The sequence below is a fragment of the Mesoplodon bidens genome, assembly GCF_964165515.1.
Source record: "Mesoplodon bidens genome assembly, chromosome: 9".
NCBI classification, from domain to species: domain Eukaryota; kingdom Metazoa; phylum Chordata; class Mammalia; order Artiodactyla; family Ziphiidae; genus Mesoplodon; species Mesoplodon bidens.
This window is the reverse complement of record NC_138166.1, coordinates 27,072,808-28,226,240: the sequence shown is the minus strand read 5'-3', so window position 1 is coordinate 28,226,240 and position 1,153,433 is coordinate 27,072,808. Positions and strand designations below refer to the sequence as shown.

Genomic DNA, 1,153,433 nt, shown 5'->3' with positions numbered 1-1,153,433 from the left:
ATGCCTTCACAGGAGTGAAACTTCATGCTGTGACCTCTCTGACTCTTGACTCTGTCTTTATTCTCCAGCTGAGAGCTTTGATACTACAAAGTAAATTCACAGTAGCTCTGTTTTCCTTCTCTGTTTTTATAGACCTGAAGATTTCAGGAAGAGACCCATATCAGTATCTGACAGGATTTTCCCATCTTCCAGCTTGATTGTGAATCCTTAGTCTAAGTAGAAAAGATTTAAAGGGAGGGTGCAAGCAAATAAAGAACAATAACTATGTGAATAAAAAGATTCTGCATTGAAAAAGTTGGAGGTCTGGCAGTCCAGAGCTGGTAGCTAGGCCTCATGTTTCCAACCGAACATAAAAAATGCTTGCAGAATACTGGCATACCTCGTTTTATCATGCTTCACTTTATTGCATTTAGCAGATATTGCGTTTTTTACAAATTGAAGTTTTGTGATAATGAAGCAAGTCTACTGGTGCCACACTTCTAACAACATTTGCTCACTTTGTGTCTCTGTGTCACATTTTGGTAATCTTCACCATATTTCAAACTTTTTCAATGTTATATTTGTTATGGTGATCTGTGATCAGTGATCTTTGACATTACTAGTATGGCTTGCTAAAGGCTTGGATGATGGTTAGCAATAAATTATTTTTTAATTAAGGTACATACATTGTTTTTTTAGACATAATGTTATTGCACACTTCATAGACTACAGTATTGTGCAAACAGATTTTATATTCACTGGGAAATTTAAAAAGGCATGTGACTCATTTTATTGCTGTATTCACTTTGTTGCAGTGGTCTGGAAAGGAACCTGAAATATCTCTCCCAGGTACTTCTGTATAAGCAATACCCAAACCTGGCCATCTGGTGACTATGGTGGACAAAACAGATGAGTCCACACTGTGATTATGCCTGAAACAAGACAGAGACAAAGATACTCTACAACTACAAAAATAACAGCCCTTCTGCTGATTACAAGGGACAACTGCTTCTTTATCAGGGACAACTTTAGCTTGACTTTAATCCTTTCTCTTTCCAGATAAAAATAACTGAGACAACCGGTCACTGAACTGCCCCTGCTTCCTGATGGCACTCAATCCAAAATGGACCTTCATTTTCTCCGTCCCTTTGTGGAATCACATAGTCCAAACCCAAATACTTCAATAAGCACCCCTCAAAAACTTCTCCAGAAAACCCACATGTTGACAGCAAGGCACATAAACCAACAAATGTGTTTTTGGAACTCATGGCTGGTGGGCCTCGACCTCAGCTTGAATCATCAGAGGCTGTGATTCAGTATAAATTAGTCTGGCAAAAAACAAATCAAAACAAAAATGACAACACAAAAGATAATGGGGAGATAAAATTTTAGATTTCTGTTTTCTTCGCCTTTTCAAGTAGATTCAAGAGAATATAGAACTGTGAACTTGAGCAGATAGGTTAAGAGAAATTTGAGTGAAAGGAAGATTTCACGAAGAAACAGAACTGATAAATTTAAAAGTATAAGGTGGTCAGTGACCACCGGATTAGAGGTTGCATAAAATTAGCTGAGTGAAAGAGGACAGGAGAATGCTGAGTGGACATAATGATATAAAACACACAGTGGATGAGTGAGCAGGGGTTGAATCAAGCCCAAGTAACTTGTGCCATGCAGTAGGTTTTATGAAGCTGAATCCATCTAAAGGAAGGGAAGCATGTTTACCCCCCAGAAGCACCATCTGTCCAGAATACACACAAAGGTTAGAGTATGCTAATAACAGACCTGAAGAAAAGTATATTTCAAGTATATTTCATAGTCTAGGTTAGTGCTTCTCATGCATTGGACCACAACACATGCAGGTGCTCAGAAACTCAATTGCTCATCCTCTGGGCATCCCGTAAGACCTGGAGTAGGCAGGAACCCTGGAAGTCAATCCTCTCCAGCTGCAAGAAAACACTCCTGTTTACCCCTGTTTACCATACATTTTCTAAGCCTGCTGCGACATGAAAAAGATGTGGAAGCATTGGCCTTGAACAATTCACTTACCCAGTCAACCAGTATTTATCAGGGTGTGCTTAGTTCTGGAGAACATGTGAACAAAGCGCTAAGGACTCTGCAAGCTTCCTACATTTCTCTACATTACCGTATCTTTTGCAACGTCCTTCTAATTTTATTGTCTCTCCTACTACCATAAACTCTTGTCTTTTATCTTTTTCTCCCTCCTCTTAAGGACTCCTGTTAGGTACTGAACCTGGGCTCTATTTAGCAGCCTTCACTTTGAATACTTAAGAGGATTGTATTAAGACACATGGATCAACAACCCACAAAATTTCTAAAATTGTTACTGGCAAACCAGCATCAGCTCATGGCAGCAAAGAAGAGAAACACTGTGGATAACTTCAGCAAAAAGGGAGTGAGTGAATTGTAAGCACATTTGGATTGATAAAGCTTAGTAAATTGCCTTGAAGTAGGAGAAGGGCTGTTTGTCCCCACTTCAATTTTTATAGTTGGATGTAGAGCTCTACGGTGCCCTATTTAGGGATTTTCTGAAATAAGTTATGTTAAGATGTTTTTAGCAAATCCTAGATATAAATTCATTATTTCAATGCTGCTCTCTCCTTTCTGTTCTAGCTCCTTTTCATGGGATGCTACTGCTATTCTTCAGTTTTCCTGTTCATTGATGATATTCCCAACACAGTGTTTGACACATAATAGATGATAAATTAAGGTGAGTTTCACTTTTCTTAAATTTTCTGCTTGAGTACATCTCTTTTCCCCAAGGTTTCTCTCTCCTACCTAGTCTACCCAAAATTTTCCCATACTTTTTCTCACACTTCATTCTGTATATAATCTGGGCTGACACTGTTCACAATTCTGGACTTTATCATATTTGTAATTTAACAGCAATGCCAAACTCCAACTATGCTTTTAAAATACTAAAGGCCAGTGATTACATTTCAAAACAAATATGTTAGGCCCGTTGTTTGGAAAAGCTATCAAATCCATAGTTCTTTTGCTGGGCATGATGTTACTCTAATATTCACCCCTCATGGGAGATGTGCCAACTAATTAGACCCAGAGTGTTTTCCTCTTACACGTCTCTTCCCTTATCCACTTGTCCAAATTCTATATTAGGAAAGAAGACAAAGGGAAGAGGTAAAAGCCCATTTCTAAGCTTTTAAACTTTTCCCCCGAGTTCCCTTGAGAACTAGGGCTTAAAACCATATACATGCTGTTCCCTTTAAGATAAAAGGAGATACTGTTACCCCACATGGTGAATAAATCATAATAAATCTAAGACTCAGAACAAGATGAGCATTAGCAAGAGACCAGAGAGCAAGTTTGGAGAATCTGAGGATTAGCCAATTGCTCCCTAATGTCAAATCAAGATCCAGTAGAAATAATCATTCTGACATCTGACAGAAGAAGTCAAAGGTCAGGATTTAATGTCGCCATAGTCTGATTTCCCAACTTCACTGGGCAGGTGCTTAATAAGGCATGATTATTTGTTTTGTTTAAAGAGCTCAGAGCAAAGTAAGATGTAGAATCACAGAAGAGAATGATTCCTGGCTCTGTTATTCTGGTGAGAACACTGTAACCTTTTTGTTAACGACAATTATGTTGAGGTCATTACTCTATCCGAGGTGATTTCTTTGCCTAAGAAAAATATGGAGTGCAAACATATTATATTACACGGAACTACTAATGTCACTGATGTCTTCAGTGATTACAAAGGATAAGAAACAGTTAAGGTCAGCAGAAAGTGCCCTGCATGATTAGACAAAAATGCATTTTACTGAAACTTTTAAGTGAAAAGGTTGTACAAAGCTGGCAGAAATTTCCACACAACCATCACATTTATCCATAAAGAGAGAATGAGAGAAAGTATGAGATAGAGGAGAGAGAAAGAGAAAGTGTCAGATCTTTTCACGGCAAATGTAATGAATGCTCACTGTAAGTTTCAATAAATGAGAACTTAAGCATAACAAGCATAACATAGGGATTTAAAATATTGCTTAGTAGGACTGTTTCCTTCTCTTTTAATTTTTGTCCTTAGAAGTTTTTTACATCAACAAATTTAACATGGAAAAAATTAACAAAAAGGACAGGGGCTCAGGAATCAGAACTGCCTGGGTTTGAATCCCAGGTTCCCCACTTACTGAGGCACCCTTGCTTCAGCATGTTTCTTAACTTTTGTATCTCTGTTACTTTGAAGTAACAGCACACAATTATGAGAATTAACAGTGACAATCCTCGTGAAATAAATACTTGTTGAAAACTGAACCAACACTCAACAACACTAATCTCCATGTCTCTTGGTATTTATGCCCTTGTGTATTTCCCTTCCATCTTGGATACGCTGGCTCCATGACTCACTATAAACAATAGCAATCTTTATACAACAATATTTAAACACCACAGAAGTGACACTGTGCCGAGTCTTAGATCTAATCCTTAAGAAGTCTTGGAAGTTTCTACTTTTGAGCTTTGGGGAGCCCTGAAGCACAGGTGCATTAAGTCTGACCACCCAGCTGGAGAGACCACAAGGAGAGGGCATGTGTTAAGGGAGAGGCCCTGAGGCTACAGGGCAGGAGAGAGAGGCCCAGCTCAGCCCAGCCTTCCAGCTCTCCCAGCCAAGGAGCCAGACTTGTGATAAGGTCATTCTGGAAGTTCCAGCCCCAGTGGTTCTCTAACACCATCAGCATGAGAGACATAAAGCAAGACCAGAAAATGATTACAAGGTCAACTCAAAGCATTATGAGATATAATAAATTATTGTTATTTTAAGGCACTAATTTAGGGGGAGTGGGTAGTTGGTTATAGGGTAGATAATGGAACCCAGCAACAAGGAAAACATTTGGAGCTATGCAGTTCAGTGAGGCTGAGCACTTGAAATGTGGCTACCATGCCTGAGAAACTGAATTTTGAATTTTATGTAATCTAATTAATTTGAACTTAAAAGCTGAAGCAATGTAAAAATTTTTTTTTCGTTAAATACAACTTTGTTTTGTTAGGATGACGTTTCATCCTTTGATTACTTGCAGTGTTGTTACTGGATTGTAGTTCTGTCAGGACCTGGGCCATTTCTAGAATTACACATAACACACTACCAAGAAAAGACTGCGATATATGTTGCTAATAATTTTTACATCAATTACTTATTGAAATGATATTATTTTGGATATATCAGGCTACATAAAGTGAAATGTATTATTAATATTAGTTTCACCTATTTCTTTTTACTTTTTGAAATGTGACTTCTAGAAAACTTAAAATCACATATGTGGTTTGCATTATATTTATACCTGACAGAACTGTTATAAAGGATTAAACATAGAGTTGTTTTAAAGTAGACTTTGAGCTTTAGAACAGTTTTAGATCCCATATGCCCCACAGCCAATTTCCACTATTATTAACATCTTGCATTAGTATGGTTCATCTGTTACAATGGATAAACCAATATTGATATATTATTATTAACTAAAGTCGTTCTTTATTCAGATTTCCTTAGTTATTGCCTAGTGTCCTTTGTCTATTCCAGGATCCCATTCAGGATACCATATTACATTTAGTCATCATGTCTGCTTAGGCTCTTCTTGGCTGTCACAGTTTTTCAGACATTCTTTGTCATTAAAATGACTGTAGTGGGTTGAATGGTGGCCCTCAAAAAGATATTTCCATGTTTTAATCCCTGAAAACTGTGAATGTGACTTTATCTGGAAAAGCAATCTTTTGTATGTAATTAAGTTAAAGGTCTCCAGATGAGATCTTCCTGAATTATCTGAGTGGGGCTTCAATCCAATTATGAGTGTCCTATATGAGGCAAACAAAGGAGAGAGAGAAGAGGAAGAAGCAATGTGATCACAGAAGCAGAGATTAGAGTGATTCAACCACAAGCACAGGAATGCAGAAGCTGGAAGAGTCAAGGGACTGAATCTCTCCTAGAACCTCTGGTGGGAGGAGGGCACAGCGTTGCCAACTCATTAAGAAATTAAATCAATGACTTTGACAGTGTTGACAGTACTAGTCAGGTATTTTTCTCACATGCCCCCTACCGGAATTTGGCTGATATTTTTCCCATGGTTAGAATGGGGATATGCGTTCTTGGGAGGAAAACCACAGAGATAAAGTACACATTGAATCAAATGCACATACTATCAACAGGATTTATCACCATTGATGTTGACCTTGATCATGTGGTTAAGGTAGTATTTCTCCACTATTAAGTTACTCTTTTTTTCTATATTGTACTCTTTGGAAGGGATTTTGACAAATCAAATAAAACTTATAGTCAAACGGGAAGAAAGAGATAGCCATGTGAGCTTCTGATAGGGAGAAGTAGATACTGAGTGACTACTGGTCATGGGAAAAAAATAGATCAATAATAACCACAATGTAAAACTGGTGGGACCACATTTGAAAAGGAGGGGAGACCTCTACATCTCTGAAACAATAGAAACAAATAAAAGAGAGGTAAAGAGATAGAGATATTGAATAGGTAATACAAAGAAAGGTTAAAGACCTTATAGATAAAGCCCTCTTCTCAATAAAGTAAAATTCAACTCAACATACACTGAGACTTACTATATATCAGACACTGAATTTGGACCCTGAAGAATCCAAATTTAGCTAGCACATTTAGTTTCTGTCTTAAGATATTTATCACTTGAAAGTGAAGGATATCATGTGAATATGGTATAAAAATAAATATAGCAATATAGGGATATTTTAAAAGGGCAGTAGAAAAGTAGTATTCACATCCCTCTGAAACTCAGGAAAGTTCCCAAAGATTAGCTGGCATTTGAGAGAAAAACCACTAACCACGAAAAGTGACATGGTAGTATGACCCAAAAATAATTGTCAAAATAGGTTTCAACTTTGTAGTTTCTGAAATGCTATTTGTCACTGACCCAGAATTGATTAGACTTGGGGATAGAATTCAAGCCAAGAAAAATCATAAAAATATAAACCAGAATGAAAAGTATTAATTATATTGAGAACTAAAACTGTCAGACAAGCTCTGTATGGAAAAGTTATATGAAAAACTGAAATATTAAAACATTGCTTGATATGCTGTGAATGGGATAATGGGGTATTTGTTTTTTACAAAGGTTCAATGTGTAAAGGCATTAACCTGGCAAGCTTCAGTTGCATGGTCTGTGAAAAATGAGAACAGAAATAGTTCTTACATGAAAGGATCAAATGAAGTAAGGCATGCTCAGCAAAGGCTCTGGAATGTAATAAACTCCCAGGAATTATTGTCATTACTATGACCATTATTATTTGTTTAGTCATCAATTTCCTTCCCCATCCCAGTTTCCTTCAAGATGGCAGCTATATTGTACTCATTGATGCCCCTCAAGTGGCCAAGAAAGTGCTTGTCACCAGGAAGAAATGCAATAATCAGCTTATTCCATTTAATTAAAGAGGAGTTGATTATGTCAAAGAAGAAGGAATAGAAATAATTTAGAGGTTGATAGAAACAATGTGCTTCAAACTGATTTGTTCCTTTAAAAAAAAAGGAAAACATAAAAGATATTCATCCATTTGAAAAAATGTCTTATTAAAAGCGATTTTAATGCTCTTAAATGTATACATAAGAAATGTATACATGAAAAAGTTGTAATTCCCTTTGCAGCAGGACGATGTCCTGTTCTTGTTTAAATGGAAAGAATTAAAGACAGGCAAGAGGGACTGGGGGCTGGGGTAGCTGTGGTTTGGAGACTTGGTTCCTATTTATAAGTAAAGAATGGAAAAGAAGGTGTCATGAAGTTAAACCAGGAGGTCCAGTATTAACTAAATCACAGGCTTGTCTCTATGGGTTGAGTTAAGCCCTTTAACAACTTCTCTGTTTTATTCTCTCCATCTGCTTTACCAGACTATTGGGAGGATTATTTAGTTAATGTTGAAGACTATATTTATCAATTCCACAAAATTTCTGTTATTTAATGATGAGAGAGCTCTAAACGGCGCCATGGGAGTATCACAGGGGCCAGCAACAGTGTTATTGTCAGTTGAGTCCTTCAGAGACCCACAGGACAAAATATGATATGCAGTTCTCAGAGCGTTCGGAATTGTGTTCCAATAATTATTTCTCCCTCTTACTCCTCCAAGGCAATTGAGTTTTCTACTTTGTGGGCTTGACGAGCAATTTGTTTTTTATGATGGTGGAAATTTTGAGAAGTCTCAACATTATCCTGAAAATGACTCTTCTAAACAGAAATTATAGTGACACAATGCACTACAAGCTGATAACCTTTCTTTCTACAGATCCAGGAACATTAATGCTTCATTTGAAATCCTTATCCACGATCTTTCTCTTTTCCTTTAGTAAAAGAAACAGTCTAATTTTTAGTAACTTGATCCTAAACTACAGACTGGGAAGCCCTTAATATATCACATTTAATTGCATTTATTTTCTATAGGATATACAATGCAGAGAAACTCAGAATTTGAAATAATAACATATGCTGAATGTGTCAAGGAGAAAAGAACTTCCTTTGTGATTCAGGGTTTTAAACAGTCTGCATTTTAATAATTCGGTAATAGGTATCATTCTGATTCAGTGCAGATGAAAACAGAGCCCAATATGCTTCAGCATACCTCTGATTTCCAGTTCTAGAATATTAACTCAGCACCTTGTAATCTGCAACTAAATATGAACCTTCCTACTTCAAAAAAGGACCATAGGGAAGAAAAATATTCCAATACACTCTTATTAATCAGCATACAATATGTTGGTCTTACAATGAGGCCTGGTAAACAAAATCTCCTCTAAAATGAAACTTCCATATGAGGTAAATCAGTTTTTTCAGGTCAGTAGGGTACCATTTGGTAAATTACCTTTGTTCCTTTCTACCACAAGAGATTGATATTCCCTCACTTATGTGGGCTGGTAATGCTCACCATGCATTAGACTCTTCTGAATTGCTCCAAGGATCATGCCCGGTTTGAATAAGACTGAAAATATTATTAATGGATAATTTAGACTTTAGGCCTGAGGCTAGATTCATGCTGTTACTCCATCAGGATATTGGCACTTTCTCTTTTTCAATTTATGTTTGCACAACACTGACATGAGCTAAGGTTGAATATCCTTCCAGAAGTCTGGCCCAAATCCCTCTTTGTGTGGGTTTAGTTTGCACCCTTGGTAGTATTTCTGTGTATTATAGTTGCTTTCATACCAGGTTGAATGGAATTTCAGACATGATTGAAAGGAGTTCTATTTTCATAATTCAAAATTAATCATGCCCCAGCTACGTGAATGGAGCTCTCTGGGTGGTAATCCTGCAGTTAATCCTCTCACTTGAAAATGAAAACACTTATTTGTGATTTTTATTGAAGGTTATCATGTCTACAGAGCATGTGTTTGGCATGACTTCAGAGCATGGTTCCAGTAATTTCTACTGTGCTGCATGTTAATCATGTCAGTGCAGGGGCTCAGTTTCATGTCAGAACCATAAACAGAGTCTTGATGCTTTCCAATGTGGAGAAGGGTGATGGTAACTGAGCTGTCCAGGAAGGGTCAGCGGGGGCCCAGAGGCAGCTTCATAGAAAGTGGAGGTTAAGAGACAGATTCCCTTCCCCAACTGCTCAATATTTATTGTCTTCTTTTCTCCTATGGACAACTGGAGGGGCTTGCAGTAGACAAACACTTATCTGAACTGGCAGTCACTTCTGGAAAAAGTAGGACACTTGACCTATGTGTTCCAACATAAATTTCACTATTCATCATCCTCCGTTCCTGTTATCTTGTCCGGTCATCTCAGTCCTTCTTCCTACTCCTCTTACTCTCACCATGCAGATCCTTCCCCTTGTGCAACCACCCCCAAAAAACTGCTATAAAGTCTAGCACATTACTCAGTTCTGGATCATCATTCATATGTCAGTGATTATGTGAATTTGAATTAATCATTTGATACATACATTGTGTGTGTGTGTGTGTGTGTGTGTGTGTGTGTGTGTGTGTGTGTGAGAGGGGGTGAGGAGAGGGAGAGTTTTTCCCTTATCTGCTGCATATCATTCTCTTTTTCTAGTGTTCTATTGCACTTTCTTGGTCTTCCTCCCTCCTCCTCTTTCTCTAACTCTCTTGGTCTCTGAATCTCTCTCTCTCTTTTTTTTCCCCTCTGTCTCTTTAGCTTTCTGTCCTTTTCACTTTCACTCTTCTCCTTTCTCTCTCTCTCATTTTCTCTCTCTCTTTCTCCCTCTAATTCTCCCTTTGTCTCTGCTTCCTCCTCTCCATCTCTCCTTAAATTTGAATTTCTTTAGATTTATTTTCCTTGCAATTAAATAGGACAATGATGTTTTTAAGCATCTTGTAAGACCAGTGAGCAATCCAAGTTTATTTTTAAGTGATTATGTTGTTTGGGGGGGGGGTTTCCTTTGTGCCCCACAAGTCACACCATTTTACCTAAGTGTATGTAGGAAAAGCATTTGTGGTAATGCCTTTTAAACACTGGATTTTAAAGGCTCTACTGGCCTATTTAGAAAAATGGCATGAACCGTTAGCAGAGCTATGATCTATTTTCAGACGTGAGAATGGAGACTGTGAACTCTGAGAAGCCTGGTGGTATTACTGCTAAATCATTTGTATACTGTTATATGATATAGTGATGGGGGTGCCAGTTCCTTCAACAGTATTCCCTTTATATTTGCAACTCTCCAAGACTTTTCACAGTTGCCTCCTCTGAAACTGTTGAGTAGAAGGGGACATAAAATACAGAAATTTGGAATTATATCTTTTATTTGGGAATTCACTAAATAGAAAGGAGTGTGGGCTCTTCCAGCTATTTTAAGGCCTGAGGACAATATAGGAGGAGTGAAACCTCACATTCTGTATGGTGGTGTAGTTTCACATGTGGTCATTTTAATGACACTCAATTATCACCTGCCTAAAAAAGTAATTGGTTTAAATAACCTAAGGTTATTTCCTTATCTTTACCCAAATTAAATACTGTTATGTTGTTTTTCCTGGATTAAACTTTATCTCAAAAGTATGCATTGATTTGAACAAGAGTTTATAAAGTTACATCTACATGTTAAACTGTAATAAGAAAAGCAACCTCATGTACTTACCAACCAATTTAAGAAATGGAACACTTGGGCTTCCCTGGTGGTGCAGTGGTTGAGAGTTCGCCTGCTGATGCAGGGGACACGGGTTCGTGCCCCGGTCTGGAAGGATCCCACATGCCGCGGAACGGCTGGGCCTGTGAGCCATGGCTGCTGAGCCTGCGCGTCCAGAGCCTGTGCTCTGCAACAGGAGAGGCCACAACAGTGAGAGGCCCGTGTACTGCAAAAAAAAAAAAGAAAGAAAGAAAGAAAGAAATAGAACACTTGACTATAACATAAGCCGCTCTGTAACCCTGGTATAAATTTTAGTCTTTTTCAACCCATTTTGTTCTTTTGGCTCCCCGTGACACACACACGCCCTATATTTCCCTACTTAAGATACCCTACAAAAGAGACTATAAGTAAAAGACAGTATTCATCCTTGCCTTGTTCTTATCTTATTGCTTTCAATGTTTTACCACTAAGTGTGATCTTTAAGTTTTTTGTTGATACCTTTTTATCAGAGCGAGAAAGTTCCCTTAAATTCCTGGTTTACTGAAAGCTTTTGTCAGGAATGGAGAACTGAACATTGTCAAGTAAATTTTTTCTACATCTACTGAATGACCAAACAATTTTTTCTTTTATTCTACATCAGACACTGACTATAAATTCTAATTTCAGACCAAAAATTCTCATGAGAGAGCATCTGATTGGTCCAGTGCCAGGAGTGAATGTGGGTCCAGCCAATTATAACCCAGGGGAGGAGACAGGTTAGGTGCATGTAGATCATTGCCCGTTCAATAGAGGCTATGGCTAAAGATCTATGATCAAGATAGGGTATGTGTTATAGCATACGTGGGGTGGGGGTAATGAGAAGACGATTGTTACCTCTCATATGCCTTCTTTCTTGATATCTTCATTTTACTATATTTATTTGGTAGTCTTTCCTCCAACTAAAGGCAATTGTTGAGTTAATAAAAGATACATGCAGGGACTTCCTGGTGGCGCAGTGGTTAAGAATCCACCTGCCAATGGAGGGGACATGGGTTTGATCCTTGGTCTGGGAAGATCCCACATGCTGTGGAGCAACTAAGCCTGCGTGCCACAACTACTGAGCCTGCGTGCCACAACTACTGAAGCCCACACGCCTAGAGCCTGTGCTCTGCAACAAGAGAAGCTACCGCAATGAGAAGCTCATGCACAGCAATGAAGAGTAGCCCCTGCTCGCCACAACTAGAGAAAGCCCGCATGCAGCAACGAAGACCCAACGCAGCCAGAAATAAATTAATTTTAAATAAATAAAGATACATGCAAAATGTCATCACCATTCACTAAATGTTTTTTATAAGTCACAAAAGCACACAATTAGTTTGTTATGTCACAAAAAAACCTCCAAAAATAGAATCAATAAACCATCAGAAAGCTGTCATTCAAAAAATTTCTTTCTGCATATTATACTATTGAAAGTATGTATGAATCTTCTTGCTAGATTAAGGACAAACTGTTAAACTAATTTATATTTAATTTAATATACTCAGCATACTTAGGAGATTATCATAAACTGACAATATTTTATTTCTCATTATATACCTTGGCACAATGATAAGTATGACATTCATTGACAGTTATTCTGACTTCAAAAAATCAACAATTAAAAAATAAAACGTCCTCAGTGACAAAGTAATAAGCCTATGCATCTCTGCATGGATGATAAACACATTATTGATGTAGTATGCAGAAAATGAAGAGGCATGATGCAGGTTTTTGCCAGATGGAATGACAAGGAATAATGAAAAAAAGCACAACAGAATTTGAAAGCCAGTGATTTGAACTCCTGCACAGGCCTGAAGGGTTGGAGTCATTTTCTATCAATCAAACATTTCCAAAACAAAACCATCTATCAATTATCAACTTAAAACCCTAAGGATGTTTCACTTAATGCAGTAACACTGGGAACTTTGTTTTAACAATCAATAATATTTGAATTGTGTGTGGTTGAGTCGATTTGCTGTGCACCTGAAACTATCACAACATTGTTAATCTGCTATACTCCAATATAAAACAAAAGATTAAAAAAATTTTTGAATTGTTATTAGCCTCACATTTATTTTAGTTTACGAAGCCACTTTCTAAGAAGACTGCATTATGGAAAGGTGGGAGGTGGTGATCTCTCTGCAATGTGCAAAGTTTTGTGTGCATAATTCACCTGCTTAGTGGTATACGATATGGAGGAAAGTAGTATTTTGGCCAAATTGTTACTGAACAAACTTGTAACTATTTTTATATTGAGAAAGTGGATATACAAATGGATAGTGGCCAGATCGTATATAACAATAGAACCCTTTCTCATAATCTGAGTGATCAGCAGGAAAGGCAAACAGACAGGACTTGGTCAATGACTGCCAGCTTCCCAGTTTATGCCCCTGCTTCCAAGTCATGATCACCCAGTGAAAGTCAAATGTGCTCCTCAACCAACCAACCTTGGTATACTGTAGAGGAAGGCATGTAAAAGCTCACAGAGACTGCAACCCTACAGGAGATTTATCATTTAAGGTCTGCTCAACCATCCTCTTAATATACCTCCTGGGAGAGTCTAGAGGACACTCTCTCTACAATGCCTTTTAGGAATGCTTTGTTGACGAGAGTCCTGGCATCCTAGAAGAGTTCTGTGGAGGTCGTTCTCCACTGGCTGGGAATACATTCAGAATGCCATTGAACTGGACTCCTTGAATTCAATGTGGGTGATGTGTACCTGGGATAGCAGAAGCCAACCAGTGGTGCTTAATCACCAAGAAAAGGTGACTGTGGTTACTGTAATGGGCATCACAGTAAATGCAGTAATTAAAATGGTTTTACCAGCTAAGGTTTTTGCCTTTGGCTAATTGGCCCTGGTTTCCCTAAAACTGAAAGAGATGGCATTCTACAAAAATCTTATTTGATTTACCTATTTAAAAGAGTTCTAAATCTGGTTAATGTTAATAGAGGTCTGACTCGAATTACCAAAATAGGGACTTTTAATCCCTCCACCAGTTCCTATACTTGACCCAGTTCACAGACTTATAACTCCTAGAGTGTGTGGGAGGGCAAGACCCCCCGAGGAAGGACCCTGCTACACTGCCAAAAATATACCATAAATCTTCCTCCTTCTTCAAAGAATTTGTGGCCACTTTTCAGAGTGACTCTGAATTTGGGAAGGGGGACTACACAAACTATTCATGGATTACTGAGCAATGAGTCTGAACTGACCCTAATTCCTGGAGACACCGAACACCAACTCTGGTCCAGTAGTGTGAGTAGGGCTTTTATGGAATCTAGATGATCAATGGAGGTTTGCCTCAGGTCCATCTCAGAGTGGGTCCCGTGGGTCCACAAGCACACCCCAGGTGGGTTTTTTTTTTTCTTTTAATTCAGTTCTGGAATTCTTTGTTGGAATAAATACACTTCGCAACTGGCAGAATCCTCACGTGTTCATTGACCCATGGACTAGGTGAAAGTTGGCAAACTTCAGCAGCCAACACTCACGGCAGGTGGGGGATGGGTGTTCTGGCCAGTGAAGGGGATTTGCAAGGGACACTAAGAACATCTACCACTGCACATATTTCTGGGAGGGTGGGTATGGGAATAGACCCTAATATTTTAAATGTTCACTTACATTTTATTTTCATTGCATTCCCTTTAAATTCTCTTATCATTCCTTTTCGTGTTTGAATTTTATTTCCATAGGATATTTTATACCAATTGTAAACAATTCAAAGAAATTAAATTCTACTTTTGAAGTTCCCCTTAAAAAGTTAATAAAGTAATGGTTTTAAAGCACCTATTTAACATATTCCTACAGTAAAAACTGGGGATGCCAACCATTCAACCCAAAGCATAAAGCCTCATTCTTCAGAAAATTGGGAGTAACTGATACCAGTTTGCTTCAAAATGTCTTAGATTTATTAAAATTCTCATTATTTCTCCATGTTTCTGTTGACATTTGTATTGTGTGATGATAGCAAAAAGGTCTTTGCAGATATAAATTAGACCCATCACGTTAATGCTGAGGAACTTAGAAACCACTTGGCTTAATGCCCTTATTTTAGAGATAATATTGTGGACACACAGAGGAGGAAAATGAGTTGACTGAATTGGCAGACACTTAGAAAAACTAGGACTCACAACCACTGTGTTCCAGTCCCCCATATTACTTTTCACATATTTACGAAGTCCTAATTCTTAGACTGAAAAAGTTTGTTTATTGGGCTTTTCTTTTCTGATCGTCTGTTATGTCCTTACATATCAGGGAAGAGAGAAAACCAAAGTAGACTCATTTTGTTGAAATGAATATTCACTATTAGTTGAGTATAAAAATATGATGGAATGATTTATTTACCAAAGTTTTGCTTAGAATAGATTCTTTATTCCAGGGAAAGGGAAAGAAGATTGTGGGAAATATTAGGATAGGAATGAAAAACTCCTCATGTGCATACCAGAAGAGGAGGCAAGGTAGGAGCTTGCCTGACCCAGAGATAGCCCGTAAGGCTAACTATCCTTGAACAAGTGGTCAGTTCCAAGGAGGTTGAATAAAGAGAGAGAAAGCATACTGAATAATAATTCTAATAATAAGCGGGTGCAGAAATGTGTTAGGCATACTATACAGCAACATGTATAAAAGTAAATAATACTTTTATATTTACCTGCATATATGCAAAACATCTCTGGAAGGATACAGAAGGAACTGTTGAGTTTCTCCTGACAGGGAACCAACTGACTGGAAAGAGGGAGGAATGAAGAGTCTCCAATGTATATTCTTTGTTAATCTTCATTTTAAAACCATTTAAATGTGTTGCCTACTATAATTTTGAATTATGAAGTGAAGGTAGAGCTCCAAATTTAAAAAAATGATGATGACAAAAATATTTAAAACCTTACATTGGTTAACCACACACATGTGCCAGGTATTTTACATGCATCATCTGATTTAATCTTTACCTCAATCCCATTTCTCAGATTTGTGGAAACTGAAGTTTGGTGAGGTTGTCTTTGTAAGTTTTCTATAGGTTTGACCCTGTGTGAAAGATAGCTAGAGCATTAAACACTTGCCTTCAATATGAGACTGAGAATTAAATATCCAGATAAACCTTGCTATACCAATTAGCATTACAATTTCCTCAACTGTTTCTTGGTAAACATTGCAGGTTAGCAAAACTATGTTCAAAAACTTGATTGAAATTGACTAAAATGGAAACAATATTCAGCACCTAAGGCATCAGAAAGACTGAACTGTGGATCCAGAATCTTGTTGCTACAAGCGCAGAGTATGAATATCTTTTCCTGCTGCCGGCAGATGTGGACCTAAAATCACTCTGCCCTTGGTGTCTTCCCTCTCTGCCACTGAGAATGATCTTCAAAGCAGAGAACTAGATTGTGGCATGTTGAAAGCCATGTGGAAAGCATTTTCCTCACTGACTGTTGAAACTGAGTGAGCTTAAGTTCACCTTTTGAAAAGTCCTTATATCATTTAGCAGATTGTCCAATATTACACTTTGCACACAGAGATGCTCATACAAATTCTACACATAATTCAAACATCTTATGTTTATAAGCACATAATTCAAACATCTTATGTTTATAAGAGAAGCAAACCAACAAACTATGTGGGCTCAAACTAGACTCAAAGTAGTGTTACACTTCTAGAATCCTGCTTTATATTTTGTTGAATATCTGAAAGAAGATATTCTTCAAAGAAACTTCAAAGATTGTAAATAATTCCTAAAATATCAAAATGTGTAATATCTTCATACATGTAACATGTTCATGAGTCTCTGAGTGCTCCGTATTTTTGTGCTGGATATTGGTAAGTTTATCTCAATTATTCCACACAGGTTTGAAAAGAAGTGCTCTTATGTACATAAATATTACATTTATCATTTTAACTTCCTGTCCTAACCTATAATTTTAGAATGGATCCCATTATTCTATGCTAATTACCAATTAGTTTAGTAAAAAATATTTCTTGTATTGGCTCTTTTTTGTGTATTTAGATCATATTTGCTTAACAACATGTTTATTCCGCTTTAAATAATTTCAAATAATTCCTGTGTTCTAATATATATACCTTCTTTTACAGTATGTACTCAATAAACTGCATTCCATAAATTATTTTTAGTAACTTAGTATGATTCTGAAGCAATTCAAATTCATAATTATGCATTTCACATGCCAATAATGTTAGTACAAAAACTATAGCCTTCTAAAATTGGATTTCATCTCATAGAAGTAATTTTATTTTTAAAAGAAACTATAATTTTCAAGAGCAAACTTAAATGTCCCTCATACTGAATTTCATTTGAAACACTACATTCTGTGGAATGATGTGGAATGAATCCTCTGTGTTATCAGATTTTAATTTTAATTTATTTTTATTTTTCTAACAAGAGAACAATTGACTTCTAAATTCCACTTACACACCACTCATTTCATGAAAACTCCATACCACCTGAAAATAATCTAGCACGGGGCTACATACATCTCACCAAGCCCAAAGGAGATGGAAACATTTAAGTATCTCTTTAGAGGGAAGGAAATGTTATCTTTAGTGTGTCTCTCTATATGTGTCAACTTCATAGCTAAGTTATCCTATGAACTCACACCAAGCCCTACTCTTGGTCACACCTCTTATCCCTTTATAAACCTTTAGGTTTTTATGATTTGTTAGGCATACATAGATACACATCTGTTCCACAGACCAAAATTTTACGTAGGCACCTGCTTAAATAGTTCAAAGGCTACTAGTAAAAATACCTTGAGTGTACAAATAGTGCCCAGCTTCACTTTAAGATGAACATATTTTCTATGCACCACAATCCTCATGGCCTTTTTTTCAGCAACTCACATAGTTGACACCTGTGGCTAGTTGGTTCTACATCTCAGGAATGAGAATAATATCTCAGATTCAAAGCATGTTGCATCATTTAACAGGAGGAGGGTACAAATCAACCATGGGACCATATAATAAAGATTCATTAAAAAATAGTTGTACCCAATGGGAAATTGAATTTGAATGAAATTTTCTGGGTCCAGATGATATTATAGGAACATCAAGATTTTCAAAAGCAATATTAAAGCAGTTAAAAATACCTTGATTTTGTCCCATTTATTTCAGTCTTATCTAAAAGAAGTTGATTAATTAGTACAAGCTGTATATTCTATCATTTAAGTATTTTTTCATTAAAATTTTCTAGTTTTTTCCTCAAATACTCCAACAAATTTTAATGTATGTTAAAAAATAAGGAATGCACTCAATAATTAATAAATCTGGGTTGAATTAAAGACAGCAGAGGTAACAGAAGTTCACTCTCAACTGGAAAAATTCAGGATGTCTATTAAATGGTACATGGAAATAAGAAATAAAGCTATAGTTAAGATTAATTTTTTTTTACTATGGCAAGCTACTGGATTTAGAAACAGTAGTAAACAAGAATATAATATTAATCATATAATTGATGAGACCATATTATTATATAATGGAGAGACAGTATTAAAAATCACACCATGAATCTGAACTGGGTTTTACTTAAAGAAAATATGGCCAAAGAGCTATATGCTAAGCTTACGATTGTGTTGTATTTGGGAAAAATGTAGTCCAGATAGCCTTTGTTAACCTTTTGGCAACCATATAAGAGGTACAGAAAAAGACACTGGGGATACAATTTGAATAAGGGCAAGAAAAATATAAATAGGAGTAGCACTGTCCATTGCTACTATAATATGTTCTTTTGCTGAAATCTTGATAGGTTATTCTTAGGAGAGTTTTATTTGTAGGCCTGAAGTTTAGAAATTAGAAAAATAAAAGTTTTCATAAAATACCATTGATTTTAGTTACAGGAGTTTCATGCTATCTTGAATAATAAATGATAGAAAATTGGTTTGAAAATGCATTGTTAGTTATTCCTATGCAAATAGAGAGCCCTTTCCAATTTCTCTTTTTTCCATCCTGGAGGAAGGATTCCATTAGAAAAATCTGCTAAAGTAGATTCGTTATTAGGAGCTGACTCCATCATTAAGTGCCTGCAGAATCTGAGCAGATTTTGAATTTAGCTGCAGTTACCAGCAAAATATTTGTTCAACGAACACATTATAGGAAATTTTTAATATTTTTAATTTACAGTGACTTTTGTGGTCTATTTTTCCATGAATTCAAGAGAAGCTGGATACATGTGAAATCTATTGGTCATGAGCAATTTAACATTCATCATATTGTGTGTATTTACAGTAAAAATAACATAAGATTTGTGGCTAAGTTACCTAAAGAATAGATGATTTCTATTACACTGTATGTCCTATGTCTTTGGCAGCTTAAATTTTATTTCACTGTTTTTATAATGATACTAGTGAAAATAGTAACACAGTAAATGGTTTTAAAAGAAGATGGAGGCAAAAGATATATTAGCTACTGTACATTTTCATTGGCTACTATACCTTTCTCTAAAAAGATTATTATATATACCATTACAGGTGAAAAACATGGACACATACAGACACAGATGTCTTCATGATTCTTTCTTTTTGGTTTCACTGGGTGTTCTCCAGTACTGTGATTAAAATATCAGCAAGTAAGATATAATTATCTTGTCAAGGACTCAACACCAAACATAAGATTTGCTACTGCTTCATTACTTCTCATAATTCTTACCAGCTAGCCCTTTAAGACAGGTGTTGCAGTTATCAGTGAGAAAATCTCTCAGCTTTATTCCTCTTTCAATCAACTTTCACTGACTTGTTGATGCAAGGAGTGCATTTGCCTCTAGCAGTTGGCCTAAAAGCACTTGTAATTCAGAGAGGAACATTTTATGTTGTCTCTGTTAAAACATTACAATTATAACTTTCTGCCAGATTTATAGATGGAGAGAAGAATCAATTTACGGATCCCAGGTGGAAATTACTGGTGTCATGAGAGAATGGAACTGGTAATTCTGCACTTACCAGCAGTTTCAGGAAGGTTCATTTCCATTCTTGTTTACCCCTCCATTTGAAATTTGAAGGTATTGTACAACTGACGACAACTCTCATACAAGTTAGAATGTGAACAGCTTGTGTAACTGGTATTTCTTTCACAATCATAATGAAAAAAGTTCAAGCCCAACTGCAGAACTGTGAGAATTATAGATTCCTTCAGATCCTACCCAACTTCCTGTTAGGAAGGGGGTCTCATAACACTCCCAAGAATAACTGTCTTGGATTCTATAAAATGTATAGTTACACTTCCTCTCCTGTCAAGACTCAGATACAAGTCAATGGGAGCTGAATTTAGGAATCACTTTAGTGACACACTATTCAGGAGCTAATATTTCTCTCTCACTTCCACACTTTACAGATGTTTTCTCTCTCCCTCCTCAGGAAGGTGTTCTTTTTTCAAAGTACCTCAGTTCCACATATGCTGGTTCACATTACTGGCCCTTTAGATTTGCTGTTGCAGGCCTCCTGATATTTAAAAATAATTTTTATTGTGGTAAAATGTACATAAAACCTACCATTTAAACCTTTTTTTTTTTTTTTGCGGTAGGCGGGCCTCTCACTGTTGTGGCCTCTCCCGTTGCAGAGCACAGGCTCCGGATGCGCAGGCTCAGCGGCCATGGCTCACGGGCCCAGCGGCTCTGCGGCATGTGGGATCTTCCCGGACCGGGGCACGAACCGTGTCCCCTGCATCGGCAGGCGGACTGTCAACCACCGCGCCACCAGGGAAGCCCTAAACCATTTTTAAGTGTACAGTTCAATGGTATTAACTACATTCGCATTGTTGTGCAGTCATCACTACAATCCATTTTTAGAATCTTTTCAACATCCCAAACTGCAACTCTGTACCCATTAAACAATAACTCCCCATTCTCTCTGCCTCCCAGCCCCTGAAAAACACCCTTTAACTTTCTGTCTCTAGGAATCTGACTACTCTAGGTATCTTATAAAAATAGAATCGTACAATATTTGTCCTAGTGTGTCTGGCTATTTCACTTAGCATAATGTCTTCAAGGTTCATCCATGTTGTTACATATATCTTTTTAATAGTGAATAATATTCCATTGTATGTGTATACCACCGTTGGTTTATTCATCTGTCAATGGACATTTGGGTTGTTTCCACCTTTCAGCTATTGTGAATAACTCTGTTATGAACAATGGTATGCAAATATCTGTTCAAGACCCTGCTTTCTATTCTTCTGGGTATATACCCAGTAGTGGAATTGCTGGATCATGCAAAAAGTTTAACTTTTTGAGGAATTGCCATACTGTTTTCCATACTGGCTGTATCATGTTACTTTCCCACTAACACAGAACAAGTGTTCTAGTTTATCCACATCCTCACCAACTCCTGTTATTTTCTGGTTTTTGATAATAGTTATACTAATAGGTGGCATCTCATTGTGGTTTTGATTTGCATTTCTCTAGTGATTAGTGATAAGCATTTTTTTCATGTGCTTGTTTGGCTTTCTGATATTTTAAGGTCATTCTACCACATCTAAATTTAGAATTGTTCTATGTTAGAGCGTGTAAAGAAAGCAGTAGATTTAGCCACTGGACTGAAGGCCAAGATAAGTTCCTGGTTCTTAAATTGAAATTCATTTCTAACAAATTAAGGGAATCTTTTCAGGTACCTCATGTCTAACTTATACTGAAATTGGTACCTTGAAGAAGGTTTCAAACTAAACAAAAACTAATGGGCGCAGTGGTCAAGTTGCAAATGTAAACAAACAAACAAACAAACAAAAAACTATCCTAACTTGGAAAATGGAAGATCCACCATTTGCAAGGAAAAAGTTTTCCGTAAGAGCTCGAAGAAACCAGCAGATTTTGAGCCCACTGAGAATAACCCTCCGTAAACTGTTTTCTTTGAAAAAAGAAACCAATGCTGTTAAAACACAGCTTCAAAACAAAGACCAAATCAAGGGTGTAACCATTAAGACAAAGCCCCAGGGCGTGATCTACTCAAGGATGTGGCTGGCACCTTTGTTAGCCCTATGAAATGATTAAGGTAGTACCTTGTAGATGCTATAAGTTAAAACAAAGCAATCAATCCTAAAAAGATTGAGCACATGGTGTGCAGAAGCCAGATATGTCCAAAGCCTTAGTAAATAAGTCTAGAGGAAAACGTACTGATCAAAAAGACTTACTGGTTATGAATCATAAATACAGAATACCTATAGAATTTGTGAACTCCATTGGCAACAAAATACTTTAAAATTCAAGATATAAGAATACCTTTAGAACTGTAACTTTAGGTAAGCATGAAGTGAACTCAGGAAGCTACTCAGCCACCAAGATTTTGTTCTTCAATGCCCTTTTCAGATATGACCAAGGTGAATGACATCAAAGAAGGACATGCCATGTGGTAAAGCAACAATCCTGGAGAAAACTGGACTGAGGAACTACCACAGGAGGTAGATAAGGGCCTGATGAAGGGATATACCCTCCCCACAAGTTACGTGAACCTTGCAACATTTGGCCTCCAGAATTTCAGAACTGCTGTGGAATGATAGCTACTATATGGCTCTCATTCCACACCCGTGCCCCCCACCACCACCTTTTACATGGGAGTGTTTATCACAGTACTTTCTTGTGCCAGTGGTGTGTAGAGGAGAGTTTAGTTGTCTTTTTAGTTCATAGGTCTTCTGATCAAGAGGATCCTCATCTGGATCTGAGGTAAATCATTAGATCCTGGACTTCAAGCCCAATGTTGTGACTGGATGAGAATCCGGGAGTTGGGACAGGGAGAGTGAATTTTGCAGTGGTAGATTGGATTCTCCCCCCAATTCTCCACTCTCCTTCTGCCATAGGATCTTCCATGTCTTTAGAATAAAGGGATATATGTTCTCATACCACTAATATTGAACATGACCACATAACCAGCTTCAGCTAAAGAAATTTTACTAGAATGTGATGCAAGCAAGGATCTTTAAAGTGTTTGCGTGGCATGGACCTTTAAAGTATTTGCGTGGAATGGCTTTGCCTCTTGTATTCCATTGATATATCATGATATGAACATGCCCTGGAGAACTGCAGGTGCAAGGAGCATCTAGAGACCTGTGGGCTGAAAGAAAACTAGTGTGAAGCCTGGACTCAACCTGAGCTGATACATTACCTGATGAAGGGCCACCCTATTCAAATTGCAAAACTGTGAGTGGGAAAAATAAATGCTCTTCCTGCAAGCTCCTGAGATTTTGCAGAGGTTTGTTTCACATCCTTATTGTGGCGATACTTGACTAAAAAAGAGATAATTAAAATAAATTTCCAATCTGCAAGGGACTTCTTTTCAATTTCCTCTCAAAATTACTAATAATGAAGAGCAAATCACTGAGGACAATCTAACTGTACTGCTTTTGGTATCTTGGTTATATTCTTCTTAAAAAACAATTTTCCACTTCTCCACCCATTTCAGACACCTATTTTAATGTATTAAATGAACATTCTTGCAATCTGCTCTCTACATGTTTATTTAGAGTTTTTGTAACGTATAAAATGTATTGTATCTGTTTACTTTGCATAAATTATACATGTGTTTCTTACTATTTTTCATGGAAAATATTATATTTTGAGATCTGTAATGTTGATGTACATAAGTCACATACCTTGACTCTGAATTTCGCAGTGGTATTCAGGCATATATATATAACAATCTTGATTCTCCTATTCCCATGGTCATAGCAACCCAGATGGTCCTTTTCTTCTACAAACACCAGTAAGATAAGCATCCTTGTCTATGTTTCTGTATAGACCTGTGTGAAAGTTTCTCTATGTTATATCTAAAGGTGAACATGCTTGGATACCCTGAATTCTGGCAAATTTTTCTTTTTTTTTTTCTACTACATTTTTTTATTAGTTATCTATTTTATACATATTGGTGCATATATGTCAATCACAATTTCCCAATTCATCCTACCACCACCCCAGCCCCCTGCCACTTTCCCCCCATGGTGTCCATATGTTTGTTCTCTACATCTGTGTCTCTATTTCTGCCTTCCAAACCAGTTCAACTATACCATTTTTCTAGATCCCACAGATATGCATTAATATACGATATCTGTTTTCCTCTTTCTGACTTACTTCACTTTGTATGACAGTCTCTACATCAATCCACGTCTCTCCAAATGACCCAAATTTGTTCCTTTTTATGGCTGAGTAATATTCCACTGTATATATGTACCACTTCTTCTTTATCCATTCATATGTCGATGGGCATTTAGGTTGCTTCCATGACCTGGCTATTGTAAATAGTGCTGCAATGAACACTGGGGTGCATGTGTCTTTTTGAATTATGGTTTCTCAGGGTATATGACCAGTAGTGGGATTGCTGGGTCATATGGTAATTCTATTTTTAGATATTTAAGAAACCTCCATACTGTTCTCCATAGTGGCTGTATCAATTTACATTCCCACCAATAGTGTACGAGGATTCCCTTTTCTCCACACCCTCTCCAGCATTTGTTGTTTGTAGATTTTCTGAAGATGCCCATTCTAACTGGTGTGAGGTGATACCTCATTGTAGTTTTGATTTGCATTTCTCTAACAATTAGTGATGTTGAGCAGCTTTTCATCTGCCTCTTGGCTATCTGTATGTCTTCTTTGGAGAAATGTCTCTTTAGGTCTTTTGCCCATTTTTTGATTGGGTTGTTTGTTTTTTTTTGCTATTGAACTGCATGAGCTGTTTATATACTTTGGAGATTAATCCTTTGTCTGTTTATTCATTTGCAAATATTTTCTCCCATCCTGAGGGTTGTCTTTTCATCTTGTTTATAGTTTCCTTTGCTGTGAAAAAGCTTTTAAGTTTCATTAGGTTGCATTTCTTTATTTTTGTTTTCATTTCCATTACTCTAGGAGGTGGGTCAAAAAAGATCTTGCTGTGCTTTATGTCAAACAGTGTTCTTCTTATGTTTTCCTCTAAGAGTTTTATAGTGTCTGGTCTTACACTTAGGTCTTTAATCCATTTTGAGTTTATTTTTGTGTATGGTGTTAGGGAGTGTTCTCATTTCATTCTTTTACATGTAGCTGTACAGTTTTCCCAGCACCACTCATTGAAGAGACTGTCTTTTCTCCATTGTATATCCTTGCCTCCTTTGTCTAGATTAGTTGACTATAAGTGCGTGGGTATATCTCTGGGTTTTCTATCCTGTTACATTGATCTATATTTCTGTTTTTGCGCCAGTACCATATTGCCTTCATTACTGTAGCTTTTGTATAGTCTGAAGTCAGGGAGTCTGATTCCTCCAGCTCTGTTTTCTTCCCTCAAGATTGCTTTGGCTATTTGGGATCTTTTGTGCTTCCATACAAATTTTAAGATTTTTTGCTCTAGTTCTGTAAAACATGCCAGTAGTAATTTGATAGGGATTGCATTGAATCTGTAGATTGCTTTGGGTAGTATAGTCATTTTTACAATATTGATTCTTCCAATCCAAGAACATGGTCTATCTCTCCATCTGTTTGTGTCATCTTTGACTTCTTTCATCAGTGTCTTATAGTTTTCTGAGTACAGCTCTTTTATGTCCTTAGGTAGGTTTATTCCTAGGTATTTTATTCTTTTTGTTGCAGTGGTGAATGGGATTGTTTCCTTAATTTCTCTTTCTGATCTTTCATTGTTAGTGTATAGGAATGTAAGAGATTTCTGTGCATGAATTTTGTATCTTGCAACTTTACCAAATTCACTGATTACCTCTAGTAGTTTTCTGATGGCATCTTTAGGATTCTCTATGTATAGTATCATGTCATCTGCAAACAGTGACAGTTTTACTTCTTCTTTTCCAATTTGTATTCCTTTTATTTCTTTTTCTTCTCTGATTGCCATGGCTAGGACTTCCAAAACTATGTTGAATAATAGTGGTGAGAGTGGACATCCTTGTCTTCTTCCTGATCTTAGAGGAAATGCTTTCAGTTTTTTTAGTCATCACTGAGAATGATGTTTGCTGTGGGTTTGTTGTATATGGCCTTTATTATGTTGAGGTAGATTCCCTCTATGCCCACTTTCTGGAGAGTTTTTATCATAAATGGGTATTGAATTCTGTCAAAAGCTTTTTCTGCATCTATTGAGATGATCATATGGTATTTATTCTTCAATTTGTTAATATGGTGTATCACACTGATTGATTTGCGTATATTGAAGAATCCTTGCATCTGTGGGATAAATCCCACTTGTCCATGGTGTATGATCCCCTTAATGTGTTGTTGGATTCTGTTTGCTAGTATTTTATTGAGGATTTTTGCATCTATATTCATCAGTGATATTGGTCTGTAATTTTCTTTTTCTGTAGTTTCTTTGTCAGGTTTTGGTATCAGGGTGATGGTGGCCTCGTAGAATGAGTTTGGGAGTGTTCCTCCCTCTGCAAATTTTTGGAAGAGTTTGAGAAGGATGTGTGTTAGCTCTTCTCTAAATGTTTGATCAAATTCACCTGTGAAGGCATCTGTTCCTGGACTTTTGGTTGTTGCAAGATTTTTAATCACAGTTTCAATTTCATTACTTGTGATTAGTCTGTTCATATTTTCTATTTCTTCCTGTTTCAGTCTTGGAAGGTTATACCTTTCTAAGAATTTGTCCATTTCTTCCAGGTTGTCCAATTTATTGGCAGAGAGATGCCTGCAGTAGTCTCTAAGGATGCTTTGTATTTCTGCAGTGTCCACTGTAACTTCTCATTTTTCATTTCTAATTTTATTGATTATAGTCCTCTCCCTCTTTTTCTTGATGGGTCTGGCTAAAGGTTTATCAATTTTGTTTATCTTCTCAAAGAACCAGCTTTTAGTAGTATCAATCTTTGCTATTGTTTTTTTTGTTTGTTTGTTTCTATTTCTGCTCTCATCTTTATGGTTTCTTTCCTTCTACTAACTTTGGGTTTTGTCTGTTCTTCTTTCTCTAGTTCCTTTAGGTGTAAGCTTAGATTGTTTATTTGAGATTTTTCTTGTTTCTTGAGGTAGGATTGTATTGATATAAAGTTCCCTCATAGAACTGCTTTTGCTGCATCCCATAGGTTTTGTATCATCATATTTTTGTTGTCATTTGCCTCTAGGTATTTTTTGATTTCCTCTGATTTTTTCAGGGGTCTCTTGGTTATTTAGTAATGTATTGTTTAGCCCCCATGTGTTTGTGTTTTTTACATTTTTTCCCTGTAACTTATTTCTAACCTCATAGTGTTCTGGTCAGTAAAGATGCTTGATATGATTTCAGTTTTCTTAAATTTACTGAGGCTTGGTTTGTGACCCAAGATGTGATCTATCCTGGAGAATGTTCCATGTGCACTTGAGAAGAAAGTGTAATATGCTGTTTGGGGATGGAATGTCCTATAAATATCAATTAAATCTGTCTGGTCTATTGTGTCATTTAAAGCTTGTGTTTCCTTATTAATTTTGTCTGGATGATCTGTCCACTGGTGTAAGCGTGGTGTTAACGTTCCCTACTATTATTGTGCTACTGTTGATTTCCTCTTTTATAGCTGTTAGCATTTGCCTTATGCATTGAGGTGCTCCTATGTTGGGTGCATATATATTTATAATTGTTTTATCTTCTTCTTGGATTGATCCCTTGATCCTTATGTAGTGTCCTTCCTTGTCTCTTGTAACATTCTTTATTTTAAAGTCTATTGTATCTGATATGAGTATTGCTACTCCAGCTTTCTTTTGATTTCCATTGGCATGGAATATCTTTTTCCATCCCCTCACTTTCAGTCTGTGTGTGTCCCTAGGTCTGAAGTGGGTCTCTTGTAGACAGCATATATATGGGTCTTGTTTTTTTATCCATTTAGCGAGCCTGTTTCTTTTGGTTGGAGCATTTAATCCATGCACATTTAAGGTAATTGTCAGTATGTATGTCCCTATTACTATTTTCTTAATTGTTTTAAGTTTGTTTTTAGGTCCTTTTCTTCTCTTGTGTTTCCCACTTAGAGAAGTTCCTTTAGCATTTGTTGTAGAGCTGGTTTGGTGGTGCTGAATTCTCTTAGGTTTTGCTTGTCTGTAAAGCTTTTGATTTCTCTGTTGAATCTGAATGTGATCCTTGCTGGGTAGAGTAATCTTGATTGTAGGTTCTTCCCTTTCATCACTTTAAATATATCATGGCATTCCCTTCTGGCTTGTAGAGTTTCTGCTGAGAAATCAGCTGTTAACCTTATGGGAGTTCCCTTGTATGTTATTTGTTGTTTTTTTTCTTGTTGCTTTTAATAATTTGTCTTTAATCTTTGTCAGTTTGATTACTATGTGCCTCGACGTGTTTCTCCTTGGTTTATCATGTATGGGACTCTCTGCGCTTCCTGGACTTGGGTGGCTATTTCCTTTCCCATGTTAGGGAAGTTTTCGACTATAATCTCTTCAAACATTTTCTAGGGTTCTTTCTCTCTCTCTCTCTGCTCCATCTTGGACCCTTATAATGCAAATGTTGGTGCATTAATGTTGTCCCAGATGTCTCTTAGGCTGTCTTCATTTCTTTCCATTCTTTTTTCTTTATTCTGTTCCACAGGAGTGATTTCCACCATTCTGTCTTCCAGGTCACTTATCCATTCTTCTGTCTCAGTTATTCTGCTATTGATTCCTTCTAGTGCATTTTTAATTTCAGTTACTGTATTGTTCATCTCTGTTTGTTTGTTCTTTAATTATTCTAGGTCTTTGTCAAACATTTCTTGCATCTTGTTGATCTTTGCCTCCATTCTCTTTCCAAGGTCCTGGATCATCTTCCCTATCATTATTTTGAATTCGTTTTCTGGAAGGTTGCCTATCTCCACTTCATTTAGTTGTTGTTCTGGTGTTTTATCTTGTTCCTTCATCTGGTACATAGTCCTCTGCCTTTTCATTTTGTCTATATTTCTGTGAATGCGGTTTTAGTTCCACAGGCTGAAGGACTGTAGTTCTTTTTGCTTCTGCCCTGGCAAATTTTTCTACTCTGAGTTTACAGTAATATCTTTGTTATTTTAACTTACACATATGTGATTACTTTTGAATTTATATCACTTTTCCTTTTTTCTTTCATATTGGATTTAATGTATGTTTCTACTCTTCCCAGGGCAAATTAGGAGTAGATAAAAGGAAATAAAAAAGCACTTGTGTCTGAAACCCTGTTCTCCTTTACTGTTGGCTGAAGGTTCTCCCACACCACCTCCAAAGCACCTTTGGTCACCCTAATCGTTTTCCCCAGTGCTGAAGGGTGTTGTTAAGCATGGTACTGAGATCTACTAACCTTCCTAATCTCTCTATGGCATCTTCAAGCTTGGGATTCATGCTGTTTTTCCCAAACCCAAAATCTCCAAAATGTTTTAACTTTTATCAGTTTGTTATGTTGGTACTTTTCAATATTCCAATAACAAATAATTTAGAAAAAGAGAGCATTTAAAATCAAGTAATATCTTTCGACTCTGTTATGCACTGAATGTTTGTGCTCTCCAAAATTCTTATGTTAAAGCCCTAACTCCCAATGTGACGGTATTTGTAGGTACAACATTTTGGAGGTAATTAAGTTTAGATTTGCTTATGAGGCTAAAGCCCCCATGATGGGATTAGCGTCCTTATAAGAAGAGGAAGAGATGGGAATGTAAACTGGTATAGCCACTAAGGAAAACAGTATAGCGGTTCCTCAAAAAATTAAAACTAGAACAATTATATGCTCCAGCAGTCCCACTTCTGGTTATATATAAAAAGGAAATGAAAACAGGATATATTCCCATGTTCATTGCAGCATTATTCATAATAGCCAAAATATGGAAACAACCAAAGCATCTGTCAATGAATGAACTGATTAAAAACTGAGATTATACATATAATTATATTACTACATAAAGTCAATAATATTATATATCATGAAATATTAATCAGCCTTACAAAAGAAGGAAATCCTGCCACGTGTGACAACATGGATAGACCTAGAGGGCATTATGCTAAGTAAAATAAGTTTAGACAGAGAAAGACAAGTACTCTATGATATTACGTACATGTGGAATCTACAAAAGTCAAACTTGTAGAAAGAGAGACTAGTATGGTAGTTTACCAGGGACTGGGGATAGGGAGGAAAGGGGAAGAGGATATGTTGGTCAAAGAACACAAACTTCCAGTATAAGATGAATAAGTTTTAGGGGTTTAATGTACAGCATAGTAATTATAGTTGATAATGCTATATTATATATTTGAAAGCTGCTAAGAGAGAAAGTCTTAAATTTTTTTTTACCACAAAAGAAATGGTAATTATATGATGTGATGTAGGTATTAGCTAAAGCTATGGTGGTAATCATTTTGCAATATGTTGTACACATGTGTTAAACTTAAACAATGTTATATACCAATTACATCTCAATAAATCTGGAAAAAAAGAAAAAAAGAAGAGGAAGAGAGACTAGAGCTGTTGCTCTCTTTCATGTGAGGACTTAGTGAGAAGACAGCTAGCTGCCTGCAAGCCAGGAACAAAGCTGTCACCAGGAACCAAATTAGCAGGCACCTTGACCTTGGACTTCCCAGCCTCCAGAACTGTGAGAAATAAATTTCTGTTAAGTCACCCAATCTATGGTATTTTGTTATGGTGGCTTGAGCTGACTAATACAAACCTCCTTCTATGAGAAGGTTTTCATGCATAGAAAATTATCTAATGGAATATTTTTCTATTTTTCTTCAAATTATATCAGTGTTACTCTATAGGAAGATGATTTGTAACTCTTTCTAGTACATTTCTTGAATTATTCCTGGTATTCCTCCACAATCCCAATCACATTAGTGCAGGAGTATTCTTACTTCATTCTGGTGTATTACAGATGAACAGCTATATTTTTGCCTTATAGCACTGTCTTTGTCATTTTATACCATAATGAAAAAACTGTAAACTAAAAGATCTTACTTAAGTACAAATTCTAAAATTTAAGAATATTACTTGTCAGTGTTGTGTATTATTGCCATATAGATATACAGTTTTTCAGACCATTCAATCTCCTTTGACTTTCTAAACAATTTGAAAAGTAAATTTTATAATTCAATATGCTTAATTCTAAATTTATAGACAATTAAATGCAGTAAATAAGCAAATGATTACATTGTCTTACCAACAAATTATTTCTTTCTATATATACTCACATAAATAGAGACTATGAATTACATTCGAATCAGAAAGAAAACAAGAGTAACTTCTTTAAAAGGGGAAGGGGTGTTTTCCCATCTATTTTCTATTTGAAAACTCAAACCAGTGGAAGATTCATAATTACAGACTATAAACATTGTTAGCAAGTCCAAATGACAAATGCAAGACCACACAACCAGAGAAGATAGTTCTTTTCAAGGGTTATCATAGTTGTCAATTATTCTTTCACTGTCATGTACACAGTGTCAATTGGTCCAGGCTCTATTGATAACCATTGGAGATAAATCACATCAGTAGTTGGGTAAACATTAAACGTTCCCAAATTGAGACTAAAACATCTCTCTAATCATTTTTAAGGAAAATATTGCAGATGGCGTGTTTTCAACCCCAGAACCAATAAAATAGTTTAACACGGGATGCACATTTCTCTACATATTCCAAAGAAGAAAACTGTATGAATTTGAATGAAATAATACAGATGGCAGATGTTTTTTCATCTTGCAATACATTTCAAAGCATTATTTAAAAAATTTTTAAAGCATATGACTTATCAGAAAAGATTACATTGAAAATAAGAAATTATAAGACCATATATATTTTTCCCTTCTGTTGATAACATTTACTCTCTAATCATTTAAAAGATACCCATGTCTTTTTACTATAACTTAGCTTTTGAGCACAAAATTTCAACAACCTTTATTGAAGCTTACTTGCTTGAGGTTCAAATATATTTATTCCAAGGAGAGAATGATAAAATAATGTCACTAGCTACTCAGTATTAACAATATTTATAGAAGTATTCTCATTTTGTTCATTACTGATATATATTCTCTACTTAGTGAAGACCCAAATGTAGTGTCCTTCTATGGAGCAAAAGGTACTTTACACTTAGCACTTTATTATCAGCATAGAAATTCACATCCCCTTTGCCTGATATGAAAACATTCGAGGAAGGAATCTCAAAGTTACCCAAAGAAATGACTTTTTTTTTAAAATGTCAGTCACCCAGTCGTGTGTATTGGCACAGAATAGGACATTTAGACACCCCCTTTCTCCCCACACACAAAACAAATAAAAGTTAAAATGAGATTTCATGGACTTTTAATTCCCACAGTATTTAGCGAGCATTGAGTTTAATCAGCATTATAAAACAGTCTATGTAAATGTCTAGGACACTGAGAAAGAAAGGGTAAGATTTTATTTAAGGTAGAGGGAATCAATGTAGTTGAATACAGTTTGAAAAAAACTGGACTTCATTCAAATCAATTTTCTCCAGGCTAAAATGGAAACACCCTTTTCTCTCATGGACTATTATGCAAAATTCTTTGACTTTTATATCTGTTGTGAGACTATTTTTGACATAAGTAGATACAAAAACAACATCATTTGAATCTATTTAGTGTAACAAAAAAAGCCATAGAAATTCTAAAAGAAAAAAGCTATTGAGATACAAATTAGTATGTATGTAAGAAAACATCAAAAAAAGACAATTAACATTCTGTTGAATACCTTGTCTTTAAGTCTCTGTATAATAATTAATAAATTAAACTGCTTTTTAAAAAGAATTATAAATGAAGTCTATTAACTTTTTATTTCAAAGCCATGTATGAATATTTGAGTCAGCCTTTCTTACTAGCAAACCCAAGTTAATTCTGAAACTAGGAAATATAAATATTTTATATATTTATTCCAATAACAAAATCTGTACACATTATAATACCTGTAGATTCTAGAAGGCTATTAGATAAAGAAATCTTGTATCTTCCTCAGGAATAAAGGTTTACTTAGACTTTCTACTTAGTAAATAACATTGTTTTCCTTTACATGCTTACTTTAAATTAGACTGAAAATTATAGATATGAGAAATGTAATTAAACATAGAGAACTTGACATGAATAAAATTTTATTTGTAGCATTTGAAAGTCCCTAACTCCTTATCTTACCCACAGTTTACAGTATTAGTTTCAAAGATAGGGCATATATAAGTGACTATTACTCAGATGTTGAAGAATATAGATAATAATCAGTTACACTGTGATTTTGCTCTTGTTGGTAGTGGGGAAAAGGACTTGGATAAAATACAGATTTTGCTCTCAGGGATTAATTCCATTGTCCATTGTTTTCCATGACTGCTGTTCATTTTCTAGGAGATTCTTTCTTTCTTACTGTTCTTCATGGGAACACCTGAAGTGGGTTTGGTAAGTATTCCTTCTTGGGTACTGTACAAATTTCACAGCGGGAATCCTGATTCCTTAAATTTGGGCACCCAATGTTTGTTTTAAGTTTCAAATTATCAAACGACTTTGAAATCCAAGCTTGTGGTTTCTTTGGAATACACTTTATTCAAAAATTTCTTAGGCTTCTGGTCTGTTTCTCATGAGTAATCATGCCAGAAGTTCTTCCTTAGAACTAGTTCTCAAGAATAAGCTCTTTCTTTGCTTCCTCTCTTCCATGACTCTCTCAGCTTAATGTTGTCTACTCTATAGCTATCTGGAAAAGTAGGCTCCTTGGAAAGGGGGATTCCCATAGTACCTTTAAATTCTGCTTGCAAACTGGCCAGTTTTTTCCTGAGCTCATCTCTTTTGTGGTAACATACCATATACATGCAGCTAGCAAAACCCACTGATGGTATCAACATTCTGCATCACAACTTGCCCAGTACCAGTTCTTTTTTTTTTTTTTTTTTTTTTTTTTTGCGGTACGCGGGCCTCTCACTGCTGTGGCCTCTCCCGTTGCGGAGCACAGGCTCCAGACGCGCAGGCTCAGTGGCCATGGCTAACGGGCCCAGCCGCTCTGTGGCATGTGGGATCTTCCCGGACCGGGGCACGAACCCGTGTGCCTTGCATCGGCAGGCGGACTCTCAACCACTGCGCCACCAGGGAAGCCCCCAGTACCAGTTCTTTGGGTACATTTTCTGACTTCCAGGTTACCACAGATAGCAGTTTTACCAAATATTTTGCTATGATAAAAGGTGTGTTATCATGTTCTCAGTCCCCTATAACAGTTTCTTCAACACTCACTACCCAATTGTGAAGTTTGCTATTAGCACATATTTTGGAGTTTTGTTGATGGCACCATTCTACTTCTGATTCTATTTTTTATTGGTCAGCTAACACAGAAATAATGTTTCACAGCAAAACCCTCCAAAATCTGATGGCTTATAATAACAAGATTTGAATTTTTGCTCATGGTTCTGCAGACCAGCTACATGCTAGGTTCCAGCTTGAGGCTGCAGGTTGGGTTCAGGCATGCTTCATGTGTTTCTACATAGTTTTGGAAAGGCAGCTACTCAGGCTAAGCTACTTGAGCCAAACCATTCAAGCTTGTTTAAGACCTCTGTTTAAGTCATGCCCCTTAGTATCCTGTTTATCAAATAAAGTCCCATGGGCAAAGCCCAACATCAATGAAATGGAAAATTATACTCTACTCATTTTAGTGCACTGCAAAGTCATCTGGCTGAATGAGGCAGGTGAAGACTGAAGAAAAAGAATTCAGTCTACATCTGTTTATCTATCATCTATTTCCACCTATCATGTTTTTATCTTTTTTCCTATGTAACAAGCAGAACTATAACTTAACCTAAAGTGAGATAATGTAATCTATAACTTAAACACCAATCTATCGGTCTTTTTTAGTAAACTTCTATCCTCTTCTTTACAGGACAATATAAAGGGAAAAGATGTATATCTATATATACATACATATATTTGTATATATAAATGAACACATATTATATATAATATATAATATCTATTTTAATCTATAATTTAATATATATTTTATATATAACAAATATATACCTGTTCTATATATAAATAAAATACATATTTTATTTGTAGACTTTTTAATGATGGCCATTCTGACTGGTGTGAGGTGATACCTTATTGTGGATTTAATTTTCATTTCTCTAATAATTAGCAGTCTTGAGCATCTTTTCACGTGCCTGTTGGTAATCTGTATGTCTTCTTTGGAGAAATGTCTGTTTAGGTCTCCTGCCCATTTTTTGATTGGGTTGTGTGTTTTTTTGATATTAAGCTGTATGAACTGTCTGTATATTTTAGAAACTAATCCCTTGTCGGTAGCACTGTTTGCAAATATTTTCTTCCAACCCATAGGTTGTCTTTTCATTTTGTTTATGATTCCTTTGCTCTGCAAAAGGTTTTAAGTTTAATTAGGTCCCATTTGTTTATTTTTGTTTTTATTTCCATTACTCTAAGAGATGAATCCAAAAAAATATTGCTGCAATTTATGTCAAAGAGTGTTCTGACTATGTTTTCCTCTAAAAGTTTTATAGCATCTGGCCTTACATTTAGGTCTTTAATCCCTTTTGAGTTTATTTTTGTACATGGTGTCAGAGAATGTTCTAATTTCATTCTTTTACATGTAGCTGTCCAGTTTTCCTGGCACCACTTATTGAAGTGACTGTCTTTTCTCCATTGTATATTCTTGTCTCCTTTGTTGTAGATTAATTGACCATAAGTGTGTGGGTTTATTTCTGGGCTCTCTATTCTGTTCCATTGATCTATGTGTCTGTTTTTGTGCCAGTACCATACTGTTTTGATTACTGTAGTTGTAATATAGTCTGAAGTCAGGGAGCTTGATTTCTCCAGCTCCATTCTTCTTTATCAAGATTGTTTTGGCTATTCCGGGTCTTCTGTGTTTCCATACAAATTTTACATTGTTTTGTTCTAGTTCTGTGAAAAATGCTATTGGCATTTTGATAGGGATTGCACTGAATCTGTAGATTGCCTTGGCTAGTATGGTCATCTTAACAGGATTGATTCTTCTGATCCAAGAACACGGTATACCTTTCCATCTGTTTGTGCTGTCTTCAATTTCTTGCATAAGTATCTTATAGTTTTCGGGGTATAGGTCTTTTGCCTCCTTAAGTAGGTTTTTTCCCAGGTATTTTATTCTTTTTGATGTAATGGTAATTGGTATTGTTTTCTTCATTTCTCTGATATTTCGCTGTTAGTGTATAGAAATGCAACAGACTTCTGTGTATTAATTCTGTATCCAGCTACTTTACTGAATTCATTGATGAGCTCTAGTCTACAAATAATAAGTGCTGGAGAGTGTGTGAAGAAAAAGGAACCCTCCTACACTGTTGGTGGGAATGTAAATCAGTACAGCCACTATGGAGAACAGCCTGGAGGTTACTTAAAAACTAAAATTAGAGTCATCATATGCCACTCCTGGGCATATATCCAGAGAAAGCTCCAATTCAGAAAGATACATGCACCCCAATGTTCATAGCAGCACTACTTACAATGGCAAAGACATAGAAGCAACTTAAATGTCCATCAACAGATGAATGTATAAAGAATGTATAAATGTGGTATATGTATTTACTATGGAATATTACTCAGCCATAAAAAAGGAATGAAATAATGCCATTTGCAGCAACATGGATGGACCTAGAAATTATCATACTAAGTGAAGTAAGTCAGACAAAGAAAGACAAATATCATATGATATCACTTATATGTGGAATCTAAAAATTACACAAATGAACTTATTTACAAACTAGAAATAGACTCACAGACATAGAAAACAAACTTATGGTTACCAAAGGGACAGTGCGGGAGGGGGAGAGAAGAGATAAATTAGGAGTTTGGAATTAACATATACATACTACTATATGTAAAATAGGTAAACAACAAAGACCTACTGTATAGTACAGGGGACTATACTCAATAACTTTAAAAACACAGATTTTACATATTATATATAAGCATATATAAATATATAATCTTTATGCAATCTCTTTACTGGTAATTTACAGAAAAAGTGAAGTTTTTTTTTTGTTTGTTTGTTTTGTTTTTGCGGCACGCGGGCCTCTCACTGTTGTGGCCTCTCCGGTTGCAGAGCACAGGCTCCGGATGCGTAGGCTCAGCGGCCATGGCTCACGGGCCCAGCCGCTCAGCGGCATGTAGGATCCTCCCAGACCAGGGCACGAACCCATGTCCCCTGCATCGGCAGGCGGACTCTCAACCACTGCGCCACCGGGGAAGCCCAAAAGTGAAGCTTTTAATTGAAATCTTTGGACAATTGCCCGAATAGTCATTTATTCACCTATCTCTTCATAAAACATTTATTGATCTTGCTATATGCTGGGCACTGTGATAGTAACTAGAGGTTCATAATCATCTTCCATTTTTCTTTTGGCCTTATTTATTTTTAGGGACTCTTTATATAGAGTAGAAATTACCTCTTTGTTTATGATGTGTTGCAAGTATCTTTTTCACTTAGTTTATCATATATGTTTGCTTAGGTGTGTGTTTGATTTACATATAGTTGAATTTATTAATTGTTTTATATATATTTAATTGGATTCATCAATCATGATTTATCAATTATGGATTCTGAAATTTAGTCATAGGAGAGAACCTGAATAAATATACATCTAAAAAACTTAATGGGAAATCTTGGATATATTATTTAATGAGTCTGTAAAGAAGATGACCATTCATGCCATAAAAGCAAAACAAAACAAACAAAAGCAGAAACAAATATACCCTTTAGAATTTGTGACTTATAGAAGCAAAGAAGAAAAAAATAAGGTAAACATGAAACTATAATTAATTGCTTTTACACCTGAAGCATCACTATTCTATAGAAATATAAGGCCAGAAGTATGTTTTTCATTTAATTTTTTTTTTTTTTTTTGCGGTACGCGGACCTCTCACTGCTGTGGCCTCTCCCATTGCAGAGCACAGACTCCGGACGCGCAGGCTCAGTGGCCATGGCTCACGGGCCCCGCCGCTCCGCGGCATGTGGGATCTTCCCGGACTGGGGCATGAACCCGTGTCCCCTGCATCGGCAGACGGACTCTCAACTACTGCGCCACCAGGGAAGCCCTTTCATTTAATTTTTTTTTTTTTTTTTTTTTTTCTTTTTGCGGTATGCGGGCCTCTCACTGTTGTGGCCTCTCCCGTTGCGGAGCACAGGCTCCGGACGCGCAGGCCCAGCGGCCATGGCTCACGGGCCCAGCCGCTCCGCGGCATATGGGATCCTCCCAGACCGGGGCACGAACCCGTATCCCCTGCATCGGCAGGCGGACTCTCAACCACTGCGCCACCAGGGAGGCCCCATTTAATTTTTAATCATAGACAATTTTACAAAGTGAGCAGATTATTCTTTAACTGTCAATTGTGAAAAAGACTGGGTTTTTATAAATACAGTGGGATACATAGTCATCTACTTTCACAGAACATATAGAAAACCTTTTCTTGAATATGATTTGCCATAGTAAAGCAATTTTGAAGCCTGAACCTATTACAGTAATCACAGCTTTGCCTGATACAGCATCAAGCTTTATCAGGCACCATTCCTCACAATATAAAGCAGCTGACAAGCTGAAGATAACCAGAAGATTAGTAGAAGTCAAAAATGTGGTTTCTAGCCAAAAAATAAGAGTAGAGTCCATGTGAATGGCAACCTAAGACACCAGGGGTGGGTAGTCAAAATGAACAGTCACCATTGCAATGTTCTATAGTGACAGATAATGTTTGCTTTTGATTAGTGTTTGAGTGTGTGTGTGTGTGTGTGTGTGTGCACATGCATGCACGAACTTATGCATGGGGAGTGGGGATCCTAATGTATTTAAATAAGAAGAAATACATCATTTTTATCTAAAGTTTTTTGCTGAAAATACACTTGTACAAGCACATTTTTGTTCTTGACAGTAGCTTGCTTTGCTACATTCAATGCACATTCCTTCTATTCACTGGGACGCCATAAATAGATCAGTTTATATAAAGAATAACACAAAGTTATTTTACTTCAAACATTTTTGAAAAATATTTACTTTAATTGTCTCCCTGGTCTTGCTGTTGTGACAAAGGTGTTTGGAGATCCTGTGTTAATGTAGAAAAGAATCTGTGCCAGTTATGCCATTAAGATATTCAAGATACTGCACTGTAAAATAGTTGGATAGTAGAGAGCCTGGGGAATTTGGAAAAATCGTTTGGGTAACCAAACATTTATGATTTTACAGTGGAGAAGCTAAAGATTGTTTAATGTCAAGAAATGCAAGACAGGACATCTGAGCAAGATCAGGCATATTATTATTGAATTCCACTCCTGAATCATATTATTAAACTCTTCAGATCACTTTAATCTTATAAATCATTAAATCACTTCCAGTCCATCCCTGTCTGCCCTTTCCAAACATCTCTAAACACACTCATTGTTTCCTTTCTAACATTTGCATGCCCGTTGAGAAACACAATGTCAGTTTTTCTTGTATCCTGTATGTTCATGTTGTTGCTATTTAGGCGACAAGATAATAAAAAAAAAGTAAAAGGAAAAATCTCTTTGTAACAAATCCTTTGCTATTCTGGTAATTTCTCATGGATTAAAAAAAAAATCACACTTTCAGGCTACCACACATTTAAGAGCTAAAGTACAGTGTTATGGTAGGTTTCAAATTCAGAAACAGTAGAATAATTTTTTTTGACTTCTTAACATGACTGAACATCTCATTGATTCAGATATAACCCTCATAAAATTAGGCTGCTCTTTTCCCAATTAAAATGGAATGAACACATTTTATACACAAAGCAGTATGTATATTACTGGCCTCCAAGATTTAGATATGTGTCCTGCTGCACAGTCCCTGAATTTATCATGAAACCATACCATTAGACTATTATTGAAAAATTGTGAACGTTTCACACAATTTTTGAATTTTTTGAATTGTCTTGTACCAAATGAGTAGGGGTTACAGTTAAGAAAATTTATTATTTGCATTTGCTTTACTAGTATTGACAATCATTTTTAAATGAAAAAATTATAGTAAAATAATTTGGGGATTAGAATTTTATCTGACCACAGTTTTAAAACGCCAAAAATTTATTTATGTTACTCTCTTTTCCTGACAATTTTGTGATAATCTATTAGGAAGATAATGTAAGTCAAGTATGGTTTACATATTATAGATATTTTAAGGTCATATTTGCTAAAAAATTCATAATAAATTGTTCAAATAAACACACTTTCCATAGAAACTAAGGAGGCTATGTATGTTCAGTTTCCAGAAAAGCAAAAAGATAATTGGGGTAGAGAGTAGCATCCCTTTAAGTATGATATGACTGTACAGTGAGCTTGATCACATAGACTTAACTGTAATTATTTGAAATAATATCTCTAAATCTGGTGTTAACACTCTCGGGAGTCTCTTTATCTAATAATACCTGTAATTACTAAATAATATACTATTCCTTGGGTAGTGTTCAAATAAAATATAATAAATTACTGTAACTATATTCAGTTCAATGGTCACTTTGTGAAAGACATGGCAGCTCAAAAAAGATATTTTTTGGCTATTCTGTCTAAAGTATGCAAAGATTAATTGGTGAAATATAAAGCCTTCATTTATCTGAAGTAGATTATCATTTTGATTCTTTTTTTAAAAAAAGAAACCCACTGTACGCTAAATATGAGAATATCATTTTTGCTGAAAAGGACAACTACACATATTTTTTGGTTTACCAATTGTACCTGTGGGCAATGCTTTTGAAACAGAAAGTCAGTAATTTGTCTTTTTTCCACTTTGGCCACAAAATGGCATTTTCCCAACACCAACCACTTATTCAGGTCCAAATGTTACTTTAGGGAAAAAGGTGATACCAAATCTCATGGCTTAAATGGAAATGGTTATTGGGGAAAAACAAAAAAAATCCATTAATTATTACATATTAATATTTCAAATTCTTATTCTAACATAGCTATTGGTTTAGGAGAGACTTGGGGTCACTTAGTCCCCAAAGCTACTGGCCCTCTAAATGGACTCTTACCTTTTTGATTCTTAGGCTGGTTACTTAAATCCATATTACTCTGCCCAAAGCTGTTGTTCCAGCAATATATGAGCAATGTATGGAGAAACCAGATGACTAAATATTTGTGCTCGCTGTTATGGGCCAATAGAACAAGTAAGATACAGTCTCTGTATTGACAGAATTCATATTCTAATAGAGGAGAATAATATGTTTCTAAGTAATTATATCAAAGTGCCATCAAGTCATAAGTGTAATTCATTCTGATGAGAATTGGAGAAAACTTCACAGAGAAAGTGACATTTGAACTAACCTTGGAGAATCAATAGAGTTTGACAGGTGATGGTAGGTGGTGAATGGTGGAAAACATTCTGAGAAAAGGAAAGAATGCAAGAATAGTCCACGAGGTTTATCAGTGTGAACCTGCCATGTGTATGAATTTGAAATTATAGCAGAGCTTTGTTGTAATATTTTTCTTGTGGTATATGTCACAATTTATCTTTATGGAGCAAAAAGTAAAATTTTACTAGTTTACCTTTTCAGTAAAGTAATGATCTAGTGCGAAAATTAAGATAGTTTTAGTTTAAAATAAATGTCATGCATTATGTTTTATTGTTTGAGTAGCAATGTTTTACTCTGTTTTAAAAAATGATATTGGAAAAGTTTGAAAGTTCAACATTTAGTGAATATTATATTAACAAGCAAGAGTTAGCATTTTTTGTAGTATATTTGATCTTTATTATGAGCCTTTCAGAATTTCATTTAACATTAACATTTCTAGTTTCTAAAAACCAACTTTTTTTCTTTTACATTATCAGGAGAAGCAAACCGACAAATATGGAGTAACAGAGAAAAAATAATATAATTAGCTTCTAAAACACATATAGTTTGAATATTATATGCTGAAAAAAAAGTGATGATGATCAAAGTCTGATTGTGAAAAGACAATGATAGCTAGTAGATTATATATGAAGAGAAACATCAGTTCCGCATATTTGATGCCATGTTTATTCAGTCTATGAATTCATGGGAGGTGGGTGACAATCTACTTATGAAAGCAGGGTAAGGCCATGTGTAAACTACTGAGTGCTATTCTTATTGGTGTTGACAAATTGTGAAGGACATGTACAGGAGCCATGGAAATGATTAAGAGGCCGATGATTCAATTCATGATAAAATATCACAATGTAATTTGGAGAGATTAACTAAACAATGTAACTGTCTATGCAAATATCAATGACATAATACTGGTAAAGAAGTGAATTTACTTGGCTAGCCTAAGAGCAAATTGTTAGAAATAATAAACTACGGTCAGATGATGCATTTTTGTCTTAATTTTTATGTAAACTGTTAGACTGAAATTAATATTGTGCATTTGCTATGTCTATTGATGTGTGATAGAGTTTGAAGTGATAAATATGAGCTCATTCTAAACCCCTAGTTCCTCGTTGAAGGTATTTTGAAAATGATCACACTAACACTTGATGTTTCTGGAGCTACAGAAAGATGCCATTATCAATTAGAAAGAAGCAATCTGGGTGATTTAAATTTAAGTACATGTGATTCGGTTATTTTTCTTAACCCTTCAAATATATAAGTATTTTTCTTAATATATCTTTTCTTGTGGACACATTATTAGAATACTAATCCTGACTGATACTATTTAATTTCTGTTGATTAATTTTACCTTCAAGTGGGAGTTTTCTTAAGGGGAGGGTAATGTGTAAACAATATTCAGAATCATTGTCACTCTGTGATTGTGACTTGCTTTTGTGAAATAATTAATATTTTGGACACACTTGCTTCTATGTTAGAATAAATGTAATTACCATAGAACATTCACTGATAATTGTCCCAAAAGCATTATAACATTACAGTAATTAAAAACAGTTCCTTAGGAAAACAAAGTGATATTTGAACATTCTTCTGTCCTTTTTCTTTTTAATTTGTGTTCTGAAATAAATGAGAGGGTAGAAAATGCAATTACTACCTAGCTACTTTCAAGCCTTATTGATCAGTAACTTCTCTGAGAGTTCATTAACTTGGACTTATGTTGTTTCATCATGTGTCTGATACAGTCGGGTATCTGATATGTATAGGAGATATAGAATGAGAATAGATTAAGATAGGTAGCAGAAGGAAGAGGTGAATTAAAAAATGAGAAATGGGGACTTCCCTGGTGGCGCAGTGGTTGAGAGTCCGCCTGCCGATGCAGGGGACGTGGGTTCGAGCCCTGGTACGGGAAGATCCCACGTGCCGCAGAGCGGCTGGGCCCGTGAGCCATGGCCGCTGAGCCTGCACGTCCAGAGCCTGTGCTCCGCAACAGGAGAGGCCACAACAGTGAGAGGCCCGCATACCACCAAAGAAAGAGAAATGAATAAAAACATAATTATGGGAAAAATAGAGTGGAGGGAAGGGAAAAGAGAAGGGAAGACATATGATGAGTCAGTTATCTTTTTCCTCCATTCATTATTCATACAGCAGCTTGAATTTCTAAATTACAATTTTAGTATTTTAACATTTTTATACCTTTAAAGCAACTTCTAATCCACCTTCCTAATTTTAGGCACTACAAGAAGACAATGTGAATTTTATCAAATCTCTCAAACATCCTGGTTTTAAAATGGGAAGGGTAAATAATCTTAAATCAGGGAAACTTGATCCTTTTGAAGATCATTTATATGAAGTACATTATTGCTCATGATGTATGAAACTATTTAGCTTGAAGTCTTTGAGTAGAACAGGGAGGAGATGCTGATGCTGAGGGCCACGGCTTGCAAGATATCCCTGAATGATGGGATGCAGGTGCATTGCAATTACAAGCCTGCACTGAGTGTGTAAGCTTATATAACAGTATTGCCTCTTCCAACTCTCAGATTTTGTGACAATTTAGTAATTTCCAATTAAAGTCTTTGTACTGGAATGGACAGAAAACTAAAAAATGAATACAAAACATTTACTTGGATTCAAAGCATACATAAATTAAATAGAGCATTTTATAACAAACATGCCTATGATCAGTACACTGTTACTCTTCCTAATTCAATCTTGGATCACAGGAAAGTGATATTGGAAGTCACTAGTTCTGATTTAGGTCAGTATTAAAGAGAAACTTGATTTGTTTTACATTTTATATAATGCAAATCTTTTTCCACTTCAAGAAAGAGCTCAAAGGTTTTCATCATGAAGTCTATAACCCCAAATGCTCAATAAATATTTAAGGAGAACTAGCTAATGCCATATAATAAAGTTTTTCTATTCATAAAACCAACAGTCTTGGCTTGCAAACTGAATTATCAAATGTATTTCAGGTATTTATAAACTATCGAAGTTGTTTATGAGTATCTTCAAAATAAGCATGATTTGAAGAAAAGAAAGAGCCTGGACTTTAAAGACTAGGAAAATAAAATTTTATAGTGTATACCAGGGATATCTTTAATCTGTGTTAGAATACACTGTGCTCTAAGATTGGTTCCATTTGAAAAATAAATTTACTGTGTAAAAATTTACCAAAACATTCAATTGTCTTTGCACTTAAAATTTCATGTATAATCAAGCTAACATGACTTTAATTCTGTTAGCACATAACGTCCTATATTGACTCTACCTGTATACAGACTGGCAGTTTTGCCTTTACCTATACTTTTCTCAAGTTTTTAAGGTAAATTTTATAACTAGATCAAGAAAATATACAGGCTAAAATTCTCAACTCAAATTCCAAAAACTTCAATTCATGATGAAATTAAAATAGATTATATGAAAAGAAAAATTTGAAATATATGTGCCAAAATGAGAGATTTTGATGTTCTCCAACTTTAGAAATCATATGGCCGAAATTATTTTGGATTAGCTCATTTGATATGAGTAGCTATGATCTTCTGGAATGATGTAAATTACTTACAGTTATGTTATAACGTAACTTTTTTTTTAACAAAGAATCAAAAACAGGGAAGACAAAGATAATCTTAAATGCTATTGCGCAATATCCACCAAGTTAGAAAAGCACATGTAGTGCCATCAAGAGGTATGAGCGAGGCAGATAATTTCTGGTGATGACAGGCTGGGTGATTCCTACTTTGAATTGCTCACAAAATTAGGTTGTAGCTAGATGGAGACTGCGGGTGGTGACTTCTGAAAACTTTTTCCACTCATCTGTGTGGTACCTGGGCTGGGATGACTGAAATTCCTGGGGTCTTTGTTGGTCATCTCTCTCTCCAGGAAGTACCTTTTTATTTTGTATTGGCTTTGTGGCTTTTAGTCAAACAGGCAATGCCTGTTTGAATATCATTCTATTAAAAACTCTGAGCTTCCTGTTAATAATATAGTTTATTACAAAAACAAAAGCCACAGCCTCAAATGTTCTTCAGAAAGGTTATTCTCTATCTTGGGCCCTATGTCAGGCTGTTGAGGAACAATTCCATTAAAATTCTTAGGAGCCCTATTATTTAACAGAAGATTCAATAAGGTATGTCTTTAAGACCCTTAAGTCTTTTGAAGAGCAGACATTTTCTATGGGGCATCATTTTTTATCTTAATAAAGAACTTAACCTTCTCAGTTTGGATTTTATCTTTGCCCATTTCTTACTTTGAGAATATTTTGCTGGGGAGAAGAAAGATCTTTATTTTGGAATCCAGCAATTCCTGGTTCCTATATATGTCCTCTAAATTATGTTAAAAAACAGAACTACTTTTTCTTTAAGGCATCTTTCTCTTCCATATTATATACAACTAAAAGAAGCAATGTAGAACTTTCAATATTTGGTGTTGAAATCTCCTTAATTATCCACAAGATCATTATAATCCCTTTCTATTTTTCACATTACCACAGATAACAATTTCTGCAACTCTTCTGTCAGCATATAATTGATGCCTTTTCTTCACCGTCCTTCAAGCTCACATCAGCAGACTCCTTGAGTCCTTTCCAGCTTATAATAACCATTTCCTTAATGTCCTTTAGCTTCTGCCCACTGCCTCGTGTGAAAGCTAACGTCATATATTTTATATTTTTTTCATGCATTTATCCTGAATCTAGGAACCAAACTCTATCCCAGTTATTTACTGCTGCATAATGAATTACCCCAATAATTCATGGTATACAAGGACAACCATTAAATATGACTGAAATTCTGTGGGTTAGGAATTCAGGTAGGCCATAGGAGGGATAGCTCATCAGTGGGGTCCTATCTAGGGTAGGTCAAGTGGCTGGAGATGGCTGGGATAGCTTAAGTAGGGCCATACATTTGCAGTTTTAGTTGTTGTTTTTCCCTTTGAGACCTGCTAGAGCTGGAATATGCAAGATGATTCCTTTACACACGTCTGACAGCTGGGCTGTGGTGGCTATGGCCATCTCCATATGGCCTCTTTACCTGGCTAACCTGAGTATTCTCATAGCATGGTGGTCTTAGTTTGTTAGACTTTTTACACGGCTATTGTGATAAGTGAGTATTCCTGGAGTCCAGTATTTAAGAGTTTCAAGGCTTGAAAGCTAGTCTTGAACTCATGCATCATTATTTATGCCACAATCTTTTGGTTACATAGGGTCAGAGCAGATTCAGTGTAGGAGGGGCCTACCCAACGGTATGAATATCAGGAGGCACGATTCATTAGGGGGATATTTTGTAGACTTAATTAACACATTGCCTATTGTCTAAGTACAAGAAATGGCTGGAGGCCAAGCAGAGCACAGATAATTAAAAGAGCAGTCCTAGAGACTATCATACTAAGTGAAGTAAGTCGGACAAAGACAAATATCATATGGTATCAGTTATAAGTGGAATCTAAAAAAATGATACATATGAACTTATTTACCAAACAGAAACAGACTCACAGACTACAAAAACAAACTCAGAAGGGAGGGATAAATTAGGAATTTGGCACTAACATATACATGCTACTATATATATATATATATATATATATATATATATATATATATATATATAAAATAGATAATCAACAAGGAATTACTGTATAGCACAGGGAACTCTACTCAATATTCTGTAATAACCTAAATGGGAAAGGGATCTGAAAAAGAATAGATATATGTACATGTATAACTGAATCACTTTGCTATACATCTGAAACTAACACAACATTGTAAATCAACTGTAAGCTAATATAAAATAAAAATTTTAAGAAAAGAGCATTTCTGGTAAGCTAGAATTTAAAATTGTGGTAGAATTTATGAATCTTAATTTACTTCCACTATTGGTAATTTTCATATTCCTTCCTTCAGATTTCAACATACCAACATTCATTCTATTAGGATTTTTGTAAAGCCTTCATAAAAATCTATGGCAATCTTATATATACTTCAGTAGATATCAAGTTCAGATAATGTTCGATATTTTTCCCCTCTGAGGCTGTCTTACAATCTTTTCTGATTGTTGTTATAAAAATTAATGACTTGTACCACTAAAAGAATTTTCATTCAATCCCAACACTTAATTATGATAATTTCTTCTTTCTTCAAATTTTTATATTGTCAGTCCATGGATGACATTCATGATTAAAACTGAATCAGCTTGAAATAATATATTTAAAAAATTGTAGCTTATTTAAAGATGTTTCATTGTTAACGTCAAGCTTTAAAAAATTGGCTTTTTCTATTTGTTAACCCTGCAAAACTGTCAGTTGACCAAAATACACTTTGGGAATTCTAAAGAGGTAAATGTTTTCTGTATGTTAAGACTTAAGCTTCAGAATGAGGAGAATCACAAGGGACAAACTGTGGGATACTGATACTTTGTTAGTAAAACAGAGATTCAAAATTCTCTTTGAGTATGTCATTATCAGCTGAGACATTCTGGGCACAGCATGGAACACATACTGTGACTAATGATCCTAAGGATGAGAAGTGTGGAACAGAGCATAAAATGGTATTTGAATACAGAAACCTTATGTTGCCCATCAAATTTGAGCAGGAATATTGTGTCTAGGAACATGAAACAGACCACCCGTTCATAGGGTCAGGGAACCGGAAAAAAGCAGATAAGATAATGAATTAAGAGGGGAAAAAGGAGGCAAAACACATAGCACAGATGGCAAATGAAGTATGAGATAAGGGGGAAAAGGGTGGCAGTGATGCTCTAGTTACATGGTTTTGTTTTTCACATTTTTAAGTGAGTAAACTTGGATAGATTATTTTAATAGCCTGGTCTTAGTTTATTTTCTTCTCCTTCTTTCCCTCTGTGTACATCAGTTCAAATTATTTCCACATTGGAATAAATGGCACTGATATAGATACAGGTGGGGGAAATGGTCCTCTGCTAGTTTTTCTATTAATTCAAAACAGAAACAATCCTTCTCTATCCACCTTCTCTTTTTCTTCTTTGGGTTCTTTAATATCTCCTTCCAGCTTTCCCCAGATTGTTGCAGCTACAGCTGCAAAACACACACTGAATAGAGCACAACCATAGGAAAACGAAGAGAGAAGTTCAGTGAGTGGTCTCCGGTATCTGTTCTTTGTTATATCTGTGGACAATTATCATGCGATCTGATTATGAATCCTTTTATTTCAATAGAGAGAAAGTGCATTTTTTTCTTTCTTTTCTTTTCTTTTTCTGGTGAGTTTATTTTTTATTCTTGGCTACTACTGGAGTACATTTTGGGGAGGCATGAGGAAACACCCACTATGCCCCATCAGTATTTTCACAGGGAGATTTCTGTTTCAATAAGATTACATTTAACAAATGAAAATAATCCTGGTAATTCTGTTCTATCAATTTTATTTCCATTAGGATTGAAGCTTAAAATTGAGTCTTGTAATCTGTTTATTCTTAGTTTGGAGCAGAAGTCATGATTAAAGAGAATTTCCTTTTGATCCTGAATGTTTGACAGATAGTGAGTGGTCAAGACCACACAAGATTAGCAGAAGTTGTTGGAAGTAAACTTTTAGAAGGGAAATGATTAAACTACTTTCTTACAAATATGAATTTTTGGAACTGTTTCCTGAAAGAGTTCTACACACCTCTACAGTATTCTTTTAATAAGACTTCACCTGGAAACGTGTGTGTTTTGCTCAAGGTATTTTGCTAGAGAAGTATTTGAAAGGTATCAGAGAGATAAATGAAACCACCTGGAGACTGTCACTCCAGTTGCAATCACTGGTCTTCCCTGGGATGGAGTTAGGTTCGCTTTACTGCAGCTGTCAGCCTCCTACTCTGCTCTTTACAGCTCCTCTCAAAACCATATCCATCAAAAGGTGTCAATTAGCTTTTATAGGCGGCAGCAGTTCCACTTTCCTGAAGGGTCGTTATTAAATATATGTGAATAATACTGATAATGCTTATTTAAATATTTATGAGGGCAAACTATACGACCCAAGTCCTGGAAGAAAATAAAACTGCTCACAAAGTCAGGAAGTCCAGTAAAGCAGGACAAAGTACTTCAAAGGAGTCTAAAATAATCATTTCTTCACCCTAACATATTAAAGTCTGAATAATCAATAGGAGAATAGAATCAAAAAAGCTTGAGCAGCCCTGCTGAAATTGTCATTATACAGATGGAAAGTCAACTCTCCCATAAAATGTGCTTAGTGTTTTGAATCTACTTTTATATTTGCTCTTCTTCTGATTTCAAGAACTTATAAAAAAACATACACCTGGGCATATATACAGAGAAAACCATAATTCAAAAAATACACACACCCCAATGTTCATTGCAGCACTATTTACAATAGCCAAGACATGAAAGCAACCTAAATGTCCATCAACAGAGCAATGGATAAAGAAGATGTGGTGTGTGTGTGTGTGTGTGTGTGTGTGTGTATAATGAAATATTATTCAGCCATAAAAAAGAATGAAATAATGCCATTTGCAGCAACATGGATGGACCTAGAGATTATCATACTAAGTGAAGTAAGTCAGACAAAGACAAATGTCATATAATATTACTCACATGTGGAATCTTTAAAAAAAGATACAAATTAACTTATTTATAACTTATAAAACAGATTCACAGACTACAAAAACAAACTTATGGTTACCAAAGGAGAAACATCGGGGGTGGGATAAACTAGGAGTTTGGAATTAATATATACACACTATTATATATAAAATAGATAATCAATAAGAACCTACGGTATAGCACAGGGAACTCTACAATATTCTACAATAACCTATATGGGAAAAGAATCTGAATAAAAATGGATATATGTATAACTGAATCACTTAGTTGTACACCTGAAACTAACATAACATTGTAAATCAAATGTACTCCAATATAAAATAAAATTTAAAAAATACATAAGTATATCTTGTGAAATAAGGAGAATTTGGAGAATCACATGTTGAAGATACCTATATATTTCTTTAGGTGGATGACCAAGAAAGATAACACTGTGTTTAAAAGGAGTGTTATTAATGTTACAGAACCAATCATTTTTTAGACATTAAAAACAACCTTTTATTATTATAAAAGCTGTGTATATTTATTGTAGAAAAATAGAAAAAAACAAGCAAAAGTAAAAAAGTAAACTCTGTTATTATGACCACACTGATATTTCCACTTTTAAAACTTTACTGATAACCTCAAAGAATTTTAAACATATTTAGATCTTCTACTTATGTGCATACATACTACATGTGCATGAAATGAGATCAAACTGCCATGTGTTAATTTTCATTAACAATTGCTTTTTTCATGTGCATATACATTCATCTTATCAGTAGATTTGGGTTTCTCCAAATTTACCTAAACTATCCTTAGTAGCTGGTTTGGCTAAGCCAGGATTCAATCCAGACTCATTTACTGCATTTACCTGTTATGTCCTTTATGTCTCTTTTAATCCAGAACAGATTTTTTTGTTGTTGTTATTTGTTTGGTTTAGTTTTCATTTCAAAGACTCCTTAAAGAGATTAGGCTGGCTTTCCTGATGAATGATGTCTTGATTTGTCTGATTGTTTCTTTGAGGTATCTTATAACTTATTTCTCTATCCCCTATACATTCTGTAAATGTGCATGTGAATCTGAAAGCTTGGATTTGTTATTTTTTTCTTTCCAGAATGCATTCAAGATGATGTTGTGGACTTCATATTTTATCAGCCCAGGAGGCTCTTAATGTATGTGTGAACCACCATTATGAACGCTGAGTTTGACCACTAAGTTGCAGTAATGACTAATGATCCACAGAACTGTTTTGTGCTTCCCTGTACAACATGAAAGTAACATGTGCAATGATACTTTGGTACTACATAAATGTCCAGTTGCTCATCTACTGTCCACCTAATGGTTTTTAAACTGTCATTTGTCTTTTGACCTTGATGATATTGTTTTCTGTTTTGGATGTTTTTGGTTTTACAGAGGCGTCTCCTACTTCAAAATTAATAGAGACTTTACAGATTATTTTTTAAGCATTTAGACCTCTAGTCCTTTTGTAGTTTATGCTGGTGTATGGTGTGAGGCATGAGTCTAACCTGATTTTTTTTTTTATGAATTGTACTCATTTGACCCAACACCATTTATTAAAATGTCCATCGTTAGCTCAGTAAATTGAAGGGCTGCCTTTAACATATTCTCAGTTACCAAATGTGCATGGTAGTATTTCTGGCTTTTTTTGTTTCATTTCCTGTCTTTTCACATCCCAATACTACTAACTTTTTAGGCTTTATGATATAGTATAATATCTGGTAAGATTAGTCCTATCTTATTTCTTTTCAGCTTTCTCCCTGCTGTTCTGGCTTGTATGTTTTTCGTATAAGAGCACCAGAATCTATTTGTCTACTTCCATAAAAATACCTGTTTGTTTTTCGTAGGAGTCTATTTTCAATTCATAAATTATCAAAGAAAATTGACATCTATATGATTTTGGTTCTTCCAGTTGAATGGCATGACAAATCTTCATATCCAAGTCTACTTTTGTGCCCTTCAGGAGTGTGTTAAAGTTTGCTTCATACAAGAACCATTCCTTTCAAAAGGACTAATGTCTGTTTATGTTTTATTACTCCCAAACCTATAATGTGGAAAGCATGTACATATATATAACCTGACAATACTTCCTCCTCTTTCTGATGGGCTAGCATAACTGTATGAAATGTCTTAAATTCTTCATTTCCTGCTGTTTCCTTTCTTTTTCATGCATGTTTTGTCCTAACATATTATTGCCATTTGCTTTAAATTCATTGTATGTTTGAAGGGAGACCTTTCAGCATTACCAATGCTGACTCCCCTCTGTGTTTCTTTCTTTTTTTTTTTTTTTGAAAGATGTCTTTATTTTAAAATGAGGCTGAGCCATGTTTTAAGTCATATAAACTCCATTTTGGTGTTCTTAAGACACAGGTTAACTTGAGAATTTCGTATCTTAAAAAAGGTATGAATGGATTTTATTCTGAAACAAAAATGTCCACATATTATTAAGCCTACATATAGTACTTTTAAAAAGTTAATACATATGTTGTGGAAAGGAAACTATGCTCACCTGTTTTGTCTATTGTTACTGGAGAATCTGGTACTCCTGCTAAAAATTAACAAATGTATTATAAAGTAAAAATATGGTCATATTAGTAAAATTTATTTTTTTAAAATTTTGTTTACTTATAAAAATTTTTATTGAGCATATCTATGTGCTAGGAATTAGACTACAGATGGTCCCGTACTTATGATGGCTCGAATAATGATTTTTTTGACTTTACAATGGTGAGAAAACAATACATATTCAATAGAAACAACGCTTTGAATTTTGAAGTTTGACCTTTTCCTGGGCATATTAGTAAAATTTAAATTCTATTATATGGCTTTTAGGAAAACAAGTACAAATATTAAAATTAACTTTAATATCCTCAATGTTGATCCCTCTTAGGTGACGTAAGAAAAATATTGTTCAGAAACAAACTGTAGACACAGGCAGTGCTCCTATCTTTACAGTTAATATAATTCATGAATTATCTACATTTCCTAGTTCTCTGTAACAACGTATATGATATAATATTTCTGAGTACTGTAAAAATAAGCTATTCTAAAAGGATTGGTAAAAAAATAAATAAACCAAATGAAAAATAATAAAATATATTCATTAATAAAAAAGATTATAAGTGAAATAACCTATTTGCCAAAAAACAGAAAAGATAAAAATATATGGCTTACCTGAGAACAACTACAAAAGTTGGGCCACCAATTATGGCAGAGTACATTAAAACTAATATGAAAAATTTAAAGTAATTAGTGGATGAAGAAAAACTATACTCTTATAACAAAAATTTTATAAATATGTGAGACTTCTCACCTTCCAAGTATAGAGCTAATTCTTGGAAAGGTGAAGGCCACTTACTCAGAAAATCCATCTCCTTATTTCAAGGTAAGAATTGTAATTCAAGTTTTCTGAAAATTAGTCTAAAATATTTGTTCCTAAAACACACTTTCTGATTTAAATATGTTGCATATTAATAGTGCTAAATATCATGAGAGAATTTGTGCACAAGTAACTACTTATATAATAGTTTTTAATGGGAAAAACCATATTTAGTACCTTTAAAAGAAGCTTAATTTCTTTATTTAAGCCAACCATGATTAATATAGTATTGTTATAAATTTTCTTTTTCTTGAAATTGGGACTTGAGGAAGGGCTGCCTTACAAATTCATCACATTGTATTAAATGAGGTAGACAAATTGACAACACTGAATGGCTGGGACTCATATTAATGAATATGATGTTCTAAGCAGAAGATGCAATATATGTATAGGAGCATTAATTTATATTATCCTTAGGGAGAGAAAGGAACACACACGTTAAGGTGCTAGGATTACGAAGGCATGATATTTAATATTCCTTGGTAAAATTTTACTGGCACAGACAGCATTTTATAGCTACAAAATAACTTTTTATAAAAGTGCCTTGTATTGACTTTTTAAAAACTTTACTAAGATAATATATAACCATCATAGAAATATAACTAGGAAACACAAAAAAAAACATTAAGGGGTTCATAATTTACTTAGAGATCATCAGTTTTAAATAGTTTTGTGTTTATATTTTTAGACAAAGACATATAGGCTTCCCCACAACAAAGTTTCATTTTACAAATACTGTTTTGTAGCTTGCTTTTTTTTTTACAACTTTATTGAGTATAATTGCTTCACAATGGTGTGTTAGTTTCTGCTTTATAAAAAAGTGAATCAGTTATACATATACATCTGTTCCCATGTCCCTTCCCTCTTGCATCTCCCTCCCTCCCACCCTCCCTATCCCACCCCTCCAGGCGGTATCTGATCTCCCTGTGCTATGCGGCTGCTTCCCACTAGCTATCTACCTTACGTTTGGCAGTGTATATATGTCCATGCCTCTCTCTCACTTTGTCACAGCTTACTCTTCCCCCTCCCCATATGCTAACAAAAATATATGGAATTTAAGAAAAAAAAAATGTCATGAAGAACCTAGGGGTAAAACAGGAATAAAGACACAGACCTATTTGTAGCTTGCTTTTTAACTTCTTTCCATGTCGTATTTCATTTGTGCCATAATTTCTAATTGTGGACCATTTAGATTTCCATTCCATTGTTTCACATTATAAGTACTGACATGAAGGCTCTCAACTGTGCTGTAATTTTAGTTGCCAAGGTTGCTAATATATTTACAGGGTTTATAGTATTGCTATCGATGGTAGATTTCAAGAGGTAAAGCTTTGTATTCCCAAGAGGTGGTATCTGGCATACTGAACTGGGAGGTTTGGATAGTCTATTAATCCATTAATGTATTCATCTACTAAATGTAATCTATAAATGGAAGCCATCACATATTGAATTATATCATGTAATACATGATGGCATATGTGTGAGGGAAGTGTCACATAGATGACTTGACATGAAAAATAATTCTGAAGGTTATATATGAAGTGCACTTTACTCAACAAAACTAAGAAAACTTGCCATAATTTTCATATGCATATGAAGAAAATTTGAGGGAAATTACTGATCTCTAAATATTCTCTCTTATATTGTAGAAAACAAAATGGAAAGGATATAAGAACAACAAGTCAGTTTTCCACCACATTACCAAGGCTGCTAGATTTTTAAAAGTAGTATATTAACAATAAACATCTTTCCAAAATGGACTAGAGGGATTAAAACCTAGTTAATGAGTGGGTAAATAGTTGTGCTAATCCATGATCCACTGAAAGTAGATCTTTTAAACTTTTTTAACCTTCATGAATTACTAAAGTATTCCTGTTGGCCTAATTGTTGTAATTATAGCTATTTTATACATCAAAAACTAAAATCATATGCTGATTATGGATTGGATTAAAAAGATTCAGATCTAAAAACAAATTTAAAGTACCTCAATACTTGAATAAAGAAAGAATTCTGGTACCTTCAGATTATGAAAATATGACCATTTATATTGGAGCAAACTGAATTATATCATACTGCATGGGATTCTTAATGATATTTGATGAGTGTGACCTGTGTATTTTTAGTTTAGGTTATCTAATTTGACATGATTTTAGAGACCCCTGAACTGACTTAAAACCAGGAACTGGTTTCAATAATTGGAAATGTAATCTTCACTACAAGTTATGGCAACTTCCTACAGCTATAAATAATGATGAAAACTCTTCTTATTGATTAATATGAGGTTTTATTAATATTTGGGAAAGAAAAAGGTATAATTGGATTCACTTTAAATAGAAAATTTCTGAGAGAGGGTAGGCACGTAATTATAATGCTCTAATTCTAAAGAAATCTAAATTCTTCTAAATGCTTAGTGAAATGAAAGGTGGCTTCAATTTAATGTGGAAAAATCCTATTGCAGCTATGTCTGTTAAAGCATAATAGACATATGGAAATAGCTTGTGACTCAAATGAACTTCTATATATAATGCATTTATTGTGTTCCTGTAAAGTGCCAAGATCAAAAGCAGACTTGATATTGGCTAATCCATGGACTATTATAGTTACAGGAGGAGAAATCTATCATCTACTGTGTTACTTGGGACTCCTTTGTTATATTTAATGCAAATGGGCATTATCTTTTCAGATTACAACTTAATCGGAGTGGCTAATATTAGAATTAAGTTTGATATTTGAATAAGCTGTCCTCCACATATTTCTTTGCTGGCCCCAAAGATTGTCCTGTGCTATTTCCGCTGATGCTTGTTAACTTTTAAAGAACAAAAGATTTTCTCTGCTTAACTTATTTCATAGGGCTTAAGTGCTTTAGCCTGTTCCTTTTAAGGGATGCTGAGGAATCCTAGTGATTTCATGGACAATTATGCAGGGAAACTAAGTCTCTCTAAATTAGAGAGTTAGATTTCCAGAATCTAGTTGAAGGGGTATTGAAACAATATGACATTTTTAAATTAAAATGTTAAGTCATTAAAGACATGGGCTATCACTGCTCTAGGAGTATGATTCTAAGAAATTATTTTTTAAAACAATTATGGAAAATTAAAAAGTGAAACAAATTTTTAAGTGACTGTTTGACTTACTGGGGTAGAGACAACTATATTAGACTTACTATTTTCTAAGGAGCCGTGACACTAAATAAGTTTCTGTGAATATTTTATAACAAAATTTAAGGAAAGGCACTTAAATCAGGACACCACTATATGATTTATCTGTGGAAACATGTCACCGCATGAAAAATTCTATTCTAAAGTTTCCCCCCAAAACTCAAGGGCTATGCACTGAGGCAACAACAGCACAGGCTGTGCTATGGAGGCCTGTGGGGATTAGCAGCCAGGGTCCATTTTCCTCTCTTTGGAATTGAAACCATATCCAAACCTCTAAACTCTCAGTTCCCAGGGACCTGGAAGCATGCTGAGGCTCCCATCAGTGGAGCATGATAAAATTTTTCTTAAAAAGAAAAAAAATACCGTGTTCTTTCAGTAGAAGAATTGTAAAAGTTTGCACTTATTATCTGGATAACATTTTAACTGATGTTATTTTGAGAAATAAAACTAAAATTTAAAGCATGTATAATGTTAGCATATGATAGGCTAACTTAGTTCAGTTAACCCTTTTTTTTGCTCCGAGACTTGGAATATGGCTGAAATTCCCTGTCTTAAATTACATTAAACCAATATTCTAGAGTTCATGATCCTAGGGTCCTCTCTCTGCCTCTCTTCCCGTGGCAACTGGAGGGATATTAAAGGAAATCAGATCATTTATCTCTCCATTTACCACTCTAGATTACTATCTTTTAATGGTTTTCCATCACCCTTAGATTACAATTGCCAGATAAAATGCAGGGTGTTACATGTTAAGTATAAGTATTGTATTACTGTAGTACAAGTATTGATGAGACGTTTTATAATAAAAGCTATTCACTGTTTATCTGAAATTCCAATGTATGTATTTATTTGCTGAATCTGTCACTCTAGCTCATAAAGCAAATCCTTTTTACTGGCCTACACACCTCACCCTCTCTGGGACCTGCTTATCTTGGCTGCCATTATCATCCTAACCAGTCTCTACCATACTCTCTTCTACCCTGTTTTACAAACTGCAAGGTGACCAATTAGTACAGAGTGAAGTCAATTTATGACCTTCATCTGTATTTGAGAGAGAGAGAAGAAGAAAATAATTGAAGCAAAGATCAAAGCGTATTATAACATGTAGTAAGAAAAAATGTTTCATAAAACTCTTTCAGGTTATATTTATGGATGTGTGTGGTTGCATGTGTATTAAGTGGCAATATAAAGTTAACTTTGCTGTAGGTCAGAGTCAAGAATTTTGACTGTTTAGCCACATTGCCATTCATTCATTTCCTCAAACTTGAAAGTGCAATAATTTTCCTGCTTCTGGGCCTTTTGCTAGTTCTCTCTCCTCTGCCTAGAATAATTCTCTTCACAACATCTTATTCCTCTCATGTATCTACCTATTTGTTATCTTTTGGTTCTAAATTTAAATGGCACTTTCTAAAGAGGCTTACAATAGTGGCATCTGTTGGGTATGGAGAGCCTGTCCAGCCCTCCTCAATGCTCTGGAGCTGACAAATATATTGAATGGTAATACACATACATACACATACACACACACACACACACCTACCTTAATTTTACTTGAATTTACTATCAAAGAAAAGTTAGCCAACTCTATTACATAAACCAACTTTTCTGAGTTGGTTCTATGTAATATTTAGATCAAGTAATGTCACTTTTTTTTTGGAATTACATTTCATTCTCTCTCTTTGTTAAACACAATCACAAATAATGAAATTTAGGAGAAGGAATTTTCTTTATTTTGGTTGATCTAATTTACATATTTTTTATAAAGTATAAATACCTGATTTTTGGAAACTGAACTTCTGTGTTCTGTTTTTAATCTGTAAGAGAGAGTCACATCCCTTAGTGTGAAATAATTTGTAGAAATCTGTTTTGTGGATCAGAGAAAAACTCTTCTTGAATATGCTTACATGGACTAAATAGCACTGATTTATTATGAGTGATACTTATAAAATCCTTTGCATAATACCACTCTTTTCCATTTATATAACTTCTAAAAAAATGAGCATGCTTATCCTCTAGCTACTAACAAAAGATGTGCTTAGCATAAAACATCAGAAGTAGATTTTGCAGACTGTAGTTAAGATCTAGTAAAACTGGAATGAAAATTTGCCTTCAAGGGAGCAGTGTGCTATTTTCTTCTGCAAACCTGTTTCACATTTTCCTTAGAAGGGAGGAGGAAATGATGAGCACTCATTCATACTTCTGTACTAGCACTGCTTCTGCTTACCAACTTTTTAAAGAGTTAAAAAAAAAAAGGTTCAAATTAGTCCTTGTCTAAGAGACCTTAAACAAAAGGTTTTTAATCTAAAAGAGTAGAGATAATCCCTTCTGCCACTTTTATCTGAAATAGTTTAAAATTCAATTGTGTTTGTCACAGATAGTTTTCAACCATCAAGCATTCCTGTTAATTTTTTTTTAATTGCTCTGAATTTAAGGAGCAATAAGGTAAGCTCAAAAGCATCTGAGACTGCCTCTTCCAATTTATGACAAATAAATTGACTGCACAGGTTTCTTTTAATATTTACAAGCAATTTTCTAAAGTATTATGTTCTATAGCACATCAATTTTCCTTTTAATAACAATTATGAGAGGTTTTCAAGTTCCTAAGAGCAATCTTTGAATATACCCCAATGTTCTGGTATACTGTATTTGCATTAATAATTTGGGGAATACAGTAGTTTTTAATAGTAACTTATATTTCTACAGCACCTTGCAATTTCTGAAGCATAAATTTACTGTTTTAAATTCTAAACTATATTTTTGTTTTTACAAAGATTTGTAAAATGTTTTGCTTGTGAAATTTTAACAAACTAAATTCAATTTTTAAACTAGGCTTTTAAAAAATATTAATTAAGACTTGGGATCTTTTCCATTAACTTTTTAAATTGGCTTTATTCAACTATGCTATGAAACTAGAAGCTCTTTATTAAATCTATTAATCATCAGGAAGCACTATGTAAATATTTTACAAGCAGTTAAAATGCTTGTAATTCTTTTCTTATAGAATTACAAGCATTTATTTCAAGAAAAAATATTGAAATTTTATTTATTTATCCAGATTCATCGTACTTTACATTTCTAGAAATACTATGCAGCTGTGAAAGAAACTGACGGAATCAGTGTGTACCCCATTTTTTGTGGAACTCATTAGTTTTGTAATACAACTTGTGTGATGACAAACCAAAAGTTTGTCCTGTATTGATGCACAAATAAGATTTATTCTTTGATTCACTACTGCAGAATACATTTTCAAAACTAATCACTATTTGAAAAATTGTTGCTGACTTGTGGTTGGCCAGAAGTCTTGATTGCAGAACACCCCCATTCCTGAATGTAGGGCACCAGGCACTATTATCTTTTCCTCAACACTTGACAGTTGCAGTACTTTAAAGCCAAGTCTTGATGCTTTGCTAAATTATTCTCTTCTTCCATGTATAGATTGATGTTTCATAACTTTTAAGCATTTTGCTCTCTCTTTTGTTGGATGAGCACACCACTGAAATCACAATAGGGACTGAAATTCAAGAGACTACAAAATTTTTGGTGATCCTGTCTTGGCTTTTTTTTTTGCGGTATGCAGGCCTCTCACTGTTGTGGCCTCTCCCGTTGCGGAGCACAGGCTCCGGACGCACAGGCTCAGCAGCCATGGCTCACGGGCCTAGCCGCTCCGCGGCATGTGGGATCCTCCCGGACCGGGCACGAACCCGTGTCCCCTGCATTGGCAGGGGGACTCTCAACCACTGCGCCACCAGGGAAGCCCTCTATTGGCTTTTTAATATATAAATTCCTATAAAAGGAAAGTAGTAAGTATCGCTAAAGAAACTGACAATGAAATCATAGACTATATCTGTGGTACGTTTAAATTTCAAGATTTCATCTATAAAAGAAGATTGAATATTATAATTTTCATATTGTCCCCAGTACTTGGTCTGTGCATCATGCAACACCTTGAGAGTCTTCTAGATGTTATTTTCAACATTTAGTTTTTTCCTATGTTTTTCTTAATGTGCTGCATTAAGTAACAGAATTCAGTGGTAAGTAGCTATAGTGACAAGTTTGCATGTTACGGCTTTCCTGAATGTGCTGTAATGTGTCCTTTTGTATGCCCAGTCTTACTATCCACAGGAGTGTAAGGATTCTGCAAGGCCTCCAGAAGGCTCACACATGCTGGGATCTTAATTCTAATTGTTTAGCTTATGCAATAAGACAAATTGGAACTGCTTTTAAGATGACAAGAAGCATATGCTGACAGCACCTGTAGATCAATTGTCATTTTGTGATTATAGTTGAATGGAACAAATTTAAAGGTACAAAATTTGGCTTGGCTGGACTAGATCTGCAAATGACACTGTATAGTTGACATAACTAGGATGGCCGTTAGCATTCTCCCACTTGCCTCTCAGATCTCCAGCTGCAGGGAGTTTAAGAGTCTGATGGCCCAGAATGAGCTTTGAAATTCATACAGCTGCTTGTGCCATTGGGCTTTCCTCAGCCTTTTCTTTGCCAATGACTGAGCATGGCAGGGATACCAAGGCAGGCATGTTCCTCAGAGACGCGGAACTCCTCTGATGAGAGATTTTGCCTTATGGACTCACTAGCTGCCTTGCCTAACTTTTCTTAGAATTGATTGCATGGCAGTCTGAGATATCTCTGCACTCACTCACTCACTACCTATGACTTGCCTCCTTTCCTTCTTTTTCTGCTTTCTTTTCCTAGGAGTCAGATTTGTATCATGGTCTAATGATTGTACATCTCCCTTAGCTTTCTCCCATTTTCTTTCACAGGCTTATGAGCCTTCTTTCTCATTTAATTGTTTTGGCATCTGCTTCTCAGAGGACCGGGACTAACACAAAACTTATTCTCACATTGTGAAGCCTTAAAGAAGTGAATATGCAGACCTACTATTTTGTTATTATAATGAGGTCCATGCTTGCCACAAAATATCCAAGGAATTCAGAAATAATTTCATAAGTAAATTCAAATAGATTGGCGAATAGACAGGATATAAATTATAACTGAAAAAATGTGCTTTCTCTACTTCCATACCTAAAGATATAGAGATAAAATATATTGCTCACCTCCATATCACATACATTAACTATAGGAATAAATGAGTTAATGCCTTAAAAGATCTTTGCAAAGTGATTGGAATTAGCATGTAATCCATAAGGTTAAAAAATATTAGCTTACTTTACATTGAAGTTTTTATGTATAATTATATTTCTAATTTCAGGATTGTTTTGGTATCTTTATATGTTTTTGTTTTTTTATGCTAGAAATCTAGACTATCATTAGACTATAAATCCCTCATTAGTCTTGATCATTAGACTATAAATACCTCACTAGTCTTGATCCCCTTGAGGACAGAGACTATGATTAATTATACTTTGTATTTCAAATACCAATGAAGGCCAAATTCAAAGTAAGTGCATAATGACCACTCTCACACCTTCCTACTCAAATTTTTGTCCCTGGACCAGCATTATTGGCACCACCTAGGAGACTGTTAGAACTGTCTATGTTCAAAAGTCTCCTACAGACTTCACTGATTCCAAATTTTCACTTTATCAGGATCTTCAGGTGGCTTTTTTGCATATTAAATTTGTGAGATTCAGTGATCCAGAAGACTTGTCTACTGAATGTGCATCCTTTCTACATCTTCTTTCCTAAATAACCCTAGTTGTAATCATGCAGTCTTCTCTGCCTCATAGCCATTTGATTCAGGGAAAACTAGTAGCACCTTCAACATCAGGGGAGAAGCCACATTTATCTAAGCTTGGGGTGCCTGATTCTCTTTGCAAATGATTTTGCAACAAGTCAGGAGGAAATCTGCTGGAGGGAACACTTCTGGGCAAGGAGTTACTTATTTCAAAAAGAGAAAACACCCTTTCTTATCTCTGGATGTTGCTGTGTCTTTAAGGAACTCTTAGCACTGATTTGGCTTCTTTGCTACATGCCTGATAATGAAGCCAAGAGAAGGAAGGTGGGACCATGAGACAAAGAGAGAGCTGGAACCAGAGCCCTGACCTGTTTTTTGAAATGGTTTTTCATCTTTGGAAACCAAAGCCTTATTGACCTATTTTCAGTTCAATTACTCTGCCAAATACTCTTCAAGTTTTTAATAAGGGTCGTCAAACCTTCCTTCTTGAAACTCTTGTCTGTCTTCGGTGGCCTATGAGACTCCAGTCTCTCCTTTTTCACTCTGATTCATTTGAATACTTCTTCAAATCAACCTTCTTTACTTCCTTTTCTTTGCATTTAGGGTATTACCTGTGGACAGCTTGTATTCCCATGCTGGACATTCATCTTGAGCCATCCCTTCCATACTGCCATGGCTTTAACCACAATACATATGCAGGTGACTTCAAAAATCTGTATTTTTGAGCCTCAGCTTTACTTTTGAGTTTCACCGTAAGCTAACAATTACATAGTGCTTCCATTATGGACCAAACACTGAACTAAGTGCTCTAAGAATATTAAATCACTAAATTCCCACAGCGATTTTTGAGGTACGATTATTATCACCATTTTATAGATGATGACTTTGAGGTACAGAAGGTGTGACGGTTAATTTTTTATGTTAACTTGACTGAACCACAAGGTGCCCAGATCACACATTTCTTTCTGGATGTGTCTGAGTGTGTTTTTGGACAAGATTAGCATTTGAATTGGTGGACTCAGTAAGGTAGACTGTCCTCCCCAGTGTGGTGGGCAATATGCAGACTTCCCTTTCCAATGTCAGTGGGCGTTATCCAATCCACTGGGGCCTGAATAGAACAAAAAGAGGAGAAAGAGTAGATTCATCTCCTTTCTGCTTGCTTGAGCTGGGACATGGGTCTTTCCTGCCCCTGGGCTGGAATTTATACCATTGGCTCTCCTGATTCTCAGGCGTTTGAACTCAGACTGAATTATACCACTGGCTTTCCTGGGTCTCCGGCTCGCAGACAGCAGATCACAGGACTTCTCAACTTCCATAACTTTGTGAGCCATTTCCTCATAATAAATTTCCTATGAGGTTAGGCTGCTTGGCTTTAAATCCTAGTTCTACTTCTTACTGGCTCTGTGACTTAGACATTCCTCCTAGTGGTTCTGCTTTTCTGGAGACCTTGACTAACACATAAAGGTTGCTTAAGTCACAAAGCTAGTAAGAAGCCAAACCAGAGTCTCTGTTTTTCAACACTGTGCTATTTTCCAGTTGCCTTATTGGTCACATTTCTAAAACATGAACTCAACATTTTTCTGTTGCTTTTTTCCATATTATGATGTTGGCATCTGCCTAGTCACCAAATTGGAAGCCCAGTATTCATCCTTAACTCCTTATTTCCCCTTTACCATTGTACTAAAGGCCATTTTACCAATTATTTCACCTATATGTTTCCTTATCAGTTTTTTCACATTAGTCTTGACTGCCACCCACTTGTATCAGGTCCTTAGTAATGGTGATCCAGACTATTACCAAAGCCATCTGATAAATTTCCCATTCCAGGTTCTCATTCCCATATATACAATCCATCCTTCATAATCAACAATGCTTTTCTTTTCTTTCTTTCTTTCTTTTTTTTTTTAATATTCGTTTATTTATTTGGCTGTGCTGGGTCTTAGTTGCAGCATGTGGGATCTTCGTTGCTGCATGCAGGATCTTTAGTTGCAGCATACAGGCTCTTAGTTGCAGCGGGATCTAGTTCCCCGACCAGAGATTGAACCCGGGCCCCCTGCACTGGGAGCATGGAGTCTTAACCACTGGACCACAAGGGAAGTCCCCCAACAAAGCTTTTCTTTTTAGGACACAAATATGATCACCTTGATACTCTGCTTTAAAAACCTGTCAAGGCACCCCAATGCCCAAAGCACAAAATCCAAGTATCTTAGCAGGACATACAAACATTTGACTTTCTTATGTACCCTGTATTTATTTCATCTTTATGTGTGAGATACAACACTGTGATTCTTTTGTATGTCTATTTACCCTGCCTGACTATAAAACTCTAGAAGTCAGAAACCATGACATCTAACATATATTCTTTAAGCATCCTCTATATGTCAGACCTAGTGACGGTTACTAATGCTCTATCTCTGACTTTAATAAATGGACAATGTATTTCCAGTGCCTGAGTGACCGTCATGTGATAGTGAATTGATAATTTCTGAATTGAAGAGAATAATAGTTTTCCTGATCCTACTTAAACCATGTTTCCTTTCATATCTTCAAAGTCAACCTTTGATTAAAACAGCATCACAAAGACATTAAGCAGGATGGTTTTCCCAGGATACAAAGCTTGCACATTGTATACTTCAAATGCCTTCGTATATGCTGTTGCCTTGGCTTGGAATGCCACTGTTTGTTGACAATCTAATGATTGAAGAGCCAACTCATTTCTGGGAATTTTTTCCCAAATTCTATCTCCTTTCACTACTACCTGTTCCATCATTGCTGGGGAGATAGACTTATTAAGTTCCACTTTGTTCCATCACCAAAGTTGGGCTATATTTTATGATATTGTGATTTATAATATACATTTGATATATAACCAGTATATATTTCTTATCCATATTTGGTCTTCCTCCATGGTTCCCCAAACTTTTGGAATTTCCTGAGCAAAAAGAGCAATGGGAGTACCTTTTGTTATAATATTTAGCCTCTTGTCCTCAGTTCTAGAAATACCTTCAGCGACATAAACGTAAACTGGGTGTCTTGTTATTCATAACAAGCCTCTTCCCACCACGAATGGGTTTATGTTAATGAGGTGACTTTTGGAAAGCACCTAAGGATGGGAGCTGGTTGTCAGGAGAAACAATCATGAATAGAGGGTTGGAACTGTCAGTCCCACATCTGATTTCCGGGGAAGCTAGAGGGTGAATCAATCATGCTTATGTAATGTAATTATTGATTAATTAATTTATCATCATGACTCAAAACGAATTCTTTCCCTATCAGTTCAAACTAGTTTCCATATATTTAACATGGTGAATGATTAAAAATAAGTACATACATATAAAAATCATGCCTATGTAATGAACGATGTGAACCTGTGGGGATTTGGAGAGACTGGGGCACCTGGAAGGGTATGGAAGCTCCTCATCCTTTCCCCATACTTTGTCCTATGCACCTCTTCCATTTGGCTGTTCCTAAGATATCTTTTCATAAGAAACTGGTCAATGCAGTAAGTAAAACATTTTCTGAGTTCTGTGAGCCACTCTAGCAAACTAATTGAACCTAGGGAGGGGGGTCTTGATTTACAGCTAATAGTTGGTCAAAAGTACAAGTGACAACCTGGGCTTTCTAATGGTGTCTGAATTGGGGGCGGGGTGGGGACAGTCTTGTATGACTGAATCCTTATCTGTTGAATCGGATGCTATCTCAGGGTAGATAGTGTCAGAAGTGAGTTGAATTCTTGGACACTCAGCTGATATTAGAGCATTGCTTGGTGGTGTGGGGGAAACCTCCCTCCCCCACAAATTGGAATTGTGATCAGAACACTGTTATGTTTTCATAATAGCATGGGTCAGTTCTCTACTGAATTGTATAACCCTCAATTTTTTATCCTAGTACTCTGCAGTTTTTAATCTAGCATATTTTTAGTGTGAAAGAAATATTCAACTAAATATTGTTTCAAGTGAATTTAAATCAAATTATTCTCTGTAGGCAAATACCTATTTCTATGTGCCTTGTTCTATGTGTATATATTCTACCTGTTACCAGTTTGCAATCTGATTTATCAGTGTCCAGCAGTTAGACATAGTGCTTGTAGAATAAATATATATAAACACGTGACTTATATTGCTCCAAATGTGTAAGGTGTTGATTTTATTACTAAATTGTTTTTTTTTTGTTGGTTTTTTTTTTTTTGCGGTATGCGGGCCTCTCACTGTTGTGGCCTCTCCCGTTGCGGAGCACAGGCTCCGGACGCGCAGGCTCAGCGGCCATGGCTCACGGGCCCAGCCGCTCCGCGGCATGTGTGATCTTCCCCGACCGGGGCACGAACCCGTGTCCCCTGCATCGGCAGGCGGACTCTCAACCACTGTGCCACCAGGGAAGCCCTACTAAATTGTTTTTTTCTTGTTCCATATTTAATGACTGGATTAGTTGGAGGTAGAGTAGTAGTAGGAAACATGAATGCATAGATACAAGCCTAAAAGCATTAAAGGCTTATTTAAACATTTGTCTTGCTATCTGTTGACTGAAGGATTTTAAATTACTAGTGAAGAGCAGAACTAGGCATTACCATGTGCACTATGACTAGAATCAAGATACTACAAAATTCAGTCTTTATTTAACAGGGTTGACCCTTTACATGGAAAGATTCCTGCTTTTGATTAAGAACTAATTTAAGGGTTATTCAGAGGCAATTATGTAAGGCCCTGAGATTTCTCATGTGTATGTCCTCCTGGGATGCAGGTGCTTGAAGCGAAATCTTGAAAGAAATAATAGAAATAGAATTCCCAAAAGATACCTTAGAATCATAATAGAGTTCTATAAAGAAGGAATTAGAAAAATGTGTAAATTTCTTTACATCTATATAGACTTAAAAAATTCTCCTTTATGTATAATACTCAATTGTTAAATAAGGGAAAGCAAAAGCTTACTCTCTAGTAAGGGAAAAAAGATAAACTACAGAAACATTTTGAGTCCATAATATAGTCTATAATGCAATGACCTAGAAATGTATCAAGATTTTTCAAAGTTAGAAAACATACTTCCTTGGAAGTTTACAATTATTTGTAGTATGGTACTGTAGGATTTGTAGACTTGATCTTAATGATGTGAAAAAGAGATCCCTAGTTTGTTAAAGAGAGACACTGCTTGCTAAGGGACATTTACAATACTTATTTAATAATAGTGTAGGACATGGTGACCTGGTCTTCTGCATTATAAGGACAAATTCTTGGTACACTTCATTGTATCAAGTTGATCAAACTTGAAAAGGCTGACTCATGTTGATTAAAATCAAAAGCGACATATATAAACTACAATGCCAATTTATTTTTTTACAATAGAAATATAACTGTCATAGCACATTTCCTTCACGCAAGCTACATGAGGAGACCATTATCAGAAGATTGCTGGTTGACAATAGGATCAGAACTGGTGTCTGAGTGGTGGGGACAGGGTGGAGGAATAGATATATGATTTGAATATTTAATGCCCACAGGCTAAAATAGACAGATGTATCCATTTTCTCAGTAGATTTCACTTTCTCATTCTATAAGAGGGGTTAAGTTTTTGGTTCAGAGCAATCTCTTTCTTGCATAATGATAGATGGCTGCTGCCAAAACTCTCCTTTTTTTTTTCTGTATACATTTCTGACAAAATTCAGTTGGCACATTTTTTTTTTCCAGCAAAGTTAATTTTTTAATCCATTTGATGTCAGGTTTTTCTTGCAAGTGATTCTATCTTCATACAATGTCATCCCTGGCCTTACATATAATGTGCTGAATTTAGAGTTTAACTTTCCAAATGAAATCCTTTGTCTCTTATTTCCTACTTCTTGATGGGGGCTTTCTTGCCCTATTATGCACTGATTAAAATGAGCAAAAAACTAGATTCACAGAACCACACAATACTCTCTTCTCATTAAAATCATTTTGCACATTTATATTATTGTAAACTGTATTTTTACTACCATAATTCTGTAGAACAATGATGATTAGTGAGATAAAAAAATTTCCCCAGTATCTGTTTCAAATAATGTCATTTATTTGGAGATGTGGAAAAATCTTAGATTATTTGAGGCTTACATAACATTTAAACTGTTACTACATATCTAACAAAAATACTCAGATACATAACGTGACTCTGTGTAGCAGTTAAGGGGTTGATTAAAAATAACTTTTTAATCAAAGATTAAACAAATTATCTTATACATAGTAGTTTGTATCTCTTAACTCCTTACCTCTATCTTGCCCCTCCTCCCTTCCTTCTCCCCACTGGTAACCATTAGTTTATTCTCTCTGTGAGTCTATTTGTGAGTCTATTTGAAAAGGTCAATACTTTTGACAAAAGCATGCTTGGTTGACATATAACTAACTTTTTGGTTTGGGAGATCTGATATTGTCAAAGCAAAATGGAACCTAAAAGTCTAAACTACATATCAATAATTTCCTTCAGAGTATCTCAGCTGAGATAAAATCAATTAAGGGCAGGTAGGGAGTTGCAGCCTAGTTAGTTATTATCATTCTAGAATTTTGTATCAACCAGTATGGAAAAAAATTAATATACAGACAATAATTACTGAGTTCAAAAAGAGATTTCTACTTATCAGTATTTTTCATTTATGCCATCTACTGCATGGGGAGAGCATTCAGGCAATTTACTGAAGGGCTTTAAAGCTCTTGCCATAATTTCTGCATTTAAGAAGATCAGATGACCAGAAATAGTTTTACTAAGCTAGTTAGTAATTAAAGGAGAAACCATGTTATAATAAATAATTTGCTTATAAACTTTTTTTCTAATACAGGGAATGTTTTAAAACTGGTAGTTTATTAACTTATTTTCTTCAAGTTTTGTACATTTATTAGCAGTGTTTTCTGTATATTTAAAAACAGTATATTTTACAAATAACCAATATATTATTTTGATTAATATATTCAACACACATTTACTGAGCACCTACCGTATAACACCACTGTTCTAAGCACTGGGGATATTCTTGAGAGGGGAGTTAGATGATAAACAAGTAATTATAAAATATGTCAAGTAACAATAGGCACTCTGAAGAAAAAATAGAGCCAGACAAGATGGTAAAGAGTGAAAGATGGTTGGGGAGAGAGGGAAGGTGCGATTTTAGATAGAATTGTGAGGGAAGCCCTGGCATTCGAGGAAGGCTGTAGAAGAAGTCAGAGAGGGTACAGCCACTATGGAAAACAATATGGAGGTTCCTCAGAAAACTAAAAATAGAATTACCATACAATCCAGCAATCCCACTCCTGGGAATATACCTGGACAAAACTATAATTCAAAAAGACACATGCACCCCTATGTTCATAGCAGCACTATTCGCAATAGCCAAAACATGGAAACAACCTACATGTCCACAGGCAGATGAATAGATAAAGAAGATGTGGTACATATATACAGTGGAATACTACTCAGCCATAAAAAGAAGGAAATAATGCCATTTGGAGCAATATGGATGCAACTAGAGATTATCATACTAAGTGAAGTCAGAAAGAGAAAGACAAATACCACATGATATCACTTCGATGTGGAATCTGAAATATGGCATAAACTTATGGCACAAACATGAACCTATCTACAAAATAGAAACAGACTCATAGACATAGAGAACAGACTTGCAGTTGCCATGGGGGAGAGAGAAAGGGAGAGGGATGGACTGGGAGTTTGGGGTTGGTAGATGCAAACTATTACCTTTAGAATTGATAAACAAGGTCCTAATGTATAGCACAGGGAACTATATTCAACTATATTCAATATCCTGTCATACACCATAGTGGAAAAGAATATAAAAAAGAATGTCTATATGTGTATAACTGAGTCACTTGGCTGTACCGCAGAGATTGGCATAACACTGTAAATCAACTATACTTCAATAAATTTAAAAATTGGAAAAAAAAGAACTCGGAGAGATATACTTTATTCTCCTGTATAACTGGCAGCAGTGGGTCTGAGACTGAGGCAGACCAACTACACTTAAGCTTTTTACAAAAAGATTTACCTTTAAGTCTGAACCTCACTACATTACTCTACTAAACTTTATTGGGGATTTCAGACCGCAATGCAATCTAACATTAAATGAAGTTTTGAAGAAAAAAATGGACTTTGAGTGCTAAAATTTAAGGGAATATGGGGCCCATCCTCACTGTCCTCTAACTTAGAAACAGGCATGTATACGTATCTAGTATGAGTTATGCCAATTTTAAGTGACATATTTGAAAATTATGTCAACTAGATGTGGTGGTGGGTGGCAGTGGTCATTTTACGTTGCTTTACGAGGCCAAGAGATAAGGATTATTAAACAGCCTAGGGCTTGGTTCAGAGTAAACACTTCATAGGTGTACATGTTATTGCTATTATTATTGTTGTTGTTATTATTATTAGATTGGTGTTTTACCTGAATAATGGAGATAAGTGGGAAAATACCATAACTATCCATAGGATGAACAAATGATGGCTGACCAACTGCTAACCTTCAATCAAACTGGCTTCTAAGTCTTAAAAATCTATCAAAAAAGGCATTTCCCTTATTTTCACCATCTTTATGGAATTTTCTGATGCTCTAGCCACTGCCCTGCGTGAACTCAATAGGTGCATGGAGCCCATTAGAAAATGCCAAAGTAAACCTTGCTGTCCTGTCTAAAGTTACAGAGATTAGCCAGTCAGGCCCCTGTGGAAGAACTGTGGAGGGTGGAGGACAGAAACGAAGGTACAGGCTGTTGCTGAGTTTCAAACGTATCCCACTGGAATTGGACATTTTGTAATTAAAATACCCAAATACCAAATTGTCTTTTCCAGCTTTTTGTCTAAATTCATATTGTTCCCCTTGACAGGAGTGCTGTTTCCCCACTCACTCCTTTCTTTCCTGTCCAAACAATTTCTCATGTTTCAAAACTCACGAAGAGAATTAACTTCTCCAAAAAGGCTTCACTTATCTCCACCCATAACTTGTTTTGATGGGTGCTGCACCTTTACCTTCCAACAGTATGTTTTATTTTGGCATAATTTAACCTTGTGTATTAGACTTATCTGTTCCTAAGTGTTTGCCTACTTTCATAGTGCAATACAGTTTGTTGGTTTTAATGCTGTCTTGATCCAGTTTTAAGGCCCTGACTAGAGGCCCATTTCCCTTCTTGAGCAGTATTAAGTCCACACCAGACCCTTCCCTTTCTGGCTCTCACACTTTGGGCCACTATGCATCTGCCCTAATCACCCCAGGAACAGGTAGCAGGAACTAGAGACAACCCCCTTGAATGTGCAAAATTATTCAAATTAGCCAATCCACAGAGAACCCACAAAACCTAGCTAACCCCACCTTACTTGCCATACATAAACTGCCCCTACAGCTCCAGCTTGCTGCTCTCCTGTCCTGGGTGCAACCCCCTTTGTGAATCCACAACTGTAGCCTTCTCTCTTTCAGAGCTGCAAGTAACAAAGAGTTCTGACTTTCATCTATCCCAGTGTCACTGTATTGTGTCCTTCCAACAACACAATCTTAAAATTTTATAAAACACATAGCCAGTAGACCACTCTCTGGTCCCTATCAAGATTACAGGACCAATTCCTGGTTTCCAGGCAAACCAGGTGGTTACATCTCCCAACCAGCTGGAGTCTCTCCAGAGAGCTTCCTATTCATTCTCACATTGCATTAATCATTCCTATAAATAGAATCCACTTATGATCACTTGAGATTGAATCCCATGAAAATGTCAGTATTCAATATTACTTGATCTCAAACATAGCAGTTTCATTATCATCCTGATTATATACACCTTCTCATGTAACACACAGCATGTGAAACATCTAGAGGTAGTAGACCTCATTCCTCATCTCTCCATGCTTCTATACTTTTTCCCTAACATTCTTCAGTCAGATAGGAGTTGGTGAATTCATTGATTACAGTGATGACTCTTCTCTAATGAGCAATCTTACTGTGCCTCAAAGCTAACACCTGTATACTGCCCGCTGTCTGTAGTAAGCAAGCAAAGCAGGACTCAGAACCAAGGCCTCTGCCCATATTTATGGTCTCTTCCAAGCCGCTGCTGGGAAGGATAATTTAGGACAGGATCCTCCCTCTTCACACATGCCTGTGCCTGGTTTTCACCCAGAGACTTCGGTATAATTTCTGATAAAACAACCACAATGGAGGTTGTTTTATCAGAAATTATAATCAGCAACATTTAGGAAGGAAGCTACATGGCAGATGTCGTGTGTTCTTACTGAATCTTTTGAAGACACAGACTTGGGAAAGGTCAACATTAGCAGTAGCACAGGGCTAAGAACATCTTGAGTTTTGTTACAAAAGCAAAATTAATCTTTTCAGTTAATCTCTTGATAGGAGATCTGGGTAGGTGATGGTTGGAGGGGGAAGGGGATAGTGTTGGAGTTTCCACCTAAGCTTTAAACCAAAAGAAATGCACCAGCAATTCGTCTGTTATCAGAGAACATTGAATTGCAGAGTGGGAGAGGCTGACTCTTATGTTAATGAAGAAGTGCCTTGATTACAAATGTTCTCTGCATTCATATTGTTTATTCCCTTGGGAAGTTTGGATGATTTGCAGGGTAAGATTCAGGAAGTTTGGGGAGATGGATAAAATCTTATCATCATGCCTACAAAATCTTTACCCTAGTCTCTAAGAAAATCTTATTTAATCAATAAGAAAACATAATGATATAAGGGAATTGATTGACTTCAAAGACAAAGATCCTCCAGAGAATTCAGAGGCTCTATCATAAGAGTGATGAGGAGCAGACAAAGAGGGAGAAAAGAAGATGTTCAATGTGAACAGAAACTACACACACACACACACACATACTTTTATGGTCCAGGGAGAAGTACCATACAATCACATTCAATTATTTCTTAAGAAAGCAATTTCAATGATCATCTATCCAGCAAGTAATTCTATCACTGAATGTTCTGACCAAAATGCCCAGAAGTAGCCCTCACTGATCTCTTCCTTAGGTAATAACTTAGAAAATTCCTTTCTTCTGGAACCAACTATTCTCAACCAACTATTCCTCTTTGACATCCTAGCAAATTAGAGGGGTGACCTTGACGAGTTCCTGACAAAAGCTATGAAATTCTATCATACTAGCTCTGAAGGTATATTCCATATGTGATTGATTAAATGAGAGGTCAATGAAAACGTTATAGATGATTTCAAGCGTGCAAATATGAGCAGCACATGTGACCGAAAGGTAAAGGAGGAATACACTTACAAAATCATTTTTCTCTGTGTCTTCTGTAATGAATAATGGCAGTGAGAGTCAGACTGTGAGAGATTAAGAAGCATAAAGCATAACTATGAGAAATTTGGCACTTAGTGAAAAGTAACAGTGTTTTGGGATTTTATTTATTTGCATACTTGTGTGTGTGTGTGTGTGTGTGTATGCATGTATGTGAGCACATGCATTTTGTTATTTGTAACTTAGGGGGAAATGTTTGTTGATGGGATGGCATAAGAAAAGGGTATGAAAATACTACACTGTGAACAGGTTAAATTAGGAATGAAGATGAAATCAACCGTGAACATAGGTGGGAAGCTCATGCTGGAAAATGAGGTAGAGAACGTCTAATTCAGACAGACTTCTAGTAAAAAGAGATAGGGTCCCTTCAAAGACCCTTACTGATTTGTGAGTTAAATGATTGTTCTTATAATTTATTCCTTTCCCAGGTATTGTATTCATAAAGTTTCAAGCATATAGGATTATTGGCCCCCAAGTTTCCCATATCTCATTCTATTTTGTAGAGTTAAAGTGCTAAAAACATCACAGGATTTTAAGCTGAGTGTGGATGGGTTAATAGGACTCAAAACCCTTGAACTTTCTGTTATACTGCAGCCCAATTTTTACTCTTAAACTTATAGTGCATTCTTTTTTTTAAAGAAAAACTTCACAGAGTTGGATCGGGTTTTAACAAATAAACAATGCAAGCTAAATGACTTCATTCCTTTAAAAACCACTCAGTAATTCTTTGTTGTCTTGAAGAGACGTAAAGTCAAGACCATGTTGTAGAAGCTTTCTTCCCCTCCATATAGGCAAGCTACACTTTCCCTCTTGAACTTCACATTTCAAACCCTTAGGTACAATCTGTGCTTCCCTGAACCCAGAACCCCTCTTGTCTATGTCCGTATCACTCAGCCTTTTCTTTCCCTTCATCTCCACCTCTCTGTTCCAACTAAACCAACTTCCCCAGGCCTCCCCTTAGTCCACACACATTTGATGGGTTAATTACTGCTAATTATCTAAGCCTCAGGCTGGTTATTTATTTCTTCCATGAAGCCCCACGTGAACTATACTCCTATGACTTTGATTCCTGCTTTCTTGGCACTAATTATAGCCTATTTTAGTGATATTATTTACTTGTCTGTTACTTGCTAACAAGAGAGTATGCTCCTTGAGAACACTCTGCTTCATCGTCTTTTTATAAAAAAAAACCTTAACTATGTCTGGCACGTAAGTAGTCAATAAATACTTCTTTCTTATGTGTGAACTCTAAGCCTTTATTTTTGAAGTGGCAACCCAAGGGGAAAGGGACATATTTCTTAGTTCTTGTTTTTAATAGTTTACATATAGAAGGCTGTATGCAAACAAGTGATAGATACTATTTTTAGGGAAATGTTCAGTAGCCTTCGGAATGCAAATAAGAACTACCAGTGATTTAAGTAAAATACAATAAGTAAGGCAGTGAAAATTCACTTTTGGTAACCGCAAACAAATTCCTCAAGATAATTTTTTAAGCTCATAGATAACACAGAATTCATTTGTACAATACCCAGCTAAATATTAATGTTTAGAAAATTAGTATCTAATATGAAATACTTGCTTATTTCAAAAAATTTTTAGTTAATTAAGACAAGACCTTTATGTGAAATGATTAAAAAATCTGTCAATAGAGGTAGAAAGATATAGAATACATGTGTATAAATGGGAAGCTTATACTGAGTCGTATTAATAGAGACCAATGTTTACAGGAACATACTTGTTTCAAAGCAGTACTAAATAATGTGCCCACTTTTTATTTCTTTATTTACTTAAATGCCTTCTACATCCTTTTAAAGAAAAATTAGGGGATTCTATGTCTCAACGTAAGAGAAATTACTGGTTTTCCCTACTTGGAAATCCCATCTTGAGTGACACATTTCCTAGGAGTATGGCATAATTTTTCAAAGACAGCAACTCTTGTGTTCTCTTAAGGCACTGTTTGGTTACTTTCAGCCCTTCAACTGCAATGTAAGGTCTTTTTTCAGAAAGGCAAGTATCAGTCATATTTGTTTTTTTTACCAGCTTTCTAACTACTAACTGAAAGCAGTGAACTGCTCCACTTTTTATCAAAAAAAGAAAACCATAACTTTAAAATAATTAAAACAAAACCTCTTATGTTTAGCTATACAGACTCATATAGAACATTATTTGTAATCACGACAATATTATGCTTTTAAGTTAGCCTGAAGCAACATCTGTCTTCTGTAACTATTTTGAAAACTTATATGATAAAATACATAAATATTTTTTAATTACATATATTGTATTTGGCAAAAATTAATGTTTTTACCATTCTAGAGACTGAGATATAAAACCTCCACATAATATAAATATCATTTATAATTACGTTATAATCTTTGAAATACACACACACAAAACACACCATAAATTTTGGAACATAGAAGATGTATTGTTCTTCTCAACAGGTAAATTTTTCCATTTAATATATATTTTTAAAAAATTTAAACTAACTGAAAATAGTCACATGGATTATAACACTCCCTTATTAATTGAAAAAATGATATATTCTACCCCATTGATAGATTGAGATTACTAAAACCATATCTAAATAAGAACTGTTTTTGCTAAGTTGAGGGAAAGTTTAGAAACATTCAATCAAAAACCTGTTGCTTGGGCTTCCCTGGTGGCACAGTGGTTAAGAATCCGCCTGCCAACACAGGGTACACGGGTTCAAGCCCTGGTCCGGGAAGATCCCATATACGGCGGAGCAACTAAGCCCGTGCGCCACAACTACTGAGCCCACGTGCTGCAACTACTGTAGCCCGTGCGCCTAGAGCCCGTGCTCCACAACAAAAGAAACCACTGCAACGAGAAGCCCACGCACCGCAACGAAGAGTAGCCCTCGCTAGCCACAACCAGAGAAAGCCCATGGGCAGCAACAAAGACCCAACGCAGCCAAAATTAATTAATTAATTAATTAATTAAAAAAAAACACCTGTTGTTTGAATTAAATCTCTTACATTTATTTGGGAATAAAAAATTTGAGTTAGAGATAAATTAGTTCAGGCTAAGTATAAAAAAGTAAGATTTCCTTTGTATTTTTTTCTCCTAACTGCTGTCAGAGAGTTGAATGCTTCTTCCAACTTATTTCTGTAATGTTTATTTATGTATCAATTGATTCTAATTTGAGTAAGTTACATTCCACTGAAGTTCATTCAATGTTGAAATTCCATTCAACAATTCAAAAACTATTTTCAATTTTTAAATTTTTCATTATAGAAAATTTCAAAAGCAGGTTAAACTAGAGAAGACAGTATAATGAACCCTCATTTACCCATCACACATTTTATCACTCAATTATCAACTCATGACCAAGATCATTTCAAATGTATCCCTACCTATTCCTCCCTGTTCATTATATTAACACAAATTCCAGATATAATATCATTTATTTGAATTTCAATTAATATCTGAAAAGACAGACTCTTTTCCAAGATAAAATCACAGTACTGTTACCAGACCCAAAATAAGAATATCAATATTTCTTCAATATCACCAAATATCCAAAAGGTTTTCCTGAATGTCTCATTACTTTTCACAGTTTGAGTCAGAATACAATTAATATCTCCTGTTAAAAACAAGACAGCAGGACCCAAATGAAGTCACTTATGCTAAGTGCCACATCACAAAACTGAAACTTAATTAGTTTCATCTTTCCCCGAAATGAATCTTAAACCAGTCAACCAGGAATCACCTGATCAGCACTAATTAAGCAATTTGCCTGACAGATCCACGCAGTTCCCTAAGGGAAAGTCAACTTGCAATAACCAACTGCTTTTTTTTTTTTTGCCTAATAGAACTTTCTTGCTCCCTCTCCCTTCTGCTTATAAAAGTCTTTCATGTTGTATAGGTCCTCAGAACTCCTTTTTTTCTATTTGACTTGATACTGCCCAATTGGAATCCAATTTTACACACATAAACTCTTTTTTTTTTGCGGTACGCGGGCCTCTCACTGCTGTGGTCTCTCCCGTTGCGGAGCACAGGCTCGGGACGCGCAGGCTCAGCGGCCACGGCTCACGAGCCCAGCCACTCCGCGGCACGAGGGATCCTCCCGGACCAGAGCACGCACCCGCGTCCCCTGCATCAGCAAGCGGGACCACTGCGCCACCAGGGAAGCCCTACACAAACTCTTAAAACGCCTCAGTTTATCTTTGAACACGCCTGGTGTCAGGAGAGGGAACCGTAGGAGACCCCGCCCAGCCGCCCGGCCCACTGCCGCCCCAGCCCCTAGGAGCACTGAGTAACCAGGCAGAGGTACCTGCTAAGTCCCGCGAGCTCGCTGCCTCCGGAGGTGGTGGGCGAGTCCCCGGATCTTAGCTCTGCAGCGTTTGTGTTATGAGCTTTCAGACTTTCTTTGAGCACTTCTTTTTCCGGGATGGGTTGAGAAACTGGCCAGACTTGAACTGGGACAGACTCAGAACCCAGCCTGGGTCCGGGGATGAACTTTTGACCCGGAAGCCAGACTGGGTCTGGGCATGAACTGCTTCCGACTCGGAAGCCGGACCAGGTCTGGGGAAGGACCGGTTCCGACTCAGAAGCCGGACCAGGTCTGGGGAAGGACCGGTTTCTACTCGGAAGCCGGACCAGGTCTGGGGAAGGACCGGTTCCGACTCAGAAGTCGGACCGGGTCTGGGAGCTGACTGGGTTCAGCTTAAACTGGACTGGGCCCAAGGTGAGGCCTCAAGTGAGTAACATTTTGTTTTAAGGCTGAACAAGTAGGTTAACCTTACTAAAGATAATCTTGACTACAGCGGCCACGGTGGAGAACTTCTAACCTAGATAAACTTATCCATTTATGAGGTGCCCTATAGCAAAAAATGTCTCAGTCAAGCACTCACTATAAAGGGTGAAGGTCAAACTATTTTTCCTCTCCTCTGGCTTCTAGTGACCAGGATGAGAACCGCTAGCACACCCCACTCACTCCAGCGCCCGAAAACTGGATCCTGAGAAAAGTAGCAGAAGTTGGCAAAAGGTGAGAATTCTCACCACAGTCATTTCTTCCCGATTTCTAACTGTGGTGCCTGGTAGAGAGAGGAACGTAAAATTTCACATTGTCCTTTCCTTTCCAATGTTTTTAAGAATTGCCTTTTCTAAATTAAATTTTATTTTTTAACTATGCAAAAATATTTACATGGTTCTAAAATCATAGTTATAAAACAAGGTCTATTCAGAGAAACCTAATAATCTAATTGGAATCTAACAATTCCAACACGCCACACCTGGTTTCCTCTCTCTTCTGTAGGTAAATATTTTAAAATGTATATTTTTCTTCCACTTTTACGTATAAGAAAATATGTTCATAGATTTATTCATTGTGTATGTGTGTATATGTGTGCATGTATGTATATATATATTCAAATCAAACCCCCCCCGCCCTTTCTTTGATAAGCAGTGGAAAAGTAAATATACTTTTTTGTACTTTGCTATTTTCACTGAACAGTAGGTTTTGGAGATCACTCCGTGGCAGCATAGAGAGATTTTCTTCATTGTTTATAGCATAATAGACTCTATAGTGCGAATGTTCCATAGTTTATATTAGCAGCTACCTTTGGGTTTCTTTTTTCTTTCTTGTTTTTAAAAAAATGTTTACAAATACTGCTAAAATGAAGAGCCTGGTTATGGATACATCCATATTTTTTCCAATGCAAAAATATGGAAATAGAAAGTGGAATTGCTGGGTCAAATTTCGTATACATATGCATTTTTTCTGTTTGTTACCAAATTTTCTCCATAATGATTTTATTTTGGCATACTCAATGATTTTTATAGGACATAGTAAATATGAAAGTACAATCAAGTTTCTTAGGCTACTTTGTGCCTTCATATGATTCTTTCCTTTGGGAATTAAGAGGACTCCTATTTGCAATCATAGACTCACAATACAAATTGAATTCCTATTTGAAAGTTGGCCTAAATAATAAATTGTTCAAACTGCTACATTGTATGCATACATGAGGTGGAGAGTGCATGTCTGGAAGTGATGCAACTGGATGAGTTATTAAACCATAACTATTTTCTTATATTTATACTCCCATGGAATTCCAGATACCATTGTCTTTTTTTTTTAAACATCTTTATTGGAGTATAATTGCTTTACAATGGTGTGTTAGTTTCTGCTATATAACAAAGTGAATCAGCTATACATATACATATATCCCCATATCTCCTCCCTCTTGTGTCTCCCTCCTACCCTCCCTTTCCCACCCCTCTAGGTGGACACAAAGTACCAAGCTGCAGATACTGTTGTCTTAAAGGCATTAATGCTTGCTGGATATTTTATTTCCATTTTGTATTCAATTTTGTATTCTTTTGTATTTGGGTATTCTCTAGTGATTTTTTTTTTTCCTGAGATAATTCTCAAAAAAGCTTTAACGTGAAAATAATGGAAATAGAAGGGACGATTTTGCAAAGTAAAGCATTTTTAATCACTTCTTAAACATTTTAAAGTCCTTTATGTAACAAAACCCCAGTATTATAAAAAGTAGTTGTGTTTTTGTTTGTTTACTGGTTAAGAATTCCCTTAAATTACAAATTGGGTAACTTACTTTTTCCCAGAGTACTTCAAGACCTAGGAATGATTTTAAGAATGTTTCACTTTCAATTCTGAAATTGCTTATGATCAACAGAGCAGAGTATTAGAAAACCTTTTGTCAAAGGGTAGAAAGAGGGAGGACAGGCAGAGAAAACATGTCAGAGGAGTTTCATTTTAAGTTTTGAGCTACTTCTCATTGCCACTCTTCCTTTTCAGCCAAGCATTGTTTTAGTCCATACTCACTGTCTTTCCCTTATCATCTTGCATCCACACCTCAGCTCACCTTTATCTGGCTTCTGCTCTTCCCTGAAATGCCTCCCAAAGTCCTAAACAATATTCTATTGACACTGTTCAATTCTTATCTTACTGGATATCACAGTTGCTTTGTACACTATTGATGACTTCCTCCTTTTTAAAACTTACTACTCTAGAATCAGTGGAACAATCCTGTCCTGGTCTGTTCAGTCAAACAGTGGAGCTACTCAGGTCTCTTTCCTCCACCAATTTTCTTTTATATATGTATGATTTCTCTCATTCTTCCAGCCCTCTATCTCATTTATACGTTTGATTCCACATAAACATGACTACAGAGCTTCTGAATCATGTCATTGTTTCTGTGTACCTCTTTTTGGATATGCTATAAGCCAGTGAAACTTAAAATATTCATCTTTCTTTACACCCTTTCCCATCAGTATTTCTTATCTCAGTTTATGTCACATTCACTAAGAGAATCTCAAAACTTCAGCTCTTATTTCAAAATTTCGCTCTCACATTCACCTCTAATCAATCGTAGAGTCTTGATATTTCTCCAGTAGGCCTCATTGCCTGTGTCTCTTTACCCATGGACCAAATTTAAGCTCTCATCATTTCATGCCTTGTCCCTTTCAATAACCATACAACTTGTCTCCTTGCCTGAAGTCTTACCTAAATCAGGCCAATCATCTACATTGGGGCAGAAGGATTCATTTAACACAAATTTGATCCTGTCACTGGCCTGCTGAAAATATCCATTGCGTTCCCAGCACGTACAGGATATAACCCAAGTCAATAAGAAATGCCTATCCCTCTAGTTCATCTTCTATGACTCCTTGCCTTAAATATCATGCATTTGCTTTATCAGATGATGTTTCATAGCTCTGTGCCTTCCCAAATGTTTCCTTTAGTCAAAACGGTCATCCTCCAGTTATTTCTTATCCTGCTTTTACATTTGCTTTCATATTCAACTCATTGATTCCCCCAGAACAATCCCATCATTCTCTGTATAACTTTATCATAGTAAAGACAACAAAAAATTGAACTTCTGTGATTGTCTCTCTTCACAGTAATGGGGTTGCCTTCTTATGCTCCCAAACTCTAGCAAATTATATGGCATAAATAATGTTTGGTAAATGTGGGTTGAATTGGACTGAGAAAGGTGTATTAGCATTTCTGTAATGACTATGAAATTGAACCAGATAGGTTGGTGGAAAGAAAACCATACAAAAAGAATCATGTCAATGGAATTGAAAGAATAAGAAAGAGCTAGTAAGTAATATTTGGATGAATTAATTTATATGCTTAAATTATACTTTTCCTCCTACAATATCATTTAGTGCCTGATTGACTGTCACCACATTTGTGCCAAGTGATTTTCAAACCATGGGTTGACATGGTTATGAATTGCTCAGTTTTGTTAATTTTTTAAAATAATTTTGTTCTATATTTCCTTTGCTCTATCTATGTGTTATACTACCTACTAATATCTGCTGGCTGTGTAAAAGACACCTAAATAATATTTATGGGCTTTATGTTCCCTAGTTTATGTTCATGAAAATGGTATTTGAAATTCCATTTGTTTATACGTATTTATTATTCAATTCAAATACAAATTTTACTTAGGATATGAAAACTCAGGGTATAAGTTCTAAGTATTTAAGTGAATTTAATACTTAACATTCAAGTTCAATTTATTGCTCTAAAAATATGATTTCCCATTTCAAGGAGGTAGCTTTCATAATGTTTCTGAAACATCAGACATTTTCCAGTAAATTCTGAGTAAACTGATAAAAATCACACAGATTAACTTTTTGGGGTTTTTATACATCATTTTTCATTTATTTCACTTATATAAACTTCAAATAACTCACTCTCTTGAAAGGTCCATAAGAAGAAAATATGACATTTTTTTTGTACACAAAGGCTACGTATTGTAGACATTTCTTCTCTCTTAGCAACCCTCTTTTACCTTTAACTACCTTTTATGGTCTAATGTTTTGAAATACTCTATTTATATTCTACTTTTAAGATAGACATTAGCTTGGAATACGAGCAACTAAAATAGTGTGTTTAAGGAGGGATAGGTAAAATATAGGCATTAGAAAATGGTGCCTGAGCTACATGTTTATTTTCAGTTTGTGAATTCCTTGACAGTGTTCAAAAACCACAGAGAGATTGAGGGATCAGATATCCAAAAATTAACCTGCATAATGATCTAGGCAGTGAATTCATAGACAGTTATGGAATTCCAGGGCTTGTTATTTACACCAGATTTCCAATCCAGCTTTTTTGGTTCATATTTCGTGTTCATATTTGCTAGACCCCTTTTTCTCTACGTATTGCAGTGGGCACAGTTCAGAGAAAAATTGTTTACAAGTTGTATTGAAAATATTTCTATATGCAAAGCATTCAAAACTAACTTGGGGCATTTTGAGGCAATCAGCACACTGCCAAGTTCTTCCATCTTTCAACTCTCCATTTGATAGAGCCTAATTATTGCCAATGCAAACAGTTCTTATAAAGGATTAGGAATTTATATGACAAATAAACAATAGGAACAGATGACTTCTTCAAAGCAAAACTTTTTTAAAATTTAAAGTTCTCAAAAAATAGAAATTTAAATAAAAAATCATATATGTAAACCCTACTTGAAAAGTTTATATGGTTCTTGGCTTGGGAGATTACAAAAAAGAAGACCTAACAAGCCTCAGCTTAAATTTGGAAATTAACTTCAGAAATAATGAGGGTGGCATAGAAGTTTTCTGGAGAGTCTGGTAGGTAACAAATGAACAAGTATATACCCTAACTAAAAATGTATTGACTATATAAATAATTGCTTTGTATAAATTATATACATTATTTTATATATATCATTTTCTGAAAGTTTCTCTATACTTCTCTTCCTACATACTCTTACGGGTTTCAAGAAAGACTCATTTAAGACTCATTTTATTAAATTTAGATATTTGTCATTGGTGTTACAGCATTTTTCATACTGCATTATGGCTTGTTAAATATTAGTTTTTCCCACATGATAATTTCTCTGTGACTAAAAATCCTAAGTCATCACTATATCCTTTCAACCTAAATATTTCATATTGCATAAACATATACTTTTGAAAAAATAAATGAACATATAAAAAATTCAATATAACTATAATGTCTCTTTTAAAGCTTATAAATATGGATCAAACAGTTTATAAGCAAAAAATAAACAAATGAATAGAAATATTAAACGAAACATTCATCAGATTTAAGTGTTATTTTTCAGCGTTATCTCAAAATAGTCAATATTTGATGGATACTATCCAAAAAATATTGTGCAGGTTACAGGCTTACAACTAAATCCACGAATTGTACTATTTCTTTTGGGTAAAACTTATATACTTTTTCCCTGCATATAAAACAAGGGAGCAGTAGGAATGGCATAGATAACAAATTTAAGCAAAAAATCTCTCCAGATATTCCAAACATTTTAAAAAAGTAGGAGCTCTCAAAGCTAAAACATGCTTGCTTTTAAATCTAAAGCCACTGACTATGTACTATTAAAGGACTATTTGGATCACAGTATATTGGATTATTCCATAATTGAAACTAGTATAAATAGTGCTTTATTAATTAAAGAAAAAAAATCAAGGACTTAGCCCTTAGTTTTAGATTCTATAACTTGTAACATTAGAGAAAAGCTAAGCTGTGTTTTTGCTCTTTCTGACATTATTCTCGACTTGCACAAAACTTCACAAAGATTCTAATCGGAGAAGCAGAGGACCTTGCAGTAGGTTTACCACTTTAATGCTTATAGATGGATACCTTGATAGCTACAGATAAATTGAGGGAGTTAGATAAGTAGATAAATGATATGTAGACATATAATGAACTTTTCCATAATGGTTAATAACACATTTCATGTGTTGTCCTTGTCTGGATTTGGCAGCCCTATCTTCTCATGATAATCAGGAGCCAATACCCCTGCCACTGTAAAAACTCCTCTCTTTGCTTATTACTGCTCTGTTGCCGTGAGGAGGCTACGATGACAAGGGACAGCCATAGCTTTAGGTGTTCTTGGGAAAACTATCTCCTCCCTGCTCACAACAAAACAAAGCAAAACAAAAAATCAAAATACCCACATTTCAGAAAACAATCTTCACTTTTCAAATTAATGTTAGTATCTAATCTCTTTTGCCTTATAAAAAGTTAACTTAAAATGTTTCTTTTTGTTCTAAATGCAAAGCTATATTTTTAGCTATAATTAAAAATACATGCACACATTACAAAAAAGTACATTTTTAAATGTACAAACATGACAAAAATTAGTTTTATTTCAAACTTTAGTCCAGTGGGGAAGAAGTGAAAGAAATGAAATATAGATATTGCCCCTTATTGCTAAGGTATCTTATCTAATATTTTTGCTTTGAAAATAGTTTCTTAACTGCTTGTCTTGATTTGGAAATTGATATTATGATTCATAATAAAAAACATGTACTTGATCTAGTCCCCATTTCTGGCACAGAGTTCCTAAAACCCTTAGAATTTGCTAAGTGATGAGAGCCACAAAGGTATCTTTTGTGGTGTTTAGAAGGTTACTTTGGATTACACCAAAAGTTGGGGACTGGTTGCCAGGAGAACAACCAAGTGATTAGGGGATTGGAATTTACAAGGGAGAGAGGCTAGAGACTGAATCAATCATCGATGGCCAATGAGTTAATCAATCATGCCTACGTAATGAAGCCTCCATAAAACCCCAGAAGGACAGGGTTTGGAGAGCTTCAGGGTTGGTGAACATGTGGGGATTAGGGAAGAGTAGTGTGCTTGGAAAGGGCATGGAAGCTCCGTGCTCTTTCCTCATACCTTGCCCTATGCATTTCTTCCATCTGGCTGTTCCTTTTATAAGGAACCAGTAATCCAGTATGTAAAATATTTCTCTGAGTTCTGTGAGCCACTCTAGCAAATTAATCTAACCCAAGGAGAGGGTTGTGGGAACCTCTGATTTATAACCAGTGGGTCAAAAGTACAGGTAACAACCTGGGCTTGCTTGTGGCATCTGCAGGGGAGGGGGGAGGGGCATGCAGTCTTGTGGGACTGAGCTCTCAACCAGTGCAATCTGATGTTATCTCCTGGAAGATATTGTCAGAATAAAGTTGAATTGTAGGACACCAAACAGGTGTCAGAGCTTGTTTGGATGTGTGGGGAAACACCCTCCTCCACACGCACACCTTCCATAGGCTGGAAATTGGGAAATTGGGTCCAAGAACCCAAAATAGGACCTAATCCTTCTCATTGGCAGTGAGATGAACTAGGTAGTTTCATAATTTCAAAATCAGCTCTAATTTTGATATTATGTAATATGGTATTTCATGTAAGTCTTTGACTACATTATATGTTCATGTAGAAGATAACTCTTTTAAATAATCATTTTATATCATGGCAAGTTTTGGATATAGATTACTATGTTAGAAAAAAAATTGTTATAACAGAGTTGGGAAGAAATCCAAGATATCAATGTTGATCAATTCAAGATTAAAATATAAATATTCAGTAGGTTAAATAAATTAAACTATTTCATTATTAAGTAAATCCAATCTCTATCATATTTACCATTTAAGTCTAAGCAAATGGTGGCAATAAAAAGCCTAATGAAAGATATTTTGTCTAGATATTAAATCCATTAAATATAAATATACAAATGAAGGTACCTTACATTCATAAGGATAATTCATATAACTTTATATAAATTATTTATTACAATAAAAATTACAAAAAGGAAAAGTTATAAAAGTTTAAAGATATTGCCTTATCTAGATGTAGAATTCCATGTTTTAAATACAAATGTGTCTAGCCACCAATTATCAGGTGTTGATCATCTGAGACATTATAATTTAGGTGTTATTTACTGAAAATATGCCATCTGTTGGAAGATTCAGAGTATACGGAATAAATTAGCTATTTCTTTAGCACCCCTAAATCACTTTTTATCTTTGTGATACATATAAGTTCTTAAAATATTTGGTAGTTGAAGAAAAAAATTATAGATTTAAAGATGTGGAAATATATACTTTAACACATTTTTCCATATGGGAGAGTTATAATTTTCACAGAGAAACAAAGCCAAAGTTTATATATCACTTCACAAATCTCCCTGACAGTGAACATTCATTTTGGCATCATATAAACCACCAAATATACATGTGAACATCATGACTTAATGCCTCAAACCATGACAAATTTTTTGCTGTCTTAGCTTGCCTTAATTTCAAAACATCTTTATATGTGCTCTGAACAATATCAGAATCTGTGCCTTTTCAATAAATCTGGTTCTCATCTTAACATTTTTAAAATGTATTTGTTTTTAATGGCTTTTCAAATGTAACAAAGATTGTCATTTGAAGGGAGGGATAGAAGGAAAAAAGACAGCAATAGCATTTTGTATTGATAGTATAAAATGTATCCTTAAGATTATAATTCATGTACCTGCTTATATATATATGTACAGATTTTATATGTATTACGATAAATCTTAACATTTTAATAGTACTAAATGCATGGATACTGTGTCACTGATAGCTATTTATTACTTATTGATGGTGTGCTTTATCCTTGATGCTGTTCAAGAAGTTAAAGGTTTGTCCAAGAATAGAAAACAATCTCCATTTCTGCCATGCCATTACTTTAAAATATAGGCTATTTTAATAAATTTACCAAATGAGAAGCATATGTGACCTATCAAGACCTACTTGGTGTCTTATTATAAATTTTTGAAATCTAGGATCTGATAAGTACATTCAAGTTGTGTTTCTTCTCCTGAGTGATTTGCTTATCAGACCAATGTATAAAGTGTGACTGGTCATTTCAGGAAACACCTGTCATCCCCAAATCTTATAGGACTTGTGCACACATGAACTTGGAGTGTTGCAAATGTATGGCAGAAATGCTTGTTTGGGTTCCTTTGAGTGAATACCAGAGTGGGTCTAGCTGTGAAAATTAAAGAAAATCTGTGCATGAGTGTCACTTAAGGAAAAAGCCATGGTTTTACAAACTACACGTATATTCTCACAAAGAAAGAAAAGCTTAAATTGGTATACTATAATACTTCAGTGCAAATTCCTGTGTCAGAACTTAAGCTAGATATTTAATTGCTACGTGCTTTGGTTTTTCTCGTCTTTAAGAATGATAAAAGAAATAGCTGTGTCAAGAGTTTTTAGAGAGGCCTAAATGTATTAACAAATGTCAGATATTTAGAATCATGTTTGATACACAGGAAGAGTTTAATCAGTATTACTTATGATGATAATGATGATCATGATTGCAGTGATGTTGGTGGGACTGGCAGTGGTAGGAGTGGTGGTGTTGGTGACGAAAACCAACTAAGAATGATGTCTTAGTTTGAGTACTTCCAAAAGCAGACACTAAGACAGGGGCTTAGTTACAAGTACAAATTATTGGGAGGAGGGTGCTCCTGGGAATGATTACAATGGAATAGGGAAAAGTAAGACCTATAAGAGAGATACGATAATAAAGAGCATGTAATCAATGGATTATTAGTGAGGGCAACTGGAGCCCAGCCCTGCTGGGGACTCTGTAAGAAGCCCTGTAGAACTTGCCTTAGAATCATCCCACTGGGGTGTGGAAAGGGGAGGGGAGGGAAGGGAAGAAGGAAGAAAGCTGGGCATTTATTCACTGTCCTCACGACCCTGTTGGTTTAAGGAGTTGTTCTCACAGTTCCCAGGTGCAGAGAAAAGAGAGACATAGGTACTTAAGGGAGAAGCTTCCAGCTTACTGGAAACCATCTCTATTTGCTGTAGGTGAACTAGATGGGGCAAGGAGTTAAGAGTTAAAACACCAATGTAGTCTGCTTCTTCCAAGTTAACCTGTAACTATGAAATTAATACAATGAAGACTTAGGCAAACTCATGCAAAATTCAGACAAGATTATAAAGGAAAAGTTTGTCCAATAGTTATTGGTTTAGTAAAAAATAGGGGGACATTTGCATAGTTCTAAATTTTACATGTATAGATATATTCTAGACAATAAGTTTATTATATATTAGTTGTTAATTTATAGAGTTCTTCTTTATAAAGATTGTCTACCCTCTTTCTTTCGTTCTAGTCAGCACAAGATTACTATGAAATTAATTGTTCGAGCACTTTACTTTTTTCATGATCTGTGACTGCCTCTTATAAGAGAAAATTCCATTACAGAAAGTTGCCAAAAGTAGAGTGGCTTAGTGTTGTTTTTCCAAAGGCAGATTAAAAACTCTGAGAGCACTAAGTAGACCTTTGAGTTTAATTTATTTTCTTGGTTAGTTGTGGGATATTCTGATCTATGCACACATACAGTGTTTGGAAGATGCATCTCCCATATGAAGCAGAATCTGACATCCCACTTTGGATTTTACTATAAAGAGACTGTCTTCTCAAATGGTTGATACCTTTTATAGATAGAGCAAAATAAATGTTATACTATAATGCCAGAGCAACTCAAAACTAAGTGATTAGACTAGACTAGAGTCATGTTCCCAAACTGATGGTTAGGAACTCTGGAGGGCTTTGGATTTATAATTTTACATATAAATCATATAACACATATGCTGTATACCCTCTTTGACATTAAACATTTCACATTGAAAAAAAGATGTGGTACATATATAAAATGGCATATTACTCAGCCAAAAAGGAATGAAATTGGGTCATTTGTAGAGACGTGGATAGACCTAGAGAGTGTCATACAGAGTGAAGTAAGTCAGAAAGAGAAAAATAAATATTGCATATTAACACATATATGTGGAATCTAGAAAAATGGTATAGATGACCTTATTTGCAAAGAAGAAATAGAGACGCAGACGTAGAGAACAAATGTATGGATACCAAGGGGGAAAGGGGGAGTGGGAGGAATTGGGAGATTGGGGTTGACACATAAACACTATTGATACTATGTATAAAATAGCAGATGGGAATATACTGTATAGCACAGGGAACTCTACTTAATGCACTGTGGTGACCTAAATGGGAGGGAAATCCAAAAGGGAGGGGATATATGTATATGTATGGCTGATTCATTTTTCTGTGCAGTAGAAGCTAACACAATATTGTAAAGCAACTATACTGCAATAAAAATTAATTAAAAAATTGCTAAGGCTATTGTGAATAAAGGAAAGAAAAAGACTGATGAAGAAGGCAAAGTCAGTGTAGAGACTAGGAGACAGTGGAAGATGCATTTAGGAAGCAATACCTGGGGCTTTAAATCATTGCTATTTTTTCCTGAAACTCTTGGAGGGATGAGTATTTAATTATTGTTATTTAAACATTATATGTGCATCTTTTTTATGGGGATACATCTCAAAAAAGTTAAAAAGGAAAAAAGTACTTGTAAATTGCCACTATAGAGTAAGCATTGCACAAGAATCACCAGGGAAGCTTCTGACACTGCTGAAAGTTTCTCTGGGAAATGTTCTCCAAATTTAGAGAGTTGTGTGTTTCTTTTGTTATTTTATCTTGAATTATTCAGTTTAAAATTTGCTGATCAGATGGTAGACGTGAAAGTCCACTTGTTCAGTGAATGCTAAGCTACTAGTAAGTAGTGTGATTAAACCCTTCATATGATTTCTGATTAATACAGAATAAGTAATATTTTGCACATGTATCTTTGGAAAAGATTTAAAGTATATTTCCTCTTCATGCTCTAATGGGGCCATTTTCCAGACTATCCTGGCAATCTAAAAAATAAAATTAAGTACAGTAAAGTCAATTTTTAATTTATATTTAATTCATATCAAATGACCTATAGTGAAATTTCTTATCTACCTCTTATATACTACAGAAAAATTCTTACAATAATGTTACCAAAATAAAATATTCTTATTACTGTACAGTTAATTTATTACCAACTTTATGTTTTTAATAACCAACACCTTCAAAATATCTAATATATATAGACTGTATCTAATCCAAGTCTGGAAGGAAAATAAATTTCTGACTAAAACTATTAGATCTTAACATGTGGCTCATTAACAATATCAAAATTTATCATTACCACATACTTTTAACACAAGGGTCACTGATTTTATTATTTATTTCTAGTTTTTGAAATAAATGCTCTGCTTTTGAAGAAGTTGCTTTGGAAGCTTGTTTTTTCCCAGTATGTAATAAAAGATAAAAAATTAAATTAGCTGATCCATCGTCATGTAAGCTTTTCAAAATTGGGAAATATAAAAGAATTATAAAAGTAAACTTGAATGTTCATGATTATGGCTAAGAAAAGTGCAGTCACAGAAGTTTCACTGTACCAAGAATAAATCTTTCTCTGGATGATGACTTGAAGGAATCCAGTTTTCCTTAACCTCAGAAGAGGCCCATAATATGTTAGTAAACTTATATTCTATGATGACACACTGAATTGCCATAGATTAACCCAGCATACTTTAGTCTTGAAGGATTTATTACATTCTGATCTACTGATCTAAAAGCCAGCAAGAGGACAGATGTGCTGGTGGTCAGGCCCTTTAGAAATATTTCACATGATCATGAAGTAGGGTGGAACAATTTTTTTTCATAACACAAGTCTAGCCCTGATAAGATGCATTTTTATAACAAAATCATATTATCATAGACTCTGATCTGCATATGAAAATACCATCATATCTATTCTCTCAGCTTTTGATGGCCCCACTTAGGTTCTCTCTCTTTATTTTTTTTATTTTTTTTATTTTTTGCAGTATGTGGGCCTCTTACTGTTGTGGCCTCTCCCGTTGCAGAGCACAGGCTCTGGACGCGCAGGCTCGGCGGCCATGGCTCACGGGCCTAGCCGCTCCGTGGCACGTGGGATCATCCCGGACCAGGGCACGAACCCGTGTCCCCTGCATTGGCAGGCAGACTCTCAACCACTGCGCCACCAGGGAAGCCCCCCACTTAGGTTCTCTTACAAGCAGATTCTGGGCCAGCTACCAGACGGTGAGCTGGTCTGATAGTGCTCCCTCAAACCTGCTTACCTCTTCCTTTACTCTTTCCTTTCTTTCCATATTCCTCTTTTCATCCAGTTATATCTGCATGCTTGAGTCATCTTGTGGGCCAAGAAAAATATTTAAGCCTGCAAAGAGCAGAAATAAAATAAACAAAAGCTGGCGTCCTGTTTAGCATGTTTCATTTTGTGAGCCCATCAATTATTACTACTTGCCAGGTTTTGATAATTTATATGTGCTTTTATTGTGAAGTTAGCATATAGATCTTATAGCTAAATCACAGAGTCCTACTAGTAAATTCCCAGTACAACTCAATATAGGCAGAAAGAAATTCTGGGCAGAAGAAGAAGCAGGAATCAATGCTTTGAGGCAAGAAAGAAATTATTATAGTTGCAGAAAAGATCAAAGGCGGTTGGAACTTCCCTGGTGGTGCAGTGGTTAAGAATCTACCTGTCAGTGCAGGGGACACGGGTTTGAGCCCTGGCTCGGGAAGGTCCCACATGCTGCGGAGCAACTAAGCCCATGCACCACAACTACTGAGCTGCCTGCCACAACTACTGAAGCCCGCACACCTAGAGCCCGTGCTCCACAGCAAGAGAAGCCACTGCAATGAGAGGTAGGAGAATGAGTTGTGAGGGCAAGAGTAGAAGCTAAGGAATGCTTAGGAAGATATTGCACTAATCTATGTGAGAACTGTGGTGACTATATCATGGTGGTGGTAGCAGGACAGATGGAGGGAAGTCAATTGATTTGAAATATGTTTTGAGGTATATCCTGCATAATTCAATGGTAGGATAACTAGAAGGAACTGGAAAGAGGATAATCAAAGATGACGAATACTTTCCACTTGAGCAGCTGGGTGGTACCATTTACTGAGGAGCTTAAGTAAGAACAGATTTGAGATTGAAGTGAGGACTAAAGAGTTCCTTTGTGACATGACTTTATCACATTAAATGCTCTTTTCAATATTAAAGGAAAAAAATTTAAAAATCTGTCTCAATCATGCTATTTCCCTTATTTTTTCTTTTTCATTGTTTCTTGAAAAAAATATTATCTTCATGTAGTTAAAGATATAGTTAAAAATAGACAGATATAAATATAGATATATTTAAACCGCTCATTCACTCATCAACCTCTTACTCTTTGGCCTCTGATTCCACTACTTCACTAATATGCTTACAATTATTACTGTAGTATGTTGTTTCTCAATGTTCGGTTCTCAAAACAGCAATATGTCAGCATCACCCAGGACATTGTGAAAATAAAAATTTGCAGGACCTACCCAAGATCTGTTTCTGAATCAGATTTGGCCCAGGAATTTTTGTTTTAAAAAGTCTTCCAAGGGATTCTGATGTGAGGCAAATTTTGCAAAAACACTTTGGTGGTAGGACGCTCTAGTGCATCACCCAGATCTCCCCTTCATGTCTAAGGCATTCATTCTCCCAGCTTCTGGAGGCAGAGATACTCTTACAGGCAACAGAGAACACTTTAGTAAGCCCCCTCTCACTAAGAGGAATTGCCCGCCATCAAAGAGAGCTAAGAGCCATCTGGTCCCAACATTATATCTTCTCAGAAGCATCCTATCTCTGTGACAAATAGATGGAGGGGCTGGTATTAAACACCAGGCTCCCTTGCTTCAAGGTGGGCAACTATGAAAGGTCATCCCATTTTCAGGATTCCCTCAAATTCCATCTGTAATCACATTATAGTTCATTGTCTCCCTTTGTTCAATCCCGATTCCCTCACCCCTTATGGGTATTTTTTCCATAGTACTCTCCAACAATCTTTTTACAAGCAAATCTCAGACTTCTGATTTCTGATTCCTGGGGAATCTACACTACAATAATTACCAATGGCATCCTCAGTGGCAGAGGTAATAAAATATTCAACGTCTATTTCATTCAGCTGCTATAATAGCTTTGTTGTATAACCACCATTCTCTCCTTCTGGAAACCTCCTCTTAGTTCCAGAACGCCATTGTTGTCTGGTCTTTCTCTCATTTCTTGATTTGACTTTCTCACTGTCCTTTTGAAGATTCGTTCCCACCATTCATTCTCTCAGTCTTGATATCACTCTATTCTTGCTTGTCTTTCCACCTAACTCTCCCTTAAAATGTCTTTAACCATGCTGTACATTAAGTCTCCAGAACTTATTCATGATGACTCTAGTTAATAACACTGTATATTTACTTAAAATTTGCTAAGAGAGTAGATCTTAAGTGCTCTTGCCACAAGATAGAAAACTATGTAAGAGGCGATGGATGTGTTAGTAAACTTGGTTGTGATTTTTTTCACATTGTATGTGTATATTAAGTCATCATGGTGTACATCTAAAATTAAAAAAAATCATATTGTACATCCTAAATATATACATTTTTTATTAATCATACCTTGATAGAGTTGGAAAAATATCTTTTACATCCATAGAATCAAAAAGATGCCAAGTTTATATTCTACTTCAGAACTCCAGTATTATGTACTCATTTTTTTACTAGACATTTACAGCCTGATGTCCAAACAGCACATCATGGAATAATTTATTTAACACATATTGATTAGGTATATCTTACTTATCAGATATTCAAATGTATCAGCAAATTCAGAATTGAATACTGTCTACTCCCTCAAACTCTGACATGGTATGAGCAAGGTATGTGAGTGAGAAATAAAATCATCTGAACTTAGGGGATTTAAAGCAAGTATCTTGTTGCTGGAAGCCTGTGCTGATTGGGTCAATAGATTTTTAGAGAAGTTGAGAAATGGGTAGCTCATCCCCTGAGGAGAGGAAGCCAGCAGTCCCAGGGAAAATTGCTATGTCATCCAATAGACGATCCACTGGTCTTTCAATTCCCTCCTAGGTTAGAGTCCAGACTCCTTAGGGTCCTTCAGATAACAATACAGTCTAATTTTCTAGTCTCACATCCTGACATTCTGGTCACTTAAAACATGATTTGCTTAATACAACATTCTTTTTTATCTCTATGTGTTTCCATCTGCACAAATTATTTATTTTACCTAGAATGCCTTTCTTTTGTTTCCCACTTTTTTCTCCTTTTTTTTTGGTTGAAGTATAGTTGATTTACAATATTATATTTGTTTCAGTTGTACAGCATAGTGACTCAGTATTTTTACAGATTGTACTCCATTAAAAGTTATTACAAGTTAATGGCTATAATTCCCTGTGCTATACAATATATCCTTGTTGCTTATCTATTTTATACATGGTTTGTATCTATTAATCTCATACCCCTAATTTGCCCCTCCCTTGTGTCCTTCTTTGGTAACTACTAGTTTATTCTCTATATCTGTAATGAAATCTACTCAACCTTATGATTTGCTAAATTGATATTATTCCACAAATATTTTTTGAGTATCTTCTCTGTGCCTGGAAATACTCTACAGACTACTAAACAAACGTAATATGAATCTCTGCCATATAGAACTCACATTCAAATGTGAGAAGACAGACAATAAACATTAAACACTATAAATGAGTATGGATGCCAGCAGTTAATAACTGGTATGGCTTAACAAAACAGAGTAGGTTAAAGGAGACTGGGCAGTGCCAGAGGATGCAGGGAACCTTGTTGTAATTAAAAATATGGTAGTCCAGTTAGGCATATAGAGAAAGTCATCTTTGAGCAAAAACTTAAAGGAGATATGGGAATTTGCCATGTGTCTCTCTGGTGGAAGAGTCTTCCAACCCGAGGAACCAGTCAAGGTAACAACCCTAAGATAAGAGTGCACCTGACATCTGTGAGGAATAGCAAGGAGCTTTGTGGACAGGTAAAGTGAGCAAGAGTTCACTTTAGAAGAGTTGGAGATGGTGGGGCCATAGTACTATCATGGGCATACATCACAGAGCATACTGTGTGCCATTGTAAGAACTTTGGCTTTTGGATGAAATTGGTAGCTATTGAAAGTTTTGAGTATAGGAGTAGCATAATCCAACTTCCTTTTTAAAAGGACTCCTATAGATGCTGTTTTGAAAATAGGTTATGGAGGGGACAGAGGCAGGGCAGAGATACAACTTGTGGAGTCATGGCTATACATAGAGTTTTGTCTTTTTTTTTTTTTTTTTATGAAACTGGGTGTGATAATATTGGAGTATCCCAGTATTGTGCCTGGGATACTCCAATATTAAAAGTCATGAAAGGAAAGGAAGATTCAACCACGTAGATTGAGAGGAAATAGCCAAGGAGATAAGAAGAAAAACAAGAGAGTTTGGTGACACAGAAACCAAGTTTAAAAAAAAAGTTTATTATGGATGAGGGAATAGTCAACTGTATCAAATTGGACAGCTCTGTGAAATAAGATTACATTTTCTATTACTTTTCTATGCTGTCTAACAAAGTACACAAACTTAGGTGTGAGGTAACTTATTATTTCAGAGCTTCCCAGGGTTAGGAGTCCAGTATATCTTAACTGGGTTCTCTGCTCAGGATCTCACAAGGCTTAAATCAAGGTGTGAGCTGGCTGCACCATCATCTTAACACTCAGCTAGGGAATGATATTCCAAGTTAATTCAGGTTGCTGGAAGAATCAAAACTATGAATATATATTTATTATTTCCTTTTTTAATGTTTTTAATTTAATATTTCCTTTTTTTAGGTAAATATCTATCAAGTATCTAACAATGTGCAGTAGTTACTCTACTGGGTGCTACAAAGAATAAAATGGTTCATTACACTGAGATATTTTCTTCAGAGAAAACATAATATTGTCTGTTAGATGAAATCTGTAAACGAACAACTATAGAGGTTATTCTAAGAAAGACATGTTCATTTTAACTTGGGGCATGAGGAGTGTGGGGAATGCTTTTTAAAAGAAGAATGGGATTTCACAAATAGAAAATGCCTTTGGCTACTCAACTGCCATCGGACTTGATCAAAAGTCGGTTGGAGGGAAAGTCAGAACAGAAAAACATAGCTGTCTTAACCAATTGTCATTAAAATATTTTAGTTTTGCAACTTTTCAAATAACATGTGACCATGTGGATACAAAACTAGTGTTCTTCTCTAGGGTCAGAGAAAGAACCCAAGCCAAAGGGGCCCTGAAACCAAGCTTCATTTACCTCCTGGTAAACCCACTTCTGCTGGAAGTGTGGGGTAACAGATCACTTAGGGGTTGAAAGCATGGCTAAGCAGTTGGTCTTTAGTAGTTAAAGGGGAGTTACTGAATCAAATATAAAGTGTGAGGAATTACCTGAGTGATTTGCATCACGAACCAATTTTATCTAGAACATCCAGATCACTGATGGGGGAGAAAGGAATTTGGGGGGGGGTTGTCATGACTTGTTTATAAAATTTATTTCATTCTCCATTATGTTATACAAGTGCAATTAAGAGGAAAAAAATGAAGCCATTTATTCATGTGGATTTTATTAAATAATTATCAATTCTATGTGTTTATGAAGAATAGATCCTTTTACAGCTATTTAAAAATATAAAACATTTAAATTAGCTCTGAGATTTGTCTTTGAAGTAACATGTTAAAGTATGTAGGTGTACTAGTTTTTCCAACAAAAGAAGGGAAAATTTAGTTTTTGTTTGTTGTTTCTATTTTCTATCTTGCATTGTTTGCTTCCTTGATTCCAATTGCAAGCTGAAATTGAACGAATTATTTCTCTAACAGATGCAGAACTTTAACTGAATTAACATGCCTTTTCTAACCTGTTACCTATAACCTTGCTACTTAAAGTGTGGTCTGTGGCTCTCATTAAAGTTTGAGAAGAACTGGCCTATAAGACCTAGAAAAAAAGACCTTTCAGGCAGTTCTTGGAAACACTTTAAAAATCCTTGTCAAAAACAAACCATTACATTATGTATATAAATACAATTAAAATGTCTTTATTTGTTCTTTATTGGTGACATGAATACTATGACATATTACCTACAGTAATAAAACTGGCAGCTAAAAATGTTATTCCCTTGCCTTCTAAACCCTCCTAATTCCCAGAAATTCCTCCCATGAAGAACAAGGGAAAAGAAAGTCCATTCATTTATATGAAAAATGGAGCACAATTCATAACTCTTTTGCGGCTTTCACAAGACTGTGACTAGCTGCAAAAAATAATTTTTTGAAAGCTAAGAGATTCTACGCATATTTTATTTGCTTATTATCTTATGATTTATACACATACTACTGCCAAAATGAGTGGAGGCCCATTTTTTTTAACTTATCCTAAAGACTTGTCTTATTCCTGTACATAAATTACCACTGGCATTTTTGCTGAAAATAATAACCTGTTATTTGTGATAATCCTCTATATTGGTTATTTCCATGTAAATATATTAGAATAATAGATTTGTAGAAGTGAAATAATAAAGGTCAATTAATCCAACCTCTTACCGAACAGATGAATCTACTCTGCTTTGGAAACTATTGCTTGGTTATATGGTGGTGACAAGCAATTCCAAAATTTTTGAGGCTTACAACACTTAAGTCATATCTGACTGCAGCTTGTGGGTGTTGTGTGAGGCTCTATTCCTTGTGCCTTCATTTCAGAATCCAAGCTGAAAATCCACCTTCTATTTGGGACATATTATTCTCATAACAGAGAATGAAAAACAAAAACAAACAAAAAAAACAACAACATGAGATTTAGTAGAAAGACCTGTCAACGGTTCTTAAAACTTCTCTTCAGGGCTTCCCTGGTGGCGCGGTGGTTGAGAGTCCACCTGCCGATGCAGAGGACGCGGGTTCGTGTCCCGGTCCTGGAGGATCCCACATACCGCGGAGCGGCTGGGCCCGTGAGCCATGGCCGCTGAGCCTGCACGTCCAGAGCCTGTGCTCCGCAACGGGAGAGGCCACAACAGTGAGAGATCCGCGTAAAAAAAAAACTTCTCTTCAAACCGAGCATATGTTAGTTAGGCTCATATTTTATTGACCAAAGTGAGTGTCTTGCACAACCTTTCCATGGTGCTGGAAAGAATTCTCCTTCCAAGAGAAGGCAGTGCAAGTACATCCAATTTGAGGAAATGGATAAACCTCTTACAGGGAAGAGGAGCAAATAACTTGGAATGATATTTTTTTTTTTTTAGTACAATTCAAGATTTATGTAAGTTTAAATTAGTGAAGTTACTTTATTTTTATTTATTCATTCTTCTTATTATTATTATTGCAGTACGTGGGCCTCTCACTGTTGTGGCCTCTCCCGTTGTGGAGCACAGGCTCCGGACGTACAGGCTCAGCGGCCATGGTTCACAGGCCCAGCCGCTCCGCGGCATGGGGGATCCTCCCGGACCGGGGCACAAACCCGCGTTCCCTACATCGTCAGGCGGACTCTCAACCACTGCGCCACCAGGGAAGCCCCGTTAAGTTACTTACTTTAAATTGCACAATGCTGAGGCCACTGCAGCCTGGGGGAGCATAGTCTATACTAAGTAACGATTATTTCCATCTAGTAATACACAGTCATCCATCAGGTCTACTCAGTCATGAATTCACTCACTCCATACAGTCAAATGCAAACTCCAGCCATTGTGAAGAAGAAAAAGTTTATCTCAATGTGAATTTTCTCCTTTAATAATCCTACCACTTTTACCTACAATGCCCAGTTTTCTTGTTCTGTCTTTGATGGGCCAGAGCTGCCTGTGAGCTCATTTTTCCCTTTATTTCTCTTTTTCCCATTCTAGCTTACTTCTACAGCTTTTAAAGCTGTACTTTCTAATGTGTAAATACTGTAACTAAATTTCTCTCAAGGTTTTATTTCACTTGGGAAACATAATTCTTTTTCAGTGAAGTTGAACATGTCTCCTTAAGAATATGGGTCAGCAGTGAGGACGATGGTGGAAATTGTGGGTTCTGTGTAGCCAACTGAGTGGGAAGGGTCTTCTGTCATCCCTCGTGTAGAGGAGTGTCTTCTGCAACACTGCTTTGATAGGTAGACGTTTCTCTGGAGGCAACAATTTCAGACTTGTTAATGGATAGCTATAAATCAGTGAGAAGTTAAAACAAGGGCAAATCATAGCGCTTAGTTTGTAATACTAAGCATTTTATTATAATATCAAAATCAAGTAATGCCATTTTTGCCTATATTTCATAATGAGAAATAGCTATAAATTTAGCTATATCTAATTTCTCACAAAAAATTATCTCGAACTGATGAACACAGTTTTTTCTTTTCTCTCATTTTTTTTCTTCTTTGCCCATCTATACACAAAATAAAATATGAAATTTGTTAGGCAATTAAAAATGGATGATACATGAACTAACTGGATAATTTCCTGAATTTCAATTTCCATTTGTATATGTACACATGGCCTGATTTTTTTTTAAGGCTAGCCAAAAGTTTTTCTGTGGTAAACTCTATGTTTCTTGTTAGAAGATCCTTTGGGTTCTGTTGGTAAAACTTCAAAGAAAGAGGATTTGTGCTGCCAATCACTTATATTAAAAACAATAAATTTACAAATATTTAAAATCAAATATTGAGGTGTGTTTGAATGAACTACTAGTCCTTTGTTGAAAACTTCTGGGAAGAAACTATCTTTAAAAAAGCTTTAGGGGCTTCCCTGGTGGCGCAGTGGTTGCGAGTCCGCCTGCTGATGCAGGGGACGCAGGTTTGTGCCCCGGTCCGGGAGGATCCCACATGCTGTGGAGTGGCTGGACCCGTAAGCCATGGCTGCTGGGCCTGCGCGTCCGGAGCCTGTGCTCCGCAACGGGAGAGGACACAATAGTGAGAGGCCCGCGGACCACAAAAAAAAAAAAAAGAAAAAAAAAAAGCTTTAGAAAAGAGAAATAAAGTAATCACATACACCTTAACCTCTGTGGATTACAGAATTCCTTTTCACTGTACTGTTTGCTACTACTTTAAGTCTAGTGGGGTTTCCATTTGTTTGACTAAACCAGGGAGCTGCACTAGAGAACCTTGTATGACTGATTTATCACTACTGACTCTAATCAGGGAGCCGTTTCTTCAGAGAGTCTCTCTTGCCTGAGATATTTTCCCTGCTGTGCCATTTAGTTCGATTGGAAAAGCAGTGATCCTTCCTCTATTTTTGTAGTAAAACCAGAAAATTTCCTTTTTGCCCTTCAACCATCTTTGAAAATATATTTCAATAATTCAAAAGTTTGTAAACTTACAGCAATATGACTTTTTGTCCTTGGGGTATATAAGCTAGTTTATAAATTGAAGAATAAAGTGTATTCTTCCAGACTGGTATATTTGTAGAATTAGATATTATAGGAATCTTATCTGACTTTTAGGCCACTACTTTATCTTAAAGATGGTAATAAAATTCTAGTAGCATCCAGAGTTATGCTGTTGCATTTCTTAAAAGAGCATTTTATACATGAAACGGAAATATGCTTACTGAAATTGATGCTCTGAATACAGGTTTTTCATATTTGGGCCTTTAAAATTTTTGTAGGGTATAATCATTTAATCATATAATTAGACTTTATATTGTGAAGAAAATAATAGCTCTTGTACTTCTATTTCTAAATGAGAAAATGGTTAAATGCAAATTGAAACCACTTAGAAATGTCTAGATAGCTGGAGGGGATTCACCCTGAAAATGACAGTTAGACCAGAGGTGATAAATCTCGCTTATTTAAAAATGCTAAATAGGACACCAAAGCACAGTTTACACAGAGCAACTAAGATTAACCTTTGCTTGCAATTCTTTTTTTGGGGTACGCGGGCCTCTCACTGCTGTGGCCTCTCCCGTCGCGGAGCACAGGCTCCAGATGCACAGGCTCAGTGGCTATGGCTCACGGGCCCAGCCGCCCCGCGGCATGTGGAATCTTCCCGGACCGGGGCATGAACCCGTGTCCCCTGCATTGGCAGGCGGACTCTCAACCACTGCGCCACCAGGGAAGCCCCATGTTTGCAATTCTTGAGGTGCATCTTTCACTATAAATTCTGTAACAGCTATTGTTAAAATTGTTTCAAATTTAAACTAAGCTAAATACAGGTACATGATTTATCTAGCTAACCCTATTATTCCACAAGATTCTAGAAAATTTCTTTACATCTATTATTTTGAATAATTTATTCCTCTTGAATTATAATTTGTTTTAAATAAGTGTATGAGTTTCTTGTGGGGCTGGAGCTGTGGGGAATGAAAATTGGGTAAAACTTGGAATTATTTATAGGACTTGTAAAATTTTATTTTGTAATAAAATTTGACACGATATTTTCTTCTTAGATGAAAGTACTGAGGCTTGGGCTACATTCAAAGGGAAATAAAGATTTGAAACAGTCTTTCAAGAAATTAAGATTTTTATATCCTATATTTGGTAATTTCCAGTTCTTCAGATTATGTTGCATGTGTCACAGATATATATGTGTGTGCATACATATATCAAAAATCAAATAATTGGTTATTTAAGAATTTTAAAATAAATTCAGTGTGAAAAAATTTGTCAGAATAGTAAAATTGTGGCTATATATTTGTTCCAAAACATGGTAAGATATATTTAGCCTCGTATTTCATTGTAGAACATGATTAGTTCACCAAAACTGTTATTAAAATATGAATTTATAAACATATAAATGAATGTATTTTCCAAGATTAGTTTTAGTCCTTTGTGTGCCAAAGGAAAATGCAAAAATGTGAAATGACTTTTCACTAATATATTAAAACCTATTATATTTTAAAATTTGTAAAGTTCTAGATTCCTAATCATGAAGTTGTCTCATAACCCCCTAGACAAGAGCATATTTTTTTCGGCCATATAACACCTAACTGCCCCCCCACTTTTTTTTAATACATTGCTAGAAAAAGACCTTTATGGAAAATGCTGTGGTAGAAAAAGTTCTGTTTTTATTATCCTAGCAAAATCAGGTCACCCAAATTTTTTATATTTCTAGTTATGGTGCAAAGTAGCACCATAACTAGAGTTTTTGTAGATTTTTTTTGAGTTAAAAAAATCTGTAAAACAATGTCCTTTTGATGCTCATCTATATCAATTCTTAGAACATGTCAACTAAAAAGTATGCCAAAAATGTGATTTAGAGTTTAAAATCATTAAAATTTAATTATTGAGATGTTTAGTCAAAGTTAATTCAACCAAAAAGCAAATGGATATAGTTTTATTCACTCCTCTAAATTTATTTACATATATATGTATACAGCAAATCATAAAGAAAATGGAATATGATGTTAAAAGTGGGCAAATCTGAGTAATGAATATATGATGTTCTTTATAATTATTTTCAACTAAAAAGTTAAAAATTTAAAAATATGCAAGCTTGTTTCCATTAGTTTGTAACAACTGAATTTCAAAACACATTCAACCAAACTGGTTAACTTTGGAGCCCTGTAGTTGTATACAATTAACATTTATATACATTTACTGTTCACTTTTACTTCCATTTACTCTCATTTAGCCATATTTCTTGACACCTGAAACTCCAACTTCAAATTAATAAATTTGAGAATGTTGACCACACTCTCCTCCTTGAAACAGTGTTCACTCAGCTTTCAAGACACCGTAATTCTCCTGGTTTTCCTCCCACATCTCTGGTTGCTCCTTCTCACCCTCCTTTTCTGGTTCTTCCTTCTCTCCCTAACCCTCTAAACATTGGAGGGCTCAGTCCCAGTCTTTGGTCTCCCCTGCCACCCCATCTTTATTCCTAGCTTGGTGACTTTATTTAGTCTCTTGCCTTAAACTACAATATGTGTGCTGAAAATTCCAAAGTGGACATCCCTATCTAGTACTTCTATTATTTCCAGACCTCTATGTCAAACTGACTTCATTATATCTCCACTTTGATCGTAAGCTAGCATCTCCAACTTGACCTCTCCAAAAGTGAGCCACTACTTTCCCTCAAGCCTGCTTTGGCCATAATCCTCTCTATGTTGGCTGACAGCAACTGTAACCTTTTAATATATTTTATTTTTAGTTATTTCAGTATGTCATTAGCCATATGTTCAATGATTTTCAAGACATGTCTCTTTCTATACATTCAATTGAGTATACCTTTAGTGTATCACATTTATATGGGAGAACAAAACACCTGGAGTCATCCCTGCTCTCACATTATCTCACACTACACATCAAATTCCTCAACCAATTCTGGTCTACCTTCAACATGTATCTCTAGATTCTGATCCAACTCTTAACTGCCTCCATCGTTACATTCCTCTCCCAAGCGACCAACATCTAACCTATATTATTGCAAAGTCTTCTAATTGGTCTTATTTCTGACCTACACATTCTATATCCTTTCAGACTATTCTTTTTTAATATAAGCATTTAAAGCAATAAATTTCCCTCTAAACACTATTTAGTTATATCCCACAAATTTTGATATGTTAATTTATAGTATCACTCAGCTCATAATATTTTCTAATTGCCTTAGTGGTATTTTTGACACATGAATTAATTAGAAGTGTATTATTTCATTTTATAAATTTAATATCTTCTAAAATATGTTAGTGTGACTGATTTCTAACTTAATTTAATTGTAACTACATAATATAATTATTTTGATTGCAGTTCTCTTAAATTTATTGAAAATTGTTTTATGAGCCAACGTATGATCAATTTTGGTGAATTAATCATGTTCACTTTAAAATAATGTGTATTCTGCAGTTGTTGAGTTTGCTTTTCCTCCACATAACAATTCGAAGAAGATAATTGGTACAGTTGTTCAGATAATCTGTGTCTTCACTGACTTTGTATATTTTACTTTTTAGTTCTAGAATTTCCATTAGTTTTTTTTTTTTTTTTTTTTTTTTTTGCGGTACGCGGGCCTCTCACTGCTGTGGCCTCTCCCGTTGCGGAGCACAGGCTCCAGACACGCAGGCTCAGCGGCCATGGCTCATGGGCCCAGCCGCTCCGTGGCATGTGGGATCTTCCTGGACCGGGGCACGAACCCGTGTCCCCTGCATGGGCAGGCGGACTCTCAACCACTGCACCACCAGGGAAGCCCCATTAGTTCTTTTTTATAGTTTCCATTTCTCTGTTGAGATTTCATACTTTTTATTCATAGAAGCATGCTTTTCTTTGCTTCATTGAGCATAATTAAAATAACTGCTTTAAAGTTAATGTTTACTAATTCCAACATCTGAGTCTTTTCTCTTTATACTGGGACACATCTTGTTTCTTCATATACTGAGTAATTTTAGATTATATCTCAGACATTGTGATTATTTTATTATAGAGACCCTGGATTCTATAACATTCTTCCAAATGGAATTGATAACATATAATATAATATATAATATAATATAATACATAACATAATATGTTACATATATAATATAAAATAATACTGTTATATATAAATACATATACATTTATATATATTTTTTATATATGTATAAAACAGTATAAGCATTTCTAACCCATACCCCTGTGGTAAACAACTTTATCAACTAGAATACGGTCTGTTTTTTTTTTTTTCTTTCAGCCTTAAATTTCCAAGGTTACTTAGGTCAGCAGCTGTCTTTCATATTCCTTCCGTGAGGTTGTTTGTAAGACAGTTAGGTGGTTTTGTCACACTCTGCATTTCATCCTGAGATACACCCAGCCTCCTGTTTTTTAAAATTTGTTTACATTAAGGTTCCTTGTTCTTTAAAGTTCATTTGATTTTGACAAATCCACAGTGTTGTTATCCACAATTACAGTGTTATAGAGAATAGTTTCACCATCCTGAAACATTCCCTGTGTTTCATCTAGCTAGTGCCCCCTCTTCTCCAGAATTCTTGACATTTACTGATCTTTTTAGTGTCTCTTTTTAGTGTTTCCCTTTTCAGAAATTCATATAATTGAAACCATAGAGTATGTAGTTTTTTCAGTCTGACTTCTTTCAATTAGCAATAGAAATTTAAGGGTCATCTACGTTGTGTTCATTACTTGATAGCTCATTTACTTTTATTGGTAAATAATATTCCATTTTATACATATAGCATAGTTTGTTTATCCATTCATCTATTGAGAAAGATCTTTGTTTCTTCCAATTTGGGGAAATTGTAAATAAAGCTGTTATACACATTAATGTGTGGGTTTTTGTGTAGATATACATTTTCAAATCATTTGGTTAAATACCCAGAAGCACAATTATTGAATCATATGATAAGATTATGTTTAGCTCTGTAGGAAACTCCCAAACTACTTTCCAGAGTGGATTGTGCCATTTTTCATTCTCACCAGACCTAAATGAGAATTCTTGCTGCTCCATGTCCTTGCCAGCATTTGAAATTGCCAGTTTCTTAGACTTTAGCAATTTTAATTGGTGTGTAGAGGTATCACATAATTGTTTTAATTTGCAATTCCTTAATGAAAAACCATATTGATCATCTTTTCATATGCTTATTTGCCATTGTGTCTCATCATTGGTACTCAGATTTTTTGCCCATGTTTTAATTGGTATGCTAGTTTTCTTACTGATAAATCTTAAGAGTTCTTTTTGCATAGTTTGGATACAAGTTCTCTCTCAGAAGTGTGTTTTCCAAATATTTCCTCTCAGTATATGGCTTGTTGTTATGTGTGGATCGCATACTGAAGAAATTAATTTTTCTATCATTGCTCAAAATTTTCCAAATCAAATGAGGTAAATGTGTTTAAGAAGCATGGATTTGAGGTCTTATTCTATTCGAATGTGTAGTGTTTCCAAATATAAGTAGTTAAACACATAGCTTGTGCTCTCTATCTCTGTGTGTCACAATATAACAGTTTCATGAGTATAAGTGAATGTTTGTGTATACATGTGTATTTTAGCTGTAGTGAGTTCAGTTGCCTGATAAAAATCAACCAATTCATTGGTCTTTATATGGTGGATATTCATGAAAAACAAAAAGATTATATCACCATTCAAGTTTGAAACAAGTAACACATCCTCCGTTGCATAAAACTGGAATGTAAGCACTAATATAGTAGCAGTGATGTTAACTGTCTTACCATCCAGTATGGAAATCATTGTATGTCACTGTTAGTATTTCTTTCATCCCTGATGTTTTTCTCTGGAAATTGTTATTGTCTGTAAATTAATTTCAATTATGGTAGTAGAACAATTATAATCACATTAAACCCTGTATTTTGAAAGTTTTCTAAAAAAGAAAAAAAGAGTCTGAGATGTTTTTTGTACTTCTTGGATTTCATTATTGTTTGTTAATGTTCACTGAAAGAGCTCATTTGAGCTAGTTTTGATTGTAAATTCCATGTGTCAACTAGTAAAGCTTAGTTGCCAAAATATGAAGAATAAAGACAGAAGGGAATTCTTAACCAAGCATAATACATACCAGCTAGTCATTGTTGATAAAACCATTGCTGAGTGAAAAATATGTGGAATTATTTTGGTGGTCTGAGAATTTTAGAAAGTGATCCATAATAGAATAATGTAAATTGGTTATAGATAAGTAGATATAAGGAATATGTGTGTACTTACCATTGTATAAGATTCCAATAGCTTCTGCATGCTTTAATGATTACTGCCATCTAGAATTGGAGAGAAAATGAGCTGTTCTACGTATAAAGCCACCTTCTCAAAACAGTGATTGTTTCCTCACAAGACTCTAGATATTTAAGAATTTATATTAGTTTTTCTTTGGGAAATAGATTAATAATAAAGAATTAAAGGGTGGATATTTTCGGTTTCTTATTTCTATCATCTAAGGCACACATAGAATCTCTGAGAGTCATGTAGAAACCCATATATTATACAATGGAATTTAAACAGCATGTTTGCATCTGAACAATTTATGATTCTTTTTAGACAAAGGAATGATTATCATACATTTGGACTTCAAGAATAATCATTTTAGTATTTATGATTCTGTATTTGATGGGCCTGAAAGTTCTTTGTAATTTTCAATGCAAAAGGATAATAGATTTTATTATTGTAAGTTCAAAAATTCATATATAGCTTGACTATTTTAGATCTTTAATCGGAAGAATTTACTCTCTGAATATTTGTCATTTAACTAATAATTGCAACCTCACATGAATGGAAACCGCAATATGAAAAGATAGTTCTCATTGTGAGGAGCCAAAATCTTTCGAGCAAAACTGAAAAGACAGCTAGCTAGGACACTTGGAAAGGCTGCTTCACCATCCCTCTACTGATGGAAATTTCCCCCGTTAATACTGGGAATTAATTGATTGAATTAACTGAATTATTTTTATTCTTCACGTGCTCTAAGACAATCACATATTTTAGCCTTTTTTCAATTCAGTTTATATTTTAGTGGCTTTAATGCTTTCCCCCATATTTTTCTCTTAATAAACACTACAATTGGGGGTTTATGAGCCCTGTAGTTACATTTCCCACAGGAGCAATTAACATGGTGATCAGCAGGTACAAAAACTAAGTGGTAGCTATTACTAGTAGTATTATGAATTAGAAATGGTATGTGACATATGTCGTCAGATTTCAGAATGTGAGTTCAGATTTCAGAACTCAAATCAATGAATGTTTCTACTGCTTTCACCTCAACTCCAAACTTAGCAGCTTTCCAGCAAACAAGTACCATGTCCCATTCACAAAGGATGTAAACATCAATTTGAAGAGCATTGAACTTTGATTTTGCCAGCCTGTCAAATTATTGGGGTACCTCTCCTAAATAACTTAATGAAGAAACTTAATGTACTTAGAACTATCACTCTCTTCTTTTAAAAAAATGTTTTCAGAAACATTTGCTTTACATGTAGAAACATTTTTATACTGTAGTGCATAAAAACTACCATGTTATTTTTAATTCAAAGGGAGTTGCTGAGTATCTATAATAAATATTTTGTAATCCATGTTTTAAAATGCTCAAATAAATATATACAGCAATGAAACTTTCTTGAACCTATCATAAAACCATATAAATTAATAAATTGCAAGAAATTCCTATCAAAATATTTTGTAGGCTAGTAGCAGAGATTTTATTACTGTTGAATCAGAAAAAGACACTGGAGTGTCTGCAGGAGGTTACAATATATATTTATCAATAATTTATGCCCTTCCATATTTCCTCTTTCTGGCAAATATTTCTTGCCACAGTTTTCTGTGAACTAATTAATATCAAATATCCATACACTAAAACCTGTACTTTACTTGTGTATAATGTAAGTCATTTTAATTTTTTAAAGCATGAGAAAACAAATTCTGGTTTGTGGTAGTTCTTACTAGTTTTTGTGTGCATGCTATGATTTAAAAGGTAAAGGGCAAGGTCAAAACAGTTGCTGACAAAGTTTAAAGCATTGAGGATGTTACAAAAAAGCAGGGCACAGCACAGTAGAAGGAAATGGTGGCTTGGTGTAAAGTCTTTGCTAAACTGTAGGGCTACTGTCGGGGACCGCTGTCCTATTTATACACACATATATGCATGTTCATATACACATATGTGTATGTATATGTGTGTATGTGTCAAATTTCAATAAGAACTTGATTCCGTTTCTTAGAGTTTAAAGTGGGAATCAAGTTCTTCCTGAAGTTTTACAACTATTTTTTTATTAATTCTTATAATTTAAACAATTTTCTGCTATGACATTTCTTTCTTCTTAAGATACCAACAGCCCTGCTAAGTATTCCAGTAAACCTAGGTAGTTTTGCAGGAGAGGTCATGGAAACACATAAGTGTTTATACAGGGTAAGTCATACCATTGGAAAAATTATTTAGAATAGAATCACCAGCATACTTGTCAGTACAGTAGATGATAAAATAAATCACTTCTTTTAGTTTATTTAGAATATTTAGATGATACCAAAGCTGCCAGTGGTAATTATAACAAACTTTGTCTATTTTTTATAGTTGACTTCTCTTTTGTGCCAATGTTTGGAATCTTTATCTAATAAAAATACTTTTAATGCACCTCTGGGAATTAATTTAAAACTGTTACTGTATGTGTGTGGTTCTTTCCATTGTAGGTTATGAGGACATGTTTAAAGTATACCATTACTTTCCTTCATGTTCAACAAGAGCTGTTATTATTTTGTGGGCATAATTTAGAAATTCTATGAGAAACATGTTAGTATTAGTCTGTCAGTTTAAAAATATCAATTGAAGTTATTAAATGTTGGGTTTATTACTTTGTAAAATATGAAGCTATAGATATCATAGGTTATATTTTTTCTTCTTAGACATGCATAAGGTGGAACTATTACCTTGCATTCTACTTTTCATAAAATGGTATTCATTTATTTTTTTTATAATAAACATTTAATATTAATACCAACTTAAGCCATGGCACCAAATTAAAAACCTGGAAAAATACTGATTTTATTTGAAAGATAATGAAGTGTAGTGGAAAGAACACAGACTGAATGTCAGTAGACATGTCTCTATGTCAGAATCTGCTCAAATTGGCTATGTAACTATCCATGAGACATTTGGCTTTTGGGGGTCTGTTTCCTTAGCTATAAAATGAAATTTTAGAAAAAGGAGTAAATCTCTTTGTGTTCTCTACTATGTACTCCACCTTTAGTTGGATTACAAAGATGTAGGTACACATTAAAAAAGAGAAAATAATAGACATGTATATTATGTTATGAAAATGGGTATTAGGTAATGGTTCAACTTACTATTATTTTTAAAAATCTTGTATATAATTGAGGAGGAATAAAAATCAGTAGAAAGCAGAATGATTGTAAAAGCAGAATGAAGCATGTTAGAGTATACATAACAGTAAAAGACAAAATAGATATAAAGAAAGGAAAACCATGAAAGAGTATAATCAGGCAAAATGAGAAGACTAAACAAAAACTGAAAATAAATATTTTTCAAGCCTGCATATTTCTGCTTCAGTGAAGAAATACTTCTATTGTCCTACTGTCATTGCCACCACCATCGATCTGCAATTTCCACTTGCTGTTCTTCCTCTTCATTGTTATCTTAAAATTTGTGTCAAATATAAATATTCATAAAGTTCTTCCTGACAAAATTCCAGAGTAAAACTTAAATTTCTATTGTAAATTATATGGTTTCAAATGACATTAAAATGGAGTTTGGTTAGAAGTATTTTAAGCAATGACCATCATCAAAAGAAGAAAATGTAGATTTATCCAAATACCATGGACTTCATAATCTGTAAAGAAAGGCAAAATGGATGGATGTAGTGTGAAATTCACCCATTCATTCATTCCAAAAAATATTTATTTGGCATCTACAGTGTAGAAAATATCACTTGATAGGGGTAACATGCTACATCATGGTCCCTGTGTTGGATGAGTTAGTAAGTTATGCTTCACTAAATAAAAACCTCAAACAGAAATACTCTTGAAAAAAAAAATTGAAAATAGGCATTGAATGAAAAACAGAATAGAGGCATTGCTTCCACCTCTTGGTGGGCCTGTGTGAGTTTTGCATGTGCCTGAGAGGAGAGAGAGGGAGATGGAAGGAGATAGAGGGAGAGCGAAGGACAGGGAGAGGGATGGGGGCGGTGTGTGGAGGAGAGAGAGAGAGAGACAACCTAATCAGACTTGTCTGGGTGTTGTAAGTTGTTATTGTGTAAAACGGCATCCTTTGAAGTACAGAAATTATAATCCTATTTGATTTCCTAGTTGACTGAACTGTACAGTGGGGCAAAATATGTCACATTCAGTGTTTAGTGAAGGAAGAAGAAAGTCCTCAAACATTGCCCTCGAGGATTTCTAGTCCTGACAATATTTCAGACTTTGGTAAAAAATGGAAAAGGAAGAGAAAAGTTAAATCTAAAAAAGAAGGATGCATAATAATGTTGGATCTCAATATGATAAAAAAAAGAACAATATATCCCAAGGGCACACTTGCACACATACACACAAATATATGTGTGTGTGTGTGTGTGTGTGTGTGTATATATATACACATATATATATGTGGAAGGATAGATACCAAATTGATAATCCTGGTTACTTTAGAAGGTAGAATTAAATGTGTACAGAGGGGCATGTTTCTGTCCATATTTCTGTATTATTTTTCCTGATACAATAAAAATGTAACATTTACATAAAAGGAATAAGACCTTGAAAAAAAGGGCCAGTAGTAACATACTTTTAGACTATTTATCCATGGCTTATAGTAGTCGCTACAAAAAAAAAATTCTCTTTTTCTTTCAACATGGGTTTCGGGTTTTGTGTAGCAGTTTACTTTTTTGGGGGGGTAGGACATTGTTACAAGCACTTGTGGACAGTGGAACATTGGGATGCCCTGGAACAGTTCACCTTAGCTGATACCTTTTCACGCTTGGTTAGGGGCTAAGTCAGTCAAAAGGCATGACTATCTTTTGCTTCAGTCCTGTTCACAGGGCAGTGGAGGGGAGGCTTAGGCTTAGAGACAGCACCTTATGTTTAGTGCCGAGACATAAAAAATGGACTCACTGGCATATTAATTTTTTCATAAATACAAGAAATATTTACTTCATGTCTATCATATACCAAACAATCAATCCTAAGGAATATAGATATTAATATGACAAACCCCAGTTTTCAAAGAACTCTCAATCCACTGAAGACAGATGCTCTCATAAACAATATGTTATAATACAGTGTGATAAGACCATTATAAAAGTATGTAAAAACATAAGGGATGGCACAGGACCTCTCCATGAAATTGCTCAAGAAAAGCTTACTTAAAGAGAAATTTGAGCTGGATCTTAAAAAAATGAGCAGAGGTTTGCTAGGTAGATTTATTACTGGCAAAGGACATTGCATCTGACAAGACAGAGAAGTTAAAAAATAACAATTTTGGAAAAGTGAAAAGTTACTTTTTCATTCAGATTATAGGGGGCAAAGCAGGTAGCAGCTGGAGATGTGATTGAAGGTGAGATGTGGGAATGAGTATGTTTATGCCCTGAAAAGGCTTGAACTTTCTCCCATGGGTCATGGACAACCATGGAAACACTATATATAACAAATCAAAGATCAGCACTGTTCTCTTTTTAGCATTGATAATTTTCCATTTTTCTATTGAGTCATTTGCTTTTTTTCCAAAATTCAACACATTTTCTTCTCTACAAAGGTACATTATTAATCAAAGTAGAACCACATTTTATTTTCTAAATAGGAATGAGAGAGGAAAAGTGACTGCTCAAAGTAAAGGCTGAGCATATAATGAAGAATGAGATGGGCACACATGTGGACTGTCATCAATCAAAGCAGTCGTTCCTATAATTTTTACTTCTAAACATATATTTGGGGAAAACAATGCAAAATATTTTTAATCAGTTTAGATAATGAAATGGGCATCTATTTAAACAACTTAGAGTAGAGACCAGTGAACATTTCTGAAGTCATCTTTCTAAAAAGACTCTGGAGTCATACTTCTCCATAATTATTTTGCAAATGGTGTATTATATTAAGGGATTAGTTCAGACTTTTACAAATATCAAGACACGCAAATGCTGTACTTTGGGTTTCTGTTTGAATTGTGTGTGGTCCTACACACAACTGGGATCATTGGCAGCTAATCCTCATGTCTCGCAGAGAACAGAATTCCCATTGTTGCAGTTCTTCGTTGGAAACAGCTGGGCTACCTTTCTTGGGTTTGTTAGCAGGATGGGCAGCTGCATTCCTCAAATCACGCAAATCATCACCGAACCTTATTTTGATTGCTAACTTCTGCTACATCAAGATATCTTTTTTTTTTTTTTTACTTTTTTTTTGTATATTGCAGTAGATTCTTTCCATGCACTGCTTCACCCAGTAAAATCTTTGGTCTGCAGGTCTTCTTTTTCCACTGTAAAGATTCAAGCCTTCCCCAACTCTGGAAGAAATTACCCTCTGAGATTTGTTGCTGCAGTTTTGAATGGGGAAAAAACCCTTTATTTCTTCCGTTTATAATTGTATTCATAGTTTCCCCTAGGACAGTTTTGGAATTTGCAGCATATATTTCAACATACACTAAAAGTATGTAGTGTGAGTTTGGAGCAGTTTGGGGCATGGGGAAATGTATATTTCTTTTGCTATGGAGAAAGATTCTCCATTGATGAACTTTCTTCTGAAATGAGGGAATTGCCTTTTTTAGTGTCAGCGTGAGCTAGGAAGGGATGGAGAGAGAGCATCGTCATGACAGGGAGTGACCTAAAATTGCTCAGATTGTTTATAGACAGCATGATGCTCTAAATTAACGTACTGATTGCTTTAATGGGGAAATAAAGATGGTATTTATTTACATATAAAAGACCCATATGTTACTAATATATCCATTATAAAAAGGTTTGAACTTGAGAGAGTATAACTGGGAAATACTTTTTTTTTTCTTTTCCTTTCAGTGTTTCCCCATAGAAGAAAATCTAGAATCTCTCTTTTTATCTGTTAGATCTCACAGGTTTTCAGATAGTTTCACTTGTTAATAGCCTGATTTTTTTTCTCTAAAATAATTGATTTACAATGTTGTCTTAGTTTCAGGTGTATGACAAAGTGAATCATACATTTATATATAATATATATATATATATATTTTCAGATTCTTTTCCATTATAGGTCATTACAAGATACTGAATATAGCCCTGTGCTATACAGTGGGTCCTCGCTGTTTATCTATTTTATATACAGTAGCATGTAATATTTAATCCCAAACTCCTAATTTATCCCTTCCCCCCGCTTTCCCCTTTGATAACCATAAGTTTGTTTTCTATGTCTCTGAGTCTATTTCTGATTTGTAAATAAGTTCATTTGTATCATTTTTTTAGATTCCATATATGTCATATATGATATTTGTCTTTCTCTGTCTCACTCCACTTAGTATGATAATCTCTAGGTCCATCTATGTTGCTGCAAGTGGCATTAATTCATTCTTTTTTATGGCTGAGTTATATATATATATATATAGACACACATACATACCACATCTTTTGTTTTCTTTTTTTGTTTTTTTTTGAAATTTTGAATTTTGTTTTATTTATTTATTTTTTATACAGCAGGTTCTTATTAGTTAACTCTTTTATACATATTAGTGTATATATGTCAATCCCAATCTCCCAATTCATCCTACCAAAACCCCAGCCCCCTGCCACTTTCCCCCCGTGGTTTCCATACCTTTGTTCTCTACATCTGTGTCTCTATTTCTGCCTTCCAAACCAGTTCATCTGTACCATTTTTCTAGATTCCACATATATGTATTAATATACGATATTTATTTTTCTCTTTCTGACTTACTTCACTCTGTATGATAGTCTTTAGATCCATCCACATCTCTGCAAATGACCCAATTTCATTCCTTTTTATGACTGAGTAATATTCCATTGTATATATGTACCACATCTTCTTTAACCATTCATATGTCCATGGACATTTAGGTTGCTTCTATGTCTTGGCTGTTGTAAATAGTGCTGCTATGAATATTGGGGTACAAGTATCTTTTTGAATTAGAGTTTTTGTATTTTCTGGATATATGCCCAAGATCAGGATTGCAGGATCATATGGTAACTCTGTTTTTAGTTTTTTAAGGAACCTCCATACTATTCTCCATAGTGGCTGCACCAATTTACATTCCCACCAACAGTGTAGGAGTGTTCCCATTTCTCCACATCCTCTCCAGCATTTATTATTTGTAGACTTTTTGATGATGGCCCTTCTGAGTGGTGTGAGGTGATACCTCATTGTAGTTTTGATTTTTATTTCTCTAATAATTAATGACATTGAGCATCTCTTTATGTTCTTTTTGGACATCTGTATGTCTTCTTTGGAGAAATGTCTAGTTAGGTCTTCTGCCCATTTTTTTATTGGATCATTTGTTTTTCTGATATTGAGTTGTATGAGCTATTTGTATATTTTGGAAATTAATCCCTTGTAGTCAGTCACTTCATTTGCAAATGTTTTCTCCCATTTTGTAGGTGCTCTTTTCATTTTGTTTATGGTTTCCTTTGCTGTGCAGAAACTCTTAAGTTTAATTAGGTCCCATTTGTTTATTTTTGCTTTTATTTCCATTACACTAGGAGATGGATCCAAAAAATATTGCTGTGATTTTTGTCAAAGAGTGTTATGCCTATGTTTTCCACTAGGACTTTTATACTATCCTGTCTTACATTTAGGTCTTTAATCCATTTTGAGTTAATTTTTATATATAGTTAGAAATGTTCTAAGTTCATTTTTTACATGTAGCTTTCCAGTTTTCCCAGCACCACTTACTGAAGAGACTGTCTTTTTTTCTCCATTGTATATTCTTTTCTCCTTTGCTCTAGATTAACTGACCATAGTATGTGGATTTATTTCTGGGCTTTCTATCCAGTTCCATTGGCCTATGTTTCTGTTTATGTGCCAGTGCCATACTGCTTTGATCATTCTAGCTTTGTGGTATAGTCTTAAGTCAGGGATCATGATTCCTCCAGCTCCATTCTTCTTTCTCAAGATTGTTTTGGCTTTTTTTTTTATACAAATTTTACAATTATTTGTTCTAGCTCTGTGAAAAATGCCATTGGTAATTTGATAGGGATTGCATTGAGTCTGTAGACTGCCTTGGGTAGTATGGTCATTTTAACAATATTGATTTTTCCAATCCAAAACATGGTATATCTTTCTGTCTGTTTGTGTTATATTCAATTTCTCAGGGTTTTTTTTCTGATTTTTAATTTTTTTAAATTCCATTATTATGTAAATGAAAACTTCCATCATACATCAAATTTAGAGCAGCTCAGTCCTGACTCCTTTTCATTTCAGCTATGAGGAAGGTATACCTCAAATGTTCTTTTGCTCTTCTTTTTCCACATCCTCCTTTCCCAGAACCCATTCTGCTGCTTTTGGTTTCCCAAGGATGGAAAAGTGGGCAGGAAGAGAAGGACCAGAGGAAGATACAGTTTTACCTTCTAGTGTTCTTGGATTCTGACTGTTGGTTCCCTCTGCCTGGTGCAGAGCCTCATGGACATGTGAGATTAAAACCAAAGATCTAATATTTGAGTCGCCAACATCACAGAAAGAAAGGATAAAGTATATCAGGATGATAAAGTATTTAAAGAAATAATTGCTGAAATTTTCCAATTTTTTTTTTCAAAAATGATAAAAGTACAGATTGAAGAAGCTTAGAAAATTGCAACTGGGATAAGCCCCATGAAATCTATGTCAAGAAACATTATAGTAAACCTCTGAAGACTAAGAAACAAAAATCTTGAAAGCATCCAGAGAGAAATAAAACCTCACTTACAGTGGAAAAACAATTTAAATAACTATAGATAGCTCATTATAAAACTAAGAGGACAGAGGGCAGTGCTACTGTATTTTTTAAGTGCTGAAATAAAATTATTCTCAACCCAGAATTCCATATCCAGTGAAAATGTTCCTCATGAATGAAGGGGGAAATCAAGAGATTATTATATGAAAGAAAATGAAGAGAATTTATATCTAGCAGAGCTCCTCTAAAAGAATTACTAAAGGAAGTTCTCTGAACAGGATTAAAATCATAAAAGAAGGAATCTGGGAAGATCAGGAAGGAAGGAAAATACATAAATAAAAATATGGCTAAATATAATAAATAAAAACTTCTCTTGGGCTTTCCAAATTATGTTTAATGGTTGAAGCAATAATTATAAGTATCTAATATGGTTCTCCATGGGTATAGAGAAAATATTTATGACAAATGTATTATAAATGGGGAAAGGAAAGAAGGTACATGAGGGGAGACAAGGTTTCTATACTTCACTTGAACTAGTAAAATAGAGTCACTGGTAGAGTTTGATAACTTATGTATATACAGTATTATAGCTAGGGCAACTACTAAAAAACAAACAGCAAAAAACTCTATGAAGAGATACACTCCAAAGCACTATATTTTCTTCAAAGTAGACCTCTAAAATGTGTTCCAGTAAGCCCCAGTAAGGAAAGAAAAGAAAATAGAAATGAAGAGCAGAAAAAAACAGAAAACAAAAAAATTAAATGACAGAATTAAGCCAAAACATAGCAGTATTACTTTGAATTTTAATGGCTAAATATACCAGCTAAACAATAGATTGGTAGAGTGGATTAAAAAACCCTATCAAACTGTTTGCTGTCTGTAAGAAGTTCACTTCAAATTATATATGTGGCTTGAAAGTAAAAAGATGGAAAAAGTATACCATGCAAAAATTAATCAAAAGAAAGCAACAATAGCTATATTAATATCATATAAAGTTGAAGTTAGAGCAAAGGAAATTACCAGGAACAGCAAGGGACTTTGCATAACAATAAAAGGATTAATCTACCACAATGACATAGAAATCCTAAATGTGTATACACCAAAAAAAAAAAAGAAAAAAAAATTGGAGCTGGAAAATAATGTGAAGCACAAACTGATAGCACTGAAAATAAATGGACAAATCCACAGTTATAGTTGGAAACTGAAAGCCTATATAAGAAATTAATACCACCATTAACCAATAAGATCTAATTGATATTTATAGAGCACTCCAACCAAGAACAGAAGAACATACACATTCTTTTCCAATGTCCTAGGAATATAGATCAAGATATACCGTATCCTGAGCCATAAAACAAACTTCTGCAGATTTAAAAGAAAATAAATCATACAGAGCATGTTCTCTGGCCACAGTGTAATCAATCTAAAACGTGATAGCAAAAGATGAGGAAAATTTCCAAGCACTTAGAAACTAAACAACACACTTCTAATTAACCCATGAATTAAAAAGATAGTCTCAAGGGAAATTTAATAATATATTGAACATACATTTGTCCAAACCCATTGAAAGTATAATATCAAGAGTGAACCATAAAGTAAACTATGGACTTTGGGTAATTATGATGTATCAATGTAAGCTTATGCTTGGTAAAAAAAAAAAAAAAAAGGTACCATTCTGGTGATTGATGTTGATAATGGGGAGTCTCTGTAAGTTTGTGGGCATGAGACATATGGGAGATCTCTGTACCTTCCTTTCAATGTTGTTATAAATCTGAAACTGGTTAAAAAAATAAAACCTTTAAAAAGTATATTGAACAGAGTAAAATAATAATACAATATTATTTAAAAATCTGTGAGATGCGGCTAAAATAGTGCTGAGAGGGAAATTCATAGCACTAAATGCTACATTAGAAAAGAGAAAAAGTCCCAAACAATAATGTTACCTCGCAACTCAAGAAATAAGAAAAGAAGAACAAAGTAATCCCAAATCAAGCAGAAGGTAGGAAATAGTGAATAAACAGAAATTTATAGTGAAATTGAAACAGAAAAAAAAATAGAGAAAATCAGTGAAACAAAAAGCTAGATCATTGAGAAGATCACAGTTATGATTGACAGAACCCTACCAAGATGAACAGAGAAAAAAGAGAAATTATAATTACTAATCTCAGGAATGAAATAGGGGTATCATTACAGACATTGCAGACAACAAAAGGATAAGTAAATAGTCTGAACAACTCTACACACATAAATCACACACTTTGGAAGAAATGAACTGATTCCTCAAAAAGTATAAACTATCACGGCTCATCTAATATGAAATAAGTAGTTTGAATAACCCTATAATTATTTTAAAAATTGAATTTGTATATAAAAATCACCCAAAAGAGAAATCTTCAAGCCAGGTAGTTATATTAGAGAACTCTACTAAATATTTAAAGACCATGCCACTGTGCTTAAAACACTCCTTGATGTCCCATTTCGCTCAAAGTGAAAGATAAATCTTTCCTATGACCCACAAAGACCTATGTGATCAGCCCTCAATTACCTCTCTGAACTCATCTCCCACTACTGTACCTTTTGTCCTCACAGATCTAATCACACATCTAATCAAAAGGGGTTTTTATTCCACAAACATAAGTTCACCAGGCCCACTCCCACCACAGGGATGATGTGCCCTGTTGGATGCTCAGGCTGTCATAACAAAATACCACAGACTGGGTGGATTAAAAAACAGCAATTTATGTCTCACTTTGGAGGCTTAGAAGTCCAAGATCAGGGTGCCAGCCAATTCAATTCCTGGTGAAAAATCTCTTCCTGGCTTGCAGATGATTGCCTTCTCACTGTGTGTTCACATTGCAGAGAGAGCATGAGCAAGCTCCCTGGTGTCTCTTCTTACACAGGCACTAATTTAATGGAACCAGGGTCTCATTCTTATGACTGCATCTCCCAGGCCTTGCCATAAAACTTTTCAGCACCTACCTTTTTCCAAATATCTTGTGTATCTCTCCAATGCTTAACTTTTCTGCTAATACTTATCATATCTAATATACCATAGAACTTACTTAATTTTGTTTTTGTCAGACTCTCACTATAATATAAGCTCTGGAAGGTAAGATATTTTTTATGTGTTTTCAGTTTTTCAACACTGTATCCACAGTGCCTAGAAGAGACTCTGGCACATCGTAGGCACTGGATAAATATGTGTAGTGAATGAACACCATTAACAATCATATTTCCAGACTTATCACTTAATGAATCTAATTATCAAATTTTGAAAAATAGCATATAGTTGAAAGTAGTTGAATTCAGGTTTCAGACGTTATAAACAGTTGCTGAACTTTCTACCTCTGAAATTTTAAAATGTATAAGAACCTATGTTCTCCCACACTCTGCTGCTTTGGACTAGTTCTCTCTGCCCCCCCCCCTCCTTATTTTGTTCTCTCCATCACCTTACAGTTTCATTTCAGTCTTGTAATATATTTGACTTTATTTTTGTATTTAATTACCATTTCTGCTGTTTTTCAGAGTTCTCATAACCAATTAATTATCTTAATACTTATTAAAAGTTTAAACCTTTGATTAGGAAAATAAACTAGAAATCCACTTCTAACTAAATATTCAGAAATATGATTTATGAATATATTTATTTTCTCATTGTTTGAAGTAAGTGAATTGTTTGAAGTTTTAAAAATTATAGAATAAAGTTTAATTTTAAAATGATTAATTTTAAAATATTCATAAATGTGTCCGATTTTTAACATATCACTTACTTATCATTTCCTAGAGTCAACATTATTAGATAAACATAATTTTTATTTCCTTACTGAAGAGATTATTTTAACTTAAGATGACCACTGAAAATACATAACTCGGCATATCTATATAAGAAGATCACCCTATGTAATATATAAACTTATATAAAAACAATAACTATAATATTTCTAGACCTGTGTGAATGAATTCTACATTAAATCAATTGAAATAATTATATTATGTTTTCATGCTGGGAACAATGGACTCTAATCAGTTTATTGGACACTTGTATCCTGATTATTCATACATTTACATTCTCTTTAAATCAGTTTGTGGAATTTATAACTGACCAACAGAATTATCTATAGTTTTTTAAATTTAGATTCATGTACTAAAACAATTTGAAAGCTGACAATTTTGCACATTATTAAAGAGCATGCATACCAAACTCTGATTTTTTATTTTCTTGATTACTTTAACTTTGGGAATTCTATTAAAACAGTCAATCAACAGTCATTCGGGGGCTATTTTAAACTGCATATGCTACCAGCTGTAATTAGTAGTTGGAAAGGGTCAGAAAATGGTTCTGAAGAGCTTTTTTCCTTTTTATGAGTTTTCTGAATACATGTATTTTACTGATAGCCAGAGAGGCAAATTAATTTTGTTGGACTTCTTTTTTATGTTATTGAGTAGTGTTAACACTTCGGTACTGTAGCAATTTATAATTGTTACATACTATCTAACATTATTGTGTTTCCCTATTTAGAATGATGTGCTTATATAATATAAATTATATGTCACAATATGTAACAGATAAATGCTACCTCCTATTAATTACAAATGTGAATATAAAGAATTGATTGATTTCTGTTCTTAGATCATTCTCTATAATGCTATTTTGTTCACCTGTAAATAGGGGAGGCTATTTTTACTCTCAACTCCTTAAGATGTAAGATTTAGGCCTGAATCAACTAACATAATTTCATGGTTTTGACCACAGTGATTGACTTAGAGAAGGGCATATGATTTAAATGAAGTAGAGTACTTTCTTCAATAACTGAGGGAAAAGGATGCCATCTTTTTATTGAATATGAATAAAGACGTATGTGGCCCCCACCACAGAAATTGCTTGCAGACATTATGTATTCATGAGATAACACTAAGAATGATATCTACAAAGAACAAAGAGATCAGAGAGGTCAAGCTGAACTGGACAATTCAGATGCATAAGATATTACATTCCCTCTCTTATTTAGTTTGACAATTCTGTTGAAGTCATTGTGTACTTGCAACCATAAGATTTATAGTTGTATACACTGGATGTGAGTTTAAATCATTGGTTCTCAGTCCTGGCAAGTCATTAGAATTACCCAGGAGATTTTTAAAGAAAAATAATGCTCAAGCCCCACCCGACCCAATTAAATTAGAATTTCTGGGGTTGTATCTTGGGCATTTGTGTTTTTTAAAATTGTAAAGTTCCTCAGGTGATGCTAATATGTAATAGTGTTTCAGAACCACTGATTTAAGTAGAACTCACAAGTCACTGAATCTGGGAAAAAAGAGGAATTGGAAATAAGACATTACTGTTTCAAAACTGAGAAAAGAAAAAAGAAATATGATTAATAGAAGGTGGGTAGAAGAGACTAAGTTAGAATTCTTTCCTAGTCAAATAATTATATTTAGTCTGTACTGAGGCAATAACTTTCTAAGATAGACTTCTAAAAAGGTATTTATGAAAGATGATTAAAATGAAATATATATCTTTATTCTTTTTATTTTAAAATAATCTATAATAACAAATATGCTCAAATCTTTCATCTTTTACAATGACTTTAGTTTAAAATTTAAGTAAATACTTTAAAAATGGAGTAGCTTCCCATAATGTCAAACAGCGAAAATCTCCCAGAGATCTCCAGCTCAATGCCAAGACCCAGCTCCACTCAACAACCAGCAAGCTACAGTGCAGGACACCCCATGCCAAACAACTAGCAAGACAGGAACACAACCCCATCCATTAGCAAAGAGGCTGCCTAAAATCATAATAAGGCCACATACACCCAAAACACACCACCAGACATGGACCTGCCCACCAGAAAGACAAGATCCAGCCTCATCCACCAGAACACAGGCACTAGTCCCCTCCACCACGAAGCCTACACAATGCACTGAAACAACCTTAGCCACTGGAAAAAGACACCAAAAACAATGGAAACTATGAACCTGCAGGCTGCGAAAAGCAGACCCCAAACACAAGAAGTTAAGTAAAATGAGAAGACAGAGAAACATACAGCAGATGAAGAATCAAGGCAAAAACCCACCAGACCTAACAAATGAAGAGGAAATAGGCAGTCTACCTGAAAAAGAATTCAGAATAATGATAGTAAAGATGATCCAAAATCTTGGAAATAGAATGGAGAAAATACAAGAAACGTTTAACAAGGACCTAGAAGAACTAAAGAGCAAACAAACAGAGATGAACAATACAATAAATGAAATTAAGTATTCTCTAGAAGGGATCAATAACAGAATAACTGAGTCAGAAGAACGGATAAGTGACCTGGAAGATAAAATAGTGGAAATAAGTACTGCAGAGCAGAGTGAAGAAAAAAGAATGAAAAGAATAGAGGACAGTCTCAGAAACCTCTGGGACAACATTAAATGCACCAATATTCTAATTATAGGGGTCCCAGAAGAAGAAGAGAAAAAGAAAGGGACTGAGAAAATATTTGAAGAGATTATAGTTGAAAATTTCCCTTTTATGGGAAAGGAAATAGTTAATCAAGTCCAGGAATCACAGAGAGTCCCATACAGGATAAAACCAAGGAGAAACACACCAAGACACATATTAATCAAACTATCAAAAATTAAATACAAAGAACAAATATTAAAAGTAGCAAGGGAAAAACAGCAAGTAACACATAAGGGAATCCCCATAAGTTTAACAGCTGATCTTTCAGCAGAAACTCTGTAAGCCAGAAGAGAGTAGCAGGACATATTTAAAGTGATGAAGGACAAAAACCTACAACCAAGATTACTCTACCCAGCAAGGCTCTCATTCAGATTTGATGGAGAAATTAAAAGATTTACAGAGAAGCAAAAGCTAAGACAATTAAGCACCACCAAACCAGCTTTACAACAAATGCTGAAGGAACTTCTCTAGACAGGAAACACAAAAGAAGGAAAAGACCTACAATAAAGAACCCAAAACCATTAAGAAAATGGGAATAGGAACATACTTATTGATAATTACCTTAAATGTAAATGGATTAAATGCTCCAGCCAAAAGACATAGACTGGCTGAATAGATACAAAAACAAGACCCGTATATATACTGTCTACAGGAGACCCACTTCAGACCTAGGGACACATACAGACTGAAAGTGAGGGGATGGAAAAAGATATTCCATGCAAATGGAAATCAAAAGAAAGCTGGAGTAGCAATTCTCATATCAGACAAAATAGACTTTAAAACAAAGACTGTTACAAGAGACAAAGAAGCACACTCCCTAATGATCAAGGGATCAATCCACGAAGAAGATATAACAATTGTAAATATTTATACACCCAACACAGGAGCCTCTCAATACATAAGGCAAATACTAACAGCCATAAAAGGGGAAATCGACAGTAACACAATCATAGTCGGGAACTTTAACACCCCACTTTCACCAATGGAGAGATCATCCAAAATGAAAATAAGTAAGGAAACACAAGCTTTAAATGATACATTAAACAAGGTAGACTTAATTGATATTTATAGGACATTTCATCCAAAAACAACAGAATACACATTCTTCTCAGGTGCTCATGGAACATTCTCCACGATAGATCATCACTTGGGTCACAAATCAAGCCTTGGTAAATTTAAGAAAATTGAAATCATATCAAGTATCTTTTCTGAACACAATGCTATGAGACTAGATATCAATTACAGGAAAATATATGTAAGAAATACAAACACAAGGAGGCTAAACAACACACTACTTAATAACGAAGTGGTCACTGAAGAAATCAAAGAGGAAATCAAAAAATAGCTAGAGACAAATGACAATGAAAACACAATGACCCAAAACCTATGGGATGAAGCAAAAGCAGTCCTAAGAGGGAAGTTTATAGCTATAAAAGCCTACCTTAAGAAACAAGAAACATCTCAAATAAACAGTCTAACCTTACACCTAAAGCAATTAGAGAAAGAAGTACAAAAAAAAAACCCCAAAGTTGGGGCTTCCCTGGCGGCGCAGTGGTTGAGAGTCTGCCTGCCGATGCAGGGGAAAGGGGTTCGTGCCCCGGTCTGGGAAGATCCCACATGCCGCGGAGTGGCTGGGCCCGTGAGCCATGGCCGCTGGGCCTGTGCGTCCAGAGCCTGTGCTCCGCAATGGGAGAGGCCACAACAGTTTGAGACCCACATACCACAAAAAAAAAAAAAAAAAAAAAAAAAAACCAAAGTTAACAGGCGGAAAAAAATCATAAAGATCAGATAAGAAATAAATGAAAAAGAAATGACGGAAATGATAACAAAGATCAATAAGACTAAAGCTGGTTCTTTGAGGAGATAAACAAAATTCAATAACAATTAGTCAGACTTATCAAGAAAAAAAAGGGAGAAGACTCAAATCAATAGAGTTAGAAATGAAAAAGGAGAAATAACAACTGACACTGCTGAAATACAAAGGATCATGAGAGATTACTACAAGCAACTATATGCCAATAAAAAGGACAACTTGGAAGAAGTGGACAAATTCTTGGAAATGCACAACCTTCCGAGACTGAACCAGGAAGAAATAGAAAATATGAACAGACCAGTCACAAGCACTGAAATTGAAACTGCGATTAAAAATATTCCAACAAACAAAAGTGAATTCTGTCAAACATTTAGAGAAGAGCTAGCACCTATCCTTCTCAAACTCTTCCAAAATATAGCAGAGGGAGGAACACTCCCAAACTCATCCTACGAGGCCACCATCACCCTGCTACCAAAACCAGGCAAGGATGTTACAAAAAAAGAAAACCATAGGCCAGTATCACTGATGAACATAGATGAAAAATCCTGAACAAGATACTAGCAAACAAAATTGAACAGCACACTAAAAGTATCATACATTATGATCAAGTGGGATTTAATCCCAGGAATGCAAGGATTCTTCAATATATGCAGATCAATCAACATGATATACCATATTAACAAATTGGAGATAAACCATATTATCATCTCAATAGATGCAGAGAAAGCTTTCAACAAAATTCAACACCCATTTATGATAAAAATCCTCCAGAAAGTAAGCATAGAGGGAACTTTCCTCCACATAATAAAGGCCATATATGACACACCCACCACCAACATTGTCCTCAATGGTGAAAAACTGAAACCATTTCCACTAAGTTCAGGAACAAGACAAGGTTACTCTCACCACTATCATTCAGCATAGTTTTGGAAGTTTTAGCCACAGCAATCAGAGAAGAAAAAGAAATAAAAGGGATCCTAATTGGAAACGAAGAAGTAAAGCTGTCACTGTTTGCAGATGACATGATACTATACATAGAGAATCCTACAGATGCTACCAGAAAACTACTAGAGCCAATCAATGAATTTGGTAAAGTAGCAGGATACAAAATTAATGCACAGAAATCTCTGGCATTCCTAAACACTAATGATGAAAAATCTGAAAGTGAAATTAAGAAAACACTCCCATTTACCATTGCAACAAAAAGAATATAATATCTAGGAATAAACCTACCTAAGGAGACAAAAGACCTGTATGCAGAAAATTATAAGACACTGATGAAAGAAATTAAAGATGATACAAATAGATGGAGACACATAACAGGTTGTTGGATTGGAAGAATCAACATTGTGAAAATGACTGTACTACCCAAAACAATCTACAGATTCAATACAATCCCTATCAAACTACCACTGGCATTTTTCACAGAACTAGAACAAAACTTTCACAATTTGTATGGAAACACAAAAGACCCCGAATAGCCAAAGCAATCTTGAGAATGAAAAACAGAGCTGGAGGAATCAGGCTCCCTGACTTCAGACTATACTACAAAGCTACAGTAATGAAGACAGTATGGTACTGGCACAAAAAACAGAAATATAGATCATTGGAACAGCATAGAAAGCCCAGAGATAAACCCACACACATATGGTCACCTTATCTTTGATAAAGGAGGCAAGAATATACAGTGGAGAAAAGACAGCCTCTTCAATAAGTGGTGCTGGGAAAACTGGACAACTACATGTAAAAGAATGAAATTAGAACACTCCCTAACACCATACACAAAAATAAACTCAAAATGGATTAAAGACTTAAATATAAGGCCAGTCACTGTAAAACTCTTAGAGGAAAACGTAGGCAGAACTCTCTATGACATAAATCACAGCAAGATCCTTTTTGGCCCACCTCCTTGAGAAATGGAAATAAAAACAAAAATAAACTAATGGTACCTAATGAAACATAAAAGCTTTTGCACAGCAAAGGAAACCATAAACACAAAAAGACAACCCTCAGAATGGGACAAAATATTTGCAAAGGAAGCAACTGAAAAAGGATTAATCTCCAAAACATACAAGCAACTCATGCAGCTCAATATCAAAAAAAACAAACAACTCAGTCCAAAAATGGGCAGAAGACCTAAATAGACATTTCTCTAAAGAAGATATACAGATTGCCAACAAACACATGAAAGAATGCTCAACATCATTAATCATTAGAGAAATGCAAATCAAAACTTCAATGAGGGCTTCCCTGGTGGCGCAGTGGTTAAGAGTCTGCCTGCCGATGCAGGGGACATGGGTTTGTGCCCCAGTCCGGGAGGATCCCACATGCCGCGAAGAGGCTGGGCCCGTGAGCCATGGCTGCTGAGCCTGCGTGTCCAGAGCCTGTGCTCTGCAACAGGAGAGGCCACAACAGTGAGAGGCTCGCCTACTGCAAAAAAAAAAAACCCAAAAAACAAAACAAAAAAAAACTACAATGAGATATCATCTCACACCAGTCAGAATGGCCATCATCAAAAGATCTAGAAACAATAAATGCTGGGGAGGGTGTGGAGAAAAGGGAACCCTCTTGCACTGTTGGTGGGAATGTAAATTGATAGAGCCACTATGGAGAACAGTATGGAGGTTCCTTTAAAAAGTAAAAATAGAACTACCATATGACCCAGCAATCCCACTACTGGGCGTATACCGTGAGAAAACCATAGTTCAAAAAGAGTCATGTACCAAAATGTTCATTGCAGCTCTATTTACAATAGCCAGGACATGGAAGCAACCTATGTGTCCATCAACAGATGAATGGATAAAGAAGTTGTGGCACATATATACAATCGAATATTACTCAGCCGTAAAAAGAAATGAAACTGAGTTATTTGTAGTGAGGTGGATGGACCTAGAGTCTGTCATACAGAGTGAAGTAAGTGAAAGGGAAAAACAAGTACCATATGCTAACACATATATATGGAATCAAAAAGGAAAAAAAGTAAAGAAAATGGTCAGAAGAACCTAGGGGCAAGATGGGAATAAAGATGCAGACCTACTAGAGAATGGACTTGAGGATATGGGGTGGGTGAAGGGTAAGCTGGGAGAAAGAGAGTGGCGTGGACATATATATACTACCAAACGTAAAATAGATAGCTAGTGGGAAGCAGCCGCATAGCACAGGGAGATCAGCTCGGTGCTTTGTGACCACCTAGAGGGGTGGGATAGGGAGGGTGGGAGGGAGGGAGGAGCAAGAGGGAAGAGATATGGGGACATATGTATATGTATAACTGATTTACTTTGTTATAAAGTAGAAACTGACATACCATTGTAAAGCAATTATACTCCAATAAAGATGTTAAAAATAAAATGGAGTACCTGTATGTTTTGATAAATCCATTCATAATATCTGTGCCTTTATGAGCAAGGAGAGGTGTCTTCAGAATTATAGCTGAATTTAAATATAGGTTGAGGTAATGTCCTCCAATAATGTGTTGGTAGATTATACTACTGACAAAATTCTTCATGTGTGTATCCATGCTGTTTGTCATATAATTTTCCAATCCTCTTACTAAGGGCCCAGTTTATTTTTCTGCTCCTTGACTCTAGGCTTAGCCATGTCTTTCTTTAACTAATAGGATGTGAGTAGTCATCGTGGAAGCAGGGGTTTAAATGCACTTAACGGAGTAGGCCATGGTCTCTCATGCACTTTTTCTATTACCTTGAGGAGAACATGCTCTGGCTAGTTAACTGCTATGAGGAAGAGAATGAGAGTCACGTGGGGCAGAACCAATTCAATGATAACGCAGTGAGAATAAGAGCTGTCTCATTACTGCAGCCTGAAGCAGAGATTCTATGCTGAAGATCGGGAAGACCTCATACTATAGATTCTCAGCCTGGGAGAATAAATGCTCGATAAGCCATTGAGTTTTGCAGGTGGTTTATTATACAGTATTATTATGGCAATAGCTATAAATTTAGGCTGAAGAGCAAATCTTTTCTAAACTAATCTCGTATTCTGGTAATAAGAGGCAACAATCTTTAATTACACAATTAAGGTAAAACTTAAAATGACAATACTGCAGAGAGCATTTGATTTAAATAGTCTCTACAAGATTGCTTTTGGAGCAAATATTTACTTTATTTGGAGTAGGGACTCTGAAATCAGTGATTTTCTATTGGTGGCTTTATATTGAAAGATATGGAAAAGGTAGGACTGGACAACTAAAAACAAAGCCTGATGATTGTATAATTTTACACAGAAAATGTATTTACAACAGTTTTGGAAGACTTTTGTTCTGGGATTTTTCACTGATACTTATTTACCAAATACTTCTAGTGCTATCAGTTTATTCTTGATCTAATTGATTTTTTAAAAATACGTTTCCAAATATAAAACCATTACTTTTCACAAATCAGTAAGATACTTAATAATTTAAATTACCTCATTGTACCCTTTTTAGTTTGAATAGTAATCGTTGACTTCGAGGATTTTAGAGAAAGCATTATGTATATAATAACTACTATAACTAAGTTTCATGAAGTTGTAACTTACACTTTGGAAGAGAAGGCCAGAATTCCAAATGCGTTTTATAAAGTGTTGACATTATGATGCACCAGTAATAATGTGCCATTTTTTACTTAGTTTAATTATTTTTTATCTCTGAGAGAAAAAATGTTATGGCATACTTTCTACAAAATCACAAAATGATGATATTTCTGTGGAAAAATGTAAGAGGATATGAATTCTGGGAATTAACATAAAAAACAGTTAATCATATCAGTGTCCACATTCCAAAAATACATGTAAGCTTTCAGGAGACAATGAAGTGGATCAGCTCATTTCAAACATACTGTTTGCATTTTCATATAGCGGTTCTTCAATTTGAAAAAAGTGGACACTTTGATGGGAACTGACTCAGAAAGAAACTCATAGTATTTCAATACCAGGTATATGTTGTTATTTTTAAATCAATTTTATAAAAATATGAAAGATTCTATTGAAGTACAAAGAGGGAAGTATCTTCTTATCATAGTTTGTATCTCTAATGGTATACTTAAAAGCATACTTGTAATAGAGCCTTACAAATTTGAAAAATAAACCTTAGGTTAGTACATGAAGAAGTACAAATACTTCATGAAATTCACAGTAATGTTTCTTAATGTGTTTCTCTCCTGCAAAACTTAAAAACACTTGTTTTTAATTGATGGATTTATTGAATTCTTGGAAAGATTGTAGACAACAATTTTTGATAGAGGAGAAAAATATTTTGATGACATGCACATAATCAGTTCCTGGCTGTTCAGCATATTAAAAAGAGGAAATTTAAAGATAAACCCAATATTAACCTTTGCATCTGACACAATTCTTGAAACATGTCTCATTCTCAGTTGCCACCCTAATTTATCACAGTCTGCCCTGTATTTCTGTGCAGATGAATAGTAAACACAGAACATATTTGTTCTATTTCAAATAAAGCAGAATTTGAGAATTTAGTATTTGAGAGTATTAATTCAAGAAAGGTCACACAGCATTCCTTTCATTGATGGTTATGTGTTATGTGAAATAATACATAAACATTAAGGCTAAGTTTTCCATTTTTTTCTGCAAGTACAAATATGAGTCAGAAGTTCATTTTCATAATATAAATTCTTTATTTTTTCCAATATGATAGGTACATATAAAACATGTGTCAGACTTACTTTCCTCTTACTGCCAGCTGAATTGATTTCAGCCACCCACTTTACCTGAATGGAGAATGAACAGTGAAAAAAAGCTTATATCAGAAAATGTAAGTTTTTTGTTAGATAACTGATTTGTGACCAATTTGTCCCATTGTCACTTTTTGTAGGTTAAGAGGGCTTTTGCTTTGGGAGCAGGATGACTTTTTTCATACAATTATTTTATATGTCCCTTACTCTAAACTGGAGAAATTGTTTTTCTCTCTTCCATGAAACAATTTTATCTAATATTGATAAATATTTTAGAGTACAAATATATTATGCAAGCAGCCTCTGAGTTTTGATACATTTTAGCGTTGGAAGAATAAATCCCTTAGACTACCTTCAGTATATGTCCTATATTATAATAAACTTTGTTCCAGCACATTGGAATTAGAAATATGTAATTCACTGTATTTATTGTGGTTTTCTGGTAAGTAAACTTTAATGATAGTTTTTGTAATATTTAAACGTCTGTGCTCTTTTCCTAATACTAATTATATTTATTGGAAATGACTTTCATTACTAGAAAAGCAAGATACCAGAACAGGTGAAAAAATCTTCATATAATCTAATGTTTCTTATTAGTCAAATATATTAATCATCTGATACTTTTAAACTTTAATCTTTCTTCCATTCTGTTTTTTAATGTATTTTTATTGAATGATTTTTATTGAAGTATAGTTGATTTACAATGTTGTGTTCTTTAAAATAATTTTTAAAGATTATTCTGAAGCATCATCTTCTCTCTGAAATCTGTACTACTCTAAGTGGGTAAAATTTACTAATACATTATGCCTTCAATGCCTGTCTTGCATCCTTCTATTATAGCAACCCTTATCTTTGTGCGTTACATGTCTTTCTCCCCAAACCTTGAGAGTAGGAAAATATTTAAATATTTCTTCACAGATTGTAGCAAACAAAACAGGAGACACTTAAGTGTTTGTTCAAATAATTAACAAGTGACAGCACGATGGAAATAATTAGTCAAAGTAGCAATTTCACCAAACAGGGGCCATTGTTGAAGTCCTGTGAGCCCACTGCTGTGGAAGCCTGAAAACTGACTTAATATTTCTTCAGTGAAGGTGTTGGGTAATGTGTATTTGACAATAAAAAGGAGAGAAAATGATTCACGTTAACATTTAAAATACATTATTTTGCCATTTAGGTGTATGATTTATGAAAGTAGACCTATGGGGAGCATGAGCTGACAATTCCTGCATAGCAGGAGTTAGGAATAGGTATTCAATGCTTACATGCACAACTGCATTTTCTTCCTCTTCATCACCTTTGTGGCTCTAGTGCCTCAAGACCACGCTAGTTAATCCCTTTGTAAAAGAACTGTTCTTAACTGCAGAATATTTGGTGAGCATAGAATTTTTCCCCCTTCTTTAGTGGTGCTCTAACTGATCCACAATGGCTACCCCCTGGAGTTTCAGTAAGACACTAATCCAGTGAGTTCCAAACACTAAACCATGGTTACTGCTCATTTTTAACCATCAATAAGATGAATTTCTCCAATTAAACAACCTGAAGAACAGAGCTAAAGTGATTAGGAAATATTTCAAAGGCAAACAATAGCAATTTTTATACATGTAAGTATTTTAATGTACATTTAAAATTTATATATGTATATATCAAAAGACTTAATAATAATAAGGTTACATATCATATATTATTTATTTGTGCATAATATAAACTGTCTCATAAATTGCAAATGTGTACTTCCTGGCTTGTTTTTTTCGATTAATACATACTCACTCTTTCCTATGTCTTCACAGCCTTCTGTAAGGTACCAAGATGATGTTATTTAGTTCATATTAATTTTTTTTCCTAGATGGATTCCTACTGTGCTTTCTCAACAGCTTCCTTCTGCCTCATTTCCCAAAGAATTCTGCAGAATTGGTATGTAGGCCGTAAAGTCAATTGGTCTTGAAATGGTTCCTTTCATACAATTTTTTTTTCTCCCTGAGATGGAAGACTAATAATGAGTACTGAAGCTTGCAGGCAAAAGTAAAAACAGTCTTTTAAGAAAAATATTCTATTTCAAGCTCAGTGATTCTTATATGAATGGATGCTATATATATATATATATATATATATATATACACACACACACACACACACACACACACACACACGAGTGTATATATGTCGTATGACTGCTTTCTCAAAAGTCTTCCAAAGAATAATAACAACAAAAAATATGTTTTTAAAGGTAGTTAAGCAATTTTTTAATTGGCCTAACCAGAGCATTATTCATGAAATACTATCAAATACATAAACTATGTTTATAGTGTATCAGTATAGTATAATTTAAACTATCTCAAATAATAAAAACTTGTATTTTAAGGATGTATATTTTGAGGGTATGAGGAATGTTTCCAGCATAAAAATAGGAATAATTATATACGCTTTTTAAAAATAAAACTATGCATATGCTTTTGGATATAGATTCATGGACAAATAAATTACATCCTATGTTACCGAATATTGTCCTTATTCAAGTATATGTAATACTTGCATTTATTTTCCTCTTCTGTGGGTGACACTTCATTATTAGAAGTCTGTGCTTTTTTATTCTTTGCCTCATAATTCGGATTCTTGCAAATGATATTGAATTTTATGGCTAAAACTAAAGTAAATCATGCACAGATGCCTCTATTTTAGGTGTCCTCTGTGCTTATTCTAGTAGTGTTACTATTGTATAACTCAGTGTTTCTGAATCATCGGTTTCCACAATTCTGGATTAATTATGCAGATTTGTAACCATTTTCAGTTCTTGGTCACTTTCATGAATGTTCTCTAAATGTGGTTGCACATTTGCAGATGGTATTACTCAAACCTTGGTTCAAAAACCACAGTGGTAATAATTGTAATATACTCTAAAAGCATTTAAGGTCACAGGTCAACAACCTACAGATCATGAGCCAAATCCAGCTCATAGTCTGTTTTGATATAGCTTCTAAGCCAATAAATGTTTTTATGTTTGCAAATGGTTGTTGAAAATAAAGAAGAAGAAGAATATGACAGAGACTGTAAGTGCCCTTACAAGGCCTAAAGTATTTAGTATCTTGCCTTACAGTTTGCCAACCCCTGTTTTTAGGTTATCTCACCATAATTATTCACTGCTTTTACAGCACTTTGTTCATAGTAGTAATTCAACAAAATATGTTGAATACTGATGTTATTCAATTTAACGTTCTGTTAATTTTCATTTATTTTATGTTTCTAAGGCAAAAATATAACATTACTGTAAAATGCAATTAATAAATCTCTTAGAGCAATAATGTCTTTAATACTGTATGAATTACTTGATTAAAAATAAAAGATATTATCATTAATATAATCCCAGGAGAGAAAAATTGTTTTTAACAGATGATACTTAGCATTTTAAAAGTATTTTCTCAACTCTGAGTGAACAATTGTATAACACATACTGAAAAGGTCTTGTGAATAAACTACTTGATAATATAGTTTTTCAGTGAGACATATCACATTATTAAGGTTTTATTGGCCATAACTAATACTATTTTTGATATGTAAGAAATGTTCACTTAATTAGAAAACTGCAGATATCAATATGAATATACATTTGAAAAAAATTTAGCGAGAAAAGTCTATCAAAATCTGCATGTTTAAATTTATTGATTTCTATCCCAAAGAATAGAAGCATGAGAACAACTAATTAATATATTAAAAGATGCTTAGTAATAAGGATCAGGAGTAGATTAAGAATAATTTTATACATTTTCTTACATCCTCTTCAGGAAACTTCTCACTTTATCTCTTTGTGACTGAATTTCCTTTACAGACAGAATCTTTTAATCAGAATCATCCCCATTTTAATTGTCATATTCACTTAATTTCTATTAAAGGCTGCAACATGAGTTTTTGACTGTAATTATTAAACCATAATTGTATTATAAATATAGTTTGTATTTATGAAAGACCACTTCAGTATTGATTATATAGTTGTAAATAACTGTAAACATTTATATATTTGATAGAAAAACAATACATAGTGACTGACCTAAGATTGACAATTTTCATGTCCTTGTGATCTGTAATATGTAGGCTGCTGCTTGCCATCACTGGGTATGGGCATTTCTTGATTTTTCTTACCACTGTATCGGTTATTCTCAATCTTGGGTGCACATTGGAATCACATGGGATGATTTAGTATTACTAGTGCCTGAATTCCATACCCAGAGATTCCGCTTTAATTAGTTTTGGATGGGGTCTGAATTATTAGAAGCTCCTCAGGTGATTCAAATATATTGGGAGTCTCAGGAACAACTTAAACCACTTACTGATGGAAATGTTCCTCACTTGTCCACATCCTCACAAAGCAGTTAGTACCCAAGATTTGATCTGCATGATGAGGATAAGTGGAGAGGTTAAAATTTGATTTTATACTTTGAGGTTCTTAAGAGTATTTCTCAAAATGTGGTCCCTGAACCAACACCATTAGCATCACCTGGGAATGGGCTAAACGTGCAAATTCTCAGATCCATTCTAGACCTATTGAATCAGAAACACAAGAAGTTGGGTCTGGTGATCTGTAGTTCAATAAGCTCTCCAGATGATTCTGTTCATGAGCTATTAAAGCCAAAAGAACTCAAATAAGGGCAAGGATTTATATCCTTTGTCTGCTTTTCCACTGGGAATTAAAACAAATCTATACGGCATATTTATTTTATAATTCATATTTTAAAGGAATATATAATTTATATCTTCACAGTACATGCCAGTTTCTACAGAATCAACTTCATGGTAAGGTCTGATCTACTTAATTCATTAGTCATGTTACTATAGAAGACACGTATATACGTGTATATACGTATTATGATATAATTTCTTTCAAGTATATTTTGAGTTTGCTAGTATAAATATGTGAAGTATTAAGCTTTTAATTTATAGCAGAGAGGTTACTTGGATTTATATGGAATTAGTAGTCATTTGGTATAATCTGAGTATCTAAAAATCTGTACAGAGATGCATAATTTCAAATCCATCTACATCTATAAGCATGTCTATAAATAAGGTAAGTTATTTACAACTTAGTTATTTTTAATAAATATCTATAATTTATATACTTTTATTATATAGTAATATAATGTATGTTATATAAACATTTTATTTATATTGGCATTTAACAGCGTGTGAGAAACTTCATATAAATATGTACACTCATTCGGTTGGATTATTGAAAGCAGAATACTTTAAGAGTCTGGGCCTGGAGTCCTCCAGATCCTAGTTCATATCCAACATTGTTCATACTTATTAGCTGTGATTTTGAGCAATTACTTAAATACTTCAGTTTTGGCTAAATTTTGTTTCCTTTATATTAATTTCTTTATGCATGAAACAGAGATAATAGTAACTATTTCAAAGGGCCATAATGAAGTTAACATATGGGGTAATATACATAAGACCATAGACCCAGTGTTTCTTAGCACTGAATAAATATTAGCTATTTGTATTTCTATTATGTACAAATATTTATTTATACAACATAACCTTTTTCTTTTTAAGAATATATACTTTTAACATATTTTGGAAGTTGCATGAAAATAATCTTATTTTGTTTTTCTAATATTTTGATATTTTCAACATTGACATTAAAAGTTTCGTGTTGGAAAGTTTCCAGACCTAAACAACTACTATGAGAGTTAATAAAGGGATCTACATAGTGAGCTATTGTTCATTGTAAATGCAGTGGAAACTTGATAAAATATGACCTGCTATAGCATGAAATTTAGCATAATCCTATTGATTGGTGATTGTTACTGAAAGAACCAGAAGGTTCTTGTTATACTACTTTATCTTTATCTTAGTTGCTTGGCAAAGACCCAAAGAATCATGTTTTAATGAAGTCCATCTTTGAGAGAATAGTGGAACAAAACATGATTCTTCTTCACTTTTATAGAACTCATAAAATGTTAATGTTAAATAAATGGAGTGTTAGCAGTGATAGGGAGGCATCATATGTCTGGGAGGGAAACAAACAAAAAAAAAACCCAGATTTTTATAAATACAGAAAGTTAGAAGTTTTGGTCTTGAAAGAATTGAGAATGTAAGACATCTGATAAGAACTGAATTATTGAAGTTGGTTGAATTTAAGGTAGCTTATTGTTTTTCAAGATTATGTTTTGTCTATAAAATTTGATGTAGATATTATCTCATTGATTTCATAATTTAAGTCAGATTCAAAGATTCTAACAGTGTGGTGTAGATCTCTAATTTGTATTGCATACCTCAAATTATTTCTGAGATTTTATTTTGAATATATTGCATAGTTATAGAATGTAAACTATTCGAGATTAGAAGCTATATTTTATATGCTTTGTATTTCAGATGCTAGCATGGTACTAACAGAAAGCAGATATTCCTTAAATGTTTTCTGAATGAGTAGAAAGATTAGCACTTTTCATTCATTGATGGTAAATCACTATGTCCATGCTTGACTACTATTCAATGTTGCTTTCTTTTGAGAAGATAGTAATTCCTAGTCCTGATTATTCCTTGTATTCAAAGGTATATCCAGTAGGGCAGCTCTCTTGATCTCTCTCTGCTCCCATTTGTGACTTCCCAGGAGTAAAGGAGTAACTTAACTGGCAGGTGGCTTTGGAAGTAGGAACTGGGCTTGCTTTGCTACTCCCTTTCTTACCCACTGCATTCTGGGATACATCTTTCAGTGTCCATAGAGCCATGTGGTAAGCTTGGAGGTAAAGGCTGCGAGGCAAGACCTATTGTTTTGCTGCTCTGCCTGTGACTGTACTGATGAGTCTATCCAATATTTTGGATGCAGATGAGACCAGCACCTAAGGCTTAGGATGCTGCACACATAAGCCATGGTCTGTATCTGCTCCATCAGTAATAAAACTGATAGTTTTATTTTTCTTCTTCCAATTCATTTACCTTACTTGTTTCAGGATTCAGGCAGGAAATGTAGGTGTTAAAAATTGACCCTCTAGAATGTGTGCATGCAGGCTTGCTAACAGTCAGGGAAGAGAGAGCCTTGCACTGGTGGCTGCCACCTCACCACATTTCCCAATCCGAAGGGGCCCTGCTCACTACACACCACAGCCTGGTGTGAGATTAGGCAAAGATTTGATCTATCTATACAGAGACAGACCAAGGGTGCCTGGGGTGAGATCTGGGTGGAGCCGTGGAGACCACTGTCAGAGCACACCAGGTGGTGCCACAAGAACACACAGAGACTAAGCCTTGAATCTTGAGCAGACAAGCCCTGGGCAGGAGTAAACAGCAGTTCATTTCCCAGGGAGAGTGTCTTGGCTCCGTCTGCTCCACACCACAGCTTAGCACTTGATCTCAGGCAGACAAGTCCTGAAAGAAGTCTGCCACAGAGACAGCCCAGATCTCAGGCAGCAGCACAGCCACCTCAATTCCTGCAGCCACAGTGCCCCGACACCCAGCCTCAGCCTATTCTACACCACAGCCTTGCACTAGATCTGGGACAAACACAACAGAGAAAGGGATGCAACTTTGGGCTGCTTCTGAATCGAACCCTGGATGCCCACACAGGTGGGATATAGGCCCGCTGTGACCGCATGGGCCTCAATTCCTTCAGCAAACACCTCCTTTGGGGCAGGGAACACACTCAAGGGCAAAGGAGCCTGATCAAGCTTGAATCTCAGGGCTTCTACTCCAACAACTGGGGAGCAGACCCCACCCCAACAGGGCAGTAACAGCCACAGAGCAGAGGAAGCTCCGCCTCACTTTCAGCATATGCTCTAGACAATACAACACCAACTACACCCCCTATTAAGGGGATAATGACCAGCACACTCAGAGGAAAGACGTGGATGGCATCCATATAAAAACCAGCCCTTGCACCAAAACTGTTGGACATGCATAGTCTACACAGGAATGCTCCAACATAAATACACCCCTTCAAGACCATGGTAGATAACTGTTTCTCCTAAATTCATAGAGACAAATTTAACTAAAGTGAAAAGGCAGAGGAAGTACTCCCAATTAAAAGAACAAGAGAAATCCCCTGAAAGAACAAATAATGAAACAGACCTTAACATTCTACTAGACCCCAAGTTCAAAAAGGAGATAATAAAAATGCTAAATGAACTAAGAAAGATTATTGATAGAAATGCAGATCACTATAATAAGGAACTAGAAACTATAAAGATGAACCAATCAAAAAGAGACAAATAAATTGCAGTGATAAAAACCAATCTAGAAGCAATGAATAGCAAACTGAATGACACACAAGGAATAAGTGATTTGGAAAGAAGAATAATGGAAATCACCCAATCAGAACAGCAGACAGAAAGGCAAATGAAAAAAATGAAAGCAATATATGAGATCTATGGGATAATATGAAACCTGCCAACCTATGCATAATAGGGGTTCCAGAAGAAGAGAGAGAGAGGGAGATCAAAAGGTATTTGAAAAAATTATGGCTGAAAACTAAAGTACCCAAACCTAAAGAAGGAAACAGGTATCCAGGTGCAGGGAGCACAGAGGGCCCCAAACGATATGAAACCTGACCCACACCAAAACACATCATGATTCAAATGGCATAAGTTAAAGATGATGAGAGGATTCTTAAGGCAACAAGAGAAAAATAGTTAGTCACAAGAGAGCCCCCTTAAGGCTAGTAGCTGATTTCTCTACAGAAATTAGGGCTAGTAGCTGATTTCTCTACAGCTCAGAAGGAAGTGGCAAGATATATTGAAAGTCCTGACAGTGAAAAACCTGCAACTTAGTATACTCTGCCCAGCAAGATTATCATTTGGAATACAAGGAGAGATAAAGAATTTCTCTGACAAGCAAAAACTAAACTAATATAGCAATAGTAAACCTACCGTAAAAGCAATATTGAAAGGTCTTCTCTAAATAGAAGAGAAACAAGAATCTATAGGAAAGGGAAAATCACTATAGGAAAAGCAAATATATGAAAAGATTATAGATCACTTAAATAAGCCAGTACATAGATTTTTTTAAAAATTTGTGAAAGAGATTTTAACTGCAATGAACAGCAAAAGGATAAACATGAAAATGTAAAATAGGACATGAAAATCAAAATGTGGGTGAGGAAGTAAGAAAATATAGATTTTTTAGAATGTGTTTGAGCTTATATTATTACCAGTGGAAAGCAAGTAGGTATATTAATGGATTAACATACCTGAAAACCAGGATAACCACAAATCTAAAAAATACAATATATTTAGAGAACCAAAAAGAAGAGAATTCAAGCACAGTACAAAAGAAAACCATCAAACCACAAAAGGAAAAATAAAAAGAAAGGAACAAAGAAGAAATACAAAATCAACTGGGAAACAAAGTTTAAGATGGCAAGAAATACAAACCTATCAATACTTACCTTAAATGTCAGTAGACTTAACGCTCTGATCAAAAGACATAGAGTGGCAAACTGAATAACAAAAGAAGAATCTACAATATGCTGCCTACAAAAGACCCACCTTAAGGCAAAGGACACACTTAGGTTAAAGGTGAGGGGATGGACAAAGATATTTCATACAGATGGAAATGACAAGAAAGCAGAGGTGGCAATACTAATATTAGACAAAATAGACATTAAAACAAAAGTCATAAAGAAAGATAAAGAAAGACTCTATACAATGTTAAAAGGATCAATACAAGAAGAGGATATTACACTTGGTAACATATATGCACCCAATGTAGGAGTACCTAAATATATAAAACAAATACTAACAGAAATAAAGGTAGAAGTTGATGGGAATCCAATAATAGTAGGAGACTTTAACACCCCACTGACATCAATGGACAGTTCTTCCAGATAGAAAACCAGTAAGGCAACAGAGATCCTAAATGACACAATAGACCAGTTAGGCTTAATTGATATCTTCAGGATATGACATCCGAAAAAAACAGAATACACATTCTTTTCAAGCACACATGGAACATTCTCTAGGAAGACCACATAGTACAGCACAAAACCAGCCTCAAAAAATTTAAGAGGATAGAAATTATTTCAAGCATATTTTCTGACCACAATAGCATGAACTAGAAATCAACCACAGAAGGAGAAAGGAAAAAAAAATAAAAAAGATTAATGGATACTAAACAACATGCTACTAAAAAACCAGTGGCTCAGTAACAAAATCACAGAGGAAATTTTAAAATGCCTTGAGACAAATGACAATGAAAACACAACCATACAAAATCTATGGGATATAGCAAAAGCAGTCCTAAGAGAGAAGTTCATAGAGATGCAAGCCTTCCTCAAAAAAACAAGAAAAATGTCAAATAAACAACCTAACTTACCACCTAAAAGAATTAGAAAAAGAAGAACAAAATCTAAAGTCAGCAGAAGGAAGGAAATAATAAATATCAGAGAGGAAGTAAATAAAATAGAGCTTTAAAAAAAAAAATAGGGCTTCCGTGGTGGCACAATGGTTGAGAGTCCGCCTGCCGATGCAGGGGACACGGGTTCGTGCCCCGGTCTGGGAAGATCCCACATGCTGTGGAGCAGCTGGGCCCATGAGCCATGAACGCTGAGCCTGAGCATCTGGAGCCTGTGCTCCACAACGGGAGAGGCCACAACAGTGAGAGGGCCGCGTACCACAAAAAAAAAAAAAAAAAAAAAAAAAAAAATCAATAAAACCAAGGTCTGGTTTTTTGAAGGGATGAACAAAATCTATAAACTTCTGGTCAGGCTCACCAAGAAGAAAAGAGAGAGGACCCAAATAAGCAAAATAAGAAATGAAAGAGGAAAAATGACAAGCAATAGTGCAGAAATACAAAAAAAATTATAAGAGAATACTATGACCAGTTATATGCCAACAAATTGGGCAACCTAGAAGAAATGGAAAAGCTTCTAGAAACTTTCAGCCCACCAAAACTGAATCGAGAAGAAATAGAAATAATTTGAACAGACCAATCACTAGAAGTGAAAAAGAATCTGTAATAAAAACACCCCTGCAAACAAAAGTCCAGAACCACATGGCTTCAATGAAGAATTCTACCAAACATACAAAGAAGAACTTATGATGATCCTTCTCAAACTCCTCCAAAAGATCAAAGAGGAGGGAACACCCCCAAAGACATTCTATGAAGCCATCATCACCCTGATACCAAAACCAAAGACACTACAAAAAAGAAAATTACAGGCCAGTATCTTTGATGAATTTAGATTCAAAACTCCTCAATAAAATATTAGCAAGCAGAATCCAACATCATGTAAAAAGAATCAGATACCATGATGAAATGGTATTCATCTCATTGTCACAAGGATGGTTCAACATATGCAAATCAATTGATGTGATAACCACACCATATCAACCAAAGGAGTAAACCACATCATTATCTCAATAGATGCAGAAAAAGCATGTGATAAAATTCAATATCCATTCATGATAAAAACTCTCACCAAAATGGATATAGAGGGAACTTATCTCAACATAATAAAAACTATTTATGGCAAACCCACAGCCAACATAATACTCAACAATGAAAAGCAGAAAGCCTTCCCGCTAAAATATGGAACAAGACAAAAATGCCTACTCTCATTACTTTTATTCAACATATTATTGGAAGTCCTAGTCACAGTGATCACACAAGAAAAATAAATAAAATGTATCCAAATAAGAAGGGAAGATGTAAAACTGTCATTGTGTGAAAATGACATGATACTCTATACAGAAAGCCATAAAAGCTCCAAACAAAAACTATTAGAATAAACAAATTCAATAATGTAGCAGGATACAAGCCTACTATACAGAAATATGTTGTTTCTTTACACTAACAATTAAGTATCAAAAAGAGAAAGTAAGAAAACAATTGCTTTTAATATTGTATCCAAAGAAATAAAATACCTAGGACTAAACATTACCAAGGAAGTGAAAGACTTACACACTGAGAACTGTAAAACATTGATAGGGACTTCCCTGGTGGTGTAGTGGTTAAGACTCAGTGCTCCCAATACAGGGGGCCTGGGTTTTATCCCTGGTCAGGGAACTAGATCCCACAAGCATGCTGCAACTAAGAGTTCTCATGCCACAACTAAGGAGCCCATGAGCCACAACCAAAACAAAAATAAAAGGAGCCCACCTACCGCAACTAAGGAGCCCACGTGCCACAACTAAGAAGCTGGTGAGCCACAACTAAGGAGCCTATGAGCTGCAACTAAGGAGCCCACCTGCCGCAACAAAGACCCAGTGCAACCGAATTAAAAAAACAAAAAAATTGATAAAGGAAACTGACAGTGATTCAAAGAAATGGAAAGCTCTCATGCTCTTGTTTTGGAAGAATTAATGTTGTTAAAATGACCATACTACCCAAAGCAATCTACAGTTTTAATGTGAACCTTATCAAATTGCCCATGACATTTTTCACAGAACTTGAACAAATAATCCTAAAATTCATATGGAACCACAAAAGATCCAGAATTGACAAAGCATTCCTCAGCAAAAAGAACAAAGCTGGAGGTATAACCCTTCCAGACTTTAGATTTTACTACAAAGCTACAGTAATCAATACAGCATGGTACTGGCACAGAAACAGACATATAGATCAATGGAACAGAATAGAGAGCCCAGAAGTAAACCCATGCACCTACTGTCAATGTATGACACAGGAGGCTAGGATATACAATGGAAAAGACAGTATCTTCAGCAAGTGATATTGGGAAAGCTGGGCAGCTACGTGTAAATCAATGAAATCAGAACATTCCCTCACACCATACACAAAAATAAGCTGAAAATGGTTTAAATACCTAAATATAAGACTTGACACCATAAAACTCCCAGAAGAGAACATAGGCAAAACATTCTCTCACACAACTTGTAGCAATATTTTCTTATGTCAGTCTCCCAAGGCAAAAGAAATAAAAGCAAAAATAAACAAATGGGGCCTAATCAAACTTAAAAGCTTTTGCACAGCAAAGGAAACCATCCACAAAATGCAAAGACAACCTACGGAACAGGAGAAAATATTTGCAGATGATGCAAATGGCAAGGGGTTACTATCCAAAATATACAACCATCTCATACAACTCAATATCAAAAAAACATACAACCCAATCAAGAAATGAGCAGAACAGGGCTTCCCTGGTGGCGCAGTGGTTGAGAGTCCGCCTGCTGATGCAGGGAACACGGGTTTGTGCCCCGGTCCAGGAAGATCCCACATGCCACGGAGTGGCTAGGCCCATGAGCCATGGCTGCTGAGCCTGCACGTCCAAAGCCTGTGCTCCACAACAGGAGAGGCCACAGCAGTGAGAGGCCCGCATACCGCAAAAAAAAAAAAAAAAAAAAAAATGAGCAGAAGACCTAAATAGACATTTTTTCCAAAGAAGGCATAAGATGGCCAACATGGAAATGAGAAGATGCTCAACATCGCTACCATATGATCTAACAATCCCACTCCTGGGTATAAATCCAGAAAAATGAAAACTCGAATTCAAAAAGATACATGCACCAGGAGTTCATAACAGCACTATTTACAGTAGTAAATAGACATGGAAACAACCCAAGTGCCTATTCACAGATGATTGGCTTAAGAAGATGTAATATATATATATATATATATATATATATATATATGCAATGGAATATTACTCAGCTATAAAAAGAATGACATATTGCTATTTATAGCAACATGAATGGACTTAGAGAATATTATACCTAGTGAAGTCAGACAAAGACAAATATTATATGATATATTATATCACTTATATGTGGAATCTAAAAAATAGTTAAAATGAATCTATACACATAACAGAAACAGACTCACAGACATAGAAACCAAAATTATGGTTACTGTAGGGGAGAGGGAAGGGAGGAGGGACAGATTAGGAGTATGAGATTAACAGGTACAAACTACTATATATAAAATAGATAAGCAATAAGGATTTACTGTATAGCACATGGAATTATTTTCAATATCTTCTAATAACCTATAGTGGAATATAATCAGAAAAAAATAACTGAATCCCTATGCTTTATACCTGAAACTGACACAATATTGTAAATCAACTATACTTCAATTAAAAAAATGACCCTGTAGAACTGTAAGTCTTATACGTGTATAACTTGCATATTGGAAATATCACTGACACAAAGGGTTGGGATAGGCATGGAGGGCTTGCAAGTAATTACCGTTCACTTGGCTGGAGCTCATATCATACCTAGGGAAAAATGACCACTCTTTGCACCTGAGAACTCTTAAAACAAAGGTTGTAGAAATTATCATGATGCCAGCAAATATTAGCAATGTGGTATTCATATTGTGACTGAGAATTCCCTATATCCCTAATTTTCTATGAATATTCACCAGATTCTTCTTAATAACTGGCAAGTGGACAGAAAATATTTCCATTCCTAGTTCTGTGGCCACTGTTACAGTTTTGTTCCTTGTGTAATAGTAGCCTAGCCTATTTTTCATACCATGTAATAGTAGCCTATTTTTCTGTCTTTTCTAAATCAGTTCATATTTCTCAGCTACACATCATCCTAAACTTTACTCGTATATTGGCAGAAATATTTTTCTTCCTCATGAAACTTCCATTTGTATACCACCATCATATTAAAATCTGAAAAAATTCCATATTTATCATTTTCCTTTATATCTCAATTTTAGTCAGAAGTTCAGCTTCTTATCTCATATAAAGTTATTATTTTTATACCACTCTATATTTACATGACTAGCAGCCTACTCTTCACATTTTTGGAAAGATGAAATAGTGTAAACATATACACTCTCATTTTTTTCCTGGTTGATGCTCTGTCAGAGAAGTGAGCTTATTATTAAAAGCAAGTGGAGCTCAACTGTAAAAATCTATAATATCTGGTTTGGGATATATCATCAGAAAATGAAAGTGACTATATAAACATATATGTAATATATAAACTATATGTAATATATAATTATATCAATATCCGTTATAAAAACTTAACAATTGTCTCTTGTTCGATTTCTCTAAATTACAACTTTATCCTATTATTCCTCTTCCTCCATCCTATATGCTCTCATTTCTTTCTGTTCCTATTTCTCCCCTTGATTTACTCCCCTCTATTTCTGGCCACACTAAATCCCCTAAAGCACGTTTGCCTCTTAAAGATAAATCACTCTCAGAACCTGCATGCCATTTAATAGGCCCTCAACAAACAATTGTTGAATGAATGAATGAAGTAGTTTAGGTCAGAGGAGTTAAATTGCAATCCAACTCTACCAGTTTAGAGATGAAAGACTAAGTTTATAGTTTTAATCTCTGTGAATATCTGTTGATGAAAGACTAAGGTTACAGTTTTAATCTCTGTGAACATCTGTTTCCTCCTCTGCCCTTTGGGGTTAATGAATTCTCCTTTTAAGTGTTATTAGGAAGATGAGAAGTAAACGAGTTAAGTACTTGGTATGTGTAGGTGCTCAATAAAAGGTTTCTAGTGTTGTTAATAAAAGTTTGTACATTATTAATAATTGTTATAATTAATGATTTAGAATATTAATCATTGCTGTTAATTTGTATATTATGATAATTTGTAATTACTGTTGATAATTAAAAATTATCAAAGATAAGGCCACTTCGGAAAAAAAAGAACACCAGTGAGTCATGCAATATTACAAAGATTTGGGAGGAGGACGGAATGTAGATACTAATAACATGAGGATGGTTTCTTCCTGGGCACAGGCCTTGACTCTCCTTTGCCTGGATTTTCCTGCATTTTGGCTGAGAACCATAACCCAGAAAACAGGCCTGTGTGGAAACTGGACCTGAGATATTTACCTTTTCAGTTCACAGCAGATATTCCTGACATAAAGGTCCATCTGACCCTGGAGCCAGTTTATAGGGCATGGTATTCTTTTTTCAGGCATGGTTTTCCACTGTTCCCTGCATTAACTGTAAAAGAAGCCTTAGAGGGACTGAGTGTGCTCTAGTGGCAGAGGAAAAGGTAGTCGGTTTTACCACATTTTAGGTTCACTTGGGGCGTAGCAGGTTTTTGTGGTCTTGCTCTGAAACCTAACCTGTAAGACATCATGAATAATATACCTTCAGTGGGGAAATTCCTTCTGAGTTCTTAACAAATGATTTACAAAGGAATTTTAGAAACATACCCCTTTACAATTGCAGATGGCCTATATTTCAAAGGTTTCAAATGGCTCCGCATACAATTTACATCCACTTTGGAGTTTTCTGTTCATCATTACATGAAACATAATGATCATCTCTAAGTGGACAGCTTTGATTTGGAGATTACTGGGCACACTGTTACCTATTTATTTTTTCCCTCGTATTTTTCCCAGGTACCTTTTCCCTTAATGTGTGCCTTAACATTTGTATCACAGTTCTCATATCAATGTTTAAAAGCCCACTTTTGAAAAACATAATGCCCTTGTTAAAGGCAGATTTGTGTTTGGCTTTACAGAAAAATAAACTTAAGAGAAACTTTACTGAAATGTGAATACTAACCCAGCGGGCATTATATTCAGCAAGGGTAACTTTGCACCACTTCTGAGAAGCTGAGATTGCTGAGTTCTCTAGCATTTGTGTCAGGCCTTGGGGGAGACACTGAAATAGAGTAAGCCCATCTCTAACTCCTTTCTCTTTTCTTTGTAATGGAAAATACTACTGTGTCTTTCTTAAAACATTTTGAGTTTCTGAGATGAAAGACAATAACAGAAAAGAAGGGTATTGCTTTGTGATTAAAATGAAGACAGATAAATTTTTACTGAGTAATAAATGGCTTTATCTCTGGCAAGACTGCAAGAGAATGTTGTTCTAGAATGTCATGGGATTTAGTCTGATATGCTAATCTCAGAATCTGAATGGGGATGAGGACTGTCTTAATTTCAAACCTATTGAAGTTTTCTTCTCAGCACATTCATGGTTATGAAGAGATAAGAAGTTACAGCCACTTAGGCCTGTTTGAAGTTTATAGAGTGTGACCTATCTATGAGGTTGTATATAAACAAGCTATATATCCCCATAGCAAAGAACAAGGGTAATTTATTTGAGCAACAATTTGTGTATTAGGTACTGATTAAAACAATCAGACTCTTCATGAATGCAGCATTTAAATGTTAAAGCTAAGAAAATTAGCTACGTTATTAAATATTTCTTTCTGTTAATCATTTTATTTTTAATGTTAATATTTTTAGTATTTGACTCAGATTTTCTCAAAATTTTTAGTTTCAAACTTTTAAAGATACAGGAAAGTGAAAAAACTATATAGTGCCTATCCCTTATACCTTCATTTGGAGTCACTCATTTTAACATTTTGCCACATTTGCTTTATCTCATTATACACACACACACACACACACACACACACACATGCCACCTTTGGTTAGCTCTATATATGTACCTCAAGTTAATTTTTGTGGTGGCATCAGAAAAGGGATACATTGATTCTTCTATATGAGTATCCACTCATTTTATTACCATTTCTTGAAAAAAAATATTGTTCACCTAATTGAATTACCTTGGCATCTTTGCCAAAAACAAAGTGGCTACATATGGGTAGGTTTATTTTTAGACTTTCTATATTGTTTCATTTATCTGTATGTTTATCTTTATGCCAATACCATGCTGTCTTGATTACTGTCATTTTAACGTAAATCTTGAAATTAGATAGTGATAGTCCTCTAGAAAAAGCTATTCTTTTTCTAAGTTGTTTTGGCTATTCTACATCCTTTATTTTTCCATATAAATTTTAGACTTATTTTGTCAATTTCTGTAAACCTACTTGCAGAGATTGTATTTGGGATCATGTAGAATCTATAAATCAATTTGGGGAAAAACGATATCCTAATAGTATTTAGTCTTCCAATCTTTGACCAATTATATATCTCTTCAGTTATTTAGGCCATCTTTAATTTTTCCTGAAATGTTTTGTAGTTTTCATAACATAGGTCTTAGACATATTTTATTGTATTTATTTTTTTATTTTTCACAATTCTAATGCTATTGTAAACCTGCATTATTTTTCCTTAATCATTTTTGGTTGTTTGAATTAAAAAAGTAATGTAAATGCTTTAGTTACGAAGGCACTGTAGTAGAATTGGAAATGTCCCATATCAGTAAAGACAAACCGCATTAATTGAGCTAAGAGAATGAGGCAATTTGATGTATCGCTTGTTGTATAAACAGTGACATCCAGAGCTGCCATTAGAATTCCTTAATATGTGAATAAGTTAAAGGTTATCATCTGCTGCAGATTTAATGGATTGCAATAGAATTACAGCACATGAACCTTGCAGGTCCTTTAAACTTGATCGATCACAATGTAATTGTCAAGGCAGAATAGCAATTAATTTTCATTAAGCTAGGAGGTAATTAATACTTGTTATTAGTGAAAATGGCTATTAAGTTGTGATTTAAGAGATTTAATTTTTTTTTTACAGTTAAAAACGTTGCTTAATTCACTGATTTCATACAGGCAAGGGAGCTATTGTAGAGCTATCAGTCTCACTTCATGTAAAATTGATAAAATGTGATACAACTAAGAGAGTAAAACTAACTGTGTGTGTGTGTTGTGTGTGTTTGTGTGTGTTAATGGGTATTTGAAATATGGTTTGTACAAGAGATATTTTATGGTTAAAAAGAAGGCGGAGTTTATACAATATTGTTAGATTGGCTTCACTTGTAGGTTATTATACTTCTATATATTTTACCACTTTATAAAAAAACTCATTTTTCACTTAAAAATATATCAGTACATCTCTGGACTTCTGACAAATAAAAGAATTAAAAAGAAAACCTTACTTAAAATTTAAAAATTGGCTTAAACATTCAGGTACTCAATATTGTCACTATCACATATCTATTTAATTAGAAACAAAAAAAATTATGAACTCTCTTGAAATCTATTTCTTCATTTCCTAAATTTGTGTACTTGAAGTATTGTGAGTGTAAAATATAGAAAAACTTAAGATGAAATTTCCTGGGCTTCAGCCTTAACATAATTATTTAGCAAGTGTGAATCAGGGCTCAGGACTACATTTTAAATTAGAATCGCAGGTGATTCTATGGATTGGTTTCTGAATACATCACTACCTTGGGTTTATTCATATATACTTTTTATGTAAATAAACAAAAATCCTATATTGTGTGCATGTTTTGTAATCTGCTTTTATCATTTTATTATGCATGTGGTACTTTAAATGTCAATTAATATACTTATATAACATAATGTCAATTAGTATGCTCATATAACATAGTCCTTAATAGCTATATAGATTTCCAGTGTATATATAATACTTTATTTAATTAATTTTCTGTTGTTGATAAATTAATCTGTAGGCCTTAAGATCACCACATATCCATGCTTTCTCTCCTGAAGCTAGGGGAATCCTAGAGAATCCATTATCACATATGAGTAAATACATTGTATAATAGAATGAATAAATGCAGTAATAAATTCTCCATTTTCTTTAGAGTTTGCACAATTTTCTGTCTTAAGCAGAGCTTGATAGTATTTTAATTTTTTTCAGTATATACTAAGCAAAATATTCTTCCTGTGGTTTTTAAATATGGTAAGATGCAAAGGAAATACATTATTAAATAAATCCCAAACCTTTAAATATACCTTGTTTCTTCATTACACTCCCTTTAAGGGAATTGTAAATTGCTTCTTTGTTTCTCTATTAGGAGGGGTTAGTGAGGCAATATTATTTTTCACTAGCAAAAGTAAAAGGTTTGAAGATTGGGAGGAAAAGTAATTTTATGCTCATCATTTTTCTTTTCCAATATTATGCTTACCTCACTTATTATAACTTTATATTTATGAAATATGTTTATGATATCTACATAATGCCCACTTTAAAAATGAATGAACAGAACATAGATATTTGATAACTGACATAGTTAAAATTTTCATGAGTCAGGGTTTTACTCATGCTGTTTTACTCACAGCAAAGGAAACAATCAACAAAATGAAAAGACAGCTTACGCAATTAGAGAAAATATTTGCAATCCACAGATGTGAAAGTGGTTAATATCCAAAATATACAAGAAATTCATACAATTCACTAAAAAAAAACAAGCAACTCAAAAAATAGGCAAAGAACCTGAATAGATTTTTTTTCCAAGACATACAAATGGCCAACAGGTACATGGAAATGTGCTCAGCATCACTAATCATTAGGCAAATGCAAATCAAAAGCACAATGAGGTATCACCTCACACCTGCTAGGATGTCTGTTATCAAAAAGATGAGAGATAAACAAATGTTGGTGAGGATGTAGAGAAAAGGGAACCCAGCACACTGTTGGTGGAGATGTAAATTGGTGCAGCATCTAGGGAAAAAAGTATGGAGGTTCCTCAAAAAATTAAAAATCAAACTACTGTATGACCCAGCAATTCCACTTCTGGATATACATCCAAAGGAAATGAAATCAGGTTTTCAAAGAGATGTCTTCATTTCTGTGTTCAGTGCAGCATTATTCACTATAACCAAGGTATGCAAACAACCTAAGAGTCCATTGACAGTTGAATGGATAGAGAAGTTGTGAAATATATAAATAATATTATAAAGCCTTAAAAAAGAAGGAAATTCTGATATTTGTGACAATATGGATGAACCCAAAGGGCATTATGGTAAATGAAATAAGCAAGGCAGAAAGACAAATACTGTATGGTATCATTTTTATGTGGGATCTAAAAGGAAAAGTTCAAACACATAGAAACAGTAGAATGGTGGTTGCCAGGGACTGGGGGTGGGGGAAATAGGGAGAGGCTGGTGAAACAATAATCACTTTCAGTTATAAGATGCATGAAGTCTGAGGATCTAATGTATAATATGGTGACTACCATTGACTACACTGTATTATATAATTAAAATTTTCTAAGAGAGCAGAACTTAAGTGCTGTCTCTAAAAAAAAATAAAGGTGAGGTAGTTCTTAAAGTTTGTTCCAATGTGTGTGTGTGTGTTTTCTTTTTTTCCTGGATGCCTATTGACTACATGAGTTTGGAAACAAGTATAATGATTACAATGATATGTAAATCTGAATCTGTAATAACAAGATATCTGTGATATCTGGAACATCTAAGTTAGTTCATGAAGTACTTTTAATTGGAAAATTTCTTAAATGAATAAAAATTATAAAACATGGTTGAAAAGTACCATTGTGAATTAATATCAAATGATGAGTTTGATTAATTTTAAAGTATAGTAAGATGATTTATCAAAAATTTACTATATTTTATCTGATATGCAAATTATCTGTAACACATATATAACCCATAATTTCAACTTATGTATATTTTAAAATGGGCAATTTATTATATTAAAAATAAAACTTATGAACACATATTTTTGAAATCTATTTTGGCTCTTTATGATTTAAAAATATGTGCTTTACCCTATATATAATAAGACTATGTATAATACCTGGGAAATGTATATGGAGAGGAACTCAAACCTTTCTATCACTGTGGTCAATAAATATCCTAGCTTGAGTTTACAATTAAATTTTATTTTCTGATAACTAATCAATGGCAGAGAGCATAAATTTCTCGTTATTAAATGAAAGGCAGCATTTTTGTCATGAATTTAATACATTTATTTAATGTATTATTAGTTTAATAAAATTCATTTAGCATGTAGAATGTCATTAAAGGGAGATTATGTAACATACCTATTTTTTTACATACCTTGTCTCCTCTCCTTCCTCCCCTCCCCAAATTATTTGGCTATAGATGCCTTGAAGATAAAGAATTAGCTTTATTTATCTATTTTGTGTCACTGATGCCTAAGCAGTATCTGTTTCTTGCCAGACTTCCAATAATTGTTAGTTTAAATAAATCTTAGAATGCTTTTAAAGAAGATACAAAATATTGTGGGGTTTTTTGGGATTTTTTTGTGGTACGCGGGCCTCTCACTGTTGTGGCCTCTCCCGTTGCGGAGCACAGGCTCTGGATGCGCAGGCCCAGTGGCCATGGCTCATGGGCCTAGCTGCTCCGCGGCATGTGGGATCTTCCCAGACTGGGGCAACGAACCTGTGTCCCCTGCATTGGCAGGCGGACTCTCAACCACTGAGCCACCAGGGAAGCCCCAAAATATTGTTTTTTGTGACTGTTTTCTATACTGACTTTCAATAAAACCTGAGACCATAACACTAAAATATAGATCGTTGATGTATTATATTGCAAGAGGAGTTAATGGCTTCCAGGTACATAGCTTCTGGTCACATAACTTGCTTGAGAAATAGAATTTAGAATACCTGTACAAATGATATAATAGAATGTTCTTAGATAATATTCTTTTAGATATCAATTCTTTAAATTGGAGTTTTAACAGCAACCTGATATCAAGCTGTATAAGGTTACACTTGGTGATGAAAACACTAAGTGTGTATTATTGGCTGTAATGCTTGAAGATAATCCATATGTTTTAGATATGAGAAGAAGCAAACAAAGCTAAGCATTGATAAAGAAAGTTAAAGAAGACAATCGAAATGATTGCACAGGTTTTTGAGTAGAATCAAAATTTGTAAAAGAACTTCAAATTTACCTCTAGCAATAAAAGAATTTTGCCTAAGACGGTGGAGTGCAGCAAAATGGGCATTGTAGAAGCAATTAGTGTCACAGCCCAAAGCATGATGGAGTTTCAGGAACTTAGACTTCTCAACTGGGAGGTGAGTCAAAGTAAATATACAGAAAGCTGGCAAGATGCCACTTGCCAGGGACTTCCCTGGTGGTCCAGTGGTAAAGAATCCACTTTCCAATGCAGGGGACACAGGTTTGATCCCTGGTCAGGGAACTAAGATCCCACATGCTGCGGGGCAACTAAGCCCACCTACTACAACTACTGAGCCTGTGCCCCTCAACTAGAGAGACCGTGTGCCACAAACTACAGAGCCCACGTACTCTGAATCTTGCACGCCACAAGTAGAGAGAGAAAACCCGCATGCCACAACTAGAGAGAAGCCCAAGCGCCACAATGAAGAGCCTGCACGCTGCAACAAACAAAAGCTCCCGCATGCCACAATGAAGTCCCTATGCAGCCAAAAAAAAAAAAAAAATGATGCCACTTGCCTAAGAGCTATTTCTATTTCCAGAAAAAGGAACTGGCCAAAGTCAAGCAGGACACCAAAGATTCAGATTCGTGGGATGTCAGGGAAGAATTCTAAGTCTGCAGGAAAAGGAATACCAATGTGGTACTATAGAAAGAAAATGTAAGCAGCAACTCAACCCTGGGGACTGGAAAAAAAATGTAGAGTGTATTGAAGATCTATTTAAGGATTATGTAGTTGTCCATGGCTCACTGAATCTCAAGGAGAAAAGGAGAATTAGCATAGAGATGGGGCAGGGACAGATGTATGCCAACAAGTCAGAGGAAATTGTCATACATCTGCTTCTGTCAGACTATAGGAGAAATTTGGAGGGCATGAGGCTATAGTTTGGGGGAAACAAAGGATATAGATCTAAGAAGCCAGAGCAAAAGATATAAGATAAACAAAAAATACATTGTCAATTTTATATTGAAAAATGCAAGAAAGATTCCTCTCTTGTATCATTCCTCTCTTGTATCATTTATCTATGAGAGAACATCTTATAGTTTCTGTGAGTTGTTTTGGTTGAGCTACATTCCTCCTGACTGGCCTGTCAAGATGAGGTCCCTCAAAAGTACCCCTTGTTACTAGGAGAATTGACTTATTGCATTGGTATAACTTAGTATTGTCAATTTGAACTGTGATTTTTATTATGTAACTTGTGATATTGTCACTGGAATATTATTTGTTGATTCATAATAGTAAAATTGTATCCTTGCTATTTAAGGAAGATAATTGACTAAAGAATGTTATGATTAAAAATTCAAGCAATGATTTTGGGGGGGAAAAACTGGTAAATATGCAATGGAGACAAAGATATATAGTGTATCAATATTGTCTCTCTGCTCCTTGCTACCCCAAGAACTGGAAGAAATAGAATTGGAAGACTAAAATTACTTTTATTGTAAAAAATTACTGAATAGGACTAAGGTGTAAAAGAGACATAAAGCAAAGGAAGAAATGAAGAGGGGGCAAAAAGACAGAGCATGATGGAAGACTTTGAAAGAGTAGGTTATTTTTTTTTAAGCTAAAAAATGTGTGAGGTAGATTTAAGAAATGTGGAAGAATAAGAAATAGATGGACAGAAACAGGATTATATGGACTTATGCTGTAAACACTTATTTGTATCCCCTTTGATATTCATCAAGAGACTCTAGTAGAAACTTAAAATACTATTAATTTTCTCTTGGCTGCTAGAGTGAAAGAAATGCAGAGACTTTTTCACTTTGAGCACACTTTATCACTTGTTAACATTTGTAATTATTTCTACTTGCAAAAGCTATCAGTTACCTATCCAGATTATGAAACCTTTTTGAAGATATTTTTATATATTTGAAAGGGCAAGGCAAGACACTCCTGCTTTATAACTTTTGAAGTAGAATTAGCAGCACATAGGAGATGATCTTTGCTCTCTCTGATTTTCATATTTTTATATTTCATATTCTGTGATTTTCAAATGCTTAGATTTGGAAGAAGAACAAAAAATTTCATGAATCTAACCAAGAAGACTCAGTAAATTGAGTCACTTATGGAAAACCTGATCAATTTACCTGCCATTAAAAATAAATCAGTTTTGGTTTCAGCTTCAAAATGTAAAAGTCTTGGAATGGTCACTCCCGTCCCTAGAACAAGAAAATGCTCAACCAACTGGACATCAGTGACTTTTCCTGAACCTGTCAGAGAACTACGTTGGCCAGGCAAATTGCCACCCCCAAATGTGAAGAGACATTTGAACACAGAGAGTCGCAACTGGGATCTGTTTACTTGGAGCAGAATCTACTGGAGCCACCAACTGATAGGAACATTTAAATTATAATTTTGATGATTTCTTAAAATCTGAGACACTGAGAAATGCCAGGGCCTGTAGTGTGAGGTGGTGGTGGGGGTCAGCATCCTTTTGTGGGTTTGTCTCCAGGAACCCCACTAGTTTTTCATAGTAAAGTGTCAAGAAAGTTTCCCCTTTTGACTCTGTCAAGAGAAGGGGAAGGGCTTCCCTGGTGGTGCAGTGGTTGAGAGTCCGCCTGCTGATACAGGGGACACGGGTTCATGCCCCGGTCCGGGAAGATCCCACATGCCGTGGAGCGGCTGGGCCCGTGAGCCATGGCCACTGAGCCTGCGCGTCCGGAGCCTGTGCTCCGCAACGGGAGAGGCCACAACAGTGAGAGGCCCGCGTACCACAAAAAAAAAAAAAAGAGAGAGGGAGAAGGGGAAGAGCAATCATTGTGAAATATACCCAGAATATTCTCTCTCTCTAAAAAAAAAAAAAAACTATTCTGTAGAAGACTTTGCCAGTGCTTTATCCTTTACTGCTGGAGGAAGAGCATTTCCATAATTCCACACCCCTCTAGCCTTTCTGTCTCACCTAAGAGGAAGGGGAAAGTTTGGAAACACTGTGACTGTCACAGTACAGGGTCACAGGTCCACTAAAAGACTGAGATTTAATCGTAAGGTTATAGAACACTTACTTCTCTGATGCCTAACCACTGCACCACCACAGTGGTGGTGCCTAACCACCACTCAACATTAGTGATGTTGAGCATCTTTTCATGTGCCTGTTGGCCATCTGTATGTCTTCTTTGTAAATATGTCTATTTCAGTTATTTGCTCATTTTTTAATCAGGTTGCTTATTTTTTTATGTTGAGTTATATGAATTCTTTGTATAATTTGGATATTAACCCCTTATCAGATATATAGTTTGCAAATATCTTCTACCACTCAGAAGGTGACCTTTTTGTTTTGTTGGTAGTTTCCTTTGTTGTGAGAAAGATTTTTAGTTTGATGTAGTCCCATTTATTTATTTTTGCATTTGTTTCCCTTGTCCGAGAAGACTTAAGAAAAAAAAATGTATTCTGTCAATGAGCATGCTACCTATGTTTCGTCTAGAATTTTACCGTTTCAGTCTTACATTTAAGTCATTAACCCATTTTGAGTTTATTTTTGTACGTGGTGTGAGAAAGTAGTCCAGTGTGATTCTTTTGCATGTAGCTGTCCGGTTTTCACAACATCATTTACTGAAGAGGCTATCTTTTCCCCATTGTATATTCTTGCCTCTTTTGTCATAGATTGTTTACCAATATAAGTGTGGGTTCATATCTGGGCATTCTGTTCCATTGATCTATGTATATGCTTTTGTGCCAGTACCGTAATGTTTTGATTACTATAACTTTGTAGTATAGTTAGAAATCAAGGAGCATGATACTTCCAGCTTTGTTCTTCTTTCTCAAGATTGTTTTGGTTATTCTGGATCTTTTGTGTTTCCATGCAAATTTTAGAACATTTGTTCTAGTTCTGTGGAAAATGTTATTAGTATTTTGTTAGAGATTGCATTATCTGTAAATTGCCTTGGGTAGTATGGTCATTTTAACAATATTAATTCTTCCAATACATAAGCATGGTATATCTTTCTATTTGCTTGTAGGTTTTTGTGTTTTGCTTTTTTAAACTGAACTTCTTTTTTAAGTGGCAAGGGTCCAGGTGGGTTCTGCTTTAAATGTGAATGGTCTTAATACATCAATTAATTGAAATATGCATATTTCCTCTCTCTATAGATTCCTGTGTTAGACACAGGTAGCCCTAGGAAATAAAGTTAAGATATTCCATTGTATTTTGATACTATTAGCTTTGTAAGTTTTCCTTATCCCAGGCTTTTAGATAAATCACAACAGCAGATTTTTATATCAGGTCATACATTTTGACTCTAAGTATTTGTGGTTTCTAAATAAAAGTTAAAGGATAAAAGTTGACATTTTCATACTATTATACTGTATCCGTTATTTGTATGGTAGTGTATCATTGTAATCAAAAGGGGCTGTGGAGCTGGTGTGCATACGGTTTTGACCAAAAAATACTTTCTATTAAAATAAATTATTTTCATTTTTGCAAGATGACCTAGTGCTATAACTCATATTTTACACAATAAAAGAGCAATATAAGTCTACAGTGTTTATGTTCTAACTGGAATATTTGCTATGCAGTTCTTTTATATTTTTCCCATGAATTTTGCATATTTGATTTATAGTTGATTTCCCACATATAACTTTATCTGTACAACCTAAGTCATGTCAGACATTGCAAATCTTTTTAAGGACAACTTTCTTTTCCTACAACTCCCTTATGTGGGGGCAAGGCATTTTTACTATAGAAAATCTAAAGTATTTTCATTTTGGGGGTCTCCAAATTAGTAGTTTTCTTCGTGAAACTACCCACTCTACCAATGATGTCACATAATAGCATCTGACAATCGAAAGTTATAATATTGTAAAGCAGTATGCGATACAACTAATTTAAATAACATATAACATGTTGACTTAGAGACCAATATAGTTATGTTTTGGCTTAATAACCATTTTCTTCCAATTACCTTTGGCCCTCAGCATCCACAGGTCCCACATCTGTGGATTCAACCAACCATAGAATTCATACTAAAACCATTCCCTGCAAATACCTAGGGACAACTATAATCCATTCTCTGCAACTTTATTTTTACCATATATAATAAGAAAATACCTTAATTCACAGTATTTAAATTGTGATTTGCAGCTATTATTTTATTATTATATATCATGAGTCAGCAAACCTTTCTGTAAAGGGCCAGATAGTAAATATTTTAGATTTTGCATGTCACACAGTCTTTGTTGCTGACATGGACAATAAACAAATAAATGTAGCTGTGTTCTAATCAAACATTATTTATGAACACTGAAATTTAAATTTTATATAAGTTTCATTGTCATGAAATATTTTTTATTTTTCAGTCATTTTAAATATAGTTCACAGCCTGTGCAAAAACAAGGCAAAAGACTGGATTTGATCCATGAGCTATATTTTGTTAGTTCTTATTATACATTAATAATAAGTAAATCTAGAACTAGATCTTTAAAGAAAAATATCATATTTTTGATTCAATATTTACAAAGATTTTTATGTTAGTAAATTTTAGTCATGAATAAGTCTTTAAAATATGCAGTAGTTTCTGCAAGACAAAACATCACAAACTCTTCTTAAGAGATTTGAGAGAAAGAATTGCAGTGGAAAAAACTCATTCATTAGAACAAGTCAGACTTAGTTTAAATGTAACCTGGTTTCTCACTAGTTTTAAAAGTCATGCTGCCTCTCTAATCCTGTTTCCTTATCTAAACTATGAAGACAGCATTTTAAAAGTGTAAGATAATTGTGAGGATTGAAAATAATATATGTAAAGTCATTCAACAGTTCATAGCTATCCTAACAATTATTTTAGAATTATTTTATGGTAAAAATCTGTTGAAAGGCAAATATTTTATAGGCATATTTTATGGAATATCACTGATTCCTTGTTAGCTGAGGATATAATTTTTATTCATCAACTTCTATTTCATTTTTTGAGTGTTCTTACTTTATAGATAAAAACAATCTGGAGGAATATAATGTTTAACAAACTGAATATCAAAAATTTTAATAACCCACTAGTAATATGCCTGTACCATGGTAATTATCTTAATATTATGAATTATTTCAACATATATATTGATACATAAATGATTCGATTTATAACTAAAAGTTGATAGTTATATACTCATAAGCTTATTTAATTATGATTAAATATTAAAACTTATGTTAGAACAACTAACTTGTAATTTGAATCTTCCATGAAATATTACAGTGATGACAAGGTGATAACTCACAAAGTTAATGAGGCTGCCTTCGTTAGAACACATCAAATTCAGAAATGTATTAAAATCATTATGAATTCTGGATATATACTTTAATATCCAGTTTTGATTATCTTTCAAAGTTTGCTTGTAAAATACATTTCTAATTCAGTTACATTTTCATTCCCAAGTTATGAGTTATTCAAGGAAGTTAAATAAAGTCCTTGTGGAATACTCGACCCACTAAAAAACCTGAGCTCAGTCTCAAGTACAAAATAAGTGCAATTTTGGACTAAATTACCATGATTTCATTCTAAATCTCTATATAATCTAGTACAACCAATGTTTTATTCCAATATTCATTGACATATGTTTTAGCAATGTGTTTATCTGACCCAAGGCCTTCATAGTGCTGCATTTTAATGAGCTAACTTTTCAGTATATATCAGAGTTATATAGGACAACATGTTAACATTTTTCTAGAGAGCCATGTGCATTTGTAAATATTTTAGTAATTGTTTGGCTTAGAAATGGTAATGTGAATGTTTGAGTATGGAACACTGAAGCTTAGAACAACAGAATAGAATTTAGACATCAACTGTCCACTTTGAATTTTGTTTACTTTGGATAAGTATCCTGTTTTTAAAATAAAAAGATCAAAACAATTTACTGGGCAATCAAGTATTTTTTTTCCCCAAACAACTTTTTGATGGGTGAAGTGTAAATGAATCAGAACCATATGGGGAGTGTTTGCATTACAACACACACTGCTTTAATGGGAAAAGTGTTTATGAGAATGCATTTTGGTTTTTAAAATTTTGAAAAATATTCTGAGAAATAGTTTAACAGTTCCAAATGTGGTTTGTTCATCTGTTCCTGCTGCAATACACATCAAAAGAAAGTCTTGGAAACAATAACAACTCTAGGGCACGGTTAATCAGGGTGATATCCCTAACTGCTGTTTATCAAGGCCTTCTCAACTAGAGCAGGGCGTGTGTCAGGGAATTGGGCAAGGTAGAGAAAGAATTGGTTCTGGAAGTTTGAAAAACATAAAAAGAATTTGTGATCATCACACAAACTTTCATTATTATCTAGGCATAATTTTGGAGCCCTTATGGGGGCCAATAAATAGCACCTCTCTTCTCCACCTAATTTCTGAAACAATTGAAAAATATAACAAAAGAATCAAGAGGTGAAGAACTAAAATGGCACTAATTTTGCTGGGAAAATACATCTGCAAATTAGAGAAAAATGGGTTTTCTATACCCTGCTTCCAGAGGAGGACACAAAACAACTCACTTGAGGGAAACTTTAAGTTTGCTGAGAGGAAAAACTGAACTCTGCCTCTGACTGGTCAAGCACAAAGGAAGGTCAAAAGAGACCAAATATACTTTGTACAGAATTTTTGATATATTTGTTCCACTAAAAGGAAACTAGGTCAATGGCCGTATATTAGTTTGCTAAGGCTACCATAAAAAGGTACCATAGACTGGTGGCTCAAACAACAGAAATTTATTTTTTTGCAGTTCTGGAGGCTAGAAGTTTGAGATCAAGGTGTTAGTAGAATTGATTCCTTCTAAGGGCCATGAGGGAAGGATCTATTCCAAGCCTCTCCACTTGGCTTGTTGTTGGTGCTTTTCTCCCATGTCTTCAAATCATCTTCCCTCCATACATGTCTGTGTCCAAATTTCCCCTTATAAGTACACCTGTCATATTGGATTAATCCCACCTTAATGACCTAATTTTAACTTAATTACCCCTGTAAAGACCCTGTATGGTCATTTTCTGAGGTACTGGGGTTTGAACTTCAATGCATGAATGAGGTGAGGGAGAGACACAGTTCAGTCAATAACCAGCTGTAGTTCACTAATCAGGGTCTCAGGTCACCTACACTGGAATTCCTTTAGCAGCAACCTGGGCTGTCTGTAACTCAAACAAGTATAGTTCCCTCAGGAAATCAGAAGTTATGTTTGTTCAACTCTAACTCTCTTTTGAGCTTTATGTTTAAAGAGTCACAGATTTGATAGGACATTCGTGATTATCACAGCACTGGCCCAACCCCTACCAAAGTTAGAAAACAAGCCAATTCTGCTCTGAATAGTGGTTGTGGCTGGCAAAATCATGTTCTGTTCCCAGAACTGTTAACAAAGACCATAGTAAGAGTTACATGCTTGCTGGACGAAGAAATGCAGATGCAGAATATATTCCTGTGTTTGGTCTCACCAGGATGCTTGATTGTTTATGATAGTTGTCCAAAATCCACTAACGGAGAACCAAGGTTGAGCTGAGAAAAACTTGGCACTGTTTATTTACCATATCAGGGGAAAATAACCATTTATGCATACATAAATCTTCAGTTCTCAGATAATAGAATTTGTTGTTTTCTTAGGCAGTTTAGCAACTTACTATAGTGACAGCCACAGTCAGAGGGTCTTATTTGTGGCTTCTTTCTCTACCTCCAAAATTTTCAAAATATGTTAATTACCATTTCCCCTTTGTCATGAAGAATTTAAATATAGACCCTTCTAATTCTCTGAATGGATACTGAATTCAATTACTTGCAAATTTAAAAGCAACAAATAATGCTTTGCTTGCTAACACCTAAAAGGCCTTTACAGATCGATCCTCTTTTCCCTATAATTGAATCCTTGCTTCAGCTGCATCTGCTTGCATTCTCTCAGGGTGTGCCGTAGCCTATTACTGGCACACACATGCTAAGCTTTGTTCAAGGTCAAGGTCTGGTATTCTGTGCTCAGGGCTTGTCTGCACCTGCTAAAATCATGTGTAAGGGTTAAACAAAATGTTTTCTTTGATTTCTTCATGTCCTATATCCCTTTTGGAGTGGTTTTACTTGGAAATAAATAATGGAACCTTCCTTTGTACTAAAAAAATCCCACTCCCTTCAGTTGTTAGTATTTTTCATTTAGAAATTTTAAATTGCTTTATAATAACTGCTTTAAGCTCACCTTTTGGATAACCTGATGTCTAACTAAAAAATTAGTAAATCTATTTCAAGAGCTCTTTGATGAATATGACTTGTGGCCTGAAATTTATTTGTAACAAGTCTGTAAGTATGATGGACCACAAAACTAGATTTATCATACATCAGTTATCTTAGAAAAATTGTTTTAAAATCAATGAAGGAGGTTTCTGGGAAGATGTCTTTTGGGGTGCCTGTTGCTCTTCCTCTACCCCTAACTCCAATCTATCTGCTTCTTTAGAGACAAGCTGCTGCTGGAGCTGGCAGGTAATTGAGTGGGAATGAAGCCTTTGGATTTCTTGGGGTACTGATAGGCTGGTCAGGAGTTTAGTCACCACATTGCACAGCCCTGAAATGAAATCAGAACGTGGTAGGTTCATAGATGCTCATGGGTAAGGTCCACGTAAGTCTCTTGTGATTAAGAGGGGTCCCTCACATCCAAGAAAGATAAAGAGGATCTTAATGATGGGTGGAATCTCCTCTAGTCCTGAGAACTAGAAAGGGGTAGTGATACAAGGAGCCCAAATGATTCTTAATACCTCTGAAGTAGACTGGTAGCCTCCCTGCGGCCACACCTTTGGAACAAAGACTACTTTATCTTTCAACATTTGAGGTAGTGGGACTCCAAAACCAGAATAAGACTCAACAAGGAAAGAAAGAGATTTCTAAGGGAGCTCAGTAGCCATAAGAAATGGCAATCAACCAGATAACGCAGATCATGTTGCTAGATCATTGAGTTCTATCAAAGAGTTAGAGCTGTGGACCCCTCAGATAGATTCCTTGGTCTTCTCATGTTCTTCTCTCTGTTTCTGGGGCTAATCTTTACAGGTTTCAATGCTCTACACTCTAGTACTCACATTGCCATTTCCAGGTAAAACAATTATTAAAATATTTATAAATGTGTATTACTCTCTAGAAAAATGTGAAGATGTAGTTTTTGTCCCATATAACTTTAATATAATAGCCTTATGCTGAAAATGTAGCTCAATTAAATGCAGCGTATGAAGATTACTAAAACCAGACCTTGGATCAGATAAATACATTGCTAAAACATGTGTTTCAATGAATATTGGAATAAAAACATCAGTACAATTACATTTCATAGAGATTTGGAGATAGAGTGATTTAATTCAAAAGTGTACTTATTAATTATTTAATTGAGACTGAGTTCAGGTTTACTAGTGAAGGGAGTATGTCCTTAAGGACTCTATGTAGCTCCCTTGAGTAACTCATAACTTGGGAATGTGTTATTAAATAAAAAATGTAGGCCTTTAAGGTGCCATGGTATGTTTGTTGTATTGTGTACTGGCTCACATTATCAGAACTCATGACTCCCCAGAGTTATTTTTGACATCAACACTGAATAATTAACAGGCTCAATTAAATAAAATTATATAAAAAGATAAATTTTTATCCCTCAAATATAAACTGTATGTCTGTAGATGTTTATAACAAATAATAATGTATCTGATTGTAAATAAAAGTTTAATTTTGTAAAACGTTGATTAAATTTTAAAAGTTAGAGGCCACATTCTCTAACGAAATTCATATATTAGAAATAACTGGCCACAACTTAATTATGTGGAAATTAGAAATGAATTCCTAGATGACTCTTGAATTTAAGAGAAAAATTTATAAAAAATGGTTAAGGGCAGTTAGTGGTGTTCAGTACTTTCCATTTCTTCATTTTCTTATAACTTAGGCTGTTTACAAGCAACAGTACATTTATTTTATATTCTTAATGGTTTTGTGCTGATTTGTAGATTTCTTTTTTTTTTAAGATCAACTTTAATGTGTCCAAATGAAAGTAAGTAATTTCCTCTAGGTGGGAGAATAGAAAAGGAGGATAAAAGGGAGCTAGATGAGATAGGACAGAGTAAGGACATCCATGCCTTTTATGAAAATGTTAGTTTGAATTTTTGGCCACTTCTTTAGTCAATCCATCAAACAGGGAGTTGATTTTTCAAGTGAAACATTGATTACTCAGCCAGACAGGACAAGTTACTTTTTTCAAAGCAAGTTCTTTCAAACTTCTTTCAAAGAAGTCTCAGAGGTCTACTTTGTATTTATTCTGCATTTTCTGAGCTGGCATGTACATTTTGTGAGTTGGCTTACTTGAGATGAGATGGATTTCACCCTGACCAGCTCCCTTTTGTTGAGTGATCAACAGATAAGATGGTGTGAAATCATTTCTACATAGTAATAATTGCTAAACGTAAAAGACTTTATCTTTCTTTTAAAATATTATAATTTTATCTTGGCCTACAGAGTTCTATTGAAAATAATTTTTTGACAGTTTAAATTTCTTAACTAAGGACAATTCATATTAAAGGAAAATATGTAGTTCATTTCTCTTTAAAGGTAAAAGCAGTAACAATTTGACTCACTCTGTTCTAATTGATTTGACTTGCTTAAAAAATTATCTGCTGAGCAGGTATTCCAGATCATTTTTCAGCAGTGACATTTCACAGCTATTAAAGTATTACAACTTTATAGAAAATGCTAAATCTGGAAAAATTACTTATTATTTTAGCAGACAACTGAGCCTTTATTGTCATCATTACTTTGCCAAACTGATAAGATAATTTTTACTTACAATAGTCAAAGAAGACAAAAAAGGAAAGCCAGGTGTATGTCTTGTTATTTGTGTTCATATTTGTTCTCTAGAAAATTCTCACCAGTGTTTATATTGATTTACCATTTTATTTTTCACAGTTTCATTGCTTTAAAATACACAGATTTCATATTTTTGAATTCTCATCACATATTATTTAATCTTTAGCCATTTTATATCAACTTTATTTTTTGATGGAATTGTAAAAAATTTGAAAATAAACACCCTTAATATTTCTAAAGGGCCTCCAAAGCATAAAGACTTAGCTAAGGTATAAAATGATTATGCTGAGCTCAAGGACAGCTTTCAAATTTGGTTGCATGTTTCTTTGCAGTTAATTTACATTTAAAAATCTCAAATTCAAATTTCTAAGAATATTCACGTCTACAATATATATTCCTCTCTTAATCACAAGGGTTGGATAAAATTGACTTATTTTGGATGTTTGTTTTTCCTGCTAGGAGTTTCTATTTAAATTGGTACAGTGCAAGTTAGGCATCAGTATATATTTATTTACAGTTAACATAAGCTCTTAAGGCTATAATTGGAGAGAAAAAGTGTATTTATTTTGTTTGGGCATAATTTTGTTAAGATCTTTTAACAAGTCTGGAAATCCATTAAAAGCAGAACTAAAATTGATACAGACATGTACTTTGGTATGGTTTAGATGAATTCTGTAGCCTCACTAAATATATATGGATAAAACCTAAAGATGTTGAAAAACATTCTTGTAATAATCAGATTGAATCATTGAGACATTGCTGGAAGGCATTTTTATTATTAAACACCTAACCTTTTCATAATGCAATACACTGGTGTATTTACTAAGTGAAGATGAAAAATGAATATATAGAACAAAAGTACATTTGCATAATTTTGTACCATCTTTTAGGCTAAAAAAGTGCAGTCTGAAACATGGAATTTTTAATGTGTATTCTATGGCTATTTAGCATGCTTTTAATGGCAGTTACTAGGAGATAAATACATATCATACTTTCAGAGTACAAGGCATCTGAATGCCTAAGTTACACTGGAATTTAATATGTTAATATTTTCACATTAATTTCAACCTCTTTTCATGTGGTGTTACCTCTACTTAGCAGTGTTGTCACCAATAAGCAGTGCTTTGTCTCTGACCTACTCTGGCTTTGTGTGACTGTCACTTTTAAAGCAAATAGGTTTTTAGTGCAGCTCCATCCTAGCTTCTCCCCAGAGACTTAGCAGTCAAAAAGTATTTAGAATTCATAAAGAACTCAACTACAGCCAAGTTGTTCCAGCAATGAAATATGAAAAGGTGTCATAGGTGGGGCATTTCTGAGGAATAATGTACAAATATGCAAAAAACACCCTCAGGGTTTGTACCTCTCTGAGCACCCATCATTATTTCTTCCCATTTTCACTCCCTATATTGTGTATAAGGCTTAACCGCGAAGTATGGTAAGTAGTAAAAGTAAACTAGAAGTGAAACTCATCTTTATTCTTTTAATTTTGCTAACTTTTCAACAAAATCTAATATACAAAACAGTACACATAAATGTACAGCTGACTCTTCACTTACTGCACACATCCATGTAACCAGTATCCAGATGAAGAAACAGAACAGTAGTTCATAAGTCCTTTTGTAAACTCTTTCAGTGGTTATCCCCCCAAAAGGAAACAGTATCCTGACATTTTACAGCAGGTATTTGTTTCACCTGTCTTTGTACTTCTTATAAATGAAATCATGCCATTAGCATTGTTTAGTCTACCTGCTTTTATTCAAAATGCATTTGTGAGACTCATCCAATAGTCACATGTAGATGTAAATAATCACTCCTATTGCTGTAATGTACTATTCTTTATGCACTTATCAAAGTTGCTAGATTCAATATCAATATACAAAATAGAAAATGAAATAAATGAACAATAAAATTCACAATAACATAAAAACAATACATTTTAGGAATACCTAACAAAGTATGTGAAAAACCTTTACACTGAAAACTAGGAATCACTGAGACAATTTAAAGAAGACTTAAATAAAAGGGTAAAAATCCATGTTAATAGATTGGAAAACTCAATATTACATCATGTCAATTCTTTTCCAAATTAATCTATAGATGTAATGCAATTCTATTAAAAATTTAAAAGCTCAGCAGGATATTTTTTGCATAAATTAACAAGCTGTTTCTAAAATAAGTATAGACATTTAAAAGGCAGTGAATTACGAAGGAATTTTTGAAGAAGAAGTGATGACAAGAAAATATTTGCAGTAATGTAGGAGAGGGATAATGAAGGTCTAAATTTAAGACAGTGGCCTAAAGGAGAGGAGAGGGACAGATGGCAAAGACATGGAGGAATTGACCAGACTTGGCAAATTACTGGATATAAGAAATAATGGAGAGGAAGTCATTATGGAAGACTTCAATATTTCTGACTAAGAAAGCTGAGTAGATTGCAGATGACTTTAGTCAAAATAGGAAATAGCCTCAAAATGTGTGGGGATGAGCAATGAATAATTTAGGTGTGGGCACTATTAGTGGCTGTAAGGAAGAAAAGCAAATTTAGAGGGGATAATGAAAACAATTATTGAGTTTGAGATGCCTTTAGGATTATGAGTTGGAAATTTTATTTGATAACTAAATACAGATGCTAGGGGTCTGGAGTGAGGCCTTAGCTAATGATTTCCATTTCAGCATCATCAGGATCTCTTACTCTGTCACTGTTCTATTCATACTGTTCCTACTCTAGTTCAAACTCACCCAGATTCCACTTCCACCCTCTAATTGCTCTAAACTCCAATCCATCCTTTGGGCTGCCATCAGGTGTGTCTTCCGTTCATTCACGACAAATCCTGTCACTACTTAATAAATAATTTCACTGTTAACTATTATATTTAAAATGGCATTCACAGAACACCTACTGAACGCTGGCAGAAGACCCCAGACCTCCCAAAAGGCAAGAAACTCCCCACATACCTGGGTAGGGCAAAGCGGATAGATTCCCGCACAGAGGATCAGTGCCGAGTGGCACTCACCAGCCCGAGAGGCTTCTCTGCTCTCCCGCCGGGGTGGGCAGCGCTGGAAGCTGAGGCTCGGGCTTCGGTCAGAGCGCAGGGAGAGGACTGGGGCTGGCGGTGAGAACTCAGCCTGAAGGGGGCTAATGTGCCACAGCTAGCCGGGAGGGATTCCGGGAAAACTCTGGAGCTGCCGAAGAGGCAAGAGACTTTTTCTTCCCTCTTGGTTTCCTGGTGCACGAGGAGAGGGGATTAAGATCGCTGATTAAAGGAGCTCCACAGACGGGCGCGAGTCGCGGGTGAAAGCGCGGAGCCCAGTGACGGGCGTGGGACGCTGGGGCTGCTGCTGCCGCCGCCAAGAAGCCTGTGTGCGAGCGCAGGTCACTGTCCACACCGCCCTTCCGGGAGCCTGTGTAGCCCACCACTGCCGGGGTCCCAGGATCCAGGGGCGGCTTCCCTGGGAGAACGCACGGCGCGCCTCGGGCTGGTGCAACGTCACGCCAACTTTTGCTGCTGCAGGCTCGCTCCGCACTCCGTGCCCCTCCCTCCCGCCCAGCCTGAGTGAGCCAGAGTCCCCGAAGAGGCTGCTCCTTTAACCCTGTCCTGTCTGAGCGAAGAACAGACACCCTCCGGCGACCTACACGTAGAGGCGGAGCCAAATTCAAAGCTGAGACCCAGGAGCTGTGAGAACAAAGAAGAGAAAGGGGAACCTCTTCCAGCAGCCTCAGAAGCAGCGGATTAAAGCTCCACAATCAACTTGATGTACTCTGCATCTGTGGAATACATGAATAGACAACAAATCATCACAAATTGAGGAGCCTGGAGTCAGTGCTGTGCCTCTGAGGTGGGAGAACAACTTCAGGACACTGGTCCACAAGAGACCTCCCAGCTCCACATAATATCAAACGGCGAAAATCTTCCAGAGATCTCCATCTCAACACCAGCACCCAGCTTCACTCAACGACCAGCAAGCTACAGTGCTGGACACCCTATGCCAAACAACTAGCAAGACAGGAACACAACGCCACCCATTAGCAGAGAGTTGGCCTAAAATCATAAAAAGTCCGCAGAAACCCCAAAACACACGACCAGACATGGACCTGCCCACCAGAAAGACAAGATCCAGCCTCATCCACCAGAACACAGGCACTAGTCCCCTCCACCAGGAAGCCTACACAACCCACTGAATCAACCTTAGCCACTAGGGAAAGACACCAAAAACAACGGGAACTACGAACCTGCAGCCTGCAAAAAGGAGACCCCAAACACAGTAACATAAGCAGAATGAGAAGACAGAAAAACACACAGCAGGAGAAGGAGCAAGATAAAAACCCACCAGACCTAACAAATGAAGAGGTAATAGGCAGTCTACCTGAAAAAGAATTCAGAATAATGATGGTAAAGATAATCCAAGATTCTATTTCCAAGATCCAAAATCTTGGAAATAGAATAGACAAAATGCAAGAAACAGTTAACAAGGACCTAGAAGAACTAAAGATGAATCAAGCATCAATTAAAAACACAATAAATGAAATAAAAAATACTCTAGATGGGATCAATAGCAGAATAACTGAGGCAGAAGAACGGATAAGTGAGGTGGAAGATAAAATAGTGGAAATAACTGCTGCAGAGCAAAATAAAGAAAAAAGAATGAAAAGAACAGAGGACAGTCTCAGAGACCTCTAGGAAAACATTAAACGCACCAATCTCTGAATTATAGGGGTTCGAGAAGAAGAAGAGAAAAAGAAAGGGACTGAGAAAATATTTGAAGAGATTATAGGTGAAAACTTCCCTAATATGGGAAAGGAAATAGTTAATCAAATCCAGGAGGCACAGAGAGTCCCATACAGAATAAATCCAAGGAGAAATACGCCAAGACACATATTAATCAAACTGTCAAAAATTAAACACAAAGAAATCATATTAAAAGCATCAAGGCAAAAACAACAAATAACACACAAGGGAATCCCCATCAGGATAACAGCTGATCTCTCAGCAGAAACTCTACAAGCCAGAAGGGATTGGCAGGACATAATTAAAGTGATGAAGAAGAAAAACCTGCAACCAAGATTACTCTACCCAGCAAGGATCTCATTCAGATTTGATGGAGAAATTAAAACCTTTACAGACAAGCAAAAGCTGAGAGAGTTCAGCACCACCAAACCAGCTTTACAACAAATGCTAAAGGAACTTCTCTAGGCAAGAAACAGAACAGAAGGAAACGACCTACAATAACGAACCCAAAACAATTAAGAAAATGGGAATAGGAACATACATATCGATAATTACCTTAAATGTAAATGGACTAAATGCTCCCACCAAAAGACACAGATTGGCTGAATGGATACAAAAACAAGACCCATATATATGCTGTCTACAAGAGACCCACTTCAGACCTAGAGACACATACAGACTGAAAGTAAGGGGATGGAAAAAGATATTCCATGCAAATGGAAACCAAAAGAAAGCTGGAGTAGTAATTCTCATATCAGACAAAATAGACTTTAAAATAAAGACGATTACAAGAGACAAAGAAGGACACTACATAATTATCAAGGGATTGATCCAAGAAGAAGATATAACAATTGTAAATATTTATGCACCCAACATAGGAGCACCTCAATACATAAGGCAAATACTAACAGCCATAAAAGGAGAAATCAACAGTAACACAATCATAGTAGAGGATTTTAACACCCCACTTTCACCAATGGACAGATCATCCAAAATGAAAATAAATAAGGAAACACAAGCTTTAAATGATACATTAAACAAGATGGACTTAATTGATATTTATAGGACATTCCATCCAAATACAACAGAATACACATTTTTCTCAAGTGCTCATGGAACATTCTCCAGGATAGATCATATCTTGGGTCACAAATCAAGCCTCGGTAATTTTAAGAAAATTGAAATTGTATCAAGTATCTTCTCCGACCACAATGCTATGAGACTAGACATCAATTACAGGAAAAGATGTGTAAAAAATACAAACACATGGAGGCTAAACAATACACTACTCAATAACGAAGTGATCACTGAAGAAATCAAAGAGGAAATTAAAAAATACCTAGAAACAAATGACAATGGAGATACGATGACCCAAAACCTATGGGATGCAGCAAAAGCAGTTCTACGAGGGAAGTATATAGCAATACAATCCCACCTTAAGAAACAGGAAACATCTCGAATAAACAACCTAACCTTGCACCTAAAGCAATTAGAGAAAGAAGAACAAAAACATCCCAAAGTTAGCAGAAGGAAAGAAATCATAAAAATCAGATCAGAAATAAATGAAAAAGAAATGAAGGAAACGATAACAAAGATCAATAAAACTAAAAGCTGGTTCTTTGAGAAGATAAACAAAATTGATAAACCATTAGCCGGACTCATCAAGAAAAAAAGGGAGAAGACTCAAATCAATAGAATTAGAAATGAAAAAGGAGAAGTAACAACTGACACTGCAGAAATACAAAAGATCATGAGAGATTACTACAAGCAACTCTATGCCAATAAAATGGACAACCTGGAAGAAATGGACAAATTCTTAGAAATGCACAACCTGCCAAGACTGACTCAGGAAGAAATAGAAAATATGAACAGACCAATCACAAGCACTGAAATTGAAACTGTGATAAAAAATCTTCCAACAAACAGAAGCCCGGGACTAGATGGCTTCACAGGCGAATTCTATCAAGCAATTAGAGAAGAGCTAACACCTATCCTTCTCAAACTCTTCCAAAATATAGCAGAGGGAGGAACACTCCCAAACTCATTCCACGAGGCCACTATCACCTTGATACCAAAACCAGACAAGGATGTCACAAAGAAAGAAAACTACAGGCCAATATCACTGATGAACATAGATGCAAAAATCCTCAACAAAATACTAGCAAACAGAATCCAACAGCACATTAAAAGGATCATACACCATGATCAAGTGGGGTTTATTCCAGGAATGCAAGGATTCTTCAATATACATAATAACTAAACACAATATGATATTATAGAGGAAATCCTGGAATAGAAAACAAGCATTAAGTTAAAAACTAAGAAATCTGGATAGAGTATGAGCTTTAGCTAATAAGAGTTTATCAATATTGGGTCATTAATTGTAACAGATGTTCTATGCCAATTTAAGATGTAACAGGAGAAACTGCTTATAGAATGCCCAGGAATTCTCTGTATTAGCTTTGTAATTTTTTTCTGTAAATCTAAATCTATTCTAAAATAAAGTATTTATTAAAAATAAAAGAAAAAAACATAGAAAAAATCCAGTACATAAATCAGTTTCTACGTACATACATTTGATTATGTTTGTGTGATTGTTTCTCTGTCTGAGACTAAGTTTTGGAACTTGTTTAGCCATTGCAGGGAGAGGGTAGGAAAGAGCTTCTTTTTTAGTAGCTTATTTTATTTGGAGTCAATTACCATATAGTTGGGAATTTATTTGGAAAGGGATCAGTGCCCTGTACTTCCATACTATAGACAGTGAAGGACAAGGGACGGGTTGGTATATTTAAACCTCAGTTCAATGTGCTTTAGTGCGTAGCGGGTGGAAGGAAAGTCTTATCAGGATGGGGCAGGAATGCTCCCCAGATGCTCGGTTTCATTCCCACCTTGCATTAAAAAAAAATCACTGTGTGGTACAAGTGAGTGGAAAGGCTAACTACATAGGTCAGAGTGTTATTATTACTTTACCTAGAGGTAATCTTTAGTGATTAGTGCCTCATGGATTTTACTATGTAACAAAAGCAGCTGTTAAACACTAAAGTCACTAAGCAGCATATGCAGTTTCAAGATACTTGCACAGTTTATGTACTTTCTATTTATAAAGCATATATACACATATATGTACGTAGGAATATATACATATACATGCATGTATATATATATATATATGTATGCATACCTATGCTGTAAACAGTGAATTTGCATGTGTCCATTAATTTAAATTTACTTTCTTTAACATTTTAGAGACAGAATTATGAAGAATTGTACTATCATTTTTATGATTGGAAAAATTGGCATTGTTTTATGTCTCTTATAAAAGACTTCATTTGAGCCAGCCATTTGTCAATTATTTTGCCATTTAAAGAAATCATGATGTTAAAACAGAAGTCTCCCTTAAATCAATTCCTCTAGTAGCCCCAAGCCCAGTGAAAACATCAAAGTACCTAAATGAGGCGAGAGGTCTGGATTTTCAGTGATGTGAAGGGAGAAAATAGTCTTTCCACCTTTAAGCATAACATATGCTGTAACTTGAAGGAAAAAAGGTCTCAAGTGGTATCCCAATACAGTGTCTTGTAATTAAACTCAGATGTAGGTTTGACCCTTGCACTCTTACTTCCCTCCAGATACTTGAAAGGAGAGTGGATTAAAGACATTTAAAAGTTTAACCTGTGTTGGTTGCTTTGGAGGATGAGCCTTTTTTACCCAGAGGTGCCTGTATTAGTCATTTCAGAGAAAGTTGTTTTCTTAGACACTCTAGTTCAGCGGTAATGTTCCAAGTGTTGGTAAGTTCTTTTATGACTGTGTGAAAATGACTGAAGTTATACTAACAGGAAAATGATGCATGGAATTGCAAAGAAATTTGCTTAAATGGTATGAGCAATTTAGCTCAAATATATATATTCTAATTGCTAATTTATTTTAAACCTTAGTGTTTTTGTTACATCTACATAATAAGTTGAAAGTAAGAATTAACAGAAGGTTTAAAATGTGTAGGTTCAACAGCCAATCCAGATCCTTCTTCATGCAGGTGACCACTTGGTATCGAAATTCTATAATTGGTTCCACCTTCTTCCCAGAGTTCTGAATTTCCACTTGTAGTTCATGTGTGCTTGAGTATATTGGCATATTGCAAACACTTTTAAGGTTTTGCATCAAAGGAAGCTGATGCTTTTTATGCAAAGTCCTGATTTTTACATGTGGACCCCTAGGATTGACACTAACAGGAGTCATGTGTCTAACTCTTTGCATCAGAGTGAGCAATAAATGTATTCAACAATAGTAAATTACCTTAACCTCTCTCAGGAAATAAATGGCATCACAGTGAGAAAGTGGTTGCCTGAGTCAAAAGCATAAAAATGCCAGCCGTAAATAAAGGTGAAAAACCCTCATCCCCGCTGGGATAAAATAACATTACATTCCTGAGATACTGAGTGGAGACAGACAATTTCTTTGGAGATTTGTTTGGTCCAGGACTAGAGAGAAAATAACTTCAAATAATTTATTATCATGTCACCCCAAATCACAACCTTGAGCATAAGAGGAGAAAATCTACTTTCAAATCAATTTTGCATTGACAAGTAGGGAACTAAAACTTTGGTGGGAAAAGTTATCTATGGTAAGATTTATATGTCTGAAGACAAATGCATATTATATTTTAGAGATGACATTTTTATCATATATGTACGTGTATTTCCTCATAATTTTAGAGTTAACAAATAGAAATCAGAAATCTTTTGGAAAGGTTGTTTTTCAACCCAGTATAAATGACAAATGCCACAAAATGGAGTTGTAGATCTCATTTTATTTATCCAGCTACTATTACTTTTTCAGTAGTATTTAAGGAATTATAATGCTTGATTATTAATCAGTATTTCCACAGATTTAAACTAAAAGCAGAGAATAGTACTCTTACCTCAATAATTGTAACAGCAAAATTTTAAAACGTTACAATTAGTCATATATTTTAACTAAACATCATTAACATAGGATTTGCCCCTAACTGTTTGGCTGTGGAAATGAAGAATAATTGACAATAAAGTAAATAAGGGCAGGTCCATTGTTTGGTTGTTTTTACAGTGGAAAAAGTACAGTTCTAGCATTCAAAGAAACTCCAGACTGCTGCTGGCTATGAAAAGACCACTTTCTCATTACTGCTGTTTTCTTATCTGTCAAATGCATTTAATCACACTCACCTTGTTCTACTGTATGTTGTTTGGCTTAACAAATTAATAGCTCTTAAGTGCTTTGGAAATATAAATCTCTTTATAAATAATAAAACATTATTACAGCCTTGGGTTAAGTCGGGGGTGGGGGCGGGTTAAAGAGTGATGACTTGTCCTCTAGGATTGTAAAAGTTTCAAAGAGTGGAGTTTTTTAACTGACTATTTCTTACGATGGTATAAAATCTTCTCAAGACTGACTAAAAACAGTTATATTGGATAAGTTAAGACTGTATAAGCAATTATAATTGAACCATGATGTTAAAAGACTATCCATGTTAGCAATTATAATGAAAGCAATAGGACACTCTCCCTTCCCTTCTTACTAATTACATACTCATTCAGGTGTTATTTTACATGTGTGCACATTCTCAAACGACAACATGCTTGATGATATGGGGATTACAAATAGCTAAAAAAATACGTTTTCTGGCCTGAAATATGGAATCTTTCAACCTTATAAGAGAACTAAGTGTATACAAATATCCTTAGTACAATATATATTTGGATGTGCTAATTACTCTTAGGGATATGAAAAAGAGAGTTTTAGAATTGCAGAAGAACGGGAGCTAATTGGACACTGATGTGGCAAGGGAAGATGGGGATATAGGAGAGACTGGGGTCTGGATGTTTTTGATAATGACCCAGCCCTGGATCTGAGCCTTGCAGTAGGTGAGACTTTGGAAATGCAAAGACAACTTGGAAGACGTTCAAAGCAGAAAGAATAACTTAAGCAAGACAGGTAAGCAGGAAAACACAAAACATATTTAGGAAAATAAATAGTTTAGCAGCTTGGGATGTGTCAAAGTGGATCAGAGGAGATAAAGCTCTAAAGATAGGTTGGCACCAGGTTGTGTAGGCTCTTGAATGACAGGTTAAAATGTATGAGCTTTATTAAGTGGGAGATTGTAAACTACTTCTTAAAGTCAAATAAACATTTTCCTAAGAGTTGTTTTAAATAGTCAGAAAGAAGACATTTTATTTAAGATGAGGCTGTATACAGTTCATTTAGAAATATCCTTCCTGCCTGTGGTTAGAAAAAAATATATATGACAGTCAATTTGACACTAGATTTCTGACAGCACAATGATGATGATATTTAGACTAAGCCTACATTAATATGAAAAAGCAAGTGATTAAACTATTCTCAATGTTTAATGGGAAATTAATTTTAATGGAGTAGCAACTTTTTACTTATTACTGTATTTATAAGATAACAATTTGATTTGTGCAAACTTGAGTCTAAATTTATAACATCACAGGTGTCTCTATGGATCTTACATTTTAGAGCATTTTCTTTAGATCATTTCAGAACTTGAGAAATGTTAACATTTTTTCTCATTCAAAAGGTAATAGAATTCAAAAAGCAAGAATCTCACTTTCACGATTCATTATTTACTTTTTTTTTCTTTTCACTAAAGTAAATTGGACTTTACTTTAAAATGTACTTTAAATAGGCCAAAGTATAACAACAACAACAAAAAAAGCTAAAGAACCTAAAGGTTTATAAGGGCCTGTACACTATAAATGACATATTTTATGTGTATAATAACCTGTGAATATAAAAACTTTAAGAGAATTTCAACGTAGGAGATACATTAAGGTAAGGAGGAACTAGTTTTAAATGTTTGTTCGGAATTATTTCGGTGATTGGTAATTCCTATGCAAAATTTCAAAAATTTAAGCTTTCTTCTAGTCTTTGAAATTATTATATTCTATTTTTTAAGCAAGGTTACATTTTAACAAATGTTGAAACAAACAAAAAAATGCCTAGAGAACACACACATGCACAAATGATTCACATTTTGTTAGTTGCAACAAACACAAGAAGGTGGAAAATATTTTACCTTCCTAATAAACATATTGAAGCTATTTTAAATGATCTAAAGAGAAACCCATTCATGTGTATTGTGCAAACTGTCAATGCCTCAGACATCTAGAACCTCTAAAATGCTCTGACTTTTCTTTTTTCTTCAAAGCCTTGCAGTAATCATGATTCATTTCTATTGCTTTGATGGTTAGATAGCAAACTCCCAAGAAATCCGGGGAGACATTAGCACATACAGCCACAATTTCTAATAAGACGGCTACTCGCATACAAGATCAGCACAATTTAAAATGTGTTTTGATAGATACGGAAAGGCAATAACAGATTTATATTTGCATGTACAATACCGAGATTGTTTTTACAATTTAATTTCTTGAAGATTACATCTCATCACCTTCTTTTATAAAGAAGACTACATTCCTTGAGGAACTAACTTGATCTGAGACCCAGCTAAACTAAAATATGGATTAATAAGATAATATTTATTATTTATGAATTTTGCTGTAGGAATGATTTTGGATTAAATCAGCAGAGAAGTTTTTAACATTCTTGAAACTTGATAACACATTTTTAAAGAACATTATTTACTCTTAAACCAGTCATAGTAGCAACAACTTCCTCTCTGGAAAATTCCTTTAGAAGCAATATTGAAATGAGTTGGGATCCACCCACCTTGGAAGTGATTTGGTCCAGACTTCTTGTTTGTGGATGAAAACAAATTAATAGCCAGAGATATAAAGTGACTTGCCCAAATCCACACAGGGTTTGCTATCAAACCCAGATCGTTTTTTCCCCCTAAATTCAATGATTTTCTGGTTACAACATGCTGTTTTCAAAGGCAATACTTCGAAATATCAGCTATGTATTAGGCTAAGCCAAATACAATATTTTCCTTTTATTATTATTTGATTTAAAAACTGGCTTTATTAATAATGTCAGTGAAGTTAATTACAAATATTAGCAACTTGTACTTTTGTGGTTTCTATTGCACACCTTCTCTTCTAAAATAAAGCAGCGATTACACAACTTCTGAGAAGTTATTCTAAAGGAATGTTTTTCTTTATTGACTTAAATTTACACTTAAATATACAACAAATATAATAAATGGCACTTAATGGATACATACATGATTTTTGAATATATATATATCCATTGTTATACTGTATGTAGAACCTTTTCTTGACTAGTTGACTTTAATATTCCATTTGAATTATGGATTCCATCAAAAGGGTAATGAGTATTAGTCTTTGTTTATAGAAAGGGTCAGTATGGTTTAGGATTTTGGAAATCAAGAATGTTTTATGAAGTAACAGGGTGGAGTTGGGTATGAAAGTGTTTGATGATGATGATGTAGTTTTGTAATGTATAGTTATACAAATATCAAGTTTAATTTTTTCTACTGATTTTATTTAGTTGTGATTGATTGATTTTTCATTAATTCAAATTTTCTAATTATTTTTTTTAGGATGGCATTTTGTGGCCATAAGTGTATCAGTCTACTTGCTACCCAATAGTTCTACAGGTTTTTTTTTTTTTTTTTTTTTTTTTGGAGCTTTTCAACTGTCTTATATAATTCTACAGTCCAACAAACATATATTGAATTAAAGGTGGAGAAGTACTTTTCATTTTCTTAACACCACTAGGTAGAAAGTGACCATGATAGGGCTATCATGCTTACCTCTTATATAAACTCTGATATAAAGATTTGGAAGAGGAGGGAAGATTACATGTACAGAAAAATTTGGGGAGCTATAGCATAGCTTTGCTTTTTTTCTTCTCCCTGATGTCTGTCACCTCTCCCTCCTCCTCCTCCTCCTCCTTTTAGCTGTTTGCTGTAACTCTTGTCTTTCTGAGTTAAGAGAGTATTAAAATAACTCTAAACAGTAAGGCTACAGCCGGGGTTGACTATGTAATTTGTAGGGCTCAGTGCAAAATAAAAATGCAGGACACTTTATTAAAAAATTGTTCAGGATTTTGAGATGTGACAGCATAGCGTTAAAGTACGCAAGGGGCCTTTCTAATCATGGGGCCCTGTATGACACCGCAGGTCACATGCTTATAAAGCCATCCCCTGCTACAACTTTCTGAAAGAGATGCACAGATTTCCCACTTTATCTTTTTCTTCTAAATTCCTGACAATTTTCTACATGGGCAAATCTCATCACAGAAACAGAACCATAGATGGCTTCATTTCTATACTTTCCTTATGCACAGGAGCTAATGATTGAAACAAGATCATTAATTAGTGTTTGTACTAGTTCCCTATTGCTTCTGTAATAAGTGACCACAAACTTAGTGACTTAAGACAACAGGAATTCTTTATCTTACTATTCTAGGTGTCAGAAATCTGAAATGGGTTTTACTGGGAATCAAGGTGTCAATAGAGCTCTAGGGAAGAACCTGTTTCTTCTTTGCCTTTTCTAGCTCCCAGAGGTGGCTGTGTTCCTTGCTTCATGAGTCCTTTTTCCATCTTCAAAGCCAGCAGCCTAGCATCTTCACATCTATATCACATCACTCTGACCTGCTTTCATCACCACATATCCTTCTCTAACTCTTTAGAGAACCCTGTGATTACATTGGGACACCTAGATGATACAGGCTACTTTACCCATCTTAAGGTCCTTAACGTAGTCATATCTGCAAACTTGCTTTAGTAATATAAACTAACATATATATACAGGTCCAGAAGATTAGGGCATAGACATCTATGGGGTGCTATTAGTCTGCCTAACACAGTAGTTTTTCTTGTACACATACTTTTTTACTAGTTATAGTAATTCTATGGACAAGGTCATATATTCAACACAAAGTTTTCTGACTTATAATTTATCTAAATAATTAATTTTCCCTGAACTTCTAGTTAAGTGGATGTCAAAAATTAACCCCAAATTTAGTTTAAGATAAGAAAGACATCTAATTTTTTTCTCTAGGCAGGAGTATCATTTTACCCTCAAACACCATCTATAACATGTACGAAATAATTTTTGCTTTTTACCTAAGAAAGACCTAAAAGCTAATGTTTATGATGCATATATGTTTTTTCTATATAATATGAAGGATCACTCTTTTTTTCAGATACACACATACGTACATACATTTGTAAGTTCATATTTCATTACATTCCCAGTTAACAAATTTTCCTACCAACTTCATTTATCCATGATTGCTTTTTAAAATAGATTCAAATTTTCTAATCCTTTAGTGAATTGTAAGACTAGTTGCTTCTCACAAATAAAAAGGTTAGTAAAAATTTAAAAGACTGGGGCTCATGTATGTGTTCAGTGTTTATTGCATGTATACCCCAATAATAGGAATTATAGGGAATATAGAGCATAAATTAAAAGTTTCTGGGGAAGCTATGCAGATATCAAACAGTAGATATAAATTCAATAAAACAAAATATACATCAACTCATGAGCATGGTGAGCTGTGGGTTTAGTATTCACCTAGAAAGTCTCCTTGGAAAACCTTTGTTTTGGGGAAACAAAGTATTAATGGAATGAGAGGACCTGGCTGAGTGAATAAAAGAAGGTAGTCCTCATAGTAACTGAATGGTGTAGCAAAAACTTCAGGACTGCAAACAGAGGACTAATGGAGGGAAAGCAAACATGCATACTCACTGTGAATGGAAAAAAGAACAAAACAGCTAGTGTAGCTGCAAAAGAGATTCCTTGTTAAGGGTAAACACAAGAAGGATCCATTACTGTGTGTTTAAGCAGTTGGGTTTAATCTTCAACGTAAAATAATTATCTAATATCAATTTAGTGTTTTTTTTTCATACTCAAAGTATGAATCAGCTGTGAAGATTTTAAAAAGAAATTACGTTATGGAGATTGATATGTAATTTGGCTGAAAGATTCAAACAAGCTTGCGGGAAAAAGGAAGAGTCCAAAAAGTTAGACTGTTACAGTATTGCCAGCATAGCCTAGCCAGAACTTGGATTTAATGGTGGAGGTAAGAGAAAGATAGGCAGATCCATTTAATATTACACACATACACACACACACACACACACACACACACACACACACACACACCGGCTGCATGAGATACATTTCATGTGTAGTGGTGCATTGAAAGTCATATCAAATATTTAAACATATGTGATGATAGTAGTAATGCTAGTTAGCTTTGTTGAATATATTTATAAATGCCAGACACAGTGTTTGGGGTTTTCCATTAATTTAATTCCCACAATAACATTGCATAATCCTCTTTAGAGATGAGGAAGCTATAATGGCATTTAAGTGATTTGCCAAAGTAACCAGTAAATAGATACTAGAATTTAACTCCTGGTTTTTGAACTTCAAAACCTGCATTCTTTCTAGTTTACCAAACCAAAGACAGTGGCATTTGGCTTAAGATGAATTCCCTTTGTATGCCCAAACCTCATTTGATCTTAGAATCATTAAACCTTAGCATCAAAAAGATCATAAATCTCATTTAATCCAAAATTCCATTCTATGTGGGATTGCCACTGCAACCACTGTAGAAAATGTTCGCTGCTCCTTGAACATTTCCAGTAAAGGAGACTTTATCAACTCTAGTTTAAATTTTTGTAAGTTGCAGTGGCTAGGAATTTTGTCCTTATTTTGAATTGAAACCTGCTGCCCTGTAACCTTCACTTTCTAGCCGTGACACTGCCCTCTAGAATTATACAAAGAAAAACAAAATGCCTCTCTGTTCCACAGACAGCTCTTCAAAGTGCTTGAAAATGACCATCAAAAGTCCATTCTGGGGGCTTCCCTGTTGGCACAGTGGTTGAGAATCTGCCTGCTAATGCAGGGGACATGGGTTCGAACCCTGGTCTGGGAAGATCCCACATGCTGCAGAGCAACTAGGCCCGTGAGCCACAACTACTGAGCCTGCGCGTCTGGAGACTGTGCTCTGCAACAAGAGAGGCCACGATAGTGAGAGGCCCGCACATCGCGATGAAGAGTGGCCCCCGCTTGCCACAACTAGAGAAAGCCCTCACACAGAAACGAAGACCCAACACGGCCCAAAATAAATAAATAAATTTAAAAATAAATAAATAAATAAATACTCCTGTTCTCTGTTAAAAAAAAAGTTCAAAACAGGCAAATTTAAAAAAAAAATGTCCATTCTGAATGAAGCATCTTGAGTAGTTCTCTAAATCATTGAACAAAGGTGTTCATTTCCTTCACCATTCTTTACACTGCTTGGCATGCTACAGCATGACATAGGTAAATTAGTGTTATTAATCTGTTTAAGACAAGATTCCAAGATACCATTTTCTTTACCTTTCACCTGGGTCCAGAAGATGGTCTATAAAACATTTTGATCAACTTACTAGCTTTCTCTACATGAGTACCAGTCAACAAAACCAGTGTACTTCAGTCAATACCTTCTGCTTTCCACAATTAAAATAGACACCTAACTTTTGATAAAAATAAGACCTTAGTTCCAGCTGCAATTTGAACACCTGTGAAGCTGGAGCTTTGGAAATCTGAGAATTGTGCAGGCACTTAATCATCGTTTACACTTCACATCTTTAGTGCTCAGCTGTGAAGTCCCAACCAGTGACCTGCTGACGTCTTTTCCAGTAAAACAGGAGACATAAACCAGGGCAAATCAGACATGCTTAACAAGAGCCTTCTCACCAGCTGTCAATGAGCCACGCAGCACTGAGGATGCCCAGTAGGAGACTCTCCTATATCTGACTTTTGACTAGTTAAGAGTGTTTGGTTAAGCATTTCGAAAAGTGATAGGTGAGTGGGGTCTTGAGTTGAAGTTATGGGTCAGATTCCAGGCTTGCAGTAGCACACAGCAGACAGAGAAAAATAAATTACTGGGCTTTCAAGTATACATAGACATAAAATACTTCATGGTATGACTGAAAGCTAAGCCCTATTTTATAAGTTAACATAAGTAAGAAATATTGTTAAAGGGAAGTTGAAACTCCTAAAATTTCTTGTCAATAAAATAATGGCAAAAGAAAATAAATAATGGAGAGATGGGTATCAAAGGCATATGAAAGATAAAGTAGCATGTGAACCTGAGAGTAGAGGGAAACATATTCCCCTCTTACTTTATCTTAATACTCTGGAGAATGATGATTTAATTTTGTCACCCTGTCTTCTCATTCATGAGATGTTAAAGTTATTCAAAAAAAATTTAAGAGAAATTTATTAAGAAGAAATATATTTATTTGAAACTCACTTTTAGGATGAAATTTTATAGGGAATATCTTTTTATCATATACATAAATTTCTTATAAAAATAGATTTTTTATCATATAGATGTGACCTCTTGATCCTACTGGGGTCTCTTAATTAAAAATGAAACGTATAGATGGAGATGTGTTTATTCACAGATATATATATGTGTGTGTATCTACATATACATATACATGAATGGAGTAATAGTTATTATGTATTAATGATGTCATTATGTATGTAATGTACATATGTCAATGTATCAGTCACACAATTTAGATATTATATTAAGTTATTGCACAATATTAGAATTAATAATATTTATGATAATACAAGTATTAATATGTTATATGTTATTAATGTATTCATGATATACTTTAGGTATTATCGAATTACAAGAAAGATACTACTGTTGGCTAGAAATTTACATTTTCTCAGAAAGCTAAAAATGGTATCGAACTTTGCTGTATAATTTATAATTAAATGTGTCCATTAATAAAAATATCTCATATTAATGCAATTTAGATATTTAAATGTTGTTCACAAACATCATCTCATTTGATTCTCTAACATTTAACCTTCACTTGGCTCATGGTCATCATATTCCCTGATTCAGAGTTGATGATAATGAATTCTATGGTTTTTCAAATTATTAATAAAAGGTGGAGAAAGTATCCAAATTCAGTTTTTCTGAATTGCTAACCTGATCTTTTTCCCCCTTATAATGAGTACTTATTTGTCCAAGAAAGCAGCTTTTTTCATGTTCAATCACATAGAGAATGCATTTTTAAATTTGAAGTCAGTAAGAATTGATCAACAAAACTGTACTGTCTTAAGAATAAACTCAAAGCTTTCCAGATATCTAAGAATCAGTACCTTAGCATGTTTTCTCTGACCTTTTTTTCCAAATATATTTAATGTAATTTTATGAGGAACAATGAGAGGAAGAGAGCAAGAGCTCTTCCTGAAAAGTTCTTTATTTTGAAACAAAAGCACTTATTTTTATATTTTAACAAAAATATTTTTTCTTTCTAGATTACCCACAGACTAGTAGGAAAAATAGCCTTGGTTGATTTTTTTTTTTTTGGCTAGTCTTAATGACTTAAGTAAAACCATTCAGAAACACAGTCCATATGGCTGGCTTTTTGAAGTGTGCTTAGTTCTCCATTTGGGATTCTCGATTTATACTACTCAGTCTGATTTGGATAACATGCAGGTTCCCTTCAGTGAACTGACCTGGTGCAAACATGAATGGACTAATTCCATAATAAATTATGGAGGCAATAAAGCTTTCTAGATGAGTTTGCCTCTTAAGTAACAATCTTTTATGTCGCCTTATAAAACTGAACTTTTATTTGTAAGTCATTCTGGCATAGTAAACTGTTTTGAATTTGGGGCATTTAGTTTTGAGTCTGAGCATATTCTTTCTTGGTGCCTTATTTTATGATGGTTCTAGAGCTAATTAACCAAAGCACCTGAAAGTTCCTGGAGGATACTAACATCTAGTCGAAATAACATCACATCTAAAGGTGCATGGAAATATAGACTCCAAATAACTCTGAATTCCAACTTTTTCATCTATTTCTTTTTCTATTTATTTTATGCCTAGAGAAAGCCTACCATTTGCCATGCACTGTTGTAATAAGATCACTTTGCTTCAGTTTTATGTGAAATTATATTGCATAGAATATGCACTTAGGCCCTTTATGAGATTGCTATTAGGGTAGGAAATCTCTCTCAGGCAAATAAAGAAATTATGGATTATTTGATCATATCCTGATGAACACTGGGTTGTAGAGATGCCCAGAATAATAATTCTTGCCCTTATTGGATAAATTATTTGTTGTACTTAAAAAAAAAAAAACAAAACATCCTTTTTGTTACTTAATCACCATTGCACGGGATTATCTAATTTAAGGGAACTTTATTTTGCTCAGTTTTGAATTTACTTAGGTCCCAAACACCAGAGATTTTTTTAATAGATTTATTTTATTTATTTACTTATTTTCTGGCTGCGTTGGGTCTTCCGTTGCTGCACGTGGGCTTTCTCTAGTTGTGGCGAGCGGGGACTACTCTTCTTTGCGGTTCGAGAGCTTCTCATTGCGGTGGCTTCTCTTGTTGCGGAGCACAGGCTCTAAATGCGCGGGCTTCAGTAGTTGTGGTACATGGGCTTCAGTAGTTGTGGCACATGGGCTTCAGTAGTTGTGGCTCGCGGGCTCTAGAGCTCAGGCTCAGTAGTTGTGGTGCACGGGCTTAGTTGCTCTGTGGCATGTGAGATCTTCCCGGACCAGGGCTCAAACCCGTGTCCCCTGCATTGGCAGGTGGATTCTTAACCACTGCGCCACGAGGGAAGCCCCACCCCTTTTAAAAAATGTTTTTCACTTTTCATATAGGTTACAATATAGCAGATATCTGCAGAGATGTTTGTTGTTAAATTAGTGAAGTTTTATCAACCCAGATCCTCATTAAGAGTCCAAGAGGTTATTATGAGTTGGGTATTAGGGTGGACTTGGAGGAAATCACCTAGACCCCAGGCCACAGGGATAATATAATAGCATATAGATGTTGAACATTGGTTCTGCCCTCAGTTCCAAAGTAGGCCTTGGCTTCACTAAAAGCAAGAAATGTTTTGCTATTTAGTAATTTTGCCATTTTCTAGATCTGCCATTTGGCTATATGAGTCCAAGAAAATTACTTAATTTTTTTGAGCCTTCCTATTTGAAGGAACTAATTTGCAGCTCAAATAAGGTTATGATTGTGAGACATTTACAAAACAAAAACAAAAAAATTATAAATTCTAGAAAGTTATAAAAGCAAATCGAAGTGAAAGTCTAGTCTTCGCTGCCTCTCCCACCCCCACTCTGTATAGGTGGATCTTTTAAAGGAGAGTTGGAGATATTGTGCTCAAAACACTTTCTTAATTTATTCAAATTGGTGGATCTTTTCACCTTACATTGCATCAGTAAATTTTGGAAATGAATGAGGGACAAGCTAAGGTGTTTTTAATATCCATGCATTCATGGCAGAAATAGCCTATTCCTAATGAGAGATTACCACTTTAACTCCCAAATGCAGTATGGGAATGTAAAAATAAACAGAAAAATAAAATAGAGTCAGGTAAGCAGAGTCCAAAATTCATGTCTGCCCTTACAGACTTAGCTTCTCAAAGTTACTTCTCTGTTTGGGAAATGGAGATTCATTCGAAACAAAAGAAAACATTTTCTTAGTACTTAATGTCTTTCACTGAAAATAGAGAGAAGTATAAAACACTGCTCCTGTCCTTAAGGAATACATTTATAATTTTTTTTTTTTTTTTTTTTTTTTTGCGGTATGTGGGCCTCTCACTGTTGTGTCCTCTCCCGTTGCGGAGTATAGGCTCCGGACGCACAGGCTCAGCGGCCATGGCTCACGGGCCCAGCCACTCTGTGGCATGTGGGATCTTCCCGGACCGGGGCACGAACCCATGTCCCCTGCATCGGCAGGCGGACTCTCAACCACTGCGCCACTAGGGAAGCCCTTTATAATTTTTTTTATGAGTTCAATCTAGCCAGCTTCACATGGTTCTGGTGAGGATCAAATGAACATGTATATTAAAATGCTTCCAAATCTGTGAGGCACACAGAAATGGAAATAATAAAGATATTAAGGTAGTATCAAATTCAGGTCAATTAAGTTAATTTCATTAAGATTTTTACTATTCACTGAATTTATTACATTGCAGTAGTATACCAATGATGACCATGAACAGAAACAAGGTCACGCTCTATCCACCTTACATCATCTCTAAGGACAGAAGGGCTGTTAGGGCTGGTGAAGAAAATAATACTAGTTAGGCATGTTCCATAGATAGTGAGCCTTTATGGGTCAAACCTTGTTGCTTTTAGGCTTTCACAATTGATTCTCAATGGACTAGTATTTATAAACTATAAGAGTTATCTGTTAGTTTCCTAGGGCTGCACTTACAAATTACCACAAACTCATAGCTTACAGGAGCAGACATTTATTCTCTCATAGTTCTGGAAGCTATAAGTTTAAAACCAAGAGGGCTCTAAGGAAGAACCTTCCTTGTTACTTCTAACTACTGGTGATTGCCGGCAGTCCTTGAAATTCCTTGGCTTGTGGCAGCAGAACCCACATTTCAGCCTTTGTCTTCACACAGCCATCTTCACTCTGTGTCTCTGATCTGCTTGTGTCCAAAATACCCCCATTTTTTAAGGATATCAGGATATCAGGCATAGGGTTTAAGGCCCACTCTAATCTAGTATGACCTCATCTTAACTTGATTATGTCTGCAAAGAACCTATTTCCAAATACGACAAGTACTGGTGTTTAGAACTTCAACATGTCTTCTGGGGAGACTGATTCAACCAACAAGTGAGTCATGGGATTCAAAATTTGAATGTGTTTTTAGGTGGAGGCAGCAGTGTAGGCAATTTGAAAACTCTGATCCTAGAAATGCACTTGAAATGCATCTAATATGAAAGAGAAACTGAATTTTCGATTTAATTTATAATAGCCACATATGGCTAGTGTTTGCCATGCTGGACATTGAAGGTCTCTCAGCTTTGCATAAAGTTACAGGGACATTACTGTGCTGTAAAATATTGTACCCTTCAGATCTCCAGATGGATTCAGTGCAGTAATGTTCACAAATTGAAAAAATAAAAAACAAAAAAAAAACCCCAAGTTATCTTTGTTCACGTCAGTATTAAATTTCTTTCTTGAACTGACAAAGTCTTAAATTGAGTGGGATAAGAGGAGAAATGATGAATAATTTCACTATATCAGTAGTCATTAAAGAATAAAATTTGTTCTGGCACAGTTACTATGTACTTTACAGCTCATTTAACTAACTGCTCATTATCCCATGAAATAGAAAAGCATCTTGGTGCTCAATTCCATCTGGATGACTAAAGGTCACTGAAGACTACTTAGAAAGTCAAGTGAAACTGATTATTTCCTACCAGATAAATGCTTACACCTAAAATTCTATTCATATATAAAGTATTAATTGACATCATTTTTGGCAAATTCAGCAGGGAAATATTGAAATTAAAATTAACCCTTTCAGTGAAAATAATTCCTTTCAGCCACAAAGGAGTTATCTTACTATTACTATTTTTATTACTATTTTTTGTTATACAATTAAGAGGATAAAAAAATTGGAATTTTTTTGTTTTTATTCCTGCCAGATTATGTTTTCCTTACAGAGAGGGACTGAATCATATTCGGTTTTTTAAACGAATATATGTTTGTAACTTAATGGGGACTTTAAAGTATACATTTAAAGAAAACATGAATAAATGAATTAAGGTTTATGGTCGTCCTTTTTTTAAGTTTCACGTATCACACCACAGTAATAATTAGACTATTTTGTCCACATCTGTGTGAGACTTTTAAATGTTTATCTCTCCACAGTTCTCCATTTTATAATTCACACTTTATAATTACTGAATTCATGAGTTTGCATGGTGGGTATTACCTGTAGGTCTTTCTTTAGCTGTGTTTGCCTCTTATAGCTCCTTCTTTAACCTCTTTTTGCAGAATAGTCTTCATACTTCCTCATCCTTTGGCATCACAAGATGTAGGATGAAATGGCCAGATAAGTTATGATTTAAGACTGTGAATCCAAATAATTATTCACATTGGGAAAACATATTTTCTATGTAAATAAAAATTATGTTATTTAAAATTAGAAAAAAGATAGTATGCTCTCATTTTCTCATGTAGCTTAATACCTTCATTTCTTAATTTATACCTACTTTAGGATAGGCCTAAATCCTTCCAGATTTTTTATTTTTTTATGAAGCAGCGGTCCAAACTCAATCTTCAGAGGGCACTAAGTAGGTTGGCTTTCAGGAACAGAAGGAAAAGCAAACTACCTAATTACTGGGAATTTCAAGGACAGAAAATGTCTTATGCCAAGTCTAAAATATTTAAATTTTTCTTGAATTAATTTATAGCTGAGAAAATATGGATTTTTAGTTCTCAAAAATGAAGACCTAAAAAACCTACATGAATGTGTATGTTTCTTTAAAACAACATAAGTTAGTGTAAATGAATCAGAAACATATGGATTAAATTTCCTTAAACTATTTATAGCCATAAATAGAGGAAGAAACCAGATAGTTGGCAAAATGTACTGTGGGCTTGCCACACAACAATCGTTTGACAATTACTTGAATAATTTACCATCAATGAACAGGGCTGGTTTATCTCTCCAGAATTACTTTGAATGTGGTGAAAATATCTGTGGAATTTAGTAGACCCCATTAATGGAAATTCTTATTTCTCTTTGCCTGGAAAGCTAAAATTTCAAATGGTCACCAATATTTAATCATAAATGTTCATAACACCCATTGGGAAAGAAGTTATCTTACTTTCTCTTGATTATTTGAAACATTTACTTTACTAATCATTGAATTTTGTCTACAAAAATGCTGCTACATTAGGAATATAAAAAATATCAATAAGACTGGGGGTAAATATTGATATTTCATTAGTAGAGAATAAATGAATAATGATAATTTGGAAATAATGAAAACACATGCCTTTCTGCTGTTAAGCATTTTATACAATTGTATAAAGAATCAAGAATTTTACTAATATATAGTATATTTACATTGTAGCAAATCAGTATTAATTTTTATTTTATTAAATCTACTTACCCTTGGATATCTGAAGAATCCAGTACAGCACAGAGTCACACATTGGTTGATGCTTAAATATGAAAACTATTATTAGTCTTTGTAAATTACTTCAGCATATTCCATCTGACACTGGACAAAAGGCGATTTGGGGATCAGTCTGCTTTATAAGCCATGTAAATTAGTATATTATGAGTAATGCTTTCACCAAGGATTTGAGTGTGAAAAGAGGCATCCAAATTCAACAAAGAACTGCTGCTAGCAAAAGTTCCCATTTTTTCCCTTGGTTTTTATAGGAACCAAGGCATTTTTAGGTCCTTAATTGGGTGGGGTAATAATAATAATGCCACTACCAGTCATTTAGCACCTGCTTTTGGCCAGGCACTGTACTGTCTGCTTTATGTTTTGTTCTGGAGGTTTTTTGTTTGTTTGTTTGCTGTTAATTACCTTTTCTAATTCTTGACTTCATTAAACAAATCTCATATTCCTTTACTCTGTGATGATAGACTGACATAAAATCATAAATACTGCTGGATTTAAAATTTTAATCAAATTTTAAAGTGTTTCTAGTTCACTTTTTCTGTCTAATCTTTTGATGATTAAACTATACAGTTCAGTGTTTCCTGTGTAAACTGGCACTTGTGCCTATGTGTCTATCTTCATGCAGGTGCATTCAGGCAACCTGAATCATGGAGTTTCTGTGGAATTTATTTTTATGAAATATAAAATTTAGATAACAACAATGAGCAAATTATTGAATAAAAAAGTGTGGATTCATAAACATCAAAGACACCTTTGCATTTAATATCAGACTTTGTTCAGACTCATGTTTCAAGAAAGATAGTTTCCAAACTCTCCAATTTTAGTTATGAAACATGTCCTTTACATAATCAAAAATGTATGAAGCTCTATGCCTCTACACTATGATCTCAACATGTTCAAAAATCAATAATCCCATAGATGTTTTCAAAGAAAAATACTCTCTTTTGATAGGATGGCTTGTCTATACAATTGATGAGTTCCTGGAATTGTGCTAAATTAACATCTCAGAGTGAGATGGTTGATCAGCATTCCTTTGCTCATCTTCCAGGGGTGGGGATCAAGTCAGTGATTCAATAATATAAAGGTCTTTTTAAACTCCAAATTTTTGAGCTCCTACTGGTTCAGTGGTAATTGCATTTTTACAGACTATCTTCCAAATAAATGTTTGAATTGATTCTTTTCAAAGGATATCTATTTTTTATTTTAATCTTTTTCTTGGTAAATGAAAGGTATAAGAAAATAAAAAGGAATAAAAATTGATATCTTTTACTAATCTTAAAATAAGTGCATATCTGATAAAGGTTTGTTATCTAGGATATACAAAGGTCTTTTATAACTTAACAATAAGAAAATAACCTAATTAAAAAATGGGCCAAGGACCTTAACAGACACCTCATCAAGGAAATATACACATGGAAAATAAGCATATGAAAGGATGTTCAACATCATATGTCATCAGGGAAGTGCAAATTAAAACAACGAGATACTATCATATAGCTATAAATATGGCCAAAACCTAGAAAAATGACACCACCAAATGCTGGTGAGGATGTGAAGCAACAGGAATTCTCATTCATTGCTGGTGAGAATGCAAAATGGTGCAGCCACCTTGGAAGACAGTTTGGCAGTTTCTTATAAAATTAAATATTCTATTAACCATATGATCCAGTAATCATTACCTTTGGTATTTACCCAAAGGAGGTGAAAACTTATATCCACACCAAAACTGGCACATGGTTATTTATAGGAGCTTCATTCATTGCCAAAACTTGGAAGCAACTGAGATGTCCTTCAGTGGGTGAATGGTACATATACTGTGGTATATCTGGACAATGAAATAGTATTCAGCACTAAAAAGAATGAGCTATTAAGCCATGAAAAGACATGGTGGAAACTTAAATTCATATTACTAAGTGAAAGAAGCCCATCTGAATAGACAACCTACTGTATGTTTCCAACTATATAACATTCTTGAAAAGGCAAAACTGTGGAGACAATAAAAAGATCAATGTTTGCCCGGGCTGGGGTTAAGGGGGAAAGAAAGATGAATAAAAAGAAAACAGAATTTTTAGGACAGTGAAAATACTCTGTATGATATTATAATGATGGATATATGTCATTATACATTTGTCCAAATCCATAGAATGTGCAACACCAAGAGTGAACTATATAATATAATCTATGGACTTTGTGTGATTTTGCTGTGTCAGTGGAGGTTCCTCTTCAGTGAAAAGTGTACCGTTCTGGTGAGTGAGGTTGGTAATGCGGGAGGTGATGCAAGTGTAGGGGAAGGGAATATAAGGGCAGTCTCTGTACCTTCCCCTCAATTTTGCTGTGAACTTAAAACTGCTCTTAAAAAAATGAAGTCTTAAACTGTAATTAATTTAATTAATAATTTAAAAAATCAAATAAATGTTATGTAGGACTAATTCGAAGATAACTGACTAATGAAAATGAAGTTTAAAATCTTCCATATCTTTTCTGTTCCATTGATTTTAAGAATGTAAGACTTAGCGATTGTAATCTAAATTATTGTGTTGGGCTGGTTTAGGGAAGATGAGAACTTTATAGGCGAAAGTACATCCTTTTTTTCTTTACTGAATTGACTTTTTAAAACCAGTAGAATTTTAGCATACCTCTTACAACACTGTCATATATGTGACATGGTGTTAATTAAAATAATAACTAAGACCTTATAGATATGGCAACCTCAGGAAGAGAACCAAATGATACAATACCAGAAATCATGACTTAGATCGCTTCTATTCTTTTACCTAAACATAAACTATCATTCAATAAGTAAATATATACATGGATAAATAGAAACTATTGATAGCTACACAAAATAGTCATTTTATTGAATCAGTTCATATTAATAATTATAACAATGATTTTGCATTCATCCAACAATTTTCAGAGCTGACCATTTTAATTCTTACATACAATCTCTGATCTGTTATTGTTATTCTAATGATAAAAATTTCTTGTTGCATTATTCTTATTATAATTCCTCATCAGACCTTTCACACTGAAAAATTACCAGTAGTAAATCACCCATAGCCATTAAATCTTTGTCATCTACAGATAGTTTCAGTTTTATTCTGATACTTTCCTGAAAGCTCTGCCATATGCTACACATGCTATATGACAGAATTTCTGTCTTCCACAAAAAAACTATGGTCTCAGAGCCTGATGGAAAAGGACTGTGAAAGGTGCTCTAAACTATTAACACCTCAAAGAACAGACTCTTGGATACAGGTTTCCATGAGACTCCATGGGTACAGGTTTCTGAGCACGCATCTCTTAGACAACTTTCGGACTCTTACCAGTGGACTGAGGCCAGATTTCCAGGACCCTTTTTTTCTTTTATCATTTTTTAAACATCTTTATTGGAGTATAATTGCTTTACAATGTTGTGTTAGTTTCTGCTGTATAACGAAGTGAATCAGCTATACATATACATATATCCCCCTATCCACTCCCTCTTGCGTCTCCCTCCCACCCTCCCCATCCCCCCCATCTAGGTGGTCACAAAGCACCGAGCTGATCACTCTGTGCAATGCAGCTGCTTCCCACTAGCTAGCTGTTTTACATTTGGTAGTGTATATATGTCAATGCTGCTCTCTCACTTCGTCCCAGCTTACCCATACCCCTCCCCATGTCCTCAAGTCCATTCTCTATGTCTTTATTCCTGTCCTGCCCCTAGGTTCGTCAGAACCTTTTTTTTTTTTTTTTTAGATTCCATATATATGTGTTAGCATATGGTATTTGTTTTTCCCTTTCTGACTTACTTCACTACGTATGACAGACTCTAGGTCCGTCCACCTCACTACAAATAAATCAGTTTTGTTTCTTTTCATGGCTGAGCACCCTTTTTATCTAGAAACAGACAGCTTCATGAAAGCAAACTGCTGAACCAAATGCATCAGAACAAAGATTAATTATATAATAGTGAATTAATTCATGAGTGAAATTATTATGTTTTTTTTGTTTGGGATAATGTTAATATTGTCTTAATGTTATATCTTCTGGTTCTATGAAAAAGACCTTTTTCTTTCTTCTTCCACTTTTCTTATTAATTCATAAACTCTGCTTTTGTGAAATAAAATAAAACATTTTAAACTATCAGATACTCACTGATTCCCCTAGAGTTCAGAAACTCTTATTAAGTCACTTTTCATGGAAAAATAGTTATTTGCATAGGTTAATAAGAATCTGTCTTCCTTTTTACCAGGATGTTTTTGAGCAAATTGATGGGAGTGTCACATTTGAGAACAATGCCATTTTAAAAGGTTTGACAAGCCACTTTTTATGGAACAAAGGTGGTTTTACTTATGAAGTCAATGTCTACAAAGTCATCCCAGGAAATCTGGTCTGTTATCAGACTTTACTGGGTCTCAACTTTACAGGTGGTAACAAAGGTCACTGCCTAGTATTCCAGGAACCTACTCAATTTGGGGAACCTTGTGAAGAGAGGAATTTACCCAAATATATGAGTACAGCAGGTGAAATCAAGTTGGAGAAAATTTGTAGATCTTGTTTTCCTAGACTCTGCATAGTAATTTAGATCGGCTTTCTAAAGTTCAAAATGAAAATTTTTAAATGAGTTATCAAGACAGTATTAATCCTGTGACCTTAGTAAGTGTTGAGTATTGTATATCTCTAGATTTGCAAAGTAAACTGTAGGAGAACTCTATAGTAAATTAATGTCCTTGCAGCACGTACATAAGTAATCAGGCCAAATGTAGTGATCAGACCAAACATATTATGTAATCAAGAATAATCGATATATAAATCTTTTCACTAAAAGTGTCAGCATTATAAAAATTAATATTTAAGATGAAGATCTACCAGGATTTGATGTTGACTCTGTTAGATTTCCCTTACTTTCCTTTGCCTGGGGGTTTGGATACTGGGAAAGCAAAGCATTTAGTTACTGAGAACAAGAGCAATTGTCTTTTTGCTTTCAGTGGCTCTTAAATTTATGTACAAGAATGTTCATCACAGCATTATTTAGAATTTTAAACACTGGGAGAAACCACAAAGGGTAAATGGTTAAATACATCCACATGGTAGATACGTCAGCCACTGAATTATGTTCAAAGAATTTTTAGTGCCAAGGTACAAACCCTGTATTAAGCATGATCCCAATTATGTAAATGTATGTGTACATATAAGCCCACTCTCTGACCACAAACTTCAGCTTCCTTGATCATCTTTCACTGTTAATAATATTCCATCTCACTTGTACTTATGATCCCTTGTCCTGTTCAGTTTCTCCCTATCCACTGGGCTCTTGCTACATCCTCTTCACCTTCAAGCCTGGGGTTCACAAATACCTAATCTGGCATAACAAAATCCTAATTCCTAAAATTTTAAATCAAAACATTTTCTTTCTACATGCTATCAGAAAACAGCTGGGAAAGACTGATTAGCTATCAGAATACATCAATGTAAACACATTATTATCAACCTTAACATGTTCCTCATAGCTTACAAGACATCTTAATTAATGTTTTTCTAGCCACTTCTGTCTTCCGTTTTCTGAGGTGACCCATCTTCCTCTCTCATTCTCAGCTGATAATGTTAAATCTTGGAGGAAATATTGCTCCTTTTGGTATAGGCCATTTATCCAGGTTCTCTTGGGACCACATCCTCTCCCAGTTTCTTACTCTGTCATCCTTTATTACGTATCTTCTACTAAAACCTTTTCTGTAGTAGTAGATTTACTCTCCTCCTTTCACCTCCTATTCACTTCTCAACCGTCTTCTGTCCCAAAGCCCAAACTTTCCCATAAAACTGATTTTGATGTGTTTACCAATAATTTCCAATAGAAACTCACTCATTACCTTACTTGCCTCTCAACTGCCTCCAATGCACTTGACTATTCCTTCCATCTTGGAACATTCTCCTCCTTGCCTTCTCAGATACTAAACTCTTCTAGTTTTGGTTCTACCTCTCTTGAAGTTCCTTCTCATTCTCCTTTGTTTTCAGGAGTCTGGCGCCTCAGCTCTCAAACTTACTCACGTTAGTTCTTTGTATTCTAACTAATTGCAATGACTTTAATTGTCATTAGTATGCTGACTGCTCCCAAATTGTAATCATTAACCCAGTCCTCTCTTCTGAGTTTCAGACTATATATAACTGTTTAGGGAACATCCCCTCTTGGATGGTATTCAGAATTACTGTCTTCAAAACTGACTCATCCTAACTGCCTCCTCCTCTAAAGCTATATTAAAAGCAATTACATCTTTTATTATACCTCCCCCCTACCATACCCCCACATGCAATCAACAACCAAATGCTTCCTAAAAGGTAGAATATCATAACTAACTTACTAAGTGTCTATTAATTTCAATGCAAATATCTAGCAAAACAGTGTAATTTGGTAAGCCTCAAAATTTTAACAGATTCGCACCCCATTTAGGGAGAAACAGTAATGTCGCTTTGTCATGTCAGAGCATTTAACAAATGGACTGAAATTTATCATATTTTATAACTAGCTGTCTATTGAAATGGTGGAATTTTTCTACTTGGAGCTCTTTTAAAACAGGGAAGATAGCCATGTATTGTTTAGAGGAAGTTCTGCTTTAAGGTAGGAAGGTGAAATAAATTACCTCCCAACCTTTCTTTGAAGACTATAATTCTTTTAGATTTCAAAAATCTCTTAGTGGACATTTCTTTGTATAAGCTTCAACTTTCAAAAACTCTCTCTCTGTAATATTTTTAAGTGCTTTCTACTTTCTAACATAAGATTTTGATGAGTATTCTCCCCAGTTGTTTTTTGTCTGTCCTTTGTAAATTTGTTTTAATCTATGTGACTTGATTTAGAAGAAGTCAGTGAACATTATTCAGGTTTCCAAAATGTACATTGGAATGAAATTCAGGAGTTAGGACATTGAAGAAAAAAGAAAGAGCTGGAGTTACATGATAAAACAGTAGAATTAGTTTCTGTTTAAAGAACACAATTTTCCCATTATCCCTAAAACATATTAGATTGTTGAACATTTTATAATTAAGTATTTTATTTCTGAGAAATCGCACTTTGGATCTTACTTCTAATTTTAACAGTCTCAGGACACTAAATTCTGCTAAGTGTAAGCATGGCTCAAAAACCTACATGAGGGCTTCCCTGGTGGCACAGTGGTTGAGAGTCCGCCTGCTGATGTAGGGGACACGGGTTCGTGCCCCAGTCCGGGAGGATCCCACATGCCGCGGAGCGGCTGGGCCATGAGCCATGGCCACTGAGCCTGCATGTCCAGAGCCTGTGCTCCGCAACGGGAGAGGCCACAACGGTGAGAGGCCCACGTACTGCAAAAAAAAAAAAAACCAAACCAAAAACAATCAAACAAACAAAAAAACCTATATTAAACAATTTCTGATAGACATTTAATAGCTGTCATTTATTGTGTTCCTGATAGGTGATAGGTATACCAAATATCTTACAAACCTGTCTTTTTCTCCCTTTAATCTTATTTTTAATCCTGAGAACCTTACAAGATTGATGTTGTTGAGAATCCAAAGTTCATAAATTTATCAAGATTTTTTCAACTAAACAGTGACAGAGCAGCACTTGAAACAAGTGTCTCTGATTTCCAAATGTGAAAAAAATCTTAAGTCCCTAGATATTAATTTTCATTTTCTTGCTTTTACCTATACTTTCTTCCTGTATTTTTGCCTGTGTAATAACTACTTTCTTCAAAAAATAAAGTTCACATGTGTGAGGGAGGGTGTTAATATAGGCTTATTTCATCATAATAATGTTGAATAATTCTCAAGCAATCAGTTGCATTAAGGTTTTGAAGCTCAATGTAAACTTAAATTTCCACTTTTTATATTCTCTAATCTTATTATAGTGAACCATCAAGTTGTAGATAAGCCACCCATCATTTTATTAAAGACTTTTCTGCTTTAGTTTGGCCTTGGGCAAATCGTTGTGTCATCACTACACAAGAAATTAAGCTATGTCTGTGATGACAATTACTTGTGCAATTTCCTGAAATCCCAAACTAGAGCTGAGACCATGCCCATAATTAAAAACAGCACAATGGAAATATACAGCTTCATGAAATATGGAATAAATATATTGCAAAAATGATAGGGCTTTTTCTTTGGAACAACAGAATAAAGAATCCTTAGAGAAGAACTATTAAATTTAAGAATGCCTGCCTATTGCCTAGGTATAAAATATCTTACTTTTCATAGTTTTTCATGTTCTTAGGCTGTATGTAGGACTTTATTTTTTGTCCAAGATCTACTTGAAATAAAATATTATACCTTTAACCATGTTTCAGTTCTGTGTATCTAGATTAGATTTTCTTGTTTATCAAAGTCCTGATTTTCACATTTGAAATATTAAAGCACTTTCACACTTGCTTCTCATTCTCAATTCAAACAGGTGAAGAGAAAAAAAAAGCAAAAAAAAAAAAAAAAACTTTACAAGCTTTTCCCAGATTCTGGAGGGGCTAATTTGCAAGATTTTGAATCTCTGGGAAACAGTTTCGTTTAACTGAAAAGAAAATTAATCTGAGATGTTCTGATATCCTGCAGATCATCACCCCTGATCAGCACATCTTTTATGTAGAAAGACCAGACACATCTGAATTACACAGACTGAGAGATAATTAACCTGATTTTCATTTAGCTTTTCAAACAGTAAGTATAGAATCTTAGGCATCAAAGCGTTCACGTCCCTTGTGCAAATTACAATGGCAGTAATGTAGTCACTTCAATAATCAGTTCCTTTTCTTTTTTTCTTTTTTTTCTGTTTCAAATCCAAATGCTACCATCCAGGCTGTAAAATGATCCTAATCTGTTTCGTTTGAGTTATCTTTTTGAAGGAAGTCAGAATACGAAGCCCCATACGGAAACAATCTTTATTTTCCATTGGCTGCATATGTTGCATGTCTAATGAAATGCATTTCACATATTTATTTTAGGTATGTGATAGAATTACAACATTGACAACTTTCATGATCTTCAAAAACTGAGATGCATTTTAAACATATGGTGATGCCTATCTCTGTCAGAAATGCTTAAATCTAATGTATTTAATTCAGTAAATATGAATACATAATTAAATATATTTTATTTATATATCTATACATTTATATAAATATCAAATGTATTTGATATTTAACAAACAAACATAGTTTTGAGATACTTGGAGTTTTAAAAAATTTTGTTCATAGCAATTTTGTAAATAAAACAATGAAATGTCACAGAAAATCTGCAGGTGAGATCACAGTTGATTATCAGTTTGGTTTTGTGACAGGCATATTGGTTGAGAAAACTTTCTCCAAATTAAATCAGTAACACAATAATTGACACCTATATTTTGCTACGTTTTCTCCAATTTTCCAAAAAAATGGAAAATATTCCCCTCATTTTCCCCAAAGTCTCCAAATTATTTATTTTAATTTATAAATGCCCAAGTTTTAAGTACTTTAATGCAATGTGTGGTGTCTCAAAATTATAGCAATAATAGTGTTACTACACCAAGAAGTCAGGAATTGCTCTATTGATGACTAATAGATTTGAGTGCCAATTTTGAAATCAAGATGCACAGGAAAATTAGATCTGGAATTTTCTCTTCTGTGATATTTTTTTTTCTCCAATACAATGGCACTAAAACACATTTATACTTAAAATACTCAATGTGGAAGATAATGTTTACAGAGATTTCTACAAACACTCAATATTTTTCATGTAGTTTCTAAGTACATTCAACTTTTTGCTGTTAAGACCTTTATATAATCCTAGGCAGTGTGAATAATTTCTCTTTCAGGTGAAATGTACATGCACATCACGTAAAATAAAGCCAAGTACTTCAAATATTTCCCAAGGAGAAAGAGAAAGATGTTACTAATAATTCTTTTTAAAATTCTCCTTTGAAATGAAAAGTGCTCCTAAAACTATTGTGCTTTAGGTCAATTGTTGTTTCATGGTTTCATTCACATTCTACATCACCTACATTGTGAAGGCGAGTTCAAAATTGAATAAATGTGAAACATATCTTAGTCTTTTACCACTTTGAGGAGAAAATTGTATATTTGGACAGGTGTTCTTAATTTGGGCTCCATCGACACCTAGGGGTTCCAGGGAAGGGATTCAGGGGGTTCATGAACTCCCTGAAATTTTATGAAAGGTATCACGTGTTTGTGCATAAATAAATTTTTATAGGAAGAAGATCCATGGCCATCTTACATCCACAAAAAGTTAAGAACCATTGCAATGAAGCGAGATCTTCAGCATTTTTATCTGGGGGTCCTTGAGCTTTGTCTACATGGTATTCATCACTTAGTACACATCTGCTAAGTTACTTTGGTTGCAATCAATAGAAACAGTCTCTGGCTGGCTTTAGCAAAATGAGAGCTTATTGTAAACACATGAAACAGCTCTGAAAATTTAAAGTAATAATGAGGAACCAGATTTGGAGTGAGCTGGAACCGGGGCAGACTTAAGGCTACTAGTGGAGGAAGTTAATTGGTAGTTTTATCAGGCAGTTACTACTGAGGAAAATCAGTAGCCAAACTTTCTCCTCCTTTTATTGAGTATTCTGAAAAGTCAAAATCCAAGAAGATAGTCCAGTTCTCCTATCCCTTGGTTAGCAAAGGCACAGCATGTTGCTTAAAATCCAATGACTTCGCAAAATTAGAGTGAGGTAATTTCCCCAAAGGATTTTGAGGGGGTGGTCTTAAAAGGAAAAGGAGGATGGCATCCAAATTAATATGTACCCCATGATATTCAGTAGGACCTAGATAGATCCCACTAGTAAAAGTAGTCCTTTCAAGCCCAAATTAAGTCAGAAGGCTTCACTGTTTTAAGTCAAGGTGAAATATCTTTCCTTTGTGCCTACATACAATTTACTTGCTAACTCATAGAACTTATATTCTGTTATAACTGACATTACCCATTCCAGGTTACCTATTTTGCCTGAGACATTACAATTACTTCCCAATGTGTCTCCCTGCATCCATGTTTTGCTTCCTCTAATTTATTTTCCCCTCAGCAGACAGAATAATCTTAAAATGCAAATTGAATCATGTCAGTCCTCTCTGAACATCTTTCAAGAACTATGCATTATTTTTAGAGGAAAATTCAAAGTGCTTAACATGGTGTACATTTTTCTTCATGATCTGGCTCTTGCTCCATTTCTATATCAAGTCATTCTCCCTCTACACTCCAGTGACACTGTACTCCAGTGACTCCAGTGATGCCAGTGCTTTCTTTGAAGCACCATGCTTCTTCTCTCAGTAGGGCTTTTACTTGTCTTTCCTGCACTCTTCTAGAACTGTGTTGCCATCTCCTTCACTTACCTAATGCCTATTTATCTTATTCACATTTCCCAGTGTAAATATCATTTCCCAAGGAATCCTTTCCTAAACTCTAGTACCAAATCCCTACTTTAAATACTGGACTTATATTTGAATTTCCTATTATGGTCCTATAATTTTATGTTTAATATCTCTCCAGTAGAAAAAGAACCCCGTTTCTCTTATCCAGTACCATATTCCCAGCAAAGAGCACAAAATAAAATGATAAATTAACAATCAAAGGAATTGATTCTTCTGCTAGAAATCCCATTAGACACAGATCCTAGCTTGCTTATTTCCCATTTTTTTCCCTAGCATAAAACACAGAGCCTGACGCATAATAGTTGAAGAAGAGATATTTGTTGAATGAATAAAATAATGCCACCCTACATTAACAAAGCACTAGCTATATGCCAGAAAACATTAGGCACAGGACATATGTTTTCATAATTCCCACAATTTTGGTTGTCTTTTTTATCAACTTCATTTTACAGATTCAAAAAAGTGTGGCATGATTTCAGTTTTTACTGTGCTCTGTTAGATTCCAAAGCTGCAACATGTTATATGATGCTGACTCAAACAATTACTATTAGGATTTAAATGCTGACTTTCTTCCAGCTACTCAGTACCCACTACAAAAATGTCTAGAATTTTTAAAACACAGATTTTTGTTTTTTGGGGGCTTTAGAAAGTATGTACATGATGGGGTTAGGTATATTTTAAGTTTAGTTTCTGGAAGGCAGAAACCATATTTACTTAATTTGCTTCATATCTGTATATTTCATATGCTTTCCTCTTGTCAGAGTAACTGAATGTTGAGTAAATAATATTGATAATGATACAGTTTTTACATTTTTCTGAAAGGTGGCACTCCAGAGAAAAATCACTTTGTCAACAGAGAATAACTTATGATAATCTGAATCTAGTGTTGTGTTTTTTAGAATTGGTCTACTTGTTATGTGAATCCTACTGAAGAAGCTAGCGGTCTTGAGGTAGGGTGGGGGCAAGTATCTGCTAGGTTTTAGTAACCTGGCTTCCAGGCTCATTTCCCCTACTTATTAACTGTAATTTTTTGATGAAACTGTCAGATCCTCCTTCAGTTGACAGGGGGAGAGGTGAGCAATCAAAGACTCTCTGATTTTGCTTCAAATTTCTGATGGCTCAGGAATTGAAAACAGAAGATTTTGAAGATGGATTGCTGTGCGTCACAGAAGGGAGGATGGGTGAAATTTTATGTAATGAGGATTTAGGTACCCAAATCTCATCTGCTACCCAGATCAGCCACACAACTGTCCTTCTCCAGTAGTCTGAAGTTTTTCATTCTGGGACATCGTTAAGTCCGAGGCATCAAACAATGGTGAGGGCAGGGCTGATATGCTGCACTGAAAATAGAGGGATTGTCTGTACACAAAAGATAAAACTCTATGTAACCAACATACTCTTAGAATGTGTGGGCCAGGCAAATACCTACAAAATAACTCTGGAGGATTTTCTGGGGAAACGCGTTATTTAAAAAAATTAGAGATATAGATATTTGAGAGGCTGCAACAAAATACCAGGTACTATCCTATAGGGAAGGCTTCTGGTCAGCAAGACCTAGTTAGGCAAATAAATCATCAGCTCAATTTGTACTGCCTCACTAAAGACAATGATGGCTCACAGGAAATTTTATAGATGCCACTAAGGTGAAAATCAGAGATAAAATATAATAAAGCAAAAGGGTAAGAAAGTAAACCATAGAAAACGAAAGAGATTGCAAAAGAGAAAAACACTTCAAAAATATCTTCAGAAAGACATGAACCAAAAACAGTATAGTATGGTAGTGGATTATCCAGAGAACAAAAATGAGTCTTTAGAAATTTAAAAATTCCAGTGAGGAGAGAGAGAGAAGGGGGAAAAATCAGTAAGAAAATTTAACAAATATCTCAGAAAGTTTAAAAAACATTGATAAGGAGAGGTGTTTTGCTATTCTAGTAATATGACACCTATAAAGAGAAAAGAGAGACTGGAGAGGGAGTTATGGGAAAAGTTCCCGCTACTAAATGCCATGAGTTAAATTGAAGAGGCTCACTGAATATTTAACACAATAAATGAAAAGAAGAATCATTCTAAGTTATCATAGTGTAATTCCAAATCCAGGAACAATAAGAAAAAGGAAAAAAAAATGTGGAGAGGAGGTGCTTGTGAATATAAAAAAGGATCATGATTCTAAGTGGCACATCTGGAAGACAGAGAACAATGGGAACATACTTTCAAAATTCTTAGGGAAAGTAATTTCAATCTATAAGGTCATTCATTAATTGAGTGTGAAGGTTGAATTCAGACAAATTATCCAAAGCAAAATCCTGTACCTGAATTAACAAGTTTAACCCAAGCATTTATCATGACCATGATCAAATTACTTAAACTCTGGGCCTGTTCCTCCACCTGTAAAATAAAGGAAACAAAAGTATGGATCTCTACCTTAGAGAAATAAGGATATCATAAAATAATGAAGTAATACTTACATAAATTGGAGTGTATAGACACAGGTTCTTATAATTCTTACTTTATTCAAAATAAAACTTTTCACACAGTAACAACTATCTGTCTCTCTCTCTCAAATCAATAACCCATATTTCTGAGTCTGGATAAATAGTTCTCCCTATTCCATCACCAATTCCAATTACATTGACAGTTTGAAATGAGGACAGTTAAAAATAATGATTCTCTTCCAATTCACATGAACTGTTAAGTACAAACTTTATTAGATAGACCGAGTGAGTCCCCTAAAAGTTTGAGAACCTCAAACACCAGATCAAACTAATTTTTAAGCCTATACAACCACTTTGAACTGGGTTTACTTTGTAAACTGTTTTAAATCTAGCTTTAATGATGACAAAATAGGGGAAAATTGACAGGAGGTAGTATAAAACGAATAATTCTGCTCTGGCTTTCTAATTGCACCACATATAAAACAGAGATGACTAAATTTTTTAAAAAATATTTTAATAGTTTTACTTCAAATAAATCATACAATAAGATCTTGTAAAGATATTTCCTTTTAGAAAAAAATAAGTTAAAAATGTCAGTTTCTAGGAATTTTGCTCAAACCTGTTCAAATTTTAAATATATCAGTTAAAACAAAACAAAAAGTAGAGACTGTATACATCAATTTGTCTTCTTTTTTTTAATGTTTATTTATTTTTTCTTATCAGTCATCCATTTTATACACATCAGTGCATACATGTCAATCCCAGTCTCCCAATTCATCCCACAACAACCCCCAGCCCCTGCCGCTTTGCCCCCTTGGTGTCCATACATTTTTTCTCTACTTCTCTGTCTCAATTTCTCAACTGCAAGCTGGTTCATCTGCACCATTTTCTAGGTTCCACATATGTGTGTTAATATACGATATTTGTTTTTCTCTTGCTGACTTGCTTCACTCTGTATGACAGTCTCTAGATGCATCCACATCTCTACAAATGACCCAATTTTGTTCCTTTTTATGGCTGAGTAATATTCCATTGTATATATATAGCACATCTTCTTTATCCATTCATCTGTCAATGGGCATTTAGGTTGCTTCCATGACCTGGCTATTGTAAATAATGCTGCAATGATCATTGGGGTGCCTGTGTCTTTTGGAATTATGGTTTTCTCTGGGTATATGCCCAGTAGTGGGATTGCTGGGTCATATGGTAATTCTACTTTTAGTTCTTTAAGGAACCTCTGTACTGTTCTCTATAGTGGCTGTATCAATTTACATTCCCACCAACAGTGCAAGAGGGTTCCCTTTTCTCCACACCCTCTCCAGCATTTGTTGTTTGTAGATTTTCTGATGATGCCCATTCTAACTGGTGTGAGGTGATACCTCATTGTAGTTTTGATTTGCATTTCTCTAATAATTAGTGATGTTGAGCAGCTTTTCATGTGCTTCTTGGCCATTTGTATGTCTTCTTTGGAGAAATGTCTATTTAGGTCTTCTGCCCATTTTTGGATTGGGTTGTTTGTTTTTTTAATATTGAGCTGCATGAGCTGTTTGTATATTTTGGAGATTAATCCTTTGATGATTCATTTGCAAATATTTCCTCCCATTCTGAGGGTTGCCTTTTCGTCTTCTTTATGGTTTCCTTTGCTGTGCAAAAGTTTTGAAGTTTCATTAGGTCCCATTTGTTTATTTTTGTCTTCATTTCCTTTACTCTAGCAGGTGGTTCAAAAAATATCTTGGTGTGATTTATGTCAAGGAGTGTTCTTCCTATGTTTTCCTCTAAGAGTTTTATAGTGCCCGGTCTTACATTTAGTTCTCTAGTCCATTTGGAGTTTATTTTTGTGTATGGTATTAGGTAGTGTTCTAATTTCATTCTTTCTTTTACATGTAGCTGTCCAGTTTTCCCAGCACCACTTATTTGAAGAGACTGTCTTTTCTCCACCATGTATCCTTGCCTCCTTTGTCATAGATTAGTTGACCATAGGTGCATGGGTTTATCTCTGGGCTCTCTCTCCTGTTCCATTGATCTATATTTCTGTTTTTGTGCCAATACCATATTGTCTTGGTTACTGTAGCTTTGTACTATAGTCTGACGTCAGGGAGTCTGATTCCCCCAGCTCCGTTTCTTACCCTCAAGACTGCTTTGGCTATTTGGGGTCTTTTGTGTCTCCATACAAATTTTAAGATTATTTGTTCTAGTTCTGTAAAAAATGCCAGTGGTAATTTGATAGGGATTTCATTGATTCTGTAGATTGCTTTGTGTAGTATAGTCATTTTCACAATATTGATTCTTCCAATCCAAGAACATGGTATATCTCTCCATCTGTTGGTATCATGTTTAAGTTTTTTCATCACTGTCATATAGTTTTCTGCAAACAGGTCTTTTGTCTACCTAGGTACGTTTATTCCTAGGTATTTTATTCTTTTTGTTGCAATGGTAGGTGGGAGTGTTTCCTTAATTTCTCTTTCAGATATTTCATCATTAGTGTATAGGAATGCAAAAGATTTATGTGCATACATTTTGTATCCTGCAACTTTACCAAATTCATTGATAAGCACTAGTAGTTTCCTGGTGGCATCTTTAGGATTCTCTATGTATAGTATCATGTCATCTGCAAACAGTGACAGTTTTACTTCTTCTTTTCCAATTTGTATTCCTTTTATATCTTTTTCTTCTCTAATTGCTATGGCTAGGACTTCCAAAACTATGTTGAATAATAGTGGTGAGAGTGGACATCCTTGTCTTCTTCCTGATCTTAGAGGAAATGCTTTCAGTTTTTCACCATTGAGAAAGATGTTTGCTGTGTGTTTGTCATATATGGCCTTTATTATGTTAAAGTAGGTTCCCTCTATGCCCAATTTCTGGAGAGTTTTTATCATAAATGGGTGTTGAATTTTGTCGAAAGCTTTCTCTGCATCTATTGAGATGATCATATGGTTTTTATTCTTCAGTTTGTTAATACGGTGTATCACATTGATTGATTTGCATATATTGAAGAATCCTTGCATCTCTGGGATAAATCCCACTTGATCATGTTGTATGATCCTTTTAATGTGTTGTTGGATTCTGTCTGCTAGTATTTTGTTGAGGATTTTTGCATCTATATTCATCACTGATATTGGTCTGTAATTTTCTTTTTTTGTAGTGTCTTTGTCTGGTTTTGGTATCAGGGTGATGGTAGACTTGTAGAATGAGTTTGGGAGTTTTCCTTCCTCTGCAATTTTTTGGAAAAGTCTGAGAAGGATGGGTGTTAGCTCTTCTCTAAATGTTTGATAGAATTCACTTGTGAAGCCATCTGGTCCTGGACTTCTATTTGTTGGAAGATTTTTAATCACAGTTTGAATTTCATTACTTGTGATTGATCTGTTCATATTTTCTGTTTCTTCCTGGCTCAGTCTTGGAAGATTACACCTTTCTAAGAATTTGTCTATTTCTTCCAGGTTGTCCATTTTACTGGCATAGAATTGCTTGTAGTAGTCTCTTGGGATGCTTTGTATTTCTGTGGTGTCTGTTTTAGCTTCTCCTTTTTCATTTCTAATTTTATTGACTTGAGTCCTCTCCCTCTTTTTTTATGATGAGTGTGGCAAATGGTTTATCAATTTTGTTTATCTTCTCAATCAACCAGCTTTTAGTTTTATTGATCTTTGCTATTGTTTTCTTTGCTTCTATTTCATTTATTTCTGCTCTGATCTGTATGATTTCTTTCCTTCTGCTAACTTTGGGTTTTGTTTGTTCTTCTTTCTCTAGTTCCTTTAGGTGTAAGGTTAGGTTGTTTCTTTGAGATTTTTCTTGTTTCTTGAGGTAGGATTGTATTGCTATAAACTTCCCTCCTAGAAATGCTTTTGCTGCATCCCATAGGTTTTGGATTGTCGTGTTTTCATTGTCATTTGTCTCTAGGTATTTTTTAATTTCCTCTTTGATTTCTTCAGTGATCTCTTGATTATTTAGTAACATATTTTTTAGCCTCCATGTGTTTGTGTTTTTTACGTTTTTTTTCCCTGTAATTGATTCCTAATCTCATAGTGTTGTGGTCAGAAAAGATACTTGATATGATTTCAATTTTCTTAAATTTACTGAGGCTTGATTTGTGACCCAAGATGTGATCTATCCTAGAGAATGTTCCTTGTGCAGTTGAGAAGAAAGTGTAATCTGCTGTTTTTGGATGGAATGTCCTATAAATATCAATTAAATCTATCTGGTCTATTGTTTCATTTAAAGCTTGTGTTTCCATATTAATTTTCTGTTTGGATGATCTGTCCATTGGTATAAGTGAGGTGTTAAAGTCCCCCACTATTATTGTGTTACTGTCAATTTCCTGCTTTAGAGCTGCTAGCAGTTGCCTTATGTATTGTGGTGCTCCTATGTTGGATGCATAAATATTTACAATTGTTATATCTTCTTCTTGGATTGATCTCTTGATCATTATGTAGTGTCCTTCTTTGTCTCTTTTAACATTCTTTATTTTAAAATCTATTTTATCTGATATGAGTATTGCTACTCCAGCTTTCTTTTGACTTCCATTTGCATGGAATATGTTTTTCCATCCCCTCACTTTCAGTCTGTATGTGTCCCTAGGTCTGAAGTGGGTCTCTTTTAGACAGCATATATATGGGTCTTGTTTCTGTATCCATTCAGCAAGCCAGTGTCTTTTGGTTGGAGCTTTTAATCCATTCACGTTTAAGGTAATTATCGATATGTATGTTCCTATTCCCATTTTCTTAATTGTTCTGGGTTTGTTTTTGTAGGTCATTTTCTTCTCATGTTTCCCACTTAGAGAAGTTCCTTTAGCATTTGTTTTAGAGCTCGTTTGGTGGTGCTGAATTCTCTTCGCTTTTGCTTGTCTGTAAAGCTTTTGAATTCTCCGTCGAATCTGAATGAAATCCTTGCCGGGTAGAGTAATCTTGGTTGTAGGTTCTTCCATCACTTTAAATATATCATGGCACTCCTTCTGGCTTGTAGAATTTCTGCTGAGAAATCAGCTGTTAACCTTATTGGAGTTCCCTTGTATGTTACTTGCCATTTTTCCCTTGCTGCTTTCAATAATTTTTCTTTGTCTTTAATTTTTGTCAATTTGATTACTATGTGTCTGGGCATGTTTCTCCTTGGGTTTATCCTGTATGGGACTCTCTGTGCTTCCTGGACTTGGCTGGCTATTTTCTTTCCCATGTTAGGGAAGTTTTCGACTATAATCTCTTCAAATATTTTCTCGGGTCCTTTCTCTCTCTCTTCTCCTTCTGGGACCCCTGTAATGTGAATGTTGTTGCATTTAATTTTGCCCCAGAGGTCTCTTAGGCTGTCTTCATCTCTTTTCATTCTTTTTTCTTTATTCTGTTCCACAGCAGTGAATTCCACCATTCTGTCTTCTAGGTCACTTATCCGTTCTTCTGCCTCAGTTATTCTGCTATTGATTCCTTCTAGTGTATTTTTCATTTCAGTCATTGTATTGTTCATCTCTGTTTGTTCTTTAATTCTTCTAGATCTTTTTAAATCATTTTTTGCATCTTCTCGATCTTGCCTCCATTCTTTTTCCGAGGTCCTAGATCATCTTCACTATCATTATTCTGAATTCTTTTCTGGAAGATTGCCTATCTCCATTTCACTTAGTTATTTTTCTGTTGTTTTATCTTGTTCCTTCATCTGGTACATAGCCCTCTGCCTTTTCATCTTGTCTTTCTGTGAATGTTTTTTTTTTTTTTTTCTACAGGCTACAGGGTTGTAGTTCTTCTTGCTTCTCAATTTGTCTTCTTATCTGCTAGATATCTCTCCTTTGAGAGAGCCTTTGAGTTTCTTAAATTCCAGTGTTCTTTCTTATTTGTCTTAGTATCTTCTACTCTACATATTTTGATTTGTAGGTGCTAAGTGAACACCTGTGGAATGCGTGAATAAAATGTTAAGAATATACTGTTATTTTTACTCCTAAACTAATACTTCCCCTTAGAATTTTAAACACATTTTGAAATTTTGTAGCAAAATTTCTTAAAAATGGATGTGCCGTCAATACTTCCAAGCATTATTCATTGCTTACTTTGTAATGTCTTTGTGTTCTAACATTTTAGCATTTTTTTCCAATTTTTTAAAGATTAAGATTGCCACAGTATAAAGTTGACCAGAAAAATCTAAATTGATCTAAACTTCAGAGAAACCATATGGGCTTAACTTGCCACAGATTCTGTATCCTCTGTATATTATATCATAATGCTTTAGAATGCAACTCTAACCATTTTAGGTTTTGTGAATGATGTAGTTGACATTCCAAAATTTAATATTTCAGATTGTAATAGTATCATTTTCTGAATCAAATTTTCAATAATCACTGCTATTAACTAAGAACATATTAATGTATGAATTCTGATATTCTGTTTTAGTAGTTTCATTATGTTATTCGTTCTTCCTTTGTCTCTTCAGTATTTCATTCTCTGTAAGCTCATATTCATTGCTGCATTCAGAAACTTTGATTCTACTGGTAAGTGTGGAATGGATGTTCATTTTCCCTTATACTAATCAATACAATATAAATAACATATAATAGATGATGTAATACCTCATAGCAAAGTCTCTTACTGACATTGGGTCTTATTTTTAGTAATAGAAATCTTAAATCTTTAAAATTTGTATGCTTAACATTTATTTTGGATTAAGTTAGTTGAGAATTCATTAAATGATATGCAAAACAAATTGTAAATTCAACATTTGACAATATATCAACTGTTGCAGGAGCCAAAATCCCTCTTTTCAGAATCAAACTGATGAAGTTATCAAATACAGATGCATGGTCAAATAAGTTAGAACAGAGAATCCAAATGTTTTCCTAAAAACTTGCCATATTTAAACTATAAAATTACTTGGAGAATCAGCAAAGAAAGATGTTTACAAGCACTCCAGAATTATTTACAAATTATACTTTTACTTCCTGGTTGGTAACTGAATTTATGCTTAGATTCTGGAATGACCTCACTTCTTAGACCACACCTGTGATAAATAAAGAGGATGTCCCCATATTTTTCTTTTTACTTATTTTAATCCATTCCTTCTTCCATAATGATGCATCTTTAATTCATAGAAATAAAATAATGTTTAAATGGAATAAGTTATTCAGGCTTTTATCAGGATTATGGTAGATGGAAATGGATTTTATAATTAGTGAAACATGGTTATATGCTTTGTTATTTTCATGGATGCATAAAACAGACATTTATCCATTGGCTTCTGTGCCCTGGGCTTTTTGCTACACTGGAGATACAACAGTGAAAGAGACAGAAAGTGTCTACCCTCTTGGAGCTTATGGTCTAGTGAGGAATAAAGACAAGTAATTAGGAAATTATTATATATTCTCTGTTGAGATACAATCATGGGAAGCAGAAAGCAGAGGGTGCTATGGGGACACATGAGAGTATTTTTAAATTTAGAATTGTAGATTTGGGGGTTGAGCAGAGAAGGCTTCCAGAGATAGGAATATGTAAGCTGACCAGAAAGAGAATGATTAAAATGAGTAGGATTTATGCATATGAGGGTTGACTGGGAGCGAAGAGGGGATGGCAGTGGAAAAACCATTCTAGGATAAGAGACAATGTGCAAAGGTGAGCAGAAATCTAGTGTCGGGATTAGTGATAGTTATTTAAAATGTATAAAACTTAAAGTAGGAGGTTGGGTTACAGGATGGTGAAGAAGATGAAGCTGGAGAGAATATGGGGAGCCAGATAAGCAGTGTCAGGTGTCTCCTATTAAAGAATTTGGATTTTATGTGTTGAATAATGGGAAGCCAGTGGAGTATCTCATGAAGAGAAATGGTATAATTCAATTTGAATCTGTTAAAAAAGAAACTCTTATTGGCATGTGCAAAAAAATGTGAAGATGAAACTAGAAAAATGTGAGGAATTTAGAAATAATCTTGGTGCAAGAATACATGAAGTAGATTAGTGGCAAGGAGGGTGGAATTCAGGAGTGAAGAGATTAGTAGGAGATATACAATGCATGTATTTAGTGATTCATAAAGAATGAAGAGGTCGTTTTAACAATTGGATGGATGGAGAGAATCATAGAATGAACAAACAAAAGGAGAGGTAGTTTCTTGATTGAGGACAATATGTTCAGATTTGGAGATGTTGACTTATAGAATATCTAAGAGTATATTAGATTTTTGTACATCCTGGGCTTTCAACATCTGTTTGAATATAGGTGAAAATTAAGATCATAAAATAGGTGAGACTGTTCAACCAGTGAATAGAGTATAGGAAAGGACACTGATGTGTACCCACCTTTCAAAGAAAGACAGATAAAAGAAACATGAGTAGCTGGAGGAAATTAGTAGTGTGCTATAATAGAAATCAAGTAAGAGACTTGGAAGATGATCAAACATGTCAAGTGATGTTGTGGGCTGAAGTTCAATAAAAATATTGTTAGACGTTCAATCGGTATAGCAATATCAATCAATAAAACCCATTGACTAGAGTGTTAGGGGCGAGGGAACTTTTGTTCTGAAGATGGCGAGTGAACGGGAGGCAAGGCACCAGAGACAAGGATGGTTGTGAAAAAGAGGCAAGAAACAAGACAATGAGGGAGAATGTGGAATTGGAAAAGTGTTTGGTTTTTAGTTTTTAATCTTTTGTTCATTTTTTAACCTGGGTTTTGTTTGGTTTTTTGGTTTGTTGACTGTGTTTTTTAGGATGGAAGTATTAGAGATTATTAGAAAAGTAAATTGAAACTGAAATGTGAGAAACGTGCTGATTAATGTATCAGAAATATGGCAGAGCAGCATTGAGGACCCCATTGAGGCTCCCTACTTCATTGCCACTTTTGGAACTTGTTGTAGGAAATATTATTCAAGCTTATCCGCTGCATAGTAAAACACCAGAAGATGCTCTGCTATTCAGAGCTGGTTTTTTACAGTTTTTATATTTACAAGTAACTATAAAAATTTGAATCCTTTTTTTGACTCTATCACCTTGGCCAAATCACTTAAACTTTCTGAATCTCAGTAGCTTCATATGTATAAAGTTCCTTCTAAGTAATGTATATATTATGGTAATATATATGTGGTAATTATCAATATATATATAATAAGTAATTATATCTACATTCAAGACCAATATAATCCTCTAAGCTCAGATGAAAAATATAATTGAATAAATAATGCAACTACTTAATAATATACAAAATATTCCTAGAATAAAATTTTTAATATAATAGATGATATCCAAGATTAACGTTTCAGTTTCTTGAGAAAGTCCACTTCTTCTGAGACTAATTATGGTGCTATTTAGAATTATTAGGAAAAAAATGGTTACAATAAATCCCCTGTTTTATAGAAGGACATATCTTGGTGTGCTTAGGAGGAAAATGTTTTTTTGACACAGTCTCAACTTTTGTTTATTTATAAAAATATAAAACAATAGAACTTTTTTCTGATCAGATGATTTCCAAATACGAGGCTTATTTTTTTCTTCCACGTGGAACGTTATCACCAGAACACATCTAGTTGTTTGGCACTGAGATCTGGTAAAGAGACAGGATTTGCAGATGTATTTTCCATTCCTTTTAATGGGAGTTATAACTGCTCATCAAGAGAGCAAATGTCTCTGTAATATTTATTCATGATTTAGTACAGATGCAGTTATAAAAAGGTATTCCAAACTCCAGTGGGTCATGGCAAAAGAGTCTACTTTTATTTAATCAGAGCTAAATATTTATTGGCAACTTAATCACCTAATTTTTTTTGATTATGACTCCATTTTCATAAAAATATAGTAGATATAAGATATTTAAAATTTGATCACTTTATAATAATTGTAGAGAGAAGGAATATGACTGGAGATGTAAAAATTGGAGTACTTAGAGAAACTATAGAGTCATCTTTGTTTTTCATTGTAATTAAGTATACTTAATTCTTATAAATAATATACGTGGGACATTTTGAAATGCTGAAAATAATGCTAATTGTGTCATAAGTTTATTTACAATGAAATTAATGTGTTTAGATCTATAGACTGTAAGATATGTTTTTTTCTATAATGAGATATGGAGAATCTGTTATTTGTTCTGGTTTTGAAGCCTATGTATGTGGTTTATAGAAATATGGCCACAAAAAGTATGGCAAAATCATCAGTGTCAAATATGCTGTTGTACAATAAAGTTATTGTAATGGGTATTAACCACTGACAGTAACCATTGTCATGGTTATTAGTGTTTATTCAGTGCTTATTCTGTATTTATTTATTAATCCTCATAACATCTCTAAGAATTCAATACTACTTTTACCCCATTCACATTTAAAAAAGCTAACATTATGGGAACTCAGAATCACATAACTAACACGTGGTGAAGCCATGAATTAAGTCCAGAGATTGTGGATATAACCATCATGCAATCCTATCTCTCAGTATCTCAATATCCTATCTCTCAGTATCTCAGTATCCTATCTCTCAGAAAGATAAGACAATGGCGAGCTTCAGAATTGTGCCTTTTTAAGGCTCTCACTCATTCTCTTTTACCATCTCTCACCACTTTTGCAGTGACCTACCTTCCTTATAGGTTTCAGTGTTACCAACTTGTCTTTTGAATATAGTTTTTCTTCTATTCCTCATACATTGTTTAACCCAGATCTTCAATGAATAGATTAGATATAAATTACTTCTAATTCTTATTCTAATATAAAATTTCTGTGGGCAATCCCAGGAATGGTAAGGAAATGTGCAGGTTATTTTTATTAAAAGTGACTAATAATATCTCTGAAAAACTATACTGAAAAATAGGCTTTATTTAAGTAGAATTTAGTCATCCAAGTTAAGATGTTTCTGCTGTAATGTGAAATACTGTTTCAAGGTAAGATGCTACCTAACATAGGTATGGACACCAAATCCAAATCTCTGGATTCTTTCTCTTATTATCTAATACATATCGTTAAGTAAACCACTTATCACTTTAAAGGACCTTCAAAAATTGCCTGTCTCTGCGTTTCTGCCATATTGTTGTTTGGCCCGTAGAAACTAGACCAGTTTTGCAGAATGGTAATCAAGGAGCCAAATACACAAAGCCAAGTTCAGGCACATTTTGAGGTGGGCTGTATACTAACCATTGACTGGGCTCAGGGATTGAGGTTGACAAGACCAGAAGTCTTGTAGCTGATGCTTCCTGGGTGCCTAAAATCAAGCCAGAGACCACTGAACATAGCAAGATTCAAAAAAACAACAGTACTAGTCAGAGATGAAATCAGGGACCCAGAGCCATAGGTTGCTGAGATGGAGATTTGGAAATATGCAGAAACTCTTATTTGAGTTGGAACAAACAAGGAAATCGCATAAGCACTGAGAGGTATGGGTGATTTATAAAGAAGCTAGGTAATTTACAAAGAAATAGTTTAAAATAATCCATTTGACTGTTTGCTTTAGTAAATAAGATGTATGGGTGTGTCAGACTTTCTCAAAGTTTGGGATAGATGAAAATGCTTTCAGCTATAGTCAGTGTACCATTAACTTACTTCTATCATATTGGAATAAAAGCAAGTCTTTGCTTGTTAATAGTAAGGAATTCCATCACTTCTGTCCTCTTTCTTGACAACTGTGTACACAATGACTGAATTGCTTTCTAATCTTGATTGAATATAGCATCTCTCCATAGTTTCAGTGATGAAATTTCTTTCCTTGCATTTTTTTTATCCAATCAGTAGCAGCTGGTCAGTGGCATTATTTTCCAACTTGTCCTAATATTTATTACAATATCACGATTTTGTATATAAAACCAACGCATGATTAATTATTTATCTCTTCCTAGACATCTTTATTGTTCTTTAATAGAAATCTCAATGTTAAAATTCACTTACTGTAGGTTTTCCTTAAAAGAAGAAACCAATGATTCAATAAATAAGGCTACCAAAGTGCATGAGAACAGTTATATTTTTTCTTAGGAATTCAATAAATGTTTGGAAATCATTGGTGATACTATTAGAATCTGAAGTTCACAAAAAATCTAGTATATGCTTGTTATGTGTCTGCTAAATTTTTTAAAAAGGACAAAGAAAAAAACAATATTCTGGTAGTACTTAATTTTGAAGAACTTAAGAGTGTTTTTTATTTATTCATTGACTACAAAACATTTGTTATGAACTAAAAAGAAATAAATTGTTAAGATCACTGGAGAGAGTGTAAAATAAAAGAGAAATAGCAAGAGTAAGATTAGCAAAACTAGATGTCAGAAAACCCGGTCCAAGTCCCAATTCTGCAACTCATGTAAATAATCTCTTTCTTAATTATAAAATTAAGGCTTGGGTCAAATGATCCCTAAGAATCCTTTGAGATCCTTAATAGTACTCACAGCTAAAATTCTTTAAATATGGAGAAATAAGCAAAAGCACAAGATATAATTTTTTATAAAAATTTGCCTGGGAGACAAAATATATTGGCATTTAAAAAAAAATGTTTCGTTCAACTATAAGAAACTGCACCATAGAGAACTACGTTTTGTGACAAGTCGTCAATCGACACTGCTGCTCCCTTGCCCCATGCTGGGTAATTGGTCCAGAACTGACTCAGAGGAAAGATCACCACCTACTGTATCACCCATATCACTTCCTATAGCACCTGGGTTTTTCTTGGAATGTTTCCATCCAAATGTAGATCATATCTGTCCTTTCAAGGGCTGATAAGATCATAGCCTGGGGTGTAGGGCACTGAGCCATGTATGTATAAAAGCATTTTTTTTTTCCTGAGGGTTATGTAAAGGTGATTTAATCACTAGCCTGGTCACTAACATATGACCAAATGGGATTTCTTAAAACACAGAATTTGCTTAATGGTTTCCTGGTTGTAAATGAACTCACCAATTTCCCATTAGGACTGATTTTCGTCACAAGACTTAACACTCAAGAGCCTCATAATTTTTTTTTTCATGTGCTGTGAAAGAGTGGAAAATTACAAACTGTCCAAATTCTGGTACAGGAAGTACAAGTAAAGGAAAAAAAAAATGATGTCCAGGTCATAGGAAATACAATAAACAAAATTCAGTAAGTTGTGCTATTCCTGTAATGTTGCTGATGTTTTAAGAGGAAAAAGCACAAATCTTGCAGAGAAATCTGTAATTCTGTGGGAGGTACTTTTAGCATCGCTATTTATCTATTTAACAATATTTTCATTAGTCTTGACAAAATGAAAATAGCTAATGAATATTTTATTAACTGAAAGTAACCAACATTTGACACAACCTTCTTTAGAATGATATATTTAAATAGATTTAATACTTGAAATGTGTTCGAAAGTCTTCACTGAATGTGTAAAACATTACAGATTGGGTGTAGTTCTCAAATATTCAGTACTCTCTTTTTATGAAAGAGAAAATAAAAAAAAACTAAGAGAAAAAATGCCCTGATTTTCCAGTTTATTTTCTTAAATAGAAATGCAGGATATCCTTCCCTTTTTTCTTTTGGCTACATGCGAGAACTCATGCAGGACAGGACAGGGTCAACAGCCTTCAGAGAAAGACTACCAGGAACACACCTATATAATTAAACACATTGAGTTTATTACAGCAGAGAGAACATCATGGGACAAGGCCCACCCTCATTATAGAGGGTAATCTGCTTTACTCAAAGTGTACAGATTTAAATGTTAGTAATATCTTTTTTTAATCAATTAATTAATTAATTTTTATTTATATGTATTTATTTATTTGCTGCATGCGGGCTTTCTCCAGTTGAGGAGAGCAGGGGGCTACTCTTCGTTGTGGTGCACGGGCTTCTCATTGCAGTGGCTTCTCTTGTTGCAGAGCACAGGCTCTAGGCACATGGAGTTGAGTAGTTGTGGCTCGCGGGCTCTAGAGCGCAGACTCAGTAGTTGTGGCGCATGGGCTTAGTTGCTCTGCGGCATGTGGGATCTTCCCCGACCAGTGACCGAACCAGTGTCCCCTGCATTGGCAGGCAGATTCTTAACCACTGCGACACCACGGAAATCCCGAATTGTTAGTAATATCTTAAATAGCTTCAGGGTAACATCTATAGACTGGTGTTTGGCCAAATAACTGGGCACCTAGCCAGGTTGACACGTTAACTGTCACAATGAGTAATCATGTAGTGTCAAAATAGAGGGTGTTAGAAAGAATCTGTTATAGAAATTTGGGGGCTTTTTGTGGGTGATTTAGGGGAGGGCTTAAGGAAACAGGAGTGAGGGGGCTGGTGCTGTAAATTGGATGCTGGGAGAAAGTGGGACAGTATTATGATTAGTATTTCAATGCATTTTATTTGTAGGGAGAAGAGGCTAGGATGAGGATAAAACTATGACTGGTAAGGAGTGAAAAGTTACTCATTTTAGCCAAAAGAAGGGGGTGTCTGGTATTTTGTGATTGGCACAGTGACCTTGATTTTGCCTGGGCTTTGGCAAAATAGTGGACTGGCCTTGTTTTGTCTCACTTTGTCATGGAGTCAAAGTAATCTTGTCTGAAGTTGGTATTCTGTGAGCTTATTTTTGCTCAATGGGAGAATTGCATGGCTTAGTGGTGAGTATTAGGCCATATTCTGGAGGTAAGATGGCTGCTCATTTTTACTTTTTCCTTTCTTAATAGTCCTTTTTTTTTTTTGGCACTTCAGATTGCTGGTAGTAGTTGGCTTTTGTTTGTTTTGCTGTAGTCCTCAAAACTAACATTAAAATGTAGTTATACTTAATACGTTACATGGAACCTGGTACATGAGGGAAATATTTTGGTTTATATCCTCACCTTCATTCAGCTTTCCTCAGTCTATCTCTGCCCTCTAGGTATGTCCTGTCATTGTAAATTCCCACCAATACCATTGCAAATAAGTCCATAACACAGGACTTGATTGAATAGATACAATATTTTTATGTTGTAGGTGGATCATCTGTTGCTGATTCAACTTTACTAACACCCCTTCCAAGTTTCCCTTTGCACTCAGACAAGAATCCCCTTCTCTCTGTGGTTCACATTTGTAGTTAGCCAGTAAAAGGCACACAAGTACAACTTGAAAGGCAGAAGAGGAGAAATATGCTGGAGAGTTGTATTATGGAGGTGGCCGCACATTCACAGGAGGTTCTTGGGCTGTACTTGAGAATCACCCACTTCACTATGGCACAATGAGAGAATTAATAGGTGCTTTTCAGATATTCTTGAGAAGTGAAGTAGTTTTTCTATAAGCTTTTAAGAACTACCCAATTTTTTTGCCTCAAGCTGAGATCTTCAGTAGTTCTTTCCCTGATGTTCCAGCTGCTGTTCCTTAACCTTTGCTCCTCCAATTCTTCTAACATTCCTTTGAGACCTGATTCCTATATTATACCCTCTGTTCTCCAAATCCTGAAAGTGGCAGTGTTTTCTTGACTGAACCCAAATAAATATAATGCCCACTGGCATTCCTACTCTGGTTTCAAATCAGTTCATCCTTCTACCCTACTATAGGCCACTCCCTCTGCACAGTTCATTGTGCCATGTATGTGTCGATAGTACAACATATGTCATAAGGTGGACACATCTGCTAATAACCTCCAATCAAAGATGAACTAAAAATTTCATTCAGATGTTAGTGTCACCGTTATTATGATTTTGACACCCGATTTAAAAAATGACAGAATATATAATTTGACTCTGAAATGTTCATCACAAAATGGATAGCTGTAAAATCTCAGGTAATGGTGGATTGCATATATATATTAATATCACTCCCTCATAAAACCCCACTAACATGACAACAGAGGTCTAGATTCACAAGAATGGAATGAACACAAGAGAAGAAAAAAAGGGAGCTTCCCTGGTGGTCCAGTGGTTATGACTCTGCGTTTCCACTGCATGGGGTGCGGGAAACTGACATAACAGACTCAAGAAAGCTGAATCTTAAAGCAACAGTGAGAAAGGACAGGTCAAATCCAGTTTGTACTGCAAAATCCCTCAAAGCTCAGGAATTGGTGTCATTAGGTATCTCTAGATGTCAGTTGAATTAGAGAGAGGGTGTTAACAGAGGAAAGATTGGTTAAAAGCCTGTTTATAAAGCATGTAATTGCCGCAATTTTTTACCCTACTGTAAGTAGCCAAGTTATAGTCCCATCCTGACAGGAGAATGGAGGCTTGTTTTCTAGAGAGAATAAAGCAGAAGATCTCTGAACTGGTACATGCTAGGTACAGTTGAGTGTGAAGCCCTAACTAAATGTATGTATATTTATAGAAAAGGCTGAGACATACCCTCTGCTCAGCCATCTTCTTTCTCTTAGTTCTCAGGCAGAAGACTGAAGAGTGTGCAGAATCTGACCACACCAAACGGCAAAACATAAAGATCCTGACATAGGGATTTTCCAATGAAAATGGCCCAGTCCCATCATTTTTCAGTGAAACCCACAGTTGACCACCCATACCCACATGCTCAGAACTTCCAAACAACATCTTAGTCCCCTACTCTTGAATATAAGTAGACAACTAATGATGAACAGATATCTGAGAAATTTCTTCAAGATGGAATTTAGTGAACAGAACAAATAAACTAACAGAGGAAACAAAGTACATAGGGAAATGTAAATTTCAAAAGGTAAACATCATTGGTATCCTTAGAAAGATTTTGTAACCTCATTCACTGAGTGGCCAAAGGGTGCCATCCAGTTTGGAGAGACTAGAGCATGATTTGAGGTCACTGAGAACAGATGACATGCACAACAGGCTCTGGCGGTACAGATAAAGCATCTGCAGCCCGCATGGGTGGTAGAGATCTACACAACCCACTTGGTGCTCCCATAAAAGCACTTCAACCTCTCCTCTGTGTAGTCTAAAATATAGAAAACTGAGGGTCTTCATGAGGGCCACTGATGCATGTACTTAAGCAGAACAAAGGAGTACACCTTAAGTATGAACCAGGGAAAGATATTCCCACAGGCAATAAGCCCAACCTAGGCTGGGGAGACCTTTTATTTCTTAGAAAGGAAGTGTCCAGGCCCAAAGCCCATTTTTATGTTAGCAAATTGAGGTAAAAAGATTGCATGCTCAAGAAGTCTTTCCCCAGAGATATAAAGGACTATGAATTAACAACAGGATACTATTTAAAAGGGATATTCAGATAAGAAAAGAGAATAAGAGGAGCATTCAAAAGAGTGCAAAATCCAAATAGTAATAGTGCTATAAGAACAGAACAGATAAAAACAGAGGAAAAGAAATCATCAAATAAGTCTTTTAAGAAAATTTCCAGTAACTGAAGGATGTGTTTTCAGACTTAAAGACCTCATCAGATGCCAGCACAGTGAATGAAAATAGACCTCCACCTGTGCACATCATGGTAAAATTTTGGAATAATAGGGAACAAAGACACAATTCCATATACCTCCAAAGAGAGAAAAATTGACATATATATAAAGAATCAAGAATCAGCATGTCCTCTGAATTTTTGGCAGCAACACTGAAAGCTGATAGATTATGGATTAATATATTTAATATTCTAAAAGAAATTATATATATATACATATATAAACACATATAATATTATATAGACATATAATTAAGCATATAATATTATATGTTTATTTATATAGTATGCAAGTATATAGGTATGCATTTAATGAAATACCCAACATAGAACACTTAAAGAAATGTCCAGTGTACAAAGTTCTAGAACTCCTGTATGTGTTATACAATGTATAATGTATACATATATTATACATTGATGTCATTTTAAAATAAAATGACAAGTATGGATCATATGAGCAGAATATAGGAAATATAGTGGAAGCTCATATTTTCTAGGAGAAATCATCGTACATTCTATATCTATTCTATGGAAAGCAGTTATAGTCTTTTTTTATTTAAACCATATAGTCTTAAAACCTTATGATTGCCCTCAAATTTTAATCAAGAGAAGATATCTGGAAAAGTGGTTAAGTTTAGCATTGCTAAAAACAGAAATAATTTGCTCAAATTCCTTAAAACAGTTTTTCAAAACAACTGTTTCCCAGACTGTTTTACACTCTTCTGTAGTTGAACAAACTATTTCTCACAGTTGGTACACATATGCATTTGAGGCTGCTTGAAGATATATCATGGTAATTCATATGTAGTAAAACCTTTTACATAATGCCAGATAGAATAATTATCTCTCAACAGTGGTAACTATTACTAATGATAACGTGCAAACTGCTTCAAACCAACTTAAAAATGGATGACTTTTGGGAAAGGAGAGGGTAAGGAATAAACATTAACCTGAATACCCTTTAATGAACAATTTCTTTTTCCCAAAGCCTTCCTAGAGTTAAAATTTTCCTGGCTTACTCAAAAGGAGGATTGTGCAGATTTGTTATGATCAAATTCAGGATATTATAGTTATATTTTCACAAACAACCTCTGCTGGTTTTGCTATTTTTTTGGCACTTCAAAGCCTTATATAATTTTCTTTTCATTACATTTTTGCCCATGATTCATTTTTTTCTAAAAATTATCTCTGCTTTTAAGAGTTATAGTTAATAAACCAAGTGCCCAGAGAAAGCCATTAAAAAATCACTGCAAATATCAAGAGAAAAATATATTTCCTGCTCTAGGTTGTTATTTATTATTCTAACACAGACTGTGTGAATCATAATATTGGAAATTCCATATATTTTTGTAAGCAGGTCTCTTTCCAGGTGAGTTTAAGCTTTGAGCAGGGAGGCTTTTTGACAGAAAATGTTACATAGGTTTTCTTCTCACTTTCCTTTGTGCTGAGCAAGTGCTCTCCAGAGACACGTGAAATCCAAATACCAACTTACACTGCTGAGTGTATAGCAAGTAACACATATAAACCCAAATAATAATAACAATAATAAAATAAAACCATGAGGAGGGAAGGAAAATGCTGGCCTGAACAGCAGAGCTTTGTTAAGGCATTGATGGTGTCGGGCGGCATGTGAGCAAGGAGTGTGAGGGATGGAGGAGGTCTGTGTTCCCTTATCAGCTCTGTGTGAATGTAACAGATGTGATATCAGGGCTGGCCTTAGGCAGACACTGAAGTAGGCAGGATTTTTTTTCCCCCTTGATTCTTCCCACTTTCTCTTCCACGTACTGTTTCTCTCCCATTCTCCTTGCAAACCATAACTCCACAGTTGCTTTCAGACTTGGGGACCCTCTGATTCTGATGCTTGACCTTAATAATCCTTCCCAGCCTACGATGGAAAGAGACATTTTTGACCCTACCCTGGGGATCCTCTCTAGTCCCCACCCAAACTTATCTGTTATCCCCTCAGGTCCTTTTTAGTACCCCCCCCCTTTTTTTTTCTTGCAAACATGTACAGATTTGATCAAGTTTTACAATGACTTCCTGTGTCATTTTCTTGGAAATATTTGACTCCAAAGAGCAGCAACCAAAACCCAAAGGAATGTATCATATTCTGCCTTGTACCAGAGTAATGCCGTCTCCTAGACTTTCAGCTTTCTGATGTCAGAGGTTATACCATATTCATCCTCGTATATGCTTCACTATTTCTTACAGTATTTTGGGAATAGTAGGCACTCACATATGGATATGTGGAATTAATATGAATTTAAATTAATGAAGCAATATTCCCATAAAGCTTTTCAGGGAAATGGATGATCTTTTGGCCTCTGTCATTTAGATACATTTTGATAATTTTCAGACTATTCTTTGACTGTTTTACTGGTCAATAAATACTGTCAGAACAGATAAATGTTGTATCTGATCTGCTTTGGTGATTGATTCATAAATGCTTCCAAAGGCCCATCACTCCTCCTGCATCATTTTGCCCCACTGTGCCCTTCAGCCCTTTTTTTTCTCCTTGGCCTCATCCTGCTTCCTTCTTCCCTTTGAAGAAGTACATGAACTGTGTTCTGTACTCATTCTTTGTGGTGTTCATTTATTTGCTTCTGGGAAATTGTGTGTTCATTTGGCATCAGCAAAAAAAAAAAAAAATAGGACACAGTAAGCAGACCACATGATAGATAGTTCTGCAGTTTTCTGCAGTTAATGACATGTCTTATATGAAACATTGGATGTTATATTTTGTTGTTTGTGAGAGCACAGTCTCAAGGGAAATTGCTACTCTGTTTGAAGGGCAGTTAATAAATATGGATATAGTGTCATCTTTCACCACAAAACTACCATCTCTTCAGGGTATCTGTTAACAAATTCACTTTTGGAGGACACTGAGTGAAGCACTGTGAAGGGAACGTTTGCTTAAGTGAGGTTTGTTCTTGTTTTCCTTGGGAAAGAAGGATTTCCAGGAAGTTTGATAAGATGGCCGTTTCCTATTGCACTGTCATGACGAACTTAGAAAGATACCATCCAGGATGCAGGTGTCCGGGTCAAAGGAAATAAAAGGGAAGTTCAAAAGCACTCCTCCCATAGTTGCTGATCTTATATCTCTATTAGTATGTCATGGGAAGTTTCTATGTGAGCATATGCTGGAAATTAGGCAAAACCTAAGTTGCATATCACCCAAACGAAACAGGTTAAAAATATCTCTCTCAAAAAATGCATTTATACGGAACAATACTGTAATGTTCACTTAAAAATTTGTTAAGTGGATAGATTTCATGTTAAGTATTCTTAACACACATGCCTACACAAAACTGGGACAGGAGGAAACTTTTGGAGGTGATGATATATTTACTAACTTGATGGTGATAATAGTTTCATGGATGTATATTATATGTCCAAATTCATCAAATGGTATACAATAAGTATGTGCAGGTTTTTTTGTATATCAATTCTGCTTCAATAAAATTATTTTTTGAAAGCATTTAGAAAGAAATATGAAGAAATATTTTTTCATATTCAAAACATTAATTTTATTTTGAAATAATTTCAAACTTCCTGAAAAGTAGCAAGAAGAATGCAAAAAACACCTGTGTACCATTCACACACAGAACCTTTCTAAGTTTCATTTCAGTCATGTCCTTTATATTAAAAGCATCCAGTTAAAGATTATACATGTACCCAATTGTCATATCTTTCTAATCTGCTTCATCCAGGAACCTTCCTCAATCTTCCTTTGATTTCATAACCTTCATATTTTTCAAGATTTCAGCCTGTCATTTTGTAGGATATTTCTCAGTTTGGATCTGTCTGATGTTTTCTCATGAGGAGAGCCAGATTATACTTTTTTTAAGAAGAAATATCAGGCAAATGATACTGTGCTTTTGTTTTTGCGCATCCTATCACGTAGTACATGATATTTTTTGTCCTAATATTTGTGTTGTGTTAACTTTGTTCACATAATTAAGATGGTATCAGCCAGTTTTCTTCACTCTTTTTACTTTGTAATTAATAAGAATTATATGTGGAGGTAATTTGAAATAAATATCTGTTTCCTCATCCCACTGTCATCTTCTAGTTTTAGCAGTCATTGATGTTTCTTGCTTGAATGAATCGTGGCTAGAAGAGCATCAGATTGTGGGTCTTGGTTACTTCTACTTGTACTACTTCCCATTTATTTATGGATTTGCTTATTTATATTGGTATGTATTCATTGATTCCTCTTATATTCAGCCTGTTAATGTCATTATCTAAATAAATGGTTAGATTCATCTCTATTTGGCCAATGGGACCCCTTAAAACTGGCTTATACATCTTTTTATTATGCTCCCATTTTTCTTTGATTCATTCCTTACTATCTCAACAAGATATTTCTGGCTCATATTGTACTTGTTTCTTCCCCAGTACTAAAATCAGCTATTTCTCTAACAGTGTCTGGTGCTTTTTAGTGGAGAGTGGTACTTAGAAGTTGATAATTTCATTATTTATGTGATGTTCCAGTGTCAAAATCTTCTAATGTTTGTACCTTCATTTTCTGTCATCGAGAAACTTAATTTCCAATATCCTTAATATATTTACATATGTGCTAAATCCCCTATGTGTGGCTACTCTCCCAGGACTTGAAGGCTGCCTTCACCACTTCACTCTGACACACAGTCTCTGTCTGCATGGGCTGTCATTACTGGCCACCTCTGCCCACACTCACTGCCTCACTCACTCCACATAAACCCTATGCCTGCCTTCATTACTACCACAGCCTAATGTCTTTCGGAGGCAAAAGAAGAGAAATGAGGAGCGTTCAGGTGAAGAGAGGATTAAAGGTAGGAGAGGAGTGAAGGGGAGAAACAATGTTCATATTTTAAACTCCATTTATATTGTATTGTAGAATGCATTGAAATATTCCAAACTGTGTGAGGTTTAGATAACAAAAACAGATATACAGGCTTCCCTGGTGGCGCAGTGGTTGAGAGTCCACCTGCCAATGCAGGGGACACAGGTTCGTGCCCCGGTCTGAGAAGATCCCACATGCGTGCGGAGCGGCTGGGCCCGTGAGCCATGGCCGCTGAGCCTGCGTGTCCGGAGCCTGTGATCCGCAACGGGAGAGGCCACAGCAGTGAGAGGCCCACGTACCGCAAAAACAAAACAAAACAAAACAAAAAAAACAGATATACATGTTTTATACTTATTATGCTCTACATATTGATAATTGAAATGCTGCCATAACAAAACTTCCTAAAACATAAGCATCTGTGAGAAAAAAAAATATGTATCTTATACTGCAGACTGAATTTCTCAGGTATGACATTTTCTACTTAGAAGAACCATTTATACTACATGTTAAAAAACTGTAAAAATGTCTTTGACGTTTTCTTGTCCAAGAAACACATATTATCAAAACCCCAACATTTCTCTGTAAACACAGCTTTCCATGATTCCATTATCTAACACTGGCAAGGTCTTAGAAATAATGACACATCCACTAGTCTTTAATAGACGCATGATGAGCATAAGCTCTAGTCTGATCAGTCAGTGAACTAAATATAAAAGGAATGCTTTATAAAGTGCCATTTAGATTCCAGTCTAATAGAGATGTAATGCATATGTCAAGTTATTGAGTTGTCAACTTAAATAGAAGCCGGTATGTCATCCAGTAATTATTGCTATTTAGGCCTAAGGCATTGGTGCTAATATTAGCATGTGAGTGTTAAGTATGCAGAGTACAAAAGGGAAAAGATGAGATTATATGAAGTAAATCCTAAAGAACTCATTATGTTACTAAAGGCCACAATCTATCCTTTAGATATGTGCAGGCATTTTCAAATCAGGAAACATTTTGTACAAATATATGATCCTTGGGAGGAGAAAAGACAACCAGGTGCAAACATTTACCTGTCATTTTTGGAAAATGTTAGCATATTATCATTACTCTACATAGTTAAATTGCTTGTGAAAATCATCAAAAATCTATCTGAAATTAAATTTGGGTTCAGTTTTCTAGTTGCAACAATTTATTGACCGATATTTGCAACTGCACAGGTTTTTTGAAAAATCCCTGAAATAGAGCTTCATATTTAACTAATATTTAAAACCTAACCTTTAGCCCTATAGAACTCTCGTGCAGCATTCCACCTGCAGAGGCTTGGAGATTACACACTCACACACACACACACACACACACACAAATGTTAGGTCCCTCTTACAAGCAGAGCATCTAATTTAAAAGCACAGTCACTTTTAAGGTCACTCTTTCAAAGAGATAGATTGAAACCTGCTGTTTGTAAGTGTATTGTATATATGAGCAGTCCAATAAAAGAAAAGAGAGGAAAAAACCCACTCTGGCATCCCTTTCTGGCCCATTCCTAAAGAACATTAAGTAATAAAAGGATCCATGTGAAGATTACGATAAAATCTAGCAGGACCAACACTGTCTTTCCTAATTCTCTATGCAGACAACAGTCAGCAAAAAAGATTGGACTATTTCCAAATCCTTTTAAAAGCACATACTCGCTAAAGCAGAAGGCATCTTTTACGCGAACAGACACCAGCACGCCCACACTTATCCCCACCCTGGCCTGAATTTTATATTAATGGATTAAAACCACACGCTGCAGGACCACATTCTTTTAAAGGAAGGATCCTATGTATTTAACAGTAGGCAACACAAGGCAAAGAACAAGAAGGCAGAGCCCGCCTGTAAATAGTCTGATGCCGTTTGACTTCCTCTTTGGACTTTGTCCATGTTGCAATACATGCTTTCCAGCGGCTCAAATCCTCCCCTTCCTTCAAGGTTCAACTCAACCATCTTTTCCTCTGGGAAGCCTTTCCTTTCTGCACCACAGTGGCACTAAGCACCCTTTTTTTGTCTAACATTTTGAGTATACACTTCTATGGAAACACCTACCACTTCTGTTTAAATGAATACCTCCTTCACTAAACTAAATTCTATCAGTGCAGAGCCAGTATCTTATGTTTACCTTCCGCATGCCTATCACATGGACAGTGGTTACAGTGAAGATCAGATTTAAGGCTGTAGTTTTTCTCTTGGTCTTCACTGAGAAAAAGCCTCTACATTCTAAAACAGGTTTAGCTAGTTTTTTCTTTAGAGAAGTAGGAGGGAATTAAAATCAATCTTCATTTTTATTGCCTTCCCTCCTATTCTTCTATGCACCAAACACTAAACCACATAAAAAGGTCTAAAGAAGTTGTAATTACAAGTTTGATCTTAATTGTGGAGTGTAATTTGGAGATTTTTTTTTTTTTTTAAGAAAAAAATGAGAAACTTCCTTTAGATAATCTCTCCCTACTGGTTTCCTGGTATTTGAACATATTCCTATAGCAATGGATATAGTTGTTCATTCCACACTATTAAAAAGATGTTCAAGATACAAAAGATGAAAATGCATATAGCTTTGAATAAATAGCCAGGTGTTCACTTACTATACTTATAGTCAGTGAATAAACTGATTGCTAGTATATGTGTTTGAAGGTTGATAGGGAAAATGAGGCTAAAGAAGATTCTAGGTGTTTAAAGGAAGAAAATATTTCCACATAGAAGCAGTCAGGGTGGTTCAGGGATTCTTTGCCTAAACATGTTTGATCCTAGCTTAGTAAGGACAAATCAACACTGTGGTCAGAGATATTTCTTATGTTTTAGTGGTTTTCAGTACCACAGTTCCTGAGGTCTAGAGAAAGATATTTAATACAGATTACATTGTTAGAATGCCACTGATTTGTTTTCTTAAATTTTTTCCAATCTTATTTTATCCCATTGTTATGGTGCATTTCCTTTAATTGGAAGCCCCAATGTACAAATTATGTTCATTTATACACAACCTTTCTCTTGAAGGGCTTATCACAGCAGAATGGATTAGATTATGTCTTTTTTGTCTTTACTTAACACTTCTTTTGATATGGAGTTTTGTTGCTTCACAACTTTAAACTTGGTTAACAAATTTCTCAAAATTTTGCATACATATTCATTAGGGGGATTGTTCTGTAAGCGTCTTTTTGGTGTTTCATGTTGTGTTTTGTTATAAAAGTCATGCTGATGTTATAAAATAAAATGAGAAACTTTTTCTAGGCCTGGGAAAATTTCAATAACGGCGATTATCTGTTTTTTAAAGGTTAAATGCCTTTTTTTTCACTGATAGTGCTTTGAATTATTCCTCATTTCTTTTTTTAGTACTTCCTAGATTGAAGTTTTTTACTTCCTCTTGGGCCGATTTTGGTCATTTCTTCTTGGCTACAAAGTCATATGTTTTCCCTGTGTTTCAGGTTCATTACCTAGTAACGTGGCAATCTCAATTTTTTTTAAGTCTCTTCTTTATGTTTCGGTGTTTTTAAAATTTTTGTATATATTTTCTCTCTCTGTTGCCTTTATTAGAACTTGAAGAGGATTATCTGCATTTATTTTACTGGTATTTTTGAAGAACAAGCTTTTAGATTTTATTATTCTTTGTATTATATTTCTGTTCTGATTTCCTTAATTTTAAAGTTCATCTTTTTAAAGTCCCTTTCATAGTTTTTAATAATGAAACTTAAAGGAATTTTATTGAAGTATTTAGAGACAAAACAATTATTATTTTCTATCTTTTTCATATGGAATATTATATCTAATACTTAAAGGTTTAAGCTTTATGTCTAAGATATTTCAAATCTTTTATATAATTTATAATAATGTGTATCTCAAATATTCTGTAACTCATTACAGAATAACAGAAATGTCAAACAAGCATAAACCTTTATGTCAGTAACTTTTTAAAAATATTGATCAGTATGACATAACAACAGTTTTGTTTTGTTTTGTTTTTATAATGCTGATACGCATCTGCTCACATAACTTTCTCATCTTGATTGACTTATTTGTCAGGAATAAGTTCAAATGCCGATGCAAAGGTTAACCATTTAGGCCCCTCTATTTAAAAATATAAAGTGACATCCCTTGACCTGTGCTTCGCTTCTTGTATAACAAGATGTGTGAAAGATAGCAACAGAAAAAGGAGGTCAGCTAGAAGAGGGGAAGGATAAGAAATCATAAAATCCATCCATTGTAAATGTACAATTCAATAATTTTCAGTTAATTTATAGAATTGTGAATCACCACAACCAATTTTGGAACATTTCATCCCTCCAAAGATTCCTTTAATCCTTTTTACTATCAATCCTTTTCCCCATCTCCAGCCGCATGGTACGTCACCTTTTCTTGGGAATTAGTGGGTCGTATATAAGTTTATCTTTAACTTTTGAAGAAACTACCTAACTGTTCCTCCACATCAGTTCAACCATTTCTCCACGTCCTCACCAACCACTTGCCATTGTTGGCCTTTTAATTATAGCCACTCAAGTTTGTGTGTAGGGGTTTTAACTTTCATTTTACTTATAACTAATGATGTACATTTTTTCATGTTCTTATTAGCCATTCACATATCTTTTTTTGTGAAATGTCTGTTTAAGTCCTTTACCAATTTTTAAAAATTCAGTTATTTGTCTTCTGATAAATTAGTTGTAAGAAGTTTTTCTTTTTGTTTTGTTTTAAATACATCTTGTATACAAGTATTTTATCAAATATATAATTTGAAATTATTTCCTCTTTGTGATTGGTCTTTTTCTTAATGGATCTTTTATACACAAAGTTTTTATTTTTAATGAAATCTTATTATTTTCTTCTATAGATTGTGCCTTTATTGTTGTATCTAAGAATAGTTTGCCTAACCCAAATAGTCACAAAGATTTTTTCATATACTTTTCTTCTGGAAGTTTTATAGTTTTAGCTCTTAAATTTAGGTCTATGATACATTTTAACTTCATTTTGGGGAATGTTGTGATGTAAAGATCTAAGTTCATTTTTTGCATGCAGATATCCAACTGCTCAAGAACCATTTGGTATAAGAGACAACCCTTTTCCCCACTGAATACTCTTGGCACCTTTGTCATAAATCAATTGACCATAAATGTAAGGATTTATTTTTAAATTTCCAATTCTGTGTTATTGATTTGTATACCAATCCTGAGGCCAATACCCTCATTGTCTTTTTTTTTTTTTTTTTTAAGTGCAAACCATTTTAAAGAAAAAGGGTTGTGTTCTGGACTATAGAGAAAATGGTTGTTTATTCTCTTATTGCACTTTGATTCTAAACTTCAAGTTAAGAGAAATATTAGTCAATTACATAGATTTCCTGTAGAGGATTTCATTAATAATCTAGTAATCAAGAACAAATTGATCATGTTTGGATTTTGTTAGTCACCTAGCATTTAATCAATGGCATTCATTTGTTTTTATTTATATACCTATTTGACAAATATCTAGGGAGTACCTATTATGTACCAAGCACTGAACTAAGGTCTCAATACCACATTGCCTTGATTTTTGTAGTTTTATAATAAGTTTTGAAATCAGATAGTGTAAGTCCTCCAACTTTGTTTTTTCTTTCTTAATATGATTTTGGCTATTCTAAGACCTCTGAATTTCCATATAAATTTTAGGATCAGTATCTACCTAAAAAAAAAGCCTGCTAGGATTTTGATATATAAATATAGCTATTATACAGACCTATAGTATACTGATCTTTAGAAAGGGGAAATGAACCCTTGTTTATACTTTTTTATTTTGAATAGGCATTTACCTTTAATTGCTCCTTATACTAATTTGAAAAAGAATTTTAATTGAAATCTAAAACTTAATTTAGCTCTTTGCCATAGCATTAGCAAACTAACAATAAGAACATGACTTAATAATTCTTATCTCATAATATCTACATACCTAAAACACCATGATGTGATACGATACAAAGAGCAAGAGCCCAAGTGCTGGAGACTTTGGCTCAACTCATATTTGTGACTTACTAGATTTATGACCTTTGATAAGTAAGTTAGCTTCTTGAAAACTTGTCTTCCTCATATGTAAAATTTGATATTGCCGTTCCAGCTCTATATATACAATAGGATTGCTCTAAGGATAAAATCAGATACAGTGGAAAACAATTTCAAAACTTGTAGGAATACTCTGCCACTTATTCAAATGATTCTGGACAAGTTACTGAATAAGTTTTTGCCTCTGTTAACTAACCTGAACATGAGAGTAATAATTGGCATTATTTCAAAGTCTGATTCACATAAAGATCTAAGCAAAGGTCTAGCACATTGCTAACACTCAGAAAGTATTAGCTACTTCTACTAAAAGTAATGATAATCAAAACTCAAAGTGTAATAAAATAGTTGATTGGGAATAATACTGGCCTACATCAGAGAATGTCTGAATATTACTTAGGCTCTCTTAAACTTAGTTGATGAATTTGAAGCAAATGATTTAAACTTTCCAGGACTGAATATAATTGTGTGTAAGATAAGGGTAATAAACAACATGATCTCAAATATTTTTCTTGCTCTGAAATTCAGGCAGTGTTTTATTATTAGTGACTTGGTAAATGAATATTAGTTGCATCTTAGTAAGTATTATGTATTAGCCTTCTCTCAGCCTTTACATCATTGCCAACATCATTTATATATAATATACTGTGTTATTCTCTGCTTCAAAAAAAGATTAATCTAGGGAATTATACTTAAAACAATTTCTTTGCTTTTGATTAATTTGGTTTTCTGCAGAACTCATCTTAGAAAAGTAAATACATAATTTCCTTATAATTTTATGTCACCTTGGTGTTCTTATAACACGAATAATTCAATTGGAAAAATTCCTAAACTCTCCATTCTTAAAGGTGTTACTTCACTTATAACATTAAGACATTTCTCTAATAAAATTTCAAAGTGGAGCAAAATCCTTTTTACAGATGAATAAATTTGTATACAAAGACATTTATCGCCTTTACTAATTCTTTTCCTTATACTGTAAGATGAAGAAAGTGGAATAAAAATTATTGATTACTTAAATGCCCTAGTCTGTGACTTGGAAAGGCTGCAGTGGAGTTCTAGGTAACGATGGAATGTGCCCAGTATGACATATTCAGTGAATCAAATATTTAAAATACCACTGTGTGCTGTGTGCGGAAGCAAACTACATGAACTCTCACGTACAGTCCTACAGTAAAGGTAAGGCTTGTAATATTTATTTTATTTCTTAAAAAAATAAATACAGGTGTCATTGGCAGCTTGAAACAACATTCATGCCTGTGCAACTGCATTCTAATCACATTTAACAAATGACAAAAGCATTCATTACCTGGAGTTTTTCACTTGATGGCTCTGTACCTTCTAGGGACAGAAGATAAACGAAGGAAAGCTGACACCTTCAGATGTTGTCTTGATTAGTGTTGACATTTTTAAATTAGTGTTGACATTTTAAGTTCAAGTAGTTTAATTTAAACATGAAACAGAGGATCAAAAAATATCTTTTAAACAAAATTTCACTGAAAGGGATATTGAGGCACCTCTATTACAAGTAGTAATTTGCTTAATAGTAAATAAGTCTAATTTGCTAGATCCCAAATTGCCACTGTTGTCCCACTCATGGAATTGTACTCTTTAATTTTTAAGTAAAACTGCTCAAATGCAGAGATTATAGAAAATACGTTAAATTAAATCAAAATGTTTCCTTTACAGTTATGTCATTCAAATGGGCTTTCTATTCAGCGTTTCTGAATGAAAATCAAAAGGTATAGAGGACGGCATGAGATAATTTTTATGCAAGTTGTCTTTATTCCTAAATCATCTTTAAAGATGATGCTTTAATAAAATTTTTTTTAAAAAAGAGAATATAGTTTATAGGCAGACTACTTAGATTCTTTTTCTCTTTCGCCTCAAATTATCGTGTTCTAAAGAACATGTGATCGTACTTTGTTTTCTGACACAGAAATACCTGAATTTCTAGTTTTCTAGTTTTCTTTACAGAATGAAAATAAAACCGAAATACATGAAAGTGCTATCATAATTAAGGAAGAATGTTGTTAATAAAACTAAAACTACATGTATACCACATTATAGTTTGAAAAACACATTTCTCATCTAGATAAGATCTAAGTGGACAAGTTGAAACAGTCTCAGAAAAATGCAGGACAGGGTCATCTGCTTTGAGGATGAGGGTAAGAGCATACAAAACTGGACTTGTAAGAAGGAAGTTCTAAAGTGGCTTGAGGTGGAGGAGTGAATGAATAAAGGTTACATGAATAGACTGATGAGCAGAAGTGCTGCTCTATTTAGAGTAAAGAAGTTCAAACTTGGAGTGAGCCAGCAAGTGTTGAAGGTTAAGAGGACATGGCAGGAAGCAGGTGGGAAAGGAAGGAGTTTCAGATTATCCATAATCTGCGTTTAACTCTTGCTCTCTGCAGAGCACAGAGACAAGTGGAATTTAGGATATGAGTAACTGCTGGAGGTGGAGAAATGCCCTATTTTTCTTACACTGTAGTACTACTAATATGAATCATTGTTACTTTTGTTTGGCCAGAATGAATTTCTGTGCTAAAACAAGATTTCAGAGATCATTTTGCAGCCATTTCAAACTCTGCTACCACACCACAAGCCTTTTTTTAAAAAATTTATTGGAGTAGTTCATTTACAATGTTGTGTTAGTTTCTGCTGTACAGCAAAGTGAATCAGTTATATATATGCATATATCCACTCTTTTTTAGATTCTTTTCCCATATAGATAATTACTGAGTATTGAGTAGAGTCCCCTGTGCTATACAATAGGTCCTTATTAGTTATCTATTTTATATATAGTAGTGTGTGTATGTCAATCCCAATCTCCCAATTTATCCCTCCCTCTCCTTTCCCCCCTGGTAACCATAAGTTTGTTTTCTACATCTGCGACACTATTTCTCTTTTGTAAATAAGTTCATTTGTATCATTTTTTTAGGTTCCACATATAAGCAATATCATATATTTGTCTTTTTCTGTCTGACTTACCTTACTTAGTATGAAAATTTCTAGGTCCATCCATGTTACTGCAAATGACATTATTTCATTCTTTTTATGTCTGAGTAATATTCCATTGTGTACAAGTACCACATCTTCTTTATCCATTTATCTGTCAATGGACATTTAGGTTGCTTCCATGTCTTGGCTATTGTAAACAGTGCTTCAGTGAACACTGGGGTGTATGTATCTTTTCAAATTAGAGTTTTCTCTGGATATATGCCCAGGAATGGGATTGTTGGATCATATGGTAGTTTTATTTTTAGATTTTTAAGGAACCTCCATACTGTTCTCCATAATGGTTGTACCAATTTACATTCCCACCAACAGTGTAGGAGGGTTCTTTTTTCTCCACACCCTCTCCAGCATTTTTTGTTTGTAGACTTTCTGATGATGACCATTCTGACCAGTGTGAGATGATACCTCATTCCAGTTTTGATTTGCATTTCTCTGATAATTAGTGATGTTGAGCATCTTTTCATGTGCTTTTTGGCCATCTCTATGTCTTCTTTGGAGAAATGTCTATTTAGAACTTCCACCCAATTTTTGATTGAGTTATTCGGGTTTTTTCGATATGGAGCTGCATGAGCTATTTGTATATTTTGGAGATTAATCCCTTGTTGGTCGCTTCATCTGCAAATATTTTCTTCCATTCTGTGGGTTTTCTTTGCATTTTGTTTATGGTTTGCTTCACAGTGCAGAAGCTTTTAAGTTTAATTAGGTCCCATATGTTTTTGTTTTTATTTCCATTACTCTAGGAGGTGGATCAAAAAAGATAGTGCTGTAAGTTATGTCAGAGTGTTCTGCCTGTGTTTTCCTCTAAGAGTTTTATAGTATCTGGCCTTACATTTAGGTCTTTAATCCATTTTGAGTTTATCTTTCTGTATGGTATTAGAGAGTGTTCTAATTTTATTTTTTAACATGTAGTCATTCAGCTTTCCCAGCACCACTTATTGAAAAGAGTCTTTTTTATTCATTGCATAGTCTTACCTTCTTTGTTGTAGATTAGTTGACCATAGGTGTGTGAGTTTATCTCTGGGCTTGCTATCCTGTTGCATTGACCTATATTTCAGTTTTTGTGCCAGTACCATACTGTTTTGATGAATGTAGCTTTGTAGTATAGTCTGAGGTTAGGGAACCTGATTCCTCCAGCTCCCTTTTTCTTTCTCAGGATTGCTTTGGCTATTTGGGGTCTTTTGTGTTTCCACAAATTTTAGATTTTTTTTGTTCTAGTTCTTTCTGTGAAAAATGTCTGGTAATTTAATAGGGATTCCATTGAATCTGTAGATTGCCTGGGTAGTATGGTCATTTTGACAATATTAATTCTTCCAATCCAAGAACATGGTATATCCTTCCATTTGTATCATCTCTGATTGTTTTCATCAGTGTCTTATAGTTTTCAGAGTAGAGGTCTTTTGTCTCCTTAGGTAGGTTTATTCCTACGTACTTTATTCTTTTTGAAGCTATGGTAAATGGGATTGTTTCCTTGATTTCTCTTTCTGATATTTCATCTGCAAGCCTTTTTTTGTGTGTTAACTTGTTTTGTAGAACATGGGAGCAGACTGGTAAGAATGGAAACAAAGAAGACAAGTTTGAAAAGACCTAGGATTGTTTGTGAACTAGTCAGTCTAGACAATAGGTAGAATGGGACAGATACATTCTGGGAAGACATGGTGCTACAGGAAAAAATAAAATATCCACATAGATCAATTCTAGGGTGACCAACTGCTGAATTTGCAAGTGAGGATGAGGAAACTTCTATTATTCAAAAAGAGAAAAGGGCTATTGAGGAAAGCCAAGCCATTTAGAGTCGAGCAGTGTTAGTTTACTGTAGGGGGTTTTTCAAGAGAATCTCTTCACGTGAGATCTTGTTTTCTCTAGCTTTCACAAACCTTGAGCGCTTCCCACTTTGCTTCTTTTTGGAAAATAAAGGTAATGTTCAACAAGGTGGAATTGCAGATAAGAAAATATGTGGTCTAAAGAGGTAATAACATATTCCACAATTTGGTTACTCTTTGGTTGGTCTTGTTGGTATCGTTACATTTTTATAATGTGCCATGTACTATACTAAACACTTTATGTGGCTTAGTTCATTTAACCCTCATCACAACTCTATGAGGTGGGTACTGTTATAATCTTTAACCACAGGAATGTTTAAGCAGGCCTTCCTAGATCATATAGCTAATAAACAATGGAATTTAAGACTTGTAACTGGTCCTAGCTGATGAAATATGACTACAAATTATATGTATCACTTTCAGGTGAAGCTTTAAGAACTTGTTTTGCCACACTCTCTTTTGCCACACTCTCTTTCTGCCATTATTCCAGAGAGTGACTTTTATTGCTTAGGGAGGTGATGGTGGGGTGGGGGGCATGATGACACAGACCTGAACGTCCAGCCAGTCAGGGGGAGAGAGGCATGATGTGAGCCAGAAATCTACGTTTGTTGTTTTGAGCCTTTGAAATATAAGAGGTATTTGTTACTGTAGCACAACTTAGAACATTCTGACTGGTGTGATCCACATGTTACATAGGTATATCCTACGTCACTTCACATTTTTTTTTTTTGAGTTCACATTTTTGATGTACTAATTGAAGGGCTTCTCATTTTCTTTCTGCAGTGTTCATAGTTTCAATGTTTAAGTACTTCATTAATGACATCTTTCTTCCTAATCACTAGTTCACAGGTCCTTATGGTTAAAAGAAACTAAGGAGACTCACACTTGCATTTCAAACTGTCCAAAATTGACTAGCAAACTATTTGGGAAAACCTGTCCTACCTCTTTTGTAGTGGGAGAAAGGAAGCTGTAATATATTTTAAATGCTGCCCCTATTATTTAAAAAGATTTTAATTATTTTTTCTATGGCAGCAAACTGGTCAGTATAGCATACGTGTCTTATGAGATATTAATATTCTACCTCACACTGAAGAGTTTCATGAACATATCAATTCGGATAAGGGAAGTTAAAACATGTTTTTCGTGTGTAAAGCTAAGCATTTGATTATATGAAGTCTATATCTCCAAAAGGGTCAAGTGGAAAACTGTATCTCTTACCTGCTCCTCCCCACCTTACCTTCTCCTTCTCCCTTCTCTCCTCTCCTCTCTCCCAAAAACTACAGACTTTAATAAACATTTCTTTCATATTTTCATGTAACACTCTATCAGATATTCTTTCTGGCTATAACTGCTAGAGACTTTTGTTTGTTTGTTTATTGCTATTGTTGTTTTAATCATTTCATGCACACTTGTAAGTAGGCTACATTATGATTGCAATTGAACTTCCATTTTCCTAGATGTAGTTGTATACTCTTATAACACCCAGTTCCATTATTTTGCATGCCATAGGCATTAATATGTATTTGTTGAAATTTCTCCAATTCCATCATTAGTTAATTAGCACTTTTAGAGAAGTTGAATGGTTCCTGCTTTTCAGACTCTTAAAATTGAATCTTGCGTTTTCAGATCAAGTAATATGACATTAAGGTGCTTTAAGGCTTTAGAGTATAAATATATGGAACAATTGTAATAATTAGTATGATAGCTGTTTAACAGATGCACCTTCAAATCCAGTGACTTAACCCAATAAGAGCTGTGTTCTCTCTCAAGCATCAGTTGGTACTGGTCTTCCTGTTTGGCTGAGGGAGAGGATGTTATGTTTCATGCTGACATTCTGAGTCCCAATTTAACAGTCTTCTACACATGACTTCCAAGCTTGCCTGAGTATCCACATCCTATAGGCAGGAGAGGGGAAAACATGAATGATTTCACAGCAGGGCTTTTGTAACTAGGCCCTTAAATATAATATGTCACTGCTGCTTGCTATTAGGAACTCAGTCATATGACTGTAATTAACTACAATGAAGACAAGAAAATGTAACCTAGGAAGAAGTTAACCATTCTTTGTTATAGTGTTTTATTATTACTGTATTTCATCAAATCCATAATTTACGTTTCTTTTTCTTTTTTGCCAACTTTGGAATCAAGATGCATCTTAACATTTAAAATGTTATAGACTTTTATTATGGCTTAATAGGCAATATATTTTTCTTTTGTAATAGTACATCAAAAATAATGAATTTGACAATTAATAATGTCATATTTTTCAATGAAGTATGGTAATATCTCAACAACTTCCCAAGAAAAATTAAGTTTTTAGGTAGTAATTGCAAATATTTGGTAAGTACTAAGGCGCTATAAAATCTGACAATTTAAAAATGTTAATCATGCTAAGTTATACCAGATGGATTGTTTACACCTTTTTACTCTTTTTCAGAGGACCATTGACAATAAATGCCAAAAATCAGTAAGTTTACCCATTGAAATGTGAATTAGGAAAATAAAATACTGAGCAATTCTAAGCAGTAAGGCAGTCATATATACCCATAAAAGTGCCACACTTTAAAAAATATATTTGATTGATATACATTTCTTGAAAAGTAATTTTGCAATCTATGAAAAATCAAACACGTAATATGGTTGGAAGAGGGATACTTAACTAATATATCTTGCTAGGTGTCTTGTAATAAAATGAGTCATATCAAGAAACTTAAAATCTAGCCATATTAGTTATATAGCTTGGAAGACTCCAGAACAGTGAGGAATCAAGGTACTACATGTTGAAAATAATAATGCCTTTTAGCCCATTTCCATTTTGGGCTTATGGTTTTTGTGTTCGCAAATGTTTAAGTATTTTTGAAAATAATTCTAAAAAATCTAAATACAAGAGTAGAAATGTATGTTTACATTAAATATTCCTAATTATTATGATGAGGAAAGGGATACATTTAGTGGAGTAAATGGTTAATATTCTAGCTTATTTATTGAAAATCTTTATTCTAACTTCAAACATTATGGGTCATATTTTCTAAAAAATATCCTCTGAAGTGTTCATTCTTAAATCATTGACAAAAGAAAAAATGTCCTTTCTTTTAAACTAATGTTGAGGATTTTTTTCTCTCCAGTATTCTTGATAAAATAGTTTTTTGTCTTAAATTGAATTTGATGTAACCTATTCTACTTTATGTAGAAATGCTTAAAAGAATCCAAGCAATGTTATGTAACTATCATCTTTCCATATTAAAAAAGAGTGCTAAGTTTGGGTATCAATGATGATATAAAGTATTTACATTAGCTTATGCTTTCTTACCCATTAAAACACCATCAGAATTTTTAATTGAAATAAATATGACTGGTGAAAACTATATGAAAAAAAGTTCTTATTTCTGTACTGTCTTTTCCTCTTTCATATGTAAATATTATTTTTTTTATTTTCAATGGAACCTTTTTATAAGCAGTATTGCAAAAGATATTCATCTTTAATATATTTATCTACAAAAATGAAAAGTCACAAAATTAGATGAGAACTCTCATGTGTTTAAAAAATTGTCACCTCTATGTGAAGAAAATTCAGATTTTTTTGACATTATCTTAGAAATGGGTAAATGAATTTAAATTAGCTTACTTTTTTTCCATTGGTAGTCCAGATTCCAGAGTGTACCGATTTAGAAAGACATTTACCCTCTAAATAAACCAGAGGCTGACGGTCCATCCTCTAAGTGTTAACCTAGAGCTAGCTACCTACGCAAACTTCTAATTTAGCACTTCTCATTATCGAAAATTTCTATTTTGTTGTCAGCCTCCCTCACTAGACTCTAAGTCCATTAAAAGTGTTTCTGATGCCTGGCATAAAATAGTCACTCAAATGTTTATTGAACTGAATATAAGCTAAGTGAGTAGAATTGTAATTAGAATGTTGAATGAGCTGTTTGGGGGACACATCACATGCTTTTGTTTATGGATGACAACTTTTGTTTTAGAAACTGAGTGAAAATCTGGTGTGTTAAGTATGCTGTACATGGACTGATTTCACTTAACACATAATCCTTCATATTGCAGGAAACAGAATCTATTTTACACTTTGAGATATTTCACACTGAGCAGTTTCTGATTTTCTTCTTTTGTATATTAACATTGGAGGGCTTCAAAGCTCAAACCAGATTTGAAAAATTGAAGTTCCACTATCAAAAGATATTTAAAGGATTGAGCTTGTTTTCAGCCATACCAAGCAAAAATGAATCAGTGATCTAATTTTCACACACAGTTTGACGTCATAGAAATAGGAGACATTCTTACCATGACTCGGGGTAATTTGGGGGTAAGTCATTTAAACTTTTACTCTCCTTATTTTCTTAAATATAAAATGAGAGAAATATTATCTTCTCTCTCTCTCTTTCTCTCTATTTCTCTCTCTCTCCCTAGCTGCTGTGGGAATGGAATAAAATAGTAAATTTAAAACATTAATTGTAAAAACACCAAGATTTTTTCAAAATATTATAAGCATCAATAAATAACAATAACTTTATGTCATATTTACCAACTATAAACTTGATTCCTCAAAAAGCTATTTCTAATACCCTCCGTAACACACAGCTTTCACATTTCTGAGCTAATTACTGTACTATGTGAATAGTTGATAAAGATTAAAAATACTTCTGGACCATCCAAGTTCAGAGTTTTTAAGAGCAGTAGGATATAAAATTGCTGTACTGCAGCCTTCTTTAAATTAAAGAAGTTTCCTTAAAGTCTTACTTATTTTCATAATAAGAATGTACATGTATTTTCATGTGTTTCTAGATAATATCAAAGAAGAAAATAATTACTGCCTCATAGAGTACATAGGAAGAAAATAATCTCACTGGTACTGAAGTTTGAGCAATTTCTTCAAAAGCAATACTGTTAATACTTGACGGCAACAATCAAATATTTAACATATGTATCTTCAGTATATTCATTGGAAGTTATCAGATGAAGGCAGAAGTAGTGTTAATAAACAGAATAATCCTCCAAGACTTAAGTGTTATTAACAGGATTTGGAGAGCTTGAAGAGCAAGTATAATTCCATATATAGGATCTGTTCTTTTTAGCTACTCAGGTTGGATTCCCCATGTGTGTTTTGGCACTCTATGCTGGAAGACATGTCACAGGCTTCAGTTCCAGCTCATCTCCACTTATTATCACTAGACTTGTCAACTGTATGAAATGACCCCCTCATGCGTACCATGTAACATAAGAGAGGAATGTATTGGAGAAGTTCAAAAGCTACCACCTCAAAGAGCTGGTTTCAGTTTCTACTCTACGCTTTTCTGCCACATCCCTACGTTAAACCTTCTGTGAGGCTGTTGCCTTAATATACTTAGTATGTATATGGTCCATTTCTATTTCTTATGGGTCATTTGGAGGGATGTGTTCTATTGTGGAATATGCCCTGTGTTATTCGGTTGACTAGCTGTCAGCACTTCAATCCTTTTTCTGCTGTCTTATATGCAATAGAAAGCAAGTGGAGCTTTAAAATTGAATTAAATGCATAGAATAGTTAATGCAGTTTTATATCATTCTCATATTTCTCTTCTTTTGCTCAATATTTACATTTTACTATTAGCTTAAGAAAGTACAGATTCAATACAATATTCCCTATATCATTACTATTCTTATTTTCCCTTGTTTGAAAAGGAAGAAGTCTTTCCTTGTTAAAACAAAACACAGAACCTCCAAGATTTAAAAGAGAGAGGAACCTCGAGATTCGGTGTGGCAACTGATCCAATAGCTAAACCTCGAGATTCGGTGTGGCAACTGATCCAATAGCTAAACACATTTAAGCTCCTCGATCTGTTGCCCACCAAATCTGGAGATACCTTTTCCTCTCCTGAATTGTCAAGTTTCTGTATTTTGTTTTAATGAAAATGACTCTTGTTAGAGATTCACTAGCAAATTCTATAGGTCCCACCTTCAAAATACATCCACTAGATATAAGCTACATGCAGTGCCTGGCACATAGTAGGTGACCAGAATATTTGTAGACAGGAAGAATGACTAAATTACTAAATCCAACTCTAGTCATCTTTTCCAATGTTATGCTTTTGGTCAGAGCTCTGTATTGGTCTCCTACCTGTCTCACTGCTTTCAGATATTCCTGCTAAATGCTGTCCTCAAAACAGTAGCCAGGGCTTCCCTGGTGGCGCAGTGGTTGAGAGTCCGCCTGCCGATGCAGGCGACACGGGTTCGTGCCCCTGTCTGGGAAGATCCTACATGCCGCGGAACGGCTGGGCCCGTGAGCCATGGCTGCTAAGCCTGCGCGTCCGTAGCCTGTGCTCCGCAACGGGAGAGGCCACAACAGTGAGAGGCCCACGTACCGCAAAAAAAAAAAAATAATAATAAAAAACAGTAGCCACGGTGATCGTTTGGAAGTGTTTTTGCGTACTGTCATTCTTCTGTCTAAAAGCCTCCGGTAACTTTTCATCACAGAGTAAATGCCAAACTCCATACAATCAACAAAATGTGGCATACAGTCTAGTCTTTTACTACCTATCTGACCCCTTCTCCTACATTCTGCTTCACAATCACCCTGTTTTTGTTTTTGGCTCCTTAGATGTGCTCCAATTCCTTATATTTGCTCTTTGGTGTTACTACTGCCAGAAAATGTTCTTCCTTCAATATAAGCATAGCTTGTTTCCTTAGCTCCATCAGATCTTTGTTTAAATTAGAGATTTTCAGGGCGGCTTTCTGTGGTAGATTACAGATTAGATATATCTGCTTCCTCTCCCCATCTCATCTCCACAAGAGACGTGTACTTTTCCTGCCTCCTTGACTTTTGGCCTTTGCCATATAAATTACCCGTGGAATATTACAAGACTGTTCCTGCTTGAAAAACACTTGCAATGTCAGACCTGCCCTTTGTCACTCCTGCTGCAAAGACGAGAGGGTACGTCCAGGATGGTCCACTGGTCCCAGGAGAAGAATGACAAACACATGGAGAAGAGCCAAGTTATCCCACCTGGCCCAGCCTAGAGCACCATTCCATAGCTGGCCACCAGATTTGTGAGCTAAAAAATCTTTACAGTTGTACGTCAGTGAGGTTTCTGTGATTGTTTGTACTTAGCACCCTTGTGGCCATAGTTAACTGATACACCTACTATGATCAGCCTGTTTAAAATTGAATGTGTACAAGATATAAAAGCCAGAATGAACAGATGTTTTTGCATCATGCCCTCTATAAAATTCTCTTCAATTCATTGACTATTTAAAAATTTAGTACACTACTCTTTTGAGGAAAAATGCACCCTACTTGCATGATTTTCCATGAGAATTGAGAGTGCTTGCATGACTTGCTCATGCCTTTGTGACCAATCAGAGCAACACTGAGAGCAGATGCTTTGGATATAATTTCCCGTTCATCTTAGCTTTCTCTTCACAATGCTTGATTCTTGCAGTTGCCTGAACAATTTCCAGAGTGAGATTCAATGTATAAGCTTAAAGTCAGGACTTTTAGCATTTAGAATAAACAAATGCATACAGATTGCTCCTGCAGAACAGGCTTCGGGCCCAGAAATTAGAGGACTCTAACCGTTCTCTTGAAATCTTTAGTTATCTCAGAGCTTAATAAAATAAGCTCTTTCCAGGCATTCCATACATTTCTTTGTCCATAGTTCACCAGCCCTTATCCACAGTTCTCTTGGGTATTCTTTTTAGAACTTAATATTTAAACATGGATATAAAAAGAATTTGCAACATGAGATTTAGCTGTGTGTGCAGCATTTTATTTATTTTTTACATATGGTTGAGAGAGTTCATAGCTTTTTATTGATAGCCTGTTATTGCCCTAAGTGAATCATTCAGGAAGTTCAGATCTTATGTTTCACTCATGTGGTTCTCCAGTTTTTACTCCCTGTATCCTGAATAATTTAAATTAAGAGGCTTCATATTGTTGCTCCAATGGCCTGCTATATTTTTATTGATTAAAGAGTCTTCATTATAAGAAATATTCCATTAATACGTTCACATATTTCTTTGATTAAGAAGGAAATGTCTTAAAAGTATTCAAGCCTTTTAAAATCCATGTCTACTAAACCTAACAAGGTTCTATTTTTCTTTTTATTATACTGTCTTATTCTAAGAAACTTAAAGTGAAATTGCTTTAATTTATATATACAGGTATATAGATAATTTCCCATATGGATACATATCATAGAGAATACTGTACAATCTGTTACACACTATCATTTAGCCAATAGTTGATTAAGTACATTTTATTTATTTATTTATTTATTTATTTTATTTATTTATTTTTTTGCTGTACGCGGGCCTCTCACTGCTGTGGCCTCTCCCGTTGCGGAGCACAGACTCCGGACACACAGGCTCCGCGGCCATGGCTCGCGGGCCCAGCCGCTCCGCGGCATGTGGGATCTTCCGGGATCGGGGCACGAACCCGTGTCCCCTGCATCGGCAGGCAGACTCTCAACCACTGCGCCACCAGGGAAGCCCCTTATTTTTTATTTTTTATTTTAAGTACATTTTAGATGAAAATACAAAAGCAGAGAGAACTAATAAAATGGTTCGAACAAAAAACTCATTTCAAACTTGTTTCAAATTGCCAGTAGAATCAAGTTTTATATTAAAACATGTTTTCTTATCCAAAGGACAATCTAAAATAACATTTTATTTTACTGTCTATCAAAACATTTCTTCAGCTATTTTCTTTGGTCAATATTAAAACTTTATTGTGTGGTTATTATTTTTGAATGTATTAATCTATTTATTACATGGCATTCATGAAGAAAATAGTTAACATTTTGTTCTGCTTGTTTTCTGTTAGTTCTTTTCAACTCTTGATAAGTTTATTTTCCTGTTAAGGAGCATGCTGATAGAAAAATGAGCTTTGTGCTGATTTCCAACTGGAAAATGGATAAAGCTCCTCCTTTAATAGTTCCCCATTTGAACCTATGGGTATTGTCTTTAGTGAATAGCAACATGCTGTTTAATATATCAGCAGCTTCACTGCAATGCACCACATTGGGGGACAGCTCAATAGCTGACATTTCTTTTCTACAGGCTTCTGAGTTTACTGACTAGGTTGTGCTATCAAACTCAGTTTTGGAGCCCTATTAAGATACACATACACAGAAGGACTAAGCACATTGCTCTATCTCTCCTATACCTTTTTTATCCCTGTGGTACGTGTGTGTGTATAAACATAATGGATTTATTCAAATACAATTAATCAAATTTAAAACATTAAAAAATTTAGATTTTGTTGTTTTGAGATTTTGATATTTTTTAATTGAAATATAGTTGACGTTCAACATTCTGTTAGTTTCAGGAGTACAAAATAGTGATTCAGCATTTAAATATATTATGAAATGATCAACACAGTAAGTCAGTAACCATTTATCCCCATACAAGGCTGTTACAGTACCAGTGATGATATTCCCTATGCTGCCCAATGAGATGTTTGATATTTTTAATTGCTAATTTATAAGATAACATTTAGACCAAATCACATGTTAAAATACAGTGGATTTGTGATCAGTTAATGATTATGTTGAGATATGAATTAGAATGACCTGAACAAATGTTTTTGATAGATAATGCAGGATAGCTAAGAGGCAGCTCCTCAATCATCTTTTATTTGCATACCCAGGGGTACATTTTAAACTTGGTATTTCTCAATTTCTTCCCTGCACAACCTTATAGGGTTTTAGTAATTATTAACTGGGTTAATGCACAAAAGCACTAAGTGTAAAGCAAAGAATGTGTTGAATGAATGTGAACTAAACTGAATAATTGGCTTTACTCTTAGATGAACAAGAACTAGGGACAAGCCTAGGAGTGTCTATTTGTTGAGACTCTTTCTAAAGAGTAAGGTTTCATCTTTCTCTATATCAGGAACAACACGTCCTGCAAAATACTTGAGTATTAGGTATAGAAATGTGTATGTTCACTGTTTGAGATTTCACAATATTAACAGTTATGGTTTGGGATGTTCAGTGAGACAAAACAGTACTTATATTATCTATGGATTCCTGGTAGTTCAGAAGTATAATAGGGCTTCCCTGGTGGCGCAGTGGTTGAGAGTCCGCCTGCCGATGCAGGGGACACGGGTTCGTGCTCCGGTCCGGGAAGATCCCACATGCCGCAGAGGGGTTGGGCCCGTGAGCCATGGCCGCTAAGCCTGCGCATCTGGACCCTGCGCTCCGCAACGGGAGAGGCCACAAAAGTGAGAGGCCCGTGTAACACACACACGCAAAAAAAAAAAAAAAGTATAATAGCAAGGGAGCTAAGAATTGATACAATGATAAGTCATTGGATATTTATAGTTGGAAAAATATGATGTCTTGACTTATAAAATATTATTTCTCAACAGTGTGCAGTTAGTTGTCATGTAACTCAAAATAGGCTTGGTTATGTCACAGTAACAAGTAACCCCAAATATCAGTGTTTTAATTCAAATTGCTTGCTCATGTTATATAACCAAGGAGTGACAGCAGGGAAAGAGGGGCGTCTAGAGGCTCATTGTAATCATTAATGAGCCCACAATGATGGATGCTTCATCTTGGCACATGCTTCCATCATCATCAAATCATGTAAAGGGAAGACAACAATTCATGTACATGTTCTGAAAGCTTCTGCCCAGAAGTAAAACATGTTGCTTATGCTCGTGTCTTATTGGATAAAGTAAGGCACATTGTCAGGTTTAATTTCAAAAGGAATGGAGAAGCGTCCTACCAGATGTTAAGAAGGAAGAGAAAACATTTCTTAATAGCCCTGATAACTACCAAAGTTACTAACTAGTATTTAAATTCCTAATTACTTTTTATCATACTTATTTTTTAAATCAATGAAAACTAAACATACAATTATTGTTATGTGAGCATTTTCCAAAAAAAATCAAAGGACTCTTTTTTCAGAAAGACTAGGTATTAGTAAGACTTTTGTGTGTTTTACAAGCATAAACAATCACTGCTCCAGTCTGTCCAACAGAAAGGCATGACCTTGGTTAAAAATTAATAATGGTCCAAGCTTTGTGGCTCCAGATTCTTGGATTCAGTGATTCAGAATGATCAGACTCAAAATATCTGGCTCCTATTAACCAAATTTATAGCATCTGATTCATAACTAGGATAGTTCATTAATTAATAACAAGTATTGGTCAAGACAGATGTAGGTTTGCTGAAAAGGCAAAATACGTAGAATACCAAATTATAGTTAGAGGATTGCTTAGTGAACATGGAATCAAAACATGGCATGTTAGATTACATCAGTGACTGAAAAAGTTATATAATATGCATATGTTACATGTTATGATAGCCAGATGTGTTTGTCAACACTACAGAAGTATTTCTATGATACAGACTGTACTTTAGGTTCATGGGTCAAGGTGTCCTCCCCATTAGACAAAGCCTTTGTTTTCAGAATTGCAGTACAGATAATGGGATAATAAACTTTAGTTAACATTTTTTTTTCTTTAATCACAATTCAGCTTTAATTCCAGTCATAATTTTCTGAGTTTATATCTAGTCACCTGGAATTAATGTTTATGTAATTTTTCTGTCACATATGCCTTGTGTCGTCTCAAACCTACAGATATTAATATTACTGCCACTGTAACATCTACTGTTTACTAAGTGCCTGTTATGTGTATGACTTTACATATTTTATATCATTAAATTCTCCCCATAACTCAGTGATATAGGCATTATTTTTTTTAGAGATAACGAAATTAGGAATTAGAAATATTAATTGATTTTGCCCCTTATTCACCTAATGAGAATTTGGCAAAGCAGCAGCAATTTAAATGAAAATCTATGTGGTGCCAAACCACACTCATCCAAATATATTTCACTGGCTCAGTTCAGTTTTAACTATTCTAAATTTCATTAAGGGATGATCTAAACTTCCATTGTTGTCACAATCCACATACTTCTTTTACTGTTCACAATGAACAGCCAAAAAGACAAACAGATGGCTGAGATGACAATATGATAGTCAATTTTAAGGAAGAGCTAAACATTAGTTAAAATGTCTACAGTTGATCCCTCATTCCTTTTTGTCTTATAGAAGAATTTTCTTCCTTTGAGTATTGTTCTGTTATTTGAGGGTTTCCATATTCTCCTCCAGCATAAATTTTGATCTTCATTGAGCATCTGAGGTACACAGAGATCAAAGTTGCTTCACTGAAGTTTAACTGTAGTCATCACCTCTAAATTCTAAAAGAGAAATTAAAAGCCCATTTAATCTTAACTAAAACTGCTCATTGTGAGATAGTTATTCTATCTACTAAAAAACTGAAGAAGTAAGAAAGTCATTGCCCTCATCTTTCACTTCCATCCTATTTCAGAAAAGCCACAACTCAGTCAGGAAATAAAGAAGATATATGCAGTCAAATCACTAACATGCTGTAAGTTATGGATGATAGCCAAATAGGAAAGAAAAAAAAATCCACTTCCTCAAAAACTCTATAGAGTTCTCATTTTCTAAACAAAATTAGTGTTCCAATCGATTAATCAATTAGCATTTGCTAACAATTTCTGTGTAGTTAAGCAACATATGATCCACTCTTTAAAACTGCATCCTCATAATCATTCTAATTCCATGCATAATTAGTCATTTAATTGAATGGTAAATGGACTCAGTCTCATGCAAACTGGTCACTAGATTTTTTAATGTGACAACACGTGCCTCCCCAGGGCAAGTACAGGAGATCATTCTATCTGAATTAATGTACACCATCAAACATGCTCAGCATCAAAGTTTGTATGGGGACAAAAAAAAGTAAATGTGGTAAAGAATTGTTCTGGAGAAGATGCAACTTGATAGGCAATTTCAAATATATGTGGTCTGTATACCCTCAGTAACCAAAATTCTGGGAAATGGTTAGTACACATTCCAAGAAATTGCCAACTTTTAAGGACACTGAAATGACCAAGATTGAGTTAGAATTTAAGCCTGAATCTCTGAAAGAAAAGGGTGGGTACTGGGGGGATCATTTCTTTTTCCAACTGGAGTTCTCTCTCTGAACTATAACCACAGCAAACTGGCAGAGCCCACATATTCTGTCCAGTTATCGCTGTTTAACGAGCACGTAGTACACAGAGAAATGGGGAAAAAATCTGATAGAATAATTATAAAAATGTACATTTCTTAAACATCTAAGCTCTTCATAATTCTAAAATTAATATGAAATATATCATTAGGTATAAAAGTTATCCTTTATAGTTGTGAAAAAAGAACTAAAATGCGCTGACTATTATCAGCTGTTTCATTAAGAACTCTTATCTGTAAAATTGCAAATATTCTCATGCTTACAATATTTGTGTAATTGTCCATCTGTTAATTCAGTAATTGTCCATCTATTAATATAAAGTGCTGATAAATAAAAAAGGAAAATCAAAATAGCAATTCAGTTTGCATTTCCTTGGACCACTTCTTATTGTGTGGCCTTATTCCTGTTTAACGTTAATAACAGATGTGGCTTTCACCTCACCCATCATAGTGGGAATTTCCTTTCATGTGTCATGTTGTTGTCAAGTTTTCATCACCGTTATCTTCTTCAGTATTCCCCACAGATGGATAGTACTCTAATCCTTGAAAAGCATCCAATCTGGTTGTTTAGATATAGACAACGTTTTAACATTTTCATTTCAAAGTGAATCATGTTGCCAGATTTGCAGTATGCCTGCTGGGTGAGTTAAGGTGTGTTGCAAAACTTGGTGTTTCAGGATCCAGTTCTGTAAAGTAGTTATTGGTATTGATTTGTTCTCCAGGAAATGTGATACATCTGTGTAAAATATTATTCAATTGATTTCTTATGTGAAAAGGTACATCTCTCCATAAAAAGCACTTCCTCAGGGAAATGAAGGCTTCCATGGTTGTGAGACATTTTCTTAGCACTACCTTAAACACAACTTTCAAATATGTGTTCTCTTGTTCCCTTCATGTTCAGCGTGTATTTCCTAAATATTTTGGCCATGAAAATATTTACTATTCTGTTCACGAAGAAGAAGGCATGAAAATAAACAAACAAAAATAAGACATGATTCTAAGTTTCAAGACAATCACAACAGAGGAGATAACAAAATGCAATGTAGATAAGAAATTATAAGAAATTAGTGCAAAACATTGTGTTTGTTGGATTGATAATAGTATAATATTTAGTCTGGCTCACTAAAATAGATTTAAGTGGTTACTGCAAATATATAGTGATACCTGGTGATATAGCCAAAGGAGTTTAGTTGTGGAAAAATAAGGGCATAATAATATATTAAAGTCAGGATAAAACGGTAAGTATGGTGAGTCATAAATTTGGTTGGAGTTTCCCAGGAGATAAAACCAAGAAGGGAGAGACCTTCAAGATGGCAGAGGAGTAAGACATGGAGATCACCTTCCTCCCCACAAATACATCTACATGTGGAACAGCTCCTACAGAACACCTACTGAACGCTGGCAGAAGACCTCAGACTTCCCAAAATGCAAGAAACTCCCCACGTACCTGGGTAGGGCAAAAGAAAAAAGAAAACACACTGACAAAAAATAGGGACAGGACCTGCACATCTGGGAGGGAGATGTGAAGGAGGAAAAGTTTCCACACACTAGGAAGCCCCTTCACTGGCAGAGACAGGTGGTGGGTAGGGGGGAGGACGCTTCAGAGCCATGGAGAGAGCACAGCAACAGGGGTGCAGAGAGCAAAGCAGAGAGATTCCCACACAGAGTATCGGTGCTGACCAGCACTCACCATCCTGAGAGGCTTCTCTGCTCACCCACCAGGGCCGGTGGAGGCTGGGAGCCGAGGCTCGGGCTTTGGAGTTCAGGCCCCAGGGAGAGGACTGGGGATGGCTGAGTGAACACAGCCTGGAGGGGGCTAGTGCACCACAGCTAGCCGGGAGGGAGTCCGGGGAAAATTCTGGACCTGCCTAAGAGGCAGGAGACCATTGTTTTGGGGTGTGCGAGGACAGGGGATTCAGAGCACTACCTAAACGAGCTCCAGAGACAGGAGGGAGCCACGGCTATCAGCACGGACACCAGAGACGGGCATGAAACCCTAAGATTGCTGCTGCAGCCACCAAGAAGCCTGTGTGCAATCTCACGTCAATATCCACCCCTCCGCTCCCGGGAGCCTGTGCACTCCGCCACTGCCAGAGTCCCATGATCCAGGGACAACTTCCCCGGGAGGATGCTCAGTGCGCCTCAGTGTGTTACAACATCACACCAGCCTCTGCCGCCACAGGCTCGCACCACACTCTATGCCCCTCCCTCCCCCTGGCTTGAGTGACCCAGAGCCCCCTAATCAGCTGCTCCTTTAACCCCATCCTGTCTGGGCGAAGAACAGACACCCTAAGGCAAACTACACGCAGAGGTGGAGCCAAATCCAAGGCTGAACCCCAAGCGCTGTGCAAACAAATAAGAGAAAGGGAAATTTCTCCCAGCAGCCTCAGGAGCAGCGGATTAAATCTCAACAATTAACTTGATGTATGCTGCATCTCTGGAATACCTGAGAAGACAACGAAACATCCCAAAATTGAGGTGGTGGACTTTCAGAGCAACTGTAGACTTGAGGTTTGCTTTCTGCACCTAATTTGTTTTTGATCATATGTTTATCTTAGTTTAGTATTTAGAGCTTATTATGATTGGTAGATTTGTTTATTGATTTGGTTTTTCTCTTCCTTTTTTTATATATAGATATATATATTTTTCCTTTTTCTCTTTTTGTGACTGTGTATGTGTATGCTTCTTTGTGTACTTTTGTCTGTATAACTTTGCTTTTACCATTTGTCCTAGGGTTCTGTCTGTCCTGTTTTTTTTTTTAATAGTACAGTGGATTTGTTTTTGCTGCATAATGATCAAAGAATCAATCCAAGAAGAAGACATAACAATTGCAAATATTTATGCACCCAACATAGGAGCACCTCAATACGTAAGGCAAATCCTAACAGCCATAAAAGGAGAAATCGACAGTAACACAATCATAGTAGGGGACTTTAACACCCCACTTTCACCAATGGACAGATCATCCCAAATGAAAATAAATAAGGAAACACAAGCTTTAAATGATACATTAAACAAGATGGACTTAATTGATATTTATAGGACATTCCATCCAAAAACAACATAATAAACTTTCTTCTCAAGGGTTCATGGAACATTCTCCAAGATAGATCATATCCTGGGTCACAAATGAAACTTTGGTAAATTTAAGAATATTGAAATCGTATCAAGTATCTCTTCTGACCACAAATGCTATGAGACTAGATAACAATTACAGGAAAAAATCTGTAAAAAAAATACAAATACATGGAGGCTAAACAATACACTACTAAAAAACCAAGAGATCACAGAAGAAATCAAAGAGGAAATAAAAAAAATACCTAGAGACAAATGACAATGAAAATATGATGATGCAAAACCTATGGGATGCAGCAAAAGCAGTTCTAAGAGGGAAGTTTATAACAATTCAATCCTACCTCAAGAAACAAGAAACATCTCAAACAATCTAACCTTACACCTCTAGCAAGTAGAGAAAGAAGAACAAAAAATCCCCTAAGTTAGCAGAGGAAAGAAATCATAAAGATCAGATCAGAAATAAATGAAAAAGAATTGAAGAAAATGATAGCAAAGATCAATAAAACTAAAAGTTGGTTCTTTGAGAAGATAAACAAAATTGATAGACCATTAGCCAGACTCATCAAGAAAAAAAGGGAGAATACTCAAATCAACAGATTTAGAAATGAAAAAGAAGTAACAACTGACACTGTGGAAATACAAAGGATCATGAGAGACTACTACAAGCAACTATATGCCAATAAAATGGACAACCTGGAAAAAAGGGACAAATTCTTAGAAAAGCACAACCTTCCAAGACTGAACCAGGAAGAAATCGAAAATATAAACAGACCAATCTCAATCACTGAAATTGAGGCTGTGATTAAAAATCTTCCAACAAACATAAGCTCAGGACCAGATAACTTCACAGGCGAATTCTACCAAACATTTAGAGAAGAGCTAACACCTATCTTTCTCAAACTCTTCCAAAATATAGCAGAGGGAGGAACACTCCCAAACTCATTCTATGAGACCACCATCACCCTGATACCAAAATCAGACAAAGATGTCACAATGAAAGAAAAATACAGGCCAATATCACTGATGAATATAGATGCAAAAATCATCAACAAAATACTAGCAAACAGAATCCAATAGCAACAACACATTAAAAGGATCATACACCATGATCAAGTGGGGTTTATCCCGGGAATGCAAGGATTATTCAATATACACAAATCAATCAATGTGATACACCATATTAACAAACACAATAATAAAAATGATATGATCACCTCAATAGATGCAGAAAAAGCTTTTGGCAAAATTCAACACCCATTTATGATAAAAACCCTCCAGAAAGTAGGCATAGAGATAACTTTCCTCAACATAATAAAGGCCATATATGACAAACCCACAACCAACATCGTTCTCAATGGTGAAAAACTGAAACCATTTCCTCCAAGATCAGGAACAAGACAAGGTTATCCACTCTCACCACTATTATCCAATGTAGTTTTGGAAGTTTTAGCCACAGCAATCAGAGAAGATAAAGAAATAAAAAAAATTCAAATCGGAAAAGAAGTAGTAAAGCTGTTACTGTTTGCAGATGACATGACAATATATATAGAGGATCCTAAAGATGCTACCAGAAAACTACTGGAGGTAATCAATGAATTTGGTAAAGTAGCAGGATACAAAATTAATGCACAGAAATCTCTTGCATTCCTATACACTAATGATGAAAAATCTGAAAGGGAAATTATGGAAACTCTCCCATTTACCATTTCAACAAAAAGAATAAAATACCTAGGAATAAACCTACCTAAGGAGACAAAAGACCTGTATGCAGAAAACTATAAGACACTGATGAAAGAAATTAAAGATGATATAAACAGATGGAGAGATATAACATGTTCTTGGATTGGAAGAAGCAACATTGTGAAAATGAATGTACTACCCAAAGCAATCTACAGATTCAATGCAATCCCTATCAATCTACCAATGGCATTTTTCACAGAACTAGAACAAAAAATTTCACAGTTTGTATGGAAACACAAAAGACCCCGAATAGCCAAAGCAATTTTGAGAAAGAAAAATGGAGCTGGAATAATCAGGCTCCCTGACTTCAGACTATACTACAAAGCTACAGTAATCAAGACAGTATGGTACTGGTATGAAAACAGAAATATAGATTAATGGAAGAGGATACAAAGCCCAGAGTTAAATCCATGCACATATGGTCACCTTATCTTTGATAAAGGAGGGAGGAATACACAATGGAGAAAAGACAGCCTCTTCAATAAGTGGTGCTGGGAAAACTGGACAGGTACATGTAAAAGTATGAAATTAGAACACTCCCTAACACCATACACAAAAATAAACTCAAAATGGATTACAGGCCTAAATGTTAGGCCAGACACTATACAACTCTTAGAAAATATAGGCAGAACACTCTATGACATAAATCACAGCAAGATCCTTTTTGACCCACCTCCTAGAGATATGGACATAAAAACAAAAATAAACAAATGGGACCTATGGAAACTTAAAAGCTTTTGCACAGCAAAGGAAAACATAAGACAAAAAGACAACCCACAGAATGGGAGAAAATATTTGCAAATGAAGCAACGGACGAAGGATTAATCTCCAAATTTTACAAGCAGCTCATGCAGAGCTCAGTATCAAAAACACAAACAACCCAATCCCAAAACTGGGCAGAAGACCTAAATAGACACTTCTCAAAGAAGATATACATATTGCCAACACATACATGAAAGGATGCTCAACATCACTAATCATTAGAAAAGTGCAAATCAAAACTACAATGTGGTATCACCTCACACCAGTCAGAATGGCCATCATCAAAAAATCTACAAATAATAAATGCTGGAGAGGGTGTGGAGAAAAGGGAACCCTCTTGCACTGTTGGTGGGAATGTAAATTGATAGAGCCACTATGAAGAACATTGTGGAGGTTCCTTAAAAAACTAAAAAGAGAACTACCATACGACCCAGCAATCCCACTACTGGTTATATACACTGAGAAAACCATAATTCAAAAATGAGTCATGTACCACAGTGTTCATTGCAGCTCTATTTACAATAGCCAGAACATGGAAGCAACCTAAGTGTCCATCAAGAGATGAATAGATGAAGATGTGGCACATATATACAATGGAATATTACTCAGCCATAAAAAGTAATGAAATTGAGTTATTTGTAGTGAGGTGGATGGACCTAGAGTCTGTCATACAGAGTGAAGTAAGTTAGGAAGAGAAAGTCAAATACCGTATGCTAACACATATATATGAAATCTAAGAAAAAAAACATGTCATGAAGAACCTCGGGGTAAGACGGGAATAAAGACACAGACCTACTAGAGAATGGACTTGAGGATATGGGGAGGGGGAAGGGTAAGCTGTGACAAAGTGAGAGAGTGGCATGGACATATATACACTACCAAACGTAAAATAGATAGCTAGTGGGAAGCAGCCGCATAGCATAGGGAGATCAGCTCCGTGCTCTGTGACCACCTAGACGGGTGGGATTAGGAGGGTGGGAGAGAGGGAGATGCAAGAGGGAAGAGATATGGGAACATATGTATATGTATAACTGATTCACTTTGTTATAAAGCAGAAACTAACACACGATTGTAAAGCAATTGTACTCCAATAAAGATGTAAAAAGAAAAAAAAAAGAAAGTTTTTCCTCTGTTTATGAATAGATTCCATAGTCTTATGGCAAACCTACATAAATGCCAGTTGCTACAAATATGCTTTGGTAAGAGTTTGGTATCAGAAAGTTCAAGGTTATATTCTCTAGTGAAAACCTAGAGAATAAATATAATATGTTGTTTATCTAGGGCATATTCTTTTTTTATATATATATATAAATTTATTTATTTATTTTTGGCTGCATTGGGTCTTCGTTGCTGTGCACAGGCTTTGTGTAGTTGTGGCGAGCCGGGCTACTCTTCATTATGGTGTGCGGGCTTCCCATTGTGGTGGCTTCTCTTGCTGTGGAGCACGGGCTCTGGAGCACGGGCCCTAGAGCATGCAGGCTTCAGTAGTTGTGGCTCATGGGCTCTAGAGTGCAGGCTCAGTAGCTGTGGTGCGCGGGCTTAGCTGCTCCGCGGCGTGTGGGATCTTCCCGGACCAGGGCTTGAACCTATGTCCCCTGCATTGGCAGGCGGATTCTTAACCACTGCGCCACCAGGGAAGTCCCTAGGGCATATTCTTGATCTGCTGGTAAAGTTGATAGCCCCTTAAGTAAATTAAGTTGTCAAAGCAACACTGAGAGTGGAAAAGAAAAGGCAGTTGAAGCTTATAAGTTATTGTCAAGGTCTTCCTCCACAAGGGGTTCAAGGATAACACCAAAGATGAACAAATGAATAATAGTAGTTTTGAAATTTTCTCATAATGTTTGGCTGAATTAGCACTATCCTGGAACATTTCCAGAGCATTTATTACCAATATCTCAACATGCATAAAAATGCATTGCATACATATAATGCCTAATGTTTAGCAATTCAACTTCTAAGATATTTTAACAGGTACCACCAGACAACAACAACAGAAACAAAACAGCAACATTTACCTGCTATGTTGGTTATTTGATGTAAACAGTATTGAAGACTTATACCAAGAATTTTTAGTTGTATTTCAGTCTTTTCTTTTGGACAATATACATATATATTGTACAAATATACCAATAGTCTGTAAGGACATTTATTTATAAAACAAAGATGACAACATTTACTTCATTGGATTTGTGAGAACTGAATGAGATTCATTATATAAAATAAGTGACATTTGGTACATATTGAATTGTTATTTTCCTGACCCTCTACTAACTATTCCCTAGATCCCATTAAGTATACCTCATCAGATGCAGGGTAAGAAACCAAATTTCTTTTACAGTGCTATGTCTTGTTTGTTGTTCTGAGTTCTTGTCTAGTCTCTGCCCCACTGTCTTAACCTTCAATCTGGCTCCTTGGCAGTTGGTGATATATATGTTTTGTATCTAGAATATGGATTTCCTTAATCCTCACTGTTCTGATTTCATCTTGAATCTATTTTCTCAATACAGCCCTCTTACATATGAAATGAGTACAACTTTAATAAGTTAACCATGAATAATATTTTAAAATATATCAGTGTACTAAGCACATTGCTTAATGACACATGAGAGAAGTTTGAGACAGGTACATAGCACTCATTGTTTCAAGAATTAATGTGTTGTGATATGAAACTGTTTGTGGACATGTTTTAGGTAAAGCTTTAGGCTAGGTACTTTAATGAACAAAGGGTGTGTGGATAAATAAATGGAAATCAAACAATTAGATAGTAGTAAAGGCCACCTATAATGACATAATAAATGACATTGCATATACTATGATGCAATGGGATTTCAGAGGAGAAAGACTAACCAAGAGTAGAGCAAAATAAAGGGATTTGCAGATGAGTGTTTGACTTGGAGCATGCAAGTAAGATGCTGATTATGAAGAAAAGGTAAAATTTTATATTCCACAGGGGAAGCAACCTGAACAGCAAATCGTGGTAAGAATAAATTTGGTAAATATGTGAAAAGTGAATAATAATTTTGTTTTAATCATTCTTTCTTCATTCTTTGATTTATTCCGTCAGTCAACAAATATTTGTTGAGTGACTACCATACCAGCCACTGTTCTAAGGGCTAGTTACTCAGCAGGATAAAACGAGCTCCTATTGTAATGTAAATGAGGAGTGGAGAGGAAATGGCAGCTAGTGAGAAATATTGCTGGATACACAGGGCTGTAAAACCAAGCAAATAAACCTTTTTTTTTTTTTTCTGTTTCTTTGCTTAAATTGTTTCCTTTGCTTAGACTGCTAGCCTCTTTATCATCACTGGCTACCTTGCTTGTTTATTGCTACTGGTTATTAAAATCTTGCTTAGGGAGACCCTGTCTAAATACCCAAATACACCTAGGTTCTCCTGATCTTGCAACACTATATGACTGTTTTCCTTAAGACATCACATTTGTTATTTTACGTATTTTATCTGAATATTTTTTATATGTTTTCCTTATTGAACTGTGAGTTTTATGAGGGTAAGGACAATCAAATTTTGCTTCTTAATTCCTAATGTAAGAGATCATTCAGTTAACCTTTATAAATTAAAAAAAAAAAACTCAGACCTTATAGAACAGGCAAAAAGAGAGCTATTACAATCCCTTTAATTAAAAATATTCAAGTCTTCTAGGTCTAGGAAAATTATATTGTAGGCCAAAATTCATTATGGTTACATTAGCAAAATCACTCCTGGTATTTTCTCAGAATTTAAGATAAATGGAAATTAAGCAGAGGTAGTAAATACCTCAGTTTTCAAACTGAAAACCAGAGTAAAATTCAAAAATGCCTAAGCCATCCTAGATTCTTTACTAGGTTCCTAAGCATATGGTTTATGTGGTCTTAGGAATGTTGAGAATGCTAGAAGCCAGCATGAATTCACTAGGAACAAGCCATGTCAAACAAGCCTCGTTTCCTTTTTTGACTGTGTTATTAGAGTCCTAGGTCAAATGATTGCTCAATACATAGGCAATAGTAGTTGTCAAAGATCTCTCATGACATCCTTATGGATAAGGGAGATAAATGTGTCTGAATTTTGGAAGAGATAATGATTGAATAACCTGAAGAATTTGTATGGTGGATTCCAAACTGGGTGATGTTTTTTAATGAAGCTGATGTGTTTAGTTTTGTATGATTCAACATTTTTACCTATAAGAAAAAGAAAAAAATACCAATTCTAATTGCATTTGCAAATGAAAAACAATCATAGTGACAGTTTATATAATGGGTAGTAAAATCAAGATGGATAAAGTGTTCACTCAGCAGCAGGAAATGCAAAGATCCATATTTGAATTTTATATACAAATTATATAAATATATGTGTATCATATACAAATATAGGTTAAAAATTTGATTTGTGATCACTTCACATGGAAAAGGCTTGAAATTTTAATTTGTCACAGGCTCAGCGTGCACCGACAGGGAAATCATGTGACAATAAAAGCAGCAAAGAGAAGATAAGAGTGTAGGGTCCAGAATAAACTGAGTAAAGTCTCAGTTAGACTTTCACTTCTAGACATGATAGAGTAATAAGAAATAGACTTAACCTCCTGCTATAAACAACTAGAACATGTGAGAAAATATATGAGACAACTCTTTTAAGACTTTGGACAAGAGACAACAACAATCTGATCTTTATGAGAAAGAAAACAAATTAGGTGAGTCCTACAACCTCCCTGGCTTTCCTCCTAGACCCAACTCCTAAATTATAGGTGCAGAATAGAGGAATTTAAACAGTGCAGAAGGTGAAGATTAGAATTTGGTGAGTCTTATGTGGCTGTAAATTGCAAGGTATATTTTCAGAAAGAAGGGATACATGCAGAAAAAAAGGGCTTTTGAAATCTACTTTTGGACACCTTGAGTCTTTGCTATTAACATCCTCATTTGGAGACTGAAATGTCATAAGGCAAGGCAAAATATGACAGGAGGTTTGTACCAGAAAAATCTTAAGTGCTCACAAAAGGTGTGAAGATATTTGAGTTGTCCCGAGATATTGGAGAACCCTCAGAGACTACTTAGTACTCAGTGAAGACCCTAAGTCATGCCTTAATAGTTGAGATGTGTTATCTTTCAAATGAAAGTTACATTAAACCTTCTCTAAGCTTAAAAACAGGTCCTCAAAGGATCAATTAGAAAATAACTTAGATATCTGCCAAAACAAAGCTCATTTCTCTATAATGAAAGATAATAAAATCCAGACAATTGACATTATAAAACAATGCCTAACACACTACCCAAAGTTACTAGAATTTCCAAAAGGCAGGAGAATGTGATTCATATCAAAACAGAAATAAAGGCAATCATAGAAAAATCAGAAGAAGTGGTAAATAGTCATTTTAAATATAAACAAGTATTTAAAGGGCAACATGAACAAAATGAGAGAATGAAAGATGTAAAAAAGAACTAAATAGAAATTTTATGTAGGAAAAATAATTCTAAATATAAAATTGTGTAGGATTAATATCATATTAGATATTGTAGAAGAAGAATATAAGTGGACTTGAAGACACGGGACTGGAAACTATTTGAAATGAAGTACAGGGAGATAAAAGACTGAAAAAAAATACCCTTATGACAGGTGGGATAATATTAAACTACCTAACAAATATATAATTGCAGCACATAAAGTTAAAAAAGAATGGAAGGGCTTCCCTGGTGGCACAGTGGTTAAGAATCTGCCTGCCAATGCAGGGGACATGGGTTTGAAGCCTGGTCCGGGAAGATCCCACATGCCATGGAGCAACTAAGCCCGTGTGCCACAACTACTGAACCTGCGCTCTAGAGCCTGCGTGCCACAACTACTGAAGCCCATGTGCTCTAGAGCACGTGCTCTGCAACAACAGAAGCCACCACGATGAGATGCCTATGCACCACAATGAAGAGTAACCCCCACTCACCACAACTAGAGAAAGCCTGCACAGCAATGAAGACCCAACGCAGTCAAAAATAAATAAATAAATTTATTTAAAAAAAAAAAAAGAATGGGAAAAATTGTGGAAATAAGTAAGGGCTAATTTTTTTCTGAATTAGAAAAAAAATAATAAATTCACAATATTTACATATATATATATGCATATATACATATGATATGGGACTATATCCAAAAATATACAAAACCTCTGCAGTTTAATAGTAGGAAGATAAACTACCCAATGAAAATTTTGGCAAAAAGTTTGAACTTACACTTCACTAAGGAAGAATTACAATGCAAAGGCTAATTAGCACATGAAAAGATGTTCAACCTCATTGGTCATTAGGGAAATGAGAATTAAAACCATTTGCAGTGTCATAACGTTAAAAATACAATTATCATATGACCAAAAAATTCTACTTCTGTGTATTTACTAGGAAATTTTTTTTTTTTTTTTTTTTTTTTTTTTGTGGTACGCGGGCCTCTCACTGTTGTGGCCTCTCCCGTTGCGGAACACAGGCTCCGGACGCGCAGGCTCAGCGGCCATGGCTCACGGGCCCAGCCACTCCGCAGCATGTGGGATCTTCCTGGACTGGGGCACGAACCCCCGTCCCCTGCATCGCCAGGCAGACTCTCAACCACTGCGCCACCAGGGAAGCCCGGAAAAATTCTATATATATATATATCCACACAAAGACTTGATATCAATGTTCATAGCAACTTTATTCATAGTAGCCAAAACCTGGAAATAACCCAAAGGTTCATCAATAGATAAATGACTGAGCAAATTTTATATATATCTGTAGTTACAACAGAGAAGTATTTAGCAATAAAAATAAATCATACTAATATAGTCAACAGCTGATATAAACATACACTCTGACATACACCACAGCATAGGTGAATATTAAAAATATTATGCCGAGGGATAAACAAGACACAGAAAAGTTCATAATGTGGGATTCTATTTATATTAAACCATAAAATATAAAACTATAGTAATGGAAAAGTCAGTGGTTGTTTGGGGCTGGGCATAGGGGGATAATTGATTGAAAAGGTATACAAGACAATTTCATGAAATGATGGAAATGTTTTGTATCTTGATTTATGATAACGGTTATATAGGCATATACATTTGTCAAAACACATCAAAATGTACTTTTTTGATGTTGTCTTTATTTAGATAAAGTTTTTTTAATGCAAAAAGAAAGACATTTTCATAAAGACCTCAACTAGAACTCTGGAGTCATACAGATCTGGGTTTGAATCTCAGCTCTGCCATTAATGGCAGAGGTAAGTATTCTCCCTGAACTTCAGTTTTTTCATATGCAAGGCAGAGATGATCATGGACCCTAACTTTTAGGATAATGGGAGGAATAAATGAAGCACTACATGTAAAGTACATAGCATAATGACTGACAAGTGTATGGTATACATGTTCAATATATGATAACTCATACTTTGAAGGACTTAGACTTATCCCTAAACTACCTTCCAACATATTTACAAGTAAGAAGGAACTAAGTTCAGCACCTCAGATTTTATTTGTTGGATAAACTTGACTGTACTCTGGAGTTTTATTTGTGTTCATTTGAAACATTTAATATTATTCAAGGGAAATATCTGAGACATCCTAAGGAGCCACTCTCATCTGATCCATAGAGCTGCAAATTACTTTTGTGCATAAACAGGAACGTGACTGTGATAAGATAGGAAAAACTTTCCCGTTTGTAGCATAGTGAACTCCAAAGGAGCTCTGCCAGGAAGCTGTAGTTAGTTGTAGGATACACAAAAATTATAGTATGTGTAAACAAAGCGCTCACCCAGAAAAATCAAGTACCCGTATGTATTTGGTTGGGCTACTATGAATTCAAAATTTTAAAATGGGCTGATAAGTTCTTACTGATTCAGAATAAATGGAAAGTGATGCAGCCTCTGATGTTACTAATATGCATGCAGAGAGATTTGTGCGATGGAATGTTGAAGTGACTATGACTCATTTTGCTGTTTTCTACATGGTTAATTTTGTCCTCAGATATTTAGAAGTATTAATTTTATCTTTTCAGAGAGAAAAAGCTAGATAGTTCTCTGATGATACTGCTTAAGAGATGAAGTTTAAGTTGGGATGGCTTTTTATTTATGTACATTTGCTACCAACATTTATTGAATTTTGAATTTTGTGATTAAGAGGCAGCTGCCTTCTCCATACTTTAGTGCTATTTTGGTGTTTTTGATTATTGAGTCTAATTTTATTCTTAAAGTATTGATCATATAAATATTAAAGAATATATTTCTAAGTAGAAATATAAATTAGATCATATTTTGATAGGATCAAATTTTATAGCTATTTATATTTTCAAAGGAAAATCAGAAGGATTTTTTTTGATGGAAGAAAAATAATTGTTATAATTCTGAGGTATTTTTGACTTCTTATATTAAGTCAACCAGCTTATACATGGTGGAACAGATATTTTTGGAACCACCTTATGTGGAATTGTTGTATTCTGTTTGTTCAATGGGATTAAAAGATTTAGGGTTCTCTATTTGTTACAGCCAATGTATGTACTAACATTTCCTTAAAAGTACAGGTTTGTGGAGAGATGAGTATATATTGTAAGATTTATTATTTTTTAACTCAATAAAACATGAAAATTGAATCAATGAATAATAATTGGCTGCTGAGGAAAAACTAGTAACAAAGTTGTGTCATGACATAATGAAAGGTATATAGGGAATTAACTTTCTAAGTATTTCATTTGTTTGCCTGCTTTATAATTACTTTTTCATGTATTATTTGTTTCTCGATAAACACTGTTTCAAATTGTACTGCTAGTAACACAATCCTACCTAAACATAAGAATAAAATATTTTTATTTCTTTTGAAATTATAAAACAAAACTGATTAACAATATTTAAGGTATTATTTACAAAACAGATTGTCTCTTTAAAAATCATAGTTATGTGCAAAAAAATTAGTAAGATATAAAAAGTTGTTGGAAAATAAAAGAACTGTCATAATAAAAATGAGAGTAGAAGATCAAGCAAACTGGGAAAAGTAAAGACATACTAGAATGAATCTGTCTAATACCTAAGAATAATTAGACTCTATTTTATGACCTTCCTTAGATAGATTTAGTATAGAATGTTTGGTTCATTTGTTTTGTTTCTTGGGACTCTGACATCACTTATACAATTTGTTATTCAACTGATATGTCTGATCCTTTTTGCAAACTATAAATATCTATGTCTCTTGCATTTAATGCATAATTTTGTGCTCCCCCCAACCCCCCCCAAAAAAAAACCCTGTCCTCTAGTGTTTTTTCCCTCTGACCTAGAATTTCTATGGTGCTGTTTTTCTTTAGATTCAAGTATAACAAAGTGTTTGTAGTGAAACTAAATATTCCATTACAGAAGAGTTTGAACCTTTAAAAGATTGACATAGCTGGGTTTGAAGACAGTAGTCATTTATTTATTCATCACATACTTAAGGAGCCACAAATATGTGACAGGTACTGTGCTAGGTGCTAAGAATATCATGTTGAGAAAGCAAAGAATCATTTATGTGATAGATTTTATTTGGAAGGCTATCCGAAATTTTTTTTTAATGTGTTGAGGGAAATTATTCTCTGAAAACTTTCTACATAAAAGCTATTTATGAATCATAAATACACAAAGCTTTTATTTGATCTGGATCAAGTAGTTGATCAAAATATTAAAATGTTATGGCCATAAGTAAAGAAAAATAATTTTACAAAAATCTAAATAACATTATTCTAATTCCAGAATAATAAATTATATTAAAAATAGTGTAAAAATGTGCAATTATAAACAAAGTATAAAAAACTTTAGTTTTTATTCCATAATTGTTACAGTTATTATACTGCTTTTCTAATTTCTAATAACAAGGAAAACATAATAACAACTTAAAATATATGAAACATTGTGCTTTAGATTATTTATTTTCAGGAAAGTTGGCATTTTACACAGAACACTGTATATTATTTTCCTCTCTCTTACACTGATATTTTTCCTGAGAAATCTTGGATGCTTTCATCACAACTCTCTGTCTTGCAATCCTTTTCAGACATATAAAATAAGAGAACACACTTGGGGAAAAAAGGAATTTCTCAAAACTCCCTAATGTTTCACATATTGGGTTACAGAGTATGTATATGTGCTCTTTCACTTCCTCATCTGGGAAACAAGGTATGAAGTAAGTAGGATGACTTTACTGTGAATTTATGTTACAAGAATCTAATCATCATGGCAGATTGTTAATGACTAATAGCTTTTTAACCTGCCTTATGTCTATACAGCCACAGGATCAGGTTAAGTTCACTGAAAATTTCATGGTTTTAGCATTTAATATTAAAGTTGGCAGTGAAATATGAATATTTTTAATGCCACTTTTGGATTGAAGGAAACACACATCATAAGAAACGTCCTGTGTTTAATTTCTAATTCATTCCACATCACCAGATCATACTCATTTTTAATGTTTCTCAAGTATTTTCTGTTCAGAGGAGAAACATTGGGGTTAAAAATTAATGTAAAGATCTTTTCTAGTGAAGTAGTGTGCTTGAAGGAAATCACTAGAGATTAGCTGGATGATTCTGACTCATGACAAGGGGTGATCTTGACAGGAATACGATGACCTACCCTCCCAAAACATCTTTAATAAGAAAAATGTGTGCTTGATATCTAGGGAGAGAATAGAGCATTAGAACAGGAGATATAAATTCAGCAAATCTGCTTACTCTTTTCCTCCTTAGGACCAACTAAGACATCTTAACTACCATAATTTCTGGAGCACCCCAAGCCATAGATACACATGTATTGAAACTGGCAGGAGCTCTAAATATAGAATTGCACTCCACAGTGATTCTAACAATGGATTTCAGTGTAAATTTTCATTCTTTGAAATCTACAAAATTCTTTTCCTGGCATTTGTATGTTTGTTACTTGGACTTAGTGAGTCTGACCTATGCAGAGAAGGATTTCAGGGGATTGAATATCTGTTCAGGGAGAGCAGCCTGGCTTAGTAAACTAAGAATCAGAAGTAGTGACTACCAATTGCATAGTGATTTGATTCATACTAGAGTTAACTGCAAGGAAGAATATATATTTTCCTTATGAATGCTTAGAAGATGTGTCAATCTAGTCCAGAGTTTCCCGTAAAGTTAATTGCCCCGTGAAATATAAGAAATTCTGTAATTTTATAATATTTATAATATTTATAATGCTGGGCAATTTCAAATAATTATTTGAGCATTCAATTAATACAAACCTTCATATCTCTGTGAGTCAGCATTTTCTTTTTATTTAAAAAGAAAGATTCCTGAAGACATGTCATTTGTTTAATATAGTATTACCCTTTGCTGGTTAAACGCTGTCACTATTTATTTGTTTATTTATTTAAATGTCAATGTTCAGACAGACTCCTTTCTGTGTACTCTTTAATTTTGCTTGAATACTGAATACCATTACAGGATATCTGTCTAAATAAATAGTGGTACAGTGAATTGAACGTGGCCCAGTTTGCATATTGACTACAAAGATGTGGTTGCTTTGAATCACATGACTTTTACAAGTTGCAAATGTTTTCTGACTTCTTTCTGACTCACTGAAACTTTTGTGAATCCAGCCAAATGTTTCTTATCCAAAAGGACAGTCAGTGCTTATAGAAAGATGACAAAAGGTGAATGGGTAAAGTAGTTGCCTTGGGAGAACTCTGAAGTAATTTCTTAATGTTTCAGCAAAAGTCCCTTTGGGTTGTCACCCACTTTTCTACCAACATTCATTCTTCAACACACACACACACACACACACACTCACACTTTTACACAGGAATCAGATAACGATGTATCATTTTTTCCACATCAAATCATATTTGTAAGAGTACTATTTTTAAAAGATATTGAAGTCAGCAAGATTTCATTCTCTATCCACTAAAGTAAATTATAAACTTTGGCAAATCTACTTCTTAAACAGTTGCATAGAGAATTTCCCAAAACAAAATTACTTAACAAGGATTTTTTTTAGCAATTATACAAAGAATAAAAAGCTTTTGGTTTCTCATTATATTTTTAGAGAATATATGGTAAACCTTGAGAGACTGCATGTAATTTAATGCAGTAATTGTTCTAATTACTGTTTGTCTCTACTGGAGCAATAAAACAGCAGTCACAAGTACAATAAATGGAGTTGTTAATTATGCAACTAATCTCATGAGTACACTTTCATAATATAGAAAAATATATGATATTAAGCGATTAAGTTAAAAATGAAAAGCATTGAAGGACTTTATTAGTTTTGTACATTAATCCACTCCCCCAGAAAGATGTAAATATATATAGTTATGTTATATTATTCAAATAACCCTGCATGCTACACAATGGAAACTTAGTAGTATAGAGAGCTTAGTTTGAATATATATATATATATATATATATATATATATATATCTTAGTCTAGAGACTTAAAAATATCTAAACAAGAATAAAGTTTGTCATTTTCCCTGTGTGACACCGAGGCTTTTGACCCATGACCATGAGGACATGGCCTGAATTGTTTTTCTAGTACAAGTGATGAATCCCTCTGCAAAAGAAACATATTTTCCTGGCCAGAATAAAGCATCCTTGGATCAGAAATAACTGCCATGATTTTAACAACTGAGTTAACTGAATAACAGAAACAAGGTGTAAAGTTTTGGTAGTTAACAAATTTCTTACTTAAAAATTAAAACTTCACTAGCATTGGTGAATGGGGATTGGAGACTTGTTGCAATCAAGAGTTAAATTTGGGAGTCTTAGCCAGCAAGAATGTTATTAGTACTTATTCCTGAAATTTCCAGCCTTTTTCTGTAACAAGCTATGGTGTTTTCAGTAATGCCATGTATCAGGAAGTTTTCAAATCCAACAATATTTAACTATGAGGATTTAAAGTTTCACATGCTTTATGAGTATTAGGTAGATAAATTAAAACAATCAAATACATGGAAGCAGGGAGTCATTGTCCATATCACTTGTCTCCAGGAAATATACCATAGTATTAGTTATGTTTCTACAACCCAGGAGGTTAAAATCTATTTGGGGAAGAAAAAGAAAGACACATGAAAACACATAATAAAAGATGGCACATCTCTTGGTATATGTTTCTGGATATGTTAGAAGTAGAAATGGAAGAGAACTAACAAACTAAAGAGATTTTTTAAAATAAAGGACTCAGGCATTCCTTTACATCATTCATCGCTGACTCCATTAATATGTCATTTATAAAAAATTCATTAAACATTTATTGGGTTCTGGATATGTGCCAGGCAGAGTGTGATTACTTAGGATACTTAGGTCAACAAGATACAATCTCTGACCACAAGAAGCATGTAGTCAAAAAGAGAGATAGACAAGCAAACTCCTAAAGTTGCAGTGGAGATTGAACAATCCAAACAGAGAAGCATATACAAAGGAGAGGAATTTCAGAGAAGGGGCTATTAACTCTACTGGATAGATCAGGAAAGAATATGTTTGGCTCTAAATTGCTAGAATAAATGTGTACATAGAGGAAGTTGTAGGTTAAAAACTTAACAGGACTTACTGATTAATAGGAAAAAAATCTTAAAATTGCATGAATTGAGTCAAAGAGGAGTTTCACAGAAACAGAAGTATCTGATGGCTTTAAAAAATTTATAAAGATACCAATTAAAATTACTATGATGAATCAAAGAAGGGTGATGGATAAATAACCTTGATTGTTAGTGTATCAGTTATCTATTATTGTATAACAAACTACCCCAAACCTCAGTGACTTAAAACAACTATAGACTTATCATTGCTCATAATGTTTTGGATTGGCAGTCTGGGCATTTCTTCTGCTAATGTCACTTAGGATCACTCATGCAGTTGTAGTTATCTGAAAGCGTGATTGGTTAGAGGGTTTAACCTGGCATCAATGCTAGCCTTTGGTGTTGCATGTCAACTAGGTTGCCCCAATTCTCATCCATATGCTTTGTATCCTCCAGCACTCTGTGCTTTTTACCAGCACGGTAGTCTCAGGCTTCCAAAAGAGCAAGAATGGAATCTGTAACAATTCTTAAATCCTACGATCTGAAAGTTGGACAGTGTTAATTCTGCCACATCCTATGAGACAAAGCAAATCACAAAGCCAGCTTCAATTCAAGAGGGAAGAAAAGTAGACAAATAAAAAATGTAACTTTGCAATGATTGCAGTCAACTTTATGTAGAGAGTTTCTCCAATAAGTCAGAATTTTAAAAGTTAGAAAGGATGAACCAGTGAGTCTAGGATACTTAAAAGCAAGAGGAAAAATAAGCTAATCTTAGGAATAGATTTAGAGATACTGACACTAGCAAGCAAAGGAGCCACGATAGAGCCAGAAGCTATCTGATGGAATGAATGAGACGGGAGATGACAAAAAGTGAAATATTTAGTACGATCAAAGATGAGATTTAGTATCCCTGCAAGAGTTGGAGAGAGTTCACAGGCAAGGGGTTGGGGTTTGAGACTGAGTTTAGTGAGAAAAAGTCCATGTTCCTTGTTTTACGTGCTCTCGGATGGCAGTAGTCTTGAACTAATAATGACTATAGTGTGAGATTCCCCAGAGGCATTTAAATTGATGTCGGAAGTTTGTCCCCTCTTACAGTCACCATTCCACACTATACTTGTAGCATAAGGTATATCTCTTCATTATTAACAATTAGTTTAAGCAACAAATCTAATCTAGGATTTAGATTAACATACACATCACCATTCAAAAAACATTTGAATAATTTTTTAAAGAAACTATTTCATACAATAAAATATTAACAAATCAAACCCAACAACATATAGAAACATTTACACTATGACCACGTGGAATTATTCCAGCAATGTAAGGTTTAACATCAAAAATCAATTAATATAATACATCATATTAATAGAATAAAGGGCAAAAATCATGTAAACTTATCAATAGATGCAGAAAAAGCATTTGACAAACATTTATGATAAAAAAAGCTCTCAATAAAAACAACCTGGTAAAAGTCACTTATAAAAACCTACAGTTAACATCATAATTATAAAAGAGCAGATGCTTTCCCTTTTAGATCAGGAAAAAGGCAAGGATGCCACTTACACCACTTTTATTCAATGTTGTTCTGGAGTTTCTAAAGAGTGAAACCAGATAAGAAAAAGAAATACAGCCCTCTAGGTTGAAAAGAAAGAAGTAAGATTTCTTTATTCATGATGACACAATTCTGTCTATATTGATAAAAATTGTAAGGAATCTCCCCAAATCTATTAGAACTGGTAAACAAGTTCGAAAAGTTCACAGGATAAAAGATCAATATATACAAAACTGAATTGCATTTTTTTAATGTTGAAATGCAATATATTTTAATCTTTCGTGTATTTAAAATCTCCATTTGTTAACACTACAACAAAATGAATATTTATAACTAGGGGTAACATCAACCACTGTTATTGCTAGAAATCGTCGCCTCCTCGAGTAGCATTCTGCTGACTCTACAACCCCAAATGGCAGAATGCCTGAGAAATATGCATATTCTGTACAGAAAGCAGTTTGTGAGGGACACCTTTTTAAAATGAATCTTTTTAGTCAGACACACCTGCACACTGTTTTAAAAGTCAAACAGTTTTACAAGAAAAACAGATGTCACTTGCCCTGTACCCATTTTTCACATTCCTAAGGCAAATACTTTCAAGTCTTTTTAGCTGTTTCTTCTGGCATTTTTTCACTATTTCTTCTATATAGTAGAAATTATTTAAAATTTTTTCCCTTTAGGAAAAAAATTGACTTCCTATTAAAAGATAATGATTTAGGGCTTCCCTGGTGGTGCAGTGGTTGAGAGTCCGCCTGCCGATGCAGGGGATGCGGGTTCGTGCCCCAGTCCGGGAAGATCCCATATGCCACGGAGCGGCTGGGCCTGTGGGCCATGGCTGCTGAGCCTGTGTGTCCGGAGCCTGTGCTCTGCAACGGGAGAGGCCACAACAGTGAGAGGCCCGCGTACCACAAAAAAAAAAAGATAATGATTTAGGTATGTTACATCTTCCCATCATCATTTTTGGTTGAATCAATTGTTAGTGTTTATATTATTACTATGGCTGTAAATAATATTCACAGGTGAGCCAAAAGTACATCATGATTACTGTTTCCTTTTTTGTATGACCTTGTTTTCCTTCTAGTTAATAACTGCATTTTTGCATTTGCTTAGTTTTCTGTGTAACTACCGTTAATTCATCTGCAAATTGCTAAAGTGTTAACTTTCTTCTCAACATATTCAAATATAACAGGTAAATCTCTGTTTTAATTTCCTTTTTTTTTTTTTTTTTTTGTTTTTGGCTGCGTTGGGTCTTTGTTGCTGTGCACGGGCCCCTTCCATCAACGGCGAGCGGGGGCCACTCCTCACCATGGTGCACGGGTCTCTCACTGCAGTGGTTTCTCTTGTTGCAGAGCATGGGCTCTAGGCGTGTGGGCTTCAGTAGTTGTGTCATGCAGGCTCAGTAGTTGTGGCATGCAGGCTCTAGAGCACAGGCTCAGTAGTTGTGGCACACGGGCTTAGCTGCTCTGTAGCATGTGGGATCTTCCCAGACCAGGGATTGAACCCATGTCCCCTGCTTTGGCAGGCGGATTCCTAACCACTTCATCACCAGCGAAGTCCTTTAATTTCTTTCTTAAAAATATACTTCATACAATCCTCCATCAAGTTCAAATTAAGACTTCTTGCTCTCTAGGTCTGGTACAAAACTATGGTCATGGAATTTCCCTTTAACTTATCCTGGGACTTCTCTTGTCACTCTTCATGTTGGACCCCCTGATTCCTTGATCTCACTTCTTCTTTTCTTGATTTTCTCTTTTTAGTGGGGGTATTTCCTCCAGTAGCTACCTGAGAAGGGGGCATGGGAAGTACACTTTTTAAAAAAAATCCTTGCATTGTCTAAAAATATCTTCATTTACTCATGCTTAATAACTGAGTCTGGCTCAGTATAGAATTCCAGACAGGAAAGTATGTTCCATCAGAATTTTGAAGGCCTTTCCTCATCATCTTCTCTTAAGCCTGGCACCATTCTGATCTGCAGTCTTTCACAGTCACCTATATATCCCCCTAAGGAAGCTTCCAGAAGCTTCTCTTTATGTGTTCTGAAATTTTACAATAATGTATCTTGGAGTAGGGTTTTTTTTTTTTTTTTTTTTTAACTGTATGAACTGATAATTGCTAAGTCTTTTACATTTAGAGATGTATGTCCTTCAGTTCTGGGAAATTTTCTTTTTTTAAAATAAATTTATTTATTTTATTTCTTTATTCTTGGATGCATTGGGTCTTCATTGCTGAGTGCAGGCCCCTTCCAGCTGCGGCAAGCAGGGACTACTCCCCATTGCGGTTCATGGGCCTCTTACTGCGGTGGCCTCTCTTATTGTGGAGCATGGGCTCCAGGCATGCAGGCCTCAGCAGTTGCAGCACGCAGGCTCTGCAGTTGTGGCTTGCAGGCTCTAGAGCACAGGCTCAGCAGTTTTGGTGCACGGACCCAGTTGCTCTGCGGCATCTGGGATCCTCCTGGACCAGGGATTGAACCCGTGTCCACTGAATTGGAAGGTAGATTCTTAACCACTGTGCCACCAGGGAAGCCCCTGGGAAGTTTTCTTACAGTAATCTTCCTTTGATTTCTTTCTGTTCTCTTTCTTATATGCCTATTATTTAGATACTGGCCTTGCTAGACTGATTGTCTAATTCTCTTTGATCTGTTTTCTTTTTCCTCTTGCATTTACATCTCTTGTCTTTAGCTCTATTTTCTGGGAGATTTCCTCAGCTTCATCTTCTAACTCTTCTATTAAAATGTTAATTCCTATGAGGTCTTTTCTGTTTGCTGCATATTTCTTTTTTTTTCTTTTCCCTCTACATCTTGTTCTTATTTTACATGAATATAGTATCTTCTTTTCTCTTTTTTTTGAATTTTTTTTTATTTTACTACAGCATCTTCTTTTTTCTTGAGGATATAAATAAGTTGGGTGTTTGAGGTTCTTGTTTTCTTCACCTGCCTTCACTGTCTCTGTAATTTGAGTTCTTTCTTGCTATTTTCTCTGGTCTCTGTCTTTCATGCTTGACGCTTTCCTCGAGTAAGAGGGAACCTTTGACTGTACATTTATATCTTTAGTTACACACTGTCCGCCACCTTGCCCAATTGCATTTTATACAATTGATATATACACAAATTGCAATTGCATACAAGCGATGAACAATCCAAAAATAAAACCAAGAATGCAATTCCATTCACAATGTCATCAAAAAGAATAAAATAGTTAGGAATAAATTTTAAAAAACAATCCTGAAACTAGTACACTGCAACTCAAAAACATTATTGAAAGAAATTAAAGAAGATCTAAATAAGTGGAAACATATTCCTTGTTCATGACATGGAAGATTTAATATTGTTAAGATGGTAATTCTTCCAATTAACCAATACATTTAATTTAATCCTTACCAAAGTTACAACATGCTTTTTTTCTTTGCAAAAATTAATAAGCTGATTCTAAAATTTAGAAAATCCAAAAGACCTAAAATCACCAGGAAATTTTTCAAAAAAAAAAAAATAAGTTTGGAGGACATTTATTTCCAGATATCAAAGCTTACATAAAGTTATATATACAGGATATATACATATAGTATTTTATTTAACATTTTATATACTATTATATATATACTATTTACTATACTATAGTATAAATTATACTGTATATACGGACATATGTACACACATATAATCTCCTTTTGCATAAGGATGCACAGCACATAGAGATCAATAGAATAGAGTTGAGAGTCCAGATATAAACTCTAACATTTATGGTCAATTGCTTTTCAACAAAGGTGTGAAAGTAATTCGATGAAAAAAAAGACAATCTTTTCAACAATTGAAGATTCACAGGCAATAGATAAACTTTGACCCTTGCCTCATACCAAAAACAGAAGTTAACTAAAAATGTATCATAGGTTAACATGTAAGAGCTAAAACTATAAATTTTTTGGAAGAAAACATCAGAGAATATCTTTCACACCTTGGAGGCAAAATTTTCTTAAGATACAATACCAAAGCATGGTAAAATAAATAAATAAATAATTGATATTCAAAATGTGTGTACATCAAAAGACAGCATTATGAAAATATAATAACCACCAATAAACTAGAAGAAAATATTTAAAAAACAAAGGTCTGATACCTACTTGTATCTAGAATAAAAAAGAATAAGCCACTTAGTAATAAAAAATTTTAAAAGTGAAAAAATAGACAACTGATTTAAATAGTCACCAAGAAAGATAAATAAATATCCAGTAAGTATACGAAAATATATTCAACATTATTAATCACTAGAGAAATTAAATTTAAAATCACAATGAGATACCATTTTATACCCACTGTTATGGCTAAAATAAAAAGACAGATATTAACAAAAGTTGTTGAGGATCAGAGAAACAGGAACCCTCATATTTTGCTATGGGAAGGTAAAGTTACAGAGCTGCCTTGGAAAGCAGTTTGGCAGTTTCTTTAAAGTTAATTATAGGGGCTTCCCTGGTGGTGCAGTGGTTAAGAATCTGCCTGCAATGCAGGGGACACGGGTTCAAGCCCTGGGCCAGGAAGATCCCGCATGATGTGGAGCAACTAAGCCCGTGTGCCACAAATACTGAGCCTGCACTCTAGAACCCGCGAGCCACAACTGCTGAAGTCCGCACACCTAGAGCCCATGCTCTGCAACAAAGAGAAGCCACCACAATGAGAAGCCCTCTCACTGCAACAAAGAGTAGCCCCCAGTCACTGCAACTAGAGGAAGCCCATGCACAGCAACAGAGACCCAAGGTGGCCAAAAAAAAAAAAAAAAAAGTTAATCATAAATTTATCATACAACTCATGCATTCCACCCTTAGGTGTCTACCCAAGAGAAATGGACACAGGTCCACACAAAAAACTTGCATATGGAAGCATTCATAGAAGCATTATTCATAATAGACAAAATCAAAGCAACCTAAATCTTCATCACCTGATGAAGAAATAGACAAAATGTTGTATATAATTATTAATTAATTATCATGTTGTAATATAATATCCCATATAATGAGATATTAGTCAGCAATAAGAAGGAACCAACTTCTGATAAATGCTACAACATGGACAAAACTCAAAAACACACTAGGTGAAATGTCAGTCATAAGAGATCGAATATGATATGATTCTATTTATATGAATGAAAACCCAAATAGTGTTATGTTTGCATAACTCAACATATTTACTAAATCTAATTTATTGTACTCTTGAAAATATAGATAAAATATACCTCCAAATTAAAAAAAAAAGAAAAAGAAAGCATTTCATTAAATATCCAACTCTGAGTTGGACCACACAGGAAAATAAGACTGACAACTAGTGGAAAGTTCAGTAGACTGGGTGTCAGACATGAGATTCCCGGTGCCAGGTTCTCCTTGCCAGTAAAAATGTTGTGTTTGCAAGTGCCTTAACGTTTCTGAACCTCAATGGCTTCATCTATTGTAAGAGTAAGTTGAAATAGGTGATTCCTAAAATCTCTAATTAGCTGTAAATTTCCATAAACCTACTCATTTCTTAAAAATTATGAGATGCATCCATAAAATCATAGGATAGGATGTTAAATTATGAAGTAATGTTTACCACATCATCATTTTTCTCTCTTTAGCAATTCTGGGACTTTAAAATGTACTTGGATATATAATTTCTAATGTATTGGGTCAATCACATTTTATTGAGTAACCACCGTATATATAAGTTATGAATGCTATGAAAACAAAAAATAAATATGTAATTCCAACTCAAAAGATTTTTTCATTCTCAAAATAGACAGGAATCATAAATGGATGATATAACTTGCAGAAGGATGTAAAAAGCAATGACTCGTGTAAGAGGTACAAATAAAACACTAGGTTTCAAGGCCAGAAGAGATTGCTTATGACTGAAAGGTAAGAAAAGCCTTTATGGAGGAAGTATAATTTGAGTTGAGCCTTGAAGAATTAGATAGGACTTAAATATGTGACAATGTGAAAAAATGATATCCAATGGGAAAAAGTACATGAGTAAAGAGAACAATTCAGAGAAAATATTACAGTTTGTCTATATAGGAATGAAAAATTGAAGCAAAAAGATACAAAGTTGGATAGTAAGTTTGAGCCATATTGTGGAAGATTTAGAATGTCAAGTGGCCTTTCATTAATTGTTAATGGGTAATTCTTATCAACTTTTTAAAAAATTGACTTTATTTTTTTAGAACAGTTTAAGATTCACGGCAAAATTGAGGGGAAGGTACTGAATTTCCCATATAACCCTTTCCCACACATTCATAGCCTCCACCGTTATCAACATCACTCACCAGAATGGTCCTTTTTTTTTTTTTTTTTTTTTTTTTTTACCAAGGATGAACTTACACTGATATATCATAATCATCCAAAGTCCATAGTTTTCATTAAAGTTCACTCGTGGTATTGTGCATTCTATAGATTTGGACAAATGTATCCATCATTATGGTATCATACAGAATACAGAATGCATCATTATGGTATCATACAGAAGAGTTTCACTGTCGCCCCAATCCTCTGTTCTCTACCCATTAATTTCTGCTCCCACTCAACCCCTGGCAACCACTAATCTTTTTACCAGCTTCATAGTTTTGCCTTTTTCAAAATGTCATATAGTTGAAACGATACACTATGTAACCTTTTCAGATTGATTTCTTTCACTTCTTCACTGCATGTAAGGTTTCTCCATGTCTTTTTATGGCTTGGTAGCTCATTTCATTTTAGTTCTGAATAATATTGCATTGTCTGGATGTACCATAGTTTATATACCCATTCACCCACTGAAGAACATCTTAGTTGCTCCCAAGTTTTAACAATTATGTGTAAAACTGCTGTAAACATCCGTGTACAAATTTATGGGTGGATGTAAGTTTTCAGCTCCTTTGGGTAAATACTAAAGAGTGTGACTGCTAGATCATATGGTAAGAATATGTTTAATTTTGTAAGAGACCACCAAACTTTCTTCCAAAGCAGCTGTATCATTTTACATTCCCACCAGCAAATGACAGTTCCTATTGCTTCACATTCTTACCAGCATTTGGTGTTGTCACTGTTCCAGATTTTGGCCCTTCTAATAGGTGTATAATGGTATCTCATTGTTATTTAATTTGCATTTCCTGATGACTTATGTGGCACACCTTTTCATTTGCTTATTTGTCATCTTTATCTTCTTTGGTGAGATGTCTTTTAAGGTCTTTGAACCATGTTTTAATTGGGTTGTTTAGTTACTATTAAACTTTAAGAGTTCCTTATGTTTTTGGATAACAGTTCTTTATCAGATATGTCTCTGACAAATATTTCCTCCCAGCTTGTTGCCTGTCTTCTAATTCTCTTGACGCCGACTTTTGGAGAGCAGAAGTTTCAAATTTTAACAAAGTCTTCCTTAGCCCTTATTTCTTTCACAGACTGTGCCTTTGGTGTTTATGTAAAAAGACATCACCATACCCAAGGTCATCCAGATTTTCTCCTATAGTATCTTCTGATCTTATATTTTTGTGTTTTATGTATAGGTCTGTGATCCATTTTAATTTAATTTTTGTGAAGGTCTATAGCTAGATTCATTTTTTTGCATGTGGATATGCAGTTGTTCCAGCACCATTTGTTGAAGAGACTATCTTTGTTCCATTGTATTGTCTTTGCTCCTTTGTCAAAGATCAGCTGACTCTTTACACGGGGGTCTATTTTTCTCTCTGTTTTGTTCCATTGATCTATTTGTCTATTCTTTCACCAATACCACAGTGTCTTAATTACTATAGCTTGCAGTGGGTAGTGTCAACCCTCAACTTTTTTCTTCAGCTTCAATATTGTTTTGGCTATTCTGAGCCTTTTGTCTCTCCGTATAAGCTTTAGAATCAGTTTGTTGATATCCATAAAATTAGACTGTGATTGCATTAAATCTGTAGATTAAGTTGGGAAGAACTGAACTGTTGACAAGATTGAACCTTCCTCTTCATGAACATGAAACATGTCTTTATTGTTATTTTTTTTTATTTTGTTCATCAGACTTTTGTAGTCTTCCTCATTTAGATCTTGTACATATGTTGTTTGATTTACTGATTTGGGGCAACAAAGTAAGCTTATCAGAGGTTTGCTTTAAGAACATTAATCTAATTGCTCTGAAAAAGGGAAAATTGGAAGTTGTGAGGCTGGTTGAAATGCAACATAATAAATATGTGCACTGTATTAGTTGTAGTGAGAATGAAGATTATGACATAATGCAAGATAATAAATATGTGGACTTTATTAGTTGTAGTGAGAACAAAGATTATGACATAGATATAACTGATGTTGCATAATAAGATTTGTTATTGTCTATATGTGACTAAAAGAGACTTGCAGTAATGGGCAATGTTCTAAATTCTTTACCTATTATCTCATTCAACTCTCCAAAGCATCAATGAGGTAAAGGCTATTATCTTCATTTTATAGGTTAGAAAATGGCACATAAGATAACCCAAGGTTCATGTGTACAACATAGTCATGGTGGGGTTTGTTGGAATATAGCTGCTGGAGTACACACCACTCTGAAACAGTTCTCTCCACAGGCTGTGACATTAACTTCAGTTACTGGAAATATTGTAGTTCTGTTGACATAAATAGGGTACACAGAGAAAAGTTCATTTGGGATGGAATAAGAAAAATTGAGTTTGGATAACTTGTTTTGTTTTCCCTTACTATGTGTATGTGTATGTCTGTGTCTGTTTTGTAAGTCCAGTGTTCATAAATAATGTTGGAAAAAATAAAATTCATTCAGAAACTATGAATTTTTTAATCTATTTTTATTGAAGTATAGTTGAATTACAATGTTTTGTTAATTACTGCTGTACAGCAAAGTGACTCATTTATACATATATACATTCTTTTTCATATTCTTTTCCATTATGGTTTATCACAGGATATTGAATATAGTTCTCTGTGCTATATAGTAGGACCTTGTTTTTTATCCATTCTGTATATACCTGTTTGCTTCTGCTAATCCCAAACTCCAACTCCTACCCTCTCCCAACTCTCTCCCCCTTGGCTACCAGTCCATTCTCTATGTCCCTGATTTTGTAGAAGATATGAATTTTTAAATGAAAAACGCCATTGAAATTCTTGGACTATAATGTCAGTAAGTACTTGGTTCTTTATGATCTTCTTCTTTACAATAGAGCTTTTTAATAAGAAATTATATCCTCCTATAAATTTGCAATGTCTTCTATCACTTTCAAGTTGCATATGCTGTAGCATTAAAATCATACAGAAAAAAGTAGTAATGTGGACACTTTTTTACATTTTTATGAAAAAGAGATAAAATAAGTAGTTATATTTATAAACTATGTGTATGTACATGCACGTGCGTGTCAACTTGAAAAATAACTAAAAGGGTATATACAAAAATCTTAACTTTGGTTATCTTCTTGTAGTGAGGTTATAAATATATTTTTCTTTTCATTTTAGTCTTTCCTGGAGTTTTCAGTGATCTGATATGTATTACTTTAGCCATTTTTAAAGGACTTTAAAATAAGAACTTTATTATATCCAGCAAAACTGATGAGTATTGATAAACTATATGATTCAATTACTGATGAAGTTCTGTGCTGTTTCCCAAGTTACTTTGTAATTAACTAGAATTGAAATTTGTCATCTTCAGAGTTATACTGCTTGCCTCTTCCCTTCTTGTGTTAACCTATTTTATAGAGCAGATTTTTATATTAATCATATTGTGTTAATTATTATTTTCCCCACTGTAGCAAGGACTTCTGTTGCCTACCCAATATTCATTCTATCTTTCTTCCTTAAAAATGAAACTCTGATTTTGTTGGGAGTAGCACAGCACCCAGTTAAAAAACAAACAAAAAAATGAAACAAAACAACAATAAAAACCAATGCATCCAGGCTTCTTTAGAAGATGAAGTGTGTGTGTGTGACACAGTCTGGTTCGTATGCTATGTCTGGGTAGTAGTTTGTAGGAACTTGCTATGAGCTTCTTAAGGAGCGTACAGACTCAGTAGGCACACGCCCTAAGTTATGTCTTTCTATTTCCTCCTTATTTCTATAAAAAAACTCAGATATATTGGCTGGAGATTCAGTAAACACCTTATTTCATTTACTTTGAAAATTATTGTTAGAACTTAATGAATCTATTTTCATTGTGCATTCTAATTCAATTTACTTATACCTCCAGAGTTCACACTTCTGTTAGGCCCCAATCATCTGCTTCCTGTTGGATACACCAGTATTAATTAATCACAAAGTATATTCCATGTGATAGAATAAATTGAAGTCTTAGGTGGATTTATTTTATACGTCACATTAAAAGGCTACAGAGTGACAATAATAGACATTTCACTGTTGATGATGAGATATTCTTTTGAGTAAGAAGTATGCCTCTGCTTTAGTTCTTTCATAAGGATATTTTGGTTCGTAATGAAAACTCTACATAATTATCAGAGAAGAGGATAAACAATGATAATAATAGTAATAATACTAATAATAACAACAGCAAATCACCACCACCAATAATAGAAATAACTGTAGTTTACTGAGTGCTTGGTATGTGTGAACTCTAGGCTGAACACATTTAAGTTCATCATATCATTTAATTCTTTCACCAACTACTATAAAGTAGTCATCTTTATTTCCACATTTTACTGAAAAGCAGAGGCACAAATTTGCTAAGCAACTTGCCAAAGGTCACATAACTAGGAAATGGTGAATTCAGAATTTGGTCAAAGTTCTTTTTGACTTCAAAGATTTGCTAAAGGTATGAATCCTTATTCTATCCCTACTTTGTTTCCATTTCCTTTGATAAGAGAATATTCTTCCATTCATCTAAAACAGTGTCAAATTATCTGTATATAGCTGAAAAGAAAGAAAGTTTAGCAAAAGAATCTTGACGTTCACTCATTCCCATAGCATTTTGACCAGAAAGGTCTAAGTCTAGGTCTAACTGAGGGCCATAGCCCAGAGGGAATACTTTTGGTTCTTCCTCTCAGTATGCATGTGTTCAATAAAAGTATTTATGGCCTAAAAAAGTATAGGGGACTGTGGACAATGTGAATCCTACATATGTAGAATAAAAGTGTCATGCATTATTTCATTTGAGCCATAGTATTTTGATGTCTGAAATTTACCAGGTCACTGGTTGTTCATCACGTTATCCCCTCATCTTCTTGTAGCCTTTCTTATAAATAGTTAAAGAAAATTGACCCTGGAATGGTAGTAAATACTCTAAATTCCCTCAACAGACATGCATTCCATCAAAATTAAATAATAATATAATAATAAGGAAGAGTATATACTGTTTATTCAGTGATAGCTATATGATTATCTTTCTAATCAGAGTCTGATTTACATTAGTTCCATCTTGATTTGCTATGAGACACTGGGCATACTATGACTTACTTCCCTGAACTTCAGAGAAAGCTGAGAGATCTGGTGTAATCATTAACAGTGAAATTAAGTTTCTTAAACATACGGTGCAATTACAGAAAACATGTATAATCAGAACTGCTGTAATAAAGAATCAAATAAAATCATGAAACTCTCTGAATTGTTTTCTCTATGGTTTTATCACATTGTTTCCTACCTAAATTCGAATAAGAAATTGCTTTTCATAAATGCTGCTTTTGCAGAAATTCACGGTCAGCAATCTAGTGTTCCACATCCATGTAGAAAAGTCTAACCAGGGAGTTGCGTTAGCACTAGACACCATGATTAGGCACTGATAAATACATGGCATTTAGTAATACCATTAAAATATTCTACACTACACAATGGCAACAGATGTCTTAAGTTCTAACAACTAATCAAAAAGTAAATCAACCGACTTAAAAAACACATCTGGAATCCTAGAAATGGAAGAATTTAGTCATATATCATTCAATATTCTATCAAATTTGTGTTAATTTGTGAAAAGCTGTGCTGGATGTTTTTATGTAAATGAAGCCAAATATACATTTCGCTCTATGATCTCCAAAACGATTTACTATAGAAAGCACTTTGTCAGGTCCTGAAGTGCTTCTTCCCAGGCCTGAGATAACTCAAGCTTTCTGAAATAATTCTCTTATTGAAGCAATATGTTCAAAGTGAGCAATGCAAGTCCACAGGGAACGCTGCTGAGAAAGTAATGGTCTGCTGGTGAGTTGATGGACTGCATTAATGGTCCCAGCCAATCTGGAAGGGGGACTGACAGCAACTCAATTTTTAATGTATTTCATATGTAGAACATGTTCAGAAAAGAGTCCTAAATATTAGAACTGTGCATTGGCTAATTAAACTCTTTGCAAATTATGGCACTGCAACCATGAATTACACTCAGGGCATGAGTCTTTAATCTTTAGGAACATTCCTATCCACATATTAACAGTAATCATAAAGGCAGATAGATTTACATGGAATATATTTCAGTTTACTTTTACTTACAGTATTAACTTAATTTGGGGCTCCAGAAATTCATTTCCTGGGAAGCGGGCACCTTCAGTATTTTTTAATAATACCAAAAAAGAATGAAGTATTTGAAAGTTTTTCAAGTGATTCTAAATGTTCTGAAATTTTTTTCAACAGTGCCATCAGGAAGAGTAAAATGTTATATTTCAGTAAAAATCATAGCTAAATCATTCCAAATCAGGAGTTTCAGTACCACAAAATGGACTTAGATAAGATTGCAGTCCTAATGAATTCTAGTATTTAAACTGACTTATTATTTCCTCATTTTTTAGGCAACTCTACCTGAAAATTTTGCTCAGATTTATATTGTTTACCCTCTGTAAATAAAGAAGAGTTAGTAAAGGTTATTGTTATCGCTCTTTGAAATTTTCTTTTGTAAATAACAAAGAATATTTAGCTATTATAAATTGCTTCTCTGGTGACCTAACTCATTAATGTAGCAAATACAACAACAAAGCTGTAGTTATTAGCACACAGTTTGCAAGTTGCCTTTCATCCTGGGCAATCTTAAGGCACATTTTAAACTGTGAACTCAAATTTAGCACTGAATTGCAGCAGTGATTTTATCTTTTGAATTTAAATGTGACCAAAAAAAAAAAAAAAGAATTTTCAAGCTCCCCTTAACAAAACATACCGATGAATTGTTATGCTTTTGTATTGTCCAGAATTTCCCTTCACAGTGTTATTTAACTTTTACTTAGACCAGAAAGGTAGATGAGGAACGCTTCCTGCTTAGCATGCCATTTTCAGCTTTACTATTTTACTCCACTCCTCTTTCTGGAGCATCTAACCATGAAAGTCTTCCAGAAGTACCAAGAAATGCTTAGTAGTACAAATTTTTTAAAGTTCAGAAATACAAGTCTTAAACTGACATTGTCTGGAACATGAAATGTAGCTCAGAAAACCACATTGTCTGGAACGTGAAACGTAGCTCAGAAAACCAGTGTCCGTGAAATGTTTCCATTGGATGAAAGATTTTATTTTTCCTAAAGAATAATCCATGATTCAACTTTGTCTCCAAATAGTGACAGTTCACATCAGAGAAGGAAAGAATGCTTCTTCAGTGGGAATATATACAACTAATACTCTAAATGGTCATCTTTTTGGCATATTTTTAGGAGACAAAAAAGAGAGGAAGAAACAGAAAATCCCAAACTATTAGGCATGGGAAGTTTATAGTCTTTGCACAATCACAGAAGCTTTGATGATCTCTTGATGCTATTAATTCCTCTTATAATTTTAATAAACTCAAGTCCTGCATTTTACCTCTCTTACAGCAATGACACTGAACCCAAATGATGCTCAGATTTTTATCTCATAGCATTTATAAAAGGCTATGTCACAAGGGTACTTAATAAAACTGAATGTGAGATTTTACTAGAGATAGGGGACTTGCCAGATCAAAGCATATCCATTTATGAATGTTATAAACGTTTGATAAAATGAGTTGTCATGGGATGGCATGTTTATTTCAGAAGTAAGGATGAAAAAATGATACTTTTAATTAAAAACAATAAAAACTTTCTGCCAGCAGGTGGGCAATAGTGGTGGGGGCATATGGTTAACAGCTGGACATTATTAAATATCTATTAAATTGAGCACCTCATTGGTGATTCTTTAATAAAGCTATCTTTTTTTCCTTTTATTGCTAGTTTGGAAGGGTCACACATTTGCACTCACATGGACAAAAAAGATGTATTTAAAAAAATTTTTCTATATTGTAATCTTGCTCACAAACCACCTACTTTTTAGGTAATGGATATCTCTAAACTTGTCGATAAGAGTAACTTAGTCATTCTCAGTTAAGCTGTCAGGCAGTGTAAAGTTCCAGTTCCTAAGGGATTGTTTCTCCCCTTCCCTCCTTCTAAGATGCATGGCTGTGTGGAGGTTTCCAGACCTTATAGCTCTGAGGAAAGTAAGGCTCATCTCTGGCTGGTTCTCTGCTCATCTCTGCTGGCTAGTCTGATTCTGAATGTCAAAGCCGACTATGGACTTCTTCATTCTCTTTCCATTCCTGTTGTAATAACAACAGCACTCTCCAAGGCAAATTATGCAACTAAATTGATGTTATCCGCATCATACTCGATAATTCTAAGCTTTGTGTAATTGATGCCAACTAAGTTTTCATTTTCATTTCCAAACTCCTCAAAAAATGTGTTCATCATTTGAATCAGTACAGTAGAGTTTCCAGATACCAAAATTCAAAAAATTAAAACAAACAAAAAGATGAATTTATCAGGTCAAACAGGCAAACTCTGAGTCAGGCAGAGGTCTCACTGATGATTGGCTACAAAGACTTGAAAATCTTAAGGACCCCCCCCCCCCGCCGCCTCCCACCACTTCATCTCTTTTCCGGCTCTGCTGGTTAGGTGTAAAGATGTGGTATTCTTATAGACTTGTGTACCGACCGAGTTTGAAAAATAATCAGGAAAACACTTCAGTTGATTCACCTTAGGCCATGAACCTGACTTTTGGCCGGTAGGCAGTTTCCAATGCAGGTCATACAAGAATCACCTTCTTTGAAGAAGCATTTCACAGGGGAAGAAGAAGGAGAGGGTGTTGAAATAGACAGCAGGATAATACATACCCCGAGTGCAAGTAATTAATCATTTTATTGTCAATATTTTTAATAGGATGTATCCATTTCCCCCAATTTCTTTCAGGATCTTTAAATTTTAACAGTCTGATACCTTAGTAGAAGTGCCATTTTCTTCATTTTTAATGAAATGTTGCAAGATTGACTCTCTTCAGTCTTAAACTAAACATGGCTTGGCCTTGCTATCTCCTCCAGCATTATCGCTACAGCTGCGTGGATTCTTTTTCATGTTTCTGAAAACATGCCAACCTCTTTCTTCTCTGAAGTCTTTCCACCGTCCTGGCATGTGTCTCCCCCTGGTTAGCTCCTTCTCTTTCATTTCTAAGGTAAAATAGTACCCCAAAGAGACCAATTCCTACCACCTTAATTATAATCTTCGTCTGCTGATTTATTGATTATTCGTCTCTTCCACTGGACAGTCAAATCCACAAATGCAAGGAACATGCCTCTACCACCCTATCCCCAGAGGTTCGCATCAAGCCAGGCACGTGGCAAGCTCTAAACAGCCTTGTTTCAACCTAATAGTTAATTGTTAAATAATAAGAATCGTTAATAATAATTTATAATATTATAATAATAGTTAATTGTTAAATTTGACATTTTACAACTTTTACTTTTAATTTGTTACAGCCCTTCCTCTTCATCAACCCTCTCCTTCTTTGGCTTCTGTAGCAATTCTCTCTCTGGCTTTCTATTGTTATTCTGGCTCTAACTCCTTTTGTTTTTCCTCTCCTTCACAAGACAGTAGTTTTCTGGCAATCCTTATTCTCTTCTCAAACTACGTACTCTGACCAATTTGCTTCTTGATGGTTTCAACTACTGCTCTTATGCTTATGGCTCACAAACATCTGTTTTTACCTCTTCTGATCATCAGGATCATTTTCTGTTGCTATTGACTATTGCTTTAGAACATTTTTAAATGGAATTCAGCATCCCACCACCCTCAACAAACTCATCTTACTTTCCATCTCATTGAAAGAAAACACCAAGAGGCCAGTCACCCAAGCCAGAAACCTAGGATTTTCATCCAGTAGTCTCACTCCTTTCCATCATTTGCCATTTGTACCTGCAGTTACATATTCTGTACCAAAATTCATTAAGTTGTATTAATTTTATTTAATCACTACCTATAATAATTTAATTATTAATTTTAAAATGTATCCTCTCTTCTATAACAGTCCCTAATCTGTCTCCTTTCCTCACAGTATTGTCCATGATGATCAATACTGTGGATTTTCTAATCATGAACTTGCCTTTCATAGGATTTAAATATTTTGGTTGTTTCCTCTTGTCTATAAAATATTCCTCATTTAAGCAAATAAAGTCATTTCTAATCTACTTTCCAGATATTCACAAAGAAACCTGGAGTTAAATCTACACCTAATCATTAGGAATCTCTCAAATATTTTAAGTTCTTTTACATCTGTGTGGCTTTAACGCATTATTTTGCCAGTCAATTGGCTCATCTAAAAGTTACCCATTCAGAGTCAATTATGGGTCACCTTTCCATAAAAGCACTTGCTGATCATCACACTTCAAAATGACTTAGTTGTGTCTCCTCTTTACCGTCATAGTATTGTATGTGTAAGCCTATTATGACATTTATGATACTATGTCATAATCCTTAATCCGAATTAATAGATCCTCTGCACTAATGATTATCTGGTTAAAATCAGAACTAACATTTGTAACAATTCTAGGTGACTGCTCACATTGTCCAATGAAGTGCGCTTGTCTGGTGTAAAAGAAGAGAACTCATTCAAAGACATTCAAGCAAAAAAGGCATTATATCAATGAAACCCAGATAAAAACTTAGGAATCCTACCTCTTCAAATCCAAGAAAATTTAACCAAACTTCTCACTTCCAAGACCAGAGGAAGTCCAAGCTGTCCTTGGTTTCAAAAGATTCCCTAGAGTGGAGAGATGGAGAAGAGACCAGATAACACTAGGAAGTTACCATATTGATGCAAACTTGAATTCCTACCTCTTCTCCGTTGCCCTCTCCCCTGACACACACAAATAGATACATTGTCTGTCTTACACAAAACTTCAGAAGTCTAATGGATAACACTGAAGTGCCAGGGGATAGTTTATATTGCACTACAAAACAAATTTACAATCTCTGTTTGAAATTTCTATTATTGAAAATTTCTTTAAATCTCTCCTCCACCAGGAAGATTTTTCTTGGCTCTTTTTGCTTTGCTGTAATCTTTCACTTCTCACTTGCTTCTTTCTTGACCACTTCTTTCTCATTAGGTTTTCCCAGGAGCTCAAAATTCGTCTTCTGTTTTTAACCAGAACAAATGAGTTCAATCCAGTTTGCATTTTTAAACTTGCACTCCAAACACATGAGGCTGTTTTATGTTTTTTTGCCAGAGATCAGCTCACAACTCTTTCATGTTGTAGACAGTAACCTTGGGCAAGTTAAAGGTCTCTGTACCTTAGTTTACTAATTTGTATAATAGGGATAATAGTAATTACCCCATATGTTTATATTGATGATTAAATTACTTAACACATGTAAATTTGAACAAACCCTAGCAGAGTTAGGGGCTTAATAATTGTTAATTGTTATGATTGTTATTTTTGTGGTTGTTTACCCTTCTTGGAGTTCTCTGTGGTTGTATAGACATTTTTCTTGTTGTTTTCTCCTCCTCCTCTCCTTTCTTCTCCCTCCCCCTTTCTCGCTGTTAAAGAAAGCTAGAATGTAATCTCACAGAACTCAATTACAGCTACAATTACCTGGGTCACGTAAGAACAAGAAAACAGAAAGCAATGCATTTTTTTCTTTCTTTCTGTTCCCTTATTGCCTTTGCCCTCCACTGCTCTATTTTCGGGCCTCTCACTGTTGTGGCCTCTCCCATTGCGGAGCACAGGCTCCGGACGCGCAGGCTCAGCGGCCATGGCTCACGGGCCCAGCCGCTCCGTGGCATGTGGGATCTTCCCAGACAGGGGCACGAACCCGTGTCCCCTGCATCGGCAGGCGGACTCTCAACCACTGCGCCACCAGGGAAGCCCTCCACTGCTCTTTTAATATATGCTTTATAATCTTTTTGCATATGACACATGACATATACATAATGATCACCCAAAATGGTGGTCTAGGTTCCCAAATCAATATATTCTACACACTCATGTCAAGTTTCTAGGAGAGAAAGTCTCCTTGGCCCATCTTAAGTCAAGGGTCCACTCCTAGTCCAATTATTTGTGTTTGAGATGAGTAATCTTTCTGAACAAAAACAAAACGATTGGCCTCTTTTAAAAACACGCCCTCTCACCTCATCCGAGCTTACCCTTCCCCCTTCCCGTGTCCTCAAGTCCATTCTCTATGTCTGCATCTTTATTCCTGTCCTGCCCCTACCAAATGTAAAATAGATAGCTAGTGGGAAGCAGCCACATAGCACAGGGAGATCAGCTCGGTGCTTTGTGACCACCTAGAGCGGTGGGATAGGGAGGGTGGGAGGGAGACACAAGAGGGAGGAGATATGGGGATATATGTATATATATAACTGATTCACTTTGTTATAAAGCAGAAACTAACACACCATTGCAAAGCAATTATACTCCAATAAAGATGTTAAAAAAAAACCCACTCCCTCTATATACCTGTGTTCCTGGCCTTTAAGAAATGTCTCTTGTTTATCTTTTATCCCTAACACTAAGAACAGCCTATAGAAGATTTCAGTAAATGTTTACTGAAAGAATCAGATATTGATTTATTTTGTGCTGAATTTCACTCACTAGCAAATTTTGTTAAAGTAACATTCTAAGGTTTTAGGTTATTAATAAACTAAACTATTGTTGCATATTTAAATGGCTTTCTGGTGATTTAATATAAAATAGATGTGATTGTTGAGAAAATTGAAAAAGCAGTCAAAAATGAAGTTGTTAGTTTACAGGGCTAGAGAATTTGGGAAATAAAAGATAGAATATGCCCATAGCAATATACAGAAACCAATAACATTCCTATTAGTTTTTCTCAATTATCTAAAAAATAATGAGAATGAGAATTATAAGCATTTCTTTTTTTCCACTTAAGTAATCTTGGAAGTAATTTTTAGATAGTCCACTTTTTACACAGTCTACATATTCATCTACATCTTCCTCTCACCCATATATCAAATTTCTATAGTAGAGTGTTTGACTTTACCTATTTTTCTAAATATTTTAGATATGTTATTTTCCTAAAATTTTATAAATTTATTTAATTTGAAACAATCTATGCAATGTGATCAGTATTAATTTGGGAAAATTTGTTTATTAGGCTCTCATAACAAAACACATTTTGTTGCAATTCAAGGTACTTAATTTTACATTTGCCTGAACAGTAAGCAGAATAATAACCAGAAAAGACAGGCAGGAGAGAATCTTTAAATATACATATAAATAGTTTTTTTAGTCCTGATTCTCAGTCACGCTTGTTACCAACCAAAAGTCAAGCCAGATCTTATTAGAGTGTGTTGGTGAGGAAAACATTAAGCCAGCAGCAGTGGAATGGAAATAAAATGATTGGCAGCCTGTAGGAGAACAAAAACCTTCACTACAGGAAATGAATACCATTCCGTTTTGATTTTACAAACAAATATCTTAATTGAAAAGATTCTTAGTGTGTTGGAAAAGCTAATCTCCCACTACATATTTCTTGTTCCATAAACCATTCCTAAAGGACGATTTAATGATCAAAACCTAGTTAGAAATCCTGAAATTCATCTGCCTATAAAAATATTTACAGATTTTCAGAGAAGTGGCTCAAATATTAGTTTTTAAGTGAATGAATGTGTGGGTGTATACACACATATACATAATACATATACATTTGTTATATACATTATGTAGCTTTTTTTAAACTAAAACCTATTATTCTTTACTCATTAATTATATATGTGCAGTGGTTTGTATATATATGTATACATGTGTGTAAATATATGTGCATTATATATATAAACATAAATGTCTTTCTAAATGTTTCTAGGTTGTTGGAAACCCTTCTCTATTGTTTTTCACAACTTAGAAACCTATGCCTAAATGTTAAGAGTACAAAATAAACAAGTAATTTTACTCTTCCACATTTTTCTTTTCTAAAAGGACTCATAGTTGCCCCGGGAGTTATCAAACATTATGTTGAAAACTGTATAAAAACCAAAAAACTAGTTACCTTTTGTTTAATAAACTTAAGTTGAAGTGTGTATTATACATAAATTACTTGGCATAACACTAAAACTGTCCATAGACAAGCATTATGATAAGATAAACAACTTTGCAAAACGAGCTACATTTGACTTGTAATAGTCTCAACACTCACTGTATGTTCTTCCTTCCCTCTGTTGTGAGAATCCAAAATTTCCTAGAGTCCACATGGAGGACTTTCTGGAAAAGCCCCACCTCATCCCTAACATACTCTTCTCATCAAAATACATCTATCTCATCAGTTCTCCAGTTTCTTGATGCCAAGCTCTCTGCACTTTAAGATTATCTTCTTGTGGAACATTTTGTTTTTACATTTTAGACAGAAAAGAGATAAAAATGGCTTAATTATCGGGTGGTAGAAGTTCCAGAATTACATTTGTTGGCCAAAAAGAAATAATCAACACAAAGCAATTTCATCCTTTGTTTAGGACACTTGAAAGACTTGGTGGCAAATCCACCATCATTTACAGCAATGATTGTTAATATCTTATTTTTTTCTCATCCTTTTTCTCCTTATACCCTCAGTAGGTGAGGCTTTCTTCTTTGCCACCCCTCTCACATACATACTGTTATCACTTCCCTTACTTACTTAGCATTTAATTGGTGATCCTTCTTTCTTGTTCTGTTTTATCTCTTTCTCCCTCAAGGATGTTTTTTCTTAAAAGATTAATCTTTATCTCTTTCTTGCTACAATTGAGATGTCTCCTCTGTCTCTAGTTCTATTCAGATGACCACATTATCACCCTCTCTAGTCTGGAGTTTGATGCTAAATTCCATTCTCTGCATTTTAAGTGCTTACTTGGCACTTTCACCCTTTATGGGTCTCTAGCATCCATAATGTCACCACCAGCCTTAGTTTATCATTTTCCAGACCAAACACTTTGAATTCTCCCTAGCTTTACCTCCTAATACTGTAACCAGTTTCTAAATTCTATAGATACGGTCTACTAAATAAAGTTTAAAGTTGCTCTCTCTTCCATTGATATGTATGACAATTTATTAAAGTTATAATAGCTGCCATCTATACTTTTAAACTTTCTTCCTAACCCCTGTATCAGTTCTCAGACTCTTATCTCTTCAAGTAAGACTCACCATGCCTCAAGTTGATATTATTAAGCACACAATACTAACCCAAAGAAAACAGACTTAAAAAAGGGGAGAGGTAGAGTGTATTTGTACATCATAGACTACTAAATTTGCATAATACCCAAATCTTCAGGATATCATTCACTACTCCCATGCTAATAACCTCTAATCTATCAAACTGTCCTATTTATCAACCCAGGACATATATTCTGAAATTTGTATTTGCTTGCAATATTGACATCATCTAGAATGCTCTCTATGTCTCTGTCCTTTAAAGTTCTATCTATTAGTTTAAAAGCTATTTGAAATGGGACTTACATTATGGAGTGTTTTTTTGAACTTCACATATTTAGATATAAGCTCACTCTCTCTCCTTGAACTTCAAGAAGACTCTGCTCCACAATGATTTTTTAAGAATTTTTTTTTTACTTTGTGCAGTGCATGTTAAACTTTATTCTATGACTGCCCATACAATTATTAAAATAAATAATTCCATTACCAATGTATAATTTCGCTTGGCTTAGTAAATTTTTCCTAGATAATAAATCTCTAAAGATGCAAGTAGAAGAGAGGGATGCCACTATTAAACTGATGGGAAGTGTCTGATAACCATATTCCAGTTTCCCCAAATTACAAAATTCTATTTTACACACTGTTAATACAGCTTATGTAAAATACAGTGTCTAAAACCTTAATTGTTTTATTTTAATGTAATGAAACTAAATATTTAGTTTATGACCTTGGGCAATTTTTCCGGTTTTTATCATACGTTATAAATTTAATTGGAAACAGTACATGAAGCCTACAAAATATTTTCCCAGGTTATATTTTAGCTGAAAACATTATTTCTTGGTATTGTGCTTGTGGTTTGTGAGAAACTATAGCTGTAGAATGAAAAAGGAACAATGTTTATTATGTTGCTTTATAGGATTAATGTACTATACATTAATTCATTGATTTTGCACAATGTTGGAATGTAGTTATATTCTTTGTTTTTATACAGAAGCAGCTAAGTGTGAGAGAGATTAAATAACTTATCCAATATCACACAGCTTCTAAGAGCCTTGAGTGACATCTCCAAGTCTGTAATTTTCACTATACCGTAGTCTTATCTAGACAAGTATACTACTCATTTTGAAGATGAAAACCTAGTAACGGGATGCAAAGACTTTTGTTGTTTTTGGTTGTTATTTTGACTTTTTTACATTGTATTTATATACAATTAATTATGGATTCAGATAGTTAAAATATCAAACAAGATTTCCATATTTATGTAACGGTTAGCTACTTTGTAGATATTTGCATATCAGTGGAAATGAATTGTTATTGATTTTGCCTTTAATTTTTCCTTTAATTCCATTGCGGTCAGAAAACACACGGTGATTTTTGTCCTTTTAAACTGTTGATATGTGCTTTATGGTCCAGGATATGGTCTATATTGACCTACATTCTGTGGGTGATGGAAAAGAATGGGTATTCTGCTGTTTTCAGGTGAATTGTTCTGTGAAGGTTGATTTGATCCTGCTGATGAATGGTACTGTTGACTTTTTTAATATCCTTGCCTATCTTGTGGATAGCTGTTTCATCAACTATTGAGAGAAGGGTGTTGAAGTCTCCAACTGTATTTGTCAATTTGTCTATTTCTCATCTCAGTTCTATCAGTTTGCTTCACCTATTTTGCACCTTTGTTGTTTGATACATATATCTTTAGGATCACTGTGACTTTTTATGGATTGGCCCTTTTAGCATTATGCAATCTCTCTCATTAACCCCTGTAATTTTTTTTTTTTACTCTTAAGCCTACTTCATCAGATATTAATCTGCTGCTTTTGTTTTTCTTAAAACTGTACAATATGCTAGTTTTTCTTATAGTCACAGAGTCTGTAACCATCACCATAATTGTAATCAGTTAATAATTATATCATTATGTAACAGTTAATTATTGTGCTATACTACTTATAAGAGTAAAATAATTATCAAAATGACACTCCTGTCTTGCTGTCAGTATTGCCCAGGTGGGGGTAGCTGACTCATTAGTCTTCTTTGCTGCTACATAGCTTGTTGCTGTCACCAGGAATCTTCACACTCCCTAGACCCCCAAGAGTAACATGGATTGCACTCATGTAGACAGTGGTCCAATGTTTAATTCAAAGGGAATAAGGGAATGCATACTTTATCCCTGAGCCTCCCAAACACCAGCCAAAAGACCCAGTTACTCAAACAAAGGGGCTAACAGGCCCAAGGACAGGCTGCTGTATCTCTTAAATGCAAACCTGGTTCCCTCCTAGATGGACTGGGAAGATCTGGGAGGAGAGATGCCTGACAGGCCACTGAGGCTCCCTGTCCTGTTTCCTGTAGCCACCTAAAGGGCAGTTCTATGAGTTATAGGAAAGAGAAGAAAGGTGAGAATGGCAGCTAGAATCCCCAAAAACAGAAAGAAAAATAAGAGTGAGCTTGTGTGTGTGTGTGTGTGTGTGTGTGTGTGTGTGTGTTGGGTTTGGGGGGTATGTATTAGGAAGAGACTGGCAGCTTTGAAGGGAAAAAGCAGTGTCATAGCAGAGGGAAATTCAGAGCTATATCAGATGGTTGTTTCAATCCAACCATCTCTGGGTTGTGGATCCAGTGCTCTACTGCTGCACCACTCTGCTGCTCATGGCTCTGTTGGAACAAAAAGCATGACCTTTAGGGTTTTAGGGGAATTACCCACGGTACCCCTATGGCCCAGCCAGAAGGCTAATTCAAACCCAACTTAAGCCAGATCTGGAGTCCTTAAAACATACAACCATTGCCATGGAGGAGTTTCTTAACCCTGATAATGCTGAACTGAAGATCTCTAGAGGAAGAAATTTATAAATATAATCCGTGTAAAAAGAACACCCCTGCCCCAAGTATACACAGTGCCTCCTCCCAGAAATGAATTATATAAATATACATATACACATATATATACACATTATATGTAATATATATATGCTTTAAGTGGCCCAGCCTAGAGCCTAGAGCCACAAAAGCATGACCCATCTTGCCCAAGTGTGTATCCACTTGGGAAGGATACCCTAGTTCTACAACCTAGCTGACACCTTTCTGGCCAGGAGCTCACTGCAGGTGAGTTTACCATGGACACTGAGACCACTGCCTCACTGGTGCCCACAAACTGCCTTTCCTAAGACACTAAAATATTGAATATGGGACATTTATTGCTTTTCTTTCTTTGTTATTAGGGATTCTATTATATTTCCTGAACTCACTGTTTCCATAGCCCATGTTGTCTGCTCTCTGCCCAAACATACTGTTCTATACTCCCATGCCTAAAATAAAGTCTTGTAGAGGTCACTACTATCTATGCCATTTTAAAAATTAATGGAGATTACTGATTTCCCCAGAAGCCAACTGCCTCATATGGGTCCACCCCTTGACCCTATGAGGAGACTTCCTCACATGAGTGACCCTCCTCACTTCCCAGAGCCTTCTCTTATTCTCCCACTCCAGCCTTGCACCACAGCGTCTCAAACTGTGTCTCTGACCATGACTGCCACAGCTGTCTCTTTCTCCTAGGTTGCCCTAATGTTTACATGTACCTTATGAACTATCTGTTCATACTCTTCAACAACATAACTGCCAGACCTGCTGCCCTTACTCAAGGAATATACCAAGATATTATTGTCATGAAAATATAACTTATACCTTTAACAAATTTTTAGCTTCACCAAGACATTATTAGAAACCTCAGATATTGCAGATCTATTTTCTTGCCTAATGCCATATAAATGGGAAACTTAGTTAAGGCTGGCCTATGAGGATTCCTTATACTTCCACTTGTTTTCTTCCTTTTTACTCTCATAATAAAATAGTTGCTAGAGAGTATAGGGCTACATATGCCCTACTGTCTGGAATTCTCCTCTACTATTTGAGCTGAATAACCCAAATAATTCAGTTCAAAACGGATGTCAAGACATCAGTTGGAATATATTTTTGTTTTGTCTTGTTTTTGAGGCCTTAGCTAGAGACCTGGTCAGTTTTCTCTTCTTGAGCAGCTGATTAAATCCACACCCCAAACACTTCTCTTATTGGGCTGTCATTTCTCCCATCCACCATGCACCCACCCTCATTGCCCGGACCCAGGTACCAGGTAGCTAGATACAGATCCTATTCCTCAGAGCTTGTGAAATTATTCAGATTAGCCAATCCGCATAAAACATGGCTAACCTCATCCCACTTGCCACATGGAAGCTGCCCTCTAGAGCTCCAGCTTGCTGCTACACTGACCCCAGGTACAATTCACTGTGTGGCCCTGTGTGGCAGCCTTCTCTGGTTTGGAGCTATAAATAACAAAGAGCTCTCCCTTTCATCTCTCTGAGCGTCACTGTGTTGTGCACTGCCATCAAAAGAATCCTTAAATCTTATAAAACAATTATATGTATTTTAAGTCTTCTAATAGATTATGCTATCAAATTAGACAATCTTTTATTAAAATAATAAAAGTAAGTTAATAAAAGATAACCTGTGTGAACACTGGGAAATTCATGCTTTTAGTTTTCAGTCATGTTCTTGTTATAAAATTTATACTTTTAGATTTCTTCAGTTAGACTAGATTACATGTTTTTTCATGTTTATTGCATACAGATTATCAATGGTATCTGGATTAATATAAATATTAGAACATGGACAGGGAAATTATGTTTCAGAAATCTTTCTCTAATGACCATTTATAGATTATATTTTTCTTTTTCTATATCTTTCTGCTTTAGCCATTGAATTATTTCATATAGCCTCGAAAAAATTATCTAAGTAAAATTGTCACTTATAAATATGACTTAAATTATGGAAGATTATAGGATTTCATCTATCAGAAGTTAACTCATGAAGGTCAGTAAAGGAAATCAAATTTGGCTTTGAAATTTTTTCTTAATTATTTGTTTGAAAATTAAACAATAGTTAAAAATACTGTATATGTATAGTATATAGTTCTACATGAGAACAAAGTAGAATGAGCTAGAGAGAAAGAATATATAAAACTAAAAATTATGAAACCATAGAATTATACCATCATCCATTTCACTGTCTTAAAAATTCAGAAAAATTAAAGAATTTTTAAGTTAGCGCTTCTAATAGGGCTTGCCTGTGTATTTAGAGAGGCAGAGAGATGAGAGAAAACATAGCTTAACCCAGGGGAAAAGTCTCACCCTGTAAATACACACCACAAAACCACTGCAAAGCCCTGAAAATTATAGGGCTTTGGAGGGGCCCAGTGTTCTGTGTAGTGGAGTTTTAATAGACCCCAGTGAGGCATTCTGGCAGAATGACAATTCCATTAAAAGAGTGGCTAAGGAGCCCTCTACTTCCAGTAACATTTTATTTGTAAACTCCTGTCTTTCAGAGTTAGGCAGATGCCTCTTTGTTTAAATTTGACAATAATAAGCCAAAATTGAAATACAAAGATGTCAATTTTAACATGTTCTATGTTACTTTCTAACAGGCAACTGAAAAATATATATCTGATCACCACAGAATGTGTTTAAAATAAAGTTGGACACTTTAGAAGGAAGATTTAATAGAAGTAAACACAAAGAAAGCATGGGTTATTGCAGCCGCATATTGATTTCAGTGCTCTAGGTTATGAGCAAAACAGTTTCCTTCATGTCAATACAATTCACTCTATTACATCAGTAATTATTAACCTTTCTCTTGGAAAACCTCTTTTGCTGCATATGACAGACATTTCTCGATATTGCTTGCCTTTGGGTAGATGGATCTTATTTATATAAAAATGATCCAGATGAGAAATAAGCACATATAACCCTCCTGCCAAATCTTGCCCTTCTGACTGTTTTTGTAAATAAAGTTTTATTGGAACACAGTCACATACATTCATTTACAAATTGTCTATAGCTGCTTCCACACTGCAACAGCAGAGTTGAGTAGTTGCTACAGAGACCATATGGCCTGCAGACGCTAAAATATTTAGTCTTTGGTCTATTACAGAAAAATTTTGCCAGTCACTGATCTACACAAAGGCTGTCCAATGGAGTGTTCTTTGGTGATGGAAATGTTGTATCTGTGCTGTTCAAAATGCTAGCCACGAGTTACATGTAGCTATTGAGCAAATGTGGCTGTATGGATTTAGGAGCTTTTTTTTTTTTAATAAATTTTGGATAGCCACATTTTATTTTGGCTAATCACCTCTAGCAGTTTTGAAAAATTCTTATCAGCATAAACTTGTGCATATAAATAACTTTCAGTTATATCACTTAAATGATTATTGGTGCTGAAATGATGAAAGCATGTAATGATTACAACTCTGATTGTCAGTACTAGATTTCTCTAGTGAACTTTATTTCCTTTTCTGAAGACTACTTTACACCTTTCCTCTTTTTCAAACCTCCAAATTCCTCTTCCTTCCTCCACCCTATTTTAGCTTCTGATCTCACCTTTGAATTCATTAAGAAAATAAATTAAAAGGATCATCATTTTCCCATTATCAAATCTACAAACCAAATCTTCCTTCTGCACTCAAATTGTCTTCCCTATTGTCATACTCCATATTGTCTATATAGTTTGTTCATTTATTTTAGTCTCTTCAGAGCACTCTAACTTAGAACAATATCATGATATATCCATTTTCCTACTAATATACATTTGAATTTTTTGTTTGTTTGTTTTTTGTACTTAGCTGTGAACATGTAGTGAAGCTGATAAGAGTTTTTCTAAGGTACATTCCTAGAAGTGAGATTTCTGTATTAGAGGATTTGGACACTTCCAATTTTACTTGATATTGTCAAAGTGGTCTCCAAAGTGATTGTGCTTATTATATTTCTAGTAGCAGAGAATAAGAGTTTTCCCAAATCCTTGCAAAAGTTAATATTGTGGCATTTTTATTTTTAACAAATTTCAAGGTATGAAATGGGATCTTCTTCTTGTTGTAATTTGCATTTCCTTATTTATCAGCAAGATCAAATGTCTTTCCATCTATGTAGTTCTAGTTCTTTCATCTCAGCATATTACTTTGCTACATTAAAAAATCTGTATACTTACTGATAACATTTATTCTCTTCTAATGTTGCATTATTACAAACATTGCTCTGGTGAAAATGCAGAGATGAGTTGTTTACTGTACTCTCACTATCTAGATATTTGCTATAACTTGCGTAACTTTCTACCCCAAACTCTCTACTGAATCAAGAATGTGCACCCCAGTCTAAGTCATAGAATGCACTGCAGCCATATCTCAGTTGTTTATTCAATAGAATCAGGACCATTCCTTATGGTTGTTGTTTAAATGTATTATGAATTAACACACTCATCTTCTTAGCACTTCCTGTGAGGTTCTTTCTTTCTTCCTGGGCCCCAGCATTACCCTATCAGTCTCTTGAACTACTTCACACTTTCTCTCTGTTCAGATTGTCAACAACTTTCTCCATCCGTCAGTCTCATTAAAGCCCTTCTTTATAATATCCCTGATGAAGAAGAAGAAGAAAATCTACAAAATCACTTGTGTCTATAGTTACATATCAGGTTTTTCTTCCTCTTCTTTTCCTTCCTGAAACATAGGAAGAGTAATCCCTCCACAGCTTTGCTAGGTCTCATCATTTAGGTGCCAAGGCTTTGTCTTCTAAAGTCTCCATTTTGTTTCTGAGACATAATCAGACATAATCAAATTTTCACTCTTTCCTGGATTATCCTCATCAGCATACAACCATAATTTAAAAAGCTTCCCTTGGAACCCACATTCTCTAGTTACTACCCTTTTATCCTACTTCTCTTTATAGTAGCACTCTGAAGCAATGATCAGTTGTCTCTTTGTCTATTTCCTCAGCTTTCATTCTTTCTTTTTCTTAATAATTGTAATGAAACTTGTCTTGCTGAGGTTACTAGTAGTTACCAAATCGCCAGATTCTCAGTCCTCATCTTACTTGACTTCTCAGCAACTATTAATTTACTTGCATCCACCTTGAAATTTTTTCACCATTTGACCCCTAAATTGTGTTTCTGCCTCATAGCTATGTTTTCATAATCTTTGTAGCTATTTCTTCTTCTCTATCTTCACACATTCCCCACAGAATCTCATCCAATCTCATGACTTTAGATACCATCTATCTATCTTTGACTTCCAAATGTGTATCTCTAGCCTTAACTTCTTTCTTGAGTCTAGGTCTCTGTATGCAAGTGACTATGTGATGCTTCCATGTGGCTATGTTACAGGTATGTCAAATTGTCCAAAGTAGGAATTTCCCCCACCACATATCGCCTCAAACTGCTTTTCTTCCCCATCTCAGTGAATGGCACTGTCATTCACTCATTGTATTAAGTCAAAGGCCTAGCAGGCATTCTCACTTCCTCTTTCCTTCATATCCTATATCCAAACCAAAATTTGTTTAACACTTTATTTACCATATACAGTCAATGAGGTAGGTACTTCGTCTCTCTGTAACAGGGTGAGACTGGTAACAAAGCCAAGTTCGACTGCTTGCCACTTGAAAGGCTGATAATCTAGACACAAGTGTTGGTGGAAACGAAAAGTTGTTTTATTCAGGAGCCCAGCAACCTGGGAAGATGGTAGACTAATGTCCTAAGACCATCTCCAAGTTGCCGGTGAGGAGACAAAGATTTTAAAGGCAGCGTGAGGGACGGGACTGCATGGTGCATGAGTGTACAGTTCTCAGATTAGTTGGCATCAAGGTGAAGTCTTGAGCATCACCAATCTTGTGGTTTCACCTGGTCTGGGATCTACATGCTTGTGTGTGGTCAGCAGCTTTCATCTGGTGGGGGTCTATTTCTTGCTTCCTGTAAAAACAACTTAGGAATTTGTGTTATACCTTTATCTATACCTTTCAGGGATCTGGGAGTTCAGTGACTCTGCTATAGGGCTGCATTGTAGTCTAACTTGTTGCAAGTTTCCTGGCCCAACAGCTATTCTTTGTATCTAGATCTTCACATTTCCTAGTCATTTACTCTTGAGCCAGCCTTTTAAGGCACAGGGGAGGCTTGGGAGACTAAAGCAAAAGCATTTTACTTCAAAGGACAGGGACACAGGGACTTGTATGTGGTTTCAATCCCCCCTTTTCTTTGATACTCCTCAATCTTGAGAAGAACAGATGTTGGACAAGAAAGGGAATAACATTTTGGATAGAGAGGTTGATCATAAACTCAGCAGAGGAACTCAGTTTTAGGGGGACTCTGTTTCATATCTGCATATAGTTGGCACATTATAGTTGGTCATCAAATATCTATTGAATGATGAATGAATGCAGCAGTAAAATTGCTTTTATGTGAAATATGTAAATCTTTTCTTAAACCAGAGATAGCTTTCAGAAAAAAGAATGAGATTTAGCATTGCTTTCATATGCTTAAGTAAAAAAATGCTTTAAAAATAGTCAATTGAGATTATAATTACTTATGTTTTAAATTGATATTCCACTGGCATAATGGTTATATTCTTTACTTTTACAGGTGTGTTATTTTTGGCTTTCCTTCCTGGGTGGATTTCCTGATATTTTATGCCATTTCCTCATCTTTCAATCTAAATGTATAATTTAAGAAAAATTAGCCATTTGTGAAGGAAAGATAGTCCCTTGTGACATTCAAGGGTATCTAGCAAAAGAAAAAGGCACACACAATTATCCAAGATAGATTTATAGTACTTCTGACAGCACAGGTTAAACAAATAGTTAACAAATTCAAAACAGAGCAATTCCAATCCTTCATTAGAACTCTTGAGTTCTGTGTATGTCGGGTGATGAAGCATATAGTAGTAGTTAATTATTTTGATTTGAACTATGAACTCTTCTAAGCAATAGTAGGGAGTAAAAGGCCACTATTCTTTCTTATATGAAAAAGACATAGTTTTATGGGTCACAAAATCTTTCAAATGTTGATGTTTGAGCCTTTTACCTAAAGTATGGTACTGCAGTGCAGTGGGTATTGTTATTTTCATCTTCCTGGCATTCTTTTCTTTGCATCTTTTTCTCTAAGAAGAGCAGCCCCTTCTTCCACCTGATAGAGCCTATAATCACCTGGCTACCCTTTCTCAGGTTCATTGTGCATATGAAATAAAAGATCCAATTTCCTTTTAAAATATTGATATAAATCTTGGAAAAGGATGCTATGAACTTTTCTCTGGCATTGCTAGGTATAAGTATAATCCAAACTCTATCTGATGATGGCAAGGAGACAAACTTCTTGAGCATGAAACTGTCATAGAGTAAAATTGAGCAGAGAGAGGGGGCATGTTTTGTAATATTTGATTATAATGCATTCCTAGATTCAGCTATGCCTAAATTATCCCTGGAGTTTTGTGTCTGAGCCAATATATTCCAGTATTTATCGATTTTTTTGCCTCTTGTAACCAGAAGTGTCCTTACACACACAAGTATTGATAGGGTTTCTATGTAAATATTTACATAATTGTTTTCTTTTTAAAAATTTGTGTTTAAAATATATTAAAGTCATTTCCATGGTACTCGAGTATTACCAGAAACAGAAAATATTAGCATTTAGAGAATTTGGGTTTTACTTGAAATGACTAAATGACAAATATGTCAAAAAATTTAACTAACAATGCATGACCTAAATATAATTCTGACATCGCTGACTTGCTGTCTAGGAACTGCAGAGTTATATAATTGATTGGATTATTGAATGCATGTGATTTTATTTATCCTCTGTCCCTGTTGCTTTTTAGTCTCCTTTTTGGGTACCTTTCTCTAAGTTAATTGCTTTTGTTACTCTTCATACTCTCTTTGTGTTATGTCATGCACATATATGATTTCACTGCTGACCCGTATGCTGATGACTCCCAAATTTGTATCTTCTCCCTGATTTTCAGGTTTCTGTATTCAACTGCCTCTAGCTAGATATCTTTTCTTACCAAAAAAGGTATAATTATATTCTATTATTTCTTAGTCTCATGTGAAATCATAATTAATATCACTGAGTAAATATCAAGAGAACAGAAATATGAGGAAGTAGCAGCGTTAAAACCTATTAGTGTGCAAAACATGTAGCTAGATAGCAACTCAGAAGACGTTGGGCATGTACATGAACTCCTTCTCCCCTGGGTCCCTTGCTGATCTACTTACACTGGATAATTAAATCTAAAATTAATGGAACAGGCCTTGGGTGGCATGCCCAACTCATTTCCCACCTTCTTGCTTCAATGTTTTTCTAGTCCTGTAGAGGCCATCTAAATTAATGGCCACCATACTCAAATTCTGGTAGTCGTCATTGATTTGTCCCTTTCTCCAAGTTCTGACAGATAATCAACATTTTTCCCACCTTGATGTTTCTCTAATCATTTCTCTGTGCTTCAACCCTAATTCTCCTATCCTCATATTTTACCTGAAAATTGCAGCAACTCTTCATTGATCCAATAGCACTTTCCCACTGATACCTTTATAAAACCCTCTTTGGGGTAGTTTAGGAACCCCTACAATGTGCTTTATATTTGGTATCATTGTGTATACCTGTGTGTATATTTGGTATCATTGCATTTAGCACATATCAAAGTACTTTAATTTGTTTGTCTATTCTTCTAGGTTAGGCTCAATTTGCCTTATTATTATTATTCATTATGGAAGAGGCAGGGGACCTTAAATCCTTTTAAAATATGTGGAATAGCATTTACCAGGTTTTATTTCAATTTTTATTTAAAGGTACCACTGCCTGGCATCTGACCAAAGAAAAATCTAGAGGACTTATCTAAATTGTCAATTTCTCTGTGAATTCCAGCATTATATCTAGGGTTAAAAGTTTGCTTCATTACTGTCAGCCTTTTATACTTATATTCTTCAACCGACGGCTCTGTGACATTATTCCTCTGATTCTGTGCCTTTGTAATGTTTAACTAATGTTTAATCCTCTGGATTATGAGATCTATAATAAACCTATTATTGAATTTCAGAACCTGAGTACAAATTGAGACATCCCTTTGATGGAAATTTCCTCCCCAAGATCATCTCCTGGTCATCATTTTACTCTGCTCAAATGTTCCATCTTCTGAATACCTACCTAGACTGTAATTGCAAAATAGCTGCCAACACTCCCTGCCCTTAAAATCCTCTGCACAACACTTTGTGTCTTCTTACCCTATTTCATTTCTCTCAAAGTACTAGTCATTAGCTGCTATCATTTTCTTTTCTGTTTGTGTATTTGCTTATTGCCTCTCTCACTACTAAAATATAAGCTCCTGTTATCACAGACTTTGTTTTATCCACCATGCCATTTTATTCCTTGAGTCTAGCATATTAGGACTACCACAGCTGTTTTTCCAAATAAAGAAAAACTAGAACATAAAATTACGTTAGTTTTGTTTCTTTCTCTACAGTATTCATTAATATGTTGTGTTTTTTGTTTGTATTATTAGTCATTGAACTTATCTGTCTCCTCCCCAGTTTCAACTATATTATTGAGGGCATTCTTTTCCAATTTAATATGAATATAATATGAACATCATATTTTGCCTTTTCCTTATCATTTTCTTTTCCTTGTGTCTGTCTGAAACTTTCAGTATCTTTGGTAGTTTCCCTCTCCCCAAGTTCATTAACTAATTATTCTTCCTTTATTATTTATCTTATCTTTGATTCATCTAATTTTTATATTTCCTTATTAAATTATCTAGTTTCTTATTTTACTTTTTATCTACATCACAGAGAATGTGAAAAACTACTTCCTCATTAGTTGTAAGAGTACGTTTGTATTAAGAAACCTGTGCTCTCTTAGGTTCAGCTCCTAAGTTTAGTCTTATGGAGGGAAAGAAAAAAGAAGAAACATCAACTTCACTTCTTAAATTACACTCTCTAAGAATGACAAGTAAAAGTACAGCAAAGGATTTGTATAATGGCTGTGGCATGACACCCACAGTCCATTCATTCCCAAATGAAAGGAAACTCTATATATAGACTAGAATTGAGCAGGGTACTTTCAAATTACTGGTTAACCACATTAAAGGTGAAGAACTGGGAAAAGGTAGTCACAACTACACTGTAGTTTACACTGCATTCCATTCCATTCATCAGTCACTCTTTAATGACTGTTGTCATGCTTCCATTTCTCAAACCTCAGGGGAGCTTGAGGTATAGGTGTTGGAAAATCAACAAGTAAACTCAGGAAACATTTCAAATTCTTGGTACTTGTCATACCTGTGTACTTTGATTCCCATCAAGATTCACAGGTCAGTTTCAAAATCTGCTAACTATTAAATCTTCCTTGAACTATGATTTTTTGTTTGCCTTTGGGTTCATTTATTTCCTAACTAGTAAAAAAAATACATGTGTCTATTTTAGCATTTGGGGAGGAAAAAATGAAGGTGCTGGTGGTATGTGGAATGGATTTTTTCCAAATTGTAATTTGACTCTAACACCAATATATTTAATGTGTTCTTGATATTTATTAAGAGTTAAGGATTAAAAAATGATATTTTAAATATATATATAATGTGTTATTATGTATATATAAATATATATAATTTGGAATGAAACTTTCTTGAAAAATAAGTATTTTTGAGTATGTGAAGTTGGTTAAGGGCATGAATTCCAGAAATATATTGCCTGTGTAAAAATTCTTTGCTCTGCTGCTTACCAGTTACATGACTCTCAGCAAGCCTCATTCTCTTTTTATATGTAAAGTGATTGTAATATTGGTACTTAAATAATAGTGCTCTTGAAGGAATAAAACATGTTACAAGCTGAGAATAGGGAATGACATATTAGATGCAATGCAAATATGTAGCGTTATAATTTTCAGATTTGAATTGGAGAAAAGTAATATAGTTTTTATTTAAGAAAAAATAAAAACAAATCAAAACAGGAATAAGAGAAAATTAAATCACCAACTTAATATGTTCAACAGATGGATGGTTTAGTACGTTTTTTTTTTTTTTAATTATTCCAGTTGGAAGCAAACATGAGTATAAGATACTAAAACTACTTATGGAGTATGCATCTTTTATGCAATTCATAGAAGTCAAAAATATTTCATACAGTTTAAAATAATTATTCTGCCGAGAACAACTTAATATCTACACATTCCCATATTTCTATTTCTCTGCAATTTGGAACTTTGTCTAAAGTAATGGTGAATGCACCAATTTTTAAAAATTGATCAAGTAGAACAAAGTATGCCAGTTGATTTGAAGTCTTTTAGTGCCTAATGATTTAATATGATACATCTATAAAGATATGTAGTAAAGGTTAGAGTATAAACCTGGATCTTGAGGGAAATCTGGCCTAGAGACAAAGTGGAAGACATTTATGACTATAGAAATACCTAGCAAAGATGAGTGGATTTAAAATATTTTCTTCAATAGTATTACTTTGAACATAGGAGGGGATCCAAGTTTTGTGGAGCTTAAAAAATCTTGGGATTCTCCTTTAAGTAAAATAAAATAAATAAAATTATAAATACAACGTTGAGTTTTAAGGAATATTTCAAACCAAAAAAAAATAGAACAAAATGTAAATATTTAAAAGCTTCACGTTTATACAGATCACCTTCACATCAATAGAAGAGAATGATTACAATTGATCATGGTTGACTATAGATTTTTTTATTATTAAAATAGAAATGTTTTTTTTTCAATTCACAGTATTTTTATTCCCATGATGAGATAGTCATGGATGTCCTTCTTGAGAAATGTTTTATAAGTTTAGTAGTATCTCCACCAATGTATTTTGTATCTAATTGTCAATAAAAAATTTTTTCAGGGCTTCCCTGGTGGCGCAGTGGTTGAGAGTCCGCCTGCCGATGCAGGGGACACGGGTTCGTGCCCCGGTTCGGGAAGATCCCACATGCTGTGGAGCGGCTGGGCCCGTGAGCCATGGCCGCTGAGCCTGGCGTCCGGAGCCTGTGCTCCACAAGGGGAGAGGCCACAACAGTGAGAGGCCCACATACAGCCAAAAAAAAAAAAAAAAAAAAAAAAAAATTTTTTCAGATATGTTCATGTATTTCACTCCTCTTCATTAATTGGATTATTAAAAATCACATAGCCTATTTATTATTTCCTTTTGCAGTACATATTTTCTCAATGAATTACTATATCTGGCATTATCTGGAAAAGAAAAATATATTAAAAGTACTCTGTGTTATTCATATTTATCACTGTTATTTCATATTCCATTAATATTTCATGTAAAATTTTCTTAAATATTCAACAAATAAATTTTTAAATGGCAAAAGAAGGCAACCTATAAAAAAGGTGACACAAAAAGTGACTAAAGTCATAAAGTTAAGCCATTAAGCCTTCACAAAAATGCTAATAATACAGGAAGTATGAAACCAGTAATAGTCATAAACTGATCTTCACTTTTTAGGATCTAAGTTCAAAACGTTGCTCATTTATGAAAGTTTAGAATAAAGAACTGTTCATTTTAGATCAACTTTATATTTGTATGGATTAGAAGATACAATGGTCAATATATTAAACTATTTAATGCTAAAAATTCCCTTCATTTTATAAATGTTATTGAAATAAAAATTAATAAAGCTTAGATCAAAAAGTAATACTACAATGAAACATTTAACCAGTGAGCAAATTTCATATAGAAACTCCAAGACAACACAACAAAATGTGTTTTTACCCTGAAAAAAAGTATTAAAAGTATTACCCTCATTAAATCCTAAATGTACCTTCATTCCCAAATCAAATAATAGAGCACATTAGGCAGAACACTTTGTCCTCTTTAGATTTCTTTATAACAAGGTAAACATTAAAAGATTGATTCTAATATGAACAGGGAAAGTGTTATTTTGAAATGAAGGTGAACATGTTGATAATTTCATTAAACTCAAATGATATAATTAACTTAAATTCAGAAAATTATAAAGGTTGGATGGCTCAGGGGAGTTGTTTTTTTTAAATCAGACCTTTCACCTCTAGGTTACCATTTTGAATCCAAACCATATAAAAAGAGACTGAAAATTGCTAACACATGATGTTACTTGATGGCTTATAGGAAATTGGTTGGTGGTCTGAACTTAATCCCATGGACAGGTATTCACATCATTAAAAAGGCCATCAGTGTTTGCAGTAATTTATCTCTTTTCATCCGGGCTTAAAAGAAACAAAGGAATTACTTGTAAAAAAATCTCTCAAGGGCAAGAAAGGAATTGATTTAAATAGATACAGAAAAAAATTATCAAAATTAAACTTTTCTATAAATAATATCTGAAGCATAGAAACTCTGAGATTAATAATTCAGTTCTTTTGGTATATAATTTATCCATTTCAAAGCAGAAAATGATCTTTGACTTTGTCAGTATTTGGGGACAAAAGGGAAAACAGAACAATAGATATTTGGGCAGAATTTTCACAAAATCTGTTGTATGTGTGCATGAGTGTCTGTGAATGAATAGATTCCCACAACATGTACTTAAATTTTCTCAAAACACTCAGCATAGTGTTAAACATACTCATATATCTCTAAGTATGATAATTTTAAGTCTAAGAGAACTATTTTATAATGTATACCTATGTGATAAAAAGTTTAACATTTAGTAAACTAAACTTTGGTTCTATAAATGAAAATAGTCCTGAAATTTAAGCATAAGGTATACTTGAACTAGAATTTAATTTAAGTCAATTCAATTAAGCTGAAACCACAGAAACTGAAAATCTCATGCTGGAAACATCCTTCGCTATTTCCCTATGCAACTTCACTTCTTTCCTACCTGATATTTAAATTTCCTTCTTTAACGTGTGGTCCTTTTTCCCTCTATTTCAATACATTTAGAAATGGAGAAATAATTTTTCATAAAACATTAAATTCCATTCTCAGTTTGTTTGAGTGAGGATTCTTCAGTGTATTGTGCTGAAATATGCATATCCCAATCATATCCATCAGTAGGTCCTAATTTTGCCTTCTGTGGTCACATCTAAAATGTAGATAGTCTTTTCCCCAGTGATGTTTTAAATAGACCCTACCTTTCATGCATATTCATGCATGTTCAGCTTCTGCCTGAGACTAAATAGCTAACAATTGTTAGAGCAGTGATAGAAGCCCTGGCTTGCCACCTTTGCCAAGTCCTGTGCTTTTAACCATGATGATACATATACTGTGTTTACATTGCTGAAAAGAAGAACAATGGTTTTATGAAGGAAAAAGAAGTAACGAAACACATGTTGCAGAAATACCACTCTGAAGACAATGTAACACAGTTTTAAGGGGACAAGACCTGGACAGGTGGCTGGTTAGGAGAATGCAGGTTGGGCAGGTCTGGGTGTGAGTAATTTACAAATCACAGGATTGGTTGGGTGTCTCAGTGTCAGGGAGGGAGAGGAAGCTAAACTAAGTCTGTGACTCTAGTTTAAGATACTGAGAAGATGTGGTGCAATCAGCTAAGTTAGGGTCCTAGGTGGGGAGTGGATATTGCCCATCCTGGTGGAGGTAAGTTTTTCTTTCAGACTTTCACTACCTACACTGGGGGTGAGGGGGCTTTTTTTCAGCTTTATTGAGGTATAATTGACGGATAAAATTGTAAGATATTTAAAGTACAATGTGATCTCGTGATATACATATACATTGTGAAAGAATTCCTCGCATTGACTTTATAAGCACATCTACCAACTCACATGCTTACCTCCTTTTTTTTTTTATGGTGAGAACATTTATGTTCTACTCTCTTTGCAAGTTTCCATTATACAATACATTGTTATCAATATAGTCATCATGTTATACATTAGATCTTCAGACCGTACTCATCTTATAACTGAAAGTTTATACTGTTTTACCACCCTTTCCCTATTTCCCGCATCCCTTGCCCCTAGCAACCACTTTTCTACTCTCTGTTTCTATGATTTCACATTTTTTTCTTTGAGGTTCACATATAAGTGAGGTCTCAGACAGCTGTATTGCATTTTAATAAATTTAAAAGTTTAGATATTTGGAATAAGGATTCTAAGGTGAAATTCCAAGTGAAATTGAACATATTTTGATGAATATGTATTTATTTTAAAAAATAATTCAGTATTCCACATATAAAACAATAATGGATTCAATATTTTTCAATTATTTTATAAAATTTTTCTACTGTAAATATTTGTAGAATTTCTAATGTACTAATTATGACAACTGAAGTTTTCTGAAGACCTCAGTGGGTCTTTAGAGATCCTAAATGAAACTTTAGAGTTAATGTGACAAATTAAGAAATTGAGATGCATAGAGATAGAGATTTGTCCACACATACACAGCTAGTAAATGAAAAAGCTAAAAATCAAAGCCAGAAAGGTGAAGTGGATCAGATCTAAAACATTTTATACCAATAATTTCACGCCAAGTAAGCCTCCAAGATACTTGAAATTTTTATACAAAGCCTCATGTCTGTCAAAAGACTCTCACCCTGCTTTATTTTGTAATAAATACCCTTAAAAGGATCAAAGCATTTTTGGTACCAAACAAGATAATGTAATTGAGGGTTTTCTTTATTGAACAAAAAGCCTGAATTCATAGGGTCAAAGTTCTTTATTTTAGGAAAGCCTACAGTCTGGGACATGTGTAACTGTACTGAATAGGTCAGGTCACATGGAAGTTGTACTTGACAATAAGTATATTTCTACCGTTGAATTTTTTTTTCAGTAGGATGTAAGATTTAGGACATAAAATCATTTGCATGACACATCAAAATTCATGCGGGAGGGCTTCCCTGGTGGTGCAGTGTTTGAGGGTCCACCTGCCGATGCAGGGGACGCGGGATCGTGCCCCAGTCCGGGGGGATCCCACATGCCGCGAAGCGGCTGGGCCGGTGAGCCATGGCCGCTGAGCCTGTGCGTCCGGAGCCTGTGCTCCGCAACAGGAGAGGCCACAACAGTGAGAGGCCCACGTACCAAAAAAAAAAAAAAAGAAAAAAAAAGAAAAATTCATGCGGGAGCAAATAGCTATCTCTGATCAGTGAAATGAGCTTGGTAGGACTATCAATAGAGAGTGGTGAGGACTGTGGCAAGCTAAAGAAACCACACCAGAGCTCAATTCATATGGGAATATAAACATAATGTGGCCATTATGTTGTTGGGGTTTTTTTCCAAGATGAGTTGGAAATTCACGGTATTTGGTTTTGTTTTTATTTTAGGTGGAGGGAGGTGGGGTAGAAGATACACTGGTTTTACATCTTAAGGACAAATACATTTTAAAAACATTTTTTTGGCCCAACAAAATAGAGCTCTAAATTTCACTTAATCTAAAATCCTTCAGCTTTCCATTTCCATTGTAACTGTATCAGATATTTTTGGGATAATGGGAAGTAATGACAGTGAAAACAAAATATGCAGATTTTTCTAAATAATGTACATCCTATGGAAAATTGCTGAAAATCACTAAGAATCTACAAGAATAATTTCCGTACAAAGAAAACAATTTTGTACTTATTCAGCTCTACTTTAAGAATATACCCAATATATGTTATAAACTAATGAGATTGAGAAATACTGTGTTTATAAACACTTAATTTCTTTTCACTTGATATACAGGAAACTGCCCATAGTAGTTCATGTTGATAGCACAGTTACCTGGGGGAACACATCTTTCGGGATGAAAAGCAGGGGATAGAAATCAGGAATCTGTCTTTCCACAGTGACAGTAAACTGCTGTATCTTAGATAACTGGAAGTAGGTTAAGATCCGGAGTCAGAAAAATAAAACTGAATTATCTATCAGGAACAGGAGTCAAGTTACCAGGCTGCGCTTGGAAACACAGAAATCTGGGTTATACGGTGAAACAGATGCAGCAAAATGAAAGTGAGACTGAACCGTAGTAGCTTGTGTCAGATTGCCCAATGCAGATGGGACAGAGTGGAGGTCAGAGGGGGGAGGAGGAGAAACTTGGCCTCAGTTTCAGAGGCTGAAAAAATTTACAAGCAGATCATCAAAAGACAGTGGAGTATCTGGAAGGCTTGAGTACCTGGCAGGATACAGTGGTGAATCCCCTACCACGTCTGGTTCACATTAAGATGTGTGTTTCAGCTTGCACACTTCCATCCTTAGCCAGGCACGACAATCTGGGCCTAGAACAGAGGTTAACACATGGCTATATTTTTATACTTCTCTTAATACTAGGTTCTGAGAAACAGACAACAAATCTAAAAATAGAAATCTAGCTCTGAGGCCAGGGACTGTTTTCTGTCTCTTCCCTCTTTTTAGTCCACTTTATCATCCGCATATTTGGTCTCCAAGGACACTTTAAAAAAGACAGTGCATCTCCTCTTTAGTTATGATGTTGAGAAAAGATATGGTCAGAGTCCAGTCTATTGAACTGTTTCATGTGTCTTGGTTAAGGACCAATAACTATTTTGAGTGAAAACTTTACTTAACAGAACAATCTGGATAAAATTCTAAAATATTGTGGCAAATCTAGTTTCACCATTCTTTGAAGACATTTTCTAAACATGTACTACATGTCATGTACTATTATTGAATTCTGAGATAAACAATATATACTTGGTCCTAGCCTTCTGAGATATCAGTTTCAAGATAGAGACAGATCTGCAGACAAATGATCAAGCTGTGATGAAGCACTGTTAACATAGATGTGTAACAAATGCGATGGAAATACTGAAGAGCAAGGCTGATATTTACCTTAAAATTAGGGAAATTTCACACTCCAGTTTTAAAATAAAAATCCTTCAAATTCTTCTGTAAATGTCTCTTTTCTTTGCTCACCAAATACATTTACCCAATTCATTATTTGATAATAATGAACTAAACTGAATTTTGTTGCATTAATTTGCTGTGAAGGCCATAATACAGTATCATAAGCTTAGTGGCTTAGACAACAGAAATTTATTTATATTGTCTCAGTTCTGGAGGCTAGAAATCTAGCCCCCAGATCAACATGTCGACAAGGCCATGTTCCGTCTGAAAGCACTAGAGAAGGATCTGTTCCAGGCTTCTATCCTAGATTTTAGTAGTTCCTTATCTTGTGACCGCATAACTCCAGTTTTCACATGGCATTCTCCCTGTATGCATGACTCTGTGTCTAAATTTCCCCTTTTATAAGGATACCAGTCTTATTGCATTAGGGGCCCATCCTATTCTAGCATGACCTCATCTTAATTAATTATATTGCAACAATTCTGTTTCCAAATAAAGCTATATTTTGAGGTAGTAGGCATTAGGGCTTCAACTTATGAATTTGGCAGTGGGAGTGGGGACAGTGAAATTCAACTCATTTTTCTACAGCTTGTTTTATGATAAGAGGCCTAATTTCCCTCCAAGGGTGGGATACTCTGAATCTGAATTTAGGTGCTAATATTACCAGATGAATACAGATGGCAGCGTACATTCTGTCTACTGCGGGTGCCTAGGAAATATTGATAATAAGGTCTGCAAAGTATCTGGACATTTGAATGTTATTGTAAGAAAAATAGATGACTATAAGCTGTTCTGAGATCCAAGTTCAGAGAAAATTTCCCTAGTAACAGCCAAGTGTGTATTGGATTTGTGATTTTTTTTAAAAAGGTGCTTTTAAGTTTTGCTGAAAGATTTGTATGTTTTTCAGTTATACTAGGAATTCAACGTTTCTTCCATGGCTTCTTGCAAAAGAGAATCTGTGGTAATACAAAGCTATTCGGTTAGATGCATTCAATCTGGAAGGAATAAGAATGGGTTCACCACCATGCAGTTTGGTTTGTCTGCCACTAGGTGTTATACTGAAATGGTTAGAAAAGTGAGAGAGACACATTTTTTATTTACATAAAGAAGGGTAAACTATGGTTCCTATACATAAGTGTTGGTAGATTACCAAAGAGTGATTGGCATATGTTAATAAGAAACCTATGTTTCATTTTGATTGATTTATCATACTGAAATACAGGACATAAGCTTTGCATTACAGCAGAGGCCTGTTGGACAGAACATGGGGTGGGGGGCAGGGTTGATAGACTTGATGGACTGAGAAACTTGTTATTCTTGCTACTCTGACACAAGTGGCACGTTTTAAGAGGTGGCATAACCGATACTGAGATTTGTACATTGTTAAAAATTTAAGTCATGACATTTGTGTCACTGTTGGATAATAATTTTTTTTTTTTACAAGAGCAGTATTTGGGTACTCAGAGAGCTTCTGTCACTTCTGAGTCATTGGCCTGAGAATAAAAGATAAGAAATTAAAAATTAGCAGTAGCAATGACATAATCAAGTTTGACATTTTCATAGAGAACATTATACCAAAGGAAAACCTGTGGGTACTCATATTTTCAAAAGAAAAGTTAATGGGAAAAAAAGAAGAGACTAGTCAGAAGTTTCCAAAGAGAAAAGGTAGAAAATTAAAATCTGTAGAAACAGCATAGAATCTGCTTGAGGATACACTATTAGAGATTAATGAACACTGAGAAAAGAAAAATAAAATGATAAGGTGTGGGCGGTTGGTCAGGATGCAAGATAGGTGATAAAAGCCTCCAATACTGACTTTTAGGGATAATGTCAAACAGACAAACAAAAATCAAAGTCATCTCCAAATGCAACATAAAACAATCTCCTTGAGATAAGTATGCCAGAAATGCAAAATCTCCTGGAGACTGACTTGGTCTATTACACTGTTATGTTGGGAATGAAACGATCCGAAGAGATTGCAAATAATGCAAAGGAATTGAATGGTTGCTTTGTGCCTAGCCTTCCCTCCAGAATGATAAAGAAGTGTCTACCCTAGAGTTACTTTGTGCAGAGAAGGAAGGTGAAGAACTGTCAGAGAAATCACAACAAAGACTTGATTGAAAAAATATGAAAAATTAAGTGGCCATAAATCACTAAGTTCAAATAGTGTTCATCTAAAACTTCTGAAGAAGTTAAAGAATGATGTAGCTAAGCTACCACCAAAAACATATCAACACCTTCCATCAAAGAGGAGGGTGATGAATGCCCATCCATCCCTAAGAATAGTCCAGTACTACTTCTAAGGTTAGGTTTTAATAAAAAACATGGTGTTGTATAGAATTATTCATGCCTTAAAAAAAAGTGTAAATATTTTTCCCCTTGTGGAAAATGTGTACTTTCATGATTTGTTTATTTTTTTCTGTGTATTTCTCCACACATTGGCTTTCTCCCCTGTTTTTGTTTTGTTTTTGTGGTGGTGGTGCTTGTTGATTTCTGAGTGCATTTCTCCATAACTTTGCTATCCTGAACATTATTGAACACTATTTACTAGACACACTAATTGGTTACCAGGGAGAGGATTGTAATCCAGCCTGAAATAACTCATGGCAGCGTTTGTTTGTTGTCAACTTGATCTGGTCAATAAGCAATAACTTTATTGTTACAACATGTGGTAGGGCTTTAGACACTAAGCACCCATGCTGAGAAGAGCACAATAAAACCTGCTTGGTAAACTTGATTACCCAAAGCAATGCGTGCATCTATTTGCCTGAGACTTTTCTCACATTTTGTGACAGTTGTTATATTTAAGTTAGAGTAATTCCAAGATGTAGAAATTAACACAAATTTATAAATGGCTTATGAGCATGTCAGTTTCTGGTGATGAATTCAGGGCCTCCCATTAACGACCAGGCATTGATTGCACAAGAGACTACAGCTGACTGTTTTAATTCTTAGCAGGTGGGCACAGGCGAGGCCTTCCCATCTTGCACTGGCAGTGAACCTTGAACGTGACCTCTCCAAGGGAAGGAGGGGAATTCATTGACCATGTTTACTTTATACTGAAACTCTATTTAGATGAAGGCCCCTAACTGTGCTGAATTGTTCTTAGTTAAGAGTGTGAGATGTGTGGCATGACTGGTGTTTTTGACAGTCTCAGGAACATTTAATTTCATTTGAGAATTCCAGCCAGCTCCAAAGCCATACCTATGCCCAGAGAATAAGTTCATGGTGGAATCAGATGAGCTTCTTAAGGGATTTTCATAAAGGTGTGATGTCCTGTTCACTTCGTTTTGCTAAATGTTAAGGAGGGAAGGGATTCAGGGCATCCTCCTCTGACTGCCCCATTCTTGGGATTAATAAGCCAGGACTGCATGGTATCTTCTTAGCTATTACCTCCTCATCTCAACTGCTTTATCCAAGCCATCCAAAAATCCTCATTTTTCTTTACTGTTTTACTGAATTGGACAATTATTCCAGAGTAATTATGGGTATTCTTGTTTTCCGTCTCCTGAATCATATCCTTCTTTCCAAACTGTGACATGATTCCTTAAAATACATATCTGTCCTCCAGAGGAAAAAACTCTCTAAGGGAAGAAGACTGCATCAGGTGGTGAGAAGGAGCATTGCTTCAGAGAATAGTCAGGGCATTTGACAATTGGGTCTCAGTCTTTTTAGATCACTGACCACTTCGAAAATCTAACAAAAACTATTGGACTCTATTCATCAGAAAAATGTACGTGTAAACATTTTAGCAATTCAATTCCAGGTGGTTCATAAAGCTACAATAACCATCTCCAGATTAAGGATGCTGGGCCAGCTGATACATTGAGTGCAATAAACTATGAGTTGGTACCCTCATTCTGCATAGTGACTTTGTTCTCTACTGAGTGTCAGGGGTGTTACCTAGCCACACTTAAACATGTTATCTACTTTTCTATCACATGGAAGTATAAGATGCTCTTCATGCATGAGATGTAGTGGAACTATTACTATATTGATCACTAGGATAACTAAATCTAACTCCAATTCTAACTGTGATGAGCTTGCTACGTGTGTATTTTTATTAATTCTCTGAGCAATAGTTTCTTTATCAATTAACTAAATAGATTGGATGGGGTTTAATCTCAGGTCCATTCCAGCTTGGAAATTATATGACTACCTATATTTTTTAGGAAAAAGTTCCTACTCTTTATTAGGTGCTGACTTAATAATAAGAGAAGTCTTAAGTCAGTTGAGAGTAGAATTATATAAAATTGAACATCTGGCTATTTAAAAAGAAATCTTAAAAATCATTATTTAATTTATATTTTCACAAATTTATGTCTGTTTATGTCTGCTGTTAGATTTTTGTCTCTTTATATTTTTATTTCATGTACATAATTACTATATATATTACTTCATATGCCTTAGTTTTTTAAATACATTACCTTTTGCATGTTTAGTGACAAATATAGAAAATCTATCTTGGAAACTGAGTAAATTTATTCAATTTTGTAATTTGAGCTTTATGATTTGTAGGGAAAACTGAATATCTTTCTTCTAAATTTGTATCTAGATAGGAGGCAGAACCAAGGGTAAAGTGGTCTTCTGTGGGGTCAGGATGTAGGCTCCTATGTTTTCTTTCGCTAGTCCCAGCTTGCAGTTTTCATTTCATTGTCCAGGAAGGTTGCTCCAGCTCTGGCCACCATGTCTGTATTCCTGCCACCTGGAAGGAGGAAGGGATGGAGAAGGACATCTTACTGTTTTATAAGGTCATTTCTGCTGCTTTTATCATATGGTCCATGACTTAATCACAGGCTAGTCTTAGCTGCAAGCTTTATGCTAGGTGCCTTGTGCCTATCTAAAAATAGGGTCCATTACTACAGAAAAAGACAAGGTACATTTAGAGACAATTAGCATTCTTGCCGCAAAAAACTAAGTCATCAAGATGAACTAATTTTATATAAAATAAAATATAGTTACTTCATGATTTAATGATAAGAACAGTTCTCAGTTTCCCCAACAGTCATTAATCTCTTTACCTAATAACTTTGTGAACTTTTGTACTATACATTTCCTATTAATCCCTTCATTTATTATGTATAACTGAAATATTTTATCTTGTCAGGAAAATTTCCTTTAATCTCTCATCTTATTTAGATACTTCTCTGTAATTGGATATCTTCCATATCATACACTAATCTTGGCACTTATGACACTATAATCATTAGTTACATGCCTATATTCTTTATTAGAATATTCCTTGAGGGCAAACACTACATCTGACATGTTTTTGTAACCTCGGTCCCTAACATATTCCTGGAACGTAGTACATTCAATCACTGCTTGTTGAAAAAGAAATGAATAGACTTTGTGGGGTAATTTATGTGCAGTAGCATACAGAACACTGGCAACTGCTTGATGCATATAAATTAGAAATCAACTATCAGGTATACCACATGTATTTGTTTAAGCTACCCTATTAATATGACAGGCCTTTGAATTATTGCTCTAATCTAATGTAACCCAAAGAATAAGTAGCTTAAAAATACCCCTTGTGCTCCTTCCTCCCCTGCCCCCGGCTCAGGAAGTGAGGAAAATGATAATCCTGAGCCATGATTCCAGTTTATCCTGTGTGGAGAGTCATGTCAAAATTCTGGCCCCATCTTTTGGTAGCTGAGAGAGTGGATAAACAACCTCTCAGTTTTCAACTCCTTTTTTATTCTGGACAGGCCTGAAAGGTTCACTCTGAACTCATTGATAAAGAAAAGGAACTGACACTCTTCTGACCTGACTGCCAAAATGAAGCATTGCCCCAGAGAGAGGAGCCTTGCACATTGTGAGGCCATTTAGAAAATATTTCTCTTATTCTTTATGGATTCAAATCGCTACTGTTGCTGAGAATAGGTGTTTATCTTTGGGTGGGGTGGGAGTGGAAGTGTGTGTGTGTGTGTGTGTGTGTGTGTGTGTGTGTGTGTATGTATGTCTTGGTTCTACCATTACTCCTTAGGCAAGTCTCTCTCTCCCTGAGTGCATGACACGTATTACTTAAGCTGTGTCAGGGACTGTAGGTCTAGGCACACTCATGGAACACTGAACCCAAGATATTGACCATATAGTCTCAAGAAACAACATGCACAGAACGGTCTGGTAGAAACTCATGCCACACGGACTCTTTTCTCTGCCCGTTTATCCCTTTCTCTCTGCTCATTTGGAGACCTTGAGGTCACATTATTAGACTGTTCCTCAAACCTATCCCCAGTTCCTAGCTCTGGGTTAGTCCTTAGCAAGCATCACTTCATCCTTCCTGCACTCCCCTTTAGATATCAATGACCACCCTACACTGCCTTTGTACCCCTTCCCTGAACTACTGCACCCTTAAGAAAGCCCCAGTCCTGTGACTAGCCTGGTTGCCATACAGTCTCAGCCTATATCTCTCTTCTTCTTTTTGGAGCTTTTTCTTCCTTTCAGCCTCATGAATCCTTCCGGTGTTGCAGCCCTACCTCACCCAAAATCCCTCATCCTCATATTCCTAGCTCAGTTTTTAACACCCTAACTCTAATTTTTCATCCTTTTGTACCCCCAAGTGTTGTCCAATCTTTCCCCTCAGTGATGGAGTCCCTTCTTACAGGCACAATGACAGACGTCCCAGGTCCCTCCACCATTCTTGTCAGACTCCTGCAACCTGGGGTACCAGACCCAGACCTGCTATGGAACATCGAGTCTTTACCATCTAATAATGGTTCTGATACTTTTATCTTGGAATCTTCTAGCTGTTTTCCTTAGTTTGCCTCCCTCAACCACCAGATTTATTTTAAAAGCAAGCCCCTTTGTGCCGGATACTCAGTTCTGTTGCTGCCCTTCTAAGCTCTTCCCTGTGCGACAGAGGAGGAAATCTGGGGAACCACATTTCCCTGACTCCCTTGCCTGCAGGTTTCTAGTTCAGATCCAGTCATGGGAAGTACTCATGCAAAATTTAGAAGGCAAAGAAGGAAAAGCCATTGTCATCTGATAACATCTGTAGGCTGGGCCATAGGCATATGTTTACAGCAGCCTGAGAATTCGTCCCAGGTTTTCTGAGAATCCCCAACTGTAGGTAGATCAGCCATTGTTTCTAACTTCCTCAGACTCTTTATTCCCAGATTCCTTGAAAGGTGTCTTCCTGACTTTCATTCCTCCAGTTCTTTTCACTGTATAAAGTCTCAATTTTGACTCCTTAAGGCTACTTCCTCTCAAAATGCTTGAAATGACCTCGATTATCCTGAAAATACCCTGACTACTCATTGCTTAAGTAAAAAAAAAAAAAATGTACAAATGCTACATGGATATATCAAAAATGGCAAAGGTGGTACAACATTCAGGAAACTTTGGAAATAAGGAAAATAAACAGACAAATTTACTACCTTGGCTGGTGGGTAGATTCCAATGTGGGTTGGACTTGAATCCATCATGGTCATGGGCTGGCTGTGGTCTTGAAAAAAATAACTAAAAGACTTGATGCAAAGATATAGAACCTATTAAAATATAATATAAAAATTATGTATATTATATAATAATATAAAATATAATGAACAAATCCAGTACATTTAAAAACTTGAACTAAGTAGACAATCTTCTGAAATATATATTTACTACCAAAATTGTCTCATGGTGAAAAATAAAACTTGCATAAGCCAATAAGCATTTCAAAAGTGTAATAAGTAAGTAAATGTCTACCCCTCAAAAATATCTTAGACACAGTTGATTTTAAAGTGTATTTTAAAAATCAAACCTTCAAGAAGTAAATAATGACTTTTACAAACTGTTTCAGACAATAGGAAAAAAATGAAATCTATCCTGAAAATTTTATTTATATGGAATCATACAATATGTGGTTGTTGTGTCTGACTTCTTTCACATAACATAATGTTTTGAGGGATCATTCATGTTGTAGCATGTATCAGAACTTCATTTCTTTTCATGGCTGAATAATATTTAATTGTATGGATATACTACATTTTGTTTATACTTTCATCAGTTTATGGACATTTAGATTTTCTTTTTCATGTTTTGTCTGCACAAGACATTTTATAAGGCATTTATAAAGGCTATATAAGGGAGGAAGGGTAAAGATGGTAAAGTAAGAAGATGAGGAAAAAAAGAAAGGAAAAAAAAAGAGCACATGGAATGTTCTCCAGGATGGATCAAATGCTAGGCCACGAAAAATATCACCCTGAATTTAAAAGAATAGAAATTATATCAAGCATTTTTTTCCGAACACAACTGTATGAAACTAGAAATTGATTACAGAAAGAAAAATTGGAAAAGAACAGACAAACAGAGACTAAACAACATGCTAGTAAAAAACCAATGGGTCAGTGATGAAATCAAAGAGGAAATCAGAAAATGCCTTGACACAAATAAAAATGGAAACACAAATTTCCAAAATATATGGGATGCTACAAAAGCAAGAGGGAAGTTTATAGTGATATAGGCCTTCCTCAAGAAGCAAGAAAAATCTCAACTAAATAACCTAACCTAGCACCTAAGGGAGTTAGAAAAAGAACAAACAAAACCCAAAGACAGCAGAAGGAAGGAAATAATAAAGATCAGAGGGGAAATAAACAAAATAGAACTAAAAAACAATAGAAAAAATCACTGAAACCCAGAGCTGGTTTTTTGAAAAGATAAGCAAAATCGACAAACCTTTAGCCAGGCTCATCAAGAAGAAAAAAGAGAGAACCCCAAAAAGCAGAGTAAGAAATAAAGGAGGAAAAATAACAACTGATACCATACAGATAGAAAAAAAATCATAAAAGAATACCATGAACAGCTATATGCCAACAAATTGGACAACATAGAATAAACAGAAAAATTTAGAAACATAAAACTCGCCAAGACTGAGTCAAAAAGAAATAGACAATTTGAACAGACCCATCACTAGTAGTGGAATTAAATTTGTAATAAAAACAAACAAACAAAAAACTCCCAGCAAACAGAAGTCCAGAACCAAATGGCCTCACTGTGGAATTCTACCAAACATATAATGAAGAGCCAATATCTATACTGCTCAAACTATTCCAAAAAAATTGAAGAGGAGGGAACACTCCCAAATTCATTCCATGAGGCCACAATTACCCTATACCAAAACCAGACAAAAACACTACCAAAAAAGAAAATTACAGGTAAGTATCTTTGATGAATATAGATGTAAAAATCCTCAACAAAATATTAGCAAACTGAATCCAGAAATATACAAAAAAGAAAGTATACCATGATCAAGTTGGATTTATTCCAGAGAGACAAGGATGGTTCTAAATTTGTAATGAAACAATAAAATAAGACAAAGCAAAACACAAAAAGAAACTAAATGTTATGAAGGCAAGTCATAAAAGAAGAACGAGGACATTTTGGGGGGCAGTAAAAATGGGGAAAAATTTCGCTAAGAAACTGGCAAACAGTGAGAAGCAGATTACAAGTAGGAGACTACATTTTTCACTCATCAGACTGCCCAGTGCTAGCAAGGATTGGGAGAATGGAATAGCCCTATACACTGCTACAGGGGATGAAAACAAGTACCTTACTAGGAATGCTGATTTTATAATTCTTTTTTTCCTATTACAACATATTCGAGAAAATTGGGTAGAATATTCAAGACAGATGATATCAGTTGTTGGTACCCTATTGTGTACTTTACTATGTACTTTATTATTCTGTTTGTTTGACCAATTTCACTGTAAAATGAATAATACAAGAAAAAGTAAATACGTGCTAAGAAGAAAAATAATAAATTGAGTCTACAAGACTGAATAACAGAAAGGATATAATTTATATTGTTTGGTTAAGACAGTCCCCTCTAAGGCCCTAACTTTTAAGCTGAGACTTTAATTATTTAAATAGAAATTTCCAGAGGCATGGTTGGCAAAAGAGCTTTCCAGACAAAGAAAAGGGCAGATATTAAAGCTCTGGGAAAGGAAATAGTTTAGACATTTCTAGGGATAGAAAGGAGGCCAGCTTAGCTTGAGTGGAGTGAAAGATTAAAGGGATCTGAGTGAAGGTGACTGTGGAAAGGGCTATTTATTTTATTAAGAGAAATAGGAAACCAATTGAATGATTTTTAGACAGGGACATATTGAAATCAGGTTTGTGTTTTATAATTTTGTTCTTTCATGAGAAGACTAGATTAAAAGGGTCAAGAGGAAACCAGGAGACAGTAAATTGAAGACTGTTGCTCTTGTCCAGGCAACAGATGAGGGTAATGTAGACAGAGAGAAATGGACCAATTTAAGAAATAGTTTGAAGTAGAATCATCAGGATAGACAGCATGTGAAGTGTGAAGGAGAAGAAGTTGTTTTTTTTTTTTTTTTGGTACGTGGGCCCCTCACTGTTGTGGCCTCTCCCGTTGTGGAGCACAGGCTCCGGACGTGCAGGCTCAGCGGCCATGACTCATGGGCCTAGCCGCTCCGCAGCATGTGGGATCTTCCCGGACCGGGGCACGAACCCGTGTCCCCTGCATCGGCAGGCAGACTCTCAACCACTGCGCCACCAGGGAAGCCCAGAGAAGAAGTTTTTGAAGTATGGCTTTCAGACTGGCTAGAAATCAAGACTTTAGACACCAATGTGGAGAGAGATTTTTAAATGCCCAAATAGATATAAAACTAAGTAATGACCAACATATATTGTCTAATATAATGTATCGCTTACTTCTTCTTTTAGTATTCTCTAAAATGGGAATGTTTACTTCTCACTTTTCAAAAGTATCTCTTTTCAAAATCACTCTTATAATATGTGAGTTCTCTTATGTATTGAGTTTCAAATAGTTTTGATTGGTCTTTAGTTGTAATTTTTAAAATCCACTTGTCACATTTCTAACAATATTCATGATACTGTAAGCAATTATGAATGTTTCTTTTGGAGAATATTAATAATTTACTATTTATGATAATATACATCTTCATAAGACTTTGACATTTTAAAGATATTTTTAGAGAAAAGAGAAGGAGTTACAATTAGGTACCTGGCAGCCAAGAAGAAAAACATCATGATGTTTAAAAACATTTAATCACTTATTTTTTCATAAAATTCCACTGAGGATTAATTGATTTTAAATTCAATAATTTGCTTTTTAATATTATGACAAGAACTCTGAGTGCTAAAAATAGGTAAAAACAATAGTCATCATAAAATTAGTTAACGTTTCTCAGGCACTTACCATGTGCCTAACACTGTACAAAGCAGTTTATAACCCTCTCAATAATCCATATGTTAAGTTTTACTATTCTCTTTTAGCAGATGGGAAAATAGAAGCAAAGTAGAAAAACTCTGAAAAACTAAAAACTAAATATGTCTATTAGGATGAAATCATGTGCTTGTAGTTCTACTTGCTGTTCAGCCAGAACTTTCACAGACCTCAAATTTGGAAGAAGAGTGTCATCTGAGGCAAGTTTCCAGACCTGAATTAGGAAGCGGTTACTGTTTGGCTCCACATTATTGTAAAGGAAATTACATTTTCTCACCTATGCAGATTACTGAATAGTGCCTTTAGATTCAGGGATGAAGATCTATTTTAGTTATCATCATGACAATTGTAACACAATCATATTTTTATTTTCAAAAGAGACTATTAGTTTTACCTGAAGAGGGTACTAAACACATCAACAGCCTAATGTTGTTTCAGAAATCTTGCATGAGAAATGTCGGGGAGGGGGATATTTAACATGCGTTTGTTCTAAAAGAAAGTAAGTGTGCATTTATAAAAGATGCCCATCTGTGAAAGCAGTATATAATTGTAAAATTATACATTTTTAGCTAATATACTAAAATTAAACTAAATATATTCTGTTTAATAAATTGGCTTCGACTCTCTCCATATTAGATGGATATTGACCAAAATATCCAGAGGAAAAAAATGGTGATTCTAATATTCATACAGTTAAAAACAAAATTAAAATAAATGGTGTATTAGTACTTTGACAAATTTTACCGACTCTACTTCCAAGGACTTTTTTTGCACTACTTTACCCAGTAAAGGAAAGTAACATTTTATTTGTTTTTAGGATATTGAAACCTTTGTAATTCAAAGTTTAACCCATAGATTACTGACTATTTACTGTCAGTTCATGAAAATTTCAGTACACAGAGCACTGCACCCCAGTCAGTATTTTTACCTTTTCTATATAAAATTCACTTGAGAATCTAAGTACAATTATTTTCTGTCAAAGGAAGGTGTGTTTATCTACATAAGGTTTTAAGTTTGCTTTTTAAAAATAATTATAGGATCCATGGAATCCTAAATTTGCCAGTCTGTGTCTTTTTTACTAGTCCAAGCAATGTTTTCAAACTAACAGTCTACTGATTTAGCTTATGTTCAGCAAAGCCTAAATAGTGCAAACATTTCTTGTTATCTTGTTCTTTGACAGCATTCATTTACCTATAAGCTTGGTCAGTTAAATGTGTCCTTGCATCACTACATATAAGATACAACTGCTGTCCTAAGATGACATCGTTAGGAACAAAATCAATGTATTTCCAAATACAGAAACTATTTTTGAACTGCTCTCCAACAGCATCAGTTGAAAAATATTTGCTATCTTCAAATTACTCCATTGAATTCTTTTTTAGTGGTATGAAGTTTCCACTATGTTTCTTCCAGGTCTCTTTCAGTCTTCATCTTACCTGTCTAATCTTGAAACGTTTGTGATTTTTTTTCCTCTTTGTTTTTCTTTTGTTAGTTTTTACATCTAAATAATTTTTCATTTGCACAAGAAGGGTCTAGAGACCACACAAAGCTAGCACATTTTTTTGCATTGGTATTCCTTTTCATCTTTACCTTGTAGCTCATATCAAAGCTGCAATTGTTTGCTAGCCAGCAAAATCTAATGGCTCCCTCTGGTCAAAAGCTGTCAACAGCAATCTATCCAGCAGTGGGGGCATTGCCTGAAATAGAAAAGCATCGCATATGGTCGTATTCCTTGGTGAGCTACAAACAAGTCCGGGCTTAACATTTTCAAATACAAAACCATTACTAACCCCACATAATAATACTGGGGCACTAACATATCATTAATACAGTCTAGTGTATCATTACTAGAGAATATCACTTCTTGGTTCATTACTGTCCTATAAGTGAAACACAAAACCAACCATTTATACTGTTTTTTTCTTTCCGTGATTTAGCAATGTGGCAATAAGTCTGTTTCTTAGATGTTAGATCATGATTTATTAGGTGTCCAAAAGTAAACCCGTACTCCACAATGGATAAAGAAAACAGGCCTCAAATGATCAGTCCAGATTTCCTGCTAAGTATAAAGACTGCTAAATTCATTAGGGAATCCAAGAAAGGAAAACACTATGATATTAAAAAAAAAAAAAAAATTCTCTCCAAAAGCTGTAAGGCACTATTTAGGAAATTCTGAGGTAGGTGATTTGTTTAACATTTGTGTTATCACAATAGTATTGTGTAATCCTACTGACACAGTCCAGTATAATGACTCTAAACATCAAACCAACTATTAGCCTCATGCTGAGTTTCCCATACAGGCTAATTAAAATGCTTGTCTTCTTAAAACATTTGCACTCATGGAATTCCAATGGTTTTTCCACTTGTGGCCCAGCCTTTTTAACATTTTTTTTTTTTCAGTTTACTGCAGCACTTTTATTTCCTCACAATGACGCATTGCTGGGGCCTAATGTTCTCACATGACAGTAGAAAACCAAAATCTGTTGTCATCTCTTAGAGAATTGAGAATTGCGTACAAAAACCTTACATAAATTAAAAGAATGAATAAATTTACAGGTGTGAATGCAAACTGTTTTCCAACTCAAGGTAAGTAACAACCCACGGTGTTCTGGCGGGAAAACTTCGGTAAGAAAGGAAAGCAAGTCCTAAGGCTCAGACCTTCCCAACCCCGTAAGACCGGCAAAACAGAAATGACAACTGGTTCAGGACTCCTGCCAGCCTCTAGAGAAATCCTGGAATAGGCAGCTCTGACACATTAATACCCTGCACAGATCGAGAGACTCCTGGTCTCCCAGATTCTCATCAAGCCATTGGATTTCTCTTCCATAAATGTGTTCTCACCTCAGCCACAAAGTGACGGAGCCGCGTGTAACTAGGGGTTTAAATCAAAGATATGCACAGGATATTAAACATATACCAAGGGAAGAGTTAACTTGAATACAAGGTCAAAATCAGCAACAAGTTATACAATCCAGTGCTGATATCAGATACAAGCTTCTAGGACAAATTTCTTTTCAAAGGCTTATTCCAGTTTCATGAGGCTAGCATGAGGTGTATACATTTGCCAAGGCAAATTTATACTTCTGAATTAACTCATGCAGCAAATGCTACGCATCTGCTCGCAGTCCGTTTAGAAGCATTTGCGGTGGACAATGGAGGGGCCCGACTCGTCGTACTCCTGCTTGCTGATCCACATCTGCTGGAAGGTGGACAGTGAGGCCAGAATGGAGCCCCCGATCCACACCGAGTACTTGCGCTCGGGAGGAGCGATGATCTTGATCTTCATTGTGCTGGGGGCCAGAGCCGTGATCTCCTTCTGCATCCTGTCGGCGATGCCGGGATACATGGTGGTCCCACCAGACAGCACTGTGTTGGCATACAGGTCCTTCCGGATGTCGACATCACACTTCATGATAGAGTTAAAAGTAGTCTCGTGGATGCCACAGGACTCCATACCCAGGAAGGAGAGCTGGAAGAGCGCCTCTGGACACCGGAACCGCTCGTTGCCGATGGTGATCACCTGACCATCAGGCAGCTCGTAGCTCTTCTCCAAGGAGGAGGAGGACGCGGCGGTGGCCATCTCCTGCTCGAAGTCCAGGGCAACGTAGCAGAGCTTCTCCTTGATGTCACGCACGATTTCCCGCTCGGCTGTGGTGGTGAAGCTGTAGCCACGCTCCGTGAGGATCTTCATGAGGTAGTCTGTCAGGTCCCGGCCAGCCAGGTCCAGACGCAGGATGGCGTGGGGGAGGGCGTACCCCTCGTAGATGGGCACCGTGTGGGTGACCCCATCCCCAGAGTCCATGACTATACCAGTGGTGCGGCCAGAAGCGTACAGGGACAGCACAGCCTGGATGGCCACGTACATGGCCGGAGTGTTGAAAGTCTCAAACATGATCTGGGTCATCTTCTCACGGTTGGCCTTGGGGTTCAGGGGGGCCTCCGTCAGCAGCACGGGGTGCTCCTCGGGGGCCACACGCAACTCGTTGTAGAAGGTGTGGTGCCAGATCTTCTCCATGTCGTCCCAATTGGTGACAATGCCGTGCTCAATGGGGTACTTGAGAGGATGCCACGCTTGCTCTGGTCCTCGTCGCCCACGTAGCTGTCCTTCTGCCCCATGCCCACCATGACGCCCTGGTGTCGCGGACGCCCAACAATGGACGGGAACACGGCCCGGGGAGCGTCATTCCCAGCAAAGCCCGCTTTGCACATGCCAGAGCCATTGTCGATGACGAGCGCGGTGATTTCTTCTTCCATTGCGATCGGCGGAGGAGGCGGCCGTAGGACGCGGAGGAACGAGCAGACAAGCGACGAGAGGACGAGGAGCGAGAGCCGGCTGCAGCGAGTGAGATCCCTTTTTGACATTTCTAAATCCAAATGCACTGCATTCTGTTACCTTTACTCACCTCTTTATTACTCTGTCCTCTTACCTGGATGCCAAAATTCTTTTACTAATTCCCTTTTCTTGGGAATGAATCCCAAGAAAGAATTCACATTATCTGAATTTAGAAGCTCAAATTTAAGCAGACTAAAAACAAAATATTCATCAAGTAGTTTTCGTACATTCTGCAGCCCTCTCCCAACCAGCTTTATATAATGTATAACGTATGATGGCGTGTGGTTGTTCTCAAGTTAGAAGTAAAATTCCTCATATACACATAAGCTTTACTGGGCTTGAGGTATGGGATAAAATACATGTCTAACCTTAATTCATCCAGAAGACACATTATCCAAGGTGTAGGCTTTAAGGAATAAAGTGAAGGAGGATAAAAGTTAGTCTTAGGTCATGTAGAAAAGGAACTATTGCTCATTTGTTTATATGTAACATCTTGAACAGCAGGGTATTATGTGAAAGTAGGGGAGTTGCTCTGCCCTGTGGTCTATTATAAAGGACATAATAATAAGGCTTTGAAAGTTTCTGCAAAAAAAACATGCGATGTGTTTTTACTAATTCCTTTCTAAGTAAAAAAGTTCCAGGAATCACTGGTAGGAAATTCAACCCCCAATATAAAGTTTAGACAACTCACTAAGTGCTGTTGTGTCCTTTAACGGAAATCTTCCAAAAATGAATGCACGATTCCACTTAAGAGATGATTATAAGCAACTGATGACAAATCCTATTGGAACTTAAATTTGTTTAATCACACTCATATATCTCATAGCTGAACTTAACATGGGAGAAGCCTTCAGTCTAAATTCAAACACACGAGATTGGCTTTGGTTTAGTGAAAGCATGGCAACATATTTGGTATTTTGTCTTCTTTCCTGACATATAACTCTAAGTTTCAGTGACTTGGTAGTATGTTTTGTTCATTATAACATCTTCAAGCATACCTAAGATATCTGGGGTTTGGCAAGCTCCAAAATTACCTTGCCAGGAACATTTTCCATTAGCATTTACACCCATGTGTAATTTCAAGGCAACAGTCTGAATGTTTCTGATTAAATAGAGCTATTAAATGTACAAATGGTCCCTTGAATACACTCTGATGAGTCACTACTTATTTTTAGGGGAAAAATGAAAAATCAAAAAGAATTCATATTTGTCAATGAATCCCAAATTGAAAATATTTGAATTTTTTCTAACCTTAAATCAAAATATTATTAAATCCTGTAATTGAATAAAATAGTCTTGTCATACATAACATCCACACAGTTTCTATTCATTTTTCCATCTCTGTCTTATTTATCAAATCTCATCTAACACCATGACATTTTAAGTACTTTGACAAGCATATGTCATTTTACTACCAACGCTTTCCTGATTGCCTTTTAAGTAGTCTGAGTTGGAAGTAATAGAAACTGTTCAAAGAGAAGGCCACAGTTCAGCTTGCCAAAAACTCCTCAAAACACAAAAAATTAGGTAGAATTGTACATGGTGTCCCTTAGTTACTAATGTATAATATGTCAAGTAATTTATTAAATATCGTGTATCATAATGTATAAGTATGCATAAGCATACTGTGGTATTTTAAAGCACTGTATTAAGGCATTAATACTTAGTATATAAAGGCCCTGATACCTACTATATTAATACTGAAGATGATATTTACTAAAGTTTATTTCATCTCTCTGGTGCTTCATGAGGTCTACTTGTCACAACTGTAATAAGCTAAGGGTCAAGTCTCAGTGAGGAGTGTGACCTTTAAACTTGAGAATCTTTTCATGGGCAAGGCATGCTATGTGGATCAAACTATGTTAATCTAAGGAACAATAGGTTCCAGCTGACTACTTATAGAGTCTTTTCAGGAAAGAGAGCTTACAAGCTTCCAGAAGATCAAGGAGAGCAGTGATACAGACCAGTTGAAGCGTTAGCTGCTAAATCGGTTTCTTGAAACCTTTCAGCATCTCTTCTATCAACATTTTTTTTTTTTAACTTTGAGAGGCACAGTTCATGACTTTGTTATGACCTATGGGAGTGCTCTTCAAACCGAGAGACATTTTCCCCTGGAAAACACACTTTCTGAGGGAGAGGCAGGCATGGATAGTGTTAAGGAAGTCACTTTCCAGCTCCAATTCTCAACTTTCATAAATACTCTTTGCTAAAATTTATTTACCTGAGAACACACTTGCAGTCAAGATGCTGTGCCAGTTCCCTTTTCTGACTACCTTCCCCATCACCATCTCCTACTTACTCTCACTCTTCTTGAATCTTGCTATGCTATATTTGAACCTATGTGTAAAAATACCTGGTGAACCAAAGAAACAATGAAACAAACCATTGCCTGAGAAACCTCCTTTATTATCAAACTGTTGTACAAAAATTAAGAAACTTGATAGGTCTTAGTAAAGCCTATTTTTAGACTTTTCAAAAGTTGAAGATGTGCATGACTTTTATAACTGGGTAACAAATGCTTTTATAATTCAAGTGGTTTCCAGTGTTTGCTTTCAACGAAATTGAAAGAGAACTTAATTGAGTTGTCAGCTAATAAATCATTAAAAGTAATTTTGGTAAAGGATCACAATATAATTTTGGCATACAACACAGGAGTTTAAATAATTGAGTGATCTATCTATGCAAGAATAACATTCATTCCCATTTATTTATTTATTTTTGAAATATGAAATATGTTGCTTGCTGCTAACATTTATAAAAATAAAAAAGAGGAGTAAGATTGGGGCTGAATCCTAGATGATTCTAAAAACAAGTTATATTAATCAATGTCTGCATAGAATAATTAGATGAAAAACCCATGAATCTCATTAAAAATGAATCAAATTTTGTTTAAGAATTATTTATCAAAACTTGGTTATTGTACAGCATGGGGAATATAGCCAATATTTTATAATAATAACTATAAATGGAGTATAACCTTTAAAAATTGTGAAGTACTATACTGTACACATGTAACATATAATATTGTACAGCAACTATACTTCAATAAAAGAAAAAAATTTAAAATTAAAAAATAAAGGGCTTCCCTGGTGGTGCAGTGGTTGAGAGTCCGCCTGCCGATGCAGGGGACACGGGTTCGTGCCCTGGTCCGGGAAGAGCCCACATGCCGCAGAGAGGCTAGGCCCATGAGCCATGGCTGCTGAGCCTGCGCGTCCGGAGCCTGTGCTCTGCAACGGGAGAGGCCACAACAGTGAGAGACCCGCATACCGCAAAAAAAAAAAAATTTTTAAACTAAAAATAAAAACCTTATCATTATACTCTAAAACCATTAAATTAGATTAATACATCTAAAAAAACGGTTATATTGATTAATTATGTACTAATAATAATTCTAATAAAACTGAATACAGAAAATATTTTTAAAATCAGAGTTTACAATCATTAATTTTTTTCAAATTATATACACGTTTTTGTTGAATATGGTTCTAAGTCATCAATTTCCTTTGCTTGCCTAGAATAAGGGAGCAAGTATAAAGGGAAGTTGTTTGAGTGACACATGTGTCATTAAAATGTCTACTGATTATATGATTTTGCATAATTTAGGTTGGATATGTTAGACCCTTGCTTTTACAGTGATATAAGTTTTTAAAAATAAAATTAGATGAAAACACACAAGGATGATTTTGAAAAGAAAATACCTATAATTCCAGCTACCTTGACAAATACTTTTTCAATTATTTTAATTCTCTAAGTCAATGTATTATTTTTGTAAAATATATCAAACTATTTTAAAGAAACTTAGCCCCTAATTTTTGTTATTAAAAAAATCTCAAGGGAAAAATGCACAACACAGAGAGAGAGAGATAGCCTATGTTAACAAATGTAGTGGATAATTTTAGCATCATTAAGGGTAGGTAAACCAGACACTATGTAACATCTGCTGTAATATAATATGAAATACGTGATTTCAGTGGTGATAATTCTAGTAAAAAATGTCTCATTTGAATTCATCAAGCTTTCACATTTAACTTATAGTTTACTAGAAAGAGAGCAAAAAAGGGAATAAACTAAAAGACATCAAAAGGAAGCATGCAGACAAAATCAGAAGGCAGGGTATCCTTTTGGAATACTGTCCCATTCCACATCAACAAGTCAGTGTCAATTAAGAGCGTGTCTAGGGCTTCCCTGGTGGCGCACTTGTTGAGAGTCCGCTTGCCGATGCAGGGGACACGGGTTTGTACCTCCGGTCCGGGAAGAGCCCACATGCCGCGGAGAGGCTAGGCCCGTGAGCCATGGCCGCTAAGCCTGCGCGTCCGGAGCCTGTGCTCCGCAATGGGAGAGGCCACAACAGTGAGAGGCCCGCATACCACAAAAAAAAAAAAAAAAAAGAACATACCTCATAATAGGAAATCTGGAAATAGTCCAAATTAAGAACACAATACTAGTATAAGATAAAAATGGCATCTCAAATCAGGGAGGAAAAGATACAACTTTTTAATAAGTGAGATTGTGTAATGAGAGCAATGTAGAAAAAACTAAATTTGGATTAGTACTCACATCATATGCCAGGATAACTTCTAAATGGATTAGAGATTTAAAATGTTTAAAAATATGAATATACCAGTGCTAGAAGAAAACAGAGGTGAATTTTGCAACAAATCCAGAGTGGAGAAAACTGTCCAAACTATGACTTGATTTATGGACAAAATAATGGAAAATATGGATAAATCAATAGATTTGTCTAAATAAAAGTGTAAAGAAAAGCAAAAAAATAATCCAAAAAACAAAAAAACCAACACCTCCAGCATCACAAATGCAATTTATACTATAGATAAAGGGTAGTATAATAAATATATTAAGATCTAAAAATAAAGAAAAACCCCAACACTCTAGAAAAATGGACAAGATATACAGACAGCTCAAAGAGAATAGAAATATACATGCCCTTAAAAATATAAAAAGATGTTCTGCTTTGCTCATAATAAGAAACTGCAAATTAAAACTTCCCTGAGATCCCAGTTCTCATATATTGAATTGGCTAAAATCCAAAAGTTTGGCAATATCCTCTGTGGGTAAAGCTGAATAAAACATTCTCCTATGTTGGTAATGGAAATGCAAAATGTTAGATCCACTTTGGAAATAAATTTAATAATGTCCAACAATATCTATGCATTTGTCCTGTGACCCAGTAACCCTACTTCTAAGAACATATCCCAGAGACACACTGACAAAAATACAAAAGATAAAATGTTTTGTACAAGGCTATGTATGGCAGCAATATCTGAATAATAAAGCCTGGGAAGAAAACAAATATACATCAATATGGGCCATGAAGTTTTTAAATACACACAATAAAGCAACGCAATAGAGTTATAGGTAATACTAACATGACAAAAAGAATATGTTTATAAACAATTAAGGATTTTTCTCCAGTCTTTATTGTTAAATAAAGCTAGGTGAAGAAAAGTGGGTATAATGTACTATTGTTTACCTAAGACGGGAACAGTATAAAGCAAAATGTTAAGTATATAAGTAGTAATATGTTAAAATATAAGCAACACATGTTGACTCAATATATACATATGTATATAACTTAGGTTAAAAGTTGGAAAAATAATTTTAAAGTTAAAAAGCATATGGATACTTAAAGGAATAGGAGAGAGGATAATGAAGAGGACATAACTGAAAACTCTGAATACGCTTTGTTTTGTAGGTTTTATTCTAGAACCATGTAAATATTCTGAATAATTGTAAATCAAAACAATGTAAATATTCTGAATAATTGTAAATCAAAGTTAAAACCAGAAAAACAACAATTCCTAAAACCTGAAAGCAAATTGAGACAAATGAAACTATGCACTAAATTGATGGTATAGACGTAAAGAGTGGAATTATTCCAAGTGCCCTATAAATTAAAAAAAAATTTGTTCAAGTTCTGTGAAAAATGCCATTGGTAATTTGATAGGGATTTCATTGAATCTGTAGATTGCCTCAGGTAGTATCGTCATTTTAACAATTTTGATTCTTCCAGTCAAAGAACACAGTACATCTTTCCATCTGTTTGTGTCATCTTCAAGTTCTTTCATCAGCGTCTTACTGTCTTTGGAGTATAGGTCTATTGCCTCCTTAGGTAGGTTTATTCCTAGGTGTTTCATTCTTTTTGATGTGATCGTAAATGGGATTGTTTCCTTAATTTCTCTTTCTGATATTTCATTGTTACTGTATAGAAATGCAACAGATTTATGCATATTAATTTTGTATCCTGCAACTTTACTGAATTCATTGATGAGCTCTAGCTGTTTTCTGGTAGTGTCTCTAGGATTTCCTGGTATAGCATCACGTCATCTGCAAACAGTGATAGTTTTACTTCTTTTCCAAATTGAATTCCTCTTATTTCTTTTTCTTCTCTGATTGCTGTGCAGCTCCTGGGGGGCAGACTGACAACTGTAAGTGGTTGTCCCTGTGCATCCTTTGATTACTCTCATGCTGCATTTACTGTTTACATTTGTTGTATCGTACATAGGTTTGTAAACATTATTGCCTAAGATATTTGTATATAACTTGGGCTTTGTAGCTTTTATTTATTCAGAACTCATATGGCATGTTAAAGACTTATGATGGTGTCCTACTCTGGGCAGCTGTGTAGGATCATCATGTGGTTAAAAAAAAAATATTCCCCCTCAAATCTTTTAATGTGGAAACAATAAATTTTACAGAATAAAAAAACCCACTAAACTTCTAAAACTAACAAACATCTTTGTGGATGAAATTATATACTAATATTCAGACAAAAATCATTCAGTTTTGTTTGGGCAGAGCAAGTATGTCTTTGGGGATATGGATAAAACAGAATTGGCCTGAGTTAATTGTTGAAGTTAGCTGATGAATACATGGAGAGTTACCCTATTTTCCTATTTTATAAATGCTAGAAATTTTCAGTTATAAAAAGTTTTCAAAAGAGTGAAGGGGTAGGCAAACATGATACAAGAGGTTTAAGAAACATTAAATAAAAATGAAAGGAGATTTTAAAGACAACAAAACCAGAAGCAATGCTTTATCTGAAATTAGGTACTGATTTAAATAATTTGGGGTTCAATTAAGATAATTTAAATATAATCTGTGTACTAAAGAGATAGAAAGTACAACAGAAATGGGAAAAAATGGAGATAAATGTGTAGTACAGAAATGGGGAAATGGTGATAAATGGTGATAAAATGTAATCCCAAAAGACTATGTACAGTAAGATCTCAAGATCTGGAAGTCAATATACTACTTATGTTTTGGATTGGGAGAATGTTAATTTTGTTGCTGTTGCATTTACTTTCTAACTTTCTACAATGGATATTTACTGGCTCAATATGAATACATGGTTATTTTATTTTAGAAATACAACACAAATTTAATTTTTTACCCTAAAGCCAGTGCTATTTCTCTTATATCTGAATGTAAAATATAATTATAATCTTTAAAATTATTTCCTATATCTTTTGTTATATTTGAGAATGTTAATACTCTATTTTTTGAAAGGATCGTTTGAAAGCAATAATACAAATCTAATTGCATTAAAATGAAAATCTTTATCACTTGTTCTTTTATAATTAAAATATCTAAAATTTCTCAAATCACTTTTTTTTTACAACTTTATTGGAGTATAATTGCTTCACAATGTTGTGTTAGTTTCTGCTTTATAACAAAGTGAATCAGTTATACATATACATCTGTTCCCATATCCCTTCCCTCTTGCGTCTCCCTCCCTCCCACCCTCCCTATCCCACCCCTCCAGGCAGTCACAAAGCACCGATCTGATCTCCCTGTGCTATGCGGCTGCTTCCCACTAGCTATCTACCTTACGTTTGGTAGTGTGTATATGTCCATGCCTCTCTCTCTTGCTTTGTCACAGCTTACCCTTCCCCCTCCCTATATCCTCAAGTCCATTCTCAAATCACTTTTTAAAGACTAGTTTTCCTGAAGTTAGTTTATTTCTACCACTTGCCACTTAAAAGCTTATAGTTTTGTAATTGTTCCTATGGGACATAACTAGTGATAAAAATGGGATTTTATTTCTGCCTGTACTTTTATTTACAAAAGATAAAAATACATTTTTTATCTTTTATGTTAGTAGTGAAAAGACCACCATCACTGCTAATTGATTTTTTAAAGTATTTTAACCCAATTGTGATTATGAAGACATATTCAGTGATGCAGACTATACATTACCTTTTTAGACCAGGACAGTATGTTACCATAGTATATTCTGTATAGTGTATGCTAAATGACAAAGTATGAGAATAGTTGATGAGAATTTTGCATCGTCCAGTAACATAAGTACCAAAAAAGCATGTCTTTTCTGGAGGAGAGAGAAGGTGTGCATTCCTTTTCTACAAGTCCTTCTTTCGATATTTTTTCTTTATTAATATTATTATTTACTACAGATGTTTCCAGACTTAACAATGGTTTGACTTACTATTTTTCCACTTTACGATGATGTGAAAGTGATATGCATTCAGTAGACACCATACTCCGAATTTGGATCTTTTCCCGAGGTTGTGTTTTGTAGTATGATGCTGGGCAGCAGAAGTGAGCCACTGCTCCCAGTCAGCCATACGATGGTGAGAAGAAATAATCGATACACTTACAGCCATTCTGTATCGGTACAACCATTCTGTTTTTCACTTTCAGTACAGTGTTCAATTACATGAGATATTCAACACTTTATTGTAAAATAGGCTTTGTGTTAGATCATTTTGCCCAACTGTAGGCTAATGTAAGTATTCTGAGCACATTTAAGGTAGGCTAGGGTAAGCTATGATGTTTGGTAAGTTAGGTGTATTAAATACATTTTCAACTTAAGGATATTTTCTACTTACGATGGGTTTATTAGGGTGTAATTCCATCATAAGTCAAGGAAAATTTTAATTGATTTCATACCTATTCTTTTTTACCCCTCTCTTTCATAGCCTTTTTCTTGAGTCTTTCCTTCAAATTATAATCAAAACTGAAAAAAAAGATATATTTATTATAGGTGATAATTACTAATTTTCCCAGAAGCATAATTTTATAAAGAATTTTAAGTACCAGTGCTTTGGCAGACTGACAATATATCTGCAGTTAAAAAGAGTAATATATCATTCTTATCCCATTTCCTACCCTGGTAAGCAGTAGCTCTTGGTTTGTTTAGGACTGGCAACATTCATTGTCAGTAGTTGTAACTTTAGCATGTTATTGGAATTTAATTCTGCTTAGGGCTTCTGCATGTTTGGAAAACTATTAGGTATGGGTATTGTGGTTAAGATGAAGGTCATTTTGGCCATATATTTTTTATAGAGACTTTGAGAGCCCAGGTTTACTACTTACCAAACTGTTCTAAAATGAAGAGTGCATCCTTTATAAGAATCATGTCTTAGAAAAAAATGTGATCCTTATAAAAATGTTGCAAGTGATTTTAATAAAGGGGCTACAAAAAAAGGGAAACTATAATCTGTTCCCCCCTTTTCACTGTGACCCCATCTGTTGTAAATGAATAAAAGCACAAATTGGGTTTTATGCTGAACACTTTTAAGTCAGTGGTAGTTTAATGTTATAAGTAAATGAAAACCAGAAGGAGACTTAAAATTATGCAGACCTATGTGCTTGAAGAAATAAGTTTCTACCGGGTAACTATAGTGAGAAAAACGGTGAGAATAAAGCTGGCAAGTTAGAGAAAGGCTACTTCAGTATTACCAACACTCTGTATTTTGGAGCCAGTCTGTGAAGAAATCTTGCTGGGTCTGGACCAAACGAAAGTTAAAAGATGATATAAGAAAATTTATAAAGCTAAATTTATTTTAATGACTTTTTAATTCTTTCCTTAAGAACACTTTCTACATTTTTTTTGTGATTAAAATGCCCTTTCCTTTGTGAAATGATTATGCTTAGAGGTCATATCGCTGTTGTTTTTATTCTTATTTTTAACTTCTTATTTATCCAGTATACAAAAGTCAATAACTGTATACAAATTAATAATTATTTTTGAAATTATACTGACAAGTGAAATGGAAAGGTCAGAGAACCACAGAATGGGGTTACTTTACTCATATTGAAGTGTTTTAGCCGACGTGACACCCGTTCTGGCATATCTAACATACCTGTTTGAGATTGGTAGACTAAAATGTGAAATATTTTACAATTGTATTTACAATACAAAGCATGAAAGATTGAATAGCTCAACACTGAGAAACTCAAGAAGAGTAAAGGAAATGCATTTAAGCGTACTGTTGCCTCAGCCTGGAAAGCTACTTTATAAATCCTCAAACTTTGAAGGGCCCTTTCATTTGATGTTTGGGTTCTTTGTTAAGTCTTCTGAGCCACCCCCCTTTAGGGTAAGATCTACCCCCTTAATACCACCAGAATATTTTCATAGGGAGTGCAAGCTCTTTAAAAACAGCCTGGCTGAAAATTGACACTTACCAACTCAAGTGTTGGCTGGGCTAGACTGAGTTTACCTAACTCATTCTGCCTAATTTGGCTGTTGATTACAATTACCATAGATTTTTCCTATGTCTCATCTCATTTGGGAAAGAAGAAACTGGTCCCTTGTAGCAACTCTGGGCTCTCTTTGTTTGACTTGCTTTCTGCCAAGATAGAAGCAGGGCCTCTAGGTTCAGAAGGTGAACTAGGATCTGGTTACTAAGTTCTGACCTAATACTTTTTTCCTACTGACTTAGGAGAATTAAAAAAAAAAGAAAGCACTCACTTTATATTATGAAGATTCATGCATCATCACAGCTTTTAAAAGAGCTTCTATCAAATATATTAAATAATTTCAAAAATTAAAAAGAGAGAGTAGTAGGACAGAAAAAGTATTATTTTAATAGCTGATTGGAGGATTCCTCTGAGAAGGTATACTCACTTGTTTAGCAAATTACCCAGAGGGGCCATTTAATATGTGAAAATTCAGCACTCACGATTTGCCTAGACGAGAGAAACTGACCAAAAGTGAAAAAGAAAAAAGAAACAGAGAGTAAATTTTCCACTAAGAAATATGTGTGGGATATCGTGAATTCAAAGAAGAGGTGGCTCTGAAGCTACAGGAGAAGTTGGAAGAGTGAATGTTTTTCAGTTGTAGAACTGACCTCATTTGTTTTTAAAGTGGGATGTCTAGAATTCTACTTTAAATTAACTGCTGTTCAGAGCCGCAGCACTCATTCTTCATGGACCATGGACTGGCTGTCATTCCACTACCTCCCAATCTTCAGTAAATGTCTCCTTCTCAAGAGCTCTGTAGAAGGGGGACAATGCTCTATTTTGGGTGACAGGAGAGAAGAGACAGGAAGAATCACAGGTGGAAAAACTTGAGGGAGGAGGATTTTGGTGGGAAGAGGTAAATAGCAACCAGAGATGACCAGGCAAACCTTAAGCCCCTCACAAAATCCAGGGAATATTCACAGAAGCTGGGAACCCTCTGTGTGTAGAGCGGTGTTTCAACATAATTGTCACTTGTATCAGAAAAAATCAAAGTGAGTTTAACAACCTGGACAACTTAAAATAATCTAGGTCACTGATGCTGATGTCCCTGACATGAGACACAAAAGAAATAAATGCCACTTATAATTTGTTTCAAATTATCTTTTGTTCTTTGTTTATATTTTTATTTTGCTTCTTTTAATATCTCCTATATGTATTCCCTTATCAAATGGAGTCTACTGACTCTTCTATTTTGTATCATATACCCCAAACCACTAACTTTACTCATCTTTACTCTTTAAAAATGCACTATTAATGCCAATAACATAATTCAAAGAATATATAAATTGCAGTAGGCAGTGAACAATTGTGATTTTTTTATTAGACATGACAACTACTTCCACATAGTTTCCTCAAAGCATCAGGATACAGGGGACATCTACAGAATTATTTCCATTCATAATGAATTTGCAACCCCATAAAATACTTTTGTGCCAAATCTTTATTATAGGGGTTATAACACAGAGATTAAACTCCAAGTGAGGCCTTTCTCTGGTCCTCTTAGACTCTTGGTATCTTCCTCCTATCTAGCTATAGGCTCAAGCCCTCCCTGGTGGCCAGACCCTTCCCCTCACCTTCCTTGGATGCTTTTTCTTTTTTTTTAATTTGTGTCTTAAGTTCTGGAACACTTACAATGTACAGAGGCTGAAGGCAACATAGTGGTTTCTTCTTTCTTTAGAAACGATCTTAGCTATGATAGGCCAGCTCTGAAATGATAAGGCCTTCTTACATTTTACTAATCACTAGAGAGAATTTCATAAAGGAATTTTGTGCATAAGTGAATTAATTAAGGAATAACCTAAATATATAAAGAAAGAAGTTCACCAAGAGGAATGAGAATCTATGTGGTAAATTAGGCAAGACTTCCTGCCTGAGATAAATTTTGGATCAGCACCAGAGGGATGTTGATACAGCAAGAGAGAGTCCAGGATATTGAGGAGTCAGGGGAACACTGGAGTATGTCTTCTGTACCAGGAATGGAGAGCAAAGTGCAAATCCAGTAGAGTCTGTGCTGTGCTTCTCAATATTCTTTAAATATCATGGCACATAAAAAATTATGTTTGTTGTTTGTATTGCACACTGGAATAAACAGAAGAGTTTTGTCATGACTGTAGACACGCTTCTTAGACATCTTAGGCTCTACCCAACAATTCCTAGACCTAAAGGATGAATGTGTGTGTGTGTGTGTGTGTATACCAGTGTACCATTTTTGTGTGTGCCAGTTGAAAGAGAGGATAGAGTCCCTGGAGCAGTTCAGTACACTGTCAATGTGGACACACCTCAGGATTTCATATCCTGGAGAAACCACATATCTACCTGTAGGGTGGCCTTGGATACCTGTGTCTGATCCTTAAGAAATGCCTTTACCCAACCTCAGAGACACACTGATGAGATGGTGTTTAAAACTAAGACAGGAAGAAGGCCCTTCTTAAAAGGAAAGTTACTGATTTTTAAGTTAAATTATTAACTTATTAATATAAGTTAAATTATCCTCAACCCTATGAATAAAAGCAGCACGTGTTTTTGTGGTACTGACAGCTTATAAACAAGTGAATAAGTAAAATCATTTCTGAGGATGAAAAGCCCTCGGAAGAAAATAAAGCAGAGGCATTCAAAAGTGATGGAGGTTGGGAGGCTGCTTCACACTGAACCATCACAACAAGCCTGCCTTGGCTGAGCCCCGCATGCTACAGAGAAGCTATGCTTCTGTCTGGGGAATTGCAGCTCAAGACACAGAAAACTCTAGGGGGGCGGAATAAGCACCACATATTTGATGAACAGAGAGAAGGTTAATGCGTCTGGCAGGTAATGAGATGGAGAATGAGAAGAAAGAGATGAGGTGAGAAAAATAGCTGGAGCCATGTCTCCTAGAGTCAAGGTAAAATTTTGAGTTGTATCCCGAAATTAGAGTTTGAAGTTGATAAATCAGCACGATATGATTTACATGTTTAAATGAGCATTCTGTGTGGGAAGTATATTGCAGAGGAGCATGAGTGGAATCAGAGACTGCATAGAAGACTACTGTAGCAAATTAGGCAAAAAAAGATAGCTTGGCCCAGAGTGGTAGTACAGAAAATGAAGGAAATTAAATTTTAGCTATATTTTGAAGAAAGTATCTTCCAGAATCAGAAATTCACAATTGTTAGCCTCCAAAGTTTATTACATTGGCTTACTTACATCACAAGAGACTGATGTATAAAATTAGAATGCTAAATTTTTAAGAAGGAAGACAACTTGAATCTTACCTGTCAAAATAGTCTGTCTCTGTGTGAAAACAAAAACAAACAAATAAAAAACTTAGGAAGCAGAGAACAATTGAGTTGAATGTAAGGTAGATCAGTGTTTGTATAGACTCTGACACTGTTGTCCTTTGGCTCCTTTTTTTAAATGGTTTAAAAATTCACAAGTCCAATTTGGTGGATATAAAATATACAGTCTGGTCACAATGGTCATCTGTTTATTTGGGAATCATTCTTTCTCTCTAAGGAGAATTTGTTTCTCTTCTCTCACCCATTTATGATATGATCCATTATGACTCAGTTAGAGCCCAGCTCTGGGAATACAATATTCTCATTACAGGCATGCCCCAGAGAATATATTCCTGGTGAATATAACCTAGTAGAATGCTTCTTGTTTTTAATGGACATAAATCTATATCTCACTTAATATTTTTACCTGAAAACTATATTAGAAAAAATAATTTTCATCTCCTCAATAAAATATGGTAAACAACCAAAAATATATTCAAAACAAAGCCTAGTGTTCATTCCAAATACAATGGGTAGAACTTGGAATCTCATGTAGATGTCTCGAAGGACGCTCTGAGAATCAGTAAAGGAAATGTTGCTGGAACCAAGAGTGAACATGTCATGAAATATAAAGCAACTATTTTTATGACTATATTGTTTAGTGATTAGAAAGTAATGTTTTATGTATTTTATATCCTCACATTAGTAGTCTATCTCTTACGCAAAGTGTGTTACTGTGTTGTACTTAAAAGATATTGGATGAGGATTTTGGTTTAATATGTAGCCCATTATAATTTTTCTATAATTTAATAGAAAATGGGTCCTGTAGTAGGCTGAATAGCACCTTCCAAGTTTATAAGGTTCTAATAGATGGAACCTGTAAATGTTACCTTATATGGAAAAGGGGTCTTTGCAAATGTGATTAAATTAATGAAAGAAGCAAGAAAGAGATTCTCCCCTAGAGCCTCTGGAGAGAGTGTGATTCTACCAACACCTTATTTATGGTCCAATAATACTGATTTAAGATTTCTGGTCTCCAGAGTTGTGAGAGAACACATTTCTGATGTTTTAAGCCACACAGTTTGTGATAATTTGTTACAGCAGCCACAGGAAACTAATACAAGTCCCCAGGTTGTATTTTCATTAAGAATATGAATTTTCAGAAATGGATTTCTGATGTTAAGTAAATGATGTGATATATGTATTTCCCAGTTTCTTGGATAAAAGCCTACTTTTGTAGCATATATACCTTTTATATACCCTGTATTGTAATTGAATTTAACCATAATTGCTTACCCTGCACTCAAAAATGAACCGATACTACTTTCTCCTGTTGCAACCACTTGCTTAAACCTTTGACTTGGTGTTTCTCCAGGCTTCTGATTCTGTTCCTATCCAACTATGATCTACTACTTAAAACTACCTGGCTGGAGGGGGAGGATGTTATATATTGAAGGTCAGAGCTGTAGGGTATGTTGAAAAGAAATCTAGTCACAGATTATCTATGACTTGACAATAATAAATTATGTACAGTATTGATTATTTTGTGACAAACAAAGCATTGGTGACAAAGGATAGTCCCATCTTGCTATAATGTGGTGCCAAAGTATAATTTTCAAAACATTAAAAGGCATGATTTTCATACAAATATAAAATTACTGCATATCAAAGGTATTGATGGGTTTCCCTGGTGGCGCAGTGGTTGAGAGTCTGCCTGCCGATGCAGGGGACACGGGTTCGTGCCCTGATCCGGGAAGATCCCACATACCGCATAGCGGCTGGGCCCGTGAGCCATGGCCGCTGGGCCAGTGCGTCTGGAGCCTGTGCTCCACAACAGGAGAGGCCACAGCAGTGAGAGGCCCACGTACCGCCAAAAAAAAAAAAAAAAGTGTTGCTTGAGGACCATTGTTTCCCCCAACACCTCATGGCCAACTTGGGTCCTTTTTGGGTCTTGCTGGTTTGGAATATGTTCTGAAACTCACCTATGTCACCCATCTGGTTTTGGCCTGTCCACATGTAACCTCTGCTAGTGGGTCCTCTCACTCTGGTGATTCCTCACAGAATACTAGCTACATTTGGAGTTATCTTTTCCACCTGGTGCAGATCAATTGTATCTCAATCAAACAAAATTAATTTGTGCTGCTATAGACAGGAATTATTTGCATGGTTTTCAGGCAAGAATCATTTACAGTGTTATCAGTTTTCTACCAGTTAATCTCACCCCACAGAGCTGTAAAATAGCCTAGTCAGTAGATAGTCACACACACCCCTAGAATCAGATCTCTGGAGGGTCAATTCGATAACACCCAGCACCTCATGGAAAGGATACTCAATAATCTTTTTGGCAAAGAGTCCCAAACAGTATTGATTTATCATGCTGTCACCTATAATTAAATATAACTATTACCACTCACTTTTCTCACCACTCTTGGTTTATTTGTTTGTCTCATTATGCTAGCCCACCCCTATTATTAGAAGAGATCCAGAACTCTCCCCCTCCTCAGAGTGTGGACCCAGTCTCTTACTGCATCCAGATAGAGTATCCCTCCTCTCCTCAAATCAGAGACCTATAGTATTCCAGACTGTAATTAACTTTTTCCCAAGATTATAAACAGTAGGAAAATCCCACTTCCAGAAACTGTGGTATGGCCTCTCCCGGTGGAACTGAGAAGGCAATCACCTTAGCACAGGATGCTGCCATGGCATCAGCAGGACAGCCCAGCAGCATGCAGAGGCAGCCCATTCCTCAAGTAGTCAGCATGTGGCGCATTAGCTGTAGAACATTCCGTTCCCGAGGAAACCCTTCTGAGTTCCACTGCCGTTAGGAAGTGGCAAAGGAAGCCAAGGTTGATATTTTGGATGACAGGAGAGCAGAGCTAAACTCCCCTCAGGTGGAATACTACATTGAAATACTATAGGTAAAAAAAGGATGATTCGGTTTCATGGTCATAGTCTAGTGAGGGTCTGAATAAATGGCTCATACACTAACAGGAAGAAAAATATTCAGTAATAGTTCTCCCAAAGAGGTTGCTGTTGCCAATAGAGTGAATGATTTCTCTCACTAAGTTATAGACTAAAAAAGAGCAAAAATTAGTTTATATATCTAAATGAGTAATAACATTAATATCCAAACTGACATTGCCACTTACTTTCTGGGTTATGTTGGGTAAGCTATGAAATCTTTCTATAAGCTTCAGTTACTTCATCTTTGAAATGGGCATTTACTCATAGGATTAGGTGATACACAGGAAGTAGGTAGGGTGGAATAAAGAATATTGCAAACAAATAATGTTAGTGACTGCTGCTATTACTTTTTCCTCCTCCTCCTCCTACTACTATAATAAATATTATTTTATATTCCCATGGAGTTTACTACTAGATATACTTATTGAAATAATGGAATTAGTTGCAGAAGGGAACCTAATTAAGCCAAGCCAAGCAATTAAAAAGAGTATTTGTTGGGCTTCCCTGGTGGCGCAGTGGTTGAGAGTCTGCCTGCCGATGCAGGGGACACCGGGTTCGTGCCCCGGTCCGGGAGGATCCCACATGCCGCGGAGTGGCTGGGCCCGTGAGCCATGGCCGCTGAGCCTGCGTGTCCGGAGCCTGTGCTCTGCAACGGGAGAGGCCACAACAGTGAGAGGCCCATGTACCGCAAAAAAAAAAAAAAAAAAAAAAAAAAGAGTGTTTGTCTTATCAGAAATAAAGTGTCAGAGCTATTAAAAAATACTTGCTAAGACTTCATTATACCATAAACAAACAATTAAATGATAAAATTCTTAACATGAAGTTGAAATGACAATAATGGAACTGTCAAATTCATACTTTAGAGGCACCAGCACTAGTACATAAAAAGCCAGTAATATTAAGAAGTCGTTGAAAACCACTTCTGATTTTCTTCTACCATAGACATCTCAAAAAAAAAAAAAAAACATTTCTCTTGCCTGAGGCGTACTAAATAATGGATAGGTGTAAAATGAGTTATCTAAACTCCTAGAATACCATGGAAGGAATGATTACAAAAGAAAGAAAAGGGCTATTTCATTTGTTTTTGACTTAAAAAAATTTCTTTAATGTGTTCTAGTACTGTCACTCAGAGTGGGAAAAAATGTATCAAGGGAGAAAATAGATATAAAATTTATTAAAGTAATTAGAGAGCTTGATGGTTTCAATGAATAATTATGCAGTATTTGAAAGTATCCATCATCTGGTTTCTAACCCATTAGTAATGACCTAGTTTTGTTACTCCCCTTTGCCCTTCTGTTTCCTTCACTTTTTTTCTCATGTGGGCATATGTATGCTTATAACACTGGCAAAGTACCTTCTCTTTACAATTTTCGTACCACCTATGTAGAAAAATTTTCTGAACTTGAACAATGATATTTACTATGGTCTAAACTTAAGTACAAAGTCACACTATTTAATTTTTTAAAGTGTTCCTAATTTTTGTTAAACTTTTAAAACTTTTCTGAGCTTCCTCAACTGCCTCTGACTTGTACATGTAAATTCATCATTGATTCCATTGTACTAGATTCAGAATTTTAACTTTTACTTAAGTCATTAGAATAGGGAAAAAACAGGAATGAATACACAAATGTGATATGATTTTTTTACACTGATGTAACTTTGAAGATTCAATTTGAATTTGAATTTCAGTTTTGCTGACTACTTTGCCATTTGAAATGATCCAGACTTACTTTTTCTTTTACCAGGTTCCTAATGTTAAGAAATATTAAGTGAGACCACAACAAAATTCTACCCACTTAGAGCCTCTAGAGGACAGATAATAACTGCTTTCTAGAAGAGATTTTTCTGGTAGCCTACACAATGGAGGGGATCTAATTTATAGTACTCATATTGCTATGTACTGTATATACATTATTTTTTCATTTTAAAGTAATTGTCTAAATTATATAATTATGATTGTTTTAGAAATGAGCACTTCATTGCTATTGCTAAATCTGAATTCAGAGTCTGTCTTGGTTTCATTCCACCAAGATATTCCCTATCATGGAGGCAGGAATAAGAAAGTGCAAATAGAACAAATAGAGTATGCATCAAAAGCCACAAAAAATAAGGAACATTTGGGTAGAGCAAAATGCCTAATGGATAATGACTAGTTTCACCTATTGATTAGAAGTGATTCAGAGGTTTGAAAAAAATGTAAATTTACTTGGAAGGCTAAATCCTACCAATAGTTCCTGGCATGTCTAACTAAAAGGCCAATAAAACAGTTCAAAGGACAAATATCTTACTTAAATCAAAACGATATAGGGAAGAATTACATATTTTACTTATTTATTTGTCCATTTACTTATTCTAACATTTGATCTTTTATTTTAAAAAATTACAATAATAAGACCTTAGAGACCAGGCAAACTGAAATCCAAATTTTCTAGAAAATCTCAAAAGGATTTAAGGCATGCACACACATACACACACACATACACACAATTCATTACCCCTGAAATTACCTGAGTATTTCAAACCTCATTCTTTTGCACATGCTATCAATATGTCCCCTTTCTGAGAACTCAGAGCATCAAGTCATTGAAGTCCCAACTTCCAAACTTATCCTCACACATGTACTGGAAGTATTTTAGCAACTGTGAAGTATTCATTGCCTACTGTCTTCCCCCATGAGATTCCCTGTACTATGTTAACACCATTATTATTCTCAGTCAATGCATAATCAATCTTGTTTATATATTTCCTTCAGTACTCTCCACACAGATCCTAGAGGGAGGGAAACCCTCATTTTTATATTTTAGTGCCTCACACAGTGACTGTCAATTATGCCTTAAGTCGTGTTTGCATGAAAGAATGTGTGAAGGAATATGTTGCAGTTTATGTATATAAAATCTTAAAGCAAATTTCAGGCTGTATCCACAGAAATTAGGCAACAAATCCAATGGAAGTATTCCTGTCTTCTTTTTATTCCTCTTTTGTTTGTGTTTTAGAGAAATGTGTCCAGAAGGACAGACAGGCCTTCAGTTCTCAACCTTGGCTACACAGGGATCACCCCCATGCCAATTAGAGAATCTCTGGGGTTAGGACCTACTCTATCTTTTTTAAAGCTCTCCAGGATATTGCAATTTGTACACAAGGTGGAGAATTATGTGTCTCTACTGATGTCCTATTCTTTTAATCTAGAATATGAGTAGAAAGGGGGGGAGGGGACATAAATGAGACAATTACAGCAAGTAGGGTATGTTCTCTAGTGACTGAGAAACCTAGAGCAGCTTAATGTGTCCTTCCAGCTATAATCGGGAGGCCACCAAGCTAAAATTTAGATTTGTGTATTTTTTATGAAATTAATTTACCTTCCTTCTCTTCTCTCCATATCCAAAGACCCAACTCCCACCTTTTCCAATGCATTTAGATGATAACCAACTTGAAATGTAATCAGTAAAATTCTGATTTAAGTTTGGTGCTTAGGGCTTCCCTGGTGGCGCAGTGATTGAGAGTCCACCTGCCGATGCAGGGGACACGGGTTCCTGCCCCGGTCTGGGAGGATCCCACATGCCGCGGAGCGGCTGGGCCCGTGAGCCATGGCCACTGAGCCTGCGCGTCCGGAGCCTGTGCTCCGCAATGGGAGAGGCCACAACAGTGAGAGGCCCGCGTACCGCAAAAAATAAAAAATAAAAAAATAAGTTTGGTGCTTAAACTTAACAAAAATTGTGAGAGATAAGTTACAAGAAGAACAAGACCATGCTTTGTAAAGATGCTGCTGGAGACAGAAGATCCCTATAGTGAAGAACACTATATGGGAGAGACGACCTTTTATTTTTGGTAAGTAAACATCTGTGTAGTTTATAATTGTGATGGCACCTCATAAATATACCCTCACAGAGATAAAATATCTTTTAAGATCCTACATTTTGATTTCATTGTATATTAATCAAAGCCATCTTTTAATAATTATTTGATTTGTAATAAATATTTTATTAATAATAAAAAGTAAAATATTAAAAGATTTTTGTAAATAAGGTGAAGTTGTTGGATGCGCAGGCTCAGCGGCCGTGGCTCACGGGCCCAGCCGCTCTGCGGCACGTGGGATCTTCCCAGACCGGGACACGAACCCATGTCCCCTGCATCGGCAGGAGGACTCTCAACCACTGCACCACCAAGGAAGCCCGGTGAAGTTGTTTTGAAAAGATACGGCTTCATGTTCCGTGGGTTTTATCCTATAAACTGTTCTCTGAATTATCAATACAATTATTCTAAATAGAAAGTAAGATCTGTGACATTTGGTGTCCACTCGTATAAGCATTTGGACACTTTAAACACTGTTGTCACTGATCTTTGATTTCATATAAGATTCAGAGGCTTCTGTGTACAGATACAATAAACTTGCAGAAAACACTCTAACATAGAGTTGGGCCTATCTCAACTACTTTGTGTATTTAAATCTTTTAAGTATATATATGTTTTTACGTGTATTCATTATGGTAGCCAAAAGTCATTATAGCTTAGGTCTTTCTTAATATTCTTGATTTTGTGTAAAAGTAAGCCTTTAAGTAAGTCTCTTTAAGAATATAGTAGAAAAATTAGAAACCTTGAATGACCAACTTGCCGCCAAATTCTCACTTCAGTTAATTTAAAAAGTAGTGTTTTTGAATGAATCTGACTTGCATACATTTGGTTATCATGAGTCAATAATACTACCTAGTGATTTGAAAACTTTTAGTTTCTGACCTTAATAAAAAGACTTTGAACTCAGTACAGCTGGAATACATTGAGGTTCCTTAACCATAGGTCCCTACTAGAGCCAAATCAAAGAGGACAGAGAAAGGAACCGGAAAGATTTTCTAAATTCCAACAGATAGGTAGCTTCTAAAAAATTCCTCCATTTTTTTGAAGACTTATTACAGCATTTGTTTGGAGACAATTCTGGAATTTTAAACCAGGTTACCTTCACTGATAAATAGAATTTCATTCTGCCTTCGAACACTGTACCAGTTTCAACTGTTGTTTGTTTTTTGGTCTTTTTTCCCCCCATTTGTTTGGAGCCTTCCATAACCTCATTTATTCCTTCATTAGATATATATTTATTGCATCTTTATGATATACAAGTCATTTATTCTAATGTTCTAGATTCTGGGCAAAGTGTTGTTTTAAATATAAAATCTATTTCTCTTATTTTCACAAGGAATGAATTTCCTTAAAAGATTTTGACTCTGGGGGCTTCCCTGGTGGCACAGTGGTTAAGAATCTGCCTGCCAATGCAGGGGACACGGGTTCCATCCCTGGTCCGGGAAGATCCCACATGCCGCGGAGCAACTAAGCCCGTGTGCCACAACTGCTGAGCCCGCACTCTAGAACCCGCAAGCCACAACTACTGAGCCCGCAAGCCACAATTACTGAAGCCCGTGTACCTAGAGCCCGTGCTCCGCAACAAGAGAAGCCACTGCAATGAGAAGCCCGTACACCGCAACGAAGTGTAGCCCCCGCTCACCACAACTAAAAGAAAGCCGGCACATAGCAACGAAGACCCAAGGCAACCAAAAATAAATAAATATTTCTTAAAAAGAAAAAAAAAAAGATTTTTACTCTGTATGTAAAATCAACTTATGCAAAAGAATAGGTCTTCAGTCAATATCTTAAGTGCAGTTACATTGGAAGAAAGCTGCCAGACAACAGGCTTTGGATTGCAGCATTAAATGACGTCTGATTATGCAGTGGCAAATATAAAATAAGCAGTAGTAATCACAAATCCAAGCAGGCAACATTTCAAGGCAGAAATATGACAGAGCTGGGAAAGTGCATAAGGGTAAGAGCAATAGAATAGCATTTATCAGTTTACATAAAGACATGGAAATGTTTATATGCAGGTTTTTGTTTGTGTGTGTGTGTTAATTTACACATTGTCCTGAGGGAAATCTGTAAAGAGATTCCATGGACAAGGTTTCTTCAATGATGTTCATGAAGGCATCCTCTAAATTTTCAAAGAAAATGATTTAAATAATTTGGTGAAATTGCAAGAAAGTTACAGCATCTGTTTTAAACTCGTCTATCATGCATAGTAACATGAATAAATGCAGACATTCATCACTAGGCACACAACAGAACTTGTGTTCTCCTATTGATATAATTAAATACCCATAGAAGCCTAAATGCATAATAGCTTCCAGACCCTTTGTTTAATGCCAAAAATCAATGGCTCCGCTTCCAATGAACTCGATAGGCATATGTTCCTAGTCAGAACCATTGTGAACCCTCTCCAGTTTCTAAACATTTATTGCTGGTACTGTAATAATAAACATCTTGCATTTATAAAATATAATGTTGCCTAGAATTTTTCATTTTTCAAGAATGCAGAGCACACTATCTAATGGCTCTCATATGTCCACTGTGCCCACGAACAATTTGTCTTCTGAGTGTAGTGTTAATCTGACACCTCAAGGACAGACCTGTTTTCAGAGGGACTCAAAGAAAAGCTAGAAACATTCATAGGCTTCAATAACTACTGAAAATTCTAGTGAACTGTGGCTGGGATTACTCAGAGTTCTGGATCACTTTACTTCTTCATGCCATATTTTGCTTAAATAAGTGTTATTAAAGATGCTAGGAGATTATTATTATTATTTTTTTTTTTTTTTTTTTTTGCGGTAGGCGGGCCTCTCACTGTTGTGGCCTCTCCCCTTGCAGAGCACAGGCTCCGGACGCGCAGGCTCAGCAGCCATGGCTCACGGGCCTAGCCGCTCTGCGGTATGTGGGATCTTCCCAGACCGGGGCACGAACCCGTGTCCCCTGCATCGGCAGGCGGACTCCCAACCACTGCGCCACCAGGGAAGCCCTAGGAGATTATTTTTTGACTTATTGCCAAATACGTACACTAAACACACATTTAATATATGTGCATATATAAAATCAAGCTAATGATGACACTTATGGTCCAATTGTTTTGTTTCTCATCTGGACTCAGAGATGGGTGTGTAATAGTAATGTACTTTCCATTTGTTCAAGCCAGTTACATGTGATAACCCCACAGCAGTGATGAAGGAAGCAAATATATTCTTGGGTCATAAACGCTGCAGGGCAGAGGAAAATTCCACCTTTAAAGACAAATCCAAGATTTTTATCTCAGGTCAAGTGTAGCATATTAAACATGAGGCTTTTCTATTTTTTTAAAAAAATAATCTATTTCCAAAAAAAATCCCACAAAAATTGGAGTTTTCTTAATGGCACTATTCTGCTTGGAGTAAAATCTTAGAAACTCATCTCAACAGTGGAATAAAAGATTGTCTCCTGTAAGAAAAATTTAATTGACAGAGAGAGGAAAAATATTGAACTAAAGCTAGAACAAGGCAAACATATTCACACCTGGAGCCGTAATGTTTGCTTCTCTTATTTGACATGCATCATTAATCTTAACATTCCCTAGTGGCTGGAGTGACACGAATATTCACACCGATACCTTGAACTATAACAATGTTTTTTTGTTTTGTTTTGTTTTGTTTTTATGGCGGTACACGGGCCTCTCACTGTTGTGGCCTCTCCCGTTGTGGAGCACAGGCTCCGGACACGCAGGCTCAGCGGCCATGGCTCACGGGCCCAGCCGCTCCGTGGCATGTGGGATCTTCCCGGACCGGGGCACGAACCCATGTCCCCTGTATTGGCAGGCAGACTCTCAACCACTGCGCCCCCAGGGAAGCCCCTATAACAATGTTTTATACAGGTGTGAGGATAAAATAAAATAAAAGTTATATCCATCAGGCTCACATACACATTTTGCTCATTTCTTTGCTATGCTTTATAGTTACGAATAAGGTGTTTGCCCACCAAAATTGCCTTCACACAATTTTCAATGCTCTCTCCATATTTCTTACCCCAAGGAAATACTTAATTTGATGCTTTGAAATAATAACTTCTCAAATGGAAAAAGCAACCATGTTTCTCATGTATGTTATCACAATTTTGTTTCCTGTGCTGATATCCTAGGTTATTTACTTCCTATCTATAAGCATGTAGGCAACAGTTATAACCTGTATGTGATATACAAAAGGCCAAAATAATGTTTAAGGTAAAAACCATTTTTCATGTGAGTTTAATATTTTAGACCACTTTACTTTTTTACTTAGATTTCAGCTACAAATATTTCCACACGAGCTAAAATGATTCACCAAACTTCCAGAGTTCTATGTGCTCAAGTTCTAATAGCTGAGAATTCAGCATTCATACACTGTAAGCTAGAAATATCTCTGGAATAAGTCTGTGGAGTGTGGCATAAGTTTGTCCCATCATGAGAAGAAAAATTCTGTCTCCTGCCTTCTCTTTTAAAAAAATTGAAATATAACTGGCATATAACATTATATTAGTTTAAGGTGTATGACCTTAAACTGAGGTGTAAGTAATTGAATATCTGCATATATTGTGAAATGATTACAATAACTCTAGCTAACATTCATCACCACGCATAGTCACAGTTTTTTTTCTTGTGATGAGAACTTTTAAGATTTATTCTCTTAACAACTTTCCAATATATGACACAGTATTATTAACTAGTCACCAGGCTGTACATTACATCCCCATGACTCCTATTTTTTGTAACTGGAAGTTTGTATCTTTTGACCACTTTCACCCATTTCATACCACCCCACAAAACCCTGTCTCAGGCAACCACAAATCTGTTCTCTGTATCTATGAGTTTTGTTTCTTTTTGTTTTGTTTCATTTTGTTTTTAAGATTCCACATGTGAGATCATATGGTATTTGTCCTTTTCTGTCTAACTTATTTCACTTAGCATAATGACCTCAAGGTCCATCAATGTTGTCTCGAATGGCAAGATTACCTTCTTTTTCCTTTCTCTTTTTTTTTTCATAGTCTACACATTTAATCATTTATAACCTATAACATTAACTTGTGTCTGTTAGGTAGAACAACAAGGCTGGACCTGTTTAAATTACAAGAAAAAAAAATAATTGTCTGCCAACCCAGTATTGTACAAAACCAGCCAGCTGGCTGGCACTGAGTGGGAAGATGGGAGAGGAAGGGACACTGCTGGGTAGGTGGCTGAGTGCCAGGAGGGGCTGGGGAAGAGAAAGAAAAGGGGGTTCCCAGATAGGAAGGGAATAACTGTCCTAATGAAAGGGGTGCAAAAGGCACGTCAGAGAGTGGGGCTTGAGAAGCAGGACAGTTCAGTGCTTTCTCCAGCAGGGCACAGTGTTGGAGGGGCTGAGTGTCACTGCCTTTCCTAGGGCCTGCCTGGCCGGCCTGCCTGCCTCTTCAGGACTTAGGGCCCAACTACGCCTCACTCCAACGGAAGAGGAGAATCTTCAAGGGTTCAGTTCCAATTTTTTAAATCTTTAAATTTTCCTCCTTAAACTCAAGTTGATTTGCATGACAAAATTTAAGGCAGCTACAAACACAACTTCCTATGTTTAATAAGGAAACCATGGTTAGTTAATGAAGCAGACCTGAGAAAGAGGTATTCTTTGAGCTAAATATAGCTTCAACATTCTTTTCAAGGTTTCTTTTTTTTTTTTTAAATAAATCTTGGCAAAGAGTTTTCTAATCAAAGGAACAAACCCACAATGAAGTAAAAAGGCCCATATAAGTGGATGTTTACTCTGAAGAAGTTTTCAGTGCTGTGCATGACCTCTTTGTTGAGTTTCTGATTTTATTTGTTGCTCTTTACACACCAAGAACTGCTTACTTAAAGCCACGTTTATCTACAGTCTTTCTACTGGCGTCATGCAGTTTTTTAGTTAGAGAAGAGATAAAGGCTGTGGCTCATGAACATGTATAAATATTTTGTTAATTCAACCTTAACACCCCATAGAAGTTAAAGCACTTTGCATTTAACTACCAAGCATTCCTTTTCCAAAAATAGAATTTAGAAAAATGGTGAAGCAAGTATACACTATCTGAAAATCAAGTTTTATAGCAGGGTTGTTATCTCTAGTGTTTGACATCTGATTATTACTTTTTTAATTAACAGGTTTTATGTTTTTCCAGAAATTCTCATATTCATGTATATTTCATAAAAAGTAAGATTATACGCCACATACGATTTTATAGTATTTTATTTGCTTGATATTATAAAAACATCTTTCTATGTAAATAAATATGTACAACACCACTGTAGTGACCAAATAATACTTTACTGATTATTTAGCCATTATTCACATTTAGGATGTTGCCAGCTTTTTCCTATCATGAATAATAACATGATAAAATCCTTATAACTATTCCTTTGAATCTAGATCACATACTTTACTCACTTAGTTCCTTTATATTCATTCTCAGGTGTGAACATACTGGGGTCAAAGGGAAATATTGTCCTCTTGCATATAAACAGTGTGACTCAATTTTGGGGGAATGTTCATAAGTGTTGGAAAAGATAAGAAAATTATTTAAAAATCTACTAATGATAAATTTTAAAAATCATAATAGCTGTTCATATTAAGTCTACAATTCCTTTTTTTTTTAAATTTATTTATTTTTTATTTTGGCTGCGTTGGGTCTTTGTTGCTACATGTGGGCTTTCTCTAGTTGCGGCGAGTGGGGGCTACTCTTCGTTGCAGTGCGCAGGCTTCTCATTGAGGTGGCTTCTCTTGTTGCAGAGCACAGGCTCTAGGCACGTGGGCTTCAGTAGTTGTGGCGCACGGGCTTAGTTGCTCTGTGGCATGTGGGATCTTCCCAGACCAGGGCTCGAACCTGTGTCCCCTTCATTGGCAGGCAGATTCTTAACCACTGTGCCACCAGGGAAGCCCTACAATTACTTTTTATATACTAAAGCTATTTAGTATCTCTTTCTGTTTAGATTTTCTTTCTCAATCTTGCTCAGACTTAGGTCATAAGCTTTTATATTTAGAAGAGAATAAAATAACTTTGCGGAATTGAGACACATTAAATACAGAAAGCATACAATCCTTTGAGGAAAAATCACCTGCTCTCTTTTTAGCCACCTGTATGAAAGTGGCACCTCAGTGACTTTAACCACTCAGACTGAATTTCCACATCTTAATCTCCACAACGTCTATAAAGCCTACCTTAACTGTGGATCCTTCAAAAATTGTGATGCTACTTTTCCAGAGTTAATACATAACATATATGATTACTTCCTGGGAATGTAATAATTCTAATATAAGGCAATGCCTCAAAAGTAATCCAAAGAAATCCTAAGCTGTTTTTGTAGTAAACTATTTTGTAAAAAAAAAAAAAAAAAAAAAAGAGACTGTCATGCCCTTAACATTTTTCCCTTTGCCCTCCCTCATTGCATGTTAACATAATTTTTAAAGTGAATAATAAGGTGGAAATTTGTTATCTCCCCCCACTCACACACACAAAAATTATACCTGCAAGTTGTATTGGAGTAAACCTAAGGGCAATGTAAATAGCTGAATACTCTTTCTCTATGAATAAGAAAGATTCTGTACAATAAATGTCCTAAACATTGGAAAAGGTTGTCAGAGCCAACTATTCTACTAGAATGTTTTCATATGTCTATAGAGATTGAATAGTAACAGTACATAAATAGTATGGAGACAATATGCATGACATATTACTTAGAGTCCACAATATTATTCATGACTTAGAGGGTGAAACAGGAAATATGAATGTTGTACAAGTAAGATAAATGACAAGAATACCATAGTTACTGGTTCTTTGGTAACATAGGCATCGCTTTGCATCACCTGCTTGTAAACAAGGGATTATTGTCTCAAATTCCCTACAAACTTCCCCAAAGAAGATGCCAGTCATCACTGTAGACCTATTGGCTTTAATTAAGTGTCATGAGAGAGGGATCCAAGGACAGAAGATCTAAGATTGTGCTAGGGAACATAATAATTTTCCATTAACTTTAGCAAGAATTGCTAGCATAACTTCAGGTGTTGAAAAGTGCTTCAAAAAAACTAATGTCCCTCCTTCTGGATATTTTTTTTCTAACAAAGGAGGGAAATTGATTGCTGGAAAGGATTCTTGGCATCTGAATGTTTGACAAACTGTCTAGTTCTTTCTTGTCTGTTTCTTTTTTAATTTTGTTGATTTGTTTTTAAGACATCACTTAAAATGTTCTACCATTTGACACAATAGAATGCCAAAACTGACATGAAAAATGACTCGGCAAAATGCAAGTTTGCTCTAAGCTACTATGCTCGTATAAGTCATTAATATTACTAGTAACCCCGACTGCAGTGCTTGGTGACATAGGGAAAAAACTCCTAGTAATTATTGTTTGTTTATTTTTAGTTACACAATACCCCAGGCAGTGTTTTATTATAGAAGCATGTTTCTAATTGTAGCCTTAAAACAAGTAAAAAACAAACAAAAAAATGGAAACCACTAATGAAATCAGTACTTTGGGGACAAACACACATTATTCAGTTTATTTTTGAAAATGTGTTTATTCAATTAGTGGTTTAACTACATAAAAATTAACAACAAATATGTTCTTGTTCTGTCCAGGTAATAATTACTAATACCTGTGGAGAAGTACATTATAACAAACAAAATAACAAAGAAACTAAGAATATTATTGGACTTTTTCCACTGCACCTTCAATGGTTGATGATATATCATTATTTTAAATGACGTTGTTAGCCTGGGTTATTTACAAATACATTTTTATTCCATTATATATGCATTCAAAGTCTGTGTTTGTCTATAATACCATTTATGTTTAGAATGAAAACCGTTGCCTAAATGAAGTTACTTGGTTTCTATTCAATTTATTTGTAACATATTCTGAAAGTAGTTTATTTTTAAGGTACTGTGTTGAGAAAATAAGAATTTAATAATTTATTGTACTGATATAATAGTCTTCATAATTAATTTTGTTTCAATTTTATGATGATGAATGATTGATTATAAAGTAATTTAAAATAACACAATATGTGGTGATGATTGGAAATCACACTTGGCACCTTTTTACCTCCTGCTTTAACTACCAAAGGAAAAAAAAACTTAAATAGCTCAAAGTGACTCCAAGATAAATTAGTGTCATGATGAGTTCTTAAAAAATTATTAATGTCTTCATTTCCAAGGTAAAAAAGCAAAAACATGAAAATTATGCACCTTTAATGCCTGAGATGAATATGATTTTTTCCCCTATATTATCACTTTATGGGCAAAGAGCAATAATTATATTGTGAAGGAATCATGGTAGAAAAGACAAAAGTTCTTAACTCCACCTAATAACCATCTGTTATGAACCTACCATGTGTCTAGAATACATCAGGTGGAAAGGACCAATATAAAACATACATGACATGGCCCTGTTTTTATAGTTTTATAGTTTCTGTGTAAGGAAGAACTTCACACAAACCAAGTATAGAATAAAATAAAAAGGAATGACAGAAAATTTAGCGATCATACCATACGTTAAAGACTCTCAGGGAAGAAACCAAAATAAAAATATAAAAGCAATTAGCACATTTGGAGGTTATACACAAGTTCTAATTCTTTAAATGACTGAATTTGTTTAAATTCTTACTTTCTCAGTGAAAAAGCCAAACATATACAAGCTGAAATTTTTGCACAAAAACTTCCATATGTTAACTTGCTTTTGTAACAGTTAGTGTAGGCTAAACTGCAATAACAACCAAGCAGTTTATTTCCTGTACACATAATCATCAAAAATAGACATTCCTAGCTGGATGGCATGACATTCCTAGCTCTCTTTCATGTGGTAATGCAATGACTCTCAGGCTCTGCCTTTTCCTAGGACCATATCACCTGCCACCTCCAGTCAGCCGAAAGGGAAATTCAGGGTGAAAGAGGCACATAGGCCCTTATTATAAGCCCAGACTTTTGTGCTATTAGAAGAACTTGGCCACATCCACCTTCAAGGAGATTGGGGAAGGTAGTCCAGTCATGTGCCTGACTCTACTTCTATTACCGTGGAATGGAATTTGGTGGCAGCTAGTGGTATTTACCACAGTTTTTATTAAAATGCTTGATTGAGAGCTTCCCTGGTGGCGTAGTGGTTGAGAGTCCGCCTGCCGGTTCAGGGGACACGGGTTCGTGCCCCGGTTCGGGAAGATCCCACATGCCGCAGAGCGGCTGGGCCCGTGAGCCATGGACGCTGGGCCTGCACGTCCAGAGCCTGTGCTCCGCAACGGGAGAGGCCACAACAGTGAGAGACCCGCGTACCACAAAAAAAAATGCTTGATTGATAAAAACAAGAAATTACTCTGGCTTTCTTGACTTTCAGCCTCAGATATTACTGGCATAATTAGATATATTTTTGCATATGCTTTTCATTCTGTCTATAACGAAGCCTACATCTCTCTTTTCAAAATAATTTTAGTGAGTGTAGCAGGGGATATTTATTGAATAAACAGGGTTATATATAGTTTTGTAAGTTATTACCTGAAGTATTTCTTCATAAACACTTTATCTGTTCATTAAAACTATATTTAGGCATATCATATAAATCCTGTCTTCAGCTAACACTCTCCCGATAGAATGCTAACTAGTTTTTAATATCAGAATTCCTTAAAACATAAATGTACCTTTGATGTAGCTTTCTACTGATACTTATTGAGGAAAAACTTGTATATATCTTCAAACTTAAAAATTTTTCCAAAATTATATGGAGGGGAAGTCTCATGTTACATTCCACATATAAGTGTAGATTAGCAAAATCACAGGTAAATGTTTTAAAAAGCATTCTGAGTGCTGGTACAGGGGATGTGACTATCAAATGTTGCTGCCACTAAGAGGATCATCATGGGATCACACTTAGTGTCATTATTTTCTCTCCTTGTACAGATATACTGAGCTAGTTTTGTTAATGCCTACTTATACTCAGCCCTTGTTTTTGCCTCATGTTATTAATATAAATCATCTTCAAAAGTCTGAGAGAGCTTTGAAGAAAAGTGTGGGGAAATAAATAAACCATGTGAAAAGAACACTTACAGTAGAAGGAAAAGTGAAAATAACACTGAAAACGGAGAGCCACCAAAGACTTCAAGTGCATGCTTCTCACTTTTCAATTCTCATAAGTCACCACCATATGTACTATAATAACAAATAGTGAAAAAAATTAAGCAAAAAGTCATAAAGCATTTTGGGAGTAATATATGTAGTGGGACAAAATACACCATTTTATGTTAGAAAAGATTTGGGTAAACCTGGAAAAGTGGACGTTAAGTCCCAGTGATCAGGGATTGATTCTGTACTATGTTGATCAAGGAGAAGTGAATAACATATTTGAGAAGCTAAAGGTAAAGGCTGTTGGTGAAGGATAAACTATTAAATGTGTTAAGCCCTGAATTTTGCAAGTCTTCAAGCCATACTCCTTATTATCAAAACAACAGGGAAAGCAGCTGCCCCTAACAGTGAGGTGGATGCCATATTCCTGTTTCATTTAGCATAAAAGAAAAATTATTGATGAGGGAGGCTATACCACTGAGTAATTGTTTGGTGTAAAAAAAAAAAAAGTTCTGTTTTGGAGTGCATACCTTTCTCAGCATTTATCTTACAGCAGCAGAAGAAAGCATCTGATCACAAAGCCTCTAGGGGAGGCTGACTTAACTGCTGGGGGTTAAGTTCAAACCCTTTCTAGTGATCATTCTGTAAACCTCTATGCCCTCAAGAAATGCTCAAAAGAACATCACCAGCTGTCTAGAGTTTCAACATCAATACTGGTTGATGACAAGGTTTTTGTGAATTGTATACAATGCTAATTGACATGCTTCACAAAGGAGAATATACCCAAACAAAATCTCACAAAGGAGACTTTACACAATATCAACAATGTTCTTGGACATTCACACAGTGTTGTAACATGGTGACAACATTCAAGTTGTTTTCTTCCTTCCAAAGTCCACCGTTTCAACCCACGGAATAGGTGGGTATTGCATCCTTTATGACCTATTATGTTCATTTGCCTGTGCAATATGTAGTCTAAGTAGGGTATGAATGCCAACCAGGAAGCTTCACTGAAAGATCTTTGGAAAAAAATTTACACTAAAAAAAAAGGCATTAGAGTTTACTGGTGACTCATGGCAGAGAGTTTTCTACAAATGAGGAACAGTATATGGAACAAATGAATTCCTCGGTTTGTGGCCAATTTCAAAAGCTTTGAAAATGTGGTTAATGCCAAGGGGGAAATTGTTGCATTTGCAATGGTAACTGGCTTGGAGGAGATCAAAGAAAATGATAACAAGAGCTTTTAGGTTTCACCCAGAGAAATGGCAATAGTAGTCTGAAGAAGACCACAGTGGTAAAAACCTGGAAGAGCAGTCAGGGAAAACACTGGACATCAACTTAAAGAAGTATGGATTATGCAACAAAAGCATCATCCTCGAATGTATCATGAGTAATCTTTCTTTGAAAGTGGTCTGATGTTTCTCGTTAACACCATTCAGAGATCTCCAAACATAAAACAAAAGCAGAAGTGTAAGCAAAGCTCTATTTTGCATTGATTTTAAAATTCAAAGGCCTTTGCTAGGTCCCTTAAAATGGTTCAAAACCTTGTTCAGTAATGCCAACAGCAGCATGAAAATGATGGAAAATCTCAGTTAGATCCCCTGAATCTAATAGTTTACCTAAAATTGTCCCTCTTTCATCCAAGTCACCCACACCATCATGTTTCACACCAAGTGACAATTTCTGCTGTACTCCTTTCCCACGTTATTTCTCAACTTGTTTCCAAGTTTCAGGACCCCACTTAAGCTAGCAATAGTTTACTCCTGGAAATTTCTATGGAAGAAGGGGTCAGCAACCTGTGTCTAATTATAAATACCATAGATAGTAAATATATTCCCTGTCACAATTACCTAACCCCGCCCAACTCAGGTGGCACGATGGGTTTTATCTCGGCGCTGTAGTTTGCCAAATTTCATAATGGTGATATTCAAATATGATCAGTGTCAATTACTTCACTTCCTGTGTGTACGTACTGCACCTGATACCAAGAGGTGGCATCTGCTCCCCCTTTAATTTAAGCTGGTTTTAGTGCTTCACTTGTAACTAAGAGAATACTAGAGAAATAATGTTTTGAGGTTTCTGAGGGCTAAAGTATAAATTCTGCCTGGGCCTCTTGCAATGCTTTTTCTTGTAGTGTCTCATGTCTGAAGTCAGCCACTATGCTGTGTGTGAGAAGGCCATAGAGAGACCATGTGTGGGTGCTCCATGGGACAGTCCCATTCAGCTCCTGTCCTATTAATAGCCAGCACCAACTGCCAGCTATGTACATGAACAATCTTGGAAATCCAGTCCAGTTTCACCTTTCAGTAACTATAATGACAGCTGCCATCTAACTGCATTTGCACGGGAACCCTAAGCTACAACTACCCAGCTGAGCCCAACCAACCAACAGAATTGTGAAATAGAGTGATATGTTTTTAAGCCACTTGTTAGGCTATAAGAGATAACCAGAACAATCATGTAGTGTCTTTTTAATTGTGCATTATCGTCTGCATTTTTTTCTACAAATGTTCATGTCATTGTAGTTGACAGGTTGTATCATAAATGAATGTGTTTTGTAAGGTGTGCAAACAGTACAGTGTACTGCATTTACTGCTTATTTTTAAACAATCCATATCATTCTTTTGTTAATCAGAAACTAATGTTTTAAAACATATCACATCCTAAAGATGTGGTACATATATACAATGGAATATTACTCAGCCATAAAAAGGAATGAAGTTGTGCCATTTACAGAGATGTGGATAGACCTAGAGACTGTCATACAGAGTGAAGTAAGTCAGAAAGAGAAAAACAAATATTGTATGATATCACTTATATGCAGAATCTAGAAAAATGGTAGAGATGAACTTATTTGTGAAGCAAAAATAGAGTCACAGATGTAGAGAACAAACTTATGGTTACCAAGGGGGGGTGGGTGGGATGAATTGGGAGACTGGGACTGACATATATACACTACTATGTATAAAATAGGTAACTACTGAGAACCTACTGTATAGCACAGGGAACTCTACTTAGTGCTCTGTGGTGATCTAAATGGGAAGGAAATCTAAAAATGAGGGGATATATGTATATACACATAGCTGATTCACTTCACTATACAGCAAGACTAACACAACATTGTAAAGCAACTGTACTCCAATAAATATTAATTTAAAAAATAAAAAGCACTTTATATGCATTAAAAATATTACATTCTAGCATGGTAGTTCACTACTTATATACTATAGTCATTTTAGAAATTGGTTAAAGATTTGAGATTGATGAGCAATAAATATATCATAATTTGTCCCATTGAAATAGTAGGGAATGGGCTTCCAGTAATCATTTTCACACAGAACTTCAGATTTTCAGAAATGAATTGCTGACATTAGTGGGTAGTGCCTAGATAAACTATTTTAGGCTATAACTGTTAGTAAGACAAAGAATATTAAATTTGCCATTATTCAGTCTACAGATGTGGCTCTGTTTAAATACCATATTATTTCATCTATGTGAATAGTTGTGTGAATGACTTCCAGTAAGCTTGTAATGAAATTACATCCATTTTATTTGAATTAAAAATTCTGGTACTATTAGATTTAAGCTGAGAAGCTATCTGAGTTATAAGAAAAATGTCTGTATCTAGTTTCTTTAGGTTTTTAATAAGAAGTGACAAGTCTGGGAAATATAATTTTAAATGATTATTTACCTCTTTCAAGCCCAGAGGTAAACTAAAGACATTATGGTAAAAAATGCTACAAAGTCACTTTTAGTTGTTTTCTTGTCACTTCCTTTTGAGTACATGACTGTGAAAGAGAAAAAACAAAAAGCAAAAAGCTTGTACATTGTTTGGCTTTTAATGGGACTGCATTGACCTACGCTGCTCCTCTGTTTACAGTCATTCAATATAAAAAGAGAAAGACAAATACGTGATTTACTCATAGTAATATAAAACACCCTGATCTAGAAAAACACAAAATGAAACCTTGGTATAGACCCTCCAGCATCAGGTGTAATGCAGATTTATTGAACACACTTGCTCTTCCCCTGAGCATTACTTTGACCTAAATATTAAAAGAAACTTTCTTTATTCCATTCTTGAGTTCTGAAAAAAACATATGTCAGGCTTGGCTTGTAAAATCAGTGGACACCTCTCTATGCTTGGGCCAAAAACCCCTGAAACAGATCCAGAGAAAGCAATAGTTCTGATGGGAGATTACAATACGTTTGGACATTTCATATTTCACTGTGAATAAGAAGCATTCATCTTAAAAAAAAATAAATGTGTACCTGTGTTTGAAAAAGTTCAAACACCTAAACAGAAGAACAGATGTCACGTGTATTTGGATGCAATGTAAATGAAGGAAAAATACTCCTAGTAAAGAAATAATTTAATACTATCACTAAAAGGTAAGCAGATGTCTACTTATCACATCAGAATTGAGACTTGATCATAAAATAAAGTCACAAATCCTATGACGTATATTTAAATCGGCATGTGTGTAAAATATGGAGAAAAATTAAGCCACCTATAAGTTGAAACCTTGGAAGTGTTCTTTCCTCAGACTCTATTATCTCTGAACTTCGAAGAGTGTATTTTGGCAACATTATCAGATCGATGTCCCAAGGGTTGAATTAAAACAAGACTTACACCATACGTAGACATACAAAATCTTGCTCGTTGGATACTGCCATAAACACTATGCTACAGGCCATCTCAACCCCTTGCTTCTTTTCTTTCTGGGGCTCCCAAGGGTAGGACAAGTATTTTTCATAAAATAGAATTTCTTCCTAAGTTGCAAGACACAGAGAAGAAATAAATAGAGCTGTGACAGAAACAGATACCAGATCACAGATATCAGAAACCATGAAAATACTGGTGTGCCCATAGCACTGAGGCAATATTTAACTGGGGGAAACACTATAGGCAACAGGGAAAGGCTCCTTAAGGCTACAACTATGTCTCAAGGAATTTCTTTGAGCAATATGCTTCTAGGTGAATTCCCACTTCATACTTCATTTGTTCTATTTTTTGATAGGGACAATAGATAAACTCCAAAATTCTGAAATGACCACTTCATAAACTTTAAAATACACTTGGAAGTATGTTCATAAAAAATAAAAATTTAATTTAAAATACAATTAGCTATTTGGACGTATCATCATTTAACAAAGAACATCTGGATTAGTTTACTTATTAGTACATCTGCTGACTGAATTGCCAGAATTGATTAGCTGCTGTGTTATAGACATTCAGTGTGCTGTAAGGAGAAAATAAGGTCTGCTAGAAAGGAATTTACATGATCTGTGTCTTATTTACAGTTTCTAATATGTTCTTGAGCAGGAAACAGAGAAGACATTGAAAACAATCCTTTAACACTGCATATCATTCCCCTGAAACTAGTGTCTGACTACTAACTAACACGTTTTAAGTGAGAGAAAAGGCACTAAAAAACTGCACTCTATAACTGATTGTGAGATGGAATATTTCACACAGACTAAGCTCTTAGTTTGAGATCAGCTTGTATTTGTGGTGGTATTTTCGAGATTCTGATCAAGAAACATTTAATGTTACTAGAAAGTGGTTTTCCCCCCATTCTTGTTGATAATTTTTCTTTTTGGAAGCATATATATCAAATATGAAAACACATGAATATTCTAGATAAGATTATAACATTTTTATGAGTTTCCAGATTCTGAGTATATTTCCTAGGATTCGTGGTATTCCTCTCCATCTTTCCACTTAAAAACTGCTTAATTGATGTTTTGCTTATTTTAGACAGGTAAACATTATTGAAAGGTTTGATATTTTAAATTAAATTTTAAAGGCTCTTAGATTAATTTAGCCCCCTTTGCAATCATTTTTCATTTTCAAAATAGAAAAACTAAAATCTAGGTTAGGATTTTGAGACTCACTGGCAAGATACATTATTTATTTATTTTTCTTTTAATGGGACAGATGCACCAATGATGTATTGTCAGTTGAAGTTCACTTTTGAAGACTTTCAAACAGCTTATATACACTTATATGTGGGAAGCTATAGCAACAGGGAAGTAGAATGTTACTGCAGATCACTTGAGATTTAGCAAGAGCCTTTTATAATACTAGGTAACCTTCTGGAAATGTGATTCTATTCTACCTTCACTGAGTCTAAGACATACTGAAAAGATTCAAGTCCCTGGAGAACTGCATGCTGTCATAAACAAAACTCACAATTGTTTTTTGAAACTTATTTCATCATTCTCGAAAGATGAGGAAAGATTGCTTTTTCCTCCCATATTCCATCATTATATATATAATGGAATATGTAGTAGAGTAACAATGCTCTTTGAAAAATATTGGGAAATGCAGTGTTAAATGCTACGTGCAATATAAGTCTTTCCATTTAAAATGAAAATTCAAAAGGAGTTGCTTGAATTTGAATGTGTTTTGTGACAATTTATAACTCAGTTATTGATTCATATTTTTAGAGCAATGTATATAAATTTATAACAGAATACTGCATTAAATTAAAAGCACTTGGCTTTGGAATCAGAAGAAAATGTCAGTTTAAGAAAGGAGAATGGAATAGATAATTGTAAGCTCAAGTTCTGAAGACTAGGCTCCTGAAGTAATAGAGGTCATGAAGGAAAAGTAGGGGACAGCAGGAAATGGAGAGAGGGAATGAAACCAACATTTGATGTTTACATTTACTTAGTTCCCTCCAGTTTCCATTGTATCTCCATGACTCTACCCTTGTGTGTGTGTGTGTGTGTGTGTTTAAAAAAAATTTGCTTTTTACCTTTTGTGATTTGCTAACTTTCTCTAAACCTCTCTTCCTGCAGCCTTCTCATTACCTCCTTTTTCCCATGGAGCCATCATAATCTCAGGCTTCCTGTTCTATGTCTCCCAACACCCTAACAACCCTAGCTCTAACAACTTCTAGCTCTCCCTGACTTTTAGTTCCAACATCTCTTTGACACTTATTTCAGCCATCACCTACTTGGTTCCTGCTTAGAACACACTAGCCTGGAACACACCCCAATTCCTTGGCCCTTTGTCTAACTCTGCTTCCAAGGCTAAGTGGTGGCTCTGCTGCACCACTAAATCCATATCCTCTATTTTTATTTACAAAATATCTCTGGGTTGCATGTGCATATAATTAATTGAACCATCTGGGGCCACCCACAGAAGAGGACACTGGCTGGAAGGACAGGCATGAGCAGAGACTGTCCTAGTCACACCTACCTTTAGGGAACATATCCTGTTTAATACGTTTAGTGTTGTCACCTTAGTCCCTTGGGAATATCATCTCAAGGTTTAAATAGGGTGTTTTCACACAGGGCACTTGGAACAACAGCAGCAAGAGCAGCAGCAGCTAAGACTTATTAGAAGGAGGAGTATTTGTCACACACTGTGCTAAGCATTTGGCTTTGGTCTCACATATGCACATAATTGCATCAGTTGGTTTCAAGGGCAGAGTAGAAAAAGCCAACTGAAACTTCACTTTACATTTTATCTAAGGCAAATAAAATAAAATAACTGCTATATATAATCTGAGGGCTAAAATTTCTCAATTACTGGTTGAAATTGTTTTATATATACATACATATGTGTGTGTGTGTATATATATATATATATATATATATATATATATATATATATATACCATTTGCCAAAGAAGTTCTGCCAATGTTTTATACAACTACAGGAAAAGCATCCTTATAATAAACCCAACTGTCTCATAATGTAATTCAGTGCAGCCTTTTGGAGGCATACAGTCAATTCTTGTTATTCATGATAGTTATTTTCTATAAAGTCATTACAAATGCTGAATTAATGAATACTGAACCATTATTCCTAGGGGAAATACAGGCTTAGGTTCCTATGAACTTCTGGTTACAAAATTGTCATCACCTGAGCAACACATAATCTTGCTTTAGGTGTATTTCTGTTAAAGACACTTTTTATTTATTTATTTATTTTTGCGGTACGCTGGCCTCTCACTGTTGTGGCCTCTCCCGTTGCGGAGCACAGGCTCCGGACGCGCAGGCTCAGCGGCCATGGCTCACGGGCCCAGCCGCTCCACGAACCCGCGTCCCCTGCATCGAAAGGCGGACTCTCAACCACTGCGCCACCAGGGAAGCCCTGTTAAAGACACTTTATATAATACATATTGTTGAATCATTAACATTGAATTCACAGCCAACAGCACTATAACTCATGCTTGAACAGAGCTTATCTGACACATGTATTTTCTCCTTAAGGCACATCACAACTTTTTGGGCTTAGGAACACTAGCCAGCAATTGACACTATGCTTGGGGGCTATTTTAAACAGCAAAATCAGGAAGATAAAGCAGAAATATGTGGAAAATGTGGCACTGAATGGACCCCAAGAAGGACACTTATTTATGGGACGAGAGCTGAAATAAGTAGGCAAAGCATCATCTTGTTCAAGCTGAGAAAGTGCACATCTGGGGGCTCACATTTTCACTGCTTTGTGCATGTCTGCAGATGACCAGGCAAATACCACAACATTGACTTGGGAGTTACAAATAGACTTTAGTGAGTAGAAAAGACAGAACCCACAAATAATGAGGGATCTCAAATAATGAGGCTCAACTGTAATTTGAATTTTGTCATTCTCCCCTGCTTAAAAATCATGTGACTTTTTAAAAAGGGACTTTGCATTAGAAAGGAGAAAAAAGTGACTCAGGCCCTGGTTGTTGGGGGTGGCAGGTGGGGACAGGAATCCTACAATTGCTTCATAATTACATTTGCAACAATACAACCTGTTTAACATGGTCTGCAAGGCCCTGCCTCATGCCACTCTGTTTACTTTTTAAAGTTCCCCACTACGTCCAAGCACACTGATTTTCTACGTGTTAATGACTCCCTCCCAAATCTATCTTTCCATCCCTAGCCTCTTACTAAGGTCTGAGCCATAGTCTCATGTATTCAACTCCATACTAGAAATCCTGGTTCAGATGCCTAAGAAGCAACTCAAACTTATAAGCAAATACAACTCATGACATTTCCTCCTAGTTTGGCTCCTCCCTTGGTCTTGTTTTTCACAATAAATGTCACCAGCATCCATGAGACACTCTGGCCACCTCAGCCATCTTTCTGGCCCTACCACCTGCCAGTCTTAGTCCAACCTCTGAGACCTGGCGTTTGCTCTTTCCTCAGGCTGGAACTATCCTCCGGTGTTTTCAAGGCTGTCTCCTTCACATTCAGATCAAATGCCACACACTCACTGACTCCTTCCATGACTCCATTCCCTCCAGATCATACTATCATATCAACTGGTTTTATTTTCTTCACAGCACTTCTCACTATCTGAAATCTTTGAGTCATTTATGTGCTTATAATTTTTTTTAAACTGCCTCATTCCATTGGAATATATTACCCTGGAATAGTGACTTTTCCTCCTTTACCATCCATTTCCCTCACTTAGAACAGGGCCAGTACACAATAGGTGTTCTGATATCTGTTGCTGCCTGGCCTTTTCTAGGGTATCACCTGCACACTTTTCTGCCCCAGAGCCATTGTGCTCACTGTTTCCTAGGTGTGGACTAGCCAACAATAAATCATTCTCCAGCTCTCATCTGAAATGTCAGTTTCTAAGTGAAACCTTCTGAACTCTAACCCTTACCAATGCTCAAGTAGTCTTCTTGCTCATCTCTGGGTATTTTCTCATGTGACACCCTATATGTATTCATATCACATTTTACTTGTTTAACACCTATTGTATCCACTAGCCACAGGGGTCGATAAACTATGGCTCATGGACCAAATTTGGCCCACTGCCTGCTTTTGTAAACAAATGTTTATGGAAAGACAGCCACACTCGCTTGTTTCAGTGTTATCTATGGCTGCTTTTGTGCTGCAACAGCAGAGTTGACTAGTTGCAACGGGAACCATATAATATTATATTTAAAGCCTAAGATATTTAGTGTCTAACTCCTGCCTTAGGCTATAGGCTCCTGGAAGTCAGTGATTCTATTTTATACACTACTACATACCAAATACCTAACATAGTACCATGCATAGTTGGTATTTAGCTGTTATTTCTTCAATGAATGTTGAATGATTTAATATTGAAAATGATGTGATTAAGAAATTTTTCATATTCAAGAATCAGCAGTCTTTTGTGTGTGTGTGAATGTAGTTGCTTTTTGTTTTCTAAATTGATTGATCCTAATTCTTTAAGCTAGACTTGTTTCCCATTATTTCCATTTGTTATGTTATATTGAAACAACACAAAGAAGTCTATCTAGTATATATCTAACTATTGTTGAAGTGCTAAATAGAAAAATTTTGTGTGAATATTTTTGGCCCCTAGATTTAATTCATAGAAAGTACTAGAATGTGGTGAGTGTTTTCTCCTGTGTCCTGCTGGCATACAGGTATCATTCCCCACTCTTTTTGGCATGGAATTGCTATAGGGAGTATTTCCAATACTATTTCAAATCACCTTTCCTCTTGTTATTATAAAGATATCACTGTTGTGCATCTTTTTAGGTTGGGTCTCGGTCTTCTGTTGCACTACCTTGAATTTGACCATCTGAACTCTGTTCAGTTCATTTCTCACTGCTTTTCTAATTTGCTAAGTTCATTTTGAACACTGAATCTGTCTTCCATGAGCATCCCTGTCTTTATTCTCTTCAGAAGATTGAACTCATCTACAAATTTGATGAGCCTATTCACTATTCCATTTTTCAGGTCATTGAAGAAACACTTAAGCAGCCCTGGAACCCAAGGTGACCCCTTTAAAACATCACTTGTTATGTCTCCCCAGGCTGACACTTACTCATCAGTAATCTTTCTCTGGGTATAGACAGCCATTCGGCCTACTGACAGTTGTTTGCACAAAGTAACAGAGCAGCAAAAAAAGTGTTTAGGAAAAGTATTTTGCCTTCTGCTTCAATAAAATAATGCGGAAAAGTGGATGACTCTGTTTAGAAGTTGAATCTCTTTTGTCTATGGAGAATTACATTTTTGCATAATCAACTCTGCTGTGTGGCCTTTCATAAACACCATGATTAGACGGCTAGTTGGTCACTCTTGTTTTGTTGTGAACAGGCTCCATTTATATTCAAGCCTCCTTTGTATCTGTATTCTCTGTCCCCTGTATTTGCATAATTACCAAGTCCTGTTCATCATACTACTACTTGGAATTTTCCTTTGCTCTGTTGTTATACTTAGAGCCTCAGGTCAAGCCAGCACCACCTCTGGCTAAACTACTGGGAAAAAAAATTTAACTTATGATCATCTTACCTCTAAACTCTTGTGATGCTCTCAGAGGGAAATATCTTGTCAAATATTATGTTATTTTATGATTCCCAGTCTAAGGAACCTTAAGTGGCTTCCAATTGCCACTCAAAATAAAATTAACTTCTTAATATGGCATTCAGAAACTTCTTGTTTGCTTTTACTCTGCAGTATTTAAAGCTCAATTCATGCTTAGCACCCTGATAAGCAAGCATGTTTACCAATGCAGCATCTCCATAATCACCAACATTATTTTATAATAACATTTGCTAGTAACTTAGAATATGCTTTTATTAGCAGTATTATTATTTTACAATTCTGTTCATCTTTACCAATGTAATAGTCACTATTCACTTCTTTACGTATTCTCATGAAGAACAATCTTGTTGGCACTTGCAACTTGTGATAAACATTCTCTATAATATTATAATCATCTCTTGATGTTTACTACTGATGAATTGTACCTTTGCCTATGATTTCTTAGTAACCTCTTTGGATCCTTTGCAATAACTAATTAAACCAAAAATAGAGCGTTGAACACAATGTATAAGTGTGCTTTAATAAAACTAAAAATAAAGAATATTACTATTAGCATGATTGATAATCATCAGCACTGAAAAGCAAAAAAGAGACACAAAGATATTACCTAATGTGCTTATAAAGTCAGAAAACCAATTAAAGGACAATTTTTAAAATATATATACTAATAATTTAAGTGTAATATAATTCTTTTATGAATAGTGTTAATAATGTTTCAACTTATATTCACCACACTGCACATAGTAGATTTGCATATAGTAGATACTCAATAAAAAAAATCTGTGGTGGAGAATTATTTGATTGACAGTGTAGGAGTATACAAAGGTATACATTTCTAACTGTATTTTCCTATGTTACAAATGAATTTAAGGAGCTGAGAGAGGAGAGAGAACAAGGAAAATTTATAGAAATGCTGTGTACATAGCACCAATTAAACGCTGCCCTTTGGCAGCGTAATGGTAGTTTTTGAGATTCATTAATAAGGGAAAGTAGAAGGATACGTAAAAGTATGCATAATGATTTCTAAATTTAAAGAACCACCTTGGAGGAAAAAGTTACTTTCACTTCCTAAGCACCAAAAGAGTACAAGATAAAATTTACATGAACTTTGATACTAAAATATTTAGCACATACTAAATATTCAGTCCATGTTTAAAAGTGCTAAAGAGTGTAAGAACTTGAATTATCAAGACTTTCTGCAAAAGAAAATAGAGGGAAAAAACCTCAGATTTATGGGTAATCTAAGGTACTGACAAACAATTCATTTTTTATAAACATGTTATTGCTAAGGTGAAGATGTGAGGAAACTTAGATGCATTTCCTACAAATTTACTAGCAAGAGTTTATGATTGGATCAAAATACATACTATAATAAAGATTTTGTTCTTGATTATTGCTCTATGAAAATCTGGATTTACTAAATAGGTTGTACTGCCTCGTACTTTTCCGTGACATAAATATAACGACGCATGTAACATGCCACTGTGAAATGTTAGAAGTATTGTAGAATGATTATTTGAACAATGAAAACCAGCTTTCACTCCTCTGATACTTCCTGCCTAAAAGATTTTTAGCATTTGCTTTAGTTTTTTTTCAGATTCCTTCAGTCCTCTTTAAAAAGCAGTGTCTAAATAATCATCATCAAAATGTGCTGTAGGGGCTTCCCTGGTGGCGCAGTGGTTGAGAGTCTGCCTGCCGATGCAGGGGATACGGGTTCGTGCCCCGGTCCGGGAAGATCCCACATGCCACGGAGCGGCTGGGCCCGTGGGCCATGGCTGTTGAGCCTGAGCGTCCGGAGCCTGTGCTCCGCAACGGGAGAGGCCACAAGAGTGAGAGGCCTGCGTACCGGAGGAAAAAAAAAAAATGTGCTGTAGTAAATTTCCACAAATCATGTGACAAGTTTTATACCTTGGTGACAGAAAACAGTTTCTTTATATAAGCTTAGGGAAATATTCTTGAAGCATGGAAATTCAGTTATCAATCTTTTTCTAATGTGTATAAGGTAGGAGGTAGAGCTTTAGCAATCATTCTTGGTTGTCAATCCTCTCAAGTCCAGCTGTATTTTGTATAATTACTAAAATTAGCCAAGGTTAAGAGGCAAGGTGACATGTTTCTAATGATCTGGAGTGTTATTATCTGTCTGTATCACTTTCCAACTGTATGACTTTTATATCTTGTGGCCTCAGTTTCCTCATTTATAAGATTAGGTAAGAATAGTAACGCTTCACAGAGTTGTTATGAGGAATAAATGAGTTACTTCCTATAGAGTAGTCTATTCGTTTCCTAGTGCTGCTGTAACAAATTACAATAATCTTCGTGGCTAAAAACAACAGAAATTTTCTCACAGTTGTGAGAAATTGCGTAATTCCTCACAATTCTGGAGGCCAGAGGTCCGAAATTAAGGTGTTGTCAGTATTTGTTCCTTCCATAGGCTTGGAGGGAGAATCTGGTCCATACTTTCCTCCTAGTTTCTGGTGGTTCCCAGCTATCTTTGACATTCTCTGGCATGTAAAAACGTCATTAATCTTTGCCTCTTTCTTTACATGGCATTCTCCTCTGTGTCTCTCTGTATCCTTTCTTCTTCTTATAAGGGCATCAGTCATTGGATTTAGGACCTACCCTAGATTCAGGATAATCTTATTTCAAGATTCTTATCATTATATTGCTCAGGCTTTATGCCCAAATAAGTTTACATTGCGAGGTTCCTGGTGAACATGAGTTTTGGGGGGAACCTATCTAACCCATTACAAGTGCTAAAAAAGATGACACAAAGTAAGCACTCAGTTACAAGAGTCAAAAACTGGAAAAATTTAAATAAATACTAATACAAAAATGAATATATAAATTATATGAGTCACATGTGAAACTTTATAACAGTGATTAAATAATGAACTCAATGTATTCATATCAACATCAATAAATCTGGAAAGTGCAATACTGAGTATTAACAAGTAAACTTCAAAACCCAATGTATATAATTAATAAATTAATACTATTGCATTTTAAGGCTACAAATACCAAATTCATCATAAGTATTGATTTTGGTAAGAGAAGAGGAGTATAGGACTGAGAAGAAGAGAGAATATCAGGGTCTTCAACAACTTCTGTAATAATTACTCTTAAAAACATATTTTTCCGTTTAATTTATAATAACATCAAAAGAAAATATTTAGGAATAAACTTCAGCAAGAAGACAAAATATTTGGATGCTGAAAGCTACAAAACGTTGCTGAAAAAAATTAGACACTGATAAATGGAAACCCATTTTAAGTTCATGGTTTAGAAAACTTAATATTGTTAATATGTCAATACTGCCCAAAGCAATTGACAGATCTTATGCAATCTGTATCAAAATTCCAATGATTTTTTGCAGCAATAAAAAAATCAATCCTAAAATTCATATGGAATTTCAAGGGGCTTTAGATACCAAAACAATCCTGTAAAAGAACAAAGTTGGTGGTCTCACATTTTCTACTTTTAAAAGCTTTTACAGGGCTTCCCTGGTGGCACAGTGGTCCGCCTGCCGATGCAGGGGGCGTGGGTTCGTGCCCCGGTCCGGGAAGATCCCACATGCCATGGAGCGGCTGGGCCTGTGAGCCATGGCTGCTGAGCCTGCATGTCCGGAGCCTGTGCTCCGCAATGGGAGAGGCCACAGTAGTGAGAGGCCCGCGTACCACAAAAAAAAAAAAAAAAAAAAAAAGCTTTTACAAAGCCACAGTAGTCAAAACAGCGTATACTGGTTTAAAAACAGACATAGAACAATGGTGAACCCAGAAATAAACCCTCACATATATCATCAAATGATTTTCAACAAAGGTGTCAAGATCATTCAATGGGGGAAGTAGAGTCTTTTCAACAAATGGTGTTGGGAAAACTAAATATCTACATGCAAAGAAAACAAGTTGAACCCTTATCCAAAACCATATTCAAAAATTAAACCCCAATGGATCAAAAACCCATATGTAAGGGCTAAATCTATAAAACTCCTAGAAGACAACATAGGAGAAAAGCTTTATGACATTGGATTTGGAATTTCCTTGGATATGGCACTAAACACCCAGGTAACAAGAGAAAAAGATAAATAAATTGGATTACATCAAAATTTAAAATTTTGTGCATCAAAGGACACAATTATCAAAGTGAAAAACAATGCATAGGATAAAAGAAAATATCAGCAAATCACATAATATAACCTTTCAGCTCTCTGAGTTGCAAAATACTTGAGAGAAGTGTCTTAATAAAATATCTTGTTAGATAATGTATTCCTTAAAAACAAACACCAGGTTGTGTAATACAAGTTTTTGAAATTGATTTTTTTATAGAATTGATTGGTACAGTCAAATAAATGTCATATAGGTGATATTGGACAGAATCCTAAAATTTTTTAAATTTAATCTAATCAATATTTTGTTTAATATTGATATGCATATATGTATATACACAGGTGGATACATATATATGTGTCTATATGTATATATATTAAAGCATATCTAATTATTAAAATGTCTAGTTATATAATTTGTGTAGAGTATTATTAAAAGGATACAGTTCTAAATTGAGTCTGGAAATTCCTTGACTTGATTGATCTAGTTTCATTAACTAGATATTCTTAATTTGCTTTACTACTTGCTCACTACATAGATCACTTGCTCACTTCTTTTTCAGCAACTTCATAAATATAACATCCTAATTCTAATTCACTGTTCATTCAGTCATTTTTAAAGTCTTTTTTTTTTTTTTTTTTTTTTTTCTTTTTGCGGTATGCGGGCCTCTCACTGTTGTGGCCTCTCCCGTTGCGGAGCACAGGCTCCGGATGCACAGGCCCAGCGGCCATGGCTCACGGGCCCAGCCGCTCCGCGGCATATGGGATCCTCCCAGACCGGGGCACGAACCCGTATCCCCTGCATCGGCAGGCGGACTCTCAACCACTGCGCCACCAGGGAGGCCCCATTTTTAAAGTCTTAAAGTGGTTCTTCCCTGAATATTTCTGCTTCTTCAAAATACCATTCCTTAATTCAGTTGGTAAGGAAGAGATTTCAGTTTCCCATTTAAAGTATTCACCTGCTATTCTCAGTACTAGACTCCTGATATATACTCCAGGTAGTTGAAATGACTACAGAAACCTTTCCTCACAGCTGTGAAGCCACTATATAAGCAAAGTTTGCAGAGTGGGCCCTTCTGGATTTACCCTTTAAAAGGGGCCAAACATACCTTTAAAAGGTATGGGTCCTTTTTTTACCCTTCCTACCTTCCTTCAGGTCACCACCAAAAACAATGATTAGAATTCCAGCAGGTATTTTCTGACCTTGAAAATGAAATCTATTAGCCAAGAATGAGAGAGCAAAAAGAAAGATTCTGGGTAGTCAACTTGTTTGAAAAATGATGCCATGTAACTTGGAATGCTATTTCTGGATTTCTCTTATTTTTGGCAAAGAAGAAATATTGAATAAATATTGATTTTGTTTAACCCACTGTTATTTGCAGGGTTAATTTCCACTCAATCTCTTCCTTCATCTCTAATTAGTTACAAAGTTTTGTTGCTTCTAGCTTTGAAATTTCTTTTGAATTCTAGTGGTTTTTTTTTTAATACTATTATCACTAAGCAAGTCCATTTGCTAGTCCTAAAAAATTAAAGTCAGTAGGTTTTCTATGTTTCTGAGAAATACTTTGAGAAATACTAATATATACAAACATTTGAAAAATATTTGTGATATCTGTAGTAGAATCCATTCATGATGTTAGAAATTGAGGATGCAGACAAGGGAATTGATTAACCATTTTAATTTTATATTCTTTCCATTGCATTAAGCTTCAGTTAGTGATCTCATCATACTTAACATTTACACACAGGGCTTGGAAATCCTTTTTTTTTTTTTTTTTGGATGAGCTTTGGGGAAGTTAAGTTACTATTAAATAATGGAATAGGGATTTAAGTCAAAGAGTTTTTTAAATTTCAGCACTTTCCACTGAACCACAAGCACATGGCATGAACATAGGGGTAGAAATGGGAATGGAATGTAAGGAGGACTAGAGTATGTCAGTCTGCAGGGATAGTCCTACTCAGAAAAGTGATGATCGAATGAGAAATGTAGGTCAGTGCCTGAGTTATTGCAGCAGACTCAAAGGCTCTCTTGCCTTTTTCTAATGCCTTCCAATTAATCTTTCCAAAACTTTTTTTTTTTTTTTTTTTTTTTTTTTTGCGATACGCGGGCCTCTCACTGTTGTGGCCTCTCCTGTTGTGGAGCACAGGCTCCGGACGCGCAGACTCAGCGGCCATGGCTCACGGGCCCAGCCGCTCCACGGCAAGTGGGATCTTCCCAGACCGGGGCACGAACCCGTGTCCCCTGCATCGGCAGGCGGACTCTCAACCACTGCGCCACCAGGGAAGCCCTCCAAGACATATTTATCATGCCAGGCACTTACCAGAAAACTTCCAACAATGTTTCTTTGCTCTACACAATCTTGCCCCTCGCAGACATTCTCCTTGTTTCCCCAATTCAAACCCTCTATTTGACAGACTGTTTTTGTCATCATTTCTGAACTGCACAATATCCTTGCCTACTTCAGCATTCACGCAACGCACACTGGTCTCTCATTTTTCTGACCGTGTATTAAATTTATTGTCTGTATTGTTCTTTCTGATCATAAAATGTCATTTAATTTATTGTGTGTGTATATTTTCATCCCAAATAGTTTGTAAAATGTCTTGGGGTCAGATGCTAGGTCTTGCTTTGCTTCTTTATAAAGTCTAATCCGTGATAGCTTATAAGAAATATCTATTATTTGTTTAGCTGAAATAAAAATTGCCTGAGAAATCTTGAAGAATGGTAAAACATCATTTTTTATTCTAGATTTTTTAGCATTTGGATTAACCAAATCACAAATATTCTCCAATTAACTTGCATATTTTCTAGTATTAGCCTAAGTAAAATTATAGGGTTGGTAGAACTACTTTTTTATATCTCTTTCCTTTAATTTAAATTTCCTTCTGCCCTTCTGTTCGCTACTTCCAATCTTTGCCTAATTTTGCCCTTACCCAGGTGTATGTTTTTTCCAGAATAACTTTCCTTGGTTTCACCTCCTTAGGGGGATTTATTGTATAGATCTTCAGCCAATGTGATGAATCTTGTACCATTTTTGACACCCCAGACTATTTATATTCCCCAAGAAAACTCTTCTGCCCTTTGAAGAAGGTATTATACCAGCCTGACAGTAACAACTAGTAAACGTCCTGAATTAAACCAAAAGAAAGAGAACAAATTAAGAAAATACTCTGGAGAGTAAATTTTACCCTCCCTCTAGATCACCAGCATTTTTACTACGGTAGAATTTTTGGTGGGACTGTTCTTGACCTTGGTCAGAAGCATATTTTAAGGAAGATATTTTAAGATCTAAGAGGAAGAAGATGACTAGTGTTGGAAATACTTTGTGTCATAGAATTCTACAAATCATGCCTCATCTCATAAAAAGAGTTGCCCCCAATTATTTATTGAATTCTTGATTATTCACACCCAATTGACAAACCACCATATACTTTTTCACATCTGCTCATGGAAACATTTCCTCTGCTCTAATTCTATGCATCCTATCCTACTGATATTTTATTCTATACCATTATAATAATGGTATAAAGTTAATAGAATACTAATGGTTTGAGACATACACTTCTTTTCCTGCCTAATACATGACATATTTTAGAATTGATGAATTAGCAAAAACCAAAAAAAAAAAAAAAAAAACAACCCACCTTTCTCATCTTCTAGAGCTGATGAATCAACAAAAACATAAAACTTTCTGTACCATCTTTGCCTTACATATAATTGCACCCACCTAAACCACACTGGGAAAAAAAAAAAAACACTTCTGTGTAGAAGAGACAGTGTGGATCCTGTGCTTTAATGAGCTCCATGTGTTTTATCTTCTTAGGTTAACAAGGCCCAATATTGAAATCATGGGGTAGAAAAATAGAAGGATATGAAATATTTTTGAAAACATTCATATAAAGTGTATTTACATTTTAGAGTTGAAGCAGTTTTTTCAGAAATTCCGACTAGCTTCTAGGAATCAGCACAAGGGTTTTTTTAATTACCTTAAACTCAGAAATAAGCATTTTGGAACTCAGATTATTTATCATTTGGGCTTTAAAATCTTGATCCAGGTGAGACACATGTTTAAAAAAAGAATCAAATCTTGAACAAGATAATTAAAAATGCCATGAATTGGTTTCAATGACAATTCAATTCAAATATTTTAAATGGTTGAATATATCAAACAGAAAAATTTATACCTAGTTTTTAAAAAAATATTTTGATATTGAATTGGAAATGGCAGATCACATTTGGAATTTATTGAATGAATCTTATTAATAACAACTTCACAGATATCACAACCATAGTCACTATCAGAGAGGTAACTAAAGTGAGGATTGTGTGTAGATGGGACGGTGATAAACCCAATGGGAAAAAAAAGAAACAAAAAATAGCAAGCATTGGATCATTTGTTCATAAGTTAGATAACATTTGGTATTAATATTAAGGACTCTCTTGAGAATAGGCTTATGTGATGGGTTGTGGAAAAAAAAAAACTAGAAATAAATCAAAGTAAACTATGTATGCTTCTCCAAATCATACCCAAACTTTGGTGTATAAGTTAGACTGGAAACTCCTCAGGACGTTGTTTCCTGAGACATTTCCAGTATGTCCCATTTTTAGCCATATAGAAAAAAAATCATTGTGAAAATATTCATGACATTTTATATGAAACCATGAAAATGTAGAAGTTTTGTTTGTTTTTCCAATGAAAAATTTTGAAATCTGAAAATCCTAACCTTTGGCTGAAGTTCATGAAAGAGATTTCAGGTCATCACAGATAAACTTTAATCTAATTTACTGAAATCCAGTTAAAGAAAATTAAGATTAATTGCTCTTCTATACACTATTTCTACAGATAATTCTGTACTTTACCAGTAGTTTATTTTCTGTTACTTGAATATCCATGTATGCTTGTAATGTCTTTAAGATGTCCAAACCCTCTTACATATATACACACACTCACACACAAACACACACTCTAAAATGACCAGACATTGTTTAAAAGGCCCTCTCCTCATATTGCAGCAATACACAAACAGTAGTTGTGAAGCACTTAGGCCTCTTCAAGTTGCACTGGCCCCTTGGGTTACATTTAAATCACAGCCTGTTTTTTCTCCAGTATTATTATCTCAACTCTTTGTTTCTATCATTTTCTCAGTACTCTCTCCCCATTTTTACCACACCTTATATTTCTCCATCATCTTTTAATACTTTCCTCAAATTTATTCTTGCATTTTGAAGCATATTTATTCTTATTCTCTTGTTTTGGATGGAATGATAGAGACTTAAAAATTTATCTATTTATTTATTGAAATTCTTAATTTTCAATCCTTTTCCTTCTTCCACTGATTTGCTATAAACCAATTTGAGACACTAAGAAACATTTGCTCAAGTGATTTTAATTATTTTAAAATGCCAGTAAAGTATTTGTAGACTATATGTTCTTAGGCAATTCTTTTTTTTTTTAAATAAATTTATTTATTTATCTTTGGCTGTGTTGGGTCTTCGTTGATGCGCGTGGGCTTTCTCTAGTTGCATCGAGCCGGGGCTACTCTACGTTGCGGTGCACGGGCTTCTCATTGCGATGGCTTCTCTTGTTGCGGAGCACGGGCTCTAAGCGCCTGGGCTTCAGTAGTTGTGGCACGTGACTTCAGCAGTTGTGGCTCACGGGCTCTAGAGCGTAGGCTTCAGTAGTTGTGGCACACGGGCTTAGTTGCTCTGCGGCATGTGGGATCTTCCCGGACCAGGGCTCGAACCCGTGTTCCCTGCATTGGTAGGAGGATTCTTAACCACTGCACCACCAGGGAAGTCCCTTAGGCAATTCTTAACTTCATTGATCCTTAAAACCATTAGCAGAACTTCTATCAGTGGGCTGGGTGATATTTCTATTATTCATTTGGACACACAAAGCTAGAGTATTTAATTCTAAATTATAACTACCCAGAGAAATAAGAGTTTATTTTCAATTTTCCTGTAAAAGAAATCAATAATAATCATTTTATTTTGTGCAGGATAAACATTATTCTGCATAGAGACTGTCCAACATGGTGAAGAGTGAGGATTCTAGAGTCCAATCCAATGGAATCCTGCTTCCAAATCATAAGAAATGTGTGACCTTGGATAGAGTAACCTCTCCAACTCTTTTCCTCATCTGTTAAAAAATTTTAAAAAAGGTGTCCTTGTAGGACAGAAGAGATGATGCGTGGAGAGTTCTTTGCATGGTTTCTGGCCTGTAGCAACTGTTCAATTATCACCATCATCATTATTAATAATAATAGTTATGCAATATATGATATAGGAAAGTAGCTCTCAACAGTATAAGAAAATAGGTCAAACTGTTCAGACCTGTGAAAGTTAACTATATTTATTTTAGTTACTTATACATTTTTTATCCTCAAAGAGTGGTAACATAGAAAGCCCTAAAGTTTCGGGACTTCCCTGGTGGCGCAGTGGTTAAGAACCCACCTGCCTACATGGGACTGAATGAACTGATGAGGATTATTATAAGTTTTGTGTATTTCTGTTTGAATTAAAAAAAAAATCCCACAAGGACTCAGAGGCAAAAGATATACAAATCAATTTTCACTGCAAAGTAAAGGAGCTGTTACAGTGGAGGATTACTGGACTGAATGTCAATATTATGACATAGTGTGAGTGTGTTTCATAATTGCAATCATTGTTGCTTTTGCTGTGGTCATCCATTTACAATGCTTGGTGTCCGTTTATTTATCTCTTGTAAAAATAAAATACAGTGTGTGTGGGAAAAAAAAAAGAACCCACCTGCCAATACAGGGGACACGGGTTCGAGCCCTGGTCCAGGAAGATCCCACATGCCGTGGAGCAACGAAACCTGTGCACCACAACTGCTGAGCCTGCACTCTAGAGCCTGCAAGCCACAACTACTGAGCCCACGTGCCGCAACTACTGAAGCCTGTGCACCTAGAGCCCATGCTCTGCAACAAGAGAAGCCACCGCAAGGAGAAGCCCACACACCGCAACAAAGAGTAGCCCCAGCTCGCTGCAACTAGAGAAAGCCCACGCACAGCAATGAAGACCCAGTGCAGCCAAAAAAGAAAAAAAAAAGTTAATTAATTAATTGAAAAAAACAAGAAAGTCCTAAAGTTTCCATGGGTTAAGTTGCCTGAGCTAATATGTGGTATGCATCACACCTGCAAGAGGACATTTTTCTAACAACTGGCTTCAGTCACATCTCTAAAAAATGCCCACTTGCAGAATGTCAATCTGTCTGACAGTGTAAATCTCCTTAAAGCAATTTAATTCAGATTAAAAAGATAACCATGGCTTATGTAGCAGAATGAGGGATCTGTTTCAAAGCCATTACCTTAACACTATCAATAACCCACTACGACCCATGATTGAGTAGTTTTAATTAAGTTCAGTTAGGGTGTGGGGGGAAGGGTGCTTCATTTAATCCTTCGTTAATAGTTAAAGTGAATATTATAAATATCTCTATAACTTTCGTTGCTTGAACATCTTTCTTTTTTATTGAATTTATTGTTTACCATGCTATGGAGCAATGCCATTTGGGGAACTCCGATTCCCAGGAGCTTTAATGCTACCCCACTTCCAGCACTATAAAATAGAGGCCTGCTGTTTTAATCACGCCTCTCTCTCTCTCAATGTTGTTTGCGCCCTGGTACAACCCATCTGCCTTGAATCTAGTGCTCCGCTGGGGCTGCACACATCTGCCAGCCAGACTACCTTCGTACACAATTACTCAATCCACCATAAGGCTCTTTAATAGGAAACAAGTGTGACAACGGCAAGCCTCTTTTTTTTTTTTTCCTCCTCCTCTTAAACCACAGAGTCAAGTAGTTCTAATACAGATGAAGCTTGATAGATCCGCCCAGGTGTAGGTGAAATGGTAGAGCCTCAGGGGTAATAGATGTTGTGCTCTCTCAGGCTGAAGTTTAGCACTTTGTCCTGACCGGCTCTTCAGCAGCAGTGCGATGGGCTGTTCCTCGTACAGTTACAAAGTCAACATGCTTCTTGCCGCTCACAGTTATGCCTAATCTGGAGGGCAACCTGGAGCTAGGTAAGAACAGCAGAACCACCCTTTAACTTCAGCGTGTGGACAAAGGACAGCAAATGCAGTAAGTGGAAAATTTATCTTTCCTTCTTTTTCTTGGGAATTAGTTAAGGATGCTTACTCTCAGGGAATCCTCTAAAGACTGTGCAAAAAATGAACTAGCATAAAACCTGTGTTGATAACCCTGTGGATTTCCTCTGGTTTCGTTTTTCACCAGTGCCTTGGCACTGTCACTGAAGCTTAGACTCCGCGAGTAACTTGCTCATTCAGAAGGTCTCGGAACTAAAATGTGGTGCTAATAATATTGCTAATTCAATCCTGTAGCCTAGCATATTACCCACTCTTTCTGGGTGAAATGTCCTTTATTTCTGTCAAAAATGATGGTGGCAAGTGTTTTCTCACAGTTCTGAGAATAGAAAAAAAAATTCTTTAGGAAGCACATACTCTTCCTGAAAATGGATTTTAACTTTTACACATAACTGTACTGTTACATCACTAATCATACATTAATGGGGGAAAAGTGCTTATAATTTTTGCTTAAATCTGTTCTATAGCTCAGTCCCTTACCAAAGAAGTGATCTTAAAAATTCTAAAAACAGTATTAGGTTGGAGTAGCCATGACAATGATAATGAATTTTTAAAACAAACAAAACAAAACAAAAGGTCATTTGTCTAATAGCATAAGAAAAGATTAAAACCAGATGTAGGAAATCTCAGTTTTGACTTTTTGGTCTTTCATGCTTGGTTTCAAGCAGCCTTCACATTGCGTTTACTTTGCATTTACAACTTTAGATTCACCATTAAACTATGTTTGAACTTGAAGTTCAGATTTGATCTAAGTACAGCCCTGTTCCTTGAGCCCCCTACTCTGATTTTTACTTGGCTATGGGGAGTCTTTTAACTACTACGCCATATATCCTGAATTGTGTTAACAAGCTAACTGCGGTGGACGTTTTCAGGTGGAATGTCAGCCAATGTGAAAGAATGTGTTTGCTGTTCGAATGCATGATATTCCATGTAGGTAATAAGCACATGGGACATATGCCCTGACAAAGATTCCAGTTATGATTCCCAAATTCAGTCCTTCAAATATTGCACAAAGATGATCATGTTAAAAGAGAATGCAATAAAAACTGTCAGCACATCGTATCTGTTTGTAGCCTTTTGAGGTTTTATCTTTTTTCCTTAATTTAGGCAATTTTTATTTGAAAAATTAGTCTGGAATGCATTGTCATCCCAAAAGACGATTCACATATATAGGCTACATAGGTGAAATTAGATAAAATACTGTTGCATTGTTTAACTAATTCCCCACTGGCTGATGTTTTGTTTTTTGTTTTCTAACTATTATAGATGGACACATTGAAATTGATGGTTTAGCCATGACGGTAGAATCCTGATGACTCCTTTGTGTATATTCAGAAATGATTTAGCTTGGATAAAGTTGCTGCTATGAGAGGTTTAATTAATTACTGCTAGTTCAGTATATTTCTTTAAGAATTGCATTTGACATGATGGCGGAGTAAACGCAGTTTAAAAGTCATCCTTCATGAAATACTTTAACCGACAATTGTTGGTATTGAATAGCAGTCAATGTCTACCCCCTACAGGGAGAGAATCTAATTTCACTGTGCCTTCCCCAGAACATGAATACCACAGAGTACAGTTCACACATGTGAATGCTGTAACCGTGTCAATGACTCCAACAACTGCCCCTTAATGAAAAGGTCAGCCCTGTGATTAATAGGAAGCCAGTTTGAAAGGCTGGACCTCACTTCAGCACTACATTTGGATTTGTTTCTTCTTGATTTACTTCATTTGCCTTTCAAAGTGTAATAAAAATCAAGTGGCACTACACTGCACTTTTTAAACACCTTATGGTTGATTTTATATGATAGCAATGCATTGGTTAGTATCTTTGGTTCATTAAAAAAATAGTAATTAAGTGAAAAAGTCAGTCAAGCCAATTATTGAGGGCATAAGGATGATGAATGAGAATTTTACTCTTTATCTAAATAGTTAGAATATATAACCTTTGCTTAAGTTTCAGTTAATTTAAAAAAATTTAAGAGGCATTGTGGGGGTGAAGATGGAGTGACAGAGGAAGGGTTTGATATTTTTACCTAAGATGTATTATGCATAAATGCTACCTATATGCTAGAAAGTGAATATACATAGGTAACTTATGCAGATAATTTTGTACCACCAGTGGTAAAATTCATTGAAGAATGTAGCTAAATGGAGTTGAAGCCAGTAATTATAAACCTAGTGACATCCTCAGAGAAGTAATCTAGTTATCTAAAATTTGTAATGGTTGTTTAGTTATAATTAGTCCAATAAAAACTTGTGCTCGAAAGCATTATGATTAAGTCCAACTTAAAATTTAAAAAAGAATATTTTTTAACTGGAACTATATTTTGCTAGTAAATATCATGTTAAAATTTATGCAATTCACAAATTAGATGGTCCTTAATTAAGTTGCTTTGTCTTTTCATTGATCTATGTGTTTTGTGTCCCTGTGGCTTTATCTGTGCGTGTTTTCAAATAAGATTGTGATGAGTAATTAAGTAATACAAACAATGTAAGTATATGTACTATATTTATTATACTTGAAAATTTCCATATACTTGGAGGAAAATTTTTAGCAATCACAGGAATATATCTACTTATTCTAAGGGATATTCTCTTTTAAATAACTTTTATTTTTTTAACCCTAAGTCAGCAGTTACAGGATTTTATAACTCCATTTTCACTTGCAGTAAAGGAACTATATTACATATCAATATAGAAAGTATAGGAAAAAAATATAGTCCAATTTCAATGGCCACTCAAGGAGGAAACAGTGTAGTCAACTCTATAATGGGCACACAATGTGTCCTAGATGTTCTCCCACTTTATCAATGACCATAGCTATATCTTCCAGGTTATCTTCTATTCAGGGTTCCATTTTTGCTCTGAATTGGAAGCCACCTATTTCCAGATAGGGTACTAATGAATAATATTTGTTGGGAATCCTCAAGGAACCAGACACTGCACTGAGCATTTTGTACCCATTATTTATTTAGTCCTTAGAGCCCAATGAAGTAAGTACTATTTCTGTTCCCATTTATAAATGTAAAAGCAGAGTGGTTGAGGGACTTGCCCAATGTCACACAGCTAGTAGGTAGTGGAACTTGGGCTCAAATTAACTTTCCCTGAGGACAGATATCTCCTCCAACCACTGGACTTCACTTCTCTAACAAGTGACTTCATCATCAGTACATTTAACTTCATCTCTGATCACTTTATCAGTACTACTTGAATGAAAGACATTCATAAATGGACATAGATAGAACATCCAATCAAACAAAACATAAATAGTTAAATGCCAGTGAGTATGATGTCACTTCAAGTTACATCATCATTCAGCACTTATAGATTCTACTACTTTTCAGAGGTTTTATTGCAGGTAAAGAAGGAGTTGCAGTTACACCCCAGACATTTGGGGAAGAACTGATCCTTCCACCCTCACTCAGTTGCCAAATTTCCATTCCTATTAATATTGAGTCTCTGAGAAGAGTTTGTCTCCTGAGGGTATTTCCAACCAAGCCACTGCTGACTTTATCACAATGGGGTGACTCTCATCGCAGTGGCCTCCCCATGAGAGTCACCAAAACACATTCCCACCTCTAAGACAGTGAAGAAAACGAGCTGTCAATTATTCACCCTCAAAGATTTTTAGGCCTCAGTTATTTAGTAGGACCACCTGGATATTTATTTTTTTTTAAATTTGAATGCTAATTGGACTTTTCCTTATCTGTGGATTTTTTTTTTCTTTTCTGTCATGTAGACATAGCCTGGAAATCACCTATTTGAGAAATTTCATTTCAAATACAGATTTTCCTAAGACCTACATCTGTGTTTTCTCTATCTGCTGAAACACTTTCTCCCTAAGATGGACATTCATCAATATAATTGAGAATATTTCTTTGTAGAGAGATCAAAACCAAAATATTTGTGATAAAACCGCTTCTATTTCATAACATAACTTTTATCATTATGGGCTTGTGTATTCGCTCCCTAATAGACAGAATATTCAGTTTAAAAGGAGTTTGGTTTTTTCAAGTCCATATTATCAAATTTTTAAGCCAAGACATCAGTTACTTTTAAAACACAAGCAGATTTATGCAAGGCAAATGAAATGAACATGAGGAAACTCCTTTAAAATTTTAGCAACCTCAACCCATTTTTTTCTGAAAAAGTGGGTAGATATGTTACTATAATTCTCAAATATCCTTTTGCTTTCAATGAAAGATATTTGAAAAAGATATTTAAAAGTGGTTGGCATGTATAAAACCATAGACTATTCCTTATACAAAAGAAGACAAAAAAGAAAACAAGTAATTTTTTCAAACTAATCTTAAGATCCTAGAAGAATTAATCTATGGTGACAGGATCTAAAAGTTCTAAATACCCTGAGTATGATTACTTTAAAAACAGTGGTCAAAGGCTTCCTCTATCACTACCATTACTCAAAGAGATTCAACAGGCTAGCTCCCTGAAGCTAATCTTATCCACATAAATCCTTTTTGAATTAACCAGAAGCTACTTCTTGTTTTTTTGTAGGCTCATATTAAGTGGAAGAGTCTTCCCATCCCCCCTTGCCCAACTCCTTACTTGACCCATTCCAAACCTTCCACCAGGGCCCCAATCTGCAATTAATTCTGATGCTGGGTACTACTGGCTCATGTTGCAGGGAAATATTGGGAACACTCTAGGTTATACGTTGTGCTGTGGACGGCTCCACCCATATCTGGTGGTTGGCTGTCTCTGCTCATTTCTACAGCTTCATACATCCTGAATCCCAAGCCAGCAATCAACCACAACTCAACTCAGGGTCCTTCCTTTGTATGAAGGGTTCTTGTTCCCAGTTTTCCTATGCCTGTCAGACTCCTGGCCAACTCGGATCTATTTCTGTAACCAATATCCAAGAGTTCTTGGTTTCTCCCCCTTCTTAGCAGTAAATATTCTTTTCATTTTAGACCCATTGAAACCTATAACCTATTTTGAGCAGGATATGAATTTTTAATTTTTTTATGAAGTACACTTTATCATGGCTCTATGTTCAAAGTAAAAGTTGCAGGTGTGACTAAATCAAGAATTCAGAGGCATCTAATTAGCAGTCAGCTTCATTTTGTTTTATTCCTTAATATTGTACATTCAAATTTGGATGAGTAGCAGAAAGGGATGATCAGTGTTCTGTCTGTATTTCCATTAAAAGTTTGAGGTTTTGACCTGGCCAGATATGTAGATATGTTTAAGTTTCACATGATAGATAATCATTTTCCCAATAAATAGTATTTTCAGTCACTCTAGAATTTATTTTCCCTAAAGCCTATACTATTAATTATATATATAATATATATATATATATATATATATATATATATATATATTATATATATATATATAAACGTGTATACTTACATTTGACTGAATTACAAATCTAAAATTCCCCATAAGTGAAGCACTGAAAATGAAATAAAAACACTGGTGTTCAGGTCCTCTTTTTGACAATTACTAGCTCATTTTCCGAATGTGGAGAATGTGCATTATGTGACATTTTGGTAATTATTTACACATGAAAGAACTTTGCAAAGCTCTTTGTAAAGTTACCGGGAAGAACTTTGAAAATATATAAGATAGAAAAAAATAGGAGAAGGCACAAGTCATATATATGAGGCTTCACACAAGACTCTTGCCAGGCTTTTAAAGGGTTTTGCATGTAGTGCAGGACTATATGTTGGATGTAATTTGTTATATCACATAAAGCATAACACATATTTTCTCCCTTAGATTAAAATATATGTCAATGATGTTTAACCAGAAAACTTTTATCTGAGCCTGAGTTCCACTTAACAATGAGTTTACATAAATAATTATTTCTTGGACCAGACACTTCTCAAACGTTTTCCCAATTTGTCAACTTAATGAAGGATTTGTATCTGATTATTGCCATTTCTTGAAGAGTCCCTTCCTTGTCCCATTTTGAATAATTTAAGAAATGAAAGAAAGTTAATAATGGAAACCAAATATCTTAACCTTTTGAAGGTGAGTCTACAATATTGAATCCTTGAATTAAGTTTAATTTATCCATCCTATCACAGGCAACATTGGTTTGACACATAGTGAAGAGGAGGAGTATTGTTAATACTATGGCGAATGTCTTAAAATTCACATAAAACATTGACATGTATTGTCATCTTTGCTCTCAGCTACTCCATAAGATAGTGCAGTAACACTTACATGTTTTTCACTTAAATAATATTAGATGCATATTTTACCACAACAAATATTGTGACCAAATATTTAATTTATACAAAATGAATATTTGAGTAAGATTAGCTTGTGTGCAAACATTTCCATTTTCTTTAAGATATAAAAGTAAATATATATGGGTGAATATAGAGAAGAGATATTAATTCAGTGGCTATGTCCTATGGTTTACATTATTGCATTTAATCTTCATATTGATAGGCAAAAGTAGATTTCTAATTTCCATTTTACAGATGAGCGATGTGTTTTATTTTCTCAGTTTTATGAATAACATTACACCAATAAAAATGTTTTCAAGTGACTAGTATAATATTGAATCAGTAAATGTATACAGACATGCCAAGATGCCCACAGGCAGTGTAGGTTGGAATAGAAACTTTTTTTATTATGGTTCCAGTCCCTTGGAATTAGAGACTCAAACAATTTCAATATATTATGAACCTCAAGGATGAACATACACACTGTATATATGGTAAGAGTCATCCTGACAGAAACATTAGTATCACCATCATATTCTGATTCAAGAAAATATAAGAAATGAGTATGATGTCACATAACACCATTTCTTTGGGGAAGGCATTTTACCTTAGCGCTTTTATAAGAATGGAAATGCTATAGATGGTTTTATCATGTGAAAAATAATATATATTCTATATCAAACTTCATCTCTACATCATATTTTTAGGTACATTCATTAATTTGTGTTATAATAATGTGATATATAACTTGCTCTTTGTGTATGTAGTTTGTGTGTGAAAGTGAATATGTGGATGTGTGATAAAACCCTCTTATTAGCGTGATTTCTATTACCTATTCCACAGCAATTGCCTTATGAAATATAAAAGGATTTTTATTTTGTTTAAAGAACTATAATCTATAATTTAAAAACCAATATCACAAACTTTTGTTGCACCCACAAGAAAAAAACTTATGAATTTCATATTTGTTTCCTGGCTTACCTTGGCTGTTTTAGAGTTTTGAATATTTATGTTAATCCCTTGCTCTTCTCTGCAGCTGTACGAACACTGCATTTTTATATTATTTAATATGTAACCTTAAACAATGACTATGGCTACCAACAGCATTACACAGTTCTTGTAGGTGGAATACAAGGGGTTTTATATATTATTATTAACATTTTTAAAAAAATTGTCCATTTTGAAAATTGCAAACTTTTCTTTTGTATTATGACAAAACCCAGATTTTTTTTTTTTTTCCGTTAGTATGACTTGGGTGATGTATTGCCCACTTGGAGTCTTTTTAGACTCTCCTAAACAACCAGACTCACAAGACCACCATTGGCCAACACTGGCGCCAGCTTACTCAGAAAGAGCTAGGACCAGGAGGAATAAAAGACTGCCAGCAGGGCAGCCTCTGGGGCTCCACTGAGGCAGTCCTTTCAGCTGGCCAACAGCTCAGGAGCAAGCAGAGAAGCTCAAAAGGACACAGGTAGAGGAAGCACCCTGGTTTGAAAGCTTCCTTCCCTGTAGGAATATCTATTGGAGCTGTAGAGGGACAGCTTCTAGGGTTTCCACAAGGGACCTGCCCAGTGAAAATAGTCACCATACTCAGGGAAATCCAACAATAGGCTTCCTATCAGGTATTCACTCCCAGTCCCGATTCAGTGTAGCAGTCAAGGCTCATTTTTACCATAGGTAAATTTTTCTAGTAATTCTCATTTTTATCAGGTTTCTGGGAGATTAGAGCTAGACGGTTTGTAAAAGATCAAATTGTCATGAAGAAAGGGAAAGCGTGGATAATGTGAGGTTTGAGAAGATTAATTCAAGAACTAGTATTTCATATTTCCATTCTGTCTACAAAAGCATACTGCATTTTATGGTTTTAGTTATTGCACAGAGACCTGCTATCATTTGTTGTTTTGATTTTTCTTCTAAAACATTTTAAGCATTTCTGCCCTCTCTGTAAACCTTAAAAACTATTCACACCTACACACCAACATTTTGAAGGGTCTAGATTCATTAATTAAAACTTCAGAGGGAATTTTGTGTCCTTTGTATCAGACTAAATTGGAAAGGTAAAGACTACATTTTAAAGGACTAAAACTCAGAGTCAATTATGTAGCTGCTTAATATAAATAAGGCTTTCCATAAGATAACCATGGAATTTCTTCCACAGCTCAGGTCACTAGTTCTGGAGGAACACTTCTGCCATGGGAAGAGGCCAATAGGGCCCATCCATGGTACATCAGTTGTGGCCACAGCAGTAACGTTGTATGTGGCCACACACGTGGTAAGCCTGCCTTAGGGGGATGATGTGAATGTTGCAGGAAGGAAGAAGTGTAATGAGCAGATGATATCTTTTGAGGTCCTACAACATGTTCATCAGTGTTTAAGAATTCACTCCAGCTATTTTTTTCAGAAAGGACTATGGGCTGGGCTAAGTTCAGAGCATTTTGAGTACACTTATGGAAGCCAATGGAAGACACTTGCTGAATGAAAATATTCTTTAAGGGACATCTTTAAATTTACTTTTAATGACTATGTGTTGCATATGAGTCTATTTTTCACCTTTTCTACCATTCCAGGTGTTCCTCCTTAGCCCCTAAACCCCACATCCTCCATCCCTAGCATACCTTCCAAAATCAGTAGGAAATTCAGGGGGAGGGAAAAAATGGCAAATGAAATACAAACAGCCCTGACCAAATGTTGCTAATTGAGTGAAAGTGAGGCTGCTCCACCTTCCCAGTGGCTACTGTAGAGGTGAACATTAACCTTGTTTTAGTAAACTTCATTTATGTAATTAATCATGTTGTCATTGGTGCGTTAGTGATGCAGTTTACCTTGGATAACTGCCAGATACCTCAGAGCCTTACATGACCCTAAACTTTTCACATGTGCCTAGTATAAGTAAGTTTACACTGAATTCTAAGTTAGTGTGCTAATGTCCTTTTGCTCTAGCTATTTTTGTTGTTATTGTTGTCCTTGCTTTAAATTGATCTTTAGAGTTTGCATGTGAAAAGGAACTGCAGAGTGCTGCCAAATCCAAGTTTGTGTGTCTAACGCACAGTGGGGTAAATAAGCTGAAACGCCAGAGTTTGGAGCAGAGAAAGGTTTATTGCAGGGCCAAGCAAGTTCGTGCTCAAAAGACACGACCTCCCTGATGGTTTTCAGGGAAGCGTTAGTTTATAAGCAAAATTTGGGCTGAGGGCTGCAGTGTGTGACTTTCTTCTGATTGGTCGGTGTAACAGGGAGGTGTTCCAGGAATCTTGTGCTCAGCCTGAAGTTACCATCCTCCACCTGGGCGGGGCCTTAGTTCCTGCAGGAGAACTCAAGGATATTGTTATTTGTATTCCTTGAGGAGGAACCAGGATGCTGCTTTAATCTTTGCACTATTGTTTCTTGATTGCTCCTCTTTTGTTTTTGCATTCCCTTACTTCCTATTTAGAAACCATTTGAATCTGACCTTTTGAAACTCAGGGATGGTCTGGGAGGCTGAAACCTCTTTCCTACAGACAAGAAACTGTGGACAAGGAAAGGCATTTGTACCCAGGAGGGCCCCCAAGGGTCCTGCTCGGTTTCACAAGGAGTATTTTCATCTATAGAACTTCTTATTTATTAATATTGGTGATAAATTGTTGACACACTCAATGGTTAAACTATGGCTGGGCAATATACATGGTATACAGTGTCACTGATATATGTTCACACTGTTTGAGGTTGTATACTTTTTTAAGAATGAAGTACTTTGAAAACCATTAATTTTAAGGCATAATATAAACATCCTTCCCTGTTCTATGAAATCTTGAGGTAGGTAGTATCTTTCCCTGATCTGAATTCTATAATGTGAATTACCTGTGTCATTTATTTGATAGCTCCCTGTACTGAGATATTTTCATACCTAGTTCCATTCCCTACTAGATGATAAGCTTCTTGGACACAGGGGCCATGGCTTCTAGCTCCTCGTGTGCAACACAGCCATGACAAAGTAGGTGTTCAATAAATACTTCTTGATTGAGACTTGGTAATTCCACCCTGTAAATACAGATTGAAGGGTCTTTACCTTCAGTCTCTATACCTCATTTGCTGTTTAATTGGCTATTAGCTGGAACTGATTGATAGACATGAAGATTTTGTTTAAGAGAATTGGCAGCTATGTAAATACAGCACTTAACCTTAAGCACTCAGCCATTAACCTTAATCACTGTCCATTAACCTTAAAGCACCCCAGGTTTCTCCCCTTACAATCCCCCAAAGCAGACCCCACTGAATGCATTTTTTAGCATGAAAAAGAATCTCAGTAGAATGTTTTCATTGTTCTGTGAGTGGCTATAAAAATGTATTTTGAAAGAGAACATTTGACTCCATTTCTTTGTGTAGATACTAATTAATTTTCCAGGTGTTCCAAGAAAGATACAAAATTGGAAAATTATTTTGAGGAGCATGTTAGGATATATTTGATAAGAAAAAGAAAAGACAATGTTTTTTTTAACAGAACAATTTATAAAGTTGATAATCATAAAAGTATCACATATCACTTTCTAATTAACCCCACAAATTTATGAAAAATAAACTTTTCCTATAGTTGTTGCTAAAATCTTATGTAATATTAATTCCAGACATGGAGAAATAACTAATTACTTTAAGAATAGTGACTGCCTGAAATATTTTCTATCCAATTTCAGGTAATAACAGAGAAGGATAAATGGAATTTCCTTCTTTAAACATAACACTTTAGATTTGTTCTTGTAAGTTTTTTTGTCTATAGGCATAACAAATTTTATTGAAATAATAGCACCCATATTCATAATCCTTTGTAGTCTACAAAATTTACATTTTCTCTTTTGGGTGTTTCATAAAAACTATATAGAATAATAATTATATGTTATTGGAAAGAAACAAAATGTCATGTTAAGTAATGTATTCCAGTTTATTGTGTTTGTTTTATATCATGGTTTTGTTTTCACCAAGATCTATATTCACAACCTATAAATGTAGTAGAATAACATTATAAAGTTGCAAAATGTTTTCTGAGTAATTTTATATGCAATTATGTTTTACAACCTCAATCTTTGGTGGGAAAACAGTAAGTCAGTGACGTTTTCCTTGTGTTCTGAACATAATACATCTTAGTACTGGTGGCCGGGTGTGGAAGAGGCAGAAAGAACACCTTGCTGTATCCAGGAAGGCAACCTGATACTAATGGACTGATTAGTTTTAGACTTGCCAAAGTGTTCAGTTTTGCTCCAAGTCCCAGGGGAAACTGATACTAGAAGGTGTGAGCAACTGAGTGCAGGGGAGGGTCTCCTTTACAACTGCATTTCAAGGTATATTTTAACAAATGTGAAATCTCATTGGAAAAACAAACCAGTGTAACACTATTACTTCAGCTCTAGAAAGATGTTACCTCACCATCAACTGGTTAGCTGTTCACTTGGAATATACAGTTACCTAACTGAGAAAGAAGGTGATAATGAGAGGGGGACTTGGCAAGAGAGTCCAGGCAGAAGGAGCTTCACAAAGGCAAACCAAATCCAATATTGACCATGTGTTTTGAGAATTAATCAATAGCTTTCACAGAAATTACTCTCCATATGTTCATTTCACTCTCTAAGCATTTTTGTCATTTGTTCATTCATGGCCCTGAGGATGCTCTTAGAGGGATAAAGATCCTAAGACCATACAAATGAACTGTTTTGCTTTTTATTTAGTAGATTCCATATTCCCACATCACTATATACATGGGAAAATAGCTTAGACATATCTGTATACGTTAACATTCTTTTCACACAAAGTGATAAAACATATATGTAGATTTGGCTCAGAATTTGAGCAAATAAATGGAAGTAAATTTCTGTCCTTCATCTTTGCCGAATGCCTTTCCAATGTACACATTTATTCATCTGAGTAACATTACTTGAGGAACTCCATTACTTCAAGATTATTATATGTCATTCTGTTGTCAAGACAGTGCTGTAAATGTATTTAGGATGTATTTTTAAATTATTATTTTTTCAAACATGTGGCAGATACTGTTCTATGCTGCCTTTTACTTGTGGTAGAGCAATTAGTAATAATACAAGTATCTTTCCTTTAATATGAATATTAAATGCTATGGTAGAGGCTGAATACTGGAAAACTGATTAAAATGTTCTTAATTTTTCTTCCTACAGAACTTGGTTAAGAATTGTACCCAAGTTACAAGAAAAGCTTAAATTTATGATAATACTATTAAGTAGAAACTAAACATCTGGATATTGTGCAAGTTAGTGTCTTACACTGGATTCTCAGGGGCAATTTAAAGAGTCTCAACTATATAAAATGCAAATTCTTTTCTACGTTTTTCTACTTTAACTATGTCACTTTTTGGCTATTTATTAGTCTGCATGAGAAATAAAAGATTCTAATAATTTATTTTAATAGCTAAATATTTAAATAGCAAAGTAATATATCCAGTATTAGTAAAAGACAGAATTTTTATATTTGTTTATTATTTTTATCTTTTCACTTGGGCACATGAATGCCTTGCATTTTAATAATATTATTTAATAATAATATTTAATAATATTAAATATTCATATTATTTGCTGAATAAATTATTTAATTCTTCCAATTAAGCACTGTCAGTCTAATTTAATAAAGCTAACTTCAAAGTTTATCATTCTACTGGTTGTTAACTCTACATTTGGACAACTGAGACATATTTAAAAGATTCTTTAACTTTCTTCACCTTATCCATAATTTCTAAGGAAATATAAAACTTTTGTGAAATCAAAAATTGCTACCATGAATATTGTCTTTTCTGTGTATATCTGGCTTTATTTGCATGTTTCTCCAAAATGAATTTTAACCTAGATTTGCATTAAAACTAGAGATAAAGCTTACCAGAAGAACAAAGGAGCCCATAAGATTAATGCTGAAACATTTTAGAGGAAACTGCTAGGGCAGAGACTATTCTATAGGGAGGGATAGGGAGGAGAACTCTCTTGCTTTGACCCTAGTGTTTCGTGTGCGAACAGGAGTGAGTGCCCAGGTAATCAGGAGTTCTATAAGTAAATCCATATTTATGTGCACATCACCTATCAGTTAACAAAATATTTGCTCAGGTCTAATTACTTACAAAAGATTGAGCAAAAAGTAAATAGGGATGCCTCCTACTTCCTAATTAAACCACCAGGTTGCATGTTATGTGAATTTTCTTCCTTAAAGACTGTTCTTGAAATCCATTTTGATCTTATGTTGTCTGTAAGAGTTAGGTCAGAGTGTCCTGCCCAACCCAATAAATTCTGTTTCAACATCTGTGTGACGATTGCATTTTCCTCACTTGAGATTTGTTCAGATGTTTAGCAGAAAGGAATTTAAGAAAAATGGTATCTGTTTCATATTGGTTTTTCAGTCTTAAGACAGCAAGTCAACACACCACCATCACCCTAAAACCAACGAGAAGAAACAGCATAACCACTCATCACATTCACACACACCCTCACACCAAATGAACAAACAAACACACAAGCAGACCTAAAAAACAAACCAACTGCAAAAACAGATTCTGCCTCCCTAAAAACTCATCATTGCAGGGAAATTTCAGATTGACTGCGTATTGTCAAAATACACTTTCACCAGGGAGTGTGAAAGGGGCCGTATGCACCCCTCCACATCCCAGCTCCAGCACTCCTGGGACCTAGCACTCCTGCGCCTGGGGGTGAGAACTCTGGCACCTTTAGCCCATCTGAGGTCTTCTGGAAGAAACATGATGTCACAGATGTTTCACTGTTTCTTCCTCATCCTCTCTATTTTCTTCTCTTGTACCTTTAAAGATTTTGCCTCTTTTTCCAGTTCCTTTTCACTTTTTTTTAAACTTCTCACATTTCTCCAAAGCTCTCTGATCCCCTTAAGTAGAGGGACAATTCTTCTGACCCAATACAAACATTCATACCCACTGGTCCTTTGTACTTTTTCTCAGTTTTTACTGTGGATGGGGCTTTTTCCCCCAGGGTAGACGTGAGGGTGTAAGGATCATCACCTGCACTTGCCGTCTCTAGGGATTTACTGAAGAACACTAGCTATTAATTAGCATTTTATGATGTGTTTCACACTCTTCAGAGGAAACACACTGTGTAAGTGCCAAATAGTAATAATTCAGTTCTCTTCTCTCGTTTGGGTTCTGGATGCACCAGTTCTCACACTCCTGAGGAGGAAAAAAGTCATATTCCTTATTATACCCACCTAGAGAATTAAAATATCAAGTGTAAAAGCTGCTACATGGGGGAATAGTTGTACTCATTTCAAAATGTTTGCAAATATTTCTGCAGAAAAAAAAAAGAGCAGTCCTCTGCATAACTATCAGATGAGGAAATCTACCCGCCCTCCCGCCCCCAGAATTCTGTACAATCCAAGCAGGAAGCAGAATTTCTCACCTGTGTTTCCTGTAGTCCTTTCACTATCTGGGAAACAACCTACCTTTTTGAAAGAACTAACTTTAGGTTCACTTGTCTCAATGACCACCTTCGCCATACAGGAAGACCCTATTCTAGGTGCAGTTTCTACCTGGTGCTAATTTTGTCATACACACAATTTGCATCTTTAATCCATTTTTTTCGTTTAAACTATGCGAAGACTGTTTCCCTTAGCAAGGAAATTTCAGGTTTAGCTCATTTATGTTCTCTAATCATATCATTTTCATTATTATATCATAGTCAGAGAAAGCTGAAAGAAACTGTCTTTTTCCAAGGCCGGGAGATAAAGAAAGTGAAAGAGTTAGGAGGTGGGAAAATCCTAGCAAATGAGACTGAGAGTCATTGTTGCAATGATGGAACATATACAGCCTTGTAGGGTTTTGAACTGATCCGGGTCTCCAACAAGATCCAGACCTGTGTGTGTCTCAGGCATCTGAACTCTTGCTTCAGTAAAGGTACGGAAGATAGAACTATGACTCATTCCTGCCTCAGTATAGTGTTTTGAATTATATTTGTCTTTTTAATTTTTTTATTTAAAAATTTCCTCTTAGAACCAATGTTTAAGATAATACCCATAGTGTTAGGGCTCTTATTTATGATTTTAAATTCTTTTTTAGTTTCTTCACTGTCTGATTGATTGGATATTTTTATCCATCCATCCATTCTCATGGTAATTAAAACGTGTATTATATTCGACTTAAATATGGAATACTTGGATGTGAAGTTAGTAAAAAAAAAAATATGGAATACTAAGATGTATTCATGGATGGCATTTTAATCTTTCCCATTTCTTTTGTTTCTATAATCTTATTCCTTTATAAGTTAAAATTATGGAAAATAAAGTGATTAGACACAGAAATTAATGTTAAAACTTCAGAGGGAGTAAGAGGGAGGAAACATATTTAATAAGTAGGTATTGGGTACTCTGCCTAACTCTGTATATAGGTTGTTAACACAATCGTGTGTGTGTGTGTGTGTGTATGTCTGTTTTTATTATTAAATCGAAGCAATATCTCTATGAAGAAAACATATATGGTGATTCAAAGAAATTAAGTAAATTATTTAGGTTCATATCTAGAGTTAGTGGCAGAGCTGTGATTCAGACCCAGACCTATCTAACTCCAAAGTCCAGTTTTGTAACACCGATATACAATATACAATACCCTTCTTACTGCCACTCTGGAGTGTTACCAACAATATGCGCGTCGCTCTAAACTGACAGCAATTTTGAAAGCTGTTGTTAATTCTATTATCTGCCATTTTGGGGAGGGAGTAGTACTTTACTTCTTTTTTTTTTTTTTTTTTTTTTTTTGCGGTATGCAGGCCCCTCACCGTTGTGGCCTCTCCCATTGCGGAGCACAGGCTCCGGACACGCAGGCTCAGCGGCCATGGCTCACGGGCCCAGCCGCTCCGCGGCATGTGGGATCTTCCCGGACCGGGGCACGAACCCGTGTCCCCTGCATCAGCAGGCGGACTCTCAACCACTGTGCCACCAGGGAAGCCCTAGTACTTTACTTCTTTAATGTCAGTGTTTCACTATGTATGAGATTTCCCTTTTTCCATTGTTAAAACCTATTGCTATTATCTGTAGCCTTGGTTTAGTGAGTTTACGTTCCCCTAACATAATATGGTGAAGTATGTTGTAAAAGTTTAAGAGCAGAATACTGATTTACCCCTTACTAAATTATGTGATCGTTCTTGGCATATGAGTCTGTTTTTAAAAGACCTTTGTTTAGCTCTAAAATATTTAGAGGTATTTTGTAATTTGACAAACATTGAGTGTCTTATCTGGTAAAAATGGGGGGCATGTTTTACCTGAAGAAGGCTGGAGAATGTGATGGGGTAAAAGACAAGCAAACTATAGATTAAAAAATAGAACAGGGCTTCCCTGGTGGCGCAGTGGTTGAGAGTCTGTCTCCCGATGCAGGGGACACGGGTTTGTGCCCCGGTCCGAGAGGATCCCACATGCCGCAGAGCGGCTGAGCCCGTGAGCCATGGCCTCTGGGCCTGCGCGTCCGGAGCCTGTGCTCCGCAATGGGAGAGGCCACAGCAGTGAGAGGCCTGCGTACCGCAAAACAAACAAACAAACAAACAATAGAACAAACGTCAGCAGCTTTATGACCAGTAAAAATGCAATGAGGGCTTCCCTGGTGGCGCAGTGGTTGAGAGTCTGCTTGCCGATGCAGGGGACACGGGTTCGTGCCGCGGTCCGGGAAGATCTCACATGCCGCGGAGCGGCTGGGCCCGTGAGCCATGGCCGCTGAACCTGCGCGTCCGGAGCCTGTGCTCTGCAACGGGAGAGGCCACAATGGTGAGAGGCCCACGTACCGGAAAAAAAAAAAAAAAAAAGCAATGAATTTTAAGCTATTTCTCGATTAATTAAGATGTTGACTAAGATTTCTTTGCCTTTAATGTCTAGATGTTTACTTTAAGTCCTCCTTACCCCAGATCCATGTCCCATTGATGTCCAAAGCCTACCTCAAATTTCTGCCTATTCCTGAAACGTGTTGGAATAGGGGAATAGGACAACGCACCTCATGTTTTTCTTTGTAGCTCCTGACTCTCAGCTAACTTTTCCTCAATTCATGAAAAATGTTACCATTTCTCTTGATATTATTTATATGGACATATAAGCACACAAATATTCACAAATCCTTTTTTTCTATTAATGGCCATATATATTATTTTATTAGACTGGGCACTCAATTTGAGGTTAAGTAATCCCCAGAGCTATCTACTACTGTTCATTGAGTTAGTCTCTTAAAACTCTATTAAATTTAGTTAGCAATCAGTGTCAAGTCAGTGCAATTATAAATAGTCCTGGGCATTAACCTAAGCTACTGAGGGGAAAAAAAAAATTGAGAGTCAGATGATTTGCAGGACCACTATTCCTAATGTGTTGTTCACAATTAGAAGCATCACATTTTTATTGGAACAAGAGGTCTAAAAAAGGATTTCCCAAGTCAGCCTTAGGTTTAAAAGCATGTTTCCCTAGAAACCAGGAAAAAAAAAAAACATGCACAGAAGTATGGATGGTTTAGACTGTCTCTTTTTGGCTGGGGGAATTGGGGATTTTGTTGCACTCTAGCAATTCCAGGTCTAGGTTTCGTAACGCTTTCATTCTCTCTCTCTCCCATGAGGATATAAAGCCATTGGGATAGGTTGCTAACACAATCTATTTTTATCTCTCTCGAAAGACTAGAATTATTGTCCTACAAATCTAAGCTTTGCTTTTTTGACATCACTATAGATGTCAAGGTCTTTTGATTCTTCCCACATCTATTTATTCCTCTGTGCCATGAAAAATAAGATATATTGACATTAAGCAACAATTTCAACATTTTATTAAAAATCTTACACAGAAAAAGACACCTAAAGATCCTCCTTTAGGGATTTCCTTGCACTGTTTTAAAGCTTTATATATCTGTTTATTAAAGGAGATATAAATATGATGAGTCAGAAAAATGTTAGTCTTTTAAAATGATATTGTGTCAAGCAGTCACCCTGATTGCTAAAAAGAAATTCTGCTGGGGATAACACACACACACACACAGAGTTTAATATCATTTTGCCTGCAAGGCCACTCACAAGCATTAATACGTTATGGCTCAGGACAGGAAAGAAATATCACAAAAGACAGGGAAAATGATTTAATCCCAGTGTCTTTCTGGCTTAAGAATACTTTCTTTTTTTGTGTATTGCTGGTTTTGAACTTCAGAGTTTTTGCTGGAATAAATGATTAAAATATCATAATTCCCCATTTTAGTCTTTCTACTTGCTTGTTGGAAGGTCTGTTAAACTAGGGACATCTCTCTTTTTTTTTCTTCCTCTGTCTGCTCTCAGTGTTCCTATCTTTACTGCTTGCTAGCCAGTAAAGAATCATAATCTATTTTTCCCTCTGACCCAAATAATTTTATATATGAAATCCAATTATAAAAAAATATATATATCAAGTACAGTCTTGAAGGAGAAAGAATTCAAATCTCACTCAGGCAGCCAAATGGGTGAATGGGGACAAGGTTGGGACAGGCCTACTTTTATTCCTAGAGCATTCTTTCTAGAGTTTACGCTAAGGAATATTGCTAAATAAGAAGTGTTAAAAAATTAAAAGATAATTGGAGAAGGAGTTCTGGGATTTGTGTATAAACCTTGCTATATACCATACATAAGTATGTAACTTAGCTATTATCTGTATATAAGCCTCAGGTGTTTAGCATGAACTGACAGTCTCATCTTTGAATTCATCATGCTTTTTCCTTACATTAAATCACTGGGTCATGGCAAGGGGAGACCCACCTGCCAAGGCCCAGTCTGCATTCTTCCATCTTCTCACCTTCCATAGTGTTTTTTTTTTAATTTATTCTTTTTAAAAAAAAATTTTAACAGTATTTTCACAATTGTTATTGTCTCCTACTGACTACAGGGTCATTTACGTCTCCTCAAATACTTTATCACACAACCTAGTTCTAATATAGAATAAAACGTATTTTTGATTAGGAACACAAATTTTACCAAATTAAAGGAAAAGAAAAATGAGTATTATTAAGGGCATTGTTTACAAGAAGAGCACTTCTCGTTATTTAATTTTGACCTTGAAATTTCTGATAACAGAAACAATAGAGGATTTATGAACTCTTTATAAATTATAACAATACAGGAATTCCAAGCACTTACGGAATCTCCTAATGATTTTTTTTCTCTTCTTCCCATTCTTTATTAGATTATCTAACAGTAAATTTAGTAACTGGTATATATTTTTCACCATGTTAATCTAAAATGTAATGAAAGATTTTCTGCTTTAATTTTTGTTTAACTATTAAATGTTTTTGTTTCATTTTACTCTTTTTATTTCATTAACAATTTTTTGAAAAGATTAATAGCACAGATAACCATTATTTCTGATTATTTTTAAGTTCATATTTTTCTAAAGTCTGTATTTTTCATGAATATAACAAATATCAGCATGGTTGGGAAATAAAATTAATTACCGTGATTATATGAAAGAACTGCTTGCCTCTTGGTAATAAGAACAGATTTATCACTAAGACATCTCATTTTCCATAAAAAATTAAACTACTATATAAAAGGAATCAATTGTATGTGAGAAGTCATACAAATTGACCCAAGTTACAGCCATATTTATTAGAAGAATGCTTTTACTTTTTTCAAAAGCACTTTCAGATATACCCCATGTAGCACATATGGGCCATGATTTAGGTTAACAACAACCAAATATTTTTTTAATGATCATCAGTTACCATGTAAAAGCACAAAAAGTTTCCTTATGTTCTGAGATACAAAAGAAGGAAGTAAGGCAACCTGTACTTTATTATTTTGTATCATATGCAAAGCTTTTCCTAAACTTTAAATCCAACTGAAAGCAGCTGCTGGAAAAATACCATTACACTCTACCTTAAGCTACAAAAACCAATTTAATGGTGACATTTTATTTTGTTCAGATGGTCTACTTTTTTCTTTTGTTTAAACCGGTAAAGCCTATGGAAACTGTATCTGGATGAAATCACTGGAAGGTGAAGGCCCATGACCAAAAACATTCTTTAAAGATTACGGGGTTACAGTCGAATGGTATAACAGCACTAACAAGAGCAAAGGTCTCCCAAAGACAGGAAGTAATATTACATCATTCATATATATAGCCACACTTTTCCTTTTCCTAGAGAGGGATAGAAAATTTATTATTCAAAATATCAATACATAAACCATGAACATTACTTTTAAATCACATGTGGTATGCTCTTCAGGTCAGCCTATTTCTATTTTTTAAAAGAAATAATCATTTCTCTAACCTCTCCAGGTCAAAAATGTTTAGTAAAAATTTCTTCAAGGGCTTCCCTGGGGGCACAGTGGTTGAGAGTCCGCCTGCTGATACAAGGGACACGGGTTTGTGCCCCGGTCTGGGAAGATCCCACTTGCTGCAGAGCAGCTGGGCCCATGAGCCATGGCCCCTGAGCCTGTGCATCTGGAGCCTGTGCTCCGCAGCAGGAGAGGCCACAGCAGTGAGAGGCCTGTGTACTGCAAAAAAGAAAAAAAAAAATCAATTTTAACCATTTTATTTACTTTTTCTGAATTAAAATGAAAAAAAGAAAATTGTCTATGCTTTTATATATGTGTGTGTGTATGTGTATATATATGTGTGTGTATACTGATATATATCATTGATGTATATATATATATATATATCTCAGTGTTATCATGATCAAAATTTGAAAAGCAAGCAAAATTCAACACTAAGCATTTTCAAAAATGAGAGTATTTTACCTCAGAGAGACAGTTTTTTAAAAAAGAAAACAAAAACTACTCTTGATGTGAATCCAATGGTCATAAATCTTTATCAGAAAAACTTTGGAACCAGACTGTTTAATCTAGCACCAGCCTTTATTGAACATGATGATAAGCAGCAATCTCTCTCCCTCTCTTACTAATTTTTATTTTTAAATCATTCATCTTAACTGGTAACATGCATTTGTTCATTCCTTTACTCATTCATAATTTATACATTATCCCTGGAAAGGACACCCTATAAATGTTATAGATAACAGAAAACCACTGACTTAAATAGTTGATAAAAACAAAGAGAGAGAGCAATCCCGGTTAACACTGTTACTGTGATATGAGCATTAAATGAAGATCCAAGTTTCATTGCATCTAAGAACCTAGCAAAGTGCCTTTGTAATGACCTTAAATGCAGTAAACTAAGCACCTGCTGTGGATTGAAGTTATAACCTTTACATAAGTGTGACAGCCTTGCCGCTTAGGAATGACTCCCAGGTGGTCCTGGCGCAGCCTGGTCACATCTGCTAGGTCTTAGAAAGACGGGGGTAAGGGTTCTGCATGCTGGCTTTGTGCCACATGATCTTGCTGAAAGCTTTGTACAAATAAGGAATGCAAAAACTCCCAAGATGTGGAGAAGAGAGAGTTCCAAATTAAAAATACAGTATTGGGTGCCTCCAATAGGTAACTTTTCCTCTGTGGCCCTAAATTTTCCTGACTCTTAAATGAGTTTGTTGGGCTAGATCATTTACAAAGATTTGCTCTTCTCTCAGAATTCTTAGCAAGAATTTCATCTCACCACTGGTAGTTTATTGAGTCTATCATTTATTCATTTAACAAACATTTCCTTTAGGACTTGATGAATATAGTCTCTATCTGCTTTGGGCTCAAAGTTTTAGCAGGAGAGACAGAAATGTAAACAGACTATTAAAGAATAGAAAATATTACTATAATAATTTTTTTTTTTTTTTTTTTTTTTTTTTTGTGGTACGCGGGCCTCTCACTGCTGTGGCTTCTCCCGTTGCGGAGCACAGGCTCCGGACGGGCAGGCCAGCGGCTATGGCTCACGGGACCCGCCACTCCACGGCATGTGGGATCTTCCCGGACCGGAGCACGAACCCGTGTCCCCTGCATCGGCAGGCGGACTCTCAAGCACTGCACCACCAGGGAAGCCCATACTATAATACTTTTATTCACAGTCATGTTGAAGGAAGCATGTAAGCCTTTTGGTGAGGTTAAGAAAGCAACTGTCTTGAATAAGAGTTCAGTATGTAATCACCATCAAAGGAAGGAAAGGAGAGGGCCATTTCTGGTAAAGGCCACATGAAGGCAGGAGGTGAGGAAAGGGTGGTAACTGAAAAAGAGTTCTTAGAAGTTCAATGATGTTGGAATGCACTGAAAATGTGAAAGTGGCTTTAAAAGTAGATAGAGGCCAGATCATAAAAGAAATTTCATGAAAGTCTGTGTAGTTCAGTGTTCAGGGTCATGGACCCAGAGTCCAATGCCTGGAATGGATTTCTGACTTAGTCATTATATGGTCTACATCTTTAAAAAATGTATTTAATACCTCTTAATGTCAGTTTCCACATGTGCACAAAGGTGATTAGATTTCTCCCTTATAGAATTATTCTAAGGAGTAAATTAAATAACTCATACTAAAATTGAAACTTCAACTACATGACAAAAACTGAAAAATGCAAAATTGTTAATTGAGGTGCCAAATCATCACATGTAGATTTTTAAAGGGAATTTCTGAGCACTAGTAATCCTTTAAAATCACTTACACTTTGAGACTGTTTATTAGCTGAGTGCAAAGAGAAAGGAGGAGGGTTTATGAAGAAATTATGTTAAAAAGAGTAGTTGCCAACCTCTGGGCATCCATTCTAACGGGAATAGGGGGTGAAGTGGTACTACCTGCATCACCTCAAACCTAGAGAGGGGAGCTGCAGGTGAGAGGGTCCCAGCTGGGGACATCTGAATCACACACATAAGCACTCCAGTAAAAGCAGTCAGCTTCTACGATCTTCCAGATCCAAGGTTCCATCCAGCCCTCCAGCCTGAGGCTGACCTGAGCTGGCAGTTGGAATAAGATCTGTTGCTAAGTCAGGCTCATCTTAAATGGAGACGTATATTCTAAGTCTAAATGGAGGCTGTGTTTTGTGACCTACGGTGATCAAAGAGCTATCTTTTACTTAAGAAAGGGCAGAGAATTCATGGGCTTGTCAGAGTTTTCTTTCATAGACAGGAAGATATAACCTTCACAGACAGTGCTTTTGAACAGGAGACAAAAGTGAAGTCTCATTTTGATGTCACAAGCAAACTTGTTCCACATACCAGTTTAACATTAAAGCACCAGTTGGTACACAGTGAGTGATTATTTTTTGTGGTGTGAGCAGCTATGCCAGGCTATGAAGTGTGTCCTGGATAAACTGGGAAGCCATTAGGAGAGCAATATGATCAGATAGTTTCGAGATAGTTTGGATCTGAGGTTTGGACAAATGTGCTGGGAGAGGAAGAAGAAATTCAAGGAGGTCATTTAAGAAACTACTTAATATCTTCTAAAAGAAACCTTAATGCTTGTAATGAAGGCAGTAGGCCAAGTGGATGGAGTAGATTTGGTAGATATTTAGGAGGTAGAATATAGGACTCAGGAACATATAATGGAATGTGAAAAATAAGGATTATATGACTTTTCTGGTTTTCTGACTTGAGCGATAAGAAATGAGTGAAGAGGGATCTGTATTTTATTTTTAGTATCTTGAGTTTGGGATCTTTCTGAGAGCTTCAGATAGACATCTGCAGTTGGAACTCATCCATGAGCATGAGTCAAGGCTATATTAGAAATAAAAAATGAAAATTATATTTATTTAGGTAGTAATAGCATGTATAAGAACACCTATGAATAATATCTATAAAAGGAGAAAAGAAAGTCAATGGTAGATCATATGATACTGTATCTGAGAGTAGTCTCAGAGATAATTTTGCAATGATTTTCAGTACGTTTTAGCTTCATTCAAGTGAAATATTACAAGTCTAACACATAAGACCAAAAAATATGGAGCCAATTAATTGGGGAGGGGGACATGAGGAGGTCCTTCCCTGGACAGTCAACCTTCACCCAATTTGAAGACACCTCCATTCCTTCAGGACTAACAGGAACAACTTGAAAGTCACTGATCTTGTATGATCTTCCCATATTTTTTGTGCTTTATTGAGGTATAACTGATATTACCAAAAAAATCACAAGACGACATTTAATGCATATAATGTGATGAGTTTGGAATATGCACACACTACCTATTAAACTGTCACAACACTCGAGGTAAGAAACATACTTATCACTTTCAAAAGTTTCCTTCAACCCTTTTTTGTTTTCTGTATGTTTATTTTGCGGTAAGAACACTTAACTTGAGATCTACCCTCTTAACAAAATTTTATGTCAATAGTGCTGAACTGTTAACTATAGACACTATGTTGTACAGCAGACTTCTAGAACTGATTCATCTTTCATAACCTAAACATTATAGCCGTTGAGCACCAGCTCCCCGTATCCCCTTCCCTTGCCCCATCATCTTCCCATTAATATACAAGGAACTGATAATAAAAGAATTTAGGTGATTTGTTTAAAGTTGTACACATTCCAGATGCACTTAAGTATAATTATAGAATTCAGTAATGGTAGGGTCAAAACTTAAGTCTCTTTATCTCTTAGAACCATACAGTAGATGACTTTTATAGGATACTCTGTGGGTCTCTACATCTGCTCCTCACGTAGCTCAGGTCTCTGTTAAAACTTAAGAGAAAACTTCAATATAATCAAATGGCTTTGAAACGACTCTTCCTACTTCAATGCTGTTTCTTTTGTTAATAGGAATGCATGCTCCTGCTTCAAACATTTTTAAATTAATCTTTATTAGAGTACAGTTGATTTACATTGTTGTGTTAGTTTCTACTGTACAACAAAGTGAATCAGGTATACATATACCTATATCCACTCTTTTAGATTCTTTTCTCATATAGGTCATTAGAGAGTATTGTTCACAACTCTACAGAGTAGAATTCACTGTGCTTTACAGTAAGTTCTTATTAGTTATCTATTTTATATATAGTAGTGTGTATATGTCAATTCCAGTCTCCCAGTTTATCCCTCCCTCCCTTTCCCCCTTGGTAACCATACATTTTTCTACATATGTGACTCTATTTCTGTTTTGTAAATAAGTTCATTTATACCATTTTTTTTAGATTCCACATATAAGCAATATCATATGATATTTGTCTTTGTCTGATTTCAAAACTTAAAAATATATAGATTATATAATAAAATGTCTTCCCCTACCTTTATGCTTCAAAAGCAACTAAATGAGTCTTTTTAATGTATCATTCTTAAGTAAATTTCCCCATTTTTGATCTTTTCTCTGTAGTCTAATCTTTTTTTTTTTGCCTGCGTTGGATCTTCGTTGCTGCGCGTGGGCTTTCTCTAGTTGCAGCGAGCAAGGGCTATTCTTCGTTGCGGTGCACAGTCTTCTCATTGCGGTGGCTTGTTGTGGAGCACGGACTCTAGGTGTGTGGACTTCAGTAGTTGTGGCACGTGGGCTCAGTAGTTGTGACGCACGGGCATAGTTGCTCCGCGGCATGTGGGATCTTCCCCTACCAGGGCTCGAACCCGTGTCCCGTGCATTGGCAGGTGGATTCTTAACCACTGCACCACCAGGGAAGTCCCTATAGTCTAATCTTTAGGCACCAATTACAGTGATCTTTTCAAAATGAAAGATCATATCACCACTCCATTTACAACCTTCTTATGAATTCTTATCACAATTAGGGGGGGAAAAAAGCAAATTTTTACCATGGATCTTAAGACCCTAAATGATTTATACCTGCACACTTCTTTGGCATTATCTCACTTTATGAGACCCCCTCATTCATGACTTTTATTCTTAAACCTATCAAACATGCTATTTTGACTTAGGCCATTGTAGTGATTCTACTGTCTTTCTAAATGTTCTTACCCCTCTCTTCTCATGGCAGACTCTGAGAAGATAAAATTCTTCAGAAATCAACTTAAATGTCCACTCCTCAGGGCAACATGTTTTCTCTATCTTCTCTCCATTATAACTTTAGTATACAACTTTGGAGAGAGAGATTTGAGTCCCACTCTGTACTCTGCCACTCATTTGCTGTGTAACCTCAGGCCCATAACTTTTCTGGTCCTTTTCAAAGCTGAAAAATAGGGATAACATTGGGTTTATGGTCAGGGTGCTTGTGAGGATAAGAGCTCAATAAGTGGAGACTGTTATTTGTGTTAACCTGTGTCATCTTAACTCAAAAAGAATTTCAGTTGCATTTCTTCTATTAGAGTTTAAAGATAAGGAAAACTAGGAATATGAATATCTTAATGGAAAATGATATTAAAGGAAGATTAAAGCTTCTAGCTCACCAGCCACGTGCAGGACTTGCTATTAATTAATTAATTATCCATTAATGTTTACTGTATATCAGGTACTGACCTTAGTCCCTGCAAGAGTAGCAGGGACATACATACTCTATAGAGGAAATAGGTATATTGTTATATTGTAATATATATTAGTACAGGTAAGTGCAATATTTTATGGGAGCATAGAGTAAGGAAGAGAAGGTTTTATATAGGTTCAGTTTGATGTGGTTCTCAGATGTTGAACAGGTGTTCAACACAAACAGAGGAAACATCATTCCAAGCAGAAAATTATGGATGGAACCTCAGCCAATTGTAACACTGAGGAGTATGCAATGAAAAGGTTCAGAAGATAAAGTTTTAAGGAATAGGCGTCAATGAAGTCTAATGCTTCTGAGGTTAAATAGTTTAAAATTTTTGAAGTGGTTATAAGATTTGAATATGCTGGTAAATTTTTCAAGAAGTATTGCCTCACACCAATACAGGCAGAATGCAGATTCTGTGTGTGAGGAATGAATGAAGTTAAAAATGGAAAACAAAGGGTTAAACTACTATTTCAGAAAGGTTGATGTCTGAAAGGAGAGAGTGAGTGAAACTTGTAGAGACTGGAATATTGATGGGAAAAAATGTATTAAAATGGAGGAAAGTTCAAACTATAAAGGAAGAGGAAAAGCTAGTATAGAGAGGACGTTTGAAAACAAAAGCAACAAGGTTAATAGCCTAGGTAGAATTGCTCAGGGACACTTATTTTGTCTCTGGAAAGAGATGAAGACGCCAATTTTAATTGAGAGGTTGTGAATTGAATAGTTGTTATGTAAACTTACAAGGAAGACTCTTTCTCAACCATTTTTTCTCTAGAGCCCTTTTGTCCTTTTTACCTTGAGTCCACTCTGATTGTATGCTACAAACATAAACTCTTCTATTAATGTGGAGTAGGCATCCACACATAGTAACTTGCTTCTGTCTTGGAAGACACCATTATTATTACAGATACACTCAAAATAGAGGTCTGAGGAACATGACAAATTAAGAATGCCAGACTGTGAGGAAGAATAAATCTGACTTAAAGGAAGCCAGCCAGACAAAAGAACAGACCATAGCTATTCTAATTTCAATAATAAGAGTCTTTAATGATACTGTAGAGCTAGTGTCAGTATCAGTGATCATGTAAAATTAGTTCCTTACATTCTTTCAGGGGTACTTTGGCTTCTTTACATAAAATTCCTTGGGAGGACTCCAGAAGTCACAGTTGCTATATGTAAAATTTTGTCATTTCTTCTTGCTTGATTAACATGAATCCCTGAATTATATGCTGCACTATACAATATTGCAGCAGTGGTATCCTGAAAATGTAATATAAGCTGAAAATCAGGCCATACGTCTTTTATTAATTCCTCAGAATGCTTCAGTAATAAGGTATATTTTTATGAGGAAAAAAATTATTCAATATGTAACATGTCAATGCTTAATACTATATGGGAAAATGCTTTATAAATTCTAAGGTGCTAGTCATATAAGAAGCATTATATACTCGTGGAGACAGAGAAATAATTAAGGTATATTGATTATCACCAGTACTTTAAAAAAATAAAAACTCACTTAAAAGGCAACTCAGTATCCAAAGAAATGTCCGAATGACTAAACATCACAAAATTTTAACAATATTGCTAAGGCAGTCGAATTTTCAAACCTCCAAATCCTGTTATTGAAACAATGGTCTTGGTGAGATTGTAAACTTATAAATTGTGCAAGAAATGAACAACACAGAGATAAATGAGAAATTAAAATCAAAGAAGAACAAAATTAATCATAAATTTGTTTTTTATAAACATGAAATAAGTTCACTTCCTCTGTGTGGTTTAGTTTTCTTCCATTTGAATTGACTCCAACCTAATGGTACTCAAATTAGCTACACATCAATAGTAATGTATTCTAAAGTAGATTTAACCCTTCTCAGAATGTCTCTGTTTATTTTGGGCCCAAAAGGTCTATACAAAATTTAAGAGATGATGGAGAGAAGGCACATATCTCCATTATTTGTTCATGGCCTATGCTTCATTATAATACACAAAATATTATCTTTTCATGCATAAGTACCCTAAATTATGCATCCAAAGTTTGCCTTATTTAAAAGAAGTGAAGGCAGCTGTAAAAAAGAGCCTCCCAAATGTCTGTGCATCAAAAATACATATTCATGATTGAAAATTATCCACCAAAAATGTGCTCTTTGCAAGGGGCAACATTATAATTTAGCAAAAGTTAAATCCTGTCTTCCTCATACACTTTTATTGTGTCACTCCTGGTGTGACACAGCGGGACATTTAGTGGAGATTCTTGAAATTTTGTGCTGTTTGAATGTTTAAACATATTGAACATAAGAACCGAATTCTAAGGATGTACATGACTGAAACATAAGGCAGCTGCAGACTGCTAAGAACATTTATCAACACATTTAATCTGCAATTCATTTCACATCTCATGTATAGAACATCGTGTCTATTGCATAGCATTTAGAATGAAGTATACTTGAAGTCCATTATGCTTTCTTAAATAAGAAAAATGACATATTCTCTATGAATTTTAAGGTTCTATTTAGGATGCTAAAATAATTTTACAAAAAGAAAAGTATTTTTAAAGTATAGGAATAAATAAACCTGCTTTTCAATTGCACGTCTTGGGAATTCTCTTACTTTGAAATGTAAGGCAATCTGAATGAGTGTAGGTGCTGCAATGAAGCTTATGTGACTCAGTTTTGTACTTTGATATATTTGGGTGTTAGTTGCAAAGAGTCACAAATAACACCTGAAACCAGGAAACTAAAGCCCTGGCTTCTCCACTTCCTACATATACACCCTTTTTGAGCCTCAGCTTTCTTATTCTTGAATGGGGAAAATAATCCATGCCTAGCCACGGTTTTGTGTCTTAAATTAGGTAGCATATAATAAAGCTTTGGGTAAACAGTAAAACACTGATCAAATAGGACAGCATATTATAATTCAAATTGCTGGTAATTGAATCAACAAGTGGACTCGGAACAGTGCAAAGGCTATGAGACCTTTAAGTTGCAAATAATTATTTACCTCAATTTTACCGAATGGCTAGATTTGAGGGTAAATGAATTTATATTCTTTGCTTCATAGCTAGATGGAAGAAAAATAGATGCAGGATAGCTTGCAAGTTGCATGAAATTCATCCCAAATGATTATTGCTGTTATTATTCCTCCTCATTTTTATGTTTTCTGATCATTGATTAGAAAATTATAGCTTTCTGTGCATCATATTTTTGGAAAAATGTTCTAAAACTTAAGTTCTGATACAAAGATAGCGCTGTATTACTAGTTTCTTAATCTGTTAAGAAAACAAAGCCAAACTTCTATCCCATTACTTTATTGCCTTTCAATCTGCATCTGTGATTATAACACATTTCTTTAAATTAATTATAAAAACTCTAAGCCGAGGATTCTTAATATTTTGAAAATTAGAATTCCTAGCATTGTTGAGTTGATGAAAACCCTCTCTAATGCCTCTGAAAAGTTATGTGTTACAGAGATTTAAATTTTATTAAATAATTTGGAAAAAAATTTATTTCCTTAAGATTATTAGAGTTACATGAGGAAATTAGAAAACGGTATTGAATGCAAAGGCTGTTTGTCAGAGTGTCAAGGAAATCTTTAGAAAATTCTTAATTCAGATCCTGTCTTTCTTTCTGTTCCTCTGCTGGCATTGTTTCTCCCCACAACATTATCTTGAATCATATCTACTTTCATCTTGATTAGGGTTGAAATTATTTATTGGCCACCTGCTACAAAGGTTACTGAAGTTACGTTTTATTTGTTTGTTTGAAAAACTACTTGAGTTTTTTTTATTTTATTTTATTTTATTTTATTTTTTTTTTTGCGGTATGCGGGCCTCTCACTGTTGTGGCCTCTCCCGTTGCGGAGCACAGGCTCCGGATGCGCAGGCCCAGCGGCCATGGCTCACGGGCCCAGCCGCTCCGCGGCATATGGGATCCTCCCAGACCGGGGCACGAACCCGTATCCCCTGCATCGGCAGGCGGACTCTCAACCACTGCGCCACCAGGGAGGCCCACTACTTGAGTTTTTAAGGAAGAGTTTTAGGACATTGCAGCTCATCATTACAATGTTTTATTATAAAGAAATAAAGCACAAATGAAGTGTAATGATCAGCATACTGTGGAGAATTTCTTTTATATCAACAGATCCACTGTGAATTCTTGCTCTTAATGGTTCAGTAGCTACACTCTCTTTTTCAATACTTCACACAGAATGTTTAGAAATATGAGTATGTGTTTCTTTTTTTTTTTTTTTTTTTTGCGGTACGTGGGCCTCTCACTGTTGTGGCCTCTCCCGTTGCGGAGCACAGGCTCCGGATGCGCAGGCTCAGCGGCCATGGCTCACAGGCCCAGCTGCTCCGCGGCATGTGGGATCTTCCCGGACCGGGGCACGAACCCGTGTCCCCTGCATCGGCAGGAGGACTCTCAACCTCTGTGCCACCAGGGAAGCCCTGAGTATGTGTTTTTAACTGCAACTAATTTAACATCTTACGTGACCATTTTTCCCTGAAATCACAGCAACATTCTGCAACACAACAGTGAGTCACATGTTCAAAATGTAATGGGTCTTTAGAGGATTTTTATAGAGAGCAAAGATGAAATTATATATATATACATATATATATATATATATATATATATATATATATGGATTAAATAAAAAAGCAGGTGCTGAGAGCGTGATGGTGTTAGTGCTAAACACTCCAAAGAATAGTAAGAGCTAGAACATGTCAAGTGAAAATGTGAAACCTGAAGGATAACCTGCAGAGAGGTGGGAGGACTCTTATAACCATGAAGCCCACAGGATAGGCTCTTTCCTCAAGGAAATGCAAGGCAAAATGCAAGAATTCTAAGCTCCCATGTGGGCAATCACAGTATATAAATTGAAAAATGAATGATTCTGTTAGAATATTTTAGAAAATATAATCAAAATTAAAAAGTAAATGTTCATCCGATTTATTTGTTTCTATGATTTACATAGCAACAAAGAACTGCCTTGACTAATAACCTTTTTCTCTAAATTAATGGCACCAATATGTTAAATAATAATTAAGTAAAATGTTTTTTAAGTATTCATTTCTTCTCTTTAGAGAGGGACAAAATAAAAACTGCTTCATATGTTAAATGAACAATTAAGACATGTTCCTTTTACTAAAAAGCTGCAAAAGGAAAATCACTCTCTCGGTGTAAATGTGAGGTATTGCTTTCTTATTTTACAAACTCAGAATCTTCCTGTGCATGAAATGCTTCTGTGTTTAGAAGATGAATAATTATTCATATAATTTAAATTGTCATCTTTCAACATCAGTCAGTGGAAGTCTAGGACTAAAAGTCAAGTACACTTAGGCCCAGGTTACTCACCAAGATGATTCCCTCATTTCATTTCATACATAAGTATGTATTTATTTATCTGTTTATTTCCTATCAGTATATAACATAAGTGGATTTTTTTTACTCAATAGTTGTGTTTTCTCCTAATGATTGATTAATATATTTGAGAAGAAATTGAGAACTAGTTAAACATGTTTTTTCATATTTATAATCAAATATATTTATATTCTCAAGTCAGAACACCTCAAATGGATGTTCAGCAGTTTGTGATATTAACTTACATTTATAATATATTCATCAGTCAATGAAATAGGAACACTTGAGATTGTTTCTTTATCTAGAAGAAATGACTCATTTAAACAAAATGTTTTTTAGCTTTATTTTTTAAAGATTATTGCAAAAAAAATTCAATAAAAATTTTTACATATTCAAATTACTTGAAATTTTGTAAAATAAGTACTACTTTTGGTTTTTCATAGATACTAAAAAAATACAAATATTCCTCCTCTAAATATTAAGTATTTCACTATCTCTGAGGTCCATTAACTAATATCAGCAACTTCCCTAGATTTTGCCTTGTACTCAAATCTTGATCACCCGTGATAGAACAGAGAAGCTGCAGAACTGAAGTTTGAAAATTGTCATACATATCTACATAGATGTGGAATGCATTTGTATGTAATGGAAAAAGAGTATATTCTGTGCTTAAGGAATAAATGATGCAGGAAAAGCTGGAAAATTGCCACTTTTCTATTCTCCATCCTTCCTGATATTTCATAGTAGAGGTAGCATTTGTTCATCAGATTTATTCAGTGGTATTAGGTGTTCAGTTATGAATCTGAGATTGAGACCCACTTATTTTTGATACCAAAATTCATGTCTATTTATGTAAGATGTACAAATCAGTATAGTTGGTGTCTGAAGACCTGAGTTTGAGTGTCCTGGTTTTATTCCTTATAGCTGACATTAGCCAAGTCACTTAGGGTCCATTTGCCTCAGGTTTTTATCATCATAGTGGGTATAAGATTTAAATTACAAAATTGATTAAAGATTAAATAAATCTTTCTAACATGGTACAAATGGGGATCTGTTTGTTTGTGCACCCCTGCAAAGCACTGAAGCGACAATACAGATATTAAGTGTAAATAAAGCCAAATATACTGTGGTTATTTCTTTAAGTTGTATGAAAAAAAATTCAGATTTTTGTTTTTTAATTGAAAATTTTACTCAATGAGTTTTTTAAAAGCTTTACTCTACAAAACACAACTATGCAGTTACATATATCAATATATTAATGTTTATTAAACACCCAATATTTGTAAAATTTAAATCTTTCTAGTTGGTTGACATTAGACTCTGAGTTTTACATGGTAGAATTTTTAGTATTTTATATCTAGCCAATTCAAAGGTAAATGGTTAAGAGACAATGGTACCTCCTTAGTCATTTACTTAATTGCAGTGTATGGCACATAAATACTCAAAAGTTGATGGGTGACTCCTGTATTAATGTAGAACTCCAACTCTAGAGTTTTCTTTGGGCATTCAAAATGGAATAATAGATTCTACCATATTAAGACTTTATCCATCTTCCAGCTCCCAAGTTGACTTGACTCAAAAATCCTAGATGTCTGAGTATCTAATTTACTTTTACAGGCATATCTTTATAAGCATCGGGGATTAGAAACAAGAAAGGGGGTTATTTTCTGCTTTTTAAGTATTTTCCTCCCCATAGGAGAACTTAACAAGCTGTGAAGTGCGTGAAATAATTTTAGAATATCATCTCAAACATCCTTACATTTAGGCATCTCATTCACAAGTGTTAAATCTACTTTAAGGACTGAATTGTCAAGGAGCACATACATTGGAGAGCTGCCAAATTTCCACTTCAGCTTATGCTGTGTAGACGAAACATGTATCCATATGACCTGCATGAATCAGCATTCAGCTGTCTCACAAGCTATTTCAACCATTGCCTATTGTCAACTAGATAAGAAACAATATTCATTAGAATGAAAGTTGTAGTATATTTTGGTTATAACATTGGTTAAATCTTTTTTTCTAATCCTTCTCCTATATACAAAAAAAGAAGAGATGGTTTAGTCTTGAAATTCAGAAAAATACAATTTATAACTTTTTTAGCTTGCTTATAGTTATATATTTTTTATTAACAAAACTTAGTTCTAAACTTTAAGTAGTAAACGTAAGAGTATTTTTTTAAATTATATACAAATATATTGTTAAGATGTCTCAGACCAAACTGTAAGGAGAAATTGCCTGGAATGAAATTTCAGAGATTATCTCTCTAAAAAATATGTCCTCAAGTGGGGAAATGAGTTTATTAACTGTTGCTGTCACTAACTCAGATCTCCTTACTGAACTCAACATTTAGTATATGACATTATCTCTTACACCTTTTAAGTTATTGTAAAGTCGTTATAAAAATCCGTTATTATTCAAGCATCTGTTGACCATGTAGAAGTATTAAATTATCATATGTTATTTCAAATATATTTGTTTAATAAGATGTAAAATATTAAATGAGGTAGTTCTTTTAAAGTAAAAAAAAATGTTATAAGATAAATTTTATACTCTCATTTGAAAGGAATGCATTCAAATTATTTAACCTATCTGATGTTTGTATAAAATTACATTTATTTTTATCTTGAACTTCCTGTTGGAACTTTTAAACATCTTCAGAAAGACATATTCATCCCCACTCAACAAATTCATTTAAAAAATTAAGAATGAGAGTTCTCATATTTCTACCATACTCTTACTTTAAAAATATCTTCCACATTTTAATCAAATTTAATTCTCTATCAAAAGGAATTAATACAGTAACCACACTGTCCACTAATTTGTGGTAAATATTCAATGCAGTAAAATGAGAATTACTATTGACATACAAATGTGATACCAGATAAACTGATCATTTTTTTAAACATCTTTATTAGAGTATAATTGTTTTACAATACTGTGTTACTTTCTGGTGTATAACAAGGTGAATCAGCTATATGTATACATATATCCCCATATCCCCTCCCTCTTTTTTTTTTTTAACATGTTTATTGAAGTATAATTGCTTTACAGTTTTGTGTTAGTTTCTGCTGTATAACAAAGTGAATCAGCTATATGTATACATATATCCCCATATCTCCTCCCTCTTGCATCTCCCTCCCACCCTCCCTATCCCACCCCTCTAGGTGGTCACAAAGCACCGAGCTGATCACCCTCTGCTATATGGCCGCTTCCCACTATCTATTTTACATTTGGTAGTGTATATATGTCAATGCCACTCTCTCACATCGTCGCAGCTTACCTTTCCCCTTGCCATGTCCTAAAGCCTATTCTCTACATCTGCGTATTTATTCCTGTCGTGTCCCTAGGTTCCTCAGAACTCTTTTCCTTTTAGATTCCATATATACGTGTAGACATACGGTACTTGTGTTCTCTTTCTGACTTACTGCACTATGTATGACAGACTCTAGGTCTGTCCACCTCACTACAAATAATTCAATTTCATTTCTTTTTATGGCTGAATAATATTCGATTGTATATATGTGCCACATCTTCTTTATCCATTCATCTGTCGATGGACACTTAGGTTGCTTCCATGTCCTGGCTATTGTAAATAAACTTGCAATGAACATTGTGGTACATGACTCTTTTTTTTTTTTAAACATCTTTATTGGAGTATACTTGCTTTACAATGGTGTGTTAGTTTCTGCTTTATAACAAAGTGAATCAGTTATACATATGTTCCCATATCTCTTCCCTCTTGCATCTCCCTCCCTCCCACCCTCCCTATCCCACCACTCTAGGTGGTCACAAAGCACGGAGCTGATCTCCCTGTGCTATGCGGCTGCTTCCCACTAGCTGTCTATTTTACGTTTGGTAGTGTATATATTTCTATGCCACTCTCACTTTGTCCCAGCTTACCCTTCCCCCTCCCCATATCCTCAAGTCCATTCTCTAGTAGGTCTGTGTCTTTATTTGCATCTTACCCCTAGGTTCTTCATGATATTTTTTTTCTGAGATTCATATATATGTGTTAGCATATGGTATTTGTCTTTCTCTTTCTGACTTACTTCACTTTGTATGACAGACTCTAGGTCCATCCACCTCACTACAAATGACTCAATTTCATTTCTTTTTATGGCTGAGTAACATTCCATTGTATACATGTGCCACATCTTCTTTATCCATTCATCCAATGATGGACACTTAGGTTGCTTCCATCTCCTGGCTATTGTAAATAGAGCTGCAATGAACATTTTGGTACATGACTCTTTTAGAATTATGGTTTTCTTAAGGAATATGCCCAGTAGTGGGATTGCTGGGACATATGGTAGTTCTATTTTTAGTTTTCTAACGAACCTCCATACTGTTCTCCATAGTGGCTTTATCAATTTACATTCCCATCAACAGTGCAAGAGGGTTCCCATTTCTCCACACCCTCTCCAGCATTTATTGTTTGTAGATTTTTTGATGATGGCCATTCTGACCTGTGTGAGGTGATACCTCGTTGTAGTTTTGATTTGCATTTCTCCAGTGATTAGTGATGTTGAGCATTCTTTCATGTGTTTGTTGGCCATCTGTATGTCTTCTTTAGAGAAATATCTATTTAGGTCTTCTGGCCATTTTTGGATTGGGTTGTTTGTTTTTTGGATATTGAACTGCATGATCTGCTTGTATATTTTGGAGATTAATCCTTTGTCAGTTGCTTCATTTGCAAATATTTTCCCCCATTCTGAGGGTTGTCTTTTGGTCTTCTTTATGGTTTCCTTTGCTGTGCAAAAGCTTTGAAGTTTCATTAGATACCACTTGTTTATTTTTGTTTTTATTTCCATTTCTCTAGGAGGTGGGTCAAAAAGGATCTTTCTGTGGTTTATGTCATAGAGAGTTCTGCCTAAATTTTCCTCTAAGAGTTTTACAGTGACTGGCCTTATATTTAGGTCTTTAATCCGTTTTGAGTTTATTTTTGTGCTTGGTGTTAGGGAGTGTTCTAATTTCATTCTTTTACATGTAGCTGTCCAGTTATCCCAGTACCATTTATTGAAGAGGCTGTTTTTTCTCCATTATATATTCTTGCCTCCTTTATCAAAGATAAGGTAAACATATGTGTATGGGTTTATCTCTGGGTTTTCCATCCTGTTCCATTGATCAATGTTTCTGTTTTTGTGCCAGTACCATACTGTGTTGATTACTGTAGCTTTGTAGTATAGTCTGAAGTCAGGGAGCCTGATTTCTCCAGCTCTGTTTTTCTTTCTCAAGATCGCTTTGGCTATTCGGGGTCTTTTGTGTTTCCATACAAATTGTGAAATTTCTTGTTCCAGTTCTGTGAAAAATGCCATTGATAATTTGATAGGGATTGCATTGAACCTATAGACTGCTTTGGGTAGTATAGTCATTTTCACAGTGTTGCTTCTTCCAATCCAAGAACGTGGTATATCTCTGCATCTGTTTGTATCATCTTTAATTTCTTTCACCATTGTCTTATAGTTTTCTCCATACTGGTCTTTGGTCTCCTTAGGTAGGTTTTTCCAAGGTATTTTATTCTTTTTGTTGCAATTGTAAATGGGAGTGTTTCCTTAATTTCTCTCTTTGATCTTTTGTTGTTAGTGTATAGGAATGCCAGAGATTTCTGTGCATTAATTTTTGATCCTGCTACTTTACCACATTCATTGATTAACTCTAGTAGTTTTCTGGTAGCATCTTTAGGATTCTCTATGTACAGTATCATGTCATCTGCAAAGAGTGACAGTTTTACTTCTTATTTTCCGATTGGATTCCTATTAATTATTTTTCTTCTCTGACTGCTGTGGCTAAAACTTCCAAAACTATGTTGAATAATAGCGGTGAGAGTGGGTATCCTTGTCTTATTCCTGATCTTAGTGGAAATGCTTTCAGTTTTTTACTGTTGAGAATGATGTTGGCTGTGGGTGTGCCATATATGGCCTTTATTATGTTGAGGTAGATTCTCTCTATGCCTACTTTCTGGAGAGTTTTTATCATAAATGGGTGTTGAATTTTGTCAAAAGCTTTTGCTGCATCTATTGAGATTATCATATGGTTTTTCTCCTTCAGTTTGTTAATATGGTGTATTACATTGATTGATGTGCATATACTGAAGAATCCTTGCATTCCTGGGGTAAACCCCACTTGATCATGGTGTATGATCCTTTTAATGTTCTCTTGGATTTTGTTTGCTAGTATTTTGTTGAGGATTTTTGCATCTATGTTCATCAGTGATGTTGGCCTGTAGTTTTTTCTCTTTGTAACATCTTTGTCTGGTTTTGGTATCAGGGTGATGGTGGCCTATAGAATGAGTTTGGGATTGTTCCTCCCTCTGCTATATTTTGGAAGAGTTTGAGAAGGATTGGTGTTGGCTCTTCTCTAAATGTTTGATAGAACTCCCCTGTGAAGCCATCTGGTCCTGAGCTTTTGTTTGTTGGAAGATTTTTAATCACAGTTTCAATTTCAGTGCTTGTGATTGGTCTGTTTATATTTTCTATTTCTTCCTGGTTCACTCTTGGAAGGTTGTGCATTCCTAAGAGTTTGTCCATTTCTTCCAGGTTGTCCATTTTATTGGCATATTCACTTATAGTAATCTCTTATGATCCTTTGTATTTCTGCAGTGTCAATTGTTACTTCTCCTTTTTCATTTCTAATTCTGTTGATTTGAGTCTTCTCCCTTTTTTCCTTCATGAGCCTGGGTAATGCTTTATCAATTTTGGTTATCTTCTCAAAGAACCAGGTTTTAGTTTTATTGATCTTTGCTATCATTTCCTTCATTTCTTTTCACTTTTTTCTGATCTGATCTTTATGATTTCTTTCCTTCTGTTAACTTTGCGGGGGTTTTTGTTCTTATTCCTCTAATTGCTTTAGGTGTAAGCTTAGGTTTTTTATTTGAGATTTTTCTTGTTTTCGTGAGGTAGGGTTGTATTGCTATAAACTTCCCTCTTAGAACTGCTTTTGCTGCATCCCATAGGTTATGGGTCATCGTGTTTTTATTGTCATTTGTTGCTGGGTATTTTTTCATTTCCCCTTTGATTTCTTCAGTGATCTCTTGGTTGAAAAGATACTTGATACAATTTCAATTTTCTTAAATTTACCAAAGCTTGATTTGTGACCCAAGATATGATCTATCCTGAAGAATGTTCCATGAGCAGTTGAGAAGAAAGTGTATTCTGTTGTTTTTTGATGGAATGTTCTATAAATATTGATTAAGTCCATCTTGTTTAATATGTCATTTAAAGCCTGTGTTTCCTTATTTATTTTCCTTTTGGAATATCTGTCCATTATTGAAAGTGGGGTGTTAACGTCCCCTACAATGACTGTGTTACTGTTGATTTCCCCTTTTACGGCTGTTAGCATTTGCCTTATATATTGCCTTGCTCCTATTTTGGGAGCATAAATATTTACAATTGTTATATCTTCTTCTCGGACTGATCCCTTGATCATTGTATAGTGTCCTTCTTTGTCTCTTCTAGTAGTCTTCATTTTAAAGTCTATTTTGCTTGATATGAGAATTGCTACTCCAGGTTTCTTTTGATCTCCATTTGCATGGAGTATATTTTTCCATCCTGTCATTTTCAGTCTGCATATGTCCCTAGGTCTGAAGTTGGACTCTTGTAGACAGCATATATATGGGTCTTGTTTTTGTATCCATTCAGCCAGTCTATGTCTTTTGGTTGAAGCTTTTCATCCATTTACATTTAAGGTAATTATCCATATGTATGTTCCTATTACCATTTTCTTAATTGTTTTGGGTTTGTTATTGTAGGTCTTTTCCTTCTCTTGTGTTTCCTGCCTTGAGAAGTTCCTTTAGCATTTGTTGTAAAGCTGGTCTTTTGGCACTGAATTCTCTTAACTTTTGCTTGTCTGTAAAGGTTTTAATTTCTCCATCGAATCTGAATGAGATCCTTTTGGGTAGAATAATCTTGTTTGTAGGTTTTTTCCTTTTATCACTTTAAGTATGTCCTTCCACTCCCTTCTGGCTTGCAGAGTTTCTGCTGAAAGATCAGCTGTTAACTTTATGGGGATTCCCTTGTATGTTATTTGTTATTTTTCCCCTACTGCTTTTAATATTTTTTCTTTGTATTTAATTTTTGATAGTTTGATTAATATGTGTCGTGGCGTGTTTGTCCTTGGTTTTATCCTGTATGGGACTCTCTGTGCTTCCTGGACTTGATTGACTATTTCCTTTCCCACGTTAGGCAAGTTTTCAACTATAATCACTTCAAATATTTTCTCAGACCCATTCTTTTTCTCTTCTTCTGTGACTCCTATAATTCAAATGTTAGTGCATTCAGTGTTGTCCCAGAGGTCTCTGATATTGTCCTCAATTCTTTTCATTCTTTTTTCTTTATTCTGCTCTGTGGTAGTTATTTCCCCTATTTTATCTTCCAGGTCATTTATCCATTCTTCTGCCTCAGTTATTCTGCTCTTGATTCCTTCTAGAGATTTTTAAATTTCATTTATTGTGTTGTTCATCATTGTTTGTTTGCTCTTTAGTTCTTCTAGTTCCTTGTTAAACATTTCTTATGTTTTCTCCATTCTATTTCCAAAAGATTTTGGATCATCTTTACTGTCATTACTCTGAATTCTTTTTCATGTAGACTGCCTATTTCCTCTTCATTTGTTTGGTCTGGTGGGTTTTTACCTTGCCCCTTAACCTACTGCATATTTCTATGTCTTCTCGTTTGTTTAAATTACTGTGTTTGTGGTTTCCTTTTCACAGGCTGCCAGTTGGTAGTTCCTGTTGTTTTTGGTGTCTGCCCCCAGTGGGTGAAGTTGGTTCAGTGGCTTGTTTAGGCTTCCTGTTGAATGGGACTGGTACCATTGTTCTGGTGGGTGGGGCTGCATCTTGTCTTTCTGCTGGGCAGGGCCACGTCTGGTGGTGTGTTTTGGGGTGTCTGTGAACTTAGTATGATTTTAGGCAGCCTCTCCTAATGAGTGGGGTTGTTCCTGTCTTTCTAGTAGTTTGGCATGGGGCATCCAGCCCTGGAGTCTGCTGGCTGTTGGGTGGAGCTGGGTCTTAGCATGAGACAAAGTTCTCTGGGGGAGCTCTCGCCGATTGATATTACATGGGTCCAGGAGGTCTCTGGTGGTCCAATGTCCTGAACTTGCTTCTCTTACCTCAGAGGCTCACACTTGACACCCAGCCAGAGCACCAAGACTCTGTCAGCCACATGGCTCAGAAGAAACGGGAGAAAAAGAAAGAAAGAAAATTTAAAAGCTAATTATTAAAATTAAAAAATAAAAATAAAAAAAGATTAGAGAGCAACCAATCAGTAAACAAATCTACCAATAGTAACAAGTGCTAAAAACTATAGTAAGATAAACATAGCAATCAAAATCTTATCAGTTGCAGACAACAAACCCCAAGTCCACCACCTCAATTCTGAGATGATTCCTTGTCTGTTCAGGTATTCCACAGATGCAGTTTGCATCAAGTTGATTGTGGGGATTTAATCTGCTGTTCCTGAGGCTGCTGGGAGAGATTTCCCTTTCTGTTCTTTGTTCACACAGATCCTGGGGTTCAGCTTTGGTTTTGGCCCCCCCTCTGCATGTAGGTCGCCCTCAGGCATCTGTTCCCGCCCATACAGGACGGGGTTAAAGCAGCAGTTGATTAGGGGGCTCTGGCTCATTCATGCCGGGGGTGGGGAGGGAGGAATACAGTATTTATAATTGGAATGTGAGGCTAGCCTGCAGCAGCAGAGGCCAGCATGACATTGCAACAGCCTGAGGCTCACCGTGTGTTCTCCTGGTTAAGTGGTCCCTGGATCGCAGGACCCTGGCAGTGGCAGGCTGCACAGGCTCCCAGGGAGTGGGGTGTGGATAGTGACCTTTGCTTGCCCATAGGCTTTTTGGTGGCTGTGGCAGCAGTGTCAGCATTTCATGCCCGTCTCTGGTGTCCGAGCTGATAGCCGTTCCTTGCGCCCGTCTCTGGAGCTCATTTAGGTGATGCTCTTCCTTCTGTGGGCAGACAGGGAGGGAATTCCCTCTCCTTGTGCACCCCAGAACAATGGTGTCTTGCCTCTTAGGCAGGTCCAGACTTTTTCCCAGACTCCCTCCCGGCTAGCTGTGGTACAGTAGCTCCCTTCAGGTTGTGTTCACGCAGCCAACCCCAGTCCTTCCCTGGGATCCGACCTCCGAAGCCCGAGCCTCAGATCCAGCCCTTGCCCGCTCTGGCGGGTGAGCAGACAAGCTTCTCAGGCTGGTGAGTGCTGGTTGGCACCAATCCTCTGAGCGGGAATCTCTCCGCTTTGTTCTCTGCACCCCTGTTGCTGTGCTCTCCTCCGTGGCTCCAAAGCTTCCCCCCACCGCCCATCCCCCATTTCCACCAGTGAAGGGGCTTCCTAGTGTTTGGAAACTTTTCCTCTTTCACAGCTCCCTCCCCAAGGTGCAGGTCCCATCCCTATTCTTTTGTCTCTGTTTTTTCTTTTTTCTTTTGCCCCAACCAGGTACGTGGGGAGTTTCTTTCCTTTTGGGAAGTCTGAGGTCTTCTGCCAGCATTCAGTAGGTGTTCTATAGGAGTTGTTCCATATGTAGATGTATTTTTGTTGTATTTGTGGGGAGGAAGGTGATCTCTACGTCTTACTCCTCTGCCATCTTGAAGATTCCCCCAAAGCTACTAAAAGTAAACTATTAGTTTTGAGATTTTTATTTTTACTGTATTACAGTATTTATGTTATAGTTTCAAAGATCATGTTAATTTTCTAGGTGCTAGTTGTTAATATAATTAAAATAACATGATTTGGTTTACACATATAATTACTGGATTTATTGAATCCATTACTGGGATCATATAAAATTAATTTTAGTGTACTTTGTTTGACAGTGGTAAAAAAATTTAAAATAAGAGTACATTGTTTATATGGTTGAATATATTTTGTCTGAGTTTTGATCTTGCCACCAGATGGCAGGAAAAAAATCAGAGTCAAATATTTCTGTTAAGCAGGGTAAGGATTTTTTTTTTTTTTTCATTTTGGGTGTTTTTCTATTGTTGATATTTTGCACAAGACCCAAGACATCATAAATATAATGTGAATAGACAGTAATACCTGATAATTACTAGTGAAATTTTTCTATTTTTTCAGTGTAACCATGCTATAAATAACTTAATATATTCATGCTGTCATTGATATGATGAGTTTAAAAATTATAATTAATGTTATTATTTTAGGAACATTCAACTTGCTGTAATAACTGGAGCTGTCAGTCCCCAGAATTCCAAAAGTATAACAAGTGGTCACTTACCTCCTTTAAACACACATATTCATTTAAAAGAATGATGTAACAGTAAAGTGTATACAATCAATGAATGCTTAACAAAGAGATGATGGAAAAGAAAACTAAGCTATCACCTTATAGTTAGTACCTTTCAGGCCAATATCAAACAGAAACTTATCTTGGCTGATATATGTCTTACTATTTCACAGAGTAAACACTTTGAAGTTTTAGTGTAATGGCACTTGACATAATCTGTAAGTAAAACCCAGTTGTAACACAGAATAAAGGCAGAAGTTATTCCCCAAACTACAGTAAGACTTCACAATTCCTTTGTTTTTTACAAGTATGCTTTTTTTGCTTTACTCCTTTTCAGAAAAAGTTCAGGACCATTAACCTGTTAAATATATGAAAAGGAGAGAGTTGAGGTAAACTTTAAAAAGAATTAAGTCAAGTTATTGGTGCACATGTATTGTAGATGCATTTTTCATTGCTCTAATAATCATAATAATTGCTTCAATACAACTACTTCTCTTTTTGATACAGTTTTCTTTATCTTGCTTTATAGTGTCACTATAGTATCAAGAAGGACAAGTATTGTTTGCTCCCTCTTCTAAAAGAAAAAAAAAATGTAACTGGAATTAAATCCTCTAATCAGGTCAGGTTTGATTCATTGATGTGATCCTTGCCCAGCAGCTTTCTTTGGCATATTGGCAAATGTACTCTTATACATTTTTTTTTTCTTTGCAAAGAAAGGCAAACAGCTCTTCTTGATAAATTCCAGATTACTCCTTACTGAGACAATGTAAACAATAGAAGACTATGTAATACAGAGAGTGTGGCCTTTAGGGGAAGACGGGGAGTATTTCTTCCAGGTGGCTCCGTTATATGCCATTTCCTGACCTTGCACAGTAGACTGTGGCATTGCATTGTGTGGATTAGAATGAGGTCTACCTGTCATTCAAACTGCAACAAAGTCTCACTGACCATAATATTCTCTGAAACCAGATTTAGAAGTTCTCTCTTTCCAGGCTTCTCACCGTTTAATTTGCATAACAGCAGGTATTCAGTATGTGTAAGGGTACAACTTTTATCTTCTCTCCAGATTCCTTTGTCTTTGATAAAGATAAGGCAGAAATTGGAGAGTTTTGGACAAGGTTAGCATAAAAGTGTTAACCTATCACTTGTAAAATGATCTGCTACAAATCTATTAGGATGTTACCATGCAAACTTCCAAAGTTAACAAGAAGAGATTGTTAAGAGATTGAAGTGACTTCAACAGTTTTACAGATTTACTTCCAAAAAAAAGACCCTTGTTTACTTTTACAAATGGTCATAGAGAATGACAAGTGACCTAGCATACCTAGTTCAGGCAAGTTGCAAATGAAAAAGAAAAATGACACCTGTGGTCAGTGACAGATGAAGTTTGCATCCATCATGCTGCTATAGGGAAAACAGGTAGGTGAATGGTTGCTGCTTTCTACAAGCCTTTCATCAGCAGCACTCCATGGAACAGCGCCAGGGGCAAAATGCATAGTTGCCCTGTGAGTGTCCTACTACATACTTTGGCTTTTAAGGGCTTTTAAAACTAATTCTTTTTTTTTTTTTTGCGGTTCGGGGCCTCTCACTGTTGTGGCCTCTCCCGTTGTGGAGCACAGGCTCCGGACGCCCAGGCTCAGCGGCCATGGCTCACGGGCCCAGCCGCTCCATGGCATGCGGGATCCCCCCAGACCGGGACATGAACCCGTGTCCCCTGCATCGGCAGGCAGACTCTCAACCACTGCGCCACCAGGGAAGCCCTAAAACTAATTCTTAATGAATAATAACAGCATTATTTATGTTTATGCTAAGGGTCAATTAAAAAAGAAATCACTAGGTTTAGAGAAGAAGTAAAGTAATGGAATAGAAATTATCAGGAAATTTACCTGGGCCAGGAGAAAATCAGATTTATATTATCAAACATGCTACCACACACTATCTTTATGAATGCTTCTGGAGATAACATGCAAATACTTTCAAATGGCCACAACATATTCACAACGTGTATGGTACTTATCTGGATTGTAGACATCATCAACTCTCAAACAGTAAGATTCATTTCTCCATATTGGTCCCCATGACCTTCTTGTTCATTGTTCATAAAATAAGTCATATGGCAGATAACTAATACAAAGTAACATCCTAGTAAGTTTGTGTTAGAAACAATTATTTTAGTCACTGTTTTTTTAAAATCTTTCCTTAACATAATAATCTTGAGTTTACTTAGTAAGTGCTTGTTCTGTTTTGCCAAACATGGAACTTTTAAGCTATGAGTCTTCTTATTCAGTCTCAAATCAGACAGTAAAAAAAACAGAAGTTAAAGATAGATTTAAACAAATAAAAAGGTAAAAAATTTTAGGTAGATTTGCAAATGTCAAGTTAAACAAATATTACTAAATTTATTTAGAGATTAGGAATATTAAGAAGAGGAACAGAGATTGCAAATTTCACCCATGTAACTGTTCCTTTATTTTAGAAAAATATAGTGATACTACATACAGTTATGTGGACCAAAAAGGAAAAAAAAAAAAAAAAAACCCAAGATTTCCAACTCCTTCTCAGTAGCCTAAAACTTGGAAGAGAGAAAGTTAGAGGGATAATGTGCATTTAAAAAAATATATTAGTTTCTATTTCTAATAAGCTGTTTATGAAATAAGAACTCAGCATACAACTGGGTCATCAATTATTTTCAAAGGAGTTTTGCCAAGGCAAATTTGCTGTCATGAATTTGCTTTAAATTTTCAAACCATGTCACTTCGTAAAGTAGTGCCAGATTTCAGGGATTCTAGAGACTTAATAAACAGAAGACCTTAGCAGCTTCTGCATTAAATATTCATCTCTATATAAAGCATACGTTCATCTATTGCGTATGTATATGCTCTGTAAAAATCACTACTATCACTGGTAAGAGTAGTCTGAATCTTAGGTTAATGATTTAGTTTCATCTATTCAACAATAATTTAGGGCTATAAACATCTGTAGTCAATTTAAGAGTTATTTGTGATAGCAGGGCAAATTTGTTCCAGAATGATTCAAAATTGACAACAGGGGCTTTTCCCTATGACTTTGATTACCCATGGACGTGACTTTAAATATCACCCAAAGGGGATATTTTGCATTCCAGAGGAAAGCAAGAAAGTTTCTACATTGGTCGAGGAGAAATGTTATGTGTGTTGCACATATTTTTTAACCCAGCAATTTTGCTTCTGAGAATTTATCTTAAGTATATACTCTAATCAGTCAGCAAAAATATATGTACCAGTGTATTCATGAAAGTATTTTTTGGAGTATTCAAAAGCAAGCAACAAACAAAGCAAATGCTTACCAAGACAGATGCTAGAAATATTAGAATATTTTCATGTATTGGAATTCTTTAAACCTCTTAAAAAGGAATATGATTGGTTTTAGAAAATAAAGCTCTCCAATATAGGTTGTTAGTTTAAAAAAAAATTGAAAAAGGTATGAAAATGCAACCACACTGGTGTAAAAAGTAAAGGATAAAGTTTTCCAAGAATCTCTTCAGGGGCGGAGCTTCAACATGGCGGAAGAGTAAGACGTGGAGATAAACTTCTTCCCCACAAATACCTCAGAAATACATCTACATGTGGAACAACTTCTACAGAACACCTGCTGCATGCTGGCAGAAGACCTCAGACTTCCCAAAAGGCAAAAAACTCTGCACGTACCTGGCCGTGTGGAGGACAGGCTCTTGGTGCTCCAGCCAGGCATCAGGGCTGTGCCACTGAGGTGAGAGACCCAAGTTCAGGACACTGGTCCACAAGAGACCTCCAGCTCCACGTGATATCAAACGGCGAAAATCTCCCAGAGCTCTGTATCTCAATGCCAAGACCGAGCTCCACTTAATGACCAGCAAGCTACAGTGCTGGACACCCTATGCCAAACAACTAGCAAGAGAGGAACACAGCCCCACCCATTAGCAGAGAGGCTGCCTAAAATCATAAGGCCACAGACACCACAAAACACACCACCAGGCGTGGACCTGCCCACCAGAAAGACAAGATCCAGCCTCATCCACCAGAACACAGGCACTAGTCCTTTCCACCAGGAAGTCTACACAACCCACTGAACCAACCTTAGCCACTGGGACAGACACCAAAAACAACGGAAACTACTAATATGCAGCATGCAAAAAGGAGACCCCAAACACAGTAAGTTAAGCAAAATGAGAAGACAGAGGAAGGAGCAAGGCAAAAATCCACCAGATCTAACAAATGAAGAAGAAATAGGCAGTCTAACTGAAAAAGAATTCAGAATAATGATAGTAAAGATGATCCAAAATCTTGGAAAGAGAAAGGAGAAAATACAAGAAACGTTTAACAAGGACCTACAAGAATTAAAGAGCAAGCAAACAGTGATGAATGACACAATAAATGAAATTAAAAATTCTCTAGAAGGGGTCAATAGCAGAATAACTGAGGGAGAAGAATGGATAAGTGACCTGGAAGATAAAATAGTGGAAATAACTACTGAACAGCAGAATAAAGAAAAAAGAATGAAAAGAATTGAGGACAGTCTCAGAGACCTCTGGGACAACATTAAACATACCAACATTCGAATTATAGGGGTCCCAGAAAAAGAAGGGAAAAAGAAAGGGACTGAGAAAATAGTTGAAGAGATTATAGTTGAAAACTTCCCTTATATGGGAAAGGAAATAGTTAATCAAGTCCAGGAAGAACAGAGAGTCCCATACAGGATAAAACCAAGGACAAACATGCCAAAACACATACTAATCAAACTATCAAAAATTAAATACAGAAAAGAATATTAAAAGCAGGAAGGGAAAAACAACAAATAACACATCAGGGAATCCCCATAAGGTTAACAGCAGATGTTTCAGCAGAAACTCTGAAAGCCAGAAGGGAGTGGCAGGACATATTTAAAGTGATGAAGGAGAAAAACCTACAACCAAGATTACTCTACCCAGCAAGTATTTCATTCAGATTTGATGAAGAAATTAAAACCTTTACAGACAAGCAAAAGCTAAGAGAATTCAGCACCACCAAACCAGCTTTACAACAAACACTAAAGGAACTTCTCTAGACAGGAAACACAAGAGAAGGAAAAGACCTACAATAATAAACCCAAAACAATTAAGAAAATGGTAATAGGAACATACATATCAAAAATTACCTTAAGGGGCTTCCCTGGTGGCACAGTGGTTGGGAGTCTGCCTGCCAGGTCAGGGGACGTGGGTTCGTGCCCCGGTCCAGGAAGATCCCACATGCCGCAGAGCGGCTGGGCCTGTGAGCCATGGAAGCTGGGCCTGCGCGTCTGGAGCCTGTGCTCTGCAATGGGAGAGGCCACAACAGTGAGAGGCCCGTGTACCAAAAAAAAAAAAAAAAATTACCTTAAAAGTAAATGGATTAAATGCTCCAGCCAAAAGACATAGACTGGCTGAATGGATACAAAAACAAAACTCATATATAGGCTGTCTACAAGAGACCCTCTTCAGACTTAGGGACACATACAGACTGAAAGTGAGGGGATGGAAAAAGATATTCCATGCAAATGGAAATCAAAACAAAGCTGGAATAGCAATTCCCATATCAGACAAAATAGACTTTAAAACAAAGACTAGGGCTTCCGTGGTGGCGCAGTGGTTGGGGGTAAGCCTGCCGATGCAGGGGATACGGGTTCATGCCCCGGTCCAGGAGGATCCCACATGCCACGGAGCGGCTGTGCCTGTGAGCCACGGCCACTGGGCCTGTGCATCTGGAGCCTGTGCTCTGCGATGGGAGAGGCCACAGCAGTGAGAGGCCCACGTGTCCCAGGAAAAACAACAACAACAAAAAAATAAAACAAAGATTATTACAAGAGACAAGGACACTACATAATGATCAAGGAATCAACACAAGAAGAATATATAACAATTGTAAATATTTATGCACCCAACATAGGAGCACCTCAATACATAAGACAAATACTAATAGACATAAAAGGGGAAATTCACAGTTAACACAGTCATAGTAGTGGACTTTAACATCCCACATTCACCAATGGACAGATCATCCAAAATGAAAATAAATAAGGAAACACAGACTTTAAATGACACATTAAACACGATGGACTTAATTGATATTTATAGGACATTCCATCCCAAAACAACAGAATACACATTCTTTTCAAGTGCTCATGGAACATTCTCCAGGACAGATCATACCTTGGGTCACAAATCAAGGCTTGGTAAATTTAAGAAAATTGAAATCATATCAAGTATCTTTTCTGACCACAATGCTATGAGACTAGATATCAATTACAGAAAAAAATCTGTAAGAAATACAAAGACATGGAGGTTAAACAACACACTACTTAATAACCAAGAGATCACTGAAGAAGTCAAAGAGGAAATCAAAAAATACCTAGAAACAAATGACAATGGAAACACAATGACCCAAAACCTATGGGATGAAGCAAAAGCAGTTCTAAGAGGGAAGTTTATAGCAATACAATCCTACCTTAAGAAACAAGAAACATCTCAAATAAACAGTCTAACCTTACACCTAAAGCAATTAGAGAAAGAAGAACAAAAAAGCCCCAAAGTTAGCAGAAGGAAAGAAACCATAAGGATCAGATAAGAAATAAATGAAACAGAAATGAAGAAAACGAGAGCAAAGATCAATAAGACTAAAAGCTGGTTCTTTGAGAAGATAAACAAAATTGATAAACCATTAGCCAGACTCATCAAGAAAAAAGGGAGAAGGGGCTTCCCTGGTGGCACAGTGGTTGAGAATCCGCCTGCCGATGTGGAGGACTTGGGTTCATGCCCTGGTCTGGGAAGATCCCACATGCCACGGAGCGGCTGGGCCCGTGAGCCATGGCCACTAAGCCTGTGCGTCCAGAGCCTGTGCTCCACAATGGGAGAGGCCACAACAGTGAGAGGCCCGCATACCAAAAATAAACAAAAAACAAAAAAAAAAAAAGAAAAAAGGGAGAACACTCAAGTCTGTAGAATTAGAAATGAAAAAGGAGAATCAACAACTGACTGCAGAAATACAAAGGATCACGAGAGATTACTACAAGCTACTATATGCCAAAAAAATGGACAACCTGGAAGAAATGGACAAATTCTCAGAAATGCACAACCTTCTGAGACTGAACCAGGAAGAAATAGAAAATATAAACAGACCAATCACAAGCACTGAAATTGATACTGTGATTAAAAATCGTCCAACAAACAAAAGCCCAGGACCAGATGGTTTCACTGGCAAATTCTATCAAACATTGAGAGAAGAGCCAACACCTGTCCTTCTCAAACTCTTCCAAAATATAGCAGAGGGAGGGACACTCCCAAGCTGATTCTACGAGGCCACCATCACTTTGATACCAGAACCAGACAAAGATGTCACAAAGAAAGAAAACTACAGGCCAATATCACTGATGAACATAGATGCAAAAATCCTCAACAAAATACTAGCAAACAGAATCCAACAGCACATTAAAAGGATCATACACCATGATCAAGTGGGGTTTACCCCAGGAATGCAAGGATGCTTCAATATATGCAAATCAATCAACGCGATACACCATATTAACAAATGAGTGAGAAAAAACACGATCTTCTCAATAGATGCAGAAAGAGCTTTTGACAAAATTCAACACAAATTTATTATAAAAACCCTATAGAGAGTAGGCAGAGAGGGAAATTTCCTCAACATAATAAAGGCCATATATGACAAATCCACAAACAACATTGTCCTCAATGGTGAAAAATTGAAACGATTTCTGCTAAGATAAGGAACAAGGCAAGGTTGCCCACTCTCACTGCTATTATTCAACATAGTTTTGGAAGTTTTAGCCACAGCAATCAGAGAAGAAAAGGAAATAAAAGGAATCCAAATTGGATAAGAAGAAGTAAAGCTGTCACTGTTTGCAGATGACATGATACTATACATAGAGAATCCTAAAGATGCTACCAGAAAACTACTACAGCTAATCAATGAATTTGGTAAAGTTGCAGGATGCAAAATTAATGCACAGAAATCTCTTGCATTACTATACAGTAATGATGAAAAATCTGAAAGTGAAATTAAGAAAACACTCCCATTTACCATTGCAACAAAAAGAATACAATATCTAGGAATAAACCTACCTAAAGTGACCAAGGACCTGTATGAAGAAAATTATAAGACACTCATGAAAGAAATTAAAGGTGATACAAATAGATGGCAAGATATGCCATGTTCTTGGATTGGAAGAATCAACATTTTGAAAATGACTCTACTACCCAAAGCAATCTACAGGTTCAATGCAATCCCTATCAAACTACAACTGGCATTTTTCACAGAACTAGAACAAAAAAATTCACAATTTGTATGGAAACACAAAAGACCCCGAATAACCAAAGCAATCTTGAGAAAGAAAAACGGAGCTGGAGGAACCAGGCTCCCTGACTTCAGACTATACCACAAAGCTACAGTAATGAAGACAGTATGGTACTGGCACAAAAACAGAAATATAGATCAATGGAACAGGATAGAAAGCCCAGAGGTAAACCCATGCACATATGGTCACCTTATCTTTGATAAAGGAGGCAAGCATATACAGTGGAGAAAAGACAGCCTCTTCAATAAGTGGTGCTGGGACAACTGGACAGCTACATGTAAAAGAATGAAATTAGAACACTCCCTAACACCATACACAAAAATAAACTCAAAATGGATTAAAGACTTAAATATAAGGCCAGTCACTGCAAAACTCTTAGAGGAAAACATAGGCAGAACTCTCTATGACATAAATCACAGCAAGATCCTTTTTGGCCCACCTCCTAGAGAAATGGAAATAAAAACAAAAATAAATAAATAGTACCTAATGAAATATAAAAGCTTTTGCAGAGCAAAGGAAACCATAAACAACACAAAAAGACAACCCTCAGAATGGGAGAAAATATTTGCAAATGAAGCAACTGAAAAAGGATTAATCTCCAAAACATGCAAGCAACTCATGCAGCTCAATATCAAAAAAAAAAAACCAACTCAGTCCAAAAATGGGCAGAAGACCTAAATAGACATTTCTCCAAAGAAGATATACAGATTGCCAACAAACACATGAAAGAATGCTCAACATCATTAATCATTAGAGAAATGCAAATCAAAACTACAATGAGATATCATCTCATACCAGTCAGAATGGCCATCATCAAAAAATCTACAAACAATAAACGCTGGAGAGGGTGTGGAGAAAAGGGAATCCTCTTGCTCTGTTTGTGGGAATGTAAATTGATAAAGCCACTATGGAGAACAGTATGGAGTTTCCTTAAAAAACTACAAATAGAACTACCATACGACCCAGCAATCCGACTACTGGCATATACCCTGAGAAAACCATAATTCAAAAAGCGTCATGTACCAAAATGTTCATTGCAGCTCTATTTACAATAGCCAGGACATGGAAGCAACCTAAGTGCCCATTGGTAGATGAATGGATAAAGAAGATGTGGCACATATATACAATGGAATATTACTCAGCCATTAAAAGGAACGAAACTGAGTTATTTGTAGTGAGGTGGATGGACCTAGAGACTGTCATACAGAGTGAAGTATGTCAGAAAGAGAAAAACAAATACCGTATGCTAATACATATTTATGGAATCTAAAAAGAAAAGAGAAAAAAAAAGTGGTCAAAAGAACCTAGGGGGAAGATAGGAATAAAGATGCAGACCTACTAGAGAATGGACTTGAGGATAAGGGAAGGGGGAAGGGTAAGCTGGGACAAAGTGAGAGAGTGGCATGGACATATATACACTACCAAACGTAAAATAGATAGCTAGTGGGAAGCAGCCGCATAGCACAGGGAGATCAGCTTGGTGCTTTGTGACCACCTAGGGGGTGGGATAGGGAGGGTGGGAGGGAGGGAGATGGAAGAGTGAAGACATATGGGGACATAAGTATATGTATAACTGATTCACTTTGTTATAAAGCAGAAACTAACACACCATTGTAAATCAATTATACTCCAATAAAGATGTTAAAAAAAGTATCTGCTGTATAAAAAAACAAAAAAAGAAAATTCAAAAAAAGAAAAAGAAAAAGAATCTTCAAAGTGGTCACCTAAGGCAAGAGAGGGAATATTTGCACATGAAGCAGTGTTTTCTTATACCCAGTTGTTTTTGTGTGTGTGTATAATTTTTTTTTACAATAAAGGTAAACAAGTGTTAATTATGTATTTTAACTGAACAATTACTTATATAACTAGCAAAGTTACTACTAAAAAGTATGTTTGAGTATTATTTATAAACATGTTTATATGTTTATAAATGTTTATATGTTTATAAATGTGTCTATAAGCATATTATAAATATATAAAGTATTATAAAATTATAACTACTATTTACAGATGGTGAAAACATGCTAGATATGATATAAACTTTTCATACGACATCATATTTAAATAGCACAAAGCTCTGGGGTAAATTTTTTATACCTATTTTACAAAAGAGGAAGTTGTAACTTAATTGAATCACTCCTCTAAGGTTTCCTGGCAGTTAAGTGTCTGAACAGGGACTCGAACCGTTGTCTGACTCCAAAGCCTTTTGGAGAATTTTGATTTTTCGTTACTTCTAATAACTCTTTAAATTGGTCGATAAGAATGAATGTTAAGATATTCTTAAAGTCTGTAACATTAAAAATGTAAATAATTAGCTGAGAGGTATTCATCCTCTTTCTCTCCTCCATTATACTGAAATAATTAATTTTAACGTTAGAGGTTATAAACTACACTATGATTAGCAAAGTGCTTAAATCATTTTGACTAGGTAGGTGGGTAGATAGGTACTCAGGTTTCTTACTTGTAAAGTAAAAATGATAATAGCTGTTCCATCTGTTTCACAGTTTGTTAAGAAAATGTGTGATGATAATGTATGAAACTGTGGTAGAAAATGTCAAGTGCTATATAAATTTTACCTTATTTAGGATTAATAATGTTAAGATCTATGTTTTTTCTGATGACTCAATATACATTTTACTGTTTGAAAATATCTTTGATATTTTTAGAATTATTGGTTAAAAGGAAATCTTTAAATAGCAACCTAGACATAGTCTTTTAAATATAACTGAAGGTAGAATGGCTGAAAATGTAACCACCATTTTTTCTCTTCATATGTAAAATGAATCTCACAATGCCTTAAAGGTTATATTCCAGATTAAATTCTATGGTCAGTCATTATAATCCCAATCTTCTACAAGCTCTAGATTCTCTTTCTCACCTTTCACTTTTACTTGCTTGGCAACCATGATTAAAACTGATTTTTCACCTACTCCATCCCTGAACCCATCCAGCTGAACAGAAGTATAGAGAACTACATCCATGCTGACTGGTCTCTCTTTAAATTGATGGTCACTAACCTCAAGTAAGTCCTTCATGCTTCCTAGAAGTCACATTAAATTGTGTGAGTCATTCACTCTCCTCCTATCCTAGAACACTATTTTACCCCTTCTCCTCTCTAAATTAAACCTCTGGTACTTCCTCCCCCATCTTCACTGGCAGTTGAGGACCTTGCATTTATTCACTTAGAAAACTGAAGCAACAGATAGATGACTTCCAAAAGCTTCCACACCGTATCTAGTCAACCAGTTGCATTGTGCTCATCTCCACCAAATGCTTGGCTGTAGCTGTACATGGACTTGTCAGTGCTATCAGCAAAGTCCAAACCTTCCAGTGGAGCTTTGATTTCCTTGTTTTCTCATCTACTCAAAGAAATCGTTCTCTGCTCCTTCTATCGTCTTTCTCTCTTTATTGGATTTTTTTCTATCATAATACAACACACATTATACTGGTGTTTCTCTGTCTTTAAGAAGAAAGAAAGAAAAAAGTAAACATTCATGGCATATTTTCTTCCTGCACTTTCTGCTCTATTTCTCTATCCCTATAGAGCACAATTCCTTGAAGTGTGGTCAACACTTGCTTTCTCCATTCCCCTACCCTGTTCTCTGTATTTATTTTAATTTTGTTATAATTTCATGCACTAAAATGCACAGGTTTCCCACAGAACTGTCCTGTGCCTCTCTCTGGGTCCTTGCCTGCTCCTCTCTTGGGCAGGTGGCAAATGTGAAGTCCTGGCCATCCCTGCCATGGCTGCACAGTGGGCAGAGTCCTTTTTCTTCAACCTGAGTCTTACTGGTGTGATGGATCAATCTGGGGACTACATTACCCAGATTCATTTCCTGTTTTGTTAGTGTACAGTTCTACAAGTTTTGGCAGACGTATACATTTGTGGAAACATTACCTCAATCAAGATATAAATCAGTACAATCATCCCCCCAAATTCTCCCATGCCTCTTTGTAGTCAAACCCTCCCTTCACACCCAGTCCCTGGCAACCACTGATCTGTTTTCTGTCCTTATGATTTTGCCTTTTCCAGAATGTCCTATAAATGGAATTGTAAAGCATGTATCCTTTTGATTCTGGTAATGCATCTGAGATTCATCCATGTTATTTCATGTATCAGTAGTTTATTCTTGTTGTGTTAAGTTATATTTCATTGTATGCATATAGTTCTGTTAGACATTGCCTAATATATTTTGAAGTTTTATTATTAGGTGCATTCACACTTAGGATTGTTATGTGTTCTCAATTAATTATTTTTTATAATAAATATTCCTCTTTCTTTTTCATAATACTGCTTTTCTTGAAGTCTTTGATACTGATATATCCATTCTATCTCTCTCATGCTTAATGTTTGCAAGGTATATTTCTTCCAATCCTTTACTTTTAACCTATCTTTACATTTAAAATAAATATTAAGAACCCCAAAACAGTACAGATATTAAGTATAAAGTTCAGTGAATTTTGATATTTGTGTATCCATGTGTAACAGCTATCCCCAAAATATATTACACATTCCATCACCTTTGGAAGTACGGATAGTCCTCTCAGCACTCTGTCCTATTAATTTTCCCCACCTCATCACTCTGCCAGAGACATCTACTTTCTGATTTTTAATTACCATAGATTAGCTTTACCAGGTCTTGGACATTACATAAATGGAATCATATAATATATATTCTTTTATATCTTGTCCTTTGTTCTCATTGTATTTTTGAGATTTTTACAGGCTGTATTCATTCTACAGCTATTTATTTTGTATTTAATATTTATTTATTTATTTATGCAGTTTTTTTCTTTCTTTTTTCTTTTTGGTATTCTATTTTACACATATACCACAATGACTTTTATTCATTCTCCTGTTAATCGTCATGGAATGTTTCCAGTATAGGGCAATTATGAATAATGATGCTATGAACGTTCTTGTGCAAACCTTTTGGTAGACATATGCTTTCCTTTCTCTTGCTTAAATACACAGGAATGAAATTGCTACATCATAGGGAAAATGTATGTTTATATTTCTAAGAAACAGCCAAACACTTTTCCGAAGTGTATGTGCCGTTTTTCATCTTCATTAGTACTATGGTACTTTTGTTTGTTCCACATCCTCATCAGTATTTGATATTGCCAGTCTTCTAACTTTTAGCCCTTTTGGTGGATGTATCTCATTGTGATTTTAATTTGCATTTCCCTGATGACTTACAATGTTAAACATTACTTGACATGTGCATTGGTTAATCTTGTATTTTCTTTTACAAAGTGGTACTTCAAGTAATTTGCTCATTTTTATTGAGTTGTTTGTCTTTAGTTTATTCCTTGGAATTTATATATACATATTTGTATTGGATGAGAATATTTTGTGAGATATTTGTATTTTAAATATTTTCCTCCCAGTTTATGGCTTGCCTAGTCCTTATTTTTAAATGGCATTTTTTGATGAACAGAAGTTTCTAGTTTTGATAAAGTGCAGGTTATGAATTTTCTTTTTATGGTTTATGTATGTTGTGTCCCATCTAAAAAATATTTGCGTGCCTCAAATTTGCAAATATACCTTCCTAAGTTTTCATATTGGCTTTTATGTTTCTAGCTTTTATATTTAGGTTTATCCTAGATTTTGAATTATTTATTTTGTATGATGTGAGGTAAGGGTCATTGTTCATTTTTTTCCACATAAATTTACCTGTTTCAACACAGTTTATTAAACAGACTTTCCTTTCCACATTGAACTCTCCTGGTGTCTTGGTTGAAAACTAATTGAAGTATACTTGTGAACCTTATGCTGAAACTCTCTTTTATCTTCCAGTGATATACATATAAATCATTGTACCATTACCACACTGTGTTGATGAGCACAACTTTACATAATCAGGTTGTTGAAGTACTTCAAAAGTGTTCCTCTCTTTTAGATTCTAGTTTTGATTCTTCACATTTTTATATAAATTTTACAGTTAACTTGCCTATTTCTTCAAAAAAGCTGGCTTAGATTTTGATTGAGTTTGTACTGAATCTATAGCTCAATTTGATGAGAATGGATATTTTAACAATACTGAGTCTCTCAGTTCATTTAGATCTCCTTTAATTTTTTCAGCAGCTCTTTGGTAGTTTTTAGTAAAGAAGATTTGACAGCCTTAATTGATTGCTAAATATTTTTATATTATTATTGTGATAACTTTTAAAAATTTGTTTTTAAATGTTTTTCCTAGTATATATAATTACAGTTGATATTTGTATATTAAACATGAATCCTGTCACTTATGCTAACTTTATGTAATAGTTTAGTACTTTTTTGAAGCTTCCATAAAGTTTTCTAATTACACAATCATATTTTATGAAAATAAAAATGGTTTTTCTTCTTCTTTTTCCCATTTTTTATGCTATTATTGTTTCCTTCTTGCCTTTTTCTTTGGCTAAAACTTCCAATAAAATGTTGATGGTGAATGGTTGATGATGATGGTGATGATAATGAATAGATGTGGAAAGAGTGGACATCTTTTTATTGTTCCTAATCACAGAGGATAAATAGTCCATGCTTCCCCACTATTTTGATGTTAATTATAGGATTTTCACAGGTGGTCTATAATATTAAGAAACATTGCTTCTCACCATAATTTGTGGAAAGTTTTGATTAAAAATGAGGATTGTGTTTTGTCAAAAGCTTTTTTCAGCCTCTATGGAGATGATCATAAAATTTTCTTCTTTTATTTTGTTAATTGGTGAACTGCATCAGTTGATTTTTGAACGTTGTACAACTTTGCATAATAGAGTTGGTCAGGTTGCATATACCTTTTTACATGTTGCTACATTAGATTTGCTACACCTTTCTTGGGTGTTTTCTATGTTCATGAGATCAGTCTATGGGCAATTTTTTTTTTTCTGTCCTTGTCAGGTTTTAATATCAGGAATGTTGACCTCATAAAATAAATTTGGTTGTGGTCAGACTTTTATTTTATGAAAGAGTTTATACAAAATAGATATTATTTCTTCCTTCATTGTTAGAAAATATTCACTGGTGTATCCATCTGAGCCTGGAGTTTTCTTTGTGGAAAGCATTTTATAATTAATTCAGTTACTTTAGTTGTATTGGTCTTTTCAACGTTTTTCATTCTTTCTTTTGTCAGTTTTGGTATATTATACTTTACAAGGAATTCACCTATTTCATCCAAGTTACAAATGTATTAGCATAACAGTGTTCACTAAATCTTCTTACAGTCCCTTTTTTCTGTGTATGATCCATAGTGATGTCCCTTCTTTCAGTCCTCTTATTTATTATTTGTGATTTTCCTCTTTTTTTGATCAGTCTAGCTAAAGGTTTAACAATTTTATTACATGTTCATTATGTAACCGATTTTATTAACATTAGACTTTTTGATTTGTCAGATTTTGATTCATTGATTTTTTCTTTTATTTTTTTTCTTACTTCTACTTAATTTGGATGTAATTTACTCTTCTTTTTCTAGCTTCCTAACATGACAGCTTAGGTAAAGTGATTTCACCTAAAAAAGTGATTTCACACCTTTCTTCTCATCTATAAAATTCATTCAAAGTCCTGCTTGACCTATATATCACATCTTGGTATATTGATATCTTGACTCCCTGGATCAGAAATTTGGGAAATGCTTGGCCAGGCACTTCTGGATGAGGTCTTTTATGCAGTTAAATGGTGGCAGAAGCTAGCACAGTGGAGTGCTGAAGCTGCCCCTCCCTCACTCTCTCTGTAGTCCAAGAGCCTCATTGTGCGGTTTCCCCACAGTAGTTGAGAACTACTCATAGCATCATGACTTAAAGAAATTCATTCTGTTTACATAATGGCTCAGGACTCCAAAGGCAAGTGTCCCAAGAATACCAGGTGGAAGCTATACCACTTAACCTTAATGACCTAGCCTTGGATGTCACATAGTGTTACCTCAGCTGTAGTTACAAGCCAGACAAGATTCAACAGATGGGAGTATAGACTTAATTTTTGATGACAGAAAGAGTGGAAAAGTCACATTTTGAGAAGAAAATGTCAGATGGGATATTGTAGCTGGGTTTGGAAAATACAACCTGTTACATCAATTTTTTTTAACATCTTTATTGGAGTACAATTGCTTTACATTGTTGTGTTAGTTGCTGCTGTATAACAAAGAGAATCAGCTACACATATACATATATACTCATATCCCCTCCCTCTTGAGTCTCCCTCCAACCCTCCTTTTTCCTCTAGGTGGCCACAAAGCACCGAACTGATCTCCCTGTGCTATGTGGCTGCTTCCCACTACCTATTTTACATTTGGTAGTGTATATATGTCAATGCCACTCTCTCACTTCGTCCCAGCTTACCCTTCCCCCTCCCCGCATCCTCAAGTCCATTCTCAACGTCTGTGTCTTTATTCCTGTCCTGTCCCTAAGTTTGCCAGAACAATTTTTTTTTTTTTAGATTCCATATATTATATGTGTTAACATACAGTATTTGTTTTTCTCTTTCTGACTTACTTCACTCTGTATGACAGGCTCTAGGTCCATCCACCTCACTACAAATAACTCAACTTTGTTTCTTTTTATGGCTGAGTAATATTCCATTGTATACATGTGCCACATCTTCTTTATCCATTCATCTGTCAGTAGACACTTAGGTTGCTTCCATGTCCTGGCTATTGTAAATAGTGCTATAATGAACATTGTAGCACATGTCACTTTTTGAATTAGAGTTTTCTCTGGATATATGACCAGTAGTGGGATTGCTGTGTTATATGGTAGTTCTATTTTTAGTTTTTTAAGGAACCTCCATACTGTTCTCCATAGTGGCTGTATCAATTTACATTCCCACCAACAGTGCAGGAGGGTTCCCTTTTCTCCACACCCTCTCCAGCATTTACTGTTTGTAGATATTTTGATGATGGCCATTCTGACTAGTGTGAGGTGATACCTCATGATAGTCTTGATTTGCATTTCTCTGTTGATTAGTGATGTTGAGCATCCTTTCATATATTTGTTGGCAATCTGTATATCTTCGGAGAAATGTCTATTTAGGTCTTCTGCCCATTTTTGGATTGGGTTGTTTGTTTTTTGATATGGATATACATGATCTGCTTGTATATTTTGGAGTTTAATCCTTTGTCAGTTGCTTTGTTTGCAAATATTTTCTCCCATTCTGAGGGTTGTCTTTTCGTCTTGTTTATGGTTTCCTTTGCTGTGCTAAACCTTTTAAGTTTCATTAGGTGCCACTTGTTTTTTTGTTTGTTTGTTTGTTTTTATTTCCATTTCTCTAGGAGGTGGGTCTAAAAGGATCTTGCTGTGATTTATGTCATAGAGTGTTCTGCCTATATTTTCCTCTAAGAGTTTGATGGTGTCTAGCCTTACATTTAGGTCTTTAATCCATATTGAGTTTATTTTTTGTGTATGCTGTTAAGGAGTGTTCTAATTTCATTCTTTTACATGTAGCTGTCCAGTTTTCCCAGCACCAATTATTGAAGGGACTGTCTTTTCTCCACTGCATATTCTTGCCTCCTTTATCAAAGATAAGGTAAACATATGTGTGTGGGTTTATCTCTGGGTTTTCTATCCTGTTCCATTGATCTATATTTCTGTATTTGTGCCAGTACTGTACTGTCTTGATTACAGTAGCTTTGTAGTATAGTCTGAAGTCAGGGAGCCAGATTCCTCCAGCTCTGTTTTTCTTTCTCAAGAATGCTTTGGCTATTTGGGGTCTTTTGTGTTTCCATACAAATTGTTAAATTTCTTGTTCTAGTTCTGTGAAAAATTCCATTGGTAATTTGATAGGGATTGCATTAAACCTGTAGGTTGCTTTGGGTAGCATAGTCATTTTCACAGTGTTGCTTCTTCCAATCCAAGAATATGGTATATCTCTCCATCTGTTTGTATCATCTTTAATTTCTTTCACCATTGTCTTATAGTTTTCGGCATACTGGTCTTTGGTCTCCTTAGGTAGGTTTATTCCTAGATATTTTATTCTTTTTGTTGCAGTGGTAAATGGGAGTGTTTCCTTAATTTCTGTTTCTGATCTTTTGTTGTTAGTGTATAGGAATGCAAGAGATTTCTGTGCATTAATTTTGTATCCTGCTACTTTACCAAATTCATTGATTAGCTCTAGTAGTTTTCTGGTAGCATCTTTAGGATTCTCTGTGTATAGTATCATGTCATCTGGAAACAGTGACAGTTTTACTTCTTCTTTTCTGATTTGGATTTCTATTAATTATTTTTCTTCTCTTACTGTTCTGGCTAAAACCTCTGAAACTATGTTGAATAATAGCGGTGAGAGTGGGTATCCTTGTCTTGTTCCTGATCTTAGAGGCAACGGTTTCAGTTTTTTACTGTTGAGAATGATGTTGGCTGTGGGTGTGTCATATATGTCCTTTATTATGTTGAGGTAGGTTCTCTCTATGCCTACTTTCTGGAGAGTTTTTATCATAAATGGGTGTTGAATTTTGTTGAAAGCTTTTTCTGCATCTATTGAAATTATCATATGGTTTTTATCCTTCAGTTTGTTAATATGGTGTATGACATTGATTGATTTGCATATATTGAAGAACCCTTGCATTCCTGGAATAAACCCCACTTGATCATGGTGTATGATCTTTTTAATGTTCTGTTGGATTTTGTTTGCTAGTATTTTGTTGAGGATTTTGGCATCTATGTTCATCAGTGATCTTGTCCGGTAGTTTTCTTTTTTGGTAACATCTTTGTCTGGTTTTGGTATCAGGGTGATGGTGGCCTCATAGAATGAGTTTGGGAGTGTCCCTCCCTCTGCTATATTTCGGAAGAGTTTGAGAAGGATAGGTGTTGGCTCTTCTCTAAATGTTTGATAGAACTCGCCTGTGAAGCCATCTGGTCCTGAGCTTTTGTTTGTTGGAAGATTTTTAATCACAGTTTCAATTTCAGTGCTTGTGATTGGTCTGTTTATATTTTCTATTTCTTCCTGGTTCAGTCTCAGAAGGTTGTGCATTTCTAAGAATTTGTCCGTTTCCTCCAGGTTGTCCATTTTATTGGCATATTTACTTGTAGTAATCTCTTATGATCTTTGGTATTTCTGCAGTGTCAGTTGTTACTTCTCCTTTTTCATTTCTAATTCTATTGATTTGAGTCTTCTCCCTTTTTTTCTTGATGAGCCTGGCTGATTGTTTATCAATTTTGTTTGTATTCTCAAAGAACCAGCTTTTAGTTTTATTGATCATTACTGTTGTTTCCTTCATTTCTTTTTCATTTATTTTTGATCTGATCTTTATGATTTCTTTCCTTCTGTTAACTTGCAGGGTTTTTTTGTTATTTTTTCCCTAATTGCTTTAGGGGTAAGGTTAGGGTTTTTTTTTTTTTTTGAGATTTTTCTTGTTTCTTGAGTTAACATTGTAGCGCTCTAACCTTCCCTCTTAGAACTGCTTTTGCTGCATCCCATAGGTTATGGGCTGTCGTGTTTTCATTGTCATCTGTTTCTAGGTATTTTTTGAATTCTTCTTCAATTTCTTCAGTGATCTCTTTGTTATTTAGTAGTGTATTGTTTAGCCTCCATGTGTTTGTGTTTTTTACGGTTTTTTTTCCTGTAATTGATATCTAGTGTTATAGCATTGTGGTCGGAAAAGATACTTGTTACAATTTCAATTTTCTTAAATTTACTAAAGCTTGTTTTGTGACCCAAGATATGGTCTATCCTGGAGAATGTTCCGTGAGAAGTTGATAAGAAAGTGTATTCTGTTGTTTTTGGATGGAATGTCCTATAAATATCAATTAAGTCCATCTTGTTTAATGTGTCATTTAAAGCTTGTGTTTCCTTATTCAGTTTCATTTTGGATGATCTGTTCATTGGTGAAAGTGGGCTGTTCAAGTCCCCTCCCATGGTTGTGTTACTGTTCATTTCCTGTTATGGCTGTTAGCCTTTGCCTTATATATTGTGGTGCTCCTATGTTGGATGCATAAATATTTACAATTGTTATATCTTCTTCTTGGATTGATTCCTTGATCATTATGTAGTGTCCTTCTTTGTCTCTTCTAGTAGTCTTTTTTTTTTTAAGTCTATTTTGCTTGATATGAGAATTGCTACTCCAGGTTTCTTTTGATTTCCATTTGCATGGAATATGTTTTCCATCTCCTCACTTTCAGTCTGTATGTGTCCCTAGGGCTGAAATGGGCCTCTTATAGACAGCATATATACGTGTCTTATTTTTTTATCCATTCAGCCAGTCTGTCTTTTGGTTGAAACTTTTCATCCATTTACATTTAAGGTAATTATTGATATGTATGTTCTTATTACCATTTTCTTAATTGTTTTGGGTTTGTTATTGTAGGTCTTTTCCTTCTCTTGTGTTTCCTGGGTAGAGAAGTTCCTTCAGCATATGTTGTAAAGCTGGTTTGGTGGTGCTGAATTCTCTTAGTTTGCTTGTCTGTAATGATTTTAATTTCTCCGTTGCATCTGAAAGAGATCCTCACTGGGTAATCTTGGTTGTAGTTTTTTCCCTTTCATCACTTTAAATATATCCTGCCACTCCCTTCTGGGTTGCAGAATTTCTGCTGAAAGATCAACTGTTAACTTTATGGGGATTCCCTTGTATATTAGTTCTTGCTTTTCCCTTGTTGCTTTTAATATTTTTTCTTTGTAATTAATTTTTGATAGTTTGATTAATATGTTTCTTGGCATGTTTGTCCTTGGTTTTATCCTGTATGGGACTCTCTGTGCTTCCTGGACTTGATTGACTATTTCCTTTCCCATGTTAGGCAAGTTTTCAACTATAATCACTTCAAATATTTTCTCAGACCCATTCTTTTTCTCTTCTTCTGTGACTCCTATAATTCAAATGTTAGTGCATTCAGTGTTGTCCCAGAGGTCTCTGATATTGTCCTCAATTCTTTTCATTCTTTTTTCTTTATTCTGCTCTGTGGTAGTTATTTCCCCTATTTTATCTTCCAGGTCATTTATCCATTCTTCTGCCTCAGTTATTCTGCTCTTGATTCCTTCTAGAGATTTTTAAATTTCATTTATTGTGTTGTTCATCATTGTTTGTTTGCTCTTTAGTTCTTCTAGGTCCTTGTTAAACATTTCTTATGTTTTTTCCATTCTATTTCCAAAAGATTTTGGATTATCTTTACTATCATTACTCTGAATTCTTTTTCTTTTTCTTCATTCATGTAGTTCTGTCAGTTCACTTATAATGTATTATAGGCATTTGCTTATGTGTATTCCTCTGCTACTCAACTGTATGCTCTTTGAAGGCAGGGTACATGTAAATCTTTGACTCTTTGTAAGTGTCAATGAATGTTTGTTAAATTAATGAAATTTTACCACATTCCCTTCTGCTATGATATCCTGAAGTTGGTCTCATCTATTATTCTGTATTGCTTAGATTAAATTCTTAGAAAAATAATTAATAAACCCAATCTTGTCACCACATTTAGGTAGCATTGCTATTCAAACTCTGATTTTTAATTTTCTGTAAATTTTTTGGAACATATCCCATTTTTTCTATGTACTAGCCTAAGTAAATGATAACAAAAGGCTTTCTTCATTTAATTCAATTCAAATTTAGTGAATTGTGACTGTAAAGTGAGCGTAAGCTTTTTGAAAACTAGTTATATCCTAAGCTTGGCAAAATATGACATTGGTTCAGAAAAGAAAAGCTTTAAAAGGTGAATAGACTCCTAAGACTTAGTGAATGTTAAATAGCACATAAAACATTATCTGATGCATTAGATGTCAGTGAATCATAATTATGGGAGCTAAATTTTCCCTCAGGTATTTATGGGCAGAAAAGGCAATTTTAAATGCATTTAGTTTTCCTGTACTCACAAAATTTAAATAAAATTTCAAAAAGTTATTTTCCCCAGATGCCCTCTAATTAGGGCTGGCTGCACTTTGTGTAAGATATTGAGGGCAGCCAGATTATTAGGAGAAATTAATACTCTAAATAGCTGCACCTAGTAGCTATAAGTGTTAAATTCCAGTAGATCATCTGACTCTTTGGGAAACTGATATTGATGGACCAAACTCTAAATATATAAGGTTTTTAGACCTTTACCCTCCATAAATATCTTGAAAATATTATACACTTTGCCAAAATGAAATGTTGACTTAAACACAGTAAAACACATGCACACACACACACACACACACGAGAACATCTGTGTGTATGTATGACAAATATGGAAGGCTTTGAGACGAATGATCTGTACCTTGAACCAGAGTCATCCACCAACACCTGACACTTCCAGCTGATCTGTTTCCCAGGAATACATTCCATAAACCCTGTTTCTTTAAAAAATCATCAGATAAGGAGTCTGATTACTATTTTACATATGAAAGTTTAGAAATACTTATTTTCACATCAATATGATTGAATAATAATAATCTACTTAATTTGAAATGCACACGCCTAAACTAATCATTTTTATATCCTGATAATAACAATTGGAATTTGTAATAATTTTAATTGTTATCCATTATATATGAAATTTTACCTATTCTTTATCATGTTTGCATAGAAAAAGTTACTGTCTCTTCTTTTAGAATTATAGAAATTTTATAGTTCCTATGCAAAATGTCTCTCTTCTTGGAAAGTATCTTGGTTAACTATATTGTTTGGATAATATATATATATATATATATATTATATTATAATTTCTTTTTATTATTTTTGCTTAACTAAAATCAAGCACATTTCATTTGAATTATTTTCAGAATAACTAAAAGCTGTTGAAATATTCATATTTTCCTTTGAATGTATTGTGTCATAATTACAGTCCTCTGGAGTAATAACATTATTAAAAACTGGAAAGGAAGGATTACTATATTTTAATGAAATGAATTGTCAAAGACATAACCTCCCCAGTTGGGTCTATATTCCATTTAGATTGATGGAGTAATAAATCCATGCTTCTCAACATTTTGAGGGAGACATTTACTTAGTGTAAAATTTAATCTGTACTTTAACTTGCTGTCTCTACAACTTGAGAGTAACATTTACAATAGCATAAAGGTCCTGAAAGCATATTATGGTGTCTATGGTATTTTTATGGTGGTTGCTGTTTACTGGTGTTCTCATAAGTTGTATTCAGAAGGAAACAGTCCATATTCATTTCCCTGCCTCACTTTTCTCCTTCCAACATCATTGTCAACAGCAAACTAAGATGATGTAAAGGTTTTGACTGTCTTTTCTTTCTTTAGTATGTCTTTTATTTTGCACATCTTACTGGGTAGGACATTCCTGAATGAGAGATCTGTCCTATGTCCCCTTCCATCCAGAACTAAAATTTTTTTTAACAAAGACTTTGTTTTAAGCAATTGAAATTCTTAGACATAGCCATTTTTGATTTTTTAAAAAATAATGATATAGGCAAAAAAATAATGTATAAATATCATTCATATATCATTCAATGATATTCAATTATAATATTTATCATTTATAAATATTATATCATATAATTTATATATATTTTGGAGGCAATTGGAGGGGCTGGGCAAGTAAACATAGCTATTCATGTAGAATTATTACAGCTTCTGTCCCTAGAAAGATAGAGAAGCAGAATGGCATTAATTGCAATAGTTGAAGAACTTAAAACTCAGAATCCCTCTAACATGGTTTCCATTTTTATCAGATGGTAGAATCCTCACTTAGAAGCCCGATCCTTTGGTAGTGAATGTCCTCACATCTTTCCAGGGTCAGTCTCCTCAGTCTAGATCAGAGAGAAGGCACCTAAAATATGGTTGTTTGTTGATCAGCCAATATTTTATTTTATTGTGTTAAAAATATTTTAAGATGTAGAATAGTGTGTGTAAACAATAAAGTCATAGTCTTTCAGAAGAGTAAGAAAAAATGGTTTGAATAAAAGATAAAATATTTATTTGAAAATATAAAGATTTATGCCAGAAGGCATCAAGTTTAATATCAAAACTTATTGCAACAAGTATAATAATGAGTTTATCTCTAACAGTCAAGAAGGGAAATAATGTTAAAGCTCATTAGGAGATATTTTGAAGTTAGATCAGTAAGAATCCTATGATTTCATGAGTTAACATTGGGAATGCAGAAGAGTGGTGTTGTGAACATTTTCTTCTTTTAAACTGTAAAAAAAAAAAAAAAAGAAGATTAACCTAAAGGCAAAATAGCAGATTGAGTGAATATTTAAGTCCCTATTAATCTTATAACTACATAGTTAGTGCACTGTTAGGTTTGTTTGTTAATTTCTTAGATGTAAGAAAAATTATAAATTTGTGTGTTTCATTGACCAGATCAATCAACAAATACTTACTGAAGGCCAACCATGAACCTGACATTTTTCTAGGACCTAGATATACAACAGTGAATAAAACAGATAAAATATTTGCTCTCATGGAGCTTATATTCACCTGGGGAAACAAAGACAAGGATCAAATAAAGATACAGAGGTAGATAGATATATACATAGATACATAGATGATAGATATTCAAACTGCTATGACAGAAGGTAAATAAAGGTGTAGGTAATAAACTGAAGTAGGAAATGTCTGGGGAAGAATGTAATTCTTTTTTTACAGGGTGGCTATGGTGAAATGACATACATGAGGTAGGAAGATGCAAGATTATATACAGGGATTGTGCTTATGCTAAAGGAATAGCAAATACAAAGACTTCAAGCAGGTATGTGCTTGGTGTTTTCAAGAAACAGCAGGGAAATCAGTGTGGCTGTAGAGGAAGAGGGATAGGAAGTATGGTCAAAGAGGTGCCAAAGACCACATGAAACTTACAGTCACTTAGTGACACACTCATATTCAAGTATAATACCTGTAAGTTTTTCCATAGTGTTCTCAGAGCACCAACACTGCAAGCACGTCTCCTTTTATGCTGTACTTAGTGTATATAAATTGTTTTGTTTTTTTACAAATTCCTGTATTGTGTTACAATGAATGAACATATTATAATGGTTACTATGATCTATTGGAAGGCAGGTTTAATACTTCATTTGCATTATAATGCCAGAATCTATTACATTAATTTTTGTTAGATGGTCAATATACATAATTTCTCAGTGAATGGATGAATAATTCAAATCCCTTTTTACACTGAGCGGTAGCATAACATCGTCAAGAGCACAGACCAGAGAGTAGACTGCCAAGTTTGAATGCTGGCTCTTTAGAGCTATATTTCTTTAGTTACCATGGGGATTACAATTAACATTATAAACCATAAATTTATAACAATCTAGTTTTTACTGATAGCAAATTTAGCTTCAATACCATACAAAGTTCTACTCCTATGGAGTTCTCCACTTCCCCTTACGTTAGTGGCACACATTATAATTGTATATAGAGTGTGCCCAATAATAGATGTAACTTTTTTTTGCATTTGCCTTTTAAATCACATAGCAAATAAGAAGTGGAGTTATAAACCCAAAACTCAATAACTACTACAGTATTCTTACCTATAAACTAGTTTAGATTAGGTTATTGTAATACTCATTTCTAAGTTGATGCCTGGACATAACTGATTATTAAGAGCAATATCCAATTAAAAGTTTGAAAGAAATATGACATTTTAAAATTGCAATTTGTTATTATAATTGACATCATTTAAATGCAAGCAGTAGCAATGTTGTCCGTGGTATTGTTAAATCATTATAAAATTTAAAATTTTGAATAAAAATTTTATAAATGTTTATAACTGAAATAAAACAGAATTTTGTAATGGAAACATAAACTAGTCATAGAATATTTGTTGTGAGGAAATCAATTTAAAACCCATCTATATCAATTCATTTTTCGGAAACTTTAAAGTGAATATTCCTATATTCTGTCGTGTAAGTAATATTTTACACAAAAATATTCATTAACTTAAAATCTAAAGGAAGGTTTTCATCACCTTTTGAGTTCTAGACCAAACAACATTTTAGCTATCCATATTTATCATAAATTTACATTTTGTAGTGAGTCTTGTAATGAGTACAGCATATCTGAAATAGGTTTGAAATGTTTATTTGTAATAAAGTAGAACACTATTAAATCACAGTATAGGTAAAATAATCTTTATTCATGATTGAAGTATCTATTTGTAATGCAGCCAAATTAAAAAGAAGTTCAGCACAGAAGTTAAGTTTAAAAATACTATAGCCAGTTATAATAATCATGCAAATTAGGATTTTTCAAAGGATTTTACCTTAAAAATTGCAAGTACCATAGGGACCTTAATGAAGAAGCCAAGAACTGAATTTTATTCCTTCTTGGAACAGATTTTTTCTTCTAATTAGTCTGCTATATCAGAGCTGTTTCTCCTGATGGATTAAGAATAGACAGAAAGCCTCTGCATCATTTTCCCCTTTGAAAGTTTGTCTTTCACCAAAGCCTTTCTCCAAATATTGTTTTAAATTATACCCGTCTAATTTCAAATTAAAGGAAAAAAACTTGAGAACATTTTTATTTTTTTGCATCTCCAGTTACTATAACTTTTCCAATCTGGTATCTAATTCAAAGTTGATAGTCTAATTCAGATAACTCCCGTCTACTTTGTTTTAAACCCAAAGCTCCATGTTTGAAATATTTTTTCCCAACTTTAAAGCTTTGTATTTATGAATTAAATCCATGTGACTATAACTTCCTTTTAGAGAATCTTATCAGCAAGAGATAGCCAGCAACAACAAAATGGGTTCATATACGTCCTGCCAATAACAAAAGATATGGAAGGTTTTCTTAAGTCAGTACAAACAAATCTGGATTACTTGGATATATCTTTTGAGGCTTGTAGAATTAGGCCCACGTTATGCTTTAAAAGAACTCCTACGAGTTTAGTTAACCAAATAGAAACTATTAGTATAAATTACTAAAGATATAAAATGTAACACTATTAAATTAGATAGCATTTATTGAGTATGAAATATATGCTAGGTAATTTGGATGCTGTATCCCATCACTCAGCTGAGAAAAGTAAGCAGAGTATACTTAAATTGTCCAATGATACACAGTTCGTAAATAGCAATTTTGATATTTGAAACCTGCTAACAAACTCTCACTTGAGAGCCTATACTCCAAGCTATACTGCTTCCAATGGCTAGAAAACCAGGGCGCATGTACAAGCAAACTGATATCATTTGTTTTTATTTTTATTTTTTTATGTTTTCGTTTTAATTTTGATTTATTTACTTTTTAATTAATTTATTTATTTTTGGCTGTGTTGGGGTTTCGTTGCTGCGCATGGGCTTTCTCTAGTTGTGGCGAGCTGGGGCTTCTCATTGCGGTGGCTTCTCTTGTTGCGGAGCACGGGTTCTAGGTGCGTGGGCTTCAGTAGTTGTGGCCCACAGGCTCTAGAGCGCAGGCTCAATAGTTTGGTGCACAGGCTTAGTTGCTCCACAGCATGTGGGATCTTCCTGGACCAGGGCTTGAACCTATGTCCCCTGCATTGGCAGGCAGATTCTTAATCATTACGCCACCAGGGAAGTCCCAAACTGATATCATTTAAAATTTAAATAAGAAAAATTGCCAAAGCAAGCCAAATATCTCATTCTTCATGTCTCCAAACAGCTTATTTTTATAATTACAACCTGTAGAGAAGTTGGCAGATTAGCAAAATTAACACCTATATAACACATCAACTAGATTCATCAGGTATTAACAGTATTGCCACATTTGCTTTCTGCTATCCCTGAGCAATATTTTTCTCTGAATCATTTGAAAGTAATCACAGACATTACAAAACACAATTCCAAAATATTTCAGCATACATATTCTAAAAGCTAGGATATTCTTCCACATAAATGGGAATTTTGTTATCACACCCAAGAACTTTAACTTTTTTTTTTTCTTCCTGCGGTACGCGGGCCTCTCACTGCTGCGGCCCCTCCCGCCGCAGAGCACAGGCTCCGGACGCGCAGGCCCAGCGGCCATGGCCCAGGGGCCCAGCCGCTCCGCGGCATGTGGGATCTTCCCGGACCAGGGCACGAACCTGCGTCCCCTGCATCGGCAGGCGGACTCTCAACCACTGCGCCACCAGGGAAGCCCAAGAACTTTAACTTTGATACAACATTAGAAAAAATTCTGAAACTTGTAAATAGGCAAAAGAGATTTCTGAGTTTCCTTTGGTACTCAATAGTACTAAATGGTAAATTTGGTAAATTTTCTATCAACTAGTCTATTTTAACACTTAGGGTTTATAAAATAGCAGAAGTTAACTTGTCGATTTTGTTTGCACAGATGAATAATTTCTATCTATTTTCAAAAAGATAACCCTGACAGCTATAGTATATTGTCCTAGTTTTATATCTAACCCAGCACTGTTATTTTACTAGTCCCTTATTAATTTGCCTATAGAAACCTTGTTCCTGATATACTCTTTGGTCTAACTTTAACAGTTTACTGACTCATTAATTGATAGGCTAAATAAAATCTTTGACTTTATATTTGTGAATCATGCTTTTAACTTTTTGAAAGTTACACTTTAACAATAGTCTTATCTAATATACAGTTCTTATTCAAATTTCCCATAGTGTTTCAGTAGTATTCTTTATTGTTCTTTGTTTATTTATCTTGATCCAGGATTTAATCAAGGATCCTACATTGTAATTGTTTTGCATGTCCTAGTTTCGTTTAATGTGGAAGAATAGTCTTTCCATTTCATCCTGTTGCTTTTGTTTCTCATAATATTGACTTTTTTAAAAAAAGAATGCAGCCTAATTGTGTTATAGAATGTTCCACCATTTGGATTTGTCTTTTAGTCATGATTAAATTAAGGTTAAGCAACTTTGGCAAGAATACTACAGGTGATGTTGTGTACATCTTATTATATCAGATTCACTTAATGATAGTTTGTCTCTTTTTTGAAAATGCTAAGTTTGATCACATGGTGATTAAATTGATTTCTGTTGGGATTTCTCTATTGTAATGTTACATTTCACTGCACATATTTATCAAGCTATCTTTGAGGTGTTACTCTGAAACTATGTAAAGATCACATTCTCCAAAAGGATTTTAGTCAGTGATTTCGCATGTTCTGATGATTCTTGCTTGGGCTAATATTACACTGGTATTTGCAAAACTAATTCTTTAATATTAAAATGTCAGTGTTTATGAGCAATAGAATGGTTAAAGGAGCTCAGGATTGGAGTCAGATATACATACAAATGTGCATGTATATCTAAGTGCATGTATATCCAAATTTCAAAAAATGGTAAACACTTGGGTCTTCCCTGGCGGCGCAGTGGTTGAGAGTCCGCCTGCCGATGCAGGGGACACGGGTTCGTGCCCCAGTCCGGAAGGATCCCACATGCCGCGGAGCAGCTGGACCCGTGAGCCATGGCCGCTGAGCCTGTGCGTCCGGAGCTTGTGCTCCGCAATGGGAGAGGCCACAACAGTGAGAGGCCCGCCCGCGTACCACACACACACACACACACACACACACACACACATACACAAAAGGTAACTTGAGTATAAAACTATTTTTAAAGATATAAAACAAGTAAACAAGTATCACACCTTACTTACTTTATAAACTGGTGTCAAAGAAGTTACTCAGGTTAACAATGCAGGGGTTAAGCCATTAATACCATTCTAAAACTCAATATATCAAATAAGAGAGCAATCAGGGATCAGGAATTCATAGTGAAACAGTATGAGCCTACTTTTCAGCACGTGCTAAATTTGGAAAAATAATATCTACTCCACAGGGTTGTATTGAGGATTAATTGTGATGCTACATGTAAAGCACAGATCATATTTCCTAGAATGTGATAATGATTTTTAAATGTTAGCTCTTTTTACTGCATTACATTGTCCTTCCCATCATGTGATTTAGAATTTTTAATGTTTAAAAATTACTGTATAAAACAAAGGAATAGTGGGAATAAAATCTAGGCTGCTTTAAGATTTTTCCTCTCTACATATGCAATTTCATTTGATGGACTTGCTTTCTCCTGTATGTTCTGTTTCTTGCCTTAAATCCTTTGTTCATTGTTTTAAAATGGCCCACATAAAATCCTTGGAAAATGTGACTTTCATTCTTAAAGACATTCATTTAGAGAGGATGTGGCAATAGCAACATTATTCTATACATATGGTAATACATTCTGTGATGTCATAAATGTATTAGTTATAAACAGTAAGTTCCTAATTGGAAGTCTGCAGTAGAAAGAAAGGAATATACAAAAGAGTAATAATTCCAGGATCATATATGGCAAATTAATTAAATGAAAACTATTAAAATATTTTATCTGTTTGTAAAAATTGACATTTCTTTCCAAGGATAGAAAAGTAATGTTTGAAAATCAGGAATGGAAGTTTGCTTCGGTGTATTAGAAATGTAAGTGCACTTGCGTGTGTGTGTGTGTGTGTGTGCACGTGCATGTGTGTATCTGTGTTGGGAGAAAGCTGTGCAACATCCTTATGCAGGGCACTGTTTTTAAAGCTTTTTATACTTTGAATTGTTCCTATATGGAGTATGACTGCCTGGGAAGGTGTCAACCATAGTGTTTGCTTCTGTTTATATTTTGAGTTAAAATTGAAGAAGTCATGGAGCTAGTTTAGAAACTTTCAAAATTCCTCATAGACAAATAAAAAGGCTTGCTTTTAAAATAACCCATCCAGCCTAATCTTTACACCACTTACAGCACAACTACAAAGATTGCTCATCAGGAAAGGAAAAAAGGAATGTGGTGATGTTTTTTTGTAAATGATCTAGCTCTTACTTTATTTGCCTCTTACTTTGAACCATTTCTGTATCAAAGTCATGTCTAGTAATGAAAGAGCTTTGGGGGGATTTCTGACTGACAGGTACCATTACAAATAAATTGCCTCAGAATGTAAAAATGTGACCCTTCAGGTGGTTCAACCACATTGTTTGCAAACTGTGACTAAGTATTGAATTCCACCTTTTTTGCTAAGCACACACCATGGAACAATACAGTTCCACTCTTTAGTGCTTTGGCACTGATTGTGTAGGTCATGATTAGAGATTCAGCTGGGGATGACTAGAGAAGAATACAGCCATGCAATTGGCTGTAACCAATCTTGACCCTGCTTGATCCTCACTCCTTAAAAACCTGTGACTTCCTGTAGCCTCTTACATGATCCATGTATGTGGTTAGCACTGCCTCCTGACTGACCTTTTCATCAGTAGGCTTTCTAGCTACTTTGCTTTGTAGCCTCATGAAGGCATTCATTTTGAGCTATCTTAAATAACATCTTAGGAGTTCAAAGTTTGCCGAGCACAATAAGAAAATTCACAATGGGTTTCTTAGGAAAGAAGGTGAAAAATGTTGTAGAAATCATGTATTTTAAATAAATGCACATTGGAATTAGGGAAGAATTACAAGAGAATGGAATAATGGGGAGAGAGATACAGGTGTCTATTTTATAGACTCCAGTATGTTACCAGGATTCAACTTCACAACTTTTTATTTAATCCATCAAGATCCAGTTTACAGGTGGTCCATGACTTCTTGTTAAAAGAAAGAAGAAAGAAGATAAATCTGAATGTGAAATACTTTCTTAATCCAGCTGTTTCATGTTGACATGACAAAATAAATAAATAAATAACACCAGAAACTTTATCAATGTATGTAGGGAAAAACATGATTTTTCAATAGAATTTTTACATAGTCTTAATTTTTAAAAGGTTAATAAATTTGAGCCCACCCCATTTAATCCCACTTGTTTTAAAAGTAAATTCAAGACTATATCATCATACCCAAATATCAATATTTTAAGATATAGATGTATTTATGTTAGTAGTCTATGTTAGTAGTCTTTATATTAAACACATTTTTTTCAGCTGTGTTTAATATAAAAGACTGATTTGACTGGTATTTTGGAAACACCATAGTGGAATGAATTACTTTCATCATAATTAGAAAGTAAGCAAGGACTAGCATTCTAATATCTCTCCAAGATCAATTATTCCTGACAATAAAATGTCTTAATATGTCCTACTCAAGTTTCTGCTCACGTGACTATGTTTTCTATTTTGTCTTTTAAATATGTTTAGTTGTTAAAATAGATATTCATAGTTACAATCACCTTACAACATTATAAAACAGACTCCAACTAGTCTGCTACCAATTTTCTCCTATTCCAGAAATCAAGTATCACTCAGGGAAGAAGGCCATCTCTCGGGCTCTGTTGATGCTTCTGAAATATGGTTAGCTTTTTCTCCTAAATACATACCCACATACAGACACACAAATTCACATGCATTCAAAAGTTTTTGAATACACTGACTTAACTGCAGTCCATATACTTCTATCTTAAGCCTTAAGATTTGGGGACAATGAAAAGTTACAACCCCTCAAGAAAATCTGGGAGAAGTTCTATCTAACAGTTGCCACTGTGTGAATATAATGTTAGTCCTGTAGGTGCAGATATCCTGGGAAAATTGTCAGATGCCTTTTCAGAGTCCAAATGTGGAGAAACACAAATACTTTTGAATGCTTTAAAGGCATGGGGTTAAATGCTCCCCCAAGCAATTTGCTATTTCCGTGTTAATTCAGTTTGTAGAAACATATAATTAGAATCTGTAATACCTGCATTTTTCTTTTCTTTATGAGAAAAACATGTGGTAATGCACAGAGCATTGGATACACTGGGAAGGAAAACCTTTGTGGGATAGTTTTATATCTCCTGCTGAAAGGCCACAACTATATTTCCAACAGAAAACAAAGCAAAATAACACTTTATTCCTTTATTGGAAACTAGCACCTTTCCTTAAAACTAAAATAAGTGCTTTCATGTAGCATTAGTAATTTTCTTCTTTACAGGTGTTGAACAAAGTAGCCTGGGGAGTGTGCAATCTGGACTGGGAATTAAATCCAGGTTGTTCACTTAATAGTATAATACATAACCATATAGGCATGGGTTGACATTAAAAGAATGACTTTTTAAGATTATAGAAGAAAAATGCTCTCTGATGAGTAACCACAATTACTACTTGTAAGGAAAAATATGTTGTGCATGGTTCATATATATACGAGTTATATGCATGTATATTTTATGAAAACACAGTGATTCATGTGAATTTCTGTTTTCCCTTGAACAGCAAACAATTGATCATATAATACAAGAAGATAACATTAATTTACTTTTGTTGATTCTTGTACAGGACCACAGAAATATTTAACTGTCTTGTGATATTCATTTAATTTGGCTTCCCCAGTAGGAAAATTGTCTTTAAGATCCATTATCATATAACTATGCTACTTCATAATGTGATCTATATTAATCATTCTTTCCAAACAGAAAAAAATCAAAACTTTTGAGAGAATAAGTGTAATATTTACATTTCTTTAATGATATTAATACTCCTGTATTTTATACCTCACAATAGAAGAAACTTGGAAACCATTACATAATTCCCTGATAAATTAAATTAGGACACAATTTTTATAGTTTCTATCTAAACTAATTTTAAAAGTACTTGCTTCCGCAAATCATATGCCATTATAGCATAGTTTTTCTCACCTAACTTATTTGGTCCAAAAATGTCAGCAATTCAGAAAACACATTTGCTTTCTCCTTCTCATTTGGAAACAATTAAATCAATCACAAATAAGTTAGATTTTTTTCTTTTAATTCAAGAAGGATTTAAAATAAATGTTTTATATACATGGATAAGTAAATGAGTTTCAGGGAAGTGAACAATTTTCAGCTATGATTCTCTAGTAAATGCTAAGTTAAATGTTAATAATGTCAAAGTTACTATCTTCAAGTTTTGATATGAAAATATCTGGGCAGTTGTAACATGCCAAAGAAGTAACACAAAAGAGTCTGATGGGAAAGGTGACACTGGGATTTGTAGAGTGTGGCAGACTTAGTGTGACAGATATTAGGGGGATGCAGAAGCAAAATAGAACATTGAAGTATCCTGTAACTGTGATTTTAAAGGCTACATTGCCAGAGGAGGGTGATGTGCTTGAAATGTTTGATACTTCTGAAATTGAGAGAAAACACTTTTCTAAGAAGTAAATGGTCAGAAATGTCACATGCCACCATGATACTAATCAGAACAAAAGTGAGAAAAAGCCACCAGACTCCTTTATGTTCAATGAAACAGCATAAAGCTCCTGTTATAGGTTCTGGGAAATTGCAGGCACACAATAAATGGTAGCTATTATTATTTTCAATAAGAAAGGGTGGGATTAAACTCAATAGTAGAGTCTTAAAAGACCAGTTGGATAGGAAAGTGAGGAAGCAGCTAAATTATATACATGCTTGAAAGTTGAGAGCGAGGAATCAAACATGGATCATCACTCAACATGTCTTTTAGTTGTTTTGTTAGTTTGCTTATTTTTACTTTTCAAAATAACTGCCTCAGTCCTTTGAAAAAGTAAATTGAGTAAGACATAGATCACCTAGCACAATGCCTGGCATGCAGGTGCAAAGGGGAAATAATATTTTTGTTTCCCATGTGCCATGCCCAGATTTATCAGCTTTGCATGATTTATCTCATTTAATTATCACAAAACCCCCTGGGCTGGGTGCCACTCTACCAGAAATAGTATCTCATTCTGTCAATTTACATATCAGGAAATGAAGTTCCATAGCGGTTAACTAAGTTTTTCATAACTACTGACCTAGGGGGTTTTGTCTGACTTCTATCCACAATGCCACATTACATGTTAAAAGTTCCTTGTGCCTACATATGTATAAAATATAAGGGGAAGGAATTCATGGAGAGTGCTTTGGCCAAGGTTACAGAGTATTTTCATGGAAATGCTAGAAGTTTCTATGTAAAATAAACATTTGATAAATGTTTATTAAGCAGGTGACTGATACTTTTCACACATTTGCCTTTTCTGTATATCACAATTTTAATTAGAGCTGGACACGTGAAATAACAATAGGATGAAGTAGATTATTATTTGATATTATGAGCAAAGCTGTAGCTTTGTACAGTTTTGATTTTCTGACTTGCTCCTTTGGTATGCCTTTAAAAACTTCCAGGGACTTCCCCGGCAATCCAGTGGTTGAGACACAGCGTTTCCAGTGCAGAGAGGGGGCTGGAGGGCATGGGTTCTATCCCTGGTCAGGGAACTAGGATCCCACATGCTGGGCCAAAAAAACAAAAACAAAAAATAAATAAAATTTAAAAACCTTCTATTATCAACTTGGAAATGTAAATCATCGAAGTTTTTTGGGTTTTTTTTTTTTGTTTGTTTGTCTTTTTGCGGTACGCGGGCCTCTCACTGTTGTGGCCTCTCCCGTTGCGGAGCACAGGCTCTGGACGCACAGGCTCAGCAGCCATGGCTCACGAGCCCAGCTGCTCCACGGCATGTGGGATCTTCCCGGACTGGGGCATGAACCTGTGTCCCCTGCATCGACAGGCGGACTCTCAACCACTGCGCCACCAGGGAAGCCCAATCATCGAGATTTTGAAAATCTGGAACAATAACCATTACATTTTTGTGTTTTCTTTGCAAGAGAATATATATGTCATGTTGCCATTATACAACTGTTTGGACACAGAACAAAAAAGAAAACATACACTTATATTTGACAGTGATACACAGGCATCATCAAAAGTTAACACGTACTAAAGGCTTATTGACTACTTGTTTTCCTGCTAAGAATTTATCCTTATTTCATACCTGATGAGGTAAATACTATCTCAGTAAGGAAATCAGGGATTAAAGTTTGGGTCCTATATAATTCCTCTAAGGCAAGAAAGTAAAATAAAAAGTATAAAGATAGAAAAGAAAGAAAACTTTCTTATTCTCATGATTTCTTCTTACGTGTCAAAGCTTCAACCAGGAATGCTTCCCAGCTGCACATATTTCACCCTTTGGAAGTTTGCTTAATGAGAGTCAGTTGGCAGGTAAATTCCTTCCCTTTTGGTTTTCCTGAAAACAAATATTTTATTACACCTTGGTTCCTGAAAGATAGTAGTGCTAGATATGGGATTATAAATTATAATGCTTATTTTCTCTCAACATATTGAAGTTATTACAGTGCCTCTAACTTCCATGGTTGTTACCTGTCTACTCTCATTTTTTAGCAAAGGGTTTATCTTTCTTGTCATTTCTAAAATTTTCTTTTTGTCCCTGAGGTTCTATTACTCTTTTATAGTACTATAATTATGATTATAGTACTATTCTATAATATATTTTATTGCTATACTGTATCTTGCCCAGATCCTTTTTTCATTTACCCTGGTAGTAATTTCTAGCTCTTCCAGGATAAAACATTAGATTTATTTAATTTATTCTGTAAATTTATATTCATAATTTCATAATTATATCTCAAAATTTATAACTTTAAAATTTTCATATCAAATACTGCCTTTTAACTCTTCTTCTATTCTTTCTATTCTGGAATTTCAATTAGACTTATATCAGCCTTCCCCAATTTACTTTCTATGTCTCATAACCACTATTTGATATTTAAACTCCTCTCTGTGGGTTGCCTCATGAATATTTTCTTTAGTCTGTCTTCCAGTTCTTGCTTCCACCTTGATTCACTGAATTTTTTTACTTTACTTTTTTCCATTTCTAAAACTTTGTTTAGATTCCTTTTTAAATATTCACAGACATTTTAAAGTCTCTTGATCTTCACTCAGATTTTCATGTTTCTATTTTCTGAAATATATGAAACATAAATATTTAAATTAATTTCTTATACAGCTAATATATGATATCTCTGCAAGTATACTTCTGTTAGTTTTCAACTCATGGTACATTTTCTCCCTATGAGTTTCTTGGGTTTTGTCTGTGTATAAGAGTTTGAAATTGAAGTTAAGATTTACTAGTGTAAATTCTACACTTGTGTCCGTTGCCTGGGGGTGCCCCCTTCCAACTAAATTGTATAAAGTTGAGAAAATCTGCATGAAGACCAAATTATGGTTATGAATTCTCAAAGCATATCGTTTTCCCCTCACACAATACTAGTGACATAAGGAAGTTTATTTACTGTCCCTTCTCCTGTGAGTTTATTGCAGGTGTAATCCTTTGGGAACCCAGCTTTATAGAGCAATCTCCTATCATATACTCTACTTTAAGCATACCCAGGGCTTTATCTTGTGTCTTGCATACCCTGAACAGTCTTCAAAATAGAAACCTAAAGTCCCCTGTGTTTGGTGCATCAATGTAGGGTAAAAACTGGCTTTTAAGCACACCTAATTCCTAGGCTTCCATTTTCACTGTTTTTAGCCTCTATGGATTTTTAAATTCATTTTCACTACAGAAAGACATTGAAAAATATACCTGCTACATTTTATTTGTAAAATGTAAAATCAAATAAAAAGATACTTATTTCTTATTTATTTTTTATTGGGAGGTCCATTTAGTTTTGTCTAATTCTTGCATTGAAAATCCTATTTTCAAAACTTCAATTACATATGCCTTTTCTTGTTATTATATGTTAACATTTTTTTGTATGTGTTAAATGTGTAGATTTTAGTTTTTAAAATTTTTATTTGTTGTTTCAATCAGCTCTCAACTATGACTCCTACTGATACTGGGCTCTTTGTTAGAACTCATACAAAACACAAATGAATGTTGATATAACATATTTATGAAATCAGCCTCTAGAGAACTAAGTTCCTAGGAATTATACCTCAGAAATAACATCCCACTTTTACCTTAACTGTTCTTCAAAGATTAGCAAACATACAGAATGCTACATCCTGTTGATTTTATATGAAAATTTTTCTTACAATGACATTCTATAAATTCTTGATTTTCCAAATCACATGGTGCGCATTGGGGTAAGGTTGACTTAATGATCTGTCAGCATCTATCACTTAAAAATGCATTAAACTGCAAGTAACAAAATACCTGACCAACAGTGACCACACAATATATCATATATTGTTTATTTAAAAGCTGTCTAGAGGTAGATTGTTTCATGAATGATTCAGTGATTAAAGAACTATAAAACTCACCTATTTTCTTTCTAATTTTTAGTATGCTGATTATTTGTCCTAATCATTCTTGTGTCTTGGCTAAAGATGGTTTCCATAACTCTAAAAATCACATTAGTAAGGCACAAGCAAAGGGGAAGGAGAGATGCCAGAAAGCTATTTTCTTTTACTTCTTTGCAGCAAATTATCTTTTGAACAAGACACCAGTAAAATTCTTCTTAGGTTACTTTGGTCAGAACTAGGCCATATGACTATTTCTTGCTTCAAGAAGACTATAAGAATGAGAATCTGCTGGGAATCCATTGGGGGAATAAAGTTGGGAATGGATTGAGGGAAGCAAACTAATGGTATCTGCAGTAGTTCCTCTACTGGCTCTTCAACATCCATACTCATTTCACATGGAAGATGCTCACTTCTTCCACAAAGGAAGGTTCATCCATTTACCATTTATTACATATGGCTCCTTTCCTAAGATAAATGGGTGACATGCATACCCTCTGAAAGTTTAGATGTGACTACTCATGATCCAGAGACTGAGTTAAAACAGAAGGTATTGCCTTTAACACGTACAATATACAAGAAGAAATGTTATAACTTAGTTTTTTCATTTTAAGTGTGAACAATTGGAAACACACAATAATTGCTATTGAGAGCATATATCTTACCCTGCTATTTAGTAATGGCAGGAAATCCTATCCTGGCAGTGAAGTAAGTTTCCTGATTAGCCAATCATTCTGTCCCCACTTCTATTCCAAAATCTTTAGTTCTATCACCAAGAGAGGATCTTTCCTCATTATTATCCTTCCCATCCATATCTGCATTGGCTGCTTCTTCCGGAGGATCCACTGCTTTAGCATCTCTCTTTGATGCCACTTCGGAGGCCCAGGGATCCCCACAGATGTTTCCTAGCTAGATTTCCTATTTTATTCCTAGTGTATTTCCCTCAAATTTTAGTAGGTTCTAATTTATTTGCTTTTAAGGTGGCTCCATGGTGCAATGGAGAGCGCATTGGACTTCTAATTTACTTACTTTTAATCAATTCCATGTTCCTGTATCTATGGCCCAAATAGCTTAAACATAATATTTAAGCTAGGCTAGGTAGACATAACTTGCAATTGGGTCTTTGCTAGAGAGTGTGTCCCCTTGATGAAAGGTGCTGGGGAGAGTCTGAGGCACCTCCTTATCATACCTCCTAATGAGACTGATGTTTCCATGCTGGCAGTTATACTAGCTTCAAGTTGGCATACAGAAGTTGGCTCTTCTAGTCGTGCCAAGCTGTGAATTATGAGGATGGACTCTCAGTCAGCCTGGATTGTAAGCCACAGGCAGAGAGTGTCTAGCCTCAAAGAGTAACTAAACACAGGCCAGCATTCTGAGTTTTAACTACTCATTCACCAGCAGTTCAACCTCTGCTACTATGTTGTCTACATCCCAAAGTAGTTCAGGAAACAGTTTGAGGAAATGTTTCACCAAAGCTTAAGAACAATCTCTAAAAAGCAGGAATTGTTGATTTCTGGCTATTCTTCACCCTATTATCAAACAATACCACATTTAGAGGCACTGACATCAACCCAATTCTCCTCCTCTGTTGAGGATATGTATTGGCACTCATTGATGGCTTGGGAATCTTACAGATGATGTGATACCTCTGCATTAGAATGTCTCGTTAATTGTGACTTTAATTACTAAGTATGCTGAGTAAAGTAGCACTTTAGGGAGAAAAGATACAGAAAACAGAGGAAAACTGGATAATGTTCTCACAAACTATATTTGTGACCAGAAAGACCATTTCTTATTACGTATAGTAAAGGAGTTAATACTCTCAATATCGTTAAAATTGACCTATGAATTGGTTCTCAGCTGTTACAATCATAATAATTCTTGGACACCTCCAGCTTTTTTCAGTTAACTCAATATATTCGAAGTATAGGTAAAAAAAAATCTTGTACCGCCAGATGTGAGGGAGGATTCCTACCACACTGGCATTGGGATTGGAAGGACCTGTACAGGTCTCAATAGAACTTGAAGACAACCAGTGGCTGCACTTGCTTTATAAATACAAAGTGTCTCAGAAACACCATCATCTATATTATTGTTATTTTTATTTATTTTTTACTTTAGGTAGAAGACACTTGTGGCTGTTACTTTGGTTACAAAATAATCATGCCCAACTGAGTTTAATAGGTCAACATATAGAATGAGATGGACAAAAGGGTTAGGAAATTACATATATGCTTTTAATCTCAGCTTGCATAGGCAATGTTCAATTCTATAAATTTTTGAGTGCCCTCGAATGTATTCTAAATATTTTGCAGGCTATAATTTCTCTCTCTCTCTCTTTTGTTTTATATGCCTACAGTTATGTCTGTTCTGTTTCATGCATAAACATTCCTTCATCCTCATTCTGTGTAAGTTTAGTCATAAGTTTTAGAAACTTACTGTCAGTATACAGTGGCAAAAAAATAGGTGGAATACATTTTCATTCAAGTACACAATTTTTCTGTACCGTGATGACTACTTTAATGTTTCTAAGTAGAATTCCTCAGCTAAATAATGGATATTATGTTATGCCTAGGAAGGGTATCTCCAATCAGTATTCAGCAGGTATGTTTAGGACCTCTGTACAGTTTTATTAAATTTGATGTATTAATGTTGCAAGCCTTCAGAGATTTGCAAATTGTTTTCTTACCAGCCTGGGCTAGGCTACTCAGAAGCCAGGCATGTACCATTGAGTTACACAATTACATACTTGAAAATCAAAAGGGGGAAATGAAACCATAAAAGCTAAGTAGACAGGAAAGTCAAATGCACTCTCAGGGCGCATCACTACCTACTTCAGACCCACAAAAGAGGCCTCCCTCCTACAAATAGTAGATAGGGAAATCAGAGAGTGCATCCCATTGACAAGTGGGGAGAGATACAGGGAGGTTAGCTTCACTCTAGCAATTTTCTACCTAAGTGAAGCAATTCCAGTATACCTAGAATGTCAAAGCCAAAACAAGCTTTGATTCTATTTCATCTAATCAAGAAAACACCTACTATTTTTTTTCTTCATTTGATTGGTACCTGACAGAAAGAAGATTTCTTTGCAGAGAACTTCACCACCAACATTTCTAATCCTCATGATGTGAGACATAGAAATGGGCCCTTGCTCTTTTTTCTTCCTCCTCATAATATCTCCTCTTCATAAATTGTTCCTTGTAATTTGTTCCTCTGTAATTATAAAAAGAAATTTTGACTTTGATAACCTAGATTACTACCTATTTTCATAACAGTAAGTAAATATTCCAACTAAATTTCACACTTTTATTTTCCTAATCATATTAATGAAGCTTTGTTTCTACACAGCCCTTGGGGAAAGCTAAGCAATCAGGAAGTTTTCCTAGGATCATACAACAGAGCTTTAGGGAAAGTGTTTCTGAGACTGTTATCAGAAGCTAAAATTTCCTCAGATACAACATCACTCTAATAATCTACTAGCTACTAGAAAACTTATTTATGTTTCTATCATTTGTGCTTTCATTCCTAGGTCTTAGTATAATTTCAGACCCATAGAAATTATTTAATAAATAAAAGAGTATTCAGTTTTCCTTTGTATTTCACATTGTTATATAGAGTTGTATGAAGAATTACTAAGAATCCTGTTGATTGTTACAGTCTGGTCATCTGGAAATCTAGAGAGCTGTATAAAATTAAGATATTGAAAATTAAACAAAAAAATTTCTGGGATTCATTTAATAATGGTTTTAAGTGTAATCAACAGTACTCTCAATCCCTGGCCCCAAAAAATGAAAGAAAATGTGCTTAAAAACAGTACAGATTCAAGAGGAGTTATCCTGTAATTCTTTCAGTCTTCAAAAAGCACACAACAATTTCCACCCCTTTTAGAGAGAAGTAGAGAAGCAATAAAGTTATGGTTACTTAACTACCAACTTCTCTAAAAACATCTAAATCCAAGACAGCTTAAGAACCAGGTAAATGTTTTGGAAAAGCTTTTTAAACTCAAGTTTCTTACGTGAGCTAAGAACCTACCTGTCAACTAACAAACTTTTCCAGAGACACTGAAATTCAAATGTTTTGAGATCAGAAAGAAGTCTGTTCCTTTTTTTTTTCTTCTTCTTTTCTGGTTTAGGGTAAAAGTATATTCTACCACAAAATATCCTTTGTTTTTAAGGTCATATTTTAACATAGGAAATAAATTGAGTTCTATCTTCTATCTGTATTTACCATGATTCCTGTAAATAGGTCACTTCCACTGCCCACAGGTGGTAAACCTATCTCATGTGGTTTTTATATAACAGCCTAGAATAGCAACACCTGAAGAACGTCATCAAATGGTATCATTAAAACGACTGTAAACATGCCTGTTGCGGCAGATGCGAGCTTTCTTTCTGATACACATTCAAATTGTTTGGTAAGATCAAACAAATGTAGAGTTTTAATATGTCAAACATGTCTACATTCTAACAGGTTCTTTTTTAAAGAGATCTGTTTCTTTAGAAATCAGGACAGCTATAAAAGAGCCAGACTACAGATGAGATTCAAAGTCAAAACTCATTTTCTCTGATTAGGGCAGAATTCTCTGTATCTGTATCATTTAGCCAACGGTTTTCAAAGAAAAGAGATCAAACAGAATAATATTGCAGGTATTAAATTAAGATGGTGGTGGCATGTGTGTCTATTAATTAACACTAATTAGTGTTAGGTTTTTGTCCAAGACAAAATTAAATATTTTTAGTCATTAAATCTAATCTGTCCTTTTCCTAACCTTTTCAACTCTTCATCACCATCCCTCTTCCTCTAATTTATTAATTTATTTAGAATAGTGTCACACCACATATTGTAATTTTCAGACCATTTAAAATTAATTCTGGGGAAGCCAGTTAAATTTGAAGTCCTCAAGTGCTGGCTTTATTTTTTTCCAGTAACAATAAAATTAGATTTCTCTGGCAAGTTAACTAATATGTTTTTTAATTTTAGCAGGAAATTGTGAATTAATTATCTATATTATTTGTATGGAAAAATGCAGATAGAGTGTGTTTCCCAATTAAAGCTAATAACCATCAAATACTTTATAGATGTCTGTTTTTTTTGTGTTTTTTTCTTTTGCGGTACGTGGGCCTCTCACTGTTGTGGTCTCTCCCATTGCGGAGCACAGGCTCTGGACGCGCAGGCTCAGTGGCCATGGCTCATGGGCCCAGCCGCTCCGCGGCATGTGGGATCTTCCCAGACCGGGGCACGAACCCGTGTCCCCTTCATCGGCAGGCGGACTCTCAACCACTGCACCACCAGGGAAGCCCGATGTCTGGTATTTTTATATAAATTATCTCATTTAACCTCTCTGGACCCAAAATCACAGAGCTAATAAACCAGGATTATCTAAAAAAGAAACTACAGTCCTAAGCTTTAAAATATACAGCCTGTTAAAATTTTCATTTGAGATAGTGTTAGTTACCGAAACTTCTTTTATTAAATAGGTCAATATATTTATAGTCTTCTCTCTACAAAGATGTAGGAGGTTTCCTCTCTTGTGGCATAGAGTAATAGTCACCAAATATTCTATTGTCTTCCCTACGTTCCTATGTTCTATTACAATTATTTTGAACCACAAGACTATTTTTGGAGAATAAAGTGCAAGAAGAAGTGTCATGTGAATTATTTTTAGGCTAAGATAGTGGATATCTCAGGCACCATTCTTCATTTTCTCTCTTGCTCTACTGTGTACCTAGAAGGCCTTGTGTTGTGAACCCAAAACATCAAAACAGCATGAGTTACTGCCTTGCTGCAAGGCAAACAGTGTCCAAAGAATTGCTCAAATATGCATTGAATTCAGAATGAACCAGAAGTAAGCCTTTGTTGTACTGAGCACTGAGATGTGATCATTGTTTCTGTCTATCTAATCTATCCTACCTAGCTTGTCTGTCTTAGCTAGCCTATCCTGGTTATTGTAGAAGTTGGTAACAGAAGTGAGATGATATCTTTAAAAACCTAATATATATGGCATTAACCTAGTGATCCAGTGGTGGACGAACAGAGAGAGAACTGATATTAGAGGTTTTTGAAAGATAGAGATTTATTTCATACAGTAGCAAAGCATCAGAATAATGTGAGCAGCAGCAGTTCATGTGCCTAACAAAGTTGGGACTCTGGTTGGAAGCAGGATGTTAATAACATGTGTGAATTGCTATTAACTCTATTCAGCAAGGTATATTAAGTAATAAATGTGTTCAGAATAGAACTGGCTACTTTGTAAGCAGAGATGAAATAGGTAGAGAAAGTCTAATACAGTCTTTCGGTGTTGGTAAAAAAATTGCTAATAAATGATAAGAGTGCAAAAGTCTTTAGAGATAAATGTCTGGTGATATATTTCCAACTGATTAAATTGCCTCAAAGCAAAGAACAGGTTAAAAAAGTGACAGTCAATAATTTGGTAAAATGATTCAGGGCAAAGGTCAGATTAGGAGGGTGGCTTTGCCCAGAAGTTCAAACAGCTTTTGTGTAACCCTGTTATATAGAGAGGATGAATAGTGGAATGGAAGAGTAGAGAGGTATAAAATAGAAAAGAACTGGGTATAGTCTGGGTACAAGAAGAAGATTAGAATGAAGCTTACTGGATTTATTTAAAGTTCTTTGGTAAGGAACTATGAGTTTGGACAAAAAACAAAACAAAACAAAAACAAACAAACAAAACTTAAAGGCTTTAAATGACTTGAAATTCCCAAACTTCTATGAGCAGAAAGCTGGCTCAGAAAACTCCTTAGATTACAAGTAGAGGATATTCCCCCAAATCCATATCCAATGGGAGCAAGGATAATGGGGAAAAAAAGCATCCTTAAAGATGAAGCCATGAGGTACAGAGAATAATGGACTCTCTGGAGGCTCCCCAAAGGATCTAGACCCAATGGACGAACATTCCCCAACACCAGTTTAGGACTTCTCGCAATGCCTGCTCATGGGGGCCGAAATATCTATGTGCCGGTGACTGAGGTATGTCTCAGTCTTCTCCTTTCTAACTAGTATCTGTTCTGTTTCTGTTCCACCATTATTAGTAGTATTTTTTATTATCATTTATTATTGAGTGTTCATGTATGTGTATGTATGTATATGGAGAGGCTGCCTAAACTTGTCTTTTTAGTTTATATGTATCATTTAAAAGTACTGACACCAGAACCTGATAAAGAGACTCAAATATCAGCCAGAGGTCTGAGTGATGCACAAGCAGAGACTGGATTGGACCTTTGAGTTGTCTCATTTGGAGAGTAGTTGGCTGTATTTCTTTGTACATTAATGGGAACAAAGGATATTGGGTGATGGAAACAGTCCTCAAATAATACTTCCCACATATTCCATTAGTCTCCTATATTCCCTTGCTCCAGAGGCTAAGTGGAGCCAAGAACTATGAAAACTGATCTGGTCAATGAAAGGTGAATAGAAGTGACACATAAAACTTTCAGTCCAAGAGAGTTTGGCTCATATTTGATTTTCCAATCTCTCTCTCTCTCCCTAGCTTGGCAACAACAAATACTTGTGTTGAGATAATGGTCACATGATTGAAGCAGCCTGGATCCCTGAGTTGCTGTATAGAGAATAGTGGTCTTGGGATGTTATGGAATCCACAGTGCATTTGTGGGAATGAGAAATGGACTTTTGCTGTGTTAGGCCTCTGAGGTTCTTTATTTAACTTCTACATAACCTCACCTTTCTTGTCTAAATACTACTACTACAGCATTTAATGTAAAATTTGGAGAGACATACTGCTTTCTGGTTTCAGACTGAAGTAATGTTTAATTAACATTTTAAACAGACTTATGTTTGTTCATTTTCATTCTTACATATTATAATAATGATGAAATCGATCTCTCTTCTCTTCTGAAGTCACAGTGTTGGGATTATTTTCTATGGCTAGGGTTCTGTAATACATAGGCCTAAAATAAAATTTAACACATAATAAAAATCAAAAATAGTGTGAAACCTGCAGATGATAATTATTTTAAATTTCTCAATGTCATAGAAGATTGATCTCTGCCTTAACATCTTAGCAAAAATAATTGGAACAAGGAACCAATGAGTTATTTAAAGGACTCATTAAGTTTCACATGACCCTATTTGTAATTGAGACAGTTGTGTCCTAGAAGTACCCTCCAAGAAATGATTAATGAGCTTTGAACACATGTTAAAATGACTGACATGGAAGGGAGTTGTCCTGTTCTTTAGCCAAATCTCTGTGAGGTCCAGGCAAAAGGGAAGACTTATCTCAAATAATTCATGATAGTGTCCCATATTAAGCATTTAAAAGTGCAGTTATTTTTCCTAAAGTTTAAAGAGCTCAATAAACTAGGTCAGTAAGGCCATACATTTATCGACATTTTTCTCTAAATTGATCAAAGGTAAAGCAGGTTTAGATATAGAAATCTTTTGACCTCACTCACATTAGTAACAAACTTTCCATAAATGCATTGAATTGCACAAAATAATTAACTTATTAGATTTTTCCCACTGTTTTGGTCAATGAGTGAGTTATAATTTTACCTGTACCACAGAAGTTTGAATGGCAATCTGATACGTTTGATCACAGTATATGGCTCATTTGAATAAATTATAATTAGACCCCTACTTGTATTAAACAGTAGAACTTAAGGACTGGAATAATGTGCATCAATGGTTAAATTCTCCCTTTCCCTAGTGTAAGTTGGTATAGCTGTAAATTTGAAGTAAACTGTCAAAAGTGAATTTAAGAAAATGTTAATATAGCAGTGTATTGTTGCAAATGAACTAAGAATTTTTCTTTTTCCAAATTAACTGGACTTTGGAACTTTCTTTCTGGTTAAGGATGAGTTAACAGTTGTTACATTTTATCTGTGTAACCAATACCCCCTTTTTGAATTTTCCATCCAGTAAAGTATAAAAATTAGCTAATGTGTAGTGGGAATATTCAATTATATTTTATCCCATTTATTTAATATTCTCTAGCAGAGAAGTACATTGGCCTAATATACATCGATTGTTCATTTTTTCCAGTTTCTTAAATATGTATTATAAATATAACTTGAATTTTTCCAGTTCATTGTTCAAAGTAAGAGCTTTCCAGAACAAGGATTTTTAAACTATTATTATTCATATATTCTTATACTAAAACTTTAGAGAGAATTCTTTTTTAAAATATGTAATGACAAAAATGTTTAATAGATGTCCTAGGAAATGATTCTGGCTCACTTTATATGCATTTCCTCAATTATAAGGAAAATGATTTCAGTTTTCCCTTATATTTCACTGTGATCAAGAATGCATCTTCTTAAAAGAGTTAACTTTTGTGATATAGGATATTTGTGCACAATTAAACTAACTGTGACTAACTATAATACCAAACAAAATCTAAAATGGTAAAATTATTACTCATTCATCCCTCTGAGAATTTTCTTTAGACTGTTTCCATTACACACACACACACACACACACACACACATCATAACCAGAATCTAAAGTCTGTAGTTTAATTAAAAATAGCATACGAATTTTGAAAAGAGAAATGCCACCTTAAAATTTTTTGTAACTTTCTGAATCAAGCCAATGTTTCTTTAAATTGATATCATCTTGATTTCCTCAACTAATAAATAAATATCACACCTGGTCTCTTATCTGCATCTCCCCACTTTGTGTTTTTGTTTTTCTTTTAGCAGATATATCTAAATAATCTTCCTAAAATATCAATTAATCCCTGAAACATCCTTATTCATATTGGGTTATTTCATCAAGACAAAATTCTCTGTCCAATGTTTAAGACCCCGCATAGAATAACCTCAAAATATTCAATCAATTGTATTTCCTATTAAGAATCAGGATTAACTTTTGCTTGTTATGGGTGTCTTCTTACTTTCTTCTATCAGAATTCTAGCTTGGATAAGAAAAGAGGGGTCAAACTGGACAGTGTTGGTTTTGCAGATTACAGCATTTAGGACAAAGAACCCAAATGTAGGTTAGTAAATGGAAGATCAAAGAGGGGAATTTTGTGAGACAGGTGTAACCAAGGGAATAGGAGAGGGTGGTAGGCAGAAACTGAATGCTTTTAGTAGTTTGTTGAACATTTAAGTCTGTGTGTATTTGAGGTCTAAATGAGTGCCAGAGGAAGCTGTCTGAATTAGACTGTTTTGCAAAAGATATCTATGCCTGTTCTTGAGGGAATCTTGATGACTGGAGACAGCACAAGAGCAGCCCACCTCTTGTCCTGCCTATAAACAACTATCACCAAGGCTGTTGTATACTCTTATTTGCATGAAGTAGGGGCTCCAAGATGAAATATTCTTATGGTAATGGGCTTAAGTTCTCCAGGTGAACATCATGAGTAACCTGCAGCAAATTAGAAATATGATTAAAATTGAGGTCCTTGGGCTTCCCTGGTGGCGCAGTGGTTGAGAGCCCGCCTGCCGATGCAGGGGACACGGGTTCGTGCCCCGGTCTGGGAAGATCCCACATGCCGCGGAGCGGCTGGGCCCGTGAGCCATGGCCGTTGAGCCTGCGCGTCCAGAGCCTGTGCTCCGCAACGGGAGAGGCCACAACAGCGCGAGGCCCACATACCGCAAAAAAAAAAAAATGGAGGTCCTTTTTTTCCCTCTCCACCTTTACCATGTTCCCAAACTCCATACTCAAATTAGGATCAGCCTCTGTTTATTGGATGGAGCTTAGTCTAATGTAAAGTTTAATAAACAACATATTAAAAGTTAGAAATCTTTAAGAAAGAAACAAAGGGAGATTATCCCATCCCATGGCGATGACGTGCTAAGAAAATAATGACTCCCAAAGAGGTCCACACCCTAATCTTTTGAACCTGTGAATATATTACCTTACTTGGTAAGAAGACTTTGCTGCTTTGATTAAATTTAGGGGCTTTGTGATGGGGAGATCATCCTGAATATAATCTAATCAAATCACATGAGTTCTTAAAAGCAGAGGACCTTTCCCACCTATGGTCAGAGAGAGATGGCCAGATGAGGATTCAGTTCCCCGTTGCTCATTCTAAAATGTAGGGGTCTTTTAGCAAGAACCAGAGAGAGACCTTTAGAAGCTGGAAAAGTCAAGGGAATTCTCCACTAGGGCATCCAGTAAGGAACTGAGCTTTGAGGTTAGTCCCAGTTGTCAAACTTCTGACATATAGAACTATAGAAGGTAATAAATGTGTGTTGTTTTCAGGTACCAAATTTTATTAATTTTCCTTGGTAAATCCATTACATCTTGCTCAATTTGTTCATGATCTCTATCAAAGCAGCCTCTTGCTTCCACTGCCTAGCCAAAGTGCAGACAAATTCAGAGTGTGGCCTCTGTTACTCCATTCACTCTAATTTCCACTGTTGAACTGTGGTACCTGTATCCCATATCATACAATAGAACCCTGAATTGCTATCTAAAGATTTTGTCCATTTTGCTTCTGCTGCCAGACTAGACTATAAACATATCACAAGTATGATTTAACTTTATCTTTCTTTTGTGTCTTCCAGTTCATCTGGAACAGTGTATATTTTTATTGCTCAAAATCATTTACAGTAATAAAATTAATCATTTAAATCTTTTTTTTCAATCCAGGGATATATCCTTTTATTTTCATCTACTGTCCCAACTTTTATGATATTGTGTGATAAAGTATATACTTGAAATACGTTGCAGAAGATCAATCTCATTTCTTTGGGAATATATGCTGGATTCAATATTCTGAATTCACATAAAACCTGTGATGGAATTTCTCATAATGCCTTATAATTCATTGAAACAATTTTTCCAAAGTCTAATGTACCAAACTCAGTCTCATTTTGAAACCATAACTTTCATTTACATTGTTAGCATTTGTATCAGAATAGCCACAAATTAGTTGCCAAACAAATCTAATTTATGTTTTTAGCAATTGTGTGTGAATCATGCTGCCAGTGTTTTTGTCTTATTTGTTAGAAATTGTCCCTAGTTGGCAAGTACTGTAGCAGTAAAATATGAAGAGAAAAGCCACGAATACTCTGAAGTTTGTTGGTTACAAAAATTGGATGGGTCTTCTCATATTGATTTTGATGAGCATGGAGCTTAGTTTTTTGTTTTTGTTTTTTCCTGCTTCAGTCTTGTCATCTCATTTTAGTTATGGAATAAGCTGGTGACTTGTGAGATATTTTTCAAGACCAGATCATTTCCTCAAGTAGAAGCTTTGTTCTTATAAGTAGATACAATTATGTTCATATGTTTGGTAGCTGAATCCAGTGGTGTGAGTGTTGAACAGAATCTCTCATGAGTAGCTTCCTCAGTTCTTTGGAATTTCACTCTTGTATAGAATCAGTAGAGATAGTTCAATCTGAAAAATAATTTTTCATGATGACAATATTTTTCCCATAAACACACACTTCACCTTGTATGTATGTACTTAATTGTATTAGACAAGCTCGGTGACATTAACCTATAGCTATAAATTAACTCCATGAATTATGAACTAACTCCTAATTATTTTAAATCTTAAGGTTTCTTCCAGTTTATTAAAACTTGGTACAAATGCATGAAAATATGGTCATGGGTGTTAATTTTTGTATTCATAAGAACAAATGAATAAATGTACATTCATTTATAATCTTTCCAATTTTCGGTTTTTAAGTAAGGACACTGTAAATTATATAAAAAGTATTTTATATTTAAATTGATAGGATATGCATTCTTTAGTTTATTTGTAAAAAGAAGAAACTTAAGATTGTTTTGAATATCAAAAAATTAGATTGCGGGTAACATGATATTATGGACAACTCTATTTACCAATAAATATTGGGAAATGAGATTTTATTTTTGCCTATGATGAAGTGTTGTATCATCTGCTCTTATCACTGTGTGATAGTGAAATTGCCATCAGTGGGACGTTCCCAAGGAGAGGAACCTTGTTCTGGACCAATGGGGGAGGGCTTTGGGGTACGTGGTCAGATGAGCCTGAGAGGATTTGTGTGAATTCCATTCCCTAAGAAATCACCACATATAACTGGAAACATGGCTATGTTCAGGTAAATGCCTTTTGATCAGTGGTAGCTGGAAGAGATTCACCACTAAGAATGGGAGTCTCCACCATCCTAGAGGAGACCATTTGGTGAGTCATAGCTAGAGTTTAATTAGGGCCCTATTTTGGATGGAAACCTCTTCCTACTGTCCCAAGATGTCTTTGCATGTCAGAAAGTTCTGTCTCTGAGTTTGGGTAGCAGAGACCAGGGATGAGAGTATCAACCACTCTGGGCTGGAAGGTAGATAAAATGAAGTAATGCCCCACAGCTCTCCATATAGCTCTGATAATGAGGAAATTTTCAATCAATGGAAGCTGTGGGGTTATTAGAGGGATGAGCAAGTTATCTTAATTAAACAATAGAACTTGGTACTTGTCACACTTAATGTCCTCGATAGTGTTATTTTTCCCCAGAAACTGCCTCTTTTAAAGTACTATGCCATGTTTCAAGCATTCACATCTCTCCTCAAGATTGCAGACAAAACCATAGTACACATAATTCTGTCATATGTAGATACTATGGCAGAATGGTTGGTCCAGTTGCATCCATCTCACCAACATAAGTAAAGCTCTCTGATTCCCTGTACATCAGAAAACATATACTCTGAAAACAATTACTCCCACGAAATATATCTAGTATCACATGGCTAGATAAACACCTGTTACCAATCCATTAGGCCAATTATATTACTGGGTGCTTACCTTTTCAGCTTTTACATATAATTCTAATACTCCTAAATATATTTTAAATTGTTTATTATGTTTTTTTCTGGTAATAACAAGTCAAGAAGATTATTTTAGCCTAATTATAGAGACAAATATAAAAATGATAAAATATGCTAAATGCTTATAAACCAGAGATAGTTTTAAACAGGTTATTAATTGCCCTCTTAAACATTAAACATCGTACAGGTGTACACATACAGACACACACATGTAGGCATAAATACTATGTCCCACAGATGAGACCATATTAAATGCTGTTTTTAAGTTTTTCTTTAACAATATATTATGGGAAATGTACATGTTGTCATTGAATATATATAATAGGTATATATATATAAAATGTGTGTATATGTACATATATAATACACATATATTCATAAAATATATATGTATTAAATATACACGTGTTTAATATATATGCATCTTTATGTGCATAGTGTTCATTTCTATAACTTACTTAAATATTCCTTTTTGGATAAACATGCACTTTCCATCTCGACTATTATTGATATTAGCAGTGCTGCAATGGACATCTTTATATAAATGTCTTTGCATACCTATGTATTTTTATTCTTTGGATGAATTCTTTAGGATGGAATTGTTGGGCAAAGGTTAAACACATTAACATTTTTGGTACATATTGCCTTTTGCAAATCCATTACTGATTTTTTGTCACTACTGAAAAGGTAGTGTCTTAAAGTTTATATGAATTTCATTCTCTATTCCCACTGCTTTTCTCCTTTGGGCTACTGCCCATGAGATGTTGCCTGAGATCCATTACTCTCCTCCTGCTGTCACACCATATCTTCTCGACCATGCCTTTTCAGTAACTCTTTCAGGTGGTCCCTTTCTTCAACATTGAGGACTCCCTTGCTGACCTTCTCCACCCCTTAAGCCAATCTCATCTCATGGCATATTTTCAACAACTACTTTTTAAAAAGATATAATAGAAAATAAGGATAAATGTTACAATATTAATAAACGTAATTTAAACTTTCTTTGAAAGCTATAACGCTCATTTTTATTTCCAGATAGTAGGCTAAGTTCTGTATATGTATTATATAAATAATTAAATACCATTATTAATATTTACCTTTGCAATAAAAAACTGAAACTCAGAAAAATCTTAATTACTTTCCAAGGGCAAATAGCCAATGAGTAGCACACTTGGGCTTATATCCATGATTGTATGATTTCAATTCTACTCTCTTTTTCTTCTTAATTGAGGTAAGAGCACTTAACATGAGATTTATCCTCCTAACACAGTTTAAGCGTATAATGCATTGTTGACCAGAGGTACAGTGTCATAAAGCAGATCTGTAGAGCTTATTCATCTTACTTAACAGAAACTTACACCTGTTGATTAATAACTCTGTGTTTCACTCTCCGCCCAGTCCCTGATAACCACCATTCCAGTATTTGATTTTATGGTCAATTCTGTTCTTAACTACCATGATATACTGTCAGCATTTGGAGATTCAGAGACAAATGTAGGGCTTTGCCAGAACTTCAAAAACATGATTCTGGAAATTAATATTATTGATAAATTACTGTGTGATGAAAAATATAAATTTAGTTCAGGATAAGTCTAGGCTGATATTACTTTTTGAGCAAATGTCTGTTATTGGATTCCATAATAAAGGGTTATTGCTTGTATTTTTTTATAATGATTGCAGATATTTTCTAAGAGATATCTAGTTAAAATATATTCATATAATTATGATGAAGCAGAAACTTAGGCAAGCTTGTAAGTAAATAATTCTGTACTTATACGACAGACTATTCAGTGTGTACTGAATAACTGTTATGGCATAACAAGCACTGTAGATTCAGTGCCTCAAAACAACTGTCCATTCAGTCAGCTGGGGTTTATCTAATGTAAGTTCACACTAGTTTCTGCAGGTTGGCTCAGGTCACTGATCTTATCTGGGCTGTGTTGGGGCAGATTATCAGGACAGCTCTGTTCCACACATTTCTCATTATCCTTCTGGGACCAGTGAGTTAGCCCAGGCATGTCCTTCTTATAGCAATGGCAGAAGAACAAGAGAGTAAATGGAAGCACATAATATTTCCTAGGCTTAGAAATGGCACACTATTACCTTCACTCCATTCTATTGGCCAAAGCAAGTCTCATGACCAAACTCATAGCCTACGGATGGAAATATAATCAGCCCTTTTTGTGGAGGAAAAAAATGCAAAGTCATGTGGAAAAAAGCATGAGGATAAGAAGGGAGGGAGAACTGGGGCCACTAATGTGACCTACCACCAAAAAAATTGCATTTTATTTAAAACCGCGTTGTAGTTTCAAACTAAATTATTAACTTATATTCTTAACCACTTGATCATGGGATACAATGAAACTTTCCGAGTTCCTGAGGGAGAGAGGAGATACTGCCGACTTCTTGGGTTTTGATCAGGTGTTTTCTTCTTAGGAAATGATATTGCTCACGTTAAGATCCTCTTGTGCGTCTCTCTGGGTTCAGTTTTCGGCACTAAAACCTCTCAGCGAGTGGCTCATTAAACTAGTCGCCACTATTTCCACCACCCACTCAATCTCATGCCACAGCCTCCAAATCTGCGGCTGCAGTGTCATATAAGCATGAAAACTGTAGAATCCGGAATTCCTATTCAACCGGTGCCAAAAAATCAAGTTTGAAAGTTTGAGAAGAGCATTTGAGAGTAATCGTCTGTAAGAAAAATAGCTTGATTGCTGGGAAACCTGATCCTAAGGTGACTATTACTCACTCATAGTGAGTTAAGAGGAAATTGAAGGAGGGAATCATAGCCCAGGAGAATAACCGAAGATAGAAAGCCGGAAATGTCTAAAGCAGCTGAAAGGGTGAACATATTTTGTCTAAAAAGATAAGACAACTGAGAGAGAAAAGTCATGAGCTGAATTTACATACAAAAATAGTGGAAATAATCTCTGAACATCCAGTTTGGGAAGAAGTGAGGAAGATAATAGAGTTCTGAGTGGCTGGTGACGAGAGAACAAAGAGGTTAGTGATGCCTGAGAGAGATCAGTAATGCTTCCAAGATGTCGTACAAGAGTTCACTGGCAGTAGGAGAGATGTGTTCTTTTTTGCCTTTTTTTTTTTTTTTAAACCAGCTCACTAAGAAAGTTCAGGGGTTTTTTTTTGTTTTGTTTTGTTTTTTGTTTTTTTTTTTACAGTACGCGGGCCTCTCACTGTTGTGGCCTCTCCTGTTGTGGAGCCCAGGCTCTGGACGCGCAGGCTCAGCGGCCATGGCTCACGGGCCCAGCTGCTCTGCGGCATGTGGGATCTTCCCGTACCGGGGCACGAACCCATGTCCCCTGCATCGGCAGGCGGACTCTCAACCACTGTGCCACCAGGGAAGCCCGAAAGTTCAGGTTTTGATAAAAGTTCAAATATGAAAGATTTTTGCTTGTTTGCTTGCTTGGCTTTTCTGAATATTTAAAAATACATCAATGAAACAATCTTTTAAGTAACAACGGGAAGTATTCATCAAGAAGAGGCCCTTTAGCAGGCCCTGTCTAAGAGTCCTATGACTCTTTTGTGTTTGACTCTAGGTGGAACCTAAAACAGTCTTCAGGAAATTTTTAATATCTTTATATTCTTAAAGCCAAAGTCTTCAAATGATCTAAAAGCAAAGTAGAAAGTCCAATTAAGTGTCTTCTCATTTTTCCAAATTCAAATATACAGGACATTAATTGTTTTTCAGTTTCTGTGAGTGATAGGGCTTGTCTTGATATAAGTAGTTAAATGTATTTAATTAACATGTTTTAATATTTTATTTTCTTGCATTGTTTGACACTATGGTCTCAATAATGAAGACCTAAATAAATCATCTAGTTTCACATGAAAATTTAAATTTTTATGTCATAGGATTATTTTTGAAAAAATATCATAGTATTCTGCATCAGGGTTGAAAATAAAGATAATTACAAATCTGGATATTATTAATGTAACCTCAAATCCTACTTGTTCTAAATGTCTCATCTGTCTACCTCTCCCATATTATATACTATAGATAAAATCTCTGAGACATGTTACACATTGTCCAGTAGTAACCATTGGCATGCTGGTACAGATAGGTATATCTGATACTATAACAAGTTTCTGAGGAAACAAGACAATAAAGGAGGAAGTGTTACTGGAAGGAGGTTCTGCCAATAATTACTTATGTGATCTGGTGTATGGTTCTCCATGAGAATGGCAAGAGAGGAATCCTATATATATAGATGTTTGTGTGTATGTATGTGTGTCTGTGTACATGTGTACATGTACGTGTATGTGTGTACAACAGGACCCATCATATGAAATCAATATATGCACATATATGTATATGTGGTACATAGGCTGCACGTATATGTTATCTATCCATCTGTCATCTCTGTGTGTGTGTGTGTGTGTATATATATATATATATCTATATATTTATATATATATATATCTGTGATCCTATCTATCTATCTATCCATCATCTATATCCATCTTCTATCTAGTTAGGTAGTACCATCCATAGCTTTTGTTATCATGGAGAGCCCTGGGGCCCTGGGAAGCTCTACCTGTGGCTGGGGAGCATGCTCTATTAGTTTGTGGTTTATGTAATCATCTTTGTATGTCCCCTCATCTTTTGTTATTAAAAAAATTTCACCTTACAACTTCATCTCCATGAATCTCAGTTTCCTCCTCTATAAAATGAAAATAAAAATATATATTGTAAAAGTATTTTTGAGGTGTAAATAAAACAATGCATATTAAAAACCTTGAAAGGGCAAATGTTTACACTTACAAATTGAAACGGAGAATTAATAGAATGAAGTAAATGAGGGTTGATCCATGGCTAAAATAGTTAAACAGAGCAAACAAGATTGTTTGGGGGCTTCCCTGGTGGCGCAGTGGTTGAGAGTCCACCTGCCGATGCAGGGGACATGGGTTCGTGCCCCGGTCCGGGAAGATCCCACATGCCGCGGAGCAGCTGGGCTCGTGAGCCATGGCCGCTGAGCCTGCGCGTCCGGAGCCTGTGCTCCGCAACGGGAGAGGCCACAACAGTGAGAGGCCCACATACCGCAAAAAAGAAAGATTGTTTGTATGTTTTTAATATTTTTAATTGTATTTAAAGCCTAGCTACTCTAAGATTTGCTGGAAATTATAATTCATCTATGGTTTCCATAATTATTCCATATTTTATTTAAGAAGGTATCTGTTAAACTATATAGATATGGAGACAACTTATACATTAATAATATAAGGTATTGGCATATGTATATGCACATTCCTGATTCCCTAATGAGGCTCTGGAGCTATGGAGCATGAATACCACAGTGTGGAGCTGAAGAGTATGAATTGTAGTTTGCATATGTTATCACATTTAATCCTCATATGTTTTTAAACACATCTTTCATCATTTCATGCTTATATTCAAAATCTGCAATGCCTTCCTTTGCCTGCAGAGTAAGTTACTAACTAGTTCCTTAAGTTTCCATTCCATGTTACTAAGACTCTGGCTACAACCTACCTTTCCGAGGGGTTATCTTCTACTTCTGTCAATAAAATTCTCTGCTTCAATCAGACAACCCTGTTCATTCCACCCACAATTCCACAGACAGTAACATTCTCATCTTTATTTTCATAGTTTTCTTTCCCATCTGGGATGGCTACACAACTTGACCAAAGATTATGCATCCTATATCCTTTGAATAACAGGTCTAGCCTCTACCTGGTGGCATTTCTGCATCATCCTAGCCCATGACTATTCCACTGTCATCTAAAAAAGTAATATCTATATTACTAATTTTCATTAGTAGAAAATTAGTAATTTACTAATTAGTAAAAAAATTTGATGTGTTTTCTATTAATAAAGATATAATTGACTAATATAATGAGTGTTACAAAATGGGCTGTTAGGTTTGTAAATTGCAAATTTTTATAAAGTATTTAATAATGTATTCTCTGATTTACATTGCTATTCTTTTTCCACACACGTATATATTCCCAACTTATGGAAAATGAAAAACAATGTTAGATGACTAGTAAAATACTATCACTCGAGGGAAGGAAGTATTATAATTTCTTATAACCACTAGTATCCCATCATATCCTCTGAACAGCAGGAACTCAGGAAACAGCTATTTGCTTTTGAAATACTAATGTTTGGTACTGACATATAACTGTATAGCTTTTCTATACAAATTAAATATTGCATTCCTCAATACTTCTACCTCTCATTCTTCTGTCCAGAAGCCATCATCTCTCACCTCAACTGGATTCACTGCTTTCACTTTTGCCTCTATACTTTAGTCTCCCCACAGCAGCCAGAATTATCATCTTAAATGTCGATATGATAATTTCATTGTCCAAACATGCCAATGGAACACTTGCAGTTTAAAGTAAATTGCAGGCTCATACTTATGACTTTCATGTTTTGTCTCAGACTGCCTCTGACCACTCCTCCTCCTGTTCTTTCCACTTGAACAAGGCTGGCCTACTTGCTGCTCCTTGACCATGATAAAGAATGTTTCATTACAGATATGAGCATTACTCATGCTTCACCTCTCATCACACATCACCATATCCTTAGAGAAACCTTCCCTGACCAGCCTCAAAATGTATAACCACATCACTCAATATCCACTCACACCATTTTGACATTATGACACTTATTACTACCTAACATTATATTTTATATTTACTTGGTCATTTGTTTATTATCTGTCACCACATAAAAGAATGACGTATCTGTGAGTGCAGAGTCTTTGTTTTGTTTGCCATTTTATTCACAACACCTAGGTTACCATCTGGTATATAATATATGTTCAATTAATTTATTTTGAATAAATAAATATTTTCAAATACCTAGATAAGAAACATACACGTCCTTTCTAGTTTGCAGAATTAGGGTGTTTGATATGATGTTTCTTAAAAAGATTGCCTGTTCTAAACATCCAAAGACGAGGCCTTTCTTTTATCCCAGGTCTGCAGCTTCTTTTAAATCTCATAAACACTCTGCATCTCAGTTTCTCTTCATGAAACAGTGATAAATATTATTTGTCTTTGTTCTTGTCACTTGGTGTCATGAAACTGATTAACAAAGTACTTTAAGAACCAAAAATCATTTTCAACAGCACACTATTATTAATTCCTGCACATGACTAAAAATAATTCTTCTATTTGTTTTCAAAGAAAGATGATAATGCATATTTGGTAAAAATCCCCTAGAAATAAGTCTATATAGATACAGGATATTAAAATACATTTAAAAAAAAAGGTTGCAGACATACTAAACTTGTAAAATGTCTGGCTCCAAGCTGGTTTGAGGTTTTGCTTGGACTCCAAACATAGGTTTGTGTGTTTTATGTGTTCATCTCTATAATTATTGATTTCCATTGGGATGCAATTTTGGCAAAATGGGTTTATTGTTTTCAGTCAGAACAACAATAATATAATTCTAAATGAGATGAATTAACATGGTACTTAGTGATATCTTCAGTTTCAAGGATGGATGTATATTTGAAAGAAAATCTAAACTAAAGATACATCATCAAGATAAAATCCAGTTACTGTGTAGACACAAATGTACACACAAATGCAGGGAGAGACAGAGATAGAGAGAAAGTATACATATATATGATATAATAACCAAGGTAAGATCAATGTAAAGCAAAAATAAACTTGAGCAAAAATAAACACCTTACCTAAATTTTTAATATAATATTCTAAAAAGTATTCTAATTAACACATTTTTTTCAGTAGAAAATACTTTCTATTATTATCATTTGGCTGTATATCTCTGAGATAAGATTGGATTCAGTGTTTTGAGAAATAAAACAAATCTTCAACTATAAAATCTCTGGATTTTCATTTTGTAACAAGGTTGTGAAAGTATGATGTGACTTTGAGACGCCTCTCCAAACAGCAAAATGTAAAACTAATAAATCCAAATCAAAATTCTGACACAGTGATGTAATATTTAAGTGGTCCACAAAATAACTGCATAGGTTTGACATACAAGTCACCTCTGTTGGGTTGCAAAAAAAAAAAAAAAAAAAGAAAGAAAGAAAGAAAAAGATTACATATAATGAGAAAGTACTGGGTCCTAGTCAGAAACTCTATTTTGGTGAGCAAGATTCACTAAAAATACAATAAATGAATTTTCATTCTATTCTCGAAGTTGTAACAAAAAATAGACTTTTTGAGGTTTATACTATATATATATATCTTTTTTTTTTTTTTGGCAGTACGTGGGCCTCTCACTGTTGTGGCCTCTCCCGTTGCGGAGCACAGGCTCCGGACGCACAGGCTCAGTGGCCATGGCTCACGGGCCCAGCCGCTCCGCGGCATGTGGGATCTTCCCGGACCGGGGCACAAACCTGTGTCCCCTGCATCGGCAGGCGGACTCCCAACCACTGTGCCACCAGGGAAGCCCTATACTATATATATATATATATTGTGTGTGTGGTATGCGGGCCTCTCACTGTTGTGGCCTCTCCCATTGCGGAGCACAGGCTCCAGATGCGCAGGCTCAGTGGCCATGGCTCACGGGCCCAGCCGCTCCGCGGCATGTGGGATCTTCCCAGACCGGGGCGCGAACCCACGTCCCCTGCATCGGCAGGCGGACTCTCAACCACTGCGTATATTTTTAAAAAATATTATGGTGTACTATTTATAAGCTTAAACACTTTATGTGTTTAATTTTTCACAGCACCTATAGCATTACATCGTGATTCCTTATTTACTCAACTAAACCAGAATGTCCTTGGGAGCATTAACTCTGTCTCAGTCATGTTTTTATTTGTAGTACTTTCTATAGAGTACGTGTAAAATTACTACATATTTGTTGATACAAGGTCTAATATTTTATAAACCTAAGATTTCTTAGAGATCCTTTTAAATAAACAAGTTTGTAGATTTGGCTAAGGGAAATTATATTGCTCCCAAAGAATTAAGTCCAATCTCTTTAGCTTAATCTTTATATTTCATACTTGGATTTCAGCCTGTATTTCCAGCCGATGTCGCTCTACCTGTATGCACATAGGTCTACTCATTATTCCAGATGTATCCCTTGTCTTCTCATCTATATGTTTTTTTTCCCCACTCCATTTTTCCTGTCTGGGATGTTGTTTTTCCTCCACAGGTTGTATCAAAAGCTCAGATTCTTGTTAAACCTTAATTCAAATCTAGTCTTTTTTCTCTGAAGTAACTACAATAGCTGCAGATAGGTAGACTAGAATACCATCTTTGGGGTAATCTATAGCAAATCTGTCCTTTGAAAATCCAGAGAAATTTTTAGCAAAACTATTGTTTAGCAGTTATATTATAAAAAAGATGTTTTATTTATGCATATACCTTACTGCTTTAAATTTATTTTAGAATTCATAAGGACATAAACACATTATGTAGATTATTTTGGAGAGTTTATAGGCTTAGTTTAGGAACACTTCTTTTTAAGGGCAATTGTATGTAACTTAAAATAAACCAAATAGAATTTATTAGTCTGTTTCTTTAGATGGAAAATTAAGTAACTAGACTAAATTATGGAGACATCCCCATAACTGGTAATTCCATACATAGCCTATACATTTGTTTATTAGTAGAAAAAGTCTTTTACTCACACTCCACCCCGTCTCTAGACGGATTTTGCTGTCAATCATTTTGTATATCCTTCATAGATGTGTTTGAACAGGGAGAAATAGAGAAGAGCAGGATTAGTAGATTCACAGAGTATTTCATAGAGTTATTGTAAAGACCTAGGACAAGTTACTTAAATTCTCAGGTTTTCAATTTGCACAAAAACTAAACTTGGAATGAGATGAGCCCACCTTATAAGTTTTGTTTTGTTTTGTTTTGTGTTGTCTTTTGAAGATTAAATGAACTATATGTAAATTGTTTAAAACATTGGCCCACTTAACAAACTCTTAGTAAGTTTCTGCCATCATTAAATGAAACCACAGTGAGAAATCCTACATGACCAAGAAAATAAAAATTTGAATCATCTTTTTAAAATAGTTTTAGAATAACAATTACCTGCCAGTATGCCTGTCATCTTACAATACGTAGAAAATGACATGTGGATTTTCATTGAACACAAAAGCCCTTTCAGTTGTTGTTTATGATGAACCAAGTGTATCTCTTGAGGGAGCCTGAAGTCATTCTGCCTTGGGGTGCTCATCTATTAAGACAGAAACAAATGTGTGTTCTATATTCTTGCTTGATTGGGCATGAAGCATGGTTGTAACCTACAGAGTCCTACAAGGCAAAGTGAGATTTGGACAGCAAAGGCACATTTTCTAGTATGGTGGTTTGCTCAGAAAAGTAATTGGTTATAGCAGATTAATAAAAATGAGCAATTCACTGTATTAGTAAATGAATATTGAGCATGTCCTCATAAGTTACATGTTAATAACACATTTTTATACCCCTTTTCCCACTGGGAATTGTTTAATGCCTATATTTCTCCACTAGACTGTCAGATTTATAAGAGGATAATAGAGTTTTGCTTTATTCAAAACTGAATGCGGGCCTACTTCAGGTCTGTGGCACCTACTAGTTTCTTAATAAATATATGATGAAGCAAATTTTCATTGTTGTGGCATTACAATGTACTCCTCTGCCTAATTGATAAAATTAGATCATAGGGTACAATGAAATCAGTACTTAAAGAAAAAGAAGGTCTTTGACTTCTCCATCTGGACTTGGGGGCATGAGAGATATCATAAACCAAGGAGAAGGATATCTCTCTTCTGTTTTCACAAACTCATCATTAAAAAAATAATCATTTTTTATTTTTTTGAACAAAGATTTATCTGTCTATGGTAGTTTCAATGTGAGCTTTCAAAAGTAGTGGAAAGCCTTTATTTTATTTTTCCTGGTAAATATAATGCTCAAATAATTTAGTTGAATAGTAGTGTCCCTAATTCTGTTAAATTTTCTAACCATGTTATAATTACTCAAATATAATTATAATTCTAATATTATAATTTTATCTCATTCAAGATAAAGTATTTCAAATATAAGCTAAATTCATGTTTCTGATCACAGGTGTACTATCTATTCACAATCTCTTAGAATTACTTATTAAACTCTTAGAGAAATATCATCTTATAATATGTATATGGGTCTCAGTATCCTAGAGTAGTATCTGATTCTGGTTATAAAAATAAATATGTTAAATATATAATTCATTTAGGAATATCTTAAGAGTAATTCTGAAGTTGTTTCCAAAGGTAAGAACATAGCAAAATGTGAAAATGGTGAGTAATAAGGGGTAACTAGAAGACACCACAGTAAAAGTGTTGTTTCCAACATAAATGAACATATCAATGGAACAAATGACAATAATAGAGTATGAGGTATAATTGAATTTAGTTTGGGAAGTAAGAGTCTTTTGAAAAGTGAGAGACAGTTTAGGGAATAATTTTTGGAGTCTAAGAGATAAGGGTTTGAAGTCCAGATTCACCCCATATGAGCTGTGGACCTTGGAGCAAGTTATTTAAACTCTTGTCTATTTTTCAAGAGACAAGAATGGGCATAGCTGTAATAAGTGCAGAGAGCACAAAGTGCTCTCATACTTGGACTATTCTGAACCATAAAGGCACCAAAAGAGTAATCATTCTCTACTTCCAAACTCTAAATATGTGAGCGTTCCCTTCCAAGCATGACTATTTCAGTAGACTGTGTAAGACAATGTTCTCTCCAGCATGCAGGCTAAAGGGAATTCAGGTATAATTCCTCCTTGTCATGTCATTTATTTTCCTGTAGCACAAACCCCACCCAAACATCCCTCGATTCTCCCTGCAGGGTTGAACTGACACTTTCACCTCCATCTCTACTCCTAATTATTATTATTATATAATTGTCGTATGTTTTTATTCACTTTGTAGTGTCATAACCAGAAGGTAATGGTAAGGCGAGATCCTATTGCTGACTTAGTACACAGCTCAGTTTTGATCAAGGATTCTAACTCTCCTTGGTTGAAGGCACTCTGTGTTTGTAACTGCCCTCATTCTTGTGGTTAAAAGAATGCAAACAATTCTACTGTTCCACCTCTTTTTTCTTCCCCCTTGTTCTGTTGTTTTTTTCTTTCCTCTCCCTTTTCAAGGTCTCTTTGTGTCCTCAGGGCCTGCCTGACCTGAACGGTCTATTCAGAATTTACTAACTTCTTTTCGTTGCGAAAATTACTCTTGCTTCTTTCTTTTTTCCTTCTTCAATAATGAATTTTGCCTCTGATCCATAATTTCTACTCAAAAACAAAAACCCACCCCAAAAAAAACACACCAAAAAACCCCCAGAAACCAATAGCACAGTAATGTTAATAGAATATTGGATTTTGCTCTTTAGAAAGATATACTTAAATTCTTGTGTAACACAAGAAAATACATCTCAGGTTATAAAATACTTTGTTTCTTATTCCACACAACAGTATACTTTTTGTGGCTAAAATAATTAAATATAAAAAATTCAAATAATTAAAACATTAGAATAATAAATAAATAGCTTAAATCCAAAAAAGGCCATGGATTTCTAAGCTTAAATGACAAAGAATTTGTAAGGAAAGAAGTAAGTACTTGATAACACAAAATTAAGTTTTCATTAGACACATAAATATCATTTTTTTTCAATATTTCCTTTTTGTTTAACCAATAGTCATGTGCAAACTTAAAATGAAGACAAAGAGTTTTTAGGAAACATGAAAAAGGGTTATGTTACCATATAAAACTATTGGTTTCAGGACCTCTTTATATTTCTTTAATTATTGAAGACCCTAAAAAGTTTTGTTTATATCTGTAAATATGTACTGTAATAGAAATTAAAACAAGGACATTAAAAATATGTATTTATTACTTTATTTTAAATTGTAAGAAAATAATCATATGTTAACACAAATACATATTTGAATGAAAATGAATCTCCAAAACCGATTAGAATGTAGCATTGTTTTATATTTTTGTACATTTCCTTAATATGTGCCTTAATAGATGGGTTCTCATATCTGCATCTGTATTCAATTTGTGGTGACAGCCCCATCTGTAGCCTCTGGAAAACTGCACTGTATGCTTACCAGAAAATGAGAGCAAAAGAGGCAGATTAGATCTTCATATTATTCTGAAAGTAGTTCTGACTTTGCAAAGCCCCTGAAAACTTACTGAGGAAACTTAGGGGTCTCTAGCTCACATTCTTAGAACCATTGTCCTAAATCAATCATATCCATAACAGGAGTTGGGATTCATAACAATGTCACAAAAGCAGTTTGGTTGCTCCATAATTAAGCAGGACTAGAAGATGTGTGAAAGTAAGTCACAAAGTTCTCTAAACCATAAGGTTTATTATTATGTAGCCACTCAAATTAGTTTAATCACATTGATTAAATGGAAACATGTTTATGTTATAAAACTGAATGCGAAAAGATTGCAAAATTGTATGTTTAATGAGGCCAATTAAAAAATCTACATCTATTCACATTTTAGAAATGACTGAAGTTAGATCTAAATAAAGCTGTTAAAACTTTCTTTTAAAGAACTGGGAAAAAACTGGAAGCAAATTTCCCATCAATGCTGCCTTTGGGACATGGACATGTATTTCCAAATGTCCAATAGTGAAAAGTGAGAATCCAGTCCCATCTGGGCTATCATGGAATTTTAGGCCACTGAACTGTTTTCTCTCAGGATTCCTATTTCTCTCACTTAGTGAATCAATTCTTTGTTGGTTAGAATTAGAACCAAAGTAGTCATTTCCCAAATAATTCATTTCCTTTATCTATGACGGATGGAATTTTCAATAAGGTGTGTCAGGAACTTGTCAGATGATGTGACTTTGCTGAAAGAGAGTTTCAGCATATGTCTATAGACTGACTCTCCCATTGCTACTTTGTTTGGCTTCTGAGGCAGCTTGGTGATCTGTGTCAGGACACATCATCCATTTCCTTCCTCCAGCTGTTGTTCCATGGTACCCTTCCACACCGCTGTTTGATTTGTAGCTTTCTCATTCTTTTCCATTCTTTTCCTCATCCATTTGATCTGCAGCAAGTTTCCCTACCTAGATGAATGAATGAGTGTCTATTTCCTGCAGGCAGTGTGGGTCTCTGTGTGCTTGGTCTCTGGAATAGTCCACAGTTCAGTCCTGGGTTTTCAAAGAGAGCTCCTACAGCACTTGGTGGGTTATCATTGCAGGGTCTGCAGACAGATTGATTGCTTCTGAGAAAACACACAGGAAGCAAATTTGTGTACATATAATATATAAAGTTTGAATATAGGTATTTGATTTTTCACAGAACTCTCATGATAGTCTTAATTGTTACATTTTTAAAATGTGTTCAGGTATTACTGAATTGATTAGTTTGTCTCAGCTAACATTCATTTATGGGATAGTTTATTTTAATTAACCCATTTTCATGTACTTGAACAATTACTTCATGTTTGTTGCTTGAATTACATTTTCATCTTTATTGTGTCACGTTGTGATGTGCACCCTTAATGTTAAAAAAAAGTTAGATAACTATATCAAAGTTAGTTGATGGAAATGTAAAATTACCAGGGAAAATACTACAGTTCTGTGTAAGTATGTAAATACTAATAGTTAACAGAATTCTATTAAAAATATAGAAAGGGATTCTATATGTGTTGGGCCATGTCAAACTTCAAGGGTGTGAATTTTCATAAAACACCATAAGTGGTGTTTTGAAAGGTGACATTAGAAAGTTTGATAAGGATGATCTCACAATGATATATTTGCCCTTGGTCACCATCATATTCATTGTTAAACAGCTCTGTCAAATAGTTCCTGGATCTTTCTGATATTTTCAGAACAAGTGCTCAATATGACTTCTAATGTTGTGGATGGACCTATAAAAGCCTGGAATAGTGGTAATAAAATTAACTTTTTAAAGCATTTATTATGTGGTTGGAATTGAGAATTCTGTGCTTTAATTCTCTCATCATCATTTTGAGGTAAGTACTATTTTTATTGCCATATTATGAATATGGTAACTGAGTCTTGGAGAGATTAAATAACTTATTTGAAATCATCCAGTTATTCAGTGGTGAAGGAAGGATATTTATCTCAGAGAGTGTCTTCAGACTTCCAATTCTTAACCAGTAAATAAACAATCCCAAACTACATGAACATCATTAAAAAACAAACAAAAAAATAGACAAACTATTTTCAAGAAGTTATAAAACTATCATAGAAATGGAAGAAGGGAGAGCCTAGAGTCACGTTCACCTTCCAATTCACTTTTAGGAATGAAGGAATGAAAGATGCACCATCTTCTCCCAAGTTCTTCAGTTAACCTCCCAGCTCTAACCCTAAAGATGCTTCTCTGACTCCCAAGATGATGTCATTTGTATCCACATGATTGAGCAATAGGAAGTTTTCTGAGGATTCTCCTTGCTGTACAGTGCACTTTTCCAGATGGCTTAGCTTCCTGTTCTATGTCATGAGACTCATCATTATCATGGCATCATTAGTAATCAAAAGCTTTTTCTTCACTCTCCTATTCTATGTTAGTGTGATGTCCACTTATTTTTTGCCTTTGAATATAGACAATTGCTTCATATTAAAAAGACATAATTCCCATGCTTAGTAAAAATAAATGTATTTATTTGCATATATGCATAGATCCATTGCTCTAGTGGTAGAATCTCCTCTATTTTGTGATACCTCTACATTTTTATTTTTCTGTTTTGTTATTTTCATTTGTTCCTATTTACCACTTAGGAATATTATAACCACTGGTTTCAATTATGTATAATTTCTGCAATTCAATATAAATATTCTTTCTTTCAAATTTTAGAAGTTTCTCAAGTCCATTTAGCTATACTCCTTCAAAACAAGCTCTCTCAGCAAGAACATGCTCCAAATTTAGTCATCTCTCCTTTGGATCATAATCTCCAGTAGAACTCTGAGCTACTGTGGTTCTACCTGGTGACTACTTAAGATATTCTGAAAAACAGTTTACTTTTTCCCCAAGATCTAGTCATTACTTGCTTCAAGAGCTCCTGCTTATTTTTTAGTTTTTTTACTTTTATTTTTTTTCTAGTTTCTGATATCCACCAGGAACCAATTAACAGTAATTAACACCAGCCTTTGAAAGTCAATTAGTTATAAACCACCCAAAAATCAGAGCATAAGATCTTTAAGGATTATACAAAATTAATTAAACCCACCTTCTATGGAAAAAAAAAATCTTGGTTCCTGCCAAATCTACTAAGTTTTCTGTAGGAGATTTGGGATCTTGCATTTTCTTTCTGCCTTTGTGGCTTGGCCACCCTGCCAAGAAAGGAAATTACATTGATTTTCTCTTTGTAAAACTACCCCATGCTCTCTGAGATGATTAAATAAATTTCTTCCTAATTAACTTCCTAGTTAATTTCTTATATTGCTTGTGAAAAAGTTTCCTGTTTCCTAAAGTTACATGTCTTTTCTATCATCTTTGTATCTTGCTAATAGTATACTATTAGCCAGTATACTATACTGAAATAATATCACAAAAATCTTTTTTTGCCCTCCTTGACATTGTTATGTATAGTTATAACTCTTGTGTTGTTTTCCCTCTCTTTTATCCTTCTTTTCTTCCTTCATTTGATAGACTGCACATTTGTTGACCGCGTGTCCTCATGTCTCAGAATTTATTGTCAATTACATTTGATGTGGGAAAGAATGAAGACGACCCAGTTCTAATTTTGTTTTGAACGATTTAATTTCATTCCATTACTACTGAGTAGATGACAACCAATCTAGAATACCCTGTTTTGCCTCATTCCTATATTGTTTCCCTTCTGACTTGTCACAGTTTTATAACAAAAGTTAAGTATACCGATACAGGTTAATATGGCCTGTTGAAAACATCTCTCACAATGAAATCTGTAATAAGCATATGAAGTTATAAAACGTTTTCAAGCATTCAAGCAAAAGATGAAATACAAAAAAACAAATATTAAACTTTCAGTTCCTGATAATAAAATTTTTAAAAAGATATTTATAGCTCTACATTTTAAAAATTCAAGGTAGGTTTTAGTCTTTGGTAACAGAATTTTTAAGGAGTTATTTAAACTTGTAGATTTGTTTTAAAGAGCTGTAGATAAGAATAGTTGGCCCCAAAGTGTGTTTATTCCCCTTTGAAGTTTAGATAATTTAAGAATTATATGCACATTAGCAAAACCTGCATAATAAACTATATGTTCTAGACTTCATTCTGACCTGCTCCAAGTAAATTTGGGCAAGTGAAAAATATGCTAGTACTTTTGTAATTATAATGTCTTTCAATGTAATACCTCCCAAATCTAGCAGAGCAAGGATTCTGAAGTTGTGAGTCTATTTAGGCATTAATTTGTCAACATGAAATAGAGAAAAAGGTGTCATAATTTACCTGTGTGGTTCTCAGATAGACTTAATCAGAATTAAGCTGCTTTGTGAAATCCATACCTGGAATTTCAGAATCAATCATTTTTCCAACATCATAAAAAACTTAAATACCATTGTGCAGACTTATCAGAACTAAATGTTTAATCATATTAAAACCATGTTTCATAATAAAGTAATTCTGTTATTTGTATTTACTTAAACTGAGGACATTTCAAAAATCAAAATACATAAAGAAGCTAGACTAAGTGACCCAAATGACATCCTTTTATAGTTAGAATTTCTTGCAGGTGCAAAACTTACTTTATATATATTAAAAAAAAAATTGCAAACTTTCCAAACTGCGTATTTTTCTCATTAAAATGCATGTTGTAAAGGTCTTGATTTCATAGTGATTTACTTTTACTTTATGGAATTCAATTTACATTCATTTAATAGGCTTCTACTAAATCACTGGTTATAATTAAAAAACACATTTCTGAAACTCTTATGTTTAAAGAGGTATTTAAGATTAACCTATAAATTCCAGGCCATTTTCTTATAATATGGACTAGGTTGAGAATAGAGTGCTGTTTATACTCTTGGAATTAAACTCAAGTGAATAAGTTAATTGAAATTTTGAATTTGATTATAAGCACTTATTAGAAGTATAGTTAATTAGCATTGAGGTACAATAAGTAAATGGCTATCTTACCTCTAAATTATGTTTTTAAAAGGACAAATTAAACTCATTATATTGCATACACTGTAACATCAACATGATCCGAATCCTTATATACTTTTAAAACACTAAAATAATTTTCAAAAGAAGAATATATTTTTAATATTCATAGATATATCATTTATTGTGCACAGTAGGTAAATAAGGTCTGTAAAACACAATTCATGAATCAGAAATGTAGCAAAAATTTGTATGGCACTGACATTTCTTATTAAAACCATTTCTGAAGACTTTTTCTAAGCTATTTTCTTTTCATTCTAGGATATTTCCATTTATTTCCAGTTATACCATTATGAAGAGCCATGGGCACTTCAGACAGACCAGGTTCTTCATTAACATTTTATTGATCAGGGAATATACATTAGGAAATTACATTCTCAAGTGTTTACAAACTTGTCTTTTATTCCTGCTCTTTTGCCTTAAAGCACGTTAACTTGGGATCATATATTTTTTAGCTTTCTTCAATTTACTCCTTAGTTTTGATTGTCTAGATTCAGCAGACAGAAGTTTTTCCAAGTGGAAATAATATGAACCCTTAATCAGATAAAAAAAAAATACCAAAAAAGAAGAGTGTTATAAGAGATTACTGGTGAGAGTAATTTAAAAGTTAGTTGTTGACTTAGTAAATTCAAGCTTTTTATAAAACATTTATGTAGGTTCAGATTATCCATTTATTACAGAATCAACATATATATAAGTGTGGTACATTTCTATACTTGAATATAGGTTAATTTTTAGTTTATTGAATGAATGAAAGCATTATATCCTATAAAACGGCTGAGAAATTGACCAGAAGCAGCTTTGCTTTTGTTATACTGAACTTGTGAAACCCTAGAGACTTGGTTTCTGGTCAAAACAGTTGTTTCTGCCTTCATATTGTGGACATTCTAATTTAGGGAATTCCATTCTGTATACTTAATTTCCTTGAGAATCTTAAATGGAAATGATCTGCGTTATCCTCAGTCAGCCATGAAGGTCTGGTGTGCAGATGCTGTATTTCATTCTCATGAAGTTACGGTGGTGGATAAATTGATTTCGTGACTTGGTGGGAAGACTAAAATTTGCTATGATACAAAGAATAATAAGGGCATATTTTCACATCATTTTTGGAGGAATGACCTGAATTTAGTAATTCTAAGTTATATTTATCTTCTCCATTTCCCTACCAAATTCTAACTATACAACAATTTGTTTCTCGTGGTGGTGCATACGAAACACATGGACTCAGGAAATACATTTATAAAGAATCACGTCTTAAAGGACTAGCACCAAATTCTTCTGTTTTAGAGAAGCACTTTTAAAAAAATGATATAATTGAAAGAATAGTTTCCCCCACCCCACCCCAAAGGCAGAAACATTCCAACAGTACTGTTTTGTATCTATGTTTGGCAGGATAAAACCTATTGTGTGTGTGATTTAATGTTCATTTGCTGTTGCAAATGAATATGTTGTTTTAGAAAAATCTCTTAAAAGAAACTCTATCCAAAATGCTGGCATCTTAATGGGGGATATATGGAAAGGAATATAAATGGGAGGGAAGTGGAAATTGAATGGGTAGAATAATGGTATAGATACATACTTTCTTATAGTTAATAGTAAAATCTATTTTTAAATGCTTTATTTCTCTTGTATAAAAAAGGAAATGAGAAATGGTTTGTTTATTAAAAGAGTAAGTTCAGAGCCATCTTACCACTTAAGGAACTAGCATCAGTTACGATGAACACAAATCTCTGGTCTAAGTTTTCTTAGCTGTGTAGATCAGGTAAATATTACACAATGACTTCATATGGAGGGAAATACATTGCCAATGCTCTTTAGTATATCCCTTTATGTCCAAGAACTCTGTGGATTTATTGCATCATTATAAGTTTTGCTTTAAATTTTAAATGTTTATAATATCATTTTGATGAAATTTTATTTTCATCTAGAACATGGTGACATTTTTATTTCTCTATTTTTTCAGAGCATTAAGCTTATAGTATATGACTTGAGAGTAAGCATTACTGTGTCAAGATAACATATGTTCTTAATAGGTAACTGACACATAAAAGAAGAAAAATGTGTTTTAATGAAGCAATTTCAGTATTTGTAACTTAACATATGGTTTGAAAATAGGATAAAATCAATAAACAATGTGGACCTAAAAGCTCACAGGCAAAAAACTACTTCTTAGGTTAGATTCCATGTTTTATGACATTTTAATGTTGTGATCATTGAGGCTTTACTTACTCTCTCTGAAAAATATACTATGGAAAAAAAGCAACATTTCAAAATTTTATTTCAATTCTATAAATAGCATAGCATGTCAGTTTCTACTCTAATATGACAAAGAAAATGAAACACTTTTCTTCCATATTTCATATTAATTCACTCACCTATGTTGAACTATGCTTTACCCATCTGTATCTTTATATCAACTATATATGTTATGTAGGATCACAAAAATATATTAGGCATCTGGAAGATATACAAAGAAATAATTTATCTCATAGAGAAGAGTTTCTTGTAATGAAACTTGTTATTTCTGGATTACTTTTCTTTTTTTGTTTAAGGATATTCTGAGAACTGGTACAATTGATGAACAAATTTTCCAAACACCTCTATTTAATTAAAAAAATAAAGGAGGATATATGTTTATGTATTTGTATGTGCATGTATGTAGGTATATAATATACTATATAGTATATAGTTGTTACAGTTTAATTTGATGCTTGTGTTTACCAACCCAAACTTTCTTACCCATTAACTTCCCATAAGTGAAATATCAGTCTCCCCTTATTTGATTTCAATACTTATTTGAGGATATAATGAATCTAAAAGAAGGATATGGCAGTATGACTCTGATCTGCTTACTTTCTGATAGTTTCAGATGTGTTCCAGGATGCAATAGCATATTGTTACAGAAATGTATCCTCCTTTTCTTCTCACACTATAGCCGTGTTACATAACCACGTCCCTGAAACATTCCACAATCCATCCTCAGTCTTGGCCCTTAGTATGCTATCAACATGACCAAGCAGTTTCTTGCCTTATTAGAGGAAGAAATCTAGTTGAATTTTTGAAGTTCTCTTTCTATATTCTGAAATGGAGAGGCAAAGGCTATCATGCTAGGCTTAAAGATCAGAAAACTCAATTCCTACTGCAATATAGATTTGGAAAATTGAATTGTGTATTTGGGGAGCTATCTTTCAGAGGCTTATTCAAGATATGATATTAATAGAGGAGAGTAAGCAAGGTCTAAGTCCATGTGTAAATGAGGATATGGGCATTATTTATGAGAAGGATGGGAAGGCATTTAAAAGGCCATCTAAATCATTAACAATGTTGACATTGACTTTATATAAGTACTGTGAATAAATATTTACCCTATACAAGCTCCTAATGCCTGACTATCCAAAAAATGTTTTCTAATGTGTTACTTTAAGGTATATGTGTGTGTGTATGTGTGTATGTGTGTGTGTGCTTGCACACATGCTTTCATATAACTTTGTATTTACAGTACTAATTTTCTGTCTGGTTTCCAAGAGGGATCACAAAATGTACACAACTCATCTTGTCTTCACTCTGTTCAATCACTAAAAATTCTTCAGGAACACCAAGTGTCATGACAGATCAAGTTGACTACATTTCAAAGGTTACTTGAAATGTTTTGGAAACAATAATTGAGAGATAAAAACAGTTGGGAAATACAAGTGATGAAAATAAAATAACAAACATGATAATTAAGGATTTATGTATTATTGGCATGATTGTGCTCTGAAACATTCTTTGGTTACCAAGCAGCCTTATTGGTGATGCTTTTAAGAATTCTAAATTTAGATTTTAATATGGTATAGAAGACATTGTATTTTTAAATAAGATAAATGAAAAATAAAAGTGAAAATATCCATTGTTACTAGTAAACATGTCTTCAATACGGGGGAAATGCAGAACACAAGGAACACAGTAGCAATGTCCGTGTACGTGTAATTTGGGCCACTGGTTTATGACTTTCACCCCGTGCATGTCCAGTCACAAAGAAAATATTATTCTGGTTTTAAAAAACTGAAGTTACTAAACACATAAAACTGTGTTCTGTTAAAAATTAAATGTATTGATTGTTTTCAGTGAAAATTTACTGCTTTATGTATGATTAAGAGGTAATATTGCCTCACTCCCCACCTCTTGCAAAGCACTTGATCAGGCTCTATAATACATCAGTGATGAGAAGCTGTGGACAAGTATGTTAGAGCACAGTGATGATGGAGATAATGTGATATGAACAAGGACTAGGGGAATGAAAAAAAGGAAGTATACAGTGATAAGAGGGATATTTTAGTGATCAATGAAATAGAGATTGGCATAGATTAACTGAAAGATCATGGAAATATATTTGATGAGGAACATAAAGAAGAAAGAGATGTCAAGGTTAAATTCTAAGTGTCTGGCTTTTGTGACAGAACAGATGTAACACTGAAATAGGGAACACTAGTAGTTAGGTCAGTTTGGGGTTACTTAGGGCAGCAAGAATGTTATTTCCAATTAGGAGATATTGATATTCCCTGGAGATGTGAAGAAGGGAGAAAGAGACATAAATCTGGAGCTCAGAGGACCAGCCTTGCCTAGAGATCACATTGTTAAAAAATCTTTACATAGTTACTCATTGAAGTCATAGATGAATATGAGAATATCTAGAGATTATAGTGGAAAAAGAAAGGAGAACCTGGAACAAATTCTACGAGAAATTATCAATAAAGTCTAATGCTGTTAAGACATCAGATAAGATAATGTTTGAAAATATACTGTTGGGTTTATTAACATGGAGGCCATGGGTAAACAAAGGACCTATGGTTCTGGTGGATCCACATTGAAGTGGAGGGAAGCCTATTCCCTCATACTTACAATTTCCCTCCAGCCACAATATCTGTCCAGATGTTGCCCATTCTGCAGCCAATAAGATATTGTCTTCCTCCCCTCTTCATCTTCCTATGTTTGCTTGTTCAGGAAAACCTTTTCTGACCTTACTGCCTACTTCAAATCTCTATATTATATGTTTTTCAGAGATATTTATCATTCTTCCATTGACTTGAATTTTTTAAAAACCAATATTAGTCTCCTTTCCTAGAATTTAATCTTCATGAGAGTAGGACTATACTATTTTTGCAGTTCATTTGTATCCCAAGCACCTCGTCCATTATGGGACATTGTAGGGGTTTAAAAAATATTTGTTGAGAAAAAGAGAAGATATGGGAAGGAAAGATGAAGGTGTTGAAGGAAGGGAAAAGGAAAGAGAGTTAAAACTATAAAGTCTCATTCACTAAGGGAGTAAATGAAGAACAAGAAGCCACGGGGAATTAATAGACTTTCAGAAAAATATTAAGTAGATTATATGACTCCAATACAGAAAAAAAACCCTCAGAATATAAGTACAAACCACATGGATAAGTGAACCACTCAATTACACAACTTGATAAATTAAATAACTTGATACACACAAACTCATGTGACCACCACTGAGATAAAAATATGGGATTCTTTCATGTCAGTTTCCAGAAAATAGTCCCTCAAGTAAAACTAACATTCTGACTTTTTTCACTATATATTAGTGTTTCCTCTAATTGAAATTTATATAAATGGGAACATATAGTATTTACTTTTGGAGTCTGGCTTTTACTCAACATTATAACTATTAGATTCATTGTGATGTTTTGATCATTTTTCTGTAGAAAGTAGTCAACTGAAATCTCAAAATATACCTTCAGAGATTTTAAATTATTATTTTTAGAGGTATAATTTCCTTAGTCAAAGAAGAACACAGAAATCCCAGATAATTTTCAGTGAAATAACATTTTGTTATCTATGTGGAAAAGCTAATTTTTATGTCAAATGTATATTCAAAAATATTTAGTATTTTCTCTCATAAATAGCCCCACAAAAACAATCATCTTAATTAAAAATCCTGTAAATTTTATCTATACTTTTATAATACTAGTGTTAGATAAGACTTCAGCAAAGCTACATTAAATTTTTATGATAAAATTTACTTTTCATCAGTATTTTTTTTGACTCTTTTTTTTTTACATCTTTATTAGAGTATAATTGCTTTAAAATGGTGTGTTAGTTTCTGCTTTATAACAAAGTGAATCAGTTATACATATACATATGTTCCCATATCTCTTCCCCTTTGCATCTTCCTCCCTCCCACCCTCCCTATCCCACCCCTCTAGGTGGTCACAAACCACCTAGATGATCTCCCTGTGCTATGTGGCTGCTTCCCACTAGCTATCTGTTTTATATTTGGTAGTGTATATATGTCCATGCCTCTCTCTCGCTTTGTCACAGCTTACCCTTCCCCCTCCCCGTATCCTCAAGTCCATGCTTTAGTAGGTCTGTGTCTTTATTCCTGTCTTACCCCTAGGTTCTTCATGACATTTTTTTTCTCTTAAATTCCATATATATGTGTTAGCATACGGTATTTGTCTTTCTCTTTCTGACTTACTTCACTCTGTATGACAGATTCTAGGTCTATCCACCTCATTACAAATAGCTCAATTTCGTTTCATTTTATGGCTGAGTAATATTCCATTGTATATATGTGCCACATCTTCTTTATCCATTCATCCGATGATGGACACTTAGGTTGCTGCCATGTCCTGTCTATTGTAAACAGAGCTGCAATGAACATTTTGGTACATGACTCTTTTTGAATTATGGTTTTCTCGGGGTATATGCCCAGTAGTGGGATTGCTGGGTCATATGGTAGTTTTATTTGTAGTTTTTTAAGGAACCTCCATACTGTTCTCCATAGTGGCTGTACCAATTCACATTCCCACCAACAGGGCAAGAGTGTTCCCTTTTCTCCACACCCTCTCCAGCATTTATTGTTTGTAGATTATTTGATGATGGCAATTTTGACTGGTGTGACATGATATCTCATTGTAGTTTTGATTTGCATTTCTCTAATGATTAATGATATTGAGCATTCTTTCATGTGTTTGTTGGCAGTCTGTATATCTTCTGTGGAGAAATGTCTATTTAGGTCTTCTGCCCATTTTTGGATTGGGTGTTTTGTTTTTTTGTTATTGAGCTGCATGAGCTGCTTAAAAATTTTGGAGATTAATCCTTTGTCAGTTGCTTCATTTGCAAATATTTTCTCCCATTCTGAGGGTTGTCTTTTGGTCTTGTTTATGGTTTCCTTTGCTGTGCAAAAGCTTTGAAGTTTCATCAAGTCCCATTTGTTTAGTTTTGTTTTTATTTCCATTTCTCCAGGAGGTGGGTCAAAAAGGATCTTGCTGTGATTTATGTTGTAGAGTGTTCTATGTTTTCCCCTAAGAGTTTGATAGTGTCTGGCCTTACATTTAGGTCTTTAATCCATTTTGAGGTTATTTTTGTGTATGGTGTTAGGGAGTGATTGAATCTCATACTTTTACATGTACCTGTCCAGTTTTCCCAGCACCACTTATTGAAGAGGCTGTCCTTTCTCCACTGTACATTCCTGCCTGCTTTATCAAAGATAAGGTGACCATATGTGCGTGGGTTTATCTCTGGGCTTTCTATCCTGTTCCATTGATCTATCTTTCTGTTTTTGTGCCAGTACCATACTGTCTTGATTACTGTAGCTTTGTAGTATAGTCTGAAGTCAGGGAGCCTGATTCCTCCAGTTCCATTTTTCTTTCTCAAGATTGCTTTGGCTATTCGGGGTCTTTTGTGTTTCCATACAAATTGTGAAATTTTTTGTTCTAGTTCTGTGTAAAATGCCAGTGGTAGTTTGATAGGGATTGCATTGAATCTGTAGATTGCTTTGGGTAGTAGAGTCATTTTCACAGTGTTGATTCTTCCAATCCAAGAACATGGTACATGTCTCCATCTATTTGTATCATCTTTAATTTCTTTCATGAGTGTCATAATTTTCTGCATACAGGTCTTCTGTCTCCTTAGGTAGGTTTATTCCTAGATATTTTATTCTTTTTCTTGCAGTGGTAAATGGGAGTGTTTTCTTAATTTCACTTTCAGATTTTTCATCATTAGTATATAGGAATGCCAGAGATTTCTGTGCATTAATTTTGTATCCTGCTACTTTACCAAATTCATTGATTAGCTCTAGTAGTCTTCTGGTAGCATCTTTAGGATTCTCTATGTATAGTGTCATGTCGTCTGCAAACAGTGACAGCTTTACTTCTTCTTTTCCGATTTGGATTCCTTTTATTTCCTTTTCTTCTCTGATTGCTGTGGGGAAAACTTCCAAAACTATGTTGAATAAGAGTGGTGAGAGTGGGCAACCTTGTCTTTTTCCTGATCTTAGTGGAAATGCTTTGAGTTTTTCACCATTGAGGACGATGTTGGTTGTGGGTTTGTCATATATGGCCTTTATTACATTGAGGAAAGTTCCCTCTATGCCTACTTTTTGCATGGTTTTTATCATGAATGGGTGTTGAATTTTGTTGAAAGCTTTCTCTGCATCTATTGAGATGATCATATGGTTTTTCTCTTTCAATTTGTTAATATGGTGTATCACGTTGATTGATTTGTGTATAGTGAAGAATCCTTGCATTCCTGGAATAAACCCCACTTGATCATGGTGTATGATCCTTTTAATGTGCTGTTGGATTCTGTTTGTTAGTATTTTGTTGAGGATTTTTGCAGTTATGTTCATCAGTGATATTGGCCTGTAGTTTTCTTTCTTTGTGACATCCTTGTCTGGTTTTGGTATCAAGGTGATGGTGGCCTCATAGAATGTGTTTGGGAGTGTTCCTCCCTCTGCTATATTTTGGAAGACTTTGAGAAGGATAGGTGTTAGCTCTTCTCTAAATATTTGATAGAATTCGCCTGTGAATCCATCTGGTCCTGGGCTTCTGTTTGTTGAAAGATTTTTAATCACAGTTTCAATTTCAGTGCTTATCATTGGTCTGTTCATATTTTGTATTTCTTCCTGATTCAGTCTTGGCAGGTTGTGCATTTCTAAGAATTTGTCCATTTCTTCCACGTTGTCCATTTTATTGGCATAGAGTTGCTTGTAGTAATCTCTCATGATCTTTTGTATTTCTGCAGTGTCAGTTGTTACTTCTTTTTCATTTCTAAATCTGTTGATTTGAGTATACTCCCTTTTTTTCTTGATGAGTCTGGCTAATGGTCTATCAATTTTGTTTATCTTCTCAAAGAACCAGCTTTTAGTTTTATTGATCTTTGCTCTCGTTTCCTTCATTTCTTTTTCATTTATTTCTGATCTGATTTTTATGATTTCTTTCCTTCTGTTAACTTTGGGTTGTTTTTTTTTTTTCTTCTTTCTGTAATTGCTTTAGGTGCAAGGTTAGGTTGTTTATTCGAGATATTTCCTGTTTCTTAAGGTGGGATTGTATTGCTATAAACTTCCCTCTTAGAACTGCTTTTGCTTCATCCCATAGGTTTTGGGTCATCGTGCCTCCATTGTCATTTTTTGATTTCCTCTTTGGTTTCTTCAGTGACCACTTCGTTATTAAGTAGTGTATTGTTTAGCCTCCATGTGTTTGTATTTTTTACAGATCTTTTCCTGTAATTGGTGTCTAGTCTCATAGTGTTGTGGTCGGAAAAGATACTTGATACAATTTCAACTTTCTTAAATTTACCAAGGCTTGATTTGTGACCCAAGATATGATCTATCCTGGAAAATGTTCCATGAGCGCTTGAGAAAAATGTGTATTCTGTTGTTTTTGGATGGAATGTCCTATAAGTATCAAGTCCATCTTGTTTAATGTGTCATTTAAAGCTTGTGTTTCCTTATTTATTTTCATTTTGGATGCTCTGTCCATTGGTGAAAATGAGGTGTTAAAGTCCCCTACTATGAATGTGTTACTGTTGATTTCCCCTTTTATGGCTGTTAGTATTTGCCTTATATATTGAGGTGCTCCTATGTTAGGTGCATAGTTACTATTGTTATATCTTCTTCTTGGATTGATCCCTTGATCATTATGTAGTGTCCTTCTTTGTCTCTGGTAATAGTCTTTATTTTAAAGTCTATTTTGTCTGATATGAGAATTGCTATTCCAGCTTTCTTTTGGTTTCCATTTGCATGGAATATCTTTTTCCATCCCCTTACTTTCAGTTTGTATGTGTCTGTAGGTCTGAAGTGCGTCTCTTGTAGACAGCATATATATGGGTCTTGTTTTTGTATCCATTCAGCCAATCTGTGTCTTTTGGTGGGAGCATTTAGTCCATTTACATTTAAGGTAATTATCGATATGTATGTTCCTATTCCCATTTTCTTAATTGTTTGGGTTTGTTTTTGTAGGTCTTTTCCTTCTTTTGTGTTTCTTGCCTAGAGAAGTTCCTTTAGCATTTGTTGTAAAGCCGGTTTGGTGGTGCTGAACTCTCTCAGCTTTTGCTTGTCTGTAAACATTTTAATTTCTCCATCAAATCTGAATGAGATCCTTGCTGGGTAGAGTAATCTTGGTTGCAGGTTTTTCTCCTTCATCACTTTAAATATGTCCTGCCAGTCCCTTCTGGCTCGCAGTTTCTGCTGAAAGATCAGCTGTTAACCTTATGGGGATTCCCTTGTGTGTTATTTGTTGTTTTTCCCTTGTTGCTTTTAATATGTTTTCTTCGTATTTAATTTTGACAGTTTGATTAATATGTGTCTTGGCGTATTTCTCCTTGGATTTATCCTGTATGGGACTCTCTGTGCTTCCTGGACTTGATGCACTATTTCCTTTCCCATATTAGGGAAATTTTCAACTATAATCTCTTCAAATATTTTCTCAGTCCCTTTCTTTTTCTGTTCTTCTTCTGGAACCCCTATAATTCAAAGGTTGGTGCATTGAATGTTGTCCAAGATGTCTCTGAGACTGTCTTCAGTTGTTTTCATTCTTTTTTCTTTATTCTGCTCTGCAGTAGTTATTTCCACTATTTTATCTTCCAGGTCACTTATCCGCTCTTCTGCCTCAGTTATTCTGCTATTGATCCCATCTTAGAGTATTTTTAATTTCATTTATTGTGCTGTACATAGTTGCTTGTTTCATCCTTAGTTCTTCTAGGTCCTTGTTAAATGTTTCTTGCATTTTGTCTATTCTATTTCCAAGATTTTGGATCATCTTTACTGTCATTATTCTGAATTCTTTTTTAGGTAGACTGCCTATTTCCTCTTCATGTGTTAGGTCTGGTGGGTTTTTATCTTGCTCCTTCATCTGCTGAGTGTTTTTCTGTCTTCTCATTTTGCTTAACTTACTGTGTTTGGGGTCTCCTTTTTGCAGGCTGCAGGTTCGTAGTTCCCGTTGTTTTTGGTGCCTGTCCCCAGTGGCTAAGGTTGGTTCAGTAGGTTGTGTAGGCTTCCTGGTGAAGGGGACTAGTGCCTGTGTTCTGATGGATGTGGCTGGATCTTGTCTTTCTGGTGGGCAGGTCCACGTCTGGTGGTGTGTTTTGGGGTGTCTGTGGATTTATTGTGATTTTAGGCAGCCTCTTTGCTAATGGGTGGGGTTGTGTTCCTGTCTTGCTAGTTGTTTGGCATAGGGTGTCCAGCACTGTAGCTTGCTGGTCGTTGAGTGAAGCTGGGTCTTGGCGTTGAGATGGAGATCTCTGGGAGATTTTCACCGTTTGGTATTACGTGGAGCTGGGAGGTGTCTTGTGGACCAGTGTCCTGAAGTTGGCTGTCACACCTTAGAGGCACAGCAGTGACTCCTGGCTGCAGCACCAAGAGCCTTTCATCCACACGGCTCCTCTATTTTGGATGATTCGTTGTGTATTCATGTATTCCACAGATGCAGGGTACATCAAGTTGATTGTGGAGCTTTAATCCGCTGCTTCTGAGGCTGCTGGGAGAGATTTCCCTTTCTCTTCTTATTTCGCACAGCTCCCGGGGCTCAGCTTTGGATTTGGCCCCGCCTCTGCGTGTAGGTCGCCTGAGGGCGTCTGTTCTTCGCTCAGACAGGACGGGGTTAAAGGAGCAGCTGATTGGCGGGCTCTGGCTCCCTCAGGCCGTGGGGAGGGAGGGGCACGGATGCGGGGCGAGCCTGCGGCGGCAGAGGCCAGCATGACACACCAGGCTGAGGCACGCCGTGCGTTCTCCCGGGGAAGTTGCCCCTGGATCCTGGGACCCTGGCAGTGGCGGGCCGCCCAGGCTCCCCGGAAGGGGGGTGTGGACAGTGACCTGTGCTCGCACACGGGCTTCTTGGTGGCGGCAGCAGCAGCCTTATCGTCTCCTGCCCGTCTCTGGGGTCCGCGCTTTTAGCCACGGCTCGCGCCCGTCTCTGAAGCTCCTTTAAGCAACGCTCTTAATCCCCTCTCCTCTCGCACCAGGAAACAAAGAGGGAAGAAAAAGTCTCTTGCCTCTTCGGCAGGTCCAGACTTTTCCCCGGACTCCCTCCCGGCTAGCTGTGGTGCACTAGCCCCCTTCAGGCTGTGTTCACGCCGCCAACCCCAGTCCTCTCCCTGCGCTCCGGCCGAAGCCCGAGCCTCAGCTCCCAGCCCCGCCCGCCCCGGCAGGTAAGCAGACAAGCCTCTCGGGCTGGTGAGTGCCGGTCGGCACCGGTCCTCTGTGCGGGAATCTCTCCGCTTTGCCCTCCGCACCCCTGTGGCTGCGCTCTCCTCCGCGGCCCCGAAGCTTCCCCGCTCCGCCACCCGCAGTCTCCGCCCGCGAAGGGGCTTTTAGTGTCTGGAAGCCTTTCCTCCTTCACAGCTCCGTCCCATTGGTGCAGGGCCCGTCCCTATTCTTTTGTCTCTGTTTATTCTGTTTTCTTTTGCCCTACCCAGGTAGGTGGGGGAGTTTCTTGCCTTTTGAGAGGTCTGAGGTCTTCTGCCAGCGTTCAGTAGGTGTTCTGTAGGAGTTGTTCCACGTGTAGATGTATTTCTGGTGTATCTGTGGGGAGGAAGGTGATCTCCACGTCTTACTCCTCCGCCATCTTCCCCTCTAATCTTTAGTTGACTTTTAAAAAAATAGATTTTAGTTTTTTAGAGCAGTTTAAGGTCCACAGCAAAATTAAGTGAAATGTGAAAAATTCCCATATTTGCCCTGCCTCTCACATGTTGAGACTCCTCTGCTGTCAACATTCACATTAATTTTAAAATCAGCTTCATTGGATTATAATGTACATATAAGAAAATTTACCAATTTTAAGTGTAAGTTTGATGAGTTTTGACAAATGCATACAATCATCTAGCCACCACTATAATTGTGATATGAACATTGCCATCACCCTCAAAGTTCCCTTATGCCCCTTGGCAGTCAGTTCCCTCATTTCACCTCTGGCCACTTAAAATCACTTATCTGCTTTATGAATCTAAAGCTTTACATTTTCTAGGATTTCATTAAAGTGTGCTCATAGAGAATATATCCTATTGTGGCTGGTTTCCTCTACTTATGAATTCTTTTAAGAGTCATTCTTGTTGCATGTAGTCTGTTCCATTTGATTCTTAAGTAGTTTTTCACTGTACAGGTATACCATAATTTATCTAGTCACTAGTTGATGGAAATTTGTTTTGTTTTTTAGTTTTAATATTATGATAATAATGTTAATATTATTAATAATAAAGCTATGAGTTTTGAATGCACATCTTTGTGTAGTTACATGTTTTCAATTTTTTTGGGTAAATACGTAGCACTTAGACTGCTGGATTGTATGGTAAGCTATGTGTTTAAATTTATAAGAAACTGCCAATCTGAACTGTTTGCTAAAGTGGCTATACAATGTTGCATTCTCACAAATAACACATGCAAATTCCACATCCTTATCCATACTTGGTTCTATCAGTATTTTTAGTGGTAGCCAAAAAATAGTGTGTAGAAGAATCCCACTGTGTTGATATTTTGCTTTTCCCTAATGACTAATGGTGCTAAGCCTCTTTTCTTGTGCTTATTTGCTATTTGCATTTATTCTTTGGTAAAATGTCTATGCATATATTGTGAACATTGTTTAAATAGGGTTGTCTTAATATTATTGAGTTGCAGAAATTCTTTATATATTCAGGATGCAAGTTCTTTTTCAGATATATGTTGTGAACATACTTTCTCCCAGTGTTTTAGTTTAGTTTAGCCTTTTAATTTTGAATAAGTCGAAGGATATTAACTGATGCTTTATGTCCTACTAGGTCTTTCTATGATGGAGAGTGGAAGCATGACCTATGATCCTTTACCTGCAGATTATTTTTCTGCCTAATCTTTATAAAGTGGTTCTTTCTCCTTCCTAGAATAGTCTACTCTCACACATGAAATCAGTAGTTCCCCAAAGATTGAAGAGACCCCTCTGCAGATATACAAAGGTCTTTCTTATCCTCTGTGGAGAATTCTCTCCAGGACTCAGGTCAGCAAAGTCTAACTGCCTTGGTTTTTCAGAGCTTGGTTCTCTGTATCCTCAACTCAATAAGAAGTTTGTCTTATACTTGAATCTTCTAACCCTCTCTGCCCTGAAGTCAGGATACTGCTTCCAAGAAACAAGCTGATGCAATTGTAGGGCTCGTTTTGTTAATTTCCCTTCTCTGAGGGACCCCAGTCCTGCACCACCTTTTGTTCAATGTCTTCACACCATTGTTCTATGTTAATTGTTTAAGGCAGAAGGGTCGATCTGGTCCCTGTTATTACACATTGGCCAGAAATCTTAGTCTTTACCTTCCATAATATTGGAAGTATTGTAAAAAATCCATATTGAGTAGATTGACAAACATTTCCATTTGAGCAAATTTTAATGTCAGGAATATCCATATTCAAATAGATTCTAATGAATTCTTTGCAGAAGTGTTAAAATCATAAAGTCAGGTTGTTTCCTTAAATAATTTCTATGTTTAGACTTTTAATTTTCTATTTGTATCTTGAGTGACTCCTCTTTTCCTGATTCATACTGTTATCTTTTTTTGACATCTCCACTTGGTTGTCCCATAAGCACATCGGCTACCTCTCAATGCCAGATTATCCTCAGTAGACAAGTGTTTCCTTAGAGAATCAGTATTTGGCAGAGGATGAGGTAGGATTCAATAGTCACTCTGGAGGATTTCGTTTGAGTAAGACTGAATTAAATTACTTTTAAGCATCCTAGTTGCCTAGCTCAGTTATAGGCAATTTAATGTAGTCATAGGCAATTTAATCAATCCACCTTCATTAATTTTCCATATGTTTTGCCATAGAAATCTTTCTAAAAATTACCTTGGATCATATAATCCCTCTCCTTACAGACCTTCCAGTGTTTTCCATTGCCTGGAGGACAAAGCTGAAATTTAAACATGGTATCCAACATTCTTCACAAATGTGACTCAGGTTTATAATTCCAGCTTCATCTCTCTCTACCTCTCCCTCCTCAAAAATAGTCTAATCTGGTGGTTAAATTTGTGGGCTCCAGAGTTCAGATGTTTTAATTCCTTAGCTATACATTCCTGCAAAGTTTACCAAAATGCTCTAATCCTAAATTTAGAGTACTCACGTAAGTGAATTTAGATAGTATCAGTAGTGCCTATTTCACATGTTTGTGAGAATTAAATGAGAGTATACCTTTCAGAACATATAACATGGTGTCTGGCACTTGGGAAGTGCTAAGTATATGTTATTCTTATTATTCCTTCTCAGTTAGAAGAATTGTATTAGTAACTAATTATTTATAACCATTTTTACCAACCTCACTAGACTGTGTATTCATTCAAGAGATTTGGAAAATTTACAATTAAGTCCATTGACAAATATTAAATTGTGTATTTACATACATATGCCTAAAAGCCTCCTTTTCCTTGCATTTAAAGATCTCTTATTTTCCCTGAAATATTTATTTAGTTGAAAAATAGAATTTGAAGGCCTGTATTCTTTCTACATTTAAAAAAATTTTCTTAATTTTCCATTTATTTATTCAAGGAGACAGTGTTCTTGTGCTCATGGCATTCACAGTGTAGATGTTAAATAAGTTATCACAAAAATGCATTTACAAACTTTGACATGAATTCAAAAGAGACGTAAAAAGTTTCTATAGCAGCAAAGAACAAATGAATCTGACTTGAGGGTTTAGGCAAGGCTTCTTTAGGTGGTAAATCATAAATGACATGTAAAGAAGGAGTAGAAGTCCATTTGTTTGGGGGTGGGAAAGTAGGAAATGCATTGTGGACAAAGATTCTAAGGTGTAAGGGAGCATAATCTTCCAAAATGGCAATAGAAATTATTCATTAAAAGAGTGGTCTCTAGAGTTATACTGCTACTTTCAAGTCCTTGAAGGGGAGAGGGGCTGGGGTATATAGATGGCATGTCCAGAATTATAATTTTAAAAAATCATTGTAGTGTCAAGCATTGAGGAGACTACATTAAAGAACAGCTAGAGTTAATGGGAGAAAAAGGAGGCTGTTTCAGTCATCCAGGTTTGAGATGATGAAGGCTTGGATGGATGTTATCAGTGGAGATGGAGAAACTTAGAGGAGGACCCGTTGATGGAATGAATGTGGAGTGAGAAAGAGTAAATAATGACTCCTAGGTTTCAAGCACCTAGATTCATGAACTGGTGTGAGAATTATAGGCATGTAGGCAACTCGTTCGTGCTTTACACTTTTTAATTCAGAAGAAATATCTTGGATGATTTGGAATTTATTTATTTATTTCCATTTTTATTACATTTTCTTTTATTTATTTTTAACATCTTTATTGGAGTATAATTGCTTTACAATGGTGTGTTAGTTTCTGCTTTATAACAAAGTGAATCAGTTGTACATATACATATGTTCCCATACCTCTTCCCCCTTGCGTCTTCCTCCCTCCCACCCTCCCTATCCCACCCCTCTAGGTGGTCACAAACCACCTAGCTGATCTCCCTGTGCTATGCAGCTACTTCCCACTAGCTATCTACTTTACATTTGGTAGTGTATCTATGTCCATGCCACTCTCTCACTTTGTCACAGCTTACCCTTCCCCCTCCCTATATCCTCAAGTCCATGCTCTAGTAGGTCTGTGTCTTTATTCCTATCTTACCCCTAGGTTCTTCATGACCTTTTCTTTTCTTTTTTTCCCCCCTTAGATTCCATATATATGTGTTAGCATATAGTATTTGTTTTTCTCTTTCTGACTTAGTTCACTCTGTATGACAGACTCTAGGTCCATCCACCTCACTACAAATAACTCAATTTCGTTTCTTTTTATGACTGAGTAATATTCCATTGTATATATGTGCCACATCTTCTTTATCCATTCATCCGATGATGGACATTTAGGTTGCTTCCATGTCCTGGCTATTGTAAATAGAGCTGCAATGAACATTTTGGTACATGACTCTTTTTGAATTATGGTTTTCTCAGGGTATATAACCAGTAGTGGGATTGCTGGGTTGTATGGTAGTTCTATTTTTAGTTTTTTAAGGAGCCTCCATACTGTTCTCCATAGTGGCTGTATCAATTTACATTCCCACCAACAGTGCAAGAGGGTTCCCTTTTCTCCACACCCTCTCCAGCATTTATTGTTTCTAGATTTTTTGATGATGGCCATTCTGACTGGTGTGAGATGATATCTCATTGTAGTTTTGATTTGCATTTCTCTAATGATTAATGACGTTGAGCATTCTTTCATGTGTTTGTTGGCAATCTGTATATCTTCTGTGGAGAAATGTCTATTTAGGTCTTCTGCCCATTTTTGGATTAGGTTGTTTGTTTTTTTGTTATTGAGCTGCATGAGCTGCTTGTAAATCTTGGAGATAAATCCTTTGTCCGTTGCTTCATTTGCAAATATTTTCTCCCATTCTGAGGGTTGTCTTTTGGTCTTGTTTATGGTTTCCTTTGCTGTGCAAAAGCTTTGAAGTTTCATCAGGTCCCATTTGTTTAGTTTTGTTTTTATTTCCATTTCTCTAGGAGGTGGGTCAAAAAGGATCTTGCTGTGATTTATGCCATACGGTGTTCTGACTATATTTTCCCCTAAGAGTTTGATAGTGTCTGGCCTTACATTTAGGTCTTTAATCCATTTTGAGGTTATTTTTGTGTATGGTGTTAGGGAGTGATCGAATCTCATACTTTTACACGTACCTGTCCAGTTTTCCCAGCACCACTTATTGAAGAGGCTGTCTTTTTTCCACTGTATGTTCTTGCTTCCTTTAGATGATTTGGAATTTAAATGGTGTTTTCTAAAAAAAGTAGAAGATATAATGTTGCCTTGAGATAATCTTTGAAGATTGATAAAACATACAGTCCACTATTTGAAAGCAATATTGAAATCTTTATATTGCGCATTTAGAAATTGCTTAATAAGTGGGTGCTAGATAAGTATATCAAAGTTAGATACATAATCACATTAACTGCAGGGAGAGCAACGAGTATGTGTTTATCATGTAGTTGATATTGTGGTAATTCATGTCTACATGAAGTTAAATGGTGACTTTACTGATCAGATTGTTCTAATAATTAGATTCATATTTTTTCAAGTGATCCTTTTATTCTTTTGAAATTGCCTCACTTCTCTGTTTTACTTTGTACATGGAGATATAACCACTGTAAAGATTAAGCTAAGAAACTTTGACTATCCGAAGAATTCTAATTTCACTTTTACATTTTATTTTTTTATGGAAAATATTTATAAAAACAATTTTACTATTTTGTTTTTATACATCATTCAACTGTCAATAAAAAATTTAAGTGTTTTCTCCAAAAAGAAAAAATTCTGATACACTTCCACCAGAAATTCCGAGCCAGTTATAAATTTATTAATATTATAGTTAACCTGACACAAATATTTCTAATTCATGTATATCTTTAAGTACATCTACATAAATCCATCTTGAACTTAGTATAAACCTATGGCTAAATTGAGTGTCATAACTAGTATATAAAATTGCTAGGCTTAAAAAATATTCTTCAATTACAAATGTTATTCTCAATCAAGGAATAGATTTTCATTGAATTATTAATAAATTTTAATATATTATTTTTAATTTACCTAGGAAAATGTCACTTTCTCACATTGCCTCTTCAGAGCATTGAGAATTCATAGCTTATAATTACATTCATGTAATATTCAATTAAATACACATTTAAACAATTCACTTTAATAATCTCCTGTACAGGAATTATAGAAGTATATGAAGTAAGTATTTATTTTTCTTTATAAGATTTAAATAATCTAAAAATAAATTTATTATATCATATCATGGTAATTTTTGAAAATATGTTTTCTAGACAAAGTTACAACCATTGAATTAAAAAATCCTCCCTGCGTTTTTTTCCTCTCTAAAGTGATATGGAATATATATCCTAAGTGATGATTTGAGTACTGGAATTACTTTTTCCCAAAAATTAATGTCTGTAGGTGAAATAGTTCATTTATGAATGTTGAAAATTTTTTCAAGAATACTACCATTAATATGTTCTTTAAAGATGCCATTGGTGTAAATTATCATGTGAAAGCTTTGAAAACTGCTGTCGAAATTGAGAAGATGGAACACTTTCAGACCAACTTCACATTTTCCTCTTTGCTGTACTTCTCAAAGAAAAAACAAAATTTTAGCAGCATTGCACAATATTTTGCCCTCATTGCTGTATGAATGGGACCAAAATACCCCAATCAAAATAACCACCCTTATATTCTTTAACTCCATACCTCTTGTGCTCAGAACCACAACTATGGGGAAAAGTTTTACAAACATACTTTGTCACCAAACCCTTTCCATAGTTCTTGCCAAACTTCTACACAGTAGGAACTGTGAAAACAAGTGCCAAAACCTCACGTTCCTCATATAGCTTCTAACAGCTGCAAACCCTTAAGCTTCAAGTGCAGCTGCCTCGAGTAGAACGACTGAAAGGACCCACAAAGGCAGATACAGAGATTACATATGTTCAATAACTTTAAAGCAATAATAAAAATATGTGGTTATATTAAGGCCATTAGGCAAGAGGGAAATTGTACAAGCAGTCTCTAATTGACCTTGCAGGGAGAGTCTGATCGCCCTTATTGTGCCTTCATTAGTCCCCAGATCATCTACTTTTGTTAGGATTATATAGTTTTTCAACACACAAACCCACACCAAATAAAGTGCAATTACATTGGTTCAGTTAGTACCCCATCTCTGATTTGTAATTTTTCAAGGGAGCACCGTTTGAACAGTTAATTCTTGAAAAGTCTAAAGCAACTCCTGGCACCAAATTATTACCAGCAACCCAATATATAGGATATATATATATACCCCAACATTGAGAATGGAAACTACCACAGACATCTGAGCTATACCATATAAAAACAAAGAGCAAATTCAAGTAAAACCCCACATCTGATGAAAATAACTTAAAACATGTTTTTCTTCCAAACGTTAAATACTAGATTTGCCTTGCAGTTAGTTCTCTTGTTCCCAAAAAAGATCACAATAAATTCAGTTAATACCTTAAATCTTCTTTCCCTTTGCTTTTTAAGGCTGTAGAAAACTGAACATTTGTGAATTGCTCTTCTATTCTTTCAGCTTCTAACTGACTTTATTCAGTTGAATGGACACACACAGAAGCTGGCATTTAAAGGTTTTTTCTTGTGGACCTGGGCAAGCTGAGTCCCCATCTCTGCCATTTTAGCGCCATTATATTAATTTATGCCCAATCTCTGTGTTTAAACGTCCAGTTTTTTCAAACATTCATCCTTAGAGGCAAAAGAATAATCCTGGAGTTAGAAATAAGTGAAGTCTAAGAATAATTTAAATGTGAATTCAGGCTAATGTGTGTTTAAGCTCTTAGGCATCATGATTTTCAATTTATAAAATACAAAAGACATCAACATTGTAATGATCAACTCTTACTGCGTATTCTAATGTAAGGCACAGGTACAGTGTTAAAATTTGGGAGGGGGGCATAATTCTAAACAGTTATTTAATTTAGGTTTTAACGTCCTCCTCCACCTAAACTTTAGTTATAGTTTAAATGAACAGATTTGTGCTACTATAGTTTTCTTTTTTTTTGTTTGTGCGGTACGCGGGCCTCTCACTGTTGTGACCTCTCCCTTTGCGGAGCACAGGCTCCGGACGCGCAGGCTGAGCGGCCATGGCTCACGGGCCCAGCCACTCTGCGGCATGTGGAATCTTCCCGGACCGGGGCACGAACCTGCGTCCCCTGCATCAGCAGGCGGACTCTCAACCACTTCGCCACCAGGGAAGCCCTACTATAGTTTTCTTAATGGATGTCTTTTACACAGTCATATTTTGTAAGCATTTACTTTTCATTCATATTATATTTATTTAATCAACCTCTATTGGGATAAGTAGAACATTTTCCACTGTTTTTTATATATATGTGTACGTACATATATGTGTATGTGTATATAAACATATATATACCTATATATATACACACATATATGTGTATTATATACACATAAATATATATAAGATTGTGATGAATATCTTCATAAATAAAGTTTTGATAAGATTCAATATTTCTGGAACAGTGAGATTTATCTTCAACTTCTGCTTGAAATGTACCCCTCCCAGACATCTCACTGCTTCCTGAAATTCATTGTTCAAAAACTTTCTACCGTTTTTGGTTTTTGTTTGTTTTTTAATTTCTTTCTTTCTTTGAGACTGTTTTGGATGCTATATGTAGATCAGGAGGAACATGTGCCAACCCTCCTTTCCCACACTAAATGTAGTGAGAAGTATGACATCAAACCCCAGCTGCACGAGGCATTTATGGATCTAGGGAGATTCTTTATCAAGGAGTTTCCAATGATCAAGAATGCAAGCTTTCTTCATTCAGATCTGCACACAATGATCCCTCCCTCTAAAGCCTTTTTATATTAAATTGAATTTGAATCCATTCCTCAGTGAACTTTCATCTTGAGCTAATTATGACTCAATGCTGCTTGGCCTTAGTAGGCTTCTGTGGCTTAGGATATGGTTTTGAAACACTGCCAGATGAATGCAGCAAAGTGTGGCACACATGGAGTATTGGCCCATTGGCATCTGGGGAAAGATGAGAGCTACCTGTCTTCTCTGAGTGTGGCTTCTTTGTTTTCTCTTTAAAATACCTGTTTTAAGGGATGAAATATATAGATATAGATGCAGGCAAAGGTCTGTGTATTTTTTTGTGTTTGTGCACACATGTATCAACAAAAATGTGCTAGACAATAAAACATAGTTTCAGTATTTTTCTTGACAGCTATTTTGGAATTAAATCACATATGGCATAAAAATAATTCATTGAATTGGATAACAATAAAATAACTGAAATGTATCCATTGCTAATTATGCGCCAGTCACCTTTAATTTCTTAATCCACATAATAATCTAGGAAGTGGCACAATTTATCCCCTTTTGAAAGTGAGTGAACTGAGGCTTAAGAAGTGTCAGTTACTTGTCCTGTCACCTCGTGAGCCAGAATTCAAACCCAGGCCATCTACATAACACATCTTGTTCTTAACTGGAAACACCAACCCATTTCTATTACAAAGATAACTTTAAGTCTAGAAAAGGTGTTGACATAATAGAGATAACAACTATGCTGTTCTTAGAAAAATTGTATCTAAGCTAGGCTTCCTGAAGAAAATTTAGATGGTAAATAGATTTTTCATAATTTAATTTGGACTGATTATTTTAAACAACTATAAGACACACTACTCAGTAAGTGTGTGTTTGTGTACATATCTAATGGTAACATTTATCATCATTTAATAGGCCTGCTAGGGGACGTTTCTCCCTAGTGCGTTCTCCTAATGGAACCCGTTTGTGTGCTATGTAGATGACAAGGCCTCCCTGGTGGCTGGTCTCTCCTCCTTAGATGCATTTCTCCCACAGACTCATAGAACAGTGTCCTACTGTATGGAGGTAAAATGGAGGTTGTGAAATGCAGTTCATGTTTTCATTCTGGCTTTGACTGAACATCTGCTCACCCAAGACCAGCTTTTTTTAGTTCCATCTACTCATTACTATGGTTACCATGGTATATACTCTATTTTAGGCGTGTATCTGTTGGCGTGTGGCCATTCTCTCTGGGAGGAAAAAAGAAAAAGTTTTCCAGAGCTAAACTGGCCTTCTATTCAGTAAATATGGTAATTTTTGCCTATGTTGAGTTTCCTCCCCTCCTCTTTCCTTTTTGTTTGGTGTTCTTCTGTTTGTAAAAGGATCTTTCCATCCAACTTTTTTGTGTGGATTTAACTACACATTTTCTACTTAATTACTCCCTCTGTTTTGAAAAGTTTCCCCTTAATTGCACTCATATAGGGCTTGTTTCTATAGTCATTGTGATAGTTAAATGTGACAGTTGCCTGCTTATATTCTTCTAAATATGGTATCTAGGAAGAAAAAGTTCTGATATTTCTTGAAGAAGATCATGCTGTTAGTCTGTTAGTAAATTTTAGCCACATTGTAGGCCTGTGTTGTTCAACAGGATGGATAGCCAGTAGCCTTGTTTGGCAACTGAGTTCTTCAGTTGTGCTAGTCTGATTTCAGTTTTGCAGATTTTGAAGACCTAATAGGAAAGAAAGAATGTAAAATATCCCAATAATTTTATGTTGATTACATATTGATGGCACGAAATAATAATAATATTTTTGTTACAATAGGTAATAAAATGTATTAGTAAATTAATTTCACTTAATTTTTTTACTTTTTTAATGTGATTACTAGGAAATTTAAAATTAAATAATGGCTCACATTGTACTTTAATTAGACTTTGCTGCTTAAACCACTTCTGAGAGTTGAGATATCAGTAAACACACAAACAAATAACAGTAATTAGTATATTCATTATTTGGGGTCATGTTTGAATTCTTACTGCGGGCTATAATAATTTCTTTCTTAAATTCATGTCTCCATAGTTCATAAATGTCTGTTATTTAAAGGTAATATGTTTGAATATCCTAAGAAAATGTGAATCACATAATCTTTACCTTCCAGCAGGGAATAAACAGTGTCTGTGTGTGTGTGTGTGTGTGTGTGTGTGTGTGTGATAGGTGGATTGATTGATAGATAATATTATATATATTATAGATATTATGGATAATATATTATATATATTATAGATAATATTATATATTCAGTTTCTCAATTGATCTAATAAATTATTATCTTCCACAATTATAACTTCTATATGCCAATGTAAAAATATCTCTTAGCAGGGAGTAAACCTTCATAGTCAAAATATACATGCAAAAGATCTGAGGAATAAAGACATAAAACTCATGTATTTTCTTATGAAAGGGGAGTAGCCCATCATATCAAAAACAATTAAAATTATGTAAAAATGTAGCTATATACATTTTATAAGCCTATTATCTTAGGTTCTACATGCAACCAATATTAATAATAAGTTTATAATGGGGAGAAAAGAATTACTCAGGAATCATAGGAATTTAGAGAATTTTTCCTCCCCATCTCATAGAATAGACGCAAATTATTTCAAGTCTTGTAATTGAAGTTTATATGTGTGAATCTGAGTCAGTAAGGACATTTGAAAGTACTTATAATAGGAATTATATACCCAACATTAGAAATTGGTAATACATTTTAGAAACATTTTCACCCCAAAAAGACAAAATAAAATAAATTTAATGTTTTATAAACCATTTATTTTAATTGTCTATCTTATTTACTTTAGTTTTTATTTTATTATAAATTATAAATAAACTTTAGTTTTCTGGAAATTTTTTTCACCCATAAAGCATGATCTCAGGTAAAAATTAGGTTAAATTTTCTCTAGAATTAATTGTAAAATACTTCTGACCTTACTTTGAAATCTATTTCACATATAATATATTAATAAATTTATAAAAATAAAATTTATAGAATAGTAAATGTAAAAATGGCAAACAAATTTGCATTTCCAAAATATTTACTCCTCGAAAAGACCAATCCATAATTTGGAGTCATGTAGACAGAAATTAATAGTAGGTTTAGTCTTTGATTACTTTCTACCTTTTAGTTAATTAACTTTTAATAGTAAACTTTGTTCTTGGTATTTAATCAATTGGAAGAAAAGTCAGTCATGGATATTCACTTTTTTTTTTTTCCATTATACTTGGTGGACTTTAGGTATATACCAAAATCTGTTAAATACTGTAGATAACACAGTCCAGAATCTGAAAATTACTTCATTCCAGTACATAGTTTAAATTTCTGGCAGTAGAACACAATGTAATGTGGGAAATTTGAAAATTGTTTCCCTTTAAATTTTAAAAATAGCTTCCTTGATGCCCCAAGCCTTCAAATTCTTTTAACTTCTAACAGATACTTAGTCTCTGTATTCACATATAGCATATGTCTCTGATAAAAGTCACAAACTGAAAACAAAAGAGAAAAATGTCACTACTCATCGGCATTATGCCTTTGAACATTTCCTTTCTCTAAAATATTTCAAATTAGCACATGTACCAAACTATATCTTCTGACTTTCTAGCCTTGGAGCAATATTTTTTTCACCAGCATTTTTTTTTTTTTTTGGAGGGTGGGTTTTTCATGGCAAGTCGGAAGGGTTTGAAATTTTGAAATAGTTATGAGAATGTTTTGGTTGCTTTCTATGAATTAGAGGCAACTAGTTTCCTAGGTTTTTTTTTTTGCTTGTTTTAATTTCTTCTGTGAGTTCTGAGAATTTTGATAAAGAGGCAAATGAGGAGGTTAAGAGTATATAAGAGTATAAATAAGGAGTATAGAGTCATTGTGGGAAATCTGAAACATCATCATTTTCAAGTTACAGTGTTACTGAAGTTGCTTATAGCCAACAGAGAGTCATTTTCTTGTGTTGCATTTCTACAATCTGATGGAAGCTAAACACCAAAGTAGGGACAATCAAGGGAGGCTGTAAATGCGTTTGTGATGAGGACGTTGATTGTAGCTCCAACTGAGAACTTTGGAAGATGGTGATTTTACCAGGTATTTCTAAATTGACACTCACTTGCAGTATGTAGGCACTATTGCCATTTCCTATTTTACATAAGAAACTTTCCATCAAAGCTGGATTTTTGTCTCAAAAATCGTGTTAATGGAGCTAAATAAAGAGGTAATTAACGGACACCCTAAAGCAAGCCTGAAACAGTCTTCAAGGCAGCAGTCTTAGACTGAATCATGACTTTAAAAAAAATGAGATTGCATTATTTCTCTCTCATATCTTAAATAATACAGTGATTCGTAACCCTATGGTGTTAAATTGTTGTATTGACAACATGCCTGCTGTGAGTAGAGACATTTGAAAATAATCTCTTTGGGTGTAGCAAACTTTATAAAGTTACTCAATCTTTAACTATGCTCAAGAACTATGAATATTTACTCTGAAGTAAAAGCTAGTATATAGTAATCACTTTAAATGTTTTTTCTTCTACAAGTTTTTTCTGTGAAGCACACATCTATCTAGCTACTTGTCTGTCTATCCATCTATCTATCTATATCTCAAAGCATATCAGCACCTATTTCATTAGTAGAGCATATGAAAATAGACAAATATTTCAATTTATCAATGTATTATATTTATTATGTATACAGCCATATGTTGTTTATATTCCTTTAACTATACTGAGTTGCCACTGAAAAACCAAAAGATTAGTTTCTTCATATTAAGACAATTCCCACTGATCTTGTCTTAATTTTAGCCATTACTTTGAAAGCTGACTCCCACTTTGGCCCAGGATCTAATATAGCGAATTTAGGAATTAATAGACCTTTACTTATTTAGACATTTACATTTCGACAGACTGCTGTCCAGGACAGCCTAGACGAGAATTAAGTATTGATACATCCCTTCATTGGCAGTGCATCTGAGTACTGTGAAAAAAAATAAAAGAAGGTAATTACATTTCCGTGAATAAGAATTTGTAATTATTTACAATCATGTCGATCACATTTTAATGTGCAGCGGATATAGTGTCTTTTTTTGGAAATGAGTCACTGGGATTTAGAATGTTGGGTTTATTTGTAATATCCTGATGGAAACATCTGGTATGAGCCACTTGTAAAACTCATAATGCCACACCAATACTCACATTAGCATGTTGCATGATTCAGTGAGCTATGTCTTTGGATCCTTTGTTGGAACTGTCTCTGAAAGAGTACTGGTAAAGGAGTAATGAGTAATGGTAAAAACAAGTTACTGAGTGAAAAAGAAAGACAACTGAATCCTGCTTATGATAATTTTGTGAATGAGCTGTAAAGATATTAGTAGGAGTCAGAGATTTCAATTACATTCTTCGTTCTATACTTCATTCAGGCAAATTGTATTCTTCCCAATGTGTCAGAACATTTTGTTAATAACAGAAAATACCTCATTGCCATTGGGTTTGAATAGGCTCTTTTCCACATTCCTATTTTATTTCAGCAGATTGGACTCCCCTTCCTTTCATTTCTCCTTTTTCTGCCACTAAAGGAGCATGCATGCACACACACAGACTTCATTCCCTCTTATTACTTGCCAACTGTAAGACTGAAATGCCGAACTCTAAAATGTGATTTTTTTTCAAACAGCAGCAGCAACATCTGGATCTATGCAACTTTAATCTTGGCTGGTTTCCTTCTTTTCCTTTTTGGCCTTCCAGGCACCTGTGGACGTCCTGTACATACACAATGACATCAAACCATAGTTGGAAATCTGATTCTCTTGGTATAATGAACAATGATTAGTTAGAAGCATATAAAACCACAAACTGCTAGTAATAAAGAACAAGTTCAGTGCATTACAGACAGGGGGCAATGACAACTCCAGTTAAAAATTAAGTGAATTTAAAACAGTTAATGAAAACTAGAGTCACCTGAATCTTCTATTTTCAAACTTTATTTTAAAAGTGTTGGTTGGGATTAAAGGCAGAAAAGCACCTTTTGTTTAAGGGGGAAGGCTCTTGTCATAAAATATCAAACCTTGATTTCGAGCTACAAGAACTTGAGAAGGAAGCCAAAAAGTTCTTCCAAATACCCCTGGCAAATTTCTTAATCATCTTGATACTTCTATTTTTTGATAACTCAAAGTTCCTAATGTCTGTCTTTTTGAACACCAAGCTGAGTGACTGCAAAGTGAGATTTGGAGATTATTCAGAAAAGCAATCAATAGTTCCAAACAGAAAACTATGTCTGTCACAGGTATTGACTGCTTGAAACTCCACTCTACATATTCATGGTATTCAAAGGTGAAACCTGAGATATAGAATTTGATGTACAAAACCTAACAGTCTCTCTTTCCATGGCACGGACTCATCAGTTTATATTTTGAATGCTTCGGCTAACTACCTTCAGTTATGGATATCAAAGAGATAGATATAGGACAAAGTCCATTCCTATACTTATTGATTCTCTTTGATTTAATAAAATCCAAACCATTCTTATTTCAGAGTATAAAAGAAAGACCATTATGGTTGTTAGCATGAGCTCATGGAAGAGTTGGATGAAAAACTGTGCTTGTAAAATTCTAAAATACCTAATCATGTAAGTGTGCAATAAATAAATTGAATTACCCCTACCATGCCCCATGTACCATAGGGGGGGGAAAAGTTGTGGAAAATTAGTAGTGCAGTCAATGGCAGATGACTGTTTTGGGTGGTAAAGGAAAAATAAATTAGGTAATATTCTTTCAATGGTAAAACAAATGAAAGGGGACATGCTTTTCTCATTTTACCTCCTCACAAACTCTGTCACTGTCTTCAAAATGTCTGCTTAGGATACTTACCTGAACAGATGATATTCATTGGGAACACTGAAAAATCATAGATCTTATTCTTTAATGTTTTGTTATATATTATCTTCATTAGTTTTTAAAAAATTGTTTCAAAGTTTTGATATTAGGTTCCCTCATTGTTCAGTAGGTACATTTAAAAAGTCATTGATCTCATCCATTTTCTTTATTTTTGATATAGAGATTATTGTCTTCCTTATTTTGTGAGTTATACTATAAAATATTTAAGAAATGACCTAAATCATATTAATATCATAAAAGATTTTTTAGACTCATTTTTAATTCCCAATTAACTGTATTTTTAATAGATCAACCACAAAATTGAACAATGGAACATATATGCAGGGCATAAAATATTTATTTCTGCTTAATATGAACTATTGATGCCATAAAATAAATTGAATATAACTGATCTCATGTTTCTTTTACTTGACTTACTTCTTATGGGAATCTTTTTTTTTTTTCTATATCACACCTTTATACTTTGCCATTAGGTAAGAATGTGGGGCATTTCATTCTTAATCACTGTGATTGACTCAAAATCTCTATAATTGAATAAATCATATTTAGGGCATATCAATTAAACCATCAAGTACAAGCCCTAAATTTGCCAGAAAAATAATACCATACAATTATTGTAGAGTAAGACAGTAATTCATTAAAGGGCCACAAAGGACCCATGTGAAGGCATACAGAGAGAAGTGCAAATATGTGAAATAAAATAACATAACTTTTGGAATTATACACTGTATTCTCTCATTTTTTACTAAAACATTTTATATATCATTGACATTAATGATTGTCGTTTAGAGAAATATAGGATAACAGTATATTTTATAGAGGTTTGGTAAACAAAACCATGGTCCCAATCTTATTTCAGATTCTCATTGTTGTCCACTTTGTCTGTTTTAATAGTCGCCTGATCTGATATCAGTTTCTCTTCTAGGTTTCTGGGAGAATGTTCTTCCTAAAATTCTGCTACATTTATGTTTCTCCTCTGATTAAAATATTCCTCAACTCTTTTGCCATGACAACCTCTCAAACTCCATATTTTGCCTACTTGTTGCATTAAAATATCTTTTGACACACAAAGCTAGATGTAATTCCTTGAATATTAAATGTTTTACTGCCTCCATGCCTATATACATATTCTTACCTCTGCCTGGAATGTCCTCGTTGAATCTGACCCTACTTTGCTATATCCCCATGTGCCTGGAACAATCTGATAAAAAATCCCACGTTAAAATTACTTCCTCCAGGAAATCTGTGAGCCTGAGTTGGAATTATTCACCCCATACTACCTCTGTGTCTTTGGTTTAGTTACGTTTTTCTACTTCTCTCCCTAATGAATTTACATTTTTACCTCCTATGGGATTTTGAGTTTCTTTAGGGCTGGAACCACATGCTATTTACACCTGTGTTTCCTGTGTCTAGTAGAGTGCCTACATGCTTAGTAAATATCTGTTGGATGAACAAAAAAAAAAGCAAATGGGTCAAAATGAAGAAAAGTCAGTTCAATAAAGGGTATTTTTGCTCTCTATAAACTTGCCATAGATTGTTGAAATAGATCAGCTATAATCAATTGATTCAGTGTGGATAAAGATACATCTCATCTGAAAAGAAACCTTCAAAGATTTTATGTAAAACAAGTAATGTTTCATCTTTCATAAAGATAGAAACTTTTCATATATAAAAGCTCCTTATTCTGAAAATTGCCATCCATTTCCTCTCTCTCTCCCTCCCTCTTTGCCCCCTTTGCTTTCTCCTTTCTCTCTCTTTCTTCCAAGAACTAAGCATTTATTATATGCCAGAAATGTCTCTAGGATATGGTGTTAAGAGGGTCATTAATGTTTATTTATGGTTGCCCAACTCTCTTGTGATGGTGCAAATGAGTTTTTGAAGTGTAAAGATGGGGACACTAAAATATTTTTCCACATAGACTGCCATAGAAAATAACTGGTTTCTATTATTTCCATTCCTTACGCACTTGACTCTTTTCTGGTTCTCTGAGTAATGTTCCTAAAGATTATAATGGCCCTTTTATTTCTTTATAATTTACAAAAACACTTATTTTTACAAAGGGAATTATCTGCAATCCAATAAAAACAGGCTATTTAAAAATAAATGGAGCCACCCATAAATTAAAGATTTGATTCATAAAACTCAAAACTATAATCTATCAACCATCATCCCAACAAATTCAAAAATGCTATAAATTATCTTTGTGTTTTATTTATTTCGTGGCAAATGCATACAAATATTATGTTGTTGCCCTTAATCCAATTTTGAATTTTATCACAGGCTAAAAGACCTTGCAAAAAGGAAAATAGCCTTGAGGGCTATCCATTCATCAAAAAGACCATGTACCATAGCTGCTTTTCTATACTGAAGTTTGCTGTATTTGCATGCTTTTAGGCTTGAAATCTGTGATTAAATGCTACATTCTTACATTAGCTAGCAGCGTGAAAGTTATGAAGCTGGAACTAGTTCAAAACAATGCAGCTTTGAAAAAATAAACTCATATCTGTAAAATGATAGTTCTAATGTACAAATAGTAGCCTCATAGATTTTTAAAAGGTCTCTTATATAGAATTATTCTAATCTTACAGGATTCAAGAATATTTTTACATGCTCTCATGCTGTCTCTGTTAGGAATGACGCATGCTCTTTGATACTACCTTGACTATATATGAACAATCCTAGTATAATTCTTCGCATACCTCGAGAGCTCAGTAGTTCCCCACTTCCTTTGCCTGCCTGCTTTTCTTTCTCCCTCCTTCCCTTTCTCTCTCCTTTTCTCCCACTACGCATCACAACCACTACATTTACATGAAGTCTTCCCTGATTGTTCCAGTTAAAACTGACCACTTGCTTCCTAACTGCCACTGAACATACCTAATGGCTTAGAATTTAGTTATGTTATGAATTTTACCTTGAAAGGTCTTTTCAAATTCTCTCATATATAAATGTTTACCTCCCCGGAAATAATGTAAATCTATCGAGGGCAGAGATCAATTCATTGGCAGATTTTGCACATTTCAGACTATTGTACTTAAGTGGGCCTATCACAGCCTCCAAAATTATTTTAAACTCAAAGATATACATAAAAACATTTAATAGACACATATCATTGAGAAATCCTATTTTTTCACAATGCAATTACTTTTTTACAAAGTAAAAATGAATTACTCCATATTTTTCTATCAACTATAGAATGACTATGGACTTTACTTATATTATCCCAACCTGAAATAAGTCAAAAGCAAATAATTTAAGAAAACCTTTGCTTTTTTATGGTTTAAAAACACTTACATTTAATTTATAATATTTTTTTCTCAAATTATAGAATTAGCCAATTTAGAACTTAGCCAGAAACCTTTATTTAACCATTACCACTATGAATGCCCTTGCATATCTCTCCTCTGAACTACTGAAAAGCTGTCTAAATGATCACCACGATTGCACAGGCAGCTCTAATCACCTCTACTCTGCTGAGTTGCCAGAGTGGTCCTTTTAAAATATGCCAGATCATATCACTCCTTTGCTCAAAACCTTCCAATTACTGGCAAATTTCCCATGGCCTGTTGAGTCCTTCAAAGTTCACAAGGTTCTTCATGTTCAAGCTCCCTCGTACCTCTCTGATTTCATCTCCCACCATGTCCCTCTCTCAGGCCACTGCAGCCACACAGGCTTCCTTGCTGTTTCTAAAATATTATACTTCACCTGGATATTTTGAATCTCTGATGCCTCAGGCTCTTCTCATAGATATCCTGTGGCTGACTTGCTCCCTTAATTCAGATCGTTATGCAAATGTGACCTCATTAGAGAAGTTTGTTCTGACCCTTCAATCTAAAATAGCGCTTCTCACCACCCTTTCTCTCTTTTTCCCCACTTTGGTAGTTTGTGGTTTTTTAATATAATTTAATTTATTTCTTCATTTATTTATTGTCTCTCTCCTTTCCCTAGAATACAAGTTTCATAGGGCAAGGACTTTCCCTGTCCATTTTTCCATCTAGACTCCAAAGTCTAGAGCTGTGCTTGCCCCATAGTTGACATAAACTGAATATTTGTTTAAAAGATATATATAATATACATATACTATATGATATATGTATGCACACACATATATTCCTTTGTTGTAGGTGTGTAGGCCTATTATAAAAATAAGGACAAATATAAATTATTGCATATAAACTGTTTATTACATTAGGTGTGGCACTCCTTTTCATACTCTTTATTATGCAGTGAATGTGTTTTTTCTTTCCACTCAAATATAAGCTCTTTGAAGGAAGGGGATGATTACATCTACTTACTGTTAGTGTTACCTACAACACTCAGTACATGTCTTATACATTTTATCAAACAGTAAATATCTATTTAATGTTGAAAACATTATCTTTGAAATTATTTTTGTGGTTGATAATTATTTTTTAATTTATTTTATTAAACTATAGTTGATTTACAATGTGTCAATTTCTGCTGTACAGCAAAATGATTCAGTTATACATATATATACATTCATTTACATATTCTTTTCCCTTATGGGTTATCACAGGATATTGAATATAGTTCCTTGTGCTACGCAGTAGGACCTTGTTATTTATCCCTCCTATATATAATAGTTTGCATCTGCTAATCCCAAATTCCCAATCCATCCCTCCTTCACCTTCCCTCCCCCTTGGCAACCAGAAGTCTGTTCTCTATGTTGGTGAGTCTGTTTCTGTTCTGTAGGTAAGTTCATTTGTGTCATATTTTATAAATTTATTTATTTTATTTATTTATTTTTGGTTGCATTGGGTCTCCATTGCTGTGTGCAGGCTCTCTCTAGTTGGGGTGAGCAGGGGCTACTCTTTGCTGCGGTGTGCGGGCCTCCCACTGCGGCAGCCTCTCTTGTTGCGGAGCATAGGCTCTAGGTGCATGGGCTTCAGTAGTTGTGGCTCGCGGGCTCCAGAGCACAGGCTCAGTAGTTGTGGCGCAGGGGCCCAGCTGCCCCATGGCATGTGGAATCTTCCCAGACCAGGGATCGAACCCGTGTCCCCTGCATTGACAGGTAGATTCTTATCCACTGCGCCACTAGGGAAGTCCCCATTTGTGTCATATTTTAGATTTGTGGTTTATAATTATAATGTACTCAGGGATATTGTGACTCTTCTTACCATTTTCACTGATATTGCAGTCTATTTAACTAGACATATTTTAATATGTACAGTTGTCTCCCCTTATCTGTGGTTTCCCTTTCCACACTTTCAGCGTCCATGGTCAACCACTGCCCAAAAATATTAAATGAAAAATTTCAGAAGTAAACAATTCATTAGTTTTAAATTACCTGCTGTTCTTAGTAGTGTGATGAAAACTTACACTCTCCTGCTCCATCCCTGTGTTCATCATATCCCATCCCTTGGGCATTTAGTAGGCACCTCCGTTATCACTGCTGAGATACGGCAGTGCTTGTGTTCAAGTAACCCTTATTTTACTTAATAATGGCCCCAAAGCGCAAGGGTAGTGATGCTGGCAATTCAGATATGCCAAAGGAAAGCTGTCAAGTGCTTCCTTTAAGTGAAAAGGAGAAATTTCTTGACTTAATAAGGAAAGAAAAAAAAATCATATGCTGTGATTGCTAAGGTCTACAGTAAGAATGAATCTTCTATCTGTGAAATTGTGAAGAAGGAAAAAGAAATTTGTGCTAATTTTGCTGTCCCACCTCAAACTGCAAAAGTAATGGCCACAGTACATGATAAATGCTTAGTTAAGATGAAAACGGAATTAAGTTTGTACAACAAGATATGTTGAGAGAGCGAGAGAGAGCGAGAAAGAACACATTCAAATAACTTTTATTTTAATATATTGTTATAGTTCTATTTTATTATTAGTTATAGTTTTTAATCTCTTACTGTGCCTAATTTACAAATTAAAGCTTATCATATATATGTATAGGAAAAAGCATATTGTTTTTAAGTTTCACTACTATCCACATTTCAGGCATCCACTGGGGGTCTTGGAGCATATCCCCTGAAAATAAGGGGGAACTACTGTACTTTTCATAAGAATAGAGGATGATTTTAAGACTACACACCTTATAATAAATTTCAGTCTCTTTGAAGAAATGAATTCAGGAATTATTTTGAAAATTTTTGTTAAAGATTTAAAAATTACATATTTTGTTATCTAAAACCTTCATTTGGTAAAATACGATGGCCAATGTATATACAATCAACATTTTGCCATTTATCTATCAGCCAAAAACAGCATTTGCTTTGTTTCAACCATATGTTCTTTTCTTTTTGCTCTACAACAATCTTGTTTTTGTTCATTCATTGGAGCTGGCAGATAGCTATAAGGTTTGAATTCTAAAGTCAATTCAGCATTAACTTTATATCCATGACCAATGTCAAATGTGAACTCTACCTAATAGAAATATTGAGTAATCTCATGTTAATCTTCTCAGTGTACCAGCTCTGACTAGCACTAATGAACAAAGTTTGATTGGAAACCCCAGTAGATTATTATCGTCCTACAGAGTTTACTTTTGTAAGAAACCACCCTACAGATTTATCCCACCCACCTAAGTCAGGCTGCTGCAGCTCAACAACATTTGAAAAGTCTTCATACACCCTGTAATTAAAGAAATCCTTGACTCATGGTGCCAGGAATGCAAGTGGGTTCAACCATCATACTGGTAAATAAGAGTTCTTCAGGTAAGTTATATTTATTTACGCATTTTGACATTGTGTTGGTTTACCAGTTTTCAAAAGAGTTAGGAAAGGTAATACATAATTGAAAACTTTAAAACAATTTATTTTAAACTACATTTTAAAGAACTAAAATGTACTACTCTCTGGAAGAGAATAAACAGACTTATGCATGATTTTAAAGTCACATTTAAAATAAAAATATTTGACATAAATATTTTTATTGTACAGATGTGCTATAACAAAGAAAAAATGCATAGGATATTGGGTTTTTTTGTCTGTTACAATACCAAAGAAATTAAATGTTGAATTAAAGAATAAAATTCCTAGCCTGTGTTGCATAAACCTTGAATGATGGTAATCAACCATGAGGCATGACTAAGGCACACATCTGTCTATATGATTTATGACAGAATATAATCAGAAAATAAGCTTTCCACGTTTTAAAGAACTATAGTTCATTGTAAGAAAGGATCATATTTAGCATAGAAGCATGGAAGTATTTTTCATTTATACTCCTTCTGCAGGGTTCTTTCCACATTTTTCCCCGAACTTTACTCTTTTTTACTCATTGTATGCTGCAGGTACCCCCTTGTGAACGTCCACTCAGGAAATGACATGATTTCTTCTCATTAGAGAAATGTTTTCTTTTTTAGAAGCGAATATACTTATGTTCTGCTTTAGCTGAAGGTGGTCTGTCTGTCATACTTGGCATGTTTGATTATGTAGTGATTAGTGCCAAAAGAACATGTAGATTAAGAGTCTTGCTAAAATGAATATTAGCAAACTTTACCAACTGTACCACCGTGAATTGTGTCTTCAGAAGAGGGAATCAAGCTCCCTTAAGAATTCATGACTTTGGGCTTCCCTGGTGGCGCAGTGGTTGGGAGTCCGCCTGCCGACGCAGGGGACACGGGTTCGTGCCCCAGTCTGGGAAGATCCCACATGCCGTGGAGCGGCTAGGCCCGTGAGCCATGGCCGCTGAGCCTGCACGTCCGGAGCCTGTGCTCCGCAACGGGAGAGGCCACAACAGTGAAAGGCCCGCGTACCGAAAAAAAAAAAAAATCATAGGTCACAGAAAATTCTTTTAAAATATAGTTAATACTAACTTACATACAAAAAAAATCATATCTAATTTACTTCTAATGTGTAATAGGTTTGCCTTTTATGAAGCAAATGACTTAATAAGAAATCCCTTAATTATTGATTATTTCTGCAAGTGGAGCATGTTTCCTTTTAACCTTTTATAAATAATTCCATATATCCAAGTACATGCATTTAATAAATAGCTGATGCTAGCAATATGAATTTTAAAATATTGCTAGCAATAAGAAACAACTTCTTTGATTGGTTTAACATACTTTTAGCAATCCTTCTTGGGAGGAATTCTTGCTAAAACTTAGCAACTTTTTTAGTGTACCAGAAGGAGTATAACATTTTTACTGTATACAAAGTATAAACTCTATAAATAGCAGACAAAAACAGTAATACATCATAAGTCTCAGAGACAACTTATCATTCTCTGATAGCAGCCGGAGAATTTAAATGAATGTCACCTGTTAAGTATTGTTAGGACTAAAGGTATAACACCCGTTACCAAGTAGTCTTGATATGGGGTTGGGGTATCAGTGATTCTATAATCATAATTATAACTTGGTCCCAGGAAAGAAGAAAGAGAATCGAGGTGGGAATGATGTCAGACACAGTAACAGAGAAGTGGTTCAATTGAGGTCTTTGCTGCCAACTGGGAACTTGATTTGGTTTCACCTACTAGAGAGATTTACTATGTTTCACATCTTTTTTCTTTTTTTTTTTTTTAGTATTTTATAATTCCCTTTTACTGGCCTTTCCTTCAGAATCTGGCGGTAATACCCCCTCCCACCCCTCTTTTTCTCTTGTTTTCTAATTACAAAAGTAATACCTGTACATACTCATGGTAAACAATTCAGTATTACACAAATATGCAATAGAAAAATGAAAGTCTCCCACAATCAGCAACCCCCAAATACTAATACTTTTTTTTTAACATCTTTATTGGAATATAATTACTTTACAATGGTATGTTAGATTCTGCTTTATAACAAAGTGAATCAGCTGTATACATACATATGTCCCCCTATCTCCTCCCTCTAGCGTCTCCCTCCCACCCTCCCTCTCCCACCCCCCCTCCCACCCCTCTAGGTGGTCCCAAACCACTGAGCTGATCTCCCTGTGCTATGCGGCTGCTTCCCACTAGCTATCTATTTTACATTTGGTAGTGTATATATGTCCATGCCACTCTCTCACTTTGTCCCAGCTTACCCTTCCCCCTCCCCATATCTTCAAGTCCATTCCCTAGTAGGTCTGTGTCTTTATTCCCGTCTTGCCCCTAGGTTCTTCAGAACTTTTTTTTTTTATTCCATATATGTGTGTTAGCATACGGTATTTGTTTTCTCTTTCTGCCTTACTTCACTCTGTATGATAGACTCTAGATCCATCCACTCACTACAAATAACTCAATTTTGTTTCTTTTATGGCTAATATTCCATTGTATATATGTGCCTCATCTTCTTTATCCATTCATCTGTCAATGGACACTTAGGTTACTTCCACTATTGTAAATAATGCTGCACTGAACATTGTGGTACATGACTCTTTTTGTATTATGGTTTACCAACAAACACATGATAGGATGCTCAACATCACTAATCATTAGAGAAATGCAAATGAAAACTAAAATGAGGTATCACCTCACACCAGTCAGAATGGCCATCATCAAAAAATCTAGAAACAATAAATGCTGGAGAGGGTGTGGAGAAAAGGGAACCCTCTTGCACTGTTGGTGGGAATGTAAATTGGTACAGCCACTATGGAGAACAGTATGGAGGTTCCTTAAAAAACTAAAAATAGAACTACCGTACGACCCAGCAATCCCACTACTGGGCATATACCCTGAGAAAGCCATAACTATTTTTCACATTTTTGGCAGCCTGTTGGAGTCCATGAACTGCTTCAAGAAATGATGCCTTTAAATGCAGCAAATAAAGTCTATAGTATTACAAAGAAAAATAATTATATTGAAAAAAATATAAGAATCTTGAAAAGAACAAATTTTTGATTTAGTAATATATGCCATTTTAAATTAAAGCATTAAACAAGAGGATATAGTGGAATTGTGGAATAATACCACAGTTTGAAAGGGATGATGACTATAAATGACATTCTAAGACTTCTGAAAGAAATGTAATGTTATATGAAAATATCTGATCCCTGTTGGTGGTATCATTATAGGTATTACTAATAAACCACTATGCTTTGATACCTACCTTCATAAATGAAGGAGATGCTAAATTTCAGTTATAAGTTAGTAAAAATATTTTTTTCCAATTCAAGTTCATTGATCACCTGAATTTTACAACAGATTCTTGGTGGTCTAGGAACCCCTGGATAAGAGACTTTGGGATTCTCAGTAATCTATTTCCATGAGGTTTAGGAAATGGTTATGTCAGTGAAGTATGTTTTTGACACCATTTGCTTCTTTACTTGCTGTCCCCTTCCAGCTCATTGTGCCTCACTTACTTCTCCTCAGAACAACCTACTAGATGTGTATTTTTTACAAAAATTGCCAAGCACTTCGTCAGGGCCTAACATCACATGAGCTGAGCACTCTGTGTTCTATTTACCCTTCCAGCTTCCCTTTTCCCACTAAACGCCCCTGGCCAAAATATAGATGCTAAAAGCCACAGAGCCTAAGAACTGTCTTTGCCATCAGGTTGTATAATCTCAGTTCTGTCACTAATTATCCATAGTCATTAAGCTTTCTCTCTCCCATTTTTTTAACCTGTAAAGTGAATTTAAACTACCTGACTGAAATGTTGACTGAATTAAAACAGCTAATTGGTATAAAGTGCTTTGAACAGTATTTGGATTATACTAAATGGCCAGTAATAGTAGCTACTGTTCTCCTGACCTCTGGCTGATGCATGGTAAATTACTATACTAGTCAGCCTCTGTGTTGTAGATAAGGAGACTTGAAATCCCTTGAAATTAGGGTTAATATTTTATTCAACCTCTTACTTGCATTATCTGGTGAGTATGTAACATCTGTGATAATCATTTACATAAATATATTTAAAGCAATGCATTCCCAAGACCATACCTAAAAGAATAGTGATTTCTAAGTGGATAGATTTCAAGCAAGTCTCGTGGTATTGTATCCTATCACATAATTCACATATAGGTGTGGTAAAGGTGGCTATATAAAAGATGTTATTGAGCAATGCAATGGTACATAGAAATTGTTTTATGCCAACTGACCAATTTGTTCTATTTTACATATCTTAATGGGTACAAAAATAAAGAAATCATTTATTCACACAATAAATGCTAAAGACAGATCTGTGGACAATTTCCTTATTTAAACTGTTTCAAAATTATGATAAGTCATTTTTTCTTAACAGTTGGTGATTATCAATTTAGTACTAATATTTAATAGTTAAAGAAAGAATGGGACTAAATATAAAAAAATCCATATTTTTTAATGCTACCAGTCACTTTTAATGCTACCATATCACTTTCATACTAAATGCTCAAGTATTAGTTATCACCTGTTTATTTTAAAGAACAGGAAAAGAAGGCTCAGATATGACCTAAAAGCCATGTGACAGCTTGTTTTGCTTATTTCACCATTCATGCTTTGCATCTTTTACTGTATAAAAATATAGTGAATATCTCTAGATCAATTGATTTTTAAGAAACAAATATATCTTTTCAAATGATATTTGTTTCAAAGTTTTTTTAGAAGCCAGGCATTTTTAATACAATTGTACAGTTTCAGGACTTTCTGAAGTAGTTGCATTTTCATGGATTTTGTCCCAAGAAATGCTGTCCGCCAGAGTACAGATATTTCAGTTAAATAATTTATTGGCAACTCTGCGACCATAATAACTGATGAAATATGTTGAGACAAGGAGTAGTCAAGTATAGTGAATGTGAAATGTACTGCGAATTTTAGAATAGGAAGAGCATATGCCAAGAAAAATGAAAAATAATACCTATAGAATAGTAAGATTATATTTGTTTTTCTTTTTGCATTTTTAAACTGAAGAAATAGTGATATTTAGGTAAAGACAAACTTGGTTAAAATATAAGTTAAAAATAAAAGAGAAAAAAAAAAGCTCTATGCCAAAAAAAAAAAAAAAAGAAAATGTATTAATCTATTACCTTTAACACCTAGATAGGGTGAGGAGCAAAAATAAATGAATTGTGATAGAGTATGCTGTCAGTGAATACATAATATCATGGATAACTGTCATGTAGCCCATATTTAACTTTCTATACACAGCACTCTTATCTCTAGAAAATAAAGGTAAAAGTAGGAAATTAAATGAGAAAGAAGTAATAGTGCATTCTTAGGTTTACTGTTTTAACAATCACCATCAGTGACCCAGTTTTGTTTTGTCTTTTTCCCTTCCCTTTTTCCCTTCCAAAAAATCTGTACATTACTTCCACAAGTTTTGTATAAAAGTCCCTCAAGGCTACATGTGACTAATGCTTCTTTGGGACAAATGCAGCCTGAGGGATGGAAAGAGATTTTAGGGTCCAAAAGCTGACTCTCACATTAATATGGAGAAGTGTCCTATTAGGATGATGGGTACCTGCTGCTAGTAGAACTTCCTAATGTGTGAAAAAAAATTTTTTGCTGGTGTCACGAGCTTTGTGCTGGGCGTACTGGTTTATTTGGAGCCCGTTACTTGTGAAAGCTTCACGTTTTCCATTTTTAGAAAATGTGAGGCAGCAAAATGGTTTTTGACAAACTGCAGATCCTGCAGAGTTTAATCAGCTTGATTGTGGGCACCGCACGCCTCTCCCTGTCCCTTATTTTATTTGACCACTGGTGAAAATTTTCTGCTACTGGATTATAATTTTAAAAGAAAGTAAAAGAATGTGATTCTTGAAAACGAAAAATCTGCTTGATCAAAAATCATCAGCAAACAATAGGAAAAGAAGACTCACGGGAGCTCTGAAATGGTAACTCATTTTCTCTCTGTCTCTCAATGTTTCCAAGTATACTTTTAATATATAGACTTAGAATACCTCTTTTATCTTATTAGGGACTGGGATAGTACAGTAGTAATGTACTCTGTGTGATGCAAAAACAAAGGAGTTTTTTTGTATGTAAATTAGTGGATTTTTGCTTTGTGTACCTACATTCTTTATGTTGTTAAATCTTTTTTCCAAGTTTGATTTAAATTATTATTATTTGAAATTATTAACTGATTTGCCTGGTAAAACTTCTTTATAACAGTGGTAATTTTGGTGTTAATTTGGTTACAGTGATACTGATAGTTTAAAATGGTACATAGAACTTAAGGCAGTGGTCCTTTTAATTCGAACAATTTTAACTCAGTTAATTTCTTTCAAATGGAACTGAAAAAATATGTAAGAAGATGGTTTGAAAAATGTTTAGTATGAAAACAGGGAGAACTTTTTAAACTAAATAATAAAAGGAAAAATATAAAGTTAGAGGAAAAGGACCCAAAATTATAAAAAGAAAAAGAAAGAAAATTAGTAATACAAAAATAACTAAGATGGAGTAGTCCCTACAATTTTAACCAGTGAATATATTTAGACATGAATAATCAGATTTTTGGTAACTTTATATTCAAAAATCACTAGCAAAATGTCTTAATATCATACGATATAGGTATCAGAGTAAGCTATTTGAATGTAATTAAAGTAAGTTTTTATATGAAATTTTTGAAGGAGTTCATAACCATAAAACCGAAACATTTGCTAAACTTACTTATTTATGACTAGAATATATAGCTGCTTATTACTTTCAGTGTTGTCTGGTTGTTTTTATGTGTTATTGGTTCATGTTAAGGATGAAATGTAAGAAAAACTTCAGTCACCAAAGATTGCTTACGTAACTATTTAAGAAGGAGATAAACTATGACAAGACTAGTTTTAACAAAGGCAATTTAGATGATTTCTCATTATTTGTTTCTATTCTTTAATTTGATGACAATAACCATAGCTGGTATTTTAAAAACAGAGGTAACAATTGTACCTATCATTATTATGCCGATCATCCAAGGAGAGTAGAAAGTGTCTAGACTTTCATTTCTTGGGGTCTTTCTTCCCCAGGGCTGTTGTCTTCAGTGTCGTATCATTAACATACCAAGTTCTTCAAAAGTTAAAAATATCTAGAGGAAAATAGTTCATACTGTCTCCAGCCTAACAGATTACATTTGCATATCTTACCTGTTCCCTGAGCTGACAAATTTACTGATTAAAGTGATATATCTTAAAATTTCAGCTTGATACGATGCTTTGGAGTCTCCTGCAGTTTTATTCTGGTAAGGTTCACTCCCTATTTGGAAATGAATGACTTACCCATCCAATCCCACCAGCTAGAACAATTAGTAGAAAATTATTCACAACAAACAAAAACTTCTCCAGATAATACTATTTTCAGTTAGTTTATTATTTACTTATTCTTCATAATTCTACAGCACTGTGAAGGATTTATTATGAGATTAAAGCAAATCAAACCACTTTCTCCATTACTGTTACAACATTCTTTTCTTCTTTTTATACTCAGGGAAAATCAGCTTTTACTCAGAATAATAGCTCTCTGACCAAGTCTTGTCAGCCAATCCCCTGGAATTCCTGCTGTACTAAGGCAGACAGGGCATAAAGTGAATTCTTTCTGAAGCAGACATTGCTTGGCTGAGCAAAAGTGCCTATTGTCTCCGACATGGTGTTTTCTCTACACCGTTTGCTTCTGGGCACTTTCTATTGTATTATTCAGTGAGTGAGGCTACACTGAGTTGTACTATGGTAACAAATGATCTCAACATCTAGGTGGCTTTATGATATCAAAGTTTATATATTACACATGTCATATGGCCATCATGGGACAGTTTAGGCTCTGCTTCATTATTCTAAAATAAAGAAGCAGGCCCTATCTGAGGCATGCTCATCTCATAGCAGAAGGACAAGGACAACGGCAGAACCATGAGCTGGCTTTTAAAGCTTCTGCACGTTACTTGCAGTCACACGTCATTGTACAAAGCAAGTCATATGACCACATATAAAGTCGATGGTGCTAGAAGTCTAATCCTCTTGCAGTGACTGGCCCAGCTGAGAGCAGCAGCACATATCTTGACAATAATACAACCTACCAAAGTCTGGTCACGTATATTCATGTTCCTCTCCTACATGCACAAAAAAACCCATCTAATCACAGTGTCAGACTCAAAAGTCTAGAACCTCATGATAGCCCAGATGAGGATCTTAATCTGGAGAACCAGGAACTAAAAAGGATAATTTATATACTCTATGCCTCACCCTTCATCCGGCACCACACAAATACACAGTTCTAATATACTGTGGTGGACACTTTTAAACAGAAAGGGGAAGAAGTGAGACACAAAGCAGTCGCCATGTAGATTATAGCAAATCTGAAATGATAGTGGAAATGCCCCTTTCCTGGTTATGGCGAATGTTCCCTGATGGTCCCCAGGTTTGATGCCTGTCTGCAGTTGTGGACCCTATTATCTCCATGGCTCTTAGCTCTGCCCTCTGGCAGATCTTTTCTATTACACTCCCTCCTTGGCATTATCTGAAGAGGGCATTGTGGAATATCCCCCCAATCCCCCTACTATCAGGCTAAGTAATATCTTAGCCTGATTTTACTACCAATAGAAATTTGGTAGGCCTGAAGTTTATCTTAAATCTTGAACACTCACAGTCTCTTTTATTCTGGGCTGATGGTTCATTTGGCAGTACAACTTTCTCAAAACATAGTAGGCTGTTTACTAATAGTATTTTATTTTATTCACAATCATGTACCAAGAGCTACACCCATGATACCCATCTAAACTCTGGTACCTTGAGCTTACTGGGCTTCTAGAAGACTTGTATCCTTTATTCTATTTTCTCTGAGCCATTGTATCCAAAGGAAAGTATTTACTGGCTGCTACCTTAATCAGAGGATTTTTGTTTGTTTGTTTTCTTTTTTTTTAATCAGCAGAGATTTTAATGAAGGGAATGAAAGTTACACTCTCGATTTGCTCTTTGCTAAGAGGCTGTGTTGAAATTATCTTTTGTGACTTAAAACTTTTCACAGTTTTTCTTTTACTAAATAATGAAAAGAAGCAGTTTCATCTTTCAGTGCTGTAAGGCCTGAAATTTCTAGATTCCCTCTATTTTTTTTTTGATTCTCCTTACAAACTGGCCAGTACCAACTGAATAATGACAGCAACTTGAAGCCACAGCTAATTTAAAACATTATATGCTCCCCAAGTTATTGCAGTTTACAATTTTGCCAAATATTGCTCTGTAGCATTATATGGGTCACCATCTTTCCAACCTCCAATAAAATTTTCTCACCAACTATGGCTTGAACTCAGTAAGAATAAAGCTTTTTAAAATACCATTCACATTATATATATTTTGTGTGATGGTTTCAGCTCTGCTCTATTATTTTGTACCCAGACTTAAGAATTAGCTTATATCCCAGGAAAAATAGTGATGGCAGAACCATGCCATGGTCCTGCAACTTCTGCTCAGAAATAGGCCCTGGCGGGGCTTCCCTGGTGGCGCAGTGGTTGAGAGTCCGCCTGCCGATGCAGGGGACATGGGTTCGTGCCCCGGTCTGGGAAGATCCCACATGCCGCGGAGCGGCTGGGCCCGTGAGCCATGGCCGCTGAGCCTGCACGTCCGGAGCCTGTGCTCCGCAACGGGAGAGGCCACAGCAGTGAGAGGCCCGCGTACAGCAAAAAAAAAAAAAAAAAAAAAAAAAAAAAAAAGAAATAGGCCCTGGCACTGTCACTCACATTCTATTTGCCAAATCAAGTTACATCACCAAGACTGACATCAAAGGAGTAGGAAGTATAATCTTCCTCATTCGTAGGGACACAGTGGAGAGGGGATGTAAATATTTTCACAATAATGCAATCTTAAGCATTTATCTTAAAGTTATGTTACTCAGTATACTAATATGTTAGTTGCTTGACATTTTTAGATAATTCTGTTTTTTCCCCCAATGGAGCTAATAATGCTGATGCTGCATATAAATGTTTGATTTGTTAGTAAGATTAGCATGATATAGATATAATTCACTTATGCAATATTATATAATATATTAGCTTCACTAATGGAATGTTAGATACTCATTGGTGAAAAAATGGAGTGCTTTGTAATATGCAGTATATAAGATACCTAAATGTTTGTCTATAATTTTTATTTCCCTAATGTTTCCAAGGAATAAGATGATAGATTTATAACACTCTTTGTCTTAATTAAAATTTTACCTCTTTAATTATAAAACTAGATGTATTCACTGAGTAAATTTTAAGGGGGGTTTAAGACTATCAAAATGTTTTAGGACAAGGGCCAGGTCTAGAATGAAAAGGGTAGAAAATTTGGGTGTCATATTTACAGAAATGATTATCTCTCTTCACTCATCATAAGCGCACATCTGGAGACACAGCATACAACGTCTAGATCTTTCTATCACAAACTCACTCAACAAGCATGATTTTTTCTATTACTTTAATTGTAAAACTGAATATGGTAGCATTCAAGCTAAGAGGAAAGAAAAAAAGTTTCTTAACAGGTAATTTACAGGATGAAACCTATTGTTAAAATATTTGAGACCACAGAAGAGGACAATAAGTAATTAATTTGATTTATTCCCAAATAACTATGAATCAATATTTTTGTTTTTACAGAATTGCAAAATAAATAAGTGAAAAGATTTATAGACTTACAGTTTCATTCTCCTCCTAATTTCTACTGTTTTACTCTCAAAATTGGATTCTTTTGATTTGTATGGCAATAGAACTTCAAAGAAAATAAGCATTTAAGTGTATCAGAGCTGATACTCTGAAAAAATAATGATAAATAACAGTGCATGACTTAATTAGAGGCAAGTGGCCAGGTGATTAAAGAAGTCTGATATGTTATTCACAATGTTTCAAAGAGAAAAATAATAAATTTACTTTGCAAACAACTTTACAATAGAAGGTGTTGCAAACATCAGAAAGCTTCAAAAAAATGTACCAGTCATGTTTGTAACTATGATTAAGAAATAATAGAAAAATTCAAAGTCTTGTAAGGAATCGTATACATCCAGAATAAGGGATTATGTATATTTAGAATAGGTGATCACATATATTCAGATGGAAATAGGGAGTACGGAAATTGTGGTGGTACTAAGCCGTTAGATGATTTAAGTTTAAAGTTTAATTAAAACACTGCAAAGTATGTACAAATCAGCTAAGGATTCTCCAAAGAGAGTTGGTGTATGTGTGTGTATGTGAGTAAACACACACGTGCTTGCATATGCATATGTGTTGTGAATATGTGTTATATATAATTTTATGCAGTGCATATTAATGTAAATTATATATATATATATATTAGGAGATATATGTGAGTAAAAGTTTACAAGATAGAATTATTAATATGAGTAAACTCAAGTATTTAAGCTGTAAGTGATTAGTTTTATAATAGTTCATAGAATTTATTTTATTGGGAGAAAATTGTTTTCAGTGTAATTATTTAAAAGCTTTTAGGAATTATCTGTTACCACTGGGGCTCTCTTCATCACCTTTTAATGATCTAAAACTGTCCCAAGTAATTTGTCCAGGCTGATTTAAAGTCACCTGAAAAGACACTAAGCAGTTTATTTAATGTAACAATTATTCTGGAGGGTATTAAACTAAGGGCAAATATGCTAATTTTCTGTTACTTTGTATTCTCACTGAAAAATAAAAATAATAAAGTTTTTAGCTTCAGGTCTCTATTCTAAACGTGAGATAATCAATGACACTTTGGGATTTAGAATTTGTTTACTGAAAGGATAGATGCCGTGCAAATATTTTGATCAAATTATATTTATCTTCAGCCAGTGAAAGACTGGGTAATACGACCTGTTTTAGGTCGTGTGAAACCCCACATGTCATTTTTTTGTTTCAGATGCCTCACTTCATATTACTTCAAATATATTAATTCTACCTTTGTTCCTCATTTAGCATTTGCTTTTGTTTTAAAAATTTGAAAAGTCTTTATAAATGTGCCCTTTCATTATCATTTTCTGTGATTTTTTTCTAACAATTTTTATGCATATTTAGGGATACTCGCAGAGTAAAAGAATCTTAAATATAAAAAAGCTTTCAGTTTAATAATTAATAAGGCTGAGAGCCTGGAGGGGTGGGATGGGGAGGGTGGGAGGGAGGGAGATGCATGAGGGAAGGGATGTGGGAACAGATGTATATGTATGACTGATTCACTTTGTTATAAAGCAGAAACTAATAAAAAAATAAGGCTGAGAGTTTACATTTAACAGGAATTTATTTGAATATTTCTTAATTTATAATTTGCATCTTTTTTCATATTTTAGAAGTCATTCAATTTTTCACAACTTACATAATCTAGGACCTTGAAAGATGTATGTGTCTTCCCTGAGCAATTTGCTGTATTTCCTAATGATATATCAGCCCCAGATATGTATACTCTAAATCTTGACTGTGTGTCTTTAATCCTCTGTTCAGAGACTTGGAGCCCTGAACACCCCTATAGTCTGACTCATTTTTATCTCTGTTTCCTAAGCATTCAGTACATATGACCATCATTATATTCATCATATTGAACTTCATCATTAACTTAGTTGTCTCTCAGTAAAATAAAAGACGGGAGACAGGAGCATATATTCTGTCATTGACTCAAATATATACATTCATTCAAATATATACATTCACTTAAAATACATATTCATTGTATATATTTGTTGGTTTTTTAAATTAATTTTTATTGGAGTATAGTTGCTTTACAATGTGTTAGTTTCTGTTGTACATCAAAATCAATCACTTATACATATACATATATCCCCTCTTTTTTAGATTTCCTTCCCATTTAGGTCGCCACAGAGCACTGAGTAGAGTTCCCTGTGCTATACAGTAGGTTCTCATTAGTTATCTGTTTTATACATAGTAGTGTATATATGTCAATCCCAATCTCCCAATTCATCCTACTCCCCCTCCCCCGCTTGGTATCCATAAGTTTGTTCTCTACATCAGTGTCTCTATTTCTGCTTTGCAAATAAGTTCATCTCTATTTGAACACTACTCTCTACCAGACATTGTTCTATTCACTGGGGATATAGTGACAAATAAAAAGCAAGTCCTTCTTTCCCAGAGGTTATATTTTAGCTGCATGCCTAATTTAATTTTACACCTAAAACATGGCCTGACATACTGGATACAATTTTTTTAAAAAATAAATTTTATTTATTTATTTTTGGCTGCGTTGGGTCTTTGTTGCTGCACGCAGGCTTTCTCTAGTTGCAGTGAGCGGGGGCTACTCTTCTTTGCGGTGCACGTTTTCTCATTGCGGTGGCTTCTCTTGTTGTGGAGCACAGGCTCTAGGCACGCGGGCTTCAGTAGTTGTGGCACAGGGGCTCAGTAGTTGTGGCACAGGGGCTCAGTAGTTGTGGTGCCCGTCTTAGTTGCTCCACAGCACGTGGGATCTTCCCGGGCCAGGGCTCGAACACGTGTCCCCTGCATTGGCAGGCATATTCTCAACCACTGCGCCAACCAAGGTAGTACTTGGATAAATTTAATAAGTATTTTAATGTATTAATAAATAAGTAAAATATGGAATTTGTATAATTAAACATAATCTTTGAAGTTACTTAAATTTACACAGTTTAGAACAATTTAAACATTCAGAACAGACAACACATATCTTTAAGTTATTTGAAATATATCTACTAATTCTAATCAAAATCACTTTGAATTCTACATCATAAATGAAATTAAATTTCAATTGATTAGTTTAAAATGTTTTCATACCTATTTCCCAAATTACTTCATCTTTTCATCCACTTTTGAGAAAGAGAAGGAGAGATGGAAGAAGGAAAGGAGAAAAATTGAAAGAGAGGGATTAAATTTGGAAAGAACTTTTCTAGAAATATAAAGCAAGTTTTAAGTCTTTGCAATAAATTTGCTATGTTATTTTTAAAGAAAATGACCAATGCAAGTTTTAATTCAGCTGACTCCTAGTAAATCATTGCTTAATGAAAACAAGAACCACAGAAAGTAAGACGTTACATTTGTTCTTAGTACATCCTGGTAGGAACTAGCAGACATAAGATTTGTCAATGTCACAACTTCCTTAGAGTTTCCAGGAGAACACCAGGATCAAAGAAAAGAAATAGATAAGATAAAGAGTTACAATCTCTTTGCAATAGGAGTTTCCCATTTAAGTTTTACTTGTTACTATCATTTTAGAACAAGTTGAAAGTATGCTGGTTAGAAATGTTTACCTGACACTAATGGAACCCCTTCTGACAGATAATTTATTGAAAAATTACATGGTGTGAATGAAAAAAAGAACTGTCAGGTTGGATCCGCTATTCTGTATCTGCAGGTATTTACTTGGCTCATATAATCTTCCCAAAGATATGTGGAAAACCTCACCTGTGCCAGAAGCTTCTCTTTTATCAGAGAAGAGGCACATTTTCATTCTGTCAAACAAGTATTTAATCATAGTTTAAACAATATCTTATGTGTTAGAGTAAATTTTTTTGACCAACATGATGGTTCCATGGTGATCAGTTTGATATAGAGATAAATGAAGTAATAAAACTTCCATTGTGTAAGTAAGCAATTTTAATTACTTTATCTGCAGTTGGGTTTTTTCTTTTTTTGGTTGTTTGTTTTGTTTTACAATATTTTGATTTGACCACTGTATTGTTATTAACTAGAAAATTGTGTTTGTGGCCTAGATTTTACCAATTTTTATAGTACATTGTTTTACCAGTTCAAATTTATTTACAGTTATAACCATATTATATTTTGCCTCTCCATTTCCTTCAAGTCACTCCTTCCTCACTCGTTAGTCACTGACTTTATTACCTTTTCTGGAGAAATCAGTGCACAGTCTGGCCTCAGGACCTTTGTATTTATTGCTCCTTTGGTCGTAAATACTCTTTCCCAAGATATGCATATGGTTTCCTCCTTCAGACCTAAGGTAAAATGTCACCAACTCAGAGAGGACTTCCCTGACCATCCCAAGCAAATTAATACCCACCCACCTTCTATCCTTTTGTTTTATAGCACATAACATTGCCTGACATTGTATTACAAGTTTGTATGTTATTTGGCTTATTGTTTGTATAAAATTTAAGTGCCTTAAGGCCAGGTACTTTAATTATTTGTCACTACTGCCTAAAATACTGTCTGGTATATAGTACATACTCAATAAATATTTATTGAATTAATAAAAAATGTCTATGGTTTATGAACAATCAGTCCAGTTAAAGTTTATGAAGCTCTTCACGAAATAGTTAAAACTTTTGTAACATCAGGATAAGAGAAAATTCACAGACATAAAAAGCAGAAGACCTTATATTTGGAGCAAAACTTCCCTTTCTTGAGGCTTCCAGTAGTGAAATTCAGGAGATCAGAATGCTGAAATATTCTGACCCACCCCTCTGCAGGCCTTTAAGTGTTCATATGCAGAATATTCAACCACATGGTAGGTATGGCCACCATCAGCTGGGCTCAAGAGACTGGCAATGCCCTCAAAGTAAGTTGACCTCTAGACTGGCCATTAGAATTTCTTCTGCACAAGTCAAAGTGAAGCCCACACGTGGTATATGTTCCTCACGTACAGGCCATTACTGATGGAGGTCATGGAAGAAAGACTCCCCCTATGTTAGTCTAAAGGTGTCCATCCGAAATCAAGAGAAATTCACACATCATTTGCTGTATCACACAGCACTATTATCAAGGGTCAAGTGGTCACCCTGAAGCCCTGAACACGCCTGACAAAACCTCACAACGATCCCTTTGCCCTCACTGACATGCACAGCCTCATCCCTGTGGTCTGTCTTGGGAAAATGAGGATTTGACTTTTCATGCCTGTTTTTTCCTGTTATGTCAGTAACCAGAACTTTCAAGTCATTCCTGATTCTCAAGGCTCTAATTCTCATCCTCAAGTTCTGTCTGTTTCCTGGTGCTCTTTCACTATGCTCTCTGGAACTCACCAACCAGGCCTCTTTATTTTCAACTGCTTATGTGTATTTTCTTCTTGTCTCTAAATGAAGCCTGGTTCTTCCCTGATGACACTGTTTCTCATGCCCGCTTTCCAGAGAGTGCTATATTCCTGTCACATCACTTAAATCACTGGGATTGGAGGGAGGGTAATGTTCTGTTGTTCCTCAGTGTCACTTCCAGCGCAGTCTCCTGCTTCCTCACTAAATTCCCTAGCTGTCATCTCATGTCATCTCATGACATTGGTAGGTATCACCTGATACTCCTCTTTGTAGAAGTCTTCCACCAACCTTTGGTCACTTCTCCTCTTCTTTTAAGATTTTAGCTTTAGCTTACTGTTACTCTCTCCAACTTCTTCCTTGCCATACAGTACGATAATTTTAACATTCAAAGAGATGACTCTTCAAAACAACTAGTCTCTCAGTTACTTGAATCCTCTCCTGCAAAGATCTCATTTTCCACCGTGAAACAATTTCACCACCTTGTAATGTATGTGTACAAGGAATATTGAACATGGTATTGACATTTGAGTTTCAATGTGTGCATATATATTTAGGGTAGTAAATTTTCTGTTTTTTATCTATATACCTATCATAAATCCTTTGCTTAAATCAACTCTTAAGTTATCCCTAATACCATCACATAGTAAGGGATCCAAAGAAGCATGTGGGATAATGTGTTCTCCATTTCTGAAAAAATATTATTATAGAAATCATCTATATTTCCCAAAAATGTACAGTAAAAGAAACAGGATTGGAAATAACTGTGAGAACACTACTTCTGTATTACTGTAGTTTTTTTTGACAAATAAGATTAATATTGTTTAATAAGACTAATACTTAGCTAATGAATCTCCATTACATTCCTTTTTTTTGAGATAATATTAGGTTTTTGGCCCAGATTTGAATTGTCTTTATTTTGTTTTCTACATTGTTTTTATTATTTATTCAAATATGAAATAGCGAAAGACTAATGTTATGAAGCATCTATTTTAGTAAAATAAAACTATTCAAAGCATATTTTAAATTTCATATTTAAAAAGATTCAGTTATTTAAAATTATATTTACTTTACATATATGCCATATTTTCTTTATTTGGGAAAAAAGAAAAAGCTTTTGTTAAAATGAAATCCTGTTACTTGCTAGCAGTGCCATGAAATTACTTCTTAGCTGCGTTGTCACTTTGAGCCTTTCATCATCAGTAGTGAAAAATGTTAATGACATCATAGCATTAGGGACAAATCAATAGAGCGTGTTAGAGTTTCAACTAACTCTCAAATAAATCAGCTATTCTTTAGCAGAGTCAGAGACTAAATAGTGAATTATTTCAAAGTATCTCAAATCCAATTAGTGATTACAAATTGTCATTTGTTTGAAGGAGCCAGAGTGAAAAGGTTGTCAAATTCAGTGTCTGCCTCCCATAATACCTTTTCCCTTCTTACATTACATTTTCCAGTGCAAGGAATTAAAGTGGTTTGAAAAAAAATTATACTAACTTTTAAGCACCTATTAATTAACATCTAATTGCTTTATTTACATTGAATTCTAAGAATGACCTTGTTTATTTTTATAGGGTACTTACTGTGTCCGGGTACTTAAACAGTTGGACTGAACAAATGTAGCTCAGGAATTAAGAATTCTTCCTGGAAAGAGGTAAGAGATTTGAAAATAGGCACATGTTTGTATGTTAATAAGTTTTGGTGAAAACTTAGATTTACTAGTACATTTCTTTGGCACATAATTTAGAAGGTAATTTCTAAAAATTAAGGGCACTTTCTGTTTTCACTTGTATAGTCTTCTGTGGAATGATTTGGTTATATGAGAGGGCTCCAACATTAAAAAAAAATAGTGTTTAGGGAAGCCACATTACCACTTTAAAATGTCAGGATCTGGATTGCTACTATTTTGCTCTTCTTTCTTTCTTTTTTTTTCTTTTTTTAAAAAGTTTGCTATACTTCGGAATTAGACTGGGTTTTCCATGTTCCCTGGGAGCCACAGAGCAGAGGTAGATGGTGTGTGGGCAGATTGCCATCCAGAAAGATCCTTTGGCTAGCCTGCCCCTTCTACATTTCCTGGACCACATACGGTTATTATCAACTCGAAGCCATGCAAAAGTTTAAGTGCCAAATACAGAAGAAGGAGTCAGTTTTTAATGTGTTATGCTGTTTGACCTCAGATGTGAGAGACTGAAATATTACCTTTAAAATAAAATATGGTTGGGAAATCTGAATGTATACATATTACTTTTTAAAAAACCCTCTTTAACTGTAATTGTTGCTCAAGACTCATTTCATGGTATGAAGTAGGAAGAAAATTTACCAGCATTAGGCTTACCATTCCCACTGTATTATATATATTGCTATTAGAAGAAATGAACAAAGGAGTGAAAACATACACTAAACATCTATGAGTAGTGTATGGGATTGGTAAGGAAAAAAAATTGTGTTTTTTTCCCTTATGGGTCTTTGAGTAAAATAAAATTCACTTATCAGTTTTAGTTTAATTTTTATTTTAGTAAGACTAAAGATTTTCCAATTTTATTGAATCCCTTTGGATTTAACTAGATGATTATTTCTATTTAATGTGCACAACTGCTTTTTTCCCTAGGTTTTTTTTCATATTTAGTATTAAGAAAAATAATTTTATGAAAAGTATTTATATTATAATTGCTATATGGAAGCTTCACTTATATATGCAAATCATTTACCACATAAGGTGGAAACTCACTGGCTTGAGGTGTACATTGGAACTGTTAAAGTTAATATCAAGTCAATATGGATTTTTAAGTTTTTATAGGAGATATATCTCATATCTTTAGTATTGGTAGGGCAATAAAGACTTCAAAATATGGCTTTTGTATTGCCAGTTCTCTAATACATACGTATGCATATATACATGCATGTCAACATCTGTATGCATATGTATACATATTCATTTTCGGCTAGATTAATTTTTAGCCTTCCACAATACTAATTTCCTGGACGATATTTTCCATTAGTGCGTCATGTACATAAACAGTAAACATTTGCTTTCTTTTTCAGCAAATAAGAACCTTCAGATCTTCCCATTACAATTGCCTCATAGGACACAAATAAAGGAGGCGTCGTTCACAAAGTAAATTTCCTGGGTCCTAATTAAAATCTGTCCCAAATTTATGAAGGCCAAAGTCATATATAGACTTGATTTCTATGTCATTGCCATCATCATCTTTAATGTATACTTGACAAGCCAGTTTTTCAAAATTAATTTGTAAAAACATTAGCAGTCCATATGGATGAGTCTTAAATCACTGAATGCAATTAACAATGTATATGTTGGATTGAAATGAGACAGTGACTGGTTGTCAACTCATGAATATTTATAAAAGAGTAGTAAATTCACCAAAAATCTGATGAAACTTACTTCCAGGTATTGCATCTAATAGAACTGTTTGCAGAATTGAACTTACGACTCTAGGCTTTGAGTGATACAAATACAAATTAGGGTAGATAAATATCAGTTTGTTGGAAAATGCGATCTGGCCATCCCAAAGTGGGAGGCCTGAGACCTGTTTTTTACCAATATCCATTTCAGTGACAGTGCTACTTTATCCCTTATTTTCTCCTTTTTATTTTTTCTTTTTTAAACAGAAGCAACCTGAAGGAGAATATCTGCATGTAAATTTATTTAAAATATTTAATATAATTAATTATTTTAAAGAGTAGACAATCAGTGTATTTTTTTTGTCCTGCTAATTCTAGTATTTAATGGCTTATTTGCTTAGGGAATGCCAAGATACATGGCATTTTTTTCCTCTCCTGAATCTGAAAACAGTTCTGCAAATATAGACTGTTTCCTAGGCATGGCTTCATATAAGTTTGATTCTAAACAAAGTCCAGATTGAATATATACAAATACCTTACTAGGAAGCTCATGAAAAAAATTTTAAGTGTCCATAAAAAAAGTAGAAGGCAATTAAAAGAGACTGTAGTTAAGAAAAAGATGTGCTGACTTTGGAAGAGAGGAATACGAGATAAAATTCCACATTAACTAAAAAAGAAAAATTAAAAAGGTGTGGATAAGAAGGAAGAAGATACAATTCAGAATTCTAAGAAGATTAAGAGTAGTATATATAATTTGTTATTCCATTCACAGTTCATTCTCTTATGACTACTGAATAACTTTGATCTGTTTCGTAGGAAGTTCTCATATACTAGAATGAAATTATATTCCAGACTCACATAGTTATGGATTTGCAAGCTGAATTTGCAAGTTGTGGCCTTGAGAAAATTACCTTGCTTTTATCTAATTTTCTCATTTTTATGTTGGGACTAACAATACCTAATTTTACTTGCTTACATTTTTTTTTTTGCTTACATTTTTTACATATTTTGAAACACTCTATGATTTATTTTAAAACTTGAATTTTGAAATGTACAGTATAGTTTTCCCTTTCTTTGAATACTTTACAAAGTACTTTTTTATTTACCTTATCTTTCAAAAGAGTTCTACTTTTTTCATGGATATTTAAGTATGTCATTTTTCTACTCTAGATCATAAGCTTTTTTAAGGTAAAAAATATTTTTTATTCTATATGCCTCCCCCCTCCCACCAATTTAAGGAACAGACAATATTTATTTAGTGAGTGACTGAACCTTTTTATATAAATAAGTTGCTGGTGAATTGAGTTAAAACAAAACCATTTAAAACATTTAAAATTCTCTAAGGGATGTCAATATTTAATAGATAAAGGCTTTTTAAAAATGATGAATAACTCAAAATGTTCCTGTATTAATTTAGCTGTTATTTAATTTTGATTGTTGAATAAGTTCTCTTAGCTTATAGCATATTAGTATTTCAATATTTAATATTGAATAATATCTCAATATTTAATATTGAATAATATTCAATATTCACTTCTAAGATTTTTCAAGGAATTAAAATATTTTTTTCTTATCAGAGAAGTCCTGAAACATTTTTTAAAGAAAAAGAGAAAGGTGAGCTAAGAAAATCATCCTGGAACTGAGCTCCTACTTAGTTGTAGTGACAAGAATCTTGGTGACCTGGGCAACTAGGAAGCTCTTACCTCATTACCCCGGCCACATATTAGTGACTACAGAGTCAGAAGGAATGCTTAGAGGCATGACTTTCCTCCTGAGGGAATCTAGTACATGCCTACCTTCCTCTGCACTCAGTGAGGGTGGGATCAGAGTGGCCATGAGTAGGAGAGGAATGTTACCTACCTCTTTAAAAAACTTCATTGTCTGCATGTTTGCACAAAGTCTGCTTCAGATTCAGACTGAGTCATTTATTTTTCTGGCTAATAATTCCTTCTTTCCCTAAACTGTGATTTTTTTTTCTTCTGTCTTTGATAATCTGTGCTAAATGATTTTAGGTCCACAGAATTTCTGAGCCTGCAGGGACTTAGGAGATCATTTTATTGTTTACATAAGGAAACCAAGGCCAAGAAAAATTTAATACAAATTACAGAGACTAAGAATGTAAACTCCAAGCTCTCATTCTACAGTTCTTTTCTTTATATCATCATATCTTGCTTCCAAAATACTGCTTTTGCTGGATTTTCTTCCTTATTCATTTTGGGATTGTCTGTTGACAGTTTCCATTATTAATCAGCATTGTCTTCAACTGCAATTGATATTTGTGTGAACAAAATAAAGAGGTGACATTCTCTTCTTTCACAAAGAGAAGTCTGTCAGTGTGTGGAAATAATTGAGCAAAAAAGATTGGGTAATAAGAGAAAGACATATGTACTACACTACCTCAAGGAACAACCCTTTTGGGGGAATGGAATTTTATGGCTGGTTAAATATATGTCTCTATATATGTGTCTTCATATATATATATAAATATATGTCTATATATATATAAATATTTGCCTATATGCATATATATATGGCAAAATGTTGCATAGAACCTTTGTCTCTGTTAAACTCTTTGAGATGTGTACAACTTCTTTGGGTGAAGGCTCTCTGTCAGTTTATTTTTCCCTTACTAACTTTACTGAGGGTATAATTTAGGTAATAGAAACTGCACCCGGTTTAGAGGGCTCAATTCTATGAGTTTTGACATTGCTGTACACCCATGAAACCACCCGCACAAGCAAGGTATAGAGTATTTCTCCACCCTGACAAGATTCCTTGTGACCTTTTACTTTTTTCGTACTATGCATTAGTTTGCATTTTATACGAAATAAGTATACATATTTGTGTGTATTTTTTTTTACTTAGCATAATGGTTTAGAGATTTACTTGTTTGTGTCCGGAGTTCATTTATTTTTATTGCTGGACAGTATTCCATTGAATGGATACACATTTGTTTATTCACTTGATGGTGGATATTTAGTTGTCTTTAACTTTTGACTTTTCTTAATTCATTTTCTCTGAGCATTTGTGTGCAAGCCTTTGTGTGGACTGTGTTTTCATTTCTCCTGGGAAAATATGGAGGATTGGAATATCAGAGTTATTTGGTAGGTGTATGTTTAATTTTTTAAGAAATGACAAATAGTTTTCCAGAGTGGTTGAACCATTTGGTACTCACTTGATCAGCGTATGAGATTCCCATTGCTCTGTGTCATGGGTCTTCAAACTATAGTTCTTGAGCCAAATTCAGCTGTACTTATAAAGTTGCAGTGGAGGAGAGGGTGTGGAGAAAAGGGAACCCTCTTGCACTGTTGGTGGGAACGTAAATTGATACAACCACTATGGAGAACAGTATGGAGCTTCCTTAAAAAACTAAAAATAGGACTACCATACAACTCAGCAATCCCACTACTGGGCATATACCCTGAGAAAACCATAATTCAAAAAGAGTCATGTACCGAAATGTTCATTGCAGCTCTATTTACAATAGCCAGGACATGGAAGCAACCTAAGTGTCCGTTGACAGATGAATGGATAAAGAAGATGTGGCACATATATACAATGGGATATTACTCAGCCATAAAAAGAAACGAAATTGTTATTTGTAGTGAGGTGGATGGACTTAGAGTCTGTCATACAGAGTGAAGTAAGTCAGAAAGAGAAAAATAAATACTGTATGCTAACACACATATATGGAATAAAAAAAATTTTTTTAAAGTTCTGAAGAACCTAGGGGCAAGACGGGAATAAAGACACAGACCTACTAGGGAATGGACTTGAGGATATGGGGAGGGGGAAGGGTAAGCTAGAACAAAGTGAGAGAGTGGCATGGACATATATACACTACCAAATGTAAAACAGATAGCTAGTGGGAAGCAGCTGCATACCACATGGAGATCAGCTTGGTGCTTTGTGACCACCTAGAGAGGTGGGATAGGGAGGGTGGGAGGGAGGGAGATGCAAGAGGGAAGAGTTATGGGGACATATGTATATGTATAACTGATTCACTTTGTTATAAAGCAGAAACTAACACACCATTGTAAAGCAATTGTATTCCAATAAAGATGTTAAAAAAATAAATTTCAACCCAGAATTCTATATACAATGAAAATATTCTGTAATGTAGGAGGCAAAATGAAGATATTTTGAAATAAAAGATAAGTAAGAGAATTCATTGTTGGCAGACCTGTACTTCAAGGATTGCTAAAAGAAAGTCCTTCAGATTGAACAGAAATGATACCAGATAGGAATTTGGCACTTTAGGAGAAAATAAATAGCATCAAAATTTGGTAAATATCTGGATGATTGTAAATTTCTTCTAATTTCTTTAAAATACATATACTATTTAAAGCAAAAAAAAAAAAAGTTGTAGTGGAACATAGCCACACTCATTTGTTTATGAATGAGCTGCTTTCATACTACAAAAGCAGAATTAAGTAATTGTGACAAAAACCACATGGCCCTCAAAGCTTAAAATATTTACTATCTCGTCCTTTAAACAAAAAGTTTGCTGATCCCTGCTCTGCATCCTTGCAAAACTTCATGTTGTCAGTTTTTAAATTTTAGCCATTTTCATGTATATGGAATAGTATTTCAGTGGGGCTTTAATTTGCATTTCCCTCATAACTAATGATACTGAACATCTTTTAATTTGTTTATTTGCCATCTGTATACCTTCTTTTCTAATATATCCATTGAAATATTTTACTAACTTTTTAAATTGGCATTTTGTCTTATTAATAACTTTTGAGTTTTAAGAGCATTTATATAATCTAGATATAAGTCCTTTTGTAGATATATATGTTTTGTGAACATTTTCCTTCACTTTATAAATTTCTTTTTCATTTCCTTAAGTTTCTTTTGAATAGCAAAAATTTTAGTAGGGATCAAGTGCAATATATCATTTTTTTCTTCTTTCATGATTGTTGGATATTAAATCTTGCTTATACCAAGGTTACATTTTTTTCTCCAGTATTTCTTCTAAGGGTTTTACTTGTTTAGTTTTGAAGGACTATGACCCATTTTGGGTCAATTTTTGCATGTAGTGTAAGTAAATGTCAAAATTAATCTTTTATTCCATGTCAACATCTAGTTGTTCTATATGCTGAAAAGACATGTTTTTCTCCATTGACTTATCTTAGGAAATTCATCAAAAAACAGTAGCCTATTTCTGGATTGTCTGATTTTCTCCATTGTCTACCCTTTTGCCAATAACACACTGTCTTGATTTTTGTATTCTTTTTTAAAAATTTTATTTATTTTATTTATCTATTTTTGGCTGCATTGGGTCTTCATTGCTGCACATGTGCTTTCTCTAGCTGTGGCGAGGGGGGACTACTCTTCGTTGCGGTGCGTGGGCTTCTCATTGCGGTGGCTTCACTTGTTGTGGAGCACGGGCTCTAGGTGTGCAGGCTTCAGTATTGTGGCCTGCAGGCCCAGTAGTTGTGGCTCATGGGCCCTAGAGCGCAGGCTCAGCAGTTGTGGGGCACGGGCTTGGTTGCTCCGTGGCATGAGAGATCTTCCTGGACCAGGGCTCGAACCCATGTCCCTTGCATTGGCAGGCGGGTTCTTAACCACTGTCCCACCAGGGAAGCCCGATTTTTGTAGTCTTAAAATTAAATTTTATCAGATGACCAACTCAGCTATATTTTGAATTTTAAAATTTCATTGGTTCTTCTAGGTAGTTTGCTTTCCCATAAAACATCCCCCCCCAAAAGAAAGCCTCCTGAAATTTTAATTAGAATTTTGTTGAATTTATAAATCAACTTGTGTTTCTTTAGATCTCTCATTATTATTGATGTTTAATTTCATTGTGGCCAGAGAACATACTCTGATATCAATCATTTAAAATCTACTGAGAATTGTCTTAAGGCCCACTGTATGTGTTTCATACTGCATTTTAGATTCACTATGTTTTTACTGATCTATTTTTGTCTAGTGATTCTAATAAAATCCCTTACTATGATTAGTCAATTTTAATTTTCTTCTCTTCCTTTAGTTCTGTCAATTATTGCTTCTTGTACTTTATGGTTCTTTTATAAGCTCGTACACATTGATGCTCAGTATGTCTTCCTGCTGAATTGCCCCTTTCATCATTATGTACTGTTTCTTCTTATGTTTGGTGATGCTTTTGCCTTGATGTCTACTTTAGATGATATTAACATGGTCAACCCAGCATTCCTGTGCTTAATATTTGCATCTATTTATTTTCAAGTCATTTGTTTAATTAATGCTGAAGTTGAGCATTTAATGCTTTCTGATTTCTGTTGTTTTGTCACATATATCCTCCCTATTTCCCACCAGAAAAAGAAAAGCTTTTAGGATCTTACATTTGTCCCTGATATTCTGACATGTAGTTATGTCAGATTTGGGATTTGTTTTATTTTGTGATAATTGCACTAAGCACTAAGCAGACCCTTTTAATCTGAAGACTAATGCCCTTCAGTTATGGGAAATTTTCTTGATATATATAAAGATCTTTATACCTTTATATCTATATATAGATATATAAATACAGATAGATACAGATAGATTGATATACATGTATAAAGTAATTATCAATATATATATAGAGAGAGATCTGTGAAATATATATAAGAAATTATATATAATATATAATATGTATTTCTTCCCTGAGTTTTCTGTCTTTTCATTTTGTTAACCCTAAAAACCTGATATTTGACTGCTTTAATTGATCCATTAATTTTCTTTAACCTATATTCCTCCATTTTGTGTTCTTGCTGTCATACTTTGTGGGAATTTTTCCTGGTTTTGTCTTCCGACCATTGTATTATAGTTCCTATTCCAGTTATCATAGTTTTAAATGCTAAGAGCTCTTTTTTGGTTCTCAATTTCTTTTTTCTTATAGTCTTGTTTGTTTACTTATTTATTTTTAATAAATTAAATATATTTTCTTATTTCTGGAAAATGTTCATTATAGTTTTGAGATGTTCTTCATGTCTTTCATCGTTTTTGTTTTCTCCTAGTTCTTTCAGTTTCTATTTTGAGGGTTTTTGTTTTCCATTCATGTTGTCAGATTTCCTCTTTAGTCAGTTAATTCTGAGCTGTACATTGGTAAGATATCAAACCATTTTTGGAAACATTGTATGGGTAGGATCGGGGTGGGAGGGATTAGAGTGTATTTTGTGGATCATTAGATTGCACTTTGTATTGAAAGGTAAGCAAATCAGTCTTTTCGCAGTGGACCACCAAATGATGATATGTGGGGTACTTTCTCTAGTGCTCTTTAATTTCTCCAGTAGTTGGCAGAAGGAAAATACTGAAATTGGTCATTGATATTTTGGGAGCAAAATGGGGAAAATGTTGATCTCCTGATTTTTATCCTGGTAAGGTATGCCTTTGAGCGCTCATCATCTCCCAGTTTCCTTAGAGTGAGTGGGTTTGCTTTTCTTCAGAGGTCTTCTAACTCCACTTTGTCTAGTTTATTGAAATTTCTTATCCCCAAATTTCCTTAAAGTCTTATATTGCTGTGATCATTTTTATCATTCTCTTGGTCCTAGTGGATGAATATATTTCTGTTTCCTTGTTTGTTAACTCTCATACCTCTACTGGGGCTAAGGGAGGGAGAAGAGATGGATTTGTATGTTTAATCTTCCTGGTTTAATTGGAATTCATATTATATTCTTAACAAATAATCAGATATTGTGTAAATAGTTTATAAACTTAAATATGATTATGGATGATGGTGATGTGTTTCCAGAGGTTTGATAGGCAGAAGAATTTCCTAAGTTTCTCAGGAACAGATATCTAGACCAATGATTAATTACACTTGCCTCCCTTGTGGCCATATCTTGAGAATCATTTTATAACTTATTGGCACCTTTACTATATGAAAAGAAGAAAACTCACATGTCTCCATTCTAATACATACTAAGAAATTTTACTAAGAGATTCAGTAGAGGAGGGATTGGAAATTATTGGCTAAAATGATGCTTAGAGATTATCTGCAGATTTCATTACTCATGTTTTTTCTGTTCTCCTATTACCATAGATAATTGACTATAGCTTAAGTGAGAGTATAGACTAAAATACAGTTACAGCTCATCTGGGTTTCATCAAAACTGTATCCCTGTTGGGACACAACTGGACTTTGAAACAAGTTATGTCTGGAAGTACTACCCAGAGTCATCAGAGATTTGCCTGAGGTCTGAGACAGTTGCTGTGGAAACTATCCCACTCCACTCTTCTTTAGTGAAACCTCAACCAACCGCAGTTAGCCAGAACTGAAAATAAGAAAAAGTGAAGAAATAAGCAAAAAGAAACTGGTATTAACATTAGTTGAATTTATAGACTGTTGTACATAGATCCATGTAGATTAGTTATTATGAATGGAGTTTCTGGAACAATTAATTTTAGTCAACACTATAAACATTATGGCTCAGATCCTCAAGTTTTTGAGGAATTTTGTCCCACATCATTCTAAACATGTGGTCACAAGTTCCTTGAACTTTCTTTGTCAAGCACAATTGTGTTTTGTTTCTAAAAGTGAAGTTTAAAAAATTCAGACCAAAACAGAATTAATTTGTAATCAGAAAAGCAGAGACGTTCAGATGAAATTATTTGACAGTCTGTATTTTAAGTAGTGCTTTTATAAATATTATTAAAAATCTCAAAAAAGTATATCAAATGGTATTCAGAAAGCCATCTTACTGAGTAATATAACAACTGACATGATTTGAAATGGTGTTAAAGCTGTAAATACGTTGTCAAATTGTGATTTTTTTTGTGGGGGGGAGTTGGGAATTTTGAAGTGAAAATACATTTTTTTAAATGACGACATTTAAAAGATTTTTCACCCAACAATACTCACAATACTAAATTCTCCTTGTATAGTGATTAAAAAGCTATCAAAAGGAGTATGGGGATACAAAGATGAATAAAATAAAAGCATGCTTAATCATAAAATATTCCCAGGATATCTAAGATCTGTCACATCAATAAAAAAATCAGTTGCATTCTACGATTATTTAAGAACACCCCAAATTTCCCTGTTAAGCAGTCAAGAAGTCCCTCTACACAATGACAACTATAACTTGCTATGTAGACTGCCATTCTGCCATAGATTCAGTTGGTAAGGAAACAATGATATCAAATGGATTGAAACACATTGCTATTACCAGGTAATATGCAAAACATATCCATCCCTTACCATGAATCTCATCCAATTTTTAAACTAGTGGATGAGTGTCATGCTCGAATTCATAATTAAAAAGAAGATACACATGTTGAAGTGGCTGTTTTGAAGAAACTACATGAAATGGTTTTATCAGTTGGTCTGCCAAAATGCCTCATTTCAATCTCATCCATTCATCTAGCTAACTCCGTATAAACTTTCACATCTCAGCTCAATACTACTTCCATAAGAAAAGCCTTCATGTTTTACAGTCTTGTCATGCTTAAAACTTCTTGTTCAATGCTATCTTTTATATGTTATATTTTCTATTAAGTTAGTGATTGTGATTCTCCATTTACGGTTTTATTCACTAGTAGTTGCTCAGTTAATATATTTATTATCTGATTAGTTGAGCTTATATTTAAACATTATATATTTTGCTTAATTATTATCATGGTTTCTTACAGCTTTCAGTAAAATATGAGAATACCTATGAAAGTGGCTTTCACTTATGGATTTATGGACATGTTTTAATTATCAAATCCAAACCATGATAATGACTATTATATCATAAGCTTTTGCAAAGTTATCCTAGATGTATTGTTGACTTATTTTCAAAATCATAATAAAAATCCTTGATTATAACTTAAATTTAAGTGCAACCAAGAAGGGGTACACTATATAGTAAAAAAAAATAAACAAAACAAAAAAAAACGATGTCTAAAACTTTGGCTTGAGTATCAGAAGGAATTAATTATAATTCTTTACTTACTAGTTGCTTCATTTTACCAAAGAAAACAAAGTTAGAACAGGAAGAATTTTTAAAAATTATTCTGCAGAATTCTTTTAGGTGTAAGAATGAAAGAAGTGAGGAGAGAAAAGCACAATGATTTGTCCCAAATAACCAGAGTCAATAGAAAATGTAGATATAGAAGACAAATTTTTGAAAGCTATAAACACACTTTTTCTACTGCAAACATGTGGACTTCATTTTAGTTATTTCCCTCCTTAAGAATTGTGTTCTTTAGAAAAGTTGTGCCTCAAGCAAAAAATAAATGATACCATTCATGTTTCGTGAATGAAGTAAAATCTTTACCTCTATAGCCTGGTCACTTAATGTAAGAATATCCAACAAAAATAACAAACCTAATGCCACTCATTTAACAACAAAATGATACTGTCAGCATTTTGATTAATGTCTTTTGAATCAAGAGACCATTGTCTTATAGATAAATTCTAGAGCAATTGCTAGTCTAGACTCTGAAGTTGGATGGAGGTGCCTTCTAAATTAAATCCTTTCATATCCCACAGGCTGCAATCATGCACATCTGAGATGTGTTAGTTGAAATTCCATGGAGTTCTCAGTTGCCAAGTTTGCATGGACTGAACATGATACAAAAAGCAAAGAAGCTAAGAAAAATTAACATTAAAAAATGAATATTATACTAGGGTCCTACACACAGCAGTGAGACGAGAAGGGCCCCTAGCATTCTCCATTCACAGATGTAAACCTGAAGTTGAACTATTCTTAACTCCAGGAAGAAACTCTGAAGGTAGGGAAAAGAGTTTCAAGACTGAGCAACCAAAAGTGAAATAAGTCAGACACAGACAGACAAATACTGTGTGATCTCACTTATATGTGGATTGTAAAAAGCTGAAACAAAGTAGATTGGTGATTGCTAGGGATTGGGGGTGGAGGAGGTGAGGAGAATTTGGTTAAAGGATACAAACTTCCAGTTACAAGATGAGTAAAGTTCCGTGGATCTAATGTGCAGCATGGTGTCTATAGTTAACAGTACTTTATCGTGTACTTGAAAGTTGCTGAGAGTAGATCTTAAATGTTCACACACACACACACACACACACACAGAGTAATGTGAGGTGAGAGCTGTGTTAACTAGCTTTATTGTGACAATCATTTCACTATACATATGTGTATCAAATCATCATGTTGCAAACCTTAAACTTACCCAATGTTATTTGTCAGTTATATCAAATAAAGCTGGAAAAGAAAGATTGAGTAACCAATTAATTCAGAGGTATTGTGTGAACAGATTTCTCTTGGGGACACATAAATACAAGATGTGATTCTTTCCCTCAAGTATCCGGCAATTTAATTGAAGATGTACTTTTCTCACCATTTTACCAGTTCAGCATTCATTTCCTGAATATTTAGAGCATTCAGGTATTATGATAAATCATTGGTAAAAGAGGAATAAAAATAAGTGCCCTATAATCAGAGGAATGTCATCACGGGAGCAATATAGTAAAATTTTCATTAAAATATGGTAAGTGCTAAGATGGCAGGGTGCCCACTTCTCAGTATTTGCTTAGCCTTCATATAACTCCCATGAGAAGAATATAGGAATTTAATTTATTTAATTATGGTGATAAATATAGGCAAATAACCTAATATAAAACTGGCCACAGCATATAAATAGGAAATTATATCAGACTAGACTATAATGTGCAGCAAGCATATGAAAGGATGCTAAAGCTTACTAGTTGGAACCTGCCAACTATAGCAGTAATGAGATGCCATTTTTCTTCCATCAAGTTGGTGAAAATTAAAAAGAAGATATCAAGTCAGTGATTTCTAGGGTTCCAGGAAGTAGGCTCACTCATTACTGGAGAGAATCCAAATGGCCATGAATTCATGAAAACTGATCAAGAAATAGGTACTAAAATGAAAATGCATATATTTTAATAAAATAACAGCTAACAAACAAGTAGGGCAGATCAACAAGGACAAAAGTGAAAACTCCTCCAAGAGTATCCAAACGTTCACTAGTGGGGAAGAGTTAAGTAATGCGGTTTTAATCTGGACTATTGACTATTACACGTTAATTAACAGCACGGGTCAGATCTATGCATTTGACTGGAGGCCTATTCATTGGTGTATGTTTCATGAAAAACCGTTTTTGCTAAACAATGTTTATGTTGTGATGCTTTTTGTAAAACGATTACATAGAACTCAATCGATATGATATATGTATATACATATACATATGCATATGTATGTGTTCATTAGTGTGAAGAAAGCTGTGGAAGAGGCTGGTGCTGATCTTGGCAGTCTGGGGCATGAGGAAGGGAGTTAATATAGGTGATTTAATGTAAAATTTTCCCCTTTTGTAGCTTCTTATATTTTCACTAGTTGAGGTGAACACATGTTGATTTTGTTTGAAAATATTTATTATAACAAAACATAGATATTCTGGAAAATAGTGAGATGAATGCACTTGAAATATTTTTTTGGATTATTAATTGTTTGTAATTTATAGACCTGTGGCTTTTGCCCATTCATTTGTACAGGTAATCAAGAGATTAATAATATTACTTCTAAAATTAAAATATTATAAACCAAAATAAAATCGTTAGGGTTTTTTACACTAATTTGTGAATTATTTTTCTATCTTTCATCCCACCTACTAATAGGTAGGTTGGAGTAGGTAGTATTGTACAATAACACTTTATAAATGTGTTATTGTACATACACGAATAGTCCATACATGAAATGTAAGAAACACCATTGATTAATGTTCAGAAAGAAGCCCTGACATATCTACATAAATCAACATGCAATTGTGAGAGAGCAACTCCAGCTCCTTTGAGAAGATATTCTTTCAAGAAAATGAAGTGCTCCTGACTTGGGTCTGAATAAGTAATTTTGTCAGTCCACTGCTCAAGGCACTGTGCATAAAACCGCGAGGATGATGCTTCACAGCAGTGATTGGCCCAGATGTTTGAATTTTGATTATGTTTGAGATGGAAACATTCAAAAATATGTGCTTTAATTATAGACATGGAAATAATTATTTTTCTGCCTCATCCATCACCCTGCCAAGCCTGAGATTTTTAAACTACTGCTTTGTCCAATGCATCTGTAAACAGACATTCTGCAATTCTGCTAGAACTGTTTTCAAATTACTACTTGTATATAATTTGCTGCAAGAAATATGTAAATGAATACTCACATACATACATTAATATATTCACCGATTATTTCTGTAATATCTGGTCCACATGAAAAAACTTTCAGAGAACCAGAGAAGATATTTTTCACAACAAAATAACCTACAAAACATACACTAATATTTGACTTTTAAAATACATCCAAAGGTCTTTGTTATGGCTAATTCCAATTTTCTAATAGAAATAGATGCAACTTCATATCACTTATATACATTCTTTTTAAAAATTTTATTTATTTATTATTGAAGTATAGAGTCACATATGTTTCAGGTGTATAACATAGTGATTCATGATTTTTAAAGGTTAAATACCAGTTATACTTATTATAAGATATTGGCTATATTCCCAGTGCTGTACAATATATCTTTGTAGCTACTTATTTTATACATAGTAGTTTGTAGTATCTCAATATTCTACCTCTATCTTGTGACTTTTATACAATATTTATTTACACATTTTTGCACCTACCAAATTTTGTGGATCACAAAGTGACAGATTCTATCTTCTGTGATAAAGTTTGCTGAGAAGAAATTAGGAATATTTCTGATTTGTATGTTTTATGCTTCCTACACATTTTTATATGATATTGCCTTCAAGAAAGTAAACTCTTGAGCATCTCCTTCATTTTCAGAATAAAGGATCTCAAGTATTTTAAGTTATATCTACTCAGGTAATTAAACGGAACCCAGGGTTTTCATCAAGAAAACCCTGCAGGGCTACCCTGGTGGCGCAGTGGTTGAGAGTCCGCCTGCCGATGCAGGGGACACAGGTTCGTGCCCCAGTCTGGGAAGATCCCACATGCCGCGGAGCGGCTTGGCCCGTGAGCCATGGCCGCTGAGCCTGCGCGTCCAGAGCCTGTGCTCCGCAACGGGAGAGGCCACAACAGTGAGAGGCCCGCGTACAGCCAAAAAAAAAAAAAAAAAAAAAGAAAACCCTGCATATCGTAGTGATAGACATTTTTTTTTAAGTCAGGCATCATTATACCGCAATCTGAATAAATTATTTAAATACATTCATGAAATTAGCTATAATTTATAGCAGCAATTTCTATATCAAATCTTAGTTAAACCATATATCATACTAAGCACATATTCTACTTTCCCATTTTACCTTCCAAATAAGCACTGACAATTAGGCACCATTTGACATTTGTCATGCTTATCATCACAGTTGCAGTGACACTAAAGGTGACTAGGAATGGCGAGAACAGCTTTTTGTAAAGAGTAGAAAATAAAGGAAAATAACAATTGCTTCGCCTTTGCTTTGAGTGTTTGGAGGCAGATAAGCGGATTTGTAGTGAGGTCATCATTCACAATGGGGTAGTAATTTGAAAATGGATTAGTTTAGAAGTAGTGATTTCTGCTCCATGGGCTTCAGTGCAAAAGTCTACCTGATTCTGTAAGAGACCTCATAAACTGGCAGAGATCAATGCCTACCTAATGTGCCATTATGCACTGGGCACACTTCAGTGATTACAGCACAGCTGTGGCTGGGTTTTGCTTGATAGTTCCTTAGCACTTGCACCACAGGTGCTGCATACAATTATTTTTCCCAAAGGAATAAACTCTTTAGGGAATTAAAGTGGATGAGAGAGGCTTTTCTTCCTAAGAAGCTTTTCACTTTTAAACTGAAGAATGAACAGTGTCAGATGTCAGTAATGTCAGCCCAATAACAAGTAAAGACTAAGCAACTTATGAGAAGGAAATCATCCTGTATTATATGTCTGGATGACACTTTCTTATGTTTAAAATTTTATTGCATAAGACTACCTGACTGTGTATCTTGAAAGAACATGACAATACAAATTCCAAGTTGGAAATGTTCACTGTTTTAAAGATTATAATTTCATATCAAAATGTAAGAGCATTAACAAGTATTTAAGTTGTTTAGCTTTTCTTACAGGCCATACAAATTAGTTGGCAACAAAGAATGAAAAAGAATTCGGTCAAATGAATTTACAACAAAATTTGAATATGAGAAACCTTACCGATAATCCTTAGATTCTTATGCTCAATAGGTTTCTTCACTGTTGCTTGCAAATGTTATGTGTAGGAGCAATGAATAAAATATTAAAGGCAGGTAAAATAATTTGAAATGTAAATCCATATAGTATAAATTAATAAATTCTGTTTTATACTTTAAACAAAGGAATATTAGTAATGTTAGTTATATGAAACTTTCCATTTTCTAGCTCTTTAAATTTGATATGATATGTAATGAGATGGTATGAACAACCATCCGGTGTAATGCATCACACAGAAAGAAATTTATTGAGAATAATTTGTCATTAATTCCTTGGCACTAGTTGGAATAATATCTGGTAAATGGCCTGAACCCTTTGAAGTCCTTTTTTCTTCCTTTATTTAAGATAGATAATGTGTTTATAGTTAATAACCAAATTTATCAGGAACATCAGGTTTCATTCTGCTGCCTGACCTGTTCTAGGAAAAAGGAATACAATTACAATGATTAGCAAACAATACTCTTTAAGATTATAGGGGCATATAAAAGGGTTTCCTGTCCCAAATCATTCCTCAATCTGCTCATGCAAAATCCTTTCAAAAAGGAACATTCATCTAATCCACAGTTAAATATTAATCTCTAAATTAGTAGAGGTAACATACTAACTTGAAATAGTTTAGTACATATAACAAGGATGGTGACAGTCCCATTTAATACTTCCAAAGAATTATGTTCAAATTCCAAATGGATAATTAATTTTAAAAAAAGGACTTAATTCAGAAGAGAACTGTTGCCATGTTTAGGGGACTCACCATGCCATATGGGAAAAAAAAAACAACTCACTTGGAAAATTGGGGAAAAGAGGCAATTTGAAGGCTATCACATGAAAGGAAGATGAAGTTTCAGCTGTATAAATCCACCAGGGAATACTTGGAATACTCCCTGGCTCCTTAGACATAATAGATAAATAGGAAGAATAACATTTTAGCTTATAGAACAATCTAAAAAATATAATGAATGGAATGAGCTATGCTGAAATTATTACAAATGGTAATCCTTCTCCAAGGGTATTGAGCTCAGAGAAGAGATCTTTGGATTCTGAATTAGCCATGGATGCAGGCATATTCTTTAATATTTTGTGACACTATTGTTTTATTCATAAAATAAGTGGGTTAGTCCTATTTTTATATTTTTTTAATTTTTTTATTTTTGCGGCACGCAGGCCTCTCACTGTTGTGGCCTCTCCCGTTGCGGAGCACAGGCTCCGGACGCACAGGCTCAGCGGCCATAGCTCACTAGCCCAGCCGCTCCACGGCATGTGGGATCTTCCCGGACCGGGGCACGAACCCGCGCCCCCTGCATCGGCAGGCGGACTCTCAACCACTGCGCCACCAGGGAAGCCCCCCTATTTTTAAATAATAGAAATTATCTCCTAGGTGCCTCTTATTGGGTGTATTAGATGACCTAAATTTGGGATTAACATATACACACTACTATTTATAAAATAGATAATCAACAAGGACCTACTGTATAGCCCAGGGAACTATATTTTATAATAACCTATAAAGAAAAAATTTGAAAAATAAAAATTATCTCTAAATGAATAGATAATACTTTGTGTATTACATTTTTATAATGATCAAGATGGAAGTTTCCATTGCCTGAAGTATAGAAAAATAAGACTCCACATTGCATTTATGTGTGGAGGGGGTGATGATTCTCAAAGAGAAATACTGGAATACAGAAGATAAATTTTTCTTTCCTTCTCATGTTTCTAAAGCCAGCATTGATCCTTGTTATAGTTTTTGTATAGTGTCATGAGTTTAATATAATTAATCTAGTTAAGTACTCACTCTCAGTGTCCTATAATGACTTTCTATTTAAGGCAAACCGCAGAGGCACACTCTGAGCCTGCAGATATTATGGCAAGCCTGTTGCGAACAAAGAACATTTGAAGCGTTTGCTGTAGCTGGCTTACACAACGGCGCACTGGACAGAATACCGCAGGTACTAGTTTTTCCAAACTTGCCTCCATTTAATATACATAATCATAAATCTGAAAAAATTGTTTTTGGCCTACTTTTCAAGGTAAAGATAGACAAGGATTAAAATAAACACATTGAAGAAATTGTCGTAAAAATTTAGTAAATAAGATGAAGATTTGCATTATTTGAGAAGTAAGAGCTTTGGTTAAAATGGTGACTGGAACTGACAGTGCCTCACAATTCACTCTTAGAAAAATAATCCAATTAGAAAGACTTCTCAAAGACATGCTTTTCTGAAATTATTGAAAAATGGAAAAGAAGACTTCACATTTGAATCAAATAGAATGTCACCTTAAAGTAAAGCAAGGTAATAATAATAATAACAGATATAGCAGGTTATGGGTTTTCAGAAACCAAATAAGCTGGGGAAAAGCAATGAAGAACAGAAAAGAATCAGGCCTGGTAGAAGATGAACACTCTTCCAGTGATATTATTTGGCAGAATGAATTTGAAAATACATTTTCTGAGTGGAGTTTGGATTAAGAGAATGATGAAAGAAAAAGAGAGATGATGATACATTGGAAAAGCAAAATAGATGATCCTTTTCAGCTTTAAAAATGCTATGATTCTAGGCTTTAGATGATTTGGTATGAAAAATTAAGAGAACATGGCAAGTTTAGTTATTCATAACAAAGTAAGATAATGCGAACTTTATTGAGTTATTATATTCATTGAGGGATAAAAAGACCTTGACTCTGGTGTAACTTAGATGGAGCAGAACCTGGGATGGTGCCTGGTATGTAGTCAGGGTCAGTCATTTTTTAATTGAATTATCCCACTAATTTCAGTAGATGCTGAGTTAAATGCTTAAGGAACTTCTTTGCTCTGTGTTTGTGTGTCTTAGAGAAAATACTTATATTTTCTAAAAATTGTGTAAGTATAGATACAATGTATAACTTATTTCTTTTAAATATTAAATATAATTATTGATGATATGAGTTGCGTCAAATATTAAGAACCTTGAAAATACATTATTATTGCATTCTTAAGTGGTGCAAATGTAATTCCTTGCATTTAAAAAGTTGAAGCATGTAAAACATAGTCAGGAGCCTAAAACAGCAGAGCATAGCATTAAAGAATCAGTCTTCAGTGCAAAGGGAGAGTAGCAGTAGAGTTCAAAAGTTGCCTGCCTTCGAGGGCTGGCTATTTCTTTTAATTCTATCTGCTATTTTGATAAACTTTTGCTCAAATTCTCTAAGGTCTGTTTCTACAGAATGGGAAGAAACAATAGTTTCTGTATCACGGAGCTATTCTGAGGAAATGAGTTGAAGTAGTAACAGTTTTTTCAAGAAATGTTAGCTACCATTATCTAATAATATAAGAATCCTGTCAAACTAAAGGTTGTAAATGGAGAGCTTTAAATCCTGTTTTCTTTTTACTTTCCTAGAGAGTCATATTTGTTATTTATTCTTTAACCAGAGTCTATAACTTTTGATAAAAGTTTTCAGCCGTCCTTGAGTAATTTTTTTTTTTAGAAAAGCGAGGTAATAAATATATCAAAATGAAATTCTAAGCCCACTCCTTCCTTTAGCTGCTTTACTTTCTATCTGTTCTACATTCCCTCACTGTCTGGCACTGAATTCAATGAGACTTCAAAATGTGAATGAGAGTTTGATTTGGATGAGTGTCAAACCAAAGCCACCACTACTACGTTGCAGTGCCTTGTATTTATTTCCTTTTTTTCCTCTTAAAGTAAAAAAATCCGCTGCTCTGCAGTGTTTTAGCTGAGATGGGGGAGGAGGTGAATTAAAATGTTTTAAACAAAATTTAACATGCCGAGACTTGAATGGAATTTCAATCATTATAGTTTATACATATTTACTGAGGGCTATGCTCTTGCTAATGTAAACAGCTATTTTTTTTCTTTCCCAACAAGTTGCCTGTTACCAGAGAAAATATCTCTTTGTATGCAGCTTCTTTTGTGAGAACCATCTTGCTAGTTAAATGAAAAATGAACAAAATATTCAATGAAATTCTCAACAGATAAATAATAATAATAAAGGTTTTTAGGCTAGCCTTTATATTTGTTGGTTAAAATGTTTGACATCACCAGCCTTTACATCTTAATATTTAGTTGAAAAGAAATATAACTTTACTATTAAATGATTTGGGTTTATTACTTCCTCTTGCCATAACCACATTTTCTAGGAATTCCATCGTGTGTGGATGTTTGTATGCATGCGTATGAACATACATAATTTTTTCTTGTATACCTTTGTTATACCTGTATTGTTTTCATTTCCTGGAAAGGCTTTTTTTTTTTTCTGCTCTACGCGGGCCTCTCACTGTTGTGGCCTCTCCCGTTGCGGAGCACAGGCTCCAGATGCGCAGGCTCAGCGGCCATGGTTCACAGGCCCAGCCGCTCCGTGGCATGTGGGATCTTCCCGGACCGGGGCACGAACCCGTGTCCCCTGCATCGGCAGGCGGACCCTCAACCACTGCGCCACCAGGGAAGCCCTGGAAAGGCTTTTAGTAGAGCATGAAGTCAAAATTCTTTGGATTTGCCTTTTGATTCATGTCTTCCCTCAGGTTTTCAGGCACCTGCTCCATTGTCTTCTGTATTTAAACAGTAAGGGAAGTAGACTCATTGCAGAGGGAAGTTTGTTTTTCTTCTCTGAAACCACCTGGCAACTGCAGATAAACGGTATATGTAAAGTGGGAGAAAATTTCTTAGGACCTCCACCATTACAACACAAATAATAAAATAAAATGAAGCTGTAGTTACATTGTCAAACATAAAAGAGTACAAGAGAATAAATCATAAAATGTGCCCCGCCAAGCACACATTGAGACCTGCTGTTTTCCCTGTGGGTGTCCACATGACTTTGATTTTCATCTAATGACAAGAAAACACAAACATTGGCAAAAGCTTTACTCGAGTTTTGGTGACCCCACTGTGTTAAATAGGACTTGAATTTGAGTGCCTAAAGAAAACTTCTGTATGATATGTTTGTTTGGCTTTTATTCCCAGAAACTTAACCGTCCCATCAATCAAAAGAGAAATATCATCTAGAAAAAGGGAAAAAGTGTTTTGATAGGGAGATTAAAAAATAAGCATATTCTCCTTCCTCATGACCTTTGTTATTAATAACTTTGAAAAAGTCATTCCATTCATAGGACACAGTGATTAAAGGTGATCCAAACTTCTGTTTGAATTGTTCAATACTCTTTACAGCATAGGATGCTCAAGTTGAAGTTCAAGAGTCATTTTAGTTTTTGATGAGTGTGAGGAAATGAAGCAGATTTTTACATCCTAAGGTTGACCATCTACCTAGCCTTGTCTGCTCTCACTCTGAAATTTTGTAGGTAAAGTCTAACGATCTTAGATGGTGATATTGTCAACTAGGATAGATTTAGGGCTGCATCTGCTCTTCTATGTTTCAGTATCTCAGAATCTAATTTTCAGATAATTCCTGAGTCATAATTCTTGAGAGAAAAGAGACTGCAATACATAGAGAAGGGTAAGAGAAGCTAGTCTTTGAAAATCAGGAGAACCAGGTTAAATATTTCCTTAATAGATAGCCCCTTTGCTCTTCCTACTCATCAGTGTCAGCCAGCTCTTGAAGTAAACACCTGCTTAGAGACAGGTACACATGGCATTTACTTTAGAAGATAATGGAGGTGCTCAATTTCTCTTAAATTTAGACTTTATTATAAATCAGTAATCTGCTTTCCTTGTATAATGCAACCATCTGGATTTTAAAAAAGAAAATAATGCTCATTTTTGGAAGTGATATTAATCATAACACTCTTATTTAAATATTTTCTATACACAATAGCAAAATTTCCTCTCCCAATCTAGAATAGTGATAGTTTTCTACCATATCCAGTCAGTTGCCAAATTTTCTATATTCTTCTCTAAAATATTATATTTTTCTACAATTTTATTATTTTATTTTCACTGATATTACTTTTCTTTAGGCCCTTTTAACCTTTCACTTAGTAAATTATAGCACAAGGAAGGAATTACAGATTATTTTGAGTATTTTCTGGAATTTTAAGCCTGGAAAGATGACATTAAAAGTAATAGTTAAAATTTTAAAAATTGAAGAGAAAGATGAGCTTATTAAGTTTTGACCAGATTCAGCTTGATACATTCGTTCAGAATTACCAGCACACAGTTTAATGCATGCATGTGTCTGTGTTTGAATGTATCATGGAAAAGATCAGCATGTATGTTTTGATAATCTTGGGTGTTAGGAGTAAAAGATTTAAGGTTTGAAAGATTAAGTAGGTTTGCAAGGCAAGCTACCCATTATAACGCATGAAACTTACACACATACACAATTTTGGAAGATTAACAATTCACGTTAAACTATTAAATACCTTACATAATTTTACTATTTTATTTATATAACTATTTCTAAAATTTATTTCATTACGATAGTTTTAAAAAAATTTTTTAAAAGAGAAAGCGAGAGAGCACAGCTGTTACTATATAGAAATGCAAACATTTTTTCCCTTAGAAAACACTGATTTAAGTTATCTGAATAGATAAGTCTGCAAAAAAGGATGAAAGAAGAGGTTTCTAAACTTTAAGGACAGAGAGATGACAGAAGATGTTTTAGGATAAGAAAGACTTAATTGTGTTTATTAATAGATAATAGGGGAAAGTCAATAGTGGTAGCATGAAATTTCAAGAAATTATAAGGATGATAAGAAAGATCATGAAGGCGATACAAATAGATAATATCAATTTAATCACTAACCTAAAAATGAATTCATTTAAAAAGCTTTTGGCTGGTAGCATTCTGGAGTTTTGAGAAATGATGTGGCAAGTTTAAGGAGAATAGAAATATTTTGTAATAGCCACAAAAGGAAATGCAAAAAAAAAAAAAAAAACCCACTAGGAAATTGAGGATATATAAAAGTATTGTAAGTCAGCTTTGAGAGTCCAGCAGTGGTGGAAAAATGTGAATTTACTGTGAAGTTGGTTGAAAGTGGTAGATTTATTCCAGTTAAGGATGATGAGCTGATACGGTTATGGACAGGGATTTCTGTGTGTCACCTTTGGCAAAGCAAGTTTCGTGCCATCAAGGGCTCAGATGATTTTGAATGTGAAAGAGATCATTTAAAATGGGCGATAAAGAAATCCCACTTCCACATAGCTTCTGGATGGCAGCCGAATGGCTACCTTCTCTCTTTCCTTAAATATCCATGAAGATATGAAAGATAAAGAAAATGTCTCAACACTATCAAAAAACATTGTAATAATAACAGTGAACATTTATTGAATTCTTACTATGTCAACCCAGTATAGTCATATGTATTGACTCAGTTTATCTTTGCTAATATTTTATTATTATCCATTAATTATTCCCATTTTGCAGCTGAAGAAATTGAGGTAGGGAAATTAAGTAAAATACTCAAGTTCGCATAGCTAGCGAACAAGAGTTGGATTTGAACCTAGTGAATGTGGCTACAAAGTCTGTTCTTTTAAACACCACGTTATATTGTTTAACATCAAAACCTATGAGAAATGATAATAATTTCAAGTTGCAACAAGGTGAGAATACAATTGGAATGAGAGAAACCCAGGCTTCTGTTGATGACCTAAACTGTTTTCCCCTTTTTTTCTTGGAGAGAGGAGTAGGTCATCCCTTCTTTCTTTCTTTTTTTTTTTTTTGTGGTACGCAGTCCTCTCACTGTTGTGGCCTCTCCCGTTGCGGAGCACAGGCTCCAGACGCACAGGCTCAGCGGCTATGGTTCACGGGCCCAGCCGCTCCGCGGCATGTGGGATCTTCCCGGACCGGGGCACGAACCCGTGTCCCCTGCACCGGCAGGCAGACTCTCAACCACTGCGCCACCAGGGAAGCCCGGTGATCCCTTTCTAATCCTATCCAAGTACAGCTCATGTGTGATGCCCACTTAATTATCAACACACTAACACCAGATCTAACTTCCACACAGCTGCCAGGTGACTCCCTGGGACTTAGCAATGAATCACGCTCAGCAGTTTCCCCAGGCTGCCCATTCTTTTCTTCAGGTGGTCTTCCTAGGGCTGCTGGCCTTTCCTTTTAGCACCACAGACTTCTATGGATGATTGTTATGCTAATCTCACCCTGCTTGATCCAGCTCTTACAGTAGTGGAGAAGTAAGGAGGCTAAGAGAATATAATCCTTATATCAGAATTGAGTTTTCCAAGTAATAAATCTTTGATCTCAACAATTAGAGAAAATACTAGTGGCTTGAAAAATGCTTTTGAAAAACTTAAGAGCAATCACTGGCAAATTTTAAACATGACATGCATCCTCTTACATAGCAGTAAATTTAAAATCAAATTGAACACAGTCAATATATCAAAAATATAGATGTCAAGGACACATGAAATTAAAGAAAAAGACAAAGAAGAAGTACATCTGTTATGGTAGTAAACTGGGAAAATTCCATCTTAAAAGACACATTCTCCCACTTAGGGGAAAAAACAAGTTTCAGTGATATACCATTTGAAAGATCAAATGCCTAAAATTTGGTATCATGAAGATTTTTAAAATTTTAACAGAAACATGAAAATCCAAACGATGGGTGAAACTCTATCAAGTCATTAAAATTAGAAGAAAAGTGACAATGCAATTTTAATATTTCTATATAGGCATTTCAACAAAAAAAAACGATTAAATGGGACAAAGAGTTACAGTGAGTGGAAAACACATAATTCATAATATGGACATAATGTAACTTTAACTCTGCCACACATTGCAGTGGTATAGTGATCTTTCACATTAAGCTTCCTACAACCAAGGAGCTCATATTTTGAGCTCAAGGGGCCATGTGATTCATGCCGATGGAGGTATATACAGAATGCTGTGGAGATATATACTGAATAATATCTAAATAGACTGGGAGATCAGACAATACTGAGGTGATTTTTATTAGGAATAAGTTACATAAATATGACAGTACTTGTCCAGATACAGAAGAGAAATATTATAAACCACAAAGACCATGCATATAGCAGGCCAGTATCACACATTTCCCGTGCACACTGGCTTCAAATTATGATGCGTTTGACTAACTGCAAAAAAATTTTCATTTATCTTCTATTGTTTCATATAAAAATATTTGTTCTGCTTTGTTTGCTTTCATCCTTTTTATTTTTTTATTTTTTTTATTATTATTTTTTTGCGGTACACGGGCCTTTCACTGTTGTGGCCTCTCCCGTTGAGGAGCACAGGCTCTGGACGCACATGCTCAGCGACCATGGCTCACGGGCCCAGCCGCTCCGCGGCATGTGGGATCTTCCCAGACCGGGACACGAACCCGCGTCCCCTGCATCGGCAGGCGGACTCTCAACCACTGCGCCACCAGGGAAGCCTCATCCTTTTTATTAAACACAATTTTATTTGGAAAAAATTCAAGGTTACCAAAAAATGTCAAGAATGGTACAAAGAACTCCCATGTATCCTTTACCACCATTTGGTTTTGACAACTGCCCAGGCAATTATCACAACTGAATACAATCCAGCCTGGTGCCGTGCACTCAGGGGTCACATCATTCTCGTCTCCTTCAAAAAGAGCAGTTCTTCAGTCTTTCCTTGACCTTTACAACCTTAACATGGTTGAAGATTACAAGGCATTCATTTTGTAGAATGTCCCTCCGTGCAGTATTGTCCAGTGTTTCCTCAAGGTCATACCTAGGAATATACCTATAAGGTTATGCATTTTTGTCAGGAATGCACAGGAGTCATTCTGTGTCCTCACTGTGTCCTGTCAGTTTGCCTATGATATTTGTGTCTCATTACGGTCATATTGCCTTTGATAATTTGATTAAGGTGGTCACTGCCACGTTTTTCCACTAGAAAGTTGCATTTCTTTTTTCTCTTTGTAATTATTAAGTATTTTGCAGGGAGCTATTTTGAGATTAAATAAATATCCTGTTTCTTTTTCCACTTCATTCATTAATTTTATTTTATTTTTTATCTTTTATTTTTTAAATTTAAGTATGGTTGATTTACAATTTTGTGTCATTCATTAATTTTAGAAACTTGATATTTCTTACCTGTATTATTACTTTGATGATTCCTGATGATTATTTTCTAATTTCATTTATCACAATGCATTTATTATTTGATACTCTACTGTAAGGGAGAGATTTTTCTTCTCATAATTCATTTATTTATTTGTTTATATCAATGCGAACTACAGAATTCCAATTTTATTCAGTGGGTTATGACCATTACTATAATTGTTCAGAGTTGATCAGCAAGAGTCCTTTAAGCTAGATCCTTTATATTTTGACATGTCTAAATCATTCTTTGAGTACTTCGTTACTATCTGGTACACACCATGTTCTAGAATCATCTTGGAGTTGTCGCAGCACAGAAATTAGCCATTTCTTCAGGAAGCCCTGGTTCCTTTCATAGGAAAATACCAAGTAGAAACCAAGATCGGAGTGGTACATGTGCTTTTTATTATTGGGATTTTGCTACTCATAGGCCCTCTCAGTGGACAGAGCTAGGAAATATATGTGTTTACACTTACACACATGCACATACAGAACTTTTCATCTGCATCTGTAACTATACTTATATCTATATATTAAACTATGACTTCATGCTAATAAATCCAATTTTTTAAGACTTTAATTTTTTAGAGAAGTTTAGGTTTAAAGCAAAATTGATGGTACGGTACAGAGATTTCCCATGTACCCCCTACCCTCACATATGCATAGCCTCTCCCATTATCAACATTTCCCCACCAGAGTGGGCCATTTGTTACAATTGATGAACCTGTATTGACACATCATAATCACCCAAAGTCCATGGTTTACTCACATGGATTCTGACTTTAGTGTTTTATCTAAAAAGTCATAGACATAATCAAAGTCATCTAAGTTTTCTCCTATGTTATTTTTTAGGAGTTTCATACTTTGAATTTTACATTTAAGTTTGTAATCCATTTTGAGTTAATTTTTGTGAAGAGTACAAATCTGTGTCTAGATTCATTTTTTGCATGTGGATGTTCAGTTCAGTTGTTCTAGCACCATTTGTTTAAAAGACTATCTTTTCTCCATTGTGATGCCTTTCCCGCTTTATCAAAGATCAGTTGAGTATATCTATGAGGTGGGGTTCTATTTCTGGGCTTCCTCTTTCTTCTGTTCCATTGATCTATTTGTCTATTTTTTTCACCAATAACACACTGTTCTGATTACTGTAGCTTTAAGACTGTAGTCTTGCAGTCAGGTGGTGTCAGACTTCCAACTTTGTTATTATCCTTTAATATTGTATTGGATATTGTGGATCTCTGTGTAAACTATTGAATCGATTTATCACTATTAGTATGATAACTTGCTGGGATTTTGATTGGGATTGCATTGAATCAATAGATCAATTGATATCTTGACAATATTGAGTCTACCTATCCATAAACACAGAATATTTCTCCATTTAGTTGTTTGATTTTGTTCATCAGACTTTTGTAGGTTTCCTCATATACTTCTTATAGATATTTTATTACTTATATATAAGTATTTTATTTTTGGGGTGCTAAGGTGAATGGCATTGTGTTTAATCTCAAATTCCACTTGTTCATTGCTATAAAAGAAAGCAGTTGACTTTTGTATTTTAACCTTATATCCTGCAACCTTGCTATAATAACTTATTAGTTCCAGGAGGGTTTTTTTTTTTTTCTCTTTTGAATTTGTTACATAGACAAGGCTTTGAGTTTTTCACTATTAAGCATGATGTTAACTATAGGGTTTTTTTAAGATATTCTTTACCAAGTTGAGGAAGGTCTTCTCTATCCCTAATTTACTGAGTGTTTTTTTTTATCATGAATGAATGTTGGATTTTGTCAGACGCTTTTTCTGCATATATTGATTTGATTGTGTTATTTTTTTCTTCTTTAGCCTGTTGATATGATTGATTACATTACTTGATTTCCGAATGTTGATGCAGCCTTGCATACCTGGGATAAATCTCACTTGATTGTGGTGTGTAATTCATTTTATACATTATAGGATTTGATTTTCTAATACTTTGTTAAAGAATTTTACATCTACGTTTATGAGAGATATTGATCTGTAGTTTTTATTTCTTGTAACGTCTTTGGTTGTGTTATTAGGGAAATGCTGACCTCATAGAATGACTTAGGAAATATTCCCCCTGCTTCTATCCTTCATAAGAGATTATAGAGAATTGGTGTAATTCTCTTTCAACTGTTCGGTAGAATTCATAAGTGAATCCATCTGGGTCTTGTGCTTTCTGTTTTGGAAGATTATTAATTATTGATTAAAATTCTTTAATACAGGCCTATTCATATTGTCTATTTCTTCTCATGTGAGTTTTGGTAAATTATGTCTTTGAAGGAATTGGTTCATCTCATCTAGATTACAAAATTTGTGGGCACAGACTTTTCCATAGTATTCTTTTATTATCCTTTTAACGTCCATTGGATCTATAAAATAGATTCAACTTTAACCTATCATTCGTCATGCCTGTGCAATGACTTTTAGACTGAAACTAGATTGAGGGAAGAAAAAAAAGAAAGGCAAGTATTAAAAAGCCTTTGTTTTTGCTGATATTGTTTTTTAAGGCTTCCTTGTCATCTCCTAATATTCAGTGACTTTGAGACGATGGAAGGATGTCGTTTTGTCTCGTCCCCTCCTTTTATGCCTCAAATGATTGAGAGGGAAATGGGACTACTTGCAAAGCAGCACATTTAGGTAAAGGTAAAGTCATACATTTGACTCAGAACATGTAAGTTGTCTGATGCTTTATCCACCAAACATTATTTTACATTTACTTACTAAAAAGAAAATAAGATGACTAAGACTTAGCTAGTTAGATTTCATATTTATTGAGGGACTGCTATAAACTGGGCACTTTCGTAAATTGAATCTTTCAATCTTTTCAACAAAAACATGCAATAGTAATTAAAAATCCACTTTACTAATGAGGATACCCTTATTCAGAAAGAATTAATGAATTGCTTAAAGTCAAATAAGATCATCAAGTATGGCTCAAATTTTGCTGAATTGATTCTAAATCTGCTGAGCTTGATAGTACATTACTGCCTAAGACATCTGTAATAATAGAAAGAGGGCTGGAGTGAACCATGCCAAATGGCAATCAAATTAAAATAATCAATAATTTTTAAAATTAACTTAGATAGTGGAAGTGATTGATGTTTAATTTATTTTTACCATCTTATTTGTGAAATAATGAGTCCACTCAAAAATTACTTTAGTAAGCACCTACTATGTGCTGGAATTTGTACTTTTAATGGACAATTAAATGGTGATTAAATCATACCATCAAAGACTCAATTAATAACATATATATGTGGGAAAACATACAGTTAATAAAATATATATTAAGCATAATATAAGGAAATGCTTTTTGTGAAATATATACAAAACACTATAGAAGTATAGATTAAGGAGCCAGCAGGTAACTTCAAAAAAGAGAGGGATGTAAGGAATAAAAGCAGTTTTTCTTTTTATGAAAAGAGAAGTGTTAATCAGAGATAGTGTGTCTAATGAAGCTGGGCCACATCTATCTTTTTTACACCCCTATACCTACTAGTGTTACCTGCTTCAGTGTAGACACTCAATAAATATTTATTTAATAAATAAATGAAAGAATAAATATTGAGTGAATATCCAGTAGCATCATATAGCTGAAACTTAGATTATGGGATGGGGAATGGCAGAAGGCAAATTTGGAAATATTAATCGAGGCACACAGTGAATGTTTTCACTACCACTTTACGTAATCAGGACATTGTTCTCTGATCTTGAACAGCAGCAACCAAAGTAAATATAATGTGAGCCACACAAATAATTTTAAATTTTCTAGTAATCACATTAAAAATTAGTAATGTATCCCTACTCTACATTAAATGAAATTTATATATCATAAGGATCAAAATTATTTTGACATATCAGTTTTAAAATTATTAATAAAATATTTTACATTCTTTTTTCGTACTCCTTTGAAATCTGGTGTGTATTTTACATTGACAGTAAGTCTCAACTTAGATTAACCACACATTAACTGCTCAATAGCCATATGTGGCAGTGGTTAGTGTACTAAGCAGAACAGGTCTAGGGTTCTGGTTACTTAAAGTGTGGTCCTTAGACAAGCAACACTTAAAAAGCTGGTAGAAATGCAGAATCCTGGGCTGCACTGGAGACCAGCTAAATTAGAATCTGCATTTTCTTAAGAACTTCAGGTAGTTTTATGTACATGACAGTTGGAGAAATGCTGGTCTAGATAACCAGCTCTAACGTTAGGTGTGTACATCCCAAGGAGTTCAGAAGATACATGCTACTGGAGTGCAGAAAGATTAGATCTATCATTTACATTACTTTACATTTTAGAAGTCCAAAGTAAATTAAGCTTCACATATATTTAATATTGAATCCACACTAGAGCCTTTATTTTGTCCAAATGTCAGATTATCTCATGTCATTAATGTCTGGTAACCTGAGGTAAGAGTTGAAGTTCTGCAAAGGGAACAAGTACTGTGCCTGTTATCTTTGCCTGTTAAATGGATTCATGAGTTTTATTGTCTCTTATGTTTCCTGGTATTAATTAAGTAACAAAATGAGGACTGTAAAATAGTTTTGCAAATGCATTTTTTCAAATAAAAGAAAACAAAACAGAAAAGTGCCAGAGCTAACCATTCTAATTCTCACAGAAAGTCTTCTTTAGTCTCAAATATAAGTAGAAAAAAAAAAAATGATGATATAATCAGGCTTACTAAGCAGTGAGGAAAAACCTCTAAAGTTATCAAAATATCCACTTGAAATATAGATTAACACCCCTAAGGTTAATGGTGAATTTAGCCCCCAGAGTATATTGTACTTGGAGATATTACCTGGTAATAGTAAAAAGCCATTATAATTAGTAAGACATTTGAAATATTTTTAATTTAATCTTTGTTAGGTGTTTTCTACAGGCAGCTTTGCCTAGGAGAGTTCCAATTCACAACACTTGTCTCAATATAATTATAAATAGCACCACCTTTTGCTCTCAGAAGAGGCTCTGTTTGGAAAAGAAGTCATTAGGTCACCCTGTTTATCACGTGCACTCAAAATTTGTCTTTTGAGTGTCTTCTAATGTATGTAATGTATAAGTACAGCAAATAGTACATGTGCCTAATTTTAAGATGAATGATCATATATACTGGTAGAAATCTATTTATTTATCTATTTATTTTTGTTACATTAGAGACCACACTGTGAAGACATGGCTTGCGAGAAGCTGGAATGTTTCCCAGGTTCACTCTTAGTCCCATGCTTAATTTTTCTCGGCAGCCTCTTTCAGGCCAGGAATATGTGTTCCCTCTCAGACTGATGCAAAGTGACAGTCTAAGCAGAGCTGTGTATTTTTTTCTCCTCTCTTTCTTCTTTCTCCTCCCTAATTGTGGGAAGAGGGAGAAATAATTGTTAGGAATTTCAAAGGTCTTTCCTGCATAGCGGGTTGTTTACTGACCCAAGGAAAGGCAGAATCAACGGGAGGCAGCAACTTAACCAAGTTGAGTGAGAGTGGCCTGTGAGCTTTGAAGGCAAATTTGCAAACTGCAAAGTGGCTCATCCACTCATGGTGCACCTGGGGTAAGTTAAAGATACCTGTAAATGGAAAATTTTATATTTGAGCAGATAAAGTAAAAGATAAAATTTAGATGGTTAAAAATGGACAGTACCCTAAATAAATGGATGCTTATATGATCTCTGAAAATCTTTTGGCACTCTACGAGTCTTTATTAAGAAAATAAGACTTACATAGGTGTAGTCTTCCATTCCACGTCGATATATTATTTTTTTTTAGTTTAAGCTGAAGGGAATAGGATGATTCTAGAGAATGAGATGGTATTTGAGTGCCCGTATAATGAAACCGGCAAGGCATTTGGGGAGGGGTCAACTGAACCAGCAATTAAATGGATTAAATGCCCCTGAAATGTGGAAATCAAAGAAATATAAAGTTACTTGTTAAATATAACTCTTCATTATGGAGGAAGAAATTGGAACAGGACACAAAGCCTGCCAAAACCTAGCAGACGTTTGGCAGAGAATGCCGTCAAACATTTAAATTACAGGTGTGTGTATTCTACTTAGAGAATGTCCAGGCATAAGCAATTGCTTTCTCAGCGTCCCCAGCACTACAAGAGACTTTGGTATTTTTCACACAATGAAGGTTTAGATGGGGGCAACTTTTCTCAAGTGTGTTCCTTGGAACACTAGTTTTTCCAATATGCCTTGGGAAAAAGGTACAACATTCAGATAAATATAGGAAAACATTCACATTCTATTACTGTCCTAAAATTCACATTGCACATTCACATACTTAATGGTCTTAGTTAATAGTCTTAATGGTCTTGCAGGAGCTAAATTAGTTGTTCAACTTTGTTCATTCCACCATTACCTAAGCATCTTAAATTTTAGAAACTTTACTGTGAGTGGCATCTATTAATATTCTAGAAACTAGTGTCCTACAGAAAACATTTTTGGAATTGCTGGGCTGGACGCATGTGGCTGATGTACTACTATTACTAGCATGCTGTTGGGCTTGATATGAATAGCTAAGTTTCAAAACAATCAAAGATAGTATTGGAACAGCATTTCAAAATATTTTAGTTGAATTTAGATTTCCATTGCTCAGTTATTTGAGCCTTCCTCTGTGTCTGAAATAGCAGTGTTATTTTCACTCCTACATCAACGCTTTAGCGAAAGACCTGGTTAACAAGAAACCTGACAAATAATATTGAACTGTTCTCAGATGTGAAACTTGTGATTCTATAAATGCCAGGGTATAATAAAAATATGTATTAATATGTATGTATGTGTGTATTTAATTATTTATTTTAATCAAACTGCATATTTCTGAAATGAGGTAGATATACCCTCAGTGGTACAATGTAGAAAATCATCATTGTTACTGTTTGGATGATAAAATATACTATTGGAAAAAAATCGCATTTAAGTTTCAGCTAAAGTTATTTATTTCTTAAGGTGAACAGAAAAAGCGGATCTGTAAAAACAGAAAATTCCCTAAAGAATTTCTTGTTGGTGTTTAGGGACCAAATAGTATAGGTTTTCCAGATGCTCAGAGATAATGGTGTAACCTGACCAGCCTGTACAATGGTTAACTTGGTGGAAGTGTGGGAAAATATCTTTCAGCACTGGACTTTGTAATCTAGTCTCATTTATAATCAATATAAGTGATTCGGCTTGAGGAATAAAGTAAAGCCAATAGTATTGGTTAAAGAAAATGATATTTTAAACTGTTCCAAGATGTCATTACCAATACAATCTTATTTTGTTGCCTAGTTCTTCAGAACCAAGTTCTTTTAGCCAAAATTATTTAATATATTTAAACTGAAAAACAAATATTTTTACTTAATTACTGCTATTTTTCAGCTGAATCTGGTATTAATTACTGCTAATAATGAATATAAATAGGCCATTATCTAATAATAAACAATTTAAAATAATTGGATTAACAAACTAGTAGAGAGGCAAGCATCTAGAAGTATTATATCCTTAACTGTCATCAAAAAAATTTCAAATTTTGTAAAATCTGCAACAGGTGCATATGAAATTACTTTACATCTTCCTTTCTTTTCACAAGTTCTATATTATCTTTGATTTTAAGTCTTGTTCTGTAATTAATTGTAATGGCCCTATTGATATAAACTATGAGATCACTTTTACCAAGCTAATAGAAGGTTTCATTTTAGTTTTTTTTTTGTTCATTCATTCCATCAAGTATCCAAACGTGCCAGCCAAGGTGCTAGACACTCTGGGTGTATCTATCAGCAGGACAGACATGGTACCTGTCTTAAAGAAGTTTGTAAACTGGTGAGAAAGGCAATGACAAGTAAACAGACTAAGTAATTGCATTTAGTAATTGAAAGGAGTGCAATGAGGTATGACATGTTATTATCTCACATCAAAGACAAAGACTGAATTATGGGAAGCATGTTACTATAATCATAATGTCCACATTTTTCGTAGCATGTGTTTCTGAATTTCCGAGGACGATTTTCTGACTGGGTTCCAGTGGGACGTGACCTTTGAAGACTGTTGACAGATTTGTGCCCACTCCATCAGACCCTCCTGTATCTTTCATGGTTAAGGTTAAAGGTGCAGGTCCTAGTTGTAAAATTAAGGACAGTCAATGGCTTGTAAGTTTGCTTGTGATTATGTTTGTTAGTATCCACTCAAGTATCAGAATTACATGGACATATGACACAAGGAGTTTATAATAATACTCAGAACCAGATGAAATGTTTCTGTAAGGCTGATCATCTGATTTTTCCTTTATTCACATTTGTGTTTCTCTTCACGATTTAGTGAATATGATTGTCCAGAAGTTGTAATTCTGACTCGAGAGAAGCAGTTCTGACTAGAGTTGAAAACTGATGAACCACTTTTGTCTTGTGGGTCCATTATCTTAGCATTTAAATTTTTTTTTAATTTAATTAATTAATTTATTTTTGGCTGCGTTGGGTTTTTGTTGCTGCGTGCGGGCCTTCTCTAGTTGTGGTGAGCGGCGGCTACTCTTCGTTGCGGTGTGTGGGCTTCTCATTGTGGTGGCTTCTCTGGTTGCAGAGCACGGGCTCTAGGGGCACGGGCTTCAGTAGTTGTGCCTCGCGAGCTCTAGAGTGCAGGCTCAGTAGTTGTGGTGCACGGGCTTAGTTGCCCCGTGGAATGTGGGATCGTCCTGGACCAGGGTTCGAACCTGTATGACAGGTGGATTCTTAACCACTACACCACCAGGGAAGTCCCATTATCTTAGCATTTTAAATGGGTGTATATTTGGGTCTTTGAAATTAGTATACTTCATAGGAGGTAAATAAAAAATAGAGAGAAAGAGGAGAAAGGAAATCAGAATGAGGTTAGGAAGAAAGATGATATTGTCCACAATATATATTTCTGGCAAAAGTTAATGATCCTTAAATTTGTCCAGTAGGAAATTGCTTCAGAGGTATGAATGAAATCAGGTCCTACTAATGAAAAATCCCAACATAGTCACCAGGTAAACTAGGCAGCCCCAGGGATTAAGAGAAATAATCTACCTGAAACGTTCCATTTTCTAGAGATTACCCTGTTGATAGGGCTCATGAAACACAATTTCTGTCTACAAATTGTGCTTCTATTTATTTTTTTTAAGTTTTCTGTTAGAGACTATTTTAAAATTTAATATTTGCAACTATTGATTATTCCTCTAAGAAATAACACAATCCTAATGTATCCCTGAGAGTTATGAAACAAGAAAGCAAGCTACAGTAAAAGATGCATGTATATAAGAATAGAAAAAAGAAAGCCTATGACCCAAGGCCAATAAACAGCAAACTAGATCCTAAAGAACAGTCAGAGCTATTCAAACTTGCTGGGAGTAACGAGGGGGAGGGGATTTATTTCTCAGTTTTGTCATCTTCCCTTGGCCGCCCCGTTCACTTGTATCCTCTCTCACAACAGGTCACATAAAAGTCTGATATGGGGTATATGCCACAGAGATTCTGCAAGGCACACAGGTGTTTGCATTTAGCACAAAGATGTTTCAGTCTTTATTTTCCATCATGCTAAGAGCAAATTTTTAAAAGGAAATAATTTACAAAAGTTTCTATACCTGGTTCACAGAATTAAGCCCACCCAGGCTGACAAGTAAAACAAGACTTAGTACCACCTTGACTCTCATGACCAGTCAGACAAGCAGGTAAATCATTTGAGAAAGATTTCCAAGCTTAATCCTTTGAAAATTGATCTCACCTCAGGGGGATACCAAATCATACTCTCCATCTAAATGTTCCTGCTTTAAACCACACTTGCTCAACAGGTTTTGTAGGGGAGAAAAATTGTTTTTGTTTTGAAACAATATGAATTCATTATAAGGAAAATGCTTTATTCTTATTTTCAGAAGGTAAATTATGCCTTTTTTAAAAGTTAATTTTTATTATAAAATGATAACTATAATGTGTTTATATACTCATAAAGAAAAACATGCATATTTCCGAAGGCACCAAAGTAAATATTTTAGCCAAAAGTAATTTCTGCCATGGAGTTAAATAGCAGTGAACTAAAAGACCAAGTGCTTTCTAAGGAAGTAAAATGCTGCATGAATAGTTGTCTGTGCAAACTTCAATTAATAATAGTATTAATAAAATGCTTATCTCCTTAACATTATTTTAGACTAACATAGAACGTGTTCCAGAAGCAAAATGCTTGACTTGTGAGATAGGTGACCCCGATTTTAATCTGTGCTCTGCGATCAATTAGCTGTTTTATTTTATGTAATTCCCTTAACCTCTCTTGGTTAAATTCAATTATCCTTAAAATTGGAGAAATTGACTATATTATCTCCTAAGTCCCTGGAAGCTCTAAAATCTCTATGATGCTGAAAAGGCCAATATCATAAAATTTCCACCTCCTTCAGTTTAAATGCCTTTCTCTGGCCCAGTTTTGATCAGGGTTATATGAACAAATGACATGAGTACTGTGTCCAAGGATAAACTACTTCAAAGCTATGTTTCACTTCTTAGGTTTTCTTAAAATATGTTTTAAAATGTATGTATCAAATAATTAGAATTTTAACTACAACAATTAAACCAAATAATATATATTAGGAACAGTGTTCTGGGATGATAAGGATTGCTATATAATCCCGAATGTGTGTGTGTGTGTGTGCGTGTGTGTGTACTTTTTTTAGCCAGTTGACAATTTCAGGCTATTTATTGATCCAGGATGCCAGAAGAAAGAAGAAAATGTTTCTAAGAGGAGAGAGAAAAGAAGGAAGGACAGGAGGAAGGAAGGGAGGGAGGGAGGGAGAGAGGAAGGAAGGAAGGAATTGTAAGAGCAAGAAAAGCCTTCTACTAGCTGTACAGTAAGGTTTATTTTGTTAGCAAGAGGAGGCACTGTGAAGTTGCTCATTGATCAGCCATATGTGTGAGCAGCAAATTAGAACCATTCGTTTTTCTTGAGCTGGAGTTGCAATTCTCAAGAGTGGTGTGGATATACTGATGCGTCATAATTAGCTGGAGGTGAATTTCAAGTAATCTGATATTTGTTAAAGGAGCAAACTTTGCAAATGATTTTCTTTAAAGTAAATCAGAACACATTTAGGTTAAGCCTATAATAATAACCCCTTTGCTTCCATTCTGACGTTCTATCTAGAGAGGAGCGAAAGGGTAGAGTAATAGAGGGCTGTCAGTTGTTCATGACTCTGATAGTGAGGGCCCCTCTAGCTAAGAAAGTCAAGGAAACTCTTTGGATGAAAGTTACAGAAACTGAATTCAACTTAACCTAAAGAAAGAGGTAAAATACTGGAAAGGACAGGGATAGAGGTTTGCCTCAGGTTTAATGAAGCAGGCAGTCAAATACTGAGCCTTTCTCTTTCATTTTCATCTGGGCTCATCTTGGCTTCACTCCTCTACTGAAGATCATGTATTCCACTAAGTGGGAGGTGTGAGGGCAGACATTGCAATCAGCCTCATCCTAGCTTGGGACTCAAAGGGAAAAGCAGAGTTCTCTGTCTCAGCATATATATATATACTGAGAATATATATAGATAGATAGATAGATAGATAGATAGATAGATAGATGATAGGTAGAGATAGATAGATAGATATACATATCTCTCAAGGAAAAACTCTCTTTCACTCAGTTGGGTAGGCTGGTATCACTTAAACGTTATAGACAAATCACCATGTCCATAAAGAAAGGTACTATATCCAGAGGACCACATTACAATAATATACAGCCTCCCCAAATAAACAGGATACTAATAAGGAAGGAGTGTCCAAAAGCCCTGGTTCTCTGCTGAGTTGAATACATAGAAGTTTTTATGTATAATGAATTCAATTATTCCCTTCAATAATGGTTAGAAAATAGAAACCAAGTAATAGAGTTACATAATCACCATTTTTAATTTTATAGCTGCCCCAATGAAGTTCACATACAGTTTGCATTTTGCATATGTATTGCTATAAAAGAGTCAGACAGTTTACAAACAAAAATAGAAATTTACACATCAGTCAGGCTGTTAACCATGAGAAATATTAGCAAGCACATGATATGTTTTAGAAAAGAAAAAAAGCGTTTTCTGCCTTAAAATTACAACTTGCACTTCATGGCTATGACTTAAAAAAATGTTGATTTAATTTGGATAATTAGTCCACCTGTGTGTATGTGTGTATGTTAAAGAATATTTGGTGATTTTGTTAAATATTTCAGACACTTAAATGACCACTGAATCACTTTTATCTTAGCTTTAACTTTCAAACTGTTCTGTGCAGTCACAGTCACAAAGCTAAAGATCATTTTGTTTAAGCAACAAGGACATACTGTATACCACAGGGATTTGCAACCTGTACTGGGGTATAATCTGCAAAGATATGGCATCACTGTATGCTGTACACCCGAAACTAATATACTATTGTAAATCAACTATACTTAAATAAAAATAAATAAATAAAGGTCATCTTGTTAATTGTAACATTATAATACCTTCATTTTTTATTAAGGACTTGCAAGTAAAAGTGTATGTATTTTTAAGTATAGGTCTTCCTATCAGGAGATACTTAGAGGAAAAAGTTCCATTTTTAAAGACCCATGAACTGTTGCTTACAAACAATATTTATACTTTTTTGGGATTAGGTAAGGGATGTAGTTTATTACTATATTCTAACAAATTTACCCAGTGTTAGGCAAAAGAACTAGGTTCTTAGAATTAAAAAATAAAATGAATGATTCCTCCCATTGAAGTTGATAATTGTATATTTTGTGTGCACATGCACATTTGTAGGGAAGTTGGATAGAGATAAGAGAGTCTTGAAAACATATTTTTAAAATGATATATTTAAATGTGTAAGTATTTTAAAAGATGTCATATCTTCTCTGAAATTGGTGAAATTCACTTGACAGGTATTTTTACCCAATATATTGAAAATAAAATTATGTAATATGAAGTGACTTGCATAAATTTGTCTATATTTCACTTATAATCTCTATTATTTCAATGTGTATGATAAACAACCTGTAACTGTGATTTGATAGACACATCAATGATTAGGTAATGCTTATATATAAGGTTGTAAATATTCTTAATAAGCTCTTATATATAACATTCACAACATTCTCGAAATGTTCTAACAAGTCCTGCGGTGACCAAACCTCAGCTAATTCATCATTCCTATTTTCTCGCTCACCAGCTCGAGCAATTTCCTCCCATTTGTGTGCCAGTTGGCACTTCAAGTTTCTTTTCAATTATGTTTTTACATTTTTTGAGTTGTATTTGGCCTCCACTTTCATTGCAAGTTTAGGTAGTACCTTTTTTCTCACTAGATGACTCATAAGTCTTTCTTTTTTTAAATTTTAACTCAAAACTGTAAATTCCCCAAATTTGCCAAAGGATAATGAATTCATATTCTGTAGTTACAGATTCACTCCAAAGCTGTTTAATTTTCAAAGTCACTTTCTCATATCCATTCCCACCTATACTCTCTAATGTTGAAGTGGCCTCTTGTTTTTCTGCTACTGTGATACTAGTAGAAAAAGTTTTCTAAAACACCACTTTGACCTATCCGTAAATGGTCAGTGGACCCTTATTTCTTACTAAAGTATGTCCAAATTCTTAGTCCAGCATTGAAGAGAAATCATCCATGCTGTGATCCTAATAATTTTGTAGCAATGCTTTTACTGTTTATTATATATAGTCCATATATCAATTATGTCACTTATGCACTAAAACATATGGTGGGCTTCATCTAAGCAAGAATGCTTGTTTAGAGGAGGCAAAGTGGTCAGAGTTTGGGGAGGCAAGGTGACTGGGGAGGTGGCAAGGATGGGACCTGTTATTAGTTTTGTCTACTAGGTTGAACTGAGTAGTGCAGACACAGGTATGTAAAGGGAGATTTTCAAGTAGTCAGGCAGGCCTGGCAGACATAGTAGAATGTAAGTATTTAGTTCTTGTTCATTCACATTATTTCCTAACAGAGTAGTCCAACCCTTTGAATACCCAAAGGAAAGAGCAGAACACAGTTGCAATGAATTTATGTTAAGTACTGCTTCTTCAATGAGGCATTAGACAGTGTCTAAGGGGCCACTCCATGGTTGCAAGTTTCCATTCTGGGATCAGGTTCAGAAGACTGTCTTTTTGTGTTCACAGAAAAAGAGACACAAGCTAAAGCAAAAACAATAGCTTAGAGAATATGTGCATGAGCTTTGGAATCAATATGATTAGATGTGACTATAAACTCAGCTTTACTGTTTATTAGCCCTCATTCCTGGTGTAGTTCATTAACTTTCTGAACCTTACTTGAAGTTTTGAAAACTTCAAAACAAAACTCAAGTAGAAGTCTTCAACTATGACATAGGCTAGTCTGGGATTGGAAATGGGTGCTATTGGGTTCAGACATCAGCAGAACCTTAGGTTGCTAGGGAAAAGGGGCAGGTAGTCTGATGACTGGGACAGGAACTCAAAATAGAGACCATGCCAGAAACCTGGTTCAGAAAAGTGGGCGAGAAGTTTGGACAACTTCAGCTCTTACACGAATCTGAGAACAAACTAGTCAACATTGAGATACTGTGACCCAGGACAACTTACAAGAGACAGTGACTTGCCATCTTAAGTTTCACTGCAGAGCCAAGCAAAAATCTAGAAGAAGGAGTGTATCTTGGCCTAAGCAGACTGGAAAAGAGCTCCCAAACCCTCTCCCCTCCAAATTAAAAGCTAAATTTTGTTTTTTAGACATGGATGTGGCTCATTCTCAGGATGAATAATGCTTCATTGCACTAGAGATCAGTTTGGATTCGATGAGCATCTCAGATCTGTGTACATGAATGCAGTTTGTCTGAACCACATGGATCCAAAACTGGGTTAGAAATCTAATAAAAATATGTTATCTTAATATATCAGGTAACCCTGAATTTATTGCTGTTACAGGAGCCAGAAAAAAAAGCCACAGGAGTAATTTTTCTTATAGAACTTTGGCTCTTCTACTGCCATGCTTAGCCAGAAGCAAAATACATAAATATTCAGCAAAATTAAAAAGAACCGAGGGAAAGTTACCCATATTGTTGTAGGCCCCCCAAGTAGTCTGCTTCAGGTTACTATTTATTTTCCTCAAATATTTACATTCTCTCCTAACACATACTGGAATGATCATGTTGAATTTTCTAAAGTATTCCATCTATGTGAGGAGATGAGAAGATATTTGTAAACTTGTATTGGCAGGAAGACAGACTGATGAGCATGTAAAATATTCATTATCTGATTAAACAAAAATAAGACTGAATTAATACAAGAAAAAGAAAAAATAATGTCATAAACAGTAATGGAGGATCAATCATCCACGTCTTTCTTTGATGGAAGCAGTGACAATGCTGACTCATTCATAATTTGTTTACAAATTTCACTTAAATAAAAATTAGTTTACGCTGTGTTTTACATTTAACAGTTTCAGGTATGCCAGAATACATTTTTTTCCCATTATTCAACTGTTGGTTCTGACACTTTAAAGAAAAAGTTCACTAATTATTAGTACAATTCATATTAAGATGTGTTATTTCCGTTTGGGATCAAGAGTCATGATGACGATTGTCATGTATATCTAACATGCACTTTCTTTTCAATAAACACTGGAGAGATGTAGGATAGATCTCCTGCTTTCAAATACTGTACAGACTAATGCAGGAAATATTGAGTATGGAACATCATTTCTAGAGATAGCTATTAAAGGCAATGTGTGCATGTGAGCAAGCAAGTGAAAGATAGAGAATGATAACAGCAAACACTTATACAGCATTGACTGTGTACCAGACATGCTACAAATGCTTCATATATAAATATATATAATTTAATAGTAATTTAATCCTATAACAAACTATGTGTTAGATACTTCTATTAAACCCGTTTCATAGACACAGAGGGACATACACTATAAAATATCCCAATGAGGGAAACGAAAAGTAATGCAAAGACAAGCTGAGAAAAAGATAGCACGTGTCCTGTTGCCAACATTAAAATTATATAAGTTCTAGAAGATGGGGATTTTCTAGTTCTGAGGCAAGCACTCCTGACCTTGTGCTCTGCACTACCTACAGTATTTTCCAAGTGAGACTGACTAGGACTTCCAGACCTTGAGTGCTCCTGCCTGCACACGCTTGGTTGTGGTCCACAAGATTAGAAGCCCAAATTCCATCAGAGAACTCTATAAAGAAATATATTTTAGAATTTGGGAATTTATTTAAAAATTGAGTCAATGGGAAAATATATTGCACAAGGGCTTATAAAAAGGAAAGATACCATAAGTAAATGAAAACTTTCCATATGCTAAAGCATATAATTGCCATAATTTATTTTTAATTAAGCCACATTTTAAAAGACCTGTAAATTTCTAATTTATACCTAACATTACAGCTTCTTAAAGACAACCCCTTCCACTTCCTCCACAAATCAAACACATGTTTTCCTCTTCCCATGGATCATCCATGAGACATCTACTCTCTCTGTAAGCTTGACCTTGACACTCTGAATAAACTCTGGAAGAGTTTCCACAAGCTCTTAGTCTACACTTTGTGAAATACTTATCTGACCTGTAAGACTGATGGAACATAAACAGGAAAAAAAAAAAATAAGCATTTAGATGCTTGCCATACATTCAGGCTAGTAATGGTGAATTAAAAATCGGTTTAAATGTAAATGTTTCTTTTGGTTATATTTGTAAAAAAATTGTTTCATCACCCATATACTTATAGATCAATTTATAGGTATAACTATAGTTATGGATATAGATTTCCTTAACTCTTCCTCTTATGGGAAGTAATCTCATGTAGAAGAGTTACCATCTTTTCAAAATGTTGAATATGTTTTATTGAATGCATACATTAGTATGATTATGTATTGAAAATATAGCAATCCTGAGAGGTGTGATGGCCGTTACATAAAAGGTATACTTGCTCTGGTTTCATAATTGATGTAAAACAGTAATGGGATCAAAGTAGGATTAAACTTAGAGATGTAAATGTACAAAGTCCTCACAGACAAGGCCAAAAACATATAAACTTGCTTTTATAGACGTTATTAGTTCAAAGAACGCTGTATATCTGTGAAAAGATCTCCCCTGTTAAAAGAAGATAATGGTATTCAGTTTAATGAATGGCTGTGAGAGTTATAAGGAGTATTAGTAGTATGTTGCTGTACCCATTATAGTGTCTAGTACAGATTATTTATTAAACATATGTGAGTATTATTGTTATTATGGAGAAAGTGAGATTTTATTTATATTGTTCCCCCATAAAGCTCTTAACCATATGCTAGGTTTAAAAGTTTCAGTCATTCTCATATCATTTTATTCATTCGTTCACGTGTTCACTTAACATGTATTTACTGACTAAGAGCAAAATCTTAGGCACCATTCTATTTGCTGTAGATGCAATGAAATATAGAAAATGTCTTTGAAAATAATTTAGGCCAATAATGACATAGAACATCAAGAACTCTTGCTGGTATCCTCAGTGGCCCTTGCTCTAAACCACTGCCTTTCCACCAGAAACAGCAGGAGGCCTTGCCCTAGATTTATGGCATAGTATACTTCCAAGTGTTCCACTTCCTATTTTACTGGGCTAATCTCCCAGTTCTTTGCTTGCATCTTCCTTTAATGTCTTCTCATAACTAATGTCTTCTCCTAACTAACTAATTTATGGCATCTGTATCTCCTCTTGGGTAACATTTGATCTTAGCAAGGAAAGATTCTACTTCTTTCTCAGCACCATAAATATTTCTGTTTTCTTTTCTAAAATAAGTACCTAGGATTTATTGTAGGAAAATTAAATAATAGTTGTTCATTTTCATGCTCTTTTTCTTTTTTCTCAGTAGCATATTCAGGTCACACTTTCCCCAAACCCTTCACCAGATCCTTCCCCACCCCTCCCAACAACACACATAAACAAATATATATACCTTATATATCTTTCACCTGAGAAGTCAATCCTCCAAGGCTTTAGAGAACCAATTTCCATTCTCAGAGTGAGTGAGGTAGAGTAGAAAATTTACTCATCTCCTTGGTGGTAATTTATCCTGATGCTGGTATCCAGATAAAGGACATAAGAAATAAACTGTCTCAAAAAATTATACAAGCTACCTAGAATTAATAGGAAAATAGTATTCTGCCTAATCTATCTTCTGTGGTATAAACTGAGAGCAAAAAGTTGTTGATAATCATCATTGATTAGTTGAAAATACAATGTGGCTTTTAAATGTTCCAATGCTTTATTTTAATCTCCTTGGAAAAACTAATTTATATGAAAATATATAAAATACAGGTATCTCAAAATTGAAGTAGTTTAAACATACTGGTCTCTAAAATGTCAGATCATCATAAGATATCCTATTTCTCTGCCAGAACTTTAGTTTCTTGGTCATAGAAACCAATTCTGGGCAACAAGGGAAATATAACAGATGGCAAAGCCACAGCTCAGAAAAGAAAAAAAATAATCCTCCCTTCTGGTTTAGATAACCCCTAGAGTTTTGCCTTTGGAATAAGACTAGTTTCCTGTAGCAATACCTTAAAAAAGAAGAATGAGGTTTTGTGGTTGGAATTTATGACTAGAAGTGAGGACGCCTAGGTTGTAATTTTGCGTGCACCATTTATTCATTGTCTCTTGGAGCAGTGAAGTAGCACTGATTAATAAATAAATATTGGCAGACTGTTTCTAGGGCTCTGTGAAAAGCACACTAGGCAAATATTCATTGTCACCAGAAGTATTGAAAATATTATTATTCAAATATCAGATGGTAAGAAAAATGAAACAGGAGAGATTATTCCTACCAGTCTAAAAATATGTAAAATCCTACAGAAACCAAGCATAGATTGTCTCTGGTTTTTTTTTGTTTTTTCCACAAGGTTGAAAGAATTATATTGAAAAGGGTAGAATTATCTTCTCAAAATACAGCATATAACTGTTTCTGGGGATTTCCATATCAGATTTTCTCTCTCCTCTGAACTTTCACACAGTGGAAAAGAGTTCCTCAAGAGTTCAGTAGAAACCACACATTACTAAACATTCATCCATCTATGAAAACCCATTGTACACAGGAATTGAGGTGAATGTAACAAAGTAATCACAACTAAGCAAGGGCAGCATGTGACCTTTGGATATAGGAGCTTATAACTAGAAGACTAGCTCTTAAGGAAACCTGAAGTTCTCATCCATCGACTGACCCCTTAGGAAAGAACAAACTAAGTAAATGAAGTGCTGGATGTGAGTCTACATGATGAAGGAGGTGGAACCTGTCATACTCTGATGTTACATAAGAAAGTGGTGTCCGAAGAAAGGCAGAGAACAAAGCACTGAACATAAAGACTTGATCTCAGAGCTTTAAAGTGAGAAGTGGTTCTCTCTCATAGCAGATAAAGTATGAGTATTTGCAACTGCTTTTAAATGTTCACAGGAAAGTTATGAACACAAGAAGTGAAATACCATTCTATTTAACATGTCTAAAATAGGACAAGAAATTTTCATCATGTTTTATCTGATTTTGATCCACATGTTTTTCTTTCACTGGTTTATTATTTGAGTAGTGACACTTATTCTATCCAAACCATGCTCTTTATGTTTATGAATATAAACACAACCATTTTTGCCGTGATTAAACACTAGCAAAAATATGTCTTTATAAAATTTTGTTTGGGGTCTTTATTGCTTTTCAGTTTCATTTATGGAGAGCCAATGCACACACTGCTGATGAATCAGATTAGGGAAAATCACAGCAGGCCCTGTCTAATTTCTACTGGGAGGCCCTGGCCATCCCCTGTGAGGATTACTGTTTCAGAGCAGGTACACATTCTTGTCCTAAAACAAATGACTTGAGTGTTATGCCAGTGCCCACATGTTTATACATCTTAATACTTTAAATGTTACCTGATTACGTTGTATGAAATTCTAAATACATAAAGAGAACTGAGGTCTATATTTCAGAATGTATTATGGCTGGCCCCAGTTTCCTAATGTCCTGGGGGGAAAGGTGTAAGTTTTAAAACAGGTAGCATGGCAAACCAGCTTTACAGTAGATTTGAACTGCAGATGGGTTACTTGTTACAAGTTCAAAGAACTCCAGTTGAGACTAAAATAAAATTTAAAAAAAATTAAAGTGACCAGCCTGTTTTTGATGAGTGTTTGACATTTATTACTTCCTTTGCCTTTTTTTTTCCTTAAAAAAGTCTTGTGTGATTTAGGAAAACCAAACCTCTAGCTGTTACAGAGTCAGAAATAAAGTTAGAAAATGATATTCCCTTGTTATCATTTGATTCATGGAAAACTGTGGAGACACTCTCTTTCCCCAAATGATTTTGACAGTTTTCTAAATCCCCCTTTCAACTATGTTAGCTCTCTGTGTCTGGACTACCTATGCCATGGGAAAAGTCAGAGGGGAAATGAGAAGAGCAAGAATAAAACATATTACCCTTTTTGATTTTGGTTTCTCCAGCATCCATTCCTGCTTCTCCAGTGAAGAGAAAAATTGTCAGATAGGCAAATTGGGAGAGGTGCTCCCTGGCCCATCACAACCGGAGGAGTTTCCATTCAGGGAGAAAAGTCATCATAGGGTTCAGAATATTTTTATTTATGTCTCATAAACAAGTTTAAAAATAACACCAAAAAAAGGATGTTAACCATATGCCATCTCACAGTTTGTGACTAAAAGGGATAAAGTTAGCAAAGTTCCCTCCAGCCCTTTGAACTTGAGAGCCAGTGTGTATTTTCCATTCCGTTGTACAATATGCTAAAGAGTAACCCCTTCGATGCTGCTCTGAGTGTGTGGTAGGCTCCCTTTGTTCCACAAACCCAGTACCTCTCATCATGTTTATTACTGTAATTAACTAGAGTACTTTCAAACAGATGCTTACATTCACTAGGCTTTTGTTTTCCTTATTTGCCTTTAAAAAATACTTTTTAGATAAAATCATGATGGAAGTCATAGGTTAAAAAATGTCCAAAGGATGCGTAGGTCTCAGAGCAGTGATCAATTATAATGAATTTTAACAGGGCTTTAAGAGTATATTTCATCCTTCAGAAATAAAAGAGTTAAAGTTAAATCATTATTTTCAGATAATGATATAACTTTTAGTATTATAAGGCATATAGGGTAGCCACATGAAATAACTTCATTTCACAAATTCATGGTACCATTTATTGAGTCCTAAATATGACAAAGCAATATTCTTCAAGTTAACCTTAGCATGTCATTTCTTGTCAAAGAAAGTCACTTTTGTAGTTTTTTCTTTACATTTTGTATATATATTTATACAGATAACGGGACTGCACATGTGCAAAACCAACCATACAGAGGCTTAAGTCTGGATGTGATGTTGCTATCATCACATCATCATCACCCCCATCACCCACATTGTGTTCTAAAAACTCCAAATGCTAACTGCATGTTGCATTTTATTCTTGTGCTTTGGGAAAGGATTATAAATTTCTAGATACTCAATAAAGTTGAATAAAAAGTGATAGAAGCAGAATGGATTCATCTGTCATCACAATAAAAAAAGAGACATTACAGTTTGAAGTCTTGCCTATTTTACCAGTTGGCAATTGTTCAAAGGATCAGAAAACATCAGTGCAGTGTTGCAGAATTTTCTGTTCTTATTTTTGAAAGGGTATAGCTACTAATCTCTATGCCATCTTTCCTTTTCTCATTAGCAGTATCAGTTCTCCTAATGAGGCTGATGATGAACGTGAACTCGGAATAAAATCATAGGAGTTTTGCAATCAATGGAAATACAACAAGGACACAGGGGAGATAAACCTCTGAAGTTTTCTAGGTTAGACCAAAGAAAAAGGAGAATGTAGACGCCAGAGATATTCACCAAGGACTATAAATTTGATTAATTCTTCAGGTTTCAGGTTTCAACAGAGTTGCTGTGGTGTAGCAGATGTGTTCCCGTACATTTCTGGTTGGAATTCTACAGTCTTTGTGAGAGGGTCAAGGCTCAGTATGGAAGGATGGCCTTGAGAGAGAGTTGTCTTTGAGTGCAGACAGCCTGACTGGAAAACCTACGTGGAGACAGGCACAAACTTACCACAATTTCACTTCCTTATGCCTCTGTATAGTCATCTATAACATGGGGTAAACGAATACCAATCATACAGAATGTTTGTGACGAGGTAGTATATACTCAGGTATTAAAAGACTGCTTTTATTATGATCAGCGTTAAAAAATATTCACTGTTATTTCTATTTGTTATATTATTTTTCACTTTCGAGCCAAGGCCTGCTCAAGCCAGATTCTTAATGTTCCCGGGTACTTCATTCCATGATGGTTATCTACTTTCAAGTTCAAGCTTTGGAACCTCATCTTTTTTTTTTGCGGTACGCGGGCCTCTCACTGCTGTGGCTTCTCCCGTTGCGGAGCACAGGCTCCGGACGCACAGGCTCAGCGGCCATGGCTCACGGGCCCAGCCGCTCCGCGGCATGCGGGATCTTCCCTGATCGGGGCACGAACCCGCGTCCCCTGCATCGGCAGGTGGACTCTCAACCACTGCGCCACCAAGGAAGCCCTGGAACCTCATCTTAATTCTATCTTTCACTTGGACTTTGTCTCCAGCCATCAAAAATAGAACTTGACAAAACACACAAGCTTCATAGATGAAGTACTTGCCAAATTTTACTTCATTAAAATTTGAAGAAGGATATTAGAAATAGTGCTGTCATGAAACTCCTATAAATGTCTTTGGTACACATATGTAGGCCAACAGACATGGCCAAGCTGTTGATAGTGGCATGCAAAATAGATAAAGCTAATCCATGATGATAAAAGCCTAATTAGTAATTACCTGTTCAGATGGGTGTGCAATGACTAGGAAGGAGCAGAAGACAAGCTTCTGGGGTGTTGGTGATCTTTTCTATCTTGACTGGGTGGTGGTTACATGGTATGTAAAGATTTGTCACCTGGCACTTAAACTGTGTGCACTTTGCAATTGTCAAAGTACATAAAAATGTTTAAAAATGTTTGAAGAAGAGATATCTAGGAGTAAGGATTTTCATGAATGTCATGTTATTTAAAATTTACTTTGGAGTGTTATGGTTCGTTGTCCTCTGATTTCAATTCTCAAAGAAGTCCCTAAGCCATTGCACCTCAACTCTTAGGTAAAAGCCCATCTAATTTTAGGCTATGCACTCAGCTCTATCTCCCTTCATTTTTCATCCTACTTAGCTTCACAGATCTTCAAATCATTTCTTGTTATTTGCTGAAAACTTCAGGACCCAACTCAAGTGTTTTTTTCCCTGTCCAGATATTCTTGCTTTCTTATGCAAATTCAGTGTCATTATTTTTACTCAGCTGACAACCTGCCCTCTCATTTCCTTGGTCTCATCTCCACTTGACTCAACCTCAGTGACTAAATCTAATAGTCACATCTGTGCCTTGTCATCACCATGAGGGGTTTGGAATAAAAGATTGAGGCAACTCAATCTATCACAGCCTCCTTCCTTTGGCACTCTCATTCAGCTATTCCTAGTAAAGCAGTTCAGTTATTCGTCTCATCCACACATCCAATAGCCTGATGTTTCTCAATTGTTATCACTTTTTTCATTTCTTTACAATCTTCCTTGTTTAGTTTAGAATTTAGTATTGTAATGCATTACTTCTGCAGGCCAACTGAACTTCTTTGCATCTTTCTTGGATCATTTGTATCACCTGTCATCTTCATGCTTCCACCAGAAGTACTAGAGAAAAATGACAAAAGAGTGAAATTTATTTAATGGTACACATTCATGATGACGAGCACCAACCGGGCCCTGACGCAGCCCACTGATTCTTAGTCTTCCTCATCATCTCTCTCTGAAGTTTTCCACAGCAATCATGTCAAGATATATTTATCTTTCTCACTTTCAGCCTTCCCTTCCTCCATCCCGCCCTCTGAGAGATAACTTAGCCACCAACTGCAATGGGGAAAGTAACCACCAAATGAGAACTATCCCAACTTTTGCCACCTGATGAATAAATGTAGCTGTCTCATCACTTATAATTTTTGTATTCTCTCTCAATACAGCAGAAGATGTTTTCTTCCTCCTATTCCACTTGTGTTCTGGACCTCATTCTCTATTTCCTTCTTGGAGCTCTCACTCTGTCTTATTTCTTCACTCCTGTAGCTTCAGCTCTTACTTCTATACTAGATAATTCTTATCATGATTTTTCAATAAGATGTCTTCCACCTAAAACTTCTCTCTTCCCACCCTCCTCTCTAGCTCTTCTCCCCTTTTTCTCTTCTTCCTTTCACAGATAAATATCCACATATATATGTAGATGTATACATACATGTATTAATATGTAAAGCATATATAATCCATAAATGTGTAATAACACATTACACATCTATATCTAACTATAATGTATAATATACTTACATATATAACACATAAATTGTATATCTATATCTATTCTGCACACTGTTTATCTCTATGTAACTGATCTCATTAAAGTTGAAAATAAGTGATAACTATTTCACTTAATCTAACAGACACTTCGCAACTATTGTCATAGACTTTGTCTTTTGAACTTTCTTTCCACTAGACTAGAAACCCTATGAGGGCTGGGACTAAATCTGTCTTGCTACACTTGTATCTCCAACCCCCTCACAGTAGGTGCTCAGTAAATATTTACTGTGTGATTTAATTAATACTATAAAAAGTCATGTAATACTCTTTATCAGAACTTGCATTCAGAAGAACATTGACCTCTGTAGAAAGCATAATTTTGTTACTTAAGCACAAAGGAAATATTTACTATAGCTTTCAGAGTAAGGCTCTTTTATTCAACTTTACCTAAGTTCACACTTTTAACATTTTAAATTGATGAGTTTATATAATGCACTTTCTGTAAATGAATAGGAGAGTAAAATAATGTATTTTATATTATATCATCTAATATATCTTGATTCTTCACTGTATAACAGAGGCTCTTAATGTTTGTCATCCTGAATTACTCTACAGGTGAAAACTTGTTTTTCTAAATATATATGTACAGGGAAATTTGGTTTTCATAAATGATAAATATTTTTTGAGAATTATGGAAATGTCTTAGTAAACAGTAATATTTCTGACAGGTTCATAACTTATGAAGGAGATTTCACTTTCAACAACAGATCTTACATGTATAGCCCATTTTATTGTATATGCTGCAGCAGACTCAATATCACATCTGGAAAGGAAATCTTATTCCTCCTGTGTTATCCTGTGGTTTGCCTTTCTATGGAGGTTAGTATTCTTGTATTTGAGTATGAATGGCTTTTCCATCTTTCATCTTTCATAAATGATTATCAAGCCTATCTTGCATGGCTGACTTTTAACTTATGTTATACTACATTTTAGCAGCACCACAGAATCACTGTCCACCTAGTAACAGTCAAGTGGTCTAAGACTGATCTTATTCTTGCTCAATACTTACCAACATTTCTCCAGAGAAAAATGACATTCAGGGAAGGAGATAGTGTGGAGCATTTGCTTTCCATCCACTCTAACACATACTCAAGAAGAGTCCTTTTTTTTTTTTAAATTGATCTGCATATTCAAACAGTTGCACATCATTTTGACCTCCTATTAACTTTTCTTGAATCATAGAATATTGTTTTTAAAAACCATATTATTCTTATGGTTTTATTTATTGTAAGAATGTGTGACATCAAATTTCTCAGGATCCTAAAAATAAATTTCTCTAGTCTCAGTACTAGGAATAGGTATATGATATGTTCTCTGCAATTGGCTTTATGGACATAGAATCACGTTCTTGGTTTTATTAACCCTCTTATTAAAGTAGAGCAGCTACTTCGAGTGGGAAAAAAAAAGCCTGTGTTCTCTTGTTGTTTTAGGTTCTCTTGCTGTTCTAGGTTAGAGAACTCCTAATTCTTACAGGAAACCTGTAGATTCAGAGACCCAGGAAATCCTAACAGTTGATCTGTGGATAAAACTGCTTTTGTTGCTCAGGGGAAGCCCAGTATGTGGTGAGGCTGGATGAGTCATGTAATAATAAGTTCTGTGTAAAGAGTACTGGGTCACAGTCACTAGCCGTGTAGCATGGTTTCTGTGGGAACTCTGCTCCATGGATAGCCTTTCAAGCTGTAAAGAAATATAGTTTACTTGAGTCAGCCTTCTAGCTCAAAAATGGTCTCTCTGTCTTCAATTAAGCATAGATGTCCTCACTTAAGGATAAATCAGAATCCATAGCTTATCCTGGAGGCAGTTCTTCTGACCATGTGCACTGGCTTCAAGTCCTCCTGTCCACTTGGAAGCAGACTTTTGGCTCCCAATCATGTAAATCAGTCCTCCTGGCTTCTAACCTGCTGTTTCTCAGTCAGAAATCCCAACCCAGCTGCTTTCCTGATCATTTACCAAAGCATAGCACCTTGGATCAGCAAATGATACTTTTCATTTTAACCAATGTTCCTGAAAACCCATGACACCATAACACTGATAGGATTAAAGGTAGCCAGTTGCACAGAATAAAGAAATCAATAGTGTTATCAGAGCTATACTATGTTGAGTTTTGACAAAATTTCTCTTGCTGCATAAATGCTTTAAAAGGCAGGGGTTATATTTAAACCTATTTATACTGTGAAGTTCTTATGGTAAGAAAAACCCTATAGGAAGAGTAATCTTTATGAATTTTATCACTGCTATCTCATCTCCATTTAATAAGAAATAGTTAACTCTTCAGGAGATTACCTACCTGCTAGACATAGGCATTGTTGCCAAATTGAACAGAAAACAAAAGTAAAAATTAAATATTCCATAACTGATGAGAATTGATTCCTAATGGGTTTTGTAGCGAGTGATGAAATCAGAATAAAATACTGTAACTCTGGAATTTTTCCTTCATTATATATATATTTTTAGGTAATCTATTGGTAAAGGTAGCCACTTGAAGAAAGTTTCCTTTATTTAAGGAATAGTGGACTGTCAACTTATATTGAATTGTGAAAACAGATTAAAATGAAAATGTAAAGTGCCAAGCTTGTTTTAGAGTTAGGCAAAAAAAAAAAAACATTGGCGTAGGGCCAAAATATTTGCCTCCCAAATGTCATCTTTAGAACGATTTTTTAAACCCACTGTGATTGCTTCTCCGTCCACTCAACTCCCAGCAGGCTAAAGCAGACCTCACATAGTCTTACACAGATGTAAAGAGAGAAACTGTTCATTATCAATCAACGAACACAAACAAGTTGAAGACTGTTCAGTTCCCCCTGTTAAAGGTAAAGAGGCTTAGAGCCCCCAAAGAGTTTATTATTCTGGGGCTGAGATCGTCTAAGTCATTTGATTTTGACTTGCACAGTAGCCACAAAGGTTAAACTGAGGTTAAGTTTCGCAAACAAAATGGAAGCAATTAAACAGTTAAATAATGTTGATTTATTTTTGTTTGTTTGTTTTTAATCCAGAGACCCTAAAAAGTATGAAAATGTAAATTTTTGTATATTTTTAAGTAACAAATGATACATAAGAAATTGCCTTTTATGCTTAATTGTATGCCTCCACACACTACTTTTTTTTCACTAAAAATCACACCAGAATAGTATGTGTATATCCAGCCAGTAACTGATCATAAGAATTCTCTTTTTGCAAGAGGGTGTGTAAGGACTTTTGAAGTCTATAATTTTCGATTAGGCAGGAAAAACAATCAAGTTTCTTGAAATGGGATAATAATCTTTATGTTTGTTTGAGTATGGTCAGTTAGGAAAAAAAAACAGTCACAGAGTCAAAAGACATGGATGTAGCTGTTTTTCCTCCCTGAGAGCATTACGCAAGCATAACCTACTTTATTTTATACAAATCATTTCAATATTTATTATCGCACTTGACTTCTAAAATAGCTTTATAAGGCAGAAGGACATTTGACTAATGAAAAAAAAGGAAACCAAAACAAAACTCAGATTATGTGACTTGCCTAAGACCACGTTTAGTAAGAGTTGGAACTAGACTCTAATTCACCACTAATTCCATACATTACAGTACATCAAAACTGGAATCATGTCTCTTTAAGTATCATGGAATATTTTATCTCTAATAAAAAATATTTTGGTGGTATTCTTAAAGAATAAGTTTTTAGCACTATAATCAATAGTTATACTACTTACTGAATCTGTGTGTCTGAAAAAATATCTTAACCTGCTACCATGGGGAAGAGGAGACCTGGATGAGTTGATTGTATCTGCATATGTTGGCAAAAAGAAGTTAAAAACAATTGGGACTGTGACCAACGCAAGTCCTTTTCTTACTAAATTCCTTTTCCAGCTTGGTCTTCATTGCTATTCTAAGAACAAATACTCCCCTGCTGTAGGTTAATTGAAAAGAGTTTCAGTAGAGGATTAATAAAAGAGGAAGTATGGATTTGAAGAATGGCCCTTTCAGATATTCTCTAGATCCTGGGCAGTCTTCAAGTGCAGGGGCTGAAGGATTGGGGGAGGTGGGCTTTGGGAACATGACTCCCTTAAGGAACCAGAGGCCTGGCATCCAGCAAGGTATAGAGAAGCACTTTATTCCTCTGAAACAGGGAGGGGAAGAAACTGAGCTGCATGAACTATTGCACTGGTTTGCCAAGTATGGACACACCCAGGTTTTCTGTTCCACATGAGGTTAGAGCTTGGATCACAGATGTTCCGCCAAATGTGGCCTTGCTCTGACCCAGATCATGCCACCAGAGAAGGATCAGTCATTCTGTGGAGCAGTTCTTTTTTTGTTCCTTGAAGCCCTACACTCCCTTAGAGTGGGAACAGTGAGCTATTAAAGGGCTTAAAGAGCCTTTTTGTTGTGCCTCCTAGATGGAGAACCTCCCAAACCAAACTGTGTAATTTAAAAAAAAAAGAAGACATCAAAGAGTGGAGTTTTTTACGTGGTATGCCTAAAGAAAACCTTTTAGCACAATAAACAGTCATTGACATGCTGTTTATTGAAACGTGTCTGAAAAAATATGTTAACTCTTATAGATAACTGGGCCAAAGAATGCAGTTTTTATCTTTGGGCCAAATAAGTAGAGACATTCTTAGAGGAACCTCAGTGCATATCTGCTGACTCTCAAGAAAGACAAGTATTCAGTTTACGGTAAAATATTTTCTTGACCACATGCCACAATCTCCCAGCCAAAGGGTATACCCTTCATGGTTCCCTTTTGTTGCTGTGAAGTGTTTGCTTGCTGGAGCATGCCACACATACGCATGAGTGCTGCAGAAAGCATTCTTGATTCTTCATTTGTCAGAATGGTGTGGTCAAGAACTTGAAGTACTTTTTAATTTACTTTCAGTAATTTTCCATCACATAAAATATTAACAGGCTTTTTAAAGGACACGCTAGACAATATTTGAAGTGAAAGCAGAGGATTGGTGGGGAAAAGTATACATGAGAAAACTAAGATTAATTATATGCCTTAAGAGTTAGTCACATCTGTCATTACTAGAAAAGAGACCACAGATTCCAGTTTCTATCTTGAAGTGATAAAGGCAGGCAGTATGTATGGTACCTATCTATCTATCTATCTATCTATCTATCTATCTATCTATCTATCTATTGGATGGTGGGTGACAGGGGAATGACTGCTTTATTCTGCCCAACACAAAGCAGAAAGTAGTTCAGTGCATCATTATTTTTCAACTGTAAAAAGAGCCTAGTCAATTTGTGCTGATGTAATCCAGAACATAAATCATGCCTTGAAGAAATAATTTAAACTCAACACATATTTTACCTTCTAAACACTGAGTCGACAACATCTGTAGTTTTAAGTTCTTCTAAGACTCATGCTGCCTGAATAGCAGCACTCTCTTCTCGACAGCTACCTGGTGGGAGTAGTTTTGTGGTGGTGGATGTAATGGTCATGAGTGTGGTGGTTCACTGAGTTTATTCAAAGAATTTTGGAGGCAGAACAGCTGATATCTTGCAGATATTTCCCTTCTCTTCTTCCTCTTTTTACTGGCCAGTCAAAATGTTTTGTTGTAGGTTGGAAATTTTGATCACTCTTTATTGACTGAGCTCTTCTTAACTGAAGGGTTTTGTTACTGAAATTTATTTTGGTTAAAAATTGGATAACTTTTTTTCCAAATACAAGTGTTATTTACACCAACTTTGGGATATCAGATAACTCTAAAAACAGAAGGAGAGAGAGAGATTTGTTAGTTTTTTATACTGTTACTTTTTTCATTTTTCTAAAATGTAAAATATAATGGAGAGACCAGGAACAAATATATCAATATGCTAATGTTGGTTTAACATTGATGGTGGATATCTGAGCAAATGCTATATAACTTTTTTCTGAAAAGTTAAAATACTTATATTTAAATTTTCTGAAGCCCAAAAAACCTCAATGTAGAACCACTAGAAATTAAAAATAAGAAAATTAATTCATTTATATAGCTATACACAGAATTTATTACCTTAAAATTTTAGAATAAGGCTTTCTAGGTTTACTTTTTAAGTAAACATTCTCATACTATTTTGTTGGTTTGTTTTACTTGCTGTAATTTTTTTCATACGCTGTGTGCAGTTTGATATTTTAGTTTTTTTCAACATTCATATTTCACCAAATTCTACCACTAAAAAAGCATTTCTGACGTCATTAATTATACGTAAAAATCATGGTATGTAATCATATCATCATATTGTACTGTATCATTTTGTAGTAATCTGTTCTCTGATTATTAAATATTTGCATTGTTTTCAACCATTTTCTGATGAAAATAGCACTTCCATAAATAACTCATTCTGATGACTTCCCAAAGACTAATTTTTAGTAGTTAAATTACAGGGTCAAATGCAATACATACTTTTAGTTCTTATACATATATACATATCAAGCCGTTTTCTAGGATGGTATAGTTTCTCCTGCAGGAAGAGTATGCTAGTGCTTAATTTATCACACCTTCCTTTAAGCTGAAAAAAAAAAATAAACAGGGTTTTGGCTTTTTGTCACTTTAGGGGAAAAATGTATCAGCTCACTTTTATTTGATTGCTTTTCAGTTTAAACATTAAATATACGTGTGTATTATATGGTCCCTTGATTTCTCATTTTAGAGATAGCTTTGCTATAATCTAGGGTGTTAGTAATTTGTTAGTTATTTGTTATTATATATATTATTAATCCTATGTTATATCTGTAACAAAACAAGAGTAACAGTTTGAATTTTAGTTTAAAATTTTATGTAGTCAAGTCACTGGGCTGAAATCAAGGTCGGCAGGGCCATGCTCATTCTAGAGGCTCTAGGAGAGAATACATTCCTTGCCTTTTCCAGTTTCTGGAGTTGTCTTCCTTGGCTCATGGCCCTTTGCTCCATCTCCCTCTACCTCTCTCTTAAAAGGTCACTTGCGATGGCATTTGGGGCCCACCTGGGATAACACAGGAAATCTCATCTCAAGAGCCTTAGCTTAATCACATCTGCAAAAAGTTTACACTTAAGGTAACATATACAGGTTCCAGAGATTGAGACCTGATATCTTTTGGTGGCCATTATTTAGCCTACTACAATCATCTTTTAAAAACCATTTATAAGTGAAATGTTCACTTCTATATTTTTTCAGTCCTCTGATAATTCTCTGACCCTCGCTCTGCATTTGAATCTGATATATCTAGACTAGCCTTGGTGTTTTTCTGATAATATTTACAAAAAATATTACTCTTCATTTTAGAATCCTGAATATCTAGTTCATTTAGGTGGAAAATGGTGATTTAAAGCACTTAAGAATATATACGATATTTTAAAATGATAGTTTATACATTCTGATTTTGATTAAATCACTCATTATACAGACTAATAATGCTGGAAGAAAATGTGGGTTCTGCCTATAAAATTATAGAAAAAAATAACTATTCTACTATATTATATCAAACCTTAATATTTACTTGGATGCGGTCATTTTTTTTATAACTGCTATCATTTTTTTTTAAATCACAATAGTCTTTACCTAGACTCATGATAGAAGTAGTGATTGTGTATGAAACTCTGTCCTTTGTGGAAGCAACTTCATCCAAAGATGGCGTCCAAAAATGATTAAACTCAGTAATGTGGTTTTGTCTTTAATTCAAACTCGCATTTAGTGCCTCAGATCTCATTATATTCCTCAAAATACGTAAAAAATACTCTAACCACAGTTGTTTTCCTTTTATGATCCAATTTGTAGACTATAAAAAGAAATTGCTACCTATAAAATATAATTGGCATTGCATTTTTAGTCAGAAAGATAACCAGATGCTTTAAAAAATGAATTCATTATAAAAGTTCTCAAAACTTGTTCTTTGAGTAATTATTTCATCAAATAACAGTTCAGATCTTTTAAAAAATTACTCGTGTGTTCCATTTTTCTTTGATGTTTGAGTGTAAAATGAATATGCCACATGGCTACATAAAAAGCATTACTTATAAAGTGTTTAGTGGGTGCAACTGGCTGTGGACAAAGGAGTTAGTTTATTTGCAAAAAATTTTTGTTCAATTTTTTTAGATAAAATGTCTAATGTTTTATAGATTGAAAAATAATTTCTAATGATAATTAAACTTTTCATTAAGTAGATACTTAATAAACTATTAATATATTTTTTTGTTTTGCCTAAGGCAAATTGTGTAGTTTCACAATCATGGAATCTTGCACACTACTCTGAAATCTTTCATTAAAATTGAAAAAAAAATCTTATTTTACTATTACTGTTATAGTACACTTTTCTTGGTCTACATTCCTAAAGTTCTTGGATTTGAAACGTGGCTTTAAATCGTTGTAATTTTCACAGATAGAGTCAAAGTAGAGAAATGACAATATATACACTTTTGCAAGCAGGTTTATTTATGGAGAGAAACACTTAAAATTTTTAGGAAAACAAAATTATCATAGAAAAACTTCGCATTTCTATTTTACTTGTAAAAAATTAAGGTTTTAAATATGACACGTGAATGATTACAAGTAACCTATTCATAAGCAACCACCCCTCCTTTCCCCAAATCAAGGGACTTGAGGCAGCTGACTGAGATACATAAATACAAATTAAATGGAGGAGAGGGTTAAAAGTCTTTAAGTTTGAAGTGTTCACTTATATGTATTTGATTCTGCAGTTTTTTGCTTTGAATAGTAGGCTGATCATAACACTTTATCAGAGGTGTGATACAGAGGCATTGTTACAAAGCTAACCAGTCTAAAAATCACAAGATGTTAAGGTTGATTGCTATATTAATAACTACTAATATACTTATATAGATTGGCAAATAGATAAGTGATACATATAAATATATAGATCTATATATCTAGAAATAGGTATATTGATATATATCAGAAACTACTAATGTATAATCCAAAATGAGAAGTATGCTTACTGCTGTTGTCCAATCCGATAGTATGTTTTTAACCAAACACAGTTCATACTGATTTGTTAATTTTACTCAGCGTAATATGACTAGTTGATTTAAAACATTTTTTATACAAAAGCAGCTATTATATTTCAGATGCTCTTTTAAAATATGCTTTAAAGCATTTATATTATTCAGATTTCATATAATAATTTCAAATATATTAGAATGTGATTCATTGGAAGTATTTTGCTTCATCAGGATACTACAAAGTAAAGATATAAGGTTTCTTTTCTGTTTTTATTTAAATTATTTATTTTTTATTGAGGTATAGTTGATTTAAGATATTACATTAGTATCAGGTGTACAGCATAGTAATTCAAAATTTTTATAGATTATACGCCACATATGTTTATTGTAAAATATTGGCTCTATTCCCTGTGCTGTGCAATATATCCTTGTAACATGTTTATTTTATACACAATAGTTTGTACCTCTTAAGCCTCTACCCCTGTCTTGCCCCTCCCTCCTTCCCTTTCCCCACTGATTTGTTCTCTATATCTGTGAGTCTATTTCTTTTTTGTTATATTCAATAGGTTGTTTTATTTTTTAGATTCCACCTGTGATAACATACAGTATTTGTCTTTGCCTGACTTATTTCACTAAGCATAATACCCTTCAGGTCCATCATGTTTCAAATGGCAATATTTCATTCTTTTTAATGGCTGAGTAATATTCCATTTTGTACATATACCACATCTTCTTGAACCAGTCGTCTATTGATGGGTACTTGGGTTGTATCCACATCTTGGCTATTGTAAATAATGCTGCTATGAACATTGGGGTGCATATATCTTTTCAAATTAGAGTTTTCATCTTTTCTGGATATAAGCCAGGAATGGAATTGCTGGATCATATGGTAGCTCTATTTTTAGTTTTTTAAGGAATCTCTATACTGCTTTCCATAGTGGCTGTACCAATTTACATTTCCTCCAACAGTTTAGGATTCCCTTTTCTCCAGCATTTATTATTTGTAGACTTTTTGGTAATAGCCATTCTGACCAGTGTGAGATGATACCTCATTGTGATTTTCATTTGCATTTCTTTAATAATTAGCAATGTGGAGCATCTTTTCTTGTGCCTGTTGGCCATCTGTATGTATTACTTGGAAAAATGTCTATTTGGGTCTTCTGCCCATTTTTTGACTGGGTTGTTTGTCTTCTTGGTATTGAGCTGTATGTACTGTTTGTGTATTTTGGATATTAACCCCTTATTAGTCACATCATTTGCAAATATTTTCTCCCACTCCAAGGGTTGTCTTTTCATTTTATTGATTGTTTCCTTTGCTGTGTAAAAGGCTTTTCAGTTTAATTAGGTCCCATTTGTTTCTTTTTGCTTTTATTTCTTTTGTCTTAGGAGACAGATCCAAAAAAATATTACTATGATTTATGTGAAAGAGTCTTCTGCCTATGTTCTCCCCTAGGAGATTTACGGTTTCAGGTCTTACATTTAGGTTAGGGTTAGGGTCTTCTGCCCATTTTTTGATTGAGTTTTCTTTTTATAATTTCCAATATTGAGCTGTATGAGCTGTTTGTATATTTTGGATACTAACCCCTTGTCAGATGCATTGTTTGCAAATATTTTCTCCCATTCTGTATGTTGTCTTTTAATTTTGTTTTGTTTTGTTTATGGTTTCCTTTGCTATGCAAAAGCTTTTCAGTTTGATTTGCTTTCATTTCTTTTGCCTTGGGAGACTGATCTAAGAAAATATTGCTGCAATTTATGTCCATGAATGTTCTGCCTATGTTCTCTTCTAGGAGTTTTATTGTGTCATTTTGAGTTTATTATTGCATATGGTATGAGGGAGTGTTGTAATTTCATTGATTTACATGTAGTTGTCCAGCTTTCACAACACCAATTGAAGAGACAGTCTTTTCTGCGTTGTATATTCTTCCCCCCTGTTGTCAATGGATTAATTGACTGTAAGTGTGTGGGTTTATTTCTGGGCTCTCTGTTGATCTATATGTCTGTTTTTGTGCCAGAATCATGCTGTCTTGATTACCGTTGTTTTGTCTGAAGTCTGGAAGGGTTATGCCTCCAGCTCTGTTCTTTTTCCTCAGGATTGCTTTGGCAATTCTAGGTCTTTCATGGTTCCATATAAATTTTAGTGTTATTTGTTTTAGTTCTGTGGAAAATGTCATGGATATTTTGATAGGGAATGCATTAAGTCTGTACATCACTTTGGGTAGTATGGACATTTTAACAATATTAATTCTTCTAATCCAAGAGCATTGGATAGCTCTCCATTTCTTTAACCCGTCTTCAATTTCCTTTATCAATGTTTTATATTTTTCAGCATATAGGTCTTCCATCTCCTTAGTTAGGTTTATTCTTAGATATTTTTTTGAAATGATTTTATATAGCATTTTTTAAACTTTCTCTTTCTGATATTTCATTGTTAGAAATGTAATACATTTCTATATATTAATATTGTATCCTCCTGTCTTGCTGTATGCATCTATTAGTTCTAATAGTTTTTGTATGGATTCTTTAGGGTTCTCTATATAGAGTATCATGTCATATGCAAATAGTGATATTTTACCTTTTTCCTTCCAATTTGGATACCTTTTATTCCTTTTTTCTCTTCTGATTACTGTGGCTTGGACTTTAAATACTGTGTTGAATAGAAGTGGTGAGAGTGGGCATCCTTGTCTTGTTCCTGAATTTAGTGAGAAGTCTTTCAGCTTTCCACCCTTGAGTATTATGTTGCCCCTGAGTTTGTCATAAATGGCTTTTATTTTTCTTTTCTCTTTTTTTTAACTTTTATTGGAGTATAATTGATTTACAATATTGTGTTAGTTTCGGGTGTACAGCAAAGTGATTCAGTTATACATGTATATATATTCATTCTTTTTTAGATTCTTTTCTCATATGTGTTATCACAGAACATTGAGTAGAGTTCCCTGTGCTATACATTAGGTCCTTGTTGGTTATCTACCTTATATATATTAGTGTGTGTGTGTTCATCCCAGTCTTCTGATTTATCCCTCCTCCCCTAAATGGCTTTTATTATGTTGGGATATGTTCCACTTTGGTGAGAGTTTTTATCATGAATCGATGTTTAATTTTATCCAGTGCTTTTTCTGTGTCTATTGAGATGATCATGTAATTTTTGTCCTTTCTGTTGTTAATGTGGTGTATCACATTGATTGATTTGCATATGTTGAACTGTCCTTTCTACACTGGAATGAATCTAACTTGATTACAGTGTACAATACTCTTTATGTCTTGTGGTATTCAGTTTGCTAATATTTGTTGAGAATTTTTGCATCTATTGAATATGGATGCAAAGATATTGGGCTGTAATTTTCTTTTTTGGTAGTGCTTTTGTTTAGTTTTGGTATCAGGGTGATGGTGGCTTCATTGAATGAATTTGGTAGTGGTCCCTCCTCTTCAATCTTTTGGAATAGTTTGAGAAGGATAGGTATAATTTCTTCTTTGTATGTTTAATAGAATTCCCCAAAGAAGCTGTCCGGTCCTGGACTTTTGTTTGCAGGGATTTTTTTTTTTTTTTTTTTTTTTTACAGATTCTGTTTTACTTCTGATTATCAGCCTGTTCAAGTTGTTTCTTCTTAAGTCAATTTTGGTAGGCTGTATGTTTCTAAAAACTTGTCCATTTCTTCTAGGTTGTCCAATTTGTTGGCATATAACTGTTCATAGTATTCTCTTATTGTTTTTTGTATTTGTTTGTTATTTGTTGTTATTTCTCCTCTTTCATTTCTTATTTTGTTTATTTGGGTCCTCTCTCTTTTCTTCTTGGTTAGCCTGGCTAGAGTTTTGTCTATTTTGTTTATCTTTTCAAATAAACCAGCTCTGGTGTTTACTGATCTTTTCTATTTTTTATCTCTATTTTATTTATTTCCTCCCTGACCTTTATTATTTCCTTCCTTCTGCTGAATTTAGGTTTTGTTTTGTCTTCTTTTTCTAATTTTTTAGGTGGTAGGTTAGGTTGATTAATTGACATTTTTTCTTGTTTCTTAAGGAAGGCCTGTATTGCTATGAACTTCTCTCTTAGAACTGCTTTTGCTGTATACTGTAGATTTTTGTAAGATTTTGTTTTCATTTTCATTTATCTTGAGATATCTTCTGCTTTTTTCTTTGATTAATTATTGACCCATTGCTTTTTGAGTAGGATATTGTTTAGGTGGTAGGTTAGTTTGTTTATTTGAGATTTTTCTTTTTCCTGGGGAAGGACTGTATTACTATTTCATTTATTTCTGCTCTCATCTTTATATCTTTTCTTCTACTAACTTTGGGTTTTGTTTGTTTTTCTTTTTCTAGTTCCTTTAGTTGTGAGTTTAGGTTGTTTGTTTGAGATTTTTCCTGTTTCCTGATGTAAGCTTGTATCACTAAAAACTTCCCTCTTAGAACTGCTTTTGCTGAGTCCCATAGATTTTGGATCATTGTGTCTTTGTTTTCATTTTTCTCCAGGTATTTTTTAATTTCCTCTTGATTTCTTCATGATCCCTTGGTTGTTTAGTAGCATATTATATAAGCTCCACATGTTTGTGTTTTTTGCAGTTTTGTTCTTGTAGTTGATTTCTAGTCTCGTAGTATGCTTGATATATATGCTTGATATAATTGCAGTTTTCTTAAATTTACCAAGGCTTGTTTTGTGACTTATCATGTGATGTATCCTGGAGAATTTTCCATGTGCACTTGAAAAGAATGTGTATTCTGATGCTTTTGGATAAAATGTTCTCTATATATCAAGTCTATCTGGTCTAATGTATTATTTAAGGCCATGGTTTCCTTAATGACTTTCTGTCTCGATGATCTGTCCATTGACAAAAGTGAGGTTTTAAAGTCCCCTACTATTATTGTGTTACTGTCAGTTTCTCCCTTTATGTCTGTTAATACATTCTTTGTGTGTTTAGATGGTCCTACTTTGAGTGCATATATATTTATAATTGTTATATCTCTTCTTGGTTTAATCCCTTGATCATTATGTAATGTCCTTCTTTGACTTGCATAACAGTCAGTCTTTGTTTTAAATTCCATTTTGTCTGATATAAGTATTACTACTCTGGCTTTCTTTTGATTTCCATGTGCATGGAATAACTTTTTCCATCCCCTCACATTCAGTTTGTGTGTGTCATTAGATCTGAAGTGAGTTTATTTTAGGTAGCCTATACACAGGCTTTGTTTTTATATCTAGAGATATATTCTCTACAAGTGCCCCCTATGTGGTCTTCTTAGGTCCTTCTGTTATGGCAGGCTACCTCCTGTGGGAAGTCTGGTAAGCTTATGTGGCCCCTGGTCTAGTTGGTTTCCAGCTCCTGCCTTGTGCAGAGGCTGCTGGCCACTGCTTGGTGTGGCTGGGTCATGAGGCAGCTAGCTTCAGAACCTGTGGGGCCGTGGGCTAGTGCTGGCTCACTAGTGGGTCGTGTCAGGGTCCAGGAGATCCCAAAGCTGATTTCTACCCACGAGTGGGTGGAAAGCCAGGACCTGGGCCTAGTGCTGGTCCACTGGCAGTCAGAGCTGGATCCTGGGGTCTGGCTGCAGGGCGTAGGTGTCCTGGAGCTTGTATAGGACCACTGGTGGGTGGTGCTCATTCCCATCACAGTTGGCTATGGAGTCCAGGATGTCCTGAAGCTTGTGTTGGCCTGCTGGTGGGCATGGCCAAGGCCCAGCCAGACCCAGGACTGGTTCTGGCCTGCTCATGGGTGAGCTACATCCACAGGCTGGGAGGCTACAGTTTTCCTGGGGCTGATGTTCACTCACTGCTGTGTGAGGCTGGTCCTAAGGCTAGAGTAGACTTGCTGGTAACTAGGGCCAGGAATTCGGGCCTTAATTCCTGCAACTGCTCAGTGGAGCTGGGTTCCAGGGTATCTGGCTGCCAGGCCCTGGGGGGTTCTGGCTCTAGTGCCCATGTGTTGATGTATGGAGCCTGGTCCTGGGTCCTCTTGTAGGCAGGGCTCTTTCTGAGCACAGCTGTAGACACAGGGGGTCTTAAGGCAGTCTGCTGCTGGTAGGTGGGGATGTGTCCCCACCCAATTAGTTGCTTGGCCTGAGAATTCTCAATTTGGTTGCTTATGGAATAGTGAGTATGGGCAGGACTAAGTCCTGAGGCTAATAAGCTAGAAGGAGGATTCCAAAATGGTCCTTGCCTGTACCAGTGTCCATGTGATAGAACAAGCTGCCATAAGTGGCTGTCTCCAGTGTCTGTGTCCCCATGAGTGAGCTCTAATTGCCTCCTGCTTCTCCAGGAGACTCTCCAAGATCAACAGGTAGATCTAACCCAGGCTCCTTTCAAATTCCTGCTTCTGCCCTGAGTCTTAGAGCATGTGAAATTTTGTGTGTGCCATTTAGGAGTAGAGTCTATTTCCCACAGCACGCTGGGTCTCCTGAAAGTAAGACCTGCTGGCCTTCAAAGCCAAATGTTCTAGCAGCTTGTCTTCCCAGAACAAGATCCCTGTGCTGGGGAGCCTGATGTGGGGCTTACACCCCTTGCTCCTTGTGGAGAAAACACTGCAATTGTAATTATTCTCTCATTTGTGGATCACCCACCTGGGGGTATGGGTCCTTTATATCTTTAGTCATATAAGGTCTTTTCTGAGGTTTCAGTCTTTTTCATCTAGAGGTGTTCTGTAAATAGTTGTAATTTGGGTCAGCCCGTGAGAGGAAGTGAACTCAGGCTCTTTCTAATCTGCCATCTTGGCTGATCTCTCTGGTAGGTTTATTTTCAACTCAGTTATTGCTCCACTAAAAAACTCACTTCACTACACGTTCCTTCTGACTTTTAACAAGATTTTACTATTGAAGTAGTACGTGGTCCAGTATTTCATGTTTTCCAATACGAATCACGTTATTTTAGATGTCTTATTTTTCCACCAAAGAGGAAAATGATGCTTGCTTATCCTTCCCCAGAGCTGAGGTAAGCAGGCTACACCTGTTAAACTGATGAGAAATCCAAAATAAAAAGATGATTATTGACTCATCTTTTATGATATAGCCAATTAGGAGTGATGGAAAGCTGGAACCCTGATTTCTTGCCTTTTAGGTCACACATATAGTAAGTTGTGGGCCAGTGTTAAACCCTTGTCACTTGATTCGAAAACCACACCACTTAGTCTCTGACATAGTCTTGTTACTAGAACTTACTGAAACTCTGATTGCCAGAAAGCACAGAGCTTCAAGGTCTTCTGACTGTAGAGGAATTGTTTTAACATTAGTTGAACCATATTTGAATATGCAATTTGAAGACATAAGACCCCAATTTGGCCTGTGTTTCTGTTTAGCTAGTATTTCATTTCCCTTCATTACAGCATAGACATATAAGTAGCATATACATTGATATTTTAATAATTATGAGTATATATACTTTTAATTTATAAGTAGTTGTCTGTAAAATGGTTGCTCCTTTTCTCAGTAATCAGCTTTCAGAGAAACATTGGTCACTGATACCTGGCAAATCATTTCCTGTTTATTTCTTCTAGAATTTTCGTACCTGCTCTTATCTGTCTTCTGTGGTGTAGACCTTTACTATGGCTACTATAGATTACCCACTGTCCTGTAGTCAAGTTCAACTGAAAATGCCATCAACATCCCTCTGAGGTACTCTTCATCTACTATTCCTCCAAAATAACCAATGCTCCACCAAATCTGGCTTCCTCAGTATTTTCCATATAGCCTTGCTATTAGTCCATCTAGTGACCTGTGATACTATCTTTTATTTTATAGATGAGTTTTCTGAAAGCACTTCGATCAGCAATAATTCCCACTCTCATCTGCGTTGCCATAGAACTTTTTAAAAAAACATCTCTGAAGCATGTTTCTATGAATTGATTGTATATGGGTCTCAGTGCTGTTTTAATTTTAGTACACCATAGTACACCATAGTGACTAAAGACAATAGACTTTAGTCTATTGTCTCATAACAATCAAGAGAATAGTGAAAAACTAATAATTACCTGTATTCCAAGTGAATGCCAAACTCCTTTTCTCGGTCATATTAATGTCATCAATGGAGATATTCAGGTACTTTAGGAGAATGTGGCTATTGATTTGTGGGTCGTAGAGTATAACTTGTGATTGCAAAAAGAGGTCATCATGATCAGAACTGCAGCAACTTAATGCTAATGACTATTTGACTGAAGGAAAGAAAGTTAAATGACACCTCATCCAAAACCTTACTTCACTTGCCCACTGACAAATATGTGGGAGGCACATAATCAATACAGATACGTGACTAGCTATGAGGCATGAGGAACAGTAAGTTCAAGAAGTCTGGAGTTTTAAGTCCAAGCAAAGGAGAGGATAGTGATGCATTTAAAAGTGAAGGCATAGGAGCATGAAAATTTGGAAGGGAAACTAATGAATTTTCATCTACTCAGGTGAAGTTGAATGTAACTTCAGGCTTGTTTTGTGCAGTAAACAGAAGGCTGTTAGGTGTGTAGCTTTGATGTTAAGAAAATAATTGTAGAATCATCCAATAAGGGTGATGTTTGAAGTTGTAGGAGGGAAGTCAATTAGTGAAGATACATAGTGTGAAAAGGAATGCACTGTGAACACGGGACCTAGAAAATGTACTTTGGGACAAGTGGAATAAGCTGGTGAAAGATCTTAAGATGCAATAGTATAAAATGTGGTTTAAAGTAGCCATGCTGTTAATAAAGATATCATACTCAACCATGTCAGATGCCTCAGATTGTTGTTCAAGAATACGGATCAGTGGATTTGATGATTAGTTCATTGGTGATTAATCTTTACAAGCACCGTTTTAGTAAAATGGTTGGGTTCAAGGAACTAGATTCCATTTTGTTTAGAGACAAAAGGGAGATGAGGAATTAAAACAATTATATCTAACTACTATTTTCCTCAAAATTAATGTAGTTTAATTGTTATTTTTCTTATGACAGTAATATATATTCATGCAGAAATTTCACATAACACCGAAAAGTATGAAGAAGAAAATAAAGAAATAAAGAAAAAAGTATCAAAATCGTGCAAAATTTCAAAAAAATTAATGATTAATAATTTAGCAAACATTTTTTCCAAACTTGTATGTAGTTACATATAACACAAGACACATATATATGATTGCATATAATATTAGATATATACTCACATATATGATTGCATGTATCAATAATATGCCAGTTTATATTTCATTCCATTCCATAATATAGTAAAGATATTGCCTTATTAATATAAAATGCATTTAATGGATGCATGCTAGTCCACTATACTTATGTAAAATAATTTATTTAACAAATTCATTATGTACAGAAAATAACATACATATTTTTGCACTTGTCTTAATAATCTCCTTTGAATAAGTGCTAATAATGGCATTCCTGTTTTGAAGATTATACATTTTTAAATCAGTTTCATATAGCTTACCAAATGCTTCTCCAGAATGTTTTCATCACGTTCCACTCTAGGCAAGTTGAAGTAAAGTTTCCCCATATGTAAAATGTAGACTAAAAGGACAGCATAACATCAGCATATTAACTGTTAATTAGCATTTGTTTGTAATGGATACCGTTACTTTCCATTACTTGACCCTTTTCAGCAATACTCAGCACTCAGGAACAAAAAAGCAATAGATTGTCCTAGATTTGAAAACTGAAATGGCACACAGGGCAAGCAGAAGGTCAGAATGAGTAAGGGGCATATCTACAGATATGTGAACTTAATGATGGAACTGCTGGCTAATACATCTAAAAGGGGTAAGAATGCAGTGAGGGATGGGTGTGAACTGGAAGGGATAAAGCTCATAAGAACAAGACACGTTTGGATAAAGAAATGCATGTGTCTAATAAAAATGAAGATCATTTGGAACTGAAGAGATCTAGGCCCTGAGAGTATAGTTAAAAGGCTCATTAACTTGAATGTTGAGAACCAGACCAGAGAAGAGTAATCAAAGAACATAATGATCAAAGTAGGTTTAAGTCAATGGCGAAAAGAGAAGACCCCCATGAAGTCTGAGATATATATCACAACTGAGTGGCACAGGCATCAAAAACAGAGCAGTTACTGATAAATGATGACAGGACAATGGTCTCAATACAGCAGTGAGGAGTAAGGAGAACACTGGCCCCTCCTTGTGCATTCATGGGTATGAGTGTCGGAGAGGTTTTCAGGGTAGGTAGAATTATCAGGGTTAGGCTGAATTTCAGTTCAGGTGAGGACTTGGAGACACTGTTCTAGAAAGAGTTTAGATCATAGGATTTTTTTTCTCTAAAATATCTAGAAAGCAAATCCAGTTGAGCAGTGTCCAGACAATGGAAACGAAATGGTTTGATTATCACCACAGCCTTCCCCAAATCAATGTATTTACCTTTTGTTCAGCTTTTTATTGATTTCTTATGCTGCATTATGGTAATAAAGTCACCACTAAAACAAATATGAACAAGCAAGACCAGTAGCTATGCTTCTATAATACAGTATGAAATGAGACATTTTTTAGTACAGAGCACTTGATACCTACAATATTTTATATTTATTAAATATCTTATGCATGCAAACACAATGCTGCGTTCCTGCCGGGGCCAAACTTCACTAAATGTACTGTTGTGCCTCTGCAGGGCAGAATTTCCCCAGACAGACCATCAAGTGACTTAGAAAATACAGCAAAATATATTATTTTAAAAAAGTTTTACTTCTTGATTTAGTGTAATGTAAGTAAATCTAAGAGAAAATAGAAAAATCTACTCTGCTTACTACAAGTGTTCAGGGAATGAGACAGCATTAAGGTATTGTTGTATATACCTTTCTGTGATTGAAATATTTCTCAAGGCTTTTAGATGTTCCTGGCTTACTTCTAAATTATCCTTTATGTGAAAATTCCCCCATTAATTTATATCATATTTATTGACAAGAAGTCCTTTTTTTTTGTCATGTGCAAAAATTTCATACTTGTGAATTTGTGTATGAAATTTTACCACACAGAATATAAGACCCTATGAAGTAAATACTGTTTTCCTTGTGTTTTTTTAAAGAGAAAATTACATACAGAGAGGTTCAATCAGTAGCAAAAGTCAAACACCCAGAAGCAGGTGGGTTTGGGGTTTAAAACATGTTTAAGAACATTTCTGTTTTGCAAGAGTATTCACCAGGAACATGGTTTTTACACAGATGAATAAATGTATGCAAGAAAAGTTTTGTTCTTGACCAACGAATGTATCAACAATAAAGGAGAATAGATTAATTAAACTGAAGAAAATGTTGTATGATTGAGAAATTCCATGTTGCCCTGACGGTTAACTTTGGTCAGACCAAATCTTTAGGTCAGCAAATGAGGTATGGAAACCTTACAAAGTTACCGAGATAACCTGAAAAAAAAATAGAACAATTCTAAAATCAATTCCAACTTAATCATTTGTCATTTTGCTAAGTCTAAAACAATATTCTTCATTAAATTAATTCTTTGTTACTCAATGCCTACTGGGAAGGGATTTGATAATATCAAAAGCCGCAGAGGCTGTCCTAAGGAAAAAGCTGACCCTTGGTTCAGACTCCTGGAAAGAATCTGAGGTGGGGGGCTTCCCTGGTGGTGCAGTGGTTGAGTCCGCCTGCCGATGCAGGGGACACGGGTTCGTGCCCCAGTCCGGGAAGATCCCACATGCTGTGGAGCGGCTGGGCCCGTGAGCCATGGCTGCTGAGCCTGCGCGTCTGGAGCCTGTGCTCCGCAACGGGAGAGGCCACAACAGTGAGAGGCCCGCGTACCGCAAAAAAAAAAAAAAAAAAAAAGAGAAAAAAAAAAGAATCTGAGGTGGTGCTCAGAAGGGAAAGCACCTAGAACAGCAAAGATGACTAAATGTTTGTGAAATGTGAATCTGTGTTTGTACAAAGCATTCTTTTGCATTTAAACAGAACTTGGAAGCATTTCAAGAAAATGGATGAAAATACAAACATCAACTGAGTTTTGAAAGAAACTTAGAAGGGAAAAATTGGAAGGAACATTTGTCTCTCAGACAAGTTCTGTGCAATTGAATGTAGTTTCCCTAGGTGCTGGGGTCAAAATGAAGAAAAGAGCATGTCAACAGCAGGGCACTAGAGAATGGACTTGAGGATACGGGGAGGGGGAAGGGTAAGCTGGGACAAAGTGAGAGAGTGGCATGGACATATACACACTACCAAATGTAAAATAACTAGCTAGTGGGAAGCAGCCGCATAGCACAGGGAGATCAGCTCGGTGCTTTGTGACCACCTACAAGGGTGGGATAGGGAGGGTGGGAGGGAGGGAGACGCAAGAGGGAAGAGATATGGGGATATATGTACCTGTATAGCTGATTCATTTTGTTATAAAGCAGTAACTAACACACCATTGTAAAGCAATTATACTCCAATAAAGATGTTAAAAAAAAAAAGCGTAGGGCAATTAAGAAAGAAGGGACATGGCTCCTACTTGCAAAGGGATAATTGGTCTCTACAAGCTTGTTACTTTTGTTGTTCAAATCTTCTATGTCTTACTGATTTTTGTGTGTGTGTATGTATGTGTCTGAATGAACAATATATCACTGAGAGATGTGTACAAATCTGTTATTCTGACTACGGATTTTTACATTTCTGTTTGGAAAACTGGATATTTTTGCTTTCTATATTTTGAAACTGTGCTTTTAGTTGCAGGCATTAAAAAGATACTGTATTTATTGAACTATTTTGTGGAACATCTTAAGTGATGAGTTTTACTACTTTGTCAAATATTAATAAACTATACCAGCTTTCTTTTAATTAGTATTTAATTTAATATCTTTAAATATATATGTATATACATATGTATATATATATTTACATCCTTTTGTTTTCAGTGCTTTTCTTTCTCTTTGTCTTTCTTCTCTAGTAAGAACCAAGGCTAAGAATTCATTATATCCCCTGTGGGGAGGGTATTTTTCTATTTTCCAAGGTGAGAGGGTCACTTTTCAGGCTCTGAAGTGATTTCCTACGCAGCTTGGCCTTGGCTTTGTCTCCTCTCCCCTACACTCCCCCATTAAAGTGCATGCTTCTGCTTAGCAAGGATAGACTGATGTCCTCAGGGTGCTAATTTATCTCACAGGATTCAGACTTTCCAGTCCTTTCTGGACTCAGAAGTTTTCTCATTCTTCTCAGGACATTTTTTTTGTAGCTGTGCAACACTGGAAACTTTCCTATAGATAACTGGTATGACATGTCAGTTAACATTTAAATAGTGTAATAGGGCTCTTTTAAAAAACTAAATGGGGAAGATGCAATCTCAACCTATCTTAGAGTTTTAGGATGCTGGTACCACTTTGTTTATTATTTCTACTCCCAGATAAATGATCCTATAAAAGCTTCTCTTCCTTCTGATTGTCTTCCTTTTGATGGTGACTCATGGTCTCTTTGTCTAAACTCATGGATTCTTATTCCTGGTCTACATTATATATTATTATGAGATTATGATCTATCTCCTTCTTTTTCCTATACTCATACCCTGTGGGTAGACACATAGTTATTTGCTGGTTACTATGATCCAGACCTTGTGCTTAGAACTGAGGTATTAAGGCAACTAAGACACATTTCCTGTGGTCACAAAGGCCAAAGGATAATTTGGAAAATAATATGTGTAAATGAATCATTTCAGTACAGTGAGATATGTACAAATAAGTATATGTTGTATGCACCAGGGTTGGTGTGATGATTCACTCTATCTGTAAGATTCAGGAATGGCCTCAGAGAAGAAGTTCTGGGTGAAGAGATTTTTAAAATATAATTAGGACTTCCCAGACAGAAAAAGAGCAGCATAGCAATCCAGTCAAAGGATTAGATTGTGCATATATATTTCACTGTGATACTCTAAGATTTGGGGTAAATTGTAAATACACTGGAATAACCAGGAGAGACCACCAACAGAGAGAAAATAGAAAATAAAGTTAGAAACACTGACAAGTAGCTAGATTATTAAAAGCCTTTTTTAGAACGCTAAGGAAAGAGAAGGCTTTGAAAGGCTTTGTGTATGCGAATAATATTAAAGAGTTTTGTTTTTAATTAGATAACTGTATAATCAAGTCTATAAGTTTTGAGATTATTGTAAAAGTATAAGCAAAAGATGGTGAGCACCAAACCGAGCCAATGGTAGGAGGGATAGGAGCAGAACCAGACAAGGCAAGGTTAGACTGTGAAATCAGAAGAATATGGTGATTGACTAGGTAAAAAATACTGGAAGATGCAAGAGCTAAGATAACCGAAAAGACATGGTTGACTTTGAGATTTCAGGATTATTATATGCATTAGAGAAAAGTACAAATGAAAGATAAGTGATTTTTAACTTTGTCTCTGTTGAAGTTGAGTTCGATAGAAGATATCTATGGGGCTGTGTCTCCAAATCACATAGAAATTTGAGTTTTGGGGTTTGAAGAGAGTCTTAGGTCAAAGATATATTGATTTGGAAAATATCAGAATATACATAATTGTTGAAGCTATGATAATGATAGCTTATCATTAATGAGGTCATGAGGGGCAATGTCATTTAAAAAATGGTTAGGCTAAAAAGAGAGAGACACAGGGATAAAACTTTGATAAAGAACGAGGATATGAGGAGGTGATTGAGTCAACAAAGATGATGGGGGTTGGGGGATGGGTTATAGACCTGTGACGTAGGAGAGTTCAGAGGGCTCTGTGATGAAAAACACAGAAGGAGAGGTTTCAAGCAGGAATTTCAATTGATCAAGAGTATCAAATGCCAGACATTTGAAATAAGATGATAACTGGATAATTAGGACATTGTTAGTGACCTACTTAGAGCATTTTGTTCGCTGCAGAGAGCTGAGTAATGAGTGAGGGTGAGATTGGAGATAGTCGCAGTTGACTCCTCTTCTGAGAAGGTTGGCTGTAAAGGGAAATGGAGATTGCTTCATAGCAAAAGGGTAGCGTCTGAGAATGGGGCATTTGTTCTTTATTTATTTATTGCCATTATTTGTTTATTTTTTCTTTCCATAAGATGAGGAAACTGAGCATGTTTGTTGACTGGAAAGAAAAAATCTAAAGGAAAGTGAGAGAAGGGAGTTACAGCAGAAGTCACAGAAATGAGTTAATGTGACTTCATTCTAATGGCATACTTTAGGGGCTAGAGGTCAGTGATGTTACATTGCAAAATTCAAGGCAAAATTTTATGATTTTGTCTCCATGCTACAAGAAACCTTCAATTAGGGACTAACACTGATATAATCCTAGAAACATAGGACTTGAAGATATTAAAAAATTACAGTAGCCACAAAACTTTGTTATATGGTAGTCACCAGAATTAAGAAATATTTTCTAAGGATTTATCTGGGAAACCGTATTCTACTGAATATGTACATGTTGTACTTAACCAGCAATCCAAGATTAAATTGGATTGATAACAAAACTGGAAAGAAAAAGAGTATGTTATATCTATGAGACTCTAGTAACTGCTGTTTCACTAATTCTATGTATAAAAGAAAATTATTCATAGGGAGTACTTTTTGTGAATTACATTTGTGATTTTTGTAATATTAAACTTTAAAAATGCTTTCCAGTTGTCTATGGCCAATAAATGTCTGAATTATTTGGGCTTATTATCAAGTGAAAATGCTACTGCTTTTCACTTTATAAAAATACAATACCTTTTTTTGCCAAATTTAACCCATAATTTTAAAGCAACTTTGTAACTTGGTAAACATGAGTTGGACCAACCGTTTTTAGTGTGAGTCTCTATGGTGCTAGTTACAAGTGACAAAAAAACCCAAAAATGTGATATGAAAGACAATTCTAAAAATGTCAAAAGTAAGTTATGTACAACACATGTATTATAGTGTTAAGAGTCAGGGTACTGGGCTTCCCTAGTGGCGCAGCGGTTGAGAGTCTGCCTGCCGATGCAGGGGACGCAGATTCGTGCCCCGGTCCGGGAAGATCCTACATGCCGCGGAGCGGCTGGGCCCGTGAGCCATGGCTGCTGAGCCTGCGCCTCCGGAGCCTGTGCTCCGCAACGGGAGAGGCCACAACAGTGAGAGGCCCGTGCACCGCAAAAAAAAAAAAAGAAAAAGAAAAAAAGAAAATACCCTGGTGGTGCAATGATATTGGATGAACTCTTTAATCTCTCTCGAGAAAGACTTTGTGCAGCAATCACTTGTGTTTTCTTCTGTGCTGTTGAATCTTCTCCTTAAAAAAAAACACCTGAATGGAGAAAACTTTGGTTTTTTTTTTTTTTTTTTACCAAGGCCTGTGTAAATTATAACCAATGTAGTTCATTTTAAAGCACTCATCTGTCATTCACAGATTAACCTTATACAGGAAAGCTGCTCTCATTTCTATTGCCCTTCTGTCCTAGGAAGAATAAAACTCAAGCATTAAATAATGAGTTGAATCTGTGAGGCATATTTAATGCAAAGAGGATTTTAATGACATTTCTATAATTATAGGCATTGATAACTGACTATAAATCTTTATTTCCCAAATGCCACAGCATTAGGAATAGAATGATTTGTAATTTGTACTAGATGTTTTTAAGAACCTTATGTCCAAATCACCTTGCTTTCTTTTAGCTTCAAATATTGGTTACTGTGGAGAGAGTATCAGATATGTATTATAGTACATAGCTATAAATATACTATGCAGAATGATTGTGTTTGAGTCTTTGCTTTTAATTGGAAAATGATATCACCACCATGATATTGACTGTAAATCTTAGCTCAACCCTGGGGTGGTACTTTAAAAATCACACTTATTTTAAATAATAATAATATATCAAAAAATCTTGGTTACTCTAGTGGGCAATAAGCTACACTGAAAAAGTTAGAGATGTGATTTTTACTGCATGAATACTTATTCTTGTAAGCTATGTCTTGGAACTTTATTGTAGACAACTTTTTAAAGTGCTTCAAAAATTTTATGGAACGTTTGCAAGTCTGAGTTCTCCCAGCCCCTGTTTTCGGTAAAGCTTTATGGGCTCAGCTTGTACGTTTAAAAACATTTTCCTTAAAGACTTTCTTATAGGGGGGTCCATGGCAATATGTGTGATTTCTGCCACCTTTCCTGTTCCCAACAGCACCATTCTGAACTTATGTTCCCTGTCCTGAATCCTGTCCTCTAGGGATAGAGACAACAGAATGTCTCATTCAATGGTTAATTTCTAATCTGCTACCCTTTGAATACTGAATATTCTTAAATATTTGGAGACATATCGTTTCACCCTTAGACTTACTTCAAGGTGATTTATTATCTTTCCAAATGCTCTTGTGCAACTAAAATCTACCTTATATGCAAAATGTGTATTTAAATTGAATAAGAAGATACACTTTTATATGGCTTTCAGTTGTGTTCTCAGGGGAAATTTACCACATAGCCAACTAATAAATAATATTGCTTAAACTTGGCATCCATGACTGTTTAAGTGCTTCTCAGAAATTAGCCCATTAATCTTCATGCGGCTGCTTGTAAAGCAGACAGCAAGTTATCTTATTCTTCCCACTTTCCTCTGTTACCCACTTCAGCTGCCTAGAATTCTATACTGTTGGGCCTACATGGTGAGAGGCAGGTTCCTTGCATGCTTCTCTGCAGAGTAGAGCACACATGGCGTGAGCGTCTGTCCTCCCTTCCGTGAGATGATACAGGAAGTTCACTCCTGGCCCTGCAAGTTCTGTTTGGAGGGTGAGGCACATGATTGGTGCAGGCAGACACACTGAATAAGTTGCGTGTCTCTGAGTCCTTGAAGCTGATCTCTCTAGTTTGTAAACAGAGCTTCACTTCTCTTAAAGGAAGCCCTGACACCCCTTCTGTGTTCAGTGTTTGCTGGTTGTGAAAGGGATAGTCCATTAAAAGTAGAACAACAAACCTTAAAGACCTGCTTCGTTACTTTCTTACGGGTCACTCCAAAGTAAAATTCCTCTTTCCAAATAGATAACGTTGTCTGGAGATTTTTAATTTCTTACTACCACTTTCAATGTATTCTTCTAGTTTCTCAGAAGAAAAGCCTGTGCCATATCGAGATCAAGCACAATGTGCAAAACATGATAAAGTGTTTAATCAAATAATTATGTGTTTTACACATTGTACAGAGCTATCAGCTCAAACCCAGATCTGCTGATCATGGCTTATCTCTCCTCACAATATGTATGATGCTTTTCAAGAATTACATTAAATCTGAAACTGAGAATGATAAGGTATAAAATTAGAAGTCACTGATTCTAAATCAGTGACTATAAATCAGAAAAAATAATTTGAACTTTTCCATGAAGCACAATAAATACTATTTTTAAATATTTCCTTTTAGGCCTACAAGACACTCATTCTCATTCTATACTTCCGGATTCTTCTCTTCTCCAACTTTCTTCCTTCTAATGACTTATAGTTCCGGTACATATACCTGAGTAGAATATAAAGCAGGCTCATTTATTTTCATAAGAATTGGACTATTACCTTATTACATGCAGTATTGATGGCTCACAATCCCCAAACATTCACAGATTCAAGGGGAAACCAATGACTCAATTAACTTCTACTTGAGTAGTTACCAGCTGTTGGGAAAAGGTCTGTGTATTAAGAGACGCATTATTCTGTTGTGGAGAGTGACAAATGAGTAAGCATGAAGTCACATCTACTGCCCCGTGAGTGATGTGACAACAGATACTATTTATTTCATTAGTGGTACTTGAAAGGGGGCTCAAGGTGTCCTAAATCTCTTTTTCTCAATACTTGCAACTACCTAAGAAGGGACTAGTATGGAATGGACTTTGTCTTGTTTAATGGACTGTGTAGAGTTCATAATGTATATTTTCATGGGAACGTTTTAGCTCTGTGTCAATGCTCATTCATCATGATGTTGCTTGTTTTTTTAAAACCTAAATAGACCAAAAGATTAAGTAATCTTTTGCTCTTTGGTATATTTACCAGACAACTTTTTATAAATAATTAAGTCTGGAGAATTCGAGGGGTTGTAAAAAATCACCTAAAATTCCTTTCTGTCATAAAGAGAATACAATTAGTACTGCAATACTTGAAATTTTAAAATTTTTGTACAATTTACAAAGTAGCAAAATAGCAGTATGCAGAACCCATGTATTTTGAGTTAAACCTTCAGATAGAAAAAGCAAGAATAATTGGTTTAGGGGCATCACCTCTTACATAGATCACATTTATGCTCTCCTCTATCTTTTGGTATTAATTAGTCACCTTTAAATTAATGTTGGATAGACATAAAGAACAGAAGGTAAATGTTGTCTTCAAATGAGTGATTGAGTTAAAAATGGGGAAAAGTATAGGAGAAAATTACCATCCATTTTGTTATGGTTAACATCTGAACAAATGTACAGTTGTGGTAAACTTTTCTGTTATCTGCTTTTACTTTTTATAAACTTTTCTGTTACCTGCTTTTACTTTTTATATATTTCTATTGAAGCCTGTTAAGATATTTCTTGGCTATGTACTTTTATCCACATATTGATCCTTGTTTTTGGCAAGATTTCATTCTTATAATTAGCTTTATGTATACCTGGACATTTATTTCATTAGAAGAATGTCCTACAGGTCTCAAAATTTTCTACTGGTTAACCTTAACTGGGTCTAGTTAAGATAAAATTTTTACTTTATTTCTAATCTAGGATATGATCTTATCTGCTCTAAAGTTCATAATATATGAAATTCTCTAGAGGTCATGTTAATTTTATTATCTTTTTTTCCCCTATTGGTTTCATATGGCAAAGGCTTAACTTTTCACATAGATTTAAAGTGTTCCCCTTCAGAGCCTGTGTTATTTGGTTTTTAAAACCCGTATTCTAATTGGCTGTCTCTTACATATGGAAACACACTACATGTTGAATTGAATTTTGAAACCTAGGTAACTTCAATTTTTGTTTTTGTGATGTAATTATATGTAGTCCCATCAAAGGAGTTTATTTTCCTTGAAAATATGAAGGTGCTATGATATTTGGAAACAGATTAGTAGTACGATTTGAACTCCCTCAGTGGGTTAACCTCTGTGTTAATCAACAAGGGGAACAGTTTACAGATCAGTGTTAGCTGGACAAGTGTATACACACACAGACACACACACATCCCTATGTATATAAAAATGACAAACAAGTTTTCTTTAATACTCCAAAGGGTTTTCTTCCTACTGCACTTCTGAAATCATTGTTTGCTGTGACTATGATAGTTTTCTTATTGTTAGCATTCTATTTTCCCTCCCCTGTCTTTACTTCTCAACGTTAATGAAGTTGCATATCTCTTACCAAAATATGCCTGCTTCCTAGGCTGCCAAGCTGAAGGAGTCTGCTGTAAAATACTTGTTGCGTAATGCATGAAGATTCTGTTATGATAATATTTATTTTCAGAAACATTTTCAATTTATGTGATGTATATCTCTGGCATAAGAATCATCTGGGGCTTCCCTGGTGGAGCAGTGGTTGAGAGTCCTCCTGCCAATGCAGGGGACACGGGTTCGTGCCCTGGTCTGGGAAGATCCCACATGCTGCAGAGCGGCTGGGCCCGTGAGCCATGGCCGCTGAGCCTGCACGTCCGGAGCCTGTGCTCCGCAACGGGAGAGGCCACAACAGTGAGAGGCCTGCGTACTGATTAAAAAAAAAAAAAAAAAAAAAAGAATCATCTGAAAAATTTATTGAAAACGCAGATGATTATGCCCCATACCTTTGAATCCTGAATCAGAAAGTTTAGAGTGATTTCTACATATTTGTTTTTTGAACAAGTTTCTCCAGTGATACCAATGCACAGCCAATTTTGAAAATCATTGCCCTAGCACAGGTGTCACACATGGTAGGTATTATGTGCTTAAAGAATGATTTAGTGGGGAAATGAATAAGGATGAAAATATTAATTTAGAATCAATAAACCTTTCTACACTAAAACTAAATATGATGCATTTTTTAAAAAATGACTGTTACTTATATAAAATTTTTACATTATTCTTTGGGAAAATCTATCCTGTGTTCACAGTTCATATTAAATTTTGAAATAAAAGTAAAACTAATTACTTGTAGGTTGCTTTGTCAGCAATTGTCATTTCCAACCCTTTCAGTTATGCCAAATTGCCAAAGGCAATATGAGATTTTAATTTTTTTCCTGACATCCTATCCTGTCTGCTCATTATATTACAACTGATGCATTGTCCTACTTGGATCTATTCTCATGTGTCTGGACATACATATTTTACTTCGTTGTGCATACGAAAAGTCTTGGTAACCTGATTTGCATCTAAGTATTTATTATTGGTGATATGCCCTTCTACTTTATCCATAAGTATAAGAAGATATGGAAGTATGATGTGATATTCATAGTTAGAGGTTATACTTAGTGTCACAGGTACAAAACTTGAAATCTAACTCCCTTTACATATCTAAGTTTAATTTTTTTGATCACTTTATCATTGAACTATAAAGAACCTAAGTATCAGAATCAATAACTTACAGTTCTTTTTTCTTGACATATATCTTGTTATCTTGAGAAGTTTCTCAGAACAATAAAAATGAATTTTGACAGAAATGACTACACTGTATTAGTAAGTAACACTAGTGAATCCTATCATCATGGCAGAGCTTCATAGTATGGACATGAATGACAAAGGAAGTTCCGTGGCTAGGTCTGTGAGTGCTTTTTTGGGAACTATGGCTAACATGCTTAGAACTTTCATAGTATCCCTATATACCTTCAACATCCATTCACAAACGCTCTTTATACCACATTGATGACTAGTTTTAGGGCCATTCTACCAGACATCAGAAAAGACTTCTTATTTCTTGCCAGGCCCTATGTAATTAATTCATTTTATTAGGAAGTAGTTGAGAATATAGAATTTAGAGGTAAGAAATAGTTACTTAAATATCTTTAGTGAAAGTACTTTTACTTTCCATTGAAGATAATCTTAATCGAATATCACCCTCACTGGTTTTCAGTCTTCTGTTAGTACTGTGGACCCACTAGTAGAACACAAAGGGAACAAATTATGTAGAGTCAGCCTCTTTGAGTGGAGCATTGAGTACATTGTGGGTCCTCTATAACAACTTTTTTTTTTTTTTTGCGGTACACGGGCCTCTCACTGTTGTGGCCTCTCCCGTTGCGGAGCACAGGCTCCGGAGGTGCAGGCTCAGTGGCCATGGCTCACAGGCCCAGCCTCTCCGCGGCATGTGGGATCTTCCCGGACCGGGACACGAACCTGTGTCCCCTGCATCGGCAGGCGGATTCTCAACCACTGCGACACCAGGGAAGCCCTATACCAACATTTTTGTAAATAGTTCTTTTGTAAGTAAATCCTATCTTATTTTGAATATGTCATTAATTGTTGGGATCGTAAGACAGGGAGGCATGACAAACGTCATTGAAGATAGGTGGGTGCAGAGTAATATGATAAGGAGGTTAAATACAAAATATAGTATTTCTTCACCACTTAAAATAGAGTTGGTTCTTCAGTCATGAAAACTTAAAGGAATAAGTCATAGGAAAGTGAGATCATACCTAAAGTGGCAATTGTATTACTCTATACTGTTTGAATCCCTAAACATCACCAATGCTTCATTTCTTTTTCATTTTGCCTTATTTCTTTTTAAGAAATTAAATAATTCATCTCCATGATTTACTGAAGGCCAGATGATTAGTATAAATTCAAATTGAATGATTTCATTAAGGCCACAAAATAATTAGTAGATTTGGGGTTTTTAATATTCAATTGGATATTTCTAAAAATAGCTAGAAATTATATAGTCTCAAGTTTATAAAATGTTAAATGACTTCCTCTCCTTAAAGTTAACTAGTTTTTCCTAGACTTTATCTCTAGTATACATCATTTTGAATTAGAAAGCAAGAGAACTATTGATTACTTAATAGTAATCCTTAACTCATTCAAATGCAGAAGGCATGATCATATAATCCCATACAAATTTTACCAGGTCTAAGAATACTAATTCTCTTTATTTAGGTTTTGAGATGGAAGTAATAGATACAACTTTGTTGTTGGAACACAACTCTTCTTTTATGATAAAGCATCCTAAATTTTCTACTCAATATTAGAAAAATCTCATTGAGGAACAAAGATCTAGGAGTCATAACATAAATATTTCAAACTATGAGGACTTTGAATGAAAATAATGTAAAAATAGGCCTTAAGAACTATAAGATGATCCTCAGGTAGGGCAAGATGGCAAGTAACAATATATCAGTCATCTTAGGCTTAAAAATGCTTCTGTAATACACAACCCCAAATCTCAAAAGATTTATTTCTTGCTCACTTTATACCTTTATGTGAGCTGCCTCTGCCTCTGATCCAAGTCTTCAACTTGGGTTACAAGTTGAAGTAGCAACCTCCTCTGAGACATGGTAGAGAGAAAGAGACACGGTAGGACCATAGGATGGTCCTGAAAGCTGCTGTTCAGAGGTTGCAGCAGTATTGTTCATTTTTCATTGTCAAAACAAATCATATGACTAAGTCTAAGGTCAACTGTAATTCTCCCGAAGGAAGAGGCAGCTAATAGTTAAAAACCATGTTTCAGTTTACTTTCTGAAAATATTTTTTCCTGATGGTATTCTGAAATACAAAGTTTATCTACATCTCTGTCATAAAAATACATTTCAGAAACGTTTTTCTCAAGTAAAAATGATATTATACATTAAATGACACCTGGACATTTTTATATAAAAATAAATGCAATAAATTAACATTGTGTGAGAAAAATGTTTTTCCCTAACCTGATGCAGGAAAAAAAATCTTTGTTATATTTTGAAGCTTCAAAAATATATGTACAACTATCTGAGCTTATTTAATGAACTATGTTTATCTCAATTTATTAACACTCTGAGATAAAGCAGAAATCTGATATATTGCTCCTCTGAAATGTACAATTATTACTATAGCATTACACAAACATCAATAATAATAATAATAATATACATACATGGAGACAGCAACTTTAATAAAAATATATAAATATTTTATATATTTAAATCTCAGATTTGGGATTAAGGTAAATTTGCCTGTAAATGCCATGTTTATATTTTTGAGGTAAAAGCATAATCTTATCATATTAGTTTATAGAAAATATTTTTCATTATTAACATTTCTCTAAGATTAAATTTAAATTCCTTTTTGAGATCACTCTTTCATGAAAATTTACTGCATAAAAATCCCTCTTTCTTCATTTTCCATCATCATTAAATAAATATTCATCATCATTCAAATATTCCTTTATTATTAACCAGTATAGGGTTATAAAATCTTCAGCAAATTTCAAAAGTTCTGTATAAAAATAATTTTAAAAATATTTTAGTATTTTTAATTTTAGGCTATTTGCATAGCCCATATGAATGGGAAATATATTGAAGTTATTTATATTAAATAATAGTAACTGACTATTAGCAAGTATGGAAATTAGAAGCTCCGTTCAAAATCATAAAATTAGATGTGAATTTATTCATAAATCTATTCTTACTGGCAAGAAGAATGAGTACTTAAAAAAGATAAGGGGCAGATCTAAGCTCCCAGGGGAAGATATGTAAAAAGAGAGATTTTAAACCTTACCTTGTTTAATTTCTTCCTTATTCCCTCTCTCCTTCCCTTCTCTGTTTCCCTCCTTGGCACCTCCCCTGCCTCATCTTTTTAAAAAGTATTGCATTTACACACTGTAGCACATGGTAGAACTAGCAAGCAATATTATTATAACATAAAATTTAGAATGGAAGCTAAATTTCTTACATACTTGAATTTTTTACAAGTGTGTTCATTACCATAAAAATAGTCCTGCAATTTAGAAATGATAACTTTGTTCTCTTTTAATGATAGGAGACAAAGCACATCTCAACACATCATCAATATATATTTGACAGTTCACTTTTTATTGCTAATTTCTCCTTATCCGGATATATTTTGGTATTTTAAAATTATTAGAGAGGAGAAAATTATAGTACAAATAAATTAATTTTTACTTGGAGTATTTATGAATGAAATCTGAATTCTTCTGAGTCTATCAAAGAGAAGCCTTCATTTCACTACATTGAATATTGGTTTCAGGAGGATACGGAATACACACTGAAAACACATTACAGCTGTGCCAATCTTTTTGCAATTATTTTGAATAGTTGGCTATTTGCCCCATTTGTCAGTTTGTGAACATGGTGAATAATTTAGCATTCATGCTGCTGCTGTTTTGGCACAATTAACACAAATCGCATATCCACTGCTATTCAAACTGATTGCAATATGGGGGGAAAGAGAATCACTGCCTTAATGTTCAGTTCTGTGTACTCTGTTTTTCCAAACATGACAATGCCAAATAAAACACAATGAAGACCACTTTGTGTGATGAACTAAAAGCCTCCGAGTACATCCCTTTTTATTAAATTCCTGATACCAATTTAGATCTGGTATCTAACTTTAGAATTTTCTTGGAGAGTCTGTCAACTGGACGTCCATGTAGTCCAAGCATGTGCAAAATATTTATGGACCTCTGTGCAAAGCCAAAGACTGCCATGTCATTATGTGTATTATCGTCCATTTGACATTCTGCCTAACATGACTCAGAGGCAATGGCTATTACACAGTTTCTTTATTATTCTCAGGGGCATAATTTGAGTTTAGTCTTCTGTTGTGCTGTTTTCATCTGACAAAAAAATGTCAGTATAATTTAAACTTGAGAAGGGGTCAGAGTTTGAAAAAATATTTTAAAAATATATTTACCATAGATTCTTAAATCCTTAATACAACGAGCTACTTTTCCAACTGCTCTTATGTCTATAAGAAAACTTGAAGGTTAGATTATCTTTTACTACCAGAGTCACTTTTAAATAAAGGACAAAAAGGATGATTATCAGTAAGTATTTGCTCAATGAATATTAGTATTTAATAGTTCATCTGTAGGTTTAAAGTAGTAGTAATAACAATATATTTTTAAAAACTGACACCACAGTCTTATCAGCCCTATTATAAAATATTGTATGTTTTCTATATGGCATAGAAAAAATATATTTCTTTCAGAGTGAATGAAAAAACAGTCCACTAGCTTTTCATAGCTATATTTCTGGATGTGTTATGAATTCATTCATTCAGTAACTAATTAGTAACACTTACCATGTACCAGGTATTATTCTAGGTGCTGGGGATATAGAATAAAACAGACTAGGCATGGGGAATATTTTCTAAAAGGGAGAAGACAATCAAAATCCATACAATTAAAATATATTAATGTCAGATGGTGACAAGCACATCTGACTTACTGTGGACAATCAAGAAGCAATCCATGTTATTACTGTGTAATCAATCAGAATATTTATTATCAAGGTACAATAAGAAACATAAATGTCACAAAACCCATAATGCTCATATTTTCATGACAGTCACATTCTCTCCTTGTAAGCATACTGCTTGGAGCCAGAAAAAGGTAAAGAAGATTGTTGTTGAAGAACATCATGTTGAGGGCATAGCTGGATGCATGTGTTTTCATGATGGTGTTGGGACAATCTCCCCTTTTCAAAAAATGAAAATCCAGGGGAAATGTAAGTGCTGTGCACTGCCACGAGTTGGCTTGGGGTCTTTTCTCTTGGTGCCTTCATGGCCATTCTACCTCCTTGTGATGTGCACCTTCTTATGCTCACTCTGCAAATAGTGTCAGGCAGGTTCAATTCAAGCTTTTTTTGTTCTGGGAGTTAGGTGATATTTGAAGGGTAATTCTGCGTCACAACTCCAGGGCAATGTGTTGATTTAATATTGACTTCGTAAGAGACAGGTTTATTTTCCCAGCTTCTTACATTCTTACTAGGACTCTTATTCTTGCTACCTCATGCCATCAGTAGAAATGTTATCACCAATTCTATAATCATCCTGACTATCCAGAAAGTGAAATATTTAAATTCCAGAGCAGTGCCTCATTACTCTTCAGTTTTCAACCCATATGTCTGCCTCGTTCCTTCCTTCCTTCCTTCATGCATTTTAGCTTTCAAAACCAGCCTTTTTTGAGAGCTTAGTGCTCACTGCTTAGGTTATAAGGCAAATAAGGTATAATTCCTCTCTGTGAAGAGAGGAAGGAAGCTGAACTTTAAAGAAATCATTACAATGTATTTTGAGATTCCATTAAAATCGTTAAGAACAGAGTGTGTCAGGAATCCAAAAAAGGGCACTGATAACTGTCTAGAGCTTTATGGAAGTGTTCAAAGAAAAAGTGGCATTTGAGATGGGTCATGAGGATGGGAAGGGATTTATCTTATGAAGTATATTTGGGTATTTCTTGTAAAAAAAATTAAAAGGCAGGTTTTGCTAGTTCTCTTATCAAATCCCCTTCTACAATTCTCATGCCTACACTCGAACTGTAAACATTCCGTAAATGGTATTCCTTGTTTCAGTATTTGTATTCCTTTATTTGTACCTGCCACTCTCCACACTGTTCTTAGGAAATTCTGTTGAAGGAAAATGAGGCAGAAGGGCAGCCCACCAGAAGTATTCTATTAGAAGAGAAGGTCATACAATTGGTTAGAATTAGGTTACAGTCTCAAGTGGTTCTAAGTGTAGTTAAATGTCCTGTAGGAAAAATCACCACGGATATTTGTACTAGGCTTAAGGATTATATAATTAAAAATAAGAGAAGTGTAGTAAATTAATAATGTCCTTCAAGCCAGAATTAAATTCTATTGTATTGCTTTTCTTGAAATTAAGTATATGAAAAAAAGGAAATGATTGATTTTAAATACTCATTGAGAAGTTTATCTTTAATTAAAATAATACCAAAAATATGCTTTTCTTCTAACGTGGGTTTGTGTGGGAGGGAAAAGAAACCTTCAAAAGGAATGAAGAGAAAATGGAATAAAATGCTGACCAAATACTTTATTACTATGATTTTTATTGTTGTTGTTCATTGAACTTCTTATTTTAATAACGTTTTAAGAGGACTTCAGTAAATAGACATATACATGGACATACACATATGATTAAAATAGTACAGAAGAAGAAAACTCAAAAAGAATAGAAAAGATGCCCTCCAGGAACTAACCAGGAAACTAGAAATAGCTGGTTTCTACACGTGAGCATTAAATTTCATTTTAAACTTCCCATCAACCAAGGTTGAAAAGAAATAAGTTCCCACGAACTGATAAAAGGAATATATCAGGGGGCCCGGAGGAAGATGGCGGAAGAGTAAGACGCGGAGATCACCTTCCTCCCCACAGATACATCAGAAATTCAGCTACACGTGGAACAACTCCTACAGAACACCTACTGAACGCTGACAGAAGACCTCAGACCCCCCAAAAGGCAAGAAACTCCCCACATACCTGGGTAGGGCAAAAGAAAAAAAGAATAAACAGAGACAATAGGATAGGGACGGGACCTGCACCAGTGGGAGGGAGCCGTGAAGGAGGGAAGGTTTCTACACACTACAAGCCCCTTCGCGGGCGGAGACAGCAGGTGGCGGAGGGGGAAAGCTTCGGAGTAGCGGAGGAGAGCACAGCAACAGGGGTGCGGAGGGCAAAGCGGAGAGATTCTGGCACAGAGGACCGGTGCCCTCAGGCACACACCAGCCCGAGAGGCTTGTCTGCTCGGCCGCCATGGCGGGCGGGGCTGGGAGCTGAGGCTCGGGTATCGGCTTTCAGTCGGAGCGCAGGGAGAGGACTGGGGCTGGCGGCAGGAAGAGAGCCTGAAGGGGTTAGTGCACCACGGCTAGCCCGGAGGGAGTCCGGGGAAAGGGTCTGGAGCTGCCGGAGAGGCAAGAGACTTTTTTCCCTTTTGTCTCCTGGTGCGCGAGGAGCGGGCATTAAGAGGGCTGCTTGGGGAAGCGCCGGAGACAGGCGCGAGCCGCGGGTAAGGCGCGGACCTCGGTGACGGGCGTGGGACGCCGCCGCCGCCGCCGCCGCCGCCGCCGGGCCTGTGTGCGAGCGCGGGTCACTGTCCGCCCCGCCTTCCGGGGGGCCTGTGCACCCCGCCACTGCCGGGGTCCCGGGACCCGGGGACGGCTTTCCCGGGAAAGCGCACGGAGCGCCACGGGCTGCTGCAACGTCACGCCGGCCTCTGCCGCCGCAGGCCCGGCCCACACTGTGCGCCCCTCCCTCCCCTCTGCCTGAGTGAGCCAGAGCCCCCGAATCAGCGACTCCTTTAAACCCGTCCTGTCTGAGAGAAGAACGGACGCCCTCCGGCGACCTACGCGCAGAGGCGGGGCCAGGTCCAAGGCTGAGACCCGGGAGCTGTGAGAGCAGAGACAGGGAAATCTCTCTGTGCAGCCTCGGAGGCAGCGGATTAAAGCTCCACGGTCCATTTAATGTGCCCTGCGTCTGTGGAGTGCATGAATGGACAGCGAATCATCCCAAATTGAGGAAGTGGACTTTGAGGACAAGATTTAAGACTTTCCCCCCTTTTTCCTCTTTTTACAACGAATTATCCCAAATTAAGGAGGTGGACTTAGAGAGCAAGATTTCAGACTTCTCGCCCTTTTCCTCTTTTTACAACGAATTATCCCAAATTGAGGAGGTGGACTTGGAGAGCAAGATTTTTGATTTTTTCCCCTGCTCTCTTTTTGTGAATGTGTATCTGTAATCTTCTGTGTAAGATTCTCTCTGTATAGCTTTGCTTCCACCATATGTCCCAGGGTTCTATCGGTGGATGAAAGGCTCTTGGTGCTGCAGCCAGGAGTCACTGCTCCTCTGAAGTGGGAGAGCCAACTTCAGGACACGGGTCCACAAGAGATCTCCCAGCTCCACACAATATCAAGCAGCGAAAATCTCCCAGAGATCTCCATCTCAACACCAGCACCCAGCTTCAGTCAACGACCAGCAAGCTACAGTGCTGGTCACCCTATGCCAAGCAACTAGCAAGGTAGGAACACAACACTACCCATTAGCAGAGAGGCTACCTAAAAACATAATAAGGCCATAGGCACCCCAAAACACACCACCAGACGTGGACCTGTCCACCAGAAAGACAAGATCGAGCCTCAACCACCAGAACACAGGCATTAGTACCCCCCACCAGGAAGCCTACACAACCTACTGAAACAACCTTAGCCACTGGGGACAGACATAAAAAACAACGGGAAGTACGAATCTGCAGCCTGCAAAAAGGAGACCCCAAACACAGTAACATAAGCAAAATGAGAAGACAGAAAAACTCACAGCAGGTGAAGGAGCAAGATAAAAACTTACCAGACCTAACAAATGAAGAGGTAATAGGCAGTCTTCCTGAAAAAGAATTCAGAATAATGATAGTAAAGCTGATCCAAGATTCTATTTCCAAGATCCATAATCTTGGAAATAGAATAGACAAAATGCAAGAAACAGTTAACAAGGACCTAGAAGAACTAAAGATGAATCAAGCATCGATTAAAAACACAATAAATGAAGTGAAAAATACTCTAGATGGGATCAATAGCAGAATAACTGAGGCAGAAGAACGGATAAGTGAGGTGGAAGATAAAATAGTGGAAATAACTGCTGCAGAGCAAAATAAAGAAAAAAGAATGAAAAGAACAGAGGACAGTCTCAGAGACCTCTGGGACAACATTAAACGCACCAACATTCGAATTATAGGGGTTCCAGAAGAAGAAGAGAAAAAGAAAGGGACGGAGAAAATATTTGAAGAGATTATAGTTGAAAACTTCCCTAATATGGGAAAGGAAATAGTTAATCAAGTCCAGGAGGCACAGAGAGTCCCATACAGAATAAATCCAAGGAGAAATACGCCAAGACACATATTAATCAAACTGTCAAAAATTAAACACAAAGAAATCATATTAAAAGCAGCAAGGCAAAAACAACAAATAACACACAAGGGAATCCCCATCAGGATAACAGCTGATCTCTCAGCAGAAACTCTACAAGCCAGAAGGGATTGGCAGGACATAATTAAAGTGATGAAGGAGAAAAACCTGCAACCAAGATTACTCTACCCAGCAAGGATCTCATTCAGATTTGATGGAGAAATTAAAACGTTTTCAGACAAGCAAAAGCTGAGAGAGTTCAGCACCACCAAACCAGCTTTACAACAAATGCTAAAGGAACTTCTCTAGGCAAGAAACACAACAGAAGGAATATACCTACAATAACGAACCCAAACAATTAAGAAAATGGGAATAGGAACATACATATCGATAATTACCTTAAATGTAAATGGACTAAATGCTCCCACCAAAAGACACAGATTGGCTGAATGGATACAAAAACAAGACCCATATATATGTTGTCTACAAGAGACCCACTTCAGACCTAGAGACACATACAGATTGAAAGTAAGGGGATGGAAAAAGATATTCCATGCAAATGGAAATCAAAAGAAAGCTGGAGTAGCAATTCTCATATCAGACAGAATAGACTTTAAAATAAAGACTATTAGAAGAGACAAAGAAGGACACTACATAACGATAAAGGGATCAATCCAAGAAGAAGATATAACAATTGTAAATATTTATGCACCCAACATAGGAGCACCTCAATACATAAGGCAAATACTAACAGCCATAAAAGGGGAAATCGACAGTAACACAATCATAGTAGGGGACTTTAACACCCCACTTTCACCAATGGACAGATCATCCAAAATGAAAATAAATAAGGAAACACAAGCTTTAAATGATACATTAAACAAGATGGACTTAGTTGATATTTATAGGACATTCCATCCAAAAACAACAGAATACACATTTTTCTCAAGTGCTCATGGAACATTCTCCAGGATAGATCATATCTTGGGTCACAAATCAAGCCTTGGTAAATTTAAGAAAATTGAAATTGTATCAAGCATCTTTTCCGACCACAATGCTATGAGACTAGACGTCAATTACAGGAAAAGATCTGTAAAAAATACAAACACATGGAGGCTAAACAATACACTACTCAATAACGAAGTGATCACTGAAGAAATCAAAGAGGAAATTAAAAAATACCTAGAAACAAATGACAATGGAGACACGACGACCCAAAACCTATGGGACGCAGCAAAAGCAGTTCTAAGGGGGAAGTTTATAGCAATACAATCCCACCTTAAGAAACAGGAAACATTTCGAGTAAACAACCTGACCCTTCACCTAAAGCAATTAGAGAAAGAAGAACAAAAAAACCCCAAAGTTAGCAGAAGGAAAGAAATCATAAAGACCAGATCAGAAATAAATGAAAAAGAAATGAAGGAAACGATAGCAAAGATCAACCAAACTAAAAGCTGGTTCTTTGAGAAGATAAACAAAATTGACAAACCATTGGCCAGACTCATCAAGAAAAGAAGGGAGAAGACTCAAATCAATAGAATTAGAAATGAAAAAGGAGAAGTAACAACTGACACTGCAGAAATACAAAAGATCATGAGAGATTACTACAAGCAACTCTTTGCCAATAAAATGGACAACCTGGAAGAAATGGACAAATTCTTAGAAATGCACAACCTGCCAAGACTGAATCAGGAAGAAATAGAAAATATGAATAGACCAATCACAAGCACTGAAATTGAAACTGTGATTAAAAATCTTCCATCAAACAAAAGCCCAGGACCAGATGGCTTCACAGGCGAATTCTATCAAACATTTAGAGAAGAGCTAACACCTATCCTTTTCAAACTCTTCCAAACAATATCAGAGGAAGGAACACTCCCAAACTCATTCTACGAGGCCACCATCACCTTGATACCAAAACCAGGCAAGGATGTCACAAAGAAAGAAAACTACAGGCCAATATCACTGATGAACATAGATGCAAAAATCCTCAACAAAATACTAGCAAACAGAATCCAACAGCACATTAAAAGGATCATACATGATGATCAAGTGTGGTTTATTCCAGGAATGCAAGGATTCTTCAATATACACACATCAATCAATGTGATACACCATATTAACAAATTGAAGGAGAAAAACCATATGATCATCTCAATAGATGCAGAGAAAGCTTTTGACAAAATTCAACACCCATTCATGATAAAAACCCTGCAGAAAGTAGGCATAGAGGGAACTTTCCTCAACATAATAAAGGCCATATATGACAAACCCACAGCCAACATTGTCCTTAATGGTGAAAAACTGAAACCATTTCCACTAAGATCAGGAACAAGACAAGGCTGCCCACTCTCACCACTCTTATTCAACATAGTTTTGGAAGTTTTAGCCACAGCAATCAGAGAAGAAAAGGAAATAAAAGGAATCCAAATTGGAAAAGAAGAAGTAAAGCTGTCACTGTTTGCAGATGACATGATACTATACATAGAGAATCCTAAAGATGCTACCGAAAAACTACTAGAGCTAATCAATGAATTTGGTAAAGTAGCAGGATACAAAATTAATGTACAGAAATCTCTGGCATTCCTGTACACTAATGATGAAAAATCTGAAAATGAAATCAAGAAAACACTCCCATTTACCATTGCAACAAAAAGAATAAAATATCTAGGAATAAACCTACCTAAGGAGACAGAAGACCTGTATGCAGAAAATTATAAGACACTGATGAAAGAAATTAAAGATGATACAAATAGATGGAGAGGTATACCATGTTCTTTGATTGGAAGAATCAATATTGTGAAAATGACTCTACTACCCAAAGCAATCTACAGATTCAATGCAATCCCTATCAAACTACCACTGGCATTTTTCACAGAACTAGAACAAAAAATTTCAAAATTTGTTTGGAAAAACAAAAGACCCCGAATAGCCAAAGCAATCTTGAGAATGAAAAACGGAGCTGGAGGAATCAGGCTCCCTGACTTCAGACTATACTACAAAGCTACAGTAATTAAGTCAGTGTGGTACTGGCATAAAAACAGAAAGATAGATCAGTGGATCAGGATAGAAAGCCCAGAGATAAACCCACGCACATATGGCCAACTTATCTTTCATAAAGGAGGCAGGAATGTACAGTGGAGAAAGGACAGCCTCTTCAATAAGTGGTGCTGGGAAAACTGGACAGGGACATATAAAAGTTTGAGATTAGATCATTCCCTAACACCATACACAAAAATAAGCTCAAAATGGATTAAAGACTTAAATGTAAGGCCAGAAACTATCAAACTCTTAGAGAAAAACATAGGTAGAACACTCTATGACATAAATCACAGCAAGATCCTTTTGGACCCACCTCCTAGAGAAATGGAAATAAAAACAAAAATAAACAAATGGGACCTAATGAAACTTCAAAGCTTTTTCACAGCAAAGGAAACCATAAACAAGACCAAAAGACAAGCCTCAGAATGGGAGAAAATATTTGCAAATGAAGCAACTGACAAAGGATTAATCTCCAAAATTTTTAAGCAGCTCAATAACAAAAAAACAAAACACCCAATCCAAAAATGGGCAGAAGACCTAAATAGGCATTTCTCCACAGAAGATATACAGACTGCCAACAAACACATGAAAGAATGCTCAACATCATTAATCATTAGAGAAATGCAAATCAAAACTACAATGAGATATCATCTCACACCAGTCAGAATGGCCATCATCAAGAAATCTAGAAACAATAAATGCTGGAGAGGGTGTGGAGAAAAGGGAACACTCTTGCACTGCTGGTGGGAATGTGAATTGGTACAGCCACTATGGAGAACAGTATGGAGGTTCCTTAAAAAACTAAAAATAGAACTACCATATGACCCAGCAATCCCACTACTAGGCATATACCCTGAGAAAACCATAATTCAAAAAGAGACATGTACCAAAATGTTCATTGCAGCTCTATTCACAATAGCCCGGAGCTGGAAACAACCTAAGTGTCCATCATCGGATGAATGGATAAAGAAGATGTGGCACATATATACAATGGAATATTACTCAGCCATAAAAAGAAACGAAACTGAGCTATTTGTAATGAGGTGGATAGACCTAGAGTCTGTCATACAGAGTGAAGTAAGTCAGAAAGAGAAAGACAAATACCGTATGCTAACACATATATACGGAATTTAAAAAAAAAAAAAAAGTCATGAAGGACCTAGGGGCAAAACAGGAATAAAGACACAGACCTACTTGAGAATGGACTTGAGGATATGGGGAGGGGGAAGGGTAAGCTGTGACAAAGCGAAAGAGAGGCATGGACATATATACACTACAAAACGTAAGGTAGATAGATAGTGGGAAGCAGCCGCAGAGCACAGGGAGATCAGCTCGGTGCTTTGTGACCACCTGGAGGGGTGGGATGGGGAGGGTGGGAGGGAGGGAGATGCATGAGGGAAGGGATGTGGGAACAGATGTATATGTATGACTGATTCACTTTGTTATAAAGCAGAAACTAATAAAAAATAAAAATAATAAAATAAAACAATAATAAAAAAATAAAAAAATAAAAGGAATATATCAGTTCTTCATCAGAGAAAGACTTCCTGGCATTAAATTCTGTGAGGAATTTATCATGTGTATCGTTCTTTGAGATGTTGACTCATATAATGAATAGTGGTTTTGCAGATGTTGGAAGATTATTCCTCCTGAGATCATTTGTTATATCATCCTACAATAAAAACTAAGGACATAATATTACATTGTGATCAGTGAATCAACTTCTATGAGGAGCCTGTAATAACACTTGGGGAAAAATAAAGAAATAAATTAAACCAAATTATTTGAAAGAAAAGGGAATCAAATTCCCCCGTGTGGTGATGATAAATGAAGACTGTTATGTGTTCTAAATAGTTTCCATTTGCAGAGTAGATGTTTAAAATCTCATTGTGAATTCAGGATTCTAGGAAGGTAAAGAATTTTTAAATGTCGTTTCGTATTTGAGAAAGGGAGAAAGCTGATTAGCCAAAATCAACTAATTATTACCTATTTCTCTTGTAATTGGTCTTCACAAAACCCACTGCAATCTGGCTTCTGTTCCCACGTCTGAATCAATTCTTGTAAGGAGTAAGAATGATTTTCAAAGTACCTATTCAAATAGGACTTGCATAGGCCAGCTTCCACATCCCTCTCTCACATTTGGCTGACTTTCTTAAAGAGTTTCTACCTGGGTATTCGTGTTGTTGTTTTTCCTATCCTTCCATGCTTAGTTGTCACATTCCCCTGTTTGGGGTTCTCCTCTTTTGCCTGTTCCTTACTGCCATCCATGGTTCTCTCCTCAGCCCAGTTTTTCTCTCTATATTGACCCTAATTTCTAGATAAACCCTTATCTTTGTCTCTGATATTCAAGCTTTCAACTAATTTACCAAACTGCTTATGTGTACCTAAAATATATACTTAGTAATCTTCCCAAAACCAATAAGTGCACAATTGAACACTGTTCTTTTTCCTCAAACATATCTGTTCATCTTCTTCTCTTGCTGGTTTCAGTTAATAGTGCTATTCATCCATGCCATAAGCATGGGAATCATTGTAAATAATTGCATTATTTACAATACAACATTTACAATATTGTAATAAAAGCACAGGAAATGGAAAATTCCACTTCACCATCCTTCTGCTTGTCAAATCTTTCATTAGGAAAGCATCAAAGCATGCCTGTTTGTATCTCCCTTTTGCCATTTCTCTCGCCTTTTCATGATCTACTCCAATAATTAGGTGCCTTGTCACCTCTGATCTAGGCTGTTACAAGAGAAACCTACTTGGCCGTCCTACCTTCAGGTTTGTTGCTAGCCATTACATCCTTCCCACTGCAACGAGGCTCATTTACCTAAAAAGCAAATCTTTTATCAATGGCTTTATCCTCTTGTATGTCCTCTGTGTCTTTTCATCACCTATATTAGAATTACAAGCGTGACTCTATAGACACGTTTTTCGTTTGGCCCCTGCCGATTTCTCCTCCCTCTTCTCTTTGCTATTTACACCCTTTTAATGGCAAAATTGCTCCCATTTCCTGCACTCACACATGCTTTCCTATTTTGTGGCTTTGTGTTTTTTGTTTTTTTGTTTTTACCTCTTTATTGGGGTATAATTGCTTTACAATGTTGTGTTAGTTTCTGCAGTATAACAAAGTGAATCAGCTATACATATGCATATATCCCCGTATCTCCTCCCTCTTGCGTCTCCCTCCCACCCTCCCTATCCCACCCCTCTAGGTGGTCACAAAGCACCGAGCTGATCTCCCTGTGCTATGCGGCTGCTTCCCACTAGCTATTTATTTTACGTTTGGTAGTGTATATATGTCCATGCCACTCTCTCGCTTTGTCCCAGCTTACCCTTCCCCCTTCCCATATCCTCAAGTCCATTCTCTAGTAGGTCTGTGTGGCTTTGTGTTTTGCTTGAAGCCCTGGCATGACCTCCTCATCTTTCTTCACCTGCTCTTACTTATCATTTAAGACCCGGCCGCAGGCACCATCTCCCACAGGAAGCCTCTATAATATCCCAGCTGGGCTAAATGCCTGTCATTTGCTCTATCTGAGCAGTTAGCATTTTGTGTTTGTATCTTCTTTTGCTGTAACTTTCCCTCACTAGATTGGGACCTTCTCAAGGGCAGGAATCACATTTAATTCATTTCCTTTCTTCCCCATAGCAACTAGTTCAGTATCTGAAAATGATTGATAAATAGCCATTGAAATAATAAGCAAAGCTAAAATTATCATCATTAGTAGTGTTTTCCCTTCTATTAAATGCACATCTTAATGTAACCAAATGAGAAGAATATAAATTGAACATGTGCATTATAGTCTCTATTAACCCTCTCTGAAGAAGAAATTTAACTTTTCTTCCTCAAATGATAGGAACAGTAAACATTCTCCAAAAACCTTAACTTCAGCCAAATTCTTCTGCATCATGCCAATTACATTTAACATCAGAATGATATAACTGAGTTTATCCTAAATACCTACTTCAGAAACTAGTATAGTAGGTATGTTATAACTGAGTTCTATTTAATAAAGTAATAATTTGACATTGGGACCATCATAGATATTTTCAAATATTTTAATGACACAGTGTTATATAACAATTTTGTTCTATTCCCCAAGTGAAATTACAGTTTTATATGGAGCAAAATGAATTATTAAATTTTTATTTCTAACTAAAATAATTAAATATTGCTAAACATTTAAGTGATAAATATCATACTATGGCTTGGAAATATACTTTAGGATATAGGATTTTCAGCACTAGAATGAGCCAGGGGTGGAGTGTATCTCATCCAGGTAACTCATTTTTAGAGGAGGCCCCAAGAAATTCATTATCTAATAACACATAACTCGTTAGTGCCCAAGCCGGAACTAGGACTCAGGTTGGATTTCTCTCATCACACTCTACTGACTCCTTACTTGCTATTTAAAATTGTAATCCATGTACTTGGGTCAGATGTGAGCCTACACACAGCTCCCCTGCAACACACACACGCGCACGCACACCCCACTATGTGGAATAGTTAAACAGTGGAGTGTTCTTGTTGTTGTCATTCCTACTTGGACCACTGAGGAATGTACAAGGCTCATCTCTAAAATTAATAGAATCAATGAGAAGGTGTTACAGAATGTGCATCTCTGGTTTCCTGTTTCATTCTAGATTCTTTCCAGGTATAAGTAACTAAATAGAGGTCTGAAAAGTGCATTTCATCTCCAGTAAACACGAAATAAAATACTCAGAAGAAAAATAATTTTAAAACACAAATATTAGTCACAAAGAAAATTCTTTGATATTTAAAATTGAATCAAGGTGTGTAAGCCACTAGCCAATTAGTTGTATAAAACATACTACTTAGAAGTTGAACATTACTTTTAGAGCATTTAATATACATGGTATCCATTGCTTGTAATGAGACTCAGGTGACAGTATTTACCTTTAGACCCTTTTAAAATGCACTAATCAGAAAGCTGCAGTTTTCTATATCTTGAGTCTGATTTCTGAGAATAGCCTTTATCACTTTTTCCAAGACTAACATCTGAGAGTAGTAATTCTTCAGAATAAGGATATGGGTCAAAGCCAACTGTTCTACTTGTACTTAACATGCCAGAAATCACACATGAGTTTGTATCATTCGAGAAAGAAGAAAAATATTTTATTACACATTATTGAAAACTACCTCAGCATAGCTAAGTACTTCTAAAAAATGAGAGTAATTATCTTTTGTCTGTGTTTTAAAGTTTATAATTGAATGGCATCTAGGAGATTGTAGGTGTATATTTCTAAAAGGCTAGTCTTAACGTTGCCTCTCCAATCCAATTGCAAATCCTTCATGGTAAGGAATGCGTTCATTTGTCTGAATTTTTACAGTTTTAGCACAGAATGCCTGGCACAGAAATTCAATAAATTTCTGTTGAATTACATTCAGTGTGTGTATATATGTGTGTGTAAATGTATATATACATAAACATGTATATACACAGGTTTACCTATCTACATGCATGCATATATAAAATACATAAGACTACACTGCTTTAAAATCTTGGTAGAAAAGGTGTTCACTTAACCTCAAACTCCTCGCGGTCTCACTGTTTTAAGGCCCTCCTTACATGCGTACCCAGCCTTATTCTCTCATAGCAGTACTTCTTTAGTTCAGAACCATTGAATGGAAACCTGCCTCACCCACCAGCACCCCACTGACCTCCCAGGAAAAGGGCGACACATTTTTCCCACACCTACTTACACAGGAAGAAGGCTTACCTCTTAAATGTTATAATACCTGATATATTTAGCTTATGGGTCAGAGAACCGGGCAAGATGAAAGCCATTTGTGTCAAACCTATACCTAATGAAATTCTATTATTTAAGGATATTTCATCAACCTACTACAAAATACTTTTCTGCATATCCCACACTAGAACATAGTAATCTCTTCAGGTAAATATCATTTTTAAACTACCATATTTTTTACTCTGTTTTCTTTCTTAATAAAGCAAATTAGTCATTGACCAGTTTCTTGAATTCTGGGACTTGTTTTTCAAGCCAATCTCCATGAGTTCAGGATACATAAAATTCTTTGAAACAGTTTTTGACAAAATGGGCAGAGTGCTTCCGAAAACTTTCAGATCTCTTTCAACTTTTTGCTGTTCGTCTGAATATAACAGTTTTGACAGCCAGCTTTGTCTCTTGCTGCCGACACCATCCTTCATTCTCTCGGCATCCTTGACAATAGTCAGGAAGTCATTCACTTACATTTATGGAGGACCCATTGTGGGAAAAGAACTGCACTAGGAACTTCACAGGAAATAGGCCATAGGACCATCACCATTGAAGTTGTCCTGTAATTAAAGTGCTGTTGAAGACAAATATATTCATGATTTGTGCACTTCACTGACACAATGAATACATAAAAACATGCCCCAAACACAATACATATGTATAGAGATTTAGCTCATAATGCATAATGAGTGTTGGGCTGACTAGAGTTAAAATAATTTATTTTGGAAGACTTTGTAGAGAATTGAATTTAAAGAGGGGACTAACCAAATTAGAGGTAGAATGAACTAGGGAAGGGGACACTTACTATAATGTTATGTTTACATAATGTATATAGAAAAAGATATCTTACCCATATTTGTTACAGTACCCAGTCACTCATTTTTATACTTGACGGAAAGGACTGTGGAAAGTATCCCAAAGCCCATTTAATGAAAACATGCACAGAAAATTAGAAAAGTAAGAGCAATTAGGGAAAACCTTTAGAGTAAATAAAAGGTCGTCTTAATTTGTATAATAAAATTCACCCAAGTAAAATTGCTGGCTTATTTCTATTTCTTTTCTAATACTTTTAAAGTATCAATGCATTGCAGAGATATTAACATTTAAATACATCAGAATGGGAAGAAAGCTAGAGTGTCAATCATGTCATTTTTATGAAATTATTCTGAAATCGTTTGAGGCAAAGGAAACGTGATCTAGCTGCTGGGGTGGCGCGCAGCCCGCCAGTGTTAGGTCCCTCAAGTGCCACATCCTGCATCTTGTTAAATGTAACTCAGTCGTCTCTATTTCAGCAAAAGGGTCTTTATTTTCATCCGGGCACTCCAGTCTTAAAGTAGACTAAAGCTTAAGTTTGTTTAAAGCTACAATATGATTATTCCTATAAAACAATTAGTGACATTTGAACCACTTTCTGATAGACTCAATTTAGTGGGAGTCTAAGTGGCTTCCTACATTTTTTGAATGCACATTTGAAAATGCTGCTAAATACATTTGAAACAGCATTTTTTGAGGGAATACACTGGACAGATCTTTTAAATTCCATATAGGTTTATAAAACATGAGTCTTTCTTTAAAATCTGCTTAGCATATCCTAAAACTTATGTCCAGTGAATCTAGAAAGTTTTGCCATGGACTGATAATTATGCAAAAATAGAAATTGTAATTCTATTCAGATTGTGACAATTGTATTTTCATACTTCATAATGTTTTGAAATCTGGCAATTATAACAAAAATAAATATGAAAATGGACTTATTTTGTAGTTTAATATATCCATAACAATTTGTGGCTCTAAATGATATTTTGGGGGTATCCATTTGTAGATTTAAGAAACTGTTCAAAGATAGTGGTATAACGTTAATCATTGTCCTGTTTCTGCCAGTGTATTTTAACAGTAATAATAAAGGTAAAGGGAAAATGTTTCTGTTGACGCTATTATAGTAAAACATTCCACTGGAATGGAAAATTAACTTATTTACCAGCCAATCAAGATTCTCTAGTGTTCTGAAAACAGCATGAAAAACAATTCGAACAGTTAAAATACTAAATAGTGCTGTTGACCTATGAGACATAATGACTTAAAATACAAATAGTAGTAGGAAATATTCCCATAATAGTTGTACAGGTGTTTCATCTGTTGACCTAAACTCCTCTGCTTCCTAAAGTTAAGTATGACACTTATCTGGGAAAAAAATTTGCTCTGAAATGTAAATACTGATTCATGAAGCTTGCAACTTAGGTTATTTAAAAAACCACTTGCAGGTTGAGGATTTAGTGCTAATAGTGGGTCCTCTACTAATTTAAGGCTTGAGTTACCATAAAAGATACAACTCTTTCTATACTGTGTAAGCTGTGAAAGGTGGAGGGTCTCAAAACCACATCTGGCCAAGTGAGTCACTGGCAGTTCGTTAAGATGTGAAATGCCGCTCTCCTTCAATTTGCAGCTGCCTAGGGTTGCAGGGCTGATTAGCTAAGGCAACTTCATGCTTGTTAGTCTAAGACAGGGCTTCTCCACTTGCTGCTGCCTTCTCTACTCTTCATATTCCCATTTAGCTATCTTATTCTTTGTGATCAAACCTCCTGCACCTGATATGTAAATTTGGTGCATTTAAAATCGAACATGTGATACTTAAAGGACAACTTTTCAACACACAGAAGTAATAGCAGCCTATGTTCTCCCTTCCTCTTTTTCATCTAACATTTGCAATGATTCTCAAAGGGTTGTCTTTTCTGTCTGCAAAAGGGCATTTTAGAATCACTGTTTTTTACCAACAATATTTACACGATACCCTGGCCCCCCGTATTCAATTCTGATGTCCAGAGGTTTGGTCAAACTCTGACTGCAGAGTCTGGCTCCATGCTCTGTGAAGGTGGAAACTCTGCCTAGGAACACTGGCTCTCTGAATGTCCTTGTACCGGGCAGTGTCAGATATGATAACTGGTTTGGTCCTAACAGCCGTTGGGAAGCTGGGAGATGCCCAATCTAATTTGTAGCCAATTATATTACTACAAATTGTGATCTTGTGATTTAAACCCAGGTGTCCTGTCTCATATAATATATGCATTTTCACAATTGTGGTAGCTTTCTTTCCGGGAGTTTTATAAACACCACTCAATTTTTAAAATAAAAAAATAAGCACTTATTGCCATTTGAAAACACTATATGTTTGGTAATACTGTAGAATGTTCATTTTGATTGATGTCCATATTAGCAACGTACTATAATAATTTGCAGGCTATAAGAAATCTGAAGAGAGGTCTTTAATCTGAAAAGAAATCTATAATTGAATAAAAAAGTATAATAACAAAAATAATTTTCCATGCTTTGAAGAAAAGACCAAACATATTTTATTTTGTGGACTATAATGTGGTTACTTTAGCAGCATTTTAAATGAACAAATTAGAACTCTATCAATGTTACTGTCTACACTCCAATCCATGTTTAGTATAAGAGTGTGGAAAACTAGTATAATTGTACCTGCAAAGAAGCTATTTCTACCAAACTATTTATTCAAATTGTGAGATTTCTGGGCCTATCTAACATATATTTCCCCTGCCCCTTTAATTAATTAATTAATCCATTAATTAATAGGTTAAACTTTACGCTGTGCCAGAGATTATGCTGAGCACTGAAAATAAAATAATGAGAAAAAGTTTCTGTTCTCTTTGAGATTAGAGTCTGTTGAGGAAATTTATTATAATATAAAGTAATAAGAGCTAAACTAGATATATGCACCTAGCACCACAGAATCATAGGGGAGAGAGCTTCTAGAAGACTCACAAAACATTGTGAAAAAAGTATGCACACCTTTTTTTTAAAAAAAGCAATCTTATATCCTGAGTCCCTAATGCAAAATCCTGATATAGGCATATTAACTTTAGGGGACTACAGTAGCCTATAATCAGGAGTAATCCAGCAAAATACATAGACAATCTGTCATCAGGTAGGGTCTTCCACAGCAATAGAGAAAATATTACTAGACAGAATGAAAACAGGTACAGGATTTGATGAAAAGAAAAGAGCAGGAGAGATGTATTATAAGTAAGTAAGTAAATAAATAAATGAATGAATGAATGAATGAATAAATCTCTCTCCCTAGACCAAAATGGGTACAGAAAGCTTTGTAGATGTTTTTTATCTTTATGGTAGAAAAAATTTTTTTAAAAAGCTAAATTGGCATTGGTTATCAGGACTATATATCACTAATTCTCAAAAAACTTGTAATTTGTTTTACAAGACACAATGACTGACACCTAGGCAATTCTCAAAATCTTGCTGAATAAATGGGTAAATATAAAAGAAACAATTCAAGAAATAAAGTAAAATGGTTTCACATGTGACTGGATTTAAGAGTAAAGAAAGAGTATACGTATCTAAAATTGCATCTCTGGAACCAAATAAGGTGTGCTGGGTTACACACAGTAGCAAACACCTACAAACTCACGTTGACAGCCCAAGAAACAGATGACCATATTTAGTTTGATTCACTCAAATTTAGTTTTCTTATTTCTCTAAGTGTTTTTATTTTAGCTTAACGGAATTGAAATAGGTTTCACAGTAATTATTGGCAGTAAATTATTTATTAATTAAATAATTATTAAATTGGCAGTAATTATTTAATATGTCAAAACAAGACCACCAAACTATCTGATTGTATCAAAAAACATCAAATGTTATTTCTACAAAATTACACAGCAAGGATTACACTTTTAAAATTTTAAGTTCAAAAATTAGTGGGCTTTTTCTTATGTATCATCAGCACATTATTATAGTTAATTGCTAAACTTTGAGATAATAGAGTTAAAAACTGTGTGAGAATACTATTTGTTGTAGTGGACATTATTTTTATGCCACAAAGGGTGTTTTATAATATTCTGTCTATTTGATATTTGAGGGCCTTTCAAGTGCTTGAAGTTACTAAAGTTATTCATCAACTTTGAACAAACAAGCAAGAGACTAATCAGATTGCCATTTAACTCCTCAAGTCAAACCATTTTCAACTTGGATCTGTAATTTAAGAAGATTCAAGGCTGAGCATATTGGATGTTATTTTCTCTTATCAATACGGCATGAGAAAATGAATTTATGTTGATTGATTTGCAAAGAGACTTATTCTTTGAATATGCCCTGAGGAAAAATGGTGGAGACTTGAATTTTCTTCATAAATCACTTGTAAATAATAACTGCTAACTAATAAACAAGGAGTTTCCTAATCTCTCCCATAAGGTGACAGCTGCTCCTGTAACCAAGGCAGTGAAATGAAACCTGGCATCTAATTCTAACACCAACCCCACATCACAAAAGAAAAAAATGGAGGGCATAGACTAGACCAAATGATATTTAACACTTGAAACAATACAGAATAGGGAAGAAAATAATTGAAGTCCTTTCTTCCTAACTCTTGCAATTTGGAGAAATCTGTGCCCTTGAAAAGCAGAATGCACTGTAGTTTTGAGTCACCATCCGCCAAACAGTTGGTTTTGCCATTATAATAAACACTTTTAAGGAGCTTTAATTCTAGGCTTCAGCACTTCTGTTACCTATTGTAATCAATTTCAAACTCTTTAAAAACATTTTTAAGAAAAGGAAATAGGCTGCTTCCTAGAACATACAGATTTTAGTAAACCTACATCTGAGGCGCAACATTCTTTTCAGTGGTAACAGAGGGAAACTATATGCATCTACTTTGCCTGAGTCAGATGGAAAGTAGTCTTTTAAACAATACTGCCTAGCTTCTTCACTTTGTTTTGTTTAGTACAGATCTGCTTATTTGTTTATTCAGTGAGAAACTGTGTGCTATACCTTTGCTGAAAGCAAATAACTAATAACTTCATGTCCTGAAACACTCAACAGCCAACCTGCTCATTTCATTTGTATTCCAGGGACGCCTCATTTTTTCCTCCTCACTGCCTAGCCTGTACTGATCAGTATTAACAATGGGATTTTTGTCTCACTTGAAAACTTTCTTGTTCCATTTGAGTTGAGGTGGAGACACTCTCACTTAAAAACAAAACAAAACAACCACCACAATAACAAAAAACCCAAACAGGTATTCTGGTATTTTCAGTGTTTAATTATTGCAATAGATTAATATTCTGGAAAACTGCATTCACTTATCAGATAATCTAATAAAGAAGCTGTAGTGATTACATGGCTTAACTAGGTGAAAAAGGAAAAGTCCCATGTTTAAAACATTTTGAAATGTTGAAAAATATGATCGATTTTAAAAGTCGAAAGAAAAGAGAGACTGTGGAAATGGTAAATCCTGTTCCTATAACTGGATTTTAGCCACTTTTGGCTACATAGACACTAAACATAAAATTTTATGCATCCCTTTTTTGTCACTCTCTTCGGTTCCCCCCCACAAACTTAAAAAAATTCACCTGCTAGCCCTTCGAATCAAATTCTCAAGGAAAGGGAAGCTACCGCCTCACCTTACTGCTAATGAACTTCCCCTGTAATTTCTGATACCCCTTAATGGTTTAAATTTTTCTTAAAATCTAGAGCCACAGCTAATGTGACTGGCCAGTTTCTGCACCCCTGCATTGATTTAACATCTATCATGTTAATTCATTTGAAAAACAAAAAGGCTTTTATCTTGAGTCCCTATTTACCTTAAATCTCATGATGAACACTGATGTCACAAGAGAAGACATAAAACGTTTTTTTCTTAAACTGTTGCAAGTTCAGTTCTGAGGAGGGGCTAGCTTATTTTGCTGAGATCGCTGTTCATGGGTGGGTAAGAGGGAAAGAGAAGAGTTAATGCTTCCCTAGAGATTGAATTCCCTCTGCTTTTTACCAATCCTTCCTCTCAACTCATGCTTTCACGCGTTGCTTATCCCAAAAGCATTCACAGGGGTCAGATTTTTAAAAAAAGTTTAACTTAATTTCTTAAATATTGCTTTTAACCTGCTACCACCCACCCCCCATTCTCAGTGACTATGGCAATAGTTCTTAAATAACTACCATTTTTTGGCTAGAATGAATAGTACATCAACTATTTCGTTTTCCCAATTAATAAGATGTCTTTTGATCTTCTAAAGAATGTTTTCACCCACACAATCCTTTTTGAGAAAAAAAAAAATTCACCTTCCCTGTACCAGGAAAACCCTCATTAAAAATGAATTTCCAGCATGAGATGTCAGAGCAAGGGCAAATGTTCTACTCTGATATTTGCTGTAATTCTGTTATCATAGGCCTTTCTCATATACTAATGAAGCATTCTCTTGAAGGAAAAAAAGGGAGATAGCAGATGTTGAATGGAAACTAATATAGATTTTTTTTACATGACTCAATTGAATAACACCTTGGCAAGAGTATGGAAATTTGTGTTTGTTTTTTAGTATTGGTTTCCTTCTTGGTGTTGCTTGTTAGGAGAGCTGGTTAACCAACTCCTTTTGAAATTCTTAACTTCGTAATTTCTCTTAAAGAGGTCATCTACTTTTGTGGCTGGTACAGCCTTTGGGGGTGTTTATCTAACCATAGTGAAACGGGGGTGGAGTGGGATTGCAGGGAGAGGCAGGTATGTTTAATGAAGTGCACCATAACATCAAGTACACTTAATCCACTCAATCTCTTAAATATATCTAAACTGTGTTTCTCCTTATATTCTTTTATGCACAAATATAGCAAGTGTTTTTACCTACTGCTCACAGAAAGTTTCAGGCTGTCTATAACCTGGAGAAGCACTTGGAATACCATCTCACAAATTAGAACAATTTCTGCTATTAAACTGCAATGTTTATTGCCATCCCAGTTTGTTTCATTAATAAATAACAAATTATAGAAAGTGGACATTTAAAAAATGTACACAGTTTTAGCTAACATACGAAAAGATCAAAAATACATTTCCAATGGAGAATTGCTTTAACATGTATCTTCTTTGACTGTACTGGTCTTTACTGAAAAAGAAGAGTTAACCAAACTGTTGTGAAGTTGGAAGAGTTGTTTCTCTAGAAAATCAAGCACGCCACCCAGAAAACTGCCTGTCAAGAGTTTTATACTTGGAAGTCTCTGTAATCCATCTCAATATGGAGTGGGGTGAGATTAAAAACTACTGATTTATTTGACAGAAATATATACAACAGCATGATCATCATATTAAACACCTGCTTAAATTTGACTCTGTAGCAGGACTTAATCACATCTGAAAACTTGAAATTTAAGAAGATATTATAAACTCAGTTGCAAGTAAATTATAGCATATGATGTAGATCGTGGGTTAGAAAATAATTGAAAATAGAGATACTGCTTTTAGAGATACTGCTTTTAGAGATACTGCTTTGATACTGCAAAATAAGATTTTTCACTTTTACCTTAAAAAAACTCAATGTTAAAAGGTCAATATACTATGTATGACTTTTAAAAATGTAAATGATGCAGTAAAATCAACGGTTAATGTGGCCAATACAGCAGGCTTGACTGTGTCAGGGCTGAGGTCACAGATTCTCAGAGTAGGGAGCGATGTTCCTTGGGAGGTGAATCAAAATTCACATTTCACACATGCGTATTTTGATAGATTCTGATGACATCCACCCAAGTCCACCTCAACTTTGCATTTACCTCAATTCAGAAATAGGTTTAACCTTGGTTATCCCTCACATGTTTGGGTGTATAAGAAAAACATTGAAAATAACTTTATTTAACCCTGACCAAAGTAAATTGAGAAAGCAGTAGAAATATAATATTACAAATACTTTGGTAAGAATTTTTCAGGAAGTAGTTCCTTCCTTCCTTCCTTCCTCTCTTCCCCCCTCCCTCCCTCCCTCTCTCTCTTTCTTTCCTTCCACAATTAAAAAAATTCTATCTGTGGTCACACTTTTCTACTATTTATAATTTAATCAGTCTAGAACAGTTATGTTTAGGTAAAGAATTTCCTATTCTCACATTTTTTTAATTATAAAAACTACAGATAAGTAAATATAAATGTTAATTCACTAAACTTTCAATTGTTTGAAAAGATCCAAAGATCGTAAAAATTTTAGAGGGTAAGAAAAATGTCAAATGTAAGTAAGTATATTAAAGTTTTAAAAAATTTTGTGTGTATATAAACATGGGGTGTCAGTGCTACCAAATTCCAGGCTTCAACATTAAGTTATTTATTTTACAAAATAAAGGAATTCTGTCATGATTTTGTGGTTCAAACTCCATATTGAATATCTTTCTTCTCCATGGAGTCAATTCTGACCTTCTTTTATCTGAATTTTACCTACAACCTTTTATTTTTCCTAGACAACATCAAAATGTTTCAGGATTAGACATTATGCAAGTGAAATGGATACATTTCTAAATTTGCTTATCCTGTTTAGTTTTGACAAATATAAACTTGCTCTCCTAGTCTAGGTAAAAAGAGCTGGAGAAAAATAAATATTTACAATATATATTAATGAAAATGGTACAAGTATTTAAAGTATTTAATCATATGTGGTATTTCAATAGGATAATTCATTAGTCCAGTCTTCTAAATAATCCCAAAGTGACATGAATTCCTCTGCAGAATGAATGTCTATAGAGAGTAATCCATGGAAGACAGACAAGCCTCTTGTCATTCGCAGCCTTAATCCATTGCCTAGAGCGTGAAAAGTGCTCAGGATAACAAGTGTGGGAATCAGTAAAATCAACATTATTTTTGGATTTTATTTTCTTAACAATACTGACTGATCAATAGGCTGGCGGAAACTGACAAATACAATAGGGTCTGTTTGATGAATCAATCTAGTGAAGTAGAAAGAGAATCCCTCCTCCCCCTCCCCCATTCCCCCCCCCTTTAAATCCTCTTCATTCTCTTCCTCCTCGTCCACCTACACTCACACAAACACATGCGCCCCCCCCCCCACACACACACACAGAGGGAGAGAGGGAGGGAGAGAGGGAGAGAGGGAGTTGCTCTTTCTCTATTGGTCTATAGACATTAAGTAATGAAAGCTGTAGTGACAATGCTTAGGTCATATTTTATAAGAATACTAAACCACTTTCAATAAGTGTTTATGTTTTTAATTGTAAGACTCACCCTCTCCTTTCAGCCAAGAAATTTCCGTATTACTGAAATAGAGCTCTCTCCTCCAAATTTCTAATGTGTGCTGTATGTGGGGTTGGGGGGAGGGTGCAGAGTAGAGAGAGTTGGGAGTAAAGAAGGGAAAGTTCTGTCCTGTTGATCTTCATACACCCTTCCTCAAAAAACAAAACAAAACAAAATAAAAACCCATAAGGATATCAGCTTTGAGAAAAATTGAAAGAAAATACGAAAGGAAATTTAAACACCTCAGACAACATGCCTGTTTAGAAAAGAATTAATGGTGTTTGTATGACTGCCTGAATACATGCATATATGTCCACAGAAAATTTAGTAGCCCTTCACCAGCCCATGAAGACACAGAGATATTCTCTTTATGTTGGTCCTTGACGCCCAGCAGGGACTTTTGTGAACTTTGTCATCTTCCTCTGCCCTTTAAACCAAAACTAGGGAAGTGGCTTTAATTAATGAGATGTGATGCATTAAAAACGTTAGCCAGAGCATTCCAGGAGCTGGAAAACCATACATGTTTTTAAATTCTGAGTGTCCTTTTGAGAATCCCCTGTTGTAATTTATAATTCTCAGTGGACCTATATTTGTCTTGAGCTGATTGTTGAAATGGGCTTTACTAGGAATTTCTTCGCTGAAATTGCAGTGGGGCGGGGGAAGGGGGTGGTTGATCCAAGGGGGTTTGTTGGGAGGAGGGAATGATTGCTAACAAGGCTTTAAAACCTCCAGTGGTTAAAGTTATATTGATGAAAAGGACAGACATATATACGCGTATCCATATACGTATATAAGCATAAACATACGTATAACATACAACGCACAAGTCCAAGCAGAATTATATAATGAGCATGAGTTGGAAATTATGTAGGTAGCAGAATTCAGATTTTTTTCATCAAAATTGCACCTAAAAATGGCTATAAAGCAACGCTTGCCTTGGGAAGTAAATTTATAGCTACATGCCTTTCACAGGCACGCTGGAGTGTTCTGCTGCCGGCTCTAATCTCTACGAGATGTTTTTTGCATGTGTTGTGTGACAGGAGGGAAGAGGAGTGGGCTGAGCTCGCCTGTTCTCCCATTGTCAGCCAGTCTAGTGAGTGTTGGGAAAACCTGTCTGTGGGATCTTGTGTCATCTCTCCCTACATGTGTACAGGAAAAGTCCGCGTTGCTCACGGTTCCTCTCTCTCTCTCTCGCTCTCTCTGTTCCCCTTTCATTCTGCTTCCCCGGAGCCGAATGAAGCAGGCAGCAGGATTAGAGTCCGCCAGCTATCAGAAGAGTCTAGATAAAAGGAACTGCTTCTTAAGCACCACTGCTGCAGCCCTTGTTGATTTTTTTTTCTTTCCACACAACAGTTGTGCCTCATTATCCGGTGCCTGGCTCGATTTTTTTTTTTTTTTTTTTTTGGAGGGTTTGAAGTTTCTGGGCTTCAGTGACTGTTACAGAAGAAGAGGTGTTAGTGTTGCCTGGAGGTCTTGATTGTCTGCATTTATGAATGAAACTGACCTAAATCACCTGTTACCTCCAGTTTCCAGATTGTTTGAACTTCTGTGGCCGCACAATACAGGACCCGAGACTGAAGCAGCATAGGACCCACAGCGTCTGCAGCATGGGCTGGTTCGCTAGGATTGTCTGTCTTTTCTGGGGAGTATTACTTACAGCAAGAGCAAACTATCAAAATGGGAAGAACAATGTGCCAAGGCTGAAATTATCCTACAAAGGTAAGTTTTTCTTTTCCTTTTATTTGGCTAGCTTTCTAATGCCCCCCTGCCCCCTGCCTTTTCATTCCTTGAACTCCCTCCCAACCTAAACCATAAAACCTTTAGTTTAACCTGGGAAACCTTTGTGATCGTGTGTGTCTTTTGGAGATGATTGAAACACTTTTTTATAAAAGCATGGCTTCTGTTGGATATATGACAATTTAAATGCAAACAAAGAAGATTTAATCACATTTGCAGAGAAAAGCTGAATGCCTGGTAAATGCTGATCTATATGTGTGATCATATATCCTGATAATTTTTCTGACTCTACTCGTATTAAAATATTTTTAAAAACCACTATTGCAACAATGGTCTCTTTGTAGATGTAAGTGCCTCACCTATAATAATTATTATGATAAATTGTATTTTCTTAGTTTTAGACAGTAAATGGTTAATTGTCATCATGAATATTCAGTTTGTTCAAATCTGACAATCAGATGCTTAACATAAGCAGTAGATCATGGTTTGCCAAGAGAATATAAACTGGAGAGAACAGACTAGTTTTTCCACAGTGTGTTATGATTGTACAAAAGACTGTGTATTTGGCTAATTGGTGCAAAGCTAAAGCCTTTGAAATGTAATGTTATTTGATTCTATATGTACTTCAGTGAGAACTGAAGAGATACTACTTTCTAGTTGTACAGCTAGCTGTGTGAACTTCTTTTCAAAAAAGTATAAATTTAAGAAGAAAAAAAAAAGCCTTATCACATGATCGGTCTGGTTACATCTTAATGTGTATGCCTGTTTTTTAATGAGGATTTTAAAGAAAATATTTGTTCTATATTTGTTTAGATAGATTTTATAGATAGATGTATAATATCATGCTAATATGGATTCCAACATGATATATATAACTTTTAATGGAAGAGAATATTTATATAACTGAGGTATTATTAAAATGGAGTTGAAGATTAAACTGTTTTAACTCAAGTAGTTTTACTCCCTAGGGTGTTGCTTTCTTATGATTCTCAAATTTCTACAGTTGGGGGTGGGGCAATAAGAAACTTCAATTATATTTCATTTTTAGCCTATAATGTGAAAGAAAATTATTGCATCTATCTGTAGAGATGTCTGTCTACTATACATTGCTCTTATGCCAGAAAAGATATTCTTTAATTTTCACATGATGGGGAACATCTCTTTCTGAGTACTCTAGTGTGAATGAGAACCACAAAATAGGAAAGACAGATGTAATTTTTCACACTTTGGATTAGAAAATTAAACACCTACTAAATGTGTTTGTTTGTATTTAGTACTTAGATAAAATACATTGAATTGGAAAATATATTTATTTTTGGTGTAATTTTTTGGTTATTAAAATGAGAATGAATTTTAAACATTAGCAAGCAGAATTGCAAATGTACTCATTATATAAGGTTTTTAAAAATAATCATATGGCACCCATTAAATATTTAACTAAATCCCAATTGTGTCTTTATATAGTAACTGTCTTTAAATTATTTTCCTGGTATATGATATTATGGTATCTGTTTTCATCAGTTTTTGTTTTCTATTTTTACTCTTTGAGAGTACTTCATCCAATGATTCTTAGGTTAATCGTCCACTTTCTTCAAGTTTATATTCCTCATGAGTAAGTTTTACATACGAGTTTACTTCATGAAGATGTGAATAGCTATATGCTATAATTTTGGAGTAAGTTTGAAACATGACATGCATTTTTTAAATCTACTATATTTGGAGATACTTGTCTAAGTGCTAAATAAATTGCAAAATCAGTAGGAATTGAGAATTATACTTATTTATTTTGCAAGAATTCTATTTGCATGGTAATGGATTACTCTCCATTAATAGAAGAGGCACCAGTTCTTTCTACATATTAAAAGATAACATTTAATTAGAATAGCCCTTTGTTATATACACATGCTTTAAACTTGTCTAATAAAGTGAGTTGCATATATTGACAAGATGTATATATTTGAAACTGTCTCTATGAGTTCTTTTTAGCAATGGTATCCATTAGAATTATTCTGCTTTCCTTTAAACCAAAAACTGTCCTACAGCTACATAACAATTCTATTGATATACCTAGAGCTTGACAATTTGGTAAAACAAGCTGTGAAATGAACAGCAAAAAGAATAATAGGGATGGCCCAAGCAATTTTTCTTCTGTCATTTTATTGGTCTGTCATTACCTTTTTGTCTCTACGTGTACACATGTTTTTCCAAAGCAACTGCCTGGTAGCCAATTGTCACTACTTTGTTTCTAAGCTGTAATAGAGAATTTTTTTTTTAGCTACTTCTTTTTCCTCCTTAATTAGATGTCAAACACAGTTAAAACATCCACTGCTTTGCCCTTAAAAATATTCCAGCATGATTCATGAAGAGTTAAATCCCTGCCAACCCTAATTTCCCATGGTCACTTGTTTTCAAAGATCCACCATTAACCCTCTCATTGCTCACGTTGCCAAGATGAAGTTTCAGGCCATCACTGTGCTTACTTTCTACTTGTCATTTTGCCTGGTAGGAGATAAAAGAGATTTGATATGTTAAATGAGAAAGAAAGAGAAGTAAGAACAAGAAGGCAGCCTTTGTAGTGGATATACATACATATCTAATAAGGTACCTCTTTACTTTCTAGGAACAGGAATTGAATAGGTGTTTTCAGGACCATCTGGAGAAGTGATAATATTAGAAAAATGGGGTAGGCTGGCTTTTCCTCTGAACCAATCTGATTTAGAATCCTTGCGGGGGAAGCAAATGTGAGAACTCTGTAAATCTCAGCAGTCACATACAAATTATCCTCAAGAAACACTCACTCAGAGATACTTTTCCCTTCCTTAAATTCATGTAATATAGCTAAATGTTGTAATGCTTCTTTTTGAAATTGATGAATAACTGTTTATTTGCCTGACAAAACTAGTCAAATTTCACTTTTCTCATGAAATACCAGATTATCATAAAATCTTCCTTTTGGAATGTGTGGTACAGTGAGGACTTCAGAAAAACCTATGGAAGTCACAAGGAAATAAATTAGGTCTGGGGTTTTAAACAAATGACAAACATTCCATCACTCAGTGTAATGAGCTTTTCCAGGACATTGTGTGCTTCAGTTTTAGTAGAAATCAAAGACACATGCAAGTCTGAATGTGACGGTGACCATGTGAATCCAAAGATTAAATCAGTGCCTTTAACTTTACCTTCATAGGGAGGACTTAGTAAACAGCCCTTAAATAAATGGTAGACATTTCAGAGGCTTTCTTTTCATACTTTGTAAAGGTTTTTGTGTTTTGTTTTTTTTCCAGAGTCAAATTGTTTAATTATTGTAAGAATGAGATTATTAGTTAAATCAAAATTCTCAGACATATCTTTTTGATAGATGATAATGTTTAATTAAAAATTATGAATTAAAACTTGCAAAACCTTTTTTATTTGCCATTATTCAATATATTATGACCACTTCAAAATTTAATTTGTATGAATAATGATTTACTAATTAAACTTGTTGACTTTTCTGGGATTTTCATTAGTCTGCCAAAGCACCAACATATATTTACATATTCACACATATATGAATAGGTAAATATACATGAAGGACAAAATTTATGTTAATATTTTAGAGTTAATAAAAACAATCTTGGCAATCTACAGGTGGTAAATTATAATAAAATACTTTACAAATAAAATTGTTATTGGTTTTAAAGAGTCATATGTTAAATTGCATATGTATATTATAGCAGACATGATATATTTTTTTAATATTTATTTTTTTATCTTTGGCTGCATTGGGTCTTCACTGCTGTGCGTGGGCTTCCTCTAGTTGCAGCGAGTAGGGACTACTCTTTGTTGTGGTGCGCGGGCTTCTCATTGCAGTGGCTTCTCTTGTTGCAGAGCACGGGCTCTAGGCGCACGGGCTTCAGTAGTTGTGGCATGCAGGCTCAGTAGTTGTGGCTTGCGGGCTCTAGAGAGCAGTCTCAATAGTTGTGGCGCACGGGCTTAGTTGCTCCACGGCATGTGGGATCTTCCCGTACCAGGGCTCGAACCCGTGTTCCCTGCACTGGCAGGCAGATTCTTAACCACTGCGCCACCAGGGAAGCCCCAGGCATGATCTTTTGATCTCATGAAAAGTCTTCATGAATATCTCAAGTATTCAAATAATAATATAAAATGGAATTTGTCTTATACTGGAAATCTCCTCATAGCTAAAATGGAATGTGTGTTTGAAAAGTAGGGTAATAACATATATATTTTCACAGAGCAAAGACATTATAAATTCTTTGCAATACCTTATCTCCAGTAGTCACTGCATATATGGCATCAGATCTCTTATTTGCTGATTCTTATTTAGCATGGCCTTTTCTTCCCAAATTCTATTAACTTAAAAAATCATATTTTGGTTCTGAAGTCTTCGATTTGAGCATGCTGAAAACTAGAGCTTTTTATTTATCTACTTGACAAGTATATCCAGGCAAAATAATAAAAAACAAAATAAAACGAAATGCACAGTATCACATCTTGCGATCCAGTGCGGGTCAGATCAAATGAGAGCTAGTGAAAATCTCCAGTTTGAGGCTTCTCTGTTTGGAGCTGCCAACCAGATTGGCCTTTGAAATAATAACTTATCAGTGCAGACTTTGGCAAGTAAGAAAATGACTGAGACCACAAAACCACCCCATGTAAGATAACCCACCAACTTTTGATAATGATGTGCAGTCTTTAATAGCTTAAGGAAACCTGAATACTGAAGAGATGAATTTTCCAATTCTAACTTTTTTAGGTTGTTATTTCTCTTCATATAAATTGTTTCCTAGACTCCACTATTGTCAGTGATATGAAATGCCTAAATATTTAGGCAACTAAATAGAGGTATAGATCTGTGATAACTAATTTTTCTTTGTTTTCTTTTTTTCATTATCATACATCAATCAAACATGATTTAAAATATGCTGTGATTTTCAGTCTATTATATTTAAATTCTATATTGAAGAATTAATGCTATTAAAGGATTTTTCAGGAATAAATTTAATTGGAATCCATCAGTATGATTGCATATGATCCTAGTAACAAAATAAAAGTTAAAGTGTTGGTTTCAGAGCATAATGTATTTCTGTTTAGTGTGAATATATAATTGTATTTGAGATGTGAGCTTTAAGTAACTTATAAAGTTATCAAGAACTTAAAGTCAGCTGTAAGGAAGTGTGTGGTTTACCTTCTTATCCCAGTTTCTCTCATTTAAACTTCAGTGGTACACCTACGTATCACTGTTCCCAAGATCAAAATATCACACACACCTTTACATCATTTTGGAGAACTGTGAAATCTAAAGTCAGGACTATTTTAAATAGAATTTATACTTGAGTTTTTAAAAATCTTCCAGTACTGAAATAAATTTTTAACTGATCATTATCTATAGCATTCATTTACAAAGTCATGATATTATAGCATAGAGAGTTACATATTAATTGATGAAGACATTGCACTTATCAAACCTTCATGAAAAGAAAAACCTATGATAAAATGATCCATTAATGCAAAGCTCTAAGTAAAATCTCCAAAACTCATGACAGTATCTTAGTTCATGCGGTGAAAGCTGATTTTAAAAGGACCAGCAGTTGTAAACATAAGTTAGAACCAGTGTGAATCTTGGGATGGATTTTACCCTTCATGACTTCTAAGGTGCTGTTTAAAGGAACTACCATGATTTGCAGTTCTATGCTTCCACTAATAGGTGGCACTAGCAATTTGAGACAGTTCTTTCATTAGTTTGGAAATGGGAAGGCTGCTAGGATAAATACACACAGAGTAGTGTGTGGAGGTCAAGCTTGGAAAAACTGGCACGAGAGTCAGGATACGTAACAAGCACAAAGCAGAAGCATTAGTTAAAATGGAATTTGCTACAGAATTTGATGTGCTCTTTGCATTTATTGGTACCTTCTGACCCTCAAAAGGTAGATTGTTGTAACCAAAATTAAATAAATAATGTAATTTAACTTAAATGAGAATTTACATGTGCAATTGGTCTATAAAATGTAAACAAAATAATGAGTGAAGTAGTAGTAACAGACAGTCGGAGTGATGGAAGGACAATGTCCTGTGGATATGAATAAATAATACATATATAATTATTTTAAGCCTGAATCATAAAGTGCACTTAACAGGAGCGAGGCAGCCTGCCTGTGGCACATTATCACCATCATTTATAATTGGAGAGTGGCTAGTTGAGAAGGTAAAATAATGTTTAGAAAATTACATTTGGTATATTTTTAAAAGAATGACTCCTTTAGATTTGTAGGTTATTTAAAATTATTATCACAATTAAACATACCAAAGAACCAATAAATTCTATCTGACACAAAGAAGTCTAAATGTCTTCAGTTACTATCTCCTTCTATTGCCAAAACATAAACATCAGTATAAATAGAGAATTTGCACACTATTTCCAGACAGTAACAAAGCTGGACTCTGTCAAACCCAGGATAAGAGGATATACAATTTATACTTGAATTAGGGAATAAAGATAAGTAAAAATAAAATTCTGTTGAATAAATATGAAGAATGAATTGGTCTTAGTATTTTCTACAAGCTTAGAGTAAAACTGAAAGGGACCACAAATTTAGGGAGTCTTGTCTCTTGAATGAGTCATTAAAACTACATTTCCAGGTTTCCTTTGCTTGAAGAGATGTGCCGTGGGAAAAAATGTTGACCAAAACTTTACAGTAACTTAATTTGTTACTGCAATCATAAACATGTCTTTGGATAAAATATAACATCACCCAGTTGAGTATTCATCAGCAAACTAAATGAAGTGTAGTTCTATTGAATATGTCCAATGAGTTCTTTAGTCCAGAAAACTACTTATGTGGATCATCTTTGTTGTGTCAGATTGTGAAGTTCTAAGGCTAGATTGTATGCTTTTTCATTGGTATTATCTCAAAGGCTAGCACAGTCACTCATTGAATGAACTTGTGCTTCATTGGATACACCTTGTTTTTTTTTTTTTTTACATCTTTATTGGAGTATAATTGCTTTACAGTGGTGTGTTAGTTTCTGCTTTGTAACAAAGTGAATCAGTTATACATATACATATGTTCCCATATCTCTTCCCTCTTGTGTCTCCCTCCCTCCCACCCTCTCTATAACACCCCTCCATGCGGTCACAAAGCACTGAGCTGATCTCCCTGTGCTATGCGGCTGCTTCCGTATGCTAACACCTTGTTTTTAAACGCAAATTATACCTGTTTATAAGTGAGTACAAAATTAATGCAAATCTGTAATAAATCAATTCATTATAAGTGAATAGTACATTATAATGTGGTAGAGAAAGTAAAGTCAGTTCTAAATGCTAAGGTAGGAGGATATCAGTGGAGGCATTTAGATGCATGCAAAGGGCAGTGGTATCTCCACAAATAGTCTCCTCTGAGCCAAGCCTATTCCAGCACTGAATCAGAAAGTGTCTGGGTCACCTTTGTTTGCCTGCAAGTAGGAGATGGAAAATATATAACAATAAATGCATGTTAGAAGACTCTAGGAGAGAAATTATTTCATTCCTTTCAACAAATACCCTGAGTTTCCTTATTATTGTATCTCAGTACACACAACAAGAAAAGAAAGTGAGTGAGACGATTCTAAAATCAAATAGTGGCTAAACACATACTGTCTCTTCATCACTCTTACTGCATCTGGATTTTTGTGTGGAACAAACCAGTCCTACCAAATAAAGTTGAAAATACAATCGTTTAAAAGTTTAAATTGACTAGATTTCATTGTCCACACTTTGGGGAGAATCCTGGCTTTGCTCTCTGACAACTTGCTAAGATTAGTGTTGCAGAGCCTTCCTTGCTGCTTCTTACCCTTGATTCCACTTATCAAGAGCAGCAGTTACTCATTGCCCCTTGCTTTTCATCTCCAAATAAGCCTCTGTCTTACTTTGGCTCTGTGCTCTATGGCCTGGGACCACCACCTGCTTCCATCCTCAGCCTTTGCTCCCAAACCCCACCTGCCCAGGAGAGTAGATGTGATAAGAAAGAGCCACAGGAATCTTTGTTGAAGTGTGATGTGCAAAATATATGTTGAGGGCTTCCCTGGTGGCACAGTGGTTGAGAGTCCACCTGCTGATGCAGGGGGCACGGGTTCGTGCCCCAGTCCGGGAAGATCCCACGTGCCGCGGAGCGGCTGGGCCTGTGAGCCATGGCCGCTGAGCTTGCACGTCTGGAGCCTGTGCTCCGCAACGGGAGAGGCCACAACAGTGAGAGGCCCGTGTACCGCAAAAAAAAAAAAAAAAAAAAAAAAAAAAAAATATATATATATATATATATATATATATGTTGAGTTTGTTGTTTAAGATCCCAATCTTATATAATCGAGAGGATGAGAGAGAACAGTAGGCTACTTTCCTTAGTCCACTTATAGATCTATAATTGATATCTAGAATATAAATTAATGTACAATGGTTGACTTTACAGTCTTATAAAACATATGTTAGTCTTGTGACAAGGTAGAAGTATCAATAGGAAAGGAAATAATACAGCTACCTAGAGTGCTATTACATACAAATCATAGTTATTCATGGTGTTTAAAAATGATTAAGTCCTAATCCAAACCCTTACGGAATATATTTGGGGAAAGCCAAAACCAAGTTCTTTATGCCTGAGGTCAAATCAAAACTATACAAGCATTTGTGAGTCTTTATAATATGTGCAGAAATTTAAATTTTTACCTTCAAATTTGAAATTTCAAGAGAATACACTCTGCTCTATTGTAATCATCCTTTAAGAATTAGTTTAAATGAACCTAGGTTTTCATTAGCCATGCAAACTTCAACTATTTACAAAAATAAGTTATGGTAAATAATAAGCATTTCTTACTTGTATTTTATATGGAAGACAAACACATAAAACCATGAAAGGCAAGTGGCAGATTTCTTCATAAATAAGTAGATTCTTGGATAAATAAAGTGAATATATAATGGGACTTCTGAGGAAGGTGGTATCACATCTACCAAAAGACTTCAGGGAATTTTGTAAAATAAGGCTTAAGGAAGGTGGGCCTTGAAAGACAAGAAGTATGTGAGAAGGCAGAAATAGAAAAAAGTGACAATTACCACTATCAAAAAATATTTTGGGGGTATTTTTTTTACAAAAGCAATATATTTTATGAAGTATGTAATAATACAGTTATATATATATTTTTATGCATTCAAATGTGATATGGAAACACGTGTGTCCTTTAACAAGGGGAACTTAAAGTTGCAGTATGTCAGGCTAGGAATGTCATCTAGTTAACAGGTGTTTGTCTATGTTTGACTGAAAATGAGAGCAAGACGGACAAGTGGCACATCCTTGAAAGACTTTTCCACAGTGGTCACAGTGGTCATTTGGGCTTACTCCATCTCTCCTTTGAGATTTATCTGTAAAGTATATGAGACAAGCTTCTTTCCAACCAATGGAGAAAAGAGGAAAGTTGAGTCTTGTTATCCAGTATAAAAAACACTGTGACTATTGTTCCTTGAAATTATAAAATATACTGGTTTAGAATGCAGGTTTCTTCTTGTTCTCCTAGTTAATTCCTATTTTTTTTCTGCTTTGCTCTATTATTTCTGTAACCAATCCACCAACAATTTTGAAAAGAGCAACTGCTATTTTATAAATCATATTTGTTTTTAATGTGAAGACACCCATATCATCTATATGATGATCATCAAGTATTAAAATGTCCCTTTAACTGTGAATTCCTGTTATGTGCCACGTCTTTAAATGCAAAGTCATATATTACATATGTTTTAACTTGCTTAGCACTTTTGTATCATTCAGGATGTTCCCCTGGCTCACTTAAGAAGGAAACTTAGTTTCAGAACAAACAGGCTAGTAAAATCTTGGAACAGTTCATAACATATTAGACAAAGTTGTAGGTTCGTGGTATTTTGCAACACAAACTGCAAAAAGTTACTTCTGGAATTTTGGTCATAATAGAATAATCCCTTGTACTTGCAGAATTATATATAGATGAAGAGCTACACAAATCAATGGGTTTATACGTAGTTCATATGTGTGTGTATCCATAACAAATACAAGAAAAGTTACATTCAACTCATTATTTTTCTAAATCACATCATGTTTGAGAATTATGGAAAATGGAATGCCAATCACTAGAACACAGACTGAGGCAAGAGGTCATGGGAGACTGTCTCTCCCTTTGCTCAATGGCAGGTCTTGAGTGGTTCAGGACTGGCCATGATTTTCTGCCCTTTAGTGGTTGACCTTACCAGAGCATCTTCTACTGTGCAGTGCTGCTGCCTAGCCAAGTTCTCTGCTCTCTCTTAGGCACTAGCGCTCTGGGAAGTTACCAAATTGCCTCTTTCAGTAGCCCTTCTGTTAAGACTTCTCAGCTTCTTGGCTCCAGGTCATGTAGTGTCTTTCCTTTAAAAGCACGCAGGTCCTCTCAGGTCCTTCCACCTCCAGAATGTAGTGTGTGAGCAGGTCCCGCTATTACACTAGCCTTTCATCTTTCCAGATTGAAATAAATGATCTTTTTAACTGATCCTGGCCACCCTCCTCTACCCCTTTTCTCTGGAAGTACAAAGTCTTCGACCCATACCTTCTTATCCTATCCAAATAGATCTCCTCTAAGTCTATCATTTGGAAAACAAAATCTGTTAATTTTCCCCTGGGGGTATAGAAAAAGTCTCTAGGCCTCAAAAATTAAAAGCCTTTCCGTCTCTCTTGGGAAGAGGCTAGGAAGCTTTCATTTTTAGCAGATTAATCTACAGAAATTAAATGGCAATTTCTTAATTAGGTAACTTTGCCACTTTAACTTTTCTCTAAGGGCTCTCTTCTACACACATGCACCTAAAGCTAGACATCGTGCCTAGAACAGAGAGTGTGGTGCTCATATATTTTAGTCTAAATGTCTCAACTTTACATCCATCAAATGTGCTGATTAAAGGACAAACAAATTAGTCTTCTTAACGCTTGAGATGTAGAAGTGTCCCACAACTGATGACGGGGTAGGAAGGCACAGCAGAAAGCTGACAGCTGGAGAGCATGAGCCAGGGTTGCCCAGGGAACTCTTCCCAGTCTGCCCATGCCCCTGCTTGGGAAAATGACTTTCCCAGATGCTACAGGTTCTGGGAACGATTTGCTGGGTAAGCTGGGGGCTTTTGCATGTACCCCTTCTACATAGCAAAGGCCACAGAAAATCAATCTACACTTGGATCTGTCACAGGGAACCCCAACTCAATTTGTTTGTTCAAAACTATACTCACAGTCCTCTCTACAAACTTGTTTATTCTCTTTGTTCCCAGTTTCAGGGATTGTTGTCATTTTGTCCTAATTGTTCAGACCACTAGCATCTTTGCCTTCCCCTTGCTGACTCTCCCCATATCTAACCAGTCTCAACGTGCTGTGGATTCTCCCTCTTGAGTTCATCCCTCAAATCTTTCCTCTTCTCTCCTCCAGGTTAAGTCAGGCTCTTATCATTACTTGCCCTGTTATGACAGCAGTCGCCTATAATTATCTCTTCTTTTGTCATTACTGGCTACAACTCTTTCTGAAATTCACATCTAATTATGCCTTTCCTTTTTAAAAAATTCCTACTGATTAAAGCCAAACTCCTTAGTTTTACCTAGAAGGATGACTAACCTAAAGTAGTCTAGGGCACAGAGGAGCTATTTGGAGGGCCTGCCATGGTTCAGCTATGAGGAAATTAATGCCGGAATAAGGATCATGATCACTGAAATGAGAAAGAAATGCTGGAAATGAGACACATTGAACGTATAGAAAAATTGGGTTTGGTGAATGATCGTGCGTAGGGAGGATCTGGAGAATTCGAGAACAATAAGTTTTAAATTTTCGGCAACTAGGAGTATTATACAACAATTGATAGTATCTGGAAAATGAACCTCTCTTCACCTTACAGCCCAACCATGCCCCAATGTAGTACTCCCTTCACATCACACCTGTGACCTTGCTGCTGCATGTCCTCCCACCCTCTCAATTGTGTACTGACACTGTCCTCTCAAACAGACATCGACTTGAGTATCCCCTTTGGCAAGGCTTTTGAAGAGGCAGAGAAACATAGGTAGGAAACATAATATGGCACCTGTCCTGAAGAAACTTAGCATTCGGAAGGGGAGAAAACACAGACTGTCAACTTTATAAGATCACACCTGCTCTTCATCTATCTTATATTCTCAGTCAAGTACAGAGTCTTGTGCATGACAGAGCCTTACTCAATACTCCTTGAATGAAGTGATTGAAGGAATAAGTGAGGAGGTGGCTGGTAACCATTCCAGGTGAGAGGGCTAAGGGGCAGAGTTGAGACCATACAAACAATGGATTTGAGAACAAAACATAGCCCAGTTTAAAGGTTTGTAAAATCAAGTAGTGAAATAATTGATTGGAAGAAAAATAATTGAAGGCTACAGAAGCAGTTCAAGTACTGATAAATGGTAGGGAACTCTGAAACAGAGTTTACAGGATTTAAAATTTAGATTAGAGTAATAGATGATGAAATTTTTTTAAGTTTATAAGTGAGTGGCACGTGCAAAGCAACGCTTTAGGCATCCCGAATCCTGGGAGTAGGGCTTCAGTTCTGAATTACTGAGGCATCATCTGAGATGCAGAAGCAAGATTCTGTAACAAGACTTATAACTCAGGTTAGGCTTCACGTAATGACCTTGTTATCCTGGGGTACAGAGACTTCATATGTGGGCATGTAGCTCACTTTATCTACATAGAGCATATATTTTCACATGTCCAGAAAAATATGTTATACTTAAGAAAAACTGCAGATATTCATGATTTCATGTAAAATTGTAAATTCCAACAGTTGAGTGTCATTTAGGATATAGTGCTACCTAAAAATATTCTACATTATGTACTAATTCCTTCAAATATTCTTAAGTTTATGGCAGACTATACATGTAAAACTTCTGATGAGGAATGATACATGCATTTTACTCTGTCACAAAGTCACTATTTAGGCAAAGCAAGATATCAAAGGTGACTTTTTTCCCCCCGATCACCATATTATATGAGTTCATCATTCTTTCGATGAATTTTTTTGTTTTCTCCTGGGCTGGAAAGCAGAGATTCACTCCTTTGCATTTGATTCTAACTAGATAAAATTAGAAGCTGTACTCAGAGCAGCTACTCCTAAGACTCAGATTCCCTGTTGGGCTCTCACATGCTGACCTGGAGCCATGGAGTTTTCTTACTTTCACTGCATGTTTTTCATGTTCAATAGGGTCTCAGCCTTCTCTTGCTTCCCAAGGTGCTTATTCAGAACAGAATTAAGGTTCCCTCTGCTCACTCTAACAGAGCAGACATCCATTCTCTATCATTCAACCCCCTAATCCAGACAGATTCTTGAGAAAGATTTCTAGCATAACAACAAAATAAGACCCAGTGACTCAAACAAATAGTTTCTTTCTGGCACGCATGAAATCACTTAGCAAGGCACAGTGTTCGTTGTGCCTACTGTTTCATCAGAAACGAGATTACTACTTATCTGATTGGCTTTGCTCTTTAGCTGTCAAATTGGAAAAAAACTGTCTACTCTATAACAGTACTTCTGTTCCCATCTATATAAACCTCTGCACATTAATTCTGAAAGAATCTGTTTAGTCTATTCTAAGCAGATGCCATATAAGGGAGTGAAATGAGCAATGTTATAGTGATTGGTTTCTTTAGTACAGGTCTCAGTCCAGAATATTGAACTGTACCACAAGCAGCATACACTAAGGGTCATAGTCTCCCAAATAGATTCTCCATTGTACATATTACACCATCTTTTTCATACAAATTAGTTTTCTGTATAGAGTTAATAGCAGATTTACTGCCTTTTCACATTTACTAAAGAATAAAATTTCACATTCTTGGAGTATACAAAATGATAGCACATATTCAATTAAAATTATATATATTTGATCATATGTGTTGTCATTATTTTGTATTACTGAATAGTAAGTCGTGCTGTGTTTACAGAGTTCAGGTACCTATTTGCTGGCCTTTTGAAAATTAGTGGCCTTTTTGAATTCAGCTGTTGGAACAAAAATTTCACCAATACAAGAGGAATCTAAGCATAGCAAAGAAAGCAGTGAATTGACTGGCATTTTCTAGGTGTTAGGACTCTGGAATGTATTTTAGCCTCAGGTTGCTCTTCTCTAACATGGGGAGAATAGTTACTTTACAGTAGCTCTTACTGGGATATTGACAATACACGTGTAAGGTGTTCAGTCAGTGCTTGGTACATGGAAGAGATACATTAACTATTAATTCCTTATGGCAGATTAATAATTGCATAGGTTCTAGGTTACAGTGTTTTGCTCATTCAGAGTGGGTATGCATGCACGCATTCTCTAGCTATTACGCTTATTTTGTGAACCAAATTAATAAATGCTAATAATACAAAGAAAATCACAGTTATTATATTTGTAATGTGCTTCTTTCAGAGACACGTAGCATAATAGTGCAAATCTTTGAAAACATGAAGTTTGTCAGTGTTGGCTGGTCAGTGAATACAGGAGAACCCTTTGTGAAAAGCTAGTGTTGCAAGTAAACAGTTGTAAAAAAATTTAAAAAGCTGAGTCTAACATTCAGCCTTTCAGTCCTACATAAGTGCCCTTAAATGTCTTGGTGTTGACTTGTTGCTTGTCACAGTTTTAAGTGTGGACTATGGATGAGAGTATACATGATACTGACCACAGGGGGACTTCCCTGGTGTCGCAGTGGTTAAGAATCTGCCTGCCAATGCAGGGGACACCGGTTGGATCCCTGGTCTGGGAAGATCCCACATGCCATGGAGCAACTAAACCCGTGCACCACAACTACTGAGCCTGTGCTCTAGAGCCCACGGGGCACAACTACTGAGCCCACGTGCCACAACTACTGAAGCCTGCATGCTCTAGGGCCCATGCTGCGCAACAAGGGAAACCACCGCAATGAGAAGCCCGCACACCTCAACGAAGGGTAGCCCCCGCTCGCCGCAACTAGAGAAAGCCCATGTGCAGCAACGAAGACCCAACACAGCTAATAAATAAATAAATAAATTAATTAATTAATTAATTTAAAAAACACTGATTATGGGGATGAAAGCAGACATGATTTTTAGGTGTTCTGGCTCTCAATACTTAGTGAGCTAGACTGAGCAAGGGAGCACCTGTTTCTTAAGAAAAGAGTTGCCTGCATCTCGCAGATTATAAGTTCCAGTTTGTGTTTTCAACATGAACCAATGTCAGCCATTTAATATTCAGTAAAAATAACCAGGAAATGACTAGTTTTATTAGCTCCTGTACTTATAGCATATCCTGTCAAATGGTGTAATGGTTGCCTTGAATATTATTTTGTTATGACTTGGTCCATGAAGACACAACATCCATCATGTCAACTTAAAAAGTATTGAATCCACAGAGGAATTAACACAATATTCCCGTTTAATATGTCCCCGAGTCTGAATGAAACATTGTAGATATGAAGTCTGAGTCTTTCAGACCAATTCTATGAACCTCCTGTGATGGCGAATAACCCACTTGCAGGAAAAAGGATATGTAGTCATTCGAGAAAATAAACTTGCAGTCTGAAGCTAGTAAATAGAATGAAGAACACGTTGGGAGCCACTTAAAAGGGCTTTTGTCTAACAGAAGACACTGGGAATCCAGACTGGGAAATCTAGACGTTGTCAGGAGGGGAGGTGACACTAACCACAGCTGGCTTTTAAAGGACTCTTCTGTAAGGCAGAATTCCTTTGGAAAACACTTTATGCACCAGCATGAATAAGTTTCTGAGATACTCTAGACAAAGATGAATTTTATTTCTTTGTGGCTTTAGCAATATTACAATGCTCATAAGCTCTTTTACCTTATGCCAGACATGTGGAAGCAATCAGTATATGTAAATGATATGTGAAGGTGAGGCATAGTTTTAGCTTAAAAACTTAGACTGTCTGTGGTTATAAATTATAACCACATCACAAAGAGCTACTCGCCTTTTAATAGTAACTTAAATGTAAAAATAATCAGCGATGATTCTTAAAACTGCTAGTGTTTTCTTAGTAAAGTACAATAAATGTAAAATATAGTGCTACTTTGTGCTGTTACATTATTTTTAGGACACAACATTTAAAGGCAAATATTTTTTGCCTTAAGTAATTATTAAAATGTAAATAGCGGTAGTTAGACAAAATTACATCATTCTATCTCTGAAAAACTACTTTTTTGCCAAGGGTTGCATTTTAGATTAACTCCAGTTGCCCTGTATTAATATTAATGTCCCCCTTTTTCTGTTAACATTATATCAATTTGGTTTTTGCCAATAATATACTTTTTATATTTATATATATGTGTGTATATATGTATTCCTATGCTTCGTAACATTTTGTAAGTTTTGAACATATAAACCTGAATCAAATCTCCCGGCAAAGGAAACAGATATAATAAAAATAAATGTTTCCCTTTCTTTAAATTCAAAACAATGAAACTCTTAGTCTCAATATGATGGTGCTGTGCCTCTTTTAAAATATTTTTACCATCTGCTCTATATAAAGCTGGATATTAAAATAACAGGAATTCAAAGTAGTATTAGACACACACACATAACTAGTAGAGGGAAAGAAAGTAAAATAAAATAAATCAAAGATGAATATTTGAACATTAATTTATCATCTTTTCAATGAAAAAAAAGATCATATTTTGTTAGACTGAAATCAGGTCTGTTATATCCCCAATTTACTCATAGTAAAACAAACAAAACTCATTCTAACATATGTACTCGAGAGAACCAAGAAACAATCATTATACTAAATATTTAAATAAAATTCACCAATATAGAATGGCTCTACATGCCATACGTCATTCAGCAGGCATATTCTGGTGCAGGATCTCTGACAGATGGGACAGAGATAAAAGACACAGTCCCCATGCAGAAGAATCCTACCCTCCTATATCAACCCAGATTAATTAGGGTTTAGTATATCATTGGGCTAATTTTTAAAAATATGGAAGTTTTACAAAATAGAATTAATTCCTCAGTCTACTAGACAAATGCCAGTTGTCATTTGGAGTTTATTTCCTAGAGCAATAGTAGAGGAATGTGAGGAGAGGGAGAATGACCAGGAAATGAGAAACATTGACTCAGCTGCTGGATATGAACAGTCCTAAAAGAAAGACAAATTCTTCAACTCAGATGCATGTGCCCGTGTGTTATTGCTGTTGTTGCAGTTTGGTCTAGGGTTTTACTGTAACTCTGATTACTCAGTACATATGTCCATGCTATTATGCTCTTGCTTCTTTAAATAGTATTCTTTTTCTCATCCAGAAAATGTTCTTTTAAAACAAACTCATTTCAAATGGACAAAAATTTACTAAGTATAACTATGCACCAATCATTATAATGATTACTATGAAAAGAAAATCATATAGGGTTAATCCCTTTTCTCAAGAACCTCACAACATAGTGCTCGAGAAAGTATACCACCCAACAATAAGGCAAATTGGTCCATCAGTTAGATATAAAACAAATACTATGAAATTTAGAGGTGACAGTGGCTTGTTAATTATGCTGCAGTATGCTATTGAGCATAGAGAAAATATGTTTTACAGGGAGTGAAAATTAAGCTAGACATATAAGGATGAAGAAAATTTTCCAAGGAAGAATGGGGAAGGCCTTTCTGGTAGAAGCACAGTCTGGAGACATGAGGCATTAATGTGTATAGCTTATCTAAGGAGCCACAACATTAATGAAAATTAATTTAATCTTTATGGAAAGAGGTAGCAGATAGTGAGGCAATGGGAGCCAGTTCTGAAAATCTGAGTATGTCAATGATCAGTGATTCTTTACAATCTTTGATCATCCCTCATACTAATACGGTATGCAGTGAAGTACACTATACATTGTGGAATATGTACAAAGGTAACGTGAATCCTGCCCCAAGGGGAAGAGTTTGTTAAAACACCCATTGTGACACAAATGTGCAAAGAGTAATGTATCCTAACAAAGGACTGTGAGAATTCGGAAAATTAAGATATCACAGAGGCCATGGATCAGGAAAGTCCTCTTGTGAGAAGAAGAATTTGAGGTGGGCCTCAAAGAGACTTTTGGCAGGTGTGGAGGAGAGAGGAAGAACAGAAAACATTCTAGGCGATGGAAGTAAATAAACAATAAACAGAAGAGAAAGTATTAAGGGTAGTTCATGAAGTGTTTAGTATATTAGTTTGCTTAACCATATTTTAAAAAATCATATGAGGTATGTTCAGGTACTAATTGAATAATCATGGGCAGTTAACTTGATTTCTCTGAGCACACGATACGTGACACAAAAGAGGTATTCAGTACCTATTCAGTCTTTTATCCTTCAGTTTCCAATGGAAATGTTTAAATATACCATAAAATATGTCAACATCATTTTTGTTTGTTTGTTTGTTTTTGCTATACGCGGGCCTCTCACTGTTGTGGCCTCTCCCGTTGCGGAGCACAGGCTCCGGACGCACAGGCTCAGCGGCCATGGTTCACGGGCCCAGCCGCTCCGCGGCATGTGGGATCTTCCCGGACCGGGGCACGAACCTGTGTCCCCTGCATCGGCAGGCGGACTCCCAACCACTGCGCCACCAGGGAAGTCCCCGTCATTATTTTTAATTCATATGTTTAAGTACATTTTAGGTTCATGGTACCAAGTCCAGAACAATAATCTACTTAGAATCGGTAGGACATAGTAGTTAAGAACATGGTGTTAGTAATCAGGAATTTGGGGCTCAAATCTGGCACTTGACTCTGTGACCTTGGACAATATGCCCCACTAAAACTCAGTGTTTGTTGAAAAGATGGGGATAATAAAAGATCTACCCTTTTGGATTCTTCTGTAGATTACATGAGGTTTAGCTGGTACCCTTTTAAAATGTATCATGGATGATACACATGGAGTACTAGCAAAGCAGTTGGCATGGTGAGTGCCCAGTAATATTGCATTTTGATAGAAAATGTAGGAATGGCTCATAAAATGAGGTATCAGGTCAAGTGATAAAAGTGTAGAAAGATAATAAGTGTAATGGAGAATCAGAGAAGGCATTCTTTACAAAGGATTGAGATGAGAGCTGAGAAGTCAAAGATGGGTACAAGTAAGATAAGTCGAGAGTTGAGATAGTGCTGTGAGCAATTAGGTAAAAACGTAAGCTGTATTTGGAGGGGAAAGAATTTGTTTGACTGCCTTTTCCCTCTATTGTATTAAACATTGGTTTAAATAAATCATTTCAGTAAATATGGCTACCCTTGTTTGATGTAGGTGCTAATTATTGTGACTGATTTTCTATTTTCTCTCTGTCTTCTGAAAAGATTGATAAGCAATGACTACGTCAAGATGTATAAAATAGAAGAGAATTGAAAGAGCAAGATGTCTAGATATCTCAGCAGTTATAGCTAACAATAGAGTTGTTTGATGAAATGATCTATCCAGAAGTTTATCAAGACAGTTAAAAGGCTACAAGTCAATAAAATCAGACAAGTGGAATCAGGGGGAGGAAATAGATGCTGTGAGGTGGGATTGGGGAAGAGGAAACTACTTAAAATTATATTGGTTAATGCTTTACTTTTTCTTATATCTCTCATTCATTTGAGACAGGAAACAACTCTAACTCTCAAAATTATTTAAAGTTTTGTAAAGAATATTGAATTGTTTAACCATGATCACTAAATGGAATCTTTTCTAAGTGATTTATAAAAAGTGAACATAATAAATATCATATATAGAACAAAACTTATAAAATGTGTTGTTACTAAACAATAGCTTGTTTTCATAATCTCATTATATTTCCCTTGTTATTGAACTTGTGCCTAACAATCTGTGATTCTTTTTAGTTCAGGAAAAGAACAGAGAGTTTTACCTTATGTGACAATAATGGGCAGGTGCTATAGCTAAATAACTGGGATGATATTATGTCATAATCACTTAAAAGAATAAAATGCATGACCTATCAAGGGGAAGTAAAGACAGGTAACCTACGAGTCGATTATTTTTTATAATGTGCCTTCTGATAGGTTATGGATCAAAATATCCTTTATGAAGCATAACAGCTATACACAGTAAAGGCTGTGTGTTGTATGCCCTTTAGTTCTGATACCACAATTCTAAAGCCATGCCATTGGATTATAGCTCGATTAACTATTTTCTCTTAACTCATACAGAAGAATGAGCTTTATTTGAATGCACATGTTTCATCATTTTCTTTTAACTTTTTGAAGCAACATTTTCTTAACTTTTTCCCTGTGTATTCCTAATAAGAGAGGACAGTTCCAAAAATATTTTCAAGAACTCGATAGCACTACTGAAGTTGTCCAATATTATGGCCCAAGGCTAGACATTATTATGCAACAATGAATAAGGCTTAGATGGCGCTCTTGTTTCCAATTTCCAGAGTCAGTTATCTTCACTACTGGAATTGAATGTTGCACACTCTAAACTTAACGCATGTTACTAGGAAAGATGACTCCAGACTAAATTATTTGAATTATTTGCCAAAGTAAATCAAAGTCGTTACTTTCGTTTCACAAACATTGTCAGAGAGGCTAGGAAATGCGAGTGAATAGGAAATACTAGTATTGTTCTTTGTCAGGTTGGAAACTTCTTTTAAATGCTTAAAGAAATAAGCATTCTTAAACACTACTCTTCAGTCTTAGATTAAGCATAGGATAACCAGCTGTTTGCTTGGTCTACAAATATTGATTTTTCTACTGTTATCTCTGGAGAAAAAGAGTTCTTCTTAAGCCACTGTTCCAAACTCTTATGGGTAGTAATCTGGCACCTTAGTGGTTTGCCATGCCATCTTTCACAAATAAATAAGCTCATACATCTTAGAAGATAGTAGATGATTTATTTTTCTTTTTGTTAGGTATATATAAACTCATGGTATGTTTTCCATTAAACACAGGAAGAGAGAACCATTTGTGGTAGAAATTCCAATAGAAAACATATTTACACCCCTCTGATCTTTATTCCAGTCTGGATAATAATTTTTTGATTTGTCTGCTCCTTTTTTCAAAGTTCTTAGTATTCATACTAATTGGGGCCTTTATTTAAATGGCTTTCAGCAATTTGCAACACACTGCACAATAACCTCTTAATGTGCATTTAGTACCAAGATTTGTATCTACTGAAATATAAGAACTGCATCCTAAATAATTTATAAATTCAACGAAATAAGATATTGCATGTATTAAAAAGGGAGCAACTAAATAGAAAGAATCGGTCTTAGAAAAAAATATTGTTTTAATTCATAATTGCCTATTTAGGCTGTCACAGATTTACCATTTCCATGCCAAATAAAGTGATAAGAGTGCTGTGAAAATTTAATGCTTGTTAGTGTTGGAGAATCACTGTGACCATAAATAAAAACTGCTATAAAACTTCAGAACATTCTTTTGTGGGGCAAGCAAGGTTCACGTAGAGTCTGCTCTGATGCCTATTTCCAGACATTTAGGATTCACATATCCAGCTTTTAATAGTATGTACATCTACTTGATGGAATGTTTATCAGACTGTTTTATTCAAAACGATGGATATAATAATATAGAGAAAAAGTAAAAAGACTGATGTAAGTTTCTAATCAAAACATTTGTTAGCTATCATTTAGATAACGAAAACCATTTATCTGTTGGTTTCATGCTCTGCCCTTAAGTCATCCAGATGACTCTGAAAGAAAGGAGTGGAATTTACTCTCAAGAAAATTCTAACTTTCAACCCTAGCAGCAGGGTCCCAACTAACACAGAATGCTGATTACTAAACTTGCCCATGTACCTCCAAGTGGTGAACCGTCATGCTTCTAAAGCAAAGGGGAGCTGATACACGGATACTCAACTGGCATAAGTAATACAGTGAGGTGCTGGTTTGAGATCAACCTTCGTATTCCTTTTTACTGAGGTTGATTGGCATTCCCCAACTTTGATGTATCCTGATATTTGAAATAATGTTAGCTCTAAAGCAATTTTTTTTTTTTTTTTTTCTGTATGCGGGCCTCTCACTGCTTGTGGCCTCTCCCGTTGCGGAGCACAGGCTCCGGACGCACAGGCTCAGCGGCCATGGCTCACGGGCCCAGCCGCTCCGCGGCATGTGGGATCTTCCCAGACTGGGGCACGAACCCGTGTCCCCTGCATCGTCAGGCGGACTCTCAACCACTGCGCCACCAGGGAAGCCCTAAAGCAATTGTTTTTAAAGTTACTTAAAATAAATAACTCTTTATGTTAGAAGTAAATAATGGTGATGATAAAATTAATATCAACAATCACTACTTAATGAATATTTATTATTGGCTAGAAATGGTACTAAGATTTTTGGGTAAACCATGTCATGTAATCATTACAGCCATTCTAATCAGTGGACATTTTCCATCCTTTTATGGATGAGGAAACCAAGGCCCAAAGTACAACAAGTAGAAGGGAAAACAAAATTTTCATGTCTGTCTTATACCAAAGCCTTTACTTTTTTTTTTTTATTTTGGTAAGGACACCTAACATGAAATTTACCCTCTTAATAAGTTTTAAGCGTATAATACATTATTGTTGATTACAGGTATAATGTTGTATAGCAACTCTCTAGAGCTTATTTATTTTGCTTAACTGAAACTTTATGCCAGTTGATTTGTAACCTCCCATTTCTCCCTCCCCTAACCTCTGGTAACCACCCATTCCACTCCTTGATTCTATGAATTCAACTATTTTAGATACCTCATATAAATGAAATGATTATTTTTAATCATTGGCTCTCCATTGAAGAAGATCTGATTCCAGGTGATTGAAAAAACAGAACACTACTCAAAGGCTACAACCGTGCAATTTTACGTGATCATTATGATCCAAAAAGTGGCTTAAAAATAACAATGTCACAATCACAGAGTCCTAAAATTCTTTTTTTTAATTTTTTTACAATTTTATGGGTTTTGACAAATGCACATATCCATCATTATAGTATCATACAGAATGGTTTCGTTGTCCTAAATTCTCTGCTCTGACTATTCATCTTTCCCTCCTCCCTAACCCCTGGCAATCACTGATCTTTTTAGTCTCCATAATTTTGCTTTTCTGGAATATCATATGGTTGGAATCATACAGTTTGCAGCCTTCTCAGATTGGCTTCTTTCACTTAGTAATATGTATTTAAGGTCTTTTCATGGCTTGATAATTCATTCATTTATTTATTTTCAACATCTTTATTGGAGTATAACTGCTCTACAATGGTGCGTTAGCTTCTGCTTTATAACAAAGTGAATTGAATACTATGGATATACCACAGTTTATTTATCCACTCACGCACTGAAGGACATCTTGATTGCTTCCAAGTTTCATTAATTGTGAATAAAGCAGCTATAACCATCTGAGTGCAGGTCTTTGTGTGGACTTACATTTTTGAAGTCTTTTGGGTAAATACCAAGTAGTGAAATTGCTGGATCATATTAAAATTCTTGATATAAATTATTGCTGCTGGGCTTGAGGGGTGAAACATTTCAGAGACTACTACATTTCCAAGAAGTTAACCAGAGATTGTTCATCTTCTTCTAACTCAAAACACACCCTAATACCTAAAATCTTTGGAAAAAAATGAAATCTTTTTTTCTAAGCATATGCACTACTTATAAAAATGAACACTTAGTCCCATAAGAAGATTTACTCCCATCATAGATATTCATTCATTCTGTATCTTTATTTCGAAAATGATGTAGATTTCCATAAAATCTTTCATTTTTTAGAAGTGAATCATAATGCATAGTTTTCCCTTAATGCGTAGCTAATCATGTACCATTATGTAATTACGTTTACTGAAATAAAAAAGATAATATAGGGCTTCCCTGGTGGCGCAGTGATTGAGAGTCAGCCTGCCGATGCAGGGGACATGGGTTCGTGCCCCGGTCCAGGAAGATCCCACATGCTGCGGAGCGGCTGGGCCCGTGAGCCATGGCCGCTGAGCCTGTGTGTCCGGAGCCCGTGCTCCGCAAGGGGAGAGGCCACAACAGTGAGAGGCCCGCGTACCTCAAAAAAAAAAAAAAAAAAAAAAAAAAAAAAAATATATATATATATATATATATATAAAGTAATTTTTGCAATAGCAAACAGTTCTAGCCTCTTTTTTTTTTTTGATGTTCAAGATGTTTCAGCATACAAACCATTATTTCAGATTTGAAGAAAATTTTAAGCAAACTCAAATGAAACTTCTATAATATGCCTGGTTGAAGCTGAAATAATGCAAAACCTCTGCATTCCACAAGATTTACTCTCTAAAACATAAATCCTTTCCTAACATCCAAGTATTGCCCCAGCATTGCTGGCATGTTGAACCTGGTTCATATAAAGATTCCTAAATTTTGGCAACATTTTTGACAAATGAATGAGATCACAGAGTGGAGTCAATTGCCACATTCTACTGCAGATACTTTATTGGAGGCATTACCTCTCAGAATTAATGAAGTGGGCAGATTTATGAAATGTTAAGAGACTCACCAATCTTTTAAGAAGAAAGAGAAAAATGGTATTTAGATAATGTGCCTTCTCTAGTTTTACAGTAAGTGATAAGTTCTTCTGTTTAGAGATAACAACAAAGTGTCAACTGTAAACACCACAGGTTATGTTTTTGTTTTTTATTTAGCTCTTTCACTTCAAAAACATGTTTCCAGTGTTGTTCAGATGAACAGCTGGAATACTTAATTGTAATAAAGTGCTTGCCTTGACTATCATGAACCTGGAAATTTATAAAGAATTAGTAAAGGGACCAATTATGCATTATCTCAGTATTTCTGTACCTCAGGGTTTGATTTCTGTTTCATATTTCTGCTTGTGAATTTCAGATCCAAATATCTCTTTGTATCCTGGGTCTGTCCTTCTGAATGTACCAACTTGACTTTAAATGACAACTTGTGCTCATCAGGTCCTCTTCTTTCTCAGAGTCCTTCTCTTATCTTCCACCCTCAGTGTATGGCACCATCATCCATGCAGCTGAGTTGAGAATTTGGGTCATGCTGGGTTTCTCCATGATAGTAAATGGATTTGATTACATATTTCCAATAAATAAATAGCAATTTTATAAGAGTTTTTAAATATAGTTCAAATTGTTCAGTGGAAGTCTCTTACTTTTCTATGATTAGTAATGGTACCTTAAAAGATGATATGACAAAAATAGGCCAAATACCCTGTCAATATGGAGGTATACAAAATGAATATATTAGTTGGTAAACTCACAAAACGTTGACAAATTCTGATTCAAAACTTAAAATAGTGTGTTTGAGATTTGAAAAAATGCAGTGAAATCTTGCTTTTGATCATTTAGCTTCCTTCCTCTACTGCTGAACATGTAACTTAATAGCTGCTCTTTCTTTTTTATTCTTGTTTGAAGAAGCCTGGTGGCTTACATTATTATCCTCATGGTACAGCAAATGGAGGAAAGTAAAAATAATCATGTTTCCATGTAAGCAGGATAAAATATAATATTTGGTTAAAAACATTTAGAATGTTTAGTATTAAACTAATTTGGTTCTCTCTTAATATGATACTTTTTTAAATCAAAAAAAGTATAATAATTTTATTTTGTTCATTAATATTTTTGGTTTTTTTGTTTTCTACAAATCTTACACTTTGCCACTGTTTAGCTATTTAAGATATTATTTATCTAGATTTATATTAGAAAACAATAGAAAACAATTGAAGGGTATACCAATATCAACATTAAATTAATTGGCCATTAATTAATAATTAATGACCAGGTAATATCTCTATGTTATTATTTTGAAAAGAATGAATTTTTCTAGTGATTTTGTGTATTTAAAGTTAGAACACTTTCTAATCTTTGGCAAAGGTGTTAATTTACATATTTACATGTGATTTACATATATAAAAAAGCTTCACCTCTTTGAAAGTAGTATAAATCCCTCAGATCTGCACACTCAAATTGTCAATGAGTAAGTGCAAATCTCTTCCCACTCTCCAGCCCAAAAAAGAAAATATAATTTTTCTGTTTCATTGAGCCAACTGCAGAAAAAACCTTTCCCCTTCTTGTGATGTCATATTTTCACACAGGATCATCAAAACTTGAAACTGAACTCTATATTCATTTTTGTTGAATTTTTTTTCTTGCTTCAGAAATAAGCAGTATTTGTTGATTTTATACTCTAATTGAAATAACTATTCAGGAGATTGGAGCACCATAACTATTCAGGAGATTGGAGCACCGTTCTTTATAATTCAGTGTGATAGTGTATTCCATTACCCGGCAGCTCAATTTCTTTCTTTCACCATCTGTTCTTTCTTTCTTTCCTCTCTGCCAAAAATCGATAGAACTCAATGAGCAAAATTGAGCTGTTCCATAACCCAACCATATTGGGATTATTTTGTTCACAATACATTGACCTAGTTCTTACACTGGTCCAGTTTAATTAGGTAAGCCCTCTGTTTATAAAAATGCACATTTACTAAACTGTAAACATTAAATGAGTGTTATAAAAGCAGCCAAAATGTTATTGTTTCAACAGTCAAGATTTTAAGTTGGCAATACTTGGCAAACATAAAGCCATACACTGTCTGCTTTCAGCTTGGAAATCCATGCAGCAAGAGCTTTTCATGAGGATCAATTGTACACATCCAAGGAGAGTAGATAACTAAATTTTTAAATGCAAAGAAGTCTGAAACTCTTATCAGAGATTTTACCATATATATAAGTATGTCGCTGAAGATAAGTCTATCACAATACTCAGAAAATCCTCAAATAAGTTTCAGCTGCTCTATTCCATTTGAAAATGCCATATAAAGTTTTTTACACACATATCAAATTAATCTCATATGATTGTCACAAATATAAATACAGCAAAGAGCAGGAAAAAGTCTGATGACATTTTCTAATAATCCAAAATTGTCACAGCATTTGCTATTGTGTAGCTTATTAGCATAAAAAAACACAGTAAAAGACTCATAAATTCCATTTTAGAAGTCACTGCAATGCTAAGCACCTTGAGAAATTGCAGAAGTTGCACTCTATATATACTTTACTTGTGTGCACTTTATATATTACACAAAGTCATTTTAACTTTTAAGTGAAATGTTTTTATAAGTAGGAAGATGAGAAAGATGTCAAACAGTACATATATAAAAATGTTTTATCATTACAAGGCAGTGAGTCAGCGTAACTGAGAGTACCAAGATGTGTCCGCCTTCCATAACTTATGTCAGGGCTGTGTTAACAAAGCTGTTTTCATCTGATGTCTCATTCATCTTTGCAACCTGAAAACTGAAATTGCAGAGTGCTTGGTGACACTTATATTTGTCATTTTCTTTCTTTGCATTTTTCTTAAAAAAAATTTTTTTTTACTTTTCTTACTGGAACTCTCATTAGTTACAGGCACTTATAAAAGTAGCCTGCAAGAAAAATAGAGCTTTAGGTCTTAATAACTGTTAAATATGAAGCTATTTAATGAGACGAATGATATCTTCTCTACAGAAAAGCTTTAAATATTCATACAAAGGAATTGTTACCAGTTATGGTCATTTTTAATAAATAGTATCTCATTTTTTAAATTGATTTCATCTTTATTATGTGTATTAACAACATTGCACTTCGTGTTGGCATTAATGTTACTTCCCAAGAAAGTGTCATTCTTTTTGTGATTGATTATAGACTATTCATTGTGACCTAGCAATAGAAAAAAGCAAAAGATGGTCTTTTGTTTTTTTAAAGCAAAGAAGAAAATTCTGGAAAATATCTCCTTTCTTAAATTTATGAATCTTAGTTCCGATATCTGAAGAATAGAAATTACAATAATTTATATTAAAGAGCAATAAGCTAATTATAATTAATTTAAAAATCCTTCACAGCCATTTATATTTTACTCCAGTAAACAAGGATTACAAAGAAGAGCATTTAATAGATACATCAATGATAATGATTATCTGCAATGCCCAACCTTTACAACGGTAATCCAATGATACTAGACATGCTGTAGGCCAATTTATTAATTTTATTAACTATAAAATTGAATCCTAAGATAATTCACTGGCTTTTGCTCTTGAAGATTTGCAGCAGGGAGAGGACTAGGGCCCAGGGCTTGTATCTACATAAAGTTTTCTCAACATTTTATGATGGTTCATTATTTTCATAGACAACATAAGTAGTGGAAAAACTTAATGCCCCTATTTTCTTTTCCACATTGAGAAGTGTTTTTATTTAATAGGAATGTTATTTACAATTTACAATACTTGTTATTTTTATCACAATACTTAAAGTATTTGAGGACAATTTGGCGTTTGAAACACTGACTACACATTAGAATCACCTGGTGAGACTGATTAAAAATATATTAATGATGCCTGAGCTCAACACAGGATCAGTAATAACAGTCTCAATATTTTTTTAAGCATGTCAGTTGATATTAATGTATGGTCAGATTTGGGACCACTGCTTTAGTTTATATAGTTCAATATAAACTTGAACCCTCAAGAAATTAGAAATTAAAATTACATATTAAAGCCAAGTAGGAAAGAAGTTTAAACCTTTATCTGACAAATTAAGATAATGAAGTTAATCTTTAAAATGTATATTAAAAGATTAACTCAAATGGCAGAAAGGCTCATATATTTTGTGAATTAGTAGGTGTTATGTTAAGTATCCTAATTGCTTCTCGTCATGTTCTGAAATAAAATCCATTTTGTAAATCATCTAATTTGCTTATGAAATATAAGTTAATTTAATAAAGGATATGATTTCCATAACTTGATAGCCATCATTCATTTCCCTCTTTGTTTACCACAATGTGATACTGTTATTTGCTTCAGCATACGTGTATTTCTTCTGTCAGTTGTTTAAGTCTCTTCTTTCCTTTTAATACACATGTATATTTGTAATATTGTTGTTATCTTTATTAATGATACTGCAGAAGCTTAGCTGTTTTGTAAGTGTTAGAAACGAAAACAAAAGAGAACATAGATTGCTGTGTCAGCACGTGGGCTGCCAACAGAAGAGTTTGTAAATACACCATACACTAAACGAGTAAAAGGAGGGAATATGCACATTAACTTAATTTGATTCTAGTAAAAGTCATTCGAATGGAGGAGAAAACAACCCAGGAGACAGATATTTTGTCTTACTACCTCTTGGTTTATTCTTCATTGTCCTTTTTCAAAAACAGTGTTTTCTAATTGAGTATCAGCCTGGAACGTGGAATTCCAGAATTTTATTCCACTTACATATGAATTATCTTTGACCTTAAACCATGGTGACTTTGTTATTAAGTAACACCTTACTTATTGAGTGAGATATGATTGTATAATCTACGGGAGTGAAAATAGTAAATGTAGTCAAATAAATATGACTGAACTCTGTGACCTATTTCCTCTAATAACTTACAACCACTAGTTGTTGGTTTAGCCTATGGCCCACTTCTCTATTTCATTCAGCTTCAAAACATTGCAATCATCACTGCAATGCAAAATTAAGCCATTTCAACAAATAATCTCAATGTGTATAGTTCTTTTTCAAGAGCTATATTTTTATTTGCTTCTTCCACTTGTGTTTGAGAAGGGATATTATGGTAACTTTTATTTTTACCTTCTTGGAGTGATGTTAAGCTTGAAATGAAGACATTGGCAGTTCTCAAACTAAATGGCAGAAAAATCTGCACCAGATGATTGTCATTTCTCTCTGTCTTGTTCTATTAATACCGCTTACAGATTCTTCTTTACTCTCCACCTCATAGTTTTGCTGTTTCATGACTTTTATTGTCATGAGTTCTTCTTACAGCCTTCTCTCTATGTGTCTGGGTGTTTGCCATACTCACTTCTCCGTGTCTCTAGTATTCAAACTCCCAAGGAGAGTACATTTAATCTTTTCTTTCAAGATTCGATAACAAAATGTTCCTACTGAAAAGAGTTAGCGTGCCAGGCATGTCAGAGGCATATCAAGTACAGACTTTGGCACAGGCAGAGATCTCTAATCCATTAAATTGTGGCTGCATGATATAAAGCATGACAGCAAACTACTGTTCCTATTATTCAAAGGGAGGCTTTGGGTGTGGTGAACACAGTTTTAATGATTTAAATCCAAATTTGAGTGCCACCTGGACACCCCACCACATGTCCCATAGGTAGCTTGAGGACTACATGTGCTTCCTATGGCCTTTCCACAGTTCAATCCTGATTGGGTCTCTTCCCCTTCTATTTTTTTTTTTCCTCTTTGATGATTACCCTTCATCATCCAGATACATTCTTTATTTCTTACCATGTCTTACAAGATGCATTATGTTTTCAAATCTGCCTGCCTTTTCATTATCACATCATTTTGTTCTGTCAGTCACTCCCATGATCCAGGAAATCCAAATTGCTTTTGCAGTATTTGTTCACTCAGCAAAAAATTGTGGGGTACCTACTACATGATAGGCACTGTTCTAGGCACTAGGGATACAGTAATAAAATAGACCAAAAAAGTTCACAGAATATATTGCCCATTCTTAACATTGCTACTACCCATCTTATTCTTCTTGTCCTAACACTTTTCATCTTCCATATTTTATATAATCACATATCACATATACTCATGTTTACTACAAATATAGACTAAACTGGAGGGTCTTGATATGAATATATATTTAAAATATATTAGAAGGAGGATTCTATGTCACCTGGGCCTAAAGCCATGGGAATTAGGCATGTGTTAAGAATTAAGAACTATTTTCTTGATTTATTGTTTCAAGGTATAAAGACAGTGCAGTCCAATGAACAAGAGCAAAGATTGTTAAGCCAAGCTGCCCATATTCTGTTCTCAAGTTATTTACTACATACAAGTTATTTATAAGTTTTCTCACTATAAATTAGGAATAATAATAGAATCGACCAAATAGGGTCATTGCTAGGACTGAATATGCTAATATGAGACTACCTGGTCTCTATAAAAATGACACAAATTGAAGCAGTTGTAGTTATCAGGTATTATCAACAAATATACAAGATTATCCTTTCTTGGGTATAGGTAGAAATACAAAGCACAAAAGAGGACTGTTTACTTAGCCCCTGAACATTGTCTAAATACAATTCTAATTTTCACAATTGTGTAAGAATGTAGAGATAAAAATATCAAATATATTCTAGGAATTTTGTTCTATTTTAATAACAATTAAGATTAAGTCATGGCAATAGATTTATCAGTGAATTAGTATATAAGCAGAATTACAAGAAATAGTTCCCAAGCTCCATTCAAGTATCTTTTACAAGTATTTTGCCTTGGTTTTCTGATTTAACATCTCGTTAAAATAGCATTATATGAAATTAATTGCCATTTTTCCATATAAAATAATTTTTTTCAAAAGCATAAATACAGGCCATTGGAAAAGATGATTCAATTAGAAGGTGATTAAACAAATAGATATTTAAAATTTACAGATAAAGTTTCTCTCAAATACTGGTCAACAGGAATTTATAAAATTTAGGGATATAGAAAAATATATACTTATACTATTAATTTTATTAACTGAGTGTCACTTATTTAAAATTGCATATAAAAATATGTTAATTGAGGGATGATGCTGTTTTCGTCTCATTTTATGAAAATACTTTGTTTGAAGTATTTCCATGCATCTCTGATATCAGAATCTTCAACATAATTTAAGCTGAATTTGGAGTCACCAAAGTTCATCATTTTAACTTTTCTTGCCCTGAAAATTATAAGGCTAATCAAAAAATGCTCATATAAAATAAGGACAGTTAGTGTTTTTTTGCCCATTGGTATATATATATATAAATATATATGTGTGTATATATATATATATATATATATATATATATATATATATATACGTTCTCACCATCTACTCATTGTATTGCTTCTTTAATGTGCTTTAAAAGATATATGTGTATAACATAGTACACATATGTATATACATACATATATATGTATAACATATATAACATACACATATGCATAACTTGAAGTCATAAGTTTATACCTTTACATATAATTTATAGGATTTAACATAATTCTATACAAAGCATATAAATACAGCAGAGCTTGGATTTTGGAATCAACAACTTTAGATTAAAACACCCTTCCAACAACTTGTGTGGTTTTTGACAAGCTACTTTATCATTAATAGCCTCTCTTTGCTTACCTATAAAATAAAGGTTAATGGTCCTCATCTTGCCAAGTACTCAGAATCTGAATTTCTAAAGGACTCACCAAGCAATTACATTAATTAATCACTAGTAGTTTTTGACTTTGGTACATAATTTCTAATGCAAGATCTCAGCCTCCGCGTAGCAGCTCTCTCCCTAAGTATTAATAGGAATTCCGAGTCTGTCTCCCTTCATTTCAGTAACAAATCTAATCCAGTTAGCTTGAACTATCAGCCAGGAAATGCTATTACTTAGCTGTGCAGCTCTATTCTCCTTGGTTCTTGTGGCAATGGGTAGACATAGCTACAACTTTGCTAAGCCACAGTACTGAGAACTTTTTTCTTTTTTTAACTCCTTAGCAAGGGATTATCTCTAAGACCTTGAGGTGCCGAAGCACTTTGGTTGTTTGTAGGTAAATTGAGAGTAATGGTTCCCTCCCAATCTAACATTCTGCTATAGAAGGAGTAAAGCTTCTACCTGGATTTTGAAGAACATTTTTAAATGAAACACATCTCTCAAATATTCCTTAAACCTCTCTTTTTCTAAAAAACCAATTCCAGTCCAGAAGAATATGGGCCAAAAGACAATTTGAAGACCACTTAGCGCACTTAGAATCATATTCAGTTTTTATCCCTGAGATTTGTTATGAAATTTCTCTCTCTTGTCTCCCTCTTCCCAGGTCCTAAAACATATGAGGGGTCCCCAACCCCAATTCCTGAAATGTAGCCGAGTTTGGATCTCATGTTTGGCTCCAGTGGGGCACTCTGCTTCACTTCCCCCATGCTTTCTTGCCCTCCTCACATCTACATTTGTAAAATCCTACTAGAGTATACATATGGCACTAATACTACTAGCCACTCACAGATAGTAACAGCATCTCACTCTTCCTATAGTGACTCTTCCTTATTAGAGAAAAATGAACTCAAGAAATGACATTTTGGAGAAAACTCCATGTATACAGGAGCTTCTGCACACTACTACAGAAATCAGTTATTAAAATATTATATTTATAGTATCCAGTATGCACGACATGAAGCTGAATGTTCTTGTTCTGTCAGCAATATGAAACTCAAAATATAAACATTTTATTCAGAGTAAATCCAATAAGACCATATGTTAAATGCTGTATACTTAAGCAGACTAAACTCTCAGGACCTGAATTAGGGTCAGGATTAAAATGAGTACTGAGCAAAGCAGTTTTGGGGTATATTGTAGCTATTTTTAATGATAAGCTTATATGAATGTGCTAGAAAAATGAAACATTAGTAGCATTAAATGAATTTAAATATTAATTCTTCTAAGGCATTTAGAAAAGAATATACTATTCATATTCTCTTTTTTGACAATTGGCTTGTCAACATGTTAAATATCTATTTGGTTTTGATCTTAAGTAAAGTCAATATGCAAAAGTATTTCACATGTGAATGAGCCTGCCTGTCCTGCATCTTCTCTACACCAGTTCCAAAATTAGACTATAGAGATCTAGCAGTTCTCTCCATAAATCAAGGTACTTCTACAACCTCCGAAGCAGGGAAAGATATACACGATACAGTGAAATCATTTCACACATCACTTTAAACCACCTATTTCATGGGCTTGCCAGCTACTTTTATAGTTTAGTAAAAACCTTCAATGACTGGTTTTCCTAGTGTAGTAAAGTTGGGACTCTTAGGGTCCCATGAGCGTGCTTGGTATGATTTGTGCTGTAAGTCACGTTTGTAGTGCAAAGATCGTGTGTTCACATTTTAATTTCTGGATTGAATTAAAAAATACTTTAATGAAAAGCATTCTCTTCTTCTACTCAGAAGGTTGCCAAAGAACAATCTTTTGTCCTATTTCTGGTAGATAATTCTGTTGAAGTAAGCAGAAAGAATAGTTGTGATAAGGGGCCTGTGAGGACTTTAAATTCAGACAGCCTTGACACTTGCTAGTTCTGAGGTCTTAGCCTCCTTTCTTTACTTCTTTGAACATTAGTGTTCTCATCTGTAAATCTGAAACAACACTGCCTACCTCACGAATTTATTATAAGGATAATGTATATAAAGAGTGTGAAAGAGCCCCTAACACAGGATATTACTAAATAAATATTAATTTTTCTACCCCTCAATATGGTCCATGGTTAAAAATATTTCAGCACCAATATTGGGTGCAATTTTGTCAGTGAGAATAAATGAGATCACTCTACTCCTTAAGAATATATTTTAAACTAAGTTTAGAGTACCTCAGATTTTATTTTATTTTACTAAGACCCCATAGCTGTCTCCTGAGGTTTTAAAAAGCCATAAATTATTTCAGAATAAAATTGCATAATAAATCAATCATATTTTGAGGATCAACTTAAGATTTTTATGCTTATTTTTATACTTTAATGTGTGAAAATTGATGCTTTCCATTGTGGGACTCTTGTTCTTATGGTTGCAGTGTTTCTTTTCTGGCTTTCGAACAGCAAAATGTCCAAATTATGAAAGTCACAATATTAAACCCATTAGGACACAGTTGTCCACACCCAGCTTGCATGAAAGTCATTATCTACAGCTAATGGTAAAATTGGGTCTTTCCAGCCCTCAAATTACTAGAAGCATTAATGCTTAGATTACATACATCAAGAGCTAAAAGAGCCTAACAATATTTTTGACAGTGTATTCTGTGATTGAGTTACAGTATCACTAGGTAACACACTTCTCAAACTGCAAATTGCCTTAATGTTGGAATGCTTTTCTCTAACCTGTGTGAAGAGATGTGGTGTTCTAATTTTATTTCCCCCACTATTACTATGTCAACTCCCTGGGAAATATAGCAGAGGTAGAGTGATAGAGCTTCATGTAGGAGTTTTGCATCTAATGTTTTACTATTTAACAGGATCTGCATGTAATATTTGCTAGGGAAGAATACATTTGTTAAGATGAGTGCTTCCGAAAAACATCACCCTGTTTCTTTTAAATTAGTGTAAAATAACAAATGTACTGCAAAAGACTTTTTTTTTTTTTTTTTTTTTTTTTTAATTTGCTCCTAGTGTAGGGTGTAGCAGTCTCGGATGAATTCACTACTTCAATGGGTGTAGAAACAGTCCTTCAGTACTACCATAACTGTATCAAGCACTAAAATATAAATTAGAATTTATGAATATTGTACCCTTAAGACCTTGGTAAACAACGTGAAGTTGCTGTTTACTATGCTCACTGACAGATTATCCTAATGGGTTTCTGTAAAGAGGGGAAGGCAGGCAAAAGATACAGTCCCTTTCTTTGAAGAAAAAAAGAAAAAATGAGAAATCAAAACATTTTAAGTTATTTATAATGCAAAAGGTCATTGCCTACCAGGTCCAGCAAGTCAAAGGAAGCTTGTTTTTAAAACTGCAAACTCTTACAGAGGCAAGCTTTAAAAATTAATCCATAAAATTTAGTTTAAGATTGAACTGTGACTTGTTACACAAATTTTGGAGTCACTTGTCATCTACAGAAACTAATATGTATAATTTTCTACCTTACTGTGATCTTGTAGAATTACTACATTCTATAGAGACCATAATGTTAAAAATTGTAGAAAAACAGGTAAAATTCAGGGTATCACAACAATATGCAATGATCAATGGAATAACTACTAGCAATGGAATTGTATATAATTTTTTATTCATAATTTATTCAATCAATATTTTTTGAGCACCTACTCTGTGCTACATGCACTGTGTTACATAGAAGAGTTGCAAGGAGGCACAAACATATATGGTGCTGCTCAAATGACACTTACTGTCTAGTCGGGGAGAGAGATAGTAAACTAAAGTATGGCAAAAGTAAACATATAGACTTTCACCCTATGACAAATGCTATGAGGCAAAAGAATATTATGAAAAATTTAATAATGAGACCTATCGTAGATTCTCACATCAGGGAAGACATTTAAATTGAAATCAAAATTCAGGTTAGCCAAGTAGAAGGGGAAGGAGGGATTAGAATATTCCAGACCAAAGTTATAACATCTGCTAAAGACCTCAGACAAAAGAGCACTATGGTTCTAAGTGTGACAAGGGAGGGAGGAGTTAATAAGATATTGGGCCTAACATGGCAGGGACTTGAGCAAAGGAGTTGCATGATATGGTCCAGATTTGAAGAGGATCCTCCATTGATTATTCTGTGTCCAATGCATTGAAGAGTGGAGTCAGACTTATTTGGAATTCTGTTGTATTAGTCAAGGTAAGAGAGAAGAGTACTTCAACTAGGGTGGTAGTGGTGGCCGTTGAAAGATGTGTGGTTGTTTGAGATGTATTTAAGGGTAGAATTGACTGTGACTTTCTCGATTTGGAGAGCAAATCGCGAATAACTGTGTTTCATAATACTCTGTCAATTTCTTTGTTTTTTTTTTTTGAGTGAAGCCATCTTTATTTTATTTCATTTTTTTAAACATTTTTATTGGAGTATAATTGCTTTACAATGGTTTGTTAGTTTCTGCTTTATAACAGAGTGAATCAGTTATACATATACATATGTCCCATATCTCTTCCCTCTTGCGTCTCCCTCCCTCCCACCCTCCTTATCCCACCCCCCTAGGTGGTCACAAAGCACCGAGCTGATCTCCCTGTGCTATGCGGCTGCTTCCCACTAGCTAACTATTTTACATTTGGTAGTGTATATATGTCCATGCCACTCTCTCCCTTTGTCCCAGCTTACACTTCCCCCTCCCTGTGTCCTCAAGGCCGTTCTCTGGTAGCTCTGTGTTTTTATTCCCATCTTGCTCCAAGGTTCTTCTGACCACGTTTTTGGTTTTTGGTTTTTTTAGATTCCATATATATGTGTTAGCATACGGTATTTGTTTTTCTCTTTCTGGCTTACTGCACTCTGTATGACAGACTCTAGGTCCATCCACCTCACTGCGAACAACTCAATTTTGTTTCCTTTTATGGATGAGTAATATTCCATTGTATATATGTGCCACATCTTTTTATCCATTCATCTGTTGATAGACACTTAGGTTGCTTCCATGTCCTGGCTATTGTAAATAGAGCTGCAATGAACATTTTGGTACATGACTCTTTCTGAATTATGGTTTGATCAGGGTATATGACCAGTAGTGGGATTGCTGGGTCATATGGTAATTCTATTTTTAGTTTTTTAAGGAACCTCCATACTGTTCTCCATAGTGGCTGTATCTATCTCCCACCAGCAGTGCAAGAGTGTTCCCTTTTCTCCACACCCTCTCCAGCATTTATTATTTCCAGATTTTTTGATGATGGCCATTCTGACCGGTGTGAGATGGTATCTCATGGTAGCTTTGATTTGCATTTCTCTAATGATTAATGGTGTTGAGCATTCTTTCATGAATTTGTTGGCAATCTGTATATCTTCCTTGGAGAAATGTCTATTTAGGTCTTCTGCCCCTTTTTGGATTGGGTTGTTCGTTTTTTTTGATATTGAGCTGCATGAGTTGCTTGTATGTTTTGGAGATTAATCCTTTGTCCGTTGCTTCATTTGCAAATATTTTCTCCCATTCTGAGGGTTGTCTTTTGGTCTTGTTTATGGTTTCCTTTGCTGTGCAAAAGCTTTTAAGTTTCCTTAGGTCCCATTTGTTTAGTTTTGTTTTTATTTCTATTTCTCTAGGAGGTGGGTCAAAAAGGATGTTGCTGTGATTTATGCCATAGTGTTTTCTGCCTATGTTTTCCTCTAAGAGTTTGATAGTGTCTGGCCTTACATTTAGGTCTTTAATCCATTTTGAGTTTATTTTTTGTGTATGGTGTTGGGGAGTGTTCTAATTTCATTCTTTTACATGTAGCTGTCCAGTTTTCCCAGCACCACTTATTAAAGAGGCTGTCTTTTCTCTGCTGTATATTCTTGCCTCCTTTATCAAAGATAAGGTGACCATATGTGTGTGGGTGTATCTCTGGGCTTTCTATCCTGTTCCATTGATCTATATTTCTGTTTTTGTGCCAGAACCATACCGTCTTGATTACTGTAGCTTTGTAGTATAGTCTGAAGTCAGGGAGCCTGATTCCTCCAACTCCGTTTTTCTTTCTCAAGATTGATTTGGCTATTCGGGGTCTTTTGTGTTTCCATACAAATTGTGATATTTTTTGTTCTAGTTCTGTGAAAAATGCCATTGGTAGTTTGATAGGGATTGCATTGAATCTGTAGATAGCTTTGGGTAGTAGAGTCATTTTCACAATGTTGATTCTTCCAATCCAAGAACATGGTATATCTCTCTATCTAGTTGTATCATCTCTAATTTCTTTCATGAGTGTCTTATAATTTTCTGCATACAGGTCTTCTGTCTCCTTAGGTAGGTTTATTCCTAGATATTTTATTCTTTTTGTTGCAATGGTAAATGGGAGTGTTTTCTTAATTTCACTTTCAGATTTTTCATCATTAGTGTATAGGAATGCAAGAGGTTTCTGTGCATTAATTTTTTATCCTGCTACTTTACCAAATTCATTGATTAGCTCTAGTAGTTTTCTGGTAGTATCTTTAGGATTCTCTATGTATAGTATCATGTCATCTACAAACAGTGACAGCTTTACTTCTTCTTTTCCAATTTGGATTCCTTTTATTTCCTTTTCTTCTCTGATTGCTGTGGGGAAAACTTCCAAAGCTCTGTTGAATAATAGTGGTGAGATTGGGCAACTTGTCTTGTTCCTGATGTTAGTGAAAATGGTTTCAGTTTTTCACCATTGAGGATGATGTTGGCTGTGGGTTTGTCATATATGGCCTATATTATCTTGAGGAAAGTTCCTTCTATGCCTACTTTCTGGAGGGGTTTTATCATAAATGGGTGTTGAATTTTGTCAGAAGCTTTCTCTGCATCTATTGAGATGATCATATGGCTTTTCTCCTTCAGTTTGTTAATATGGTATATCTCATTGATTGATTTGCATATATTGAAGAATCCTTGCATTCCTGGGATAAACCCCACTTGATCATAGTGTATGATCCTTTTAATGTGCTGTTGGATTCTGTTTGCTAGTATTTTGTTGAGGATTTTTGCATCTATGTTCATCAGTGATATTGGCCTGTAGTTTTCTTTCTTTGTGACATTTTTGTCTGGTTTTGGTATCAGAGTGATGGTGGCCTCAGAGAATGAGTTTGGGAGTGTTCCTCCCTCTGCTATATTTTGGAAGAGTTTGAGAAGGATAGGTGTTAGCTCTTCTCTAAATGTTTGATAGAATTCGCCTGTGAAGCCATCTGGTCCTGGGCTTTTGTTTGTTGGAAGATTTTAAATCACAGTTTCAATTTCAGTGCTTGTGATTGGTCTGTTCATATTTTCTATTTCTTCCTGGCTCAGTCTCGGAAGGTTGTGCATTTCTAAGAATTTGTCCATTTCTTCCAGGTTGTCCATTTTATTGGCAAAGAGTTGCTTGTAGTAATCTCTCATGATCCTTTGTATTTCTGCAGTGTCAGTTGTTACTTCTCCTTTTTCATTTCTAATTCTATTGATTTGAGTCTTCTCCCTGTTTTTCTTGATGAGTCTGGCTAATGGTTTATCAATTTTGTTTATCTTCTCAAAGAACCAGGTTTTAGTTTTATTGATCTTTGCTATCGTTTCCTGCATTTCTTTTTCATTTATTTCTGATCTGATCTTTATGATTTCTTTCCTTCTGCTAACTTTGGTGTTTTTTTTTTTGTTCTTCTTTCTGTAATTGCTTTAGGTGTAATGTTAGGTTGTTTATTTGAGATGTTTCTTGTTTCTTAAGGTAGGATTGCATTGCTATAAATTTCCCTTTTAGAACAGCTTTTGCTGTGGCCCATAGGTTTTTGGGTCGTTGCATTTTCATTATCATTTGTTTCTAGGTATTTTTATTGTCAATTTCTATCAATTTCCCTAGTAGTTAAAATCTCAAAGATATCTTAGTCACAATATTAAAATTGCTGGAACTAGCTCGTAGCCCTAGATCCTCAGAAAGGACTGCTAGTGCTATTTTCACACATACACACACACACACACACACACTTCATTAAAGTAGGTAAGAATTCAAAACCCACCTTTTAACTTTTTCCTAGCACATCTGCACTCCGCAATCCCCTTAACCTTGTTAGATATTAGTCAGTGTGTGGTTATCAACAAAACCTTTTATGTGAATTCTCAAATTACCAGTCAACAGGTCCTAAACACAAGACTTTTGAGATCCCTACAGATGTTAGTCGTCTTTTAATAATCAAGTATGTTATTTCAACAGATGTAGATATTTGGAAAACAACTGATAGCTAATAGTTATACCTGCATTTTTGCACGTAAACATATATATATTGTAAAATAATGATATAAGGATTTTGGAGAATTAGAGGTACCAGTGTGAAGGCAAAATAGAAGATTTTAATACTCAAAGGAATGTTAATGATCAGCATCCCTTCTAATACCATTCAAAAGAGTACATTTTTGTCCATTCATATGTTCCAGGTAGTGTTGCAATTGATAGAGCATTCAGTCACTTGCTCAAAATGTACTAATCTTGAAAATTACACTGCTGATTGCTAATTTTCCAGAAATTAAAAAAAAAAAGCATTGCATACAAGTATTTTAAATCAGTGCTGGCATGCGTAATAGACATTTCAAGTCTGCTTATCCACCGTTTGGTGGAAAGCTTAGTTACAGTGAAGATTTGGGCTTGATAATGTTATACAGAGTTCCTTTAACAAAAGAAATAGAGACATTCTTCAAAGGATTAACATTTTATGAGTCAGGATGGAGGACTAGGACTTCCATTCAAATAAATATATATAGGGGGAAAATCCTATGGATAGAATACACAGCTGGTGAAAAACATAATATTCCCACATACATTTCATGTCTTTTTGACATGTGTATCTTCACTGTATACAGACTTATATACATACAGACTTTCCCACAGAAACATGCCACATACATAGAAATGGAATGTGTATTTTACAAATAATTCCTTCACAGACAATCCAGGCAATAAATACTAAGTGAAATGATAAAACTATCTTTTTCTGTGGCTCACTAATTATGCAACATTAATCTAAATCTTTTTTTTCTAATAGATTATTTTGAAGGTACTTTCAAGTCACAGAATGACCAAGAATGAATGCTGTTATAGTTCTCCCAATAGCATTTTATTGTGTCACATTTTCAGGGGTTTATGATTACCTGTCATGAGGAAAGTTTTGGAAAGAGTACTTTTCTGCTATAAGGCTCACAGGTGGAGACTTCAAACAGGAACTAAATCCAAATAACTAAGTAGTTGTCATAGCATGAGCAAAAATGGCATATTTTCATCACCCAAGGAAGTCAGAGAGTATAAACCTCGTCATTTCTTTTTTCTTCCTGGTGCATCATGTAGGTATTGGTAACCTTTGATTCCAGAGGATGATACCAAAAACTGAGAAGAAAAAATACAATAAAAAGTTTTAGTTATAATTTACAAAATTCCACCTGGGAAAATTGTATAAAAATCTTAAAAAAATTGGAATCATAATGTCTTCAGAAAGAAAAGGGCTTAAAGATATTCAGACATTACATCATTATTTTTCTTAAGTTTGACTGAGAAATATTTAGGGGCAGGTATTTTAATGTGGTCTAACAGGGACAAAGAAAGACATAGAACAAATTTTGGCAAGGCATAAGTTCCATCATAAATCAGCTGTAGCATTAAATATGGTATTCAGAACAAAACCTAAGCTTTCTGAATCTTCCTTAACTCTACAGTTAATCTAGATACATTTGAAAATAATATGATATTATGTTGCTTAAATATAAGAACAATGTTATTAATGTAACTTTACCAAAATCTCAGGTCTTATCAGCAAATAGAATATATGCTTTAAAAGCTGTTTTACTGGATAAGTTAGAGTAGAAGCATATTTAAAACATTTTGATTTTGACTTTCCTCATTCTCCCCTACATAATTAAAATAGCCTAATGTGTGTAAAGACAAAACAATAATGAAGCCAAGAAGTCTGTATTTGGTAACCCCTCAAGGCAATATTTGATACAAGTTGACACAATTTCTAATCCCCTACCCTAGAGAAATTCCCAAAGTGAAAAAGATGGCCTACTTGAGGTCCAGTGTTTTTGTCAGGTTGTTTGGGAAGAACAAGGCACACCTGCCCAGAGTACATCAGCTTCGTAAAATGTAGAAGCTCTGGACTGGGAAGGCATAGAGTTGATGAAAGCTAAAATATATTCAGATTCTCCCAGAAACTTTGGAGTAACTTAAAAAAAAAAAAAGCTATGAAAATCTAATGGGAATTGAGAACATTTGAGTCTAATTAAGAGAGACACTATTTTTTGTAGCCTTGGATATACTGATCCAACCATAGGAAGAATCCTGCATAAGGAAAATGTTGCATGGGAAAGAGTGTTGATAGATAGGTCTTGAGTTGGAAGTATGAGGTCACTGGTTTATATCCTGAGGAGAAAACCTGGACATATTCCATGAAAAACAGCTGCTTTAGTAAAATGTAATGTCTTACACACAAGTGGAATTAAACTAGCTACTGTCATTTTAAGGATTCCACAACTCTCCAAGAGAGGTGGATGTTTGGACTCAAGCCTTTCAGATTTGCTGCTTCAGCACGAAAGTATAATTTTCCTTGAAATAAATCAATAACAAAAAAATACATTTCAGTCAGAGTATATACTTTATGACTTGAATTATTTACATTTATTGAGACATGACTTATGGCCCAGGATAGGGGCTATCTTGTATTTCATGTTTACTTGAAATGAATGTATATTGTATTCTTGTTTGGTGGAGGGTTCTACAAATGTCAACTAGGTCAAAATGGTTGACAATGTCGTTTAAGTTTTCTGTAACGTTGCTGATATATATATATATATATATATATATATATATATATATATATATATACTATCAATTATTTGAAAAGGATTGTTGATATCTCTGAATATAAAAATATTTCTTTGTGTAGTTCTGTCAATTTTTGCTTTGAGTATTTTGAATCCCTCTTATTAGGTGAATAAACATTTTCTATTATTATGTCCACTTAGTTTTAAAAAAGTGTAGGTTGTTTTCCCCTGCCAGCTCTGTAGAACTTCAGAGATCCCCCAAGATCATATTTGACTTTCACTGAGAAGTGTCTTCCCAACTATGGGAGTAGGGGAGTTGGGCTTGATTCCACCATTCTCTGAATCTCAGCACACCCCACCCACACTCACCCTACCTCTCCTTTTTTAAATACCACTCTTATTGTTTAATATTTTTACAGGGATATATTATCATTTTAACAAAAAATAATGTTTAAAAACAAAAACATTACTCCTCCCCCCCAGTTTCAGATCCTTATAAGTTGTGTTTCCTATAGCGAAGATAGTTACCGACTGCTGAGCCGCACCCCACAGGCCTGCAAGCCTGTAGTTGCCCAGCCTCCAGACCGAAGAAGAAACCCAGAGACAGTGACAGAGACATCAATTTATTGGACAGGGGATCTTTTTTTTTTTAATTTTTTTTTTATTAGTTTCTGCTTTATAACAAAGTGAATCAGTCATACATATACATCCGTTTGGACAGGGGATCTTAAGCAAAAGAAGTTCTGGAGCGACACTCCACTATTTACAGCAGAGGGCAGGCAGGACATGTCTACAGTCTTCTCTACCAGGGGGAGGAGGCTACCATTTACAGAGGGAATTGACATCGGGTTGGCTCATCAGTTACCAGGGAAACCAGGAGCTGGGGCACGTCCCTCACAGCCCCTCAGGTTAACGAGCATCACAAGGGCAGATGTTTCCCTTTAATAAACTAGCAGGTGGAGCTGTTCTGGCCTAAAGGGCATGGGGCAGGCACGTTCATGTGAGTAGGGTGCAGATGAAGCAGGGACTGGTCCAGAGTGGATGTACAAACAGCAAGAGGACAATCATCTTGAGTGGCTGACCGTACACCAACCCCCTGGGATTGGGTGGACGCCAGCTGGGTCCTTTCCTTGCCTGGTGCCGCTCACGCCAATTTAAGGAGACCAGGTTCGGCAGAGCAGAAATTTTATTTGTTGATCAAGGTATGGGAAGGGAGAAAGACCCCTTCTGCGAAGGGGATGGAGGCGGGAAACTTTTAAGGGGTGGGTATGCCATCAGAATTGCGGAAAGGGGGGCTTCCCTGGTGGTGCAGTGGTTGAGAGTCCGCCTGCAGATGCAGGAGACACGGGTTCGTGCCGCAGAGCGGCTGGGCCCGTGAGCCATAGCCGCTGAGCCTGCGCGTCCGGAGCCTGTTCTCCGCGGCGGGAGAGGCCACAGCAGTGAGAGGCCCACGGACCGCAAAAGAAAAAAAAAAAAAAAGCGTTAAGGGGTGAAGACTTACAGAAATAGCTGGAGCATGTGCAGTCCTTTGCACATGGCAGGCACTAATTGTACCTAGCAAAGTGCAGGTCCCGCATTTGAGCGGAGGTCTCAGGGTGGTAAGGAAGCAAAGGAAACCTTCCAATCCTTTGGGTCTTGTCTGCGCAGGCGCGGCCCTCGTTGTCAGATTGGAGCCGGTTCAGGGCGGTTGTCTGTCGCCATCTTGGCCCTGTCTGGCGGCTGCAGGTTCTGCGGATTTGCTTCTGTGGCGTCTGCCTTAGTTTCTGTTAAACTGGCACAGCTGTGGGCATAGGCTGACGGATTGTGGTGTGGGGAAAAGAAAGTAGATTAGTCTCTGTACTGGCGTGGGTCTCTTTCTGGGGACAAAAGGACCCCGTCAGAGAGCCCCAGGCAATTTACTGGTCGATAATTCAGCCTTCGCAGCTGGTCCCAGATGGAGCCCCATTCGCTGTCATGCTGCACCCATGGCTCCGGGGCCTGGCCTGGTGGAGATCCCTGACTCACAGGACCTGCAAAGCCACTGCACAGGGCGCGCGGAAGGGAAACAGGTAGGTTGACCTGGGGCCCGGCTGGGGAGATGCCAGGTTGGGCACACAGTAGGTGCTGACAAAGTGCTTAGGGATTTGGAAGCTTCGCCCTGCGCAAGCCTCACTGGAGATTTTGTACAGCAAATCCTTATCGTGCCAGGAGCAACACTCTATTTAAAGAGCATTTCAAGGAAGCCAGCTAGCACCCTCATAGTTAGGATTAGGGGTCCCAGAATTTGGTCTGTGTCTGAAGGGGCCGAGAGCAGGAGCTGGGCAGGAAGTACCACCCAAATGTGAGTTTTAGGCCTGACCGCACCCCTGCCTGCCTTTGAGAGCGGGCACTGTCCTCTTAGCTTGGGGTGTGGCTATCAGCTCATGCTGCCCATGAGGCTCACTTCCCCACCTGGCTGGCAGGGATGATGCTCATCCTTCAGAAAGGCCTGCCTGGCAGGAGGATCCTGAATGCAGTGGGTGCAGGAGGGAGGAATGGCTACATATGTGCCCAGAATTTGTCATCACTCATCTAAATGCCTGTTCGAGGTCCCCCCAGAGATTCTACTCACCCAGAAAAGCATCACAAGACAGAGGTGTCAGCTGATGGCTACACGCTGGCCTGTGGCTACAGCCCTGTGAGTGGCCATGAGGACCCAGCTGGCCTGAATACATGAAAGCAGCTACCCTCACCCACTGGGCCACCTCCAGGAAGACTCCCCACCCTCCCACCAGGACATATGGACGCCTTTCCTGCCCTAAGGCCGATTATATATATCAGAGAATTGACTATATATATATATATATGTGTATATATATATATATATATATATACACATATATATATATGTATATATATATACACATATATATGTACACACACATATATATATATGGGTGCCTGATATATATTACAATAGATACAAAGTTTTTAAAAAATACACCATTTTACAAACAAATGAGTTGGCTGAAATGTACAGATACAGATATATTTTAAAACCAAGAAACAAAAACAAAAAAATGGTCTCTTGAAACAAAACAAAGTGAGTTTGTTTTATTTTTCAATTCTAGATGTATGATTTAAATTCTGGGAAATCATCCAAATTTTTTATTCAGACAATGGCTATTAATCAATTTTAGCTGAATTCGATATTAAATATTTGTTAAGTATGTGTTTCACTAATTTTATGGCCTTTCTCAGTGTTCTACTTAAATAGATCCTTTTTTTTTAAATTTGGAAATGTATATTTTTTTACAAGTTAAAATTATACTAAGGAATCTACGGAAAACATGGGGTATTGTTATTACAGTACTGTTACTCTCCAATAATTAAAGGAATTGAAGACAACACTAGTGCACAAAGAGGAATTGGTCTGTACTCAGTTTTCAGAATAATTAGCCTAGGTAGATAATGTCTATGATTTCAAGAAAATTCCCCCCAAACTTTTTCCCAAATATTATAACATCCCATTATTTATTCATGTTATATTTTTAATAATCAATTTCTGCCATTAATATGATAGCATCTCCCTGAATATTCCTTGAAAAAGAATGCTTTTATATTAAAAGGAAAAAAAAAGACTCAGTGTCATACAAGGTAGGCAAACATTGGGTTTAATAGAGTTTCCTTAAGCAAATTTCCTTACCTGCAAAAGTCTTCAATGTCTTAATTTGAAGTATAATATAATGATATATGTAGTATTCTCTCAAGCTCGTTTTCTCATGGAATCCTTTATTCCATGAAGCATCAGAAGAAACTGTTGTTTTATAGAAATTTACCAGTATAGCATCATTCATTCTTTCATCTACATGTATGTTTGCTTTCATTAGGCAAAGAGACAGGATCAACAGTTCTTAATATATAGATAATGTCAAGTAAACGTCACAGAAAATATTTTCTAACTTTTGTCTGGGATACTTAAGATTTTATACCTACATGCTTTTCCTGTTTAGTTTTCTGTTTACTAATCATAAGAAATATAGTAGAAGGTAGAAAGAAAATAAAAGACTTTATGATTAAAATTAAATTTCACTACAGTATTATTTTGAACATCAACTAGAGTATTTAAAGAGGAAGTTCATGATAGAATTAATTAATTAACCAAAAAATACATTTAAGAAAAGATTGGCCACAAAAATAGTATAAGGCCAAGTATAAGAATCCATTTAAGCAGAGATTAAAACATGCGCGTTTTTATTTTTTATGGTCTTTCTTTTGGGGAAAAAATAGGCATTTTTTTAATCCCCATTTTGTCCTCACATGAGTATAAGGTAAGAGTTCTAAGGTCAGTGATAACTCTGCTGTAATGTATATTAAATCAGTGTGTGTACTTTTTCTGAATGTTACAAGTCAACTACTGATAGTTCAAACGCTCTCTCTCTGATGTCTGCAAGGATGATAACCAACTGTACGGATGTGGATGATGTGCCTTTCCTGATAGAGCCTCTTTTGACTTAAAGTCTGTTGATTGCTCCTTTTGCAATAAGAGCATTTTCAACTACCTGAATCAAGACTTTCATAATATCACTTACTGGTTCTTGACAGCTAATGAAGTGTCAAAGCAGGGCTGATAAACTCCAGAGCCTATCAAGAGGACCAAGTGTAGCATTTTTTAGATTCTGATTTACTAAATGAGGTGGAAGTCATTATGTTCATCAAACAAACTCAACTATGAACTTTTAAACTAATTTCTTGATTTTTTTAAGGAGAAGTAATTTCTTCTTATAGAGTACTTAGAAATGGTAAAGCAACAGTTATATTGGGAAAAACTAGAAAATCTTTCTCAATTTTGTAATTATACTAGTTTCTACCACTTTTTGAGTTTTATCAGCAGTGGCATTTAGCCTAATAAGAAACAAGTGCCTGTTTTAAATAACACCCTTACAACATTAATATAAAATTAAAATAAATTTTAAAAACCTTGGAAATCTTGTTAAAAATGCATTGCTGCTTAGGGACACAGCCAAATACATAACCTCAACTTTTAAAGCAAGTTTTGTGAGGTGGAAGTACATAAGTTGCTATTTTCATAACAATTGATTAATTTGAATAGAAAGTTAAAATATGTGTCTTTGAAGAAATAAATATGTTCCAATTTTAAGTATATAAAATTACTTTCTATAATTTAATCCGAAGTTTAGTGATAACAATATTGTTATAAAGACATGATCCACAAAGATAATCTATTAACTATTTACAAAATAAACAAGTATCAGGAAAATGAAAGTATTAAGTATTAAGATATCAGTGACCTTAGATAATGTTAAAGGACTCTAGTTGCTCATATTGAACTACTCCGAGGGTTTTATTAGGACTGAATAGCACTAACACACACTTTCTCTCCCTGCAGGTCTAAAGGCAAATTTTACCCCTATTATTCTCTGCATTCAGACTAATGGGAGTGTCTAATTTTGAGTGTGTATTGTGGCCAGCAGGGATTAAAGGGAGATCATGTTTCGCTCTAAACGAGGTTTATTACTTATCATTCTAACATTGTTATTAGTGCTTTGTTTTGGTTTTTATTTTGCTGTTTTTTTGAAAGGAAAACAACCACATTTCTTGATGAAGTATAGAAGGAAGTTTAAAAAGAACTTAAGCTGGGTTTTTTTTGTTTGTTTTTTTTTTGCCTACTCTTGAAAAAGAGGTAAATCTGGTTCTGAATTAGATGTTTATCTTGTGGGGATAAATGTCTCTGTGTCCTGTATTGGTCTAGAGAATCTTTAGTGTCTGCTGTCCTGTCCAGCCCAGAGATGTGCTTGATTTAATGGGCCCCGGGAGAGCAAGGATTTTCCACAAACAAGCTGGATTTTTAGCTTCGTCCTAGGGAATCACTTAGTTGTCCTTTGGGCTCTTAAACCAAACCTGGCTCACATTATATTTAATTTCAATCCCAGAACAGTTCTAAACACGACCCAATCTTGGAATACATTTACAGTAGAATGTTTTTGGAAAAGAGAATAGAATAATTTAAACTTGTCTCATTTTCTGTATAAGGTAAAATTCTTAAATTATTTTGTTTCTATACAAAATTAATTTTAGAAGTAATACTATCAGATAACTTTACAAAAAAATTATTTTGACAGAGCAGAATATAGGAAAACTTAATTTTTCCCAAATTATCTACATAATAATCCTATTTACCACCTTTTCATTTATGTATGTAGAAAAATTATATAATGTCAATGAATTGTTATGAACTAATTTCATTAGGGCATCTGACTTCCATTGCTTAATTAGTTCTGAAATGTGTTCACTTCAAAATTAAATACATTATTAGGGGAAAAATACTTGTGGAGTTCCATCATAAATAGGATATTATTGTCACTAAGATTAGAATGTCCCCAGAACACATTGTGTGGTTTCATCTAGAGACTCTTTGAGTTCATTGATTTTCAGCACCATCCTCTCTCATCTCCCTCCTACCCCTCTGCAGGGAAATCTGATTCCAACAAAATCCTTTTATAAGTAAGCCTGAAGCCTTCATGATCAAAATGTATTCATTCTAGTTATAGAGGTGGGACATGACAAGTGAATGCCCTCCCTCCCCCATCCCCCAAAAAAGACTATTAAAAAAAATCTCAGGTGAACAACTTCTATTTTTCAACTGACAAACTTAAATTGCATTTGTTTGTGGCACTCAGATACTATGTAGTTTAGAGAATGAAGAGACTAGGAGTAGTAAGGGCAGCAGGATAAATTATGAGTTATCTAACCCATATGCACTATTATACATGATAAACATATCCATTTTATCCACCTAATTGGAAATCCATCCATTCATTCATTCAGTAAGCATACAGTAAACACCTTTGTCAGCCAAATCTGGGGTTTAGGTAATTCCTATCCCCAGCCACATACAGCTGCCTCTTGGATTTGGTTACTTGATTTATCCTTGGGAATATTCACATCATCTCCTGGACTTCCTTGTGACCTCTCTCTCCCTCCCAGCTTTAAGAATTAAATAGATTCTTGTCTCAGTTACAAAGGGACACCCACAAACACTGAATTACATATGTTCTCTAGTAAGTTCACGCTTGGACATATCAGTTTTTGTCAGTGATTAAGGAAAACTTTTTTTGCTCCCATAAATGTGTTTTGGGATGGAAATAATGGAAAAATACTGACTAAATACTCAATTTATTTCTTCAGTAAAAGATCATTTGCTCAGCATTAAGGCAATTCAAATAAATCATTCTTAAGCAGTTTTTTAAAAATTCTTATAGTGGGCATATGCAACAGATAATGGGTGACTAAATGATTTATAACTATTTAATTCTCCATATGTGAATATTTTACACAGTTTTGTTACTGGAGAAATGAAATATTCAATTTGTAAGTATCAGAATAAGTTTGCTTTCTTTTAGCCATGTGGGGAAATGCTAGTTATTTGAAGAACACACTGAAACATATGCTGTGATGTATGTAAATGGAATGACCAAGACTGCCTGAAAAATCAAACTTTCGATTATATTAATCAGATAAGCGTCCTTTTTTTTTTTTTACTTCGCTAATGATACAATGCTTACCACTCATAGGCAATTAATGCACAGTTGCTGGTGAACAGATTGATGATGGAAACCTGCCTGTAAAGGAGCTTTACAAATAAGACAAAAGACAGAATCTAGAAACAAACCTTAATCCTAGATCACTAGCCCATCGCTTAAAGCACCAAATTAAACTTGATTTGAATTGTAAAAGAAGTATCTACATTTCAATTCTAAATTTTTACTAATCATCTTGCACAGAAATGAGTGATCAGTTAAATATATATGTTTGTATTAATAATTTTTGTCCACATTGAAACATTTAGTTGATTTATGTAATAATGACATTTAAACTTTCATTGTTATTCTTCCAAGAAGTAAAAATTAACATTATGCATTAGTTATTTTGTAAATCGTTTCCAACTTTTTTTTTTTTTTTTGATTATATGCTTGTGCCCTAAACTTACTGCCATCAGTGATCAGGCAGCAAAAATAAGGAGAAAAAATTAAAGTCACAATTTTTTAGAAATTTATTTAGAAAGAGCATTGAACTGAGACCTAGGAGACCTGAATTTAAACCTGGCCTCTGCAACTGTTAATGGTAGAGTCACTCATGCTCTTTTGCAAATGGAGGCAATCAGACTACAATCTAAAGATCCTTCTAGATCTCAAATTCAATAATTAATTATCTAGTTAATCATTTCCTCTACAGATAATTAGACCCATATGCCACTGTGGTAACTTTATATCTAAAAGAACTAAACACATAGTCTAATGCCCATGCAGATAAATGGCATGCAGTTAATGCATTCATGTGTGTAATGGTCAAAGTGTGTGGGGCAGCAGAGGAGGGAAGTAATACCTACTAATTCTCAAGGCTTTCATAGTAGAGATGGCTTCTAACTGTACCTTGAAGCATGAGAACATGGAAAATAAACTAGAAGCAAGAGGGGGGAGGCTAGATTTAGAGAAGAGTAAACTGGCCATTTCTGATAGAATTGTGGGAGCTTATAGAAATAGGCATAGAACAAGGTAGCAAAGGAAGATTAGGGACTGTGACTTTTTTAGGGAGACTGAGCGAAGGTGATAGTGGTGGGTGTAGGTGCTCTTTTTAAAAATAAAAACATTACATTTTTGAAATTGGCTCTGGTCAATTTTTATAATAATGCCTTGAGCAATATGTTAAAATTGAGAGGAACTGAAGATAGGGGACCAGTTAAACTATTGCTATAAACTATAGCAATAAACTATTGCTATTGCAATAATTTCTGTGTTTAATGTTACTAAACAAAACTCTGAAAAACTTTATTCATATGATTATTATATATAAAATGACTATAGGAGTGCTTAGCACATAGAATTTTTTAAAATAGCCATTTTATAGCCACATTATAAATAATTTAGGGTTTAGATGGCATAATTTTATTGGTTATTTGAATGTAATATATAATTAGAAAATCTAGTCTATAGTCTGACATATAATACATATCACAACATTTACTTATTCCTAGATGTTATTACATTTACTTTTTCTGAGTTTTTGCTGTATTTTTTTAAAAAAGGTGTTTCAAATACTATTTATTGAGACACTTGCTTCTATGTGCCAAGACTAGGTATATACCAGGAAAAGGTTCTAGGACTAGGAATACAAATATAGGTAAAAGCAGCATATTTTAACTCTAGAAAGGGATCCAAAAAGATAAAGCAGTGATTAACCTACATTATTACATGGTACTATTTCACAAAGGAAGGCATGATATACTGTCCCTTAGAAGGCTGGAGAATTCACAGGAGAGGCTTAACCTAGATCATGAAATCTGAGTAGGTTCACACAGTAAGTGAACACGGAAACCATTGGGAGATAGACCACATTCTAAGCTGTGGTAACTATAGGTAGCGGACCATTGAGGTAACTGGAAAGAATTCTACCCATGCATGTGTGTGTGTGTAAATATATATATTTATAAGTCGTTATATATAGGTACATACACAAACACAATCTACTGGTGAATGAGCCCAAAAACGTGTGGAAAATACAAAGGGCTCAAATGATATGTTGGAAATTTCTAGGCAGGTTTTAAAGAGGCAAGTGATGTAATATCTGTGCTTTTAAGTTTGACCCATTCCTTGTTTGAATGAATATATTACTAAGAAGTTGTTATTGCTGTAGTTTCTTGAATGGGTGGGTGGTCTGTATCCTTAAACCTAGCAAGTTTCAGAATGTCTGATATTGCCTCTCTTTCTTGCTGGGTATAAACTTATTGAGTCATGTATGTTTTCAGTTGGGTATTTGCACAAATTCCTTTTTTGTTTTCTGGCAAGTAATCTTGCTTTCAATAAGGATAAAGCCCACCTGATAACTTTCCTTCAATAGATGACTGGGTTTTTATTCATGGATTCCAAATATATTCTTCCTTTATTTAGGAAGTTCTATAACTGATCCTCTGTAAGATTAGATTTTCCTGGAAGATGGTGACATTTCAATCTGCAGATATGTTTATTTTTAGATTTTATTTCCTCTCTTTTATTCTTGTTATCTTCCCAGTCAATTTCATCTCTTTCAATGAAAATTTGATTTTGTTATTACTTAGTTTGGAACTTTGGCAACAAGACTCAATCCTCTCTTCTCTGTCAATTCCTCTTTCCTATGCTTTTCAATTGCATTTTGGTCAACTTTTTATCTCCTGACAGAGAGTGAGCTGGAGGAGTTCACTTTCTCACTGTTGGAGTATACAATTGTAGTTTTGACTTGAAAACAAGCTTCAAATTTTTTAATATATTTTCTTCTAGGAAAATATATTCTTTATTCTTTCATATTTTGGCGATTGGTGTGTGTCTTGTGAAACTCCATCAAAGACACTGTGGAGTAGTCTGGGGTTCACACCTTCTACTCCTGCCTTCACTGTAGTTTACCTACAGTGATTTCCTTTAGTAGAAGGATAATGCACATACAATAAATATTGAGCATGTGTGTGTTATTAGAACAGTACTTGGCATATAAGTGTTTGTTATGATGTTGCTGCTGCTTTTTTACTTTAGCTGTACTTCTGCTTTTTATGGACATTTTCCAGTAATTTTATAGCCATATAGACTCCTACAGCTTGTTTATGTAATAAAGGATTTATGGATGGAAGGTTTGTGATTTGTTACATTTTAGTTACTAATTACATCGTACCTGGGATATTTGTTTTGTAGAAAGATTATCCTGGAGGCAGTGCATAACATGGCTTGTTGGAATAAACCTAGAAAGGAAGTTCTGTTAGAAGATAATTAGAATAATCAAGGGAAGAAATGATAAGGAATTGAACTATGACAGTGGCAGTGAGGATATAAGCAAAAGCAAGTTACAGGAGAAATTATAGTGTTGAATAGAACTGAAGTGATGGAATGGGTCTCTGGGTGATGAGGCTCTGGTTTGTACAATTCTTTGGATGAGTGATACTTGAAACCAATTTAAAAATGTACAGAAAGGTGATGATGTAAATGGAAAAAAGAAAAGGGAGTGAGTTCTGATCAATTCCTGCAGACTCTGAGATATTTGTGCAATATGTAAATAGAGGTTACTAGTAAGCCTTTGTTTGGCTTTTGGGGGGAAAATCTGTCTTTGAAGACATACGTATGAGACGTCAAAATACTGCTAGTGACGAAAGCCATAGTTGTGGATAAGATTATACACAGAGTTATTATTGTATAAAAAGACCAAGTACAGAGCAAATAAAATAATGTAAATATTTAAGAAACTCTTAACTAAGGTGAATTATGTGATAGTGAGAGGTAACCAAACTTCTCAACAATCAGTTCTTAGTGTTCTCCAAAGTATATTCTTATATTTCTCACTTTTTCTTTTCAATGATCATTCCTTAGTATTCTCAAAAATTCAACCTTCTTAGAGGTAGTGCAGAGGAGGACAGAGCCTGGCCTCTGGTGTCAGGAATTAGAATCTTGACTCTACATCTCACAAGCTTTATGACCTAGGATATTCCCAATATCTATCTGAGTCAATTTCTTCATGAGAAAAAATGGAAATGAAAATTTCCACCTCTAACTGTTGTTGTGGGCCTTACATAAATATACTAATAAATCATTCAGCAGTTTTTTTGGCACATAGTAGGCACTGAAAACTTATTTCCTTTGTATTTTCTCTTCTGTCTACTGGTTTTTATTCATGTCCTCTTACACTTCCGTGTAAGAAGGTTAAAAAACTAGTCGTCAATGAACAAAATAAAGTCAGAAAAATAAGGTGAATTTTCCCACAATATAACTTTATTAATCTCTAAAAATTATTCTTTATATGTGTTTTTTGGTCCTTTCTAAACTTTTTGCTGATTAAGTATGAAATGATAATGATAGTAAATAGCACTTGTTTTGTTGCTTTGTTTTTATAGTGCAACCTTTCCTTTCGGCCCTTATTTTGGTTTTGGAAATTTAAATAATAATCTAGGAAGCGATGAAATACAGAATCTCAAAATTTGGGGACCTTGATGAACTTTCCAATATTTACAAATATCTAGATGTGATTATCATTTAGTCAAAATATTTTGGCATCATATAGACCCAAACTTTGACTACTTTAAATAGGATCTTTGTTCTATGAAAAGGACAAAGTTCAAGTCATGGAAAAAGGACATAAGCCTAAAGCCATCATTGAATACAGGCAATTCATTAGAGTCCAGCAACTGGTGGGGTCCTATTACCTTTCATGCTATAAAACTTAGAGAAGGGAGGGTATTGAAGGGAGGGAGAAAGGAAGGAGGAGAGAAATAGAAATAGAAATGTCATGGAAGTCAGAAATATAAAGAACAGGATGGCTGTTGTTTGGATTTGAGGTCAAGTGTACAGCAGTTCTCTATCCAACTATGAAAAAGTCTAGTTCTGGGCGGTCTTGCTTTCTAGAAAGCAGTATTGACTTTATTGCCTTTTTGAAATCTGATTCGATCATTGTAATATAATCATCTGTATAAATCTGTGCTTATCCTAAAGATAATCAGGATACCACAGGAACTATACAACTTTCTTATGTAGAGCTGAATCTACATATGTGATTTTGATGTAAATTTTGTCACCTTTTTTTCTTTTCATATATTAAATATACAAGAAGAGCATTAACTTATAAAATAATTTTCACTATCTTAAATAACATACTGATAGTGACTGCTAACAATGTCTTTTCCTTTTTCTTTATTCAGATAGAGCTACATTAGAGATCCTGATGAATTGAGGGGGAAAAGGCAAATCTGAAAATTTATAAATAAATAAGTATGATGAAAATGACAATTGACTCATTAGAAAAGAATCACAGTTCTTCTCCCATGATTATTTGATAGGATATTCTGATTAAAGAACAGATCAATTAAAATTTCTTTTCTCCTTTTGCTGCATGATATTAGATTTAAAAAATCTATCAAATGCACTTTATTTGTGTCTTGAACGTCATAAGATTCATAAGATTTTTTAGTATTACATCACAAGAGAATGCAATCTATTTATAATTGAAAACAGTGCTGCTTGAAATTATATGAATTGATTTTCCCTTCCAGAACATCTATACACTTATGCTTACTGTCTGCATTGTCTTATAGCCTGTCATAATAATAATGGTGATAATAGGTAGCATTTATTGAACACAAACTATTTGCTTGGCCTTGTAACCACTTTATCTTTCATTTTGTCATTAAGCAAATTATAGAAACACTAAATCATTTGGTGAATCTGGAATAAACCAAATGTTTGCTTAATTATCTTTCAAATTTAAGAATACATAGTTCATTAAGAGTGCTTGTCTGAAATGGCACTTTTGATTACAGTCCTACATTTACTTTTCTCTATGGTTGACACGGCATGTAGAAGTTGAAGTAATGTCTCAACAAGGGAAAAACTGAATTGCACCCAAGAAGAATTAGTGTCTTTGTATGCTTTAGTCTACTAGGATTCACCAAAGTCAAGCTGATTCTATAGAAATTTAGGTTTTTCTAAAATAACATTTGTTGTTGTTTGACTAAATGTGAACATAGGCAAGATGTAAGAAAGTAGTGGAGTATTAAACATCTCATATTACTGAATATTAATTTTAGTTCCAATACCAATTTGTGTGATGGTAAGATTTACATAACAGAAGCTGAAAAGAAACACCTAAAATTCTTTGACTCTAAAGGAGTAAAGTCAAAGTTGAAGTTATTTAATATCAATTGCAGCTGAACATGTCTACATATAGGGAAAATAAAATTATACATTTAAGTTAAAAATCATAAAGGAAAACAATATTTAAAAATGTGAAATCTAGACTTTGAGAAAAAAATCTCTGATTTTAACCTAGGTTTTTTCACCCTGAAAAGTGGTGAGATAATCTAAGCAATCCAGAATTTGCCCTGGCTGACTGCCAAGAAGATCTCAAAAAGGCTCCTCTCTCAGTTACAAAGCAATGTGTAAAGTCCCTGATACAGAGGAACATCTAAAGAAATAGCAGCAAAAGGAATGATGAGGCAAAATTAAGTACATTTGAAAGGAATGTAGAATAGCTGCTAACCTGTACTCCAGGAAAAATTGCCTTTTTGTTTAATGAAATGATCCAGCAGTAACATTTTTTAAAGTGTAGTTTGTTTCTAGAGTGATTTCACATGTAAATGACTAAAGACTTTCTCGAAGTTGTCGGTACCTAAACCAATAATTCTCCCTGAACTCAACCTGTAACATATTTTCAATTGTATGAATATTTTCATTGTTTAAAATTGTGATATAGAAAGTCATTATTTTTGCTATTTAAAGTTCAGTGTACAGAAACTGGCAAACAAAAAAAGAATACTGTTCTTAATATGACCATTACATTTAATATTAATGTAAATCAAGGAGCATAGTGCTCTTCTCATTTATCCCTTCACCATACAAAATTACTGATGTTAACAAGTTAGCACACTTGGTAAGATAGTAGAAAAGTACTTTTTTCATTCAGCTCCATCTGGACCCTAATTTCCTACTTGTAGTCAAGATCAAACATATTAATATTTAACCTCTACTTATACAAACAGGTAATCTTTAACTGAGTGTTTACTATGCAAACTATTGCAGTAATTTTTTATGAATTATCTAATTTCACCTTCATAATAACTCTTGGGAGATTTATTATTAACCCCATCTTCCAGAACTCGAGGCCCAGGTAGTGTAAGGAACTCATGCTAGTTTACACACCTTGTACGTACTGAGGTGGTGCTTGTGTTTTCACCTATAACTGGACTCCATGTTCTATGGCTGTAGTAGTTGTCTTCCTATAACTTCTTCCACATTATGCTTAGACCTCTCTTACATGGTTTCTGTGCATTTCAAATTAAAATCAATCCTTGTGTCTCTTAAATGACCCTCCCAATTATTAATATCTCTTATGTAATTTTCTTGGTTTAGACTCAGCTGGCTTTTTAAATTTTTTTAGTTTGCCTAGCTACCTATAGTTTAGTCTCTCTGGTATTAGGGTAGAGTTATAGCATTTAGAATTGGAAAGAAGAGTGAAGGTTAATCTAGTCTATTTGTTAAACAGATCTCTTTATACAACCATTCAGTGAATGCATGAATATATCCAGTGATACAGCCCCTGTCTCTGGTAATAGCCCTTTCCATCCTCACACAGCTCAGGGTGCCTGAAATATCAGTCTTACGTTGACTCTCTGTAGCATTGATCCTTTACAATCATTTCGTGAGAGGAATGGCATTTACATTCAGATATCATGTGGTGGATTCTCTGTTCTTTCTCTCTGGAGACTAACAGCTCTCATTTATTTCTGTGACTTGCATGAATGAAACTCCCTTGATCTATTTCTTCCTTCCCTCCTTCCTTCTATTCTTCCTTCCTTCCTTCCTTTTTTTTTTTTTTTTTTTTGGTCAGAGGTAGAGAATAAGATAAGCCCAGTATTGTACTGTTTCTCATGAAGAAATTAGAAAAGCATCTTTTAACAATTTATTAACAATTAATTCTTGTAATTTTGTGTGTAAGATGGGTAGGTAGGTAGGTAGATAGATAGGCAAGCATTCAGTTTAATATTTATGGCCTGCTAATATGGAAAAGAAACCATGTGAGTTGTGGATGATGAGCTATTAACTATATATCTCCTTACGTGAGGGAATGTTAATTCTGGTAGGTAAGTCATTTATAGGAGTGATTGTAATAATTGACAGTGTGATGCAGATTATGAGTAATTCAAGCAAAATATTACAAGAAATTAATTCTATGAGAATTCTTAGGGATCGCATTTGAACTAGCTTGGAAGAGTGATACTATTTTCTCTAGGTGGCATACAGTTGTAGGTGTCCGGAACAATGGCAGGAAAGGCTAATAAGGGGATGCCCACAGAGCACGTTTTCCTGGAGGGTTGTGGACACGAGAAAGAGTACTGAGGTGGGGTCTAAACGCAAATGGTGTTTATCTGACCTTGAAGGCTAAGTTAAGGAGTTTGAACTTTATTCTCTATTAAAATAATATTTTTGATAAGATGGAAAAGGCAATAAGAGAACTAAAGCAGGCAACTTTCAAATGACTAATGTCCTGGGATAGGGCTGGGACATTGAAGCGGAAGGGTCTTTATTTTGGCTTCCTCTCCTTGGAAGGCACATTCTACATTTTATGGAGGCTGATGAAAAGGTTCTATGTGTGCATGGTAAAAATCTGAATCATTGATTCAGGACACATTTCTGGAGACTCCTCAACATTTCTTTCCCATGAGAGATGGGTTGTGGTGGTATGTGTGTATGTATATATATATAAACCTAACTTCAATTGAAGCAGATAAAGAAAACCTCTTTGGTGATGATCAGCACTTACCTCTCTAGTGCAAAGGTGGACTTACTGTTATTTCTATCTGAAGATGTTTTTCTCACTTAAGGTGTAGGTCTAAAAAAGTTCAGTATTTGCCTGTTCACAGCAAAAGCAAATTGGAAATCAATAACAAACTGAAAAATTGGGGTCATATAGTAAAATTTATTTAATTCAGTGTTTTCATAAAAGCCTAACTCAGTTTATCTATTACATATGTCAGTTACAAAATATTGCAGAGGATTTAGATGGTGAAGTTAATGATTTAATGCTCAAAAAGACGTAAATAAAAAGAGGCCTCAAACAACCTAGGAGGTTAAACAATGTTTTCCCCACACTACCTCTGCTCTGTTGGCCCCTATGTTTAACCTTCTAGCAATGACTTGGAGCAACTGAAACCACTTGAACAAATCTTAGTAAAGTTAAAGACATTTTGTATACAAAGTGACCATTGTAATCTATTACTACATGCAGAGATTGTACCAGCCCAATTGTTTGGACAAGGTATTTTCTCCTTTCTTCTGTAGGAGTGTGTGGTCTTGAATATGAAATCAGCAAACTAATGGGAGTATAACTCCCACTTCAATGAAATGTAAAGAAGTCCTGTATATTTTTTAGTACCACAAAGAATAACCACTCATTGGTAACTACAGCAGGCAGTAGCCACATTACCATGTACCAATAGTCTGTGCTCATATAGGACCTCACATTAACACCCAATGTCTTGCTTTGTTACCTTGCAGAAATGTTGGAATCCAACAATGTGATCACTTTCAATGGCTTGGCCAACAGCTCCAGTTATCATACCTTCCTTTTGGATGAGGAACGGAGTAGGCTGTATGTTGGAGCAAAGGATCACATATTTTCATTCAACCTGGTTAATATCAAGGATTTTCAAAAGGTATCTTTATTCTCATATATGTACTATAATTCTTTTGAAACAATTCAAGTTATATAGAATTTTCTAGCTATTTAACAGTGTGACAACTGAAAAAAATTGTTTAAATATTTTATCTTTTCAGACACAAATAAAAATAGTGCACTGATCTGACTATCACAAATCAATGGATGCAGTAAACCGTCAACACTATCAGGGAGGAAACTGTAGTATTTTCAGTGATCATTATAAGAAATACTAACTTTAGCTTATTCTTCCACAGTTGTGTCATTTTTCCTGCATAAAATTAAATACCTAAAGCATTATAGAAATATATCATAATTGACTTCATGTACTAGGTATATATATTTATATATAATTTACATATCTCTCTGTATTGCCAGCACTTGCAGAGTTCATCAGTCATCATACACATGCCTCATCTGAATGTCCCCTGAGTTTGGAAAGTTTATTAGAACACAGGCACTCTCATTCATTTACATATTGTCTATATCTGCTTTCATTCTACAATGGCAGAGCTGAGTAGTTGTGATAGAAATCATCTGGATCACAAAGCCTAAAATATTTACTATCTGGCCTTTTAAACAAAAAAGTTGGCCAAACCCTGATCACAAAGATCAGTTTTCAGTGTCAGGTTTTTGCAAATATGGACATTTAGACACTAGCCTTCTATCAGTATTTTTAATATACTTTATTGTGTTTCTGGATTATTTAATTAATAAGCTATACAGTTTGGAAAATATGGGTTGACAGATGAGTGGAAATTGTGCTACTGAGTCTATATGCTGTATTCTAAGTCAAACATTTTTTTTTCAGTCGGTATTTCCTGTCAATTCTCTGAGGAACAAAGATCTTTATGCAACAGCTTTCCCAAGAGTGATAATATAACATGCTTTTTAGGGTGCATACACTTTAGTGTGTGTGTATATATATATATATATATATATATATATTAGTTTTGCTGCTTCTTAACACTCAGGGTTTTAAAGTCATGTGCCTCAATTTCTTATAAACTGTAACATACTGGACAGTTATTTTTAAAAAGTAGCAGAATTGTAAAAAGCTTTTTTTCTGGTTGGAGAATGTTTTGGGATAAAGTGAAGATTTAATTTCAGGGCTGATTCATATCTCTAATAGAGTATACCGCTAAATCTAAGACTTTTACTTTTCTTCTATTACCCAAACATTAAAATTCTGACTATATATTAAGAGATTTGATTCATAACATATAGTCAAATAAAATGGCAATGCCCTTAATGATATATTTTGGAATTAAGATATAATATTTAAAAATCACCTTGGGTATTTCTTTTTTTGATTTTTCAATATATTAGATTTTGAAGCCTCATCAGATTAACAATATCCCTAAGGTTATCTATATTATCTAAGAAAACTGATTATCCATTGTTTTTTCTGAAATGATAAAAATATTTATCTTAGCATCTTTTGTAAAGGTCAAAAAATAAGCAAGTTTTTGTTGTTTTAGTGAAAGACAATCATCCTTTATAAAATGAATGAAAAATCTAAGATGATTAGGAAAACTACATATTTTAATAATAGGAGGTTATATCAGTTCAAATTTTCAGTGTTTATAGACATTTCATCATTTTATGAAATCCATATATACGAATATATGTATATACTTATTATATCTATGTATCTATTGTATATATCTGTGTATCTATAAATAGAAAATATTTGAGCACATCTCACCTCAGGATATATGTTTAATGTATTCAACATTTTTTCTGAATAAATATTCTTAATTTGGTTTATATATTCAGTTGGCTCTAAGATTGAAAAGAACTAAATTGTCATATAAACAACCTACTATTTTATAGGTAAGAAAAATCCTAGAGACGTTTGTATGCCCAGGATGCATCACTTGTAATAAACATATACTGAAATAATGTGTTAAATAAAAGGTGACTTGCCCAGTGTCACAGTGTTCTTCTTATAGGCTCTTGATTCAAATCATTATTCTAATAATGGAAGACATATTTCTAATTCTAAAGCATTTGTTTCAACATATTATTTAATTTTAATTATATCACACTCTTTATAAGGGTAAATACAGTTTACTTAAGGATTATATCTGTTTGTCTATATTGTCTATTTTTAACCTATATGTAATGTTATTCAACAACTTTTTCCTAAGCATCTACTACTGTGATAAACTCTATAGGGGGCATTAGGGTATGTCATCAATAATTCTTGAGGAACTTACAAGATAATACTAAAGATGTATGAGCATAAAGGTAAATACTAGGCCAGTCCCTGTTAGAGACAAAAACACAGTCTCAGGCTTGGAAGGACCATGAAAAGATTCTTGGCCTTGGTAAAGGGCTCAGTCTCCTTAAGGCATAAATGCTTATTCGATAATGAGTAAGAAGAGCTACCATGGGTAGATGTATAGAAGCATAAAGAAGGGAAAGTCTAAAATAGATCATGAAGTACTCTGAATATGAGGGTAAGAAATTTAGGCACTGTTAACTAAGAAGTTTTTGAGCAAGAAGAAAAAATATCAACAGGTTAACAAATCTAACCAAAAGGTAGAAATTATTCTTCATGGAAATAGATGCTATTGGAAGGACAATTTATATATTTGTTCCATTGACTTATAGTTATTCTCATTAAATTGCTTTCCAAAAGAGCACTTTCTACAGCAGAATTTATTTTACTCATGCCAGATTTTTAAGCTAATATTTTTTTACCCTGATCTGTAACAAGTTGGGAGTATACACCCCTCTAAATATGAGAGAATTTAGCATGAATGTTAGCAAAATTACTTTTTATTAATATTTGTTATAAGAGAGAAATCACAAAATGAGGCCCATGTTGTGTCAATGCTGATAATCAAGAGCTAGGAGACTATGAGAAAACAACCTGCCCTTTTCAATTTAAAAAGTTATCTGTTTTAATAATCTGTGAGTTTTGCACAATCTATCTGGAAAGCTGAATATACAGTCAATAAATCTTAGCTCTTCTATATATTATTTTTGTGTCCCAGAGAAAATTTATATTTGATCCTCCTGTGTATGTTTTACTTTACATACATAGACACACATGAAAAGAAAAGTACATGAAAAGGAAAAGAATACATAAATAAAGAGCTTCAAATGGTAAAAATAAATGTATGTCCAAAAATTTTTAGGGCTTTTTATTGTGATATGGACCTGAAATGCATTTGCCATGTCATCATAGGTTATTTCAATATGTCCTAAATTCTTGTTTATAAATGTGTTATATTTTGCTTTTTAATTCCCTAGATTGACTATCACAGCCTTTGCCCAAGTTTATGACCATTTATACTGAATTATCTAGAGGTTCCCAAATGAATGATAATCAGTCATTTCGAGACTAAAAGCTTTCTAGCAGACATGGATGATTAACTGCCATCATCTCTGGATTTTTCTTTTACATATGACTTTTTTTTTCCCTGAAATTAACTAATGTTACCAGAAAAGAAAGAGGAATAAAAAAAATTCAAAGTGCTCTACTCCAGTACAGATAGGAGTCATGGGAATCGCTCAGGGGACTGGAAAATTTTATATTAAAATTTAGATAAGGGTATTTGAATTAATATTATTGAGGGAAATGCATCTACGATCCTCTAAGCCATGAGTCATGCCTTGATTTATCTACCACTGTCACCTGATTTATCTACCACTGTCACTGTATTCAGACAATACAGGAACCTCTGGAAAGATGAAGACCAAATATCAGGGATGAAAATGCAGTTATTACACAGTTAGTCTGAGTTTTGCCCACAGTGGGGAAGGTGATTTTTTTTTTTAGAGCTATCTATTTGCTTCCTCATTTCCTCCTTTATCTCCTGAAATTATGTAGTGCTACTCTTACCTATTTTCCGTGTCCCCCAAAAAATTCCTTTCTAAAATGGGTTTTTCTAACCCTGTCAGTTGCTCATTCTAGCATGTCATGCTGAGATTTGAATGACAGAAATGGATCCAGAGCACCTGATGTCAAAATTTCCAAACCACTATTTTATGATAAAGACCAATTCATTTAGAAGACTGCAAGCCACATTCTATGCTTATTTCTATCTCTCTTCACTAGATTCTCACGTGGTCTCAGGATGATCTCCCTTTCCCAACATGCCTTACAATTCTTTACATTGCACACTGCTTACATCTACTGACTACATAAATTTCTGTGTTGCTCAACTTTCATTTATACAGCAAAGCCTAATGGGTAGACAGAGAGTGAAAGATGTTAAGTTCATGCCAATTAACTGATGCCACTGCAAAGTCTAAACTAAGAGGTTCCTTCCACATAATGCTTTATGGAACTTTCTTTATCTCAGTTGCTCCACTTGTTCTAACAGACTATAAGGTTGGATCTCTTAGAAAGCTTAATTGGCAGAAAATAATGTTTCTTCTCTGCCCTTAGATTGTGTGGCCAGTGTCTTACACCAGAAGGGATGAATGCAAGTGGGCTGGAAAAGATATCCTGGTAAGTATCAATCTACTAAGTTATTTTAGTAATTGCATAAGGCATTTCTCTATCATCATTTTTGCTCAGTATTATATTAAACACCATTCTTTGCTTCTGGACTTAGAAACAAATTAATGATATTTGATTTTGAATATTGACATTTTTATGTAAAGCATTGAAAATCTTATGTAAAGCAAGTGGGTAGAAAATGACAATACACCTGAATAAAGCAAAAATGTGTTCCTTTTGATGATTTATATACACAAAAGGTAATTAACATTTTTAGCGTATGTACTTATACTCAATAAGTCAACTTATTTGTGCAGATTTGTTTTCATGTTAATTCCTCTTGAATTCCTTTTGAATGAATTGAAATTTTTCTTCTTCTGAGTCATCATGATTAAATTCCCCTCCTTTCCATTTCATTTTATGCGTTTTCTTTCTTTTCCTTTCCCCTTCTTTCCTTCTTACATTTCTTCTTTTTTCTCCTTCCTCCCTTAGAACTTCTCTCTTCCCTTCCCTCCTTCTTTCTCACACTTCATGCACTTATTCCTTAAATAAATATGGATTGAGAAATGACTATGCAACAAACATTGTCCTGGGTACTGCGGACAAAAGATGAGTGAATGGCAAGCAGTCCCTACACTGGTTTTACCACTGTTAGTAGGTAGAGGCCATTTTTCCTGAGGTAAACTTTGTCAGTAAAATTAGGTGGGCCGCTGGTTTGAAGTATAGCCAAGGATCTGCACAGATCATGAAAGGCAGTTATAATCATTTAAATCAATAAGTTAACATGAATTCAGGATTTTAAATATAATTTGTACTATTTTATGTCTTATCAGATATTTTTGGATCCAAAACACAAGGAAATAAGTTTAAAAGTTTTGTCTCTATATTATTAGCATTTAGAAGAAATTTATTCTATGTGCATAAAGACATAAATCAACTTGTATGTATGTATATAGACATAGAGATATTTTCAAGGGGCAATCTGATTGATTGGTGGCAGCTGCCTAAGATGATGTGTAGGTTTAGAATGATTTAGAAGTGAAATCGGAGTTCATGGAAAAGAATGTCTCAATCTGGTAACAGAGTTGGCTACAGGTGAAGGCAGATAAAGGAGCACAAAGCACAGGTATCTCCCATCCATGATTAATACATATCAGCAAACATGGGAAATTCATCCTTAAAAATTTCAATTTAAATAGTGATTACAAGTCACATTAAACCATAGTACAGTAAACATTTTTCTGATTATGTGAAAGTGGACAAAAAATTCTGTTCTATCAAATTTTATACTACCCAAGTTAACACATAGGTTGGGATGATTGAAAAGGAGTAAATAGAAAGAAAAATGAAGTAGGAGTCCAAAGAAGTCAAGAATTTTATGTTGATTCCCCACTGACTCATTAATTTTACTTGAGTAAGTACCTTAACTTTTGGGGGGTTTTAGTATCTTATCCATTAAATGGGACATTACACATTTTGCAGTTGTGAGAAAGAAGTTATAGATTTTGTGAACATTATTTAGAAGTAGGTAATATTGCATAAATGTAGGCAAAAAATATGACTGAATACACAAAAATTTATTAACATCAAAATGCTATATTTACCATTAACAAATTACGTTGAAAGACTTCAGTGTGATAATAACTAAGGATGGAGAGAAATGGAGGTTTTACCTGTATACAGCTGTGACTTTTAAAAACAGATTTTTTTTTTTCTCTTTCTGTTAAAGTATAACAGGTGAAGACATGGAAACTTAGAATTACTGAGAATTCTATCCTGTGCCAAGTACTTTGATAATTTAAATAGTATTTTATATATGTAGTTTTAACAATAATTTTGTCAAGTGGGTATCATTACCACCGTTTTCTTAAGAAATATAATGATTCAGCATATTCATTCAGAATTGTTTCATTCAAAAACTTTGGAACATTTTGAGTACTATGCTAGAAGTCAAGATCAAAATTTTTGTGCCTCTGCTGAAGTTTTTGGTGTTGTGTGGCATGTATGGATTTGAACTTAGCTATTAACACACAGATAATAAGCAGTAGAGATTCAAATAAATAAATACCTTACCTATTCTGATCTTTTTAAGCGTGTGGATGTAATAATAACCAGCTCGTGACATTCTTGTAAGACTCAATCACAAATGAAATTATTACATAGACTGTAATGCATGATACAAAATTAACTATTCGTATCTGTAACAGAGTTGCTTAGACAATTTCTAAGTGAAAACATCATTAATGAAATTTGTTTGGTCCTCTCTAATGAACATGGCCACTGTAGTGTGGAACTGTTCTGAATTCAGTTCCATCTGAACACTGAAGATAATAACCATACTTATCTGGCAACTTATCTGGATTTTGTAAAAAGCACTGAGCCAAGTACTGTGCATATTTCAGTTGCTAACATAGCAGATATTCTTTTGTGTTTGTGGTTTCCAAAATTCACCTCAGTACATTTCCCTTATCTTCTATGCCTCTCGCCTTGCCTCCCCTGCTCCTCTCCCTCTTCCTCTCCCTTTCCTTCCCCTCCCCTCCCCTCCCCTTCCCTTCCCTTCCCTTCCCTTCCCTCCCCTCCCCTCCCCTTCATTCCCTCCCCTCCCCTCCCCTCCCCTTCCTTCCCTCCCCTTCCTTCCCTCCCCTCCCCTTCTCTTCCCTTCCTTCCCTCCCCTCCCCTTCTCTTCCCTTCCCTTCCCTTCCCTTCCCTCCCCTCCCCTCCCCTTCCCTTCCCTCCCCTCCCCTCCCCTTCCCTCCCCTCCCCTTCCCTCCCCTCCCCTCCCCTCCCCTTCCCTTCCCTCCCCTCCCCTCCCCTTCCCTTCCCTCCCCTCCCCTCCCCTCCCCTCCCCTCCCCTCCCTTTCCCTTCCCTCCCCTCCCCTCCCCTCCCCTTCCCTCCCCTCCCCTCCCCTCCCCTCCCCTCCCCTCCCCTCCCCTCCCCTCCCCTCCCCTCCCCTCCCCTTCCCTCCCCTCCCCTTCCCTTCCCTCCCCTCCCCTCCCCTCCCCTCCCCTCCCCTCCCCTCCCCTCCCCTCCCTTCCCCTCCCCTCCCCTTCCCTTCCCTCCCCTCCCCTCCCCTCCCCTCCCCTTCCCTTCCCTCCCCTCCCCTCCCCTCCCCTCCCCTTCCCTTCCCTTCCCTCCCCTTCCCTCCTCTCCCACTCCTGCTCCGCTATTAATACTGAACACAGGGATTCTGGTGATAGCCCAAACACAGTTATTTCAGCAGCTGCAATAAAGTCAAGATCCCCACAGTGCCCTGTGAATAACCTTAATCATGACCTCAGAGGTTTCCTCTCTAAGAAAAGCAACTTTATTATATTTTTCAGGCGTACTGAAAATGCTTATGGGTTTGATAGAACTAAATTAAAAGGAGCTAAAACATACGGTGTTTGCTAAGTCTGATACAGGGTATTAATGGCACCTCATTATTTCATAACACCTTTTAATAAGGATTCTGAAAACTTATAAATTACATCTTATATATTATGTCAGAGATAGATAATTATGTGTGCACTGAAAGATGTAAATTTTTCAAAGTTTAACAGTATGGAAATATTAGTCATACAGATCTTAAGCCAGCTAATTAATGTAACCTGATAAAATGCTCATGCTTTTGTTACTCCTCTACATTCTACATTAAATCAATTCAGTCATTGTGAATTTTTATTTTTCTTTGTTAACACTTATTTAATGAAGGGAAAACAACAATTTCCATATATTTTAGTTCAAAGAAAAATGTATTTTTCCTTTAGCTCTTAACACTAAACACCAAATACTAAAGTATATTTAAATAATAAAATATATTTTGTACTATTTTTCTGGTAACCCATCTCATTCCTTTAATATTGCTTTTCATTGACTGTTATGCAAAATACATTTTGTGCATTTGAAATGCACAAATTTTATTAAAATTTATTTTACTTTTCAGGAGACCTCACTTATGTATCTCAATTTACATAACTAATTTAAATAGGATACATGGCATTTATTGGTTATGCTTGGACTTTAACATACAGATGCATTTTTTTTCTTTCTTAATATATGATTTTAGAAAATAGCAAATAGTTGATTTATTGGGATTGTAACATTTCTTCCTTGATAAATATAAAAAATAGAATTAGTATTTTTACCAAAAACTTCTTAAATAACCACTTAAAAAGAAAGATTAAGGGTAAAGAGGTTTTTTTGTTTTTTTTAAAAATTTTCATTCAACACCATATTTGTGAAGTGATACATGGACAGTTTGAAGGAAATTCTGCACTGTCTCTTGAGTAAATAATATTCAGCTGTGACCGATGGACAATAATTCCTTTCAAAGACCTCTTGTGATGCTCAAAACCACATGAATGAGGCCTTGAGTGTTTTTTGCAGCCATCAGGACTTCAACATAGAATTGTAACCAAAATAGGAACTGACCTGAACATTTATAGAAAAGTAAACTAACAACCTGCTTGAGTGCTCTCCGTGGTTTCTAGAACCCAAGTTTACCCTTTTCCTACTGGTTTTAGTGTTTTCTCTAAATGTCCTCTGCAAGTAAATCTCCTTTAAACAAACCATCTGGGAGGAAGTGCTGTCTTCTTGGTATTAGATTCAGATGCAAGAATACAATAGGAAAAGCAGGACAAAGACACTTGTTGTTTTTATGTATCTTGAGAGTAGGTCATTTTTAAGTCCGGTTAAGATGGTCAACATGGTACAGCCACCCGGCAAGTCAGGATATGCCACTTGATGGAACCTACATAGTTCCTGTGTCACTAAGTGTAGCATTATACAGAAAGTATTCCCCATTCTCCCAGGCAGCTGGGAAGATACAAACCATCATTTCTCACAGCTCAATTTTGCATCATACATATATATTAAATCAGCTGCTGGGATTTGAGCAACTAGTCCACAATAAAAGGACTTTGTGGTAAGAGGGAATCTACAGCCTAAGACATGTATAGTCTCTCTCTCTCTTCATATATACATAGATGGAGAGAAAAAGAGAGAGAGAATACAAATGTGCCTTAGGCTGCTGATAATGGCATTTCTGACAATAAGATTACTCTAAACGTATTTTTTTCCAGAAGTGAATATGCAGGATATATATACTACCGTTGCCTTCTTTTCTTGGTGTTGTAAGTTCTAAACATTTACATTGTTATGATATTTTTATATTAGAGGAGTGAAATGCTCATGAACTTTTCCATTGTTGTTACTTGAGAGTTGTAATTTGAAAAAAAATTACATGATATATATTATTGTACAGATACCGTCAATAAGGACATAAATGCAATCCAGATATCTCTATTCTGACTGCTATTAGCCGCATTTACTTTTATTTTTGATATTTTTTCTGGTGCTTAAAATCCACTTTGTATTCACAATAACATTTCTATTGAGGGATTAACTTCCTTGACCCTGTTTTGCAAATGAAAACTGAATACATGCTAAGCTGGTAAAAGAATCTGTTTCGAATCAATAGCTCTCTGAATCTTCTTTGTTTATCATACTAAACCATCTCTCTTTGTACTAAGTTTCAGTAAAACCAAATGGCAACCGTATGACTATTAGAAATATTTTGAACATCGTTGGAAATCAAAATTTCAACCATCTGAGATGAACAAAAAGAACCAGATTCTCATAAAATTGCTCTTGTTGGATACATTTCAAAGTGCAATATCTTGCACCTGAATTTTGGGACATTTTTGCAGTTCTTGAGAGATTTATTTTTATATTTTTATCCTTAGTTATTCATTTTTAACATATATATTATTACATGCCTGTCAAATTTATCATAACTCAAATTGCAGGACCTCAACAACACTAATTTTTGCCAAGTGAATGCAACTGAGAATTTGAAGCTACACACTCATCTGAAATTGCAGTACAGTCTAAAATGCGTGTTAGTCCTTGAATTTCATTTACTTTTTCAAAGGTCAAAGTTGACATCAACTTAATTTTTTAAATTTTATTTTAGGGACTTCAAGGCATGTTAAAACTCTAAATGGATAATTAGAATTACCTTCTGATTCTATAAAAATCATAAGGTTTCATTAAATCTCAAAACCCTGATGTTTAATTGTTGGGAGATAATTTTTCATGGATCTCTCACACTTCTGTACATCTGATGAACAGAGGCGCTCTTAAGCAAAAGGATACTTTTAAAATAACCTTGAGAAGTAGAGACAGTGTCTCTCCCTCAGAGCAAAGTTCAGTTATGCTCACCTGCAAGTATAATGAACATAACATCTTCCTCAAAATGTAATGGCCAGGATGCTTATGCCTAGTATATAAACTCTTCAGGTTCCCTCAACCCAGGGCCCTCTTCTCACTGCCCAGTGGGAATTGGTGCTTGGGTAACTGGCATGAGAAATGCTGATACTTTGACTACTGATATTTCTGTAAATAATAAAGTCATTTATCTCTGATTCAGGAGCTGTATATCTTCTGCCAGCATCTGCAAAACTGTCAGGGTAGCTGGTTATCTTACAAGTAGAGCAGAATCATAGACCCTTTACTGCTCCTGAAAATATTGATTATAAGTTTTTGTGGGCACCCTAGATGACCTCACAAATGAAAGACTGTGGTCACTTTATTCATTTTTAAGTATGATTCCATGATGAAATTTGATGATACTTTAGGTATATAGACAACTGATTCCTGATGAGAGCAAGTGAAAGACTTCTTATTAAATGTCACAGAAATGAGCATTCAGATTTTCACGTGCATTCATGTGTGTATGTTTATTTCAGTTTGGAGGTAAATAACAGGCAAACTGATAACAGTTTAAATTCAATATTCAAAGAATACTAGGAATAATGATAGCTAACATCTATTGAAGCTTACTATGTATACTAGGTATTATTCTAAATCATTTCTTTTATTAACTCATTTATGTAACTCCTTTTTGGTTATAAAATACACATTTCCTTTCAAAGGATGTTGTTCCAGCTTACCTAAGTGATACACCACAATTCTGCCACAGCTATTGAGAAACAGTTGCTGTACTTGCTGTTTGACTGTGACAGTGATTCATACCATCTACCACTTTGATAAAAAGAGTGATTATAAGTTTATAATTTATAGTCCTTACTGTTGGAGGACTGGAATTTTTTGAAAATTCTAATGAACAAAATATAACTCGCCTTTGTAACAGGAATGAGCACAGATTAATATTCAAAACCAGTTTTATTAAATCCACCTCTCATTACCACCAGTTATGGGCTTAACCTCTTTTAACTGTACTTAAGAAGAAATGAACAATTCATAATAGACTTCTTGCCCAAGTCATGGCACAGTGTGTGGAATGGTGTGAGAGTTAAGTGGACGTGAAAATATTCTAACCAATAAATGATTGATTATTTAAAGAATAAGATGTTACTCTTCCGTTAATAAGTGCTAGGCATCATACTATGTACTTTACACGCATATGTCATTAATACCAATTTTAGTTGAAGAAACTGAGGCTCAGAAGTCCTAAGTAACTTTCTTGTAGTCACATAGCAAATGGAAAATGATGCTTTAATAATTCTAACCCCTGTCTGACTGACTTTTAAAGCATCAGATTAGTATAGGTAACTACCTTCATGTATTTCTGTTTTATCATTTTGATTTTATTACTTTTATTCAATGTTTTTCTTAAATTCTTCAAGAATACCTTTTCAAATATAAATACATACCTAAGAATAAGTAACATTTTCATTAAATATTAATGAATATAAACTAATTTTTAAATTCTAAAGTTTAAACTTTTAACTGTATTCAGAAATTATTTCTAAAATTAATATATGTGTATACATAATATATATACATATAAATGTGTGTGTAATCCACATATATTATAAATATGGAGTATATGTGTAAATGGATTATTGTAAATGGTTAAAGAGCCTCCATTTATTAGAATATATGCTAAGAGAACATTTTATATTATTAATTAATTATATAATAACATTTAGTACTTTGGACATTAAGGATTTCAACCAAAATTTTTTTACTTTTGATATTAACAAGGCAGAGGGTAGAAAAGAGGTATATATGAATTTTAAGAAAGCATTTCTCTAGGGCTTCCCTGGTGGCGCAGTGGTTGAGAGTCCGCCTGCCGATGCAGGGGACACCGGTTCGTGCCCCGGAGCGGCTGGGCCCGTGAGCCATGGCCGCTGAGCCTGTGCTCTGCAACGGGAGAGGCCACAACAGTGAGAGGCCCACGTACCGCCAAAAAAAAAAAAAAACATTCCTCTAAAATCTGGATTTCATTTTTTTTTCTCCTTCCTTAAAGCTACATCTCATATGTGATTAAAGATGCAATTCATCTCCCTTATTTGAGTATTAAATTCATTCATGATAAATGCATATATGTGAGAATTAATATGCCAGCTAATTCTGTCCACAATAAATCTCTTTAGATTGTAAATCTACCTACTTGGTGTAAACCATTGACTTAGTTGCTTTAAGGCATGAGCACTAAGTATTCAACAACCTTGCATAATATTGGAAACCACAGAATGTCATTATTGAAATCAGAGTAAGGTTTTTGACTACATAATAGCTCTGATCTGGCAGGAAAAAATATTCAGGTTGGTTTCGCGTAGTATTTTACAATTGTTTGCATTCATTTGAATATGAGATGAAGAAAGGTTATGCTAAGTACATATTGTATGGACCACCCACAGTCAAATAACTCCAGTGAGTGGTACAAATGTAATAATTAATTAGATCGATAGCACAATGTAAAATAAAATATAAGCCAAAAGTAGACATTATCAACTTCTCTGGTCCATATGACATTTCAAAGTGAAATTGCTCGAAGCTCCTTTAAATAGTAGAAGAGAATCACATTGGCTAACTTTTGCTAATACCATGGTCTGTAGTGCTTAGGCATATAATTTTGACCATGTTTGAAGGTTTCAAGTAATTTGAAAGAAAAATGTTTATAGAATCTTAATCAGTATTTCTAGAACTTCAAAACAGATAGTCAATCCAGAGGTGAAAAACCAGTCAAATGGGATGCTTAATTGAAATGAGCATTTAAGTAAAATGTTTTGGTATCCTTGGGCAGGAGTCTTCATTTAGTCTATCACATCGTTGAAACCAAGTTAGAATTTATTTTCTAATTGTCATGGATTTGAAGATGATATACTTCAAGTAATATGAATAGACTCAGATACTTAAATAACTAGCCATGAAGTAATGCCATCTTAGTTGTCCTAGTTGAATCAGTATGTTTAAAAAAATTCTCTGAAATCAAAACAAAACAAAACATTGAAGTGGAAAGGTCCATTGGTTTGATTATACCATCATTCTTCTTAAAAAGGAAGGGGAAAATGTCTCCCCAGATGGACAGAACAGGCTACTCACTATTTCATCAGGTGGATATTAAAAAGTTCCAAGTCACAAATTCAACATTAGATGGCTAAGACTATAAATAGGACACAGTTAAGTCTTAGTTCTATTAGACATGCCTCTTTGAAGAAGAGATTTCTGACATCCTTTAGTGAATGCTGAGGTATTAGGAAGACATGATTATGGATGATCTGATCACAGCTGTAATAGCACAGTGTTAAAAGAAAAAAAGACAAAACATTATTGCTAGGTAAGCATGGAACAGCTTAAATACAGAGAGGGATGAAGTGATTGATGGGAACAATCTCACGGATTACTGCTTTGGCACGAAGATTCTCCTATTCAGCCAGCTTGCCAAATAAATTGACCAGAGAAAAAGAAAGTCAACAGATTAACTTCAGGAATTAAGCTTATTAATGGATTTTCATGCAAAAATGCATCCACCCACCATGATAGGAAAAGGCTTCCTTTGCTTTCCCAGCTGCTACATTATACATTAAAATATTTCAACATAAATTGCTGATGGGATAGAGACTTTTTTTCCTTTTTAAATGAATGTTCACTGACCTGAGGCAATGTTTTACTATATCCATTAATGTTGAGCTGATTTATATTTGAACTAGAACAAGTTGTTTGATTTAATCATGAACTGAATATAGTTAAATATAAATTGTTCATCTTCACAGCCTTCTCTCCTCTTTTCTCTTCTTTTATTTAGAGTAAAATTTCACTGCTCCATCCATAATTTAAGAACATGCAAGGAGGTAATTGGAATTGGAGGTAAATTACATTCTTTTATAGAAAGTGTAATTATCAGAAGTTAGTTAAAAACACCTCTATTCTGTTTTAATTTTCATGCATGGAGCAGTTGTTTTGACAGATGGATGGACTTTATTTTTGTAACTGTCCGGGAAAAGTCTTTGTAACACAGTCTAATCAGTGCTGCATATTTGTAATGTTTGTTTTTGAATCACTGTGCATTTGGCTTCTATATCCTTTTCTGGGGATAGACATTTTCTTTCTAAGTTATTTTTCCAGGCTAATATCTCTGTGTATAATTCCTCTCTACATTTGACCTGAAGGCGCTAGAAACTCTTAAAAAATAAGTGTAAATGGTTTGTCACTAAGGATGATGAATCATCGCTCGTCACGTGTGGCCTTAGGTTTGCTGGTTTATAACTGCCTTTACTTTTGCTACTAGGCTAAGTTAACAATTTATAATGCTGTTGTTCTGGAGTACATTTCAGTAAAATAAGAGGTCACTGTGGTTGCCTGACTCTCGGGAAGCCAACTCGTGGCTAAACTTGTCTGTGTGTATCAACTTAAATTCCAAAAAGGATCCAGGTTTGAAAAATGAATTCATTTTCAACTGATTACATTCTCTTTATTACGTTGTAAATCCACCAGTGCTGAGCAAAGCAGTGCAGTAGTTGAATGCCAAAAAGTACATTACATTCTGAGTTTTAAGAATCGTCATGGTTCAAGCAAAGGTCAGAAACACTCTTCTTCTGTCTCCCTAGAGCAGAAATGTGTGAAGTGTGTTTCCTTTTTCTGCCATGCTTCCTTTTTTTTTTAGAGGAATGTCCAGGCTGCTTCCAAATAAAATGAATATCCCGTTTTGCAACACTCAAAAACCTTGGCAGCAACAAGCTGGAGAATGAAGGCAAATGAATGACAGGGATTGATACTCTTTTATGTAGGTTTTCTATTTAAAGAACAGTTATTACTCACAATGTCTCTTTCAAGTTTTGGGTTCTTCTCTGTGCAGTTCTTTTAATTCACTGTTTCTTCCTAAATTGTTATTGATGAGTTTCCTTGCAGCTATTTTAAACCAATTTTGAAAGTATTTCATTCAATTTCTTTGTTTCAGTTCAAGTGTCTTAACGTACTCTCTAAACCCCAGAAATTTCTCTCCATTCTATTTGCATCAATCTTCACTTCAAAATAATGTTGAGCTAGCCCTGAGGCACAGAGACAGTACAACCTGCTGCCACCTGGGAAAGTTCACTGGGAAAATCATTCCAGGCCTCAGGCCAGTAGGCTGGGTCTGGCTGCTTTGTAGGACAGATAGAATCCTTATCAACATTCTCAGTAGAACCCTTTTCCAGGTTTCACAACTATAGTCCTGTGATTTTTTCCAGCAGCTCTGTAGAGGAATAGTTGTCATATTAGAGTGGTGCTTCTTTGACAGTTAATAGAGAACAAAATAAAATTAGGATATTCAGTGTGGCTCAATCCCCTAGTTCTCAAGAATCCTGAGAATTTTTCAGTCAATAATTATTGCTAATCAGTTACCCAATCTATGAGATAAGAACCCACAGATTCTATAATCTTAGAATTCATAACAGTTGCAGAAGTGACATAGCCTTCATTTGTATGCACAAGTATCTTTGCTCATGAAATATTTCCTTCCTTTTTTTTCCTTTATTGCAGAGAACTAGGGTCTATTCTCAAATTTCTAGGATGCCCTTAGGTGTTAGTAATGAGATTAGAGAAATTGGGTTTGTATTTTAAATTGCCTGCATATCTTTATAGGTATGACTGTGGGCAAACTAAAACCCTGTTCTTTTCTAAAATGAATGATACATCCATCTGAGTGTGCCACTACTCTTTATTAGAATATCCGTTTGCTTACCAATATGTGTGTGCACATCCAGTTTCTTAATTTCAACATATGGTGCTGGAACTGGTTGTTTATAATCTTGAATGCTATAATATTGAGTCCATAGTCATGGATAGCTGTCTGTACGTAAGAGTAGAGTATGTGACCACCTACATGTTTCAAAGAAAGAGGTGCCATAAAACATTTTCCTGAAAATGACTTATTTCCAAAGGACTGCATTTTCTTAAGAGTACAAGGTAAGTCCTTTGGGTAAGACTCATGAATGTCTTACTTGTAAATGAGTTTATCAGATGTTTCCCTGTCCACAGCCTCTTTCCTCTGCCCAAGAATCCATGCCCTATCCTCTTGGGGAAGGAGGAGAAACTGCTACAGAATGGGGAGTTTGTGACTAAAAGTCTTGGAAGTTAGGTTATATCTGAGCTTATCTAAGGTTATGTCTAAGGTGTAGCGTGTTGAAAGTGGTACATGGATAAGATGCATGTACTCTTTAAGCTAGGAAATTTTTCTACATAGAAACTTGCAAAATCAGTTGATTTCAGTGTTTAATTTTCTATGTTATAATACCTTGCTAGACAAAAGAAGGATTCAGGATCTAAGTAGCAAAACAGTGGGAGAAATTAGATGTGTATTTTAGTTACTCCCCTAAACTACTCAGCATATGATAAGAAAGCATGAGGAGTCGTAACTGGCAAGTTTCATATTTTTCCTTAAAAAGATGTAATTCACCTTTGGGATGATATGTTTATAGGTCATCCTCAGATGTCATCCTAGAAAAATCAGTGATGATGGAAAGCAAGTATTTGAATTTACATAACAATTACTCTTCTCAGATTTGGTCTGCTCTTTATTTTATGGAGGCAATAAAGTTAATAACAAAATCATCAGCTACAATCACAGAATACAAGTATCATGTGGAAATGTACTTAAATAATTGTAACACCTCAGTTATAAACACCAACGGACTACATAAGTCTAAATGTATTCTGAGCTTTTACTTGAAGAGTCGCATGTAGAGAGTGACTTTGGGAGTGTTACACACTTAGAGGCGCAAGGACAAACCCAATCCACCGTTTGCCAGCATTACTTGCGGTATAGTCCGCTTTTGATCTTCATCTGCATTTTTAGTTACATATTTGGCTCTTATTTATAAATGTTTAATAGGCAGAAACACAAAACTGTGTATAAGAAAGTCTATGATCAATAACAATAATTTTCAATGTAATTATTATTTACCATATGAATACTCAATTGGATATTAAAAAATAGGTATTGTATATTCCATGACAAACTCATATTTTCCACTTAAAATTTCTATTTAATTTTTAAGATTTTCTGTATGGTTAATAGACCATAACATTTTATTTGAAAATATTTTGATAGTTTGAATTTCTCTTTTCATTGTTTTATTTTTACAGTATTGATATGGACTCATCTATTTAAAAACAGTTGGCAAAAATTATGTCTTTTCTGCTCTGGATTTCTTTGGCAATAAAATTATCTAGTTTATATTTTGACTGTCTGATTTTTTCCCCTAAATCTTTCCTTAACAGGAACAAAAGGCTAAGATTCCTATTTGTTTGTAGAACTACATTTTCTTTCACAGGATCTATAGATATAATAGAGTATATAGAAAAAATATAAAGAGGTCTGTCCATTTATCTCTTAGGTGACATTTTATTTGGGTAATAAAATGGCAGGAATGTCTAAACTTCTATAAATAATAATAAGATATGACTATAATTCCCTCTTATAAGTAACTGTTTTTTACCTGGGGGATCCATGACTCATTGGGCAGGGGATGCACGTATGGGTTTAGGATGTACGTGAACTGCATGAAAATATTTATTAATTATAGCCACTCTAATAAAGACCCTTGAGCCTCTAGACATCCCACACTCTAACACCTTCTCTATCTCATCTTATACCCAAATTGTCTTTGGGGGTTAAACGACTTTTTCAAGAGAAGGTGGTTTTGTCTTCTTAGGGTCTATAAAGCTCACTAGTAAGAAGCACTACTGAAGTTCAAAGTCAGTTACCCATCATTATGAGTTACTAATGATGTTTCAAATTCATATTTAATAGAAGGTTGTATTACCTTTTATTTTTGATTTACTTTTCCAAAATTAAACTCAGAGCTGACTTTTGAAATTTTCACCATTGTTATGATTTAAATAGTTCATTAATTAGCCATATAATTTGCTGTTTCCCTCATTTCTAGAAAAGTCACATATGATAATTGGTTATCTATAACTTTATTCCACTTTTGTATAAATAAATTATAGTTTTAATAAAAACATTAAAGAGAATATTGTATTTTGCCCCCCCAAAAATAAGAACTTCTATATTTCCTGTAATAATGCAAGCAAACACCTTCTGTATTTCATGTAATAATGTGAGCAAACAATAGAATAATAAGCCCTAAAAATTATGTGAAAGGACACAGAAGAAATCTGTTCAAACATGCCTAGCACCCTAGAGGATACTTCAGCCATGCTGACCACTAGAACTCACTGGTTTTCCTTTTGTTTTACAGAAAGAATGTGCTAATTTCATCAAGGTGCTTAAGGCTTATAATCAGACTCACTTGTACGCCTGTGGAACGGGGGCTTTTCATCCGGTTTGCACCTACGTTGAAATTGGACATCATCCTGAGGTAAAGCTGGCTTTTAAAAAACGGTGTTTGTCCATGACCCCTTCCTATTCAAATGCTTCATTACTAATTTCTTCAGTTCATTTAGCTTCTAGTTGCTATTCATTGGGACCTACTTCGAATTCAGATGCCGTTATTAATTTTAATCTGTGAATGCAAAAAGAATGAGACCATCAGTTAACAATAACTGTGGTACAGGAGGAAGGACGGAAGAAAGCATTTGCTTTCGCTCTGGATTACAGAGTCCAATCCATTTTGCATGTGCAGCAGATGTCAGCAGGCTGAATGTGTACTGTTTTCTCCTTCATTTGTATATTGCCAGCTTTCCCCTCCATTTCCATCCTTAGCCAGAAGTGTCTGCCACCGCAGTTGTTTTCTTCTGCCCAGGGATTAAGAAAGGATGCCATACATGTGTACAATGATCTGATCTCATGTGTGACCTAAATTACTCACATTTATGTTCTTGCTTAGCTAGGCTTTGCTTTTATATTTTGGGCTCTTATTTTGTCAGTATAAAAAAGGAAAAAAAATGTTTATTTGTCTATTACTCCTACAAGATGTTTTAGTGAGAAAATTTAGTGAGGAAATTAAAGTTAGGTAAATTTAAGTGCAACTTGCAATTAGGGATGTATTTAAAGGAAACGTTACTAGTAGGAAAGCAGTTCCATGAATTGGATTTATCAATAGCCTTAAATTATAAGCCCTTTTATAATTTTTGGCACAAAATCCTAAGAAGAACAAAAGTGTTCATGTGGTGAGAAAATCATTTGTGACAGAATTTTCTTTCAAACTGGAATTTAGAAATACTCAACAGATAAAGAATTTGTTCCCACAATATTTCTGGAATCCTAAAGATAAAATATAATTTACATGTTAGCCACTTCTTTATAACTTAAACTCTACAGCCTTTCTCTATATTTTCTTAATGGGTACAAAAGTGTTACAAATATGTTCTTTCAACCCAAAGACCTAGAAATCAAAACAGTTTGTGTTGTGCCTTCTTTGTATAAGAAGACACCTTCGAGGCTATGTGGTTTCTAGACTGAACACAGTTATTATGACTTTCCTGGTGATCCTGGGAAGATAAAAACCCTTTACCAAGGTCTCACCGGCATAGACATTTGCCCTCATCAGCCTCTTCTCCCACTGCATCCTTCTTCCTTCCTTCATAAGTATGCATACTGTTCTTGCTCACATACCCAAGAGTTTTAAGTAAAAATTAACTTTAAGGAAGGGCAGTTCCACATAAACTACTTGTTTCATATTGATGAAATTAGGAATAATTTCCTGCACACGGTCCTGGAGACTTTGCATACTTAACTTTTCAGTAACTTCTGGATAAATCTTTCCCTCTTTCTTTCCTTCTCAGCTATTTCCTATAGTCAGGCACCCTAAAATTGGGTCTCACTTCTCTGTTTACTGGAGACAGCTCTGGAGAACTTTCCCCATGTCGTATTGCACTTTTTACATCTGCCAGGCATCATGCTGTATAAGACAGTGGGGTCCGGACAGCTGAGCTCCAAGCACAGGTTGGTGGAAAAGACATGGGCTTTAGGGACAGATCTGGCTTCTGATCATGTTCGACAACTTACTGGCTGTGGAACACTGGAAAAATTACTTAACCTCTCTGAGACTCTGTCTCATAATATGTAAAAACAAAACAAACCTCTGTGATTCTCAGTGTCCACATGTTTCAAATGAGAAATTGACTTACTACCTCCAACTGCCTTCCAACCCTCCCAGCGGGGTGTGACCCACTGACATTTTTTGCTGTCGAAACTCAGGGAGTTCTAATCCCATCATTGTTAAAGGCAGGTCACCTGGCCTCACACTGCAGGGCTTTGGTCCAACCTCAGTTCAGTACTGGATGCTTGATAAGGAGCAAGCTACTAACTTTCTTTGTGTCTTTGTTTCTACTCTAGAAAGTGGTAATGAGAATGGTCTCTACCTCATACAGTTGTTGTAAGAGTTTAACGTTGTCTAATAGGTAGTAGATACTGAAAAAAAATGTGGATTATCATTTTTAAAATAGAAATATGTATCTCAGGCTGAAAGGGGTTTCAGGTTTTATGGTGATAATTATCACCTTGGTGTTAAATGTACCTCATTCATCAGAGGTTGTATGTTACTGCACTGGGCTCTCATTGCTGCCAGGTCATTCTGTACTTAGCTTAATTTCCTCCATTTTTAAACTTGAAGCTTAGATGATCTTGGTGGCCATTTAAATTAACATATCATATATTGTTCCTGTATTTTTACCATTTTCCCCAAAATGTAGTTTTGTTTTGTTTTTTTCTTTTTGAAGTTGCTCTTTAGCAAAGCTCCTTCCTTCTCATCTCATCAACTACTTTATTGCTGCTTTATGGATGGGTGGGGGGATGCAGAGATACAGCTTCTGGAGCCAGGCCATTTACCCGGGAAAATGAAGGAGGCCATTTCCTCCACTGAAATAAATAAAGCTTCCTATCCAATCTCCTTAAGGTGGGATATTGACGTACAAGTATTTTCCTGAAATCCTAAAACTCAGAACCTTTGAGAGAAGTCCTCCTTCAGAAGCTCAGTGATCTTGATTTGCATGGCAACTATACATGGGGAGATACTGTTCCAGACTGTTTAGGGGGTCAGAGGGAAAATGATTATGCAATTACCTGGGGGAATTTGGAGCAGTCTAGACAGTCAATCTAGGAAATTGTGGAAAAGATATTATCACGATGGCTTGTCTAGACAACATAAAATTTAATTTTCAATGCTTAAGCTGCCCTAAGAGAGAATCTGCTTTAAATTGATCTATATTGGTACTAAAAATACTACACTCGGATTTAAACAGTTATGCTGTTTTTGAAGTTGAGAAAAAAGAGACAATATGTGCTTCATGCCGTTAGGAAAATAATGTTGGTAATGGAAAGATTGGAAGAATAAGAAATAAAATAACAATCAGTACTGAGGCCAGGATTGTTGGATAAGAGTTCATAAGGTCTTATGAAGTTTGAATTTAGTAACTTTTATTTACAAGGATGGATTTTCAGAGAGAACCAAGACAAATATTTCTCCTATATTCTGGTTGAAAAATAGCATGTATACTTTGCTGTTCCTGCCCCATTCTACATAAAATAATGAAATAGTTTACTTTTTAAACTTCTGTCCAGCCTTTACATATTACAAATAATTTTATCATACAAAAAAGACATTTTGCTTTTTGCTTTTATCATGACTTCATGGACATTTTAACATCCAGTTTTTTCTTTGCAGTGCTCTTCCTTTAAAATAACTCTTTGTCTTAACATTGAGTACCCAAGATTGTTGAAATCCATTGTTAGAAATTATGGACTTACCATTCTAGATGGCTGGATGCCACAGAAGTAACGACATCACTTTTGAAACAAAGCAAGACTCCCTTCATCATTTAATAGCTTCAGATCTTATACGAGGAAATTAGCAATTCCTTTTAAATAATGATGAACAGTTTGCAAAAAAAAAAAAAAAAAACAAACCTTGTTTAGCCTTCTAATTATGAAAATAGACCCAGTTTTGCTCTTCTAGCATTTTAATAGCAATATTTAAACTCCTGAATACTGTATTCCAAAACTACTCTTGCTGTATAGTGAATGCCTTATGACCACACACGGTATGTCATTTATTCCTGTATTAAGCAGATTTTGTGTTTGTGTTTCCTGTAGTACAATTGGGAATTGGTAGACCTATTAATTAACTCCAGTTCTATAAGATGTGTCAGTCAATTCTTGGTTATCCTCCAGTAGTACTTGACATCGCAGATAACTGCCAGTGAGGTCACATGCTCTATACGTATGTGTGTGTTTATTATTAAAATGCATGCAGAGTTCACGGAAGGAATGATTCAGAGCTAGAGTACAGATGAGTTTTGTGTTTAAGCTTTCAGCATCCATGCCATTCAAATGAAAAGTGTAAGTCATCCTTACGAGACAGAATATTCCCAAAAGGCTTATAGTATATGGTATTTCCCTTTCAAATTTACATCTGTTAATAAAAAAAAATGTATGAATTTAGGAGGAGTATAGCTTTTCGAAGAAGTGTCTGGATGTTTTCTCAAATTCTAAATGGGCCTCCTCCTTATACTGGGAAGGAAATCTAAAGAAAGATGGACCCAGATGAGAGCTGGAAAATATTAACTCTATAAATACTCTCATAATGTCATCATCTCAATTTATGATAGAACCAAAGGGACATTAAGAAATGCAGTGAAGCTTAATGGCTATCTCTAAGGTCATTTCTACAATGACAACTAATATATCAAGATGTAAAATAAAATGTTTTGTCTGGTTTTTCTCTTCCACCAAGAATAAGAGTTTGCTTTTATGTAAAACTTTTAATCACATGCTCTTAGTAACAGTCTCCAGGGCCAAATACTACTTAAGTGGTAGCTAATTTATACATCTAATCTAACTTTTTCTAATTGAGTTATCTCTCTCAGTGTATTATGTCATTGAGTCCAATAGAGTACAAGTTTATTTCTAAGAGGAAATGCTAAAGCTAAGAAATTTAGATATCTTGGTAAAGCAATGAGGCGTTGTTTTGGGGTTGGTTACACCATTCCATCTTTTTTAGATCATGTCTTGGAGTCTGACTTCTCCCACTTAATGTTAGTAGGTTAGGTGGGAAAAGTCAGGATTCCTTGGTGATTTCTTCTCGGCTTCATCATTTCCACCAGAGGCGGGTGTCCCTCATTTGCACTCTCAACCTGAGCCAAGCGTGGTTAGAGCAAGACCATTATGGTTTCCAGGTTTTTCTTCCCTAATCTTTCAATACTTGAATCATGTTGGAAGGTGGACCGTACAAGTTACCATGCTGAATAAACAATACCACCGTTTATATTGCAGATGAAATTTTTAAATGCTTTGCTGTTTATATTTGAGAAAAAGAATCACAGTTCATAAATTCTGTGACCTTAACAGCTCACCAGTGTATTTCTTGTGAGCTATTCACATTCTAAACTCTAGATATTATCAGTGAGGCTGTTTCTCAAAATCAACAGAACTAGTGGCCAAGTGAGGTAGTAGGGGGACCTAAGTTATGATTAGAAACAAGTTTAGGAAAAAAAAAAATCACAAATGGTGAAAGAGAGAGAGGGAACCAGAAATCCAAACCAGCATCTCCTATACCCTATTTAAAAGATTGCAAATCACCATTTTACATTTTGACTGGTTTGCTCTAAATATAGGGTATGAAAACACCATAGTTATGAGATTAATACACTTTTACCCTCTACACTTATTTGGCTCAATTGTAAAACGTTTTCTTTTTTCCCCCCTCATAGTATTTCATCACTTTTTATTCCTAAGAACAATGACAGAAAAAATAGAAATGTTAGCATTCAGTTCTTAACTTGCAGGGTATTTAGTTTCATGTTTTGTCAGATCTGGTTCACCTAATGCCAGAAAAAGAATTTGAACAAAATTAAACAGTTTTCTTAAGGCCGTATTGGTGCAGTGATGTCATTATCAATTACTTATTAAAAGACTATGTTATCCGTAGTACTCAATTTCTGAGTGACATCTTCATTCACAATCAATACAGACATAAGGACTAAATCATAAACAGCACATTAACCAATATATATTTTTCTTTTCTTCATAACTGCTAGTAGCTAGTTTGGATCAAAGACTTTATATTTCCTGGAGCTAATCTGTCACTGGAGGTGTGTACTCCAACTTAAATCTGTCTCTTACTGTGCCCTTTTTGATTGATTGCTTTGCACTCATTCCTTATATAATCTATTTTAAAAGGAAGTTTCTGTTTATAAAAGCTGTAATTTGTTTGTTATCAATATTATATTTTTCAAAAAACACAAAGAGTAGTGCTAAACCCCATTGCCTGCTCACCTGTTTGGGCTGTTTTCATCTTCTCTTTTGTTCTTCCTCTTCATGACCCTTTCTTTGCCCTTGAACTCTAGTTCTGTTTTTCTTCCTTTATCTCTTTGTCTTCTTGCCTAAATTACTTCATTTGGAACCAAAGTTTAAGGTAGTGGAAATACAGCTTGGATATATAGGTGAGAAGGAAGGCATTAGTTTAATATATTTGAAACTTGGGGAAAATACCAAAATAAATTTAGACTGAATTTCCACAAATCAGAATATGTTTACCTCCTCTTGGAGTGTGTTTCAAATAGGCCTCAGCAAGCTATCTTGTAGATTTGTTTTAAATCATGATTGTTCACTTTGATGATAACCTGAGGAAATGATACAAGTCCATTCTAAATTATTTGGATAACTACCTCATAATCATGTAAAATCTTAAGATTTTAGTGCTCTTGTTTGCTTAAGGCTTATAAGCATGTGAGTGCCAAAGATATACCTTTAATTTTCTTGGGCTAATAAGAAGGAAACAAAGGTTGAGTTGATATGCAAACACTGTCTTCCTGCCAAGTAAAGGCCAACATGAGGTCAGAGTGGGCTATGTGAAGGAAGATCTTGCTGTGGTTCAAAAAGAGAAAAGTAAATTACCCCAGAGCACAAAGGAAGGTAGAACTGCTAGCTTCAAAGACTAGCTTCTGGTCACTAGAACCACGTTCATATTGCAAGAAGGTATTTACTTTTCAAGATACACAAAGATATTATTGTCCCTTTGCTTTGCTGTTGCTAATTTCAATTGTATTTGCTTTCTAGTTTTGTTGGTACTTAATTTTAACCAGGAAGAACCTATATTTAGCTTTATAATTTTAGTTACTATTAGAAAATATGCTATGTAAGGTAACTGGTGGCACAGTAAGAAGATACCTTGGGGTAGCTTTTAAGCAGATAGTGTCACCTGTTTTTCACATCTGAGGACACTCCCCTTGATCTAGTGTAATGGCCTCTGGTCTAGGTTCCTCATGGCTCTCAGCTGCTCCAGGCTTACCAATGTAGTCAATTTGGATGTGATGCGAGCTGGGGAAATAGAAAGAGCAAAGGCTGGTGCTGTGAATCAGCATGAGGTGATGAGCATATAGCACTGAAGTGAAAAGGAAAGACATAATGAGAAAACCAGAAGTTCTGGAATAAAGGTTTTATTTATTAAATAGATTTGGGGAATACTAGGAGATAATGGAGGCTTAACATTTATATCTAGGGCTCTTCAGCTTTGTAGCTGCAATTCTGTTCAACTACTACAATCAATGCCCAAGTGATCTTGGAAGCAATTTGTATTCAGAAGCAATTTATATTCAATAGAGATAAAATTGACTTTAATAAAAATATAAGAAACATTTTTCCTAAGCAAGGTTCTCACAATAATGGTGAGGAACTTAAACACAAATGTCTGCCCTCAAAGATTTGACGTATACATAAATATGTAACTTCAACATGATGAAACATCAGTAATGATAACAACTATACTCCAAACAACTAGTATTTACTAAGCAATAATTATGCTCTGTACTGGCTGCTTTGAATGTATTACCTTACTCAGTGTTCACAAAATCTGATGAGGTAGGCACTCTTCACATCCTCACTGTACTGATGAATAATTAAGGGTTTCATAGGTATTTTATAATGGGCCTGAGGCAATCTTGCTATTCATTGGTTTATGTCTGAGTGGAGAACCTGCTCCTTTAAAAGGAAGTACCAGCCCGGTACAGAGCAAGAGAAGGGTTAAAATCACTAATTCTGGGCTTCCCTGGTGGCGCAGTGGTTGAGAGTCCTCCTGCCGATCTAGGGGACACGGGTTCATGCCCCGGTCTGGGAAGATCCCACATGCTGCGGAGCGGCTGGGCCCGTGAGCCATGGCCGCTGAGCCTGCGCATCCGGAGCCTGTGCTCTGCAACAGGAGAGGCCACAACAGTGAGAGGCCCGTGTACCGCAAAAAAAAAAAAAAAATCACTAATTCTGATTTAGGGTATTAAGTCAGAGATTTTCTCATGTATTTATTTTATATTCCAAAAATACTTAACGTGTGCCTAGTTTGAACAAGGTGATGACTGTAAATAAGGGAACACTTGATGAAGTGAAGAAAGGCCATCACATTTAAGCTGAGTTTTGAAAAATGGGTGAAGTATTGATGGTTGTGGAGGATCCATTAGTAAGCCTAGAAGGATAGAATAGAAAAACAGAGACATTAAAGTCCACTGGGGAAATGGCAAATACCCCAGTGTGCATCTAGTACACTGATTTTCAAAAATGAGGCTGGAAAATTAGGATCAAGTTGAGTTTAGGGAAGCTAGCCAAGAGCTATACAAGATTTTAGGAAGAAACTACTAGTATTGCTATGATTGGTTCTGAAGCATGTTTTTGGTGTAAATCCGTGTGTGGAGGGGAGAATAGACATATAGGTACATCCATTTTGAGATTATGGCAAAAGTTGAGTAGTGTCACATGATGAGAACCTGGACTGATAATGAGGGAAAGATAGTACTGTTTAAAGTTCTCATAACAAACAATAAGAAAATAACATCTAAATTTCATAAACCACTAGATGACGTACACTGACATGATGATACTTTTTAAACTCCCCAGTGAAAAGATGGTTTCCCAATTGTCTGGGGACAATTAGATAAACATGTTTTGTAGCATACTGTGGCTTATGCACACTCAATTTTCACTCCTAAGTCTACAAATAAGCTGAATTTATACTGTGCATAAAACATTAAGCTACCATATGCAAAGTTATGCGAATTTCTCGCCCACAGTGTATCACAAAAACATGGTTTCTCCACACTTGTAAATCCAGAGAATGCTATTTTGTGTAATGCATATGTGAAAGCAATTCAAACATACTTTGTTTAAAAAATAAAGATAAGAAAACACAAATAACTAAACAAAAAAACCCCAAGATATATCGTACTTAGAAATAGTAATTTTTAAATGAAAAAAAATCCATGCTTTAATTTTAATTTCATTATTAGGTTATGGCTTTTACTGATTTTGTGAAATTTTTATGCAGATGATGTATCCAATGTATCCCTTGTTATTCTGTCCAATTTCCATCCTGCTGTAACTACTCTCCATGATTTTTTCATTAATTTTATTACTATTCATGACTCATCGTTGACATATTTGATGCTTTTATGACTATTATAGCATTTTGTATTTATAACCCTGTGATGAAGGTGTTATCTCCATTTTTCATTTTAGGGAACTATGTCTCAGAGAGAGTCAACAATCTACCTATCATCACACAACTAGTAAATTTGTTGTCATACCATCAATAACATACAACCTTCCTAGTGGCATCAATATTAGTCTCATATTGTACCAATATTGTAGCATGCTCATTGGTAGGATGCTGTCCCATGTGCGTTTTTTTGTTAGTTTTTTTTTTTACTGTGGTGAGGATACTTAACACAAGATCTGCTGTCCTGACAACTTTTTAGGTGCACAATTCTGTACTGTTTACAGGCACAGTGTTGTGCAGCTGATCGCTAGAACTTACTCATCTTGTATAACTGAAACTTTATACCCATTGAGCAGCAACTCCCCATTTTCCCCACCTCCAAGTCCTGACAGCGACCATTCTGTTCTCTGATTCTGTGAGTTTGACTGTTTTAGATTCCTCACATATCTGGAATCATGTAGCATTTGCCCTTCTGTGCCTGGCTTATTTTACCTAGCATAATATCCTTCAGGTTCATTGCAACAATATTCACAATAGTTAAGATAGGGAAACAACCTACATGTCCATCAGCAGATGAATGGGTAAAGAAAATGTGTCAGATGCAATGAAATATGATTAGGCCTTAAAAAAGAAGGAAATCCTGCCATATTCAATAACATGCACTATGTGTTCATTAATACTCAGGTGTAAACACTCTCAAAATAGTGAATTTCAAGTAAAATGAATTACAACTTGCATTAGTAGGAACCTACTTAAAAGAAGCATTAAGTTCTTGGTGCTGAAAATGTGACAGTGACTGTCAACTTGTAAAATGGCAGTGGCAAATTCATGACGTACTTTAAAAGGATATGATAATAATATAATCTGAAAGTCATGTTTCAATAAAAGAAGTGCTTGGATACCCACAAAACAGTTACTTTCTGTTTCTACTGATTCCCTCTCTGTGTAAGAAAGGTGTTGAGCAAAAATAAACAAAACCTGCCTACTGGTATTTCCACTTAGACACACAGGAGAGTTCAAATATGTTTTACAATCAAAGAGAGTTGTGATTCTTATTTTATTTTTTTAAATTTATTTATTTATTTTTGGCTGTGTTGGGTCTTCACTGCTGTGTGCGGGCTTTCTCTAGTTGGGGTGAGCAGGGGCTACTCTTCGTTACGGTGTGTGGGCTTCTCATTGCGGTGGCTTCTCTTGTGGAGCACGGGCTCTAGGCGCGTGGGCTTCAGTAGTTGTGGCACGTGGGCTCAGTAGTTGTGGCTCACAGGCTCTGGAGCACAGGCTCAGTAGTTGTGGCGCATGGGCTTAGTTGCTCCACGGCATGTGGGATCTTCCCGGACCAGGGCTTGAACCCATGCCCCCTGCATTGGCTGGCGGATTCTTAAGCATTGTGCCACCAGGGAAGCCCAGAAGTTGTGACTCTTTTTTACGCAAAAAGGATAACCAGAATCTGTAGCATTAACATATAGAAATATATTTGAAATAGATTTCTTAAAATATTTTAAAAATGAATGTTTCCCAATTCTCAAAGTAAGTTTAGCAATGAAACATGCCCTTTTACTATTTCTCAATATTTTGATCATGTAATAAATATTTCAGGAAGACAGAAGAATCTGGATATTACTATACATAGAATTTTAGATTATCTAATAAACAGAAAACACTTAATTTTACATGGCACACAAATTATCAAATAACAGAAAATTGGTATAGTCTTTATTTCATTTTCCTTAATGTAAATAGACCTTATCAAGCTATCTCTGTCTGTGAAGATATTGAAATATTAACATATTTTTTAAAAAGCTACATTTTTACTCAAAATTAATTTTGTACTTATGAGTCTTTAGAGTTTCCAGCTAGAATAAATGTATTTGGATAAATATATATTTATGTGAAAGGACATCTTTTAATCATTGCCTCAAAAATTGAATGACATAGGCTTTCAGCTTTCACTTAACACAATTATTTCTATCTTTGCCTATTTTACTCAGATACTTTAGTAATTTCAATCCATTCCTATAGAAATGATAGAAAATTTGATATTAGTACCTGAGTACAGTTTTGAGATTTGTATGTTTACATGCAGGAAATATATTGTTTCAGATTGTCAGAAATCAAACCACATAGAATGACTACTTTCCATTTTTATTTTATTTTATTTTTCCAGTCTGCCGTTTTAATTCGATTGTGCATCTCTGGCCACTGAAAGCAATCTCAGGAATTGCTGAGTGGTTAAAAAGGGAGTCAAATGGGATCTAAAATCAATTCACAGGTCTGTCACTGATTCATTGTGTGACTTTTGCTGCCACTGAAATGACATTAAACTGGTCTCCTCAACATTTTTATACCTCAGGATTTCTCTTGTGATAAATAAATACCTATCTAATATGCATTATGGATATATACTTTAAAAAGTAGGTGATGATGAAGAACTACAAGACTAGCTTCTGTTTTAACAAGTTACCTCACTTGAGATTACCACAGAGCTTTATACAGAGGCTAAAAGTCTGGATATTTCTAGTGTTGCAAATGGGGTTTTGTATACATGCCAGGGTTCAAGCTCCTTTTAAGTGCTTTTATCCTGGCAAACTTTTCTTCTTTTGATTTATATTTTGTTGGCATTTAATAGCTGTTGTACCACATATTTAAATTAACCTGGAAAAGATGGATGTTTAGTGTCCCATATCGACTTGCCCTTTGCTGGCCTAAATCTTGGAGGCAAATGGAAGATTTGCAGGGAGGAACACCTATTCTCTGTATTATTATGTCATGCTAGATAGCAGTCCTAGGTACTACCTTAACACTACATCAAATTTTTGCAAATTTTTCCTAACAACAGTATGGAATTTTTAAACATTCATGCTAAGATTGCACAGTCTCTTAGACATATATGAATTTTTTTCTAGAATAAGATGTAATAAGTTATCTGACAGAGGAATAGAAAAATATTATGCCATTGATAAGCAAAATATTTCCATTTTTGCCATACAAACGACCAGAAAACTAGATGTGAACTGACACCCCTTTGTTCATAAATTCATCAGAGGCAATCAATAGCTTCCAGTCTCCTTTTCTTTTTTTTTTTTTTTCTTTGCGGTACGCGGGCCTCTCACTGTTGTGGCCTCTCCCGTTGTGGAGCATAGGCTCCGGACACACAGGCTCAGCGGCCATGGCTCACGGGCCCAGCCGCTCCGTGGCATGTGGGATCTTCCCGGACCGGGGCACGAACCCGTGTCCCCTCCATTGGCAGGCGGACTCTCAACCACTGCACCACCAGGGAAGCCCTCCTTTTTTTAAAAATAAATTTATTTGTTTTATTTATTTACTTTTGGCTGCGTTCGGTCTTCATTGCTACGCGTGGGCTTTTCTCTAGTTGCAGAGAGCAGGGGATACTCTTTGCTGCGGTGTGCACGCTTCTCATTGCCGTGGCTTCTTCTGTTGCAGAGCACAGGCTCTAGGTGTGCAGGCTTCAGTAGTTGTGGTGCACAGGCTTAGTTGCTCCGCGGCGTGTGGGATCTTCCTGGACCAGGGCTCGAACCCGTGTCCCCTGCATTGGCAGGTGGATTCTCAACCACTGCGCCACCAGAGAAGCCCTCCAGTCTCTTGAATAAAATCAACTTAAGGTAAAATGAGAAAACAAAATGAAATGATGTGTTTGCCACATGGATGACAAAAATGTAATCCCATTCACTTTTCTACCTTATACTACTCAGAGTCTGAAATTTTTAATAAGGTCCTAAGAAAGAAATGAAAAGTACTTTTCACCTGTGCTGCTAAGAAAAATATTTTGATCTGGAAGATTTTAGTACAAAAAATTAGGTTGGAAGATTTGATATACACAGGACTACTGAAGTCCAATACCATCCTAAGCAGAAAGCTCAGCAATGTTTGATATCTTACTTTTTTTTTGATATCTTACTTTTTAAGAAATGGTGTGTCCAGAGTTAACCTGTGACCACAGTTTCCATGAATTTTTGCTTAAAAATATATGTTTATAAAATACTATATCTTACAGTTACTGCATAGCTCCTCTAATTCCTATCCTTCATTTCATAATATAGGAAATTTAAACTCAGATTGCTTAAATAGTATTCTCAAATCCCATGGCTACTTAGTGGTAAAAGCTGAACTTAAACTCAGCTCTCCTGACAGCCAATTCAGAGTTCTTTCCATTGCACTACACTGCCTTCACTCTCACTATCAAACATGGAGAAGGACGTGAAAGGCACAATTTTTCATTTACATCAAACTGTGTATAAGTTTTATTAAAATAAAGTGAATAAGTAAATAACATTAGATAATTACTTTTAAAATATACTTTTACTTTATTTCTCCATGCATTCATGGTCTGATTATAAACTATATAATGTAATGTCAGGGAAAATTGTATGATTTCTTTTACAAAATAATATTTCCTTATTCAAAATGAGTCATTTGTTTCTTCAAAATAGATAAAATTTGAATGTTGTTTCAATACTTTATACTATTTTCCTTTATTCTCATTAAGGTAGCTAGATTAAAGATGATTTCTATTAGTTGAAACAGTCAACATGTATCAAATATTATCAAAGAAAATAATTGAAACATTAGGAAGGCAACCTGAACACTGTGAACACCAGAATCATGCAAAATTTCACCCACACACCTCTGCATACAATGGACAAGAACGACTAAACTCTTTGATCTCTCCTGGACGACATGAAAGAGTAAAAGGGGGAAAAAAAGCAGCGTCTGTTAGAAAAAGGGTTTAATGAACAGGGTGGAGACCAGCTGAGTGTTGACATAGAGCATGAGAGAAGGAAAAGAATGCAGAAACAAATTTATAGTCATAGACTTCAATAGATCCAAAGAAAGTCTGATTTAGAAAAAAGATATTAAACTAAATGCAGTTTGATTTATATGTAAAGTATTTATAATTCCTGTAGTGAGTTCTCTACAAATGTTTTCAATAGGAAATATATATATATATTACATATGTATATAACTTTTATATATAAAACTATATATTATATATTATTATATATGTGTGTGTTTATAACCATAGTGATGACAACATCTTAGACAAAAATGTGCAGGTGTGGGGCCTCCCTGGTGGCGCAGTGGTTGAGAGTCCGCCTGCCGATGCAGGGGATACGGGTTCGTGCCCTGGTCTGGGAGGATCCCATATGCCACGGAGCGGCTGGGCCCGTGAGCCGTGGCCGCTGAGCCTGCGCGTCCGGAGCCTGTGCTCCGCAACGGGAGAGGCCACAACAGTGAGAGGCCCGCATACCGCAAAAAAAAAAAAAAAAAAAAAAAAAAAAAATGTGAAGGTGTAATATAAGGAATGTCAGTTTAAACTGCCTGAAAATATATTTGTAAATATAAATTTTAGTCTGTTTTTCATTTAACTTAAGGAAGTTGTGGGAAAAGTGGGTGTTTTGAAATGGATCAATTCTATAGGGATAGAATTTGCCTAGGCGTTGTCCATCATTCAACTGTTGCAACTATCCAAAGCAAAAATATTTTATCGGTACTCTGTAAATTTGGGTGACTTTCAGGCTTGTGAGTTTTTGTATCCCAAAGGGTGGTGGTGATGGTTTTTCTTTTTTATGATTGGCATCATATACTGTTATAAGTATAGATTCTGCTATCATGTGATTTAGTATTTTCTAGGATTCTGACTGTTACACCAGCCGTTCCCAACCTTATGTCTGGTAGATGACATGTACCTATGTGACATTCTCTCCTGGGCACACCCATCATTATATGCATAAGAATATTCTGAAATAGGAACAGCTAAAAATAATGACATCAGAGCCTTAACTTTGAAAAATAATGACATAAGAGCCTTAAGTTTGAACTGGCCATAGTTTCTTTAAAATAATAATAAAGTAAAAAGAAAACTATTGAAAATGTACACATTTAAGTTCAGGGAAGGAAGCCATGTTTGAGGTTAGAGAAAGTGAATCATGGGCAAAAATGACAAGAAGCCATGACCTTAGATGTGTGAGAAAGTATTTAGGAAATATGAAAAGAAAGATATTTGCCTCTAAGATCATGCCTGTAGGTAATAGACTAAGTGGACTCTTCTGCTGGACACCAGACAAGTTGTGTAAAGGTCACCATGACTACAGTTCTACTTGGTGCAACAATGCTGTTAACTCAGATCCTGCCCCCTGCCTGCTGCTCACCACTTGGCCTGTCCAATCAGGTTATCACACTGAAGCCAGATCAATCTTCTCAGGAAGCAAACAGTAGCCTATCGCCTCTGTTTAAAGATAGCAACTAGGAAAATCTACTTTTTGGTCTTGGTCCTTTCTATCTCGGAATCCTTTTCTGGACCTTTATCCCCTTACCCTCTACTAACATTCTGGACTTCCTTTTCTTTTTCTGGTTCCTTTAATTCCCTGTCTCTTTTCTTTTAGGTCTTTGCACTTATTGTGCCTATTCCTTGGATCCCTTGGATCCCTTGGATATTTGCTTTAATAAATCAACCTCATCCTTCTGATTCCCAACTCAAGCATTACTTTCTTAGAGCAAGTTTCCATCACTTCTCTTGTATTGTAGATAATACTACTATTATATGTGCTGTCATAGCAACACAGGTGAAAAGGCAGACAAATAAATAGATGCATATATTGTGTTAAGTCCTACAATAGGGATTAGAGAAATTTATCTGAACTAGGATATATATTTGCAGGAAGGATTCACATTATAAACTCTGAACTGCTAAGGGTAATTTCTTCATCTCTCAAGGGTTAACTGTGATTAACAATTGTGATTCTTTTGTGCAAAAAGCCACAGGGTGTAGATCAGAATGAGGACCTGAAATAAAGATCCCCAGCCAGTTTGAACCCTTGAATAACACCAAATAGTCTCTTTTTTAAAATGTGGGTACTCCATATTTTAATACAAGCCATTTTATAAATTTGACATATATCCCCATTTTCATGTCAGGAATAATCCATATCGATTAACATACAAGTATGCTGAAATTTTAGCACTTTGGGTTCTTTTTGTCATTGGTATAATTGTTTTATCTCTCATACGCATAAGACCCTAAGCAGAGAACAGATTTAAGTACAATTTTCACTGTAACATTTGATCTGCAGTTGAAAGTTATTCTGCTGTCAGGGCCCTTATGTAGCAAGTCAGAAAAGAAGTAGATGAAGGATACACATGACTAAACTTAAAGGAGGGAAGGGGGCCTAAGAGAAGAAAGGATTGAAGTAATATGCCTCCAAATCCATTTTGTTAAAATAGGTTGAGCTAACAGTGGAATTCATTGCATAATAACAGTAATGATAATACCATATCTATTAATTTTTATTTTGGGCCCTTTGTTTAAAATAGAATAGAAATTCTTTGCAGATTTCAGTGCTCTGAATCAAGTATGACACTTAAGATTCTGTGAGTGCTGTCACTTGTAATGTAACATAACGTTTATGTTGATGTCTACATTTCTGTCCTGAAGACTAACACAGAGGAAGCAATAAATATATTTAGCAATGTAATGTTCAGCAGCAGCTTTTCCTGGCAGTGTAGGGAAGTGGGAGTTTTAAGGTGAGAGGGCCAAGGGACAAGGGGAGGGCAAAGGCAGAAATATGTTCACACTAACATTAAAAAGGCAGAAATACGTTCACACTAACATTAAAAAGATAATAACTGAAGGTAGCATTACCAGAAAACTACGCTCCATTGTTTGAGTTTCGAATTAAAGCTCTCTGAGGATAAAGGCAAATTCTATTTTGGTCAGAGAATTGCCTTTCATCTCCCCCCATCAGGATGTAATTGGCAGGAGATGACACAACCTGCTTAACGATCAGGTATTTCAGAGGTTCCCAGTTGACAGGCAGCAAGATTCCCTTGACTCTCCTTAAATGCCTTTTTTTCCTCTTTGTGAGCAGCATGTATCTGGCATCTGTAAAACATTAATTCACTAATATTCTCAGAGAGTAGACCGTGGGTTGACAAGAATTCCAACTTTAGAATTTAGCAGAGTGTACAAAGTTATGAAAAAATGTGGCCTACATGTCTATCTCTTGGGAAAAATGAGACATTGTAATATTATGGCATTTAATTGTGTTCATAATATACTGATTTAAATTCTAGAGAAATCATCTCAGAATTCTGTAATGTTTGGCAGGTTAGAAAAAAAGAACATTATAATAAAAATCACTGCCTATTTTTGACAAACTGAAAATGACAGACTCTTCTTAGTTATTAATAGATCAATAAATTTCTGGATATTCATTGTGAGGAAAGTATGAAGATATTGCCCAAAACATGGAGTCAAAGTAAAGCACTTTTCCCTAAGCCTGACTGACTTTTTAGAAACCACTTTGGATTAACCATAGTGTTAGCTAGATTAAGGTTTAATTTTATCATTTTACCTCAAAGGGATATTGTGATCAAATGTGTTTTACCTAGTAAGGCATTCTGCCTAATAGATTCTGAATTGTACCAGTAAATACTACTTATTCTAATTCTCCTCCCATTTCCCCGGCCCAACACTCTGATGATAGGTGTGTACTTTCAGTTTGGAGTTTTTTATTCAGATTAGATCTGAAATATAAAACATTTTGTGTAAAAGCATACTCTTTTTATCAGTCTACACAGTTTTCTACAGCACACAGTGTGACATACTTCAGACATTTGTTAAGTTAAAAATGAATAACCACTAGTAGCATAATTATTATGACATTAAAAGTATCAACTTTAAATATTCTTATTTTTAATAGGAAAACAATCAGTTAATATTGTGCATTCAGTCCCACTTTGATTTATTTTCTTGGCTTCTAGGTGTAAGCTTAAATTCTATTTTGCATTTATTTGTTCAACTCTGTGTTGTGTGATTCCTTTTCTTTGCATTTGGGTTAAATCTTTCCTCCTTGCAGAGAAAACATGCTATTACCATGCTATAGGCTATTTCTGCGCATATTTAGGCAAATCATCTGCAAACATTGTGTTACCTGTCCATTGTTTAAGGAGCAAATGTTAAAGCATACATGTTTCAAGAATAGATTTAGCAACCGTTAGTACTCTGATTGTCAAATTTCTAAGTTTTTATTAAACACACATGTTGATTTTTTCCTATGAGATAGTCCAACTGACTTATCCCCTGAACTTCCATGGTTTTACTTTTTAAGTTCTTACCAAGTTCTTTCCAAATCAAATTTTAAATCCAAGAAGTGCGTGCACTCACACCTCCACTGTAATCTAAAAAGTAAAAACAGTCTTTTATAATATTGGTATTATTTTATTACCCAGAGAATATATGAGATCAAACTTCAAAATCTTTCAAATATTCACAAACATAATTCTCTTGTTTATTTCTTATAATAGGACAGAACTAACTTCAAATCCTTCCTAATATTATAATAATGAGTTTTACAAATATATTGTCCTAAGAATGAATGTTTTAAATGTCTTATTTATTTAGTCTCTATATATCTGTTAAATATTTCAAGCTTATACAGCAATTTTGCATCATCAGTACATTTCATAACCTTTAAAACTTAGTTTGATAACACAGAAGGTTTCCTTGCTACTTCATAAATCTAGGTATTTAAAGTAATACCCAGTATACTTAAACTATGAGTTTGTATATAATAGTTTTATGTATAAGATAAATATATATAAATATATATACCACCCTTTAGAAGCTGCATAATTATTTCTAAAAATGTACTCATTTGTAAAATGAGCCCTATAATGAATTTACCATAAGAAATGTTAATAACTACTTTGAAGGAATGACTATGTTTCATCAGATATATAGGTATTTTGAAATTATAACTTTATGTGATTTAGATATGTATCATTTCTATGAAGTGATTAAAGGTTACAGACTGTTAAAGGGTTATCTTTAAAACTATAATTGCACTAAATCAGTAATTTTAACCTCTATTTTTATCTATGAAATAATATTTGCAGTCTGGTATATGTCAAAATATCAATAGTTGACAAGTTTTTATAGATTTGTATATATGAAGTTAAAAATATTCTTGTTGAAGAATTTACAATCAATAAGGACTTGATTTATTTTTAAAAAGGCAAAATTTGTACCAGTTATACTAATAGCAACATGTGTAGCACATGTTCTTCTGCCAGTGGAGTACCAAACTGATAGCTGAACTGAGGTCTTGAGATTTCTGTTCCTATTTAAGGGGAAGTATTTTGCACTACTAGGAAAACGTGTTGCAAAGTGGTGCTTGAGATGAGTGTTTACATATAATTTTTCACCAAATGGTATTTTTTTCCCCTAAAAGCTCTAAATTGACTCATCATTGGGTCTTAGGAGAATTATTACTTCAGTGCCTTTTTTACTCTTAGTATAAGCTCAAAAACTATGCAAATAACTTTAAATAACTTAAAAAAAAACCCTTTCCATTGTTTGAAATCCTGAAAAAAATAAGTAGCATGTAAGAACATTTAGAGCAGCAACGAAGACTTCTCACCAGCAAAAGAATAATTCTATCTTATTTACTTTTAAATTCTCAAGCTAATATTTCGTATTATAGTGGTTTTCATCTTGTTGGACAGGAAGTTGGGAAAAATGAGTAGGATGGTGCATTTCATATCATTTTTCTAAGTATGTCAAATTTTATAGTCAAAGGATAATAAAATATTCTATTATCTTTAAATAGATATGAAAAATGTCTTCATAATCAGTCAGCATAAAACTCACAGAATACCACTTGTGCCATAGTATGATAGTGGTAAATAAAATTGAACTAAGGAATCCTGCCTTAAATAACTTAGAATTTACTTAGAGACATGACATAAAACTGTCAAAGTCAAAAAACATATTTTCAACAAACAGTTTTTTGGTGCTCATTTTATGATGATACCAACTTCATGGATTTATATAGTTGAAAGATAAATTTAACATGTTTTCTGTCCTCAGGACTGCAAGGGCATTTGGGAAAGAAATCATTTTTAACATACAACAATGGCCAGTTATATACAGTTATGTAGAAGGTGTCATGGAAGCCCCTATTTTGGAGTATCTAGTTTTGCCTAAGAATCTTTAAGCTAGTTCCAAAGCAGGTCAAGACAAGAATAGAGACATTTCAGAAAATGGGAGGGACCTTGCAAGGCACAGAGGAACAAGATTAAGACAAAATGCAGAAACGTAGAGGAAGGCAAATGCTAGTAAAAGAATATAATACAATGCAGTAGATTTTCAGAGAACAGAGGTCAGTGGTAATGAAGTGTTCATGAAAGATTTCAAGAGGATAGTAATAACAGTGCTACCAATAAAACAATAATAATAAACTACTATTTTGAGTTACTCCTGAACACTTTTCTGTATAACTTCTGTTTATCTCCCAGATCTCCACTGAGATGCCCGCCTCTAAGGGAAGCCTTCTCTGGCTACTTCATTCCCAGTCACCACCTAAGTAAAGTCACCCTTGTATTTTTAATATATTGTCTTTAGAAACATACATTAAAATTGCATATATATTGTATATGTGTGTGTATACATATATACATATATATAAATAGGGAATACAGACATACGTTTAATGTCTGTATCCCCTATAACACTATAAACGCCAGAACACTGCTACTGTGTCTGTCTTATCTAGCTTTGCAACCACAGTGTCTGTCTTATCTAGCTTTGCAACCACAGCTCCTGGCATGAGGTAGGATCATTGAAAATTAATGATTACATGTCCAAACACTGTGCCAAGTAGTTATCTTAGTTCATCACTCCAACAGTCGAACTAGGCAGATGGAATTTTTTTCCATTTTATAATGAGAAGAATGGGAATTAAAGGGGTTCATTGATCTAGGGAATTCCAGATCACGTTTTGAACCCGGGTCTTTATAACTACTCTAACCTCCTATTACAGTAGCTGTGGTAAGTTACTTGAAAGTGAATTCTGATAATGGCCTGCAAGAGTTTGGATAAAAGGATAGAACAAGGTAAATATTTTCACTACAAAAGGAAACCAGAAAAACAAAAGTCATGAAATTAATAGCAGATGCACTATTTTGGGGTATGGAGTGGGGGTAAGAAAATATGCTGAATAAGCCATGTTGCATATTAGAAAATAAGAAGAAATAGAGTGTTGGACCTTAGGATTAGGCCAAATTATGAGGAATCTTGAAAGAAAGTTATATATACGAAAAAGAAAGCTACTGAGGATGGCTGAATGGGAAATTAATATGAAGAAAGCAGGTTTTATACAGCTTTAAAGGGCTAGTGGAGCATGTGATAATGCAATTGGATAAAAAGGGACAGAGCATCAAAGAAATCTAGGAGGCTAAGCAGAAATCTAATCTTGATATTTTAATCCTATTGATGAAATCTAATTTTGAAAAACTGCAAACAGATAATCTTTTTTTACTGCATTAATTACTTAATACAAAAGGATGCAATCAGAAAAAGAAAAGCTTCTTCCAAGTTAAAAGAACATTTATAGCATTTCAGAAGAACATTCTGAAAACCCACTATTGCGTAATAACTCTTAGAAATAGTTGCAATTTAAAGAAGCATGTCTAAGCATTTCTTTAACCAGGAACCTTTGTTAAGGCTATGATGAGTTCTGTTCATCCCCAAAGCTTCAATGAACTATGTCAAAAAGCAAGAAAATGTGATTCTTTAAAACAAAAAAAACTTACACATTTTAGTTCAGCAAATTCATTTGTTTATTAATTAATTCATTTATTTAGGAGTGATGTTCTGTTTCAGAAATGATACTTATACTGGAAGAACTAGGAAAATATAGAGAGATCAGCTTACAAGAATAGAGGGGAAAGAAAACAAATTATTAAATAGAGTTTTATGGATTCTGATTGAGGAATATGCACCAGGTGCCAGGGAACGGTTTGTATGTTAAAGGGTGGTAGACCATACAAGGTGGTTTGGAGAAGGTGAGGCCAGAAGCAGGGAAAACGTTGAATGTGGCTGCCAGGAGAGAAGAGATAAGGACCTACATTTGGGTAGCTGCAGTGAGATAGATTCAAAATAAATTTTTAGTATATATAGAAGCTGAAGGTAAGAGAGGGAGAAATACAGGACAAATGCCTATCATAACAAAAATGAAGATGAACACAATAGAAAAAGAATTAAGTGATATAGAAGAGGTAGAAGCAAACTTTCCTCCATGTTCTGTGAGATAAATGCCTGTGAAGATGGTAGATGTGTTGTCTTCTAGAATGATATGCAGGTTCACTAAGGGGCTAAAGAAGGGAAACTGTGGTCAGTTCTACTGGAAGGTAAGTCAAGGTTAGTTCGTGGATGATGTGGATTGCCCTTAGTTTATTTTCTGTATCAGAGACAGTGTGAAGAATGAAACTGACAAGGTTTCTTACTTTCCTCTTGTGCTAGAAAGTTCTGAACCAAAACCGTGGCCCGTCTTAAGCAGGTGTATTGATGAATGTAGTATCTCCTTTTAGCCCTGTTACTGACCCAGAGTAATATCAGCCCTATTGGCCTTTCTGCTTGCCACATCTTAATTTATGCTACTTTGTCATATCCTATGACACTTGAAATCTGTTCTGGAAAATATATGGTGTAGATGCATTTATATTTATTTCTGTAGCACTGCATAGATGATGGCTTAGGAGAAATAGATAATACATGTGGAAGACCAGTTAGATTATTGCATAGCCAACACTTTAATGGTAAAGGTAGAAGAAAAAAATATAAGAGCTTTTTTGGTTAAAGGATAAACAAATTGATAATTGATAGTTAGTAAAGAATACATGAAACTGATAAACGAAAGTATGTTCTGGGCTTTGAACATGTGTAATAATGATGATTTCATTGATAAGAGTTGGAACATCATTAGGAGAATTGGCTTGATTATAGGATCCTGGTGTTAAGAGAGAACTTACAGTGCTTGGTTTCCACTCTATCGAGGTTATGATTTGGATGAGACATCCACGCAGTATGTCACTTAGGCAGATATTAAGCTGAAGGGAAAAAAGGAGTAAAATGTAGACGAGGGAGTCGTGACAGTGAAGTTTTGAGTGATGATTAGGGGGAAATAAAATATAAAAAAGCCAAAGACTAAACTTTAATGAAAGTACTTTTGGTGAAGCTACATAAGAAATGATGAAGAAAGAGGAAATAGACAGGGGTAGAACAAACACAGAACAGAGTCAAAACAGAAAACCTTACCTTGTAATAGGCACTCAGAATTTCCATAGTGAATGAAAATGCCAAGGAACAACAACAAGAAAAAGCCTTGGGAACACTCCAGGGGAGTTGAAACAAGAAAGTCATTGGCGTTTATGGCCCTGTAAGTAGAAGAGTGGGAATGGAATTCAGAACAAAATGTTAATGTGGAAGGGATCCTTGAGAACAAGGGATAAGAATAAAACAGTTTACATGTGAAATTTGGAATATGTGAAAGGAATCAAATTCAAGGCAGTGTCAGTCAACAAGAAAAACAAATTATGCAGCCAGCCAAATTTATCTTTATGTGTTTAAAATATATTTCCCAATTAATCCTTGGGAAAAAACAAAACTTATCTCTTTTTCTCAGGTCTATCATTTGTTACACAGGCCCCTGGTTATCATTTTGAACATGTGAAGAAACAAGTTAAGACAACTTGTGGTAGAACAAGATTAGAAATAATAGTTCCTTGTTCCCAGAAATTTTTCTCAGTATACAAACCACAACTTTTTTGGTATGAATTTTTAGAATCGCATATTTCATGTAGCAATACCTGAACAGTTAAGCCTATCTTCTACCATAATACCTTGGCCATGAACATAATTATTGTGAATTCCAGCTCTGTTAATTATTAGTTGTACCCCCTGGAGCATAGGCATTCTCCTTAACTGTCAAGTGAATAAAATAATATCTGCCTCCTAGCAAGTTTGTGGGGAATATAAATATGATTTGAAAATAACAATAATAAATCTAATAGCAAAGAGTTTATATGGTCCAGTCACATAGGAGAAAACAGCCTTAGGTGAAAGTCAGAGTCACACAACTACAGAGCAGCAGAGCCTGGGCTCAAACCCAGGTGCTCCAATCCCAGAGACTGTGAAAGTAGCCGGCACAGGACTCGCATCTTCCTATGTTCTCAATTTGTGCTGCTGTAATTTAATGCTAGTATCAGAGAGAGGGCAGGCAAAGGGGACTGTGGTAATAGTAATTGTAGTAGCCACATCAATACCAGCAGGCTTTGATGTTCACCCTTTGGTTCTGCAAAGTGATCACACAGAGCACCTACAATTTATAATAGCTCTAGGGGTAGGAATACAGTAAAAACAGCATTGCTCTGGCCTCTTCCCCGATTCTGTGTGTCACCTATGTTTGGGCACTGAAGCAATTATAAAGTGCCAAACAACAACAAGATGGGGAAAATAAAACCAAAAACTTAGTGGAAGGTGAGCAGTCTGGTTTGATTATACATTCAAGGTTCAGTTGTACTTCCGTCTTCCAAAATATTGTATGTGTCAAAGCTTCTGACTCACAACAGTCATGTCTTCATGATAATCCACTCATATGTGTCTTTTCCATTTTGCCTCTTTTATTTTTAAAAATGCAAAGGGGATACAAAATAGAGGATGGCTTCATTTACTTTTAAAAGGTTAAAGAAGATACAAAAAATTAGAGTAATATAAGGGTATACTTAAAATAAAATTAATTTTTTGGTGTAAATAGCTCAACACATTTATTTCATGTTTTCTAATTATTTTTTCTCTGTTAAATGTTATTGGAATTTTATCTACAAAAAATTCCAGATTTCAAATTTTCCAATTGTGCTACAGTTTATAACTTTAGCACATGATTCAGGATATTCCTCAACTTAGTTCCTATCGTATTTTCTCCTTTCTTGATCTTGCAGCAGTTTTCCATTTCCATCTGTGTTCACTCACTGCCCTCATCTCAGCCCACCAGTTACTTTTTCCCCCCCAGAACAGTGTCTAAGAGTTTATGATCAGTTTCAAAGCTCTGTGTAATGTGATATCCTCCTACATCTATGCTCTGTGTAATGTGATATCCTCCTACATCTATGCTCTTTGTAATGTGATATCCTCCTACATCTTTGTTCTCATTTCCTAGACACCCCCTCTCATCCTCCCTTTGCTCCTCCTAAACTTCAATACAGTCCATTCGTGCAGTTAGCAAAAAAAAAAAAAAAAAAAAAATCCACATGTAGCATCCTCCCTCACTAATACTGACATATTCTTATCCTTTATTCTTAACATCCCTTGAGAAACCCACATGGTTAGGCATCACATTTCATAGGCATTTTTAGGTTTCAATATACTGTAACTTTATTTTTCCTAATGGCCTTGTCTTTGACAATGTATAATATCAGTGAATAGTGAAAACTTCACAAGCAGGTTTCCAGAAGATTGGACAGTCTGTATCTATAAAGACAAAAGTAATTCACCTACTGTTGAGGACAGATTCCTACTTTATTTTGCTCATATTCAGAAATTTTGACTTAAGATATGGGATATATGAAGCAAATGGGTGCTGTGGCTTTTTATTAACCAGCTGGAAAGCTGCCTAGTTTTCCATTTTTCCTTGCCATTTACCTTGGCATTAGCAAAATTTGAGTGTCTTCAAATAAGGAGGAGCTAGATTTCTAATACATTGCATATCTGGGAGCATAAATTTCAGTGATAGGAGACTATGCTCAAATTCCAGAAATGTTTAAAAACCACAAAATAACTCTCTAAAAAAAAGTATCTTACCTCTTTTGGGAGGACTTTTTTATAATACCACATAGATAAGCAACAGTTGTGCTGCTAACTATTTAAGATACTAAATGAATTTTGCCCCCATATCCTTGATATTCCAAATTAGCTATGAGGCATTCTAAGCAAAATGGGTTTAGGGGATTATTTTATGATTTATGGATAATTGGAATAACCAGATCGTGCCATAAGCAATTTCATCTGAATTTTTATACATTTATTCTCAACTCACTGTCTCAATTCAACTCTCCAGAGAGCTGATTGGTCCCTTTAGTGTTTCAGATTTTCTGAGTGAAAATTTATAAAGAAACATGTACAGAATTACAATTCATTAATCAGACATAATTTCCCTACTGTGTTATTTTATTATCTAACCTAATTTTAGGATTATCTTCAAATATAGTATAAATGTCATTTATCTTATAGCTACTTGATCATTTATTCAAAATATGTACAATAATTTCAAAAACTGCCTTGAAACAATAACCAGGTCATCATTTTCCTGGTCTTTACGGTAATTTTTTTTTAAAGCATTTTAAAGCATCAAAAGAAATAAATAAATAACACTTAGGGACTTGAAAGAGATAAAGAAATTAAGAACGGTAGCAAAACTGTGAATGATTCTATAAAATTAAATCTGACTCAGAAATCAAGCCATTAAATGTGTAACCAAATGAAATTTCATTGAAATTGTTGGTGGTTCTAAGCCTACTATATACCCACCACTTGTATGATCACTGATGCTCAGCCAAGGAGAAATCTGGACTTGAAACAGGCCAACAAAAATAAACATAAGATAATTAGTAATGGCACTTGAAATGTAGCTTGTATATAGAATAATGTCTTTTACAGAATTAACTATGGATTTAAGAATAAATGTTGTAACAGTAACACACAAAGGTGACCATGGAAAGAGGCAGAATTGGTGGAAAGGTTCTAAAACTGAGATACTAAATAATCAGTTAATGTCTCTGAACTTCAGTGTTTTTATTTATTTTGATGGATTGCATAAAATAGTAATATTAATAAATCTAGACTATCTAGAGGCCATGGTTATCCCTTATTTGAGTCAGTCAACGTTTTGGTTTTATTTACATTTATTACATACAATACTAAAGAAGTATGTATTTTTAAATAAATGTAGTTTCAAATTATTATTTAGTTAATTACATTTGTATTTAGTTGATTATATTAGTAAATATCAGTAAAAATATACATATAGTAAATAGATATGGTGAACTATCTCTTATAAGGTGATCATAATTTTATGCCCTTCTATATAAATATAGAAAATCTTATCAGAAATTGGTTTATTTACCAAAATAATTTTAAGTGATTAGATTTCAGTCAAATTTGGACCTCCTTTGCATTTTGACATTCTTTATAAATGTTTTTATATGTTTCTGTGACGTCGTATCCTACTGATTAAATTCTAATATCAAATTTTAAGGATGAAACCTCTCTTTTGAATATAACTATAATGACACAGTAATGAATAGCACTAGCAATTGGCATTTATATGTTATTTAAATGATCCTGTACACTTCAGACAAGATTTGACTATGTACTTTTAGGTATGGATGACTACTCTGAGAGCATGCCACCTGCAGTGTTTTAATACAGCCAAAATTTAGTTTTTCTATCCATGTGCAGGTTTTGGATGGCTTGAATTTCTTGTTAGACTTCATAACTGGTTGATACAGGAGTTCCTTGAGCTCAAAAGCTAATACCACTATGGACTTTACCTGTAGAATTTTTTATAATCAAGATGCTCCTAGATTTTCCTTGGTCATATCTTAAAAAGGACCTCAGGACTAAATTCTTACAAGATTTAATATATATAACGTATAACCTTTTCTTTTTAAATTAAGGAACACCACTTGTATGCAAGATTAAAAATAAAGATGACCAAAAAAAGTATTTCTTTTTCAAATAGTCTTTCCTTTATTTAGTAATACAGGATTCTTCAGTGATGACAATAATATTAGAAATTACCTAAATTTCCACTCCACAGTGTATTGACTGCCATTTTCATTATCTTTTACACTCTATTGTTATCATCTTGAGTTCTTTCCACTTTCCCCTTCCTGCTGCTCATCCTTGTTATATAGCTTTGTATCTAGAATTCAGCCCACATAAATAATTCACAATTTGAAAATGAATGAAACATATGTAATATATCCTAGTCTTTCAAGAGCATATACTTCTTGCCTCTTTATACTTCTCTTCATTTTGAATTTGTATACTACAAAGTATGTAGGAATATATGTCATAACTTACAGTATTCAATTTTATACTACTAGTATTTATTTATTTTATTTTATACTGCTAGTATTTAGTATTTATTTCATACTGCTCTCAGTCTTTATGTGTTACTATTCTCTCCACATCTAAAATTTTACAGTTCTTAATGACAGGGCTTAAAATATATTTTTTAAGAGTAATAAATGGGCATTAACAATGGGCTAGTGCTATTCATTACTGTTGGCATACAGCAGTAGCATGGATAATTAAGATGATGATAAAATAATTTTAAGGAAGCAACATGAAACCAAAACTGCAAGGCAAACTGAAAAGCTACCCCAAAAGGTAGACTCCTTTTTTAAGTACTTTTCTTCTACCATCATGGGGCAAGCCATCCTCAATCTTGCTCTCAGTGTTAGAAAGAAAAAACAAGGAAGAGAGCAGAAATTAAAACAGAGAACCTTTAGTCAATCTCATAATTAAAAATGGAAAAAAGTGTTTTGTTCTCTTAACCTTTAAAATATACAATATAGTTTGTGTACATCTGTATGTTTAAAAAATTGTAAACCCAGTATCATGGTTAAGAAGTACCTTAAAATATATATAATATTAAGTTATATATATATATTTATATGTAATATATAATATATGAGATCAAATATATAGAATATATGCAAATGTGTTTATATGTACATATATGCATTCATATTTATAACTACATATCCATATAAATAGTAGTCTAGCGTAACTTTGTTATGCTATCTGCATATTTCCGGTTTTTCCTTTTGTATATATATATGTATATACATATATATAAACATATGTATATGTTTAGGGGCTTTCTAACTGTAATTATGTATATTACACATCAATATTGATCAAACATAGGTTTGGAAAATATTGACAATTTAAAAAAAATTAACAATGCCAAGACACTTAGAAAATACAATTTTGCTAAATTTTTCTTTCCTGTTATTCCCAGTTCATTGTTCAAGTTGGTTCATTCTTCTAATTATGCCACAAATGTATCATGTGCTTTCTTCAACTTATTAAAAACATCTCTTCATTTTGAATTTGTATACTACAAAATATGTAGGAATATATGTCATATCTTACAGTATTCAATTTTATACTACTCTCGGTCTTTATGTGTTACTATTCTCTCCACACCTAGAATTTTACAGTTCTTAATGACAAGGATTAAAATATATTATTTTAAGAGTAATAAATGGGCATCAACAAGCTGAGCAAGATACTAATTGAGTTTTCAACTACTCTTAAAATAATTTGTAATGATGACTTTTTATGTTTTCTGTAATTGAAAATGTCATCTACAATGGCATAAATGTCCAGTCCATGCAAATGGTAATTTTAGGTGTAAGGTATGATTTTCAACAGCAAACATTCTAGTTAATAAACCAAGTAGAGAAAAGTGAGTTCCCCTGGCTTCAAAGAAGATGGTAGTAACTATGAGTTCTTTAGCTATAAGGAGCTAAATTCTGGCAAAAACTGAATAAACTTGGAAGAAGACCCTGAGCATCAGAAGACACTGCAGCCCCAGCTGACATCTTGATTTCAGCCTTATGAGATCTCGAGCAGAGGTTCCTGCTAAACTTTGCCCAGACTTCTGACCCACGGAAACTGGGCTATAAGAGGTGTTGTTTTAAGCCACTAAGTTTGTGGTAATTTGTTGCATAGCAATAGAAAACTCATATAGGTAGATAGATAAGAAATATTCCTTAAGAAGATGTATTTCTAAAGTAGTGTGATTGATGTTCTTGTAGCAACCTAATATAGTGGCTTTTAGATTTCAGGCTAGAAAAGGATGCTTTTTACCAGTGGTGAAAATGATCTTTACTGGTGGTAGAAGAGTAAGTAATACAACGATGATTGGAATATTTGACAGAAATGGAGGGTCTAGGATTTTAGATGGTAGTAAAGGATCAGTATGATATAGTGATTCCAGCTATCGGACCTACCAGGGCAGATGTGAATGTACAGGAAGGAAGTACATTTTTATACAAGAAGGTAACATAGAAGTCTTACTGAAGAGGGAACTTCTTGAAATCTGTGTATATGTGAATTACAGATACAATGAAAGATTCACAGTAGAGACTTATCATAGACGTCAGGACAAGATAATAAGATGGACACAGAAAGCTTAAAAAAGATCTGTGTTATAAAATTAGCCCAGGTTCTAGAATGTGGTAGAATGCCTCAACAGTAACTGAAGACAAAATGAGGTTATTTTTTAGATAAAAGATCATTTCCTAAAACAATTGGTTAGGAATCCACATGGAATTCCTGGTTAGGAATTTTCTAGTTGGGAAAAACAGAGTCCAAGAAAACTGCCATACAGCTTATCAAATTTTATAAAAGACAGCTGTAACAAAATGTAGTTCTTAAATGTAATTATAATATGAAATTTATATAATTAGAAATTCTTAAGAAACACAGAGAGGACAGGGTGCACAGCCTCAGACCCATGCAAGCAGAATTTTGGAGCTGAGTTCCTTGCATAAAACCAGGGGCTGTGAAAGACAGATGCACCTATCCATGAAAAATGGAATAAAAATGTATTGCTCACCAGCCAGAGGAAGCAGCAATAAATGGATATGATATATTCTAAGGTTCTTGCATTGTCTGGAAAGTAATAAGTTAGTCATAAAAAATAAATAAATAAAAATAAACCAAGTAAAAATGCTTGATTTGTTCTAGGTTGTGTAATTATAATTGCTTATTTGATAACAAAAAAATCTTGCTTTATAGCCAGAAACTGACTTCTACCAGTGAGAGAGATACATTTATAAATAATACAAATGTTCACTATAGTAGATTAGAAATAATGACCCAAAAGTCAACTCAACATGTGATATAGAATGTCTTCCTCGTCATTAATTTGAAAGCAAAAGAAGCCACCCACTATCTGGGTACTTCTCTAAGGACTACTCTGCCTGTATTTTGCAATAGTTAACCACACAGCCTTAAAGATCAAGCCTTATGAATTCTGGATAATTAATTTAGATATAAATATTTGGAGCAGTTAATTTTTTCTAAATAAAACAGACATTGTTAAACAGCAGTGCATGTATAGATTTATTTAATTATATAAAAAGAATGAGTGAAGAGCTATGGAGATTTATGATACTATGACAATTTGAATTTCAAATCACTTTGAAGTTCCCATTAACTTCTGTGTATAACCATGATTAATTGCTAAACTTTATTTGAAGTAAATCTGAAAAATGGAGACAATAAGATGATAATGCAACGTAGTTTTTGGTAATTAAGTAATTCACAGTGCTTTATAGGGGTTGCAAACTTAAATACCTACGGCACCATGCAGGTGACATAAAAAGATGAAAATGGAAACACACAAAAAATGGGGAGCAATGGAAACGTTGAATTGTCCTATGAAAAGTTCTAAGTCTCATGAAAAGGCTTTCATATTAAAGATTTCAAAACCGCATGTCAACTAAATAAAGCATGTCTCTGGGCCAGATTCAGTTCATGCACTGCCAATTTGAAAGTTTACTTAAGATATAGTAGCCCTGGAGTTTTGGGGGTGGTTGTTTTTAATACATGGGCTGCATGATCATTGTATACAATATTAAAAGTAGATAAAAACAATATATATAGAAAAAATATCTAAATAACAAACTAGATATTCAATATTTTGATGAATTTTCAAGTTTTTTTTCCATGTATCTTACATAATTGTTGTATTACTACATATTGCTTCCACAATGACTTAACAAAGGTATTAATGCTAGATATTATAACATATTTAATATAAACATTTATTTTAATATCTGTATCATATATTTTGTAGATAGGTCATAGTTTACTACCCTCCTCTTATTGTCATTTAAATTTTTTTTCAGTCTTCTAAATACCATGGTGAACCTCTTCTCGCTTTAATTTTTAAATTTTTATTTTCATTTGTATATTTTTCCAAAAGTAAAATAATCAAAGTATATGGACATTTTTAAAGAGCTTTCTAATTCCCAAATTATTCTTTAAAATTTCTGTTCTTCCCAAGAATTGACAGGATTGTCTCTTTCCTAAAATACCTTTGCCAAAAATAAAAATTATTTTTGTAATCTTTGCTAATTTGCTAGAAGAAAATCATATATTTATGTCATATGATTATAACAACACTTGAATGACAAAGCTTTGTTAAAACAAAGCTTGGTATAAATAAAATGTTAGTTCTTTTGGCCTCATTGCTTCCCAGATGGTATCTATGAAAAAATCTTGAAATGTAAAGAAACCATATGAGTAGATTCCAATACTTCTTTCAGAGCATATGCTGCTTTCTATTGACATATTTACATTTAGGTCAATAAAATTTCCCAGTGGTGTCTAATCATGGATGTGACAAACACATTTATAAAAAGAAGTGGTTAAAAATAATAGCTGTACTTTCACAGTTTAGGATAAAAAACACTGATGCTTTGTGAAATTATAAGATGGCAAATACAAAATAACTATGTTTTGGACATAGAAGACTTAAAATGCACATGGAAAGATCAAGTGAATTGTTCCATTATTTTACTTTTTGGGGACTTTTGATTTGCTCTTTGACTGACCTCACTTCACCAGGTCTCACTGGGGCAAAATATTTTAGAGTAAATTGTTCATGTTCTGGAATTTCTCATTCTAGCCAAGATAAAATTTTCCCTTTCATTGTTATATACCTTGGGAGTTAACAGGCATTCATAGCTGAATGATTAAACCATGACAGGTATGAGATATCTGCATAAACTCAAATTAAGCTCCTATTAAAAACATAATCTGCATGAAGTATGAACACATATGCTTTCTGTTTTCCTTGGTTTATACCATTAATTTTAATGATGACAAAAAGCAGATGAATTATGTCATTGATGTTTGTTTGAGGAACCCAGATAAATTCAGATCCCTTAAATTTAGAGGGAAATCCTATTTAATCCAGCTGTAAGAAGTGTATGCTGTTACTGGGTGGACAATGAATAAAGTGATACTAATTTCTCACAAACTTGGAAAGAAAGTAATTCCATATATTTTTCTGCAAATAAAGTTAGAATTATGTTAGTTTTTTTCTACTTTTCTTTACTGTATTAGAGAATAATGTGGGGACTATATTAAATACAGTGTTTTCTGTCATGGTCAGTTCAGTTAAGATTAATTCAGGACCTAACGTATGCTTGAAATACAAGGAAAACACAGTTGAGTTAAGAGATATTATTATAACACTTTATGTATGATGTGTATTTATAAAGTAACATGGTGTGCAAATCAAACACAAAAAATAAGATTTTTAGAATCCCTCCATTTATTACTGGTTATGTAAATTGTTTACCTGACTCTGCTATATACTATGTGACCTTAGGCAAGTCATTTTTTCTCAGTCTTTGTTACTTCATCTGTAAAATTAGTGTTATCACACTATGTACTTCAAGGGGTATTGTAATGATAACAAAGTAAATACCTATAAAGCACTTAGGAGAGTGTGCTTGGCTAATATTTGCTTAACACATATTAGCTATTACATTATCATAGATAATGAGTTATCAACATGCTATCATAATAAAGATGTACCACTAATAGTGAATTTAGGATAATTAAAATTATAATGAACTAAATTTCTGTATGGTTTAAGTATGCTCTCCTATGTTAATTCGTGTATCTCACTGAATCCTTGAGGCAATTATGTGGAGTATTTTCATTTCAATTATGTGGAGTATTTTCATAGATAAGAATGTTGACACATCAAAGAGATTTTTGAAAATTGTTTTAGAGCTTACAATCAATAATTGGCACAAGGGGTTATATAATCTAGATTTTATAATTATTAATAATATTTTTGACCACATCTACCTTCAAATTCAAATAACAACAACAAAAAATCTGGGTCACAGAAAAGCCATATAATCTCTGGAGACAAATTTTAGAGGTAAGATTTCCGCTTTACTAAAGCAATGCTTGAACAGACTATAGAAATTGAAATCAATGATTTTAACCATTCCTACTTACATTTAATCTAGAGATAAACTTTATAGAAATGTTGTGTACCCTGATGATATTATCCTTCTTTCTATTTTGGATCCTCAGAATTCCTCAGGAACAGAAATTATATTCAGTGAAAAAAGTCTGCATAGATGTAACTAGAAAGGGATCACATATCATGAATATTAAATTGGACTATATTTTATATAACTGGAATATTTTTATTTAATAGATAAAATACATTTTTGTCAAAACAATTATCATATAATTGGCTTTTGCTGAGAAAAATTTACTTTCCAAAGTGTATATTTGAAAAGTATTGGCAATTATTAAATAAGCATAATTTTAATTATTGACTCTAAAGATTTTAGCATCAAATGACTACATTTGGGATTTAAAACCAAATCTTGTAATTATCGTACAGCTAAAACTACTCAAAAATATTAATTATCAATAATATGAGAAGAAGGTATTAGTATACTCAGTTCTAAAAATCCTTACAAGTATATAGCTTTTCCTTGAGCTTATCTTTCACTGAGATTCTTTTTCAATTAGCAGTCAGTCATTTACTTGCAGCAATGTTTTATTAAATTGTAGAGAAAAATAAAATTCTAATGTAGTATGGCTGCAATCATAGTGAAATCAAAGACAGGGCTAATATATTATAATTAGGGCAGAAAATTATACTTGCTTTATTCACATAGCACTACTTTTTAAATTTCCCAGCCCTCAGTGACAGATACCAGGGTTACATTTCTTTTGTATCTTCCCACAATGTATATTGTTAAATAACTCTTTCTGACAGTCTAATTTTTATGAAGTTTATTATTCGTAATTGCTTTTATATTCTTTTGAAGAGCCAAGGCCTCTTAATAGCTCTCAATTTTGAAATAACCATGGAAAAATGGAAGATTTCATACAGGCCAGGAAACCAAGTTTGAATGATTAGAATAGCAGAGGAATTGGGGCTGAAGTTCAATAGCTGAATTTATAAAAATAAATGAATACCAAATAATAGTATGTAGAGAATGAAAACAAAAATTGGTTTTAAAAGTCTGGATAATCCCTGTATTATGTTCAAGGACAGAGCCAAAGAACAACAGAAGCAAATGTCCAAATTCAGAGGGATAGGATGAGAGAATCATACCAAGTTAGAAATGGAAAGGTCTTTGTAGAATAGCCGATTTGGAAACTTGCCATGACTACATAAAGTCAATAAACCCTAAAGATTGCTTATAAAACATATGTATGCTTAGCTTTAATTTTCTGGAACAGAATCCGTAGCTTCACTGGAATATTAAAGGGAATTCTGATGCAACTGAAGTTAAGAAACGTGAAATACAAAGAAGCTAAATGACTTGACCATCATAACACACAACATAAAAAATTCCTTTAAACTGCCGTAATGTGTAAGAAGAGCTAATTCTCCCCTCCCCAGGCTATGGCAATAGGTCTTTTCCTGTCACAAGGCTCATGTATCTTTAAATCATCCTATGCGTCACTGTCAGATTCATCATAATATTGCACCTCTTTGATGCTATTGTTCTCCAGCTAAAATTATCAGTGTGTCATGAATGCATGCTAAATTGCTTATTCTGGCACAGAAAACTATCCACAGTTTGATTTCAAATTTATTTATCCACCTTATCTCTTAATATATGTATACAGTCTTCATTGTCTAAACTCAACTTTATGTTACTTATCATATGAATTATATCTATTTTGAGGGGATTTTGTTCATGCTGTTTCGTCTAAATGGACTAACCTGCATCTGTGCTTTCCTCTGCCCTCTCTCTATGAGCTCCTCTGGCCCTCTGCACCCATAACCAATGAACACACAAACACACACATGCGTACTCCCAGATACACTCACCTCCCATCAAAATACATTTTTAAAGGACTAAATCAAATAAAGCTTTTCTTTATATGCTGAAACATAGAATTATCTATCCCCACTTTGAACTCCTGTAGTTTCCAGTTTCTACTATCATAGGGTACATCTCACGCAGTTTTTTTTTTTCACATAATATTTATGGTAAGCCCACTTTTTTATATAGTGGTTAAAAACATGGATTTGGAAAGAGTTCTGTTATCAAATTCTTAGTCCATCATTTATTGTCTTTATGACTTTGAGTATTAAGTGGAAAATGTCTCTGCTTCTCATCTGTAAAACTGGCACAATAATAGTAGGGTTGTTTGAAGATTAAGTGAAGAAACATAGATGAACTCTTAGGACATTATTAACACTTAGTATGTGTTCAATGTTAAGTGAAATAGCTACCAAATACTTTATAAACATTGTAATAACATATGTATGCAATGTTATTATTATTATGTAATTTTTATTGTAATTTCTTGCTCATTGAATTAAATAATTAGACCTTTCACGTTCATATTCCAAACATAATTCTTACATAGTCACAGATCAGTATAAATTTACTGTACATATTAATACTTATATAGTGTTTCAGAAAACATATAAATTAGAAAGTTTCTAAAATAAATATAGAAGTGCAAATCCCAATAAGAAATTATATATATTTTATAAGTAGAAAATTGTATTTGGCAAAAGCCCAAACAGCTTCTCCAGTTTGATGTTCCACTAGCCAACATCCCAGAGATACATGGAGTAATTTCTGTAAGTAAAAAATGGTCAGGTACAACAGTTATCCTGGAATTATGGAGCTATTACATTGATAAGAAAGATTTTTGAATTTCTACAAAGGACAATTTTGATAACGTTTCCTTAATAAAATGGCTCTATTGAAAGGAGTAATATTTATTAACAAGCTTAATATTAATAATAACTGATGAACTACAAGGTCCAATGAAAGTTAAAGAGGAACAGGGATGTAAAAGCAAAGGGCTTGTAACGTTATGCTCTTTGTCATTAGATTTTTTTATCTTTTATAGTAAGAGTAAACTTGTATTTGAAGTGTATAACAAGTATCACTAATCTATTAATAGTGACACATACAACACTAAAAAGTTAAAGATTATCATGTTTCTTAAAACTCACTTTAAAGCTAGGTTTAATATTTGAATTTTGTAGTCTGGCCTCTGTGCACAATTGTGTTCATATCTGTGTCATATCCTTGAAGTATTAGCTCCTAGAGTCCAGGGCAATGCCTTTGCTATTCCTTGGATATAGTTTTTCTCTAGTGCCTCTTCTACTCAGTCACACGGTCACTCATTTATTCATTCTTTCTTTCATTGAGCTTTAACTCAGTTAAAAAGTTCTGTCTTAGTATTTGGGAGAAATATAATGAATCAGATTTTTCCCTCGCCTCAAAAGTAATTAATAGGGGGCTTCCCTGGTGGCGCAGTGGTTGAGAGTCCGCCTGCCGATGCAGGGGACACGGGTTCGTGCCCCGATCCGGGAAGATCCCACATGCCGCAGAGCGGCTGGGCCCGTGAGCCATGGCCGCTGAGCCTGCACGTCCGGAGCCTGTGCTCCGCAACGGGAGAGGCCACAACAGTGAGAGGCCCACGTACTGCAAAAAAACAAAAAACAAAACGAAACAAAAAAAGTATTTAATAGGAAGAAAAGAAAAATGTGCATTATTGAATAGCAAGGTTGAAGGTAACAAATGGCACAAAGAGATTATGAATAGATTTCTATACAAGTTCCAGGGAGAAAATATTTTTTCTGCTGGGGAAAATTAGTGAACATTTAATGGACTGGTATTATGACTTAAGCTTTAAACAATGAGTAAAATTTTTGCCTGCATAGTTAGGGAAAAGTAATTTGAATGGAAGAAGGATGGCATATAAAAAAAATACAGGACATGTATTTGTTCATCTGTCCTGCCATTAAAAGTTACTTAGGGTAATCCCTAGCTAATAAAAATTAAAAAGTAGTGATTTTACTATAATCTTTCCTTGTAGATTTCATTAACTTTTTCTACTGTGATTGTGGTCTGAGGACAAATTTTCTTTCCCTAGAGGGCCTCTAATTTTCAGTTCTGCTCTTTGCTGCTAAGGGAATAGGATCTAGAGCTGTGTTGACCAGTAGAACTTCTGTGACAGTGGAAATGTTTGCATCTGTGCAATATTGTATTCACAAGTCTCATGTGACTATTAAACACTTAAAATGTAGCTAGTGTGACTGAGAAATTGGATTTTTAATTTTAATTAATTTAAATTGCTACATGTACCTCATGGCTATTAGAATTGCACAGCATAGATCTAGAGTCACCTTTTTAAGAGAAGTAAATCCGGATGAATTTTATCCACAAGTGGATCTCCTTTGGGTGAAATATAGTATGTCATAGTATTTCCTATGAGATCCTATTACGTCCCTTCATTGCTGAAGCCAGTAGTTTTACCCAGTATTGTCATTGCTTGTGTACTATTGTTAATTAGGATATGCACAAAGGAAACTAATAAACTATATATCCAGGAAGCTCTGAAGACTTCTCCTAGGAAGTAACTTTTGAATTTAGTCTTAAAGGAAAGGAAGTTCACCCTGGGGTTGAGGACGGATGAGCTGGGGATAGTTCAGGCAGAGATGAGAAAAATATGGTGTGACCAAGGAATACTTGATAATTCATTAGAACTGGCAAACAAAGTATCTTTGTAAAGAGCAGGAGAGGAGAAAGAGCAATTTGAAAAAAAAAAAAATATATGTTTTAAAATACTGTCCAAGTATTGGGTTTGATTAAGTTTATATAGTTTCCCACCCAAAATTGTTATTCTATCACATATACATAGAATTTTCTTTTCTTTTCATTTCTTTTCTTTTTTACAAACATCGTTTATGTTTTAATCATTAAATAAAACAACTAAAATTGAAGCTTTGTTCCCTAAATTTATTACTTGGACAAGATTGAGATTTAGGAAATTTATTGCCATGATGTCACCACTGGTTTATAATTTATAAAACTTTGGATTAGACATTAGCACAGTTATTATTTCCTCTAATGTCTTACCTCACCACAGTCTAATAACATTCAGGAAATCCAGAAGACAAAGGGGATAGAGTGGTCTTGAAAGCTAAAAATAGTTGCTGTAAACTGATGCAATCATGTAATAAAATATGGCACAATAACTTATATGATATGCTCACAGTATCTGCTAAAGCAATTAGAATCCATGCAGCTAGATTTCTGTTCATGTATTACTAAAAATGAAAAGTATTTCAGCCCAAGTAAGAATATAAGCTATGTGGTTTAATTGTATACATTGGTCTTAAGATTTTTGGTCTTATTACTTGCATATGTGATCTGTTTAACACTCTTTAAAACAGAAAATCATTGAGTAGCAATCAGATTTCAAAAAGTCTTCCAAGTACAGCCAGACAGTTGTCTACGTGATATGCTACGTATGACAAATAGAATGTTCAATTATATTAACATAGACTTCTTTTCCAAGGGGTCAGTATTTTCACACATCTAATAGGTCTCGCGCACAAGATAACAGAAACAGCAATATTGGTGTCTCTCAATCACATTAAGTTCATCAGACGTATTAAAAGGGTAGCCGTTTTTAATTGAGAATTTTTATACATATTATATATTTTTTTAACATCTTTATTGGAGTATAATTGCTTTACAATGGTGTGTTAATTTCTGTTGTATAACAGTGAATCAGCTATACATACACATATCCCCATATCTCCTTCCTCCTGCGTCTCCCTCCCACCCTCCCTATCCCACTCCTCTAGGTGGACACAAAGCACGGAGCTGATCTCCCTGTGCTGTGCGGCTGCTTCCCACTAGCTATGTATTTTCCATTTGGTAGTGTATATATATATGTCCATGCCACTCTCTCTCTTCCTCCCAGCTTACCCTTCCCCCTCCCCATGTCCTCAAGTCCATTCTCTATGGCTGCGTCTTTATTCCTGTCCTGCCCCTAGGTGCTTCAGAACCTTTTTTTTTTTTTTTTTTTTTTTAGATTTCATGTATATGTGTTAGCATATGGTATTTGTTTTTCTCTTTCTGACTTCACTCTGTATGACAGTCTTTAGGTCCATCCACCTCACTACAAATAACTCAGTTTTGTTTCTTTTTATGGCTGAGTAATAGTCCATTGTATATATGTGCCACATTTTCTTTATCCATTCATCTGTCGATGGACGCTTAGGTTGCTTCCTATACACATTATATTTAATGTTTTTTTCTGTCAGAAAAGCTTTTGAACTGGACTGTGGTCTAGCTGTAGAAATGAACAATTTTCAGTGCATTTTGGGAGTCCAAAGTATTTACATATTTTTAATCATATGTCTTAATTTCTACTGATGAATATACAGGCAGGCATTTCCACTGTAGCGTGAGAGATATTAATCAGTATAGGAAAGAATGATCTTATTTTGGTAACTGTAAACAATGAAAAAATAAATTAATATTTTTGAGGGCATACTAAGTATTGTTTTATGTACATTATTGCAGTAAATATTCCCAATCAACCCTATGAGATTTTCCTATCCTCCTTTTATAGATGACTGAGTTTCAGAAGGGTTTAGGGATTGCCTGAGGCCCAGATAATAAAAGGCACAGCCAGGGATAGTATCCATTTCTGTCTGATTTCAACAGCCTTAGACTGCATTACTATGTGTAACAGGTATGAATTTTACACTACAAACATTTCTATGTAAGAAATATCTTTTACTTCCCTATTCAGAAAGCAAATTATATTTATTCCAGGCCCCATATCACTAGGCTGGAAAGGAAATTCAATCTTTTACCCTTCAGTAGAATCCTATAAGAATATAGAATAATTACACTGTAGAAACCCAGAAATTTGGGCAAGAGTTCTGTTTAAAGGAAAAAAGACAGAAAGGAAAAAGGCCAGCTTTGAACACATTACCTGACACCATGACAAAGGATAGTTTTTCATCTTCTCTTAAACTGTAACTGACATGCTTAACCTCTCTTCCTATGAAGTTTAATCCTTTACCTTGTAAATCAAATGTTAAACACGAGGTTGCAAGTACTTCTCATATACCTTGGCATTGTCTTACTAACGTGGATACATGATCCCAGACATCAAGTGTCTCACACTTTGACAGATGGCTCCTCTATCTTTGTCAGTATTGTAAAATGTCTTATGAGGACAAGAAATGTATACTAATGTTGATAACAATATTTTCAGCCACACTACCACTTCTCCTTGATGCTTCCTCTAACCTGTGAGGACTAATCACATAGACAAATTTTAATATTTTCTATCATTGTGGCAGTAGAGTGTATATCATCTACTGAGCATATTTATTTTGGATTGTTTCCTAATTTTTATCAAAATATACCTAAATATTTCTTAAGATTTATTCTATGCTTCTTAGTGTATGGCAATAAATTTCATATTGTAATTTTAATATTCAAGTGTCTATGACAAATGTGTATTTGTAAATAAGTTTATAATTTGGTGACTTATGTAACTGTTTTAAAGTAGTATTTCTTTCAAGTTCTGGTAGGAAAGTTTACAACAATGGTAACAACTTGTGTTAAATTTTCATATTCTTGTTGTAGTAGTAATATGAGCAGTATTAATAGAATAAAAATAGTGTCTGTTTTTTATTTTGCTGCTTTAAAAATACTTTACTTCAATTATTTAACCCTCACAATAAACATTTGAGATTAAATATCCTTATCAACATTAACTTTTAGAAACCAAAGGCTCAGAGATATTAATTGGCCACCAAAGAACCAGAGCTAATCATTGGCCCCACTGGGCCTGACTCCTGACTCATTGCCCTTCCTACTCCAACTTAGCACAATTCTGAGAAACCCCGTAAATTTTTCACAGTGTAAAGTTTAGAATTCAGCTAAAGAACCATCATTTCTAGGGGATAGCTATTTACCAAGTACAGAATCAATGCAAGGAAACAGGAGACTTGGTAATTCTTATTTACAGTAGTAAAGATGGAGAACATTTTTGGTTTACTTCCTTTTTCACTCTTCTTCCCTAACTCAAATGAATTTTAAGAGTCATAATTTGAAACTCTGCCATTAGCTCCATCAGAGATATTAAATGTTAAATAAAGTGACCCATATTGGCCATAAAATGAACAGCATTTACTCTCCTAAGAATATAGAAAATGCTTTTAAGTGAATAGTAGAGAAATTGCCAAAAAAGGCATTTTATTTCAGTCTGTGGACAAGTTAATGTGCTACTGGAAAATGCATACATATTCTGACCTAATTAATTTCCAGAGCACTTGGTTCTGAAAAGAATGCTCAGAAATCCCCCAGTTTACTCCACTGTCATATAGAAGCCTCACATTCTGAGGACAGTGTCTTAGGCATGAGTTATCTCCTTCTTAAGGATTTTGTTGCAATGCTTTCTGGCATACTTTCTACCATAGTCAAATGTTCACTTAAATTTCTGGGTGCTTGAGCCTCAACTGAGCAGACTTCCCTTTGATAAAAATGTGTCACCTCTGTGCTTGTTGTCCTAAGGACACTATCTCCAGGCACACCCATCCTAATAAACAATTTGATATTTCCCACCTAGAGAAATTGATAAGGATAGTTTCAGGTACCTTCCACCTTACAAGGTGAGTAATTTTAAAATGCTTGAGGAGCTTGTAAGCATCGAAGTTGTAGGAATGACAGAGTGGAGGACGTGACTGCTGTGACTATTTCCTTCTGGAAAGTACATACAGAAAAGTGAGATAGCGTATCTTCTTGCAGACATCTAATATATGAGTTGTTATTTTTTCTCTATGTGAAGGAAGTAAAGGAGTTATTTGTTTAAATTTAACATTCTTTCAAGAGCCATTAGGGTAGCTCTTAGCATACCTATGTGATAAAATGATCACTCATCATAGCGTGCTTGTCCTTTAGAGTTCACTTATACACTATTACTTGCAACATGCTAAATGCTACTAAAAATCACCAAGCTAAATAGATATTTGTCTAGTAATAGCTAGGTTTTATCCCCCTTAAGTTATTCTGTCATCTCTAAAGTTTACACAAATAATAATACACCTTGATAGTGCAGAAGAATACTCAACCTCTCTCTGATTAACTGGCATGTTAAAAATACTTTTTATTATAAATAAATTGAATTATTCTTTTTCTTTTCTACAGGACTACATTTTTAAGCTGGAAGACTCACATTTTGAAAATGGCCGTGGGAAGAGCCCATATGACCCTAAACTGCTGACGGCATCTCTTTTAATAGGTACTCAGTCAACAGTCACTAAACAGTGAATTTTCTATAGATAATAGCCAGATTGCATGTTCCTTGTTATATACCAAGATTTTTCATTATTAATCATAAAATATTTTAGGAGTATGTCAGTTGAGATATTTTCAAATATTTTGAAAATGAAGAAACACTAAATGCTGATTTGATTATTGTACTATCTAGTCTATGATTCTTTTTAATCAGAATGGTTTAATAGTATCTTTAAAATTGGCTGCTCAATCACTATACATCCCCTTAGAACTTTACAATTTTTGTTTTGTAAAAATATGGTTTTGATTTTCATTTTTTGGGAAGAGGCGTTTCAAGGGGGAATTTTGACAGGTCAGAAGGAAAGAATGAGATTCACTCGAGGTTGTTAATTGTAATCCCAAGATTTGTCACACTCTCAGCATTTGGTCAGCTTAATCAGCACAATCCAACTAAATGGTAGTACAACTGACAGAGACCCCTTGTGTCACCTTGAGTTGACAAAGTCCTTCTGTATTCATCTTTTCTGACTTGAGGGCTGCTTTGTCTTCTTTTTTTAATCTAACAAAACATTTTATGTATTTCCTGTGCCCTTTTCTTTAGCCATCTTCCTTTCTAGTTTTCTTCTTCTTTTACTTCAACATTGAAGATAGGTGGTGAATGCTTAGCCATAGTTCAAAAGGATAGAAAGAGGAAGATAGAAGTAGGCAGAAGGAGAAAACTTCAGTTTGTATTGAAAAATAGAGAATTCTTTCCACATTCTTTAAACCACTTCTGGACTGGGATTAAATAATACACAAAAAGTGATATATCATTAAACAATTTTTCTTTTTCTTTTTTTGTTTTCTTGTTTTAACTTTTGAGTATGCTAGCAACCTGAAGTACAGAAGATTCTGGGTCATTACCTTACTCCTGAATATATGTTTTTATATAATCATGTAGAAATTATGTAGCTTTTTGTTTCCTTTTCTTTTTCCTTTTGTTTTCTTTTTTATAAAATATAGAAAGTAATTATTTGATAACACAAAAGAAAAATAAGTGAAACTTTTCAGGGGAAAACTTTCTAATAAAATTTTGAATAATACATCTAGGCTTTTAAAAGGTAAATTTAGGCTGTTATTTGACATGTAATAATTTCATAAAGTTTAGCCTTTTTATTTTAAAAAATAGTCTTTTTTTCTATTCAACAAACTAAGACTCTAGTCATACTGATTACAGCATTAACTTGAAAATATATTCTTTCCAGTATTCTCTAGTGTTTACTTTATCGCTGTTTCTCTGATCCTTTTACTATTAAGAATAAAACCATTACAGCATGAATTATCTCCTCTATTGCTTTGGAAATGTAGACAGTTTCAGTCCATTTGATCCATTTATGGAGCACTTTAACAAAAGTTTAAGACCTGAAGGAATGCAGCAAATGTAACACACTTATAATTTTCCTATTCACAGATGGCCTAGTGATTACGTGTGGATGACTTCCTTAAGTGCACACACAGAAATTTGAAAACTGTCTTAAACAAAGGGGAGGAGTCCTATCTTGTTTGAACCTGCAGGCTATACTTATTTAAATTGCATACTGAACAAAAAAAGATAGATATTCCTCAAAAAAGCAGTATGTAAAAGTGTACCTAGAGCAGCTTTATTTTGTGGTATGTTTCTCAGTAGGGATTTGCTTATTTGTTTTAATATTCCACTGAGAAAGAATGATGACAACTAAGTACTACATAGTTCATACGGCGTGCAACCACACAATGTCCACAAAGAATATGAAACGCCGCAGTTTGGGTTTTATATTAGAACTTCCTTGAAACAGTTGTATAGGTTTGTGAAAAGGAAAAGAGGATGAGGGAAGTTGCATGAGTCAAGGAGAGGATGTATGGCTAGGAAAGAACGGTAGGCATTTCAGAGAAAACAGCTTTTAAATGAAAGCCCAGATCTCACCTAGCCAGTACTGTAAAGTAATTGAATAATTTTCAGAGATATTTAGTGCTTATTGACAGAGGAGATTATTAAAGCCAACTTAAGTTAATTTCTGGATCAGTTGAATAGCAAGATACAGAAAAATGAGCAGGCCATACTAGACCTGGTAAAATCCCTCAAAATATTTGCAGCACCATTTTAATTCAAAAGCTGTGACTTCCTTTATTGAGGTTACTTGCTTCTTTATAACTATGCTATAATTCGGCCATGCCTCAGGAAAGAACATAATTTGACATTAGAATATGCTCTCACTTGGTATTAAAGGTACTCCCCAAATTAATTAACTATAATTGAGAAAATTATTTGAACCTCTCTGAGCTTCAGTTTCTGTGTATGTAAAATGGCATGGCTATGCAAATTCCACTAGTTTGTTGTGAGAACTAAATAAGACAATGTAATAGCATACTACATTTGGGTGCATACATATTTCTGGCATATATTTGGAAGTAGAAACTGAAAAAAGAGGTACTGGTAATAGTGGTTTTCGGTATGGAGGCTAGGAGAGAGATTTGGTAATGTATAAATTTTACATTTTTAATTTTGTATCATTTACAACTACTCAAAAAATGTTAGTTTAAAAAGTACAGTATTAACAAAGCCAGTATATTTATTGTTACAGAAAAGGTTGCTTAACAAATGTGAAAATGTAAAAGTATTCCCGTACCCTTCCACTCTCAAGAAGTAGCTTTCATCCATGCCATGTCGGGGGTGTGTGTGTGTGTGTGTGTTTGAGAGACATATTTTTTTCCCTCTGTTTCTAATTACTCTGCTACGCTGTGAGTGGAATTTGCTTAAGGTGTTAACAACATAATGGCTTGGTCTTTAGGTTTGTTTGATTTTTGCTCACATCCATGATACACTTTATACCTGTGTTAGTAATGCTGTGATTTCATCAGGAAATTTTTTTTTCCACCTTGTTTCTTCTCACCACACCCTTTTTTGGAATTGTAATCCAATACATTAACTGATCTAAGCCACATTTTTACTTCATTTTGAGCTGTGAACAGAAAGTACAGAGTACATATGAACTTCTGTTTTTACCCTTTTTTTGTGTGTGTGTGTGCTGTACGAGGGCCTCTCTCACTGTTGTGGCCTCTCCCATTGCGGAGCACAGGCTCCGGATGCGCAGGCTCAGCAGCCGTGGCTCACGGGCCCAGCCACTCTGCGGCATGTGGGATCTTCCCGGACCGGGGCACGAACCCGTGTCCCCTGCATCGGCAGGCGGACTCTCAACCACTGCACCACCAGGGAAGGCCCTGAACTTCTGTTTTTAACACATGCTTCTCAGGTAACGCTGCCATGGTAGAAATGCAGTTCACTAAACTTTTTGTTCATCTCAGTAAAGAATGCTTTCCTTAGATACAGTTAAGAAAGCTTACAGTTCAGAAAGAATGGCACTGTACTCAAATATGAAAGAGCAACTTTCATATTTGACAATTTTTAGCTTGTTAGTTACATCTGTCAGCACTAATTTATCTCAGTCTGATGTATTATTTTTGAGACATCAAACTGCCTATATGGTATTTTTGTAGAAAGACTTAACAACTTTGTTGGACAGAGTATCCACAACCACTTTTTGATGTATATAACAATTCCTTGTGTATATTATTCTACCATCAATTTAATAAAATTGGACAGATATATTTTCTTTCACTAGGAACTTAGTATATATGGGAAAACCCAAAAGTATGTATCTTAGCCATAATGCAATTTGAATCATTGTAAGCTAACATTTACCTATACTTACGGTCATAAAATTGGAAAATTAACACGCATAATTTGATAACTTCATAAATGCCCTCGAACATACAAAAGAAGTTTGGCAAGTGGGCTTTTTTAAGAATATAAAAAAAATATTTGTTCTCTAAATATAAGCCAACTAAGGTATGTAAATTGCTTAAACGCAGATATATATATATATATATATTTTAAATAAATTTATTTTATTTATTTCTGGCTGTGTTGGGTCTTCGTTGCTGTGTGAAGGCTTTCTCTAGTCACGGCGAGTGGGGGCTACTCTTCGTTGCGGTGCGCGGGCTTCTCATTGCAGTGGCTTCTCTTGTTGCGGAGCATGGGCTCTAGGCGTGCGGGCTTCAGTAGTTGTGGCACATGGGCTCGGTAGTTGTGGCTCACAGGCTCTAGAGTGCAGGCTCAATATTTGTGGCGCACGGGCTTAGTTGCTCCGTGGCATGTCTGATCTTCCCGGACCAGGGCTCAAACCTGTGTCCCCTGCATTGGCAGGAGGATTCTTAACCATTGTGCCACCAGGGAAGCCCTAAACTCAGAAATTGTCAGACCATTTCAGATAGTCAAAGAATGTAATAAGTCTTTAATACAGGGTAGAATACACAATTACATTAAATGAAGTATAGTCTGAGTTGATATTATATATCTGCTTAAAGAGAATGCGAGAGTAGGATATTCTACCACCTATACAGTTGGGCCAAATAAAAAATACGTCATACAATTTCTGGAGGAGTCATCCTGGATAAGAATCCTATAGATATCTGAGCAGAAAATCTGATCTAAGGCCTGGTGTAAAGGAACAGTTAGTGATATTGAGCATTGACATCATGAGAATGTGCCCTCATGCCCACCTAATCATCTAGTGCCCTCCAGCTCATAGATATCATGTTGACTCTTGCTAAAAATAATATTTGAGTAGGAGGTAATTTCCTATGACTGGAGGCAACTGGTGCCTTAACTACAACCTTCCTTTGGTTTCTAACTCAACTCTTTATAAATTCTGTCTTTAGTAATAAGTTCAGTCACTAGCTCTTCTACGGATGAACTCTTCTAACTCTTCTGCATTCTCTGAGTGACCTACTTACCTGCTGTCAAAAGAGAAAGAAAATCAGTGTTTCTGCCTTTGCCTTCATTTATATTGTTTTTTGCCTCCCTCGTGTGGGAATGGATCAAAAAAGAGTCATAAGTTATAAAACAGCTAAACAAATGATTATGAGAAACAAATACCTATCAATATCCAAATAATGTTTATTTGGTTACAGTTTTTGTCATTTCAACTCTATCTGGAATAGAGTTTACATATAATAGCAACTGTAATTATGAATTTTACTCACACTGAAAAAGCTAAATGAAAAAAAAACAATTAACTGATGATATTCTTTACTCTTCCATTTCTGATTATACTTACTGTTAGGCATGGTCTGGCCACAGTCTGATATGAAATTGCTCAGTTTTCACCTTTTGGTTGTTCTGTTTTCACCTTTCATGATTTTCATCACCTAACGTGGTTGAGGGGGCAATGAGGTTCAACTAGTAATTTAATACTTTTGATTTTTCAAGGTAAAGAGGATACAGGTCACCCTATGACAGACAGGTGTTCCAACATCGAAGTATTGGAAATTGACATGAACATTTTAGGCTGCTTTCACAATATGTTTTTAACTAACATTCTCTGATTCACCTGAAGTTTAAAAATTCATCACTTCTATCAATAAATTATTTGTAAAAAGATAAGCTGTCAACCTTAATAAAAATGTTACAGTGATTGAATATAGGTTAAAATTAAGTAGACCATATTCATTAAAGTGTTTCAAAGTACCTTTGAAACTTATAGATAGCTTGTTCATAGTGTTTTTGTGCCTTTTGAAAAGGGTTATTTCTTTACCTTGTGGGCATATAGAACATTATCGTAGCATATTATGGTGAGAGCAACTCAGATTTGAGCAACTTGATATTTAATTAAGTAAAGACAAGACAAGATGAATCCCAAAGATAGCATAATATGGCAATTTATGGTGTCATATGAGTACCATCCATTTAGCTAGTAATTTGTATTTAATACATTGTCAAACCATCACTTTTGTTTGTCTTGATTCACAACAATTCAAAATAAGTGATCAGTTTTTAAAAACTCAGTCTCTAAGATAAGGTGTCTTTCTATTAATATTTAAAGTTATAACTTGGCATTTCTCAGTGATTCTGTCTATGTATGTATTCTGCACTGCTTTGGAAGTTTTCCAAAGCCTGGTACCTTCAAACATATCAGAGAACCAGAGGTTCTCCCAGAGGAATTAATTTAGTTTGGACCACTGAAAATGTCTATTTTCGTTTCAAAGCCCTTTATTTGCAAGTGAGAATTGTGGGTGTGAACAAAGATATCACATAAAGGATCAGACTAATTAGATTTTCCCAAAGGTATTGATAACTGAAGATGCACAGAAAGTTTCTGATTGATACACAAGAAAGTCCTTTGGAAATTATAGTGGTATACAAATGTTTTAAGTTATAATTTATGTATGCCTACTTTGTTTTCTAAGTATTTTTCGAGTCAATGAATTCAGAAACGTTAGGGTATCCAAATAATCAACAATAAGTTTTACTGTCATTATGGTAGATTATTTGGAGAAAATGTTACATTTATTGTTGTTTTGTTTTGCTGATAATTCACTGTAAGCAAGCAGGCAATAATGCATTTTCTGGGTGGAATAATATGAGGCACCTTTTGTTTAAAGGAAAGAAAATGTCATTTTTACAAACTTCAGTTTATTGAACAGTGGTATGGTATATATTTAGTATAAGAGGCTTGGGTTAAACAGGCCTGGGTTTGAACTTTCACCTTGACTTGCCTAGTCATTAGCTGAGCAACCTTGGGTTTCTTGAGCTGTAAAGTAGGGATAACATTTACATCATGGGGTTGTTGACAGAACTAAATGAGATAATTGGAAAGTGTCAGGCCAGCACCTGACTACCCTGCAAGCACAAATGGTATTCAGTAAATATTAACTTCTCTTTCTCCTTATTTCTTTTTCCTTTCTATTCCAGCCTTCTGATTATGATTCTCCCATTATTAAACTCTGACCTAGAGTTAATTCAACTTAAGTAGAAATGAGTCAAAGCACAACAGAATCTTGAGCTGTAGTGATTATGGCCTGTGTTTATCAAAATACCCCCTTCTTCAAACACATTTCTGTTATATCTGAAACTATGTGGTGGACTTGTTTTTAGATTGTGTGATAGCTCATACCAAGTTAGAACATTTTTCCCGCTTGATATACTAAAAAATGAAAGTCAAGAAAAATTTTTGGCAAGGAAAATATTAGTTTTCTCTAAATTATAGCAAAATCTCATTAATTTAGATCCCACCAAAAAGGAAGTATATTAGAAATTTAATTTACATTAAAATCAAAACTATAAGCAAGATTTTGCAATGAGACTTTACCCTAAAAAATAAAGATATTAGAACCATAGTAGTTTGAAACATATAAAAGCAGACAATGTGATGCATATATTTTGTGTTTTGTACTTTGTCTTTGGTCATAATAGAAAATATAAAAGTTCATGTTTTAATAATGTGCGCTGAATCATACTTTACTCAGTTTCTCAAAGTTAGTGCTAAATGAATAGTGAGATACTCCCTTCAACAAAGACACAGAATAAACATACGTAGCTTTGCTTAATGATGCAGAGAGCATTAGCGTGGTCTTAACATGAAACTTGTATTTTGTGTGTTTTGTTTCTCTTGCCTCAATTGAATTAAAGTATGTGTATGTGGTTTTATTTTGTCACAACACAGATGGAGAATTATACTCTGGAACGGCAGCTGATTTTATGGGGCGAGACTTTGCTATCTTCCGAACTCTTGGGCACCACCACCCAATCAGGACAGAGCAGCACGATTCCAGATGGCTCAATGGTAGGTGGTGCGTGCCAGAGTGCAGCACAAAACACGGGCATCTATATTAAGTCAGTGGAGAGCTTTCCTTATATGGTGCAAACAGCATGAGTTGAGATTTAGTGTGCAGATAAACTCAATGGTGGTGACTTCATGGCTGTGTGTGTGAGAAAGTGGGGCAAAAAGATAAAAGAGAGATTAAAAATTTAAGAAAATATTTGCTTTGTGCCAAAACTAAAGTTTCTCAGTAGTTAACTATGGAAAGAAATAGATCTGGGCTGGAGCTACGGAAGGGAGGTAATGGAAAAAGATAAGATGACTTACCAGTCTTGTCTTTCAGGGACACCACAACAAATCTCATGATGTAGTATTTTTTTTCCTCCACACCTCTCATGTGGCCTTGAGAGCATAAGTTATTAAATGTTTGAAAAAATTTTTGTGCTAAAAGCATTACCTTGAACATGTTTTTGAAAGGACTTTGTATCATTTCATTTGATTCTCCTTTAAGCTTCCTAAAATTCTTTCTCCCGTTTTATAGGTTGGGAAATTAACACTAATATTTTATCTAAGATTACATCTAACCCAATAGTACATTTGGGGCAAGAACCCAGTTTCCTGACCTTTAGTCACTAGTGTCATACTTGATGAAGCAGATACTTTTTAAAAAATTTATTTTATTGAAGTAAAGTTGATTTACAGTGTTGTTTTAATTTCTACTGTACACCAAACTGATTCAATTTTACATATATATATATATATATATATATATATATATATACACATTCCTTTTCATATTATTTTCCATTATGGTTTATCACAGGATATTGAACATAGTTCCCTGTGCTATGCAGTAGAACTTTGTTGCTTATCCATTCAATATATAATAGTTTGCAAGGCAGATACTTTTTTAATTCTTTTTCTTTTTAATACATAAATAAATTTACCATAGAAGAAAATTATAAAATTTATATGCCCAAAATAAATAAATACTATTTTCATTCAGATTTTGAACCAAATGATCCTTATATAAGTGTTCCATGTAGAGCGTTTTTTTTTTTTTTGGATTGTTCATTTATGTATTCATCAAAGATTTTTTATAATCATCCCCACCATATTTTCATGGTTATTTTTTATTATTAAATAATGGTCTCCATTTATATCTGCCTTCAGTCCTATAAAAGAAAGCCTCCCAGTCCCTAATCTTGCATTCATGAACTCTCCTTTGGTTTTACATGCCTCATTAATAAGGACGAAGCTCATGGCTTACAGTCCATCTATGTACTCAGTAAGATGCTTGATTAATCTCACTCTTTGAACTTCTGCCACACTTCCTTCTCCTGCACTTCTGGGGGGTACCCAAAATTGATTTCACCTCTGTCTTTCACTGGTTTGTTAGAGAACAATCACAATATGCTCTAAAACCTTGCTGAAATTTCAGGAGACCATGAGCTGTGTGTCTTTGTTCTTCTATATCCCAATTCTAAAATGACAATTTAAATCATAAAACATACTTCAAATTACCTCAATCAGCATTTCATTCCTCCTGTAACAACATTTCTGATTGTCCTGTTATTTTTCATGTATCAGTGAAAATGATGTGCCCCTTAACTTCCACCTTTGACCCTACTGCTTTTGCTCTTAATTGCATTGATTTTTTTTCATAAATTTACCCAATTTACTGTTTTTGCTGTTTTTATCTCTTCTCCACCACTGATTTCTTCCCTGACCTGCAAACATGTTTGTCTACCCTATCCATACTCTCCCTTTAATCATGGTGTACCACGAAGTCCCTAGATGTCTAAGTCCATAGCCTGGTTAGGAACTTGTTTTCTCAGCACTTTCACCAGATTTAGCCATTTTCAACCTGACTTTGATCCCATGAAACTGCTCCTCCACTAATGACTTCCTATTATTTTTTATCAGTCTCCATTTAGACAACCTCTCCTGTGGTATTTGTCACTTAACTAGCCCTTTCTCTTTAAAAGGGTCTGTTCTCTCAGTTTCCTGCATTTCCTGCTCTCCCAATTTTCTCATAAGTTTGACATTACTTCCCAGTTGCTGTTCTTTAAATGCAGATGATGCCTAAAATAATTCATGATTGAGTACAAACACTGTGGCAATCAAAAGGGACTGGACATATAGTCAAATACCCACCTCTGGGGGTAGAGGAGGTAGAATGGTGCCCAGGAGACCATCTGAGAAATTAGAAGCCTCACTAAGGAAAAGAAAAATGCTGAGCTGAGATCACGGTAAGGCTCTCTTGAAAAGCCATTGAAGACCCAAACTCTGAAATCCCAGAGGACAGTTTTGGAATATCCACTGTTAATTATTAAACCTAGGCTTTGTATGGACTCAAAATTAGTAGGGAAAAAACCTCTTTCAATGTGGCTATCTGGTCTACTCTCAAATGGAAATATTTATGTAGAAGGGGAAAATGTTTGTTTTTTTGTTCAGCAAGAATGAAACTTTGATCTACTAAGAACTCTAAAGGGCATACAGGCTTTCACTGTCCATGAGAAAGAAAATCTCATTAGAAGATGGAAAAACATAAAGGAGAGTATAGTATCCATTTCATTTTCATGGCCTTGTAGGAAAAAAGTCATCAAGTTAAAGCTGCTTTTGTGCTACACACTCACATGTTGACAGCTGAGTCTGAAGAATTTACACTGTGGGAAAACAGTCATTGTCCGCAGCTCTGTACTTCATCTCTGCAAATGTGTAGTTCATTTGAGAATTCAGTTATCAGTCTCTCAGCACTAAACGTGAGAACTGATTTTGCCAAATTAGCACAAAGGTTACATTTGACAGGGTGCAGAAACCAGAACTACGGCAAGATGGAGGATGCAGACACATATGAGATTGAACCAAGGCACTGTGTGATTCACAAGCCTCATGAAATTAAACACCACTGAAGAACAGAATTGGAAACATAATGTTTACACATGCATGCATAAAATAAGTGAATTTTGAGGCATCAGCATAGACTGCACAATCAGTTGTGCTGCCAGAAGTAATAAATTACTTTGCAAGGTACTTTTTGAAAGGTCTTCTGGGCTATTGAAATTAATTTTGGTACAGGACTTACTTTACTTTTATCAAATCAATTCAAACCAATTCAATTATTTTGGAAGAATTAGTTGGCCTATTTCAGATGACTTTCAATTTATGTTCTTGCTAAACAAAAATAAAAAACAAAACTGTTGTGTAGAATTGGATCTTGAAATGTCTCAATTTTTATGGAATTTCACTATTTTCATAATTACTAAAGTTTACATTTTATAATAGTAGCAATAAAGGCTTAAATTCAGTTTCATTTTACCAGGAAACATTAGGAATTAAGTAACAAACTTTTAGATGAAGAAACATGAGAGATGGAATCTATTGATTTTTTCCATAACTGCTTTTTAAAAATCATCCTTTACACTAGCCCTTAGTTTAAGATTGCTAGATGTTAGAACAACTTTTCATTCCAGAAAATGTACTGGTATAAGTTTGACCTGATGTGCCAAAATTCACTGTTTTTCTCTTTTTGCTTCATAAATTCTCTTGATATTATATAGCTTTAAACTTCATTTCTAGTTTTGGTTTACTAACAGTGTAAAAATTAGGTAAAATTTCTCTCTGTATATTCATAGTAAAAAACCAAGTTTACCCTGCTGTTATAGTAATGATTTCTTATCATTTATTGTGTAAGTATCACCTAGTTCTTGTACATATTAGTCATTCATTAGAGCAGATGGATAGCTAACCCACATTTATTTTTCTATTTGATGGACACTATTTCTAACATTGTTTATTTATGTCTTGGACTAACATTGGAATGCTATATAATAGAAGGAAAGACTACAGTCTTTAGAGTGAGTCACTGTTTTACCTTGACCTTGTACCTATTCATGGGTTTATAATACTACCTACCTCTTAGAGTTGTGAAAAAATCGACTGCATGATAATGCATATAGAGTACTAAGCAAGTGATTGGCATGTAGTAAGCACTTAATAAATGTGAGTTTTTTCTGTATCCTTTATCCCACTTCCATTGGGTGGAGCATGCTTAGTAAGCTTTGTCAGACTCATTCTGTGAGTGATTATATTTGAGTCAGGGTGAAAGGGCAGTCAGAGCTGGGTTTAATACATGAAACCACATGGATCCTTGAGAGAGCCAAGGCCCAGTGCACACAAACAGACCTAATTACAGTGCCCAGAGTGTGAGACCTTCCTACTCATTTCAGGAAGACCTGTTTTCTTTTAGTGGAATTTCCTAAAAGGATTGTGCCTGTGGATAGACCAACTCACTTGCTTTTTTTCCTGTAATTGAAATGGTATGCGAGTCATCATTCCACTTCCTCTCACTTGTAACACTCATACCAGGATGGCTTGCCCTTATTGGAATCAGCATAGCTTCCTCTGTGGTCATGCACTAGGATATTTCACATTCTCTAAAGATTCAAATTTCTCCACAAGATATATTTTTTTGAAAATAGAACCAAGAAATGTAACCACAAATAAATTCTGAGAGCACAAATTAATACTGCATGGTACCAGATATCTAATCTTAAATCACTTATATAACTCTTTTGATATACTATTTTAATTCTACCATCTTTAAAGGCATGAACTGTATCAGAGTAACTGGATTTTTTTAATAAATAAAATTAATCATCTAGTTTGTCATAATGTCAGACCTATTAATGATGGCATTTTGAACTATTTCTCTGACTTAAGTTAGTAATATTTTGCTGACCTTGAGGAAAAAAGCCCTCTGGAAGCCTTACTCTGTGGTTACATGAGCAGATGAGTATTATAGATGTTGAGTGACCATTCAGTTGAAACAACAAGAGCAACCACAAACATCCTCTATGAAAGAAGCAACAAAGATAGAGTCTTTTTTAACTTTTGAATTACATATTCTATGAATTACATTCTGTATTAATTAGTTAACAATTCTGAAGTATCAGTGCATAGAGTCACAAATAAAAATGTTCGTATTTTTGGTGAAATCATGCTGAAACATGGATATGTAATAGTTTAAAATAAGTATCCATAACTATATCTAAACACAACCTATTAGTTATGGTTTTTTCCTTATGAATCTATTACCAAGAAAAACTTTCATGCTGATAAAGAATGCCCACCTGCCAGAAATACATTTTTTTCAAAAAATACATACCATGAAATTATTCTACTCTCTAAATGATAAATTTAATACACTCACTAAATATGCCTTCTTTTTCTCATAAAGAGAAAAGTTACCAAAATATACCTTTACTTGCTCTTCTTTTCTGAGGACCTATTTTCTGTGTCACATTTTATCTAAGGACCATAATCACTTTTAACCAGTTTTGTTTTAAATTACTTTGCACTTATGAGAAAAAAAAATGAATAAAACTTCGGAATAAAAATTAACTCATTAGTGGCAGTGTTTGGAAGATGATTTTTTTTTCAGGCCTCTGAGAAAATGTAGCTGAATAAAATTGTTAGGATATGCTATTTTAACATTTTTTAATGATGGGCTAAAAAGTACAACCCTCAAGTATGGCACATTAATCACAAATTTTGAACCACTTATTTCAGAATTTATAGTTGAATGGTGAGAGTAGAAAATAATATTTAAGGGTATGATTACATTTACTAAAGAAAATCCTACTTTTTAAATTAAAATTTATGAAAATGTATAAAAGTGAGACAATATCTTGGAAAATTCTTTAAATTACAGCCAGCTCTCTTTTTTCTCTTGATTCTTAACATTATTTTTCTCTCATCTCACCATCAGCTTAATGAATACAGAGCCTGTCTATACCAATTTTCTCTTCTAGAGTCACTACATTCAGAGTTTGGTGGGCCTCAGTAGGGATTTACTGCTGACTGAGTAATCTGGGTTCATGTGTGCAGTGACATCAAGCAAGAGATTTACCCTGAGAAGTGGATGCCATGACAATGCGTGTAACCATGGTGTGACTGGCCTCTCTGACATGGCTCTCAAAAGCTTTCCCTCTGTGAAAACAGAAGCCTGTTTGCAAATTAATTAGTTTCTGGCGGCAGCTTGATTGTTGACCCAGAGTTTGTAGAGTGGAAAAACAATCAGATTAGTGTGCTCAGGGTAAAAGAACAGTGTGCAGTTGCGTGTGGCTTGCTCAACTATTGAAACCATGAATGGACTGAAACAAATTCTTTTCTGAGAAGCCGAAGCAGAGGTTAAGTGTGATGAGCCTAGAGCTCCCAACAGCAGGGGTGGGGGAATTAAAGGATTTTAGCCAGATAAAGCTGAATGATGGCAATGCCATTCAATTTTAATAGCATGGACAGTTCTGACCAAATAAAACAACCCCCCCCCAAAAAAAACCACTTGTTACATTGTTCTAATCCCTCTGAGTAGAAGGAATAAGTTTACAATATTATTAAATGTAGGTTTGACACAAATACTTTCACAGTAGAAAATTTCAGAAGTTTTCAGATGGGAAGGTTTTAATTAAATTTGTCTCAAAGGCTAATATGATAACATCTAAATGAAAAACTGTTATGAAGTAACCTGCCTTTTTATGTTGATAAAATTTTTGTTGATATATTTACCTCAGCTGCTTTCTGAGGTGTAATCCTCACATGCCCAGTAAAATTAATCCTGAGTCAAAGAGAGATGTTGGCTCATGAGAATACATATTCTGCTATCTACTTTTGCAAATATCAAATTAGGTAACCGTGCCAAGGAATGATGTCTGCAATCTTAGGATGAAAAAAATTCTGCATACAGTTTTTGATGATTAAAATTTGTTTTAGTCAATAAATTATTGTTTATGCTTCATTTTGTAAGATTACCTAACACAATAAGCCATATATACTCTTCCTTTGTTAGATACCACTGGCAGATGTCTCCCTAAATACAGCTCTGATGGCTATCACAATACCTTCCCGTTCAAAAATCATTTATATCTCTCAATTTACAAGTGAATTGAATCCAGATTTTGCTGCCTGTCACGTTCTTTGTCATGCAATCCTAAATGACCTCTCCAATATTAAACACTAACAGACTCAAATAGGGTGGATTGCCCTTAAATTTACTATCATTTTCATTTAACCGTACCATTCTCTCAATGGATTTTAATCTTTCCCACCTTTGAATCCCAAGAGCACATATATGCATGTTTCGATTTATCACAGGGCCTACCACTTTGCCTTGCAATCTAGGATATGCCAAATAAGAAACTTCAGTGAATCTGCTTTGCAGGCTCTGGGGTCAGATGGCCTGAGTTTGTGTCCCAGGTCCTCCATCTACCACCCTCGTGACTTGGGGGGTAATTTATGTTACTTATTTTCATCACCCATTTATGATTTGTAAAATAGGGTTAATAACTAATACACTGTTTTTTTGAAGATGCATGAGACAGTCCTCATAAGGTACTAAGAACAGTGTCTAATAATATGGTAGATGCTCATTATAACTGTGGTTGCTGCTGGCGTTTGCATACCAGCTCTATACATAGAACACAGTGCACATTTGGAGAATTAATACAAAGAACCAGCCTGAAGGTTGTTTGCCTCTCTTAATCTCTTCTCAGGCTATTTTGTTTTGTCTTATTTAATTGATTATTGTCAATATATGGGCACTTAATACATCAAAAATATATAAAATATTTGTCTTTAGTATTAAAATAGTATATAAACTTTTTAGTCAAATTGGGCTTAACAAAATTTGCAGATGAAACAATGAAATGGTGAACCAAGGGTAAATTTCAATAAAATGTGTTTTCCTAAGTATTATTTTAGCTCTATTAAGTACAATACTTACCACTTAAATAAATAAATGATTAGGTTAATTCTTTTTTTCCAATATAATTTTAAAAAAAACATTGCATTGTTGCACCTAGGATATTCATTTATCCTGCCGTATCACAGCTTAGCTTTTAATTTTTTTCATATGAAGACGTCGTCTGTAACCTTTGGGGTGGTGGTTAAGAGCATGGAGTCTATGGAACTTGACCACCTGACTTGGGCACTAACTGAGCAGCTGGAGACAGCTACTGTAAGCTACCTGTGCTCAACGTCCCTTTTTTCAAGTGGAAACGATAATCGTTCCTCCTTATTGGATTGTTATGAGAATTATGCATAAGTAAATTTCTATAAAGCACTTGGAAAAGAGACTATTACCAAAAACAAAACAAACAAAACAACTCGGTTGATATTAGCTTATTCCATAACATTATGTAAGAATATTAAATAATAGAAAAATAAAAATACCTAAATATGTCAACTCACTAAAGATGTAGTAGAATGTACAGTCTCACTTAACTGAACAGCCATGTATTTCTAGGAAAGCAATGAAAATGGCTTAAGGAAAACAAGACAAGGTGAAGTGATAGTAATCTATGCCCTTTCCTTAGACCGAGTCTATACATACAGGATTTCTTGTCTAACGATGTGAGTACATTTTGATAAAATAGATCTACTACTCTCTTTTGCTTCAAGAAAGGGAAAAAAGGATTTTTTCCCTAAGTTTAGATATATACTAAGTTACTTACATATGACACTGAAATGCTCTAAACTTCATATATCAACTAAACATAAATTATAAAATGTTATGCAGAAGAAGAGTCTTTAAAATATTTTCCTGGTGATATTAGTAAAGAAGATTTGCATGTGTTTAGATGCCCTTAAAAGAAACATTTTTAACTTAAAATTTTTTGTGTCACTATATGTTTTAAGTAACTAGACAAGAGAAAATCACGTCCCTTCACTTCCCACCCTGGCCTCCCCCACCTTCCTTTCAGCAATCTGTCAACTTCCTGTGGCACTTTTGGATCAACACATAAATTCTGCATTTTAAACACTATAACATTTTACATATGGTAATATTATTATTTTAAAATATATTTATGCAAAAATAAAGATATGCATTTGAAAACTATAGTTCATTAGTAGTAGTAATTTTGTAAATTGATAAGTATAAATTTTTTATTCATTAGAAGTATAATTTTTATTTTGTGATGATTTACTAAATCATAACTATTTTGGCATTTAATGTAGGCTGTTAGCATAAGGGATTCATCAAAAATGTGTCTCTTCAATATGTTATAAATTTGTCTAAATTCATATAAGTGTAAATAATCTTTTGTCTCATTTAATTACTAATATTTTTACTTTCTTTTTTAAAAAAATTAATTTTTATTGGAGTATAGTTGATTTAAAATGTGGTGTTAGTTCCTGCTGTACAGCAAAGTGAATCAGTTATATACATATATATATCCCCTTTTTTAGATTATTTTCCCATAATGGTCATTACAGGGTATTTAGTAGACTTCCCTGTGCTTTACAGTAGGTTCTTATTAGTTATCTATTTTACATATAGTAATGTGTCAATCCCAGTCTCCCAATTTATCCCTCCCCGCCTTCCCCCTTGGTAACCATAAGTTTGTTTTCTACGTCTGTGACTCTATTTCTGTTTTGTAAATAAGTTCATTTGTACCATTTTTTTAGATTCCACATATAAGTGATATCATATGGTATTTGTCTTTCTCTGACTTATGGATAAAGAAGATGTGGTACATATATACAATAGAATATTACTCAGCCATAATTACTAATTTTAAAAAATGTTAGGGTTTCAGTATCAAAGAGAACCATCCCTTTTTGTACATTTAAAATCCTCACCTGAATGTGTGTGGGAAATTCGTGACAGCCAATTTAGCTTTCCCTTTGAAACCCACATTGCCTTCTTCTGCTTAGCGTACAATAGGATTGAAGTGACAGACAGTACAGAGCTGTATTTGGGGGCTTGTATGTTGTGTTTTGACCCATTTACAATTTAGTAAACTTGAATCTCAGTGATCCTGAAAGTTATTAATGCCAAGACTGATATCAAATGATTACTGCCACTTAATTGCTTAACACCTATAGAGTTTATTTATCAGTGTGTTTTCTAAACACATTTAAGAATGAATGAACAAATTATACTCACGTTTTGCAGGACAAGAAAGTAATCTTCTAAGTCAAACAAATGACAGTATTCTGAAAATAGGAAACAAAATATAGAAATTACCACAAAACCTTACTCATTTGGGGATGAACTAAAGGGACATCTAGTCATACTAATAATTCAAATTATAAAATTTGGGCTTATAAGGCTAGGATGAACCAATAAGGTACAGAACATCTTTGATCAATGACTTTTATGTATTTGCAGTAATCATATTAAATATTTTGACGGAAGAGAAATTATTGAAGTAGTGGAATATTGCTGTTTGCCATAAGAAAGCTGATGACTGACCTCCCTGTTGTTACTTCTGTTGATTTCCTTTAAATAAAATAAAAGGGAAAATCACATTCTTTATAAATATCAAGGTAAATATACAGCCAACTCTGATCAACCAATCAGTGCCTAGATTAAGAAAATTGTAGTATAACTGGATGTGAAAGCCCTTGAGATGATTGTATGTTAATGAATCTTAAAATGTGAACTGATTTTCCACTTTTTTCCAAACTGGAACTACCTTTACTGTCTTTCTGGTTTGTTTCTAATTCCTGAGTAAGAGCAACCTGTAGAAGGCAGTTGAAAAGACAGGCTGGAGCTAGGAATTTGACAGCAGGAAATAGAATAAGAATGGCAGACCGTTAGAGCATCAGTTTTAATGTCCTACAATGCTGAGGTCATTTGGTAGTGACAGAGCAGAGGCAGCGCCAAAAAAGAGAGCAGCCATGTCATAAAGATATGCAAAATCTCTACTAAATTTAATAGTTTTGACTAATTTTGTCATCTCGATTTTGTATAAATGTGCTGCAACTCCATTAGTCAATTCTGCCTGTTAGCTACTCATGAATTCCCAAACTGTCTGTCCTCGGAAGGATCACACTTCGTTAGCAATAGATGTCACTAATATGTTAGTAAAGAATATTCTGTTAAGAATAGCAAAATGAAACTAACTTTAATACACTTTAATACAACTAAGGAAGCTGAGTATGTCATTGCTATTAAGCTTGATTACTTGTAACTATTACATATTTTCTAGGATGGGAAAACATAGTTTATCATTAAAAGGAAAGAAAAGTTTCTAAAAAACATATCTATCCACTATTCGTATGGAGTCAGAAAAGAAAGATGATAATTATGGAGGAATAAAGGGAGAAAAGAAAAGAGTAATTCCTAATGGTTAATAATAACTTCCTGAATAGATTCTGTCATTATCACTTAACCATAGTAATAACATCTGTCACTATAAGAAAATTTATGACATCACAAACTGAAATTAAAATCCTTAAACTATACCATTGCCTCGTATCTAAGAGTCTAACCCTGAAGTTTATAATGTAAGTTAGATGTGATACATATTAAATAATTTTTACAGTCTCAGAACATTACAAAATATTATTGAACATATATTAATTCCTGGGCCATTTTATATCTGACCAGTAAAAACAGTGAAATGCCATGTAATATGATAAAGGTAAAATAGCAAAATTATTAATGAGAAGTTAAGAATAGATCACTTTTAGGTGAACTAAACTGTCAAATTTAATTACTATTTACAATGTATTTATTTTCTGTTTTTTAATGAGTATTTTTAGTTTCCCCAAGCCTAGTCCCTTCTCATCTCATTCAGCAGTGTTTTCTGTTTCTCTGTATATAACTTAAGTATATCAGTCAACACAGTTACTAACGTAGAATGCTACTCTTTCCTCTGTACCCTACAGTTCTACTGGAAGTGCTCCTAGATAACTGATATTAACACAATGAATAGCTAGCTACGTTTGCTAGCTACTAACATTATTCTGGCCAACTTCCATTTTCTGTACACATTAAGCACTCTCTAGGTACCAAGAATTATCATTAAGCGCTCTCTAGGTACCAAGAACTATTATAAGAAACAGCTGAGTAAGAGAGATCCCTGCCCTCCAGGATAATACTAATAGAACTCTTTATCAATGGAAAACCCTGGAAGTCTTAGCACATCTATGGGATTATATGCATATATGTCCAAGAAGTCTTAATATCTTAAAAACATTGTTTAACTCATAATGTAAGAGAGAAGGTACTATCCATTTTTCTTTCAGTGAAACATGAATTTTTTGATTCAGTTGATTTTCAGGCTTTGAGTATCAGAACCACTGACTGTCTGAAGTTTTTACTATAAAATGATTTGACAGCTTATGAGGGAAGCTATTTTTTGTCCATATATCTGCGGTCTTCTGTTAGAGAATATGTATATAAGACAGTTCCAAGTCCAAGAAATTGGAAACACCCTTTTTTTAAGTTTTGAGGAAAAGGATGGGAATCTTTTGGAATCAGAAAAACTGTATGTAATATGACTATAGATTTTTAGAAGGTATTATTTTAATGGCATACATTTCTAATTATAAATAAATTTTTAAGAAGGGAGGTCATCTCGAAAATAATGAGACCAAAAAAAGATTGGTGGCGAGAGAGAATTAGTTAAGGAGTGGAGAGAAACTAGAAACAATATTCTTTTATATTCAAGTATTTTAGCAGAAGTTCTAAATGCTTCTAGATGTTCTAGAAATTCTAGATGTTCTGGGCTGCTGTCCAGTAAGTAAATAAGGTCACTTCAACTGGTCTCTGAGCTTTAAAAGACATACATAAAAAATTACGAATTGGGCCTCCCTGGTGGCGCAGTGGTTGAGAGTCCGCCTGCCGATGCAGGGGATACGGGTTCGTGCCCCGGTCTGGGAGGATCCCATATGCCGCAGAGCGGCTGGGCCCGTGAGCCATGGCCGCTGGGCCTGCGCGTCCGGAGCCTGTGCTCCGCAACGGGAGAGGCCACAACAGTGAGAGGCCCGCATACCGCAAAAAGAAAAAAAAAAAAAAAAAAAAAAAATTACGAATTAATCATTAGCAACAATCATGGTTCTTGACCCGTTTTCTAAGAGTAAAATCATTTAATTTGTTTTAAAATTTTAATTTCTAATTTGATTATTTAAAGCAGTGGTTGAATAAGAGCTTAAAAATGCATGTTCTGAACAGTTTTCTTAGGTAAATTTATTGTCTTCATGGATTTAACATACTATTTGCTATAGAATTTTTATATATCAATAGTTATACTGCCTTTCTTTTCTATCATTAAACACAAAGTGTAATTTTCAGTTTCTTTGGGTTTTATTATATAAATCTATAAATTGTGTTGTTGTCATACTTTTACCTGCCTTTCTCTTTACAGCTGCTCTGTAAACATTTTAGTGGGGGGGGGGTCACAGTAAAAAATGGAGGAATATTATTTAAAAAGATGAGGAAATCTTTCGATGTTTCAAACTAATATATGTAAACATTTCTTATTATATGGTCTAAGAAATTTATTCCAATAATATGTAATTATGTAAGGCTCAGAGTGTGGCTCAGACAATGGTGGTTTATAGTTTAATAACTTATTCCATGGAAAAATGTAGAAATCGTAGGTCCACTAGAAAGTTAAACTAACTTAGTCTATATTAAAGACATTAGAAACCATTTCTTAGTGTTACTGAAATAAAGGGAAACAAACCCTGTATTTATTAAAAACGAAGTTGAAAGTATCAAATTGGTTTAGAAAATACCTTTATTAGTCTTGAGTAGGTATCTATGGAAACAACTCTATATTAGCCCTCAAAATAATAAGCATTATTAAAGCGGAAACAATAGGGAAAAGTTGCGAGAAAAAAAAAGGAAAAGGAAATGGAATGCTTGCAGTGAACAGAAACCACAAATTGAATTAAGCATTAGCACCAATTTTAAATTGCATCCACCACACTGCAAATGCTTGACATTTAGTGTTATTACCCAGGATATTTGAAAGATTTAATAATTAAAGCAATAATTTGAGAAATTGATGTTTTTTACATAAAGAAATAATTAAAATAATCATGCACAACTGAAATCCTATGTTTGTATAGTGTTTTATATTCTTCAAAGTGCTTCCTATAAGATCATTTCAGCCTCCCAAAAAACCTGTGAAATAGAAAACTGCAAGTAATAAAATTTAAGTAATCTGCAAGAGGTCAGAAGTAACCTTGTATCCAGTGAAAACTGAGATGAAATTCATACCTTCTGACTCTGTTCTCTTTCTAACATGTTCATTTTACTATTTACCATTACTAAAACTTGCATGTTTCTGTTCTTTGCTAAAGCTTTTTCATGTAGGAAATTTTTATCAAGTTTTAGACTTTGGTTTTTGGGGTTTTTTTTTTCCGCTTCCCCCTCCACATATCCTCAAGTCCATTCTCTCATAGGTCTCTGTCTTTATTCCTGTCTTGCCCCTAGGTTCTTAATGACCTCTTTTTTTTTCTTAGATTCCATATATATGTGTTAGCATATGGTATTTGTTTTTCCCTTTCTGACTTACTTCACTCTGTATGACAGACTCTAGGTCCATCCACCTCACTACAAATAACTCAATTTCGTTTCTTTTTATGGCTCAGTAATAGTCCATTGTATACATGTGTCACATCTTCTTTATCAGTTCATCTGTCGATGGACACTTAGGTTCATGTCCTGGCTATTGTAAATAGAGCTGAAATGAACATTTTGGTGCATGTCTCTTTTTGAATTATGGTTTTCTCAGGGCATATGCCCAGTAGTGGGATTGCTGGGTCGTATGGTAGTTCTATCTTTAGGTGTTTTTTTTTGTTTTTTTTTGTTTTTTTTTGCGGTACGCGGGCCTCTCACTGTTGTGGCCTCGCCCGTTGCGGAGCACAGGCTCCGGACGTGCAGGCTCAGCGGCCACAGCTCACGGGCCTAGCCTCTTCACAGCATGTGGGATCTTCCCAGACCAGGGCACGAACCCATGTCCCCTGCATTGGCAGGCAGACTCTCAACCACTGCGCCACCAGGGAAGCCCTATTTTTAGTTTGTTAAGGAACCTCCATACTGTTCTCCATAGTGGCTGTATCAATTTACATTCCCACCAACAGTGCAAGAGGGTTCCCTTTTCTCCACACCCTCTCCAGCATTTGTTGTTTGTAGATTTTCTGATGATGCCCATTCTAACTGGTGTGAGGTGATACCTCATTGTAGTTTTGATTTGCATTTCTCTAATAATTAGTGATGTTGAGCATCTTTTCATGTGCTTCTTGGCCATCTGTATGTCTTCTTTGGAGAAATGTCTATTTAGGTCTTCTGCCCATTTTTGGATTGGGTTGTTTTTTAATATTGAGCTCTTTATATATTTTGGAGATTAACCCTTTGTCCGTTGATTCCTTTGCAAATACTTTCTCCCATTCTGAGGGTTGTCTTTTCGTCTTGTTTACGGTTTCCTTTGCTGTGCAAAAGCTTTTAAGTTTCATTAGGTCCCATTTGTTTATTTTTGTTTTTATTTCCATTTCTCTAGGAGGTGGGTCAAAAAGGCTCTTGCTGTGATTTATGTCATAGAGTGTTCTTCCTATGTTTTCCTCTAAGAGTTTGATAGCATCTGGCCTTACATTTAGGTCTTTAATCCATTTTGAGTTTCTTTTTGTGTATGGTGTTACGGAGTGTTCTAACTTCATACTTCTAAATGTAACTGTCCAGTTTTCCCAGCACCAGTTATTGAAGAGGCTGTCTTTTCTCCACTGTATATTCATACCTCCTTTGTCAAAGATAAGGTGACCATATGTGCGTGGGTTTATCTCTGGGCTTTCTATCCTGTTCCATTGATCTATCTTTACGTTTTTCTGCCAGTACCATACTGTCTTGATTACTGTAGCTTTGTAGGATAGTCTGAAGTCAGGGAGCCTGATTCCTCCAGCTCCGTTTTTCTTTCTCAAGATTGCTTTGGCTATTCGGGGTCTTTTGTGTTTCCATAATAATTGTGAAAATTTTTGTTCTAGTTCTGTGAAAAATGCCAGTGGTAGTTTGATAGGGATTGCATTGAATCTGTAGATTGCTTTGGGTAGTAGAGTCATTTTCACAATGTTGATTCTTCCAATCCAAAAACATGGTATACCTCTCCATCTATTTGTATCATCTCTAATTTCTTTCATGAGTGTCTTATAATTTTCTGCATACAGGTCTTCTGTCTCCTTAGGTAGGTTTATTCCTAGATATTTTATTCTTTTTGTTGCAATGGTAAATGGGAGTGTTTTCTTAATTTCACTTTGAGATTTTTTCATCATTAGTGTATAGGAATGCTAGAGATTTCTGTGCATTAATTTTGTATCCTGCTACTTTACCAAATTCATTGATTAGTTCTAGTAGTTTTCTGGTAGCATCTTTAGGATTCTCTATGTATAGTGTCATGTTATCTGCAAACAGTGACAGCTTTACTTCTTTCCCAATTTGGATTCCTTTTATTTCTTTTTCTTCTCTGATTGCTGTGGCTAAAACTTCCAAAAGTATGTTGAATTACAGTGGTGAGAGTGGGCAACCTTGTCTTGTTCCTATCTTAGTGGAAATGGTTTCAGTTTTTCACCATTGAGGATGATGTTGGCTGTGGGTTTGTCATATATGGCCTTTATTATGTTGAGGTAAGTTCCCTCTGTGCCTACTTTCTGGAGGGTTTTTATCATAAATGGGTATTGAATTTTGTCGAAAGCTTTCTCTGCATCTATTGAGATGATCATGCTTTTTCTCCTTCAATTTGTTAGTATGGTGTATCACATTGATTGATTTGCATAAATTGGAGAATCCTTGCATTCCTGGGGTAAACCCCACTTGATCGTGGTGTATGATCCTTTAAATGTGCTATTGGATTCTGTTTGCTAGTATTTTGTTGAGGATATTTGTATCTATGTTCATCAGTGATATTGGCCTGTAGTTTCCTTTCTTTCTGACATCTTTGTCTGGTTTTGGTATCAGAGTGATGGTGGCCTCAGAGAATGAGTTTGGGAGTGTTCCTCCCTCTGCTATATTTTGGAAGAGTTTGAGAAGGATAGGTGTTAGCTCTTCTCTAAATGTTTGATAGAATTTGCCCAGGAAGCCGTCTGGTCCTGGACTTTTGTTTGTTGGAAGATTTTTAATCACAGTTTCAATTTCAGTGCTTGTGATTGGTTTGTTCATATTTTCTATTTCTTCCTGGTTCAGTCTCAGAAGGTTTTGCATTTCTAAGAATTTGTCCAGTTCCTCCAGGTCGTCCATTTTATTGGCCTAGAGTTGCTTGTAGTAGTCTCTCATGATCCTTTGTATTTCTGCAGTGTCAGTTGTTACTTCTCCTTTTTCGTTTCTAATTCTATTGATTTGAGTCTTCTCCCTATTTTTCTAGATGAGTCTGGCTAATGGTTTGTCAATTTTGTTTATCTTCTCAAAGAACCAGCTTTTAGTTTCACTGAACTTTGCTATCATTTCCTTCATTTCTTTTTCATTTATTTCTGATCTGATCTTTATGATTTCTTGCCTTCTGCTAACTTTGGGGCTTTTTGTTCTTCTTTTTGTAATTGCTTTAGGTGTACGGTTAGACTGTTCATTTGAGCTGTTTTTTGTGTCTTAAGGTAGGATTGTATTGCTATAAACTTCCCTCTTAGAACTGCTTTTGCTGCATCCCATAGGTTTTGGATCATCATGTTTTCATTGTCATTTGTTTCTGGGTATTTTTTTATTTCCTCTTTGATTTCTTCAGTGATCTCTTGGTTATTTAGTAGTGTGTTGTTTAGCCTGCATGTGTTTGTATTTTTTACAGTTTTTTTCCTGTAATTGATATCTAGTTTCATAACGTTGTGGTCAGAAAAGATACTTGATACGATTTCAGTTTTCTTAAATTTACCAAGGCTTGATTTGTGACCCAAGATATGATCTATCCTGGAGAATGTTCCATGAGCACTTGAGAAGAATGTGTATTCTATTGTTTTTGGATGGAAAGTCCTATAAATATCAATTAAGTCCATCTTGTTTAACATATCATTTAAAGCTTGTGTTTCCTTATTTACTTTCATTTTTGATGATCTGTCCATTGGTGAAAGTGGGGTGTTATAAAGTCCCTTACTATGATTGTGTTACTGTCTATTTCCCCTTTTATGGCTGTTAGTATTTGCCTTATGTATTGAGGTGCTCCTGTGTTGGGTGCATAAATATTTACAATGGTTATATCTTCATTCTGGATTGATCCCTTGATCATTATGTAGTGTCCTTCTTTGTCTCTTGTAATCGTCTTTATTTTAAAGTCTATTTTGTCTGATATGAGAATTGCTACTGCAGCTTTCTTTTGATTTCTATTTGCATGGAATATCTTTTTCCATCCCCTCGCTTTCAGTCTGTATGTGTCCCTACATCTGAAGTGTGTCTCGTGTAGACAGCATATATACAGGTCTTGTTTTTGTATCCATTCAGCCAGTCTGTGTCTTTTGGTGGGAGCATTTAGTCCATTTACATTTAAGGTAGTTATCAATATGTATATTCCTATTCCCATTTTCGTAATTGTTTTGGGTTTGTTATTATAGGTCTTTTCCTTCTCTTGTGTTTCCTGCCTAGAGAAGTTCCTTTAGCATTTGTTGTGAAGCTGGTTTGTTGGTGCTGAATTCTCTTAGTTTTTGCTTGTTTGTAAAGGTTTTAAATTTCCCCATCAAATCTGAATGAGATCCTTGCTGGGTAGAGTAATCTTGGTTGTAGGTTTTTCTCCTTCATCACTTTAAATATGTCCTGCCACTCCCTTCTGGCTTGCAGAGTTTCTGCTGAAACATCAGCTGTTAACCTTATGGGGATTCCCTTGTGTGTTCTTTGTTGTTTTTCCCTTCCTGCTTTTAATATTTTTTCTTTGTGTTTAATTTTTGATAGTTTGATTAATATGTGTCTTGGCATGTTTCTCCTTGGATTTATCCTGTATGGGACTCTCTGTGCTTACTGGACTTGACTAACTATTTCCTTTCCCATATTAGGGAAGTTTCAACTATAATCTCTTCAAATATTTTCTCAGCCCCTTTCTTTTTCTCTTCTTCTTCTGGGACAACTATAATTCGAATGTTGGTGCATTTAATGTTGTCCCAGAGGTGTCTGAGACTGTCCTCAATTCTTTTCATTCTTTTTTTTTTATTCTGCTCTGCAGTAAATATTTCCACTATTTTATCTTCCAGGTCACTTATCCATTCTTCTGCCTCAGTTATTCTTCTATTGATCCCTTCTAGAGAATTTTTAATTTCATTTATTGTGTTGTTCATCATTGCTTGTTTCGTCTTTAGTTCCTCTAGGTCCTTGTCAAACGTTTCTTGTATTTTCTCCTATTTCCAAGATTTTGGATCCTCTTTACTATCATTATTCTGAATTCTTTTTCAGGTAGACTGCCTATTTCCTCTTCATTTGTTAGGTCTGGTGGGTGTTTGCCTTGCTCCTTCATCTGCTGTGTGTTTTTCTGTCTTCTCATTTTGCTTAACTTACTGTGTTTAGGGTCACCTTTTCGCAGGCTGCTGGTTCATAGTTCCCGTTGTTTTTGGTGTCTGTCCCCAGTGGCTAAAGTTGTTTCAGTGGGTTGTGTAGGCTTCCTGGTGGAGGGGACTAGTGCCTGTTTTCTGGTGGATGAGGCTGGATCTTGTCTTCCTGGTGGGCAGGTCTACGTATGGTGGTGTGTTTTGGGGTGTCTGTGGCCTTATTATGATTTTAGGCAGCCTCTCTGCTAATGGATGGGGTTGTGTTCCTGTCTTGCTAGTTGTTTGGCATAGGGTGTCCAGCACTGTAGCTTGCTGGTCGTTGAGTGGAGCTGGGTCTTAGCGTTGATGGAGATCTCTGGGAGATTTTTGTCGTTTGATATTACATGGAGCTGGGAGGTCTCTTGTGGACCAGTGTCCTGAAGTTGGCTCTCCCACCTCAGAGGCACAGCCCTGATGCCTGGCTGGAGCACCAAGAGCCTTTCATCCCCACAGCTCGGAATAAAAGGGAGAAAGAATAGAAAGAAAGAAAGAAGATAAAATAATATAAATTAAATTAAAGTAAAATAAAAGTTATTAAAATAAAAAATAATTATTAAGAAAAAAATTTTTTAAAGTAAAACAAAAACAGAACCCTAGGACAAATGGTAAAAGCAAAACTATACAGAGAAAATCACACACAGAAGCATACACATACACACACAAAAGAGAAAAAGGGAAAAAAATATATATATCTTTGCTGCCAAAGTCCACCTCCTCAATTTGGGATGATTCATTGTCCATTCAGGCATTCCACATATGCAGGGTACATCACGTTGATTGTGGAGATTTAATCCTCTGCTCCTGAGGCTGCTGGGAGAAATTTTCCTTTCTCTTCTTTGTTCGTACAGCTCCCGGGGTTCAGCTTTTGGTTTGGCCCCGCCGCTGCGTGTAGGTTGCCTGAGGGCATCTGTTCTTCGCTCAGACAGGACGGGGTTAAAGGAGCAGCTGATTGGCAGGCTCTGGCTCACTCAGGCCGTGGGGAGGGAGGGGCACGGAGTGTGGGGTGAGCCTGCGGCGGCAGAGGCCGGCATGACGTTGCACCACCCTGATTCGTGCCGTGTGTTCTCCCGGGGAAGTTGTCCCTGGATCCCGGGACCCTGGCAGTGGCGGGCTGCACAGGCTCCCCGGAAGGGAGATGTGGAGAGTGACCTGTGCTCGCACCCAGGCTTCTTGGTGGCGGCAGCAGCAGCCTTAGCATCTCATTCCCTGTCTCTGGGGTCCGCGCTGATAGCCGCGGCTCGCGCCCATCTCTGGAGCTCCTTTAAGCAGCGCTCTTAATGCCCTCTCCTCGCGCACCAGGAAACAAAGAGGGAAGAAAAAGTCTCTTGCCTATTCGGCAGGTCCAGACTTTTTCCCGGACTCCCTCCTGGCCAGCCGTGGTGCACTAGTCCCCTTCAGGCTGTGTTCACACTGCCAACCCCAGTCCTCTCCCTGGGATCCGACCAAGGCCCGAGCCTCAGCTCCCAGCCCCGCCCGCCCTGGCAGGTGAGCAGACAAGCCTCTCGGGCTGGTGAGTGCTGGTCGCACCGATCCTCTGTGCGGGAATCTCTCCGCTTTGCCCTCCGTACCCCGGTGGCTGCGCTCTCCCCCACAGCTCCAAAGCTTCCCCCGCTCCGCCACCCCTAGTCTCCGCCCAGGAAGGGGCTTCCTAGTGTGTGGAAACCTTTCCTCCTTCACAGCTCCCTCCCACTGGTGCAGGTCCCGTCCCTATTCTTTTGTCTCTGTTTTTTCTTTTTCCTTTTGCCCTACCCAGGTACGTGGGGGGTTTCTTGCCTTTTGGGAAGTCTGGGGTCTTCTGCCAGCGTTCAGTGGGTGTTCTGTAGGAGTTGTTCCACATGTAGGTGTATTATGTATTTGTGGGTAGGAAGGTGATCACGTCTTACACTTCCACCATCTTGAAGCTCCTCCCAAGTTATAGACTTTGAAAATACAGTTGCATACTTTTTAAAAAGCCAAGATTTGCCACAGTTAAAGGATTCTGACCAACAATGGTTCACAGAATGGATTATATTATTTATGCATAGCTCAAATCATTGAAAGCTTAGCTGGTATAAACCCTTATTACCAGGAGTTTGGCCATGGAACTCGCAGCATATGCATCTGCTGGGAATTTGTTAGAAAGGCAGAATCTCAGAGCCCACCCAGACCTACTTAATCAGAGTCTGCACTCTAATCCTATGTTAAAACTGAGGACTAGGCTAAACTACCAAAACATAGTACATCTTTGATTGTAAAAGAAGAAACATAGCGACAGAACAGTTTTGTTCCATTCTGTGAGTGGACTATCTTATATCTCAACTAAATTGACATTAGCATGCAAGAATGTTTGTGTGGTGTGTGTGTATGTGTGTGTTCATTATTTAGACTCAGTTTACTGTGATGTGGTCTACTTCAGACTTTGAAATTATTCTAATATTGGCCTTCCTAAATTAGTAACTTTTGCTTCCATTTTAATTGGGGAATTATAAACACTACCTTAGTGTATCCTTTGAACAGGTTGGTTGGAATTTTAAGCAACAGTAACTGATAAGATCTCTATGAAAGGCTAGTAAGACCCACCTTACTCTGCTTGACTCATTCTGCGCGGACAGTGTTAGGTTAGTACAACTGCTAGCACCTTTATAATAGGCCATAAAATCTCCCACAACTACATGTCCTGTTAAATGTTAAGAATTTTTTTTAAATAGTGCTAGAGATGGTGACTTATAGGTTCAAAAAGCCTCAGGTAGTTTAAAAAAAAGTTGTTTTCAGAATAGATTAATATGAATTAACTGTTTTACACTTGAACCTAGACTAGGACTAATAATGTTTTAGTTTAAATAATAAACTGGATGATAAAACAGCAACATAGTATTTAAAATATGTGATAACTATTATTTCCATGTAAATATCCTTTTGTCCAAAGCATCCAGTAAAGAAAAACTAGATAGATTCTTAGTGCAAAGACACAGGTAAAATTCAAATATAAGACCAAAAATTATACATTTTATGTTACAACTTTAAATTTTGTATTGCAACCTTAAATTTTAAATTATAGGGATGTGATATAATTTTAAACATATAATAGAGCACTTCCAATGTTAAAAAACTCACTAGTCTCCAGTTCATATAGATGTAATCCTAAAAAAAAAAAAATCTCAAAATAAGTGCAGGTTGTTTTATTAAAGTAACAATAAGTTGTTTTCAATACAGTGAGATTAGGAAAGTACAAAAAATGGTAGCTAATGTTAAATTTGAATTATTATTTCTTAAGGGATAATAAAATCTTGAAGATTAAACAGTGTGTAATAAGAATTGTTTTCTGCAAATTCTAATTACTTCGAAAATTATGCTGTAAATTATCTTCTTTTCTGCCTTGAATTTCCTTCCCCACATAATTAGACATTGTCAAGAATCAAAACTATTATTGTCTCTTAAGAACAAAAGCCATAGAAACTGCTAATTATATCACAGTTGAACATGTTTTTCTTCTTTGAAGAGATGCTATATTTCCGGCATTTTGAGAACACTTTCTGATCAGGGAATGATAGAAATAAATGCTGAAGCTTTGCTAGTTTTGCAATCAAGATAATTAGTTTCTACCTATAATAACACTCATTAAAAAGTTGCCAAGGTCTGTGTCAAGTAAAAATTGACCTAAATACTCCCTGGTCCCTAAATCATTATTTTATTTTAAGAATCAGGCCACATTGTCATAGATATTTCCTTTCCCTAGAATTCAAGGGCCTAACTATAGAGGAAAAGCCCCCCAGTCAATGCAGTCCTTGAAAAAGAGCTTGAGCTGTAACCAAGTCCTAGGAAATGGGCAGATAGCAAGATGAAACTTTTTCCATTGCACTTACAAAATTGACTTTTTATTTCACAGAGTAAAAATTTTTTGTGTGATTACATATTCAGAAATATTTTGGCAAAGTAAATTTTATGATTGTATAAAATTGGCTTTTTTCTGAATACAACTGTTACTAGAATTCACAAATACCAGTTTTGCCATCTGTAGATTCTGAACTACTTTTCGGAGAGAAAAAAATTAAGCAGAAATTGAGCATACCACCTGAATTTTAAGAGAATTTAAAACAAATAAATTGGTATTACATATTTGCTTTTATTTTTGTGTTGCTTAAGTGGTTTTGTTCATTTGTTGGCAAGATTTCAATCTATCAGTTTAACTTTGAATCATGTATAAAATATGTGGGTGAGATAATTGTATGAAACCTCTAAGAAATGTCTGAGAGCATAGACAAAGATAAAAAGGCTTTCAAGCCATTCAAGTCATCTGGATCTATAGTATCACCAATAATAACATCAGACAAAAGGAAAACTAGAAACAAATACATTTATAAGTATCCAGATATTTCAAATAAACGCATGAAATCAATTCTAGTGTTGCAAGGATGATTCAGTAAGTAGGAAACCTCTTAATTCATTACCTTAATATTTTAAAAATAAAATATATGTTACCTTTTTAAGGTTGAAAAATAAATGACTTTTTCTGACTATTTAAAATATGTTAGCTAAGAGTAGAAAAAAGTGTTCTTAACATGATAGGAAAGGATTGAACTGCAGTTAGAGTTCTTAATGCATAGAAGAATACTGTTAATTTAGGGTAATATGTTATTATAATTATTTGAAAATAATAGGCCTTGTATTTTAGAGCACTTTTAGTTAGGTTTACAGTAAAAATGAATGAAAGGGAAAGAGATTTTCCACATAGCCCTACTCCCACACATGCTTAGCTTCCCTATTATCAACATCCCCCACCAGAGTAGAGTGTACATTTGTTACAGTTGATGTACCTACACTGATGCATCATTATCACCCAAAGTCTGTAGTTTATATTAGGGTTCACTCTTGGTGTTTGGATCAATGTATAATGACATATATATACTTTGTATGATCTATTATAGTATCATACAAAGTTTGTCAGTGTAGCCACTGACCCAAAAATCCTCTGTGCTCCACCTATTCATTCTTTTCTTCCCCTTAATCCCAACAACCCCTGATCTTTTTACTGTCTCCATAGTTTTGCCTTTTCCAGAATGTCATGTTGTTGAAATCACACCATACAGTGTGTAACCTTTTTCACATGGGCTTCTTTCACTTACTAATAAGCATTTAAGTTTCCTCCATGTCTTTTCATGGCTTGATAGGGTCATTTCTTTTTAGCTCTGAATAATATTCCATTGTCTGGATTCACCTACTGAAGCACATTTTGTTTGCTTCCAAGTTTTAGCAACTTTGAATAAAGCTGCTATAAACATCATGGGTAGGTTTTTGTGTGTATATAACTTTATAACTCCTTTGGGTAAATACCAAGGAGCACAGTTGTTGGGCCATATGGTAAGAGTATGTTTAGTTTTGTAAAAACCACCAAACTGTCTTCCATAGTGGCTGTGTCATTTGGAATTCCCACCACCAATAAATGAGAGTTCCCACTGCTCCAAATCCTTGCCAGCATTTAGTATTGTCAGTGTTCTGGATTTTGGCCATTCTAATAGATGTGTAGTGGTATCTCATTTTAATTTGCATTTTCCTAATGACATGTGATGTGGAGATCTTTCAGTGCTTATTTGCCTTCTGCATATCTTCTTTAGTGAGATGTCTATTAAAGTCTTCGGCCCATTTTTTAATTCAGTTGTTTGTTTTCTTATTGAATTTTAAGAGTTCTTTGTCTCCTGGATAACAGTCTTTTATCAGATGTCTTTTGCAAATATTTTCTCATAATCTGAGAATTGTGTTCTCATTCTCTTTATATAAATGTTTTTCAAAAGATGTATTTATTTCTATGAAATGTCTCTTAAACGTACATCGTTCCTCTTATTTTAAATGTTACCAAATGAGTGAGATATGACTGCAGATTGGAGAAAGAGTTGAAAGGAGTTACAGCTATGTTTTTCTTCCTTCTAAGAGAATTTAAATCACTCCTGTACTATATCTCTCTGGTGTGGGTTTTACTTTTTTTTATTTAGCTCCTTGCTCAAGCACTGAAACTTTTAAAAAATAAATCACATTCACTTAAATGCACTTTTTCATCTCGTTTAATAAAGTAGAGTAAGTTCGCTGTGTAAAAAAATGTGATGAACTTTCTGGCAAAGGGAAGAAAAACGTGCTCTAATTTAAAATGAGGTGAGTTAGGAAACACCATATTTCTTGAACCACTACCAGTTTTCTCTTTATGGGAAAGTTTTAGTGTGAAGTCATCGATTAAGTAAGATCATACAAATTACTTTTTATCATGGAGCAATGACTTTTCTAAACAGAAAGTTTTATTTTCTTTGGATGTAGGAAATGGAAGTGTGCTGCCTTGGTTTTCCTCATCCAAGTTCAAAATTTATTTTTAGTTTGTATTGTATGAAAAAATATTGTAATTACTTTATGAACATGGACTCTATTGATAGCATGGTATATTTTTAGAGAGCAGCGTTTACATTATACATATTCCATTTAATGTTGACCTCTCCTGTAATGACAATATTTTTTAAAATTCTCTTTTTCCCAAACCTTTTCAATTTTATAGAAATCCATTGGGAAAAAAATCTGTATTGAGTCCTTAAGGTTTAAGTATAATCAAAATCAATATCCAAATTATTACCTCAAGAATATGTGCATTATATGTGTGTGTATATGCATGTATAACCATTATGAGGTAATGAAAAATTCTTCTATGAAATTATTTCCTTCATGAAATTCCTCTGATTTTCTCAAATAACAAATCATCTAGTCTGTTCATACAGTAGTTTATACTTAACATAATTTAAAAACATAATGTAAATGATAAAAGGACAGTTTATGATGATGGATGGGTATGAACTTACTTGTTTAGAACCTAATTCAAGGAATCACTTATAAATATTTCAGCTTCCTGCACTTAAGAAGTAATAAATAGTCCAAAATTATAGAAATGCCTACAAATATTATAGTCGAGGTAACTGTATTAAATCTAAAGTATTATATCAAAATATTTCTTATCTATATTTATCATGATAAAACACAGACCTATAAATCATTATACATTGTACTTGTAAATGAAAGGACATCACCATACAACTCTCAAAATCTGCAGTGGAAAAAGGCACTCTAATATACAATGAATAAAGCACATAATTATATCATTCCCATATTTAAATATTGAAGAACTCTTACAAGCAATCAATAAAAAAGACCACATCTTACAAGATAAGAGAGTGGAAATAGACCACATTTTAGTAGATAAGTATCAAATCATAAGTAATGATGACAAATAGTCATATGAACTCATGATAGATCCATTTGGTTTAAATTAGATTAATATTCCAGTCACTCTTCTTAAAACCTACTTTGTGCACAACACTATGTTTCTGTAATTTGAGAAATTCACCAAAGTAGAGAAATGATTGTAAGATATACATGATAGAAATAAATCAATCAGCAAGACAAAGACAAAACCAAAATACAGCAATATGTATTTTCTTAAAAAAAAAATCACAAACTAAATATTTATTACCAATTTACTTTCCAATCATAGTTCTACAGCATGTAGACAATTACAATATGAAAAAGTTCCTATTTGAATACAAGATGTTAAAAACCATAATATTTAAGTAAAAAGAACATAACGTGCTATCTAGATATAGAAAATCAACCATACATTGAAGATTTTATCAGATCAAATTTGCTTCTCTATGAAAATCTAAGTGATGTTTGGAGCTCAGACTCAGTTATATTGTTTGAATTTCTCGGTTTTGCTGCAGTTTGAATGTAAGACTAAGCCATAAAGATAAGTATTAGTAAAGAAAAAAAGTAAATGTTTTTATTCACCACCTATAGTAATTTACAGGCTGTATTTTCTTAATTTGTCTTAATCCTTACACGTGCCTTAGCTCACCTTAGCTGAAAGTTAGTAAAAACATAGCTACTTGTTGTTTCAGGAGGCATAGAAGTATTTTTAAATTATTTTTCTATGAAAAATTTCAAATTCAGGTAAGTTGAAAGAATTTGACAGTGATACATATTGGTCCTCAATCTATATTCTACAAATTTATAATTTTCTATAATTTATCACATATCTATCCATCCATTCCTCTTCATCAACCATCTTTTTTTATGAATTCAAAGTAGATTTCAGACACCATCACACCATTCTCATATGATTAACAATGATATGAGTTCACTATTTGTGTATTTTTTCTATTCAGATGAAATTTATATACAATGAAATGCACTAATCTTAAGTGTAGTATTCACTGAGTTGTGACAAATGATATACTCCTGTACCCCAAATGCCAATCAAGGTCAGAAACACCTCAGGAAGTTTTCTCCTGCCCTTTCCTAATCGATCCCTACACCCTTGTTACCAGAGGAATCCACTGTTCTGAATTTTCCACAATAGATTACTCTTGCCTATTCTAGAAACTCACATAAATGGAATTATACAATAGATGCTCCTTTGTTTAAATGTTTTTGAAATTCATCCATGTCATTGCATCTATCAGTAATTTGTTTCTTTTTATTTCTGAGAAGTATTTAACTGTATGGCTACACCACATTGTGTTATCTGTTCTCCTGATGATATGCACCTCAGCTTAAAAAAGCTGCTGTAGCCATTCTTGTTCAAGTCCAGTTGTGGCCATAAGCTTTCAGGTCTCTCAATTAAATAGCAATTAGTGGAATGGCTGGATCATAGGGTAGATACACGTTTGGTTTTATAAGAAACTGCCAGACCAATTTATATTCCAACCAAAATTGTATGAAGGAGAATGTTAAACAATGGATTGGGAGAGGAAGAGTCAAGATGGTGGTGTGGGAAGATGCAGAGTTAGGGTCTCCCCACAACCAAGGTGCCTGCTGGCCACGTTTGGGGGACTCTGACACCCAAGGAGACGGGAGGAATGCCAGTAGGATGTAGGGGGACTGAGGGGGGTAGGAGAAGTGGAGGCCAGACAGGATCGGTGCCCCTGAGGCTGGGGAAATCAGGAGAGGCAGGTGGGAGGGGCCCCCCGGGAGGAGCGGGACAGAAGCGGAGGGTGATTGCCCCACCCACTCGGACCCAAAGAGCCTGCTGAGCTCCCAGACCAGTCCCCTGACCTCCAAGATCCCTTCCAGACCGCATGGGTCCTTGAGGGCATAGGAGGGAGGCTGGGGAGATCAGGAGAGGCAAGCGGGAAGAGCCATCCAGGAAGAGCGGGAGAGGAGTGGAGGGCGATTGCCTCACTCAAGCCCAGGAAGCCTACTGGGCTCCCAGGTGGCTTGCAGGATCTTGGTTCACAAGCCTGGGGTCAGGCCAGAGCTCCTGTGGTGGGAGCTCCAAGTCCAAACCACTGGACTAACAGAGAACCTCAGACCCCAAGGAATATTCATTGGAGGGGGGTCTCACAGAGTTCCTCATCTCAGCACCAAGACCCAACTCTGCCAAATAGCCTACAAACCCCAGTGTTGGAAGCCTCAGGCCAAACAACCAGTAAGACAGGAACACAATCCCACTCATTAAAAAAAAATTTAAAAAAAAAGACCACAAAAAAATAGGTCACAAATGAAGGAGCAAGGTAAAAACCTACAAGACCAAAAAAATGAAGAGAAAATAGGGGATCTACCAGAAAAAGAATTCAGAGTTATGATAGTAAAGATGATCCAGAATCTTGGAAATAGAATGGAGGCACAGATTGAGGGAATATAAGAAATGTTTAACAAGATCTAGAAGAACTAAAGAACAAACAGAGATGAACAACACAATAACTGAAATGAAAAATACACTAGAAGGAATCAATAACAGAATAACTGAGGCAGAAGAATGAATAAGTGAGCTGGAAGACAAAATGGTGGAAATAACTGCTGAGGAGCAGAATAAAGATAAAAGAATGAAGAGAATTGAAGACAATATCAGAGACCTCTGGGACAACACTAAACGCACCAACATTCGAATTATAGGGTGTCCCAGAAGAAGAGAAAATGAAGGGGTCTGAGAAAATATTTGAAGAGATTATAGTTGAAAACTTCCCTAACACGGGAAAGGAAATAGTCAAGTCCAGAAAGCACAGACAGTCCCATACAGGATGAACCCTAGGAAAAACATGCCAAGACATATATTAATCAAACTATCAAAAATTAAATTCAAAGAAAAAATACCAGGCTTCCCTGGTGGCGCAGTGGTTGAGGGGTCCGCCTGCCGATGCAGGGGACACGGGTTCGTGCCCCGCTCTGGGAGGATCCCACATGCCATGGAGTGGCTGGGCCCGTGAGCCATGGCTGCTGGGCCTGCGTGTCCAGAGCCTGTGCTCTGCAACAGGAGAGGCCACAACAGTGAGAGGCCCGCGTACTACAAAAAAAAAAAAAAAAAGAGACACATACCAGTGTTCATTGCAGCACTATTTACAATAGCCATCACATGGAACCAACCTAAATGTCCGTCAACAGATGAATGGATAAAGAAGATGTGGCACATATATACAATGGAATGTTACTCAGCCATAAAGAGAAATGAAACAGTTATTTGTAGTGAGGTGGATGGACCTAGAGTCTGTCATGCAGAGTGAAGTAAGTCAGAAAGAGAATGCAACAAATACGGTATGCTAACGCATATATATGGAATCCAAAAATATATATATATAATGGTACTGATGACCGTAGTTGCAGGGCAGGAATAAAGGGATAGACATAGAAAATGGACTTGAGGACATGGGGTGGGAGGGCAAAGCTGGGGCGAAATGAGAGTAGCATTGACATAGATAATCACTACCGAATGTAAAATAGTTGGCTCGTGGGAAGCAGCTGCATAGTACAGGGAGATGGGCTCAGTGCTTTGCAGTGACCTAGAGGGATGGGATAGGGAGGGTGGGAGGGAGGCTCAAGAGGGAGGGGTTATGGGGACATGTGTATGCATATGGCTGATTCGCTTTGTTGTGCAACATCAACTAACAGTATTGTGAAGTAATTATACTCCAATAAAGATCTATTAAAAAGTTTTTAAAAAACAAAAAACACAGTGGATTGGCATAAACAAACTGAATGTTGATGAAGGCACTTTTGGTATTACGTAGAAGAAAAAATGTAGTAAGGTAAGACATAACAAGAAACTCAGAAAGCTATTAAAGTGTGGGAAAACTTTAAGGACCTAAACTAAGACATGAATAATAAAAACAGACATAAAAGATATTTAGGAGAAAGATGGAAATAAAACTTGATGATTGATAGAATGTTGATGGAGAGTAAGGAGAAAGAAATAGTATGGCATTGAGAAAAATGAGATTCCAGATGGGCAGGTGTGGAAATGATGGAGATAGTTATTCTGCGGAGCTAAATGTGCAGTACTACATGAACACGGTCAAAAGTCAGCCAAAAAGTGCTGCTCAAGCATAGAGTATCCTGGGAATTGGGGGATCAAATTGATTAAGTTGGAAAAAAAATTATAGGAAAGGGAGAGGCAGCAACCATGGGAGTGATATGTTCTTGAGGAATTCCTTTCTCTACTTTAAAAAATTCTTTTAACAATCAAAATAATTTTAATTACCTCATAATGATTATACACACCCATGTAATCTTACTTATACATAATGTAATTAAAAACAATAATCATTTAAATAATGCAAACATGATGAGTACACTCATGGTATACATTTGTTAATACAAGGAAAATATACAAGGAAAGCACCTATAAATGTTGCAGCACATCTAGTCTTGCTTGGCTAGGCAAGCCCCAGCATTGAGAATCAAACCTCCTTTTGAATATTTTAAGTCCATGTGTCTTTATCTCAGTCGATATGAAGAACAATGCGGCTGCTGATGTTTTTAGTTTTTGACTCATTTTGATCTTCTCTTGCATTATGGCCACCTGACGTGAAAAAAGGGGCTCTTGATTTGCCCTTTGTTTCTGCCCTTTATCTTCCACTCCTAGTTTTTTAAAAAGATACTTTTTTTTGTTTACTTCTTCTTAAATGATTTCTGATGAACAGCACATGGATAAACAATGAAGCAGAGGTAACGAACCATGGGAAAATAATGACAGTTATTGTTGTTCTACGTCCATGTGTTTTAACTCTATTAGGTCATTTGATACTTATAACATCTCCATATTCTCACCTTATGATGAGACACAGATATGTTAAATAATTTGCTCAGGGTCACACAGTTAGTAAGTGGTAGAGCTTAGCTGAATGCTGCAACAGCCCCCTAACCTAAACCTCTGTGCAGTTACTCTGCCATCATCTATGTGAAGACAGTTTACAAACTGTAAGACAGTTATATAAATAGGTAATGTTCAGTTGAGTTGAGTTAGAATTTAAAGGGTAATGTACTATCTTAAGAAGCAGAAAAGATTTGAAGATGAATGACAAAGCCCTGCCTCAAAAGAACTTTGTGAAGAAACATCCTATATCGCAAAGAATAATTCAGGGCAGGTGAGACGGTATAACTACTTTAATTGAAGTCTAAACAAAATATTGTGGAAACCCAGAAGACAGATTTCCACTGGAAGAATTTAAAGAAAGTACTTTTGGAAAATCATTGAAAAGGATCTTGAAAACTTGGCATGATTCTTCATAGAGAATTTGCATGAAAGAATGAAAGTTCTGAGAATCCAGAGTGATAAGAGAGGACGATACAGAGGGAAATGCAATGGGAGGTGAGCCTAGAATTATACAGGGGGGCACTGGATAGTGAAGACCTTGAATGCCTTTTAAAGGAGTCTGAAGTGGTAGAAAGCATCAAGGTTTTCCACTAATTTTTTATTAAAGTTAAAAGCTGATCTCTTTATTAAAATAGTAAATAATAATCAAATAGTGTATGTGTATATGCAACCTAGAGACATATTACAAAAATTACAGAATACATAGGTATAAATATTTGATGCTGCTTGATGCAGTAGAAAAACTCAGCTCTTGTTCACATCCTAGCTTTGCCAGTTTCTAGTTTGCATTTTGAGCATTTGTTGAGTCTTAATGTCAGAGTTTCTTTCTGGGATGAGTGTGGCTTAAAATAATGTATAAGAAGGACAAGGAAGGGGCAAAAAAAACAGTACTTTTTATTTTCACTTACCATTTGTGCTCATCTTCCATTCTAATCAGCCCTTCTCTCTTTCCTGGCATGATTCATTTTGAACCTTTCTTCGGGTTAAACTATCCCAAGAGCTGTTATAGTTTCCCAGCCAGCTAAGCATCAAAAGTTTTTCCAGGCCTGTTCCTTGGCAGCCAGAGGTTTTTCTATTCCACAGCCAAAAATGATATATCCATTATGCTTAGGCTGTTAGCTAAGAATGTGAGATGACCTTATGCTGCATTCCCTGCATTCCCAATGTGCTGGAAGTTCCCATTCATGGTCTTCTGATTCTTCAGGGCCTTTTTTCCCCCTTATGTTGCATCAAAGCTGAAAGGGGAAGAAACTAGTCACTATGGTTGCCATCCTGGTGCACTGGCCTTCATCTGGTGAGGATTTTTCCCCATCAGCAACTTGTAAGTATTTTGAAGTCTAAGGCTGTGATACTGGAAATATTTTTTTTAATTGTAAAAATGAAGTTATATGGTTTACATAATACAATTGGTCTTTGTTCTTCTCAGTTGTCTTTAACAGGTTTATAGCTTTCTTATCAGCTGGCTTCTGATTCAGCTTGCTTTCATTAGCAATCTAAGTTTCTGTTATGATTAACTATTTTTTTTCCCTTTTTTTTTTTTTTTTTTTTTGGTGGCACCACGCAGCTTGCAGGATCTTAGTTCCCTGACCAGGGATCGAACCCGGGCCCCCAGCAGTGGAAGCATGGAGTCTTAGCCACTGGACCGCCAGGGAATTCCCACCATTAACTTTAAAACATATATTCAGGGCTTCCCTGGTGGCTCAGTGGTTGAGAGTCCGCCTGCCGATGCAGGGGACACGGGTTCGTGCCCCGGTTCGTGCCCCGGTTCGTGCCTGCGTGTCTGGAGCCTGTGCTTCGCAACAGGAGAGACCACAATAGTGAGAGGCCTGTGTACCACCAAAAAAAAAAAAAAAGAAAAAAAACATATATTTACATAGGATATTTCTCAAAGTTTTATAAACAGTGTTCTAAAATAATAACAGCTAGCAATTTTGAAGCCCTGTGATATAGTGGTATAGATAGGGAGGGAGATGATAGATAGACAGACAGACAGACATATGTGTGTATGTAGGTGTAGATGTATATATATTTTCTAATGTAATTCTCCCAGCACCCCTCAGAGACATGGGCTTCTGACAGATAAAGAAACTGAGGCTAGTTGACGTTAATTAATTTTTTGAAGTTACAAGTCTAGTGAGTGGGAGAAGCCTCGTTTCTATCAAGTTTTCTTTGACTCCTATCACAGAAGTTTTTATATATGTACAATGAAGTAAGAATTTGTTTATTTTTATGTTGTTAATTCAAGGTATATATTTAGTAAGGATTTTCCTTCCTACATAGTCATAATGTCAGTGAAATCACCTTTTAAGTGTGACGAGAACAAGAGTGTATATGTTTTTTTGTGAACTGTGTGAATTTTCAAGCCTTGCTTTCCTCTCATAGGTGGTGTTAGGATTGATTCACAGAGTTAGATAATTAGGACTGTTCTGCAGTGGGTTTTTTTTCCTTCTGTTCTGGTCTAGAACCCCCTAACATGCTTTACAAGAGGATTGTCTGAATGTTTCACGGTGTGAAACTAACTATTCCTCTTAAAGTTGCACAAGAGAGTTTATAATCATTAATTCCATCCTCTATCCAGATGAACTATCTGTAATTTATGTCCTAGAAAACCAATATATGTCCTACCTTTTAAATTTATAGGTACTCCAAAAGCCTTAATTAATCATCCAGTAGATTTGATTCATTTTCAGAAAAAATATTTCTACAATTTTAGTTGGATGTTTTTGTTCTTTGGGGATTGTCGGTGGAAGGGAGAAGTCCAGTCAAATGCTGGTCAGAATTTTGCCATACTAGTGAATCCGATTGATCCTAATGCTGAGAGCAGCAAAATGTGTTCATTATTTAAATAAGCTCAAGCTGCCAAATGAATCATACAGGCAGCTGTATGTCCTGTGCCAGCGTGTCATTTTCATTAAGTGTGAGATTGCACCTGAAGGACAGTTTAATTTGCAGGTGCTAAAAATATTTCGACAGAGTGGTACTGTTACAAGTAGCAGGTGGTGCCCAAACGTGACTTTGGCAAGAAATGCTATCTGTGGGATGAGGTGTAGAAGAATGTCAAGGGGGTAGTAACAGAGATAAAGGGGGAAAGAAAAGAGAAGTGTATTTACTCACCATTTATTGCTATTATGATTAAAGATGCCATGCTTCGCATGATAGCATTGGCCCAAGAGTATTAAATATGGTTCTTTGTTCAGCTTCTACCCTGTGCTCAGGGGCATTGCAAAAGTAGCACAGTACCTGTAAAGACAAAGTTTCTTCCCCAAAGGTATACCATTTAAGCTGTCCAGATGAGAGAATCTTTCCCACTCTATTTACCCTTTGTAGTGTTTACATTGCAGTTGTGTACTGGCAAGATTAATGCACTTTGATCTTGCTTATATGGATTTTGCCCTTTTCTTTTGATGTTCAGCTTTGAATACACATCCACATCTACTTCCTGCTTCACATTGCAAGAAATATTTTCAAATTGTACAAGGTCAAAGATTTTGTTAAACCATTGTCACTTGGGATTTTGTGAACTTTACAAAGTAGAGAACTGTACAGGGTTGCAATGTGGAGAGGTATCTAGGGGCATTGTAACTGTTTACATTATTAAAAAATCTGTAAATATGTGTCTGTTAGTTTCAATGGACTTGGGCCATATTGAAATCAGGAATTTTATCTGAGGACTGGAAATAGACAATCTCTGATTTAATGGGTTACAGAACACAAATTTTAAAAGAAAAAGTAACTAGTGGGTTTGGGTTTTTCATTGCTGCTTGCCATTTGCTGGGAGTAACTGGGAGTAGAATAACTTCCTTTGTGAATACCATGAATTTTCTTAGATTCCTAAGGAAAACTAATAAAGTAGGTCAATCTGAATGAATTTTGGTAAAACTTTTCCATGCGGAGTTTTTGATCACACAGCAAGTTATTGAATTGCTTGAAGCTTCTCAGGACAGTGGTAATCTCTGACCCCTAACATATGCATTGTTCTTAGCTTCATAAAAAGGAGAGACATGCTTTCTGATATTTTAATCCAATTGATGAAATCTAATTTTGAAAAATTGCAAACAGATAATCTTTTTTTTACTGCATTAATTACCTAATACAAAAGGATGCAATCAGAAAAAGAAAAGCTTCTTCCAAGTTCAAAGAACATTTATAACATTTCAGAAGAACATTCTGAAAACCCACTATTGCATAATAACTCTTAGAAATAGTTGCAATTTAGAGAAGCATGTCTAAGCATTTCTTTAACCAGGAACCTTTGTTAAGGCTATGATGAGTTCTGTTCATCCCCAAAGCTTCAATGAACTATGTCAAAAAGCAAGAAAATGTGATTCTTTAAAACAAAAAAAAACTTACACATTTTAGTTCAGCAAATTCATTTGTTTATTAATTAATTCATTTATTTAGGAGTGATGTTCTGTTTCAGAAATGATACTTATACTGGAAGAACTAGGAAAATATAGAGAGATCAGCTTACAAGAATAGAGGGGAAAGAAAACAAATTATTAAATAGAGTTTTATGGATTCTGATTGAGGAATATGCACCAGGTGCCAGGGAACGGTTTGTATGTTAAAGGGTGGTAGACCATACAAGGTGGTTTGGAGAAGGTGAGGCCAGAAGCAGGGAAAACGTTGAATGTGGCTGCCAGGAGAGAAGAGATAAGGACCTACATTTGGGTAGCTGCAGTGAGATAGATTCAAAATAAATTTTTAGTATATATAGAAGCTGAAGGTAAGAGAGGGAGAAATACAGGACAAATGCCTATCATAACAAAAATGAAGATGAACACAATAGAAAAAGAATTAAGTGATATAGAAGAGGTAGAAGCAAACTTTCCTCCATGTTCTGTGAGATAAATGCCTGTGAAGATGGTAGATGTGTTGTCTTCTAGAATGATATGCAGGTTCACTAAGGGGCTAAAGAAGGGAAACTGTGGTCAGTTCTACTGGAAGGTAAGTCAAGGTTAGTTCGTGGATGATGTGGATTGCCCTTAGTTTATTTTCTGTATCAGAGACAGTGTGAAGAATGAAACTGACAAGGTTTCTTACTTTCCTCTTGTGCTAGAAAGTTCTGAGCCAAAACCGTGGCCCGTCTTAAGCAGGTGTATTGATGAATGTAGTATCTCCTTTTAGCCCTGTTACTGACCCAGAGTAATATCAGCCCTATTGGCCTTTCTGCTTGCCACATCTTAATTTATGCTACTTTGTCATATCCTATGACACTTGAAATCTGTTCTGGAAAATATATGGTGTAGATGCATTTGTATTTATTTCTGTAGCACTGCATGGATGATGGCTTAGAAGAAATAGATAATACATGTGGAAGACCAGTTAGATGATTCCCAAAATATAACTGTTAAGTGAAAAGAATAAGAATTGTGCTGGCAAATTTAAGACTATAAAACAGAGAGAAGAAGTGAAAACAATAGCAGGTATAAGTTTGATAATAAATTTAGAGTAGAGAACAGAAGTCCTGCAGGAGATGGGGGCAATGTAAGGTAAAAACACATTTTATATCTATGTGCTGCTCTCGACATTAACCAAAATGGAACGGTAAGAGCAGAAACAGTTTTTAAGGAAAAGTTGACAAGTTCTTTGCTAGGCATGATGAATTAAAGTTGCAGTGAGATATCTAAGTAGAAAATTTTTGCCAAAATTTTGAAGTGCAGAATTGGATGTAGGAAGAAAAGAAAGGTTTATATAGTTAGGTGATATTCAAGCATTATAAGTGTATAAATCCCCAAAGAAAAAAACTTTAAAAATAAAGAAAATTAAGAATATTAAAATAATGGTAGCAATACTAGGAGATGACTTTATTTATAGGAGTAGAAAGAAATAAAAGTGCCCCCGCAAAATTTAAGGAATGTCTATATTTAGGGATTTAGGAAAAGAGAGTCCTAAAGGAAATTATGAAGATTTGATTATTAACAATTCAGGCTCAGAGACAAAAAAGCCACAAACCAGAGAAGCAATAAAAATTTGGGGGAAGATCTGAATATTTCATTGTGTCAGTGGCTAAAGACAACCAAAGGAGGATGATTACCAATTTGCTGATTTGGTGGTTTCTGTTGTTTCTCATTAAGAACACTACCAATGGTGAAAGTTGCCAAAATCTATAGACAGCAAAGAGTTGAGAAGCAAGTGGTAACTGGGGCAGGAAGTATATGTACTCTCCCAAGAAGTTCTTTGGCTTAATGGGTGCAAGAAACCACAATAGATTCCATGGAGTGTCCGTGGAAGTTTTCTGGTTTTCTTTTTCTTTCTCAGGATAAAAAGATTTAAAATATTGAAAATTCAACAAAAGATTGCCTTCTTCCGTTCATTTTACAGCTCCCCAGTTGCTAGATTTCTTCCTGCTTTTCATCACTTTTCTCAGGACTCCACTCTATCCTCTTTTATCTTTTTATTCTATACCCTCCTAATCACCCCCATTGACTTTACTTTAAAATAGCTTCAACTATAGGCTTCTTTTCTTTTCTAAGCTCTTTTTTTTAATTTTTGCATTTTCTTTACATTTTTTTATACAGCAGGTCCTTATTAGTCATCAATTTTATACACATCAGTGTATACATGTCAATCCCAATCTCCCAATTCATCCCCCCACCCCCACAACCCCCCGCTGCTTTCCCCCCCTTCGTGTCCATACGTTTGTTCTCTACATCTGTGTCTCAATTTCTGCCCTGCAAACCAGTTCATCTGTACCATTTTTCTACGTTCCACATATATGCGCTAAAATACGATATTTGTTTTTCTCTTTCTGACTTACTTCACTCTGTATGACAGTCTTTAGATCCATCCATGTCTCAACAAATGACCCAATTTCGTTCGTTTTTATGGCTGAGTAATATTCCATTGTATATATATACCACATCTTCTTTATCCATTCATCTGTCGATGGTCATTTAGGTTGCTTCCATGACCTGGCTATTGTAAATAGTGCTGCAATGAACGTTGGGGTATATGTGTCTTTTTGAATTATGGTTTTCTCTGGGTATATGCTCAGTAGTGGGATAGCTGGGTCATATGGTAATTCTATTTTTATTTTTTAAGGAACCTCCATACTGTTCTCCATAGTGGCTGTATCAATTTACATTCCCACCAACAGTGCAAGAGGGTTCCCTTTTCTCCACACCCTCTCCAGCATTTGTTGTTTGTAAATTTTCTGATGATGCCCATTCTAACTGGTGTGAGGTGATACCTCATTGTAGTTTTGATTTGCATTTCTCTAATAATTAGTGATGTTGAGAAGCTTTTCATGTGCCTTTTGGCCATCTGTATGTCTTCTTTGGAGAAATGTCTATTTAGGTCTTCTGCCCATTTTTGGATTGGGTTGTTTGTTTTTTTAATATTGAGCTGCATGAGCTCTTTATATATTTTGGAGATTAATCCTTTGTCTGTTGATTCCTTTGCAATCCCATTCTGAGGGTTGCCTTTTCTCCCATTCTGAGTGTTGTCTTTTCATCTTGTTTATGGTTTCCTTTGCTATACAAAAGCTTTTAAGTTTCATTAGGTTCCATTTCTTTATTTTTGTTTTTATTTCCATTACTCTAGGAGGTGGGTCAAAAAAGATCTTGCTGTGATTTATGTCAGAGAGTGTTCTTCCTATGTTTTCCTCTAAGAGTTTTATAGTGTCCAGTCTTACATTTAGGTCTCTAATCCATCTTCAGTTTACTTTTGTGTATGGTGTTAGGGAGTGTTCTTATTTCATTCTTTTACATGTAGCTGTCCAGTTTTCCCAGCACCACTTATTGAAGAGACTCTCTTTTCTCCATTGTATATCCTTGCCTCCTTTTTCATACATTAGTTGACCATGGATGCGTGGGTTTATCTCTGGGCTTTCTATCTTGTTCCATGGATCTGTGTTTCTGTTTTTGTGCCAATACCACATTGTCTTGATTACTGTAGCTTTCTAGTGCAATCTGAAGTCAAGGAGCCTGATTCCTCCAGCTCCGTTTTTCTTTCTCAAGATTGCTTTGGCTATTCGGGGTCTTTTGTGTCTCCATATAAATTTTAAGATTTTTTGTTCTACTTCCATAAAAAATGCCATTGGTAATTTGATAGGGATTGCATTGAATCATAGATTGCTTTGGGTAGTCTAGTCATTTTCACAATATTGATTCTTCCAATCCAAGAACATGGTATATCTCTCCATTTGTTTGTATCATCTTTAATTCCTTTCATCAGTGTCTTATAGTTTTCTGCATACAGGTCTTTTGTCTCCTTAGGTAGGTTTATTCCTAGGTATTTTATTCTTTTTGTTGCAATGGTAAATCGGAGTGTTTCCTTAATTTCTCTTTCAGATTTTTCATCATTAGTCTATAGGAATGCAAGAGACTTCTGTGCATTAATTTTGTATCCTGCAACTTTACCAAATTCATTGATTAGCTCTAATAGTTTTCTGGTGGCATCTTTAGGATTCTCTATGTATAGTATCATGTCATCTGCAAAGAGTGACAGTTTTACTTCTTCTTTTCCAACCTGCATTCCTCTTATTTCTTGTTCGTCTCTGATTGCTGTGGCTAGGACTCCCAAAACTATGTTGAATAATAGTGGTGAGAGTGGACATCCTTGTCTTGTTCCTGATCTTAGAGGAAATGCTTTCAGTTTTTCACCATTGAGAATGATGTTTCCTGTGTTTTTTTCCTATATGGCCTTTATTATGTTGAGGTAGGTTCCCTCTATGCCCACTTTCTGGAGAGTTTTTATGATAAATGGGTGTTGAATTTTGTCAGAAGCTTTTTCTGCATCTGTTAGGATGATCATATGGTTTTTATTCTTCCATTTGTTAGTATGGTTTATCACATTGATTGATTTACGTATATTGAATCCTTGCACCCACTTGAGCATGGTGTATAATCCTTTTAATATGTTGTTGAATTCTGTTTGCTAGTATCTTGTTGAGGATTTTTGCATCTATATTCATCAGTGATATTGGTCTGTAATTTCTTTTTTTGTAGTATCTTTGTCTGGTTTTGGTATCAGGGTGATGGTGGCCTCATAGAATGAGTTTGGGAGTGTTCCTTCCTCCGCAGTTTTTTGGAAGAGCTTGACAAGTATGGGTGTTAGCTCTTCTCTAAATGTTTAATAGAATTCACCTGTGAAGCCATCTGGTCCTGGACTTTTGTTTGTTGGAAGATTTTTAATCACAATTTCCATTTCATTACTTGTGATTGGTCTGTTCATATTTTCTATTTCTTCCTATTTCTTCCTGTTTCAGTCTTGGAAGGTTATACCTTTCTAAGAACTTGTCCATTTCTTCCAGGTTGTCCATTTTATTGGCATAGATTTGCTTGTAGTAGTCTTTTAGGATGCTTTGCATTTCTGCCGTGTCCGTTGTAACTTCTCCTTTTTCATTTCTAATTTTATTGATTTGAGTCCTCTTCCTCTTTTTCTTGATGAGTCTGACTAATGGTTTATCAATTTTGTTTATCTTCTCAGAGAACCAGCTTTTAGTTTTATTGATCTTTGCTATTGTTTTCTTTGTTTCTATTTCATTTATTTCTGCTCTGATCTTTCTGATTCCTTTCCTTCTGCTAACCTTGGATTTTGTTTGTTCTTCTTTCTCTAGTTCCTTTAGGTGTAAGGTTAGATTGTTTATTTGAGATGTTTCTTGTTTCTTTAGGTAGGCTTCTATAGCTATAAACTTCCCTCTTGAACTGCTTTTGCTGCATCCCATAGGTTTTGGATCGTCATGTTTTCACTGTCATTTGTCTCTAGGTATCTTTTGATTTCCTCTTTGGTGTCTTCAGTGATCTCTTGGTTATTTAGTAACGTATTGTTGAGCATCCATGTTTTTGTGTTTTTTACATTTTTTCCCCTGTAATTTATTTCTAATCTCATAGTGTTGTGTTCAGAAAAGATGCTTGATATGATTTTGATTTTCTTAAGTTTACTGTGGCTTGATTTGTGACCCAAGATGTGAACTATCCTGGAGAATATTCTGTGTGCACTTGAGAAGAAAGTGTAATCTGCTGTTTTTGGATGGAATGTCCTATAAGTATCAATTAAATCTATCTGGTCTATTGTGTCATTTAAAGCTTCTGTTTCCTTATTTTTTTTCATTTTGGATGATCTGTCCATTGGTGTAAGTGAGGTGTTAAAGTTCCCCACTATTACTGTGTTATTGTCAATTTCTTCTTTTATAGTTCTTAGCAGTTGCCTTACGTATTGAGGTGCTCCTATGTTGGGTGCATATATATTTAAAATTGTTATATCTTCTTCATGGATTGATTCCTTGATCATTAGGTAGTCTCCTTCCTTGTCTTTTGTAACATTCTTTATTTTAAAGTCTACTTTATCTGATACTGCTACTCTAGCTTTCTTTTGATTTCCATTTGCATGGAGTATCTTTTTCCATCCCCTCACTCTCAGTCTGTATGTGTCCCTAGGTCTGAATTGGGTCTCTTGTAGACACCATGTATATGGGTCTTGTTTTTGTATCCATTCAGCAAGGCTGTGTCTTTTGGTTGGAGCATTTAATCCATTCACGTTTTAGGTAATTATCTATATGTATGTTCCTATGACCATTTTCTTGATAGTTTTAGGTTTGTTTTTGTAGGTCCTTTTCTTCTCTTGTGTTTCCCACGTAGAGAAATTCCTTTAGCATTTGTTGTAGAGCTGGTTTGGTGGTGCTGAATTCTCTTTGCTTTTGCTTGTCTGTAAAGCTTTTGATTTCTCCGTCGAATCTGAATGAGCTCCTTGCCGGATAGAGTAATCTTGGTTACAGGTTCTTCCCTTTTATCACTTTATGTATATCATGCCACTCCCTTCTGGCTTGTAGAGTTCCTGCTGAGAAATCAGCTATTAACTTTATGGGAGTTCCCTTGTATGTTATTTGTCGTTTTTCCCTTGCTGCTTTCAATAATTTTTCTTTATTTTTAATTTTTGCCAGTTTGATTACTGTGTGTCTCGGTGTGTTTCTCCTTGGGTTTCTCCTGTATGGGACTCTCTGCGCTACCTGGACTTGGGTGGCTATTTCCTTTCCCATGTTAGGGAAGTTTTCCACTATAATCTCTTCAAATATTTTCTTGGGTCCTTTCTCTCTCTCTTCTCCTTCTGACAGGCCCATAATGCAAATGTTGTTGCATTTAATGTTGTCCCAGAGGTCTCTTCGGCTGTCTTCATTTCTTTTCATTCTTTTTTCTTTATTCTGTTCTGCAGCAGTGAATTCCACCATTCTGTCTTCCAGGTCACTTACCCATTCTTCTGCCTCAGTTATTCTGCTATTGATTCCTTCTAGTGTATTTATCATTTCAGTTATTGCATTGTTCATCTCTGTTTGTCCGTTCTTTAATTCTTCTAGGTCTTTGTTAAACATTTCTTGCATCTTCTCGGTCTTTGCCTCCATTCTTTTTCTGAGGTCCTGAATCATCTTCACTATCATTATTCTGAATTCTTTTTCTGGAAGGTTGCCTATCTCCACTTCATTTAGTTGTTTTTATGGGGTTTTGTCTTGTTCCTTCATCTGGTACATAGCTCTCTGCCTTCTCATCTTGTCTATCTTTCTGTGAATGTGGTTTTCGTTCCACAGGCTGCAGGATTGTAGTTCTCCTTGCTTCTGCTGTTTGTCCTCTTGTTCATGAGGCTGTCTAAGAGGCTTGTGCAAGTTTCCTGATGGGAGGGACTGGTGGTGGGTAGATCTGACTGTTGCTCTGGTGGGCAGAGCTCAGTAAAACTTGAATCCGCTTGACTGCTGATGGGTGGGGCTGGGTTCCCTCCCTGTTGGTTGTTTGGTCTGAGGCAACCCAGCACTGGAGCCTACCTGGGCTCTTTATGGGGATAATGGCAGACTCTGGGAGGGCTCATGCCAAGGAGTACTTCCCAGAACTTGTGCTGCCAGTGTCCTTGTCCCCACGGTGAGCCACAGCCACCTCCTGCCTCTGCAGGAGACCCTCCAACACTAGCAGGTAGGTCTGGTTCAGTCTCCCCTGGGGTCACTGCTCCTTCCCCTGGGTCCTGATGTGCACACTACTTTGTGTGTGCCCTCCAAGAGTGGAGTCTCTGTTTCCCCCCATCCTGTCGAAGTCCTGCAATCAAATCCCACTGGACTTCAGAGTCTGATTCTCTAGGAATTCCTCCTCCCGTTGCCAGACTCCCAAGTTGGGAAGCCTGACGTGGGGCTCAGAACCTTCACTCCTATGGGTGGACTTCTGTGGTATAAGTGTTCTCCAGTCTGTGAGTCACCCACCCACCATCCCACCAGTTATGGGATTTGATTTTACTGTGATTGCACCCCTCCTACCATCTCATTGTGGCTTCTCCTTTGTCTTTGGATGTGGGGTATCTTTTTTGTTGAGTTCCAGTGTCTTTCTGTTGATGATCGTCCAGCAGCTAGTTGTGATTCTGGTGTTCTCGCAAGAGGGAGTGAGAGCACATCCTTCTACTCCGCCATCTTGGTTCCTCCCTCTCCAAGCTCTTGTATTTCCTGATCTAATGTATAACTTCACAAGCATCTGCCTCTAAAGATGCACTAAACTGAGCTAGTCTTCCTTCCACATCTCGTATCTATTCTTCCTCAAGTGTTCCTTCTTGGTAAATGATTCCTATCCCACCAGTTGTTTAAATTGGTCTTTCCTTTAATTTTACCATGATTTTTCTTACTGCTTCTCACATTCAACATCTTATCAGTGAACGTAATCCATTGGTTCTACTTTCCCATAATCTCTGCATATGTCTCCTCTGTCATACAAGTCCACATCACTGTCATTTCTCACCGGTCTTCTAAGTAATCTTCCTGCCTTCATTCTTGCCTCAGTATATATTTTTTTCCTACAGCAGCCAGTGATCTTCTTAAAATAGAAACCTGGTAATGTCATTACTAGGTTTAAAATACCTCATTGGCTTCCCTTTTAGCCATTAGGACAATAAACTCCTGAACAATAAACGTCCTTCTGCTGACCTCTGCTTAACTTTCTGTCATCCTCTCTGACCACCTCTCTCTCCTGTTGCACAACATTCTCTGTTGTTTCTGTGACCTTGCACCTGTGTTTCTTCTACCTGGGAAACTCTTATTCTTCAGGTCTTGAATTACATGTCATATCTTCTGAGAAAAACTTTCCCTAATTCCTTCAAAGCAAGATCAGTTGTCCCTTTTATTTCTCACTGCATTCGTTCCAAACTCATTTTTGCTTGTTATGTGCAATTTGATAATTGCTCTGTTTAACTGTTAGTATTCCCTCACAGATAGCATCATGTAGGCAGAAAACATTTCATCACAATATCCCCTAATCTTCTACAATTCAGGGCATAGAGTAAATGATTAGGAGATATTTGATAAATGAAAATATAAATGTAAGTGATTACATGAAGAATAGAGATTGCTTATTGGAGCAACATTCTGTAGATTATTAGATTGAGAGCAAATAGAGAGAGGCCTTATATATATAATGGAAGGGAAATAATTCTTCCACAAAAGGACGAAAAGAACAATTGTGGGGGGGGTGAAGGAAGCAAAAGGAGGGAGTTCTTACTGAATGGCCTTGGTCTCAGCAGTATAACAAATTAGAAAGTCCATCTTTGGTGGGTAGATTGAGAGATGGCACATTAGTTGTTGTGAAGACAATTAGAATGATTTTAAACAGTAGCTGATAATAAGTCTAAGGTGAGCCACTAAAAGTAAATGAAATAATTACTTAGCAACACTAGAATTCTTGTTGAGGATAAATAACTTGAATTTATGGCAAATCCATTTACTACAATTATATGGTTTTCTCCATCCTGGCTTAGGTGTATGGTAGCAAAGGAGAAAAAAGTTCTGGGATTTCATAGGCAGGTAAGTGGAGGTTTAGGAGGCCAAGAGGTTCTAGGGTGATAATGAAGACAATTAGAATGACTGGTTAGAATGTTCATGTGATAAAGAGGGGAATTCACCAGAGGGGAGGGGAATAGACTGAGAGAATAAGAGGGGCAAGGAAGGGAGAGGCAGACTTTGGAGCATAAGTAGAAAATGAACAGTGAGCAGAGATTTTGGCCAAAAAAAAAAAAAAGATTTTCTAAATTTGAAATATTAGAAGAATGGCTTCTTTTAAATTTTTGGAAGACATCAACTAAAGACCTAATTTATTTTGAAATTAGAGTGAATGTTTTTTCAAGTATAAGATATAACCTAAATTTCTTGAAGACAAGTAAACATTGTTTTTCTTTGATAATCTCTTTTACTGTTTTGATATATTTGGCTTTTGTTTTCTATGCCTAATGGTATTTTTTGTCTGTATCTGAAGCTATGTCAGACTGTTAATTCACCTACCAAATCTTCTGTGTCTGTAGTATCAGATACTAAAGGAGAGACTAGAATTGAAGACCCTTTTAACAATTAATGTACGTGATAACTTGTTTGAATTATTTCCTACTAGAGTCCACATTTGTAAGATGATAATTATCTTCACATATTTTAGAGATGGAAGCATGATGCTTGATAACTCCTTTTTTCATGCCCAAATACTAACTTAAGAGAATATCTATAGGTTTAAAATATTGTTTGCTTTGTTGTCATTTGTATGCTTCTAACACCACTTTTGCTAGATTGTAGCTTTCTGAAAACAAGGGATATATATTATTCATTTTGTTTTCTACATAGTGCCTTGCATGTATTTGTGATCAAATAAAAGGTAGTTGGATTTAATTACTTGAAATCCTTTAAGTTATTCAGGTGTTTATATGAACAACTTCCTTAATATGGGAGGTAGTATTAAAGCGACTTCTCCATTTTTTCAGCATTAAAGCAGAAGAAAGTATGATTTTTCACTTTAATTCTGCAGCTGGATTATAATGAGATCTTATAATGAGAACTTAACATGTGATTGAGGCTTCCTTTTAGTATCATCATCATAACAACATAGTATATTTGTTAATATTTTACAGAGTTGTTTCACATGTACTATTTAAGTTTAAAATACTTGTTTGTATGTGAACTGTTTATGACACAAGGTGAATTGAACTTAACATGAAATAAACCCAATTTGAAAATTAGGCAACTGAGATCTGAGAGGTAAGAAGAGTCTTGCTAAAATGCCACAAAAGTTGTAAGTGATTGAACTGAGTTCTGTCACGTGTAGGTCTGTGCTATGTATCTGCATGCACATGCACGCACACATACATGCACATGCTGAATTTCTGAACCTATAAATCTGACTTCATCAGTGGGGTGGTAATTATTGGGTTTGTAACATAATTCGTACTATTGTCACATTAATCCACTCACCATTCTTCAGGAGACAAAAACATGTATACAAATATGTTTATGAATATGATTAAGTAGAAATTTATGAAGAAAAACCACCTTTGCAACATTTTTTAAAGTTGAAGTAATGTATTATTAAAAATTCTAGTCCTGATTCCAAATTTTGAGGTTTTATTCTCCTTCCCTTATTCCACTGGCATACTGAACTTTAAATATGAATAGGTATTTTTTCATATGTTTCCCATTACTTACAGGGTCTGTATAATTTGCCTGAAAAAGATAGTGGAGTGTAGCCCTGTGAAATATACTAAGTACATGGTCCCAGAGCAAATGCTAAAGGAAAGTTACAAGTGTAGTACACATGACAACATGATTATTCACAGGTTAAAAGGTTAGGACTAAATAAGATGGATAAAGCTGGTTTCAATATTCTGATCCCTTTCCTGGTATCTTAAGTATGGTGCTGACCTAGGTGTGTGTATTTCATTGTTAACTTGATAACATAATACACCATAGGAGTAAAAGTAGGTTATTGTGAGAAATTAAATACCTGCAACCATCCTAAGTGCTTTCAGTGAAACAAACTCAGCTTCTTAGTATGTTACATTGTTAAAGCCGTGAAGCAATACATATTGTTAAATAGATTATATGAGCCCACAGCCATATGAAGCCAGGTACTTACAGAAGTATGTTTTGAAGTGGGACTCTAGACATCACAAATACACCTTCTGCATAATCTAGGCAGTCTTGTTTTTTCCTTTTCTCTTTCCTTGTCTTCTTGCACAGATATTCATTGAATGCCCACAGCGTTTTAAGCTCTAGGATCATAGCATCAAACAAAACATGCCAAGTCCTTGTTCTCATCAAACTGATATTCACTGGGATGGAGAGGGAGACAGACAATAAGTAAATGAAGATTAAAGAGAGACAAAGAAACAGAGAGATGTAGCATAGCAGGTGTTTCATAATGTTAGGAAGAAAAGTAATGCATGTGAGTAGGAGTTAGGCTTTCAGCACTTTAAATTAGGGTAGTCAACAAAGATGTCTTTAATAACATAATACTTTGAACAAAGACCTGAGTAAAAATAAGAATCCTGTCATTAGAATATATGAGGGCAGAGAGTTACACAGTGAGGAAAAATCTGAGGCAGTACTGAGAGTGCTTGACCTGTTTGAGAACCAGGAAGGGGTTTGGTATGTCTGGCTAAGAGTAAGTTAGGGAAGGGAAGGGTAAGAAGAAGAAAAGTCATGTGCGGTAGCAGGGACCAGATGGTAAATGACTTCTGGTCACTGGAAGGAGTTTGCATTTTATTGTGTGTGATTTGAAAAGATATAGGAGGGTTTAGATATGTCTGAACTGACATATCAGAGGTACACACTGTTACGTGGAGACTCAGAGAACTCAAGGGTAACTCCACTGTTTGGGGCTTGAGTACTTCATAAATGACAATGCCATTTAATGAGATGGGGTACAACTTGAGAAAATTTCTTTCGCTTTCTATGAATCTCATCTCTCCCCTCCCACCTAGTTTTTGCTGGAAAATGGAATAGACCAATTGGTAGTTTGATTTAAATTATTTTATGCTTGAAAGAAAGAATAACAGTAGTGATGACAATAAGTAATATTTGATAGCCCTTACACTTTGCAAAATGTTTTAATATCCAATAATGCATCTGTACTATATGGTCACATGGAGGATTTCTGTACGTACTCCTAACTTTACGGAAAAAAAATTATTTTTGAGACATAAGGTGATTTGTAACATACTTTAAAATACATAAGAGCAGTTCACATCTACTGAAAAAGAGTGAACTAAAGAGAGATTAGGTCTTGAAATATGTCACAAAGGGGTTAAGAGAAAATTGAAAATGGACTGTAATGAATGGTCTTATTTACCCAACTGTGAATTAATATATATGCTATAATTTGTCTCTCAGATCCAAGGTTCATTAGTGCCCACCTCATCCCAGAAAGTGACAACCCTGAAGATGACAAAGTGTATTTTTTCTTCCGTGAAAATGCGATAGATGGAGAACACACTGGAAAAGCCACTCACGCTAGAATAGGTCAGATATGCAAGGTGAGGTAAAGAAAAAAATGAGGAGGGTATCATTGTCCAATCGCAGTTTTTTCCTTTTCCACCTTTGTACAGATATAATGAAAAATATGGCTAAAAAGCTTGACTGATCACTATAAATATTTAAATAGCAAAAAAAGATTGAAAACATATTATAGTTGCTTATGAATAACTTCATAGTCAAACATAGAGGTACAGGTTGTGAGGTGTTATTTCACAATTACATTAAATAATATTAGTTTGAAATTCTAGAGAAATAATTTTTTTCATATTACCTGGGAAAATATAATTTTTGTATTCTCAGACCTAGCATAGGTTCCTACAATGTATAAGTTTTCAATGAATATTTTTTGTTGGAAATAACTCAAGTATGAATATAAAAGAGACAAGTGTTAAAGCTTGTTCTTATGAATTGATTATAGCATCCTGTATACACATATGTGCACACACATAATTTTGAAGCTCTGAACTTTCATATACTGTGTGGCACAAATTCAGATGTGATATGTATTATAATTTTAGATATATAGAATAAAAAATTGGTCAGTAAATACTTATGGATTAATTAGTACCAGTGTGAAAATATGATAACAATACTATGCTTATGCTCTATATAGTACAGTATATATGAAATATGAATGAAGCTAACTTATTATATATTAAAGCACCTTTCATCTCAAGAAAAATCACAAGGCCAACCAAATCCAGTTACTGTCTTAAAATGAAATTATTTCTTTTTAAAAAATAATCATGAAATTTTAAAACTCCCTGTCTTGGGGGCAGGGGTATCCTCTTTCCTATCCCAATCATGATCTAATTATTTATCTGTAGTATATTAAATTACTGGAAAATTAAAAGTTTTAATGCTCTGGAAACATGTAAATGATATATGCAATATATGAGAATCTTTTTTCCACAAAATATAAGGCATATTTAAAAGCAGTACTTACAAGGGTTAAAAAAATCTTTATACTAAATAAAATCATATAAACAAAATATAAATCAGTGTTATATTTTTGAAGAAAAAGTTATTTTCCTTCAAACATATGCACATAAATATTATTTTATGAGACTATAAGTTACTGGTGAATCCATACCATCATAATAGAATTTATTGCTACATCAGGTTACAGTTAAGTTTCATTTTCAGTGAGAAGATACTTTTTCAAAATTTTTGCTCTAGAATGAGTTTTCTTTATTAAGATTTATGCAAATGTTTTTTCAACATGCTGTTTGTAAAGTCAGCATTGCGTCAACTGAGCTTATAAAAATACTTGATGCTAGCATGCTTTTGTTTGTGGTGTATTTTCAGTATGGGTTATAAGGCATGCAGTTATTCTTTCATTCAGTAAATACTCATTAAGTGCCTACTATGTGCCAATGTGCTTACCTGTGTGAACCAGCCTACTTAGGTGAGTAAAATCGTAAGGAAAACTTACATAAGAAAGAGAGACTAAAAGCAAACCAAAACAAACACAAGAGTAATATCGTTCATTGCCAAGTGGTAACAGAATGGAAAAAGTACAGTGACTTTTTAATGCTAAGGCATATTTACTGTAACTCATTCCTTGAACAAGGTTGGAGTGAATAGATTTCACCAAAAATATAATAAGAAAGCGTAGTTACTTGTATCTAGTCATTTAAAATTCATTTCTCAATTTGAAAAATGAGGAATTGTGTTTTGTATCTGTCTCAAGATATGAGAAGATAAGATATTTGAAATTATCATTTGCATGCACAATTTCTAAAACCATTATTCTCTCCTTTCAGAATGACTTCGGGGGCCACAGAAGTCTGGTGAATAAATGGACAACATTCCTCAAATCTCGTCTTATTTGTTCAGTGCCAGGTCCAAATGGCATTGACACTCATTTTGATGAATTGCGTAAGTAGCTGATGATGTCATATAGAGAATATTCAAACTTTGCCATTACCTTCAAAAATGCAACTTTCTCCAATTTTGTTTTAAAACAGAGGATGTATTCCTAATGAATTCTAAAGATCCTAAAAATCCAATTGTATATGGAGTGTTTACAACTTCCAGGTAAATAACACTTTGCTCTCTTATTATCATAGAAAATTCATGTCCTTTAGATGCTTTCCAAGTGTCCATAATTTGTGAAAATATTTTTGAAAGAACAACGTCAGCTAAACCTTTGAGCTCTTGTGCATCCTTGGGTGCCTGAAATAAGTCATGACCTAAATGGTTTTTTACATAAATTTTAGCAAAGAATTCACTACTATAAATTTAATGATGAAAAATGTATGCCATGCCCTATGTATAGCTTTGACTTTAAAAATTTGAGTGAAATGTAAAATATTATAAACATAGAGCTCTGAGTTTTGTTAAAAGTTTGTAGTGATATATAAACTAAGGGTGAAAAATCTTTCCCTCCCCTATCCTTTCTCTTCTTCTTTGTCCCTAACCCTCTTCCTCTCTCACTCTCTCTCTCTCCTCCTTCTTCCCCCTCTCCCCCCCTCCTCCTTTCGTCATTCCCCATCTGCCTCAAAGCTCTTGCTGTCAGTCAAGCAGTAATTATTTCCTGACTATTACATTCAGCATAAAGTTTACATTACCTGAAATTGCTAAAAGAAACATATATTTAAATGCATATAAAGAGGGATATGCATTTGGATATGTATAAATGTTTAAAAGAAAAATAATTTAAAATCAAAAGTCAGGAAAAGTGCTACAAGGGACTGTGATAGCATAAAGAAAGGTTAACTACGATGTCCAAACACTGATTTTTTTCTGTAAATATTAAAGCCATTACAAATTGATTGGACATTTTTACTTAATTTTTAAAATAACATGTAAAAATTAGGAAAACTATATTAGTAAAACCAGATGCAATTTCCCATACCTAAATATTTCTCCCCTTTGGTATAAAAACAGAATGACCGCTAAAGAATGTGGGAGGTTTGGGCTTCCCTGGTGGCGCAGTGGTTGAGAGTCCGCCTGCCGATGCAGGGGACACGGGTTCGTGCCCCGGTCCGGGAGGATCCCACATGCCGTGGAGCAGCTGGGCCCGTGAGCCTGCATGTCCGGAGCCTGTGCTCCACAACGGGAGAGGCCACAACAGTGAGAGGCCCGTGTACCGAAAAAAAAAAAAAAAAAAGAATGTGGGAGGCTCAAAGTAAACAAATATTAATCCATTTCTTCTGCTTCCTCATTGCTTAGTACAGCAGTTTTCAGTCTTACGCTTGCATCAGAATCGCCCAGAGAGCCTGTTAAAATACAGATGCTAGGCCCCGCCCTCAGAGTCTCTGATTCAGTAGGAAGAGGTAGGGCCTAAGAACGCATTTCTAACATTCCCAGGTGATGCCCACGCTGTTGGTCTAGGAACCACACTTTGAGAATCACTGGCTTAGTGGGTAAAATAATTTCACCTGTCTGCTTCAGCGAGATTGATGTCATATGAGTTAGTCTTAACAGCTGTAAATCCTAAAAAGATCTTTCGATGATGATGGGTTCCATCAATAGATAAGCAAAGTGTATAACAATGAAAAAGAGACACATAAACATTACAAACTACTATGATGTATCAAATATGTATTAATTTGCTACTTACTCCATTATGAAAATATTGTTGTTAAATTCTATAAGTATTTACTGAAATTAACTGTGTCAAGTACCATGCGATATGTAATTTATGTTACAGAAAAGAAGCCAGGCATGCTTCCTTCCCTCATGATGCTTGCACTCTACCAGACATTGTCTAGATGCAGCAGTTTTCAATAATAAACTCTTATTACACATGTTTTTCATTTGGTCTAATTTTTATGTAATTTTCTATGGGTAGAGATTGATTAAAAGGTAAGCATTCTATATTTTAAATGTGCACAGCTGTTTTATATCTTTGTATAAATAAATCCCTCAAGCTGTATTTATATAAGCAAAATAAAATGGGAAATTGTGGCATCTCATGGTAAACTTCCAATTTGCTTCAATTACCTGATTTTTTTTGTCCAACAAAATGATGGGGATAATTGCTATAATACTCCACTTTTGCTAGGGTGTAATAGCTATTAACTTAAAATGATTTCCTGTGTTGGAAAGACATGATTTTAAATGCCTTCACACAAATCGAGCTCTGTTACTTGATGAAATACTTTTGTTGGTTTGGGAGTTAAAAGTTATAACACTGACTATTCATCTTCTGCACCAGTTTCAGTTTATAAAATGAGTTCTTAAACATTCTTTCTTGTTTAAACATTTCCTGGTTTCAGCAATGATGCTTAAGTCTTAACATAATACCAAAGTTTATATTTTCATTTTATCTGATATCAGAATTAATCATTACCTTTTAGATTTCGTATATATGTTTTCCCTATCACTGTTTACATATGATATGAATGTATATATTTATATCGTATATTGTCTATTTATGAAATGAATATGTATATGTTCTATGGGTACTAAAGGTGTTTTCATCCATGCCTTCTAATTTTGAGCAATCATAATTTTGCCCTCTTGTGTACTATTAAAATATATATAAACATGTGACTTAAAGAATCCCAAACACTATTTGAGAATTTATGTTCAAGTATTGATAATTGCTATCTGAAATCTAAAAACTCAGTATAAATAGCTCTGTCATTGTGTAAAGATGAAAGTCTGTTTTTGTTCTGTCTGTCTTTTTTAGTAACATCTTCAAGGGGTCAGCCGTGTGCATGTATAGCATGAGTGATGTGAGAAGGGTGTTCCTGGGTCCATATGCTCACAGGGATGGTCCCAACTACCAGTGGGTGCCTTATCAAGGAAGAGTCCCCTACCCACGACCAGGAACTGTAAGTGGCCTAGGTGTTTAAGATAGGAAATGAATAAATTTATGCTGAAGATTAAAAAAAAAGCAGCTACATACATATTAAATTTAGATAATGTAAAAGAAAAATTCCAAGACTATAAATGAAAGAAAGGCAAGGATTTTTCTCTGATAACCATGAAATTCCACATTTAAAGACATGTTCCTCACAGCCATCAATGCTTAAGTTCAACGCTTACCAGTAGTTAATACCAATAATTTATGAGAAATAGAAACTGAGCAGGTAGCCTTATTTATCTTCTTTTCTGAAAGAGATATAGTAAAAATGGCTTTCATGGAGAGTTGAAACAATTAGGATACACATAGACTTGCTCTCTCTGATTGTGGCAAAGTCTCAAGAATTGCACATTAAATAGGAGGAAACAAATTTAAATCAATATTATCTTCCTGTGGAAGTGAGACACATCTCTCAAATAGGTAAAGAAGATATGCAAGGAAGAAACAAACAAAAACCTCATGGAAAGGGCCTAGGTGTATTAATAGATGCTGTCTACTATCGCTGACCTCTCTCCTTCCAGCAATGTTGTGCACATTCAGGCTTATAAAAAGGTGGACAGAGCTCAAAATAAAATGAGCTTTAAGTCTGCAATTTAAAGTAGGGAGAAAAAAAGAATAGACTGATAAGGTAGAAAGTGAGTGAATATGACATCAGATGTTCTAGAATATGTGGATGGAACCATCCAGTGCAACATTTCCTAACCCTAAGAATTTTTTTTTTTAACATCTTGATTGGAGTATAATTGCTTTACAATGGTGTGTTAGCATACGGCATTTGTTTTTCTGACTTACTTTATTCTGTGTGACAGACTCTAGGTCCATCCACCTCACTACAAATAACTCAATTTCCTTTCTTTTTATGGCTGAGTAATATTCCATTGTATATATGTGCCACATCTTCTTTATCCATTCATCTGTCAATGGACACTTAGGTTGCTTCCATGTCCTGGCTATTGTAAATAGAGCTGCAATGAACATTGTGGTACATGACTCTTTTTGAAATATGGTCTTCTCAGGTTATATGCCCAGTATTGGGATTGCTGGGCCCTATGGTAGTTCTATTTTTAGTTTTTTAAGGAACCTCCATACTGTTCTCCATAGTGGCTGTATCTATTTACATTCCCACCAACAGTGCAAGAGGGTTCCCTTTTCTCCACATGCTCTCCAGCATTTATTGTTTGTAGATTTTTTGATGATGGCCATTCTGACTGGTGTGAGGTGATACCTCATTGTAGTTTTCATTTGCATTTCTCTAATGATTAGTGATGTTGAGCATCCTTTCATGTGTTTGTTGGCAATCTGTATATCTTCTTTGGAGAAATGTCTGTTTAGATCTTCTGCCCATTTTTGGATTGGGTTGTTTGTTTTTTTTTTGATATTGAGCTGCATGAGCTGCTTGTAAATTTTGGAGATTAATCCTTTGTCAGTTGCTTCATTGACAAATATTTTCTCCCATTCTGAGGGTTGTCTTTTTGTGTTGTTTATGGTTTCCTTTGCTGTGCAAAAGCTTTTAAGTTTCATTAGGTCCCATTTGTTTATTTTCATTTTTATTTCCATTTCTCTAGAAGGTGATAACCCTAAGAATCTTTAAGGAAATAATTTCATATGATGAAAAAACTTGTTCTTTACGTTTAACCATTATTTTAATTTCATGTCAGCTTTATTGTTAAATTCAAGTAAATGATGTTTTTAGTTGAGTTTATTAGGCATAGGATGTTTTTAATCTTTATTTTCTGTAAAATTTTTTGCTAAACTTATTTATGAGCATTTCATAAAGATTACTTCAAGCTGATGGAGCTTGTAGGTAAAAAATCTAAATAGGCTTTCAGAAGAAAAAATGAACAAGATAGACTATCCATTGATTATAAGAAGCCTGTTTTAACAGATTTATGCATACATACATATGTATATGTATGTGTGTGTGTGTGTGTGTGTGTGTGTATATATATAAAATAGTATATACATTAGCCCAATAATTGTTCCCATTTCACAGATGAAGACTCTGAGGCAAAGAGAGGAGCCAAGATTCATTCCAGGCAGTTTGATTCTAGAGCCTGAATTCTCACCCATTATTCATAGAGAGTTGTTATGACATGGTCCATTAAGTCAGCAGTGTGAACCAAGTGCTGGAGGCAGAAGACAGAAAGCACTGCCTAAGCTAGGAATTAGGGAGGGGCTGCCAAGAGGAGGCAACACCTTGCTCCTGTGAATAAAATTCACTTAGATCAATCCATTAATCCCAAAAGGGGGCAGCTGAGAATATGTAGTTCCATCAACACTACTGGAGAAAAACATATTAAGAGGCCTTCAAGCAGTGTGTCAATAGAAGGGCATTTTCTTTATTTTTAAAGAAAAACCTACAGCTTAAGTAATACTAAATACAAAAATAAAAGTAAGGCAAGAAAGACAAATTGTAAGATAAAAATCTAAAATAAATCTCTTTATTTTCAATCATTTCTAAATTTTTGCAAGTAGTTTTTAAATGGTGGTAGAAAAGCAAAAAAATTAATGTTATAAAATATGTTTTATCATTTCTTCTAGGAGTTTATACAGCTATTTGATATGTCTATAACATTAAATAATTTTTAATTTACTTAAATAAAAGTAATTCCCTAAATCCCTTAACTGTTGTATTAGTGTATTATTGTGTGTGTATCTGTATACTACATACATATATATTCATAAAGAGATACTCTTCCCGTTTCAAAATAGCTTTATTTCATTTCTCATGAATTATTAATGATCTGTGTTAAGGTAATGGCAGAGACAATTGATTTCTCCTTCTAAGCCTCTTGTTAGATCAAGAACCACTCAACTGCATTTCAGCTCTCAAACTCTTACATTAAATGGCAGAAATTAGTTAAGTGTAAGACAAAAAGCAAGAGACTGGAGATACTGTACTCTGAATGCTTCCACCACATAATTAAATGCAGTGAAAAGAGACAGTAAAATCTGAATTTTCTTGTTTTTGTTTTATTGCCTTACGTGGAGCATTTAAATCCAGAGGTGATATTATGACAGTGTACAGCACAGCATCCTGTCTGGCTCTCCCTATGGCCATCATCTGTTCTGCTTGGTCCATTCTGATTGGTCAGTTTCTGTGCCATGCAAATTGTTAAACACCTTGAATAACACATCTCCTTATCCCTAGAATTACTGTAATTTTTAAAGAAATAATACTTTTGGTCCTTTTTGTGGTACTTTTTCAGGGTTATGTTAAAAATAAAGCAATAAAGAATAGTTTATATTGTCTTTTAGTTTGAAGAGAGCATTTATATTTTAGCATAATACCATAGGGAAAAATGAAATGCATTCAAGAAAAATTTTGATTTTCTCTAATCTAATGATTAATAGCATTTAGTTATAACATATTCCACTCATTATTTCAAATATTTCATTTAAACATAAAGTATATGGTGTTGTCACTAATAGAGTCATCAGACTTCTCCTGTACACTGAATTCATTAGATGCATTTTCAGTTTTTGGTAAGAAATGATGACATCCCATCGAGACTTAAAATATGTTTAGAAAATGTATATTATATATTACATCTACTAATTGAAGTAAAATTATTTTGTTTTTTAGTCTAACAGTTACTTAAAAATTACATATTTAGATTCCTAGTTCATTGAGGCCATATGTTATATAAATTAAAATCCTATTCACTATATTTTAATAAAAAGATAATATTTTCTTTATCTTAATAGTGTCCCAGTAAAACATTTGGTGGATTTGAGTCTACAAAAGACCTTCCTGATGATGTTATAACATTTGCCAGAAGTCATCCAGCCATGTACAATCCAGTGTTTCCTATTAATAACCGGCCGATAATGATCAAAACAGATGTAAATTACCAGTTTACACAAATTGTAGTAGATCGAGTGGATGCAGAAGATGGCCAGTATGATGTCATGTTTATTGGAACAGGTAAATGTTTTAACTTCAGCTCTAAATGTTCTTCCAGAATATTGCATCTAACTAATTAAGTATACTAAGAACTGAAGGAAGACTTTATAGTCACTCTCAAGGTATAGTTAACCTCTAACAAATGACTAAAAAACCTGAACATTCTCCCATTCCATTGTGTTAGTTTTTTAGGCAAGTTGACATATATTTATTAATATAAATTAAATTTCCTTTTCAATCAAAAGTTGATAAATGTAATCAGGTAAAGCTATTGATTAGGTGAACAATCAATGTCTGTAATTGAATCATAACTCTTTTCTGAACAGTGGCTTTTCAGGACAAAAATGTATTGCTCAAATCCCAAGACATTCAATAAAAGTTCTAGAATATATTGATGCAAAATTATCTGAACTTTAAAATTATCATAGAGTGCAAATCTTCCAGAAAATAAATTTTGGCAACAAAATTTAAGTGTTTTTACCATACAATGAGAAACAAAACAAAGCAAAACAAAACTTCATCAGAAAACCAACAAAGTGGACCTAAGGAATCGTCAGATACATTTTAGACATTTCTATAGACATTTAATGATGTATTTTTACCAATTCCATGAATCGTCAGATACATTTTAAACATTTCTATAGACATTTAATGACGTATTTTTACCAATTCCATGATTAGAAACAAACATTTTATAGGTATATTTTCAGGATGAATTCCATTGCTATTATGACGTATTATTTTATTTTTCCCCTACTCTCTTTAATAATACTATTTTAAAAGCACCAGTTACAAATCTGAAACTTGCTACTTAGGGTCAGATTCCAAGGTAATAAATTCCTAGTCTCCATTAACGTTGTTAACTGAAATAAATCAATGGGAAACAGAGTGAGTGCTCCACTGGAACCTGTATAATAACATTTATTTTCCCTTGGTGAGAACAGAGAAAGAAATTGCATTAAGTACAGGGGAATGGCAACTGCGCAGTAAGTGCTTTAAAGACTTAAAGTTTTATAACAAAATTGTGAAATACTTACATTATCAAGTGTAAGTGTCTGGTTCTGAGCAATACATTACAGTCTGCTTTTATGAGTGAGAAAGTTTCTCTATCAAATAACAGAATCCCAGGGAGACCTGGAGTTCAATAAAAGTCAATGAATTGCAAGTATCAACTTCTGGTTATAAATATCTTGAGAAATTATAAGATGATAGGACTTCTCTTCAATAAATATTAGTTTATCACTAATGTCAAATTATGATTAGATCTCCAGAGTAATTAAACTTGTTCAGTAATGTCACAATTACCTTTTTCTTCACCTCTGGCCTAAACATGTTGAGAAGTCCCCCACTCATTGTCAATGCAACAAAAGCTTGCTTCCGGCTATTTGACCAAAGAAACCTAATCATGAATTTTCAGTTCTCCTTGGCCGCAAGCCGTCTTTAAAGGAACCAATTTCATGAGCACGTTGAATGTCTGATGATGTGGATGGCTATCGGTCAGCACAGAACAGGGTCATCTGTCAACAAAGTAAATTGATTACAGTAATTTTATCTTTTAAGTAAGTTACACATTGATCCTAGTTGAGTAATCTGATTCAATTTGTGTGAAATTGTTTGAAATACTACTCAGTAAAACTTGATCTGGAACACAGATAAAGTTATTTTGGGGTATTGAAGACTGATCAGAGGCACTGAGTATATTAACCTAATTTACCTTTAATCTTTGGTGTTATGAGTAGTCTAAGGTCCTGTAAACAGAAGGATCTGCTTAAAAGAGGGATTTTTTTTTTGACTTTACAAGGGATACACTAGCAACCTTTCTTTATAGCACATCATATTGATCCCCTGAAAATGGTTATCTGTGGTGTGAATACATTGAATTATTTTTCTGGTGTAACTTTACTGGTAAGATTTTCTTCTTGAATAATTAGACTGTTTAATTTGATTAAAATGAGCCAGTTGAAGCTAAAAATAATTGATCAACTGATCAGAAATGGTATGTTGAAGAGTCAAATTTTTGAATTTAATAAATCCCTGTTCTTTATTCTATCAAGAATAGGAACCCATCTGTAAATACTGGAAAATAGTAGCTTCTTAACCCAACTTAGAGTGAAAGTGCCAGCTCTTATCATTAAAACAATTTCTTTTAACAATGAATGAACAGTGCTTTAAATCTCTATAAAATGCATTCATTTTAACAGTTTTCCTTGGTTCTGAATTTAAAAATTTTTTAGTACTCTGAAGTTGATTGAACAGCATGATAATTAAACCACTTTGCTAACCAAAATTGATTAGCCAGTTGTTGAAAAACCACTGTAATAAGTAATCCAAGGTGTTTACTTTGAGAAATCAGATTATTGTGATTTATCAGGTAATGGTCATTGAGCTGTTGTTAGGGGCCTCTAACTACCAAAGTCTTCCTCGTGGGAAGAAGATGAGCAGCCAGGCTCTGAGGCTCTACTACTTTTGTTGCTTGACAACATTCCTTCCATTTTGCTTATATATGAAGTATTCATAGTAGTTCCTGGTTGCATAACAAAAATGGGAAAAACCTGTAATGTCAAGATGGTAATTTTTTTCTTTTTTTAGTTTATTTTGTTATAGAATGAAAGATTCTTTAATTCTACAGTGCTTTACAATTTTCAAAAGTTTCACACAGATGATTTCATATAACCCCATAATAACCCTTTTTTTCCCCTATCCCTATATTGCCCCTCCCCCTTCTGCCTCCCCACTGGTAACCACTCATTTTGTTCTCTGTATCTGTGAGTCAGCTTCTTTTTTGTTATAGTCACTAATTTGTTGACTTTTTAGATTCCATATATAACAGATATCGTACAGTGTTTGTATTTCTGTCTGACTTATTTTACTTAGTATAATGCCCTCCAAGTCCACCCAAGTTGCTATAAATGGCAACATTTCTTTCTCTTTTATGGCTGAGTAGTAGTCCATTGTATATACATATACCACATCTTCTTTATCCATTCATCTGTTGATAGCAGTTGTAAATAGTGCTGCTAGGAACATTGGAGTACATGTATCTTTTTGAATTAGTGTTTTGGGGGTTTTGTTTGTTTGTTTGTTTGTTTGTTTTTGGCTATATACCCTGGAGTGAAATTCCTGGGTCAAATGCTAGTTCTATTTTTAGTTTTTTGAGAAACCTCAACACTGTCAAACTGGTATTATTTTTAGTTTAGTTTAGTTTTGTTTTTGAGACACCTGATAGTTGAGATTAAAAATACAAATAATCCAACCTAGTGATTATTATATATATATATTTTTTATTTACCCAGGTTTAGGATAAAATCATCTCCAAAGCTTCAGATATTTCTAAAAATTCAACTGTTTTTATTCCATAGCTATGTTTATCTAGTTTCATGAAATGCATTTTTATATATTACTAATGCTGTAACAATAAAATAAATTCTAAAATGCTGACGTCAAAATGTTCTTTCTGGTCAAATACTGATTTCATTCATTAACACTAAACTCTGTTCAGATCTATTTAAGTTGTGGTCTTCTCCACTTTCTTTCAAAGATGTTGGAACCGTTCTTAAAGTAGTTTCAATTCCTAAGGAGACTTGGCATGATTTAGAAGAAGTTCTGCTGGAAGAAATGACAGTTTTTCGGGTGAGTGCTGCTTAATTTCAAGTGTCAACAAGTTCCCTTGTATGTCTTTCCCCCAGGACAACTGCACAGTGAACTTGGTATGGACAAGCAGTCTAGCATACCCTTCTAATTAGCTTGTCAATTAGAAAGCCAGACACTAGTCAAAATAAACCTTGAAACTTTCAATGCTAGTTAAATCAAAAAATGTAAAGAAATATATCCTTGGCTCATACTTTGTTTTCTCAGTGATAAATTATATGATTTACATTTTATATTATTTATATAAGTTACCTCAATGAACAAACCCTGTGTGCCTCCTACCCTCCAAATCCCCTCTTTCACACTTAATGGTATAACTGGGATGATAGGTAACTTCCATGAAAGTATTAAAGGAAATACATTCAGAATGATAACGGAATGAAGACATTTCAATAATTTTTTAGCTTATTTGTAAATTGTTTTATCATATTTTCCTAAAGAAATCATTTGTTAGCAAAAAAAAGTTTCTGAGGTTTTTATATCACTTGTGGAAAATCTGTTATGAATTCCTAGTCTACACAATTAAGAAGAGTACAGATAGTTAGTTGTCTTTTTGTCCTGAATCACTGATGGCCCAAGTAGGTTTATATAGGATTTGGGGTAGAGGCAGCAGTATATGGATTGAAGTGAGGGAGGAAAACTGAAGTAATGTAGCATATACCACAGTGTTCTGTTGTTCCTTTTAGAAAGCCAGCTAGGAGAAAGAGTTTGAATTGAAGCACACCTTGATATAAATGATTTATGAAATACAACAGAGAAATAGATGCCTATCAAAGGTGTTATTTCAGCTTTTGATAAAAAAGGAGGCAAAAATCTGAGACATTTATAACTGCAAAATAAACTGGAATTAGAAGAATTTCATGGACAGAAAATGAGAAGATATTGGATCTAGTCTCACAATTTAAAATTATCTCATTTAGTCTCCAGAAATCTCAGACACTTTATCTATAACATGAAGTGGATGGATTAAAGTTTTCAGTTGATTAAATATTTTGATTGTAAGGAAAGTCTTCCCAAGACTTCTTTTAGCCCCATACTTCTAGACCAGTTTAACACAATAGAGCTCTTGCTCACTATTCAGTAATACTTTGAAGAGAAAATAAAGTAAAATATGGCAAGCTTTTAATATATATATTGATTCAAGTAAAATTATGATTAGCTTTGAAACAGATAACTGGTACATCATGACACAGACATCTTGTAATAACTAAACAATGTTCTAATGGGAAGGGCTTAGGTTCTTCAGTCATAGCTACATGGCAGTTCTGTTTGGAACCCATATAGTCCCTCTGGGCTTCCCTAGTAGGAAAAATAATACCTACCTCACAAGAAAGCTAGAAGAATTAGAGACACTATATGTAGAACATCCAGGACAGTGCCAGCTCCTGTGCTCAGAATCTTATTGTCAATATAATTTTACTTGTTTTAGTTTGTCTATACTGAATATAAGCCACATTCTCAGTAGCCTTCTCTACTAATCCTTGTTTAAGTCTTAAAATAACACAATCATCATAATTCTAGTATGATTTTTAAAATCAGGCACTTGGACCTTACTTGTCTGGTATAGAATGATGACTAATCCCTATCTTTCACCAAGTCCCATTTCATTATTTACACATTGATACTTTATCCTACAAATTCAAAAATACAATTATGCAAATAGACTGTCAGTAATACAGAGCCCATCTAGATTTAGCAAACAAATTATGGGCACTGAGGGGCAGATACATATATTGCTGTCTTGTGTCCACTGTTGTGTCTCCAGAGCCTAAAGTGAGTTTTCAACCTACATTTATTAAATGAATAAAGGAATCAGTATTTATGCAAAAATGAAAAATGAGAAATTAAAGAGTTTAAGGTCTTCTTAGGGAGACCCCGCTTAAAGTGAGGTGCCAGAGTATGAGGAAGATAAACCGATGACAGCAAAAAGTTATCCTGCTGATTATATCCCATATTATTCTAGTAGAAAAAAAAGTTTACCAATTCTGTATTTTTGGAAATCTATATTACCACCACTGTAGCAAATGACGTTACAGGAGTACTAAAATATTGTTAACTTAAGAATTTCTTAACTATTTCCAGAATCTTTTACTTTTGAATTTGTCATGGTTCCTTTGCATATTCCCCTTCAGTTATAGTATATGATTATAACAAGTTCCATTTACTAATCCAACTGTAAACAAACATGTCTACCATGGTCCTGGCACAATGCTAAGTTCTGGTGATTCAGAGATGAACACTATAAACATGGTCCCTGACCTTGTGGAGCTTAGAGACTCTTCCATGTTATCCTTCATAGTTTCAAGTACTTAATTTATTATCTTTTAGTACAATTAAGTTTTATCTTGTAGAATTGTATATCATTATGTCATGCCATTTTAAAAAATAAGGTTCTTTTTTATCATTTAATTATTTTCCAGGATTTTATGAATCAGAATATGTATAATTTTGCAGTAATACTGTGTTCTACCTAATTTTCATTCCCTACATCTCTGGGATTTTAAGTTTACGTTTCACATCTTATCTATGTTTCTTAATAGTAAATCAAATTTTAGTTTAAAAATATTACCTTAAGCTGATCTATTAAACGACTTTTAACAAAATCTTGAGAGGTTGGAAGCCAACTGTCTTGCCAACACAAATATTTAATGTCTGTTAGATTTTCTTAGTGTTTTGCAGTTTCCAGAGAAATATACAGCCGAATTATACCTATGATAACTATTGAATGACTTTTTTGTGGTTTTTTAATATATCATGAGAGAGGTTCTTTATTCAGTTTTTAACAATTAGGTATAAATACGTAATATTGTGCTTTCATGGAAATGATTGTTTATGAGTTTATAATTTTGTTAAATGATTGTTTGCAACGTGAGACACATCTTCCAGAGATAAATGTTCCATTTTCCTTCCATATTCTGTGCTATGCATTGTTGTCATTGTTATTTCTTTGGCACCCAAGTAGACAAAACGTATTTGGGCAGAATTTAGAGAAATATTTTCTTTCAACATTCTGTTTTATCAGGCAAAGTTCATACATATATTGTGGTCTAGCAATTGGAATATTTCACTGTCAAACTTTGTTTAATTTTGCAGAAGGAGGACAAAAAACACATTAAAGCAATTTCTATATACACTGAAACAAGCAGAGAAATGTTACAGTTTCTGTATTTTTATTTGAGCCTTGCAAGTCATTCCATTTAACATAAAATTTAAAAGGGTTAACTTGAGCACTGTGGTACTTTGACAAGGTAAATAGACAAGGAACAGATTTAGGGTCCTGGTGGTATCTGATACTCTTGGATTTTAAAAAGAAAGACATTTAATGTCAACCAACCAGTTAATTTTACCATAATATCATCTCCAGGAGACCATGTTCATTATGTGTCTTTGCTAGACTGAATAACCAAACCTCATATAAAATCCGGAATTAAAGCCAGTACTATGTGCATTGCCATCTTGAGGTTGGTTTTAGGAAAACACCCTGGCTAATCACAGAACATTCCAGTGGTTCCAGTTACATCTAAGATACTTTTTTTTCTGGGTGAAATCAAATCCCGATCAGAGTATAGAAAGAAAAATACTCCTCAGTAATAAAATTTCCATTTTAGAGTAAAATTTTTGTAGGTAAGAAGATGTGAGATAAAATTGGCCTTGGTATAGGACTCTAGAAATGACTTTAAATAGCCATTATATATTCAAAATGGTATCAAAGTACTAAGACACAAACCTGAATCCAAATATTACTTGTAACCATAAATTTGTGTTTGAATCTCATTTACTATGTGATTCCAAACAAGTTGGTTAAAGTCAGTTGAGCCTCCACTTCTTCATTTCATAATTTTTTTGTTTTTTTTTAATGAAGATTACTGGTAAATTGTAGCTATTGTTAACTAGTTATACAAATGAAAATCACATTTTAAATAAATGCTTGAAAATTCTACACCTATACCTTGTTAAAAAAATATTCAAAAGGTATGAAAACCAGACGTATGCTGATTTTTACTTTACTCACTTTGAGATTTCTTTTTCCAGTCCAAAGAGGGTTTTATTTTTGAGACAGTGGGGTGTTAAGTCGCAATGCATTTAGTGCAGTGGGTTTTATTTATAGTCCTATTGACTGCAAAGGATTGCAAGGCAGTTACATTGATAACGCATGCATTTTAAACCCAATTTATGCAATATTCCATGAACAGCTGAGCAAATAAATGAAAGAGTTTAATTTTCATTCAAATGTAAATCATAATTGATGCTTTCCAAAATCTAGTCTATTAACTCATTCTAAAGGAGCATCAGCATGCGTAGCATCCAGGGAGCTCTGTCAGATTCTCCTGGGATCAGCAGGTTGAAAAGCTCTGCAAGTGTGCAAGTTTAATAAGGACTAGATTAAAATATCTGAAAAAAATATATAGCAAATTAGAGTCATAGAAAATCTTGAAAAGATGCTAAGTTTTTAATTTCATTTTTACTTGAACTCCAGTTAAATTTGCACTTGAAACCAGTTTCATGAAAATGCTTATGAAGCTACATCTGTTTTAAATGAAAGTTATATTCATCATCAACTAGGGCTCAGAAAAAAATATAGCATATTTAAATGGATGTCATCTTAATATATTGTCTATTAAAATTCAACCGCAGGCAGCATATAGCACATCCTATTCCAAACTGTTACTAATTTCCTGGTCTGAAAAATAAGTAAGTTTCTTTTAATTAAGAGATTCTAGGATCTTAATTGAAGAACTTTAAAATTATAATATGGCACAGTGGAGTTTCTTGTGTATTAGGGTTTGTTTTGTTTTACAATTTATGTATGAAGTGATCATTTCCATCTACCTTACAGACATTTAATTTTTTGTATTGTCAGTGAATGTGAAATGTCTGAAAATTCACCAGCTTCACTTTTATATAGTTTCACTGAAGTTTTTAAAAGAACTGAGACATAGTTAACTTTCATTTTAATTATACTAGCTGTTGATTCTCTAAGAAGTACTTTCCTTGTACCTTGGCTATAAAACTTATTTCATGAAAGTCCCTATGAAGTTAGCTGCTTACATAACCACATAACCATTTATCCTGTGAAACTCTTGGAATGGAAGAAGCTGCTATGGAATATTTTCCTAACTCTTTTAAATTCTGCGGGTTCACTTTTTCCAATATTATGTAAATCTAAATGCAATAGTCAATTTTATCTTTTGAAACTAAAAGTCTATGATGAATTGGCCCCTTGGTTTTTGTGATTTGATGCTACTAAATTCCAGAGATCTTATTTCTGTATAGAGAAAATTGGTAGATATTTCTTTCATCATAGTTGTCTTTATGATTAACAGTTCCTATAGAAAATTATTTTTAATATCATTAAACTCTGAAAATGGGAAATTATGGGAAATCTCTAACTTATCCCATCAAATTAATTTACATTCTAAATCATTTGTCTCATTTGTGTCTCAGGCAGGTTGTCTTAAATTTGTTAACAAAATTCTGTGCTCAGCTTAGATGTCAGGGTTCAAAGTGGAAATTTGCAATTCTGCAGTACTCAGGGGGTAATTAAAGCCACAAGAGTGGATAAGCCCACCAGGAACATAATGTGGCATCCAAAGAAGAGTGGAAAGGAGTCAGCAAGGCAAGGCAAATATATGAGGAATGGCTGGAGATAGAAAAGACTGAAAAAGGCTAAGAATAGTCAATAAAGAGTTTCAAGACATAATGAAATCTAAAGGAGGAAGCAGTCAAGAAGAAATGAGTGGTCAATAGTGCCATATCAAACAAGAAGTCCAGCAATAATAATAGACTGAAAGCTTCCATTCAGCATCAGTGATTTCTCTTTCTGAGAATCGTAGGCCACCTCTCTAGAGTAAGGGCTAGACTCAGTGGGCTGAGGGATGAAAGGCACTGAATGGGACATGAAGAAGTAAAGATGGTGAGTATAGAATATTCAGATTATTTTCAAAGAAATTACAGCTAACTTTAAAGGATTAAGGAAAAACTTCTTTTAAAGGATGGCCTCCTTCATCTCATATACAAATTCAGTTGAAGGAGCAGAGTATAATGGGTAGAGTAAAAGAGATAGGAGAGAAAGGGGAAAATGGTAGGGAATTCATTTCTTCATTCTTTCACTCATTCATTATTTAACATATTTATTGACAACTTGCAAATTACACTTAACCTTTGAACAACTTGGGGGTTAGGTGCACCAACCCTCCAGGCAGGGGAAAATCTGAGTATAACTTGACAGTTGGCCCTCCATATCTGTGGTTTTGCATCCACAGATTCATCCAGCGCTGATGGTGTAGTACTGTAGTATTTACAATTGAAAAAAATCCACGTCTAAGTGGATCCACAAAGTTCAAACCCTTTTGTTCAAGGGTGAACTGTAGGAGCAACAATCCCAGGTATGTGGCAGGGCACGAAACAGCCCAAAATCCCATGCCTAAATTACTGTGTCGGGCGGTAGGGGGGTAGGGAGGGCTGGGGCCAGGGGAAGTTAAACAATTAAGAAAACATGAGAGATTGGTTCAAGATGACGGAGTTAGAAGGGCGTGCACTCACTCCCTCTTGCAAGAACTCTGGTTCAAGATGACGGAGTAGAAGGGCGTGCTCTTACTCCCTCTTGCAAGAACACCAGAATCACAACTAACTGCTGAACAATCATCGACAGGAAGACACTGGAACTCACCAAAACAGATACCCCACATCCAAAGACAAAGGAGAAGCCACAGTGAGACGGTAGGAGGGGTGCAATCACAATAAAATCAAATCCCATAACTGCTGGGTGGGTGACTCACAAACTGGAGAACACTTAGACCACAGAAGTCCACCCACAGGAGTGAAGGTTCTGAGCCCCAAGTCAGGCTTCCCAACCTGGGGGTCTGGCAATGGGAAGAGGAATTCCTAGAGAATCAGACTTTGAAGGCTAGCGGGATTTCATTGCAGGACTCTGACAGGACTAGGGAAAACAGGGACTCTACTCTTGGAGGGCACACACAAAGTACTGTGTGCATTGGGACCCAGGGGAAGGAGCCGTGACCCCATAGGAGACTGAACCAGACCTACCTGCTAGTGTTGGAGGGTCTCCTGCAGAGGCGTGGGGGTGGCTGTGTCTCACTGTCAGGACAAGGACACAAGCAGCACAAGTTCTGGGAAGTACTCCTTGGCATGAGCCCTCCCAGAGTCCACCATTAGCCCCACCAAAGAGCCTGGGTAGGCTCCAGTGTTGGGTCACCTCAGGCCAAACAACCAACAGGGAGGGAACCCAGCCCCACCCATCAGCAGTCAAGTGGATTAAAGTTTTACTGAACTCTGCCCACCAAAGCAACAGCCAGCTCTACCCACCACCAGTCCCTCCCATCAGGAAACTTGCACAAGCCTCTTAGATAGCCTCATGAACCAGAGGGCAGACAGCAGAAGCAAGAACTACAGTCCTGCAGCCTGTGGAACAAAAACCACATTCACAGAAAGATAAGATGAAAATGCAGAGGGCTATGCACCAGATGAAGGAACAAGATAAAACCCCATAAAAACAACTAAATGAAGTGGAGATAGGCAAACTTCCAGAAAAAGACTTCAGAATAGTGATAGTGAAGATGATCCAGGACCTTGGAAAAAGAATGGAGTCAAAGACCGAGAAGATGCAAGAAATGTTTAACAAAGACCTAGAAGAATTAAAGGACAAACAGAGATGAATAATGCAATAACTGAAATGAAAAATACTCTAGAAGGAATCAACAGCAGAATAACTGAGGCAGAAGAATGGATAAGTGACCTGGAAGACAGAATGTTGGGATTCACTGCTGCAGAACAGAATAAAGAAAAAAGAATGAAAAGAAATGAAGACAGCCTAAGAGACCTCTGAGACAACATTAAACACAATAACATTTACATTATAGGGATCCCAGAAGGAGAAGAGAGAGAGAAAGGACCCAAGAAAATATTTGAAGAGATTATAGTCGAAAACTTCCCTAACATGGGAAAGGAAATAGCCACCCAAGTCCAGGAAGTGCAGAGAGTCCCAGGCAGGATAAACCCAAGGAGAAACACACCGAGACACAAAGTAACCAAATTGGCAAAATTTAAAGACAAAGAAAAATTATTAAAAGCAACCAGGGGAAAATCACAAGTAACATACAAGGGAACCTCCCATAAGGTTAACAGCTGATTTCTCAGCAGAAACTCTACAAGCCAGAAGGGAGTGGCATGATATACTTAAAGTGATGAAAGGGAAGAACCTGTAACCAAGATTACTCTGTCCAGCAAGGATCTCACTCAGATTCAATGGAGAAATCAAAAGCTTTACAGACAAGGAAAAGCAAAGAGAATTCAGCACCACCAAACCAGCTCTACAACAAATGCTAAAGGAATTTCTCTACGTGGGAAACACAAGAGAAGAAAAAGACGCACAAAAACAAACCCAAAACAATTAAGAAAATGATAATAGGAACATCATACAGATAATTACCTAAAACATGAATGGATTAAATGCTCCAACCAAAAGACACAGCCTTGCTGAATGGATACAAAAACGAGACCCATCTGTATGCTGTCTACAAGAGACCCACTTCAGACCTAGGGACACATTCAGACTGAAAGTGAGGGGATGGAAAAAGATATTCCATGCAAATGGAAATCAATAAAAGCTGGAGTAGCAATACTCATATCAGATAAAATAGACTTTAAAATAATGTTACAAGAGACAAGGAAGTACACTACATAGTGATCAAGGGATCAATCCAAGAAGAAGATATAACAATTATAAATGTCTATGCACCCAACATAGGAACACCTCAATACATAAGGCAAATGCTAACAGCTATAAAAGAGGAAATCGACAGTAACACAATAATAGTGGGGGACTTTAGCACCTCACTTACACCAGTGGACAGATCATCTAAAATGAAAATAAATAAGGAAACGGAAGCTTTAAAAGACACAATAGACCAGATAGATTTAATTGATATTTATAGTACATTCCATCCAAAAACAGCAGATTACACTTCTCAAGTGCACATGGAATATTCTCCAGGATAGATCACATCTTGGGTCACAAATCAAGCCACAGTAAGTTTAAGAAAACTGAAATCATCAAGCATCTTTTCTGACCACAACACTATGAGAGTAGAAATCAATTACAGGGGAAAAAACGTAAAAAACACAAACACATGGAGGCTCAACAATACGTTACTAAATAACCAAGAGATCACTGAAGACATCAAAGAGGAAATGAAAAAATACCTAGAGACAAATGACAGTGAAAACACAATGATCCAAAAGCTATGGGATGAAGCAAAAGCAGTTCTAAGAGCGACGTTTATGGCTATACAAGCCTACCTAAAGAAACAAGAAACATCTCAAATAAACAATCTAACCTTACACCTAGAGGAACTAGAGAAAGAAGAACAAACAAAACCCAAGGTTAGCAGAAGGAAAGAAATCAGAAAGATCAGAGCAGAAATAAATGGCATAGAAACAAAACAATAGCAAGGATCAATAAAACTAAAAGCTCATTCTTTAAGAAGATAAACAAAATTGATAAACCATTAGTCAGACTCATCAAGAAAAAGAGGGAGAGGACTCAATAAAATTAGAAATGAAAAAGAAGTTACAATGGGCATGGCTGAAATACAAAGCATCCTAAGAGACTACTACAAGCAACTCTATGCCAATAAAATGGACAACCTGGAAGAAATGGACAAATTCTTAGAGAGGTATAACCTTCCAAGACTGAACCAGGAAGAAATAGAAAATATGAACATACCAATCACAAGTAATAAAATTGAAACTGTGATTAAAAATCTTCCAACAAAAGTCCAGGACTAAATGGCTTCACAGGTGAATTCTATAAAACATTTACAGAAGAGCTAACACCCATCCTTCTCAAACTCTTCCAAAAAATTGCACTGGGGGCTTCCCTGGTGGCGCAGTGGCTGAGAATCTGCCTGCCAAGCAGGGGACATGGGATCGAGCCCTGGTCTGGGAAGATCCCACATGCCATGGAGCAGCTAGGCCCGTGAGCCACAACTACTGAGCCTGCACGTCTGGAGTTTGTGCTCCACAACAAGAGAGGCTGTGACAGTGAGAGGCCTGAGCACCGTGATGAAGAGTGGCCCCCGCTCGCCACAACTAGAGAAAGCCCATGCACTGAAACGAAGATCCAACATGGCCAAAAATAAATAAATAAATAAATAAAATAAAAAAAGCACAGGAAGGAACACTTCCAAATTTATTCTGAGGCCACCATCACCCTGATACCGAAACCAAAGATACTACAAAAAAAGAAAATTACAAACCAATATCATTCATGAATATAGATGCAGAAATCCTCAACAAAATACTAGCAAACAGAATCCAACAACACATTAAAAGGATCATACACCATGATTAAGTGGGATTTATCCCAAGGATGCAAGGATTCTTCAGTATACACAAATCAATCAATGTGATACACCATATTAACAAATTGAAGAATAAAAACCATATGATCATCTCAATAGATGCAGAAAAAGCTTTTGACAAAATTCAATACCCATTTATGATAAAAACTCTCCAGAAAGTGGGCATAGAGGTAAACTACCTCAACATAATAAAGGCCATGTACAACAAACCCACAGCAAACAACATTCTCTATGGTGGAAAACTGAAATCATTTCCTCTAAGATCAGGAACAAGAGAAGGATGTCCACTCTCACCACCATTATTCAACATAGTTTTGGAAGTCCTAGCCACGGCAATCAGAGGAGAAAAAGAAATAAAAGGAATACAAATTGGTAAGAAGAAGTAAAACTGTCACTGTTTGCAGATGACATGATACTATACATAGAGAATCCTAAAGATGCCACCAGAAAGCTATTAGAGCTAATCAATGAATTTGGTAAAGTTGCAGGATACAAAATGAATGAACAGAAATCTCTTGCATTTCTCTACATTAATGCTGAAAAATCTGAAAGAGAAATTAAGGAAACACTCCCATTTACCATTGCAACAAAAAGAATAAAATACCTACGAATAAGCTTACCTAAGGAGACAAAAGACCTGTATGCAGAAACTATAAGACACTGTTGAAAGAAATTATAGATTATACCAACAGATGGAGAGATATACTATGTTCTTGGATTGGAAGAATCAATATTGTGAAAATGACTGTACTACCCAAAGCAATCTACAGATTCAGTGCAATCCCTATCAGATTACCCATGGCATGTTTTACAGAACCAGAACAAAAATCTTAAAATTTGTATGGAGACACAAAAGACCCCAAATAGCCAAAGCAGTCTTGAGGAAAAGAAATGGTGCTGGAGGAATCAGACTTCCTGACTTCAGACTATACTACAAAGCTACAGTAATCAAAACAACATGGTAGTGGCACAGAAACAGACATATAGATCAATGAACAGGATAGAAAGCCCAGAGATAAACCCACACACCTATGGTCAACTAATCTATGACAAAGGAGGCAGCAATATACAATGGAGAAAAAACAGTCTCTTCAATAAGTGGTGCTGGGAAAACTGGACAGCTACATGTAAAAGAATGAAATTAGAACACTCCCTAACACCATACACAAAAATAAACTCAAGATTGATTAGAGACCTAAATGTAAGACCGGACACTGTAAAACTCTTAGAGGAAAACACAGGAAGAACATTCTTTGACATAAATCACAGCAAGATCTTTTTTGATCCACCTCCTAGAGTAATGAAAGTCAAAACAAAAATAAACAAATGGGACCTAATGAAACTTAAAAGCTTTTGCACAGCAAAGGAAACCATAAACAAGATGAAAAGACAACCCTCAGAATGGGAGAAAATATTTGCAAACGAATCAACAGACAAAGAGTTAATCTCCAAAATATATAAACAGCTCATGCCATTCAATATTAAAGAAACAACCCAGTGCAAAAATGGGCAGAAGACCTAAATAGACATTTCTCCAAAGAAGACATACAAATGGCCAAGAAGTACATTAAAAGCTGCTCAACATCACCAATTATTACAGAAATGCAAATCAAAACTACAGTGAGGTATCACCTCACACCAGTTAGAATGGGCATCATCAGAAAATCTACAAACAACAAATGCTGGAGAGGGCTTGGAGAAAAGGGAACTCTCTTGCACTGTTGATTGAATGTAAATTGATACAGCCACTATGGAGAACAGTATGGAGGCTCCTTAAAAAACTAAAAATTGAATTACCATATGACCCAGCCATCCCACGACTGGGCATATACCCAGAGAAAACCATAGTTCAAAAGACACATGCACCCCAGTGTTCATTGCAGCACTATGTACAATAGCCAGGTCATGGAAGCAACCTAAATGCCCATCAACAGATGAATGGATAAAGAAGATGTACATATATACAATGGAATATTAGCCATAAAAAGGAATTAAATTGGATCATTTGTAGAGACGTGTATAAATCTAGAGACTGTCATACAGAGTGAAGTAAGAAAGAGAAAAACAAATATCGTATATTAGTGCATATATGTGTAACGTGGAAAAATGGTACAGATGAACCGGTTTGCAGGGCAGAAATTGAGACAGAGACGTAGAGAACAAACGTATGGACACCAAGGGGGAAAAGCAGTGGGGCTGGGGGTGGGGGTGTGATGAATTGGGTGATTGGGATTGACGTGTATACACTGATGTGTATAAAATGGATGACTAATAACCTGCTGTATAACAATATAAAATTCATAAATTAGAGGTGTCAACCTTACCTCTAATTCCCACTGTGTGTCTTTCAATTTTTGCCCCAGCACTTCCCTGACAGGCAAAAGGGCAAGCAAGAGTCACAACTGAGGGTGTGGGAGATTTAACAACCCTGTGGGCATCCAAAGCATAATGAAATATTTCCATATTTATATATATATAAAACTTTTCTTGGTACAAGCCTCAGTGGATAGTTTTGAAAGTCATTGTCTACTATCCTCAGATTTTGTCTCAGTGGTGACTTACATGACCTACATTTTATTGACTTTTCCTCCCTCCTCTCAATCCTTAGTTCCTTACTCCTACTCCCTACTTTCAGATAAGAGCTTTGAGGTATAGGAGGAAACTCACCTCCTATACCTATATGACTCAAGATAAATGTCATATATAAATCATACATATACATAAATGTCATATATGTGTATTTCTAGATAGTGATAGGCACTCAAGAGAAAAAGTAAAGCAAGGAAAGGATATGGGAGTGTGTGTGTGCACCTGTGTTGAGTGTATGTTGTGCATGTGGAAGAGAGGAGAGATTTGAATAAACACTATGTGATAAGCACATTTGTAAAGTATTTTATATTTATTAATTCATTTAATCATCTCAGCAATCCTATGAGGAAGGTACCATTTTTCAGATGAGAAAACTAAATTAGAAAGAAATTCTATACCACACCTAATATCACACTTCTGGCCAAGTTTGTGTTACTGCTATTTGAACCCATATATTTGACCCCAGAGTGCAACTCTTTACCCTTTCTTCAGGGCTTAACTTCAGTCACCTACACAGAGACCTTTTAGGATTTTGTTCTTCCCACCTAAGCCTCTTTGTCATCAGCTGTCTCTGAAACCCCCCAGCCATCTCTTCTTAGAGTTATGTTTGTCATTGATGAGACATAGGATGGAGCACAGTTAAATGAAAGTGAATCTAAGAGTATAAGCGAATGCATTCAGGTGAATAGCCTTTTGGTGGTCTAAGTTCATCAAAGAACAGCCTTTATTTATGCAACCTACATATGTTTGATAAGCTTCAGCAGAACCCTTTAGCAAAGTGTATTGGTGATTATTACTTCCCTAGTCATGACTGCTCTAGATTAGCCTGTTGATAGAAATTAAAGAGATTATGTTCTCCAGCAGAGACCTGAAGTGTAGGCCTTTGTAGGTCTTAGTCATTTTAATAATAAAGAAATAGTCTCATCCCAACTGAGCTCTCACAGTTCTTGACAGCTGGAAACCAGCCCAGTACTCTCAGCTCATCCTTGGCGCTATTAGGAGCTGGCCTGACAGTCTCACCTATGCCATGGTGGTGTTCTCCAGTTGAACATACAAATTTTCACAGATCCCCAACATCAGATGGGGCCATTCTCAGACCATTATGAATCAAAAAAAAAAAAAAAAAGCAAGACCATTCTGTAATCATGTCTGAATATCTGAACACAGGAAAGAATGTAAACGTTGTCCAAACCATAAAAATGACCAAATATCTCCCCACCCTGCCCTAGTGAGTGATTGCTAATTTACCTATCACTACTTTAGCTTCACTCTGTTTTTCCCTCCTAAATAAGACTTATGAAGATACCTAATCATAGAATTACCTCTGCTTTTTGACAGCATCCAATGCAAAGCAAAGCCCTACTTCCTGGAACCCTTCCTTAAATCACCTAACACAAGCCCAAAACATATAAGTCCTTTCCATCCCTGTCTTACTGAGCCTCCCATGCACAGTGGGCAATAAACCCAACCTGATTCATGGGTATGTTCCTGATGGTCATTAACTGGAGGATGCACTTATTGTCTACTCCATACGTACAACACTTGTCTGTACAATTTCTTTTACATGTCTTATTTCCCAATTATAGTACTTCTTACAGGCACTGAAGTTATCTTTCTGGAAATTTATGTTGGTATTTTATGACTTTTCTAATTGACCAAACAATTCACATTTTGTTTTTCTTCTTTAGGAACCAACTGCTATTTCAGCAATGGAGCTTTCCACTAAGCAGGTACTATCATTATATATTACAGTATATACAATATTCTATATTTTGTTAACTTTATGTTTCAAATAGATAAATATGTTCCATCAGATTTTATGGATTTATTAACAATTATTCAAAAAAACAAGAGAAAAAATTCTTAACAATAACTAGTAGGAAACTAAAGATAATTTTCATTGCCCTCATGCTTTTGACCAGTCTCATATATGTCCTATAAATATATTTCTTAGATCACTATTTGTTGTAAATTTTCATTTATAGCATTTCTTTTTTCATCATTATAATATAATTTACTCAGTAATTATTTTCATCTATCTATCCTTTAAAATAGCATTGGTGAATATTTCAGAATATAAATAAATTTATAATTTAATTTGTATGTATAAACAAAATACATTATATAGGCTAATAAAATTATGCACTGGACTATATATTTTTGGAGGATTTTTACTTAAAAGCTAATTTTACTTTTTCAGTAGTAGTGTGTGCTAGAGAAAACATTTAGTTTGGCTAAATATAAAAGGGAAGCAGCAAAATGGTCGCTGCCAAATGATGTTATTAAACTCCGTGGATTCAAAGGTTAAGGGCAGCGTGTTAATAGTCTTTTCATTCACGTTGAATGAATGCTTTGGCAAGACTCTTAAGAAACACAAATGACTTCTAAATGCTAAATGATATGGGCAAAACAAATATAATTTTAACTTCTAATGAATTACCTTTTCCACATAAATGTTACCTAGCCTTTCTATCCAGTATATCAAAGGTAACTAAAAAGAAAAAACTGGCTTGGATCCTGAGTTGAAATTAATTATTAAATAACCTAGAAGAAAAAGCCAGGAAGGAGTAGGGAGCCCTTTACTCACTGTAAACTTACATACAAGTTTTGTATGAAAACTTACATACAAAATTATTGAATCTGAGAATGATTTGGTGAATCTTATTTCTTAACTGTTTACGTGTTTTATCTCTGACCATACATTATTCCTCATACAGTATGCTAAAATACTGTGCCACTGAAACTTAGTATATATCCTTTCCACACATTCATATCAAAATAGATTGATAATCTCCAAGTTATTTAGAGAAATCCAAAGTGCAGATATTATTGACCTGATACTGTCATCTTACACTTCATAAGTGTGTGTTCACCTGTTCTTGTAATCTAAAAATTGTCAAATGTTGGCAAGGAAATCCGGGGATTTCCAGAATAGTAGCTAGACCAGGATATTCTTTCCTGTAATGATTTTTTAAATTATTTATTTATTTTCTGCTAGACTTCTTTGTCAGCATTAATTACATTGCATCTAGTTTTGTAAAACATTTCTTTCTGTTTTAACATGTTTAAAGCTACCTTAAGAATTGCCTATTAAATGCAACACATTTCACCAAAAAACAAACACAAACAATTTATCAACCTAAAATACTATGTTAGAAGAAAGTGTCCCTAGCCTTAATTTTCCATTACTGGAAAATTTTCACAACGTGAGATGGAGTTTGATTTCCATTCAGATGTGGCTGGAGTTTGATTTCATTCAGATGTGACTCAATTTCATTTATGCTCATGGAAATTTTTAAAGTGAGGCAGTAGTTTCAAGAGGGACAAGCAGTGTTGCAACTAATTTTCTGGTTAAATGGACTCATCTCCTGCTTATGAACCACAACTTGTTAAGGAGGTTAGTGAGAAAGCCTGTGGTGATGTTAAATTGGGCAGAAAAAACATGTCAGGTTATTTGCTGGTGACTGGATTATGCTCAATGGTGCCTGCAAGCGTCCCCCATATTTCATTTAAATAGCATAATTCATTGTGAAAATCATTAATAGTACTGCAGAATAATCGTTAAATATAAACTACATTGAATTGTATTTAATTTGGGGCATTTTATCACACTTTAGGTTTTCATTACAATAATTTCAGTTGCCATATTTTTGGTTTCATATTCTTCTCATGTATTATTTCTCTGATATTCTCCTAAAGGGATCTGACAGATTTAGATATTATCATTTGGATAACAACTCCTTTACTACTCAATACCATATTCTTACAGAAATCTATAAGTATGAATTTCATTCATGCTTCTTAAAAGTTATTGGCCAAACATAGAAATCTTTTTCTTAGGTATAACCAGATTGGTCAGTAGCTTTTTAAATAGTTATGACCACAGTATATGGTTTGGCATGTCTGTATTCACCAATGCCAACCATGCTTCTAGATACTGCTACCCCATTTTAACTAATGTAATTGTTGTTTAAACATTATGTTTGTTTCCTTTTTTATCATATTGAGATTGCTTGCCTTCAATACAATCTAAGTTTTTTTTTTTTTAAAGGTGCTTTTGGAAGAGAGAAAGAATAGGAGGGGAAAAAAAAGAATAAAGAATTTCTTTCCATTAGTTAAGTTCCCTGTTAATATTTTTCAAATTATGATCAGCTGTTATCACATGCAGGTTCTATAGATGCTTTAAGAGGGGTACAAATCAATATAATTTTCTCTCAACCAAAAAACTTAATAATACTTCATCTTTTCCTCCCAGAGACTTTAACTACCATTTCTTAATTTGCCATGGTTTGTAGCATCTTTCAGTATAATAATACAAGGTGAATATAGTAAGAAGTTGATTTTCTGTAATATATTCTATATTCTATATACTGTATATTCTATATACTACACTATGTTCATGTACTATAAATATTCTTCACTTACTGAAATGGAATAAGCAAACAGTGTATCTGCCTCCATAATAATTTAGTTTTTATTGTATTATTTCTTCCCCCTTTTTTTCCCTTTCTTATATTAAGATATAAGTAAGTTGGTTAGCTTTCAGCATATAATTACTTTCTAAAAGTACTCCTTATACTCTCAATAATTTCATAGATTCTAATAGTTACTTATATCTTCATTTAAACATTTATTTACATATGTAGTCCCATCTTTAAGAGCCTTTTGGAAATGCAGTTTTAATTATATCCATTGCTGCCTGTTAGACAATTTGTTATAGTAAAAGAGCACACCATGGTTCAGAGACTGGCTTTTCTGTAACTTACTTTCATTTATATAGTGGAAAATTAAAATACACTTTTGAGGTCTTTTTCATATGTACTGTCATGTTTCAGTATTTTCACAACTTTTATTTAATATTTTATTATAATTATTCAATCATCTAGAGCAAGAAAGGGAGCTATGACACCAATTACAGTAAAATGTAGAAAAATCACAAAACAGTCTTATTTGTATGTCATTTTGTATTTACATAAATTTGCAACCGGTATGCTATATTGGTTCAACTTTGTTAAAGATATTTTTTAACTTGTATTGAAATGCTGAAGTAATTGCTGTTAGAAAGCTTTTTCCCCCCAATTCTGGCTCCTTTGATAATTTCAAATTCACTGAAGATAGTGGCAGCATAGATGTTTTATCTAGATGCATACTTTAAAGATCTAGTTAAACATGCTCATTTTATGAATAAGGAAGTTAAGTCTTAGAAAAATTATGTGAAAGGCCCAAGATCACAAGAGAGTTAGTGTCAGGGAAGACCTAGGATCCAGGTATGTTGATGCCCAGTACCCCACTTTTTCCCACAACACCTGAGTTTTTTGTTCAAGTCCACGGCACCAGCCAGAGTGTACTTGATTCCCCTATCTGATGATCTTTCGAATGAGAAGTAATTGAGTACTTTTGATTAAAGTAATCTTCCTGGAGGTGGTGCAAAGGCAAGACATTTAGCTAGCGTTGAGCAAAACTTCTTACCAATGCAAGTGCCAAAACGTCACACTTTCCCTTCTTATAGGAGGGAAGACTGCATCACAGGCAATGCAATAGGGCACCCAAGAGTCAAAAGCAAAAGATCCCTGCCTCAAGACCCATCAGAATACTTGGCAGTGTAGATAATCTGATTAATCAAAGTTATAAACAGTAGAAATTTAAAAAGCAACCTAAGAGCAAAAACTGAAGGTTTGAACTTTACATTGCTCAGTGTCTTACTGTCTAAATTTTTTTTTATTTTTATGAGATTTAATTGACATACAACTATTGCTGTCTTCCTTTATCTTCCTTTGGTTTTACACTTATAAAATATACCTGTTTCAGTCAACTATTTAGATTTTGATCTTGCTCTATTTTAAATGGTCACATTTCCTGCCAGGCCTTTGAAGAAACTACCAATAATGGAATGTTTTTAAACCTACAAATATAAACGTATCTTTGCTAAGCTGGAACATTTTTTGTTGTTGTTTTTAATAAAAAGATTTGAAAAACAAGGTAGTTTTTGTCATAACAGTAAACTCTTTCCACAGCAACAACTATATATTGGCTCTACTGTGGGAGTCACACAGCTCCCTTTACACAGATGTGATATTTACGGGAAAGCCTGTGCAGAGTGCTGCCTTGCCCGAGACCCTTACTGTGCCTGGGATGGCTCTTCATGTTCTCGCTATTTTCCTACTGCAAAGAGGTAGGAGGAATATTAGAAATAAACACAGTGTTTCATATTCATCTTATCTGATTCCATTTTTGGAACAACTTCTTCATATAAATACATCATCTTTTTTCTGATGAATAAAATGAGGTGTTATACTTCAGGGAACTCTTAGACACCTCCTAAACGTTGTACACAAACTTGGTTTACTTTTGTTTTAAAAAACAAAAACACTTTCTTAATTTGACAAAATAGTCATTTCAACGTATTCTCTACTACTCACTTATGGCTACCTTTCCCCCTTGATATTCACCAGTATTTAAGAAACAAGCAATAATAGGTGAAGTAATATACAATACTTGCTAATATAAACCTAAAGATTAACAGTATGCACATGAACATATTGAAACATTTAATAGAAATTAACATTATTAAGCCAATGCATTATAGGAGCAGTAAAATTTGTTTTGTTTTTTAATCTTAGCTAATGTTTTACAAGAAGGTAAGAACGTGGCTTTTTTCATTGCTAATGAGATGTGTTCTACAACACTTGGATCATTTTAAAGGTTTTGGAAAAATATTACCTAAAAGAAATAACCCTAATATCTACTTAAATATTTTGATTACACACTAGATAATATTGACTGTAGTGTTATATCATCTACAACTTAAATCTTTCTTATAGTCAGTCCATATGGATTAAAACACAGTTACCTTGTTAATATTAAATATAAACGTAGTATTAGCTTATTCCATTTAATAAATATGCAATTTTCTTAAGCCTTCAATATTCAGAATTTAGACAACATGTTAGTATTACTTTCATATACCTATTGACTTTGTTGGCAGTTTAAATTTAAAACAAGAACTTAGTGTGGAGATAATGTGTTATTGATCAGAGAAACCATGGATAATTTATAGGAATATGCTGTTTTCACAGCAATAAAATTAAATTAATTAAGAATAAGGTTTTATGCTTCTTAAAATCAGTTAGCTCTAAAGGGCTTTTAATGTTGCTTGAAAGTGTGGAATTCATGTTTGAACTAAAAATGGGTATTATTTCCTTTCCATGTGAAAATGTATAACATTGCCTAATTTAGTAATAATCCATTTGAATTTTAAGCTTTTCTTAATGAGAAAGAAGATAAAAATAAGATCATAACTACATCTATAATAAATTAAAAAGCTGGATGTTATTATACATTTGAAACGTGTTTATTGCATACCTAGAATCCAAGATTGAAGGAATTATCATTAACACATTTTTGTTGTGCCTTGCAGATTTTACTTAAGCCAATTTCATGTGTCTTTGAAAAGGATGTTTAGAGGCCTCACAATTTATATATTCTTTGTGACGGCATTTTTCAAAAGCTTCAATGGCAGTAAAAAATGCCTTCCCAAATGCTTTGTGGTTCGTGTTTCACTAGTTCCCTTGTTGGCTCAATTTTGAAATGTGCAACATCTGTTTGATAGTCTCACCAATTCTACAAATAGAAATCTATAAATACCTGGGACTTCTAAATTTATTAATACAGTAACAAATTCCATGTTTGCAATTCTCAGTGGCCTTTGTGAGAGCTCTTTTCAAGGATGGTAACTAACTTTGCAGCAAGACAATACCCATTAAAATAGATGCAGAAAACAGATGGGCAAGTGTCCCCAGTCTTTTCGAGTCAGTCACACAGAGCCAATCTCCAGTTTTAGCCTTCTACTCCAACTACACATCTAGTTGGCACCACAACGGCTGGAGCCAACCTCCTTCCTCCCAGTCAACCAGTAGCCAAGTGTAGAGAGAGGACTCCCAGAATGCACTGTAAGTAACATGATCTGAGCAGTAGAATGCAGGAGAAATTAATTTCGAGTTCTATAGCAAATTTAGCTTTTCTTTTAGAGGTAAGTTCGTCTTCTCTCTCACCTTCCTCTGATAAAAGGAGGAGCCTTGCTCCACGGTATTTGTTGTTGTTTTTGTCCTTTTATTCACTTCGCAGGTAAATTGGTTTGCAATCAAAACTATGTAATCATAAAAGAAATGTTTTATAAAAAAAAGTTGGTATAGTAACCAAAAAGAAAAATTAAAGACTAACTTACAAATAGAATTCATAGTCTTAATACTATAATTTAACAAAAGTCTATTTAAGGAATTATGTGTTAAGTATTAAGAGAAGGAGAACATTCATGTGAGTTTTAATTTTCAAGCTTACTCCCTCATTAGAGATTAGGAAAAGTTTAATTCTATTCATTGAATAAATGGGTTGCTCTTCTATATTTTGTGCTTTTTCCTCAGAATTTAAGATATTAAGAATTTTAGATATTCTAGATGTTAGATTCTTACTGACTGACATTCAGTAGCAAAAAGAAACCATGAATTTTCTATTATCAATACTTTGAAAGACTTTTTGTGTATTGTTAGTACATTTATATACTATTTTCCATTTTGATCATCTTGCAGACTGCTGTTATAGGTATAATGAGCTGCTTTTAAAAAATCTTTTAGGCAGATGTAGATGCATCTCTTCTGATAAACTTCCAGGGTCTTTTGACTCTTCTCAGTTCTTATGACAAATTCCCAAGAGGGAATAGAGATACAGTAATATTTTTAAAATATAATTGTTTTAGACGCACAAGACGACAAGATATAAGAAATGGAGATCCACTGACTCACTGTTCAGACTTACAACACCATGGTAAGTTATAGCATTTTTAATCTTTCAACTTGCTAACACCAGGGTAAAACCATAAGCAATAATGCATATACGCACACATGCATGCAAGTTATACACCTCTGCCAGAATACTTAGAGAAGTGCAACTGAAGAGAAAGAAAATCTTGTAGAAAGAAAATTCCAGTGAACACAAAGCACTGAATTATGTTTTATTATTATTTAGGTATGATAAATTCAGGATGTTAGACCCTTATGAGACTTAACGCTCAATTTTCTCATGTTAACCAAAAGGAGTCAAGTTTAAGTGCATGCTTTTGTATGTGGTAGCAACCGGAGAGTAGTAGGCAGCAAATATATTCATTTAAATATATCAAAGAAGAAAGTGTAGTCTTAAAATAGGCCATGCAAATTACTCATTAGTATGCTCATAATACAGACCCAGTATATTATTCCTGGGTATCCTACTCAAGTAGAAGATAGTTTGGATGTCTTCACTCTGGTTTACTAGGATAGTGCCTTGAACTGGGGATTTTGGACCGAGTTCATTTTATGCTTCCTAAAAGATGTCAAGGCCTATTTAATGTCAAGTTGCTTATTTAATGATGCAATATCAGCCAGTCTTCATTTAAAACGCAGTCAAATTGTAGTAAAGCTCATCCCCTCCACCCCCACTTCAACCCTTTACGAAAACAATAATTAGGCTATGCTTCCCCCTGCTGGGAAAACTCAGCAATGACATCACTGCTAACGAACAGCTCAGTTAAAAATGGCTAAAATATCAAATGTAAACATTTTACATGTAATTGAACGTAATTATCCTTTAATTTGTTTGGTGCGTTTTACATTAATCTTAAAAACAGGTATACTATTTTTTATCATTTACTTGGATTTGATTTACTAATTCTGTGTGTAGAACATTCATGGTTCATGAATGTTAAGAAAGAAAACACACTGCACGAATAGCACCCAGCAACATTCCAAAACGTAGTTGACTTTCTGAAAGTCCCTGTGTGTATCCTATATGTACTGGTATGTGATTCATGAATGTCCGCACGGTTGTTTGGGGGATGCCAATACCAGGAGACAGGTAGCCACAAATTGGACCTATATTTTGAATTCATTTTGCTTGCACAATTTCCTTATCTGTTATTTGCTTTCCTGTCTGTTATCGCTCTCATTATTAAAAAAAACCACTAGATTGGAGCATATAAGTTTTTGTCTTTATACGGATTTAGTGCATTGTTGACACATCCTCATTTAATTTTTCGGATGGCATATTTCAATTGGACAACAAAATATTCACTAGTTTTCCATTTATTTCATGTAGAAATATTGAATTATGATCAGCAGCTTTTCAACAATACAGCATTATGAAATATTAATTCCTTTTATTAAAGAGTATATTTGCTTAGATATAGAGAGGCTAATGATACTAACTAGAAGTAAAAGAAACAAGATGATGTAAGTAGAGCTCATTTCCAATCAGATTTAATCTCCATGTCAATATGGACCTTGCTATTTTGCTCACTTTTTAATCTCTAGGTCTGTAACAGATGCAATATTGTGAATATTGTAGATATTTAATAAATATTTGTTGAATGAATGATCTAAATATTTCAAGCTATAGCATAATACTTACATACTTTTGTTTCTCAATGGAAATTTGATCTAAATAGCATCCGTTATTTATTGTGAAAATGGTTTGTCATACATTGTTATTAATACCATTGTATTCAGAAGTAGAATCTTTAAGAAATATCATAAACCAATTAACTAATAAATTATAGTTGCAAACCACTTTATGTAGGACACCATGCTATGTTTTGAAGATCGCTAGGGAAATATATATATATATATATATATATATATATATATATATATATCTTATTAATACATCCATTTTTTTAGCAATTCAGTCCCTTCATAGACCCAATTAGTGTTTTTTCAAAGTGATATATATGCTGCAATTGTGAGTGTACATATCTACAAGGAAAAGTTGACTGAAGTCATTTTTTTTTTAAGTGAGGCTGTGGATAAATAAATATTATTAACAGTTGAATGAATGGGCTTTGGAGAGTGCTTCAGATTTTAAAGTTATGTTTTGATGAAATTAAAGTGGTGCAACCCTATAAACTTTGGGATAGAATTGCTTAGCTGTAGAAAGTAAAATGAATGTGAATAAATTTTTTCTCCTGATTCTTCAATTGGAATACATACTGTAGAGAGGAAAAATAATTGCTGTGTTTCAATGTTACTGAGTCTGTGTATGTGTATAAAAACAACCCCAAATATGGGAGGAAATGGTAAAATAGTTCAAGAAGCCCTGCAGTAGTAAAAACATTCCTTTTTTTAAGGCCTCTTTATTCCTTGTCTGCTTGTCTTGCTAATTGACCAGACATAAAAAATACACACCATAGGGCTTCCCTGGTGGCGCAGTGGTTGAGAGTCCGCCTGCCGATGCAGGGGACGCGGGTTCGTGCCCCGGTCCAGGAAGATCCCACATGCCGCGGAGTGGCTGGGCCCGTGGGCCATGGCTGCTGAGCCTGTGCGTCCAGAGCCTGTGGTCCGCAACGGGAAAGGCCACAACAGTGAGAGGCCCGCGTACCGCAAAAAAAAAAAAAAAAAATACACACCATAGATTACAGTAAATTTCAAATGTTTGGAAACTAAGTCAGGCATTCCCATATGGTCAGACTGAGTCTTACCATTAGGAATCAGTGAATTATCTTGGAATAGGTGATGTCAATCTTTGAAAGTAAAATGGGCAGTAATCCAGAGCTCAGCCCTGTTAAATCATGTATGTTGCCTTGCTAATGTCCCATCTCACATTGAATAAAATATATGTGCTCATATGGAAACATATAAAGATATGAGATGTTTTCACAGAAACTGCTAAGCAACCTGAAGCCAATTATACACTTCAGGACCATCAGTTCCAGCTGTAATGGTAAACATATTCTGTAAAACTCTATATTTTACATCCCTTGAGGTTTTAATAGAGGGACTGTATAAAATAAATCAGAATTAAGGTGGAAGACATTTCACTCTCGATGAAACCTTTAACACTTACTCAGTGCTCTGTTCGCTCTCTTGTAAAGGCAGCACTAATGGTGAGCTGGACTGGGTGAAACAGAAGAATCCAGCTCCACTTCCCCTTGGTCCAGCACACTCTCCCCCGTCACTAGTAGCCTTTTGCCTTGGGAAATTTCAGTATAAAACCCTAAATATATCTGCTAGCAGATCTTCTTGTCTTCCCATTCACTCATGCACAATGCTAATGAGAAACCGCCAGTATCTTCCCTTTCTTAAAATAACTGTTGTGCACAGAATTGGAGCTTCTCTGACTTTGCATTCAAGAGCGTAAGTGGTTGAGTCAATTTACCTTTAAACTACCTCTCATTCTTCCTTCTTTACTAAACAAGCTGTACTATGATCTACATGTCCAGAAAGGAAAAAGCTATACCAGAAGTAACAATTTTTGAAAATTAATATCTTAGATTTTTGCATCTGTGAAATATTTTACGTCCTAACTTCTACATTAATGCCATCATTGAATTTCACTTTGTAATAGTTCTCTTGGCTGTTCTACATACATGCATTTCCTTTCCAACAACCCACAGTAAAATGTTGGCAGAATTCAACCTTCTTCATTATCTCCACAACTAGTTCATCTCAATTTATGTCTTGGTTAGCATAATTTAAATGAAATCATTCCAAAATTGTTCCAAAATTTCATAAAATATCTCTGGCAGTGTCATCTTTATGGTGTGCAGAGCTGTAAATTTAGTATTTTGGAGCAATGCTAATCTGGTCTGTGCTTTAGCTTCTTTTATACATGTAGAAAATCCAACTATGAGTCTGAGCATTTGGCCCCAAGAGAAGCCTCAAGATTTGATAGATGAGCTGATGTCAGTCCTAAAAAAAAAATCCCTAACTTTAATAAATTACCAAATTGTATGAAGTCTAAGACGTCACTGAATGTAAGATGCACCATTATTTTATGTACTGCTTATATAGAAAAACTGCCCCAAATGGACAACCTAATATATGGTCCCAGCATCAAGCCAGAACGCAATATGTTTCAGTATTGGCACAAAGGAGAAATAAATTCCCAACCGAAAGAAGATAGCAAAGAAATTTGCCTGTTTTACTCCTTGAACCACAAAGGTGGTCCTTATGAAGGTTTAATTTCTGAATTCACACCAACGGGGTGGACCAAAAGCTTCAGACAAAACTTTAATTTAAGGAGCTATCAACTTAGTAGGGTCTCACGTGTCTGGAAGAAGTAAGAACAAATTATTTCTGGAAGAAAGCAACTTCAACTCGGAGAACAACTGTAAGACATTCTGATATCAGAGATGTTAAAATATAAAGAAGCATGCATCCTAGAATGAAATTATTATAGTAGTGTCTTCAATAACTTTTGTAAACCTTTTTTGAAACTGTTTTCACTGGAGAAAATCAATCATCACCACAGTAGTCTTCTGACATTACATTAGGCCAATAATCCATTTATTCATAGTAAATGTATGCGAGACCTGCACACACATCCTGAATAAGAAGAATAAAAGGTTTAAAATATTTTGTGCTATCATTGTTCCTTATTAAAGCTTTTGAATATGTCATCAGAGATCACCCAACTGTTAATACACCTATAATTTAACTATTGTAAATGAAAAGTTCTTAAACATGCTGTATTTTTTTAATTCCAAAACTTATAAGGAAAACATATTAAATAAAATACAAGATGGTATTTTTATTATTGTTTATGGAAGGTTTCTACTTCAGCAAATGGGTCTTTTCCATCATCTATCATATCTCTTGGGAAAATGTAAATTGAACATTAAAGTTCATGTTTCCTTATTTTTAAAGGTGTAAATTCCCATGGTAATTCTACTCTGCCATGTAAATTATATGTGTTTTCTTGGTAAAGAATTTGCTATAAAGTCATGAAAATAAAACATATCAGACATTTAATATAGACTATACAGTACAGTAGATATCTTCATATTGGTGTTGCTTTTTAAAATAATTGAGTTTCAGCCCTCCCTATACTAAGAAGCATTGAAGCCTCTGATATCCCAAGATTATTAAGCACGTTATTAAAATGGCTTCATAGTTAACTTCAAAACATGTCAATTTAATTTTTGTATTTTAAATCAATATATACCTTAAAAATAAGATACTAGCGATTCTCTCTACAATAATTACCTATGAACAATAAAATTAAAATATCCTAGTCATATCTCTCTGTTTATCCATCTACCTATCTATACACTGACAAGAGCATTTAAACACAAATCCACAGGTATCTGTGAATTCAAGGAAAGCTGGAAACTCCTTGAATTGTAAAATTCGAAGTGTTGTATTCTGGTTAATAATTATTTCCCAGCACCAGAGACAGATCTTAATTTAGGGCATAAAACAAAATAGCTTAAAATTTAAACTTATTTTAGCAATTTGATAAATTATAAGTTTAAATTTTCTCTAAGGTTTCATTAATTGAGTCTTTTTTGCACTTGAGAAATAGATATATTGAGCATATGGACTTTAATACATATGCACACATTTCTAAGCACATGTATGCATGCAAACTCACATGCAACAAACATTTACTGAGAAACTAGCTGGTATAAGCATCACACAAAACACTGGAGAAATATTATACTAAGCATTATTTTGATGAATAAACAACTAGTACCTCTGTTACATAGCTGTAAATTTGTGTTAAGTGCACTACAGTATGAGATTATTAAATCAGTTGTTAACCATCTTAGTATTCAGTCAGGCCCAAAATACACATGAATGTCAAGGATGAATGTTAAGGATGAATGAAACTTTTGTCTTCTTTTTTTATTTTTAAATATTTTATAGCTTCCCAAGAGTTATTGATTCATCCATGAAATGCCTTTTCAGCTACTGCTGCTTTAGGAGATATTTATTATTCATCCACTTGAAGTCAAATTGGAGTCTCTTCTATTGATAAAGTACCTGTTGTATTTCTGGAGAAAATAATCTAGAATCCAGTAAGAAAAATCTAAGTAATGTTGTTTATAATAAGAAGTGCATATCTCCAGCTTTCTGTGTCACCATGAGTTGGTGGACAACATTTCCTTTCCTCCTTTGCTTGACCTTTTACATTGAATAATATTGGGAAAAAATTTACAGTGTAAGTTATTAAAATTACAGTGTGATGAAAACAAGTGGAATTAGATTTCTCTTTATGTAGTTTGGCAACTAATTGAATTTGCTAAATACTTAAAATAATTTGCAACTATTTTCCCTCTCCCAACTTGTTTCATTATTTATGAAATTCAGCTTTTTAATAACCTAAAGGGGGAGAATATCAAAAATGACAGCAGAGATCAAATAGTTGAAATCATATATGGTTCACTACCTCACCTATCTCTGTCTTTTCTACATGAAATCAAATTTTCTAAGATTTTTTACATTATTAGCATTTCAATCTTGGGAGACATTTATGGGGTTAAAATGGAGAGTGAAATAAATGGAAAGCTGAAATGTGATGCCTTCTGTTTCTGCTATATTGGAAGAGAATCAAATACTAAATAAGGCCTTTAGCAACATGATATTTCTGGCCAAATGATGGGTATCTTGACTTTTTGTTGTTACAAAAGGAAGCAATTTATTTAACTTCTTTCTTTCCTCCCATTCTTTCTGCCTTATTAGCCTCATTTCATTTTCATAAATTATCCCACTGAAAAAGGAAATGGTTAATTGAAGATTGCTTCCTTAAAAACATTATTTCTTGTCATTAACAGCTGCAACATATTGTAATATGTGTTATCCAAACACACTGTGATGCTTTAAAAATAATTTTAATGTTCTCAATTATTTTGCTCTAACTATTCACTTCAACCCATAAGAATTCATTATGCCAATTTAACAACTCACCCTTCTTGTCTACTAGTAATATTCATGACAAAAGTTTGTATTCAAAATCATTGCTTTCTAAGTATGAAAATAGTTTTAAATTGATTACAATGAGATTGCTTTCTTTCTGGAAAAATTACTTATTGGCATAGACATCGTTTAGAGATATAGGTGTCCCTGGAGATATGAGAATACATTCATATAATTTCTCAAATATCTTTCTCTTATTATCCCATATTTGAAATTTTTGATTTTGGAGTACACTTGATTAGTCATCATCATCTTCTACCATATCTCAAGTCAACTCTTTTAACATTATAAAACTTAACAAATTTAGAAGACTTGAAATGTTTACAGTGCAATAATGTATTCTGTCATAATGAGGGTTATAAACCCTATGCCATTTTTAATTGATTAAACTCTTAATCATTTAGGTAATTATGATAACTGTGTCTTGAAAATGGCAAAGTTACATGAGATTTCAGCTTTTAAATGCAGAGTAAATTGTTACCTGGATTTGCCATTTAGCAAACATCAGCTAAGGGTTTACGACTACCTTGTGCCCAAATTGTGGAACGCAAAGTATGAGGGAGATAATCAGATTAATAAAAAATTGTAACAAATAAGACTACATGTGCTCTAAAGATACATGTAAAAAGAGATTTTTTGAAAGCATAGAAGCAGTACTTTTTTTTGATACAGATGAGAGAGCAGAATTGATGCTGGGAAGGAGTTCATAATTTGTCTTATTAGGGCTTCTCAGTAAAGGATTTTAATTTTTGAATAAACAGTTGAAACTATCACAAGAACAGCAATAACAATAATATCACCTCGCATATTTATGACTACCTCTGTATCCAGGCAATGTACTATTATTTGTATGTAGATATATTTTAATAACAAAAAATATTTAAGGGGATTATAAAAAGTATATGTTATCTGTAATTGATAAGTGACCTAATATATTTCAGACAATTTGCAATTGTTTGATTAAAAGCAAAGATAGGATAAAGGCAGCAATAATGTCACACAGGCAAAGCAGATATACTGACAGAGAACAAAACCAGACATGTGACAAGAACATATTTACTAAGTTGTAAGGGTAAGACATAAATTTGTCGAATGGGTTTTTTCAGCCAATGTGGGGGGAGAAATATGATCAAGTGGTGAGTCACAAAGTTCATTAAAAAATTCAGTTGTTCAAGCGAATCTCAATAATTCCTAAAAACTAACATTAGAAAAATTTCCCAAAGATGAACACCATAGTCAGCAACATTGGGACATAAACACAGTGAGCGAATCCATAGAGTATTGCTTATGGGTTCCCTCAACATAGATAAGAGGGACCCCACTCAACAGGATTCAATAAAATCAATTATATCATGGGGTTAACACAATGTGTTTCATGTAAACTGCTCTTGGTTCAACTATAATCCAGAGAGAGATTTTAGATTAGATTTATCTGTATGTGCAAGATTTCATGTCCTTCAGGAAATCTTTAATCAACAATGTTTTCTCAGGTGAGCTTTTGATTTATATTGTGTATTTATGAGTTCAACAGTATATGCTCTGAAAAATACTTACAGTGCAGCTATATTCTACCCCACCATTTCTATGCAGAGCTATTTGCTTTAATAACAGTCAAAATGATAGTGTATTTGGCATCCAAAAAAATTGAAAATCTAATAAGTTTAGAAGTCAAGAATCAAAATGTTGTTCCTGTTTGTTAAAAAAAAATTTTGAGAGAAAGGGGAAGAACGAGACAGAGATGGGGGTAAAGGGGCATGGGGGGAAGAAAGGAGGGAGAGAAGAAGAGAGAGAAAAACATATTGTTATTAGACCCCTAATGTTTCCTATGTTGTACAAAATTTACTCAAGTGGTTGGGATAGAAGGGTCAGAAAAGGGAATGGATATTTACTGAGTGCCTTCCAGTAGTCTATTGGGTGTAAGATCAGCTGAAGGATATATTGTACAACATGGGGAATATAGCCAATATTTGGTAGTAACTGTAAATGGAGTGTAACTGGTAAGAATTGTATAAAAATAAATTTAAAACTAAAAATTAACTAAGATATTTATTGAGTATCTGTTTATAAGGTGTCAGGTGTGGAGAAATTAACAGAAAAAAAATGTTTACAGGGTGTGACATCAAAGCACCCAAATATATGAATGCTTGGCTGAGGCCACTTTAAATGAAAGTTCTGGTCCTAAATTAAAAGTTGCTGATAGAAACATTCTACTGCAGAGGAATTAGGAGAAACAAGTGTATTCAGAAGATATTTAGTTTTTTTCCATTTTTTGGCAATGGTCGCAGAATCTAACAGAACATACAGTAGGAGACTCTCAAACCAAAGAAAGAGAGTAGTACCTCTGCATACTAAGACTGATAGTTAATATGACAGGACTTTTAGCTTCACTGCTTACTAACTAGAAGATTTTATTTTGCTTTCAATTTCGACAAAGGAGAGAAAGAAAGGGCCAACTTAGAGGGGAATGAATCCTTAAGGTATTGGCAAGAGTAGTTATTAAGGCACCAAGACAATGAACCAAATTCACCAGTTGTGCTTCTTATCTTATTCAGGTGGGAAAGTATCTGAATGTCATGATATTTCTTGAAGTCCATGGCCTATTGCTATATTAAACCAAAAACAACTTGGTATAAATTTATTAGATTCTACTATAGATAAGTAACATGAATATTTCTTAAATTCAAGAAACATTTACTACTAAGAGAATTCTTTTCTTTAATGGGCTTTGGGAAACATTTGCAGTCACCAGAGGTCTTGGAGAGAAACTAAAAACTAAGCAGATTTCCCAAGACTCTAGAGGTGACAGAAAGCTCTCTATGGATCAGTTAGAATGATTAATTTAATTGAGAATACAAACAGTGACTTCTTTGACAATGTACCTAATAGATAATTTCATTTATATTAAGCTCTATTATTTCTTATACAAGTTACATTGCTTTTCTTATCTGTGTATCAACTAATGTACTGAAGGATTTATACAGATCTCTATGTTTGAGAGCAATAACTTATTTATACCTTAGATTTCTATAGATATCTATAGTAACTTGGACAAATTAGATGAGAGACAAGTCAAGTATTATCATAAATTTCTACAAGAAAACTAGACCTGAGAGGCATGGCTGGCAAGACAGAAGATACTGGTGGATAACCATACTGTTTGTCTCTAGATCCAACTGATTTTCTTCTGTGTTATCATGCTGTCATATATCTGATGATTCAGTAATATGTAGATATTGAATGAAAAGTTACTTCCAAAAAGTAATAGGATTTCTTTTTTTAATTAAATATTTTTTATGTTTTTATTTTATTGGAGTCAGAACACAACATGAAATCCACCCTCTTAATAAAATTTGAAGTATTGTTCACTGTAGGCATAATGTTGTATAGCAGATCTCAAGATCTCATTTATCTTGCATAACTAAAATGTTATACCCATTGACTAGCAACTCTCCATTCCCCTTTCCCCCCACCCCTAGCAACCACCATTCTACTATCTGCTTCTACGAGTATTTACTACTTTAAATACTTCATCTAAGTGGAATCGTGCACTATGTGTTTTTCTGTGACTGGCTTATTTCACTTAGCATGTCTTCAAGTTTCATCTATGTTGTTACATATTGCAGAGTTCCACCTTTTTTAAGGTTGCATAATATTACAAGTAAAATAATTTCTAAATCAAAAGAAGTTTAAACTGCAGAACCATTAGCAGAAAAAAATGCATTTTATGTAAACTCTAAAGACCTCTGTGACAAGGCTTCTAATTATTCATGGTAGCTCCTGAATCGCAGATCTTCCAGCTCGTGTTGGACATAGACACTCAATTCATCTCTATCCAAGGAAGCAGATGTCTTGCAAACTAGCACAGCAACATGTGCCATATCTATTCAATCAAAGATACACTAATAATTTCAGAGGGAAAAGAAAAACACTAGTGTATGTATATATTGACACACAGATATACATATTTCCAACATGAAATAAACTGTGACTTGGAATCAGTTAAATATTGTTTCTTTACATTTCACTCATTTCCTGTTTTTTATTATTTCTAGAGTATTGATCTTTTAAATAAAAAGAGACAGATACTTCCCAGTATTAGAAGAGTTTTGTTTCACACCTAGAATAATAAAGGAAAAAACACTGGGATTGACATCCCTGGAGATAGCAAATGCAGGCAGAAGGTTGACTATAGGTAGGGTGAGAATAGGAGATGATGGCCATAGGCTGTGTACGGGAATTGGATGGAAGCAGGATTTTGGAAAGCTTTAAACTTAGAGCAAATCATACTGTCTGTGACAGACAGAAGTACTCAGATAGTTATAACAAGAGTAAAACTGTCAAAGTGATGCAAAAAAAGGGGGAAACATTTTTTTAATTAAAAATCTAGCTGAGTTTGAAGAAGAAAGCAAAAATTTTTCATCTGTCTACACTGTCAGCCTTCTATGCATGTGAAAATATATTTATTATTTTCTAAATTAATTTAATGAGTTCCAGATTGTACAGGATGTCATAATGGAAACAGGATTAAACAAAATAAGGAGTTTTTTTTCTCTAAATGAGTTTTACCTAGACGCCCCGTGGTGTACTTTTGATCTTAACTGTGTTTCATTTACCACATTGAAGGAGGTTACATAAAGGGTAAAATAATAGAAACTTAATCAGGAAACAGAATTTCTATTGCTGCATTTTATTATATACTCTTGCCGTATTCTTTAACCTAATTCTTGAAAATAATAAAAGATGTGTCATTTTAAAATAAGGACAATTGAAACCACATTGCATTATAATTGTGCATCTTTCTTCTGAACCATCCCAAACATTTCACACCAATTGATCTTCAGATCAAACTTGTGGATTATTTAAGGGTTGTTGGTGGGGAGTATAAACTTCCTGAACTCTACCTTCTGTAAAATACTAGATAAATATTACTGGCTGGTAAATTTAATTTTATAGATGAAAAACAAACACAAAAAGGCAAAATTAAGTTCTCAGAAATGGACTCTTATTTCCAAAAACCCAATCGAATAACTTTTCTGCTGGAGAATTGTGGCAGAAATTCACTGGCACCATTAGGGCATAGAGTTTTACAATGAAAATAATATCTTGGAGAGTATTATCATGGCATATAAATGTATAGTTATACTGCACACATGACTGATTTTGTTAATGTAATGCTATTTTCTGGTAGACAAATCTCTGTATATGCTTTATATAACCCATACCGAAATAATTAGTCTATTCAGTAGACACTTGAATTCTGAAACCTTGTCATTTCTGCTATCTTCAATCAAATTGGAAAAGACTTCCAACTTGGCAACAAATTCATCTCCTGAATTTCTGAATAAATACTTTGGAAAGTTGAGTTTACTTCTCTAACATTTTCTCATTTCATTTCCTCATCACCGGCCAGATAATCACCATGGCCACAGCTTTGAAGAAAGAATCATCTATGGAGTAGAAAATAGTAGCACGTTCCTGGAATGCAGTCCAAAATCACAGCGAGCTCTGGTCTATTGGCAATTCCAGAGGCGAAATGAAGAGCGAAAAGAAGAGGTATAGGAAAGAAACTGACTGGATTAATTCTATATGACATATGCCGTTAAGAGATCCCAGCATGGTTGACTTGAGAGGGGAAAAAAAGTACTGTGAATATTTATTCTTTTCTTAACATACTAGTACTCATTCATTAAACAAGTATTAATTGAAGGCTGATTTTATGACAGGCTTTGTGATAGGAATTAGAGAAACAAAGGTGAACTGGTAAGAGTTTTGTCTCAGAAGTTGTTTGCGGATATATTTTAGACTTCTTTTTTCTTTCTGGAGTTATCTACAAAACAATTATGTTATCTACATATACAAGAAAAAAATCTAATCCTTCTACTAATTTTAACTTTTGTTCAATTAATTCTCTCCAAACATGTTTTCCTTTCTCCATTAACTTCCTTCTCAAATGGGAAGGGGCAGTTAAGGGAAAGGAGCAGTAGATTTTGGATAAAGGATCTGAGGTCCAGTTATGAACTCTGATGTGAACTGTGCATGTAGTTTTACACAAATCTTCCTACTCAATGGATCCATTTATTCCTCTGTAAAATTTTAAAAAATATATACATAGAAAATCTCAGTGAGGACTCTGAGCCTTTAAAACTTCTTAAAAAGCATTAAATAGGGTAACCATAGTATGTAGGTGATTTGTGAGTGTACAGTGTGCAGACAATTTTACAAACATAATCTGAATGTAGAAGTAAAAGTCCTTCCGTTATCTCCTTTGACAGTTGAAGCAGTCTTCAAACATGTGATCACATCATATAAATGTTAAGGTTGATTTTATATATTACCAGCTTTGGCTTCCAGAGATCTCTTTTGTAAACTGTATTCAAAATAAAAGTGAGATTAGACATTGAATAGCCTATCTTCATGTCACATCTAAGACTTAGGAAACTGAATAACTAAGTAAGCATGCAATCCCGTGTTTTTTCTGGTTGCTCAACTGCTGAACTTCTTCTGTTTTTCAAACCTTATTATTCTAATGCATTGCTTTCTAGTATCATGTTTCTGTATTTCCAATTACAATATTCAATGTTAACTTTCTCCTATATTTATATAGCTTATTTCAAATTTATAAAGTATATCTTTGTCCTTTCATCCCATTATCTTGATCACTTTAAATTATTATGAGAAATTCTATTAAGACAATAGACAGCAATATTTTGCAATACTTCTTAAAAACAATTGGAAGAAATTTATAACTCTTTTCCCTGATAGGAAAATGCTATCATTTCTCTTAAACTAGAAATTTTATTAACTATGAAAATGTGTCTCAGTACACAGCCTAAATTTTTGCTGAGACAGAGTTTGGAGCCTATATTTCTTGTAAATATGTATGATTTTACTACATCTTTTCTTTTGCTAGATCAGAGTGGATGATCATATCATCAGGACCGAACAAGGCCTTCTATTGCGTAGTCTGCAGCGCAAGGATTCAGGCAATTACCTCTGTCATGCCGTGGAACACGGATTCATGCAAACCCTTCTTAAAGTGACCCTGGAAGTCATCGACACAGAGCATTTGGAAGAACTTCTTCATAAAGATGACGATGGAGATGGCTCTAAGACCAAAGAAATTTCCAACAGCATGACACCTAGCCAGAAGGTCTGGTACAGAGACTTCATGCAACTAATCAGCCACCCCAATCTGAACACAATGGATGAGTTCTGCGAACAAGTTTGGAAAAGGGACCGAAAACAGCGACGGCAAAGGCCAGGACATACCCAAGGGAACAGTAACAAATGGAAGCACTTACAGGAAAATAAGAAAGGTAGAAACAGGAGGACCCACGAATTTGAGAGGGCACCCAGGAGTGTCTGAGCTGCATTACCTCTAGAAACCTCAAACAAGTAGAAACTTGCCTAGACAATAACTGGAAAAAATGCAATATACATGAACTTTTTTCATGGCATTATGTGGATGTTTACAATGGTGGGAAGTGCACCTGAATTCCACCAATTATAAGTTAAGTCCATGAGTAACTTTACTAACAGGCTTTCTTCCTAATACCAACACTTTTAGAGGTCAGGTGAATGCAGATGTTCACACTAGTGACTTAATATTTCCTATGAGATTTCACTATACAGGTTTCGCTTTCTTCTCTGCCTGAGAAATAAAAATGTCATTTGCCATGTTGCCATCTAAAGAAGAAAAACTGCATCAGCAAAGCCATTTTATTGAACTAGAAGTTTTAAACTGCATGGATTTACTAAGCTGATGAATATTCCAAAACACTGTTGGATTCAAGGATATTTTTTGTCTACCAGCACTCGTGTTTATATATACAGGAGGAGTAAAATGATACTGAATTAAACGGTCTGTGGAAATATGAAAAACATAAACCATCCATCATCCAGAAGAAAAATGGAATACACTGATCTACTACTGATGTCTTCTTCCAGCTTTGATCTAAAGATGTATTTTATTAAAACTATAATTTAAATGTACCATGACAAATATGCAGAAAAAATTAGCTCTTTTCTAAGCTAGAGTAGGTTTTTGTCTTACAATTATTGTGCTATGTAGTTTTTGTTTTTAAAAACTCCAATTGTGTGCTGCTTTTTTTAAAACGTTTTCAGTTTTGCAAGAGGAATAACCAATATTGTCCTAGAAACATATATACATCATTAACAACTAATTCCTAAAATCTGGATATAAATTATGCTTTATTTCTCTGAGGAATTAAAAAAAAACACTTTCCCTTCTTCAAATATTATCTAAATTAATTAGAACCTGCATAATGTTCTTAGAAAAACAGAGCATTTAACCGGAAAAAAAAGAGAAGAAAGAAATAGATTTGTAAATGCATTTTCTTGTACCTAATGGATCAACAAAGAGAAAAGGAACTGCATATTTCATGCAACTAGTAAGCATTGGTTTAATTTAATGTTAATAGAAAATGTCTTAATTCTGCGCTTGTATTCCTGCCTGATATTTGAGACATAAAAACTCTCTCTCGTGACTCCATTTGGAATTTTATCTGTCACTTAATTTTTTTGAGAAGAGGGAGATCAGTAATACTCAGAACAACCTCCTAAAAGCAAATTTCCCAACTCTGTTTACATTTTTATCAGCTGCCTCTTATCTCACCTTGTTTAAGACAATTATCTGTCTAAGGAACACATGACTCTTTTCAGGTCAGTGGGAGTGACTTTTATACAAACTATTTTCCAGGACACGGCTCACACTTAAAACATGTAAAGCTCTTTGTCTCCTGCAACAACTTATAAAATAAGATAAAAGATTATTAATTAAGGGCTTGCCTGCTTCATTGTCCTAAGATGATTCTTTGAGAATCATTGACTTCAAGATGTATAAGACCTTCAGCATTGCAATGCAGTTTCTTTTGCACTGCACTCATCTTTCCAAGAATCCCTCTCTGGGTCCTTCGTCACGCACAAAAATGCAAAGGAAGCATCTTATTGCTAATTAATGAAAGCAGCATTGAAATTCTAACTCTAGCTGTCTTGGGATTCTAATTAACTCAGCATTAATTTCTCACCTCAGACTACAGTGAATTCTTTAAAAATTCTCTATCAGCTGAAATGTTTCACAGATGGAAGCTCATGTTTCAGTTTTAATCATTACTTTGAATAAATGATTTTTTTACGTTTGTTTCAAATGGGAGCCTAAAAATATTCTACATTCAATTTTAGGCTCCAGTGATTAATACAGTGTTACTTTTAGAAGTACATCCTCAAATCGTAGCTGAATTTTAAATTATTTGAAGGACAGACTCCTGTAGAGGAAAAAAAAAATGTTTGAGATATAAATCAAAGAACCAAGAGTGCTCCAAAAATAGGTCATTTAAAAATTTCTCATAGATTATCTTTACTAAAATTCAGTGTTGCATTTTATTCTAAATTTGCAACTGAAACATTTATTTGCAATAACAGAAGTATCATTTCTAATTAGTCCTCAAAAATAAAGGATTTGAAGGGGTAGAGATTGTATAACTTCAGGGGTGCCTTCCAATATCTGAATGCATTTTGTTTAGCATTATGAAATACCCATAGAGAGAATGTGTAGATTTCAACTAACAGAAACAAAAGCAAATCCACTGACATGTCTTTATAAATCATCAGGTCTGAGTTTTCGAAGAAAATTATAGATATAACATGCAGGTAAATAAGTCTTATTACAGTCATAATCTTCTGCCAATGTGTACTGAGGTGGGCAGTTTGCACAAAAAGTAATGAATGTCCCATTTAATTCAGTTCCAATAGACTTTGGCTTATGCATGTATCATCAGAGTTGAAACTTTGTTAAGAGACTCATGTGACCTTGAACAGATTATTACAGCAATCTTAAAATAGGAAAAAGGTACAGCACAGCAGAGAAATTATGGCCCATTTGAAATCAAACGCAAAATGTAAATGTACACTTACTGCTACATTTTATGTATTATTTAGTGATTTTCAGTGGTATGTGTTTAATATTTTTGCTACCTACACATTAGGCAAAAGAGATGTACATAATTTTGAAAAGAAGAGGAAGGACAGTGTAAAATGCAACTTTTTATAGGTACTCCATTTCAGTGTGTTCAACATCATCCTAAAATGCAAGATTTTCCCACATAGGTAACAAGGTGGCTTATGTGCTATTTAAGGGCAGAAGCTGTGTGCCCATTCAATCAGCATGTTTTTTGCCAGGTAGTAAATATGTTCCATATCTGTATTTATCATTGCATTTCAGATGGGAACTAGAAAACTGGAGAGAAAAATGTAATGAAACTGCTGCTGTAAATTATTCCTTTTAGCATGTATTCAGTTGCTAAATACACATTTCTTCAAAATATTTGAATTCAGATGTCTTTACTATTCCATGTAGCGTATAGTGTCAAGGAACATAAGTTTAGAAAAGGTTGAGAACCAAAGTCAGGTTGCTAGCAGATTTCTTCATTGTAGTCATCTGTAAACTGGGCTCTATACTTATGGAGATGATGTGAATTTAATGCCCTTTAAATTAAATACTGTTATTTTGTGCCATACTTAAAAAGCAAATGTGGGGATGAAATTCTATAGTGTGTCATTATCATAATCAGTTTGGTTTCATTCTGGATCTACAAAGACGCCTGATAATTATTATTGAAATTGCCTATCCTGAAGGTCATAAGTAAGCATTTTATTAATATGCTTAATATGCAAACAAATCTTTGTTTTATGAGTTAATTTTTTAAACACAATCTGTGTTCACTTTAATGGAAATCTATCAGGTTTCATGGTTTAAAAGACACACGTAACAAATTGGATTCAACATCAATGTTAAAATGTGTTAGAGATAAATTGGCCTAATGCCAAAGACATCATGCTTTTTATTTTAATTTTGTTTGTAATAATTATTTAAAGTCAATGTTAATGTTTGCAAAATACATGTTTCCATAAAGAAGAAAACATTTTTCGAAAAGTCTGCAAAATCCTATTAGTTTGATTTGTGACAATTTTTTAATTAAACAATAATTTAATTACTTTAATTAAAGTAATTAAATAAACATACTTTTTAAAGTTAATATACTAAGAGGACCTATACATGAAAGAGAGAAAGAAGCCACAGAAATGGTGCCTCATATAGTATGGCCATTTTCACAGTCAACCTGACCAAAGAAGACAGCTTGGTTTTCATTTCAAACATGCAAGCACACACAGGCAGAGGCAGAGGTACCAAATCAAACTAAACTAAAAAAAAAAAAAGGATTTTGAATATAAAGGATTTGGGCTTTTATTTTATTTTTTAACATCTTTTTTGGAGTATAATTGCTTTACAATGGTGTGTTACTTTCTGCTTTATAACAAAGTGAATCACTTATACATATATCGCCATATCTCCTCCCACTTGCATCTCCCTCCCACCCTCCCTCCCTATCCCACCCTCCCTCCCTATCCCACCCCTCTAGGTGGTCACAAATCACTGAGCTGATCTCCCTGTGGTATGTGGCTGCTTTCCACTAGCTATCTCTTTTACATTTGGCAGTGTATATATGTCCATGCCACTCTCTCACTTCATCCCACCTTACACTTCCCCCTCCCTATGTCCTCAAGTCCATTTTCTACTGCTGCATCTTTATTCCTGTCCTGCCCCTAGGTTCTTCAGAACCTTTTTTTTTTTTTTTCAGATTCCATGTATTTGTGTTAGCATACAGTATTTGTTTTTCTCTTTCTGACTTACTTCACTCTGTATAACAGACTCTAGGTCCATCCACCTCACTACAAATAACTCAATTTCGTTTCTTTTTATGGCTGAGTAATATTCCATTGTATCTACGTGCCACATCTTCTTTATCCATTCATCTGTTGATGGGCACTTAGGTTGCTTTCATGTTCTGGCTATTGTAAATAGAGCTGCAGTGAACATGTGGTACATGACTCTTTTTGAATTATAGTTTTCTCAGGGTATATGCCCAGTAGTGGGATTGCTGGGTCGTATGGTAGTTCTATTTTTATTTTTTTAAGGAACCTCTGTACTGTTCTCCATAGTGGCTGTATCAACTTACATTCCCACCAACAGTGCAAGAGGGTTCCCTTTTCTCCACACCCTTTCCAGCATTTATTGTTTGTAGATTTTTTGATAATGGCCATTCTGACTGGTGTGAGGTGATACCTCATTGTAGTTTTGATTTGCGTTTCTCTAATTATTAGTGATGTTGAGCATCCTTTCATGTGTTTGTTGGCAATCTATATATCTTCTTTGGAGAAATGTCTATTTGGGTCTTCTTCCCATTTTTGGATTGGGTTATTTGGTTTCCTGACATGTATGAGCTACATGAGCTGTTTGGTTTCCTGATACATATGAGCTAAATTTTGGAGATTAATCCTTTGTAAGTTGCTTCATTTGCAAATATTTTCTCCCATTCTGATGGTTGTCTTTTTTTTTTTTGTGGTACGTGGGCCTCTCACTGTTGTGGCCTCTCCCGTTGCGGAGCACAGGCTCTGGATGCACAGGCTCAGCAGCCATGGCGCACGGGCCCAGCCACTCCGTGGCATGTGGGATCCTCCCGGACCGGGGCACAAACCCGTGTCCCCTGCGTCGGCTGGCGGACTCTCAACCACTGCGCCACCAGGGAAGTCCTGAGGGTTGTCTTTTCGTCTTGTTTATGGTTTCCTTTGCTGTGCAAAAACTTTTAAGTTTCATTAGGTCCCATTTGTCTATTTTTGTTTTTATTTCCATTATTCTAAGAGGTGGCTCAAAAAGGATCTTGCTGTGATTGATGTCATAGAGTGTTCTGCCTATGTTTTCCTCTAAGAGTTTTATAGTGTCTGGCCTTACATTTAGGTCTTTAATCCGTTTTGAGTTTATTTTTGTGTATGCTGTAAGGGAGTGTTCTAATTTCATTCTTTTACATGTAGCTGTCCAGTTTTCCCAGCACCATTTATTTAAGAGGCTGTCTTTTCTCCATTGTATATTTTTGCCTCCTTTATAAAAAATAAGGTGACCATATCTGTGTGTGTTTATCTCTGAGCTTTCCATCCTGTTGCATTGATCTATATTTCTGTTTTTGTGCCAGAACCATATTGTCTTGATTACTGTAGCTTTGTAGTATAGTCTGAAGGCTGGGAGCCTGATTCCTCCAGCTCCGTTTTTCTTTCTCAAGATTTCTTTGGCTATTCGGGGTCTTCTGTGTCTCCATACAAATTTTAAGATTTTTTGTTCTACTTCTGTGAAAAATGCCATTGGTAGTTTGATAGGGATGCATTGAATCAGTAGATTGCTTTGGGTAGAATAGTCATTTTCACAGTGTTCATTCTTCCAATCCAAGAACATGGTATGTCTTTCCATCTGTTTGTATCATCTTTAACTTCTAAAGAAATTAATCAGTGGCTTATAGTTTTCTGCATACAGATCTTTTGTGTCCTTAGGTAAGTTTATTCCTAGGTGTTTTATTCTTTTTGTTGCAGTGGTAAATGGGAGTGTTTCCTTAATTTCTCTTTCAGGTTTTTCAATATTAGTGTATAGGAATGGAAGAGATTTCTGTGCATTAATTTTGTATCCTGCAACCAGATTCATTGATTAGCTCCAGTAGTTTTCTGGTAGCATCTTTAGGATTCTCTATGTATATGATCATGTCATCTGCAAATAGTGAGAGCTTTACTTCTTTTCCAGTTTGTATTTCTTTTTCTTCTCTGATCGCCATGGCTAGGACCTCCAAAACTATGTTGAATAATAGTGGTGAGAGTGGACATCCTTGTCTTGTTCCTGATCTTGGAGGAAATGATTTCAGTTTTCCACCATTGAGACTGACGTTTGGTTTGTGTTTGTTGTATATGGCCTTTAATACGTTGAGGTAGGTTCTCTCTATGCTCACTTTCTGGAGAGTTTTTATCATAAATGGGTGTTGAATTTTGTCAAAAGCTTTTTCTGCATCTATTGAGATGATCATATGGTTTTTATCCTTCATTTTGTTAATATGGGGTATCACATTGATTGATGTGCGTATATTGAAGAACCCTTGCATTCCTAGGATAACCCCCACTTGATTATGGTGTATGATCCTTTTAATGTGCTGTCGGATTCTGCTTGCTAGTATTTTGTTGAATATTTTTGCGTCTATGTTCATCTGTGATATTGTTCTGTAGTTTTCCTTTTTTGAGACATCTTTGGTTTTTGTATCAGGGTGATGGTGGCCTCGTAGAATGAGTTTGGGAGTATTCCTCCCTTTGCTGTATTTTGGAAGAGTTTGAGAATATAGGTGTTAGCTCTTCTCTAAATGTTTGATAGAATTCACCTGTGAAGCCATCTGGTCCTGGGCTTTTGTTTGTTGGAAGATTTTTAATCACAGTATCAATTTCAGTGCTTGTGATTGGTCTGTTTATACTTTCTGTTTCTTCCCAGTTCAGTCTCAGAACGTTGTGCTTTTCTTAGAATTTGTCGATTTCTTCCAGGTTGTCCATTTTGTTGGCATATAGTTGCTTGTAGTAATGTCTCATGATCCTTTGTATTTCTGCAGTGTCAGTTGTTACTTCTCCTTTTTCATTTCTAATTCTATTGATTTGAGTCTTCTCCCTTTTTTTCTTGATGAATCTGGCTAATGGTTTATCAATTTTGTTTATCCTCTCAAAGAACAAGCTTTTAGTTTTATTGATCTTTGCTATTGTTTCCTTCATTTCTTTTTCACTGATTTCTGATCTGATCTTTATGATTTCTTTCCTTCTGCTAACTTTGAATGGTTTTTTGTTCTTCTTTCTCTAATTGCTTTAGCTGTAAGGTTAGGTTGTCTATTTGAGATGATTCTTGAGGTAGGATTGTAACGCTATAAACTTCCCTCTTAGAACTGCTTTTGCTGCATCCCGTAGGTTTTGGGTCATCATGTTTTCATTGTCATTTGTTTCTAGGTATTTTTTAATTTCCTCTTTGATTTCTTCAGTGATCTCTTGGTTATTTAGTAGTGTATTGTTTAGCCTCCATGTGTTTGTATTTTTTTACAGATTTTTTCCTGTAATTGATATCTAATCTCATAGCATTGTGGTTGGGAAAGATACTTGATATGATTTCAGTTTTCTTAAATTTACCAAGGCTTGATTTGTGACCCAAGATATGATCTATCCTGGAGAATGTTCCATGAGCATTTGAGAAGAATGTGTATTCTGTTGTTTTTGGATGGAATGTCCTATAAATATCAATTAAGTCCATCTTGTTTAATGTATCATTTAAAGCTTGTGTTTATTTATTTATTTTCATTTTGGATGATCTGTCCATTGGTGAAAGTGGGGTGTTAAAGTCCCCTACTATGGTTGTGTTTCTGTCAGTTTCCCCTTTTATGGCTGTTCACATTTGCCTTATGTATTGAGGTGCTCCTGTGTTGGGTGCATAAATATTTACAATGGTTATATCTTCATTCTGGATTGATCCCTTGATCATTATGTAGTGTCCTTCTTTGTCTCTTGTAATCGTCTTTATTTTAAAGTCTATTTTGTCTGATATGAGAATTGCTACTCCAGCTTTCTTTTGATTTCCATTTGCATGGAATATCTTTTTCCATCCCCTCACTTTTAGTTTGTATGTGTCCCTAGGTCTGAAGCGGGTCTCTTGTAGACAGCATATATATGGGTCTTGTTTTTGTATCCATTCAGCCAGTCTATGTCTTTTGGTTGGAGCATTTAATCCATTTACATTTAAGGTAGTTATCAATATGTATGTTCCTGTTACCATTTTCTTAATTGTTTTTAGTTTGTTATTGTAGGTCTTTTCCTTCTCTTGTGTTTCCTGCCTAGAGAAGTTCCCTTAGCATTTGTTGTAGACCTGGTCTGGTGGTGCTGAATTCTCTTAGCTTTTGCTTGTCTATACAGGTTTTAATTTCTCCGTTTAATCTGAAGGAGATCCTTGCTGAGTAGAGTTATCTTGTTTGTAGCTTTTTCCCTTTCATCACTTTAAATATGTCCTGCCCCTCCCTTCTGGCAGAGTTTCTGCTGATAGATCAGCTGTTAACCTTATGGGGATTCCCTTGTATGTTATTTGTTGCTTTTCCCTTGCTGCTTTTAATATTTTTTCTTTGTATTTAATTTTTGATAGTTTGATTAATATGTCTTGGCATGTTTCTCCTTGGATTTATTGTGCATGGGACTTTTTGCGCTTCCTGGACTTGATTGACTATTTCCTTTCCCATATTAGGGAAGTTTTCAACTATAATCTCTTCGGATATTTTCTCAGTCCCTTTCTTTTTGTCTTCTTCTTCTGGGACCCCTGTAATTCGAATGTTGGTCCATTTAATGTTGTCCCAGAGGTATCTGAGACTGTCCTCAATTCTTTACATTCTTTTTTCTTTATTCTGCTGTGAGTTATTTTTTTCCACTATTTTATCTTCCAGTTCACTTATCCGTTCTTCTTTCTCAGTTATTCTGCTATTGTTTCCTTCTAGAGAATTTTTAATTTCATTTATTGTGTTGTTCATCATTGTTTTTTTGCTCTTTAGTTCTTCTAGGTCCTTGCTAAACATTTCCTGTATTTTCTCCATTGTATTTCCCAGATTTTGGATCATCTTTACTATCATTACTCTGAATTCCTTTTCGGGTAGACTGCCTATTTCCTCTTCATTTGTTTGGTCTGCTGGGTTTTTACCTTGCTCCTTCATCTGCTGTGTGTTTCTCTGTCTTCTCATTTTGCTTCACTTACTGTGTTTGGGGTCTCCTTTTCGCAGGTTGCAGGTTCATAGTTCCTGTTGTTTTTGGTGTCTGCCCCCAGAGGGTAAGGTTGGTTCAGTGGGTTTTGTAGGCTTCCTGGTGAAGGTGACTGGTGCCTGTTTTCTGGTGGATGAGGCTGTATCTTGTCTTTCTAATGGGCAGGACCACATCTGGTGGTGTGTTTTGGAGTGTCTGTGAACTTATTATGATTTTAGGCAGCCTCTCTGCTAATGGGTGGGGTTGTGTTCCTGTCTTGCTAGTTGTTTGGCATAGGTTGTCCAGCACTGTAGCTTGCTGGTCGTTGAGTGGAGCTGGGTCTTAGCATTGAGATGGACATCTCTTTGAGAGCTTTCGCCGTTTGATATTACTTGGAGCCAGGAGGTCTCTGGTGGACCAGTGTCCTGAACTCGGCTCTCTCACCTCAGAAGCACAGACCTGACACCCGGCTGGAGCACCAAGACCCAGCTGATAATAAAGAAGTATACAGGGAGAGATCAGGATGGATCCTGTGCAGAGGAACTTCTGACTCTGTGAAATTGGGGTAAACCACACTCCCAGCATGTGGACATGCTCACCAACTTCAAAGCTCTCCTACTTGGGCTTTTAGACATTTTGTTATTGAGAACTGGATTCCTACCCTTTCTATTAAATTCTACTAATAGGTCTTGTCTACCTGCTATGTGCTAAGCACTGGTGGGTGATGAGGACGCTAACATGAATGTGGCATAACCCTTGTCCTCAAGAGCTCCCAATGAAATAAAGAAAACAGATTGTAATATGACTTACCATCATCTTATCTGGCCAAGCTTTCCAGATCCTCCCATTCTTACATTGAACTAACCATCTTCTCTGCACTGAATCTGTGCCTTGTATACAATTTTTATTGCCACACTTATCACAAGAGTGTAACTTCTTTGTTTACAGCCCTGTCACCTTTTCTAGACTGAGAGCTCCTTGAAGGCAGGGTTTGTATCTAATTTATCTCTGCCCTCAGTGCCTAGCATGATGACTGACACAGGAAAGGATCTCTTTATATTGTTGCAGGAAAGAATCAGGTTACACTGTGATGAGTGCCAAATGCAAACTCATAATAAAAGTGCTCTGGGGCTGGCCAGCTTTCCCAACACCATTTGCTGAAGAGACTGTCTTTTCTCCATTGCATATTCTTGCCTCCTTTTTTGAAGATTAATCATAGGTGTGTGGATTTATTCCTGGGCTATCTATTCTGTTCCATTGATCTACATGTCTGTTTTTGTGCCAATACCATGCTGTTCTGATTACTGTAGCTTTGTAGTGTTGTCTGAAGTCTGAGAGGGTTATTCCTCCAGCTTTGTTTTCCTCAGGATTGCTTTTGCAATTCTGGGTCTTTTGTGGTTCCATATAAGTTTTAGGATTATTTGTTGCAGTTCCGTGAAAAATGTCATGGGTAATTTGATAGGGATCACATTAAATCTGTAGATTGCTTAAGGTAGTATGGCCATTTTAACAATATTAATCTTCCAATCCAAGAGCATGGGATATCTCTCCATTTCTTTGAATCATTGTCGGTTTCCATTATCAATGTTTTATAGTTGTCAGCATGTAGGTCTTTCAGCTCCTTGGTTAGGTTTATTCGTAGGTATTTTATTTTTTGACCTGAATTTTAAATGGGATTTTTTTACTTTCTCATATTAATTGTTAGTATAAAGAAATGCAACAGATTTCTGTATATTAATCTTGTATCCTGCTACCTTGCTAAATTCATTTATTAATTCTAATAGTTTTTAATGTGTCGTGTTTAAGGTTTTCTGTATAGAGTATCATGTCATCTGCATATAACAACAGTTTTACCTCTTCCTTTCCAATTTGGACACCTTTTATTTCCTTTTCTAGAACACTCCCTCACACTGTATACAAAAATAAACTCAAAATGGTTTAAAGACCTAAATATAAGACATGACACCATAAAACTCCTAGAAGAGAACATAAGCAAAACATTCTCTGACATAAATTATAGCAATATTTTCTTAGATCAGTGTCCCAAGGCAAAAGAATTAAAAGCAAAAATAAACAGGCGGAACCTAATCGAACTTAATAGCTTTTGCACAGCAAAGGAAACCATCAACAAAATGAAAACCTATGGAATGGAAGAAAATATTTGCAAACAATGTGACTAACAATGGGTTAATAGCCAAAACATACAAACAGCTCATACAACTCAATATTGGAAGAGAAAACAATCAAAAAATGGGCAGATGGGCTTCCCTGGTGGCGCAGTGGTTGAGAGTCTGCCTACCAATGCAGGGGACACAGGTTCATGCCCCGGTCCGGGAAGATCCCACATGCCGCGGAGCAGCTGGGCCTGTGAGCCATGTCTGCTGAGCCTGCGCGTCTGGAGCCTGTGCTGTGCAACGGGAGAGGCCACAACAGTGAGATGCCCACGTACCGCCCCCCCCCCAAAAAAAAAGGGCAGAAGACTTAAGTAGATATTTCTCCAAAGAAGACATAGAGATGGTCAACAGGCACATGAAAAGATGCTCAACATCGCTAATTATTAGAGAAATACAAATCAAAACCACAATGAGGTATCACCTCACATGGGTCAGAATGGCCATCATCAAAAAGTCTAAAAATAATGCTGGAGAGCGTATGGGGAAAAGGGAACCCTCCTGCACTATTGGTGGGAATGTAAATTGGTGCAGCCACTATGGAGAACAGTATGGAGGTTCCTTACAAAACTAAAAATAGAGTTACTATATAATCCAGTAATCCCACTTCTGGGCATATATCCAGAAAAGATGAAAACTCTAATTCGAAAAGATACGTGCACCCCAGTGTTCATAGTAGCACTATTTACAATAGCCAAGACATGGAAATAACCCAAGTGCCCATCAACAGATGATTGGTTTAAGAAGATATGGCACGCATACACACACACACACACACACACACACACAATGGAATATTACTCAGCCATAACAGAATGAAATAATGTCATTTGCAGCAACATGAATGGACCTAGAGGTTATCATTCTAAGTGAAGTAAATCAAACAGAAAAGACAAGTATACCACTTATATGTGGAATCTAAAAATAATACAAATGAATTTATTTACAGAACGGAAACAGATTCACAGACTTCAAAAACAAACTTACGGTTACCAAAGGGGAAATGGAGGGGGGAAGAGGGATAAATTAGGAGTATGGAATTAACAGACACTACTATATATAAAATTGATAAGCAACAAGGATTCTCTGTATAACACAAAGAATTATATTCAACATCTTGTGATAACCTATAATGGAAAAGAATCTGAAATATATATATAAAACTGAATCACTTTGCTCTACACCTGAAACTAACACAATATTGTAAACAAATATACTTCAGATTTTTGGGGGTTTTTTAAAAGTGTTATGGGATCAAAGAGGAGGGAAGAATTAATTTGGTGAGAGAGATCATGGAAAGCTTCAGAAAAGAAGTGACACAAGCTATGAAATGAAATATAAGACAGATTTGCCCAGATGAAGTAAAAGAAGTCAGTCTGGGCAGAAGGAATAAGGAGATTGGAAGAAAGTTATGAAAAATGCTTTTATTTTGAGAACAAGTATTCCAAATGGAAAGAGCATGGAATTCATAAAGAAAAGTAAAATGTCCCACTATTATGAGTTAAAATAGTTCAATTTGTTTGGTTTTTACTGGATTTTGGTTTTTTGTCCTCTATTTGTAGCTCATATTCTCATCACTGGCACATGGTGTCATTCAGTCTGCTTCTTTATACACCCTACCCACCCTTCGCTCTCCCTACCTATCTTCCCTCTTAACGTTGACCTCTTTTGTCTTTACTCAGCTGGAGTCATAGCACTGGCCTGTGTTCCCATGATCACCTTCAAATTAATCTTTATGCCATAATCTCTTTGCTAGTTCAAGTGACCACAGGTCAGCTGAAATTTGGAATTCCACAGATGAATGGCTGAGAGAAGATAGCTTCATCAGGTTGGCCCCTCTCTTTCTTTTATATTTCACCTACCTTCAGCATTAACTCACCCATCTAATACTAGACTGCTAGGTCACAGGGTCCAACATTGCCTAGCTAATTAGCAAGGAGCCTCACAAAAAAGACTTCACTAAAGATAGCATTGAAATAGGAAGCCTGTATTTGTTCTGTGGATGCACTAGATGGAGTACTTCACAGCTAAACAATGATGCAGGTGAAGTTAGCACACATACTTGACAGGAAAAGACTCCTACTTTTTTAAAACAAAAAAAGAAAAAGTTTTAAAAAAAAAGTCACATCTTGAATCCGTCAAATCCACCCCACCATTATATTATACTGTCAAGGTTTTTCTTCTATAACAAAAAGAATGTATTTTATTTCCCTTAATCTAAACATTATACTTGTAGACACAGTGTTTATTTATACAGTACCTAAGCAAAAGTTTTCATAAATGTGTTCAAGTCATCACAGTTTGGGTAATTTTGAAGATTCAACTTCCATCCTCTCTTTGTAAACCTCACTGAAGAATTAGATCTCAAGTAAATACAGTTTTTTAAAATCCATGTTTTTTGTGTAGCCCAGTTCTTAATGTTTTGATTGTTTTGTTAATCACTAAGTCCAGAGTGGCTTACACTTTTTTAGACAGTTTTGTATCAAAAATCAAACATCTTTTGCACTTTAGGATTTGTTTACTACTGCACGTCAATTTTTAGGGGGTTTGCACCTTTGAATTTCTAAAAAAGAATGAATTTTGTTAAGTCCTCAAGTATTTTATATGCAATGGTCTGAATTGCTGGTAAATGTCAACAAATTAATACAGATCTTCACATACCATTTAATAAATTCTACTTGAATTTAGATACTGACTAAAGATGGTACCTCTATGTTGCATTGTTGGCATCTACCAATTTCAGAAACATTGCTCATTTTCTTTGCATTACTTTTGATTCTAAGTGTATGTTTGTTGAAATTATTTTTACTGTATTTGGTTCAGGAAGCAGGTTAAATTTATTACCTGGTGAATATTATACAGCATCAGAAATAACTAATATTAAAAGTAGTAGTCGTAGATACAGTAGTACTAGCAATAGTGATATTAAGTGTTTATAACATACTGTTTTCTTTACTAAGTGCTTTATTTGTATTGCTTTATATAATTAACACAACAGCTCCACAAACCCTATATTTTATCCCTATTTAATCAATAAAGAAACTCTGGCACAGAGTGGTTAGATAACTATTATAATTACCCAACTCACACAACCAAAAGCTATAGAAATAGAGTTCTAACCCAAGTACAATTCCTGATTACTTGTGTTTCTAGAAAGATAAGTAGTTATTGTAAATATTATTTAAGATACCATGCTGTACAGAAACAAAGAAAGATTATGATGTCCAAAAGTTTTAGAAGATGAAGGAGGGGACAGGATCTGAGTTGACTAAGGAAGCAGGGAACGCCTTTTTAATAAGGCAAAGTAGATAATCAAGGGGCTTTAGAGGCCAGGTCTTCTCCTTTACTTGGTGGGTGTCTTTGGACTTTTTTTTTTTTAATCAATACTTCCCTAGGCCTCAGTGCTCCTATCTATAAAATAGATAATTCCTCAGTTTTATTCATCAGTATAAAAGAGATGATAGAGAGCTTATTCATAGAGTTGGGGTAATAATTAACATTGATATATGACACTTACTGCTAACACTGACATTTATTCACTTTTCTCTATTTCTGTCCTGACAATGATAAAAAAATAATTACATTCTTCCTTGTTAAATAAAAGAATTAAAAAATGCTCTTGATTATGTCTAATACCACCCTCTCTAGTCATTCATCCCTCCACTTCTTTTCTTGGTTTCTTGTACTTACAGTTTCTCCCTCTTCCATTCTAATGTAATAATTATAACAATAACAATAATTTATCTCATTTATACTATTCATTTGAGCAGTTTTCTACTTGCCTTTTTGAATAAGAATTCTCAAAAGATATTCTAAGGGACTCCCAATTAAAAATAAATAATTTATATGTTTGACTTTCATCCTCTTGTAAAACCTCATTAAGATACAACAGATTTATCTTAGTTTCCATCTAGGTCAACTTTTAATTCCCAATTTTTAGGGCTACTGTCTGTCTGCCATCATCATCGCAAAAGATGTATTCTAAAGGTGAATTACCCAATTGTTCTGTACTAAGTAATCACTTGTGTGTGTGTATATATATATATATATATATATTATATACAGTTTCCACAGTTAGCATTTTCAAGCTTGGAAAGAAGACATTTCTCTATACATTATTTCATGAACCCTCTTCCAGAAAACAAAATAATTCTTTTTATATAGGCTCAAATAAATAAACCATATTGCATTGTGTGCCTCTATATATGAAAAATCCTTGAGATGTGGTCTGAGCAATCACATGTGCTGATAAAGAACTTTCAAAAATAGAATCAGAGTTAGAAAATACATTGTATAGAAGAAATTATATTTCTTGTAGTAAGATATAATTTAAAATACAAGAACAGGCATTTACTTATAGTCTCTAAAGAACACATGAAAGAGAGCACTACCATAGTTCGCACATCCAAAGATAATTGTGCAAAATTACTCCCTTTAAAAAGTAGAGATGAAAAGAGACGTGAGACCTCGAAACCCTGCCAAGCTAAGGATGAACATAAGTAAACCACATGTACTGTGGGAGGCAAAGCCACAGAGGAACTGTTAGGCAAAAATAAGACCAAGCTGTGATGTGGTCCAGAGGCCCACTAACATGAAGTTCTCAGAAGCATCTGACGGGCCTCGAGGTCTGATAGGAACGGATAAAAGTTCCGAAAGTGTGGACACTGATCGGGTTCAGTTGTTTGGTAATTCTTCTTAAAGAGCTGTTTTTTGTTTGAAGCACTGTCCTCCTTCAACTCTATCTTGGAAATTGATAAAAAGCAGCATAAAGGGTTGAAATAACAGTGTAGGCTTTGAAGTAGAATCATTCTATTCATATGAACTTCAAGAGAACATTTGGGCTGGTCCCTAGAAAAGACTACTGTATATATTAAACAAGCTGGAAGGGGGAAAAGAATAAGGACTGTAAAAAAGTGTTTTATACTGTCCCTAAATGAAAAAAGCATTAAGTTCAAAACTCAATGGGCAGTATATATATTCATGGTAGAACTGAAGATGACTTTCAGAGAAAACTAGACTTCCTTTTTATTTTTTTTTGGAGTTATAAATTGCAAAACAAGTATTTTATTTTTTATTATTTTATTTTATTTATTTTTAACATCTTTATTGGCGCCTTACAATGGTGTGTTAGTTTCTGCTGTATAACAAAGTGAGTCAGCTATATGTATACATATATCCCCATATCCCCTCCCTCTTGCTTCTCCCTCCCACCCTCCCTATCCCACCCCTCTAGGTGGTCACAAACCACCGAGCTGATCTCCCTGTGCTATGCGGCTGCTTCCCACTAGCTAGCTATTTTACATTTGGTAGTGTATATATGTCCATGCCACTCTCTCACTTCATCCCAGCTTACCCTTCCCCCTCCCCATGTCCTCAAGTCTAGAATTTCTTTTATGCTTAAGTTTAGGTCTACTCTCTGGACATCTCTCCAGGCTCTGTGTTTCTCAGTATCTGATCAGTCCTGCTATGTTTAAATGCCTTGCACTGAATACAACACCGCTTACCTTGTATGCTCAGCTTTCATTTATTGACCACATGATGACTTAACATATTTAACATAACATTAAGGGATGGGAAGATACTGCTCCAAAATAAGAAATTTTAAGAGTATGAGGAGGAGAAATTTCAAATGTTGTGAGAGTGTGATGCAAGAGAGAATGGGAGCTGGGAAGGCAAGGGAAGAAAGTGCATGGATCTTCAAAGGAAGTAAAAGCATACAGGAACACCAGTATCATCTCTTTTATTAAGAGTACGAATGCTTGGGTTCCTATCTACTTTCTCTTCTTATCCTTCTGGGGATCCCAGTCCTATGTGGTCTCCATCTGTATTTAACTTGTCTACTTTGGTCAATCATTCACTAAGTCCAGCTACTCAAAACACATGGTCAAAGTGTGGACTACCAGCATTGGCATCACCTGGGAGCTTATGAAACTAGATACCTAAGATACTCCCCAGACCTACTGAATCCGAACTAGCATTTTAGCTCAATCCCCAGGTCGTGTTTGATCAGCAGTACTCTGACTCATTTCTATAGATTTGGATCTCATTCTCTTTCAGGCACACACATTTAGCTCGCTCTTCCTGTATTTCATGGCTGATTTCTCAAGACTTCACTGGCCCAGTGGCTCCACACAAGCTTTATCCTGTCTTTGTCCTACGAAGGCTAATCTGCTTCCAGGGTCTATGGGCTCCAGGGGCCTGAGACCAGTCACCAATATGTCTCATCCCTGGGATATCAGGTAAAAATTACTTATTCCACTATTTAAGAGGAACTGTTACATATTTCAAGAATAACTGTGGTGGAAATTGACAGAAACTTGTTGTATTTTAAGTAATATTTACCTATCAATAGAGGCTAAATTGGAGGTGGGAGAATCTTACTTGGAAGATATTTCTACTATTCAGATTTTTTAAAGTGTTGCTCCCTGTGTTTGTTTAGTTTGGGTTTTTTTGTTTTTTGGTTTAAAAAGAGTATGCAAAACTTCAACTGTATAAATAGTTTTATCTAGTTTTTGAGTAACATTCTTAGGAGAGGGAGTGTAATGCAATGAGAGTGTATACTTTATAGATAATATCGTCATCTCGTTTCCTTTAGATTCCCTAGGATAACGAAGGTACAAATTTTCCTGGAATATTTCAGCATTAGGCTTCCTGAAATTTGGCAGCAGTATGAGTGACTTCTTGAATTTCTCCACCATTTCTTCCCATTAATCTTATAGTATTTAAATTCTATGAAGAAAATACAGTACTTTAAATACTTCCTATAAATAGAACTACTCAGATTACCAACAGAAAGACTTCTTAAAATTAAATATGCAATTTAGCAAAATAGTGATCAAAGGCTATTTCCGTAGAATATTTTGGTGCCATTAAATCCCAGTAGTGTGTGTAGAGCTAATACTTAAAAGCATAACCAGCTTTAACAGTGTATGCATGTGTACATGCCATATATTTCCAAGATTTATTTTTCACTTCATCTTGGGTGGTCTACTACTGCCTTTTACACTACAACCAACTGATCCCAAAGTTCAGGGTTATTGAAAAGCATCATAAATAAAATCCATGTGTGCATTGTTTAAGTACCAGATGATATTTACAAAGGTTTCAGCAACTTTGCCAGTTCACTGCCAGCAAAAATTACCGATCTCTACCCTTAGTTGTACAATCACAAATGTTTTTGTAAGGTTGAATTCACCCCAATAATCTTTCCTGGCAAATTCTAGTAGGATTGTGAGAGAATTATATTATTTATGTTACACTCACTGTTGCATGTCAAAGCAGCAGATACTATCTGCTTAAAGCAGCCCTTGAACTTCTTGTTGGACTACCCATTGTCACAGATCTATACGTTCTTAAGGAAAGAATGTCTGTCCTTAAGAGAAAGTCTCTATGCTATTTTTTCTATGAAAATAGTTTATTGATTAGCAGCAGTGTGTGAGCCTATTGAAAATCACTTGCAAAAAAAAAACCCATTTAGGACTGAAGTATTGGATGTTTTATGTCAATGAGATTTCAGGAAGTGGGGACTTTAAATTAAAGCTCAAGGGAGTTTCCAGTCATGGAGTTTAAAAAGTACAGTTTTCTCTTAAGCTCTCTGTAAATCATCTTAAAACACTGCTGATTTGCTAATGTGTAACACAGACTTCTAGATTTTTGTTGGGTAAAAAAGGATACATTGGGAGCAATGGGAATGGAGCCTGGGGGCAATTTGAGGTACAGGAATGTTTCCAAAGCAGTTTTTGAACAGTTGTAAGGACAAAATGAAGTCACTACCAAAGAGGTGCTAGTTTACAGTCCCAGAGTCATGAAACATAAGCATTGCATTTTGTACAGCTGAGTATCAGCTTCTTGATATGACTTAACAGCAGGTTATATTTTTATATTTTTAACATAAAAGGGTAACCCTTGGATAAAATCTCATATAGCATCAACAGCTATGTCATTAGCCAAAACCCAGTGTTAAAGAATTTAAAACCCCAAATCTCCATTGATAGCTAATAACCTACTGCAGTCTCAGGTCACTTTGGCAAATGTGTTGTCCTAAGTTACATTTGTGACAGTTTCCTTGAACCTTTAGGAGTTGTTTCCTTGGCCAGGTACAGTGAACAATCCATGTTTTTTATTGGTCAGTTCCGGTGCTGATCACCATAGAATAGTGGCCACTTATAACGTATAAATGTTATGTAAAGTGCTCAAGGTTTTAATTAGTCGGAAGTATTGGCAAATTAGAAGAACTACACTTTCCAGGAGGCTCATTGTCCTTTCCACTTTAGGGCTGAAGAGAGGACCACATAGGACAAGGTTAGAGGACTCTGACCACTTTCAGAGAAAAAGGATATCTCCCCAAGCAAAAGCAATAGCTACATGTGGGTGAGAGGTCAGAGGAGATACCAGAAAGTGGAAGTAGGAAGAGAAGTGGAAAAGAAGGTGGATAGGGAGCTAACTTAACCTTCTTTCCTTTAGGAAATCTAAATTCTCAAAAGGAAATTTACAGTGAAGCTACAGGAAGATAATTTTAGAATTTGGGTTAATCTGAGAAATGACATGATTAAAGGATTGATTCAGGGAGTTGCTTGTCTAGCTGGAAATACAGATTCTCAAGTCTTGGGTTGTTTTATCTAGGTTCTAAAGAGCTGTGTGTATGTGCTTGTGTGTGTGTGTGTGTGTCAGTTCAAACATATCCAAACTGACTAATAACCTTCTCTCTATTTATTCAAATTTTAAAGAAGGTAACCTGTAGAACTCTTATTTTCAAAGCTTAAATTGCTTGTTGGGAATCTACAGTGTTTAGGTCTCAAGCACCTATCCACTTTCCCCATCTTTGCATTTTATACACCATTAGCTAATAGAATAGGTTATAGCTCCACTTTCACTAGGAGTGTACACTTCAGTAAGGAGAAATTCAATGGCCCCACCTTATCACCAAATTTACAGGCAATTCATTTGGAAAAATAAAATGAGATACAGCACCTCACAGTCATAGGTTCCTCCTATAAAGCCTTGTCCATCAAGCTGTGACTGGTGCCCCTGCTGCAACCCACCTTCAGTGCCTGCTGCTGTTCTACATCCAGCCCAACTCCAAGCCTCTACTATACACGTCTGCACTCAGCCCAAGCTGACTATCAAACTATTACCTAAACTCCTTTGAGCTCATCTTTGCGGATATTCACACATCCAGCCCCAGACACTCGCCCTGGGAAACCACAACAGTCCCTGGTGCCACTCACTGTTGCCATCCCCAATCCTCTAGTACCCCAATCTTGCTACTGCTGTCATATACTAGTTCCTGGTATGTCTCATAGACTTGAACAATAGAAGAAATACATCTACACAGACTTTTAAAAAAATGTTCCTCAATAATCTCTTTTAAAAGAGTTTTAATTTAAACCCAAACACACTTGATGAAGGTTTGTGACAAACTCTTTCTTCTCTCTCACATGCGAGTACTCAAATGCAACTCTTCTCCCTCACTTCTAAGAGTGTAGTTTTTAGAGGAGAAGGTGAAAGGAGGCCTCCAAATCTTTCTTCAAACTCCTTCCATTGATTACAGAGGAAAGAAGGTAAACCAAGTAAGCACCTTAGGATATGCTACAAATAAATATCCTAGAACTGTTCCAAAAAGATTTGAAAATGTGACTCAACCTCCCAGGTTGTACATAGTAACATAAGATAAATGCTATATGTGAGGGAATTACAAAAATCTAAGTGACAATATTAAATATTAAAAGGGAAGTATTCGAGGTGCAGGAAGGCTCTGCCCCAAATCTCATCCAGATTACTGCCTCTTCTGCCTGCCTACAAAGTTCACTTTACTTCCACTTTCTCTTTCATGAGAGACCTCTTTTTTTTTTTTTTTTTTTTTGTGGTACATGGGCCTCTCACTGTTGTGGCCTCTCCCGTTGCGGAGCACAGGCTCTGGACACGCAGGCTCAGCGGCCATGGCTCACGGGCCTAGGCGCTCCGCGGCATGTGGGATCTTCCCGGACCGGGGCACAAACCCGTGTCCCCTGCAGCGGCAGGCGGACTCTCAACCACTGCACCACCAGGGAAGCCCGAGACCTCTTTATTTTTGCTCATAATTGTGGATACTGAGGCCCTTGGATTATGGTTATAATCCGAGCCAACTTTTTAGAAAAATCCTGTCTTCTATAATACATTCATACCATGACCATACTCTGATTGTGTTACCTTTGAGCTCTATTAATCAGAAACAAATGCATATGACAGATATTTATCACAAGCTTACAATACGTAAAAACTCATAATATTACATTATGGAAGAATTGACACTGCACTCAGAAAGACCAGAAAAGATTGAAGTATCTTATTTATACACCTGAAAAATATTTATCAAGTCTTTATTATGTGATAGACACGAGATATAAATCTGACTTCTGGGGGGGTTATAACCTATAATTGAGATAAGAGTTGATACTGAAATATATAATAGAAAGCTACAAACATATTAAGAAAACAAGTTATTTACATACTACTGCAATTCATAGATCACATTGTTAAAAAAAGAATCTCAGAACTAATTCTGGAACAACTTCGCTCTCTCAGGGAGATTCAGCATTCTTAACCCCGTTATACAGAGAAATGGACAAATAGTGGAAGGCTTTGATGTTAGAGTTCATGTCTCATTATAGATTGCTTTTCATACTAATTATCACTGTCTCTATGGTGTATGAAGTTAACATAAGTATTTCTCCACGGTAACTTAAATATTTGTACAAATTTACCCATATAAAATGTTTTTGTGTACATATTTCTGAAATTTGAGGAATAAATGTTTCAGCTTGGTAACTTTCTGCTTTTTCAACTTTCCCACTAGTAGCTTCTATGACTTCATACCTATTAATCCCTCCTTAATAATTGTTTTATTTTTATGTAGAAAGATCCTAGGTATTTAGATTACTAATTTCCTTCACATAACTGATGTTACGCACAATTTATATTTAGCTAAGTGTGTTCACTTTTAAAAACATACTTAGGAAGAGTTCAATCTTGAGAATGGGTTCATGCTGGGGGAAAGCACCAACAGGCACTAAGAGGCTGTCAACTTTTCAAGAAAAGACTTCTCAGGATATGAGTATCCAGGGATTTTGCAAAGGCCATTTTCACATGATAAAATGTCTCAGTCTGAATTTCTTGGCAACTTTTGTTTTTGACATTTTATTTTTCAAATCAAAGACATTTCAGTGTGTCATTATCTTGAAGAATGTAACATTACGTGAGTCCAGATGAGCACAGAAACTTAACAAAAGTTCCATGATTTTAGCCAACCTGCACCTGCCATCTTCCCTGGAGACCCACTCCTGTGTGGTTTCCTTACATGAAGTAAAAGCTTCTTAGAGATCATACTGCAGTAATTCCCAAATGTTATGCAGTTGCAAAACCCTCTCATTGTGAGATTTTTGCCTTCCACCTCTAGCATTTTGGGAAAATTTGAAGGAATCTCAAGTTAATCTAGTCTTTCTGAAAAACCCAAGTGATGAAATTAGATAATGAGCATGGAAAGGAGATTGTAAAGTAATTATTCTCTCTTCTTTTGGGATTGGACTGGCATTCCTGGGGAAGGAATGGCTTCTGCACATGATGTCTGCTTTTATACCCCTGATTCACTTATCACCACTCCAAGAAAACATATTTCTTTCATTCATTCATTCATTCAATAACTATTTGATGAGCACTAATGTATGCCAAGCATGGTCCTAGGTGCTGAATATTTAGAGGTAAAAAAAAGACAAAATTGCTATACTGAAGGCTCTTACATTTCAGTTTGTGAAACAGACAATGCAACATTAAACAAGTAGATCTTTAGTATCTAGTAGCTCACAATTTTCTTTAGCACCAAGCAAAGTATAGTAAGTGTTTAGTAACTATTTGCTAAATGAAAGATATAGTGTGGCTTTGTTATTTACTAGCAAGCTACTTATCCTTGCTAAATGGGAATAACAATAGAGTTCTACTGGGTTTCCATAAGGTTAAAAACATGTATTTAATATGTGAGTCACGGTATCTTGTATATAGTAAATGGCAGAAAGTATCAGTTCACAAAATTATGCACAATATATTATAAATGTTATGGAAACTGAAGGCAAGGAGTTAGTGATGTTCTGGTAGGTGGTTAGATAAGTGGGGTTGGCTGGACCTAAATACATCATAAAGGATGGAAATAAAGACATGTTATTCCTTCTTCCCCTTCAAGAATGGTACTTGACAATTTACAATTGAAAACAAAAGATATGAAGGAGTCAAAGAGATTTCAGCTAATAATTTGAATCCGCCTGACTAGTGATGGCAATAGCTTTGTAACATGGGAAATAGGTCAGTGTATATGTGAAATCCATAATGGTTAACCAGGCAGTTCCACAGCTGTGGCTAGAAATTAGTCTTTTCCATGTGGCTTTAATATACAAACTGAAGTGGCAAAAGTACTCAGAAGGGCAGATGTAACTTGGAGAATAAAAATGTTTTACAAGTACTAAAACTGATTATATTATTTGATAGTGCACTATTTGCACGATGTCCCCTCCCTTTTATCATTATTAATAATTAAGTTTTGATTATAATATACACCATAGTTCATTAATTCACCAAATGTTGAGTGTTTCTAATGTGCCAGAAAATGTGTGAATACGTTAAACTGGAATACCACACAGAAATCCTTTAATACGAAAAAAACTTCTCCATAAGTTATCATAATAGAAATTCTCAGCTAACTGACCCTTAAAATCCTTCCATTTAAATGGATTCCTGTTGTCCAACCATATAAGAGCTTTCACTTGCATATTTTGTGCCATGAACATAGAATCAAGTGGGAACTGGCACCACTCAGTTTGGATCTCATCTGTCCTTCTTCAAATTAAAAAACTCGGGGTGGGGGGAATGACACATGATAAATCTATGATAGTTTCAATCAGTGTCAGTTGATAGAACTTAACTAATACTATTTGAGGTTCTAATTACATGAATAGAGTCAAGGTGTTTGACATGTGTAGATTCCATACACGAACTTAGTTCATGCAGTAAATTCACCTATTTTTATTAGAAGGTAAGAAGGTGCCATAAATCACAAAATTATAATCCTTCACTAATGGAGAACCAAAATAAACAAGTGAATAAGTGCACTAGCAAATGCCGAATAATTAAACCTACACCCCAGAATTATTTCTTTAGCCTCCAAAGCCTTACTTGTTAGAAAACATACCATGAGAAAGTATGCTTTTCTTTCTAAACTTTCTCATGAGCTATAGAGAATAAAACCTGGTTGGATAGGGGAAAGGAAGTAATATAAAATCCAATGAATACATGGGATAGATTAACATGGAGAAATGTGGATAATCTACTTATGCAGGAACATTTTCTTAACAATAGCTCTTTTCTGCCACTATCTCTTAACTCTGAAATCCCAGCGGAATTGAATATTATATATTTTTTATTTGAATTGATTCCCTAAATTCTTTGTTAATTGAGAAAGCTGATATTGCATGAATTCTCCAAATGACTGTGGTTTCAAATGAGAAGTACATTTAAAAAGAACTTTAATTCCTCTACTTTTGAAATGAGAAGACTATTAATCTTAATTACATATTATTATAACACCTAAATTTTAAAACTGAGGAGTAACTTTAAAAGGAGTAAAATCAAACTTTTTTAAAATAAGACTTTCCCATTAGGATACAACAAAATTATGTTTTAAATATAGTGAATTTTTCTCCAAAGTATTTAAAGCCTGTTTTATTTAAAAGATATTGTCTTCTTATTCATTGCTAAGTAACTCAACTCTGAAAGCTACCCAGTTATACGTCTGGAGTCAGCTACATAACAAAAATATCAACTATCTGAAACACTTGGGCAAAAGCTGAACCTGGAATTAAACTATGTGGATAAATTTCAATTCACAATACCTCAACCATCTCTCAGTTTTATCAGTACTTTCTAATTAATTCAATAGGTTTTATTACCTTAAGGTTTTATTACCTTTAATGCAGTATATTGAAAGCAAAAAAATGATATAACAGGAAAATGGAGGAATATTAAAATATTTGTGTAAAAATATGCAGAAAATAATCTCAGAAGTATTATAGATGATCAAATACAATTTTTAGAAAGAGGTAAAATGTCATTAAAAACACATCAATCTACAATGATGTTATGTGAATAATTTCCATTTTTCCAAAAGTTACTATCTAATGAATACCCTAAATTACCTAAAAGATATATAAGGGAACTTCAAATTAATGCTTTTATATAATTAAATTGTAACAATCTTTTAAAATGTATTTTTCTTCTCATAAACAATAGAAGCATTAGAAATCTATGCCACAGATGAGAAAACACAAACAGGTTTCTTCAATAAGATCTGGCTCAGGAAAACCCATTTTAGCTCTATCTAATTAAGATTCTTTACTCAGGCTATTTTGGTCCAAGTGTTTATGAAAAATACCAGTAACAGAATGGTTTCTAAAATCATATTATAGTGAACCCAGGCAGATAAAAATATAATAAAGTTGCTTCAGAAACGCACCTGCCACACAGATTTGTCTCCAGCAAAACAAAGGCAACAGGCAGGGTAGTCTGATACTGAGCTAAGATAGAGCGACATATTTTAAGCAAGATTTCACACAGCTCACAAGACAAAGAGATGAAGTCAACAGCAGATGTGTAAACAATGAAAAACCAGCATCAAGGCCTTGTGTGCTCAGATAACCATAACCATAAGAAGCCAAGAGACTCAAACACAAACCCTTAACCAAAGCACCACTATCCTCCCAGTAAGAGAGTCCCTGAACTCAGATGAGGAACACAGAGGAAATTGACAATGAACACAAAGTCAAAAAAGCAAAGGCAACTATTGAATCTTGATTCTTCAAAGGCGTAGGTCATATTATTTATTTTATTTAATCTTTTTCTTACCTTCAGAAAAACTTCCTTATGTACTTCTATTCTAGCACTCATTATATTATATATCTATATAGAGATATTCTCTATATTTTTATCTGACCGGCATCTTAGCCAGATGTTGAGCTTTTTGAGAGGAAAAAATCCTCTATTGATCTTTATATCCACAGCTTCTAGCTTAGTTCCAAACTTATAGTAGAAAGTACTCAGTAGATGTTTAACTGATTGATTTGTAGTTAATGTACTACTAGAAACATGTTAAATTTTCTTATCAAGTATATTAAAATCAGCAGTGCCATCTTTGAGTATGAATGAGAAATGTGGTGCTTGTATAGATATAGTATCAAGTGTATGTAATGTAATATACCACAGCATTGGACAAAAAGGCCTAGTGAGCACACACTATAGTCTTCTTCCCTCACATTGCACCCTAGAACTGCATATATATGTTTTTAATTGCATAAATGTAGAACCATACTCAGAAATAAGGTACGTTTCAGAAGGTCAAAAGTGAGTTATTCCTGACAGACTGAAAGGAGACAAATTTTGATCAAATAGAAGAATGTGAGCTCAATAAACTTTTGGAAGAGTATGATTTTTAAAACCTGACAGGAGCAAAGCCACAGAAATGTCATGGTGGATGCCTGGAGTGGGAGGGAGCTGAAACAACTGTAGTATGATAAATTAGGGTACCACTAAGGAGATAGTCTATCTGCCAGCTCAAGCACATTTCCTGTCCCTCTGCCATCGCATATGACACATCCCTCTCCACCAAGATAAGCTGTAACATTAGTGTTTATCTCAAGGTGGACTTGCAGGTTGGATACAGAAGACAAGGAGCTAGGCAGCTGGCAATGCTAGAGAAAAATTGGGGGGAAAAAAAGCCCAAAATAAAAGGACAGAAACACCTCTATATAAGGCTAATCTTGCCCTTCTACCAGAGTCACTGAAAACTGAGTAGTAAAAGAGCCAGTTGTAGTTTGAGTGTTGTACCCTCAGACAGACTTCATAAACTAAAAGAGCCAAAGACCTGAAAGGGAAGCTGAACTACAGATAAGACCATTTGCAGAGATCACAAGACACCTTAGGAGAACCAGCCACAGGAAAGAGAAACAACAATCAGGGGAACTTAAACCAGAGAAAAACCATCAGATAGAGCAGTGATTATCAACCACTGCTGCATTGGAATCGCTTTAAAATGTGTTGAGGCCTCGATATCTGAGGGTCAGATATTATGGTGTACTTGGTCCAAGGTGCTACCTGGGGGTTAGGTTTTTTTTTAAAAGTTCCCCAAGTGATATTAATGTGCAGCTAAAGATGAAATCTTTTGTGATAGGGCAGCCGTAACAGGAATTTAAAACACATATGCACCTTCATAGAGTTAAAAGAGAGATTACATCTATGATGCCTATTATGATATTCAAAGATCCTTTTAGGATTTATGATATTATCTTTATCCTCTGCTAGTTTTCCTCTGTTACCACTGACTATTATTGGGGGAGAAAGAGGTTTGAATAAAGGGAGGCTGTGTTGAGTTAGGGTATCTCCAAGGGATTTCCTAGAGATTAACCAAACAAAGGCCGCGTAAAGTAGAATTACCTGCTTGTATTCAACAAGGTCCAGTGTCTGGTCCTTACCTGCTCAGAAACATGATCTGCCAGATTTCAAGATCCAGTGTACTCAGGGATGCTGTCTCCAGACTAGAAAATGCAATTCGGAAAGAAAATGGACAATTTATTAATTTTCAACAAGAAATGTAGTTGTGAATGAGATAGAAAAGCATGCAGAGGAAGATTTTCATTTAGCATAGAATCAGAACAAAAGGAATTAGTCATATGCCTCAAATGTTTGAGGGCCTCAGCTGTAATTATTGGAAGCACTTTCTCGTTCATTTGTTAAAAATAAGGATTGACTGAATTCCTCTTTTGTGTCAGTATGACACATAAATGTATAGACAACGTTTCTTGTCTCAGGGAGATGGCATTCTAGTGGTAGGTGGGATGAAGAAGACCATAAAGAAATTAATACATAGATCAATAAAAATATCAAAGTGAGTACAGTGGGTTAAACAGTACCCTCCCACAGCAAAATCCATGTCTACCCAGAAACTCAGAGTGTGACCTCATTTGAAGACAGGGCTTTTGCACAGGTCATACTGTTTGGATTGGGCCCTAAATCAAATAACTGGTGTCCTTATAAAAAGAGGAGAGGGTACAGAGAGGCACAGAGAGAAGAAAGCCATGTGAAGATGGCGGGAGGCCGAGATTGGGAGTTGTGCTTCCACAAGGCAAGGAATGCCAGGAGCCACCAGAAGCTGGAAGAGGAGAGGAAGTAACTCCCCCCCGCCACACACACACAGCCTCATAGGGAGCACAGCCCCTCCAGCACCGTTGTTTCAACCTCCAGTCTTCAGAATGTAACACCTGGTTTGTGGTGATTTGTTGTGGTCGCTGCAGGAAACTAATACAGTGATCCTCTGTAGATGTAGAATTAAAAAGACAACAGTGTGACGGAAAGTCAATGAATGACATTGATTCTGGGATTGAAATGAGAATAAAGAGCAAACCACCAACAAATGATAGTAATAATGCTCAAGATAGAAGACATGGCCACAGCAAAGATTCTAAGGCCGTAAAAAGCATGCTGCCTTCCAGAAACCAAAATTAGACCAGTGCAGCTAGAGTTCCATGGGCTGAGGGCAGAAAGGTAGGAGACCAGGTTACAGAGGAAATCAAAAGGCATGTAACATAAGGAATTATATAGATTTTAATTTCAAGTGCAATTTGAAAATGTTGGAAAATCTTAAAATAAGCAGAAAATGGACTCAATCTGATTGAGGATTTTAAAAGATCCTTCTGGTTGCTGTGGAGAGAATGTATTTTTTTCAGTTAACCCTTTGACAACTAGCATATGGTCACAGTGAGGGATAACGGGATACAAACAACATGTCATTTCTAGATCTAGCTCTTTGTCCAGTCACTGGTAGCATGTTTTAGTATCAATGAAATGGCAGTAGGAAAGCTGAAGAATATTAAAGGAGAAAGATCACAACACTAAACAATTGTCACAAGTAGCAGGCTTCTGCATTTGCTTTTCATCCACTCTCATTAGCAGCTACTGGTTTTCTGAAGAGTGAAGGGCTAAGACCCCATAGCTTATCAGATGATATTACTGTAATGTGCTCAAGATAAGAATAATTTAGAGAAGTCCTGTTTCTTTATTCTGTGTGCTATTTCTCACAGAAAGAGCCAAGCAGCAGTAGTATTTCTAATTAACTGCACCTGAGAATTTGAGATTTCCTAAGAAATGACCAAAAGAATGCTAACTTGGAATGATGGTTACTGGATATCCAATCCAAAAGGTGAGTTATGTTGTATTACATAAAGAAAGAAATGCTGTAACAACTTACCTGTATATATGTGTATAAACTTGAATGCTAGTGATTCTAATATTTATAATAACTCTGAAAGTTTCCAGTGTATAGCTTCAGTATTTATACAGTCACTAAAAAGGAAATGAATAGCAGGTAAGTACTTCGTTCTACTAATAAGAAACAGTGTAGAAATACAGACAGATAATATGTTGTGCCCCGGTGAATTTCCCAGCACATACGGTTGAGAATAACAGCTAGTGAAGGCATGGTTCTTTGGTCACCTACTTCAGAAAAAAAAAAATCTGGGGAACTTGTGCTCACCTGGGGAACTTGCTCTCGTCAGCTAATTTTGAGAACAGGATAAAGGAAATTGTGTCCCAGGCAGCCTGACATGAGACAATGGGGCAGCCTCCTTATTGCTTAAACATACGGCATTATGCAGAGCTGTTCTGAACTTGCCTTCTCACAGAAAGCAAAATCAGCCTCAAAGACCAGTGACGATATTGCAAAAGAGGATTTATTGAGCTTCATTACATCTTGAAAGGATTAGCTGCACCTGCACATAAAGAATCTCAGTCGGTTCAGATAAACAGGCTGAAGGCGCCTGCTTTATTATACTGCTTTCATGGGGATATCTGTGACTGATACTCCTGAAGATGTGCAAAGCCTCCAGATTCCCTGGCGAGGAGCAAGAGTGCCATCTTCTGGTGAAAGAGACTGAGAACATAGGGAAGGCTTTTCTTGAACTTGTTAGGAAAGAATGTTATTAAATAAAGAATTTTCATTTCTTTGAAGCTGAATTACAGAACTGTTGAACATATCATTTCCTCCTCAGGATTTTATCCCACTCTCAACTGCATAAAATGAAGTAAAAATACTCTCTAAGAAGTAAAGTGGGAAGAAGGAGGAAAAAGGACCAAGGAGTATCTTTTGACAGAGAACATTAACAGAGAAGTTCTAGTTTTAGGGTTGAGTGTTATTTCCCCCTATCTAGTTTTTTCTTTCTTCTTTTTTTTTTTTTTTTTTTTTGCGGTACACAGGCCTCTCACCGCCGCGGCCCCTCCCACCGCGGAGCACAGGCTCCGGACTCGCAGGCCCAGCGACCATGGCCCACGGGCCCAGCCGCTCCGCGGCACGTGGGATCCTCCCGGACCGGGGCACGAACCCGTGTCCCCTGCATCGGCAGGCGGACTCCCAACCACTGTGCCCCCAGGGAAGCCCCCTTCTTGTAAATACCTTCAGGTAAATTAGCTATTATATAATTTGGAAACTCTTGATAGTTAAAACATAATGTTCTCTGCTCAAGACATTAATGTCAACATTTAGAATTATAGCAAGCATGTATCAAATAATAAAAAAGCATAATAGCTTTATTAATGTTAAATTATTGCAATTATTTCTTTGTTCCACTTAAAACATCACTCATGCGAGGTAAGTTTGCACCTTTCTCTCAACTTCTGACCTATACTTTTTTTTAAATTAATTAATTTATTTATTTTTGGCTGTGTTGGGTCTTCGTTTCTGAGCGAGGGCTCTGTCTAGTTGCGGCGAGCGGGGGCCACTCTTCATCGCGGTGCGCGGGCCTCTCACTGTCGCGGCCTCTTGTTGCGGAGCACAGGCTCCAGACGCGCAGGCTCAGTAGTTGTAGCTCACGGGCCCAGTTGCTCCGCGGCATGTGGGATCTTCCCAGACCAGGGGACCATGTCCCCTGCATAGGCAGGCAGACTCTCAACCACTGCGCCAACAGGGAAGCCCCTGACCTATACTTTAAACAGTATGCTTTAAACATCCATATTTTAATCTTTATTTGAATCATTACATTGAAATCATTCTACTTGGTCTACAAAATGTACTTTGTTCCCAACTACATTTAACAGTTCTAGAGTCCTCACTTAGCTAGCGGTTCACATAAATTCTCCATAAAATTTAGCTGTGATCAACATAGCCAAGCACTTCCCAGATCTCCCTTCAAAGAAGGGCTTGTTATCCCAAACTTTAGCTTCCAGCCTCTTTAGGGATTGATTCCTCAGCTGCACTTTCTTACTCTTCCAATGGCTCCAGTTCCCCCATGGCTGACATCCAATGAGAGGTGGATACAGGAATATCAAGACCTGCTATTTCTGCCTAATTTTGTACCACTCTAATGGGCCACCTTGGCCCCAGAGCAACTTGTAAGGTTGACAGAAGTCAGCCTTCCAGCATGAATTCCATCTCTTCCCAATCCTGCTTGCTTACCCTCCCTGACACAGGTTAATCCCAGCGGCATTCCCTAATGAACAACTTGTTTGCAGGCTCACTTCATCTCAGCGTCTGCTTCCAGGAGAATTCAAATAGCCACTCCAGTTGAAGGACAGCCTCATTATAACCAGGTACTTTGTTTTGTCCTCTTCTATGGAAAAAGATGTTATTTTTAACTTCAAAATGATTTATCTCTTATCAAATCTTATCAAATACTGTGAGATGCATGGTTTTTGGCCATTATGTCTGTTTTATATCACTGAAATATTTTACATAATCCTGTATGTGTATTGCATATGTATGTGTGTATATTGGTATGTTCATCTAAGTTTGAAATCCTGAACAGTTTGTTGGATTAATGTTTTAAATTCTAACTAGTTTAACTATAGATCATGGATGCTTAAAATATGTATTTTAATATAATATGTGCCATAAAGACTTTGAGCTCTTAATAATTTGAGATGATAGATTGATTGAAATATTTTATCCTTGCAACTTAATAAAGTGTACTCAGTCCCTCTAGTTTTAAAAAAAAAAAGACTAGAATTAGTATTTTTAAGTGGAAGGAAAATGCCCTCTAGTGGTAAATATTAATAAGCTTTATTTTTGAAGCATTAAACTCAATGCCTTGTATAGGCATAGTTAAGTGTCTACCATGAGCTAAGCCCAGGATAGAATTATGAATAAAGTAGAAAAATTTCTTCTAATATGCATTCTAGTAAGAAAGACAAATTTTTAAAAAGAAAATAATTAAAAGAATTGTATATTTAGTGAACATGATAAAGGGAATGAACGGGATTTTGAGATAGAGAACAGTTAAGGGGAAACTTGCTTTATTGTCAAATACTACTTACTCCTTCATTTCTAGGAAGCTTCAATCTTCTCATTTATATTTTGTGGAATAAAGATGGTTGTCTTTGTTGCTTTTGCTTTGTTTTAAAAATTTGAGGCATGTGAGTGTATGAAACTAGAATCTCAAATCCGAAAAAGAACTCAAAGCTAAAATAGTTGTCTAGAGACATCCTGAAATACTAATTCATGTACACAACATCTAAAATGTTATGTAGCAATTGTACAGGTTTTGCAAAATAACAAAGAAGTAAGAGGAAACCCATTGTATTACCAGTAGAAGGGTTTCACAAATATATAATAATTCAGTCTTCGTCTCACTACAAGAACATAATCTCACCAGTATAAAGAAATAATAACTTATGGAAATCCTCATAATTGTATCAATTATATGAGCACTGAGCAAAAGAAAAATGAACTTCTTCAAGATCCTACAAGATCCCACTGCCTTTGTTATTGATGTTCCCTGGCCTCTTTCAAATTTTCTTCCAGGATTAGACCCAACATGCTGCTCACAAATTGCTCCCTGACAATTTTGATCTCCCCAAACACATTTCCACAGTGATGTGGACTATTAGATTCTGCATTTCTAACAAGTACCTAGCTGATGCTGCTGGTCCAGAGAACACACTTTAAGTGAATGAAAGAGACCATCCCCACCTATGGGTACTTAAATTAAAAAAACCAACAACAACAAAAAAAAACTGGGTAGGCAAGAATCATTATTCTCAAGATGTCAGTTCTTCAACTTGATCTATAGATTCAATACAATCCCAATCAAAATCCCAGAAAGTTATTTTATGGACATCAACAAACCGATTCTAAATTTTGTATGGAGAGGCAAAAGGCCCAGATAGCCAACATAATCTTAGAGAATGACAAAGTTGGAAGACTGATACTACCGTACCTACTTCAAGTTACTATCATTAAAATTAAAAACTTCTGCTCTGTAAAAGACAATGTCAAGAGAATAAAATAGATAAACCACCTACTGGGAGAAAATATTTGCAAATGATATATCTGATAAAGGACTGTTCCCCAAAGAACACTTAAAACTCAACAATAAGAATACAAACAACCCAATTAAAACATAGACCAAAGACTTTAACAGACACCTCACCAAAGAAGATATACAGATGGCTAAATGTGTATTGAAAGATGCTCCACAACATATAACGTCAGGAAAATGCACATAAAAACTACAGTAAGAAACCACTACACACCTATTAGAATGGCTAAAATCTGGAAAACTGACAACACCAAATGCTGACAAGGATGCGGAGCAACAGGAACTCTCATTCGTTGCTGGTGGGAATGCAAAATGGTACATTCGGGCCTCCCTGGTGGCGCAGTGGTTGAGAGTCCGCCTGCCGATGCAGGGGATACGGGTTCGTGCCCCGGTCTGGGAGGATCCCATATGCCGCGGAGCAGCTGGGCCCGTGAGCTATGGCCGCTGGGCCTGCGCATCCGGAGCCTGTGCTCCGCAACGGGAGAGGCCACAAGAGTGAGAGGCCCGCATACCGCAGAAAGAAAAAAAAAAAAAAAAAAAAAAAAAAAAATGGTACATTCACTTTGGAAGACAGTTTAGTGGGGTCTTACAAAACTAAATGTAGTCTTACCATACAAACCAGCAATTGTGCTACTTGGAATTTACTTTAAAGAACTGAAATTTTATGTCTACATAAAAGCCTGTACTCAGGTGTTTATGGTAGCTTTATTTATAATTGCCAAAACTTGGTAACAGCCAAGATATCTTGCAGTAGCTGAATGAGTAAACTAGAGTATATTTAGACAGTAGAATATTATTCAGTGCTAAAAAGAAATGAGGTATCAAGCCCTGAAAATACATGGAAGAAGCTTAAATACTAATAGTAAGTGAAAGAAGCCAATCTGGAAAGGCTATATACTGTGTGATTCCAAATATATGACATTCTGGAAAAGGCAAAATTACTGAGACAGTAAAAAGAACAGTGGTTTCCAGGGGTTGCGGGGTGGAGAGGAGGGATGCAAAAGTAGAGTACACAGGATTTTTAGGGCAGTGGAACTATGCAATATGATACTATGGATATATGAAATTGTATATTTGTCCAAACCCATAGAATATACAGCCCCAAGAGTCAATTCTCATGTAAACTATGGACTTCAGGTGATATTGATGTATCAGTATAGGTACATCAATTGCAACAAATGTACCACCTTGGTGGAGGGTGTAAAAATGGAGGAGGCTATGTGTGTTTTGGGTCAGGGATATATGGGAAATATATACCTACCTTTCTCTCAATATTGCTGTTAAACTAAAACTGATGTAGAAAATTAAAATCTTAAGAAAACTAATAAGAACAAAGCACTCTGTTTTAGGATGTCTTTAGGCTAGATTTAGATTGAATCCTACCAGCTTTGTATTCTTTCATCAAGGTTAAGGTAGCAAGACCTAATTGTATGTCTTCTCACAAATGTAATCTCAGTGCTCAGCCCGGTGCCTGATCCAGGACTGATAGCTCTTAATAAGTAAATGACTGATGAATCCATGAAAATGCATGGGGGAAGGAGTTTCTTGTAACATCGAAAGAGTAATTGATATTTTTATTTTTGGAACATATTTTGTCCAACATCATGCACATTTCTTCGTAAATGTTGCTCTTTTCCCATCTGCTCTGAATGAGAGCATCATTTTTTTTAAATGATTTGCAAAGGATGCTAGGCAACTCCAAATTTTCTAGTTTATAAAACATTCAATAAAGCACAGAATTCTGGTGTTAGCTCAGGTAAATAAATAATTCACAACACAAATTCTTACAGCTGAAGATAAAAGAAAGTGTGAAGTACAAAGCCTGGCAAAGTAATATGGGTGCAAAAACACTGGAATAGAATGCATATGGGCATCAAATTTTTTAAATCCATTTTTTCCCCTTAGAATTTAGGGAATCAGGGCTTCCCTCATGGTGCAGTGGTTGAGAGTCCGCCTGCCGATGCAGGGGACACGGGTTCGTGCCCCGGTCCGGGAAGATCCCATGTGCCGCGGAGCTGCTGGGCCCGTGAGCCATGGCCGCTGAGTCTGCGCGTCCAGAGCCTGTGCTCGGCGGCGGGAGAGGCCACAGCAGTGAGAGGCCCGCGTACAGCAAAAAAAAAAAAAAAAAAAAAGAATTTAGGGAATCATATTCAGGAACTAAATACTCTAACTGGACTCTGACTAACAGAGCTTAGGGAAGAGACCATTTTGTCAATGATCATGAAGAAAATTATTTAACATACACACCCACTAAAATATCATGTCCAGTCACCCAGTTACTTTCCTTTGTTAATGCAGAGGAAAAGGAAATGATCCTAAGGTTTCTCAAAGAAAATTATGAAAAACTTATTTCTCAAAGAAAATTATGAAAAACATAATTATAAAATTATAAAAAAATCATCCTAAGGTTTCTCAAAGAAAATTATGCCAAACCTTATTATAAGTAGATGGTAGGTGGCAGCTTGAACCAGCCACTAATGGAAAACCTGACTCCTGTTATTATGAATTTTGTGAGAAACAATGGTTTTAAACAAGTATAAGAGCCTAAAGCATCAGTGTCTCCAAACTATACGTCAGAAACCTAAACAATAAGTGGCTAAAGATCAAAGAAATGAAATCTTGATGCATTTCCTCACACAACTAATTGTTAAGAAATTAGAATTTATTAAACTTACTCTAAAGTAAATTAAAATACATGCTTGAGTTTATTATCCTTTCCTCTCATGCCCGGAACTGGGAAGGACAATTTAACATTGAGAATGATGCCCTCCGTAACATGATAATCTGGGTACTTAGTTACAAATGAACACTTTCTATCACTCTCTTCCTTGTTTGTCACTCTGTTACATAATTTTTTCTATTGTTCCACTAGAACAGTGGTTCCCAAAGTGTTTACTGTGAACTCCTGGGGAACCCCGAGCCCCATTCAGGGGATCCACAAGATCAAAATAATAATAATAACAACAACGTGTTATTTGCCTTTCACTCTAGTTAGTACATAAGTGTATAGTGGATTATTTCAGAGGCAGATAGGAGAATCCAGCCATTTTCTACTGTCAGACATTTTAGAAATTTGATAAAGTGTAAAACAACACAAATGTTATGCAATCTGCCAAACCTGAATAAGTTTGGATGTGGATTCATTACTAGACCCTCTGTGAAGGAACAGTCTTGCTGACACCTTGAAGTTGCCCTGTGAAACCCAGTACAAAGAAGCAGCTGAATTATACAGTGCCTGGACTTCCAACCCATTGAAATTGAGAGATAATATATGGGTGTTATTTTAAGCCACAGACTTTTGGTAATTTGTTGCAGTGACAATAGGAAACTTTTGGTAATTTGTTGCAGTGACTAGGGAAATAACTAGTCCCATATTTTTATATATAAAGAATATATATTCAACAAATATTTACAGAAGAATAGTAGTGAGACATTTGGAGGTAAAGAAAGCATATGCTCTTTGGTAAAATATGTGCAGTTATATAGATTGGTATTTTATAAATACATTTTTTTGGCATAGGAAATGTAAAGAAGATGCTCTGTTTATGGCAGGTTAAAATAGGTTTTAATCTCATTCATATTAAAGGGTGCTATGAGGAATGTGTCTATTGAGTTAATAATAAATGTTCTGATCTGTGTCTCAGTAACATTGCTGAGCAGATTATATAAAACTGACTTTATAAAGCTAACATTTATTCTGTAATCCTTGATTTAAAAGGTTTCTCTCGTAGTCTCATATTACACAGAGGTAATGGCATCATGAAAAGCAGAAAAGGATTGCTGCTTATACTAATAAATTAGAAAAAAATGTTACTTTATAAACAAAAGCAAGTTCCCTATAAGAACTAAATATTGAATTTAGAAGCAAAAAGTAAAACAAACAAACAGAAAATACACAGAGCAATTTAAAAGATTATTTTGTATTTTAATGGAGAGGAAAACTACTTGGAGTCAATCTTATGCCAAAGCTAAATACAAAAATAGAACTATCATATATAGTAAATTCCTGTTTACTCACAATAGAATCCTTTAAGGTAATATAATACAGGCATTGAACACCATCTGCAGTACAGATTCATTGGAGTCCTGAAGCTTGTACACTTTGGGGATCCTCTTTTAAAAAAAAATCAAAAAATTATATGTATAAAATTAAGAAAATGAATATTTAGAATCAGAAAGAAATCACAAATAAATTAGTTTTTAAAGCTGCAATAATACAAACATTATAAAATCCAGTAAACTTCGGTTTTATTAATTAACTGTCAGACACACTTTTTTTTTTAATTTTAAGAGTTTGAGTGAAAATTGATTTGAACCAGGCAGCACCAAACCAGAGGTGGTTAAACCTCTGGAGCCAAGGGAACAAGTTAGAAAGAGAAAGTGGAAGCAGAGAAAGGAAATTATTGACTGGCTAGAGTACAATGCCTAGAGTGCTCTTTGTGATTGGTTTTCCTGAGTGTTTTGATTTTGTAACCTTGAGGCATTTACACGCTTAGATTTTGGTTTGCTTACACAAGCCATCATGGAATTGGTGGCCTCCTTGTTTAGCTAATTTAATAATTCCCCCTGTTTGCTCATCCTTTCATATGTGAGAGATTGACCAACAATTTGGTATCAACCCTACTCTCTGTCACCATCATAGTTAAGCTGTTCCTGTCTCATTGTGAAACTCTCAGGTTATGAGGTCAGGTCTGGAGGAATTATTTTTGCTGTTTATCTTTTGGTTCATCTCGTTTCTGTTTCTCTAAGAACAGTGAGACCATCTGAGGTAACGTTGATGACTGTGAAGAGGCACTTAAGACCTCTGAGCAAGCATAGAACAACAGGGAGACTCCAATGATGACTATTAGAAGGATAACACCAAGAGATTGAAGTATGCTCTGTAGCCAGGGCCCCCATGAACCAAACTAGTCAGTATCAAATAAGTCAAAGCATGTACCTGAAGGGGGATTAAGCTGTGTTAGCCAAGTGCCTTGTTTGTTAACTTCTTGTATTTGCTACAATACCAGAGGTTTTGAGCCAGGTACAGCAAAAGTTATTCTCTACGGCAGAGACTCCTTCTTGGTCAGACAATAAGTAATCTAAAGCAATCCTATTGTCTAAATCCACCTTAGCAAGAAAGTCTAGAAAGTTTTGTTGTGCAGGTTTTAATTGTCTGACACATGTTTAATAACACTTTTTTCTTACATTTTTGGTTGAATACATTTTGATTACCTCTTAATTGAACAATAGTTTCTAATAGGATTTACTAGAGATGATAGAAAATATACTTCTGTTGGGACAATTTCAGCCTCACAACTTGTTATCACTTAATATCATGTAAGTTTTTAAGATTGTTGTCAAATTGGGGGAAAAAAAACTATCAAGTTTCTTCCCACATAAGCCATAATATTGCAGGAGTCTACCCTCGTTATAGTAGTGTATTATAGGTTTTATATTATTTTCATCAAAGGTATTTTCAAATGTGTCCATATGATTCATTTCTCTTCAATAACATGATCATCATATAATCAAGGAGCCTATTCATTACTTACACTCTTCCTCTTACATTACTGCTTTTACTGTTGATCTAAAAATTTTTGTTATAATTCACTTCTAATTATCAGAATGACTTCTATTGATGTTGTGCATCCCTATCATTTTGTTTCATATTTCATTTTTATCTGAATTTTCTCTCAGGTTTTAATAAATACATTTTAAAGTGACAAAAGGTACACTTCAAATATATCCAAGTCAAGAATCTGTAATTTCTCTCTTGTTTAATTAAGCATTCCAAACCATCTTTCCAAATTGCAATTAAAATAACACACTTACGCTTTATCAACCTTTAAATACATTTTTTTGCATATCATTTATGTTCTAGTTTCACTCCCAAATCTTCAAAAATACATTTACACTTTATAATAAGGAGCAGACTTTTCTCTTTAGACAAAAATCCAAGTTGTCAAATGTGTTTAAGATAAACCAAAGAGAAAACTTGTAATTGTGGAAAAATACCGAAGCAATATTTCTGGTACTATGGCAATAGCTTTTTTCTTTAATGACATCAAGGTTAAGAGCTGCTCATGGCACACATTCTGTGTATTTAATGATGTTTTTATGGAATGCTTGCAGGTCTTAAAAGTAACATTGTCATATAACAGACTGTGAATATTATTCATAGGTAGGTTACAATCATGCTACTTTTCTGGTGATGCAATGGTCAAAAAAATCATGCAGAGGGTTTTCCCTTGTAGCAGTAGGACACAGTAATTATCAATGATTAAGATTTATTACATGATGCAAAATCTACAGCTATGAGTAATAATTGGTTTCTGGTTTACTTATTTGGACCAGTATTATATACGCTCTCATAATTTCTATTAATCTTAAGAATTTTTTAGATTAGTTACATTTTTTTTCGCTTTAATGCCTTCCAAGTGCTCATACAAAAATGAACCATATTCAACTCTAATTCAATACTTCATATAAAGTTCTCATTTTTTGTAGAACATCAGTTTTCATCTTGACCACTGAAGGCAAACATATTTTGCCTCAAAATGTATAACTGAAACTCTTTTTTCAGTATTTCAAAAAAAATGAAGATTTCTGTTTCTGCATGTAAGGAGCTTGGAAGTCACCACTTTATCCTAACAAGTGAAAAGCTGAGCAGACTAAAAAATCACCAACTCTACATGGATCCAGAAGAAAGAGCAGGACACATGGCAAACTGCTGCCTTCAAGATTGAAGAGACAGGCAAATACAGGGAGTCTCAGCTCATCACTAGATCAGAGACCTGTGAGTCTCTGCAACAGAAACTGCAACAGAGACCAGTGCCCGGGTATGAAAACCTGAACTCTAACTGATGAATTGCTGAAGGCTCATGTAGACAAGTCTGAGAGTTAAAAATTCTGCGGGACCTAGTCATAAGGGGCTGCCACAATATTGTGGGATTTATCTCCAGGTAAATCTTACCATATGGCCCAGCAATCCTGTTTCTTGGTATTTACCCAAAGGCGTTGAGAACTATATTGATACAAAAACCCGCTCATGAATGTTTTTAATTGCCAAAACTTTGAAACAACCAAGATGTCTTTCAGTAGGTGATGGATAAATCGACTGTGGTACATCCAGACAAAGGCTAAAAAGAAGTGAGCTCTCAAGCCACAAAAAGACATGGAGGAATGTTAAATGCATGTTACGAGGTAAGAGAAGCCAATCTGAAAAGGCTACATACTGTGTGGTTCCCACTTTATGACATTCTGGAAAAGGCAAAACTATGGAGACATTATAGCTAGTATTTATAACTACCTTCTTCCACTATTTATTCTGTATTCTTTTTACCCCAAACAAACACCTAAGCTGGTTGTGTTTTTTTGCCTAGTGTGGTGACCCAAACCTTTATTCCTGGAGGGTCTGGGCTATTAGCAGTCCTTCATGAATTGGATAGTTGTAGCTGTCCATTGACTGTAATGACAGGGTGTGGTAATGCTAAGAAACACCTAAGGGATCTCCTGTATTTCCGACCTACTCTTTCTTATCTCCACTGTGGAGCAGCAGTCCAGTTTTCCCCCTTGGCAATCAGGATCAGTATCCTCGGCACATGTGCACTAACTGCCTTCTTTGCCCGTAGACTCAGAGGCCGGAGGAGCCAAAAGTGACTGGGAGACAGTCTTAAATTCCAGTTCAGTGGAATCATTTTTGAACCTCCTGATAGAAGCATGCTTCCTTTTGACACTAAGACCTCTAGACCAGCAGACCATGAGGTATCAGGAATAGGAAAAAGAAGTTTTGCTAATGGACCACCAGGTTGAATAGTGAGTGGTGTCACTCCCTTCCACCCTTTGATTTCTGGCTGTGGAAATCAAACAGCACCATTATTGGTAGCTGATTTAGAACATATACAGCCTTCTGGAGAGCACTGACCCAGTCCTGAAAGATATTGCCACCTATCTGGCACCGTAATTGAATGTTCAAGAGGCTATTCCACTATTCTGTTAAGTCAGCTGCTTCAGGATGATGGGGAACATGGTAAGCCCAATGGCTTCCATGAACATAGGGTGTACTGTTGCACTTAATTTGCAGTGATGTGAGTTCCTTGATCAGAAGCAATGCTGTGTGGAATACTATATGGTGGATAAGACATTTCCTAAATCCATGGATGGTAGTTTTGGAAGAAGCATTTCATGCAAAGAAGGCAAATCCATATCCACAGAAGTGTGGCTTCCAGTGAGAACAAAATGCTATCCTTTCCATGATGATTAGCAGTCCAACGTTATCAATCTATCACGAGGTAGCAGTCCAGTGACCCTGAGGACCAGTGCCATATTGGGGCCAGTGTTGATCTCTGTTTTTGGCAGACTGGGCACTTTGCAGTGGCAGTAGACAGATTGGCCTTGGTGAGTAGAAGTCCATGCTGTTGAGCCCACGTATAACCTCTCTCCTTGCCACCATCACAACTTTGTTCATGAGCCCATTGGGGAACGACAGGAGTGGCTCAGGAAGGAAGCTGATTCATATCCACAAACTGGGTCATCAGATCCACTTCATTATTAAAATCCTCCTTACGTGGGACTCAAATATCTTCATATTTTCTGCCCATTCAGAAAGGTCTGTCCACAGACCTTTTCCTCAGACTTCCTTATCGCTAATTTTCCAGTCATACTACTCTCAAGTCCCTCCCCATTCAGCCAACTCCCTGGCCACAGCCATGAATTGGTATACACTCACACATCTGGCCATTTCTCCTTCCAAACAAACTAAGCAAGCAAGTGCAGTGCTTAAATTAAAGTCCTGCTCACTGCATGGATTTCGCTTTACCATTGCCCTTCAGGGATGTCCCAGAAAGAACTGTAGTGCTACAGATTTACACTTCCGGGTGATGTCTACATTATCTCCCAGAACAAGATGTAAACCAAGACTGAGGTTTCTCTTCCTCAGTCTAGTGATCATAGGGGACTCCCCACGATGACATAGATGCAGACTGGGAGAGAAAAAGTAATATAGCAGGAGCGGGAACCATGGGCATCTGGGCCACTTTCTTATGTAACTAAGTTGTGTTCTTACAACCCAGTCTTACATATAACATTTCCATTTGATGATGGAGTGCCACTGCCATGCACACCCACCTTTATAGCTTGGGGAGTCAGACATGGCCAGTTCATCAGGGGAAGCTCAAGTCACATGGTAGCTTGATCTCTTCTAAGGCCTAATAGCAAGCCAAAAGTAGTTTCCGAAAGAAGAATAGTTATCCACAAGAAGGGCAGGGCATTGCTCCAAAATCATCAGGGTCTTTGCTGTGGTTCACCGATAGGGCCCTGTTAAAGGTTCCAAACAGCATCCCTGCCTCTGACACTTCAGGAGCCACTGGATCTGGCCCAAATGACAGAACAGCTTGCACAACAGCCTGGACTTGTTACAGAGCTTCTCTCATATTGGGCTCTACTCAAAACTAGCAGCTTTTGTGTTACTCAGTAAATGGGTCAGAGTCGCACATGTAAACGAGGAATATGTTGCCTCCAAATGCAGAGGCCCACTAGGCATTATGCCTCTTTTTGGTTGCAGGAGGAGCCAGATGCAGCAATTTATCCTTTAACTCAGAAGGGATATCTTGACATGCCTCATACCGCTGGACCCCTGGAAATTTCACTGAAGTAGAGGCCACTAATTTTTTGTTTAATTTATTTCCCACCCTCTGACACACAAATGTCTTACCAATAAGTCTAGAGTAGTTGCTATTTCTTGCTCACAATGTCCGATCAGTATAATATCATCAATGTAATTAATGTGATTTCTTGTGGAAGGGAAAGGCAATCAAGATCCCTAATGTGAACTAAATTATAACATCAGGCTGGAGAGTCGATACACTTCTGAGATAGGACAGTGAGGGTATTTTGCTGGCCTTGCCAGCTGAAGGCAAAGGTGGTCTATACCAGTAGACATAGAGCAAAAAGCATTTGCTCAGTCAACAGCTGCATACCACATACCAGGGGATGTGTTAATTTGCTCAAGCAATGAAATAAAATCTGATAGATTTGCAGTGGATGTTAACACCTGATTAAACTTATGATAATCCACTGTCATTCTAACAAGATACATTTTCTGCAAAAGCCAAATAGGTGGGTTGAATGGGGATGTGGTAGGAATCACCTCCCCTGCTTTCATCAAGTCCCTGATGATGGCACTAATCTCTGCAATCCCTCCATGAATGTGGTATTGCTTTTGGCTTACTATTTTCCTAGGTAGGGCAATTCTAGTGGCTTCCACCTGGCCTTTCCTATCATAATAGCCCTTACTCCACAGATTAGGGAACCAACATGGGGATTCTGCTAGTTTCTGAGTATGTCTATTCCAGAACTGGAGAAATGAGTAGACAGTGGGTTTGCAGACCCACTGAAGCACCTTGAGACAGACCCAAGTTAAATCTCCATTGATCGCCTAACCTCCGTAAGTCCCTACTTCTATTGGTGAGACATAGTAACTTTTGGGGTCTCCTGGGATTAGTGTCAATTCAGAGCCAATGTCCAGAAATCCCCCCAAATCTGCTTATTTCTTTTTCACCAGTGCCAGTCAAGGTGGAAAATTCTGCAGTTCCCTTTTTGGAAGGCTGGGTGAAAGACTAACAGTATAAATTTTGGCAGTGTAGCCAGATTCTTCCTCAAGGGGACCTGGCCTCCCCTTTGTTCAAGAGGTTCTGGGTCTGTAAACTGGCTCAAATCTGAGCAGTGTTTGAGGGGCTGTAACTCGTCCTCCCTGTCTCCTGGGACAAGGACCACAGGAAGGAAGGAAGGGAGGAGGGAAGGAAAGGAGGGAGAGAGGAAGAAAGGAAAAAAGAAAACCAAACCAAACCAGGCAGACAAGGTCACTATAGTTGGCATGCTTGGACTACTCTAGAAAATAAGTGAAATCTGTTTTTTTCACTGTTTGCACTACAGACCAAATATGTAGCCCCTGGTTAGTCTATTAAAATGTGGCTAGAATTTCTCTAAGAATACCTCACTTCAAGATATCAATATTTTTCTGAACACACACACATACAGAAGTGCACATTATCTTTGTTTAAGTAAAAGTCTACAACAATTGATGATTGTGAAAGATATTCACATGCATAAACAAAAGTAATGAAAAGTTTCAAATAGATAAGAAATCACAGAAATATTTAAAGACTGAATGTGTTAACTAGGTCATTTGAGGAAAAATATATCCTTTTAAGGTAATAGATTTTTATGACATACAAATAATATAAAAAACAAAACTATAGAAATTATACAGTTGTTTTAATCATTATAGAATTGTTTGTATTTTAACATTTATAACATCAAACAAACAGTATTTAATTTTTTAATAATAGTATTTAATTTTTAGTTACTTCATTTAATTTAGGCCATTATCATTTCAAGAAAAAAAAACCCTAAACCTATTTGGTTATTCTTCCCATGATGATAAATTGAAAGCACAATGCCAAAATAGACATAAAAATTCAGTAGGAAGAAAAAATCCAAAGTCATATCCATAAAATCTTTGATAAATCAACTTGGATATCAACATGTTAAAGAATGTAATGTTTGAAGAAACAAAAAAAGTGCAAAAGTATGCACCCATAGCTTACTTTGTTCTTTCTCATCAAAAGTTGATAATGATAAAATTATAAGAAAGATTTAAGAGGAAGATTCCTTTTACTTTTCTGTCTGTGAAGGCTAATATATTAAACAAAAACTGGTCAAATTATTACTATAGTTTGTCCAACCATTTTCAGCATTTCAGGTCAGTATATTCTTGAGATTTTTCTCAAGTATGACTCCTTGGTTTAAAATTCCTTCTGGAAAACATGCTACTGAAAAATATTTCCCTGAATTACATTCTACAGTGCAAAAAAATCTTAGCGATATTATTAAATGTACTGTTTGAAAGTGATTGCCTGTTTAATATTTTAGTATTAGCATATGACTCAGGCAATTATAGAAGTTTAAATTTTTGAAAAATTTATGTTCTTGAAGTATAATGGAAAACTTTAGAAACTATGTTTCTATAGGTTTAATAATAAAATTAAATAATAATGTTGTATTCCTTTACATTAAAAAATCAGCATTTCGTCTTATATAGCAGAAACTCCTTCTATAAGTTAATTTTTTTCTTCTCACTTTCAGCCAAATTTGATTTTAAGTAACTTAATCATTTAACATTGAGTAATATGTGTATTTCATGCCCCTCATAGTATCTTTCAATTAACAAAAGTGTCAAATAAACCAGAATTTGTTGTTTATTGCAAGTGACCAGAACTTTAACAGGAAATCCAAGAACCATGGTAATACTTTCCATGTTGTTAGAATTTGGAATTTATAGAATTATGATCGATTTTAAACCACTGAAAAATAATTAACAGTTTCAGACATAGAAAGTGACTCTAAATGAAAAAGACATACAGATATTTTGAGTTAATATGTAGGAATCATACGTGTGTATATGAAAGGATGTTATGAGAAAGAAATTTACTGGGGCTTAACTACAACAAAGAGATTTTGAGGAGTCATATGGAAGAACTTTTTGATATACCTTAAAACACTTGCCAAAGAAGAAGATGGAGCCTCCTTTTTTGGAGACCTAAATGAAAATGTAGACTGGATTTTACCTTTCAAACTTAAAACCTATGTAGTGTCAGGAACCCAAACAGACAACCTTTCTGCTCTATGATTCCATTATTTGAAAGGTTTGTGAAATCCCAGCCCTTCAATTGCTTTCTGGGGCTTGTCTCCTGCTAAGTCCCATAAGGTATATTTTCCTCCCAGGCACCAACCTACTTAAAGCACAGCAGTCACTGGAGTTGCCAACTCATTAAAAGCAGAGTGTAGTCCAGCATTAACCTAATTATATGCTGCAACCACTTTCTTGTGTATCTGGGAGTAACTCTTTGGCTTCCAGCCAGCATCTCTGGGATTTGATTTCCAAGTGACACAACCAGTTACTTTAAAATGTTTACCTCCTGAATGCTGGAGATGGAACGTCATCATTACAAAGGAGAAAACTTACAATTGGATCAAAAGCCTCTACTCATGTTAGCAGAGGCTTTGCCATTGTCCAGAGAGCCCTGGTCTCTGCTTTCTCTAGACTCATATTTTCTAATGATGCAGTATCTTGTTCATTACGATTCACTCTGAGATGAAGTCATTATGTGCCTTGCTCTTTCTTTCACAGAGCATTGGTAAGCATTTTAAGGAAAATTTTATACAAATCTTTAAAATTTCTGGCAAGGAAAATAGGCAGACATCTGGAAAAGAAGCAGCATCACTTATCCCCATCCAAAGTGTATTTTTGCTTCATGTCTATACTTTTTCCGAAAGCTTATATACAAGTTCCTCTTAGCCATGAGCCTTTCTTGAGTAAAAGTGTCTGAATAATCTATGGGTTATCTTCCATATCTTAGAGAAGGAAGTTTACATTTCTATTCCATCCCTGTATTTCAGAGGGCTACAGTGGGGTATAGAGCTGTCCCATATATTAAATCAATAGCATTTCTTCTCCATCTGTTGCTGTGGAGTTTGGCTACAGTTTTCCCTTCTGGTGGTTTGTAGTCTCTGTCTTCTGATGTGTTCTCGGTAGAGGCTTTATGAGGTGGTTTCCTGAGCTCTTATAAGATTCTTTTCCACACTTGTTGAGTGGCTGCCTTGATTGATCTTAGCAGTACCTTCAGAAATTCTGGTGGAAATCTTTTCTTAGTTGAGGTTTTTAGATATTGGCTATATAACTAAATAAGGAGTTCCATATTTCAAAGTAGTGTGTTTGGAAGGGTGCCCAGAGTAAAGAAAGCATTAATAGGCATAAAAAGCTAGCATATGGATGCTATAAGAAGTATATTGGAAAACGTACAAATAGAGTAGTGGAACCTTCCAATCAAAGGGTGTGAGGGGCAGTGAGGAAAATATGTTTTCTCTTATGTTTCTGCCAAAATGTAAGGACAATACAACCTATACAGTAAATTCAGCAGATTCTGTAAACTGCAAAAAAAGAACACTCGTTGCAGCCAGCTTAGTTTAAAATAACATACTATTTATGTCTGAATTTGATTGTAGGTATATTCTCTGTTATTTGATCTATTTTATCTATGTTATTTAGTCTATTAAGACCACATTAAATTAATATAATTAGATTCTACTGTATTGTTCACACAGAAAAAATATAAGACTAAGAATTATTTCCTTGGAAAGGCCAATCTAAAAAAGAAGATTTATGATTTGTCCTGAGCTCAATCTGTTGGTAATTGTCTTTATGTTCCTATTATTCACCTAGGTATATGTGAGGCATATAAGCGGGGAATAAGGCATAACTTCTTCTTTTCAGGGGTTTGAAAGCTAGCAAAAAGTGATAGTTGGCAACATTTTCTTTGTCCACTTCAGGGCAGTTATTTCAAGGTTTTTGATTATGAATTTTTTTGTTCCCAAATGCTAAGGAGCACTTCTTATCTAGAGTCCTGAATGTAAATGTTAATTGAATTGTTTTTATGTGATGCACATAGCTTTTAGGTAAGGGTTGTCATGTGCTTTATAAGACTTAAAGATTCTTGTGATGGCAGGATATCACAACGCACTAACACTTGGAAAGATGGAAGGCAGAATTTGTTGTTACTTACAGCTCCAAACTAGAGAAGGCTGCCAGGTAAGGCCAACAGGGGGTTGTACCCAGGGGAAGAGTTACAGCAAACTGGAGCTGTAAGAGGCAGCTTAGGTATGGCTAGCAGGGTGGGGTTAGCAAGATTTCTCAGGTTCCCTGAAGATTGGCTAACCTGAATGATTTTGTGGGATCCTAGGCCTAGAGGCTGTCTCCAGTCGCTTACCTAGCCTTGGAGTGATTAGGGCTGATGCACTGTGGCTTGGAGTGTGAGAGCCTAGTAAGCGAAGTGCTCAGTTGGATACGAACTTGATTAGCTGCTCAAGAAAAAAAATTGATCGACCTCAAATCAGGGCCTCAAAACTGGGTCAAGACAGCACAGTTTAAAAAAAAAACCAAAAAACTATACTACATAATGATACAAACATAATGATACAAATTATAAAAAAATATTCTTTATAATTTTTTAGGCATTCATACTTGCAATAAATATTTAATGAATGCACGTTAGGTGTTGACACCATGATGAACACGGAGAAAATAAAGATGGATCAGAGGCTTTCAGTTCAGTAAGAGACAAAACAATGACAACGTTGTAGTCATTGTAAAAGAGTTATAACATAGGTGCTGCTGGAACACAAATGTGGTTGTCAGTTTGACAGTACTGACCACTCAGGAAAAGCTTCCAGGCATAGGACGCATCGTGAAGAAAGATACAGAAGCAAGATACAATAGGCAGGAATCTTAGAAAAAACCTAGTATTAACAAACTTTATAAATAAGTAAGAAAAAAAAAAGTCCCAGAAAGATAAAGAGACTTGATTCATGTCACAGATATAGCAAAAACCCAGTATTCACCTGTATGTTCCCTTGCATGGTCAATATCAATTTTGTTTAATCACACATCGCACATATTTGACCGTCTGGTCATGATATATGAGTGTTGTAATAATATGTCTGGAAGGACTGATCATAGTATAGAATAGACTTAGAATTCCGTTCTTCCAAGATAGAGATGCACAGTCTCTTCCACTGGACGAGTAAATATCTGGGCCCTTATCTGGTCTGGGAACCTGAGACCAGAGCATTATGGTAGCTATAATTGGGGTTGAGTTTTGCATGATGCAAACACAAAGAGTAAAATAAAGGTGGAGTGTCATGTGGAGACATAAATGAGTTCTCAAAATGTTAAATGTTAAACCCAAAGGAAAAGTCAGGAAGCAGATTTAAGGTTTAGTGATACGTAGGAAGAGTGTGCTGGATCCTGGAATCCAGCCTGGAAACACACCCAGAACAAGGGATGGGAGGAAAGTTGTAATGAATGGTGGTGATTTAATCTGTGGGTAAGGAGGGAGCCCTTAAGGACACAATGTGTTGGTGGTGGAGTTTTATAAAATCAAGCCTTCCTGTTTGTATTTTATGACATTAAAATAACTCTATACTGGAGGAAATATATTGGGATAGTTGATTTTTATGTAGTAGTAAATTAGATTATACATTTTCATTTTAATATTAAAGAAATTTACTATATTACATTGATTCAGAACCCATATAGAATTAAGCCAACAACACAGAGTCAAAGAAACATATAAAATGTTTCAGATGTACACACCAATTACATGAAATAGTTAACCTTGTGGGTTATGATCCCTTTGTCTTTCACTGAAAATGCAGACTGTAACTTTGCAAAACTTGTACCCTAAATACATAAACTCCATTTCTCAACCAACCCTTGAACCTTCTGAAATGCAGACCTCAAAACTTAACTTATCCAACTCAAACTGACTTTACCATTATTCTCCTGTTCAAATTTCCCCTTATTGCCTAAACTGTGTCTCTTTACAGTTGGTTTATCTAAATCATGATTGAAACAAGGTACAATTATTGAATTTAGTTGTATGTCTCTCAGAACACACATAAATAGATTTTACTCTCAACCTGATCTCTCCCACTGCAACTTCACTACCATTTTCATGGCACTGGCTTGTGGACAGCTGTCCTTAGAATGTCCTATACTCTGACAGTGACTAATTACTTCATAGTTTTGCCACTGAATATGTTTCTACATCTCCCATACTATGCTTATACAGGTATTATACACACAGATGGATTTTACTTCATTATTCTATCTGATAACCTCTATCTTCTGTCAAGCTTAGCCTGTTACATCTACTGTGATAACTGACACATTTGGACTCATTTCTACCATTTTTATTTTACTTTATTTCTACCACCATTATTTACCATTCTTAATGTGTCACTTTTCTGTTTCCATTTTTCTTGTATTTTACTTTTTTGGCATACTGATTGTTTCTTCCTTTTAATCTCCCTTTGACTAGAAATACTTTGAAATTTTATCACATATATTTAACTTAACAGTTTTCTAAAGTGATTCAATATCTCAAGCCCCTACCAAATAATACAAGGTACTTAGAACACTTTAATTCTGATCTCTCCTTTACTGATTTATATGTTACTGTTATACAGAATATTATTTGTATATCTTGTTAAATATATAATTAGGCTATACTGTTATTATATAGACAATATATATTTCAGTTTACTTATGGATTTACTTGTTTCTTTGCCCATTATTCCTTTTTGCCTCTCAGGTCCTTTTTCCTCTTCCTTAAGTATATCTGATAAAAATTCCTTTACTGCAGATCTGTGGATGTAAACTCTTATTTGAACATTTATTCATTTTGGTTTCTATTTTCTTCTTCATTTTCTTTTTATTATTTTTATTATTGTTGTTTTAGTTGATTGTTTTATTTCATTTGTCCCTAAAAATTTCCTAGTTTTCTTATGAGCCCAGTAATGAATTAAAAGTATGTGTGTTTTCACTGATTTAAGATCTCACTGTTTTATTTCCAGAGGACTATTTAGATATTCAGACCACGTGCTTCAGAGGAAGGTTATCACAGAATGTATTGGTTTGCATGACTAGCAGGTTAACAGGGAGAAGGCTATTTATGGATGTGACGTGAGAACTAGAGAGCAAAGTCCACACAGGAGACTGAGAGGTCAAGGAGCAAGTGCCTCAAAAGGGGATGGGGATTTGGGAGAAAAATTTTCTGGATGTTTTTATACTATAATGAGGAGTTTGATTCGAGGTCATTGGTACTGACACATCAAGACTGACTGTCACTGACTCGATTAATAATCAAACTAGTATGTTAGTGGTTTTTTTTTTTAGATGTTGGGGATAGGAGTTTACTTATTTATTTATTTAGGCTGTGTTGGGTCTTCGTTTCTGTGCGCGGGCTTTCTCTAGTTGTGGCAAGCGGGGGCCACTCTTCATCGCGGTGCGTGGGCCTCTCACTATCGCGGCCTCTCTTGTTGCGGAGCACAGGCTCCAGATACACAGGCTCAGTAGTTGTGGCTCACAGGCCTAGTTGCTCCGTGGCGTGTGGGATCCTCCCAGGTTAGGGCTTGAACCCGTGTCCCCTGCATTAGCAGGCAGATTCTCAGCCACTGCGCCACCAGGGAAGCCCTGCTACAGTGTTTTAAAAATAAATGGAGTTCTATAATTTTTGTTAACATAAGTATGCAACTAGTAGCCATCTTAATATTAATCCCTTTAATTTTTAAAGACTTTACTTGGAAAATAGACACAATGGTCATGGCTTACTAAAGACACACCAGAATTCTAGCCTCCCTGAAACACCCAGAGTAAAAGTGTTATTTGTGTGTGTATGTGTGTGTGTGTGTGCGTGTTTAAAAATCCCTTTCTATCTGGCTTAAATGCCTTCTTTCAGATCTGTTACATCTGGTCACCACTTTGACCCAGAGATGGAATTGAAAAGTTACCCCACCATCTGGCAGTCTTTCTAGACTTGCTCCTGACATGAAATTTCAGAGCAGCTCATACTGCACCAACGTGGGACTCAGGCTGCCAGTTTTCAGCTTAACTCATTACTCAAAATGTTTCTCATAACTCATTTCAGTACAGTCCTTTACACTAATCATGCAAATGGGCATTCTCTCTTCTATAATTCAAATGACTTAAAGGAAGGCATACTGTTTTACTTGCTTTGTTTTACTCCCTCTATATCCAGTAGAACTTAGCATGGTGTTTTGCAAAGACACATTGAATGAGTGATCAAGTTAATAACTTGATTCCCATTTTCTGAAAATAGCCCTTATACCCTTTCTCTTAGCCATGTTTCTTGTCCTCTGAGCCTCCAATTAAAAGACAACTCCTAACCAATAGTAGGCTCTGGTACTTACCGTCCTAAAGATGTACCTGAAATGTGCCTTCTGTTATGTGTGGCAGTGCAAATGCAAATATGATAGTCTCCCTTTTTTGTAAATAAGTTGAGTGCCATGTAAGTATAGTTTCATTACATTCTATTTAATTTTACTTTTACAGAGTATAGTAGATTTACATAACTATCATTTTCCTTTAAAGTATTATAAAGAGCACACTCTGCCAGAGTATCAAATTTATAATGAACCAGGGATATCAAAACAATTAATTGCTTAGTTTCTAAAATCACTCACTTGCAACAAAAAGCATTATTTCTGCTGTGAAAACAGAAACAACAAAAACACAGTTGGGTTTTGGGGTGGCTTTTTTTTTTGGTCAAAAACACTTAATTCATAATACAAGCATTACTGACCAGAGAAGCAAAACAAGAGAGAAAAACAAAGATAATTTAGCTGGAGTAAAAGAAAACAGCTATTTGTTTTCAATTATTTTGAAATATTCAAATATTTATAACTGGTGAATTTTATCTTATCTATTCGGAGCAATGTATAATTATTTCAGTTACATAACATTAGGCTTTTATAAAGGTGAAAGAAAAGTCTAATCTCTATCATCTCCACTTGAATTACTAATGTCACATGTAAATATAAGGTTTCCCGTACATCTGTTTCATAATCCTCCTCCCAAGGATGGCTAGCTAAAGAATTTAAATGTCATGATGGCTCTAAACCAGCTGCCATGCTCAAAGAGCCCTTCGTGGAAAGAGTTTAGTGAACAGGCGTAAAGAATGACATTCTTGGAAGTAAGATGGGAGGCACCAGAAAGTGTTCTTTTGCAGCTTGAGCTGTCTTGGATCCTCAAATGGAACACTAATCTAAACAAGATCTTTCCCTTGATTTGTACTTGTGATATAAACATTTACATGAAACCAAGATTTTAGGCAAATCAAGGTTGCCACAATATGAATTATCTCAATGGAAAAGATTGTTCAGCATTTATAATTTATGTGCATGCTTGATTCATATTTTACTCATGTCTACTATTCTAATAATATTTCACCCGGGTTTTATAAAGAAATTGATGTGTGCTTTCTTTTAAACATTGTCCAATATCCTAGCTTCATTTGTACTTTCTTTTCCCTAAGAATATGATGGGTACAATCAAAAATGTAGAACCTATAAGCCACATAGACCTCTGATAGCAGAATTCATGTTGGAAATTTACCCATCGAGAAGCTTCATTTCCTAGGCTACAGTAAAACATTTAACCAATAAAAGAATACAATTTTCACTCAAATTGAATGTTATATATTCAATTACTTTTTATTCTTTTGTAAGACAATTGAAAACAATATAATTTATATAAAAATGAAAGTTGTAAAAAAGTAAAAGCTAGATAATTTAATCCACTCCCTTAAAAGCCTTGATGTATTCTAAAATGTCAATAAGATTAGAACGAAGCATTAGAAGGGAATATTTGTATGGTAAATGCAGTGATATAGCCCCCAAAATGACAAATTTCATGTGATGAACAGAGCAAAAAATTGTTGAGTGCATCCCAATTTAGCAGATAGAATTTTCCCAATGGACAAATCTTCAGTAAAGATAAAGTTTACAGAAAGTTATTGACAAGGCTCAGTTAAAATTGTACATATTCTTCTTCATAGAAAAGCCACAAAACTGTGAATGAATATGTTTAATTTGCAAACTCTAAGGAACTAATAAACTTTAAAGATAATTTATTACTACTGGTAGTAGTAGTGTAATAACAGTTATGGTAGTAATGAACACTAGTACTAATAGTGGTAGTAATAGTCGATATTTATTAAGCACCTACTATGTGCCTAATATATGTTGTAAACTATATGTATTAAGCAATTTACATGGGTTAAGCAGGTGGTGCAAGATGATAATGCTTGAATTAGGTGGAGCTAGAATAAGAAACTAAATAGTCTCTAACTCCAGAGCCTGTACTATTGGCCACCATGTTATACTGCCTCCGTTTGTGTATCATCACCATTTGGGGGATGAGAGCAAGGAAAAGATATAAACAAAGTCTTTAGAAATATTACATTTTAAAATCTGTTTTTATAATTATTTCTTAATTATTTTCATGTCATCATCATTCAGGTTGTGGGCATTTGAAAATGGAGAAAAAAGATGAGTGAGGAAAAAGAAGCAATCTAGGCAGACAAGTGAAACAGAAATAATCATTTCAAAACCATTTGAATGTTGTGCTAAATTAGCTTACCTTGAAAAGCTTCTAAACAGAGAGCAATAAAATAAAGACAGAAGAAAGGAAACAGCCTCACATTCCACCATGCAGTGAACACTGGCAACTGCTTTCTTTAAATTGACACAGTATTGTACCAATCATGTAGGTATATTTGCCTGCCTCATTCATAGCCCATTGCAGAGCATTTATCCCATGTAGAGTTTCTGGATTTGGCTGTCCTGGTATCACATAAATCCATAGCCCTGAACATTACTGGTCACATTAGGATAGACACAGAATTCACAGGTAGAGGAGGGACTCATAGGCTGAATTGAGCCAATCAGATTATTTCTCTTAAGAATTTTAAGAACACAGAATGTAATCAACCAATAATGGATGCCAGCCAAATGATATATTTTGGGATAAAGGCTACTAGCTTAGAGTCATTTAAGGGTGATAAATAAGCAGAGGAAGCCATTCTGCTGACAGAAACAGGAAAGTATAGCAAATAAGCAGGGAGAGGCAGAAATTGGAGACCTGAAAACTGAGAGACATAGGTTAAGTTCAGTTTCTGACAGCTTTCCAGGTTCTGTAAGACCAGTCTCTACCTATGTCCATTCCTCAAAGTATCTTGAGTCTTGTTTTCTTACGTAACAACCCCCTACTCAGTCTTTCTTTAAGTGACTCATGAATCCTTGAAATTAAAATTGCCTTGACTAGAACAAAATGAAAGTATCAGTCTCCATTTTCTAATTAGAAGATGGTTTCATTTGGTTTAGATTTAAGTAAGGAGAAGTGAGAAATGGAAAAGTCTTGCTTTACATAAATTGTTTGTCATGAAGGGACAAACTTAGGGGAGATTTGATTCCCTGGAACTAACTTTCTGATGAGACAGTCCCTAAATGAGGTCCCCTTGTTCAGTAGCTAAAATCTGGAAGGAGTCTCAGCTTCTGATCAAAAAGACAACTGGAAAGTAGAAGATGAGGTAATAGATTTTCAGTATTCACAATAGGGAAAGTTTACACTGAAATTAAATACAAGTGCATCCAAGTTATTTGGTTTATTTTAAATATGTCCCATTACAAGTTTTTTTTTCCACCATTGAATAGATTTTAATTGGTGACATTACAAAATTATGATTTTTTGTCATTAATTTCCAAATTAATGACAAAGAAAAGAAAGTATATTACATTTTTGACTCCTTCAATTAATATTTATTGAATGTCTAACCCTTTCTTGGTGTCAGGGGTTCCAAGGAGAATAAGATATATCCCCAGTATAAAAGTAACTTACAATTTAGTGGATAGAATATTGATTCTGAAGTACAAAAGCCATATTAGACTTAAACAGTGTTTTAAAACTTGATAATAGCTTATTAATATTTTCTAAGGATGAAGTTATAGTTAAAACTAGGCTAAGAGTTTTAAGCAAAATGCAAAAGGTTATCTGCTCAACTGAGATGATGAATCTATTTGTATTAAAAGTTCTTTGTGAAATATACTACCCAATGAACATTAAATTAAAAACAAATCTGCCTAATGATTTAATCAGATGCTTAATGAAATACTTAGATGCAATTATGTCATAAAAAATTCTCTCTCACAAAAATAATATTTAGCACATTATTCTCCTATGGCTTTTTATAGATTAACATGTGAAATACATAATTTAGGATTCTTTACTTAAAACTGATGAGTTGTATGCTAAATCATGTTGTGTAAAAATAAACACCTAGCATTATTTTAGTCCAAGAGAGTAATTAGACATTTACCAATCCTCATCACATCACAAAACTCAGCATATAATATATAGTAGGTGCTTAATAAAAAAAAATTGTTAAATGAAGTCAAGAGAAAGCATTTAAAATCTATTTTCTATACTAAGCAATACACAAAGTGGAAAAATAACTTTCTTAAGGCTTAATTATATGTTTGGGAAAGGGATACCAATACAAATAATTACTCAATTTTTTATTCTTTACCGTGCTTTAGGAAAATGATAGTTAATATCATATCACCAACTACAAGGTAACTAGGTCATTTAATAAAAATGTATTATTTTGAGCAGTGGCAAATGGAACTGTTTCATGGATGACCCTGGTAAAAATTCTGGACTCAATAAATAAAGAATAAGTAAGTATGTTTCTCTCTCTCTCTCTCTCTCTCTCTCAGGCCAGTTCAAATTAGAAAGGCATGACTGCTTTCAAAGAAAAATCAAGCAAACTTATGGTAGATGTACTTAATATAAAACAAATTGTTTAAATTATTTCAAAAGGAAAATCCTTGATTTTCAGACATGGAAGGGCCAATCAGGGGACATAATTAAAACCAAATGCAAAGAAATTTATTAAGCTTTGTGAAATATGTAGGTTGTTTGTGTGTGTGGACAGAGAGGGAGGAAAGCATATTGACAACTGATAGTTTTTAGCACAGGTGAATTTAAATCATTACATTTAAATATAAAAATAATCTGGAAAAGCATATCAATAATTTACTCAAACTTCTAAAATTTGTTGACATTTCATAACATTTTCCATTTCTTAATAAAATGTACTGTTTTTAAAATCATAAGTATAATTCATGTTCATTGTAAGTGGAACATGAGTCCCCCATATCACCCCATATTTTCTGACATCAATAAGTTGAACTTCTATATGAAGTGATACCCTTCCCACATGCCCTGAGTTTTTATGTTTACCTGAGTTTCACCTGTCAACACCTACTCTATGCTATTATTCTTTTTTTTTTTTTTTCAGTACGCGGGCCTCTCTGCTGTGGCCTCTCCCGCCGTGGAGCACAGGCTCCGGACGCGCAGGCCCAGCGGCCATGGCTCACAGGCCCAGCCGCTCCGCGGCATGTGGGACCTTCCCAGACCAGGGCACGAACCCGTGTCCCCTGCATGGGCAGGCGGACTCTCAACCACTGCGCCACCAGGGAAGCCTATGCTATTATTCTTAACTTTAGTTGGGCTTGAGGATAGAATATAAAAATTGCAATCTAGAAAATAATTTAAAAGAAATTGAAATCATAACTTGAAACCATCCCCAAAAGAAAACTCCAGGCCCAGATGTCTTCACAGCTAAACTTCTCAAAACATTAAATGAATAAATGATGTAACTTTTATACAAGCTATACTAGAAAATAGAAAAGGAAGAAATACTTCCCAGTTAATTTTTTTGAAACCAGCATAATCATAATGTGATTATGGGCATATGTGGTATGACCATTGCAAGAATGGAAAATTATAACATTTCCCATGTACTTAGATATAAAACCACAAACAAAATACTTATAATCCTATCTTCATACACACACACATACATGTATATATAGCACCATGTTTTAAGTAGGAGTTTTTTCATGAATTTGAAATTAATTATCATTTCCCAGGCAATCAATATAATTTATTATGTTAATAATAAGGAAGAAGAATGATATGATCATCTCCAGAAAAAGCACTTAATAAAATTCAACAACCATTAATTATAAACATTTTCAAAAAAACTAGAAATTGAAAGGATCTTTTTTAATCTCATAAAGGTTATCTACCAAAGAATCTATAGCTATCATCCTAAAAGGTGAACTATATAATGCTTTCTCTTTCAGACTGGAAAAAAAGATAAGGATATCCACTCTCACTACTTCTTTTCAATTTTGTACTGAAAGCCCTTGCCAATGAGAAGAGAAGAGAAGTAAAGAGAAGGTAATTAAAGCTATAAATACTGGAGAAAAAGAAGTAAAATTATTTTATTGCAGGTGACATAAGTATGTCTAGAAAATTCAAAAGACTCTATAAAATATTTGTATTAATAAGTGAATTTAGAAAGAGCATGCAATACATGGTCAATATGTTTCTATATACTAGCAACAAACAACTGTAAATATCATTTACAATATCATTAAAATCAAATGTGTTACAGCTTTTCTGAGAGAAATGTGTTAGATCTTTCCTGAGAGGATTTGTTTTTCTTTTTTAGATTCTGTTCCCATCTAGGTCAATACAGAGTATTGAATAGAGTTCCCTGTTCTATAGTTAGTGGGTTCTTATTAGTTATCTATTTTATATATAGTAGTGCGTATATGTCAATCCCAGTCTCCCAATTTATCCCTCCTCTCCTTTCCCCCTTGGAAACTGTGAGTAATTTTTCTACATCTGTGACTATTTCTGTTTTGTAAATAGGTTCATTTGTACCATTTTTTTTAGATTCCATATATAAGTGATATCATATGATATTTGTCTTTCTCTGTCTGACTTACTTCACTCAGTATGACAATCTCTAGGTGCATCCATTGTTGCTGCAAATGGCATTATATTATTTTGTTCTTTTTTATGGCTAATATTCCATTGTATATATGTACCACATCTTCTTTATCCATTCCTCTATCGATGGACGTTTAGGTTGCTTCCATGTCCTGGCTATTGTAAATAGTGCTGCAATGAACATTGGGGTGCATGTATCTTTTTGAAGTGTGATTTTCTCCAGATATATGCCCAGGAGTGGGATTGCTGGATCATATGATAGTTCTATTTTTAGTTTTTATGGAACCTCCATACTGTTCTCCATAGTGGTTGCACCAATTTACATTCCCACCAATAGTGCAGGAGGGTTCCCTTTTCTCCACACCCTCTCCAGCATTTATTGTTTGTAGATTTTTTTATGATGACCATTCTGACCAGTATGAGGTGACACTCATTGTACTTTTAATTTGCATTTCTCTAATAATTAGCGATGCTGAGCAAATATTATTTTAATAAGGCCACAATTCAGATATTTTAATTATTTTTCTGTTGTTTACTCTATCTCAAAATGCTAAATGTTCACATTTGTTTTTAATGGAAACAATATTTGAGTTTACTCACCAGCAATCTCAGGCATTAACATTTGGACCATTTAATTATGTGCTGAGAGTTATTAGAAATTTTGTGAGTCTATTTCTACACCTGCGCTTGTTTCTTCCAAGTAAAAAGTGAAAAAGGCAGAGAATAACAGAGCATAAAGAGAATTCATTGATGCTGTCATGCTTAGCTGAAGATTTGACAACTATGATGGAAGATTGAAATTTTTCAAACTGCAAGGTGATGGTGGGGATGCTAGATAATCAGCACAGAGTTCACACAAGTAAAATGTTATTTATATAATGTGCAAATTCATCAGATATATGAATGAACACAGTAAATTACTGAGCTTGGCACACTTATTTCTTGGAATTCCTTTGATATTTATTATGCCAAGAGATAATGTGAATCAAAGTTTAGAGGTGACTCTACCTTGTTTTGTATGGATTAATTTTATTTACAAATTTTTATTCCCTACTTTTAGAAGTATATTTTAAAAATAGATCAAATATGTCCCATATTTTTATTTTATGGGCCACAAAAATTGGTGTGTGATTACAAAACATGATATAAACTACAATTTCTAAACTTTCAATTTTTTAAAGAAGTAAACTTCAAACATTTTCCTAACCTCTAGCATTCTGCACTCCACCCATTGTTTAAAACCCTTCTATCCAAAAGGTTAGTCTTACCCTATGCCCATCCTCCTGTACTTCATTTCACCAGTAGTGCATTTCCTCATTTCTGAGACATTCCTTTAAAAGTAGCACAAGAGCTGGTTTGCAGCAAAACATGTAAAATCATGTTAGAAACTTGGAATGTCAAGGTCTAGGGCATGTGGCTGCTGTTAATCTCACCATAAAGTCCAGTAAGGGCTTAGTCCTTCCAAAGCAGGTTTATTTAAAGATTTCTCTTTCAATGGGAGGTGTAGGCACATCTGTTTATTATTTCAACCATCCAGAGCATAGTCGTTGGACCAAACACACACACACACAAATGCACACATATCTTTTCCAAAAGAAAATTAAATACTAATTTTTAGAGACAATATGATTTTAATCCATGAGAAGGAAGAAAATTGATTTTCTAACTTTCTGATAATTTACAAGCTGCTTCTTTACAATAAAGGTAGTAATTTATTTTTTCTGAACTGAGCTTAGTATGCTTTCTCAGACCTAAGAGAACAAGATAGTAGACAATTGCTGAAGTATGGTTTTCTTAGTGCTGTCTCCTGGCTATAGAGAGGAAGACTATGAGACGGTCATCCTAATTATGATTAAGGTGTAATCTTACCAAAGAGTCCTCATTTTAAAAAATGTCTATCCTGGAAAAGTCAAAGGAATAATTTTATTCTCACAGTTAATAAACGTATCAGGATTAATATGTCTTAGTTGATTAGAAATGTTAGAAAAATGATGTTACTGCTAGTTGCTTTGAAAATTTTAAGTAATAAGATATACTCATTAAGTATCTATTGGTAATAATTCTCGATCAGCATTTGAAATTTAGAATTCTTTAGAGTAATTTTTCTTTGCTACATACTAGTCATATTGTTTTATTTGTAAAATATTTATTGAACAAATATAATGATGGGAGATTTTGATTCAAATATAAATAAATCACAATATTTTACCAAAAGTTGCTCACAGTAAAATGGAAGGGATTCTATGTACATAAATTTTTAAAACATAATACAAATGTTTCTTAAACTCTTATGTACATACAAATCTGAAGATCTTGTCCAATGTGATTTTAATTTAGTATATCTGAATCATTTATATTCTAGCAAGCTCCCAAGTGATGCGACTGTAACTGGCATGGGGACCCGTTACATGCATGTGCTTTAGGGCATCGAATGGGAGTTGCATAACTCCCAAACCTGAGCTGTGATTCAAAGGATTAGTGACAGTTTACCACATAGAGAACATGGAGAAAGTTATTTCTGCAAGAAAAAAACAAAAAAAAGGCACACAGTAAGAGCCTTAAAAACTCAAAAAGCAGAGGAGTTCCTAAGAGCAAATATTCTAAGTGTGGCTCAAATTTATTACACAGGGCAGAGCATGGAGCAGCTTCCTTAAACTAGGGTACCACACAGTCAGCTACACCGAGGCCAGCTTGAGAAATGGGAGAATTTACTCCTTCATTTTTACCTTAGTTCCTTTCTTCCTTTTCTATATTCTCTTCCTGACCCTCATCCCCACTCTTATTTTGTGCCCTGTTCTTTTCTACCAACAATTGCTCTCATCCTATCTGCAGAACTTAGGTATTTTATTAAATATCCCCTAACCCAATGTTTTTATAGAGGACATTCTAGAGCCTGACACCCTTGCTGCAATAAAAGGGAAAAGGCTATTCTGATAGAATGATGTGTTATAACTTTATAGGGTGCTGAAAGAACGGCAGAGATTTTCTGTATTTAAAAAGAGAATGTATTGATGCTCTGTCTGTTAAACCTTGCTTTATTTCCCAGGAAATGAGTGACTACACAGTTTGCTTTCAGAGTGTAAGGCAGACTGTGTGTGCATTTTGAGGTGAAAATTGGGGGATAGGGAACAGACAAGTGTCTGCATTGTTCTAGACAATTATTTTGTTTAAGTTACGATCAAGATTGGAGAGAAAAATGTCTAGGAGAATATTTCATGATGCTGAAGTTGGTCATTAGCTATCGAGTCCAAATATAGCTTAATAGTCAATGTATCATTATGACAATATTGATTCTTCCAACCCAAGAACATGGTATATCTCTCCATCTGTTTGTGTCGTCTATGATTTCTTTGATCAGCATCTTATAGTTTTCAGAGTACAGGTCTTTTGCCTCCTTAAGTAGGTTTATTCTTAGATACTTTATTCTTTTTGATGTGATGGTAAATGGGATTGTTTCCTTAATTTCTCTTTCTGATCTTTTGTTGTTAGTGTATAGGAATGCAAGAGATTTCTGTGTATTAATTTTGTATCCTGCAAATTTACCAGATTAATTTATGAGCTCTAGTAGTTTTCTGGTAGCGTCTTTAGAATTTTCTATGTATAGTATCAGGTCATCTGCAAACAGTGACAGTTTTACTTCTTCTTTTCCAATTTGGATTCCTTTTATTTCTTTTTCTTCTCTGATTGCCATTAGGTAGGACTTCCAAAACTATGTTGAATAAAAGTGGTGAGAGTGGACATGTCTCTATGATTTTCCTCTTAAGAAGACCAAATGTTCTTTCTGTTTATTACTGCTGTTTTTAACGTTTCATTTGGTATGTTTCGGGACAATCACTTGAACAAATAATTGTAATGCCTCATCAGTGGACAAGGTTTTGAGGTGATACCATACATGCATGTGTGTGGTGCGAGATGGGGAGAAGGGAAGAAGGAAAAGAGGGGTTAATACCTAATATCATGGCTACAGGTAATTACCAATGCCTCTATTGTTAAAGACAGCTAAAACCTTCCAGTTCTTATCTGAAAACAGAAAACAAGAAAACCCCAACACTTAACATTCTTTCATGATGTTTGATCTCATCAAGTAAATGTAATGAGTAAAATTAATTGAATTCTGAGACTATGGATTTCTGGGTTCATGAGTTTGTTGTCTCACTGTTCATGCCAGCACCCACTCTGTACACCAGATGGCACGGTCGGTCGGCTCTAGCTACAGAAGCCTGAATCACCAAAACTAATACTCTTGAAGAAACTGGCATTCATTATTAATTTATCACATCTGAGTCACATTATTTACATGGGAAGTGGCCATATATTTAAAAATTTATTTTGCCATAAACACATTTATTTAATAGAGTATATGTGTGCATGTGTATGCCAAATTGAAATATATTTACATATATAGTTTGGTTGCATAAGGCCCCTAAAACATTTACCATTGTAATTAATTATTGTATTAAATACTTTTCAACCCTGTTGAGAGGCAATAATAAGGAATTTATAGACATTTTACCAGAGGAATAGCTATATGATGCAGGTGCATTGTAAAAAGAGACAAGTAGCCACTATGAAAATATGTTGGACAATAACCATAATGTGACACCCCTGTATCTCTACCCCTGGAATTCACCAGAATACTTAGGGGCTTCTGGTGTCTTCATGGATAACTGTTTGTTATTTGTTAATAACCGTGAAGCATGACTAGCTTCATCCAAATCGTAACTCCAACGTTTAGTTGATGTGTGTCCCATGGAGTAAGTTATTTATCCCTGTTTTCTCATCTGGAAAATGGGTATGATAACAGTTGTCCCTCCTTGATAGAATTGTCCTGAGAAATCAGTGACCTAGCACTTATGTTTCAGAATATTTAAAAAATTCACTAAGTGTTAGCTAGTGTCACTAGTAGTAGCAGTAGTAGTAATAACAATAGTAGCAGCAATAGTGGTATGGATTCTGAAGATAATAAAGAAGCCACAACAAATTTTTAACAAGAAATTTTAGGAAAGTAAATAGTCAACTGATTCTCTATTAGTATGTGACATACCGTCTCTGATGCACATGTGAGCATGCATACACAGCCTTTACGTATCATATCTTCTGTTTCATTGGTTTCCTTTGTCAATTCTATTACCAAAACATCACACCTCACTGTTTTACTCATTGCAATCTTACTATACACTTTCCAGCAGAGTGAGTTACCATGCACTGCTGTACCTCTGCAGGCTGTTACTTCCTTGCACCTTGTATTTGTGAAGATTCTGCAGTTGCAACATAGAGAAAAAAGTCAACCTGTCCTGAGCAAGAAGAAAAAGAGATTTATTGGTGTTTTATCAAAGAACCCCAAGCTTAAATGGTGTCCTCAGGTCGCCATTCATCTGTCTTTCTCCTAGACTCCTCCCTGTAAGTGGCCCTCATTCCTTCTGCTTCTGCAGAAAGACTTACTTTGTACCCTGGGCGTACATGGCCTCCAACAGATCCAGGCTTACATCAGCTCAGGTAGTCATCCTGGAGGAAAGAAAGTTTTTCCCTTTCCCCATATTTTATATTAAAAACTCAATATTTTATCAGGTCCCTGTGCCAATAACTGTGGCGTGAAAGATAAGATAATTTTATTGGCCAAGCCTGAGTTAAATTCTCACTTTAAAATTTAGAACAGAATTCAGCACTTTGGACCCCATTAGAGCCACATGGGTGGAGGAGGCAGATTCCCTTATTTTAAGCCTGGGTGTTATTTCCAGAGGAATATGATGAAGGAGAAATCTAGCAAAATAAAAATAGGAAATGTTATACACAGCTCTAGGAGTGAATGTATTCAAAATTTTCAATCTCCAGCTTAATAAGCTTTTTACTTTATTTTGTGCAAATTTTTCTATTTTAATGGAATAAGCTTGCATTTATGGAGTAGGAAACTGGTATAATAATATAGAAAATAATTTTGCTTCATCTGAGCATTTATTCTTTTTTTGCTGTTCTGGTAGATTTTGCAAATTTATATACAATCATAATAACTCTAGTATAACAAAGCAAATCTCACTTTTGTTGTGCACCTTAATAAATTTTAAGAGTTAACTAGGTTGAAGGGCTAAATAGTAACATTATCACAAAAACTGGTTAAAAATAACGTTGCCACAAGGTAACATACAATAAAAAAAATAAAAATCTTGAGCAGTTTGTATAGTATACACTTTGGCGGAATACCATATTGTTCCTTTGTACATAAAGACATTTGTAAATGATGTTTCTAACTTCACCATAAGTTCCTATGTATCTGGAACCAAATACAGCTTCCTAGAAGCTAATTTTGAAGAGTCATTTTGTAAAGGGATATTATTCCAACACGACTGAAAGTGAATCTTGGCTTTTAGAAGATTTCATATATGCCAGTGTAAATTTAATTTCTGTAGAACTTAGATATGACTCTATTTTATTATCTAAAATAATTAAAACATTTAAATTTAAAAGGTTAAATTATAGTTTTAGTTTTACCTCTGCTTAGAATTGTAAAATCCCATTCACCATTACTTAGGTTTTACCTAATGTAGTCTGATTTTTACATAATGGAAACTAAGATGAATACAAGCAAAAATATAAGCTAATTTTTAAAATAGCTACAATAACAAGTTTTTCATCCTAAATTTTTTTTTTTTTTTTTTTACTAATTTACAGACTTTCAGTTTGTTCACTACAAAAGTGGTCTCATTTCACCTGGTATCTGTAATAACACTAAATGCAAGATTAGCTTATGATGATAGTAAGGAGGTGACCCAATTAAATCCAATTATCAGATTCCATTATTTTTAAAGCTCATTCTTCTTTCCTTTTCTCCTGCAATTTCCTCAGGGACTTTACCCTGGAATCCAAAGGATTTGAAGAAGCTAAACTCCTCCTTCTTCTTTGATGCTCATCAAAACTCTCATTTTTTAAAGCAGTCAAGGAAATAAAAACTCCTACCCACTCTCCAAACATTCTTCCTTTAGGCAAGGCTCTTAATGAAAGCCAGGTTGCATTTAAAGCCACAGTAGCAAAAATATTTAATTTTAAAAGAAAGTTATATTAGTATACATTTAAGTAAAATTATGTGGCTAAGGCATGAGGACAAGAGGCATGAAAGCTATCAATAATATTAAAGTGCTACCACATGGAAAAAAGGATTGAAACAGTTTTGAGCTGCTTTTCAGAGAATAAATTAAACCAATGGGAGAGATGGGCATAGCGTATACAATGAAGATGTCTCACAATTAGAGTTGTTCCTGACCCAAGCAGTTGCTAATTTATTGGCTGTTTTCTAGAGGGATGCACAGGGAAGAAATTGAATTGGATGATCTCTAAGCTCACTTGAGATCTGAGATCCTGGTGATTAAGCCTTTCATGAGCCAAAAGGGAGTCTTAAATCCCTTCCTCAAAATGATATTATGTAGCACAGCTCCCAGTATTTTATTAATACTTACCGTTTGATGATATAGATTGTTAAGCCAGAACTCTGACATCAGAAAAAAATAGTATATTATCCTTTTATAAAACTGGCTCTTTTGACATAGCTAATTGCAGTTTTAGTTTATGTTGCTGACTTGTTTCACTCTATTTTCTTCTGAAAGCACTGAGAAGACATCATTGAATGTGCAGTCAGAAAATCCCTCATAGGGGAGATAAGATATTTTACGTTTTGGCAATAAATTATAAACATTTCCCTAGCATGCACAAAAAGAAATTCAACTTAATAAACAAATAGCATGTATACTGTTTGACAACTAAAAAAAAATGTAGAGAAAAGATGAAAATATGAACAAAGACCATAGTTTTATAACTTCCTAGACTCAATATCACAGAAATAGCAGCACCAAAATTCACCTTTTTAACCTAATTTTATTTCTTGAACTTGCTTCATGCAAAGTTCAGCATTGTACTTATTTGTCTTGAATGTTAAAAAGAAAACTGTATTTTCACAAAATCGTGATTTCAAATTCCAGAAGCACGGCTTGAAGAGTCACACACTGGTCAATGGACTGGCGATGAGTGATTTTTTATGACCCTCTTTTTGTTAACAGGTAACAAGAAGTCTCGTCAACAGAAGAACCTTCAAATATATGAAAATGAGCACATCCAAAGAAGTGACCAGTGTCCTTTGATGTTCTTTTGATTAGACAAGTTGGACTACTCTGTACATTCACTCACTATTCAGACCACGTCAGACAATTTAATTCCAACAATGATTTTATTTGTTCATTTACAATGAAACAGAATTTCGTTAAAAAGCAAACAAACAAAAAACTCAAGCCAAAAGAAACCATTCTTACCTGTTAACCTTAAGGTCCTTTCTGATTAAGAATTTTATTTTCAATTTTAAAATTTGTAAAGAAGGAAGTAAAAGATTAAGGTAGGGTGCAAGTCAAATTGTGATTTCTCTTCATCCTATAATTATTTGAAGCTTTTTTAGTGAGAGTAAAAGAGAGAAATGTAATTTTCTCTGTTGTAGAACTGGATTCTGTTAATGCATGGAAGTATGGTAGAAATAATTCTAGGTAGAAGATAAAGATATTTTGGTTTGGGTCTTAGCTGTATAACAACTAAGTATGTGACATTGGAATGTCATTTCATTTAGTCATTAAATCTCATAGTCTATAAAATGAGGTAATTACTAGATACATTATTTGCAAACAGTGTTTGCTCATGAAATTCTTTTTCAGCCATGAAGGGGCACCACCCAGATCTTTCTTTAAGAGAAAACTTTCTCCAAGGAATGTAATTAGCTGACAGGCCCCAACTGCTGCAGCTTTAAAATCTGATGTAGTATTTATGTCAAGGCCACTTTCTTCCTGGGTTACTGCCAGCGACTGAGAAGAATGGGGGTTTAAGAACTGTGCCATTTGTGCCTTAGGAGGGTAATTTCTTCTACCAGGAAACCTTTGCTCAGTCTCTCCATCAGGCTAGCAGGAGTTTCTCAGAGCTCTACTGTAGTTTGAGGGTCTTACCCCTCAATCCTTTCCCCTTCCTTCTCTTTCTTCACAGGTATCAGATCAACATTGTGGTCTGGAGCTCACCCATGTGGCAACCATGAGAATGTACTTCACACATCTCCAACTGCAGGGAGAATGATGGACCAAGGGCTCCATCTGCTGTGCTCTGACATCCATTGCCAAGTTTGCAAGGAGACTACACTTTCCATGGGATGTTTCCTGCCAATGACTAACAGATGTTAAGGCAGGCCCATTCCTGGTAGACACAGGATTCCTCTGAAGGCTAACTTGAGCTTTCAAACTCCCTGAAGACATTGCTGACCCTCTTGTAAGATTGCACAGCTGTCTGAGAGTCTTCCATTCAACCTTCCCTCTCTCCTTCCCTTAGGATAGGACTTTCATTATGGTCTGATGGCTCTCCCAGCCTTCTCCAGCCACCTGTCCGTTTTCTTTCATACAGGGATTTCCACCATAAAGTCCTGATATTTAAAATTCCATCTTGGCATCTGCTTCTCTGAGGATTCAGAGATCTCATTCCATCTATTCCGGCTCCTTCCACCTTCATCTTTCACAGGTGTTTTGCCCAATCTATATCTTACACTCTTAGTTCCATATTTGTATATGCTTTCTGAAGATGCAAAACTGACACACATTTTTTCTTTGAATGAAATTCATCAGGAAAGCTTAACCTTGGAAGTCATAAAATGGGTCTCTCCCGGCTGAAGCAAGAGTTGGGGTCCAGAGAGCTTCTTTTTCACTGCCACTCTCACCCCGCCTTCGGCTCCAGTGGAAGCTCCTGAAATATCTTTAAGACATGTTTTAGGATATGGGGAAGACAGTTTGGAAACTCCTGAACAAAATGTCCTCACACATTAAATGCTATAATTTTGTAACATCTGAATGTCTTCATTGGAGTCCATATATAAGGCCTTGCTAGTTCTCCCCCAAATCTGAAATTTTACCACCAGAGCCAGGCCACGGTAAGGTGTCCCCAGGTGGCAGCCACAAAAATTGAGGCACCAGATAAGGGTATCAGCTCCTTTCGAGGAGACACCGGCAAGCTGGAGTGAGGCAGAAGGAGATCACAAAGATGGTGTCCACCAGCTTCTGTTTCCTGAGAGCAGTTGTGTATGCCCCTAGGTGTGTGCCAGACAAGAAGCCTGCCCCTCAGGCCAAGGCCTAGACAAGCACATGGGCCTCTTGCACAGAAAGACTGGGCTGTGTTTCAGTGTGCCCCCTGTACAGTGTCCTGGGGCTGGTAGCCTGCCAAGACCTGCCTCTCACATTGCTACAGTCCCATGGGCCCCAGGAACACAAGCTCCCCTGGCCGCTAGGGACAGGCATTAAGGGGTGTCCCCTGGGAGGCAGCTGCAAAAGCCAGGGGCCAGACGTGTATAAAAGCTCCCTTCTGGGGATACACGTCCTCTGGAGCATGGCAGCGGGAGAGGGCGAGGATGGCGCTCACAGGAGGGGGGCAGGGCGGAAGGAGAAGAAACAAGCCTCGATTTAAAAACAAAACCTTTTAAGGTGCCCACAGATGAGACGAGTTGCGGAAGATGTGTCCTGAGGGGGGGTGGGGGGGAAGGGTGCCTGTAGGTGGTGTGGAGGGTGGAGGAAAAAAGAGAAAAACACCTGGAATTTATTAAAGAAATTAATCAATTAAATTTAAAGAAATTCAAGGCACCTGCGGAGACGGGCGAAGGAGGTGGTTTCTACCAAAAATACCCCCACATGATGGCGTCTGGCGGCTAGAGCAACCCGGGGGGAGGGGGGAGGCCAAGGCTGGCGCTCCCTAGTGTCCTCCCTGGAGGGCGTCCAGCGGCTCCGGGACGTGCTAGTTAAGTCAGATGCCCGCCCCTCAGGCCGCTTCTATATCAGCAAACGAGCCTGCTTCACGGGAAGTCTGGTCGTAGCTGCGTCAGCGCTGGACCTCAGGCGGGTGAGTACCAGCGCTGGGCCCTTTGCAAGCCACTGCTCAGCTTGTCACTGCCTGGGGGTCTCTTGGACACAAGGCCCTTTGGTTTGCAAAGCTAGATGTTTGGGGGGCTTGTCTCTCAGGTGCAGGTCTTCAAAGCGGGGCTGCCTGGCACGGGGTTCAAAGCCTTTGCTCCTCAGGGAGTAACTCCCGGCTTGAGTTCGGTCTTGATTGTGAGTCGCTGCACCAGGGATATGGGGTTTCGGCGAGCTTGTGGCCCGGCTTCTCTCACCTGCGTCAGTGGGATGTGTTTCTTGTGTGCCCAGTGTGAAGTTGTCACACACCCCCCGTTTAGGTTTTATTTTAGAGGAAATTGTGCCATAGGTAGCGGTAGAGTCGGTGTGTCCGTGCAAGGCGGTGAGTTCGAGATAGACCTCCACCGCCATCTTAAGCCAGCACCTCCTTTTGTCTTTCAAATGAAAATTTTCGTTAGATTTAATCTCGTATTTCTTTGTTAGACTTTTACTCTTTCCTGACCCTACTTGTTTGTTGTGATTTGGGGTATGAGGAAGATTTGTTACAAATTATACTTAAGATAGTAAGAGAAGGACAGGAGAAAAAAATTACACAACTTGTCAAAATCGTTCATTTGGAGTCAGCTGTGGACAAATACTTTTCGAAACCTGAAGGGAATGAGCAGAGACCACTTCACCTTATGATTTCATATCTGCTTGTTCGTATTTCCATGAGAAGCATTATGTGCAGTATCTAACGTGATTGTCGCTGGTTAATGGGAATATGAGCCTGAACTTAGGCTAATTTCTATTTAAGGAAGATGATAGAATCTTATTTGCTCATCTGTTGCTGTGATGTACAGGGTGTGTGTGTGTGTATGTTTGTGTGGTGTGTGTGTGTCCCGGTACGTGTAGTTGGGGCTGAATGAAGGCTGGAACAGGCAGGAGGAAAGAGAGAAAAGAAATACTTCTAAATTAGGCAGGTGAAAAAGACAGTGTAGCGTAGCAATCACCCAGCAAATAGATTCAGGTGGATATATATAATAAGCAGTTCCTAAAGAGAACTGTCCTATTTATGTAATCCATGAGGATTTTAATAAAAAGATAGCAACATAATACAGCCTGATACTAAGTGACTTTCAGATTCTTTGAATAACAAGGATCAAATTCGAAGTTATATTGATGTCACTGAATCCCTGCAGCTTTTCATTAGTTCCCTTTCTAGTTTGATCTGGAATGCAAATTTCTCAGACCCATTCACTATTGTAAGCATTAAAAGAACTGCTTGTTCACATTATTCGGATATGTCATCACTTTTGGGGGTTCATTAGAAAGAAACATGGTTTATACCTGTGAGTTACAGTCAACTCAGCAGGCATTTAAAACATTAAAGTTATGTGTTCCTCTTCAAAAGAAAAGAAGCTGTGCAAGCAGTAACTTTTCATGTCTAGAGTAAGTAGGAATGTATTATGTCTTTTGTGGTAGTCAATCACCTGGAGTTTTACATGTGATCCTGGCTGGGGTAGAAAGCTTTAGTCATAATATTCATTCTTTTTTGTAACTATTTCAGCTTTGAATAGTTAACATGGTATTAATTTCTTGAGTTGGCTTTCATTTTGGGTAGTTTAGGAGACTGTTTCTATTTCATTGCCAACACAGACGCTATCCTGCCTCCTCTATGAAGCCTCTTCTGACTGCAAGCTGTCTTCTCTGCTCAGAGTTTAACTTTCTCTACCATTAATTTGTCACTTTCTACCTTGCACTGTAATTTCCTCAGCCTATGCATGTATTATCTCCACAAACATATTTAAGCTACCTGAGAGTCAGGCATTTCTCTAAGATCTCTTTATATCCCCCACTTCCTCAAGAGTCTTTCATTCATTAACTCTTGGCAAAGTTTTGCAACATAAATTTCCTCAACACATCACGTGATTTTTTTCTATGTAAATATCTTGCTCTGTATTTTAACTTGTGACATATTGTGATAATGCAAATAAAATACTAATTACAATTGAAAATTTCACTCATCTTTTTTGACCTTACACCATAATTTACAAGTCAAATACCACAAACATTGTTTGTTTATATGTAATTTTTCCAAATAAGTGCATTACATGTACATCAAAAATCATTTATCATTATTTATCATAAAAACCTACCTGGAAACCTACCAGGCATTCAGTCTGTCAGGTGTATAATATTCACTGATCTAATCATTAGGTTCTTGAACTGAAAGACCAAAGTATTTGGAATGTCAAGAAACATGGATTCCAAAGGCAGTTTTATTTACATCTTCAAAAATCATCTCTAGTGATTTTCTATTGCCATTCTGCATGTGCTTTTAATTAATATTTATTGAGTGCATACTATAAATTAGTAATTTCATAAGTACATGGGATACCACAGTGAAAAAAAAAAGTCTTTAACTTAGAGTTTTTTACATTCCTCTGTGTGTATGTGTGTGCGTGCATGCTTGTGTGTTGGAGCATGAGTCAGTAGTGAATATTTAAGATGTCAAATTGTTACAAGTAAGAGAAGAAAACTAAATCAAGGTAATTAAGGGGGTAGAGGGTATCAGATACAGGTGCTAATTTACACACGTTCAAAAAAGGACTCCATGATGAGGTTATATTTAAGAGACTTAAATGAAGTAAACTATTTGGCTATTCAAGGGAACAAAGTTCTAGAACTGTAAACAGCAAGTGCAAAAACCCTGAGCATAGACCCTGCTTGGGATGATTAAGGAATAGTAGGTGACCTTGTACAGTTAACACTACCTGAGCGAGGGGAAATGTGGCAGAAAGTACGGTTGGAGATGTGGTCAGGTGTCTGATTGTGCAGGTCACATAAAGAATTTTAGGTTATATTCTGAGTATGATGATAAACCTTTGGAAGACTGGAGTCAGTTGAGACATAATCTGACTTACGCAATGCTTATAATGGTTAAAATAGAATTACTGCACTGATAAAACATGCACTGATAAAACATGATTTACACTGTGAGAGTCAACTCAGCACGTATTTAAAACATTAAATATATGCGCTCTTTTCCAAAATAGCATATGTGTATTAAGTCACATCTAGGACCATGAATGTTAGGGATTAATTCAAAAATAGAAAGATAGTTGATTTGCCATTTTTTGTCATTGTCATCTTTTAAGTGACGGTTACACTGGAGCTGGGTACTGTGGAATTTCAAAAGGCTTTGGTGACCCTGAGACCAAGGGAGTGGTGCTACTAGTGACTGCTGAGTGACCCTAAGTGATTTAGGAGTTCTATCTGAATCACTCACATGGAATAATCTAGCTATATGATCACAGGCAACCTTTTTTTGTCTCTTGTATGCAATCAAAAACTCTGGGGCTTCCCTGGTGGCGCAGTGGTTGAGAGTCCGCCTGCCGATGCAGGGGACACGGGTTCGTGCCCCGGTCCGGGAAGATCCCACATTCTGTGGAGCGGCTGGGCCCGTAAGCCATGGCCGCTGAGCCTGCGTGTCCAGAGCCTGTGCTCCGCAACGGGAGAGGCCACGACAGTGAGAGGCCCGCGTACCGCAAAAAAAAAAAAAAAAACTCTGAAAACCATGCACTGTCCACACTTAAGAGACATTACTGCCAAACGCAGCTTGCACTACCAAATAAATATGAACAAAAAACTAGGGGAATTACCAGTTGTCGCATCCTCAAAGCAGTAAGCCATGAGACAGAGATCCGGTCCTCTGCATTTGGAGCTTTTCCAACTGATGGGGGAGAAAATTTTTAGCAAGACAGCCATTGCAAAAATCTCTTCTTCAATGACAGAGACTGAGACACATAGCAAAAGACATGATAAAAATAGAAGAAGATCTTGGAATTCTGGCCACAAATAGAGATTCTTGGGAGACAAGATTGGAGCCAGAGTAACTATAGAAGCAACATACATTCATTTATTTATTCAATAAATATTTTTTAAGTGGCTGATATGTCTAGGCACCTGGAGATACTGCATGTGCAGTGATCACCAAGACAGACCACTGTCACTCATGCATCGACATTCTATGGTGTTTTTTACCCTGACTTTCCTCACTCAAACTGCAGTCAAGACAGTCTTAGAGGAGAAAAAGTCTTCAAGAAGGGATCAGAAGCTCTTATTTTGGAAGGAGGGATACAAGTTCTGTGAAACAGAGAAGGCTGGTTGGTGTCTTTGTTCAAAGGAAGGAAAATAAAAGCACTGAGTAATCATACTAGCTCAATAGCTGCTAATTTTTTAGGTGTATATTTGAATCACCTGTGAAACTTTGAAAAAATCCCAGTGCCTAGGCTGTACTCCAAGCCAGTGAAATCAGCATGTCTGGAATGGGTGGGGCACAAGCATGGATAATTGTAAGAGCAGTACAGGTGATCTCAATGTGCATCCAACATTGAAAACCACTGCGGTAGCTTAATATTTGTCTTGTTTTGTCCTAGGTATTTTCCTGGGCAAATATATACTCCAGAACATGTCTACATATATATTTGTATGTACCATGGAGATACATATGTATGTGTGCTTGTATGCAGTTATTTGAAGGCAGCAAGGATTATCTGACTGGAAATATATTTGGAGGGTTTTTGCTTTACCAATTAGATCCAAGTTCTTCTGTAAGATTTGGTAATTTGATATAATTAACAAATCATGTTTGATGTTACTGCAGAGAAAAATCCACCTGAAGTTACATAAACTCTACAATAATAAACAATACACCAGCATTAGTTTTTAACTAGAAGTTATTATCTCTGCGTTAAATCCATGATCATGTGTGCTACCCTAATTTATAGTTTCCTACTAAAAAAGCAGCAAAACCTCTCAAAAGTTAGACTTTATCTTCAAGAAACATGAAACCATTTTTTTGTTTTTATAACTGTTTCCCATTCAACTATTAGATGTGGATGTAACTATTTCTTTTCTTTTTTTTTTTTTTTTTTTCTTTTGTGGTACGCAGGCCTCTCACTGTTGTGGCCTCTCCCATTGCGGAGCACAGGCCCCGGACGCGCAGGCTTAGCAGCCATGGCTCACGGGCCCAGCCGCTCCACGGCACGTGGGATCCTCCTGGACCGGGGCATGAACCCGCACCCCCTGCATCAGCAGGCGGACTCCCAACCACTGCACCACCAGGGAAACCCGGTTGTTACTATTTCTTATCAAGCAAACATATTGTTTGTCATAGTACTTATCTGTTGAAAGCCTCTTTCTTGCCCGTGATTAATAGATGTGTAAAAATATCGTACTCAAGTGTTACTTAACACCATCGCTTGACCAACACTGCTATGTCTCTATTTGTCTCTTCTTCTAGGGTGCAGGGGAACTTCTCAGAAAATAGTTTCCACATCTCTCTGTTCCTTATCTTCTGCCAAAGTGCTGGCACAATGACCCCTTCAGTCTCTCCCAGTTCTCACAGTAATGGCTACAGGCCAGTCAAACAGGAAAGCAGCTTCTCCAGGAACTTAAAGGAAATCTGGTCTCATTAAACAATAAGGAAATGGGCCACACAGCTCACTTATATCCTCTGCCCTTGGGGAAATGTAGATTCCTTAGTGTGAGGCAGAGAAGCAAATCAACACTAAATTACCTCTGTGTAAATAAATCATGTGACACCAATAATTAGGAAACTTGAATATAAGAGCATGGCCTGAGATATGAAAAGACTCAGATTTACTTCCAGATCAGCTGACATGCATCTTTAAACCCTTTGATGATGCAAACAAAACCTTTAAGCAGTTTGATTCTCAGCCTGTGTCTTCATCCTTCCAGCAGGATTCCAGCTGCGATTTGTCAGATTTTATGGTGGTGTTATCAGATCTGGACTGATTGTGCTAATTATTCTCCTAAAAGATGCCACGATTTAATCATGCAATAACAACATTTTGCTCCCATTGAAATGATTTAAGAAATTTGTCCCATCATACTATTTCTATTGCTTATTATTCTTTTATTTTTTTGTAATAGAAAATGGGGCTAATTGTATTGGTACTATTTTGGGATACATGACACTCCTTTAAACAGAGTATAAGCATGAGTAGATTTTACAGGGGTTCGTTACTGAAAATTCTAAGTCAGTTGCTTTTGGCTTCTTGAACTTTTTACATTTGTGTGTTATAAAGAGCCTCCAACCAGCTTGATTTAGTTGCTGCTACTACTGCCAGATATAGCAGAGCTAAGACATGTTGCTTTGAGTTAGGTCCTAGCAGTTTTTATTTGTGTTGTAGCTTAGCTTCTCCACATTAGTTCAGTCAAGCAGTTCTGTGGATATCTTGATGTGTTCCACATTTACATGGTCATAAATATCCTATAAAGAATTGTGTACAATAGTTATTGCTTCTGTGGTTGTGACACATAGGTTCATTCTAAGGCTAAGACTTTTTTGTATTGGTAAACAGTTCCCAAAATTTAATTATGCATTGGTTAATTGGTTAAACTGATAAAACAGTTTATAGACCAAATATGTTTGAGGCACATGAACCAAATCATAACAAAAAAACGATGTCAGGCCTTCCCTGGAACTTCCATCATGAGACTAACAAAGTTGGGTGTTTATTAGACAACACAGACCAGAGCTTTTCAATTTTAATGTGTATACAAAATATGTGGGGATCTTACTAAAATGAATATTCTTTTTTTTTTTTTTGCGGTATGCGGGCCTCTCACCGCTGCGGCCCCTCCCGTTGTGAAGCACAGGCTCCGGACCCGCAGGCCCAGCGGCCACGGCCCACGGGCCCAGCCGGTCCGCGGCATGCGGGATCCTCCCGGACCGGGGCACGAACCCGCGTCCCCTGCATCGGCAGGCAGACTCTCAACCACTGCGCCACCAGGGAAGCCCAAAATGCATATTCTAATTCAGAAGGTTTAGACTGGGGCCTGAGATTCTGAGCATTTTTCAGAACTCCCCAGTGATACCCATGCTGCTTGTCCAAGAACTACACTTTGAATAGAAAGGAACTAGGGAACTGGCTTAACACCCAGATTCTTGGGCTCTGTACCTCACTTATTAAATTGGAATTTCCATAGAAATCTGATTCTCCTTCTTTAATTCCTCTATTAATTCCAATGAATAGCAAAGTTATAAACCTCAAACCATGAGACACAATGTAAAGAACTCAACGGGGTAAGTCAGAGTGTGATTTCTAATTAATTTTTCTAATATGTAATTTCCTCTTAAACCTTGTAGTTAGCTCATCAAATTAAGCACTCCTGAGAATTAGGCTTTTAAAGGAGAAGGCTGCTTGGGAATGCAGTGCTCAATCAGGAGACACCTCTTTTTTCAACTGTCCCCTCAATCCAAGGTAGAATGCTTCTCAGAGCAAGGCTCTAGAAGCATGTGGACACTGTGATGCCAGAAGACGGTCTCAAAGTGCTCTTCTTCACCACTCCTACCTGTTTCTGTCTTCTCACAGCACTTCAGAGTAGGCTTGGGTCTGAGGCAGAATTTCCAGGGCAGCTAATCCCATCATGTGCCAGGTTTCTTAATGTAAGATGTTAATCTATTTATTTTCAAAGTACTGTTGAATTTGAAAAATCTAATAGTTTAGTTTCAATATTACTCCATATCATTTTACTCAAACAGTATTAATAGAGAAATAAAGGCATAATCCTATCACCCAATGAAATTTTTACAGATATTCTTCCATTACTTTTTATGTGCATACATTTTAAAAGAAAATTTTGATAATACCTTAAGTAATTATTTTTAAATTTTAGATCTGACAAAAGCATTATGGCTGTATTTTTAATAGGGTCCTTTTATTTTTTGAAATACATACTGAAATATTATTGATGAAATGATATGGAATTTATCTTAAAATAATATTGGAGGTTGAGCAATGGGAATAGAAATGAAACAAGATTGGCCATGAATTAATGACTGTTGAAGATGGATGAAGGACATGTGAGGTCTCATTATACTTTTCTATCTACTGTTATATATGTTTAAAATTTTCTTCAATAAAATGTAAAAAAATTTAGATCACACTATACCTGTAGAGCCAGAAAAATCTTTCTAAAGGAAAATCTTGTCATATTTATTCCCTTCTCACAGACTTTGGTAGTTCCATTGCTCTCAAACTTTAAACAAGTTAATTCAGCTCATATGCCCTACAGATTCTCTCCTTTGTTTAATTCTTCAACTTCATGTTATACCATGTCCCTCTTCATTCTCTGAGCTTCTCTAAGTTGATTTATTTGCACATCCTGTGACATGCTTTTCAGCTCTGGGACTACATTTTCTTTTTTGCCTGAAACTCCTTCCTTCAACTTCTAATCCCAGTTTTTCATAAATATTTTAATTTATGGTTTCCCTTTGTGATTACTCTTTGTAATTTGGTGTCCATACTTGGTTCACACATTTTTAATCTTCTCTCATATAACTTTTATCTCTCGTCTTCTACTTTTGTTATTCTTCCAAAGCTTTTTGATATTATTACTATCACCAGTGAAGTATAAAACAGTTGAATTTTGCTTTCAGTATTATTGATGGTATTGCTAATTCTGCTATTGCTATTTAGCTTATTTGCCTTCTTTTCTTAGGCCCATCATGCCTTGCTTTGTTCAGCTTATTGTGACATTTGGTATTGAGTATGTTTTTTTATTTTATTGACAATGAAAATGAGTTTTTAAAACTTTCATTTTATCTACTAAATTATTTTTACATGTTTCTCTTACATGTGCATTTTCAGGGCATTCTTTTTCTCATCTTAATTTGCAGAATCTTTTCCTTGATTCTGACTTAGATTGGGTTCCTGCAAATGGAGTCTGAGATGGAAATTTTCATTCAGAGTTTCCCTGAAGAGCACCCTTAGGAACACCACTTCTGAGGAAAATTGGGCAGAGGGAGAAAGTGTTACAATGCAGTTAGAAAAGTGACTTCAACTGTGCCACAGTTTACCTTGAGAGTAGTCTGGAGTGGAGGCAAGGGTGCCAGGCCTTGTATACCCACCCCTGCCTTAATAAGAAGGAGCAATTCCTGGGGTGGATGCAACTTTGAGACCTCAGCAGCTAAAGACCTATCAGCTGGGAGATTAGGTGCCTTGGACCTTAAGGATAGTGCATCAAAGGATTGCTACTGTTCTCTCAGATCCAATTGCTTCTTTTTGTAATTTCAGCCTTCCTGGGACAACTTTCTCAGGATTCTGACTTGTCTCATTTCCTGGGGAAACTTAAAAGTTAAGGTTTGTAGAATGGATGACAATATCTGTTGTTGCAGCTGATCTAAAAACTCATCATCCCCTTCCTTTGGATCCCCCATTCCCGTGGACAGCACCTCTGCTGCTCTATGAGGCATACCTGGTGAAGTGATCCAGACTTAAACCCCCAGGCACCACATCCTTCTCAGGCCATGGCCGCTGTATTTTTTTCATTTGTCATCATATTTGGTCACCAGAGAACCAAGAGATACACTTGGATCACCTGAGTGCCAAAGATAACCCTCCCTGTCCTGTGGTACCACAGGAGCCCCTTGGTGCTGATCAGGTCAGTAACTCCAGATGGAGTGTTGCTTCTTTCGTTTGTATGCTTTACTTTGGGCATGAGATCCTGAAGTGATTGGGTGGCAACCACATCTTACTGTTCAAGAGAACTCTTCCTCTGTCTCATGGTGGGAGCATTTGCCCCTCTGGGAGCCAGGATGTCTAGATCAGTGTTCCCCAGCCTTGGCACTATTCACATTTTGGGCCAGATACTGTGTTGTGGGGGACTTTCTGGTACAATGCAGGAAATTTAGCAGCATCCCTGGCCTCTAGCTACTAGTCACTAGTAGCATTTTCCAGTTGTGACAACCAAAAATATAAATAGACATTGCCAAATGCTCCCCCCAGCCCACCCCAGCAGGGGCAGCAAAATCATCTCCAATTGGTCTAGGCCCACAGAGCCTAAATTTGAGGGAATGAGGAGCACAAATTTCCCAGCTTCCCCATTGGGAGTGACACCATTACTATCCCTTTGTTCTGGTACCCATTCACCCTAGTATTCGAGTACAAACTAATATTCATTAATTCAGTGTGTATACTGTGTCCTCATGGAGAATGGCACAGGGTATCTTCTGTAAATTGGCCTTGCAGCTGAATCTTCAAAAGACCACCTTCCCTCTAGTTCTGAATACAGAGCCTCAGGGCAGTGCAGGGGCCAGGGGGGAAATCACCTTGCGGTTCTGTGGGCCTAGTGGACACATTGCAAGCCAGACCTTGCCACAGACTTCATTCATTACCAAGTCCTCACACACCTGTTGCACAGTGGCAACATGATGCCATTTTGGGTCCTGGGTTATCAGTATCAACTCATACCCTGTGTCCTGGATCTAAAATCTGTATTCCTCTCTCCCAGTACGTAGTTGCCAAGTAGATGGTCATGAGTCTCTTTAGAAAAGCACTAGAAATATCATTACCATACACACTTGGCAGTTGTACTGTAGAGTTCTTTGTTATGGGCACCTGGTGCCTCTCCCTCCATCAGTGGATTCCAGTTGTAGACCTAGCTCATATCTGAAAATGGAATCTGAGAATGTGACATTGGCAAGGGTGCTGCCCTCAGCCTCCTCATCATCCGTCTTCAGTTTTTTTTGTTGTTGTTGTTTTGTTTTTATTGATTAAGCAGTATTCCTGTTAGCTTCCCTACTATCTTGTGCCTCGGAACATTGTATTCTATTTTTTCAATAGCTCTCTTTAAGTCAGGATCACAGCTGCCACTTAGACCTTGATACTCATCATGATAATTTCTCCCCCCGCCCCGAATTCCTGAATGCTGAGCTTTAAGTGGACCAGCTGGACTCTATTATTTCAGGATCCTTATTACTTTCAGGGACCTTTGTTCTGAATCAGCATTTTCTATGATGAGCCTAGCCTATAGAGGACAAACTCCAGGGAGCATCTCAATGATTTTGACTCACTTTTCCTTTCTGCTTTGATAAATAAGGTGTCCTTTGGCTCTCCCACTGAACATACTTGGCTGATGGGTTTTTCAGCCTTACCTAGTATAGCCATTGCAGCATACACACCTGTCTGAGCCTTTGGAGACTGTTAAGGACTAAATGTTTGTGTCCTCTCAAAATGTATATGTTCAAGACTTTAACTCCCAGTGTGATGTTATAAGGAGGTGGGGCCTTTGGGAGGTAATGAGATTCAGGTGAGGTTATGAGGGTGGAGTCCTCAAAATGGGATTAGTGCCCTTATAAGAAGAGGAAAAGATGCCACAGCTTCCTCTCTCTGCTGTGTGAGGATTTGGCAAGAAGGTGGCTGTCTGCAAGCCAGGAAGAGGGCCTCACCAAAAATCAATCTGCCTTCACCTTGATCTTGGGCGTCCACCTTCCAGAGCTGTGAGAGATAAATGTTTGCTGTTTGAGTCACTCAGTCTGTGATGTTTTTTAATAGTAGCCCAAGCAAACTAAGACTTAGCCTTTCCTCTAGCATGTAGTTTAGGTCATCACTTTCTCCAAACTTCCAAGGCCATCCTCATAGTCTGTTAGCACTGTCTCATGGGGTTCCTGCCAAAATACTAAACCTCGTATTATGGGAGAACTGTGTTATCCAAATTTATGCCTCTCTCCTAGATCCTGCAACCATAGATGTTCTCTTATCTTTCTTTGGTCTGTATGTTACTTAGATTCTGAAGCTTCTTTGGAGCATGTTCCTTTTCCTCTCTTAACAGGTCCAAGACTACTTGAATTGGGTTATGCTGATATTTGGCCCTAACTATGGTGCTTGTGGCCAAGGAGGGAAGAAAGGTGCACTCTGAATGGCAGAACATAATGTCTTGCAAGGCAAAGTCCTCTGCATTGCCTACAAGCAAGGGGAAATATTAATATTTAAGAGACTGAGCTACTTCTGCAGGTTCAGAGGGTTCAGGGAGATCTGGAGTTTCAGAGCTCTCAGACTCATAAACGAAGATGGCCCCTAACTCAAATCTTGGGTCACAGTCTCTATTCTGTCCCAACCTGTGCCTCATCTTGGTGTAGCAAACTTGCCAGCGTTGAGAAATCAAGCCTCTCTAGAACCCTCCTATACTTATGGTTAAGCTCTCTGTCTGATCTTTTTTTCTGCCCTCTAGCTGCAGATGATGGGAATCGTTTTATGGGCAACAAAAGAAGCACTCTTTCACATTTCACCTTAAATTAGTGATCATTCACTTCTAGCTTTTCATTTTTATCTAATACATCAAAAATTCCCAGCAGCAAATACCCAATTTTATACTTAGTGGAATTACTACTTTCCCCTCTCAAATGCTTGGAATATTCCACCAGAGCTTATATTCCTTTCACAGGCATCCGTCCCCATTTACCACCAGGGAGGGTTTTCACAGTTGCCTCACTGGAGAACACTGTGGGCTCTCGATACTCTACTGGCCATCAGAGGCAGTTTCTTCACTATCACCTGGCTGACAGGTGAGTCAACACGCCAATTTTCATTTCAGGGTTGGCTTCCAAGGCCATTCCTAACTCCAACTCTCTTGAGTCAGGTTTCCTGGAAACAAAATGCAGTCGAGATTAGGGTACAAGAGGTTTTTTGGGAACACATGTTGGGCCTCTCCTGCAAGGCTGTGAAGGAAGAAAGCAGGATTGAGGAGGGAAAGAAGCTGAACTGCAGTTCAGCTCCAGTACTTCAGCTGATCCCACGGGCAGCTTTAGCGTTGGTGTGGCCCTTCAGAGTCATCCCAACTTGAGGCAACGAGGCATCAGGCATTTGTTCACTACCACCTCCTCCCACAACTCTTAAAAGTGGTAAATTTCATTGTTTTCAAGTCATACCTTAAAATACAAACAAGGAGGAACATGTTTTTATTCTTATTAGAAGCAAGTAAAAATTTTAAAACAACATCAGAAAAGGAGAATGAAGATTTTTCTGAAGAGCTCATAGGACAAAAGGGAGAGTTAGAGAACATATAAAACAAAACTTCTTTAAAATCCTTTTTAAAACTCTTTTTTTGCCCAACATCCCACTCCTCAAAACAGTTGCTACATCTCTTCTATACTCTCATTCTGTTTGCAGATTTAACTATTCTTGGAGCATTTCCAACACCACCTTGGGCTGAGTTCTCCCTTTTTATCTGCATCCATATTTTCTCTGACCATTTCTTTCTTATAAGATAACTTGGCTCTCTCAGCTTTTGCTGTATGCAGCCCCATCCATTGATCTACTTTACTAATGAGGGATCTTCTTTGGGATCCACCTGCCCTAGAACAGTCAAGACTGGAGATAATAAATTCTTTGTATTGAATATTTTATCCTCTCCTATCTGCATATGATAATTACAGCTCTCAAACTTTCCCCACAGTGAAAATAAAATCTTTTAGTATTTTACTTGAAAATGACAAATGATCTCGATTATGATAAGGAAGAAAAATCAGAAGTCATCAGTGTGAAATTAACCAAAGGCTGCAACTTTTAACACTCGAATTGGCAGGAGAAATTCGAAAGCTATCCTCAAAAGATACTGCATTTTTCGCAGAAGCATATTTTAACTGTATATCAAAAATTAAGAATATTTTAAGCAAAACTATCTTATATGTAGAAAGAGTATCGGCTTCACTCTAAATATATATATTTCAATTAAACGGCAGATAATACAACTCACACTAAGACTAGGTTTTAAAGAGTGATTGCAAATCAGAGTGATACCTCCTCTTTGGGATGTTTTAAAACTATTATCTGATCTCTGCCTGACATACTATCTTATTTACTTTAAAAAAGCCATAAGACATATTTATTAACCTACAGGTGAATTTGGATAGAATTTTTTATGCCAGGAGAGAAAATCAGAAATTACTAACAATAAACCGCTTGTATTAGATGGAGTCATGATACCAGACACTAATTTGAGAAAATAAGCCAGGTAGGTAAGCATTCCTCTCCAGCACAAGGGTAGGCTGCTTATCAAAGGTCCCCAGGGGAATTTTTTCAGTGTCCTTTTTCTCATCCTTTCAGGGCCTCTGGTAAGCTGCTTTGGCACTCCTTTGGACCCACCCAAGGTTTTCTTTCATGATTTATTTACCAATCCAAAGTCAGCTCTCTTTTGTAAGAGACACACATTGAGGAGGGGAAAAAAAAATCTATAATATTGGGGACCATTCCAAATAATTTGTAAGAAGACTACAGACTTTCTCCAATGAATTGCACCATCATTCTACACAAAACAAGGATTGCTTCATACTTGATCCACTGCATTTGTACTAATTTTGGCAATAGATTATAAAAATATACCACTCAAACATAATGCAAGTATTCACCACGAAATCTGGTTATTTAGATATGAGCTCTAAAAACATTATAGAGATTATGATGTTAATTGGGTTGAATCAAAGTCTAAAGATAAACACTCCAGAACAAAATTTCCACTCAAATCCTATCAGGCTATTTCATGTATATGATTATTTCTCCAAAGATGCTGAAATTGGGATAAGCTCAAGAATTTTATAAAATGAAAATTACTAGATTTTCCATCTTTAGCAAAGCAGTCTGACTCTATTCAGTTACAGTTTAAGAAAAAGAAAATGACGGGCTTATATCTATATCTATCGCAAAGTTCAATCCAGTACCAATGAGGAGTTCAGACTCATTCTTTGAAAGTTGTTTGCAGAAATTCATCAGAGGCCTGTAAATATTTACAAAAGTAGGTATTTCTATATCATGTTTACCTTTGTTAAACATTTTAGGCAAGCAGGAAGATTAGTCCTAGGCCCTCTAAGGAAAAGTCATTTCAGAATCAAAAAAACAGAGAAATTACCTCTGTTTGGATACCCCCTCTCTTTATTAAGATATAAATTTCACCTTCACCCACAGCAAGTTGTACATTAGTGAAGGCTGTGCATAGAGAATTTTTGTTATTTTGCTCTAAATTAAGATTTTATTTAATGAAACTGACTGCTGTAATTGAGATTTTTGGTGGATATTTTATTGTCATTTTATCTCATGAACATTTATGTAGTGCTAATTATGGTATAATCAAGGCACTGTTCTAAATGCTTTACCAATATTGTCATTTAATCCCCAGTACATTGAAATAGGCACTATTTGATATCCCTAAATTACAGAGAAGGAAACAGGCACAGAGCAGTTAAATAATTTCCCAAAGGTCGCACAGCTAGTAACTGACAAAACCAGAATTTAATCCAGGAATTCTCTCTCTGGAGTCCATACTCCTAACCATTGCACATGCTAGTGAAAAGATAAATTATAAAGCTAGAAATTCTTAAATTCTATGTTTCAAATTCATAGCAAAAATTAAAATCATTTTAAATGAACTCTACCTGGTTCACTGTTTCCCCTCTCCATTCCTTCTCCTACAGTCACTCACAGTGGCCGCAGCGTGTACACTGTGAACCCATAAAACGCTACAGCCCAATGCCCAGTAACTTAACTTTCTCTTTATCAGGCAGCAAAGCATAGGTTTTAAAGGAAGGAGGCTGCTGGAGCCATGCTTTTAAGTTTGCATTCCTGATTCTGCCACTTACAAACCATGTAACTTTGTGCAAATTATGTTTCCTCTTTGGGCCTCCATTTGCATTGCTGAGAAGATTAAAAAAAAAAACACACATGAACAGCACTTAGATAATGAGCACGTAAATATCATTATCTTCTTTTTATTACGTTCTCTTCTCAGTAGAAATGCCTACTTTGTAAGAGTGCTGCAGGTCTTAACTCTGGCTTTCTATAAAACATCTAACTCCGTGCCAGGCGCCTGAATCAATGAATGTGAATTACTTCCCTCCAAAGTTCTGGTCCACTTTCTTTCCTAGACTATGGCCATCTCTCTAGGCTCTTTCTTTCCCAATATTTTAACCAATACTGCAAATCAGCTACAGTTCAAAGTCTAAATTTGAATTATACTCTGTCACTTACAGATAAAGTTGTACATGTTAGGGAGCCATTGGAGGTCCTGTGCACTTGGGTCCTCGCTTCCTTTTTCTGCCTCTCATCCCCACTCTTTCTCATTTACACACATACTGGTCCTGTCACACCTGAGAAGTCACTTATCCAAACACGTTTTGATACCTCTGGGCTGGTAACCATTGCCTTTCTTGCTGCTTGGTTACCCTCCTGGCTAACTACTCTGGCCACAGGCTCCATTCAAAAGTTCTCTATGGAGCCTGTTCAGTTTTTTGGGACAGTTTATTTTTCCTTTATCTGTGCTCCAAAGGCACACCACTTACAACCTTCCAATAGTTCTAATCATCCTCCACTGTATTTTATACCTAGTTGTATACCTACTTGTGTCACTGTGTAGGGAGTGAAGGCCTTGCACTCTCCTCTATACCAAGAACAATGCCTGGTGTGTAAGACGTTCTCAATAAATATATCATATGCACAAAATGTGGATTGAACACTTAATGACTCCTCAAGGACAATTTGAAATAGGTAGCTATGTCAGAAATACAGAAGGGAAACAAAAACTTAATATTTACACTGGAAAATTGGTTGGCATTCAACTTCTAAAAACAAATTTGGAAAAAAATAATATGAAGCAGATACTCAGTTAATGGGAGCAAGATGGAAAAGGCTATTGCCAAACCATATTTAAGGGTAATCAAGTTCTCTAAATTGAGCATAAGTCTGAAGCATGATCAGGTTAACAAAAAAGAAAAGACCACTGTTATTTTGACTGAATTGAAAACAGAGTGTGGGGAAATTTGTGTTCTTCCCTTGGAGAACTGGGTGCCTTTATTTCCTCGTTAAGCCAATTTTGTTCCAAACTTTAGCTGATGCTTCAGATCTTTATCAGTACTTTATCAGTACTACCTCTTTCCCTGTGTCATTACTGCCTTGCTCTGTTCACAGTAGTTGCTTACTCACCTTAAATTTTGTGTTAATGGACATTAGTATACTATTTTCCCTTATATTAAATGCGTGTTTCCTAGAGCTTTCTGATTTAGAGACTCACTTCAAGATAAACTAAGGGTTGGATTTCCCTTACACTGACCATGCCAGGTCAGTCTTCAAACTCAGTATCTGTTATGTGTCCGCCATCATAGGATACAGCAGTGTCAAAAGAAAGCCCTAACCACTATCCACCTGGAATTCACAATGAAGTAAGGAACGCAAACATCTAAGTGTAGGTGAGGTACGTGTTACAGAATAATGCTGTGTATTTGCAAAACTCGAGCTTACAACCTAGTTTTAAGGATAAGAAAAGTATCATTTAAAAAGTGATGTTTAAGTATAGTTTTAAAACACAACTTAGAATTAGCAGAACAGAATAATAGAGGTGGGGGGAGGTATTTTTGGATGACAGAGAGTAGTTGAGGTAGAGGGAACGATATCATATGTGTAGACTTTAGAAGCCTACACTTCTGTCTGAGGGACTATGGAAGAAATGAAAAGAAGTCAGCATTTTTGCAGAGGAAATAATGAAAGAAATAATAGGATATATAAAGCTAGTGATAAGGACAAAATAATTTGAGGTCTTCTAGTTGGCTTCAGAATTTTGGACTTGATCCTAGAAGCTCTACCTTCTTTCCTCCTACAAAGAACAGATTCTCCCTGCAGTTATCAAAAGCCATCTCATCTAGCATTCCAAAGACTTTATTCCTGCAATCAATACTCTCTCTCCTGAATCTTTTTTCCCCCCTACTGGATCATTTCTATAAAAATATGAATACACCATAAGAGATCACGTATTAAAGAATCAAAAACTCATTTCCCCATTTTCTCAGCACCCCTTATAGAAAATCACACTTAGGCATTTGTCTGTACTCACTGTCTATACTTTCTCACCAATCTGTACCACTTCAATGTAATTTTACCAGGATTTTGTCCCCATGCTACACTAAAACCACTTTGGCAAAGTGATCAGTGACCTTCATCACACACGTGCCAGCTAATCCAGTAGCACTTAACAAGCTTGCATCTCACTCTTTATACATTTCTGTCAGATGTCCGACGTTGGTCCACCACCATATTCCTCACTTGATTGAGTCCATACCTAATTCTATTGAGGCCATTGTCACTAGCTGTTCGTGAGGTGAAGAGTGTGGTGGGGCTCACAGTACACCAATAGCTTTCTTTACAAATCCTTTCGATACTCTTTTCCCTGATTTTCCTATCCTGAACGTTTGATACCCTAAAGATAGGTAAAGGTTTAAGAGTTTTCAGACAGGTTTTCACCCACCTATATTTGATGTTTCTGTATAGTTTTCTCACGTTGGGATGTACCGTCTCTGGTCTGAATGCCTCAGATAAACTGAGATGAGAAAAATTTCATTTTAATTACTGTTACCTATGTATCTTGAGATGGATCACAAATTTTCACTTAGAACAATGAATCAATCTACTTTGGGACTCTCAGTTCAAAACTCTGTAGGGACTCTTTCCTCTTTGATCATAAAGTTGCTAGGTAGTGAGTAGTTGAGAAAGTGCCAACATGCACTAGTCTCCACAGTGAGGGCACTTTTTCTTAATAGGTGAGTTCCAAATATAAGTTCACAGAGATCAACATGCTTGCCCTACTCCAAGTCTCTTTATATAAGTAGAGTAGAAACATATGGATGAAAAGAAAGGAAAAAAGATGGCTGTTCTGCTAATGCACATAAGAGAACCATTTCACTCACATAGTTAAGCCCGTAGTGGACTGAACTTCCTAAGTATGGACAAACCTGCTTTCTGTGAGAGTTAGGCCGTGGTGTGTTATCTTGGAAAAAAATACACCCTGCAGGGTAAATTATGAAAGACTAAAAATATTGGAGAGGAAAATAAAACAAGGGAAAGGAAGAAAGAAGGCTCAACTCAGTGATTTGCAACTGTGTTTTTCTTAATAGCAAAACCCAGTGTAAACTGCAGTGTGATTTCCCATTTCTCTGATAGTAGAAGCAAACATACATGTGGAGTTATATAGTAAGATATATGTTTTATATGTAAAAGCATAATTATTTTACATGTTAGAAAACAAGCCTTATTTTAAAAAAAATACCATTTTTGGCACTGTTATAAAGGGGAGTAACTAGAAACAGTGCTCTTATTAGTACCACTCCAAACAGTTACAGACTTTCAAAATTTGCATAGCTTTTAAAATGGACCATGTCAAAATCATTTAAGAAAAATGTAGATTATAAAATGTCACATTAGAGTTGTGTCATATCCACTTATGATATTTTTCACTTATGTTCGTAGTTAAATGTTGTCAAATTTTATTACAAGCCTCAGAAGTACTGTGGTAATAAGGATGAAAACTTATTGTTGAATAAATTTTAGATATGATATATGGAGGGGTTTGATTGATACTCTCCATCCATTACATAATTGGGCGGCTATTATGTAATGTTGCAAACCTACCATTACTTAAAAAGTAACAGCTTTTCCTATTAATATGTCATTCTACTTTTTTATCAGATGCACTTACCTTGAGTATATTTTATAATTTAATTGCTTGCAATGACCGTGGGCATCAACAAGACAACACAACTATATCATTTTATCTCTATACTAACCTCATACCCATACAGCTGAAGTGGCTGTCATACCACTGACATTTTGACATGTTATGGGTATGCCTGTGCACCAATGCATCTACAATATTGCATATATCTGTTAATCAAGAGCAATATCTATGCAAGTTCTGGTACTGCCATTGTCTTTCTTGGACTAATTTTTTTTTAAATTTTGTTTATTTTTTTGGCTGCAGTGGGTCTACATTGCTGCGCATGGGCTTTCTCTAGTTGCGGTGAGCGGGGGCTACTCTTCATTGTGGTGCAGAGGCTTCTCATTGCTGTGGCTTCTCTTGTTGTGGAGCACGGGCTCCAAGCGTGCGGGCTTCGGTAGTTGCAGCATGCGGGCCCTAGAGCGTGTGGGCTTTGGTAGTTGCCGCACATGGACTCAGTAGTTGTGGCTCGCAGGCTTAGTTGCTCCGTGGCACGTGGGATCTTCCCAGACCAGGAATCAAACCCGTGTCCCCTGTGTTGGCAGGCAGATTCTTAACCACTGCACCACAAGGGAAGTCCCTCTTGGGCTAATTTAAAGAGAAAGGGCTTCCCTGGTGGCGCAGTGGTTGAGAGTCTGCCTGCCGATGCAGGGGACACGGGTTTGTGCCCCGGTCCGGGAGGATCCCACATGCCGTGGAGCGGCTGGGCCCGTGGGTCATGGCCGCTGAGCCTGCGCATCCGGAGCCTGTGCTCCGCAGCGGGAGAGGCCACAACAGTGAGAGGCCCGCGTACCACAAAAAAAATAAATAAATAAATAAAATAAAATAAAAAGAATAATAATGAACACTTGGTGAGCTATAAGGACGGGAATATGAGTAATGGATTAAGCAAAAGCAAAGGAAAAGTGAATGCATATGTTGTATCTTGCAATACATCTTGATTAATACTTTGTAATTAATTAGTCAAGGGTCTATGATCTTAACATGTCCTGCTTTATCTAATGGCACAGTGTACTTCACCTCTGTTAGATCTTTACTATTTTCTTCTTGTTGACTGTCTTCCCTACTAAGCTGGATTTCTCTCTTTATACTTGGCACTTAGTACCATGGGAATAAAACTATAAAAATAATGACTTTGAACTGTATTAAAATAAACAAAATTATAGTATTAAATATTCTTTTCAGTCAGGACAGTATCCAAAATAAAACATTATTCCAGTAGTACAAAGCATTATCACCTATAAAATACTGTTGATAAATAAGTGAATAACATCTTTAGATGTGGATGAATAGAGTCAAAGAAAGAGGGCATTTACCACATTCCAATTGCTCTTTGTCCAATTGCTCATTTCTCCAGTTGGTACTGGAGAAAAGAGATTTTGTTCTAAATTGTTAAGAACACATGGGGGAAAATATGAGAATTTGGAATTTTTAGCTGAACCCTAACCTTTAGGCATTTGTCTTTGTTTATTCTTGGCAAAATGCAATCCTAGTTTAGAGATAAAAAGGGTTAACTGGGCTGTTAAAAGTCTCCTTGAATGTCAAAGAGCTCTTAAATGAACATTTTCACAATTTAAATATGAATGAATGAAACCATCTGGGTTACTTTCCTTTAAATTATACATGCATTTAGAAATTAAGGGAAAATACATACAGAAAACAAATTACAGGTTTCATCACACTCCATATTGAGTGGTCAATATGCTGTTAACATGTCTACAATTAGTTTAAAATTTAAATGTATTTAAAGCAGAAAAACAATCACTAGGTTAGAATAAAAGAAAAAAAAAAAACTTTACCATAATACAAATCCTCAGTGTCACCAAAAATTAGTTACTGTCTGTATGTGATAATGTACCATAAAATGCTACCAAGATCCAGTCTCTACTTTCTGGGAGTTTATAAATAATTCACGGACATTGTGAGATAAGTTCATTCATTCTTCCTAAAAAAGAATATTAATAATATTTACAGAATGTACAATGTACCACAAGGTGCATTGTTCTTTTCAAGACTGCATACTTGGCTGGAGAAGAACCATAGACACATCAAGTCAATATCTGTAATGAGAGAGAGATATGGATGGGGAATTGAGAGCTTTTTTTCTATCATAGCTGAAAGAGAAATCTGTGAGATTTATTTTTAAATGAAGACAAGATAGTGGCTTGTCAAGCTACAATTTGGAGGGACATTCTAAGTACATGGTTCTGCTAATCAAATCAATTCAGTGCACAGTTACTGAGTCCTGGCGATTGTATGGTGCTACTAGCAAACAGTCCCTACAATGGGAATGACTGGGGACTCTGTTTTCAAGAGGTATCTAATGGAGTGCTGAATCTTGGAAAGAAACAGATAAATCAATTGTATTTTTTGGACCCAAGTCATTTTAGGTTCTCCAAAATCAGATGGGAGACAGAAAATACAATATGAAGAAGTTTCTAAATGGCAGGAACCATGTCCCAGGTAAACTCAGTGAAGTGAGGCTCACATAGATATGTGGCCAGCTACAGTTATTACATATGTTTATCCTCACTTCTCAGTCAGGGTTTTCTTCTGGGTTATTGATGCAGGCTTCCAGAATTGCCCCTGTGGGCTCTGCTCTTTCTCATATCAGGAATCCCATTCACAAGTTTATTTTAAATTGTGGTGCAAGAGTGCCTTCTGTGTGAGCCGTTTCTTCATAGCCATTGCCTTAATTCTTCTTTAGAACATGCTGCTTGGCACTTGGTACCTCAGTTCAAAATTCAATACCTCAGTTTTTACAGACATCATAAGAAATTTCTTTTTACTATAGCCATATATACATCAATTAAATTGAGAAAACATATTTGTTTTTGACGTTTCAATCTCAGTACAACCAGGTTCCTATTTCTCCTACATTTATCTAAATGGGATACTGTGCCTTGGACTAGGTGTTCTAAGTATAATGAATTTATAGGCACAATCTTTGATGTATTGGTTTCTCCCAGGTCTTTTAGGACCTCAGAGTCAACTCACATCCACCAATTTGGTCTTCATTTGCAGAAAAGCATAGACGAACAATGATAGTTCTTTCTTCAAGCACATCAAACAAACTAGTTACCAGGGCCAAAACCTAACTGATCTCTAAGGTTTGAAACTTGAGCCAGATTCTGATCTCACTGGGAAGTATTGACATATCCAATTTAGACCCATGCACAAAGCCTCTATTCTAAACACTAATGGCAGTGTTCTTGTGTCAGTTGAAGGCCCTACGGGTCTCTCACAATACTCAGCAATGAAACAATATGAAGTTTGGAAAAAAGAAATCTCATTCTATGTATATTGTTTCCCAGAAGACAGCACTCAGTTGGCTCACTGCTGGTTTTTGGAAATGAAAGAAGTACCCATGACCTCTAGTTCTGAGTGAAATATTCTCTTCCCAAAGGAAGCCTCTTAACTCAGTATGAGTACCTGTTTATTGCACTACGTTCTAAAGAGGGCAGGGCAAGTGAGACAAGCAGGCTTTGGTGCAGTCTTTCTTGTCATCTTCATCAGAGCATGTTTGATAGCAAGTAACTGAAACCTGCTCAAGCAGGTCTCGGGGATTTTCTGCAAGCTCATGTGGGGTATCTCATGAAACACTAAAGAAAGAAGCACAGCTGGGCTGGCTTAGGATAAGAAATGCTTGCTGGAAAGTCATCAGGGATTGAGCAAGTTACTCTTTAGTATGGGATTTTATAGTGGTTAAGAGGTCAGAATCTGGAACCAGGCGTCATGAGTTCAAGTCCCAGTTCCTCCATTTGCTTGCAGTACTTTTTTGAAACATAATCTCTCCCTGTCTCTTCTTTCTTCAGCTATAAGGTGGGATAATATTCATTCCTGCTGTAGAGGATTGTTGTTGGAGTTAAGGAATACAAAGTGTATGTAGTACCTGGCATGTGTAACTGCACTCAATAAGAGGTAATCACACTAATAACCTATTTATTGACAATGTGACATTTATTTTATTACCTGTGGACAATTATCCCTTCAATACTTACTTTTAGAAAAAGCTATCCCTTAACATAAAATATTAATAAACTGACTGAGTCAAAAAAGGGGTGGGACAGGGAACAACTGAGTAAATTAAAAGAGTAACATTGAACAAAATAGCACGTAGTACAGAATATCCATGAAATAAGGTTCATATAAGATCAAACACATTCAAATTGGTGGCTTATTTTATGTTGCACAAAAATTCTACATCGAGTCTTTCTTTCTGTGACTTTAGTATGTATCAGTTACAAGTCAGCAAGATGTTTTGTCCTTTTAAAAAGTATAAAAGTGGTTATATCAGGGCTTCCCTGGTGGCGCAGTGGTTGAGAGTCCACCTGCCAATGCAGGCGACGCGGGTTTGTGCCCCAGTCCGGGAAGATCCCACATGCCACGGAGCGGCTAGGCCCGTGAGCCATGGCCATTGAGCCTGCACATCCGGAGCCTGTGCTCTGCAACGGGAGAGGCCACAACAGTAAGAGGCCCACGTACCGCAAAAAAAAAAAAAAAAATAGTTATATGAAATAAAAACCTGTTACATACAATAACATTTGGCAAGTAAAAGAGAAAAACTCATAATATTGATAACTCCATTGATTTTTACGTGTATATGTATACATACAAATCAAGGACATGCCCACAAAGATATGGCAGTGTGTTAGCCTTCTAGAACTTAAACCTAAAACTAGGGACTTGAGGGAGAAGAAAAGGCCTGAATTAGCTGAGGTATCCTGACTTGACTGAGTTAGCATGCAGCAGCTGAGTTTTCACTGTCAGGCAGAATGGGGACTCAAGAAACAAATTAAGTTCAGTTTTTATCTTTTTTTTTTTCCTTTTTTTTGCATAAAATCTTCTTCATAGCAAAAAGTATCATAAATAAAGTCAAAATACCAAAAGGCCATTAAAGTTTATTTAATTTGGCTACATATAATTATAACTTCTGTAACTATACCATTAACAAAGTCAAAATACAAACAAAACACTGAGAAAAAGTCTTTGTAATGTGTTTCACAGAAAAGGACTAATCTCCTCAATATATAAAAAGCTCATAAAAAATGAGTAAGGATAAAAACATACAGCCCAAAAGACATATGATTCAAGATTAGTCACAGAAAAGAACTTTGGAAAATTTACCCAGCCTCATTATATAAATTGTATCCTCATGTCATAAGCCATCTAACAACATGCTTTGGTTGCAAGTCTGTGGAGAAACACACACTCTCATATATTATGGGCGTAAGTATAGTTTTTTGTTTTACAAACCCCATGGACTATTAAGCAATGTCTCTTGAAAATACAAATGCATATAAATTTGATCCTGCATTTCATCCAGATTTATTTGCATGTATGTGAAATGAATGTTTTCTTATTATAGTATATCATTTTCTAAATAGCAAATTATCGGAAAAAGTTCAATGTCTATCAACAAAGGACCAGTTAGATAAATTATGGTAAATCAAAAGAATGAGAAAATATTTTATATATTCTGTATGAAGCTATATAAAACAATCTACGAATATTATATGGAAAGATCTCTTAAGTGAAAAATATCTACTACATACCTTTTTATACACTTTGAATTTTCAACCATGTTAATGCATCACCTATTCAGAAAATTAAATTTTAAAAATTAGAGAAGTTATGATAGTACTCACAACAAATAAAACCTAATTAGAGAGTTGTTCCATCATTGGAGGAGCAGTGAAGTAATATGTTTGTTCAACCTTTTTATTATAAGAAAACTTCAAATTAAAATCATGCTGTGATACCATTTTTCATTTATCAGAAAAGGAAAATCTAAAATTTGACAATTCACAGTATTGCTGAGGCTCTCTGGAAATAGACACTTGTACATAGCTGGCAGAAGTATAAGTTGTCTGCCTACTATATAGCAACATCCTCACCTATTTCTTTCTTTCTTTTTCTTTTTTTTCCCAGCAGAGCCTCCCACTGTAATAGCTGAACATATTAGCTACTTGCTTTCCCAGCAATGTGTAGTTAGGGCATGGGCATATAAACTAGTAGAGACAAACAGAACCTGAGAGGATGTCTGGGATTTGGGGTTGTTATTCCCCCTTTCTAATAGAAAGGAACACACAGATGGAGAATATTTTCCACTCCATATGACACCTTTGACTGTGGTAACTATCTTGGACCATAAGGAACAAGCTAAAAATGCCATGCTTTCAGATTTTGTGTTATATGTAAAGGACATCTCTGTCTTTTAGCCACTTTTAGTTGGGTATTCTTATTTATAGCTGTAAGCATTCTGATACCTGAAGTTTCTCAGAAAACAGATCAAATGCTAATAAATAGAGCAACTTCAAGTTATGTTTGTAACTGTTCTCCACAGGTCAAAAGTGGAAAATTAGAGAAGTGAGAGAGGGCGAGAGAGCATTAGAAGATGCAAACATTGCAATTTTCTATAGGTGTGCATTGCTTTGCTTTAGCAACACCGTTCCTTACTTGTGTGGTTTAAGAACATACAGTTTTCAGGCTTCCCTGATGGCACAGTGGTTGAGAGTCCGCCTGCCGATGCAGGGGACATGGGTTCGTGCCCCGGTCCGGGAAGATCCCACATACCACGGAGCGGCTGGGCCCGTGAGCCATGGCCACTGAGCCTGTGCGTCCGGAGCCTGTGCTCCTCAACAGTGGAGAGGCCACAACAGTGGAGAGGCCCGCGTACCGCAAAAAAACAAAAAAAACATACGGTTTTAATCTCACCATCAAATATAGTTTGTGGGCATAACAGATGCTAATATAGTTTACTGAATGAATGTGGAATTCGAGAAAATAGCTTCTCAATGAACAAAGGTAACACTGAGTTTTACATCTTTCTTGATTTTTTCTATTTCAGGTGTCAGCACCTCTTTGTCATTTAGACCCCTAAAAATAGTGATCATTCAAAGCAGAATAACATTAGTGGTCTCTCCTAAGTTATCCACTAACCAGCAATTAACCTACGAAAATCCAGTTCATCTATGATCCTATGAAACCCTTTCAAAGTTACTACTGCCTTATAAACTCAATAAATTTAAATTCTAAGCAAAATGTGTTTTTAGGCTTTCAATTCTATAGACTAAAAAAAAAATCCCAACAATTTTGTTTTTCTCTAAATCAAGTGATGCTACCAACTGACAGATTGTTAAACTATTTGTATGTAACAGAAGAATTAACTGTAAAATTTACAAAGAGAAATGTAAGTAAAGATTTCTGTTAGGAATGTCTGAACCAGTTGTAATCAATCAAAAAGCTGATTAAAATTATTAATTTACTAGACTATGAATTACTTCTCTAGCTCTAATTTTCTGTACTGTAAATACTCATTTGCCATGAAATCAATAGTATAGCCTGAAACTGGAAAATTCTATGTCAACCAATATCCAAATATATATATGTGTGTGTATATATATCTATATATATATTTTAAATTATGAGTATTAAGGACTGATTCCTTCATTTTGCCATTTCATTTATGGCCAAATCATACTTCTTATGTAAATTTATTTTCATGCAACTAGAGTTTGAGATACATTTTTCCAAAACCTTGTAAAATCTAGATGAAATTTGGAACCATTTTATTTGCAGTGGAAATGGCATCTAAGAAATTTCACAAATATTTAGGGTCTCATTTTCCAGAATTACATGAAATATTTAATGTAGAACTTAGAACAATTAAATTATTTTGTTAAGTATTAAATTCTATGTTGGCCATTCAAAATATGTCACTCTACTTGTCTATAATGATATATATTTTTGTCTTTATACTTAGATATTTTAATCAGCGTGAAGTCCATATTGTATCTTTAGGAGGAACAGAAGTTTATAAAATTATGTAGCAAATTTAGTTGATTCCCTTTACCTTAATGAAACAAATTGTGCATTTTCTCAAGCAGGGAACAGATGTAAGACATGCTCTGAGGGGAAGAGGAAGAAGAGGGGGGCATAGTAAAAGCTGCTTGTGATCTTTTAAGCAACTTGGTTATATCTGAGGGGAAAAAAATCACAAATTCAGCACCCAAAGCATTAAAGGATAATGTGGATTTCTCTGAATGAGTCGTGGGAATATGCAGGTGGAGGCAATTGTCATCACATATCACAAACAAATCCTCCCCCAAACCCTCCTTGGGCATCCCTTGCTTGTTACAATTTCTAATCCCTAAGGCTGATGACTTCCATCTTGTTCTCATTCTCTCCTTCTGCCCAGACTTCCTTCTTCACAGGCCCGTCCTACCAAAATTCCCTTTCTCTCCTCCCTCAGCCTCTACTTTTTTCTGCTTTCCTATCCTACCAAGCAAAAAATGGCTCGGCTATGAGCCCAATTTAGATAGTGTTTTTCTTCTAACATGGCTCCTGAGGGAATGTGTGTTTGTCGGGGGTGGAGGAAAGTCTCAATTCTTCTGCTGTATATAATGTCTTATGTATATTTGTGAGAATGTATTTGTTGCATCTATCCTATATACCTAGCACTGTGCTCAACAACAGTGATACACAAATAGATCTGTAAGGAATGTATTAAAATGATAGTCAAAGCAAGCCCCAGCTTCATTCCCAGCTACTTTTTTTTTTTTTGTGGTACGCGGGCCTCTCACTGCTGTGGCCTCGCCCGTTGCGGAGCACAGGCTCCGGACGCACAGGCTCAGCGGCCATGGCTCACGGGCCCAGCCACTCCGCAGCATGTGGGATCTTCCCGGACCGGGGCACGAACCCGTGTCCCCTGCATCGGCAGGCGGACTCTCAACCACTGCGCCACCAGGGAAACCCAGCTACTCTTATTTTATTAAGCTCTTTGTTCATGGTTCATGATGAGCATAATCTCTTGTCTATTCGGCTATGATAAGAGCCCCAGACTGCACAACTTTACCATCATTTCATTCCAGTTGCCCAGCCAGTTCAACTTTCCACGCATGTAAACATGTACTGGTTTTACAATCCTGATGGATGAAACAGTTAAACTTAGTTTTCCCAGACACCTCCCATTCCATTTTACTTCTATCCCCCCACTTTACTGGAACCTAACTCATTCCTTCTTGTCCTATTCTTAGCAAGAATGGTCATATTTCAATCATCTCCCCTTTATCTGAAGGCCATTATATATTCATTTTTTCCATTCTAGATAATTGTATCCCAAACCTTTTGTCATTTTAAGAGCATACCACAGCTAAGGAATAACTAATTATTATTCAGTGTGATATTGCATTATGATTTATTGCCTTTCCTTTCAGTTTCATCTATATTTTAAAGATAAACATAGAGAACTTTCCAAAATGTATCTAATTTTGAACCACTACCAGTATTCATGGACATTTAACCACAGTTTTCCCACATTCTGAAATACCCTCAAATATCTCTAAGGAGTGTGTCTTCATGGGATATTTTTTCAGTTCCATGTACAAAGCAGCAGTGTGAGTATAACTGGCAGAGAACCTTAACAGAATAAAGCTTTGTTTCTGTTAACCAACAGGAGCAATAGGCTTTCTCAATTTCAACAGTTTTTTTTTTAATATCACTCATCTACTCCAATTAGAAACATAAGGAAAATACGATATTCACTCTCCATGGGCTCTAAATTTCTAAGCTTGCATTAGTCCATGGAATAATGAAAAGGAAATGTCTTAGTTACACATCAGTGAAAATACTTGATTAAAAATTTTTAAGTGAATTTGTATAGAGGCACATCTAAGTATGGTATTTGTGTCACGAGGATTGGGTAATACCACTAACAACTACAATTGTTTTTAGGTCTTTTACATCATTAGTCATAATGCACTTGAATGGTACACGCATCTTAGTACTGGTAAGCAGTTCAAATGAGTATCATTTTATGACAGAATTGCTTAGGGTAAGTGAGTTTCCTTTTCCAGATAACTTTCTTTCAGTACTAAGGGGGAAGGAATTCATTAGAAGTCATGGAACATTCACTGTCGAGCCATTTCCATTTTCTGAAGGTAGAAAAAGGTCATTAAAAAAACATTATGGGTAATGGTAGAAAAGCAACAAGAGAATGTTGTCTCACAACCCATGGGAGCATGGCAGGGAAGGAGCACCAAGATAATCAGAAATTGTTTAAGACAGCTCTCTTGTGCCAAAAAGAAAAAGAAAGAAAGAATGAGGGAAGGGAAGGAAAGGGAAAGGAAGGGAAGGGAAAGGAAAAAGAAAGGGAAGGGAAGGAAGAATAGCCTACAGTGTCTCATGAGATATGCCTTTACCTCTCTGGTCCTTAAATTCCCTTGCCCCTGCTACACACTCACCCTGCATTCTCTAGATGTATTCCAGTTGGGAGTTGCAAATAATTCTTGTCATGTGATTCTTTCCTCTACTCTTCCACGAAAAGCCTTCTTACTCAAAAATTTAAGAAAAATAAAAAACTTTTTTGAATGATAGTGTGAGAAGAGGACTTAGAAAAATGAGTCTTTTATTCTCTTTCTTTCACTTCCCCTTTCTTCCCTCTCCCTCTTCTTTCCTTCCTGTCCATCATCTACTGATGTATAACACATATTCCTCATTTTGTTATATCATGCAATTTAATTCAGTTAGATAAACATATGCTAAGTATTACGTACAAGGCACTTACCACTTTTAAGATAAATCTTAGAATTTTGAAGGCCAGGGATGAAAACATCCACAATCAAGGATAAAAGGCAGCCAGAGCACACTACCACTCTGCCAAGCAGAAGTTTGTATGAGCCCTTGTGTGTACAGGCTCTCATTCTTTCCATGGTATTCACTTGGTTTAGCACTCAGGGCCTTTATTTTGAAGATCTCTGTGACTGTGGTTATGTATCCAAATCTTACTTATTTTGATTGCTTGATTCCCACTATTGACCCATTTAGGACATTGCATTTATTCTTTCCACCTCCGTGAAAGTTTATTAAAGCCCTTCTATTCTGAGTGGGAGGATTTAAGATACTCATTAAACTTGGACTATATTATTGCTATCAAAAAGCATTATAGTAGAGCCTTACGTTATTGTATACAGTAATCCGTTCCAGGTGGATTAAAGCTTCCTGTGTGAAAGGCAAAAGTAGAAAAACTTTTCTAAGAACATATAGAAAGACGTTTACATGGACTTGGGACAGAATAAGATTTTGCAAACAAAACAGAAAAGTGATAACCATAAAAGAAAAGATTGATAAGCCACAAAATTCAATTAAGAACTTATGTTCTTCAAAAGACACCGTAAAACAATGAAAAGACAAGCCAGACACTCTGAAATATATGACTTCAGAAAGAACCCATACCAATCCCTAGACAAGTGCACAAAATTCACGAACAGCAGGATGTTGATGCTGAGGGAGGCTGTGCATGTGTGGGGCGGGGAGTATGCGGAAGTCTTTGTACCTTCTCCTCAGTTTTGCTGTGAACCTAAAAATGCTCTAAAAAATAAAGTCTATTTTAAAAACTCATGAACAAGCATTTCACTGAGAAGGAAACATCAAAGATCTTAAACATGGGAAGATTGCTATTGATTAGAAATGTGCATGTTCAGACTGCAATTAATCACCATTTCCATTTATTCCCCCAAATGAGCAAAAGTCAAAATATCTGATGATGCTGAAGGCTGGTGTGCATGGGAATCAATGGAACTCTTTTATACAGTTGGAAAGTATGTGTATTATACAACCATTTTGAAAGATAGTTTAGCATTGCCTTGTGGAGATAAACATAAGCACTTTCCACAACCCAGTGTTTTACTCTTGCAAGATGTGCCAGGATACAGGTGCTTAGATGCTGCAATAGCTAAAACCGGAAACAATTCACATGTCCTTGAAGAAGACAATATATAAACAAATCATGGTATATAACTAACGAAGTATTATACAGCCATTATTGAAATGATTAATGAAAACAAATGAAATATACCTATATTCAAAACCAGAATAATATTAGAAATATATATTTGAGGAAAGATATGAATTACAGCAGTATGATAACATTTTTATTGAGCTCAAAAGCAAACAAAATCTAACCACATATAGGTTGTCTATACATATGTAAAGTGATAAAATAATTTAAACAGAAAAAAAAGGAAAAGAAATGATTAGCCCAAAATTCAGAATAATGGTGGAGTCTGAAGGTGAGACAGTGGGATGTAGTTGAGAAGCATACACAGCTGGGTATAAGGGATTGGCGGTGTTCTAGATTCAAAACTGGGTAGTGACAATAAAAGATGTATGCTTTGTTATTCAGTTTCTTAACTTCTGTGAATACTACCTGTTTTTTTCCTGAGGAATTACGTGTAGCGTGGATACATTTTCACAATATCCATTTATTGCAGTGATTAATTACCAATAAAATATATCAAGTATTTATAAAATTTAAGGGAATGGCAGATTCAGAGAACACATTAGTCACCTTGCAGTTTTACCTCTTTTAAAGATAACAAAGACAATTGTAGCCAAGCAAATAAAGAATTTATTTTTCGAAAGATTAAATCCAAACTATACAAAATTCAACTCCAAAGCTTATTCTATCCAAATATAGGAATAAAAATCAGGATCGATTCTCAATTTTAGACTTTCTAAAAAATTATATAATAGCAATCAGGAGAAGTTCTTGTTCAAAAAGTACAACAAAGCAGTGGTACCTCACCCTAGGCCTTAATGCAAACTTTGATTCATTTGACTCCAGTGATGGGAGTCAGTGCTTATGATTCTAGTTGATCTTATCATAGACTCATATCTACTCGGTCACGGGTGGATGACTTGTGCAGTCTTTGAGTCTTCTCTTTCTTTGGCCCAGTTATGCTAAAAGCTGGAAGATTCAACTACATTTTACTGATTTATGAGGAAAATAGACTTTGGAAGACAGTGGTTTACTAATGCCAGCCCTGCTCTGGCTAGGTCTTCCCAGATAATATTGTATAATAGAAAATTGCTATTTGGGGAGTTCCCTCAGTGTGCTAGGAATTGAAACTAAGACAATTTGGGCAAGGTCAACTGAGGTATGGGCTTAAAATATAACTACACTATATATATATATATATATATATATATATATATATATATGTATGTATGTATGTATATGTATGTATGTATGTATGTATATACTAGAACATTTTTCCAAGACACAGGAATACTTTTTATCATTCAGTAAAAAGAAATTAAACTTGATTCAGAGCTGGGCTGGTTTCCACAAAGTGTTTGTAATTTTTTTTTTTTTTTTACAAAGCCAGCAGGAAAAAATAAATTCAAAAATAAATCAATTTTGAGATAGCTTTAAATAAAGAGGCAACATTTCCTTTGAATGATAGGAAATGTATTCCTTATGGAGAGAAAAAGCATCTCTCTGACTCTGTAGCCTAAATTACTTCTTTTATAAAATTTCATTTCAGGGGAAGTTCCTGCCGTTCAGACTGAGCAAACAATCTTGCAACTCCATAGGAATTTTTAGTTATAAAAAATGTGTTTTCTAAAAAAGCCATGTAACTAGAAGCATAGAGAATGTCATTACAGTAGGTTGAAGCACCCTCCTCCTCATCTGTGGGCACGTGGGCATACATTGTTTAAGCTGTAGACCAGGAAATTGGCCTACAACCTGGTGTGGAGCTATAATATTTACATATTCAGATAATTCTTCCTTCTCAACAGAACTGGTGATAGATATACAAGAAGGTGTTACGAGTATAGCAAGTACAATTAGATTTACTTAAGGAAAATAAAAACTCATTGAGTAAAACCTTGTTAATTTAGAGTTTGTCACATCATAGAAGTTATATATAAAATCAGGCAAACCCAACTTGCCCTAATGCAGCTGTAAGAGCAAATAGTTGAAAAATCAGTTAAGCACTAACGACAACAACAACAAAAAAAGCAAAATAAAACAACCAAAAAACAGCAGTAATTTTGTCCAAACTAGAAATTATTTTTTAAAAAGCAAAATTCTTAAATATTTTATAATTCCCAAATATTTTTACTCTAAAGAAAGATACTTGTTTTCTATATGTGTCTTAATTTTCCTCATAGCTATTAGATTCATGCCTGAAGCCTGAATCCTATTTGCTTCCTCTCTGTATGATTAGGGTTAAATGGTCATTTAATGTGTTTCAGTGTCACAACTAAGGACACACTGACTCTTAAAGCAGCTCAGTCTCCAGACTCTTGTCACCTCCCTTTTGTTCTTTTGTCCTTCTTGCCAGCGTTTCTTCCAGGTACACATTACAGCCGTCTTGCTTTAGGAACACCAGACAGCATTTCCAACCTACCCTTGGGGACCATTTTATTTTTTTGTTTATTCATTTATTTTTTTAAATATTTATTTTATTTTGGAGCATAGCTGATTAACAATGTTTTGTTAGTGTCAGGGGTACAGCAAAGTGATTCAGTTATACATATACATATATCTATTCTTTTTCAAGTTCTTTTCCCTTTTAGGTTATTACAGAATATTGAGCAGAGTTCCCTGTGCTATACAGTAGGTCCTTGTTGGTTATCTATTTTATTTTATTTTATTTATTTATACAAATTCATTTATTTATTTATTTTTGGCTGTGTTGGGTCTTTGTTTCCGCGTGCAGGCTGTCTCTAGTTGTGGCCAGTGGGGGTTACTCTTTGTTGCAGTGTGTGGTCTTCTCATTGTGGTGGCCTCTCTTGATGCAGCACACAGGCTCTAGGTGTGTGGGCTTCAGTAGTTGTGGAATGCAGGCTCAGTAGTTGTGGCTCTCTGGCTCTAGAACACAGGCTCAGTAGTTGTGGCACATGGACTAATTTGCTCCGCGGCATGTGGGATCTTCCTGGACCAGGGCTTGAACTTGTGTCCCCTGCATTGGCAGGTGGATTCTTAACCACTGTACCACCAGGGAAGTCCTGGTTATCTGTTTTAAATATAACAGTATGTATGTCAATCCCAAACTCCCAATCTATTCCTCCCCTGCACCCTTTCCCCCTGGTGACCATAAATTTGTTCTGTAAGTCTGTGAGTCTGTTTCTGTTTTGTAAATAAGTTAATTTGTATCATTTTGTTTAAGATTCCTCATATAAGCAATATTATATGATATTTGTCTTTCTCTGTCTGAGTTACTTCACTTACTATGATAATCTCCGGTTCCATCCATGTTGCTGCAAATTTTAAACAGCAAAACACGGAAATGCAAAAAAAAAAAAAAAAAAAAAAAAGAAAGAAAAACATGGTAGTAACTAGATAGTGAAAAGGACACTTGTTGTTAGCATGAATGCTGAAACAAGGCAGAGCTTGGCCATGTTCAGCCTCAGCTGGGAACATGCACATTAGGTGACTCAAATTTTTTGCTGCTCTGCCCATGTCTGTGAGTAACCACAGGGGCACATCCCTAGTATTAATTTTGCGTTTGCAAATAAATTTTAGTAAGTAGGCAAATTAGCAAATTCTAGGTCCTTGAATACTGAGGGTTGACTGTATTTCTCTAATGCCACTTCTCAAACAGAACAAGCCTATCTCTTCTTGTATTAGCCCTTCTCAACTTCGAGGCTAAAGTAGAGACCTAACAGTTATGTAGCCTTTGATGGTTGCCAGGCCCCTTTCACAGGACTTCACTTGTATTTACTTCTTCGATTCTCACAACAGTTTTATGAGGTAGGGATACCATGATCATCATCTTTATTTTATAAAGCACTCAACGAGCACAGAGAGTTTTGATTATTTGCTCAGGTTACACAGGCAGTAAGTAGCCTAGGTGGAATTAAAAGCAAACAGCCTAACCCCATACTTGTTCAGGTAAACAGATGCTCAGCTGTACAGCTCACACAAGTGCCTCCTCTCTCCCCACTGCCTAAATGTCCTCAACATACCCAGTGCCTTGGTCTCAAGTCATCCAGGTTTTGCTAGTTAGGTTTTATCTCTGAATCAAGTTAAAGTGCAGAAAATTCTCTGTGTGTGTAACATGGTCTTGGCTCCTTGGAGGAAGATTTTCACAGTATTCTGTCCTGGGCTTACACAGTTAGATACCATAAGTGCCATGTGGAACCTGTTACTTTATTTATTGGAGATATGTTGTTGAGGACATTGCCTTCGACATTCCTCAGTGTTCCCAGTATAAAGAACCACATGAATCATTTCCCTGAGGCCCAGTTCCAGGAAGAGCCTAAGTAATACGCATGCATTTTTTTCTTTTGGAACAATGTGGGTCAGATTAATAACCATATTTCTTAAGTGAATTTTAGGCAACTGTAGAACTCTAAAGGAGGCCATGTGTTCACAACTTCCTACATGGTCATTAAAGCTTATGTTACTATGGACTCATTACATGTTTTCATTTTTCTCCTTCTCTTGACAGTTCATTCTATTTGAATTTCTACCTTACATATATCTATATATGCTACCTCAAAACAATTGTGGGATGAAACACAGGGAAAGTATATAAAGAAATGAATATATAAATTAATTTGATTTGGAGTCACCTCATTTTCCCTGTCACTGTCTTCTAATGCATTCTAGCTTATAGACACAACTTTAAGAGGAGCATCCAACAGTGAATGTGAAATTCTAGAAGTGCTGTAACCAACACTCCTAGCCTTATTCTCATTTGCCTTGATCAATTTTGGTTAAAAGATAGCATACAACTTGTGTCTAAATTTCCATAATTCACTATGTGATAGAATTATAATATTTTAGAAATTTATAAGGATATTTTTGGTAAATTCCAATTTAGATTTATAAGCATATGTTTTTAAATAAAAATCTTATTTTTAAATTGTATCAGTTTTTTTATACAAACACTAAAGTTATATTCAAGTTCTGCAATATATTTTTAAAACGTCTGCAGATAAATCCAAACAAGACCAAAGTAACTACATTTCCTAAGAGTGAGTAGATGAACATGTGTGGGTGTGAGCAGAATCACATCTGCATAGATTATGCTCCAAAGCAAGGAAGGACTCCGAGTTTTTAAATGTTATGTCAGCTTAGCAACATGATCACATCACCTTCAATTCTAGGAATTCATCCACTGATCACAATTATGATGTGATCATAATCTTATGTTTTGACAATTTTCTTCTAGAAATGTAATGAAGTTATTTACTGTGGGTTATAGACTGGCATCAAAAATTGTTTTTAACTAAATGTGATGGGGTTGGAAAGGTGAAATTATCCTATGAGCCTGTATATATTAGAACTTTAAAAATAATCTTTAAGGAGTCATAAAGGAGCAAGAAGAAAGAGGAGACTGCTGTCTCATAGGAGGGATGAGTTTAGCATGTTGTAAAGTAAAACGTGGTTTGGTCTCAATATAAGTTAACTTTATTTTATTAAGGATAATTTACAACCCAGAGGATATAGTCCATGCTGAGACTTTTAGGAGGCTTTAAATTTTATGTGTAGGAGGCTCTTATTTTATGTTAAGAGAAGTGGTATCTGTTTATTATCCAAGAGAGAATAATCCACATTTTGTTTCCATGATTACGGATATGATATTGAATACAGTTAAAGAGCACATTGTGGATTGATTTTTTTGACTTTAGAAAGTGCCAGAGATAGGTAGATATAAATACACACACACACACACTCACACACACATTCATGCACACACACAGATTAGGTAGATGTGATTACTAGATCAGTAATGTAAAAAGCAGAATCGTCACTTTTCCAGAGAACCAAGAGGACAGGCTTGACTAAAGGTAAAACAAAATTAAAGATATAGACTATTTTCTCCAGAATTTGTTGAATTTTAAACATGCTAATTTTAAGCCTTTTCCCAATGTTGAATTTTAATCATTCAAATTTAAGCAGGGAACTGTAGGAAGAAACTAAGCTTGATAAAAAGTAATAAAGAAGAAAAAAACCACACTAGAACACCTAATATACATTACTCTATAACATGGATCATTACAGACCATTATTGAAAAATTTTTATTTTGGTAAAAGATACATATTTTGCCACCTAATAGTTCTGATATTTGTAAGTGTATCCCTATAAAGCAGTTCTTAATGCTACCACACAGAGGAAAAGAGTGTTTCCCTGAATTAATTACATCAGTGAATGAAGTAACAGGATCTCCCCTAGGTATTTATTATTCTCTTTTATTTTAGGTGGTCGGAAAACTTAAAATTTTCAAGGCAATACAGGTACTTTTTTTATATATGGCTTTTATTCTGGCATAAATCCCTTAAAATCAAATAAAACTCATCATGCTCAACCAACAGAAAACTTCAGGAAGCATAGCTCCTTCTAATTAGTAGACAGAAATGTATTGGCACAGCCATAGGAAGTATAAGTTCCACTGACAACAATATTTTCGTTAGATAAAACGCACTTATTTATAATGTATCCAGTCTTAAAATCATCTAAATAATGTATAAAGAAACTTAGTCCTTCTCCAGAGATGGAGAGTACATTCTCTGTCTGACTGTGGATAATTACAGTCCCGAGAGTCAGCAGCAAAGAACTTTATCATGTAAACAACATCTCAATTTCTATGCAAAGGGTTGTATGTTAAGAAAACACTTAATATGGGACATAAAACCACCTAACACCAACACTTTTCTGAATAATGACTAAGGATGATGCTATTTTTCTGAGTTGTGACATAAAACATTAAGTGTTGGGATTTGAAAATATTAGAAATAAAAGAGAAATCACCAAAAAAACATGCAAAATGTTAACCTGTCTTCTGGTCTACTAATTGAAAGCATAACATATAAAACAATTAATGGTAACATCCACTCAGTATATACTAAGTAGTTATTCTGTGCCAAGCACTGCTTACAATGTATAAGTGAATCTAGCACTCAAGGATCCTGTTGCATTCTCTTTGCCTTGACTGGTTTATATTCTTCTTTCCTGTATTACATTATTTTGTTTATGTTTACTGTTATTATCAGTTGTTTTTCCCAGTACTTACACAGTGTTTATTATTTTAGTCTAGATCTGTGCTATCCAATGGCATCCACTAGCTACAGGCGACTATTAATTTAACTTAATTAAAAATAAATAACATTTAAAGTTTAGTTCCTCAGCCTCACTAGCCACATTTTAGCAGAGCTAACAGGATTTGATGATGGACTGCAGGAGAGATGAAGAGAAAGCAAGCCATCAATGAGGATCCAAGGACTTGGCCCTAAGCACTGCTAAGGATGAATTTGCTAACTACTGAGATGAGAAAGCCTGTAGATAGAGATCAGTAATTGTATTTGGAACATGTTAATGTAAGTTGTGTATCTTCACATCTCTAAGTGGAGATGTGAAGAGGGCATTTGGGTATACGAATCTAGTGTTCAACAGAGAGGTTTGAATTGAAGATTTTAATTTGGAAATACCAACATGGAGGTGATGTTAAAACCTAGATAAGATCGCCAAAATAACAAGTATAGATAGAGGAGAGAAGATGAAGGACTGAGAATTTACATACAACAAAAGGAAGATGTCCAGTAGAAGCTGAGGAAAGAGTGTAGGAGAGCAGTGTCCCGGAAGCCAAGAAAGGGTGTGCAACCAAGGGGAAAGATAATCGATTGTATCACATACTTTGATAAGTCAACTATAGGGAGAACTGGAAATTAACCATTGGATTTAGCAACCTAGATGCAACCGACAGAATCAGTTTCTGAGGAAGGTAGGAGTGAAAGCTTGATTAGAGTATGTTTAAGAATGAATTGGAGAGGGAGTTTGGAAACCAGGCTTATACTTGACTTTTTGAAGATTTTAGCTATGAACAGGATAGTAGCTCACAGGTAAATGGGATCAAGAGAAAGAACTTTTAAAATAAAGAAATTACAGCTCGTGTGGATGGAGATGAGAATGATCCAATAAAGAGGGAGTATTGGTGATGTCAAGGGGAAAGAGGAGAATTACTGGGGTAGAGGAGAGGGGATAGGATCTGTGCTCCCATGGATGCATTGACTTTAGACAGACTTGTGGGGTGCTCTTCCATAGTCTTGGGTAGTAGCTGAGATCATGCATGAAAGGATAGATGTGGAGGAGGCACATAAGCTGGTGGGGGTCTGTGGAATCTTCTCTGAATGCTTGCTTTCCTCACCGAGGTAGGAGGTTGTTGTTTGAGAGTAAGCATAAGGGAAGAGATTTGGGGGGTTAAGGGTTAAAGAAGAAAGCAGGAGATAGACATTTAAGAGTTTATGATGCATAGTATTGTTGTCCGGCAATACTAGGAGTCCTTTTTCTTTCTTTTTTTTTTTTTTTGAAGATTTATTTTTTATTTATGTTTGGCTGTGTCGGGTCTTAGTTGCGGCACGCGGGATCTTCATTGAGGCATGCATGATCTTTCATTGCCGCGTGCGGATTTTCTCTCTCTAGTTGTGGTGCGCAGGCTCCAGGGCGTGTGGGCTCTGTAGTCGCGGCACACCGGCTCTCTTGTGGAGGCGCGCGAGCTCAGTAGTCGTGGTGTGTGGGCTTAGTTGCCCTGAGGCACGTGGGATCTTAGCTCCCTGACCAGAGATCGAACCCGAGTCCCCTGCATTGTAAGGGGGATTCTTTACCACTGGACCACCAGGGAAGTCCCTGAGAATCCTTTTGAGGTTAAATGGCGTGAAATGAGATCAGTCCACATGATTGTGTGACTTTTCCCCAGCTTTCATCTTCACAGATGTAGCTGTGGAATAGGGCAGAAAAGTATTTAACCACAGCTGTGGCTAAAACTAGTATGATAAAGAAATCTAGGCAAGAAAATTAATTTTATATACAAAGGAGTACCTAAGCTGGGTAAAAGGGGATAGAGGACCTCATGGAGTAAGGGGCAAGGAAAAGATGGTAGCATCTAGAATGGTAGTTCTCAATGTGTGGTCTGGGCAACCCTGGAAGTGCTCCAACATCCTTTCAGGGAGTCCTAACTATTTTCATAATGCTACTAAGATGTTACTTGCCTTTTTCACTCTTAATATCTCATAAATCTACAGTGGAGTTTTATAGAAGCTCACGATGTGGATATCAAAGCATTGACTAAAGAAACAGAGGAGAATCCATCTGCCTTCTTTTAGCTAGATGTTAAAGAGATTTTCAAAATATAAAACAGTGCTACTTTTCTCTTAAAGTTTATTTTTGCTTGGGAAATATAGTAATTTCCCCAACGTGGAAATTGATGCTAAAATGTGTATTTATGTTTATATAAAATAAGTCTATTTTTGCTATTTTTAATAAACTTTTAAATAATTTTAATTTTTTACTTTCGTTTATGATTCAACAAAAAGCAGTAGACAGCCACATAAATAAAAGCTTTTTGGCATCCTCAGTAATTTTTTGAAGTGTAAGGTGTTCTGAGATTTAAAAGTTGGAGAATTGATGAATTAGAGGAAGTGATAGAGTGAAACTATTGTTCAAGTCATATTAAAACGAGAGTGAGCTGAAAAGATAGGAGGTGTTGATAAACGCACAAGGCATGCAGTTGAGCTTGGGGAGGGATTAAAGTTATTGAATTCAAGGTCTACAGCTCTACTAGTTAATGAAATTTTCTGTGATGATAGAAATGTTCTATATCTGAGCTGTACAATATAATGGCCATTAGGCACAGAAATGTGGTTAGTGCAACCAACGAATGAAATTTTAATTGTAAATTGTATCTAATTTTAATTTTAATTAAATATGTATAGCCACATGTATCTACCATATTGAACGCAGTATCACTGTGAGACTATACAGCTGAAATAGGTTGGAAAACAAGATTATTGCAGAAGAAGAATTCAGCCAACTGAGAGAGGCCAAAGTGTTGGAAGGATTATCTATCCATAAGTGCATTTTGCACGTTGAAATCATCAAGAATTAACATAGTAACCATCAAAATGACTAATATTCATAGAGCACTTTATGTACCGGGCTGATACCTTCACACGTATTTATTCATTTACTTGTCACAATAGTCCTGAGATTTAGGTACTATTATTATCTCTGTTTTACAGATGAGGGGACAGAGGCATATGGCTGTTAGGTAATGTGTCGTACAAGATATTGTGTGGCTGAGGGAGATTTAAACCCGGGTGCTCCAACTTCAGAGTCCACTCTTAGAGCATTATACTGCTTTTCTTATTTGAGGTTGGTAATCTTTTAAAGTTTTCTCTAAATATGCAGATAGGTGATTTTACACCAGATACACTCTGTGCTAGTTGCTAAGACAGGAATCATACTAAAAGGGCGTGTGATGCAACTAAAGCAAGTTTTATGATAGAAAATATACTATATAAATAGTTGACAGTTGTGGCCTGGCAAATGTTCAATACATTTTTGAACCTCACCCCCTGAAGTGTATTGATGGCTAAAATTTAGTTTATACAGGCAGATATCAATCTTTATGAACTTATATTTTCCAACTGAGCTAATTAGCCCTCTTGGCTATTTCCATAATGCTGATAACTATAAACACTTAAGTAGGTATTTATGATGATAACATGGAAACACTGAATAGGCCTTTTTTTTCAGGGTACATTTAAATATCTCCAGGGTAGGAGGGACATTTCTTTGTCAGGACAAGAGGTAATGTCACACTAACTTTACCAAATCCTTATCAATACCAATGATAATAGATTGAGAATATAGCATTTTTCTTATAAATACATTTGGATTAATAATTAATTAAACAACTCTAGCAACAGAATAAAATAACACAGTTTAAAAAGATTTAAACTCCCTTTTACTAAAGTGTTTATTAAACTAAGAAAAAGGTAGACATATTAATTACTTTGAAGGTAATATTTTATTTACTTTTATTTATATCTTTTATTAAGCATTTAACATCTAAAATTTATTTATTCAGAGAGGAAGAAGGCTTGGGTGAAAGCATGCAAGCACAAAACATGGGCAGTCCTAGTGGAATTAGACTCTAAACAATAAAATCATGTACATAAGAATCATTACTACAAAAATAGTGCTAATATTAAAAAGTAGTATCCCTGAAAGTTAAAGTCAGTGGCTGAGGCTAACATATGTGAATTCATAACTATTGGTCAAGGGTCTGCAGTGTCCTGGCCTCCATCCTAACTGATGAGCATCCAGAGGTGAACAACACAGACATTGTCTCTGCTTTCAAGTCACCACAGCATATAGTGTTAGAAAATTAAAGGAACCTGAAATATTCAAACTTCTATGAAGAATAAAATATTTGATCGTGAAGAACAGTTATGAAAATAAAGACAAATCTCATAAATACCACTATATAACTTTTTCTTAATTAGAGTAGTTTCTAGGAGAAGCTGGTCAAAAGAAATGTGAGGTTTGTATATATAGTAAACAGTCTTTAACGCACTAATAATGTACTCTGTATTTTCAGTGTCTCTAGTGTGACATCAGGAGTTATTGTAACTCTTTGAGCCTTTTATTTTTCTATCTGTCAAATTACCATAATGACTCACTCATATCAGTTAACAATTCTCGAGGGTGTAACGAGCCATGCATGTTTTTAAAAGAGCTTTGAAAATTTTTTTTATTACCATTACAGTTTGATGCTGCTACAGGTTTGGCAAACTTTATTGCTACAATGCATTTATTATGAATATCAACATATAGAACATGCATTATTATCTATGATTCAAATAGATGTTTCCAGCTATGACATTTATTTAGAAGTAAACATTCTAATCTGTTGCTATATAAATATTACTAGTTTCTTAAGTTGTCTGACTGTGTACATGACACTACTCTGGTTACTAAAACAAATGATGCACCATTTTTGCTTCTTTATAGGAGCAATATACTTGTTTCATTTCCTCTGTAATATATAGCTTGGTGAACCATTATGTACATATTTCATTCAACAAATATATATTTGTTACTAGGTGTACAGCTAAAGTCTAGCTCATGTGAAGAATACAGAAGAATATACAAATGATTCCTGTGATCCAAAAGTTAAAATTTTATTAATTAATTTATTTATTTTTGCTGTGTTGGGTCTTCGTTTCTGTGCGAGGGCTTCCTCCAGTTGTGGCAAGCGGGGGCCACTCTTCATCGCAGTGCGCGGGCCTCTCACTATCGCGGCCTCTCTTTTTGCGGAGCACAGGCTCCAGACGCGCAGACTCAGTAGTTGTGGCTCACGGGCCTAGTTGCTCCGCGGCATGTGGGATCCTCCCAGCCCAGGGCTCGAACCTGTGTCCCCTGCATTAGCAGGCAGATTCTCAACCACTGCGCCACCAGGGAAGCCCCAAAAGTTAAAATTTTAATTGAAGAAGCAAGAAAAATGAAATAAAGGGTATAATATAATCATATTGTATAGTAGATACAATACAGTAAAATTAACATCACAGTGTATAGAAAATAAAATATATTTCATTATTGATTTTCATGAGCAGAATGATTTTTGCTGTCATTTTTAGATCTATCAGTTATGTTCTATTTCTGTTCATTTTGTTGTGGCTATTTCCTGAAATATAGTTAGCCCATACTTGACTTAGTTCATTATTGTTTTAGAACTCTATTGTGAAAATGATATTTTGCTCTCAAAGTAGAATGGTTTCCTTTGGTCATCTAGGTTTTGTCTGCTTATTTGGAAGTTTCCTAATTGTGTGTGTGCGTATGTGTTCATGTATATGTACCTTATTTATTGTGTGATTGGAGCTAGTGGTAATCAAACCCTGAAGAGGTGATTTTATTATGATGATATTTATTTTTTAATTTGCATTGCTAATCAGCCTAAAATCTTCATGTTGTTTGATCAGCTGACCTCTTCTTCATAGGAAAGCTTATGTGGGATAGTAACATACTATCTTGTGATAGTAGATCAAAATAAAAGGGCCTTGCACATAATGTTTGCAAGTTATGATGCTGTTCACCTTCTCCATTTAAGGACACATCTTACTAACTTATCACAATATCTATGTTAGCAAATCCCAGCATCACATCACAATCACACAAAGGAGGAAAACATTCTGTCATTTGCCCATCATCTAAACTCCATGAAGATTGTCATCTTTTTGTATTTTAATGAATGTTACAATTTTAAAAGTTAAAATATATTTTGCCTTAGTTTTATTTTATGACAGTTGCATCCAGTTATGAAAAGATTATCAACTAGCGACCTCTTTAAAATCACAAGTGGGGTGACTTACTTTTGGAAGAGAAAACAATGTAAATCTCTCTTTTTGTGCATTAAGCTTCTTGTATCTTTTCTCTGTTTTAGGATTTATTTAGTTCTTCATTCCCTATCAGTAAAAATAAACAAACAAACAAAATCCTCATATGGAAGCATTTCTCCTTATAGTCAGATAGCTTACTTTTTATATATTTGGAAATTTTCCATGGGCAACATATACTTAATCTCTAAATTTCTGAATAACTTGAAAGATTTCATTATTTGTCTTTGCAATTGACATTTTAATTTATTTTTTATGTACAAGTTATATATATTTAACTTATGCTTTTAACACTTCACAAGCACTAGATAGATAGATAGATAGATATTTAACCTTTTCATGCCCTTTAACCTTACACTGGTAATTCATTTTATTATGTTATATTCGTTTTACTGACGCTACTACTTTGAAGAGTTTTGTTCTTTGATAAGCAATGCTTACGAGGAGTTTAAGGGAATAGGAGATTGGGGCTTCTACAGAACAGATTCTTTACATTATAGTTGCTAACAACAGTCAAATTAGAGAAACTATTTTTCCTACTGAATAACAAAAATCATAGCCTGTTTAGGACAATGCTTGGCATATACAGTGATTGATATTACTCTCATTAGATCTTTGTTGAGACTATGAGCTTTCTTTATCTACTTTACTGGTTATGCTCACCACTTCTCCTTGGCTGAGGATGGTACAGTACAGTACAGTGTGGTACTGTCCCATACAGTACAGGGGACAGAGGGTAGGACACAGGGGACTGGCCAAAGTGCTAAAGACTCACTGCAGATCAGAGCTGAGCAACCAAATGGAATCTCTCCCAGCACTGATTCTCATCCATACGGAGATTCTTAATTTTCAGTGATTTCTTATTACCCTTTCCTGAATCAAATTTTATTTTTCTAAACCTAAATCCATGAAGAGATCTCAGCTAGTCACATGGTTTCGACTACCTGTATTCACTTTGCTGACTGAACCTGAATTTGGAGGGTACTTGTAACTGCCAAATAGGATAATGTTCTGGGAGTAATATTTTAATATTTTCTTAATTTCCTGTGGGTAAGAAGGGGCAGCTATCTAATAAACTGTGTCTTAGGTAGCAAGCAGCTGTGTAGAAGAGTTGCCAGTCAGATACTAGGCCAGAACGTCAGATATATATTTGATCACTGTTAAATTTTTTTCAAACGGGTTTCTAAGAAAGTTATTTTTATAGTAAAAGCTACAAAAAAATTACGTACTTTACTAAAAGAAAATTCTGAATCAAATATTCTATATTTTTCTTTGTCTAACATAAGTGCTGTCAATATGGGTCAGACGACTGTGCCCAAATGCCAAGACTTGTGACAATGTCGCCTAACAAATACCAGGAGCCCAGAGCAGTGCCAACTCAGATCAACACGAACTTTAATGTATTAATTGCCAACACTTCATGTTTCAGATCTGCTTAATATTGAAGTCATTGGTAGCCGTTTAAAGGTTAGCTGTGAGTTCAGAAGAAAGTCAGAAAGCTCAGTGAACTAAATAATACAAACTAGTTTAGAGACACGGTTCATATAAACTGAGAGAATAACACTGAAGAGGGAAATTCCTGATTCACAGAACAGAAATGATCTCGAGGAACATCCATCTTGCTGTGACTGTGTTTTCTTGCCCCAGTTCATCCTCGTAGCTGAATTCACAGTGAACATTAGATTCCTCAGAAAAAGCTGCCAGTCTCCGTCTGGGCTTGTGGAGGTCATTGAAGACAGATTCTTAATTGGGGTTTAAGAGAATTTTAGCTTGAAGAAAGAATAAGATGTTCCAAAATATGCCTTATTTTGTTCCTCTGTAATTTAGATATCCTATTTCCCCTGTAGGTTCCCCAAGTTCCAAATTAGCAGTTTGAAATTTACATTGTACTCCCAGCAGTAATGTGATACTTGGTATGTAACAAACTTATATACTTTGTTAAAAACAAAAATTCATTACATTATTTTACAATCTGTTCTTATTTATTTAATTTCACTAAAAACAAGCTGGTATATATCATTTAATTTTTAAAATCCAATTTTAATATAATATGAAATATAATTTATATGATTTTATCTTATATGACTATAGTATGTTAATAGTATATTATGTGGTACTCTAAAATATATATTATAATTAATATATTTTAAAGGAATGTGACATATTCATTATAAAATAAAAATATTAACTAATTTAATGCACTCTATTATTTTATATTATATAATTGTATTGATTATAACTAACCATGAGTGCATTATTTACTTACATTACATTTAGTATCGTCACATTAATATTATAGCATTAAAAGCCCTATTGAGTACTTGCTCTTTGTTAGCCATTGGGTTAAGTACTATACAGCACCTAATGTTATCCTCAAAACAACCTCTGATTTATCATTCCCATTTTACAGACAAGGAAATTGATACATTAATTTCCTTGCTTGGTGAGTGGAGCAACTGGAATCTAAACCAAAGTATGCTAATTCTAAAATGATCTCAGTGGACATATCTCTGTCTCACCTACTTAAACATTGCATCCTTCCTAGAAATAACAAACACTGCACAAATCTCATTTTAAAAGATTATATTTTGACTCCCACATGAAATCACTCAGTATGTCACCTGATACATCAGAGTTCCTATCTTATGGCACCACCAATATAATTAAATTATTTTAGATGACACATACATACTTTCCACGGAATGAAAGTTATTGTATATTTATAACAATGAAACCGCTTCCAACAGCTCAGCTCACCAAGGAGAAAAACAGACAGATGTTAACATGGCTCATAATTATAATTTTTCTTAAATTCCAAATTTCAATTGATATTGGAAGAGGAAAAGCAAGCTAATTAAACTCGAAAAATCAGCTGATTATTTTAACGCCCAAATGACAGCACTGACGGTCTGTTGCCAAATGTCACTCTAACACTTAGTTTCTAAAACTATTATATTTAATGGAGGAGGATGTGAGAATGTGTAACAGGTGCTGCCAACTCTGCCCAATCTCAATGCTCAGCTTTTCACTCAGGTGTTTGAGCACTGAGGAATCAAAGGATATGAAGGCCTGGATCTTTCCTTCTGTTGAAGATGGAGCCCATAGCTAAAGCCTGGAGGTGCATTAATTAGCTCAGTGGGAGTACATAACATCGAACACCTTGTGACGATGCCTTCTGCTAATCAGTATGTCACCAATATTAACTGGCTATAATTAGTAAGTAAATGATGTCCCGACTTTTTCAATGCTTTTCAGAGGGACAGGAATTTTATTTTTCTCTTGCCACAGTGTTCTCGATGTACTGCAAATTCTCTCCTTTTTATTCTTTTCCACTTCTGTAATTAGATAAAGAGCCTTACTTTTTAGTAGAAGCAAGGGAAACCTTCCAAGATAATTACCATCTAAGTTTGTATTTCTTTCTCCTACATAGGGTTCTGATTTCCTAAATCCTTTGGTTCATCTGCAGATGTAGAGGCTTGCCAGGTTCTGCTCTACCTGAATGGAGGCATTAAATTTTAATTTGTTTCTTATGTATCTGTCTTCTAAACCCTCAAAATAATTCTCACCTAATATCCCATTTGGACACCAAGAAACCATGAATATAAATGTCTAATTCATGTAATTAGCTCACAGGCTGTATTCTTTTAAGAAATGACATGCATGTAAGTTCTCTGTAAAAGGAATTAAGTAATTTAAATATAAAAATCCCTAATATAGGTAATTAAGCTTTCTAACTTTTAAAAGTGTTTAAATTTAATTTAAACTGAGATATGAAGATTTAAATTCCCATTAAAGAAAGATAAAAATCATATCCACAAGGACACTAAAGAAAGACTCATTTACTGCTGAAGGCATCTGTTCATTTAACTTCTATTTTTCAGTGAGTACTGATAATCTAATGACATCCCAGAAAATAATGGAAAAGAAAAAAAAATCAAGATTTCAGACATATTATCTTTCCATTCTGGAAAAATCATCAGTGAACATCCTTTTATAATAAGTTGTTACCCTAAGAGAATGGATGCATTATAACTCAGAATTCCTAAAGAATAAAAAAGTCCTTCACATAGATTAACACAAATTTAGAAAACTTATAAGAATAAAGCACTTATCAACTCCCCTGAAACTTTTTAAATTGCTATAAAAAGTGTTCAGTTCTGATTCTGATTTAATAAGACTATCATACTGAGGCGGGCTCAAATGTCAGTGGGTAAAAATAATAATGTATAAAGTGATCAATAAAATAGATGGTCACTCTGTGCATAGCACTTGGTGGAACAAAATATAGGAATGTTTTTAGTTCCTTTTTATCTGGAATCTAAATTCTTGCAATGGAGCTGAGGCTGTGTTCCCTTTTTAAGATGAAGAAGCTCAGTGACTTTGACCAAGCAGAGCTGGTTGCACCAGTGGAGCCCCAAAGGAATATGACACAGAGGCCTCCATGGGATGTGGTGACTGTTTTTGATCCCCACATTAGACACACTAGTCCTTAAGTCTGCAAGGATAGTGGCTAAGAAATAAGTGAACTTACAAATCAACACTTTTTCAGTGATGCTTTATAAAGATAGTTAGCAATGAATGAAACAATAGCTTTGGTAGATTGGCTTACATTAATAAATATAAAGATTTTTTGCCACAGGATTCTTTTTCTGCTCCATTTAAATTTAAAAATAAATTGATTTCAATTAATGAAGAGTCTCCAGACATGTGACACTGTTAATAACAGCATTTTCCTCGATGTGTCAACATAGCTAAAGAGTAAAGGATGGCAAACCTTTAAGGAAAGTAAAATAGACTGCACAGTGATCTAATTCTTCCATCTCTGAGTACATAAGCCTGCCAAGTTTTAAAAAGCAACACATACACACCCACAAAATCTAACAAATCGCAAAATAAGGGGTAAGCAAGACTAAAAAAAACTTTCATTAGGCAAGTCCAAGAACTTAGCAATAGAGTAAGTACTCTAAAATACCCTTTATATTTGATATGTCAATGTATCTTTTGCTGTTTGATGTTATAATATATTAAAACTGAACAGTAAATAATACTCCATACAAAGATAAGAAGTCTGATGATGAGAAACTATATAAATTCCAAATTATGACTCTATTTTCCTGTCCTCCATACTGATACAAAACACAGCCCTTAAGGTTCTTCAATTCTACAGCAATTCTGCGGCAGGAAAGGCAAATTTTTTAGCATAAGAAAAAGGAGCAAAACTTTTATTTTACCATTGACATAGATTTCAGTAAGGAGTGAAACTAAGTTAAAATAGCAAGTGCCTCAAATTTTGTTCTTTAAAAGTTAAGAGTAAAATGAGTAGAGTTCATAAAAAATCGAAAGCAAGATTTGCTACATGAAGCTTGACTTCAAAATGTATCTAAATGGTTATGTGCAAGTATTTAAAAAATGCTATATAATTTAAACAATAAATATTCCATAGTGGTAGTTAAGATAACATAGTAATTTCTACTTTTGCCATGAATTTTATTTTGAAGCCACTAGATATCTAACAAGCATAGATGTATAGATTTGCATGCATGTTTGTTTTCTTACATATACATATTCACATCATATATTTTCCAAACCATGTGCTAGAGCAAATTTGTATAAAAAAACTGGAAATAAAAGGGACATGTAAAAACATTTCTCTCCAAAAATTTTAGGCTGTGTGCCTTAACTAGGAAAAAAAAAAAAAAGGTAGAAAGGCGGGCTGCTATTTTCTTGTTCCCAATGAGATTCTTTGGTAAAACTGATCATTTCCAGAAGTACTTGAGCTAAAAATGGAAGATATCTAATCAAGGAGCTCAACACAAAGGGAGTAAATTAAGTATTCTTGATCCCAACTGTGATCTTAATTTTTACCTTATTTTTGCTTAAATTAAATATATCTTTCTACAATTCAATTTCTTCATCTTTGAAAATGTCATATTAATTTTACCAAGTGCCACTTATAAGGATATTTTTGTCACTTCAAGTCAAAAGTGTTTTGATGAAAGTTCAGTGTAAAACTTAATAACTATTAGTACTTATAGCCATTTCGTATTTTACCTAGAACTTTTAGTCTAGAATTTAATTTATATTTAGTAACGATAATAATATGTCCTTATACTTTTTTCCAAAACTTTAGGGCCAGGTGGTTTTTTGGAATTCAGGATTTGGAAATTTGAAAAAGTTAAATGGCACATATACCGTATCTTGTGTCATATTTCCTCTAGAGTCTGGGGCTACAATATACAATTAAACTCATTGAATGCTTGCAGTGAAAACAAATTATTCATTCTGTAAGCAGCCTTATATCAATTCAGGTTAAATATTGTTGCCAAATGAATTACAAAAAGTCTATAACTTTCAGAGTATTTTGGATTTCAGAATTGTGGACATGTGATAGTGACCACTTTTACATATTGCTATTTATCTAATCCACAATGAATACTAAATACAACCCTGCAAGCTAGGATTACTTACCCCACTTTGTAAACGATGGAATTGAGATCCAGAGAGCATAACCGCGTTTGACGGACTCCAACCATGTGATCTTTCCTAGGACATACTGCCTCAAAAAAGGAAAGTGTGGCGATCATGTGGATGTGAGAGAGATTTTTGTACCTTTTCAAGCTGAAGGGAAGAAACTCCCCAAGTTTCTCCCTGTATTTAGAAATTATTAGGAAGAATAGGTGCTAAATTTATATAAAATAATGTAGCCCTGATAAAAGTGCAAGATGTTTCTTTACCTTAGTCAACTGTGAGTTCAGTCACTGAAAAATCTGACTGATCTTTTTTTTCAGTTAGGCATCCAGTTTCCTATTGTGGACAGTGTGTATTCTGTTATTATTAAATCAAATCTTGCATTTTCTATCTCAGTTTTCTTAATAAAACCCTTGAAATCTCAGTAATAAAATGCATAACAAGGAAAGTCGTAGTAGAAATTTGGCACTAGACTCAAATGAGTTTAAATTTCAATTTACTAGTCATACCATGAGCAATCACTAAACTTCAGTTTTTTTAATTGAAAAGTGGGAATAACAATAGTTATCTAAAAGTGTTCTTGTGAGGATACAGGAGATAATACATGGCAAGTGCTTAATAAATAGTTGGTAATCAATAAATGGCAATCATGATAAATTCCATTTTATAAATGAGGAAGAAGGAACATTAAATTAGGTGACTTTCTCAGTGACATATATCCTGAATCATGGGATCTGGCATCCAACTCAGTTCAGCAAGAAAAAGAAAAAAAATGGAAACAGGGAGTGAGAGATAAGGAGTAGTACCTTAAGGATATGAATTATATCTTTTCATCTTATTTTTTCTTAAAAAAAAAAGCAAGGAACTATGTTAATACATACCTCAGAGTCTCTCAAGAGTTTGCAGTCTCTCCAAAACACCAAGGATATAAATGCTAATTAATAATGGTGGATCTGAGCTCTTCTCCCATGTTATATATTATAGAAATTGTAGAGAATAGGTCATCCTATGTAATTCATGACTGAGTAGAAACACCACATCCAAGTTTTGAGGTTGTGTGGTTTCTAGAAAGAGAGAACCATAGACAAAAACTACATAATGAGACACGCCAACCATACCCCGAAGGTCTGAGCCTGACTGCAAAATAATTAGCTTAAGTACTTATTTGAAATGGTTTTGAACAAGTGCATTGTTTAAAGTGACTGTAATTTGCTTGTTCCAGGTAGGGAATGCAATTAAAATTTGAGTGTACAGGGGAAAAATGGCCCAATCCTGAGTAATGCTGAATAAGGTAACCTAAAATTATTTATACTCAGAGATTTGTTTTCCTTTTGCTTTTTTTTCTCTTACTAGTCAAATGATATGGAGAAGAAACTCAAATTTACTGAGTTAGTTTACTGTGTTGGGCTTTTGACATGATGCCTTATTTAATTGAGAAAACATTATGACGAGCTATGCCTATGCCTACTTTACAAATAAGGAAGATTAGACTCCAAGATGTTAAGAAACTTGTCTAAGGTTACACAGTAACTGAAGGAAGCCACGTTACTCTGACTTCAAACCCCATGTTTTGAATCCATGTACATGTCCATATTCCTGGCTGTCTGAAGTTTGTTGGTTATTATCAGAACATATTTTGCATGAAGCTGACTGAATGTCTGATTATCATTAAGAAAATGAATTTAAAACATGTCATTGTATTATATTCTATAAAACATTGCAAAAGGGTTAAATATTTAAGGTAATAATAATTACTAATCATAATTTTATCACTGTAGAAAAATGTAGTATCTAACTAGTTGAATGATTTTTTTCAAAGTTCACAGATTTTCATAACACAGAAATTCATAACTCATAAACTTGACAATTTTCCACACTAAAAACTTATATGCAAAAGTGGGCTGATCTTATTCTTCATTAAGATCATTCTGATCTTAATCAACCAAAGGATCTTTCTTCTAGTAAAACATCTGGTATAGTATAAATATAATAAACATTACAAGTAGCTTGGCTGCTGTGAGCTTTGATAAATCATTCTGAGATACAGGGAGAGGCCCTTCTCTATTCTAAATATGAAATTTAACAAAAAATCCTCTTACCATATGGTTCTGGATTAACATTACTATGTATACTGTTCATCGATATTGTTCCCAAGTGAGAAATGTTCTTCATCAAATTGTAGGCTCTCCTTTCCTGTGGTGCATATAATCAACTTGTTGAAATTTGGATACTCTAGAGAAAATAAAACTGTTTCTTATGAAAGGCCAAAATGATAGCTAAGTAATAGAATAAGGCATCCAGTAAATTTAGAGTTGACAAACTTTTATAAGGTCAAAATTGGTTACTGGATAAAATAGTCTGGGATAACTCAGAGATCAGATTTAGATTAACATTTATTAACAACTTTTATTAGCATGAGTTATACAACTATATTATCTATATAACATGTTAAAATGTATTCTTATTTCTTATAAATAATTAGAAATTGAAATAAGGTTTGCTCATGAATTAATTTTAGTTTATTTTAAATGCTGAGTAATTGAAAAACTGTATAACTTCATGACACGTTGCTTTTAACAACCCAACTTTAAAAAACTTAATGTAATTTTCTTAAACTTACAAATTTTAATTCTCCAATTTTTAATTATAGAATAAGATATATTTTATTTTATGTAATTCACCATTTCTCACATTATTAATTTTCATACTATTGTCAAATTTTTAAAAATGTTTTAAACCAAGTAACAAAATTCAGAACATAAAGGCATCTTATATGCTAAATAAGTGTTCTAAGCTTAGTCACGCAGATTTTCCCCGTTTTTTTTTTTTTAATTTTATTTTCTTAAGTCACTTATCTTCTTAATTCGTTTTTTTTTTAATTAATTAATTTATTTTTGGCTGTGTTGGGTCTTCGTTTCGTTTCTGTGCGCGGGCTTTCTCTAGTTGTGGCGAGCGGGGGCCACTCTTCATCGCGGTGCGCGGTCCTCTCACTGTCGTGGCCTCTCGCTTTGCTAAGCACAGGCCCTAGACGCGCAGGCTCAGTAGTTGTGGCTCATGGGTCCAGCCGCTCCGCGGCATGTGGGATCCTCCCAGACCAGGGCTCGAACCCGTGTCCCCTGCACCGGCAGACGGGCTCTCAACCACTGCGCCACCAGGGAAGCCCCTCCCCGTTTTTAACATAATTATTTTTCTTAACCAAAAATATTACCTGATGTTAAGTTTAATTTTGATATCACTGAATAAATAAAGCAGAAGGAAATATTGTCATTTTTCTTTCAAAATTATTCTTTAGAGTTCTTTTGTAACTGTGTAACTATGTGTATATTGTACACCCAAATGACTTCACAAGAGAAATAGGCCCAAAGTCATCTTTTATAAATTTAAATGTTATCCTACAAAAACTGTTGAAAAGTTCATACTCAATAAGTATAGCAATAACCAGAAGTCTAAAGGCATATTTTCTGATTAAGTCATCAAAATGAAATAAAATTACCTAGTATTTTGCTGGATGATTTTACTAGAAATGTAGTTATTCACTATGTTTTCATCTTTTAAGGTCTATTGTTACTAGTAAAAATTTTAGAAGTGAGTTAAAATCATTTTAAAATAATTTCTAGGAAAAATTTTCACAGATTTATCTAAAGATGTTACAAGGAAAGAATCAGAAGGAAACAAGTATTGGACTAAGACATAGAAATGAATAATCATTTGCAAGAACAAATAAATTACATTCTAGTAGGTTAAGGAGTTAACATGAATGGCCATACTTAAAAAAATTATTTCTGATAAAAGCAAATTTAAATTGGTTAAAGTAAAATTTTTAAAAATTGAAATAATCTATGAGAGCAAATCCTTCTCTATATTCTCAATTAAATAACAACACCTAGCATTTATTGTATGCTTACTTGTGTCACGAACTGTAGTAAATATGCACCTTCATTCCTTACCGCATTACCTTTTGTAGTCCTCTCAACAGCATGAAGTAGGGGCTTTTATTATCTGTATTTTAGAGATGAGGAAACTGAGGCCTAAAGGAATTATGAATCTTGCCCAGTCTATTTAGATCAGGCAACTAAGTGTCAGAGTCAGCACTGAAATACTTTTCTTATCCCAGAGCCCACATCTTTTAATTCTACGCTAGGCCGACACATAGAACACAATTCGTAAAATTATCTTCTAATTCAGTTGAAAATTTCATACCAAAAATGCCTACTTCTTAGGATGCAGAAATAGAATACTGCTGATAGAAGAAAAGAGGCCAAGATCAGAGTAATGAGAAACAACACTTCTGTGAAGCTAGATGTAAGACCAGAATAAAGGCAGAGAAAGAATGACCGCTAAAATAACCTAGGTGGAAGCTGATGGAAGTCTAAATAAGAATTGTGGTAATAGAGAAAGGGATGAGGGAAAATATTCAAGAAATATTTAGGGGATAAAATTGGTGGAACTTTTTACTTCATAAATTTGGATATTGGAAGAGGCAAGAGTTGACAGTAACTCCCAGTAACTTGACAGTAACAGTAACTTGCTCTGAGTTATTGAATGGATGATTTATTGCATTTGAGTGTTTTGCCTAAATATAAATTTTCTTATCATATACACACATTGAAACAGAATTTTCCTGTAAATCCCAAGGAAAAGTTAATGACTTACAAAAACATCTAATGCTTTCTTAAATAAAGCTTCTCATCTCACTGTTTAGTCTATGTTTTGGACTGAATGTCTGTGTCTCCCTAGAATTCATACCCCTCGATATGATGGTATTAGGAGTTGAGTTCTTTGTGAGGTAATTAGGATTATATGGGCGTGGAGCCCTCATAAATGGGATTAGTGCCTTACAAGAATCACCAGAGAGCTTGCTTTCTCTCTCTGCTCTTTCTGCCATGTGAGAATACAAAGAGATGTAGCCAGTCTATAACCCAGAGAGGCTTGTCACCAGAACCTGACCATGCTGGCTGGCACCTTGATCTTGGACTTCCCAGCCCCTAGAACTGTGAGAAATGTTTCTCTTGTTTAAGTCACCCAGTCTGTGGTACTTTGTTACAGCAGCCCAAACTGACTCTGACAGTTTACATTCTTTACATTGCTGGACTACAACCCAATGTTGAATGTAAAAAGTATTCCTTTTAAACATTCTGTGTTCAATTATCATATCTCCAGTTCAGAGGCTGTATTTAAAGACTAGTCTGTATTGCTTCTTGTACTTATACAATTTTTTGAGAGCTTTGCCTTATGGAAAAATATTTACACATTCACAGTTAATGCAGAGAAATGCAGGTAAAGTTTGTGGAAAAACATTGAGAAAGCACCGAGTCTGCTACCTTCATCACATTTTTTCTAGACCTTCATCATCTGTATTAGTCAGAGATCTTCAGAGAAACAGAATCAGTAGGATGTGTACATAGAGAGAAAGAGAGATTTATTTCAGGGAATTGGCCCTTGTGCTAGTGGGAGGTGGCAATTCAAAGTTCCAACAAGAGTTGATGTTGCATTCTTAAGTCCAAAGGCAGTCTGCAGGCAGAATCACTTCCTTCTCAGGTCTCCAGTGAGGCCCACCACATTATGCAGTATAACCTGCTTTACTCAATGTCTACTGGTTTAAATGTTAATCACATCTAAAAAAATACCCTCACAATAGTATCTAGATTGGTATATGGCCAAACAAGTAGGCCCCATAGCATAACCAAGTTGATACATAAAAGTAACTATCACATCATCCTTCTGGACCCCACCATTGGTTTATTGACATTGATTTGCCTTTCGCTCTAAAGGCAAATGATTAGTTATTTAAAAGTCTTACTATACTTCCTATGGCCTTTCAACAAACTGGTGCAAAAGTAATAACTTAGTACACTGCATTGTTTCTGATCAGAGATCAATGCATCAAGTCAAAACTGTTAGAACAAATTCATACTTAGTATTTTCTATTTATATAAATATTATACCAATATTTTCCTGAGATTCAAGAGAATTCTCTAAGACAGCTATTTACATGAGAATCAAGAATTATATAAAACACTGTGGTCAAAATATTATAATTTTAGGAATGCATACAATGGCATTTTCTGGGATAGAGAATCAAAAAATAACAGGTTTTTTTTTTTTTTATAGCTTTTTTTTTTTTTTTTTTGGCTGTATGTGGGCCTCTCACTGTTGTGGCCTCTCCCCTTGTGGAGCACAGGCTCCGGACGCCAGGCTCAGCGGCCATGGCTCACGGGCCCAGCCGCTCCACAGCATGTGGGATCTTCCCGAACCGGGGCACGAACCCGTGTCCCCTGCATCGGCAGACGGACTCTCAACCACTGCGCCACCAGGGAAGCCCAATAACAGGTTTTTTTAACAGGAAATAGAGTTATTTTTCTTATGTTGTAATTCATAGCAAAAAAATTGTAATTCATTTTTATTCTATTTGAGGACTCAAATCAATTTTCTTAACGAATAGAGACTGAAAAAGCTTATAATATAAAAATGTAACTAACACTAAAATTATGTAATCAGATTCTAGTCTTAGTAGAATTTTATCAAACCTTTCACAACATATCTCATGATTTTTCAAATATTTAAAGCAAGAAAAGTATAATTTCATTAAAAATTTTTGAGGAAACAATTTGAAAAATTAATATACACATTTTTCAGGTTTCTTTATTATGAAAATTTACATTTATATAAGTCAAAAACAATACTACAGTAAATAACCGTAAACACTTCAGCATGCATATCATTAACTAAATTTTTCAATATTTGTCTAACATTTCTCTTTGATGTAAAATTTACATACAGTTTACTGCACAAATGTTAATTGTACCATTCTGTAAGTTTTGATAAATACACACAGCTATGTAATACAAATACCTATTAAACATTGCCATCCATCCAAAAGTTCCCTCATACTCCATCCCACTCAATCTTCATTCCTACCCTTTAGTAAACAACCAGTGTTCTAATTTCTTTTCCCTTCCTTAGAGTAATCTGCCTGTTACAGAACTACATATAATTAGAATCATAACAGTTTATGCTCTTTTGTGTAAGGCTTCCATCACTCAGCATATCTTGGGAAATTTTTGATTATACATATATTTGTGTGTACGTGTTTTCTGTTAGGTTTTTGGCATTTTGGCAAGTATATTTTTATGATTCCCAACATACACATTATAAAAATTCCATGTATTGACTAATGTTTTTGAGCACCTATAGTATATAAATCGAGGTATTTACTTTTTAAATGTGTTCAATGGTTATGTATTTGGAAGTTTACAGTTTAGTTGGAAAAAAAACATCAGAAAGCTAGAAATATCAATTCAATTTGTTAAGCACAAACTGCTATCAGAGCCAAAAATATATAATTAACCTAAAGGATCGTAGTTGGCTACCTTTTTGTTGTAAAGTATAAATAATGAATTGTTTTATTTCTTAATAAGATTGATTAAGGGTAACATAATAAGAAAAAAAATATACACATACCACATTATTTGTTTCTTCATTAGTTTTAATAACCTCTTCAGTAATCGTTTAAAACCACACTTCACCAAAAAATAAATTTTATGAACATCATTATTTTTAAATAAATTTTTTAAAGGATTAAAAAGAAAGCAGTTGTGAAGCCTACATTATTTGCACTCTTTTATAAGATGAATAATTAATTTGCCTTCCACAGGGTAAATACCTGACTCTAGTACATTTTAATCAGAGCCAAGAAATATTTTCAGAAAAGATTATATTTAAAATGATGACTAAGAAGTTAATTTATATGATAACCAATCTGTTATAAAGTAACAGTGGTGCTATGATAAGGGCATATCACAGCCTGATCACGTTGGGAGAGATCAGGACAACATTTATTCACAACCACAAAATAAGTGATAAGGTTCTGTTTAAAGATATAGCAGTTTTATGTTTTTAAAACTAACTTATATTTGAGACAATTATTTTTAATTTTATATCAAATGGTAAAGGCAAAAATGGTTCAATGTGTGATTTAAAGATATCAAAACATGTACAGGACTGCAAATCACAGAGCCAATAAAATTGTCAAGCTGGAAGCATAATGTAACAGATTGCATATCTTTCACTTTTCTCTAAGAATTACTGATAATTTCAGGCCCAGAGAATAAGTATGTGAGAAAAACAAACATCAAAAAGCTTTCTTAAAGAAAATACATATGTTGCTTAAAATGTAAAGAAAATTAAAAAGTTGCTTAAAATGTAAATAGCATTCATACATATTAAAACATTAACTACAGGAGAAAAGCACCCCAAACAATATTGGCTCAAACATCAATGAATCCTAATATAATTTTTAAACTCTCTTACTCACTATACCTAAATTTGATCAGTGCAATTCTTATGGTCTATGTACAATCTGTAAAATACCATCCATTCATTTATAAATAAGTATTTAGCATCTACTCTATATGAGGGATCACTTTGGGCACATTAAGTGTATTGGCAAATGCACAGAGCTTGCATTTATCAGGGGGTGACTGATATAATAAAATAAAATTAATCTATGAGTAAATTGTATAGCATGTTAAAAGGTGATGAGGAATGTCAAGAGGGGTTTTGAGGGACCACATGCAATGTTAACAGGGTGGTCAGAGTTTTCCCCATTGAGAGGATGACAGTGGAGCAACAAGACCTCTCTCAACAAACCTCTCTCTTGGTTTGTTGAGAACACAAACCAAGATAGATATCTATCTAGAGATCTAGGCAATGGAGGAGCCACTACATAGACTCTAAAGCAAGGAAACCAGGGCAGCTGGAGCAACCTGAGTGAGAGGAAGAAAAGTCAGAAACACAGTAGAGGTGGGAAGGAAGCCAGAATATATGTTGTATTGTAAGTCACATTAAGGACTTTGGCTTTGACTTTGAGTGAAATTGGGAGAATTGGCACAAATGAGTGACTGTAATAGCTGGAGAAGAATTGGGTGATGGTTGTATAAGAGAAAGAAAGGAGTCAGAGGTGACTCCAAGGAGGGTTTCTTGTTTGTTGGTTTGTTTGCTTGTTTCTTTTAACCTGAGTATTGAAGGATGGATTTCTAGGGTGGCCCTACATTCCAGGTTCCTCCAGCTCAGTGTGTGCCTGTAATCCAATATAGTACACCTTTTACTTTGAAAGTACCTAGTTATATGCTTTTCCTGTGGTCAACGAAATACTGGCAAGAAGCAGAATTTTGAGGAAAGGTCAGTAGTTAAGTTTTGGAAGTGCTCACTTTGATTTGCCCATAGGAATTGTGGTTAGAAGGTTGAGTAGGCAGTTAGATATTGAGTCATTTCTCTCCCCTGGTTTTATTGAGATATAATTGATATGCAACACTGTATAATTTTAAGGCATACAGCATAATGTCATGACTACATATATTGTGAAATGATTACCACAGTAAGTTTAGTTACACCCGTCCTCTCATATAGCTACAAAAATAAATAAATAAATAAAACTTTTTTCTCTTTGTGATGAGAACTCTTTAGGGTTTACTCACTTCACAACTTTAACATATACCTTACAGTTGTCAGAAATTTGGGCAGGGCTCAAGCAGGTGATCGTTTTGCTCTTCATAGCTTGACTAAGATCCTCAGTGGTATTGAGCTGGTGGAGGGCTGATCTGGAGGATCTAATACAGTTTCCTCACATGTCTGGCTTCTTAGCAGGGGTGTCTGGAAGGCTGAGTTCAACTGGGATAGTCTTGCAGGGCACTTACAAATGGCATCTCCAACCTGGCAGTCTCAGTGTTATCAGACTTACTACATGGTGTCTTAGGGCGCCCAGATGGAAAGTGTTCTTCAAGACAAGAAGTAGAAAGTGCCTGTGCCTTAGGGTCTGGGTCCAGAAACTGGACCAACATGACCTCCCCCATGTAGGGAAGGAGACATAGACCTCAACTCTGAGTGGAGTGTTAAGAAATTCATAGCCATTTTTAATGTACTGTAGAGTGACTAAATGTTCATTGTGTCTGCCAGCCAAATCATATGAGGACTGAGAATTGACAGTTGGATTTAATAACATGAAGATCACTGGTTTCCTTTATAAGAGAAGTTTCATTGTCATGATGATGATGAAAACTTGATTAGAGTAGGTTTAAAACAGAATAGGAAAGCCAAATACAACACATAGGTTCCCCCTTATCACCCCCTTGGTGATAAGATTGAGCGATTCTAGTAGTAATATTGCAACTTAAATCACTCTGAATACTTTTCTAATGCCAGAAAATTGTCTTTTATTTATTTATTTAACATCTTTATTGGAGTATAATTGCTTTACAATGCTGTGTTAGTTTCTGCTGTATAACAAAGTGAATCAGTTATACGTATACACATATCCCCATCTCCCCTCCCTCTTGCGTCCCCCACCCACCCTCCCTATCCCACCCCTCTAGGTGGTCACAAAGCACCGAGCTGATCTCCCTGTGCTATGCAACTGTTCCCACTAGCTATTTTACATTTGGTAGTATATCTATCAATGCTACTCTTTCACTTCGTCCCAGATTACCCTTCCCCTCCCCGTGTCCTCAAGTCCGTTCTCTACCTCTGCGTCTTTATTCCTGTCCTGCCGCTAGGTTCATCAGAACCATTTTTTGTTTTGTTTTTTTAGATTCCATATGTATGTGTTAGCATATGGTATTTGTTCTTCTCTTTCTGACATATTTCACTCTGTATGACAGACTCTAGGTCCATCCCCCTCACTACAAATAACTCAATTTCATTTCTTTTTATGACCAAGTGATATTTGATTGTATCTATGTACCACAACTTCTTCATCCATTCACCTGTTGGTGGACACTTAGGTTGCTTCCATGTCCTGGCTATTGTAAACAGAGCTGCAATGAACATTGTGGTACATGTCTCTCTTTGAATTATGGTTTTCTCAGGGTATATGCCCAGTAGTGGGATTGCTGGGTCATGTGGTAATTCTATTTTTAGTTTTTTAAGGAACCTCCATACTGTTCTCCATAGTGGCTATATCAATTTACATTCCCACCAACAGTGCAAGAGGGTTCCCTTTTCTCCACACCCTCTCCCAAGAAAATTGTCTTTTAGAGTAAAAAATATTGACCTTGAAACTCTGCCAAAAAGTCCCTTTGAGTATTTGTTATTTTTTATTCCTTTTTACTTACACTGTTGAAGTGGCAGTGTTGGAACTATTCTGTAATAATTAAATAACAAAAATTTTTTCATAAGTTGAGCATAGACTTTGTGTATTTTTTCACATCCTCAGCATCATTTATCTCAGATCAGGCATTAGGGAGTAAAAATACAAAAACATAAACCATCCTTTCCTAGTCTAACAAAGACATAAATATTTAATATCTTGTTTTATTATAATTTATGTTAATTTTATAATTTTAAAATATAGATTTTGCTAATTAGTTTACAGTTTTAGAATAAGTTCAATTTCTTAAGCAATATAGAAAAAAAACATGGGAACTGGGGAAAGAAGAGCAGTGAGTAGTGAGTAAGCCATTTTGTAAAAGGCACAAGATTTGTATGATCTGAAGAGAAACATGGGTTTTGAGTAAGCCTTTTGGGAGTAAAAATACGTAACTTCAAAAGCATGACGTTTTTAATCTAAGATTCCCTTTGAGTATTTTAACTTGTTTAGACATCGTAGTTCAATCAGGTGCTTCAATAAAAAGCAAAACTGTGTCTTGTTATTCACCTAATATTGTTTCAAATTTTGCACAATAAATGTTTAATACTAGTATGAATATTTAATCAGTTAAATTTCCAATGACAGCATTGCAAGCCTAATAGATTTTAATTGAAAAGATGTTTTAATTTTGGGGGTTATTTCTTATAAATATTCAAATGTATAAAGTAATTTTAATACAATGTAAAATCCAAATAATTCATGATAACTTAATAAGGTGTTTCTAAGGGCCAAGGAAATATGTTCCATAAATTTCAGGCAATATAATTAATTTAGATGATGGAAAATAGAAAATCACCTTTAATTGCAGGCACCCATTTTCCCTGATTAATATTTTCTTTAGCTCTTTATTTTTGTTACTTTTACTTAAATAATTAATGTCTTCAAACCATCACCACGTGAATTGGTTAAATTATGTTATCAACTTGGTTTAAATGCTGCTGCACAATTCAGTCATTACTAAGTAGTGAAATATCATAGGGGAGTATAAAGAAAGTTATATAATTGATTAAAAAGAATTTTATAAATACTTGTTTTAAATTGAAAGATTTTCTTAGAAATATGTGTGCTTAAAAATTAAGTTTCTGAAAAAAAAAATTAAGTTTCTGAGAGCTTACGCAAAGCTGGTAAACAAGCACAGATAACTTCCAATAACTGCCATCCTCATTCACCTATATAAGAGAATTAGACTATAAAATAACATACAGGATTCATGTTCACAAGATGTATGAATTGACATTAGTGTTTACTGGCAGTATTGATATTGACAAAAATGTTGAAATAAACCAAGCTCATTCATGACCACTTTAACCATTCCTCTTATCATCTTTACTCCCTGTCTATCTACACTTTTCCTACCACCAACCCTATTGCTACCACAAAACACTTCTATCTTCTGCATTTCTTTCAGCTCATCTGTTCTTAATATTCCCCTGGATCTGTTGCACCTCCCTCCATGTAAAATGTCCAATAGTCTGTTTGATTTTTAGCATGTCCTCCTTAGTTGATAATCAGCTTGAGAAAAGATTGGTGATCTTATTTACACCAAAGTGTTTGGTTCATAGCTAGCATCAGTATTAACAACTTTGTATGGTAGCATGAAGATGATCATGCTATACAACATGAGAAGCAAATATTTGTTTCTTTCATTTTGTGTATACCTTATTATTAGTGTCCAGGGAACAGAGAGATGTCCATGGAAAAGGTATTGTTTTCAGGGCAGGAAATGTGTTTATAGCCTAAGCATACTGTTTTAGTCAGGGTTCTCTAGAGAATCAAACCCAAAATGATATATAGCTATATATAAGAGGAGATTTATTGTAGAAATTGGTTCATAAGGTTATAAAGGCCTAGAAGTTTGACAGTATGCTTCCTGCAACCTGGAGAACCAGGAAACCAGGTGGTGTAATTCAGTCCGAGTCCAGAGGCTAGGAGCTCTAATGTCAAAACACAGGAGATGATGGACAACCCAGTTTAAGAAGAGAGGTTAAATCCATCCTTCCTCCATCCTTTTGCTCTATTTGAGCCCTCAATGGATTGGATGATGCCTGCCCACATTGGTAAGGGCAGATCTTCTTCATTCGCTTTATTGATTCAAATGATGATCTTTTCCAGAAACATCCTCACAGATACACCCAGAAATGATGTTTTACCAGCTATCTGAGCATCCCTTAGCCCAATCAAGTTGACAGATAGAATTAACCATCACTAATACATATGTTTTCAAAACTAACATCACTTACAGTCTACCTTCATGAGTTTTCCCATATCAACATGTCACATGTACTATTTAGCTACTTTTAAAATTTTAAGTCAACTCATTATTTGACTCATAAATTTATTTAGAATAGGAAATGTATATCACAATGATAAATGAAAAACAGTGTCACTTGCCATAAGTAGTAAAGATTAACATCCATTTAAAAAGGTAGTAAATATGAAAATATTTATTCATGCGCTGCCTAAAATATCACACACATTGAAAAAATGAAATATGAAATCATCTACCTTCTATTATTTAAAAGATAAACCATCTTATGGCAGTCCAAAATAACAAATTAAAAGATCAACTATTATGAATGCTTTTTTAAAATTTGTCCAATCTCTCTCTCTCTGTAAATCTCATGAAAATGATAGTAGATTAAAAATTGACCAGAAAAAATAGAATTGGAGAGAGGGATAATGACAGGTAAAAGATACCAACAAAATTTTTAAAGTTAAAACAAATCATTAAAGAAAATCCTTGTAATCTACCAGAGAAGAAACTCAAATATGCACAAAAGTCTACAAAGAACCAGATGATTTGTATTGATTTGTACTTCAGAAATATCAGGAGTTAAAAGCCTATATAACCATGAATGAACTATTCTTGCTCCTGTCTAAAGCTAATCCTTCCACATGTGATGTGGGACTCATCACCTCTCATCTGCTCAAGAACAACAATCCAGGATTTTTCTCCTAAATCATCAGTGCTTTGTAATCTACTGGATGCTTTTCATCAGCATTCAAATATGCTGTGGTCACTACCATCTGAAAACACAATAAAACAAAACAAAATTTAAAACCTTCTCTTGTTCCACTTCTTCCACCACCTACCACTAAATTTCTTTGGTTTTAGAAGAGTTGTCCAATCCTGTCCTCCCATTTCCTTAAACCCACTTCAGTGAGGGCTTTGCTCTCCTTGGTCCATAGAAACTAGTCAAAATCACCAATGTCTTCCATTCCGCAAAGTCCAATGGCCAATTCTTAGTACTTATCATACTTGGCCTATGAGAAGTATTTGACGCTGTTGCTCAATGTCTCCTCTTGAACCCTTTCTTCATTTGGCTTGCAGAGCACCTTTCTTTTGGTTTTCTTTTCCATCTCCCTGAACAACCTTGTCAATTCCTCCTCTCCTCAATCTCAATCTCTTAATATTCACATGTCCCAGTCTCAGGCTTGCTCCTCCTTTCTTTTCTGTGTATATTCATTCCTTTAGTGATACTGTCAGATTTCCTGATTTAAATACCATGTTTATGCCAGGAATTTTCCAATTTTTATTCCTACCCATATCTGTTTTTCTTTCTCTCTCAAACTCCAAATTCATATATTCAAATGCCTATCTGACATCTCTATTTGGAGGTCTAATCGCAGCATCTCAAACATCATGTCCAAAACTAAATACCTTATCTTCCCCCAAACTTCATACTTCTGGTTACTAACAATCTTAGGGTTTTCTTGATTTGCTTTTTCTCACATTTCACAGAAAATTAATCAGGAAAATTTTCAAAATATATCTAATATCTAAACAAACTAAGTTTCAGGTTAGCATTTTCTCTTTCCAGGATGACTGCAACCTGCCCTTTGGTTAGGTTTCTCACTGGTCAACCTGTATTAATTCAATACAATACGACTCTTTTAAAAAGGTAAAAATTATTTCACAAAAATGGAGCTTTCCTTTCAATTCATGTGCCTGATTTCATTTGACTCTCTAGTGGACTCAGAGTTTCAAGGTCAATATAGTATAGCCTATTCTAATTTAGGTAGAATGATGCCACAATATTCTTGCTGTTTTTGTATATTTCTTTGTCCTTAGTTTGGGAAATATTGAAAATGTATTTCTAAACAATATAATTATAGTGATTTTCCATAAGACATGCTTATCTGAAGGAAACAATTTGTCCTGTAAAGTCGCATATCGTCCTGTGTATCTAAGAAGCTTACGGGATAGGTCATGTTGCAACAAGATATAAGTTTAATATTTCAGAATATAAGCTGGTCTGTGAAAGACCTATGTAGCATTAAATGACCTGTGGGACAAATGGGAGACCCTATTATTTTGGCACTATTAACGATGTACAAATGTAATAGAAATAAGCTCCATAATTGTGTAGCACTTTATCTCTCCAGACCTGTATTTTGTCTCCTCCGCTCTGGGAAAATCGAAGCAAATCTTTAGACCTATTTCTTGGTATCTGAGCACAGCTGGCCAAAGCAAATAAAATATTCAAAATACAGCTTTATTTAAAAGCACTTTAAGGATGTTTTGGGGATGTGATTTTTCATTTTATTTCTCTTCCAAAACATTTCAAATCAAATTATAGTTCTTTTTCAGAGAGTCTCAATTCAGTTCCTTCTTTCCTTTCTTCCTCATTCTTATGAACAGAGTACTCTAACTTCAGGCCTTTTGTAGCCTCCAAAATGAAAACAAAAAATTTACATTGTGGATATAAACAAAGAAACAAACAAAAATCTTACATTATGATCACCTGTGCAACCTTTTAGCCAATTTAAATATTGTGTCATTTAGCTGAAAGCCATTGTTGATGAGGAAGCAGAGCAGAATGGTTAAGAGCATGGGCTCTGAACCAGACCCTGTGTGTCCTCATTCAGAACTATCACGTATTGCTCAGTGCTTCACCTCAGAGGTCAGTCCATTTTGGTCTCTCCGCCAAATAAGATTAATTTTACTTTGTAACAGCCTATGCCCTTAACATTTAACTTTAGGTGGACAGGGAGTTTTAGTCAAAAGAAATAAAAATGTGCATTTTAGAATCTCACTACAAAAACATCTAAAGTTCAGAAGAAATGCAAAGTGCTTGTTTTTTGTTTTGCCTTTCAGCAATTTTACCGTCCATGCAGAGGTTTCCTTTTACATAGTTCCTGCCCTCTTCTTTCTCCACTTATGTTTATTTCTATCATTTTTATCTCTCAGTCCTCCCAACAAGATGCAGATTCTCAGTCATTTGGCTCCATCCAATTTTCTGTGAATGCAAAGAAGGGGATTGCAGATCATTTTCGATTGAAGATGAAATCGTTGACATCCTCCTATCTGACTAGATCAGAGCTAGTAGTTTCTTTGGTTAATTAAAATATTTTGTTTAAGTGTGGAATTTTAAAAAATCTATACATCTTGTTTTAATGTAAAGAGTAAACATATGTGTTCATTCGCCAATTTTGTGATATAGACCCAGGTCTCTTCTTTTGAATACGTGTTCATTAAATGAAGTTTTTCAGAGTATTTTATATTAAAGCATACCCATAATCATCTATGATTTTCACTTCAAAATTTGTTAAAGAGACTTAGAACTTAAGGATACTTAAAGCTGTCTGAGTGAATAGTAATTCTAGATTTTGAAACTTTTTCTCCTAATTTTTAACAGTTGTTTCAACATTACTAGGTTTGACAGCAATTTTTTGATCGGCTTGTCCTTATTAAGATTTTCCAAAGCATTCCATTAGTGGAAACCACATTTTTTTTTCACTCTGTTTGCATTCATACTTCATTGGTTTGCATAATATTAACTGAATTCTATAATTACGTTAACAAGTAAAATTAGCATAAACAGGCTTGAGAAGTTAACACCTGACTTTCAGTAAGAACATAGCTCTACAGGTTAGGAGAAATGGTCAGATATTTTAATGAACAGCTTAGTAACCTAGACAGTTCAGCATATTGTAAATCTCAGTGAACAAATAGACTCTGCAGACTATGTTAATCAATCTCATGAGTTGGTTAAGGTGAGGTAAATTACAATAGCTTTTGTTGGAATTTTAATGGCTCATGATACCACTAGTCTCCTTCTCCTTTCTCATCTTATCTAAAGGCCCCTTCTTCCAGCAAGGAGTTGTAGCAGAAAGAAGGGACAGGGTGAAAAAAACTCCATACTGCAACAGTTATTTGTATGCCTAAAGTCTTAGGCTAGAGTAATATATCTGTAGCACATTCAATATGCTGAGTTTTAGCAGAATTTATCATTGCCAGCAAATAAGTAGGGTATCTGAAGAAAGATACATAGATTATGGATGAACTAAAGAACTATATATTATACTAGTAGAATAAGAAATGGTGTACATTTGTGGAATTGATGTAATTTTAATTATTAGCCCAGGTGTTACTGAACACAAGTGCAGAGCGAGGCCAAACAAACTGTAACGTCGGAATTTGGGGCAGAGAAAGGTTTATTGCAGGGCCATGCAAGAAGACAGGCGGCTCATACCCAAAAAACCCCTGAACTCCTTGAAGGGTTTCAGCGAAGCACTCTTATAGGAAGGGTGAGGGAGAGGCGTGGTTAGTTGTTGCAAACTTCCTGGTGTCGAAATCCTTTGTCCTTGTAGCTGTCCATGTAGGCCAGGTCACGATGTTCCTGTAAGCCTCCAATAAAATAAATGTTATTCTCTGTTCTCTAACTTTTTATCTCTGTATGAATGGGCTCTTAAAGGTCAGATCCCTGAGAATAGGCTATTCTGTATATTTCAGGCTATAGGTAATATTCGTTTACAAAAGGTGCAGAGCCAGCATGACTGAGCACAGGCAATAGAACAGATCTAATATGGAGTCAGATTTGTTCTTCCCTATTACACAGGAACAAGGAATTCTTACCACAGCATTGGTCCTTATTTATCACATGTCGTTGGTTAATTTACGTTTTTGCAAATCTATTGGTAAATATCCACTTGAATTGTTTAACTTGTACTAGTCTTCTTGTCTCACGTTGGCACTATAACTCATACTTGCTCTGCTCTAAGCTTACTGATTTACTCTGTACTATGTATTTCTATTGGTTTTAACTGCATTATAGAAAAAGAAGGATTAATGGGCACTTAGTATATTAGTTTGCTGGCACTGCTGTAACAAAATACCACAAAATGGGTGGCTTAAACAACAGAAATGTATTATTTCACAGTTCTGGAGGCTAGAAGGCTAGATCAAGATGTTGACAGGCTTGGTTCCTTCAGAAGACTATGAGAAAGAATATATCCCATGCCTCTTTGCCTAGCTTTTGGTGGTTTGATGAAAATCTTTAATGGTTCTTGGCTTGTAGAAACATCACCCAAATCTCTGCTTCCATCTTTATGTATGTTCTCAGGCATTCTCCCTGTGTGTATATCTGTCTCTTCATGTGGCATTCTTTTATAAGGATACCAGTTATATACTGGAGTAGGGTCCCACCCTACTCCAATATGACCTCATCCTAGTTTAAATAATTATATCTACAAAAACCTATTTCCAAATAAGGTCACATTCTGAGGTACTTCTGAGGACTTCAGTATCTGAATTTTTGAAGTACATAATTCAATCCACATCAGTTATTATCTTTGAATACAAGAATATGTAGAGAACTTAAATAAGTGTATAATTTGAACTAGGAGAAATTGTCATACATTTGTCTAACACCTTCACGTAAATCCCATAAATGAGGTAAAGGCTTAATATTGCTAGGACACAAGAATGAAAATCAAAAAAAAAAAAAAAAACACCATGACCTAACAGATTTACGCTTGGCTAAAAGAACTAGATTTTTTTTTTAGTCTAAATTCCTCATTCACAGGAATGACAGCAAATCTTCCTTCTGATTTGTGTTTCATTTAGAATGTTTCATTTAGAATTATATTCAGCAGTTATAAACATGAATGAAAATATACTGTCCATCATCAATACCTTCAAATCACAGATTCTTAATATGAATTTTTCATAGTTTATACTCTCTTCCTATTTAGAGCTACATAAACAATTAAATTATTAAAATTCTTTTTTAAAGTTCAGTAAATATATATCCATATAAAATTTCTTTTCCCCTCTTCAACAATGTTTATATAAAACTGACATTATTCTTTTAAAGCACAGAGTACTTTAATGACCATTTTAATTGTTTCTATTATATTTACCATCTTAGAATTTTCTACATTTCTTTTCCATGTCTCAACTTACTTTCCATATTTGCTTCCTTTCTCTTGTATTTGCATTTGAAACACTGCTTTATAAGAGCTTCATTTGTCAGTTACTCAAGTTTTCATATGGTTTTCCTGTTATTTATTTTGAAAAGTGTGTTTTCTATCTTATAATTACATTTCCCCAAATTATAATGTATAAAATTTTTGTCTTTTGAAGTTATGTCAGTTATGATACACTGTATTTTTTAGACTTCTTGTATAGATTTTAAAAGTAAATGGGCAATGATAAAAAGTAACGTAGGAACAGACATCATATCAAGTAATATAATTTGGACTCCTTTGGAAATCAATTACATTTTTTTCTAAAATCACGTAAACATAAATCATATCACAACTTTATTATTTTAAATGTGTCCTTTTAGTGTTAACAGAATTACAGCTAATAAGATAGAGTCTCAGAGAGCACTGATTTGCATCTGTAATGCCCTTTAAAGATCAACTCTTGCCATTATAAGTCAATCAAAAATCAAGTTAAGCCCCTTGACATAATTGGAAGTTTCAAAGTGATCTGAAGAGCACAATTTTCTGTTACATATGTCAAAGCTAGATGGGAAAAATACCATGGGAACAGAAAGGTCAAGGGCTAATCCACTCCAAAGTCATTAAAGATCATATTTAAATTGCTTTGGAAACTTCAAGGTTTTTAAAGCCATCATCAAATTCCCCACCAGGACAAGGTGCCTCTGACATGACAGCCGTTCTGTACAGGGAAGGAAGCAAGTTCCTTTCTCTGTCAAGCTGAAATGGCTCTTTGGCTTTCAAAGTTTATTTTGTTATGCATATTTATGTATTACACAAATTGAGTTAAATTTTAAAACAGAAATTTATTCTGTTTTATAATAGAAGGATTTTTTTTTTAGCTAAGTGAGCCTACTTCAAATTGAATAACACTGGAGTTGAAAAATTCATTGTGGCAGTTTGCACAATGCCATCATATTAAATATTGAAGGAAAGGATTTTCCCATTTATCCTGAGTATATCACCAGCATTGAAGACCTGGAAGAACAAAGTAATTACCTAAGAATTAAGGGTACAACATGAGCATATTTTTCATAAATCATCCAGATAAGATAATTACTTCATTGTCACTACATTTGGGCAGTAGAAACCTATTTTTTTTATAAGCATTAAATCATAATCATTCAAACTTGCTATATGGCTGTGTAATCAAAACAGTGTTAGAAGACATATAAACATATCCACACACCACTAGTAAGTTGCTGGAACAGAATAAAGTACATAAACATATCCAAATATGCATTTACTACATAATAAAAGCTGCATTTAAATTTAATGTGAAAACAGGTTTATGACAAATGATTTTGGCAGAAGATAAAAGTAAAAATGGACAAAAAATCTATGAACCAGTAAGCAACTGGAGGAAGTGAAAATGCCAGTGTGACTGGATATCACATTTTACCCATTAGATGGACAAATTTTAAAACAATAGTTGCATTATTATTCACAATAGCCAAGATATGGAAGCAACCTAAGTGAGTGTCAGTGGATGAATGGATAAGGAAGATGTGGCATATATATATATATATATATATATATATATATATATACACATACACACACACATATACACACACATACATACATACATACAATGGAATGTTCGTTAATCGGCCATGAGAAGGAAGGTAATACTGCCATTTACAACATCATGGATGGACCTCGAGGGCATCATGCTTCATGAAATAAGTCTCACAGAGAAAGACAAACACTGTATGGCAACCCTTACATGTGGAATCCAAAAAAGCCAAACTCATAGAAATAGAGAATAGAATGATGGTTGTTAGAGGCAGGGAGTGGAAGAAATGTAGAGCTGTTAGTCAAAGGGTACAGACTTCTAATTAGAAAATAAACAAGACATGGGGATGTAATGTACAGCATAGGAAATATAGTCCGGAGTATTAACTTTGTAAGGTGACAGATGGTAACTAGGCTTATTTTGGTGACAATTTCACAATGTATACAAAAGTTCAACCACTATATTGTACATCTAAAATTAATATATTGTATGTCAATTATACCTCAATTTAAGTAAGTAAATAAATTGTACTTTTATCATATATTCTTTTTATATGTATGATATGTCTCACAACAAATTTTTTAATTAAAAAATTTGCAAAGTGGAAAAAATAAAACACATGAAACAATTGATAATATCAAATGTTGGTGGGGTGGAAGAAACTGAGAAACTTAAAAACCACTGGTGTATGTATAAACTTTGCTAACATATTTTTATAAAGATATTTGTCAGCTCTAGTAAAATGTGAAATATGCACACATTTGACAAAGCAGTCCTACTTGTAAGACTTCGCCTTCTAAATAAATACAACAGTAAATAAGAATATATTATGATAGTATTTATTGCATCATTATTTAGAGTGACAAAAACTCTAAATAATGACCATTACAGTAATGACCATTATTAGAAAAACTGAATAAATTATTTAATATCCATATTATGGAGCTATTACATTTTTAAAAACGTGAGTTAGATCTGTAGATACTGACCTGAAAAGCAAGTAATTTCAAGATGCTGTTTAGAGGAGAAAAAAGCAAAATTTGTTTTAATGTGTGTAGTGAGATACCATTTTGTAAGAACGAGGCAGCAGGGGCAATATATAATGGTGTGTATAGCTACAATTTAAGGCCAAATTTATGCTACCTAAGCTTTATTTTAAGTCAAATCACATATAAAAAGATCTAAGCATCTGGATTGGTTTAACACTCTATATTGCTGTCATTCAGACATTTTGTTTAAGTATTTAGTGTTTCAGACAGGAGAAACACAGGAGTAAATTATTCGCTTGGGGTTCACTGATTTTTAAAAAGGAAAGTTCAAGTGCTAAAATAAGTAATAGGTGACTACAAGTACTTCCTAAAATTCAACTCCCCTGATAGTATCCAGAAAAAATGTATACTTCTCTTCACCAATATCTCTGACCAGAAGGGAAACAATGGAGTCAGAGAGAAGATGCGTAGCTGTTCAACTTGTGTCACCAATTTTTGCCTTCCTCTTATACTCCTAAGATCCCTGCTCGCCTTAGGGAAAATCATTCTTCGTCCTAGAAAATTAGAATAATATATGACAACTAGTAAGTTCATATCACTGCATCTTTCCAATAGTCCTATTAATATAAGACATGGTCTAGTGTGTATTTGATGCACATTCCAGATACAAATTGATATTATGATTCCTGTATGTGAGGTTATCATTTTATCATTTTTAGAGTCATTAAATGACATTTATTCATAGCCAAACTCATAGTAACTAGATGTGCTATTGTTTCAAATAAATAAATACAATGGACTGAAATGTGTTGAAGCCCTAACCCCCTGACTGTATATGGAGATGGAGCCTTTAAGGAAGTAATTAAGTTTAAATGAGGTCGTAAGGGTGGGCCCTAATCCAATATGACTGATGTCTTTATAAGAAGAGAAGGAGACACCAGGGATGTACATACATAGAGCAAAGGCCATGTGAGGACAAAGGGAGAAGATGGCCACCTGTGAGCCAAGGAGAGAGGCCTCCAGAGAAACCAAACCTGCCAACACCTTGATCTTGGACTTTCCAGCCTTCAGAATGGTGAGAAAATTAATTTCTGTTACTTAAGCCACCCACTCTGTGGTATTTTGTTATGGAAGCCCTAACAGGTATACATCTATAACACGCTTTATAATAAAACATGTTATATATATTGTCATACAATAAACTAGTGTTATATTGTATATACATATATATACACATACATATATATGTGCTAGGATTGCCTTAACGAAATACCAATGTAGCTTAAACAAAGGAAATTTATTTTTTCATCATTCTGGAGGCTGGAAAGTCCAAGATCAAAGTAATATGTTTTATATTTGTACAAAGACTCAGAAATGTGTAAGGGTACGTAAAACAATCTCACTGTATTCATTAAAATAAAAGCTACCCTGTGATGTTCAGGTAAAAATTTGTCCCCTAACCCGTGAAACCAAAAGAATGGTAAGATACATTGTGCATAGAATTTGGAAAGTCAAGTTGTGAAAGAGACCAGTGTTATGCAATTATTTTCCTTATTTTCACTTCCTTCATCTTCACCCTGTTCCTCCACCTACATCTGGTGTTAGTGGAGAGAACGTTTGCTACAAATGATCACAGATTTATGGTCCTAGAAAAGTTGAAAGGTCTACCAGGAGGCCAAGTCATTTAACCAGCTGTTCCTGGATCATGTTTTATTACTTAGGATTAGACCATAATGATACAAAGCCATTTAACATGTTCCTCAAGGAAAAGTGGAAACTTGTTTAAGTGATCATGAATCAACCGTTCTAATAAGGAATTAAATTGCTTCGGAAAAACTACTGGGAAATCCTCATTGGAGGTAGCTATAAAGAAAAAAAAGTCACATGGCAGGATGCGATTTGTGACAGGGACACATGTCCCTAAAGAAATTTTCCCTAAAGAAATTTTTTAGAAAGCAGTAAGTTTACCTAGAGCAAGAAAACATGATTGCAGTAAAAAGAACACTCGACAGAGAAATTCGGTATCTGAAAATTTATACCTCTAGATCATGCAAGCTCAATAGGGCTGATATCACCCCCATGGCAGGACAGGGGGAATTGATTCTTGGGGAGAGTGAAAAACTTTTAAATACTGTAGTGGTTTGTGGCCCTCCAAAAGACCACAGTACATAAACAGACTTACAAGATATCTGTGGTGTTACAGTTTCATGGAGTGGGGGTGAGGGGTAATTAGGAAAATTTTGACTAGAAAGATTCCTTAAGGAAGTGACTGCTTAAAAAAAAAAAAAGGTTAAGAAACACTGCTGTAAGTCAACTGTAACATGTATGTATGGAGATAAAGACAGGAAGAGCACTGGACCTGCCTGTCCCTGCCCCTTGATAAGGAACCTTGGCTATCCCGCACTCACAGCCCACCAAATTCCCAACCTGCCGTCTCCAAAGCACTCCCCAAACTTTCTCTGAGTTGATAGGAGGCTTATACTGTCTTGGTTTTCTCTACCTCCTGAGCTCTTGCTTCTCTCTGTTAGTCTCTGTTCACTCCTATATCAACCAAAATGTGGACAGAGCCGCTTCACAAGATTCTCCAAAATAGTATTAATTTTTTTTTTTTTTTTTTTTTTTTTTTTTTTTTTTTTTGCGGTACGCGGGCCTCTCACTGTTGTGGTCTCTCCCATTGCAGAGCACAGGCTCCGGACGCGCGGGCTCAGCGGCCATGGCTCACGGGCCCAGCCGCTCAGCGGCATGTGGGATCTTCCCGGACCGGGGCACGAACCCGTGTCCCCTGCATCAGCAGGCGGACTCTCGACCACTGCGCCACCAGGGAAGCCCTAATTTTTTTTTTAAATGTGCTCAAGCATTTGTGAGTCTGGTAGGTTTTACTCCAAAGCTGGTCATAATAAACAAGGTCACAGAGTTTAGTGGACAACAAGCCACATTAATGTACAAATCAGACAATTAAGTTCTTCAAAAGCCCTGCTGGCCAACCTCTCCCCAGACACACACACAGCTTCTCTTCCTTTCACACAAAAACGTTCACACCTTTTCTCTGGAACATTAGAAGCAAAGGATCTCTTGGTGACATCTTTTTTTTTTTTTTTTTTTTGCTGTATGTGGGCCTGTCACTGTCGTGGCCTCTCCCGTTGCGGAGCACAGGCTCCGGACGCGCAGGCTCAGCGGCCATGGCTCACGGGCCCAGCCGCTCCGCGGCACATGGGATCTTCCCGGACCGGGGCCCGAACCCGCATCCCCTGCATCGGCAGGCGGACTCTCAACCACTGCACCACCAGGGAAGCCCGACATCCCTTTTTAGCCGCTGGCTTACTGTCTGTGATGGTTAATTTTCTGTGAGCAGAGGGATGCACAGGTAGTTGGTAAACATTATTTCTGGGTGTGTCTGTAAAGGTGTTTCAGAAAGAGATCTGCATCTGAACCAGTAGACTGAGTAAAGGTTACCTTTATTCAATCCACTGAGGACCTGAATAGAAGGAAAAGACAGAAGAAGGGCAAATTTGCTCTCTGCTGGAGCTGGGACATCCATTTTCTTCTACCATTGGGCATACTCCTAGTTCTCAGGCCTCGGGGCTTAGACTGACACACCATTGTCTCCCCTGGTTCTCAGGAATCCAGGTTTGAAGTATACTGGATTTGAATTATACCACCAGCTTTCCTACGTTTCCAGCTTGCAGAAAGCAGATCATGAGACTTCTCAGCCTCTGTAAATTACATGAACCAACCCCTCATAATAAACCCCTATCTATCTGTCTCTCTATCTATCTATCTATCTATGTATCTATGTTTATATGTATATCCTATTGGTCTGTTTCTCTGGAGAACAGTGACTAATACAGCATCACTCATGCCAAAATGACTTCCGTTACATTTCTAGGTGGTTTCAATATCCATATAGATTTTGTTTTCATTTCTCCAGGTTTTGAGTCCCTTCACCTTTTCCTCTCCAAATTATCTTCCTCATTCAACTTCAGCCACTTACTTCAACAGTCATAAGCTAGGCTTGCAATTACCAGTAGCTGTACCCATTCTGTAGTTTTAATTCCAAGCATTACCAGTTTTTGACCACCACCTCTTTCCATTTTTCTCCTAATATCCTGACTGCAAAAGTACCGAGGTCTCCAACTCATTGACACTCTCACCATTTCACTTTCCCTCACCCCCCTTCATGTCTGCTCTAGCCTTCTAATCCAGTTTCTACTCCATGACAATCCTTATCATCTTTTCCTTTTGAAAACTTTTAACTCCCTCTCATCTCATGTTTGTAAAAAAATGAATAAACAGAAACCTCAATTAAACGGAGTTGGGAGACCAGAAGGGGGAGCTCTCATGCCTGGTGAGGAAGCAGAGCCCAACAGGAAGGAAAAAGACAGCTCTTCTTTCCTGGCAAGGGCTCAGCCAATAGGAAGCAATGGACTCCTTGTTTACTTAGCCTTTCCAACTTCCTTTTTCTCTCTATAAAATTGTTCTCCTTCCCTTGCCATGGGGGGATTAACCCGTGGCTCGCCATGGTTGCAGACCCTGAATTGCAATTTTCTGCTGATCCTGAATAAATCGTCTTTGCTGAAGAAATAAGAGGCAGTCTGTTTGTTTCAGATTAACATGTTCTACCATCCCTATTGACAAAACAATTACAAGCCTGGTTCAATATAACTTCTTTCTTTCTCCATGCCTGTACTGGCACAGCTAAACATGACTATGGAAAAACACACAATTAATGATAAATCATCTCACTTTAAATCTGTGACCTTTAACCTGGAGAAAGCCATTTTCCTGCCTGGTAATTCTATTTCCTTTTTTGCACTTCATTATATCATTCATCTCATGTTACAACTTGGTATGCTTCCTCTCCATTCCCATTCTCAGCTGATGATCATGCTTTTCTCATTGAGAATGTTGAACTACCAGAAGTTCCATAGATTTTTCACCACCAAATCTGTCCCTTTTCTACATCTGTATCCTTATATTCTGCCTTTCTGCCATTACCGTAAATAAACTATCTTCATCCCTGAAAACAAATTTCCTTCATTTCTACACTGACCCTTTTCCCTTCCATCCACAAGGGATGTGACCAGTTACAGTAAGAAGGACTGTAATTGTCTTGAGCATTTCCTTCTTTTTTTAATGAATATGTTTGTGTGTGTGTGTGTGTGTGTGTGTGTGTGTGGCAAATATCTTTGTCTTCTTTCCTCTTTTACTCCTTTATTATGTAACATAACACATTGGCTTTATAGCATCTTTAAGTATTGTTAATTTTACATCATGGATTTCAAGTTATAGGACATCAAGAGAAGAATAAACATTATTCAAGGACTTTATCTCCTCTTCTAGGGAAAGGATTTTTGCTTTTTCTGCTGTATGCAGGAGAGTTGTATCATGTTAGATAGAATTATGACTTTATTATTGTCTTTATTTGGAGACCATGTATGGCTTAAGGAAATGCATATAGGCATCAAGTTGATAGGGGTGAACTTGTGATTTTATGTGTTAACCAAGAGATGGCAAGATAGCCCATAAAAGATGATTTCTCTGTGTGTCTGTGATGGTGTTTCTGAAAGAGATTAGCCTTTGAATCAGTGAACAAAGTAAAGGAGATCCACTCTCGCTGATGTGGGCAGGCCTCATTCAATCCACTGAAGGCCTGAATAATAGAAAAAGTGGAATAAGTGTGAATTTTTCCTCTTCTTGAGCTGGAACTTCCATCTTCCCCTGCCCTTGGCCATCAGAGCTCCTGGTTCTTATGCTTTTGGACTCAAGGACTTATACCAGCTGTCCCTACTTTGTTCTCAGGACTTTGAGCTTGAGCTAAATTTTATCACCAGCTTTCTTGGTTCTCCAGTTTCCAGATGGCAGACTGTGGCACTTCTTGTTCTCTATAACTGTGTGAGTTAATTCCTACAGTAAATCTCCCCTCCCTGTCCCCCTCAATAGATAGGTAAATAGATAGATAGAGCTATATAAATAGAGGAAGATTTATTTTAAATATATGTGTATATATGTATATATATCCTATTTATATTTATTTTATATGTATGTACACATTCTATATATCCTATTGGTTCTGTTTCTCTTGAGAACCCTGATTAATACATATAACTGTGTTAAAAAAGTGACTCCCAAGCTTAGTGGCATAAAATAACCATTTATTATACCTACTGACTCTATGGATCAGGGATTCTGACAGCACACAGCAAGGATGACTTGTGTGTACTCCAAAATGTCTGAAGCCTCAAATGGAAGTGCTAAAGGCTGGATGTTAGAATTATCTGCAAATCTGTTGATGCTGGCTATCCTAGAAAGGACTATCCTAGAAAGGACTCAGGTCCTTTCTAGGTGGCTTTTTCTCCTTGTGGTGTCACCAGAAAAGCTAGTTTGAGCTGCCTCTCAGTGTGGTGGCTGGCTTCCCCAGAGAAGGCATGCCAAAAAGAACAAGCCAGATAGAAACCATAACATTTTTATGACCTAACCTCAGAAGTCACATAGTATCACTTTCACTAACTCTATTGGTTGAACAGTCATAAAACGCCTACCAGGTTTAAAAGGAGGGAACACAGACACACCTCTTCCTGGAGGGAGTATCAGAGTTACATTGTAAGAAGAGCAGGTGAGATGAGATGAGAAATGTTGCATCATTTAGAAAAATACAATCATCCACATTTGCCTCTGTAGATATTGTCAAGAATTTCCTTGTTCTCTGCCTCTTTACTGATGAATCTGGCTTAGTGTTCTTATTTTCTGTAGTTCAGGTGAAAGCCAGTCACATGTAATGTTAGACACGTGTTTAGACCTATCCTAATGACAACATATATACGTATGGAATAACCTGTGTGTGTGTATGTGTGTGTACCTGTGGCATAATAAGAAATATATTTGGTCTTTATCGTTAGTTCTTGACACAGCTACTAAATCCCTTGGAACTTCCTGAGAGAAAAGAGCATCTTTTGTTTTAATGAGGTGACTTTTTTTTTTTTAACATCTTTATTGGAGGATAATTGCTTTACAGTGGTGTGTTAGTTTCTGCTTAATAACAAAGTGAATCAGCTACACGTATACATATATCCCCATATCTCCTCCCACTTGCGTCTCCCTCCCACCCTCCCCATCCCACCCCTCTAGGTGGTCACAAAGCACCGAGCTGATCTCCCTGTGCTATGTGGCTACTTCCCACTAACATGCTCCTAGACAGACAGCTTCAGGATGGGGGCTGGTCACCAGACAGATCAAACCTTGATTAGAAGTCTAGAACTTTCAGCCACATCTTCTCAATCCCCAGAAATAGGAAAGGGCAGAAGATTGAGTTAATAATCAATCATACCTACATGATGAAACCTCTTTAAAAACACCTAAATGATGGGGTTTGGAGAACTTCCAGGTTGGTGAACGCATAGAGGTACTGAGAGAGTAGCATGCTGGGAAAAGACATGGAAGCTCCATACCCTTCCCCCATACCTTGCTCTGTGAATCTCTTCCATTAGCTGTACCTGAGGTGTATCCTTTATAATAAAATAGTAATAATATGTCAAGTGACTGACTGAGCTCTGTGAGCCATTCTAGCAAATTTTTGCACCTGAGGAGGGAGTCATGGGAATATCAATTAATAGCCAGTTGATCAGAAGTACAAGAGTCCCAGGACTTGTGACTAGTGTCTCAAGTGGGGGCAGCCTGTGGGACTGAGCCGTTAACCTATGGGGTCTGTACAAATTCTAGGTAGTTAGTGTCAGAACTGAATTGAATTGTTGGACACCCAGATTTTGTCTGGAGAATTGGAGTATTGGTTGTTGGTGTTGAAAAACAGTGCAGAGTGTGCATATGTGTGTGTGTGTACGTATACATATATATATATATGTAAAGTCGTACTTGAAAAATGACTCATTTTCCAACATATTCTTTCTGCAGGTCAAAAATAGATTAGATACCCAGTCCTAACCACAGAGCTTTATTTGGAGACTCCTCGATTATTATAAAGGTATTTCTCAGCATGAACGATCTATTTACCAGAGAAAGGTATTCCAGTCTAGCTTCCAAAATTGGAAACTAGCCATGTGACAGCTATCACATCCTTTTATGCAGTTTATTTTAACAAGATTAACATTTCCAGTTCTCTAATCTATAGCTCCTCTGTTATGTTTATCCTCCTCTACTGTCCCCTCTGGACCTAGCCAGCTGGACCCAGATTTAACCCCAAATCTATCACAGTTGTCCAGACATGGTTTGACCAGAGCCTGCCATGTGACTGAACCTCAGTAAATGGGTTGAATGACTGTTATCTGATTTAATACTTACAGCAGTTTTTTGAGGTATGTTTTACTATCTCCATTTTATAGATGAAAAAGACCACATATTTAATCTTATCATTCTTTAGTTAGTGAGAGCCAAATTAGACCCCAGAGCTCTCTTAATTTTCTATGAAACAAAGATGCCTGTCTTTGGGGCTAATTCTGCACCTGTCCTCCACTTTTATGACTGAGGGGCTACTCATCACTCATCTGTGAGGCATCAGGATTCTGCTGCCCTCTTGAGCCTGCGGTATTTTCCTTGTTTTGTCCAATGATCCATAGCCATGCTTATCACAAAACTTGAAACCGTGGGTAATCATTAGTCAAATCCATTTCACCTGCCTTCACTAATCAAGATTGTTTTCCTTGCTCCTGCAAAAGACTTGCATGTCCTCCAAGCAGCACGGTGCCTACAATAAGATGTTTGCCCAAGTTGTTTTCCAGGAACTTGGAGTCAGTTGTGTCTAGTTCGAGTTGAGCTGGTTAAGACTGTATAGGACTACCCACCTTCCACCTGGGCATGCGCAGATGTCTGCTCAGTGACCTTTTGATGTCTGAGGGCCAAGAACTCCATGCTCAGATCCTGCTAAATGCCTCCACGTTTTAATATACAGAGACCTGTAGCTTAGTTATGCCTGCGATTACTGCACCTTTGTCTAATCTCTTTTCCCCACACTCCCCATGCCCCAGACCACCCTGATTCTTTATTCTTTATCCCATAAGTACCCTTAGCCCCTTGTCTTCAGGGAGACTAACCCAAGACTTGTTTTCCCATCTCCTTGCTTGGTTGCCTTGTGGAAAAAAAACCAAAACCTCTCTTTGCTTAAAACCTCGGCATCTCAGTGTTTTGGCTTGCTGTTCTTCAGATAAAATGAACCTGTTTGGGTAACAAACTGTTGGGACAAACGTTAGAGCAACCTAAAACAGGAACAATATGATATGAGACCACCACCGTGTTTGGGAACAGAATGTCATAGCTGGTATGTAAAACTTGGGGTCGGGCTTCCCTGGTGGCGCAGTGGTTGAGAGTCCGCCTGCCGATGCAGGGGACACGGGTTCGTGCCCCGGTCCGGGAAGATCCCACGTGCCACAGAGCGGCTGGGCCCGTGAGCCATGGCCGCTGAGCCTGCGCATCCGGAGCCTAAGCTCCACAATGGGAGAGGCCACAGCAGTGAGAGGCCCACACACTGCAAAAAAAAAAAAAAAAAAAAAAAAAACCTGGGGTGAACTTGGATCAAAGTGCTTTACAATGTATTAGGTTCAAAATTAGAGAATCGGGTAATTACATGGTAAGAGAAAAGAAACTATCCACTCAGAACCAAAAAAAAAGGAAGAGGAATGAATTACTAAAACTGAAATTCTCCTGATTAAGCTCATCACCAAAGAAGAGTTAATGGAAAGTAACAGACATTTAGTTCATGCTGAGGGATAGTTATAGAGAAAGAAAGGTGCTGTGTTCCCTCTATGATCATAACACTTAATGGTGGAATAAGTAAAAATATAACTATAATATAAGGCAAAATAAGGTGAGTGCTGTAATAGAGCCATAAGTAAAGTGCCGTGGGAGTTGAAGGAAAGGTCAATGCCAAACAAGTCACAGTATAGAAACTAGACTGACAAAATAATATTGCAAATTTTGTTAACCAAAGAGCAGACATTTCTTCCTGACTCTAGGGGAATTGCTCATTGGTAGGGCAGCTTTCAAGAGCAGTATAACACTAAACAGAAGCAAGGCCAATATTAAATGAATTTGATGGCTGAAACAGTTTTCTGCTCCTGGGCCTATAATTTAAAGTCATTATTGGGCCTTTCAGGCTAATCCCACTAGAACAAGTTTAGGGGCTCTGAGCAAAAGACAAGCAGAGAGGGGTAAAGTAGCAGCAGCAACTACTGGTAAACAAATTCTGAAACTTAGTATTTCAGTAATCTCTTGGGAACCAAATTCCAACTATCAGAGGTATTTTATGACTGTAATATATTAAATTTACTTACATGAGTAGCAGCACAGGTGTGTCTTGAACTATAAAAATTGAAAACAACCTTCTAATAGTCATAAGAGGGTGGAGGAATGCCTTCTTTTTTTTTTTTTTTTTTTTTTCTGTTAAATAATGGAAATGCATCTAAGGCCTGGAAACCCTTAGAATTAGGTAGCAAAATTGACAAACTGGACTGTGTTATTTATTTGTATGTAAAGCTTACATTTTGTGGATATATGTTGTTTTCTTCTATGTTACCTGTATTTAGTTTGAGACCAACTTGATGTTTTAAGATATTTCATTCTGTAGATCTTAGTTATTTAAATATTATTTTGAATGAAGGGATTGATATATAACAAAATTTTATGGGACATAGGATCTTTACATTATAAAGTTTTGATAAAGGCAGCCTCCGTTTATTTTCCAAGTTAAGAAATAAAGTAGTCCCTTCAAACTGTTAATCATATTAAGGTTGATCCTTATTTTGTTTATCTAAGAAAAGATGAAAGCCTGGTCACTCCAGGCATGCGGCATTGTTGACAGACTTTTCAGCACTCCTCCTAATTTATGGCCATTCAGTGGGAACTGAAAAATACTCAGGTGGCTGATGGTAGACTTCCCAATGATTTATTCACAACATCTGCCATCCGATCACAGATCACATAGGCTCCATTCAGCAGTCAGTGTCTCGTAAAATGGTGTTCCTCCTGAGTTCCTTCTCTTGGGCAGGTCACTTCCCCTCAGATAGGTATTGAAAGAGTCTGTCTCCCAAGAGAATTATAGTGAATAAAGTCACTTTTCTGAATCATATCATATTTAGCCAGGCAGTTAATAGAAAATGGGGGGGAGGGGGTGATAAAAGAAAAAAACCTACTGCAGGAATCTTAACCCTAGGATTTCATATCTACTTGTAAAATCCAATAGTGTACTTTTATTTTTTTAAGAGATCAATCTTCCAGAAAAGTATCTGTGATATTTATTTGTGAGAGAGATGATTTTCAGGGAACTGAATATAATTACTTTCTGTTACCTGCAGAGAAAGTAAGAAAGTAAATGTGAGCACATACATATTTATGCACAGTGAGCTAATTTACGGTTTTGTAAAAGAAAAACAATCTCCGATGTCTACCTATTGTGATGATTAAAATTAATAAAGCCACAGATTATAAACAAACATTGTAGCAATTAATATGCACTGAGTACAGTTAGTTCCCAATACATTTATGACCAACTGTAAGCTTATTTAATAATACAGTGGAACACAATAAGAAGGGTCAGTTGCCAACTTTACGTTAAGTTGGCAATCTCTAAAAGTTGTGTCCCCTCAGATATATGCGTGTTTCCGACACACTCTGAATTTTTCAGAGACATGGCATAATGAAACCGAAAGCAAGTTTAGAGCTGTTTAGAAGAAACAATGTTCTGAATGTTTTTGAGGTGGCAGCAAACCATTTGGCACAGAAATAAACTTCTTAAACAACTGAAACACAAAGAGCTCATCTATAAATCTTTCCTTTGTATTATGTACTTAACACCAAGATATGCTTGGCTGGGAGACCAGCCTCTAATTACATCGTGAGATATATGATATGCCAATCTTGTAGCACCACATAACCATTTTCTTCTTTTCCCAAAAGAAAATGCAGTACACTAATTTCAGAACCTGGTTTGGGATCCTAGCTCTGCAATTTACTTGCTGAGTCACATTGGGCAAATCGTTTAACCTCTTCATCCTCAGTTTCCTCACCTGTAAAATAGAAATAATTTACTCATTTCATAGGTTTATTGTGACTAATGGCTAAAATGACTAAATAGATGTGAAGTCTTTGGACAGGGCTCGGCACATAATTTGTGCTACATGAGCATAAGCTATCCTTATTACCATTGTGTCTTGCGTGCGGGGAAAACGCACATTGCGCAAATCACTGCATCATGTACACACATCTCCTTCAAACACCCCCTCTTACTTCTCTTTCGGGCTCTTCTCTTGCAGCTTCCTCTGAGTGCCCCCAGCATAATTTTTTTTTTTTTTTTTTTTTTTGGTCTTCACCAGGCTCACTTGCTTTAGCCCCCTGTGTCCAGAATTGCATCCCACACCAATCATAGCTTTCCATTGCTCCATTTCTTACACAGAACTTAGCTTTGTCTCAGCTTCTACAAAGTTGGATCCTCTCTCCTTTACTTAATCTTGTCTTCACATACCTGAAAGTATATTTACTGTAAACATCAAATTTGTTCCCTCCCAGCAAACAAAAGACCTTCTATAAACTAGTCTCCAGTATTCTAGAAATGTGAGTTGGGAATTATAAATAAGGTTTTTTTAAAATATTTTGGTAATACAGGCCACACTTACTACTATTAATGTGACATATGACTTATTTTCATAAATATCCTTCGCCATCCAGTAATTTCATACCATTGAAAGAAACATTAAATATATGAAAACGTTAGCAAGTGTGTGTTCAGTGTGGTAATTTAGAACACTGGAAATGGTTTCATTTACCTGTTCAGGCTACTTAGTGCCTAAAAGTCATGACTATAATCTTTAGTTAAGTTCCATATTTGGTTATAATAGGTAAAAATATATGAACAGGTTTTCTTTAATCAGGACTTTACAAAAACTAAAACAAGATTATGTGTATATGTATATTTGTACAAGTTTACTCAGAGAGTAGTCAATATTTTGTAGAGTTTTCATGTAGACAGAGATATAGATAATGCAAACTAGAAAAAAATTATAAAATCATTCTCACATAAATTTTCAATGCTTCCCAATTCAGGAAATAGTGAAAATTCAGAATACTTAGCTAGATGAATGTAAAGAAAGTTGTTTTCTACTGGAGCCTTTAAAACCAGCTGTAAAAAATCCTCAGCCAGGGCTTCCCTGGTGGCGCAGTGGTTGAGAGTCCGCCTGCCGATGCAGCGGACACGGGTTCGTGCCCCGGTCTGGGAGGATCCTACATGCCGCGGAGCGGCTGGGCCCGTGAGCCATGGCCGCTGAGCCTGCGCGTCCAGAGCCTGTGCTCCGCAACGGAAGAGGCCACGACAGTGAGAGGTCCGTGTACCGCAAAAAAAAAAAAAAAAAAAAATCCTCAGTCATTCCCCTACACACACCACTCCACACGCTCCCACCCTCCCACCCAGCCACAAACAATCATTCTCAGTTCCGATTTAATTTGTAAGTTTCCATCACCTGGATTTTTATTGTTCTAGGAATCTTTGCATTTACTTACACAGATCTGAGGTTTTCTACTTCCAATATAGTCTGAAAAATGCCAGTGCTAGTTACCATTTTCTAGGACCAATTTGTCTCTGTGTGGAGCTGTATGAAGCTGTCTTGCATCTTCCTCTTTTCTGAAGGATTGTTCTACTACTTGTGTATTTACTGAAATATCATGAACTATAGGTAGGAAGAGGATATCATCTTAAAAGGAGAAGGTAGTAGGCAAATTGAGTCAAAACTGAGACATACTCTCATTAATGCAATGGTGATTTACATCGTATTCAAACACCCTGCTCCTTCAGTTACAGAGGTTTAACTATTTAACTTCTAGTAGGAGTCCCAGCTTGAAAGACAAAACTAATGATCACAGGTGTCAGAGATCACAGTGTGCCTCAAAAGGATTATCTTGAGGTCTGCTAGGATTCAGTTGGCATGAAGGAATGTGAGACTTACTATGAAGTAGAGGAAGGAAGATTCCAACCTCCAGTAAAGAGCCATGGACATGGGGCTGGTGTGGGTGAAAGAATTGTATCTGCTGTTCAAAATTTCTTCTGGTCCCGTCTTCATGGTATATTCTCAATGGATGGCTAAACATGGGTAAGAATAGAAAAGAGAAAAACACCTGGAAGCCTTTTGGCACTTTACTCTCTGGGTGACGCTTCTGGGACGAGGTTGTGGTATAAATCTCTGGCGGTTTCAGGGCTGGTGGAATGTGGCACTGACAGCTCTGAGGTGTGTCCCTGCAGTCTAAACATGGTTGGTGGGGACAACTGCAACCTATGATGCCAATATCACCACAGGCAGCTGGACAGGTGGAGTGGAAATTGTCATATGCTGCATTGCTCATAAGCATGAAAGAAAGTGGAGTGAGGGGGAGGAAGGAAAGAAAGGAAGAAGAAAAAAAGAAAATATAGACCCAGCAGGAAATGCTGTGTGAAAACTCAACATTGCTACTTGCAAAAGTATACAATTCTATTACCTTTTAAAGGATTATAGTAGTAATTTCCTGTTACTACTTTCCCTTCTTTGCAAGATTTCGCTCTACAAGTTACATCTGAAGGTCACCAAATAATGAAAAAGAATATAAATTAGAAAGCTTTTGAAAAATATTTCAGCCTGAATGCCTTTTTTTCTTTCTTAAAATTAGCTTGTTCTTTTCAACTCACTCACTCTTTTATAGCTATGTCTTAGAAACACGGAAAAATCTATGAAAAAGACAGGGAAAAACTGTCTTGTTTTTTTCTTCATTTTCTCTCTTTCCAGAAGTGAATTACTATTTTCAGTAGCATTTTCCTATGAGAGTCATGAATCATTCTGGCCTATTTTGAAGAGCGTTCTCATGACATTCTTCGTGCCCTACCAATGATATAAATATTTGTTGTCACACCTAAATATGCAACTAATTTAGTACCCTAAAATCTTTCAGTTTCATCCAGCCTTACCTTGATGTACTTCATGGCCAGATTTGAATGTAATTTAAATATATCGTATTTGGTAAAAATTGAAGTTAACAAAAGGAGTAGCAAAGATAATTATATATTTTAAAATGCACTAGATTTAAAATTAAAAGACCACAAGTATCAGTTTACTCTAAGTGATAACAATGTGAGTTTTAAGATTTTAAAATATCCAAGTTTTATGACATGTTAAAAAATATTTCTATAACAAGTTTAAAATATTTATAAAATTGATAAATTAAGCATTTAGCAAATAATGAAAGCTCTTTAAATATAAATTGTAGTCTTTATTAAAACTCTATTTTTTCTACTAATATCAAAGTAAATTATATAAAGTAAATTTGAGTCGACTAACCTGTCAATTCGATTTAAAAATGACATAGTTCCCTAGAGTCTGTCATACAGAGTGAAGTTAAGTCAGAAAGAGAAAAACAAATACCGTATGCTAACACATATATATGGAATCTAAGGGGGAAAAAAAAAAGGTCATGAAGAACAACCTAGGGGTAAGATGTGAATAAAGACACAGACCTACTAGAGAATGGACTTGAGGACATGGGGAGGGGGAAGGGTAAGCTGGGACGAAGTGAGAGAGTGGCATGGACATATTTACACTACCAGACATAAAATAGATAGCTAGTGGGAAGCAGCCGCATAGCACAGGAAGATCAGCTCGGTGCTTTGTGACCACCTATAGGGGTGGGATAGGGAGGGTGGGAGGGAGGGAGACGCAAGAGGGAAGAGATATGGGGATATATGTATATGTATAACTGATTCATTTTGTTATAAAGCATAAACTAACACACCATTGTAAAGCAATTATACTCCAATAAAGATGTTAAAAAAATGACATAATTCATAACGTATTTTAGTATTAATCACCCAAAGAGAACAGTGTTGTATTATGTATACTATCAAGAAAGTATGCAAATGAGCAGCCTTCTCCTTGTGTTCCTTTGTTAAACGTAAGGTAAAATCCCCAAAAATATTTTGTTCACATTTTTAAGTTAACCCAAATCACCACTCTGTCAAGCAGGTGTTCTTTTTTGGCAACAGTCATTGATTAATCCTTGATTAAAGGGATGAATAGGAGAGTCTCGTTCTATTTCTCTCACAATATGAAAAGCAAAAAGTTGGGAATCCCACAACTCCAAACCTGCAATGGCCATAAACCGAGTTCAGTACAAACAAATATTTATTGAGAAGCATCTGCCTGCTGAGGACAATGTTATATAGTACAAAGGCCTAAGTGTGAAGACAATAAATTCCTGGCTTGCAAAAAAGAATCAGACAGATAACAAATTGACTATAATAGAAAGAATAACCATCCAAGAGCTGTACTAGAACTACAAAATCAGGTCAGGAGCTTTGAGTATGAATACATTTGTATCAATCTTAAATCTGACTCTTTCAATAGATTGTTTTCCTTTTCCCTCTATTCTTCCATTTTGTTCTCATTCCTTTTTTCCAAAGGAATTAAAAATACAATATCCAGTTTTCATTTCAACTGATAAAAGGTTGGACAAGGTCTTTAAAGGGAATATAAAGAAGAACTGAAAACTTGGTTCAATTATTGTGGTATGTGTAATACACTGTGTTCTTTATTTTCTTAATGTGATATTGACAGATTAAAAAGACAACGCTGATTATTTCATATGTTCAACTTCTAGGTGGAAATGGCTCTATGTATAGAATAATCTTAAAAGCCAATGTTGTTTTTTTTTCCCAAGTGCCCAAGTGCTTTAAAAAAAACACACACTGTACTAACAGTGATTTTTCAACATGGAATGCACTTACCTACTCCATGAATTTTTAAAATTCCCCTTTCTTTCAGAGTGCACTTACGCACATGAAACACAGTTTGTAGAGGCTTATGGATCTCAAGGGATAAACACTACATGCTCAAAAAAAGTCTTGTATGGTTATGGCTTAGGATCCCCGATTACTTGTTTTCAGTTACTCAAAGAAAAAAAGATACTTTTGGAAATTCTTAATGAGAAAACAGATGATTTTAGTTGAATTTATTTTATAACATGTGCAAAAATATAAGTATCACCCCAAATTTCCATTAAGCACAAAATTCTTTAGTAAGATTTGGATGTATAATATTGTTTCAGTTTGGGAATTTGTTACAAGATAGAGAATTACTATCTACTTATAATCAGGAGAGCCTTAGTGTGGTACGTTTGTGTATGTGTGAGTGTTTATTGTGCTTATAAGGCTTTTTTCCCTATATCCAATTTAGAAAATAGAAACGTTCTTTTCACATCCATGTATGGCCTGGAAAATTATATATCCTGTATTGTGAAAATATTGTATAGCTATTAAGTTCTTGCACTATTTACCCCACCTGATTTTTATGAAGATCTAATTTTTAAAAGAATGTGAAAAATTTTAAAAACTATATACTTATAAATTATAAAGCTCAAAAATTTGATGAATAACAATTAAAAATATCTTTATTATTAAGTATCATAATATAGCAACACTACTCTAGAATTGAGAAAATAGTACATTAAAAAGTTAGCAAAGGGGAAGCTGAAATTTTTTTAACTCTCTGCTTTTCAGTGTGAATACATATTTCATCCAATTGTATTTAAAATGAATAATGAACAATAGAGTACACATCATAACCTAGAACTGGCATCCTTACCTCAAAAAAATTTTTTTTACCAGTAAATGCTGTCAAGTAATAAATAGGTAAACCAAGGAGAGAGAAGAACTTAACTCAATGGCTTTACAGGACTGGAGGGAAGGGGAGAAGAGGGGAAAGGGAGACCTTAAAAAAGGTAAAGAAAACCAGATAAACGTGTTAACAGGGACATTTTGCATCCTTTTCTCCTACAAAATTTATTTTCCTAAGGACAATATCAAGAAGAGAAAAGAAACTGAGATTGCAGAATGAGTTAAAAATATTTGGATTTACCTAAAAGGTAGAGAAGTGCCTTCCAATGTGGATCCGCCTTTTACTCTTATGACACTCTCTTCCTAGTGATTCTTTGCTTTTGTCGTCAGGTACTTTACTGTGGTCTTTTCCCTGAACTCCTAAATCTGCAACATTGGTCATTTCATTTCCCTTCTATATAGAACATGTCATAGTTTTTCAATTATAACTCACTAAGTATTAAATACTAAAAACTTAACTATGGGCAAGACATCAGGGATATAAGATGGACATAGTCTCTGTCCTGTGATTTGTGATTTTACAGCTTGAGATGAGAGGGAGAGAATACAGCCCTAAAGTAGACAATATCAAAGGTAACAGATGGCCTCACAAAGGTAGTGCAGAAGCCTTTGGTAATACTTAACAGAGCAGCCTGACTTAGTCCAATGCATCAAAGTAAGACTTCTCTAAGTATCGATAGTTAATCTGAGTCCTGAATGAGAAGTACCTATTACTCAAGTAACTCATGATGGGGAAGAAGAGGGGAGGTTGTATCCAGAGGGTTGGAAGGAGAGAAAACAGTCTGCTCAACAAACTAAGCAAAACTGGAGGAAAGAGAAGAAACAAGTCGATAGCATGAAATAAGTAAGGGGAGAGAAGGAGGCAGGTAATGGAGGACATTGTAAGTTTTGCTAATCCAGCTGAAAGGTATCAGCAAGCAGACATCCCAGTGTTTTAAGCTGGGGAATAATATGAACAGATATGCATATTTAACAAAAAATTCTGGAAATAATGTGAGAACCAAATGGAGATAGATTCAGGGAAACCAGTTAGGTGGCTAATATAGTAGTTTAAGAAGATGTTCTTGCGTTGGGCAAGGATTGTGGTAGTGTGGACGCAAAGGGTTATTTAGAGACAGGAATACTCAGTTTGATGTGCCTGTGAAATGTCTAACTGAGTATGTTCAGTGGGCAGTGGATTGATGGGCTGAAACTCAGGAGAGCCATCTGGGCCAGAGAGATATTCCTTTGAGAGAAACATTACAGTGATAGTAATTGAAGCCACTAGAGTGAATAAGACTGGAAGGAAAGCATGTAGAGGAAGAGAAAAGAACATAAGATGGAGCCATGATGCACCCTTCTATAAAAGGATTATATACAAGAGGAAAAGCCAGGAAATGAGAATTTTTTTAAAGTAGGAAACATACTACAGTTGTAGTGTCATGAAAGTCCAAGAAAGAGGCATTTTAGAGAAAAAAATAATAGAAAACAATGTAATAATATTGACAAACAGTAACTAACATTTTTAAATGCTTCCTCACTCTAATCAGTGCTACCGCAGATTTTCTTGTCATGGCACACATTGCAAATGCTAATATCACTGTGGCACACTTTGTTCAAGGAAACCAGACTGGGGGCGAGGAGGTCTGAGAGAGCGGGGCACAAGTCCTTTTTTCCTTGCATGCCACCCAGGAATTCAGCCTAAATAAACAATATAAGGTTCTCTGATTTTACCACACTCTGCCAACCAAGTTCACTCTGAACTACTTTTGTTACCCAAAGACCTGAGTTCACCTCTTGGTAAGTGTCGAGCCAGAAGACACAACCAAGCCAAAGAGCGGGAGAAGGAAGGATTTATTACTTGCAGCAAGTAAGAACACCAGGGATCCTTCCCAAAACAGGGTCTCCTCCAACAGCAAAATTGGGGAAGTTTTAAACTAAGGGTACATGCATATTCATGAAGGGGCTTGAGCAGAGCAGAGTTCAGCATAAAATTGGGGCAAAGGTCTACAGAGTCCAAGCTGTGGTTGATTTTGAAGTTACAAGGGTCAGAAAAGGTCAACGTCAGCCTCTCTTAGGCTCCAGTTGATTTAGTGGTTGAGCGCTTCAGGCTAATCTTTACCATTGAAACAGAACTAGGAGTCGTTACAACTGATCTGTTTTCTTTGCTATTGTTACTTCTCTTGACTGATGACAGTCCTTTGTTCATGCATGCTTTTGTTCCCTGAAGATCATTAATTACTGAGACCTGTTCAAAGACAAGCATGACATAGGCCAAAAATGGCTTCTCTTATGTCAAGAAAGCAATGCTTGCTTCACCCGGGACCCTATCTGCTTATACTTTGTTCATTCTTGGTGCACAGATGACTTTCCAAAACCCTAAATGGAAAAAGGGCAGAAACCTGTATTCCTGTGGAGTCCCCAGACATATTAAACATACTTCCCTATTTTAATTGCCTTCTCTTCATCCTGTTGGTGAGGAAGGGATTCTTTTCTGAGGGTTATGGGGATGGCTGAACACAGGACACCCAACCCTGGGCAGATGAGATGAACCACAGATGATAAGTCATATGTACTCATAGCCTGGGGGAGGAGAAGGTCACACCACACAGGGCCAATGGGGGTTGCACCCTGGGCTGTGGGAGGCCGATTTTATAGCATCAGGAGGATGTGGTACCCTATTTCCCACGGAAGAGTGATTGATGTGTGAATAATTTCAGCAGCTTACAGGGAATGGAAGTCCACTACTCAGAGGTGAGTGGGAACTGTACCTGGTCACTGTGATAAGAGGTTGTTTGGCTAGTGGGCCTTCTCCACAGGAGCAGAGTGGGGAGGGGAACTTGTAGTTAGGCCAGTCAAATCCCTCTCTGTTTTCCCTAGATCTCAAGGCATACATGATACTGGGCCTAAATCTTAGGCCTTATGCCTCATTCCCATGAAAGCCCAGAGAATACAATTTGGCTACATGGATTTGAACACAATATCCCTGAATATTTTAAACTCTAAACACTGAGGATGGAACTCCCTATCTCTCTCTCCCTCCATTTTCCTCCCCCATCCCAATGACTGTTTTCCAAGGTAGAATAGAAAACCTTAGATTCAGTTGTTGCTTTTCCATAATGTGGAAGAATGTTTTGAGCTGAGCCCTCCAGGCTTGGTTCTTGAAATGCTAAAAGAGAAGAGGAAGGATTTAGAAAATCCTCTCTAAAGATAGAAGCCTCGATTAAAGGCTTTCTGTCTAGCCCAAAAGGTCAAGTGCCCATCAGTCCCTGCCCTGGGGAGGCAAACAGTAGAGTTTTTATTGGGGTGAGGACTTGTAAGAACAAGTCTTTGGTGGGAATTTACATGTATTTGTTTGATATTTGTCAACTTTAGAATCTCTGCTTAGAATTGTTATCTTACTATGTTGTATTATATGTTTAGAAGCTCTGTTCTATCCATAAGTTTTAAACATGTTGCATATACATATAATACATCCCTGTTATTCACACCAACAATCACTTAAAATTTCTTTTGTCTATGGCCTTGGACATTTTTCCCCACTGAATTAGTTCTAGGACTTATACTTAAGTGATTGTGTAGATGGCTTTGCTACCCTCAGAGCTGGGGATTATAGGAGGGGCAGAAACTGAGTGGCTGGGAAGTGTTAGATTTGGTGACAAGCAGAAGTGGGCATAAGGAATTCAGTTTGGGTCATATTGATTCTGAAGTGTGGTGAGACACCAAAGAAAAGACCTAGCTTGAAGTTCAGGAAAGGGTCAATCTTGGAAGAAAGGCTTGAAAGTCATCAGTTTACAAACAGTAGTGAAAATCACATGAGTAAGTAGATAGTTCTCACGAGAGCACATACAAAAAGAGAAGAATGCTCAAGCCCTAGGAACATGGGAAGTAGGCTCACTGGGTCTGTAGTACTGAAAGAGAACACAATGATACTCACTTTGCAGACTTTCCAGAATTATCCTGAGTGAATACCCCGTCTCAGGAATCAAGTTGTTTATATTCACGTGCCCTTGTTGTTTTGATGTTTCGTCTTGGTCACCATCTGTCTGGAGTTTACCAAAGGAAACTATTTTGTTGTATGTGCCTCTGAACAAGTGTTACAAAAGGGTTGCAAGCTCTCATTGGGTTCTACTCTAGCATCACAACCCCAAACTCCCAGCCTCACACTCAACTGATATCTCTACATTGATATTGGATAATCAGTGACAGTTATGATATACTTCCACAATATTCATTACAAAAAAAATCATACTCAGTATGATACCTGAAGTGCCCAGAATGTGTCTCTCAGATATACGAAGAATATCTATGATGCTTTTGTTCTCAAATTGAGTATTTTATGCTTTCTTGGACTAAAAGGGGAAGCATGGCTTTTAATTATAAATTTAAAATCATGGGGGAAATATGTTCCCTCTCAGAGTCTTGAAGAATTTGCTCTGCCAATTGGAATAGTAAAATACCATTTTCCACATTTTTTTGTCTGCTTCATATTTGTAAGATTTGCACAGAACTTCTAACATAATGTGTTTCTAGAATCCAGTTTATAATGGCACTGCATGAGTTCATTGATAATCCCATATGACTCATAAGGAAAAAGAAACAAGAAATAGTGTCACCATGTGCTTTGTTTTGAACATGTTAACTAAATATTACAAGAACAGATTAGAAAAGCAATCCCTTTATTTAGCTGAGTAATTGCCCACTTGAATCCCTAAAGATCAGTTATTGTAACATGAACTATAAGATTTCCACTAAGAGTCTTAAATGAGTCAATAAAAGGTCATGTTTATATACGTTACAAACACTTGAAAGAATAATATTAACATTGCCTCTCAGGCCATGCCTACACTTGCCCAGTGAAAGGTATTTCTCTAGGAAATAAGCAGCTTTCGACATCAATATTCTTCTAAATGTGCAGCAGATGTGACCATTGAAAATCATTTTCAGTATCTTTTCATTGAATAGTAATATAGAGAACCCAATGTTAAGTTCACTGGTATGGAAGGAAGTCTTGTTTAATGCCATGCTGTTGATATTGGCCATTCAATTCATAGATACAGAAAGCCTCAGAATTGTGCAACTAATGTGCTATTTCAGCACTGTTGTTTTTAATCTGGCAAAGTAGATATTAAAAAGAGAGAAGGTTTCTCACTATTCTTTTCAGTCCAGTTTTAGCAGACAAATTGATACATGTGGCTGAATTTGAAAAAATGACTATGTACTTTGCAATTATAAAAGAATATGGATTCTTCTTTCCTATCAAGGATTCAAGATCACTAAGGATATTGTGATCTCTAATAAAACTTGGCTTAAAAGTTTTCATACTCTCAGAATACACTTCTCAGTTACTTGTACTATAAAATGATGTAATGAAGTATGTCACATGAGTTAAGTTGTAAAAATCAGAAGTGAAAACATAAAAGAAAAATAAAACCCTCTACTTTAAAATTTAAAAATAAAAACCTTATGAGTTTTCATTTTTGACGAACACCTAATCATATATCAAAAAATTCAGTGTGTTCTCTTAGACCCAAGTAGTATGGCAAGTTAGTAAAGAATTTTACTATTTCAAATTATTTGTTAGAGTGTTTCTTTTTCATATTGAAAAACTTAATCTCTTTTGTTTATAACTATTACATTTTTGAGAGTTACCCTTTAGGATTTAGGGCCTAAGATTAAAATCATAATTTTAGACCTAAACTGAGGGTACACTTTTACTACAATTTCCAGTCTTTTTTGGGGAGTGAGGGGAATCTGTTGGAAAAATATATGATTCATTAACAAATAATAATAAGTCATCATGACTCTTAGAAGAGCATTAGAAAGCTAAAGAGGGCTTGTGTGGATGACACCTAAGTTGAAGTTTCTAAATTGGTGGAAATGTAATGTTTGAGAACAGATTATACCAAAGCACTTAGAAATGATGAGTCCATTAGACTGAAGACATCTAAAAAATGCCTTGTAAAACCAAACTCTGAACTGGTTTTTACACATCTCCAGAAATTCAATTTCTTACAAAATCAGAGTCCTTTGTAGTCAAAGGAAGACTTAAGTGCAACTACATTTGGGCTAGTTCAGATTCTCTGCCCTGTGCCACCAGGAGAGATCAGATCCTTGGGTATCTGCCTGGGATCTTGGAAGTAAGCAGGATTTGCAACTGCTGGTGCAGAGTAATTGCTAATAGAAAATTGAGAAATTCTTGGAAACTCCATTCCAGGAGCCAAAATTTGGAACTTTGAGGGTGGTTAGGATATGTAGCAGGACCCAGAAAGTTTACGTAGTTTTGAAGCTAGAATGACGCTCCAATTTCTGCAAACATCTCTAAGGCCTTACACTAAAGATAACTTACAGACTTGAAGTTGTGAGGAATCACACTATGTACAGGTGACTCTTGCCATCCTATGGAAATGACAGGAATTCAGATCTCATCTTCATAATCATGATTGATTGGACAACTTATCCTGACATTTCTCAGATATCAGAGTCCAGATGGAGTGAGATAAACCTAAAAACCATCCTCAAATTGTCCTCCCATTTTCCTCAAAACCTTGGGCAGTGAATGTGATCCAACACTAGCTTTGGTTCTGGCAAATCGGGATAGGGAATACTGCTACCATGAAATCATTTATTCTCTGCAATGAAGGAAAAGGACCAAGGGGGTTAAGGAATCAACTCTTAGGCAGGCATGGTTTCTCCATAGGGGAAATTGTGATCTGTGAAATTCCACAGAAGGGAGAAGAGTGGAATCTTTTTCCCCCAAATGCAAGAGAATGAATTAAACAGTAAGACCAAAGTACTCATAATGATATGCTGAAAGATGGAAGTTGAAAGAAATGAAAACTGATGTTACTGGGGAAAACAGGGAAGAAGTTTTATTTTTAGGAAATTGGAAGAGCATGACTTTTTTTTTTTTTTTTTTGGTGAGATAATTTCTTAAAAACTTCAGCTAGATGTGCAGAAGTGGTTCTTGCCTCAGGTTCACAAGGGCTTCAAGAATTTAACCCACCTTTGTTGATAAGATTTGCAAAATAATGGTTCCATCATTTGTTGAAAAACTTTACTTGCTATTCAGCATACTTGTTTATACACAGAGGTCCCCTCTTCTTGAGATAAAGCTTGTTAGTCATCCAGTCCAAACCCTGGCACTGATATGCTATTTGCCATTGTTCTTATGGAGATACGTACATATATATCTCCATACAAAGGATAAATAAGGCTGTGCTATATTTATTTGAGGCCTCCAGGAGAAAGGTGCTCTTACTCAAAGAACATAAGTGAACAGAATCAGGCAGTTTTCCATTCCCAGAATCCCATTAAAGAATGGATGTTGGTTCTAATAGCAGAAATAGCATCAGTGAAACTAGAGTGTAGAAACCTACTTCTCAGTGTGGCCTGCAGACCAGCATCAGCATCACCTGGGAACTTGTTAGACAGAAATTTAGAATCTCTGGTGCTTCCCCAGTCTTACTGAATCAGAATCTGCATTTTACCATGCTCCTTAATTAATCTGTTTGCACATTAAAGTTTGAGAACCGCTGATGTGGACTACTCTTTCCAGAAACTTGGCTGCACAGAAAGTAAAGATGTGAAGGAGGTCCTAGCTAGAGGTGGACCATAGGTTCATGGCATTTTTTTCTTTTTTTTAATTTGGACAAACCTTGAGTATGTAAGGAGAATGACATTATTTTAATGACAATGTGTGAGGGGTAAAGGGGGCCAGTCTTTTAAATTAACTAAATAATCCTTAATAAGTATTTTCCAGACTACATATTGAGATTCTTCTTGTTATGTTTAAAACAAAAAACAAAAACAGTAGGAACTATGTTGCATATACTGGCTAGATGCTTATCAAATTCTTCCTGAACACACAGAATGACTTCATACACTTAGAGCTGCAAACTGCCAAAGAACATCAATCCCAATACACATCAGACTGTGACAGAAGGGAGACATAAACCTTCACTGTTACTAAGCTCCTAAGATTTCATGCTTTATTTTTAACCGTGGCATAACTTAGTCTATCCTAATTCATAAATTGGCATTATATGAGGGTTCCTAAAATATTTGGTAAAGATTTAGAGATCAGGTGATAGCAAGGAAAATGACATTGAAATTTAGAAAGATGATGATCCCTGTTATGTAGAGGCAAACATTTGATAAAACTGTTGTGTGCAATAAATTGAAAGGCAGATGAGGCTATTTGCCTATTCAGTCAGAAACTTTAGGGGATGTGGTTGGGGGAAAAATATCACAGAATTACTATGTTTTGGACACTATTGACTACTTTCAACAAGGTATTACCATTTAAGAGAGAAACTCAGGAGTAAATTGGGCATTTTGCAAGCAGAAATGAAAGAGAATATAGAGTCCTGAAATTCTGTGCCTTGTAAAGTTGGAAAAGGTAGCTGCTTATAGATACTGAGCAGTTGGTGGTGGTATTTTTAAAGCACTGAACAACAAAGATCCAGTAAAATGTGTCAAGTGAATAATGTAAATCAAGGCTAAAATCAATAAAGTGTATGTACAGTCTTCCCACCCTAGATAGGTGATCCCAATTAAATTAAGGGAGAAACAAGCTGGTAAAAAGCAATAAAATAAAGATATTTGAGAACTACATCTGGAAATGAATTTTGCATATGTGATTACTTGTACATGTAAAATTAGAATAAAACAAATCAGCGGTCTACTGGTTTGAGAGAATTTTATTGCCAAAAATCACAAATTTGAAGTAAAGAAGCCTTTGACTGTTTCAGGTTTAAACAAATGAGTAATAATAATAAAACCTTGAACCCCAATTTTCTATCAATGTGAAGCAAACTTTGAAGGCTGTAGAGCCCCAAAGGTATTCTCTCTAACACTCACTTCCAATGTAACCATGGAGAGTAATGGATTAAGAGGGGTCTCCAAATGGGTGGACCAAGGGGCCATGGAGAAAATAGATGTAATAATTCCTCCTAGAGAGATGAATTAGATCTTAATCCAGGTACTCCCCTCCACCCCATGCTCAAGGTGGGGGACCTTCACAAAGTCTTCTCAGCGGGATTTCAGAACTGTAATGGGCAAGTCCACTGTCTTTTATTCTTTCTCTTTCTGACTAAGAAATTACAATCTATGTTCCAGCATTGGGCAGAGCGTGTGTGTGTGTGTGTTAGAGAGAGAGAGAGAGATAGACATACAGACAGAGAGAGAGAAGGTAGCTAAAGAACTTGTTTATTTGGTTCACAGGTTCTAATACAGAAGAAGTCATCTATGGACTATTGGAGAGGACTGCGCCTCACCAAAAGGTACAGCACTTTGAGTTCAATGCAGTTACTGGAAAGCATTTGATTTTTCCCCTGTGGGGAGGATTGTATATGAAAAGAAACAAGTAAATTTGATACTTAATGATCAGAAGACTAGACTGTGTTAGAAAATGGTTAGATATTCATCAAAACTGTTTCCTCTTCCTTGGCAAATAGGAAGATTATACCTGCAAGCCTCCTTTGCAGTTAACTTTCACATGAACAGTTCTGTTTAATGGAAAGTGGGAGAAAATGAGAAAATGATGAACACCTGGCTGTTAATATTTCTTCTGAGAGTGTCATGTAGTTCTCTTTTGCCTTTTGGCTGTGATCTGTGGTCATGTGTTCAAGATACAGGTAGTACAAGATGGAAGCACCTCCAAATCCCTCCTTATAGGGAAGTCACAAGAGGAAGCCATGAGAAATAAAACATCATTGAATATATGGGTTAGAGTAGCTAGCATTCTATGAAATATATCATTGATCCATTTCCTCTATCGCTACTATTTCTATTCAATCTACATAATCTCTTCATTCTAAAACATTATCAACAAAAATCACAGGGTAATATTATAGGTATGACTGTATTTGTTTGTAAACATTCTATAAATTTTCACTGACTATGGCATCACCTTCAAATTAGTTACATAGACTGTAAGGATTCAAACTGCCTGTTATTGACTCATATACCTCAATTTTTTCTACAGTCCTTGAATCACTCCCTAATTTCATTTCTCTGGAAATTTTCTGTTCATTTCTCAAGGCTTCTTGTAAATGAAGATTTTTCAGTCATCTCAGCAGGGCTGGGGTGGGGGGCGTGTTTAGTTGTTTTTTCTGCTATTCCTTCCATTCCTCAGTGCATGCTACATATCACTTTTTTTTATTTTTTGCACTTTATAGTTTATTTCACTGCCATTGTTTTAATTTTTTTTAATATTTATTTACTTGGTTGCGTCAGGTCTTAGTTGTGGCAGGCGGGCTCCTTATTTGCAGCTTTCAGGCTCCTTAGTTGTGGTATGTGAATTCTTAGTTGCGGCATGTGAACTTTTAGTTGAGGTATGCATGCAGGTTCTAATTCCTGGACCAGGGATTGAACCTGGGCCCCCTGCATTGGGAGTGCAGAGTCGTAACTGCTGCACCACCAGGGAAGTCCCACATATCACTTTTATTTTATTATAAATGTTTGCTATGTCTGTCTTTAATTGTGGATATCTCCTGAAAAACAAGTGAACTTACCTTCATATTGCCCTTCCCCGGCATAATTCATAGCACATATTAATGTCTTACATAAATAATAAACATAATCAATGAAAAAGTACCAACAGATATATTATCCATGCTGGCCAGTTTATTCAGCCAATTCATTGACAAAAGTAGATTTGTTGAAGAACATACTTAGGGAATTTCTTCTATCATATATTTTCCTAACATAATTTTATAAGCTGTTATTCATTATTGTTGGACTTCTCACCTAATAACCTATTTAGCACAAAGCTTCTGTATTGTATTTTATTATGTTCTTTTACTTTCTTCATGGTAGTTTTAATAGTCAAGTTTCAAACAGTCTGAGAAGCCATCACTCTGAAAGGGAAAAACAGTAGTTATTTCATCCTTCTCCCCGAGACACAACTAGAATGAGTCTTTGATGTAGATTGTTAGTACAAAGCTAAATTGGTAGTCTAAACTGTATTCAAAAATCAAATCACATCATTAATTTTATAGGAGATGTTGGGCTTAGAATTATAAACCCACGTCTATTTTTGTCTTATTCTTACTGAAAATTGAAAATTGACTTCTGATTAAATTATTAAACGCTTTGAATTACACTATAAAAATTAACTTCTAACTCCTTGTCACTATGCAGTGAGATGAGATCAAATCATTTATAAACCCCTGCTCTGCCAGCAAGTGATGTCTCTTAGACCTCATCAAGAAAGAAATTCAAAACAGGCTCACTTTCTTAGAACTGAATTTTATAATAAGGTGTCATTCTTTAGAAACCAGCAATAATTTTATGCTCACACTATATTTATTTCCTTGGCAATGTCAGAGACTTGTCTTGAACATTTTTGTATATGACTCAGTATTCATAATAGTGACAGTTGAAGTCAAAGTTTTCCTTCACATTTCCTCTCATTTATTTAGTTTTCAAGATATTTTGCCACCAAACACATTTAAAGTTTCCTATGATAAGTCAGAAAATGAAAGCTGTGAACCTATAATATAAGGCACTATCCTAAAAGTATAGAGCTGCAATGCAAAAGCAAAGAGCTACAATGCAGCACAATTCACATACCAGCTAACATCCTGGGACTTTTCAGTTTAGTTGGAGCAAAACTAGCAAAATAAGCCAATGCATTAGAGATGCTAAATGAGTGATAATAACAAAACACTATGTTTCTATAATTATTTAAAGTATTTTTTTTAAATTGATGTATAGTTGATTGACAGTGTTGTGTTAGTCTGGTATACAGCAAAGTGATTTGGTTATACATATATATAAATATTCTTTCTCATATTCTTTTCCACTATGGTTTGTTACAGGATATTGAGTATAGTTCCCTGTATTATACAGTAGGACCTTGTTGTTTATCTATTTTATATATAGTAGCTTGTATTTGCTAATCCCAAACTCCTCATTTATCCCTCAGCCCCCATAGTTTGTTTTTTAATATGTCTGTGAGTCTGTTTCTGTTTTGTAAATAAGTTCATTTGTGTCAAATTTTAGATTCCACACATAAGTGATATCATATGGTATGTGTCTTTGTCTTTCTGACTTACTTCACTTAGTATGCTAAAGTATCTTTGTTTTTATATCAATTGGTGACCAAGTATCAATTGGTCATCATTGAAACTATATAAGGTAGAATATAGAATTATAGGATAGAACTATACCTCCCTTTATACAGATCCATTACTATTTGAATTCAATATAGGAGTGCCTTTCCATTGTCTTCATTCAGGGAGAAATATTGAACAGATTTCTCTAGAAATACTTGAGTGGGGAAGTTGGTGATAGGCTTTCCTTTCCATCCACTTAGGGGTCCAGGATCTACTTTCCGATTCTTTGGGGCTTATGACTATCCTGAAATGATAGAAGGATTGTCTATATGAGGGTAAATCTAGTGAGGACTGAACAAAATCTTGGGAAATGTAACAGGAATCACCTATTAACTTTGTTAAGACTCAGTTTCCTGAGAAAACTGATTTCATATTAGTACCTAAGTTCAGAGATTTTTTATGTGTGTTGTGCTTATTAAAAGACACAATCTTTTTAAAGTACTTAACAAAATACCAGAGGATGATAAATTTTCAATAGATGTTACAATTGCTAGAGGATTTGTGCCTCTTTCAAATGGGAAAATTGGTGGAAAATCAGCTATGCTCTACTTCATTCCTCCAGTAATTCTGGCAATTCTGAGATGCCCTTCCCACAAGGGCATGGCTGCATTGAGAAGCAGGGGTGTCTCACATTTGGAAGGAACACTGAAGTGATAATGTTACCTAGTCCAAACGCATTCTCTCCTCACCACAGGCCGGTACATCGGGAGATGCGTCTTTGAGGCAAGGAATAACAACTTTATTCTGAAAGTCAGCAGACCCAGAAGAAGGCAGACTAATATCCTAGAGAACCATCTTACCCGAGTTAGAATTCAGGCTTCTTTTATACTAAAAGGGGAGGGGATATGGTTGCTTGTGGCGAATTTCTTGGTGTCAGAATCCTTTGTTCTTGCATGTCTCCACGTAGGTCATGTTGTTCCTGTAAACCTCCAACAGGACAAATGTTATTCTCTGTTCTGCAACTTTTTATCTCTATGTGAATGAGAGTGTTATACCTTTAAAGGTCAGAGCCTCGAGAATAGGCTATCCTATATATTTCAGGCTGTAGGCAACATTCTTCTACAAAAGGTGCAGAGCCAGCATGGCTAAGCACAGGCAACAGAACACAAAGGTTAAAGTAAAAGAAACAGATCCAGCATGGAGTCAGATGTGTTCTTCCCTATTATAGTAAGAGTAGTTGAGAACCACTGTTCTAGATCTTGAAGTCAAGGACACTAATTATTTTGAATCTTCATAAGTGCAGATAATTTTTTGTATAAAGCAGATGTTTCAAAATTTTTTGCTGACCTGAACTAAAATTTAAAGTTAGATGTCATTCTAGTTTTTCATTGAAAACTAGATTTTATGCTAATTCCAATGGCTTCCAAAAACAATTTTTTTTTTTTTTTGAGAAAGAAATCATTTGTCTAGTGAGGGAAGAGTTTCAAATGGCACTGTGAAATAACAACGTAGCTGAGTAAGAATATAATGAACAATAAGTAGAATGTGGTCTTTTGATCATGGAGAGCAATATTTGGAGCAGCAAGTTTGCTCTGTATGGGTGGTAGTATGTGTAAATATTCACGGTAACCATTCAGCCAGATTGCCACCTAGAAGCAATGTCAAGGCAAACAACTCAATGTACTTCCTCCTGGCTGTTCAAAAAGTAACAACATGCTCTACAATCACACCTAAATCTGAAGACTGTCATTTCAGGAATTTTGCAGAGGAAAAAGAAAATTCTTAAAACTACTTTTGTTCCAAGTTAATGATAACCTGATCTCCAAAACATGGATTGGAGAAATTAATTTTGTTTAGTAATTTATTTCACTTTAGACTAAAATTGATATGAAGATATCTTGGCCTCCTAGAAACAAAGGAATTTTTTTTAATGTTTCCAGAAAAAGTTAAATTATGTCACAGGATTCTTAGACTCACTCTTTTTAATGGAAAAATGAATGAAAGGCAACTTCACTTGATATAAAATAATGTAGATTTCACTTTAGTTTTAAAGAAAATTGCTCATCTCATATTTATAAATCTTCCATTTTAAGTATCTGCTAAGAGAGTGCTTTGTGACTATGTTAATTTTTTTCACTTTTTTGTCTCAGTTAATTGAGTACCCTATGATTAAACTGTCATCTGTATTTAATCGTCAATTTTTTTAATGCAAAATGAACTGTTAAGATAGTATTTACGTAATTTTATGGGTTTATGAGTTAGTATTTCCATAATAGATATTAGTGTAATTTATATTTGCCTGTTTATATATTGAAAAAAATATATTGGTGATTTGGGCTTACTATGCAGGGACCAAATAATATATATGGGCTACATTACACAATATATTTGTTTCATTAAAATATATATGATTTCAGTGTTTTGTGGGCCAGAACATGAATTATATTTTCAATATCACTTCATAAATTTATAAACAGGAAGATATTGTATTACCCAGACACTCTCTTTTTCAGAATGTAGAAGTCCACTAACAATACACTTCTTTTAGTATATATCTTTTAAATTTTGACAGTGTAGCCTTTCTCGAAGTACATTGAGGGTAATCAACTAATGATGTGCATATTTTTAAGTTTAAAAAAATTAAGACCCTTTTAGAAAATGTTTTTGGAAAAATCTACATATAATTAGGGATGAAAACTCATTCTCCAAAATGAACTCTAAATACCCATGATCAAAATTTGAAATACTGAGGAGCAGCTTCGCAACTCCTCGAGTCTCTGTGTGCTTTGGCCTCCTCGCCTCCTCTCCAGCCTCCACCATGTCCATCAGGGTGACCCAGAAGTCCTACAGGGTGTCCACCTCCGGCCCCCCATCCTTCAGCAGCTGCTCGTACACCAGTGGGCCGGGCGCCCGCATCAACTCCTCGGCCTTCTCCCGGGTGGGCAGCAGCAGCAGCTTCCGGGGCGGCCTGGGCAGCAGCATGAGTCTGGCTGCAGGTTACAGTGGGGCCCCAGGTCTGGGGGACATCACAGCTGTCACGATGAACCAGAGCCTGCTGAGCCCCCTCAAGCTGGAGGTGGACCCCGACATCCAGGTTGTGCGCACCCAGGAGAAGGAGCAGATCAAGACCCTGAACAACAAGTTCACCTCCTTCATCAACAAGGTACGGCACCTGGAACAGCAGAACAAGATTTTGGAGACCAAATGGAACCTCCTGCAGCAGCAGAAGACAGCCCGGAGCAACGTAGACAACATGTTTGAGAGCTACATCAACAACCTCTGGCAACAGCTGGAAACCCTGGCCCAGGAGAAGCTGAAGCTGGAAGTGGAGCTTGGCAACATGCAAGGGCTGGTGGAGGACTTCAAGGCCAAGTATGAGGAAGACATCCAAAAGCACACAGACATAGAGAATGAATTTGTCATCATCAAGAAGGATGTGGATGAAGCTTAGATGAATAAAGTAGAGCTGGAGTCCCGCCTGGAAGGGCTGACTGACGAGATCAACATCTACAGGCAACTGTATGAAGAGGAGATCCGCGAGATGCAGTTGCAGATTTCTGACACCTCCGTGGTCCTGTCCATGGACAACAGCCGCTCTCTGGACCTGGATGGCATCATCGCCAAGGTAAAGGCCCAGTATGAGGAGATCGCCAACTGCAGCCAGGCTGAGGCTGAGACCATGTACCAGATCAAGTACAAGGAGCTGCAGACCTTGGCTGGGAAGCACGGGGATGACCTCCATCGCACGAAGATTTCTGAGATGAACCGGAACATCAACTGACTCCAGGCTGAGATCGAGGGCCTCAAAGGCCAGAGGGCTTCCCTGGAGGCCGCCATTGCTGATGCTGAGCAGGGTGGGGAGCTGGCCGTCAAGGATGCTCGGGCCAAGCTGGTGGAGCTGGAGGCTGCTCTGAGAACCGCCAGGCAGGACATGGCACAGCAGCTGCGCGAATACCAGGAGCTGATGAACGTCAAGCTGGCCCTGGATGTGGAGATCGCCACCTACCGCAAGCTGCTGGAGGGCAAGGAGAGCCGGCTGGAGTCTGGGATGCAGAAGATGAGCATCCACACCAAGACCATCAGCGGGTACTCAGGTGGACTCACCTCAGCCTGTGGGACCCCTGGCCTCAACTACGGCTTGAGGTCCTACCAGTCCAGCTTGGGCTCTGGAGGGGGCTCTGGCTCCTTCAGCCGTAGCAGTTCCAAGGCTTTGGTTGTGAAGAAGATTGAGACCCGTGATGGGAAGCTGGTGTCCGAGTCCTCTGACATCCTGCCTAAGTGAAAGGCTCCTGAGATCCCTCCCAGCCTCCCCGCTCACTTGCTCCTGCAAGAAGGAGTTATGCAGGGGAGTGCTGGAACCAAAGACCTGAGGCTCAGTCCCGTCCTTAACCCACCCCTGGGGGAGTCAACTGCCTGGGGCTCCCTCTCTTGCCCACGCCCCCAACTAAAAGCCAGTCCAAGTGTCTTTTTCAGAATAAAGCTTCAGCTGGCTCTGCCAAAAAAAAAAAAAAAAAAAATTGAAAGACTGAGATTCAAAATTAAGACAATAATAACATCTCTGCCATGGAAATATAATGGAGATCAATCAAGTGTTAATTATATCCATGTTTAATTTTCCTTTCGATTACTAGATTGTTGAAATAATACATGTATTCTATATGTCCACATATGTATATATTTCTATAACTTTTTCCAAGAGTAAAGAATAGTGAAATAAATATTATTTTAAGAAAAAACTGCATCTTTAAAAGTTTGATAAATTGATACCAGATTGCCTTGTAGAAATATTACCAACTTAAAATATATTGAACAGTATATTAAAGTGTGCATTTCTTCATGCCCCCTTCCAATTAGAATAGTATAAACTGTAAAACCATTGCTAATCTGGTAGGTAAAGAATACCTGCAATGTTTCATTAGTTTACAATTATTTCATTACTAGTGCATGTTGTTGTCTTTTATCTATTTATAGTTGGTTTTCTCTTTGGCTTTTGTGACTTTTCTCTTTAAGTATATTAAATGATATACATTTAAGGCCCAGCATCCAGTCCACCTTTAGACCAAGGACACAAGCCCTAGAAGTCAACCTAGGGCAGCAAGGATTCCCTTACATAGTGGTAGGTAGACCCAAGAGTGCGGACGTGTCTCCTGCAACAGGATAATGATATAATTTTGGCAATGGACTTGAAACTCACAGTCACTCTGACTGGCAGCTTGCCACACATGTAGCATTATATAAAAACTTCAGGCATGCCTCTGCAAGGAACTCCAGAGGCGTGAGGGAGCTCCTTTCATCCTTTGAGATTTTTTTTATCCTAGTTCTGCTTATAAATCAAAGTGAAGATAATTTCAACTCAGTTGTCATTCTTGTCCATATTCAAATTTGGATCAATTCTTTGTAGTCTGGCCTACCCCTCACTTTCCAGGAACAGAACTTATTTTCTATGAGAAATTATCTCTGTGCCATATTCTGTGTGGCTTGGATGAGCTAATAGCACATAAAAAGGTTGATGTGACCAAGGATGACCAATCACAGAACTCATCTCTGACTTCCTGATTATACTTATTCTGGAGTACATGTCCCAATCAGAGCAAATTTAAGCTTATCTTAGACTTTGCTGGAGGGATTCCTTTCTTGTTTGGGGTAGCTGAGAAAGTAGGATGTAACCCTGAAACTGCCCATGGTCCCCTTGCCACCAGAAGAAAAGGGCTCGTATGAAAATGAAGCCAATATATAGGAAAACATAATTCAGAGGTGGAAAAAGAGTTCAGATGCTATAGCTTAAACAGTTGAATCTAGCTTTACATAGGTTTTCCAGTTAAATGAACAAATGTATCCTTCTTTCTATTTGAGCCAATTGTGTTGGGTTTTTGATATCAACACTGAAAGATTCTTGACTGATACAGTAATCCATGTTTTTTGTCCCTGTTTCTTTTGGGGTGTACATCTTTTCATTGATTTGTAAAAATGCTCTTTACTTTTCATCGTGTTTATGGTATTTTTTGACAGAATTTTGATGAGTTTTACATTTTTACATTTTTATTAAGTCTATCCTTTACTTACTTCCTGGCATGACTCCCTGTTTATAAAATCATAATACACCTATTCATTTCACCTATTTTTTTTTTAATTCTCACCTGCAACACACAGTAAATTTCCCTGTTTTTGCAGGCCTTTCTTTTGTTTCATTGCTTTCTTTATCTTTTAAGATAGTACCACACTCATTTTGGCCATATTATCTTTTAACACTTGTTAAAATTTTTTGTCCCTCAATAATTTTCCTTGCTGTTCTTATACTTGTAGTGTCTAGATAGAATTTTACAATCATTATATCATGTTCCTTAAATTAATATTTGTATTTTGATTGCAATTGTATTAAATATGTAAATTAATTGATAGTAATTCCTATTTTTATAATATTAAACTTTTCTACTTAAGAGCATAGCATATCTCAGCTGTTATTTAAATTTTCTCAGTGATATTTTACAGTATTTCCTAAAGAGGGCCTGCACATCTTCTTCTAATTTTTCCCCAAGGAACTCTATAGTGTTTACTTTGGAAATTAATTTTTTTTCCATTAGAGTGTATTACTGTATGTATTGTGAATATATTAGAAAACTATGGGTTCTGGCATATTTTTTATAAGATATATTAATCATCTCATATTAGTTTTAATAATTATTTAACTAAATCTTTGGAGATTAATTGGTAGTGAGTTGCATTTCTGTAAACCTTAATAATTTGACTCATCCTTTCCAGTATAGATAACTCTTTTTATTCCTTTGTGAATTGGCTAATATTTCCAACAAGATATTACGTATTACTGGTGATGAGTATAGTTGTTTTATTTCTGACATTAATGGAAATACTTTGAGTTGCCAGTAATATTGTGATGACTGTAAGTGTATGTATATGCATGTGATTTATCTACTGTTAAAAGATAAACTGAGGCATATTACAATTTTTAAAAGCTTGTATGAGCAAACATGAATTCTAGTCAGGCAGTGCCAAACAGAAAATGGTTAGAACACTCCAGCGACAGGAGCGAGGAGCAAGGTGTCTGTTCTTCCTAACCTTGAGGCATTTGCAGGAATTGACCTTGGCTTAGGTTTCAGTTTGCTTACGTGGGCTATCACACATACAGCTTAAATTCACGTCATATGCAATGTGGTTGGATTGGCAGGAAAAGTCTTACTTAGGTCAGAGCAGCAAACATGATTTTCTACCAGGGATAGATATTAATATGTAACCAAAAACTACACGGGCACCTTGGTAAACTGGATCATGCACTGTTTACCTAAAGAAGCAACCAATATTCAGTACTGAAATTGTCAAATATTCTGGTTAAATCAGAAATCACAGTTTTTATGTATAAATGTTGGCAAATTGTAAAGGATAGGCAAGATTATTTTGTAGTAATGAACAATTTGAAAATTCTAATGACTTACAGCAACAAAGTTTATTTCCTGTCCATTCTACATGGCATCACAGTTTTGCTGCAGCTGTGCTGCATGTCTGCTACGTGTCATGTTCTCTTGAGGCTGATTGAGTTGCAGCAGAGGACAAAGAGAATATGACAAAGCATCCAGTGGTCCTAAAAGCCAAAATCAGTAACATTTCACATACTAAAACAGTCACATGGCCAAGACCAATGTCTATGAAGGCAGTAAGTATAATTCTTCCTGCAACGGGGCAGAGAATACCAACTAATTCAGTCTATAGCAACTACTCCATAATTTATATGAATACAAAGTGATACAAACAGAACTTGCCAGTGAACCACATTTGGCTTGTGGGCTACCATCTTGTAAACTTTATTTCACGCTCCTTAGTTTTAAATTCTGGTTCTAAAACTATATGATTGATAGTCTCCAATTCACTGAACCAAAAAATACAGTTGATGTAGTGAATTGCAGCTATAAGCCCTTCAATGTCCACTGAAAATTTGGAGAAGCAGAACTCCACAATAGCCTTTGGTGACCTTGTTGGAAGAATCATTGAACCATAAATCATGAGTAATCATTTAACAAAACTAGAATTAAAATTCTTTTCTGAAAAGTCAAGACAAACACACAATCTCATGTCTTACCCTACAAATTCTTAAACTTGCCCAAATATCTAAACAACTAGGCTTCTATGGTATATTTATTTCTAGCTGTTATATAAACTAGATACATAAATTTAAAAATCTATTTCCTTAATCACATAATGACCTTCAAAAATAACAAACACATTTCACAAAAAATTCCATTAATTTTATCACTTGTCAGCATTTCTTATTAAATGTTCAGTAGACCTTGTCAAGATATTTCTCATTGTCTGAAAATGTTTCTTGAACTAATATAGTTTTTCCAAAAGTTTACATAGACCACTACGATGGACAAAGAGAGGCTCTATCCTTTTCAAAGAACGACTTCTTGTCAGAGCTTCAGGGAGTGCTGTCAGTGGACCACATTCAGCTGCAAGCTCCTTCAGGATTGCTTCAGCTGCAATGGACCACTTGCCCAAGGTTATGGTTCTTCCAAGTCTGCCTGTATCCAATGAGTGATTGTTATGGGGGTACGTCAGTCAGCCTGGATGTGGAAGGTAGAAGAAACTCACAGTCTTGGCCCAACTCAGAACAACTCTAGTGTGTTAGTTCCAGGGCTCCCTATGGGATCAACCAAGGCACATCAGTGGATGCACAACCTCTGCTTCTGTCAAATTCAGCTTGTGTCCCCTCCCTTCTTCCCTTCCAAAGTTATCAATCCAGAAGGAATTCCCTAATAAGCCTCCTATAGGCTAAACTCTGCTTCAGGGTCTGCCATCAAGAGAACCCAACGTAAGACAGTCTTTGAATATCCTTTCATTACCTTGCTGTTACAGTACATATAATAGGAAGAAAAAGCCAGAAATTTTAAATATTTGGAATTTAATAGTCACAGAATAAAAATTCTAATGAAATTTGAAAATTATAGTCTAAGTTTTTTAGAGAATGAGAGAAAAAGAAACAATCTTTAAGTACTATGATAGTATTAGTAAATATTTTTAATCTTATCTATTATAATGACATTATTTTCATTATATTTTATTACTAAATAATACTTACCATGTAACGACTATTTTGTGATTAAGTCTGGCATTAATGAGTGATTCCTGTATAGTTCTATGAGCAAATACCTTACTGTAATATTGGCCAAATCTCCCAAATATGTGCCATTGATCACTAGAATATCGTCAAGTGATTGCATTTGGGGAGAGGAATGAGCTGCGTGAGTTGGAATGTGGACAGAGAAGGACCATTTTGTTCTAGTGTTGTTGTTAAAAATCTTTTAATGCTACTTTTAAAAATCATTGCATTAAATATTTGGATAAAAATAGAAAAAAGAAAAGGAAAAGGAAAGATAGACAATGGAAAATAAGGCGGGAAATTTGCTCTTTACTGAACATTTTTTAATGTTCTAGGCATTTGGTTGTATGTTTATCTCATATAGTCCTCCCAAGAAACCAAAATTTAAGTCATTTGTTCCAGGTGTCATATTTAGTAAAATAAGACTCAGTTTTGAACCTAAGCAGTCTGTCTCCAGAGAGTCTAATGTAGAATCACAGCATAGTGTACTTAACCCTGTCTTTAAACCAAATGATTTGTACAGAGAATGATTGCTATGGAAATTCAGGTGTTAGATGGATTGTGAAAGGTAGCAAGAGGGATTAATGATTTGACCTGTGTCTTAAAGTACTGATATGAATTTGAAATGAAAAGGGACGTCGGGAGGTTTCAAAACTGAATGTGATTGTGTGTGTGCGAGAATCGCAGGTCTGCAGATATCAGGAAAAGAGTGAACAAAGCTCTGGAGGTGAAATAATAGAAGGAAAACATTCTCCCTTAAATTATAGATTTATTTTAACACGCATAATTAATTAAAACCATACAATTCTCCCCGGAAAAAGCATGAACAAAAACAGTATCAATATTAATATATCACTAATTTGACATATAAGTCAATATCAAAAGCAAAATTTAGGGCTTCCCTGGTAGCGCAGTGGTTGAGGGTCCGCCTGCCGATGCAGGGGACACGGGTTCGTGCCCCGGTCTGGGAAGATCCCACATGCCATGGAACGGCTGGGCCCATGAGCCATGGCCGTTGAGCCTGCGCGTCCGGAGCCTGTGCTCCGCAACGGGAGAGGCCACAACAGTGAGAGGCCCACATACAGCAAAAAAAAAAAAAAAAAAAAAAAGCAAAATTTACTTCCCTCTCAGAGTTCAAAGCTTAATAGGCAAATTCATGGTTCCCTGGCCCCCCTCTAACAGGTATTGATAGTGTCATATACTGACTCATCCGACCTCTGATTTTTCTATTTAGGTTATTATAAATATACTAGAGGGCTTCCCTGGTGGCACAGTGGTTGAGAGTCCACCTGCCAATGCAGGGGACTCGGGTTCGTGCCCCGGTCCGGGAAGATCCCACATGCCGCAGAGCGGCTGGGCCCGTGAGCCATGGCCGCTGAACCTGCGCGTCCGGAGCCTGCGCTCCGCAGCGGGAGAGGCCACAACAGTGGAGGCCGGCCTACCGCAAAAAAAAAAAAAAAAAAAAAAAAAAAAAAAAACCTAGGATTAAGCTTGGATAAGGACATGCATCTATAAATTTGATATTAATTGAAAGGGCATCTGTTCCCTTACATAATCGTTGCTAATCATGCTCATTAAGGGAAAAAAAAGGGCAAGAGTCGATATTTGTTCGTTGATGCACATACTCATTCACAAAGGGGAAAATAATGAAAACCCTCGCTGCAAAACAACCCTGTGTGGAAGATGTCAAGTCAAATGCCAAGTGTTCTTTGGCCTTTGACTTGAATTCCTGAATTACTGATCTAACTCTTCCTTGTTTATGCTATCCTTAGTGAACAAAAATTTTTGGATACCACTCCCACATGTTTTCAACCTGTGTGATCATGTGCCTGCAGTGAGGCAAAGACCGTCTCCCTTTATTTTTTCCCCTAAACAACGTCTCCATTGTGTAGCTTAAAAAAAAAACTACCCCAAGTAGCTGCTTAGTAAATATTTACTGATTTAATAAATGATCATTTGATGTAATACTGAGAATTTTTTTCTCCGTGTGTATTTCCCATTACAAATTTGCTGATAGACCCTATTGGGGAACATTGCTAATGAAGTTTAGAAGTAGTTTCAGAGATGGTAAATAACAGATTAAATGGCATATGACAAAGAAGAATTGTAATTATGTCAGAATCTTCTTTGTGAACAAAGTATCGTTTATATAGAAATTTCTCCTGAAGATTTTCAGTAATTTTATTATTTCTATAAGTGACCATAATACTGAATGCACCATTATTAGCATTTCATTGGAATCTCAAACTAAATACATGGCAAAGCATATTTTTTTGTTCAGGAGAATATGACATAAACTTGCAGCCTTTTATAAATGTTCAATTTAAAGTGGAAACTATAAATATGCAGTTCTATTTTGTTTTCTTTCAACTTCTATAAAATTATTTTCATTTATTCCTTTTTATAAATGATTGGCATGATTCTTTAGGAATTTTTCAACCAAATTAATGGCTATTTTTTTTCAAATTAATTGCATGGCTTCTATTAATACACCATTCTCCACAAAATGTATAAGATGGTTTTAAACCCAAGAATGCAAAGACAGAATAATATGTTGTATGGTAAAAGTGCCAGTTGGATATAAAATATATGGTAAATCAAAAACTTGTCAGATTGATAAAAATTAGGGCTTTGCTTTTTGTTTAAAAAAATTATGAGGCATGAGAGATTTAAAGCAAATATTGCTGAACATTTTTTATTTGCCAGTGTCCCCTGCTACAAATCTCATTATAAAAGGTCAGTCAGATTTTAGCCTTCCATGATTTCCATTTGGTTTCTAAAATAGTCAGTCTGGGAATATCATTGAGCACTTACTTCCAAGTTTAAGTTTTGGGGAATGAAACTAGAAATTGGCCCAAAAGCATATTCATTTTTGTACTGCTGCAAAATTAAATCATTACTTTAAAGTTTTATAATTTAGGCATGCATATCTTCATTCCTTGGAAATTTTTATATATATGGTATATTCAGTAATATATTCAAATGAGATATATGTTTATTTTTTCCAAATCCATTTAATTCTATTAATTTTATATTTCTCTACTATCTATAAAATATTAATTGTTCTTTCCCACTTACATATCCTGGCATTACATCCACAGTATTTAATGTAAAATATTTACTGACCAAACACATTTGAAGAATACGATTAAGCATTAATAAATTGAGGAGAAATGAGATCTATCAATTCCACAGCACATTGTTTTCACAAATTTGGAAGTTAATTCATCTGGAAATATACACACTAATGCCGAGAAGGCTGTTGAAATCCATTATCCCTACAACATTGAAGGCCACATACATGGGAAACAGAGTGAGCTTTAAAGCAGCCACAGCTGTGGAACTTTGGACAACTTCCTATCTCTTAACTGTCATTCTTTTATCAGGAAAATGGGCTATAATGATGAAACCTAAGTTACTAAGGTTAAACTTACTAACACATGCACCTGGGCATATTAGTCCTACAAAACTGTTGGGTTATTTGCTTTTCATTTCTTTCCCCTTCTCTTTTCTCCTTGGCAATATGTTGGTGCTTAAGAATGTGACCTCTGTTTAGAATATTTACAAGTAAATGTAGCTGTGTCATTTAGCAGCTCTAATAACTGGGAAAAGATATTTCACTCCTCTTTTCTTCAGTTTTCTCATCTGTAAATTGGGGATAATAATATCAGTGCTTACTTCTTAGGGTTTTTCCTGAGTATCAAAAAAGTTAAAACATGAATGAGTAATGCCTGGCTCATAATATAGGTTCAGTAACTTTAGATATTCTTAATGTCTAGAAACAGAGGATATGATTTCTCAATAATATTTACCAATAAAGTATTTTTCCATACCTGTAGTGGGTTAAAGAGTGTCATCTCAAAATTCATGTCATATCACAACCTCAGAATGTGACCTTATTTGGAAATAGGGTCTTACTGATGTAATTAATGATCAAGATGAGATCATATTGGATTAGGGTGTGTTAGTTTCTGCTGTATAACAAAGTTAATCAGCTGTATGTATACATATATCCCCATATCCCCTGCGTCTTGCATCTCCCTCCCTCCAACGCTCCCTATCCCACCCCTCTAGGTGGTCACAAAGCACCAAGCTGATCTCCCTGTGCTATGCAGCTGCTTCCCACTAGCTATTTTACATTTGGAAGTGTATATATGTCAATGTTACTCTTTCATTTTGTCCCAGCTTATCCTTCCCCCTCCCCATGTCCTCAAGTCCATTCTCTGCATCTGTTTCTTTATTCCTGTCCTGCCCTTAGGTTCATCAGAACTTTTTTTCTTTTTTTTTAAATTCCATATATATGTGTTAGCATATGATATTTGTTTTTCTCTTTCTGACATACCTCACTCTGTATGACAGACTCTAAGTCCATCCCCCTCACTACAAATAATGCAATTTCATTTCTTTTTATGGCCGAGTAATATTCGATTATATCTATGTACCACATCTTCTTTGTCCGTTCATCTGTCGATGGACACGTAGGTTGCTTCCATGTCTTGGCTACTGTAAATAGTGCTGCAATGAACATTGAACTACATTTCTGTTTTTGAATTATGGTTTTCTCAGGGTATATGACCAGTAGTGGGATTGCTGGGTCATATGATAGTTCTATTTTTAGTTTTTTAAGGAACCTCCATACTGTTCTCCATACTGGCTGTATCAATTTACATTCCCACCAGCAGTGCAACAGGGTTCCCTTTTCTCCACACCCTCTCCAGCATTTATTGTTTGTAGATTTTTTGATGACGGCCATTCTGACTGGTGTGAGGTGATACCTCATTGTGGTTTTTATTTGCATTTCTCTAATGATTAGTGATGTTGAGCATCCTTTCATGTGTTTGTTGGCAATCTGTATAACTTTTTTAGAGAAATGTGTGTCTTCTGCCCATTTTTGGATTGAGTTGTTTGTTTTTTTGATATTGAGGTACATGAGCTGCTTGTATATTTTGGAGATTAATCCTTTGTCAGTTGCTCTTTTTGCAAATATTTTCTCCCATTCTGAGGGTTTTCTTTTCATCTTGTTTGTAGTTTCATTTGCTGTGCAAAAGCTTTTAAGTTTCATTAGTCCCATTTGTTTATTTTTCTTTATTTCCATTTCTCTAGGAGGTGGGTCAAAAAGGATATTGCTGTGACTTTATGTCATAGAGTGTTCTGCCTATGTTTTCTCTGAGAGTTTTATAGTGTCTGGCCTTACATTTAGATCTTTAATCCACTTTGAGTTTCTTTTTGTGTATGGTGTTAAGGAGTGTTCTAATTTCATTCTTTTACATGTAGCCATCCAGTTTTCCCGGCACTACTTATCGAAGAGGCTGTCTTTTCTCCATTGTATATTCTTGCCTCCTTTGTCAAAGAAAAGGTGATTGCATGTGCATAGGTTTATCTCTGGGCTTTCTGTCTTGTTGCATTGATCTATATTTCTGTTTTTGTGCCAGTACCGTACTGTCTTGATTACTGTAGCTTTGTAGAATAGTCTGAAGTCAGGAAGCCTGATTCCTCCAGCTCCATTATTCTTTCTCAAGATTGCTTTGGCTATTTGGGGTCTTTTGTGTTTCCATAGAAATTGTAAACTTTTTTGTTCTAGTTCTGTGAAAAATGCCATTGGGAGCTTGATAAGGATTGCATTGAACCTGTAGATTCCTTTCAGTGGTATAGTCATTTTCACAATATTGATTCTTCCAGTCCAAGGACATGGTGTATCTCTCCATCTTTTTGTGTCATCTTTGATTTCTTTCATTGGTGTCGTATGGTTTTCTGAGTACAGGTCTTTTACCTCCTTAGGTAGGTTTATTCCTAGGTATTTTATTCTTTTTGTTGCAGTGGTGAATGGGATTGTTTCCAAATTTCTCTTTCTGATCTTTTCTTGTTAGTGTATAGGAATGCAAGAGATTTCTGTGCATTAATTTTATATCCTGCAATTTTACCAAATTCATTGATTAGCTCTAGTAGTTTTCTGGTAGCATCTTTAGGATTCTCTATGTATAGTATCATGTCATCTGCAAACAATGACAGTTTTACTTCTTCTTTTCCAATTTGGATTCCTTTTATTTCTTTATCTTCTCTGATCACCATGGCTAGAGCTTCCAAAACTATGTTTAATAATAATATGTTAATATTAAACTATGTTTAATAATAGTGTCTTGTTGTCTTGTTCCTGACCTAAGAGGAAATGATTTCAGTTTTTCACCATTTTCACCATTGAGAATGATGTTTGCTTTGGGTTTGTGGTATATGGCCTTTATTATGGTAGGTTATGGTAGGTTAATAGAGGTAGGCTCCCTCTATGCCCACTTTCTGGAGAGTTTTTATCATAAGTGGGTGCTGAATTTTCTCAGAAGCTTTTTCTGCATCTGTTGAGGTTATCATATGGTGTTTATCCTTCAGTTTGTTAATATGGTGTATCACATTGATTGATTTGCATATATTGAAGAATCCTTGCATTCCTGGGATAAACCCCATTTGATCATGGTGTATGATCCTTTTAATGTGCTGTTGGATTCTGTTTGCTAGTATTTTGTTGAAGATTTTTGCATCTGTTTTCATCAATGAAATCTGTAGTTTTCTTTTTTTGTGACATCATTGTCTGGTTTTGGTATCAGGGTGATGATGGCCTCATAGAATGAGTTTGGGAGCGTTCCTCCCTCTGGTATATTTTGGAAGAGTTTGAGAATGATAAGTGTTAGCTCTTCTCTAACTGTTTGATAGAATTCACCTGGGAAGCCATCTGGCCCTGGGCTTTTATTTGTTAGAAGATTTTTAATCACAGTTTCACTTTCAGTTCTTGTGATTGGTCTGTTCATATTTTCTATTACTTCCTGGTTCAGTCTCGGAAGGTTGTACTCTTCTAAGAATTTGTCCCTTTCTTCCAGGTTGTCCATTTTATTGGCATATAGTTGCTTGTAGTAGTCTCTCATGATCCCTTGTATTTCTGCAGTGTCAGTTGTTACTTCTCCTTTTTCATTTCTAATTCTGTTGATTTGAATCTTCTCCCTTTTTTTCCTGATGAGTCTGGCTAATGGTTTATCAATTTTGTTTATCTTCTCAAAGAACCAACTTTTAGTTTTATTGATCTTTGCTATCATTTCCTTCATTTCTTTTTTGTTTATTTCTGATCTGATCTTTATGATTTCTTGCCTTCTGCTAACTTTGGGGTTTTTTTGTTCTTCTTTCTCTAATTGCTTTAGGGTTAAGTTTAGGTTGTTTATTTGAGATGTTTCTTGTTTCTTGAGGTAGGATTGTATTGCTATAAACTTCCCTCTTAGAAGTTTGCTTTTGCTGCATCTCATAGATTTTGGGTCATCATGTTTTCATTGTCATTTGTTTCTAGGTATTTTTTGATTTCCTCTTTGATTTCTTCAGTGATCTCTTGGTTATTAGTAGTGTATTGTTTAGCCTCCATGTGTTTGTATTTTTTAGTTTTTTTTTTCCTGTAATTGATATCTAGTCTTACAGTATTATGGTCGGAAATGATACATGATACGATTTCAATTTTCTTAAATTTGCCAAGGCTTGATTTGTGACCCAAGATATGATCTATCCTGGAGAATGTTCCATGAGCGCTTGAGAAGAAAGTGTGTTCTTTTGTTTTTAGATGGAATGTCCTATAAATGTCAATTAAGTCCACCTTGTTTAATGTATCATTTAAAGCTTGTGTTTCCTTATTTATTTTCATTTTGGATGATCTGTCCATTGGTGAAAGTGGAGTGTTAAAGTGCCCTACGATGATTTTGTTACTGTCGATTTCCCCTTTTATGGCTCTTAGCATTTGCCTTATGTATTGAGGTGCTCCTATGTTGGGTGCATAAATATTTACAATTGTTATATGTTCTTCTTGGATTGATCCCTTGATCATTATGTAATGTCCTTCTTTGTCTCTTGCAATAGTCTGTTTTAAAGTCTATTTTGTCTGATATAAGAATTGCTACTCCAGCTTTCTTTTGATTTCCATTTTCATGGAATATCTTTTTCCATCCCCTCACTTTCAGTCTATATGTGTCCCTAGGTCTGAAGTGGGTCTCTTGTAGACAGCATATATATGAGTCTTGTTTTTGTATCCATTCAGCCAGTCTATGTCTTTTGGTTGGAGCATGTAATCCATTTATATTTAAGGTAATTATCGATATGTATGTTCCTTTTACCATTTTCTTAATTGTTTTGGGTTTGTTACTGTAGGTGTTTTCCTTCTCTTGTGTTTTCTGCCTAAAGAAGTTCCTTTAGCATTTGTTGTAAAGCTAGTTCGGTGGTGCTGAATTCTCTTACCGTTTCCTTGTCTGTAAAGATTTTAATTTCTCTGTTGAATCTGAATGAGATCCTTTCTGGGTAGAGTAATCTTGGTTGTAGCTTTTTCCCTTTCATCACTTTAAATATGTCCTGCCTCTCCCTTCTGGCTTACAAAGTTTCTGCTGAAAGATCAGCTGTTAACCTTATGGGGTTTCCCTTGTATGTTATTTGTTGCTTTTCCCTTGCTGCTTTTAATATTTTTTCTTTATATTTAATTTTTGATAGTTTGGTTAATATTTGTCTTGGCCTGTTTCTCCTTGGATTTATCCTGTATGGGACTCTGTGTGCTTCTTGGACTTGATTGACTATTTCCTTTCCCATATTAGGGAAGTTTTCAACTATAATCTCTTCAAATATTTTCTCAGTCCCTTTCTTTTTCTCTTCTTCTGGGACCCGTATAATTTGAATGTTTGTGCATTTAATGTTGTCCCAGAGGTCTCTGAGACTGTCCTCAATTCTTTTCATTCTTTTTTCTGCTCTGTGGTAGTTATTTCCATTATTTTATCTTCCAGGTCACTTATCCATTCTTCTGCCTCAGGTATTCTGCTATTGATTCCTTCTAGAGTATTTTTAATTTCATTTATTGTGTTTCATCATTGTTTGGTGGCTCTTTAGTTCTTCTAGGTCCTTGTTAAATGTTTCTTGTATTTTCTCCATTTTACTTCTGAGATTTTGGATCATCTTTACTATCATTAATCTGAATTCTTTTTCAGGCACCCTGCCTATTTCCTCTTTATTTGTTTGGTCTGGTGGGTTTTTACCTTGTTCATTCATCTGCTGCATATTTCTCTGCTTTCTCATTTTGTTTAACTTACTGTATTTGGGGTGTCCTTTTTGCAGGCTGCAGGTTAGTAGTTCCCATTATTTTTGGTGTCTGCCCCAGTGGATGAGGTTGGTTCAGTGGCTTGTGTAGGCTTCCTGGTAGAGGGGGCTGGTGCCTGTGTTCTGGTGGGTGGGGCTGTATCTTTTCCTTCTGGTGGGCAGGGCTGCATCCAGTGGTGTGTTTTGGGGTGTCTGGGAACTTGGTATGATTTTAGGCAGCCTCTCTGCTAATGGGTGGGGTTGTGTTCCTGTCTTACTAGTTGTTTGCCATTGGGTGTGCAGCACTGGAGCTTGCTGGCTGTTGGTGGAGGTGAGTCTTAGTGTTGAGACAAAGATCTCTGGAAGGCCTCTTGCTCATTGATGTTATGTGGGGCCACGAGGTTTTGGGTGGCCCAATATCCTGGACTCGGTCCTCCTACCTTAGAGGCTCAGGCCTGACACCTGGCCAGGGCACTAAGACCCTGCCAGCCACATGGCTTAGAAGAAAAGGAAGAAAGAAAAAAAAACAAAAACAAATAGACAGAACCCTCAGACAAATGGTTAAAGCAAACCTATACAGACAGAATCACACAAAGAAGCATACAGATACACAGTCACAAAAAGAGAAAAAGGAAAAATATATATATATATACATATGTATATATATAAATGTATATATACAAGGAGGAAGATAACAGCCAAACCCATAAACAAATCCACCAATGATAATAAACTCTAAATAGTAAAGTAAGATAAGCATAAAACCAGAAACAAATTAGACACAGAAAGCAAGCCCCAGGTTTACAGTTGCTCCCGAAGTCCTCTGCCTCAATTTTGGGAACATTTGTTGTCTGTTCAGTTATTTTTCAGATTCAGGGTTTATCAAGTTGCATGTCGGGATTTAATCCGCTGCTCCTGAGGCTGCTGGGAGAGATTTCCCTTTCTCTTCTTTCTTCGCACAGCTCCTGGGGTTCAGCTTTGGTTTGGGTCCCGCCTCTGCATGTAGGCTGCTCTCAGGAGTCTGTTCCCCACCCAGACAGGAGGGGGTTAAAGCAGCAGCTGAGTAGGGCTCTCTTGCTCACTCAGGTTGGGGGAGGGAGGGGCACGGTAGTCATAATTGGAATGTCAGGTGAGCCTAAGGCAGCAGAGGCCAGCATGATGTTGCAGCATCCTGAGGCACACCATGTGTTCTCCCAGGGAAGTTGTCCCTGGATCATAGGACCCTGGCAGTGGTGGGCTGCACAGGCTCCTGAAGGGGTGTGGATAGTGACCTGTGCTTGCACACAGGATTCTTGGTGGCAGTGGGAGCAGCATTAGCAGTCCATGCCTATCTCTGGGGTCTAAGCTGATAGCCGAGGTTCGTGCCCATTTCTGGAGCTCATTTAGGCGGTGCTCTGCCTTCTTTGGGCACACGGGGAAGGAATCCCCTCTCCTCACGTGCCCCCAAAGGTCTCTTGCCTCTCTGGCAGGTCCAGCTTTCTCCCGGGCGCTGTCCTGGGTAGCTGTGGCACACTAACCCGCTCAGGTTGTGTTCACGCAGCCAACCCCAGTCCTTCCCTGGGATCTGACCTCCGAAGCCCGAGCCTCAGATCCCAGCCCCGTCCGCCCCGGCGGGTGAGCAGACAAGCCTCTCGGGCTGGTGAGTGCAGGTCGGCACCGATCCTCTGTGCGAGAATCTCTCTGTTTTGCCCTCCTCACCCCTGTTGCTGCGCTCTCCTCCATGGCTCCGAAGCTTCCCCTCCACCCACGCCCCATCCCCGCCAGTGAAGGGGCTCCCTCGTGTGTGGAAACCTTTCCTCCTTCACAGCTCCCTCCCAGAGGTGCAGGTCCCATCCCTATTCTTTTGTCTCTGTTTATTCTTTTTTCTTTTGCCCTACCCAGGTACGTGGGTACTTTCTTGCCTTTTGGGAGGTCTGAGGTCTTCTGCCAGCGTTCAGTAGGTGTTCTGTAGGAGTTGTTCCACATGTAGATGTATTTCTGATGTATTTATGGGGAGGAAGGTGATCTCCACGTCTTACTTCTCTGCCATCTTGAAGGGCTCCTATTTATACTTAGAAACGTACTAGGCGAGTATCCCCCCCACCCCAGCCATACACACAGCCTTGCAGGCTCCTGGCCCCACCCACCAGTTGTGCAGCCAACCATGCAGAAAGCCTACCCCACCATCCAGCAGGCCTACAGCCACTATACCAAGTATGGCCTCGTAGCCAGCCAGGTAGGGGGCCAGGATTGTGTACCAGTAGTCAACCCCACCAAAACAGTAGGTTGCATGCAGCCCACATAGGGGGCACCCCTACAGCACATAGCTCCAGAGATCAGAGGGGGAGCATGTTGCACAATGAAATATTATGCTGCCATAAGAAAAGAAATCTTGCCATTTGTGACAACATGGATGGATCTGGAGCATATTATGCTAAGTAGAATAAGTCAGACAGAGAAAAACAAATACCATTTGATCTTATATGTTAAATCTAGAAAACAAAACAAACAACAAAAAAAATGAAAACACATTCATAGATACAAAGAACAAACAGGCAGTTGCCAGGGGGGACGGGGCTGGTGGTGGGGTGAAATAGGTAAAGGGGATCAAAAGGTACAAACCTCCAGTTATAAAATAAATAAGCCATAAGAATGTACTATATGGCATAAGGAAAGTGGTCAATAATATTGTAATAACTTTGTATGGCGACAGATGGTTACTAGACTTATCATGATGAAATACCATTTCATAATGTATACAATTGTCAAATCACTATGTAGTACACCTGAAATGAACATAATTTGTGAGTCACCTATATTTCAATAAAACTGAATTTGTTTCATTTAAAAGAAAATTTGGAAAAATGGGAACATAGGCAACTACCATCCCATAGCAAACATTACATTTCATACGAAAACTTTGTCATCATTCACATTACATTCAGGAACTGAACACCTATTTGGTATGATATTAGAATTTCTCATTAATATTACAAGATAAGAAAATGGTAGATTTATTAATTGGAAGAGAGAGATAATATTGTCATTATTGTTGCATAGTCACCTACTTAAAAACACCCCAACATAAATGATTAATAAGAGCACCCAGAAATGACAACCAGTGCCAGACCAACTTCCAGAGATTAATAACTTTCCTCTAGACTAGCAACAATGTATGTGAGATTTTAATAATAGCAGAATTCACAGTGGCAGTGAAAAACTTTTAAGTATTTAGGAATCAACCTAACAGAAAACGCAGAAAATCATTACACCCTATACATGGAAGAATGGCAAAAATTAGGAAAGGTTAATATCAAGTGTTAGCAAGGATTTATGCAGTACAGTTGTCAGTCTTTAGCAAAATTATGAGTGTGGATACCCAATGATTTAGTGCTCTTACTTAGGTATATGTGGTTGTATCACTTTTAGGTTAGGTAATGCTTTGGTAACAGATACTTTCAAAATCTCAAACCAGCGCTGATTTATTCTTCCACTGTGTGTCCATTATGGAACTCGTGGAGGGTGTTTTCCTCATGTCTGGATACAGAATGACCAAGAAATACCATCTGTACTATTGCTGGTCAATGTGGCAGATAAAAAGAGTGTTTTGGAGGGGTTCTCCCATCAAAAATTCAATAGTTGGGCCAGAACTGACAGATGTCACTCTGTTCCACTGTCCCACTCCATTATTTGCCCCAAAGGCAGAGAGGCAGAAATATTTAATGAGCAGTATTAATGGTAACCACGGTTTGCCCTTCTGGTCATTTGGCCCACTCTCCTTCCTACAGGCAAACTACACTCAGTCCAAATTTGCATCTGGTCATAGGCATCACCTTGAAGTTCAGGATCTCTGGGTGATGTCTGATAGTCTCTACATCAAACCCAGATGTGTCTCTTCTCAGTTCGGAGAAATAAAAAGATTAGCTGCCTCTACACTGCCAGTATACCCTGGTGGAACAAGGAGTCACGTTAAATGCTCTTCTTCACAAAGGTGCAAGAATGATATGGATGCAGCAGTTATTGGTCTGTTGCAATTCTGAAATATATATGGGGAGCAAGTTAAAATCTAATATGCTCTTATCAAATGAAATTGAGTTATTTGTAGTGAGGTGGATGGACCTAGAGACTGTCATACAGAGTGAAGCAAGTCAGAAAGAGAAAAACAAATACTGTATGGTAAAACATATATGGAATCTAAAAAAAATTTTGGTTCTGAAGAGCCTAGGGGCAGGACAGGAATAAAGACACAGACATAGAGAATGAACTTGAGGACACAGGGAAGGGTAAGCTGGGATAAAGTAAGAGAGTGGCATGGACATATATACACTACCAAATGTAAAGTAGATAGCTAGTGGGAAGCAGCCGCATAGCACAGGGAGATCAGCTCAGTGCTTTGTGACCACCTAGAGGGGTGGGATAGGGAGTGTGGGAGGGAGATACAAGAGGGAGGGGATATGGGGATATATGTATATGTATAGCTGATTCACTTTGTTATAAAGTAGAAACTAACACACCATTGTAAAATAATTATACTCCAATAAAGATATTAAAAATAAATAAATAATGTGCTGTTATCAAAATGAAAGCAGAATTCTCACATGGCATCACATGGGCACTTGTTCAGTAAGTTTATCATGGCATTATTTGTGGCTCTGGGAGTTGGAATTACCTAGAGGAGATCACTGGGGAAATGGAAAAATTGAAGGATTGTTGCATACTATGGAATACAGTGCTATAGTAAAAGTAAGAAACTAAATACTAGACAACAGCATAAACGTATCTCAAAAAGTGTTGCATGAATAAGGTAGAGAAACATGTAAATTTTAAAGAAACAGAAATTTAACTAATATTATCCAGTAATTTATTAAGTTTAGGGACATGTAGTAAACATATCAAAGAAAATGGCTAGGGAGAAAGTAGAATAAGAGTGGGGAGCAGAGAGAAAGAGACAAATAAAATGAGATAAAATGAAACCAGAGCAGCCTTGCATTGATTGCTAATGACAGTGGTCAGTGTACTGCAATGCTGGTTCACCTCTACTCTTAGCAACAAAAGGTGGTAATAAGTAAAAATTCACGAAGAATACATAAACAACCCAGTGGTATATAATAGGAGACTGCAGTTTACTCACAGCAAAGAGCAAAACATATTTTAAATAGATGTAATGAGTTACATATACCAGTTATTTATATAACACAGAGAAGAAATTTTATATAGAAAATTTTCCTTATATTTTGTGGAAACAATGCAAGAGTACAGACTTTTTGTCTGATAGTCTTCATTGTACATTTGTACTCAATATTGAGTGGTGGTGTTTGGAATTTCCTCCCTGGAAAATGAGTCCTGTAATTCAACACACTAACTGCTTTAGGACCGCAGCCTATATTGGGTTGTGCGTATTTGTCAGCTTTTGGTTGAGTTTTGTTTTGTTTTCCTCAAAAAAGCAAGGAAGCTTGCTGCTGGCTCTGCCAGTTTGCTGGATGGTTTTCGAAAATAGACTTGCTTCTGGAACAAAAGTCTAACTTCACTGACCAGGTCAAGTCTCACAACACCAAAGGCATTTATTTAAAGTAGGAAGAACTTAATTATACACATGAGAACATGGTTTTAATGCTATGGTTAGAAGTGTCTGCTGGAAAATCGGTCACTGTAATATGAGAGTAGAGAGCATACGAAGATGGGAAAATTGTGGACTTCAATATTTATATTTATGACTTTTCTGTTTTGTGGGTAGAAAAAGTGGATATGGTCTAGCTTAGAAAATTTTTGATAAATTAGAAAAAGATGATTCTTTTTTTTTTTTTTTTTGCGATACGCAGGCCTCTCACTGTTGTGGCCTCTCCCATTGCGGAGCACAGGCTCCGGACGCACAGGCCCAGTGGCCATGGCTCACGGGCCCAGCCGCTCTGAGGCATGTGGGATCCTCCCGGACCGGGGCACGAACCCGTGTCCCCCGCATCAGCAGGCAGACTCTCAACCACTGTGCCACCAGGGAAGCCCCCAGAAAAAGATTATTCTTATGTAAAAAAGCCGTGTCCAGAAATAAGAAAATGGATCAACTATGGCTGGCGTATAAAAGGTTAGAAGCCGTTTCTCCTACCACCCAAAATGATTATGCTCAGTTTGTACCTTCCTCAGCTCATGTACAAAACTTCTGTTTCCATGAATTCAAATAAGATATCATTTTAAAATATTATACAGAGGAGATATGTATATATTTTAAAATTCAATGAACAGATATTCTCAAATCTGTTCTAAAAATATTATACAGAGGAGATATGTATATATTTTAAAATTCAATGAACAGATATTCTCAAATCTGTTCTAAAAACTACCTTATAAACACCTAATAATACCCAATTGGTATCAAGTACAAATGCAATCAGGGCATTTACCACACAAATTAACAATATTTATCAATTCCTGATATTCATAATATTAAATGAGAAAACACTATGTTGAAATCAAAAGCATTTTGGTGCTAATAAGTTACAAATTAGTATGCAACTTATCAGTGTTTTATGTTACTTTGAACTAGGTGGAAAAAGTAAATAAAAGTTAATAAAGGAATGTGTAAAACTGTATACTTATTTGGTTGCCTAGCCTTTTGCTTACTATAAATGAGAAAAAAGTAAAATATATTTTCATACCAGTAAGCTTTATTTTACCCGTGGCCAAGATTCTGAAATTGACTTTTTAATTTATTGAGGTGAAATTCACATAACAAAAATTTAATCATTTTATTTTACTTATTATATTTATTTATTTTTAACATCTTTATTGGAGTATAATTGCTTTACAGTGGTGTGTTAGTTTCTGCTGTATAACAAAGTGAATCAGCTATATATATATACATATATCCTCATATCTCTTCCCTCTTGCATCTCCCTCCCTCCCACCCTCCCTTTCCCACCCCTCTAGGTGGTCACAAAGCACTGAGCTAATCTCCCTGTGCTATGCGGCTGCTTCCCACTAGGTATCAGTTTTACATTTGGTAGTGTCTATTAAAATGAACAATTTAGTGATATTTAGTACATTCATGATGCTGTACACTCTCCATCTCTATCTCATTCCAAAACATTTTTATTTCTCCAAAATAAAACCCCATACCTCATAAGCAGTTTCTCCCCATTTTCTTGTCTCCTCTCCCCAGCCCCTGGCAACCACCAAACTGTGTTCTGTCTCTAGGGATTTATATTCTTTGGACATGTCATACAAAAGGAATCGTACTATATGTGACCTTTTGTGTCCGGCTTCTTTTGCGTAGTGTAATGCTTTCAAGGTTCATCCAATGCTGTACATGTATCAGTAGTTCATTCGCTTTTATGCTGAATATTTCATTGTATGTGTATATCACAATGTATTTATGCATTAATCCATTGATGGACACTTGGGCTTTTTCCGCTTTTTGGCTGTTGTTAAGAAAGTTGCTATGAACATGAGCATCCATGTATCTGAGTACCTGTTTTCAATTATTTGGCTATATACCTATGAGTAGAATTGCTGAATCAAATGGTAAATGCCATGTTTAACTTTTGAGGAACTTCTTTTTTTTCTTTTGAGGCTGAAGAATTTTTAACACTCTCTCCTCATGACCACTGTGTATGTGTATGTGTATGTGTATGTGTGTGTGCGTGTGTGTGTGTGTGTGTATAGTGAGGGGACTGAGATGTAACAAAATGTAACATCTAAGAAACTACCTGATCATTTAGAGTAAATACCCTTTACCTTTCCGGTATTATTCACAAACTGTGTTTGGTATATTTAGAAGTGGAGTGAGGGAAAAAAGGTTATTTAAAATCCTAATTTAGTTTTTATTAAACAGCCTTTCAAATGGTTTATATTTTCCAATTTGAATAATTTGAGGTCTAATGTTTACTTTTAGCTTCATTTGGTATCTGAAATTTGTCTTTATACACTTAATGATACGTTTATTTACTCTTTTAGAATGGCTTAAAAGCAATTTTTAAAACAATAGGTTTAATTAAGCTTAAACAGCAAAACTGGAGGTATATCCTTTAAGAATTAACATATAACAACTTTCTTATAGTCCTGCCTCTTCATTAAAAATTATAAAAATACACATGGTAAAAATTAAACACAACATATTAAGCATTAGTACAAAATAATGAATTATTTAAATAATGATTATCCTTTAAATGAAGACTCTTATTAGGAAGACTTTGATTCCCTCCACTTTTAGTTTTAGCTGTACAGAGATTCCCATTCTGTGTGATGTATCCATGCGAACCCTTCCCATTCTCTTACTTTATAAGTACCTTAAAATAATAGAGAATGTTATCTATTTTTAAATTAAATTTATGATACAATTAAATAACTTTAACATATAATTTTATTATTAGCTAATTAAGATTAATATTGGTTTGAGGTTAAAAATCTATGTATATAGATCAGAGAAAAATCTATATATTAGAGAAAAATCTATGTATATATTACATTTTGTTAAATTCAAAGATAACGGACAGGACTTCCCTGGTGGCGCAGTGGTTGAGAGTCCGCCTGCCAATGCAGGGGACTCGGGTTCGTGCCCCGGTCCGGGAAGATCCCACATGCCACAGAGCGGCTGGGCCCGTGAGCCATGGCCGCTGAGCCTGCGCGTCCGGAGCCTGTGCTCCACAGCAGGAGAGGCCACAGCAGTGAGAGGCCCGTGTACCGCAAAAAAAAAAAAAAATATATATATATATATATATATATATATATATATATATAACAGACAGTTTTATTCTCCTAGGGATTATAATTTAAGGGTCATATCTATGTATGGCCCAGGAGTTATCCTAATTCATTTCTCTCTAGCCACAGTGCTACTTTATGTACTTAATGACTTTGCATTAAGGTCCACAAGTAAAGTACAGCATGGTGACTAGAGTTAATAATACTGTCTTGCGTATTTGCAAGTTGCTAAGAGAGTAGATCTTAAAATTTCTCATCACAAGAAAAGAATTCTGTAACTATGTGTGGTGGCAGATCTTAACTAGACATTATAGTGATCACTTTGCAATATATACAAATATCGAATCATTATGTTGTGCACCTGAAACTAATATAGTGCTGTATTTCAATTATACCTTAATTAAAAAAGAAAGTTCCATGAATAGAGTGATGTTGAAAAATCTCCAAGATATATTAAGGAGAAAAAATAGTTTTTAAAATAACACACATACTAAACTTTCTGTAAAAAAAAGGGGGGGGGGCAAATGATATATATTTATGCTTATTTGTATGTGCTTAAACAGGAAGCATAGACTTATGAATTATACATAAGAAGTTAATAAGAGCAGTTATGGGTAAGAGTAGGGTAGATAATGCTAATGTCTAGTTGGGAGACGGGCATGAATGGAAGACTTTTTTCACTATTCATCTTTTCACAGTTTATTGTTTTTGAACCCTGTAAATATATTACCTAGTGAAATTTGTCTTTCATTTGTTGTAAGCTGTTCAAAAGCCCACATTTTCAAAGCCAAACTTTTTACCAGATAATGCAATTATGAAAAGGTCATTCTTAAAGAGAATTACAATTATATAGCCAAACTTGTCATAAACCTTATATTTTGATTGGTTTTCTTCTCCCCCAAATTCCCTAATAAGAAGCTCATTTTATTCACTTCATGATTAATGTGCCTTCTGTAACTTTACCATAAGATGGGTTTTCCATGTGACGTTAACTTGTAAACTTTAAGTTGACTAGGAAACCCAAACACAGGTCTGAATTACAAACTTCAGTAGTTTTCTAAGCAGGAAAGACAAGGTGTGCCACTTTCTAAAACCAGAAAGGCTGAGTTTACTGTAAATGAAAGGAAATTACTCATTCTTCCCCGTTGTTTTTGTCCTTCTGAGTAATTCGGATGGCTCACAAAAAGGAGATCAAAGTTGGATTTTGTAGGTTTACCACACAGTATTTTCAATTTACTAGACTGGAACTATGGCTATCAAAAAGTAAGTAGGGGACTCCCGCCCTGCCACACACCCACACCCACACCCACACCCACACATATATAAACACTACACGCCATCCAGGCTTACCTCCTTTGAGCACAGTTTGCTTTATTTCACTTCGCAAATCCTAAGTTTTTTTTACAAATAGAAGGTTTGGAGCAACCCTGTGTGGTGCAAGTCTGTTGGTGCCATTTTTCCAACAGCATTTGCTCATTTTGTGTTTCTGTGTCACATTTTGGTAATTCTCATCATATTTCCAACTCTTGCATTATTATTACATTTTTATTATGATCTGTGACCAGTGATCCTTGACGTTATTACTGCAAAAAGATTATGACTAGTTGGAAGCTTCAGATGATGGTTAACATTTTTTAGCAATAAAAGATTTTTTAATTAAGATGTATACTTTTCTTTAGACATAATGCTATTGCACACTTACTAGATTACAGGATAGTGGAACCATTATTTATATGCACTGGGAAACAAAAATTCATGTGTGACTCGCTTTATTACAGTGGTCTGGAAACAAACCTGTAATGTCTCCCAGGTATATCTGTACACACTTACTTTGAACTGAATAGGAAGGAACCACTTTTCTTGGAATTAAATTATATATAGTAATTGCTATAATAGAACAGAAACATCTATATCAAACTACTTTAATATGGAGATCCCACTGCAGTGAGCTTAGGTTACCTGACTGTGGTTAAATTGAATTGTGATTTTCAAAACAAATAATTAGACAAAACAAAAGTGGAGTTTAAACACTTCCACATGTCAGTCATGAAACTCAGAAAATTAAAACAATCAATATTTTTCTTTATCTAATTTTAGTTATGGATACAATTATGAAACATATTGAAAACTTGAGGATTAACCTGATTCTGTATTCCACCTACAAAATTTTAAAAGTTTTGTGACTTAAACTGTTCATCAAATTTTGAAGATTAATGTGCCTAAGTACTTCAAATCTAAAAAACAGAGAATATTTAATAGTAATTTAGATATTTACCCCTAACTTTTTGAAGTTGAGAATCGGTCTACAGTAAAATTAGTATTTTATTTCTGGAACAAAATTTTCACTCGTGACACCTTTTACATAATCTGGACATGAACTATAAGACAGAAAGAAAATATTGCTAAGGATCGTGGCTTTGCTACAGTGAAGAAGAGTTTTCTATCTACTTTTCAGCGGGCATTGCAACAGCTATAGAAAATTGCTAAAATCAATGAAATTTCGAGTTTAAAACATGACTTCTAAATAGAACATAAGTGGTATAATAAAATAATATGTGTCTATAGACCATACACTTAATAAAAGAATAAAGTTCATTTTTTAACTAAAACACCAAATTTAATTATTAACAATAAACCAGGAAAAGGGTTTACTAAAACTTTGCTCTTTAATTACAAAGGCAAAGATTGAACTTTGCCTAAGTATATGCAAAAATAGAATGATCAAAAAAAAAAAAGGGGACTTCCCTGGTGGCGCAGTGGTTGGGAGTCCGCCTGCCAATGCAGGGGACACGGGTTCGTGCCCCGGTCCGGGAAGATCCCACATGCCGCGGAGCGGCTGGGCCCATGAGCCATGGCCGCTGAGCCTGCGCGTCCAGAGCCTGTGCTCCGCAGCGGGAGAGGCCACAGCAGTGAGAGGCCCGAGTACCGCAAAAAAAAAAAAAAAAAAAAATAGAATGATCCTCAAACAAGTTACCATTAACTGATGTTGTGCTAACATTTATTTGTTTTTAAGAGGCATCAGCAGGTAGGAGAAACTATTAATTCTACCAAAGCTAACATTTATTTCACTCCAGAACACACAGAACTGCATTTCTAAGCCTCATCCATGTACAGACTATGAAACACCTGCTAGTCATCCTTACTTGGAAAAAAAAAATCAGATTTTTTTTCTGGAAAAATACAAAAAAAGAAAAGCGTTCCTAAAGAAAAAAAGGTTACTTAACCGTGTTTGAAAATAATAATATATAAACTTTCTTTGCTAACTGCTGTCATTCCCCAATCCTTTTCTTTCTCTTTTCCCTATTCAAACTATTGTATTATACTTAAAAGCTAAATAAGATGCTCTTAATTGATTGTTGCTGCCATCTAACAGAATCCCAGTCTTGTTTGTGACAGCATTTGGCCCAGGTGAAAATGATCAATTCCCCAAACACTCTTGTATCTAAGAGTCAACATAGTTCTGGCCAGTGAGATATAAGAAGTGTATTGACTGGGACTTCTGAGAGAAGTATCTTGTGTAAGTTTGTGATAAAAAGATTAAAAACCTGCTTCTTTTTTTTTCCCTCTCTCTTTGGGTGGAACGGTTAGAGTTCAACAGTTGTTTTAAACCAAACTTTAAGATGATAGAGCGGTGAGCTGGAAAGAGACAGGGAATCATCCTATTACCCCATACTTCCTAGCTCTAGACTTCTTTCATCTCCTGTAATGTTGTGTTGTTTTCTGTCAAATGTGTCTAAATTTAATACTAATACAGTGTTCCTCTGCTTTTCTACAATACCCGTACCTTTATCACGGTACATTTTTCAGTGTTAAAATTACCGACTCATTGTACTAGACCAGATTTTTAATTTCATGAGCAATATTTTTTGCTTTAATAAATCAGGTAATAAAAATATCCTAACATCAAATTTACTTCTTAGCATCATTTCATGAATGAAATAAAAGGTATTTTAACACCAAAAAGGTAGAAATGACTACCTATGTATATTTTAAAGAATTTAGATCTGTGAAAGTCTCGCAACTTTGTCTTCCCAGACCGCTTAAAATTTTTCATAAAGAAGCAGGCACCTTATCCACATAGCATTTTTTGGGAATCACTGCACTCAGCTATGTGTTTCTCAGGGAAGGCCCACTATATTGTTCTCCTTAGCAAAGCATCTATGCTCAAGATATATTTGCTGAATGACTGAATCACCCAAAGAAAAATCTACACCCAAAGAGAAAAAAGATAAAGTCATCTCTTTTCCTTTACTGGGGCCATGTGAAAATAATTGAAAATATTCTGTGCTGATTAGTGAAAAAATGAAAATGATAATTTGTCTGTTGGATTGTTTGTAAAATCTTGTCACTCTGAGAAGGAAAACCCATTGTCTGTTGGTAATCCATTCCCATATCTATCCTTCTTCACTCACAGGAGGCTGAGTCCTCGAAGGCCACAGGTTTTAGCCTGCTGCCTACAATATAACTTTACACACTAAGCCTCCCTCTGTGGGCTTTAGTTTCCTGCTCTCTGAAAGAGAGACGATGCACCAGACGATCTTATAGTCTTTTTCACTCTGGCCTGCTATGATTATATATCCAACTTAATCCTCTTAGGCTGTGGTTTAGGTCTCTTCTTTCCTTTTCTAACCTCCGGGGAGATGGAGATCACAGTCTCTGTGTGCTTGAAAATCATTGCTAAATTTATCCTTCGATATTCCTAGGCAACCTGAATTACCTCATTTACTCTGTTTTTTTTTTTTTAATTTTCTTCCCCATGGTCCCTTAACTGTAGAACCTAAATTGAATATAATGACTTAAGAATTTATGAATAATATAATGGAAGGTGGGTAGGTGTGATGCCTATATTTTACATGTCCTAGCGCTCTGCTCGTGCGTGATGTGGATAGCAGAGAGAATTAGTAGTCAATATTAAAACTGGTCCTGTACATGGAAAAAATGCTGAAAATATGGTTATTAAAAGGAATCTTAACTATTTACTTTTATGCTCTCCACCAAACTTTACAATACTGTATTAGAATATGGATGTGTGTGTTTCCGTCATTTATTTTGAAAGTAGAGTGAGAAATGCCACCTGAGGATGAGTGCAATGTTGTTCTATAATTCTGCTTTAATAGTGTATTCTAAAAACATTAGGGAATAATATCCATGGAAGTGTGGAGCAACATATAAAGACAGAGAGAGAGAGCTAAAGAAGAGCTCAAGAACAAAGTTTATCTTACTGTTCCCTTAGGATATTTCCCATTTCTACTGCACAATTGACGAAACTTTATTTATTTTTAAACTTTTGCACAAAGGTCCTCAGAATTCACAATAGTTCTCAAAGTATGAAGGTAATTCATCTAACTAAAACTCATTTAGAAATATCAGCGACCTCAGAGAAAAATAGCAAACTAATTGGAGTGAAGAGATGCTTTGCAGAAGGGCTCTGGGCTTTGTCATATCTCAAATCTGTGGAGGCAGAAGAAGCATTCATATTAATGAATCCAAAATAGATTGAATATTCCTTAGCATACATATTTCTCTGGGGCTGTTTTCCTTCGTTGATGGTGTCTTTCTCCTGTGTGTTTACACAAACACAGACACTGAAGGTGCTGAGTTCCGCCCTGGTGCCTCTTTTCCCTCAGGCTCCCTCCCTAGATCAAAGGACAACACTGTGGTTAAAAGGGAACTAAATTATTTTCAAGGCAGTGAAAAGCGTAGTTCTACTGTTGCTCAACAGTCCATTCACTCCTAACACATTAAGTAGTCTACCAGCACACATTCTGATTTCATGTTGCCAGCATCCAGCTTGGTCCAGCGGACCAGTATGGTGCTATTATTTATTTACATTGTGATCTCCAGCATTTATACTTATAAATCAGGGCAGGTCAGAAGTAGAAGGGATTCTAAAACCATTTTATGAAGTTCCCTTTCCACATCTATAGAATGGGAATAAAATAGGAATAATATTAATCTCTATTTTAGATAGCTGCTGAGAGAAATAACTGAGCCTACATAAAGCAGAATAGTACCTATCCCACAGGTCTGTTTTAAGGATTTAAATGGCATCCTATTTGTAAAGGACATTTTTAAATGACATCCTATTTCTAAATAAAATAAAACATTACTCAGTACTCAACAAATATTACCTAATAATTTCCCGATGATACTACCACTGATGTTGTTTCTAACGTTGATGGCAGCGTTTGTTTTAAGGATTTAAATGGCATCCTGTTTGTAAAGGACATTTTTAAATGACATCCTATTTCTAAATAACGTAAAACATTACTCAGTGCTCAACAAATATTACCTAATAATTTCCCGATGATACTACCACTGATGTTGTTTCTGACGTTGATGACAGCCTGTACTTTCAAAGAGTCTTTGTCCAACCTAGACTGCTAACACACACCCAGATCATTTTTAAAAAATGACATAGTACAAAGACTTGAGATGTGCACAGAGCATTAGGGAAGCTCCACACAGATGCATTCATACGTTTGGTTTGCTCTGGGCTTAGTTTAAAAGTGAAGTCAGGAAAGAGTCAATTTGTTGGATCATCTAACCATTGTCTTCTTGCATATTTCTGCATCTTTTTGTCTTGAAAAGCCAAAACTGGCAAAGCAGCTAGAATGTATGTGGGGAACACAATATTAGCTGTGTTACTACTAAGCCTGAAGAGACAACGGCAATAATGAAACTGTCAAGAGATTATAAGCATGAGGAATACAAGGCTTTGGTAACAAAAATTCATGCAGGTGTATTGCCTTAGGCGAGGAAGGAGGCGTATTTAACCCTTTTTCTAAAAGGGAAACATAACTGCAAACATAGAGAAACAAGACTGGTTTTTATGAAGACAGGTGGTGTTATCCTTGATGTTACAAACTTTCAAGCCTGACTTGCTTCTTAGAAATTTTTCTTGTCCTGCAGGGGCTGGGAGTTTATTAGGGCACAGAATAAGCAAAAGTGAAACTTTCACATGGCCTCAGCAATTAGAAAATAGTAGCATGCGTCCTTGGTGTAGGTCAGGGCCTCCTTGAAATATTTGCCATGTTCCCAAAGGCTCCTTGTGTTCCCTAAGGTTTCTCTATAGGAAAAGATCAGTTCCAAGGGTAGCCATGCAACTTTGGAATGAAAATCACACTGCTGGGTCCTTCCTTAGACATAGGGAATTAGAATTGATAAGAATTAGAGATGTGATATGGAAATCTATATTTTTAACAAGTTCCCCCAGGTAATTTTGATGCTTTGCCAAATGTAGCCATTGTTTCAAATTCATTCTATGTAGTTACTGACTCTCTGATACGATAAAAAGACATAAATTGGAAGGATAGCCAGAAAGTGACAATAACTTATTAACCTAAATTTTTAGAGAAAAAAGTGTTAATTCAGTAAAAAATCGCTTTAAAAAATTACTTTGAAATCCCAATTAAAACTCTTCCAATTAAAAAGAAATCAATAGGTATATGAATTCTATTCTACTTCATTATAAGAGCTTTAGGTATGAAAATAATTTCAAGAAAAGACAAACCCACATAAGTGAGTTTTTAAGTGAGTTTTATAAAGTGAGTTCTTTATAACAAATTAATCTTTAGTTGTAGAGTGTCCATTTAATACTGTAAGCACATTAAGCAATGTCAGATGTAAGAGAATCTCTTTGGGCTTAATTTCCCTTAATGGATTTTGCTGGAAAGCCATAGAGTAATTCTAATTCATATTAAATTCCCAAAGGACACAGATAGCCCAGAGTTATCAAGTTAAATGCAAATAATCCTAAAATACTTTTAGTATTTGAAACTGATGTGATATTGAAATTTGGATCTCAATTTAAAGGACTTATTTAAATTGCTTATCAAATATCCATTTGCTATTAATTTCCTAAATGTCAAATACCACTTTAATTTTGAAGGCCAATATATTTTTATAAATATGTGTGTATGAATAAATGTATGTGTATATATGTATATACATATATGTTACCTTGTTTTTCAGAATGCCTTTGAAATTATGATGACATTAAGTTTGTAAAATCCTGTTTGGTAACGTTTCATATCAAGAGATAAGTAATTGGTATAATTTGTCAGTATCAACTCTGTTCAATATAATAAGTAAATTCTGATTCTAATATTCAAAATATACAATATTTGGGGGCTTCCCTGGTGGCGCAGTGGTTGAGAGCCCGCCTGCCGATGCAGGGGACACGGGTTCATACCCCGGTCCGGGAAGATCCCACATGCCACGGAGCAGCTGGGCCCGTGAGCCATGGCCACTGAGCCTGCGCATCTGGAGCCTGTGCTCCTCAACGGGAGAGGCCACAGCAGTGAGAGGCCCGTGTACCGCAAAAAAAAAAAAAAAAAAAAAAATATATATATATATATATATACACACACACACACACACACACACACACAGAGTATTTAAGGCAATGACCACACGGTTTTCTATCCTTATTTAAGTTAGTTTTTGACAGTGGTACCATAAAAAAAATCTATTCATTAATTCAGAAAAAAATACTCATGCATTCTCTCTTCCATTCACTCTTGAAAAGGCTGTTATCAATGTCACTTATAACCTACACCAGTGATTCTCAAAGTGTGGTCCCCAGACCAGCAATATCAATATCATCAAGGAATTTGTTGGAAATATACATTCTCAAGCTACTCTCAGACTTAATCAGAAAGTCTCGGTTCTAGCAGTCTATGTTTTAGCCTGTCCTATAGACGTCCTTGACGACACTGAAGTTTGAAAACCAGGCTCTGTTGAAAGCCAGTGGTCAACGTCACCTCTTCATCTTACTTGATTTTCAGCAAGAAATGTCACAATCGACAACTTACAACTTAAAAAAATTTTTATTTAATTATGAAATTTCTCAGAAGTATAAGAATAATACAAAATACTCATGCCCTCAGTCTTGCAACTTAACACACATTAAAAGTTTTGCCATACTTTATTCAAATAATTGTTTGAAAAGAAATGCTTCAGATTCTGGTGAAAGCCACTATCTTATCCCAAACCTTTTCTTTCCTTTTTAAGGTAATTGCTATCCTAAATGTGTGTACATCCATTTGATACATGTTTTTATACCTTTATTACCTATGTATATGTCCATAAATAAATAGAACGATTTAGTGTGTTTTAAATTTTTATCTAAACAAATCTTTACAGTTTGCTTTTTTCACTCAAAATTATGTTTTTGAAATCTGCCGATGAACATATATTGCAATTTAGTTTGTTCTTCTTAAATGTTATATACTGTTTTATATTATGAACAATTATTTTTAAATTTTTTATCAATTCTCTACTAGTAGAAATTCATTTTTTTTCTAATAAATGATGCTGCAATAAACATTCCTGGAATTGTCTTTGTATGTACCTGTGTCATGTTTTCTAAAAAATATATATGTTTCTATGTATATAATTATAAATTTTTATATTTATATGGTATATTATAATATTTTAATGACATTTATATATTTTAATACATATTAAATATAATATTTAACTATTATAGCTATTAATATTACATTTAAGTATTTAATATTAAATATTTAATGTTCAATATTGAAAATATTTAAAATTTCTATTTTAAATACTTAATATTTAAAATAATTTATAATAATTGTAGATATAAAATCTAGTTTGAGGTATATGTGCAGGCCTGCCACAAACACAGCTCCAAGGGCTACAACTTACATTTTCATTTATGTAAACACTGCCCCCTAGAGCTGTGTACTCCGCATTCTAGGCACCTGTAGAAACTTCACTAGACATTGCTAAATGCTCATAAATAAACAAAGTTGTTATCTGGAATGGTGTCCTTCACCATTATTCTTTTCATTAAAAATATTTTAGTTAATTTTGGACCTTTAATATCCCATATGGATTTAAAAATGACTTTTTTCTTTCTTTATTTATTTTTATTTTATTTTTGATTTTTTTATTGAAGTATAGTTGATTTACAATGTTGTACTAGTTTTAGGTATACAACAAAGTGATTTAGTTATATATATACATATATTCTTTTTCAGAGTCTTTTTTTGATTTTTTTTTTTTTTTTAGATGTTGAGGATAGGAGTTAATTAATTAATTAATTAATTTTTGCTGTGTTGGGTCTTCGTTTCTATGCGAGGGCTTTCTCTAGTTGTGGCAAGCGGGGGCCACTCTTCATCGTGGTGCGCGGGCGTCTCACTATCGCGGCCTCTCTTGTTGCGGAGCACAGGGTCCAGACGCACAGGCTCAGTAGTTGTGGCTCACGGGCCCAATTGCTCTGTGGCATGTGGGATCCTCCCAGACCAGGGCTCGAACCCATGTCCCCTACATTAGCAGGCAGATTCTCAACCACTGCGCCACCAGGGAAGCCCCTTTTTTTGGTTTTTTTATTAGAATTTCATTATATTTTTATAGATCAATACAGGGAGAATTGATATATTTATTACACTTCATATCCCTACATGTATTCATCTATTGAGGTCTTTGTGCTTGTCGATAAAGTTTTGCCCCACCAGCCTTCATGTTATTAATTGGATGTCATCGTGGTAGGGTTCCTGAGTTAGCTTACCTGTGTATGTGTGCAGGTCTGCAGTTGGCTGAGTCCTAAAGGTAGCTTTTTGCAAAACTGAAGTACAAGCTGAGAAAGCCAGGCAAATCAGGAGTCCTTTTAGCCTTTTTATTTATTGATTTATCTTGTTCTTTAGTCTCTTTCAATATTGGGTCTCTCTGACATGACTGGGGATATTATAAAGAAATTTTATCAGGGCCCACCTAAGCATGAATATTCTTTGATTCAGTTATTTCTACCACAAATCACCTTTTGGTCTTACCTCAGGGTGAACTTTCTCCAGGGTTTCCTTTTTCAGGAAAAGTTGCATTGAAAACTGGGTTGAATTTGGAGGAAGGTTAGCTAAGGGGTGATAATGCCATGTAGATCACCACTTTCTATTACCTACAGAAGAAGAAATCTTGAACTTAGATCTGGAAGAAACAATATACTGTAAACCTATCCCTTCTACAGATTAAAAGCAAGGCAAAGAAACAATTGAAACCCCCTCGACCCCTAGCCATATATACTGTTTACAAAGGACACAGCTGGTAATAAAGAAGAAGCTCTCTGCAAAAATGCTGTGAGAGTGGGAGGCTGCCTGACATGGTATGGTTTGGTTTTAGTTTTCTATTTTCACCCAGCAGCTCCTGGCTCGGAAGCCAGCTACGTCAATAATATTCTCTCAGGAAGTTCAAGGTAGAGAAAACTCAAGCTCCTGGGACTTTACTGTTTGTGGGATTTTACTCATGGGTACGGCAAAACTGCCTCTTCCTAAGAGCCCTAAAGTACTGCATTTGTACAAAGTACTTTTCTCAGCTAAGTTCTTTAAGGATTTTTTTCTCTCATTAAAAATACCTGACTCGAATGGCCATCATCAAAAAATCTAGAAACAATAAATGCTGGAGAGGGTGTGGAGAAAAGAAAACCCTCCTGCACTGTTGATGGGAATGTAAATTGATACAGCCACTATGGAGAACAGTATGGAGCTTCCTTAAAAAACTAAAAATACAACTACCATATGGCCCAGCAATCCCACTACTGGGCATATACCCTGAGAAAACCATAATTCAAAAAGAGGCATGTACCACAATGTTCACTGCAGCTTTATTTACAATAGCCAGGACATGGAAGCAACCTAAGTGTCCATCCAGAGATTAATGGATAAAGAAGATGTGGCACATATATACAATGGAATATTACTCAGCCATAAAAAGAAACGAAATTGAGTTATTTGTAGTGAGGTGGATGGACCTAGAGACTGTCATACAGAGTGAAGTAAGTCAGTCAGAAAGAGAAAAATAAATACCGTATGCTAACACATATATATGGAATCTAAAAAAAAAAAAAAAAAGTTCTGAAGAACCTAGGGGTAAGACAGGAATAAAGAGTCAGATGTAGAGAATGGACTTGAGGACACAGGGAGGGGGAAGGGTAAGCTGGGACGAAGTGAGAGAGTGGCATGGACACATATACACTACCAAATGTAAAACAGATAGCTAGTGGGAAGCAGCAGCATAGCACAGGGAGATCAGCTCGGTGCTTTGTGACCACCTAGAGGGGTGGGATAGGGAGGGTGGGAGGGAGACACAAGAGGAAGGAGATATGGGGATTTATGTATATGTATATGTAGAGCTGATTCACATTGTTATAAAGCAGAAACTAACACAGCATTGTAAAGCAATTATACTCCAATAAAGATGTAAAAAAAAAAAAAAAACCTGACTCACATATTGGTAATTAACTGTTCACATAGTTCTAGACTGGATGGGGAAAGTATAAAAAATCCCCCCGGGCTTCCCTGGTGGCGCAGTGGTTGAGAGTCCGCCTGCCGATGCAGGGAACATGGGTTCGTGCCCCAGTCTGGGAAGATCCCACATGCCGCAGAGCCTGTGCGTCCGGAGCCTGTGCTCCGCAACGGGAGAGGCCACAGCAGTGAGAGGCCCGCATACCGAAAAAAAAAAAAAAAAAATCCCCCCATCCTTTTTTTTCTCTCACTCTGGTTATTAATACAAATGAAGACTTAGATCAAGGAAAGTTAGGATCACTCTTTGTTTGACAATTAACTAAAAAATGCTCACTTTCTAAAGTATTGGAGTCTTCAGAATTTTAGTTACATTAGCAAGCAACTACATGAATGCCAGAAAATGGAGGAAAGATTTATTACTATTTCCTCAATATAATCTCCTAGAGACTGACTGACTCAACATAAGCTTAAGATAAAATTGAAAATAACTCCCTATTTAAGTAACATTTTATTCTATTTACCAATTCCTTATTATATGAATCATAAATTATTTCTTTAATTTTAAATAAAGAGAAAAATGCCAGTGGAAGATATTAGAAGTACAGTACATCAAAGCAATACTTCAAAAAGCTTTGAAATCACTGATCTAAAAGCCTTGAAATTACTGACCTAATCAGTCATAATAATCATGTACTTAAGGAAATAGCTGTATTTTCATTTTCACACTAGACAAGCTTTATTCAACACAAAGGTAAGGATTTTGTTCTGTGAGTAAAACATATCCCTGTTCTTTTCACTAGGACAGAATATATTAATTTTCTCTTGCCTCTTTTAATCACTACATTTATAAAAGAAAATATTCCAACTTAATATTTTTTCCAAGTAGCCTTCCTTATATTTCACACAATGTTTGGAAAGTAAAGGTAGAAAATTATTTTTACAAATGTTGATGAAAACAAAGACATACATACCAAAGGGGCCATTCCAGAAAGGTATGTTAAGTAATTCTTTTAAATAGTCACTGAAGAACAATACCAAAAAGTTTTGCACACAGTTAGAGCAATAAATTTAAATGAACCCATGACCTTTGATCTGTACAACCCAAAGTATATTTGTGGTGTGCGTATTGGAGGTGGGAGAGGGCAAAAAGGAAAGGTATAGAAACTAAAAATAAACACAAAATAAATCTATAGTGTTTAAAAAACATGTCCCCAGATTCTTTGACAGTCCTTCCATCAAGAATTGGGACTTATGTCCCCTCCCCTCCAAACTGTGTGGGACTTTATAACTGCCTTTTCAAATACTGTAGAATGTAACACAAGGGACATGGTAATGCTGTGGCTTCTGAGGCTTGGTTTGAAAAGGCCATGTAATGCGGCTGGCATCTCTGGGGACACCTGCTCTGAGAGCCTTCACTCACCACGTGGAAAGACTGCATTCAGAGCCTGGAGCCCATGAAGAGAGAGAAAGAGAGAGACCCACAGAGCTCTTTGTGTCTTCCCGGCCCAAGTACCAGATACCTGAATGACGAATCCAGAGATGACCCCTACCACTATCTTACTGCAATCCAGTGAGAGACCCTGAGCAAACTGTCTACCTGAGCCCAAATCCCAGATTTGCAAACAAAATAATTGGTGGTTATTCTTTTAAGCCACTGTTTAGGATGGCTTGTTACACAGCAGTAGAAAGATCGGTATGTGATAAAATTAGCATACTCGTTGTAGGTGAATGTAAAATAATAACACTTTCTCACACTGCTAAGCAGAATTACCATATAACCTCATATAAATTAGATGTCAACCTAATAATAAAAACATATTCAAGGTAGATGCTGACATAATTTATTTTCCAACAGTGGAAATATTATCGTTTGTTTTCCTTATGTTATTAATATCAATAATTGCTGTGATTTCAAGGTTACCATTTCTCTATTTTTATAATATACTTTTAGAATAGCACTACTACTTGAGATCAGGATGCAAGAATATGATTTATTCTATATTTTTCTTGCTGAAACTAAGTAGCTCTTTATTTATCTGTCAAAGTTCTTCCCTAAGAAAATTGTGCTTCCTTATTATAATTTCCATTAACTTATTCTATGTAATGTTCTTCTCGATGGAATTATTGGTTTAAAATGCCTCCATCTTCTTTTTTTCTTTTTTTAATTTATTTTTGGCTGCATTGGGTCTTCGTTGCTGCACGTGGGCTTTCTCTAGTTTTGGAGAGCGGGGGCTACTCTTCATTGCGGTGAGCGGGCTTCTCATTGTGGTGGCTTCTCTTGTTGCAGAGCACGGGCTCTAGGTGCACGGGCTTCAGTAGTTGTGGCATACTGGCTCAGTAGATGTGGCTCATGGGCTTAGTTGCTCTGTGGCATGTGGGATCTTCCTGGACCAGGGCTCGAACCCATGTCCTCTGCATTGGCAGGCGGATTCTTAACCACTGCATCACCAGGGAAGTCCCCCATCTTCTTTCAATAACTGCTGGTTTTCATGATCATAGATCTGTTTTCCTAAATTAGGTGCAATGTAAATATAGAACTTAGTTATATTTCTGTACAGATTCACTGTTATCCTCCTTTAGCTTTATATATAGTCAATCCTTATTTCTAACTACAGTAAAATGCAAAATAAAAATCCAGATGCTACATCATTATTCTTTTGTTATCACACCTTTTTCTCTCATTTGTTGTTTTTTAAAAAATTTTTATTGGAGTATAGTTGATTTACAATGTTGTATTAGTTTCAGGTGTACAGTAAAGTCAATCAGTTATATATATATGCACATATATCCACTCTTTTTTAGATTCTTTTCCCATATAGATCATTACAGAGTATTGAGTAGAGTTCCCTCTGCTATACAGTAGGCCCTTATTAATTATCTAGTTTATATATAGTAGTGTGTATATGTCAATCCCAATCTCCCAGTTTATCCCCCTTCCTCCCTTTCCCACTGGTAACCATGTTTGTTTTCTACATCTGTGACTCTATTTCTGTTTTGTAAATAAGTTCATTTATATCATTTTTTTCGATTGTACATATAAGCTATATCATATGATATTTGTCTTTCTCTGTCTGACTTACATCACTCAGTATGACAATCTCTAGGTCCATCCATGTTGCTACAAATGGCATTATATTATTTTGTTCTTTTTTATGGCTGAGTAATATTCCATTGTATATATGTACCACATCTTCTTTATCCATTCCTCCATCAGTGGACATTTAGGTTGCTTCCATGTCCTGGCTACTGTAAATAGTGCTTCAGTGAACATTGGGGTGCATATATCTTTTCAAATTATGGTTTTCTCCAGTGTAATTGCTGGATCATATGGTAGCTCTATGTTTAAGTTTTTTAAGGAACTTCCATACTGTTCTACATAGCGGCTGTACCAATTTACATTTTCACAAACAGTGTAGGAGGGTTTCCCTTTCTCCATACCCTCTCCAACCTCTCCAACATTTATTGTTTGTAGATTTTTTGGTGATGGCCATTCTGACTGGTGTGAGGTGATACCTCATTATAGTTTTGATTTGTATTTCTCTAATAATTAGTGATGTTGAACATCTTTTCATGTGCTTTTTGGCCACCTGTATGTCTTCTTCAGAGAAATGTCTATTCATATCTTCTGCCCATTTTTTGATTGGCTTGTGTGTTTTTTTGATATTGAGCTGCATGAGCTGTTTGTATATTTTGGAGATTAATCCCTTGTTGGTCACTTCGTTTGCAAATATTTTCTCCCATTCTGTGGGTTGTCTTTTCATTTTGTTTATGGTTTCCTTTGCTGTGCAAAAGCTTTTAAGTTTAATTAGGTCCCATTTGTTTATTTTTGTTTTTATTTTCATTACTCTGGGAGGTGGATCCAAAAAGATATTGCTGCAATTTATGTCAGAGTGTGTTCTGCCTATGTTTTCCTCTAAGAGTTTTAAGGTATCTGGCCTTACATTTAGGTGTTTAATCCATTTGAGTTTATTTTTTCGTATGGTGTTAGAGAGTATTCTAATTTCATTGTTTTATATATAGCTGTCCAGTTTTCCCAGCACCACTTATTGAAGAGGCTGTCTTTTCTCCATTGTATATTCTTGCCTCCTTTGTCATAGTCTAGTTGACCATAGGTGCGTGGATTTATCTCTGGAAGTTCTATCCTGTTCCATTCATCTATATTTCTGTTTTTGTGCCAGTACCATACTGTCTTGATTACTGTAACTTTGCAGTATAGTCTGAAGTCAGGGAGTCTGATTCCTCCAGCTCCATTTCTCCTCCTCAAGAGTGCTTTGACTATTCAGGGTCTTTTGTGTTTCCATACACATTGTAAAATTTTTTATTCTAATTCTGTGGAAAATGCCATTGGTAATTTGATAGGTATTACATTGAATCTGTAGATTGCTTTAGGGTAGTATAGTCATTTTGACAATATTGATTCTTCCAGCCCAAGAACATGGTATATCTCTCCATATGTTTGTGTCATCTTTGACTTCTTTCATCAGCACCTTACAGTTTTCTGAGTACTGGTCTTTTGCCTTCTTAGGTAGGTTTATTCCTAGGTATTTTATTCTTTTTGATGCAATGGTACATGGGATTTTTTCCCCTTAATTTCTCTTTCTGATCTTTTGTTGTTAGTGTATAAAAATGCAAGAGATTTCTGTGTATTAATTTTGTATCCTGCCACTTTACTGAATCCATTGATGAGCTCTAGTAGTTTTCTAGTAGTGTCTTTAGGATTTTCTATGTATAGTATCATGTCATCTGGAAACAGTGACAGTTTTACTTCTTCTTTTCTAATTTTGATTCTTTTTATTTCTTTTCATTCTCTAATTGCCATAGCTAGAACTTCTAAAACTATGTTGAATAAAAATGGCAAGAGTGGACATCCTTGTCTTGTTCCTGATCTTAGAGGAAATGCTTTCAGTTTTTCACTGTTAAGAATGATGTTAGCTGTGGGTTTGTCGTATATGGCCTTTATTATGTTGAGGTAGGTTTCCACTATGCCCACTTTCTGGAGAGTTTTTATCATAAATGGGTGTTATTTGTTTATATTTTGTACAAGTTAAGATATTGTAAGGCTTTCACTTGCTTCCAGACACTTGAGCAGATCAGACATTTAATTGACTCTCAGGGTCTGAAATCAACCAGGTTAAGTTTAAGTCTTGTAGTAGTTAGCTTTTATGGAGTAACAAATCATTTCACAAATCAGGGCATTAAAACAACCACGGTTTATTTAGCTCCTGATTGTTTTGTTGGCTAATTGGGTTGCCTGAGCTGGGCAGTTGTTTTGGTCTGGGCTGGTTTCTCAGACATGCATGCCAGTAGAATTACATGCTTAATATAAAATTGATACTTTACCAAACACCTAATTCCTTTCAATTTAAGCTTTTAATTTCCACTTAGTTGCAGAGAGAAGGCAAAGAAGTTCTCACAGTTAATGTGACTTGATGACTTGAGACAATTATCTGTATAAAGAGAATAATCTTTCAAAAACACCATGGTTTTTAACGAAGGAGAAATATTCATTGATCAACCATCCAAAGTCTAATAAAACAATATAAAACAGAAACAAGAAAAATGAATTGTTGCCTTAAGAATCATTAAATAAATTAATTTTGATGAGCGGGTTGCTTCTTTCCATCCTCTAAAATTTTTGCACCAAATTCTTTCTTCTGTGGTACTTACTGCCAATTCATGCTTTACAGAAAGATTCTACTATGATTTGGTCATAGAGAGAGAATTCTTTATTAGTCAGGATTTATTCTTCACTGAAGAATTTGCTTTCATACTGTGTTGCAAATTTCTGAGGCAGCAAAACTCATTGGAAAATTACTGTGTTAAAAGTTAAAGAAGGCTGAAATGATGTTCCTGTATAGAAAATTAAAAATTCTCTGCTCCAACCATTCACTGCTTTGAAGAGAAAAATAACGCATTTCTATCTCACATGTAGATTACAATTAAAAGCAGAGAACCATCATGCCAAATTTCATTTATTCATATACCACCTTATATGAGGATCAACTGTACTAACAATCTTTTTCTGTAAATTGACTCACTTCTTAAAATCAATCCTACATTAATCTCATTCTAAACAATAATGTTTATGAAATGACAAGTAAACTGTGTTAGTTATTTTCTAATATATATGACCATTAACACATGATTATTAATAGAAGATTACTGTATAAATCATCTAAGATCACTTACATAATACCCTTAGTAGGTATATTATATCTTGAAAAACACTAATTAAAATGTTCACAACTGAGAATTAAGAGCAAGATTTTCCTTTCCCTGGTGCTACATTCAGTAAGAAAAGTTGTGGTAATGATAGTGAATATTGATAGTAAATTCATAGTAATGGGAGTGATGTGGAGTAATTTGTTTAGTTCTCAGAACCATATTTTTTAACCATCATGGATAAACTAGAGCATGTTTCTAATCAAAATTTTAAAAATTAGACCATTTTACGAGTCAGAGGTTTTCCTGCAACTAAAAGTAGTCAAGTAGAGGTAGAATGAATAATTGCCAAAGAGGTGTGCATGGACTACAAGCATTAATAGATATGTTTTAGGACTCCTTGCAATATTCATATACTATCACTTTCTCATTGTTTTGGGCTGCTGAAAAATAACTATGATTTTTAATATAGGTGTTACTAATATCCATTGTTTGATGTATTTCACAGCAAAGAAAATTTCAGGAATCAACTGTGGTTCTTCCTTAAAATGTTTAATAACACTATAACTATAATAATTTCCTAAAGTACAGTTTTTCAATTATACAAATATTTGCTTCTTTTTCATATTCTAAATGTAAATTTTTGAGTTAAGTATGTCAACACAATTATTGGCATTATATACTTTTTTTTAGTTAATCCGTTTTAACTGACAAGCCAGATGCTACACAACAGATGGCTTATAAGATCACTTTGACCTTCCAGTAGTAGAAATTTTATGAATCATTAGATGAGTCACTTGACAATCTATGCAAGTAATATAGCTATATCTGTATTTCCTCATTCAACAAAATGTAATTTGAATGAAGTGATATATTATGTAAGAGCGATATATTAAAAGACAATTCAAATCTCAAAAAAATTTTTTTCAAATTCACGTTATTTTTGAATTATACCAATTTTAGCTAAAGTACAGTTCAGTTTCTGTCTCCCTCCAAACTTGAATCCTATACTTCACTTCTCAAAGAAAAGGCGGAGGGGGTAGGATTTACATCAATGTGTTGGGTTTGATGTGACCTAGGTATAGTTTCCCAAGTGTGTATTGGACTACAGTATAGAAGTAAAATGTATCTATACTGGGCTTGTACCACTACATTTTACATCAGGTCAACAAGGTACTGGTAAAACAAAATAAATTGAATATTTTGTGTGTGTATATGTTTGTGTGTGTGTGTGTGTGTGTGTGTTTGTGTGTGAAACCTGTGCTCCAAACCAGTAAAACTTAAAGTTTGCACTTATATAACAAACACAGAAACATCTAAATTAAGCCAGAATAACATACAAAAGAAAACTCCTTTGAATTTTGAATATGAACACGTTGTGATAAAATATTTTAATTAATCAATAAATAACTGATCATTAAGTGAGGTGTGCTTTTGTTTCTGAAGTGAATTTGATATTATTTTGCATATCTCATAAGTAATTCATCTCTTTTCTAAAAAAAACACAGAAAACGTATACCTGTAAAAATTTATTTTAATTATTGTTACCTCACTTTATTCCATTTTTATCAGAAGTGACATTGAATGTTACTAAAGTTGGAAAACTGTTTCTTTTAAGTCAGTCTATCTAGTCAGTATTAACCCCAAGGAGAATAAATTTCAAGTTATGTGTCATTTATAGTTGTTTTTGAAACATGCCAAGTAATTCACAATTTATGCAGTTAGCCCAATCTGTGATTCAGGTATTTCTTCTAAATTGCAAATTATTTAAATTTCAAATATTTATGTGTTGTATTATCTTTAAATAAGTATATCTTTCAGTGCTCTAAAATTAGAATGAGATGATAGTTGTATAAATCTGTACATATACTAAAAACCATTCAATTTTACAATTTAAATAGGTAAATTATAAGGTGTATGAATTATATCTCAGTAAAGTTGTTTAAACATTTTTTTTCTTACATCTGATATATGGTACCAAACTGTATGGGTTATCATACAGTTCGCTCTACCCCCTTGCTATTTCTCATGGCTATATCTTTGTTTATTCTCTCCCACTCAGGCACCCTGCTTTGTATGTATCTTTATTATGAACGACCATATAGATTTTTCATAATTATTTAATATCTATTTTCTTTACTAAAGTGTATGTGAGCATTTGACAGTAGAGTTTGTGGTTTCTTTTTATATTCCTAATGCTTAGCAGGGTAAATAATACATGATAATAAATGTTTATTGCACAAATTAATTAACTCATATTAAGGAGTTAATTATTATTAATAGCTTTAATATTTAATAACACTAAAAGTGGAAATGCAAAGTTACTATACATAATATGAAAAAACAAAAGCCAAATGTTGAATATATGGATAGGTTTCAAGTTACATGGATTTAAACGTACACATTCCACACTAACATGACTCGAAGTTTCAACATCCTCTCTGTACCAAGCTTACTCCAAAATATGACAGATCAGTTTTCTGGAAAGCCTGTTCTTGCTGCAACTAAAGTCTGGAAAAAATAATTACAACTATCAAAATTACATTTGGAACACTGCCAACTTACTTTTGGTTTCTCCCATGAGAAATGCTTCATGAGCATATTTGATAATTTCTCCATATCACCACCCAAAATTTGGCAGATTTCCTAAGCAGGAAGGAACATATACCAGAATGTCCAAATCAGAGAAAAAGAATTAGTGAAGCTATACAACAAATAAATAGGCTATATTCTGTTAATAGGTTAAGAGTTGAATAAAAATTCCCCCTTTATTATGTGAATTAAATATTAATTAAGTATAATTAAGTATAATTAAGTATAATTAAGTATAGATTATATATTTGATGTGCTGTTATGTTCATGATAAAGTGTCACTGAAACACACCAATGTAATTGACAAATTTAGCAAGATCTTTTGAAAGAAAATACATTTAATTTTAAATTTAGTTCTTTTAAATAAATCAATACTTTGGACTACTACAATTTCAGAAATTTCCAACTTTGTTGATTCCATCTGGTATATTTATATATCTCTTTTTTTAAAAAATCGCCTAAATGTCACTCTCTTCCATTTGAAATCCAGCCATCTATTAAACAGGAAATGGAAACTGAAAGCAGTGCAAAGTGGCTGTAAGACAGTGGAACCCAGTTATATAATAAGTCGCTATTAAACAGATTTTATTATTCCATAATTTAAAATATTATAAAAACATGGTTATGTGCATTAAAGTCTACTCTTACATGATTATGATTTATGATTTACTATTGCATAGCGCAGCTATTCTGTAACTGTAGAATTACACATATTGCCTACTATAATTATGATAATGATGAACTCAGGCTTCCCCCAAAAAAAGTGTCAACCAAATGAAAGAAAAATTTATTTTGTGAGAGAACAAGTGTGAAATTTTTAGGACTCAGGTAAAAGAAAATCTCATTGCAGACAGTCACTTGCAATACTAATTGCTTGACATTTACAGATAATTAGGTACACCGTAACACACTGCTATAACATTTTCACTGATATCATCGTAAAAACCAATGCATTCATAAATATTTTTGTGAAAAGAATCATATGTTTCTAAAACATCTGCTTACATTTTAGTTTATCAATTTTTTTTAATTAATGAAAAAACTTAAGAGAAACTCATTTCCTTTTAACCACTATATATTCCATATTAAATGCTATTACTTAAAATGCCACATTGGATCATTTTCAATAAAAACACAATACAAAATTTGTATAACCTTTTCCATTTTATCAGGAAGAAATAAATTCTCAGCAAACACTTTGCTTGGCGGGCGGTATTGTGACTCTGAATCATTGGCAGGTGCTAATTAACAAAAGAGAAGGCAGTTTGCAGTAAACACCTTTCTCCATAGAGAAAGTGTTGGGCTGCAAAACCCAAGTTCTTTGAACTTTATTGGCTGTTCAACAAATAGTCTTTTCATGGTAACAAATGCTTGGCTTTACATTAGCATTAAACAAAATTATTTGTAACTCTGAGTATGTGGTAAGTTTCATTGGCTTAATTTCCCAATTAGTTTTATTGCTCCTACAAAAACGAACCTAAACAGTTCCATACTTTAAGCAGTTAAAGTTTTTGTTGGGACAATTATTCCTCTCACCGAACTGAAAAAGGACCCAAGTTACAGGCACAGTTTTATATTTATTATGCAGTGAAAAAGTGCACCCTGTGTAGAATTACAAGGTTCTAATTTCATTGAAAGTTTCTGTGATGTCGTAAACCAAAAGGCTGAAAAATAGAATCTTTAAAATACTGATATGAAAAGTTAAAAGATGTATTACCTCAATATGCTCTGTAATTTAATCTTATATTATTTGTTTCTTAAATGACCCATTTCCTACTTCCATTTCAAAATTTGTAAATTTTAAAATATTCAGAAAACGTTTAGTATTTCATTTACCAATAAGTAATAACCAATTTTAAAACTCATGCCAGTAGGAAATTAACTATTTCCTTGCCCTAGAAATGGGCAAAATCATATTAAAATTTATGACATCAGTGAAAACATCTATTAAAATGCACATATAGTTTAGAATAATTTAATCAGGATCTGCCTTTTGCAAAATACTAGGCAATCATTATGGCAATAAATCCCAAAGTTACCCCAAATTAATAAGAATGTCTCTGTTCAGAGCTTTAAACCCTTCTGTGTAGCTTGGGGTATTTTATAGGCAGCAGATTCTTACAAAGAAACGTTGCTACCATTCCCTATTAGCTGGGGCCAAGCTTGAGCTTAACTATGCAGGTTGTCTCAGTGAATTTAATTTTCACCAGAAACAGAGAACCTCTGGGTCTGGGAGACTTGATCGATGGATTACAGTATCCTAGGAGGCAATAGAAATTCTGAATATACCTCACTAATATTCACATTAGTTTGTATCCTATTCCAAGCCTCCCACAGATTTGCATATTGCGTTTTAAGGTCAGATGAGCTATAAATTAAAAGGTTCAAGAATTATTTTCAAACAGAAATCAGTGTGAGTTGTCTGGAAGTTTCACAGAAAGCATTGAGAGTCATAGCCTCCTGTGATGAGTAATGCCATGTGTCTTTGGCACATGGGTAACACAGCACAGCATTCTTAGAGCACACACTCCAGAATATTTCCCCAGCCTGTGGTGGGTAACCTCAGTCTCTTCATTAGCACCCAGTCTGAAGCAGTAACATAGTAGTGGCACTTGGGCAACTGCATCCAAAGCAACGGGAGGCTGGCACAGCAGTGGTCACGGCAAACACGAACATCAGCCCTTACCCACAGTAAGTGGATGCTAGTGGCACAGTTGATGAAGGCCAGTTTTAAATGTGCATGCATGAAATGCCCCACAAGCGCACTCAGAAAAAAAAGTGCAAGAGATCTTAAGGGACCAGAGGTTGCCTAGAAATAGAGAAGAGTAGAGAAAATGTGTTTATTACTTATGATATGCAACTCCGTAATGTAAACAATGGACTTGGGTGTTTATGATGGGTCAGTGTAAGTTCATCACTTGCAACACATGTACTGCTCTGATGATGGATGTTGATAATGGGGTAGGCTATGCATGTGTGGGAGCAGGGAGTATATGGGAAATCTCTATACCTTCCCCTCAATTTTGCTGTGAACCTAAAACTGCTCTAAAAAAGTAAATTCTTAATACAAAATTTTTTTAATTAAAATACAATCACACTTTCAGAAGCATAGATTCTTTACATGTTTTCTTTAAAGTACATATATTGACATTCCTTGGGGGAAAATTGAGGGGAAAGAAAATGAAAATATACTTCTAGGACTTCCCTGGCGGTCCAGTGGTTAAGACTTTGCACTTCTACTGCAGAGGGCACAGGTTTGATCCCTGGTTGGGGAACTAAGATCCTGCATGCTGTGTGGTGTGGGGCCAAAAAAAAAAAAAAAAAAGAAAAGAAAGTATACTTCCACCTATTAAGTTAATTACTCTCATCTTCCTTAAACACTTAAGAGACATCTCCTGTTTGCTCTTGAGAATATTTCACTTTATTGAATAAAATAGCCTAAGTAAAAACTTGCTTCAGTTTCTCATTTACTGGCACTAACAGACAGAACTCATTTTCACCAATGAAACAGTAAATACCCTGACTGTGTGAGCCTTGGAAAACTTTTATATATGATATTATGCACCAATAAGACACTGTCAGCTGCAGTCATAGACATATTTACTATAATCATTTTCAGTTAGTTAAAATCAGATATGTTAAAGAATCACTTAAGATAGTCTTGTCCTGGGTAATATAAAATATTAGGTTCATATGGAACTTACTAACTTTTTTCTAAAGTACTAATGGAAATACATGTATATATGTAAAATAATTTTACATAAATGTGATCATAACAGGCTTACTCTTTTATGGTAGTCTTTTTTTTTTTCCTCTACTTGACTCTGTCCTTTACCTTCCTCGTCCCTCTCAGGTAACATGTCTCCCTGTCCTGAAGTAACACCTCACAGGAACATCTTGTGCCTGTAGTTTTGAATACCAATGCTTTCATTTTTATGGAAGAGATATCTTTAGGTTAGATAATGTATAGAATGTCTGGATTAAAGTTTTAAAAAATAGATAGATGATTAGATAGATAATTGGTATCTTTTTAATACATAAGTTTGATATTGCCAGATCAATTTTTAAAGAACATAATTTACTCTTTTTTCTGTATCTTCCTCTTTACAGGCATCCTAATTCATTTAAATACTTGCCAGTATTACAAGCAGTTCCATTATTATCAGTGAGTTTGAGATTTTTTTTGTTGTTTTTTGAGATTTTTTTTTCATGTTTATCAATGCTTCGGGTTTACATTTGTTTCTCCATGTATTTCCAATTCATAGCCTTTGTGCGTTCTCTTTGAGTTGCTTTCGCCTGTGTATAGTATAGCCGATATTCATACGGAATTATAGGAATATCCATGACATATTGTCAGTTAAAACTAAGCAATTGCAGAGTAAGATATATAGTATAATTATTTATTAATTTTAAAAGTCAGATAAACAAACACCTCTCTGTATGTGTATACACACCTATAAACATTGAATGAACAAGGAAAAAGGCATTGAAGAGTGTCACAGCAGGTTTCTCACACTGGCTGCATCTGGGGTGTGAAGCTGTAGGGGAATGTGGAGATGATCATCTTGCATACATACATTTTTACATTGTAATGTTTCGCTTATGTCACAAAGCACATTATGGTGTTTGTAATTTAAAATTCTAAGAAATTTTTTTAAATAATAGAAGGTCTCTGATTTCAGTGACAGATATCTTTGCTTGGAGGATAAAAAGTATATACTCTACTTCTCATAGAAATAATCATTGTAATCATTCTAAACACAAATTTAGAAAAGAAAGAGCAAGAAAGAGATTATTCTCCCACAGTACTCTTAGAAAATTATATTAACATCTTTATAACATCCTGAAATTGTCCTTTTAGTACCAAAACACTTATGGGCATGTATTTATACTTTGGCCAGTGAATTTAATGGGAAAATATCATATCGTGGGAAAAGTTTTCTAGGTGTAAATTAAATAATTTGTTCATATGTTTGAGTTCTCATAAAAAGGGATTTTCCGCTATGTATCGCTGCACTGCAATACTAAACATATGAAAATCAGGCTACAAATTATAAATATCAAGTTGTAACATCTTGGTATTAGCAGAGACCTTAATTCAACATAAATTTATCGAGAAATATCTTCATCATGAAGACAGCAAAAGATTATATGAAATTTGAACATAATATAGTGAAGTTACTCATCGCTTATTTGGTCCAATTTAAGAGAGGTCATGCTATACCCTCCTGCCAAGGGAACTGCTGAGGGGCACAATTTCTGACATTACCGCTCCTCTGAGAGCATGCAGTTGTTATAATAAAAGTATTACGTGTTATATCATTAACCTAGCAGTTCAAATTTCTTGAATACATTAATTATCCAGTCATCCAGCAGTGTACTGAGGTCATGAAACTCAAGATGGGTTGATTTTACATCACTAGGGGACTGGAAAGACTGTGGAAGAACATTTAATGACCTAAAGGATTAGGCACGCGAGAGGCAATGTGGCCTTTTGCCTGAGGTGAAAAGGCAGTGAGTTCCAGTGACCTGGAGACTGGGCCAAGGTGGAGTTGCTTGAAACTCTCCTCTCTGGGTTTCGTGGGCTTTTCATTTTCTTACACCTCTCCCCATAAAACAGTCCTTCAATGTCATTGTTCCCTAGTATTCCACCCACCACCTTCTCCTATTCTCCCCCTTAAGTAATCTCTTTGAGTAATGTCCATAGTGTTCTGTTTTTGGTAGATGACCAATAGTTCTTATGTGTTGAATTTATGGAAGAATATAAAAACAAGCAAAATGTTGGTAGGTATAGCTTAAATTTTTAAAAGTCTGAGGCTCCAAACATGTGTACATGAACTTATTATTTTTAGAAACTTTTTTATATGGATAGATATATATCTACATATATATTTAAATTATTTCTTATATTCTATATTTTTGAGAAAACAAAGAAAAATTATTTTCTTCCTCTCCTACTGGAAGGGATGTGTCAGTATATTCTCATTGAGAAAAAAAAGTAGAAAATCAGACAATAAATAGTTTAATAAAGAAAAATACAAGATAAAAATACAAAGGAAATATATATCAGTAGGTCTGAATGGAAGATGAATATATAAAAACCATTGAAATATATTTATAGACCAGCTGGACCAACTAAATGGTCTCATGGTATGGTACTGAAATTACAGTGAAGTTTTTTATGGCACACTTTTAAATGAGAATATCTTACAGCCATTATAAAGAATAAAGTAGAAATAATATAGAATAATCCTCAAGATAAATTAATGAAAAAAGCAAAACATTTACCACAAATGTTTTGCTGATTTCTAAAATCCTGCATCTTTTCCCCTCTCATATACAATTTTTAATATAGTCAAATCTGCTGTCTTATTTGCAATTACCTTTACAATTTCTAAGAATAGCAAATCTTGTACTCTCCGTATTTGAAAAATAAATATTTGTGTGTGTGTGTAAAAAAAAAAAAAAGCATGGTTCAGTATAGACTGAATAGTATGCTACTATTGGTGTAAACTTTATAAAAGAGATTAACATATACTTAGATTCTTGTGAGATTGAAAATTTTTGAAAAGCAAGAAACTGGAAGAGAATTTTTGTAAGGAGGGTAATTGAGGGATTGGTGGTCAGGAAAATAAAGAAACTTATTTGGACTCTAGACTGTATGCTATTTTTTTAAACCAAATACAGGTATTATTTCTTCAAAAACAATTTAAAATTTTTTAAAAAATTATGATACTATAATGTTTGTATTTCTTTACCATCTTATCAATCTATACCATTAATGGGTATTATTCTTTTAAAATTAACATCAGGGACTTCCCTGGTGGTGCAGTGGTTAAGAATCTGCCTGCCAACCAGGGGACACAGGTTCGAGCCCTGGTCCAGGAAGATCCCACATGCCACGGAGCAACTAAGCCCGTGCACGTGCCTAGAGCCCGTGCTCTACAACAAGAAGCCCAAGCACCACAAAGAACAGTAAGCCCCACTGGCTGCAACTAGAAAAAGCCCACGTGCAGCAACGAAGACCCAATGCAGTCAAAAATAAATAAATACATTTATTTTTTAAAAAAATTAATATCAAAAGTTTAAAAGTCATAATAAATAAGACAGTACAATGGATAGCTCTGGAGAGCTGATCATTGAGTAGATTCATAAATATCATCATTGGGTAGCACAAAATGTGGAGTACAATGCAAGAGTGAGTGTTTGTAAAAATAAAGAGAGGCTTTTAATTCCTTCACATCCTTGCCAACCCTTGTAATTTTCTGTTTTTTTAATAATGACCATCTTAGTTAATGTGAAGTGGTATTTTATTTTGGTTTTAATTTGCATTGCTCTAATGAATACTGATGTTGAGTATTTTTCATGTGCTTTTTGGCAATTTGTATTTCTTCCTTGGACAAATATCTCTTCGGACCCTTGCATACAATGGTGTATGTAGCTCTTTGGCATACAGTCTGGCATTCTTCAAAAAGTGAAACATAGAGTTACCATATAATCCAGCAATTCCACCTCCAGGTTCCTGAGAAAAATAAAATCACATGAATATTCATAGCATCAATATTCATAATAGCGAAAGGTAGAGACAACCCAAATGTTCATCAACTGATGAATGAAAAAATAAAATACAGTATATCCCTATAATAGAAAAAGATTCGGCAGTAAAAAGGAATGAATTACTAATACGCGTTACAAACATGGATAAACCTTGGAAACATTATGCCATGTGAAAGTAGCCAGTTACAAAAGATCACATAGTGTGTTATTCTTCTTACATGAAACTTCCAAAATAGCTAAGTTCATAGAGACTGAAAGTACATTCGTAGTTGTCTGGGACTGAGAGAATGAAGGGAAATGAGGAGTGATTGCTCATGAGGACAGGGTTTCTTTGGGAGGTAATGAAAATGTTGTAAAATTGTGGTGATGGTGGTACAACTCTGAACTTACTAAAAACCATTGAATTGTACACTTTAAAAGGGTGAATGGTCATACACAAATTGTATCCCAGTAAAGCTGTTTTTCTAATAAGAGAGAGGATAGAATCCAATGTCTTTAAAAATCCTAGACTTTCTGTATTTCCAAATCATTTATGTTTCTTATGAGACTGCTGTGGATTCTGGGAAGGTAAGCAAATAACCATGGTTAAGTATGAATCTTTGTTCATATACCGGTAGATTTATTCAACAAACAATTCCAAGGTGCTTACCATGGAACAATTAATACAAAGCAGGGTTAGAGATATGAAGTTGAAAAACGTGTCTGTGCAGTGGGTAAGAGAGACAAGATGAGAGCTGGATAAGTAGCACTAAATACTATGAATGTATTCCCAGATGTGGGGAGAGTGAGGGGGATATAAGGATTTAACCAGAAAAGATGACACAAAAATTAGACCTTGATGGTTGCATAGGAAGTTAACCAAGTAAAAGTTACCGTATATTCTGAGAATTGCCCTTTCCTTCCCCGCGCCCTCCACCAGGGATTTGTCCTTGACAGGCATATTGTTATTATTAGATCCTGTCTGCTGGCCACAATGGACTAGACCATAAATAAACCCCTGACCCAAACTGCTCCAGATGTTCTCTCCTAGGAATTAGGAATTTGGACTTAATCAGTCTAGATAGGTATAACTTGAACTGAAGGATATAAATTTAGGAATTATGGATCTGCCATCCTCTGTTATCTCTATGTAAGGGCTGAGAAAGCCAGGCTGGGAAGATGGATTTAAAAAAAAATGATACCCAGAGAGAAGCAGAGATAAGAAATGAAAAGCAAGTACTACGGGTTACTGATAGCTTTCTTATTCCTGCTGCCAGGCCTGGCAGTCCTGCATTTTGTAAAATACTCCAGCATCCTTCTAATAAAATATCCCTTTTGGCTTCAGTGAAAAACAAACAAACAAACAAACACAAAGGATAGTGGGGTGTGAGACAAGTGGGAATGGATAGTCCAGTCAGGAGCTGGCATGTGCAAGGACACAGAAATGTGAGATTTGGGCAGTACTCTATTTATTTGAATATAAATTAACACCTTTTGGGATTTCCCTGGCGGTCCAGTGGTTAAGACTCCGTGCTTCCACTTCAGCGGTCAGGGGTTCGATCCCTGGCTGGGGAACTAGGATCCCTCATGCCATGCGGCATGGCCAAAAATAAATAAATTCATGCTTTTTATGTTACAGTATTTATTTACTACAGTATTGGAGTCATGTGTAGTCATTCATTATCAAACTTATATTCTCATTAGAGAAAATCTGAAAAAAATCACTTGATTCATAATAACAATGTAGTAACCTCCAAACATCAGTGGGTAAGATGAGAAATCAATGGGAAGAAATGCCTAATCCTCCTGGTAATTCTTATTCCTCTCCCTTCTCTAAAAATTCAAGCTACTTCATGGAATACTTGATACTTTCCAGTTTTCTTCTGCAACAGCTTTGGCACAGGAGATACATTTGTAATTAGAAGTAAAAGGTGATCAATAGCAGACCTTGATCCTCTGGGTTACAAATGTGAACCAAAAACACGTTTAAATTTCAGATTCAGGATATTTTTTTCCAAACTCCAGAACAAAGAACAAACTAAATACTTAACTCACATACATATATTAAAAATTTTAATTTAAAAGAAGTCAAAGTGAGAACTGATAAACAGTCCAATTAAAATACTGAACTATTATAAAACAAGAGTTAAAAATATATTTTACATGGAAATATAGAAAAGTTATAAAGATTTTCACATCTTGAATTGCATTATATAAATGAAAAGAAATAGAAAATCACTACCAACTTTCTTACAATTTGTTACCATTCTCTGTAGACTTTTAGCCAAGAAGGAAAATCTCCCCATTTATTTTGTTCATCTAACAAAACTTTCTCTAACATGTTTTTGCTTGAATTGATCCATATGCATTTCAGTATTCAGCAATTTCTTTCTATTATTGTATAAAGAATTTAGTAAGAGACATGATTATTTTCAGTATCACATCCAGATATGGTTCCTTCAAATCCTTATTATAAGGCAGCCTCACTTCAGCACGTACAGTGCCATTATGGCTAGTGTAGTTCCCACAGTTAGCATATTGCAGGTAAAAAAAAAAAAATGAGGATGACATTTTAAATTCTTAAGCCAAGTCATTTATGCTTTACATATATAATTCACACATAATTTTGAGTAATGTGTTAGAAGAAGGATTAAATGTGTCAACCAAGTTATGTTTCCAAATAGGAACATTTCATTATTTTGGACTAGGCTGGTGGATGCTGAAGATTTAGTACTTCAGTTTCTGCTTCAAATAGCTACTTTATACCATTATAGTTCTTTTTTTTAAATTTCTATTATTTTTATTATATCATCATTCTAATCAAAATAGTGCTAATGTGGGCTTCCCTGGTGGCGCAGTGGTTGGGGGTCCGCCTGCCGATGCGGGGACATGAGTTCGTGCCCCTGTCTGGGAGGATCCCACGTGCCGCGGAGCGGCTGGGCCCGTGAGCCATGGCCGCTGAGCCTGCGCCTCCGGAGCCTGTGCTCTGCAACGGGAGAGGCCACGGCAGTGAGAGACCTGCGTACCGCAAAAAAAAAAAAAATAGTGCTAATGTCAGTTCACTCTTCTATAAAGAACTCTATTGGAAATAACTTATACATTCTGTATATCAATGCAATTCTATATATTAGACATAGTTATAAGTGTTCTTGGGAATACAGTTATAGAGTTCTTTACCATAAAGCTATTATGTCAAACCAGATGTCACTTAGGAAAGCAGTATACAAGTGTTAATGGGAAACTTTGAATAAAAAATAGTAACTTAGGGTAAACCAGTTTTGTCCAATTATCTTCCTACTATATACCCTATATCCTCTCTTTCCTCATTGTATTTGAACTCTTTAGTTAGAGTCTGTATACTTTTCATCATTTGGTCTCCAGAGTCTGGCACAGGGCCTATTAGAATAGACACTCATGGATGTTCATTCAGTTCATCCAGTCACTGAGTCCCATTCATTGCCTGGCCCTGCCCTAGGTAATGGGTTAGAGCAGTGTACAAAAATAAAAAATTCCTACCCTCATGGGGCTTGCATTCTAGAATGGTGGAACTTATAATAAAAAGTAAAAACAGATGATATAGTACACTAGATGTTAGTAAATGCTATGGGAAAAAATAGATCTGTGAACAAGAATAATAAACACTGGGACAGAGACAGCTACAGTTTCAAAAGGGGTAGCCACACGGGCTTCCCTGGTGGTGCAGTGGTTGAGAGTCCACCTGCCAATGCAGGGGACGCAGGTTCGTGCCCCGGTCCGGGAAAATCCCACATTCCTTGGAGCGGCTAGGCCCGTGAGCAATGGCCGCTGAGCCTGCGCGTCCGGAGCCTGTGCTCCACAATGGGAGAGGCCACAACAGTGAGAGGCCCATGTACAGCAAAAAAAAAAAGAAACTTATTTTTTTAAATGAAAGTGCTTGTTGATGACTTCTATGATAGTTTGGTGCCAGTACCTTAGCTGTGCTAAGACACCAACAATTTTACCCTCTATTGCTTTTGTATCTTTGGAGCTAATGTGAAGAACATGGTGAAACAGACAAACAACATGTATTTTTATGAGAATAATTTTGATTTCTCAGACCCCTTGCAGAGGTCATGGAGACTTCTAGGAGACTGTGGACCAAACTTTGTGAACCACTGGTCCAGGAGACTGGGAGTGTGAATGTACTGGGGAAATAAAGCATGATCATCAGGTAGCTTCCAAGTTCTTGGCATGAGCTTAAAGTGCAAACTGAAAGTGGTTGTGTGTTTTTCACTAGCCTTGTTCAACTGTGTGCATATTGGCTAAGATTAGACAAAGGGTAGAATGAACCAATATTGTTTGGTTGAGCAAACGCTTGGAAGGGAGAAGTTCAAGGGAATTGAGTGTGCATACTAAAGAGTGATAAGGATTGACTGAAATTTAAGCTGTAATAGGAGGAAAGTAAAGAAGTGATGGAAGAAGGAATAATAAAAAAAAAGATGGCAGGATTAATAAAAGCTATGTCTGAGCAGGGTCTAAAGATTGTTTTATTTGGTTCTAATTTGGAGCTAGGAAGTTGGGAGGTATCATTTGGACATGAAATATTTGAGAATGAGATTAAAGATATTTAAAATTATGAAGGATGTCTAAGGTGTGACCATAGGAGTGGCCCTCCATATAAACTGAGTGGACTCTGAATTCCTATCATTGTTGAAATTAATAAGGACTCTATGGTCAGGCCATTCAAGATGGCTGTTCTCTTGCTTTCTGTACATGCTATGCTTGACGGGTCACTCACATGACTATCCAGTCCTCTGAATTATAGGGCTTAATCAGAAACTGTCTATGTGCTTGCCCCCTGCCCAGCAGCTGGTTTCCCTGGCAACAAATGAGCCAACCTGATGTCAATTCCCTCTATAAACGGTAGCCTCCTTCTCCCCTGAGTAGCAAAAACTGCTTTCATCTTCTGCCTGCCACCATCTGCCATCCTCGGTGGGACGTTGCTCCAGGACCTTTTGCTTCAGATGTGTAAAGTCCCCTATCTTATAAACCATTGATGTCTTTGTCTCTGTATCCAGGCTCTTTCTTCAGTCTCGTGGCTGGGCAACTACAAGGCCTGCAGGCCTACGGATGCAGTCCAACAAGGATTAAGAAAGAGAATGACTACCATGATGTTGCTCCATGATCAGGGCTAAATACTGGAGCTAAGATCTGCCTCTCTGGTAGTGTGGGTAGTGATAATAGATGCTTCAGGCATAGTCCTACAAGCAAGGTCCTCGTGACTGGGATTAAATATATTTTGCATTACTGTTCAAGAGAACTCTCCTTCTCCCTCTCCCCACCCCTCCCCAAGAAAGGCAAGAGCTACAGTGGGAGGCTGTTCCCACTCATTTAGTTCCAATGGGATGAAGAGGGTAACAGGTGGGTGCCTCTTAGCAATTGTGCTCTCATCTGCTCCTGCTTTACAAACAATAATTAGTGTAGGCCAAATCCAGTGTTTATCCCTAGAGAGCTGAAAACTTTGAGTGGGCTCAGCATTTCCTTACTTGTGACCTCAAGGAATATCTTATGGTAATTTGACTTTATGAGGAAAATAACTCAGTATACACTATTTTTCTCCTTCTGCTAAAAAAAAAAAAAAAGATAATGGAGGGGAAAAAATGATATTTAAACTCTAACATTGAGGCATTTATTTTTGGGGAAGCCCATGTATGGGAGGAAAAATAACTTAGGCCCTACACTTCTAGGTTCTTGGCTGAGACCCACCTGTAATAAAAGAGAGATTGATAGGAAAAAAACAAACAAGTCTAATGATGTATATACCTCCTGTATACATGGAGAGACCAGAAAAACTGCGTAACTCTGAATGGCCCAAGCCACCACCTTAAATATCATCTCCAGCTAAAAACCAAAGATGTACGGGGAGAGGAAAGGCCAGTTGTGGGAAGTTACCAGGAAAAACATAGTCAACAAGGGTATAATTGTCATGCAGATTTAAGTCCAAGCCTTCTTCACTGATAAGTTTCTAGAGATTTGGTCTCCTCCTCTTCCTGGCACAGAGAGGGGGACACTCTCACAAATGAAGATTTCTCTTATAAATGTGAATGGACCTTACAAAGGAAAGCTTTCACCCTTTTAACCCAATTTTCAGAGCTTCTCCTGTGTCTGCAGTTCCATAAAAATAACCAGTCTAAAATAAACCTTATGCTGCATAGATATAATCTGGGAGTGGCAAATTCTGCACCCCTTCCTACATTCCTTCTTTGTAAGAAGGAAAATTTTTAGACCAAGTAAGAACCTCCAGAGGCATCACGTTAAATATGGAAAAATGGAATGGGATTAGACCATAAATAGAAAGAGTATCTAAACAGGGTAATTAAAACTGGAGCCCGCTTATGGAGGTTCATGAGATGGGAGAATATGTAACAGGGATAAGATTTATTTAACATGTGCATAAGACCTGTATTTCACTTACTTCCACGCTAACAAGACTGTAATTTTTGTTTGTCATGTTACTGCTATGACCCTTCCCTCTTCTATGGCTTTGGCTTTGCCAACCCATTCCAGGATTTTTCTGTAATTGAGAATGTGGAGAGTATTGGAGGTAGACTAGAGGTCAGAGAATGTAGAGAAGGATTTAGCACAAAAGATTAAGGGAAAGAAAGCTGGGAGCGTGGGGGGCTGGGTGGAGGTTCAGAGAAGCATTGTTGTTTGTAATGAACTGAATCTCTTAATCTTTCTTTAGAAGTTGCATTTAAATACAATAATGACCCCTTATCTGAGAGGAGTACATTGCAAGACCCCCAGTGGATGCCCCAAATCGAGGGTAGTATTGATCACTACTTATACTAACAGGTGGGCAGCATATACAGCATGGATACAGTGGACAAGGATAGTTCATGTCCTGGGTGGGATGGAGTGGGACAGGGAGAGATTTCATTCATGCTACTCAGAATAGTGCATAATTTACAATTTATGCATTATTTCTGGAATTTTTCATTTAATATTTTCAGACAGCAGTTGACCATGGGTAACTGAAACCATGGAAAGTGAAACCTTGGATAAAGGAGGATAGTGTATTGGAAATTTTTTTATTCTGATTTCTAGATTTGCTTACATGCTAATCCATAGACTAGACCATGTAGGCCCTGCTTTTATTAGGATTTTACAGTCTTTACATGCAGCTCACACTGTAGAAAGCCCTCTTGCCATTTCCAGAATACACTATAACCAAACATGCTATAACCATGGCTCTCAAACTCTGATCCAGGGTACCATGGGGCACTGCAGTAAACTCTCAGAGGCATTGTCAGGTCTTTTAAATATTCAAGGGAAATACACTTACATTTGTTGCATACCATATGAACTACTACTATAATTTGTTTGGACTTAAACTACCTAATAAATGGATCTGTCATGAATTTATTTTGACCTACAGTTGATATGAAAAAATGACTGAGACATGAAGGGTCATGAATCAGAAAGTTCTGTAAGCTTTCCAAGTTTCATTCCTTCTCCCATTGCTTTCATTTCACCTTAAATAATTTATTCCCCATCTTTATTTGAAATATAATTCCTTACTAATTTTCATATTCAGTTTCAAATGCTCCCTCCTCCAGAAAGACTTCCCTTATACCTACTGACCTCCCTGCCTCCATTCTCTGAACTTTTGGTCTAATATAAAGGGGAGCAGAATTTGCCACCCCAAAATGTACCTTTTTGACATAAGGATTATTTTAGGCTGGTTATTTTTAAGAAACAGCAGACACAGGACAAGCTCTGAAAACTGAGCAGGTTACTCATTTGTAAGGGACATTTATGTTTATAAGGGAAGTCTCCATTTACGAGGGTCACAAACAGACCTCTCTGTACCAGGAAGAGGAGAATGACTAAATCTCTAGAGATTTATCAGTGAAGAAGGCCTGGACTTAAATCTGCATGACAATTATACCCTTGTTTACTGTGCTTTGCCTGACAAACTCCCATAACTGGCTCTCCCTACCTCCAACTGCTTTTGTCTTTACCTGGAGATGATATTTAAGTGGTAGCTTGGGCCATTCAGGGAGCAATTCAGTTTTCCTAGGCCTCTCCTAGGTATACAGGAGCTATGTATGTTATTAAACTTCTGTTTGTTTTTGTCCCATTCACCTCTCTTTTATTATGGCAGGGTTGGGGGTGGGGGTGTCTTAGCCAAGAATCTAGAAGGATAAATGGAAAACATTTTTCCTCCCCTACGATTAGAACACTACTGTCTTCTCTCCTACAACACTATATAAACTCCTTAAGAGTAGAAATCACATCTCATTTGTAGATTGAGATTTTTAGAGGTGGCAGAGACTTGAGGGATTATTTACTCCAAAATATCTTTTACACAAATGAGGGCAGTGAAGTAGAGAAAGAGTAGTTGATTGACAAAGGTAGCACAATAACTTCCTGGCAGAACTGAGACTGAATCCCATATTTTCTGATTCTTGGTAACGTTTATTCACACAGAGAATTTCAAGTAACATGTCTAAAATATTTGATGAGTATATTATTAAACTAATGATGAAATTAAATTGACTTTTTATCAGGATAATATAAATTTTCAAGATATAATCTCCTAAGAAAAAATTAGGTCTGTTGTACCATTTGCATTACTTTGAGATTGACATTAATATAACTGAGTAATTTCTATTCATGTGTAGTTGCTGAGTGAAAAATCTGGGCTTTAAGAACTTCCCATATATTTCTACCTTAATAGGGTCAGAAGTGTGACAATAAATACCCAATACATTACAGTCATTTGAAAAAAATATATATATATATATATGGAACATGTGATGGTGTGAAATTTTGCAGCCATGTGGGAATTGGTAATTTTATGCTGTAGTTAGAAATTGTGATGCTATTACCAGCTATGTTATTTTTTGGCTGTATGTAATTTTAACTTACAGTCAATGAATTTAGAGATTTTTATAAAGTAATAGCATTAATATCTTTATACTACCTACTATTAATCTTTCATTGTAATTAGATATTTGTCTTTATTTCCTCTGGCAAAGAATATGTTGAAAGTTGTTGCTTTGGTAAATAATAATAATAATATAAATTAAAATTTACCTGACATTCACATAGCACAGGGAGATCAGCTCGGTGTTTGTGACCAGCTAGAAGGGTGGGATAAGGAGGGTGGGAGGGAGGGAGACACAAGAGGGAAGAGATATGGGGATATATGTATATGTATAATTGATTCACTTTGTTATAAAGCAGAAACTAACACACCATTGTAAAGCAATTATACTCCAATAAAAATGTTTTTAAAAAAATTTACCTGACATTTATAAAGCTTAACACTGATTTTCAACTTATATGTGTTATATTCCAAATTACATATTTATAATATTTTTAATATCAATACAATATTCTTTCTGTATAATATGGACTTTTTATAAGCAGCTATTTTCTTTAGATTAAATAGACCCTTAAAGTTGCCAAAGCTAATCATAAACTCTGGAAGTGTTCATATGTAAACTTAGTGTACAACTGAATTCTCTCTAGACATGTATACACACACACATGCAAATGTATATTATATAAATTTAGATAGCTCTAGAATCATGGAACTACCAGATTACTTGGAAAGTCCATTTTATAAGACTGACTTTTAATATGTTCTTTTTTATGTTTCCAGAATTTCATAGTGATCACTGCCATGAAATAAGAGTCAAGAAAGTTTGAGTCTTAAGACAGATTGCCCTAAAATGAATTGTGCTTAAGACAATTATATAACTGTTGGTAATAAAAAAAAAAAAAAAATATTTTTCATTTTCTTTGTATATATACACATATATTACACACACATATACATGTATATATACAGAGAGAGATCTTTTCTTGAAAAAACATTATTTAAATTAATTTGGTTCTTGATCTGAAGTATTTTAGTATATGACATATTTCTATTTCTTTTTTTTGGCCTTACTCAAAAACTTTTCAAATATTAACGTGTCACATTAAGGGATCAGGTTTTTATGGAAGTATCTGTTACATGTATTAGTTATTCAGAATGAGACTGATTTATCTTCTATGCTAAATAAATGTCATAAAAATTTCAGTAAGAATTTGTTAATATTATATCAACTTGTAAATATTTCAACTTATGACCTGATTTTAAGCTTTGCCTTTGATTGCATTTCACAATTTACCTGCCAGTTAGCACTCTAGCACCAAAAGGTGTAGGAATTCAAATAACAAATGCCGCACATGCCTCAGTCCTTGGATTTCTGTTTGGATGATATGGGTGTCTAAGACTTTCAGGCAACCAAATTATTTGGTTTAATGAAGAGTAATTGAGACTATTTTTACAACAGTAACAAAGATTTCACCCTTTGAGCCACAGTTATGCTTAACACAAAACACACCACTCATCATCTCTCTAACTCCTTAATGGCTCTTCAAAATGTTTACTTTAGGTAGAGAAAGCTTCTTAAATATTTCTGGAACTAACCATTTAAACAAAGAGTATACACAATACACTGTGGAATGAATATTACAGACACACAATCCTCATTACAACAAGCAGACAAGCACAAAGTAAGGGCTGACAAACTTTTTTTTAACCTGCACTAAAGCTGAGAGGTAAACTATCAGGACATAAAGAGCAATCAAGATAAAAAGATCAAAATGGCATACTGAAGTAGATTTCTCAAAGTCTTTCTCTATTACACTTTCTTTATTATACTTTTTCCATAACCTTGAGCAGGACTAAATAGATTTAATCCCTTGTGTGAATCTTATTTATCTAAGGGTATTTTATGACTGAAAACTCAACATGCTTTTAGATATCTATCCGCCCTTAGTTGAAAATAAAACAACCTCATTGGTTGTTTAGTGTATATTAAGTAGTTTTAATCTGTTCTGCTGGGTTTTTTTTTAAAGCTTCTATGACTTCATTTTTTTTTAAGTACTCCCTTGTGTTAATTGTAGCTGATTTGAACAAAACTACAGTTTTGCAGCTGGTTTTCTAAATATCCTTGGGGCAGTCATGTAATAGACTTCTGTGATTCCATTTCTCTCAACTATTTAAAAAGGGATAACTAATCCATGTGTCACAGAGAGGATATACAGGCTCCATAAAATATTAAGATTTACATGATGGAAGATATATTTTATATATGCATCTTTTGTAAAACAAAATTAAAATCTTATTTAGTAGTTCCTCAAATCCCCCATCAACTTTAAGAAAAATCTTATTGATCATTAATAATATTGAGATATGCTTTGGGTTCTTAGGGGAAAGGGCTTATCAGTTACATAATAAGTGACCCAAAAAAAACCCCAAAGCCCCACATCACTGAATAAATAAGAGTGAGATAGGTAATGTTACTTTATTTGAGAAACCAGGGAACTGGGGAAGGGGAGAAGTAGAAGTTAGAGGAACTCATCCATCCAGGTTTAGTAGGAGAAAGGGTAAGGAACAGAATTTACCCCAAACCTTATTTTTAGGGTCAAGTATGAGACCAAAACAAACGTGTGTGAAGCGTAAGAATGTAACTCTCCTTACTCCTGTGGTACCAATGATGAGCTTCAGTGATTCTTGTGTTGAGATGAATTTATGATGTTCAGTGTATCTGCTATAAATAAAACATGATCTAAGAAAAATAATGGGATAATGAATAGAAATGCTTCAAACCTAGTTTCAGTACTCTGTTTTCTAGTTTTTTGACTTGGGAATGTTATTTAACAACCCTTTGCCTCAATTGGCTAATCTCTACACAGGCATGACAAAACCTAAATTACGGCACTAATGTCCTCTTCTTGTGGATTAATGAAAATGCATTTAAAGTACAGAGCATTGCGTCTCATAAAAGGTTGTTTAAAAACAGTAGTTTTCATTCATTTGTACCTAAGTAGACATTTCGAGGTTGGTACCAATCAAAATTATAAAATAATTAGATGGATTCTATAACTTTAGACTACTGAAATGGTCTAGGATCACTCACACCATTTGAAAAAGAGGGAGAAGCAAATTCATATGGGCTCAGAGGGGCAACACACCCCAGTGCTCTTCACAGCCACCGCAGCCAGTGTGCAGAAGGAGGGACCTGCTCCGTGTATGTCTCTCTGCTAATTGCCCTGTGAGAAGCCCAGGGCCGGAGAATTTATAGCTTGGGTTTTAAGACTTCTTCCTTTCTCCAAACCTGTCTGTGGAGTGGGAAACACACTGTTGCTTTCAGAATATATTCTTGCCAAGTATTTAATTTCAGCCATGTTAAAAATATATTCATAGAAAAATCACTTAATGAAAGTTCAATGAAATGTTAACCAAAATTATGACTAATCATGATTTTTATACATTGTACAAGATTTTTCAATGTGTTCTTTAATTTAAAAGTAACTTTCAAATTATGTCACATTCCCTTTGTTATAACAATTCTACTTAGAATTTATTTTTGGGAAATATTCAAAGAAGTGTATAAATATACCTACTGAAACTTTATAAACAATAGCAGAAAGAAACAACTGAATTGTTCATCAATAGAAATGTTGAATATTATCAATATATAATGTTGATCAGCATTAAGATGATTTCTTAAATAAGTGATATGTACAAAATGTACATGCAGTAAAATATGCAGCCATTAAAAATAGAGAATCAATATAGTCATTGAAAACATACACAATATATTTTAAGACAAAAAATGAATAAAATAGCATGTTTTATGTACAGTATAATCCCACTTTATTATAATTTTATATATACATTTTTAACAAGAAGTTTGTACTTAGAAACACAAAAAGTTTATTGTAGATTTCTCAGGGTGATGGTTTTATAAGTTTTCTTAATTTTTTAATAGCTCTCTGGTTTTTTTTTTGGCATTGATCATAAATGATTTTCTATCAATACTTGGAAAAATAAAGGGTAAAATGACAATTTATGAATCATGCAAAGCTTATGATATTTATTTATTTATTTTTAACATCTTTATTGGAGTATAATTGCTTTACAATATTGTGTTGGTTTCTGCTGTATAACAAAGTGAATCAACTCTAGGTATACACATAGCCCCATATCCCCTCCCTCTTGCTTCTCCCTCCCACCCTCCCTATTCCACCCCTCTAGGTGGTCACAAAGCACTGAGCTGATCTCCCTGTGTTATGCAGCAAACTTATGATATTTAAAACAGACCAATACTTATAATTTTAAAATCAAGAACTTGAAATAATAAAATTTTAAATATCTAGTCAAATGTCTTTATTTTTCACATAAAGAAACTGAAGCCTGTAGAGGTAAAATTATCTTCTTTATGTAGTTCATTAAGTACCCAGTGCATGCCAATTCTGTGATTCTGTAATGCTTTTAAGTTTGCTTTCTTCATTCCAAATAATTAAGTAGATGTTAGACATGCTTATATTATTTATGTGCTTAAAGATTACAGCACAATTTTGTGCAACACCATAATCTGATTCAAAGACCTGGCCATGCCAAGTCTGTAAGATAGGCTTTTAGATAACGTACTCTTTTACCTCCTCCCCATTCCTCAATTTGTTGTTTGTTCGCTTTCATTTTTAAAATACATGTTGAAATAATGCAAGGATTATGTGATCACTGAGATTGCAAAAGTGCAGTCCTCACTATGATTTATGGGGGAGCCCTGGACCCTCTCGCATGAGTCCCGAATGCCTTCCACTGGCTGGGGTCTTCAAAATGGTAAAGAGCTCCCTGCGGTTTCACAGCCCAAGGTAAAGTGGAGAATCTACATTCCACCCATTCCTTCTAAGGAGGGAGCTTGTCAGGCCTTCAGTACAGAGCACAGCTGCTGAGACCACAGCGGAGATTCCCACAGCCCTAGACCTTATCAGTCCAGGCGCTCTCCCCCAGGACCCCACCCCAGCATCTCACCTCAGCACCTGCTTCTTTTCCGCCACCCACCTTCCTGTGAATCAGATAAAAACCCAGGGTGCTTTGTGACCGCATTTCTCACGGTCATTTAAGCAAACAAGTACTCCGCACCCCATTTCTTATTTCAGATGTGTCAAATGCCCAGAAATTTGAAATCAAATAGTAATGGAGTCAGAATGATGGCAGAAAGTCCGATTCCCTATATTTCTTAAAGAAGTCCTTGAGATTTTTATGAAGATAGGCACTAACTCACACTGTGGTGAAAATTAGGATTTTAAATAATTCGACAGCTAAGACCAATTTAATTTTTCCTTGAGAAAATACACAAACAGGCAATTATTCTCACCAAATCTATTTAAAATGCACAGATGAGCACATCCTAACAGTCTAATGTCTGTGAAAAAGTAGAAAACTTTTTGAAATATAATTCTTTAATTCAATGACATATTGTTGCAATATTAAATAGTGTCAGTAGGTGCTCCACTGTTCTTAATGATAATCTTCACACTGTTTGTAAAAGTATGAAGCAGTGAAATAATTATTTATAGTTTCTAAATCTTTTATCAGATAGAAAGAAATTCTGGCTAAAATAGCCACCTTGATTTTATATTTTTCCTCTTTCCTTGAAGATGTGTGTACTTGCATTCAGTTTGTTAGTTATTAAAAATGATGGCAAGGGGCTACATGTTCTTGACAGCCTTTCTTTAAAAAGGAAATTGATGTTATGTAACATAGAGCTCTTACTAAGTAACCCACTCTAATGTTTTCTTACCCTTGGGCTTTCTCTCAGTCTCCACTGCTAGTTTAAGGACCCAAGAAAGCTGAATTTTGAGCTGGAAGTTTTCCTAATAGGAACCATAAAAACCATCCTTGAAAGATTTTGATTTCTGCCTTTAGATGTTCATAGTTCTCAGATTATAAAATAAAGGTGGACAATTATTGAGTGCAACAATGACAGTTGCACAGATTTGGTTATTTCTAAGACAATAAAAATTGTAGAACCTGACATAATCACCTCCTTTAAATTGTAAAGGAGCAAAAATAAAATTATAAGCCTTCCTTTTTTAAATAGTGGAAATTATTTTCTAATATGTTTATATATTGTATATTAATAAGCAATCCTACAATTAAGTATATAGTCTAACATTTTTCCTCTCCTAGTGGTAGAAATTACAGAGCGTGATTCTATGCATAATTTTCTATTAAATGATAACTGTTTCTAAGAATATCATAATTTACTACCAATTGATAAATTACCACATTACATTTACAACCTAAAGTTATCTTGCATATTAAGTTCAAAAGCTTTGGTTGTGATAGGAATCATGACCCTCCCCTCCACCGCAGAAACTAGAGATAGTCATCTACAGGGTAGGATCAAGGTGAGAATCGCTTGGGGAAATGTGGGATTCTTGGGATCCTAAACTTTCCACCACGCCCTCTTCAAGCAACTATGATCTGGCTTCTCTGTCTAAGGACAGTGACTGCACCATGAAGCAAACCAATGACCATTCCCAACACCCTCATTGACAAAGCCAAAGCTTCTGGTTTTATTTAAAGTGTGTATTTCAAGTGAGTTTCTACTTCCTTCTTGAAATTCTCTTTCTTCCCTTGGATCCTCTATGCTTTAACTTTGGTTTATATTTTCTTTATCCCTCCTGGGCTCTTCTTCCTCTTTCTGAAAGTTAAATGTTACTGTTCTCCAGAGTTTTTTCCTCAGCCAATTTCTGTTCTCGAATTTTCTCTTGCTGAGTATTCACATCCATTCTCACAGCTCCAATCTGTGGTTCTACCTGATCCATAGACTGCTTACTGCCAAACAACTTTTCAGTTCATGCTTCCTGGCCTATTCCAACACATCCCATTTTCTGCTTCACATCTCCACTGTGTGTCCTACAGGAACCTCAAATGCAACTTGCCTAAAATTCAGTGCATCATTTTGCGCTTCCTGTTGTGTTTTCTATCTTATTTTTGATGCCAACTTGCACCCACAATCCAGCCAAGAAAACCAGATGACTCCTACTCTTTTTTCTCTTCTCCAAATAGCGACCAAAACTTGCTCTTTTCACTTTTTACATGTTTATAATTATGTCCCCTTTTCCCAGTCACTGTTGCCACTTCCCTTAAAATCATATTTTCTTTTTCCTAGTTCATTGTAGCAACCTTCTAATACCAAGGCTCCCGTTCTCAGATACATTCTCTTCTAAGCTGCCAAAGTGATTTATATAAAACCCAAATCGAAACATATTGTGCCTCTGTTTCAAATCCAGAAAAGCCTCCTATTATATACAGGATAAAGATAAACCTTTTTGGCAGACCGTCCAAGGCCTCCCTAATCTTACCCTTTCCTGGATCTCCACCCTCATCCTTCCCTTCTTCCCTTCCACTCTAAACCCCGTGTCTGTTCAGCCCACTCCTTCAGCCCCCATTGGCCCTGGCCTCCAGCCTTTCATCTTTCAGAAAAACTCCTACTTGTGTTTTAAGTTTAAAAAAATGTCCTATTTCCTCTTGGCAACCTCTGATCCATCCCCCACTTCCTTTCCCAGCAGGGATTGATACCTTTAGCAATCAGTAAATTTTATTATTATCTGTCACTTTATGAAAATTAATGCCTTCACTTTCTAACTTTCCCTTCATTCCATAACCCACCAAAATCTGGCTTTTACTACTTCATCCCACTGAAGCTATTAGGAAAAGCCAACCGACAGTTTTTAGACTTGTTAGAAATGGACTGTCTGAGGCATCTCACTGTGTTGGCACCTACACAGTATATTCATATCACATGTGAACAACAGCTGAGTTTCTTGCTTATTCTATGCAGTCTTTAGCAAGATATTTGATGGTTCTGTCTTGCATTCCTCATCTGTAAAATGAGTATAATAATGGAATCCATCTGAAAGTTTGTATAATGCATTAATACATGGAAACTGCTTACAACAGTTTCTGGCCCATCGTTATTATCATTGAGCTGATATACATAATAAATGTGTCTGTGTAGGTTTACAAGTTTACTTGAAAAGAATAAATGTTATCTTGAAGAACTGACCCCAGTGGAGATGTAAAGCCAGATATACATTTGTCATTTATTAAGCCAGGATGCCTTCTAAAGAATGACAGTATAATAATAATTTTGGAATATAATACAATAATACAGATAAACATATATGTAACTAGTTTATTCTCTAGACACAAGGAAATTCTCCCATTTAAAACATGTATTTTCTTGTCCATCTTAAATCATTTTGTTTTGGTAGATAACATAATAACTCTGAAATAACATTTTTATACATAATATCAAGTTTTCTTGGCCTTTGCACTACATTCCTGATCCATAAACTCAAACCTGCATGTTGTTCTCCTCCCTAAAAACATATCTTTTCCTTAAAAAGAAATCACTTATGTTGTCCCAGAAATGTAAATCACTGAACCTCTACTTATACTTTTATTTATTGTTGTAGGTATTATATAATTATCTTGTCTCAACAAATAAAAAACAAAAACAAGATCTTTTACAATGAAAAGGCTATCTGTATTTTAATCAAAAGCAATATAAGTATCAGTGTGTGATTAATTGTTAAAGTGGAAAAGTTGTCTTCCTTTCCTTCTTATGAATGAGTATTTCAACTGATAGATACAAAGTGCCAGCATACTGTCCCTTTGTCACCTCACCTGGACCTATCTCCCTTAGGCCCACCCCCCTTACTCAATATCGTTTCCTTTCCATATTGGAAAGGATCGTTTCCTGATCATTGTTTATTCTGTCCATGACTTTTCCGCTTTTATGATTGGATAGTGACAATTTAAGCTTCTGAGTCAGTACCTTAAACCTCAAAAGTAATGTGTATATATATATTTTATGGTAGGGGTCTTCAGACACGCAATAGAAATGGGCATAATGACAAGTCTTTCAATGGGTTGGGAAGGTCATATTTTGGAAAGGTAAGCTGTGTGGCATCTCAATTTTGAACATATGTGGAGGTGGACAAGTGAATTTCTCCATCCTCCCAATATGACATCAATTCTATTAATATAAAATATTCTGTTATCTTTCATAATAATAGGGAAAAAAGCTTAAAATTCTTCCACATTTGAAAAATCATAAATAATTTATATGAATAACCTCTACCTTTATGGAGAAATATTTCTAGAAACTGTGTCATGGGATGGATGGCCACAACATAGAGAATATGTACTGCTATTCAAACATGCTTCCATCATCGATGAGCTGGTAGGGTGGTGAGAAAGGAAATCATTTTGACAATAAGAGAATAATAAAAGAGTAAAATATTAGCCAATGATAAATAGCTGTGATTGTTTTAAAAATGCATACTGGCTTCCTTGGTGGCGCAGTGGTTGGGGGTCCACCTGCCGATGTGGGGGACACAGGTTCATGCCCTGGACTGGGAGGATCCCACATGCCGCGGAGCGGCTGGGCCCATGAGCCATGGCTGCTGAGCCTGCGCGTCCGGAGCCTGTGCGCCACAACGGGAGAGGCCACAACAGTGAGAGGCCCGCGTACCACAAAAAATAATAATAATAATAAATAAAATAAATTAAAAAATTAAAATGCATACTGGCCATACAAATTCTATATTATGATTAATTAGCATTGTAAAAAATGTTTTGGGGTGCACTCACTTTTTTGCAATGAAAACCTACTTATATTTACTCAAAAGCTCAGGAATGGAGCATGCAAATGTTTACAGAAAATAAAGTCACCTCCCTGAAGAATGGTACTACCAGGTATTTTCCAAACAAATGGCAAATCTCGAAACAGGGGGATCTGTCATGTAGAATTTTTATTTAAACTGGCAATGCCACATTTACTTATGACATCGAGGAATGAAATAATTTGTATGACCAAAATTGCAGCTAGTAATATTCATCTTCTTTAAAAAAAAATCCTCTAAGAAAATATAATTTTATCATAATCTACATTTTAAGAATTAAGTAATATTTGTAAAATGTTTGCATATACATTTGCCAATCATTAGACTAATATTAAGATTTTAAGTATTGAAGATCGGTTCAATCCATTTTAAAAAGTAATGAATGGGGGGCTTCCCTGGTGGCACAGTGGTTGAGACTCCGCCTGCCGATGCAGGGGACACGGGTTCGTGCCCCGGTCCGGGAAGATCCCACATGCCGTGGAGCGGCTGGGCCCGTGAACCATGGCCGCTGAGCCTGCGTGTCCGGAGCCTGTGCTCTGCAACGGGAGAGGCCACAACAGTGAGAGACCTGCGTACCGCTGAAAAAAAAAAAAAAAAAAAAAAAAAGTGAAAAAGTAATGAATGGGATTAATTATGAAACTTTAAATCTCTATACTGATACATTTTATTTAATCCTTTTATAATGCAATGACTTATAGCCCAGATGTGTTTTGACTGCTAATGAAGGACGGTCTACTTTAGTCCACGAATTTTCAAATATATCCCAAATAGCCAAATCTTATAAGTACTCAAATATTGTGTTGGAGACTTTAATATCTAGATAATTGGAAAACTATTCAGTTCTTAAACATTTTAAGGAATCTTGGTTATCTAAAGCTAATACGGAAATGGAATGTAAGAGAGTCCCAGGAACTGGCCTCCAGTAGGGACTCTGGCTAGGGCATGTTCTAATAAACGTTTGATATGAGGGAGCCATGGTTTATGTTGATTAATCACCTGTCCAGTATGGACTCCAACAGTCCTACAGCCTCACTAGGGTCTACAGTCCTTGATCCTACCATCTCTTGTCCTTCACAGCCCACCTTCATTTTATCACTCGTCCTTATCCTATTTACATTCTGTGGTCAGTCCTTATGATCATTCTGCATACTCTTTCAACTCCTTTGTCTCTTTCTTTCTTCATCATATTTGCCTCAGGGCCTTTGAACTTGTCCCTGAGGATAGAAAAGGACTTATTCCCTTACCTCCTTCAGGTCTTTAATTAGCTTTAATTATCACCTTCTCAGGAGATAATCACTGAGCACGGGATTTAAATTTTAATATCTCCATAATCCATGCTCCTTTCCTTTTTTTTTTTCTTTATTGCATTTATTATCCACCATAATACAATCTACTTACTCATTTATTTAGGTCCTTTGTCTTTTATTCACTGTTGTTTTTTTTAGTAACTAAAACAGTGTTTGAGTATAGTTTTTTCTTAATACATGTTTGTTATATAGATTATGACTCTTCCATAGTGATTATGTATCTTCCTTCTTAAAATTTAAATTATTTATCCAGAAAAGAAAATACAATTCATTTTTAACCATCATAATTGGTAAGAGCTTATGCTCTAGGATCAAAGATCTTGTGTTCACTTTTGGCTCCACCATATACCCAATGCATGACCACGGGTGTAATAACAATGTCTACTTCACAGAGTAGCTGTGATCTATTAAAGGAGATCAAGCAAGTAGAGTGTTTTGTAGCATTTCTGGCCAGAGTAAATACTGGTAATTGTTAGCTATTGCTTTAAGTAGAATGGGTTAGGTGGGCAGGGAAATAGTACTATAGATCCTATATGCTGTATCTCATTAAATTCGCTTGCCTGAATGTTAGACATGAAGTGCTCTTGCCTTTGGGGACTCCAGAAATATCTGGGCTCCTCCAGACTAAAGGAGGGTATGAGAAGGTTGATGTCTGGGGCTGTGTGTCATGTCAAGTGTTTACTGGGCATATTTTAATTTATTCTGCAATTACTCATACTCACCAGTACTTATTGGAAATGTAAATAAAGAATCCTATAAATTATGATGAATAGGATGGGGAACCATAACAAAAACTAAAGGAGATAGAAATACTCTCTGAAACCCGGACCAGTCCAGACACAATGATAGGTCTCCTAGGGGATCCCAGTCCTTAGGGATCCCCGAAAACCCCCAGGGTTTTCCTTTTCCATCTGGGTGTGGGCTTGTGACTCAGGCTGATTCATCACCACTTAACCAGTCCAGCTGTTTCCATTTCCGGAGCTGTGAGAACCTCCTTGCCCTCCAGGTTGTCAAAGGTAGTCATTTACAGTGCTTTTGAAATTGTTGAAGTGACTTCACCTTAGAAAAGCAAAAAATAACTTCTGCCCTGTTTTTAGACTTGTGAATCAACCTGGGAGCCCATTCCTAAATTACAAAAAGGACAGAAGGTACTCCAACTCTCCATTTAGAAACCACTCTTGGACTGTGCCTCTTTTGATTTGTTAGCACTTTCTAACATAGAGGAAAAAGAAAAGAGGAAAAGCATTAAACTCAGTAAAAATGGTAATTTCTCAAAAAAGCCTTTGGTCACAATTTAGGACTTGAAAAAAAGGATTTAAAATTCTTCTTATCCTAACAGATAGTCCTATTGGGTTGTTAGTAAATATATCTAAACGGAAATCAATTTATTTTGGAAGAATGTATTTTATAACTGTTAGCAGAAGATTTTGCAAGTCAGTACGTGGTAAAGTTTTCAAAGCTAAAAGTGCTAGAGATGAGTTAGATCAGACTCTGGCTTATTTCCCAGAAAATATAATATTCTATAAAGAAAGCATTATAATCGGTTTCTTATGCTACACATTCAGGTGTCTTGTGTTTAGGAGAAATGTAAACCAGATCTTCAAAGAGAAATCTACTTAAAATGTAAAGGAATAAGACCAGATACCAAGAGTAGGTGAAGCATTTTCTTGTGCAGAAGAACTTTAGATGCATGAAATGTATAATTTTCATAAAATTAGTGGAAATTAACTGTAAAATGATATTGATAGATTTATAGAATTAGAACATACTCATTAAGGAAAAAAGAGCTCAATTTCACTCTCATAGGTAACATAATCAGAGAATTCTGTTCTGATTTAAAGGCTAAACCACATTAAGAAAATACTAATCACTGTGCTGGGCACAGACATGTGCTTGGTAGATGCTGAATGAATGAAGGAAAGTAGCTTTTAACCAGACTCAAAATGAGACAGGCAAAGAAGATGGAGAAGCTAACCTGAAATGAATTGAACAGGTAGGTAAGCTGATATTAAGTATATTCAAATTATTATTATTTTTTTTTATTTTTAACGTGCAAGCCCAATTTCTTTTTCTTTCTGTCTTGGGCAGTCCATCGGGAGAAAATGGCAAAATGCGGTAAAGCTTCCAATCGGCTTGGAAGAATACGATGGCCCTGGGATGGGTGGACAGTCATTCATGCCGGTCGACGATGCTGACACTGTGGGTCCTACTTCGGATCCGACTTTGGAGCTGTTCTGTCTATTGTGGATTCTGTTGCCTGCAGTTCCTGAGTTGGCCCAGGGCTGTAGCTCGGTTACAGCAGTAGCTGGCGGCGGGATTGAGCTCCATGGCTTTTCCTTAGAAGTTCACGGCAGCTTCCAAGTCTTCTACTTTCATCTGCTCAGTTCTTCTTTCCCGTCTCAGTCCTCTTCCGAAGACGAGGTTCTCTCTGGGCTTCGCAGGTCCTGCGGCATCTCCTTGCTTGCGGTGGCCGCCTCATCTCTTTCCGGGATTGTCCGAGGAAATGTGAGGTTACTGTTTTCCGCCGTCATCCCAAAAGCGGTCTCCAAGCACTGGACTGGAATACACTGAATGTACAGTCTTGTGCTTTTGAAAAGGGTACATAATTTAAATAGCAGAGATAAACTCATTGCTGGAAGAATTAAGGTAATGTATCCTGAAAAATCTGTTTTACTATTATCATCATCATCGTTATTTATTCTGATTTTTTGCACTATAGCAGCAAACCTTAATGGGTTTTGTATGACCAGGGGACTTTTGGGATTTGGGGAGGCATTTTTGGTTTTCACAGTGATTGAGGGACGCTACAGCCAGGGATGATAGCCATACTGCAGTACAAGAATAGTTCGGCGCAAGAAAAAATTTCTCACATAACTTTGAAATATTTTGCTTAACATTCATATACTTGAAATACTTACTTATAATTATCTGAATCTAGAATCTCATTCTGTTTTATGCATAGGCAAAAAAATTGGGGGGACATGTTTTTAAGTGTACCAGATTTTCTAGGAATGAAACTACGTGTAGATGGAAATGTAAATTTATGTGTTTATTTGCTTTTATTACCGGGGCTTTAATCCCCAAATACTCTGGGAATTCCACTATTTCTCTATAAGGTCTAGACTAGAAATTAGGCTTACCTGCCTTTTTCCTGATCTTGTTCCTCGGAGCACCCTTCCCTGTTGACAGAGAGGCAAAGAATCTCCACCCAAGTAAAAGAATATTTCTCCCTAAGATTTAGAGAAGAGGTGCTATAAATTGGCCACCCCAGGTGTCCTTTCCCTGGTTTTACTAGATCTTACAAAGACAAAGGGACCTCCCAAGAAGAGGTAATCACAAACTCTTCCTTGCCACACCAGCCTAAGGGGAAAGGAAGCAATTTAGAGAGAAGGGAGAATCCAAACAGAGAACACTCCACACAACAGCTTGTAACCCCTAAGTTCCTCACTGGGAAAGCTCTTCCAACACAATGGCCTACTTTGTCCCTACTGAGAAATGTAGGCTTAGGGCCATCTCTGTGGTGTAAGCCAGTACTTACAGTAACTTACCAGAGCTATTTTCTTTGTGACTTTTAACATAGTTTGAGATAATTTTATGAAAAAAAGGGAAAAGAACTAAGCAATTATAACCTAACAATTATGATAGACTTTATATGCACACTTATTACTACTGTATTAAAATTGAACATTTTAATATCTTTGTGGGAATGTAGAATGTTTAATTCTTCTATTATTACGTGAATTACTATATTAGAAAATACAATCTACTGGAATATGTCAGTGTATTGAATACTTTATATATGCTAGAACATTTAGAAATTTTTCATTAAAAGTTTACTGTACATCAATGCTCTGTAACTATTTTATTAAACTTTTTCTCTATCCTTACTTATAATGTGTCCACATCCATTTGTATTAATTTTTTTTAATTTTATTTATTTATTTATTTTTGGCTGTGTTGCCTCTTTGTTTCTGTGCGTGGGCTTTCTCTAGTTGCAGCGAGCGGGGGCAACTCTTCATTGTGGTGCGCGGGCCTCTCACTGTTGCGGCCTCTCTTGTCGTGGAGTACAAGTTCCAGATGCGCAGGCTCAGTAGTTGTAGCTCACGGGCCTTGTTGCTCCGTGGCATGTGGGATCTTCCCAGACCAGGGCTCGAACCTGTGTCCCCTGCATTGGCAGGCAGATTCTCAACCACTGCGCCACCAGGGAAGCCCTGTATTAATTTTTGATAAAAGGGTGATCTGAGGTCTCACACACATGCATAAACACAATGGAAAATGCCCTGGAAACTATTTTTTTTTAATTTTAATATAACTAGTACATTTTACATATTATACTGGAGTGGTAATCCAGAGCTTTACTACTCAGAGTATGACTCATGGACCAGCAGCATTAACATCACCTGGAACTTGTTTAAAAGGAAGAGTTTCAGCCCCCCGGAATCAAAATCTGTACTTCAAGAAGATCCTCTTTGTGATTTGTATGACATAAAATTTGAGAAGCCAAAATCTTGATCGAGGGTTAGCAAACTTTCTGTAAATGACCCCATTGCATACATTTTAGGCTTTGTGGGCTATTTAGTTTCTGTTGCAACTGCTCGATCCTGCAGTTGTAGTGCAAGAGCAGTCGTAGATAATGTGGAAACATGCGCATGGTTGTGTTGCAGTAATACTGTATTTATGAACACTGAAATTTTAATTTAATTTAGTTTTCATGTATCACAAAATATTATTCTTCTTTTGTTTTTTTTTTTTTTTTTTTTTTTTTGCTGTACGCGGGCCTCTCACTGCTGTGGCCTCTCCCGTTGCGGAGCACAGGCTCCGGACACACAGGCTCCGCGGCCATGGCTCGCGGGCCCAGCCGCTGCGCGGCATGTGGGATCTTCCGGGATAGGGGCACGAACCCGTGTCCCCTGCATCGGCAGGCGGACTCTCAACCACTGCGCCACCAGGGAAGCCCTATTCTTCTTTTGATATTTTCCCCCACCATTTATAAATGTGAAATCATTCATAGCTCACTGTGGGCTGCCTTGGCCCATGGTACTATAATTTGGTGACCTCTATTCTACGGCACAGTAATCTTCCATAAGATGACTTTTTATGCAGAAGTAATAGGATATTTGAGAAGCAAAACATAGAGTTGCAAATAGAATGGCTCTAGTCTCAAACATCTGCAAATTATATTAAAGACAATAATAAAATAAGGCAGTCATGAAAAGAAAATGTCCTTTGTTATGTATGTAGCATATGCTTACAGAATATATTGAAAATTATAAAGGAGAAATTTAAAGTTATGGAAACTATTTCCTTCAGGAACAGAAGCTGTTAAACTCTCAGTTTAGCAAGATATTTTTGTACACATACAAACGTACAATTTTGTATTCCAATTTCCCCACCTAATACTATTTCATGATACTTTTACATGTTAATAAATTGCAGCCTAATATTCTAGCATGAAGCTGTGATATTTTATAAGGCCTTTGTATCTTAAGAGACCAGTGGAAAACACAGTAAAGATAACTCAAAGTTTGGAGAATGAGTAACAATTACTCAGCTTAACATGTTAAATCTAAAATAAGAAGGGCTACAGGCATACCTAATTATAGATTTCAGAAGATGAACAAGGGCCTCAATTGAGGAATCACCTCAAGGAAGGGTGGGCACTTGGATATATGAAGGGAAGACACCTGGGTATATTTTTTTATTGTAAAGTTAGTGCCTCTATAGAAAAGCATTTTTTTAAGTAGGACTAAGATATTTGAAAAGTCTTACTTCTTCTGAATATGTTTCTGAAATACAAAATAGAAGTACTACACAACTAGACAAAGGAAAGCAATTTCAAACCTATTCTAATCATAATTCAAGACAAAAAGTTATTGAGATCATACTGAAATGCTGCTAAGATGTTCAATGTACAATGCCTGCCTGAAGAAAAACAAAAGTAAATAGCGAGAATAGAATGGTTCCTCCTGCTTGAAATTAACAAAATTATTTATAGTGATGTGATGACAAAGATAATACATTAAATACAAGAACACTGAAATGAATTTTGTAGCTGTGTTGGCTTCTTGCCTAAAATTGTACCATTTGCAATTCTGACTTTCTTTCACTTATTGTTATTAGTGAAAAATACCACATTCATATTTCATGATAATATTTTTATTATAAAAGTAATTTATTGTCTTCCAACTTAGAGATGGAAAGAACCAGAGTAGAATATTAAATTGTAATCATTTAAATTCCAAAAATGTAATTATTTTATAGAATTAGCAAAGTATAAGCATTTATTTTTACCTAACATGTTGTAAGTATTCCTTTGAATTCCCTGAGTTTGTTGAGAAACAGTGTGTCTGTTTGTGTGCATGCATGCATATGCATAATTTGTTCCTTAATATAAAGCTATTCTTGGGATTTATTTTGTGAGGATTGCTTTATAGATAAATCATATTTTAATAAAATATCCTTCAGTAAGTGGGTAAGCTAACACTCTACAATGGTGTGCAAGGTACAGTTACAAATACTTTTACAAGAGTGTCATTTTATGTATACAAATAGCAAATTATTAGGCCAGCTGTAACTGTAGTCACAACTTGGTTAGAGTGTACCTATGAAAGACAACAGCAGACTGCCTGGACTACCATACTGGCTTTGCAGAGAGATTGTCTCAACAAAATTATAGAAATAGCCAAAGTGAGTATGACCAAACTAGTTTTTTTTTAACACAATGAGGTCTTGAAATGATCTTTTGTATTGTGTTGTCTTTTTTTCAAAAGATTACTTATAACTAATTGAGAACACTTTAAAATGGAAAGTACCTCTCAAGTGATAAATTATTGCAAAACAGCTGTTTAAGAATAAGATGTCAAATAGGAAGTGACTGACATAATATGAAATGGACATTGAAAGTTTCCCTTTAACTATAGCGTGCCTCTCTTGACTCAGGGTGCATTTCCATATTATAGGTGACTGTGTTTTATGAGATTGCACTGCGCATCTTGTTGGAGTCTCTTTCTCCCTTGCTCACTTTGAGGAAGCTAGTGACTATGTTGGGGAATCCCTTATGACAAGAACCTATGGGGGGCATCTCTAGGAGTGAGGGCAGCCCTCAGGGACAGACTGTAAGAAACTGAAGCCATGGTCCTACAGTCGCAGGAAACTGAATTCTGCCAACAGTGAATTTGGAAGTGGATCCTTCCCTAATGGAATCTGAGATGTGACCTCAGCTCTGGCAGAAACTTCGATTGCAGCCTTTTGAGACCCAGTGAAGCCATGCCAGACTCCTCTCACAGAAGCTGTGAGACAATGTGTTGTTTTAAATCCTTGAGTTTGTGATAATATTGTTCCTCAGATAATATACTTACCTAGAAAACCATGGTGATGTGTCACTATTTCTAAGGATGGTTTGAAAAGAATATTGATAATGATTTTTTTAAAAATACATGCTCAGAGCATTCTTCCATTGAGAATTAAATGTTTATAAAATAGGTGATTGAGAAAGTAGGTCTGTAAATGGACAGAACGGAATGGTTAGAGACAGTGGTAAATCTTGGAAGACTTAATTTTTTTATTTTTTATAAATTTATTTATTATTTATTTTTGGCTGAGTTGGGTCTTCGTTGCATGCAGGCTTTCTCTAGTTGCGGAGAGCGGGGTTTACTCTTCATTGCGGTGCATGGGCTTCTCATTGCAGTGGCTTCTCTTGTTGCGGAGCACGGGTTCTAGGCATGCAGGCTTCAGTAGTCGTGGCTCGCGGACTATAGAGCACAGGCTCAGTAGTTGTGGCGCACGGGCTTAGTTGCTCCGCGGCGTGTGGGATCTTCGTGGACCAGGGCTCGAACCCGTGTTCTCTGCATTGGCAGGTGGATTCTTAACCACTGCACCACCAGGGAAGTCCGGAAGACTTTATTACCCCATGGTAAATCTTGATATAAGAGTTATATGACCTTGGTCTCTTATATGCTTAATTTTTTGTTTTTATTTTCTTCTTTTTTTTTTTTAATGAGAGTTGAAATGAGCAGTGATTTAGTGATATGGAGGACATCACTTAGCTTTGGTGATGTGATGGGAGGGGTGGCCTGACTATAGGTAGCAATTTGTAAAGAAAGATGAAGAACAGAAAAAGAGAGTAAAAGGGACTTAAAATAATTGCTATAACAAGAAAAAGAATGATGAAGAGTTAGTAGAGGGAATGAGGTTTATGAAGGTAGTTTGATGTGTATGTGTTTCTTTCTTTAAGATGGAGAGACTTGAGCACATTTAAACACTTACTTGAGAACGATTGAAAGAGAGAGAGAAGGAACAATTGATAATGTAAAATTCATAAGAGGTTGAAAGAGACAGAGTCCAATGTACAGCTGGATGTGCTAAAGGCAGATGAAGGAAGGATACCACATCTAATTTCACCAGACAAAAAGGAAAGCATATGTGCAGTAAATTTCTAGCTTTTTCTGTGAAATAAACATCCAGATAATCTGCTATGACTAACTAGAGATTTGAAGCAAGTGTTGATTACACTTTTGGGAAGAAAATCTTTGGAAGAAAGTACTGAGAAGAGTGGACCTTGAGTTTAACAGTAAAACCTCCGAAGACTGCCAGAGAGTATAGAGAGACCAATTGAGGTAATGTTTGTATCTTTAGTGGAACATCTTTCCACCCTTCTATGACTTCCTGCAGCAATGCCCAGCTACCTTGGGTTTAGTCATGGAGAAAATAGGTAATCAAGTTAATCCAAGGCTGGAGTTTTGCCAGATGGTAGAAGAATAAAAGAGAGGGACTACGGAGTTAACTTATTGGCAATAGCATTATTAAAATAAGGCAATCTTAGTTCAAAGCAGGATAAAGAGGGAAATAAAGACATTAGAGGGCTGATGAATTGTAAGTCAAAAGGTTAGTAACCTAAAGGTCCTGATGAGATGTGGCCAAATCTGGCCCTGTTTTTGTACAGCCTGCAGCTAAAAAAAAAAAAGCATTTTACATTGTAAAATGGTTGAAAAAATATCAAAGGCGGATATTTTGAGGCATGTTAAAATGGTAAGAAATTCAAGCTTCTGTGTCCATAAAAAAAGTTTTGTTTCTAACAAAGCCATGCCCATTTGTTTACATATTGTCTACAGCTTCTTTTGCATTACAAAGGCGGAGTTGAGTAGTTGCCACAGAGACCTTATTGGTGCAAAACCTAAAATTCTCGTCCCTGAGAGGCCAGAAGGATTAGCAATAGAAGGATTGAGAAATTAAACTTGGGGTGGAGGAATTTTTGCTCAGAGGATGATTACTAAATTAATGCTTTTGAAACTAGAGCAATTTGGTAGTGAAAATACCCAGGTTGTAGCCATGAGATTGTTGCTTAGGGAGATGCAAATCATTAGTGATTAGAAGGTCAAGGAATTGAAAGGGTTGCTAGGTAAGTCATTCATTTGAATAGTGAAGTCATTTGAATGCCATGAGCTAGTGCCATAGTCTTTGATGAAAGATTGGAGGTAATGATGAGGTTGTAGCGGCATCCATGGGGAGAGAGTGGTCAGTTCGAAAGGTAGAAGCTCCAAAATAGCAGAGCTTTTTAAAAGGACAATGAACTATTGCCTTTGGGAGGGATGGGGATTGAACATGGTCAGTCTGTGCTGCTGTCTCAGCTTCTAGACCAGAGTGGTGGGAAACCCAAAGAATCCCGTTGGGAGAGGAAGAGATGAGCTTTGAAGCTTTATTCTCGACAAGTCAAGGTCTTGGTCACAGCCAGAAGGAACCAAAAAATATTTTTTAGACAATATCTTTATTATGTAAAGAGTTTATGTTAGTGCCAAATATAGTTTTAAATGATCATCTTATATTCAGAGCAGAGCATGACGATTGAAGATGTTTTTCTTTTCAAAATTTCTCTATACTAGGCTCACCTTGAATGATTATATTCTAAAAAAATTTTATAATTTCCAAAATTTATACCTAATATTTTAATTATTAATTTTAAACTGCTTTATTGAGGTATAATTGACATACAAGAAAATATATATGATTTGATGTTTTGACACATGTATATGCTCATGAAACCATTACTGTGATCAAGATAGTGAATATATCCATCACCCCCAAAGTTTCTTTATTTTTAATTATTAGTATATTATTATAATATAATGTCATATTATAAAACATAACCTTATTTTAACTTGAAGTATTTGATATATTTTCTTTCATTCATTTGTTCTTACATTCTTCAGTAATGAATAAATGAGTACATTGAGATGAATATATTGATATGAGTATATGCCCAGGCTTTTAAGGGTAATGTCACCTAAGCAAGGAGTATAAATTTGGTCAGAAGAAATATCATTTTCCCAACATGTAAATAATGGATTTTCTTTTTTAAATTTGTGGATGAACTTATTTTTACAAAGAGGCATATCCTTAAAATAAATTAAATGACTGTAAGATACAGATTTTATAAAACATTTTGCTCTGCAGATTGAATTGTTCAGCATAGTTTTCAAAAGCATTTTATACTCTGTTAAATTCTGACCTTGTTGAAATGTGTTAAAGACTATTCCTATATTGATTGTAGGATATTAGCTCTCTTTTATTCTGAGAGATGAGATTGTCTTTCTGCAAAGTCATTCATTTCGTTAGTAGGAATGGAGAAGTATAGGGTTGCCTAGTACCCACATCTCTTCAACCGTACACAGGAGACATTGGTATATACAGCACTGCCTCTGAATGCATGGAACATTAGGAATCACATAAGAGTTAAGTTATTTAAATCCTGAAAAATCAATTCTTCATTTGTAATGTTATTTCTAGAAGTACCTGATTAGAGATAGTTCTTAAAATTTAACCCATTATTCAAATGGTAGGGAAAAAAACTAACATATCAATATTTATAGACCTTCATGCAGATCTTTTCATACCCCCCAAAATTGAAATGGAACTTATTTAAATATTTTACTATAGAATGCTAATATAAAAACAATATAGAAAAATATAGAAATGTTTGTATATTAAAGCTTCGACAGTAATCATATTAGTTTCAAAATGCTTATCTATTTAAGCTTACTTATTATAACTATCTCTATTATAGATGCTAGAAAATGATGCTCAGAAAAAATATTTTGGTTAAGGGGACCCAGCTACATAGTATTAAAGCAGGATTTAAAGCATGCCTTTTTACTCTAAATATAGGTCTGAAAAAAAACTTCCACTTAAAAATATAACGATAGATATGTGTAGAGAGTTGAAATACAAGAAATTGGTGTTTAGCATTATACATTATAAATTAATTATGTTCAGCATTTATTTCTTAGTAATTATGTCTTGTTAGCTTTTGACTTGTAATAAAAATTTAGAGCTATTATAATGTAAGATATGGATTTCTGTAAGATATGGATTTCTGAAGGGAAAGCTGTATAGGCAGAGGAAACAGCAAATGCAAAGGCTCTGAAGTGGGAGTGTGCTTAGCTAGGATAGAAACTATCTGAGAACTCACTGTGATTCCAGTGGGGTGAGGGAGAAGAAGAATGATACCTAAGGTGGATAACACAGCAGGGGCCAGATCAAGAAGGACCTCAGAGACCACTACAAGGATTTGACTTTTATTCGAACTGATATGGAGCAGAAAAGCATTGATGGAAAGGGACCTAGACATTTCCATTTACTTGGTTGGGGGAAGCAGGTTTGCAGATTGAGGAGGCGAAGGGCAATTAGAAACCAACAGTTCTATTTGAACATGGTAAGGTAAGAATGTTTATTAGACATACAAGTGGAAATCTCTAGAAGACAATTGGATATACAAATCTGTCTGAGTCTCATGGAGGGAATGAGGGGTTGGATTTATTGATGTAAATTTGATACCCAGCACATAGATGTTATGAAAAATCATGGTCTTGGGTGAGAGGACTAGAGGATGTACAGTGGAAGAAGGAAAACCTCTAGAACATATAGATGGATTTGTTCCAGAAACTTAACCTTATGCATTTGTGAAAGCTGGTTAATAAGTCTCTTTAAAGCTGTTGTCCTCATGTCTGATGCTGGACTTTGAAGCACACAGGGCAGGCAGTAAGAAGAGAAGAAGGATATAAAGTTGGAGAGGAATTACAAGCTGGAATCCACAAGTATGAACTGGAACTCAGTGAGGAAAGACTGAAACCCCTGTCAGCAGCTGTTGCCTCTGACCTTGACGTTGTGGGTGTCCAGCAAAAGCCAGGACCCTTGGTGGTGGAGTTAAACACATACACCTGTCCCAGGAGACAAAAGCTGAAGGAGGTTTCTAAGAAGATGGGGTAGTTGCAGATGCAAATATAAGAAAATATGTATGTTACAAAATGACTGCTGTTTCTCTTCTGCTCTCCAAATCTCCCAAGTTTCCCCTTTGGCTCAACCTAAACAGAAACAGGCAAGAAAGGGAGTTCTGGGAAAGGGAGCTCAGCTTAGCCAGGTTGACCTGCTGCAAATCCACCAGAGGGGGTGAGCATAGGTAGAGGAGAGATGAGGTTGTAGGTTTGAATCCCATGGCACTCAAAAACTTAGAGGTCAGGAATACGAAGTTTTTTAGCAAATGTCCTTAAGTGCAGAGGGCACGTCCTTCTTCATTAATTCCTAATTATTTTTGGCTGCAGAGAGGATGTGATGGTTGGAGCTTGGACTGTGAGATGGAGTCCGCCTATTGAGGATGAATAAGCGACAAGATAGAAAATGCTTCTATTAGTTATGGATTAGTTAACTCCTTGTTCTGCCAGTTCAGGCCTGGCCCTACCCCCAGACTGTGTTTACAAAAAGGAGAAGTAAAATTTGTCACATTTAAACCGCTGTTGTTTTGAGTTTTCTACGACCTGCAACCAAACCTAATTCAAACTGATAGAGTGGATTCAAGAGAAAATGAGAGGCCAACACATGAAGACAGACTATAGCCAATATTTTGAAGGAATTTAACTATAAGTTGGAACTCAGAAATGGGTCCCTAGTTGGAGGATTAGTGAGGACAGGGGGAGATTTCTTTTAAGATGGGAAATGTTACCATATTTTTCCATAAGATTGGGGATTATCTTGTAGAGAGGTATTATTAATCCTCTAGAAAAAGATTAAATTGTTGCAAGGAATTGTGAACTGAAAAATAGGAATAACAAAATTCTAGGAGAAAGATTTACTTGTCTGGGGGAAAATTATATTTGAATTCTTCTCTTATATAGATGTTAATATTGTTATAGTTAAAAACTGTAAGAAACAGCATTCTTGGAATTCAAGCAAATTAGCATAATTTTCAATCAGGCAATCAGGAAAAAAATGGATGATATGCCATGTTTTTAGTGGTGTAAATCTTACTTCATTGAAAATAATTGGTAGACTTTTTATTTTAAAATGTAGATCAATCAAAAATGTTTAATTTTATTTCCTCCTTTATTTGCAACACACATTGTTGTTTCTTGTACTTTAACCCTAGATAGAGCTTATCAAGTTATTGTGAGGATATGATGCACCAATTAGCTTTTCATGCTTAGCTATTAAAATTTCATTCAAAATGTACAGTTTTTATTCAAGTTCAACTTTTACACCATTTTAACAATGATAAGTGATCCATCTTCAGATCATTAAGCAATTTATTAAAATTCTCCTGCAATTAATTTTAGGCAGAGCTCTAATGCACATACACTAATTTATCCTTGAAAACATGCTAATTTCTTACTTGTATCTAATACAAAGTAAAATTCTAGCTTGAAATATTCTTTCTCTTTAGGTCTCTGGGGAAAGACGTTGTTTTATGTGGTTATATTTTTTTGGCAAGCAAATAGAGTGAGGTTGGGATTTACTTGTTATTTTCTGTTCATATTTTTGCATTATTTATTACCTAGTATAAACATGGGATTATATAAAGAAATATTTACATGCAATTATATCATTGTCTCATAGTAATAGTAATATTAGAGATGCTTTAGTTATAAGACACAATAGTCATAAAATCAGGGATGATTAAATTTAGAGATCTCCAAACTATTAAATTTTCAACTGAGTTTGCTAAATTTTCGTCAACACGTTTTCACAGGAAATATTTTCCTATTTAATACCTTTGTTTCTGACACATTTATGGTCATATCTTCAAATTCTAAGCCTCTTGTTAAGAAATAGTTTCTTAACAGAAGTCTTAGTGTTTTTTAAATTAAATGTTGTATAAAGAACATTTAAATTATTTATCCTTAACTGTCAAGACCCATTCTATCAGCCATGAAAAGTGACCATGCTCAGAATATAGTGTCACATTATCATTAGATAAAGCACGTTCTTTATTTTGTAATAGTAAACAAACTGCGAGCACGAGTAGGCTTGTACTGTGGTTTCGTTTACAATTGAAAGCATGTAGTACCAGTCTTGGCCTCCACATGGTGCTAGTGTTATGTACTGGGACATCACAAGCCAGAACTACCTGGTAACACAAAATAACCACTCACACTGCCCATCAAAAATAATTCCAATAATGAAACAACAGATTCAAATAAAAAGACACTATACCTGAAATCCTGCCTTCTTTAAAATCTGGCTCATGCACAATAATAATTTAGGCAAACCATTTGTGGAAATGTAGTAAAGCTAAACAAAAGGTGACATGAAATGAGTTTAGATTTCTTGTTTCATCTTTGGGATCTCACCAGTGGGTTCAAGATCATGTTCTTTTTTCTATGGATTGTTTTCTCTCTTCCATATATAGTTATTTGGAATGGTGTTAAGGAAAGGAAGTCCTTGGGGGAAAAGAGGCTTTGTAGGACTTCTGCCAGGTTTTTATTTTGGTCATTGTGATTCCTTTGAAGTCTAAGATTCACCTTCATAGCCAAAATGTGATTTATTTTGAATATTCTGATTTTCTGTCAGATTCTTCACAACTTTAGTATTTGTTTCCATTTCTTTCAATGTGAAACATTCATTTAGTTGATGGCAGCTTTATGTGATATATAAAATTTTATATCCATCTGCCAACTGTTTGACAATTGAAGATACTATAAAATATTGCAAAATATTTGGCCTTTTTGCTTAGTTTCTTGCCAACTGACTAATGGTTAATTGCATTGGCTTTATATAAATCCTTCCTTTTCTTCTTTCATAATAGGATACAATTGTTTGCTTCCTTTTATGCTTACGTATTGGCCATTTGTCCTCTGTAGAGTCAAAGTGAACAACTACAAAAATGATCCAAAAAATTAACAGAAAGAAACTAATCTTTGGTTTCTAGATAGCTTAAGCTATACGAGTGCCTTGCAACTATCACACTCTCAAATATTTATTGAATAAATTACTCCATGCCAACTGGTTTGGGCCTGGCTTTAGCAGTGGTAGTTAAACAACAATGGAGATCATAAAGAAAATGAAAGAGGATTCAAAACTTGAAATAAAGTTGAAAAAAAATTACATTGAATTATCACTTACTTTCCTCCTGCCTTCCTTCCCTGCCTCCTTCCTTTCCTTCCTTCTTTCTTTAAAAAAATAAATAATCTAGAAACTGACCTTGAAAAATTTAGACCACTTCTTGCCAGGAAGACAAAAAATACAGGTGATCTTAAATTCTAGAATGAGATTAAAGAAGCCAGTGGATGAATGACTCCTTTACTGCAGTTTATGGCATTTATTATTGGTCTCATACTGAGTCCCTTTCTTAAGTGAACTATGAAATGTTTTTTTTTTTTCATTTGGGTACATTAGTGGTAACGTTGTTTGAAAATGTTGGAATCTTTTGGACAAAATAATCTAAACATCAGTTTATATTGGTAAGTGATTTACTACCCCTAAATCCTTTCTTGGAAACTTCTTTCTTCTCTTATAACCATAACTAGAAATGTGTGTGTGTGTGTGTATATACGTATGCATACATATGTATATATATTTCCACAAATAAGAGTAACTATTATTATCTGACAGTTTTTCTTAAAATATCTATTTGTTATAAAACTATTTTACTTTTCAATATGGAATAAAGATTATTAATAGAAAAAACCCTATTTGCTTAGTTCCCTTAGAAATTGGATCTTTAATAATTTTGCCTACTGTATTTAGCTCCAGTGTTGTGCCTGATTACCAAGCTCAGAAGACTCGAGTCAAACCTAACAGCTTACAAGGGCCAGTATCTAGTCAACGAAACAAGTCACTAGAATTTGTGCAGCTGGACACTATAGCCTGGAATGGAATGAACAGAGTATGCGCTGCCATCTGACACAACCTGGGATGGAGGGCTTTATCTGGTGAGTTCAATCTCAGTCATAGAGGCTGGTTGTCGACTAAAGCACGAACTTCCTTGAAAGGTTTTTATTGTTAAACGGTGTATATTTCCTTACTAACATTTATTAAAGATAAGTTCCTGCTAGTGTAATAATTTGGAAGAGTCATTACAAAGTCTTATCTAAATAATATTCTCCAAGAAGGCAAGTGTAATGATTGGAACACGGGCCCTGGAGTCTGAGTGTAAGAGAGCAGATTTGTTGCTTATCAGTACTTCACCTCAGGAAAGTTACTTAACATCTGTGTCCCAGATTCTTTTTCTGAGTAAATGGCAGTAAAATTGGTTTCTGTTGCATAGGGCTGTTGTCTGGATTAAACTGGATTATATGTGAATGTGCCTTGTACAGTGCCTAGTATACAGAAAACAACAAATGAACATTTTTGTTATTATTATAGTAATTGTTTTTATTCTATTAAAATGGAAACAGTTTGAAGTGCAGTGCTAGGTGTTGAGGACACTAATCAAGTATTAAGAACAGGTCACCATCAGTGCCACCATTAACTCCCAAATATGTGTTAAAACAGGCATATAAACCAATAAATTAAAATGTATTATGGAGGTTTCTCTTACATTTTTTTAAGATAACTAATTGCATTGCTGCCTTTTTAAGGAATTCTCTATAGCCTATAAGGAAGAGTATATAGGGAAACCTCTCAGGACCTACAAATTAAAGGATTTCTAGAGTTAATGACACATAATAATTTCATTTTGCCATTAAAAGGGCATGAGAAATAGCACTGCTCTTTGATTAAAGTCAATTAAAGCTGATACCTGGTCACAGTGCTTCTGCTTTTCCTTATTATCAAAGACCTAAAAGAAAATTAGAGAAAACCTAGTGTCAGTCAGAAATAAAGAACTTCAGAATTCTATAAAATGTAAATTTTGCTCAAATTTTGTCTTTTTTTTTTACTAATACAAAAAAATGGAAAAATAAAAGGCCAATTTATTGAATTATTAACTATCTAAATGATGACATCAGAATGGCATCAGGCAAGCGACTGGATTGGCTCCTGGCTGGTACTGATTGACAGGATGCCGTTCTCTGAACTACTCTCAATTACATACAAACCAGGAATAATTTAGTTGTCTCTTTTCCGTCATCCTCTTGAATCACTGAATGTGAGAAATAGTAGTGAATCCAGACTTCTGGAATCCTCACAGATCCTGTTCATCATCTGAATGGACTGATCAATAAACACATCAACAGTCTTGGTTGTAAAACCCATCAGCAGTGATGTGGCAGCGGCAGCAGTAGCTGGCAGTATTGGTGGAGCATTTGAGATGCTCTAGATTGCAGGGCTAACAGGAGTAGAGGAAGGATTAGTGAACCTGAAAGGCCATGACCATTGTAGAGAAAGTTTATCTTTAGTTCTAAAAAGGATCATCATCATTGCTATTGTGATATGTTGGTTGTTAATAGTTTTAATCATAATGTTCTTGAGATGTAGTACTTATTTGTTCACCTATACTGTTCATGACATCATTTTTGTGTGCAATGTTCAACTGGAAAAGCTAAGGGCATGTCTCCTCCCATTCTAAGTGACATAGGGAATCATGTTACCTCTTACTTAGCCCTCAACTATCTGCATCTCTCTCTGGCTAAAACTAAAATAAGTTTCAGTGACAGATAGGAAGGAATACAATATCAGTGGCTTACTGATGCTTTATGTTTGTCTAAGAACCTGTTTCCCAAATCACAGTAAGTAAAGTGTGTACAGTTAGTTAAGAGAGACCATGTATGCTGTGGTAATAAATCAACCAAATAGTTTAACATATGTTTAGTTCCTGCTTGTACTAAATTTGCTGTAGGTCAGGGTAACTTTCCAGGGCATCTGTCCCCAGTGTGGTGATTCATAATCCAAGATGCTTCAGTCTCATAGTTTCACCATTTCAGTATAAGGCCTCCTCCAGGACTTGAGAGAGACAGAAGAATTGCTTACGAGTATTTCACTGCCTCAGCCTAGATGTGATACACGTCACTTCTGCTCACATTTATTTGGTCAGAAATTGTCACATGGCTTAACATAACTGCCTAGGGGCTGAGAAGGGTAGGCTCCCATATTCATCTTCTGTCTTCCTGGGTAGGAAGAAAAGAAAGAATGGATATTCTCAAGGCCATTTGTAAATACTGTGTCCCACAATATGTGAGATAATTTTAAGTGGTGCAGAGAATAAACTTTTATAATTTTTGCGTGTTTTCAACATGTGTTTGAAAAATGTAAGTAGCACACTATGCCTATGAGGTCATGGCTTCGTTTTATATAAATTTAAACTTTAATTGCAGACACTGTGTTCTTATGATAAAAATGGTAAAAAGTGCCAAACAGCTGCCTAATGTTTTAATAACACTGACCAAAAAGAACCACTCTAAAACTCAAATTTTAGTACGTAAAACTTTAGGTAAACTGGGAGTACAAGGTGGGGCATTAGAATTTGCTCTTTTAGCAAATACCCTATACCCTTCGTGATTCAGCAGCAGATAGTCTTGGACCACATGCTGGGAAGAATTGTTTCAGAGGCCAGTTGCTCTTCTGCTGTTAAAATTGGGGAACCAGGGACAGAACCCACCATGGGGGAGCCTGGAACTCCTGATGAGTACTCAGTTCCCCCTTTTTTTTCCTCACTACTGTGTGTGACACTAACCACAAAGGGTTAAGGTTTTGGACAGAAACATCTGACCTGGCAGGCAATACCTTCAGAGCTGCCATTTTCCTTCTTACCTGGTTTTCCATGTTGTCTAAGGTTGTTCAAACTGGCAGTCTCACTCCTCTCAGATCAAATATAATAAAATCAATAGGTATTATTGCTAGTTCCAAAGCTCTTCCTTTTACTGAAGCTCCTCGTTAGTTCACTGTTGGTGGTAAGTCAGTTTTGTTATTTAATTTCGTTTTTCCATTTCCACGTTTTCTAAGGGAGCCTAGAAATCTCTCCCAAGGAGGGTGATTTTGATGTCCTGATTTGTCTGTAATAGTCTTGGTTGTCTGTGATTATTAATAGAAGACTCTTTTACTTTTAAAAAATGTTCTGTTTGGATGATAACTTATATGGTGACCCTGCTCCTGAGAACTCTTCTTGTTTTATTTTATGACGTGAATGAGTGATTTGGTCCCAAAGACCCTTCATTCCATTGCTAGTGGCTAGAGCCACATGGGGGTAGCTGAGGCTATCGTTAGTATTTTGAATAGTCATTTTGTGGGGACATCATCTGTATGTTTTGTAGAGACTAGAGAGAAAGGTAGAAGGACATAGAAAGGAGTTAAAGGGAATAAGCAATGACATTGATGACGGAGGGATAAACCAAAGCACATTTCTGAGGAATCCAAAGGAGCTCATTATTCTGGCCCAGACTTCAAAAGGTCCTAACCTTATCTGAAGGATGACATGTAAACACTGAAGATGAATCTTGGTGTATAGCTATATGTATGTAACTAACATTCATAACCTTTATCCCTGCATCAAGATTTCATGGTGTGAATTCTGTGCCCTAATGAAATGGTTGTAACGTCTTACATTGCCTCAGCTCCTTACTAGGGTTAGAACAGGCTCTGCACAATCTTAAGTGGAATTTCAGTTGCATGAGTGTAGCCACATATTTGTAATAAAAATTAAATGCATCACATTTACTTTTTCTGGAACCCTACCATTAGATAACACATATAAAAGCTGCTATTTACTTTCTAGTTATTTCAATTCTGGATGAAAGTAAAAGAGGATTCCAAAGGTATATTATAGCACACTTAGAAAAACCTTTAGGTCTGTAGCTCATCAGACTGGCTTTTAAAATATGCAAGCGCCTACAGAGACCACCCCAGGTTAAAAGTATCTACATACTTCATGGTACTTTACTCTTAAATAATGTTTAGAGTTTGTTATCTTTTGTAGACCTTGGAAATCCAATTATTTATAATATCCAGTGACATTTACATTTTGCTAAATATACTCTGCTTGTAATAGGACGTATTGTGCTTAGGAAAATGGGTATAGAATGCCTGGCTCTACAT

At 35.3% G+C, this 1,153,433-nt stretch overlaps 2 protein-coding genes, 1 long non-coding RNA gene and 1 pseudogene across 7 annotated transcripts; 2 read left to right on the top strand and 2 right to left on the bottom strand.

Moving 5' to 3' along the window:
- Positions 1–324,606: 324,606 nt before the first annotated feature.
- LOC308622171 (actin, cytoplasmic 2-like) lies at positions 324,607–326,563 on the bottom strand. Its single transcript, XM_081243374.1, is given in 2 exon segments — positions 324,607–326,283; positions 326,286–326,563. Coding segments are annotated over 2 exon segments (1,122 nt in total). The 5' UTR covers positions 326,476–326,563; the 3' UTR covers positions 324,607–325,351.
- Positions 326,564–381,290: 54,727 nt separating this feature from the next.
- Positions 381,291–888,978, top strand: SEMA3A (semaphorin 3A). Of its 4 annotated transcripts, XM_081244270.1 has the most exons (20): positions 381,291–381,667; positions 547,458–547,537; positions 566,196–566,317; positions 658,612–658,804; positions 718,705–718,862; positions 723,270–723,332; positions 737,799–737,918; positions 780,903–780,996; positions 788,513–788,632; positions 837,094–837,236; positions 839,004–839,118; positions 839,208–839,277; positions 841,880–842,024; positions 845,765–845,984; positions 849,502–849,593; positions 864,271–864,312; positions 868,597–868,754; positions 871,335–871,402; positions 883,715–883,857; positions 885,215–888,978. In XM_081244270.1, exons 4-20 carry the CDS (start codon positions 658,693–658,695, stop codon positions 885,668–885,670), a joined length of 2,319 nt encoding a protein of 772 aa, XP_081100396.1. In that variant the 5' UTR covers positions 381,291–381,667; positions 547,458–547,537; positions 566,196–566,317; positions 658,612–658,692; the 3' UTR covers positions 885,671–888,978. The 4 variants fall into 4 exon arrangements, with proteins under 4 accessions (XP_081100396.1, XP_081100397.1, XP_081100399.1 ...); XM_081244271.1 differs by lacking the exon at positions 566,196–566,317; XM_081244273.1 differs by lacking the exons at positions 547,458–547,537; positions 566,196–566,317.
- LOC308622691 lies at positions 749,971–820,953 on the bottom strand. Its single transcript, XR_014016676.1, has 6 exons — positions 820,892–820,953; positions 798,558–798,607; positions 761,092–761,210; positions 756,111–756,173; positions 754,636–754,875; positions 749,971–750,592 (listed from the first exon to the last, which is right to left on the bottom strand). It is a non-coding gene; the product is annotated as an uncharacterized lncRNA (long non-coding RNA).
- Positions 888,979–1,060,780: 171,802 nt separating the features above from the next.
- Positions 1,060,781–1,062,453, top strand: LOC308622844 (keratin, type II cytoskeletal 8-like; annotated as a pseudogene). Its single transcript has one exon. The product of its transcript is annotated as a keratin, type II cytoskeletal 8-like (transcript).
- The last annotated feature ends 90,980 nt before the right edge of the window (positions 1,062,454–1,153,433 follow it).

What these genes read in the sequence shown, in the direction of transcription:
- SEMA3A (XM_081244273.1), top strand. Translation starts at nt 658,693, where the DNA reads ATGGGCTGGTTCGCTAGGATTGTCTGTCTTTTCTGGGGAGTATTACTT. An exon ending in AAATTGGACATCATCCTGAG is followed by an intron (nt 737,919 to 780,902) that starts GTAAAGCTGGCT and finishes TCTTTTCTACAG; the next exon opens with GACTACATTTTTAAGCTGGA. An exon ending in GGAGTGTTTACAACTTCCAG is followed by an intron (nt 839,278 to 841,879) that starts GTAAATAACACT and finishes TGTCTTTTTTAG; the next exon opens with TAACATCTTCAAGGGGTCAG.